Below are 1,076,017 nucleotides of genomic sequence, written 5' to 3'. Positions count from 1 at the left end.
AAAGCATCTCAAGTTAAAAGGACCAGGCAGGAGGTGGTGTGAAAGACCTCTGCCCGAGGCCCTGGAGAATCCTTGCCAGTCGAAGACGATACTGACCTTGATTGATACAAGGTCTGATTCAGTAGACGGCAGCTTCATTTGCCCAAGCACAAGGCTGTCTCTGCTTATAATACAACTTGAAGCTCAAAGCAACAAGGACCAATGTCTTGTTTCTCCAACACACTTACTCAAGGTTGATTGAACACTGCATGTGTATGGAGGTCACTATTTTTTCACAATAAAGTTTTAACGAGCATTTGCCATAACGCCACCTACCAAAAGCAGCCTTAACAATTGCTACTGGACAGCTTGCCCACAGCGGATAGGTCAGCTTTCTTTCCTAGTTCCTTCCCTATGCAGCTCTCATTTTTATCTTGCTCTTTCAAGGTGCTTGTATGATTCTCCCATCCTCCATTATATCTTCAGACCATCATGTAACATATATAATTTCTATACTATTTATTCTCCATAAGGACAGAGTGTGTTCCAAAGATGAAGGGCCATGATGAAATCACAAAGCAGCTACCTTTAAAAAAACTGCCTTACGCTTCTGAATTGCAGAACAGCAACTGCCATCCTCTCATGTGGCGGTTTGGTGCTTCCACCAAAACACATTTTCAGGACTGGAGCTGTCCAAATGAGCAGCAAAGAGGGAAAAGACCCTGGTGGGAGGCATGTTTGGATCATCTAAGGGAAGCAGTCCTTCAAGTATGCAAGTCCCAAGCCAAGTATGATTGTAAAAGTCAAAACTAGTACCTTGAATGGGAACGAGAAACAAATCAGTACCCAATGCATTTGAACTAATTTTGCAGTATTAGCGCTGCTTTCAGACATGCATGTTTTCTCTTACATCCCAGTGCCACTATTGCAGAGACATCATTTTCTCTGCAACCTTGTTTAAATCTCTCTTCCAAAATGAATTAGTTTAAAAAATAAACATTACCGTTTGTTGTTCTAATTAATGCCGGCCAGCCTGGTCCCATTGCTTATAGCTTAGGGCCTAACTAGATGTTACGGCAGCCACGGTTTCAACCTATGGACGCCAGCGCCATTTTAGGGCTGGATCCAGCCATTTAAAAATACCAGGAGGGGCTAGTGGGATCAGGAGATCTTGTCCCCTCAAGGTCTTTTCCAAATGCCTGCTCCTGCTGAGCCGTGGGCCCTATCCGGACGCTGCACCATCCAGCTGGGTCCTGAGCTGTTTTGCAAAGATGCTCAGACCACCAGTTATAGTAATGCATAAAACAGGGATGGTTTTGGAAAACAACAGAATGGGTTTAACATGGGCTCTGCAAGTAGAATGAGAGTCTGGGTCTTCCATCGGAATCAGCCTGCTTAAAGATGGACTGGGAGGGAGGCCAAAAACCACCACCCACCCTCCAGCCACAATCTCATCTTGCTTCGCTAGAAGGGGGGCAGTATAGCAACCCTGTAACCACTAGGTAATATCACCTGGTGAGCCTTCTCTCAACTTTGTTCTTTTCCACACATAATAAAAGCAGCATACTGCAATTATATGGGCACATGTTTGGGAACAATTATTACAAAAACATGGGGATGAGTTTACCATGGCTTCTGAAATTCTAGCAGCTCAGCAATATACCCCGTTTTATACCAGCCTAATAGTGTGCCTATGCCAGATCCCAAATGTTTTCAGTGGACACAATCATATCAGATATCAAATAGCCTCTGACGACAACAGCTCAGTTGTACCATAACCTTCTTTCTGACTTTTCACGCAGGGAACTCAAGTTCTCCACACTGCTTGACATGACCTTGAATAGCATGCCAACATTTGTTCCTTTACTGAACTAATGTTTTTTGCAAGAAATAGGTATATTGTTCTTTCCAGATGCTGTGTGACTGGAACTTGTTCTGCAACTTCCAAGTCCAAAAAGTTTTATGCTAAACAAGGCAAGGAAGCTCTATGTTAAACAAGGCAAGAGGAAATGCAAATTGCCTGTTCTTAAAGCAGAAATGACACAGCTTTACCCAGTTTTATCTCTCCGTGTCGCATTTTTCTTTCCTATCCCCACCTTCTACAGATCAGAAATAAGATTCACATATACACAGCAATTTTCTAAAATCCAGTACCTGCTTATATCTTCAACAGAACAGGTCATACAAGAAAGGTCAAGAAAAATTTGATTTAAATGTCAGACCCGCTGTTATAAAAGTAAATGTGGTATATCAGAAAGTGCTATTGGCTAAATTTAGCAACACAGAAAACAATAACCATGTCTACAACAGGATTTTTAAAATTTTATATAGACAAAACCTTTCCATAGAAACCCATGTTATACGTATATAAATATGTTTATCCATTTAAGGCACTGCCCCTTTAAACACTTCAAAATACAATTTTTACATACAACTTTCCCCCACTCAGCAAACACACAAATGAAACTGACTGCCTTCTTGCAGTAGCCCTATAAATCTAATAGGATATTGCTGCAAGCTTTTTGGATGGCAGAGGAACATACTTCTGGAAAGGGAAAGGTGTAGTGTTTGGCTGCACACACTGAGTACTGCTTGCAATTCTTTGGATCCCACCATTTGGTAAGTAGCTTTTCAAAAAAAGTCACTATGTTAACTATCAGGTTCTTTTAAAGCAGTTCTTAAAATATGCAGAAATATAAGGCTGTTGAAGGAGACAAAGGATAAGAATTTTGGTAATCAGTGCATTAAAAAAAATCTTATAACCAAAACAACTCTAAGCAACTTTAACAAGGATTAACACACGACCACCTATACATACTTATTTCCCCTAAGACGCTAAGCTAACCTTTAAACGTGCAACAAGAAGAGAGGATCTATAGCATGCTGTGGTGGTGGAGAGTTGACCTATGGCAACCCCCGGTGGGGTTTTCATGGCAGGAGACTAACAGAGGTAGTTTGCCATTGCCTGTCTCTGCAACCCTCGTCTCTGTAGGAGGTCTCCCATCCAATTACTAAGTCCCACCCTGCTTAGCTTCTGAGATCTGACAAGATCAGGCTCACCTGGGCTATAGTTTGTTAACTGTATTACAAATCTACCTTTAAGATGGGTAGTTCTGCAATTAGTGACAGAACTGGATTTGTTCACGTTTAGATCTCCCCCTCTCCTTGCAGGTCTTTTTTTCTTCTGATAAAACTGCCACAGGTTTTGCACGTTTCAGCTGAAAGGCTAAATACAGCACCATTTAACTCACTGATCTGTTAAGATTTTGAATAATTAGTAGAAACATCTATAAATACAGTCTATTTAAAAACATAGTCACAGCTGATTTAAATGTTATTCAACAGTTACCATTAAACAGCTGTTCCTTATGCATGTGATCCACTCAGCTAGGAGTAACATTTAAGTGTTTTTACTATGCCAGTCAAGCCAAGCATGTGAAGTATTAAAATAAATATGAGACGCCCACAGGGCTATGTGGTTGTCTCACACAAGCGTTCCATACATTTAGGTGAGTGCATACACAGGCATTTAAATCCAACGGTCTCAACACAAGGGTCATCTACAAGGAGTAAGATGGCCTAGTGGCAGTAAGCTGGCCAGATCATAACTTTGAGGAAGGAAGCACACAGACAGTAGCTCTAGATATATGGCTTTGGGCTAGAATGTGTAAATTACTTGACATATTATTCTGTCCTCTGTACTGGTTGTAATTTATAACTGCTGGAGTTTATATTTCTATTTCAAAATCCTAATAAGGTGGGCTAATCTGTATTTCCTATTTGCAGAGGATGGTGTTACAGATAGTAGAGACAAGAGCTAGATATGTAGAAGCCTCATGCTTCTCATTTAGTTAGCTATCTCCTTGCAGCAGCCGTTCCTAGAAAGTCTAACAACACTGTGGAAATGATTCCTCTTTTATTCAACCAAATCAATGCATACCAGCTAAAGTACTTATTGTAAGAGAAATGTCTACCTGAATTCAAGTTATGATTGTTCCCAAAATTTATGTACCAAGTGCAAGCAGTGTCATTTGTAAATGTTTAAAATCATACACTACTTCAACTGGTATTTTATTAACTGAACGCACATTAACACAGATGCAGTATCTTTTCCAGTAGGAAATTGGTTTTATTCAAGGAGATGGAACCTATAGAACAACAAAAAAACAACAAGATGTACATCAAGGGAGAGGCTGTAAAAATAATTTCTGTGAACTCTGTACTTTCATTGTTCTATTCAGTGGCTCTTTCTCAGAGAGAGACACTATTTCTCTACAGTATTCAGGATGGATTTTTATTAAAGTGCATCACAAGACATTCTCCAGTGTAAGTTTACCTATCATGTAAAGTCTTCAAGACACAGTCACTGGAGCACTGCCCAGGCTCCTAAGCAAATTATCCAATTAAGGGATCGTCATCATCTTCCTGAAGCTGAAGGCGTGAAAATGGTCGCAGAGAAGGCGTTCTGTTCTTCATGATGATGATAAGGCACGTCAGAGTAGTTAACACCATCAAGGCACCAATCACGATACCAATGGCTTCAGGGATATTTATGCACCACTGGTCAACTAGCAAACACTTGGCATTGGTCAAGGTGCCATTATTGGGCTGGGGTGTCAAGCCAAGGATGTGACACATCATGGGATAAATATCAACAGTATTCATTGTCTTCCGCTTATAACCTCTGCGGAAAGCAGGCCCATGAGCTGCCAAGAATGGATGCATGCTTGGAAATGCATTATCATAGCCGTGGTCTCCTACTGAAAAAAGAAATCCAGAGTTGACATGCATATAAAGTCAGAAGTAACTGCTCTTCCTTCACAAGAGGCAATCCTGCAGAATACAAAAATATACCCTCTAAAAGCCATTCCTTTCACAGGTCTCAGGACTGTTTCATAACCCAACACTTCCCAGGCAGCTTAATATTTATAGTTTATGTCACTGTACCTCAACCTAATCATTCTTGTTCTAAGTCCCTCTTCCTCCCACTACAGCTCAATACATTTCTAATAAAACTGATTTACTCTCAATGTTCACTTCTCACTCTATTCAAGGAGCGCACCAAAGGCTTCCCCTTCTTTCCTTCGCATATGATGGCTGCCATTCATTACTATGGGGAAGTCAGGCACTATGCTTGGGAACAATTTTACAGCAAAGGCTGTGGTTGAGCATCATACAGGCCAAACACAGCCCTGGTATGTACTCACAAAACACAGCCCAGGCATACACACAACCTACATACTCAGTGAACCCCCTTAGACAAGCAGGAAAATAGCAGCGATCCAGAGGAGTTAGCCGTGTTAGTCTCTAGTAGCAAAATAGTAAAGACTCCAGTAGCACCTTTAAGACTAACCAACGCTATTGTAGCATAAGCTTTTGAGAGCCACAGCTCTCTTTGTCAGATGCATCTGGTGCTCTTTACTAGAAAAATATCACTTTGTCTTTATAATGGGACCAAAAATCTCAAAAGAACAAATGTTTTCCTGAAGTCAAAAGCCCTGATAGTGATATCGCGGTGGGAATTACAGAACTGCCAGGTAGGAAATAGCTGATAGAGCAAGGGGAAGACAGCTCACCAGCAGAGCATCCTCTCTGCTTGCAAGAAGGCATCTCTTGTTAAAAAGTGTAGGTGATATAAAAAAACCTTCACACGAGATCCCAGAGAGCCACTGCTAATCAGAGGTGACAGGGCTGACTTTGACAGACCAATGGCCTGCTTTGGTATAAGACAGCTTCACATATTTATAAGAGAGCAGACAACTGCTTAGAACCGCAGTAGGCTTTATAAAAGAAGATGGGTTAAAGAGAGTCACAGTCCATTATGTCCTGCAGTTCCCAAAGAACTATATACATTTTAAGATAAGATTTTAAATGCTAAATGTATTTTTCTATGTCCTCTACATTTTTATGCTGGATTTAACTATTCTATTGATTGATAAGGATGTATTGTCATTGTTATGGTCTCTGACCGCAAATAAATTCATTCATTCATTCCATTATGTGAGACTGATGGGGAAATACAACTTCAAATCTCAACTCTGCCAAGGAAGATTGCCAGGTGACCTTGGGCCAGTCACACCTTTAGCTTAACCTACCTCACAGGGTTGTTGTGAGGATAAAATAGAACAAATTTTTTTAAAACATTTAAAAATTTCTAAATTGCTAATTAAGCTTTAAAAATGAATTAAAGAGCATATTCACATATTGCTGCCAAAAACATCCAGGAGAAAAAAAGCACAAAACAGCATTCACTTTAAATTCAGTAACAATATTAGTCTAAAAATATTGACATGAAAGCATCTTTAAAAAAGTGAGGGGAACCTCATGGATGGTTGTTGTGGGTTTTCTGGGCTGTATTGCCGTGGTCTTGGCATTGTAGTTCCTGACGTTTCGCCAGCAGCTGTGACTGGCATCTTCAGAGGTGTAGCACCAAAAGACAGAGATCAATGCCAAGACCACAGCTATACAGCCTGAAAAATCCACAACAACCATCGTTCTCCGGCCATGAAAGCCTTTGACAATACAACCTCATGGATGTTTCTAAAATAGAATGAAAATATACTTCTAATTTTTTTCAAAGAAAACAAAAAACAAACAACACAGAAAATGTAGGTAAGTATAAAGAACCATTGTAAAAATGTACCATAAAGAGGACGTTGGAGAAATCTTAAGCAAAGTATAAGAAAAAACAAGGTGGGAACATATAGCAAGGTCACTCACAAGATGGGGGGGGGGAAGTAAAGTTCTTTCCCTATCCTATCTAGTTAGCTGGTGCGTCGACTATACCATACATGCTCTGAAAGGATTTCCTTATTCATGATGGACTACCCTGTGGGATATCAAGTAGTTACTACATTCTTCCTGGTTCTGTTTGATCGCTGGGTGCTTAATAAATAAATAATTCATACTCCTGTTCATTAACATGGACAAGAGGAAGTAACAAATGTCTCCAGTCTGGGTTTTTACAAGCCTATTGTCTGCATCACAAATATGGATTCTGCCCAGTTCTGAATGATTCCTCTATTAAAGGGCAGAGGTCAGCTCCTGCTTCCCTCCCCACCATGCCATTAAAAGAAATAAAATGGGGTACCCTGTAATCACCAAAAAAGGTAATCCTGGGGATCATGGGACCTGCATGCACAAAAGCCATATGAAATGGGGGGCTGAGTTAAATGAAGAGAAAAAGCTGGCTGGATCCAACCCTCTGAAATTATCTCAACTAAGATGTTCAGAAATAAGCTAAAAGGGGAAAGATATATTTGACGTAATATCCTTGGACAAACAACGTACCCTTAAATGTAACGATTATGGCACCTCCAAACCTGAAGGCAGCTATAAAAATGCTAAATTTTGAATATAGACAAGTTGTGTCCATTTGAAGAAAAGCAAATATTTCTATTTGGGGGCGTATTGTTTTTAAACTAGGGCAAGAATGAGGGTGCAGGATTAAAACCTTCTTGGTGCTGGAGTCTCCCAGAGGGGCATATTTTACCAACTTCTGCTTAATACCCAGGGATATGAGGATGGTGTCCTTCCCCCTTAAGAGTGGGTTTTTCCTTGCAGGCAAAAGAGTGTTTCTGTCACTCTCTGCCCCACCATGCAGTTTCTGAGCTCATTTTTTTAACCTCAAGCTCTAGAGGCCAGGTTTAGTTGAGTAGTCAAGAGTGGGACAAGGAGACCAGGCCCTCGCTGGAGGAAAAGGACAACAACTCTAAATCCCTCCTTAGTTCCTCTGTAGCGAGTTGCTAACAGTCATGTTAGACTGTACAGGGAAAAGACAGTTTCTTCAAATGCCACACTACAGCATCTCTTTACAACAGAGGTCAACAAAAGTAAAACTGTTCCATGAAACAGATGTTTTTTTTTTAAAAATGAAACCACATTTTGCATATTCTTTTCTGATTTACGAAGTCTCTCCAGGAACATCAGTCTTGAATCGCATGATACCATCTTGCTCCTGTCACATGTCACAGAGTTTCAAGTTTGAGACATGATAGGTCACATGCACCATTTGAATCTGTCTCCTCAGACCATTGCTATCAGCAAAGTGTGGTTATTTACAACATGCTGGCCCCATAAGCCATCTGTCTGGCTGTGTGGGAAACAATCACGTGGGAAAGTTTTAAGGACTGAAGGAGAGTGACATCCTGTAGCCATCACAATCACACAGATGACCAACAGAGCATCTATTTCAGATACCGACTATTTTGGTTTACACCCCCCTGAAGATTTCTGCAAGTGGAAGGATTTCTATTTGCCTTCTCCCTCCCACAGAAGTTTGAAATGCTCCCTGTCATCCTGAGGGCATTTCAGATTGCTGTGAGAGGGGGGAGATGAGAAAGCTGTGAAAACTTTCAGCCCCTGGAAAACTTTCAGCCCTTGACTTGAGCTTTAATTAATACAAATACCTACTACCGCTAGGTCACCATTTCTACATACTTTCTTGGCAGGTTTGATACAGCTTCTTTTATCCAATGCAGCTGAAAATTTTGACAAAATGTAACTAGTATAAGGCAATTATGGCTTTAGGGCATTCAACTACTCATTTGAAGTATATGACAACCCTCCTCCTCTGTACTTTAAGCTTGCATATCAGTTCAAAAGATTTCAGGTACAGGACGTAATAGGAAAGGACAATACACAATGCAACACTGGTTGTGCTGGTAGAGCTGTTATGTGAAATAGCTGTCATTGGTCCACCAATGACACATTATCTAATTTGATCAAATCAGTTTAGGAAGTCAACCTTGAAACGGGCTATATATTATCTTAGACTAGTATACTACAAGAAAGTGGTAGCTTGAATATGAATTAGATTACATAAGGAATTTGGCTGAAACTGTGAGATGGCAGTTAATCCCAGCTATCAGTTTTCCCGGTGCAGAGACAAGACTGAATGCGTGCAGGATTTCCCAAAGGCTCCGGCGTTCAGATGATGACTCTGCATGACTACCTAATCCTGTGCATGTGAAAGCCAGTAATTTTTTCCAGTCAGCCCAAAAGTTACAAGCAGGAAGAAAATACTTACATTTTGGAAGGGTCTCATTTTGCACAATTGTCCAGCCTTCATCTGCAACCAGGATTATGGGTTGAATGCGCTCATTATGATGGTAATGATATCGGTCTGGAATGTCTTCTTTACGGTAAACCTTCATATTAGGATTGCAGGTTTTCAACTTGTCATATACATATGTTTCATCTGAAGAGAAACTAGATAGTGAGCTTGAAGCACTGATACACTTTTTAGCAACTTATCCCCTTAGCAAGAACCTGAACTTGTCCCCCTCAAATAACTGCTTTGACTATAGAAAATGTAGGCTCATTAAGAGATGCCAGTTCAGCATGCATATGCATATTTCACAGATTTTTAGACCTCATAAAATAGGCAAAGAATGTAGAACACATTTTTACTATTTAGAAAACAGTTCAATCATTTATAACTTTAAATAAATAAATAAAAATATTTTAAAATAATTTTAAAAAAACATCCTTTTATGTTAACAAGGGTCAAAAACGGTGCAATGTTAATAATCTTTAAAATGTCATTTTTAAAAGTCAACCTGAATTCGATCTATACTTACTGTAAGGCAGTATGGCTGCAACTGGGCTCTTGTCAATCAGCCTGTATGACCATGGTTCAACGCACGTATCCAGTTTGATCAACCGTTCCTGGGAACACTGTGCCATGCCATGATCACTGGTAATTATAACATTTATCTTGTCCCACAGCTCAGAGACCTTCAGGCTTTTAACAAGGTGGCCGACAAGTTTATCCACTTCCTGTAAGACGTTGGACATGTTTTTAGTATCTTCTGGGCCGTACTGGTGGCCACTTGCATCTGGTTCTTCCCAATAGAGAGTAGCAAAAGTGACAAGAGGGTCAGAACTGTTCAACCATCTGATGATATTTTCTAATCTTTTGCTGAAACTTACTGAACGATTATATTTCATGAAAAAATGAGGGGTGGTATTGTGAATGCTGACATCTGTACCAGGCCACATTGCAGCAGCACTTGTTCTGTTCTCTTGCCACTGGTTGGTAACCCATATGGGAATTGCTTCATCCCACCAAAAAGGATCTACATCATTGAACTGGGAAAAGTTTTTCTTTGTAGCAGCATCAAACATGGCATTTGCGACAATCCCATGAGCTTCCTCGTACAACCCTGTGACTATACTGTAATGATTAGGGAAAGTTTTTGTGATGAAAGCATTTGTAACATGTTCCACAAGCACGCCCTCTTTAATAAAATCTTGGAGATATGGAAGATTGTACGTCTTCAAATAATCAGCTCTGAAACCATCAAAAGACACCAGGAGTAATCTAGGTGTTGGCTTGTATGCAGACTTAGCTCTAGAGCAAGCAATTATTCCACTGAGGAGGAATACCAATACTAAATTCATTGTGGGTACGATTTTGTTTGTTGAGATTCAGAAGATATACCTATAGAGAAAAAATTATAAAGCCTTATTAAGAATGTCAGTTCAAGCTAGTTGCTGTATCAGAAGTATCATTCCAACAAAACCTAAGGGATTATTTTGACTTAACAAAAATTGCTGCTAGCACAATCTTTATTGTCAACAGTGACTACTACAGATAAGGGTAAGCACTACTAAAGCATACAGGATAATTTCCCATGAACTCAGCATGTATGATTTACAGATTTTTTAAAAAACTAGTGTATAGATTTTCTTCCTACTATGTCATACTTCGACAGCTGGTTATAAATAAAGAAGGGCTGAATGTCCAAACAAACTCTAAGCAAATCTTGCTGCTATTATTTTCCATGTATATTCAACTTGTGCCAATAATTACTATCCCATTAAGAGTGTGCTTGCAATCTAGATCTCCCCTGTGACAGTGCATAGAGTACAGTGCTGTCTTCTTCAAAGTTTTATTCCTCATTTAGTGAACTGTTTCTACGAAAAATATGTTCATTCCATTTTCCCTGGCTAACTCCTTTTCAGTGCAAGACTCTGGAACTCTGCTGAGAGTAACTAATGTTACAACATTATTTAGAACTAGGTTCTGAAGATATGGGTGGCATTCTTAATCAGACAGCACATACTGATCTGGGAGAGGAAGCGAGAGGAGACAGACTTTTTTAGGAATAAAGTCACGGGTCACTTAGTTTGCTATGAAACTTCCTAAGAATCCAATGATTCCATCTGTGTAAGTTTCTCAAGATGACAACATATAGCATTATTACAAACACTATCAAAGCACTACAAAACTTTCAAAGTGAAGCCACTACTTTTTGGTAATGTGGCATATCCCTTTCCCCAGCCCTCCGGAAGTTTCCAAACTTGCCACATAGAACTGACCAAAGAAACCTGAGCTGGTAACTGGAGGCAGCTGCCTGCCTGTAGAGCTGATACTGATAACAGCTTTTTGATGGTTTGAGAACACTAATAGTTTGTATAGCACAACAGAATCCATTTACCTTCAGCCCAAGGATAGGCATGCTATGGATTAGAAGCTTATCAGGAGATCCTTGGAAAAAATCAGTAAGAGCAGAGATGCTGCTGACAGATAGTAATCTGGTCACCTGACAAACTCAGACCCAGAGGAGAATCAAGGACATTGTAGCTATTGCTCACAAGATATTTGCTGAGAGTCTCTTTACACAAGACATCTTACACGGGAATGCTCAAGTGACTTACTTTCTGTGTGGTCTTATATTCAAGCATACTCTGTCTCCCTAGCAATGCATATGTATCCACAATGGGAAAATAAGTGTAGGATCTTTCACTTGAGCAGGTAATAATTATCTTGGGAGACTCATGATTTGTTTCCTGATATTTAAAAACTTAAAATGTGGCTATGAAAAACTCCTAACCTAACTTGGTTCAAGCGGTGGCCAGGGATAAAAGGTGATTAGCTTTTTCCCCATGGGCTGCCTTCCAAATAAAAAATAATCCTTCCCAAGCTTCTTTTTCTCCACCGCGGGGAAAGAAAGCTACAGCAGGAACAGATAAGGAGTGGCTGCAATTCCATCAAGAAAAGACCTGTAGGTTAAAAAAAAATCCTACACGCATCCTCACTTTCTGCTGCTCTAGTTAACTTCACACCCCTCCCCACAATCAATTTCAATAAAAAACCCAGGAAACTAACCACCGGTTTCTCATCATCCTCACATATTGCTGGGCTGTTTCTATCCAAACTGAACCAGTCATTTGCCACCAAGATTAAAAAACTCAACAAGTTTTGTTTGTTCTTACAAAAACTGCTATTTGATTACCAATCACAGTGAGAAAAAAGACTGGATATTTACTAATCGGCTTTACCTGTCATATCCCAGCTTGTACTTTTGTTGAAGTCCTTTGCATGAATAAAACTGCAGTATATCAGCTTAGTTGCTCAAGTGATTGTAGTCCTTACATGTGTTGAGGCCAGAGTACTTTCCCTTTTATGATGTGTACAGCTTTAGAAAGAAAAAGTGCAAGGAAAAACCAGTTATTTAGACTCAGCCATTAGTACACTACTTAATATTACACCAGACTCCTTTTTTCCTTAATAATTTTTCTCTTAGTTTATGACAAAACTAGACTGACCAGTTTTTACTTCCTGGTTTTCATCTTAGAACACATTAACAACTTCAGCTCTGAACTTACAGAAGGACAAAGATTTTTACAATATTTAATGCTCATTTGGATACAGTCAAGTAACTTCTCAGCAAAATTTCCTTATTTAAGTTCCCTTTCCACGAATAACTTTTAAGGCAATTCTTTCAATAATTTCAACAACTTTACAGAGACAAGTAGTAACTTCTCATCTGGAGGAATTTTTTCAAATCTGTATTACAGTTAGTCACTCAATTAAAAAACTTTTGACATTTACTTACAGACACAGATCTGAGTTCAACATATATACAAGGTACTTAAAGTTAGCCAGTTAGGAGAAAGATATGGCGCCAGGTCCATACAAACATAAATATTGCATAATTCTGTTTCCTTTATGACCAATAGAACCACCTCACTACCATACCCAAGGGGTTACAAAACTTTTCTCTAGCAAAAGGATATAAGGCTTTTTTCAGCCATCGCAATTCCTACAGGGACTCTAGTTCAGCAAAAATCTAGAGAAATAACTTTATTTTTCCTGAACTTTACATTGCCATGTTTTGTAATCCCTTGACCCTGCCTGTCAAACACCTGCTATCTGTCATTGGTGACAAGAACTCTAGTCCATAGAAAATGTACACAGAAATAAGATCTTGCTAGTCTTAAAGATGCCACAAGGCTCATGTTTTATTTTCGCAATACACTAATGCGGTTAACCCTCTCCAGTCATCATCCAAGTGAGCCTGCTTCAGTTTCCTTTCCCATACACCAGAATGTGAATTCCCAACTGCCTGCCTCACCCCCTGCTTCTGTCCCAAATTCCATCCCTGCTTGTAGAACAAAGGAATACAATTTTTAGGGAACCCTCTCTTGAGAAATCACACAAACCCCTTTTATAAAGCCTTTTAAAAAAACTTAAGCTACTGGGACACGTTTGTGCTGGACTGGAACCAACAGGCCAAGCCTTCCTCTGGCAGGCCTTTTCCTGAGAGTCGATCCTGCTACTTTCACACACGCTTTTCACTATACTATATACTTCTCACTAGATGCACTTTTCAATATACTTTAGCAATCGTTTGCAACTGGATTCTTTCCCACGTGCTCAGCAATCCACTTTCAAAATAGTAGAGTCCAGTAGCACCTTTAAGACTTACCAGCTTTATTGTAGCATAAGCTTTCGACAGCCACAGCTCTCTTGGTCAGATGCATTCACTTTCAATGTACTTTGCATCCGGATTTAACTGCGTAAAGCGGGAAAACCCCACTTGCAAACGATTGCCAAAGCGCATTCAAAGCACATTATCCAACATGGGTGAAGAAAGGCCTCGTCATGCCTACCTCATATGCAAAAACATCCAGACGCGCGCTGCGAGTTCCGTGTTTGGACTCTGCGGTGGTTCTTTTTCAAAACTTAATTTACCAGCAGCGCAACAGGATCAAAGGATTTAAATCCCCCCCGGGGGGGTCCCACTCAAAATCGCCCCTCCCCATCTAAAAAAATCGTCCACGGAACTCCCTGCGCGATGAAAGTTCACGTCCGCCCTTGAGAGCAGAGCCCGAGTTGCCCGCCCCCTTGGCGTTATTTCCTCAGGCGCCGCGCTGAAACCTACGCAGCCAGGAGGCGGGCGACCCGGTTTACCTTACCGAAAGCGGCGGGAGGGGGCGGAGACCGCGCTCCCGGCCGGCTCCAGTCTAAAACCTCCCCCCTCGCCCCGCTTTCCTTTTCACTTACCGCCTCTCCGCCTTCCTCCGGCGGCGGCCGAAAAGAGCCAAGGTCATCCGCCGGCCGCCGGCGCAACAGTCCCGGTCGCTGCCGCGCGCCTGCGCACTAACCTCTCTCCCCCAACCGCCACTAACGGTAAAAGAACGTTATCTCCGCCTGAGCCGACTAGTACTGCGAGGGAGGCGGGTGGAGGAGACGCGAGGGAGTAGAGGCGCGCGCTCTGATTGGCCCGCGGCTTCTCCCTCTTGCCACCTGATTGGTCTTAGGATGTGCGGGGTTTTGACGGGAGGGGGAGGAGGAGGCTTTGTGATGAGCAAACAGGTGCGGGCGGGAAGAGGGCGGCCGGGGCGGCTGAGGGGAAAGGAAAAGTTGCTCAAAGGGGGTAGAAGAGAAAGGAAAGCAGTTCGGAGGCTTTGTGGTTAAGGAAAAGCTTTAAAGCTATGGGAGAGAAAATAGATCACCACCACCCCCCTTAACGTTTTATTTATTTGTTTACATCATTTATACCTTGCCTTTCTCCCCAATAGGAACCAAAGCGGCTTTCATCATTCTCCTCACCGGTTTTATCCTCGCAACGACCCTGTGAGGTAGGCTGGGCTGAGTGAGTGATAGCCCAAGGTCACCGAGTGAGCATGCATGTCCGAGCAGGGATTTGAACCCAGGTGTCCTAAATCCTAGTCTGACACTCTAACCACTACACAACACTGGCTAAAGCAGGAGTTCTCAAACTTCTGGAACAGAGACCCACTTATAAAAAAAAATATTTTTAATGTTATTTATAATCTTGCCTTTCTCACTGGGACTCAAGGCGGATTACACAGTGTGAATCAATGGTATCAATAGGATGAGACATTTTACAGTAAAAGGACTAGAATTACAACAGTATGAAACAAAAGCATAAAGTATTAGCCATAGCATATTAAACAAGTCACAAACAATAGAAGGTGCATTTTTCTGGTCCATTCTGTTATGATGTAACTCTATTTCCTTTATAAAAAATGCCCACCTACTTGTGAAGTAACTCATAGAAACATAGAGTTGGAAGGGGCCATATAGACCATCTAGTCCAACCCCCTGCCCAGTGCAGGATCAGCCTAAAGCATCTCTGACAATTATTCATCCAGCCTCTTCTTGAAAACTGCCAGTGAAGGGGAGCTCACCACCTCCCTAGGCAGCTGATTCCACTTTTGAACTACTCTGACCGTGAAAAAGTTTTTCCTAATATCCAGCCGGTACCTTTGTGCATGTAGTTTTAGCCCATTGCTTCGCGTCCTACCCTCTGCTGCCAACTGGAACAGCTCCTTGCCCTCCTCCAAATGACAGCCTTTCAAATATTTAAACAGAGTAATCATGCCCCCCCTCAACCTCCTCTTCTCCAAACTAAACATTCCCAAGGCCCTCAGCCTTTCCTCATGGGGCTCAATCTCCAGACCCCTGATCATTCTCGTTGCTCTCCTCTGCACCCTCTCGATTTTGGCCACATGCTACTTTCCCATTTCCCGACATTAGATGCAGGAATCGTACATCAGTTAATAGTGAACTCATTTATGTTTCATTTGCCAATAGGGGTGTGCAAGCCAAAAATTTTCGGCTATAGCTGAAAGTAGAAAGCCGAAAGAAAATTCTCTATCGTTAAAGCTGAAAGCCGAAACAAGAATCTCTTTCGGGATTCGGGATTCGGGATTCTTTCGGCATTATTTCGGCATTCTTTCGGCTTTTTTCTATGGGAAAATGCCTCCGTCTTCCAGGACGCCTGGAGGAGGCATTTTCCCACCGAATAAGCCCAAAATTGGTGGGGACCTTCCTCTAACCCTTCTCTAACAACCACCCAAGTTTCAGACAGATTGGACTTTGGGGGGCCATGTTATGGCCCCCCAAAGCAGGTCCCCCCATCCTCCCATAAAGGAGCATCTTCTTCATTATTTCCTATGGGGAAAAAATGAAGAAGCAGGCTTCCTTTGCCAGGGGTGGCATTTTGCATGCAAAATGCCCCCTTACCCTCAGGGGCCCTTCTCCCACCCCTCCTCCCACCCCCCACCAAGGCTCAGCCTGCTCCCACTTGGGGGGGCCATTTCATGGCCTCCCCAAGTAGGTGCTCTAATCTCTACCACTGACAGCTGGGGGAGGCTTGTGTTGCCAGGGGTGGCATTTTGCATGCAAAATGCCCCCCAACCCTCTGGGGCCCTTCTCCCACCCCTCCTCCCACCCCCCACCAAGGCTCAGCCTGCTCCCACTTGGGGGGGGCATTTCATGGCCTCCCCAAGTAGGTGCTCTAATCTCTACCACTGACAGCTGGGGGAGGCTTGTGTTGCCAGGGGTGGCATTTTGCATGCAAAATGCCCCCCAACCCTCTGGGGCCCTTCTCCCACCCTTCCTCCCACCCCACACCAAGGCTCAGACTGCTCCCACTTGGGGGGGCCATTTCATGGCCTCCCCAAGTAGGTCCTCTCAGCCCCTAAAGTCCACCCCTTACAGCCCCACACAAACCCAATTCCCCCCCAGCTGCCGCACACAGACCCAAATCCCCACATTAGCCCCTCACAGACCCAAATCCACCCCCACCTGCCCCACACCCATAACCCCAGGAACAGGCTGGCAAAGGCCAGCCCTCTCCCTTTGTTCCCTATGCTGGGAACTTCTAAACTCTCTTTCCCTGGGCAATTCTGCACAGCCCAGGGGTGCCACAATGGTGGGCACACTTCTGAGTGCCAGCTGGTCCCTGTGAAAGAACACCTGAACCACAGACACCCTCCCTCAAATTCCCCCACCACCTACAGAGATAGCTGGCCAGCCAGCCCCATTGTTCCCTATGATGGGAACCAACTGCACAACAAAGAATAAAACAAGAACAACACAAAATAAAGTTTTTAAAAAATTATTTTCTCCCTTCCAAAGTACAAGTAGGCAAAGCATTATGACACATTACACCAGCAGTCCCCCACACAGAAAAATAACACAACTCACTTAACATCAGAGAATCACAAAGCACGATTCCTGTCAAAAACACTTTATTTCTTGAACAGCTTTAGGTTACACAGCAGGGGGGAACACCAAAGGGCTTGGCAGCAGTATCTTACACAAAAATAACACAACTCACTTAACATCAGAGAATCACAAAAGCACAATTCCTGTCAAAAACACTTTATTTCTTGAACAGCTTTAGGCTACACAGCAGGGGGGGGACACCAAAGGGCATGGAAGCAGTATCTTACACAAAAATAACACAACTCACTTCACATTAAAGAATCACCCCAAAAAATTGCTGTCAAAAGCACTTTATTTCTGTAACTGCTTTAGGTTACACAGTAGGAAGGCACCACAGAGCAGGAAAGCAGTGTACTACACAAAAATAACACAACTCACTTCACATCAGAGAATCACACAAACACAATTGCTGTCAAAAACGGTGAAGTGGGTTGTATTATTTTTTGTAGTACATTGCTATCATGCCCTTTTGTGCCCTCCTACTGTGTAACCTAAAGCTGTTCAAGAAATAAAGTGTTTTTGCCAGGAATTGTGTTTTTGTGATTCTCTGATGTTAAGTGAGTTGTGTTATTTTTGTGTAAGATACTGCTTCCATGCCCTTTGGTGTTCCCCCCCTGCTGTGTAGCCTAAAGCTGTTCAAGAAATAAAGTGTTTTTGCCAGGAATTGTGTTTTTGTGATTCTCTGATGTTAAGTGAGTTGTGTTATTTTTGTGTAAGATACTGCTTCCATGCCCTTTGGTGTTCCCCCCCTGCTGTGTAGCCTAAAGCTGTTCAAGAAATAAAGTGTTTTTGACAGGAATTGTGCTTTTGTGATTCTCTGATGTTAAGTGAGTTGTGTTATTTTTGTGTAAGATACTGCTGCCATGCCCTTTGGTGTTCCCCCCCTGCTGTGTAGCCTAAAGCTGTTCAAGAAATAAAGTGTTTTTGACAGGAATCGTGCTTTGTGATTCTCTGATGTTAAGTGAGTTGTGTTATTTTTCTGTGTGGGGGACTGCTGGTGTTATGTGTCATAATGCTTTGCCTACTTGTACTTTGGAAGGGAGAAAATAATTTTTAAAAAACTTTATTTTGTGTTGTTCTTGTTTTATTCTTTGTTGTGCAGTTGGTTCCCATCATAGGGAACAATGGGGCTGGCTGGCCAGCCATCTCTGTAGGTGGTGGGGGAATTTGAGGGAGGGTGTCTGTGGTTCAGGTGCTCTTTCACAGGGACCAGCTGGCACTCAGAAGTGTGCCCACCATTGTGGCACCCCTGGGCTGTGCAGAATTGCCCAGGGAAAGAGAGTTTAGAAGTTCCCAGCATAGGGAACAAAGGGAGAGGGCTGGCCTTTGCCAGCCTGTTCCTGGGGTTATGGGTGTGGGGCAGGTGGGGGTGGATTTGGGTCTGTGAGGGGCTAATGTGGGGATTTGGGTCTGTGTGTGGCACCTGGGGGGAATTGGGTTTGTGTGGAGCTGTAAGGGGTGGAATTTAGGGGCTGAGAGGACCTACTTGGGGAGGCCATGAAATGGCCCCCCCAAGTGGGAGCAGGCTGAGCCTTGGTGGGGGGTGGGAGGAGGGGTGGGAGAAGGGCCCCAGAGGGTTGGGGGGCATTTTGCATGCAAAATGCCACCCCTGGCAACACAAGCCTCCCCCAGCTGTCAGTGGTAGAGATTAGAGCACCTACTTGGGGAGGCCATGAAATGGCCCCCCCAAGTGGGAGCAGGCTGAGCCTTGGTGGGGGGTGGGAGGAGGGGTGGGAGAAGGGCCCCTGAGGGTAAGGGGGCATTTTGCATGCAAAATGCCACCCCTGGCAAAGGAAGCCTGCTTCTTCATTTTTTCCCCATAGGAAATAATGAAGAAGATGCTCCTTTATGGGAGGATGGGGGGACCTGCTTTGGGGGGCCATAACATGGCCCCCCAAAGTCCAATCTGTCTGAAACTTGGGTGGTTGTTAGAGAAGGGTTAGAGGAAGGTCCCCACCAATTTTGGGCTTATTCGGTGGGAAGATGCCTCCCCCAGACGTCCGGGAAGACGGAGGCATTTTCCCATTGAAAAGCCGAATGAAAGACGAAAGAATCCCGAAACGTTTCGGCTTTTTTCTTTCGGCTACCCGAAACGTTTCGGGATTCCCCGAAACGTTTCGGCATTCCCTGAAAGAAGCCGAAACACTTTTGTTTCGGCATTCTTTCGGCATTCTGAATGCCGAAACGCACATCCCTATTTGCCAATATTCTGTTGCCAATTGTAAAAAAGCCCTGTGGTCCAAGGAAGGGGTAATGGCTGCTGCCAGGGGACTGCAACAGGGAAATTGTGGGGAAATCTATTATGTGGAAACTCTGTTGCCACTAGGTGGTATTAGCAGCTGCAGCAGGGAAATTACCCATGCCTGCCCTCTTGTGGAAAATACCATTTCATGTAATGACTTTTGAAAGACTTAATTGTGGTGATTCACAAAGCAAAAATATAATAAAATCATAGAAGCAACAATGTATGAGTTGCCAATATTGAAATAAGCCATGAAACAACATTCACTAAATGGCTGAGCAGTACAGGAGGAGGCTGCCCTTCAGATTTGCCACGAAGCCTCTGCTTGTAGCTCGTCTTGCTCCTCAACTTCCTCCCAGCCTGATGACTCACCTGTGAAAGAGTCACGGACCATTTTTTCAGTCCTGATCTATTGCTTACCTGGTCAGGAAAGGTCCCACTCTTCAAGCTTTTGCAAACTACGCAAAACTAAGTTATTCACGAGGGCTTTTTACTCAGATAGGAGTGCTGTATTGTAAGGAACTGGCCTCAAAGAGTGTTTTAGTAAAGGGATAAGGGCTATAGACTATACTTCTATGCACTGTCTATTGCTGTAAGTATGATTTTCCTGGGTAGTTTCTGTATTGTTTAATATATCTGGTTTAGAATTGCTTGTGCTCTGTTTCAGCATTCTTAAGCTCTGTATTTGATTTCTGCTTTTTTTTCAAACCTTTGCAAATTTGCATTTATTTATTGCATTATTTTGCATTGTTTATTGAAATGTGTCTGCAATTGATTGTATTGACCTACACTATGTAATCCCTCTTAAGCCTCAGTGAAATAGGTGGACTATAAATAATGTAAATAAAATAAATACAATTTAAATTAAGAACTATTGCTTAAAGGAAAAATAATGCGGTGATAAATATTGCACAGGTATAGTGAATCCTTTTAGAAATGCAACTCTTCCAGTTTTAACATCTGATTAAAAATACTCTCATAATTGTGTATGTCAGCCATAAATCAGAATTATCTGTCTCTCATGAGAATGGTGGCTGCAGTGTGGAAAGAATTCCGTTTTCCCAGCAATCTTAATTTGCGATTTGAATGCTGTAAAAAGACAGTTTCCCCAGAAGTGAGTACAGATTTCCTGAGCAATAAGAAATCAACAGGAGTCTTGTGGCACATTAAAGTTTAACAAGATTTTATTCCAGTATAAGTTTTTATGGACAAAGTAGAAGAAAATCTTGTTAGTCTTTATAGTATATGCCACTCTTACTGTGTGCCCCAAAACTTGGAATACCATGTGGAGTTCTGGCCATCTAAAAACATAGTTTGTAGAGGAGAAAACTACATAGAAAAGTGCAACTAAAAGGATCAGTGGGACAGAGTACCTTTTGAAGAACAGCTGCCACCTAGGAATACAAGGCTGTCAGCGCAGATTACAACTTTTACGACTGACAGATGTATGCCGTATGGTACCATGTACTATTGTACCTATGCTTCCTTTTCTTGTTGCTGTGGTTACTTGGCTACACGCAGGGCTTTTTTTCAGCAGGAACGCGGTGGAACGGAGTTCCAGAACCTCTTGAAAATGGTCACATGGCTGGTGGCCCCGCCCCCCGATCTCCAGACAGAGGGGAGTTGAGATTGCCCTCCGCACCGCTGACCAGCCATGTGACCATTTTCTCCAAGGGCAACCCACTGAGTTCCACCACCTCTTTTCCCAGAAAAAAAGCCCTGGACAGATGTATGCCATGCGGTACCATGTACTATTGTACCTATGCTTCCTTTTCTTGTTGCTGTGGTTTCTTGGCTACACTGCAGAAACTTGCACCAAACCAGCTGACTGGAGCATTTTTCTAAAATGTGTTGTGTTTGAAACAGTTCCTGCATCTATGAAATGAATTGTTTCAGTATTGACATAATGGGAAGAAATATCTGATATTTATGTTCCAGTACTGAAATTCACTGGAATTGTCAGCCTGTGGGAGCAAGGGGCTAGATCCTGCCATTAATGGAATAGATTTACAGGATCCAACCCACTAACTGACGTGGAGACTTTACCGCCCTAAATCAAATTAGTGCCAAACATATTTCTTGTGACCTGACGCTAGATACCACTTTACTTCAATGAAGTCTAGTCAGCTATGGAATGTCTTTAATCAGCAGGCAAATACAAATGTATCACACAATGTTTACCCCCTTAAAGGGTTATATTTTAATGACATTTGCATGTTTCCACTTCCAAACTTGGTAAATTAAAGAATTATTTATTTTTATTGTGTGTCTTTATTCTCAGCCTGGAGTATAGTAAGTTTAATCAGACTACAAAACCCATAAACGGTACTGAGAAATTTATTTGTTTACATTATTTACAGTCTGTATTTTTCACTGAGAGTCAATGAAGAGAGTCATTACAAACAGTGACTGGGACATAAAATAAGCAATACAATAACATAAGGACAACAGAAATCTCAAAACAAACAGAAATCCAGTACAAAGCTGGGGGGGAAATGCTGAAACAAAACATAACACTGCAGAACTATCCAGTACAAGCATACTTAATGCAACAGACAGTACACAGTAGTATAGTCTACAGTCACTAATGCATCTTTCTGAACCATTGCTTTATAGCACAGCCCTATCACCTAAGAAAGCCCTCCTGGATGATTTGGTTTTGCACAATTTATGGAAAGCTAGAAGAGTGGGAGCTTCACTGACCCCTTCATAAGGAAAGGGCCACCACAGAGGATGTATGAATACAGGAAGCTGTTGATTTTGCCCAGCTGCAAGGTGGCACCTGCAGAATGAGTAAAGCTGACATGGTAGCGCATTGGGAAAGTGGCAGTCCTGCCAATATGAGGGGCCATGGCTGTGAAGAGCTTTGAATGTGATTGCCAGTACCTTGAACGGCGCTGGGTAAATGATGGGTGTTGTTGTTGTTGTTAATTACGTTTCTAACCCACCCTTCCCGCAAGCGGGCTCAGGGCGAGGTACAACAGTTATAAAAATACAATAAAATATTAAACAACAATTCATAAAACAACAGTTCATATTATTAAATCAACAAACAGATAATAACTGTCCTAAGACAGGGTCAATTCCAGATTCCTGCCCATCAACACACAGCGGGAGGGAGTCAGAAGATGTGGAGATACCTTAAATAATTGCTATGGTATGGGGGAGACGAAAGGAGGGGGAAGGTGATTTTCCTTGCTGGGAACTCTTCTAGAGCAAGGTTTCCCTAGAAACCCCCCTAGTAACCAATGGCCACCATTCAGGGACCTCCTGAAAACATACAGCCTGACCTGCTGGGAATGTGTCCTTCCAGCACAGCACTAGAACAATCCTAGCAACTCACTTCCTACCCTGGTGCGCCACCAGAGGGTGCTGCTGTGGAGGGAAGCCCAAATGAGGCAGCCAGACCTCTGAAGAACATGCCACAGAGGGAAGACCAGGTTGGGATCAGGCACGGAGAAGGCAGCAATGCCTGCCCCCTGCCTTCACCCAGCTGGCATCAGGAGCAGAGCAGGTGGAAATGCCCACCCTCCCCCTTCACCCAGCTGGGATCAGGAGCATAGCAGGTGGCAATGCTTGCCTGCCCTTCACCCAGCTGGGAGCAGGAGGAGAGCAGGTGGCAATGCCAGCTCCCCGTCTTCACCCAGCAGGGATCAGGAGTGGAATAGATGGCAATGCCTGCCCCCCCCCTTCACCCAGCCGGGATCAGGCACAGAGCAGGTGGCAATGCACACACCCCTTCACCCAGCAGGGATCAGGAGTGGAGTAGGTGGCAATGCCTCCCCCCCCTTCACCCAGCAGGGATCAGGCGCAGAACAGGTGGCAATGTCGCCCCCCCTTCACTCGGCTGGGATCAGGTGCATAGGAAGTGGCCAGCCCCCCCACCACCTTCATCTGGCTGGGATAAGTGACGGCGGAGGAGGGAATGCCTGCCTGCCCCCCCCCCTCTTTCTACAGCCCATTGTATTTTTCCCCACAATGCTCTTTTTTGCTAGTAAGGAAATAACTGGGCATAAACCCCAGAGCAGTGTTTCTCAAACTGTGGGTCAGGACACAAAAGTGGGTCGTAAAGCCTCTGCAAGTGGGTCACAGGCCATCCCTCCTTATGGCTGCCCCTGCTCTTTGCATTCCTCTCCTTTTTCTCCTTGCCAGCTTCTCACATTCTTGTCTATCCCTCTGTGGCAACTATGTAGGGGAGGGGGGAACTGTCCAGCAGCTAGTAACTTTACGGTAGTCACTGGAAGAAGGAAAAAGGCTGGAGAGTTGGCAGGAGCTGTTCAGTGTGCGGAAAACTGAGAGGACGAGAGAAGAAGGCATGGGTATGTGCGGGCTTCATCTTTGTGCTGTTCCTTCAGCATCCTGACCTCTCGCTCATCCCACTGCAGCACCTCATTGCCCTCTACTTGCTGTGGGAGATGTACCACACCAAATGGCTTGCTGCCATCTCCCTCGCTGCCGTCTGCCTTCTTCATACATCTCCTTAACCTGATGCCCCAAGGCTGTCTCTTCAAACCCCGGCTCTGCCTAGCTGGCAGAGGAGATGACAGAGAGGCCTCCAGTGTCAGGGGCTTGACCCGAGGGCCAGCCTTGAGAATTTGTTACTAGGAAGTAGAGCAGACTCTTTGTTATAATCTCGTTTCCCCAACGTGTGACAGGTTTATGGAGGGACTTAGTTGCTGCAATGAAGACCTCTTCATTGCCCTACTCAGTCAATTGTTATAATATGGGTTAAATGGTTCCTTTTCTTGTAAGCGAGGCACTGACGAAAGTCTATAATTCAACCACTCTTAAGGTGATTGTGTATCTGGTGCTCTCAAGTCAGAGTTGACTTATGGCGACCCCTGGTGGAGTTTTCATGGCAATAAACTATCAGAGGTGGTCTGCCATTGCCTGCTTCTGCACCCCTGGACTTCGTTGGAGGTCTCCCATCCAATTACTAACCAAGGCCAACCCTGCTTAGCTTCTGAGATCTGATGAGATCAGGCTCACCTGAAGGTGGTTAAAGATGGCATAATGCTCAGTGTTCCAGAGTTTTGGTCAAACTGCTGTTGAGTAGGTACCCCTGGAGAGTGCTTAGATCAGCTGATAAACACCTGCTGGTGGTCCCTGGCCCCAGGGAGACTCGACTGGCTTCAACCAGAGCCAGGGCCTTTTCGGTCCTGGCTCCAACCTGGTGGAACTCTCCGTCAGTAGATACGCAGGCCCACCAAGATCTTTTATCCTTTTGGCGGGCCTGTAAAGACAGAGATGTTCCTCCAGGCATATGGTTGAGGCTGGTCTTTATCCATCTAGTGAGCCTCCCTACCTGTCTCCTGTCGAGGGAGGTGCTATACAGTTGCCCCACCCCCCCAGGAGTCATAATGTGACCTAAATGGCTGTTTTCTCTTTCCTCCCTTAAGAGCTCCATCCACCTATGCACTATTGGCAGGATGGTTGGTATGGACCACTATCTTGGGTATCACATTTTATAGCATTCTATTGTATTTTACTGTATTTTTTGATTGCTCAGTTTTCTTATGTTTTAATTGTAATTTAAATTATATCTTGTTGTAACCTGCTCTTAGCCCCACTCAGCGGGGAGGTCAGGCTAAAAGTCCAAAAAAATGAAATTAAATAAAATGAATGAAAAGCATCGACCCTCTCATGCATGGTGGTTCTCTTACCAGGTGGTGAAAGAACGGAGTTCCGGCACCTCTTGAAAATGGTCACATGGCTGGTGGCCCCTCCCCCTGATCTCCAGACAGAGGGGAGTTGAGATTGCCCTCCGCGCCATGTGGCGCAGAGGGCAATCTCAACTCCCCTCTGTCTGGAGATCAGTGGGCGGGGCCACCAGCCATGTGACCATTTTCTCTGAGGGCAACCCACTGCGTTCCGCCACCTCTTTTCCCAGAAAAAAAGCCCTGTATAGAATAATATCTCTGTAGGAAGTTCATTAGATGTGAAGTGGTTCCTAGAAATATTTAATTTGAGGCAAGGCTTTGACTTGTATTTTGGAAACTAAGATCTGACCTAGAAATAGTATCTTCCACGTCATACATTAGTTGTTGTTTTTTCACTGCATATACGTGTTGATTGATAAAGAATCAAGTAAGATATTTTCTGATGGTTACTGGAGCGAGTTGCTTTGAATCTTAAAGGGGATTAGGAGTCATGCAGAAGGCAAAGGTCGTCAAAGGCTGAACGTAGACTCCATATGCAAAGGCTGTGTACTTTGGAATGCCACTCACTTGGGTTTCATGGTTGGGTAAGCGCCACCCTTTTTGAGATTTTGTTGGTTTATCAAAAATATCTGGTCAGCCATTGTAGAAAATGCAATGCAGGACTAGATTGGTGCTGAGATCATAGTTTGCCTGGAGAGCCATAAAACCATGGGTCTGCCCTGGAGGGGTCATCATGCCAAGAACATTTGGACTTGTGGGTCATCAAGGTTGGGAACCACTGCCCTAGAAAATAGTTTGTGGAAACTGGGTAGCATCTGTGCAGCCTCACACACAGGAAGGAAATTCAGAGAAATATCCCAGAGAAAATATATTGTATTGGGTAAGCCAAAAATGTCTTTATAAAAGTAAGTGTATTATAAAAGAGAAAAAAAATCACAGGAAACAAGTGGGTGGTTTAAAAGGGGTTTAGGAAGGACAACACAAAATACAAGGGAAATCACACAATGCAAACGAAAGAATGCATCTGTCTAATTTGCATGCCCCAGCATTTCATTGAAACTGAGCTGCCAGCAACTACACATGCAGTGTCAGCAAGTTAAACAAGATGCTGGGTGCAAAGCTGTATGGGTAAGTCCTTTCTTCCTTCTAACACCACCAACACCCCCGTTTTTAAAAGCTCTTTAATGCAGAGGTGCTCTGAAGTTGTTTTAAATTTGATCAGTGGAATTCTGTGCTGCTATGTTAATATTTATAAATTGTATTTTAACTGTAAATTGGATGTTTTTAGAATTGTTAACTATAATAACTGTTTTATATATTTTCACCTTTATGTATTTTGTAATCTGCCCTGAGCCTGCTGGAAATGTGGGCCACACCTTTGCAGGTGCTTGCTTTTCCACCAAAGAGCTTCATGGTGGTGATTTATTATTAAAATTGTTGTGGTGGTGGATATCAAACCGGCCCCTGAGGAAGTGAACGTCACATGGAACAAGCCATCTTTGCCAGCCGCTTGTAGGGTGGGGGGACCCCCCTGGGTCGTTACATCTTAGTAGTTCCACCTACGGCAAGAAACAAAAGATAAGGGCCGTTTCCAGATGGCTTACCTTCACCCGGGACGTCGCACCTCGTTGCGGGGAAAATGAGAAATATCGCGTTTCCTCGCGCGAGGAAACGCAATATTTCGCATTTTCCCCGCAACGAGGCGCGACGTCCCGGGTGAAGGTAAGCCATCTGGAAATGGCCAAGTACTTCCGCAGAAAAGTGATATTGTAACACGCGTCCTGACTTACCTAACGGGAGGAGGACGATGTTTCCTGACAGTCATCGTTTTCTTTGTCGCCTCTGGACAGAGAATTACACTTGGTCTAAAAATGTGTGGATTTGACATGATCTCCAGTGGCTAAGACTGAAGCTGATGTCCATTTCGGTTGACTCATATATTGGAACAAAGACTTTCAGAGAGACACTTGCCAGCTATCGCGGTCGGATGTTTACTGTTGTTATGAACGAAGGGTGTATAGAATATTGTATAGTTTATTTCACATATCACATTCACTATTGAAAAATTATTAATGAAAAATATTTATAAACCTTTTGTATAGAATTTTCGTTCATTAGCGCTTTATGTAGATTACATTCCCCGGGAATCTTTTGGTGCATTTCAGTATTTTGTTCCCCAAGGGAGCGCCGCTGTTGTTTTGCAGGAAATGTGGGGAGGGCAGAATAAAAATGGAAAATAAATAAATAAATAACATCAGATTTAAATCGGGCCTTAAATTCTATCATCACAAAATCCTCTTTTACTTTCTTTTACTTTCTAAATTCATCCAACTCCCTAGCTTCATTATTTTGAACAGGCATGGATAAACATTCCTCTACCAACTCTTGCTTCTGGTAAACTGTACACTGACATCCTAAACCGTGTTATACCCTTCTTAAGCCCATGAACTTCAATTGACGTAGAAGGGCATAACTCTGCTTAGGATAGCACTGCCAGTCTTCAAGTAAATGATCTGATTTACATGAAGACTGGCAGCGCTATCCTAAGCTGGATCTTAATATCTTTACATGTACATGACGAACTGAAATCCATAATGTCACAATTGCTTCCGGTAGCAGCTATATACATAATGTAGTGCAAGGAACAGGTTGCATTCCAAAACATTTTGGATTATACCTCTAGATAGTTTAAAAGTTGTATTAAATGCAAACAGATTTGTTTTAATCATCAGAGCAACCAATTAGCATGTGTGTTGGTTCTGAAATAAAGGCATTAGAGATCAGTATCTCCTTGGTTTGAATCAGTTTACTCTGGATGCAGCTTCTCAAAATATTTCAACAAAAATTTATTTCAAAGTATAGTGTTGTCTGTGGTGCCTTCAGTCTTTGTATAGTGGGAGTGGGATAAAGTCATAATGGAAAAAAGCACAGCATTTAAACCGTCTGAAGATATGTATACTTTGAACTGTGCAAGGGTTAGTCGATCATCAGTGGAAATATAATTTGTTGATTTAAAGCTCTCTGTAAATGATTGTTAGAAACTTGTCATGTGGAACGGGGTATTCAAAAAGCATGCCACAGCCTTGCTTCCTCTTAAACAGTGTTTATTATCAGTCACCATCAGCAACTTAATTCAAATTTGCAGAGGCCAGATAAGCAGCAGAATCAATCACCAGTCCAGCATGGAAAGTGGTGAATTCTGCAATGTATATGAAAACATAGAGAATGCCAGACATTATGAAATTCCAGATCTGGAAGACGCAAAAAGGGGAGAAGTTTATGAACAAATTGAGGAAGACTTGCTGTCCCCTTCTTCAACTGCTATGTTAGATAATGCCTATGTAAACTGTGAAAAAAGCCCAGGAAACCGCCGTGCTAGCTCTCTCTCTTCTCAGCATGGATATGATGGAGGAGAAGAGTCTGATTCTTCTCAGCGAGATGCTTTAGAAGACCAGCAACACCCGGAGGAGATGCAGCTGAGCCCGAGAGAGGATGACCGAAGCATAGAAAGGATGGCCTTTGAAAATAAAGGAACGGTTTTGACTGATTCCAATCAAAAGAAGACCCAGGGCATATCCCCAAACTTCTCAACTACCATCAGATATCCCTGCAACAACTCAGAAGAAAACAACAACTTTCAGATAGCAGACCATGAGATTTCTCTTATTGTTAAGGTAAGTGCTGGTTTTCAATTGCGTCCATCAGTATAGCTATGAAAAGCAAGAATGCGTGCTTTTGGATGGTTTCCTCCTTTGATCGCACCAGATGAAAGATTCTAACTCAAAAGCTATAGCAGCCTGGTCCGATATGACTGCAAAATGCTGAGGAGTCTTGTAAAACTTTTAGAGACTTGTCATTTATTGTAAATAAATCTATAAAGGCCACAGCGCTCGGCAGTGTCCCTTTTGCAGTAGATTGACACTTATGAATACTCATGTGTTAGCCGTTCTTGTTCCTTTTAAAAAAAAGAGGTGCCAGTAATCATGATGTCCCCCCATCTCAGCCCAAGTCCGAAATGCCAAAGAGATGCCAGTACTCCATAAAGAGGTGCCAGTACTCTGTACTGCCACATATCCCTCTGAAAAAAAAGGCCCAGTGTGTTAGACTTTAATGTGCCACAGGACTGATTTCTTTTCTACAGAAGGCCAAAACCTTTGGAGTTCATCCCCCATGTTTGCCTACAAAGTGTACTTGGCACACTCTCATTCAGGCATCTGGCTAGGAAGATCTGCTTAGCTTCAGCAGTAAAAATGGAACCTTAGGGCTTTCTGAAAGGTGATCCACTCCGTTATGGCAGCATTACCCTTTAACATTTTGTGACGTTACTCTCTGTGTTTGAAAACAGATGTGTTTTCGGCATTTACATGGAGGCACAATTTTTTCCACCATGGTTTTTAATGGTTTTGCACCCTGGTTTTCCCAGGGTGAAAACCAATGGGAAAACCGTTGTTTGTATCAGGTATACACAGAGTAAAGACAAAAGTTGATTCCATTCAGGCAAAATAAAACTGGCTTCTGTTCAGTTGCAAAGAGTATGTCCTCTTTTGAACACAGAGCATTCCTTGACAGAGATTAATCTGAATAAAACATGGGTATATCTATGGCATCGCCCCTTCCTGTCATAATTTGAGAGAGAGTGCTGTGAGTTGGCTGTAATCTCCCAGTTGCCCAGACAAAAAGTACTTAGAGCATTTTGGGTCCCACTGGTCCAATACAGACCCAAATATATGCCCACTGGGCTTTTGGGCATTTGGCGATCTCAGCAAGCATTGGCGTGACTGTCAAACTTGGGGCTGTGGAGCAGGCTGGTTTTCCTGCTTTGATAAGAGCAAGGTCCAAGTCCAGTAGCAGCTTAGAGATCAACTAGATTTCAGATTTCCCTGAAGATCTGTTTGGTCTCTAAGGTACTACTAGACTCAAATCTTGTTCTTCTACTGCAGAAGAACATGGCTACCCCCCTGCATCTACTTTTACAAATGTCCCTAATCGTGGAGGCTTGAACCTCCTACTGTTGGCAAGTGACGTATCTCAGGACTTTTTCTTAATGCTCAACCGAACATTGTCCAAATTGTGCAAATGGGAATGAAACATAACATTGCTCTTACGCAATTCATGTGAAAAAGACCTTTCTTAGTGAACAACCCAAAGAAACGACCGTAAACAGTTTGTGTGATGCCTTCCTTGTCCCATCCACCATCACCATAAACAACATTAAAAATCCATCCATCCAATTAATCATTATACAAATTAAAATCCATAAAATATCCATTAAAGCAAAATATATCATAATAATTAAAATCATAAGCTTTAGTCGGAAGAAGTACAAAATACAGAGTTAACAATAACTTGTTACTCTTATAGTAATAGGCAGGGCTTTTTTTCAGCAGGAATGCAGTGGAACAGAGTTCCGGAACCTCTTGAAAATGGTCACATGGCTGGTGGCCCCGCCCCCTGATCTCCAGACAGAGGGGAGTTTAGATGGCCCTCTGTCTGGAGATCAGGGGGCGGGGCCACCAGCCACGTGACCATTTTCTCCGAGGGCAACCCACTGAGTTCCACCACCTCTTTTCTCAGAAAAAAAGCCCTGGTAATAGGTCAGACCCAGTATAAGCTAACAGACTATCCACCAACCACATGAACAACAGAGGATTTTGACTAAAACTTTGCAACCGAGGAGATGAATTTTGCCATTTGTAGTGTAACCCACTGATTCCTATGAGCCACCAATATCACAAGTTTATTCTGGTCAGACCTCCCTGGGTCCTTGCTCCATTAATATACAGATCTGTTCTTCAATTTTTTTTTTAAAAAGTATATCAACTTTACTCAGGAAAAAATTCTCCTCAATCAGTTTTTATTGTGTGTTGGAAAAGCATGCGAAGTGCTTGTATCCTTCCAGCCTACTTAGTCAGGTCTGAAGATTTCCTTTGGCCCAAGAGGCCCTTCTTCCTCAAGCCTCTTCCATTTGAGGAAGGCTTCTACTTGGCTGAACAAAGTGGTAGTATATAAGCCTACATAAGGTATGAGCCATGAATGAAAAGGCGCTAATTCCTGTTAACCCTAATAATGTGTATAAGCACTCCCCATGGAAACATTTGTTTGACCAGCAAGTCTGTTCTTGCAAATATTCCAAAACGTCTTAATTAGTTTTGTGGTTTCATCAAATGGCCTCTACATAATGAACAAAGGTGTGAATGTTAGAGATATTTCAGTGCAACTCAAGCTGCAGGTATGTTGAGCTTTTGTTTCAGTGAGACAGCTTCTCCACACCTACGTTATTGACTCATTAAGTACCTTATATCTCCTGTTACGGTTTCATATTAGCTTCTTAAGCTCTACTGAGCATTTGTCTGTCTCCGTGAAGTCTTTTCAGGCACAGATAATTTGACCATTTTATTTCCTGAGTTGGCTGCAGGATAATGTAACAGTTATGCAGTATGCAATAAATTCCAATAAATATTCCACTTGTATGGCCCGTATGGTGCATGGTGTTTGAATTGTACATTGGTGTTTTTTGAATGAAAATATTGGCTGCTACTTTGTTAATCTTTAGTTGCTAGGTTTGTTGTTTGTTTGCCGAAAGCAGATAGCTTTTAGCAGATAAATGAAGTCCCTGATAAATTTTTCCCAGATTTGAAGCAACTTCAGTAACACTAGTATTGTTTACGTGGCTGAATGCTTCCATGTGATCTTCATTCACATTTGACTGTAACGTTTGAAACAAGACACTCAGCAGTGTAAACCTAAGTAAGAACTATGCCCTTCTACTGCGTGGACACTGGGGTCTTGCTGTTTTCCCCTTTGCACTAGAACCAGACTTTGGGCAAATCCACACTCACTCATCTTCCGCTTATCTTGCACTGTCGTGGCAATTGCCTTTATTCCGCTACCAGGCTGTGCATCCTCACATCCACCCTTCCGGTGCGTCTTCATGGCTCAATCAGTTCTCCACACGCCACCGAGTACAGTGTTACCGTGGGCGGTTCCATCCTCTGCCGTCAGAATTGACGGCGCACGTCACTTCCCTTTTTTTTTAAAAAAAGGGGTCAATTATCCGGTATACCGATATCTTGAATTTGATTCCCGCACCTGCCGTTCACTGAAGACGACCGTTGTTGGAAATACTGGATTGCTCAGCTTAGCACCTCGCACTCTTGAAAACTGGGGAACTCAATAGGGAAACGGTCCCCGTGCGACATGCGCATGCTCCAGTGACCGTTTCTTTTCCCGCGCAAACCGCTGCTCACTAGGGTTGGTTTACCGGTATACCGACCATTATGCACTGTTAAAAAAAAAGGGGAAAAAACAGATTTCCGTGAATATCACGTGGTTTGGAGGGAAGGCGCAATAGTGTCGCGGTGATGGCGGGAAACATGCGGAACGGGAAAGTGTGTGAGTATCTGCGTGAATAGCGCGCCGCTTGCGAAAAAGCCGTGGAATCAAATAGGTAGTGTGGATTCGGCCTTTGTATATGTGTGATGCCACTCTTTGTCTGAGCTCTTTCTCTTTCTGTGCCCTTTGCTCTCTCTGTCCTCACGATCTTGCAAGAAGCAAGATGCTTATGCAGAGCTGGCCTGTGCAAGCTTGCCAGGGCCATGCCCATACGCCTCTTCACGTGCAGCCAGATTAGCTGGCTATTTGTAATAGGCAGTAGTGTTGTTTAGATAAGGTTTCTATTTATCTTTTTCTACTACAAAAATGCAAATGAATGCGGATCAGCTTCAATAAGAGGAAGTTTTATCTGTTGCATTTTTTTCAGTATATTTATTACGGTCAGAGACCAAAAGTAATAACATACAACTTACAATCAAGGTAAGTCACATTAATCTGTTGCAATTTACTGACTTGGAGAGTTTCACCTTATGTGATTTCATGCTTTCCTGACTGTGCAACTTTGCTACATATATCCCCAGCATCTACCCCCCATTGACTTCAGCGGATTTAGGAAGAGTGCAACTCTGCTTATAACAACATTGTAAAAATCCCTTATTTCTCTATGGGAGCGAGGCTTGCCAGATCCCCTGTTGTAATGGGAGATTCCCCGCCCCTAGCTCCTGCCCTCCACTGCTGCTCACGTGGTCAGAGGGGGGAAAGAAACCTGTGTTGTTTCCATGCATCTCGACATAGCGGTAAAGAAACACAACGAGGGCATCTTCTTGGCGCGATTTCTCACATCATTGTGCCACGATCCTGTTTTTGTAGCGCTATGCCAGGACATGTGGAATTGACCCTGGAAGGATTGGAGGCAGGCCTAAGGCATATACACAAAGCATGTTCATGCCCATCTGCCGCACTGGAAAATGATGCAGACAGCATTTGGGACTGATTTTTAGAGAATGGGCTACCTGTGTAACCTGTTGCTTTGGTACCATGCCAGAGATGACATCATTTTCCAGTGATGTGGGGGCACACATACATTCATACGCTTCCCCCAACTCCCTCCGCCTCCTTGTCCCCCAGTTTGGCCTCCTGGAGACCTGGCAACCCTGATAGGAACATGTTGAGAGATGGCAAGCAGGGAGAAGGGTTCTAAGTAGGAAGTCATCAAGTGATGCTGCTCTAGAAGACCCGTGTCATGTGATTCTTCTGAATGTGCAGCTGAGCATTAAATGTTGGTATGGAACTGGATGGATCAGGCATATCACACGTACCCGTCATGCCAGTGCTTCTGGCACTCAGGGAGTAACTGTGTTATTTGTTAGATTCGCATCATTCCTTTTGATAGATGTTGCCAGTATGACAAGGACTCGGCAGAGGTTCACTAATAGAATGAAACAGCGTAAGACTATTATCTGCGCGCTCAGCGGCGCAGAGGGCAATCTCAACTGCCCTCTGTCTGGAGATCAGGGGGCGGGGCCACCAGCCATTTGACCATTTTCAAGAGGTTCCAGAACTCCATTCCCCCGCATTCCTGCTGAAAAAAAGCCCTGGGTAATTCTATTCTTATCTTTCATGCATTCTATTCAGAATATTTATCATAGCTATTTGGTAACCTTCCAAGCACTTCCATCAGTTTTGTTTCATGCTTTCATTTCCTTAGAAATGAAACTGTTTCATTTCCATAGGTTGGGGACTGTTGGCTAATAAAGCTCTTAGAGAGCTGCCGTCCGTTTTGCTGATTTTAGGAAGGACCTGCTGCTGGTACGCATGCACAGAGAGCGAGGGTGGCATTTCTTCTGCCCCTCTTTGCACATACACTGTAAGGAGCTGAGGGATACCAAGGCAACAATCAATGGGGAAGAACATTCTTTTTAGCACCGACAAATTCCGAAACCCTCTCCAATAAACACTCTCTCTTTTGTTCTCTCCCTTCCTCCATCCTGGCCACGCATGGTCTCCACCTAGGGTTGCCAGCTCCAGGCTGGAAAATTCCTGGAGATGTTTGGGGTGGAGCCTGTAGAGGGTGGGGTTTAGGGAGTGGAGGGACCTCTGTGGGGTATAATGCCATAGAGTCCACTTGCAAAAGCAGCCATTTTCTCCAGGGGAACTGATGTCTGTTGGCTGAAGATCAATTGTAATTCCTGGAGATCTCCAGCTACCACCTGGAGGCTGGCAACCCTATCACCACCACTTGGTACGCCAATGCTCCTCACTGACTAGCCTTGACTAGCAAGGCCGTAATTCAATTTCTGGCTCTTCTTCCTGTTTTGTGACTCTGATTTCACGTAATTTCCTGTCACATGCTTGAAAGTTTAGTAGGTCCTGTTCTGCCACCTTGGTATTAATGGTCTAGTCTGGGAAGGTTGGAGACCCAAGTCACAGAGTGTGGCATTGGGAGCTGCCAATACGACACCCTGTAAACTGATGGAGACTGACCACCTATTCAGGAGGAACCCTTCACAAGTCAGTGTCTTCAGGACTTTCTAGGCCAGGGTCTAAACATTTTAATATTTCCTATACAGCTAAATGTACATGTGCCATGTTATGTTTTCCACTGCTAGGAAACTAGTACAATCTGCTAGCATCACTGATTAATTAATTTAGCTATTTATTTCATTTATACCCCACCTTTCTCCGAAATGTGTGTGTGGAGGGGGGACCCAAAGCAGCTTATATTGTTCTCTTCGCTTCCATTTTATCCTCACAGCAACCCTGTGGGGTAGGTTAGGTGAAAGTGTGTAGCTAGCCTAAGGTCACGCAGCAAGCTTCCAGGACAGAGTGGGGATTCGAACGTGCAGTCTCCCAGATCCTAGGCCAACACTCTAACCACTATACCACACTGGCAAACAGACGACAGGGCTTTAAGTTTTACTGGTTTGGGCAGATTTCAGGAGCAGACACATTTGCTCACTGGTGAAAAAAGAGCATTAAAAACCCTGTTCTATCAGTATAATGTTTTTCTTTTCTCAACCGTACATATTTATGATACACAATACAGTAAGGAATGCAAGACTGCAGCAGTGAAAATTCTGTTGGTATCTGGGATGTAAGCAGCCTAACCAGGTGCAGGATTGTAGGATGGTTGAAATATTCACTATCTCTGTCAAGAGGTGCTTGTTGCACTGAGAGCCAACCAGTTGGGTCACAGTTCAAATCAAGATGAAGTGAGTGATTATAACGAAGAAGCACGTTAAAGTCTAAAATTTGCCTAGCCAAGGTGGACCAGAGTCTGTCTCTTCTAGGGAAATTCCAATAACTGGTGGCAGCAAAGACAGGAGAAGCCCAAACTGGACAAAGTTTTCCCCATGAATCCCTTCTCTGTGGTGAGTTAGCTCAAGTGCTGAACCAAGGTAGCAGGCAAAAGTGCCAAGCGCCAGGGTGACCTGGATCATTCAAAGCAGGGCTTTTTTTCTGGGAAAAGAGGTGATGGAACTCAGTGGGTTGCCCTCGGCGAAAATGGTCACATGGCTGGTGGCCCTGCCCCCTGATCTCCAGACAGAGGGGAGTTTAGATTGCCCTCCGCACCGCTGGAGCGGTGCAGAGGGCAATCTAAACTCCCCTCTGTCTGGAGATCAGGGGGCGGAGCCACCAGCCATGTGACCATTTTCAAGAGGTTCCAGAACTCCGTTCCACCTCATTCCTGCTGAAAAAAAGCCCTGATTCAAAGGATAACATACCGTCTTACCCCCAACTCTCCATTTTGCATTTACAGCTTTTAATATCTGTGCTATTTATTTGCATAACGGACGAACACAGCGGCATGCATCTGATGAAGTGAGCAATAACTCACAAAAATTTATGCTAGAAGAAATGTTGCTAGCCTTGAATCTGACACGGGTCTCCGATTTTATTTTAACTACCAGGGATTATTCCTTGGCCGGGCATGCTCTTATGAAACCGTTCTATTTGTCATTTGGCTAACTGACTGGCAAGGCTGTATTTTCGACTTGCAGTGAGCTTTTGTTATCTCTTCACTACAGATGGGAATTGTATTATCTTTAATGTCTTCCTGGCTCTCTATCTCGATTGAGGAAGTTACTGCCCCCCCACCATCACCCATGAGCAGCTTCAATTAACAGTTGCATTCACATCACTCCTTTCTGTAGCTCCCCTTTCCCCTGTTCTTTGATTGATTGTGGGAACTGTTCTGCATTGAGTGAGAAGATTAGCAAACTGGTAATTCAGATAAAGTTCCACAGGCAATTGCTATGTTGTTTGTTGTGAGCAGAATGTGCGCATGAGAAGCAAAACACAGGGCTGTCTCTTCAGCTATTGGGTACAAAGGGTAAAAAGCAATGCTTTTGACTTCTGCTAAATTCTCTCCATTCTCTCTGTTCCACCACTTAGCAGCTCAGGCAATTCTGATTCTAAAAGTTTTGGACAATCACTATATGAAATCAGCCATGTGCCATCTTCTGTTGATGTCTGCATCGGTGTCTCACTGTTAACTTAAAATTAAGGGAGGTATTTGCTTCATTTATGACAAATTATGCAAAAAAAAAGTTTATTTGGAATGAGCTACTGAAACAATTAACTAGCTATCATTTCCAAGTTTTCATTTTTTTTAAAAGTAAGTCTAGTTACCTCAGAGGGCTGTAGTATCAAAAGGAGGAGAGAATGATGAAAACCACTTTGGGTCTCCATTGGGGAAAAAAGTGAGGCATAAATGAAGTTAGTTAGTTAGTTAGTTAATTAATTAATTGCACAGAATTTTGAACCTGTGTCTCCCAGCTCTTAATCTGATACTCTAACTACTAACTACTCTTTTGCTAGATTGCTATGACGTTGTAACATAACAATCGGCTGCAACCACCTACAAGTTCCTCTGAATTCCCAGCTTTCAATTAAAAAAAAAAGTAAATCTCTAGCTCGTATAAGGGGAAAGGTATAGATGAACAAGCGAAGGGGCTAGAGACTTACTTTAGAAAAGGATTTGAGTTAGGTGGTCCCTTAGAGAAGAACGGGACTTAGACTCCTGGAAGCTTATATTCTGGAAATCTTGTTGGTCTCTTAAGGTGCCACTGGACTCAAATCCTGCTGTTCTAATGCAGACCAACATGGCTGCCTATCTGAAACTTAAAAACTTTTTTTAAAAAAGCTAGGAATTCAGAACTAGTAGATTTTTTAAAATGGATAGCCGTGTTAGCCTTTCTATAGCAGTAGAAAAGAGCAGCAGCATCTATAAGACTAACAAAATTTGTGGTAGGGTATGAGCTTTTGTGAGTCACAGTTCACTTCTTTAGATATCTGTTGTATCTGAAGAAGTGAGCTGTGACTCCTGAAAGCTCATACCCTACCACAAATTTTGTTAGTGTTATAGTAGTTTGTTGCAACAGATTACTAGAACATTATAGTAATCTAGCAAATGCCATTTTTCAAAAAACCTGGAAAGGGCTTCTGTTGGCGCAGTGGGAAAATGGAGACTGAAGGAAGAAAAATAGTGCAGATGTGGGTAAGACCTTGAATATTGTGCACCGTCTCTTTCAAACCATCCGATCACTTGCTGAGACTGCACTACCTCTAAAAGACTGGGGGGAAAGCAGGTTTGAGAAAGAACGTACTGAGGACTAGAAAAAAACCATTGGAGCACGATCAGACCACAACATTGTGAGGATGCTCCAAACAAAAGTGTCTCAGTTTGATAGCTGAAGTGGAGAAAAACCTCCATACAGGAAGTGGGCTAGATCTGTTGGGTACCATCTGGGCTCTCCCACATTTATAACCCAGTGGATGTTGATTAATCAAAGTGTTTAATGCCAAGTACTTCTGAAGATGCCCTAATTTATGGTTCATATATACCATGAATTGCAGCACTAGTCATTATGAGGAGGTATAAAACTGTCTGACACCACACACAAAGTTGACCACATGAAAGTGATAGGACAACAGCACGACAGGCCCTGGGAATTTCCACAGGAGATCCAGCATTATCCCTGATGCTGTAAAGAACCCTAGTTCCCTCTCCCAAGTGAAGTTTGAGAGACCCCTTCATCATTCGGAACCAGAAGTATTCAGAGATTACTTCTATGTATGAATTAGCAATCACAGAGGGGTGGTTCCAGCCATCCTCCAGGAACCTTCACGCAGCCCAAGAGAGGAGCTGTAGAAGTTGGAAAATAGTAGTACCTTTAAGACTAACCAACTTTATTGTAGCATAAGCTTTCGAGAACCACAACTCTCTGCATCTGATGAAGAGAGCTGTGGTTCTCGAAAGCTTATGCTATAATAAAATTGGTTAAAGGTGCTACTGGACTCTTTACTGTTTTACAACTACAGACTAACACGGCTAACTCCTCTGGACATACGTTGGAGGAAGTCTCCTTAGGCTGGATGAAGGGTTCAAATTTTGCTCAATGGAGCGGGAAGATAGAGGCAGAATCCACCCTGCTACTTCCATTTGCCCAGTGTCGGTTTAAAAACAATACTATTCAATAGAGATGTTTGGTTGTCCTCAAGGGTTGCATAAATTGATGACAGAGAAAGTGAATATATGAACCAGTGAAAGGAAGTCACCAAGGATTAAGTACCATTCCAGGAGCCACAGGCAAGTAGTGTGAATACCTCAGTCACCCTCTTTCAAGAAACAAAATACATACATAGTCAGGAAGCAAAGCTTGGTCATCCAAAATAAAGATTTGTAAGTATTGATCATGAAAATAGCTAAAGAGGAATGTGAATGGCTGAACAGAAGAAAAGGCCGAAAGAGGTTGTCTGAGGGACTAGTGGTGGGAATTAAGAAATTGAGAGACTGATATCTAAATGTTTGAAATAAATACATATTAAGAGTTACAGATAAAATTATACAGGGCCACCAAAGTATATGGTGCTTCATTGATCCTTGCATCCTATAGACTAACTTACGGAGCAGCGGCCCTAACCTTTTTAAGCCTGTGGGCACCTTTTGAATTCTGACACAGCACGGGGAGTGCAGCTACAAAATGGCTGCCACAGCTCACCTTCATCCACACAGTGAAGATCCTTGGGCTGTGGTGGCAGCTGCCTCGAAAGCAACATTTTTAAAAATCTGCGCTGCCTATCAAATTTCCAATGGCCAATCAGAAACCTTGCTGGGCAAAATCCTCACCTGGACTCACCCACCTTCTAAAAACACTTGGCAGGTGACAGAAAATGTGTCAGTGGGTGCCATGGTGCCCACGAAGACCACATTGTGGACCCAGTTATAGAGCATACCAAGTTTGGTCTTGTCTAGCAGAAGAGGGAAACAAAATATATTGTGCATGTCACTAGTTATATGTTAGTTAATCAGGGCTTTTTTTCTGCCGGAATGCTCAGGAACGGTGTTTCAGCACCTCTTTGTGGGATGACCCTGCCCCTGATCTCTAGACGGAGATCAGTTCCCCTGGAGCAAAGGTAAGCCTACACCTGAGGGGGAGGGAAGCACACACGATGGGAGGGTGGGGGAACAGCTTGGAACAGGCCACTGCAGCATGGGGGAGCGCTCCCCTGCTCAGCAGCGGCCTGATCCAGGCCAAATTGAGCCCAATCCTAGCCGTTTCGGGCCCATTTGGGCCTAGTTTGGGCCCGAAACGGCCAGGATTGGGCCCGAAACAGCCAGGATCACTGCTCTCCCATGTGGCAGCGGCTATTCCAGGCCCAATCTGGGCCTGAAACAGCCCGGATCAGGCCACTGCCAGGCAGGGAGCATTTGGCCAGATCCAGGCCAAATTGGGCCCCCCATGGAGCACAGGAGCGCTCCCGGGGGCGGCCACAGTCTGCATGATGATGTCACTTCCTGGAAGTGATGTCATTGCACAGTCCCAGGAGCATGCACATGTGTAGTGACGGGCACCACCTCCTCCTGGGAATTGCCCCGGGTAAGAGTTCCCCCACCTCTTTCCCCAGAGAAAAAGCCCTGGTTATAATTACTTCTTCTGTAGATTCTCTAGAATTATGCAAGTATGTATTAGGTGGTAACTTTCCAGGCATACTAATAAAGGAAATATGCACAACCAATTGTATACTCAACAGTAGCTAATGCAAATTAAATTATTGATCCAGTTCTCAGGTGTCCTGATCCAATCCTCCCTTCTCCTCCTCCCACCTCCCCATCAGCACCTTAAAATGTTTTCACTAAAAGGAGGTCTGTGCAAATAAGTGAATACACAGAAAGACCAAAGTAGATCAACACCCATATGAAGAGCATACATATGCAGAGTATACTATATTTTACAGATATAACTTATAGCCATTTTTAAGAATCAAAACTTAATTAATTGCACAGTCTGAAAAAACACCAAGATTTCTGAAGAAGTGTGTTAATATGAACAGATGGATTTTTTCTTCTGTTTAGAGCACATGGATTAAACATTTCTTTTACTGTCAAGTTGACGTGCCACATGTTCCTTCAGAAGGAGACGATGTTATATTATTCACATGGTGGTTTCCAGTTTTTCCAGCAGTCATTTTATTTGGGGACAGCTGAGCTTTGTGGTTTCCCAAAAAAGCTATACGGAGCCAAAACTCTGCCGATCTTCTTATTTTAAAACAACTCTGAGAGTATGCCAATATTGTGTGTGTGTATATTTATGTAAAGCAGGTCTGCAAACTTGTAATCCATCAAACTGAATGCAAACTAACAGCTGTCTATGGTTGCACATGAGTGACTTTTGTCCGCCCGCCCCTTTGAACATTGTCCTGCTGTTTTTCAGCTTGCATTAATGATAGATCTAATTACCAAACACTGAACTGATAAAATCCTTGGAGACTTGGCTCCTTTCTCCAGCAATCAAAGAGAAGGACACTTTGACAGGGAGCAAAGTTTCTTTCGGGCTTCAAACGCTGATTGGCCCCATACGCCACAGTTGATAATAGCTAAAAATAGCTGGGGTATAAAAAGCTTCAAGCACGACAGTGCAAGGACTGGGCTAGCGGGCTAAGATACAAAGTGTACCACTCTTAAATAAGCTAGAATGAAGCTGTATATAATTTGAATTGGAAGCCCTCTATGGAACCACTCTTCCGTTTTGGACCAACTCATAACCTTCTCTTAAGCCGAGAATCCAAAGCTGAGATGGCTAAACTTACGTTTCTGGTTAGAGAAAAGTCACTGGATAAATATATTGATATCTGGATACCGTTTAATGACTTTTTATGGGAAACAGAGAAAAATGAACTGATGGTTTGTGCGTTTAACGATTAAGAGCTGAAGAAATATGTTTTAAAGGGAAGAAACATCTAATCACTTAGGGGTAATTTGGGGTTAAGATATATTATTGATGGTAAAGGTAAATTTGAAGTTAGGTTATAATTTGTAGTTATGTATAACTCTTTTCACAGAGAAAATTGGTCCTTATTCCTAATTCTTATCTCTAATTCTTTCTATCTTTTTTGTCTTTGTTTTTTTCTTTTTTGTGACTTTTTAATTAATCTTTTAATAAAAATTCTTTTCAATAATCTTTTAATAAAAACTCTTATTTAACAAAAAAGAATCCGAAGCCAGCACAGTGTCTGCACCCAACAGAGCTCTGCAGAGTTCTGGCGAACTGGCTGGCCCTTGTGCAAACCACGAACCCACTTTTCTGCAGTTGTTTTTCAAGCTAATGTGTTTTTTTAATTTATGCCGAACAAACATTTAGCTTGAAAAAATTGTAAGGCATTTGAAACTTTTTTTAACGAGTAGCCACCTGAAGCATAGGAGAGGGGCAAAGTGGAAATAGAATTGAGCTTTGGAAGCACGTACTTGTCCCCCTGAAGTAATGAGGCTGTGTGCATGAGACAACAGGAAATATTTATGTCAAGCCCCGTCTTGCGTCATCAGTGAGTGAGGGATTCTCTGTTTTGTGTTCATTTGCTGCTTGGGGTTTGTTTTGTTTTGCTCAAACGTTCCTCTGCCATCCACCATTTCACCTACATTTTTTACCACTGCCCCCATGGGCTTTTTTTTCAACATTGGTGATTGCTATAGCACAATAGCAATTACTACTTTTTAGAAAAGCTTTCTGGGGGTATGGCAAAGAAATTGGCAGCAGCAGCAGGGGGCCAACCAAAATAAAATGACACCAATGTAGGAGGGACTTTTGAAAATGCAAACTTTCCCATCCAGACGGCACGCTAACGCAACGACAGTCTTCCCAAAAAGATCATGGTGAATCGTGTTTAAGAAAGAGAGTACCAAGGATGAAGAAAACCTGGGAAATAGATGATTAGAGAAAGCCATTGTGTCGAGGCTCTCCCATCCCACCCAAAAAAAACCAGTGTTATTCTTTGGAAGCAAAGGCAGAGTAAAGCATCAGTATGGAAGCAACCCTTTAATTTTGCAATGTTTAATGTGAATTATTGATTTAATTTCATGTGATTTATTCAACTTTTAGTCCACTCTTCCTATGAATGGGCTCAGAGTGGATACAACAATATTAAAGTTATGGTTGTTGTGGACTTTCCGGGCTGTATAGCCGTGGTCTTGGCATTGTAGTTCCTGACGTTTCGCCAGCAGCTGTGACTGGCATCTTCAGAGGTGTAACACCAAAAGACAAAGATCTCTGTCTTTTGGTGCGACACCTCTGAAGATGCCAGTCACAGCTGCTGGCGAAACGTCAGGAACTACAATGCCAAGACCACAGCTATACAGCCCGGAAAATCCACAACAACCATCGTTCTCCGGCCGTGAAAGCATTCGACAAAATATTAAAGTTACATTAGGTTTTGACCTATAAAGGTTTGACCTTTATAGGTTTTGACCTATTAAGCCCTAGGACTGGGACCAGCATACCTAAGGGACCGTCTCTCCCTGTATGTGCCCCAGAGAGCACTTCATTCAACTGGAAAACGTCTACTGGTGGTCCCTGGCCCTAGGGAGGCTCGGCTGGCCTCTACCAGGGCCGGGGCCTTTTTGGGCCTGGCCCCAACCTGGTAGAATTCTCTGTTTGAGGACACTTGGGCCTGCCAGGATCTTGTATCATTTAGGTGGGCCTGTAAGACAGAGATGTTATGCCAGGCATATGGTGGAGGCTAATTTTAGCCCATCATTGCTGAGCCTTCCACCGGTCTCCCTCTACAAGGAGCATGGAGAGTCCACTCCCGCTGGTTGCCCCGAAAGGGGCACAGTGTTTTATCTGTTTTTATAATTGATTTAAAGTTGTATTTTAATCAATGTTGTACCTCGTCCTGAGCCCGCTTGCAGGGAGGGCGGGTTAAAAATAAAATAAATAAATAAATAAATAAATAAATAAATTAAAATTTACTTTTAAATCATAAATATCATACAGTTGAATCATAAAATAACCCTGTATGATGGTCTCACTTTACCCAGCCCCAATAAACATTTCTATGGGTGGGAGATGGAGAAAACAGCAGCAGTCTCACTGATAGAAACTGGGGAGGGGGTCTTTACAGGATTTAGCAATATACTAGTTCAATCATGTTTTCTACTATGAATCTAAAGACTATGATTCCCTTAAATCTCTAGCTGAACCACCAGACATATTTCTATGATTCTCCCAATTGAAATATGCCTCCCAGTGTGGTGTTGTGGCTAGCGCGTCAGACTAGGATCTGGGAAACCCAGTTTTGGGTCCCCTCTCTGCCACGGAAGTTCAGTGGGTGTTCTTGGGCTAATCATACACTTTCAGACTGAACTACCTCACAGGGTTGTTGTGATATTAAAATGGAGAAGAGAATGATGTAAGCTGCTTTGCATCCCTATTGGGGAAAATGAATGAAACCCTGCCCTCGAGTCATTGCTGACCCCTGATGGAGTTTTCATGGCAAGAGACTAACAGAGGTGGTTTGCCATTGCCTGCCTCTGCAATAGGTCTCCCATCCAATTACTAGGCCGACCCTGCTTAGCTTCTGAGATCTGACAAAACCATGCTCTCTTGGGCTATCAAGGTCAAGGCGGTTAGGGAGAAAAGCACAGTATAAAAAGAAGTAAACAAATAAATAAAAAACACCCTCCAATGGACAAATGAAGGTGGCTCTAGCATGCTTCCGGTATGTAGACAGTACGGCTGTGTCATATTTGCTGGATCTGTCCCTCATAATTTGGATATAGAGGAGCTCTTGTGACCTTCTGTGGTCAGATAAATTCTGTAGTTTGAAATCAGGAGATCTGGCGGATCCACTCCGCTGCGTTCTTGATGGGGTCGCCACATCCCCTTACTGTCCTAGCGGGAGGCTGGGGACCTGGCACTGACCTGTCTTGTGACCCCAGCATGTTTCACTCACGTGTGTGGCCCTACACCCGTGTGATGATATCACCTTTAGTGACAGCACTTCCAGGTGACATCACTGCGCAGGTGCAGGAGCACGTGCGCACTCCGCAATGGGCCAATTTGAGCCTCAAGTGGGCTGAATCAGACCTGTTTGAGGCCCAAATCAACCCACTGCAAAGCGCGCACACTCTCGGGGTGGTGCAGTGACGTCATTCCTGGGACTGACATCATCATGCCACCCCCAGGAGTGCACCCGGGAACCTCGTTCCTTCTCCCCTGTGAATGGTGGCAGGGGGTGGTGGAGGGTAAAAGCGGGGGATCCCTGCCCCCAATGGGGGAATAGGATCCTTAGTTCTGGAATTGTACAACAGTTCCTTTAGTAAAAGGCAAGGGCCTCAGATTCTTTCCTGATATGAACAATCCCTCAAACTGTGACGTTTATGACTGTAGAGCAGACAGCTGTAACGACTGACACTTCGTAGACTTTGTATGAATAGCATCAGAACTATTACAGAAGTAACAGCCCAGTCCTCAATAGCATTACGTGCAATGAAGCCCCCTGAGTGTTTCTGGTCCTTTGAATTCTAACTAGGATTGTGCCGTAAGAAGGGCATTCTAATAAGTGCTTATGGATGTCTCTCTTGCTAGGGGAGAGGTCATGGCTCAGTGGTAAAGCATCTGCTTGGCATGCAGAAGGTCCCAGGTTCAATCCCCAGCATCTCCAACTCAAAGCGTCAGTGAGCAGGTGATCTGAAAGGCTTCTACCCAACGCCCTGGAGAGCTGCTGGCAGTTTGAGTAAACAACACTGGACTTGAAGGGCCAGTATAATGTAGCTCATGTGTTCATGTGTCCCACAGGAGCAATATTAAATGTGTCCTGCGTCAATACCCAAGATTCACTGATGCAATAGATGAGCTTCTAAACGATGTGATATGTTTACTCATTCTAATTGACTGATATTTTGTAATAGCCATGATTGCTAGTTATAAGAACATCCCAAATGGCAGAACTGATATCACAAACCATAAAGCACAGTCCTTTCTCTCCAGTGCTCCCGTCCCCATGCACAGAAGAATAGGAAGAACTGGAGGGGGAGATGGCAATAGCATTAATACAGAACTGGGGCAAGTTTGATTGCATCTCAACAGACAGTACCTGGTAAAGTTGTCCAAGCTATTCAAGATGGGTAGCTGTGTTAGTCTGTCTGTAGCAGTAGAAAAGAGCAAGAGTCCAGTAGCACCTATAAGACTAACAAAATTTGTGGTAGGGTATGAGTTTCATGAGCCACAGCTCACTTCTCATGAAAGCTACCCACCACAAATTTTGTTAGTCTTATAGGTGAAAGCTCATAACCCATCACAAATTTTGTTAGTCTTATAGGTGCTATTGGACTCAAGCTATTCAGCAGAAATATTCTCGTCAACTGCTATAAAATTATGGAGAGAAGACAGTGCCATTAGGCAGTGCAGGTCAAAACTACACTCTGGTTTGCTCAATGACACAGCCATAGGACGACTCAGACTCCATCTCGGTCAGGCCAAGAGAACTTCTACTGACCTTTCAAGGAAATCAAAATGCCTCGACACTGTCTTGCTGTAAGTTGAGCAAGATATGGGTCCAGTAGCACCTTAAAGACCAACTAGATTCCCAGGGTTTTGAGCTTTTGAGAGTCAGCGCTCTCCTCGTCCGAAATTTCACAACTTTGCTATAAGTTGCGAAACCGCTGTGCCCAAAAGCCTGTCTTGTGACTCACTGAGATCATCCTAAAGCAAAGAGCCAGGATGACCTGTGGACTGCCAAAGCCTGTTCTTAAATATCCAGGAAGATGCCATCAGATAGGACAATCAAACTGCCTTCCTAAGTTAACAAAAAAGAGGGCCATCTCCTAGCCATAGATTAACATGGACCTCAAAGTGACTCTCGATAAGGCGATCCTTACACCTTCTCTCAAACTGCATGACCTAAATGCTCGTGAACTTTTTGAGGTAAAAGGAAGGCTTTCAGGACTGCATGGTTAAAGAGAGAATTAAAGAATTTGGAGTACTTGAGAGAATTAAGGAATTTGGAGATCTGGCAGGTTTTTATATAAACAAAAAGAAGTCAAAAATAATAACCAAGAATATGACCAAAAAGAAGCAACATGAACTGAGTGAATTAACAGAGTGTGAAGTGGTACATAAGACTAAATATCTGGGAATAGAGCTAACAGCGAAAAATATTGATTTATTTAAGAACAACTATGTAAAGCTCTGGACACAAATAGAAAGGGATATGATAAAATGGAATAAACCTATCGTGGTTAGGTCGAATTGCCACAGTTAAGACGAATGTGTTACCTAGAACGATGTTCCTAATGCAGACAATACCGATTATAAAAGACAAAAAACAATTTGAAAAATGGCAGACGAAAATATCGGAATTTGTGTGGGCAGGAAAGAAACCAAGAGTAAAAATGAAAGTTCTTTGTGATGCCAAGGAAAGGGGCGGAATGCAGTTACCTGATCTTCGACTTTATCATGAAGCGATATGCCTCGTTTGGCTAAAAGAATGGGTGTCTTTAACCAATCATAAATTACTAACTTTGGAAGGCTATAATAAACCTTTTGGATGGCATGCATATATGTGGTATGAAAAGCACAAAATAGACGCAATGTTCCAGCACCACTACTTAAGAAGAAATTTATTATCGACTTGGCTAAAGTACAAAAAATTTATAGACCAGAAGAAACCACTGTGGATTATATCAGCTGAGGTGATCAACCCAAACTTAGAATATAAAGGAAAGGAATGGCTTACCCTCAAAGATTTAACAGAAGTAACAGATAATGAGTTGAAGCTTAAACCAAATGAGGAGTTGCCTTTTAAATATGGTTGGTTGCAATATAGACAAATTAAAGACTTAGTTGACTCAGACCAAAGGAAAACAGGCTTTAGAACCAAGAATTCAGAGTTAGAAGAATTATTGTTGGGAGGTAATAATAAAATAATTTCTAAAATGTATAAATTGCTATTGAAGTGGTTTACAGAAGATGAAACAGTTAAGGTGCAAATGGTAAAGTGGGCTATAAACTGTAATAATGAAATAACGATGGAAGCATGGGAACAATTATGGAAAAATACTTTAAAAATATCAACATGTACCAGTATTAGGGAGAATGGCTATAAAATGTTATATAGATGGTACTTAACACCAAAAAAATTAGCCATAGCCAACAAACAGCTATCCAATAAGTGTTGGAAATGTAAGGAGCATGAAGGTTCTCTATTTCATATGTGGTGGACTTGTCGTAAGGCTAGAGACTTTTGGACCAAAATATGTACTGAGATGTCTTTGATACTTTGTTATAATGTTGCAAGAAATCCAGAAATGTTGTTATTATCATTGCATTTGGAAGATGTTAATAGAAGTGATAAGATATTGTTATATTATATGATATCAGCAGCTAGAAAAATATATGCTCAGTACTGGAAGAGAGAAGAAATACCTGAAATTGAAGAGTGGACAAGGAAATTGTTGTACATGGCTGAAATGGACAAACTAACAAGAAATTTGAAGGAGCAAGATCCAGAAGCATTTTTGGAAGATTGGAAAAAGCTGAAAAAATATATGGAAAAGAAATGGGATGTTAAGGGACAATTACGGTCTTTCGAGGGGTTTTAAAGAAATTAAGTAAGATAAGATATAACTAAGATCTTTACTAATAGTAAGAAAAGAATAATATTAATATAGTAATAAGGTATTATTAATAACGGGGGGGTTGGAGTGCTGTTGGAAGTCATTATTGAAAAGGAGGGAGGGGAGGGGGTGGGGAAATATATACAGGGGTATTGAAATGGAGTGTATTTGTATTTGAATTTGATTATATATTGACCCATCCAATAAAAATTTATTAACAAACAAACAAACAAAAAGGACTGCATGGTTAAACAGTCCCCCCCCAAAAAGTTTTCCACCACCACACTGCTGAACCTGATAAAGGAGACCTCACCCCAGCTGCTATGAATCCCCCAACTCTTCCTTTTCCCTTCCATAGCTTCTCTTTCTGTAGCCTAGTAAATTTCTTCCCTAGCTCTTCTGCTAGCTTACAATTCTCCAACTGCACCATTCCAGCTGAGGTGATCTGCCATCATACACGCCACCTTGAGATGGTTCCACAATAACTTTGGTGGTTCTTTCACATCCTTACCATCTCCCTGTATTTGGGGTATGCTTTTCACACATCCCCATGCTGGGAGGCTATTCTCAGGTTCTGTTCAGACCAGAAAGCATCTTTGGGGGCTGGTTTTGAAGGGGTATTCTTGCTGCCTTTACTTTGTTGCCAGTAAAAACTGAAGTTCCGATACAGAATTGCTTCCTCTTCATTTCATAGAATCATAGAGTTGGAAGGGGTCATACAGACCATCTAGTCCAACCCTCTGCCCAGTGCAGGATCAGCCTAAAGCATCTCTGACAAAGATTCATCCAGCCTCTTCTTGAAAGCTGTCAGTGAAGGGGAGCTCACCACCTCCCTAGGCAGCTGATTCCACTTTTGAACTACTCTTACCGTGAAAAAGTTTTTCCTAATATCCAGCCGGTACCTTTGTGCATGTAATTTAAGCCCATTGCTTCGCGTCCTACCCTCTGCTGCCAACTGGAACAGCTCCTTGCCCTCCTCCAAATGACAGCCTTTCAAATATTTAAAGAGAGCAATCATGTCCCCCCTCAACCTCCTCTTCTCCAAACTAAACATTCCCAAGGCCCTCAGCCTTTCCTCGTAGGGCTCAGTCTCCAGACCCCTGATCATTCTCATCGCTCTCCTCTGCACCCTATCGATTTTGTCCACATCCTTTTTGAAGTGAGGCCTCCAGAACTGCACACAATACTCCAGGTGTGGCCTGACCAAGGCAGTATAGAGAGGGGCTATGACCACCTGCAACTTCGATGTTATGGCCCCTTTGATACAACCCAGGACTGAATTAGCCTTTTTTGCCACCGCATCACACTGACTGCTCATATTCAGTTTACAGTCCACTCTTACCCCAAGATCCCTTTCACATATACTACTGCCCAGAAGTGTATCCCCCATCCAGTATTTGTGCTTTCCATTTTTGTGGCCCAGATGTAATACTGTGCACTTGTCTTTGCTGAATTGTATCCTATTTCCAAGAAGTCATTTTGAAACAGTCCTGGGTATTTTTTTTTTGCTGTCATGTCACAGCTGATTTATGATGACCCCACAGGGTTTTCAAGGAAAGAGACACTGAGAGGTGGTTTGTCTGCCTCTGTATAGCAACTCTGGCCTTCCATGATGGTCTCCCATCCAAATACTGACCAGAACTGAACCTGCTTAGCTTCCGAGATTTGGCAAGATTGAAGTAGCCTGGGCTCTCTAGGTCAGGGCATACCTGGGTATATATAAACTTAAAACCCACCTTATCCTAAGGTTTAGTGTGCACTTGTGAATATACACACTCATTAGTCTGTGGTGCATGACATCTGTCCTTGTTACTATGAGTGTGGAATGATTTTATTCTCATCCTATTGTATGGTGATTCAAAAAGCCCTTAAGAGAAGCCATCCACTCAGAGTATCTACGGTGGGTGCCCCATTATTAAATAAACTGGTCTCTTGTGTTGGTTTTGTGGACAGAGTGGATTTTATTTTTAAGTTGGAAATCGGAGCTGGAGAAGGAAATACAAATAAATCCGTTTGTCTGGGCATAAAAATGGAAGCCTTTTGAATCAAATATAGTGGCATTATTTGTTTTAGATTGTATTGGCGTTCCCTGAGGAGAACATAAAATGAGCTAATTGGCTTGGCAAACTTTGTGGAAACTTTAGCACAAAAGTATCAAGGTGTGGCATTAGGCTGATCTCTAAGGAAAGTGAAACAGTGATATAGCCAGGGCTTTTTTTCTGGGAAAAGAGGTGGTGGAACTCAGTGGGTTGCCCTCGGAGAAAATGGTCACATGGCTGGTGACCCCGCCCCCTGATCTCCAGACAGAGGGGAGTTTAGATTGCCCTCCGGGCAATCTCAACTCCCCCCGTCTAGAGATCAGGGGGCAGGGCTACCAGCCATGTGACCATTTTCAAGCGGTTCCGGATCTCCGTTCCACCGCGTTCCAGCTGAAAAAAAGCCCTGGATATAGCCCATAGCAAAGTTCACCGCCAGCAGGTAGGATATTATCTGGTGGCAGCTAGACCACACCTAAGGGAAAGATTAGAAGTCATTAGTATACAAGAAAAAAAATCAACACAATATCTTGGTGTTCCACAAATGTCTTCAGAGGAAGACATTTTGGCCTTGGATTAAAGTTTTTGGGACACACAAAAAAATTTGAAGGAGAAATGTGCCATGGTTTCTCTTGGGGCAGTGGCAGAGCATCTGCTTGGCATGCAGAAGGTCGCAGGTTCAGTCCCTGGCATCTCCAGTTAAAAGGATCAGGTCTACAATATGAAAGATGTCTACTTACTGCTGCTAGCCTGAGTAGACAATACTGACCTTGAAGGACTGATGGTTTGCTTCTATCTAAGACAGCTTCATGTGCTCAGAAGCTCCCCTCATGAAAAGCCCGGGGAGAGGTTGAGGGCTACCGCTTCAATTCACGAGAGGCAGTGTTGTGTAGTGGTTAGAGTACTGGATTGGATCTGGGAGACTTAGATTCCCACTCTGTCGGAAGCTCACTGGGTGACTTTGGGCCAGTCACACACTCGCTGATTCCACACGGCTTACCTGAAGCTGGGACGTTGCGGAACATGCCGGAAAAAACGTGGAAGATCGTGTTTTCTCATGCGAGTTTTGCGCAATGTCGTGTGGAATCGGCCCCACTCAGCCTGACCTACCTCACAGGACTGATGTGAGAATAAAATGGAGGAGAGGAGAACCATATAAGCCACTTTGGGTCCCCGTTGGGGGGAAAGGCAGAGTATAAATTAAATTAAATTAAATTAAAAAGCTACATTCAAAAAGATAGGATAGTGTGGCCTGTGAGCATGCTGGCATCCTAGATTCCACTCCCGAGCTTCATTCTCTTGTTGATTCTTATTTTCAGGAGATTATTCATGGAAGGAGGAGACCATTCTCAGAGCCAAGCTACAAGTGACGCCTGACACAGGTTGGACACTTGTCAGCTTCCTTCAAGTTTTGATGGGAAATGTAGGCATCCTGGTCTTGCAGCTGTAATGGAGAGCCAAGATGTAAAACCAGGACGCCTACATTTCCCATCAAAACATGAGGTAAGCTGACAAGTGTCCAACCTGTGTAAGGCATCACTTGTAGCTTGGCTCTCAGTTGACGAGGAATGTGTTGCCTGCATAGCCAATACAAACCAGCTGTGAGGATCCTCCCTCACTGGCACCCTCTCCTGCTGGCCTGCCATCCTACCAACTCTCCAGGCAGGTGTCCTCCGGCCTCAGATGGGCAGGGAAGGGGGTTGCACCACCTTGTTCCTTCTCCTGCCCTGGGAGTAGCAGCATGCTCCAGCTGTCTCTCCCTGCAAAATCCTCCTCGGCCTTCACAGGAACCTGAATTTAAAGGCCTCCCCTGGCCCCACCTCCCTGGCTCTGGCCCCAATCGTCACCCCGTCTCCCTGACTGGCCCTGCTCCCAGCCTATCTGATAGGAGGGCTGGGTAGACTCTGTAGTCTCCTGGCTCCACCCCCTCCATCCCCACCTAGGGTGTGGCATTTGGTCTGCTCTCTGCCTGGCTCGCCCCTGCTGCTTCTGAACCTTCCCCAGTGGCTCCCTTGGCATCTTGGGGCCTGCGCCTGCCTGCCTTGTGCTGATGGCAACCTCGTGTGAGCCTGGATGAAGTGGAGCCATCTGGGCAACTGCAGGAGACAGGTGAGTCTGCTGAGTGGCTGCAGGCTGTTCCCCAGAGTTGTGCCTGGGCGTCGGCTGCAACTGGCCTAAGGGTGGGAGAGGCCTGGAGGCCTGTAGGGGCTCCTGCAACTGAGGTACTGCCAGAGGCTGTGCTGCAGGACCTAAAGGGGGTGCCTGCTGCTGCAGGGCTGGTGGTGAGGGTGGACAAAAGGCTGGCGTTGCTGGACACCAGCCAATTCAATGTAATATTGTGCTGGGGATTCTGGATTCAGGGTCTATACAATCACAGGTTGCCGTTCTCATGCACAGTTGCAGAATCTTGACTGCCACACAGAGGATGCGAGACTTCTGCTAACAGGAAAGGCATCCAGCCCTTTCCTGCCAATGGTTGGTCAGTACTGATGGACAGGAGGGCACCAGGGATGTGTTTGGCACTGTATGTGATGTGGGACATACGCTGCCCTTCACCAATGCGTCTGCCAAGGCATCATTCAGATTCAGGAAAACCCATCTGTGGAAATTTCTTGTGATCATTTTCAATTGGACTGGGCTGTCTGTCTGGATACGCGTTACAGCAACACTAGACCTTAAGGAAGGCAGGATGTGATTAATATGCATCATGGGATGGGCTGTGATTTAGAGTCTCTTTACACGAGATATCTGATACATGAAGAACACGTGTCGGGAGATGCAATGTTAGCCAGCAAGGGCAGTTGAAAAAGATAGAGCTGGCGGCAGGGCAAAGGCTATACGCTGGAGCCGTGTGAATGGGCTGCAAAATGCCAGAAGGGAAACTTCAGCCCATTATAACCTCTCCAGGTCCAAGCCCGGCTCTGGAAGGCAGCTCCAGCCCATTTCCATTCCTTGCTGCCCTCTGGTTGCGATCCCACACAGTTTGAGACTGGAGAGGTGAAATTGACAGAGCCTTCCAGGAGGTGAAGATGAAATTAACAAACCCTCTGAGGAACAATCTCCGCCAGCTCTGTCTTTTAAAACTATGCTTCCCGGCTAACATTGTGTCTCCCTACACTTGATGAACATGCACAGAGGCATCTCATGTAGAGGGACTCTTAGGGATGGAGCACCAGTTTGGCATGCCGAAGGTCCCAAGTTCAGTTCCCAGCCTCTCCAGTGAAAAGGATCAGGTGGTCGGTGATAGGAGTTGCCACAAAGGATGAAAATCTGAGAAGATTGGGAGGCAGGCTTCTGCTGCCTCCCAACAGAAGAACCACATTTCCTGCAGAATGCGATGATCATGATCACGGCATGGTTGGAATAAAAATGGGGTTGTGCGCCATGTCCTGTGATCAAATCATGGTCCTTGAATGAGTAAACTGTGAGTCTCAAATTTGCAGATATCTACTGTACATCTGGAAAGCAGGAAAAGAAACATAATTTGAAGCAAGGCTCAAGACTTGTAAAATAATAGTTATAATAATACCATTTAGCCTGTATACGGTGCTTTCCATCATATCTGGCTGCATGTTTAGGATTACAGGGAATGGCCTACATTTGCCAATTCCAAGCTGAGAAATTCCTGGAGATCTGGGGGTAGAACCCAGGGAGGGAGGGAGGGACCTCCGCAGGTAGAATGCCATAGTGCCCACCCTCTAAAACTGCCATTTCTTCTGGGGGAATGGATCTCTGTAGTTTGGAGATCAGTCATAATATCTCCAGGCCCTGCCTGGAGGTTGGCAACCCAAGGATGGTCACTTGCTCTGCTGGCCCAGGTTTTATCTCTAGCATTTTTCATCTTTAGAACTCAAAGCCTGGTATTGTTACAAAGGTCTCTACAGTATCAAGCCCAGGGGTCATTTCATAGAAAAAGAGCTGGAGGAACTCATTAGCATAGCTTATTAGCATAACTTATTAGCATATGCCTTGCCTCTTGCCATCACTGGAAGTGTGTCATTGGCATAACTGATTTGCATATGCCACACACCCTGACATCACCTATCCTGGCTGTTTTGGACCCAATCCTGGCCATTCAGGACTGAAATTGGGCCCAAAATGGCAAAAAGGGGCTGAAAATGGCTGAAAAGGGGCCCAAAATGGTCAGGACTGGGCCACTGCTGAGCGGGAGAGTGATCCACCACCCGTCAAGAGGCATGATCCAGGCTGTTTCGGCCCCAATCCAGGCTGAAACGAGCCCAAAATGGCTGAGAGTCAGGTGGGCGGGGCCACCTGTCATGTGACCTCTTTGGGGAACTACCGGAACTGCATTCTTGCGCGTTCCCCCTCGAAATGAGCCCTGATCAAGCCAAGTAAAAGCAATTTTTCTCCTAAGCACTAAATACACACAGAGTTGTACCACTGAAATGTATTTCCTTCATAAATAAGCTGATCTGTATGCCTTGTAAAGTTCTAATGTCACTGATACAACTTGGGCTGAGTTCTCACCAAGGTGGAAAGAAATCTGTGGGCTGTGTTACTTCAGCTTGTAAGTGGGGCTCACAGGGCTGAATGCCCCTTCCTACAAGAAAAGAAAAGAAAATCCACTGCCCGTAGAAAACTAGCATGTCAGGGGGAAGGCTAGACTAGATTCCTGTTCCCTAACATTTGGCTTTTTTACATAGAAGGTGGTTTTGTTTTGTTTTGTTTTGTGGTATAGAAAACCTTCAGTCACGTGAGACTACATCTAATACATCCCAGGCAGAGATTTACTATCCCTGTAAATCTAGGCCGTATTGAGTAAAAGATTTCAAGATTCGGGCCTTAGGTTTCTGTTCCTTTGTATTCATTCACTCATTTTTTCAGGCCAACGGTTTCGAATAGTAAAATAGCGCCCTCTAGAAGCCGTAACAGCAAACGTCAGAAGACAGGATTTACGGGAATACTCTTTAGTGCTTGCTGTAATGACATGAATGCTGACATGTTTGCAAGTATTTTATAAGCTAAAATGTTTGGAGATTATCTTTTTTAAAGAAACATGGCTAATAAATAATCCGGTGGCTGTGAAATACATGCTGAGCTTAACATGTGCTAAGGCTTTGTAGACTGTGTTGTCTAATAGTTGTCCTCTCTGGGTGGAGAAGAAGCAGCTCCGGAGTCCAATGATATTCAGGCATGTACTGAAAAGGAGTCAACATGTTGCAACAAATTTGGAAGAAACAGATCATTGCATAGCGTCATCGCTGTTAACAAATTTATTCAAGCTTTAGATGATCAGAGATAGGGGAGATTTTATTTTGTTTATTTTATTTAAAACATTTACTAGTCACCTTTCTACATTACAGCACTCCCAGCAGCTTATAACAAACATGAACATACATAAAAAGACCTCAATTTACAACCACACTTTAAAACTACCAGTAAGTAGAAAGCTTATCAAAGACCATCCTAAATAAAACTGTCTTCAGCTTCAACAAGAGTGAGGGGCCACAAGCACCTCACTGGGGAGGTTGTTCCGTAATCATGGGGCTGCCCCCGAAAAGGCCCTTTTTAGAAGATGGGGATAAGGGAAGATTCAGGTAGCGATTGATCCATCAGCTTGAGGTCCATACCTGAAAAGGTTTTGGAACAAATCATTGAACAGTCACTCCTTGAGCATTTAGAAAAGACAGCTGTGATTACTAAGAGCCAAGCTACAAGAGACAAATTACCTGAGGACATCCACGTGAAGGGAAGCAATCTTTGCAGGCTTTCTAGAGAAAGGAAATTGACAAAGCCTTCTGTTCTCTTTTAAAACTCAGCTTTCCGGCTAACATTGCGACTCCCTTCATATGGGCGTCCTCATGTAATTCGTCTCTTGTAGCTTGGCTCTACGAGACAGCCTGGGTTTCTCAAGAATGAGTCATGTCCGACTAACCTTATCTCCTTTTCTGAGAGCATGACCAGCTTGGTGGATATGGGGAATGCTGTAGACATAGTTTATCTTGATTTCAGTAAAGTTCCACACGATATTCTTGTTGACAAGTTGGTAAGATGTGGTTTAGTTCCTACTGCTGTTAGGTGGATTTGTAACTGGTTGACAGATCACACTCAAAGAGTGCTTGTAAAGGGTTCTTCATCCTCTTGGAGAGGAACTATGAGTGGAGTTCCTCAGGGATCTGTCCTGGGCCCTGAGTTGTTCAACATCTTTAGAAATGACTTGGATGCAGGCAGGGGTCATTTCGTAGAAAAAGAGCTGGAGGAACTCATTAGCATACCTCATTAGCATAACTCATTAGCGTATGCCACGCCCCTTGCCATCACCGGAAATGAGTTCTTAGCATAACTGATTTGCATATGCCACTCTTTCTGACATCACCTATCCTGGCTGTTTTGGACCCAATCCTGGCCATTCAGGGCCAAAATTGGGCCCAAAATGGCAAAAAGGGGCTGAAAATGGCCTAAAAGGGGACCAACATGGTCAGGATCGGGCTGCTGCTGAACAGGAGAGTGACCCACCATCCATCAGAGGCCCGATCCAGGCCATTTCGGCCCCAATCCAGGATGAAATGGACCCAAAATGGCCAAGAGTCAGGTGGGCAGGGCCACCTGACATGTGACCTCTTTGGGGAACTACCAGAACTGCATTCCTGCGCGTTCCCCCTCGAAATGAGCCCTGGATGCAGGAATAGAGGGAATGCTCATTAAATTTGCAGATGATACTAAATTTGGAGGGGTTGCAAACACAGTAGAAGACAGAGTCAAGATACAAAGTGATCTTGATAGGCTGGAAAACTGGGCTAAAACTAACAAAATGAATTTCAACAGAGAAAAATGTAAAGTTCTGCATTTAGGTAGGAAAAATCAAAAAGCTTAATTATAGAATGGGAGAGACTTGTCTTGGCAGTAGAACATGTGCAAAGGATCTAGGGGTCTTAGTAGATCATACACTGAACATGAGTCAGCAGTGTGATGCGGTGGCTAAAAAGGCAAATATGATCTTAGGCTTTATCAACAGAAGTATAGTGTCCAGATCATGTGAAGTGATGATATCACTTTATTCTGCTCTGGTTAGACCTCGCTTGGAGTACTGTGTTCCATTTTGGACACCACAAATTAAGAAGAATGTTGACAAACTGGAACATGTCCAAAAGTGGGCAACAAAGATGGTGAAGGGTCTGGAGACCAAATCCTATGAGGAAAGGTTGGAAGAGCTGTGTATGTTTAGCCTGGAGAGGAAAGGTCGGGTCAGAGGGTCAGAGCAGAAGCAATGGCTTAAAATTAAAGCAAAAGAGTTTTTGGCTTAACATCAGGAAGAACTTTTTGACAGAGCAGTTCCTTAGTGGAATAGGCTTCCTTGGGAGGTGGTGGGCTCTTCTTCCTTGGAGGTATTTAAGAAAAGGCTAGATAGCCACCTCTTAGCATTGCTGATTCTGTGACTCAGCATGAATGCATGAAGATTGTGAGATGGAGAACATGAAGGGATGAGCCACTGTTAGGCTCTCAGGGCCCTCTATTATATGCCCAGGATAATGACAATCACCATTTGGGGGTCAAGACATTTTTCCCCTCCGGGCTAGATTGGTCATGGATCCTGGAGGGTTTTTTCCTTCCTCTGGGCATACAGCAGGGGTCACTACGGGAGTGAGGAGGGAAGATAGCTGTGAATTTCCTGCATTGCGCATGGGTTGGACTAGATGACCTTTGGGGACACCTTCCAGCTCTATGTTTCTATGTAGTGTACCTACCAGATGACCTCTTTGGTTGATGGAACAGTCAGGAGGACCTCTGCTTGTGATCTTAGGAACATATGGGAGAATTGATCTTTCAGATACTAAGGTCTCAAGCTATGTAGGGTTTTAAAGAACAAAACCAAGACTTTGAATTGGATTTCACTTTATTCATGCCAGTTGGGAGCATTTAAGGGGCAGGAGCATGGGGGGGTGAGACTGGGGTAAACACCATTCCCTCCAGGATTCTGTAGGAGCTTGCCCAATCTCTACGAGTAAAAACCATAGGAGAATTCTCCCCGTCCCGTTTTTGCTCCCATCGCTCCATTGAGCTAGGGCAGGGACTGCCGTGCTGGGGTGGGAGGTAGCTTGGTAACTTTGCATTCAGTAGCTCTGACAGAATCTTATTTCCATTTGTGGAAGAGCGGGGCAGCAATTTAAGATGATTAAAAGCCCTGAAAAGCTCTTGGAAACCTGCAGGTGCCACCTGGAGGTTGGGTAGTTTTACCAGGCCTCCTGCCAGCAAGTCCCATTGCACACCACCACTCCAAGCAGCAGCAGGAGATAAAAAACAAAAAACAGTGATACTGCTGGCATCACTACGTCATTTCTGGGTAAAACCAAGAAGTGGCATAGGGTAACTCTAGGTGTTGCTGGGAAATCTATGGTTTTACCATAGAGTTTCTGGTGATTCTTAGAGCTACCCTTTCCAGGTTTTACCCAGGAGTGACCCAATGTTGGTGACATCACCAATGTCACATGTATGCCCCCTTATCCCTGCCTCCAGCCCTCCTGCCAGTTGCCAGGTTTCGCCTGGCAACCCTAAGTTGACAACCCTAACCCCTTGGATTGTCTGGCTAAATGGCCTTATCAGTGGATTTTATGGCCTTACCAGACTTGTCTTCTTTTTCACAAACGTTAACAGGATTGGAGGGGGAGATGATCTCCACCGTAGTGTCTAGAGATCACCCAGTTATGTCTAGCTCCCAGTAGCCATATACTTTGTGTATGTGTGTGAGAGAAAGGATTTCAGTATGCACTTTGATGCTTTACGCTTGGCCTCACACTCACCTTCTCCGAATCAATCTTTGCTGCAGAATACTGCTTTGATCAGCCCTATGAAACCCGAGCTGGCCTTCAAGACAGGTTCAATAAAGGCTTCTTGCACAGACTCCATTTCTGGAGCTGCCTTCCTGTTTTATTCATGGGCTGACACGATCGTATTGATATTATGAAGCCCTTACAGAACTGAGCCTTATATTCATTTATATTGTATAACTGGATCATGGTATAATTCTAGACCTTTGTAGTATTGGACCAGTAAGAAAACAAATCGGCTATGCTTAGCAGCTTTATTTGTTGCAGTAAGATGAGAATGCGCTTTGTTGTTTTCCTACTAGATTATTCCAGTTATTCAAAAGGAAGAACTGACTACTATAATATATGAGTGACAGATGCTTCATTTTGTAGGTAAGCAATTTGCTGATTGGGTTGTCAACTCCAGCCTTGAAAATTCCTGCAAATTTCAAGATGGGCCTGAGGAAGGGGGAGTTTGGGGTGGGATCTCACCTGGAATCTAAGGAACAGCGTAAAGTTTGCCCTCTGAAGTTCCTATTTTCTCCAGGGGGATTGATCTATGTCGTGTGGAGATCAGATGGAATTCTAGAAGGAATCCAGGCCCCACCTGGAGGTTGGCAACCCTATTTGTTAGGTTTATATGAGAATGTTCTTAGACAGTTCTCAGAACTCCTCAGGCTACCTGTAAAGTATATGGCGCTGAGGAAGAGAGGGTAACATGAGAGTGATGAAGGCAGGCTTAGGACAGAGAGGCTCTCTACGCTAGACGCCTTGGTGCATGTTCGTCAAGTGGTAAGGAGGCACAATGTTAGCTGGGAAGCATAGTTTTAAAAGACGGAGCTGGTGGAGATTGCTTCTCAAAGGATTTGTTAATTTCATCTTTGCCTCCCCAGTCTCTGTCAATTTCACCTCTCCAGTCTCAAACTGTGTGGGATGGCAACCAGAGGGCAGTGAGGAATGGAAATGGGCTGGAATTGCCTTCCAGAGCCAGGCTTGGACCTGGAGAGGTTATGATGGGCTGAGGTTTCCCTTCTGGCATTTCACAGCCCCCTCACACAGCCCCAGTGTATAGCAAAGCCTTTGCCCTGCCGCCGGCTCTGTCTTCCTAAACTACCCTTCCTGGCTAATATTGCATATCCTGACACGTGTTCTTCATGTGTCACATGTCTCGTGTAGAGAGACTCTTAGCAAGTAAAATGGGAACCAGTGTGCTAGAGTAGTTAAGTTCTGTTGCTATCGCAACAGACCCGGTTTCAAATTCTCCTCTGCCATGGAAGCTCACTGGGTGATCTTGGTCCAGTCACTCTCTTTCAGCCTAACCCACCTCAAATGGTTGTTATGAGGGGAAATGGAGGAAAGAAAAAATCTAAGTACAGTGTCTTGAGTTTCTTGGAAGAAGAGTGGGATAGAATCACAGAATCATAGAATCATAGAGTTGGAAGGGGCCATACAGACCATCTAGTCCAACCCCCTGCCCAGTGCAGGATCAGCCTAAAGCATCTCTGACAAGTATTCATCCAGCCTCTTCTTGAAAACTGCCAGTGAGGGGGAGCTCACCACCTCCCTAGGCAGCTGATTCCACTTTTGAACTACTCTGACTGTGAAAAAGTTTTTCCTAATATCCAGCCAGTACCTTTCTGCATGTAATTTAAGCTCGTTGCTTCAGGTCCTACCCTCTGCTGCCAACAGCTCCCTGCCCTCCTCCAAATGACAGCCTTTCAAATATTTAAAGAGAGCAATCATGTCCCCCCTCAACCTCCTTTTCTCCAAACTAAACATTCCCAAGGCCCTCAGCCTTTCCTCGTAGGGCTCAGTCTCCAGACCCCTGATCATCCTCGTCGCTCTCCTCTGCACCCTCTCGATTTTGGCCACATCCTTTTTGAAGTGAGGCCTCCAGAACTGCACACAATACTCCAGGTGTGGCCTGACCAAGGCAGTATAGAGAGGAGCTATGACCTCCTGCGAGTTCGACGCTATGGCCCCTTTGATACAACCCAGGATTGAATTAGCCTTTTTTGCCACCGCATCACACTGACTGCTCATATTCAGTTCACAGTCCACTCTTACCCCAAGATCCCTTTCACATATACTACTGCCCAGAAGTGTATCCCCCATCCAGTATTTGTGCTTCTCATTTTTGTGGCCCAGATGTAATACTGTGCACTTGTCTTTGTTGAATTGCATCCTATTCACAGCTGCCCACTTCTCCAGAGTATTCAGGTCTTGTTGAATTTTAATTCTATCTTCTTGGGTGTTTGCTACCCCTCCCAATTTGGTATCATCAGCAAATTTAATGAGCAGCCCTTCCACTCCTTCATCCAGATCATTGATAAAAATATTGAAAAGTACCGGGCCCAAAACCGAGCCCTGCGGCACCCCACTGGACACCTCCCTCCAATCTGATGAAACGCCGTTGACCACCACTCTTTGAGTGCGGTCCTCCAACCAGTTCCCTATCCACCGAACTGTCCTATAGTCTACTCCACAGTCTTCCAGTTTGCCCATCAGAATGTCATGGGGGACCTTATCAAAAGCTTTACTGAAATCCAGATAAATCACGTCAACAGAGTTCCCCCGATCCAGCAAGCTGGTCACTCGATCAAAGAAGGAAACCAGGTTGGTCTGGCAGGATCTGTTAGGATCTGTCTGGCAGGATCTGTTAGGATAAAAATGTCGATACTAGCCTGCTAGCCATTGGTGGGCTGGAGGGCAATGCCTGCTTGGGTGGGAAATCTCTTGCCCCCAGGCAGCATATGGCACCTCTAGGGTAGCTTCTCCAGCCAGGACCCTCAAAGCCAGTGTGGATGCACCATAGGAGCTTGGCTTGCTTTCAGACATCAGTGGAGGAATGGTCATGGATATCACCTCCTGGGCCTGGGCCAAAGCATTCCCTAGTGTTCTTTAGGGTTGCCAGTTCCAGGTTGGAAAATTCCTGGAGATTTGGGGGGTGAAGCCTGGAGAGGGGAGGGTTTGGGGAGGGAAGGGACCTCAGCAGGGTAGAATACCGTAGAGACTACTCTCCAAAGCCGCCATTTTCTCCAGGGAACTGATCTCTGGGGCTTGGAGTTCAGTTGTATTTCCGGGAGATCTCCAGCCACCCCCTAGAAGCTGGTAACCCTAGTGTTCATGCCTCATGTTGGAAGTGGAAGGCTGTACAATTTTTTTTGCACCAAGACCACCAGTATCCCAGAGCAAGCAACGGAGCTAGTTAGGTGGATGGGTCAGTTTCCTCTCTCCTTTGTTCTGCTGCTGTATATTTGTTTACCCTGAATGTTCTTCCTTCCTTCCTTCCTCTCGCTCTCCTACAACCTCTCAGCATCTCACTCCATCCTCAAACTAGAAAGCTAGCTAGAATGCCTTTTCTGCCTTTCTTGCCCCAGTAGGGATTATGTAACTAGAAATGTCTCCTTCTCTCCCCTCTCTCCCCTCCTCTTCTGTATTTGACCAGTTTGGATCATGCATCTGACGAAGAGAACCTGATTCTCGAAAGCTTATTCTGCAATAAAATTGGTTAGTCTTAAAGGTGCTACTGGACTCTTTTTGATTTTGTAACTAGAAAGTAAACAAAAGGAGAGTATCACGGTAATGTACAAATAAACAAAAACAAACAAGCCGTGAAATCTAACGAATGAGTGTCTCTGTTGTAAATCAATCAAATTAAAGCAACATTATAGTCAAATAAAGCAAGATAAACAGAGAATATATATACACTGTGTAGGTGATTACAGAAGGCAAAGCATCATATATAAATAATTAAAATCTAATTCAACAGGATTTCCTATACAGTATTAAAGTGCTATGTGCCTGGTCAATTCTGACTATAATGTTGCTTTAATTTGATTGATTTACAATAGAGACGCTCATTAGTTAGATTTGTTTTGTTTACCAGTAGGGATTACTTCAACGATAAACCTTTCAACAACGTTTCTTTCTTAAAGCAACAAGCCTCGTGTGGACTTTATTCATAAAGCAGCTTCCCAGTTTCACTGAGCAAAACTAGTTCTAGCCCAACACTCAGAAGGTGGTGACAATATACCTTGAGCTGGCCCTGGGCCCACCTAACAATGGCTTGTAAAGCAAACACGTATTTTTTAAAAATAGTAGTGGGTAAATTTGCAACAGATGACTTCCTCGCATTTACCTAGTTTTGCCGATCCTATATTTAGAAAGGAAACTGCTGTGGCCTCACGGGACTGATACGTTCATACAGTACCAACTCAGGGCCTTTGTTTCCTAGGTGATGCTACAATACAAATAATAATTTGTTACCTATTTAAATCATGCGTTCTTTTAAGCCCTAACCATTTGGTAAAGAAATTTTTCTGTGCTTATTCCTGTAATATTTGTTGTTGTTGTTGTTGCTTTGTCTGAGACCACATACTTAACAAATGAATATTTCAGTTTGTGAAAGAGTTTAGGAGGCATTTAACTATGCTGTGTTGTGAATATATTTATTGAAGATGATGTAAGTAGATGAACATGGATTTTTGTATTTATTTATTATTACATTATTGATTGGATACAATGTTATTGTATTAATACTATGTTGTAGGCAGTAAATGAAAGGCTTGATAAAGCAAGACAACGCGAAACGGGCTGTTATAACCAGGGCTTTTTTTCAGCAGGAACGCGGGGGAACGGAGTTCCGGAACCTCTTGAAAATGGTCACATGGCTGGTGGCCCCGCCCCCTGATCTCCAGACAGAGGGGAGTTGAGATTGCCCTCCACGCCGCTCGGCAGCGCGGAGGGCCATCTCAACTCCCCTCTGTCTGGAGATCAGGGGGCGGGGCCACCAGCCATGTGACCATTTTCTCTGAGGGCAACCCACTGAGTTCCACCACCTCTTTTCCCAGAAAAAAAGCCCTGGTTATAATTGCTGGCGCATCCGTTGCCAACAACCCGGGAGACCTCTGTTCCATCTCTTGGCTCCCGTGGTGTCTGGCTTTTGCCTGCAAAAGGAAGAAACAACAGATTAAACACTGGACTTTTTGACATATGTAATTACCTGATCAGATATTGTAATTGTAAGAATTGTCAAGCATTGGTTTTGTATTTTTGTAAATTATTATGGAGTAGAATGAAATCGATAATCTCTCTCTAAATTGTTGCACTAATAGCACTTGGACTTTCATTCATAAAATTTATAAAATTAAAATTATTTCTGTATTCGGTCTCCTTGGACCTTGGGATCCTTCTATAGTATATAAGTACAGTACAAAAGGACAAGTTGACCACGCTGTTACATGCACATCCCAGCCAATTCCACATGGAGATTTTTGCCCTGTATGTGTCAGTTCCTGGCAGGTAGATCCCTCAGCCCCTCTCCAGTGAACACGCATTGATTCCAGTAGAAAAGCTTTTATTAGGATCTTTACAGTTCAGGTCTGAACTTCATCACGGAGCTTGGTAGAAGTGACAAAACAAAACAAAAAGTCTATGTTATACTTGAGTTTCCCGCGCTCCACCAACTGTTCAGTTTTTGGCGCGCAAGATTACACGGGTCCTGTGAGAACCCTTTATAGTTATGGCTAAACAGTGAGTACACAATAATAGGTTCCCAGGGTATGGGCAAAGTAGCAGAAGCAGGCGTCTGGGATCTCCAAGGTCGTCTCTAGCTTGGAGATGCATAGCTCTGTGAGATAACATGACAGGGCACTCCTGGCTAGAGGGCCTGGAGAAATAAGAGTTATAATATGGAAAGAACATGGCTAAGGAGAGAATACATCGGGTTAGCATTAAACATTCAATATACTGTGGCATCAGTGACATTGCAGACAAACCATGGCATGGCTGTACACAGACACGACAGTATGGCCAGCCCTCACTTTGTGGGGGAGCCTCCGCATGACGTCACGCTTATTCCAGAAACAATTCATGGGGCTTCTATAGTCTGCCCCTTTGAAAAGTGTGGGAAAAGGGGGGCTGCCCAAAAGCATCAGTGTGAGCACTTTTCCTGTGGCTAATCTGAGGAATGGGCAGAGTTAAGCTTTGCCATCGAAATGGCATGCTAGGACCTGTGCTCCCCCTTTTACGCCCCATGATGGGATATTTTTCTTCTCAGCTGTGCCATGCTTCACCTTTTCATTGTGGTTCAGCTGTGATGGGGAAAGGGAGGTATCAAGTGCAGGGGCGTGTGAGATTGTAGCGGTCTTGGAACTAATGTACCAATACAACGGAATGAAAGTGGAATGAAAGGGAAAGCAGCGAGGGGTGTGAGAAGAAGAGGGCTTGTGGATCCACAGGACTCCACCCTGCTTCTGCTGCTTCCATAGCGGGGACAACTTTTCCTGTCCCTGCATAGAAGCAGCCCAGGAGAAGTTATCTTGTGATACTGGTTGGCTGTGTTCAGCTCTTTCCTTCCCTTTCCCATCCCGTCCCGTCCCATCACTTCTTTTCTTTGCCCTTGTGAACATTGGGAGTTGGAGTTTGGTCAGCACATTTTTGACATTGTTGATAGACTTTTTCATTGTGAAGCCCCTGGTTTATGAGTATAAAGGCTAGAGATCTCAGGTCTCCCAATGAGAGCAGGGAATCCCCCACTCCCATCCTCTTTCCCCCCACCGCACTCACCTGGTCAGCAGAGTGGGAAGGTGGGGGAACAAACTTTCTGGGCGTGCTCCGGGGGCAGCATGACAATGTCACTCCCGGAAGTGACGTCATCACACAAGGCCGGAGGCACTCCTGCAATTCGCAATGGCCTCATTTGGGCACCAAACTGGCCAAACAAAGGTGAGTTCTGCCCCCCCTTCCAGCAAGAGGGTAAGGGGACCTGGAAACCCTAATAAAGGCTCTGAGTCTGGGTGGCTTTTTTTAAATAACTGGGGACCACTTACGAAGTGCCCGGTGAGCGAAAAGAGCCTTTTGAATTTGAATGGTTGGAAACACTCAGGGTATCATTTTGATTTTCTCTAGACTTTTGTGCTGCTGAGGTAACTTATTTGTTAATGTATTATTCCTTGCTGCTGATTGACTTGTGTGCTGAATGAAAAGTTGGACTCCTTGAACCCTTCCTTACAGGGCTACTGTTGGGGCTGTGTTAGAGAAGTGACTTGAAGAAATATGCCAGAAGAGCAGGGCTTTTTTTCAGCGGGAATGCAGTGGAACGGAGTTCCGGAACCCTTTGAAAATGGTCACATGGTGGGTGGCCCCGCCCCCTGATCTCCAGCCAGAGGGGAGTTTAGATTATCCTCCGTGCCACTGGCACAGAAGGCAATCTAAACTCTCCTCTGTCTGGAGATCAGGAGGCGGGGCCACCCGCCATGTGACCATTTTCTCCGAGGGCAACCCACTGAGTTCCACCACCTCTTTTCCCAGAAAAAAAGCCCTGCAGAAGAAGAAATTCAAGTTCCTACTGTAGGTAGCCATTACACATTACAGTGTACACGGGAAGGGGTCCCCACCGTATGTAACAACAACAACAACAACAACCCTGTGCTTCTATATACAGCTCTTCTGGGCAGATTAGTGCCCCACTCAGAGCGGCGAACGAAGTCAGTATTGTATTGTAATTATTGTGTTGTTATTATTAATTCAGCCATGGAGCTGGGGATGGAAGGATGTGAACTGAAGGTTCTTGTCAATCTGGACTGTAACCATAGCGACATAGCGAAAGGGCTTCGGCCTGCTGTCCTGCACCATTTCCTTGGGGGAGGGGCGCTGGGGAAGCCCACATGTTCCCTGGGATACAAGTGGCTCAGTTCAGATGCCATGTGATGCAGTTCTTTAATCTAACCAGCTGTGGGTAATTTGTGAACCCAGGAATTACCCATCGAGAAAGAGATACTGAAATAAACCATTATCAATCATCGTACCCCAAAATACGCAGGAAGTATGGTTGCCAGCCTCCACATAGGGACTGGAGATTTCCTGGAATTACAACTCATCTCCAGAGCAGTTCCCACAAAGAAAAGGCCAGCTTTGGAGTGTGGACTTTTCAGCATTATACCTTGGCTGAAGTCTCCCCCTACTGGGGAGACCTTTCCTCCAATCCTTCTTTGAGGGCCAGGCAGCCCGATGACGAGAAGGGCAGTGCTCTGTCCAGCTGAGCTGTGCGCAGCGTGGGGATGGCGATACCCCATCCTCACTGAGTCATGGCGGAGTGGGCCTGGCTGGGGAGGCAGCAGGGATTTTCCTCCCTCCCTCCCTCTTTTTTGGAGGGGGGCAGGCCAGGAGTAGGGCTTGGCCAGGAGGCGGGGACTTTTTCCCGTGCAATTTTCTCCTCCCAGTACACACCTGCTTCAACAGTTGCTGATTTCACTGCTTTCACCCTGGCCAGGCATTTCTGTAGTTGGGGAGAGTGTGAAGGCATTGCTGGGGAACACACCAGGATTCAGCCAGCATGCCTCCCGGGTGCGCTCCCGGAGTGACGTGATGACGTCACTTCCTGGGAGTGATGTGATGATGGGACATCATTGGCCAGGCCTGGGAGCATACATTTCCAATGGGCAGAGAAGACAGAAAATTTAGAACAGTGTTTTGTATTCTATGTCCTAGAGTAGGGCTGGTCAACTTTTGTACTCTTGGAGCCTCTCTGTTCTCCTGCCAGCAGCCTGGAAGCATAATTTGCACTTTAAACAGATCGTTTTACAGTTATTTATTTATTTAGATATGAGGGATGCCATTCCCCTTCTGGGGGTGGGGGATCCTCTGCTCCCACCCTCCACCCCCGCCTCACCTGGCTGGCAGAGGAAGAAAAGATGGGGGAACGCTGCCCCGGGCACATTCCTGGGGCGGCGAGACAAGGTCACCTCTGGGAGTGATGCCATCAAGCCACCCCTGAGAGCACTGCTGCACAATGATATCACTTCCTGGAGCAGCACCCAGGAATGCCGAACATGTAAGTGGTGGGTCCTCTCAGCAGAAGGGTAGGGGGGCTTGGCATCCCTAGGGAGCGCATGTGTGCTTTGTGCACATGCAAGAAGCAAAGAGAAGATTAGTGTTATCCCCACCCCACCAGGAGGGTAAGGGGACCTGGCAACCTTATCATGAACCCAGTTCAATGCTTTTGGATCCTGGTTTTATGGATCCTGACTAACTGTGGTTTAGTGGCTTGGTGAGACAATCACAGTAACCACGGTTAGTCGCTGTAGTTTGACTTGATGTCTGAATTGAGCTCATATATTTATCTGCCTGCTAATACAGAGATTGCACAGTGGAAAATCAGATTGAAATGTGAGCCATTATTAATCACAATACCCTCACATGTGTGGGAATGAGTGTGATAGATTCCCTGCCACTGAAGTTATGAAGAGACACTTTAATCTGTCTTAGAAATTATTTATGTGAACTGGCGTGAACAAAATGCTAAGGACTGTGTTGCTCCCAGATTCTTAATAGCTATTTTATCGCTGTGCCTGAATCTTACAGGCCCTGCTTGGTGTTCATATATTCTCAGCAGCCAAGTCAGTATGATACTCCGTGCATGCATGTTTCCCAAATCTTCTGTTTCTTCCTGCTGCTTTTTCTTTTCATACTTAATTGTTGTTGTATTTTATTTTACTTCATTTATACCCTTCCTTTCTCCCCAGTCAGGACCCAAAGTGGCTTACATAATTCTCCTCTCTTCCATTTTGTCCTCACAACAACCCAGTGAGGTAGGCTAGGCTGAGAGTATGTGGCTGACTGAGGGCTTTTTTTCAGCTGGAACGCGGTGGAACGGAGTTCTGGAACCTCTTGAAAATGGTCACATGGCTGGTGGCCCCGCCCCCTGATCTCCAGACAGAGGGGAGTTGAGATTGCCCTCCACGCTGCTCCAGCGGCGCGGAGGGCAATCTCAACTCCCCTCTGTCTGGAGATCAGGGGGCGGAGCCACCAGCCATGTGACCATTTTCTCCCAGGGCAACCCACTGAGTTCCACCACCTCTTTTCCCAGAAAAAAGCGCTGCTCTTTACTATTATGCAGCTACAGACCAACACGGCTAACTCCTCTGGATCAGGTGAGGTCAGAGGCCGTTTCGCTTTCTGGGTGGACAAATGTGAACCTTTTCCCACCTGATACGCAGCCAGCAGCATTCTGTGCGCTTCTGAGTGTGCGATGAAGGTTCCAGAGAAAGCTCTTTCCGCTGTTTGGCAAGAGCTCTGAAAGGAAGGGTGCAGAAGCGGGAAAGAAAGATTGCCCTGTGAGGTGAAAAAGAAACCAGAGGCTGTTCCTCTAGCCTGGGTACCAATAAGCTATCTCCTCCCCTGTGAGTTAACCCCACCTTCCTCTCTTCCACCGGGCTATTTTGGGCTGGCAGCGTGAGCCAGAACTCTGACAGCCGAGCGCTCTGAAACACAACACACCACCAGCCACACTTGTTGCTCCTTCGAACTGTTTGGAACAGTTTCTCCTGCTTTGTCCCTTTTTTCTTTTCATCCTCCATCCTCTCTGCTGATTTCTTATAAGTAGGAGATTTATTTATTTTTCCTCCAACAAAAGCAGCAAAGGGATGGTTTAGGGAAGGGGAATAAAAGCTTTGGGGGCACCCTCTATGAAAGGAGGCATTGCTGTTGTTGAACCGGGACTTTTTTTGTTGCTTCGTGGTGCGAGGAGAACACCTCCTAGTTTGTGGGGGGGTCAACAATGACAGACGCGTCTCCTGCTAATGGAGAAGAAGAAAAGGATCCTGACATTGAGCTCTTTGTCAAGGTAAGTGAGAGGCGGAAGGACCTCAACTCCCTCCTCATCTGGGCTCGTAGTGAATGCGCCAAACTCTTTCTCTGCCTAGCTCCGTTTGACAGCTCTGTATTCTTCGTGCAAGCCTTTCCACTCCTGTGCCACGGCTGCTCCTAGGAATAGGATCTGAGCATGATGTGATAGCATTGCCAATTAGGGAAGTGTTCTCTTTCATGTGCTTGTGTTCCTTAAGCCTTTGTTGCCTTGCAATGTCATGCGCCACTTTCCTCTCTCAGTCCCATACTGAGGAGAGTATGCCAATCTCCGAGAAGATCGAGAAAGGCTGTCTAAGGGGGTGGGTTGCACCCCCGAGCATGCATGTCGCTTGATGGATTTGCTGTATGCTTGATGGCTGGCACCAGAGCGTATAAGCTGGCTCCCCTGCAAAGCACTGGGTTGGATTCCTGAATGCGTTCCACAAATGGAGACATTTCACCCCGTCACGGGGATCCTTCTTCTGACACAAGAGAACTTGCACTGGGGGAAGTGACGCTGTTAGTGGAATGGACTGTTGGGATTCAACCAGTTGTGTCTGGGGTGCTGTGAGAAACAATACGGTGTATCTGTTTTGGTCCGTTCACACCTGTGACGGTCATTGAAGGACGGAACGTTCATCTGTGAATTAGCTTGTAGATGGGTGAAGAGCTAGAGAATCCCAAAGCACTTCTGTACTGTAAGATTTCTCTGTGTGATGCTGAGAATAGAAATTTGCTCCCTCCCAATATAAAGCCAGGCAAGCGACATTTCAAGGCACATATATTTGTACAAGGCCCCTACTCTTGAAATGGGAAGGAAATCTGCTGCTCTGTAGCATCCAGGATTCAACCCAAATGCTATTTGGTCAGCAGCAGACAGACACAAGATATGTTCAGGTGACCATTTCGCCACGGCACAACTGCAGAAACTGTTGCCCGAGATGCTGACTCAAGACGAGTTCAGATGCTTGCCTCTGATCATTTTGAGTGCTACTACATTACCTAACGTAGTTAAAATCCAAATATGAGTTTTATGTTTCTGGAGTATCCCACCATTACCTGTAAAAAAGAATATTTTGTTGTGCAACGGAGCTGCCGCCTGCAGACAGGCATCTTTGCGCAACAGCATCTTGCTTTGGAACAGCCAAAAATAAGGGAAAGAAATCTCTGCCACCTTCAAGAGTTCCATTGCACTGTAAAGGAAGAAAGCCTTTTCCCTTCCATTCTCTCACCTGCTCCCACTACCCTGTCTTTTCAGCTCCTTGAAGTTGTTTCAGTGTCTAGGGACATAAGACTACAAATCAGGAAGAGTGCACTAATCCTGTGAAAAGCGCATTCCCGTCACTACGGAGGCTCACATTTTTTAAAATGCTACTTTTCCAATTTGAGTTATAAGTTATAACACCAATCAACAAAATACTTTTGCCTGGAAAGAGAGAGCTCAAGGTATTTTAGTTTCTGAGGCTAAAAATCCCATCATGGTAAGCAGGGCTTTTTTCCTGGGAAAAGAGGTGGTGGAACTCAGTGGGTTGCCCTAGGAGAAAATAGTCACATGGCTGGTGGCCCCGCCCCCTGATCTCCAGACAGAGGGGAGTTTAGATGGCCCTCCGCACTGCTGAGTGGCGCAGAGGGCAATCTCAACTCCTCTCTGTCTGGAGAACAGGGTGCGGGGTCACCGGCCATGTGACCATTTTCAAGAGGTTCTGGAACTCCATTCCACCGTGTTCCTGCTGAAAAAAAGCCCTGATGTTAAGTAAGATAATGAAGAAATGACCATTTTCTGTTCCTTATTTTCTACCCTCCCCCAAATCTACCACCTGACATGAGTTGCATCAGTCTAGTAAACAACAGCACCTATGTGATAGATCAAGATGAGTAGCTGTGTTAATCCGTCTGTAGCAGTAGAAAAGAGCAAGAGTTCAGTAGCACCTATAAGGCTAACCGAATTTGTGGTAGGGTATGAGCTTTTGTGAGACACAGCTCACTTCTTCAGATATCTGAAGTATCTAAAGAGGTGAGCTGTGACTCACAAAAGCTCATATCCTACAGCAAATTTTGTTAGCGAGTGATTCTGCACACGTTGGATGATGCACTTCCAATCCTCTTTATAGATCATTTGGAACGGATTTTTTTGTGTGTGGAACAAAAAATCCACCTCAAACGATTGATAAAGTGCATTGAAAGTGCATTATCCAATGTGTGCAGAATCAGCCAGTCTTATACGTGCTACTGGACTCTTGCTGTTTTCTACAGCACCTATGTGAGGTGTTGGATCAACTGGTGTCGTTTAACACACCCTGTTTGTGGGCAAGTGAACATTAAAGGATCAGGAGCAAGCTTCTGGGAATTTTCTCACTAAGGCCAAGACCTAAACACACATACATCATTCAGAAGTGATAACTACTTCTCATTAAGTTCTGTGTGTGGGCTGGGTTCCTTTGCAATGCAGGTGGTGGTTGAGGGGGTAGGTTTCATTTGACTGAGTGTCCCTCCACGCACATAGAAAACAAGCATGTTCAGGAAACAGCTGGCCTAATAGTCACCTTCCTGACATTTGACTTTCACTGTGCAGAGATTTATTTTTTTTTAACATGTAAGAACATTCAGTCATTTTAGCCTGAACCTTCAATCTGAAGTGGTACGGCCCTGGCTCTGTTTTATGACCTCAGTGAGAGACCTGTTTCAGAGCAAGCTCTAGAACAGATGAAAAGAAGGGTATCCCCCCACCCCCGTGGTATACAATAAATCGGGGGTGAACTGAAAAACAAGAAATAATAGCTGATAACACCAAAACGTTCAAAGACTCATAACTTACCTCAGATCCAAGAAGACACTATAAACTGGAAAAGATTCCTATCTTGTAGTAGGAGAGAAGAAAAAACAGTTATTCTGTACTTTTCATGTTTCTTTAACCAGTTGAGATTGTGACTGTCGTGTGATTATATTGACTACATGTATTGATATTTTATATCTTGGCCATCAAAACTCATATTATTTATTCATTATCCATGTATTGTCTGTAGTATTTGATATTTATGAAGTAGATTGATTGTACTTGTAGCACCTGAGCACATTTGCACTTTTTGCACTGTTTGAAATAATTTATATTTATATTTGAGATTGTGATTTATTGTATACCATGGGGGGGGGATACCTTTCTTTTCATCTATTCAGTTTCCGTGGTAGCTTCTGATTGGTGGTTCTGAGCAAGCTCTGCCAGTCCGACTGGCATAAAGGGGGCAGGACATGTTTCCTGGTCAGGGGGCATAGCTTGGACACACACTTGGCCCTTGATGCCCCTCTTGTTAGAAATTAACCCCAGGTTCTGTTTCATTACAACTGTTTGGAGCAGTGTATATGAATACTTCCGAAGGCAGGGCTTTTTTCTGGGAAAAGAGGTGGTGGAACTCAGTGGGTTGCCCTTGGAGAAAATGGTCACATGGCTGGTGGCCCCGCCCCCTGATCTCCAGACAGAGGGGAGTTGAGATTGCCCTCTGCACCATGCGGTGCGGAGGGCAATCTGAACTCCCCTCTGTCTGGAGATCAGGGGGCGGGGCCACCAGCCATGTGACCATTTTCAAGAGGTTCCGGAACTCCGTTCCACCGCGTTCCAGCTGAAAAAAAGCCCTGCCCAAAGGGATGATCTCACAGGCAGTGTTGTCACTTCGGACCTCAAAGCTGAGACTTATGCAGCAGCAGCAGCTACCGGATTTAGAATTTCCGCTCTTTCAGGCAAGGTGTAAAGTCTTTCTTCTTCCATTCCACACATGTTATTCTTTGGGGCAAGGAAAACTTAAGAGGGTGGAAGAGTCATAGCTTTTCCCCAAAGGATCTTGGGAGGTACAGTTCTCAGCTGGAAATCTCTCATCCCCTTCACAGGATTACAGTTCCATGAGGAGAGGAGGAAAGTTAGAACCATTACAATCTATAAAGTATATTTGTATATACACCTGAAGAGCCAGAGGGAGTATACAAATACACAAAGCTTTCATGCTGATCTGTTCTCTGAATTTGCTTTGTCTCTCGCTTACCAGAGAAGCTTGAATCCAGCTTCTACTCGATGCAGATTTTTTCACCAGCCTCAGGAGAATTACTCTGTGACAGTTTACCATGACGAAAACAGAAAGCAGTTACTCATGGTGTCTTCTCTGGCATATCTTTTGAATAGAGAAGTCGGCCAATCTTGGCGTGAAGGGGGTTGGGAGTTGGTATTTCATGTCAGTTAGCAGATATTTGAGAATTTCCATTAGTAATATATTACATTTCATGGAAACCATAAGGTGAGGAATAGCTGTTTTACTGCATTGTTCATTTTAAGAATTATATGTCATAATAACAGTGCTAGATATATTTTATTATTTTCAAACTCATTGGACCCATCATGTGATTCCTAAAGGACCCTATTGTTTGGAGAGTGCTTATTTTGGTGTGTTTCCTTAATTCTTTCCTCAATCTTTTTGAGCCTGTGGGTACTTTTTAAATTTTGTGAAGGGATGGAGAGCATCGTGCAAAATGGCCTCTGCAGGAGGCGGAGCCAAACACAATACCTCCCTCCTTACTTTGTGAAAGAATCGCAGAAGGGGAATAAAAAGAAATGAAGGAGAGCCGTGGGGAATAGAAAGAGTAGGGAGAATAACAACAACAACAACAACAACAACAACAACATTCAATTTAATTCCCACTCAGAGCAGTTTACAAAATGTGTTATTATTATCCCCACAACAATCACCCTGTGAGGTGGGTGGAGCTGAGAGAGCTCAGAGAAGTTGTGACTTCCCAAGGTCACTCAGCTGGCTTCAAGTGGAGGAGAGGGGAATCAAACCCGGTTCTCCAGATTAAAGTCCTGCCGCTCTTAACCACTACACCAAACTGAAGGGGGAGTGGAACCACAAGCCCGGGTTTTTACTAGTCCTTCTGATCCTTCGGTTGGCTGTGGGTGCTATTGCAGCTATGGAAAACTTGCATTTGAATGAGGGCAGCCGATAACAAGCCTTGTAATACAATGACCCCACTCACTTTCTGAAATGTTTGGTGGGCACCTGAGGAAGTATTGGCCCTTGATGGGTTCCTCATTTATAACATGTTTATATGACAGAAACACAGAGGGCTTTGCATTTGATGAGGGCTCCAGTGGTATATGAACTGACGAAGGGTATCAAAAAAGGAAGGAGTGGAGGCAGTAGAAAGGCAAGGGGTGAGGTTGGAGAAAGAGAGTGGTCTAGCTATGGAATGGCGCTATGAGTGACAAAACAAATGAAGACACAGGCCCCTGTAAATGTTGAAGTCAGGAGGGTGGCTGTGTACCTAAGAGAGAGGTTCCCTACCGCTTCCTTTAAAAAAGCCAAATGCAAGAATTCATTGGATATTTGTTCCGCTTTGTGCGTTTGACTATAGTTATAATGGCCCCTTCTGTTGGAGAAGTGAAGCCATTTTGCATAGATGGTCCCCTGATGCGAGATACGTTTAGCTTTTCAAGTGGGCTTTGACAAGCTGCATTTTAATACAGGGTGAAAACAAAATCGCAGTTTGTTTCTTTTAATGATACAAAATGGGAGCCTGCAGGTAGCTGGCCTGAAAGCAAAAAACGATCAAGAAGAATGTTTCCAATATTTTGCTTTTGATGGAAGACGAAGGAACAATTGTTGACCTGTAAACTGAACGCAACCCAATAGAGATGTATGGTACCCCACCAGGAGCTCTGGAATGTACATTTGCTGCTTAACTGGGACAGACAAAGTGTGGTGTGTATATGTGTCAAGAATCTGGCAGGTTACAAGACACAACAGTTTGGCTGCATTTAGCTTGGCAGGTCACGGATTGTGCAGGCAGTAAGACAGTTCTCGTTGCTTATGATAATTCCCTCACCAAGTAAAACAACTCAACCTCCCAAAATGACTGGGCTATTTATTTCTTTGCCCTGTCTTTCTTTTGACACACCCAAAGAGAGTACCAACAACAAATACTAAACAAAACCGATCACATCATTAAAACAGATAAGACAAAGCCCACATCTATAAACTTCACACTTAAAAACTGACCTCCGTTTTACAATCTCGTCTGAAGGCATCAAAGATGGGAACCTGCTTTGTTACTCCCAGGAAGCTGTTCTCAGCAATGGGACAGCAACAGAATAGATCTGGGCTGTAACATATCGTACTCGAGATAAAGGAGGACTGCTATAGTACACAAGATCCATACAACGTACTAAAGATTCATGGAATGGCAGTACAATGATTTACTGCAGTTTCTATAGCTGTCTAATTCTTATCTGGGAGACAGAGAACAATTTTGGCCAGTATCCCAGACCTTAATAATTCCTCCTGTATGGCTTCACTGGCCCTGAAATGTCACAAGGAGGCTTTGGGGAACTTCGCTTCCTTAACCCCTTTTCCCAGACCTATGCAGTGTTCCTCTATATTAGGAAGTTCTCTGGTCAATACTTAGTGCTAAAGGTATCTAATCCACCAGAAAGCAAGCCTTGGTTCAACCATCACATGAAACCATGATTTAATGGATCTAACCATGGCTAGTATGATTGTCTGAATGTGGGCCACTCAATTAGTTATGGTTACTTAAGGTACATCAAACCAAGGCCTGAAACCATGGTTTGATGGTGGTTTATTAATCATAGTCTAACAGTGCAATCCTTAGAAGAGTTGCTCCTGTCTGAGCCCAATTGGCTTAGACTGGAGTAACTCTTCTTAGGATTGCACTGTAAATTATGGTTTCGTGCAATGTACAAATGCAGATATAATCCTGGCTTGCTCTCCGGTGCTGGCCATGCCACAATGCAAGCCAGGACACCAACCAGGTCTATGCTAGGCAGGAGGAGGAAAGAACAAAGGTGATGAAAGTAGTATTTGAATGGTTTATGAATGAGGGGCCATTTCCACACGGCTTACCTGTGCTCGTAACATCCCGGTAGATCGCACAAAAAATGCAGAAGATCGCGTTTCCTCGTGCCAGATTTGCGTGACGCCGCGTAACATCGCACAAATCTCACGCGAGAAAACACGATCTTCCGCGTTTTTTGAGCGATCTACCGGGACGTTACGAGCACGGGTAAGCCGTGTGGAAACTGCCATGGTTTTGAATGATGGATTTGAATGATAGTTTGTGGGTCAAATCTTGTTCTCCGCAAAATAGCAATCGTTGAAATAAACTGTGGTTTCATGTTATGTCTGAATTGAGCTCAAGTATTGGAAAGCACTTGAAGATGAGCTTGGAAACTACCTTGGTTGAAATTGCAGGTTGCACAGGGTCCTGCTGCTGACATCAGTGAAGAATGTAGCTGAAAGTGACAGCCCCTCCTCTTGTCTTCACTTTGTTCTCATCACAGTTTGTAGGTAGGGGCCATGACTCAGAGCCTCGCTACAAGTGACATCTTACACGCGAACGGCACTTGATCATTTTCGCAAGTCTTTCTGGGAATTGAAGTCCCTCTCCCTCACCCCTTTTCTTTCTGTTCCTTCCCCTCTCTGTTAGAATGCCTGCCTGAAGAGACAGAGAAAGCCTGCTTCTGCAAATCGCTCCTCCAGTCACAAGCCTGCTCTCAATGATCTTTGGGGGTGGGCAGCTGCGACTTTCTCAGCTTTCTCCAGACCATCTCCCCCCCAGCAAGACAATTAGCAAAGTTGCAGCTGCCCGCCCCCAAAGATCACTGAAAGGACACTAGGACTTCACCGACATGTCAGCTTTCTCCAGAGCATCCCCCACCCCCCAGCAAGACGATTTGCAAAAGCTGCTATCATAGGCTTTCTCCGTCTCTTCAGGCAGGCATTCTAACAGAGAGGGGAAGGAACAGAAAGAAAAGGGGTGGGGGAGAGGGACTTCAATTCCCAGAAAGACTTGCGAAAATGATCAAGTGCCGTTCACATGTTAGATGTCACTTGTAGCAAGGATCTCAGTGGTAGAGCATCTACTTGGCATTCAGAAGGTCCCAGGTTCTAGCTCCAGCATCTCCTCTTAAGGATCAGGTTGCAGGTGATGTGAAAGACCTCCACCTGAGACTCTGGAGAGTTACTGCCGGCCTGAGTAGCCAATTCTGACCTTGGTGGACTGATTCATTATAAGGCAGCTTCATGTGTCCATAATGCCTTAGTATCCTCTTCCTAACAGACAACAGGATATGGTTGAGAAAGACAACATGGACGAGTATACTCCTACATTGATCAGTATATCTCCTGTTTGCTGATCCCAACCGCAAACAGGGAGATGATTTTTCGATGATCAGTTCAGCTGTTCGTTGACCAGTTCCTGCCTGTTCTACAGGCTGCTTCGCTGTATTCCGTCCTCTGCAGTTCTTCCTGCGACTGGGGCTGCCGTTTTCTTTGCTGTGCAACTAAAGGGCTTTTTGAGGTTTTATAAAACCAGAAATTGTTATTGCACTACTGAAAGCTTACCTTCAAATGATGTATTGCCACAATTGCTGAAGTCCTAGCTTTATTATTTTTTTTTAAAGTAAGTCTCTAATCCTTTTCATTGCCCATCTCCATGTAGGGCCTGGAGCTGTCTCAGAATTACAACCTATCTCCAGACTACAGTTCCATTGGAGAAAATGGGAGTTTCAGAGGGCAAACTCTGAGGCCTGAGCTCCCTCCCCAAACTCTGCCCTCCCCTGGCATCACCCCCAAATCTCCAAGAATTTCTCAAGCTAGAGCTGGCAACCCTATTGCCGAGTTATAAGGTGAAAGGTGTAGGCAGCACATTTCTCTTTTGCTTGTTTTCTAAGATGCACAAAGCTTGTTACCAACTCAGATCTTTGAGCTGTAAGATTGAGAACAGAATGAAGACTGGGATCAGATTGCCTCTCTTAGTGACACTGACTGTAGTTGTCGATCTGTAACATAAGCGCATACTTATAGATCATTAATCCTAACAAGAGCAAGTCACGTGCTTATATGTGTGTTTGTGTTCTGTGGCTTTATAGAAGGAGGCTCTTTAATATTTAAATACTTCGGGAGAGTTATTTCAGTTCAATTTCTCTCTCGGACTTCAGTGACAGAAAGGATTTCCAGTTCCTCAGCGCCCTGGGGCTTCTCAGCTGTCTCTGGCTCCCTAGCAGAAAGACACTTCTGTTGGTGGGCAAGGTCTCTTGAGAGCTCTTGGGAAGTGACTAGCTGTGAGGGTTGAATAGATTAAGCCACTGCTTATGGCTTCAGAGCTATAGTCCCTTATTCAGCACTGACTGGTTGCCGGTACGCTTAGCCTTTGCCGGCTTTAGGTGTTTACTCGCTTCTACCCTGTCTTTCTCCATCTCCTCTGTTTTTATCCTCACAACAACCCTGTGTGGTAAGCCAGACCAAGAGTATGTGACTGGCCCAAGGTCACCCAGCCAGCTTCCATGGCAGAGCGGGGATTTGAACCCGGTTCTCCCAGATCCTAGTCTGACAGTCTAACCACTACACTACACTGGCCCAGCTTTGCTGTCTGATCCTTTCAGCTGCTGGTGCAAGGAACTGGACTCGAGGCCCTCTGCTTGCCGTAGCTCCTTCAGCCACGCTTCTCAAATCAACATCTGCTCTGAATCCTGCCTGATTTATCCATTTTCTACCAGTGTTTTGTTAGTGTTCCTGCTCCCACTGGAATGCCCTTCTTGCAGCTGTGCTGCAAACTCCGAGTCGGGAAATTCCTGGAGGCTCGGAAGGAGAGCCTGATGGGGGTGACGGAGTTTGGGGAGAGAGCTCAACAGGGATGTGATAGAGTCAGAAAAGAGGTGGTGGAACTCAGTGGGTTGCCCTCGGAGAAAATGGTCACATGGCTGGTGGCCTCGCCCCCTGATCTCCAGACAGAGGGGAGTTGAGATTGCCCTCCGCGCCGCTCAGCGGCGCGGAAGGCAATCTCAACTCCCCTCTGTCTGGAGATCAGGGGGCGGGGCCACTCGCCATGTGACCGTTTTCAAGAGGTTCCGGAACTCCATTCCCCCGCATTCCTGCTGAAAAAAAGCCCTGGATAGAGTCCACTCTCCAAAGCTGCCTTCTCCTCCAGGGGCTGCCTTCTCCTCCAGGGAAGTGTTTGCTGTTCTGGGAGAACGCCAGACCCCACCTGGAGGTGGGCAACCCTAGCTGATATCCCGGTCTTCCTCTTTGTAGCCAAAGATGATGTCCACATCTGTGCAAGAGGATGCAGCAGCTGCTCCCATGGCTGCTCCCATCCTCCTGCTGTGCAGAGGGGTGTGCAAATGGACTGGTGGAAGAATGATACGGGGCCCTGTGGCTGCGTCCTCTTTGGGTGCTTTAGAGCATTTGAAAGCACAGCCGCCGTCTCTGGTGAAAGAACAAAGGCAGTGGCAAGGCCACCTTTTGGGCCCAGGTGCCAAAATTATTGGTATCATTTACCCGTGAAGATGTTGCTGGCAAATAAAAGAGGGTGGGGGAAGAGATTAGGGTTATACTTGATAGGGTTGCCAACACTGGCTTCAGCAGTTCCTGGAGATTTGGGGGTGGAGTCTGGGGAGGGTCAGATTTGGGAAGGGGAGGGATCCCAGTGAGGTATAATGCCATAGAGCCCACCCTCCAAAGCAGCCATTTTCTCTAAGAGAACTGATCTCTATAGTCTGGAGATCAGCTGTAATTCCGGGAGATCTCCAGGCCCTGCCTGGAGGCTAACCAACAAAGGGAACCCCCTGGCTAAACAGACAATTCAGGCACAACAACCAGGGTCACAAAAATTAACCATGCAAGGTTGATATAAATAGTTATATTATATCCAAAGTGCAAAAGTGCAATGTATATCAAACAAGATTTAAAGTGCATATATATACAAGAAGAGGTAGTCTATCGGATCGACAATAAATATATTTCTATATACAATAAGTATTCTGGTGGTGGGAGAGTGCAGACGGATGGAAACATGCACGTGGAAAATGTCCATATGTCCAAGAGTGGAAAAAGGACGTGTCCAAAGACACCTAGCCGACGGGCTGCAGCTTGCTATTTCCAATTCCCGTTTCGGTCTTTCTTCATCCTGGGCTAGACTCTATGGATGTCCACTGGCATCTCCCCTCACTCCACACACCATTACAATTCCAGGTATACCGATAGTTACCTAGTTACCTAGTTGGTCTCTTTCTTCTCTCCGCCACTCAATATGTGCCCCCTGCAAGCTTCTACTCTGTAGCGTGAAGGGTACGTTCTTTTGTCCTGACTTTAGAGCACTAGTCACTGGCATGGATGCTGTACATGGGGAAGCAGATTGCAGGAGCTGTTCCAGAGCAGAAAAGGTCAGAGAGATCATTTCACGTTGCATCCCAAAAATATACTGGGCCTTTCTAGAAGGCCGATTGAAAGCTTGCCAGTTCTTCTTGCTTGGAGATTCTAAGATCAGTACGCAAATAAATCGCAGGGCTAGACCCCAGGTAGGACAGAGAAGAAAAACCTACCTGAGTATGGATATTATTTCTAATGTTTGTGACATTATCCCTTCTGGGCCTTGAATTTAACAGCTTGATCTTCGAGATGAGATATGGAAGGATGCAATATTCAGGAAGGCTTGCGGTCCAACCCACCTCCATTTAAAAATACGGCAGTGACTTAAGGGTTTAAGCAAATTCTCTAGACACATTTAGGGAAATCAGCATGACAGCCAACAATAAAACCTTCATTTGTGAAGCCCTTTCTCCAGCATCAGTTGTTGCTAGTTTTTAGTCATTCTAATCACATTCAGAATGTACACAAGAAAATATTACATCGCAAACTAGAGCAAGATTTGAGCCCAGTAGCACCTTAAAGACCAACCAGATCCAGGATATAAACTTCATGGAGTCAAAACTCTATTCATTAGAAAGTTGATAAAGAGAGCTTTGACTCCCAAAAGCTTATACTCTGGAAATCTGGTTGGTCTTTAAAGTGTTACTGGACTCAAATCTTCCTCTTTTATTGAAGACCAACATGGCTACCCATCTGAAACTTTACAAACTATTTATGGCTTTTTGCATCTTGATCATAACCAGGGCTTTTTTTCTGGGAAAAGAGGTGGTGGAACTCAGTGGGTTACCCTCGGAGAAAATGGTCACATGGCTGGTGGCCCCGCCCCCTGATCTCCAGACAGAGGGGAGTTGAGATTGCCCTCCGCGCCGCTCGGGCAATCTCAACTCCCCTCTGTCTGGAGATCAGGGGGCGGGGTCACCAGCCATGTGACCATTTTCAAAAGGTTCCGGAACTCCATTCCACTGCGTTCCAGCTGAAAAAAAGCCCTGATTCATAACCATGCTTACTTAGAAGTAGGGTTGAGGCTGACAACTGATGGGAGACTTATCATTTTGGGGAGTCTTGGTGATGTCATCTTATAGGGGCAATGCACTAGCATTCAGCCTAAACGGTATGGCTTAACCATAGAGTTTGGGCAAATGATAGAGCATTTCTCAATGCAATGGTGTCACTTCTGGTTGTACCAGAAGTGAATTCAAGGGTAAGCATTGGTGTGACACTGATCCCCCCCCCAGTCTCCCCCAGCATTTCCTTCCTCCACCCAGCTGATCAGCAGTGGGCAGAGATGGCTGGGGCAGGAGGTCTCCCTGTTCAGAAATGAGTCTTATTTGCAGGGACAGCTCAAGGGCAAGGGGTGAGGGGCAAGGAAACAAAGACAGGAAGCCAAAGTTGGAGTATAAAAGGCCACAACTTTATTGGTTACAGTGATAGGAGCATTGGCTTAGTGTAGGGTGAAGATCATAGCATCGGTTGACCCGCCTGCCAGCCGATGACCCGCTCGCCCCTTCAGCCCGCCTGCTCAAGGGGGGAACTGTGAGGTGCCATTTAGTGGGATCCACATGGGTGCAAGCCTCTGCGTGGCTCCCCTGTCACCTGGAAACGGGCATGCCCTGACGGCCCCTGAGCAGGACTTGTCCTTACCAAGCCCTGCCCCACAATCCCTTATGGAGATCCCCGTCTACGAGAGAACGGTGCCCGCAGGCCCTGTTTTCCCCTAAAGGACCTGTGCCCAGTGCCAAAACCGCCACTCCTAAAGTTGCGACAAGAGAAAATGCAAGTGCAGAAAATACATCTCGACAACCCCACACTGATTCCGTGAAAACCCATGCCCCATAAAAGCACACACGGTCCCCCTAAAGGTTTGCCCCATTTCTGCTTTCTGTTGTGACAAAGAAATTTCAAGCAATGGCACATTAAACAACTCAGAAGTTTCTTTAATTTAAAATATTCAGGGTTCTATCTATTTAGATGAGGACGTGGCTCCTATGTTTGCGCAGGTTACATAATTCTTCTGATTGAGAGTTCCTTTCAATTACTAATATGTCACTTTTACTGGAGCAATGACCCCCCCCCCCAAATGATGAGATGGGAATAAGACCTTCATCATTATCCACAAGGTATGGGAGATCCAGTATCTTCTGGGATGGTCCACCGAACTCAATAGAATGATACTAACATGACTTCAAATTGTGCCAAATAATCAACATTTGCTTGTGTGCTGACCCGCCCATTAGAGCAGATGCCTGATGCGTAGTTGAATAGCCTTGACTTTGATTACTCTGCAGTTCTCCTGGAAAACAAAAATCCCCAGTATTAAATATTTGGTGCTTTTCCTTTCACTTAAGCATCTGTGACAAGATCATATAGCCGGGGTAGAACTAAATCCTAGGATAATATTGATTTGAGATCACTTTGGGGAGAGCCAGTTTGGTGTAGTAATTAAGGTCATGCCTTAAACAGTTTGGCTTAGTGGTTAAGAGCAGCAGGACTCTCATCTGGAGAACTGGGTTTGATTCCCCTCTCCTCCACTTGAAGCCAGCTGGGTACACTTGAGTCAGTCACAGCTTCTCGGAGCTCTCTCAGACCCACCCACCTCACAGGGTGATTATCAAAGGATTAATAATAACACACTTTGTAAACTGCTCTGAGTGGATGTTGTTGTTGTTATCATTATATTTCTCTTATGAGTCTCTTCAGACGATGCTGATAGAAAATGTCGTGACTTAGGTTGTCTCTGGGCAGCCACTTATGTTTCAGTTGGCTCAACATGTACATCTGTTTACTGTGTAGAAAACCTGCAGGTGTGGAAAGACTGGCTGATTTGAATGATGCTATTATATCAAGATAGTATCTCTTCCATTCCTCTTTTGTTGACCATAGTAAATAGGAGGCTGTTGTGAACATGCTGTTAATAAGGGCTGCTCTTGGCATTTTGTAATGTGTTAAAGACAACCTGCCTCCCTCAGGCTAGCAAAAATATTGCTTAATTAGCATTGGTGACAGCAGACTCTTCTAATGACTAAATCTGCAAAATGTCAGTTTTAACTTCAAAGACGTTTAGGGTGATTAATTTTAACTGGCAATACCAATAATATTATTACCAAGGATAGAAATCAAAACACCTTTTGAAGATTATGTTCTAGTCAGTAAAAAATAGTCAACTGTATTAATTGTGAAAAACAGTGTGGTGGCTGCTTCTTGCACAAAACGTCCACGGTAATTGAATTCTTGGATCATTAGATCTTGTTTCGAGCAAGAAAACTGCATGGACTCTACATGACCGCCCATGGCATTAATCTAGGTAATTGCATAATTTTTGTGGGAAGATTCTGAGTTGATATTGTATATTCTTCCTGTCCTGTGATGCAGAGAAGTTAGCCGTGTTAGTCTGTGGTAGCAAAATCAAAAAGAGTCCAGTAGCACCTTTAAGACTAACCAATTTTATTTTAGCATAAGCTTTCGAGAATCAAGTTCTCTTCGTCAGATGCCTGATACAGAGACTACGCAAAAGAATAAATGGACACAAATCTGACATTAGAAATGGAAACGTCCAGAAACCAGTGGGAGAACACTTCAATCTACCAGGACATTCCATCAAAGACTTAAAGGTCACTGTAGTTCAACAGAAACCTTTCAAAAACAAAATCCAACGGGAGGCTGCTGAACTGGAATTCATATGCAAATTTGACTCTGTCAAGCTGGGACTGAATAGGGACTATGAATGGTTATCACATTACCACAGGTAACAGATTTCCTTTACAGAGGTGGGGTCTGGGGGAGCTCAGTGGCACCTGGCGTGGGCTTTCGGGAACCACAGATCTCTTTGTCAGATGCATCTGGCAGGGAGAGCTGTGGTTATGGAAGGCCCATACTGCATTGGAATTGGATGGTCTAGCTGTTTGGCTTCTACAAACTAACAGGGCAAACTCCTTTGAAGCCAACTGATACACACACTAAAAGGAGATGTTTACATATACTAGCAAAGGAATGTTTTGATTGCTCCCTCCCCCTCCCCCCCTAATTGCCTCTTCCCTCTGCTCTTCTGTGTTTGACCAGTCTCTGTATCAGGCATCTGACGAAGAGAACTTGATTCTCGAAAGCTTATGCTAAAATAAAATTGGTTAGTCTTAAAGGTGCGACTGGACTCTTTTTGATTTTCCTGTCCTGTGTATCTCTCATCTTTGGCCCAAACTCTTTACAGAGATTTCTGACCAAGGTTCTGTCATGCTAGTGGGCTATATTCAGGGCTTTTTTTTCAGCTGGAACGCGGTGGAATGGAGTTCCGGCACCTCTTGAAAATGGTCACATGGCTGGTGGCCCTGCTGGAGCGGCGCGGAGGGCAATCTCAACTCCCCTCTGTCTGGAGATCAGGGGGTGGGGCCACTGGCCATGTGACCATTTTCGCTGAGGTCGATTTAAACTTTAAAAAACTCCCCCCTTGTTCCAGCTGACCCAAAGTGATGTCATTGTGCGGTCCTGAGTTCCACCACTGAGTTCCACCACCTCTTTCCCCAGAAAAAAAGCCCTGGCTATATTGTTGAAAAAAAAATTGAGGGCACAGCCAATGCAGTCCACTAGTAGAATATTCCTAATGCAGTAGTTAAAACTTTGAGATACAAAGATCTCTCCCTTAATTTATACTGGAGGAAATGGAGTAGCCGTGCTCTTCATGAAGAAAGAATTGGAGAGTCTGAAATGAAAAGTAGAACTGTCTGTGATGCTGAAACTGAAAGGAGTGACTCCATCTTTAAAAGGCCAAGCAAAAGACGGTTGTCAGAATGAGGGGGGGATGTATGGTTGCCAACTCTGGGTTAGGTATAGTGCCATAGAATCCGCTCTCCAGAACAGCCATTTTCTCTCAGAACCGATCTTTGTAGTCTGGAGATCACTATTAATTCTGGGACATCTCCCACCCCTGCCTGGAGATTGGCAACCACAGGTGATTGGTGGCTGTCCCTATTTTAAGAAAAGGTCAGCCACTTTCAAGGGAAAGCAACCCATGAAAAATTAATCCCAGTATTGTAACAGAGCTGACTGAAGGCTTTGCAAATACGCCATCAGCGAAGGAGCTGCAAAGATTGCAGCTGCGCGTCAGACAGTGGCAGCAGAGGCAAACAATCAGGCATCTTGATAAAAGGGCTACACATGGGCCAAATCAAAATCAAGGAAAATGCATAGGCAGGAGAAATATGATCCCACCAGATCATTAGAAAATTGCAGTGTTACTAAAACTGAAGATCACTATGACTTTCTATATATTAGAAGTGCTATCATTCTTAACCCAAAGGATGACTTGGAGAGCAATCTTAAGGAGCTCCTCTCAAAATCCTACAGAGAAGAAATGTTTTGGTCTGGCTTATAAGTCAGTAAGGCAGCTTAGTGAGCTCTAAGGTGAGAATATTCCGAGGATAAGTTGCCACCTAGCGAAAAAGCCCTGCCCTTATTACCTGCTTTACATATGCAGTTAGGAGCACAGACAGCAGAGGTTTGGCAGGCAGATCTTAATGGGCAGGTTGGACAATATAGGAGGAGGTATTCCAAAAGAACATAAATGGAGGCCAGCAGGTAGAACCTGATTCCCCTCTGGAGGGCAGCCCCCCCAAAGATGCACCTCTGATTTCAACCAACTCCAGTTTCAGGGGTGCCCCAGGTGACTGAGCTGCCCCAGGTGACCTCTTCCATACAGGCAAGGTCTAAAGTGGACTGCAGCGGCACTCCCTCTGTTCACTACTGGGAATACTTGTTGGTTGTAACAAAGTTGCACAGTCAAGAAAGCATGGAATCGTGTGTGGTGAAACACACTCCAAGCCAGTATATTGCAGCAGATTGAACTTCCTTTTATTAACGCCAATTCACATTCACATGCTTTTCTGTCATAGCAGAAGAAAAACAGAAAACAAACCCAAACAACACTGTCCCCTAATCTGACTGCATGTGAGTGTGCCTATAAGAACATGTGTGTGACTCTGACATGCTTGCACAGCAGAGCTCTGGAAAAAGTGTTTTGCTTCTTGCAAGATTGTGAGGAGAGAGAGAACAAAAAGGGCCAGAAAGAGGAGGAGGATTCAAAGAGAAGCTTCTAGCGCAAAGAAAGAGAAGCATCACACATATAAGCAGTCTGGTTCTAGTGCAAAGGGAAAATAATGCCTCCCAGTGTTCAGGCATGCTGAGTTGCTTCTATTCCAATGTTCCCCAGGTGCCAGTGCAGGAGGTGCCAGTGCAGGAGGTGCCAGCTGGCACAAGCCATACCTGCCAGTTCCTCCCTTGGTGCTGCCCAGGGCTTTTTTTCAGGGGGAACGTGGGGAAACGGAGTTCCGGAACCTCTTGAAAATGGTCACATGGCTGGTGGCCCCGCCCCCTGATCTTCAGACAGAGGGGAGTTTAGATTGCCCTCCACGCCAGCGCGGAGGGCAATCTCAACTCCCCTCTGTCTGGAGATCAGGGGGCGGGGCCACCAGCCGCGTGACCATTTTCTCCGAGGGCAACCCACTGAGTTCCACCACCTCTTTTCCCAGAAAAAAAGCCCTGGTGCTGCCTCTTACTGGCTTGGCATTGAACCAGCTAGGACCGTTTCAAAACTCTCACCATCACCACCCCTCTCTCTCTCCATCTGTCTCTTTTGCCCGCTGTGTTTCTCAAACCATCTGCCAAGATTGCTGCTCGTTCCCTGCCCGTGCAGGTGAAATATCGGCTCGGAATACATTCATAGACATGAGAGGAGATTAACATTAAATTTGTCAAAGCCATCAGGCATCTTGTTAAGCAAAACATTTGTGACAGGAGCCAGCTATTGAAGATACTCAGACAACAAACACACCACAGGAAGCGAAAGAAAACCCCAAAGAATCAATTGGAAAGAATCAACACCCGAGGGTCCCCAAGTTCAAAAACTATTTCCGTGTCTTTCCAGACAATAAAGAGCAATTACTCACTGGAATGTGATGTATTGCTGGATGTTGTCAGTGAAAACCAGAATCTGAAGAGAACGTGGACTTCGGAAAATGAAATGTAAAGAAATCAGATACACCACCATCCCTCGAGCTTGATGTCAAGAAAAGGAGCGAGAGCATTGCTGTGTCTGTACTCTTCCTCTGATGAAGGCACTTCCGATGTATCACATTCTCTTCCATAACTCTTCGGAGTCAGTATCCAGAGCATAAATAATGGTTCAGACACGGATATGATAATTAAGTCCGAACATGCACGCTACATTTGGACACTACATTTAAAATGGTTAAGAATAGAGTGCACAAGGCATGCATAAATCCACTGGTTGCTGAGCTCTCGCTTTTTGATGGGAGAAGATTGGTGAAAAATTAACTTTGGCTACCCTTGTCTTGTCCCTCTAATAGAGGCTTGAGGTATGGAAATGGGCAGCCAAAACTTTTCATGGCATGGAGGTAAATAACATTCTTTGTTTTCATTTACAGCACACCTTTCTTTCTGAGACTCAAGGCAGATTACAAAATATATATTTTAAAAAGTCAACCAGACAGCAAAAACATCCAGTTAACAATGCAATAGGACTAGGATAACAGAACTGGAGAATAATGCAAAACAAAATGACAACAACAATAATAATAACATTTGATTTATATACCATCCTTCAGGACAACTTAACACCCACTCAGAACAGTTTGCAAAGTGTGTTATTATTATCCCCACAACAAACACCCTGTGAGGTGGGTGGGGCTGAGAGAGCTCCAGAGAGCTGTGACTGACCCAAGGTCACCCAGCTGGCTTCAAGCGGAGGAGTGAGGAATCAAACCCGGTTCTCCAGGTAAGAGTCCTGCTGCTCTTAACCACTGAACCAAACTGTTTAAGGCATGACCTGCCATAACACAGGAAGTGGGAATCACCGCCTGGTAAAACAAATCCTCTTAAAGGGATAAAAAATTTTCTCCAGGCCTGTTGGCAGCCCTAATTGAAGGCCCCCCTTGGCAGCCCTAATTGCCCCATGACATTTTTATTAATTTCCATCATTTGTACCCGGCCTTTCTCCTCAATGGGAACCCAAAGTGGCTTTCATCATTTGCCTCTCCTCCAATTTATCCTCACAACAACAGTCCTGTTAGGTGGGTTAGGCTGTGAATGTGTTACTGACCCAAGGTGAGGCTCCATGGCAGAGTGGAAATTCAAACCCAGCCTTCCCAGGTCCTAGTCCGACCCTCTGACCACTACATCACGCTGTACCTCCACCCTGATAATGCAATCCAATTGGCTAAATTTACAACAGAAAAAAAGGTTAAAATAATTATGGAAGCCTAAGTCGCAGTGGAGGCCTAAGACCATCAAAACTTATCAGCTCTGTCAGTTGAATTTCCCTGAGGATTTTGCCACTGCTCTTCTGATGTTGCTGCTGTTGATCCTTTTTACACCCTTTGCCTGCCACAAGTTCAGCTATTGGACCTGACTTCTGATATTTGGAAGAGCATTGGACTATACAGCGGTCTGCTTTCGGGAAAGGCGGAAACATTTCAAAATCCATTTTGAGGTCCATGGACAGCATTTGGGTAGCCAAAGTGTTGGAAAAGCAAGATTTGCATCCAGTTGCACCTTAAAGACCAAATAGAATTCCAGAATATGAGCTTTCAAGAGTCAAAGACTAGCAGTTCTCAAGAAGAGAAATTTCAGTGGAAAATTACAACATATAATTTGTCACTTGTAGCTTGGCTCTAAGATGCACAAGTGTAGGGAGATGCAATGTTAGCTGGGAGGCTTAGTTCAAAAAGACAGAGCTGAAGGCTCTGTCAGTTTCACTTCTCTACACAGAGCAGGCAGAGATCTTTCTTGAGAGGGTTTGTTAATTTCATCACCTCCTGAAGGGGAAGTAAAACTGACAGAACCTTCTGGGAGGCAAAAATGAAATTAATAAACCCTCTGAGGAGCGATCTCCACTGGCTCTGTCTTTTTGAACTAAGCTTCCTGGCTAACATTGCATCTCCCTACACTTGAGCATCCCCGTGTAAGATGTCTTGTGTAGAGAGAGACTCTGAGTTTATTTGCAAATTTGTAACAATGGTCCCAGCATTGAATTGGGACATAAGATTTTTCTTGCATTACAGATGCTAATTTTCTGCACTTCACATCCATACTCTGTCAAGCTAATTACAACATGTATTATAGCTAACTTCCTGACAGTCTAATTTACAATACTCCTACCAGTCTCTGCCTGGATTATAAGGGCTCCTTCCTTTTTCCACTCCTTGTATCTAACTCTCAAAAGCTGTCTTCTACTACAGACCAACATAGCTGTCCTCCTGAAACTAAAGCGCTGGAGCATCTCTGCATCAAGAGCTTGGGTACAGCTCTTTCAGTTCCGCTAAACTATCTCAGAATCTTGTACCTAGAAAGTGACAAATGTTCCTTAGCTGTTCATAAGGTAGGACAAAATGCAAAACCACTACAGAAAAGTGCTGACGAAAATCTGATATTCAGACATCCATCTTGATCTACTGATGAAGAGGGCCAAAAATGTGTCCTGTTGAAAGCTGGATTGTGTGCATACGTGCCATCAAATCGCAGTCAATTTATGGCAACCCAGAAAGGGGCTGTCGAGGCAAGTGAGAAGCAGAGGTGGTTTACAATTGCCGTCCTCTACAGAGTTTTCCTTGTGGTCCCCCATCAAGTACCGACCCTGCTTAGCTTCTGAGATCTGACAAGATCCAGCTATACAATGCAGCCTTCCCTCCAGGATTACTAATGTTGTAAATAAAATGCAAAAACTACAGAAGGTACTAACCCTCCCAGTCCTCAAAAAAGGAAAATCTTTATTTGTGATATAATTGACTTGTTTTTAGGTAACTAACCTTCTCTATAAAAAACGTTTCGAAGCACTCCTTCTTGTTTTGTGCAGAATAGATGCTGTTTGGAGGTCTCTCTGGCCCTACCTGGGAACTGCCAGCAGTGCCCACAATGTGATAGAAGCCAGTCTTTGATAAAGGGATGCCATTGTCGCCTGTGTTTTTCTAGACGTCCGTTCCCTTTGTGACAGTCAACAGGCATGTGGTGCTACTGTTTTCCTTTTTGCTGCTGAATGAGCAGCTTACTTCAAACAGAGATGGATGAATGTTGGGAGAGGAAACCGATTTTCTGTGACTGGGGTAGCAAGCCATTGTTTCAGATTTATTGTGCAAGCAGACTCTGCCGGGTGTTTTAGTTGATAGTGGCGGGTCATTTGACACCTGAATAAGGGAAAGGTTGCGCGGCAGAACATTCTCACAGGTTGCCAGAACTCTCTAACTGGGAGTTTCTGTGTTTGTCTGCTCCACTCTCATTCTTTTTCAGAGTGTCACCCTGTGAACTTTTTTATTCTGTTTTGCTTTGACTCCCAGTCAGTTCAACAGATATGAAGAACTAGTGAGAGAGCAATGATATGTTACGAGGGAGCAATGTATTGGGGGTGAAATGAGAGTTTCTTCCCGCCTTTGCCACATTTCTCCTCATTCCCGGGTCTATATGGCTCCCTGCCTACGACCCTGAAATTAGTCATAACCTTTCCTGCTGACGCTAGCCAATGGAATGGCTACTGGGGGAGATGGTTGTTTGGAGGTGTTTTGTGAGCCCATGGAAGGCCAAATTTTGCCCCATCCCATTCATTCCTGGCCAACAGAACATGGGTTCATGCAAAACAATGTGCAGCCTTCCTTGGGATATAAGAAAGTGATAGAATACAGATGTAACGACAGAGCAGGGCAACTCTAATGTAGGTTGTGTATTTTCAGCATCTCCAGGATCTGTCCCTTCCCTGCTCCACTGAGATACTCCTTAGACATAATGAGGCAAATGAGAATGTAGTTTTGTGTGTGTGGTTCTTTTAGGTTCTTCAGAGGTTCAGCATGGCGAAGTACAGTCCAGGTCCTCTGAAATCAGTGAAAGTTTTGGAATAACAGTTATTCAGGGGTGAATGACCCCACCTTAGGGTGGCTGCCACAAGAGCTGTTTCCACATGTCCTTAAAGGGATGGCCCACTCATCGAACCCTGCCAGGTTTCCCCTTCATTCCACACATCTCCAATTTCAAAACAGTAGCAGGCTGTTTGGCTTCCACTTTGTCCACATCTTTTTGGGGACCGTAGGAAAGTGCGTTCTCAGAAAAGGCAACAAAAAAATGGAAGCCAAACAGCCTGCTACCATTTTGAAATCGGAGACATGTAGAGTGAAGGGGGAAAGTTGGCAGCATTTGGTGAGAGGCCTGTCCCATTAAGGACATGTGGAAATGGCCCAGGTGGGGCCTACAGAGTCAGTTTGGTGTAGTGGTTAAGGACTCTCATCTAAGTCGAATCCACATTCACCCATTACCCGCATGTTTATCGGATATCTTCCGTTTGCCTCCAATCCACGATTTTTTCCTCTTTGTACACATTCCTGCTTCCAATCCGTCTTTCTCGCACGTCCCTCCAGTCACACGGCCGCTCGAAAACCGCTTTTTTGGGCGGGACCTTTTTTCCCGCCCATTTTTTAAAAAATTTTTGAGCGCACTTTTCCGTTATTTCGATCTTGCCTTATAAAGAAACATCATTGAAGATAATGGTGCCTCTCTTTCCCCCACTGACAGCACTGATGGCCTCTCTCCCGTTTCTTTTTTGGAAATTTGGAAGCATGTGGGAAGCTTTCGTGGGCATTTCCTATGCAGGACAGTTCAGTGCCTGAATTTTACTGAAGTTTCACTTCCTTGGAGTGTCATTATTTCGATATTTCGTAATTTCGATATTACAGTAATATAAAATAAAAAAAATAAAAAACAGTTAAAAAGGAAGTTTCGCGAGTCCGTTCTGAGGATGGATTCACCCCAAAATGATTTTTCAAACTAACAGATTTGATTCAGAAACAGCATAATCAATAAATCCAATGCTATGAAGTCAAAAACAGTCTTTTGCAGACTACGGAGCACTTGCAAGTTGAATCAGCCAATAGGAACTCTCGGAACGGCCGGAGAGACAGGAAGGGGGGTGGTTTTTAAAAAAACCACGTAAATTGCGCATTGGCCCGTTCACGGCCACCGTGAAACTCCTGTTGAAAACCTGTGACCACATATTCGGGAGAAATGCGAATGAAATGCGTCTGTTTAATGAGGTAATGTGACCGGCACTCAGGATTGCGTGGGGAATGCGGGGAACATGCGACTTAGAATGAGTAATGTGGATTTGACCCTGGAGAGCCAGGTTTGATTCTCTACTCGTCTACTTGACCTTGAGTCCATTACAACTTCTTGGAGCTCTCTCAGCCCATCCTACTTCCTAGAGTGATTGTTGTGGGGATAATAATATTATACTTTGTAAATCTCTCTGAGTGGGTGTTAAGTTGTCCTGAAGGGTGGTATATAAATCTAATGTTGTTGTTGTTAGGGTTCATCTGGATTTACAACTGATCTCCAGAGTAAAGAGATCAATTCCTCTGGAAAAAATGGTGGACTCTGGGGCATCATTTATAAGAATAAGAATAAGAACATTCGATTTATATACCACCCTTCAGGACAACTTAACACCCACTCAGAATGGTTTACAAAGTATGTTACTATTATCCCCACAATGAAACACCCTGTGGGGTGGGTGGGGCTGAGAGAGCTCCTAGAAGCTGTGACTGACCCAAGGTGACCCAGCTGGCTTCAAGTGGAGGAGTGGGGAATCAAACCCGGTACTCCAGATTAGAGTCCTATGCTCTTAAGCACTACACCAAACTGGCTTTCCAGTTTGAACCCCCTCTCCCTGCTCCCCTCTCCCTGCTGAACCCCCTACTCTCTCCAACTCTGCCCTCTCTCTGCTCCACCTCCAAATTTCCAGGAATCTTCCAGGCCAGAATTGGCAATGCTACTCTCCTACACAGGGCTTTTTTTTCTGGGAAAAGAGGTTGTGGGACTCAGTGGGTTGCCCTCAGAGAAAATGGTAACATAGCTGGTGGCCCCGCCCCCTGATCTCCAGACAGAGGGGAGTTTAGATTGCCCTCCGCACCGCTCAGCGGCGCGGAGGGCAATCTCAACTCCCCTCTGTCTGGAGATCAGGGGGCGGTGCCACCAGCCATGTGACCATTTGCAAGAGGTTCCGGAACTCCGTTCCCCACGTTCCCCCTGAAAAAAAGCCCTGCTCCTACATCAGATCCTGTACATAGGCAACAGTTACCTTTGCTAAACTGAGCTTTGGGTTGCAATTCTAAGCATCGCTGTATTGAAACTCCATTAGTTGGGCTCAGTCAAGCAACCTATTTCCGAGGAAAAGTGCGTTGACCAGGGTGTCATATGATGGACTTTTGTGATCCCAAGCAAAGTGTTCTGATAGTATTTGCTGTTGATGCAAATTCACCTGACTTCTAATAGAGCAAGCAAAGTCATGGAATTTCAATAAATAATTCAACCCTCCAGCTCCGGTTACATTTTCAGTGTTAACTTTCAGCACCTGGCTGCCATTAATTTTTGTTAGCCCAATATTGTGCTTAAAGGTATGGAAATTTGGCATGGGTTCATCAAAATGTGCAGGGATACACTTGTAGCCAGATCACTGTCCCACGTCTAGAGATTTTTTAAAATATTCATTAGAATTCCAGATGTGCACAGGTTTGCTTTTTACAAGGCAAACATTAGCAGGCTTCCAAAATTATGCTGGGAGAGAACAAAGCTTTTTGCATTGTCACAATGCAACATCTCTTTTCCAGAAATCACTCCTGCATCTGTGCTTGTACCTCTCTTGGGGGAAAAAATCCTAATAATTTCCCTGTGATTTTCATTACCTGTGCTCCTTCTGTCGTCTGGTAATTATATCTATTTCCTCTGTCTCCCATCATGGCAAATTCAATTCTTAGGTTATTCTGTTTCATGGACCAGAAAACGATTTAATCCAGAAAAGTATGATAATTGGTGTTGTAAATACCTAAGACTGGTGTATGGATTACTAAATAGGTCTGTGTATCTTTCTCTTTTTGCAGAACAGATATGCATCTAAGATACAAAGACACAGAAATGTGGTACAGGACTGTGTCTGAATGAAGCATTCCTCCATCATATTCTCCTCTCCTAACTGGGGCAGGATCCCATGTTCCATAGCACTAAATGCTAAGCATTTCTCAGCCTCCATACCATTGGGCTATCACTGGCAGGAATGTGGTGTAGTAGTTGGAGCATTCAACTCAGACTAAAGAGACCTGGGTTCAAATCCCCACACAGTTCCTTGGGTGACATTGGGTTAGCACTCTCAGCCTAACTTAATTCACAAGGTTGTTAATAACAACAACAACATTTGATTTATATACCGCCCTTCAGGCAACTTGATGCCCACTCAGAGTGGTTTAAAAAGTATGTTATTATTATCCCTACAACAACAATCACCCTGTGAGGTGGGTGGGACTGAGAGAGCTCTGGAAGAGCTGTGACTGACCCCAGGTCACCCAGCTGGCTTCAAGTGGAGGAATGGGGAATCAAACCCAGTTCTCCAGACAGGGTCAGATCTACGGTTGCCAGCGCCCAGGGCAATTGTAGTCACGCTTGTTGCGTGCGTGCATAGTGCGTGCACACTCCTGGGGCCGCGTGATGATGTCACTCCTGTGACATCATCACACTGGGCAACCCCCCCCCCCGCTCCCGCGGCAAGTCAGCTGTCCTGGCGCGCCATGGAGCTGGCGGCAGCGGCAGTGCGAGTGGCTCAGAGGCTGCCTGCGCCGTTCACCTGCCCCGCAGGACAAGAGGTGGCCGGCTTGCCACGCGCCCCTTGTCCTGGGGAAAGGCGAACGGTGCGGGCAGCCTCCGAGCCACTCGCACTGCCGCCACCGCCGCCAGCTCTGTGGCGCGCCGGGACAGCTGGCTTGCCGCGGGGGCGGGGGGGAAAGGCGAATGGTGCGGGCGGCCTCCTAGCCTCACAAGGCAGGCAAAAGGCAGTGCGGGTGGCTGGGAGGCCGCCCGCGCTGTTCGCCTTTCCTCAGAACAAGGGGTGCTCAGCAAGCCATCTGCCCCTTGTCCTGCGGGAAAGGCAAAAGGCAGCACAGGTGGCTGGGAGGCCGCCTGCGCCGTTCGCCTTTCCCCAGGAGCGCTCCCGGGGCTGGCAGTGCGCTCCCGGGACTGGCAGCTGCGCCCGGCGCCCCCTCTTTGGCGGCGCTGGGGGCAGACTACCCTCCTGCCCCCCCCCCCCGTCGATCCGGCCCTGTCTCCAGATTAGAGTCCCACACTCTTAACCACTACACCAAACTGGCCTAGTGGTTGTGAGGTTAAAATGAGGAATGGCGAAATCCAACCTGAACTTCTGGGTAAGGGTAATGCATAAAAATTGGCAGCATAAACAATAAAAACTGTACAAGATAGACAATAGAGAAGGGTGAACTAGGTATGCCACCCTACATTCCCGTAAAGATGGATGGAACAAAAGCACTCGAGAAAAGGCTTTCCTGAACCTCTGGGGTTCACGCCTGGTAAAGTGTTGATTCTCTCCGTCCCCAGCAGAGCAGCACTGCTCACAGTTTGCCCCCAGATATCTGCTTTCTTTCTGTAGAGAACTGAGTAACCGCATTCTATCTGGCACCAGCTGGGGGTGCTGGACCTTCATATGACAGAGCTGTCTCTGATGTAGCTTGAATGGATAATAATAATAAAAAATGTCTGGTTTCGTTTTTGGATCATACTGAAAATCTGTTTCCTGCTTTCCTCTCTGTTGGTGGCACTCCAGAAATAGCTTGCTGGCTTTTGCATTTGAACAATAACTGTGAAAGAAGAGAGGCTTGAAACGAGAACGAAAACATTGTCACTGAAGTATCCTCACCGCCCGAGCACCGTTCTCAAATTTCAGCTAGTGGCTTGTCCCTGAGATGCTGATGTCTGTTTTTGTGTGTGGTATAATTATTAAAGCAGATTTGTGTATGTGTGTGTGTGTGATTTCAGAAACTGAATATTCCCTGCCTTGTGGAAGAGTTTGCTTTCCCTTTGGATTTCAAAAGTAAAGGCAGGCTTCTTTTCAATTTTCTAGGCCTAGCATTACATCGCGTAACATAAAATTAAGGCTTATGTCAATCACATTCAAAAAGGGAAAGCATATTCATATAGTCAAAAAAATCTGCGTTTGTTGCCAGACCATCTGAAAGGGCCTCACCCTGCTAAGCAGAATGGTCCTAGGACCAGGGCTTTTTTTCTGGGAAAAGAGGTGGTGGAACTCAGTGGGCTGCCCTCAGAGAAAATGGTCACATGGCTGGTGGTCCCGCCCCCTGATCTCCAGACAGAGGGGAGTTTAGCTCAGCGGCACGGAGGGCAATCCATTTTCAAGAGGTTCCGGAACTCCATTCCCCCGCGTCCCCCCTGAAAAAAAGCCCTACCTAGGACAATGGAAAACAGAATGAGAACAAGAGATAAAAATTGTCTTAAAGCATCACCTTTCTTACAGGGGGCCTAGCCCTTTTCCGAGGCTCCACTACAAGGCTTAAGAGTGATGCTTAGCTTAGCTACTTTTTGGAAGCAATGTTGTTTTTAATTTTGAAGTGACATACTATGTACTGATTGGGAGTGAAAAGAAACAAAGTTTGCCCTCCCATCCTTTTGGTAAAATTAATTAAAAACAACACACAGCTATCTCTATGAACAGCACCACAATATAGAGAATGAGTGGGAGACCCTCCGATTATAAGGCATTTACAACATTCGGACAGCAAGGAGCATGGTTGTTGTGGATTTTCCTGGCTGTATAGCCGTGGTCTTGGCATTGTAGTTCCTGACGTTTCGCCAGCAGCTGTGGCTGGCATCTTCAGAGGTGTAACACCAAAAGACAGAGATCTCTCAGTGTCACAGTGTGGACATTGAGAAAAATGTGGAAAAGATGTTGGCATCTCTTACAGGATGACTCAGCCCAACCCCACCTTCCTGAGTAGATATAAATGACCTGCCAACATCTTTTCCACACTGTGACACTGAGAGATCTCTGTCTTTTGGTGCTACACCTCTGAAGATGCCAGTCACAGCTGCTGGGCCGATTCCAGACGGCCCTCTGCAATCCGAAACGTTGCGCGTTGTCGTGCGTCATCGCGCGGAAAACGCAAAATATCGCGTTTTCTCGCGCGAGTTTTGCACGACCTCGCGCAAAACTCGCGCGAGAAAACGCGATGACGCGCGACAACGCGCAACGTTTTGGATTGCAGAGGGCCGTCTGGAATCGGCCCTGGTGAAACATCAGGAACTACAATGCCAAGACCACGGCTATACAGCCCGGAAAATCCACAACAACCATCGTTCTCCGGCCGTGAAAGCCTTCGACAATACAGCAAGGAGCATGTTTGCTTTGTGTTTAATTACTATATGGCAAAGCAAAATTTGTGAGCTGCTGCCACAAAATAAATCAACCGACTGAACAATTGATTACTTTGATTTTCCTCTTTTAAAACAACCAAATTTGCTTTTCAGCTGCTTTTTAATTCGTTTATGCTCCACGCACACTCCTTTTTTTAAATTAAGAGCTTTATAGAATTCAAGAACAATCTTGAATTACACAAAAAATCACACAAAAAAGTGCATTCCTGATTTATTTCATTGCTTCTCAAAGGAGACTCCAGGAAGATTGCTAAAATGAACAGTTCACAAAAACTATTTTAATTAATTTTAATTAGAAACGATAACAGTGTCCCTTTCATCGAAATGCCCTCCTGAAAAGTTCAGTTTTGCACATTTGATGGAGTCGAGGATTTCCTTCCATCATCAGGCAGGCTATTCCACTTGGTGGGAGCCACGCCGGAAATATTTGACCACAGGCAGTTATTGATCTCATCCGTTTCCAAAGTAACACCTTCAAAAGATGAGCAAAACTGAGGAGCAGATTTGGAAGAGCTGGTCCTGCTGATAGATGGGTCTTAGTTAATTACCAGCATCTTAAATTTGAAACCAAGAATCCTTTGGATTTAATTATAAATTCAAAGCAGCCGATCTATTCATAACAGAGTCTAGTTATTAGAAAATAATTCAGCTTCTGAAAGGAAACTCAGCGGAGAACAGGGCCAAAGAAGAACTTTGTCACCCACAATGTTTTTAGGAATTTTGCAAACCATCTGGGAACACCCAATAATGTATCATGTTTACAGGCATATATCTCGTTGTTACCTAGGTAAGAGCACAATGGTAGCACAATCTAAATTGCTTTTTCTCTAAAGAAAGAGTTAAGTTTAGTAACAAAAAACATGTATTTACATGCCTGGGGAGATCTATAGAATAATACTTTTGCTCTGGCCTGCATAGTTTATGCTTCTTGCTTGGGACTGCCAAAACAGGGTGATTGCCAACCACCTGGCAAGCCACAGGAGTGGGTGGTGGGCTGAATTTGACCCGAACCATCACCACATTGAGGAGTCCTCCATCAGTGTGATGTGACTGCCCTCCTCTCAGAGCCTCGCTACAAGTGACATTTTATATGTGAAGGACGATCATTTTCGCAAGTCTTTCTGGGAACTGAAGTCCCTCCCCCCCACCCCTTTTCCTTCTGTTCCTTCCCCTCTCTGTTAGAATGGCTGCCTGAAGAGACAGAGAAAGCCTACGGCAACAGCAGCTTTTGCAAATCGTCTTGCTCGGGGGGGGGGGAAGCTCTGGAGAAAGCTGAGAAAGTTGCAGCTGCCTGCCCCCAAAGATTGTTGAGAGCAGGCTTGTGACTGGAGGAACGATTTGCAAAAGCTGCTGTTGCCGCAGGCTTTCCCTGACTTTTCAGGCAGCGATTCTAACAGTTCTAACAGAGAGGGGAAGGACACTAGGACTTCACCGACATGTCAGCTTTCTCCAGAGCATCCCCCACCCCCCAGCAAGACGATTTGCAAAAGCTGCTGTTGCCATAGGCTTTCTCTGTCTCTTCAGGCAGCCATTCTAACAGAGAGGGGGGAGGAGCTGCTTCTGCGCGGTTAGAGAGAACAGAACAGAGTGCTTCGGTGTGGACAGCTGGTGGCGCGAAGAGCCGTTAGGTGACCCAAAGAAACGTTACTGTGCCGATAACAGGTAGGACGCTATATGCTGTAGATTGAACGGAAGAGATGCCCATGTGACGACGGCCAATAACTCTGTGAGTCAGGTTAGGCTGGCTGAGAGAGAAGAATTTCTCACCCAGTAAGGTCCATGGCTTAAAGGAGATTTGAACCCAAGCTGTCTCGAGTCCTAACCTCACACTCTCTCACCAAACCGCAATGGCTCTTCAGCCTGTGAAGTGATGTGTCCTGGGTATGGTTGAGAAAATCCTGGAGATTTTAGGGGTGGAGCTTGGAGTAGGTGGGGTTTGGGAGGGGAGGGGCCTCAGCAGAGTATAAGGCCATAGAATCCACCCTCCAAAGCAGCCATTTTCTCCTGGGGAACGGAACTCTGTCACCTGAAGATCAGTGGTAATTCTGGGAGATCTTCAGCTCCCATCTGGAGGCTAGCAACCTTAGAATGGAAACAACAATCAGCAATTTTAAATAGCAACCACAGGGCTACTTAATGTGGCTCAGCTGCTTGACCCTCTGGGGTCAGAACTGCTTGTTTGTTTTTTGCCAGCTCCAAATGCCAAATCTTGATGATTGATTGATTGATTGATTGATTGATTGATTGATTGGATTTTTAGCCCGCCCTCCTCGCAAGCAGGCTCAGGGCGGGTTACAATCATAGATAAATTACAACAAACAAAACCAGTAAAATACAACTCACCAACATGGATTTCAGCATTCCAGGTGGTGCACCCTTCCCCCTTTCCCTGCCCACCATACACAAGGGAAGAAAAGGGTGGAGGTGTGGGTTGGTGAACCTCTAACTCCTCAAGCGTGGGGAGCCAGGTGGACCATATGAGGAATATGGCATTCAAAAGCTAGCTTTGAATGTTTCCGAAACAGTTCAATCCAGCCCAGCAAAAGCGAGCTCCATTGCTCTGAGGTTCTCATTCTAATGTTAGATATGATTTCCTGTTCCTGGAAGCAACAACATCCATTTCGAAATCAAGGCAACACAAGGGGGCGGGGGTGGGGGCGGTGTTCTTTTAGCGGCTTTATTCTCAACATCCAGTCTGTTGTACATAAATCTGTTGCACAATCCACAATCCTGCCTCCTTTGCTCACCAGAATCAGTCAGATACTGCAGACCGCATGGGAGTTTATTGCACCCAACAGGGTCATCCATCAAACCAATAATTGTCCTCAAAATGTTGGCATCTTTCCTCGGGATTGTGTAAAGAACGGTTGCTGTCTTTGAATGCAGTTTTAAGTGGGCTGTAACGCTAGTTTCTTTCCATATTTCAGACTGAATAATTTGCATGAGAAAAGGACCTCAAAGTCTATAGGTTCGAGGTCCTTTTCTCATGCAAATTATTCAGTCTGATCTATGGGAAGTTAGGAGTCTGAAATTATTCAGTCTGAAATATGGAAGTCTATAGTTAGGAGACATACAGTGAAATCCTCAGGAGAATTACTCCAGTCTAAGACCATTGCTTTCAACTCTGTTTAGGATTTCACTGTTAATCTTCTTTCTTGGCATAAATTCAATATTGCTGTTTTTTCTAAGGATGGGGTGGGACGGGGTCAGGAGCTAAGACGAAGTTGCTATTTACTGTAGGTAGACCCAAAACGGAGTCATGAAGCTTATCCCTGTGTCTGAAATTCTGGGAACGTTCAAACCGTCATTTGGCTCTGAAACCCTTTATGTATGCTTAGTAGCTCTTTGTAGAATCCAAACGACAGCTTCGAATCCCAGCCCTGCCAGCCTTGACAGCACGCAGAGCCAGATGTTGCTCGGAAAGATTAAGTATGTGACATAGTGGCTAGACGTGCATTATACTCATGCCTCTGTTATAATGGGAGTTTTGTTTGGAATGAAGAATTTTCATGTGTGAGTGTGTGTGCAGAACAGAGCCAACGGGAGACCAGAGATCTTTTTTCTTTATCTTGAGATTCATTGCGGAGAGGTAGGGATGCTTTCTGGAGCATAGCTAGTCTCTGGCTAACTTGGTTGTCCAACAATACTGGTTGGGTCCCAGCAAAGAGCCCACATAAGATGAGCTCTCCTCTGCCTTTGCTTTGCTGTGCCAAGGGCACTCATGTAGGTGTAACGTTAATACTGTTCAGCAGTGCCCTTTCATTGCCAAGTTCACAGCATGCCTGCCACTCATGGCTGGCCCTATCCACGATCTTATTCCACTTCTTTTTGCCACTGGGCGTGGTGTTGGAAGAGGAGGATTTAACGCTGTCCCTTTCCTCAGGTTTCAGAGGGGGACAAACTAAAGAGTTAGAAAGATAGAGAGGTCAGTTTACAGTTTACTTCTCTGTCTGTCCTTTGATATGTAGATTGCTATTCTCAAGATTTCCTCCTCCTGACTTCCTCCCTCTCTCTTCTTCTCTTCCTGGCATTGTTCCAGGCAACACCTCTCTCCTTCTCCTCCCTCCATCTTGGCAGCATGGATGCAGGCCTTGTCCTAGCATCCATGTCCATCCTTAGACTAGATAGACTAGATAGGTAGCTCAGATCTGTCTCTCCTCCTTTCCTATCAGAGTATGGAGTACTTACAATAAAGTATGGATTTCCTACAATAAAGTATGGAGTTCCTACAATAAAGAACTCTCATTTCTTTTCTAAATATAAGTAAGTGTACGATTTATTATTTTCATTCCTGCACACACACCAGCCAGCAGAACCAGCTCACCACCACCTATAATCACGCTTCCTATTCCAAATGATAGATTCTGCTAACAGCCCAAACCTTTAATTAGGTTTCGGGGCCTACATAACGATTTATTTATCAAGCGGGGCCAGCTCCACTTGGCAGGCAGATCAAGCAGAGATCATTGGCTTTCCCAAACCCAACAGGACGCCAAGGCGCAGGAATTTCTCTAGCATTTTTCTCTCTATGCTCTTTCCACAATTTCCATCTCACATACATATGTATGTGCCATCAAGTTGTAAATGACTTACGGCTACCCCCGCAAGGGGCTTTCAAGGCAGGTGAGAAGCAGAGGTGGTTTGCCATTGCCTTCTTCTGCTGAGTCTTCCTTGGTGCTCCTCCGTCCACGTACTGGCCCTGCTTAGCTTTTGAGATAGGACGAGATCAGGCCATACCATGCCACCTTCCCTTCTCTGCATCTAAATCCTGTACCAAACCCCAAGGCTTTCTCTCACTGGTGGCAGGCCAGTAAGTAGGTATGGGCAGCGATACTTCCTCCTAAAGAACTATGTGCCCCATGTAGTTTTCTTCTTGAGCTGCAATACCGAAGAAACTTTTCTGATGCGCTCTTAAGTTAAATAGTCGGCTTTAGCCACATAACAGAGGATTCTAGAGCACATTCTGGCACACTGGACTCAGATCAATAGGGTTGCCAGCCTCCAGGTAGTGGCTGGAGATCTCCCAGAATTACAACTGATCTCTAGGTGATAGGTATCAGTTCCCCTTGAGAAAATGGCTGCTTTGGGGGGGGGGTGCAGTCTACAGCATTATACCCCATTGAGGCCCCTCCCTGCCCCAAACCCCACCCTTTCCAGGCTCTACCCCCAAAATCTCCAGGAATTTCCCAACCCGGACCTGGCAACCCTACAGATCAACCAGCTTCTCTATTGAACTGAGCTCCTCATTGCATGAGACGTGTGGCACAACTTGGGTCGGGGACCCCCCAACCTAACTTGCAATCACATGTGTGATGGGGACTCACAGTAAAAAGCATGAGGGGATTTGTCTCTGGAGTGTGATGCAGAAGGCAGACGAGCCTTAGAGCCAAGCTACAAGTGATGCCTGACACAGGTTGGACACTTGTCAGCTTCCCTCAAGTTTTGATGGGAAATGTAGGCATCCTGGTCTTGCAGCTGTAATGGAGAGCCAAGCTGTAAAACCATGACACCTACATTTCCCATCAAAACTTGCGGTAAGCTGACAAGTGTCCAACCTGTGTAAGGCGTCACTTGTAGCTTGGCTCTCAGCCTACCATCCCTTCCCTCCTTTACCATTTTTACAAGCAACAATGGCCACAGGGACCTGTTTGCCCTACTGCAGGGATCCATGTGGCCAGGACACAGGGTCCGACCCCTGGACCCAGGCAGCAGCACAAACAACCCCTCCATCTCAACTTGTTGGAGTTGCCTAGCAAGTGGCAGGAGGGCTGGGGGGGCAGGGCTGCAATGCCAGCCGCGGTGTCACATCACTTCTAATAACAATAACAATAACAATAACAATAACAGCTTTAGGTAGCAGCTTTAGGTAGCTCTAGGAATCTGTTGGGAATTAGCAAGTGTTTATGTTCACTCATGCAAGAGTTAAACTGTTTATCTAAACCTATTTGCATGTAACCACTTAGGCTTTGAGTGAGGATTCCCACCAAAGAAAAGGAAGGCTCTATTCTTAATGAAGTAGAATTAGCAGGGCTTTTTTTCAGCTGGAATGTGGTGGAATGGAGTTCCAGAACCTCTTGAAAATGGTCACATGGCTGGTGGCCCCGCCCCCTGATCTCCAGACAGAGGGGAGTTGAGATTGCCCTCCGTGCCGCTGGGCAATCTCAACTCCCCTCTGTCTGGAGATCAGGGGGCGGGGCCACCAGCCATGTGACCATTTTCTCCGAGGGCAACCCACTGAGTTCCACCACCTCTTTTCCCAGAAAAAAAGCCCTGAGAATTAGGATTCTCTATTGGGCAGCCAGTTTATTGGGGAGTGGGAGGCAATTGAGTAGAAAGATATACTGAAATTTTACTGCTCTTTGTTGCATCTGTTTTCAGTCTGTTTCCCGTATTTAGTTCTAGTTTAGTTCTAGCTGAGTCTGAAGCAAGTCTCTGTTTAGTTCAGAAGTTTGCAAAGATGTAGCCAAGTTAGCCATTTCTTATTTTATTCCAATGTAACTTTTTATTCTTTTATGTAGTAAACTATTTTATAGAGCTAAACACTGGAGTGTATGCATTCTCGTTATGACCAATGTGCATTTCTGCTGATCAACATTGAATATATCCCTACAGAATCACCATAAATTCTGTGGTTAATGTTGGAAATACAATGGCTTGTGTACAAAGAAGGCAGAAGACACAGAATACCTGCAGGGGGCAGCAAATTTGACAGTTAGATAGGCTGCTTCTTGTTTCTTCTAGGAAGTTCCTCCTCCCTGTTTAGTGACTCAGTTATTATCTATTCTGTTTCTCTCAGCTTTCTGTCAAAGCTGTAGTTCCTGAATAAACTCTCTTCATTCACTCGTTAATCAGACTCAAAATCATTCCTAAGATGCTCTACAGTAAAACCATAGAGTTTCTGGTGATTTTTTTCAAGCTACGCTATGTCATTTCTGGGTTTTGATGGAAGTGATGTGACATTGCACATGATTAGGGTTCTCAGGTGCCTGCCAATGGCGGGCAAACTCCCGGGGATTTGCCCCCTCGTCCGCTGATCTCTGGGCAGGCAACTGGCAGGCAACTCAAGAGCACATGCCATGTGCGTGTTCCCACCCACTGCAGTGACATCACTTCCATAAGTGGATTTGCCCAGTTCATGAACCGGTTCATTTGGTTCATGGTTCGTCACTTCCAGGGGCCAGCAAAGTTTGTTGCGGTTCATCAGAAATGGGCTCTAATGAACCACCACTTCGTGGACCATGAACTGCCTTGGTTCGTGACGAACTTTGGTTTGTATTTCGGTTCATGCACCTAACCTCCATTGTAGTGTTGCTTCATCCCTCTTTACCCCGAATCCTGTTTCTCTTCCTCTTTTAGGAACTTGTAGTCTGTTTTGAATTGATTCTGTTTTGTATTTTCATTTTGAGTTTATTTGTATTCCACTTTTCTCCCCAGTTGGGACCCAAAGCAGGTTAGAACATCCTCCTCCCCTCCTCCATTTTCCCTATTAGGTAGGCCAGCCCAAGAATGTGTGAGGGGCCCATTACCCACCCAGCTGTGGGAGCATTTCCGCGCTTCATTTGGGGCCAATTTGGGCCCCAAACTGGCAGAATTGGCTCCATACAAGCGCAGAAGCGCTTGTGCGGCCAGCGTAACGACATCCCTTACAGAAGTGACATTGCCCTGCCGCCAGCGGGGTGACATCACTTGTGGAAGTGACATCATCATGTTGCCGTCAGAGTGTGAGGATTTAAAACAGCCTGGGAGAAGGCAAGTGCCAGGTTCCAAACCTCCCGGTGGGAGGATAGAGGGACCTGGCAACCCTTCACATGATGCTGTGCATTTTAAAAATTTTCTCCAACCACCGCTCTGAGCAGTGGTGGGCAGTGGGGGCAGGTGGCAGGGATTCTTGCCCCCACCAGGGGCATAGGACCTTTGTGACTTGGGCATGCTTTGCGCGTAATGAGGACCCGAGAGTGTGTAATAAGTGCCCTGCTTCCTCTGGATCATTTACTTGCCTGGCAGTCTTGTCCTGAGTTCTCTCTCCTGGCCCTGCATCCAGAGGGGTTCAATAACGGACATAGTTGCAAATAATTCTTCATACAAGAAGCAATTTGAGATACTGTCAGTCTAGCACGTATGCAGAGTGCAAAAGTGTACCCTGGCAATACAGGAGCCGAACAGAACAGTGCTCTCAACCAGCCAATAGAACCTGTGTGAGGGCAAAGAGTTAAGATCTGGCATAGGGACAATTACAGGGCAATCCTAAGCAGAGTTACTCCAGTCTAAGCCCATTGATTTCAAGTGCAGGAGTGAAGGGTAAATTTGACAGAGCGGGAATTAAAGGTATGTGTGGAGAGAGCAGATCTTTAAGTTCCCCTGTCTGGAGAACTGAGGCGTTACTGGGCTTTCTGGGTCTGAGGTAAACTTTGTTACCACATAATGCTGTATTTGTATTTTGTGAGCCCACCAGCGAGAGCTTTTCCACTGGGCCTGTACCGTTTAGAGCCTAACTTCCCACAGCGCCTGGTTGATGGTTAATAGTTACCTCAGTTGTCTATTTCTTTTCAAATAAACTTTGTTCTTGTGCACTTTAAAGGAAACCGTCTTGTTCCTGGAGTTTTCCGTTGGGATCCCTCAGTTATTGATCCAAGCTTGAGAGGGTTTATACCCAGACCCAAACTCTATCCCCTCAAACATTTTTTAAAAATCCCACAGGAACCCTGGTGCAGTGGGGTAGCCGGAAAAGATGACCGAGAAAATCCTGTGGGGTGGTGGCTCACCCTCAGGAAATCCATCGCAGTTGACTGTATATTTTCTCACCCAGGAGACATGTCTCAGAATGGACACTGGACACCAAGATGACCGTTTCTTTTTTCTCTCTAGGCTGGTGTGGATGGAGAAAGTATTGGGAACTGCCCTTTCTCACAACGGCTCTTCATGATACTTTGGCTTAAAGGGGTTGTGTTCAATGTTACCACAGTTGATCTGAAAAGGTAAAAAAAAATACTTGATGAAATTATTTCATAGATATAGTGGTGGTCATAATTTTGGTCTTTGTTGACACTAATATTGTTGCCAACAGAAAACAAAGGCTATAGTCCTAAAGGCACTTTTTCGGGAGCAATCTCCATTAAATAATATGAGACTGACTTCCACGTAGACCTGTTTAGGATTATTCCTCAACACTGAACTGGATCCAGCCATCTTTTCCACTCAAGCCCTTTTCACATGTTACAGCAAATGCACATACGTACAGCATGTCTGTACGTATATCTGTCTGTAAGAAAGAGCCAATATGCATTTATTTTCAAACGAAATTGGGAACTGGTACTTGGAGAAATGTGGGGTTTAAATCACACATTTGGCTGTACATGTATTGAATGTAACATGAGAATTATTCAACACGTGTATAAAGAAAGATCAAGTGTACACTTCGTACTGTAATTTTTTAATTAGGGCTTCAGTCTCAATTAATTCCCCTCTTTGCTGCAGACCCCTTTCCACATGGTTTTGGTCCATTCGGCTTCCAGAATCCCCACCATAGCCTTTTTGGTGGTCAGAAAGGATTCCTTCCTTCGTTTTTCAATAGCACTAAAGTTAGTTGGATTCAACCCACTTCATTGTACAACATGTGATTTGAATATCCTTTAGAGAATCTTGATTTTCTTATACTACTCATAGGAAAATAAATTTGAAAATATGCTGCATGCAGTTTTTTTTTAAAAAGCTCAAATAACTGAAAGTCTCTTTATATGAGATATCTGACATGTGAAGAACGTGTCAGGAAAGGCAATGGTAGCTGGGAAGGGTAGTTTAAAAAGACAGAGCCAGCGGCAGGGCAAAGGCTTTGCTATACACTGGAGCTGTGTGAAGGGGCTGTGAAATGCCAGAAGGGAAATTTCAGCCCATCATAACCTCTCGAGGTCGAAGCCTCAAGGCAGCTCCAGCCCATTTCCATTCCTCACAGCACTCTGGTAGCGAATGCGATCCAACACAGTTTTTAGACTGGAGAGGTGAAATTGACAGAGCCTTCTAGGATGTGAAGATGAAATTAACAAATGCTCTGAGGAGCGATCTCCGATGGCTCTATCTTTTAAACTACGCTTCCCGGCCAACATTATGTTGCACCGAGGCATCTCGTGTAGAGAGGCTGTTGACTTTCTAAGCTTTATAAAATCAGTGGAGCTAAAGTGACCATTAATTATTTGATTCATGATTTTTAATTTTTTTTCTTGTTTCTGCAGAAAGCCAGCAGATTTACATAATTTGGCTCCGGGGACCCACCCACCATTTCTGACTTTTAATGGAGAAGTCAAGACAGATATCAACAAAATCGAGGAATTCTTAGAGGAGACCCTTTCTCCTCCAAAGTAAGCATTATGAGTTTGGAAAGATGTGTCTTAGAATCAGGGCTTTTTTTCAGGGGGAACGCGGGGGAACGGAGTTCCGGAACCTCTTGAAAATGGTCACACGGCTGGTGGCCCCGCCCCCTGATCTGAAAAAAAGCCCTGACAATGATGCTTCCTTAATGGAAAGGAGCTCTAGCAATGGGAAATGAATGTGATGTCCATACAGAAAGCAGAATTTCCCTTGCTGGTGTTGGACAGTAGTCAGGGACCTGACAGGACTTAAGGGGAAGGGAAATCTCATCTCCTCCACATCTCCCTTCATGTCTGTCCTGCTTGCCCAACATTTCCCCCCTTTCTTCACTTTGGCTCCATTTCCTCCCCCACAGGCACTCAGTCTTTTATTCCCCCCTCCCATCGGCCATCCACCTTCCCCAGTTTTTTCCCTTCCTATCTCCTCTCGCAACTGCTTGCCTGCTCTTTTTGCCCTCTAGCTATGTATATCACACATTCGTTTCACTGTTGTCTTCATCCCTCCCTCTCACGGGCTTTCCTTCCTTCTCCCTTGCAACCCTTGCTTTGTCTCCTTCCGTCCCCATGTCCTACCCACCCCAAAGCTACCTTCTTCTTATCGCCCCATTTGAAACACAGTTTTGAGTACTGAACACCACTTGGGTTAATTTCATAATTCCTAATGCCACCTGAAAGGGACTCACCCTCCCCCAGCACTGACCATATAAGCTGCAATGTCACTTCCAGCGTTTAGAATTTTTTAGCGCCACAACTCTTTTCATACTCATTGGTACGCATGGGGCTTTGCCCTAATTTTTAGAAACACATCCTTCAGCCCTGGGTGCCCCTTCTTGCAGATTTCTTGGTTTGCATGCATGGTTGCCAAGCTCCAGGTGGGGCCTGGAGATCTCCCTAAATTACAAATCATCTGAAATCAACAGAGATCGGTTCCCCTGGATAAAATGGCTGCTTTGACGGGCAGACTCTGTGGCATTATACCCTGCGGCGAGTCCTCCCTTCCCCCTGTCATTCAAGACCCTTTGTAACAGGAGATGCCAGAGATTGAACCTGGAACTTTCTGCATGCAAAGTGGGTGTTCTACCAGCAAGCCCACTGCTGCACTAGGGTTGCCCGTTCCCTCACCCTCCAGGCAGGAGACCTGGCACCTTCTGGGGTGCGCCCTCCTGGGCTATGCGATGACATCACTCCCAGGAAGTGATGTTATCGCGCAGGCCATGTGTCATCCGAGGAGTGCTCCTACCGCTGTGGAGCCTTGGAGTGCTCTTGGGTTCTGCAGCAGCCCGAACTGGACTGGAATCAGGCTGAATTTGGCCACTGCAGAGCACAGGAACACTCCTGGGCTCCACAACAGCTCGATTCGGCCTGATTTGGGCTGAATTTGGCCTACTGCGGCGCACAGGAGTGCACCACACCACGTTCCCCCGCCTTTCCCCCCTACTGCCCAGGTAAGCAGGGGTGGGGGTGGGAGGGTGGGTTGCAGGGAATCCCACGCCCCTGGCAGGGGACTGGTGACCCTAGGCTGCACATTCATGGCAAATGTTCCTCTGAGCTTGCTCACTTCGTAGTATAGCATATCAGGATATAGTGGTGAATGCTAGGACGTCCTTGTTCCTTCCCCCTTCCTCATCCCAAGATGTGGGCTTAATTTGAATCTGTGCTGGGCTATGAACTCAGTCCCCCAGCTGTGGAACATCCAGCTCAAGCCGTGATTTCAAATTAGCCCCAAGCAGTGGCCTCACCCTTCCCCATACCCTGCAGGGTTGCATGGCCAATCCCTCCCTCCCTGGCTCTCAGAAGGGGAACTTGTCCTAACTGGAATGCATGCGGCCTTGCTAGATCAAATCTTGATACGGGTAGGCATTATCCATGTGACTTTGGGCTGCAGGATATTTTTTCCCTGTACATAATTCAAGAAGAGAAGGGAAGGATGAGACGGGAGACTTCCAAGGAAGACTCTGCAGAGGAAGGCTGTGGCAAACCGCCTCTGCTTCTCCCTTCCCTTGATAGCCCCTTGCTGGGGTCGCCGTGTGTCAATTGCAACTTGACGGCACCTACATGTGTGCATAGCGCAAAAGTAGACAAATACCATGTGATTGCTTTACATTCTGCAGCAAGCCTTTCCCACATGAGACCCACTTTGCTGAGTCCTTCCCACCTGCCAGATGTTGGATACTTATGCGCATACACTCATACACATTCCATTAGTGATCTCAAGTAGCAAAAGCAACAGGGTTAGTAAGCCCCTAAAACCTTGGCCGGAAATCTGAAAGGTACAGATTGTTGTTGGAGAGGTTTGGCTGTTCCTTTTGCTTCGGATGCACAGCCCACGGAAAGCAGCAGGAAGCTTTCAGTGAGCCACGGGGCACCGCTGAGCAGCCGGCGTCAATCTTTCATTGTGTCTCAGCGCCATGCACCACTTTGCATCACGTGCCTTCTTAAGTGTGTCCCTGCTTCCAACCCCAGCCTGCTCTACCTATTGTTATACTGAAAAAAAGGCTATTATTTTTTGGATTGCTTTTCCTGAGGGAGAATTAAGCACACAGCCACTTTTCATTAGAGAGAGCAGCGGCCTGCTGCCAGACGCCTTCGCACCTTTTGACAATAGATGACTTGTTCTGATTGAAGGCTTCTGTTCCTGTCACATTAAGCACCGGTGCAATTAGCCTTGTCATAAAACCACCAGTGTGGGACTTCACAAATGCTTGGCTCTCCATGGCAGCCACGTGAATCAGCAAGGTCTTGCCGGGCTCACATGCTGAGATAAGTGACTATTTAAAACACATACACGCATGCACAATGTGGTTGAGAAGACTTGTGCTTCATGTTACACATAGCACTTCCACGGAGTGGGTTGTGTTTTTAGTTGTGGGCATCTATCTATCTATCTATCTATCTATCTATCTATCTATCTATCTATCTATCTATCTATCTATCTATCTATCTATCTATCTATCTATCTATCTATCTATCTATCTATCTATCTATCTATCTATCTATCTATCTATCTATCTATCTATCTATCTATCTATCTATCTATCTATCTATCTATCTATCTATCTATCTATCTATCTATGTGTCCGTCTGTCCGTCCATCCATCCGTCCGTCTTCCACTTTAATTTTCCACCAGGGCATTCCCCCCCAATACTTTATTTTATTTTATTGATAAGTTTAAAATCCCATTAAAAAGGGAAGAGAAAAGAGAGAAACAAAAGAGAAATAAAGAGGGAGAAAAAGAAAAAGAGAAAGAAGAAAACAGAAATTAAAGAAAAAGCACAAACAAAAATAATATATGTATACGAAATCATTTTCAGTTTTCTCTACAATACCTATCATAGCTTTACAAAAATTATACTTGTAGTTTTAATACCTCCAAAATTTACCTTTTCATTATTGCCCCCCTTTTATTTATTTTCCCAAGTTTATCTTCTTAGAAATCAAATCCACAAATCATCAGTTCGTTTTTTCTTGTCTCATGCAGAAAGTCAATAAGGAGTTTCCAATTAACCCTGAAAGCAGACAGTATTTTATCTCTAATCAGAGCTGTAAGTTTAGCCATCTCCGCTAACTCCATCATTTTCACAGTCCAGTCATCTAGTGAAGGCAGTACTGTACTTCTCCTTGTTTGCGCATATAAAAGCCCTGCCGCCATTGTCATATATAAAAATAGGGTACCGTGTTTATTTCCCAACTGTTTATCCATTAGGCCCAACAAAAAGGCTTCTGGTTTAAATTGTATACTGAGAGAGCACTCTTGGCATTTTGCAGATATCCGAAGCTTGCTGCCAAGCACCGCGAGTCCAACGCCGCAGGAATAGATATCTTCTCCAAATTCTCTGCGTACATCAAAAATACCAAACAACAGGACAATGCGAGTGAGTTGGGGTAGTGGTGTGTGTGCGGGGGAGGGGTTCATTTCTATTGTAGCATCATGCACGTAGAAATATATTGATCTTCAGGCATTTTATCTGTGTCCGTGTACATTCGATTTGAATGCATGAAGCTACCTTATATTGAATCACTAGCAACAAAGCCCATTGTGTGATACAAAGGGCTCTAGAAAATGTGGCAAGTGGCCTCCAGAGGGCCACACCACTGTGCCGGGCCTTCCTGCTACTGCCGCAGCCTCCTCGGGGCCTCTGGACGGCCGTGCAGCCGTGCTGTGCCTTCCTGCCGCTGTGGTGGCTTCCTCGATGTCTCAGAGATAAGCCGTGTTGCCAATGACTCACTTCTTATCCCCATGGAATGTGCCTGCGTGATGATAAAAAGTGAGTCATCGGCAACGTGGCTTGCCTTTTATATATTAGAGATGCCACTAGTCCATCATGGTCTGTATTGTCTGCTCAGACTGGCGGTGGCTCTCCAGGGTCTTAGGCGGAGGTCTTTCACATCACCTCCTGCCTGGTCCTTTTAAACTGGAGATGCTGGGGATTGAACCTGAGACCTTCTGCATGCCAAGCAGATGCTGTGCCACTGAGCCACGCCCCTCCCATCCCCTATATCAACCTGAGCACTCGCTTGGTAGGGCAAAGAAACTGCTGCATATACACCCCACAAAGCAGCCATTTCTCCAGAGGAACTGTGTAGTCAGGAGATCAGTTGTAATTCTGGGAAATCTCCAAGCCCCACCTGCAGTTTGGCACCCCAGGTCCCGAATGCAAGGCATTAGAATAGCAAAGCAGTAGAGTGTTAAACAAGAGCACAGTTTAATAGGTCAGTCTTTCTCTGTGTAGAGCTGTAGTGACAACAGCTTCCTTCCTCTCTGTTCCTGCCCACGCTGCGTCTTGGGACAGTCTAAAACACTGGCCCAGACTTCAGGAACAGAGTTGTCAAAAACTCTGCCCCTCCTCACTGCAAGCTGCAGTGAGGAAGGGCAACAGGACAGGCTCCCCCGGTCTTTTCCTTGTGCATCTCTGCTGTCAGAAGAGAGAGGTGATTTTGCCCCTTTCACCCTCCCCACTTCAGACTCATGTGGCTATTAGACTCACAGGGCTCTTATGCACACACACCCCACTGGGCCCATAACCTGGGGAATAAACTTCCCTGTTGTCAGAAAAGACTGCCGCAGGGAGAGAAATACGGAAGTGATCCACAGTGTTTGCATCCATGGACTGGGAGGATCTAACCCATTGAGTAGGCAGCATGTGTCTTTAAACAGTCATGTATTTATGCCATGAAATTCTCGGTGAGCTACGGTTTCTAGACCCGTGTACGCTCTCCGCATACCATGCTTGCTGCAAGCATGCTCACTGTTGAGAACTGCCCAGAGAAACAGGTTCCTGCTCTATGTGGCCCAGTTTCCTGCAATACGGCACCACAGATTTCTTGAGTGGTGCAAAAATAAAATGTATTTAGAATCAGCAAGAAGGCTTAGTTTCTAAGGCTGTTTTTGGAAAGGATGCTAAACCTGTTGCGTTCAGCGCGGTTTACTGCTAACAGTTTTCAAATCAAAACTGTCCCACACTGCTCCTTGACACTTGAATTTACTCAGGAGCAATGACCGCTTTTCCAAAAGGAGATTCCACATCTATTTCCAAGTGTAGCTGTAAATGCAAATGGTACGCGGACATTTGAAAACTGTTATGTTCAAGCAGGCTTCCAAGGTGCATCACAAAAACATTCCATGAATCCAGGTAGGCTCATCTCTAAGTCAGAAATTGCTATGGTAAAATAATTCCTGGACTGAGCAGCTTCAGAATGAGGAAGGGGAAGGGGAAGCCGAAATGTATAATGGTTGTTGTGGATTTTCCGGGCTGTATAGCCGTGGTCTTGGCATTGTAGTTCCTGACGTTTTGCCAGCAGTTGTGACTGGCATCTTCAGAGGTGTAGCACCAAAAGACAGAGATCTCTCAGTGTCACAATGTGGAGAAGATGTTGGCAGGTAATTTATATCTACTCAGGAAGGTGGGTTTGGGCTGAGTCATCCTGTAAGAGTTTCCCAGGGTGTGGAATGCTAATGGAGGGAGGCTTCAGTGTATCCTGAGGAGGTTCTTTTGCATATGGATTGGTGCTTGATATGCTAATCTTCTCTACAGGGCTATTGTAGGATGTAGAGTATTTTGTTAGCCTGGTGTTTTTCAGGACTGGAAACCATGCTCTATTCATTCTTAAAGTCTCTTCTTTCCTGTTGAAATTTATGTATAATGTATAATGTTTCTCCGTGGCAGGGAAATGGTAGCAAGGTGGCACAGAATAGCCTGATCTCAGCAGATCTCAGAAGCTAAACAGGGTCGGTGTGTAGATGGGAGACCACCAAGGAGGACTCTGCAGAGGAAGGCAATGGCAAACCACCTCTGCTTTTCACTTGCCTTGAAAGCTATAAGTTTGTTGCAGTTTGGTGGAGGAGCACACGTACATGCGGGGGACCTTACGCATAGGAAATTAGCTGTCAGGACTTGGCTAGAACCTCTTTCCCTAACTTTCCATAGTTGCTCATAACTGTTATGCCTGATGTGTTTCATATTGGGGGTGGGGGGAGACTTTTGCTGGAAGTAACTGACATCAAACTTCATAATCTAACGGGTAATCAGAATCACAGATAATTTTAGGCCCAAATTTTAACGCGCGGGCGAAAGTAACAGTGTGAGCTCAGCACTGCATGCGTTTCAGGTCTCCGTGCTTATGCATGCAACCGTAGCAAGCCAGCTCATTCCCCCCTCCCCCCCCACTACAGACCCCTGGCATGCTAATGCTGCAGAGGCGTGCAAGGTGCCCCTGTTTAAATTACTGTGTGCTACTTATGGTCTTGCTCAGCAGGCACCACATTGAAATAGGGCACTTACGGGTTTTTTTTGTGGGGGAGTGATTATTCCCGTACTCCCTGCTGGTAAAGATGAGAAAATCTAAATGAGGAAACTTGGAGCATTCAGAGCGAGCTTCTAAATGCCGGAAGCCAAGGGAGCCACACATGCCATTTCACCTTGTGCAACCTGTCTTCTTGCATGCCTCTGTGTTCTGTGGTGGTGATGATAACCTTACAGGGCAGCTTGCCTATGGCAAAGTGTCTTTTGCTTGCCAGAGAGCCAGGGTAATTCATGTAATAGTTCCCTGGGATTCACTCCCTTTCCCTCTTTGGTTTAGCTGGCTTTGCTGCCTCTATCTAAGTTGAAAGATTTGGAGCAGGGCGGCTAAGGCAGTAAGCCCAGAAGCAAACACATTTGGGCCGTATCAAAGTTCGACAACTTTAAGCATCTTGAAAGAGAAGGAATTGATTCCAGATTCTCAGGATGTGGCAAGCTGTGTTTAAAGAAAGCGGGCATATTTATTATTTCAAGCCAGTTCAATTACAGCCGACTTGATTCCTTCCACCACCGCCCCACATCATTTAATAACAGGCTTCCCTAAAGCAGCGGTCGTCATCCTCTCGTGTGATTCAGTTCTTCTACACTCTGACCTTTTCGACGAGGCTCCGATGCTGCGGTTGACATGCGACTAGAAATTTCATCTCCTCACATCTGATGAGAGAGTGAAGAGTTCTAAGAAAAAGCAGCTGAGTATGATCTCGACGTCAATTTCCTAGAATCTCTTCTTCGAACATTAGCTCCTTGAATTTCCTATTGGATGGAAAATCTCAGCAGATCTACACCGCAGGCTTCAACCTGGTTTAACAGGCATTCCTTTCCCTAGTAGAACCCGAGGGATTATGGTTGCATGAAGGGGTCTCAAATAGAATTCTTAGCATTCAGGGCAAAGGAAAAAGAATGCCCAAGATTTTTTAGGGGGAGCTACCAGCATCAAAGTGGTATAAAACTGATCTAATGTAATAATGTAGTCATGTCTCTTTTCACAGTACCACGTAGGACACTTAAAGGACAGAGTCAGTTTGGTGTAGTGGTTAAGAGCGGTAGGACTCTAATCGGGAGAGCCAGGTTTGATTCCCCACTCCTCTGCTTGAAGCCAGCTGGGTCAGTCACAGCTCTCTCAGAGCTCTCTCAGCCCCACCCACCTCACAGGGTGATTGTCGTGAGAATAATAACAACATACTTTGTAAACCGCTCTGAGTGGGCATTAAGTTGTCCTGAAGGGCAATATATAAATTGAATATTGTTGTTATAGAGCAACACCACCTGTTTTATGGCCTCTGAGCTACTCTAAGCTTTATGGTAGGAATCCACAACTGAAGACTTCCAAGCAAAATCAGGTATTTTCTCAGGAACAATCTCTGCCTTTACCAATTGCCAACCTGCCGTGTGAAAGATGGGTGGAGAGAACAGCACTTACCGGCAGTCTACTTTTAAGAAAAGGATCAAGGCCTTGTATTACATAGCCTCCAGTGTACTCCTCAGCAAAGTTAGTTGTGTGGGTTGCCAACCTCCAGGGTGGAGCCTGGAGATCTCCTAGAATTACAACTAATCTCCAGACTACAGAGATCCGTTCTCTTGAAGAAAATGGCTGCTTTGAAGTGTGGATTTTATGGCATTATACCCCACTGAGGCCCCTCCCCAAACTCCATCCTCCCCAGGCTCCACCCCCAAATCTCCAGGAATTTCCCAACCTGGACTTGGCAGTCCTAATAGTTGCTGACATGGGCTTTTGTATTATTTGATATACAGCAGATTGCTCTTAGCATCTGATCCACAATCCCCAACAAAGAAAAGCATTCCATAGATTTGAGCTAAAGCACATTGCAGATGGGGATAGCACAGCTCTTTAGGTGCCCTTGAAAGAGTAATGGCGAGATGGATTGGCTGAAATGCTTTGAATTCATTACTGTGCATTCACCGCTGAAGGGGGTGGTGTGTCTGTGCAGTAGCAAGCTGTTTGCAGCCGACTAATCCTTCCTAAAGTTGTACTTACTTTGGCCTGGAGAATGAGCCCTTTGATTTCTGGGTTTTTAAAAAATGTGTTATTGAAATGAATATTTAAGAGCACGCTGAATGCCCTGTGTGGGTGGCCGCATTCATTAAGGTGTTTCACTGTGTTCAGCGGTGCCTGAGCTGGGAGACCACCTGGAGGCACGATTACATTCGGCAGAATTTCCAACTGTCTGACCAGAGGAATCCACTGGTCTGGCTTGGAAGCCAATCAAGAGCTCCCCAAATAAAAGAACGCTAAATCATTAATTTACATCTGATTAAGTCCCCCCCTCCCTCTCCCCATTGCCACAGCATGTCTTGCGGTTAGGCAAGTGAGGTGAGAAATGTCTGCCTGTTGTATATGCAAGGCGCTGGCAAAGGAATCCACCGGATAGGATTCTGAGCATACGTACATACATTTTACTTTAAATCGGCTCTGCTGGCTTCAGCAAGTTTAAAAGCATGTGAGAAAAGAGACACATTATATGCTGCGCGTACCCTGAGCATATGTGCTATTTTCCTAATTAAACAATGCATCACAACAGTTGAATGCAAACAGGAAGTAGAATTGCCAAATCTAGAGGCTGAGAGGAGGGAGAATTCTCCTGTCACAAAAAGCACACAATGGGAACAACTGCACCCTGAGAAGTATACTGCAACAATCCTGCTGTTACTTAGGCTTGGCAACCCTAGAAACCCTAGAAACAAAGATTCTCTCTACATGAGGCATCTTATACAAGGATGCTCAAGTATAGGGAGACGCAATGTTAGCAGGGAAGATGAAGATGAAATCAACAAATCCTCTGAGGAGGGATCTCTGCAGGCTTTGTGTAGAGAAGTGAAATTGACAGAACCTTTGGCTCTGTCTTTTAAAACTACGCTTCCTGGCTAACGTTGTGTCTCCCTATACTTGAGCGTCCTTGTATAAGATGTTGTATAGAGAGACTCAAGATCACACGTTAAGTGAGTCAAGGTGGTCAGAACGTGACAAATGTTTAAATGAAAATAAAGATTTTTTTTTATTTTAAACATTGTGAAATGGGAAAAATCCTCCCCCCACCCAAATATGAATAATCTGATTTTTTTCAGGCATTCTTTTTTGATGTGCTTATGTTTTCATGTCCGGCTTTCAGATGGAAAGGCCTTCCTGGCCACCACAAGCTTGGGCTGGACTGTGCTGCCCCCCCTCCCCTGTGCTAAGTACTAAGAAGAAGGGAAGGATTGGGGCCAGCCATGGTGGGGGGCAGTCCAAGAGAGATCAGTGTGCAAAAATGCGATCAAAGCTTCAGGGGGCTGAATCATTCATCCGACTTCCGGCTTTATGCCGTAGCACAAGACTCCCTCTGGAGGGAGCTGTTACCCCTAGAACAAGCCTTGGGAGAGGCAACTGCGACCTGTTGTGTGACTTCTTCAGATTTGTAAGAGTTAGGAAAGAGGAACCAAAATGGTGGCTGGAATAAATGGAGAGACCTAGTGGAACAATATACCAGAGACAACAAGGTCAGCTGCTCAAGACAAAGTGTTGGTATAAAGCAGAAATAAAACTGAGGAAATGCCTGCTGTTGCCAGATTTTTGTTGGCTGTGTTCCTGTGTTTTTAAGAGCAGCACAGAGAAATTTAGTAGATGAAACTATTCCTGTCATAGTTTCAGAGGGGCAGCAGTGCTGATGTGCAGTAGGAGAGTGAGAGATCCAGTAGCTCCTTCAAGACCAACTAGATTTCCAAGAAATGAGCTTTTGAGAGTCAATATCTGACGAAGGGAGCTTTGACTCTCGAAAGCATATACTTTGGAAATCTATTGGGCTCAGCTCTTGTTTTCCTGTTATTGATCTCGACTGAAGGAAAAACCCTTTACTTAAATGTTTGTTAAAGACTCAGGTGCAAAGATAGGAACTAAGCTCTTATTTCCAGAAATGTGTTGACACTCCACATGATTTTAAAAGCAAGATTAGGCAGTTTTCACATCCACTGGTCACCTCAGCGGTTCTGAAAGTCACTCCCTAGTCTTCTAAAATCTAGTCATGAAGAGAAGAGAGTCTATCAAGGAGTTAGTTGCGGGATTTCCCATTAGCAGTTATGAGGGCCAGTGATAATATTTGGCATGACTGAAAGCGAGCGACTTCTGTCTTACCCCATGGCACATATGAGGGAAGGGGAATTATATTTGGGTCACCTGAAATCAGAGTGGGCTGATTTCAGCATATAGTAATTTTAAATAGAAAAACCTGAGATTGAACCTGCATGTTTTTAAAATGTCTGTTCTGGTTGTCTTTCTCCCATTAAGTTTCTGAGCTGCTTGTCGGTTTACAGCCATGACCACAAAAGGCAGGATAGTAGTTCCTTGGGAGTACGTGTTCCAATTTGCTGAATCACGTAGCTAGAGGTGCTTTCGAGGAGATTTGGGGGTTAGGAAGGATTCTGTCACTCATGTGGCAGGTGGGAATTTATTCTGGCAAGCAGGGCTTTTTTTCAGGGGGAACGCGGGGGAACGGAGTTCCGGAACCTCTTGAAAATGGTCACATGGCTGGTGGCCCCGCCCCCTGATCTCCAGACAGAGGGGAGATTGCCCTGAGCGGCGCGGAGGGCAATCTCAACTCCCCTCTGTCTGGAGATCAGGGGGTGGGGCCACCAGCCATGTGACCATTTTCTCCGAGGGCAACCCACTGAGTTCCACCACCTCTTTTCCCAGAAAAAGAGCCCTGCTGGCAAGTAAATACAACATTTTTAAAAGGGGCGAGTCTTTTAGAGTGTTTTCCCACCTGCCTTTTCAATCTGTCTTTTTGTCTGAGAATATATGCGTACGGGAAGAGATTAATGGAGTACATATTTTAAAAAGCTTTACTGAAGGCAGAGAATGGGGAAAGATAGAACATGGTCATGAGTGTAAAGGAGGGTTTTTAAAAAAACATTTTGTTTCTGTCCCTTTGTTTTTTTCTAGCCATTTTAAAAAAATTATTAGACTGTGAGGCCTTTGGAGGATGAGAGGACATGAATGCAATTTCTGGGACAGGGCCGGCTAAACCCTAAATAACTTCTGCTCTAGAAAATTCAATCCCCAAGAGTGGCAAAACAGGCAGTAGATCCAGAGGAGTTAGCCGTGTTAGGCTGTAGTCGCAAAATAGTAAAGAGTCCAGTAGCACCTTTAAGACTAACCAACTTTATTGCAGCATAAGCTTTCGAGAACCACAGCTCTCTTCATCAGATGCATGATGAAGAGAGCTGTGGTTCTCCAAAGCTTATGCTACAATAAAGTTGGTTCGTCTTAAAGGTGCGACTGGACTCTTTACTAAAAAAAAAACAGGCAGAGGTGTGAAGATCAGTAGATCTGCATGCAAAGGCAGCTTGTGAACAGATCTACCCCACTCTTCACTAGGAAGGTTGCAAGGGAAGTGAGTAGGGCTGCCAACTCCAGGTTGGGAAATTCCTGGAGATCTGTGGGCAGATCCTGGGGAGAGTAGTGTTTGGGGAGGGAAGGGATCTCAGCAAGGATGTGATGCCACAGAGTCCTCCCTCTGTAGCTGTCATTTCTTTAAGGGGAGCTAATCTCTACCATCAGGGGATCTGATGTAATTCCAGGAGAACTCCCGGTCCCACCTGGAGGATGGCAACCTTAGAATGCCTTTCCCTCCAATGTCCTTCAGGGGAGATACCAGCGAGTCCCCTTTTCAGAAAGACATTGTTTGTGTGGAGCCAACTGCCCAGATACCATCCAGCATATAATTTTGGAATGCCACTTCTATGATAAGTTGCGGAGAATGCTGTTTGAGAGGTTGCCAAAACATATCGAACACCCGAACAGTTTATCCTTTTGACGTTTTCTGTTAAAGGATGATGATACAGCGATTTCTAAAGTGGTTGCAGAGTTTTTAGTGGGCGTGCTTAAGATTCATACACGTTTTGTATAAATATATTGACTTCTGATATTTTATGTAATTTTATAGTGACTTGTTTGCTGTCTTACATCTTTGTATGCCATTAAAGGTATTTGAATTGAATTAAAAAAGGAATAATTCTGCTGGGCCCAGGGTGAGTTTCCAACAATGGTCTGTGTGTGCCATAATTTATAAAGAAGAGCCTTGCTTATATCTCGACTTCTTCATCACAATCATGATGGTATGACGGGGCTGGTTCCAGGTTTTGGGGGGAACTGGGCAAATAGTGCCCGTTTCTAGATTCCTCTTCTTGCCCTCCCACCCACATGCCTCCATCTGCCCAGGTGTCCTTCTTTTGCCCATCTGCAGTAACAGCTGCCCATGCTGCCTGCACACCCTTTCCCCAAAGGTGCTGGGTGCAGCTAGGAGTGCCGCCGCCATGGCCACCAGGCATTCTGATGCTCCGTGCAGCACCCATGTGCCCTTCTCCAACAGTACGAAGCAGCACATGCAGCTGGGAGCAGAGCAGACAAAGCACTCACAAGCAGGCAGCAGGAGGATGTGAGTGGAGGCATCAGAAGAGATGCGGGAATAGGGAGCCAGCAGCCATGGGACCCACCAGAAACCACGAGCCCTGGCAGCTGCCCCACCTTGCCATGTGCTAACACTTTTTGGTTCCTCTGATGCCATTGAAAACTGCTGTTGTTTGGCCTATGAACTGTGAATTGTTCTGGATTTTAAAATATTGTTAAGAAAACATTATGATTGAGACTAGAGATGGGCACAAACCAAAATATGAACCTAAGTTCATCACAAGCCAGGACATTTTTTGGTTCATGAACTAGTGGTTTGTTGGAGCTCATTTCTGGTGAACTGTGACGAACCACTATGATTTTTAGAGCGATTCGTTTGGTTCATTTTTCGGTTGGTCACTGCAGACAGCCTGGCACTGATCAATCAGTTTTCTAGACAACGGTTGGAGGGGCTTTCTGCAGACCTTCTGCTGCCCCAGAAGTGACATATTCACGAACCAAATGAATCGGTTCACAAACCAGGCAATTTCATGTGACGAACCATGAACTACAAAGAACTACCATTTTTCCAGTTCATGCCCACCTCTAAGGAAGATTTTATTCCCCTTCATAACAGTCAAGTGTTGATAAGGTTACCAACCTCCAAGTGGGGTTACAACCAGGGCCGGATCGATGGGGGTGGGTGGGTAATCTGCCCCCGGTGCCACCAAAGAGGGGGCACCAGGTGCAGCTGCCAGCCCCAGGAGCGCTTGGGCGGCAGGACAGGGGGCGCACTTGCCACGCGCCCCCTATCCTGCGGGGCAGGTGAAAGGCAGCATGGGTGGTTGGGAGGCCGCCCACGCCATTCGCCTGCCCCGCAGGTCAGGGGGCGCGCGGCAAGCCGTGCGCCCTCTGTCCTGCGGGGCAGGTGAATGGTGCAGGCAGCCTCCCAGCAAATCGCACTGCCTCCGCCAGCTCCGCAGTGCGCTGGGACAGCCAGCTTGCCGCGGGGTGGCACGCACTGCCCTGCATGATGACGTCACGAAGTGGCGGGAGCACGCATGCTGTGCGTGTGTGCGCAAATGGCTGGTCTTCGGTTGCCCTGGGCACTGGCAACCATAGATCCAGCCCTGGTTACAACCAATCTCCAGACTACAGAGATTAGTTCCCCTGGAGGAAATGGCAGCTTGGGAATGTGAACACTATGGCATCATATCACGGCTGAGCTCTCCAAACTCTGCCCTCTCCAAATCTCCAGGCATTTCCCATGCCAAATTTGGCAACTGTAGCCACCAATCTGATAGCGGAGGAAGCTCTGGTGAAGCGGGCTTACTTCCCCCCGCACTGTGTCTCTGATCTAACCCCCCTTCCCAAGCTAGTAACCCACGGAGGGGATACAGTTACCTTCCTCTTGTGCTGCTTCCTCCATAATCAAACTGGAACCCCACCTAGCTGCTTTAAAGTAAAAAAAAAAAATTGCAAGAGATCTCGCCTGTCACATCCAGTTAGACCCTAAACTCTAGTCAGACCCTCTCTCTTTCTCTCTGTCTCTCTTTGCAGTGCTTAAATTATACATTTTGCGTGTAGGGAAAAGAGCCAGACAATCTACCGAGGGCTCTAATACGGAGCTTTATTTGGTGATTTTGACTCTTTGTACTCCTGCACAAATCAGAGGCATCCCGTAGAGAGATGAGGGGTATTTAAAACAGTGCTGAATAGTATGAAAGAGGAGATTGGGTTTTACTGTACAGCTCGCCCTTCACTCTGTGCCTTGATTTCCCTTACTCAGAGGAGTTACCGTGTTAGTTTGTAGTAGCAATATAGTAAAGAGCCCAGAAGCGCCTTTAAAACTAACAAACTTTTTTGTAGAATAAGATTTTGAGAGCCACAGGTCTCTTTTGTCAGATGTCTTAAAGGTGCTACTGGACTCTTTACTATTTTGATTTATTATTTTGATGCATTTGCCATGCTGAATCCCGCAGTCTTTTTCACATATTTGCCATGCATATAACTGTATGTGAAAAGTGTTTATGTCAGATGTCATGCCATCTATAATCTATCAAATGTGTGTTAATACGTGACTCGCAGGACAAAGCATCTGATAAGCCACATACCATGATTTTTCAGGTTAAGAAATGCCCATACAAAACAACTCCCATCCCTAAGATATGGAAAAAGCTCTTAACAGAAACTGTTATATGATGATGATAAATAATCAATACCCTTTTGGGGTCAAATTGTGAGTCTCTCTACACAAGACATCTTACATTGAGACACTCAAGTGACTTCCTTTCTGCGTGGTCTTATATTCAAGTGTACTCTGGCTCCCTAGCAGGGCATGTTTATCCACAATGGGAGAACAAGGGTAAGGTCTTTCATCTGAGAGCCAAGCTACAAGTGATGAATTACACTTGCCTGGCAAGTGAACAGACACACGTGTATTCCTCCCTGTTCACTTGCCATTCACTTGCGCTCTACTTGATCCAGTGGAGAGCAATTCATCACTTGTAGCTTGGCGTAATTCGTCACTTGTAGCTTGGCCCTGAGCGTCTCCATGTAAGATGTCTTGCACCATTGACACCTAAGAGGGAGCATTTTGTTGTTGTTGTTGTTCTGGTTTTAAAACACAAGGGGGCACCATAGTCTAAGCCAAGCACCACTAGAAAGCCCCCCCCACACACACACTTCTAGTCAAAAGGCGCTACCAGTAAAAATGAGAAGTCGCTGTTCATTACTTGGTATCTCTCGTTGCTCTTTGATCATATAAATTATACTGCACAGCCTGCGTAAATACATAGCAGCTTCCTTTGGAACATTGTCACGATCATCTTTTATTTATGAAACGCTGAGGTTTTGCATTTCGGGCGGGATTGTTCTGCCCTGGCATTACTATTAGCAGTATTGGCTTACTCACTATATGGTGCAGAGAGAGAGAGAGAGGGGAAACTAAGCACGTTTTAAAAACTTTTAAAAACTTTCATGGGCCCTTTTCACATTACTTACCTGCTCCCGGAACGTTGCAAAATATTGTGCAAAAACACAGAAGATAGTGTCTTCTCGCAAGAGTTTTCCTCAACATCGCGCAAAACTCTCACGAGAAGAGGCTATCTTCCGCATTTTTTGCGCGATCTTTCGCAATGTTCTGGGAGCCCGTAAGTAGTGTGAAAAGGGCCATGGGCGAGCTTCTGACATTATGAGTGTGTGCGAGGGGTTGCTCGAAATGTGTGCACTCCCTGCGCAACTCTCTGTTTCTGGCCCAGTTTAGCCATAACTAGGATACCCACACATTGGGCCAGTCATTCTCTCTCAGCCTACTTCACAGGGTTGTTGTGAGGCTTAATCAGGGAAGAAAGCACCATAGATGCCTCTTCAGCTCCTAGGAGGGAGAACAAGATAAAAGCATTCTAGGCAGACAGAGGGCCAAGCTAGGAGTGACGAATGGCACTTGAACGGCAAGTGAACAGACTTACGTGTATTCCTCCCTGTTCACTTGCCATTCACTTGCGCTCCACTTGATCAAGTGCAAGTGAACAGGGAGGAATACACGTGAGTCTGTTCACTTGCCGTTCAAGTGCCATTCGTCACTCCTAGCTTGGCCCTGAGAGAGATTTCTTCTTCTCCTGCCTCTTGCAGCAGCAGAAAATTGGTAAGCAAGGCTTGAGTCCAGTAGCACTTTAGAAACCAACCATCAATTTCCAGGTATATTCTTTTGAGGGTCAAAACTCCCTTTGTCAGATACATCATAATATTGGTAGGATCTGGCCTCTTGTCTTTGAGATGATTTGAGGCGAAAGGATTGGTGTTCATGAATGCCGCAGCCCATTTCTCACATGCAAGATGTAGCACTCTTCAAGTGACAAATGCAAACATGTGAAAAATGCAGACCCATGCAATGTTTACCTGTTCCGTGTGCAGCTGTAAAACGTAGCGAGTCTTGCCGTATGGACCATATCAAGTGTCCCCTCCAGTGGTTAGCAGCAAACTTTGGCTAGTTAATCTGAGCCATTAGATGGAGAATACCTGAAGTACCCCCACACACAATTACTGAGTTGGCTTAGATCAGCATATCCGATACTGGGGTCTGGGAGGGCCTCTTGGTGCCCATGAGGATAGTCCAGGGGTCCAGGAATCTTTTGTAAGGATGAGTCTCTCTCCCACCCACCTGTCTAACATGAAAATGGATCCCTCCCAGTTTTCTATGATGGAGGGCAGAGACTCTCAGGAGAAAGCCAGTTTGGTGTGAGAGACAGTTTGGTGTAGTGGTTAAGAGCGGCAGGACTCTAATCTGGAGAGCCAAGTTTGATTCCCCGCTCCTCCACTTGAAGTCAGCTGGGTGACCTTGGGTCAGTCACAGTTCTTCTCCACCCACCTCACAGGGTGATTGTTGTGGGGATAATAACACACTTTGTAAACCATTCTGAGTGGGCATTAAGTTGTCCTGAAGGGCGGTATATAAATCTAATGTTGTTGTTGTTGTTGTTATAAAGCTTTGCAGTCCCCTTCTTTTAAAGGATGGGAGTTTGTAGAGCTGCCACTGCCCATAACCATCTAGTTTACATCTTGGGCCACTAGCCAGAAAATGTGCCGATTAATTGCTGAGAAGCAACGGTTCAGTCCCAAGAACTCAAATTAGCTGAGTGAGATCACAGAAGTAGATACTTCATATAGTCATCATGGTTTCTTCAGGTATAAAACTGAACTGGTTTTTCACTCTATTTCCCAATGCTAAAAAAAGTCACCTTAGAGACAGAGAGGTGCCACGCTGCATCTATAATAATAGCCAATAGATGTTTTCAGTTGAATAAAGGAAGCCCTGATCTGGATAACCTAGGGCAGTCTGATCTTGTCAGTATCTCAGCTGCTAAGCAGGGTCGGCCTTGGTTAGTAATTGGATGGGAGACCTCCAACAAAGACGGGGGTTGCAGAGGCAGGCATGGCAAACCACCTCTGTTAGTGTCTTGCCATGAAAACCCCACCACGGGTTGCCATACATCAATGATGGCTTGTGGGCAGGATTTCATTTTCATTTCACAGGAAGTTTAGGTTGTGTGTGATCAGGGCTTTTTTTCTGGGAAAAGAGGTGGTGGAACTCAGTGGGTTGCCCTCGGAGAAAATGGTCACATGGCTGGTGGCCCCGCCCCCTGATCTCCAGACAGAGGGGAGTTTAGATTGCCCTCCGGTGCAGAGGGCAATCTAAACTCCCCTGTCTGGAGATCAGGGGGCGGGACCACCAGCCATGTGACCATTTTCAAGAGGTTCCAGAACTCCGTTCCCCTGCGTTCCAGCTGAAAAAAAGCTGTGTGTGTGATGCTGGTCCTTTTTTCTATTTCTATGAGCATCTCCAAAAAGCTTTTTCAGGCCCTTCCCCGCCCCTGTTTAGCTAACCTCTAGCTAGAAGTTAATCACCAATAAGGAATATCCTTTGGTGTCTCCCGTCCAAAATCAAAGTAAGAGATTGACTAGAATTTGGGTTAGGAGTCTTTTAAGTGGTGGCCCTGTTGAATCGCCTGCCTTCAGAGACCTGACATTGTAGACTGTGCACAGACATCAGAAACATTTTCTTAAAACTTGCTCTGAAAGTGTAGCTGATGTGGTTCTCGCTGTAGTGTTTGAGGATACAAGAGGACAGAGGCCTCTGCAAGGGAACGTGCAGCTTGCTGCGGACTTTGAACAGGGGCTGTCCAGCACACGGTTCATAACATTTTAAAAACCAAAATAGGAGCTCTGAACTTGCTAAAATTTGAGCGCCACTGGTATAAAGCAGCAAGATTTGAGTCCAGTGGCACTTTAGAGACCCACAAACTTTTCAGGTCGAAAGCTCCCTTCTTTAGCTTCAGCTCTCGAAAGCTTACAACTTGGAAATCTTAATAATCTCCACGTTGCCACTGGACTCAAATTCTGCTGTTCTGCTGCAGACCAAACATGGCTACCTTCTTGGAACTGGTATAGACTTTACCCTTCCCATAAGAATCAGAATTCCCATAGCCAGTTTCCCAGCTCCCTGAGCACACTGTTTTTAAATCAACTCCCTGTATGACTTTAAACCGTCATGCTACGAGTTTCCCCATCCTTGATCCGCAGTCAGACAGCTCACCGGCAGAGATCCAGATTGACCCAACACACCTGTTGAATTGTTGGAAATTAGCAGTGGCCAGAATCTGGCTTGCAAACTGGAAACAGCCCCTGAAGCATCTTTCCGGGTCCCTGGGGGCCTTAGCATGTTAGGCTGCCAATCTTCAGGTGAAGTCTTGAGTTGTCCCAGAATTCCAGTCGATCTCCCGTTTCAAGTTGTCAACAAAAGATTCCACATTTGACTCCCATGTCTTGTTGTTTGGTTTTGGATTTAATTAGCAGATGTAGAATCCAGAACAGACTTGCTGTTCGACTGTGGCAATTTTATTGTGAAGCAGACTGCTCCTGAACCAGGAAGCTTTCTGAAACTATGGGCCATCGTCACACGGGCCCTTATTTTGTCATCGTTTCTTCTGTTATCGTTATTAGAACGGATTCTTCCATCTTTTGACGACTGCTTGCACTTCCAGTCAGTCACATTAAAAGGGAAAAGCGCAATTTGATGGTCAAAGTGCCTCTGGAAACGGGGCCCTAAAAATCCCGCCCCTTAAAAAAAATATTTTTTTTGCATATTTGCACTATATCACTCTTCTATTATACCAATGTTGTGCTGGGCCAACCCAAAAGCCAACCATGATAGGTAGCAGAGGTTTCCCGCCCATGGCAGAATAGTGCTATAGCGCTATAAGGCTGATGTTTTTTTAAAAAAAATTACTTTGAGGCTTAATTGCGGGTCGCGCTGGGGCTTGTGGGAGTGTAGGGCAGTAGAATCAGTGTTTGGTGAGACAGATGATCGGGGAGAGTGAGTGTTTTGGTGTTGCAAAGTGTTCATAGTCGATCCAGGGCATTCACATGGAAGTGGATAAAGACGACATAAAGAGTCACAAAGAATGAAGGGGGGAGAATGGCAAAATCGCAAGAGAACTGGGAGATGGCGCTAGTTTGGCGCTAAATTTATGGCCGTGTGACAACAGCCAATTGTCTTAAACAGCCTGTCTGATAATGGGAAATTTAGCCCAGGGTCGTTGATCTCTGTGATCCTTGTTTGCAGAACCCCAGGTTATAAAGAAATAAAATGAGTGAAAATGTAAATTTGGGTATTCCTTGACTAAGAAATCCGTGCAGACTTCCAGTGGCCAGTTTATTTCAGCTCTAATGAAGAAGCAGTCTTTAAGACATGTTAACTAGCAGAACTGTTTTATTTTTGTAACTTGCCTTTTCAGTTTCCGAGTCGTTAATCCTTGCATACCAGAAAACTGTAATAGGTCTCAAGCAATATCAAACACTATGAATCTGGAAGTGATCAAGGAAGGTGGTTTGTTGCTTTTTTTTTTTTGTTAAGGAAAAATAAATCTCAGGTTGTTTGTGTGAGACTGTGAATATTTATGTCCAGTTTCCCCTTTTCCCTCATTGCATATTTCATCTAGTTCATTTGTGCGTGTTACGGGATAAATCTTGTGCGGGTGGAAAAGAGCAGTAAAAAGAAAAAGCATCAATCACTGGGCAAAGGTAGCGGCTGTTGCGATTCATCTTGTACACAAGTCATAGTTTGTGAAGCGTGCCTGCGCATGGACATTCAGCAGCCCGCATCTTTCCAGGGGTTACTTTGGGGTGGTTTCGCATGGCAGGTTGGAAGGAAGACCCGTGACCTCCTTTAGACAGGGCTGAAGCCTTCTTGTCACTAAGGTTTCAAACTCTCTCATGTGGGTTCGACCCACACACATCCCCTCTGGATACACAACAGCTCGTTCTGGAGCTCAGCCAAAGCTACTCGCCTCCATTTGAATGTGTTTTCGCCATTGCTGAAAGTTGGACTCTGCCATAGACTTGGCTGTCAACCTGAATGCTCAGCTCTGCTTATCTTTGCTTTGAATAGCATAAAGGATACTATAGGTAAGGCATAAATAGGTATGGATGCTACAGCATACCAGTACCAAGGGTATACAGGTTTATGTGCTGATGTTCACTGACATAAAGATAGATCAAGAGGGGTAGCCCAGTCAGTCTGTCTGTAGCAGTAGAAAAGAGCGAGAATCCAGTAGCACTAACAGAGAGCCAGTTTGGTGTAGTGGTTAAGAGCAGCGGGACTCTAATCTGGAGAGCCGGGTTTGATTCCCTTCTCTTCCACTTGAAGCCAGCTGGGTGACCTTGGGTCAGTCACAGCTCTCTCAGAGCTCTCTCAGCCCCTCCCACCTCACAGGGTGATTGTTGTTGCAGGGATAATAATAACATACTTTGTAAACCACTCTGAGTGGGTGGTAAGTTGTCCTGAAGGGCGGTATATAAATTGAATGTTGTTGTTATAAGAACATTTGTGGTAGGGTTAACAACATTTGTGGTAGGGTATGAGCTTTTGTGAGTCACAGCTCGCTTCATCAGATACCAGTTGTGACTCACAAAAGCACATACTCTACCACAAATTTTGTGAGTCTTATAGGTGCTCCTGGACTCTTGCTCTTTTCTACTGCTACAGACAGACTGACAGGGCTACCCATCTTGATCTGTCTCCATGGAAGGCACCGCATTTAGCTGTACAGATCTGACATAAAGATGTAATGCATCAACCATTGCAAGTTTTTGACATAGAAGGATACATCATGCTGCTCACATGTGAGCTTGGATCCATGTGATTCATTCTCAGAGAGAGAATTCGTGTGATTAAAGGGCATCTTAGGTAAGTGGAATGTGGAAACCCACTACGTGGTGAGAAATCCTGTACCGATTGACACGCCAAGACATTGGAATGGACATCAGTTTTTGATAGTGGGGCTATTTGGGTCAGCAGTTCTCTGTCCAAAGAGCGTTTTTAAAATGTAATCTCTAAACATAGAGAATGTTTAATTACTACTATTTTGTCTAACTCAGGGCAGCCATACAAATTTTAACATTTAATTACGACTACCTATTAATATTTAGGTGATATGGGATTCCTAGGCAGAGCTCTGTAAGTCCTGGATGGCAAACTTTGTACACACTGCTAGGCATTATGATCTGCTATGCCAGGGCAGTGTAGTAGAGTAGTTAAAGTGTTGGATGAAGACTGGGGAGGATGGGTTTCGAATCTCACTCAGCCAAGAAGGCTTTAAGGCCTCTCATTCACTCTACGCCTAATCTGCTTTGCAAGGTTGTTGTAGGATTGCCAGCTCTGGGTTGGGAAGATCCTGGAGGACTGGGTGCGAAGCCTGGCGTGGGGGGAGGTTGGGATGGGGAGGGACCTCAGCTGGGTATAATGCTGTACAATCCATCCTTCAAAGCAGCCATTTTCTCCAGGTGAACTTATATCTGTAGTCTGGAAGTTAGTTGTAATTCCAGGAGATTGCCAGGTGCCACTTGGAAGTTGGCAGCCCTGGTGTGTTGTGAAGATGGAGAGGGGCTTCTATACCATCTGGCCTCCCTGGAGGAAGTGTGGGAGTAACAATAATTTGAAATGACATCTCAGCAGGGCTCATTTCAAGGGGGAACGGCCTGGGAAAACGCATGGGAAAACCTCCCCCGCCCAGCACCAACCTGTTCCCAGCTGTTTCGGCCCTGATCCGGACTGAAACATGCCCAAAATGGCCATTTGGGGTCTGTTTCGGCCCAGATCAGGGCTGAATGGGACTGGATTGGGTTAGTGTTGGGTGGGGGAAGCCTCCCTCGCCTGGCAGTGACCTGGCCCAGGTCATTTTGGCCTCGATCCTAGCCCAAAAGAGCCGTTTTTGGCCAGCCTGGATCAGTGACAGGCAGGGGAGGGTTCTCCCACCTGGCTCCAACCCGATCTGGGCCATTTCGGACCTGATGTGGGCCTGAAAGGCCCAAAATGGCCACTTTTGGCTATTTAGGGGCATTTTGAGCTGGAATTGGGGCCAAAACAGCCAGGATTGGGTTGGTGCCATGCGGGGGAAGTCTCAGCCTCTCGGCACTGACCCAGTCCCTGCCATTTCAGCCCTGATCCGGGCCGAAACGGGCCCAAAATGGCCATTTTCGGCCATTTTGGCCCCATTCCCGCTGGGATTGGGGCCGGAACAGCTGGGATCGGGTCGGTGCCAGGTGGAGGAACCCTCCCCTGCCTGGCACTGATCTGGTCCCAGCTGATTTGCCTTTGATCTGGCCCCAGATGTGGCCCAAATAGCCATTTTTGGCCGTTTGGGGCCCGTTTTGGCCGGGATCAGGACCAAAACAGCCAGGATTGGGTTAGTGTCTGGGGGGGACCCCTCCCCTGCCCAGCACTGACCCAATCTGGGCAGTTTGGGGCCTGATCCAGGCCACAACATGCCCAAAATGGCCATTTTGAGCCATTTTGGGCCTGTTTCTGCCTGGTTTGGGGCCAAAAGGGCCCTGATCGGGCCAGTGCCAGGTGGGGGAACACTCCCCCGTCTGGCAGCAGCCAAATCCTGGCCATTTCGGTCCAATCAAGGGGTGTGGCATATGCTAATAAGCTATACTAATGAGTTGCTGCAGCTCTTTTTCTACGAAATGACCCCTGCATCTCAGTAAAAGGCATCCATATTGCTGAAATCTTCTAATATACTATGACTGAAGTACACTTGCTTAATGATAACAACAACAACATCCAATTGATATATTGCCCTTCAGGACAACTTAATGCCCACTCAGATTGTTTTACAAAGTATGTTTTTATTATCCCCATAACAATCGCCCTGTGAGGTGTGTGGGGCTGAGAGAGCTCTGAGAAGCTGTGAGTGACCCAAGGTCACCCACCTTGCTTGGAGTGGAGGAGTGGAGATCAACTCTGGTTCTCCAGATTAGAGTCCTGCCGCTCTTAACCACGGCAGCAAACTGGCTGTCTCTGGTTTCTATATGTAATGTGCTGTCCACATCTGAGTCTGTACATGAAATCTGCTGCTGAAACAAAAAATTGTCAAACGCCACAAGTTTCCTGTCCATTATTGCTGCAACACACAAATGCTGCTAACCTCCTGGATTTGCCCCGTTAACTGTTCAACTCTTCTTACCGCTAAGTAGCACCATCTCCATTTTTGAGCTACCTCGGCCAAGATTGGGTTGTATGGCAAAACACACTTTTGGGGCCCCAGATCACTGCGAGGAGATCAGAGCAATGTCTGAGAAAGAACAGGATATTTACAGCTGGACAATTTTCCAGCATTCCAACCATGCAGGGCTTTTTTTCTGGGAAAAGAGGTGGTGGAACTCAGTGGGTTGCCCTCAGAGAAAATGGTCACATGGCTGGTGGCCCCGCCCCCTGATCTCCAGACAGAGGGGAGTTGAGATTGACCTCCGCGCCACCAAGCGGCGTGGAGGGCAATCTCAACTCCCCTCTGGCTGGAGATCAGGGGGCGGGGCCACCAGCCATGTGACCCTTTTCAAGAGGTTCCAGAACTCCGTTCCACCGTGTTCCTGCTGAAAAAAAGCCCCGCAACCATTTATCCTGTAAGTGTCCCGGTTGGTCATGCATGTGGGTTTTATGTGAATTTTGGATTACTGTTAGGGTTCTCAGTTGCCTGCCAGTGGCAGGTGATCTCCTAAGGGGTTGCCCCATGATCGGTGAGAGGTGGTAAGTCCCCCAGAGATCACCCCCCACTGTCAGGTAGCCTAGGGACACACACTGTGCACAAGCTCCCAACTGATGCAACAATGCACTTCCAAAAGGGATGTCATTGCGCCAGCTGTGAGAATGCTCCTGCACTTCGTTTGGGGCCAATTTTCTTTGAGGATCGGCCCCGAGCAGAGCATGGGAGCACTCCCACAGCCAGTGTGTCTATGTCATATTTGGTAGTGACGTTATCATGCAAACGCTGGGAGCGTGCACGTGCTTTATGTGCATGCAAAGACACAAGCGAAAGATGCGAGGTAAGTGCCAGGTCCCCCCTCCCATCAGAAGGGTATAAGGACTTGGCAACCCTAAGTACAGTACGAGAAGCAGTTCATATAGTTGAGGCTCCACTTGCATTGCAATCTTAACCTGAAGGATTTGAGTCCAGTGGCACCTTAGAAACCAACAAGATTTTTCATGGGTATAAGCCTTGTTGGTCTCTAAGGTGCCACTGGACTGAAATCATGCTGTTCTCCTGCAGACCAACACGGCTACCTACTCGAAACAATCCTGAACAGAGTTATGCCCTTCAAAGTCTGTCAATCCATGGGCTTGGAAGGTTAACACTGCTTAGGATTTCTCTGTGAATCATATTACACCTATAAAGGCATCTCTCCTTCCGTACACTAGAAATATCCCTCAAGCCATTTTTATCTGGCTCTGGTAAAGCACTGAAATGTAAACGAGATTTTTAGTACATTAATGTAATGTATAAGACAATAAATATTAAATACGCAAGAAAATACATATCAAAGATATGTTATAACTTAAAAGCAGGGTTTTTTTTCAGGGGGAACGCGGTGGAACGGAGTTCCGGCACCTCTTGAAAATGGTCACATGGCTGGTGGCCCTGCCCCACTGATCTCCAGACAGAGGGGAGTTGAGATTGCCCTACACGCCGCTGTGGCGTGGAGGGCAATCTAAACTCCCCTCTGTCTGGAGATCAGGGGGCAGAGCCACCGGCCATGTGACCATTTTCACCGAGGGCGATATAAACTTTAAAAAACTCCCCTTTTGTTCCAGCTGACCCAAAGTGACATCATTGTGCGGTCCTGAGTTCCATCACTGAGTTCCATCACCTCTTTTCCCAGAAAAAAGCCCTGCTTAGAAGTATATATAAGATCTAGTGAGGGTCTGTTTAAGATGTACCATATATATGTCTCCGACTGAGGAGAAAAACAAGGTATAAATACCTAAAGTTTGCCAGACCCTTTTCTCTGAAATGCATATGCTCACTCACCTTTTAGCATTTGTCTACCAAGTTATTAATCACAGGGCAGCTAGGATGATACCATTTACCAAGATTTTTTAGCTGCCTTTGAAGTCATTCCAGAGCACTTTTTTGTATTATCCCTTTTTAGATATTCAAGAAGAATATTCACTGGATTAACTGTTAAGGGATAAACCAGCATCTGGTTGGTGACATACTACAGGAGTCCCCAATAAGGCGCCCATGGGCACTATGGTGCCAGTCAACACCTCTCCTGTTGCCCACCAAGTGCTTTTAGAAAGTGGGTGGGGCCCAGGTGGCGGTTTTGCCCAGCAGGGCTTCTGATTGGCCACTGGAGATCTGATTGGCTATGCAGATTTTTTTTTTTAAAACGATGCTTCGGCAGCAGCTTAAGGTATAGGCCAGAAAATATTTTTAAACAATATGTTCATTCAATATGTTCATTTTGAATGGAATCCTGTTAAACTTCTGCCTGAAATGTTGGGGAGTTATTATTAGAGTTATGCATGAACTCACTCCCTGATGTTGTGGCTGGCTCTGACTCCTGTGGCAGCCATTTTGTAGTTGCACCCACCACCCTGTGTCAGAATGCCAAAGGCACCCGCAGGCTCAAAAAGGTTGAGGACCCCGACATATTAACTTCTCTTCTAGGATGTTTCAATTATGGGACACTTCCACCAAATACCCATGATCCAATACACTTACTGTCGCCAATACTTGGGGTAAAAGGTGCCCCACAGTTTGGCATGTGATGTCAGCTGGATCTGAGCCGATGCAGTCGGCAGCCTTTGTTGATCAATGCACCACCTTCATCATGGAGCCAGATCATTTGTAGACTAGGAACTGGGAGGCCCAAGTATGACACTTTGCCATGGAAGCTTGCTAGGTGACTTGAGAGAGTCACTGTCTCTCAGTCTAACTTATCTCACTTTGGGGTAGTGATTAAGAGCGGCAGGACTCTAATCTGGAGAGCCAGGTTTGATTCCCCACTTCGCCGCTTGAAGACAGCTGGGTGACCTTGGGTCAGTCACAGCTCTCTCAGAGCTCTCTCAGCTCCACCCACCTCACATAGTGATTGTAGTGGGGATAAAAATAACATACTTTGTAAACCGTTCTGAGTGGGCATTAAGTTGTCCTGAAGGGCGGTATATAAATCAAATGTTGTTGTTATTGTTGTTGTTACTACTACTACTACTACTACTACTACTACTACTACTACTACTACTACTACTACTACTACTATTATTATTATTATTATTACAAGGTTGCCATTGTAAGGATAAAAGAGTGGAGAGGAGAATAATGCCTTAAGCCAATTTTGGATTTGCTTTTGGGGAGAAGAGTGGGCTGTAAATATCTAAATAAATAAATAACTGTAAAATGATCTGTTTAAAGTGCAAATTATGCTTCCGGGCTGCTGGCAGGAGAACAGAGAAGCTCCCAAGAGTACAAAAGTTGACCAGCCCTACTCTAGGACATAGAATACGAAACACTGTTCTAAATTTTCTGTCTTCTCTGCCCATTGGAAATGTAAAGCAGATGACCCAGCACAGATAAAAGCCTTATCAGAAGAGGGACACCACTGGAAAATAATACTGTGTCGAGCCAGGATTTCAAAAATCCAGTGGAGTTATATTAGATTAAATGCATAATTTGATTCCAAAAGCGAGTTTATAGTCAAAGAATATTATTCGTTGCTGACCGTGAGAAGAAAAAAAAAGATTTTCAGTTAAAGAGGTATTATAGGTTTTTAAAAAAAGAATCACAGAGATTTCTTAATATTTCTAGTGTTTCCTATGAATGGTATTTTCTACGCCCTGCCATGATTACTGTTTCAATGTGGCTTGCGTATAAAATGCAGCTGAAGGAGATTAGAATCAATAATATTAGAATCTGACAGTAGAATATCAGTGTCAAAATTCAATTTACGAGCTGATTAAATAAGGGATGGTAACACTTGCATTTGAGAAATGGCAGCACTTCAAACGCAGTATGTCCCTTTGCTTTCAGAAATGAAATTACTCGACTTTCTGCCGTTTGCTGGAGCACTTTCCAACTGGAGCGTGCCTTAAGAGTTTTCCTGACGCCCTGATCCTCCACTCCATCCAAACCGCTTGCCGCTCTGTAATCTTTAGTCTCTACTGCTGACTAAACTCTAACTATCCTACTTTAATTCTTTATAATGTTAATCCCCTGACCTGGAGAGCCCAGACCCAATCTCATCAAATCTCAGAAGCTAAGCAGGGTCGGTCTTGGTTAGTAAGTGGATGGGAGATTTCCAAGGAAGACCAGGGTTGCAGAGGCAGGCAGTGGCAAACCACCTCTGTGAATCTCTTGCCTTGAAAACCCCACGATGGGTCTCCATAAGCCAGCTATGACTTCACAGCACTCAAAGCATGATATTGCTTTTTCAGGGGGGGGGACATTCAGTCAGTTTGATATCCCTGATGAACTCCCTTCTCTTAGATTTGAAACAGTAGAAACCCTAGTGGATGATGGTCCCTGACAATCTAGTTGTTTGTGTGCGAGTTATATTGAGCAACATTCAAACCAGGGCTTTTTTTCAGGGGGAACGCGGGGGAACGGAGTTCCGGAACCTCTTGAAAATGGTCACATGGCTGGTGGCCCCGCCCCCTGATCTCCAGACAGAGGGGAGTTGAGATTGCCCTCCGCGGAGGGCAATCTCAACTCCCCTCTGTCTGGAGATCAGGGGGCGGGGCCACCGGCCATGTGACCATTTTCTCCGAGGGCAACCCACTGAGTTCCACCACCTCTTTTCCCAGAAAAAAAGCCCTGATTCAAACACTTTCATCCTGAAAGAGCAGCTGCCAGTGACATTGTGGAAGGAAGTGGCTGCTTGCTTGTGTCAGCTGTCCAATTCTGTATGACAGACAGTGGTCTAAAATTTCAAATGACCGAGAGTCTCTCTACATAAGATATCTTACGCTCAAATGACTTATTTTCTGTGTGGTCTTATAGTCAATTGTACTCTGTCTCCCTAGCAGTGCATGTGTATTGATAATAGGAGAACAAGTGTAAGATCTTTCCCTTGAGCATTCCTGTGTAAGATTTTAGTCACTGATACATGCAAGAACATTTTATATTTAGTTTTCTAAGCTCAGATCCTCTCTGAAACCAACAAAGGCATGCTTTTTGTGGTAGATCTGATAGTAGCTTTTGGCCAATAGTCAGTGTCTGCACCAACGGTCCCATTGCTTCACATTCAAAATCCACTGAGTGCAGGATTTGACCATCATTTGTCTGTTGCTGAAATGGAGATCACACCGCTGGCTGTCACAACTTTTTCATAACTTTTTTCCTCATAGCGAAACTGTTGTCAAATCCACCTTCAAAGCTCCTAGTACAAGCGTTTACCTCAAACAGGAGGCTTCACATCCAGGCATTATTATACTCCTTCACAGGGCTTTTTTTCTGGGAAAAGAGGTGGTGGAACTCAGTGGGTTGCCCTCGGAGAAAATGGTCACATGGCTGGTGGCCCCGCCCCCTGATCTCCAGACAGAGGGTTAGTTGAGATTGCTCTCCATGCAGCTCCAGTGGCGCAGAGGGCAATCTCAACTCCCCTCTGTCTGGAGATCAGGGGGCGGGGCCACCAGCCATGTGACCATTTTCAAGAGGTTCCGGAATTCCGTTCCACTGCGTTCCCCCTGAAAAAAAGCCCTGCTCCTTCAAGTGGCTTCGAATGCAATGAAGTTCCAAGCTACTGAACAGCATTTGGATGATGATTTTTTTTTTAAAAAAAGGTGATTCCTCCAGATTTTTGCTATTGTAATATTTTAGAAAGCAGACTGCTGGAACAGAGAAAGGAATTCTGCATTTTGAGAGATGTCCAAAAATAACATCACAATGGAGATGCTAGGGAGACAGAGTACACTTGAATATAAGACCACATGGAGAACAAAGGCCATGCCCCACCCATGGGATTGCTCTTGTCAAGATGAGAAGCCTGAAACAAAGACCTCATGCATCCCTAAATATACTAAGGGTGTGTAGGCCAGGATGCTTAGATAGACAGAATGTTGAGTTTGTGCCAGAGGGAACCAAGTTTTAAATTTCTGCTCAAGTAAAAACTAGGTATTAATCCAGAAATAGTTTTGGATCTCCCCCAGTAACCTCTAGTTTCCCTAGCGCCGTGCCCCCCACCCACACACACTGCCAATAAAGACATGAGATAACCACTGGGGGAGGGGGGAGGTTAACTAGTTCTTTTATTGGGCTGCCACTCTCCAGGTAGGGCCTGGAGATCTCCTAGAATTATAACTGATCCCCAGGCTACAGAGATCTGTCCCCCTGGAGAAAACAGCTGTAGTTCTTCACTTCCCCAAAACCCTGCTTGTAAGATGCTGTAATAATCCTGGAAGATGCTAAGGGTCTTTTCAATAAACATAGAGTAACTTTATTTAGGGGAAATGAAGGAAGGAACACAAGGCCTAGCAGAGGCCTTCGTAACAGTTGCTGTATCCAGCTTACCCAGAGAGGTGAATAAAACATGGGGCAAAACTAGAGGTGCCATTCCCCTGCTCGGGGCAGAAGATCCCCTGCTCCCACCCTCCACCCCCACTTACATGGCCAGTGGGAGGGCGCACTTCCTGCGCCAACAGCAGCCCAATTCATGTTGAATCGCACCCCGCAGCAGGCCTGATTCAGCCCCCTGGTGAGCGCAGGAGTGCTCCCAGGCCGCCCCTTGACCTTCGCAATGATGTCACTTCCCAGAAGTGATGTTATTGTGCAAGCCAGGAGTGCGCGCTGCAGATGCGCACAAACCGAAACGCAGCAAGGGAAGTTGCCGGACCCCCAATTTCCCACTGGGGAAGTCGGGGGATCTGGCAACCCCAGCCAGAACTGTTCCAGATTCTAGTCCCCTAGAACTCATACAAAACATGAAATGGGCTATGTGGTCCTTCCCAAGCTCCACCCCCAAATCCCAGCCTGGTGCTGGCAACCCTAAATGGCTGATCTACATCATAATTTGTTAAAATATGCAAACATTTTAAAGGTGGGCTGGGGTAGGCCTGCTTCCCACTGGCTGTTGTAGTATTGGGCAAATCTACCCTGGTTCCAAAGTTGGCTGGTGATTACGCGGGCCTTGTTTACCCCTGCCTGCACGCGCCCTGTGCCAAGGGGTACCAAACTTCATCCGGCCTCCATAAGGCCTCTACCAAGCTTGGAATGATGCTACCTAGCACCAAATGTTCTCCCTCCCACCCCATTTTGCCATAAGACGTGTGATGGGCTGTTAAGAGGAAATGACCCTCCATCATGACTGATGCCTCAAGGTGCTTGCCAATGACCCCTGCCGTTCCTGAGCAGCTGGCCCTATTCTTTTCCCAAACTGGTTATGATCTAACCAGACAACAGCCAGGCCTGTTTAATTAATGCTCCCCTTTGGTGACAGGAGAAAAAGGGCCTGCATGTGCCAACTAGGGGAAATCAAAAATTCTGGGTAGAAGCAACTGGCTAATCCCATAATATCCCATGGGAGGGCAGGCAGGTCAACAGTATGCAGAAAATGCCTGTGTGGGAGGGGCATAGTTGCACCACCTCCTCATTGGTTGGAATGTTGCCGGACCTCCTCAATAACGCCCCATGTCTTGTTTGAACCAAAGGGACTGAGAGCCAAACTACAAGTGACAAATGACACAGGTTGGACACTTGTCAGCTTCCCTCAAGTTTTGATGGGAAATGTAGGCAGCTTGGTGGAATGTTGGACAAATGACGGTTGGAAAATCCATTGGACAGCAGTCGGAGAGCCAAGCTGCAAGACCAGGATGCCTACATTTCCCATCAAAACTTGAGGGAAGTTGACAAGTGTCCAACTAGTGTTAGGCGTCACTTGTAGTTTGGCTCCGAGGCAACCGGAACCATGGCCATAGTGCCTTGACTGCCCTTCCTACAACATGCCGGCATGCTTTGTGTTGCAGGCGTGGACAGCATAGCAGATTTGATTGGATGACTTTTGTGTTTCTTTTCATCTGCTGTTTGACAAAGGTCTGGAGAGAGGTTTAACCAAGGCATTGAAGAAACTGGATGACTACCTGAGAAATCCTCTGCCCGAAGAGATAGATGCAGGCAGCACAGCGGAGGAGAAGGTGTCCAAACGAAAGTTCTTGGATGGAGACGAGCTGACCCTCGCGGACTGTAACCTTCTGCCCAAACTTCACGTTGTCAAGGTGAGGCTTGATGTGATCGCAAGGCAAGCAAAGGGTTAAATGAGTGATTAGGGAACCCCAAAGAGGCTTTTAGGAGTTGCTGAAGCCCCAAGATTATATGGATTTTTTTGCCGGCGGCTTCCTTGCTCTTGTAAGAAGAACAAGATAAAGCAGTAGGTTACCTGCCTTCTAGGATCCCTAGAAAAATCTGGGTTCAGAGAATTTTCATCCTCTTATCCAGGGCTTTTTTTCCGGGAAGAGAGGTGGTGGAACTCAGTGGGTTGCCCTCGGAGAAAATGGTCACATGGCTGGTGGCCCCGCCCCCTGATCTCCAGACAGAGGGGAGTTGAGATTGCGAGGGCAATCTGAACTCCCCTCTGTCTGGAGATCAGGGGGCGGGGCCACCAGCCATGTGACCATTTTCAAGAGGTTCCGGAACTCCGTTCCACCGTGTTCTTGCTGAAAAAAGCCCTGCTCTTATCTCATGGCAGTATCAACAAATCCAGAGGTAAGATTGTCTTCTAAAAAGAAGGATTCTCAGTCATTGTCCGGGGATTATAGAATTTCCTTAACGGGGCAATTTGCTTAGCGCTCTCTCTACTGGTGTTTTGTAGAATTCTGAAAATTTACCTGTTTTGGATTGCTGTATGGTATCTGAAACTGATTAACGGATTTTGCTGATCTCACCCTTGGTTGTTTTGTGTCCCAGATTTTTATAATATTATTTTCCTATCTGATGTTTGAATTAGAAAAAACATTTTGTTTGTACATCACTTTGAAGTTTTGGCTGAAAAACACGATATGAGTTTTGTAAAGAAAGGGAAATGAGACATTCACAGCAGTACGACAGTGCCCTTCAACACTGATTCATTGGAACATCCAAAGTGTGCGTTTTTTAGGACAACGTGTTGCATTTTATAGATGAACCCCAGCTAGCTTCTCTGCATGGATTTTCTAATGGAGAGGAAAGATGCAGCTCGCGATGACCGCTGAAGCAAGGCCCTCAGACGCTAGAGACGGCTTTCCAACCTTGCGATGTGACAGAGGGAAAAATTAGGAAATTAATGTTAGCACTGAGATTCCGGAATGCAAGAGGCAGAGAGTACACACTTGGAATGTGCCAAGGATGTCGAGCCTCCTGTCTTCTAAGTGCTATATTTATTTAATTTATCAGATTACATATTTCTCTGGAATCCAACAAGTACCTGATAGATCTTGGCAAGCCCAGAAGGCAGCAATCAGAGCCAAGTCATGCTTCTCGCTTGGCTCCGGCACCTATGAATCGTGCCGTGGGAACTGACAGCATACATGTCAGACAGCAAGACCAGGATGTGGTACAGATAGCAACACCACGCAAGAAATGTGATGATTTTTTTTACTAGTTTTTTTGTTCTAGGGTGGGCATACTAGTTTTCACTGACATGGACCAACCTAGGCTCCTCTAAATAATATCAGATCTTTTTTTCTCTGTAATGATTGGTAGCATTTTGAAATGTCCCCCTTATTTGTGCAATTTACATGCCGATTTGAACAATGCCACACGTCTCACTAATCTTCCTGCCTCAACAAAATAGGCATGCGTTTGTGATACGGATTGTTTTTTTAAAGACCAGCCTCAAGTGGTATCAGTGATATAACAAGCACGGCACGCCTGTCTGCAATTTTTTGTTCTCAGTATAACATTTTTTTAAAATGAGAGTTGATTTGTATACAGCTCTTCTGGACAGATTATTGCCCACCCAGAATGGTGAACAAAGTCAGTGTTATTATCATCTCCATAACGCATTTGGGGAGCTGGGGCTGAGAGGAGTGGCTTACCCAAGGCCACCTGCTGAACTCATGACAGTGGTGGGATTCGAACCAGCAGAGTGCTGCATCACAGCTCAATTACGTAACCATTACACTACACCAGCTCTTTAAAAACATTATTTCCACCGTATTGTCGAACTTGCTTTAGAATGGTGGTATGTGTGCCCTTTGCTGTGAAGATCTGAGCCTACTTTTTTGACAGCGCATGCTGTGATGATATGCCGCTTCACCCAAGAATCTACAAAGGAATTTTCCACTTTGCTTTGTGAATATTGGGTTAACACTCTGTGAATGCTCAGGGGTTAAGCTCAAACTGTCCTAAGGAGTAGTCTGGTCAAAGAGACAGAAGAAATGGGCAATAAAACAATTTGTGCGGTAACGAAGGCATCAGGGACGCTGGCCTGAGCATGTAAGACATAATGACCCCCCAAAGCTTTACGTTTTCCTTTTCTCACCTTGGCATACTTTACAAGAGGGTTGTGGGTAGAAGAAAGGTGCCTTTTAAGAGAGAGGCAGCCATTTTTGCTTGAGAGAGCAGGAGACACACATAAGCACATAATCCAAAGAGAGATTAATCAAATGATGGAGAAGGTAATTCAAAGAGGATCAGAGTTTGAACAACAAATCTGGAACCCCAGAATAAGTTATTTCTGCCCCCAGGAAAGTGGATTGTGTTTACACCTATTTGATTTCTTCCTTTGCTCAGATGTTGTAGTCCTTTGCTGTTTAACTGTATGGCTTTTGCTTGTATCCACAGATTATGTACTTATACATACACTTCTCTTTTTGTGAAGTGGGAGTTGTTTGGGCTCTGAAACCATGAAAAAAGCTTCCTGCTTTAGAGTTCCACCTATCAAAGTGCTACCCAATGAGGAGGTCTCCTTACGAGTTGAGGGAATTAGGATGCAAGGAGAGGCAACAAAAGGCGGGTAACTTAGCGAGATCTCCACCTATGTATGTGAGGATCCTGGCTAGAGAACTCTTTCAATAACCAGACAGAAGTTTCAATCAAAAAGGCTTTTTAATTTGAAAATATTAAAGATCAATAGCACGTAAAACACACACACAAGACGCACTCAGAGCTGACTAGAAAGCATTGGCAAAAACTGGATACAGATTGAGGGACTGGGTGATTGTTACCATCCAGAAGAGGGCATCTGGAAGAGAGAGAGAGCATTGAGCAAACAGCGCATCAGTGCGGAAGAGCTCAGATGGAGGCCCAAGTGTGGATGCTGGATCCGGGAGCATGCACATAACAATGGCGGAGGGGTAGTCCAATTATACTGTAGAACGTACCCTGGGGCAAGATTGTGTCTTCTGCCCCCCAAATAATGACTTAATGGTTTTCCCTGGGGTGAGACAAGAACTGGGAAGCTTTCTCCAGGGTGAGACAATGAAATGAGGAGCTGTCTCCGGGCTGAGACAATAAACTGGGAAGGTTTGATAAAGTCTTCCTGGGCAGAACTAAAGTTATCAACGATGATTGATGACCTGTGATGTATGGATGGGTAAAGCTATCAGAACCCTGAGTCACCTGAGAATAAGAGGGTGGAGAAGGGAAGATCAGTGGGGTGCATTACAGTAATTAATTCAGGAACTTAGGGAAGACCCTATTGTCTTAAAATCTCTGCACATCTCCGGGGTGTGGGGGGCTGAACGCTGGCCTCGCCTGACATCTCACATGCTAGCAATGTTCCATCTCCCAGCCAGAATCTGGCCTCCATATTTCTGCCTGCTTAGGCAGTATTTTGTGTTTGAAACACATGCAGAGAAGGGGCTTATGGCATAGCCATATACATAAGCCTTCTTAATATTGTGAGGGTAAGTCTGACTGCTAACAAAAGTAGGAAGAAGCAAGGGAGAGTATGGAGAGCTGAGACTATCCCTAACAAGTGAGATTAAAAGTATTTCCCCTCACCTTCACATTGGCTTAATTAAGAGGGGATTCCGAATTTGAATAGTCTGACTATAGGCTGTCATACTGCAATTCTATTAATAGCCAGATGATGGTAATGCAGAGTAAAGTGTATATGTAAACGGGGATGCGCAGCTAAACTGAGAGAGGTCAGCTCCTTGTTGTGGTCTGGCAACTTGAGGCTTGGGCCAGCTGAGTAAATCCTGACTTCTCAGTGGTAGAAACAAGGGCCAGAAAGACAGTTTAACTGCACGTGCTATTTGTAGAAATGGAACTGCATAATAGTTGTAGACGTGAAACTCTGTCTTTTTAAGACAGCTTCTCACTGTTGTTTTTATACTATTTGTTTGATTTGGCTAAGTGCCAAAGCCACAATAAATTGAACTGTATGTATGTGTCCTACAAACAGGCAGCAGGTTTGAAAGGGCTATGACTGGGCCCCTGGACTGTATGTACAACATGTGAACAAATCTTGTGTTGCATAGAGAAATTCTGTCCAGGGTATGCAACAGGGAATCACTAAGTAAAATCAGTGATTGTCAACCCTCCAAAACGTGCACAGAAATAAACTGTGCAAAGTTTTAAAAAAATGAATATAAGCCTAGTCAATGTGCATGCTTTCTGACAGTAGGGGCTTTTAAGACTCCAGGAATTTTTGGCAGGGGGAACCCTAAATACAAGGCACTTAATTCATCTTTAGTTAGATACATAGGGAATAACCCAAGCAAAGCTAAGGAACTTGAAGTTCCATTGATTCTGTGGGAGAACTAAGCATGTGTTTACTCCTTTCTTTGTTTAACTGTCTCCTAGTGAAATCAATGGGACTTGGATTGGACTATTTCCTTAGCTGGTCTCATTCTCAACGGATACAATAGAGCAAATTCTGTTTTCGTTCTGATAAATTTTTAGGTATGGGCTTCAATCCCTTTCCCGCAAACAATGGCATATTTGCCATATAATAATTTAAAGACTAACCATTCTACCTTCTTTGCAGTTCCCACACACCGTGCTGTGGACCTTTTATTCCCCCCAGTCTTGTGTGTAACTAAATCTGTTAATTGCAAATGTGTTTACTAACAATTAAAAACAGATGTTTGGGTCTTCGTTCTAGATTGTAACGAAGAAATATCGAAACTATGAGTTCCCTGCCGAGATGACAGGACTTTGGCGATACCTGAAGAATGCTTATGCCCGGGATGAATTTATCAATACTTGCGCTGCTGACAAAGAAATCGAAATAGCATACGCAGACGTAGCCAAACGGCTCAGCAAACCCTAATCAAAACCCACAAGACCGGTTTCACCAGAGGATTCCCATTTCAGATTCTTCTTTGTGAGCCCTCCGGATACATCTAATATAATGCATAATATAATATAATTGCACTCTCTGGGGGGCATCTCTCTGATTTCTACTGCTCAATTTTGACAGCTAGAAATGTACGTGCCTCTTCCTAGAGAAAATGTAAGACCAACAGGTAGGGCTGAAAACATTTCAGAAATCTGTGCTGATAAGCCAGAACAAATGTTAATAATTTATTTTCAGTATTTTGAAAATCTATAGAATTTTCTTTGATGAACAGTCATCTGTTAAAAGCACGTTCTTTAGCTGAAATTTTAAGTGTTAACTGGATCAGAATTGTAAAGTACTATTTGGGTTGAGGTTCATTTTACCCTTGACATTGATCCTTGGCATGGTCTATTTGAGTGGGAAATGTAGACGAAAAAATGGAGGCCTTTATTGAAAAGGTGTATAACTTTAAGAGATAGCTTCAGAAAGCTCTTTGGAAGTGCATCCTCTTCTCAGATGGCTTGGAGAACGTTAGAATCAGAGCTTTGTGTTAGTGGGAAAGACCTTACTGAATGTTGGACTTTGCAAGAGCCAATTTGCACACTTTTCCTCAGTGCAAGGCCCAAAGGGTAGAAACTATGAATGAATTCTATATACATTCATGATTCAAGGATGTTTGGAGGAACTATGCTTATTTTGAAAGGCTAGATAATCTTGAAAAGATAAGATGATGCTCGGACATGACCTTGATGGAGTTTGGGGATACCTAAAACAAATAGTCACAGTGAAGTAATACTGTATCCTTGCCAACTTAATCTCTAAGCACCTAGATAAGCAAGAGGGGCGTGCAATAGGACTAAGATGTCTCATGTGAATTCTGCGATTTAAAAAACAGTAGTTTCCCCCCTATTTTTCTGTATTGTTGTTCGGTCTGAAAATCCTGGAGGAAATAGAGGTGTCCTAAAACAGCAAGTTTTCCGCTTCTTATGTGGTAATTTGGCAGGTACATAAGAGGCACCCCAGCATTGGTGGCTTGTCTCAGTCTTTCCTATTTTGTACTTTTATGGATTAATTCTGCTCACATATCGATTTCCTGAAACTGATTGTATATATATGGTTGTTATGTCCGGCTAGCCTAGGATCGCTTCGAAGCCCGTTGATTCTCCACCCCACAAGAAATGCTACGATTTTTACTCATGTTCCCCCACACTTTGAAAAATACTGTCTGAACTGCATATAATGGAATTTAGGGATGTACATAACTGGCAGCGATGGCCCCACTCAATGTTCTTAGCATCGTCTTTAAGCATCACATTAGGAAAAAGCAAGACCTGAGTTTTATGCAGCCGATGAATGTCCCATGTGTGACCCCACGGTTACAAGCCGGCCTACTTCACAGAAGACCTGCTGTGGGGCAAGTTCTGGACAGGGAGACTCGGGCTTGGGCTGCAGTCAGCCGTGAAGCTCCCCCAGTGGCCTCAGGCAAGTCACTCTCTCAAGTGGCTTCTGCCCGGGGACAATTCCGTGTTCTGCTCTAATTACCACTGTGAATGTAAAGGCATTGGCTGTAGCAAGTTGCAACTCTTATTCCTTCCCGTCCCCTCCCTTGCCACTTGCAAGCTTCCAAAGAAAATGTTAGTAATTGAGTATTGCTCCAACGTTAAAACACTATAGTGGTGTCTAGACGACTAATATTTATATATATTTAAGCATGAGTGGGAGCTGGGAAGGAGATAACTCTTGGGCAGGAGGGGAAATGTGCTGGATGTGTGGACAGCAAGGTGTGGAAACCACATCCACGCTTTCTCTTCCACACTTTCTCAAACTGCAGTGGCAGCACAACTATGTAGTATGGAAGGCAAATTTAAAACAGCTGCAATTGGAGGGTGGGCTCTAAGGTGCCACTGGACTCAAACCATGAAGTTCTACATCAACACAGCTGGGAAGGGGGGGGAGAGACATGCAGCTGCCTTGTACTGAACAGACCTTTGGTTAGTATGGTCTTCTTGGACTGGCACCAGCTACCCAGGCTCTCGGGTGGAGGTCTTTCACGCCACCTTCTACCTGATCCTTAATTGGAGATGCCAGGGATTGAACCTGGGGCCTTCTGCAAGCCAAGCAGATGCTTCTCCACTGAGCCACACCCCCTCCTGGATTCATAGCAAAAACTGTGTGGAAGCCATGTTATTCTAACGTACCCATTTTGAGAATAAAGGGGAAGGTGCAATACACATGGGATACATGAATGGAGGATGCCACAGCGATTCAAGAAGAGAGGCATTCTTTGCTCTGAAACAGGCCCAGGTGCATCTCTTCCACTGCAAAGTTTGTTTGCACCCTAAGAAGTGAGTCTTAAGATGTATGCCTCGGTTGGTTCCTAAAGGGTCCCGTCATTTCTGTTCTTTGGCAATGCCTTTCAAGAATGGAAAGAGTATTCATCTAATAGAAAAACTCTTTCTATCAGTGGAACTTTTACACTTTGCAGAAGGGGATGTTAGGACCTCGTCTTTAGAAAACCAACCCTGAGACTCAAATGCTGTGAATGCATGATGATTGGTTCCTAAAAGGTCCCATCATTTCCATTCCTTGGCAATGCCTTTCAAGAATGGAAAGAGTATTCACAGGGCTTTTTTTCTGGGAAAAGAGGTGGCGGAACTCAGTGGGTTGCCCTCAGAGAAAATGGTCACATGGCTGGTGGCCCCGCCCCCTGATCTCCAGACAGAGGGGAGTTTAGATTGCCCTCCGCGCCGCTGAGCAGTGCGGAGGGCAGTCTAAACTCCCCTCTGTCTGGAGATCAGGGGGTGGGGCCACCAGCCATGTGACCATTTTCAAGAGGTTCCGGAACTCCGTTCCCCCGCGTTCCCCCTGAAAAAAAGCCCTGAGTATTCATCTGATAGAAAAACTCTATCAATGGAACATTTACACTTTGCAGAAGGGGATGTTAGGACCTCGTCTTTAGAAAAGCAACCTCAGAAGCAGCCCTGAGACTCAAATGCTGTGAATGCATGATGAGGCAATAAAGATTCAGTCAACATAATTTTTTTAGCAGGCTGACATATTTCCATTGACGGCTGTGGAGTAATTCACGCCACCCTAAAATGAGAGGAGGGGGGATCTTGGCTTCAGGCAGCAAAGCCACACCTGATGTTCAGTTTGTGCTTGACTTTTTGATGCCTTGCAAGGAAATCCGTGAACTCCAAAGCTTTCCCCTCAGCACGAGCAATTCAAGCACAGGCTAGACTTGAGGGCAAAGGTTTGCACACTTTAAAAGACTGCTAAGAAACCAGCTGGCACTGACCGCACGAGTCACAGCCAGAAAACTCCAATGAGATCACAAAGGTTTGTCCAGGCAGGAAGGACTTGTAGAAAAGGGCGGTGGGGGACAGCTTTTCTTCAAAATGAAATAACCAGGTAGGAATGACTTGTATTCCCCAATATATGAAAGTATTAGTTTTTATTATTTTGTATTCAGGCTGTTTCCACCCCCCAAGTGAGTTTGCAGCGCCAGCTGACTCTTTGAAACCGTCATGAATGAAGCCTGGATGTTATTGCATAAAGAGCGCTGATGATTTTGCATGGTATTGCGCACAGGCTACAAAAAATTGGATTCTACTTCTCATACTTTTATCACCTAGCAGTACAATCCTAAGCAGAGTTACTCCAGTCTAAGGCAGTTGAAATCAGGAGATTTAGAACTGCTTAGCTCTGCAAAGGACGGCGCTGTAAGTCCAGCATCAAGTGAGGAACGGCCTGTGTGAATGAGCACAGGCAGAACTGTCCATCACATGAAATCGATACTTTTAAATTCAGGCAATTCACACATTTGTTTAAATGTTACCAAACGCTGAGTTATCCTTAGAGTCTCTCTACATGAGACGTCTGACATGTAAAGAACACGTGTCGGGAGATGCAATGTTAGCTGGGAATGACAGTTTAAGAAGACAGAGACGGCGGCAGGGCAAAGGCTTTGCTATGCACTGGAGCTGCGTGAAGGGGCTGTGAAATGCCAGAAGGGAAACTTCAGCCCATCATAACCTTTCTAGGTGCAAGCCTGGCTCTGGAAGGCAGCTGCAGCACATTTCCATTCCTTGCTACCTTTTGGTTGCGATCCCACACAGTTTTAGACTGCAGAGGTGACATTGACAGAGCCTTCAGGGAGGTGAAGATGAAATTAACAAACCCTCTTAGGAGTGATCTCCACTGGCTCTGTCTTTTTAAACTAAAAACTGGCTAACATTGCATCTCCCTACTCTTGATGAATAAATGCTGATGCGTCTCATATAGAGAGACTCTTAGAGCCAGTGATATGTAGCCATGTGGGAACTAGCCTTTTGCTTTGAATTGTAAAGGAAGAAGCAACAGTCCAATTCTGCCGTGCTATATTTCTACCAAGGAGTACCTTGTTTTTAGATATCAAGGCTCAAAAATGAAATTAAATTTGCAGTGACAAAAGTTGATGTGAACAAATCTTGCACTGAAATCCTAAGAAGAGTTACTCCAGTCTAAGCCCATTGAAATCAATGGGCTTAGACAGGAGTAACTCTTCTTAGGATTTCACATGTCAGTTACCTACCACCTACCTGCATTTTATAGATGGGGAAACTGAGGAACCAAGATTGTGATTTGATTTGTGATTGAGATTCGTCAAAGTCCAACATGAAGCAGGATTTAAATGTTGGTCTCCGGCACCTGATCCCAGCCTGGTCTACTAGATCGGGCTTTGCACCATGCTTAAATTTTTTGCACTTTGCAATCAAATCCCGCTGGATACTGTATTAATACTGTGTTTAATATTTTTGCAATTTTCTGCTTCTGGATTGGAACAGAATTTCTAAAAAAGAAGTCTACAACGAATATTGCTGAAGAAGTTGATTTCTTTCAAATGCTCTGCCTAATTTAGTAGACCCCAAAGGCTCCGGTAACCAGAGCGAAAGTGTGCGAATTTCAATAGTTTTGTCTGTTATCAGTAACGTATCAGATGGCTTTCAGAGCTTCAGTTTCTTGTGCCTTTCCTTTGCATTTTGAACGAGAAGTAGTATGTGTTAATCATTCCAAAGATTGTGCATCTCTGTTGGCAAAGCAAGAGGTTGGAAAAGAATCTAAATGACAAGACAGACAGTACGGATTAACAATCGCTTTGTTCATAAATTTCTCTCAAGATGTAAAGAAAGATGCAGATCAGAGGGGGAAAGTAGCCCACAATGTGGGTTTAATCACTAATATTTCAGAAAATGCAGACCAAATGTCTGTAAGGCTGTCCATCGCAGCCAAACATTTCTTAGATATTTGTTTCAAAGACACTCGCGCTTCACGGCATGCAGCACTTCATTCCTATTTGGGACACACATTGATCTCTCTTTTAATATTAATTTAAAAACTGCTGAAGGGCACCAGTCCTGATAGGGGATCCGAGCTGCTGACAATCTTGCTATGAAGCCCAGGCAGCGAAGTTTCTAGAATTTAAACAAGATCTGTGGCAAACACCTGTTCTCTTTTAAGGACCTTGATTTCCCTTAAGCATGCAGTCCCGAGGCCTAAATAGCTACCAGATATCAGGCACAGTGGCTTACAGTGGCTATATTGAGTCCAGTGGAAAAAGGAGGCACTCTAAGCAATAAACTGTCAGTTCTGATTCATACACGGCAGAGAAGCCCTGGGAGCGAAGCAGGAGGGACCCAGGACACTTTTATTTCCCACTTCTGCTGTAATGTGGGGAGTGGAAATTGTGGATCTCTGCTGCCAAAATTTTTGGAGGTCACAGATCTTACCGTTTGCAAGATCGGCACGCAACCTGCTTCCTGTGTTACCTATGAAACTAGGAAAGAGATTAGGCCTGTGGGTTAGATCCAGCCAGCTGATTCATTCAGTCTCACTCAATTCCCCTTCTTAGTACAGCCACTGGCCTTTAACACATGCCACTTCCGTTATTCGTGGCATACCCTTTTGGGTGGGCAGAGGAGATCCCTTTCTCCTTTTTTCACCCATGGGAAAGCTGGCTGCATCTAACCCTATATGTAATGCTGATAGCTTGGTGATGTTGTAGATAGAATTATAGGCTCAGATTCCCAAAAGCAGGGTTTTTTTTCTGGGAAAAGAGGTAGTGGAACTCAGTGGGTTGCCCTCGGAGAAAATGGTCACATGGCTGGTGGCCCCGCCCCCTGATCTCCAGAGGGGAGTTTAGATTGCCTTCCGTGCCACTTGGCGGCATGGAGGGCAATCTATACTCCCCTCTGTGTGGAGATCAGGGGGAGGGGCCACCAGCCATGTGACCATTTTCAAGAGGTTCCGGAACTCCGTTCCCCCGTGTTCCCCCTGAAAAAAAGCCCTGCCCGAAAGTGACGAGGACGTATCACAAGGAAGCTCACAACGAACAAGCAACGCTTTGTAATTCCTGTAATTCTCATTGGGGGGAAAACAATAGTGACTGGACTCTCTGGCCAGTGGAAATTGCTTCAATAAAAATAGCAAGGTCTAGCTGTAGGCACAATCCTCTTCACTCCCTTTCCTTTCCTTTCCTTTCCTTTTTTGATCTCCATTATAGTTTTGAACTATATTTGTTTTAATGTCTGGTAAAAATATCAAGCACTGTGCCGGATTTAGGAACCTTTAAGAAAGAAAAGAAACAGGTCTTCTATCCCGCACTGCTGATCACACGCTTGAATTCGTCTGTTTTAGGGTCCTTGTCTAGTTGCCCTACCCTTTGAAATCAATTTCCTTCCTTCCTGAGCGTGGCTCAGTTATCGGTTGCCTCTACTAAAGCAGGAGAAATTTTAGCAAAGCTTTTTGACAAATTTATTTTGCGGGAACAAATGTTTTAAAGCTCCTCCATCTAGATCCTAGATAAATATTGCAGTGTCTTGTTAATCGATTGGCTTCTGGTTTTCGCTGTGATCAAGTGGCAACTTTTCCTTGTTGGGCTGGATTAGGGCTGCTAGTCCCCTGGTGGGGGTGGGAATCCCCCGCTCATAGGCTATGCCCCATACAGTGGGGGAGGAAAGTCCCTGGGGAACAGGCCAAAGAGACAAGAAATCTTCTGGGCCAGCACACCGTGGGCGAGCTCCCTGTGGGCATGATGACATCACTTCCGGAAGTGATGTTATCGCACCTGTCGGCAAACCCAAATTGGCCCTGTGAAAGCCAGGAGCATGCTCATTGCTGGGCATGATGATGTCACTCCTGGAAGTGATGTCATCGCACCACACTGGGAGCTTGTGCTTTGTGCACACGGGAGGGGGGGGGGCAAAAGGTGAGTACCAGGTCCCCCACCCTCCTGCTGGATAACGGCCATCCCCCCCAATATGGATCCTGGTGGTCTCACGCAAGAAGGGCAGAAGTTGTCTCTGACTCCTCCATTTACTGTTCAGATGGATGGTTGGATTGATGGCAACATTATCAGACCCCTTCAGATGTTTATATCCACGAGATTGCAATGGCTAACAGGGCTAGTTGACAAGCATCCAGTGGATCTGAATACGGACAGGTTCTTAATTTGTAAGGGGTCCTAATGCAGTTCCCAGTCACTGTGGAGCAGTATCCTGGGATGTAATGCTTGTGATTCATAAGGGGGGGGGGGGGGCGGGAAGCTTCGTAACTGTAATCTGTGTCTGCCGTTTTTGTACACCAAGGATCAGCATGGACTGTGAGCAGCATGTGAGTCAATGAATCAATGGAAATTCCGTCAGTGCTTTCAGCAGGGTCTGGATTTTTTAAAAGGATAATTTAGAAACCTAATTTCCCCTCTTAACAGGCACTTAGGCACTGGAGACTTTGACTTATTTGGTACCTGTGGGCATGACTCTAATGCGGCCTTTTGAGCCATGCCAGGCAGGCTGCCCCGGGTGAATTTCCAGCCCTCCTTATGTGAAACTTGTGCTACCGTAGAACCCTGTAAAAGATCATTAAGAGACGTGGCGCTGCTGATTGGCTCTCCGTGAGTCAGAGCCGATGTGCCTGCAGCACAGCCCTCTAAATTGGCCTGACATCAGAAGCCACAGGGTGAGAACACCGGCTCTGAAGTGACTTTTTGGGTTGTCACCAGTCATTTTCTATTTATAACAACAGCAGACCCCCATTTTACAGCAACACAATCGGCGGCAACAGGGGCAAGCATTGTTTGCTGAAATGTCTTTTCTCCTGTGAGCACATTTAAAACACTTACCCTTTGGCCTTGTGCCACACACACCCGGCGCACGCAATTAAGTCGCGACAATGCACACCCTGTTGCATCTGAATGCACAAAGCCTGCTGTGCTGGAACAATTGGCCACTAACCAGTTTAAAACCCTCCGGAGAGGCTGCCCTGTTGTCATCAAACCACTGATACAAAAGCCTTGCTTCGTGGTCTCAACGGAAAGGCAAGTGGAAAGACTTTTCATGTATTATCTCTGGCAGGGCTTTTTGTCTGGGAAAAGAGGTGGTGGAACTCAGTGGGTTGCCCTCGGAGAATATGGTCACATGGTTGACGGCCCCGCCCCCTGATCTCCAGGCAGAGGGGAGTTTAGATGGCCCTCCGCACCGCTCAGCGGCGCAGAGGGCCATCTAAAGTCCCCTCTGTCTGATGATCAGGGGGCGGGGCCACCAGCCATGTGACCATTTTCAAGAGGTTCCGGAACACTGTTCCACCGTGTTCCAGCTGAAAAAAAGCCCTGATCTCTGGGGAAAGTAATGGCCACAGCTGAGAATGGCAAGAGGCTTGGTATCTTTCTGTTGCTCCATCAGCTATCCCTTTCGGTAGCACCTTGAGCAAGACTGGAGTCTAGTAGCACCTGAAAGACCAACAGAATTTCCAGGGTGTAAGCTTCTGAAAGTCCAAACTCCCGTCTGATCAAACAAGCTTTGACTCTCAAAAACTTATACCCTTGGAAAGAAGAAAAATGTCCAGCTAAAGAAAATTGGAAAGATAAAATGATAGAATATGTGGCAATTGCTAAATTAAATTATATAAAAGGAAGACCCATTAAAGAATTTGAAAAAAATTGGGGAAATTACTTTGCCTATTATAGATAATGAGAAATAAAAGATATGAACTAACAATGTAAATCTGGGCATGAGCCTTGACTAACAGAGGTTATAGAAATGTTGTTTATTTTAACTTTCCAATTTTCAGAATTAGAAACATATATTAATTAATTCGACTGATAATTAGCATAATTTGATATATTATAATATAAATATTAAAAATGGTTAGATTATAATAGGTCTTATATAATTAATTTGGAGGTAAGAAAAGTATAACAATGAATACTGTTAAATACTTTAAAATACAGTACTATATCTTTAATATTTGATTTAATAGTGAGATATCGTAAAAGAGAGGAAATGTTTCTGACAATGGTTGTAATAAACCCGCATATGATATTCAAATGAGATATGGTTATTGTACTCTACAATGTTTGTAATGGATACCTTAATTTTCCTTTAGTGTAATTTATATTCCTGTTCCTTTTTTGTTTTGGATCCCTTTTATTGTTTAGAAAATTTTGTATACATATAAAACTTATACCCTTGGCCTTTAAGGTGCTACTGGGTTCGAATTTATCTGGGAGTACCCTCTGTATTCACAGTGTTTAAAAGTTAATATTACGGAAGAAACAGGAGTAGCTAAAGTAGTGATATTGATGTGAATGTTGTGCTTCAGGGAATTATGGGCAATTACGTTAAGGAGATATTGACAAAGAGATGTGGGGTGCAATGCCCTTTGAGGCAGGAAAGAAGAATACAGAGGAAATGTTGGTTTGCCTTTGTCACAATTTTCTTCAGCAAGTAATTTCCTTCAGGCCAAAAATTTGGGTGGAATATGTTTCAGTTTCAATAAAACTCGCTGTCTTTTCTTTTTCTTTTTCTTGGTCGCTTCTGGCCCCATACCTCTTCAGGTTTTCTTCCGAATTCTGGACGCTTAACTCCCTCCATGAATTTCAATGCGGCGTTTTGAGGGCTCGCTTCCAAATTTTCTGCCTGCAGTACAGCAGGACATTTGAAAGAGAATCCTTGAAATGTCTCATTGAAATCTGAAGGGGGAGTTAAGCAGCCAGAATCTGGAAGAAAACCCGAAATGAAATTGGGGTCAGAATCAGAAGCAGCAAAAATCGCCCATGCAAAAAGGCCACAATTCTTTTCTTGAATGAGTAATACAGTTGAGATTCAGTAATCTGCTAAAACCCTAGAATTTGGAATTGTGAAGTACAAGAGCTACACAAATATTTAGAAATTCATCGGTGTAATGAAATTATTTGAAAGGAAATCAGTCTAATACTTAGCAGAATCAGTGGTCAATATTTGACTTTTAAATGGTAAATGCTACTTTGCAACTCTAAAAATGCCAAGGATTATCATACCACACTGAGCGCTTAGATTTTCTACCACCTCCGCAAAAATAATTTTGATTTTAGGTCCCTGCCAGAATGCTGCCAGAAGTGTCCATCTCCCGTAAAGTGCTAGTATTAAAACTAAAAACATTGAATATCTCGGGAGTGGTGCACCTGTGTTCTGCTTTGAAATTTAGTAAGCCCATGGAACTGTTGAAGGAATAGCAAACCAAAAGCAAGAGAGCATGGGGTGTGCATGCGTGCATGTGTACACACGTGCAAACATATATTAATTGCTATTGCTGAAAAAGTAGGTGCTCTGAGTGTTTCTCTACCCGAGATGCCTTGGCGCGTGTTCATCAAGTGTAGGGGGACACAATGTTAGCTGGGAAGCGTAGTTTAAATAGACAGAGCTGGCGGAGATCGCTCCTCAGAGGATTTGTTAATTTCATCTTCACCTTCCTGAAGGCTCTGTCCGTTTCGCCTCCCCAGTCTAAAACTGTGGGATTGCAACGAGGGCAGTGAGGAATGGGAATGGGCTGGAGCTGCCTTCCAGAGCCGGGCTTGGACTTGGAGAGGTTATAATGGGTTGAAATTTCCCTTCTGGCATTTCACAGCCTCTTCACACAGCTCCAGTGTATAGCAAAGCCTTTGCCCTGCTGCCAGCTCTGTTTTTTAAAACTACCCTTCCCGGCTAACACTGCATCTTCCGACACGTGTTCTTCACTTGTCAGATGTCTTGTAGAGAGGACAGACTCATTGTCTGCAGTTGGTTTTTTCAATGCTCTGGAAATCTATACTTTTGCCAAGGAGAAAGAAGCTTGTTTATGTTGAGTGATGCTTTTTTAAAAAATAGACATACTAGTTTATCAAGTTAAGGAGTTACCTATGAGAGGCAGAGGTGGGGGCGGGGTTATTATATTACTGCTGGTTCAGTCGTTTTTGTCTATTATAAGTGATCATTTTCACCAGTGTCATTTCTGAGTATTGGGCAGGAATAAGTATATAAGGCTCCCTGCCCCACAATCATCCAGAAGTTCAAAGATATCAAGTGTGACCTTCATTTCCAGATATTGTTGGGATTTTGCTGTCAGCCTTTCTCTTAACATTTGTCCTCCAAGAAGACGATGCTGCAGCCGTGAAACTTGCATGAAGGGCGGCAAGCGTAGCACAGCATATAACTGAAATAGGATGCTGTGCTTTACATGCAAAGACATTGTGTGTGTTTACTTGCAAAAGAGGATCTAGTAATTATTATACTGCAACTTGGTTGTAGGTCCCTAATTTTGTACAGGTGCCACAAAATCCAGGCTAGTCACAAAGCCTAATTTATTTTTGAAAGCTAGTGTGAGTGAGGACTTCATTGAACATGATTTTGTGGCTGGACAGTTTGATCTGTCAGTGTAGCGAAACCTTAGATTTTTAAGGACCACGGAGTTCCCTTTAAAATTACTGCTACATGTTTTGCAGTCTGTCAACTATAAACTTGGAAAGTGCACCCAACAAATAGCAAGTAATCCAATAATAAAAGGGTGCTTTTATTTTCATATTAAGCACAGCTGAGTAGTTAATTTCACTTTGAAACTAAAAATGAAATATGCTGAAATGTTCTTTTGAAGGGCTGTGGGTAAACGAGGAGGGGATTATTTTTAAAGTATTAATATTTGTATGTGTTGAAAGACACCACAAGTACTTTCCAAAAATGAGTGGTTTTATAACACTTTCTCCTATTCTTGATTAGCATCTGATGATTTGAATAAAAAAGGATTTATTTTCTCATATTAACTAAGCAGCCGTCTGTCTTCTTTAAGTTCTTGCTGACTTCTTCAAAAACAGTTTTTTGTACAAATAGTGTTATTTTGGGCACTTATCTGCAGACCATTAAAAAAGAAAGAAAAAAACCCACTCTACTGAACTAAACAAGTGGATTTCCTGGAACCTTCAAAACCTATCACTCTTCTTTAACAGCACTGCAGTTATGGTTGCCAACTTCAAGGTGGGGTCTGGAGATCTCTAAGAATTACAAGTAGTCTCCAGACTGCATCATCATCATCATCATCATCCATCACAACAATGTTTGATTTATATACTGCCTTTTAGGACAACTTAATGCCCACTGAGAGTGGTTTACAAAGTATGTTGTTATTATCCTCACGACAAGGTGGGGCTGAGAGAGCTCTGAGAGAGCTGTGACAGACTCAAGGCCACCCAGCTGGCTTCAAGTGGAGGAGTGGGGAATCAAACCCGGGTCTCCTGATTAGAGTCCCGCCATTCTTAACCAATAGAGCCAGTTTGGTGCAGTGATTAAGAGCACGGGACTGTAATCTGGAGAACCAGGTTTGATTCCCCACTCCTCCGCTTGAAGCCAGCTGGGTGACCTTGGATCAGTCACAGCTCTCTCAGAGCTCTCTCAGCCCCACCTACCTTACAGGGTGTTTGTTGTGGGGATAAAAATGACCGCTCTAAGAGGGCATTAAGTTGTCCTGAAGGGCAGTATATAAATTGAATGTTATCATTCTTTTGAAGGGCTGGCTCTCAGTTACCCTGGAGAAAATGGTAGCTTTGAAGGGTGGATTCTATGGCACGATACTCATTGAAGTCCCTCCCCAGGCTCCATCCCCAAATCTCCAAGGCGTTTCTGAGTCGGAGCTGGCAACCATAAATGCAGTCCTCTTTTCACTCACTTGGGCCCATTCTGTCTGTTCCAACATGCAGTTAAGTCTACTTTCCCCACTTTCTATGGCTCCTTGGAAGTTTAGCTTGGCTTAACTGGAGTCCACCGCTTTGGACGACCAGCTCCTCATGCACTAGAAAAATTATAAACCGCCACCATATATCATTAGAATCCACTTTTTAAAATATAGATGTGCTGCATCAAAGGGATAAGAGCAAGGACTCTGTTTATGGTTAACGGTGACTTAAGGACAAAATACGATCATTCCCTAACACTAGTACGTTCGAACCAACATTCTGGGCCTCATCCATCTCTCTCATCCTCACTCAGTCTCAGCAGATGCCTTCAATTGCCAGCTACTACTCTGTGGGCTTTTCAAAAAAAGGAACCGGGAAAACTGGAGTCCCTTTGGCAACAGATGAAACAGAGGGGCCCAGGACTGTTATGACACGTCTTGGCAGTGAGTTTGGCTTTGGGAAGAATGGAGTCTGACCTCCCTTTTAGATAAGCACAGAAATCTTAAGCAGATGCTGCAGAAAGAAAGAGACGTTGGGGCGAGAGTCCCCCTGAAGTTGCAAGGAGCTCATTTACATTTATTCCTGATAGTTATGTTTGGCACATGATGTCTGGTGCCAATGAAAGGATTGAGAAAAATCAATTTCTTCTTTTCACATTCCAGAAGCCAGCATGTACTGTACCAGGGCACTAATATTAAACTATCAGTATTGGCTTACAGTGATGGCCTCCAAGGCCACGGAGAAGTGGTCTGCATGTTGGCCTGACCCAAAAACTTTTACAAGGCTTTAGATCGGGCTTCAAACACACAGGCTTTGGGGGTACAACATTTGCTGCATTTATCTGTCTTTTCATGGCAGTGCGGAAGCTCATGGAGGGAAAATGCTTGAGACATACGATCACTGAACCACACTGCAAGTGAGGACAGTTCTGATTTATGATATTTAAACTAGAGATTGTGCTATGTTCACAAAAATGAGCATTGGAAAACGGAATTCACTAAGGCCATTTCCACATGTCTTTAAAGAGACAGCCCACTCAGTGAACCCAGGTGGCTTTCCCCCTTGACTCCAGATGTCTCCGTTTTTGTTTGGCTTCCATTTTTTTCGGCGCCTTTTCTGGCACTGCACTTTCCCACGGTCCCAGAAATGGTGCCAAAAAAACAGAGAAGCCAAACAGCCTGCAACCGTTTTGAAAAGAGACATCTGGAATCAAGGGGAAAAGCCACCAGTGTTCGCTGAGTGGGCCATCCCTTTAAGGACATGTAGAAATGGCCTTTGTTTGCTGTTGAGTAAAGCCCCTCATACAATCCCCTTGGTGCTTTGTTTACAAGTTAAAATAAGCAGCATTTCTAGTTTTGTGTCTGCAGTACAGAGGCAGCATGCAGGATGGAGTCTGACTCACAATGTTTTGGCTCGCTTGGATTATGTCTGCTCAGGGGGTATTCATTGGGGAGTTCAGCCATCATTTAAAGTTCTGAGAAGACTCACGAGAAAAGATAACGTTGCTAGGAAAAGTTGAAGGCAGTAGGAAAAGCGGACAACCCAGCAAGGGATAGCTTGACTCAATAAAGGAAGCCACGGCCCACAGTTTGCGAGACCCAAGCGAGGCTGTTAATGACAGGATGTTCTGGCATTCATTCATTCATTCATAGGGGCGCCATAAGTCAGAAGCAACTTGATGGCACATAATATATATATATGTGAGACTGTGCATGCATAAAGTTTAAATCTGCCACCTTTTTGCATATTTTTGTACAGAGATTTATGCTACAGCAGATGCAGCGCACAGGGACAGACTGGGAAGTGAAAATGGAACTGGAACAACAAACTGAGTCACCCTGCAATGCAGGGCCACTCAATTCAGTGGTGCCGACAAAAAAGCATTTCCTCACATTGGCAGCAGTACAGGGTAGAGTTGCCAGGCCTGCTCCAGAGATCAGTTCCCCTGGAGAAAATAACGGCTTTGGAGGGTGGACTCTACGGCATTATACCCTGCTGAGGTCCCTCAGCAGAGTATAATGCCACAGGGATTTCCTAACCTGAAATATCTCCTAAAAGATTGCTTGACGAAGCTTTTGAGTGAAACGCGTAGGGATCTACAAAACTTTAATAAATTTATTCACCTGGTTCTCTTTTTTCCTTCTGCATACTGATGCGGCCATTGTTTCTCCCCCAAGGCAGTGGTCCACTGGGGAATTTCCTTGTAAGTTCAGTGACCAGTCCTTAACCTAGCAGCACTTATAGCCACATCCATGTCATTCTTCTTGCCTGGAGCTTGTGTCTATATTCGCTCTGGTGCTAGCTGTCTTGCTTTGAACATGTACTTGCGCGCTTCAAGGACTCCATTTCTTTTTCTGCTTCCAGCCTTTTCTTTCGCCCTGCATATATCCAACAGTTTCCCTAGAGACTTTGGCCAGTCCATCTTCTGTTTTATTTTCAGTTTGTCTTCTAGATCATGTAATACTTGTCTCGACAAACGTTGCGAAGTCTGCAGCGGACCAAATGAATGAACAGATACTATTAGCCAAGGCTTTTTTTCTGGAGAAAGAGATGGTGGAACTCAGTGGGTTGCCCTCAGAGAAAATGGTCACATGGCTGGTGGCCCCGCCCTCTGATCTCCAGGCAGAGGGGAGTTGAGATTGCCCTTGAGGGCAATCTCAACTCCCCTCTGCCTGGAGATCAGGGGGCGGGGCCACCAGCCATGTGACCATTTTCAAGAGGTTCCGGAACTCCGTTCCCCCGCGTTCCCCCGGAAAAAAAGCCCTGCCATTAACACTCTGAAACTCTGGTTGCAAGAGATCTCAAAATGGCTGCTGCCCTACATTAAAGTCTTCTGCTGGTGTTCCCGAGTTCTTCCCTCCATGCCCCCTGTCTTAGAACACCTTGGTTCCCACTACACACACACCTCTCTCTTTCACTTGTTCTTCATCAGTTTCCAAGGGTCTCATAACAAGCAAGGCACTGTTTATCATCTGCAAGTGAGAGTTCAGAGCTGCCTTCCTACATTGTTAGGGGGATTCAAAACTTGGGCTGAGAGAGACGCAGCATTCCCCAAGGAAGGGGGAGAAAATCTATTCACGGGATGGTTCTGTCAGTTTAGAGTAACTTTCATACTTACGGCCTTTGGGTTTAAATCTTTGTAAATAAAGCAGCAGCTCTTGTCCTTCCATGTCAGAGCAGCCACTGAACTAATTAGAAAGGGGGGAGGAGGTAGGGTGGGGACCGGAAGACGAGAATCTGTGGGAACATAACGACGTTACACAGAAAGCCCGCCAGTTGCTGTCAGCGAAGTCTTTCCATTAGTTACCTTTACCGTTATGGATTCCTTTTAAGATTCAGACTTCAACATACATAACTTTAAATCACTAACATCCTTCATGGCTCTATGATTTGCTAGTTCCATATGTAGCCTCTTGGGCCATTCAGCTGGCGCACATTCAAACCTTGTTCTGCCTTTGGTTTCGGACCTTTTTTCCCCCTTCTTTGATGGAAGAAGCGGGGAGGGGGAGATAAATAGAGAAGAAAAAGAGAAAGTGGCAAAAAGAGAGAGAGAGAATGAGAGAGAGAGAAAAGCAAGGATGAAAATCAAAAGGACCAAGAATTTGGCAAGAACACCTTCCCTCTCGGGGCTGCCACAGAAATGCTATCTAGGACAAGCCGAGGGCAATCACACCCCTGTTTTAAATAGTTATGTGAACATGCCGCAGGAGTGCTGAATATGTCTCACTTACAGCCGAAGGCAAGGCCTGAACCCTTGGTATGAATCTTTCTGCCTTCCCCTGCCCCCTCCCCAGAAATCTCCCTTGCCCGTAACACAAACCAAAACCAGAACTCCTGCTAGCAGAGCTTGGAGCCCAGTAGCTGGTATCAGAAACCCAGCCTGCTTGCCTGCAAAACTGACAGCGCCATCCCAAGTAGAGTTACACCCTTCTAACCCTGTTAACCACAACAAACGAAGGAGGGTATAACTGTGTAGGATTGCCCTGTGAGCAGCCTAGCCTTAGTTCATCTCCTGACATATCGCTTTTACCCCACTGTTGGTCCCCTCCATCATTATACGTAAGCTCAGTCTTTGGCTGACCTCTCCCCCCCCCCCTCCCGCCCCCATAAGCTTTGCAGTGCATTTGTGTAGAGTCAGGTCTGACAGCTGTCTTAAATTTGAGTTTCTTGGGTGATTTATCAGGGCTGCTGATGTGCGCCCAGGTGATTTAGTGCTGCAAAAATACCCAGGAATGCTAGGCAAGGCAATCTCTGTGTTATTAATAACAATAATAATAAAGATAAATGCCCCTTTTCAGGGCTTTTGACGGCCATGCCACTCAATTTAACATTTTAACAGTGGCATGTGGCCTCTACATGGCACCTGGTTAGAGCTGACGGATTTGAGCAGGCAAAGAAAAGGTTATTTGTCAAGTGGTCTGTCTTAACTGCCTGCCGTTTGGAAAGGACCCGGTCAGAGCAGACCCAGATGCATTCCTGTCTGCGACACAGAAAGAGACTGAACTTCGCCACCTAATTAAGCTGTCAGCAGGGCTGGGACATGCACAAGATTGCTCATGGAAATGCCATGCCCGTGCCCAGGGCACACGAGTGGAATTAGGGTAACGGTGCTGTAAAACATGCCAAAAGGACCTGGGCCGTAATTACCACATGAAAAACTCGTTCCTCCATCAGGAAAAGCACATGGAAATACCAGATAAACAGCAGGGAAGGGGTAGGAATGGCTGGGACGTTCATCACGAAGTTAGTGTTCAGAAAAGAGATTTAGAGGGAAACTTGCTAAAATGTCTTGAGACTGCAAGGCAACTGCAGTGCTTCAGACAATCAACATTTATTGAACAATAACCAGTAAGGGAACAATGACTGCAGCCATCTCTAACTGGCTGTAACTGTCTCTTCACAGGCTCTCTCAGCTCTGAGGAGAACTAGCGGTTCTGCCCCCCAAACTACAGGGGGTCCTCCAACAGTCCAAATACATAACATTTGCCTTCTTAGGAAAATCTGTGGCACTGCACCTGCCCTTTGGAGCGGCACAGCCCCTGGGGCCGGTTTCAATGAAATATAAGATTGCCAGCTCCAGGTTGGGAAACTCCTGGAGATTTGGAGTTGGAGCCTAGGAAGGACAGGTTTGGGGAAGGGGGGGGACCCTCACTGATAAATTGTATGTTGGCCCCAGAAACCTAATTAAAGGATTCCATGTTTGGGCCGTTAGCAAAGTTTTTCATTTAGCATAGGAAGCGTGATTATATGTGGTTGTAAGCTGGTTCTGTTGGCTGGTGTGTATGCAGGAGAGAAAATAACAAAGCACACACTTGCTTATATTTAGAAAGGGAATAAGAGTTCTTTATTGTAGGAACTCCATACTCTGATAGGAAAGGAGGAGAGACAGATCCGAACTACCTATCTAGTCTAAGGATGGGCATGGGTGCTAGGACAAGTCCTGCATCCATGCTTCCATGATGGAGGAGGAGAAAGAGAGAGATGTTGCCTGGATCAATGCCACAAAGAGAAGAGGTGAGAGGGAGGAAGTTAGAAGGAGAAAATCCTGAGAATAGCAATTTGCATATTAAAGGACAGTCAGAGCAGTAAACAGTAAACAGAGTGTCCTGACCTTTCTATCTTTGTAACTCTTTGGTTTGTCCCCCTTTGAAACATGAGGAAAGGGACAGTGCTGAATCTTCCTCTTCCAACACACCTAATGCTATAAAGTTCCCCCTCCAAATTAGCCATTTTCTCTAGGGGAACTGATCCATGTCACCTGGAGATCAGCTGTAATTCCAGAAGATCACCCTCAAAATTACATCCTTACATGGAGGATGGCAACCCCAGCAAAGTATATTCAGATACGCTCCAAGTGGGATGTGATGACATCATTTTTGAAGTGATGTCATTGTACACAATGTGGGTATGCTCCCATGCTTCGCTGGGGTCAATTTTGCCCCAAATGGCTGAATCAGCCCCACACAAAGCACAGGACCATGCCCACAACCAGTGGAATTACATCACTTCCAGGAAGTTCAAGTGCTGGGAGCATGCATGCTTAGTGCGTGTTCAAGGAGAAAGTTCCCAGGAAGTGGAACCTTCACTCCAATTAGGTGCAGGAAAATATAGCAGAGTTTGTGCAAAAATTGTGCATTGGAAGTAATGAGAATAGACTCACACACACACTCCAGTGTAGCTCTGTAAAATTATTTTACTAAAGGATAAAAATAGGATTTTGAGAAAATAATAAATTGCTAAGCTAGAAAAGTAACTTGCTAGAAAAGTAACTCAGAGAAGACTGGAAGACAAAGTGAACAAAGAGCAATAAAACTTCAGTACATAGCATCAATGAATTGCCCCCAATAAACAAACTGCCCAATAGAAAATCCTAATCCTACGTCATTGTGCTTAGTGACTCCCCTTTCTAAGGGAAAAGCTTCTTATTCTAAGCTCTAATGGTTACATTCAAAGTTGACTAATTAAGTAGGTAACATGTCTTTCATGTCTGGAATGAAAACACTTGCTAAATCCCAACACTAGGAGGGCATAGGGACCTGGCAACCTTAGGTAAAGCTAGGATGGCCAGGTCCCCTTACCCTCCTGGGAGGAGGAGGGTAGCAGGCACTCACCTTTCCTTCATTCCTCACCCGTGCGCTTTGTGAGTGTGCACTCCCAGGGATTAATTTTATTTATTTATTTCATTATATTTCTATTCTGCCCTCCCCACAAACATGTCAGGGCGGATTACATCAATTAAAAACACAATCACAATACAACAGCAATTTACAATTTCATAAAACCATAATCCACATTAAAATAATAGTTTACATAAGAAATAATTAAAAAGTTATCAAGAGGGCAGCAACTACAGTATAACTTTAACTTGTCCCTTACTTGTCAACCTGTGACTTAACTACAGTGATCCAAGCAACGGTCATCTCTAGGCTAGATTACTGTAACTCGCTCTACGCGGGGCTGCCCTTGAGCCTGACTCAGAGATTACAGCTGGTACAAAATGCAGAGGTGCATGTTATTATGAGAGTGCCAAATAGGACGCATATAACACCGTTCTTACGCAAGCTGCATTGGTTGCCAGTGGAGTACCGGATCAGATTCAAGGTTCTGGTATTGACCTATAAGGCCCTGTGCGGACTGGGACCAGCATATCTACAGGGCCTGTCTCTCCCCATATATTCCCCAGAGGACACTCTGATCAGGAAACAAACACCTGTTGGTGGTCCCTGGCCCCAAGGAGGCCTGCCTAGCCTCGATTAGAGCCAGGGCCTTTTCGGTCCTGGCTCCCACCTGGTGGAACGCTCTGTCTGCTGAAATCAGGGCCCAGCAGGACCTATTATCTTTTTGCCAGGCCTGCAAGACAGAGTTGTTCCACCAGGCATATGGCTGAGGCTAGGCCTCCGCCAGCCTGGAAAAAAGGGATGTATAAATCTTAACCCTCCCTGTGAAGGCTGTCCACCATCCTGTTTTAAATAAGTTTTTTTTAATGAACATGAAATTTTAATTGTATTTTTAATATGTTGTTATCCACCCTGAGCCCGCTCGTGGGGAGGGTGGAATACAAATTTGAAATAAATAAATAAATAAAACAGAGTTCTAGAAATAGAATGGTGGTAAAAAGAAGACATTGGGGGGGGGGAGATTTGAACATTCATCCACTCCCTCCCCCCGCCACATGGCCAGCAGAGGCCAAGCCCAGCCTCAATCATACACCTGGCGGAACATCTCTGTCTTACAGGCCCGGTGGAAGGACAACAAATCCTACTAGGCTCTAGTTTCAAGAGACAGAGTTCCACCAGGCTGGGGCCAGGTCCGAAAAGGCCCTGGCTCTGGTCGAGGCCAGGCAGGCCTCCCTGTATACATCATTACTTCGGGGAAGTGATGTCATTGCACAGGCCTGTTTGGGGCCCAAATCACCTCACTGAAAAGCTCAGGAGCACACCTGGAGGAGAGCAATGACATCACTTCCAGGAGTGACATCATTGCGCAGCCCCAGGAGCACGCCCAGGAGGCCTGTTTCCCGGCCTTTCCCCTCCACCAGCCAGGTGAGTGGTGGCAGGAGGTGGAGGGAAGGAATGGGGCATCCCTCACCCCCACCGATTGCCCTGGGACCCCTAGGAAAAGCAATGGTTGAAAAGGAGAAGTGGGGGGAAGAGGGAGGGAAGAGGGTAGAAAGAAAGGATTTCTCTTCTTTTATGGGATATGGATCCAGCCAGCTTTTTCATGCAATCTCACTTAATTCCCCTTCTTACTAGAGACCTTGCCTCATATATCTTTTTGTTCATGCAGCTGTGTCGAACCCCAGGTAGGGTTTCCAGGTCCAAGTTGGGAAATTCCCGGAGATTTTGGGAGTGGAGTCTGGAGTGAGTGGGGTTTGGGGAAGGGAGCACAGCAAGGTATAATGTCATAGATTTCACCCTCCAAAGAAGCCATTTTCTCCAGGTGAACTGATCTCTCTGGCCTGGAGATCAGTTGTAATTCCGGGAGATCTCCAGCCACCACCTGGAAACTGGCAACCCTATGACCCCAGGGTAGCCTTTTTGGTGATCAGAGAGAACTCCGCATTTCTCCCTTTGTCACCACAGCAGAAAAGTAAGTTGGGTCCACCCCATGCCCTGATTTTAGCCAACCAACTTAACATGATAACATTTACAAGCCAATACAACAAGATGGGCAATGGCAGTAAAACAGTTATAACACAGCTGAAATGAAAATGGGAAAGATTTGTTCATTTTAAATTTGCTTTGAATCTGCCCCAGCCCTCTGCCACCTAACCTGAGGAGAAATCCACCAGGGTTGTGAAGCCCCTGGCGGAATAACAGAAGGCCAGAATAGGTTAGAAGATGGTTTCTACTTGGTTTCACTGTATGGTGCAGCTTTAATTGGCTGGCCTGAGTCATGTGCACACTTTGGACCAATTATGTTTTAGACCGCTGAGATGATAGAAGGCTCCCACACAGAATTCCAAACTCCTTTCCTACCCATACACACATTAAAAATAGCTAGAATTTTCTGTACAATAGTATGCAAACATTAAACGTAGCCAGAATATACACTATACAATCATTAAAAATAGGTAGAATTTTCATGACTAAACAGTTGGGTAGGAACAAAAGCCTTGGACTTTGGTGAGACATCATAAGACGTCATCGACCACTTTGACTGCAAGATGGTGCTGAGTACCTGTGAGTCTCTCTACACGAGATGCCTTGGCACATATTCGTCAAGTGGAGGGAGACGCAATATTAGCCAGGAAGCATAGTTTTAAAAGACAGAGCTGGAGGAGATCTCTCCTCAGAGGGTTTGTTAATTTCATCTTCACCTCCCTGAAGGCTCTGTCTACTTCACCGCTCCACTCTAAAAATGTGTGGGATCGGGCAGCGAGGAATGGAAATGGGCTGGAGCTGCCTTTCAGAGCCGCGCTTGGACCTGGAGAGGTTATAGTGGGCTGAAGTTTCCCTTCTGGCATTTCCCAGCCCATTCACACAGCTCCAGTGTATAGCAAAGCCTTTGCCCTGCTGCAGGCTCTGTCTTTTCAAACTACCCTTCCTGACTACCATTGTATCTCCCGACACGTGTTCTTCACGTGTCAGATGTCTCATGTAGAGAGATTCTGTCTTTCAGTCTCTACCCTGCAATCCTAGGCACATTTACTATGCAGCCAGTCCCAATGAATACAGTGGGATGTATTGTCGAAGGCTTTCACGGCCGGAGAACGATGGTTGTTGTGGGTTTTCCGGGCTGTATTGCCAAAACCACGGCAGTACAGCCCGGAAAACCCACAACAACCATCAATACAGTGGGATTTTCTTTTGATTAAACATGCTTAGGAGCAGGCTGTAAAGGATGTTTCGTCTTGGACATCACGTGGTATCCTATCTCTCTTAACAGCAGTGGCTTGGTTATAGCTTTTTTTCTTCAGGGGGATGTAGGATTACCATTACCCTGGTGGGGTAAAGATTCCCCACTCCCAGACTCTGCCCCTCGTCACCTCTCACCTGACCGGCAGGAGTGAAAGGAGCAGGAATGGGCCAAAATATATCGTTCCTGGTGCAATATGGAAGCATGGGGCTGTGCCAGGGGGGAAATTTGATCAAAATTAGCCTAAAATGCTAATTTGGGAGGCAATTTTTACCAAATCGGGCCCCTGGCACAACCCTTCACTTCTGTAATAATAATAATAATAATAACAACATTCTATTTATATACCACCCTTCAGGACAACTTAACATCCACTCAGAGCGGTTTACAAAGTATGCCATTATTATCCCCACAACAAAACACTCTCTGAAGTGGATGGGGCTGAGAGAGCTCCTAGAAGCTGTGACTCACCCAAGGTCACCCAGCTGGCTTTAAGTGGAGGAGTGGGGAATCAAACCGGGCTCTCCAGATTAGAGGCCCACACTCTTAACCACTACACCAAACTGGATTTACACCAAACTGGCTCTACACTAAAGTGGCTCTGTGTTGCACAGGGGATGACAAACACAACATGGAAGTGTTCTGGAGCGTGCGAGCTGATGCATGAGGTACATGCTCCCGTCACCCCCCAACCCCGCTCCCTGCTTTGAGCCCCAGGGTACCTGGCAACCTTAGGCAGATGACTCAAGGGTTGACTTTTGCCATTCATTTTGGAATTCCCAAGATTTTTTTCAAGATACAAGCAGCAAGAATCATTACATTTGTGCTGGTACCAGGTTTCTGGGCCACTGTTTATACAAACTCACCAGAAATCACCAACTCTTCCCTGCAAGACACAAATATATTTCACAGAAAGCAAATAGATTGGTTATTATGACCACTGGCACTTTTCCCAGTAGGTCTTCCACCATCAGGGTGGAGATGGGCAGTGCCCGACACGGCTGAGTCATGGAGGGGTGGCCTTGACTCAGCAGGTAAACAGGCTCTTTCTTCCTCCGTCCCTCCCTCCCTCCCTCGAGAGGGGCATGGTGGAGGCAAGGTAGAGTTGCCCACCTCCAGATGGGGCCTGAAGATCTGGAATTACAACTGATCTTCAGACTACAGAGATCAGTTCCCCTGAAGAAAATAGCATTTTTGGAAAGTGGATTCTATGGCACATCTCTGCTGAAGCCTCTCCCCTTCCCAATATGGCCCCTTCCCGGCATGCAGCTACACTGCTAAAGCTGGGGGCCATTAGTTGCCACCCTGGAAGGAGGCAGGCAGCACCACCCCTTCCTTTCACTCCAGGGTTTGGCTGGGAGGGCAGAGACAAGGGCCTGAGGAGGCTGCTCCGCCCTGCCCAGTCGCAGTTGGGAAGAGTTGCTCGGCCTGAGCAGAGCCCATCTCAAGCTCTCTCAGCCAAGCTCCTCGGAGGCTGTTTTGCAGAAGGCCCTCCTGGTTATGCAGGGATAGCTGCCTGGGAGAAGCTGTGACATTCCCCTGCTTGCTCCCTTCAGACTCCAGGAGGAGAGCCAGGGCCCAGCGCCAGGCTCACTGGTTTGGCAGAGGCTTTTTCTTACTTACATTCGGGGCCTGTTGTCTATCAGTCAGGAGGGCTGAAGCAGGGTGATACCAGCCCTTGCAGGCCTCGGGCCTACCTAGGCACCTTTCTCCTCCCCCCCCCCCCTTTTACTTTCTAGGGAGAGAGGACTTCTAGCAGCAGCAACAGGCTTTGCTGTAGGCCACAGGGGTGAGTTGCAGCCATCTGAGGGCTGGATTCATTCGTACTTTATTGCTACTGGCCTAACACAGTGGATGATGGTAGCCCCCCCCCCCAGTCTGGGCTTTCCCCTCCCCTGCCTCTACACTTACTTGGGAGGGAGTATTTCCAACAGCAATAGCTCAGCCTAAGGCCTTCAGGCAGCAGCGGCCATTTTGTGGGAGGGCTTGGCAGTTTATTCAGTGGGGTGCAGCCATTTTGAGAGTGGCACCTGCTAGTCTGCTTAGCTTCCTGGCAGTGGCGGCCATGTTGTGAAGGCATCTACAATATGCAGAGCTCTGGGAAGTGGCCATTTTGAGTGTGGCATTTGTGTTGCCTGATTTACCTCCTTACTGGCAGTAGCAGCCATTTTAGTGGGGCTTTTGCAACTTGTCCTGTGCTGGGAGTGACCATTTTGAGAGTTGCACCCAGTGGTCTGCTTAGCTTCCTGGCAGTGGCGGCCATGTTGTGAAGGCATCTGCAATATGCACAGCATCAGAGGTGGCCATTTTGAGTGTGACATTTGTGTTGCCTGATTTACCTCCTGCTTACAGGCAGTAGCAGCCATTTTAGTGGGGCTTTTGCAGCTTGTCCTGTGCTGGGAGTGACCATTTTGAGTTTGTCTCATGGTGGCCTGCTTAGCCTCCTTGCACTGGTGGCCATTTTATAGAGGCCTCTCTCTACAGGCTACAGTGTTTGGGCTGCCATTTGGGGGGTGCTGTGTTCCTATTGTGCTTTGAAGCTCTAAAAGCAGTTATTTTATAATACATTACATTACTGTACATTTCCATCACGCCACCCCAAAAGGGTAGTAGCCCTGCTAAGGGCAAGCAGCCAGAAAAAAGGCCTCCTGCAAAGCGGCCCTGCAGACTCTTCCTTTGAGGATGATGGCCAAGGGGAGGAGGGAAATACTGGGCTCTCAGTGTCTATCAGTCAGGAGGGCTGAAGCAGGGTTAGGCCCAGCCCCAGCAGGCCTCCAGTCTATCTAGGCCTCCCTCACTTTTTTCACATTATTTGAAGAGAGTACTTACAGCAGCAGCAGCAGTGAAGGCCCGGGGGGGGGGGGCTTGCAGTCATCTGAAGGGTGGTTTGCTGCACACATTATTTCTACTGGCTTAGCAAGGATCTACAGTCCCAGGGTGGTGACTGGTTAAACCCTTTTTCCCTGCTCAATTTTGCTGCCTTGGTGGGCCTAAAGAGCTGTTTTTTAGGTTTTGTCACTCAGGCCACCTAATGACATGCTGTGTTATTGCATCTGCTGAAATCTGCAATGCTATCATGCAGGGCACTGAAGTCTAAGATGTGATCTGATCTTTCTACTAGATTAGCACAATTGACAGCCGGTAGCGGATCTGGCCTGGGCTGCTGTAATTCAGTCAGGTTGAGGTGACAGTGGATGATTGACAAGGTAGGCAAGTCCACTGACCTCTAGTGCCTGGCTGTGGGGGCTCCAAGGGGTCATGCAACAGTCTCTCAACTCCCATATTTAGGCTCCTGGGTTGTATCGCCTTGGGTCTTGCCTTTGGGTTGCGCAGTTTGGGCATTGGGTTGTTACTTGACTCAGTCCTAAAGGGACAGCCATAAAGGGAGCAGCATGTTGGGGGTTAACTTTCCTCTTCAGGAAGTGTACAAGGATGAGGTGGACCTGAGGAGGGAGACAAGTAAACGAGACTTAAGAAGGTTTACTGCACCTGGGCCAGTCGGCTGCTGGCCAGCCTTTATGGGAGTTCCAGCAGCTGGCAGGGCACCGAGCCTTAACTCCAAGGTGTTGGCACCTACAAGAGGAGTTTCCTTGGAGTCTATGCTGCCTTGGGGCCCAATAGCTTCTGGGTTTAGTTCAGGGGACTGGTAGGCTGAGAAGTGGCCCATTTACCAGTCAGTATGGGAATCTAACTATAAATCATATATGATTTGAATTTTCCAGTCCTCATGGCAGTTGGATTGTGGGGGAGGGAACTATATAACCCCTCAACCCACTTCATGTATACAATTAGGCAGTGGTGCCCATAACTAACCCTCTTTCATCCGAGTGGCATAGGATTTTGAGATGGGTCCTGGTGGGTTCTGGAGACTGGTCCTGGCATTTAGGTTTTAAGGCAGTGCCCAGTATTGCCTGTAGATGGAATGGTGCAGCTTGTCCCTCCGATTTCCTCCGAGCTATGCCTCCAGGGAGGGTTATTGTTGCTTGGCAACCAGGTGGATCACCCCCAGCATCTGGTGAACCTATGACCAAGTGGCCAGCAGTCTCTAGGCTGGGGTACCAGTTGGTCTGTAGGAGTTCTGCCTGGGCTGATAGATCTCTCCCACAGTTTCAGTGAGCCAGTTAGGTGTGAGAGCCAGTTTGGTGTAGTGGTTAAGAGCGTGTGACTCTAATCTGGAGAACCAGGTTTGAGTCCCCACTCCCCCACTTGAAGCCAACTGGGGGTGATCTTGGGTCATTCATAGCTTTTGGGAGCTCTCTCAGCCCCATCTACCTCATAGGGTGTTTGTTGTGTGGGGATAATAATGGCATGCTTTGTAAACCACTCTGAGTGGGTGTTAAGTCATCCTGAAGGGTGGTGTATAAATTATTATTATTAATAATAATAGTAATGATGATAATGATAATAATGATAATAATAAAGGTAAGGGTGGTCCCCTGTGCAAGCACCGAATCATTGCTGGCCCATGGGGGGACGTCGTGTCGCGGCGTTTTCTTGGCAGACTTTATGTGGGGTGGATTGCCATTGCCTTCCCCAGTTGTCTGCACTTTGACCCCGGGGGGCTGGGTGCTCATTTTGCCGACCTCAGAGGGATGGAGGGCTGAGTCGGCCTTGGGCCTGCTGCCTGAATCCGGCTTCCACCGGGATAGAACATTATTATGGGTGAGTGGAAAGTTAAGGGGCTTGCCTCACATCCAGTGGCTGCCATCAGACATCTTAGGTGCCTTTTGGTTCGCCAGTAAACCCGGGCAGTTTTCGGGCTCGCATGACATTAATGGTGGGCATGGGAGTTAAATCCTGAGCGTTAGTGCAGTGATGACCCAAGCCCTTAAGGAAGAGTCTGGTTGACTCTGTGTTAGCCACAGGGGAAATGATGGCTGAGCTGCTACTTCTGTTTGTTGGGATGTGGGGTCCTTTGCCTCACTCCTGGTCATTCACCTGGGAGTAATAAGCTGGGCTTCCAAGGGCACAGCCCTTCTGTTACAGGACCCACAGATGTGCATGCATAGGCAAGGTGGCCCAGTGCACTCAAGGGGGGGAGCAGTCCTCCACCTCACATACTGGTCATTCACTTGGGCTGTAATGACCTTGGCTGCAGAACATGGCCATTCCAGTACAGGCTCAGGCAGATTTGCACACATAAGCATGATGGCCTCATGAGCTGTAGGGGAGGAGCAGCCTCCGTTTCATGTTCAAGTCATTCACTTGGGTGGTATGACCTTGGCTCACAGGGCATGGCCCTTTCCTTACAGGCTTGCAGCGCCCAGGCAAGTAGTGGCCTGATGGTTTGAGGGGAGGTGCGGTCCTCCACCTCAAGTCCTGGTCATTTGCCGCGTGGTGTTGACCTTGTCTAACAGGGCGTGGCCCTTTCCTTACAGGCTCACACAGACTTCCAGTGCCCAGGCAAGTAGTGGCCTGATGGTTGAGGGGAGGTGCGGTCCTCCACCTTACGTCCTGGTCATTCACCACGTGGTGTTGACCTTGTCTCACAGGGCATGGCCCTTTCCTTACAGGCTCACACAGGCTTGCAGCGCCCAGGCAAGTAGTGGCCTGATGGTTGAGGGGAGGTGCGGTCCTCCATCTCAAGTCCTGGTCATTCACCACGTGGTGTTGACCTTGTCTCACAGGGCATGGCCCTTTCTTTACAGGCTCACACAGGCTTGCAGCACCCAGGCAAGTAGTGGCCTGATGGTTTGAGGGGAGGTGCAGACCTCCACCTCACATCCTGGTCATTCACCGTGTGGTAATGACCTTGGTTTGCTGGGCATGACTTTTGCTGCAGGACATGTCCCTTTCATTACAGGCTCACACAGACTTGCAATGCATAGGCAAGTAGTGGCCTGGTGTGTTGATGATTGGTTCATAATGCTTCCGTGTCAGTGTGGCGGGAAGCTTGGGACTCGTTACCCCTTGAGATGGTTAGACGAAAGGCTAATGGAGCCCTAGAGAAAGCTTTCGGGGATGGTATGGGCCTTTATTTGCCACACCTCCACATACAAGGCTGAAGTTGCCAATCTCTGCCGAGGTAATGGGGGTTCACCTGGCCACTAAGGGCAAAAATATCTTCCTCAGCAGGCAATAAAAATTTTTACAGAGGATTTGCGGCAAGGGCTCCGGTCAGCCTTAGGCTACCAGTGGGGTCGCTAGGGCCTAAGCAGAGGCTTGGCCCTGGCATTGGCAGGTTTGAGTTTGAGATAGAGTGTGGGCCGGTGAGCACCCTTGGTGCTTCCCTATTGGTGGGAAGAGGGGCCTGCCTGAAGGGCTGGTACTGCTTTGATGGCTGCCAGCTGCAGGGGCAGGCTGCCTTCGGGAACCCCCACGTGCAAGTCCTTCCCTCACTGCTGTACAGCTGAGGTGTTCAGGAGCTTGAAAGGGGGGTGACCAAATTGCCTGGCCGGCCGGGTCCACACCATCCATAGATGGGTCACACCCGGGGCTTCGGGGCTCGCCCAGACAGGTCAAGGCGGTGGTCCAGGGTGGACCCCGTGGCTTGACCTGTGCCACTTTAGGCCCTTGCCGCTGTTCTGGCTTGTTCTAGTTGTATGAAGTTAATAAAGTGGCCCTTCTATCCAAACTTGGTGTCTGTCTCTTCATTCCGACTAGGGTGGCAAATGCCGTCCTCCTCTGACGCCACTCCCAAATCTCCAGGAATTTTCCAACCAAAGTTGGCAATCCCAGGGTGGGGCCCATTTCCAGGACCATTTTTTCCTCCCAGTCTTCCCAGTACTTTTTACAGGCTGTAGAGTTTTATGTTATTGTTCTTTAAACACAATCTTCTCTAAATACCTCTGAACATTGATCTGATCAAATAATTCAAAGTAGTAATTTAAACAAAAATTGAATGTAGACTTTGCTGGAATCATAGGGTGGCTTCCTGAACAGAAAAAGAGCAAACTCGGATTTCATTTTAGATTGTCGGGAATCTCACTTTTCATTTGTTTGTTTTTCTTCCTTTTTTGCAATATTTCTGGGAGGAAATTATAGGCTTCGATGCCAGTGATGTATTCTGTAGCTTTTGTTTATTACAGTGGTTCCTGCTAGAATCGCTGTGATGAAGCACTCAAATGTTCTTGAGAGCTGCGGCATACTTGTGCAAGAACAGTTGCAGACCAGGAAGCAAAAGATATCTGCTGATGTTTTAATATTCTAATATTCTTCCTAATTTTTTTCTTCCTCAGTTTGAGCTCACTTTACATAGAAACAGGCTAATCAGAAATCATTTGAGCTTGTCACTCCTCTTTGACAGATTTTTTTCCATTCTTCTGATATTCTTAAACTTTCCTGGGAGAGGCAGCTTCATCTTCCTGTAAGGCCCACGCTCTTAACAGGCTCTGCTGGATTTGGAACTTCAGTTATTGGAAGAAGCAGAACTTTTCACATGAACAAACATGAGCAAAGCAAAGCTTCTCACATGAATCTGCCTTATACTGAATCAGACCGTCTGTCCATCAACGGCAGCATTTTCTACTCAGACTGGCAGTGGATCACTTGGTTCTCAGGCTAAGATCTTTCACATCACCTACTGCCTAGCCTTTTAATTGGAGATGCTGGGGATTGAACCTGGAACAATTTGTATGCTAAGCAAAGGCTCTTGCACTGAGAGCCAAGCTACAAGAGACGAATTACACGAGGAGGAGCACGTGAAGGGAGTCGCAATGTTAGCAGGGAAGCTGAGTTTTAAAAGAGATCGGAAGGCTTTGTTAAATTCCCCTCTCTTTTTTTTTTAAAGAATTTTTATTGGATTAGAAATCTCTATAATATCTATTACAATCAATTTCCTTTAAATATTCCAGTTCTAACCCCCTCCCTTTCCCCCCCCTTTTGTTGACTTCCAACAGTTTTCCAACCCCTTATCCGTTTTTTCCCCCTACTCATTTCAAACTTATTTTATTCTATTAAACATATGCTTTCACTCTCTTCTAATAAATTCCCCTCTCTACAGAGCCAGGGAGTTCGCTGCTTAGAGGGTTTGTTAATTTCCTCTTTGCCTCAGGAAGACTCTCCGTGATTCTGCACACGTTGGATAATGCACTTCCAATCCTCTTTATAGATCATTTGCAATGGATTTTTTTGTGTGCGGAACAAAAAATCCACCTTAAACGATTGATAAAGTGCATTGAAAGTGCATTATCCAACGTGTGCGGAATCAGCCTCTGTCAGTTTCACCTCCCCTTCTAGGAGGCAAAGAGGAAATTAACAAACCCTCTGAGCAGCAATCTCCCTGGCTCTGTAGAGAGGGGAAATTGACAAAGCAGTCCAATCTCTTTTAGAACTCAGCTTCCCAGCTAACATTGCGACTCCCTTCATGTGCTCCTCCTCGTGTAATTCATATAGCTTAGCTCTGAGCCACAGCTTCTCCCCCTCCACTGGATAGGGATAAGTGGCTTCTGAATGTTAAAAACAGCTAAAGCTGATGACTGTCATGTTAAAGAGTGAATATTAAAAGATGCTAAATAAGTTCCAACATGTAGTTGGAAGGGCATTTATTTATTTTACAAAATTTCTATTCCGCCTTTCTGCCCTCATAAGAGCCACCAAGGCGGCTAATAAATTAGAACATATATAATAAAATTTCATTTTAAAACCATTATGGGAGACTAAGATGTAACCCTTCAGGCATTAATACCATACCAGCAGAAGAAAATTGACAATTCCAATTGTGATAGTGGCAGAGAAATACTGGCAGGACAGCACCTGGTTGGCAGCAGTTATGGAAGGTGACACTGGGCGAGGATCTTTCACAGACAACAGCCGTGAAGCTTCAGCTATCCCTGCTTAATAACGGCCAGAAGAAGGCAATGGTAAACCACTTCTGATCATCTCTTATCTCGCAAACCCTACTATGAGGAATCCCAAAACGAAAGAAGATACAGTGCTGGAAGACAGAACCCGCAGGTCAGAAGGCACTCAGTTGGCTCCTGGGGAAAAGCAGAGAACGTGTACAAATAGCACTGTTCTTAATAATAGGACTGGATTAAAGCTGACAGGATGTCCAGTGGGTTCTAGATCAAATCAAGGCTGAATTCTCCCTAGAGGCTAAAATGACAAAACTGAGGCTATCGTGGTTTGTTTACACCATGAGAAGACAAGTCTCTTCGGAAATGTCACTAATGCTTGGAAAAGTGGAAGGCAGTAGAAAAAGAGGAAGACTCAAAACGAGATGGCTTGACTCAATAAAGGAAGCCACAGCCTCCAGTTTGCAAGATCTGAGCAAGGCTGTTAATGATAGGACATTTTGGAGGTCTTTCATTCATAAGGTCATCAAAAGACAGAAGCAAACTTTTTTTTTTTTTAACTTTTTATTTTGCATTTTTATATAACTTTTTCCAAAACTACAAATAACCAAATTAAACAACAGCATAATGGGCAATACATGGAAGAGATGAAAACCTTGATGTTTTAACAAACAGCCAATATTAACATTGAAAACAATACACTGAGTATAAGAAGTCACATTATAGCAAAGAAGCTAAGTGTATGTAAATCTACGTTAGGTAACTGATTGGTATTATGACAATAGGTTAAAAATGGTAGCCATTGTACAAGAAAGCACGATTGATACTGTGGATTATCTAAGCCTTTAAGGTGATCCGCTATTTTTTCCATTATGAAAATGTCCCATAGTTTTCTGAGCCATTGTGATACACTTGGAGTTTTTTCCTGTCTCCAGGTTGAGGCTAAAAGCAATTTTGCCGCAGCAATCAATAAAAATATCAGATTTTTCCTAGTAGATGGGACCGTCTGATCCTCCCAGAGTCCTAGCAGGATTACTTCAGGGCACTTGGGAATTGCATAGTTTGTTATTGTTTTAATTTTTTGTATGATTCGATCCCAGAACAACTGAATTTTAGGACAAGACCACCATAGATGAATATAGTCTCCATTTTGTCCACACTGTTTCCAGCATAGTGGATTCGTTTCATGATTAATGTGGTGGAGAAGAGTGGGAGAGTGGTACCACCTCGCCATTATTTTAAAGGATGTCATTCTGATGCTCACTGCTTTAGATTGCAAGCAGTTTCCTGACCAGATGGAAGACCACTGAGCATCAGATAAGACTGTATTACAGTCTCTGCTCCAGTTTGCTTGGTATTTCAATGTGAGCTGATCATTCCTTGAGTTTAAAATAGCATATATTTTAGCTATTAAACCTTTCCTATGAGATTGTGTTAATTTAAGTAAATATTCAAAGTCAGTTCACGCTTTAATGAGGTTACAAGTGGCTGACTTTCTAGTAGGTGTCTGATTTGGAGGTATTGAAACCATGGGATCGTAGCATTTGTATCCTTTTCTATTTGAGCCTTGTTCAGGATAATCCCATGTTTGGTTATATCAATAATCCTGTTTTGTTTAATTACTTTCCATAATTTAAAAGAATTTAAGTCCATGCCAGGTGGGAACCAATTCTGATCTATAAAAGATGATAATGGCGAGATGGTTGGAGCAAGATGTTGCCTTAACTTGTCCCATATGTCTAAGGTGGTTCTTAGAAAGGGGTTAGTATGAATTTGAGGTGGTCTATTCTTAGGTTCAGCCCATATCACATCCTGTAAGTCGTGTGGGTAGATGTGTGATGATTCAATTTGTGGCCAACCTGAACCTTCTACAGTATTTAATAGTATTACGATGTTTGCTAGTTGGGCAGCTATGTAGTATTGTTTTAAGTCTGGGACTGATAATCCACCTTTCTTAGCAGACCGTTTCATGGTTAAATAGTTTATCCTAGGGCGTTTGCCATCCCATATAAAACTGTTTATAATTTTTTGCCAATGTTGGAAATCTTGATCTGTAAGTTTAATTGGTAGCATGCGGAAATTAAATAAAAATTGTGGGAGAATCATAGATTTTACCAGATTAATCTTTTCTGCCCACGACAGCTTCATTTCCGCCCACTCTTTAATTTTGTCTTTTATCTTTTTTTGTAACGGTTTAAAGTTAGCTTCTTTTATATCCAGTAAATCAACTGGTATCTTAATGCCTAAATAAGTCCATTGCTTATGGGTCCATTGATATGTAAAATTAGAAGCCATCTCTGACCTAATGATTGGAGTTAGGTGAATAGGGTAAATTTCTGATTTGGTTTTATTAATTTTAAGACCTGAAATGTAACCAAAATCATGCAGGGTTTTTTCCAGGGCTGGTAATGAGGTGCATGGATGTGCAAGGTAAAGGACCATGTCGTCCGCAAACAGGGAAATTTTATAAACGCGTTTTCCAATAGTGATGCCACTAATGGCGTTGTTTTGCCGTATAGCCTCAGCCAGAGGTTCTATGGATAAGGCAAATAATAATGGGGAAAGCGGGCATCCCTGTCTGGTTCCTCTTGTGAGCTCAAAGTCTTTTGATTTCAATCCATTGAGTTTTATTTGGGCCTTAGGAGAAGCATATAATAGTTTGATAATCTGAATAAAAGAATGGCCAAATCCCATCCTAGAGAGCAATCTTATTAAATAATTTGTTTCTAAGCTGTCAAAGGCTTTTTCAGCATCTAATGAGAGCAGGATCGACTCTATTTGATTGGTTTTACAGTGATTGATAATGTTTAGAGTTTTTCTTACATTATCTGTAATACTCCTGTTTGGTATGAAGCCAGTTTGATCAGATTGTATGTAATGACTTATGATTTTATTCAGACGATTAGCCAGTACTGCTGTAAATATCTTTGCGTCCTGATTTAGTAATGATATGGGACGGTAAGAAGATGGGAGGGTGGCATCCTTCCCTGGCTTAGGGATTACAATAATTGTAGCTTCATACCATGTTTTTGGGAAGTTGCCTTTTAAAAGGATTGCATTGCAAGTTTGGCAAAGGGGTTCTGTCAGAATGTGTATAAACTTTTTATAAAATTCGGCAGGGAAGCCATCTCTGCCGGGAGTTTTATTTAGTTTGAGATTTTTGATGACTTCAGTGATTTCCTGAGAGGAGATCGGTAGATCTAGGGAAGCTTTATGCTCTGGAGTAATTTGTTTCAAGGTTGTAAGAGAGTTTAGGAAGTCCTCAATACCAGATGGTGTTGGATTCTTTGATTTATATAAAGTAGAATAAAAGTCACGAAATATATCTAGGATTTCCTTATTATTGGAAGTGTGAGATTTACCATTTCTTTTAATTAAAGAAATTTGGTTGGAAGAGGATTTCTTTTTAACTTTCCAAGCTAGGAGGCGTAACGTTTTAGGGGTTTTGTGCCAGTACCTCTGTTTTAAGAACAGTAGGTTCTTTTGTATGGAAGATGTCTCAAGTGCCTCCAGCTTTTTCCTTTCTAAAGTCAATTGGTTATAGTCTTTCTTATTGCAGTATTTTTTGTGTTTATTTTCAAGAGCATGGATTTTGGATATAATTTCTGATCTAGTCTTCTCTCTCTCTTTTTTATAGAATGAGGCTAATGATATGATTTTACCTCTGACTACAGCCTTCATGGCTTCCCAAATTATTGCTTGAGAGACTTCACCTTCTGTATTCTCTTTGAAATAATTTTCCAGTTCTAATTCAATTTCTTTTTTAATTGTTGGGTGTAATAAAAGAGATTTGTTCAGTATCCAGTGAGTGTCTTGTTTTATTTTTTCCGGAAAGGTCAAAAAACAGTCTACCCAGGCATGGTCCGTCCAGATTTTACTGCCTATGGTGGAAGAGATTATATTATGATAAATTTTGGGGGAAGCCAATATGTAATCTATTCTAGTATGGATTTGATGACGGGCAGAAAAATAGGTAAAGTCTTTCTCTAGGCCGTGCTGTGAGCGCCACACATCCTTAAACTCAAATTTGTCAAATAGTAAATTGAGGTTTGATCGATTTACTTTGTTTCTCTGACGTACCCTGTTGTTTTGGGATCGATCCAGGTTTGAATCTGCTATGCAGTTAAAATCCCCCCCTGCCAAAATTTCACCATCCGCATACAACCTTAAATTAGATAGAGTTTCATGAAGAAATTCAATTTGCTTGTCATTTGGAGCGTAAATAGATGCCAAGGTTATTTTTGTTTCTTCCAGAACCCCTTTGACAAAAATAAAGCGTCCCCTAGGATCTATTTTTGAGTCTTCACATTGGAATCTAACATTCTTTGAGATTAAGATTGCCACACCCCTGGCACTGGATGAGCCTGGGGCTTGAAAGTGCACATTGAAACGATTAGACTTTAATACCTGAGGCATTTCTTTCCTATAATGGGTTTCTTGCAAAAACAGTATGTCTACCCCTTGCTTCACTAAAGCTGTAGTAACACGTTTAAGTTTTATAGGATTGTTTAATCCTCTGCAATTTAGAGTAATAATTTTGATTCTATCTGTCATTAGTTATGTGTTAAATAGAATGATATAACGGACAGATAAAACTCTGTGAGCATGAGGAAATAAGGCATCCTCTGAGTCTTTGATAACCTATTTTCAGCTACTCTGTATGGTTCCTCCAATATTGCATAATATATGTTGTCAAACAGAACTGTAACATTAATACAATAACCCCATCCCACCCCCTTGAACAAAAACAAAACACCAGTTAACATAATACTGCTCCTTCGTGTGAAGGAGCCATCTCTCCAGAGGCACAGGTCTAAACTGCCTGTGTCAACACAAATAAGGAGAATGGTTAGGTTCTCCCCTTTTCTGGAGGATCCTATACAACTGGGAACTAAAATGAGTACCAGGTTTAGCCCCCCTCCCCCCCCCGACTGAAGAAGTAGAAAAGAGATGAGGACTACAGTTACAGAAAGGTCTGAAGCTACAGATAGAGAAGAAGAAGAAATGTTAGGGGCAAGAACAATATTGACAGACAGAAACGCTAGAGAAAAACTCTAAGAAATGATGGTTGCTTGCATGCATTTTCTCCCTCAGGCAGTTGTTTTCATCGGTATCATGGCCCATCCCGTCATAGTGGAGGATTTCTGTGCGACAGTAGAGCTTTTGTTCAGATCCGGTGAGGATAAGTTCAGTTCCTTAAGAAGAGATGTGCCAGATAACAGATCCGTTGCTTGAAGAGTTCTTCCCTGATGTACTACTTGGAGTTTAGAGGAGGCCACCCATTTGTATCTGATGTTTGCGCTGTTTAGTTGAGTGGTTATGGGTTTAAGCTCTCTTCTCTGCAAAAGGGTTTCGCTTGACAAGTCCTGGAAAACTTGAATTCTCTGCCCTTGAAAAAGGAAAAAGCCTCTTTTTCTAGCCTCTTGAAGGATTTTCTCTTTAGTACGTGAGTCCATAAACGTAACAATAATATCTCTGTTAGTGTTTTTTCTTAAGTTGCGGAGGGAGCCCATCCTATACGCAGCTACAATATTTGGTGCCACACCGTCTTCCAATTGTAGTTCCTGAGCCAGCCATCCTGAAAGGAAGACTATTAACTCAGTTGAGCCTTCTTCTGATTCTGAGAATCCGCGAAATTTTAAATTATTTGATTTCCATTTATTTTCCAGGTCCATGATTTTATTTCTCATCCAGTTCTCGCTAGCCTGCAGAGTGCGTGTTTCTTTTTGCAAGGACAAGCTAAGCTCTAAAGCAGAGTCTGCAGTGCGAGTTACTTGCTGGAGAGACTCAGATATTGCAGTCAGTTGATCCTTCATAGGTTTCAGAAGTCTCTCCATTCTATTGGCAATTTTATCTTCCAGTTGATCTATTTTAATACTTAGGTTTGTTTCTTGTACCTGGGTTTCTGTGTCAGTTATTTCCTCAGCAATGACGGAGGCCATTTTGGCTGTAGAGTGGGGTTCAGCTGCAGCGCTGTTTCTGTGCTCTCCCGCCGAAAAAAAGGTTTTTACTGATTGTGAAATCGGCTCTGAAGATTTATTTTTATTTCCTCCTGTCTTGCCCATAGTTGTAGCTTGTTAGGATCACTTTAAGGAGCTAATAATTCAGTCGGGGGAAGGGAAGATCCGGGAGCCTGAAACTCACGCGTCTAGCATACACGCTGACGCCCCGCCCCCCCGACAGAAGCAAACTTGACAGCACAGAACACACACAGAGAGAGAAGATCTTAAAATGTGTTTACTGCTTTCATGATGTGGAAGTTAAAGGGAAGAAGGTCACCTTTATTTACAATTCTCAGGATTTTCAGTCAATTGAGTGCTCGTCTAAATACCTTAACTCTTCAACTGAGGTTATCTTGATTCTAGAATATAATTTCCAACAATATTTGGCTAACCCAAATAAAGGTATAGTCTTTCAGCCTTCATAGCAAAAGGTTGTTCCCAAATGACATACGTAGATAACATCGGGAGACATCGATATAGAGATCCAGAATTTCTACAAGATATCTTCTTCAGGAATCGCATGTAACTTGTTCCACTGTTACCCCATTCTGCTGCTATCCCAGTTGTCGGGCTCTGAACGCTTGCCTTGAGATCAACCAAGTGTTTGTTTGTTTTGTCTTCACAGACAGGCTTGGAGACTTGACAGACTGAATCTTTTGTCCAACAATTCATGATGGTAATAGGCAAATTTAGGAGCCTAGAAGCAACATATAAATGTCCATTTACAATTATTATTTTTTTGCAAATGCAGCATAATTTTTAATTGTATCTTAAGTAATTATGTTATATTAGTTTGAGAGAGTCCAACAACAGCTCGGAAGTGTTCCAGAGGGATTACTTGAGGGAGGCAGTCTAGTCAGTCAGAGCTCTGGGGACAACTGTTGCACACGGGCATATATTCGGTGACTGCTTAAGTTGGTGGTGCGCCAGAAATCTTTCTGCTGTGAATCAAAGACAAAAATGGGACATGCGGTTCCATTGGGGGAAGCACTGATGTCCACGCATAGTGACTTGGTTGCCACCAATGAGACACAACTTTTAACTTCAGGTCAGGGCTTGGAATGCAAAGTGTGAGAACAAGCATAGCAATTAGAAATACTAGAGTCAAAGTGCCTCTGTTAACAGTTTGATCTGGGAAAGCCACCAGATTTGCCTGCTGGGGAGGCCCAGCTGTGATTGACAATGTAAACTTGGTGGCACAAGGGCACAACAGTGCAGTAGTGATGCTATACCTATGCTGCTTCATTACGGCCGTTTCCACACGCTCTTAAAGGGATGGCCCACTCACGGAATGCTGGCAGCTTTCCCCCAGGAATCCAGACATCTCTGTTTGCAAAACACTTGCAGGGGGTTTGGCTTCTGGGTTTTTTGGCGCCTTTTCCGTGAACGTGCTTTCCATGGTCACAGAAAACAGCCTGCAAATGTTTTACAAATGGAGGCATTGCCAGCGTTCCATGAATGAGCCGTCCCTTTAAGGGCATATATAAAGGCCTCTATCTTGTATCATGATTTTTGTCTTTAATGGAGAATTCTGAAATACAGTCACTGGGCTTTTTCCTTCTTCATTTAAAAGGACTCCAGCTGACTTGGGCTTATCTTTCCCGGATCAGCCATGGGAAATCTGAGGAGAACCAGGATCCCTAGTATAGAACCTCAACTCCCTGGCTCAGGAAGGGTGCTCATTTCTTTAAGCGGTCTAAGTTTGAATATTTTGCAGTTTGAATCTTTAAGTTTGAATATGTGAAGACGATCTCCCTTCCTGGAATTAATTATTAGCAATATATCAAGGATGGGTGGAGGCGGTGGCAGAGTATCTGCTTTGCCTGTAAAAGTTCCCAAGTCCTCCAGTAAAAAGGACCAGACCACAGAGATGTGAAAGACCTCTGCCTGAGACTGACGAGAGACATTGCCAGTCACAGGATATAATACAGACCTCGAGAGACCAGCGGGCGGATCCAATATAACGCAGCCTCAAGTGTGCAGTTTTGGTCTTTTGTCTATAAGAGTATGTGAAATAATTGTATGTGAAAAATTAATTGGATGTGAACACTGATTACTGAATTTGTTCTGGCTGTTGATTACCAAGAATAACAGCCTTGAGGACCATGTATTAGCTTGCTGCAAATTATAAAGTCTTATATTTTGATATAATCTAGTATTTGTATATTATGATATTTATTATATTCATTGACCTCATAGCACAGTGCAGTTTAGTGGTTAATGTAGTTAAATATTCAATTAGATTCATAATTATTTGGCACTGTGCACTTTAAGTATATAACAACTGATAATTGTGACCACAGAAGATCCTGTATCTTTCTACAGCTTAGTCCAGTCCCATGGTGCCCTTTATTTTTGTTTGCCTTCTGGACTAGCGACAGTTCCCAGGTTGTCTTCAAAGGTACCCCAATGTAGTACATGCTCAGCACAAGGCTTTGGAGCATTCAAAGTGCTTCACATTGTCTTTTATAAAGCCAGAAATATACTACGGACCTGCAATTTGCTCCCTGGGACAAATTTAGTTACTTAAAATAATTATATTCTGACTTATTTCCTCAGATTCAGGGAGGCCAAACACACAACACCGGGTTGCCAGGGACACAAAACACCATCACCCAATCAACAAGAGTAAATAATGCCCAGACTGAAACACACAACTGAAAAAGCACAGATTTTAAAAACGTACGCATGGTTGTCATGATGAAAACCTCACAATTTAGACACTCCAAATTAAAACAGGCGCGGAACTTCCAACATCTTTGTGGTGGCCCATGCCATGACACGGCACCTGCCCTCTGTAGCCACCTGAGGCCCAGGGCCTCAAGGATTTCTGGTGTCCTCCAGAGATCACCTCCAATACCACAGGGCTGAACAATAGCACTGGAAAAAGTGCAGAAAGGGGCAACTAGAATGATTAAAGGGATGGAACACTTCCCCTATGAAGAAAGGTTAAAGCGCTTGGGGGTCTTTAGCTTGGAGAAACGATGACTGAGGGGTGACATGACAGAGGTTTACAAGATTATGCATGGGATAGAGAAGGTACAGAGAGAAGTATTTTTCTCCCCTCACAATACAACAACTCGTGGGCACTCAATGAAATTGCTGAGCAGTTGGGTTACAATGGATAAAAGGAAGTACTTCTTCACCCAAAGGGTGATTAACACATGGAATTCACTGCCTCAGGAGGGGGTGGCAGCTTCAAGCATAGACAGCTTCAAGAGGGAATTGGGTAAACATGTGGAGCAGAGGTCCATCAGTGGCTATTAGCCACGAGGTATAGATCAGGGGTGGCCAAATGGTGGCTCGCCAGCCACATGCAGCTCTTCAAGCCTTATTTGGTGGATCTCGGAGGCTTGCAAGTTAACTCCTCCCCCAGGCTCCTTTAAGGGGCAGAGCCAGCCAACCGTTCCCCCGATCTATGCACCCAGTGTGCTTCCCCTTTCTTTCCCAATGCTGGAGCAAGGAAGGGGCAGGCCAGGGCCAAGGACAACCCACCCTCCCTCACCATGTTGGGCGCTCCTCTGCAGGCACCGAGCTTTGCCAGCCCTGCGCTCGCAGCGAGCATCTGGGAAGGGCACTTGGGGGGAAGGGGAAAGGGAGGAGTGAGGAAGTCCCAAGGTAGAGGTGGCCCAGGACTTCCTGCTTGCTGGCTTACTCCCAAGTAGGCAAGTGCGCAGCTGGCAAGAGCCGCTCATCGCATGAAGCGCAGCCTGCACTGGGGTGCTTTTGCATGGGTGGAAGCCCCATTCGTTGCATGGAGGACTGGCTCACCATAAGTGTGTGCAGGACAGCTGGGATGGAGGGGCAGGGAGTGCGTTTGCTTCAGAGGACATGTGCTTGCTTTAAGATTGTGTGGCTCCACTTTTCTGATCTTTGATTTCTTCATCTTTCTTTCTCCCTTCCTTTCCGTTTCTTTCTTCCTTTCTCTTTCCTTCTTTCCATCTCCTTTCCATCCCTTCCTTTCTCTTTCTGCCTTCCTGCCTTCCTTCCTTCCTCTTTTCTTCTTTCCACATCTTTCCATATCTTCCTTCCTTCCTTTCTTTCCATGTCTTCCTGCCTTCCTTCCTCTTCTCTCCATATCTTTCCATGTCTTCCTTCCTTTCATGTATTTCCTTCCTTCCTCTTTATTCTTTCCATATCTTTCCATGCCTTCTTGTTTCTTTCTTTTTTTCCTTTTTCCTTCCTTCCATATCTTTGCCTTCCTTCCTTGTCTTTCTTTTTCCTTTTTCATCCTTCTTTCCATATCTTTTCTTTTTGTCTTTTCCTTTCTTTCCATGTCTTTCTTTCTGTCTTTTTCTTCCTTTCTGTCTTTCCATGTCTTTGCCTCCCTCCTTTTCCTTTTTTCCTTCATTCTTTCCATGTATTTCCTATTTTCAATAAAACATTGGGGTTGCCAAGTCCAACTCAAAAAATACCTGGGGTCTTTGGGGGTGGAGCCAGAATATTTTGGAGGTGGTGCCTTGCAAGGATGACACCACTTTTTGTGATATTGCTTCCAGGTCAAAGGTCAGGTGTTAGTCTTTCCCAAGCTCCACCCCTTCTGATATTGTCACTTCCAGCATACTGTGCCAAAACCCCACCCCTTCCTGTGATGTCACTTTCAGGGCACTCCTCCAAACCCACCTCTTCCTCTGAAGTCACTTCAATGCATCATATCTTGTGGCTCTCAAACATCTCAGGTTTATTCTATGTGGCTCTTACATTAAGCAAGTGTGGCCACCCCCGGTATAGATGGAACTATCTGTCTAGGGCAGTGATGCTTTGTACTCTTGGTGTTGGGGGGGCAATCAGTGGGAGGGCTTCTAATGTCCCTTCCCCACTGGCAGACCTCCTGAGGACACCTGGGTTTTGGCCACTGTGTGACACAGAGTGTTGGACTGGATGGGCCATTGGCCTGATCCTACATGGCTTCTCTTATGTTCTTAACAACCAAAAGGGTCACTGTGTGCTTTGCTAATAAACCTGGTTACCTATAAGCACCTGACTCTCATGAAGTTGCTGCTACAAATCATACAACGACTCCATATTTCATGCGGCTATCAAATCAAGCCTGAATTCTCCCTAGAAGCTAAAATGACAAAACTGAGGCTATCACACTTTGATCACATTATGAGAAGACAAGATTCTCTGGAAAAGTCAATAATTCTAGAAGTAGAAGGCAGTAGGAAAAGAGGAAGACCTAAAACGAGATGGCTAGATTCAATAAAAGAAGCCACGTCCTCCAGTTTACAAGATCTGAGCAAGTCTATTAATAGGAGGTTTAGGAGGTCTTTCATTCATAGGGTCACCATAGGTCACAGGCGACTTGACGGCACATAACACACACCTGGGTGAAGCGGATGCAATAATCAAACCTTATATAATGATGAACAACTCATTAACAACCAAGGGGTACATACTGAATCAAATGCATCTACAAATTAAAGTTGGCATTTATTTTTTTTTTTAATATAATTTTTTATTTTCAATATCTAACATACAACTACTACATACATACATACCCTACAAAACAGTAACTACAAAAGACTACAATAACACAAGGGATAGGAAAGAGGAAAGAAAAAAGAGAGAGGGAGGGAGGGGTGGAAAAAAGGGGAAGGTACCCTACAAACACTAAACACTAAACACTACATTTCTGTTTTCCCTTCATACTGCCATTATTCAAAAGTTAAAGCTTTATATTATATTGATGGAGTGGTTGACCTTACTAAATGCAAATTACAATTTAATTTCAAGTTAAATTTTTCTTCCCCTCCTGGGTCCCGGACGGAGTTCTCTCTGCGCAACTGCAGCCGCATTGCTCGTTTCCTCCCCCTCCCCCTCAGACTTCTCCTTTTCGTCTTGCTTGGTGCACTGGAATTCTGGGTTCCTGTCCTCAAAATCCCTTAGTTGATCTTCTGATAATATCTTAAAGGCTTGATCTTTATGGGTGAACCAGATTCCTTCCGGAAATAACCATTTGTACTTTATTCCACGTTCTCTCAGAAGAGCTGCGAACTTTTTATACTTAAAACGTCTTTTCCGGACTAGAAATGGGACGTCTTTCAATATCTTAATTTTGTTGCCCAAGAAGTCCAAATCCGCATTGTATGAATTGTATAGGATAGTGTCCCGGATCCTCTTAGATGAAAAATCGATGATGATCTCGCGCGGCAACTGACGCTTCATTGCATACTTTGAAGTAGCCCGACGGGCTTCCAAAATGGCGCTTTTAACTTCTTCTTTAGTTGCCCTCGCGGGTGTCGCCAATAGTTCCGAGACAAGACCCCGTAAGTCCTCGTTTTCCTCCTCTTTCACATTCTGGAGGCGCAAAATTGTCTGTGTTCGTTCCACTTGTAGCCCGATCAACTGATTCTCCACCAGTTTAAGCTCTTTATTCGTAGCCTTCACGAGTGACGCACTTTCCCGAGCAGACTTCTCTGCCCCCCCCCCCGCTGCTTCCTTGATGGTTTTCACTTCGCTCTCAATTAAGCCGACCCTTTGATCTGTTTCATTCAGCTTGTCAACAAAGGGTTTTATAGCTTCACCAACCGCCCTCCGTACAATTTCCTCCAACGATTCTCCCTTTAAGGCAGCCGAAACTGACTTGCCAAGGGCAGGACTTTGTTTCTTTGTTGCCATTTTGGGGGGGGGGCGCCAACCAAATTTTGAGACTCAGCAAAGGGGAAGAGTGAGCCCTCTTGGCTTCAGATCTCACCTCTCCTTCACGTACGCTTGTAATAACAGAAGGAATTCGCTTACTTGTAGGCTCTCGCCTAATTCTGCTCTTTGCCGTTTCTCATGGCCCGGCAGCACTCGAGGCGCCGCGCACGTCCGCCGGCCTCCGTAGGGACAAACGGGCAATTAACCCCCCGCATTGATTCCAGGGGGCTCTTCCCGCAGCGTCCCGGACCCAGCCTCCCTCACTGGGAGTTTTGGGGGCTAATCTTCGCAGATCAGCCGCCCGGACAGGGTGCTCGGCCGCTTCCTCTCGAGCCAGCGAAGAGGAGCGTCCGACATGGCGGAGAAAACGAAACCGAATCAAAGTTGGCATTTATAATATTTACATTGGATATTTACATATTGTATTATTTTTTTTGTCACCGAGGGCTCGGTTTTGCCAATACCACAGGGAGCAAGGGCTCAGCGCCTGATCAGCAGGGCCCTCTTTAAAGCCCCACGATGCACCGCTCTGCTTGGCAAACTGACAGAACGAATCAGAAACACTTTCTGCCTCTAAATGCTCTATTTCTGCCTCTTGCCCTTCCACCAGGAACATCTGGCATAGACCAGAGTCACAGACAGGCTATCGCGCCGCAGTCCCCCATCCTTCTAATCCCCAAACTTGGCAACTGCCCTCCTGAAGAGATCTACATTGAAGCAATCCATAATTAATGTCACATTTCTCTATCTTAAGCTCAGACACATTTGTCTAAACTATTAAAAAAGTAATAGAAATACAAAGAACGTCAGTCACCAGCAAACGGGGAGGAGAAAATAAACATCGTCTGGCTGTCTTTTCAGCCTTTGATCAAATTTGCTACATTCTTACTTGTCTTCTACAAGGGCTGGTGTGTGTAGATTTGTAGCAAGAGATTTCCACACATGTCTTTCATCCTTTTTGTTCTTAAGGATACAACCTCCTGGAAAAAAATACCCCAAATGATAAAGCATTGTTGATTCGGGATAAATCCATATTTTAAAAGCATCTGAATTCACTAAACAAGAAGGGTGAAGGGGGGAAATGCCTTGAGTCCTGCATGGTATGGTTTTGTAGCTTTCATCACAGAGGCATTGCTGATGACATTAATCAGGAAGCTAAATATGAAACTGCTCATTTTTATCACTGGCATTCAAGCCACATGAAGGGCGCAAGCGATGCCAAGAGACGCACAAAAGCAAAATCCAGGTTTGTGATCATGCATTTATTCTTTATGTCCCGGCTGTCTGAGCTGTCATGAGTGCCATTTAGAGAGGATGAGGGAGCAAAACACGAGAAGATATTTCTCAGGAGCTCACGGATCGCTTCCGGCAAGTACACTGGGAGCCAGACTCCATGATGTGTTTTTTTAACTAGCTGGATCTGCGTTCCCCAGACCAGACTTGTTTTCACACAGCAGCTGCAGGGAACAGCACTTTTAAAACCTACAAGAGTTGATTGGAACCAGAACAGCAGTAGGGGCCCTGCCTCCTCGCCTATGCCTTTTCCCTCAGTGGACGGGCTCCCGTGGGGAGTTGCTTGCATAAGTTTGGAGTGGCACGTGCTTGGCACATTACATGTGCAGCTGCAAAGATATGCAAATAAAGGGAGGCTGTTTAGGCTCAGGAAAGGAGCATGGGGTGCAAGAATCATAGAATCATAGAGTTGGAAGGGGCCATACAGACCCTCTAGTCCAACCCACTGCCCAGTGCAGGATCAGCCTAAAGCATCTCTGACAAGTATTCAAGAACCTTACCCCCGTGCCATCATCCTGAGTCAAATCGCTTTGTGCGGGACATCATGTGATGTTCCCTGCAGCTGCTGCGCGACTGAGGTGAAAGCAAGTTGGGTTGGCAGAACCCAGACACAAGAAAATATATTGTCTAGCTTGGCCTTGGGTCAGCGCTGTGAACGATGTGCAGGTTGGCAACCAAATGGACCTGCCAGAAACAGAAATCCATTTGCTTCCCCCCAAAAGACAAGGTGATTTTCTTGTGCCAACAATCGCAACAGATGCTCTTCAAAAGATGTGTGGCTTTCTTGTGAGTGATGTATCTTTAGTTGTATTCAAGAGTAAGGTTTCAGGCTTTGCTCTCTAATTATTATGTAATGCAGCAGAATCCCAGGAATTTAAAGAGGGCCTTTTTTTGGTAACCCGAGCAGGGCTTTTTTTTCTGGGAAAAGAGGTGGTGGAACTCAGTGGTGGAACTCAAGACCGCACAATGACGTCGCTTTGGGTCAGCTGGAACAAAGGGGGAGTTTTTTAAAGTTTAAATTGCCCTCGGCGAAAATGGTCACATGGCCATTTTCAAGAGGTGCCGGAACGCCGTTCCACAGCGTTCCTGCTGAAAAAAAGCCCCGAACCTGAGTATTGTTTTCTTCAAAGCAAACTAACATGAACAAAGAAAACAGAGCGAAGCCCACCAGATGCCTCCATACCAACAGGTCTACACCCAGCCTGTAGAGAAGGAATAGGCAGCCCTGGCATACCTGCCAAACAGCAGCATGCCACACCATATTTCTTGGCACCCTGAATCCAGAGCTGCCGGCAGCGCACTCACTAACATTTTTTTGTCCTCTGCTATTGAAATTTGAAAAAGATACTCCTGTCTGCTGTGGCACAGGGATGCTCAAACACTGACGCCCCGTTCCCCGGACACAACCATGCAACTGATTATTCAGCAGCATGTTTGACTGTTGACCATCCGTGTCTTGTTTTTCAAATTGCTTCAAGGTTTTCCTTCCTAACAGCAAAGTGCAGCACAATCAGCTTTCTGTACAGACACATTCTCACACAGCACAATTGCATTCTCCTTCCCTCATCTTCACTGTTCTGCTGCTGTGACATATCAATCGCAAATCTGTAATTCATAAATATATATATATATATATATTAAAAAGCCTACCACTCAGTGTTCATGTACAGCAGAGTTCTCCAACATGGCACCCGTGAGTACCGTAGCACTTGCCAACACCTTTCATGGCAACTACCAAGTATTTGGGGGGGGGGGGGGGCTTTTGCTCAGCAGGGCTTCTGATTGGCCATTGGAGCGTTGCTGCAGCGGCAGCAGCTGCCACCACAACGCAAGGATCATCACAGTGTGACGGAAGACAAGTTGTGAGTATACAAGAAAATATTTTTAAACAATATGCTCATTTTAAAAGGCATCCTCTTAATCAGACCTTTTGCCTCAAACATTGAAGAGCCAGTTTGGTGTAGTGGTTAAGAGCGCGGGACTCTAACCTGGAGAGCCGGCTTTGATTCCCCACTCCTCCGGTTGAAGCCAGCTGGGTGACCTTGGGTCTGTCACAGCTCTCTCAGAGCTCTCTCAGCCTCACCCACCTCACAGGGTGTTTGTTGTGGGGATAATAATGACATACTTTGTAAACCGCTCTGAGTGGGCATTAAGTTAACCTGAAGGGCAGTATATAAATTGAATGTTATTATTATTATTAGTTGTTATTAGGTAGATCCATGACCACACTCCCTGGGATTTTGTGATTACCTCCACCTCTTATGATAGCCATGTCGTGGCTGGCTCCACCTCTCATGGCAGTCATGTTGTGGTTGTGCCAACCATCCAGTGTCAGAATTCCAAAGGTGCCTGCAGGATCAAAAAGGCTGGGGACCCCAGTCTACATAGTCATTCAGTGTCTAAACAGACCTAGATCCAGAGGAGTTAGCCGTGTTAATCTGTAGTAGCAAAATAGTAGAGTCCAGTAGCACCTGTCCAGAGTCTGAGGCTCATCCCCCAGACTTACCAGGAAGTGGGGGTGGGAGGCAGTTGGGGTACTACTACCCAGCCACCCTAACTGCCACCCTGGGCCAGCACGGACCACCAGGAGAGGGGGAGAAAGAGGCCACCCAGCCATAGGAAGGTGGAGCAGCCCCTAAGCCCCAGAGGGTCAGAAGGAGCAGGTGGAAGCCAGCTAGCCCCACCCTCCAGTGGGAGACATAGAGCAGAACCACACGTGACAAAAGGCACAGATTGGACACTTGTCTGCTTCCCTCAAGTTTTGATGGGAAATGCAGGCGTCCTGGTCTCGCAGCTTCGCTCTCTGACTGCTGTCCAATGGACTTTTTAACTGTCACTTGTCCAACATTCCGCCAAGCTGCCTACATTTCCCACCAAAACTTGAGGGAAGCTGGCAAGTGTCCAATCTGTGCCTTTTGTCACTTGTAGTTCCGCTCTATGAGCCCTACTGAGGACAGGAAGAATAGCCAGGAGAGGGCCAGGGCAGAGGGAGGAAGCACAAGAGATAGGGACAGCCAGCCCTTTGCCAACCAGGCAGATACCTTACCGGCAGGACAGCAGAAGCAACACAGAGCCACGCCCCAAGCTGCAAACAGGGAGGAAGGGGATAATAGAGACCAGCTGGGGCTGCTGGAATCTCGGAGCAGAGGAGGCTTGGCAGCCAGCCAAGAGAGCACACCTGTAGCTGTCCAACACAGCCCAACAAGCTACCACAGGTGCAACAGCTTGGGGCTGTCCAAAGCAGCCAAACTAGCTACCACCAGAGGCAACTGCTTGAGTCAGCCAAGGCCAATGTTAGAGGGCCAAAGAGGGGTGTGGCTGGCAGGTAGGGCCAGGAATGAGGGAAAGGATATAAGGAAAGTCCACCCACAGGGTGGGTTGGGTTGTGTAGGAGGAGCGGAGCAGGAGTGGTTGGAGGTCAGCTGGAGAGAATGAGGGAGCGAGGAAGGAAGGTGGTGAAGGTGATGGAGGAAGGTGGACACAGGGGCGGGGCTAGGTTGAGCAGACTCACTGGTGGCCTGAGGGGGTGCATGGGTGATGTATACCTCCCCTCCTACCACAAAGCAGGGCTAGTGGTACCCTGATAATGAAGCCAGGTGCCCTGGCGCCTGATGCAGCAGCGCCTGGGGGAAAACCTGACAGCACCTTTAAGACTAATAAACTTTACTGTAGCATAAGCATGGCATCTGATGAAGAGAGATGTGGTTCTCGAAAGCTTATGCTACAGTAAAGTTGGTTAGTCTTAAAGGTGCTACTGGACTCTTTACTATTTTGAACAGCCCTAGTCATCGTGCCATGTTGGATTCTCACAGCTGAACAACATGATTAATCTCACCCGCTTGGAATGAAGGATGGGAACTTCAGGGCTTTAGGTCTTGAATTAAGTTGATTTTCTATCTGTAATTAGAGAAACAAAAATACTATTTTGTAATAGTGCTTGCAGAGAATACTGGAGATAGTTTATCTTTATGCTCAGAGTCAAAGTGATTGCAGTATTGAGATTCAGGAAGGAATTCCACCCATCCCAGATCAGATTGGCTAGGGGCTGGGAAGTGGACAGACTGAGAGCCAAGCTACAAGTGACGCCTGACACAGGTTGGACACTTGTCAGCTTCCCTCAAGTTTTGATGGGAAATGTAGGCATCCTGGTCTTGCAACTGTAATGGAGAACCAAGCTGTAAAATCAGGATGCCTACATTTCCCATCAATACTTGAGGGAAGCTGACATATGTCCAACCTGTGTAAGGCATCACTTGTAGCTTGGCTCTGAGACACTGCCTTTCCCTTCTAAACAAGGCTTGGCTCACAGGCCTGAGTGACTGAGCTATATACTCAGCAGACTCCTTTCTTGCAAAGCAGCTGTCCTCTGCTTACAACACAAGGTGTGAGGTGTCTGGTGGGTGGGAGGACTGAGAGCCAAGCTACAAGTGACAAATGACACTTGAACCTACGTGATCAAGTGGAGCGCAAGTGAACAGGGAGGAATATACGTGAGTCTGTCCACTTGCTGTTCAAGTGTCATTCGTCACTTGTAGCTTGGCCCTGAGTGTGTTCCTACCATTTGGGAAGTAGGAGCTGGTCCTGATAGTATGGTGGCCGAGTTCATATATTTCCTGAAGGCGCAGAAGCCAGCATTCATATGTCATTAGATAACAAACAATGATATGAAATGCAGCCCTGGAAGTGGTACTCACACCATTCATGAAATCCGTGAACCACATCCACTTCTTATCCATCGAGATGGAGAAATGTGACTCTTTCATATCTTATATTCCCAGGAGCCATTACTTCAACCTGCAAAGAAGTGAATCTTTGGGTTAAATTTTGATGTGGCATCTCTGCTGGCAGCTATGTTTTTTGAGAATGTTTAAGGCCAGGGCTTTTCTTCTGGGAAAAGAGGTGGTGGAACTCAGTGGGTTGCCCTCAGAGAAAATGGTCACATGGCTGGTGGCCCCGCCCCCTGATCTCCAGACAGAGGGGAGTTTTAGATTGCCCTCCGGGCAATCTCAACTCCCCTCTGTCTGGAGGTCAGGGGGCGGGGCCACCAGCCATGTGACCATTTTCAAGAGGTTCCGGAACTCCGTTCCCCCGCGTTCCTGCTGAAAAAAAGCCCTGTTTAAGGCCTAGGAGACACTGGGTTGTCACGGATGAGAGTAGAATTGACCCGGCACAGTGAAACCCAAACAAGCCCTTAAGAGACCTCGAAGGAAAATCCTCGTTGCAAATTTCGAGAAACTTTCCCCACACCCTGCACAGCACAGCTCAATGAAAGCCACAAGACCGTGATGTCGCTTGTTGAATTCTTCAGGAACGAGAGGCTGTGGCTAGCCTGGCTCCTTGAGTTTTATAAACTGCTCAGTCCTGATTCCACTAGCTACTGTGCTCTGCAATGAATTGTATTATTTTGGTATCAATAAACAGCTGCAAAGTCGAATTAGTACTGTTTACTGTCAAATTAACATGGAAAGTGATATCCCCTGCCGTGTGTTTATAGCTTCTGCAGACCCTGCTCCGACAGTCGAGGGACTAAATGCGAACCGACAACTTCCAGTGGTGGATGCTCTAGCAGATCAAACAGCAGGCAAATGTTGTTTGTCTTATAAAATAAACAGTATCTTTTCAGGTTCATGTGCTCAGAATAACAGCTATTATATTTCACCAGCTGTTTTTTATTTTTGCAACTAATTGTATGTCTCGTTCTCCTGTCGACTGGCGAACCATTGTTCCCATTCCAGTGCTGATTCAGGGAAAGAGGGAATGTGCTCTGGGTGGAGTGTGTGCACAGAGATGTATATGTGCGTCTGGGGTGGGGGAGAAGGGAACAGTGGCGCACACTCATCAGTCTGCGGCGTACCAAGCTGCTGAAGACATGCCCTAGCTTTTCAACACTGTCTCGAGGATGACTTGGGGTGGGGGGTCGGAATATTCAGAAGGGACTATCTAGAAATGGTAAGAGTCCAGTAGCACCTTTAAGACTAACTGACTTTACTGTAGCATAAGCTTTCGAGAACCACAGTTCTTTTCGTCTATCTACAAATGATGGGTTCCAAATATGTACTTGAGATCCCTATTGAAATTTTGAAGGTCAGTTTTAATTGGGAAAGGTGGAGCAATGAACTAAATATGTAGTTCTAACTTCATGAAGTCCACACTTTCAACCCTAATTTTAGCCCCATTTTTGGCCACTGTATGGTAACATAAATCAGTGTGGGTCAACTGATCACAACAGCGGTTTAATCACTTGAAAAGAGTCCAGTAGCACCTTTAAGACTAACCAACTTTATTGTAGCATAAGCTTTCGAGAATCACAGTTCTCTTTGTCAGATGCAGAGTCAGCTTTCAAGAGACACAATCTGACGAAGAGAACTGTGGCTCTTAAAAGCTTATGCTACAATAAAGTTGGTTAGTCTTAAAGGTGCAACTGGACTCTTTTTGATTTTGCTACTACAGACTAACACGGCTAACTCCTCTGGATCTTTAATCATTTGAGGATCCCAAACAGAGAGGATACTGAGAAGTCCGTCTGGGTTGTGGGGTTTCACCATGAGGAGCCATGGCTTAGCTGCAGAGCATCTGTTTGGCATGCAGAAGGCCACCCACAGGTTCAATCTCCAGCCTCTCCAGTTGAAAGGATCACACCGCAGCTTAATGAAAAGAGTTGAAAGCCTGGAAAGTCACTTCCAATCAGAGGGCCAAGCTACAAGTGATGAACGACACTTGAACGGCAAGTGAACAGACTCACGTGTATTCCTCCCTGTTCACTTGTGCTCCACTGTGATCAAGTGGAGCACAAGTGAACAGGGAGGAATACACGTGAGTCGGTTCACTTGCTGTTCAAGTGTCGTTCATCACTTGTAGCTTGGCTCAGATTAGAGAATAGTCCGAATCGATATAAAGCAGCAATTGTCCGATTCAGTATAAAGCAGCTTCATGTGTTCAAGACTGGACACTAATTTTATCTGGGAGCAAGCAACAAGGATGACTGTCTTAGGGCCCGTCCTGAACAAGACTGCAAAATGAACTCCCAGTTGTAAAACACTGTAAAATTGTGGAAAAGAGCAGGAGTCAAGTAGTACCTGTAAGGTAAAAGTGTGAGAAGGAGGGTGCAAGCACCGAGTCACTACTTACCCATGGGGGACGTCGCATCATGACGTTTTCTTGGCAGACTTTTTGATACGGGGTGGTTTGCCATGGCCTTCCCCAGTCATCTAGACTTTACCCCCAGGAAACTGGGTACTCATTTTACCAACCTCAAAAGGATGGAAGGCTGAGAGCCAAACTACAAGTGATGTCTTACACAGGTTGGACACTAGTCGGCTTCCCTCAAGTTTTGATGGGAAATGTAGGCATCCTGGTCTTGCAGCTGTAATGGAGAGCCAAGCTGTAAAACCAGGGCGCCTACATTTCCCATCAAAACTTGAGGGAAGCCGACTAGTGTCCAACCTGTGTAAGACGTCACTTGTAGTTTGGCTCTGAGTCAACCTTGAGCTGTCTACCTGAACCCAGCTTCTGCCAGGATTGAACTCAGGTCATGAGCAGAGCTTGGGCTGTAGTACTGCCGCTTACCACTCTTTTCCATGGGGCTCTTTTTAGTACCTATCAGACTAACAAAATTTGGTAGAGTATGAGTTTTCATGAGTCACAGCTCACGAACTGGCCAGTCCCTCTGCATACCCCACCCTATCCAATCATGCCTGCCTTTGTCATTCACCGGCTATTGTCATTCAGCATCTGAAATTACTCCACTCTCCAAGATATAAGGACAGATAGACTCACATTCCAGCTGTGTCTGAAGAAGTGTGCTGTGATTCACAATAGTTCAGATCCTACCACAAATGTTTGTTAGTCTAATAGGTGCTACTTGATTCCTGCTCTTTTCCACTGCTACAGACAGACTAACATGGCTAATCATCTTGAACTGTAAAATTGTGTTCTCATTAAAATATGGAGCAATGGCTTGTTTTCAAGATGTTGACAGACTAGGGCCGTTTCCACACAGTTTAGCTGCTTGCGTTATGTCCCGGCAGATCGCTCAAAAAAAGCAGAAGATCACGTGACGTCGTGCAAATCTCATGCGAAAAAAGGCGATCTTCCGCGTTTTAGGCACGATCTGCCGGGACATAACGCAAGCAGCTAAACCGTGTGGAAACGGCCTAGGTATCAACTTTCTCAGAGAGGCAGGCAGACTGGCACTTTGTTTCTGCCTTAAACCATGAAGCACCTTCAGTTACTGAACACTGCTGATGACAGAGGAGAAAATTGGAGACACAGGACTTGGGAATTCCCTCCTTCTCATCTTTGGCCAATCAGAGAGCATACTGATTAGCTCACATGAAGTCCTCTTCCCCTCCTCCAAGTCCAGGAAAAATCCACATTGAGAGCCAAGCTACAAGTGATGAATGACACTTGCCTGGCAAGTGAACAGACACGTGTATTCCTCCCTGTTCACTTGCCCTCCACTACGTAGTGACCAAGTGGAGCACAAGTGAATGGAAAGTGAACTGGGAGGAATACACATGAGTCTGTTCACTTGCCAGGCAAGTGTCATTCGTTACTTGTAGCCAGCGCCAGATCTAGGGTTGCCTGCGCCCGGGGCAACCCTAGGCTGGCGACTTCGTGCAGCACTCAGGTGACGTCATCACGCAGGGCGTAACAGAGGCTGGGAAGCCGCCCGCACTGCTTTCACCTGCACCGCAGGACAGGGGACAGCCGGTTTGCTGCGCACCCCCTGCCCTGCAGGGCAGGCAAAAGCAGCGTGGGGGGCTGCGAGGCCGCCCGCGCCATTCGCCTGCCCCGTGGGACAGGGGGCGGCCAGCTTGCCACGCACCCCCTTCCCTGCAGGGCAGGCAAAAGGCAGTGCGGCGCGGGTGGCCCTGCAGTCCCCCACGCTGCCTTTTGCCTGCTCTGCGGGACAGGGGGTGCGCGGCAAGCCGGCCGCCCCGTCCTGCAGGGCAGGCGAAAGGCAGCGCAGGGGGGCTGTGAGGCTGCCTGCGCCCTCTGGCAGCTGGCAGCTGCTCCCGGCGCCCCCTCCCTGGGGGCGCCAGGGGCAGACTACCCCCCCTGCCCCCCTCGATCCGGCCCTGGTTGTAGCTTGGCCCTGAGAGAAGACGCTAAAAATTCTCCGAACCCAGATTTTTCTAGGGATCCTAGAAGGCAGGTAACCTCCTGCTTTATCTTGTTCTTGATACAAGAGCAAGGAAGCCGCCGGCAAAAAAATCCATATAATCTTGGGCCTTCAGCAACTCCTAAAAGAAGGACAATCAATCAACCAATCTTTGAGGGGTATAGCTGAAGCCAAAATCTGTCCCCAGACTGTACTTGGCACACTTATACTCTGCACCTGCTGAGTACCTCCAGTATGATTTTCACCATTTTCAGGCTACTCTCGGAAGTGTGTGCTGGGCCCTACTTGTGAGGTGCTCGTGCAGATGCCCTGCTTTGTTGTACGCCTTAGGTAAGGTGTTCCATTATGCCAAGGCTGCCGCTTTTTCCTTTTTGGTTTATCTTTTGGACTGTGGGCAGCCTTTTCTCCCTGGAGTTCAGGGCAGCACACATGATTCTCCCTTATTTTATTCCCACAACAACCTTGTCAGGTAGCTTAGGCTGAGGGGGTAGTGACTTGTCCAAGGTCTCCCAATAAGCTTCGTGGACAAGTGGGGATTTGAACCTGGGTCTCCCAGATCCTAATCCAACAATCTAGTCACTATGCTCACACTGAATGGTTGCCAAAGTGAAATTTCAGTGGTGAACTCTTTGCTCACAAGAGCAGAAGTGTATACGTGTGTGCAGGGCTTTTTTTCTGGGGAAAGAGGTGGTGGAACTCAGTGGGTTGCCCTCAGAGAAAATGGTCACATGGCTGGTGGCCCCGCCCCCTGATCTCCAGGCAGAGGGGAGTTCCCTCCGTGGAGGGCAATCTAAACTCCCCTCTGTCTGGAGATCAGGAGGCGGGGCCACCAGCCATGTGACCCTTTTCAAGAGGTTCCGGAACTCCGTTCCCCCGCGTTCCCCCTGAAAAAAAGCCCTGCGTGTGTGGGGTCTCCTACCATCCTTTGGATTCTATGATTGAGCTCTAAGTGAGAGAGGTCTTATATGTGATTGGGTTGTGTTCGTGTTGGAGGACTGGTTGGTATGATGCACTGGAGAGTAAGACACAGTGTCCCTATAGGAATAGTGACAGGCAAAGGGAGAGGCGAGAGAAGGCCAGGTAGGAAGGAAACTTAGATACCTGCATGCTTTTCTTCTTCTGTGCCCTAGCCCAGCCCACCGAGTCATTGTGTAGCTGTGACATCAGATCTGTGGATGCTATGAAATGCCCAGGCAGCCATGGTCATTTTTCTAGACCTAAAATAGAGATTGTAGCCATTTTCTGTCTTCTGGGGTCCGATCAGTCCCTCCCTAGGCATTCTGGCAAAGTTGGTGAAGAAAATGTGATCGTTTCCTCCTTTACCTGGGTGGTCTTAGAAGTTACCAGAGATATTTCACGATGGCTTTTGTTTTCCTTGTTGTGAAAATTGAAAAAAGGTCCTGAAGCCTGATACAAGGGGAAATGGAAAGGAGTATTTATGTAACTTGTTCGCTTAAACATTTTGAAGGAGGTACTTTTGTGAGTGCCATATGCAGAACAACATGCCAGAACTGTGCTAAAATGTCCTGGAATTTTTTTTTAGACAAAAAGGGGAAATATGGGGTAGCTCATTTGAGGAGAGGAGTCAGATGACCAACTGGTGAAGCTAGCAACCATTTTCTGTTTGAGGATGTGCTGTTTTGGTAACGTAGTTTCTGGTACTAATTTTATTAAGGATTCTTTGAAAAGAGAACTGGTTACATTGTTCATTTGGAAGAAGGGTTCCTCGAGGATTGTTTTTACATTTTCATGAATGCCTGGAAATATATGTACCGCTTGATTATGCCAAGTTTTGTTTGGAATGTTCTACTTGGCAGAAAAACCAATTTTGGCCTTGCATTTTATTTTATTCTGCAAAAAAGAAAAGAAATGTCATCCCCAATATTCTTAGTCAACACTTCAATCATTAAAAATATGTAAAGGCTATTATTATCTTTAAAATCATTTGTGATGTATTATTTACTAAGTGCTTGCATTGTAAAAATCAAGATGTAGAATACAAGATCTATTTATTAAGGTATTTTCTCTACTTTGGGGACCCAAAGAGGCCCACAACATCGTTCTACACGCCTCCATTTTATCCCCACAACACTGTTGTGAGTCAGGTTAGGCTGAAGATGCGTGACTGGGGCAAGGTCACCCAGTGAGTTTCCACGGCAGAACGGAAATACGAACCTGGATCTCCCTTATCGGGGTACAACACTCTAACAACTACACCATGCTACAGAACTGGTTCTCAGGGCATGCCAACCAAACAACTGGTTGTAGTGGCACAATAAGGAGAGTGCTAATGCTCAGCAAGAGCTCAGTACATTCTTGGCCACCAGCAACATGGGGGACTGGCCATTGCCGGGGCCTGTACAGCCACTGGCTGGGTCCAGGCTGTAAAGTTTGGTTTGGACCTGGTAACCTTTGGCACAGGCCCAGGAGGCTGTAGGTTTTTGTTCTTTGGGATGACAATATAACTTGAATAAGTCCTGCTGCCTTAGAAAAATACCTTTTTTCCATATATACCCTCGAGCCCAGTTATGGGGGGCTGTGTCCTTCCAACTCAAAGAACCTTTGACTCTTCTATTTCTGAAGACCCATGACCTCATGCTGATTTGAAATAATTTTTTCTGGATCTGTACAGGCAGTCCAGCTGGCAGATGCTCAAACTACATGAACCCTGAATCACGGACAAGCATTTATTGTACTGTATTAGTTTATTGGACGATATTTGCTAATTTTAATATGTACTTTTTATGTAACATTTCTGGTAATTTATTAACTTTTGGGCTGGTCTTTGACTGTAATAAATAATCAGTTTGTTCAGATGCTCATGCTAAGCTAGATTTTTAAATAAAAGCCACTTCTGGTGGGAGAGATCTGTTGATCCAATTTGCAAACAAGACTTAAGAGTATTGTCGAAGGCTTTCACGGCCGGAGAACGATGGTTGTTGTGGGTTTTCCGGGCTGTATTGCTGTGGTCTTGGCATTGTAGTTCCTGACGTTTCGCCAGCAGCTGTGGCTGGCATCTTCAAAGGTGTAGTGCCAAAAGACAGAGATCTCTCAGTGTCACAGTGTGGACACTGAGAAAAGTGTGGAAAAGATGTTGGCATCTCTTACAGGATGACTCAGCTCAACCCCACCCCTCCTGAGTAGATATAAATGACCTGCCAACATCTTCTCCACACCTTGAAACTGAGAGATCTCTGTCTTTTGGTGCTACACCTCTGAAGATGCCAGCCACAGCTGCTGGCGAAACGTCAGGAACTACAATGCCAAGACCACGGCAATACAGCCCGGAAAACCCACAACAACCAAGACTTAAGAGATTTTATTTTTAAAGCCACAGCAAGGGTCAAGGGGCACCAGTGCATCCCTTTTCCCCCAGTCTGATTAAACTTTGGAGGGATTGGCCTTTCTAGATTCAATTGTGTTTCTGTGGCATAAGGACATGGCTGCCCATTTCAAACTGGTGGTGGAAAGTGCCATCAAATCATAGCAGACTTATGGTGATCCCTGCTGGCATTTTCAAGGCAAGAGATGAACAGAAATGGTTTGCCATTGCCTGCCTCTACTTAGTGACCCTGGTCTTCCTTGGAGGTCTCCCATCCAATTGTGTGTGTGTAAAGTGCCATCAAGTCACAACTGACTTATGGCGACCCCTGCTGGGGCTGTCAAGGCAAATGAGAAGCAGAGGAGGTTTGCCGTTGCTGTCCTTTGCAGAGTCTTCCTTGGTGGTCTCCCATCCAAGTACTGACCCTGCTTAGCTTCCGAGATCTGACAAGATCAGGTTATACCACGCCGCCTTCCCTCCTGGCTCCCATCCAGTTACTAACCCCTTCATTATAGCGAAGTTTTTAGTTTTAACCAGGGCTTTTTTTTCTGGGAAAAGAGGTGGTGGAACTCAGTGGGTTGCCCTAGGAGAAAATGGTCACATGGCTGGTGGCCCCGCCCCCTGATCTCCAGACAGAGGGGAGTTGAGATGGCCCTCCACACTGCTGGAGTGGCGCAGAGGGCAATCTAAACTCCCCTCTGTCTGGAGTTCAGGAGGCGGGGCCACCAGCCATGTGACCATTTTCAAGAGGTTCCGGAACTCCATTCCACCACGTTCCAGCTGAAAAAAAGCCCTGGTTTTAATATGTAATATTCATTGTTGTTTTTAATGGTTTCTAATGTGTATCCCACTTTGAGTCTTGTTCAACGCTGAGGAGGAATAAAAATCTAAAAGGCAGCATAAAAATCTAATGAATAAATCAAATAAAGGTCGACCCTGCTTAGCTACCAAGGTCTGACAAGGTCAGGCTTGCCTGGTCTTCCCATCTCATAGCATGGACATTTTTTAAAAAAATGTACATCAAAGTGATGCCAAGGCATTGTACCAGTTCCACTCTGTTTACTGGCTGTACCAGGAGCCGCCAAAGGCTGAAATTGTTGCATGTATAGGGAGAACATAACTTGTCCCTGGTCACACACAAGGTCCTATCACACCCAGAGTACATATACAGTTGTGACTCCGTCCTGGGCCTCATGCTCCACTGCCTTGAATAATATCAAATAATATTCACACCGATTCCTAGAGAAAATACTATGAAGAGACCTAGTGTGCTTTCTGATTGGAACTTTTTTAAAACATCCATTTCTCCCCCTGCCCCCAACAAGACGGGAAGAGCCAAGTCTTTGAAATAAAAGCCTGCCTCTTGCTGACTTGCTGCTGAGTTGAAGCATCGAGGGCTGCGCGAGTCTGGCCCATGGGTTTAGGTCCACTGATTTTGCTGCATTGCTTGGAAGCTTGGTGGAGGCATGTGCCCAGTCAAAATATTATAACGCCATGTTCTGCTATGGAAAGAACACTGGCAGTACTGTGATTGGCTGCTGAAACTGCTCACCGGTGGCCTGAGGCTGGGAACATCCCCCCGGCCGGGCATGCTTTCACACTGCAAAGACAATTTGTACTCCAAAACAGAACCAGCTCTGCCGTAAGAACGTTCTGGTTCCTGCTCACTTGGATCTTGAAAACTGCTGCCACCCGCTTCTCTTACATCGATTGAACTGGTTTTATTTCATTATGCTTTGCCAGATCATTTGCGTGTATTTTTTAAAATGTTATTCTTCTGTGAGCTTTGCATTTAACGAGTGCTTTGTGTCAGCGGGTGAAAGCAAAAGATACCAAAAGAGAAAGGAATGGAAAGAGACTTCATGTCTCTGGATACAGTTGGTATCAGGGCTTTTTTTCTACAAAAGGGGGCGGTGGAACTCAGTGGGTTGCCCTCAGAGAAAATGGTCACATGGCTGGTGGCCCCACCCCCTGATCTCCAGACAGAGGGGAGTTGAGATGGCCCTCCGCGCCACCAAGCGGCGCGGAGGGCCATCTCAACTCCCCTCTGTCTGGAGATCAGGGGGCGGGGCCACCAGCCATGTGACCATTTTCAAGAGGTTCCGGAACTCCTTTCCACCGCATTCCTGCTGAAAAAAAGCCCTGGTTGGGATGAATGAGAGATAGAGATACTGTAAATATCGTCAGGAACACATTTGAGTGTCAAGTTTGCCATGTTTTAAGGTGGCAATCAGATGTGAGTCACTCATGTAGCCTGTTTGGTTTGTGCCAAGCAGCCACAAAAGCCTACAGAAACAGTTTCCCCAAAACTGCATATGCACAAAGATGGTAATGATTTAAACTGCTCAGCAGCCATTAGCATCACTAACAGTGCAGTCCTAAGCAGAGTTACTCCAGTCTAAACCCATTGATTTCACTGGTCTTAGACTATACTTAGGATTGCACTGTAAAGGACTGCTTAGACAAACACCTAACAGTAGGATTTTATTGAAGCGCAGCATTTATTGAGAAGTGATTGATACGATTTGTGTGAGCGGTCTAATTGTCTATTTAAACAATTGCCTGCTGAGCAGATCAGTTACGCAGCAAGGGTGGGGAGGTAGTAGACCTTAGTTGGGCAGTGCGAGAACACAAATGCACAAAAAGTCAATTGTGCCATATTGCATAGTTAGGAAAGAATACAATGGAACAACTGACTGAACACTCACAGAAAGATCCAAACGAACACAACAATCGTCGAAAAATCCGGTATCTCTTTGCAACTGATGGACAGGGTGCAAGCTGAACGGGTGGGTGTTCAAACATCCCGGAGAGAGAAACAGAGACAGTGTTGACCTTTGCTATTGGAGAAGAAAAGAATATTTTAAGGAGAGAAGGAAAAGCCTTGTCAAAAAAAAAATACAAAACTCTGTAGTGGAATAATTGGTATGAGTTATATTGTTAAATATATTGTACAATAGGAAGAAATATATCATTTTGGAGAGCTGGTGTACAGGGTTTCAGAATAAGAGTGTTCCTGATTTGAATCTTGCCCGTTACGGATGTGCTAGGCAACCCACAACTTCCTGTCTGTAATATGGGAGCAACAGCGATCTACCTTATAGTATTCTTGGTGGATGGAGATCTTAAAATGTCTCCAAAGCAGCCTGAGTCACGGGGCCTGTGTGATGCTGCTAGATGTATAGCAGGGTTTACCCACCTCAGATTTGGGCCGTGGAAATGCAGACAACAGGTGTAGGTTTGCCCATTGGGTGAAACTGTTGTATTGCTCTTGCTAAAGCCAGGTGCTCCTTCCATGCTGCCAGCACTGCCAGGGCTACGTGGCTTAAACTCTTCCTGGCTTCTAGTCCTTCTCCAGGGCACTGGCCCACCAGGAACTTTGCCAGTGAGTTAGATTCCCTAAAGCGCAATAATACTAAATGTTGTTATGATCTTTTGTGTCCAATGCAAACAGCATTGTCTCCTAACCAGGCGGAGTTTTGTTGCTGGCAATTCAAAGTCTCGTTGTATCTGGGAGTCACTTCCGCACCATCTTATCCCGTGGCTCTGCCCTTCAGCTGAAGGAAAAACCCACACTGAATGGCAGAAGAAGACAAGCTAAGGGAAGGTTAAAATATCCTACAAGATGACCGTCTTGCATACCTCTGAGCACTTAAACTGTGTCTCTGAATGAGGACATCACTTCCACAAAGATTCTCTCCTCTTTCAACTTGCTCTCCCGTAATTGGGAGTTCTTGCTATATTTTCTTTTTATTCTGGCTGGAGACAGCTTCAATTACTGAGACTGTTCTTTGGCTCCGGGTATCCAACTCAGACCCTGGGTTTGGCAAGCTGCAAACCTGGTTTGGCTACATCTTCTTACTTTCATACTAGCCCCAAACTATTAAATGTAGAGTTTATATGGGATGTTTTCATCCAAGGGACAAGAAGCATTTTAAAAAAGCAATAAATGACCCACCATTTAGTTGGAACAGAGAGAAGTTTTCTGTTCTGAAAGGTTTTGTTGCTGGTAGGCTTTGAATTTTTAAGGAAACTTGTGTATGTAGCGGGAGGCGGAAGGGCTATCTGATGAATCTGCGTTGGCTGTACTGAGCTGTTCAATATTGCTTGGCAACTGAAAATTCTTACCTGTTTTCGGACATGATTAAAAAATAAGTAGAGCTAAATAAGTTGGAAGCTAAATCTACACCAAGGGGAAAAAAATATTCAACAGACATTTCTCCTTTTCTTCCGAACGCCTTCTGTTCTTTCCTCACTGCATACCAATTGCATTGTTCCTTATGAGGTCTTTTTTTTTTTAAAGCATGCAGCTTTGGTGATGTATAGTCTTCAGGGAGCCAGTACTGTTAAGATCCTCCAATCGGAAACTAATTGGAGCCATACTCCGCTATCCGTGCTTGCTAAAAGAGGGTATAATGATACCAGCCAGAACTGTTTGCTCAATGTCAGTCTGAATTTAAATCCACACCATTTTGTTTTGCTTTAATTTGACATTATTTTTGTGTTTATTTTACCTAATGAGTGAATCATTTTAACTGTAAAAGACTCGTTCTGGAGGGTTGCAAATGGAATTTAAGAACGGGCAAAGCTTGCAATAACCACTGACCTGCTCAATTATGTCACGCTAAGGTATGAACGATGATGTCACATCGGCAAAGAGGACTGGACGTGGAGGGATAAATAGATGTGGCGCTTCCCAATGGGTCGAGTGGGGAAAAGCCACTTGGGGAGAGGGTGAGGCAATGCTAGACTTGAAATAGTTTGGTTTCATGAGAGAGAGCCAGTTTGGTGTAGAGAGCTAGTTTAGAGAAGTGGTTAAGAACAGCAGGATTCAAATCTGGAGAACCAAGTTTGATTCCCCACTCCTCCACTTGAAGCCAGCTGAGTGACCTTGGATCAGTCACAGCTCTCTCGGAGCTCTCTCAGCCCCACCCACCTCACAGGGTGTTTATTGTTGTAGGGATAATAATAACACATTTTGTAAACTGCTCTGAGTGGGCTTTAAGTTTTCCTGAAGGGTGGCACCCTCAAGGGCTTACCATTCCTTTAAAAAGCACTCAACTGCCTTTCGCTTTTATATTTAAGAATAGTTTAGCAAAGAAGGTAGGACATTTGAATTCCTATGTACGAATGTGGTGCTTTCAAATAAAGTGAGACAAGCTGCTCAAAATAAAAAGATATATGTTTCAAAAAGAATATCATTTGAGAGAACTTTGCTCTGATTTAAAGGGAAAACCACACGCTGGCTGCAGACAGAATCTGTCCGTGAAAGCTTGTCTGCTGCCAATTGGGGCAGGGGGTGAAGGGTAGAACTTAGCACCACCTTCCAAATAATTTCAGGTGGGTAGCTCTGTTCAATAGAAGAACAAGAATTTTGTCCAGGAGCACCTTTAAGTCAACAAGATTTCCAGGGTATACGCTTTTGAGATGAAGATAACAAAGAGAGCATGGCTGTTTTCACACTTCTTACCTGCTCCCGGAACGTTGCGAAACATTGTGCCAAAAACGCGGAAGATAGCATCTTCTCGCGAGAGTTTTGTGATGTCGCGCAAAACTCTCGTGAGAAGACGCTATCTTCCGCATTTTTAGCACGATGTTTCGCAGTGTTCCAGGAGCAGGTAAGAAGTGTGAAACCGGCCCTTGACTCTCGAAAGCTTATACCCTGGAAATCCTACTGGTCTTTTAGGTGCCACTAAACTTGAATCTTGCTTTCAAAATGGTAATATTGAGCTCGGCCATCCCCCCCCCCTTCAGCCCTTTAACAGGACTTTTAAAAAACTCGGCTGAGGCTCAGCTGTTGGGGGCTTGTCAGGCTGCGGGGGGGGGGGGGACTGGCATGATAGTTGACAACTCGGGTAGGTGCCAGCAACAGACAGCAAGGGGACGGGGTGCACGAATGCCACTCCTGCACATCTAAATCTTGCTTGTTGCTACTTGCACAGTTCCCACCCTGGGGGGAAATCTGCCCTGATTCTTGTTTTACGCAGCTCCTTATTGATTCACTTTTGATACTGCCTTAGGTGTCCATTTCTATATTTAATTTAGTGCACTGCTGTGTATATATAATGTGGAAAGGTGGTTTACATTTCTTTTAAAAATGGAATATACCAAGAGGGCGCAATCACAACAGGGTAGGCTGGGAGGATTATTTGTCTTGGCATGAAAGAGAGAAACTTTACTTTCTGCCAAAACAAATAAATTGTGATGACATCAACTTGAAGGAATGTCTCTCCAACCTTGACCTCCCCTGAGGACTGTGCCAGACCAGCGCTTGATGTCTTTTAGCCTTTCGGAGCATTCACTCATTTGTACTCCCTGCCCTCGCCACCTCTAAACATGTAGATTTTCACTGCTGTACAGGAAGTGATCTAAGGTTGCTCACCTCCAGGTGGGGCCTGCAGATCTCCCAGAATTACAGCTGATCTCCAGGTGACAGAGATCAGTTCCGGTGGAGAAAATGGCTGCTTTGGAGGGTTGACGCTGTGGCATTATACCCCACTGAAGTCCCTTCCCTCCTCACACTCTGCCCTCTCCAGGTAAAAGGTAAAGGTGCAAGCACCCTGTGCAAGCACCGAGTCATTACTTACCTATGGGGGGACATTGCATCATGATATTTTCTTGGCAGACTTTTTGTTATGGGGTGGTTTGCCATTGCCTTCCCCAGTCATCTACACTTTACCCCCAGGAAACTGGGTACTCATTTTACTAACCTTGGAAGGATGGAAGGCTGAGTCAACCTTGAGCCGGCTACCTGAACCCAGCTTCCACCAGGATCGAACTCAGATTGTGAGCAGAGCTTGGGCTGCAGTGCTGCAGCTTACCACTGTGCCACGGGGCTCTGCCCTCTCCAGGCTCTACTCTAAAAAACTCCAGGAATTTCCCAACCTGGATCTGCCAACACTAAAGCGATCCAGCACAGAGAGAGGCGGGGGGGGGGGGAGCTGTTCAAAGTAGGCCATATAAATATTGTTAATGCTTTCCCTCAGTTAGGGTTGCCAGGTTCTCTGATCCCCCAGGTGGGAGGCTGGAGGCCCAGCCCCTACCTTTTAGCTTCCCCCTCGCGCTCCCAGCCCACACTCACACTCCCAGCCCGCACTCCTGGCCCGTGCTCCTGGCCCACACGATGACATCACTTCCCAGAAGTGACATCATCGCATGGGTCATGTGCCACCCTGGGAGTGCTCCCACACTCTGCAGGGGGCCGAAGTGGCCGGATTTGGCTGGATTCGGGTCCCAATCAGCCCAAATCTGGATTCTCCGCTCTTGGAAATATGTAGAAAATTATATATTGCTCTTCTCTGTTTCCTTAGAACAAATTAAATATTTAAATAGAGTGGGTCAGAGAATACAATTTCTTCTTAAGCACAGATATAGAACCATTGAATTTAATGGCCCCAAGTTAGCCTGTATGGCTCAACACTGGACTTGATCTTACTTTAACAAACTTGATGACGGTGGTTTTTGGAAAGCCAAATCCAAAAGTGACTCAGACCTGGAAGGGAATGTAATATTGTGGTGAGATTGACTGAGCTAAGGTTGAGGCTTTTTTGGACTTCACTTCTGGACATGACACAACGTTTCAGTCCAACCACCATTAGATAATTTCACAATTAGCACCAACCTGTGCTCTGATTATTTAATGACATGGAAGGTAGAGGAAGAACCTCTTTTTCTCCAACACTCAGCCTTGCCACTCCTGTGATCTCGCTTGCACCCGAGTTCTGCAAAACACGTGCAGGCTTCTCTCTCTGGGAACTACTTTACTCTTGATTTTTTTTCAGGGTTCCCAGAATTCTCCTCTGAGGCCTAACTAGGCCGATTTGCCTTCGCTTGAGTTTGACCAAGAAACAATCAAAGCACAGGCTGGTTTCTTGATCTTGACAATCACCAGAAAACAAGAAACTGATAAATTAACACCAGAATCTCGGGCTTACACAATAAAAAAGAATCAAACAATTGATAACTTGGCAGTCTATGTAGCATAAACCTGTATCCTACCATGTTCAATGCACGAACCACATCCTTCTGCTTGTCAGATTTCAGATAATCTCTCCCTTCATTTTTGCAATACCAGGCAAACATCAAAAATTAGGGCAACCAGATTCCTTAGTGGTCACTACACACTGCTTTGTTCATCTTGGTGAGTAGAGAAATGGCTGGTCAAGAGACTTGAAAACAATTGGCCTGGCCATTCTGGGGGCTCGTTTCTAGACAAGAGGGACATAAAGTTACCAAATCCGTGGAGCCGTGGAGCCCACACGGTAGCTCAGGCACTTGTGGTCAGCCAGTGGCTATTTATGGTCCCTTGACCACAGTGCTGTGGGGAAGAGAATCTGCAACTAAGGCTTTGATAAAGCTATATTCAGCAGCTGAGCACTGGAGATACAGATATATTTGTTTTATTCTCTGTGGTTTCTCTTCGCTGCAAGTAGTCAGTAGGCAGGCTTGTAATCCGGCGCACTTTCAGGCTGGTACAGGACCAGCAGTACAAAAAAATAGTGTACGAGTACCTGGCTAATTCACCCGTTTTGCAATAGTGCAGACTTTTAAATTCCATATTGTTGAACGTGTATCAAATGAAACACGGAGGAAATAATAATGTTGTCGTTTCCATTTTTGATGGGTTGGAGAAAAGCTGCTGATAATTTCTCACAAAACGACTCTCTGAAAAATTCGGTCCTGTGTCAGGAAGCCAAATGCTCGTCGTCTTCTTGACCCAAGCTCGATTGAAACCATCGCAGCTTTAGTTTTATTTTTTCAGGCCGCTGGTGAGCATTGCAGCCAAACAGAGCTACGTGTTTAGGTCAGCATGATAATGACGGGGTGCCGAAAGGAAGCGACCACTGGCAAGTACGACTCATCGCTGTATGAGAATCGAAGGCACGTGTTTGGGGCTGCTTTTAGGAGAAAGGGAGAGCTGAAATGACGCTTCCCTTGCAAGTCATGGGTCTTGTGCCAGAAGTGATTTATTTCTTATAAACAGTTTTGCTGGCACAGGTTATCTGATCGCAGAAGGGCATGTTTGTTTGTTTGGAAGGAAAGCTAACTGTACAGAAGAAAAAAAATTGCCTTAGCAAGGTTTAACTGCTTGTGAGTTGGAGCACTAATCAAACGGGAATGCTACTGTTCAAAGTTCCCTCAAAATACTAAATAACACAGTTCTGTCGAGAGAAGATTATAGCCATTATCAGGGGTCATTTCGTAGAAAAAGAGCTGGAGGAACCCATTAGCATAACTCATTAGCATATGCCACGCCTCTTGCCATTGCCAGAAGTGTGTCATTGGCATAACTGATTTGCATATGCCACACCCCCTGACATCACCTATCCTGGCTGTTTTGGACCCAATCCTGGCCATTCAGGGCCGAAATTGGGCCCAAAATGGCAAAAGGGGCTGAAAATGGCCAAAAAGGGGCCCAAAATGGTCAGGATCAGGCTGCTGCTGAGCAGGAGAGTGATCCACCACCTGTTAGGGGGCCGATCTGGGCCGTTTCGGCCCCAATCCAGGCCGTAACGGGCTCCAAATGGCTGCGAGTCAGGTGGGCGGGCCCACCTGTCATGTGACCTCTTTGGGAACTTCCGGAACTGCGTTCCTGCGCATTCCCCCTCAAAATGAGCCCTGGCCATTACTCCCACTGAGCCATGACTTGGAGATGGCACGTGGCTAGAAGTCACTTCCAGCAAAGTATGGCACAGTCTTCAGCGTAGGGTGGAAGAAGGAAATAGGAAGCCTAGGCCTTCAGAAGAGGAAGCGTCCAAAGGGGAAGCTTTGCATTTGCTAGGAAAATCCGGTTTATACCAGCGGTTCCCCACCATAAGCAATTCACTCCATTATCTGCCTTGCCTGCTGCTTTTTATTGAACAGGGGATGTCTAAAAAGGCAATTTTGCTAAGACATGAGAATTTTTGATAAGTTTGAAAGTGGAAAGTGGTTTTTGTAGCATTGCACAAAGAAAGTGCTTAGCATACCTCAGATAGTTTTGAAAGTATGGAACCATTTAAAAAACTGTGGAACGGAAAGAATTGGCTGCAGCAGAACGTGTATCAAATGAAACACGGAGGAAATAATAATGTTGTCGTTTCCATTTTTAATCCGTTTCCCACTATGGAGGGTATAATTTGAAGCCAAACTTGGAGTAGTTTTTATTGAAGAAAGAGGCACTGAACTTGCAAAACATTTATACCTAGTAGTTTAAGCATATTCACATATTTATTTAGTAAGCTTTGTGTGATTTCCGTACAGCTCAGTAATGAAATCCTCTTATGATAAGAACAAAGAGCTTGCGAAACTTTAAAGACTAACAAGAAAGTCTTCCGGTATAAGGTTTTACGGACTCGAACCCTCTTTGTCAGTTGCATGGATTTGTGCCTACTTGATACCCACTTCAACAGCGGTTCTTTTTCGCGGCCGATGCTTTCATACACTACAGCCCAATTAATCAGTGGCGGCATACCGTTTGTAAGAGAACTGCCCACTCACAATCAACAGGCATTTGGGTTTTTAAGTCCTAAAACAAGGAAAGCTTTATTTCTTCTTTCTTTAACTTTGTCAAGAATGAATGCTCTTCTCTTGGCAGTTATGGAGGGTAGATACAAGAAAGTACCATATGTTAACAGAACATGTGAATGCCCATATGATAAAATTGAAACCATTGAACATATGATTATAGAGTGTCCCATATTTAATGAGTTGAGGGCTAGCTTAATCATCCCTGTACTCAGGGCATATTTTTCAGGGGGAACGCGGTGGAACGGAGTTCTGGAACCTCTTGAAAATGGTCACATGGCTGGTGGCCCCGCCCCCTGATCTCCAGACAGAGGGGAGTTGAGTTTGCCCTCCATGCCGCTGAGCGGTGCAGAGGGCAATCTCAACTCCCCTCTGTCTGGAGATCAGGGGGTGGGGCCACCAGCCATGAGACCATTTTCTCTGAGGGCAACCCACTGAGTTCCACTACCTCTTTTCCCAGAAAAAAAGCCCTGCCTGTACTTAAAAATATGGAACTGCCTAATATGAGAGTGCAGGTGACATGGTTACTGTCAGATACAAATGATTTCGTTACTCTTTCTGTAGTAAAATACATAATAATAATGACAACATTCATTTATATACAGCCCTTCAGGACAACGTAATGCCCACTCAGAGCGGTTTACAAAGTCTGTTATTATTATCCCCACAACAACAAACACCCTGTGAGGTGGGTGGGGCTGAGAGCTCCAGAGAACTGTGACTGACCCAAGGTCACCCAGCTGGCTTCAAGTGGAGGAGTGGGGAATCAAACCTGGCTCTCCAAATTAGAGCCCCACTCTCTTAACCACTACACAAAACTGTCTCTCCAGTTTGGAGAGCAATAATTAAACATCAGAGAAATGATGTTAAGTAAGGTTCTTCCCATTTTAATTTCTGCTTAAGGCAATAGCCGTATGAGCAGTAATAGATACACAGATAGATATTTCTTCTAAAATCAACAGATGGCATTGTTGGGCAGTGGCTTGGGTGCCTGGAGCCACTGAGAACCCACTGCTGGCCTCCGATCCACCACAGTGCAACAACAGTCATCTCTGTTTGTTCCCTCTTCAGTGCAGTGGCAAGGGAGATGGGAACCCCACCCCCTAAAATCTCACCATCCCTCAGCGTTTGGGATGGACCTTGGCATTCACATAGGTAGCAGGGCTCTCATCTCCATCTCTGCTATGGGCTGCTCTTTGGGTGCCAGAGGAGTGATGGCTACTAGCCCATGCGCCCATGCGCCCTGACAGAAAAGGGAAGGTGGTCAAGTGATGCTGGCTTGACCTAGCCATCATCACTGGATCCGAACTGTAGTGCAGGAGTGAAATGGGTTTAAGCCCCGCCCCCACGCTCCCGAGAACCACAAAGGTTTCCAGAGCCATTTTCAGGGTCCGCTATTTTTCCCACTGACAAAGCTTATGTGTAGCCATCAGTAGAAATCTGTTTCCCCAATGAGGCAAATAATGCCTCCCATATCAGGTTGGGAAAACTGCCTGTGTCACCCCTATGAGTTAAGTGGTTTAGCCCAGCAGGGCGGAGTCAGTGGCTAGAGCCAGTCAGCTGAGAAGGAAGCTGATTGCTGGGGAGCCGAATAATAACTCATAGGCTCTTATCGCTGTGAATAAGGTATTCAAATGTTGTAGGTGAACAATATGACTTAAAGTGGTGTTTGTGTATTGTGTTTGGATGGTGTTACTGGGATTATTTTATTTTTGCAGGGCTGTAATTCCCCAGCAAGAGGACAGACGCCTGGGCTGCAGTTGCTTGGAATTAGTGAAAAAGGACTCCTGTCACTTGGCGGAATTAGACAAGTTGAACTGTTTACCTTTTCAAAGCTGCATGGTTGCATTTATGAGTTTAGTTAAAGAAAAAACAGTTGTATTGCATTAATTGTTAAAAGGCTTTTAAAAGATTTTTTTTCTTAACAAATTAGTGTGAGAGTTTGCTTCCTAAGACCCAAAGAATCCATACAGAGAAACGCTGCACCTGCGGGGAAGGTGTAAGCATCTTCTTGCTACACTCCATAGTCCCAATCCAAATTTTTATTTTCTTTTATTTTACTCCATATATATCCCACCTTTCTGCCTGATGAGGCCCCAAAGCAGCTTACGTCATTCGCCTCTGTTTTTACCTCGCAACAACCCTGTAAGGTAGGTTAGGCTAAGAGTGTGTGATTGGCCCAAGGTGAGCTGCCATGGCAGAGCAGAGAATCAAACCTGGGCTGAATCCACACACCCGCGGAGCATTCCAGCGTTGCGCTAAACGTTCGCTAAACACCTGGAAGTGTAGCGTCTTTCTAGTACGATTTTTGAATTGCGCTAGAAAGACGTTACACTTCCAGGTGTTTAGTGAACATTTAGCACAACGCTGGGACGCTCCGCGGGTGTGTGGATTCAGCCCTGTGTTGCCACTCTAGCTACTACACCATACTGACCGCCCCAACACACCTGGGAACTGATTTCCCAGCCCAGAGCTCCAGGCCATGTCTGATCTCAAGTCCTTGTGGTAGCCATATTTCTGCTAAGTGTACCTAGTAACATGCAAATCAGCTTTTTAAAATTATAGCCCGGTCTAAACAATTGATGCATTTGGTCCATGTAGTGGAGAGTGCCCTCAAGTCATAGCTGACTTATGGTGACCCCAGAGGGGTTTTCATGCCAGAGACTAACAGAGGTGGTTTGCCGTTGCCTGCCTCTGCAATCTTGGTCTTCATTGGCGGTCTCCTATCTAATTACTAACCAAGGCCGACCCTGCTTAGCTTCTGAGATCTGACGAGATCAGGCTCACCTGGACTATCCAGGTTGGGGTATATTTGGTTCATAGTGATTTCTTTTGGCATAGGCTGCTTTGATGTTTCTTTTATTGGTGTCTCTCACCAAAACATTATTCATTGTTCATTTTCTTTTGTTCTATAAAATTTGCTGCCATTCAGTTTAGCCTACAAATCATCTCCCTACCCCACAGCGTGAGTCTCTCCCAAACTGGAGAGCAAGTTTGGTGTAGTGGTTATGAGCAGCAGGACTCTAATCTGCAGAGCCGAGTTTGATTCCCCACTCCTCCGCTTGAAGCCAGCTGAGTAACCTTGGGTCAGTCACAGCTCTCTCAGAGCTCTCTCAGCCCCACCCACCTCACAGGGTGATTGTCATGAGGATAATATAACACTTTGTAAATCACTCTGAATGGATGTTAAGTAGTCCTGAAGGGTGGTATATAAATCAAATGTTGTTATTATTAATCACACCCGAACCATTTCTTCCAGTTCAAGTCCAGTTTGTGTCTGTAGTGACACAGGTTTTATAATAACAACAACAACATTCAATTTATACACTGGCCTTCAGGACAACTTAATGCCCACTCAGAGTGGTTTACAAAGTCTGTTATTATCCTCACAACAAATCACCCTGTGAGGTGGGTGGGGCTGAGAAAGCTCTGGAAGAGCTGTGACAAACCCAAGGGCACACAGCTGGCTTCAAGCAGAGGAGCGGGGAATCAAACCCAGTTCTCCAGATTAGTGTCCATCATCTCTTAACCACTACATCAAACTGGCTCGCAGAGTTTGAAGTGAAGAAACGATGGCTGAGGCACAATAATTTAGCCATCCTCTCTTTTCCTCTGATCTCTTCATCAAGAAAGGGACCATCCTATGTACCCTAAAAAAACGATCTGGAACTGCACCTTCCTTGCGTGTCTGTATCCTACTAGTCATTCTCAGCAATTCAATGACTAAAGTTTTGACAGACAGACCCTGTCTGGGTTCCAAAGAGTGGTCTGGGAATCACTGGCTTAGAATACTCAGTATAAACATTTTAAAAATTGCCCTTACAGTTGGAGCAATGGAAAAGCTGAAATAATCTGAACTCGAACAAATAGGTAAGGGCTGATTCACACTTCATGTGGCAAGCATATAGCAGTGTTTGCCGAGTCAGACCCCCCATAAAGGGAGGTGGGGGGGAAGCCACCAGATATCTTTAAACTCTCAGGGGTGGCAAACAGAGGAAAGCTCTGAAATGTAGGTTAAAGCAATTCTCTAATGTGATTTTAATAACACATCAGACACTCGTTTAAAAGTCCACTACAGCCTGCTGTGTCACCTGACAGTCTTTTCTAATGATTCCCAAATGAGAGAAATGCACACCCACAGACCTCCCTCAAATCACCAAAGTCTGTGGACTTCATGGACTCTGGGGAGCCAATTTTCTCTTTACTCCTTTGGTTTTCTTCTCCGACTTTCACAGTGATTAGTAGGAGATGGTTGAAGGGAAATCTCCAGAGTAAAGAGAGAATGAGTCCCAGGCTGTTTCCATACGCCCTTAAAGAGACGGCCCACTCGAGGAACACTAGGGACATCTCCATTGCAAAATGTTTGCAGGCTGTAATGGCTTTTGTTTCCTTCAGTGCCTTTTTTGTGACTGCGGAAAGTGTGTTCCCAGAAAAGGCGCTGAAAAAATGGAAGCCAAAAGACCTGCAACCATTTTGCAAACGGAGATGTCCGGATTCCTGGGGGAAAGCCACCAGTGTTCAGGGAGTCGGCTGTACCTTTATGGGCGCGTGGAAACAGCCCCAGTCTGGATGGAATGGAGGGGTCCCCTCAGGGCTTTTTTTCTGGGGAAAGAGGTGGTGGAACTCAGTGGGTTGCCCTCGGAGAAAATGGTCACATGGCTGGTAGCCCCGCCCCCTGATCTCCAGACAGAGGGGAGTTGAGATTGCCCTCCGTTCCAGAACTCCGTTCCACCGTGTTCCAGCAGAAAAAAAGCCCTGGAACCACTTATCGATAGCATGTTGGGGGGGGGGGTGAGCACTAAATTCATTAAAAAAACCATTTTCCAGTTTAATGGGGTGAAATTCCTCCCCAGTTGCGCTCTTTTGGCAGAATGCATAGAGAAGAAGTTGAATCATTTCTTCCTTGCAGGACGTTTTCATCTGCACATTTGTATGGCTGCTTGCCACTTCGCATTTTTTTTCTGTAAGTGAACAAAGAAACAAAGCACTCGGCATAGAACAATCCCTCAAAAAGAGTTGTAGGTTGGATCCAGAGAACTTTCCCACTGCTGACAGAGGAAGTATGGGGTCTCCTTTGCTCCACCAACAGAGGCTACTGTGAGGGTCGTGGGACCAGCAAGGACAAACGTCTTGTGGGACAGGAGCTACCAGCCCACTGATTTTTGTGAGTGTTTTTTGTTTCTTTGTTCCAAACAATGGAACTCACCAGGGGATACTGGAGTAAAACAAACACACCCCTGATGAGTTTTTCAGAAAACACAGAACTAGGGAAGCTGGTAAAGCATCCTTAAACACTCTGGGGAGATGTAGTCCTTCCCTTTTTTCACATGCTGACCTGATAACATTCAACAGGTGTGAAATAGACAGGTATGACGACAAAAGGGACACTCCACCTCGTGTGAAAGCGTATCTATGCTTTGGGTATTTGGAGCAGGTTCTCTGAGTGGTAAAATGCTCTGACTTCGGCCACCAAAAACAGATTGGGACGTTCGATTAGCCCAAGATACATTAGAATGTGGATTGTGTGTGCAAAGTGCTGTCAAGTCACAACCGGCCGGTGGCGACCCCTGCTGGGGCTTTGAGGCAAGTGAGAAACGGAGGCAGTTAGCCAGTGCCTTCCTCTGCAGACTCTGCCTTGGTGGTCTCCCATCCAAGTACTCATCCTGCTTAGCTTCCATGATTGGAAGATATCGGGCTATATCATGCCACCTTCCCTCCCAGAATCTGGTTTAGGATAGTGAATATATCTGTGTAATCCCGCCCGCCCCCCCAAATTGCCAAAGGGTTTGATTAAAACCTAAATATTGCAAGACTGGTCCTGAGACACTGAGCCCCAATGATGTGCTCATAATATCTGTGGCTTTAGTTCATTCCTGCTGTGCACTCCCCCTGCCTCCTGTCCTCCTCCGTGAAATGAAAAACCAGAGCCTGCAATAAGTGATGCACAGAAAAGAAATGTGTGATTTAAAATGAATGGTTATATGATCACCACAGATACGCTTGCCACTTGTCAACGGGTATAACTACCATATCACTGAAGAAAACAATGATCGGCGCTCCAGCATGTCTGCCGCAATTTACTTCTTCCCTGACCCCAAGCATAGCACTGTTCATTAGAGGGAGGGGAAGCCAGAAGAAGCCACACAGCATCAAATGCTCAGAGACTGAGCAACACTGTTTGGGCGCCCTTTTTCATCTTCTGAATGGTTTCCAGAGGTGGAAAGGCACTGCCTGTAGTGACCATAATAAGAGGAGAGCCAGTTCGGTGTAATGGTTAAGAGCGCGGGACTCTAATCTGGAGAACCAGGTATGATTCCTCACTCCTCCACCTGAAGCCAACTGGGTGACCTTGGGTCAGTCACAGCTCTCTCAGGGCTCTCTCACCCCCACCCACCTCACAGGGTGTTTGTTGTGGGGATAATAATAACATACTTTGTAAACTGCTCTGAATGGATGTTAAGTCATCCTGAAGGGCGGTATACGGGCTTTTCTTCAGCTGGAACACGGTGGAACGGAGTTCCGGAACCTCTTGAAAATGGTCACATGGCTGGTGGCCCCGCCCCCTGATCTTCAGACAGAGGGGAGTTGAGATTGCCCTCCGCACCGCTCAGTGGGTGCGGAGGGCCATCTCAACTCCCCTCTGTCTGGAGATCAGGGGGCGGGGCCACCAGCCATGTGACCATTTTCGCCGAGGGCAACCCACTGAGTTCCACCACTTCTTTTCCCAGAAAAGAAGCCCTGCTCACAGAGCGCTGAATGCGTGCAGATCAGGACAGGTTTGGGTCACTCTCACACCTCAAACGTGGTTTTCTGTCTTTTGGTGGGGGGGGGGCATGTTCCTTGTTGATGTAGCCTCCCTCTCACTGGCTCCGTGAAGTACAGAATACAAGAGTCTTGTTGAAGATAAGAAGTCCGGGTCCAGTCAGAGCCTGGATGGGAAACCCCCCCACCTCCGAGACATAAAAGTTCCATTATGGAAGAAAGACAAGAGAAGAGTGCTGAGCATCAGAAAGCCAGCCTGGTGTGAGATCCAGTGTGGTGTAGTGGTTAGAGTGTGTGACTAAGAACTGGGAGACCCTGGTTCAAATCCCCACTCTGCCATGGAAGTTCGCTGAAAGCCAAACTACAAGTGATGCCTTACACAGGTTGGACACTAGTCGGCTTCCCTCAAGTTTTGATGGGAAATGTAGGCATCCTGGTCTTGCAGCTGTAATGGAGAGCCAAGCTGTAAAACCAGGATGCCTACATTTCCCATCAAAACTTGAGGGAAGCTGACGAGTGTCCAACCCGTGTCAGGCATCACTTGTAGTTTGGCTCTGAGAGACCTTGGGCCAGTCATACCCTCTCAGCCTAACCTACTCCACAGGTTTGTTGTGCAGGAGTGGAGAATGATGTAAACTGCTTTGGGGGGGAAGGTGGATTATAAATGAAATAAAATAAATAAAAGTAAATAAAACTGAATGGGTATTTCGGTGGAGCAGCCGTTTCACACGCCCTGTTACCTGGATTTCCAGGACACGTTTTCATATAACTTGGGCCCAGAGAGAGAAAATACCTTTGCCTCTCACCCCTCCCATTAAATCGGCCGTCTAAGCTTCCCAAACGGTGTCTGTCAAACTTTGAGAGCGTAATGAAGAAACCATCTGGAAAGGAGTGGGAGATTGCTTTTTCACAAGTAACTTGTTTAATAAAAATAAAATTCCTCCTCTGTTTCTGACACAAAACTGTAATCATTCCACCCGAACATGCTTTGTCATATTCAACTCTATGAAGTAAGAGGAAATTGTAGACATTTATCATGTCTGGGTGCTCAGGATTGATTGTGACTCACTGCTTTTATCTTCCAAACAGTCACTAAATCTAATTGCCTTGTTGTAATGGATTAACCTTTGCGGTTCTCGGTAGCATTCATATTGTGTTCAAAGAAAATGATAGAGACTTGGAGGAATTTGCAGCCATGTGCCTTTATGGCAAGGGATTGCTCACACGATAAACTTCACCCGTTGCAGACAGCCGATAGATGGCCTCTGCAGATGTTCAAACGAAGGATTCTGCAGGGTGTTAAAGTTCCTCAGGTCTGGTGGCAGCTCTCGGGGCTCCAGTCTTACGTACTTCTTAGGGTTTCCAATTCTGTACTTTCCCTGACCTCTTTGACTTTGAGAACAGCATCAGCAGTTTGACAATGGATCCAGTTACCTGTGGGGGGTGTCTCCTTCACTGGAGGTCTCCAAGCAGAAGCTAGACAGTCATGTGTCAGAGTTGCTGTCACTTTGGATTTCCTGCATTGGGCCGTGCTCTATGAGTCAATAGATTGGATCCAGCCAGGTTTTTCCCCCCATACAGTCTCATCCAACTCCCCGCTTTTCTTTAGCCCATGTGGCTTTTGCACATGGAGGTCTCATGAACCCATCATGGCCCTTTTGTGGTGGTCAAAAGGCCCCCCTCCTCCCTTCATCACCAGCAGACAAGCTAGTTGGATCCAAACCAACGAATACCTCAGTGACTCACTTGAGCTTCCAGGAACACCACATATTACTAACAGAATCTTGTATATAAAGTGGGGTGGGTTGAGAAAGTCTTCTAAGCTTCATGTCATCATCAAGGGAGGATCTGAGCTCACGGTGAGCAGGTTGGATGAAGCCCATCGTTTCATGAAATAGGACAATTTCGTGAAAATTTGTGATCCGTGATTCATGGAATGTGACGAAACATGAAACTCTCATTTCATTTTTTCCCATTTCATACCCATCTCTACTTGTGAATAAGGAGGCCATCTTCCCCAGAAAAATACACTCTCCTCTCTGCCATAAAAGCTTCATATTACTGCTCAGGGCAGCAAACATGCATTTATGTTGACAAGCAGAAGGGGAATTGAGAAGCCCATTTGGGTACCCTTACAGGAAGGGGGAAGACATCCCAGCCTGAAGGCCTAAAAACCAGTAATGCATGACATGGCACGATTGGCCAAAAGTAGCTTGGCAGGAAGCAGAAAATTCAGACCCCAGTTGAGGACTGGTCCCACAGAATCCTTTTCAGCTGGGGGGGGGGAGGAGTTAAATGTTCAGCTCAATCATTGGAAGTGCACCAAGCCTAGGAAGTGGGGAAGAACAAGACTGAAGTCTACACCAAATGCCAAGACCGTCCTTTGTTTAACATTCCCGCTGGCTTGTCTCTATTTCTCTGAGAGAGATACCAAATGAACTCCGTAACTAGTGTACCTTAGTATTTGCATTTAATTTTTGTAATTCTCTGTATCACCTATACTGTGTTCTATATATTCCCCTGCTTTTGTGCTCTTAATCTGTAGAGGTTGTTTGTTAATAGTTATTAAAGAGCCTTTTCTTGTCTAAGGATCTAAGACTGCGGTTCAGCTCTCGCTCATGCACCTGGCTATTCATCCACACTGAAATATCACATGCCTAGCAGAGGAAGAGGCTGAGAGGCAGAGAAGAAGGAGAATAATTATTCCATATGCACATGCATGCACTCCTCACTGGAGGAGTTTATGGAGTGTATGATCATCTGACTGGTGACAGGCTATATAGGGGGTAGCAAAAAAGAGGACGAGTGTTTCCTTTAAGTAGGATCACACACTCCCTCAAGGACATTGACACGCCAGCCTCACCCCAGCATGAGGTCCTGGCACTGGGCACCAAGGGGAGTTAACCTTTTCTCTTTCCCTCTGTGCCATTTCCCCTTTCTTGCGCTGAGATTAGCTCCAACAGAGGAAAACGACAAAAGCCCGTATTATATCTATGTTTTCTCCTCCCAGTACTAATAGCAGCTCAGGCAGGGAGATTTGCATCAGGACACAAGGGGGAAAGGATCAAGTCCTCCTCTGCCCAAAGTGGAGACCTTCCACAGCTATTTTTTAGTGTTAAAAATAAATGTCAAGACATCTGACGTAAGACATAGTTCATTGTATGCGGGTTAGTTGCATTGTTCTCCAGTTCTGTAATCCTACTTCATGTAGATATTGTACAGTCTGTATTCTCCAGTTTTGTAATCCAGTTTTATTGTGTCATTGTATGTATTCTACTGTTATCATTGCCTTGTTTTTATTGCACTGAAACTCCTGAGAAAGATGGTCAATGGATTAACGCAGGGCTTTTTTTCAGCTGGAACGCGGTGGAATGGAGTTCTGGAACCTCTTGAAAATGGTCACATGGCTGGTGGTCCCGCCCCCTGATCTCCAGACAGAGAGGAGTTTAGAATGCCCTCCGCATCGCCGAGTGGTGCGGAAGGCAGTCTAAACTCCCCTCTGTCTGGAGATCAGGGGGTGGGGCCACCAGCCATGTGACCATTTTTGCCAAGGGCAATTTAAACTTTTAAAAACTCCCCTCTTATTCCAGCTGACCCAAAGTGACATTGTTGGTCCTGGGAGCGTGTGCACACTTTGCTCACTTTGCAGGCGTGCATGTGGTACCAGGGGCACCACCTCCTGCCAAGAGTTGCCCCCTGTGCTGGCAACCCACTGAGTTCCACCACCTCTTTTCCCGGAAAAAAAGCCCTGAATTAACTGAATAAATAAAATACTTGAGGGCTGCTGTTTACCAACTAAGAATTTGACTCATTGGTCTTGTTCAAAATGAGCCTGAGATAAGATTCACGAATATGCTTCAATGGCCAAATTGACTACCTACTTACAAAATAGACTGATAACTGAGTTCTGGAAAAAATAGAAGGATTTCTTCGATTACTTAGGCTAAACCAATTGAAACAGAAGCTTAGAGGGAGGGAGAGAAGGAGAGAGAAGGAGAAATGTTATATATTTAGGCTTAGGGAAAACAAACATGGAATGGTTGTTTATCAGGGTAAGGAAACTTAAATATATTGCTTGTTTTACTCTCCAAGCTGTCATAACTGTGGCCGTTTCCAGATGGCTTACCTGAAGCCGCTCCATGCCGCAATTGTGGATTGTGCCGGGGGAAACGCGAAATATCACGTTTTCTTACACAAGTTTTGCACGACGTCACGCAAAACTCAAGCGAGAAAACGTGATATTTCGCGTTTTCCCCAGCACGATCCACAACATTGCGGCATGGAGCAGCTTCAGGTAAGCCATCTGGAAACGGCCTGTATTGTTTATATAATATACTTATTGGTTGAATAAGACTGTATAACTTTTAATCTAGTCTCTAATTTAGAATCTGTATAACTTGTATACTATGCACTTTATTTTATTTTCTTTAATAAAATTCTTTTTTAAAAAATGTAATCAGAAAAGAAAAGAATGCGCAGTCCATCACAAAATTCTCCAAGGTGCCTGAAAGGTTGGGGGTAGAGAGAGATGGGGGAGGGAGGAAGTCTGGAGGCTCGTATGTGTGTGGTCTAAATAATACTGTATGCCGTCCCTGACAGCTAATGACTTGGAAGAAAATCTTTGGGAAAAATATTAGCGAATCAAAATGGCCAAATCCTCAGCAAAGCCAAGGAGTCTAATCTAACTTGCCAACAAAAGTCCAACCCATTTAGAAGAAGATGTTCTAAGGATATGGGAAGGAAACATCTTTTCTACAAGTTTCAGCTGATACTTTAAATGCAAGTCTACCACATTTGTGGGTCAAATCAGGAAATGGGAAAACCATCCTGCGAAACCTCCCCTTTCCCATTTATCATCATATGTAGGACTTTCTGACCTTTCAAAGGCATTCTCAGGCAAAGATTCCTATATTGGGGGAGGGCATATATTATAAACTTGGGTTGAATACGACATTTCTACAATCAACAAAGCTTCCTTATCTGGAACAGGCTTAGCTGTACTCTTTACAATCTGTATTTTAGAATAGTTTATAGATGTTCAGTAAAATCCCAGTGGGCAGAGAACGAAAACAACATTTCTCTCTCTGTCTGTCTATGTGTGTCTGTGTGTGTACCAGGGACTTCTGTTGCACGCACAGTTTGGGTTAAATAAGTTCACTATCTTTTTAGGGACATTTTTTCCAGTCATCTGAAATGTTCTGTTTTTCTCCCAAACTAAAGGAAAGGCAGATGCTTTAGGAAGATGCATTCCAGCTAATGTGTGTCTTCACAGCCTTACCTTTATGGAAAAGTCTACTCCAGTTTGGAAGCAACATGGATATCAGTACAAAAGCTCAAGTGGCAATTATTCCCACAAGTTAATTTACAAGGAAACAAATGGAGTTTTGGCAACGTGGCTGAACAATGGCAAGCGTGGTTTAACAGGTTGGATCTAGCCGGCTTTTTTCACCCAATCTTACTCTGTTCCCCTCCTTACTACAGAGCCCTATCCAGCCACGTCACTTCCAGGTACAACCCAGAACGAAGAGTAGCTCTAGGAATCACCAGAAACTTTATTGTTTAACCTTAGAGTTTCCAGTAATTCCTAGAGCTACCCTTTGTCATAACAACATAACAACCTGTTATCATAATAACATACCCTTTGACATATTGACATCACCAACTTTGCCCCCACCTCCTCAAGTTTTCCCTCCTTCAAGCTTAGCCATTTTAACCTGGAGAGAGTGCAGGAGGATTATATAAAGGCACAAGAAAAGGAGAGATACATTCCTCTGTTTTGAGGTGGTCACAATTCAGAGGAGGACAAGAAGGAGGCCTACTCTGCCTATAAAATGGGGACTCTCTCCTATTTCCTTAAAATTTGGCATAGAGGACTTGGGGGGGGGGGTAGGTGAAAATTTCACCAGAATTGGATAGAAAGGAAGAGTTACACCTCCACCTTCCATTGAAACCAATAGAAATTTTAAAAACGCATGAAGTGTTTTTAAAACAAAAAGTAACGGAACCAAAATTATTTTGTGCATGTCCTAGTAAGTGTGAAAAAACACTCTAATGAAGTCTAACACCTGAACTAAACACATATTAAGCATTGTATTTATTTATGCAGTTGCACGTTCGTAAATTTATACATGTTTACCATTTATGAAATAAAAATTTAAATTAATTTGTACATGTCCCGAATTTTTACCAGGAGAAAAGTGTTAGTCTTTTTGCAAGCTATTGTGCAGATTTGCAATCTGAATACTGGAAACTGTAGGTTGTTTTTAAGATAAATGAATGCCACATCATAAAACATACTCAGGGGCAGGAATTTACCCACTTTCAGAAATCTAAAGAAAGCCCATTTTCTGGCCAAAGGAATGTTTAGAAAAACAGCAACAGAGAGCAGGGTGGTGTACCATCTACAACCATGACAAATCCCGTTTAATTTCTATACCGAAATCTTAACCACTTTCCTCTTGCAGTCTGTGGCTTTAAATTACACTAACAAGAAGCAATTAGACTAGTGGGTTTATTGACCCTGACATTTCACATTATTTTTTAGTCATTCTTACTGTACAGGCCCTCCACTCTGCCACTGTGGCTTCGTCTGTGGCCTGTACACAATACTCTGGATTTATGCCACAAGGTTCTTCTCTTTCTCCGGTGAAGTGGTGAATGAAAAGGAGTTTCCTTGGAGAGAGATGAATGCTTTCCATCCATTGCACTGGATCTTGCCATGAATGTTGATGGTTGATAACATTAATCTGTGTTGCGTGGTGTAAAATATTTTAAAGAAATCCTAAGAGCTCTGGAGGTTTCTTATCCCGTAAGTCCTTGTAGGCTTCCTAAAGGAAGTTGTAGAACTTTGAAAGGAGTATCATAGACATGAGATGACTAGATAGTCCACTTTTCTTCAGATAGTTTGGAGTCCGAACTGATACTGAAAGCGTCCTTTTCTGGGAGTATAATGCAAACTCTCTGAATGCCATAGACCAAAAAGCTGGGAAACCATCACGGAACTTTGAGGTGGATTCCTCATATGGAAAACTACCATATCCACACTCCAAATGCATGTGGTACATCTTATAAATGAACAAATGTGTCCCTTGAAAATAGCAATCTCCCAGGGATGCTTGTACCATCTAGTCTAAATCTTAGCCAAAAATGATAATGGAGATAAAAATGAATTGAAGTACAGGACTGCTTGTCAGCAGCTGGCACCTGGTAGGAGACTGGTGGGGTCAGGGGGGCATAATTGCATTGATGACATGATGTTATTGCCAGGCAAACCTGGAAGTGACATCACAATGTTTCAGGATTCAGTAGATTCAGTTTTATCATAAAATTCCTGCTAAATCCTAGAGCAGCATGATGTCACTTCCTGGTTCTCTTTGGAAATGATGTCACTGATGCAGCAGTGAATTTTGAATTATTTTTTCACCTGCTGGCCAACCAAGTGGCAACAATGGTCAGGGGCTGCTGGCAACAATGCTGAGGTACCTTCTGAGGCAATTTCAAGTTCCCATAAACAAACCTCTCAGTTCAACTGAGATGTATAGGTCCCCTCATGAGGGTAACCATTTTATCAGGTAAGATAGAGAAGTCCTCCTCAAGTGGAAGTCTGGAGATTTCAAGAAAAAGAAGCATGTTCTCAGTTTTTAAAGTTTAGTATTAAAAGTTTATTGACGTGAGGGTGCAATTTGGATTTTCTTGCTCAGGCACGACAATGGTTTGCGCTGTCACTGCTTAACAGTTAAAAATTTGCGTAACTGGTAAAGTCACCCTCAGGGCTAAAAATGAAGGGGCAGCTTCCTGAGACACAAAAATCATACTATGGGAATGAATCTGGGGAACTCTCAGGGTTACACACTCCTTACCTGTCTTTTGTGCCCCCTCATAAAAGACTTAGACATCAATTTCAAGTCATGCTGTAGTTTACTTCTGATTTACATACTGGTTTGTTCTCATCCTTCCACTATGAAGAGAAACTATAGGGTAATCCTGTGCAGCAAGAAAGAGAAGAAACCATAGTGTGTTATACTGGCATAACCACATATTACAGTTAGCTGTGAAAGCAGAGATTATTTGTTTTCAAGCTGCCTGTGAGAGGAGCAGTTAGTGCTCCTTTCCACAACCAACTGGTGTTTCTGTGTGAACCATGGTATTTTTCGCACTCACGGTTTAAAGCGTCCTTTTTAGCAGTCGTAGTGGCTTCGGCTTGGCACCTATCCTTTCACACTTCCCAGCAGTTTCGATTTGGCCTCTCGCGATTCCTTTCAGTCAACTGCCTGGAAGCCTCTGTTCAGTTTCAGGCTTTCGGGGCATTAGTGCACGTCACCTTTTAAAAAAAACTTTGAGCATGCATGGTAACATCCCTGTGTTACATCTTTGGACAGACAAGCCTCCCCCCATGCCGCCCTTCAACCACCCACCCCCACCCTACTCTTCCCGGAGTAAGGCAGGACTTGCCTCCCCAGGGGTTAGGCACAGTGTGGGGGGGAGCAGACTTATACTCGCCCCTGGCTTTGCTGAGGGGCTGTGATATTCACTCTTGTGTGGGGATTGTGCGCACATACTCTGGAGAGGAGAAGCTATGGAGGCTCTTGAACTGCTGGTGCAGTTTGGCTGAGCTTAGCGCCCGGGCTGCGTGAAGTTGAGAGCTCTCTCTCTCTCTCTCTCTCTCTCTCTCTCTCTGTGTGTGTGTGTGTGTGTGTGTGTATGCCTCTCTCTTTCCCTCTCCCTCTCACCAGTAATGTAACTTTAACATCCCCGCCATTCACTTTTCCTCCCTCACCTTGTGCTCTCGCTCGCTGGCTGGAAAGGGTGGAGGGGGGAGAAGATGAAAGAGTAGCCGCCACTGACTGACAGCGCATTGAGAGACACTTTTGAGAGAGCAAGAGAAAAGGAAATGGATCCACGTTGAGGAGAAGGGGAAGAAAAACAACCCAACCCAGCTTAGTAAACAGGCAGTGCTAGCATGAAATGTGCCAAAAATCTGGGTGCAGAGATAGCACATAAAGCAGAGAAAGGGGAGTGAAGTTAAAACAAGCCCCACCCAAAGGAAAGGTGTATGTCAGAGTCATAAAGTAGGAGAGGCTGGGTATGGGCAGCCAAAAAAGTGGCAGAAAAGAGGAGTTCAGAGAACTGAACTATGTGGGTGTGGTTAATTCCACACAAACCAATCAGCTCCCAGGGAAAAGAAGAGGGGGGGAGCGCTGCAAAATGTTCACATTGGCATTAATCGAGTCTGCCCTGACTGGGCAATTGATTAAAAATTAACATCGGGGTATGTCAGCAGGAAGAGAAATCGGGGTAATGGAGGGAAAGAGTGGCACCACGTCCCATGACTGCCTTGCAAGTCTGAAATCTCTGCAAACATGGAATGCAGAACAGATACGAACACACTTTAAAACCTTAGTGCGAAAAGTACCCATGACACAGTGTTCAGTCACACTAAAGTAGCTAGCTCCAACCAATGGCCAGACACTTTTGGTTGTCTCAAAACCTAATGCTTTTAATTTTTCATCAGATGAATCTTTAACCTATCAATACTACTCATTTCCAGGGCAAACCCGGACATGACATCATGATGCTCTGGTTCTCTGCTGCTCAGTACAGGAAATAAGTAACTAGATCATCCCCAACAGATGGCTGTCAGGCCTCTGCTAGAAGGCCTCCAGTGAGGGAGAACACCTCTCTCTCATCATTGGTTCCGTTATTGAGTCTTATTGCTAAACGTTTCTCCTGGTGTTCAGCCAAAACCTAGATCCATTCCATTTTGCCATGGAAACATGCTGGGTACCCTTCAGCCAATCACATACTTTCAGTTGAACCAACATCACAGGGTTGTTGTGAAAATAAAATATAGGCGAATAGAAGAATGTAAACTGTTTCACATACCCACTGAGGAAAAAAGTGGGGCATAAATTAAGTAAATAAATAATGGAATTAAAATCTAGTCCCACACCCTGGAGCAGTAGACAACAAGGCCCTCGTCATACATTATACAATCCATGTTGTTTCTGTCAACTTGTATATCTTTTATGGCCATGCAAAATGGGTGGAGGCAGGATTGCCGTATGGTACAGCCTAATCTTATCAGATCTCAGAAGGTAGGAAGGGTCGGTAGTTGGACAGGGGCCCACCAAGGAAGACTGCAGAAGAAGGCAATAGCAAACCACCTCTGCGTCTCGGTTGCCTTGAAAGCCCCTTGCTGGGGTCACCATGAGTTGTTTGCACCTTGATTGCACCTTGGTTGCATTATATTCACATAAAGAGGCTGGCAAATATCTAAACATATTATATGTTTAAATATTCACCTTTTTACAAGGGGCATGCAAAATGTAATCGAGATATTTGAATACTCAAGGATATACAAGTCAATGGCTTTTCTATGCACAACTAAGGGAGATTTAAAGTTGATAAGAGGATGTATGGATTTGATAAAACTATGACGGTATTTGAAATGGAATTATGTCTGAATGATGAACAGGTTATTGCCAAAATGTATAAATTTTTGTTGAGATTTGTAACAGAAGAGCAGGTGAAAGTATGTATGATAACATTGGCAACAAATTTTGGACATAATATAGAACTTGAACAATGGGAGAATATACGGTTGAAGGGTCTTATATTTACATTAAATTCGAGTTTGAAAGAAAACTTTTATAAAATGATGTTTAGATGGTATATGTCACAGGAGAAAATAGCAAAAATATGTAAGAACTAGCAACATTGCCCGTTGTGTGACAAAATACAACAGGCTCTAGAAAACTGATTCAGTGGGCCCCCTCCCAGTGCCAAGCAGACACTATGCAGCGGCCTCAAGGCCAGAATTGTCAGCAATGTGCCTGTGCGAGGATAAAAAATGAGTCGTTGCCAATATGGCTTGCCTTTTAGATAGCAGGATGTTGCAAACAGATGTTGGAAATGCGAACAACAGGAGGGGACATTTTACCATTTATGGTGAACTTGTAATAAAGCTAAAAAAAATTGGATACAAATACATTCAATATCCAGTAGATTCTAAAGACTAATGTACAAATGAAACCAAGGCCTTTTGTTGGGTCTAATGGATAAACAGTTGGAAGCTCCATCTAGTAATAAAATCACTCGTCAGATAAGAATTTTACAATAGCAGTTATCCATGTTAACAATAACAGAAACAAAGAAACGTTCAATTGGCAAATAAACCCGGTAGATGGCTGGTATATAAGTTAAGAAAAGAGAAAGAAAAGAAAATTATATGGAAGATAAGGAGACAAGCTATTAACGGATAATGTGGACATTCAAAAAGATTTTAATAAATATTATTTAAATTTATATAAAAGCCAGGATATTCTGTAAATGGAAATAGAGGACTATCTTAAAAAACAAAATTTACCTGAGATGTCTGAAGAACAAAGACAATCTATGAATGGACCTATAACAATTAGAGAAGTAATTGAAGCTATAAAAAGATTAAATTGGGGAAGACACTAGGATCGGATGGTTTATCAGGTCTGTATTGTAAGTGTTTTGAAGATGAAGTATCAATACATTTACAAAATATAATGAACTCTATTTTACAAGGGGGTAAGATTCCAGAATCTTGGAAACTGACTAACATAACTTTAATACCCAAAGAAGGACAAGACTTGACTTCCACAAAAAATTATAGGCCAATTTCATTATTGAACAATGATTATAAGATTTATTGTGGAAGGCTTTCACAGCCGGAGAAACAACAACCATTGATTATAAGATCATAAGATTTTCCCTATAATTTTAGCGGAAAGACATAAAAGATTCTTGCAAGAATTTATTCATGAAGATCAATGTGGATTTTTACCAAAGAGTCAACTGAAGGACAATGTTAGAAATGTAGTTGATATTCTGCAACATTTTGAAAAAAAAACAATGAAAAGCAAGTTGCTTTGATCTTTTTAGATGCAGAGAAACCATTTGACAATTTGAACTGGGCTTTTTATGTTTAAGGTTTTAGAGAATATGAATTTTGGAGAGAATTTTATAAAATGGGTAAAATCAATTTATACCTTACAATCAGCAAAAATAATTGTCAATGGTGATTTAACAAAACCATGTGAAATACAAAAAGGAACAAGACAAGGATGTCTTTTGTCTCCCCTCCTGTTTATCTTGGTCCGTGAAATATTGAATAGAGATATAAGACAAGAAGAAAACATTGGAGGTGTAAGGATAAAAATGGAATTATATATTGAGAGCATTTGTGGATGACAGGCTAGTTTTAATTTTGGAAGACTCAGTAAAAGGAGCTGAACTTTTGATGCATAAATTAAAGAATTTGGGGTGTTAGTAGGTTTTAAAATTAATAAACAGAAAACAAATTTTTAACAAAAAATATGAAACTACAAGAACAAGTTGTCTTGATGGGAAAAACAGATTTTAAAGTAGAGAAGAAAGTAAAATATTTGGGTATTATGTAGTCAAGTATGAATTGTATGTTATTTCACAATAATTATGATAAGACAGAAAGAAATCAAAAAAGACTTAAGATGGAGAACATTACAATTGTCTTTGTTGGGGAGAATATTCATAATCAAGATGAATGTCCTACCTAGAATGTTATTTTTGTTTCAGACAGTGCCAGTATTGACATCTGATATACCATTTAACCAGTGGCAGAAGAAACCACGTGTTAAGTATAAAATATTACAAAATGCAAAAGAAAGAGGGGATTTAGGCCTTCCTGATTTGAAAATATATTTTGATGCTTGTTGTTTGGTATGATTGAAGGAGTGGCTAATGCTGAGAAATAAAAAGCTATTGGAGGACCATGAGCTAAGATTTGGATGGCATGCCTATTTGTGGTATGATAAAGTTAAAGTTAATGTGGATTTTAAAAATCATTATATTAGGCATGCCATTCTGAGATTATGGAATAAATATAAATTTAGGTTGTGCCCAAAAACACTGCTCTGGATTTCATCATAAGAAGCCTTTTTAAGACGAGAAATGATATTCAAACAAGTGGTTAATGTATCGAGATATATTAGACTTTTTACAAGGTGAATATTAAATGAAGTCGAGAGAAGACTTGATTACACAGAATTATGTATGAATGATGAACATGTTATTGCTAAAATGTATAAATTTTTGTTGAGATTGGGAACAAAAGAAGAACAGGTGAAAGAATGTATGATAATATGGGCAAAAAACTTTGGATATAACGTACAACTTTAACAATGGGAGAATATGTGGCTGAAGGGCCTTACATTTATATTAAGTTCCTGTCTGAAAGGAAACTTTTATAAAATTATGTATAGATGCTATATGTCACTGGAAAATTAGCAAAAATATAGAAGAATGTTTCAAACATCTTAGAAATGTGAACATTTTTTCATCTATGGTGGACATGTAACAAAGCTAAAAAATTTGGATACAAATACATTCAATTATCCAGAAGATTTTAAAGACTAATATAAAAGTGAAACCGGAGGCCTTTTTGCTGGGATTGACAAACAGAAGCTACTCATGGTACACTCTTTTTGTATATGACAACAGCAGCAAGACTGTTAAATGCTCAAAAATGGAAAGTTACAATGTTACTTACAATAGAGGAATAGCTGGAGAAGGTGATGGAATATGCCGAGATAGCCAAACTCAAGTCTTTGATTAGAGAAAAGTCATTGGATAAATATATTGTTACCTGGAAACATTTTATAGACTTTTTTTGCGGGAAACAGAGAGAAATGAACTGATGGCTTGTGCTTTTGAAGATTAAGAGGTGGAAAAATGTTTAGAAGGAAAGAAGTAGTAGTCATTCAGGGTAAATTTGGAGTTAGTGTATAATATGTAATATATATCTTTTCACAGAGAAAACTGGTACTGATTCCTAATTTTCTTTTCTTTTAGCGGTGTGTTTCTTTTCTCTTTTTCTTTTTATTAATTTGTTTTTTTAAAAAAAATAATTAAAATGTTTCAAAATTTCCAAAATGCTGTTCTATTTATGGAAGGTGATGGCTTGCATTCCAAAAGTAAGACTTCTGGCAGAAAGACTTTGGGCTCAGGGCAGTAAAACTCCGCAGCAACAAGTCCTCTCAATATCTCTAATGAACATATAAACCACTAGAAATTAGGGTAGTTAAAATAATGACACCATCAACTGGCTAACATTCAGATAAATAAAACAAAGGTCCAGAGGCACCATAAAGATTAACAATGTCTATTTCCATATCGGGTTTTAAGGTACCACTGGACTGTTGTTTTGTTTGCCATAACAGACTGACACAGCTACCCACTGGCAATTAACATTCAGCAATTAACACTGGCAATTAACGAACATGACCGGGTTACATTTGATCACTCATTATTCAGTTCTTAAAAATCGGAAGCCAGGTGCAGGCCCAGGAGAAGTCACAGAGAGCCAAGAAAGATACCAAAATGCGCGGCACGTGGAGGGTTTGCACAAGTTCACCTGGGAAGGGTAGTTGGGCGAGCAGTGGCAGCAGGGACAGAAAGACAAAAGGCAGCAGGGACAGAAAAGTTCACTAGGGTTGCCAGCTCAAAAAAACAACAACACACACACACATAGAAACCAAAAAATGTTGCATACCCACAGGGCTTTTTTTCAGGGGGAACGCGGGGGAATGGAGTTCTGGAACCTCTTGAAAATGGTCACATGGCTGGTAGCCCCGCCCCCTGATCTCCAGCCAGAGGGGAGTTGAGATTGCCCTCTGCGCCGCCGAGCGGCGTGGAGGGCAATCTCAACTCCTCTCTGCCTGGAGATCAGGGGGCGGGGCCACCAGCCATGTGACCATTTTCTCTGAGGGCAACCCACTGAGTTCCACCACCTCTTTTCCCAGAAAAAAAAGCCCTGCATACCCATAAGTATTATAACTGGATTTAAAGTAGTTAAATACTGTAGCGAAGCATGAATATCAAGCTAGTAAAGGATAAGGCAGACGTGAGGCTTGTGTAACGTGTAGTGAGACCCCAAATCTCTGATTTCTTTACTTCAACTTTACCCTGTAGGAGGTCCACTCCTTCCCCACCCCTTCCCCACAAGAATGTACTTGCTGAGATTCATGGATACAGCGGTCTGTGGAGTGGGACAACAGAAAGAATCGTTTGAGAGTTGCATTCATTCAGATAGACTCTTTCAGGGTCCCTAGATCCATGGTGATTTGGATTGTGCATGGTACACTTTTTCCTGGAAAAACCAAGAATGAGCTGTTATACTTGTTCTTGAAGCGTTTTCAAAGGTGGCACTGGTCAAGAAGATAGATGGGAATCCACATGGAAGACATAAAAAAGATTAAAAGGTGAAAGATGAAAGATTATTTTGCTGACTAAAGTCCACCATCTGGAGCCAGCAATGTGAGAAGCCAAGGAATTTGAGTGCTACACTGAGCCTTTTATGAATAGCATAAACATATATTTATGCTGAGATTTATTGCAGTTGGAAATTTTTATTTGGGATGTTTGATGCAATAACCCTAATGTCTAAGTACAGTGATGTTTATAAGATCATGTGAATTGAATGACCATACGTTATCAATAAATTTCTCAGAATTCTTCGAATTTCACAGACAGTTTTACAGGATTAACTGTAATTTCACTGCTCAGCATTTATGCTTCAAGTTTTTGTTTCTTTTCCAAAACAGAGATGTTTTCCCAAATGCTTTCATCATTATTTTTAGCTGGCTCAGATTTTTTTTTTAAAAAAATAAGAACAATTTATGCTTCTTCTTATCAACACAGCTGCTGACAAGGAGCGATCTTAGATACGGACCTTTTACTCAGTTTTCCTTTCCAAAGCAGTCCTCGCTGTTTCTAACGCCGCCAAAGTGTGTAATTACCTGGCTCAGATTCCAAATTTATCCATCTTGGAATGCTCAGCCATACAAACTCAGCATTATCTCCCCCCCCCCCCGCCCCAGTCTTCTCAGATAGAAATGTAAAAGGATCTTCTGTGAGACCTTGTGAACTAGAATGCCAACTTCAGGTTGAGAAATTCCTGGAGATCTGGGGGCAGTGCCTAGGGAAGGACAGCCCTCTGGTCAGAAGGGCAGCTCATGGCCAGGTTGAGGTGGAGTGGGGCTGGCTGGGCAGGCATGGAGGATGCCCTTTCTTCATGCTGGTTCTTTCTGTAAGAAGTGAAGAATTTGTCCACTGTCCCTTGTGCCTGGTCTCAGAGGGGGGCATACTATAGCAATTGTGAGGTCAGAAGATGAGCATCCTACCTTTCTACTCTACTGGTGCTATCCTTTCGAGCGGCAGATGCTACTCAACTCCCTTCTTCTGTCTTCTTCCTTGCTTGCACACACACTCTGTCTCCATCTTGCTACCACAGAAGGTAGGTAAAGGTAGTCCCCTGTGCAAGCACCAAGTCATTTCTGACCCATGGGGGGGACGTCACATCAGGACATTTTCCGGGCAGACTTTTAACGGAGTGGTTTGCCATTGCCTTCCCCAGTCACCTACATTTTACCTCCAGGAAACTAGGTACTCATTTTACTGACCTCGGAAGGATGGGAGGCTGAGTCAACCTTGAGCTGGCTGCCTGAACCTGGCTTCCGCCAGGATCGAACTCAGGTCGTGAGCAGAGCTTGGGCTGCAGTACTGCAGTTTACCACTCTGCGCCACGGGGCTCCTTTTTTACCGTAGAAGATGCAGGGTTTCCTCCCTGCATCCACTGGCCTAGCCTGCACCCTAGCTTAGATAGATTATATCTTTCCTCTTTCCTATCCTGAGTGGAGTTCCCCGAATAAAAGGACTCTTATTTTTCTTACTCAAGCAAATAGACTCTGGGTAAGTTTATTGCCTCATTGGTTCACATCCACACACTCAGCTGTGTTCACTGAGCTGCTCTGCTTCTTCTGACCTGCATTGCTTACACTTTCTACCTCCCTCCTTTATGGCCAGAGGCAGGGCAAACTGAGCGGCAGGGCATTTTCCCATGGCTGTTTCTACCTTACAGCCTGCCCTGGCTATGTATTGACATTAGTCAATACAGAAAGGTGACCCTCCTTTCCTAGAGTTTCTCCCCATGCTTGTTAGCAGAACGGGTACAGGACTTTATTTCCCTCTTTCCCTGACAGAGCTGTGAACTGTTTGTTCTGGGATTGTCAATATCTGAGGTTTTCAGGGCTTTTTTTCAGCTGGAATGCGGTGGAAAGGAGTTCCGGAACCTCTTGAAAAATGGTCACATGGCTGGTGGCCCCGCCCCCTGATCTCCAGACAAAGGGGAGTTTAGATTGCCCGAGCGGTGCGGAGGGCCATCTAAACTCCCCTCTGTCTGGAGATCAGGGGGCGGGGCCACCAGCCATGTGACCATTTTCTCCGAGGGCAACCCACTGAGTTCCACCACTTCTTTTCCCAGAAAAAAAGCCCTGGAGGTTTTAATTAATAAAGTTCATGCTTAGACTCCCTCTGCCCCTCCTTCATTCTTCCGAACACATTTCTTTCATTTGAAGCTGGAGTCTTCTGCCAAATGGGCTCACATTTGGGGAAGGGAAGGGCCTGTCAGAACTACAAACGACTCTCTGTTCTACTTAATTCAGTTTGGTGGAGTTACAGTTTGTCAAATGACAAGATCCTGTATTTTGACAGTTGCCTATTTATGCTAAACTGGAGGCATAATAAAATCAGTTTGGCGTCTGGCTTGCTCTGTCTGTAGCTTTTACTTAGGAACATGATGCTCCTCGTAACAATTTGACTGACGTTGGCACCGAGGTTCTGCTTTTCATTTTTCACAAAAATCTGAGACTGGTCGTCTCTTCCTCAAACGTTCCCCATTCCTAGCCACACATATAAAGACTGAGCAAATTCGATACACGGCAATTTATCCATTTTCTTATTGGGTGCTTAAAGCTTCATAACATGAAAGAATGCAAACAACAGACAACAAAGCCACACTTACAGCATTGATTTTACCGTTTCTAATTCACTTTTCTCCGATGCAAGCACCCCATCCAGTTGCCTGGGGTTACGCCACACTCAAAGCATCACGAGGAAATGCCATCCAGGGTAGAGCGACGTCCCCTCCAACATCAGATAAATGAATGTCAGGACATCTCTTGGAGGGTGGAGTCCGTTGGCCTAGGAGGCAATGCCAAGACCAGCACAGTCCAGGTCCACAAATGCCACAAGCAGTAAGTGGGTATTCAACGCTGCTAAAAACAGAGGGAACGAAAAGTAGCGACTCCTCAAGTATACACAGGGCTTTTTTTCTGGGAAAAGAGGTGGTGGAATTCAGTGGTGGAACTCAGGACTGCACAATGGCGTCACTTTGGGTCAGCTGGAACAAGGGGGGAGTTTTTTAAAGTTTAAATCGCCCTCGGCAAAAATGGTCACATGGCCGGTGGCCCCGCCCCCTGATCTCCAGACAGAGGGGAGTTGAGATGGCCCTCCGCGCCGCTGAGCGGCGCGTAGGGCCATCTAAACTCCCCTCTGTCTGGAGGTCAGGAGGCGGGGCCACCGGCCATGTGACCATTTTCAAGAGGTTCCGGAACTCCGTTTCACCGTGTTCCTGCTGAAAAAAAGCCCCGAGTATACATTATGCATGCACCATTTACCATTTAGTGAACGTTGTCCCATTCTCCAGCTGAGGAATACTGAGGCACAGTGGAAAGCAAAGGTCATTTAGCAAATCTTTGGTACAGAACTCTTAAGCAGAAATAACAAGTAATAAGAGGACCTCTGAGTATATGTAGACAGCTTTCTCCTCATCACGGAGCAACTGCAGTCTACCCCATTTCATACACTCTCAGAAAAAAGGCTTACAGAATGTGGTATATCTCTCACACTGAGTAAAGTCTCAGACTCTCTCTTTGGAAATTAAACACTGAATCCATTTCTGTTACCTGAAAATTATGACCAGAGAATTTAGCCATGTCAGATTGAAGTCCAAAATGGCTAAAGATTTGAGACTCTGGCTCTCTCTGCTCCTCTCATGATTGGGTAGAATAAGCACAGTCAAAACGAACATCTTACCAAACATCTTATTTTTGTAGATGGATGTCCCTCTTCCAGTTAAACTGGACTTCATCAATCAATGCTAACTCTAAACTTTAAAGACAGTGTGGTGTAGTGGTTAAACCGATGGACTGTGATAAGGGCGACTGAGGTTTGATTCTCTGCTCTGCCATGGAAGTCTGCTGGGTGACCTTGGGCCAGTCACATACTCTCAGCCTCACCCACCTCACAAGGTTGTTGTGAGGATAAAATAGAGGAGAGAAGAGTGATGTAAGCTGCTTCGGGGACCCATTGGAGAGAAAAATGGGGTATAAACAAAGTAAAATAAAACTTCGGCTAGGCTGAACACTCCCCAAGAATGGAGACAAAGACACTTTATTAGAAAGAAAGGAGAGGTGTCAGATTGCCAATATTCAGCATTTTTGACCATGCACTCAGATTGGCCACCTTGAAAAAATTAGTTTATGCCAAGGAAAGATGGTTGAACTCAAGCCATGGACTCAATGAAAATCCCAATTCGCCCAGGCCAGGAGTATTCCTATGAATTTTATTTGATTGTAATAAAGAGTTTGGTCGTCTGATGCAAGGATAGCCCTAGGCAGGGTTTTTTTTTTCTGGGAAAAGAGGTGATGGAACTCAGAGGATTGCCCTCGGAGAAAATGGTCACATGGCTGGTGGCCCCGCCCCCTTGATCTCCAGACAGAGGGGAGTTTTAGATTGCCCTCCACGCCGCTCAGCGGCCACCAGCCATGTGACCATTTTCAAGAGGTTCTGGAACTCCATTGCACCGCGTTCCGGCTGAAAAAAAAGCCCTGGCGCTAGGCCATTTTCACACGTCTAAAACCTTCGGAAAATCGCACAAAACCCATGACACTACGGCGTCTTCATAGCACAATTTCCCGTTTAATGGCGCAATTTCTGACATCGTGCCATTAAACGGGAAATCACGCGATGAAGACGCCGTCATGCTGCGAGTTTTGCGCGATTTTCCAGAGTCATTTACAGGCATGTGAAAACAGCCCTAGGCTAAACTGGGATTTCTGTTTAGCTCATGACCTGCATCCAACTTTAGGAGGGAAGAAATTACTCCAGCCTGAGAATCTTCCCTTAGGTTCCTTAGACAGGGGCAAGGTTATAAGCTGATTAATATCTTTTTAAAATGTTTCTATAGAAAGAATGCATGGTTATAGGCAACACGTTTCCCCAATATTTTCAGATGACATAATTAGCCTGAGTCTTTTTCTCAATATGTACATATGTGCCATCAAGTCACAATCAAGTTATGGTGACCCCAGCAAGGGGCTTCCAAGGCGAGTGAGAAGCAGCGGGGGTTTGCCACTGCCTTCCTCTTGCCACATTCTTTGGTGGTCTCTCATCTCTGTACTGAGCCTGCTTAGCTTCTGAGATCTGTAATGAGATCAGGATGTACCATACTACTTTGTCTTCCCCTTTTCCTCAATACACGCACCATTCCTAGTTTCCTCTCCTAGTTACACCATCCAGGGTTCTAGCATTCAAATACACAAAATATTGACTACTCTGCTTTTAAACAGTGGAGTGGAAATTGGTGGAAGAAATATTAACAATCGGAAATATGCAGATGAGTGACACCACATTACAGGCAAAAACCAGTGTTATGCCTGAAAAGGGCAATTTCTTCCAGTGCCCCACCCATTAAGACACTGGAGGCCAGGAGTAAGGAGAGGGTTAGATTTATTTTGCTGTTGCAACAGCAGGGGGGGAACCAGGCCTTAGAAGCCCCCCAAATTGTTCCCCTCTGGCTCTTCCCTTAAGCAGCAGAGTTTTTATAGCATTTATGACATCACAATATCAGTGTACTTAATTACAATATGATTGGTTCATAGTATATGTCGCAATTAGAAATTTCAGTACGCATGTCACCTTTTTAGTGCAAAGTCAGCTCATATCACATTTGCGCATGTGTGACACTACAGAATAAGCCATTGTCTTGAACATGTTACCTGTTAAGAATTCCTTTCTGGCTGAATGTATCTGGCAAACAAACAATGCTATTATACCATTATCTTCTGAGGCAAAGCTCTGAATTCTTGCTTTCAGTACTCAATGTAACCAAACAGAGCTTCTCAGAATAACTAAGCAATTGTGAATTGCTTATAGAAGACACATAAGAAATCACTGCTTGTATTCGGTCCATCGACATACAATTGTTATAGGTGAGCTTGGCTGTGATATCAATAATGAAATGACTACTGATGAAGGTTAAAGGAGACAGTGACAAAGTAAAATTACAACTGAACCTCAAGAATACAAAAGTAAGGACTACTGGGAAATTGTACAACTTTAAGGTTGACAATGAAGAAATTGAAATTGTTGAAGAGTTTCAATTCTTTGGCATAACCATCAACCAAATGGGAGACTGCGACCAAGAAATCAGAAGGAGATTGAGATTTGGACGGGCAACCATGAAAGAACTAGAAAAGATTCTTATGGATAAGGAAGCGGTGCTGGGGACTGAGATCAAGATAATTCATTCTACGGTGTTTCCCATCACTATGTATGAATATCAAAGTTGGAAAATTAAGAAAGTTGACAAAGAAAATTGATGTGGTGTTGGAAGACAGTTTTACAGATACCATGGACTGCCAAAAAGACAAATAAGTAGGTTCTAAATCAATTCAAGTTTGAATTTTTCCTAGAAGCTAACATGACTAAATTGAGGATATTATACTTTGGTCGCATCATGAGAAGACAAGACGCACTGGAAAAGACAATCAGGCTAGGAAAAGATGAAGGCAGTAGGAAAAGAGGAAGACCTGACCAGAGATGGCTTGACTCAATAAACAAGGCCACGTCCTCCAGTTTGCAAGACTTGAGCAAGTCTGTCAATGATACGACCTTTTGGAGGTCATTAATGGCACATAATGCTCACACTTTTTTAAAAAGGGGAAAGAGCATAAAGGAAGAAGGAACTTTTCAATAGATTATCAATAAATGAATATCAATAAATTATCAATAAATGAAGAGATGGGTTGGGATGGAGATAATGTTACCAACAACCTGGAGAAAAAACATCCTGCCCCCCTAATAGAGGTTTAATACCCAGTTATGTTATTTACCTCCCAGCTGTCAAAAGCTTCACCCATTCATTTCCATACATTATACCTCTGTTAAAGGGGCAGGACATTTCCCCCTTCCAACCCTAGACGGAGACACTTTCCTTGTGTAAACTCCCCCCCCCCCAATATCCATTGCAGCTCCAACTGACCTTTCTCCAATTTCAGTGGACTGGGAAAAGCAGAAGGACTTAGAGCCAAGCTACAAGTAAGGAATGACACTTGAACGGCAAGTGAACAGACTCACCTGTATTCCTCCCTGTTCACTTGCCATTCACTTGTGCTCCACTTGATCATGCAGTGATCAAGTGGAGTGCAAGTGGAGTGCAAGCAAACAGGAAGGAATACTGTGAGTCTGTTCACTTGCCGTTCAAGTGTCATTCCTCACTTGTAGCTTGGCCCTTAGTGAGAGAGGTACCACTTGAATCTCTGGGAGTGGAGTGGAATCTCTGCTCACTAGTCCTCAAAAGCTAGTTAGGCTTTTGCTCTGAGGTTTTTGAGAGAAATCTTCGGGGGGACAGGAGTAAATGTATTTATTTGTTTTTTATATTTATTTATGTCATTTCTCACCTTTCTCACCGAGACTCCAGGCGGATTCCACAGTGTGAAATCAGTACAATCAGTACCCAGGACAATTTCATAAACAATGCCAAGTTTAAATAAACACAAGTTTACAAAGATGATAACATTAGCAAGAACCCAATACAGAGTTGAAGAAACGCTGAAACAGAACATAAGCAATTCTAGGGCTGACAGATAGCATGTAAGGCAACATAGTGGTAAAATCTGTGGGTGAAGTCTATGGTCTATGGTCCCTAACTCGTCAATGGAGCAACTGAGACCCCTCCATACAATACAAAAGCCTTTTTGAATACTTTGGTTTTGCATTGTTTGTGGAAAGCTAGGACTGTGGGGGGCTCTCTTGACCTCCTCCGGCAGGCTGTTCCACAGGGAAGGGGCCACCACAGAGAAAGCCCATGTATGGGCTGCTGTTGCTCTCCCTTAAACCAGTTTCTTTGCTTGCCTCACTAAAAATGTGTAGATTTTTGGTATTACCATTGTCTGAGGAGCATCAAAAATTTGGTGGCTTCCATAAAATGCTGGGCAGTAGGATTGCCAACCTCCAGGTAAGGGCCTAGAGCTATTCTATAATTACAACTGATCTCCAGACTATAGAGAGCAGTTCCCCTGGAGAAAACAGCTGACTGGGAGGGTGGACTCTCGGGCATCACACCCCTGCTGAGGTCCTTTCCCTTTTCAAACCCTGCCCTTTCCAGGCTCAACCCTCCAAACCAGAAACTTCTTAACATGGAATTGGCAACCCTATAATGGGAGGGAGGCCATATGTGTATGGTGCGTGCTCTGGGCTTCAAGTTTAGCTGGCTCAGGCATCTGGAGTGCTGAACAAGACAAAAAAAAAACCTGAATAAAAGCTGCTGCTTTAAAACTGGGACAATTGAAGGGTTGAGTTTCCCCCCAAACAGGGCTGTCTTGGTTGAATCAGAACAGTTGGGAGACAAAGGGATCGTGTTGCAGAGTCTGCAGCAAGCTCAGTTTTCAGAGGCCGCCCCACTGAGGTCCAGTTGGAACATGTTGCCACATGAAGAAAAACAAACCAACAAAGGGAACCCCCTGGCTAAACAGACAACTCAGGCACAACAACCAGGGACACAAAAATTAACCATGCAAGGTTGATATAAATAGTTATATTATATCCAAAGTGCAAAAGTGCAAAAGTGCAATATATATCAAACAAGATTTAGAGTGCATATATATACAAAAAGAGGTAGTCTATCGATAGTAACTATCGGTATACCTGGAATTGTAATGGTGTGTGGAGTGAGGGGAGATGCCAGTGGACATCCATAGAGTCTAGCCCAGGATGAAGAAAGACCGAAACGGGAATTGGAAATAGCAAGCTGTAGCCCGTCGGCTAGGTGTCTTTGGACACGTCCTTTTTCCACTCTTGGACATATGGACATTTTCCACGTGCATGTTTCCATCCGTCTGCACTCTCCCACCACCAGAATACTTATTGTATATAGAAATATATTTATTGTTGATCCGATAGACTACCTCTTTTTGTATATATATGCACTCTAAATCTTGTTTGATATATATTGCACTTTTGCACTTTGGATATAATATAACTATTTATATCAACCTTGCATGGTTAATTTTTGTGTCCCTGGTTGTTGTACATGAAGAAAAACAACAAAACACAGCAGTTCACAGTGCTGGGCCGATTCCAGACGACTAACCTGAAGGCGCTGCATGCCGCCATGTTCCGGATCGCGACGGGGAAAACGCGAAATATCGCGTTTTCTCATGCTAGTTTTCTCACGCGTTTTCTCGCGCGTTTTCTTGCGCGTGAGAAAACGTGATATTTCGCGTTTTCCCCATCGCGATCCGGAACATGGCGGCATGCAGCGCCTTCAGGTTAGTCGTCTGGAATCGGCCCTGGTTTCCATGTTCTTGCCCTCACATTGAAGTCTGCATTGCTGGTTCTTGGACCAGTTTAAACATTCGCCAGTGTGGTGTTCCTTTGGACTCAGGAAGGATAATAATAATAATAATAATAATAATAATAATAATAATAGATTTATATACCACCCTTCAGGCAACTTAATACAGTTTATAAAGTGTGCTGTTATTATCCTCACGACAATCACCCTGTGAGGTGGGTGGGGCTGAGAGAGCTCCTAGAAGCTGCGACTGACCCAAGGTCACCCAGCTGGCTTCAGCCAGAGGAGTGGGGAATCCAACCTGGTTCTCCAGATTAGAGTCCCGCACTCTTAACCACTACACCAAACTGACTCTACTTGAATGTTGATGTTCATGATCCATTATGGCAGGAGACCTCATATTGGCAGCCCTCTTTGCCCACCATTGTGAATTAAAAAACAACAACCTGCTATCATCTGGGCCATATGTCACTTCCAGGAAAAACCCAGAAGTGACGTAGGGTAGCCCTAGGAATTGCAGAAAACTCTATTGTTTTACCATAGAGATTCTGACAATTCCTAGAGCTACCCTACATCACTTGGTTTTCCCCGGCAGTGTCGCACTGGCACATGGGACATTGTGACTCCCACCTTGTCCCTGTCTTTGAGCTTTTGGCTAGTTGCACGGCCTGAAAACCCGAGTTGCACATTTAGGTGACACTGACTCAGCTTTAATGCAGTGCCGAGCACTTGGAATTCCATAAGGGGTTGGGGGGGGGTTCTTTATCTCAATTTTCTTCGTCTGCCCACCGTTACCTGCCTACAAGGGCTATTTCAGCTTGGGGAAATGGTGTGGGGCCATTTCAGCTTGGGAAAAAACCCTCTCCCCTCTGCACCATGGTACCAATCTGAAATGGGTCCCAATGGCCCTGGAAATTAAATTCCAAGCACAGAATTCCCAGTGCATGTCTAGCTGATGAGACTAGGGGCATACTGCTAACAGTGCGGTTAGGTCCTTTGTAGCACAAAGACGCTGCCATTCACTGTTGATGCTAGACCTATAACGTTATTCCGTTATCTTCAGTTACGTCTCCATGCACACAGCACTACTTTCCCCCCCACCCGAATAAAACAGTGTTTGCTCTAAAAGTGATCTTATAAATGCTTTTAGAGACCAACTATCCAAGACCAGACATGGGGGAGAGGCAGCATGTAAGTTGAAGAAATAAACAGATGAATTTAAATAAATAAATAAATAAATATGTTTCACCTTCTGCCCATGTTTTTCTTCAGCAGGGGTCAGATTTCTGCTGCATTTTTGGAAGATGCATTTCCAAGCACATCCCTACCGGTAACTGAAGCTGGTACAGGGTGAGGTGCAGGGAAAAGAAGCAGAACAAGGACTGGAAAAGCGGAGAGTAACGTTTCGGGTGCTCCTAGGATGCTCCTAGGTTGCCTAGATTACCAGTCTCAATGTGGGGTTTGGAATTTCCCTCAGAGTTACAACAGTTTGTGTTGCCTGCAAAAAAATGTTTTGCCCTGTCCTTTTAATAGATGCTAAAGGGGATGTTATTTATCTCCATCTCATGAAAAAATTGAACTGCTCATCTTTGTATATTAAGCGTCCATTACAGGGACATGAGATATTTTCTTCAGGTTTGTTGGGCAAACGTCGAAATGACACATGCAGTCAGTTGCTTCCTTACTTTATTCTTCCTCCTCATTATTACTTTTTCAGACTTTGTCTCTTCTGGCCAAAGTCACATTTTCTTGGTGCTTTCTTACATTTACAGGGTTCATGGAAGATACCTGTTTCCTACTAGCCATCTAACTGAAACAGGGAAAAAGAAGAGTCCAGCCACTAGAGGGTTCCCAAAACCACTCCGAATCAGAAATCTCACCCTGGCCAGTCAAAGGCTGCCCTTTAAATCTTCCACAGCAGAAATGCTGCCAGATGTCTCTCTGAACCACAGGTCAAGGTTAGAGAGATTAACAGGGCGTGAGCTGTTAAACTGGTATATATTAATGAGTGAGGGTTGTTCTGTCTAAACTCATTGAGTTCATAATTAGCTGAAAGTGTGCAGGAGAAGAAAGGGAAGTGGAAGAAAACAAGGGCCTTTTCAGCCATTTGTTTTTCAAAGAATTGGAATGTGGCTTTTAAAAATGGCTCTTTTAAAAAATTACAATATTAAGTGTAAGCCGCTGAAGCGTTTGGGCTACATCACACCTTTTAATAACAAGTCCTATTGTATTTTTTATCTCCACCTCCCTCCAAAAAGTCCAGAAAAGAAGAAGTAGTAATAATAATAGCAACAACCAGGGCTTTTTTTCTGGGAAAAGAGGTGGTGGGACTCAGTGGGTTGCCCTCGGAGAAAATGGTCACATGTCCGGTGGCCCTGCCCCCTGATCTCCAGACAGAGGGGAGTTTAGATTGCCCTCGGAGGGCAATCTAAACTCCCCTCTGTCTGGAGATCAGGGGGTGGGGCCACCGGACATGTGACCATTTTCAAGAGGTTCCGGAACTCTGTTCCACTGTGTTCCCGCTGAAAAAAAAGCCCTGGCAACAACAATAGCAATCACAACAACATTTGATTTATATACCACCCTTCAGGACAACTTAATGCCCACTCATAGCAGTTTACAAAGTGTGTTACTATTATCCTCACGACAATCACTTGTGAGGTGAGTGAGGCTGAGAGAGCTCCAAAAAGCTGTGACTGATCCAGCTGGCTTCAAGCAGAGGAGCGGGGAATCAAACCCAGTTCTCCAGATTAGAGTCCTGGCGCTTTTAGCCACTACACCAAACTGGCTCCTCCCTCATTTTGCCCTTCTCCTCACAACAACCCTATGAGGTAGGGTTAAGCTGGGAAATGGTGCCTGGCCAAAGACTACTTTATGGCGAGGCCAAAACTTGAGCCTGGCACTGGCTGGCTTAACTTCTATCACACCAGATTTGCAGCAGCAAAGATATGATTGCTGCCTCCAACAGAATCCTTTTTAAGGTGCTTTTCTAGAGGTTATTCAGGAGTATTGTTGAGTACGTGATCACAAACAGCACCGACTGATCTGTTTGCATTAATCAGTCTGATTAATTGACCGTGGCCTCTTATTGGAAAGGGCTGCAAAGATATGGGAGACCGTTTGTATGGTCACACTGCAGGCCTTATAAATGCTTCTTCAGTTTTCCCTCAAGGATGATTGACTGCAAGGTCTTCCCCCCCCCCTTGGATTTACTCTGACTGTACGGGAATCCCACTCTTAACAGAATCTGTTAATTGCTGGCACAGCACATTTAAAATGAAGGTACCAGAGATGGGCCAGCTCGGTTGCTGAGCTTTCCATTGGTCGAGAGAGGGGCAGCGGCAGACTTTAAATAGAATCTCCACAGTTCAGGCTGCCATTTTCTGGATGAAAACTGATTTGCTTTCCCTTTTCTCATCAACTTTTGTAAGCTTAGCTTGTCACTTCAGGGACGAGTATGAGTTTTTTTAGGTTCGCAGATTAGTTAGGAGATAGGGTTGCTGTTATTTCAGCAGGAGTGGGGGATTCCTCACTCCTAGGTTTGCCAGGTCCTCTTACTAGACATGGGCACGAACAGCATTACGAACGCAAAAAAGCCACGAACAGCTCGTTTGGCGGTTCGCAAACAAACTGTTCGTGAGACCCCATTCTAGACAAACAAGTGGTTGTCGCAAGCCTCGTTTGTTGTGTTCGTCCGCTGTTCATGAAGCCAGACAGTCAGGCACCTTCAATCAATTCCCTTGGCAACGGAGGCAGGGTCTGCCTGAACTCTGTCTGCTCTCCTTCTGTCGCCCTGGAAACCCCAATCTAAGCCCAACTGAGCTTGATGGGCAGGTCTTCCTTCCAAGTGTGGAGCTCCAAATTGGTTACAATTGGTTACATGGGAGCAGACACCAGGGGGGAGGGAGGGGGAGGGGTGTTCTGTGGCCATGGGAACTCCAGTCTCATCCCTGCAAACCCTGTTAGGCAGTTCTGACTGCCAACCACAGACCTCCTATGTTGCTCTATGGGACCTCTAATTATAAAAGGCACTGTGCTCCCAGGCTGACTTTCTGTATCAGCAGGCAGTGGAGTGGGAGAAATCTGTTGCTAGACTTTTGGGAGAGAGACAGGGAGAGTGCATTGGAACTGGTATTTTTTCCATGTGTGGTGGGTGGGATAGGGATCTATCCCCTCTGGCTCCAGGGCTGCTGCCAGGCCCTGGGGCCAAGCTCAGTAGGCACCTCGGCTGAGGGCTCACATTATTATCAGTGCCTGATCTGGTCAGGTTTCTGGGAGTGCTCAGCTAGGGCTCTAGCCCCTCCCTCTGGTTTCAGGGCTGATGCCAGGCCCTGGGGCCATGCTCAGTGGGCACCTCAGCTGAGGGCTCACATTATTATTAGTGCCTGATCCAGTCAGGTATCTGGGAGTGCTGGGCTAGGGCCCTAGCCCTGCCCTCTGGTTCCGGGGCTGATGCCAGATCCTGGGGCCAAGCTCAGTGGGCACCTCGGCTGAGGGCTCACATTATTATTAGTGCCTGACCTGGGCTAGGGCTCTACCCCCTCCCTCTGGTTCCAGGGCTGCTGCCAGGCCCTGGGGCCAAGCTCAGTGGGCGCCTCAGCTGAGGGCTCACAGTGGTCTCTCCTTTTCTTTCCTCATTAATCCTTGTTTGCTGGCACATTGAGACTTCGGGCAGGGGCAAAGGGTGGTTGTGGGGGGAAGTACAAAGATTGTCCTGGTTGCCCCATGGGAAGCAGTACTGGACAGGGCTCTGGGGCAGCAGAGACTCCTGCTCCCTAAAAATCACATGTGGGGGCTGTGGAGGAGGCTGAAGAGCTCTTGCCGCCAGGGGAAGAGGAACTCTTTAAACTGTTTAAGGAGGAGGAGGGCAAGGGATCCATGGAGGAATGGTTTGGGTTCGATGAAACATCTATCCCATCCCCATCCCAAACTCCTGGTGCTGTCCCTGCCTGCAGTCCACCCCTCACTCCATCTTCCATTGCCAGCTCCACGGCACGGCCAGTAACCCTTCATTCTCCTTCCCGTGGAACAGTAAGTGGGCCACAGTTAAAACTCTCTGTATGGAGGCCTTTCTGGGCCCTTCTGAATGACCCCTATGTAGTGCGGTGTCATGTCTGCAAAGGCCTGGTGCGCAGGGGCAATGACCTGAAGCACCTGTCATCGACAGTTCTGAACAGGCACCTGAAGACACGCCACCAGAGCCTTGATCTCTGGATGGAACCAGTACGACCCTTCCCAACGACCTCTCCTGTCCTGCCCCTCCCGTCCTTTCCGCGAAAGCAGGAAGGTGAGTCATGTCAGCTGCTGCCGCCTTTGGACACAAGTGACTACCACAGCACTGCTGCCGCCTTTGGGCCTTCCCGGTCCTGCTCCGCAATGCGGCTGTGACAAACAACGTTTTGTCTTTCTCTCCCTGACAAGGTCCTGGACGTTCCCTCTTTCATCCTCTCCGTCTCTGGATGGAACCAATACAACCCTTCCCAACAACCTCTCCTGTCCTGCCCATCCCATCCTTTCCACGAAGGCAGGAAGGTGGGTCATGTTAGCTGCTGCCACTTTTATTTATTTTATTTATTTATTTATTCAATTTATATACCGCCCATCCCAGGGGCTCTGGGCGGTGAACAGTTAAAATTGATAAAAACAAAAACTAAAATCAATATACAAATAATAAAACAAATTAACAAGGTGCAGTGGTGGGGAGAACCTTCCCCACCCCAAAGGTGGGAGGCTGACATGGCACCGCCCCCTTCAATCACCAAACGCCTGGCGGAACAGCTCTGTCTTACAGGCCCGGCGGAACGAGGGACCATGAGGGACAGCTCTGCTGCTGTTGCACAGGTGGTTGTATGATACTGCATGGTGCCCCTTATTCATGGCACCTTCTGTCCACGCTGGGTCCCGCACCGTGACTCACATCCTTTCCGCGAAGGCAGGAAGGTGAGTCATGTTGTCTGCCACCTCTGCCCTGCAACTCAGTGGGTTTCTCGGCTCATGGCTCACCAATGAAGGGGTCTTCCCAGTTCTGCTCTGTGATGCGTCTGGTAATCCTTTGTCTCCGTTTCCCTGACAAGTTCCCTGACTGTCCCTCTTTCACCTTCTCCCTCTCCGGAACCGCTCAGATGCCTCTCAACCTCTCCTGTCCTGCCCATCCCGTCCTTTCTGCGAAGGCAGGAAGGTGGGTCATGTCAGCTGCCTCCACTGCCCTGTGACTCAGCGGGTTTCTTGGCTCATGGCTTGCGAATGAAGGGGTCTTCCCGGTCCTGCCCCTCGATGTGGCCAGCAACCCTTTGTCCCCCTCTCCCTGACAAGGTCCCGGTCCCTCTTTCAACCTCTCCCTCTCTGGATGGTGCCCAAACGACCCTTCCCCACGACTTGTCCTGCCTATCGTGTCCTCTCCCTGTCAAGTTCCCAGACAGTCCCTCTTTCATCCTCGCCCTCTGTGGATGGAACCAATACAACCCTTCCCAATGATCTCTCCTGTCCTGCCCATCCCGTCCTTTCTGCGAAGGCAGGAAGGTGGGTCATGTCAGCTGCCGCCGCTTTTGGACACGAGGGGCAGCTCAGGAGCTGTTGCACATATGGTTGCACAGCACGAGGCCCCCTATCCATGGGCACCTGCTGTCCCCTCTGAGCATGGGGGAATGTGTCCCAGCTGCAACACCTGTCCTTTCCATGAAGGCAGGAAGGTGAGTGATGCTGGCGGCAGCCTGCCTGTACTGCCTGCACAAGTAAGCTGTCTCTGAGTGGTGCAGATTCTGTGGAACTGCCATCTTCTGTAGAGTGCTGAATAGACTGCCATGTCTGTGACGGCAGGCCAGTGGGTGATGCGGGGGGCAGTCTACAGCTCCCCACATGGGCACCTACCTGTCTGCCCACAATCCCCTTTACTAGGGGAACCGATGCCTCCCCCATGACAGGGGGGAAGGCATCCTCCACCGCCTCCATGGCCAGCACATGAGCCTCCGCTTCTACATATTAGGGGCGGGCTCCACCTCCCACCCTTGGTTCTTTCCTTCCAATTTTCTAATGATGGGACAACACAGATATTTATGCAATCCACATGTCTCCCCAATATGCCCGTACACTGTATCTTTCTCTCCTGTCAATCTAATACAGGTATTCAGTGTATCAATGCATCCCTCTATCCTATACACCTATCCCATACAGCTATGCACCTGTCTATTGAGATACCTGTCTATCCCATGTACCTAAACGTCCAATGCTCCATGTCCAGCCGGTGTGTTTGGCCAGCAACAGCCTCTGCACCACCCCTGGGAGGCCTGGCGGGCGGGCACATGGGGGGTGCTGCCAGTGAGCGGCCAATCCTCCTGCCCCCTAGAGGGGAGGTGGCCCACCACTGCCTCCCTCAGCCCGCCAGGCCCGGCAGCCGCCGACATCACCCATCATTATAACTTGATGGAAAGTAGCCTCTGGGAGGCCTGGTGGGTGGGCACATAGGGGGTGCTGCCGACAAGCAGCCCAAAACCCCGCCCTCTAGAGGGGAGGTGGCCCGACACTGCGTCCCCCAGCCCGCCAGGCCCGGCAGCTGCCAACATCACCCATTTGGTGGAAAGTAGCCTCTGAGAGGCCTGGCAGGCAGGCACATGGGGGGGTGCCACCGGCAAGCGGCCAAACCCCCCACCCCCTAGAGGGGAGGTGGCCTGCCTTTGAGTCCACTGCTTGTACACGGGGCCAAAGTCAACTGGTGGCTCCAATTGTGTCGAATGGGAGTTTCCTGGGGGCGTCAGATCTGGAAATGTATAACTCCAAGATCCATATTGCAATCTTGACCAAACTTGGGTGATGGCTGCAGGAGAGCCTGCTGAACACCCCCTGTGAATATGGGCTCTCTAAGTCCAATGGGGGCCATTCTGGCCCCCACGAACAATGAACACCGAACATGTTTGTTAACAGGACATTTTCATTACTGTTCGTCTGTTCGTGTTCGTCATCAGCAACGAACAACAAACAGCATGTTCACTTTTCCCCCCGTTTGTGCCCATGTCTACCTCTTACCCTCCCAGCACTTATTTTGTGCCTTGCCCATGATCCTTACCCGTGATCATGTTCCCAGCACCATGCATGTTTCCAGGGTGCTTGGTGATGGCAGGCTGCCTACAGGGGGCTTGCCACCTCCTGCTGATCCCTGGCAAATCAGTGGGCAATGGGGCAAACCCCTGGGAGTTTGCCCACCACTGGTGGGCACCTGGGAACTCTACTCGCTCCTAGCCTCTTCTTCCTGCCACCACTTATCTGGCCAGTGGAGAAAAGGCACAGGAACTGGCCTCCTGGGGTATGCTTCCGATGCGGCACAATGACATCACTTACAGAAGTGACGTCATCATGCAGGCCCTGGGTGTGTTCCCAAGCTTTGTACCAGGCCAATTTGGCCCATTTGGGAGCCCAAACCAGTCTGGCACAAAGCCTGGGAGTACTTCCAGTGCCTGCACGATGATGTCACCCTCCCCAAGTGACATCATTGTGCCCAGTCAGGAGCACGCATGAGCTTCACAAGTGTGTGAGAAGAAGTTACAGGTGTGAGCCAAGTCCCCCCCCCTTCCTGCTGGGTGTGTAAGGGGACCTGGCAACTCTGTTTGGAAAAGTTTATTTTCATGCCTGGTTTACACTGCATGTATGGAGGAAATTGCTAGGCCTAGTCTAGGCCAGTTAGGGAAGGGTAAGCTTAACATTTGCCCAGTTATGGCGGGGAATCTTCAGGTAATTCTCTCTGAGAGAGAAATAAATAAAAATAAGGCTCTAGCCTAGTCATTGACAGGTCACTTCTGGGGTACACCCTGGGAGTAACAAAAGTAGCTCTAGGAATTGCTGGAAACTCTATTGTTAAACCATATCGTTTTACCATTTCTGCAATTACTATATATATTAGAGTTGCCAGCCTCCTGAGAGGGCTTGGAAATCTCCTGGAATTAGGCAACAGAGCCCCTGGAGAAAACTGCTGCTTTGGAGGGTGGATTCTATGGCATTGGGTTCCTCCCCTCCCAAACTCCACCCTCTCCAGTTTCCACCCCCTCAAATCTCCAGGAATTTCCCAACCCAGAGCTGTAGATGCCTATTATCACTTCCAGGTTGAATCTTAGTAAAGAGTCCAGTAGCGCTTTTAAGACTAACCAACTTTATTGTAGCGTAAACTTTAGAGAACCACAGCTCTCTTCATCAGATTCATGGAGGGTATGAAGAAACTAGACAGAGATATATAGGTGATGAGGGGAGGGGTAGCGGGTGCAGAGAGTGAGGGCCATGTAAATGCAAGTCAGTTGCAAAAGTCATGAAAGAGGTGGAGTGCGCAATCCGGGTTGGGTGTGACCCCCTCCCTCCATTGCTGAAACTAAACGGAATGCCCGTAGCCATTCTCCTGCCGGGAGTAGTCCCCGGGTTGCACTTGGGCGCTCCTCGGCGGTAAAATCATTTCCAGCATGCTTACAACTGCGGTTTTGATGATTCATGCCAGTAAATAAGATACCAAGCGTTTGAAATTTATAAAAGGATTCAAATGTTGCAGCACAACGGTCTGTGTGGCTTTGCTTTCTTCTTTTCCTCTCTGAAGTTCTGAAACCAAACCGAGTCCTCTCCGCTATTCATGTTTATTTAGATATCTGACTAATTTCACTTGTATTCCGCACTCCCGGGGCTTTTTTTCAGGTGGAATGCAGGGGAACAGAGTTCTGGAACCTCTGGAAAATGGTCACATGGCTGGTGGCCCCGCCCCCTGATCTCCAGACAGAGGGGAGTTGAGATTGCCCTCCGCGCCGCTCAGTGGGTGCGGAGGGCAATCCCAACTCCCCTCTGTCTGGAGATCAGGGGGCGGGGCCACCAGCCATGTGACCATTTTCTCTGAGGGCAACCCACTGCGTTCCGCCACCTCTTTTCCCAGAAAAAAAGCCCTGCGCATTCCTAAATAAGCAGTCATAAGAAAGATGGAGGTTGAAAATTTGACTCTCTACTAACTCTCCAAGGTTGCTAAACAAGGCCTAGCCACTACACTACACTACACTTTCTCCTTCCATGAGTAAATCCTACTTTTATGTAATAACATACCCAGGCACAAAACTTTATATAATGTCTTGCAGCCGCAAGGAAAATTTAAAATCCCTGGATCCATCACAACAGATTTACATGAAGACTGAAAGACATGATACGTGGATGAAAGACAGATGAAGAAAAATCTGCATTTCAGGTCAAACATAAGCAGATACATGATTCAAATTCCCCCCACCACACAGCAAAGTTGGCTGACGCTTTCCCCAGCACCAGTTCATGATTTTAGGGTAACATTAAAGCAGCTAGAAGATGAAAAGCTTACATATCAACAATTTTCTTATAGGTGCCCCAGATAATGATATACAAGAACCTGTTCAGGATACTGTAAGGAGCTTGGAATTCCGATGGTTAAATGCACACTGAGATATAACGAAAAGCTTAAGGCATAAAGCCTTTATATTTAACATACTAAGCTTGCTTTTCAAAGCTCTTTAGAAGCAGTGACAGCTGTTAATAAAAGCCAGATTATAGGTAACAAATGGGGGAAGGGGCGTGAAATGGCAGCATCACTGAGGTCCGCTGTCTTAAAATGTATCAGCAGAGATCTTCTACTTCACATTTCGGACTGAGTGTCAGTTCATTGGTGTGATAGAAAAGCCAGCCACCAACCACACTTTCGCTCATCTTCATGTGATGATCATGCTTCCTACTGTGTGTGATAAATTGTCACTCGTTGCATTCTGGAAAACAATCCAAAACTGAAATGCTTGTATGGCCATGGCTGCTATAGAGCATATTAGTCTAGTGGTTAAGAGCGGCAGGATTCTAATTTGGAGAACCAGGTTTGAGATAAATACACCTTGAATGCCTGTAGAGCAAGAGCCCCGTGGTGCAGAGTGGTAAGCGGCAGTACTGCAGCTCAAGCTCTGCTCACGACTTGAGTTCGATCCTAGCGGAAGCCAGGTTCAGGTAGCAGGCTCAAGGTTGACTCAGCCTTCCATTCTTCTGAGGTCGGTAAAACGAGTACCCAGTTTCCTGGGGGTAAAGTGTAGATGACTGGGGCAGGCAATGGGGAACCACCCCGTAACAAAGAGTCTGCCAAGAAAATGTCATGATGTGATGTCCCCCATGGGTCAGTAATGACTCGGTGCTTGCACAGGGGACTACCTTTACCTTTTTTACCTGTAGAGCTAAAGTCACAGAAGCAGAGGGTGTTTTTTTTAAAATGTTGCTTACTCATTGTGTAAATAACAAGAAACAATTATTGTAACTTTGCCATATCAAAAACAAAGATGTTTTTATAGATTTGCCTTTACAGACACATGTTGTTAATTGTGTTTTCAATAAATTTTAAAAAATGAATGTAGGTTAAGATTCAGGAGTCAGCTGGAAGGACAGTAGCCTCTGTTGAGAATACACACAGGGAACACGGATTGTGGTGAAGCTGGCCCTAGAAGGTAAGGGTAATAAGAAAAGGAAATCATAAACACGGAGCTGGTTGAAATACGCCCCAGAACATTCACACAAGCCCTCACCAACAACAACCTGGAGAAAAAATGTCCTAGTCTTTTAAACAGAGGTTTATTAGAATGTTATGCCTCCGTGCCTCGATTTCGGCTTTTACAGTTACAGTGCAATCCAAAATAGAGTTACACCAATCTAACCCTACTGAAATCAGTGGGCTTAGACTGGAGTAACTCTGTTTAGGATTGCACTGATAGTTTCTTAGCTTCAGCATCTGCATACAGCTGCTAGGGTCTCCAGCTTAACATGGGATGGGAGCAGGAAAAGCTTTTTTCCCCTCCACTGGCAAGTCGCAAGTCAATTTGGGGGAAAATCTCTTTTATATCACTGTTAGAAGTCCTTGATCGTCACGAGTTAAGGTTCACAGGACTGGAAACTCACCCCTTAAATCAGGAAGAGCTATATTTCAAATGTAAATTCTGCATAGGGTCATCCTCGAAAGTCCCCCTAATTCATTCTTGCAAACTGCATCTCTTCATATCTTACACCCATAAAATGTTCAGAAACTTAGGAACAAGAGACAAATTTGCCTCATTATATCCTAGAATAGGCTACTGCTGCTTAGAAAATTGTTTCCAGCCAAGTGCATTCATGCTGAAGCAAACCCATATTTTGTTTTTTGGTTCCCCCCCCCCAGTCTCCCAATATTTTAGTCATTCAAAGGGTCAAGCCTCGTTCTCATGGCTTTTTTTCTGGGAAAAGAGGTGGTGGAACTCAGTGATGGAACTCAGGACCACACAATAACGTCACTTTGGGTAAGCAGGAACAAGGGGGGAGTTTTTTAAAGTTTAAATCACCTTCAGCGAAAATGGTCACGTGGCTGGTGGCCCCGCCCCCTAATCTCCAGACAGAGGGGAGTTTAGATTGCAGCGGCGCGGAAGGCAATCTAAACTTCCCTCTGTTTGGAGATCAGGGGGCGGGCCACTGGCCATGTGACCATTTTCAAGAGGTGCCGGAACTCTGTTACACCGCGTTCCCGCTGAAAAAAAGCCCTGCTCATTCTGCTTGGATATTCATCAGGTTCAGTCTCCGACTCACTGGATTCCACTTGGGCTCCTTCCTGGCCACTACCTCTCATCCTAGCCCAGTTCCATCTATTGATCTTGCCCTCCATGGATCCTGAAGATCTGAAATCAGTCATAGTTAATATTCCGTATTGGATGACCCCAATGAATACTGGAATCACTGGGTCTTGCTACATGGTCCCAAGAGAACATCTTGAGTTTGGGAAGGACACAGGCAGAAGAATTGGACATTATATCTAGATCTGTGAGGGTCTTATTCAGAGAGCCAGTTTGGTGTATTGGTTAAGAGCGGCAGGACTCTAATCTGAAGAATTTAGTTTGATTCCCCACTCCGCCGCTTGAAGCCAGCTGGGTGACCTTGGGTCAGTCATAGCTCTCTCAGATCTCTCTCAGTCCCACCGACTGGGTGACTGGAAAAAAGAGGAAAGAAAGGCATGTGAGAGTGTAGGATCTTTCAGCATCCCAGTTCTTGCCAAGCCCGCTACAGTGCTTCACTGCCTCCTACCTGCTGTGGGAGATGTACAGCACTGGGCCACTCGTTGCCAACATCCGCCATCTTCCCACATCTCCACAAATGGGCGCCGTCTCAATCTCTTGCACCAGCCCTTGATGAGTCACCATATAAAGTAAATTTGGACTTGTGGCTCACCAAACCAAAAAGGTCGGGAACCATTTTTTAAAGGAGAGAGGCAGGTATTGGGTTTTTAAAAAAATTATTTGCTTGTAATCTGAATGTTTTAATTATTATCTGAAAACTGCATTGAGACAAGAGGAAAGGCAGGGTAGAAATATTTAAATAACTAATTAAATTGTGCTTGAACGTTCAGGGCTATGGCAAGCAGGTCTTAAATTGTGCAGTCTAGAATCTGTGTGTGTGTGTGTGTTTTAAACAGGAATAATTAATCTTGGAATATACAAAGGAAGAGATGAACATTCTCATGAGCAGGCGCAGACTGCCGAATGCATTTTCTTTTACATAAGAGTCTCAACACAGCCAGAATTTGGGGGGGGGGGGGACTTCCTGATCAATTGGTGACATTTCCATTCAGATTTCAGTCCCAATATTTCTTTGTCTAGAAATTAGGCAGTGACATCAAATTCTTCCCCAGTATGAATAGTATTGCCCTGATCTGAATAGCACAAGCCAGCCTGATTCATCCGATCTTGGCTGGTTAGTTCTTGCATGGGAGACCACCAAGGGAGATACACTAAGCAGAGACGGCCAATGGCAAACTACCTCTGGGGTCGCCCAAAGCTGGCTGTGACTTGAAGGCACTTCTCACACTTTAATGATGATAGACACCTTTAGCATTTTAATGCAAACGCCACATATGATTTCCTCTCCTTAAGGCAATTAATTATTGCGTGAAAATGAACATAATGTTGGGTTTAATTGTGATGCTGTAGTTCTGTGACTGCATCGGATGCATAAGAAAAGAGTTCATTACTGCTCGAAGCACCTCATCCCTTTTTCATTTTGCTAAGTCCTTTGTGAACCAAAAATAGAGCCGCTCGATCGTATCTTCCAATAGGAAGCAGATGTAAAGCATCTCGGTTTTAAACATTCTTTCCAACGTTCTATTGCGAGCTTTGGCACGTACGTCAACACGAGTCGACATGTTACTTTTTAGTGACAGGTTAGTCTGGTTTCCGATTTAGTATTGGTTGAAATGCTGTAAATCTGTTTGGTCACAGAACACTGAATCCTTACAGAAAATTATTCTTTAAAAAAAGGCTCAAGTGAAATTTTCCAATCCATTTTGTGTGTCTTCTCCCAATTTCCACAAAATTGCAGTGAAAGGGGATTTGGTGATCAAAGTGAATGGAACTGGCAGCGCATGAACCAGGGCAAACAAACGAGGATCCCAATTTTAGTCGGTTTTGATTAAATCCATACATTGAGTCTACCTACATTTTTCTGTCTGTGAGCTGAAGCTGAACGTATCAGTTTCCCTTATCCTGTATAGAAACTATTACATCTATCCACAGCCGTGTTGATGGGCTCATTTTAATAACCTAAACAGTTTTGTTTACAATAGGTCTGACTGCTAAATCAAAATTACAACCCCCAGCAGCAAAATCATGACATTATTGTGTGGCAACTTGAGAGTAAGCCCCATTGAATTCAGTAAGGTTTACAGTATATATTCAGAGTATCAAGTTTGCTAAGCAGATTCAAGCACATCTTTTAAAACAGAAGGAACTTACATATGTATATGCCTGAAGTTGCAACTGACTTATACTATATATATATATGCATTAAGTTGCAATTGACTTGTGGTGACCCCTTGCTTTCAAGTGAGAAGCAGAGGTGGTTTGCCATTGCCTTCCTCTGCAGAGTCTTCCTTAGTGGTCTCCCATCCGAGAACAGACCCTGCTCAGCTTCTGAGATTCAGCTATAACAGGCCGCCTTCCCTCCCACAATAATTTTGGCAGTGGAGTTCTTCGTTTGTGTAAAAGTGAGAACTGTAGTAAAAGCCAGTTTGGTGTAATGGTTAAGAGCAGCAGGACTCTAATCTGGAGAACCAGATTTGATTCCCCACTCCTCCACTTGAAGCCAGCTGGGTGACTTTGGGTCAGTCATGGCTCTCTCAATGCTTTCTCAGTCCCACCTACCTCACAGGGTGATTGTCATGAGGATAATAATAACATGCTTTGTAAACCACTCTGAGTGGGCATTAAGTTGTCCCAAAGGGTGGTATATAAATTGAATGTTGTTGTCGTTGTTAGTCACCTCAATAGAGTTTAAACTCATATCATTGAAAAATTCATACGCTGGCTTCCCCCTGCCTGTAGAAAGCTGTTCCAACCTCTGTCGACATTTTTTAAAAATCTTGTTTTAGTTATTAATTTTAAAAAATCACTACTTCACAGCTCAAGCTCTTGTTGCTGTATAAAAAAGAGTGAGATGAACGAGGGTAATCTCACTGCTCACAAAACAATGCCTGACCATCTCTTCAGTCTGGGCCGTTCTTTTCAGTTATTTAACTTTTCCAAATGTATGCATGCCTCTCAAGCCAGGAAGCCCATACCTCTCCTGGTTGTCCCCCGCCCCCCTCCAAAAAAGTGGTCCAACATAAACGCCTAATGAAGTTAGTCCTAATGAAGGAATCTAGGATTGTCTATTGGATGAGCCAGTTTACTGGGGGGCAGTTAACTAGAAACATATACTAGGGCTTTATTGCTCTTTGTTCAGCGTATGTCTAACTCAGTGTGTCTCTAAGTTTCTATCTCTAAGCTCCTAGTATAGCCATCAAGATGTAGCTGGTTAGTTCGCTATTCTTTATTTTCTTACCAAATGTACCTTTTCCCCTGTTATGTAGTAAAAGTATTTTTATAGAGCTAAAACCACAGAAGTCTGTCTACTTATTTCCAACGCGCTAATATCAAATTCTGCTATATTCTTTCCTTTTTAATCTCACCCAACCAACAGTAGCTCTAGGAATTGCCAGAAGCTTGTGTTTCCTAGAGTTACCTTATGTCACTTCTAGTCTTTTGACCAGAAATAACATGATGCTGCATGCGGCACTGTGGTTTTTAAACTTTTTTTCTCCTACCACCGGGGAAATGAGAATGGAACCCCTACTTCCGCTGTTTCTAAGACAAATGGAAGTTTGGTACAAATACTGATCTTCTGACAACACATGACGCGCAACCCCAGTTGCTGCTCTATGTATGCACATCTGGCTGGGACTGCAGTCTACGGTCTAGGCCTGATGCACATACATCTCGTCAGATATCCTCCTGATGTTTAACTGGGACTGTGGGATTGTTCTGCAAAGGCCAGAAATGCAAATGTTTTGACCGATTGCCTTGATAAACCCTAAAAATGCTTTCATCGACAATCTGTTAAGGCAAACATTCAAGTTTAAACAATAAGGAGCCAAACACAGGCCTCTTTCTTTAAATGATTTAGAAGGAGCCAGAGTTCATTAACTTCAAAAGATACAATCCGCATTTGATTGTATTGGATGTGAAAGGCTGAAGTTCTGCGGAACAAAGTTCTGGCACTAGTTCCGTTTCCTGGAACCATTCTTCATTGCTTTTCAGGGTAGGGTTTTTTTATGACATCCTGCAGTATTTGCTCTAGAAGCTGTTGCAAAAAAAGAAAAAAAAGATGCTGTCAGCAATGTGGATCCCAGAGAGAAACCGTTCTGCAAAGAAATTGCAACAAATAATACTAGATTTGAGTCAACTAGGGTCTTAAAGACCCACAAGATTTCTGGGGTATAAGCTTGCAAGAGTCAAAGCTTCCTTTGTTAGATAATGCGACTGCCATTATAAGCAGGCTTGCTCCAACTCCTGCTGAACTGGTTCACATCCTGCTCACCAGTTGCAAATAGGGAGGCCATTTTTCAACAGTTTATCTCTTCATTGACCCCTTTGTGGCTGTCCAGCAGGTTGCTTCTCCATATTCCCCCCTAGCCATGCCATACAGTGCGACTGGCTTTTCATGCATGTACATTCCCACACAGCTTGATGGAGTTCTAGCTTCGTTGATGCTTTGCTCAGCAGGCATCTGTTTAGACAGCTAAATCAATAAACGTCTTTGAAATTGACTTCTAATCTCACACTGTGTAATCTGCATTGAATCTCAGTGAGAAAGGCCGACTATAAATGACATAAATAATAATAATAACATCATGTAAATCAGTCATAAACGATTGCCATGTTTTAAAGAGAAATCATTTGGTCTTCATCAAAGTCGTCCTTAACAACATTCAAGGCTGCTGATCTGTTTGGATCCATAGCATTTTGGCACATGCACTTTTTGAAATGACCTGCTTAGACATGGGCATGGACCATGGGCATGGACCAGTGTGTTTCACAGACCATGGACCACGAACTATTCACAGACGCGCCTCTGATTGGGGACCAGTTCATCAGTACGTGGTCTGCCACTTCCGGGGGCCCTAAGACGGCCCCCTTCACACTCAGAGATGCCAAACTCTCCTCCGGCCCCCCTCCAAGTTTGGTGAACATTGGATTTCAGATGTCTGAGTTATAGACACCCAAACCAGCTGCCCCCAGGAAAGTTCCATTAGATATAATAGGAGCCACAAATGCCAGTTGACTTGCATTGGCTCCATTATGCAGCACCAAAAAGTTGCAATGAAAATGTGGAATGGAGTTAGAGAATCTTCCTCTGAGAATGGAAAGTGCTCTGCAGAGGCACTGTTCTCTGTTATTTCCGCACAAGCTTAGATGCACTTCTCTGCTCTGGGCCTATGGTTGCCAGCCTCCAGGTGGTGGCTGGAGATCTCTCTGAACTGATCTCCAGGGCACAGAGATGAGTTCATCTGGATAAAATGGCTGCTTTGGAGAGAGATCTCTATGGCATTATACCCTTCCTTCTTCAGGCTCCAAATTCTCCAGGAATTTCCCAACCTGGAGCTGGCAACCCTATCTGGGCCAGGAATGAAGGCTCCCACAGAGGAAGGACAGTCCCTGGGAGTAGCTAAACTGCTCTGGGGCTAGAATGACAGCCACCAGAGTGGAATGACGGTCTCTGGGAACAGATCAAAGGGAGTGGGTAAAAGTCGGATCCAGATGATTTTAAACAGATCCTCATGAATTCATATGACTTTTATATTGAAACAAAACAAAAAGACCATCATATTATAGATCATGTCCTAGTCTACAGACAGCACTGAAACAATCACGCACCCAAACAATCACGCACCCACTAATCCGTTGCACTGCCATGGCACAAAATCACAGATCCTCATGGATCCTCTTGATTTTTTCATGGGGCTATCCAAAATCCACCACACAATCCCTTATCATATCAGAGCCAGTTTGGTGTAGTGGTTAAGAGTGCAGGCCTCTAATCTGGAGAACCAGGTTTGATTCCTCACTCCTCCACTTGAAGCCAGCTGGGTGACCTTGGGCTAGTCACAGTTCTCTGGAGCTCTCTCAGCCTCACCCACCTCACAGGGTGTTATGTTGTGGGGATAATAGTAACATACTTTGTAAACTGCTCTGAGTGGGTGTTAAGTCATCCTGAAGGGTGGTATATAAATCGAATATTATTATTATTATTATTATTATTATTTTCTATTGTCACAAATTGCACCCCCAAAAACCATGCACTCATTGCTTCATTGCACCACTATGACACAAAAACATGCTTCAAAACCATGGATCTTCATGGTCTAGTGGCAAAGAATTCTCAAAGGAGGGGTTCAGATCCTCCTAGAACGAACTCAGCTATGGACAAGGAACCCCTCTGCTGGGATGCAGCCAGAGGGCAGCAGGCACTGGTGGACTAGGGGATGGGAAGACTATGGGGAAGGAGGTTAAAATTCCCCTTGTGTGTGGGGGGGTGCATTTACACTTGGCAAAGACAGGGGGTGGTCTAGAGCCCTGACCCAACCAGGCCCCTTCCCAGTTGGGACAAGTGCTCTAAATAATAATGATACTGTTAGTAAGTATAATATATAAAAGTATTCTGTGAGTCCGCATAGGCTTAGCCCCTGAGCCTGGCTGTGGAACAGAAGCAGCCAGACTCTCAAGCAAAAGCTTCAAATACCTCCCTCTGTGACTGAAAGATCAATCCCCACAGTTTCTCCTGGTCTAAATGCCTGCTGAAAACTGAAACCACTTGCCTGAGAGGTGGGGGGGATTTACTCCTTCTGCTCTCATAGAGAAGAATGGGAGCTCTCTGTTTGACAGCCAGAGAAGGTCTGCGACGTCCCCTCCATTGCCTAGGGAACTGATTGATCGCTGCCAGGAAGTCTGCATTCACGGACTGCCAGATCAACAGAATGCCCAAAAAGTCTTTATGTCCATGAAAAATGCATGTCCCATGAGCCAGGAGCCACCTGTTTGTGAACACTGAACTGGGTCGGTCTGTGTCAAATATTGGTCCATTTTTCAGTCCGTGCCCACCTCTAGACCTGATGCAAACCTGTTTAGCTGTTTGATTCTGAGCCAAGCAGATGAAATGAGGGTTCATATCTGAACATAACAGTTGAACATAAGTGTCACTGTCAAACATATTTGTTGCAAAATTTGCAGCGTCCCTAATAATAATGCATAGCTCTTCTGCATAATGCCTTCACACAAAGAAAAAGATTGCTTGGGCTACCAACAGCTGAATGTAGCTCACAATATCATAAATGTATTCTCATCTAATTTGCTCACTGGAATGTACAAGGAAGGCTGCAATCCTAAGCACATTTATTTCCTTGGGAGTAACAGAACTCAGTGGGACATACTTCAGCCCTATGAGAGGCTGTAAATGTGCTTGTAATCAGGATTTAACGTTAATGTTCTCTTTGTTACATCCTAAACCCTTGGCTTTTTAATAGGACTTGCTAGCTTGACTAAAACATATGGCTACCACAGACTGATGTGGCCATGAGAAGCAGTTCTTAATTGTCCCAAGCCAGAAGCAAACTGGATATTCACAAAAGCTAACAAAATGGGCCATCGTATAACAGGAATTGCTCATAAAACTGTTATGTATCAAGAAGGAAGGGTTCTGCAAAGTTGTATAAAGGGTGATGTTGGGTGCTGGATAAAATGAGGCAAACTGTGGTCTAGGGAGGGTTAAAAAGTCTGATTCACTTGATGCTCAGTAACGCTAATTTCAGGGACGTTTTCTTTTCCCAATCATAAACTCCAGAATGAAGCCTCAGAAGAACCCACATCCATTGTCGGTATGGTAGCCAGGCCCCCTTACCCTCCCAGCAGGAAGGGGGACCTGGCACTCACCTTTTGGGCTGTCTTTGATCGGGATGTCTTTGATGACATCACTCCCAGGAAGTGATGTCATTGTACAGGGGCTAAGAGTTCTCCCATGCTTTGCAATGAGACAATTTGGTCCCTGGAAGTGTGCCCAGGATGCCTATTCCCCACCTTTCCCTCCCCCCGCCAGCCATGTGAATGATGGGGGGCTGCGGATGGGAATGGGGGATCCCCCACCCCCAGCGGGGTACCTGGGATCCCTAACTGTATGATGGATTCTCGACTCAGTGATCCCTGAACGGTAGGATCACAAATGGAGTAAAGTGGAATCTTTTGCATGTGAATATCTAGAATAAATAGTCATTTCAGAAGGGTAGCTTTGTTAGTCTGTGGCAACGAAAATAAGCGGGAGATTTCTGGTATCTTGCAGACTAGCCAGACTTGATTCCAGCAAAAGCTTTCATGAACTACCTCAGATGTGTGTGGTGGCTCCACGCTAAGCAGACATTTATAAATGAGGTTATTAAAAGAAATAACAAAAAACTGGGTCAAGGGGCCATGAAATTTGAATTTTACATAATTACATTTCACTTTACACTTCACGCATTTTACGGCTCCTTGATTCTGCTGTTTGTTTGTTTGTTTTCATAACCTCATATATAAATGCAGGGCTTTTTTTCAGCGGGAACACGGGGGAACGGAGTTCCAGAACCTCTTGAAAATGGTCACATGGCCAGTGGCCCCACCCCCTGATCTCCAGACAGAGGGGAGTTGAGATGGCCCTCCGCATCGCTCTGCGGTGCAGAGGGCCATCTCAACTCCCCTCTGTCTGGAGATCAGGGGGCGGAGCCACCAGCCATGTGACCATTTTCAACAAGGGCAATCTGAGTTCCACCACCTCTTTTCCCAGAAAAAAAGCCCTGTATAAATGCCTGCTGCTGATGAAGTGGGCTCTACTCCACAAAAGGTGATGTTGGAATAAAATCTTATTGTTAGCCTTTGAGTTGCCTCGAGGCTCCTGTTTATTTGTTTGATTGAATAAATATGGGGGGATTCCACATGATCAATTTTGATCGGACTTTCTGAGCAGTCATGCCGCAGTGTAGTCCTACGAATCCACTTCTCCCTGATTCCACATTAGGCTTTTGTTTCGCACATTTCATCGGCTCAAAGTCCATCATGCGGAATTTTTGACAAGATAAAAATCGATTCCTCATCGCTTTTTCCGGGGGAAGTGTCCAATGATGCACATCTTCATTTTTTTTTATTTCCCCCCCCAAAAAAACGTTGCTACACATAAACGTTGCATCAAACCAACACATTAGAAAAAACTTTCTCACAAAAAAAACGTTGCTACACATAAACGTTGCATCAAACCAACACATTAGAAAAAAATTTCTCACAAAAAAACGTTGCTACACATAAACATTGCATCAAATAAACATATTGGATAGGCCAGAGCACTTCCCGCCGATATCGTGGAAGAGTATTGGCTATTGACATTTGGAGGGAAAATTGTTACCAATGACCCCGCGTCTATCTTTCCCGCTTTCTTCATGAGCGGTGTGGTTTAGTGATAGGTGTTGTGTTGAGGACGGTCTCTTTCTCCCTCCATGAAATGCCTAGACCACTAGTTGAACGCTGAAGTCCCTCCATCACACTTTCCCTCTACCTCAGAAGCTGTCAGATGTCAGCGAGCAACAAGTAACAAATTTGGCATGTTGTAAAATGGACCCATTATTGGTCAGCTGTTGTCATGTGACACAGGATATGTTTCTGCATAGATTTGTAGAAACGTTGCAACATTTTTTTACATATTTTTTTTTAAAGAGGGGAAGGGAAAGGGTAGTGGGTGTAGCTTAGAAAACATGATTGGCCAATCAAATTAAGTTGATTCGAAGGGCGAGAGAAAAGAGCAAGGGTGGGGAGAACATTGGATAAAGAATTCCGCATGATTAAAATCCCTAATCTGCTGCGCATGGACAAATAAGTCGGGGGAAAGCAGGATGGGAAGAAAACGGACAAAACGTGCAGTGACTTTGAATCTGCTGCTAGGATTGCCTTCCCACGTGTGGAAACACAAGAAAAAATCGAGGTCATTTAGAAGCTGAAGCAGGGGAAACCATTCGTGCGGAATCACGCATGGTCTGTGGGGCAAGTGCTGGATTGTCCCCACAAGGCCAACTCTTTTGCTATCAACCCACAAGGCCTCTGATAAATTCCATTTAGATTTTAACTCTCACCCCTACTTTCAAATCACGGAAATGTTGGTCTCTGTCCTTTAAAAAAAAAAAACTATTGTGTGAGACACCTTCTTTGGAACTGTCAAGAAACTGAAAAGGACCAAGAAAGCTCAGCTTACATCCCCATTTATGAATAGCTCAGACTGTATAAATAAATACAATGCTTTGTAGCAGCTGCAAGTATGGGCAGGATTTGGGATGGGTGGTGTCAGGGAGGGAAACAGCCTGATGCATGTCAGCCTGTGGTTTTACGTTAGATTAATGAAAACCCCACGCACCGTAACTATGTTTACAATAAGCTTAAAGGAGTTTTCCCACAAGGTAGAGCAGAGTCAGGGAGGGATCAGGTTAAATCAATTATTTAACTTTCACAGACCTACAGTTTCAAGTCTTCCAGAAGCAAGGAGAGGAGGAGGGAGCTAATTTATTAGACACATATTTTTAAAACAGTGGTTTTGCCTTCTGCTCCATGTGGCCGCAGGAGCAAGCGGCAGTAGACATAGTTCAGATATCCGTAACGCAGACATGTAAATCTATGACTAGGTCACCCAGAGGGGCTGTGGCTCACTGGAAGAGCTCTACTTTGCATGCAGAAGTTCCCAGGTTCCATTCCAGTTAAAAAGACTGGGGATTAGGTGGTGTGCAAGACCTCACCACTGGAGTAGCGACCTGCCAATCTGAGTAGATAATACTGATCTGTGGTTGTTGTGGATTTTCCGGGCTGTATAGCCGTGGTCTTCTTGGCATTGTAGTTCCTGATGTTTCGCCAGCAGCTGTGACTGGCATCTTCAGAGGTGTAGCACTGAAAGACAGAGATCTCTCAGTGTCACACACACTGTGATGCTGGGAGATCTCTGTCTTTTGGTGCTACACCTCTGAAGATGCCAGCCACAGCTGCTGGCGAAACGTCAGGAACTACAATGCCAAGACCACGGCTATACAGCTCGGAAAATCCACAACAACCATCGTTCTCTGGCCGTGAAAGCCTTCGACAATATACTGATCTGCCCGATTGAGTGTAAGACAGCTTCATGGATGTTCAACTCACTTACTTGCTCAGAATCTCTCAGTCGCCTTTGAAACCATGCCCATCATATACGTTTAATACAAACTGTTTCATTGATCCTTAGACTGCTGGTATCATGTCTGTCAGCCAGCCAAAACAGGGCTCCCAGTTACCAAGATATAACAGGAGAGGCCCACTGAAGAAGCTGAGGTACTGATACAGGTCCTTGTACGTCTGCCCCAGCAAACGTGCCTCCATGCAGGCATTTCAGGTTGGAAAAATAGTGAGGGGGGAGGCTTGAACCCCTCTTCCCTTGTGCCACAATCCAATATGAATTATTCCTCCACAGGCTTCTCCCCTTGTGCCACAATCCCAGTATGACATACATCCCCCAAGAGCTCTGTAATGATTTCAAGAAATGGGTGCATGTGTCTTTAAATGTTTGGTGAGATAGGTGAAGAGTGGGGGTGAAAGAGAGAGATGAGTGAGTGATATGATTGGTTGATGACAGAGAGTGGACGGAGTGAAGGCAGTTTTCAGTTACTGAGGGAGAGAAAAAGATTCAGTCAGGGCAAGAGAGGCGAGCTGTGTGCAGCCTGAGGGTGTTCATGTATTTGTGAGGGAAAGGCAACCCGAGTGGAAGCCTGAACTGAGTGTGTCTGCGAGACTATGAGCAGAACCACAAGTGACAAAAGGCACAGATTGGACACTTGTCAGCTTCCCTCAAGTTTTGATGGGAAATGTAGGCATCCTGGTCTTGCAGCTTGGCTCTCTGACTGCTGTCCAATGGACTTTTCAACTGTCACTTGTCCAACATTCCGCCAAGCTGCCTACATTTCCCATCAAAACTTGAGGGAAGCTGACAAGTGTCCAATCTGTGCCTTTTGTCACTTGTGGTTCTGCTCTAAATATTCATTCTATTTGAAGCAGGCAAACTGTGTGTGCACCTGAGAGAGAAAGAATTGAGAGTGAAAAGAAAGCAGGCTAGCTGTGTGCTGTCTGAGGAGTTCTCCTTGAGAGAAATATAGAGCCTAGAGAAAGAGGCTAACTGTGTGTGAAGCCTTACAAGTGATCTGTGTGAATGAGTTTGGATGAAGCAACTAGAAGAACTAAGAACTACTTTTATGTAACCAATACGCTTCTTAAAAAATAAACATTTTGTTTTGTTATATCCCAGAGTAGCAGTCATTGTTATCTCCCATTCCTATCCTCAGGGCCACATAGAACCACGAAGGAGCCTGACGCATAAACACGTTACCAAAGGGAAAACTTAAATAAAGTATATTGGAATTTAATATTCCTGGTGGCAGCTAACTACCCAGAGGGTGTGAAGGGAAAGACTAAAGCAAAATCCACCCTAAAGAAAGTGAAGATCATAACAAGCTCATTCACAGATCTCCCAGTGTCTCACAGATCCCTTGGCTTCTACACTCTGGCTGTTTCCACACAGCCCATTGTTCCCACCCTTTCCCCACTTTAGGTCTGTGTTTTGCTGAGTCACTCCAACAACTTATCTTCTACATGCAGTACCCACAAGCACTTACTTTGGGTTGTGAGGTCACAGGAAAGCTGCCAAATAGTTTTAAAAAAGTGGTTTTGGAGGGGAAGTTGGGCACTTTTATCATCATAGACTCAAAGCGCCCATCCCCTTTTAAAATGTTTTTACTTTGCACATGCACAATTGCATGCAGCTTCTGTAGCAAGCAGGCTTCTGCCGCTGAACAGAAAAAGGAAGGGAAAGAAAGAGCTTTTGGGGAAGAACTGGGCAGAGATTAAGAGGAGTAGGAGGTTTCTTCAGAAACACTTCAAATTCATATGCCAGAAGAGGCAAAAAAACAAACAAACCTCAAAACCACCCAGAAAATCACAACAAAAGAACACATCAGAGCAAGTGCGTACCCTGTAAAGATGCAGAAAGCCCAGTAACGAAACAATATGCACATACTTGGCAAATGATAACGTGTGCATGCTTGGGGGAAAGCCGCCACAGTTCCGAGGGTGAACCGTATCACTGAGGACATGCGGAAAAGGCCCCTGTTGGCCCTCCAGAACAACTGGTTAGCCATTGTGTGAAACACGATGGCAGACCAAATGGACCCTGGTCTGATTCAACAGGGCACTTCTCAGGGCTTTTTTTCTGGGAAAAGAGGTGGTGGAACTCAGTGGGTTGCCCTCAGAGAAAATGGTCACATGGCTGGTGGCCCCACCCCCTGATCTCCAGAGGGGGGTTTAGATTGCCCTCCGTGCTGCTCCAGCGGCGTGGAGGGCAATCTAAACTCCCCTCTGTCTGGAGATCAGGGGGCGGGGCCACCAGCCATGTGACCATTTTCAAGAGGTTCCGGAACTCCGTTCCACTGCGTTCCTGCTGAAAAAAAGCCCTGGCACTTCTGATGTTTTTATGTCATCCACAGGAGAGGTGATCAGCCCTGAGCCTGCTGGTGCAGGGAGGGCGGAAAACAAATAAAAATAAATAAATAAATAAACCTTTAGGGGTTATTCTGTTCTCTACACAGTAGTCTGGGAGCGCAGAGCTGTATTTTGCCACCTCTTCATAGGTACTTTATAAAAGTCTCTTTTTTTAAAAAAAAAAAATCCAACAACAACCAGGTGCTACTTCATAGCAGTGGCTTTACAGTTGTGGAATGCAAGCACTTGTGCATGGCCAGAGTGTTATATTTAAAACTCTAAAGGACGGTTACCATTCAAGACATCACATCTCCTTCCCAGAGAAATGGCTTCATTTGCTTAAAATAAGGTAGTGATATCAGGAGACAAATCTATTGTTTTTGTAGACTGCTTGCACAGTCATAGAGTCATCATCATCTCTGCTTAGAGCAATGTGCGGGAATCAAAAGTGCTGAAAATACAGTGCGGATATTTTCCTTCATTCATCCCCACCCCCAACTTCTTTTGTTCAGATTTTGATTTTTGAAAAACAAGAGAATACATACATCAATCCCCCAATAATTATGACTGCTAGAATGAAAGCAGTCCCTCAATAAGCAATTCAGATACAAACAATCCCACAGTCATCAAGTTTAGACAATGGCTGCTTCCACACACATTGGATAATGCACTTTCAATGCTTTAGTGATCATTTGGACCTGGGCTTTCGTGTGTGGAACACAAAACCCACTTCTAAAGGATAACTAAAGTGCATTGAAAGTGCATTATTCAACGTGTGTGGAAACGGCCAATAAGTAACATACAGGGATGCAACCTCAAACTCCTGCAAGTTTGGATCGCCTCATAATTACCAGGTGTGAATATGTCACTGATTGATTGTTTATGGGATCTACTGATCAGGGAACCCTTTGCTAGAGTTCATAGAGTTATACAACATACTCTGCTTCCAGGCATTGATGTTGCCTCTTACATTTCCTGCACAGACATAATTATTTTCTCAGCAACCATGTTTAAATCTGTCTTCCCAAATAAATGTCAGCTGGCATGGTTTTACCTCTAACAACTTAGCTGTTATGCAAAGGAGCTCAGCACTGAGGTTACAGTTACCCTTTCAAACCAAGGGTATATTTGGAAGAACAAAGGAATCGGTTTAATATGGTTTCTTCAAGAAGAATGAGGTGGGGTTCTTCACCAGAGTAGACCTTAAGTCTTAAAGAAGCCAAAACACCCCTAGAAAGATTCCACTCCCCACAGCCTTAATCTCATCTTCTTTGGGTTGGAAGATGAGGGCAGGATACCAACCTTCCAACCGCTTGGTCATACCACCTAGTGGTTAGCCGTCTCTCTCAAATTTGAGCTTTATTTCTTTTCTACACACAGTATTCATAAACTTTGCTAACAGACACTGCAGGCTGCAATTCTATGCATGCGTATTGGAGAACAATCCCCAAGAAAAACAGGAAAATGTGTCTATGATCTCTACAAGTAGAACGAGGGTCGTCATTCTAGCCTGGATCCTGTCATTTTAGGCCTTCAGGACTGAGAGCCCAGGCCTAAGCTTATTTACTCAGAAACAAGCCCCATTTTAATTTATGAAGATAACTTTTGGGCACAGTTTTTTACCATTCCCTCGTTTTTTGAGATCTGTTCCTTGTGTTATTTTCTCCTTTCCAATGGAGGGAGCAAGTAGATTCAATTATGGTAAGTTCCCCTGGCCAACTCATTCATATCAAAGACTGCGCCATCCCTAGTAATGAATTGTTCTCTTTCCTTTGCCCTTCAGTCTCTAAAAGAGCAAGGCCGATTCCAGATGACTAACCTTAAGTCGCTTCATGCCGCCCTCTTCCGGATCGCAATGGGGAAAATGCGAAATATCGCGTTTCCTCGCGCGAGTTTTGCGCGACGACGCGCAAAACTTGCGCGAGGAAACGCGATATTTCGCATTTTCCCCGTCGCGATCCGGAAGAGGGCGGCATGAAGCGACTTAAGGTTAGTCATCTGGAATCGGCCCAAGTTAGCACTAAATTATAAGTTATGTTTTTCAGCAAGCTCGGTTGGAGTTTCTGGGATCCGTCACTCTGCAGCTGCAGGGAAAGGCATTTTTAAAGTCCACAGGAGGAGTCCATTTTGGCTTGGAACTATGTTGTGGAGGAAGGAAATGTCCTTGTCTTTCCTTCCACAGTGGCCGTTTCCACACGGCTTACCTCTGCCCGTAACGGCCCGGTAGATCACACAAAAAACGCGGAAGATCGCGTTTTCTCGTGCAAGATTTGCGCGACGTGACATCACGCAAATCTCGCACGAGAAAACGCGATCTTCCGCGTTTTTGGCACGATCTACCGGGTCGTTACGGGCAGAGGTAAGCCGTGTGGAAATGGCCTGTGTTTTCCAGAGCCTAAACTGCCCCAACAGGGTGTTATTTGCATAACTTTGGAACTGCACATGGAATTCTATGTGGCACTGCAAAGTTGTGCAAAAAACTTCCTGCTGAGGTTTTGAGTAGAATTGGGTTCCTAATGACTTTAAAAATGCTTTGCCCCACAGCTGCTGCGTGACTGCAGGGGAAGCGTGCCAGGTCCAGGGAACTCCAACTGAACTCACCAAAAAATATAATGTGTCATTTAGCCCTCTGTCAGGCTGATTTTGTAGTCTACAGAAACCTGAGTACATACTGGCACCACCATGTGATCGACGGGAATCATGTCAAAGAGCGACACAAATGGAATTAGCCTGCCTTACTTAACCCAATGCTGTGTTCCCCTTAATACATTAAAGAAAAGCGACTGGCTTAATTCTGATTCTGTGCAGTTCTTTTAAACGAACCTACAGGGTAAATAATCAGCAAATAAATTCTTTTACAATGAGGAGCAAATTAAACACTCTCGTACAAGCTGGGAGTCGAAAAGCTCCCAGCAGGCTGAAAAGCAAGGTATAAAGACATCAAACATACACATAAATCAGCACAAAGGTCTAGTGAAGTGTATTTCACCATCTTTGCAGTGAGTATTCTCATTTGGTTAATCGTAAGTCAAAAACGCTTCAGGATCAGGACTGTATTGGAAGCAAAAAAGGAATACAACACATATGGCAGAGGAGAACACTTCACGGCAGAGAACTAAGTTTCAAGTGACCTGCACATCTTGTTATGAAAGCTGTTGTAAATACACCACCCAACAACAACAAAAACACTGAATCATATCTGTCATCGTGGTTCAGTTTGTCTTCCAATGATTTCACTGTTAATTTTGCCAAATGCTGTCCTTTGCATATAAAGTTGCTAGCCCTCTGCTGGCAGTCCCTCGGAGCTATTGTGGCTAGAGTCTGGGAAGGGAGAATGTCACAAATGCCATGTCATCACTTCCACTTGAGCCACTGTGATGCTCTAGGAATTCCGCAGATCTCTATGGTAAATGCAATAGAGACTTGGGGAAATCCTTGAGCATCATGCATGAGGCAACACCACTTCCAGCTGTTCAACTGGAAATGACATCAAAGCATTTGTACCAACGTTCCTCTCCCCATTTTTTCTCTCCTGCTGCTCTGTAGAGAGAGGGCAGGAGTTCGAGTCATGGCAGACAACTTTGCAGCCCTGTTTGCAAACTCTGATCCAAATAGTCCAGAATTCTGGGGAAATCTGCACTAAGGTTTCTTCACACAAAGATGGTCCTCCTTGGAGTCTTTAGATCAAAATGTAGAAATAAGAGCTATTAAGAAGTTCACACATTTTTGACTTCCGGTTTGGGATTCATGGAGGTCTAACGCAGCTCCATTTGTGGAGCTGACCGGATTGCCGTTCTAACCGGCCGGAGGGGTGAAAATAACCCGCGGCCGACTGCTCTCAGGCGGGGAGCAGGCAAAGAACGCTCAAGACCCTAGGGTGAGTTAGATCTCGGACGAGGGGGGGCTCTACACAAGGAGCCTCCCCCCCGATCCTTGAGGTCCCACCTTGCGACGGGTCGGCTATAATCTCTGCGGCAATTTTGGGGCCAATTCGGCTGGCATAAGACCTACATACCCAAGCTTCGATCGGGGAGGGAAGTCGAGAGGAGAATTTAAGATCGAAACAGCGATTACAACCCGAGAAAGCTGGAGAGAAGGTAAAGATCGCTATCTCTTGAAACGGGACAGATTGACAAAAACAGAGAGGAAAGAAAGTAGACTTTTAAACTGCAACAGATTAGCGAAAAGGAGGTGAAGACTCGGCAGGAGTTGTATTTTAAAAGAGACTAAGTTTAAAGAAGTTATTACAAAAATCGGACTATTGTTTTGAATACCTGTGGTTTTGGAGCTGTGGGAAAAAGACACCATCGCGAGACCTGCTGTGGGAAGACGGGAGACAGGAAGTGCGTAACAACAATAGAGTGGCTGGAGGGAAGCGGCCCTTGCCAAAGGATAGGAAGTGGGGAATCGCCATCTTTGAAAGTGGAAGGGTCGTGGCTTCAGCGGAAGAGGAAGTAGGCCATCTTGGATTATAATAACATAGAGAAACCATAGAGAAAAGACGCCCGACATTTTGGATATAAAAAATTAATTTTGGCAAAGATTGGGACATTTAAAAAAAAAAAAAAAGGAAAACGTTTAATTATACGCCACAGAGCTGAGGAAGAGAGCAGATTCGTGGGAGCGAGCTAAAGCAAGCCCCACGATGTCGAAAAAAGAGTGGCAATCGGCAATAGAAAACTTGGACAAAAAACTTATAGACATGATGAAAGAACTTAAGGACACGAAATTGGAGCTTATTAAAGAGGTCAAGGAAGTTACACAGACAGTAAAGTCGGAGCTGTCAGAAGTGAAAAAAGGTGTGGAAACGATTAGCAGTGAATTACAAGGAACGCAGCAGAGAGTTAAAACAGTAGAAGACGCGATGGAGAATTTAATAGACACGCAACAAACAGAGATGAGGCTGGTGAAGGGGAGGATGTCAGTTGCAGAAACTAAACACATGGAGAAGCAGCTTCGTTTTCGCGGTCTGCCAGAAGTGGAAGGGAAGTCAGCGCAAGAACAGATGACTGAGGTGTTGGCTGATTACCTGGGGAAGGAGGAGGAGGAAATTGTGGCTATCCTAGATGTGGCGTATCGTGTGAACTCGAGAATTGCAACCCAGAGGAAACTACCAAGGGATGTGATTGTGCAGTTTACAACTAGAAATATGAAAGAGAGGATTGTGACCAAACAATTTCAAGATCCATTGGAGATTGATGGCAAGACGATTATTATAATGAAGGAACTGCCCAGATCAGTGTTATTGGACAGGAAAAAATATAGAGTGCTAATTCAGACTTTGAAGGACATGAGTATCAGATACAGATGGGAGTTACCGGAAGGAGTGTCCTTTGAGTTTGGAGGGGCAAAAAAACGCATCAGATCTGAGCGGGAGATGGAGAGATTTATCAAGGACAATGAAAAAGACTTACCAACAAAACCATGAATATGGAGTGTAAAGTATTATCTTGGAATGTAAATGGACTAAACTCACCGAATAAGAGAAAAAATATTTTTCATTGGCTACTAAAACAAAAATGTGATATTGTTTGTTTGCAGGAGACCCACATTAGAAAACAGGATGTAAAATATTTAAAATCTGGAAAATTGGGCAAAGAATTTGTAGCGGCTTCCAACAAGAAAAAAAGAGGAGTGGTGTTGTATATAAAAGAGGAGCTGCAGCCAAAATTTGTTATGAGAGATGTGGAAGCTAGATTTGTAGCAGTGGAATGTAATTGGAATTTAAAGAGAGTGTTGGTAGTCGGACTTTATGCACCTAACGGTGCAAAGGAAAGCTTCTTTGAGGACTTAAGGAAGCACCTAGACGATCTTGTATATGACCAGATAATTCTTGCTGGAGATTTCAATGGAGTGACAGATTTGGAATTAGACAAAAAGACTACAAAAGCACAAAAGAAAAGAGGACTATTGCCAAAGCTTTTTTTTGAGTTGATTCAACAAGAGACTCTCGAAGACGTATGGAGGAGAGAATATCCTAAAACCAAACAGTTTACTTTTTATTCTGCAAGGCATCTTACATTATCAAGAATTGATATGATCTGGGCCTCAAAGGACTTAGCGCTATGGACTAAGGAGGTAGAAATAATGCCGATGGTAGGCTCAGATCACAACCCAATTATGTGGAAATTTGGAAAAAGGAGAAAAAGGAAAGCCTGGAGAATAAATGAGGACCTGTTACAGGAAAGTGAGAATATGGAAACACTGAGAAGAGAGACTAAGTTTTTTATACAATACAACGTGAATAAAGAAGTACCAACCAGTAAAGTTTGGGACGCGTACAAGGCGGTTGTAAGGGGCATACTAATGGACTTAAATGGTAGAGCAAGGAAAAAGAAAGAGGAGAAAAGACAAGAGATTGAGGAGAAAATAAAGGCCAAAGAAGTACAGTTAAAAAAGAGACCAGGGAAAAAGAAAATACATCAGGAAATCAAAATTCTTCAAGAACAGTTAACAGCAATGAGTAACAAAGAATTGGAGTGGAACCTTAAAAGACTGAATCAAAAAGCTTTTGAGGGTGCTAATAAACCTGGGAAATATTTGGCATGGCAATTAAAGAAGAAAAGGGAAAAGAAAATAATAAATAAAATTTGTGAAGAAAACAAAACGTATTTGGAGCAGACTACCATTAGCAGAGCCTTTTATAAATTTTACGCTAAGCTGTATAATAAAAAAGAAGTAAACAAAGAATCAATAGCATCATATTTGGAGAAAACCAAACTTCCAGAGATCTCGGAAGCTTGGAGAAATAAGCTGAACAGTGAAGTAACTGATGAGGAAATAAATATGGCAATACAATCCGCAAATCTAGGAAAGGCGCCAGGGCCAGATGGACTTACGGCTAAATTTTATAAGACAATGGCCAATGAACTGGCACCATTCCTAAAAGAGGTGATGAACGGAGTTTTTAGGGATCAAAGAATTCCAGACACTTGGAGCGAAGCGAATATATCATTGATCCCAAAAGAGGGCCAAGATCTGACTAGCGTGAAAAATTATAGGCCTATATCACTACTCAATAATGACTATAAAATTTTTGCGAAGATATTGGCGGAGAGATTGAAGGGGTGGCTCTCGGAAGCCATAGAGGAGGAACAAGCAGGCTTTTTGCCAGACAGACAAATAAGAGACAACTTAAGGACAGTGATCAATGCTATTGAATACTACGACAAGCGTTGTGACAAAGAGGTTGGTTTCTTCTTTGTAGACGCTGAAAAAGCGTTTGACAATTTAAACTGGGACTTTATGTTTGCCACTATGGAAAAGCTACAACTGGGAGAAAGATTCGTCAGAGCAATCAAGGAAATCTATAGAGACCAGACTGCAGCAATTGTAGTGAATGATGAATTGACCAAAAAATTGACGATTAGTAAAGGAACAAGACAAGGTTGCCCGTTATCTCCATTGTTGTTCATTTTAGTATTGGAGATTCTGATGATACAAATTCGACAAGATGAGGAAATACGAGGAATAAAAATAAAGGACTATTCATATAAGGTCAGAGCATTTGCAGATGACATAATGTTAATTGTAGAAGACCCACTGGAGAACATGCCAAAAGTGATAGACAAGATCAAGGAGTTTGGAGATTTGGCAGGCTTCTTCATTAACAAAAAGAAGTCAAAGATATTATGCAAAAACATGACTAAGCAGAAACAACAATTGTTAATGGAAACAACGGATTGTGAAGTAACTAGTAAGGTGAAATACTTGGGAGTTGAGCTGACTGCAAAAAATATAGATTTGTTCAAGAATAATTATGAAAAATTATGGACTCAGATAGAGAGAGACTTGATCAAATGGAATAGATTGAACCTGTCATGGTTGGGCAGGATTGCAGCAGTTAAGATGAATGTGTTACCAAGAGTAATGTTTTTGTTACAGACAATACCAATCATCAGAGACTCTAAACAATTTGAAAAATGGCAGAGGAAAATATCAGATTTTGTTTGGGCAGGCAAGAAGCCTCGAGTGAAAGTAAAAGTTTTACAAGATGCAAAGGAGAGAGGCGGAATGCAACTGCCCAATCTGAGACTTTACCATGATGCAATCTGCCTAGTTTGGCTAAAAGAGTGGATGACATTAAAGAATAAGAAACTATTAGCCCTAGAGGGATATAAAAAAATTTTTGGATGGCACGCATACCTATGGCATGACAAAGTAAAGGTCAACTCGATGTTCCTGCATCATTTTGTAAGGAGAAGTCTATTTACAATCTGGAAGAAGTATAGAACTTACCTACAAGAAGGAACCCCCTTGTGGGTGGTTCCATATGAGGTGATAGATCCGAGAGCTGTGGATAATGAACAACAATGTTTAACGTACAAAGAAATAACTAAGATTGAAGTATCTAAACTTAGAATAAAGACGCAAGAGGAACTATCACCTAACTATGATTGGTTTCAGTATAGACAGATTAGAGACTTATACAACTCAGACTTTGCAAAAGGGGGCATACGAACAGAGAACTCGGAACTAGAGCAGACCCTTCTTAAAGAAGACAAGAAAAGAATATCCAAGGTATACCAAGTATTGCTGAAATGGTATACTGAGGATGAGATAGTTAAAACACAGATGGTGAAATGGGCTATAAATTTCAATAAAGAAATAACAATGGAGGCATGGGAATACTTGTGGGAAACTACAATGAAGACAACGACATGTATCAATATTAAAGAGAACATTTTCAAAATGATCTATCGTTGGTACATGACACCAAAGAAGATTGCGCTAGGGAATTTGAATACTTCTAATAAATGCTGGAAATGTAAGAAACATGAGGGCTCCCTCTATCATATGTGGTGGTCGTGTGAGGTAGCTAGGCAGTTCTGGGGGGAAATAATAAGAGAAATGAGTGAAATTTTACAGTTTCAAATAAATAAGAACCCAGAACTCCTGCTGCTAAACTTGGGAATGGAGGGAATTCCAGCCCATCATAGGACGTTGATTTTTTATATGACTGCAGCAGCTAGACTTTTGTATGCGCAGAAATGGAAAGTACAAGAAGTACCAACTATTGAAGATTGGATCTACAAATTGCTGTATATGGCTGAAATGGACAAGATGACAAGAAAACTGAGAGATCTGGACTCAGGGCAGTTCAACACAGACTGGGAGAAGCTGAAACAATACCTGGAGAAGAAATGGGAGGTGGGAGGAAAACTGTGGCAGTTTGAAAACTACTGAAATATAATAAAAGTATAAAAGAGAGGGGTGACTTTACCGGGGGAGGAAGAGAAATGTGAATTTATAAGCAGTTAGATTAATTGATTGAGATATATATAGATATGTATAGGTCAACTGATAGAGAATAATTAATGATAAGGTTTAAACATGAGGATTGACTAACTAACAATATTTTCTTTCTTTGACAAGATTTATATGCACCAAACTGAATGTATAGAAGAGTTAAATTGATTGAGTATCTGAGGAGTTATATAGAATTACCATAAAAAGTTGAAATGAGTAATATATAGAGAACAAATCAAATTGTTTGATTTAAATGTGGGAAATTTTTATGGTTTATGATATATAGGTTTATATAGAATTATTCAAAACTGGAAAATGGGATAAATTGTTTATCTAAAGACGTATAGTTTGGGTGTATAATAATTAAAGGAGTTAATGATGCACTGCTTAATATAATGGAGAATGTATATCTGTTTTAGACAGAGGAATTTAATAGAAGTAAGGGAAAAGGGACAGAGGGTGGGAAAGCTGTTGGAAGTCAACAAAAGGGGGGGAAAGGGAGGGGGTTAGAAACGAAAAATTAGGGGAAAATTGATTGTAATGTAAAAATAAAAATGTTCTAACCCAATAAAAAATTTTTCAAAAAAAAAAAAAAAGAAGTTCACACATTTTGTTCCAGAAAGATACACAGCTTCATTCCCCCCAAATACAGAAGTGCCTGTTTGGTACCTTAGCAAGCATATGCTAACAATCTGAAATGTAGTCATTAAGAGCTGACACATGGGTTTATGTGTACAAAGCAAAGTATGCCCTCGAGAACTGCAATTGCCCTGCACAAAACTAGCAGCAGTCATGGCTTTCTGCCATGCATTTCCCTAACACGTTAGTGGGTGCATGCAGGTACGTATCCAAGTGTGTAACCTGTGAAAAGGACTGTAGGTGCAGCTGTAATCGCAGAAATATACAGCAACGAAAAAGGCCCTGCTTTACTTTTGCCAGGGGAGCATGAAAGGGCTTTCGCTGACAGAGTCCTTCAAGGAGAACTGGGCTGCCTTTACATTTTTCTTACCCTATTATTTTCCAGGGTCTCAGTGGCTCGGGTAATTGAGATATCATTTCTGGAGTGCAGCAGACGCTTTCTACCGTGACCTTGGTTGCAGCCAGTCTTCCAGGCCTTTTATTTGTGCCTGAGCAAACGGAATCCAAGGCTCCTGGGCCCAGACGAATCCCTTCCTCTGATCCTGCCCGGAGCCTCAGATAGGGGCAGATGTTGTGGAAACTGAAAATTCATTGCTGTGCTTGTGACGCTGGCACAAAAGGAGCGCTTTAAGTTGAAGATGGCAGGGTACCAATAAGGGGAGCCTTGCAGAGGCAATTGGGGCTGTGGAGCTTAGCAGAAGGCTGAGGCAATCGCCATGGGGGCTGGGTGGAAACAATCCTGCCAGCCAAGGAGCAAAGCAGCCAAGATCAAAGCGTTCAAGGCTTCTCACATGAGTGTTTATTTTGGATCGGGAAGAATATCATGCACACCTAAATCTAGCAGTAAAGAAAACTGATCATCCGATTCAGGCCGTTAGAACATTCAGTAGACTTCTAAGAACAGGAAAGAATCAAAAAGCTTGGTGGCTCTATGCGCTGGTCTTGTGACTGATAGTCACTTCTCATTGCATGGAGGCTTAAGGTATGTTCCAAGACAAGAATCAGTCCCACTGGCAGCAACTGTAAACAGCTGAGTAATAATTAGTGTCGCTTAGAAAAATCCTGGAGATTGGAGGGCAGTGCTTGGGCGGTAGGTTTTCAGGCATGGTTAGGTGGGGGGGACATGAGAGGGTGCCACCAGGTGATGGTGTGACATCTCTTCCAGGGACAACTTTTAAGTAACATCAATCCACCCTAGGAATCACTGGAAACTCTATGGTTTTACCATGGAGTTTCCAGTGATTCCTGGAGCAGACTGATGTCATTCCAGTTTTTTTCCCTAGAAGTGACATCACACAATCACCTAATGGTGATTTTAAATTTATTTTACTTCCTGCTGGCCACCAGAACAGTGGCGGGAATCAGGTGCTGGGGTGGGGAATCGAGGAATGGGATGTGCAGATGCTGTCCCCACCCATCGCTGCTTCCACAGTAGGGGCAGCAATTCCAGCATTTCCTTGTGGAGGCTGCCCAGAATTCCTGTCTTTTAACCTGGAAAGTTGTGGACACCTCAGATGAGGTTAGGTTGGCCAGACACAGCTTGTAGTCTCAGATAGCAGACACACGGGCGGGGGGGGGGACCATCGGTGATGGTGTGACATCACTTCCAGGGAAACCCCAGAAGTGATATCGCACCTGTCTAGAAAGCATTGGCAACTTAATGGTAAAACTATCCAGCGATTCCTAGAAATGTGTGATGTTACTTCTGTTTTTTCTTCAGAAGAGATGTCATGCCATTAGCCTGATTTTTCCCCCTCCTCCTCCACTCGTCCATCCAGCAGTGGGAAGAACATGTTGCTTGGGGGAGGCGACCCTGGCTGAGGTGCAATTGATTACATGCAGTGTTTTGAATGTGAATGAGAATTAAAAATAATGACACTCCCTGTGACAGGGTTACAGTCCAGAATCTGTTTGCTTAAATTGACCCATGCGGACTGGTTTTCATGATACAAATACTAGCATAATCTTACTCGACCAGACTGCACAGCCTACCATTCCAGCTAGCAAATATGCGTTGCTACTCCTTTCTCCTTGTCTGCGACAGCTTTTTCATTTTAACAGAACAGACATGCTCTTTACAATATATCTGATGGAACGAGGTTGCATTATGCCCTAGCATTTTGTTGAGACCTTATTAAACTGTATACAGTTATGTTTTTATAAGGTGGAGTGTTACCAGACAAAACAAAACAAAATCCTCCACTTACATACGTGTGCTGTGGCTCTTGAATTTCTGAAGACACGTGGCTCAGAAGCTTTGTAATTTTAGCCCCCCCCCCCAGTACAGCACTTCTTCCGGCTGCCTCTTTCTGGTTAACGTGTATCTCAAAGGCCAGTTCTCTGATCACGTTTGCATTGTGGAACGCTTCCAGTAACAAGAGAAACCATGGTTCATATGGAAAGATACTACATTGCAGCTCCTCTTGGAAAGTAGAGCAACACAAGTAGAGGGAGGAGCCATGTGTGAGATCTTCTCATGTGACCTGAGATCCAAATGGCACAGAAAGCGGCCACGCGGCAGTGGCTTCCATGCCATATGTATCACATGAGAAGATGTCCTCTTTCTATCGATTCAGTGCCCACTGAACGCACCTCAGTAAAAATAACTAAACTGGATTTATATATCTGAAAATGACACAGCCTTCAGCTGTTAAAGTTAGATTGCCCCAGCCGATGTCTCACAATTCATAATTAACTCATAATTCCAAGAGAGATATTATCAAAAATATTAACGTAATTTTTTTTTCCTGGGGATTTTTCCTTCCTCCCTTTCCCCCGTCACCCCTTGCTCCTCTTTGGCTCGTTTTAAAGCTATATTTCTGCCCAGGCATACAAAAATGCTGAGCGCCTGAAGCAAACTAGTAGAATAAGCATGTTTCTCTACTGTTCTTTGGCAGGCCTTCCAGCCGAAGCCCTGCTTTAAATTAAAGCACATGTGGCTTGAGTTTAGCATTATCATGAAAATGAAATTACCACTTTAGAAAAGTCAAGTTATTTTGGAAGTGAAAACTGCAGGTCAGAGCCCACCAAAATTCCCCCAAAACTTGTTCAAGAAACATCTTGTCGAATGTTCAGGGCTGCCGGAGCAGCTGCGACATCCCTTTTTCTGAGCTGTGATTTATGAAGAGTTCTCCTGCACAGTTTTCTACATTTGTTACAACTTTTAAGCTAAGGGGGTTAAAATGAGAATAGAAACTCCCTTTGAAAAAGAAAATCTCTGGCTTGGTTTTTGACGGATCCCATAGAAGAAAGGATTTTATAAGACATCCGTTAAATGGACAGAGGAGGTTCGTCCTCTCGTTCTGAAGCTCTTGAGACACTGGCTGGGCGGCAATAAATAAAACAATACCGCACGATTCCTAGTGGTTTGTTGAGCTGAACCCCTCTGGATGTTAACAAACAAGCTAATTGTATTGCTGGTCGACTTAATGCATCACTCTCAAGGCTGAAGTTTGCCTGTTCTTTCTCTCTGGGATTTGGAATTACTTCTTGTGCCCAAAGATTTAAGTGGGTGGTAAAGACTCGTGCGATGCAGTGACATGGTGGTTGGAACAGGAAAAGCTCTGGTTTTGTTTATTTTTAACTTCTTTAGCTAATACTCCCCCGCCCCGGGTTAATTCTTATGCTGTGCTGGGGTGGCTTAAAGTTGGATGCTGGAGGTTACAGATGAGTCACCACAGTAAGTGTGTGGAACTGAGGGCTGGCTTTTCCTTTTTCTGTAGTAATGCTAATTTAAAAAATCAAACCACTTGCAAACAACAATAGCATTTCTGCATTGGACACACTTGGGACACCTGATGGGGCTTATCTGTTTCCACCCAGGGCATCCGCTCATTCTTTCCTTGCAAGGTAACATGAAGGATTGCAAGAATTCCTCCAGGATGATCCTGCAAAATATATACTTGGGATTCTGACATTGCAAGTGGGAAGGGCTGTGGCTCAGGGGTAAAGCATTTGCTTTGCATGTAGAATGTCCTAGGTCCAATCCCCGGGATCTCCAGTTAAAAGGATTGGGCAGGAGGTGATGTGAAAGACCTCCACCTGAGACCCTGGAGAGCCACTGCCAGGCTGAGTATACAAGACTGACTTTGGCCGTTTCCACACTGCTTACCTTCCCTTGGAACGACCCGGAACATCGTGCAAAAAACACGGAAGATAATCTCGCGTGAGAAAACACGATCTTCCGCGTTTTTTGCACGATGTTCCGGGTCGTTCCGAGGGAAGGTAAGCAGTGTGGAAACGGCCTTTGATGGACCAATGGTCTGATTCAGTATAAAACAGGTGTTTAAGTATTCCATCATGAAAGGGCCTAAAACATACCTCTTTTGTTGTATTGTCGAAGGCTTTCACGGCCGGAGAACGATGGTTGTTGTGGGTTTTCCGGGCTGTATTGCCGTGGTCTTGGCATTGTAGTTCCTGACGTTTCGCCAGCAGCAGTGGCTGGCATCTTCAGAGGTGTAGCACCAAAAGACAGAGATCTCTCAGTGTCACAGTGTGGAAAAGATGTAGGTCATTTGTATCTACTCAGGAGGGGTGGGGTTGAGCTGAGTCATCCTGTAAGAGTTTCCCAGGGTGTGGAATGCTAATGGCGGGAGGCTTCACTGTATCCTGAGGAGGTTCTTTTGCATATGGATTGGTACTTGATGTGCTAATCTTCTCTGCAGGGCTATTGTCGGGGATAGAATGTTTTGTTAGCCTGGTGTTTTTCAGAACTGGAAACCATGCTCTGTTCATTCTTAAGGTTTCTTCTTTCCTGTTGAAGTTTTGCTTATGCTTGTGAATTTCAATGGCTTCCCTGTGCAGTCTGACAAAGTAGTTGGAAGTGTTGTCCAGTATTTTGGTGTCCTGGAATAAGATACTGTGCCCTGTTTGAGTTAGGCTATGTTCAGCCACTGCTGATTTTTCAGGTTGTCCAAGTCTGCAGTGTCTTTCATGTTCTTTTATTCTTGTCTAGATGCTACGCTTTGTGGTCCCGATGTAAACTTGTCCACAGCTGCAGGGTATACGGTATACTCCTGCAGAGGTGAGGGGGTCTCTACTGTCTTTTGCTGATCGTAGCATCTGTTGTATTTTTCGGGTGGGTCTGAATACTGCTTGAAGGTTATGCTTTTTCATAAGCTTTCCCATCTGATCAGTAATTCCTTGGATATATGGAAAAACACTTTTCCTGTAGGAGACTGTTTTTCCTTGGTTGTTTGATTCATCCTGGGTTTGATTGCTCTTCAGATTTCATTTCTGGAGTAGCCATTTGCCTGAAGTGCGTGGTTTAGATGATTAATTTCCTCATTGAGAAAGTGCGGCTCACATATCCGTCTTGCACGATCCACGAATGTTTTCATTATGCCTCTTTTCTGTCGGGGGTGGTGATTGGAGTTTTTGTGTAAGTACCGATCAGTGTGAGTTGGTTTCCTGTAGACCTTGTGACCTAACTAAAAGTTTGCTTTGCGGATGACCAAGGTATCCAGGAATGGGAGTTTTCCCTCAATTTCTTTCTCCATTGTGAATTGTATGTTCAGGTGGATGTTGTTGAGATGATTCAAAAATCCCATCAATTCTTCCTCCCCATGGCTCCAAATGATAAATGTATCATCCACAACCCAGAACCATACACTAGGTTTGTGGGGTGCTGATTCTAGAGCTGTTTTTTCAAAATGTTCCATGTAGAAGTTTGCTATAACTGGGCTGAGTGGGCTCCCCATGGCCACCCCATCCATTTGTTCATAGAATTCGTTGTCCCATTGGAAGTAACTGGTTGTCAGACAATGGTGGAATAAGGCTGTTACATCCTCTGGGAAAATCTGATTAATAAGTGCAATAGTGTCTTTTACTGGAACCTTGGTAAACAGGGATACAACATCAAAACTGACAAGTATGTCTTGTGGATTGAGTTTCAGAGAATTGATTTTGTAGATGAAATCTGCTGAATCTTTGATGTACGATGAGGTTTTCCCGATGTGGTCCTGCAGGAGATCTGCCAGATGGAGAAAGAAATCAAGGGAAAACTCCCATTCCTGGATACCTTGGTCATCCGCAAAGCAAACTTTCAGTTAGGTCACAAGGTCTACAGGATAATAATAATAAACCACTCTGAGTGGGTGTTATGTTGTCCTGAAAGGCGATGTATAAATCGAATGTTGTTGTTATTATTGTTATTATTAATCCTTGTGGAAACCAGTTGGCACTACAGACACAAACTGGATTTGTGAATAAGAATCAGAACTAACAACAAGGCTGTATACAGAGAGCAGTTAAGGGCAGCAGGACTCTAATCTGGAGAGCCAGGTTTGATTCCCCAATCCCCACCCCTCTGCCTGAAGCCAGCTGGGTGACCTCCAGAGAGCTCTCAGGAGCTCTCTCAGCCACACCCACCTCACAGGGTGATTGTCGTGAGGATAATAACACATTTTGTAAACCACTCTGAATGGGTGTTAAGTTGTCCTGAAGGGAGATATATAAATCAAATGTTATTATTAAGGTCCATCTGACGAAAGGGCTTTAAGGAGTTACTGGATCCAAAACTTGCTAAGGTACATTAGTACATCTCGCAAGTGAGGTTGGTCAGTGCAGTGCAAAATCAACAGGGAGATCCTAGAGAATGCCCAGTTAGGGTGTCAGAATGGGCCCAGGGTGGGAAGTGTTGCAGAGCGACTTAGCTATTATTCTGATCTTTATTGTCACACAGTAACGCCCTTGTTTTTTGCCCATGCTTCATTTACCTTGCCACAAGCAACATGCCATACCCCCTCTGTTCTAACGTGTTGATCTATAAAATTGGGTCGCACCTCAGAATGGTGTTATTATAATAAACAAACGTTGGCAACAATCATGAGGGGAGATGTGACAGATTATATGAAGTTGTGATTTTAGGATTCACAATGGAAATCCAAATATTTGCTGATTTTGAAATCCACAAGATTTGAATTCAGTACCCCGGGGGGGGGGTAATAAATAATATCAGCCTTTTGAGCATCGTTTTGTTGACATTTTATGGCAGATGTGAATCTCAAGTAGCCTTAATATCAAAATAAGAAGTGACAGAAAAATAAGAATTCACATATGATAAGTAATAATGAATTTGTAGCACACAACTGAGCAAGAGCAAAAACCTTATTTGATTTCTGCTGCCATGCCTATCAACAGGGATATTTCCAAATCTCACCATTAGTAGGAAGTGAACTGAATATTTTTAGAAAATGCATTGAATCATGTTTTCTTGGCAGTCTGTGCTGTAATTTAATAAATCCTTCTATCTCAGCAAAATAGCATTTAGCACGATGGCCTACCATAACATCATCGATTGGGACTCAGGGTTGCCAGGCCACTGCCCACAATCCTGGGGAGATTTCTGGGGTAGCTCCTGTGGACAGCCATGGTGGGCCTGGAAGTAACATCATTCTGGATGAAATTCTAGGAATTTCCCAAACATCTATGATAAAAACTATAGAGATCAGGGCAATTTGTAGAGTATAACCCCAAAGTTATGTCACTTCTGGTTCAGACAACATCCTTCACTTCTTCTCCTGCCACAAATCTCAATGGCAACAAGTTTATAGTCATCCCATTCCCCCAGTGGGGGCAGGGGATTCCCTCCTCTCACCCTTTGCCCCCCCCACCACTTACCTGGCCCGCAGGTGGGGGGATGTGGCATCATCGCACCACCCTGAGACCACTCCTGCACTTCACAGAGGGCCAATTTGGGCCCAGATTGGCCCACTGCAAGGCATGCACACATTCCCCCACCTTGCATGATGATGTCACTTCCTGGAAGTGACATCATGGTGCTGGTGGGAGCATGCCATGAGCAACAAGAAGGTAAGTGCCGCATTCCCCTCTCCTGCTGAGCAACCCTAAGCAGGAATGGAAAGGTAGCAGTGGGGGATCACTCACTAGAAGCGTGCGCTTGGTAGGTCTATTTGGGAGTGATGTACTAAACCATCTTGGTATATCTAAATGAATTCTCGTATGGACCATGAGACAAGATCAAATCAAACTGTACAAAATGAGATATTATGCAAAAGACCTTAACTGCTTCACGTTTTTCATAATACACTCCTTGGGATTAATGTCCTCATAGCAATAGAAGAGAAACAGGCATCTATAGGGAGGCTGTAGAAACTCTTGGTGCTTGGCGAGGGCCCTGTAAGTTTTTAAATGAGCCATTTGGTGGCTGTCCTCTTCATGATTGGTTAAGCTTTTCAGCCCACTTTATTGCCTCCATGATTTATGGCCTGATGAGGACACTCAAACAAGACGGAGAGCCTCTCTGGGACTGACTGAGCTGGTACATATTTTATGCTGGTTTCAAATAAATCAATGTCTGCTCTAGCCTAAAAAATAAGAGTGTTGGTAAGAACATTGAGAAGAACTATTTCCGTAGCTTTGTGTTCTGCTTCATGTAAGAGAATTTCTTTAGCATGGAAGTACAGACATGTGAACCATTAAGTTCCCTTTTAATTGTTTCAGTGACTAATGCATGGCGTGAAAGAACAGACTCACAAGCCCCCTCCCCCTTTAGTCTGGTTTCTTCACACATGGAGATTTGTGGCTCTCGTGTTTCCCTAGAATGAACAATAATGTTTGCACAACATTTCCTAAAAGCAGTGCTAAGATTCCATTCAGCAATCCAATTTCTTTGCTGACGGTGGGAATTCACTGACCGTGCGTTGAGGAGGTATGAGTGTACTGACCCCACCCTGTCACCAAGTTGATTGCATGGAGTGAGCGCAGGGAGGAAGTGTCCGCACATACGCTCTTGCCCCGTGAACAGTGACCGCTTTCTGAATGTAGCTGATCATGGGGAGGCAGCACATGCAGGGCTTTTTTTCAGCTGGAACGCGGTAGAACAGAGTTCCGGAACCTCTTGAAAATGGTCACATGGCTGGTGGCCCCGCCCCCTGATCTCCAGACAGAGGGGAGTTTAGATTGCCCTCCACGCTACTGGAGTGGCACAGAGGGCAATCTAAACTCCCTTCTATCTGGAGATAAGGGGCGGGGCCACCAGCCATGTGACCATTTTCACCGAGGGTGATTTAAACTGTAAAAAACTCCCGCCTTGTTCCAGATGACCCAGTGATGTCATTGTGTGGTCCTGTGCTGGCAACCCACTGAGGTCCACCACCTCTTTTCCCCGAAAAAAAGTTCTTTGTGTGGCCACTTCCTCTGCATCTTTGCACTGTGCAGCCAATTCTGTGGAGGCAGGGCCAACACTCAGGCTTATTCACCCACCCCACATACTCAGCCAATGCACAGACAAGAGGTCCATACGGGGCTAATGTTGAATAGGTACACTTGAATATGAAAAACGAGCAACAAATCTCCTGAGAAATTTCACACATCTTCTTAAAATGAGTATGATTTCCCTCAAAATTCCTTGGATTTTTTTTGCCCAGTCAGCAATTTCTTTTTTGAGTTAGGTTAAAAATGACTGGAAACTGAGGAGTGTTTTCAGGAAATATTTTGCAAAAGATACGCAGGATGGAAGGTGCAGGGTATACAAACCTTGTTGAAGCTAAGCAGGTATGGCTGTATTCAGTGGCTGAATGAGAGAGTGTTAGAAGTAGGGACTGGTGGTGATGTCTCTTGCTCAGGCCTTTAGGACGGCCAGCAGAGAAAAAGGAAGGCAACAACCATAGAGTCAGTTAGATAGATAGGCTGCTATCAGTCTCCTTCCTGCCAGGGGAACTTCCTTCCTTCCCTTCTCTCCTTTCCCACTCCTCCTTCTTCCCTGCATGCACCAGGAGACGCAGCATGGTGTCTCCTCCTGAGAGAGATGGCCTACTTTCAATCTAAAGCCATCCTAGCCAGTTAGTTCAGTTATTAGTTCTTTCTCTCCACTAAACTTATGTAAATACATTTCTTAAGATAAACAAACAGTTATTGGTTCTCTAACTTGGATGAGAGCTTTCTGCATGCAGTTTGTTTACTTAACGTGCCTTAACTAAAACCCAATAGAGAGTTCCTGGGAATATAATCCACACCTCCTTGCATTCTATGATAGACGACAAGCAGGATATAAATCAGAATTCCCCAATATGGCACCCATGGGAGCCATAGTTCCCACCAGTACTTCTCTTGTTGTCCATTTTGCTTTTCAGGAAGTGGGCAGGGTCATTGTAATACAAGGCTTGTTATTGGCTTCCTTCATTCAAATGAAAGGTTTTTCCACCGGAGACTGTTAAACACCTGGACTTTCCTAGGTCAGTGTGTGCAATTCCATTCCTCTTTCAGGCTTTTCTTTCTCTCAGCAAGTGAGAGGAGACAGGTATTCCATTTGGCTCTGCCTCCTATGGCAACCATTTGGGGTTTGCTTCTGCCTTCTGTGGCAGCCATTTTGAAGTGTCAAAATTCCAAAGATGCTCGCAGGCTCAAAAAGACTAGGAACCCACCCCCTGCTGTAAATTATAAAATAAACGAAAAGTAGACAAAAGAGGAACACATGAGTTCTGGAGAACAGAGAAAACGCGCTTAGAAGCAATGAAGTGGCTGCCGTTTCTTGAAAGGTCGTTGTGGGTTCATTGTGGGTCCTACATTTCTCAATTTTTTTCTCCATAGTCATCAAGATCAAAAGTTGACTGTAAAAAAAAAGAGCTGAGCTTTCCAGGAATCCAAACGTAGTGTCATATCGCTTGGATTAACTTTTCAAGTGAGTTCCCAATCTCTACCCACCAGGGAGAATATTGTTTAATTCTTCTATGATGCTTTTAGACAAGTACCTCAGAAATGCTTTGGAATTCAGTAAACATGTATACCAAAATTCTTCTGTGATGGCACAGAAGTAGATGATATTTAGGAAGACTCACATGTTGTTGCATAAAATACACCTTGAGAGCATTGCTGAAAAATTACAACACTTTAAAAAAGAAAATGGGTCTTCCCCCCCCCCCCTCAATTAGCCTGAAACAGTTAATGGAGTTCAGCCATTTGGGAGCGATTTAGTTCCCTCTGCTCAGTAGATCCTCCAGTGCGTTATACCTTCAACATCACCATAAAACGCCTAATATAATTTTTGCAGGACTTCGTTGCTCTCTCAGTACACCAGTAAGAATATGGGATTTTCTGTCCTCCTGACAACTTCCCGAGGAATGCTTCAATGGTAATTTATTGCCATTTTTCTATACCATTGTTCCTGGGAGGAACATCTCTGTTTTATGGGAATTGTTTTTCCAAAAGGCAAGAAGGAAAACAGATCGCTGTTTCTTAACAAAATTCAGAATATTGGGATACCTGGCGCCTCTAAAGTCACTCAAGGAGAAAGCTGAGTGGTGAACAGGGGCAGGAGGTTGCGTTTCCAGAACAAATATCTTTATTTTGTAGGAAGTCCAGACATGAAATGTAGCAATTACTTTTGACCTAAGAATATGGTGACCTACTTTAAAAATTACTGACCAGTGCAATACCAGGGGGATTTGCTGCTAGGTCTATATCTCCTAAAACATTTGAACCCTGTGCCAACACTGGATTGCCTTTAATGAGTACAGGGAGGAGTATTTTATGTATATAAATATATAAATTGTTATGAGGACAGAATGTTCCCGTTTAGAGCCGGGATCCTTTTTCTTGAGTTGCAAAAGTCCAGGAAGGCTGGCAAGCACCAAAGATATGAACCAAACTGACGGCACAATGGATCTGAAATATTTAATCAAGTTCTCAATGATCACAAATCTTGCAACACATTCCAAAAGGCTGGGGGGAGGGGGGGGACGTGCAATACATAAACCAGCTGAGCCAATATTTAAAGCCTTTTTAATTTAGCTGAACCCATTTTTACAGTATTCAGGATATGTAGTTGGCTTAAACGCTTGTCACATGATCTGTCCAGATGTGCGAGTGTGTATCTAGGAATGGACGAGCCAAACCACAGCGCTTTCCCCTTTTCTTGTAAGCTTGTTACTGTAACTCAACCATACACCTCTCGGTTACAGAAGCGCCACATTAATATGTCGTATAACAACAATAACACAGGAGGGGGATTAAGTTAACCATAATATTAGCATGTATCTAAAAATAATAACAATAAAAAATTATGAAACATCCCAATTCAGACAGATTAATTTGTCAGTCCCCAAAACACATCAAATATAAAAACCTCCAAGTCAGGGCTTTTTTTCTGGGAAAAGAGGTGGTGGAACTCAGTGGTTGCCCTCAGAGAAAATGGTCACATGGCTGGTGGCCCCACCCCCCTGATCTCCAGACAGAGGGGAGTTGAGATTGCCCTCTGCGCTGCTGAGCAGCGCGGAGGGCAATCTAAACTCCCCTCTGTCTGGAGATCAGGGGGCGGGGCCACCAGCCATGTGACCATTTTCAAGAGGGTCTGGAACTCCGTTCCCCCACGTTCCCCCTGAAAAAAAGCCCTGCTCCAAGTATGTGCTTGTTTTAAAATGCGCCCACTTGGTCCTTGAGTCACCTGCAATGGAAAACCTTCTCTCGGAAAAAGAGATGCTTCCTTTAGCATTCTGCAATTAGCTGTTTAGATCTGGCAATGTAGAGCCAAGCTACAAGTGACGCCTGACACAGGTTGGACACTTTTCAGCTTCCCTCAAGTTTTGATGGGAAATGTAGGCGTCCTGGTCTTGGAGCTTGGCTCTCCATTTAATTGAAGTTTACAGAGCGGCAGTCAATGGGAGGGAGAACATGCGGTCGGGAGGGGAGTGCAGGTGTCGGGCTCTTGCCGGGCGCCCCCCTTCCCCTCCGCTGGGTATGGAGGGTGGGGTTCTGTAAACTTCAATTAAATGGAGAGCCAAGCTGTAAGACCAGGACGCCTACATTTCCCATCAAAACTTGAGGTAAGCTGACAAGTGTCCAACCTGTGTCTGGCATCACTTATAGCTTGGCTCCTAGTCAGCTCAACTTGCTGTAGCCACTGTGCTTGTATGGGTACCGATCAGGTTGAGGGTTATAACTGTGGATGTAGATCCAGAGGATTTAGCCGTGTTAGTCTGTAGTTGCAAAACAGTAAAGAGTCCAATAGCACCTTTAAGACTAACCAACTTCATTGTAGCATAAGCTTTCGAGAACTACAGCTCTCTTCGTCAGATGCATGGAGGGTATGAAGAAACTGGCCAGAGATACATAGGCAGTGAGGGGAGGGGGGAGTGAATGCAAATCAGTTGCAACAGTCATGAAAGGTGGAGTAAGGTGGAGTGCACAATTCGAGCTGGGTGTGACCGCTCTCCTCCATAGCTGAATCTGAAAGGAATGCCTGAAAGGCAGTTACTTCTGATAATGAGATTATTCAGTCTAAATCTGATTGAGTCAAACTTTCATATGAATTCCAGTTCAGCAGCTTCCCCTTGGATTTTGCTTTTGAAATGTTTCTGGTGAATTATGGTGACCTTTAAGCCCTTGATGGAATGTCCTGATAGATTGAAATGTTCTCCTACTGGTTTGTGGATATTGCCATTTTTGATGTCAGATTTGTGTCCATTTATTCTTTTTTTAAAATTTTTATTAGGTGAGAATATTAATACATACAACTTTCAAATAACATCTCAATATCATTTTCCCCCACCCTTTCCCTTCCCCATGTGTCCATTTATTCTTTTGTGCAGTCCTTGGCAGAAGATGTTTTAAGAGAACTCAAGAATAATGATGAATGCAGATTGCAACCTTGTGTCTTTTCTTTCAACACTGTATCTGGTCTACCAAGTTTTGCAGCTTTCGAAACACTGCAAAAACCTGCAAAGCCTGTTTAAGCAGACACAACAGTCGGACAATATAAATGAATCAGCACACCACAGGTGAGACGTTAAGAGACACTTGTTTCCAGCCTTTGTTTCCTTTCAGTTGTATCAATATCATGTTCTGGGCCACTATTGATCTCACGTGAATTCAAAACTCTGATTCTTTGCAATCATTAATTTAATTAAATAGTTGTAGTCTACTTTTCTATCTAAATACTGCAAATGGCTTACTTCACAATAAAAACCTCAATTGCAAAGTACAAGACAAATTTAAAACACATTCAAATCAATTTTTTTATTTTTAATTTACTTCATTTATACCCCACCCAGCTAGGACCCACAGTGGCTTATATCATTCTCATCTCCAGAAATTGGCTGAAACTCTATGATAAAACCATAAAGTTTTCAGTAATTCCTACAGAGGACTGATGTAACTTCCAGGTTTCCCCCAGAAGTGCTGCCAGTCCTTGGAATCACAGAAAACTCAATGGTTTTAACATAGAGTTTCAGCCAATTCCTAGAGAGGTATGACAGCTGAGCTGAGCTGTGAATCAGCACTCTGCTGGTTCGAATACCACTGTTGTTATAGTCTCAGCAGTATTGTGGGGATAATGATAACACTGATTTTGTTCACTGCTCTGAGTGTGGCACTAATCTGTCTAGAAGCACACTGCTGTTGTTATTATTCCTGAAAGTGACATAGTACTGCCAGCCAATAGCCTGCCCCCCCATGCCCATGCCCCCCCAGCCTCCCACTGGTTACCAGTCTGGACTTGGAAACCCTACTTCATATTGACACTGTCAGTGCTACCCCACTGTCACACTCAGGGGCTAGGTCATACCGCAGCCAGGCTTAAGGCAGAGGTGGAATCCATGGAGCAGTCTAAGTCAGGGCACCATGCTGGACAAGGTGCGAGGTGGCTGGTGGGTAAGACGAGAGCAAGTCTGTAGAGCAGTCCAAGGTTTATACTCACAGAAGGCAGTCCAAAGGCAAATCAGTCCGATTCAGTCCAGGATCAGGTCAGTCCAAGAGCAAGTCCAAGCAAATCCAAGTTCAGGAGGCCATCTGGAGTTGGGATGCCGAAGTTCTGTCCGTGGGATGCAGAGCAGGTATCCAAGGCTGGAGTTGAGAAAATCCTGGCATAGAATGGCAAAACACAGGGAGTGGTGCACAAGCTCTGCTCGACGTGCTCCTTTTATCCCCTTAATTAGTTCATAGGCTGGGCTGCAAGTGTTACCTCTTCCTCTGATTCCACTAATTCAGCCTCGGAGACTAGAGTGGACCAGCACTGTGGAAGTAGCCAGGCACTCCTATGTCACTCCCGGGCCTCCACCCACTTCCGGTACCTCCGTCGCTTGGTTGGCTTGAGGGATACTGGCAGCACAGGATTCACCGGTTCTTGCCAGTATGAGCCCTCATCCCAGAAGGAGCCCTCAGCCCTAGGAGCCCCCCTTTTGGATCCTGTTGCTGGTTCCTGTTACTCCAGTGGGTGCTCCACCAGTGCAGAGGGCTCCTCTGGTGCAGGGACTGGCTCCTCCAGTTCCTCGGTCTCTGGGGATGACGTGACGGCCCGTGGTGAAGCAGGCTAACTCACAACACCCATTATGTTTTGGGGAAAGGTAAGAGCAGTCAGACTCCTGGGTATCAGGGGTGTGCGATTCAGGTTTCTCATTCAGGATAAATACCCGAATTGGATTTGATTTGTAAAGATTCCCCCTGCAGGCCAGCTGGAGTTTAAAGATCCCTTTCCGGGCTTCAGCTGGCCCACAGAGGGGGATCCCCACCGAGGGACAGCTGGAGTTTAAAGGTCCCTTTCCCTGCTGCTTCCACCATTTAAACTTCAGCTGGCCTGCAGGGGGATCCCCCTCCCATCGGATGAAATAAATGGTGGGGCGGGACGTTTCGGTGTGCACCGAATCTTCATGGAGCTTACTGAAGCAGGGCAATAAGCAGTTTCCTAAGCAGAAATTTCCAAACTGGAAATTCCAAAGCGGGAAAACCAAATCTTTCCATCTCTGCAAACCCCTAATGGGTATTGCACGGGGTGTTAGTGAGGCTACCAGCCTCATTATATTCCTGATGACATGCCTGGGGTTTAAAATTATGTGATTTTTAACTGAGCCGAGTCTAAAATGGAGCCTCGGGAAACTTTCTAACTATTGGAGACCTTTTCTTCGGGATCATAATCTCTGCCTCTTTTGAAACTAAGATTCTTGCATTCCTGTTTAACATAACAGCAACTCACAAGTTCCAAATATCTGAATTTCAAAGGGGAGGGAACAACTTTCAGCTCCACCATCAAAAAAAGATAGCAAACCTTTGGCAAGTGGGAATTAGACCAATTCTGAAGCCCAGACAGGCTGTTCTAACTTGGGACTGCACTGAATCATTCGATTTTTTTTTTTTTGCCCCCAAACCAAATCCACGGCATTTTATGCTCCTTAATTTTGTAAGATTTATTCCGTTTGAGCACCAATCCCACAAACCTTTCTGTTCTAAAGTCCTATTCAAGTCTAGCATGAGTGGTGATAATGGAAGATTTATTTCCCTAATTTTCTGCGGGAAGCGATTCACAAGAAAGTATTGTTTCTAGACAGGATTTACACTAAAGGCTCGGGGTCTTTTTTCCTCCCCACTTTAAAATAACATTAATCCCCACAGAAGTTAAGCTTCATTTTTTTCCCCACTGAATGGGGATAAAGGCAGGGAACGAATCATTATTTCCTCTCCCTCCGTTTCTCTCTCTCACACACACACATAACAAACACATTCTGAACACAACACGTATACATTTTGAGCTACTGCTTTTATCCACTGGACATATGGAAGGGAGGCTGGCTATAAACTGTATACTTGTAAAACTTTTTTTTTTTGCAATAGAAGGCATTTTTCTTTTTAAAAATGTGCTTAGTTCTGCAAGTTCACTAGAGGCCGTAAGTAATTTATTTCTGCATCCGTAAGTGCATTTGCCAGTCACAGAACAAATATAGACTAAAATGTTTGTCGAGGGCTGGATGATTTAGGTACTTTTGGAAAGAGCTCAAGCGGTAGGGGGTAGGGATGATACTAATTGTGTTATATTGAAACTTTACTAGGTAAAGAGCCCATCTGAGGCAAGGACAGTTCAGATATAATTTACTCTGAAGCATTACAGATGCCTATATTGTTGGAAGAGGATGATTCAGCGCTGTCCCTTTCTTCAGGTTTCAGAGGGGGACAAACCAAAGAGTTAGAAAGATAGAGAGGTCAGGGCACTGTTTACTGTTTACTATTGTTTACTGCTCTGACTGTCCTTTAATATGCAGATTGCTATTCTCAGGATTTCCTCCTCTTGACTTCCTCCCTCTCACTTCTTTTCTTCCTGGCATTGTTCCAGGCAACACCTCTCTCCCCTTCTCCTCCCTCCATCTTGGCAGCATGGATCCAGGCCTTGTCCTAGTATCCATGTCCATCTTTAGACTAGATAGGTAGTTAGGCTCTGTCTCTCCTCCTTTCCTATCAGATTACAGAGTTCCTACAATAAAGAACTCTTATTTCTTTTCTAAATATAAAGCAAGTGAATGCTTTTATTACTTTCTGTCCTGCACACAACACCAGCCAGCAGAACGAGCTCACAACCACCTATAATCACGCTTCCTATGCCAAACGATAGACTCTGCTAACGGCCCAAACATGGAATCCTTTAATTAGGTTTCTGGCGCCTACATAATGATTTATTTATCATATATGCCATGTCCTCAATGAAGAGACCACTTTCAAACCACTGGCACAAAAAATCTCACATATGAAGAGTTCCTCTCAGGATATTGAACTTGACCTCCTTTGAGATCAAGCCTCTCGTCCTCTTTCTTCACTTGCCAGCTCTGACCAAAACAAATACATGAAGCTGCCTTACTGATAGACTGTCTGTCTACCACACATGAAGCTGTCTTATACGGAACCAGACCTTCAGTCCATCAAGGTCAGTATTGCCTGCTCAGACTGGCAGCTGTTTTCCAGGGTCTGAGGGCCAAGCTAGAAGTGACAAATGACACTTGAACGGCAAGTGAACAGACTCACATGTATTCCTCCCTGTTCACTTGCACTCAGAGCATAAATGGAGTGCAAATGAGCAGGGAGGAACACATGTGAGAGCCAAGCTAGAAGTGACGAATGACTCTTGAATGGCAAGTGAACAGACTCACGTGTATTCCTCCCTGTTCACTTGCGCTCCAAGTGAACAGGGAGGAATACACGTAAGTCTGTTCACTTGCTGTTCAAGTGTCATTCGTCACTTCTAGCTTGGCCCTCAGGTGAAGGTCTTTCACATCACTTCCTGCCTGGTCCTTTTAACTGGAGACGCCAGGAATTGAACCTAGGACCTTCTGCTTGCCAAGCCGATGATCTCTCCCTGGCTGCCTACCAAAGTCAGCGCAGTCTTGTTTGGCTAGCAGCAGCTCTCCAGGGGTATTCCATGTTGCTTACTACCTGATCCTTTTGAAAAAGAAAACTGGATATGTCAGAAACTGAGTATAGATTCAGGGGCTTCCTCTTGCAAAGGAGGCGATGCTAAACTGCCTCCTCGGGGGCTCTACTGGTCAACCAGTGAGGAAGGACACCTGTTTTTCAGAGCACAGCTTTTCACTGAGTAAGGTCAAATGTGAGCACCTTGGGCAATTTGGGCACTATAAATTACTGCAAACCCTTACCCTGGATAGCCCACATGAGCCTGATCTCATCCGATCTCAGAAGCTAAGCAGGGCCGGCCTTGGTTAGTAATTGGATGGGAGACGTCCAATGAAGTCCAGGCTTGCAGAGGCAGGCAATGATAAACCATCTCTGTTAGTTTCTTGCCTTGAAAACCCCACTAGAGGTCGCCACAAGTCGTCACAGTCCCGTGCCTAAACCCCCCTCTCCCCAGGCTCCCGTGGCTCAACCCCCAAATCGCCAGGAATTTCCAGGAGAGCATTTGGTAACAACTTGTGAGACAAGTTATGCTGTGCAGGGCTTTTTTTCAGGGGGAACGCGGGGGAACAGAGTTCCGGAATCTCTTGAAAATGGTCACATGGCTGGTGGCCCCGCCCCCTGATCTCCAGACAGAGGGGAGTTGAGATTGCCCTCCGTGCCGCTGGGCAATCTCAACTCCCCTCTGTCTGGAGATCAGGGGGCGGGGCCACCAGCCATGTGACCATTTTCTCCGAGGGCAACCCACTGAGTTCCACCACCTCTTTTCCCTGAAAAAAAGCCCTGATGCTGTGTATGGCTGGTCTAAGGCTGGCAACCCTACTACAGAGACTGTAACAGTGGGTGTTGCAAACTTGAGAAAGGAGTCTGACATCTGGGGCAACATTGTGCAAGTTTTACCTCATTTGATCTCAAAATGGCTGCTGCCCATGGTTGTTAATCTGTTAGTCTTCCCAACAACGATTGAATTTACCATTCTTTTCTGTAAACTAGACAAGAACTGAACTTTGTCCCTCCCTTCCGCGCACCCCTACGGCACTTCTTTTTTCTTTGCGCGATTTTCTGAGGTCTTCTGTTGCTCTGACCCCAGCTGTCTTTTAACTCTTTGAAAGTATATTTTTGAAAATATGGCATCTGCCTGTATTTCTGCAGCCCCCAGCCCTTTTAACTGCTTTGAAGCTAGTTCCACTGCCCATCATATAAGCCCTTTTCAGATATCGTAAGGAGGTTTTATGAATGCACACTCAAGCTCTACCCTTGGATTACATATATGCTCTCCTCCCCCAAGAGATGTATCTTTGTTGGAATAGAGTTTCTGTGTACCAGATGTATATATGACACAGTTGCCAAATCTGGCCTGGGAAATTCCTGGAGATTTGGGGACAGAGACTGGGAAGGGTGGAATTTAGGGTGGGAACTATGCAGGGATGTGATGTCGTACAGTCTGCCGTTTTCTTCAGGGCAACTCATCTCTGTAGTCTTAAGATCACTTATAATTTTGTTACTCTTATAAGATCACTTATAATTCTGACATCACACACACACTTTTAGTTTTTTGTGCATGCTTATAGTGATAAATCAGTAAATCAATACGAGAGCTGCATTTTTTTAAAGATTGAAAATGAACACATGGGGAAGGCTTAGCCTGGGGAAGCCTGACAGGAGAGTGGTTCTGCCACCCATGCCTAAGTACCCCCATCCAAACCAGAGAGCCCTGCCTGGGCTAATGTATAGCCATGAGTCGGAGGTTGGCACCAGCAGGGCAAACTGACCTCTGTTGGGATGGAGCCCAGAGCAGCAGTGGTTTTTCAAACTGTGCTGCTTTTTCTGGTGCCAGAAGTGGCCACCAAGGTGTGACTGACTCCCCTTCACAATCCCCACTATTAGACATATTTTCCCCACCAAAATTCAGTCTCCCTGCTTTGACTGAGCTGCCTCAAGTAGCGTGTTAATATTTGTGGTTTAGAAAGTCTGTTTGTCCCATCGTGACTCGCAGATATAATTTTGGCTTTAGCCTAGCCTAGGAACTTGATGGGGAAAAGCAAGAGTCCTATTCTTGTTTTGCTTGGAAATGGCACTAGAGTCTGTATAACATTAAAAAAGAAATAACTTTATTTAACAGGCAGGGTCTAAATAAGTGTAGTCAGGGGATGGAAATGCAGAGATTAAAATTTTGTTGGTATTACAGAATACAATTTGTGTAACAAGCAAAATAGTATCCTTGAAGCTTATTTTCATATATTCTTGGTTCTTAACAGTGAGAGGTGTTTTATTTAGTAGTTACAGCAACAATGTTTCCTATGACAGTTCAGGTTTTCTGGAGTGTGTCAATTTCTTTGTGCACCTAACTCCTTCCTTTATTGAAACTGAGTAGTCTAAGACTATTTTTCCTTCACAACAGACCCATGGTCCTCTGCAGAGCCAACCTCCCTTCAAAACTGGGCAGGAATTCATCTTCTTCTCAGAAGATATAACCACTCTTCTTTTTGGCTTGAAAGGGAGTATCAACCCACTACCAAATCACTCTCGCCCAAAACACACTCCCAGTTCTCTAGTGTCTGTATAAAGTGTACTTCAGCTTAAGCTGACTCTTAGATTTTGAATTCTTTGATAGAATTCTTCCTCAGTGATACTACAGTTAAGGCAAAGGAGTCTTCTCCCTTTGCTCTAAAGGTGAACCTGTCTGACTTTTCTTGTCAGACTCCCTGACTCCAAATCCTGTTGGAAACCAATTGATTGCCTTCAGACTGATTCTAATTGAAAGAAACTTTGGCGTAGAATAAAAATGAAAAAAAAAACCAATCCTCGGCGCTCGATTGATCATATCATGGAACCCATAACTAGACACTCACCCAAGAGTTCTAGAGAGTTCTTGCTCATGCCTTCTGTTACTAGCAGTTATCTGCAGAGCTCCTTCAACTGAGGTTTATAGTTTTTGAAATAGCTTATAATTCTCTAAAGTGACACTCATGAAAAGAAAGGCTATGGAGAAAATAATATTATTTATTTAATGAACCTAGATCATTTATGTGCTGCCTTTCTGTAGGAAAAAATACACAGAGCTGCTTGTGTTATTAATTTGGATTCCATGATTAGGAAAATGTTGACCCAACACCATATTTGTCAGGAGTTTCACCTGCAATATTTTTAAACACTTCATTTAATGAAAGTCCAGTGAGTTCTACCCACTAAAAAAGACTTCTGACGATAATACTATTTCAATACAGAAACTGGTATGGCAGAATAGGTAGAATAACTGACAGCAATATCATTTCAATTTTTTTTCAACATTGTAGTTGATAAGCCCCGAAATCAGAGTGCTACAGTGATTAAAACTGATTCAAATGTAAATGGATTCAAATGTGATGCTCGGGCCTTTTGTGTGTGTGCATAGTGGTACTCACCAGTACTGAGAACTGGAACCTTTATTGGAGGCTCTCCCAAGTCCTGAGAGGAAAATCGGTGGAAATCAGTGCAACCTTATATATCAGTACTGGCACCTTTTTAAAAAGGGATCAGTGATGCTGATTTAAAGTGATTCCAGATGTGATGCTGATTTAAACTGATTCTAAATGTGATGTTGGTTTAAATGGATTCCAAATGTGGTGCTGATTTAAGTGGATTTAAATATGATGAAAAAGAGTCCAGTAGCACCTTTAAGACTAACCAATTTTATTGTAGCATAAGCTTTCGAGAATCAAGTTCTCTTCGTCAGATGCCTGATACAGAGACTGGTCAAATACAGAAGAGCAGGAGAGAGAAGAGGCAATTAGGGGGAGGAAGGGGGAGGGAGCAATCAAAACATTCCTTTGCTAGTATATGTAAACATCTCCTTTTAGTGTGTGTATCAGTTGGCTTCAAAGGAGTTTGCCCTGTTAGTTTGTAGAAGCCAAACAGCTAGACCATCCAATTCCAATGCAGTATGGGCCTTCGATAACCACAGCTCTCCCTGCCAGATGCATCTGACAAAGAGATCTGTGGTTCCCGAAAGCCCACGCCAGGTGCCACTGAGCTCCCCCAGACCCCACCTCTGTAAAGGAAATCTGTTACCTGTGGTAATGTGATAACCATTCATAGTCCCTATTCAGACCCAGCTTGACAGAGTCAAATTTGCATATGAATTCCAGTTCAGCAGCCTCCCGTTGGATTTTGTTTTTGAAAGGTTTCTGTTGAACTACAGTGACCTTTAAGTCTTTGATGGAATGTCCTGGTAGATTGAAGTGTTTTCCCACTGGTTTCTGGACGTTTCCATGTCTAATGTCAGATTTGTGTCCATTTATTCTTTTGCGTAGAGGTTGGCTGGTTTGTCCAATGTACAGAGCAGAAGGACATTGTTGGCACATGAGGGCATATATCACATTGGAGGATGAGCAGCTGTAAGAGCCAGAGATAGTGTAGTTGATGCCATTGGGTCCTGTAATTGTATTCCCTGGGTAGATATAGGGGCAGAGCTGGCATCTGGGTCTGTTGCAGGGCCTGGTCCCTGTGGTGGTGACTCTGCTGGCCGATTCATGATTGTAAGTGAGAAGTCGTTTAAGATTGGGGGGCTGTCTGTAGGCAAGGAAAGGTCTTCCACCCAGGGCTTCTGAGAGAGAGGTATCATTTTCCAGGATGGGTTGTAGCTCACTGATGATACGTTGGATGGGTTTGAGCTGGGAGCTATAGGTGACAACCAGTGGTGTTCTGTTGTTAGTTCCTTTAGGTTTGTCCTGGAGTAGACTGTTTCTGGGTACTAGTCTGGCCCTGTTGATTTGTTTCTTCACTTCATTTGGTGGGTACTGTAGTCCCAAAAATGCTTGTTGTATATCTCTTAAGTGTGAGTCTCGGTCGAGAGCATTGGAGCAGATACAGTTGTAACGTAAGGCTTGGCTGTAGACAATAGACCGAGTGGTATGTTTAGGGTGGTAGCTGGAGGCATGTAGATATGAGTATCGGTCTGTTGGTTTCCGGTACAAGGTGGTATTTATTCGTCCATTATGTAGTTGTACAGTGGTGTCCAGGAAGTGTACCTGTTGTGTAGAGTGGTCCAGGCTTAGGTTGATAGTAGGGTGAAAGTTATGATGCTGGTTTAAACTGATTCAAAATGTGATGCTGGCAAGCAAAAAGAACTTATGATGTGCCTTTGTAAATAACAAGGTTTGGTTTAACATTAGCATGTGAGCAGGGCTTTTTTTCAGCGGGAATGCGGTGGAATGGAGTTCTGGATCCTCTTGAAAATGGTCACATGGCTGGTGGCCCCGCCCCCTGATCTCCAGACAGAGAGGAGCTTAGATTGCCCTCCGCGCCGCTCGGTGGCGCGGAGGGCAATCTAAGCTCCCCTCTGTCTGGAGATCAGGGGGCGGGGCCACCAGCCATGTGACCATTTTCTCCAAGGGCAACCCACTGAGTTCCTCCACCTCTTTCCCCAGAAAAAAAGCCCTGCATGTGAGAGATCTGTAGCCTGGGTCAGCATTACACTAGCACACTAAGATGGTACTGGAATTGCACATGTATTGGTCCAGTTTAAATGGGATGCTGGATGCATGCAAAGTCACATGGGCGAGTTCTTCTAGTCTGCTATTGCTATGTTCTGTTCAGGCTTGAAGTATCTAGAATGGCTGGAGAAATCCCTCTTTGAAGCTGACTGTGGAGCTTTGGGCACGTCACCACTGCTTACCAATGCTCACCCCACCCCAACACTTCCAACTAAAAATACTTACAAAAGAAAATTTGGCACTTTACATTCACAAAGCCAACAGCATTGTTTAACAGAATCTCCCCACCCCACCCCCACCAATTAAACAATCCACAATCCATTAATGGGTCTTAGAAAGTCGTGGTTGTCCTCTCCTCCCTTTGTGCTGTGATCTCACTTCAGAGTACGATCATTGTCCGCTCTTGCTGGATAATTCAGGCAGACCAGCAATGTCACTTAATATGTGATTTATGCCGCTTAAAGCACCGAGTTTATTGGAAACCACATCTCTGCGTTTCAGAACTGCAGAACTCCAAGTGCTGCTCACTTATTGATGTGTCTACAGCAGCTTTAGGGGAGGAGTACCCTTAGCCTGTGCCAGACAAAGGGATAACTTTGTCAAGTGCAAGAAGGGGAAATTATAGAAGTGATTTACGGAGCATCCGTAAGGCAGAACCACTGATGTGCAAACTTGTTGATTCTAAAATTCTTTTAGAATTTGCCCATTTCCAAGAAGTAAACCTTAGATTCTTTTTACAGTTTTCCAGTGTTTGAGAAGCCTCAGTACTTTGATGTTTGCCATTTTGTTTCATTTTAGTACATCCTAAGCATAACTCCGCTCCCTTACACCACGACCTCAATGGACTTACTTAAGTTAGGATTGCTCTATAAACTATTTTTTTTACAATTGACATAGCAGCAGCTTTTCCAATTGATTGCATTGTCTCCTGATGTATAAGTTTCATTAACCAAGTTTGTAGATGACAACACATTCTTGACACGGTGCTTTCCTTTAAACCCAACTATTTAATCCCTGTTGCCTAAAACTCTTATTATCTCCTGATTTATTACCATTCATCTTTCCACACTGCGTAGGGTACAATACACATCATTCAATATTCTCTGCATTATGCGTAAAGGCCTGGTCTTTTGAGAGTGGGTACAAAAAGAAGAAGGGAGGAGAACTGATTCTGGGACAAGAAAAAACTTCTATGAGCTACAAGAAGACTGCTGAAATTGAATTCATTTGCAAATTAAGAACAACGAGCGCACAAGGGCTGAATAGGGACAGAGGATTCTTATCTGACTACAGACACTAATTTTCTACATTTCCTCTCTGGTCTAATCAAGCTGATTACATTTTGCTTTGCACCTTTACATCCTGACACTGTTCTTTGCAACATTCCTCCCACCTTCTAACTAGGATAAAAAGGCTCAGGGACCTCCATTCCTACTTGTATCTGATGAAGGAACCTTGGCTGTCAAAAGTGTGTGTGTCTGCATGTGTGTATATGCCATTAAGTTGCAACCAACTTACGATGACCCCAGCAAGGGGCTTTCAAGGCACGTGAGAAGCTGGGGCGGTTTGCCAGCGCCTTTCTCTGAAGCATCTTTCTTGATGTTCGCTCATCCAAGTTCTGACCCTGTTTAGCTTCCGTGACCTGATGAGATCTGGCTATATCATGCCACCTTCTCTCCCCTAAAAAGCTTATACCCATTGGTCTTTAAGGTGCTACTGGACTCAAATCTTGCTCTTCTACTGCAGACCAATACAGCTGCCCACCTGAAACAAGATAAACGTAACTCCCTAAACTTCACAGTATGCTGCCTGGAGTAGAATTTCTTTAAAAGCCGATCTCATCCCCTGCTGAAAACTGATATCTACTTTTAGAAGAGAGTTTTGGCTTAGATTATATCTGCTCCCATTGCTCAACTTCATCAATCTGTAGTACTAAGATCACATTCGTGTTTCTGATGATATGCAACTTTAAAAATGAATCTAAGTACATCCATCCAGTAGAGGGAGGCATTACATAGATGTGTCAGCCAAAGACAAGAATTGTCTTTAGTTATTTACAGTCAATAATATGAGCTGAGTCCATAAACAAATATGTATCTTGCTATTTTAAGATCCGGTTTGAGGTGCAAGATTTCTTAAGGGAGAGGAAACTTGGCTTTTTAAATATATCTCTTCTTATTGCTCAGTCCATCTGTACAAAGTGGCTCCAGCTCATGTTAATTCCAGAAATCTGAGAAGCTTGTTTTCCCAAAAAAGGTCCCCCTCGCATGTATCAGTTCAATATGTGAGCATCACATTGTTCCATTTTTTTGTAGCTTGTAGATATTGAGGCTCTCATGATGTCTGAATTACTCTCATAGATCAGATCAAAAGTCCTCTTCTAGTGTCTGGAAAGCTTGCAAGAAGGGTACGGAAAGAACGGCCCTCCCTTGGTCTCCGTTCACTAGGTACTGGTTACTGAGAAAGATTCTGCCTGTGTACATGGGAGATTCCACTGAGCTCTTGTGATAAACAGTTCTTGATAGACTCATCGTGTTATCCTAAGCAATGGACTTTAAAAGGGAGTGACTCTGTTTAGGATGGCACTGTCAATTTCCACAACTTTGTCTACTCTAACAAAATGGCCGTTGACCTATTTTGTGGTGGTGACCTCTGTCAATGCCTTCTGCGTTCTTTATACAAAGATTTCAAACATCTGCTCCTGCCTGGAATGAACTTGAATGCAGCTTAGGACTGGAATGCAACTCTGTAGCCTTGGCAATGAGACAGCCACGTAAGTGAAAATCTCTTGACAAGCCGTGCTTCGCCGCTTGATATTGCAGCGGCCCCCAACCTTGTTGAGCCAACAGGCAGTTCTGGGAAAGTCTCACAGCGACACTATAAAATACCCGCAATGAGGATCTTAGCCCAATCCTCCCGCATATATATTTAAATAAAGGTTTGAATAAATGAAACAATCTAATGGAGGGAGGATGGAAGGTTTCTCTTTTTAGAAGGGATCGACAACATTTCCTGATAGTTACTTGATATTAATAATATTTATCCAGTTGAAATAAAAGGTGCTACTCTGCATGTCTTTCTGGGACTGGGAACTATGGTTGGAGAATCCAGGGAAAGCCAATACTGTGTGTGTCTTGTGCCATCAAGTCACCTCTGACCTACAACGACCCTCTGAAGGAAAGTCCTCCAGAACCTCCTATCATTAACCGACTTGCTCAGATCCTGCAAACTGGAGGACGGGGCTTCTTTTATTGAGTCAAACCATCTCATTTTAGGTCTTCCTCTTTTCCTACTGCCTTCCACTTTTCCTAGTATTATTGTCTTTCCAGAGAATCTTGTCTTCTCATGATGTGACCAAAGTACGATAGCCTCAGTTTTGTCATTTTAGCTTCTAGGGAGAATGCAGGCTTGATTTCATCTAGAACCCACTTATTTGTCTTTTTGGCTGTCCATGGTATCATGCTGATTGTGAGGGATTTTATTTGGTTTAAATCCCAGGTTCTCATCAGAACTTGGAAGTTAGGCAGGATCATACATGGATGGGAGACCACCAAGGAACACTGGGGCTGAGTACGCAGAGAAAGGCAAAGGCAAATCACCTCTGCTCAACTCTTGTTTTGAAAACCCCATGAGGTAGAACTTTGTGGGGTCACTATGAGTTGAATGCAATTCACAAACATATATTATTTTTCTGGATGTGTGCTTGTAGAGGCAATCTGGAAGTGACTGATGCGTTTGTGTGTTTCCTTGGCCAAGTTTGGTGTAGTGGTTAAGGATGGTAGTACTCTAATCTGGAGAACTGGGTTTGATTCCCCGCTCCTCTGCTTGAAGCCAGCTGGGTGACCTTGGGTCAGTCACAGCTTTTTCAGAACTCTCTCAGCCCCACCCACCTCATAGGGTTTTTGTTGTGGGGATAATAATAACATACTTTATAAAGCACTCTGAGTGGGTGTTAAGTTGTCCTGAAGCCTGGTATATAAATTGCGTGTTCATCATTATCATCATAATTTGAATTATTCGAAACACAGTCAACAATAAGCAGAGGTCACATGTTATTATTGATTGACCTTACTAAGCTGATACAAATTTCCACCGGCGGCCTAAGTATCAACCAGATATCGGCGTAATATGTATGCTGTTCCAAGTAGGGCTGTCTTTTCCAGTTCTATAGGTGTTATGTCAGAAAGCTGCAGTTTTTCCATATGAATTGCTAAGTTTTTTGAGATGGTTCCAAGTGCCCCGATGACAATGGGGACCACCACCACCACCACCACCACCACCACCACCTATTATTATTATTATTATTATTATTATTATTATTATTATTATTATTATTATTATTATTATAGGAGCATAAAACCTCCATTCTCCTCCTCTTCTTCCCTTGTCTCTTTCAGTTCTTTCCATATTTATTTCCACTTTTCATAGTGAGATTCTCACTACCACCTCTCACTGGTGATACAGCCATTGTAGCAGCCAAGTAAGCATGCACATGCAATGAAAACAAACGGAGCTCAGGCACCTGCCACTCTAGCCAGTCCTATCACCACCGACTTAACATCTTCATCCTCCCACCACCTTGAGCACTCCTCCAAGTCAGCTGGGGAAGTGACATGGCTTAGGGACCAAGGATGGAGAGACTCAAGAGAGAAAGAGCCATAGAAGAAAGGAAGGAAGGTGAGAAAAGGAGGGAATTTTGTAAAAGGACAATAATAATATTATACTAATAACATTTGATTTATATGCTGCTTCAGGACAACTTAATGCCACACTTGGAGTGGTTTACAAAGTGCATTATTATTATCCTCACGACAATCACCCTGTGAGGTGGGTGAGGCTGAGAGAGCTCTGAGAGAGCTGTGACTGATGACCCAAGGCCATCCAGCTGGCTTCAAGTGGAGGAGTAGGGAATCAAACCCAATTCTTCAAATTAGAGTCCTGCCGCTCTTGACCACTATACCAGATGCAGAAGGGGTCAGGAAGCAAAGTGAGAATCAGGCACCTGGAAACACATCTGTGAGCAGCATATTTTGGATTGCGTGGGCATTCATCCACTAGACTCACTATAGGCTAGCATTGTCCCTGGGTCTGGCTAGTGGAGAAGAGAGCAGAATTCCTCAACATTTGTTTCAGGTAAATTCAACTTAGGTTAGGCTGCCCATTTCTGAGCACTCCAAAGGAGGTGGTAGGAGGCTATTCCTCTAAAACAGAAACAGCCCTCTCTGATCTTTGTAAAAAAAAAAACCCTTACTGTTATATATAAGTTTTGGAGAACTGGGGTCAGGTTTGATGTAATTAGAATGTGGGGCTTTGGCTTCCCCTACTTCTCTGCCTGGCTAGATTGTTGTTCTACTAATACTAAGCAGGATGTACAACTCTCAGCCGTTCCCTAATTGGCTTCCCCCGCAGCATCTGCTCCGCTGCTTGGTTCCATTCAATTTCACCCAACACTTCCTGCGTTGAATTCCTCCACATTTTCCTCAGCTGGATCTCAACATTTTTAGTCTTCTGTCCATAATCCAGGTCTCCCCTTGGTTCTAATTACAAACCTGAAGGATTTAGCTGGAATTTAAATAGTAATATAATATGAATGGAAGAGCCAAAAAAAAGCACTCTGTATTTTGAAACCGTGTCAAACTGAGCTACAGTGCAGTGGGCTGGGGATTAAAATGTACTCAGAAAAGAGTTTGAAAGACTTTTCGACTTAATATAAGCTAATTCGCCACCCCCGCCCCCCAGCTTGAATCTCAGATAATTCTGGACAGGGAATCTTCAACTTTAATTCATGAAATGGAAATTTCCAGAGCTTTCTGGAAAGGGGGAAGAACTTCTAGTTGAATCAGATGCCAAAATATTATTGCAGGACTTGCCACCCATTAAAAAGAAACTTGCTTTTCACTTCTTGGCTCAAAGTCAAAAGCCTCTTTCTTAAAGGAGGTGCTGAAAAAGTATCTGGGTATTAATTTGTATTTGTGGGAGATTTTAGTACTGCTATAAATCACGGTAAATCACAAATCGGGCTTTAAATTGCAGGGCCCTTAAATTTCCTCTTTGCTGTGTAAGGTTGTGAGAAATGGGAAAAAATGGTGGAAATGTTAGGGGGCGAGGAGGATGTTGTTGGATTTTAACTGCCTGTTGTAGCTTCCTTTGGCAGCGTTCTGAGCTCTTAGATGTCCTCCAAATAAATAATGTCGGGCATCTCTTCTTGTAACGATGAATGAAGCTTTCATGTTTGCAAAGAGAATGTGCCACAAATCCAGCATGCCTGTTGGTGGTCTTTTCCCTGAACGAGTCAAATCCATATGATAACCTTTACTGCAATACTGGAGGGTCCCTTTTCCATGTTGCGGAGCAATCAGAATAGAAAAGATGGTTAAAAGTCTGGTAAAGCCTGTGCAAATGCTAAGTTCCTACAGTGTGTTTTTTCAGAAGTAAATATCCTTCAGCAACCCGGTTTCCTCTATCCCCATGTTATCCTTGCATCAGTGCTGGAGATAGGCTAGGCCAGGGCTTTTTTTCTGCGAAAATCGGTGGTGGAGCTCAGTGGTGGAACTCAGGACCACACAATGACGTCACTTTGGGTCAGCTGGAACAAGGGGGGAGTTTTTTAAAATTTAAATCATCCTCAGCGAAAATGGTCACATGGCCGGTGTCCCCGCCCCCTGATCTCCAGACAGGGGAGTTTAGCTTGCCCTCTGCACTTCTGCGTGGAAGGCAATCTAAACTCCCCTCTGTCTGGAGATCAAGGGGGTGGGGACACCAGCCATGTGACCATTTTCAAGAGGTGCCGGAACTCCGTTCCACCGCGTTCCCACTGAAAAAAAGCCCTGGGCTAGGCTCAGTGATCTACACTAGCCCGAGGTCATCCAACAAGTTCCCTGACAGAGCAGTAGGGTTGCTAAGACAATCACTCTCCCAAGAAACATAATACAATCAATGACCATGAATGGTTCTATTAACAAGTGACAGAAGCGCTGAAGTGCATACAGTATAATAAATAATTATAAATAGATCATATAATAATTATACATCCAATAAATACGTTCAATATAAACTCATCACTAGAGATGGGCATGAACCAGAAAAAAAACAAACCATGCAGTTTGTGGTTTGTCACGTTTCACGTTTCATGAACCATGAACTTTCATGAACTTACCCCGGTTTGCGAACCAGTTCTTTGGTTTGTGAAAATGTCACTTCTGGGTCAGTAAATCGCCACTTCTGGGTCAGCAGAAGGTCACCTCCAGATCAGCAGAAGGTCACTTCCGGGTCAGCAGAAGGTCTGCAGAAAGCCCATTCCCCGTTGCCTCAGGAACTGATTGATCGGTGCCAAGCTATCTGCCGTGATGAACTGAAAAATGAACCAAATGAACCAGCCTAAAGTTCATGGTGGTTTGTCAGAAATGGGCTCTGACGAACCACCGGTTTATGAACCATGAACCAGCTCGATTCATGCTGAACTTTGGTTCGTATTTCAGTTCATGCACATCTCTACTCATCACTTCTTTAAAGGTACATAAACAATCAATGGTACAATCCATACAGACTCATCATTGCATGAATATGGCTATAAATAGATTTATATCTGTGCTTTCAAGTTCTCGTCTAATACCTTTTTTTGCAGGTTCAGTAAAAATAGTCCACTAGAGGTTCCCCACGGGCACCAAGGTAAGTGATAGTCTCTCTATATTCATAATCACAATGTAACCAGAGTATCTTTCTTTACAGATTGCAACCCAGCCTGTGGTATGCCACTGGCGGTAGCTGTGCCCAACAGACTGCTAGCCCCACCTATTTCATTGGCTGTGCTTTTCAAGGGCTGATATTTATGAACATAACTGTGTGATTCCTCTGCTCACTGGAAGTACCCAGTTCCTTTGAGTGATGGATAGCATGGACAGCTTGGGGCAGGGATATGGGGTGTGTGACATCAGTGACATTGCTGACGTTGCTACATCACTTCTAGGCAGGGCTTTTTTTCAGCAGGAACACGGTGGAATGGAGTTCCGGAACCTCTTGAAAATGGTCACATGGTTGGTGGCCCCGTCCCCTGATCTCCAGACAGAGGGGAGTTTAGATGGCCTTCTGCGCGAGGGCCATCTAAACTCCCCTCTGTCTGGAGATCAGGGGGCGGGGCCACCAGCCATGTGACCATTTTCTTCAAGGACAACCCCCTGAGTTCCACCACCTCTTTTCCCAGAAAAAAGCCCTACTTCTAGGTACAAACTAGATGTGAATAAGGGTAGCTCTAGGAATCACCAGAAACTGTTTGGTAGTTTCCGGTGATTACTAGAGCTACCTATTGTCACTGCTGGATTGTACCTGGAAGTGTGACAATGCTGGTTTTTCACCTCAATGAGGCTTTCCAGCAGAGGCCTGGTAAACTTACAAAGTAAGGCTTTCTCTCCCAGATTCTAATTCTGCACTGTAACCACTACACTCTACTGGTACCCTAGCCTTGTTTACATGTTACATTGAATACATGTAAAAACAGTGTATAGCATACACTTGATTTTTCTTTATGTGTGCATTGAGTAATTCTCACATTATAGTCAATGCATGTACAGCTGAAGATGTGATTAAAAACCCATATTTATCCAGGTACTAGTCCCCAGTTTCATTTGTAAAGTGAAGGTGCATGCTCTTTTTTAAAAACAGATGGTTGTACATACATGCAGGATGTACAAGTGTTCACTGTAACATGAGAAGAGGGCTTCTGCTTATTCCCTGTTTGGAGATTACAGCTATCTGTCACTACTTTTACTTATCTCCCAATGCTTATGCCTCCTGGGGCCATATTGCTACAGTCAAGGACAATGGCAGCATTCAAAATGGAGACTGACCTCTGCAAAAAGGAAGAATGACACATACCCTTAATTCTGAAACACCTTTAACTCTTGGACCGAAATAGCACAAATATACTGGTGTAGGTGGGTCTAAAAATGCTATTTATTTTCCCAAGTATTTTGGACAAGGATGTATGAATAATAAAATAAATACAAGGTACAATATCATATCTATTTTTACTCTGTATGTGGTAGCCACAGGCTTGCTGTTTTCCTCAGATTATATCTTGAATGTTAGCTTATGAAACAACTCTGGGAACTTGAACAGTAATTGTTTTAATGAATATAAAATTTAAGCAAACATAGTTGTGAAGGCAGATGAACCAGAATAGATGTGTGGCTATTTCTACCATCATTTCCTCAGTTTTGGATCCTGGCAATATGCAAACAAGGAAAACAAGCCAGACAATTTTACCTTGCCTGGAAAATTGTGTCTATTTCTGTATCCACTACATAGTGATTCTTTTTAACCTTCAAAAGATATCAAATATTATTTATTTATTTAATTTTTTATTTTATCGTATTTGTATTCCGCTCTCCCCGTGAGCAGGCTCAGGGCGGATAACAGCATTAAGAACATTTAAAACATTCCATATAAAACATAAAATACAGTGGAATAGTCCAGAAATCTTGGTCTGAAAAAGCATGAATGAAATTTCAGGGCAAGTACCATGGCTGTGTTATCTGTGCATCTCTCATTCTGCCAACTATTGCATCGCCTGGCAAAGAATGGCTGTCTCTTATTTCCTCATCTTGTAATTCTAGGGACGCAATGATTACTGCCTCCCTCCACTTAGTATACCACTTTTGGAGCTCTGACTCTCAAAAACTTGCACCTTAAAATCTTGTTGGTCTCTGCGGTGCCCCTGGACACAAATCCTGCTGTTCCAATGCAGACCAGCACAGGTACATGCCTGAAACTACCACTCTCTTTTTGTCCTCTGTCTCCATCCTCCAGATGCACTCTCTGAATCTGTCTCCATCTCTGAATTACATAGCTACTTAGGAAGCCTCTCTCTCCCTTTCCATCACAGTTTGGATTTCTTTAACAATAGCAAATAGCCATTTCTTCCTTAAAACCACACGCCTCACATGGACTTTATTCCCAAAGCAGCCTCCCCTTTCTCCTAGGGCACAGCCAGGTCATACTAATATTGCTGGGACTGAGCCTCGATTCACTGACTCTCATCCATCCCATTCCCTTCTTCAGGCACCTTTTCAAGATTTCATTAGTTCCACCCAACAGTTAAAGAGATATAAAGCTAAGAGTCTCTCTACACATGACATCTTACACGGGGACACTTAAGTGTAGGGAGACGCAATGTTCGCTGGAAAGCGTTGTTTAAAAAGACCCATGGCCAGAGGGTCTGTTAATTTCATCTTCACTTCCCCAAAGGCTCTGTCAGTTTCACTTCTCTACACAAGAGTAGTTTAAAGAGACAGAGCCTGCAGAGATTGCTCCTTAGAGAGTTTGTTAATTTCATCTTTGCCTCTCAAAAGGGAGGTGAAATTGACAGAGTCTTTGGGGAGGTGAAGATTAACAAATCCTCTGAGGAGCAATCTCCACCAGCTCAGGGTCTTTTAAAACTATGCTTCCTGGCTAACATTGTGTCTCCTTACACTTGAGCGTCCCCGTGTAAGATGTTGTGTGTAGAGATCCAGAGGATCTGACGAAGAGAACTTGATTCTCGAAAGCTTATGCTACAATAAAATTGGTTAGTCTTAAAGGTGCTACTGGACTCTTTCTGATTGTGTGTAGAGAGACTCTGAGCGTCTCACATGGATTTGTGACACCTCACTCCAAATCCCTGGAAGATCTCTGCTATGTCTACATGGTTTCAGGTAGATGTTAAACAGCATGCGGGGAAAAGCTGAATCCCTGTGAGGCCCCCAAGTATAAATGCCACAGGGCCCCCGCAGTCTCCTATCACCATCTTCTGGAATCAGTCAGCCAAGTAAGAGTGGAACCACCGAAGCATGTCCCCCTCGCCCCAACCCAGCCAGCCTCTGCAAAACGATAAAAGGCAGGAGGAAAGAAAAAATGACCTTGGTGGTTTTTCTTTCCCTCAAATGAGGATCTGAGGCAGTGTAGTGCATATCTGGCTATTTGTTTATAGGGTGATAACTGATCGGTCAGTCGATCTCACCATAATTAGAACAGAAAGCTGCAATACAAACCATATTTACTTGGAATTAAGTTATATTGATATTAGCAATGCTTGCTTTCCCCCCTTTTCTCCCCCTGCCCCTCCCTAAAATTAGGTTTAGGCTTGTAGGGAATATGGGATTGATTATGGGGGGGGTTTCAGTCCCAAACTGTTACATTTGTTGACTTATATAGTCTTCCACCAGCAAGAGACCAAAGTTCTAGGAATGGAGCTCTAAAAAAATTGTGCACAGGACATGATGGTTTGAAAAGACCTTAAAGGCTTTTAGTAGCAAATTCTACTTCATAAACGGAGCGTTGTTCTTAGGATGCCCCAAATGAGCCTTTCAAAAAGATTTGTGGCTCCCTTTCCATCTTGTCGTTGGGGAGATTGAGGAATGTTTAATTTTTGATAGCTAAAATTTCATAGACATCGTTCAAATGTCTCTGTACTCTCTAGAGATGGTTCTCCGCAAAGTTCAGCCAGGTTATCATTTTCCATTTGCTTGATTTGCAGTCATTTTCGTGCAATGACTTTCAAGGAATTAACTCCTGCCTAGAAAAAAATGGGTCGGGGGAAGAGTCCTAAGGAAAATTTAGAACTCTGCAGTTCTCACGTGTGCAGCCACAATATACCTGTACATTTTCCTTGTCAGCACACCCATTTTGTTGGTTACAGTGACATTGTGCGAAGCAGCAGCCTACACTGAAAGAATGGACAAAAATCCTCACAACTGACAATGCAAATGGATAGGGTTGTCAGCACTACCTCAGGGAATGCTGGGAGACTTTGAGGGCAGTACGTGGAGAGGGTGGAGTTTCCAGAGAATACTGTAGACATGTCACCTAATCTCTATGGAGAAGATCAGCAAGACATGGGGGAATTCCTAGAGCATCACTACAGAGGGGATTTTCCAGATATTTTTTCTCCCACTCTTCAATTTCTTGAGGGCAGAGGATTGGAATGGGGGTGGGGGGAGTGTCCTGTGCTCTGGAGGCAGGTCTGGTCTAGCCTCCATGGGAATAGGGCCTCAACTAGGGTTGTCAAAACCCCAGGGAACCATACCGGGTGATAGGTGGGGTCGTGGGGGAACTTACCGTGCATGCACACACTCCAGAGCCTTCATTGCCATACTGGGACTGACGTCATTCCTGGTACAACAACGAAGGGAAGCCCCCCCCCCCCCCGCCACAGGGGTATCTTGCTTAAAATCCCCCACCCCACTGGCCAGGAAAGAAGCGATGGAGGGCAGAGACTGGGAGTGGAGGATCCCCTGTGCCCACCAGGGAACTAGGAACCCTAGCCTTAAGCTTGGTTTGTGAGATCTGGGATGTTCCACTGAGGCACAGGGCTTGCACCTAGTGGACCAGTTGATCCAACAATGCAGCCTTCTGTAGCCTGAGCCTACATAAGCTAGGGGCTAATCAGGCTCACCTGCACTTGATGGCAGGTGTGGAGGCCCCTGAGGCTGTGCTGTGCCTTTGCCAGGATCTCATGAATAGCAGAAGTATTCTTAGAGCCCTGTTCTGGGTCCAGGCTGGGATTGTGCACTGCTCGTCTGGCACTTCGAATCCTTTACTCTACTTCAGCCTGGGTCTTCTGCCACTGTTGTTAAGCAAGAGCAGGTCCCAAGGGGTTATGGGCCCAGGTTTGCATCCTGCCCAGTGGAGGCTTGGTAGCTATATCAGAGGCTGGTGGCAGGGTGGCCTCCAGCACTACTGAAACATGGTCGGCAAGCGGCTACAGCATCAAGCCCTTCTTGGTGCCTCTGGGCTTCCCGGTCCCCTGGCCTTGGCTCCTTAAGCTCTTCCTCTGAGCACGCTGAGCCAGAACCACTGGGCTGGTCAGAGGGGGGTCGTGGAGGGTCACCTGCTGTGGGCAGGCAAATGGCAAGTCAATGAATGCAGAACAGTCTTAAGCATATGGACAGTTTTCCTTGCCTGATCTAACGTTTTTCCTTTCCTGCTTCTACTCTGGAGAAAACAGACAATGGGGACAAACAGTAAATTTTCTTGAAAGCAGAAAGATCCTTCCCCTGAGGGACACCAAGCGTCTTTCTGTAATGAAAGGATCTCTCTGGGAGCTGTAGGTCTCTAAATCTTCACTATTGGTCAGTAGGTGGGAAAAGTAGGGTGGCCAGGCTTCTTGAGGGACAGGGCAACAGGAATCCCAAGCTTAGTGTGAAAGCCCAAACATTTTGAAGGTTAACAATAGCCATGCTCATGTGTTTATATGTTTTTATAGAATTATTTGATATATTATTTTAAATGCTGTTTTAATGTCCAACGGCTCTCATGTTTGCCTACTCAAGGACCCTATTTAGATGGAAAGGTGGCATAAAAATGTTCAGTGTGCATGTGCAAAACATGCTGTCAAGTCACTTCTGACTTCTAGCAACCATATGAATGAAAGACCTCCAAAATGTCCTATCATTAACAGCTTTGCTCAGATCTTTCACACTGGAGGATGGGGCCTCCTTTATTGAGTCCAGCCATCTCATTCCTCTTTTCCTTCCACTTCTTCTAGAATTATTGTCTTTCCCAATGAGTTTTGTCTCCTCATGATGTGGCCCAAGTATGACAGTCTTATTTTCGTCACTTAGCTTCTAGGGAGAATTAAGGCTTGATTTTATCTGGAACCCACTTATTTGTCTTTTTGGCCATCCACTGTACCCACAAAACTCCTCTAGCACCACGCTTCAAATGAATAAATTTTCTTCTTGTCAGCTTTCTTTCCTTTATTCATTAATTTTTCAATTTTACAGTCATTAACAATTAATAAACAAGTAAACAAATATTAAACAGATTTAAAATGTTTGAATATGTAATTCTTGTCACCTTAACATTAACATAGCAATGTCGATGAAGTAGTATACAATACTTACAAACTATTTACAGATGTACAAATATACAGTATTCTAAGAAAAATTCAAAGATATGCCAGTCTTTGATAGTATTCCATTCTTGGGGATGTTTGATTTGTGGATTCATTATTCGTTAGATATTCCAAAACTTGTTGTTTGGTGTTGTTTGGTGTAGTGGTAAAGAGCGCGGGACTCTAATCTGGAGAACCGGGTTTGATTCCCCACTCCTTCATTTGTAGCCAGCTGGGTGACCTTGGGTCAGTTACAGCTTGTTCAGAGCTCTCTCAGTCCCACACACCTCATAGGGTGATTGTTGTGGGGATAATGATAACATACTTTGTAAACCCACTCTGAGTGGGTGTTAAGTCATCTTGAAGGGTGATAACCAAATGTTGTTGTTATTGTTTCAGTTGGGTTATTTGATTCGCCAGCTTTTCCATTATGAAACAGTCCCATAGTCTATCTTTCCAATTTGTGACTGTGAGCAAACTCTTTTTTCCCATTGGAAGTAATAACTGATCTGGCTATTGATAGTAGGGTTAAAATAAGATTGATTCTAGTTCTTGGTATGGAAGGATCTGACCAAAGATTCAGCAATGTGACCTCGGGTGTTTTAGGTACCTCATACCCTGTGATGACTTCTATTGTTTTGATTACATTCGCCCAGAAGTTTCTTATTTGTTCACAATACCACCAGCAGTGCATAAATGTTCCTACTTCACCACATTGCTTCCAACATTTAGGAGAGCTTGTTTTGCTTATATAATGTAATTTAATAGGTGTCAGATACCAGTGCATAACAATTTTGACTGTTTGCATTTTGATATTGATAATTTTGGATGTAAAGTTATGAGAGTGCCAAATCTTATTCCAGTTATCCTCTGATAGATCGATGTTTTCTTTTTCTTCATTTCACTGCAGATTCAGGGCTGCTTGACATCCCATTAGAACGGTACACATCTGGCGTGGAACTACACATTTTGTGGAGATGTGTCAGAAAAAGTCCTAGCATGAATCAAAGCAATATTTTTAAAAATAAATAAATAATCTTTATATACACACACAGACACATCTATACAGGGCTTTTTTTCAGCTGGAACACAGTGGAACGGAGTTCCGGAACCTCTTGAAAACAGTCACATGGCTGGTGGCCCCGCCCCCTGATCTCCAGACAAAGGGGAGTTTAGATTGCCCTCCGCGTCGCTCCAGCGGCACGGAGGGCAATCTAAACTCCCCTCTGTTTGGAGATCAGGGGGGCGGGACCACCAGCCATGTGACCATTTTCTACGAGGGCAACCCACTGAGTTCCACCACCTCTTTTCCCAGAAAAAAGCCCTGCATCTATATATATTTAGATCTAGATCTAGATCTATATAGACATGCCTACATAGGTAAGTCTACTGGTGCTGTCCCTCCTCCAACATCAAACCGACACACTTGAGTCTCAGATAATTTCTAAACACATTTTTTAAAAAATAAAATAAACTACACAGAGCATAGGGTTGCCATCCTCTAAATGAGACCTGGAAATCTCCCAGAATTAAAACTGCTCTCCAAACTACTGAGATCAATTCCTCTGCGGGGGTGGGGAATGGCTGCTTTGGAGGGTGGACTCTATGGTCTCTCACCTCCCCAAAATCTGTCCGCCCCAGGCTCCACCCTCTCCAGGAATTTGTCTACTGAGAGGTGGCAACCCAAAGCCTAAAATGGCACCTACATGCATAACGGCCCTAACAAAATGTGCCCCCTGACAGACATTAAGGTGCCCAGGGATTTAATCTGGCATGAGGGAATGCAGAGGTTGGGGTCCTGGGAGTGGAAAATGTCCCTTTCTGGGGGTAGATAGGAAATTAATTTGAGCTGTTTCACACACAGACTTCTGTTCAGAACTCCTGCATTCGAAATAAAACCCTGCAGTGGCTGCCACCAAAAATTCCACTGCAGAATGGAAGAAATAACGGCCGTTTTATTTTAATTTCAATAGAACATGCCAGTTAGGGGACATTCTTCTTCTGAATTTGTCCAATAGCCTACAAAACTGAAATTAGCTGTGGATGTGGGGGGGGGGGGAGAAATTACAGTTCAGCCATATTATTACAAATATGCATGATTTTTCAAGATGTATGTCGGTTGCCAACAACCGAGTTACAGTCCTTAGTCCTTAAAAGGGGCGGGGGGGGGGGTAAGCATACAATCCTATTAGAGAGGAATGAAAGAGATGGATTTTTATTCAATCTTGATGCAAGTTTTTGGTATACAGTGAAAGTAAACCTTTATTTTTAGTACTAATTTCTGTACTTACCTAGAAAATAGCACCATTCTTTCTCTTCCTGGCTAGTTATAAAGGAACTAAAATTCCACATGTCAACATCTTTGAACAATAGGATGTTAGAAAATATAAAGCAATTTGAGCTTGCGTCTCAGTTGACTTAACTAGTTCCCCCAGGAAAGCCTTGTAATGAAAAATTAATAACACTGGAATACAGGATACTCTGCAAACACACACATACACACACACAGGCACACAGAACAGGGAAGAGTGAAACACAAGATGTTCCTACACACCCGCTGACCCACACGCTGTGGGCCAGCGTTCACTGAAAAAGGAATGGCAGACATGAACCAAATCAGTTCACATGTTGCTCTTCCAGTGCTTCGTAAAGTATGTCAGTTCCAAAACTTGCACATTCTGCTTGCAGAGTTTAGAAGGTGCTAACTGGAGAATATCTGGACTCACATCTTCTAGCTGTACAGCAAGGATATGATTAGGGTTGACCTCTAAGGGACGTTCAAACATTGCAGCCATGGCATATTAGGCGAATCAGGTGTATATTTGTATGGGAGGAGGTCATTCATGTACTCAGGGCTCATTTCGAGAGGGAATGCGCTGGAACGCAGTTTCGGCAGTTCCCCAAAGAGGTCACATGTCAGGTGACCCCGCCCACCTGACTCTCGGCCATTTGGGGCCCGTTTCATCCTGGATTGGGGCCGAAACAGCCCGGATCGGGCCTCTGACGGGTGGTGGATCACTCTCCTGCTCAGCAGCAGCCTCATCCTGACCATTTTGGGCCCCTTTACAGCCAATTTCAGCCCCCTTTTGCCATTTTGGGCGCAATTTCTGCCCTGAATGGCCAGGATTGGATCCAAAACAGCCAAGATAGGTGATGTCAAGGGGTGTAGCATATGCAAATCAGTTGTGCTAATGACACATTTCTGGTGATGTCAAGGGGGTGGCACATGCTAATGAGTTATGCTAATGAGTTTTGCTAATGAGTTCCTCCAGCTCTTTTTCTACGAAATGACCCCTGCACATCCTCACATCCTCACAATGTCCAGCCCTTGGGTTGGTTCCAGTTCTCTTTTACATTGGTGAAAAGGGGAAAGGGGGGGTTATCCTTCCACCAGCAAATAGTCTATGTTGGGACATGCATGGACAATAGCCATATGGAATGAAGGCTGTAGTCAGGAGGGAGAAAGCAAAAGGCTGGCTGGATTCAGTCGGCTTTTTCATGCAAAGGCTAATACTCCATGGACTAGTGACTAGTGTACTGGGTCAAATAGCACAAGATAAAGGAATCGGGATGCACAGACCTGAGGATGCCATAATTGGTGCGTACAACACAGAGTTGCAAGGAAATGTGTGTGGCGGGAGAAGGATATAACATGCTCTTCTCTTCTGCTACCTGCCATGAACTTCTGCAGTCAATCTATGCCTCCTCTGTTGGGTCTGGATGAGACTCAGCAACTGACCCTATGGATTTGGAGGCTGCCAATAGTCTCGCACGGGTGGTCTAACCAACTTCTCAGAGCCTCGAAAGAAATGAAACCAAAGCTCCGCTAAGCCTGGGAGATACTGTGGCGTGGGTTCCAATGGGAGTCTGAAGGTATGTAAGCCATATTGCTGTGTGGGCTGAGGGATGGCTCAGCAAAAACATCTGCAGACTATACCTGCATTATACTGCACAAACAAAAAAAACACTGAAAAGACATCTGAAGTAATGAACCCGCTTCCTGGCTCCATGCGCTGCTGATTTTCAGCACATCTAATGCTGGAGGAATGCATCTCCAATTCTCTCCCAGATTCTATTGAGTATAAACTTTGGAATTTTTAAATTTTTTTGCCACCTTCTTGAGTTGCAATCGAACCCACCACATATAGGTCCCCTTCGCACCTAAGCTCTAGAGGAGTCCTCAGCAAATCAAGCAAATAAAATAAAATCTCTGAATCTTTTGGTCATCGTGCAAAAATGTAACCTGAGCAAAAAAGGAAAGGCACACAATAATCAGGCCTGCCAATCTTCAGGGCATTTGCCTGATTCCCCTCAATGCCATTTCCCCAACCTGAAAAAAATCTCAAGGGAGCTATTGTTTGCCCTGTTGGAGAAATGTAAATGCACTGATCAGCTACATGCAAGTTTCCCCAATAATTAAAAGAGCAGCTCCCCAGAGCAACTTTCAGGTCAAGAAAATGGTGTGGAGGAAAGCCCTCTCTCCCCACCCCCACACACTGCATTTCTGATCCCAATTGGACCCGCCTAAACCCAAGAATTTAGAAAATAACACTGGGACCTCCAAATGCACATGTCTGGTTTGACTGGCTCTGGAATAGGGGGGTAAACGTGTAAAGCAACTATCCATCCCATGTCGGATGAGGGGATGTTCGCTTTCGAGCCATAAGAACAGTAAGCTCTCTGGCATACCGCCAGGTTAAGCAGTCGCCTTCCTTTTTTCCCTGTGGGACTGCCCCTTTTTCTGACAGAAGTCTTGGCACAACAAGTTGAGAAACAATACCTGGAGTTTTTCTTGGAAAAGAGGTGGAATGATGGGGGCAGGGGAGCGGCCCCTGTTGAATTTCTGCCCATTGTGCATCTTAAGCCAAATTTGCTGGGCAGCATAAGGTAGCAACTCTAGTTACACTCACAGGGGCCATTTCCACACACGTTGAATAATGCACTTTCAATGCACTTTCGCAATCCTTTGGAAGTGGATTTTTTGTTCCACACATGGAAAATCAGTTTCAAGTGTTCACTAAAGAGTATTGAAAGTGGATTATCCAACATGTGCGGAAGCAGCCAGGATCTAAATTCACATTTCGGGAAAGCTACTGGCTAATTTGTCCCACGCAGGAGTCCCAATCAGCAATTAATTTAGGATGAGGATTATTCTGGTATGGCTTCATAACAAACTTCACCATGGTTAAAGAGATGAGCATAGATTGATAGGCAGAGTTACTGGACTCTTGCTTTTTTCTACTGCACCTAACTTTCATAGCCCCAATAGTTACCTTGGAGGGCCAATTCCTTCCTCAAAGGTAATCAGCAGCTCATCACCGGGATACTTCCTGCATTTTTGGTTTTCCAAGAGGTATAGCATGAATGCTTAAGTTGGTGGTTCACTGGAAGGCCTCTTGTTGCATAACAATAATTTAAGGAATGGGATGTGGCATTCTGTAGGAGGAGACAACAGTGATGGCAGCTCGGCTGCCATCAATGAGCACTGGCTTAGAAGCTCACGGTAGGGTTTGGATACAAGGGGTGGGAATGAGAACATAAGAACAAAAGAAGAGCCCTGCTGGATCAGACCAGCAGTCCAATAAGCCCAGCATCCTGTCTCACACAGTGGCCACCAGCTTCTTTGGAGGGCTAACAACACAGGCTATCTACTGAAGCTACTCTGCTGGTTCTAGGAAAGTTTCAACGCGCAGACATTAGAGATTCTAGCTTTAAAATGAGTCTACTCAGTTCATATCACTGCAGACATGGTTCAAACGGAGTAAATACTTTATTCATTTTAGCCAAATCCATTCAAGACTTGCAGTAAAAAAGGATGGATTTCTCCATCCCTCGTTGGGGAGAAGTAATTAGAGAAACTAAGACAGGAAAATGGGCAATGAAAAGCTCTTATGTCCTGTGCATTCCAGAGGGAAGAGGGGCAGAAAGGAGTATCTGTCTACAATCCTCATAAACAGGGCTTTTTTTCTGGGAAAAGAAGTGGTGGAACTCAGGACCGCACAATGACGATACTTTGGGTCAGCGGGAACAAGGGGGGAGTTTTTTAAAGTTTAAATCGCCCTCAGCAAAAATGGTCACATGGCCCGTGGCCCCACCCCCTGATCTCCAGACAGAGGGGAGCGGCGCGGAGGGCAATCTAAGCTCCCCTCTGTCTGGAGATAAGGGGACGGGGCCACCAGCCATGTGACCATTTTCAAGAGGTGCCGGAACACCGTTACACCGCGTTCCTGCTGAAAAAAAGCCCTGCCCATAAGTCTGTTCTTAAAAGCATGAACCCTATTCCCTATTGATTTCTGTTGCTAGTATATAGGCATTTCTATTCTGCTGTAAACAGCACAGAGGCCAATGTCTTCTAATGTTACCTCTTAGCTCTGGTATGTATAGAGGACTACTGCCTCTGAATGTGGGGATTCTTCTTAGTCACCATGGCTAGTAACCTGTGATGGACCTCCCCTCCATGCTTCTGTCTAATCCCCTTTTAAAGTTGTCTCTGCCTGTAGCCATCATCACATCATCTGCCCGTGAATTCCGTATCTTAATCACACTTTGTGCAAAGAAGTATTTTCTTCTGTCTGTCCTGAATCTACGGCCCAGCAGCTTCATTGGATGCCCTCAAATTCTAATGTTTGGGACATAGAGATGGAAATACCAGAGTGTCACCAGCCTCTTCTTTTCTGGCCTTACTTGGGAAATCCATCTATCGCTGCCTGGTCTCCCAGTTGGGTGGGGCTGACCCTGCTCTCAGCAGCAGCCACAAAGTTGCATGATAAATTGGTTGGGGCCAGTCATGATTGCTGGCACAGGCTGTCAACTTGATAGGGTAAAGGCACTGCATTATTCATGCACTCATGAGTACAAGCAGCCCTGATATGGATGCATTCAGAGGACTATTTTACAAGATATAGACTAAGAACATATCCTATACTCATACTGGGTACATTATCTTATTTGTACCTACATCTGACTTGAGCCCACGCTATTTCATTCATTTATACCTGGCCTTTCCCCCCCCACCCCGTGACTGAAAGTGTGTCAAGGTCACACAATCTCCTAGATTGTAGCCTGTCACTCTAACCACCAAGGCTTTTTTTCAGCTGGAACGCGGGGGAACAGAGTTCCGGAACCTCTTGAAAATGGTCACATGGCTCGTGGCCCCGCCCCCTGATCTCCAGACAGAGGGGAGCTTAGATTGCCCTCCGCACAGCTCAGTGGCGCGGAGGGCAATCTCAACTCCCCTCTGTCTGGAGATCAGGGGGCGGGGCCACCAGCCATGTGACCATTTTCTCCAAGGGCAACCTACTGAGTTCCACCACCTCTTTTCCCGGAAAAAAAGCCCTGCTAACCACTATACCACATTGGCTCTAGTTATTAGAACTAAATTACAGATAGTTTTCACCAAGACTAAGAAAAAGAACCTGTCTCAATGGTCAATCAATGGGTCCAATATTGAGCAAGTCAAGACCTTCCACTATTTGGGGATTCTGTTTTCGGCAGATCTCTCCCCAATTTAGAACAGCATTTAATAAAGCAAAACCATGTGCAAACACTATAAATAGGTTTTTCCACAATAGAGGAGGGAAGTATATTCCTGGAGCAGTGCAAGCTTTTATTCTTTATGGCTCAGCTATTTGGATTAAAGCTATCTATGATAATATCAACCAACCCTTAGCACAATTTCTTAGGAAAATATTGAATATCCCGTTTGGTGTCTAAAGTTGCATTGCGGGCAGAATTTGGACAGCTATTCCTGGAAGCAAGAGCCTTTAATGCCTTTAAATTGAGATTAAAACTGCTCTATGCTGAAGATGGTTTGTTAGATGCTTTAAATTGGGATACCCATAAATTGACTTGGATGACAGCCCTGGATGAGAAACTGATGATAGTTGGAATGTCGATTGATGATATTTTTGAGATGGGCAAACATTTTGATTAAAAATCGCGTCCTAGAAATGGGCCATAGCAGCTTGATTTCAAGAGCCCGCAGAGTTTGTTCACCCCTATCTTTTGGTTTTTCTTTCCCAAAATCAATACCTTCCTATATGCACTATCTTACTATCAGGGCTTTTTTTCTGAGAAAAGAGGTGGTGGAACTCAGTGGGTTGCCCTTGGAGAAAATAGTCACATGGTTGGTGGCCCCGCCCCCTGATCTCCAGACAGAGGGGAGTTTAGACAGAGGGCGATCTCAACTCCCCTCTGTCTGGAGATCAGGAGGCGGGGCCACCAACCATGTGACCATTTTCAAGAGGTTCCGGAACTCCCTTCCCCCGCGTTCCAGCTGGAAAAAAGCCCTGCTTACTATCCCATGATACTACAGAGCTTTCTTGTTTACAAGATTGAATATTATGCCCACAATGGTTTTACAGGGGAGATTTTTTAATAGGCCCTATTCCAACAGAATTTGCCCTTGTGTCCTTAATAGGATCGCTACAGCCTTTCATGCCCTGCTTGAATGTAGGTTCTTCAAAAATATGAGGAATTATTATATGAAGCCTTTAATTAACCAGCCGTCTCCTCTGGAAACCCTGGCTCTTTTGCTTAGTGACAAGGATCCTTAGTGATTGTAGAATATGTCTCAGTCCTTTTAGCCCTTGCATCGAAAAAAGATAAGAAATAAGTATTTTCTGTTGCTCAAGATTTATGAATAAATGAGCTACTAAGGGAATAAAAGGAAAGGAACGTTTCAGTAGAGTCAAACTCCAGGGCAGTTTTTGCTGTCAAAATCCTTCACAGTGAAACACTTGAGATAATTTTTAAAGGAAAAGAAACTGTGATATCTTCTCAAACGTTGCAGTGATGAAAAGAAAAAGAAGTGATACCCATTTAACGAATACAACTTTATTATCACCAGCACAAACAGTTTTCAGACCTACATTTTGGCAGAAGTAGAAAAGAAAGACAGGGAACCCAAAACGGCCTTTCCCTGGCCACCCTTTGAACCCTCGTTTCATTTCTCACTTCCATATTACCTTCTTTCCTAATAAAAGTCTCCCAGAGATGCTCTTCAATGTGAAGGCCTTGGAGCCTGTCATTTATATGCCTGGAGGGTTTGTGGAATCTTGCTGGGGTGCTAAGGATGAGGCCAGGTGGCTGAGAGCCCTTGCGATGATTGCAAGGTGGCTGTTCATTGTCTGCAATTCTGCCAGGATGTCCCCAAGTGTTGCGGGGGCCTGTTCGGAATGTGGAGGGATGTCCGGGAACGGCGGTGGTGGTGAGCAAACAGATTCTGGTGGCTGCTGTTTGATGAAGCTGGTATGAACACTGGCCCCCTCATTCAGAGCTGGCAGAAACATGCTTCCGCACCTCTTCATGCTTTCCACGAGGCCTGTCCCAGTAAGAGGCATTTCTTCTTCCTTCCCCCGCATCGTGGTGGACATCACCGAAGCAAGGTAGGGAAGCCATTCGATAAGATGCGGGGCATGGCTAGGGGAAACAGCCACACCTGCAGGTGAGTAAATGCCACCTGGCGTGGCAGTAGCAGCGGCAGGTGGAAGAGCAGAAGCAAGTCCAGGCTGAAGGTTTGAGATGGATGCGGATGTTGGGTTCAGTACGGCAGAGGCAGAGGTCCGTGGTGGCAGTTCGGGGTTCAAGGTCATGGTGCAAGTGGACAGTGGTGGTGAAAAGGTGGGGGGCTCGCAGTCATAAGTAGGGGATGGTGAGGGAGGGGCTGTGAGAGGGGTAGGCTCTTCAGAAGATGATGGGGAGGCCGTGGCGGAGGGAGTGTCTGGGGTACAGGGTTCTGAGTCTGTAAGAAAAACAATAACAACCACCATGTACATCAATCAATGACACCCCAAGACGGAGAGCAACACAATCTAAAAGAATAAAAAAGAGTCCAGTAGCACCTTTAAGACTAACCAATTTTATTGTAGCATAAGCTTTCGAGAAATTGCTACTGGACTCTTTTTGATTTTGCTACCACAGACTAACACGGCTAACTCCTCTGCATAAAAGAATAAAAGACACATTTAATATTCAGCAATAAGGACAACTGAAGCCAGGTTGAACTTGGAGCTTCTGGAGCATGGAAAACCCAATATTTCCAAATCCCTCTTTTCATTTCCCTTTAGTTGCAAATAATACGACCCTCATGGCCAGCAGCCTCTGCTTCTTAGGCCTGGGGCCGCGCTTGGCCTTCCTGGAAGGAAGAGGAGGCAGCGCCTTTTCCCAGGCATCCAGGTCCCAGGCCAGGGAGTGGAGCCAGATGCTTTATAAGGTGGCTCTGCCCAGCTGGCTGGCAGTTGATCCGCATGCTCGGCCCACCCACACCCTGCAGTAGTGCAGGATTAGCCAGCTGCTGTTGACAGAACAGGTAGGAATTTTTCCCCTTTCCTCAAATTGGCTAAGATTGCATCTCCTGATATGTGTTCTTCACACGTCAGATGTCTCGTGTAGAGAGACTGTAAGCCTACCTTGACTGCTTGCAGAGGTTTGGGTAATTGGCAATGGTGGAGCCATTATAGTATGGTCACTGGCAGGATAGAGTTCGAGGATAGGGAGGGGGCCGGTGACCACCCTTGGCATTTCCCCATTGGTGAGGAAATGGGGTATGCCAGGAGCAGCTGGTATGCTTGTGTCGGCTACCAGCTGCAAGGGCAGACTGCCGGGGGGGGGGGAGCCATGTACAAGCCCTTCCCTCATGCTGTACGGCTGAGGCCTTGGGAGCTTAAAGGGGAAAAGCATTTTTTGCCTGGCTGGTCAGGTCCCAGCCAGGCACATGGATGGCTGGCACCCAGGGCAGCAGAGCTCGCTCAGACAGGTCAAGGCAGAGGTCCAGGAGTAATTCCAGGGCTTGGCCCTTGCCGTATTTAATGGTTGATGTTATGTTTAATAAATTGGCCCTTTAGTCCCAAGTTGTGTGTCTCTCTTCATTCTGACTAAGAGAGCAAAATGTTATTTTCTCTTCAAGTCCCCATTTCCTAAACATCTTCTTTTAGATTTCAGATCTGTAGGGAAGGGATTTAAATGACAAAACCAAGAAACAAAAAAAAAATAATCCTTTTATTGTGAGTGTAAAGCATCATCATGTCACAGCTGATTTATGGTGACCCCATAGATTTTTCAAGGCAAGGAGTGAACAGAGATCCTTTGCCATTGCATGCCTCTGTGTAGAAATCCTGGATTTCCTTGGTGGTCTCCCTTCCAAGCACTCAGCAGGGCAGAACCTGCTTAGCTTCCAAGATCTGACAATATCAGGCTAGCCTATCTGCTTAGCTTCCGAGCTCTGATGAGATCAGGCTAGCCTATCTGCTTAGCTTTCGAGCTCTGATGAGATCAGGCTAGCCTATCTGCTTAGCTTTCGAGCTCTGATGAGATCAGGCTAGCCTATCTGCATAGCTTCCAAGATCTGATGAGATCAGGCTAGCCTATTGCATAGCTTCCAAGATCTGATGAGATCAGGCTAGCCTATCTGCTTAGCTTCCGAGATCTGGTGAGACCGGGCTAGCCTATCTGCTTAGCTTCCGAGATCTGATGAGATCAGGCTAGCTTGGTCTTATAAGGTGTCTTATATGAACTGACACTCCAGAGATACACAAAGCAGTTGAAAAGCAATGGGAACAGAGGTGAGTGAGAGAAAGCATAACAGCAGCATCTGTAAGAAAAGGGTAGAAGATAAGAGGGAAAAGATGGTTGAATGAGGCACCTTAATTTTTTTAAAAAATAGTAAGAGGTGTTATTTAAGACTTTAGAAGAACATCAGCAAGGCTCACAGTATGAAAATGTCCATATGTTGTGTGCTGTTCGCAGCTCCTCGAAATAAACCGTGAAGTTGGACGCAGAGTTCAAAGGCCGTGAGGGACAGTGATCTAACTTGGGATTCCAGGTTTTCTGTACTATGTTCCATCATCTATCCAATGAACCACATGGGCTGCTTGGTTTAGTTCATCCATCACTAAGGCAAACTTCTGCCTGTGTTTTAAGTATTGATCTGTTGGGAGTGAATGTTTTAGTCTGCTTGCTTTCACTGCATCATTAATTTTATCCAGCCTGAAGCCAAACCATCTCCAGCTGTGATCTGTTCCTATCAAGAGGGAACCCTCTGAGAAAACTTTGGGATCTCTATGGATTGCCATGCCTTCGTTCACAGAGCAGCTATTCAGGGTTTTTCAAAATCCCTATTGCACGTCTGAGGGCATTTAGATTTGGTGGAACCTGCAGAGACCATCTTGATTCTTCCAGAACATGTACAACGCGTAATGCTCTGACTAGATGGTTTGTAGGCATGTCTCTCTGCAAAGCACTCAAATGAGTCAGTGAACAATACGTAACAAGCAGGAGCTTCTTAATAATTATTTATGCTATTCTTCAAATTACATTTAAAGGCCTGGTACTGTTGTAAAATGTCATGTCTAGCTGCTAAGAAACCATGTGCCAAGTTTTACCAAATTTTTTCTTAATCGCAAAATTGTGGTTCTTTTCTGCAAACACAGAACCCCTAACTATGCATGCGAAATTCATATATTCAGATAGAGAGTTAGTTAGAAAACCAGCATGCACCTTTAAGAATACGTGAAGGAGTGGAGGAGACATTCCATAGGAGGAATCCTTTGTCCTTCTGAGGTGCTCTCTCACTTGTGAAAGCAGGTTTACCAAGATTCTTCCACAGGCTAGACAATAGTGACTCTATTCGCAAAGGCTTCCTGCATTTTCAATCACTTTGGGGGAAGGAAGTAGATGTTTGGTAGACATCTGATGTTGCCTGTGGACAATATTGGGTAAACCTCTATTTATCTGCACTTATGAACCTATGTAAAGATGGACTGTACATTATTGCCCATGGGTGCTAGCTAGCAAGCTAGTGGACAGGATTGGATATGTCTTCCTCCCTCTGATTACATCACTTGGACATTGTGTTTTACCTGTTTTAGCATCCTCGTGTGCATGCTTTGTGTGCACTCCCAGAAAGGTATGATGACATCATTTCCAGGAAGTGACGTCATCACACTGGCCACGTTCATGCTTCTGCACTTTGTGCAGGGCTAATTTTGGCCCATTTGGGGCAAAATTGGTCCCAGAGAAGCACAGGAGCACGTCTACAGCCAGTGCAATGATGTCATTTCAGGAAGTGATGTCGTTACATCCTGCCAGGATGTGTTCAGTGCGCACTTTCCTCGGTTGCCTGCTGGCGGCAGGCAATTGCCCGGGGGGATTATCTCCTCCCACCAATTGCCAGAAATCAGTTGGCAACGGAGCAAACTCCTAGGAGATTGCTCACCACCAGCGGGCAACTGGTAAGCGTACAAAGCTGCGATGTGTCTGCGCGAGCCAAGGTTGGCTTCATGGAGATCTTGTGAATGAAGTAACACTTAGAGTGACCCTCAGTCTCTCTCTACTGTGTGTATATGTATTGAATACCTGGCAAACTTTGAGGCAGATGAGGAGATTTTAGTTTAGTGGGTCACAAATTGTATAGGTCTTTTCAAGAATGTAAGGGAAATAACGACAATGCAATATATCACTGGCCCTTTATGTATAGAACACTCTTAATTTTAAAAAAAGAATTCATAAGATTGGAGGAGATTATTTATTCCAGTTTCTTTCCCTAAAATAGAATCTTCCAGGAATTAATCCACAAAACAAATTAATTCCACCTCTCACGTTCTTCATGGCAACTGTTGTGAGTCAGCAGTGAAAGAGTAGAGAAAGATAGGGTGGTCCACTGGAAAAATTATTGTTTCAATTCCATATTGTAATTTAGGAAAGGGAAAATGTATCAGTTTTAGGAATTTCCAGAAATGTTATCGTATTATAAAGACTCATCGGGTTCCATTTCCATTTTTATTAAGTTCAGATCGGATGTCTGCCCATTGTTCTGCATGGCAGATTTTCCTGATGAGACTTTTTCCACTAAATGGTAGCAAAATATCAGAGAATCTAGTCCATCCTCTCTTCTAAAGCTGCCCCAAGTTTCAAGTGAATTGGATAATACAGCACTTGAATAAGATGCCTCTAACCATCCTCTCTGCGAGAGGAAAAAAAGCATGAAAATGGTCCCCAGTCTTCTGAAGAGGCTTTTTTTTTTTTTTTACCATACTTAGTAACAGACATGGGCACGAACAGAAAAACAAACAAACATGGTGTTTGTTGTTCGTTGCCATCCACGAACAACGAACATTGACAAATGTTCACGAACATGTTAGTTGTTCATGGGGGCCAACAGGCCCTCCTCCAGCCATCAAGATCCCTACCACACCAATCCCAGAAACCCTACCTGAGCAGGCAGCAAGAAATGCACCAATAATAAATAATAGCTTGGCCTCAGAGCCTGGCAGCAGCCCTGGAACCTGAAGGGGTACCCTATCTCTCCACTCCGAAAAACCTTACCTGAGCAGGCAGCAGGAAAGGTACCAATAATAAATAATAGCTTGGCCCAGAGCCTGGCAGCAGCCCTGGAACTTGAAGAGATAGATCCCTATCCCACCACACACAAAGAAAATTCAAGTTCCAATACACTCTCCCTGTCTCTCTCTCAAAATGCCAACAGCAACTGTCTCTCCCTCATTGTCTGCAAAACCAGAGCTGGGAGCCCCCCCTCCCCCTTCCCTTTGCTTCCTTGTAACAAATGTGGAGCTCCACACTTGGTAGGAAGACCTGCCTATCAAGCTAAATTGGGCTTAGATTGGGGTTTCCAGGGCAACAGGCGGAGTTCAGAGTGAGTTCAGGCAGTCCCTGCCTCCGGTTGCCAAGGGAATTGATTGCAGGTGCCAGATTGTCTGGCTTGAGAACAGCAAGGAACTAGGCTTGCAACGACCACCTGTTTGTTTAGAATGGGGCCTCACAAACAGCTTGTTCACGAACAGCTGATTGGGCTGTTTGTGACTTTTTTTAGTTCGTATTGCTGTTCGTGCCCATCTCTACTTAGTAACAGCAAGTAAAACAGTCTTTCTGGAGTGTCTGTCTAGTGAGGCACCCACCCTCCCCACTAATCACATTGTGGAAAAATAGAAGTGTTCTTTAACTGAGGCAAGCTCATGTCACATTGCTACTGGTTTGCAAGGAAGGGGGGAACACAGGGCCAAGCTACAAGTGACAAATGACACTTGAACGGCAAGTGAACAGACTCACGTGTATTCCTCCCTGTTCATTTGTGCTCCACTTGCGCTCCACTTGATCACTAAGTGGAGCTTTGGAGCTACACGTGCTCCAAAGGTGGGACTGAGAAAGCTCTGACAGCTGGCTTCACGTGGAAGAGTGGGGAATCAAACTTGGCTCTATGGATTAGAATCCTGCTGCTACACCAAATTTGCTCTCCAGCTTGAGGAGAAGGTAAAGGATGTAGAGAATCGGAGAATTTGGGCAGGATTAAGCATGCCTTTCTCAGCTACTGATTCCTCACTGCAGGTAGAGGGGCATGGCTCAGTGGTAAAACATCTGCTTCATAGAATCATAAGGTTGGAAGATATCTCTAGGGTTATCTAGTCCAGCCCTCATGCTTGGTATGAAGATGGTTCCTGGTTCAATCCCCAGCATCTCCAGTTAAAGAATCTGTCAGTAGAGGTGTGCGCTTTGGGTTTTTAATTCAGGTTTTTAACCTGAATTGGGGCCAATCTGGAATGATTCGGTATTTCCGAATCGGCCCCAGCATTGCTGAGCTGATTCGGAAATACCAAAGCAAAGCTTTCTGAAGTGCTTCGGAACACTTCAGAAAGCTTTGGGAAGAGCAGCAGCAGCCGCAGCGCTTTTCTTGCCGTTTGCAAACAGCAAGAAAAGTGCTGCTTTCAAGCTTCCTGTCGCCCTTTTTTACCTGATGGGAATAAAAAAAGGCAGGGGGAAGCTTGAAAGCAGCACTCTTCTTCCTGTTCGCAAACAGAAAGAAAACTGCTGCAGCAGCTCTACCTGAAGCTTTCAGAAGCGGGTTACATACCTGAATCCCAAAGTAGCTTACCACTTTTGGGCTTGGGGTTTTCCAAATCTTTTTCCTGCTTTGGTAAACCTGAAGTGGGAAACTCAAATCTTTTGGGGGTGCACACCCCTATTTGTCACCCTTATGAAAGACCTCTGCCTGAAATCCTGAAGAGCTGCTGGCAGTCTAACTAGACAATACTGACTAAGGCAGTTTGTGGTGTTCACATGTTGCACAAGAGTGAGAACGCCATGTCTCCCTCATAATTTCTAGTTCTGCCCTCAGAGAGGCATGAGTTACCTTTCAAAGTACTCATGGAGTAAGTGTAAGCCGCAAGAATGTTGGCTCAGAACATCTGTATGGCCTGTCTGAATCTACACATATGCACCAACTCCATTTTTGGCTCAATTATCGTATTCTTACAGTGAAGAGCAGACAGCAGCAGCCTATTCCACAGCTTTCTTGGTGACAGTGTCAGAGTTCTGGAATGGATTGCTGATGGAGATAAGAGCAGTTGCCTCCTTACCTCTGTTTTGAAGGTTAGGCAAGATGATTCTTTCTAAAAAGGCTTTTGTGTAAAATCTTGGCAGGAGTTTTGATTGTGGCTCCCTGTAATTGTGTATTTCTGGTTTTAGATTACCACATGGATATTGAGCTACTATTAATGTAGTTGATGGTATTTTTTCAAAGGTTGTTCTTCCTCTGTGTGTGTGTGTGTGTGCGTGCGTGCGTGCGTGCGTGCGTGTGTAGAAATAGCTGAATTTGTCTATACATTTTACCTCAGCATGGCCTAGTTATACATGATTTTTTCCCCTAAACCAAGACATTGAATTCCATTAGAAAACCCAATTTTATCCAGATTATGTCAAGGAAAGTGAGCTGCTCCTTGTTTTATGGAAAGAGTATTGCATCTTAAGACGGCCAACCACCTGACAATCCTGTTTGAATTATACCCTTGGGCCTTTGTCAGGCCTCCACAGAGCTTTGCTGTATGATCTGTGGAAAGCTTTCCAAAATGACAGAAACAAAATTGAGTTGTTTGAAAAGAAAATGGAAGAGGAATTGGCCTGACTTAGCAGTGAGGGTTGCCAACTTCAGCCTGGGAAATTTCTGATGATTTGGGAGTGGTGCCTGTGGAGGGGAGATCTTGAGAGGGATTTCACCTAAAATTGCTGCTTTCGAGGGAGGACTCTATGGCATTACACCCAGATGAGATCCCTCCCCTACCCAAACCCCACCCACCCCAGGCCCCACTTCCAAATCTCCAGGAATTTCCCAGTCTGGAGATGGCACCCCTTTGCCCTCCAAAACTGACATTTTCTCCAAGGAACTGCTGTCCAGAGCCTCAAGATCAGCCATGTTTCCAGGAGGACTCCAGGTTGGCAACCCCTCTCAAAATGGTCATCATCAATAGAGGTGGGCACGAAACAGGAAAATGCCGAACCATGCGGTTCGTGGTTCATCATGTTTCACGAACCACAAACTTTCACAAACTTCCCCCAGTTCATGAACCGGTTTGTTTGGTTCATGAAAACATCACTTCCGGGGCAGCAGAAGGTCACTTCCGAGGTTGCAGAAAGTCCATCCCCCCAGTTGCCTAGGAAACTGATTGATCGGTGCCAGGCTGTCTGCAGTGACAAAACAAAAAAGGAACCACATGAACTAGCCTAAAGTTTGTAGCAGTTCATCAGAAATGGGCTCTAATGAACCACTGGTTTGCGAACCACGCACTGGCCTGATTTGTGATGAATTTTGGTTCATATTTCGGTTCATGCCCGCCTCTAGCCATCGAGTAAATGAGAAACTCAATTTTCAGAACTCACTAGCATTGCACTGTCGTGAAACATCAGTGAAACCCAAGATTCAAATCTAAAAAGCAAGGAATGGCTACATGGAAATGTTTCAAAACTTTTTTCTGTTCATTAATTCCAAGGAATGCTGAAGTGGGAGGGGTTTTTTTTTTACAGGAATGTACAGAAGTTGTCTTTGAATCCTTCCTAATATGTTTTTTTAAAAAATATTAAAAGGGGGAGGGATAGTTATTAAAAAAGAAAGTGTGTTCTGTGAAACACAGGCTAAGAGCATAGTTGCTCGTAAAGTCTGGGATTCAGAGAAGCATATTACTGGACATCTCTGCCCCAGACTCTGAGTCATATCAGCCAACTCGCTGGCCGACTTGTGGGCGATGGTCTTGCACTTCACAAATAAAAAATGAGATCAGACCGAAACAGCAAATCCAGATGTAAGGACAGAGTTTGCATACTCTGCATCCATGTCTGGTCACAGATTTGGGTGCCTCTCGAAAGGATTTATTAAAGAGAAGCAAAGCCGGCTCACTTAATCATGCTGGTTGGAGATATACGGAGAGGGAGAGATTAAAGATGTTTCACAAGGGCTTTCGGTCCACACACCCCGCTGAGCTTGGCTCTGACATGAGACAATCGGTTTCTCCTGTTCAGTGCTTGTAGACGAGTGGGGTGTGTGTCATTTTGGCAGTAGCAGAAACATTCGATGTGCCAGAAGGAGAAAAGACCAAAGGGTCACCTCTCTTTGAAAAAGGAAGACTGTCTGATGAGCTCTCATGGAACGAAGCAGAGCTGTAAAAAGGCAGCATTTTTGCCTTTAATAAGGCCTGAGAGTCAGGAACTCGGCCAGCTGGGTACTCTCTGCTAACCCAAGAATATGAGAACTCCCAAGGTCGGGAAGAGTCAGGACGCCACTAGGAATGTGAACAGAGACAGTCTGGCGGTGTGGCGATGGGGAAGAACTGAGGTACTGCTTTCCGAGGTCCATCAATGAGTCAACAGGCTAATGAGGTCAGAGGGAAGCCTTCAGAGAAGGAAGTATTGTCCTCGGAGACAAAAAGAAGCTTCTATTCCTGCCCATACACATTGGATGGTACATGCAACAAGATAAAATTGGGGAGGGGGACATTCATTTCAATGTAAAAATAATGTTTCATCTTTCACAGCATCATGTGCATCCCACCACATGAAACTTTTGAAACTTGGAAGCATTCCCTGCACTCTGTATCACATACGGCTGGTGCAGGAGGGAAAGGATGGGTTTGTTGACTGCTGGGAAATCCTGGGCTGAGCAATGGATCCACAGGTTCCGTCCCATTTCGATACCAGCCCTGCTGGATTTCTTGTGGCACATAGGGAAATCGAGTGCCTCTGGGGACAGAGCCGAATGGAAATGCCCTGCCCTGCCACAAAGCAGCCAAACCCAATACACAGGGCACCCTAAGAGTCTCTCTACACGAGACACCTTGGCACGTGTTCATCAAGGGTAGGAGGATGCAATGTTAACCAGGAAGCATCGTTTAAAAAGACAGAGCCGGCAGAGATCGCTCCTCAGAGGGTTTGTTAATTTCATCTTCATCCACAAGAAGGTTCTGTCAATTTCACCTCTCCAGTCTAAAACTGTGTGGGATCACAACCTGAGGGCAGCGAGGAATGGAAATAGCCTAGAGCTGCCTTCTAGAGCTTGGCTTGGACCTGGAGAGATTATAATGGGCTGAAGTTTCCCTTCTGGCCTTCCACAGCCCCTTCACACAACGCCAGTGTATAGCAAAGCCTTTGCCCTGCTGCCAGCTCTGTCCTTTTAAACCACCCTCTCGGCTAAGATTGCATCTCCTGATACGTGTTCTTCACACGTCAGATGTCTTGTGTAGAGAGACTGTAAGAAACCCAAAGGTTGGAACTGGTTTCTGAACCCCAGTTAGTCCTAATTGTGGTTTTGTGTGATTGATATTAGACTCAGACATCTTGGCTTAACACTGGCCAAGCACCACCCTCATTCATACTTCAGCTAACAGGGCTATTTGGTGATGTGGGCAGGGCAAGGCTCAGAATCAGGCAAGGGCAAGGACATGGACAAGGGTAGGGCAAGGAATCAATGCGGTCTTTACAGACATTGTTGGTCACTATTCTGACTGTTGGTCACTATTTCTGATTTGCCATTTGTCAAGACCAATCAGAAATGGACCTGTTGTTTGCAAGGCAAATGCTGGTTTCGCAATCTGACTGTGGTTAGAATAAACCACAGTTTTGCATTACATCTGGACTATCCACCACTTGCATCTGTGCACCATCACATGCACAGACAGAGGAGAGGCTGGCCTGACTTGGCTGCAGATGGCCGGTGCTCCTCTGTTGCACTTACACTAGGACAACACAGTTCCCTGAACCGCTGCTGTTTCGCCCACAACAAGGGTGCTGAGCGAGGGAACAGGACAGCAGCATCAGAGAGATCCCAAGCAGGGCACATGCCAGTGGACTGGCATGAGAAGCAGTGACAGGTGCTGCAGAAGCTGGGGTTACTGACACCCACTAGGGGGCTGGGGGTATCTCAAAATTACAACTGATCTCCAGACTACAGAAATCACTTCCCATGCAGGATTTGGGTCCAGGAGCACCTTAAAGACCAACTAGATTTCCGGGGTATGAGCTTTCAAAAGTTAAGAGTTCCCTTCATCAGATACAAGGAGTGGAAAAAGGAGAGAAAAAAGGTTGCTTGGGGGTGTGCATTATACCCTGCTGGCTAAGGTCCCTCCTCTCCCCACCACCACCCCCATACCAAGGCTCTACCCCAACTCTCCAGGAATTTCCCAACTTGGAGTTGGCAACCCTAGCAGAAGACCCCCTACGTGCCACCACCGTTGCATGTCACTTGACCAGGTTCCCAGCTCCTTCAGTCTAATACAAAGCCCAAGAGTGACCTCGGCACTGCCCTGCGCCTCCACCAGTCCCGCGAACACCAACTCGTCTCAGGGAGCTGGAAGTCAGCTGGTTCATGGGCGCCAGTGGCTATTTGAGCTCTCTCACAGGCACACATTGGTGCAATGCATGTTCCTATGCTCAAGGAGTGTTTGCGCCAGCACAAAATGGAAACAAACATAATTGTCAGTATTGCTGCCAGGTTTCTATATCCTCTAGGTGGAGGGCTGTGTGTGGAACCTGGCACTTACCTTGTGCCTTCTGTGTGTGTGTCTTTGTGCATACTTTTCATGATTAATCTCTTCTGGAAGTGATGTCGTTACATCATCTGCGGGAAAACTCCGCTGGGAGCGCATGCACCGCGTGTGTTCCCGGGGTGCCTGCTGGTGGCAACCGATGGGCAAGCAGATGGCGACCGGCAGGCAAGCAGGTAAACTGCCGGGAGATTGCCCACCACTGGCAGGCACCTGGGACCCCTAATTGTCAAGCTGAACTAGGAGGCCAAGTTTCATGAACATCTCCATTCCTTAAAAAAAAAAAATCTGTAGGGGTTCTGGAGCACTCAATAGACCACATAGGAACTGGCGTTGTAAGTGCTGTAATTGTTATGACTACAGTAGTCTCCCTTTAAGAGCGTCCACAGCCACAGAAATCATGGTGGTGCCACGTAGTCTCCATGGAGAAACATCCGTTCTTAGTGGTTTCAGATGGGAAGTCAAGTTGGTCTGAAGTCTCGAAAAGTGCAGATCCGGGTCTAGTGGCACTTTAAAGACTAACTAGACATTTGATCACATAAGTCTGGGCTTGGCTGTCTTTAAGGTGCTATTGGACTAGGATCTTGTTCCTAGTGCTGTGCATTTTAAGTTGCTTAATTATCTATGTTTCTGTGGTCTGGTTGCTTGATTTATGCAAATTAAGAATTTGGAATGATTTTATGTCTTATTTTGTGAGCTGCCTTGGGCAGGTTTCCTGGAGAGAAGGCATAAACATTCTCTAAATAAATAGAATGAGCACGCCCTGGCTGCGTGCCCCCCCCCCCGCAAAGTGTATTGTGCATGGATAGGGGGATGACGTATTTGTGAACCAGTCGTTGTAAAAGGGCCCTGACCTGGATCGCCCAGGTGAACCTGATCTTGTCAGATCTCAGAAGCTAAGCAGGGTCGGCCTTGGTTAGTAATTGGATGGGACACCTCAAAGGAAGTCCAGGGTTGCAGAGGCAGGCAATGGCAAACCACCTCTGATAGTCTCTTGCCATGAAAACCCCACCAGGGGTCACCATAACGCAGCTGTGACTTGAGGGTACTCTCCACCACAGTTATAAAAGGGAGCAAGCACCTATGAGCTCATTTAAACAAGGTTTCAGACATTGGTTTCTCAATAATTCAGTGAGTAAACTGCAAAATCTGTCTGAATAAAGGAGGTTGTCATATACACTTTGAGGTTTATATCTAATTGTTGGTATTACCTGAAAGACTCTAGCCTCTACCCCCTCCATACACTACAGAAATTACAAAACATTGTGTGAAAATGAATTACATTGGTTGACAACTATCCATAAATCTGTCAGACATTTGCCGAGATTATTCTACCAAACAAAACTTCCCAACAAACAGTTCGGATTGTTTTTTTAAGCTGTTGTCCAACTAAACTATTTTAAGAAGAAATAATGACTTCCAAGTTTTCAAAACAAAGATTTGCTGGAAAAATTTCTGACCGGTTCTCCTAATTACAATGACTCGAAAGAAGGCCAGAGGGTAATCGGCAGTTATTAAAATCAACAAAAGCCTCAAAGAATAAAAACATGACAGAATTAGTTTTGAAAACATGGGGTAAAGCTACAACACGACACGACATAATCGAGGGTTTTGTGAGACGAAACATATCCTGATTTCTCATCAGAGCTTGTCATCAGTGGCACACGCTGTGTCCCACCCCCCACCCCCCCAATTGTGGGAACTTTGTAAGCTCCCAAAGAACCATCTGTTACGTTACATTTGTTTGCTTTTGTTTTTAAAATTCATGTAACAAAGTGGGTGTGGCATAGTTGTAGGCAGGGCTTTTTTTCTGGGGAAAGAGGTGGTGGAACTCAGTGGGTTGCCCTCGGAGAAAATAGTCTCAGTGGGTTGCCCTCGGGTTGCCCTCGGAGAAAATAGTCTCAGTGGGTTGCCCTCGGAGAAAATAGTTGGTGGCCCCGCCCCCAATCTCCAGACAGAAGGGAGTTTAGATTGCCCTCCGCGCCACCGAGTGGCGTGGAGGGCAATCTAAACTCCCCTCTGTCTGGAGATCAGGGGGCAGGGCCACCGGCCATGTGACCATTTTCAAGAGGTTCCGGAACTCCGTTCCACTGCGTTCCTGCTGAAAAAAAGCCCTGGTTGTAGGTGTCCAGAGAGGCTGTCAGCTGTCAGCTGTCAGCAAGCAACAAGTAACAAATTGGGCGCGTTGTAAAATGGACCGGTTATTGGTCAGCTGTTGTCATGTGACACAGGATATGTTTCTGCATAGACACGTAGAAACATTGTAATGTTTTTTTACATTTTTTTTTTTAAAAAAAAGAGGAAAAGGGAAAGGGTAGTGGGTGTGGCTTAGAAAACATGATTGGCCAATCAAATTCAAAGGGCGAGAGAAAAGGGCAAGGGTGGGGAGAACATCGGATAAAGAATTCCGCATGATTAAAATCCCTAATCTGCTGCGCATGGACAAATAAATCGGGGGAAAGCAGGATTGAAAAAAAAAGGACAAAACGTGCAGTGGCTTCGAATCTGCTGCTAGGATTGCCTTCCCACGTGTGGAAACACAAGAAAAAATTGAGGTCATTTAGAAGCTGAAGCAGGGAAAACCACTCGTGCGGAACCACCCAGAGAGAGAGAGAGGAACAGGTATGCAATTGAGATCTATTTTTTTTATCCTGTCATTCACCAAGAAAATCAGGGTGGAATACTGGCTCCCCCATCTATTTCCATCTTCTCAGCAACCCTGTGAGAAGGCATCCTCCACTGAGCAACATGGCAGAAGGAGACATGAACCTAGGTCCTAGTCCAACATGCGACCCACTTCACTCACTCTCCCTAGTGGAACACAGCAGACTTTTTCTAGTATTCATACACAATCAGCCATCCTTAGGCCTGATATTTCCATATTTGGTTTGGGTGGTCCACCAGTGCGTAATGGCAACACACACCACCCACAATTCTCCCAGTATGCACAACTGTCATTTTGTGACAATAGGATGATGTGTGAGGTGGTATGGTTAGAGTGTCAGACTAGGATCTGGGAGTCTCGGGTTCAAATCCCCGCTCTGCCATGGAAGCTGGCTGGGTGAATTTGGGCCAGTTGCCCTCTCTCAGCTGAACCTCCCTTGAGAGAATTATGGTGAGAATAAAACAGAAAGAAGAGAACAATGTTATAAGCCGCTTTTGGTCTCCATTGGAGGAAAAAAGTAGAATATAAATATCTCAATAAATTTTTCAGCTTCAGGAAACACAAATTAAAAACCAGATTTTGAGGGTCCGTGTTTCCGTGAATACATGGAAAGATATGCATGTTGCCCTGTTTACATAAAATGGTGACTGTATGTATTGGGATGTTTGCAGTTGGTGCATATTGTGTGTAGGTATGGCTGGAGCCCCAAAACTGTATATCTGAAAAGGGCTTTTATGATAATGCAAAACTGCTTCCTTGTATGCAATTTAAAAATAACTCATAGAATCACAGAGTTGGAAGGGGCCTTACAAACCATCTTATCCAACCTCCTGCCCAATGCATGAACAGCCACTGCAATGCAAAGTTGCGAAAAGGAAAACTCACCAGAGCTCAAAAAGTCCCACCAAGTAGCTGCACTTTACCACACAACAACACAATTATGTACCCATATAGCCCTGGGGGCAGAGTGGGGACAAAAAGGGTCTGACAGGCCTGAAGGCCCCCAATATTGCCTAAGAGCCAAGCTACAAGTGACGAATGACACTTGAACGGCAAGTGAACAGACTCGTGTATTCCTCCATATTCACTTGCGTATTCACTCCATATTCACAAGTGAACTGGGAGGAATACACGTGAGTCTGTTCAGTTGCCGTTCAAGTGTCATTCGTCACTTGTACCTTGGCCCTAAGACTGGTGGATGAACAAAGTTGCACCCAGCTGATCTTTAACTCTCAGTGCTAGGGTTGCTAACCTCAGGTAGGGTCTGGAAATCTCCCAGAATTACAGCCGGTCTACAGACTACAGCAACCCATCCCTCTGGAGAAAATGGCTGCTTTGGAAGGTGGACTCTAGGGCATTATACCTTGCTGAGGTCCCTCCCCTCCCCAAACCCCGCCTTCCCCAAGCTCCACCCCAATTTCCAGGCATTTCCCAACACAGGTCAGCAACCCTATTCAAGGCAGTGGCTTACAGAGTCAAATCGGAAGCCAGTTTGCTTCTCTAGTGAATTGACTTTCATGGTTATTAATGAATTAATATGCTAAACTATATACTACACTTATTATGTTGATATTCCATGTACTGATCTACTGACAGCATTTGGGAAGGCTGTGCAGGCAGAGGGCCTTATGGCTGTTTTGTCCCAAACCTCTTATACCCTCTGTCCACTGACATTCGCGTTTCTGTGGATCATAGAGGGAAATATAGACAAGTGAGCAATACAAACAATAACAGTTCATGAGAACAGACAATTGCCTGGCTTGGATCCCACGGTAAACCTCCAGGGATGAAAATATTTCCTGAAACGTTATCCAGGGGGAGAGGAATGGCATGATGAAGGATTCGAAGGACTGTCGTGAGAGGGGGGATCGGTGAAAACCACCTTCCTTTCCGTCAGTGGTAATTATCTGTGGGATCCAACCTATCGGCTTGTACTGCAGCAGCAATCATAGATTTGAGCAATCAGCCACATAGGGAAATGACGATACCATTTTGCAGGGCTTTTTTTCTGGGAAAAGAGATGATGGAACTCAGTGGGTTGCCCTCGGCGAAAATGGTCACATGGCTGGTGGCCCCGCCCCCTGATCTCCAGACAGAGGGGAGTTGAGATTGCCCTCTGTGCTGCCGGCGCGGAGGGCCATCTAAACTCCCCTCTGTCTGGAGATCAGGGGGCGGGGCCACCAGCCATGTGACCATTTTCAAGAGGTTCTGGAACTCCGTCCCGCCGCGTTCCAGCTGAAAAAACAGCCCTGCCATTTTCTAGCCTGTTTATTCTTTAGCCCCTTCTGCACCAGGAACGCAACTCCTCACTATCCCAGAAGTCAAGCTGAAAGGCAGGAATTGGCTTGCCTGGGCCCTTTTGCACTTCTCATGTTTGGTCAGTGTAGAGCCATTCTTTTTAGTCTACACTATGTTAAAATGTGTCGGGATTGATGAGTGCTGGTGCTTTTGTCACCAATGCTATCACTGGTGATGTCGCAGGGCCAGCCCTTTCTTCCTTTCCTTTTCTTCTTTTGCACACATGATAAATTGATGCACTACTGGAACGCTGGATCGATCTATTTCCTGGATTCCTCTCTCTCTACCCATTGTTGCGTTGATCCTACGCTGGATTAAAAAATTTTTTTACAAACAAGTAGGAAGGAAAATGGAGAGGAAAGAGAGGAGAGGAAGTGGTTGGCTAAAGAGCGGCCAATCACAATGAAGTGGGCTGGCAGAGAGTGGAAGGGAGCAGAAGAGGCTAGAACGCTAAAAGATGGGCTAAACAGTGTGTACGGGGAAACAGCAGCCTGGAAAATGGATTATCAAAAAAAGTCGGGGTATAAGAGCTCCCAGGAAAGCCGCAGAAAAGCCATATAGTAGCCAGAGTGACTATTCATGGCAGCAAATTGGGTACAGACGGTCACCAAAAAATGCTGCCATATGGAAACTGAACCCCCTAAACTGGCTGGTGCAGAAAGGTTTTTTGCCATCCCTGACTGAAAATATGGGGGGATAAGAACGTAAGAAGAGCCCTGTGGGATCAGACCATTGGTCCACCTAGTCCAGGATCCTGTCCCACACAGTGGCCAACCAGTTACTATGGAAGACCAACAAAAGGGCCTAGAGGCCAAGGCCTCCTCTGATGTGGCCTCCTGGCATGAGATTCAGAGGTTTATTGCCCCTGAATGTGAGGGCACTGAATATGGCTTTCTCTGAAGTGCAGACACCTGTCCATGCGGCTGGGGCTGCGAAAACCATTTCCGTCGAGCCACTTCCAGCGGCTGTTGACCTGGGATGGATTGAGACTGCTGGCATGGAGTCTGAAGGATCCTTTGCTCTTTTTAATATGTTATCCCTATGTGCTGCATAGATAAATAATCAAACATGGCTGTCTAATTGCTTTTTGATGTTGGAGGAGCTCCTTGGTAGAATTTTTCCTGCTTGCGTCTCTTCATATACACCCCAAATGGGCCAAAACATTTGCCATGGGTTGTGTAATGTGTGATCCGCCAGCCACAATGGCATCCGCACACCGTCTGCCTTAAAGGTGGCCGCAGCCCAGTGGATGCACATCAGACGGGCCGATCAATGTTTGCAAAGTGCTTTGATATCCTGAGATGAAAAGGCCGTATATAAAAGCCATCATTCATCTAAGCTACTGCCCAGAGGTTCAGAGAGGAGAATTCCTGGGTTTATTTAATTGAAGACCACATAAAGAATCCTTGGTTAAAACGTTCCTTTCTGAGCAGTCATCTCAACTTAAACCCAATGAGCCAGTATATTTCTGTATTTGTTGTTGTTGTTGCGCATTTCGTTTAGTGGGGGTAAATTAGAATATGTGAAAGCAAATTATGCCCATATAGTCAAAGTGCTCTCATAATGTATAGCGGAATTGTTCCCTCTCTCCTCCTGAAAGTAACTGGTTACACTGAGTTACGCCCGGTAAGAGGGCATCTTCTTGAAATCCACTGATGGAAGGGCTCCTCAATAAATTGGCAGTTGTTGCATTGCAGCTATAAATGGATTTATTCGAAGTCATTCAAGCAATTTAAAATTTAATTTCGGGGGAACTTTTAAACCACGGAAATATGTACCACACTTGATAACGTAGCCACTGGATCATATTATCAAGCCACTGGATTATATTATCAAGTCTTTTTTTTCCATCAGGAACGCGGTGGAACGGAGTTCCGGAACCTCTTGAAAATGGTCACATGGCTGGTGGCCCCGCCCCCTGATCTCCAATCTCAACTCCCCTCTGTCTGGAGATCAGGGGGCAGGGCCACCAGCCATGTGACCATTTTCTCCGAGGGCAACCCACTAAGTTACACGACCTCTTTTCCCAGAAAAAAAGCCCTGTATATTATAATGTATCTTATTAATCGGTGTGTTTTCAGCTATAGCCAACTGCACGAGGCACTTAAGCAGAACTCTTATGACCTTACAGATTGGCAAGTCAGAAAGTCCAGTTGGCAGTTTTAAAACACCAACGTCAAAATAAACTTTTCTTTGTAGATTTTCTCCAGTACCATCAACCAGCCCTTTAGAAAGCTTGGATTGGTTGAGATGAGGGGAGACGAAAACAAAACATTCCAAAAGAGAGTTTTGCTGAAAATGGACCAAACAAGTTTTAGGAGATGAGCCACTGAGAAAAGATCCTGGATGCTGAAAGAAGTCTGTTAATCGAACGTGTATAAATACTACAATTTGTTTTAATGACTGTATGGTATTGCGGAAAGATGTCAGTTGACCAAATGGTAAAGCTGAATTGAACTGCAACTGAAGAGGCTCATACCATCCTTTTCTCTGTCTCCATCAGTACTCCAAAACAGTCAACACTCTCTAGGCAACGGCAAGCTATGAAGTGCCCCTTAAATAGGATATCTTCTCTTGTTCATCCGGAAAGTTACTCAGAAATTCCTCCTGCTGGCACTCAGTGTATGCAAATTTTAAGTGCTTTGGTGGGTACCTATTTTTGATCTGAGTTTTTAAAAAAAACACACACACTCAAAGCAAAATGGAGATAAGGCACGGACTCAGGCAGCCTTCTGAAGATTTACTAAAACAAACTTCATTATTTTTACACTGTGCTTGTAACCAGAATACATAACTGACAACGATAATCATTAACAGGTACCGGTTCCAAAACACAGACAGACTAAACTAGTATGCAACTAACAGAGGAAATCCAAGCGACGATAATTAAAGGCAAATAAAGCCCTCCGGCAAAAATTCCTGGTCTCCTTGAGATAAGAGAAAATGTATTTCTACCATCTATATTTCATTTATTTCTCTTGAAGGCTCTAATTTGTTTTTAAGCTAATAGATCAAACATTCTCGTCACAGTTCGTACAACTTCCTCAAATATGCAAGGAGTACCCACCAGGCTAGGACCACCAGCAGATTTTTATGATTTCTTTACACTACAAATATTTGGCAGAACTGAAATTACCCAATAAAATAAACCTGTGGATTCATCTGCAGTTTTAGCGTCTCTCCCAAGTATTTTTTGGGCTTCTTCCCAAAATAACTGATGCACATCATATTACAGTATCAAAAGAAAATAGGTCCCTCTTTCCACATCTCTCTACTACAATCTGGTATTTAAGGAACATGCGCTGTTTCTTAGCTATTCGGCTAAAGATGCTGGGAGGTTGCACCCGGGACCTTCCAGAAGCAATGCATGCACTCTATCAATTATGTTACAGAACCTACAAAGTTGGTTTGGAGGGTACTTATACAAGACTGTCTGAACTGTCATTTATTTATTTATTTATTTATTTATTTATTTATTTATTTATTTATTTATTTATTTATTTATTTATTTATGCGCGCATGCATGCATGCATGCATGCACAGGGCCACTGAGAGGTAATTCAAGTCCAAGAGCAAATCATAGTCTTGGGACCCTACTTCTGAATCTCTCTCTCTGATGCTGTCAGTGGATAAGTACCTAGAACATCAGTATAATAGATGTCTGATATAGTTTAGTATGTTGTGTTTAATGATGATAAATCCATTATCCATAAATGTCAATTCACTGGATAGGCAAACGGGATTCCTATTGGACTCTGTAGGCTTGAAGGTTGAACAGGCACAAAATTGTTTGTCCACTACCAATATGAAATATGAGTCAAGGTGTTGGGAAACCTCGCCTATGTGGGGCCCCAGGGCAGTTTATGCTGCCCATCTTCACCCCTATTAATAGAGCCTTTCAGATTGGTGGCATCCAACAGGCAGGAAGGCGTGTTGGGACTGAGCGGATGACTTTCCTGAATCACTTCTTTTTTAATTTGTAACCCACAACAACAAAATTGTAGCTTTTGAGCAGAAAAGCCTGAGGACTTCCATTGAGCTGATGTCTGCTTGGAGAATCTTTACATTTGGGGAATGAATGCCAAAGTCACTTCTTCTCAACCAAAGTCATTGACAGCATGTCCAGCAATATTCATGACTCATGAGTTAGTCAAGCAAATAGAAAACTGGGTAGGCATAGATCTCTAGGGAGGACAAATTCCATGTAATACTTTTATTATATTATTATGTCACTCATTTGGATCTTGCTGGACTGTATTCTTCCATATGAGATTACCCTCCATTCAGGGCTGCCAACCTCAGTAGGGGTGGGGAATCTCCCACCCCAACCTCCAATTACCTACCACCACTCCAAGCAGTGGCAAGGGGGATTTCTTAAAAAAAAGATGTCATTTACAGGGAAAACCCAGAAACGATATTGGAAACTCTATGGGTTTACCATAGAGTTTCAGGTCATTCCTAGAGCTACCGCCCTTGCTTCTGAGTTTTCCCCAAAGGTGATGCCATGTGTGATGCCCCCCATGTCCCCACCTTTAGCTCTCCCACTAGTTGCCAAGCTTAGCTTGGTAATTCTACCTCCTTTGTAGAGTTGCCAGCCATCAGCTGGCAACCAGTAGGAGAGAGAGGAGGCAGGGACAGGGGGAAAGCACTTCCGTCAAATATCCAGAAATGATGTTACATCACTGGCATGATGTTAATGCGACACTCCAGGATTCAGAAAAAACTCTATGGTAAGACATAGAGTTTTGTCTGAATTGAAGAATGTCATATTGGCATCACACAAATTATGTGACATTATTTCCAGGTATTGATGTGCTGCTATTTTAAACAGTTTTCCGTTTCTGGCCTTTAGTGGGCCAGGGGGCAACAGAGAGGGAAGCTGAGAAGTCTCCCTACTCCATGGTTTGCTTCTTCTCAGAGTGCGAGCTCTCTAACACCCACAGCAATTGAACTGTGAGCCTGCCAGCATCCAGCAACACAGGCTGACAAGACAAGATCTTAAGATACTGATCTGGAAAATCTACTTTTTCCTTTGTTATTGTTTTAACTTTTCACCCACTGAAGGGTCCTGATGAGCTCAAAAGCTTGTACAATGTTTTGTTTCATTTTGGTTGTTCCCAATAAAAAAGTATTATGTGGATTTTGTCCCTTGATCTGCATTGTGTGTCGGTCCAAACAGGTGTTTACAACTTTTATCTAGGGGGGGAACCTGATATATTTTCAGACCCCCCTGCCAATGTATTGTAAATATGGCCTGTAGCTGAGAGCAACACCGCTACCGTCAACTGCCTGAATATGATAATAATGTACCTCACTTCAGATGAAACAGAATATGCTAAAACCAAAGGGGATTTTTGCATAGATTTCAGTGAAGCTGCTGTCTCTGCACTTCAGTTTCACCATCTCTGAATTATTTCTAGCTGTTAAAAGCCACAGAAAGGTCAACAGTAAAAACACTTCCCCTCCTTCATATCTAAATCTGTTTGAATCTTGAGGGGCGGGGGGGGGGGCGGTTTCAACATGGCCTGACACTCAAAACTGGCTTTTCTGTTACTGATTCTCCAAATAAAGCAGATTTAGATACTTTCCTAGAGTCAAGAGTTCAGTCGCACCTACAAGACTAACAAAATTAGTGGTTGGGTATGAGCTTCCGTGAGCAAGAGCTCACTTCTTCAGATACTTCTTCTGCTACAGACAGGCTAACACGGCTACCCATCTTGATCCATCCTCCTAGTTGATATCCAGGCAGGAGTTCCACAGTTCACAAAACAATTTCCATTCATACAAAGGGTTTTTTTGAAAAAAAGATTTCCCTTACAGTAGCCCCAGAAAGATCTGGAACATCTGTAAGGTCATGTCACATTGGTAGGTTTTCCCAGGGCTTTTTTCTGGGAAAAGAGGTGGTGGAACTCAGGACTGCACAATGACATCACTTTGGGTCAGCTGGAACAAAGTTTAAATCGCCCTTGGCGAAAACGGTCACATGGCCGGTGGCCCTGCCCCCTGATCTCCAGACAGAGGGGAGTTTAGATTGCCCTCCGTACCACTGGTGCAGAAGGCAATCTAAACTCCCCTCTGTCTGGAGATCAGGGGGCAGGGCCACTGGCCATGTGACCATTTTCAAGAGGTTCCGGAACTCCGTTCCACCCGCGTTCCAGCTAGAAAAAAGCCCTGGGTTTTCCAATAGGAACATGAATTTGGGGTCCATTGTTCTCGCAACATCAAGTGTGCCTTGTTATATTATATACAAACAAAGAAGACCGACACCAGGAACAGACAACTTTCTGATCACCAAGATCACCAAGTAGCATGAGACGAAGGAGTCTAGCTAATCTGTATGCTTGCTTTATTTATTTATTTATTTATTTATTTTACTTTGGATTTCTATTCCGCCCTCCCCACGAAGGGCTCAGGCCGGATTACAACATTTTAACACCGTCAGTGCCAGGAACTCTTGCAGTAGAGATAGCAGCATCTCAGTTTGTGTGACGGACGTTTCTGTCCATGGGCTGCCAGGTTTAGTGGAGGTTGCTAGCCAATTAACAACTCTGTCATCGCACTACAACAGATGGCTGCTCAGTATCTGTTTGAAGACCTCCCTCCCCACAAGTAACTTTTTCTATTGATGAACTGCTCTTCGCATTAGGAAGATTTTCGTAATGTCCAATCAAAATCGACCCTCCTGTAACTTAAGCCCATTAAATCTAGTCTCTCTCTACATGAGACCTCTGACATGTGAAGAACGCATGTCAGGAGATCCAAAGGTAGCTAGGAAGGATAGTTTGAAGAGACAGAGCTGGCAGCAGGGCAAAGGCTTTGCTATACACTGGAACTGTGTGAAAGGGCTGTGAAATGCCAGAAGGGAAACTTCAGCCCATTATAACATCTCCAGGGCTCTGGAAGGCAACTCCAGCCCTTTTCCATTCCTCACTGCCCTCTGGTTGTGATCCCACACAGTTTTAGACTGGAGAGGTGAAATTGACAGATCCTTCAGGGAGGTGAAGATGAAATTGACAAACCCCGAGGAGCGATCGCTGTCGGCTCTGTCTTTTTAAACTACCCTTCCCGGCTAACATTGCATCTCCCTACACTTGACGAACACGCCCTGAGGTGTCTCATGTAGAAAGACTCCTATTCTTGCCCTCCAAAGCAGCAGAGACACCTTTGTCCTCTTCCATGTGACAGCACCCTTCAGGTCTTTGAAGACCATGATCATGTCTCCCCTCTGTCTTCTTATCCAGGCTAAACATACTTATGGACTTGCCCAGAACTGACTGAGGCAAACCCTGCTTCCCGGGCTCACTTTCACAGCAAAGACGAGCTTTCCACTCCCTGTTTGATTGCCCTGAAGTGACAGCCACTGATTCCCACCAGCAAATCATGTCAGCGCCCCTTCCTGCATTTTACACACACAATAGTCCTATTGTTTTACATGAAGTGTCAAGTTACTGAAGCTGGAATTTTTTTGTTTATGATATGATACTTTATTTTTTTGCACAGTAAAGCCAAATGTTTGAGCAAAGGCCTGAAATACTGGAGTTTTGAACATTATACTTATTGCTTCTTTCCCCTACTTTTGTTTTCTCATTTTTTGGAATGTGTGTTTTTATATCTACAAACAAGAGGGCTAGAATTCTTACTTTTCACAATTAATAACATAACACCTAGGCTTGCCAGGTCTTCTGCTAGAGTGGGAGACTGTACGCAGCAAGACTCCAACTTCCACTGCCACTCAGTAGGCCACCAGCAGGAGTAAACTCCCCTCTGTCTGGAGATCAGGGGGCGGGGCCACCAGCCATGTGACCATTTTCAAGAGGTGCCGGAACTCCGTCCCACCGCGTTCCAGCTGAAAAAAAGCCCTGCCCCTCATGATCGCATAGAGTTGCCTGAAGATGTTTCCTGTATGGACCTTGCCTATTGCTGCCCCTGTACTATAGTATTTTCTTTTTGCCTGTTGGTCTGGGAGATGAGTGTGGGTTAGTGTTGCCAACCTCCAGGTAGGGTCTGATCATATCCTAGAATTGCAACTGATCTCCAGAATACAAGTCAGCTTATATTAACTAACTTAACTTACAGGCACAAGTCAGTTTATATTAACTTACTTTTGTTAAGAACAGATCTTACAGTCTTAGGCCGTTTCCACACGCTTTTAAAGGGACGGCCCACTTACCGAATGCTGGCAGATTTCTCCCAAGAATCCAGACGGCTCTGTTTGCAAAATGGCTGCAGACCATTTCGCTTATGGTTTTTTTGGTGCACTTTACTGGGAATGTACTTGCCTCATTCCCAGAAAAGCGCGCCGAAAAAACGGAAGCCAGGGCGGCCTGCAGCCATTTTGCAAATGCAGCCGTCTGGATTCCTGGGGGAAATCCACCAGCGTTCGTGAGTGGGCTGTCCCTTTAAGAGCGTGTGGAAACGGCCTTAATTGCGAGGAAGCTTTCAAAGCCTCCTTCAGATTAACACATGTTTCTTGTGCAGAACAGACTGAATGAGCTCAACCCAATAGGACTTACCAGATGAATGGGAGGACTATTCCGCTTCAGAACATCCAGTTACACTTTATCCTTTTTGTTTACTTATGATTGTAAACAGCTCCACATTGCCAGGTTATATCTCAGTGTATATCTGATTTCTTCATCACTTTTTAGCCCTAGTGATGGTATGGAAATGGTGGACTTATTTTTTTTAAGGGTCAGGATGGTGTAGTGGTTAGAGTGTCAGCCTGGGATCTGGGAGAGCCAGGTTTGAATTCCTACTCTTGTATAGAAACTTGCCAGGTGAACTTGGGCCAGTCACACTCTCTCAGCCTAACCTACCTCACAAGGCTGTGAGAATAATGTAAACCACTCTGGATCCCCATTAGCTGGAAAGAAAGAAAGAAAGAAAGAAAGAAAGAAAGAAAGAAAGAAAGAAAGAAAGAAAGAAAGAAAGAAAGAAAGAAAGAAAGAAAGGTGGTGTGGTGTAGTGTAGTGGACAGGATTCTAGGAGACCAGTGCATGAATCTTCACTTCTATCATGGAACAACAGTAGATGATTTTGAGCCTGTCACATTATCTCAACTGGATGTACCTCACAGAGGCCCTTTTCGCACTTACAGTTTAAACCACCATCTATGAGCATTCGTGGCGATTACAATGGCTTCGGCACGGCACCCCCATATTCCACACTGTCCAAGGCAGTTTCGATTTGGCACCTTGTTTTTCATTTTAGATGGACTTTGAAGCCTCGGTGCAGTTTCAGGCTTTCGGAGCTTTGCAATTCACGTCACACTTTTTAAAAAACTTTGTGCAGGCGTAGTAATGTTGCAATGTTGGAACCCATTCCCCTCCCCATATATTTGCTCATTGGGCTGTCCCATGCCCACTGGAGAGGCAATCGGTGGCGGAGTTCTGGGGGAAAATGTACTTTTCGTGCTTGTTCCACTCTCATTTTTTTTAAAGCCAAGCCAGGAAAGGGTTAAAATGCTGCTGCTTCATCCCCTCCCGGCAGCTTGCCTGTGGCTTTGTTTTGCAGGGAAAAGCAGCTATTTAACTATTTCCTGGCTTTTAAAGCCCAGAGAAATGTGAGCAGCAATGTTACAACACAGCAATTACAACTCATTCCTGGCTTTGAAAAAAGAGTGTGTGTGTGTGTGTACGCGTACCCTCAAGGAAGGGAAGAGCAGCCATTTAACTCTTTTCTGGCTTTTAAAGCCAGCAGCGAATAAGCAGGAAGGTCAGGGATCATTCCTGGCTTTGAAAAAAAAAGAAAATGTGTGCATACTGTTGGGTTTAGTTAAGGAGGGCTGCACTAGTCAGACAGCCCTTCCTTTCCTTATTAACAGAGTGCTCCTCCTGAGCTTTAGCACAGCAGCGTGGCCTAAATAATATTTACCACACTATCTTACAAATTGCACATAGAGAGCCTCTCCCTTGTGTGCAATACTGGTCTATTTATTTATAGAAGTACAATAACTTAAGTATAGTGGACAGAAAAAATGACTAACTAACCTAGCTAACTAGGATGGCTTCAGATTGATAACAGGCCATCAGCTTCATTTGTCCCAGGAAGAGAGAGAATGCTGCTTCTCCTGATGCATGCAGGGAAGAGAAGAAGGAAGAAGAGGAAAGCAGGAAGGAAGTTCCCTTGGACTACATTCTACCAATCAGAGAAAGTGAGTGATAGTAGAGTAGGCAGGAAGGAGACTGATACTACCCTAGCTATCTGTCTAACTCTATGGTTCTTCTCTTGAAGGTTTGAGCCAGAGACATCGCCAGTCTCTTTTCCTAACACATATCAAGGAGGAAGAAAGCCAACGGAGAAGCAGCCTTATGACCCTTACCTCGCTTTACTGATAAATATGGTGGAAAAGGAGTTAAGAGAGCTGAGGAGGGTGGGAGTGGTTAATTCCGCACAGACCAATCAGCTCCCGGGGAAAAGGAGATGGAGGAGAAGAGAAGCAGAAGGGGAGTATAGAGTTCGCACTGACATTAATCAGGCCAGTCACGACTCGGCAGTGGCTTAAAAATAAAATTGTGGTATGTCCGCAGAGGGGAAAATTAGGGATACTGCAGACAAACATGGGTACTGTGTCCCACGACACTCCTGCAAAGATGGGAAGCAGAACAGATACTGAAATGCTTTAAAGTCCCAGTGCGAAAAAGACCAGAGTTGCTGTCATGAGAAAATGGAGGACGAGAAAATGATGTTCTAAACTGCTTTGATTCCCAACTGGGGAGGGAAGTGGGATATGAATAAATAAATGCAAATAAGTCCATAAATGAATACACATGGAGCTCACCCAGGCAAGACATTGTTATTTGTTCTAATTTGTTATTTGTTCTAAATTTCTGCAGCCTATGCCGTATTGTATTGTTTGCTGAATGTCCCAACTTTTGATTGTATTGAATTACACTGTAAACCACTTTGAGACTCAGTGAGATTATAAATAAATATTTTATATTTATTTATGTTATTAATTAAACCATTTTGCTCCACCTTTCTTGACACATAATAGGTACTCAAGGCAGCTTACACCATTAGCAAAGCGAGCAACAAAATTGAAATCAGAACCATAAAAGCAGAGAAAACTTTATGACATAAACACAAACACCACCTGTCCTTCACAGAGACAATACGTCCCCAGATCAGTGATCTATGATCCCATCTCATGTTCTTAATTTTCATTCAAAGTAGCTACTTCCCACAAGTGACTTACGGCAATCATCTGTCTTTTCCTCCCGCCAGGGGTATCGTTTCTCAAGAGGGAAAGGATTTCTACTTGTTATTCGGTTCAGAGGGAGTAGTCCTTCCTGTCCCCTTCCCAGTGCTGTGTCTCCAATCCAAATACCCCCCCTTCCACTCCCCAATGGATGCTTTTCAACAAATTGAAACACCTCCAGAGACCCAGTCGTTGATGTCCAGAATTCCATGTACTTGAGCTCTCATTTTTAGTAGGATTGGATGGTTTCAGAATGATCTAAATTTCAGATATTAGGAAGAATTTCAGATATTAGGAAGAGTGCTGTTTAATCACTCTGAGTGTTGATCCAGATAGAATGAATCTGTTTAGAAGCTAAGAGTGAGAGCCAGTGTGGTGTAGTGGTTAGAGTGTCAGCCTAGGATCTGGAGACCTGGGGCCAGTTGGACTCTGGCCTTTTCTGCATGTCCTTTGCTCCATTAATTTGTCTTTTCATGGCAGGGCGGAAGCTAATGGAGGGAGAATGCTTGAGACATAGGAGTACTGAACTACACTGCAAGTGAGGACAGTTCTGATTTATGATATTTAAACTAGAGATTGTGCTATGTTCACAAAAATGAGCATTGGAAAATGCAACTTACTAAGGGCATTTCCACATGTCCTTAAAGAGACAGCCCATTCACCGAACGCAGGCAGCTTTTCCCCTTGACTCCAGACATCTCTGTTTTCGTTTGGCTTCCATGTTTTCAGTCCCTTTTCTGGGACCACACTTTCCCACGGTCCCAGAAAAGGTGCCGAAAAAACAGAAGCTAAACAGCCTGCAACCGTTTTGAAAATGGAGATGTCTGGATTCCTGGGCCGATTCCAGACGACTAACCTGAAGGCGCTGCATGCCGCCATGTTCCGGATCACGACGGGAAAAACGTGAAATATCGCGTTTTCTCACGCGAGTTTGGCGCGACGTCGCGCCAAACTCGCACGAGAAAATGCGATATTTTGCATTTTCCCCGTCGCGATCCGGAACATGGCGGCATGCAGCGCCTTTGGGTTAGTCGTCTGGAATCGGCCCTGGAGAAAAGCCACCAGCGTTCCATGAGTGAGGCAACCCTATAAGGATATGCAGAAACAGCATCTCTCAGCCTCACCTACCACACAGGTTTGTTGTGAAGATAAAATGGAGGAGAGGGAAACGATGTAAGCCATCTTGGGTTCCCATTGTGGAGAAAGTAAGGGTAGTAATGTAGTAAATAAATAATAAATTGATAATGCTGATGATGTGTTAAAACATGACAAAATAATGGAATAAAACCCAACTGCACAGTCACAATATTTGTGCTGTAGTGCTTATCTGCAATCACTTTTCCAAGATCTCCTGCAGACTTGCAACTTCTATTTAGAGATTCAGAGCTCTGTATAAAGTACAGAAAGGTAGCAGTACCAGGACTGGTACTCATGAGACTCTGGACTACGCCTCGGCTTGTGTTCGTCAAGTGTAGGGAGATGCAGTGTTAGCCAGGAAGCATAGTTTTAAAAGACAGAGCCGGCAGAGATCGCTCCTCAGAGGGTTTGTTAGTTTCATTTTTGCCTCCTCAGAGGCGCTGTCAATTTCATTTCTTCAGTCTAAAACTGTGTGGGATCGTAACCAAGGGCCAATGAGGAACAGAAATGGGCTAGAGCTGCCTTCCAGAGCTGGCTTGGACCTGGAGAGGTTATAATGGGCTAAAGTTTCCCTTCTGGCATTTCAAAGCTCTGCCTTTTTAAACGACCTTTTTAAAACTACCCTTCTTGGCAAACATTGCATCTCCGGACACGTATTCTGCATGTGTCAGATGTCTCATGTAGAGAGACATAAGGGAATCCTGTGCTACATTTGAAAAGCCACCTTCATTCGCATTGTTCTATAGTATTTTGCTTAAAATGCACTTAAAGATGAACTTGAAGATTCATATTTGGATGAAATTTTGAGGAATTTTTAAAAAACTTTTGATAGATTTTTGAAGTTCCTTGGAGAGGGCCACAGTTTGCAAATTTTTATGTTGCCACAAAATTTCACCTAACACAAAATGCACACACAGCAGATTTGAAAGGTATTCACTACTACTACAGCACTACATCCAAGAAACGTCAAGGGAAGTCAAAAGAGGTTTTGATGACATTCACAAAATTTCTCGTGAGAGAAATCTCTAGTTGAAATGTAACTCGTATTCCTTACCATTTCCTTCTTGATTGTCTAAAAATGTACGAAAGGTAACATTTTTTATTAGTATGGTCGGTTATGTACAACTAAGAATTATCCACAATTGAAGTAGAGCAAAGGGTTCCAATGGAATCAATCCATCTAGGCTTTATTAAATGACTTGTTGCCCTTAGAAAATTCTAGGAATCATTTCCATTATCCCCCTCCCCCCCAAATTCCAGCAACGTTCTGTACAATCAAGTAGCAGCAGGAGCCGCAACAACAACAACATTTGATTTATATCCCGCCCTTCAGGGCAACTTAATGCCCACTCAGAGCGGTTTACAAAGTATGTTATTATTATCCCCACAACAAAACACCCTATGAGGTGGATGGGGCTGAAAGAGCTCTGGGAAGCTGTGACTAACCCAAGGTCACCCAGCTGGCTTCAAGCGGAGGAGTGGGGAATCAAACCCAATTCTCCAGATAAGAGTCCCGCCACACTTAACCATTACACCAAACTGGTAAGAGGGGGTTTGATTCCCCGCTCCTCCACTTGAAGCCAGCTGGGTGACCTTGGGCTAGTCACAGCTCTTTGGAGCTCTCTCAGCCCCACCCACCCCACAGGGTGTTTTGTTGTGGGGATAATAATAACATAATATGTAAACCACTCTGAGTGGGCATTAAGTTGTCTTGAAGGGCGGTATATAAATCAAATGTTGTTGTTGTTGAGCAAGCACCCTCTCCCTTTCTATCACTGGCCGTTTCCACACGGCTTACCTGCTTGCGTTATGTCCCGGCAGATTGCGCAAAAACCGCGGAAGATCGCATTTTTTGTGCGATCTGCCGGGACATAACGCAAGCAGGTAAGCTGTGTGGAAACGGCCACTATGGCAGAAAGTTCACCTCAAGTGAATTTCTTCCCATTTAGAGGTTTCAGTTTTGCAGCGGAACGATTCCCTCACCAAAGTACCTAGTTTAGGAATTTCTTCCTCATTTTGGGCTCCATTTCAGCATATGAAAACTCCCCTTTGCCATGCATCACTATGTTATGAAGTTCTTCCTGTTTGGGGGCTTCATTTCTGTGGGTGAATGCTCCCCCCCCCCACTCCACTGACTGCTTACTGAAATGTTTCCATTTTGGACTCCAGTTTTGCATTGGCTACCTACGCTCAGGGCTTTTTTTTCAGCTGGAACATGGTGGAACAGAGTGGCACCTCTTGAAAATGGTCACATGGCCGGTGGCCCCGCCCCCTGATCTCCAGACAGAAGGGAGTTTAGATTGCCCACCGCGCCGCAGCATGGAGGGCAATCTAAACTCCCCTTGGTCTGGAGATCAGGGGGTGGGGCCACCAGCCATGTGACCATTTTTGCTGAGGTCAATTTAAACTTGTTCCAGCTGACCCAAAGTGGCGTCATTGTGCAGTCCTGAGTTCCACCACCTCTTGTCCCAGAAAAAAAAGCCCTGCCTACGGTCCACAAAGAATGTCTTCCAATTTTGGCTCCATTTTAGTACTGGAACCCTCCCACCTCTCTTCTTATTTCACACATATACACACTGACTGGTTAATGGCATTTTAAGTGTACATGATTTTACTCTAATTAGAAACATTACCAACAGTGGTCAAGACACCCCTTTTCAGAAAAAAAAAAGTGTTGACTGTCAAAAACTCATAGCCTGGAAATCTAATTGGTCTTTAAGATACCTTCCAAGGCTACAGAAAAAAGGCGAACGAAAAGCATTTGCGGAAGAAAACCAGGGTATGAGTTAGCGGAATCCTGGTTTCAGTAACTAACTATAGTTAAAATGAACCATTTCTTTCATGTTAAATGTGTGCTACTGTCTGCCTCCAGTGTCAGTGGTCACTAGTCTAGTAAACAAGGGCCGATTCCAGACGGCCCTCCCCATCCCGAAACGTTGTGCATCGTCGCACGGAAGGAAGGAGGCATGATGGATCCACAGACTTTGTAATGTTGAACCTAAGGGACTAAACTTAAACTGTGACTTTACTGCCTTCTTGTGAGAACGTATCAGGATTCTGGTGCTTTAAATTATTTTCAATGCCTTCCGGCTTGATGATATTTAAGAATTTACGTTCTATCAGGCTGTGCTTACGCCTGAGAGCGAGCTGCCATTATGCTTTTGATTTGGAATACTTGTGAATCGTGTTTGTAAGAAGTGAGTATATGATTACAAGACGCTGTGGGAATATGTGCAATATGGGAATAGATTATTTATTGTTATTTTGTATTTTTCAGTTGTAACTGCTTGGAAGAAGGAGAATCCGATACGGGATGTTCATTTGCTAGCTAACCTGTTGCGGTTGCAATTTGATTGGTTTCAGCAGTTAGTGATTGAATTCATTGTCTTATGACCTTATTGGCACTGTGATTTTCTTTTGCATTAACTGTTGCACATATTTGTAATTGTATTTGGCTGTATTTATTGTTCCAAATCGGGCTTAGTATATAGCCTAATAAGAACTCTAGGGCAGCCTGTGTTACCCCTTCCTTGGATGGGGTGGAGAGGTATTTACCGGGGCTTCCCTACAGAGTTGTATTGATTGTGACATAGGAATGGTTATTGTAATTATTGTATAATTCACTGTGACAGAATTGTTTCAGATATACATTCTGATATTTTCCTAGTTAGTTGGCCACGGCTTTTGCTTTCTCTTTCCTATATACGTGGCTCTCTCGTTGGGGTTCATCATTGCAACTTGGGCACACACGAAAATCCTATTGCAAACAATTGTTAGTAGTGCAATATCTTGTGGTGCATGGATGCAGCCTACTGCTACTTACACGGCAGCTAACTAGACTTTTGAGCTGCTCCACTTTTGGATGGGGATCTTAGAAACGGAGTGGGTTTTATTTCCTCCACTGGAGAAGCGCTGCATGAGGAAAACCATGGCGGAGCCTTGGTTCACCACTAAATGTGGATGTCAGCAGCTGCCAAAGGAGGAGGATAATGGTTTTCCTGAACTGGCTTCAGAGGGTACAACAGTCTAGTCGAGAGATTGGCCCCTACTCAGCACGTTCTGCCAGGGTACGCTTTGAGTGATCTCTGCCTGTCCTTCACCATGCCCGTTAAATATAAACTCTGGGAACAACTAGAACGACTGCAGTTTCATCTCAGTTTTAACAAGGAGGCATTTCATCTCTGACGGGCAAGTGGAGCCATTATGGCCAGGCAGGGCTGTTTACGTGCAGCAGAGCACAGAAGGGAATGAAGCCAACGACTGTGTAGGTCGAGACATCTGAGAGTTAAGCGTATTGCCCAAGGCCACACAGGGAGTGAGTGGCTAGGACGGAAACTCATACATTCCTGGAGCACAGTTACAGCCAGGCTGCCACTCCGAGAGAGCAGAGTGGATGGGAACCATTTCATCCAAATCCATTTTGAAATGAAGTATGGGGCACAATAGCTTGGGTCCCTCCCTCTCCCCCATTTTCCTCTCATCAAGCAACTGGGTGAACAAGAAAGGCATCTATTCGCAAAAAGATTCTGTTCCATTTCAGCAGGCATGTTATAGAATGCACATATTTTAATTTGCATTTTAAAAAAAAACTCCCTAGCAGATTAAATATAAATGCAAAGTTTTAGCCCATCAGGCATCTCCTTGCCACCACACCCCTCCCCCTAGATCCCCTTATATTTCTGGCAATGTTTTTAACTCCTTGAAAATAGAGGTTTATTGTGGAAATGCTGACATCTTGTTAAGCTGAGCATCCCATTTGCCGCGCTATAATTATGCTTCCTTCCAGCCAACCCAAAGAAAACACAAATGTCTTGTTCAAACAAATCTTTGAATGGTTTGAGCCCCAGATTTAAATCATTTGGACCAAAAGGACTAACTCATCATGTATTCTAAACCCGCTCTGTAGTGGGGAGATGTGCATAGAGATAAAAGGAGACTGTCTTCACCAAGCTTGCGTAACCGGAGCCACGTCTCTGCTTTTCTTGACTTGAACCAGTAAAAGACAGATTAACATCAGGAGGGTGATTATACGTATTTTTTCAAACTGATTTAGAAGCTCTCTCTGGAAGGATATGCAGCCCTCCCACCACCCGCCCCCAGCCCCAGTCATTCATATTCATCAGCCCAGCCTAGCCCTTTAAATAAAATATTTGTTTAATGTCCATCTATCAGTAAAACACTGAAATATTAGATGCAAATACGGAGGGATGAATTAGCGCCTTCAGTCATTCTCTATGAAGTAAAAAATTCCACGTTGTTTATATGTTTCCATGTTGCATATTTTCCTTACAGAAACTCACTCATCTGATTTTCCATAGCTTTAGGAACGGCTATAGGTAAAAAGTGAAGGGACTGAAGCATGTGTGCCATTTGACTTCCAAAGCAATTCGAATAACAGAGTTTGCTTCCTGTACAAGCTTTCTTCCTATCTTGAAAGACTTTGTGGCTCTTATCTCTACAGAATGTGGCTGAAGGCATGTTACATTCTGCAAAGACTTGTGGCCGCACAGGGCAGTTTAGACGTGGAGTGAATCTATTCAATATACAGGGGCTCAGAGCAGAGGCAACATTTAGCAGTCTCTCAGCTGTAGCTAAAGATATTTTAACTTGAACGAGACATGAGGAGATTTGTGCCCAGGTCTTTTCAACGTTTTAAAAAATAGAAATAGCAGCTTCTCAATGTCTTTCCGATTTTCCATTTTCTTTCCTTTCAGGGCAAAGGGGGGATGGGTTGAGTTCAACCCCCATTCCAAATTGCGACTTTACACTAGGCTTACTCTTTGCTCCATGGCAGCAGGCAACGCTCCCTCCTCCAGTCTCAGTCGCCTGCACTCAGTAATTTGAGAGGCAGGAGATAAAATCGGGGGAATGTTCCCTAATTTCTATTGTAAAGACCAGAGAGATTGGGAAGATTCCTAGAGCACCACCCAACAGTGACATCATGTTCATCAACCCTCCACATAAAAGTGATGTCACATCCTCTATGCCACTCAAGGAGTTTCCACAGCCTTGACAGTAAAGAACATACAGTCTCTCTACACAAGACATCTGTTGCATGAAGAACATGTGTCAGGAGATGTAATGGTAGCAGGGAAGGATAGTTTAAAAAGACAGAGCCAGCGGCAGAGCAAAAACTTTGCTATATACTGGAGCTGTGTGAAAGGGCTGTGAAATGCCAGAGGGGAAACTCCAGCCCATTAGAACCTCTCCACGTCCAAGCCCGGATCTGGAAGGCAGCTCCAGTCCATTTCCATTCCTTGCTGCCCTCTGGTTGCCATCCCACGCAGTTTTAGACTGGAGAGGTGAAACTGACAGCCTTTGGGGAAGCAAAGCGGAAATTGACAAACCCTCTGAGGAGCGATCACTAGCTCTGTCTTTTAAAACTACGCTTCCTGGCTAACATTGCATCTAACTTGACGAACACATGCCGAGGTGTCTTGTGTAGAGAAACAAATAGTCATTGAAAAAATTCCTAGATTGTATCCTGGAAGTGATGGTACATCTCCTCCTGGAACCCCCCACCCCACCCCATCCTCCTCAGGCCCCACTTCTAAAATCTCCCAGCATTTAACAGCAAAGAGCAGCACTGCTTTATACAGTGATCTCCCTCTGTCTCATATAGTTTAGTTATGCCCTAAAAGATCTTACACCTCTTTAGCCTTGCCTGTTCTTTTCTTTCCAGTATACACCTCATATGCATTGTTCTTCAATTCTGTATAGCAGTCCTCCTGCATTATTTATTGCAATTCTTTGCTGTCTAATTGAATTGTTTTTATATTTTGTAATCCACATTGAGTCTCAGCAGCCTATAAATGAAGTAAATAGAGAACTCATTGAGTAAATAAACAAGTAGCCTCTGCTTTGAAGAAATTAGAGCCAACACTAGTAGCTAAAGACTTGTGGCCACCCAGAGTAGTTTAGACGTGCATCCGCTCATTGCAGATGCAATTGCAAAGAAATTAATGTTGAAAGAAGAATTTCAGCAATAAAGGGGAAAAGGTGAGAGAAAACAGGGGTTGAGGGGCCACCCATATTACTTAATCACAGCTTTAGGAAAGCCTTTTGTTGCCGAGAAAATTGAACTTGATGGAAAATTATAAACATCTGCAATATTTTTATCAGATCATAACATTTGATAATGCATTTTGCTTAATATGGTACATAAAATTGCACAGTTTGGGCTAGGTATATTTACAAAATTTAAAAATAGAATGTTTACCTTCAGTCATTATAAATATGCCAAGTGTTAGGCATGAAGTGACAAATCAGAGACAAGCAATCACATCTCAGTTTTTGCCAGTTGGGAAAAAAATTGAAACTAGAAAGCAAACTGTAGCAACTGTAGCAAACAAAAGAAGTTCTTATTATCCAGACTAAGAAATATTCGGTCAGCATTACTCAGAACCAGAAAAAAAACCCCAATATACAATAACTTGCAACACCTATTTACCATAGGCAACGCTGGGGTATGTAAACAACAATCCCTCTTCTAAACTATGTCCAATTCTCCATAAAAAATGTTTGTCCCCAGTCCTAGTAGATCATATGCTAGAGCAGGGCTTTTTTTCAGGGGGAACGCAGGGGAATGGAGTTCCAGCACCTCTTGAAAATGGTCACATGGGCTGGTGGCTCCACCCCCTGATCTCCAGACAGAGGGGAGTTTAGATTGTGCCGCTGAGCAGCGCGGAGGGCTAAACTCCCCTCTGTCTGGAGATCAGGGGGCGGGGCCACCAGCCATGTGACCATTTTCTCTGAGGGCAACCCACTGAGTTCCATCATCTCTTTTCCCAGAAAAAAGCCCTGCTCTTGAGTGGTATTCATGACTGCATATCGCTTGGAGTTTATAACAACACTGAGCTCTTCGATGCACCTATACAAACGGCATATAGGTGTACAGGGCCGACACATGCAGAGGGGGAAAAGATGCAAATGTGCTGGCCTTCCCCCTCCGAGACTAAGGGCATTCCTCTGATGTTCACTGCATGAGAACACAGCACCTGTTGCTCATATAAGCTGTATGCACGTAAACACTATGCCATATCTGGGCAAACACGTATTGAGGTGGAGCCCATGAGCTTGACTCTACTCCCCCTCTGGCAGGGAATATGTTGTGTATACAAGACTACAGTCATCAACCAAAATAGAGACTGCAATGAAGAAATCAGAAGAAAATTGAGACTCGGAAGAACAGCTGTGAGGGAGCTAGAGAAGATCCTTAAAGATAAAGATGTCTCTCTGGGAACCAAGATCAAGATAATCCAAACTATGGCATTCCCCATTACTGTGTAAGGATGTGAAAGTTGGACGATGAAGAAAGCTGACAGGAAGAAAATTTATTCATTTGAAATGTGGTGCTGGAGAAGTTTTGTGGATACCATGGACAGCCCAAAAGATAAATAAGTGGGTTCTAGATCAAATCAAGCCTGAATCCTCCCTAGAAGATAAAATGACAAAACTGAGGCTATCGTACTTTGATCACATTATGAGAAGACAAGCTTCTCTGGAAAAGTCAATGCTAGGCAGGGTTTTTTTCTGGGAAAATAGGTGGCAGTACTCTCAAAAGGAAAATGAGTAAGAAACACACAGGATTCTTTGAAATAATATTATTTTCAAGCATTATTGCCAAGTATTTTCAAGAGGTGCTAGACCCCCTTCCACTGCGTTCCCCCTGAAAAAAAGCCCTGATGCTAGGCAAAGTGGAAGGCAGTAGGAAAAGAGGAAGACCTAAAACAAGATGGTTTGACTCAATAAAAGAGGCCATGTCCTCCAGGTTGCAGGATCTGAGCAAGTCTGTTATTGACAGGATATTTTGGAGATCTCTCCTTCATAGGATCACCATAGGTTGGAGGCTACTAGACAGCACATAACACATACACACACAGGACTACAGAGTAATCTCATCACAGATAATGTTGTAGTAATTGTGGATCAAATTAGCAACAGGATTACAGTTGCCAAGTGCCCCCTGGTAACTGATGGGAAACTTACCCTGCTGGGTAGGGGGTCTCACTCTCAAGATCAGTGATGCCGACACTCTGGCATTTCTTGAAAACTCCATGGTTTTATTACAGGTCTTTGAGAAATACCAGTGTCCCTTACTACCTCCAGTTTAAATAGGAAGCGATACCAGCATTCTGGTGTGACACTGACACCGTAAGTGTCACTCCTTTTCCCCATTTCCAATATCCCAACAACAACTGTTGAGAGAATGTCCGCTATAAGCAGGTACCTGGCAAACCTACACATGATCTAGGTATCATGTTATTTCAACAATAAATAATATATCCTTGAAAAAAACAACCTTCTCATGTATCTTTTCTTTAGTGAGAATCTGAAAAGCAAATCGTTTCTGATTCTTGGGCTGCTCCCTTTTGCTTGCCAGTCACAGCAGGGTATTCACGCGTTTCCCTGCTCTTCGGTTCACACACCAGAAACGGGCGTGTTCAAAAGGGCATCCATTTATTAGCAAGGGGGTACCGGAATGGTCACAACTGGTTTCTGGACAGTTTACAATTCTAAGAAACAGAACTAAAACCCCATGGTCTTTGGAAAACTGAAGGTTTATACAGATTAACATAAAGTTTCGATAAAAGTTTCAATCAAACACGTTTCCTTGTCTCTTGACTCAATGTGTCTATTTTGAAACACGTGAGGCAGACGATGGATGACTCTAAAGAGGATTTGAGATTTGTGCCTCCTACATGGTACTTGGATGGGAATATATGATACGAGTACCAAATACACAGTGCACATCAGTTATGAATTCTGCCAGGGTCGTTATTGTTGTTAATATTAATCATTTGCTTAATAACGAAATTGCTTCTTAAACTATTTTTCATGCCTTTTCCTTTCTTAAAAAAAAATCTGACACATTTTATTTATCTTGTTGTGAGACACCTCTGGAATTTTGACAGAGATCAGAATACAAATTGCATTTCTCCCCAGATAATTACATCATAAAATAAGTATTACCACCTCTTTAAATGCATTTGTGTGGATGAGAGGCCTCCTTCTACAAAAATTAAGGTTGCCAACTCTGGGAGAGGGAAATTCCTGGAGATTTGTGGGCAGAGCTTGAGAAGGGTGGGGTTTAGGGAGGGAAGGAACCTCGGTGTAGTACAATACCCTAAAGTTCACTCTTCAAATCAGCCTGTCAACCTTTTCCGGAGATCAGCTGTAATTCCTGGAGAACTCCAAGCCCCATCTGGAAGATGGCAAACTTTTGAAAGTGCCATCCTAAACGGTTACCCTTTTCTACTCCTATTGACTTCAATGGACTAAGAAAGGGGTAAGTCAGTTTAGGATTGCACTGTGGATCTTGTTTTTCCTCTGCTTTCCTGTTCTGATGTTAGAAGAAAAATGTGATCCCCTGTTCACTTTATTGTAAGGTTTACTTTTTCAGGCATTATGAGCTACTTGCCTTTTGAAGATTTACATTTGGGCAGATTCTCCTGACTGCCACATTCAATTACATTATTTACAGTTAATGTTATCAGTAAACAGTATGTTAGCAATTAAAATGGATATTTTTTAAAAAAAAATGCTTCTCTTTAACATTAACAGTGAAATCCTAAACAGAGTTACTCCAGTCAATGGGCTTAGACTAGAGTAACTCTGCTTAGAATTTCACTGTAAGTTTGCTTTTTGGAAAAAGAAAATTGGGATTTGCAATCTGTGTTGAAAGGTTTAATTACATGAGCAAGAGTTCTGGTTTAATTTGAGGATGGTCACCGCGAATTTGGGGATGGTCACCCCAAATCTGGGTCGCCCTGGATAAAACAGAGGACAGGCAGGATATTGTAGCTTAATATAGGCAAGGAGGCCACACAAGGAAGATTTGATTTGTCTGTCCCTCTTACAACCCCTGCTCTACTTTCTCCTCCATTTTCCTTTCTTCTCCTTACTTTGGTTTTCTTTTTCAATACAGAGGGGGTTAGTCTGCTCAGCAACAGACTATAGCCAACTGTTTATCTAGGTGAAAAAGGGGAAAGTAGTTTAAAATTATTTTAATGAAAATTGAACTCCACTATCATTAAAAATACTGCTCAAGTCTCTATTTTATCATATCATATTCACAACTGGCAATAGAAAATAATGTGTGAAAATTGATTTATTTATTTAATGCCACTTTTAAAATATTTTCCTTCACTTTAAATTTTTTTGGCAAGGCTAACTTCCCAAAATTAGCAGTTACCGCTTTTTTTCCCCCAAAAAGGAAAACATAGTAAAAATATTGTTGATTATGTCATCAAATTCTTCCTTTCAAAATGCTGTGCTTGGAGTTTTCCAGTTTTAAGTGAAAGTCCTAAGGAAACAAAATAGTTCCCTTTCAGTAGATCAAAATGAATAAAATATATGCTGAGAATTCTATTTTTTCAGCAGAAGAACTTTCACCAGAAGCGTGCAAGCAAAAGAAAAGGAAGAAGCCGAACACCCGCAAGAGCGTTCCAGATGTTGATGGTTGCCAGGTCTCCCACTATGGAGACCTCCCAGCAAACCTGGTAGTTGACTGCTGGTGCCTAAAATACAAATGAAGGAAAGTGTGTGTGTGGGGGGGAATGGGGGGCCGTATGCTGGGATTGCACTCTGCACGGTCATCATTTCCAGCAAAAACCGGAACTGACATCATGACATTCACGGGGGAGAATCTAGCACTTGCCAAAAATCTCTACGGTTTAACCATAAAGGTTTTGTGAATCATAGAGCACTCCGATGTCAAGGCGTCACTTCTGGTTTTCGCCAGAAGTGATGTCAGCATGCCGGCATGGTGTCATGGTCCAGCCTGGGCTCAGTGAGAGTGAGGACTCCTCCTCAGGAGGAGAGGGGCTTCGTGTAGCCAGCCAGGACTCCTCAGGAGAAGAGGAGCTCCATGCAGCCAGCCCTGACTCAGCAGAGGCTGGTAATCAGGAGCCACAGCTGTTGGCTAATCAGAGCCTACAGCCAGCAGCTGAAGCAGAGCCATCAGTACTCTCCAGCCCCAGCACCACAGGGGAAGTGCAGCCAGGGACTTCCACAGGGGAAGCTCAGTCAGGGACTGCCAGCACCACAGGGGAAGCCCAGCCAGAGGCTTCCACCCCCCCAGGTTCACCCACACCCAGAGAACGCCGCAGACAGCGCCAGAGACTGGAGCTGCAGGAGAGACGGCGCAGTGCTCGTCTCCTGAGCCAACGCCAGCTGCTGGAGGGTGATGATGAGTAGCTTCAGGATGGAGCCCCAGCAGCTGGCTGAAAACCATGCCTGGCTATAAAAGCCAGTCAGGAGCAACAGCCAGGCGTGGAAGCAATGTCTCTACTGTCTGCAACCACTCCCTGCTCCGTGAACCTTGCCTGTGCCTACTGTTGGACCTGACACTACCGGTAACTGACCTTGGACTGTGCCTGACCTTGCTCTTGGACTCTGGACTCAACTCTGGCATTAGCTTGTGCTCTGACCACTGCTTTGACTTGGCTTTTGGCTCCTGAAACTCCCTCTGGACTTGGTATCAAGGTTTGGACCTGCACCACCCTGCTTGGGCTGGCCCAGCCCGTGACACATGCCTGTCTTCACCCCCAAATGCTCCCAGCAGTTGCAGCCTGCAGCCTGTCAGCTCTATAGATAGCAGTGTCTGGCTGTTGTGGATTTCAGCAACCAGTTCCACTGAGAGAAATAACAAGAATCCAGATACATTTTAATGGGCTGCAGGTTGGATCCACAAGTTGTTGGTGATTGCACTACTGTTTGCAAGCGGCAGGGCCCTTTAAACAGCCCAAACCCCACAAACTGATCTCCAGAATACAGAGATCAGTTCCCCTGGAGGAAATGTCTGCTTTGGATGGGGGACTCTGTGGCATTGTAACCCTACTGAGATCCCTCCCCTTCCCCAAATCCTGCCCTCCCCAGGCTCAACCTCCAAATCTCCAGGGATTTCCCAACCCAGAGATGGCAACCTTACACACACTAATCTCAGAAGTCAGGAGCCCCTGAAAGCATGAGCCTCAGGATTACTGCAGTGGTTGTGTAGGTTTGTGAGGGTGTAGGCTGTCCTGCAGACCAACAAGCCATGCTCCATTTAGCACATGGATTTGGATTGCTTCCCATTTTACATTTTCTGCATGAGTATATAGAATGCTGCACTGGTACATTCTTAATATTTTTAAAAGATGTTTGTTTTATCATGACAATTAAGTCATGACAATTAAGTCATGCGTTCTGAAAGGGATGGACATTCGAAGCTGAGCTGCCTCATAATTTCCACACAGTACGGCCCTCCAGGCCAGCAGCTTCCACTGATAAGGCCAGGGGGGTAGGGGGTGGGTGCTCTTTGCCTCCCAGGAAGGAGAAGGAGACAGAGCATTTCCATGGTATCTGGGTCTCCGGCCAGAGGTGGGGGGGTGGAGAAAGAAGCCTTATGGGGCAACTCCGCCCAGCCGGCTGGCAGTTGCTCTGCGTGCTCAGCCTGAGCAGAGGCCATCTCAAGCTCTCTCAGCCAAGCTCCTCGGAAGGTGTTTTACCAAAGGCCCTCATGGTTGTGCAGGGATAGCTGCCTGGGAGAAACTGTGATATCCCCCTGCTTGCTACCTTCAGACTCCAGGAGGAGAGCCAGGGCCCAGCGCCAGGCTCAGTGGTTTGGCAGAGGCTTTTTCTTACTTACATTTGGGACCTGTTGTCTATCAGTCAGGAGGGCTGAAGCAGGGTGATACCAGCCCTTGCAGGCCTCCGGCCTACCTAGGCTCCTCTCCCCTCTCCCCCCCCCCCATTTTACTTTGTTGGGAGAGAGTACTTCTAGCCTCAGCAACAGGCTTTGCTGTAGGCCACAGGGGTGAGATGCAGCCATCTGAAGGGAGGATTGATTTGTACTTTACTGCTACTGGCCTAGCAGAGTGGATGCTGGAAGCCCCCTCCCTCCGTCTAGGCTTTTCCCTCCCCTGCCGTAACACTTACTTGGGAGGGATTATTTCCAACAGCAATAGCTTGGCCTAAGGACTGCAGGCAGCAGGGGCCTTTTTCTGGGAGGGCTTGGCAGTTTATTCAGTTGCGTGCAGCCATTTTATGAGTGGCACCCAGGGGCCTGCTTAGCCTCCTGGCAGTAGCTGCCATGTTGTGAAGGCATCGACAATATGCACAGCTCTGGAGATGGCCATTTTGAGTGTGTCATTTGTGTTGCCTGATTTACCTCCTGCTTACTGGCAGTAGCAGCCATTTTAGTGGGGCTTTTGCAGCTTGTGCTGTGTGCTAGGGTGGCCATTTTGAGAGTGGCACTCAGTGATCTGCTTAGCCTCCTCGCAATAGCGGCCATGTTGTCTAGGCATCTGCAATATGCACAGCACTAGTGGTGGCCATTTTGAGTGTGGGCTGTGTGTGGCCTGATTTGCCTCCTGCTTACTGGCAATAGTGGCCATTTTTGTGGGGTTTTTGCAGCTTATCCTGTGCTGGGAGTGACCATTTTGAGTGTGTCTCACGGTGGCCTGTTTAGCCTCTTTGCACTGGCGGCCATTTTATAGAGGCCTCTGCAGCCTTACTCAGTGTTTGGGCTGCCGTTTTGGGGGTGCTGTGTTCCTATTGGGCTTTGAAGTTCTAAAAGCAGTCATTTTACAGTACCACATTACTTTACTGTACGTTCCCATCATGCCTCCCAGAAAAGGGCAGCCAGTGAATAGGCCTCCTGCAAAACGGCCCTGCAGACTCTTCCTAGAAGTGGAGCTTCCTTGGGGTTTCCGCTGCCTTGGGGCCCAGTGGCTTCTGGGTTTTGTTCAGGGGCACTGGTGGGCTGAGCAGTGGCCCATTGACCAGTCAGTACAGGAGTCTTACTATAAACCGTATATGAATCCTCATGGCAGTTGGATTATGGGGGAGGGAACTAGATAACCTCTCAGCCCACTTCATGTGGACAATTAGGCAGTGGTGCCCATACCTGACTCTCTTTCATCCAAGTGGCATAGGATTTTGAGGAGGTTTCTGGAGACTGGTCCTGGTGTTTATGTTTTAAGGCAGCGCCCGGTCATGCCTGCAGATGGAATGGTGCAGCTGGTCCCTCGGATTGTGGGTAACCGGGTATGGCTGACAGTCTCTAGGCTGGGGTACCAGTTGGTCTGTAGGAGTTATGGCTGAGCGGCTGGATCTCTCCCAATTATGGGGGAGTGGACTGTTAGGGGCCTTGCCTCATATCCAGTGGCAGCCATCAGGTAGCGTAGGCTGATGGCTAAGCTACCTTAGGTTCACCAGTAAACCTCTCAGTTTGATGTAAGCCCAGGCAGCTTACGGGGTCCCGCAACATTAATGGTGGGCACGAGAGTTAGATCCTGGGTGTTAACACAGTGATGACCCAAGCCCTTAAGGAAGGGTCTGGCTGACTCTGCATTAGCCATGGGGAAAGTGATGGCTGAGCTGCTACTTCTGTTTGATGGAATGTGGGGTCCTTTGCCTCATTCCTGGTCATTCACCTGGGGGTAATGAGCTGGGCTTCCCATGGGCACAGCCCTTCCGTTACAGGCCCCACAGATGTGCACACATAGGCAAGGTGGCCCAGTGTGCTCAAGGGGAGGAGCAGTCCTCCACCTCACATACTGGTAATTCACTTGGACAGTAATGACCTTGGCTGCGGGGCATGGCTGTTCTGGTATAGGCTCATGCAGATCTGCACACACAAGCATGGTGCTCGTGAGCTGGAAGGGTGGAGTGGCCTCCATTTCATGTTCAGGTCATTCACTTGGGTGGTATGACATTGTCTCACAGGGCGTGGCCCTTTCCTTACAGGCTCACAAAGGCTTGCAGTGCCCAGGCAAGTAGTGGCCTGATGGTTGAGGGGAGGTGCGGACCTCCGCCTCACGTCCTGGTCATTCACCACGTGGTGTTGACCTTGTCCCCCCTGACATGGCCTTTTCCTTACAGGCTCACACAGGCTTGCAGAGCCGAGGCAAGTAGTGGCCTGATGGTTTGAGGGGAGGTGCAGTCCTCCGCCTCACATTCCGGTCATTCATTGCGTGGAAATTACCTTGGCTCACTGGGCATGACCTTGGCTGCAGGGCATGGCCCTTTCGTTACAGGCTCACACAAACTTGCAGTGCATAGGCCTGGTGTATTGATGATTGGTCCTCAATGCTTCCGTGTCGGTGCAGCGGGAAGCCTGGGACTCATTAGCCCCTGAGAGGGCTAGGTGAAAGGCTAACAGAGCCATAGAGAAAGCTTTGGAGGAGGGTCTGGGCATTTATTTGCCACACCCCTACATACTAGGCTGAATTTGCCAACCTCTACCGAGGTAATGGGGGTTCACCTGGCCACTGAAGGCAAGGACATCTTCCTCAATGACCTACGGCAAGGGCTGAGGTTGGCACTAGGCCACCTGTGGGGCACTAGGGCCTAAGCAGAGGCTTGGCCCTGGCAGTGGCAGGATACAGTTTGGGAATAGGGAGCGGGCCGGTGAGTACCCTAGGCGCTTCTCCACTGATGGGGAAGAGGGGTCTGCCAGGAGCGGATGGTACTGCTTGTGACGGCTGCCATGTTGTGTGGGCAGACTGCCTTGGGGAACCCATGTGCAAGTCCTTCCCTCACTGCTGTATGGCTGAGGCTTAGGAGCTTGAGCTGGGGGGATCCATTTTGCCGGCCAGCCGGGTCTTAGGATGGCTTGCACCTGGGGCTTCGGGGCTCGGCCAGACAGGTCAACGCTGAGGTCCAGGGGTGACCCCGTGGCCTGACGTGTACTGCTAGTTGGCCCTTGCTGTATTAATGTTTGATGTTATGTTTAATAAAGTGGCCCTTTCGTTCGAAGCCTTGTGTCTGTCTCATTATTCCGACTAGGGTGGCAATAAATGCTTCCTTATAATCTCTTACAGAGGACTGGAACTTTATGCGGTTCATGGAGACAGATGTGCTTCTCTTCATGTCTCTTCATGTCAGCTGCTTTGCATGGCCCAAAAAGGCTCTGCTGGGGGACAAAGGGCCCTCCTGAAAAAAAGACCAAACAATGAAGGGAGGAGCTTGTATCCTACCACTTGGCTCTGGAAAATCTGAGGCCTTCCTTTGGAGGCCAAGTAAGCTTCTCTGTCAGAGGTAGTCTCCTTGGGCCAGAAGAAGACTTAAAGCATGGCTGAACTGAGTGGTAGAATAAAGGTAAAAAGATAGGTTAGAATACAAGCCAGTAAATAAGCCAAGGTCTTCCAGTTTGCTTCACAGATGAATGGAGATTTTCACTCCCCAGCCTCCCACCCTTTATAAAGAAACACACCTACAGAAGTATGCCAGCCTAGCTTGTTTCAGGTGACGATGAAAAATACGATGAAACATAAAGAAAAACACTGTTCCAATATACTTCATCTCATGCATTAATGCAGCTCACACCCTTTCATTTGGAAACAACCTTTTTTAAAAAAACCTATTGTGCACAGTGTCAGGAACACTTCACTGTCTTGGGGTAGGACAAGTTGCTGTGCTAATTCTGACAACTGAGTCTTTGTTAACAGACGTAGAATCGGGCACACCCTCTCCCGCCTAAGATTAAGAGGAGGATCCCGAAAAGCATTTTATGTCCTGCTTTACCTGCAGAACAGCAACGGAATTTGGATTGTTTCTATTTCTAAAAAAAAAAATGTATCCGTTTCTTTTTATTGACAAGAAATAAAAAGGAAGGGTGTGAATCATGAAATATCAGCAACAGGATTAGAAGCTGCTTCTCAAAGGGGGTATGAACTGTGCCCCCCCCCCCCCGCTGACACCTTGTGTCAGGGTGGAAACTAAGCCAGGTGTTGAACTGGCCTCGTTCGCTTCTGCCTTTTACATGGGAATATCCACCTTTTGATTTTGACATTATAAGAAATATAAGTTATAATATTCAGAGGCAGGCAATGGCAACCCACCTCTGTTGGGTTGACTGTGACACTGAGAGATCTCTGTCTTTTGGTGCTACACCTCTGAAGATGCCAGCCACAGCTGCTGGCGAAACGTCAGGAACTACAATGCCAAGACCACGGCTATACAGCCCAGAAAACCCACAAAAACCACCACCTCTGTTAGTTTCTTGCCATAAAAACCCCACCAGGGGTCGCTGTAAGCTAACTATGACTTGACGGCATTCTCCACCAAGCTATCGTATTAGTGGCTTTGGGGTATTAATGTATTTGGGTAAAGGAGACACTAAAACATATACTGTCATAAAAAATATGTGTGATTGTTAGCATGATAGTGGTCTAGAAAAGTTTCCTACAATTTAGAAAGGAAAATTTAGAAATCTGGAAACCTAGAAGGGTCTGCTATGAATCATTTCCACACTGATAGAAAATATGTTGAATTAACACATCTCAGAAGTGGACTATGATAGATGTACCAGGTGGGAATGGGTTTGTGAGGGTCAAAAATGGGGTTAATCAAGCGACCGTAATGATCCAAAGTACAAAGAAAGACTTGTTCACATTAACTGGTGTTGTAGGTGACTAAAAACAAAATCCCACTTGGCAGGTTTCATATACAAATTGCCTTCTCTGAATTCAGCTGCTGGTGGTGTGGCTCAACCCCACTCATGCATGCCGTCCCCAACTGCAACTTCTAGAAATGAGATGTCTCCATAGGGAAACGAGGTCTCCCGCTCGTCAAACTGGCATCCTTGGTGGCACACGATGTCACTTCTGGCATGATCTGGAAGAGACATCATGACAGGGAATGCTCCAGCTTTCTCCTCCAAATTCTATGGATATATCATACATTTACCGATGGATAAACCATAGTGTTTGGGGCAAATGCTAGAACATTGTTCCCTGCGCAATGGTGGCAGATTCCACACGGCTTACCTGAAGCCGGAACGTTGTGGGACGTTGCGGAACATGCCGGCAAAACCGTGGAAGATTGCATTTTCTCGCACGAGTTTTGCGCGATATCGCGCAAAACTTGCGCAAGAAAATGCAATCTTTTGCGTTTTTACCGGCATGTTCCGCAACGTCCCGGCTTCAGGTAAGTCGTGCGGAATCGGCCGGTGTCACTTCCGTGTTTTGCCAAATTCAGGCATTTCGAGCATCAGTGAAAGCGAAGGGAAGAAACAATAAAATGGAAGTGGGTGGGTGAAGGGAGGGGAATCCTTTTTGAAAGCAAAGATAAGACAGCCCAGCAGCCTGCCTGAGCATGGAACGTATTGTGCGCCAAGAACATTATTGCATTTCAGTGGGAATTAGGACTGGAAATGGGTTATGATTATGGTAACAAGTACATTTGAATTGCACGTTCCAAACAACTTGCAATAGCTACGGAAATCATTCCATGGTGTTAGGAGGCAGTTGTCTTGTACAAAGTCTACCCATCCATTTAGTCCAGCCAGCATGAGATGTACATGTTCCAAATGGGCATGGCCTTTTCATTGTGGCATCAAGCCCTGAAAAAACAGCGCTCACCCTGGTTCCCTATAATATCACTCTGCAGTTAGTCACAATAGTTATAGATGCCTCAGAGCTAAGGGAATTATAGGGACCATGCAGAGAGTTCTTATACTGCAAGTAATACTGTTTTTATATGCTTTTTTTTCAAATGCAGCGTTGTCCATTTGGTGGGGGCCACTGAAACACTGCTGATAACGAATTGGGGCCTGACAAGTCAGTCAATTCCAGACTCTGCAAAGCTCATTTCCAGAGCTTCCATCAAGTTCTGCCCTGGCAAGCAAAAATCACAAACTTAAAAATAACAACAACAAACCCCTCCAAACTAGTAAACGTGCATCATCAATTTGGGCAACGAGTAGACAGCCTTTTTGTCCAGATTTTTCCTGAGGTTCACTGGAAGAATTTGAGGCTGCTATCCTAAGACTCATTGAATAACATGGAACTTCTGAGCAGGATTTGGCTTATTCCTGGAGATCCCACGTCCCTGCCCGTGGTGGGTAATCTCCTGGTGGTTTAACTTCTTGCCTGCCAGTCCCTGGCAACCCAAAATATAGAGCAACACGGTAATACTGCTATCAGACAAGAAACAATTCCCGTGTACTATAATGCCTCCACAATCAACAATAAAGCACGTAATATTATTTCCAGAATTATTTATTCACCAATATATAAGGGGTATATTAAACAACTTGTATTTCAAATTATCTCTCTTAGCACATTCAAGAACTGCACCACATATTGCACTCCCCCTTAACCTCAATCATATAGGCATTTCAGACGTCCTGTAATTATTCTATTAAAGTGTCACGTGCTCCAAGTGCTATAATTATTACAATTAAAGTGCATTTACTGGTCAGACATCCTATGACACTACTTTTCCTATACAGGGTTTAAATTGCCTTGTTCACAATTATAATATACAGTCACAATATAGGTGCAGTCCAAGATTGACTCCAGACACTGTGGGTGTCACAGTTCATGGGTAGACCTATGTCCTTCCAATATACGTTGTAAACTCTGTGACTGAGTTCTCTAACGGACGGTCCAGATCCTTGTAAGGTCCGTTTCCAAAGTTCTTTTTCAAAGAGCACAGTAGCTGGAAAAACATACATAGTCATAAAGAATCCCTGAGTATCTAATGTTTACACTAACACATTCATGGTACAATATACTCACTCAGAGATTCTTGCAATTAACCTTATAGATCCTTTCACCCCGGACATCTAAGGGCCAACTTACCCTTTGGACAATTCCTGCGACTAAAAAGAAATTCTACTAGTATTGCTGATTATGTTCTCCAGAGTAATATATTGCAAGAGCAATTGAAGCAACGGGGCTACCCAGATAGGGTGTTACTACAAGCAAGACGACGTGCTGACGAAACGACCAGAGAAGAATTACTTAGACCGAAGGTACGAACGACCAGAGACCGTATTGTGGGTGTTCTTGACTATAGTGAGAAAGCAAATGCCATCCGCAGGGCAATTTTGAAATACTGGCCGCTTGTCAATGATATCCCAGGCTGTGAGACTCCCCCACTGGTAGCCTTCAGGAGGACCCGGAACATCAAAGACCAGATTATACATTCGGATTTAAATTATGATGTTGGCACCAGGAACATGGGACTGCCGAGGGGTGTATACAAATGTGGGAGATGTAAGCAATGCTCCCTAATAATGACTACAGAAGATTTGGAACAGTCAGGATTAAGGACTACAAATGAATTTGTTAACTGCGGCACTGAGGGGGTAGTGTATGTTTTGAAATGCCCATGTGGTCTGTTATATGTAGGAAGTACCACACGCTCCATTAGAATAAGGCTTGGTGAACATCAGTCCAGAATAAAGAATAACGTATTAGAGGCACCCATGGTCCAACATTATTTGGAGAGAAAACATAGTGACATGGAGATGCTATTCACAGTGCTGTTCAAGACTCGAAAGAGGGAATATATGACTGCTACTAGGGAACTACACCAAAAAGAAACTTTTTGGATATATAAACTCAATACTCTCATACCTAATGGCTTGAATATAGCCAATGACTATACGTGTTTCTTATAACTACTTATGGGACTAATATCTCTTTAAGAGAGAATAACTACATGATGGGGGCGTGGATTACATTCAGAGGATAAAACGGTTACTAGCTAACAAGATGCAGATGGAAGTAATTGGAATACTAGAAGGGGATATGGAAGGTTAATTGCAAGAATCTCTGAGTGAGTATATTGTACCATGAATGTGTTAGTGTAAACATTAGATACTCAGGGATTCTTTATGACTATGTATGTTTTTCCAGCTACTGTGCTCTTTGAAAAAGAACTTTGGAAACGGACCTTACAAGGATCTGGACCGTCCGTTAGAGAACTCAGTCACAGAGTTTACAACGTATATTGGAAGGACATAGGTCTACCCATGAACTGTGACACCCACAGTGTCTGGAGTCAATCTTGGACTGCACCTATATTGTGACTGTATATTATAATTGTGAACAAGGCAATTTAAACCCTGTATAGGAAAAGTAGTGTCATAGGATGTCTGACCAGTAAATGCACTTTAATTGTAATAATTATAGCACTTGGAGCACGTGACACTTTAATAGAATAATTACAGGACGTCTGAAATGCCTATATGATTGAGGTTAAGGGGGAGTGCAATATGTGGTGCAGTTCTTGAATGTGCTAAGAGAGATAATTTGAAATACAAGTTGTTTAATATACCCCTTATATATTGGTGAATAAATAATTCTGGAAATAATATTACGTGCTTTATTGTTGATTGTGGAGGCATTATAGTACACGGGAATTGTTTCTTGTCTGATAGTCCCTGGCAACCGGCAGGAGGCTTTGGGCAACCTGCTGAGATCTCCTGACACCAGCAGGGACCCTGGAAACATGCGTGGCACGTGTGCTCCCAGGGGGCATGTGTGCTCCTGAAGTGATGTCCTGCTGGCCGTAGGCGTGCTCCCATGCCTTGTGGGGGCCAATTTTGGCCCCAAATGGGCCAGAATTACCACCATGCAAAGCGTGGGAGTGCGCCCACAACCGATGTGATGATGTCACTTCCCAGAAGTGACATTACTGCAACAGCGCAGGAGTGCATGCACAAAAAGAAGCATGCTCAAGGCACGAGGTAAGTGCCAGGTCTCCCTGCCGACGTGGCAACACTATTTGTTCTTAGTATCCTCTAAGGGCACCACAGCTATGTGCTGAATCAGGTGGATGTGGGCAAACAGTCAGAGTGGTGTAATGATTAGATTGCCAGGTTTGAGAAGGCCGGGTTTGTAAGACCTACTCTGCCACGGAAGCTCACACACTCTCAGTTTAACCTACTTTATATGCTGTTGTGAGAGTAAAATGGAGACAAATGTAAGCCACTTTGGGTTCCCATTAGGGAGAAAGAAGGGATAAATAGGCAGCAGACATTCCTCCAAGCCCTTCCAGAAGGAAGGTGTAGGATGTAACGAACTTGCCATATAAGCTAAAGATGGACTGGGTAGGACTGCTGACAGAATATGCATGGGCATATTTTAAATTTACAAATTAGAACGGGAAGCAGTAGTTGGCTGGGAAGGGAGAAAAGATTAGATCTGAGGTGCTGCACAGACGCTGGAGTTGACTGTTAATTTCTCTTAAAGAAATCCAAGGGAAGCCACCCCATGTTTGCGCCTGGCAGCCAGAGTGGCGGAGGGGCCTGTTCCAAGAACATTCTGAGGAATCCTTGCCTCTTTTCCCCACCTCTAGGAAATTCCCTTACCATGGAGAGGAAAATCCCAACTTCCCCGCCCACAGCATCCAAGACCTTGGCGCTGCGAAAAGACAGCCCAGAATAAACTGCGGCCTTCCTCCGCTGCAAGAGACAAACTTGGTCGCAAAAGGCCAGCTTGCTTTCCGGATCCCATTTTTCTGTTGGAGCATTTTTGTTCCCGTGGTGGGTTTCCCCAATGTCCTCTATACTCTGTTGCTGAATTTAGTTCTTTTCCTTTGGGATGAAACCACTGCAAAAAGCGGGGCGGGGGGGAGCTATTAGGGGAAAGAGAATAAATAAATAGAACCAACACCCCCCTTTCCCCACTCTCGGTATAATAATGAATGTATGGAAAGCTTTAAGTGCCGTTATATTTTTAACGCTGAGCATAGTCCTTCCCCCCTACTCCCCATATTCCTTTGAGGTTCATCTTTCAGATCGTAGCTCTGTTCTGCTGCCAACTCCTTGGAAGTGTTTAGTGACTGGGGAACTGTTGCCTGCTCCCTTCAGAACTTCACACTTCATTTTTCCAGGTCTCTGCAAGCGGCAGCAAATATTTCACCAGCCTGGTTGGCTGGCTAGTGCCATAAATCAGACTTGGAACCCAAAAAAATAACCAGGCCTGTCAGAGCATTCGGCTATTCTTTTTTGGGTTGGATCCCACAATAAATGAGGGCTTATATTATTGCTGGATCTCCCCCCCCCTCCGCTTTTAAAAGTGTAAAAGATTTTAAAGGATTGGCCACATCCTAAACAATGCAAAGTGGGGTAGAAAAGGACAGAAGAGATTTAAAGAAGAGAAACTGATTCCCTTTCTGTTTTACTATAGAATGGGAAGCGGCACTTTATATCTATAAACACTACAGCATATTAAGAGCTGTGCCAGTCCAAAAGATTCAGCTAGCTGGAAAGGCAATACTTCCTTAACAGAAAACAAATTAGTCCAATAAAAGGTGCAGAGCACTTCCTTCTTATCCCAGTCACAGTAACCCACTTCCATTTTATCCAATACGAGACAATCATGCTGGAATTTGGAGCTTTGGTTTGATCCATCAACGGCTGGCGATTCCCGTTGCACCTCGGTTATAAGATTTGCCTTCTGTGCGGAGAGATCTCTGACACCACATCAATTCTGAGCCTGTCTCAAAGGGTTTGGCCAATGAGGTAAGCAGTGAGCAAACATGGCCGTTTCCACACTACTCACCTTCATCCAGAACAGGGCGCAACGTTGCGGGAAAAAATGCAGAAGATAGCGTCTTCTCGCACGAGTTTTGCGCGACGTGCAAAACTTGCGCGAGAAGATGCTGTCTTCCACGGTTTTTTTCACGACATTGCGCCCCGTTCCGGATGAAGGTGAGTAGTGTGGAAATGGCCCCTGTCAGAAAATGTGCTTGGCATTTTTTCCTGACCTCTGTAAACCAATCCGCATTCGCGTTCCTTCTTCTATAAGCAGCACGTGCCAACAGCAAAGTCGTTTCAACAGGGATGCCTTCGCAGTTTCTCATAAAGAAAAACCACAGGTGTGTGCTGGGAAATGTATGCGTGTTGGTTAGCTTTTTGTGACTACTCAGGATAGAATACCTGCCCGGCTATAAAGGCAGCACTCAGGTGACAGCTACCCCAGAATGACATCTGGTTAGACTGCTCTTGTTCTTTAGTTTTTAAAGTCACCCCAGAACAGCTGTAAGAATGACAAGCATTCAGGACACCCTGGCCTGGTTCATGCATCATGCAAAATCATTTTAACAATGCATCATAATTTTAACAATGGTTACTCTGTGAAACCAGGATAGTGTTCACAGCTGATCACTCAAACCCTGGTTGGCGTAGGCAAATGGTGGTTTCAACATCTTTGCTGTAGTCGGGGATTGCATAAGATTGCTGCCAGTGGAACAAGACAGGATGTCTGTGCTTGTGCATCAAGAGGCACCTTTATTAAACCCCATTCAAACCACAGTGGCCTATCTTGCTCTGACGTGCCCCACCTAACCATAATCAACAGAATGGCTCATGGCTATGGTTTAATTAAACCATGGTATCACATGATGTCTGCCCCAGGCTTATTTTTATTTATTTTATTTTAGTTGTTGGGGGTTTTCCGGGCTGTATTGCCATGGTCTTGGCATTGTAGTTCCTGACGTTTCGCCAGCAGCTGTGGCTGGCATCTTCAGAGGTGTAGCACCAAAAGACAGAGATCTCTCAGTGTCACAGTGTGGAAAAGATGTAGGTCATTTGTATCTACTCAGGAGGGGTGGGGTTGAGCTGAGTCATTCTGTAAGAGTTTCCCAGGGTGTGGAATGCTAATGGCGGGAGGCTTCATTGTATCCTGAGGAGGTTCTTTTGCATATGGATTGGTGCTTATTTTATTTTATTTTCTTAAATTTATAGTACGCCCTCCCCAAACAGGTGGCTCCGGGCAGATCACAACAACTTAAAACACACTATTGTTGTCATGATGCAAAAACAAATGAGTTGGTCACCCAAACTAGTCCCTAGTTCACACCAGTCAGCAGATACTGGGAATGAATGGGATTTCAAAAGAGAAATCTAAGAGATTGCACACTCACTCAGATGGACGTAGTATTTTTCTTCCAATAGCTATGAACTTTTGTGCATATGATAAAATCGATTGCAATTTATATTAAACTGGGTAGTGAAAGGCAAGAAGAACAATTCTTTGCCATATTGGACCCAGTACAGTGCATAATAAATCCCCAAATCTCATTAGGATTTCATGCAGCAACATGTTCTCAAAAGAAACACAACTGTGTGAAGAATAAGGTACATGTGAGATAAAAATGAATTGCATCCCGACGGGACACTGCCAGAGAACTTTTTCACAAATTAACCCTACGATAAACCCCAAGGCAATGTCAGCAAAATCCGGGTAAGGTACAGAAGTGTTCAGAGGGGCTTGCCGAAGACACAGATGGTACGCTGCAGCGACTAAAATGGGAGAGAAAGATGCTTCAGTCTGATACACTACAAAGAAAATCTGTGCGCGTGCATGTTCAGCTCTTACGTCAAATTGGCTGTGGTGGCCCCTACCCTGTGGAACGGCCTGCCTGAGGCGGTCAGGAGAGCCCCCACTCTCCTGGCTTTCCTCAAACGATGCAAAACCGAATGATTCAAAAAGGCTTTTTACTCAGATAGGAGGGCTGTATTGTAGGGAGGGGGTCTCAGACGCTTTGCTAATGAGTTAGGGACCATAGACTTCACCACTATGTTGCTTTACGTATTATCTGTTGCTTTAAATATGTATTCCTGTATACTGCCTGTGCTTCATGTTGTCTAATGTCAGTCCTAGAATTGCTTATGTTCTGTTTCAGCAATTCTTCAACTCCATATTGGATCCTTGCTAATGCTATGTCTTTGTAAACTTATTACCCTAGGACATTGTTTATGGAAATGTCCTTGACACTGTATGGAAATGTCCTTGCTACTGATTGTACTAACCTCAAACTATGTAATCTGCCTTGAGTCTCAGTGAGAAAGGTGGACTATAAATGACATAAATAAATAAATAAAGGAGAGGCATGGGACAATATTGGCCAATGGGCAATTGGAGCAGCTGTCCTGGGCCCACACTGGCCGTCCCCCAAAAAGAAAGGGGAAAAGATGAAGAAGAGCAAGTTCCCACTGTCGCTGCTATTGCCCAAGCCCATCCTGTCTGGGACTTCAGTAACCAGCTTCCATCAACGGCTGCCCCAGCTTAGCCTTGGTGGGGGGGTTGTGGTGGGTGCCTACAGGAATGGCTGTTATTCTGGGGCTCCATGCTGAATTTTTGTCCAGGGCCCCAGAATCACCAACACCACTCTGTCCTGCCTGGTGGTGCCTACACAGCCACTAAGGTATAGTCAATGCCCAGTTTGTAGTACAGAACAGCAACACATTTAATGCTCAGCCTCCGACGAGAGAATTAGACGCTGTTGTTGCAAATGCACGTTCCGATTGCGTGTTCTTTGGGACACTGTGAGCCAAATTAGACATGATGGCATCTTACTGGTCAGCACGAGGACGCTGCCACTGTTTTAAAGTCATTTAAAAATGGACTTACACTGTGCAACCCACCTTGAGTTTCAGTGAGAAAGGCATATTATAAATAAAAATAACTGAAAATAAAAATCTTATTTCGAACTGCTGCCAATTCCATTAGTATGGACACTACCAACCCAATATATGTAATTTTCTATAACTTGAAAGCTCGCTGCAAAGGGCGTTTTGCCCTCCAGACGCTCTGTTCACCCAGGTGACAGCTCAGACTTTTCAGCTGCTCCTTCCTTCCTTTTTTAATGCCACTTCACTGCAAAATATGGTGTTGGAATCTTGAATGTTATCTGAGAAGTCACCATGTGCACATTAAGTGGCCCCCACCAGCCGGTTTGGTGCTCGCCTTTGCCACACAACATGCTAAATTATAGAGCTACAAACGTCTTCCTCTCTAGCAAACACATCCTTCCTGCTTTGCTGGTTGCGACTGGCTTGCTGAGTTAGCTGTAATTTGGAAAATTAATTGACTCAGAGCCGTGCTGTAGAACACCCAAGATGCAGCACTGAAGGAGGTCAGAGGGGTGGGAAAGTCTGCAAGGAACGGAGCGAGCGGGGCGGAATATGGGCAGAGGCACAAAGAGGAGGACGGGAAAGGAAAGGCAACGCTTTGGACACCAGAAGAGGGGGGAAGAGTGAGAGAGACAGGAGGGGGGGTGTTTATTCAGAGCACAGAAGGGAGTGTGAGGCAGCATCCTTCTTTGAGAATGCCCCTGGCTCAGTAAGAGACAGATCTAAGAACAAAAAGATTCCCCTTCCATGCATCTGGGCATGCGATGCATACGCCAAGGACATTGTCAGTGAGACCAAAGAACAACCTCCTTGCTTCTGTGCCCATAAAATCTTAAATTATGCAGCTTGCTCATAGACTTGCCATCTGTTTTGCAGAAGGAGGCCCCTTGGCATTTATTCTGAATTTAAAAACAAAAAACCCTGAGCATCACTTAGGTATGTTCTCAGTCACCATGCTGCCTCTCTGTAGCCAGGAACTGAACTCATCTCTATATGCAAATGCAACTCTTCTCAGCTTCTTTCTTTCTTTCTTTCTTTCTTTCTTTCTTTCTTTCTTTCTTTCTTTCTTTCTTTCTTTCTTTCTTTCTTTCTTTCTTTCTTTCTTTCTTTCTTTCTTTCTTTCTTTCTTTCTTTCTTCTCTCTCTCTCTCTCTCTCTCTCTCTCTCTCTCTCTCTCTCTCTCTCTCTTTCTTTCTTTCACTAGACATGGCGTACAGGGCATTGCCCATCAGGCTTGTTCCTCAAAGGAGAATAATGTGCCGTTTCACGTGAAAGTGTTGCCACAATGGCACAGAATAAAACAACACTTGTTGAAGTGTGGGTTTTGAACTGGAACCACTTTTTTGCAGGAAAATACTAAGATGCTTTTAGAGTCGCAGTTTCCCTTCTTCGAATGCTGGCAACGTGTATGGCAATGGGGCCATAAAGGTGGGAGCAGCGGCAGGATAAAAAAATAAATACAATGCAGCAGCATTCACATGCAGCCCTATTTCACTTCGGGTAAAAAACCAGAAGTGACAATAAGGTAGTTTTAGGAATTGCCAGAAACTTCTCATGGAGTTTCCAGGGATTCCTAGAGCTACGCTATGTCATTTCGAAGTTTTTACTGGAAGTGAATTAGCACTGCAGACAGCGTCATAGCCCCTCCTCCATGTCCCCACTGGTTGCAAGGCACTGCCTGGCAACTCTAGCGGTTGCAGATTCCCAACTGTTCTTCCCAGTCGTGCCACCTTCCTTTACTTTGGCACTATTTGCTCCACTACTCCGTTCCCCTGGAGGAAATGGCTGCTTTAGAGGGTGGCATTATACTCTGCTAAGGTCCTTCCTCTCCCCAAACCCTGTCCTTCCCAGGTTGGACTCAGACTTGGCAACCCTACACATGTAAGGAAACAGGTCTAGAGTGGGTGAGTCTCGGCATTAGGAACAGCACCTGATTTTGTTTTCTGGCTGTCACAAACCTTGGACAACGTGTTCCTACTTCCCTAAGTCCTAGTGTCAGGGAATTTGTTTCTTCTTGACTCGTTGCCTCCAGTCTTATCAGTAAAGGCCCTTTCCTAGTGTTACGTGTTTTGGTTGCTAGGCACACAAACAGGTCTGAGGTGATGATGGAAGTTGGCTTAGTTGCTATGTTGTCACGAAGACTTTGAAGATGCCCTGAAGCAAGAGAAGCACAACACAGTTCCAGGGGAGTTATTCAGGGGATTTTCTTCTCCGCTGTCCATTTGACACAATCGATTTCCTTCACCTCCCTAACATCTTTTACACAGTCTTTCTTCTGTCCAGCAGTTTTGGGAGAGAAAGCACAGCAAAACAGATGATAATAATAACATTAGATTTATATACCGCCCTTCAGGACAACTTAATGCCACACTCAGAGCGATTTACAAAGTGTGTTATTATTATTATCCCCACAACAATCACCCTGTGAGGTAGGTAGAGCTGAAAGAGCTCCAAGAGAGTTGTGACTGACCCAAGGTCACTCAGTTGGCTTCAAGCGGAGGAGTGGGGAATAGAGGTGGGCACAGACTGAAAAATGGACCAGAATTTGACATAGCAGTAATGAACAGGCAGGTCATGGGATGTACATTTTTCATGGACACGATGACTTTGGGGCCAGCCTGTTGGTCTATGAATCCAGACATCCCGGCGCCAAGCAATCAGTTCCCTAGGTAATGTAGTGGAATCACCTGCAGACCTTCTGCTGCCTTTGGAACACGCCAATCTTAGCCCTGAAAACCTTGATAGGCAGCTCTGGCTGCCAACCACAGAGCTCCCATTATGCTCTATGAGAGCAAGCAGTATATATAACACCCAGCACTGAGCTGCAGTTTCACTTTCCAGCCAGCAGTTTCTGAGGGAGGAGCTGCTTGTGGGAATTTTTTTGGATTGTGTGAGAGGGAGGATTGGGGCTTGTGCTGCAGCAAGGCTCTGGGTGCAAGCTTATTGGGTTTCCTTGGCTGAGAGCTCACTCTTCTGTTTGATTTTTTCCACTTTCAATTCTTATTTGCTTGTGGGGTGGTGGGCTAGCCTAGGGCTCTGCCACAACTGAGTCTCAGAGGAAGATTCTCCAACTCAATCTAATGTTTTCAATGCAACTTTTTGGTGCTGCAAGCCAATTCAAGTCAATTGGCAATTGCAGCTCCTATCTACTGGAAGTTTCCTGGGGTGGCCGCTTTGGCGGTCTGCAACTCGGATCTCCGAAATGCAATCTTTGCCAAACTTGGAGGGTGGCTGGAGGAGAGCCTGCTGAAGACTCGCTGCAAGTTTGGCATTTCTGAGCGTGAAGGGGGCAGTCCTAGGTCCTCCTGGAAGTGATAGGCCACGGTCCGACAAACCCGTCTGCAAACGGGTGGGTCCATGAAAAGTTTGTGGTCCATTAAACACGTCTAGTGGAACATTATACTCAGTTCTCTAGATTAGAGCCCTGCCGCTCTTAACCACTGTACCAAAGTGGCTCCATGCATTTTTATGGGACAGTATTATAGAAGTACGGCCTCCTTTCTGAAACCTGGTATTAGTCACTGATTCCCATTTAGAACTTCTTGACAAGCGGTCCCTCAGTGGAACAGGCTTACTTGGGAAGTGGTGGGCTCTCCTTCTTTGGAGGTTTTTAAGCAGAGGCTAGATAGCCATCCGGCAGCAATGCCAATTCTGTGAACCTGGGCAGATCACGAGAGGGAGGGCAGGAAGGGTTACATCCATGCTTAGTTCTCGTGGCCCCTTCTTACACACTCAGAGTAATGCCATTTGCCACTTTGGGGTCAGGAAGCAATTTTCTCCAGGCCAGTTTGGCCAGGGATCCTGGCAATTTTTTGCCATCTTCTGGGCATGGAGCAGGGGTCATGGGGGTGGGTGGGGGGAGGTGAATTTCCTGCATTGTGCAGGGGGTTGGACTAGATGACCCTGTAGGTCCCTTCCAACCCTATGATTTACACCCGGTTGGAACTCAAAGCAGCTTACATCAATTTCTGTGCTTCCATTTTATTCTCTCAACAACCCTTTGAGGTAGGTTAGGTTGAGAGTGTATGATTGACCCAAAGTTCACTTGTAAACTTCCATGGCAGAGTGGGAGTTGAACCTGCGTCTCCCAGATCCTAATCTGACATTCTAACCACTATACCACGTTGGTCATACTGAGGCATACATTGGAAGTTTGAAGAAACTTTAAACTGTGAGAAAATACTTTGGAAATTTTGAAAGACAATTTGTGAGGCGCTCTTGGCTGAGGGCTTTCCTTCCTCACTATTCAATTCTACTATCCATTAAAAAAAAATCTCCAAATTTCAGCCACTTTTAAATTTTTTGAATGAACGGGTGATTTTGTCAAATACAAAAACAGAGAGCTTAAACTTTAGTCCTTTAACTATAAATAGGAATTATTTTACTAACCTTTCCAACATAAACTGTTATTCTGTAAAATATTCCTCAGCTGTTCTCTTGCAAGGAGACAGCTCAAAAAAGAAACTGCTTTTTTTTACTCTTCCTCTAAATCAATAATTTCTCTCCCTAGCTATTTGTTGGTATATACTCAAAGTACTTGATTTGTATGTTTAGCATAATATAAAAATGTTTAAAAATATTTATAAATATAAAAATATTTAGTCTTGGCTTAGACGTAATGCAAAACCATGGGTTAATTAAGCTAATTACGCTTAATGTGGCTGTTCAAAATGGACCCCTCCACTCACTATGGTTGGTCAGTCAAACAAGAATCTGAAACCATAGTTTGACGGTCTTTTGTTAATTCCAGTTAGTCTTAATTATGGGTTTTGGATCATTTCCAAACACAGACAATCCTTTTTCTGTTCCCTAGCAAATCCTCTCTATCTCTTCCCAATTGGACAGATACCTGGCCAGACCAAAGGCACTGGAGCCAGTATTTCTAAGGCAAAGCAGGAGTGCCAAAGTGCAAGCTATATCCTGCTTTCACAAACAAACCTTAGTTAAAATAAACTAGGGTTTTGTGCTAAGTCTGAAACAAACTTCAGAGTTTTTTTTTAAACTCCCCCAAAAGGAACAGGTTTGTAGCTTGGGGATGGTGCTGGATCTTGGCTTACAGTAGGAGGCCTGGGAATCTTTTGTGGCATGTGTCACCATCAGCTCGCTCAGCCCCGCCCACCTCAGATGGTGATCGTCGTGAGGATAATAATAACACGTAAACAGCTCTGAGTGTGGCATTAAGTTGTCCTGAAGGATAGTATATAAATAGCGTATTATTGTTGTTGAACTTTTATTATATTAATGAACATGTACAATAACAAATTATTCAAATAAACGTACGAGAGAAGTTTCACAATACTAGAGCATAGTGCAGCATTAACAAGTATATCACACTGAAGATTCTGTATGCTGCTTAGTTCTGTAAAATATATAGCTATCATATTTCAAGATTAATAATTGTTCTATAAGGCAAGCTGGATAACAATGTCTCGTTTTTTGAAAGAAACTCAAAAAAAGGACTCCATTTTGTGTAAAAGTCTGATGTTAGTAAAGGATTTGTTGACAATAATATGCTTTCCGTTATCTTTCCCATTATCAACTGTTCCCAGACTTTTGTGTACCATAGATTAAGGGATGGGGGAGAGTGTGACTTCCATTTCGAAGCTATTGCGGTTTTTGCTGCCACTAATAATGTTGTGCATATTATTGCTGTTGTTGTTATTTTGTCAGTTTGGGGTTAAGTACCAGCAGGATCTGGCCACAGTAATCTACAAGGTTGCCCGATGGATTCCTAAAAAATATAGGATGGGCAGGGGTGCCCAGTATTCACCATAGTACAGTCCTCTTGACCCCCAGCACAATGACATCACTACCAAAAGTGATATCATCGTGCCACCCCCACAGCTGGGCAGCTTTTGCAGGGGCTCTGCTTCAGGAGGGCCCAGCTGTGTCACTGCCCCTTGCACTCGCCCTCCTGGCATATCTTTGCCCACCCAGCCCCAAAAGATCATTGGCACTGCTGCAGCAGCCTCACTGGCTCATTCATGGGGCAATATGGGGGCGACGGGGGGAGGGTGGCTAGCCACTCCCTTGGCGGTAGCACTTGGGAGGCCAGGTGAGCGGGCTGGCTGGCCATTCCCCTAGCAGTAGTGCTCAGGAGGCCAGCAGGCTGGCTCGCCCCCTTCCCAGTGGCAGCATGTAGGAAAGCAGGCATTTAGGCTGAGCGGGCAAGCGATGGAGCTGCCTGGAAGCAGAGAGGGGGAGGGGGAGGCAGTGCACAAAGGTCTGCTGGTACTGCAGCCAGCTCATGCACTACTGCAGCCTGCAGCTCCTCCCCATGTACAAAAGTACCAGACATTTATACGTCCGGTATTTTATCTGTTTTCCCTGGACAGTCCCCAAAATACTGGACTGTCTAGGTAAAAACCAGACACGTGGCAATCCTAGTGATTCATGTTATGATCACATCCAGGTAAAATTACTACAAGTGGGGAACCTGCAAGGGCTTGCAGGTGGATCTCGTTTCCTGTCCCCCATTATTTTCTCTTTCTCTTTCCTGAAAGCCCCCATAACCTCTCTCCTTTTACAGCTTCCTTCTCTCCCACCCACCAGCTACCCTACCTTAATCTCTCCCCCCTCCCCCATCTTCAGGTGTCCCTCATTCTCTCCTTCTGGCAGCTTCTCCCTTGAAAAATCCCAGGTGACTTGCATGGCACCAGCTGCTAGGCTGGGCCAATTGCATGACTGGCCAGGCCAGGCTGAGGCCAGTTGTATGATGGAGTACTTGACAGGAGTTGCAGGGGGCACCTCACCCCCCCCCTATTTCCTCTTTCCCTCCTCCTGGCAGCCTCCACATCCTCAAGTATGCCTGCTTCCTTCTTTTCTTCCCACTCACCAGCCAATCTAATTATTATCTGCCCTCCATCTTCAGCTATATTTATTATTTATTTGCTCCATTTATACCTGCCTTTCTCCATAATGAGACTCAAAGCCATTTACATCATTATCCTTGCCTCTATTTTATCCTCAAAAAAACCTTGCGAGGTAGGTTAGGTTGAGAGTGTGTAACTGACCCAAAGTCACCCAGTGACCTTCCATGGCAAAGAGGGGGTTTGAATCTGGTGCTCTCAGATCCTAACCTGAAACTCTAACCGCTACATCACACTGGCTATTTTGGTGTGGCTGCTGATGAACAGTAGCAACCAGCCAAGCCTGTGTGAGATCTGCAAGTCATGTAGTAGCAAGTTGCCTTGTGGTTACTGATTGGCCTGGTCCTGATGAGTCTTCCCTCAAAAGCCAAACAGTGCTGGAAAGCTCCCTGCTCCACCACCCTTTTACTAAAAGAACCAAGGCTTGAAAGCTAGCAATACTGTTGTGGTTACTTAGCAATGGACACTGAGTGCATTTGTTTCTTAAAGCTACAGGTACTGCTTCTATCATTTTGGAGGGTTTTAACCCCCCCCCCCCTCCCCATCATTTAGATTTCAAGTTTTTCTGCAAACCTGGGGATTTCCTCAAGTTTGCAGAAAGATCTGTCTTGTCTGACCATGCCCCAGTCTGTAGATTTAAGTATCCACAGAAAGGTCCATGTAGAGAATTAGATATAATGATAATACATTTTTACTTGAGGCTGTCTTCAAATGCTCTCCTGAAACATCAGCTGGTTCCAAATGCACTGGAGAGGGGTGTGCCCTTCAAAAATAACTCTTTTGATTTCATATAGGAAAGTCAGGAAGCGCAAAATTATCCTTTTCATTAAATATTGGGAGTAGTGTTATCATTTGAGAAAGTCATGTCAGGTAAAATTTCTATTCTAATAAATATCGGAACAATACTCCCAATTTAGTGAAAACAATAATCATGCCCTTTTCTCAACTTACAAAAGGAAATTAAAATGATAATAAATGCCTCCTTATCCTCACCCCTAAAGGCAACAGGTGCAGGGAAGGAGGGGCAGAGAAGAAGCATGCCACGAGACCCAGTTGATCTGCTTCATGTGGCCCTTTAGAAGGCCACTGTGCCAATGGGCAATAGCAAGAGTCCAGAGGCCTTTGAAAATAATGGCTCTCTGAAATTAAATAATGGCCCACTGAAAATAATGGCTCTGGGTTGGGGGGAGCTGGTCTGCAGTGCGTTAGCCCTTTTAAATGCTTTTTGAACTTTAAACTTTACCATGCTCAGTTCAAGGTATTGGTTATTTCATACAAAGTTCTTCACGGCCTTGGTCCAGCATACCTATGGGACTGCCTCCCTCCACGGCAGCTTCTCTCATCTGATCAGTGTCTCCTACAGGTGCCAGCATGTAAATCAACAGCAGCCCACACAAGGGCTTTCTCTGTGGTGGCCCCTACCCTGTGGAACAGCCTGCCGGAGGAGGTCAGGAGAGCGACCACTCTCCTGGCTTTCTGCAAATGACGCAAAACAGAATTATTCAAAAAGGCTTTTTACTCAGATAGGAGGGCTGTACTGTAGGGAGGGGGTCTCAGATGCTATGCTAATGAGTTAGGGACCATAGACTTCACCACTATGTTGCCTTATTATCTGTTACTTTAAATATGTACTATGCACTGCCATGCTTCATGTTGTTAAATGTTAGTCATAGAATTCATTATGTTCTGTTTCAGCATTTCTTCTACTCTGTATTGGATCCTTGCTAATGGTATGTCTTTGTAAACTTGTTTATATTTACCCTGTGGCATGGTTTCTGGAAATGGCACTGTATGGAAATGTACTTGATATACTGTATGGAAATGTACTAGATACTGATTGTGCTACGCTCATACTGTGTAATCCGCCTTGAGTCTCAGTGAGAAAGGCGGACTATGAATGAATGAATGAATGAATTCATGAATGCCCATTATTTTCAATGGGAGTCCAGAGACCAGATCTAACCCCCATCATGTTCTGCACACCCCAGCTGTGCCACAGGGTACTGACCCTTTAAAGTTTAAAGGGACTTTTTTGCAATTGAAAATAATAGCCTTTTGAGACTTAATGGTCCAATGTGCCACGGCCCAGTTGGGGCATGCTCGCTCCTCCTATCCACTCCTGCTGATCGCCCAACATGATTTCCGATTCCGATATTATCGAGAGTGAGAATATTGGAATCAAGAAAGTCGTCGGGTGCGTTTTTCACTACTGGATATTGCCTATCCAATCCTGCAAATATTGGGAATTTTATTGGGATGGCAATATCCAACTGCACATCCCTAGGGTCTCCCAAGCTATAGACAAGGTTTAGACGCAGGGATCTTATTGCTCCTGTGCCGAAAGATCTGCCATAGCTGTTTCTACACACAATTCAAAGTCCTGGTTCTTATCTTCGATGTCCTAGACAGCTTGGGGCAAGGATATTCCCTGCTTGAGGACCAAGTCATGGATATCATTGCGGGCTACTGTATGCTTTATGCTTTTATGTCCGGGCTTGTTTTTATGGCCAGTTAATTACTAATAAGTGTATGCTGTTGTTTTTATGATTTTATAGTATGACTTTAGGAGCTGCCTCAAGCAGTTCTCTGGATGGGCAGCATATGCGTTTTATAAATAAATGTTTCAAAATAAGGGTACTTCTTTGAAGCCCGTGCTGTGGCACTAGTAGTTGAGTCTCAAGTAATATATCTCAGCCGGCTGCTAATTGGTTTAGTGTAAGTAACATCAGGGCTTTTTTTCAGCTGGAACGTGGTGGAACAGAGTTCCAGAACCTCTTGAAAATGGTCACATGGCTGGTGGCCCTGCCCCCTGATCTCCAGACAGAGGGGAGTTTAGATCGCCCCCCGCGTCACTCAGCGGCGCGGAGGGTAATCTAAACTCCCCCCCGTCTGGAGATCAGGGGGCGGGGCCACCAGCCATGTGACCATTTCCCCCGAGGGCCAACCCACTGAGTTCCACCACCTCTTTTCCCAGAAAAAAAGCCCTGAGTAGCATTATGCTTTGCTGTATTTTGCTTCTCTCCTCTTTTGGCATTCTTAGCAACCAAGAGGATGGAGCCGAAGATCTACTTATAGAATGATATTCTATTCATTCTACTTCAGAATGTTGCATAAGAAGACATACTCCTTGTCCAAGCTCCTGACTTGCACATGTGGAAGGAAGTGAGGGGCCAGGGCTCCCGCTATGTTTCCATGGCCTGAGCTCTTCTTCAAGCATTTCTTAAACATCATTTTCCCCTTCTACTCATAATCATTTGGGTCCGAATCATTGTTGATTTTAAAAACATTTATGTAGTGAATTTAGTGAACAGAGACACCCTAGTAGAATTTCAATGGAAGCATTCACACAAGAGTGGGGGGTTTGGGGGGAGGGGTGCTTTTTTGTACATTAATTTCATGTATCTACATTAATTCATTATAGAACTGGTTCTGTAATGAAGGGTTGTTTCAACAGAACTGGGCTGGTGGTGGCAACTTCTTCCTTAGGGTTGACTATCTCCAGGTGGACCCTGGAAATCTACCAGAATTACAATTGATCTCCAGTCTGCACATATCAGTTCCCATGGAGAAAGCAGCTGCTTTGGAAGCGGGGGGTGAGGGTCTCTATGACATTAAACCCCACCAAGGTCCCTCCCATTTCTGCCCTTCCCAGGCTCCACCTCAAGATCTTTAGGAACTTCTCAATCCAGAGTTGGCAAACCTATTCCTGCTCCACCACTGTCACTCGGCAGCCATCTGCTCCCCTGTCCACATGCCCCCGTGCAACTGCCACTCCTGCCTGGAAACTAAGGAGATAATCCACTTCCTTGCCTCCACCAGGTCTTTTAAAAAGCAGTGTGGCAATTCATGCATGCCAGGGCTCAAAGTTGCACAAGAATTTGACCCCTAGAGAGAGAGAGAGAGAGAGAGAGAGGGAAGGAAGGAAGGAAGGAAGGAATCTTGTGAGAGTTCAGGTGGCTTGCTGCTCTATTATTAAAGGGAACGGGCAACAAAGAGGTAAGAATGATAATCTCCTCCACCCACTCAGCATGGCTATTGCAACAACAAACCGTCAGCTGCCATGATGATTCTGCTAAATCTTACTTGGTTGGTTCACTTCTAAAGACGACCGAGCCCCAAGTTCCTGATGTAGACTGCAACCGTCTCAGGCTCCATCAGCAATCCCTCCCTCCTGCCCTGTTTTTAATTGTTATTTTTATGTACATGTATTTTTATTGAATGTATTTTTAACTTGGTTTAAATTGTTTGAGGCATGAGTTTTTGTTTGGTTTTAATGGTTTTTAAGATGAGTTCTTATTATGCATGTTTTTAATCTGTCAGCGGCCTTGGTGGCCATCACGAGGGCAGAAATGTGCGGTATAAATTCTGTAAACAAACCAACAAATATAATTGGACACTTGAAATATGCTGCATAAATTGTATTAATTCACCTCCCCTTTCCATCTGTTGCAAAGATTTTTAAAAAATCTGTCCGTAGCTGCCTCGTTTCTTCTTTACTATATGCAATAATCCTTTACCTATCAGTCTCAGAGCTGGGTTTTTAAAAAATGGGCATAATTTATGATGGCTCCCTTTGTACACTTCCCTTTTCCTGTATCTCAGCCATTCAGGTATCATCACTCAATAACCCTACTGTGAGTGTAATGCTTCGCACCTGGATCGAGTTGGATTTTATTGATGGCAAATGTTATTTAATGTGCTTTCATGTCAAGAAGGAAATCTTTAAAAGAAACTTTTTTTTATGGTACACACTGCATGAAGCCTTTACACAACATTACCTTATTTAATGCTTATAAGAAAAGGGGAGGGGGCACAGCATTGTTATGGAAGGGGAACAGAAGACATAAATTGACTAACAGTCTTTGCCATCCCTAGCTGTTGGTGATATGTTAGGATAATACTGCGGGGACCTTATTTTCAAAATAATCTGCTATCCACTTGCTCCCCCACCTTCCCTCTTCTGACTCTGGTCAAGACTGTGTCTCTTTTTCAAATGATAAGGCTGAGACTATCTGCTCCGGTCTCTTCCACGATTGCCCCCTTTTACAGTTCTCCCTTCTCCTACACTGCTTTTATCCTACACTTCCTGCAAAACTCTCAGGACAGCATACAGGGTTCTTGCCTCTTCCATTTTGCCATCACAAAAAGCCTGGAGGCGAGGTGAAGCCGAGAGCTAAAACACACAGGACAAATTACACGGCGATGCTCAAGTGAAGGGAGACGCAATGTTAGCTGGGAAGCCGAGTTCTAAAAGACAGATTGGAAGGCTTTGTCAATTTCCCCTCTCTACAAAGCCAGGGAGATTGCTCCTCAAGAGGGTTGGTTTATTTCATCTTTGCCTCCCAGAAAGGGAGGTGAAACTGACAGGGCCTTCCAGAGGCAAAGATGAAATAAACCAACCCTCTTGAGATGCAATCTCCCTGGCTTTGAAGAGAGGGGAAATTGACAAAGCCTTCCAATCTATCTTTTAGAATGTGGCTTCCCAGCTAACATTGCGTCTCCCTTCACTTGAGCATCCTCGTGTAATTTGTCTCATGTGTTTTAGCTCTGAAAGAGACTGAATGACCCAAAGTCATCCAGCGAGCATCAGGAAGAGAAAGGATTTCAAACCCAGGATTCCCAGTTCAGAGTTCAATACTCTAACCATTATACCACACTGGCTCACGCTGATATCAGATCATTTGGTGAGTAATTTAGCTGCAAAATGGAGCTGCCGCCACCCCAAATATGGTTTGAGACTCTGGCATTAGGAATGTACTCCTTAAATATGAAATTAGGGAGATGGAATTAGTTCCATCTCGATTGGGTTTCTTGGTGGGACAGGGTTGGGGGGTCCATTCCGATCACAAAAATACTAAAGTGAAATTCTACTTTCCCAGCTTTATTGCAGCCGTCTCCATAATTGTTCCTGTATCATTCTAGAGATATACATAAATAAAAGGTGCCCGTGTAATTTGGCTTCCAGTGTGATGGACCTCTCTGATGGCATAGGCAATTCAGCATGCCTTGGACATTGGAGGGTGCTGCATGTCTCTCTGTGTGCATGTGTAACTCTCTTGATAGTAAACTGCTTCTCTTTGTCTAAGACGGGAACACTTCCTGACTCCTTCTCTGTCTCTGTGTCTCTTGGGAGATTTCTTCTTCTTGCTTCATAGCTTTCCAAAAGGGAAGGATGTAGTTCTCAGAGCTCCTACCATGGCCTTATCCCCAGACTCACCTGCAGCCACACCACCGGACTATCTGGCCATGGTATTTATAGGGAAAGTGACTCTTTAGACTAGGACTCTTTCTACTTCAAGATATTGCCATGAATGGACTGTACCTCAATAAACTGCAAGTCCTGTCTTTCTACAATTTGATTGCCTGAGGATTAATTACTGCACGTTGGGGTAAACTCTTCTTGACTAAGTAACTCCGCTACCAAACAAAATATAACTGTTTCTAATACTCTCCAGGAGCCAAGTTGTTAGTTGCGTGATTTGTAGACATGCCATGAAGCCAGTTGAGACAGGGTGAAATCTTTGCACGTATTCAACTGCAGAGGAAAAGGTAACTCCATTAAGGAACGGAGTCTCGCTTGAGAAAAAGCAGAGAAAGTAAGAGAGAGTCCAACAAACAAAATCTGGGGCAAACGAAAGTACTGGGAGACTCTAACTTGGAAAATCATGATAGGAATGAAAGGCAATACAATGCCATCTCGTGATGATACATCTCTGTGAGAATCTGCTACATCACACAACCAAGGACTGGTCTTGGGATCCATCCAAACTCATGTCAAACTGAGAATTCAGTGCTTGCAGGATAACAACATTACATTGCATTCCCCTCTGAGAGCATCTCAGATAATGCAGATCGGTTTGGTAGCCTAAATAATCATTGGAGTAACTTTGCCTCTGACCCCATAAATATCCTTGGAGTAAATCAATTAATGAGAAAACTTTGTTTCTGCAGCTGGCAGGAAAAGGGCCCAGATCAGGGGTATAAAGGCCCCCTTTTAGTCCAATATTTTTGGTTGTTTCACCCCAGGAGTGTCCCCCACCCATCCACAACTCTTGACAACACTCACATTTCAGAATCAGGAAACGTATGAACCCCCCTACCTCGCTTAATATCCTTCCTGCTTCCTCTCTTGCTCTCCCCACTCCCCACCCCCAACCATTTTCATTGTCAACCTGTTCTCCCACCTTCTTGCCTCTGGCTTTCTCACTCCCCTCTTCAGCACTCCAGAGTTGGGATCCTATTCTCCTGGTGGGGGACCTCTGCTTTCACCCTCTACCCGCCGGCACCACTCATCTGTCTGGGGGGGGGGGGAGAAGGGTGAAGAAACAGGCCTCCCAGACATGCTCCTGGAGCAGTGTGACAACCTCATTCCCAGGAGAGACATCATTGCACCGCCCCGGGAGCACTCCCGTGCTTCATAGCAGGCCAATTTGGGTCCCCAGTGGGCCAAATTGAGTCTGTTTGAGACTCAAATTGGCCCGCTGTAAAGTGTGCACACACTCCTGCACCTGCGCAATGACATCACCGTAAGTGACGTCATTGCATGACCGCGGGCCTGCGTGCACATGAAGAGAGGAAGAAAGAGGTAAGAGCCAGGTTTCCTCCCATCCCTCCAGGACTTTAAGGGGACCTGGCAGCCCGACTCCAGAGACAGCTCTCTTGTCACCAGCAAGACACTCTGCCTCCCCTCTGGTCCTCATCAGTCCCTGGGCACTGTTTCACTTTCCCCTCCTCTCTTCCCCTCCCCACTTCAAGCTCTCCCCAGCCTGTCCAGTTGACTCAATCCCCTTTTCAGCCTTTGCTGCCCCCCACCCCCCCACTCTTCCCTCTCCTTGCCCTCAGCTTGGGACAGCTGACATACCTTTATCAGCGAGCCACACTTGGACGCATCTAGCTAAACACATCAAATTCTAGCTTCTGACTAGGAATTGCTGAATTGCTCTCCATGGCATTCCTAGATCTCTGTGACTTTGAATTCATTCCATTGCTTATTTGAAATCGGCATCCCTATCTTGGCTTTCTGTCCATCATTTTACTCAGGGCTTCTTTTCTGGGGAAAGAGGTGGTGGAACTCAGTGGGTTGCCCTCGGAGAAAATGGTCACATGGCTGGTGGCCCCGCCCCCTGATCTCCAGACAGAGGGGAGTTGAGATGGCCCTCTGCGCCGCTTGGCAGCGCGGAGGGCAATCTCAACTCCCCTCTGTCTGGAGATCAGGGGGCGGGGCCACCAGCCATGTGACCATTTTCAAGAGGTTCCGGAACTCCGTTCCCCTGCGTTCCCCCTGAAAAAAAGCCCTGATTTTACTAAAAAAAAGGTTTAGTTCATGGTCTCTTTCTTTTATTCCCCCCATCCCAGCACGCACAGATTCAGTATCCCAAACCAGAACTAGGAAGGGCATGTGTGAAAGTCACATACGTCTGTACTGCTAGCTGCTCAGGTAACAGGTGGGGAGTATGTTTTTAAAACAATAACGGAATTCACCTCTCCCTTTATTTATTTATTTAAATTTTTCTGTGCCACCTTTCTACCCAGATAGGGTCCCCAAGGCGGCAAACATCAGGCATTAAAATATTTGACACATTAAAATAACATTTACAATGTATATAATAACATTTAAAGTGTATATATAAGATAGTTGTGAATTCCCTGCATTGTGCAGGGGGTTGGACTAGATGACCCTGGAGGTACCTCCCGACTCTATGATTCCATGATTTAACAATAAAATAAGAACATGTAGACATACAAGCAAACACACACAGACACAACCAGGGAGAAGGGCCAATAACTGTTTGCTGAGGACGTGCCAAACAAAAAACATTTCACCTGCTGGTTGAAGACAATGACAGAGAGGGAGACAGGGAGGGCTGCCAACCTCCAGGCGGTGGCTGGAGATCTCCCGGAATTACAACTGATCTTCGGGCCACAGAAATCAGTTCCCCTGGAGAAAATGGCTGAGCGGAGAGTGGACTGTAGGGCATCGTACCTTGTTGAGGTCCCTCCCCTCCCCAATCCTACCCTCTCCAGGCTCCACCCCGCCCCCACAAATCTCCAGGAATTTCCCAGCCTGGCGCTGGCAACCCTAGAGAATCTCCCTTGAGAGGAAATTCCAAAGTTTTAGCACCACAACTGTGATGGCCCTCTCTTGGGTTGCCGTCCGTGCTGCCTCCCAAAGCAGAGCCTCTGAAGATGACCAGAGTGGAAGGGGAAGGTTTGCATGGGAGAAAGCAGTCCTTAAGGTCTGCTGGCCCCCAGTTGCATTGAGCTTTAAAGGTCAAGACCAGCCCCTTGAATTGGGCGTGGAAGCCAATTACCTTGCTGAGCTCCACTTCCTTCAGCATTATTTGCCTGACCAGGCTAATTCCTGGTGTCAGAGTGAGGCTGGAAGAAAAAAGCTTCTATCCCTAGATCAGAGAAAGGTAAAATCTCTGTGTGTTTAATTCCTCTTGTCCATGTGCTCAGTTTGTGGTTGTTTAAAAAGAGACTGCCAATGCCTCTTTTGAGATCTGTGTGTGGAACCATGTGCAAGAAGTGCCCTATTTTACATCACTTGCGCTCACTGCCTCGTTCCCTGAGTTGCCGAATGCTACTTTTGTGCATATTGTCCTAGAGGGAATTTTAATTCTCTCTAGAATGGAGATATTTCCTCCTATCTGCCCATGATCTAACTGGGAAGTTCCCTTGGCTGAGAGCTCCTGCCGGATGGGGAGACAAAAGTTATTTCTGGAACTGTGTTTTCTATAAAAATACATGGAAGCAGATAAAAAACAGTATACAGAAAATGAAATCTTATCATTACAATAAAGAAAAAAAATTCTAAACAAAAGGGGAACATTGAAATGATTTTTGGATGCGCACACGTGTCTCAGACTTGAAGCTGGATCTTCTGCCTGCTTTTATGAATCTGCTTTCTTCCAATAGGTTCTGCTTGTATATTTGTAAATAAAACGAACCATGTCATCAGCATGCATCAAAGGAAACTGAAGGCTGTATCAGTGCTCCTGGAACCTGTTACTGAAGTAGGGACAGGGAGTATTGTCACAATGTATTGGATGCTCTCTGTTCTCAAATCTAATTCGGGGATCAACGAATCCCACCAAACGCTGCAAGTACAGTTAAATGAGATTAATTTAATTTTCATATATCAGAGCCACTCCTTTCCTTTAATGAGAAAATGGTGCCCCAAGTGTTTAGGCAATCTTTATGGGGCAAATCAAAAAGGAGTCCAGGTACATCTCAAATTCTGGTCCATTATCTTTTACGCTGTTCTGACATGGATAGCCCAGGCGAGCCTGATCTTGTCAGTTTTTAGAAGCTAAGCAGGGTCAGCCTTGGTTAGTCATTGGATGGGTGACCTCCAACAAAGACTGGAGTGTGCAGAAGCAGCCAATGGCAAACCACCTCTGTGAGTCTCTTGCCATGAAAACCCCACCAGGGGTTGTCATAAGTCAGTTATGACTTGAGGGTACTCTCTACCACAACCTTTTATACTACTGATAGAAGGCACTTTGGTTTACTGATATTTTTTAATTAAAAAAACCCGTTTCATCTGGAGTTCCTATGTGTATTTCCTGCATGTTAGCTTGCCAAAACAAATTATGAGATTTTAATTTACAGTTCAGATGATGTTTCTATTTTGCCATGGCCTGTGCCGATCTGTTTTCAACTAAAGAGTGTTCTTGAGATCTTGTTTGCACACGACATCTGATTTTTGTCAGAGATGTTCAACTTGTCCGTATTTTCTTTGCCTGAAGGCCACCTATTTCACGAAACGAGGCTGATTTCTTATCAAAAAATTATGATTCGGCTAACTAAGGACTGCTGTCTAACCATCAAATTGAGTTATTAAATCACATGCTCAAGTTCTTGGAATGCTGAGGATATACTGAATCAGGCCAATAGTGTGTGGGAAGGTTCATCTATGGGTCTTCTGAAGTTCTCTAGGTGAAGTTCTGCTGAACTCTTCTACGATAGTTCTTTAAGATGGCTAAACAAGGCTACAGTCTTGGATTCCAGACATGCCAAACTGTGCTTCCTAAGGGTCATTTCACACATTGCCCAGAATCAAACTGAAGGTATATTCAGTTCACAGATATAGTCCATGTTCAGATGATCACACTTGTTTGTTTAATTAAAGGATAGTTTTGTGTTATGTATGAAGCAAGCCTAAATCACCATATTTGGGTTCCCGAGATGCAAATCAAGTGGTTTCATTTTGCAGTCAGCTCCTTGCCAAAGAACAACTGAGGAACGTTAAACAGAAAGAAGATAGTTGTTGTGGGTTTTCCCTGCTGTGGTCTTGGCATTGTAGTTCCCGACGTTTCGCCAGCAGCTGTGGCTGGCATCTTCAGAGGTGTAGCACCAAAAGACAGAGATCTCTCAGTGTCACAGTGTGGACACTAAGAAAAGTGTGGAAAAGATGTTGGCATCTCTTACAGGATGACTTAGCCCAACCCCACCTTCCTGAGTAGATATAAATGACCTGCAAACATTTCCTCCACAGTTTGACACTGAGAGATCTCTGTCTTTTGGTGCTACACCTCTGAAGATGCCAGCCACAGCTGCTGGCGAAACGTCAGGAACTACAATGCCAAGACCACGGCAATACAGCCTGGAAAACCCACAACAACCACCGTTCTCCGGCCGTGAAAGCCTTCGACAGAAAGAAGATATACAAGAGCTTGCTTTGCCGCTGTTCTGAGTGTGTTACAACCTTTCTCTGTGTGTGACCAATTTCCTGGTAACAGAGTTTTAAGCAATATTTGGGACAGGATAGGGGTATCTCTGGAAGGAAAGGCAGCATGGTATAGCCTGATCTTGTCAGATCTCAAAAGCCAGATCTCAGATCCCAAAAGCCAGATCTCAGAGTCGGTATTTGGATGGGCAACCACCAAGGAAAGGCAATGGCAAACCACCTCTGCTTCTCACTTGCCTTGAAAGCCCTTCTTGAGGTTGCAATAAGTCAACTGCGACTTGCACATACACACAGGGGTCTCTCTATTGGTAGGTAAAGGCAAATGTAGTCCCCTGTGCAAGCACCAAGTCATTACTGACCCACGAGGGGGGATGTCGCATCACAACATTTTCTTGGCCTCTCTATTGAGCATCATGTAATTATCTTAGGTGTTCTCCGTGCCAGTTCTTAAATTTTTCTCCACTTGCAAAATTCTAAAGGTTCTTGGCAACACAAGTTTAGGCTTGGCTGAGACACAACTGCAAACTCTTCGTAGCAAAAGGCAAGCACACTTTCTGGGCTTCTTTGCTGCCATAAACGGCTCCTATAAGGCTCCTATGCATTTAGACTTCCAGAAGCTGAAAGTATACTCTGCTTGAAGATGCCAAACAGTTTAGTACTTTTTCACAGGTTCAAACTATTGAAGTGGATTCTTGTGCCCTGTCTCTGTGTTTGAAGTTGGTATTTTACGTTACTCGATAAGACCGTGATCTGCCCCTGGCGAGGAGCCCACAATCAGCAAAGTACCAGACTTAACTTGGATATCCTGTAAAAATATACATATATTTCATAGAGAAATATATTGCCTTAAAAAACTGAATGTACCCTGTTAACTCATCTTGTAAAAGATGCTAATAATTGGAAACATACGTAAATGTTCAGATTTTGACTGAAAAGCAGTTTTAGAGCTCTCCAGGCAAAAAATGCGCACAAACACACACACAAACACAGTATGCAGTGCAAATAGTTATGGTAATTTATATCCAGGAATACTGCTATAAGGTAGCTAGTAGAAGGGTTCTAAAATGTTGTCTCCTAGAGAGCCTCTCTAATAAAGGCTCCCTAGACTAATTAAATGAACAAAACAAAACAGGCAATTCAGCTGCTGGCGGCTCTGACTCCAAGGCTGGGAGTGGAGGCCTCTTGTCTAGTGAAGATTTCTCCTGCACAGGCTTCGCTGACATAAAAAGGAAGCACGTAAGAATTGCTCTGGCTCAGGTTCGAATAATCTCAATGTTTCTTAGGACAGCCAACTCCAGGTTCGGAAATTCCTAGAGATCTGGAGGCAGTGCCCGGAGAGGAAACACAGTAGGGCTGCAATGCTATGGAATTCACTTTCTAAGCATGCAATTTCTCCTGGGAAATTGATCTCTGTAGTCTGGAGATCAGTTGCAATTCCCGGAGAACTTCTGTTTGTGCAGGAGAACTTTCCAGCATACCCTGTCCATAGATTCAGGGCAAAGCTATCAGGTCCAGCTTTCTGTTCCAAACCAGGGTCCATCAGCCCACCTCCTCCGCACAGTTCAACCTGTACATTCCAGACTTAAAAAAGTGAAAGCTGAATATCTGTAGAAAAATGTTTCCAAAGCAAGCAGCTCATACCAAAAAGCCAAACCATTATTCACCTCCTTCAAGAAAGGTCAATAAGTGTTTGAGGAACCTCAAAGTTCTCCAGTTTCAAAAATTGTTGGTTCCTCAGTGGAGGCACACAGAGCCCCAACTAGTGGAGAGGGAGTAGGAAGGGAGTCCGCCCTGTTTCTCTTCACCTGGTCAAGAGCTGTTTGAACTTCCTTATGGAGGCCCAGCACTTAGTTTGACATTTGTCTAACCTGCTTATTATATCAATCCCATGCAAGCATTTGGGAATGCACAATTCCCTTCCCAGTACCTCTTTGTAGTTCTACACATCTGATGCTGTAATCTCTCTCTTTTTAAACACTTGCTTTTAATGGCAAATGATAACAACGAGCATCAAAACAGAATGGCTGGAGAAGCTAAAAGACAGCTTTTGTATGAGCAAACTGACGGCTTATTTAAAAAGTTAACTTTTAAAAAATATTGCTATTTGGAGACAAGTGGTGAATTGGATGGGCAATTAACCAGGGTTTCTTGATCTTTTATGACTTTTCTGTCATTTTTAAAATATAGATTAAAAACCGATTTAAAAATTAGGAAATATTTTAAGGAGTCATCATAGATCAGCAATCTCAACTAGTATGCTATTAAATTTTAAGTAAAACAAGAACCTTCAACCTGGAAACTTTTAGCTGCTTCATGTCAAGGATTTTACAGTACACTTAAAGGGTATCTTATTTTTATGATGATCTCACATTGCTACTGACAGACCATAATACAGAAACGGAACTCTGGAAACAACAGTGAAGTCAAGAAGTTAGCACTTACTTCCTGAAATTTCATCCTTCTCTTTAATCAATACCAGTACTTAGAACTTCCACTTCACTAGAAACAGAAGGCTACAACAAAAGAGGAAAGAAAAGGAAAAGAATGGAAGATGCTGTGTGAAAAGCTCTGGGGTAGGCCCAGTAACAACAACAACAACAACAACAACGTTCGATTTATATACTGCCCTTCAGGGCAACCTAATGTCCTGTCCGGAGCTACTTGGAACAGCGTACATATTACGCCGATATCTGGTTGATACTTAGGTCTCTGGTGGAAACTTGTATCAGCTTAGCAAGACCAATCAATAATAACATGGGACTCTGCTTATTGTTGATTGTGTTTTGGATAATTCGAATATTAATAATAATAATATTCGGTTTATATACCGCCCTTCAGGACAACTTAATGTCCACTCACAGTGGTTTACAAAGGATGTTATTATTAGCCCCACAACAATCACCCTGTGAGGTTGATGGGGCTGAGAGAGCTCCGGAGAGCTGTGACCGACCCAAGGCCACCCAGCTGGCTTCAAGCAGGAGTGGGGAATCAAACCCGGTTCTCCAGATTAGAGTCCCGCGCTCTTAACCACTACACCAAACTGGCCCAAGGCTGCTCTTCTGCATGCAAAAGGTGTACTCTGTTCACAGAAGGCAATTTTGCACCTTATGCAAAAGCAACATCAAAGATCTTTTCCCACTTGCACAAGAGAATCCATAATCCCTTGTGTAAACACAATAAATTTGTGTTTACACAAATTTACCCATTACCAATAAAGGTTAGGTGAGTCCCCAACCTTTTTGAGCCTGTGGGCACCCTTGGAATTTTGAGTGGGGGTGGTGAGTGCCCCTCCAAAATGGCTGCCACAGGAGGTGGATCCAAACAGAAGACCTCCTTTCTTTCTTTGCAACAGAATTACAGAAGGGGAACAAAAAGAAATAAAGGAAAGCCCAAGGGAAGAGGGAGAAAGAGAAGGGAGAATTAATAGAAAATATGGGAAACCGGGGGAAGGAAAGAAGGAAGAAAGAATGGGGAGGGAGAATACAAAGAAGAAAAGCCTGAAAGAGGAATGGAATCGCATATGGGCTAAGGAAAGCTTGAGATTCGGAGCTTTCTAGTTCTCCGATCCTTCGGTGTTAGCAACTGCTATTGCAACTATGCAGAACCCTTTTATTTGATGGATGGCAGCAAATAACGAGCTCCGCTTTTCAATGGCCCTAACCACTTTCTACAAAGCTCAGCAGGTGCCAAGGGAAATACTGATGGGTGTCATGACGCTCATGGACACCATGTTGGGGGACTGTGCCAGACCGACACAGGAACGTTTCTGGTAGTGCATGCACAAACTTTTGTGGAGCAGCACCAGCGTCTGCTTTTCAAACTGTTGGTAGTCCTTGAGATGCCATCCACGGGCTCTTGCCCAACGTTTTTGTTTTCTATAGTAGGCATATTACTTGCTAAGTGACACTTTATGTATGCAGGCTTGTAAAAGGATAATAGTCAAGAATATATTACAGTTTTAGTTGTAAAGGGAAAGTACCCAAACATAATTGTGTGCAAAATAGCAAAGAGTTCAGTAGCACCTTTAAGACTAACCAACTTTATTGTAGCATAAGCTTTTGAGAGCCACAGCTCTCTTCGTCAGATGCAGGGCTTTTTTTTCAGCTGGAATGCAGTGGAACAGAGTTCTGGCACCTCTTGAAATGGTCACATAGCTGGAGGCCCTGCCCCCTGATCTCCAGACAGAGGGGAGTTTAGATTGTCCATTCTCCAATCTAAACTCCCCTCTGTCTGGAGATCAGGGGGCAGGGCCACCAGCCATGTGACCGTTTTCACCTAGGTCAATTTAAACTTTAAAAAACTCCCCCCTTGTTCCAGCTGACCCAAAGTGACCTCATTGTGCAGTCCTGGGAGCATGCACACACTTTGCGCATGTGCATGTGGTACCAGAGGCACTACTTCCTGCCAAGAGTTGTCCCCTGTGCTGGCTACCCACTGAGTTCCACCACCTCTTTTTCCAGAAAAAAAGCCCTGGTCAGATGCATTGTCAGATTTCGAGAACCACAGCTCTGTTCAGCAGATGCATCTGACGATACATCTGACAAAGAGAGCTGTGGTTCTTGAAAGCTAACGATTCATCTGACAAAGAGAACTGTGGCTCTTGAAAGCTTATGCTACAATAAATTTGGCTAGTTTTAAAGGTGCTACTGGACTCTTTGCTACTTTGCTACAGCAGACTAACACGGCTAACTCCTCTGGATCTATTATTGTGTGTGCAATGGAGGTAGGTAGGTAGGACTGAACACTCAGAGCCTTGCTACAAGTGACATTTTACACGTGAAGGATAAAGGATCATTTTCGCAAGTCTTTCTGGGAACTGAAGTTCCTCTCCCCCACCCCTTTTCCTTCTGTTCCTTCCCCTCGCTGCCTGAAGAGAGAGAGCCTACGGCAACATCAGCTTTTGCAAATCGTCTCGCTGGGGGGGGGGGAATGCTCCGGAGAAATCTGAGAAAGTTGCAGCTGCCTCCCCCAAAGATCACTGAGAGCAGGCTTGTGACTGGAGGAACGATTTGCAAAAGTTGCTGTTGCCGCAGGCTCTCTCTGTCTCTTCAGGCAGCGAGGGGAAGGAACAGAAGGAAAAGGGGTGGGGGAGAGGAACTTCAGTTCCCAGAAAGACTTGCGAAAATGATCAAGTGTCCTTCACGTGTAAAATGTCACTTGTAGCAAGGCTCCCAGTAACCAGTTCAACTAGGGATAGGAACAGAAGTGCTGCATGGATTTTCAGTCCTGAGTCTGTGATCTTGCTGCCAAACAGGGGTTTACAAAACAACGGACTCTGGAGATTTCTCATACTTTCTGGCTTATTTTCTTGGTGTTCATCTTAACAGAAGTCAGCTGTTCCCCTTTCTTGCTTACCCCGGCTTTAGCAGCAAAGTGTTTAGCATCTGGCCTGGCTATTATTATAATAAAAAGGGAACATCCTGCTCAGTTGGGAGAACACCACTGTTGGCAGCAAAAGGACACATGCCGTTTGAAGCTGCCAGGATTCTGGAGACTTGCCTCTCTCTTAGTCCCGTCTTGGTTTTCTCTCATCAGACCAAAGAAGTTCAGCCCTCTCTCTTTTTCAATCTGCTTAGGTTGCCTTCGCTTGCAGCCTGCCTTTCAGTGGAATCTGGAAGACGATTGTTCTTCATGGGAGAAACTACATGAGATGCGGAGGGGTTTTTTAATGCAATATGATGAGATCAAGTTATCAGGGCCGTTTCCAGACGGCTTACCTGCCTCCAGAACGTCGCGCCATGTTGCGGGGAAAACGCGATATTTTGCATTTTCCCCGCAACATGGCGCGACGTTCCAGAGGCAGGTAAGCCGTCTGGAAACGGCCCAGGTTTCTTTCTTTCTTTCTTTTTTTCTTTCTTTCCCTAACAACTGCGGAAATGAAGAAGTAAGCAAAACTCAGGACTGCACTGGCATCCAAGCTTCTCTTTAAAAAAAAAAAGAAGAAAAACTAACTGGAACTAAGCATAAAAGACAAAAAGTGGTTGTTATTATTTGCATAGCTGCATATTCTCATGACAGTCAAAGTTTCTGAAAGCTTAAAACTGAGTTTGCAATACGGCCACTATAACAGGAGTTTCTGTTCTCAAGCCCTTGCCATTTTCATAGAATAAAAGCTCAAAGATAAACCAAAGTTAATCAAAACTCCTTTTTTTGGTCTTCGTTACTTTTTAAAGATGTTGCGATTTTGAAACGAGTTTGAAACACGTAGAACTATCAGCCAAGGAAGAAGTAAAGTATCAAGAGCATTTATTCACAAGTATGATGGCCTGATCCTATGCCCATTTACTCATAAGTTAGAGACAGTAAATAAATTAAGGCTTACTCCCACTGAAATGTCTGTAGGATTTCAATCGAAGAAAGAGAATGCTGACCTAAGAAAGGAGAGGTTTGTATCCAATGGAGCACCAAAGGAACAGGTATTTTCCCCACATTCCCCTCTTAACCCCAGAAAGATTTCATTCTCTTTTGCCTCCACACTGCAGCCCTCCTTGGATGACTCTTGAGTATTTACTTGTAACCAGGGTTTTTTTTCTGGGAAAAGAGGTGGTGGAACTCAGTGGGTTGCCCGTGGAGAAAATGGTCACATGGCTGGTGGCCCCGCCCCCTGATCTCCAGACAGAGGGGAGTTGAGATTGCCCTCCGCGCCGCTCAGCGGCATGGAGTGCAATCTAAACTCCCCTCTGTCTGGAGATCAGGGGGCGGGGCCACCAGCCATGTGACCATTTTCAAGAGGTTCCGGAACTCCGTTCCACCGCGTTCCCCCTGAAAAAAAGCCCTGCTTGTAACTGAGTTTCTTTCTTGTGCCTAACAAGATGTCTCATTTTGTTTGTTTACTTTACTATTGGGTATGTGATACTCTCTTTGTTTGTTTGCATTTCCTCACTGCAACTGCCTGACTACCATGGCGGTTCATTCATATGCACCCAGAAATAATCTTTTGGGGGACACCTGCACCTCTTCCTAGCGGTGCTTCATTAGATATGTCAGTTAAGTCTGCAATTCTATGTGTCATAATAAACACATCTAGAGTATTAGAACAATCCAGAAGTGTGTCCCCTAGGTTGCTGTCCTAATGGTGGTGGAAAGTGCTGTCAAGTTGTAGCCTACTTATGGCGACCCCGTAGAGTTTACAAGTCAAGAGACAAAGAGAGGTGGTTTGCAGTTGCCTGCATAGAGACCCTGGACTTCCTTGGAGGTCTCCCATCCAAGTTCTAACCAGGGCTGACCCTGATGAGACCGGGCTAACCTGAGCCATCCAGGTCAGGACACTGTCTTAATACTTACATGGAAATAAATCCTATTTAAACCTGTGGGGTTTGCTCAATCAAGACCTTTCCATGCATGGGTGAGCTACACTAACTGATCTCCCCCATCAAACAGATGGCCAGCTAGTTACCTGCTGTGCAAGAAGAAAACGACCTGAATCAGTTGGGCTTGGAACTGGTGAGCAAGTGCTCAGGATTCGGAAAAAGAATACCCACCACCTACTTGGTTGACTATTATGGTACACATCCCATATTACTGCACCACTCTTTGGCATGCACAGGATTACACACCAGTCCCTGATCTGGGACAAATGTAACGCGGATTACTGGAATGGTAGATTTAGTTTTAAAAATGGGTATTTTATCCTGTTTCCATACATAATACACCAAAACCTGCACCCCAGTGACCTTAAACATGAAAGAGATGCAAAGTTGCAGGCAATCTACTTTGCTGCATGCTCAACAATTTATATACAGGTTTGAGGAAGAAGCAGTCTAAAATGATATACGGATGTTAGTTGATAGAATGCTCTAGCAAAGTGACTTTAGGGAAAGGCTTTTCCGTTTCCACATGGGCAGATTTAGGGTCCAAAGGTCCAGTAAACAGAGTTCTATGGCTCCTTCCGCCTCAATTTCATGTGCAACCAAAGTAGCCTAAAGCAGGTTGTGTGCAGTCCAGAAAGGCAAGTGGGGAAAGGTTGTAAAATCTTTTTTCCTCCTGCCAGTTTTCAATGCAGAATCGCACACACTCCCCAGCTAATTCTTCATCCACTGGAGGGAGGGGGTTAATTCATGACTGGCAGATTATTCCGTGGGTTTCCCTGCCACAAGCTTCAGGGAGGGGCCATGGCTCAGTGGCAGAACATCAGTGGCAGAATACTTGTCAGAGATGCTTTAGGCTGATCCTGCACTGGGCAGGGGGTTGGACTAGATGGTCTGTATGGCCCCTTCCATCTCTACAATTCTGATTCTATCTGCTTTCCATGCACAAGCTCTCAGGTGCAATCCTATGTATCTCCAGGTAAAATGATTGGGTAGGAGGGCTTTTTTACCCTCCAGTACTCCATACTGGAGCACTGACACCTTTATGGGGGTCCTCCCAGGTACTGAGGTAGGAATTGGTGAAAATCAGTGCCACCTTATATTCAGGGCTTTTTTTCTGGGAAAAGAGGTGGTGGAACTCAGTGGGTTGCCAGCACAGGGAGCAACTCTTGGCGGGAGGTGGTGCCCCTGGTACCACATCTGGGCGCTCAAAGTGCACGTACGTTTCCAGGACCAATGACGTCACTTTGGGTCAGCTGGAAGAAGGGGGGAGTTTGTAAAAGTTTAAATCGCCCTTGGCGAAAATGGTCACATGGCTGGTGGCCCCGCCCCCTGATCTCCAGAGGGGGGTTTAGATTGCCCTCCGCGCTGCTCCAGTGGCACGGAGGGCAATCTAAACTCCCCTCTGTCTGGAGATCGGGGGCGGGGCCACCAGCCATGTGTCCATTTTCAAGAGGTTCCGGAACTCCGTTCTACCACGTTCCTGCTGAAAAAAAAGCCCTGCTTATATTTGTCGACCGGCACCTTTTGTTTTTATAAAATAAGCACTGTCAGGTAGTATAAGTGATGTGAGACCCTGGAGAATCGCTGCCAGTCAGAGTAGAGAGGGTAGATTTGGATAGACCAATGGGCTGACTCAGGATAAGGTTGCTTCATGTGCTATACACGTTTGCTGATGGCCACTAGCTTAGGTGGTTTAAAAAATAGACTAGGTATATTCATGGATCATCTGCCCATTTGTGGCTACTAGCCTGATGCTTAAATGGAACTCCCACGCTTAGGGGTAGCGTACCACTGAATGCCGTGGCAACAACAGGGGAGAGATGTAATACTTATGCTGTCTGTAGGCTTCCCAAAGGCAGGGATTTTACCAAGTTAAGATATCTCTGCATCTTCCCTGTGGGTCTGAAAAACCATTTGGGAAAGGTGGCTTTGGAGGACAGAAGAGTAGAGCTGCCTTTGCACTCCAATGCAAATGGATCCGGACTGCTTTGAAGTTTTTTAAAAACCTTACCAAGGCAAGAATGTGTATATATGAGCTACGAGACTCCCATGGAACTGGGGAGCTGTGTGGCACTGCAGAGTTGTCATGGTGGAAATGCTGATGCTCGTGGTGCACTTTTTCATAACATTGCTTCTTTTACTTCTGGCCATGTGTCCACGACCCAACTCAGAACACGTGGAACTCTAACGCAGGTGTGTCTTGTGACAATTTTTTGTCAACATCCTGCTACCATGAGTGCTAGGACTGGATTGTTTTTCTTTTCCAAAAGAATACTTCGCCTTTCTCATTCTTTCACTTTATAGACATAGGTGCTTTATTTGTACAAGGTTTGGGACATTGGCTGGCTGCAGGTACTCCACTAAATCTGGTTAGTTAGGCACCATCAAACTAGGATCTGAAATAGGGCGGCCAGGCACAGCCTTGTGAACAGTTGGATACTGGGGCAGACCTCAGGGGCAGCCGGCAGCAAGACTTCACTTCTGGGGAAAATAAGTAACCTAAGAATCACCAAAAACGCTATAATAAAACCGTAGAGTTTTCAGCAACTCCTAGAGGGAACTGGCATCAATTCCAGGTTTTCCTCTGGAAGTGATGTCCACTGGTCATTTTTAAAATTATATTTCTCTCACCACCACCACTCTGAGCAGCAGCAAGAAACAGGCGCCAGGGATGCCACCCCCCAGCAGGGGCCTGGCAAACCTGATTTGAAACTATGAAGCTGGTTTAGTTTTAACTATAGTTTCACATGCTGCTTGAATACAGACCTCCTGGCTTGCTCTCAGGCACTACCATTGTGGCTGCAGAGCAAAGGCAATGAAGCCAACGTTTGTTGAGGCAAACTAGGATTTCAGTGACCATCTTCCAGCTGAATTCTGGTTCCATGAAGTAACTATGGTTAAAATAAATCATGATTTTGCATGATATATAAATTGAGCCACTGAGTGCACATAATGAATCAGGATGACTATGATTTTAATGTGTTTAGGTTATGTGAGTTCTCTTTTATGGTAAATAGTAGTTTTGATTCCACAAAGACCGAAAAAGCTCTAAGCCAAGGGGGTGGTTTGATATTTAAATGCGCGCTGGCTCCAGGCAGTTCTTGACTCTTTACAAATGTAAACTCGATAATTACGGAGATGTGGCAAAAGACAGACACGAGGAACAGCATTAACAAAAAAGCCATTTTTATTGAAAATGAGATTCAAACCTCAAAATTAATATTACAATCATGAGAGAATGCCAAACAAATTCAATTTACAGTTGCAACATACAATACAAATAGTCCCTTTGAAGATAAAGTAAACGGTCTGCGGCACAAAGAAGAATGTGTTTGTACAATATGTGCACGAAAAGCAAAACTTGGGCAACAGCAATTGGAAAAATATAAGAGAAATTAAAGCTCGTATTTACAGGAAATGCTACAAATATTTTGTTCCAGCAGAGATTCAAGACTGGTAAAGCATATTTAACAAAGCAAGAACAACCAGCAGAACACCCAAAATGGAATGTTGTTCACTGTACCTATGAAATAAAATTACTGTAAAAATATGATTTCTGGCTGATCTATTTAAAAGCATTGCAATAAAAATAAAGTAAGGAATTTATCTGTAAACAGCTAAAATGTCAGGTAGAACATGCTGAAATGAAATGTATCTCTGAGAATTTAAAAGGCTGGGTTCCCTTTGATCTTTACTCATGATTTATACTGGATTAAATTATTGCTTTTGTTCATGGCTTTTCTGTCTATGACCCCTGATGCATTACTTCATCAGGACTCAAATGGCAAGCTCCAGCAGGAAGACGGAGCGGTATTCCGGTAAACTTGACAGTGCAAAATATTCCCCTCCTGACAAAGCATCTGGGCCGGAGGAGAGGGGGACCAGTAAATCGATGCTGGGGGGGGGGGGTAAGTGCTAGCTGGGAGGTCACCACTCAACGGAGCATCCTCTCATATGGTCTGTTAAACCACATTCTCATGTTAACCATAAACCCAATCTAATGACTGGCCTCATCCAAGTAAGGATCAGTACTTTATCTAAGGAAATTAACTCTTGTTCCTCTGTAAATAAATCTTTGGTAAAATTTCTGAAAACAGATTTCCACATGTGATTTCTTATCACTGAATCGCACAAATGGGCGAGCATTTCCTCTTGGCAAAGAAGCTATCCTCATCCCGCAGATATTAATCAGAGCCCATAAGGCAATTCCATAACATTAACCTCTTCACACATTCCCTTCCTGAATCGAGATTAAACATACTATGAAGGAGGGGAAAGGTGGTAAAATGGGGGAAATAACACCAGTCATTTTATGACAATTTGCCAGTTCAAAACAAATGCAGAGTTGTATTGGACTAGACCAGTTACAAAGTGAGGAGCGAAAATCATTTTGGACATATTTATTTCTATCGTGCCACCAAGGAATTAAGAACTATCCAAGACTAAATAAAACAGTTCTCGGCTGAGACCTAGCATCTAAAGAAAAAGAAAGAAAAGCATCTACAGAGAAAACAATGAGAGGGCACACAAAGGGCCTCGTACTCCTCACGGATGTTTTTGAGTATTTTCTCCTGCCACCCCTTCATTTATTATTATGGGTTGTTGACTCGTAGTGCAATCCTAAAAAAAGTAATGCCCTTCTAAATCAAGGGGCTTAGAAGGGCATAACTTTGCTTAGGAGGGCAATGCAGAATGAACCATTTTATCTGTGCAGTCGTAACAACAGGGCACAAATTGGTCATGTTTTAGGGCACTCAAAACTGCACACCTGAGTGATTCAGAGTTTTAATCTCAAACAATCCAGTTCTAAAATGTGATAATACAGAAGGATTACATCATTTGATCCAGACAAAAACCGAAACATGATCCAAGAATAGAAAGCAGTGCTTGAATTTAACAAGAAAATCTTTCTAAAATGTGTTTGGGTTGCTGCCTGCAGCCACTGTAACAACACAAAAACATCCTTACAAAAATTACTTAATATGCACATAGTAAACCTTTTAAAAGCCCTTTTCAGCAATAAAAAATAATGTACAAATATAGTACCTTTTATTAAATACACAACAACTTTTGCACGGGCAGTTCGCTTTCTTCTTCTCTTGTTTAACAAGCATCATCATCATCCTCACACACACACCCCCTCACAAAACTTGAAATGTGTAACCAGACACTGGCTTTCTTAAGTGCTGCTGAAATGAACAAACCTATTTTACAGGTAACAAATAAAATGGCCCGTGGAACACTTCAAGCTCCCACAAACAATAAATAGAATCAATAACCGCTTCGATCTTTGAAGGAAAACTACTCATCAGGCAAGTGTCTCTTTACTTAACAAAAATCGCACTTGGTATATATATATATATATAACCTTTAGAAGGCAAAGACTTCTCCTATAAACAGCAAATTAATCACACCCAATTGTCAGAAAGGTTCTGTGGGAAAGTGGAGACTGTTCTGGGGAGATGAACACTATCCAACTGCAACCTCAAAATGCATTTATGCTGTCCCCGTTCCTTATCGTCAGGGTGGCCAAAATATTACCTACAGTTTCATTTGCATAAGTAACATTGCAGTCCTGTTTGCTGCAGGCAGTTCGGTCCCAAAGCAGTGCAAATAGGGGAGCAAAGAGGAGTCTAGGAGGGCTATGGACCTGGGAAAGCTGGGAGCTCTTTTTAAAGGCATTCAGCTACAGTCTGCTGTGCTTCCTCCTCAGCCCATGTCCCATTGAAACTAAACATGTGCATAACCAGAGGCAGGATGCTACATTCCAGCCGAGAGGTGCAATATGAGCTTATGAGTTTTCACTACTGAAAACACAGGAATTCTCAGTGACTTTAGAAAGCTTTGGATCTGAGAATCTCCCTACATGAGACATCTGACATGTGAAGAACACGTGTCGGGAGATGCAATGGTAGCCAGCAAGGGTAGTTTAAAATGACAGAGCTGGTGGCAGGGCAAAGGTTTGGCTATACGTTGGAGCTGTGTGAAAGGACTGTGAAAGGCCAGAAGGGAAACTTCAGCCCATTATAACCTCTCCAGGTCCAAGCTCGGCTCTGGAAGGCAGCTCCAGCCCATTTCCACTCCTCACTGCCTCTGTTTGCGATCCCACGCAGTTTGAGACTGGAGAGAGGAAACTGACAGAGCCTTTAGGGAGGCGAAGATGAAATTTACAAGCCCTCTGAGGAGCGATCGCTGCCGGCTGTTTTTTTTTAGCCTATGCTTCCCGGCTAACATTGACGAACACACTTGACGAACACACTTGACGAACACACACTGAGGTGTCTCGTGTAGAGAGACTCTTAGGCAGGGGACAGTCAACTAATCCGGCTTGTCCTCTGGGAAATAGTCTAGAGATGGTGAACAGATGGATTTACAGTGAAATTCTAAGCAGACTTACCCTAGTCTAAGCCCACTGATTTCAATGGGCTTAGACTGGAGTAATTCTACTTAGGATTTCACTGTTAAGAGTCCGAAAGGTGCTCACATATCACTAACTAGTGACTTGGTGGTCGGCCTTCAAGTGACTTTCTGTCTTCAGCGTTCCAGATTGAGCAGTTAAATGTTGCTGACCGCTGGGCCTGCAGATGCCCAGTGCAGTGGTCCGTGTGTGCTGATTCCTTCTTAATATGGTAACCGTTTTTCTTGAAAGAGTATACTTTAAAAAAAGAATTCAAAAATCAACATCACTCTGCATTCGATGCTAGCTAGGTAAGAGCGATACAATTAGGAAATGTAATTCTGTTTTCTGCAAGGAGTTTGTTGATACTTTATTTGGAAAATGCAACCTTTTGCAATACTATCCTTAACTGTCCCTTCCCCCTTTAACATGACACGAATGTTTCCTAGTTTTCCAAATGTTGATCAAAATTTGAGAAAATTTGAGAAAATTTGGAATTTGACCAAAATGCATTGGCGAGGATCCACGTGCTTTTATGAGTTCACAGAGGAGGGAGTAATACGGCCTCTTTCCCCTTAGGCAGCCCCTGCGTAGAACTCCTGACCTTGGGAGGGGATCTTGGGGAGGCAATGGCTGAAAGAGCTTAGCTCAAAAACTTGTACGAGGGAGTAAAACACTACCCATGGCGGTCTGAGGCAGTAAAATGAAGCGCCCCGTGGCGCAGAGTGGTAAGCTGCAGTACTGCAGCTGAAACTCTGCTCACGACCTGAGTTCAATCCTGGCAGAAGCCTGGTTCAGGTAGCCGGCTCAAGGTTGACTCAACCTTCCATCCTTCCGAGGTCGGTAAAATGAGTACCTAGTTTCCTGGGATAAAGTGTAGATGACAGGGGAAGGCAATGGCAAACCACCCTGTAACAAAAAGTCTGCCAAGAAAACGTCGTGAAGTGACGTCCCCCATGGGTCAGTAATGACTCGGTCCTTGCATCTTTACCTTTTAAAAATGAAGTTTATCTAGAATAATTTTCACTCATTCTGCTTTTGTTCCCAATGAATGTTTGATCGAAAAGGCAAGTCTGTGTTGAAGAAACCAAACATTCAATAACATTTTAAACAGGATCTCCTTCATAAATTAAAACAATGTGCTACATCCAAATTCCTTTAAACATTTTTTTTTAAAAAAAAAATCACATTGCAGCTGGTTCATACTGGAACTGCTTTTCAAAGTTCAGGTATGGGCTTGAAGTTTTGTGCCACTGAAGACTGTCACTATTTAAAAACAACAAACATTTTTAGAGACCGAAGTCAGCATTATCATTACATTAAGAAAACTTTAAAGGGACCAAATATCATTAAATAATTATAAATATTTCTTTAAAATTATATGACGACTCATTTTTTTTGCAAACAACCTCAAATTTTACACATTTATAACTTAATAAAATAAAACAAGATAGCCAAACACGCATATTATCTATACTGTTTTAGTGTGAGTAAGACATATTGCCGTTTTTTTTTCTTGCATAAGAAAAAAGGATTCCATTTTTAAGAGTTTTTTAATCCCCAAGATTTTTTTTTTGGTTGACTAAGGCAAAAGCAGTCACATAAATGCATAACAAATAACAGGCAAGGCTGTTTTGGTACCTTGGAGGATTCTCTTTTGAGACAGAATAATTAGTGCATCCTCGCGTTCATTTGGTGCAGCACTTTGATAAGATGAAATCATTATAATGTGAAGATATGGAAGCTGTGCTCCTATGTGCACAGACACAAGCAGTGAATTGCATTTTGCACGCACATGGCTCCTATACATGGTTAGAGCTGCAACCGTACCTGAAGTTCAAGGCATTTTTGTTTATTTTGAAAATCAAACAGAGCACAGGCTTTGCCTTAGTAATTGCAGGAGTCCGTTTCTCCTCGCTTGGCAAAAGAACTCGCTAATTTTTTTGAACAAGTCTGGACAAAATGGGCATCAATTTTTTTTTCTTTTTTGGTGTGGGAGTCATTACGTTTTAATATATAAAACCTGGGCAAATGTTCCCAAGAGGGAAAAAAAATGTGCTTTGATCCACATTGACTGGAACTATGACGCTGGAAGATCATTTTCATATTGTATGTATACAATGAGCTGTTAACATCCCCAGCTACACAGTCGCACATATCAACAGAATCGGCTAAAAAACAGGCACTTTATAAGTAGCTGATGCCCCCTCCCCTTTTTTTGGCTCACAGACTTTAGGCTGCATGGACAAAAATTCAGTACGGCCTCCAAACAGATTCATCCATTCGGCCGCTAGAATTCAAGACTGTTGGGGAGCTGCTGTGACTTCCGTCAGCCTCCACACCGTCATTCTGGTTAGGCAAGTTAGGATTTAATAGTGTGCTGCCGTTGGACGTGGTGGTACAGGGAGGAAGCATTCTGGAGGGAGAGCGGTCTCCCCCAGGCACCATGGGGAACTGGTATGATCCTGACGAAGTGCCATAGTAGAGATATGGAGTGCTGCTGGTCTGGAATGGTCCACTTTGGTTTTGGGACGAGCCTGGGTAAGGTGGCGGTAAGTAGGTATGGTAATGAGTGGTGGCCGACATACCCAATGACATGCCTGAGGTGACTGGCGGTGTATAAGTAAAGGTGGCCGGATAGTGCATTCGTGGATTGGAGAAGCGGCTCTCAGTGAGAGATGAAATGCTTGTAAACTGCCTGGGATCTGAAAATGGGCCCAGCTCGGAAGCACCTAAAAATTGTAACAAAAGATGGGGGAAAAATTCTGTAAATATCCATTTTTTGCTTAAAAGTGATGATATAACTTATTATCTTTAAAAAAAAAAAGAAAAAAGAAAATCCCACTTCTTTGGTTCCCCAAAAGAACAGCAAGTCATATAAACCATAAGGAATCACACCCGATACAAACAATGGCCGTATATAAACTCTGAGAGTCCACGACCACCAAATACAGGGGCTCTGCTAATAACAACTGGTGGTCATTCACGGCAAGACACTGCCCTCCTATTTATGGGTTCTAACCCACCCCAAACCTCAGTATCACTCAACAAAGAAAGCTTACAGGTTTTGAATTGATACTTACCAGAACAATACCAATGGAAGTCACCACCATTTTGGCACTCGGTTTTTTACTGGTACATGAAGCCAGCATTCTCCTGCTAGAAACCTAGACTATCCTACAGTACTTGTGCTTATTCTATAGGCAGTTCATGCATGTTTGTTTTAAATATGCATGCGTCCAACTGGACGCTGGAAACCTTATTTTGTATTCTAACATGATCTCATCATTCATTATGGGAAGGGGGGAAAAACACAATTTGAACTTTCAGAAGACACAAGTATGTCTAATCTTGTTTATGTGTTGGAAAAGGTACATGGATGTTCAAGTTATTTTGCTGGGATCCCATGGAAAATTTCTGCGAATGGAATGGGGGCGTGATTATTGCTGATCCCCTTCCCTGCTGCAGATCTCCAGCTCTCCTCTCATGCTGTTCCTTGGGGTTCCTTGTCCCCGAAGCACAATGTTTTGGGGATCCTTCCAGTCTGCAACAGGAGTGGGGAGACACAGAAGTCTTGTTTTCGCTGTTGAAATCTCTTCCATCGATGGAGATTTACCATGGGATCCAACTCACAGCTTGAGTGAAAAGTGAAGTGGATTTTTAGGAAACGTTTTAGTCATGACAAACAATAAAGTGTCACGAAAAATAGACATGAAGCGTGTAATGCAAGACAAGGAATTGAAACACTGTAAGTAAACGTTGATTGTGCTGCCCTATGAACTTATTCTACAACATCTCTTCTGTTCCGTCTGTATTATTTATGCCAATAAAGGTCGTTGCTGTGTGTGAAGTAAACGTAGTTTCACCACCATTCTCAAGCATATATTAGCCTGCCATTGTCTCCGCCTTGATCTATTATAGCTGCTCCAAGGTAATGGTGGTTAGTGCTAACTGGGGTTATAAATCTTGGATTAGAAACACACCCTGGTTTAATTCTGGTTAAAACGAAGGCATGGCTAAGGGTGGAGGAGAAGGGCTGGGGATGGTTCAGGCTGAAGGAGTCCCTGGTCACTGGCTCACTGTGGCTCTCTTAAGGATGGGAAGTGTTATTTTTATAGCAGCCCAATGCGAGGAAAAAACAAGGCAGAAGAAGAGGAGAAGAAATGCTTCACGATAAACTCAACATATGGCAGAATTCGGCAAAAAATACTGACTGATCCCAATCTATTTGTACTCTTTCCCCCACAAATACATAGCAAATATTTTCCTTTTCAGATTAAAAAATGGGGATGGACAGAATAATTAACTCAGTCAGGCTTTCTTTAAACTCCTAGCTGGGAACTTAACAGACTTTCCAGGAATAATGACCTTCATTCACCTATATTTTTTCCCATCACCACCATCAAATTTCCCATATCTGCATGGTTCAAACAAAGAAGTCTAGTTTTGTGGATAAACAGGGCCGAGCATTTAATTGGTCAAGAAGTATTTGTACATAGACCAGTAAAAGGCAGGTCCAATTATCGCTCCCGCTTTCACTAGCAGACGACACTAAAGGCCCGTCATCAGCTACCTTGGGCTTCATGGAGAATTTGAGTGTGGTCAGATAACAGCATTTATTTATTTTAGCTATTTATTGGCTGCTGCTACGAAACAAATGTCTGAAGCTATGTACATAACAAATGAAAATGCATTTAAAACCCAATAAAGCAACTACAATACCTCGGTACAATTAAAATAATAAGCATTCATTGAGTCAACTGACAGTTAATATTTAACCAGGCCTCCTACGCAGCAGGGAACTATTTTTCTCAGGGGAGTCCATCCGTGACGCCTCATATAGAGCACACACTGCGACACAATGTCCTCTTAGGGGAAATATTTCTCCCTAACTACCATCTTTTCTTTATGTATTTATGTGGCCCTTGCTGGCAGCTCTGGGTTTTTAAAGCTCTGACTGCCACGTGTTAGCACAAGATCTCAAAGAGGGGTGCTCAGCGTCTACTCCCTGCTTGCCCCGACGTTGGAAGCTGAGCAGATGAACAGCTATCGGCTGGAGGAACGTAAAGGAGTAGGTTGAGGACATCAAACTGAAAGAGCTGGCACACTGGGTAGCAACCAATTCAAGACCAACTGCTTATTTTACATTTCAATCCTACCTGTTTAAACTGGGGGCTGAAAATCAGAACACTGGGCTATTCCTGAACAGGGTTAGGCTTCACTGAAGAACACTCGACAGACACGAGGGAAGTGAGAGAAATATGAGGATTTGTACGGGGGGGGGGGAGAGCTCCGTGGCGCAGAGCGGTAGGCGGCAGTACTGCAGCCCAAGCTCTGCTCAGGACCTGAGCTCGATCCCGGTGGAAGCCGGATTCAGGTAGCCGGTGCAAGGTTGATTCAGCCTTCCATCTTTTCGAGGTCGGTAAAATGCGTACCCAGTTTCCTGGGGGTAAAATGTAGATGACTGGGGAAGGCAATGGCAAACCACCCCGTAAAAAGTTCGTGGTGCAACGTCCCCCATGAGTCAGTAATGACTCGGTGCTTGCACAGGGGACTACCTTTACCTTTACCTACGGGGGGCGGGGGGAGGAGTACTTTGGGTTAAATCAATTGAGGAGGAGTTGATTTCAAGGGATGGGCTCAAGTCTGCTTTGCATTCAGTTTGTGGCCTTAGACAAATTATTTTTGCCAACTTTGTTAGTTTTCCTTCTGAGAAATGGATATTGCTGCAGCCTATAGGGGGTTCAAGAACCATACGGCTCCATCCTCTGTCTTGCACTCACTTTGGGGATCTTGAGTAAGCAACTGGTTTCCATCCAGTTGGCAGCAATAGGCAGCAATACATAGACAAATGTGTGTGTGTGAGAGAGAGACTGTGTGTGCACGTGCCAGGGAGGGTTGTCAACTTCCAGGTGGAGTCTGGAGATCTTCCAGAATTACAACTGATCTCCAGATGACAGACAGTAATTCCCCTGTAGACAGTGGCAGCTTTGGAGGGTGGATTCTATGGCATTGTATCCTACTGAGGTCCCTCCTTTCTCCAAGCTCTGCCCTTCCCAGGCTCCTCCTCCCAAATCTCCAGGCATTTTCCAACCCAGAGTGGCCAACCCTAGCGGGAAGCGTATGTGCCGTGAACAAGGGTGCGAGCCTTTTAGCATGCGAGCACTTCCACCACTTTCAATAGGCATCGTGCGCACAGGCATCCTGCAAAAGGCCCACTTGAGAACCTTTTAGTGCTGCGGAAGGATTCCTTCCCCACGAGCAGAGTTGGAATGGAGGTTCCACCCAGCACTGCATTTCCCCTTGGGCACCTGGCCATGCCCTTCCCCAAAGGCAAGATTCTCTGACTCTGCGTCCTTGAAAGGCAGCCTGGTTCGGCAAATGGCTGCTCCGCCCCCAGCCGTCCCTTCACAGTCACTCCCGAGCTGCTCCTGTTGCTCCAAGGTAGCTAATTTGTTACTTCCCGTTCATTAAGGGTGCAGTGCCTCCTTTACTGTGGCGGAACGGCTGCAAGTGCCCCTTTCTTCTTTGCCACATATGTCAACTGTTCTTTAAAAAAAACACATGCTCCTCATTGCAATTACTAAAATGACAATTATGAAAAGTATTATTATATGAGCAAATGCTGAAGCCAGGAGAAATGTATTAACTGCAGCCACCTCCCTCTGGGAAGAGAACTGATTAAGAATGCGTTCAGGAAGTAATTAATGAAGGATCATGGAGAACAGGAGGCTGTTTTTGAAGTACCCAGGAGAAGAGCAAAGCCGCTCTACCCTACAACGCCTCCCCAACTCTGTTGGTTTAAAACAGCCTCCGATTTCTACAAAGTGTTCAAATAATGCCTTGGATCCCACAAGCATTTCCACAGACAGAGGGGTTTCCTTGCCTCTCCACCTGGCTGCAGCCCATAATAACCTTTGAAGTGCTGCTCTGGGGGCATTTGGGGCTGCAGCAGGAGCGAGGAGGAGCGAGTTGAGTTCTACAGCCAGAAATCCTCCACTCCATGGAAATGCTCTGTGGGATTCAAGCCAAGTACTTTCTCTTTGCTCCGGCAGCTCCAGTATAAGGGAACAGATCATGTTCCCATGGGGTGAAGAATAGTGTTGCCAGCCTCCAGGTGGGGGCTGGAGATTTCCTGGCATTACAACTAACCTCCAGGCTATGGAGATCAGTTCCCCTGGAGAAAATGGCTGCTTTGAAGGGCAGACTCTATGGTATTACACCCAATGCGGACCCTCACTTCCCCAAAACCCAAGCTCCACCCTGAAATCTCCAGGCATTTCCCAACTCAGAGTTGGCATCCCTAGTGAGGGGGAGGCTTCAGCGATTTGGCTGTGTGTGGTGGTACAGACTGCCCTCAAGTCATAGTTGACTTACGGTGACCCCGGCAGGGCTTTCATGGCCAGAGACTAACAGAGGTGGTTGGCCATTGCCTGCCTCTGCCACCCTGGTCTTCCTTGGAGGTCTCCCATCTAATTACTAACCAAGGCCGACCCTGCTTAGCTTCTGAGATCTGACGAGATGAGGCTCACCTGATGAGGCTCATAATCGTATGCGCAAGCTCCTAAACAGCTGAATCAAAGAATGGGCGTGCTGCAAACGAATAAGACAGTTTTAAAGCCTGCAGCTGCCCTTTGAGGTGGCTGTTTATACATAGAATCACACAAGATGCCTTGTCAAAAGAACATTCCTTGCCTCATGACCAATCATCACACTGGTATTTCATCAGATGCACTGGAAGGGCTTAACTGGAGATCTCTCTATCTTGACAGTGTGTCTCTAAGGAAGCACGTTTTTCTTAATCTCTGCTTCATGAGCAATCTTTCCTATGACTGCCCATCTGAAGAGGAAAGCACGCCTCTCTAACACTTTCCTTTTCTCCAACAGCCTGCTCTTTTCCCTTGCGCTGTCCCATTTGATGGGCTGGATAGCTGAAGAGCCTTCAGTGTGTTTTTCTTCCTTCCCAGTCCTTTACCCTCCCCGATCATCGTCAGAGACTGAACCTGGGACATCCTGCGTAGTTCATCTCAGCCTATCCAACAGGCTACAGCACACACATTCAGCACTCCTTTATGCCTGTTTTGTGTATCTGTGCTCTCTGGCTGCCTCCGGCAATTCTGGGGATGGAATGAGGAGCGAGCCCTTCACAAGCTACACTGATTCATGAGCCTCCTTTCTGTCCGATCCTGTGACTGTGTAATGGGACACCAGTCCTATGGAGTGGGAATTTTGACCATTATATCTCTTGCATCTAAAACCAACTAGGGCAGCTGGATGGGTGGTACAAAACCCCTAACGTCCTCCTGGATTCCAATATACATATGCTGTTCTGACTGATCCAGACAAGGAGTTGGATCCCACCCACTTTTCTACCGGTAAATAATGGAAAAGGAGTCCCCCCTTGATCAATCAAAAAGGCTATACTGAGGACAAGAGAACCAACATTGAATAAAAGCCATGCAGGACAGAGTCTCTCTACATGAGATGCCATGGTGTGTATTTGTTAAGTGTTCATCAAGAGATGCAATGTTAGCCGGGAAGCATAGTTTAAAAAGTCAGAGCCGGTGGAGACCGCTCCTCAGAAGGTTTGTTAATTTCATCTTTGCCTCCCCAAAGCCTTTCACCTCTCCACAGTCTCAAACTGTGTCGGATTACAAGCAGAGGGTAGCAAGGAATGGAAATGGGCTGGAGCTGCCTTCCAGAGCCAGGCTTGGACCTGGAGAGGTCATAATGGGCTGAAGTTTCCTTCTGGTTTTTCACAGCCCCTTCATACAGCTCCAGTGTATAGCAAAGCCTTTGCCCTGCCGCCAGCTCTGTCTTTTTAAACTACACTTCCCGGCTAACATTGCCTCTCCTGACACGTATTCTTCATATGTCAGATGTCTCGTGTAGAGAGACTCAGAGGCTTTTACTAACAGGGGGGGGGGATTATGCAAGACTGAGGGGGGGAAATTGGCTGAATCCAACCGCAGGTTTCAGTAATACGCATTAAGTTGGCTTGTTCCTCCACAGGCAAAGGCACACTAAGGACACGCCAAAAGACTGCTGCTGCAATCCAAAGCTTTATTCACAAATGCCGAGGGTCAAATCAAGAAGACAGGGGAGCGCACCACACTCTCCGGCTGCTCCCGGCGGGAGATTGGCAACGGGTTTGCCTGGCTAAATTGTCCAGTTTCGCAAGGCTCACAGCTTCATCAAAAGCCACAAATAAATTCTCCAATGAAATATACAATACATATGTTGGTTACATCACAAACAGAAACAAAACAACGTCCCCCTGTCCTTTTGCCTTGTTCCTCCACAGCCTAACCATGGAGGATTTTTTAAAAACTGTCCTGGCCTGTACCAGCAACGAGATCAAGACAGAGGAACTGGGAAAAGCAATTTCTGCATCACCCAAGATGGAAGTAACACGACTTTAACAGCCTCGTTGTTCTCCATCAGAGTTCCCCTGACCTACAAACACCTATACAGAGGCCCTATGGCTATGCCCTTCCCTAACTCAACACTACCTTGTGCTCTTCCTTGTGCATGAGGAGTCTTCCCTCTCCGGCAAAAAGCTGTTCCCCTCACTCAGAGAGCCAAGCTACGAGTGACGCCTGACACAGGTTGGACACTTGTCAGCTTCCCTCAAGTTTTGATGGGAAATGTAGGCGTCCTGGTTTTACAGCTTGGCTCTCCATTACAGCTGCAAGACCAGGATGCCTACATTTCCCATCAGAACCTGAGGGAAGCTGTGTCAGGCGTCACTTGTAGCTTGGCTCTCAGGCACCCACACAAAGGAGTCCCACGGAATGTCCTGATCTATTTATTTCACGTTCCGTAAACCCTGCTTTCTCCCCCAAGGGGACCCAAAGCGCCATACATCATTCTCCTCTCCTCCATATTCCCCTCAGATTCCCCTCCATATTCCCCTCACAACAACCCCATGAGGGAGCTTAGGCCGGGTGTGTGTGACAGGCCCAAGGTCACCCAGTGAGCTTCTACAGCAGAGTGCAGATTTGAACTGGGGTCTTCCAGCTCGTAGCCCAACACTCTAACCACTACACCACACACTGATGAGAATTTGAGATCCAATGTTCCCAAATCAAGGCTCGAACCTTTTTCCTGAGGAGGGCAAGTCTTCTATCCCCACTGTCAGACCTCCTGAGGACACCTGGTTTTTTGGCCACTGTGTGACACAGAGTGTTGGACTGGGTGGGCCATTGGCCTGATCCAACATGGCTTCTCTTATGTTCTTATCCCCTTGGCTGTAAAGCTCACTAGAAACTGTGTTTGGGATTCCTTCCTTCCCTAGCTCTAGCTTTTTCCCTGGCAAACTGGTACTTGATTTTTGGCTTTGTTATTTTATCAAGGCATTCGTGACCACAGACATTCGAGGCTACTGCTGTCCTCCCATATCAGGGATTTCTGCCCTGGGAAGGCCCCTGATTTCTTTCTGGCCAAGCACTGTATGCGAAGGATGCCTTTATATTGGACGCTGTCATCTCATGGTGTTGTTTAACCACCCCCATATGCCTTCCTGCATGCCTAAGTGTCTGCATGCCGGTCAGTGCTGCTATACTGGCTTGTCCATTAATCTTGTGATGGTTCTGCAGGTGCTTAAGCTGCAGAAACAACATCGAAATGGATTTATTTACTTCATTTATACCAACTTTTCTCCCCAATAGGAGCCCAAAGCAGCTTACATCTTCTCTTCTCCATTTTATCCTCACAACAACAACCCTTTCAGGTAGGCTGCGAGTGTGGGACTGGCCCAAGGTCACCCAGCGAGCTTCCGTGGGATTGGAACCTGGGTCTCCCAGATCCAGCAATTTAACCACCACACCATAACAGCTCTGCACTCAACAGGTGAGCTCCCATCAATATATTTCCTTCCTGCGCAGAATGTCAGATTTGTGCATTCTGTGTTTTTTTTAAAAAATTGAACAATTATAATTGCATTTGATTGCAACATCTTTTGATTTTGTAGTCTGCTTTTTATTATATATTTTAGTGTGCGCAATGGTAATTTCTGCACTGCTGTCTACAAATGCTATTTGATGCTGTTTTTTCACTTACTGAGCTCTGTCTGTGGTTTATCTAAAACAATGCAACAAAACGTCCCATGATTTATAGCACTTTGGACCACAATATTCAGCAGTGTTAGAACATAACGTACTCGGCATATACTAACTTCCGTGAATGGCACACTGATGAGAACTTCTAAGAAGACTACAGGATAATTTTATAACTTTCAGCCCCTGGAGCCAGGGTTTGTCTGTTAACAGAACTTATTCCTTACAGTATTACAAACATTCAGTCTGGAAGGATTTTTAAATAATCCTGTGGTTCATGTAACAACTATTAAAACAGTATTTGCATTTGTTCTGACATTCTGGAAATCAGTGTACACATGCACATTGTTAATAAGCTATGGAGCAAAGGGATGTACAATCCCCTTTCTCATGCTTCTGCTGCGAGTGCACACTACACGCCACTGTCTTGATATGCGTGACTGCCGCTTTGCATGAATTCAGTATGCGCAAATGCATACCCAGAAAATCTGGGCATATGACTGTGTAAACTGAAGCCAGAATATCCATGGGTTGCCCCATTCAGAGAAAGTGGCAACCACATGCCACACGTGGTAACTGTGCATAGTACTCCCTCCCCATATAAATGCAAGAAACGGAATGCCTGAAACAGAGTATAAGCCTTTAAAATGGATGGCCACATAAAAGAGTAAAAATGCAGGTCATGAGTTTGATGGCTTAAATAAATAAGTGAAGGCACTGGGCATCAAACATGATCTCCCAAGACTGCTACGGAATATGATGTCGACGGCCCTCTTCCAGTCTGACTACTTGGGCACGATGAAGATGCTGGTGGGATCTTGTGGGGAAGGCCCTTTGTCACGACCCAGCCGTGCTGATACATCAGCCAGGCCGGCCAAGCAGCCGTGAGGCTGACACCTCACAGGCATGCAGCTCCCTCTGAGAGTGCAAGAGACAACGGTCATCACCCCCTGGACCTGAGGCACTATCGGCCCAGTTCAAACTGAGCAGCTCGGTTTGGACCTGGCTGGCACAGGAGGCGGCAATGGGTTTGTCTTGCTGGAGTTGATTCAAATGGGCCCCATGTTGGGCTCCATAAACATTTGCAGCAAAATTCTACAGGAGGCTGCCATACATGTACCGTTGTAACAATCAGGATGTATTTACTCTGTATTCTTATACCTCTGCTGCAAATTTTCCTACTCTAAAACTTTCCCTAACATTTCACAGACCAAGATAGCCTGTCCCTTCTGCTGTTGCAATGCACACTTTGTATAGAGAAGCAAGGGAGAATGCACACAAACAGGACACAGCCCGTTCATGCTCTCAGTAGCCAGCACATGACAGGCCACCGTTATAGCCCTGAGGCCCCCACACAGCAGCTGGTCCTGTGGAAGGAGTCTGGTTTGAACTCGCCCTCATACGACCACAGCACACTGCACTGATGAGACAGACAGACAGACAAATTTATTTGAGTGTGAAGTATCTCTGTGGTTGTTACCCCAAATTAAAGGAATGGGGCCTGCGCTTTATGTGCAACCATCAATAGCAGTATGAACATAAACAAATCCATAGAACACCTTTCCTGCTTTAGGTATTTTGAGCAGGGTTACTTTCAGCCATCACAATCAATGGAGGGAGCTGTGATTCAGTGGAAGAGCATCTGCTCAGCATGCAGGAGGTTCACCCATCATCGCCGTAGATTAAAGGAACAAGTGGTAGGTGACTTGAAAGACCGGAGTCCCTGGAGAGTGTTGCCAGTCAGAACAGAGAAGACCAGGGCTTTTTTTCTGGGAAAAGAGGTGGCGGAACCCAGGACCGCACAATGACGTCACTTTGGGTCAGCTGGAACAAGGGGGGAGTTTTTTAAAGTTTAAATCACCCTCAGTGAAAATGGGTACATGGGTGGTGGCCCCGCCCCCTGATCTCCAGACAGAGGGGAGTTGAGATTGACCTCCGCGCCGCTGGCGCGGAGGACAATCTCAACTCCCCTCTGTCTGGAGATCAGGGGGCAGGGCCGCCACCCATGTGACCATTTTCAAGAGGTGCTGGAACTCCATTCCACCACATTCCTGCTGAAAAAAAGCCGTGGATAAGACTGACCTTGACTAACCAATGGTCTAACTCAGAATAAGGCAGATTCATGTGTTCGTGTGAGGCTTCCCCCCCCCCCAGTTCAAAACATCCACTGTTCCCCTGTGGGCTGCTCTGACGAATGACAAGCAAATAAAGGTTACAAATCCCACCTCTCTTCCCCATTTTGTGTCTGTAAGAAAAGCCTCTTTCATATTGCATGCCTATAAAGTGGCTGGCCATGTATATGATTTTTAGAAACACGCTTAGAATGATTTTCAACATTTTGATCAATAACTTGGATGAAGGGATGGAGAAAATCATTATCAGATTTGCATAACGGGAGGAATAGCTAATACCTTAGAGACAGAAACATAATTCAAAATCACCTTGGTTGGAAAGCTGAAACGAACAAACCGAAATATTCAGAGACGAATACAAAGCTCTGCATTTTGGCAAAACGAATCCAATATGTAGGAAGGGGGTAGGGGGCTTACCCTCATACAACCACAGTACACCGTCCTTGTTCGCAGAGCACCTCTGCGAAATGGACTATTAGTAGTTGAATATAAATTGGTGCGGCTGTGCAGCTACATTAACAAAGGCCCAAGATCACAAACCACAAGAAAAACAGGCAGGCTGAGGAGGGGGATCCCACCAGCTGCCTCCTCTGCTGCTTCTGGGGGTGCAAGCAGAGCCGTAACAGTACGTCAGGAGGACCCTCCTCGCTGTTTCACCCCAAGCAATTCTTTGAGTGGTTTTGCCAGAGCCCTGGCCCTGCGCCCAGATCGGTTCTCGCCGTCACCTTCTTCGCCTGCCTATACTGATTTATTTATGTAGAACACTTATTAGCTGCCTTTCCACCTTACTCAAGGCAACTTACAAGATTAAACAGAAACTAACATAAAAATACATTAAGAACACAGTTCAAAAAAGGACCCGTATGGTAAAAAGTGGCTAAACAAAAGCCATCCTACATTTTTAAAGTCTTCAGCTGCCTCCTTAAGCGAGGGGGGCAGGTGCACTTCCCCAGAAAGATTTTTCCATAATTGTGAGGCCGACACCAATTCGGGCCTCTCTCAGGTACCCGACAACCTGGCTTCTTTGTTTAAGAGGACAATCAGGAAGGCCTCTTCCTGTGACCTTAACTCCTGGACAGGAACGTATGGGAGAAGACCAGGGCTTTTTTCAGCTGGAACACGGGGGAACAGAGTTCAGGAACCTCTTGAAAATGGTCACAGGGCATGTGACCCTCTGCATCGCTGAGCAGTGCAGAGGGCCATCTCAACTCCTCTCTGTCTGGAGATCAGGGGGCGGGGCCACCAGCCATGTGACCATTTTCTCCACGGGCAACCCACTGAGTCCCACCACCTCTTTTCCCAGAAACAAAGCCCTGGAGAAGACAGTCCTTCAGATACCCTGGTCCCAAGCCATGTAGGGCTTTAAAGGATAGAACCAACACCTTGAACTGGGCTCGGGAGCAGATTGGCAGCCAGTCTAATGGCACAAATATTGGGGCCACATGTTCCTGGTAGCTGGCCCTGACCAGAAGCCTAACTGCAGCATTCTGCACTAGTTGCACCTTCTGAACACTCTTCAAGGGGAGCCCCAAGCAGAGCACATTGCAGTAGTCCACTGAGTCCGTAGCATTCAGTTCCAAAAAGAGAAGACCATCAATCACATGCATCAAAGTAGGTGCCTTTCCTCCCCAATCTCAGAAAAAATGGATGCTGCTTGTGGGTAAGGTGTGGAAAGGGTTAGAGCAGATGACCACATATGGCTGCCTTCTAGGTCTCGACTACTCTGACTGATAGCGGCCCTCTAGGGTCTCAGGATCAGAAAGAAGTCTTTTCACATCACCCACCGCAGAACACCAGTTTCCCTCTTCCAGCCTATCTTACCTTTTTTGTGCCTGTGCTCAATATGAAGAATCTTTGGGGATTTTTCCTTAAGAACAGGAGTTCTTAAGGATGTCCCCTCAAATAGCCACCTCAAGCTTTTACCTGCAGAGTGGATGCTGCTATTAGCATACAGATTACAAACCTCACTTCTCACTTAAAACATTGTGCTTGGAATGGTTTTGAAATGATCCTAAGGGGAGGGGGGGAGGTGTGCTGTCATTGATCTAAAAAAATGTTTATTTAGATTCATGTTTATTCCCCTTTAATTTTGAGGTGCATGGCAGTTTTTCAATGTGTGTAGGAGACAAGGATTAAAGAAATCGAATTTTACCAGAAACCGAGAACTTTTGTGCTGGTGTGTTCCGGTTAATGAATGCAGGGTATTGAAAGTTATATATATGTACTAAAAAATAAAATCGTAGCACATCTCATCTTTAGACGCAGGTGTAATTATTTGTAATGTTTTACACTGTAACCCTAAGCACTGTAATCCTAAGCACGTTTACTCAGGGGTAAGTCCTATTAAGCTCAAAGGGGCTTTCTCCCTACTAAATATGTTGAGGATTCCAAAGGGGCAGGTGTGCGAGGCTTCTAGCCTTAGCATAGTTTCTCCAGGGCTTACTGCGGCAAGCTCTAAGCATCTAAAGACTTCCTTGCACAGACGTCATCAAAATTACATTAGGATTTAAAAGACACAGGGATGAATAAAGTAAGCCTGCTGTTAACATCTAACACAAGGTTATGGAGTGCAGACGTTTCAATACACATCCAGTATATGACAAATCATTTTTACAGGGAAACACCCTCTGCACTGTTTTCCACAGTAAATTATGCTGCGGCATTTGCCAATTGAAATAAAATGCCATTCAAACCCCCCAAACAAGGGAACAAACTATTTCAACAGAATCCCATTCATATAATAGAGTTCCACTACCCACCCCCACCCCCTTTCCCGTCTTGGAAAAGAAAAAAATGTCCTTGCTGCTTAAGAACTTGATTAAACACTTTTAAGCAAAGGGAAGGAAGATACTCTTTGAAACTGAATCGGCTGCAGGACAGAAGCCAGCAACACGGGGCACTGTTCCTTTTAGAACAGGCCACCCACTGTGCCACTGTGGTCACATGGCTTTTCTGTCACATCCTGAAGCCATTTCCAGCCCATGCACGAGTTTGTACTCCTATTTAGAAAGAGGACGGGGATATATTGGGAACACACATATGGAAACACTTTCAGAGAATCCGTTTCCATGAAATCCGTAATGAGCCAAGGGGCTTCAGATGTGGTGGTGTGCTTCAGATTAGCCGAAGGGGGTGGGGGAAGGGACAGATCCACTCTTTCTATTTCAGCCCTTATTTCAATTTCATTAAACACACACGAATGCAGACATTAATGACTGATGACTACCAAAATACCGTAGCCAAAAAAGAGAGGCCTTTCTCTGTCTTAAAAATAGCATTAATATCAACATTCTTATCATAAATCACGGAGAGTCAACGATTCAGCAGTTGCTGGCCAGTGGTTTAATTAGCGCCCCCCTCCCCAAATAAGTGCTGTGTACAGTTTGTGTGTGGGTTTGGAGGTAGGAAAGGCCCCTTTATTCGACAACATGTGCGGTCGATTAAAATCGTTTCCCAAATTTCAGATAAAATGATAAATTGACAGTTAAGAAAGCTAACTAAAATGCTTTTCAGACGGGACACCTTTGGGTCGTAGAACATTCTCCTGCAGCTTGTTTGTGGCACTTGGGACACATTAAAATAGAAAGTTCCAAATGGGAGGACATTATGCTGGCTGCAGAGGGACACTCCGGGGGGGGGGGGGCGGGGGGGGAGGCATCTAGCAATGCCATCGCCTGGACCCGTGTCAGGAGGCCTCCGCTTCACACCCAAACTAGATGTCTACTAACTTCCTCTGAGGTTTCCTTTTTTTTATTTCCAGCCACAAGCAGCCTTGGGAAGCTGTGGGGGAATGGTTGGATTATATTTTCACTCAGAGGGAGAAAAGCAGCTTAGAAGGAACAATCTGAGAAGCAAAATGGCTTTCCAGACCCAACCCTGTATCCTGATTAGAGCTCCCTGCAATTGCTTAAGGTTACAAAGGAAGCAAGCAAGCTGTCACATCACTGAGGGCCATGAGGACAATGACACCCTTTTAAAATGATTTAAAAACGCCTCAAGGGCCTGATTCTGATCAGGCCCACAGCATGGTGCTCTTGCCTCCCTCCCATGTGCCTTTTCAGCAGCTAGGGGGCTGTTTCAGCACTTGATAAGGCAGGGGGAGTGACAAGAGACCTCAGCCCACCGTAGGCCCATCTAGCCCTATGGATGTCGCTATGTCTAGTTTGTCCCTGAGTGTCATGTGCGGTTTGACCCTAAGAGCAGAACCATTTCACTAATGCTCCTAGATCTTCCTATATTCTGCTCACCCCATTCAAATTTAGTCTGAGATTTGTTTGTTATTTAAAAGCAAGAACAGACCATTTCTTTTGCACTAGGTCAGTAAATTAACTGAAAGTGCAATCCTAAACAGAGTTACACCCTTCTAAGTCCACTGGCTTAGAAGGATTTAATTCTGCATAGGATAGTACGGTAAAAAGCTGACTTTTCCTTTACAATTTGTTTGTAATTGAAGTGTCTTCTTTATATTGGGGAGGTAGGTGATATATTTCTTGGATTTAAATTTCCTTTTTAAAAATCAACAAGTGATTGTTTTCAAGTACTTATTTTATTTTACAATGCTTCTAACCTGGTCTTTCTTTTCAAGGCAACTGAAGGTGGCTTACAAACACTCCGGATCAGCCGTCCCCATTGAGGGGCCCGTAGGCACAACTGTGCTCATCAACACCTTTTCTGGTGCCCGCCAAGTGTTTTTCGAAAACGGGTAGGGACAGCTAGGGCTTTTACAAAGCATGGCTTCTAACTGGCCACTGAAGTTTTGATTGGCTATGCAGATTTTTTTAAAAAATTGGTTTGACTGAAACTGCTTTCAAAGCACTAGGATCTTCACTGTGTAACTGAAGGTAAGCTGGAACAGCCATTTTGTGGCTGGTTCCATCTCCTGCAGCAGCCATTTTGTGGCAGCCATATTGTTGCTGCTCCCACTACACTGTTTCAGAATTCCAAATGTGCCCACAGGCTCAAAAAGGTTGGGAACCCTTGCTCCAGATCATAGAATCATAGATTGGAAGGTATCTCTAGGGTCATCTAGTTCAACCCCCAGCACAATGCAGGAATTGTCCAACTACCCCCTCTCCAACTGGTCCAGTGACCTCTGCTCCATGCCCAGAAGATGGCAAAGTACCTCTAGGATCCCTAGCCAACCTGGCCTGTGGAAAATTGCTACCTGACCCCAAGGTGGCGATGGCATTACCCTGGGCATGTAAGACGGCCACAAGAACTAAGCACTGATGTAACCCATTCCGCCCTCCACATGTAAAAACAGACTAAAAGTTGTTAAAAACAGCATGACAAATAACAAGAAATAAACAACTGCTACAAGGCACTATTTTTTGTCTGCTAAAATGTTTTGTCTAGAAGATTCTCTGCTAAGATGTCCCGTGCTATTGATGGCATTATTAATGCAGAAATGGCAAGTTTCACAGAGCCAAACTACACGAGGCGCCAGACACATATTCTTCACTTTGGGTCCTGCAAGGTTCTCTGGGTAGTGTAGTCTTACAAAGAACAGCTGCTTGATGCAATTCTTCACTGAGGGAAGAGCGATGGAAGGGATTCTCTCTTGCAAAAAGCCTTGGCTCGGGTTTTCCTCTGGGAGCTTGGGGTCAGGGAGGGATGTAACAAGAGGCAGGAAATCCAGAGTGGCTTTTTGCAAGAGAGAGAGAGAATCTCCCCCATGGAAAATCATATCACAGATTCTTTCACAAAAAGCAGCTCTGGATTTCCTGTCTACTGTTATGTCACCACCACCACCACCACCATCTCCAAGCTCCTGGAGGAAAACCTGAGCCAAGCTTTTTTTGCAAGAGAGAGATTCCCCGGTGGAGAATCACACGGAGTGGGTGTTCTTTGTAAGACTACACTACCCAGGGAACCTTGCAGGACCCAACATGTTCCTGGGCATCTCGTGTAGTTTCCCTGAGTTACCAAAGAAACCAAGGGAGTGAATAACACAGCTTCATACCCAACACCATTTTGAAACATTTTTAATTTTTAAAATGCCTCTTTATTTTTCTGATCTGTGTAGTTCCCTTATAACATGGCCCCACTCCTCTGACATTCATTTATTTTATTTATTAATGGATTTATTACTTTATATCCTACTTTTCTTCATAGCTCAAGCTAGTTTATAAATCATAACGAAAAGCATCACAATTTAAAACCAACAAAATAAAATTCCAAATAACCCCATCCCAAGAGATACCTGCAGTTTATATCTCATTAAAAGCTCTGGCAATTAAAATGGCTTTGCGGTGCTTCCTAAAACTTTCTAAAGATGGGCACCTTGCTCAACTCCCCAGAGAGCCCATTCCACAAAGGGGGAACTGTGATGGAAACGGCGAATATTCTTCTTGATGCCAAGCAGCCTATCTTGAATGGGGGAACAGCAAGGATGTAGGAGCCTGAGAACCGTAGCTGGCACATGCGGATATATGGGAGACAGTCCTTTGGATGTGTGTGCCAACTCCACTTCATTCACTACAAGTGGATCACTGTAAAACACAAATATTTCCAACCACTGCCTGATCTGCCTTGTCTGGATTCAGCTTCACTGTGTTCTGCCTGAGCCACCTGACCAGAGCCTCAAAGAACCGTTTTGAGCCAAGACGGACACATCTGGAGGCTTGGATTATGAGATACATAGCTGGTGTCATCTGAATAGTGAAGGCATCCAACCCTGAAACACTGGCCAACCTCATTTAGCGGCCAGCCTTTTTCCTACAGCAGCAATAGCTTGCCACTTGCAAACATCATCTCTGGGTCCACATTTTGCAATGTGCAAAGCCACCGTTAAATCATTATTAATACAGACATATCCTTTCACTGTGCCGAATCTCACCGAAGCATTCCAGGGGACAAAGCACATATCCTTTCACTGTGCTGAATCTCACCGAAGCATTCCAGGGGACAAAGCACATATCCTTTCACTGTGCTGAATCTCACCGAAGCATTCCAGGGGACAAAGCACATATCCTTTCACTGTGCTGAATCTCACTGAAGTATTCCAGAGGACAAACCTGTTGGTCAGAGATTTACAGATTCTTCACTATCCTAAATTTTCCTCCCTCCTCTGGTGAGGCAGATGAGCCAATGCTCCTCTCCTGAGCCTGGAGCAGATCATCCTTGCAATCCTGTTATATTTTGGAGGTGCCCAAGTCCAGCATGACTCCCTTACCCTGAGCCAGAGAGGATGGCAGTGTCAGTTCAATGCATAAGCAACTGCTTTCAACATGATGTCAAGAGGGGCACTGCTCTAGGCAAGCAGAGCAGTCCTACAAATTGTTACTCCTTGCCTCGCTCCCACTCACTGGGAGCTGTCTATCTAGACTGCTGCAGAGAACTCCTCTATGGTTATAACTACAATAAGATCCAAGAGGCATAAACGTAAATATAATTCACAAGAAGTATTGAAGCCTTCAAGATTATACTGGCTGAACTCCTTTTTCCTCTGGCCACAGAAGTTATGGAGGCAAGCAAAGGAAATGTGCATAAAAATAAATACTTTGATATAGATTTGACAACTTTCCCCTCTCTGAACTTTACTCCTGGGAAGTTCCTTGAAAAATGCAGTCTAGATGCATCATTTCATCAGGTGCATAAAGATATTTCTCAATCGGCAGGTATGACAAGACAAATGGAAATAAAGAGGAGAAATTGTGAACGGTGGAGTTAAAAGGCCATGAAAAGCAAGAAGCGCATGTTGTGACATTTCGATGTAAAAGTACAAGATAAACATGGTGACCATTCACAACAGCCGTATCTGTGTCAGTTTAATACAATTTAATACAATTACACGTACTGTGAAATTCTAACTGTGCCATTTTTAACACTACAACTTCTATTTTGGTCATAAAGGCCATAAAAAACTGTTCTGCCATAGACTTATGGCCTCTTGCAATGAATCAATATTATATATTTAATTTTAAATAAATTGAAAAATATATCCTAGGAAACTAGGATATTTCTATGAGCCTGTATTGTGCTGCTTAGGCCGTAAAGCGGGGAGGGTTGTACCTTGCTTGGGGTGACGAAATACCTTACTCAGTCCCTGCAGAAGCGTATAAGATTGTCATTCCCAAATTTTAGCAAATTTTGGCTACATAGAAAGGCCAGCCAGAATTCGTGGATCCTCACTATTGACTAAGAAAAATTAGCCAAACTGGCTTTGTATCAGAAGAGGCCTAAAGTGGCTGCTTCACAGGGCAGAGGAAATCCAACATTGCCAAAGTGACTTTAGCGTGTCCCCCACCCTCCATCTAGTCACAACAACTGATTATGGAAAATGAATAATTTAATATAATTTAATATCACTCTATGGCAAGACAGAAACTAGATTGTGAAAGTAAACATTTTATACGTAAATACAAAAAGATAGCAAAAGAAAAGATGATAGAAGATCAGAACTGAAAATAAGAAAAAACAGCACCACTGAGAGTAAGAGGAGAAAGACAAGATATTTGGTAAACGATATGGATAATAATGAAGTTGAGAAATGACTAGGATTTGAATGAGAGTCTCTGCCACATCAAAACAAAAAACTGTTTTATTCTTTGCAATACTGATCAAAAAGTAAGGGCAAGGCTTAGAATCAAATAACACACCACGTGCCAGAGAAGTATTAAATGGAATGCCAAGGGAAGGTGTTTGCAAGAAATATAATAAATGTCAGTGTTAACCATGTTCTCAGATTGTGTAGGGACATTCAAAATGAGATGAGAGACTGGCAGCGAAAGATATTTGCAAGGACAGAACAAGAGAATGGTGGAACAGCAAAGTCAATCTGAATATTATCAGTATAGATGCAGTAATTCAAATCAAAGAATGAACTGGCTGGCCAACGGGCAACACTGGGCAGGTTACCCGGTGCCCTGTCCCAATTTGGACTGCAGATGGAGCCCTTGGGAATACCACAGACAATGGAAACTGATTCTCTCTTCTTCTTTTAATTTGTTTAATGACCTAAAGCATTCGCTCAGGACAGAAAACTTACACCTAAATAGAGAAAACTGGGTTGAGAGCTTTCGATTCTAGCTGGAGGGGATGCTGGGCCCTGGCTCGAATGCAACAAACGGCATCAAAGCAATAGTTATTGGGCTACAGCTTCAGTGCAGTGAAGGAGAGAAGTCCCTCATACAGCCAGGAACTGACCTTCTGGGCTCCATTCTACCACAGAAGAAGCCCACGGAAGAAGCCCATTCTACTGCCCACAGAAGAAGCCCACAGAAGAAGCCCATTCTACTGCCCACAGAAGAAGCCCAGAGAGGTTTCCGTCTTCAAAAGCAACCTTTTGAAGATGTAGCAAACAAGCACAGCAAGTTTTCAGCAGAGCAGCCAAGTACCAGAATCCTGGCAATTTCGTAAATGTATACAGCCTACTGCTGTGTGTCAAGATCTGTGGTATTAGACAGAAGGGACCCAGAAAAAGGATTTCTCTGATTAGGGTTGCCGTTTTCCTGCACCTAACAAGGGATCCCCCAACGCCTGCTGCATGTGAGGCTGATGGGGGGAAATAAGCCCCCTTCCCCAAATCATCATTATGCCAATGGTATGATGTTATTACTGAAGCAAACCTGGAAGTGACATCATGCTGCTGAATCCTAGAGCGGCATGACATCATTTCCAAGTTTGCTCCAGAAATGACATCATGCTGTCAGAGCACTGCCCCTTCCCCACATCGCCGTCTCCCCACTGTTGTGGCCAGAAGCTCTCGTATGTCCATGTTTACACAGAAATTGAGTGAAACTGCAACCACTGGGAAGACCGATCTAGACCCACCCGTGGCAGTATCTTCTCCCTCTCTGGACCGTTGCGTTCTACACTCCAGAAGTCTTGTATTCCCAAAGGGGCTCATCACTCAGGTTTAGAACTACCATTTTGAAAGACCATGGGACAGAGCTATTCTCCGGTCGTGCCTTCATCTTGTTCAGAATGCTCTGATCACTGTTGCAGGGCATGCTATGAAAATAAGCACCAAGGGGGACAAGGAAGGGCCCATTCCAGATCCAGCACACATGGGGGGGGGGAATCTGCTACGGTTGTTCATAGAAACAGATGTGGAAACATGGATGGTGGCTCTCTTCAGAACCAGAATTCTTCTGCCACCTGATTATGCGTCCACCAATATCACACTTCTGCTGTAGAGCTTTCTATGCAGACTTGCAAAAACATTGTATCTGATATTCTTGTTATGCTTGTCTGTTTCAGTTATGCAGCAGCTTAATTTTAGATTTTGTTGGCAGATTTTTATTCCACTTCAGTCCTTTAACATCGTATTTTCCCTTTTCCTCTGCGTCTCAGCCAGTAGCTCTTGCAAAGTCCCTCCTAAGCACCTCCTGAGACTCCCATCTTCTGCTTCTTGTCTCCGTTCCGCCAATTCTGTCTTCTCTCAGTGCAACGATCCGTGGGCTACAGTATGTTCTTCTGCTCCACTCCCACTGCAAATTGCAAGCCTCTGGAAAGCCTCTTTTCCATTCCGAAAACTTGCTGGGTTTATTTTTGTCGAATATATTTGCATAGATGACTCTCCCTCCTCGTCATTTTAAACAAGTGGAAATACTTGCATTTTAAAAATAACTTAAGTTTTGCGGTTCTTTCTAAACATTACATGCTGTTTTGTTCTTCCTGGTAGGTCCAATTATTTAAAGCACGTTAATCCATTTTAAGTGGAAACTCACTTAAAGACTATATATGTTCCGTCACAGGAGTGTTTTTCTTCTCATCCCATTACATGGGGATAAACAAGTTTATTTTCTTGTGGTGCACTACTGTCCCTGGCAAACTGGGTTTTCCGGGTTTGTGTAGTGCCTCCGGAGCTACCTGTTAAAATGTGAAATCCTCTCCCAAGGGGCACAACCGGATCTCCTGAGACAGAAATCTATTTTCTTTAGAGCCTGTGAAGACACAGAGGGCAAGGTAGAGTTCCCTCCCTCCCTCCCTTCCAACACATTCTGGAATTTTAGAACAATTTTAAAGATGTATAAGCTACAGTGCCACTTTAAGAAACACATTTTATTTTTTAGTCATGTGCTTTTTTTCAGGAGAACGCGGTGGAACGGAGTTCCGGCACCTCTTGAAAATGGTCACATGGCCGGTGGCCCCGCCCCCTGATCTCCAGACAGAGGGGAGTTGAGATTGCCATCCATGCCAGCTGTCTGTGCCTGCAACAGTGGAAATCTCCCTCTCCTTGCCTTTTTATTTTTCGGTTTAAAAGCGAATAGCTGTTCCCTCTTTGCAAGGCTATCCTCGGTGCTGCAACTGTTCTTTCCCTTTACTTAATCATCACGTGGTTAAGGTCACTGTAACACCAAAGGAAGCAGCACTGCTCTGGGATGAGGGGGAGGAATATCCTTGTTATAAACCCCAAATATTCTGTTTTTTCTGCAGCTTAAAGCAGTTATTCTAAAATTGTACACAGAGGCCTACTAAGCTTCGTATGTACATTGCCAAAGTACCAGAAATGCAGGGCTGTTGGGTTATTATTTAAAACTGCAGAAATGCTGATCATCATCATCATCATCATCATCATCATCATCATCATCATCATCATCATCATCATCATCATCATCATCATAACTGTGCTTATATATTGCTATTCTAGACAGATTAGTGCCTCACCCAGAATGGAGAACAAGTTAGTGTGATTATTATCCCCATAATACGGCTGGAGAGCTGGGGCTGAGAGGCTTACCCAAGGCCACTTAACTGAGCTCATGGCAGAAGTGGGATTCGAAGCAGTAGAGTGCTGATTCACAGCCGAACCACTTAACCACTGTGCTATACGCAGGAACAAAGTAAGACACTGCAAGCCAACAACTGGATCAGGATAATGTTGACATAACAATAGTAACACGCCACTTAAGTGTACACCATGTGGTGGCTATGATTACATTAGAAGGTGTTTTATGCAGCCTCGGGGTTACTATGCTCCCAGTGGAGTCTGCAGGGAAGTCCACTCTGAAGCCCAGAGAAGAATGAAAACTCTAGCTGTCATCTCAGGTGTTGCTAGTTCGAGCCCCCTGTATGGCAATTGAGGCTGCATTGGTGCAAGCAGATCACTGACTGCAGCTGCTCCTGTCTTACTAAACGGCCTTCCAGATACAGAGAGAAAAGTGGCTACCCTCATGAAGTTCAGACAGCTATTTAAGGACAGCCTTTTTGACAGCCCGCACAAGTGGAAATCTTAGTCGAAACTGCCTGAGCAGTAAAGATGGGAATGATAACAGGGGGCTATTTTCTGTCCGATTGATCTTATTGCTGGGTTGTGATTTTAGAAAACCGTTTACCATTTTGAGTCTTACAGTTGAGCAGAAAAATAGGAGAATATACTTTAAATACATAAAACAAGTAAGATACTGCTGGGGTTACCATGTGATTGGAGGCTACTGAGGGCTACTACTCCATGTGGTTGGAGTTGCACCACAGCAAATGTTAAATATGATTACCGCTTAGCTAATAATCCTCTGAATCTATCCTAGGCGTGGTTACTAGGGGTGCCAGGTCCCTTGAGTCCTCCAGCAGGGGACTGGAAACCTAGTACTCACCCTCCGTGCTGGTTGGTGTTCACTCTCTTCTGTGCGCCCTGGGCATGCGTGATGATGCCACTTCCAGATAATGACTTCATCACACGGGTCAAAGGGTGGCCCAGTGTGCACTTCTGCACTCGCCAAAGGGCTGAATCACCACCACCACCACCACCACCCCGCAGGCCCGATTCAGCCCAAAACGGGCCCATTGTGGGGTGCAGGCGCGAGCCACACCGGGGCGTGGGGGCACGCTACAACGCCCAGGGCTGCGCCATGCCGCCGGGGGGGCACCCCGGGGGCGCACTCCCTCGCTGGCCAGGTAACTGGGGTCTAGGGGAGGAGATGAGATCAGGGGATCCCCCACCCCGGGCAGGGGACTTGGCAGCCCTAGTAGTTAGGTAAAGGTAGTAGTTACATACAAATAAATACATGTTCCTCTCATATACAAGGCTTCTTAGGATGGAGGAAAGCTACTTGGAAGATGGCTGGATCCAACCCAATGAGAGGAATACATTCTGCAGGAAACAAAACAGTGAGGCAACCAATCTATGAGGGTATAACATCAGCTTGAAGTTCTTCATCCTACACTATTACTTTGTTGCCTCTCTGCTGTAATCTAGTTCCACTTAGAAATCTACTGTTAATGATCTGCTCTGTTAAGAGCCAAAACCTACCAGTTTAGTTTCCTAAATTTCAGCATCCAATCCAAAACACCAGAGTGGGGGAGGGATAGGGGGGGGGGGAAGAAGAAAGGCTAAAAAAAAAAAGGAAAGGCTATATTCAGAAGCAAAAATAAACTAACTGCCCAAGCTGGCTGAAATGCTGTGATATCCTGGAATGTTCTGGAAGCTCTAACTTCTTAGGGGTTAAATGTTTAAACAAGGAATTTAGGGACTTAGGGATAAAAACGGACATGTTGATCGAAGGGAGAATGGAGAGATGAGGAAGAATTAATGCTTGATGGGCCTTGCAGTTCCTCAGGAGCAGCTGCATTATCTGCTGGTGACTGGCGTCTTCAAAGGAAAAGGGGAGTTTCCTTGAAAGGGAACTTCTAAACGCTTATAAATGCTGTTGCTGTGAAAGGGTTATGATGTCTGAATTTAGAGTAAGTCAGTCAATCTTGCTTAGTTAAACCAAAGGTCATCACAAAAACGTGCCACATGTCCAGTGATTCCAAAATAAGACAGGGACAAGATATACTCCAAGGCGGATCACATCAATGGGACAATATTCAGATTAAACAATACAATAACAATGATGTCGAATAATCTTCATTGCACCAAACAGCAATCACTTGTACAAGTTTATGACAAACCATACAGGCCACCAAGATCAAGATACCTTGAAGGACATGTTTATCACGATAAAAAAAGCAAAAAACCTCAAACCTAATCTGCCCCACTCTGCCCAGAATAGCTCTCAAGGGCTAAATCATAAACCTACCCCCTACAGCCTCCACCCCCAAAATATTCAGGAACTTCTTAACCTGGAGCTGGCAACCCTAGTAATGCCACAAAGTAAGGCCTGCATGTAAGGTATATGTCACACACACCCTGAGCAGGGGCAGAGTCGGGGGCTGCGGAGCCCTCCATAATCCCCTTTTCTTAGGTCAGGCATAGCTGTGCCTCAGAATCTCGGGGGGGGGGGAGTTGTTGCAGCGATCTCCTTGCCTGGTCCCTCCCTCTCGCTCCACACTTTTTCTCCTGTCAGCTGCCTCTCCCAAAGCTCCTTGGAAGTGGTCTGGCCCTCCCTGCTTGATCCACCCTGGGCTGGCCTCATACAGGATTGTCTAGGGGTGTGCTGATCCTGGACTCTCCCCATGCCCTCTCTTCAGGGGTAGGCTCATGGTGAATGAATGGGATCTGGGCCAATGACCTCTCTGGCTGGGCCTTTTCTACTCCTGTTTTGCCTTCCTTAGAGGTTTGAAGAGGCTGCTGTGCCTGCTTGCCCAGGCTGCAGCTGCTGCTGGCCTCTTCTCTAGCCTGTTCCCAAGTGCTCTCTGCTGCCTCAGCCCCACCTCCCTTCTGAGGGGTGTGCGGGGCCACCAAGGCTTTGAGGTTGTCGCTGGTGACCCTCCGGGTGTGGCCTCGCCCTTGCTTCTTTCCCGCAGCCCCTGGTTGAGCTGCCAACTTCAGCAGTGTCTGGGCAAGGCTGCCCCTGTTGGAGGAAGGTGAGTAGGTGGAGTAGGTGAGGGTGGCCTGTCACATTTGGACAGTATATAAGCTTCATCTGTCCCTTAGCCACAGATACAAAGGCTACTGGAGTTCTAGAGTATTTTCCCACCTAGGTAAACTGAAGGCATGGTCTGAGGCCTACGAATCAGAGAGGATTTTTGGTCTGCATGCAATATTAAATCTTGCTCTGTTAATAACTTGGGTGTATTGCAAAAAAACCAGGAATTCTGAACAGTCTACAAACTGATGTAAGAGTCCACATAATACATTTTATCTCTAACTAACCTCCTTAAAAGCAGAAGTCTTAATTTTGTCAGACTGTCTAAAGATATACCTTTACACTTATAGGGCACTATGAATTTAATATAAAACAATGATAATAAATATTTTAAAATCATAGGCTTGTGCATGTGTCTTATATTCTTAAAACCCCAGATGTCGTATGCATGTATACTGCTAACTGCCTCTGCGTTGTCACGAGTCATGGAAATTCTCTCAACTTTCAAGCTGCAAGAAAAAGCAGTTACCTAAAAATCTCATCACAAGAACAAAGTTCTAGCTCCTGTCATTTCAGAACCAAATTTTGGGAACAAAAAATATAATACAGCTCATATGTCAGTAAGGAGCATTAAAGATAAGCACTTTTATCCCCCATTGATTACAATGAGTTACACAACTCTCCCAAAGATTTTAAAGAACTTTGCTTTGGCTGCGTCATATCCAAGAGTCTTTTCAGCCAAAGTTACAATTCCTCTTTCTTGTTTAAATTCCACTTGCCCGCACCTACCTGCATCAGAAGTGAAATTTTTACAGAATTTCAAAATCGCAGACATGTTCCAAAACCTGAATTTCAGACTCTCAGGACTAATTTACTGTCCATCTGAATTTCTAAAACAAAATGGAAGATTTGAATTCACTTAATGCGAAGCTTCCTTTCTTGGTGATCCGGGAGTGGGATAGTCCAGACTCATGAGCTGTAGCGCCTCCTCTCCTTGGCAGGGCCGGTTGACTCAATTGATCCTGGAGGGGAGGGGCTCATCCTTTGCTCCACAGTTTCTTTCCAAGCCCAGATTTCTTTGCGTGAGCCGTAGTCATGAGACTTCTGTTCCCTCTACCTTCCTGTATTAACCTTAACTATACCACTAAGATGTTGACTATGTACAACCTGAGGCCTTTTTTCAGTATTTTGCTCTATTTTCCTATTTTCCTCACCCTTTTCCAAACTGAATAAACCAGGCTGGGTTGGACTGCCCCACTCCCGGACCACTGAGAAAGGAAGCTTCACAGTAAGTGAATTCAAATCTTCCATTCTCCTGTGGTCCTAGGGAGTGGGGCAGTCCATACTCATGAGATATATCTGTAGCTGTATACCCTTGGGTGGGTTGAATGGTTTTTCCTCTTCAGAGAGTGCGCTGTACCACTCTCCTTCTAAAGGCTGCCTCAGCTGATGGCATTTTGTCTATTCTGTAACGTTTTGTAATGGAGTGTACGGATTTCCATGTTGTAGCTTTGCATATTTTTTCCAATGAAGGAAAGGATCTTTATGCTGCCAAAGTGGCTGCTCCCCTGAGAGAGTGAGCTGTAATGCCTGATGGAGGTTCCAATTGTTTTGCCTTGTATGCTATTGTGATGCATTCCTTGATCCATCTACTTATGGTGGATGTGGATACGCTTTGTCCTAGGGAGAATTTTCTGAATGATACAAACATACTCTCTCCCTCACGCGATTCGGTTTCGTTTTCTCAGCCATGCCGGACGCTCCTCTCGGCTGGTCCGGGAGGAAACGACCGGGCACCCTGACCGGGCGGCTGACCCGCAAGGATTAGCCCCCAGGACTCCCAGGGAGGGAGCCAGGGTCCGGGACGCGGCGGGAAGAACTCCCCGAAATCAATGCGGGGGGGGGAATTGCCCGTTTGTCCCTATGGAGGCCGGCAGATGTGCGCGGCGCCTCGAGTGCCGCCGGGCAACGAGAAACGGCAAGTAAAAGAAACAGGCGGAAGCCTGTAAACAAGCGAATCCCTTCTGTTCTACAAGCGTTTGTGAAGGAGAGGTTGATCTGAAGAAGACTCGCTCTTCCCCTTCGTTGAGTTCCAGAATTTTGTTGGCGCCCCCCCCCCAAATGGCAGCAAAGAAGCAAAGTCCCGCTCTCGGTAAGTCAATCTCGGCTACCTTGCAGAAGGGGGAGTCGCTCGAAGAGTTGGTACGCAGGGCGGTGGTGGAAGCTATAAAACCCTTTGTTGATAAGCTGAACGAAACTGATCAAAGGGTGGGCTTAATTGAAAGCGAGGTGAAAACCATTAAGGCAGCAGCGGGGGGGGCAGAAAAGTCTGCTCTGGAAAGTGCGTCACTTGTGAAGGCTACAAAAAAGGAGCTGAAGTTGGTGGAGAACCAGCTGATCGGGCTACAGGTGGAACGAACGCAGACAATTTTGCGTCTCCAAAACGTGAAAGAGGAGGAAAATGAGGATCTGTGGGATTTGGTCTCGGAACTACTGGCGACACCCGCGAGGACGACTAAAGAAGAGGTCAAAAGCGCCATTTTGGAGGTCCGTCGGGCTTCTTCAAAATATGCAACAAAGCGACAGTTGCCTCGTGAGATCATTATTGACTTTTCATCTAAAAAGATTCGGGACACCATCCTATATAACTCATACAATGCGGATTTGGACTTTATGGGTTTGAAAGTCAAGATTTTGAAGGACGTTCCATTTCTAGTCCGGAAACGGCGTTTTAAATATAAAAAGTTTGCAGCACTTCTGAGGGACCATGGAATAAAGTACAAATGGTTATTCCCGGAAGGAATATGGTTCAGATATAAAGATCAGGCCTATAAGATATTATCAGAAGATCAACTAAAGGATTTTGAGAATAAAAACCCAGAACTCTGCTGCACCAAGAACGAAGAAAAGGAGGAGCCGGAGGGGGGGGGGAGGAGGAGAGCATCGCAACAGCAGTTGCACAGAGAGAATTGCGTCCGGGACCTAGAAGGGGGAGGAAAGTTTAATCAGAATTTGAAATGTTTATTCTCTGTATGATTAACCACTCCATCATTATTTTATGGAGCTATTTTTGTATTATGACAGTATGAAGGGAAACATTGAAGTGTAGTGTTTAGTGTTTGTAGTTCATTCCCCCCCTTTTCTTTTTCCACCCCCCCTTTGTCCCTTCCCTCTCCCCTTTCCTTGTGATAGTTTTGTGTAGTGTTTTGTAGCTATGAAAAATAAAAAATTTATTAAAAAAAAATACTCTCTCCCTCACGCATCTGTTTTGTTCTGCCTATGTAGTAACTCAGAGCCCTTCTTACGTCTAGACAGTGCCATTTCTTTTCTTTCCTATGCTTTGGGTTAATACAGAGGGAAGGTAATATTATGTCCTCTCCCCTGTGAAAGGGGAAATGCACTTTTGGGACAAATGCTGGACCTGGCCTTAGGACCACTTTATCAGTATGAAAAATACAGAGAATTTTATCTACTGATAATCTCCAAAACCCTTCTCGCTGAAGTAATGCCCACTAGGAAGATGGTCTTAAGTGTCAGTTCCTTTGATGGACATGATGCCAGAGATTCTAATGGCTCCTTCATGAGAGCTGTTAACACTATATTAAGGTTCCAAGTTGGGAACCTGTGGATGTGTGGTGGGTTTATCAGTGTTGTTCCTCTAAGGAATCGCTTAATATGTAGGTGTCTTGTAAGCGAGGTTCCTTTTTTTACTCCCCTTACGACTGAGATGGCTGCCACTTGTCGCTTTAGTGTACTGGTGCTGAGTCCCTTGTCTAGCCCTTCTTGAAGGAAGATCAGGGCCGTTTCCCCACGGCTTACCTCAATGCTGCGCAACATGCCGGAAAAAACGTGGAAGATCGCGTTTTCTCACATGGGGTTTGCACGAGAAAACGGGGTCTTCGGAGTTTTTTCCGGCATGTTGCGCAGCACTCCGGGTTGAGGTAAGCCGTGCAGAAACGGCCCAGGTTTCTTTCATTGGAGATGTCTCTATTCCAGGACTAGTTATGAAAAATCTGCCATGTATTGTAGCTCTCGTTCGTTGAAACTTTCCTAGATGCTCCCAGGAGTATGATTTTCTGTACTGGGAACAGACTGCTTTTCCCTTTGTTGATCACAAAGCAAAGCCGTGTTCTTCCAGGCATTCTATGGTCTGTTTGATTGCTTCCAGGCCAGAGGTTTGTGATGTGGCCTTAAACAAAATGTCATCCAGGTATGCAAATAGGGATACTCCTTTGAGTCTGAGAAAGGCTATTAGTGTCACCAGCACTTTCGTGAATACTCTTGGGGATGATTTGAGGCCGAATGGAAGAGCCCTGTATTGACAGTGACCTCCATTGCATGCAAATCACAGGTATTTCCGATGCGATTCTTTTATGGGAATATACAGATAACCCTCCGATAGATCTATGGAGGCCAGATAGTCTCCTTTCTGTATGGCCCCTATGATGGATTTCATTGTTTCCATCTTGAACTTGATATACTGGTTTAGCTACTTCAAGTCCAGGATGGGATGATATCCCCATTCTTTTTTGGTACAATGAAGAACGCTGAGTAGATCCCCTGTTTCTTGTATTGTGGTGGTACTGGTTCTATTGCCTTTATCTTTATGAAATGTTGTACGGCGGTCCTTATCATGAGGTGTTTTTGTTTTAGGGGGTTTCTTGGCAGTTGAATAAATCTTCTTGGTGGTATCACATCGAACTCCAGGGAGTAACCTGTAGATACTGTTTCCAGTACCAATTTGTCCATATTTTGCTGCCATATTCCTGCAAAACTCTGAAGTCTCCCCCGATTTGTACGACCTTTTTGTACAGTTTGTAGTAATTTCTTCTGTCCTTTTGGCTGTTGGATTTGTTTTTGAAAGGTGAAGAGTCTATTTTCCGTCCCGGTTCTAGATTGCCAGTGTCCTTTGGATGGTCTGGAGTTGCCCAAAGGGAGTGGATGTTTGGAGTTTCGAAAGGAGTGTAGCCTGTTCTTGGTCTTTGGCTCTCTCTTTTTTTACAGTAGAACTTTTTTCTTTTCCGTGTCTTCTACTGAATACTTGTCCAGTGTCTCTCCGAATAGTTTGGCCCCTGTGAAGGGTATTGCTGCTACCTTGGTCTGTGCGGATGGGTCTACATCCCAGCTTCTCAGCCATTTATTATGTTGTGCCATGATGCTGAAACCCGTGGCTCTGGATGACATCTGAAAAGCATCTAAAGTGGCATCTGCTGCAAAGGCTGTGGCCAGAGCTATCTTCTTGACCTCATTTTTGACCTCTCTGGGGACCTTGCTGCCAGCAGCTGCTAGGTCTGAGGCCCAAGTAGAGGCTGCTCTTGCAAACAATGATCTTGTGGCTGAGGTTCTTAGGGATGCCGCTGAGGCCTTGTAAATTTCTGTGTAGTGCTTGTTCTATCTTCTTATCAGATGGGTCTTTTGGTAAGCCTTCTGTGTCCATAGGGAGGACTGAGGTTGTTGCCAGACTAGTGACTGGTTCATCCACTGATGGCAATTTGATTTTCTTTGCTGCTTCTGGCACCAGGAAATAAAACTTGTTGAAAATGCATTGACTGGTTTTTGGTTTGGCTGAGTTTTCCCATTCTGCCTTCATTAAGTTAAAGAAAATTGCTGGTAAAGGGACGCCAGTTTGTGTGTTCCCCATCTTTGGCAGTGCTCTCTCTGAGCCTTGAGGGAAAGCTGGATCTGATTCTTCTTTCCCTGTGGGTGCCTGGGTGATTTCAATAGTTCTCAGTACCTTTGGGAGTAATCTAGAATAAACCCTGAGGAAAAAGTCTTGTCTGTATGGGGCCTAGTGTTTCCTCTTCTTCCTCCGATAACTGTTCTTCACTGGTGGAAGATGGCTCTGAGATTTTGAAGTCAGATTGGGGTTCCTCCAAGGGACTAGAATCCCTCAGGTTCCTAGTCTCCTCCGTTCTCCTTCTCTCGGCCTTGAGGAGAGGAATGGATGTCTCAGCCTTTTTATTCCTCACGGCACCTGATTTTCCTTCACCTCTACCAGACACAGTGTCTTGGCCTTTGATCTCTTTAATAGCCTCTTTGAATTCTTTTTTAATTTCTGCTCTGAGCCATGATAGCAAGTTGGATTTTGCATCTTGGCTTGTGAGATCTAAGTCATTTGTCACTTGTCCCTCTCCACTAGGGAACTGCAGAGACTGGGTAGAGGCTGGGGAACTAGGGAGGTCTAAGTTGTAGAGAGCTCCCTCTCCAGTTTTTGAGTTGTCTAGACCTGCCTTGGCTGCCATTCCCACCAAAAAATTGCTTCCCGCCTAAAGTGAAATCCGAGAGAGAGAGAGAGAGAGAGAGAGAGAGAGAGAGAGAGAGAATGGGGGGGAATGTGTTCCCCTGCCACTACTTAGGCTCCGAAAGGGAAAAAATCCCCTGGGTGGGTGGGGGAAGCTGCTTAGTTTGCTCCCGTCTGCAGCCTTCCGAGTAGAGCCTCTACTCACAAGGAGCCCCGTCTCTGGTACTTAGCCCCTGGGAGGGTAGCTTACCAGAATTCAGAAGGCAGAGTGATTTAGAAGGCTTCCTTCACCAACAACGCTGCTGCCTCTTGGTTGGTCGGGCTCCTAGAGGCTGTACTAGCCTCGGCGTCACTTGTGCCTGCTTATGAGGACTCAACCGCTCCCCTGATCCATCTGATGGTTGCGGGGGGGGGGGTCTTTGCCTGGAGGCAGGAGAAACTGCACGGGAGTCCTTGCAGAGACCGGTGCGTAGAGGAGCCTACTCCGGCATCTCTGCTGCCTGCTTGTTTGCTTTCCCAGCAAATCCACTGTAAAGAGGAGGAGGAGGATGGAAGAAACCATTCCGTGTCCCCAGCGGCTACTGCCAAAGGTTCCCTCTGCTGCTGCTGCTGCTGTCTCCAAGATCGCGTGCTCTTCCATAGCGGAGACTTCCTGCACCCTGTTCGAAGCAAGACTGGAAAAAAACTGTGGAGCAAGGGACGAGCCCCTCCCCTCCGGGATTGATTGAGTCGACCAGCCCTGCCAAGGAGAGGAGAAGCTACATCTCACGAGTCTGGACTGCCCCACTCCCTAGGACCACAGGAGAATTTGAAAATCACCAGTTTTGATTGTCTGAAAGAATACTTAATGTGAAATTTATCAATTCTACTGCATGCAATCGATCAAATATAAAATAACTACAATATGTCTGCTGCTGTCAAATCTGGATTTCAAAATGTCTACTGTCACTGCACATCAGTAGTTAAATCTTAATTCACCACTCATATAAGGCCATTTCCACATGCCCTTAAAGAGGGATAGTCCACTCATCGAATGCTGGTGGCTTTTCCCCTTGACTCCAAACGTCTCCATTTTCAAAATGATTGCAGGCTGTTTGGCTTCCATTTTTTGGTGCAATTTCTGGGACCTCACTTTCCCACGGTCCCAGAAAAGGTGCTGAAAAAAAGGGAAGCCAAACAGCCTGCAATCGTTTTGAAAACAGAGATGTCTGGAATCAAGGGGAAAAGCTGCCAGCGTTCGGTAAGTGGGCCGTCCCTTTAAGGATGTGTGAAAGCGGCCTAAGTCAGATATACAACACAGTTATTTTTTAAACAAGGGACATGGCCAAAGTTTAGCACTTCTATCATCCCGCTGATTACAAAGAGTTAAGCATGTGCTTACATCTGTCCCATTCATCAACTATTTGCATGAAGATTCAGAGAATTTCAGAAAGAATTTTTTTTGAGAATTTAAGGAGGATTCACTTCAGTTCTAATTTGTAAGAAGTCATTATAGTGTTTATTGAGGAACAAATTATTCAACCTGTCGAAACCTGACACATCCACCCACTAGGGTGACTGTGAGGTTTTGGATGTCTACAATATCTTGTATTCTTGTCTAGGCAAAAGCAAAGAAGTCCTACAGTACTTCTTCATTAGCAAATCTTTGTTACCTTTGACCCCAGTCAGAACTTTTTTAAAAACTAGAGAAATCCAGCCAAGAGAAAGGAATTGCATACTTCTTTATTTCAGATTGGGTTTTTTTTTGTTCTCAAATTGTCTATCTTATCAACTCTCCTAGATGCAACTATGCAAATACTGAAATTTAGGGGCAGTGCTTAAGGCCCCAAATGTGTGGACCTCCCATATTGAACATCCCACTGATTTGAGTTTCAGAAAGTACAGTGGTTGGATTTGTTCCTTTGAAATGTCTGGAGTCAGACATTTTGTTGTCCCCATTAAAAATTAGCATATTGTTTACTCAAAAGCCAAGAAGGCCAGTTTGAAATAAATCATTACCAAAACAATTCAGGCTGCGAGGCCTTATTTCAGTTTAAGTTAATATAATTTTAATGAGCACTTCAGAAAAGGGCTATGGTGCTTATGGAAAATGTCCTTAATTAATATCAGACCCCAAAATTAGGAATAACAAAAAAGGCAGTATCATTTGGTCTCAAGCTGGAACTCAAGTATGTTTTGGCATTATTACTAACTGTTAGCAGCAAGTTCTGAAAACAGATGCAAATCCTGATATCTGCCCTAAATATAAAACACATTGCACAAAAAAGCTCAGATAAAGCATATATCTATGCACTCACACATTGATTGCAGTGTGCTATTTCCTGCTTGTACCAGCAACAAATATATTCCATTTACAAAAACTTCCACTAGCTTTTTCTTCTACTAATAGTTTTTAAAACCAAAGCGTGTATGAACGCTCTTCTCTTTTTCTGTCACAGATTTTCCTGTTTTCTTCCTCTCTCAAAAGCAGTTTTCAATAAACGAAAGGATTATGAGATCAAAATAGTCAACATGTTTTCTTAAAAATATCTAGGCTATTTATTTTGGGGCTTGAATCGGGAAGCGAGGGCCTACTTTTAGGCCACACACATCTGAAAATCCTGGACCGGTATTTCTGAGGTGGGAGAGGGATCATGCTTCAAAGCCCTCGGACAATGGTCTTAATGAGTATTTCCACTCTAGAAAGAGAAGCCCTTATTGATGGTCACATCATCCATGCCAAGATGGCAAGGAATATCAGTTAAACTAAACGTGGGTACGTTGTGGTAGGTATCTCAGATAAATAGCATAATTAAAAAAAAGAAAAGAAACCCTCCTGCTCTAAAGGAGGACTGGCCTTAAAATTGCAACACAAACTGTGGAGGAGAGATGAGGCCCTTGATAGCCAAAAAGCGCTATGGAGCTTGTGGCGAGAGACAGGGAGGTTTGCAGAGTGAAGAAATCCCAGCCTCTACCCATATGAAGCCCGGAAGAAGCTCCAAGCCTCTTTGATGTCGCCTGTAAAGACTGCAGCTGGGGGCCAACCTAGATGCTACAGCGCACATTTGGCTACTGCTTCAAAATATCGGCTGCACTTCTATTTCTTCAGTCCTCTTCCAAAATGTCTAGTGGGAATGATCCTGTGTCGTGACAGCAAGATGTTCTGCATTCCCTGCCCCAGTGGTGTGGGTAGAGAAACGCCGAACTGCTGGGTGTCTGGTTACTAGCAAGATACCGGCTATGGGGTGGGGGTGGGGGAGCAGGAAACGGGAAACCGAAGGTACGGCACTACTTTGGGCAGCAGATATGTGTCCCAAGAAGGCACCTGGAATGTCAAGCAAGCCTCAGAATGGTTCATAGCCATTCTGAATCTGAAACTGCCTAGATTTTTCATAGTACACTTCTGAAATGTGTAACGTCGGCTCATTTTAGGCAAACAATGTTGTCTGAGCTGCAAACTCGGTTATTAGGATGCTCTAGTTCTGCAGACTTAGTCTTCCTCCTTCTCATATCTAGACCTTTTTAAAAAAAACTTTGTGAAGTGTTTTACAGTCCTCTTTACATTTACCATCAGACCAGTCCTGGAATAGCTTGCAGCTGGTTTATGTAAATGCTGGTCCGGCTGCTATCCTAAGCAGGCTTAACGTGCATGCAATGATTTCTTCTGGCATCAATGGGACTCACTTGTGCACATCTGCAGTCCTAAGTACATTTACTTGGAATGATGCACCAATGAAATCAATGAAGCGTAGCTTTCCACCAAATGTGTTCAGTACTGAGCTGCCAATACACTATATTATTACAATGAATTAAATATGTCATGGGAGATTAATCATGCTAAAGAAAGATTATTTCCCCTTTGAAGAGCATAATATCATATAATTATAAATAAATATATGTGACACCCCCCCTCAGACAAAAGCACATTTGTGATATTAATCAAAATCCCTGTAAGTCTGCCAGTTTGAGTTCTGAAGTTAGATCACAAAAACAACACAGGCTGTTCTTTTCATGGCACCTAATTTAACTAGTCTACCCTCAAAACATCGTTTTAACTTGGCTTTTTGTATGGGCCATTATCAGAGGGATTTCTGGCTTCTGAAAGCACACATTAGACAGTGATTACAATCCGTATTTAATATCCTAAATGTGACTAACTAGCAAGTTAATTGCCTGCCGAGGACTGACTTTAGGTGACATCCTGGCTCCACTAAAACCAAGTGCAGAACTCTCGCTTGATTTCAGAGGGGCCAAAATTCCTCCATTGGTTTTAATTGTTTTCAGCCCTTACTGGACTGGATCCCATTATCTTTCCTAAACTTCCTCCCCGACAAATGTACAAGGGCTCTAATTGTCCACATGCATCTGAAAGTTCATAGTTTGTTCTTTCTCCCTCGCTCACTCACACAAACGCAGCATATATGTAAGAAGTATATAAAATACATACTGTGGTTGCCAGATGTCCCTTATGTTAAGACTCCTAACTTATACTGGAACATCAGAGTCCAATAGAACAAAGCGGGTATCTCTTATTTTGGAACACTGCTTTTCCTGCAGCTCCAAATAACTCCCTTCGTTTTGAAAATTAATCTGCAGATTTAGAACACATTGCTCTATGTTGTGCATATGTAAATCTCTGTGTCCTGAAAATGTGTCCCTCTGTCACTTGTGACTTTGAAGAGGAAGAAGTGTCGGAAGACAGTAGTACCTTGGGGCTGTTGGCAGGGTGAAGATACACCAGCCATACTAACAGGCTACACTTTAAGCTCAGATTTTGCGGGGATCTAATTAAGAAGGACTTTCCCTTCCCACTGTAACCTTGCTGCTATGTTTCTACTTCTCAAGAATAGCAGGGGGTGACGCGAGGACAGAGACCATGCAAAAGACTTGAGCAGAAGCTGCTGGAGGAAGGGGGACGGTTGGGAGTGTGGTTGAATGTCATGAAACTGATCACTGGGAGAGCCAGCTGACACAGCAGTGGTTTCATGTTTTCATGTGGCGGCTTAACAGCACTGTGGGATGCCACCATTTGCCTAGAGAACTTATGGAATACATAGGAGAGATGCATCGCTCCAGATGTGCAATAGGCACATGTTAGGAAGTTGTGGCCGTTAGGGGCTCCTTGGCACACATCTCCAAGTGGGTTGTATCATATCACCCCAGTTTTGATTCATCTACAGTGGCTCCCAATTTGTTCCAGGCACAATTCAGAGAGCTGGTTTTGACCTTTAAAGCCATACACAGCTTGGGGACAGCGTTCCTTAAGGACAGCCCTCTCCCTTACAAACCTACCTGACTACTACAGTCTTCTTCTAAGGCCTTTCTTCGGGTGTCTCTATTTCGGTGGTTAGGTGGGTGGCAACCTGAGAGACGGCCTTCTTGGTCACGGAGCCAAAATTAGGGAACTCCCCCCACAGGGATATTTGTCTATCCACTTTTATCACCGTCTTCCACCAGCGGGTAAAGACTTTCTTTTGTTTAGCATTCCCCTCCCCCCTTCCTGCCTTATGTTTTAATTGCCGTCTTTGTGAACTATATGCGCAGTTCAGTTTTGGTTTTAGGACGTACTTTTTAACGCTTTGTGTTTAATTGTTAGCTGCACTGGTGGCCCTGACTGGGAAGCAAGGCGGCATATATATATTTTGTAAATAAACAGAATAAATATTTAGGGAGGCACATTTCCCTGTTGCGTGTTGTCTTCACTGTGACGAACACAAGTGTAGCAGTGGTATACATGACTGATGTGTAAAGTATGACACGTTTGGACAAGGAAAGCAGAATGTCTGAGGAAAATTCTGAGTAGATTTCAGGAAAATAAGTCCCACCCCCTATAAACTAGTTCGCTATTCAGATTAATGCACATAATCCTATTCATTCAACAGAGATTGTTAATCCAAGAATGGAAGTAAGGTTGTACTATACAGTAATAACGAAGCGCCCTCAAGTTGCAAAATAGTAAAGAGGCCAGTAGCACCTTTGAGACTAACCAACTTTATTGTAGCATACAATGCACCTGATGAAGAGAGCTGTGGTTCTCGAAAGCTTATGCTACAATAAAGTTGGTTAGTCTTAGAGGTGCTACTGAACTCTTTACTATTTTGTGACTACACGGCTAACTCCTCTGGATCTAAGACTCAAGATGCAACTGACTCATGGTGACCTCTTATGGGGTTTTCAAGGTAAGAGGCGAAGACAGGTGGTTTGCCATTGCTTCCTCTGCAGAGCAGACCCTGGTCTTCCATGGAGGTTTCACATCCAAGTACTAACCATAGCCTCAGAAACCTAACTTCTCTCATAACTATCTGGTATTTATTAAGGTCCCATTTTAATTGTATTTTATTTTTATTATTTTAATAACTATTTTATGCTTGTAAGATAGATTTATATTTTTACTGTTTTTTAACTTTGTATTGTGACGGCCTTTGGCCATATACAATTAAACCTACTGCTGCTGCTACTAACCATAGCCAACCCTGCTTAGCTTCCAAGCTCTGACGAAATCAGACTAGCCCAGACTATCTAGGGTTGTTCTACATATCAGTAAAAACTTTTAAGCTAATGCTACATTTCGACATTACCTGATTGGCACAGGAATCACTGGCAACATATAGATGCATCTGATGAAGAGAGCTGTGGCTCTTGAAAGCTTATGCTACAATAAAGTTGGTTAGTCTTAAAGGTGCTACTGGACTCTTTACTATTTTGCAACTACAGACTAACACGCCCAGGGCTTTTTTTCAGCAGGAAAGCAATGGAATGGCGTTCCGGCACCTCTTAAAAATGGTCACATGGCCAGTAGCCCCGCCCCCTGATCTCCAGACAGAGGGGAGTTTAGATTGCCGTCCATACTGAGCGGCGTGGAGGGCAATCTAAACTCCCCTCTGTCTGGAGATCAGGGGGTGGGGCTACTGGCCATGTGACCATTTTCGCCAAAGGCAATTTAAACTTTAAAAAACTCCTCCCTTGTTCCAGCTGACCCAAAGTGACGTCATTGTGCGGTCTTGAGTTCCACCACTGAGTTCCACCACCTCTTTCCCCAGAAAAAAAGCCCCGAACACGCCTAACCCCGCTGGATATATGACCACATATATTCTTCCATTAACAGTAACTGCTGACATTACCACAGTGGAGAGGGGAGGGCAGAGCTGGTTCACGGCATTTTGCCACTCCAAGCAAGGTATGTCCATCGCCTCCCGGGCCCATGACACCAACCGCTGGGCCCAACTCCTCAGCGCCACAGGGGCTTGGCTTGGACCGGGCTGACAGCAGCACAGGTCCTGCTGGGGGTTCCCACGCTGCTGAGAGCCAGGAGAAAGCAGAGGCCCTGTAGTGCATCAGCGCCCTTTTTGTTCTCCAGCCCCACACAGTCACGTGGCTGAGAAACGGCCTTTACGGAGGGCGTGCAGACCGGTGGGTGGGACCCAGACTGTTATCCAGTGTCAGAATGGCCCTTCCCTGCCTCCTCCCTCCCACTGCGGCCCACTGATCTTCACAAAGTGCTGCTCCTAGGGAACGGGGGCCCTGCGGAATGACGTGAGTGGGAGCAGTGGAAATTTCCAGCCACGGCATCCAGCCCAGTGACTCCTGTGCAATTCAGTTCATGTCAGAAAGGGGTTCTTGGTAGGTATCGGTGTGTAAAGAATGGAAGGATGTCCAGTGCTGGGTTTTTTTTTTTAAACCGTCACAGTCTATATTCTGTTCTGGAACCATTTTATCCTTTCCAGCTTTTATAAATAGTTTCAGGTGGGTAGCTGTCTTGGTCTACTGTAGAACAGCAGATTTGCGTCCACCTTAAAAACCAACACGATCTTCCAGGGTTTAAGCTTTCAAGAGTCAGACTCTTTTCATCAGATATACTTGTATCCAGGGCTTTTGTTCTGGGGAAAGAGGTGGTGGAACTCAGTGGGTTGCCCTCGGAGAAAATGGTCACATGGCTGGTGGCTCCGCCCCCTGATCTCCAGACAGAGGGGGGTTGAGATGGCCCTCCGTGCCGCTCAGCGGCACGGAGGGCCATCTCAACTCCCCTCTGTCTGGAGATCAGGGGGCGGAGCCACCGGCCATGTGACCATTTTCAAGAGGTTCCGGAACTCCGTTCCCCCGCGTTCCTGCTGAAAAAAAGCCCTGCTTGTATCTGACAAAGGGAGCTTGACTCTTGAAAGTTTGTCCTGCAGAAAATCTTGTTGGTCTTTAAGGTGCTACTGTGCCATGAAACTCAACAGCCCAGCTCCAATTTATTTGGCAAAGGGAAAAAATACTAAAAAAAGACGAATGGAGAAATTACACACTTCTGTTAAAGGTGAAGGATTGAAGGGGGGGGGGTAGATTGCTTTCTGCACAGTGATGGCAGGACTTCGAAGCACTTTGGCTCTTCTGCTTGAGAGACATTCATGTCTGAATGCACATCAACAAGCAGGGGCTTCAGGGCAAGAAACATCCACAGCTGGTGCAGTCCCTACTTAGCTATTCCCCACAGGGGCAACCAACAGCAAAGCTACAAAAAAAACTGCTCTGAGAAACCCAAAGCTGCCAGCTGCCAGGAGAGCTGAACTAAGCAAAGACAGTCCTGCAGCTAAAGCCAGTGGTTTGGTCCAGTTCAAACCCAAAGGCAGAGACGGGTGGCTGATGTCTCCAAAAACTCATACCCTACCACAAATTTGGTTAAGTCTTATAGGCGCTACTGGACTCTTGCTCTTTTCTACTGCTCCAGAAGCCATGTGTTTGAATTTCCCCAAGGAGGATATGACTATAGATGTTTGAAGGACACACTGAATAGCTCAGGCTGAAAGGTTTCCCCCAAGCTTTGTTTGGAACAAGAAAAATGTCCGCCCGTTAAGACGAAAGAAATGAAAGAATCTTAAAGTAATCAAGCTGTACATGCCTCTTGGCTGCAGTTCAACCTGTCAGAGATGCAATGAAGTGAAGGAGCATTTATACAGGGCTATGTCTGAGCTTTGTGGAGAAGAGGGGGGGGGGGGGGAACAAGACAGACGTTCACCTGGCTGGGAATCAAACAGGTGTATGGGATGTCAGTGTCTGAGACAGTAACAATAGCAAAGGCAGCGTGGGGATAAAGGGAGCTGTTCGAGACCCACAAGTCCTTCACGCTTTAATAATGAACCATAAAAGTTTTCCTCATGTAATGCATACTTCAGGCAGATACTTCGACAGGTCACTAATTTCCACACCTGTCTTTTTAGAGAGTTAGTGTTCCAGCAGGGCTGGCCCCCTTTTATTTGGGTTCCCCCCATATGACAAAATACAGAGAATGACTGTCTGTAACTGTGCACTGTATTACAATACAGAAACCAGATTTTTTTTTTTTACCTAGAGATGAAATACCCTGGGTGCTTATGGGTGTGCCTGTGTGCATATATCGCCTGTCTGATCAACATGACTGATATTTGTGTCAATGCTATCTGGTGTTGTGCTGCTCGGAAGCTTTTCTATCCCCTTTCATCATTCAGTAGCATCCATTCCAGAACGGCATTGGGCCCTGAAAGAGCTCAGCCTCTCATATGGATCTCGAGTATAGAGCAGCTAAGCAGAGGGATTTTTCTATATTTAAGCCTTAGACCTTAACCTCTGTAATGCGTGATCTAATTTTTGAGCGTGAAACAAGAGATTTTAGGAAGGATCGCCCCAAAAGAAAGAACATGCTTTCATTTACATAAAAATAAATAGAGGAAAGCATCCCCGGCTGAAAATAGTGTGAAGCAGAGCAAACTGAAGCCCCAAAACAGCATGACTTCAGACCCTGAAGCCACAAGGACAAAAATAAGAGGAAGGGGCTTAGCTTATATACCAACCTCCTCCAGCTATTTTAGACAGCCTGGAGCTGCAGTAAGGACTGGCCTTCGAAACAGCCACAGCCTTCCCCTATCTGAGATAGCTAGCTGAGTTCAAACACGGTCTTTACCTGAGAGCCGCCTGGGCACATCGGTGATGGCAGGAAGTCCCGTGCCTCGTGTGGAGGACAGGGGAGTTGTGGAATGAATGGACGGTGAAGTCATCTGGCTCAAGTATGATGGGTAAGACTGGTCATAAGACCACGGAGGGGAGGACTGTGCTTGTCTGGGGTCTAAAAATAAAACAAAAGAGAAAAATAATTGAAAATGAAAACCTTGCAGACGGTGGAGTTAGAGCCTAAGTACCTTTAAATATAAAATAAAGTGAAGGATGAGAACATGGGAGAGGGAACTCAACTGGGCCTCTCTGTCTTCTTAACTCCACAGACTGTCTCATGCTGTTATGAGCTTTCGCAAGCCACAGCCCACTTCTTCAGATATCTGTATCTGAAGAAGTGAGCTGTGGCTCACGAAAGCTCATACCCTACCACTAATTCTGTTAGTCCTATAGGTGCTACTAGACTCTTGCTCTTTTCTACTGCTACAGACAGACTAACACGGCTACCCAGCTTGATTTATGCTGTTATGGAACTGAAAGAATTGGCAGAGTGGGGCTTCAGAGAGATAAAAATAAGATATATAGACGGCATGGTCCATCGGCGGGGGTGGGGGCATTAACTTATCCCTCCTAATCAGACTTTGGGAGGATGCACAGAGATGTTCTTTGGTTAAGACTAATTAGATCTGCAATGACAAAGGGTGCAAATGGAGTTGATGGAAAGTGGAAGTAACTGCTGGCTGTTTTGGATAGCTGATGTGCGAGTCTTTGAGGCCACGAGACTAAATGCAGAATGGGAGAACAGGGTGTCAGAGTTACACATTTCAGTCCTCATTCAAGAAGCTCTTGGGCCTCCCGGGCAGCTCTAATACAGCAAACCCCAACACAGATTCTGCATGCCCCGTAAATGTGACAAGACTTGCATCTAACAGAACGAATGCTGAGCACACAAAGGAATGTGCATTTTCCTGATGTGCAGATGAGAGTAAATAAAACGCAGTCAAGTCTTTGCTTTCCAACCAGCCATGGCCTCCTCTCTGAGATAAACTCCATTTAGTTCAAACATGGTCTCCACCTGGAAGCTGTCTGGGCACAAGGGAAAGATAGCAGGAAGCCCTGTGCCTTGTGGGGAGGACAGGAGAAGAAGAACAGGTGCTACAGAAGGGGGTGATTTTTATCCGCCATTTCCCCCCTCCCGCTCAGAGGACCTTCCAGGAAAAAATACATAAACAATGAAGAGACTAATTAGTAAGTAAGTAAGTAGCTACCGTTCTTCTAAAGATTTTATGTAAAAAGAATTTTCAGGACTACTCAGTATATTATAATTTACTTGCATCAGTCTTTTTAGTGATTTCAGGATTCATATACAACCTGCCTGGCCTGTAAAATAAATATTTTTACACTAATAAAAGCTGTAGTTTTGCATGCATGTGTGACAATTTATGCCCACTGAAGAAGGCCCCCAGGGCCAAAACGCATTAGGTCTTTATATTTATTTTATTCTATTGTCTTGTGGCTTAATGTTTTGGTTCCTGATGAAACTAACTGGAAGCCCAACATCTAGGAACAGCATTACTGGGAGCAGGGCTTTTTTTCTGGGGAAAGAGGTGGTGGAACTCAGTGGGTTGCCCTCGGAGAAAATGGTCACATGGCTGGTGGCCCCGCCCCCTGATCTCCAGACAGAGGGGAGTTGAGATGGCCCTCCGCGCCATGCGGTGCGGAGGGCTATCTCAACTCCCCTCTGTCTGGAGATCAGGGGGCGGGGCCACCAGCCATGTGACCGTTTTCGAGAGGTTCCGGAACTCCGTTCCCCCGCGTTCCAGCTGAAAAAAAGCCCTACTGGGGAGAAAGAGAAAGCAAACTCAAACTCGCATCAACATCCGTTTCAGAAACTGACATTCGGTGCAAAAGTGACAAAGAGCTGTTTGTCATGTGGCAAAATAACACCCTGCAAACTTTTAAGAAAAAAAAACATTCACATGAAATAGTTAACGCGGTGTTTAGAAGCAAACTGTAATCTACTTTATATTGCTTCGCAACACCCACCCCCACCAAAGATTGAAGATAACTGCGCCCAACAAATGCTGCTTTGAAATCTTCACTTAAGAAATAAACTGTTGTCCGTTTTAAAACGTGGCTTAGGTATTCAACAGTGCATCTAGCCAGTCTCCTATGCAGAAAGTTCTCTTGCTCCCAGCCCCAGACAACAGATTGCAGATTTGTTAGACTGTACAAGCCTCTGTTACAATTTCACAGTCTCTGCTTCCTAGTTTAGCTCCTTTAAAAAAGGCAAAGGTGCAAGCACCCTGTGCAAGCACCAAGTCATTACTGACACATGGGCGGATGTCACATCACGAGTCACGACGTTTTCTTGGCGAATTACACTTGCCTGGCAAGTGAACAGACTCACGTGAATTCCTCCCTGTTCACTTGTAGCTTGGCTCTGAGTCAACCTTGAGCCGGTTATGTGAACCCAGCTTCCGCCAGGATCGAACTCAGGTAGTGGAGCAGAGCTTGGGCTGCAGTACTGCAGCTTACCACTCTGCTGTCAGCTAAAAGCTTTGTTAATATTCATTTCTCATCACACACTGTTTTACTTTTTTGGAGGGTGGGGTCTTATCTGTTTTTTTCAGAGTTAAGAATCTAAACACCTTTTAAAGAGAAGGGAGAAAAATGAAAAGTTGAGTGCTGCCTCTGTCAAGTTCTTGTCCAGCTTCAACATAAAACAAAAGGATTTCCAGTAGAGTGAAACTGACCCAAGAGGGAAAGTGCCACGCATACCTGTCCTATTCATTATGGGCAAAGTCACATCTGGATATCAGACCACTTACTTACTGTTTTGTCTTAAAAACTAATGTGACACTCCACACATGATTCTTTTCCCCCAACACACACACACGCACATGGCGTCTCACAACACAAGACATCTGAGAGCCAAGCTACAAGTGACGCCTGACACAGGTTGGACACTTGTCAGCTTCCCTCAAGTTTTGATGGGAAATGTAGTCATCCTGGTTTTACAACTTGTCTCTCCATTACAGCTGCAAGATCAGGACGCCTACATTTCCCATCAAAACTTGAGGGAAGCTGACAAGTGTCCAACCTGTGTCAGGCATCACTTGTAGCTTAGCTCTTATACACTTCATGCTCAAGTGAAAGATCTTACATTTGTTCTCCCATTGTGGATACACACACACTGCTAAGGAGTCAGAGTACACTTGAATATAAGACCACACAGAAAGGAAGTCACTTGAGCTTTCTTGCGTAAGAGTCTCTCTACATGTTACTAAGTACCCAGGGATGTTCAAGTGCAGGATTGCATGTCTAGTCCTCAATTCACATGCAGGCTGTTCTTGCTCAATGCACGTGAATGCCGATTTCACGGGAGCTCCCTTTGAGTGGTTGCATCTGCGAGTGATTCCAGAGAGCAAAGCACCAATTCCACTCTGTTTTTGCAGTGAGAAAAAGTTCTGTCGGCTCCTTTGAATTGCCAATTTGCATTTCTTTAAGATGTGAGAAAGTGTCAAGGTCTGCATTTCAATGAATGGATGCAGGAGGTGGGAGAAATTGGGATATTTTTACCAGTTGAGGAGGAATTGATATCAAACACGTGATGTGGAGTGAACTGAAGTGTGACTGTGGGATCGAGTGCATGGAAAGTTAGAGGGGGGACACGTGAAATGAGGTTCACTTGAGCTTCCCTAGGTACTTAGGAACATGTAGAGAGATTCTGAGATGTTATGTGTAGAGACACTCACAGAGACACTTTTAACCACCTGCTTTGAAGTGAATGATTCCCAACTTTTAATTTTGTATAGACTGATGTTCTGCTGGGATGCACTGGGCAGGAGAAATGGGAAGGATTTCATTATTCATCATCTGCTTTTTTCTTTAGATTGGTCAAGAACTAAAAATATTTTCTGGGTAGGAAATCTGCTTTCTGATGCCTGCACCGTGATCCTTACATAGTAAACATGTATCTTTCCAGATTGTTTCTACTATCTACAAAGCGAGACGCCGTTTGTACCTTTTCTTCAAGATTTTATATTAAGTTAGCAGAACCTCAAGCCTTACTTTGCTGATGGAAATATGATCGCTATATAGAAACGAGACATCCCTGCGTCAGGAAATTCATCTTGTTATAAGCAAATCTCCTTTCTCCTGTTCCACCAAGAAAAACTTTGTAGCTTTAGCTATTTCTTTTTTAGTTTTGCTGTTTAGACATGTTTGAAGAGATGTCTGGAAAGTAGATACTTCCTTGAAATAATAGTAACTATATATTCAATATATCAAAAGTCTCTTTTTAATTTTGGGAGGATTTCCATTCGTTCTGCCCTTTGCATTAAGGCTCTGTCATAGACGCAGTGGTCATAAACATCACTCTCAGGTCTAAAGACTAGTTCATTACTAATGCTTCCGCTCTCAGTGTCGACTAATGAACATGTCTGACATTTCATTGCAGCACAACAGTAATATTAGTCACTAAGCTGGGGATGGTAACTGATCTTCAATCAGATTTATTTTTTGATAGATACTTTCCTGGTTTAGCTGGAAAAATATTTAGCAATCACGACTTGAAAACTATCAGTGGGCCACAGGGGACATTGAAAAGGATTTACAGAACAAGCAGAGCATCAAAGGTCATCTTTATAACTGTATCTTCTCAATATGATTTTGAGATAAATCAAATGTGTACAGCAAATGGATTTCTACTGCAAACAAAGTGCTCTGACTAGTGAGTGAGCCTGTTAAGATTTTGCTCCAGACGCCTGGAAATGTCATGAAAATAACTGTGGGTTTATATATTATTCAACATGGTGGAATGAAATCAGCTGATCGCGTAACCGTTTTTACTCAGATTGAACTCATATTGTACCCTGACTTGGCAATACATCCTGAAATCTAGCCCAAATATTATTCTTGATTCCAAATGCTGCGTACTTGGCCACCCGAACCAAAAGGGAAATGAAGACAGATTCTCTTTTGTTTTAATGTTTCATTTTAACTATTTGTTAACACAAAAGCATCTCTGATTGCAGGAGATTGCAGCTGGCTGATGGGATAAGCAGCAAGATTTTGGTTAAGTTAGCAATGCTGACACAAGTCCCTCCCCGTATTTAAACCAACTGGAATCTTGGACAAGTGTCCTATTTATCAAGCCTACCGTTAAAATTCTTTCCCCCCAGTTCTCAATTTGTCTTTAAGTATATGAAAAAAATCACCAAAAGTAATTTCTCATAAAGACTGGCTTTCGGTTTCCGTGTATAACTGAAATAAATCTATATCCGTTCTGTACATACATTCTCTATTCAAGCGTATTTTACTTTTTAGAAAAAATGATGCCTCTGTTGTGTGCACATGTGCAGATGTAATGAGGACAGGGTGCACGGGCTCATCACCTCTCTGAAATGAAAAAAAAAAAAGCAACGACTGTGGAACAAAATCATCCAAATGTTTCCGTTCCCTGTCTAAATTCAAACGGAGGATATGTCCTACCAAAACTCCTCACTATGTAACACACACACACACACACACACACACACACACACACACACACACACAATGAATCCAGGGTATGATTTCTCAGCTTAAAAACCCTCAAAATTGCCAATTCATAAATTAAAATTAAGCCTCATAAAAGCAACTATTTAAATCTTCCGAAGTACACAAACAATACTTGGCATTATAAATCATGGAGGAAAAGCAGGGAAGACAATCTATAGTTTAACAGCAGACTCTAAGCCATGAAAGTTTTCAGCTCAGGGAAATACCTTCCCCTCTCAACATCATAAATGACTCATTAATAATACAGACACCTATCCAACCATGTCGGAAAGGTAGGAGAGCCCTACTACTTGGCAAAGATCCCAGCTGCTGCCTCATGCAAGAATATGAAAAAAATTACAGTTGTAATAATACAGCTAGAGATGTAAAATTTCTAGACATTTTTGAAGCCATGGGTGCGTATTGGTGTGTGGGCTGGTAAAAAACTGAACTTTGGGGGAAAACAAATATATGCACTACTTTTTTTATCAAACTTCCTTTTACCGACGGAGCAACAAGAAATGCATTATTTAGACTTAGCCAGCATACATAAAATGTACTATCTGGAATATGTATGGAATTAAAATATATAAATACAGGGCTTTTTTTCAGGGGGAACACGGTGGAACGGAGTTCCGGAACCTCTTGAAAACGGTCACGTGGCTGGTGGCCCCGCCCCCTGATCTCCAGACAGAGGGGAGTTGAGATGGACCTCCGCGCCGCCGAGCAGTGCGGAGGGCCATCTCAACTCCCCTCTGCCTTGAGATCAGGGGGCGGGGCCACCAGCCACGTGACCATTTTCAAGAGGTTCCGGAACTCCGTTCCACCGCGTTCCCGCTGAAAAAAAGCCCTGTATAAATATCTTTGTTTTCTATAAGACATACTGCAAGGATGCTTAATGCTTTAAGAAGAGTTGCAAACTTTTGCACCCAATGGTAGCATAGGACATGTATCGCTAATTTTTGTCACCTGAGAAGTAGGAAAAAATAAAAGTTGAAAATAGAAAACAAATTTTGTAGTAAACAAAAGAAAGTGTATTTTCCTGTAAGAAAAACTGAGGAAGTCCTTGTGCTTTTTTGTGCTGTATATTTGGAATGAGTGAAATACTTAGTAAGACAAGGTTATTGACTTATGGTCTGAAACTGAAAATATTACACAGGATTTTTTCCCCAGTACTACCCCAAATTGCCAATTTTTTCCATTTGAAAAACTAAAATAGTCCTCAGAATTTTTTCATATTACAGAAAATATTTCATAAGAGTTTCTTTTCAGTGTCCCCCCCTCCCAGATTTTCCATTAGAAAAAACAAAACAAAAAAGGCCTTGAGGAAAAATGTTTTTTCCCAAATTCTTCTGTTTCCCCCCCTGTGATGTCACATTTCTTAATACAACCAACCAAGCAACCATGTACCAAACAACATAACAACAACAACAACAACATTTAGTTTATATACCGCCCTTCAGGACAACTTAATACCCACTCAGAGCGGTTTACAAAGTCTGTTATTATTATCTTCATGACAATCACCCTGTGAAGTAGGTGGGACTGAGACAGCTCTGAGGGAGCTGTGACAGACCCAAGGTCACCCAGCTGGCTTCAACCGGAGGAGACGGGAATCAAACCCGGTTCTCCAGATTAGAGTCTTGCTGCTCTTATCATGAGGTAAGCTGCTTGACTGTACTGGCTCAACTAAATATAGGAACCAGGGAGTGATGTTGGGGCAACCATGGAATTCTCACAGCAGTAATGGACCTCAAGTGAGGTTCTCATAAACTGTATCCATTAAGATCACCCCAACTGCCTCTTTAACACCCTTAATTTCTCTTTGCTTGAGCGACAGAATTAAGGCACAAGAAGAAAGGGAAATTCTGCACTCCTAATAAGTCTATTGATCACATAATCCTTTAATTCAGGAACCTCCATTACGTGATGGTGGCATCACATTTTACTCAATTGCACTCCACAGTTTCAGACAAACAATAGATAGAGAAGGAAACCACCATTTGCAGGGGATCCATTTCAGGGATCACCGCAAATGTCAAAATCCGCAAATATTGGGAAGCAGGATATCCGCCAATACAGTTGCCACCCAACTGCAAAACAACCACATGGTCTATAAAATGTAATGATGTAATAATTACAAAGATGGTGCAGTGGGAGTAAAAGCAGACTTTAGACCACATCATGGGATTGAGCTATGAAGCTGTGAAATCCTGACTCATGGATCCACGAATGGTAAAGTCTACTGCACACAGATGTCAAAGGACTGAGGAAACAAATTCTAGGAGATAGAGGAAAGGAACTTGACATTTTAATATAGGGAAAACAAAAATGTAACTCAGATGTTTTTATAAAATATATAAAAGGATCTCAGAAAGAAGGTGGACAGTGGTTCACCTAAGCCGTGATTGCTTTAAGCACCTACTGGTGGTCCCTAGCCCCAGGGAGGCTCAATTGGCCTCAACCAAGGCCAGGGCCTTTTTGGTCCTGGCCTCGACCTGATGGAACTCTCTGTCTCAGGACACCCGGGCCTGCCAAGATCTTATCTCCTTCAGGCAGGCCTGTAAGACGGAGATGTTCTGCCAGGTGTATGGTTGAGGCCATAAGGGTTTCCACCGAATGAGCCTCTCTCCCGGTCTCCTCTATGTCTGTAGGGGGTATTGACCATCTACCCCACCATATATGAACGACCACGCATGGTTAAGCCGCACCTCCACCTCCGTCAGATGTTATATGGCTTTTATACGGTGAGCAGGTGTTTTATTAGAAAGCTGTGTTAATTTATTGTGATTTTATCTTGTATATTTTATCTTCTGTTGTGACCCGCTCTGAGCCTGCTTGCGGGGAGGGCGGGATATAATAATAATAATAATAATAATAATAATAATAATAATAATAATAATAATAATAAATATCAGGAGGTACTTTTCGGCAAAGCAGTACAATGTGTTTTGGAACATGTAAGTGACAACCAAACAGAAAAGAATGTTGATGGTGCAAGCACAGAACGCTGCAGCCTTAACAAGGTCAACATTTGGCCAGTCTTCCACAATAGCCGGTAAGAAATCCAGGCTGGCATGAGCTCAGCACCATTTTGCTTAAGCAATTAAACCACACACATCTACTGTGATTCTCCGTCATGTCTCCCATGCTTTCCTTAGAGGCTGATATTTCTCTTAGAGAAATGCAGCCTTAAAAAAATCAGTCCTTCCTCTAAAAAAGCAAATGCCACATTTGTACATGGAGAAAGGGTGTGAACTGTAGGAAAACAAAAAGTGAGCAGAGTAGTCCCTCTTACAGCTGACCTGCCAAACCCACGTTATGCCATAACCCAGTGCAGCCCTTGATCTGAAGATATGGAGTATGCTTTAGACTGTCACCGCAACTGGCCCAGTTTGCAATGATCACCACAGGGTCTCTGTCTCCTGACATATGCAATGTGCTCTTTGGGAGAGACTGCCATGGCGCCTGGAGGACGGCAAGCTGTGGGGAAAGGGGAATGAAACCACCTTCCCACTCCACTGTGGTTAGCTCGGTCTTTTCCTGGGTGGCTACTGTGGTGACGGTGGTTTTGTTCTCTTTTATCGGTGGCCAGCGTCCTCTCCTTCTGCCAGCTGCCTGGATGTTGGCATGAGAGCACAGAGCCTGCAAAGAATGATGAGGGGGTAGGGGTGTTGAAAGTGGGCTTACTTCCATCCCTTGCAAAAGGCCTGCACTTCAGGGAGGTTGGCAGCATCTCTGCCTACTTCCCGGAAATGTTGGGGCTGGTGCGACCACACTGGGCAATGGTGCTCAGAAGGGCCACAGATGGCATTTCAAGGACACTTATGTGATTTCCAAGCCACTGAGTATCTAGGTTAGAAACTATACATGAAACTATTGTCTAGTCTTGCTTGCCTTCCACATTACCTCCTACCTGATCCCTATAACTAGGATACAAAGCAGACAATTTCTTGCTGAGCAATGGCCCCTCCTAGTTCACATTAGAATCTAGGAGGTTTGAGTTCAACTCTGCCATATGATTTGCTGGGTGACTTTAATAACAACAACATTCGATTTATATACTGCCCTTCAGGATGACTTAACACCCACTAAGAGCGGTTTACAAAGTATGTTATTATTATCCCCACAACAACAAACACCCTGTGAGGTGGGTGGGGCTGAGGGAGCTCCAAGAAGCTGTGACTGACGCAAGCTGGCTTCAAGTGGAGAAGTGGGGAATCAATCCCGGTTCTCCAGATTAGAGTCCCGCGCACTTAACCACTACACCAAACTGGCTTTGAGCCAGTCATTCTGTCTCAGCTTAACCTACCTCACAGGACTGTTTGAGGATAAACTAGAGGAGAGAAGATTGTGTACCGCTACTCTTAGCTTGTTGAATGAAGCATGAAATAAAAAGGCATGAGACAGAAATCCCTAAATATTTTTCATTTAACAGATTTCACAGATTTCACAGGGGTCTCCAACCTGTCTGAGCCTGTGGGCACCTTTGGAACTGTGACTCAGGATGGTGGGCGGGGCATAACCACAAAATGGCCACTGTGTGAGGTGCAGCCAACCACAACATGGCCGCCTCAGGTGGAAGAATGCCCCTCTCCACAGAGAGAGAGAGAGAGCTCAAGTACATGAGACATAAGGAGTAATTTTTAAAAATACAATGAAAAAGAAGAGGGAATAAAACCAAAACTGTGGTAGCAGCTTCCACTGAAACAATGTTATTTTAATCTGCACAGATCTCCAGGGGCTAATCAGAATCCCTGCTGGGCAGGAACTCCACTTGGCTCCATCCACTTTCTAAAAACACTTGGTGGGTAAGCACCATGGTGCCCATGGGTACCACGTTGGGGACCCTTGTAGACAAGCGGTTAAGTGGTTCGGCTACAAATCAGCACTCTACTGGTTCGAATCCCACTACTGCCATGAGCTCAGTAGGTGGCCCTGGATAAGCCACTCCTCTCAGTCCCAGTTCCCCAGCTGTAATGTGGGGATAATAACAACACTAACTTGTTCACTGCTCTGGGTGAGGCACTAATCTGTCTAAAAGAGTGGTATATAAGCACAGTTGTTGTTGTCGTTGTTATACTATATAAACAAGTCCTAATTGTACAATGAGTTTTAGAGGTACTGCATGGTAGGCACATTTATCTGTACAGCTTTACAGATGAGATAAATAAAGTGGTGGTCCCTGATGACATTTTCAGGTGGCCTTCTGTTGCGTGAGGAAAAACAGTTTCTTGTTATTTCTGCCTGTGGGACCTGCCAGGTGAAGAGGCAATGGAGTGTGGGGTCTCGGTAGGCCAGAAACCCTGACTTGTCACAGGAATCCCCGTGAGTTCTGAAAGGCCCAGCATGCTTTCTCAACTGCTAAAGGCAAAGAACATAAGAAATCCCGCAACAGTTTAGTCAGCAGGAGACTGGCTTTCTCTTGAGGAATCCTAGCACATAGGGGGTGAAGAGGGGGAAGAGCACGCAGACGAGCAGAGAAGGGAGAACAATCTCTCACACACCGACCTGGCAGAAGCACAAAAGGATTCGAAGGGGTGGAGAGAACTGCTGATTTTCTGAATGGCACAAAATGCCCTTGCCAATATTTTGGAGCCGATCACTAACAGCAGCCCTCCTTCTGTCAACATCTCAGTTCTCCCTGCAGGGGCGTGGAGCAGAGGGCTGCTTTCACAGCAGGTCACTCACAGCCAGGCATGTCTCACGCACCACGTTGCTTCACTTCATGCAAGGGCTGGCTGCGATAAGCCAGCAGGGGTAAAGCCTTCACTAACAGGCAAACAGCATTTCCCCCTCTGCACCTCTGTTAAGCAGGAAACATCTAATAATGCTTATTCATTTCTTTCCAAGTTTATTGCCACACTAACTGTTACTGCAGTTCGGCACGTTATTTGATCCTTGTCTTCTATTTGGAGGGAGGGGGCTATGTGCTACTAATATACTGCTCACTTGGGTTGAAAAAAAAGAAAAGATTAGGAAAAGTGCACAAAATTGCACTCTTTGGGATTGTTCTTCTTTTAATAGCCCACCCGCCCACATGCAAGCCTTCCAACAGCCTTGGTTGAGATTTTGGGATGCCATGGAATGTTCACCAACATTTTTGCTCCAGAAAGGGAAACTATTGACCCTGGACTCTTTGGAAAAAAAACAGCTTCCATGTGGGACAGGTAGCTGACTATGCTGTTTAACGAACAGTGCTGCTTGTTTTAGTGGGTTTTCACCTGGGTCCTTGCTCTGCTCTCAGCATTTTAAAGGAGGAAAAAAATTGCCTAACAGTTGCCACCCATCTCTTGGCACTCAGCTGTCCTGCCACTTTCAAAGAAGCCAGTCCCTGCTCAGAGCTGCAGCCACCCAGGGGTGTAAGAGTCCAGCAGTGCCTGCTGAATCGCCACATTGGTGGTGGGTGCCACAGCACATGTGTCGGTGGGCCACATGTGACCTTCAGGCTGTATGATTTGCACCTATGATTTATGATAACATGGGGCAGGCAGGGATCAAGGGCATCCACAGGAACCCACAAAGCTGTGGATATTGGTCAGTTCCCCTAAGACAACTTTATCTCTCTCCTTTTTTCGTATGTTACAGGTACATCCAGGCAGCTTTTTAAGAATCTGGAACTTCAAACGCTCCCTCATCTTAAGGTTGCTAAGCTCTTTACATGTTCAGCAGTTGTTGTTTAAACTGCCACAAATACGTGGTGATAATTGCTATCCTTTGACTGTGTGGCATCCTATAAACCACAGTTGCTGGATGTGCAAGATTAAGCCACCTTTTCTAAAATGGGTGTATTCCAGCAGACCTTTGCATCCTGTTGGCCATAACGCCCCAGTAGCTGATACCAATTTAATATACCCTGGTAGGAAATACATAACAGGTCTCTCTACATTGTAAGCACATCAAAGTATCGTGGGAATTCTAGTTTAGGGAGAATCCTGAGAACTCTGTCAGATCATGAGCCCCACTTTACAGAACTGCAGTGGAGAGAGCAACTATTGGACTGGTTTTTGTAGTTCGGATGGGCCCGTGGGAAAAAAGAAACACAGAAGCACAATCAACGCTATGCACATGTCAGCATGCTGTGCCATTTAGGATTTTTTGAGTACAGGCTGGGCATGAGGGCATCTAGAACATCTACTTTTAAATTTACAGGCTTATTCTGATAATGTTATTATCATGTCATTGTACAGTTTCTGTATGTTTGTTACTGCACCAGCTCAGCCCACGAGGTTGTGAAAATGGTTTTGCGTCAACTACAAGCTGTCTGTACACCCAGGAGCCAGCCACGGCCAGGGGGTCGTCCTACAGACTTCACAGAGAGTGAAATATGCAGATCAGACTTGAAAACACAGACAAATGTCTTTTTAATCTAAGCGTAATGAGCTGCCAGGAGTTCCCCAAGTCTGAGAAATGAAAACTCTGCTGCTGAGGGTGGGAGGAAAAAGACTTGCTCATGGTTCAAACCGCTTGACTTTGCGTGCTGTTATTTCAGTTAGCAAAGTCACAGATTGCCTATAGATCAGACGGTGCTGTAGTGGTGACGGAGCATGAAACCTCACTTAACTCCCACTTACAGTTTCTACAGCTCCTCCACCGAGATTCTACTATGCACACTGACCACATTCTTACCATTACGCCTGTGGCTTTTCCTGTCTCGTATATACTAATCCTTGACGGTTGTATTTTAGAAAAGCAACAGGTTTTTTTGTAAAAAGTTCTGTCAAAGATGCAAAAGTTCACTGTCTAAAAGGGATGGCGAGAAACTCGATACATGCAGGCATGTTATATGAGTTTGCGGGGGGGCGGGGAAGCAAATGCACCAGCACAAAAATTCGAGTTGATGAGAGTCTTTATTTACGAGCAATATGCAGGGTTCCAATTGGATCTGTACTTCCTCAGGAAAAATATCTGCTTATTGGGTGATTTGTATTTTAATGACCTTTCTGTGTTGCTTTTGCAGCACACTAGTTAAAATGCCATGTTGAATAAGAACTGCTCTTTACTAATCTGCATGCCTTTGCATGCTTTGCACTGCCACGTTCTGGTCTTGGTTTAAAATTGTGTGTGTGTGTGTAGACAGGAGAGGGAAAGTAAAAGAGCAAGAGAGAATATGCACGTAGAGAGACAGAAGACACAAATGCATGACGATACTAAAGGGGGAAATAAATAGGGATTAAAAAAACGCAATCTGGAAAGAAAAGGAAATTTAATACTTGGATCAACAGCTACTTAGTTCTTTGTTACTCAGCTGGGATTCGACTGGGCTACTAAATGCTATTTATGGTTAATCATGCATTAATTATGCAAGACCACAGCTGGAACGAAACAAAAGTAGTCTGACGGTGCAGCTCCTGGTAAGGAAACGGTTCTGTACGGTTTTTAGAAACTCATGCTTACCAGACAAAACATTACCCAGCTAATGCCACAGTCCTAAGCATTTCCATTGTGACTCTGCCTCCAAAGCCGGAGCAAATTCTCATTCAGCAACCTGTTCGGGCAGCAATCAGTATATCTCATCATGGGATCTACTTGAGACTTTCCAAGCCATGCTTAGAGCCCTAGTGCAGGGTTCAAAAGTCTCCAGAGTTTTTTGACCTGTCTACTAATGCAGAAACAAAGGGCTGGATCCAAATGACCACAAGAAGAGCTCTGAAGGCAAAACATATCCTTCCTGCCTCTCCATTCCCACTGCTGCTCACTATGGTTCCCAAAGCCGTACTGTAAGGAGCAACATGAGGTCAGGTGCGATGTGGGGGCCTGCAGTGGCAGTCAGTGTGATGCGGTGGCAAAAAAGGCCAATTCAATCCTGGGTTGTATCAAAGGGGCCATAGCGTCGAAATCGCAGGAGGTCATAGCCCCTCTCTATACCGCCTTGGTCAGGCCACACCTGGAGTACTGTGTGCAGTTCTGGAGGCCTCACTTCAAAAAGGACAAAATCGAGAGGGTGCAGAGGAGAGCGAAGAGGATGATCAGGGGTCTGGAGATTGAGCCCCATGAGGAAAGGCTGAGGGCCTTGGGAATGTTTAGTTTAGAGAAGAGGAGGTTGAGGGGGGACATGATTGCTCTCTTTAAATATTTGAAAGGCTGTCATTTGGAGGAGGGCAAGGAGCTGTTCCAGTTGGCAGCAGAGGGTAGGACGCGAAGCAATGGGCTAAAACTACATGCACAAAGGTACCGGCTGGATATTAGGAAAAACTTTTTCACGGTCAGAGTAGTTCAAAAGTGGAATCAGCTGCCTAGGGAAGTGGTGAGCTCCCCCTCACTGGCAGTTTTCAAGAAGAGGCTGGATGAATACTTGCCAGAGATGCTTTAGGCTGATCCTGCACTGGGCAGGGGGTTGGACTAGATGGTCTGTATGGCCCCTTCCAACTCTATGATTCTATGAGGCAATCCGCAAATCGGTATCCTTCTGCTAACAGATCACTTTAGTTCCAACCCACAGTGACTATAAAACACTGCAAGTCCCACTGTACATAGCTGTTGGGGCTGTGTTCAAGTTGCTCCTAAGCATTTATTTCCCAGTGAGCAAGTCGCAACTAGCATTCATTTGCTAGCGAACGTGATCTTTCTGAATGGCTACGATAAAATCAAGTAGAACAGAACCCCAGCATGTTCCAGGGGATACTGCAGCACATTCTATGGGGCTCACATACTTAGTCTATATGGGGAGCTCACTGGCGCCCTGAAGCTGGGTGCTCTTCCTACAACTTTCCTTTGTGGGAGCAGATTAATAGTAATGGGCAAGCTGTCTTTCAGGAAAACCATCCCACCCACCATTATGGATCTTCTCATTTGGGAACTCCTGGTAAGTTTTCAAGGAGAGCTAGGGACCCCTGGAACACCAACAGAGTGGGGCAGGGACAGCCCTGGGAATGGGCCCTGCCTCCACCATGCCCTAGTTCTGCCCCCTCCCCCAGGAGGCAGGGAGAGCTTGTCCGCCTTGTCTGTCACCACTGTGAGGCTAGGCGAATATGTCCCAGTGAGGCTGGGTGGCTGCACCCCATCCCTCGGTGAGGCCAGGGTGGACCAGACAGGCACATCCCTCACCATGGCAAGCCCTCCTTCCCTGCATCTCTGGCTAATACCCACCCCTCTCTTTGGCCTCAAATGGGCCTGGTAGGGGGGAGACGGCTGAGGTGGCCCCAGAAGGGGAGATGGCCTCCTAGGCCCTCGGTGCATCGGGACTCTCCCCAATGGCCTTAATAGCCAATCTGTTCCTGTCAACAGAAAGCCTATGCAGAACAATGTGAAGTACATACCACATCAAACTGCATGCACTAGTAGAGATGTTCCACTAGGCATATGTTTGAGGCTGAGCTATCACTGAGTTTCTTGCCAGTTGCCTGTGGGGGGGGGGTAGTGAAACCCCCACCCTAGTTTTCCATTGGTGGGACCACTGCTGTTCTTCACCTCCCACCCCATGGAAATGTTTTACTGGGGCTGGGAGAAAATGGGCTGCCATCTAGAATTGTTCTGATGACTGAACTGTTATTAGTTATGGTTTTAATGTTAAAATTTTAATGTAAATATAATCTTGATGTTATCTGCTCTGAGCCCATCCACGGGGAGAGCGGGCTACAAATGTAATTAATCACACCACCTTTGTCACTCATAAGGAAGTATTCTATCTGCCATAGTAGACTAACAGCGTAATCCTAAACAGAGGCTGTTTTCACATGTCTCAACTGCCGCACAAAATCGTGCAAAACTCATGGAACGATGGCGTCTTCATGGCGCGATTTCCCGTGATGATTCCGTTTCGTGGTGTGATTTCTGACGTCATCGTGCCACGAAATGGAGTCATGATGGGAAATCGCGCCATGAAGATGCCATCGTTCCATGAGTTTTGTGTGATTTTGCATGGCGGTTAAGACGTGTATAAACGGTTAGAGTTACACCTTTCTAAGCCAAATGAATTTAATTGACTTAGACGAGTGTAAGTCTGCTTAGCATTACACTGCATATGCTTCACTGAGTGTGTATCCTGAAAAGTAGAGCTGGTGGAACTTTAAGGCTAGAGACTTTATCTGCATATTGAAGCCCATAAAACGATATCAAAGATGGAAGAAAAGCATGTGCAATTCTGTTGTGACTTTGAAAAAATAAATAGTATGGCTATATGAGTATACATTACTATATGGTTATATGGTTATACATCACTATAACATCCTTCCTCTCGTCCTCCCATCCAGAATACTTCTTTCACTAGTTCTTCAGCACAGAATACACTGGGACATGCTAGGTGAAAATGGCACGACAGGTCTGGGCAAATTATTAAGCAGCCATTTAGCTAGATCAAACATGGCTACCTCGGTCTTCTGCAACCGTACTCTCTTTCCAAAATGGTTTTGTAATATTTCAGCTGCCAGCATTTTAATCAGAAAGAATGAAAACTGAACTTCAAAGGGAAGGATAGCATTTTAACATTCACATAACTTAAGCAAAATCTACAGCTTACAGGATTTTAACATGTTGCCGATGATTCAGAACAAGACAGAAAGAGGTATGTTGTTAATCAAAACCCAGCAGCACATTTTCTGCAGAAAGAGTTTAAACACACCGAAGCAGCATGCGATATTTCAGCCTATCTATTTAACAATATAAAATGACTGCCAGATGGATTCGGACCGGGGGAGGGGGAGGAACAACTTTTGCTCATGGTAGAATGTTGCACAACAGATAAAACAAGAAAGTCCAAGCTGCGCACTTGTGAGACTCAGACACTTATCATTGATCTAGGGAACTTTTCATTCTGCATAGATACATTAGCAGCTGCAATCTCAAGAAAACATCAAAAATCCCCAGAAAAAGAAGGGAAGTAATGCCAAGAAAAAGCAAAAGTCTGGGGCCCTGTTCCAACATCCTACTACTGAAATGGGAGCCACTTGCTGATGCTGAAATCCCACATTGCTACATTATACATCTGACTACTAGAACCACAATAGTAGGGCCAAGCATGGAGGTCCTTCTCATCCAATCACACCCTCCCTGACAGGCAACAATCCAATGAGAAGGAATCCTGGGATCGGCTCTGCCCTCATGGCTCAGATATTCAAATTACACACCAGGTACAAAAGCTCTCACCACATGGAAGTGGCTGCTCTGCAAGGAGTGGTATGTTTGAATGAGGCCTGAATTACCCAAGGTCACCTGGCTGGCTTCAAGCAGAGGAGTGGGGAATCAAACCTGGTTCTCCAGATTAGAATCCTGCTGCTCTTAACCACTACACCAAACTGGCTTGGAGGAGGAAGGAAGACATGTGTGTAAGCATGGTTTTAAGAATGTTAACTATTTTAGCTCCTGAAAAATTCTGTCCCTCAGAATTTTAACAAAAACAAATTTGACTATAACGTGTGCCATCATTTCCCCTAAACTCGCATAAATAAAATCTCTTGAAATCTTACTTTTAAAGACACAAAATGTTTAAACAAAATAACTGTTTGGGCTTGCTGTTTTAAAACTATGAAAAATTAGGGGTTGTGCAAAAATGGGGAGGAGGACGTATCGCAGGAACATTTTCTCTCCTCCCTCCATTCATCAATCTTTTAAGAACCTTTTTTTCAGTAATTTTATTCAGGGGGAAGAGGAACTGCATAGAGAAGGAATGTCACCCCAACGTATATCTTGGTTTTCACTTCCATACCTGGCATTTATACAGTGCCAGTACTCTGGTCGCTTTGCATTCTCGATCAATGGCCATCTCAAGACCGTTTTGTGGTCCGTGTTCCAACTGGCCTTTTTCCAAATAAGAGGGATGTTATCACGCAACCAACTACATCACAGAAGGCAGGCAATGCCCCTCAGCAGTATCATTCTATAGCAAAATTAGACTAGATGCATGAAGAAGTAACTGCTAATACTACTAATAATAACATTCGATTTATTTACCGCCCTTCGAGACAACTTAACGTCCACTCAAAGCAGTTTACGAAGTGTTATTATTCTCCTCACGACAATCACCCTGTGAGGTGGGTGGGACTGAGAGAGCTCTGAGAGAGCTGTGACTGACCCAGCTGGCTTCAAGCAGAGGAGTGGGGAATTAAACTCGGTTCTCTAGATTAGACTCCTGCTGCTCTTAACCAATACATCAAACTGTCTTGGAGGAGGAAGGACTATTTTCAAATAAAACATGGCAGCTCATTAAAGCTGCAAACAGTGGCAAACGGGTGTAGAAAAAGCTTTTGAGGGGAACTTGGAGGAAATATTTTAGGCCTCCTGGCAACTGGAAGCTTGACATAAAGGTTTACTTGAGAAAATTTACCTCACTCTGTCAAAACCGTATTTTTTGAGAACTTATTCAAACGAAATGGTATCAAACAAAAAGAAAAATCCATCCACTTTACTTCCCCCTTCCCTAAATAACTACTGGTCTAAATAAGCTTCAGATTCTCTCTATCAAGTTTTCTACATACATTTTGTTTTGAATAGTGAAATCCGTCTCTTGGCTTCAACCATAATGTATACAAATCTCAGTGCAGGCTGATTCATAGTTTATTGAGACAACGATATATAGATATGGATGACAGAGAGAAGCCACAATGTGAAATAATAAACGTGGGTAAAGTAGTATTTTTTTTGGCCATGCCAATGCTGTGCAGACTATCCTAAAAGCAATCCTAAATAAATATGCACAGCTAGAGTATTTATACATATTTAATCAATGCATGTAGACCACTGGCAAGAGCCACCCCAAAGATGAAGATCTTTTTTAATAAGAAAGAATTCTAAAAGGTTCTAGTCAATAATACTACATAAAATTTCTATCCCAAACTAACATTTGCACACACTTTTTCACAATCTTATCCTTCTATGTTCTGAAACAAAGAGGCCTACAGTCCGTGCTTCCCGTGGCCCATATAAAACAAGCCTATGGTTCTGTCTCTTACCTGTTATCTGACTCTGTCCTTGTGGATTAAAAGGGCTTGGTGCAGAGTTCAGAGAGGGCCGTGGGCTCTGAGTCGGGACCCCTACTCTCATACTGGGATGAGGAACGCGCCCTAAATCACTGAGGCGCTCAGAGAACAAACTAGGTTTAGAGTCATCAAGCTTCTGTCTGTGCCCTGGAAACAGTAAATCATAAAATAAAAGTGTTGTTAGCATGAATGAACAATGTACTATGATATAATAACTGTTTATAACTCAAGGACCAAAAAGGTATCAAGTTTAACCTAGAGTTGGTGCAGGGAGGGAGGAAAGGTCCACCGCCATGTTAGTCTGTCTGTAGCAGTGGAAAAGAGCAAGAGTCCAGTAGCACCTATAAGAATAACAAAATTAGTGGTAGGGTACGAGTGAACAGTGGCTCATGAAAGCTCATACCCTACCACTAATTTCGTTAGTCTTATAGATGCTACTGCACTCTTGCTCTTTTCCACTGTCTATTATAGTATTTCTTCAGAGAGGGCAGTTTGTGTGATTAAATGAGTGTAAATTGCTGAGATTTACACAATTGTAAAATCATCAAGCGACAATCAATAAGAAGGAATTTTGTAACACAGGCCATCCCTTGGAGACTATCATCACCAAATGGGTGATGATATATGGGAGATATGTAGGAAGAATAAGCACATCTGGGAATATAAGAGCGAGTAAATCGTTCCATAGCAATTCTCTTATCAGAAAAAATACTCGATAGCATAAAAGAAGGTAATTTTTAGAGAACTCATTTTTGCTCATTCCATCACTGTTACTGTCTTTATATCTTTTTTAAAAAATTCCACAGAATTAAAAATGAAAACATTACTGCACTAGCAATGAGTCAGGAGAGACTTTGTGAAGAAACAGGAGGGCATATTGTCACAGGAAGGAATTTGAAAGTTATCCACACTCCAAATTTCCTTTCAGTTTATTCACCACTTATCATCAGGGTCTCTCATTTCCTGCTTGTGTTTTGTGCTCCTAATTTTGCGTTTTACTTTATTTCCCTTAAACCCTTTTGGTCTTTTAAATAGAAATGAGGGGGTTGGTTTTTAAAATACTGTTAAAACTTACAAGTGGAGGACCCACAAAGCCTTTGGAGGGGGGAGTATCTCAAGTTTCCCTCCTCTTACCATGTCGTTTTCCCCTTCCCTGCCCCCCATAGTGTCTCCCATTTTCCTGCTTCCTTTTCTCCTTCCCACCTACTTTTGTTTGTCCCCTTCCTTTTCACCTTTCCCCAATTTATCCCAGGCAGCCTCTCCCCCAGCCAGGCCCAGTTGCATGGTGGGGAACCTTGAAGGACTTGTGTGGGGTACTTCACTTTTCCCTACATCCCCTTCCCTACACTATTTCCTCTTTCCCTTCTCCTGGCAGTCCCCATACGCTCAACTTCCCCTGCTTCTTTCTCTTCTTCAAACCACTAAACAGCTTACCTTTTATCTGTCCCCCATCTTCACTTATATTTACTAATTTACTTCATTTATATACTGCCTTTATCCACAGTGGGAATCCGAAGCAGCTTACATCATTCTCCGTGCCTCCATGTTATGCTCACAAGAACCCTGAGAGGTAAGTTATGGTGAGTGTGTGTGACTGGATCAAGGTCACCCAGTGAGCTTTCACAGGAGAGTGGTGATTCCAACCTGAGTCTCCCACATCCTACTTTGAAACTCTAACCACTACACTACACTGGCTTTTTATTTTTGATGATGCCCTGTTGAACAGTAGTAGCAAGCAGCCAGTCCGGAGTGAGTCATGCAAATTGCATGTTAAGAAGTTGACTGGAGGTTGTCTCTGGGCCTGGCCCCAGTAAGTCCTCCCTCAAAAGCCAAAACAGCCTCAGAAACGGCCCTGCCACCTGCCTTTTCATGACAGAAACCAAGCCTGGAATACTGACCTGACTGTTACTTGGTTGCCTAGCAACAGACACTGAGGGCATCTGGTTAAAGCTACAGGAGCTACTTTAATCATTTTGGATTTGTTTTAAAAGCCTCGATGTATTTTTTTTTTAGATTACAGATTTTTCTGCAAACCTGAGGCATTTTTCAGGTGGCTCCGGTCACCAGATTTAAGTATCCACAGATCAGGGCCACTTCACTATTAGTATACAAGATTGCCCTGCCTGTAGCAACTAATGTTTTATCATATGTTTGGTGTAATACACTAATAGAGTAAAGCATGGTTAGGAAATGGCTGGGCCAAGTGCCTAGTTGGGCTTCCAGCATGGCCCCAAATTCAGAGATTTACCCTATATTTGCCTCAACCAATTTATCCTGAGGTACCTTGGTAAACAAGGTTGCCACAATACAGTTAATGGAAAGAATATTTTAGCAACCACTTTCAAGAGTGTCTCATTTATTACAAAGTTGACACAGGGGCCTTCATTGCAGACCTCTTCACCCCTGATTGTGAAGAAGGATAAATATATGCCCCTGCCCTCAGTGTATTTATCACTCCAATTTCTGTGCATTTGCCACAGAGTTTTGGAGGATTGCTAGAACATCACAGTGATGCATGACATCACTTCTAGTTATGCAACCAGAAGTGACATCACACTGTTGCATGATGCTGTGCGACACCTTGCTCTGCCCCGAAACGCCTAATCTACCCTGTTACTTGACATCTCAGGTGTTTGAATATTTGAACAGCAGACATGTACAGACAATCCAACCAATAGGTCTGATTTGCACATTTTTTTACCCCATGAATCTGAGGCAAAAAGATGAACGAACTTGGGCTATGCAAGATGGATTCTATACATCTAGGCTTCCTATTCCATTTTGTTATTAGCTAGTCCTGAGGCAGGCATGCTGGGGGTAGGAATAGGCTTCCCAGTTGCCTGTCAGTGGTGGGCAATCTCCGAGGGTTTGGCCTGCTGCCCACTGATCGTTGGCAATCGGAATGAGGTGGCAGACTCCCCAGAGATTGCCTGCCACTGGCAGACAACCTGGGAAAGCATGCACCAGGAATGCTCCCGGTGGGGTGTAATGATGTCACTTCCTGAAGTGACACTGTTTCATCAGCATTGGGCATGCCAGAATTAGCCCCATGCAAAGAGCAGGAGCAGGTCTGTGGTTGGCTTGGAAAGCACTTCCTGAAAGTTAAGTTGTCGTACTTCTCTGGGAGCATGTGCGAGAGAGATCGAGATAAGTCGGGAGAGTATAGGGACCTGGGAACCTTAGGTGGGCAGGAAGGCAGAATCTTGATCTTCCACCAGAGATAAGTTCTATTTAGGCTGAGATATACATTGATAGACTTAGGCTGTTTATTTTCTCTACATATAACAGACGGGGATAAACCACAGACACATGCAAAAAATGAGATAAATTTGAGGCCTGTAGAAAATTAAGATTTTTAGTCTTTGATGATGACAAAAACAGTCTTGTTTTGTTTACATTTTATAGTACCCATTACTGAATTAACATTACTAAATTAACAATTCTCACATGTTGGTCAAGCTTTTGAAAAGTCACAAGCAGGACTCTTTCAAGCATCGGGTAGGGAGCCCTGTTGGTCTGTACAACAAGAGCAAGATCTGGGTCTAGTCGCACCTTAAAGACCAGCTAGATTTCCAGGGCATGAGGTTTCGAGAATCAGAGCTCCCTTTGTCAGACATCGAAACCTCATGCCCTGGAAATCTAGCTGGTCTTTAAGGTGCGACTAGACCCAGATCTTGCTCTCCTTCAAGCTTAATGCTTTAATTAAGGAAGGAAAACAGGTAGGTACAAGTAGAGGACCTGGAAGGACTTGAAGGGGGAGGGGGATCTCATTTCCCCCTCCTTCTCTTTTTTGTCTCTCTCTTCCCTGACAGCCCCCAATGCCTCTCCCCCATCACCCAACCTACCTTTATCAGTCCCATCTTCAGCTTTCCCTTTTCCCTTCCTCCTGGCCGCCTCACCCTGGGAAAACTTTGTCTAATTCCAGCTGAAGGGACTGGCTAGGCACACCTGCGCGGTGTTGGCCAGAACACTTGACCTAGTTGTGTGGTGGGAATTGCAAAGGGCGCCTCACTTTCACAACTAGTTCCTTTTCTCCTACTCCTGGCAAGCCCTATATTCTCACTGTTCCAAGCTTCCTTTTCTCCTTCCCACCCACTCACCAACCATTTATCTGCCCTCCTTCTTTAGCTATCTTTATTGCTCATTCACTTCCCTTATACCCCACCTTTCTCCACAACGGGAACCCAAAGCAGCTTCCAGCATTCTCCTTTCCTCCAATTTATCCTCACAACAGCCTTGTGAGGTAGAGGTGAGGCTAAGACTGGCCAAACGTCACCCATTGAGCTTCCACGGCAGAATGGAGATCCGAATCTGGGACTCACAGATCCAATCTGCTTTGAAACTAACCACAGCATTACACTGGCTTTTGTAGTGTAGAAGCTGTTGAACAATAGCAAACAGCCAATCCTGGGTGAATTATGTAAGTCATAGATCCAGGAGTTAGCCGTGTTAGTCTGTAGTTGCAAAATGGTAAAGAATCCAGTAGCACCTCTAAGACTAACCAACTTTATTGTAGCATAAACTTTTGAGAACCCCAGCTCTCTTCTTCAGATGCATCTGATGAAGAGAGCTGTGGTCCTCGAAAGCTTATGCTACAATAAAGTTGGTTAGTCTTAAAGGTGTTACTGGACTCTTTACTATCATGTAAGTCATGTAATAGCAAGCGGCTTGGTGGTTGCTGACAGGCGTAGTGGTTACTTAACAACCGGTCCAGTAATCCTGGGGTACATTTCTTACCCAGGTATTATCTTTTTTGCAGCTTGCAGAGAAGCGTGCCTCTAAAACATTTTCATCTCAAGACATTGTCACCTGTTCAGTATTAAATAATGTCTCCACAGTACAGTCAATTAACACATTTTCCTTTCTGTAAACAAAAAAGCCTATAGGGTAAAAAGAAAAAGAAAAACAACCCCAGAAATCTAGACATTTTGCCATGGGGGTAGCTTTTCTACCCCAACACCATTTAACATACACCAGATGTTCAATAAAATAACTCTTATCCGGGGAACCATATTTAAAAGCTCCGGAGAGCTGCAGCCCTTCTTGAAAGCCTGCAGAATATTTACCTCACAGGGAAAAATACCTCAAAGTACAAAAGAAATTATTAATTGTAGCTGTTTTTGAATGTTTTCCTTCATAATTAATTAAACTTTTTATAAGCTGTCTACTATTTTAGGTTCCCAAATTTAAAAAAAAATAGTTTCGTAAAGGAACCCTGTTGGCGTGAGTTATGCAAAGGGGGAAGGGGAGACCCTATGCAAGAGAAGCCTTTTGCCTCATGTCACAATCTGTTTTCAAGGCCTGGATGTTTTTTTGCCACCACAGAGAAAATAGTTTTGTGGGACTTATTCTCAAAGATACACTGGAATTTGTTTGGGGGTAAAAACATATCCCAAATGCAACATATGTATGCTTTCTACAGGATTATTAGAGGGGTTTAATTGCCCTTCTCTGTTGACTGCACACTCCAGCTACCCGCAACCCTTGTCAGGTCTTTGTGTTGGCACTAATGATGGCTTAAGGTAGCAACGGCATATAGGGTTGCCAACTTCCAGGAGGGGTCTGGCGATCTCCCAAAATTATAGCCAGTCACCAGATGACTGAGATCCGTTCCACCCCCACCCCCGAGAAAATGGCTGCCTTGTAAAGTGGACTTTATGGCATTATACCCTACTGAGGTCCTGCTCTTTCCCCAAATCTTACTTTCCCCAGGCTGTATCCCCAAACTTCTGGGAATTTCAAAATCTGGAGTTGGCAACCTTCGCGGCATCACCACCTCTCCTATGCCTTATAGGCCTTCCAGAGCTCTCAAGAACCTGCTTCCGCTCACAAAAATTTTAGTCCTCTTTTTCGGCTGCAGAAGTAGATATTTTGCAACAGTTGGGGGATGGGGTTGCCAGCCTCCAGGTGGGGCCTGGAGACAGGCTGTCAGGCTCCGGGAAGGAGCAGCAATTGGGCAGCAGTAGGCGGAAAGCCAGGCAGCTGGCTAGCTGATGGCACGGGAGATTGCCCCCCACCAAAGTCTGCCACCTGAAACAACTGCCTCAATTCACCTCATTACAAAACCAGCTCTGGCCATTACCAAGTATCAGTGCTGGGGGCGGGGAGAAAGCCATTACGGAATGTTCTTTGTATGTAAAAAGTAATATGAAAGGAAAGCTCTCATATTAGGCAAGCCCTTTCAAACAATTTTGGAGGTATGCAAAATTAAATTATTGAGCATGTTTCTTTAATAACATAAACAGCTTTTCTCCCTCAAGGGCACTTTTAATGAAGACACGAGAAGGAAGGAAGGAAAGAAACATATGCAAGCAAAAAACAAGCGGATGACAGAGAGACAGGCAGACAGAGACGCTAAATACAGGAAGATAAAATAGGATAGCTTCTCAACTGACCTTTAATGATGCCGTCGTAGCAATTTAATTAATAGTTTTAAGATCCTAATTAAATGTGTTCAGTATTCCCTCATCTTTGCAGACAGCTCTGTTCAGGGCTTTTTTTCAGTGGGAACGCGGTGGAACGGAGTTCCGGAACCTCCTGAAAATGGTCACATGGCTGGTGGCCCCGCCCCCTGATCTCCAGACAGAGGGGAGTTGAGATTGCCCTCCGTGGAGTTCCGGAACCTCTTCAAAATGGTCACATGGCTGGTGGCCCCGCCCCCTGATCTCCAGACAGAGGGGAGTTCAGATTGCCTTCCGCGCCGCTGAGCGGCGCGGAGGGCAATCTCAACCCCCCTCTGTCTGGAGATCAGGGGGCGGGGCCACCAGCCATGTGACTATTTTCTCCGAGGGCAACCCACTGAGTTCCACCACCTCTTTTCCCAGAAAAAAAGCCCTGGCTCTGTTATTCCTTGACCTGCTTCTCCATATTGACTTTCTAGCAGCCCACTTTTCTGTTTTCCAACCTAGTCTTCCAGCTGAGTATTAACTATCTTCAGTGTCTGTTATGACAGAACGCAAGCCAATTTTGGTAAAACTAACATGAACATGTGGACACACAAAAGAATGCATGCCTCTGAAATTAAATCCATGCCCCCAAATGAACTTAACGTCCAAAAAAAGAATAACAAATTCACAAATCGTAACACATACAAAGCAAACTGGCCAGCACTCTACACCTTTCCTTACTTATACTGCCGTTGCCTAGGGCTAGTTTTCTCTACTTTTTTCTGGGCTTGCAAAATAGCAAAACCAGTGTTGAAATTTTAGAAAGTTAGCAGCAGTATTTCTCTGGAACAGCAACAGAGGTAATCCAGCAACTGAATGTCTAAAGCGTACTGCAGAACCAGCGCCTCAATTCTTTGGTTGCCCTTTGCCTAATACACATCATGCTATCTTAAGGTGAACTACTGTGATATCACAGAATCTGTAGTTATTCAAACAGGTGTGATTAGAAAACACTGTTTTAACAGATAATTATGATATAGGCATGAAAATATTCACTACCTAAAATCAGTTGCCACTTGTGATACATTTCGACACATTTTCACTCTCATTTACTACAGAGTATTTAAAGAGTTTTCTAAACTGAAGAAGGTCCCTTTGCCAGTTGCTTCACAACCTTATTCTTGTGCAAGCTCCGTTAAGCAGTTCAGAAGGAGAAAATTACACAGACCTGGACATAGAAGTAGAAGGGTAGTGAATGCAGCGCCAGGTACAGAAATCTGTTTCAGCTTTACCATCTTAGTAGGGGCTTATCTACATCATGAATTCAATGTGGGTAAGAAGCACTGAGTTACATCTGATCAGTCCACAAAACATCTGGGAACAGATGTAAAAACCACTGGATTTTAATCAATTATCTCCACTCTGAAAGGGAGCAAATGTTTCTGTTGAAACTATTTCATCTGCATTTCTCAAAAAAGGAAGTCACTTGTCTCCCGCACAGTGGCAAAATTGGGCACCGAATGTAGGTGCTAGTTGGCTATCTTACCACAAGATTTTCAGAGTGTAAGTTTTCGAGAGTTAGAGCTTACACTATGAAAACGTTGCCTGTTTTCTTTTTCATCTTTTTTTCTTCCTTTTCTTAGTTAATCTTTTTTTTTGTATTATATCTTTACAACTTTTTAATGGTCTGCTTCTGGTCTGAGGTCTGTTTTATGGATAGTTTTATGCTGTTTATATCCTTGGGCTTGTTTTAATGGCTTTCTGTTTTTATATTGATAATTTATTATTTTAATTGTAAGCTGCTTTGAGATGTAAGGGGAAATGCAGAAGGGGTTAGAGACTTTTTTTTTTAAGCTGGGGGAAGCAGGGAACTTGTTACACATATTGATCTTTTCTTCAAAAGGCTTCTTCATCTGTTATATGGCACATACAACATCAATTTCTCTCCAAAATTCTGTGCACATGGTCAAAATATCCCAATTCAGTCTCCAAACTGCTTCCCAGAATTGTTTGCTTCTGCATGGTGAAATGCTGCATCCGCTGCAGAATTTCTTTTTCCTTGGGCTTTCTGTATTGTTTCTCCCCGCACACACGCCCCAAAGATTTCTTTCCAGCGAAGTCAAACTGGGCCTTTTTTCAAGTGCAGAATGCTTTCTTCATTGTGAGACCGGGCTCTGGCCCTGCCTTTCGCCCTCCCCTTTATCGCCCTGCACCCACAGCAACCAATCCAGTTTTCCCTGATTTTCTTTTTAAAAAATTTAAACAGCAACATTGCAATCTCGGGGCTTCAAGAAAATAGCAACTGATGAGGGAATTTATGCTGCAACATAGTTAACACAAAAACCCTGCAGAGATTCCTGAATTCCACTTGACATTTTAAAGTTTCCCTCCAGAACACCTCAGCCAATCAGCACACAGAAATGTCGCCAATTGTTTGCTGAGTTGTGCATGGAAGCATGCTAACCTCAGCAGTATGAAGTAAGTTGTCTTCTGACCAACAGAAGGAATGTAGAATGACATTTTCTACAGGAGTCTCTGTTTCCTATGCATTCTTTTTTGATTTAAAAAAAAATTAAAACATCAGCATTGCAACATTGGTGGCTTTAAAAAAAAAACCTTGCAAGTTTCCTCAGCTGATTAACTGATGTGTCCTTAGCAGATCAACTGATGGAACTGACATGTTCTCTTTCCCCAGAAAGCCTGCAGAAACGGGGCATTGTTCTAGTGCAGAGAAAGTATACAGATACCAATTTTGTTCAACTCCCTCAAGCGTGGAATTACACAGGCCCAAAGCAGATCTAATCCTTGCTGATCAAATACCCAGAAAACCAAGTGTAAGTGTGCATGTGGAAATCATTGTTACAATGCTGTATCAATGCAACAAGATTCTAGTTCTCATTTTTAAAAAAATGCAGAAGGACCAGGGGAGATTGCTGCTGCTGGGGAACTGGGGCAAACCTGTCGGGTGGAAGCCCTCTTGCCGCCCTTTATCAGCGGCTGAACCAGCAAACCAGAAACCTCACAAGCTGGTCCCCACGAAACCACCAAAGGAAACATCCCTCAACAGTTAGGGACAAGGGTAGGTTAAGCAATGCCTTCTGCAACATGAGCCAGTCCGATGTATTGTCGAAGGCTTTCACGGCCGGAGAACGATGGTTGTTGTGGGTTTTCCGGGCTGTATTGCCGTGGTCTTGGCATTGTAGTTCCTGACGTTTCGCCAGCAGCTGTGGCTGGCATCTTCAGAGGTGTAGCACCAAGGTGCTACACCTCTGAAGATGCCAGCCACAGCTGCTGGCGAAACGTCAGGAACTACAATGCCAAGACCACAGCAATACAGCCCGGAAAACCCACAACAACCATGAACCAGTTCATCGGCTAAATTCAGTACTGAAGGCCTTTTTCTGGTTGCCCTACCTTTGGAACTTAGGTAGATTCCTTGAGATGAAGATTTTTCTGCAGTTGCAACTCCTGAGAAATGTTCAGCACCATCTTTCTTTGTCTAGTTCAACTGAGCACTGGGTGGTTAGTTAGTTCATTTATTTAGCTATTATTGTTCTTGATATAATCTCTGAGCTTTTTGCTGATGTTTACTGTTGCTGTGGCTTATATGGCTTTATACTGGTTTATATTTTGTATGTATTGTAAACTGCCCTGACTATGCCACTGGAAGAGAAAGGCAGCATATAAATGTTTAATTGAGGAGGAGCCGCTGAACAGAAATTCCAAGGGCTCACCTCGTAATGGCTGAGAGAGTTCTGAATTGGAGAGATATCCAGAGGAGTTAGCTGTGTTAGGCTGTAGTAGCAAAATAGTAAAGAGTCCAGTAGCACCTTTAAGACTAACCACCTTTATTGTAGCATAAGTTTTCAAGAACCACAGGTCTCTTTGTCAGATGCATCTGACGAAGAGAGCTGTGGTTCTGAAAGCTTATGCTACAATAAAGTTGGTTAGTCTTAAAGGTGCTACTGGACTCTACTATTTTGCTGAATTGGAGTAGCTCTCTTCTCAAGTCTATACCCCCATTTCGGAAATGCCCTGCTCTTTAGCAAACTGCCCATAGAGAAGTTAAACTGAGGCAAAAGCCTTCATTTTATACCACAGGACTTAAAGCACTTTTGCTTCTGTTTTTCATGCTGTCCTTTCCAGGACAGATCCTTCAAATCTTCTTCCTGTTACCCCTTTTTTTGTGTGTCCCAAAACTTAACTCCTTACTTTAAAAAGGGAAATTGATAAATAATAAGAGTACCAAATAAGGAGCCAAAATGTCTGCTGCTCTGAGGCGGCCCGTGGTAATATTGTTCCCTGGCCAAAGGACCAACACTGAGCAGGGGTACAATACAGTGAGAACACTGACTCAACCAGAGATTGAAGCGATCCTGGATACAAAGTGTGGCCTTTGAACATACTGGACAAAGACTTGTAGGGCAATCCTAAGAAGAGTTACTCTAGTCCCCCAGAGGGCTTAGACTGAAGTAACTCTTCTTAGGATCGCACAGTTTATGACTGACAGTGCAATCCGAGCCGAATGACACGTATTGGAACTGCAAGTCCGCTGACATCAGTGGACTTACATGAGTGTAAATCTGCTTAGGACTGTATTCTTGCAGCACAATCTTAAATAGATTCAGGTCGATAGCTGTGTTGGTCTGCGGTAGAAGAGCAAGATTTAAGACAGTAGCACCTTAAAAACCAACAAAAATTATCAGGGTATGAGCTTTCGAGAGTCAAGCTCCCTTCACCAGACAAAGGAAGCTTGACTCTTGAAAAATTATACTCTGGAAAATCTTATTGGTCTTTAAGATGCTACTGGACTGAAATCTTAATCTTAAATAGAGTTAAATCCTTCTAAACCCATTGACTGCAATGGACATAGAACAGTGCAACTTTGTTTAGGATACAGTACTACTCATTGCTTCACATGACAGTAAGCAGGAAACAACATAGCAGGACTCGCTTCTGTGTAAACATGTAGAAGATCAGGCTACACACTGCAACAGGATTGTGCCCTGTGTTTATAAAAAGTCTATAAAAAACCCTAAACCTAAGAAATTCTCAGTAACACTTTCTTGTGATACCAGTGAGTGATGTTATTTCCATCGCAGCAGGGCAGGGCAATTCATCTTTCTGTTCTAAATTTCAGGCAATATATCATGTTGTTAGAAGTCAGCTGCAAAGCAGCCATCTAGCTTAGCTTGGAAGGGGAAAATAAGGACATCATAAATCAACCACAATCAACAAAGTGTAAGTTAGCGCTTCCCTAACGAGGTTCCAGAAATAAGCTAGAAAAAAGAGCTACTGTGTGTTGACTAAACCCATATTAATATAAATGTTTATTTGTGACAAACTGTTGCTTTCATTGATGGCTTTCTGAAGCAACCCCTCTGGCTGAGCTATACAATTCAAGGTTGTTTTTATTTTAAAGGCAACAAAACACAGCCAAACCATTTTTATCCCCGAGAACGGAAATCTTGGAGTCTGTCCAGTCTCTTGGGTAGACATAATTATGAGAAGAAATATATAATCTACCCAAGAGACATAATTACATAATTAGGCCCTAGGCTCTACGTAAGAAAAGTTCTTATAATTTCCCAAACAAGGTGCTGCATAGTCCCAGCAACTCAGTGAAGGGGAGGGGGGAACAGCTCAAGGCACCAGTTTGTGTTATGGACTGGCCCATTCCAAAAGGAGAGGAAAAGGGGGGGGATACAATCAACCTCATGACACTGGCACTGGCACATAATGCCAAACCCACCTCACTGATACAGGTCTTAAAATGCAGCTCATTGGATATGTCGCAAGTGGCCCTTCTCTCCTGGGTGGACTTGAGAAAACATCCTCTAGTGCATTTGAGAAAAAGATTTCTTAAGAATTCCTAGAGGTGGAACACACACAGAATTGTACATGGTGACTGAAATGAACTATGGAATACATTATTATAATAATAATTCTCAGAATACCCAGTACCATCCTACTATATAAAAGGCAAGCCATATTGGCGACGACTCACTTTTTATCCTCACGCAGGCGCATTGCTGACAACTCTGGCCCTGAGGCCGTTGCGAAGCACCCGCTTGCCACCGGGAGGGGGCCCGCCAAATCAGTTTTCTAGACCCCGTTGTATTTTTTCACACAAAGGATGCTGTTGCTAGTAGCTGTATAAAGACCTTTTGGGAGCAAGCTCCCTCTGGAATATTCCAAGATACTTCCCCTGAAAGCTTTTTTTTTTTAAAAAAAAATAATCATGCTTGTTTACTTTTACTTTTTATTTACAGCAATATAAGGACAAACATACAAGCAGTATTCTACTGCTCAGTATGAGGTAAAATGGCTCCCGCTTTCCACTGTTCCAGCCAATATGTACAAAAGCACTGCAACGAGTATTATGATAATGTTTAGATGATTAAAGTTTTACTTATATTAAAGTATAGTAACCCTAATCGGCTACCTTTAATTTAGGTGTCTGATATTTGTCATCCTCCCCCTAAACTGCTGGCTATAGATAAATATATATTCCAAACATATTCCTAGTGCCGCAGAACTGAAATAGCATTCTTTTAACAAAATGCATCTCTTACCTATCCCTCCATTGTTCTACACATCGGATAAACAGAAGGCGTTTTCCCCCTAAAATGTATGCCCATGTTCAGGGCTTTTTTTCTGGGAAAAGTGGTGGTGGAACTCAGTGGGTTGCCCCCAGAGAAAATAGTCACATGGTTGGTGGCCCCGCCCCCTGATCTCCAGACAGAGGGGAGTTGAGATTGCCCTCCGCGCCGCAGGGGCCGGGGCCACCAACCATGTGACCATTTTCAAGAGGTTCCAGAACTCCGTTCCACCGCGTTCCTGCTGAAAAAAAGCCCTGCCCATGTTTACTGTTCTTCCTTTGTTTCGAGAAGCCAAAAAAGTACTAAAAGTGAATAGTCTCCATATGAGATCAGTTCTTCACACTAATGTTCACCGCATGATGGAAACGGTCAAGGAATTTATCCTAATGTTTGGAATAGTATCACAACTGCAGCTTGTCAATGAGTTAAGACAACAATCACAAATTATTAATGCATCATGCTGTATACCAGCCCTATCTGCTACAATTCCAAGCAATGAACAACTCTAAAAATGTTACCAAATATTCACAAATCACAACCCATCCAAGTTCTAAATATACAGCTCAAGCCAATCAAAAGAATGGCCATTATGAAGGACTGAAAAAAAATCCTACAAAATCCTATAGCTACAGTTTCTCCATACATGTGCACATTCTCTCCTTTTGTTTATTTATTTGAAATATTTTGATCCTGCTTTTCCATTTAAAAACACAAAGGCTTTAAAATGATACACAAAAAAGCAATTAAAACCATGAAGCTAACAACATCACAATGTATTCCATTCCACAAGAATTCCATTTTTGTTACATACTTCTAGAAAAAAAGTCTTAAAAGCTGGCACCGGAAGTGTGAAGAGGAGCAACTTCTACCAAGCAGAGGCTGCTGCTGAGAATGCACTCGTGCAAATCCCCAATAACCATATGTTCACAACTAGGAATTCCCACAACAGAGATCCTTTGGCTGACCTCAGAGTATAGACCTGTAAATATGAGTGGAGATAGCCCTTCAGATACCCTAACCCAAGTCGTTGAGAAATCTAAAGGTCACTACCAGCATCCGGTCCTTGGGCCAGAAACAAACTAGAAACGAATGAAATCGGCACAATATACTCACAGCAAGAAGCCACTGTTAGAATCCCAGCAGTGGCATTCTAAACCAGTGGACGTTTCCAAATTTCCAAACACCATCACCAACAGAGTGCACAACAGTTCTTACAGTTTCCGTCTTGTCTATGTACTCAGTCTAAATCACTTGTACAGTCACTCCATACGTTACTTATTTTACGAGTTCTGCACAGAGCCAACCCATGCTCCTCTCAGACACACATCACTTCAGGGATTGACTTCTATTAAAAAAAAAACGAGCATGCAAATGGGCTCGAAAAGCTGCCGCTGAGGGAGGGAAAGCGCCTGCCTTTCTCCCAAGCTTCCCCCCCCCCCCCCGCTGCCACGCAAAAACATTGTGGAGGAGAGACACTTCTCCATTATTGCTGATCCATGTGGAGATATTTGGTGCACATGGGGCAGCAGAAAGTGGAAAACTCTCCTTCCCCGCACTATTTTTGCACGGGGGGGGGGGGGACTTGGGAGAAAGGTAGGAACTCTCCCTCCTTCGGTGGCAGCTTTCTGAGCCCATGTGCACGCTCGTTTTTTTTAACAGACGTCAATCCCCGAGGTGATGTGTGTCCGTGAGGAGCATGGGTTGTCCCTGTGCAGAAGTCATAAAAGAATTAACGTGTAGAGTGGCTGAAAAATCACCCTCATCTCACCTACATCATGCTTGGCAGTAGAAAAATACTATTTACTCAATCACAACACTAGTTTCAGGTAGTGAACTGTGTGGGTCTCCAGCAGAACAGCAGGATGTGAGTCCAGTGGCACCTTAGAGACCAACAAGATTTCCAGGGTGTCAGCTTTCGAGAGTCAGAGCTCCCTTCTTCAGATACCAATATAACAATACTATTCACTTACTAACTGAAACTCCAGAACTCGCTCCCCAGGGAGATTTCCCTGTCTCCCTTTGTCATTGTCCTCCACCAGCAGTTAAAGATTTTTCTGTTTTGTCTGGCATACCCCCCAGCAGGGTGGATAAAAATCAATGATTTTTTTAAAAAAATCAAAAAAATCGGATTTTTTTTATTTAAATCGGATTTTTTTGATTTAAATCGGATTTTTTTTATTTAAATTGGATTTTTTTAAATAAAATGCTTTTTGAGGAAAATATATTACCATCCAAAGGTTATTCCATCATGAAATAAAGATTAGTTTTTAATTATGTAGAATAAGGCTGTATATGTTTAATTGTTTTGGTAAATAAATTCTTTAATCCATTCACAATGTCATGCTCTTCCAGAGGTTTTTGTAAGATTATTGGGCAGTTTCTCTGCCTACAAAATATTATCACAGATGCTTGGTTTTGCAGTTCTCAAAACTGAATTTGTGTCAGCTCAGCAGAGATCACATGCCTCTTCTTCACAGCAAAAATGTTATAACAAGAACAGAGTTGAGAAAAAGACCTTAATCCTATTGTTCTACAAACCTATGAAGACAGAATCAACCCCTCCAGCGCTAAGTTTCAAGAAGTTCAGTGAATAGAAACAATATTTTTCTGATTGTTTGGAGTGGAATAGATCTGCACAAGAAGAAACTAAGTGTGAGGAGGGAGGGGCAAGCAGTACAAAATGAAAGTGAAACTTTTTGAGCACAATACTGCACAAGTCTTTGGATCTTTTGTGTGCATGACGTGAGGTTTATCACATTCTTTCCTTGGAGGAAAAAACCTATAATGGCAGCAGGCCGTAAAAGAGACCCAGTTTGGGAATACTTTAATGAAGTTCCTTTACCTATCGGTAAGGCAGGCATCTACTTGCATATTAAAGTTATACCAGCAAGTATTAGTCTTTATGTAGAAAACTATGATTTAAATCAAGCCTTAATTAGTGATTTAAATCGTGATTTCAATCAGTTTGATTTAAATCAAATCCACCCTGCCCCCCAGTAAACGCTTCCCTGGTTGTGTTAGTACGTCTGTATGCTTTTATTTTGTTAAATATTTATATATACATTCTATATACTGTCTGAATGTTTAAAATGTACTAATGGCTGTGGTTTGCCCTCTAGGAAACCTATTTGGGTGGAAAGGCGGCATATAAATGTTATAAACAAATAAATATATAACAGATATGCTTTTGACTGTAGTCTTGGTTGATGCACAGTAGTATGTCTATGCCCCACTACACTGGGAATTAACATTAAACATTGATTCAGCACATATGTGTTCTGCCACTAGAAAAGCTTTTCCATATGCCCCGGGCGTAGTCTTTCAAACCCCACCCAGTCAAATAGATGTTTCTGGAGAATAAATCAGCCATAACTCTTAAGAATAGGATTATTCTCACAATTATGCACTTTGCACTAATGAAAGTTATGTTCTTGTTTTAAAAAGCCCATGTTTGCACACAGCAAGTTTGTTGTTCTAACTCCTACTCCTAAAACCCTTACCAATGAACAACCAAAGTCTGATTTCAAAGAATGAATATTAATTTACTGCACTAATTTTCTACTGGATCTTTCTGTTGCCATTTACAAACGGTAGAGATAGCAAGAGCCAGTTGCTCAAGAGATTCAACTGCTATACTCAGTTCCTCCCACAGGTAAATTTCTTCCCCACCCCACCCCCCAGATACAAGGAACTCCACATGGTGTGCATTTAAGGGTCCCTTCTGACATAAGCGGGGAATCTTAGAAGCTGAATCTTAAGGCCATTGACTTGACATTATTTGCCAGTGACAACAGAGTTTTGGGATCAACTATGCTCTTCCCTCACCTCATCTAATGCAACAATAATTTCTCACTCCTGACGGTTCAGCAATGACCTCAACATAGGATCATTCTTGCCCTGACTTTCCAATCTGAATAATACCACAAAGTTTGCCCAGGTAACGGCACTTCACTTGTGACACATGGGCATCAGAGGTGCACAGTACAAACAGTGGTGTGAATAATTTTTGACGGTGCTACTAGCTGGAGTAAGCAGGTGCTTGCAGTAAACATACAGATAAAATACAGAGCACATGAAGGGAACTGCTCCATGTTTTTACTTCCCTAACATTAGTCCACATTAACTGTGTATGTCCAACTTCCTCAAACCTCAAGGATCGGACCATGACCAGAGAGGGAACGAAAACTGTGCCTCCTGGAGTGTCCCACCGGATGAGCTTATCTTTTTTTTGCTGCTCCCTCTCTGTACTTTTTAGCCACACGCAGTCACATCCTGTCAGTCTCCAGATCTCTCACTGACAAGGGGTTCTGCTTGGTTATTCAACACTGGAGGCGCTTTCTCTTCTGGAGAATTGAGGTTGGTAATCTAACAACATCACTGGTGTGGGGTAATGGGAGAAGGGAGCAGCTTCAAAATGCATAACGGTATCGGAATGTATCAGTTGTCAATATGAAAAGGTGCAAAGAATGTAAAGGTAAAGGTGCAAGCACCGAGTCATTACTGACCCATGGGGGGACGTTGCATCACGACGTTTTCTTGGCAGACTTTTTACAGGGTGGTTTGCCATTGCCTGCCCCAGTCATCTACACTTTACCCCCAGGAAACTGGGTACTCATTTTATTGACCTCAGAAGGATGGAAGGCCGAGTCAACCTTGAGCCAGCTACCTGAACCCAGCTTCCGCCAGGATCGAACTCAGGTCGTGAGCAGAGTTTCAGCTGCAGTACTGCAGCTTACCACTCTGCGCCACGGGGCAAAGAATGTATATAGGACTTATTTTCTTGTGCGTGCCTCTAACATAGGGAAACCATCACTGGCATTCTAGACTGAGGACAAGAACAGATTGGCGGGTCATCTCCCATGCCTATCTCCTAGTCCTCTTCAATCTTCTGAGGAAGCCCTGCTCTGCCTGCTGCTCTCTTTTTAGGTTACGTTGGGGGCTCCAAGAGGCAGACCTACAGTCGTGCTATGGAACTTTCTCTTCCAGTGGACTTACAAGTTCCCATCTTTGGTTTACTTCCAAAAGACTGTGAAAACTTGCCTCTTTGGTGAAGGTTTGTTCTAGAGTTCCCTTTTCAACTGGGACACTTCATGAATGCCTTATGGTAGTTTTATTGTGTTATCAGTATAGGTTTTGTTTTATTAACCTCAAACTTGTGTTGGGTTGATGTTTTAGTTGACAGAAAGGTAAGCAAGGACTATTGTTTAGAAAATATATATTAATTCAATTTAAGGTGTACGGGGGGGGGGGGGGAAGACCAGCTGCAGCCCTCCAAACCAGAGACAGGACTTTGAGACTTAGTTTTTTCCTACATAAATATGGTTCCTTAATAAAGCATCATCATCACACGTAACAGTACAATCCTAAAGAGAGCTGCACCCTTCTAAGCTCACTGACGTCAATGGACTTAGAAGGGTGGATCTCTGCTTAGGACTGCATTTGATTCTCAAGAGGAAAATGATGATCATGCCCCCCCCCAAACTCTGCTATAAGGACACACAGAGACACACGTGTCCCACGTTACTGTTTTTATTTACCATGAACTCTTTCATTTTTCTCTTCAAATGACAGCATCACAACGAGCACGCCAACTATACCGTTGTTAAAAGACAGCAAACGCAACACAAACAAGAGTCCGGCACGATATTCCCAGAATCCCTGTGACGGGGTAGTATTTGATCAGTGCTCTTTCTTAACCCCTCCACCCCATGCTCTGCTCCGTTTTTTCAAAGCACAGACCAGGGGTTGAGTGAAGAGAGAAGACGTAGCATAATTTCCCAGGTACAAGAGTTCTTCCTTCAGGCTTCATTAATTTATCATGATTGTACAATCTTCCTAAAGCACAAGGAAACTCTCATTTTAAAAACAGCAACTGCTTCACAAAGACCCTATGGAGATCTTCAGCTCAGCCTTGTGACACTGTGTTACAGGAAAGATCACAAGGGGAAATGGAGGAAGAGAAAAGAAGGTAAGGGTGGTGGGGGGAGGAATCTTTCCCTTGAACTGGAATAACTCCAACTCCTGGCAGAAAGAGACAGCTTTCTTTACGCTTGCGAAACGTGATAACTTTGAAGGAACGGCGAGAGAGAGAAATGTAAACACAACTATTATAACAGATTAAAGGGACTTATTTTTAATCTAGTCTAAGACCCCTTCAATTGTAGACTGCTTTGGAATCCTTTTGCTTGTCAAACATCAATAAGGTGTATTTTAATTTCTCTTCAAAAAAGCCAAGCCTGTGGTTAAAGTGGAGTTCAGGCATAGAAGAATCAACCATTAAGCAATAAGGAATGGATGGATGGATGCCTGTATACAGTCTGTATCTTTCAGCACGCAGCTTGTCTGCGTTAAAAGAGCCTTGTGCTTATACCCATGGAACAGGTTCTAAGCAGATTGTTTAAACTCTCTCAAACAAGGGATGGGCCTAAAAGAAAAGTCACTAATAAAATTCAGATGTACTGCAGGAAATAAAAAAAAGGAAAAGATTCCCCTTTCGTCTATGCATGAATATGAACATAAACTTGCAAAGAAAGCAGAAATGTGAACGTTCTTTCAGGTATCAGCACCTCTGCAGCGGAACAGCAGTTTACCCACAGAACCGCCCAGGTTAAGTCCTTTGCACCAATCAGCACAGGCTTCGTAGACCCATGACTGTTTTATCCTGCTAAGGGTAAGAAGCAGAGCCTCCCATGCTAATCCCTGTATTCTTCTTGTCTGTAAATACCAAATCAGGGAGCGACACACACCCTGAGAACCCTTTCATTCCAAGGAGGACTTAAGTTACTCACAGTCAGATGGGCAAAGCCAACGCATTCCAATCACATTCCAAACCAGAGATACAAGGGCCAACTGATTTGCATAGTATCACGTTATTGTAATATAACAGGCACCTAAATGAGACTAAGTATAGGGAGAAGGCATCTGCTAATGTTAAAAAAACAGAAAGAAAGAAAATCAAAGGCAGCTCTTTTACAGGACTGGTTTATTAGGACGGACAGAGTATTATTTGTTCTCGGTTATAAGGCAGAAAGTAATTAACCTGAGTTTTAAGACTGAACTTCTAGCACACTAGAAGCATAAAATACTTTTTAGCCATTGGCTGATTAGCGTTTCCTACAAAAAATCTATAAAACTCCCTTTTTAAAAAAACAAAAATGTCAAAACCAGGCATAGCTTTTAAAAGGTTTACAGATTCCTGGCAGCTCCACAACGTTAGGTTTGTGGCATCTAATCTGCACTGACAGTTTGATGGATGTCTCTCTTTCTTCCTTTTGAAAGATATAAAGAATTGGTGGTTTCCCCAGTAAAAATTACGTTTAACACACTTCTTGCTTTTACACTTCCCAAAGCCAGGTTAAAAGACCAGACTATGATGAAAGTCCTGTGCTCCTGGTAATATATGGCTTTAATAGGGCAGCAAGTATGTCATAGATTCCATTAGCAGGGGGAGACAGAAGGAAGGGTAAATAAAATTCTCTCTTGAAGATATATCACTTGGCTGTATGAATGAAGGGGGTCTTTATCCTTTGATTTCATTCTGAAAATCACTCCAACTAAGTGAATTCTTCTCTACAACCTTTCAGAACTGTGACTTCTTATGCTTCAAGAAAGAAGGTATTTCTGACTTGATTCAAATATAATATGGACCCTTGATTAATTTTAGACTGGACCAATTTCCTTAACCAAATCATTGTATGGCTAACATACTTTCTACCTGCTACTTCTGTCATTCATCCCATCCCTTTCTCAAAGGATGCATTCCCACACAGCTTGGCCTTCCTAGCCTTAATTGGAGGGATTATCCAATTTTTAACTTGGATTACCTTGGTTCCGGTCCACAAAAGCAGGTGGAATTAATGATGGAAGCAACATCTCTGAACTGAAAATCTGAAAAAAGATTAGGCCGGAATGAACTTCTGTTAGCCTTTAAATGTGCCACTGGACCCATTCATTTTTGCTGCCACCAATTAACGCAGCCACCTCTCTGGAATTGCTTACAATTTAGATTGTCAATCTGGTTTACAACTCAAAAGTAGCCCTGATATTTTTTGTTGAGACATAAGGTACCACATCTGATTTAAGAAACATAAAACTAGGTTTGTCTTGACTAATACACTTGTTTGTGCCTCAATTCATCCATATCATTAGTATCATAACAGCCCGGGGCTTCACTGTACTTTAGCTTGAGGTTAATACTTTCACTGAAGGAGCGTGACACAGATAACAAGTAACACAAACAAGCAACGATAGCGTCTTGGTGGCATTTCCTGTTGGTTGGTTTGTTGGAAGCAGTGATCTGGAACCTGGAGGGCTTGTGTACTTGGCACGTGAAGGCAAGTGTGATCTAGAATGTAACCATGAATTATCCGGACTCCCTTATCAATATGCAAGACTGCATGTATTGTAAAAAAAATCCAAAAGTTAGTATGAAAATTTGGTATAAGATGAAGTCCAGACAGTTTGGCAGCTTAACCCAGACATTACTGGTGGCTGCCCTGTCTTTCCAGTTGGAATAGAGAGAACACACCCATTCTTTCTCCCAAGTTCTCAGTAGCTGAGAAGAAAGGCGTTAGCATTATTCCTGCCTTCAAACTTAGCTTTTTGCAGAAGATGCAACCAAACTGAAGAACACCTGGGAGGAAGCAAGAGTCTTTTCTCTGCCTCTGCACTGAGCTTTCGCAGAAGCAGTAAAAGTTTCTTTGGAAAAAGAACTCTCTTCCTCCCTCCCACAAGATCTCTGCAGTCCACAGAGTGCGCCACATGTCAGCGAGGGAAACAGCAGGTTGCTGCTGGCAATCTGGTGAGTGTCTTTGTGCAACAGTGCACAAATTTACTTCCTTTGCCTAACGCACTGTCTTCTTCCTCCCTGAGTAGCAGGAAGTTCAAGACACCCTCACAAGAGCAGTTTCCTTCGTAAGAAAGAGTGCTGGGGTCTGAGGCTTGCTGTGAAAAGGCAGCTTGTTCCAAAAGATTTGTAGAGAAACAGCAGGTATGATAGGCCGAGTGTGCTCCAAAGCAGAGTCCACGCAGACCAAAGGCCAGCCACGATTGAGCACAGTGCAACTCCAGCTAACTTCCACCCCTGTGGCCACCAAGCAACACCCACTGGCAAGGACGCACAACCCTTCTCCCTTTGGCTGCTGTGCAGAAGTGCTGGACACGCACTATGTTCAGCCTCTTACAGACTCCACTGCAATGCTCACAGTTCTTCCTGACATGTGGCGACATGTCACCAACCCATGCAGGCCCATTCCCAAAAGGACCAAATACGTTATCAATTGCACGGCAACTTTGAAACTTCTGTTCCTCGCGCTGTCGAGCCAAGAGGCTTGCCAGGCCCTCAATTTAAATGGAAGTAATCAGAGCCAACCGTAAAACCCTAATCTGCCCCAGAAGGAAAATATAAAAATAGGAATAACATTAGGCAGCAAAGCAAGGAAGAAATCCTGAGGACAAGCACAACCTGCACAAAACAGGAAGAAATCAGCGGTGTTACGGCCTGCCTGAATCATTTGCTTTGTGTTTCGGAATAAAGCCTGCTCCTTGAGCACACAATAACCACAATGGTCTCCTTTAATAAGAGCGGGCATGCAACAACCTGTCACTTTCCCTTTCTTTTCTGGCTCTTTAACATTCAAAGAGCCCAAATTCTTCCCTCAAATTCTCTTCTCAAAAAATCCACGTCTTGACAATTCCACTGCATTTCAGTCAACTGCCCTCGCTGTGTGCCTGGTTATCATTTTTCTAATTGACCATAATGCCTCATGAAGTATACCTTGTATCAATTGATTGTATAATCAATTTTTAAACCTTTGGGGAAGGAGGGATTGTGCCAAAATCTCAAATGGAAAGTTCTTTAAGTCAACCCTTTCCAAACTGTAGAATGAACAGCTGAACTGTTCTCCTCTTCCAGCCCAAAGCTTTTCTTATCTCCTAGCTTACAACCCAGGACACAGTCTGAGAGCCAAGCTACTTAGTCATTCATTACCATAATAAAAAGAGTGATCAAACCAGCCAGAGATGCAAGTTGGGGGGGGAAGCTACTTAATTCCCAGACCCTGAACAATATTGATGTTCATTTTTCCTGCTGAAGTTTTATCTGTAAATCACATGTGTTCAGCAGCCACCATTTCATCCCTCAGATTAAAAGATCGTACTTGAAGCATTAATGTTTGAGCTGAACCAGCGAATATGTGAAATTCTAAGGCTCCCCTAAATAAAAATGCAACTGACTCTTTTCGTTTTCACTCTCAAGACGTAAGAACATAAGAAAAGCCTTGCTGGAGCGGACTAGTACTCCACCTAGTCCAGCAACCTGTCTTACACAATGGTCAACTAGCTGCCCTGGAGGGCCAACAAACAGGGCAATACCTTCTTCTGATGTTGCTTCCTAGCTCTGGTGTGTGTGTGTGTGGTGCCCTCAAGTCAAAGTTGACATGTGGTGACCCCGATGGGGTCTTCATGACAAGAGACTAACAGAGGTGGTTGGCCATTGCCTGCCTCTGCAACCCAGGTCTTCACTGGAGGTCTCCCATCCAATTACTAACCAAGGCCGGCCCTGCTTAGCTTCTGAGATCTGACGAGATCAGGCTCACCTGGCCTATCCAGGTCAGGGCCTAATTCTGGTATTCAAAGGTTTACTGCCTCGTGCTCAATGAAACGGAAAGATAATACGTTCAGGACAGAGAAAGGAAAGTATTAATTTACACAACAAGTAACTGAATTGTGGAATTCACTGCCAGGGGATGAAAAGCATAGATGGCTCAGGAGAGGGACTGTGGCTCAGCATCAGAACATCTGCTTGGCATGCAGAAGGTCCCAGGTTCAGTCCCCTGCATCTCCAGTTAAAAGGGCGAGGCAGGATGTGATATGAAAGACCTCTACCTGAGACCCTGGAGAGCCACCGCCAGTCTGAGCAGACAATACTGATGATCCGATTCAGTATAAGGTAGCTTCATGATGGCTAGTAGTTGCTGATGAAACTACCCACCTTGAATCTGTCTAACCCCATCTTTTAAAGACATCTATGCCTGTTGTCCATGGGCAGTGAATTCCACAGTTCAATTATTCAAGTAAATTAATATTTCCTTTGCTCCATCCTGAAAATATTGCCCATCAACTTCACCAGGGTGCTAGAATTATGGAATCAACAACAACAACATTGAATTTATATACCGCCCTTCAGGATGCTTAACACCCACCCAGAACTGTTTACAAAGTAAGTTATTATTATCCCACAGCAACAAACACCCTGTGAGAAGGGTGGGGCTGAGAGAGCTCCTAGAAGCTGTGACTGACCCAAGGTCACCCAGCTGGCTTCAAGTGGAGGAGTGGGGAATCCAACCCAAGACTCCAGATTAGAGTCCCATGCTCTTAACCACTACACCAAACTGGCTCAGTTCTGTCTATCCGTTCTCTCCACCCCTACACCTAATTTCATAAAACTTTATCACGTCCCCCCTTCTGTCTCTTTTATCGAAACTGAAAAGACCCAGTCTCCTGAGACCCCAACTGCAAATGACTTTTCCAAATGGACTACTTTGGAGTAAACAGTTTCCAGACTTCAGCCTTAGGAAGTTGCCGTCAGGCAAACTCCTGTGTGATGCCACTGCATTTTACAGCACAGCACGGATTGAAATAACCTACCGGCGCCTGAGCCGCATTAATCATATTGAGTATTGGCATGAAGGTATGTAATTGATTCATAATTCAGTAATTAGGGAAGAAAAGATGCTTGGCTGCTCAGTGATGCCCTGAGCCAGCTCGACATAAATCTGAACCTGCTGATTAACTCATACAGAGTAGGCCCTCAGGCAACCGTTTGGAAATACGGGATGAGTAAACCGCTAGCAACCAGTGATCTTTGATGGACTGCTACTTTTGGCAGCCACCTTGACCTTTTCTGGCCCACAAGTTGTAAAGTTTATTTAGTAACGGGGAGCCTCCTGCCAACTTGAAAACAATAAGAGAACAGACTCAGGCCGCATAAATCTTCTTCTCCCCTTCCGAGACTGCTGGATGCTTGGCTACCAGCATGTAACAAATACTGAAGAATGTACGAAGGGGAGGGGGAAGGAGATGGAAGGATCTTTCAGCAGGAAGACGGAGCAGGTCTCACAGCACAGGCCGTGTGCGTCTGTGTGTGCAGGCACATGTTGCTCCGTGCAATGAATGCAGCAGCTAGACAGCCCCCTCGGGGAAAGGGCTGGTGCAACAGAGGGGATTGTTTCTAACATTTTGGAAACCCTTTTCACTAAAGAAAGGACAAATATTTTTTAATAAAACATGGTCGGTTGCTTTGTTCTACTGTGGCCTTAAATTTGTCACTTTTAACAATTACACCAGATACACAGTTGGATCCAGCCAGCTTTTTGGCGCATGAAAAAGGGGAAAGGGACTCTGCACTGATCATATATGCTAGGGGTCATAGGCTCAGCATGGTCAAAAAGTGGTGTGTGATGAGGGTTATATGACAAGAAAGGAAATTGGGTGAGATGTAATAAAAATCTGGCGGGATCCAACCTATGGATTATATTTATCGTTGTTTCATCAACGTTGCCTGTTGGAGCTTTACATGATCCCCTATCTCTCACACTCAATTGGATCTCATAGGATCCAAATCTGTCAGAGGTTCTATACAGAGGTTCTGTCTCATTTAGCACTAGCCACTCTGCCTCGTATCCAAGGAACATAGAGGTGCAATCCCGCACAGCAGTGGCGTCCGACAAAATGCTGGCCACTGCAGGGTGAGACAGCCATTCTTGTCTCATAACCAAGCCATGTGCATGTGACCAACTGCAAACAAACCATGTGCAAACCATACGCACATAACCAACTGCCCAAGGATAAGCTTTTTAATCGCTCAGGTCTACAGGGGTGTCCTTGACTTCAAAATGTACTTGGTTTTGTTTGCTTCTTTATATGGACTTTTTAAAGCAAAACAAAAGTACAACTTAGGTTTTTTTCTGCCAAGGTAAACTCCAAGCGACAGCCCTGAAGTTCTATCTACTCTACAGGGGAATGATTTGATTTCAAATTTCTTATCCCTGCTGTTTCAACCTGAAAATCCCCTTTCTGGAATCTTCCTATTGTGGTGAAATACTTTTCTTATAAAATAAACACATTTTCCAGTGTTATTTGTGCATCAAAAACTCAGTACTATATGTGTAAGTATTAATTATGTCCACTGTTTGCATAAATTGCATATGCAAACAACCACAGACATATGCGGTAACTCAAATCTGTAAAACCAACAGAACAGAAGCAAAGAACAGAATTCACGAACAAAAATATGAAAAGTATAACAACAAAACTAAGTAGGGAAATTCACTCCCTAACAGGGACAGTCGCTCCTACTTACCAAAAACCATGCAGAAAAAAGTGCAAAGACATCACATCACCCAAACCGAAATGGTAAATCGTGTGTGTGTGTGTCTGTGTGTGTGTCTATGACCTTTGGGTCTCTCTAGGTTTTTAAAGAGTTGACTTCAGGTTCCCCAGACCCAACTCGGGTTCCCGCAGTCACACAACAGTTAAAAAAATGGCTGTTAAAAAATAAAGGAGAGCCCAAATGGCCTTAGAATGCCACCACTGTGTGTGTGTGTGGGGACGGGACCTTTCTTCTCCCTCAATCTGTTTTCCAAAATAGTGAGTGAGCGGGGTGTGTATGTGTGTGCAGGGCTTTTTTTCTGGGAAAAGAGGTGGTGGAACTCAGTGGGTTGCCCTCAGACAAAATGGTCACATGGCTGGTGGCCCCGGCCCCCTGATCTCCAGACAGAGGGGAGTTGAGATTGTCCTCCACGCCACTGGAGCAGCGCAGAGGGCCATCTCAACTCCCCTCTGCCTTGAGATCAGGGGGCGGGGCCACCAGCCACGTGACCATTTTCAAGAGGTTCCGGAACTCCGTTCCACCGCGTTCCCGCTGAAAAAAAGCCCTGTCCCTTCCCCATTTCATTCTCACAACAAACCTGTGAGGTACAGCCAACTGAGAGCATGTAACTGGCCCAAGGTCTCCCAATGACTATCCATGGCAGAGTGGGGGTATGAGCTTGGGCCTCACAAACCTGTACACTTGTTTACGTTGCCACAGTCTGCATCCACAACAAGTGGACCTGGCAGTACTACCAGTGCCACAGGAGACACTTGGAACAGCTTGCTCCTAGCTACCAGTATCCCACTGGGAACTTTCTCACTAGGTTAAAGAACCAGTTTACCCCATTCCCCGATGTCTGAGGCAGAAGCTGAAGAGAAGTCTGCACTTCTGTACTAAGTGCAGTTCATCCACTTTCCCAGGGGGCTTACCACTCAAGTTCAGTCAGTATGCATGCAGAATATTAATACTGTATTGTATAATTTTGATTTTAAAACCCACAATATTTGGTCACTTCAACAAAGACAATATAAAATGGAATCAAATCGCTTCCGTTTCCAGGAGAGAGTAAGAGCTTGAGTCGAATTAAATTCCATCCTCACGTTGACAGAAACTATACTTTTTAAAGTGTTGTTTTCCTTTTGCCTCAGGAATTATACTAAACGAACTTTCAAGTGACACCATTAATTATGCTGCTCTCTTTAAAAAAAAGAGTTATTTTGGCAGTTACCGTGCTATAAAAAAGTTGTGTCATTTATGTTATTAAAGGAAACTGAGTCACATTAACGGCCTGAAAAATGGTAAAGAGGATTTTTTTTTTACTTTAAAGATGATGGTGCAAAAATTGTAAGAGGACAGTCAGGGTTTTTTTTAGCCCCTTTGCTTTTAAAGATGTGAGCTAAGAAATAAGTTCTGCTTTCTACTACAGTTTGTAGGCTGATATTCCTAGGAATGCCCACTCAGGTGGTTATGCAGCCACACTAGGGCACTGGCAGGTGTCAGGAGGACTCACAATTTACAATGAAATCCTACACAGTGTTACTCGAGTCTAACCCCATGGATTTCAATGGACTTAGACTGGAGTAACTCTGTGTAGGATTTCATTGCTAGTTATGCTCCAACGTAACGAGTGGCACCACTATCATTTTATTATCTCCTCTTTCTTTTTTATAAGAACTAGAGAAGTAGCTAAAAAATCATTTGATCCCCCCCCCCACCAATTTTTCAAATGAAAAACTGGGAATTTGGGGGCGCACTGAAAATTCCTATGAAATATTTTCTCTTTTAGAATGAGTGAAATGCTTTGAAAGACAAAGTGGACATGCTGTAGACCAAATTACACATCCTAAATCCAAGAAGCATTTCTACGCCTAGAAGGGATGAAAGAATCCAGAAGTTTCCTTCAATTTGTGGAAACGCCAAGTTTTCCAAAAAGCTGCATGGAGAATAAAAATGAAAGCTCAGAACCAAAAGTTTCAGTAACTGATTTTGATCAGAGACTTGAGGTACTGATATTTTCATTTTAAAACGAGACTAATTTTGTATATAATTAAAATGCTATAATGTGTATGGTGAAGATACCTGAGCGAATAGTTCAGTGTTTTAATGTTGTTTAATGTTTAACAATATACCAAGATATGTGTTTAGTTTTATTGTGAGTGTGGCCTGCTTTCTGAACAAATAATACATTTTATGTTATTTACCACAAAACTCATTTTTTTCTGTTTAACTCTTATTTTTTCTACTTCTCAGACAGCAAAAATTAAGATACATGTGGTAAGGTAGTGTAGGATGTATCTGTTTGCAGTTCTCTATCAAGTATTAGGTATACTTGCAATCTGCTTGTAGAAAATGACATTTATTTATTTTATTTTTATTTATCTTATTTATAGTCTGCCTTTCTCACTGACACGCAAGTGGACTTTTAAATTCCATAAATATGTCAAATATTGCCATTTTATATGCTAAAGTAAGTTATAAAGGATGTGTTTTATATTGTTAAAGCAGTAAAATTAGTTTAGGTTTGACAGAACAGTAAACATAAATACTGCATATATTTCAATTTTTCCCAAAATGTCTGTTTTTTTCACACACCCAGAGGAAGCCAAAAACGCCCTTCCTGCCCCTCACTGGAGGAGGGGGAGGAGGCCACGGGTCCGCAGAACGGCGAAGGTCAGAGCCGCTGCTGCTGAGCCATGGCCTCCACCACCCCAGCAGCAGAGCCAAGGTAAGTGGGGGACTGGGGCGGGGTGGGGGGCTGGGGTTTGTGGGCTTTGGGCCGTTTAAAGGGCCCTGCCGCTTGCAAGTGGCAGGTCCCTTTAAACTATCAGCTGGCAGGCAGCGGGGGGGATCTCCCCCTGCCGCCTGCCAGCTGATAGTTTAAAGGGCCGTGCCGCTTGCAAGTGGCGGGAAAAGTTTAAATGGCCATTTCCGCGCCGCTCCAAGCAGTAGGGAAATGGCCATTTAAACTGCCCCTTTCCCTGCTGCTTTGCAGTGGCATGGAAAGGGGCATTGCCCTTTAAAATGAACCAAATGAACCTGTAGACCAGTTCGTGGAAGTTCATGAAAAGGAGCTTCCATGAACCACAGGTTTGCAAACCACAAACTGGGCTGGTTCATGGGGTTTTTTTGGTTTGTATTCAGGTTCGTGCCCATCTCTAGTAAACACTGAAAAGCTAAAACGATAAAAGTTCTCAGAAGGGGGGAAGATTGCATCTTTCTGCTCGGATACACAAGAAAGAAGCTGCTCTGTAATCACCTCTCTTTTTGAGACTAGTGCCATGTGCTTTAACCGAAACAACTTTCTTGGAGCAAGCGAAGTCTTTGCAATCCAACTTAAATAATGATGCAGTCACATTCACTCCTTTGCTTTCAAGGGAACCCAATCTGTGTGGTCCTCTCGTGTGCAAAGACACCTTCATAGAGACATTATGCCATTGTTGTATAAAATTCCCTTAATGGGCGGGTTATTGAATGAATTTCCTGCAAGATTAGCGCTTGTCACAGTGCATCAGGCATGCCTTCAGCTGCCGCTGCTGACTCCCCTGAGCTAGCAAAGGGCAAAAGCTGAGAATGCAATCTTTACAATAGGAAACAGCCACGTTGGGAATGGACTTGCAGGCTGAGGTTAATAGGAATTTATTTATGAGTAAAAACTGGGGGGTTTAATCTCATGTGTAGGCTGCACATATACGACAGTTTGGGGAGCAGTTAGGAAACGAGCATTCCATCCCCTCAGCAAGGTTTTCATGACTCTGAACGCTACCCGTTGTGGTGTGCTGCACTCAGAATTCAATTCCCATGGGAAGAAACCAAACCCAAAGATTTGCTGGGCTTAATGACGAGGAAAGAATAGCTAGTTACAAAAGAGCTTCAGGTGGTGCACTTACAAGATGAGAAGGAAGGGGTAGGTCCAAAGCCTTGGGTGCAACAACACATTGGATTGCCCAGGTCAAGCCTGGTAACCTGCAGGAGGGTTGGGGGATGGAAACATGGAGGAGGGGGGATGAATGATGTCAACTACGTAACTGATGTCACTATGTTACTTCCAGCTACAGCCCAGAAGTCACAATGGGTAGCTCTAGGAATCACTGGAAACTAAAACTCTATGGTTTTACCATAGAGTCTCTGGCATTCCCTAGGCTGTACCTGGAAGTGACATATTGGCACAGAGGCCTACAGCACTTTTATTTTTATAGAGACAATCAGTGGATGAACTTCTACCATAGCAGTAGGCCTGGTAAACCTAGGGGCGTAGTTTGGTAACCTCGGGCTTGGATTAAAACTGTTTTCTGGGGCCCTCCTGCACCCGCACCAAATGCTCTCAAGAGATACCACAGCACGTGGAATACTGATGTAATAAATATATTATAAATTTTAGTAAATGTGTTTAAAAGGCTATCAAGTCACAGCTGACTTATGCGACACCATAGGGTTTGCAAGACAGGAGACATTCAGAGGTGGTTTGCCATTGCCTGCCTCTACGTAAATACCCTGGACTTCCTTGGTGGTCTCTCATCCAAGTACTAACCAGGGTCAACTCTGATTAGTTTCCAAAGTCTGACAAGATCAGGCTAGCCTGGCCCATCTAGGTCAGGATATTTTAGTATACAGAATGCTATACATATATAGAATTAATATGAAAAATTTAATGACAGTCAATTCTTTCAAATCCATGAAAGGCAAATCACTGGATAAACAAACAAACTTCATATTTGCCTCTGAAAGCTCTTCCACTGCAGGTCTAAGAGGAAAGCTCAGAAAACCTTTTCAACTAACTTTAGGAAATAAGAACCATTATGCTGGAGATCTTCAGCCTTGTGGGAACCTGAGGCAGCACCCCCCCACCCCCGGCACTCCTGAGGATAAGGGCCGCAAGGGCAAGAAATGGTTGGAATCAAGATGGAAGAAGTCTGCCCTTTTGATCATCAAATGCACAGCTCAATACTGAGTGATAAAGCACAGTAGGGAGCAAGACATGGCGGCAGGAGGGGGACAGGTAGGGCCAGTTTGGTGTAAACCGCTCTGAGTAGGTGTTAAGTTGTCCCGAAGGGTGGTATATAAATCAAATACTATTACTGTTATTGTTATTTATATCTGTTGCACCAAGCTGCCTGGAACTAATCTTTCAGATACATCCTCAGATAGCCCCTGGATTTATTTCTCCATAGGGAATAATGGCTGAATTATACCAAATTTCTCTGATAGAGCCAAACCAAATTAGAGAATCTGTTCAGAATTCCCAGAATTCCAAATGTTTGGGACTCCAGAATACTGAGTTCAGATTTCCTTTTTTTTTCTTTTCTTTTTTTGGTGCACACCCTTATAAATTCGCATTAAGAATAAAAAATCAACTGCTTAATTTTAATTTGCATCTCCTCTTCCACATTCTAAGTGGAATATTTTCCAGTATTATGTCACCAGTATGCTGGAAGAAGAGTTGCGATTCCTGAAACACTGGAAGAAATACATGAGGAAAGGAAGAGGGGTACAAAAATCCCAGATCCAGAGTTGTGCTGCGAGGCCCTGGTAAATACCACCTGCCGGATTTTCTTCTGCCTGTAATCTCAGGCCTTCAACAGCAGCTAAAAGTCCCTCTAGAAATCCATAATCACTTGTTTTAACCCTTTGCTGACTTGAAATAATAGCGAGTGCTGTCCTGCAGTATGAGCGCACTTGTATATTTCCCAATTAAGCAGAGGTTAATTATAGCAAGAGATAATATATTCCTACAAAGATGATGGATTTCCCTCTCTTCTCTTTACATGTGGACCTTCTGCATACATGTCTGTAAAATGAATATTGTGGGGTAGGGAGCCCAGACAAAATCTTTTTCCAGGGGCTCATCCTGGTTCTTGGCAGCCTTGTATATAAGCAACTGTATTCTGTATTAAACTGCCATTTTTCATGGCTTACAGACTGCCTGCAGCCAAGCAGATTTCCTAAACAGTACTGATAGGTAATTCAAGTAATCCCAAAATTGTAATTTCTCCCAGCATAACAGGAAATGAAAATGTAGGCCCAGATGTCAAGGGGAAAATACCACATGTATTATTCCTTAATCACCTGAAGTATACAGCTGTGTGTTTGAGCCTAAGGGTTTTTTATTTTGCTAAAAATCTTATTTGCTGAATTGCTTAAGAAGATTATGATAAAGACTAGGAAGTGCATTTCATGCTTACTGAATCTAAGGACTGTTGCATGCTGTTAACTGAACACAGTAGGGTTGCCAGGACCAGCCCGGCAACCAGTGGGGAGTGGGGGAGAGCACTTATCAGCTGCAGGTCATACTTGCCAATAATGTAATGATGTTGCCAACAGCATGCTAATGTCACTTGTGGAAGTGACATCATCATGTTGCCAGCCTACTGGAACTACTCTGGTACTTGAGCAAAAACTCGATGATGATGTCACTTCCAGCATACAGGAAGAGATATTAGCACATCTCTGGCAACATGATGACATTGCTGGCAAGGGCCTACACTTTCTGACAAGGCACACCTCATTCCCCAACATTTCTCCCCCCACCAGCCAACTAATCAACAGCAGGGGGAACAGAAAGGGGGCAGGGGATCCCCCACCCCTAGCAAGGGAGCCAGCAACTCTAGGCCACAGCCTCTTTCCTTCTGGCCTTGCAGACTTCTTTTCCATTTTGGTTTCTCTACAGGGTTGCCAGCAGTAGCTGGCAGTGAGGTGGGAGAAACTGGGAGGCAAGGAGAAGTTATTCAACATTGCATATCACTTCCAACTCGAAACCAGAAGTGATATCATCACATCAAGGTGATGCTCTAGGGTTCACCCAAAACTCTATGGTTTCGTACTGCAAGTGAAATTATCCACTAGTTTTACATTGAATCACTTCTCCCTCTTTTTTCCTCTGTCATCTTGTCAAGCAGTGGTAGGGAACAGGGGACTCTCGATATAGTAGGAGTCCTGGCCCCATTTCAGTCAGACACATCCATGTTTTCAGTACAGAACTTTGTTTCACTTCATTTACAAAGGGAAAAAAATGCCTCATCTGAAATCTAGACAAAATTCAATTGCTGACTTGGAAACAACTTCAGTAAAATAAGAACTTTCCCTCTCCAAATCTAAATACCAGAAATACTGTTTTAAAGGAATTTAAAGCAGAGAACATGCCGACTGCAAAATACCTTATTTGGATACATCCGTTTCAGAAGGAAATGATAAGAACATGAGATTTTTTTAAAAGTTAATTATAAATGTATCTGATTTTACTTCAGGTAACAATGTGGTAAAACCAGTGATCATAAATATCTTTCTGACAACTAAAGTTGATAAGGCAGAAAGAAAGATGCAGTGCTTGGATTCTTCGGCCATTACAGGTGTTAAACAGCTTAGCAAATTAAGGGAAATTTCATTGTCACTTATTACTGGTATCCAGGGCTTTTTCTGGGAAAAGAGGTGGTGGAACTCAGAGGGTTGCCCTCGGAGAAAATGGTCACATGGCTGGTGGCCCCGCCCCCTGATCTCCAGACAGAGGGGAGTTTAGATTGACCTCCACGCCGAGGGCAATCTCAACTCCCCTCTGTCTGGAGATCAGGGGGTGGGGCCACCAGTCATGTGACCACTTTCAAGAGGTTCCGGAACCCCATTCCACTGTGTTCCAGCTGATAAAAAGCCCTGCTGGTATCAAGAATGATCTCTGTACTTGAGTCACGTTTTAATTTGACATTATTACCTTGTCCTGCACTTCCTGCATTTCACAGCATTTTGATCCTGTTGTTTACTACATTTTTTTTCTTTATAACGACATGTCTGCCTAGTTACTGCCTACTACATGCACGTGACGAAGTGGGCTCTAGTCCACAAAAACGTATGGTGGAATAAAAACTTGATACACCTTAATGTGCCACAAGACTCCTGCTTATTTTTGCTGCCACAAAGCAACATGGCTACTCATCGGGAACGACTGCATTTTTTATTACTGTAATTTTGTCCATTACCCAAATGACTAACCTATTCTTTACCCCATCATTAACTGAATTAAAAAGAGATGTCTAGAGATTGCTGGGTTTTTCACACAGCTTTACTGAATTTAATTTAAAAAAAAATTCTCTGGACCAAAAAAAAGTGTCCCTAATTAAAAGGGAAAAAATGGCCAGAATTAGGACGTTCAATCAGAAACCAGATGCTAATTGGTACAGATTACCATGATCAAATGAAGTGTGACGAAATCATTGTCTAATAACTTGAAAAATCTAACCAGTTCTACACAAGGAATATCTTTCCCAGTGGAGCACATGAGTTTTAAGTTGCTCAACCCCCAGCCCTGTGTAGGGCTAAGTTCTCCACTAAAGATAGCATGATCGGGTTAGTAAGAAAAGTGTGACTCAAACTAAATTAATGTATTTTATTTATGAACCATTACTTCAGTAAAGAGCACCCACAGCAATGGGTGCTGTAAAGTAAAAGAGCACCCACAGCAATGCACAGCAGAAATATAAAGAATAACATGTTCTATTAAAATAGAATTTTTTTTACCATGTCCAACAATTGTATCAAAGTTGTTATATTTATTAAAATACATCTGCCTTCCTTTAAAAAGCTCAGGGCTAGGGCAAGGAGAAGTTGGGGGATGGGGACAGGCTTACCAGTGTTGCCCCAACATGCAACATCACTTCCTGTACATAACTAGAAGTGATGTCAATATGTCAGGCAACACTCTAGAATTTGTCCTAAACTCTATGATCAAATCATAGCATTTTGTGCATACTGGAGATGCATCAGCACAACACAATGACATCACGTCTGGTTTGGTGCTGGAAGTAATGTTGCGCTTCCAGCCCAAATATTTGCTGTGGGTGTGCTATTTGTATCATGCTATTCTGTATCACTGGCAAGCCCTTCCCTCATTTTTACTCCACCTGCCTGGAGAGTAGTGGTGGGCAACAGGAGGCCAATGCCAGGAGGTCACTTGCTATAACAGCAGACTCCCCCCCACCTTATGCACAGCAGTTTGCAATAAAACTAAAACACAGATCAACATTATCACCCAAAGTAATCCAGTTCCTAGAGAGGAGTAAAACTCAATACTCCAGGACACCTAAAAATTACATCAGCCACCAGGGCTTTTTTTCTGGGAAAAGCGGTGGTGGAATTCAGTGGGTTGCCCTCGGAGAAAATGGTCACATGGCTGGTGGCCCCACCCCCTGATCTCCAGACAGAGGGGAGTTTAGATTGCCAAGAGGCACAGAGGGCAATCTAAACTCCCTTCTGTCTGGAGATCAGGGAGCGGGGCCACCAGCCATGTGACCATTTTCAAGAGGTTCCGGAACCCCGTTCCATCGTACGGGCTCAAAGAGACAGAGACAGTCCCTGTAGATATCTGCTTCTTAAGCTGTGTAAGCCTTTTAAGAACTTGCCCCCTGAACCGAGGCTAGAAGCAAATGGGCATCCAATGAACATGCCTCAATATTGGCATGAGAGCACCCATATTCTGGCCCAATAGAAACATCCGTGTCATCTCCTGGGCAAAACCTTGTTTCAAAATGCTACTCATGTCTTGTAAAAATTCCAGATGTTCTGGAACGAAAGCAACTAGAAAGACTGACAGTGTTTGAAGGGGGATTAATATTTTTTATATCGCATCCCAATGTTAAGCAAACAAATTTAAATATTAATGCACAAATATCACTGAAGTCAGATGAAAATGAGGTGTGGCTGGGATATTTTTTCTACGGGAAAGAGTGTAACCTTTAATAGGGCTTGAAAAAACCCATCTCTTTTCCAGGATCTTTGCTGTATCCCTGTTCACACAAAATATTTGTCTACATGATTAACGAAAGCAGAAGAATGGCGGGAGTGAGTGTGCTAGCCAGCCCCATACCTACAAGAGTCTGTCACAGGCAATCACAGTACCAACGCATTTGCAATCTGCGCATGTGTAAGGATTGCCCCTGTGATCACAAACATCTGTTCATATTGTTAGATTAGATTTATTAGTCTTATAGTCCGCTCTCCCTGTGAACGGGCTCAGAGCAGATAACATTAGTATTAAAATTTACATTAAAATTTACGTTAAAAATAACGTAAATAAATAAATAACATAGAATTCAGTAGTAAAACAACTCTAGATGGCGGCCCATATTACCCAGCCCCAATCAAAACATTCAATGGAGTGGGACATGAAAAAAATAGCAGTGGTCCAACCGGTGGAAAAGCCAGGGTAGGGGGTTACACACACACCCCAACAGGAGACCAGCAAGAAAGCTCACCCATAGCCCAACCTCAGCTGTATGTCTGGTGGAGCATCTCTGTCTTACAGACCCAGTGGAAAGGTAATAAATCTTACTGATCACAAAGAGGCAACCCACCCACACACAGCCTGCACAGGTCTGGCCATGGTACTCAGGTGTGGCAAACGGGCACAGAAGGAGGTGAGGCCAATGTGCTTGTTTGAAGGGAAGGGTGGGGCCAAGCTGCTTGCCCCCAGGGACACACTGAAGAATTTAACCCTGCTTGTCCCAGCAAGTTGCCAACCTGAGCCTGACCACTAAAGAGGGCTACTCCTAATCAAATCAAGACATGGCATCTGGTAATGACTTCCAGTCTCCTGGGGCAAAGTTATCAACATAAGTTCTAACAATTTTATCAGAAGGAAAAAAAAAACATTTAATTTCATTCATGCTTCTATTTCAGACTCTGACACCCCATTAGAAATTAAGAGCCGGCAAACTTCCCAATAATAAATATCCAAATTTAAACCTTACCCCACCCCTCCCAAGCAATGGCCTATGTATGCATATGTCAACTTACTAGACATTAGAAAAAATATCAATTGAGAAAGAAACCACATAACCTGGACAACTTATTCGACAGTTAAACTGAAAACGACAAGAAGCGTGACTTGACTTACTTTTCTGCTTATAAAAGGATACAGTTTCCATCTAACTAAAGTTAAGGTCAAATTCTCATTGCATAACTTCTTTCATTTTGCACCATTTACTGCATTTTTTAACTACTTCACTCAGTTGATTCCATATAATTTATGTAAATCTGTGGCTCAGCTATACTACAGGTTGCTGGGGTGGGATTCACGTAACTGGCTGTTACACCATGCAAAAAACTTCCTCCACACGGAAAACTAGAATTGAGGAAGGACGCTGGGTTAGAATCCATCTTCTTGACAGGATAGTTTTTGACAATCAAGGGAGTTTCATACAGAGAAGTGTGGAGTTTTGTAACTCCAGCATGACGAGCCATCTGAAGTAGTATAGTCCAAACACAAGTTTATCACTTAAGTGAGAACTAGGCCTAAGAATCAATATCCACAGAGGTATGCATTTATTGTTTAAAGATGCTCTCATTTTTGTACACAAATGAGCAAATGTACACCAAAACGGGGGGGGGGGGGGGAGACACACTTCCTTGCCTCCAGAAACAGTGAGTGATTCCACACACGTTGGATAATGCACTTCCAATCCTCTTTATAGATCATTTGGAATGGATTTTTTTGTGTGCGGAACAAAAAATCCACCTCAAACGATTGATAAAGTGCATTGAAAGTGCATTATCCAATGTGTGCGGAATCAGCCTGCGTCCTCACAAAGAATTGATGAAACAGCATTCTCTGTCTGCACCATTCAAAGAGCTCCCTTTTCCATGAAGGGAAGGTTTGCCAACCTCTCTGCAAACTTTGGGAGACAGGGCTAGGTGATATTAAGCATCACCATAGTGCTCTAGCAATCCTGCAAATCTCTATGGTAAAACCAAGCGATGCCAAAAGGGCTATTGTTACATCAGATTTTTATGCAAAAAAAAAAGAGATTGAGCTGGAAGAAGAAGGGTAAGAAGAGGTGGATTTATTTGGAGAAAGGAAAGAGATTTCAAAATCTAAGCCACATTTCTTTTTAAAAAGTTGACTAATACTCAGCTTTGTTCTCTACCTGCCCTAAAATCTAAACATTCCCAGATCAACAGACAATGGAACTCTCTAATATTTTACATGATTCTGCAATATGATATGAGAGCCTGCAATAGTTAGAGTGTTGGACTAGGATCTGGGAGACTCAGGTTCGAAACCCCACTCTGCTGTGGAAGCTTGCTGGGTGACCTTAGGCCAATCATATCCTTTCAGCCTAACATATCTCATAGGGTTGTTGTGAGAATATGATGGAGGAGTGGAGAATGATGCAAGCCACTTTGGGGACTATTAGAGAGAAAAGCAGGGTATAAAAAAAGTAAATAAAGAAATAATAAAGTCAAGTATGCACTTCGTAGATTTTTCTGCTTTAAAAAAGATGCTACAAGTTGAATGGTACCACAAATCCTGGAATACTGGATTAGGACATGTTGAGCTCATATTTAAAAAAAATTAAATGTAAAAGAAAACCACTATGAGCCATTTGATGACATATGAAAGGAGAATTATTTCAGAGCATGAATCCTATTTGCCCAATTCACCCAACGTTGCTCCTTTGAGTCTGACTTATCAATGTCTGTAACAGAGCATTAGTTTGGCCATACAATCAATAAGGTTAATGAACTGGAGCTCCCAGCAACACTTAGCACCATCCTGTTAAACCCCATGGCAACATTTTTCTCCCATCACAAACTTCCCCACTGCAGTTATCAGTGGAACAGAGTGCAGAAAAGCAAAGAACGCCTGGAAGAGACGCTAATAGGGCACTTAACCTTTCAACTTTATGCACCTCAAAATGTCCACATTTATGTTTCTCAAGGCATGCTCTTTCTTGTCCAGCTTGCCAGCAATTTACTCTTGTTGAAGGAATAGTCCCTGGGGCTTTCCCCTTATTTATTCTGCATTCAGCACATTATCAAAGCACAAAACTTTGTCTGGCCTTAGAAAAAAACACTGGTTTGTTTGGTGCCATATAGGTTGGCGAAATGGTTGTTTTGGACAGCAACTATATTTGATTTAGGGATGTCGCAGGCCTTATTTCACCAAATTTTGACAGCACAAAAGCCAAAATGTCCTATGGATATACAAGAATGCACATAGTTGCTAGCAGAAGATCACTGTCAGTCCATTATCTCGGGTGAAGTCTTACCGGCTGCGCAAAATCGCGCAAAACTCCCGGAACAACGGCGTCTTTCTGGGGCAATTTCCTGTCATGACTCTGGTTTGTGGCATGGTTCACGATTTGTGCCACAAACCGGAGTCATGATGGGAAATTATGCCAGGACGACACCGTCATTCCGGGAGTTTTGAACGATTTTGCAAAGCCAGTAAGACACGTGAAAACGACCTGGGAGGGTCAGAGCAAGTGTGACAACATGAGGATAACTGTTGTAGGGAATGAAAGTGGGTTTTATATATGAAAGGAAAGATGAGATGGTTAAAAGAAGAATTTGAGCAGAATAATGGAACAAAAAGACTTGCTTTCTAATGGATAACAATTACCAATCATGAAGGAGCTGGGAGCTGACTGGATGGAAGGAAGCTTCTTAGCCAGGATTCAGGGAGGATGAGAGAGGGTTTCCTTTATAGCTGAGAGGAAAATGGCAGTTGGGAAATGACCGTTGGAATGGGGGGAGGATACCCAAAGAGGGGGTAAGATTTCCATAGAAAACACAAAAAGTAACACTGAGAGCTTAGAAAAATTAGGAATATTTGGTCAGTAATAGGAGAGAAACTGTCAGTAAGAAGTAGGGCGGAATGTGTTTCGCTCTTTAATGTGAAGAAAATGTTGGCCTCAATTATTTGTTACTTTTGTATCGAAAAGGGGCAAAGCCTAATTTAAGCTTCCTCTTCACAGCCACCTATTCAACACCTGTTTACTTCGATTTTAAACTGTGTAGCAATTCAGTCTGTACAACCCTTCTGCCGAATGCTTTACTCTTTGACAGAAAATTCTCCATTGAGGGTTTTAGTAAGAGGAAAAGACCTCTTCCTAAATAAACCACCAAAGGTATTGGTAAGTGCCATTAACTGTGAAGGAACCAGACAGCTTTTCTGACTGGGGAGGGGGCAGTGGTGGCAGAGTCTGCATTAGGGGAAGCCAGCAGTCCTGAAAGTTGGGGAAATGACCAGACACCAGTAAATGGACACTTGCGGGACCAAATGGTGGCTCCAAGCTGGGCCTGGCTTCTTCCCATCTGACTCTCAGGACACGTACGACCCATCGTCCCGGATAAAGGGGGCAAAGCATTCACCCAGAAACACAGACCAATATTCTGTGATGGGGAGGGGAGAGAAATAGCTACATAGTACATTTTCAAAACCACTTTGAGGACTTTATATTTGTAAATTGGGACATAAATATAATAAATAACTGTAAGGTAGAGGAATGGGATATGGAAAATTCCTGAGAAACAGAATGTTGGTAGTGAAAATTAAAAAGAGATACGTTTGCAGAGTTTGATATTAACTTACTGGAAATAAGTATACAGACTTCTGTGGTTTTAGCTTATAAAAATACTTTTACTACATAAGAGGAAAAAGGCTACATTTGGTAACAAAATAAAGAATATCCTAACTAACTAGTTACATCTTGATGGCTAGAGAGAAAGACTGAGATAGACTGGCTGAGACTGAACTGAGCAAAGAGCAATAAAACCTTAGTATATGTTTCTAGTTCATTGCCCCCCAATAAACTGGTTCATCCAATAGACAATCCCAGACTAAAAACTCCCCTTTCTATGGCAGGAACATTACTCGATAGCTAACCAGCTGACTAAACAAACAGAACAACAATTTAACTCTTTCATGACTGAACATAGGACAACACAAGATCCCAACACAGAACCTTCCTTAGCACAATATGGCAGAGCTCTCATTTATTTATTTATTTATTTGTTTGTTTATTTATTTAGTTAGTTAGTGTGTGTCATTCTTCTCTCCTCCATTTTATCCTCACAACAACCCCCTGAGTTAGATTAGGCTGAGAAAGAATGACTGGCCCACGGTCACCCACTGAAATTCTATGGCAGAGTAGGGATTTAAACCTGGGTCTCCCAGATCGTAGCCTGACACCCTAACCGCCACACCATGCTGGCATCTTGGAATATTATTTAAGTATATATACTAATAGCCAAGTGCCCCTGATCTGAGGACACACAAATTCAGAGAACGGAACTATGAACAGACAAGGTCTTCCTATCCATCTGAAAAATGTTGCAGGTTGAAATCTTTAAAAAAAACACATGGGTGGATTTTAAAAAAAATGGTAAAAGGAGCACCTGTAGCTTTAACCAGATGGCTGCTGCTAGGCAACTAGAACCATTTAGCCAGTATTCCGGGCTTGGTTTCTGTCAGGAAAAGACAAAGGGGAAGGGGCTGCTTTAGCCTTTTGAGGGAGGACTCACTGGGGCCAGGTCCAGAAACCACCACCAGATGACTTGATAACATGACACTGGCAAGGAAAGAGGATACGGTGGCAGAGGGGGAAATGACATGCCCCTCACCTGTCCTTGTGGGTCTCCACTTGTATTTATTAAAAGAGTCAACTCCTGACAAACAATCTTTCCATTACCAAGAGCCAAGTACATACGTATGTGTCATCAAGTTGCACCTGACTTATGGGCAACCCCAGCAAGGGGCTTTCAAGGAAAGTGAAAGGCAGAGGTGGTTTTCCAGTGCCTTCTTCTGCAGTCTTCTTTGGCGGTCCCTCATCCAAGTATCAACCCTGCTTAGCTTCTGAGATCTGACATGATGGGGCTATACCATGCCGCCTTCCCTCCCTAAAAAGTCAAGTCCCCTTGTTCTGAGACTCTTCCTCCACTTTTGCCTGGCGTACATATATGGAAGAGCCTGTTACAGCCACCAACACCAGGCTAAGAATGGTTAGCATTTGCTATAGATGCTGGTGATAAAGAGGCAGTCCAGATGCATTCCTGGTTAAGTACTGCACTGCACAGCCACAAGTGCCAGAACGTCTCTCCAAAAGCAAGCACTGCCCTTGAATGCAGGAAGTCAGCCATGTGTGCTGCACAACCCACACTAGTCCCACACCTGTCGGCCACGTGGACTGACAAAGGCAGTGTTTTTTGATCTACAAAACAAGAGCCAACAGGACACGTCCAAAGGCTACAGCTTCTATTCTCTCTTTTTGATATTAAATGAATGACTTGTACAATCCAATGCAAAGTTTCTCCAGTTTAAACTATATTTCAGTGGGCTTAGGCTGGAATAACCCTGCATAAGATTGCACTGTGAGTTTACTCTCTCATGCATCTGACACAAAGGCCTTTTGAAAAGCTCCCCTTCAGGTTTGACCCTTCCTCAGGCTACTCCTTATCCAGTTCCCTAAAGCTCAACATTCCTCCCAAGGGATTAAGGGAGTATCCCTGCAGCAGGTAAAGGAGATGATCTTTTTCCTTTGTCAACCCATGAGGCCCACACAACTGTCAAGAGAAATTAAAGAACCGTGTACATTCTCTTAAGCAGCAGGAAAGTGTAGGCAGAAAATCGACTTCGTGTTGTTTGGACTTTAAAAACAAACAAATGCCGGATGGGCTTTTTAAGCCCGGCTCTGGCACAGTAGAGGGGGAATGCACAGTGCCCCTCTGAGGTTCTCCCCACACAGTGATGCCCGTCACGTGCTCTTTAAGGGTCGGGTTTTGCAACTTCACATGGGAGCTGTAGTTTAAAAAGAGCTGTTGGATAGGGAAGGATTCGCTCTTTTTGTAAAACAAAGAGTGGGGAGGGGGGTTGAAAAAGAAAAGCAGCTTTTGGCTTGTGCCCTTAACTCCTTAGTTGCTGAACTACACTGTCTCTCCCACCCTCTTTATTTTAAAATCTGGCAGATTCCACCCAGAGAGGTTGCTGAACTACACAATCTTTCCCTCCCCACCCCCTCTGGGTGGAATCTGTTGAGGTGGGGGGGGGGGGAGACTGTGCAACTAAGGAGTTAAGGGAGCTAGTCAAAAGCTTCTTTTCTTTTCCAACCTTCCCTCCCAACTCTTTGTTTTACAAAAAGAGTGAATCCTTCTCTCTACATAGATCCGATCCAGCGGCTCTTTCAAAACTACAGCTCCCAGGTAAAATTGCAAGACCCAACACTTAAACAGCATGTGCCAGGCGTCACTGTGTGGTAAGACCCTTAGTGCAGTCCTTTATATAACAACGGCGATACTGATAACAACAACATTAGATTTATACCCACTCAAAGCAGTTTACAAAGTATGTTATTATTATCCCCACAACAAAAAACACCCTGTGAGGTGGGTAGGGCTGAGAGAGCCCCAAGAATCTGTGACTGACCCAAGGTAACCCAGCTGGCTTCAAGTGAAGTGGGGAATCAAACCCGGTTCTCCAGATTAGAGTCCCATTGCTCTTAACCACTACACCAAACTGCCTCTCTGGATCAAGGATAGACGTCCACTACCCAGTGAGATCATGTGAACAAATGGTATTATGGGCACCATTCAACAGTTGCCTGTGACACCCACAGTCAACTGTATTTGTTCATCGCTGTGCATGACATCTGGGCAGGGAAGCACATTTTCCTAGCAATAAAACCTGGAGGTTTGGAACAGACTGCAACTTCCCCCCACAACAGAGGTGGTGCCATAAGGAAAGGCATGTGGAACCTGAGCAGCAAAGGAGCACCAACTGCAGTTTTATTGCACTATAAACTTGACTGTCTGAAAAGAGCCTACATGGAGTGCATCTTTTTTTTTTAAAGTTTTTTTTGTAGCCCTGCCTGTTATGAAATGCCTCCCTTTTTCCTTACTGCAGTATGACCATCTCCTTTAAATTCAGCACGAGGCCAGCAATTGTCAGTGGCCCCAATCCAGTCACTTTAGTATGCATATGGCTGCAATCCTTTACAAGTTTGTTTGAACTCAGTGAGTTTTACTTCCACATAAACATGCAGAGGATCACACGACGTGTTCCACTGAAATCCATGGGACAAGTTGACTCAAGCTAAATGGTCAAGTTGTACATCTATTTACATGTCTCCTGATATTATTTTAATATTTTATTCTTGAGTTTTATGTATTATATGTTGGAAACCACTATGAGTGCAGCTAGAAGTGATATATACAATTTTTAATACATAAATTAACTCAAGTTAATTTTAGCATGTGTAGTCACAAGCTAATTTTAGTTGAACTAGGATCAAAGTTTATAATCAAACTGCTGGCAACAAATGACAATCTTCACCAACCTTCATTATAAATGTGAATTTTCAAAATGATAAATGTTTAGAACTCTGTAGAATAATACAGTAAATCCAAAACTGTGATGGGGTTTTTTTTGCACCTCAATCCTAAACAGAGTCACGCCACTCAACTTAGAAAGGTGTAACTCTTCTTAGGATTGCAATGTTACTCAGGTATGGTACTGGGACGTTGGAAATTAGCAAAATAACAATAAGGTAGGGAAACCGGGAGAGGGACCTACCAATCAGGACCTACAAATTCCAGTATCCACCCAACATTTCTGGTGCAAACTGGTTAGTGACATCAACACGTCAGGGTGACGCTCTGGCACACATTGAAAACTCCTCCCCATTTCCTGCCCACCATTCCCCCACCAGCTGGCAGTGGGGAACGCCCCCCCCACAGCTTCCCTCCACTGAGAAAACAGACCACTATTCATAGTATTGGGATCCTTCATTTTGTCAGTCCTCCCCCCACCCAATAATCTGAAGAGCTCATTATACCTCTCTCGATACATAAAGATTTTAACATGTTCGTTCATAAAAGTCTGAACACACAGAATACATTTAAGGGCCTACATAACAGCTCCAGGGCATTCATATTTAAATAGAACAAAAAAGAACCCCAATTACACATCAGAATAAAAATTGCATGTCAAATTAATAGATGTTAACCTTCACTAATGTGAGGATGTCCTGCGTAATTCTGTACAGCTGTGATGTGATACTTGCTACACTAATCTCAATAAAGCACTGATCTTCAAACTTCTCAAGTAGGAGCCACTTCTAAACTTATTCTACTCTTCAGGACTCACTTGCAAAGTTACTCCACACTACTTTCCCCCTCCTCAACTTAAAAATGCACAAATCTCACATCAGTCAACTGTCAAAAAGTTCATGTTTTTCTCCCCCCTTTTTTTTTATAAATCAGCATATCTAATTCTCAATGTGGTGTTCTCTGTGGATACTTAAATCCAGAGACTGGAGCCATGGAGAGACAAGACAGATCTTCCTGGCAACCCTGAGAAAAGCCTCCTGCTTGCAGAAAAATTTTAAATCTATACATGCACACACACTGGGGGTTAACATACATACTTACGAAAATAGAAGCAGTACCTGTAGCTTTAAGAAATGAACGCCCTTAATGACTGTTGCTAGGGAACCATAACATTATTGCCATCCTTCCAGTTTTGGTTTCTCTCAGTAAAAGGTGGGGCAGCAGTGTTCTTTCTATGGCAGTTTTGGCCTTTAAGGGAGGACTAATTGGGGCCAACAACAACCCCTGGATGACTTACTACCATATTTCTTGCATAACTCATCCAAGACCAGCTGCTTCCTAACGTTCAACAGCAGCCACCCCATGAAATCCAGTGTGGTATGGTGGTTAGACCTTACAACTAAGATCTGGGAGACCTGGATCAAATCCCAGTTCTGCCATGAAAACTTACTGGGTAACTTTGGGCCAGTTATAAATTCTCAGCCTGACCTACCTCACAGGGTTGTTGTGAGGATAAAATGGAGTGGAGAATGCTGCCCCTCTCAACTCTTTGTAGGTCCCCCACTTGTATATAACAATACTGGGCAACTGGCTGTACTTGATGGCCATTTTGCACATTATATAGAGGCAATCCCCAATTTTCAATCAAGCCTCCCAGAAGCGCCTCTTCCAGTTCACCCTGTACCACCTTCTCCCAGCCTCAGAATCCACCTGCAAGAGATGGAGCCCACTTTTAGATCCAGCGAAAACAACAAAACCGGGACTCCACAGTGTTAAGAGCCAAAATGTGATCTAAACTGTGAAAACGAGACATGAGAACAAACACGCAACACCTATTTTCCAGAGCATGTGTGTCCCCACTGTGGTTCCCCCAATACTTTAGTTAGGTGTTTACATTTCACATGCGCATGTTAGTGGTGTGATTGCAGCGAAGCATGACGGGCGAATCTGCCTACAGTCTCTGTGGCTGACCCCCTCCCCTTCTTTTAGGGGGTTATATAACGCTTCTTCCTGCCAAAGCTGGGCAAGAACGTTGGACCAACCTGTTTCCCCTCAATAAATGGAGTTAAGGCTTCACTGAAACAAAGGCCTCCCTGGAAGAAAATTATATTAACTTCTGCACCATTTATTTTTAACTTCACCACTGCAGGACCCTGGGAGCATTTAAAATTACTAAATTATTTCTAAATAAATTTTTCAGCATGAAATATCAAAATTAAACAGCCAGCTGCCAAGAAAAGGCAAATCCACAGTTTAAGGTTAATCATGTTTTTTACCTTAATCCGCTGAGGTTTCAAACACACAACAAAACTGTATTTTAGCTTGCTGTATTAACAGTGCAATCCTAAACTGAGTTACTACAGTCTAAGCCCATTGAGTAATTCTACTTAGGAGTAACTTTTTAGGATTGCACTGTAAGCCACCCAAGAGGAGTGGGCTGGTATCTCTCTAATAATAATAACAACTACAACATTTGATTTATATACATCTCTTCAGGAAAACTTAACAGCTACTCAGAGTGGTTTACAAAGCATCTTATCGTTATTCCCACAACAATCACCCTGTGAGATGGGTGCGGCTGAGAGAGCTCTGAGAGAGCTGTGACTGACCCAAGGTCACCCAGCTGGCTTCAAGTGGAGGGGTGGGGAATCAAACCCAGTTCTCCAGATTAAAGTCCCGCCACTCCTAACCACTACATCAAATTGGCTCTCTCTACCAATAACACTTCTGGGCTTTGATTTGATTCTCTGTCCATACTAGTGACTCTTGTTTTCTTGTTATTCTAACTTCCCAGGGGCTTCGCCTACGAGACATAAGGCAAACATGCTGAAGACGGCTGTGGGGTTCAGTAAACACTATACCTGCCCCTCTCCACAATGATAAGCAGTAATGCCACTCTACATTGCTTGCATATGCTGGCAGACAGTGTGTAATATCTCAAGTGCTATACTTGTCCTGATACTAAGCAACACTTTTAACAGCTTTTGCTCACACCTGCAGGCTGTGCTGCAGAGAAGGAGGGAGAGATTACAACCAAACTGAAATGGAAAATGAAATCACTGACGAGGAAAGATCTGAGATCTCTTAATTACTTTAATGTTCCTTGCAAGCAGTGGGGGGAGGCAAATGGGAGAGTTCGCCTCTTCCTGCTGCACGGCTTCCAGAAGACAAATTGTCCCTCCCCATTAAGATAATTTCATGTGGGTAGCCAAGTTCGTCTGTAGTAGAAGAGCAAGATTTGAGCTGGGGAGGGGCAGGATTTGGGTCCAGTAGCACCTTAGTGACCAATTAGATTTCCAGGGGATGAGCTTTTGAAAGTCAAAGCTCCCTTCGTCATGTATCTTTGACTTGAAAGCTCATATCCTGGAAATCTAGTTAGTCTCTAAGGTGCTCCTGGACCTGAATCTTGCCCATCCCCAATCGCTATAACTCCAGAAGGGGAAAGTAGGTTGCCCAGGAAACAACGTCCCTTCATAGTTTTTTTTTTAAAAAAAAGCAAACAATGTGTGATGGGTCCATTTCGGACACGTTCCAGCTTCTCAGTATCCTTCTTAAACTGCAGTGCCCAAAAGTGAACACATTACTTCCAGTGAAGTCTAACCAGAGCAAAGGTATACCATTATTTCATATGGTCTGGACACAATATTGTTAATGCAATCAAAAAGTGCATTTGACTTTTTAGCCACCATGTATACAATATATGGTCTACTAAGACCCCTGGAGCCTTTTCTATGCCAAGATACCTTATAATTATAATATTATGATTATGCATTTGATTTTTTCTATCTAAATGCAGAACTTTACATTCATCTCTGTTAAAGTTCATTTTGAAAGCTTTAGCCCTGTTTTTCCAGCCTGTCAAGTTCATCTTGAATCTTGATTGTCTTCTTCTGTGTTTGCAACCAATTTAGCATGATTTGCACATTTAATGAGCATCCCCGCTATTCCTTCACCCAAGTGATTTATCATGATGTTGAACAACACAGGGCCCAGGTGAGATCCCCGAAGCACTCCACTTGTCACTCCTCTCCAACAGGTACAGTCTGTCAACCTATTAGAAATCTACCCAACAGTGGTGGATTTCATCCAAAACTACATTCTACCAACTTGTCAAGAAGCATTTCATGTGGAACCTTGTCAAAAGCCTTACTGAAATCAAGACAAATTATATACACAGCATTTCTTGATCCACCAATGGATCGACTCTATCAAAAAAGGAGATGAGGTTAGTTTGACATGACTTGTTTTTGAGGAACTCGTGCCAGCTCTTAGCATACACAGCTTCTAAATGCTCAAGGACCGACTGCTTTATTATTTGTTCTAGAAGCTTTCCAGATATGAGCATCAAGCTGACAAACTGACTGGTAGTTACTGGATCTTCCTTTTCTTCCTTTCTTGACAATGGGGGACATTTGCCCACCTCCCTTTGGTGCCTCTTAACAGCCAGGGTAGTATAGTACTGGACTATGACCTGTTTTCAAATCTCCACCCTGCCATGAAAAATGCTGGGTGATCTTCGGCTAATCACTCTCTCAGCTCCACCTACCTCACAGGGCTGTTGTGAGAATAACATGAAGAAGGAAGAACCATGTATGCTGCTCTGAGCTCCTTGGAGGAAGGGCCGGTTAAAAATGTACTGGACAGATAGCTCCCTGGAAGAGTGCTCAAGGCAGCTTACGTGCAATAATAATAATAGTAATGATGATGATGATGATGATGATGATAAGGATAATGAAAATGATCATAATAAATTCAATTTATATACCGCCCTTCAGGACAACTTAACACCCACTCGAGAGTGGTTTACAAAGTGTGTTATTGTTATCCTCACAACCTGTGAGGCGGGTGGGGTGAGAGAGCCCCATGTATAATAATGAAAAATAATTTTTAAAAAGAATAAAAATAATTCAACCCTAAAAAACTCAACCCCCAAGCTATTTCGGCATGCGTCTCTAGAAAGCAAAGCATGGACCTATACACTGTAAAAATGGCTTATACTTAATATTCTTTCTTTCACTGCCAACTCTTACAAACTCTACGGAAAGCCGCTAAACCTCCATCCGCTAAGAAGTTCTGTTGGGTTTTGCTTTGTTTTTAATTGGAGTAATTTTCAGGATGAGTCGACCAATTAATCAAAGTGCAGATAATGGTGGGAACCAGCCACAATCCCCTGTGTGAAAACAATGAAGGCTGGCCACAGAGGGAGAAGTTAGGGGACGCCCCTGACTGTACCCCGGGCTTGAAATGCAGGATCTGTCTTAAAATACTACTAGATTTTCAGCAGTGCTTGACAATAGCATTAGCCATGCTACCTGCTAACCTCATTCACATTTAATCCATTGCTTTGTTCCACTTCTAACACCAGTATGACCCCATTTCCTATATAATCCAAAAAACAAAGACTCTAGATTCAGTGGGCTATGAATGCAGTCACTGAACAGCTTCATGTATGAATCACATAACGCCGAAACGCATGCAAAAACATTGGAGTTATTTTGTAGTGGTGTAAAAACGTTGTAAATTATTACGCTGTTGTTAAAATTATCTGGTATGATGGAACAGCATGGTATAGCCCAATATCATCAGATCTTGGCCTTAGCCAGTACTTGGATGGCAAACTGCGGAGGAAGAATGGAGTTGCTCCGCAAAGGAAAGTGCTGGCAAACCACCTCTGCTCCTCACTTGCCTTGAAACCCCCTTGAAAATGTTGCTGTAAGTTGGTTGGAACCTGATGGCACATACACATACAAAATTAACTGACTGCGCAGCCCTTCTCTACTGCAGTGTGTGTGTGTGGGGGGGGGGGATATCTCATGAGGCGGCCCAGAAAACAAGATGCCAAGCAGATTCTTGCAAATGGTCTTGTTTCTAGGAAGTCACAACTGTTCCCAAAGGAAATGCCACCCACTTAGGGGCCAGAGGGCTCCCTTCTCTTCAGGGCATGGTGCTTCTCAATCCCAGCCAGGCCAGCTTCTTTTTATCAGCCAGCCTGGCGTCTGGATCACATCCCTTCTTTCTGATCATTTGGACTGGTACTGGGCTTCATGGAGCGCTCTTTCCTTGGAGGATGCTTATGTGCCTTCCTTCAAGCCCCCTCCCCTTATTATGAGTTGGATCCAGACAGCTTTTTCACGCATTCTCACCCAATTTGCCTCCACACTCCAACCCCTGTTCACATGCCTTTCTTCTAGAGATGGGCACAAACCAAAGTACGAACTAAAGCTCGTCGCAAACCAGGCTAGTTTGTGGTTTGCGAACCAGAGGTTCATCAGAGTCCATTTCTGACGAACCGTCACGAACTTTAGGGCTTGTTCATTTGTTTTGTTTTTTGGTTCGTCACTGCAGACAGCCTGGTGCCAATCAATCAGTTTCCTAGGCAACAGGGGTTGGGCTTTCTGCAGACCTTCTGCTGACCTGGAAGTGGTGATTTGCTGGCCCAGAAGTGACGTTTTCATGAACCCAAACTGAACTGGTTCGTGAACTGAGGCAAGTTCATGAAAGTTTGTGAAACGTGATGAACTACGAACCACAAGGTTATTTTTTTCTGGTTCGTGCCCATCTCTACTTTCTTCCATAACAACAACAACCAACAACAAAGTTCGATTTATATAAGAAACTTAATGCCCACTCAGAGCAGTGGGTTGGACTGAGATTCAAAAATCCAGTTTGTGTCTGTAGTGCCAACTTGTTTCCTCAAGGTTTAAGAATAACAATAACAACAACATTCAATTTATACATCGCCTTTCAGGACAACTTAACGCACACTCCAAGCAGTTTACCAATTATGTTATTATCCTCATGACAATCACCCTCTGAGGTGGGTGGAACTGAGAGAGCTCTGAAATATCTGTGACTGACCCAAGGTCACCCAGCTGGCTTCAAGCGCAGGAGTGAGGAATCAAACCTGGTTCTCCAGAGTCCTGCCACTCTTAACCACTACACCAAATGATGTATGCTGCTTTGGGTCCCCAAGGGGGAGAAAGGCGGGGTATAAATGAAGTAAAATAAGTAAAACTACATCAGTTCAGCAGTGGAAGAAACATCCCAGGGAGGTTGTAGAATCTCTTTCCCTGGAGCAGTGTAAAAAAAGATAGCTGCAGCGGAAATTATGCAGCAATATGATATCTTTCTCAAGGACCCAACATTTCACCTGATTTTGTCTTTGGTCTCTCCCAACCCTGCTATTCTGTAAATGCAAGAATTGGACCAAATACATGTAGCCACTAATCTACAGACCCAAGTTACAGTAAAGCATAGCTGCCCAAACGGGTGTGCCAGTGTTTCGTTCACTTGTGGAGTATTTGTTGTCTGCATTCGAAAATTATGAGCGATGCAAGTGATTTAACCTTTAACGTTGTCTTTTGTTGTCAAGCAGGAAGAATTGGGAAGGCAGCGTATAAACTGAGATGGCTCAGACTGCTTGTCATCCATGCCACTGTTCTGGTCTTGGAGGTTCTGTCTCTCTCTGTGTCTGTCTTTTTCATTGGCTTCCTTCAGTGCAGCGAGGTGGAGGGGTTGGACTGGTGGCTGGTGGAATGTGCTTATGATTGCAAGGGCTTTAAATCTCCACTTCAATTTTTTTTTTGCCTGCCTGTCAGGACCTGGGCCAAGCAGGAAATGACACACTGAGAGGCATTTGTGTTGTGCAACATTTTGTGGGTCTGATGCAATGGGATATGTGGCCTGTTTAAACAATCCTTGCCTTACAGACAGTGTGATAGTAGTTTTACTCATAGATGCGTGCATAATAGGGCAGAGAAAGCTAATCCTGTAACATCTCTTAGGGAGAAATTATCCCTGCAGTTGAAACTAAGCAGCACTCTCTTTATTTTGCACTCAGACCCCATTTACTCTCCCAAGAGAAGCCTACTTATCTCACTATTACTTTATATAGTAAACATAATGTATCCAGTTTGGTGTAGTGGTTAAGCATGTGGGACTCTAATCTGGAGAACCGGGTTTGATTCCCCACTCCTCCACTTGAAGCCAGCTGGGTGGCCTTGGGTCTGTCACAGGTCTCTCAGAGCTCCCTCAGCTCCACCCACCTCACAGGGTGTTTGCTGTGGGGATAATAAGAGCCAAGCCACAAGTGACGAATGACACTTCCTGGCAAGTGAACAGACTCACGTGTATTGTCGAAGGCTTTCACGGCCGGAGAACGATGGTTGTTGTGGGTTTTCCGGGCTGTATTGCCGTGGTCTTGGCATTGTAGTTCCTACAATGCCAAGACCACGGCAATACAGCCCGGAAAACCCACAACAACCATCAGACTCACGTGTATTCCTCCCTGTTCACTACGTGATCAAGTGGAGCGCAAGTGGAGGGCAAGTGAACAGGGAGGAATACACGCGAGTCTGTTCACTTGCCAGGCAAGTGTCATTCGTCACTTGTGGCTTGGCTCTAAGTCTCTTCTACAATGGAGATAATGCAATTCACTTTGATGCAAGGGCAGCTTTCATTAAGAACAATGGGCCAAAAGTCTGCAACAAGATTCACTTGGAGTCTTCAAAACTTTCGAGGTCCCATTTTACACATTATACAGAGAGAAAATACAGGGGCTTGATCCATTACATGAACACACAAGAGATCCGCAGTCTGTTTTTGTTTCCTGAGCCTACTTGCATGATACATTTTGTTTGCCGTATTCGTGAAAATATCTGACGTGTGCGCTTCCAAGTGGAATGTGTGAAATGGCCCATTCCACCTGGCAGCTGCATTATATGAAGCCGAAAGACACCAATGAATGTGAAAAGCGATTTTTAAAAAAACTTGAAAAATAAAAGAGTGCTTTTTCAGCTCAGGCGACCAAAACTCCCAGCAAGCTGACCTGGAGGTCGGTCCTTGTGAACACGGAATTCGCATCTGTGGGCAAGCCAGGCTGCTGTTCCTGCCTGCCGATGAAATGAGGCCGAATTTGTTCACTCAGCATCACTTGCCAAGAGGAGGTCAAAGTGCCTTGCCTATAAACAAGCCGTACAAATTCAGGATCTTCGGCAGCATGATGTCACGTCTTAAACCGATAAGCTGGCAGCCCAAATAGCTGACATTCTGTAAAGATGTGCAGAGTTTTATGTTTACGCTACTTAGGATGAAGGTTCTAATAAGTCATCGTCTGTGTTCCTTTAAAGAGGAGTTTTATAACTGAGATGAATCACAACGGCAAAAGATCAAAGTTTAAAAACATCAATGATGCCATGGGGTATTTTTTAATCTTGTAATGAATGATGATCATGTGCTCTTATGAAGTTGGTCCAACTGCCAACGCCAGATGTGTATATTAAGAAGTTGTTTGTGATGTGACAAGCTCTGCTTCAGCTGCCAGAGAGAGAGAGAGAGAGAGAGAGAGAGAGAGAGAGAGAGAGAGAGAGAGAGAGAGAGAGAGAGAGAGAGAGAGAGAATGCGGAACAGGACAGCATGCTTCAGGCATCCCAGAGAAAGAAACACAGAGAAGGGACTCTCTGTTGATATATAGCTGTTATGAAGAAAAGCCATACATCTGCAATCAGAGCTTCTTGCTTCTTAATTAGGCTCTGCTACCTTGCTTCCTTGAAGTTATGCTCAACTAATTTATTACACCGATTAATGAGTCCAGGAACTCTCAGGAAGAAAGGAAATTTCAGCATACTCTTACGGTACAGGAAACACATTTTTAGAATGCAAAAAAAAAAAAAAAAAAAGAGCCCATAGGTGATGAACACGGAAACCAAACTTCACTCAGTGTGTTCGAGCTTCGTCATTTGGCCAGCATGTTCGGGGAAAGTCGTAGACCTTGAAAAGGGTCTTGAAATTCTATGGAACTGTTTTGTCCCTTTGGAGTAGTGATTAAGAGCGGCAGGACTCTAATCTGGAGAGCCAGGTTTGATTCCCCACTCCTCCACTTGAAGGCATCTGGGTGACCTTGGGTCAGTCACAGCTTCTCTCAGCTCCACCTACCTCACAGGGTGATTGTCGTGAGGATAACAACACACTTTGTAAAGCGCTCTGAGTGGGCGTTAAGTTGCCCTGAAGAGTGGTATATAAATCAAATATTATTATTACTTAAGACACAGCACTAGATAATAATTTGCCACAAGCTGGATGGAGCAAAACAAAATCTTGAGAGCACATTCAACCCAAATGGCACGTGTGATTTTGGGGGGAGTGTCGCTTGAGCTAGGTCTCTCTAGCCAAGCTAGACCAGTATATATTTTTTTTCAAGAAAGAAACGGAAATTAAAAATAAATAAATAAATAAACAGCAAGTTCCTAGGACAGGAGTTACAATGACACCGGGGATCCACCAATCCTGGTCAAGAACACCGAGCTTATGAAATGTGTATAGACTGGGTTGGAGATTTTCCCTTATGTGGTACCATCCTAATCTAAACAACGCATTACCGCCCACCTCTTGAGCTTCTCTTTCGGACTCACATCAAAGACTTTGCTCTATGGAATTGTATTGGCCCAGCCCTCAACCAGCATGTCTGTTGTCCAAGACACTGGCACAACGTACTCTGGCTATTTTGACCCATTTCACATTCTTTGCTTACAAGCAGACAGTGTAAAATATTCACTGCTGTACAGGATAGGGAAAGAGAATCCCGTGACGTCTACATACCACGTATTTAGTCCTGGTCTTCCAGTCGAGGGTGGGGGGAGAAACCCATTTGTGTGCAGATGTCTGAGTCTCTCTACGCTAGACGAGACCTCTTACACGAGGACGCTCAAGTCGAGGGAGACGTAATGTTAGACAGGAAGCGTAGTTTTAAAAGATCGTTCCTCAAGAGGGTTTGTTAATTTGGGGAGTTGAAATTGACAGAGCCTTCGGGGAGGCGAAAATGAAATTAACAAACTCTCTGAGGAGCAAGCTCTGCTGGCTCTGTCTTTTAAAACTACCTTCCTGTAGAGAGGTCAAATTGACAGAGCCTTTGGGGAAGCGAAGATGAAAGTAACAAACCCTCTGAGGAGTGATCACTGGCGGCTCTGTCTTTTTAAACTGCCCTCCTGTAGAGAAGTGAAACTACACTTCCCGGCTAACATTGCGTCTCCCTACACTTGAGCGTCCTCGTGCAAGAGGTCTCGTGTAGAGAGACTCTGTTCCCTTCCCATTACCATCACTAAGAAAGCCCTGCTGTATAAAGATGGCAAATTCACAGAATTACCAACAACAGTCTCAAATTCCATTCCATGTTACATGTATGCACAGGGTGTACGTGTGGTGCCCTCAAGTCAGAGTTGACTTATGGTGACCACTGGTGGGGTTTTCATGGCAAGAAACTATCAGAAGTGGTTTGCCATTGGCTGCCTCTGCAACCCTGGTCTTTGTCGGAGGTCTCTCATCCAATTACTAACCAAGGCCGACCCTGCTTAGCTTCTGAGATCTGTTGAGATCAGGCTCACCTGGGCTATCCAGGTCAGGGCAAGCACGGGGTAGGGGGATCAGAAACATGGCTGCTGGCCCTGCTACATGCTCAGCATAACGTGTGAACACATCCAAACTGTGATTCGTGTGCCCAGTCTCCAGAGCCCCCCCTGTGTATAATTTGTACGTGTTCACAAGTCCTGCTTCATGGGTGGGTTTTCCATTCAGCCCCGCTAGGCAAAGGACCCACGCTGCAAAGCATGAATCACCCCACTTCGCAGAACCTTCCATGTGGAAGCGCTTGCTACTGAAATGCAGGCTCCTTGAAGAGCTGCCACATGTTGTGCTGATGTCCACATTCAGGCACAGGCCTGTTCATTCTCCAGCACGTGCCAAGACCGCCTGCCCTCAGCTTGGAAATTTCCTGTTTCAAAGATGCAGCCGCACAGTAATGCAGACCCTCCAAATGGGAAGTACCAAATTAATTCCAGATGGAGAAACTTGCTAGTGCTGCGCCAGAGATGGCACCGCTTCAGTGTTACTACGCCCTCGCAGAGGCAGGTGAGAGAAGGGCCTTGTGCAAAAAAGGGGAAATCTTGCTGGGGCAAATGACGGGCCAGGTGAGAACTCTTCATGACAACTGTGGGGGGGGGGAGGTGGAATGCCACCTTGTTGGTAAAGTTTAGCAGAGTGAATAAGAAGGCATAGCAGATTAATAAGCAGCATAGAAAATGTGTGTGTTTAACTTCCGATAAAAAGAGTTTACTACAAATTAGAGTAAAAGAATACATGGACAGAAAATAACCAACAGCCTATCTAAACTCCGTCTAGATCCTTTGTTCTCTGTAACTCTGTGTGTAACTGGATCTGTAAGTGATTCCTGAATACATGCAGGAAAGCCTAATTGCCCCTCAATAAACTGATCACCCCACAGTCAATCTTAGGGTCTAGCTTAACACAAACACCAGTTTAACTGGCATGACAGAAGGGCTGACACTTGCTAAAAACCCAACACACCTCCACCATCGGCGGTCTAATTGTATCAAGAACTGATGGAGTTCCTGATAGTTTTCTCGAGCGCATCAGGAAAACAACAAGGAAAAAACAGTTTGTCAGCAGACTGGAAGAAATGTCAAACTTTCCAAGAACGGCCTGAGGTACCAACACTTTTGGCAAACTACTCCACTGCGTAAAACTGCAACTACTGGATTTGCACCCCTGACGTCTTTGCGTTAAGACTCAAGGCCTCCTCACCATTTACTCATCAAAGACAAGCAAAGAGCTGAGATATACTTCCCTTAGACAGACTTTACGTTTTTATTAAAGTGGTTACCTCGCTAAAAAATCCTTAATCTCTAAATGTGATTTAAATGCAAGTATTCGCCATTAATTGCAATCAGTTTTCTAATTAAGATGACTGGAGGAATCCAGGACTGCCTTATTGGGGATCCCTGCATGAGTAGCACATTGATTAAGAGTTAAATCTACCCAAGAGACACAGACAGACAGATAAACCAAGATGGATTAACCAGGTCTGACAGTATACACTTTTTATAAAAAAGCGCTACCTATAACAGTGACTGGAACATGACCAAACACAACCGTTGTAACAAAGCAGGCATTGTAAATATATCCCTGATAATTAAGGTGTTTGCTTGTGTGGAGCCCATCCCACTGGGGGGGGGGAGACGGTGTGGGTCTGCCATGGGAGAGCAAACTGCCTAGTGTGTAGTGTAAGCAAGCCACAGAGGGATGCAGTAAGGGAACAAGGAATGGGACAGCAAGCCAGTACTGACATCACCAGGGCGCACCCAGCTGAGAGCCACTCAGTTGTACAAGGACTCTATTGTCTGGGGCAGCACCCTGGAAACAGCCAAGTAAGAGTCTCAGTGCATGAAACCTTACATGAGGATGCTCAAGTGTAGTAAGAGGCAATTTTCGCTGGGAACTGTAGTTCAAAAACTCTGTCAGTTTCACCTCTCTACACAGAGCCGGCAGAGATCACTCCTGAAAGGGTTTGTTGATTTCATCTTCGCCTCCCTAAAGGGGAGGTGAAATTGACAGAGCCTTCAGGGAGGTGAAGATGAAATCAACAAACCCTTTCCGGAATGATCTCTGCCAGCTCTGTGTAAAACTGAACTACGATTCCCGGCTAACATTACATCTCCCTACACTTGAGTGTCCTTGTGTCGGAAGTCTTGTGTAGACAGACAGTGAGGAAGAGAAGCCAGCCCTGTCCTTCAGCTTCTGGCTTGCATCTCAAAAGACTGCATCTCATAGGAGGCAGGAAACGGAGAGGAGTGCAAGCCAAGTGTCTTTCCCTTTTGCTGAGTTTTGACTCTCCTGGGTTTTTAGGATCCAATTTTGATTATCCCACAAGACTGCGGGCTGGGACCCCAAAGTGGGTTGCAAAAGGTAGGCTGTGAGGCCAAGAGGCAGCTTGGAGAAAACGGCAGCTTTGGATTTGCCTTGGCGTAATGTCCAAAATAGCCATGAAATACAGCCTCTTGCTTAAAATTGGTATAAATGTGTAAACGTTGAGAACAGAAAACGCAATACAAATGTGATCAGTGCAAAGTGACGTGGCTTCCCTGTTTTATTTGGGGAAGGAATAGGGAAGGAGTTACTTTGCAAAGGACGTTTAGAAGTGGGTTTGATTTGGAAAAGTCTGAGAACCGCTGGCTTCTCTGGGGCCTCCAGCTACGTCCTACGTGGGCTTGCCTGCAGATGTGCCCCCAAACCAAGACCCCTTCCCCAGGACTGAAAGCAACATCTTCTATTCTAGGATAAGGCATAACAGCGATGCCATGATCCATCTCCACTTGCCCAACAACGTGTAACATAAAGGATGGGAACTAGCAAAAGCCTTTTAAAAAACACACGTTCGCTAGGCGTGGGAAGGGCATAAATTAAACATTGCTGACATCTCAGTGCTTTTACAGTAAATCACTGTGCTCCTTATTCCCAAGGGCTGTGTGGTGGTTCCAGTGCTGAAAACAGATTCTGTGCTAAGAAAATCTAATGCTGTCTGTGACATGATTAACCAGCAGTTCAGAGACCAAGGAAATCAATTGTCTCTTTCACAAACAATACCTCTCTCTCCCCACCCAAAAAACCCTCCCAGGAGCAAACAAAGACACTCTACTAGGTGATCTTCTTCAGACCTCAGTTTTCTTCCCTATACAGCCCTGGGCACATTTGCTCCATTTCCTTGAATTACATCTTCAGAAGCACATTTGGGTCTCGCTCCAGGGCAGGACGAGGTGTGAATGCTGCCCTTAAGGAGTAATGGACACTTAATCCCAAGCAATTCACGCCTCATTAATGAGGTGCCAAGTGAAAACACCAGCGTCCTGACCTTGCTGAGTTCTACAGAGACTTTGGATGCCAGGCCTGCATTTCTGGGTCCTCCTTGATTACGAGAATGGTATCACAGGAAGGACTGTGTCCAGGGCTGGCCTGCACATTGAAGCTGGCCCAGAAGCCGCCTCGGGCGCTAAGGCGCCTGAGGCGGCGGCAGCCCACGGGTGGGAGCGTGCGCCACGGCACTCGATTGCCCCATGCTGCTGCGCCCGGCCAGGAGTGCGTGCTGGCGGTGGGAGCACAGGGCTACTGAACGGGCATCCTCCCAGCCCTCCCGCCCAGTTGCTCTGAGCTACTGCCGCTGCCGCCAGCACACAGCTGCGGGCCAGGTGCGGCAGGCGGCTGGAGTGGCGTACGGAGCATCTGAGCCGGAGGACTGGAAGGATGCATGCCACTGCGCACCACCCCGGCCACCTGCTGCGCCTGGCCCGCAGCTGCTGCGCCCGGCCAGGAGCGCATGCTGGCGGCAGCAGTGTGGGACAGCTGAGCAGGCAGCCTCCCGTTCAGTTGCTCTGCAGGTCAGGTACAGCCAGCGTCCAGGGTGGCCGGCTGTGCCTGGCCCGCAGAGCAACTGAACGGGAGGGCTGGAGGCCCCCCCCCCGTGTGTGCACCCAGCCCTGCGTGATGATGTCACATGCAGTGACATCATCACACAGTCTGGGGTGCATGCGCAGCGGCAGCCCTTAAGCTGCCACAGGTGCCAGCGACGCTGGAGCCGGCCCTGACTGTGTCAATCACAGTACAATTCGAGGCACAGGAACTCCAGTCTGAGAGCACTGAAATCAATGGCCTTAGACCGGAGTAACTCTGCATAAGCTTGCCCTGTCAGAAGATGCCACAAAGAGCTTTCAGAAAAGCTGAAGTTTTGAAGCAGGTTCATCACAGGGTGGAGGGAAGGCAGTGTGTCACAGCCCGATCTCAGCTGCTAAGCAAGGTTGATACTTGGATGGGAGACCACCAAGGAGGACTCTGCAGAGGAAAGCAAAACAAACCACTTTTGCTCCTCACTTGCCTCAAAGACCCCTTGACAGTGTCGCCGTAAGCTGGTTGCGACTCCATGGCACATGCATAAGCAAGCTTATCTAAGCACCCTCTTTACATGTGATCCTTACACAGTGGATCACGGGAAATGCCTCTGCAAGGCTGGCCTTCTTGTGAAACCCACAGACTTCCATCAGATTTTAATCACACATGGAAACATCATAATTGGGGTTCCCGCCATAGACTTTATTGTAAGGAACTGTGTGGATGCAGCTTTTATCCAAATGTATGTGGAAAGGTGGCCAGACACCCTGGGTCCCTGGCAGTAACCAACACACCTTTCCGTTCCTTTTATTCCCTTAGAAGCTCATTGATTCATAAATCTTGAGCGGCGGAAAATACTTACTCCTTATTTTTGGGATGCAAGGGCTAAAAGGACTGAAACCTATTTTGAAAATTGTAAATGTAGGCTCCTCATTGCTAAGCAAAAGAGCCATGCTTTCTGGAGAATAAGAGGACGGTTGATTAAGTAAAGGCTTAATATAATAATCCCTTATATTTTCAAAGAACCTACATTCGAGCAGGGCATGAAAGGATGTATCAATCCGATTAAGGCCATGAGGGCAAAATTTTGTCAGAATAGGGGCTATTCAAAATTGGCAGTAAGATGAACTGAGTCTCAGACTCACGAGCCCCAGAGAAATCATCAGGGGTTACGAAGTACCAATTAATTAATTGGGTATCTAATTTTCAACTGTATTGCTGGAATGACAAACCAAACTTAGCGAGAGGCCATGAATACAGGAAGCTGTTTTATATGGGATCAGAATTATATCCAGGGCTTTTTAAAAGCAGGAACGTGGGGGAACGGAGTTCCGGAACCTCTTGAAAATGGTCACATGGCTGGTGGCCCCGCCCCCTGATCTCCAGACAGAGGGGAGTTGAGATTGCCCTCGCAGAGGGCAATCTCAACTCCCCTCTGTCTGGAGATCAGGGGGCGGGGCCACCAGCCATGTGACCATTTTCTCCGAGGGCAACCCACTGAATTCCACCACCTCTTCCCAGAAAAAAAGCCCTGATTATATCTATGAATCAGATCACTGATCCATCAAGGTCCGTACTGTCTGCTCAGACTGGCAGCAGCTCCCCAGGGTCACGAGTGGAGGTCTGTCACCTCACTTATTACCTGGTCCTTTTTAACCGGAAGTGGGGATTGAACCCAGGACCACCTGCACGCAAAGCAGACACTCTACCCTTGAGCTGCAGCCCTTCCCCCCTTGGTGTTGGGTCAAGGACTGGTGCATAAGTGAGAATCGGGCTCGGTGAATTTGGGGGAGACATCAGATCAGACATTCAGTCATTTGCTACCACAGATCAACAGCGCGAGACTTTAGAACAGAAACAGAGAACAGAATACTTACTCCGTGGCTCCCGTGGTCCATCCACTGTCACCTTTATAGCTCTATGGTACGTAGCAACTTGGGGGGGATTTGTAAGGACTGTTATTGTCAAAGTAAAGCTTTTCCCTGTAAAGAAAGGTAAAAAGAGGGGGAGGGGGGAAAGAAGAGGGATGACTACAAGGATACAGTTGCATGTCTTCTCATGAAAGAAGCAAATCACAATCCCAAATTACTTATAACGTTAATCCCCCATGCAACACGGGCCCTTTTTTTTTGGCTTCCGTTTTGCTCTAATGCTTGGAAATGAGTCGAGTATTGCAAACTTAACATTTTTGTTATAAAATCATTTTGCGAAAGAATGGTGGGGAAATTATTAGACGTTCCACAGAGGCAGTGCCTTTTAATGTTAAGTCCCAAACCTCGTACTGCTTTGGGGTAGGACACATTCAGAGCACCTTCAGACACTTTATTTCCAGGCAACAGCTTCTGTTGCTGCAGTTGATGCAACAGAACAAAGCAGGCTGCCGCTCTGTTAGAAATCGGTCCTGTCCTGAGTACAAGAAAGTTGGCTGTGCAGACAGAAAGAAGCACTGGCGTCTGTAGAGAGCAAAAGAGCAGGAACGGCGGCAACCTGACATCAGAGTCCTTTGGGTGTGACATGCAGGAACGCGTTCCAGGGCCATTTGGGACCACCTAGCAGGACCCCATATGAAAATAAGTCAGAAACGCGAAAGGATATACTGGGAAGACTGACAGGCCTTCCTGCCTTTGGGGTTCATACAGCAGGGTACGCATGATACGTCACAAAATAATGTGAGGAAAGTTTTCCTCAGCTAGAACCAGAGAGAGAATATTGTTATCATCATCATCATACTGAATTTTTCAAAAAGGCCTTTCTTCTCAGCTAAGAGGGCGGTATTATAGGAAAGGGATCCCAGATGTTTCACTAATGAGTTAGAAACCATAGATTTTATATCTATGGTTTTTATCATAGAATCATAGAGTTGGAAGGGGCCATACAGACCATCTAGTCCAACCCCCTGCCCAGTGCAGGATCAGCCTAAAGCATCTCTGACAAATATTCATCCAGCCTTCTCTTGAAAACTGCCAGTGAGGGGGAGCTCACCACCTCCCTAGGCAGCTGATTCCACTTTTGAACTACTCTGACCGTGAAAAAGTTTTTCCTAATATCCAGCCGGTACGTTTGGCCATGTAATTTAAGCCCATTGCTTCGCGTCCTACCCTCTGTTGCCAACTGGAGCAGCTCCCTGCCCGCCTCCAAATGACAGCCTTTCAAAGACTTAAAGAGAGCAATCATGTCCCCCCTCAACCTCCTCTTCTCCAAGCTAAACATTCCCAAGGCCCTCAGCCTTACCTCATAGGGCTCAGTCTCCAGACCCCTGATCATTCTCGTCGCTCTCCTCTGCACCCTCTCGTGTATGTTGTATGTATGTTCCCTTACATAGTATCTGTTGCTTTAAAGATGTACTCCTATATTCTACCTGTGCTTCATGTTGTTCAATGTAAGTCCTAGAATTGATTATGTTCTGTTTCAGCAATTCCTCAACCCCAGACTGGATCCTACTACCCACGTTCCCATTCTACTTTAAGCGGACAATGCAGTACTACCGTCCTGTACAAGGGTGGGTTTCAGATGTCTGCTGAATAGATAGCTTCTTCTCTACAAACAAATTACAGCTGAATTATGAGAAATCCAAAATATTAGTATTTGCCAAGCCCTGTAAAATCCAAAAATGGATATTTGATGGGAAAGAAATAGTCTTCTTTTTACTTATAAGATGTCCTGGTTAAGCCATCATAAATCAGCAATTAATATAGCTACCATTAGCGCATCAGCCATCTCATGCTTCTTTTTCAATAGAGGCCAGGGCTTTTTTTCAGCTGGAACGCGGGGGAACGGAGTTCCGGAACCTCTTGAAAATGGTCACATGGCTGGTGGCCCCGCCCCCTCATCTCCAGACAGAGGGGAGTTGAGATTGCAATCTCAACTCCCCTCTGTCTGGAGGTCAGGGGGCGGGGCCACCAACCATGTGACCATTTTCTCCTAGGGCAACCCACTGAGTTCCACCACCACCTTTCTCAGAAAAAAAAGCCCTGATAGAGGCAATCAGTTTGTTCCAGCTGCGCTAAATGCTTTTAAGGCCAAAGTGATCCCACAGCTACTGTATGGTATTCCAGCATGGATAAGTGCCTTCGAGGCTGGTATTGAAAGAGGTCAATCCAAGTTCGTGCGAAAAATCATGGGTCTCCCATGCTGTGTTCCTTTGTTTAGAAACTGGCCTTAACATGGTAGAAACAAGAGTGTGGCTTATGTCAATTAAATATTGGCTACGAGTGCACTATACTGCTGGCCCTAGGAGCCTTTTACATCAAATGCTGTCAGAATTTACCATCTCCAACTGGACTGCCTCCATAGAGAAACTTGTGCACTTGTGCTGCAGTGCTGCTGAACTCTTTTTGATTTTGCTACTACAGACTAACACAGCAAACTCCTTTGAATCTTTACACAAGCAAACTGATCCCCACACCCAAAGGAGCTGTCTGCATCTCCATATCAAAGGAGCTGTTTACATCCCCCCTCTCCCCCTTCCCCCCCTCTCCTCCTCTATATTTGGCCAGTTTCCTTCTGCCCTCCTTGCATCTGACGAAGAGAACATGATTCTCGAAAGCTTATGCTACAATAAAATTGGTTAGTCTTAAAGGTGCTACTGGACTCTTTTTGATTTTGCTACTACAGACTAACACGGCTAACTCCTCTGGATCATAGAGAAAAAAATAGCTACAACGGGCTTATCTTTAGATTTATTATTTATGCTCCCTTTCCCAAATGCATATTAATCAATTAACGCAGAATTTTGGACACTGAATTGCAAAAGCTTGCCAGTTCTGCCCAAAAATCCTGCTCTCCCCTGAATTTTGAAATCCCTTTAATGACTGGCCGACTGGCTCCTTACTTATCTGCCTCTTATAACCCACAAATGCGCAGAGCGTTCACACTCGCTAGGTGCAATGCTATCCCTTCTGCAGTCACCTATGACAGATATAATAAGATCAAATATTCTGCAAGACTTTGTGCTTGTAATTCAAATTCAGTTGAGTCGGTTCCTCATATCCTACTCCATTGTTCCCAGTATGCTGATATACGTTCTAATCTTTTAGACCCAATTTTACTTACTCTGCTGGGTCATTCGGAGGCCTTAATGGTGTACCGTCTTCTGAATGATTCGTCATCCGAAATAACTGAAAAGCTAGCCCTATTTTTAAGTCTGGTAATCAAGGATCGATTGAAAAACGTCTAACCGCTTTCACTCAAATCACCCTTGTTACCGTTACATTTGTTTACTGCCTGTATCGATAACCTGAGATATGCCAATAAAGGCTTTGTTGTTGTTGTTGTTGTTGTTGTTGTACTGGGTCCTTGCTAATACTATATCTTTGTAAACTTATATTCTTTTACCCCATGACATTGTTTATGGAAATGTTCTTGAAACTGTATTCATTTACCCTATGACGTTGTTTATGGAAATGTTCTTGACACTGTATGGAAATGCCTGCCCTTGTGCTTGCCACTAATCTCACACTATGTAATCCGCCTTGAGGCTCAGTGAGAAAGGCAGAATATAAATAACATAAATAAATAAAATAAAATAAATATCGGTATCGATATCGATATCAATATTAATGTTATTCCACCTTTCTCATTGAGATCCAAGGCAGATTACACACTGAAAGAGAATACAATATAATCAATAGCTGTGACATTCTCTGAGCAAAATATAATATGATCAACAGTTTAGAACACTTAAAAGTAAATAAATACTTGGATATGGTAGCAGAAACTTTGAAATCTAGCAGAACAGAGATGAAACCCTTCTGAAATAAAGTGTAATTCATTAACACGACATCTTTAACAAACTGGAACTACCCAACAGGAAGGACTGATTCAGAGAAGCAGAAAGGAGTAAGAACAACGCATTTGGGGCTTCTGGATTTTGAACTCCTAGATTAAGGAGGCCAATGAGTTGCAAAATCACGTGACCAAAAGAATTGCTTTCTTCTCTGGTTTCTCTCAGCTACTGAAGCAAAGCATCACCATCTACAACTGAAATGAACACACATCGTTTCTTCCGGATTCTCATCTCCACCTCCCTTATGTAGTGGATAGACTGTTGGACAAGGCCCCGGGAGATATAGCTTCAAACCCCTGCTCTGCTGGGTAACCTTGGTACAGTCACTGTCTCTCAGCCCAACCTAACTCACAGGGTGGTTGTTGTGAGGATAAAATGTAAGAGGGAAGAAAGATGGTATAAGCTACTTTGGGTCCCCATCAGGGATAAAAGCAGGGCATAAAATCACTTTACTTAAACCTTTCCTTTCGCCCCATTGGGACCCAAAGTGGTTATGACAGACCCCCCCCCTTCACTGTGAGACAAATTTTTCCGCCAAAATTCACTTTGCCTGCTTTGGCCGAGCAGCCCTAAGTAGCATGTTAATCTTGGTGGATTGAAACTCTGTTTCTCCCTCCCTGACAGTCAGACATAATTTTGGCTTTTTTGCCCAGCCTGGGAGCTTGATTGGGAGAAGCAGGAGCCCTCCTTCTTTTTGTAGAAAATGGCACTGGAGACTGTATAATGTTCAAAAAGAAATAACAACCTTATTTAACAGGCAGGGATTGCAAAAGAGTAGTCAGGGAATAAAAGTGCTGAGATAAAATTCTGTTGATAGTCCAGAATACACTTTGAGTCACAGGCAAAATAGTTTCCTTGAAGCTTAGTTTCTTATATTTTTGGTTCTTAGCCATGAGAGGTGTTTTACTTAATACTTTATTTAAAGCAGCATTTCTCCACAGAGTTTCCTATGACAACTTAGGTTTCTGGAGTTCATTTAAAACTGGAGTTTGTTTAAAACTTGCCAACAGACCCGGGGTCCTCCCCAACTTCCTTTAGAAACTATATCTCCTATGAAGATATAACCCGCCTTCTTTTGGCTTGAAAGGGAGTCTCTACCTACTACTCAATCACTCTTGCCAGTTCTAAGGTGTCTGTGTCAAGCTGGCTTCAGCTTATGCTAACACTTATACTAAGAATTCTTAATTCTTCAGGGCAGTGATGTTACAGTAAAGGCAAAAGTTTTCTCTTCCCTCACTCCAGAGGGGACCCTGTCTGACCTTCCTGTCAGAAACCAACTGCCTTCCCCTCAGGCAGGTTCAAACTGACCAATCAGAGAGGAGGAAGCAGCCTGTTACTCAAGATCTCTAGTCCAAGCAAGAGTTAACTCTTTCCCTCCCAGCTCTCTGATTGCTGCATTTAGAAAACCTGCTTTCAAGTGCAATTTGTCACAGCGGTGTGCATCATTCTCCTCTCTTCCACTTTATACTCACAACAACCTGTTAGGTAGGTTAGGATGAGAATGTGACTGGTCCACGGTCACCCAGCAAGCTTCTGAGACAAAGCAGGGAATCAATCGTGGGTCTCCCAGATCCTAGTCTAACGTTCTAACCACCGCACCACACTGGGTCTTTCCTGCCTTATGTTCCACATGCTGGCTTAGCTGTACACTACAGTGGGGTATCCTATACTCCCTGTGGGAGGGCCCACCTTTCCTTCACATCAGGGCCTCTGCTAAGAGGAACAAGCAACATCTGGATGGAGTCCAATCAACGTTAACAGAGGGGCTCTCCTCTTCCAACACAGGAGCTAACCTACTTTGCCCCCCTCACAATCCCTGTATTGTGAATGGAGCACGGGACATTATTTTCTGTGAGCTCACGACATCCCAGAACTGGCATCGCTTACTCCGAGCAGAAAGCCAAATCCCATTCAGTCATTCATACCAGCGTAAATCTGTTCACTTGAGCAAAAGTACTGTTTATAAACGGTGTGTAACCGAAAGGAATTTGCACTTTTCATATTTTACTTCATGTTGGTTTATTATTTAATTTGTTTGACTCTACCACAATAAGACATGGAGAGAATATATATTGCTCCGGGGAACCATTTAACAGGGAGCTAGTGTCTCCTGATTTTAATAAGCCTGTGGTAATAGGATGATATCATCGTTACCGGAAAAGACTGGGGGGGGGGGCTGTGTGATTTTTTTTAAAAAAAATTGTTTAGGCATATTCCATCTATTAAGCCCTAAAAATACCTATTCACTTCGAAAAGTTGCTTTGCATGCATAAAATAAGTTCCAAAAAAAAAAAAATCTGCAAGTCAGCACATAAAAATCTCCATGCTTTATACGTGCGGTCCTGTAAGCCTGTTGTGACAGTTAACAGAGTGAAAAGACAGAACGGTTGAGAAAGGAGAGAGGAGCTAACCCCGAAGACTGTGGCCTTCTGTTCTCCAGAGTCACTGACAGTTCTAATCAGTTAGATATGCACCCGTTAGTCATCTCAGATAGTCCCAACTGCAAACTGTTTCAAGACAGGAAAAGGTGGGCGGGCAGCAGTGACTCAATAAAGCAGGCAACAATCTCAGGCCTCGTGCCTCAGTGACGCTCGCTCTTTATCAGAATCGGGATTTTTTTTCATTTACATTTTTTTAAAACCCCTTTCTCTCTTTAACCAGTGACTCTTTTCCCTCAACCCCCTCGGCAAGCTCTTGTGAGCTTTAAATCAAAAACCCAAAATCTTAAACAATATGTACTAGCGTAAAACTTAATACAGCCTTTTCAAAGAGTAATACAGAACAGGTTATAGAGATTTAATATGGAACAGGTCTGGGCTGTCAGATCTCGTGACTGGCCTTTCTTTTCAAAACCGTCTCCCGAATCCTGCTTCAGAGCCACATCGTTCATTATCGAGAATGTGGCTTTGGACCATCTTGGAGATATATATATATATTTAAAAAATCTTTCAAGGGAACCTCACCGTCCCATGGGGTCAAAAAGCATGCTTTGTGCACAGGCTGAATTCCAGCATGGGTTTCCCTGCGTGGAGCCTCACTTTTGCAATTAAATCCCATGATTTTAAACACAGCATACTGAGAGATGGTGAAAATACTGCTCCCCGCCCCCCGCCAATACTGTAGTATTTCAGCAGGGAGGAACAGAGGCAGACAAGCAAAAGACAGCTGTTACTGACTCCTCTGAAAAATATGAGACCAAAGAGTTTGGGTTTTCATCCTTTAATTGATGACCCTTGGGTAGGGAGAGTGATTCTTGACTGCTGTTCTAATGTTTCATGATCATTATTCATGATTATTTGTTATTTATGAATTTGATTATATATTACAGCTGTGTAGCTTCTGGGTTATCATTCTGTGCTCGTCTCTTGAAGAGAACATGATGAGTCTCTCTACACGAGACATCTGACATGTGAAGAACACATGTGGGGAGTTACAATGTTAGCTGGGAAGGGTAGTTTAAAAAGACAGAGCCGGGGCAGGGCAAAAGCTATGCTATACACAGGAGCTGTGTGACGGGGCTGTGAAATGCCAGAAGGGAAACTTCAGCCCATTAGAACATCTTCAGATCCAAGCCCGGCTCTGGAAGGCAGCTCCAGCCCATTTCTATTCCTCGCTGCCCTCTGGTTGCCATCCCACAGTTTTAGACTTGAGAGGTGAAACTGGCAGAGCCTTAGGGGAAGCAAAGATGAAATTAACAAACCCTCTGAAGAGTGATCTCCGTTGGCTCTGTCGTTTTAAACTACGCTTCCTGGCTAACATTGCGTCTCCCTACACTTGACGAACATGAGCCGAGGCATCTCATGAAGAGAGACTGAGTTTCAGAAATCAAACGAACCTGAACTCCTGCATTTCCCACAAACAGGCAGAAGCGGAAATAGAAAGGATGCTCCTTCTGAATATGCATGTCTAAAGGTGACGAATGCTGCATACAAACAGGACTCTGTGTTCAGACTCCATGTAAGAGCTCCAAAGAGAAGCTTTCTTGAGAGGCATGCGGATGAGTAACAGTTTAGCAAGGCTATGTAGCCCTTCATTAATCCAGTTTCAGCGTAGCTCTTGGTCTGCAGTAGAAGAGCAAGATTCCAGCCCGCTAGCACCTTAAAACCAACCAGATTTCCAGGGTATAAGCTTTCAACAGTCACGCTCCCTTGGAACTTCTGAGAGTCAAGCTTATACCCTGGAGATCTTGTTGGTCCCTGAACTTCATGAATCCACTTACTTGTGAAACATCCCATTTGACTGCACAGAAAATATCTACAATTAACTCACCTCCTTCTAATCCTATTTATTCAATATATGGCTACTAAATACAATTTAGTATTTAGCCGTCAATTTAATATATTGTCCCTGCCGCAGTAAAACTTAATCCAGGTATTGTGAGAACAAAGCCAGTGGTGACATTTAAGACCCCAGACTTACAAAGACAGCTGCCCCAGGTGTCTCTGGCAACTGCCAAGAGCACCTGCTGGCAGTAGTAAATCTCTTTATAAATTACCTATTTTGCGATTATTTATTTATTTGAAGATACCCAATCCTGCACTCACTTGAACAATCTCAAGTCCTGCTGATATCACTATATATGTACAATTGCATGCTGGACAGCAGCCCTGAACCACAGCCCAAATTTGTCTTGCAAGTATAACCTTCAGATATGCACCTAGACTACCAATCAGCACTAAACCCCATCATTTTAATTTAATTAGCCAAACGATGGATAGTATTCAAATCATACATTCCTAGTATGTTATTATACCTGGTAATGTATAGCAGAGCAGATTGCAAGCACAGGTAAAGCTGCCAAGAAACCGTAAATGCAGAACTGACCCTTCGTAACATGCATTTGGGTTAGGATTACAAACTGAAGAAGATCCAGAGGAGTTAGTCGTGTTAGTCTGTAGTAGCAAAATCGAAGAGTCCAGTTGCACCTTTAAGACTAACCAACTTTACTGTAGCATAAGCTTTCGAGAATCACAGTTCTCTTTGTCAGATACGTGACGCATCTGACGAAAAGAACTGCGATTCTCGAAAGCTTATGCTACAGTGAAGTTGGTTAAACTGAAGAAGCATGGTGAGAGGTCCATCTCCCTTTATTATTATTATTGATCATAGTTAATATTATAATTATATAATATAATAATCTTAACAACAATGACAATACTTGGCAAGCCTTCCAGATACCTAATATTTCTTTGAGAAATGATCTTTCTGAACATCGTAGCTAAACCAAGGGAGACTGAAGGCCCAGAGCAATTCCTTAAGTTTGGACTTGTTTCTTCTAATAATGTGTTCAACGAATGCACAATTAAAAGCAGAGAGAGAATAGCCAGGTCTCCTTTTACTATACTGTCATGGGATTTCACCCCAATAGATCAGTAATAAACTGAGTTGGAAATTTGGTGATGTGGCCAGCAGTCCTGGCGCTGGCAAACTGCAAATAACAAATAAAAAAGCCATGAAACAGTGTAAATATCACACAACAAGAAACGATGGCTGGCTGGCGACAGACAGAACTTCAGTATTAGAGAATTCCAAATAGCAGTTTTCCCACTGTATTTAGGGTTTCATTCCTAAAAACACTCCTAGGACTAATGCCCAGTGAATAAAACGGAACTTACTTCCAAACAGACCTGCTTAGGATTGCTCTGTGTATCACTGAAATGTTGCATTTTCTATGCATTCTGGGTGCGTATAAGGTACCTAAAAGATAAAGGGCATAACGCCACCAAAGTTTGGTGTGGTGGTTAAGAGCAGCAGGACTCTAATCTGAAGAGCTGGGTCTGATCCCCCACTCCTCCGCTTGAAGCCAGCTGGGTGACCTTGGGTCAGTCATAGCTCTCTCGGAGCTCTCTCAGCCCCACCCACCTCACAGGGTGATTGTTGTGGGGATAATAATAGCACACTTTGTAAACCACTCTGAGCAGGTGTTAAATTGTCCTGAACGGTGGTATATAAATTGAATGTTGTTGTTATAATCCCACCAAAGTTAAGCATGTTTAATTCCCATTCCATTTATTTATTTATATCCCACCTTTCCATATGGCTCAGGGCAGCAGCTTTGGCTTCCAGGGGAGAGGCATGTACAGGGCTTTTTTTCAGCTGGAACACGGTGGAACGGAGTTCCCGAACCTCTTGAAAATGGTCACATGGCTGGAGGCCCTGCCCCCCGATCTCCAGACAGAGGGGAGTTGAGATTGCCATACATGCCGCTGAGCAGCGCCGAGGGCAATCTAAACTCCCCTCTGTCTGGAGATCAGGGGGCGGGGCCACCAGCCATGTGACCATTTTCTCCGAGGGCAACCCACTGAGAGCAGAACCACAAGTGACAAAAGGCACAGATTGGACACTTGTCAGCTTCCCTCAAGTTTTGATGGGAAATGTAGGCAGCTTGGCGGAATGTTGGACAAGTGACAGTTGAAAAGTCCACTGGACAGCAGTCAGAGACTGAAGCTGCGAGACCAGGATGCCTACATTTCCCATCAAAACTTGAGGGAAGCTGACAAGTGTCCAATCTGTGCCTTTTGTCACTTGTGGTTCTGCTCGGAAGTTCCACCACCTCTTTCCCCAGGAAAAAAGCCCTGGGCATGTACAATACATTCTTTAATCTCTCCCATGAAAAATAATGGGACTTTTAAAGTGCCTACCTAGAGCTGGCTGGCGTTCAGATTCTTTTTCCGTCTGCTGATTCCCACACGCACTCTTTTTACTAGTTTCTCTGTGACCTTAAAATTTACTTCTGGTAGCTAATTACTCTTTTTAGTGCTCTTTTATGAACCTCAACCGGCTCAGGAGTCATCTGGCATTACAGCTTTCGTGTGTCCCAAACTGTGCATTCTTCGTCATTAACACATCTGAGTGGAGCTGACATTCTAACAGGCACAACTGACATATGTTGAGGAGAGAAATTACCCTGGAAGCACACACAGCACGCTCCAGACGGTACAGATTTTGCAGCCAGATGCTGTTGTGATTAATTTCAGGGCCCAACATCCTGGTCTCAAATATTTGCACTGAGGTATCCGCCCACAGCCCCAGCATTATAAAGCTGCATCTGCTGTAGCCCCGTGCGCTCATTTGGTGGCACAGCAAAAGCTTTGTCTAAAAAGCAATCCACTAATTATGTCCGCTAAACGACAAAAAAATTAAGAGTATGTTTGTACAACACAACGATATTGGCTTTGAACTACTGCGACACCTTCCAAAGAATCCCAGGAGATGGAGTTTGATAAAGCGGGCTGAGAATTCTCTGTTATGGACCCTCCCCCTCCCGCCTGAGTCATGGACAATGACTGCTGTGGGGGCACCTACGGGCAAGGCTCTGCCCTGGCTTCCTGGACGAGGGTGCCCCCTGCCAGAGGTTTCGCTGGAGTAGGCCTGCCACCTCCAGACACTGGGCTAAGAGCAAATTACCCTGCTTGTTAAGGCCTAAGTTATTTCTTGTTGTCTTGTTTTTAAAGTGTTGTTTTACTGTTTGCTTTATTTCATTGTTTTAATATTTTTGTCACATTCCTTCAGTCATGGAATGTCTATGAGAAAGGTGGTATACAAATGTGCTGTTTAAATAAATAAATATCAGAGGTGTAACACCACAAACCTCCATTCAAAGTGCTCAGTTGAAAACGTTGGTTTTAACCTCTGAAGCGCTTCCTGATCCGTAATAATAATAATATCAGTAATAACATTTGATTTATATACTGCCCTTCAGGACAACTTAATGCCACACGCAGAGCAGTTTACAAAGTATATTATTATTATCCCCACAACAATCACCCTGTGAGGTGGGTGGGGCTGAGAGAGCTCTGAGAGAGCTGTGACTGACCCAAGGCCGCCCAGCTGGCTTCAAGTGGAGGAGTGGGGAATCAAACCCGGTTCTCCAGATTAGAGTCCTGCTGCTACACCACTACACCAAACTGGCTCTCACTCACCAGCTCAAGAGAGTCTCTCCCCTGATATACATCCATTTAATGAATCCACTTGTAGTTGTTAGAGGTCTCCATCCTACCTTCGAAATATTCATTTGCCCTCTCAATTCAGGTAAGACTCTGTGTTCTTCCAGTGAGCTGTCAGGGTTATCTGTTTATATGACCGGACTGGAGTCAGAGCTAAATTATTATGTAGATTGTGAGGACTGCTGGTTTACAGGGCTGAATAATTTTAGTGGTATTTATGGGATGGGCGCTAGGGTGGACTTTTTATGGCGCTTTATAGGGTTTTTTTGTGCATTTTTATGCATGTTGTTGAATTGTGCTTATTGTGTTTAAGTCACTTCATCTTTGAAGATGTAAGGTAAACAAATAATAACTTGCTCTGCTCAATTCTTCCCCCACAGCCTCCCTCCTGGTTCTCTCCCTCTGCCATGCAAGACCAGCAGTATGTGAAGATTAGTTACCCCAAGTTGCCATTTAACTGCTTGTTGCAGAAGCCCTCCCACCAATGCTCCAGTGTCCCCCACACTGGCTCAATAGAGAGCAAGGGGAAAACAGAGGATAGAAAACAACAGCAATTGATGCCATGACACTCTAGGAAGTCCCCGGAACTCGATGGTTCAACTGTGGAGTTTTGGGGAATTCCTAGAGCATCAAGATGTTACTTTAGGGTAAACCTCAGAGGTGACATCTTGATGTCGATCAACATTTCCCCTTCCCCATACCCTACCCCCCAAAAGATCCTATGGGTTGAGGGCTGAGGCCTGGCAATGCTAGCCTCAAGCCAGGTCATCCATCCCTTCCTCACCCCACACCACCATTGCTACAGGGGCTTTGCTTAGATCTGGCAACGGGCCAGGGAAGGAGGCCAGGCATTTCTCAGTCCAGTAATGGCTGGGAGAAAGCAGAGCTCCTGTAGAGTATCACTGCTCTCCTCACTGTACCATCCCAAGCAGCTGGGCGGCTCAGCTAGAGAATCCGACCTGCAGCAGCGCTTCCAAGGGCTAGGAGAAGCAGTCAGAACGTGCCACGGAGAACCGGGTTTGATTCCCCACTCCTCTGCTTGAAGCCAGCTGGGTGACCTTGGGTCAGTCACAGCTCTCTCAGAGCTCTCTCAGCCCCATCTGCCTCACAGGGTGATTTTCATGAAGATAATAATAACACAGATTGTAAACAACTCTGAGTGGGTGCTAAGTTGTCCTGAAGATCAGTATATAAATCAAATGTTGTTGTTATTATTACCGTAGCAGGAAAAGCAACAGGCGGTTAAGAAGGGATGACAGAGGGAAGTAGGCAAGCACTGGGCCCCCCTCACTGTTTGCAAGGGCAGATAAAACAATCTATCTGAAGAAGTGAGCCGTGATACACAAAAGCTCATACCCTCCCACAAATTTTGCTAAGTCTTACAGGTGTTAATGGACTCTTGCTCTTTTCTACTGTAACCTTGAAAAGGGTTTCTCTTGATCCGCTGAGCCTCTATGCCTGCTGTGCTTGTTGCAGCAGCGTCTCTTCTTGCACACACGCCCTTCTGCGATGCGTTCCACCTCCATCCATTTGGGGGGTTTCACTCCGCACCACCCCCTCCCCAAATCATAGCTTAGTTTGGCCAGAAAGTATGGAAAGCGGCTACACCACCGGCTGCCGGCAAGTCCCGAAATGCCATTCTCTTTCAAAGTGTCCCTTTCACGAGGGGCAGATTTTAATCTGAAAATATATTAGTCTTTGCAAGAGGTGATCAATAGGATGATGCTGTCCGTCAAAGTGTTTGTGATTTGCGAAGAGTAAGTTTGCATTATTTTTACTGGGTTATTTGGCTTTGGGTCATATTTAGAAACTACCTAGGGGCTAAATAGAAAATGTAGACTAGAGATACTTTAAACAAATAAATAAAATTTGTAAATATTTTGGACGTCATATTAAACAGGGGAAATGTGGGAGAGAAAGAAGAGCGTAAGATGGGTCATACTATACCATTCTATTGAAAAGAACAATGATCTAACCAGAAACCGCTCAGAAAGACTCAGGGCTTTTTTTCAGCTGGAATGCGGTGGAATGGAGTTCTGGAACCTCCTGAAAATGGTCACATGGCCAGTGGCCCCGCCCCCTGATCTCCAGATAGAGGGGAGTTTAGATTGCCATCAATGCCGCTCCAGCGGCACGGAGGGCAATCTAAACTCCCCTGTCTGGAAATCAGGAGGCGGAGCCACTGGGCATGTGACCATTTTCGCCTACGGCAATTTAAACTTTTAAAAACTCTCCCCTTGTTCCAGAAAACTGGGAGGAAACCAAGATTCACCAAGTGCTTTAGAGAAGAAATGCTTTTGGGATGAAGCCGCTGGGAAAACACACTGGTGGTGGGGTGCCACAGCACCCCTGGACACCACACTGGCGATCCCTGTCTTAGACATTGCCTCTCCTTTAGGTCCTGTTGTGATCTGTAAAGTGTAAGAAGAATGTCCTCATAATTCTCCCATCCTTGCACCAAATTCCAGCTGCACAGCTGAGCAGACAAGAGTTCTTAGGGGCTGCCCCACAGCTATGGCGCTCCAATGAACACATAATACTTATACTCAGGGCTCATTTTGAGGGGGAATGCACAGGAATGCAGTTCCGATAGGTCTCTAAAGAGGTCACATGTCAGGTCACCCCGCCCACCTGATTTTCAGCCGTTTTGGGCCCATGGCAGCCTGGACTGGGGCTGAAATGGCCAGGATCAGGGCTGAAACAGCCAGGATTGGTCGCGAAATGGCCCAGATCAGGCCTCTGACAGGTGGTGGATCACTCTCCTGCTCAGCAGTGGCCCTATCCTGACCATTTTGGGCCCCTTTTTGGCCATTTTCAGTCCCTTTTTGCCATTTTGGGCCCAATTTCGGCCCTGAATGGCCAGGATTGGGTCCAAAACAGCCAAGATAGGTGATGTCAGGGGGTGTGGCATATGCAAGCCAGTTACGATAATGACACACTTCCGGCAAAGGCAAGGGGTGTGGCATATGCTAATGAGTTATGCTAATGAGTTCCTCCAGCTCTTTTTCTACAAAATGGCCCCTGCTTATACTGAATCAGACCATCAGGATCCTGTCTACTCAGAGCTAAGCTACAAGAGCTGAATTACATGGGAAGGAGCACGTGAAGGGAGTCACCATGTTAGCCAGGAAGCTGAGTTTTAAAAGCGATCGGAAGGCTTTGTCAATTTCCCCCCTCTACAGAGCCAGAGAGATGCCTGTTCAGAGGGTTTATTTCCTCTTTGCCTCCTAGAAGGGGAGGTGAAACTGACAGAGCCTTCCCGAGGCAAAGAGGAAATTAACAAACCTTCTGAGCAGTGACCTCCCTGGCTCTGTAGAGAAGGGGAATTGACAAAGCCTTCCGGTCTCTTTTAAAACTCAGCTTCCCAGCTAACATGGTGACTCCCTTCACGTGCTCCTCCTCGTGTAATTCGTCTCTTGTAGCTTGGCTCTCAGATTGCCAGTAGCTCTCAGGGTCTCAGGCAGACACCTCTCACATCACCTGCTACCTGGTCCTTAACTGGAGAAGCTGTGGAAGCAACCTGGGCCTTTCTGCCTGCCCAGCAGATGCTCTTCCACTGAGCCACAGCCCCCTCCGTTCCCGCTGGTACCTTGCCTTTTGGGAAGCACAGCAAAGACCCTTTCATTAAGGTCTGTTCTGTGAGTTTTCCTGAAATTTGGCTGAAAGTTTTCTGATGTCCTGAAGTAACTGGTACTGATGTAGCATGTTTATCTGGCATATTAAATAAACATAACTTTAGAAGTATTCCATGTTCATTTTACGTGTTGTATAAATATCACAAAATTTTTCCAACAGTCAAAAGGCGCTGAACTGAAATATCTGATGAGGGAGGGGACGACACACACACACACACACACACTCTCACGCACACACACATGCACACACAGTCTTCAGCACAATTTGGTAGAGATCACAGCCATTCATTACATTAACTGATTTTGTGAAACAATGTATTTTTCAAAATAGAATATTTCCCACAGTGAAAGCGTATTTGTGGAAAAATTTGGAGAATTTTTCCATGCAAGGTCACCGATTTAGGCTGGCTTTGGTGGCCTGATCTAAAATTTTAATGGGGCACTAACATACATTTTGTTAGGTTTTTATTTACAGATTTTATGTGTTTTTTCGTGTCCTAACCCACCCTCAATCTCAGAGATGGGACAACCAAATAAATAAAAATTGTATACCTAGCCAAGAAAATCCCTACTGAGAAGAGTGCTCTCCTTTTCCTGCTATTTCAAACAGTGTTATAAAAATCTATCATTCACGATAACGCTGTTCTTTCTTGCTCCCTGCTCTGTGTCTGGAAGACGAGTCTGGACCAATTTCTCCATCCTGCCTCTGGCAGGAGAACGGAGCTAGCATTTCAGATCCTCTACCAAATCCCGGTTGCTTCAAAGGAAAACCCCTACTTTCTTCCGTTAAGATCATAAGAAATATAGGGGGAGGGGGGGGGGGTCAGCACTGTTTGGACATAATTACACTTCATCAAAAGAAGCTTTCTTCATCTTCCATGCGTGAAAAGTCTGCAAGCAGTTAAGTCTGTCTCCCCCCCCCCTTTTTTCTTTCTCTCTCTTTTTTTTAAATATAAAAATTGCTATTTGGGAAAGGAGCCAAAACTCGGAAAGCCAATATAGTAAAACTGTGCACACGCCCTTTGTTTTCCTTTGAAGTTCCTTAAATAAATATGTTGAGAGTTTGTAAAGCAGACTATTGCTTTTCGTAGATTTGACTCATATTGATCAGAGAAAGCTTCTCATCCATTAGGGGAGGAGGGAGCGCACGCAGGAATCCTTTAGATACGCACTTTGTTTCCTACTGTTTAATAAAAAGTATGTATCACAGGTTTCAAATGAGTTGCAGAGCACACAACTGCTACATCATATTTCTGTTCTTTTTCAGCACTAGTTACAGGGAGCCAACTACTGTACTGCCTACAAAGAGGTGCCAAAGAACCTTCAAGCCTAATCAATCACTGTAAAGACGAAGCAGAAATGAACTTTATAACCAGGGAAGCAAGCGAGCAAGCAAGCCAAAGAGAAAAAGAAAAACGGTATACAGGGCTCACACCTTATCCTGGAGGGCAGTGAATTCAAATATTTTATATCAAATTACCTGCGCACGGGAGTTGTTCATTATTATATATAATTAAAAGACATTTAAAAGCATGCCTTCTTGGCCGCCTTCCTAAAATAAAAACCATTCACGGGGAACGGCCCTTGCTGAATCATTTCTTGCAAATGGTTATAATAGCAGCAATGGACTGCCCCCTCCCCCCATCTCATGGATATGTCAGAGCTCGATTCTGGTCTTTCTCACAACTCCCTGGCACTGCCTCGGTTTCTCAGATTTGCTTTTCTGTTAATTGTGTGCCTCAGAGCATTACTTGTTGGTCAAGGCTGTCTAGCGGTATTTCTTTTTTAAAAAAACAATGCTTGTTTCTAAGCTCCTGCAGTATACGTTGCGGAGAACACATGACCGGGGCCACTACAGGCCCCTTAAAGAAAAGATTCCCTTTGCCACCTCCATGGGCACACATTTCAGGAACACACACACACACACACCACACACAGTCTTTCTGCATAAGACATCTTACATGAGAACGCTCAAGTGTAGAGAGACGCAATGTTACCCGGGAAGAGTAGTTCAAAAAGACAGAGGTGAATGCTCTGTCAATTTCCACTCTCTACAGAGCCGGCAAAGATCACTCCTCAGAGGGTTTGTTAATTTCCTCTTCGCCTGATAGAGCCTTCGGGGAGGCGAAGAGGAAATTAATCGCCCTCTAAGGAGCGATTTTTGCCAGCTCTGTAGAGAAGTGAAATTGAACTACTCTTCCCGGCTAGTGTTGCGTCTCCCTATAACTGAGCGTTCTCGTGTAAGGTATCTCTTGTACAGAAACTCACAGACAGAGAGGCGGGAGCATACCGATCCTTAATGGAAAAGAGGAGGGGAAAGCCTCTCTAGGAATCTTACCTGGTGACATTAATTTTTCGTTTAACTTGAAATCAAAACAAGCGCTCTCTTTCTCTGCAAGGCAGCACTCGCTACAATTTCAAGGCAAGGGTCGAAATGAGTGATTTTGGATGCCTAGAGAGGAATGGAGCTGCTGCTGAAGACCCAAGATCACAGGCATTGCCTTAGGTGAGAGGATAAGTGGAGAAAGGAAGGAAAAGAGCTGCCCTGCTTCCTAGGGACACCAAGAGCAACCCCGGTTTGGGGGATTTTGTACCCCGATCACTCCCTCTGGGCCGTTCTGGGACCAGGACACCCAGTACTATACTGAAGGCTGCACCGTTCTGCACCCTGTGTCAGAATTCAAAAGGTGCCTGCAGGTTCAAAAAGGCTAGGGATCCCTGCCACAGAAGGTTGTCTTGTTGGGTAGAGATTGAAGCTCTCGTTAAGCTCTCATATCCCATCCAGGATGTGTGAATCAGGTCCATAATTCCTACCACTAGCACATGTGGGAAGCAAAGCTCAGAAAGAGTGCTGTCCTGAGACTCAATTTGTTAAATACAACTGACATTGTGGCACTTTGTAGACTAATAAATTTTTTTTCCAACAGGAGCTTTTCTGAAACCGACCTTCAGACGCATGGAGTGAATAAAGCTTTTAAAGAAATTTTGATAACCAATACCGCGGAAAAAGGGGAGGAAGGCACGGGAGCTGTAGCAGAGAGACCAGTTTTAAATCACGTAGTAAATCATTCAGATACTACTCCCTGTGTAAGGAGCTGGAACAGTTGTGGTCATTACATAATAATGAATGATGAATGAGACCAGAGGTTCCTGCCTCTCTTAGGGTGTAGATACAGAAAAATCTAATCAAAACAAAATCAATTAATAGCAGTCAGGTCCGTTCATAACTGTAGGTGGCAAACAATCAAGGAAGATGCAGAGTGAACCATAAAAATAATAATAATTTAAAAAATAATATCTGCAAAGGATTATAGTATGATACAGCGCAGTAATATGATTACCACGTAGGAAGAAACAAGTATCTCTAAAGAACAGGGACAGCTCAGCTCTTAACAACTACAGTGAGTGAGGAAATCCAAGTCTGTTATCCTCTAATGCATTCTACTTCAGCATTTTCATATTGGACTCTCTCTTTGAAGTTGGTTGCGGAAGAACAGCGACTTTTCAATCCCCCACAGTATGCCCTGGAAAATTAAAATGTTCCCCCATTGCTCTCTGAATGCTGAGATTGAAATTTGAGATGCTATTTGTAGGGACCGTGCAAGGGCTTGGGGGAGGGGCAGGGCTTTTTTTTACCTGGAACGCTGTGGAACGGAGTTCCAGAACCTCTTGAAAACGGTCACATGGCTGGTGGCTCCGCCCCCTGATCTCCAGACAGTTTAGATTGCCCTCCGCACCGCCGAGCAGCGCAGAGGGCCATCTAAACTCCCCTCTGCCTGGAGATCAGGGGGCGGGGCCACCAGCCATGTGATCGTTTTCTCCAAGGGCAACCCGCTGAGTTCCACCACCTCTTTTCCCAGAAAAAAAGCCCTGGGGAGGAGCATCTCCATTACCCTTCTCTGCTATCTCCTCTTTTCCTTCCTTGACACCTAGGGTTGCCAACAGCCAGTTGGGGCCTGGAGATCTCCCCCCCTCCCCAATTGCAAATGATCTCCAGACCACAGAGCTCAGTTCCTCGGCACAAAATGGCTACTCCCACCCCCAACACAAAACAGCTTGAATCATTCCCCCCTCTTCCATTTTATCCTCACAACAACCCTGTGAGGCTGGTTAGGCTGAGAATGTGTGACTGGCCTGAGGTCACTCCGTGAGCTTCCACAGCAGAGTGGGGATTTGAACCTGGATCTTTCAGATCCTAGTCTAACACTCTTAACCACTACACCACACTGGCTTTTATAGAGTGGTTGCTGCTGAACAATAACAAGCAGCCAGCCCTGAGTGAGTAAAACAAATCACATGGCAGCAAGTCGCCAGTGGTTGCTGCCAGGCCTGGCCCTAATGAGTCCTCCATCAAAGGCCAAAACAGCCTTGGAAAGGGCCCTGACCAAGCCAAGTGCCTTTTACTAACAGAAACCAAGGCTTGAAGGCTGGCAGTATTGTTATAGTTGCACAGCAATGGCCACTGGAGACATCCATTTCTTAAAGCTACAGGTGCTTCTTTTATCATTTGTGTCCATTTATTCTACTGCAAGAGAACTGACCAGTTCGTCCAATATAGATAGCAGAAGATGGGCAGAACAACAGATAAATTCAAGAATTTAAGGGATAATTAAACCAAATATAACAAGTCCCTTTGTTTTTAGGTATTTCTGTATTTTAAAACAAATGTTAAGTGTAACTTTTGTCTGAGACATCTGTTCTATCACTGCTGTCTTTCAACTCTGAATCAGCAATAGGAATTTTAAGAGGAAATTCTTTTCAGTCTTAGTATTGCTATAAATGCTTCTTTATGACTGGTGGCTCAATGTCTGATTAGAGAAAGCACTTTACAAGGCAAAGGCAACTTCAGAGCTGAATCTTCTACAAACTAGAAAATCAGATTCCCTTTTGTTGTAAACAATACTTTTCTCTAAGCTAACTTGTCCAAGGAAACTTGTCCAAGGTTTCCTTAAAAGCGAGCATGCTTAAAGGCAGGGCTTTTTTTCTGGGAAAAGAGGTGGTGGAACTCAGTGGGTTGCCCTTGGAGAAAATGGTCATATGGCTGGTGGCCCCGCCCCCTGATCTCCAGACAGAGGGGAGTTGAGATTGCCCTCCACGCCGCTCGGTGGCACAGAGGGCCATCTCAACTCCCCTCTGTCTGGAGATCAGGGGGCGGGGCCACCAGCCATGTGACCATTTTCAAGAGGTTCCGGAACTCCGTTCCCCTGCGTTCCCCCTGAAAAAAAGCCCAGCTTAAAGTCAAGATGAGAAGGAAATACAGAAATGTGTACTTTTCTTTTCTCATTATTGTATATTAAACGCTGTTAAGAGAACTGTATCTGCATATAATTTCAGGTTGGTCTGCAGTAGAACAGCAGGATTTGAATCCAGCGGCACCATAGAGACCAACAAGATTTTCAGGATATGAGCTATCAAGAATCAGAGCTCTGAAGAAAGTAGCTTTGCCTCTTAAAAGCTCATTCCCTGAAAATCTTGTTGGGTCTCTAAGGTGCCAGGGGACTCAAATCCTGCTGCATCTGCCCATAAAACAAAACTGTAATTTCTTTGCACTTCCTCAGCATCACAACCACGAACACCTACACACTGGCGTCAAAAAAACAACGAAAAGCTAGTTCTTCTGTAAATATTTTTTTCCAAAAGTCAGATCTTTAAAAAATCTAAAAAATGTATCAGTAGTTGAGGTGTGCCAGATTTCGCATCAGGACAACAAACACAGATTGGATAGGTACAGAATTTTGCAGCTCCATATTTATCCTGCAAACGAAAGGTTGAGGACAATTTATTTATAGGTTAATCAGCATTTTTAAGGTGGAATCAGTTTTCCATCTGGAGACTTTGTTTTTATTTTAGTTTTTTAAATGCATAATTTAATGATCTACCTCTTCCACTTCGGCCCACGAATCGCAGGTCATTAAACCGCGCCACTTGATTCTTCATCACAGCAGAAGCATTCCTCAGCTCCGCAGAATAATTTTCATCGTTCCCAGCCATGACGGTGACCACTGTCCCATCGGGGACTTCTCCTAAAGCTACCACCTGTGACAGTGAAAACACAACAACAGCCTCTTTTGAATTGTGCGGCTCTCCATCTCAAAAGCAGGGACCAAAAAAAAAGGCATAAGAACTTTGCAAGTCTGGGATTTGTTCCCTGGATTCAGAAAACAGGAAAATAACCAAGCACATATTCCTATTTCCACATGGGTCATTTGCCGCAAGTTCAATGCGTGCGCACGCACACACACACACACGCGCGCACACAGTTCCCACCAGGCCTTTTGTGTTTTCTGATTTAAATCAGCAACTGAATATTGTTATAACAATAGACCAGTCTGTACTATGTTCTCTAAATTCCCCGTTTTCATTTGGAAAAATAACCTAGCAAGTAGCTCCTTTTGTTGCTGAGGTATCTTTCTCCTCAACAAATGGGGCCAGAGACGTACTTTGTTAAAAATGAAAGCTGCAGATTCGGAGAACCTGATAGACAATTAACAACAACAACAACATTCGATTTATATACTGCCCTTCAGGATGACTTAACACCCACGCAGAGCAGTTTATAAAGTATGCTATATTATTATTCCCACAACAATCAGTCTGTGAGGTGGGTGGGGCTGAGAGAGCTCTGAGAGAGCTGTGACTGACCCAAGGTCACCCAGCTGGCTTTGAGTGGAGGAGTGGAGAATCAAACCTGGCTCTCCAAATTAGAGTCCTGCCACTCTTAACCACTACACTGAACTCTCTCCTGTCATAATGATATACAATTGACATTTTTTAAAAAAAAATGAAAAGCCCTACTAGTTCTGAAAGACTGGGGGCAAGGAAACTGTGGGGAAACCTGCCATACGGGAGCCACGCTGTACAGCACTGTACTGGCAGCTGCAGCAGCAACAGCGAAACCACACAACCTGTCTCCAACTAGAAGACACTGTAATATGGAAAACTTTAGGGTTAACCAGGTTCTTGGTATAATGGGTTAAGAAACCAGGGTTACTGTTTTCAGAAATCACACACAAAAACCCTTTATAACAGAATATCAGACAGCATTATCAGAAGCAAACGTTTCCAGCAATTCTAATAAGACTGACCTCAGCTTTTAATGTAAAAGCCATCAGTGGATTCTGAGAAGTCATAAAGAAAGCCAACTGAGAGCCAAGCTACAAGAGAAAAATTACACAAGAACATTGTTCATGAAGGAAGTCACAATGTTAGCTGGGAAGCTAAGTTTTAAAAGACATCAGAAGGCTTTGTCAATTTCCCCTCTCTACAGAGCCAGGCAAGAGAGCTCCTCAGAAGGTTTGTTAATTTCCTCTTTGCCTCCTAGAAGGGGAGGTGAAACTGACAGAGCCTTCCTGAGGCAAAGAGGAAATTAACAAACCTTCTGAGGAGCTCTCTTGCCTGGCTCTGTAGAAAGGAGAAATTGACAAAACCTTCCAATCTCTTTTAAAACTCAGCTTCCCGGCTAACATTGCAACTCCATGTGCACATCCTTGTGTAATTCGGCCCTCGTAGCTTGGCTCTGACAGCCTACCATTGAAGGATAGGAAACTGTTTTGTGTGGCTAGACCCCCCTTCATGATCTCCAGCCCTGCAATCCTATGCAGAGTTACTCCACAATCTAAACCCATTGCTTAGACTCACGTAACGCTGCACAGGATTGCATTGAACATCTGCACGCGGCATCCGGGTGAGTCAGAAGGAAGATGCAAGCAGATCAAGCATTTTAGGGAAGATGGTGCTGACGTGGCAGCATTACCTCACATTGGTTGTTGTGGGTTTTCCGGGCTGTATAGCCGTGGTCTTGGCATTGTAGTTCCTGACGTTTCGCCAGCAGCCGCGGCTGGCATCTTCAGAGGTGTAGCACCGAAAGACAGAGATCTCTGTGTCACACACACTGTGACACTGAGAGATCTCTGTCTTTTGGTGCTACACCTCTGAAGATGCCAGCCGCGGCTGCTGGCGAAACGTCAGGAACTACAATGCCAAGACCACGGCTATACAGCCCAGAAAACCCACAACAACCATCGTTCTCCGGCCGTGAAAGCCTTCAACAATTACCTCACATTGCTTCTCAGATCTGCACAACTCTGCCTTCTTGAACTCGGGCCCTGAACTCTAAGGATCAGGCTGTAAGAGAGTCTTGTGTTTTTTTTTTGCTTTAGAGAATAAAAAAAATATTTGGTTCTAGTTCTTGTGGTTACAGAGAAGAGATCTGGGTTCAAACTGTCAGCAGTCCAAGCTCCATATTCAGCTCTCTTCTCTGTTCCTCCATATTTTATTTATTTATTTCATTTTTCACCTCCCTTTCTCCCCAGTGGGGATCCAAAGCGGCTGACATTGTTCTCCTCTTCTGCATTTTATCCTCACCACCAAGCCTGTGCGGTAGGTTCAGTTGATAATATATGACTGGCCCAAGGTCACCTAGTGAGCTTCCATGGCAGGGTGGGAATAAGAACGCAAGTCTCCCAAATCCCACTCTAACCACTGCACCACACTGTCTCTCACCGTTTTTCTTACAGCCTATAGTCCCCCTAATGCTTCAGGAGCTTATGAAAGGAAAGGGAGAGGGAAGAAATTCTAAATTTTGGAAAGACGATTAATGTTTAATTTTATGTACAAATTAAGCAATTATATACCTATGATTATAAAACTCAGGTTTGTTAGTCCTAGAATTTCAGATGCTAACATGCAGTTTTAGACCTTGATACTCCATCTTGATGGGACCTCCCAGACTGCATCCACACCGTGGCACAAAGGGGATGCGGTAATGGCATCCACACTCCCCGTCCCGGCACCTCTCACTGTTGCTGCCCCCATACTCCTCCCCCCTTTCCTGTCATGCCTGCACAAAAGTGCAAGTTCAACAGCAATTTTACCAAAAGCAGAGTAAAAGGGCAGGAAAAATCAGGAGCCAGAAAACATCACATTGCCTCTCTCCCTTTACTGTGGTGGCTTCCTGCTCTGCATGGGGGGGGGGGGTCCTCCTGCAAAAACCGCCAGAGACAATGTATCTTAGTACCAGATAATGGATTGCAACATTACAGCAAAGACTAAATTTTCATAGCTGAGCAGAGACTCCGAGTTCACTGTTCTGCCACACAACCAAGTCCTAAGACATAAAAGGCAAACTGTGATGCCGATGACTCACTTCTTATTGACACGCAGGTGCAGTATGTGGGGATGAGAAGCGAGTCAGGGGCAAAATTGTTTTCCTCCCCGCTGTCTCCTTGGGGCCTCCAGAGGCCTGGAGACCCGGGAAGCCCCAGCCTAACGATGGGAAGCCCCAGCACCATGGCGCTGAGCCTTCCCACTGCCTTGGGGCTTCTGGGGAGCCCGCTGCCACCGCCGAGGAGCCTGCTACTGCTGTAGGAAGGCTCAGCACAGCAGCGAGGCCCAAGGTCCTGCATCAGCCAGGGGGCAGGGCTCCCCTGTCACCTCCACAGGGCCTGGCCCCGCTGCTACAGCACAAGCCAAGGGGCAGCCGAGGGACTGGAGGAGGAGGTAGGTCCCCATCTCTTTCCCGATCCCCCACTCAACTGATGCTGCAGGGAGAGGCACGGGGTGGGGGGAGAGTGCTGCTACGGCCCATTGTTTTTTTCCAAACAACGGGCCTTATTGCTAGTATACTCTAATGCTCCAACAAAGACCCTTCACACTTACTGTGGAATTATGTGGGTTAAAATGGCTGCTACTTCTACAAGAGACAAGATTTCCTCAAGAAGCAGGATCTCAAAATACTGGAGAGGCAAGACTAACCCTACAAATGTATCTGAAATGAATTTCATTTCCAATTTTGCAAAATGGTTTCTGTAAGAGTGTTGATGTCAGAAACATTTGCTAATCCCTTATTCCTACACAACAACTTCCATTAGAATCAACAGCAGACATCCAAGGATCAACTCGGTTAAAGCTAAAATTGTTCTGCAAGAGGCCTGCAAGGCTCCCCCTCATTTCACCCGATACACCCTTATCTTTGACTGAAAAAGAGGTGACTCGTTTAAGAATTCACGCCTCAACAAACGAAAGTGCATCAAAATCAGTCACACAAGTGTGAATATTTGTCAGCATAAAAAGGGTAGACATTGAACTCAAGCCACCTACAGGAGAACTCCAGAAGGACGGTACCCACTAGTTTAATTCTTTTAAAAAAAAAACAACAACAGTGTTTGCAAGTCAGGCAACCTAAATCTAAGGGACAAATTAAGGGCAATTCTGCAAGAAGTCCACCCAGCTCTCTGTGTGTTTATCAGACGTGATCAAGTGGAGCGCAAGTGGAGCGCAAGTGAACAGGGAACAGGGAGGAATACTCGTGAGTCTGTTCACTTGCCAGGCAAGTGTCATTCATCACTTGTAGCTTGGCTCTGAGTGACGGGGAGCTTGGTACTGAAATAGTTGACTACCTTGCTGATCAGCCGTGTAAAAGTTAATAAAGGCGGGGAACTTATTTTCTTCACAGTTTCTGGTGCCTTTAACTCCAGGGTGTGGTGAACAAACAGTGTTTTGTGCCACTGTAGCTAAAAGCAGCAGGCACGGCTTGAAGGTTCTAGCTACCGAATGTTATGGGCTGAAGTTCCCTTTTAACCTTGGTGAAGAAATAGGGACCGTGAGCTTCTTTCCTGTAGCATCTTCCTTTCCCGGAGAACACCCCCCCCCCCCATTGAACCACGTTGCAAAAGTTCATTAACAACCACGGGAACTGGTGTTCCAGATTAACAAGGGTTTCTTTTTGCTCAGGAACTGAATCTGACTTTAAATCCAGAATCTAGTTAAAGCTTAGGTTAGCCAGAATTAGTGGTGGCAAACTATTTAATTGGAGTAAAGGCAGGAATCAGGAGGGGGGATTCTCTAGTTTGATGTAACACTAAGAATCTGGGCGTAAATGGGGAAGGGAAGAGTCAAGCATCAAGGAACCTCTTAAGGGAAAGTGAAATAATTCCAGCTTTACTCTATCCTGGCAGCTAAGACATATGCAGACCTGAGCATCTCCTTTCCATATGATGCTCTTCCCCCAACACTTACTCTGTTATTACTCCATTATTAATGCAATCAGTTGAATTATTTCGCAGGGGAAATGTCAAATTAAATTTATTCAGCTATCATCAGCAATTGGCAATTGAGTCATAAAAAGCACAGAGTGTCTTTAGAAACAATGCTGTATAATAAAATTGAACATTTATTCTCAAGAGGAGAAAGTAAACACCACCCATCTCAGTGAGATTTTATGTCCAATGTAAACATTATTAAGTCATGCTTCAAGTGAAGTTAAAGACATGGTTCACATGTAACTAAAATTTAGTTAATTTTAATCCAGCGGTATTTTCTTGATCCGGTGATTGTAATGCAAAATTCAAGTGAAATAAGCAGAGTTCTGCCCCCTGATACCTTTTCTAAAGAGCCCCCCACCCCAGGAAAGTTATCCGCCCCAACATTGCCTGCCCACAACTTCCAGAGAGATCTAGGCATACAGCAGTAGGTAGGTGGGATGAACCAGGGGTTAACATTCCTAGAATCAGAGCCAATCCGGATTCGTAAACTAAGTTCATGGACTCTCCAAATTAATCCAAACTCCATTATTCACATGCAAAGTTAAATCAATTTTAAGGAAAATAAATCAGGTTTCAACGTTACAAGTGAACAGAGCCCAAGAAAGAAGTGGTTACTATTTAGACTCACGTTTTTAATATCTGACTCCAAATCTTTGACTGAGAAAAAGTCTAAAACCCATAAAAATACCCTTTGATTAATTCAGAACATAATTGGCCTGATTTCATCAGCTCATGTTTTTACAGCTTTTTAAAAGTTCTGTCTGTTAAGACTGTATCATGGTGAAGGCTAATAATGGCCACTGTCCTTTCTGACACCCCCCCCCCCCAATCCCAAATTTATTCCTTTCCAAGTAAAGCTTTTTTGAGGGATAAAGATATACATCTGCAGGACTGCAAGAAGAAAGTGAGCAGGGAGTTTCTGGGATAGCTGCAGTTCAAAAATATCTTCAAAATAAAGAAATCACAAAAACGAAAGGCACAACGTTTAGTAACTTCTGAAAAAAACTGAATCTTGAACTAGCCCACACTATCCTCCATTTTCTAAAATTTTAAACATACCATTTTTCTGATTAGCCGTTTCATCTATGGCTCAAGAAAAAAAGAATGTAACAAAACCGAGTCTTTTTAAAACTTTCAATTTACTATTTTAAAAACAGTTTTGAGCTTGCCCAAAATCGGCCCAATGGGGCATGAAATGTCCAAGGTGTTTACCATGAAGAGAGGAGATTCAAACGTGAAATGAAAATGCTACTTTTTAGCACCAGGCAACAAAACTACATAATAAAAAGGCTTTTTGAACAAACACCTTGGATAAATGCTAAAAAGTTCTTTTATGGCACTGATTGTAATACTGTCTACCAAAGTATACTTTTATAACAACGGTCCTCACACAATCTAACTGCTATTAAAATCCCCTGTATTAAAAATAACTGCTCTTACCTAAACTATTGCCAAAACTCTATTGAATACAGTTTTAAAACAAAATGTCAGCCTCTACCTTAAAAACGAGCAACCGAATTGAACCGCACTGTGTTTGATGAGAAAAAATAAAAGTTGCGTCCGCACTTACAATTTATACTCTAAGTTGCAGCTTGAAGCTATTTAAATCAGCTGATTTATAAACTCTGAAAAGTGAAGTTTCGGGTGGAAATATTGATAGACCCTTAACTACTGCATTGCTACTGCACACAGCTTTACTACTTGGTGCACATATTTCCTTGCTGATTATACTAACTTAACAACTTTTAATTACTATTAGTATCAGCGCAGACAGTGAAAAGCATTCAGAACCACTGTACTAAGTGCAACTACAGTTCTTAATCCATTTATTGTGGCACAACCCCACCGTTTTCAGTACTGCAGCAAATGACCTGAGGACTGGACATATTGTCTTTGTCAAAATGTAATTATTACTACAAAAAGAAACGTCAGTAAGTGGATGTAAAAGTACCACAACATGACACAGAATTGGCACGAAGGGGATTTGTCTGAAGGCATTTAGATCTACTGTGTCACTTACCTTTCTATATAAATGACTAATAGTTACAACGCTGTGTTAATTAATAAAAGTATTTTAATGCTCCTTCATTTTAAGTTTGCTTAAGGTTGCAACACTAATCACACTTCATTAGAAGAAAGTTCCTTTGAAATCCACTAACCTTTAGGGACATTTAGCACTAGATTCAAGAAGATTTAGACAAACACACACCTGCTTTCCTCCTACAAAACATGGACACCAACATTCTATGCTTGGCCCACGTGACTTTTTAAAATGTATGATTTAAAAAAACACTATTTTCAGTTGCCCTTCTGTACAGATAACAGAGTGATGATAGTTTTAGGAAACTGTTCAAAATGGGGCCCTCAACTTACTTAAACCCAAACTAGTTGTTGCATAGAAAGCACTGTCCAGAGGGTGACTTGGTTTGCTCATAAGTGAATTGTGAACATGCATTTTCCATCATCATTTTATTCAGCTATTTCTCCTTGGCATTATTTTTTAAATGGGCGGCTTGTTAAAATTAAATTCATTCCATTCAGTAAATCCTGATGCTATCGAAGAGTTTCACACAAAGTGGCTCAGTCTCTACAATTCAAACCAACACATTTTGCAAAGCATTTTCTCCAAGATGGATATATAACGAACACAATTTGCAACATGCAATAGTTTTCCAGAAGGGTAAATTAGTAACTTTACACCCTAATCTTGTAACACTGATTGAGAAGACTTGCTGATTTCGGCAGAACCAACATCCAAATAGGTTCAAAGCGTTTTTTTCAGTGTTATCTAGGAGGGGACATTTAACAAGAGGTTCCCCATCTGCCAGTACACTTATTCATGTGGAATACAACACCAAAGAATAAGCAAACTGCACTGCCTTGCAACATTACTCAAGGAAATCTCATATGTACACATTACAGGAATATCGCTGAACAAGTTGGTTGCTTTGAAACCCCAGTAATTTTTTTTTTGGTACTACATAGCCGTACACAGGGCATTCACCTGTTACTACTGCATGGAGTCACCCAGTTTAGCTGCGTAGACATAAATCCACAGACCAGACTCCGGTGGTTTGAAAACTTTAAAAAGCCAGCACTCACCTACCAGCCAAATACGTTCTCGCTAAGTATCGAAGTACTTTCTACATTTTAATACCCAGGTTTAAAGGCTGCCTTCCTAACACGTCAAACTGAGCAGGCCGGCAAACAGCAACTGAAATTAATCACCCTGTTGACTTCTGGGTACTATAGCTATAATGCCAGTCTAGCTTAACACTGCAGAAAATTGTCATTTGACAATCAAAGTGACCTGGATTCTCACTCTCTATCTGTCAACACGCCTTGGGGATTCAACGCTGTGAAAAAGAAGAGCTCCACACCTCTGAACTGTCATAGCTCTTGAGAATGTTTGGCCGATTAACAAGAAAGGGGGGGGAGCACACATGCACGAGCGCGCACAAACACCGGCTAGTTCTCCAAAGGTCTATCATAACTAGCTATCGGCAAGCTGTATCATGCAGGGCCAAGACAGAGAAAGCTGATCGTAATCAGCTCTTAAGGCTCAGATCTTTCAAAGTTCTACTAGGGATGATTATAAAATGCAAAACAGGCGGTGGGTGGATTCAAGCTTTTAAACTCCCCCCCCCCCAGAAATCTCTTAGTGATTGTTTCCGCCGTGCTGCAACAGGGGTCCAATGAAACCAAACCGCGTGAGAGAGTCCAAAACTCCTCGGACTCTGCATCCATCCGTCTTTAAACAAATTGCAGAGCTTCTGATTGACAGAAGCAATGGAAGTACTAGGTGTATAAGAACCGTCAAAATTTGTGCCGCTGCCTAGCCAGAAATCGGCAAGTGAAAAAGTGTTCGGGTTGGGGGGTGCTGCAGCCTAAATTCACCACTTTTCTCCTCTCGGTATCAAAGCCACCTTAGTAACATCCCACTTACAAAGACTGCACCTCTTCTAGTACTATATGCATTTTGTATTCTGCTGTCTGAACAATGCTGCATTCTAAATTCTTCTGTCTGGGTATGATTTTCGGCTCACGACTAAGCAGAACTTTGGCCAGGGCGGAAAGCCTCGGGCAGAGGTGGATTTGACACAATTCATAGTCCCTGGTAGGCGCCCAGTCCTACTGAGTGAATTTGAAATGTTGTGCATTCAACACAGCTGAGGCAATGAGTCCTTAGGACAAGCCCCCCCCCCAAGGGAACAGGGAGAAATTTGCAGAGAGCGCTCAGGGATACTGCTATAGAGGATAAATGCATGCCTCAAAGAGAAAGGAGAGGAAATGGGGCGCCCAGCATTAGTAGGGTGTGCGCATGTTGGCAGAAAAATTAACAGCAATTTTCTCTATTTTAGATGGGAGGGGGAGTATGTAGTATCTAAATTATGCACCATCTTTCTGATAACTGTGCTCTGTTTCTTCCGGCCAAATCAGCTTTCCCTGGGCAAACACTTCCTAATTTGTCCAGCAGGAGTCCAGCACAACTTCCAAATGGGTAAAGCGCTGCTTCCATCTGTTTCCACCACAGACCCAACCTAGCCCACCTTCTCTGTTCCGAGTTTAAAGGACCTTTCGCCCTCGCGCCATCAACAAAGCCCTCTTCTATAAAACATACACATCCCGACAGCGTCTGAAGAGAACTTTCAAACGCACACCTTGGGCAGACACACCCAAGAAGCTTCCTGCAAGGGGCCCGGAAACTTTCCCCCTGAATTGCTCCTAGCAACACCAGCGCATCCAAAATAATACCCACAAACACAAGCTGGGCATTTTGTGTTTGCGAACCCAGAAATCAGTGGAAGCGGCTTCAGAAACTTCAGCTAAGGAAGGGGCAGGTGTCTAATCCTGAACATTCATAAAGACAAGAGATGCTGAGGGAAAGGGTACCACTGGAGGATCCCCCAAGATGCTGGGAGGGGACCTAAAAGGCAACTAGACACCACGTGCCACTGTGGTTACACTGGTTATTTGCCGGGGGCAAATGAAAAGAGTACTTGTGCCTTATTAAAGAAGGCGCTCTCGAGACTGTTCTTGTGGTCTGAGCCATCTGACCGCCTGTTAGCCTAGCAAGCAGCGTGCCTATTGCACCGCAGAACGCCACCCCTTGAAGGTAGTCATTGCCCACAGTGGAATATGTCACGTGGAGGGATAAGCCCTGAAAGAGACGCCAAACTCCTCCCCTGGAAGGGCAAAGTTCATTCACGGCTAAATGAGTTTGGGAGAGGGCCGTTCTCGGTTGCCTTGCTCTGGCAGCCTTTTAGAAGTCCTATCACCAGGGGGTGACTTTTCTTAGTGGACGGGCCCCTGCTATGGTCACCTGTCCAAATCAACAGGGTAATTTGGCAAAGGGGGGGAGGGGGGTCCACTTGCCTGGAGTTCAACCAGACTCGTGGAGAAGGGCAAGCGGCAGAAGGGACTGCAGCAGGGGTGGGGGAAGCAGCTGAGAAGGGCAGCCAGCTCTCTCTGAGGATGCCAGGAGGGGAAGAGACGGGGGGGGGACACCTCCTGGCCTTGCACCCCAGCACAGGTGCAGAGTGGGGGCCACTTGCCTACCTGGGGAAGAAGGGGAGAAAGAAGAAAAGAGAAGCAGTTTCTCCAGCCAGTCATAAAGGGCAAGGAAATGGGGGGGGGGGTGCCCTGAAAAATGAAAGGCTACACGGGTGGCAATACTTTCAGGCTTTGTTGAGTCCAGTGGCACTTTAGAGACCAACAGATTTTAAGGGTATGAGCTTTGGAGACTGGCAGGTCCCTTCTTCACCCGCGAACTGGCCTCTCCAAAGCTCCTGCCGGGGTCTCCGGTGCCGGTGGGCTCCCCTCAGGACGGGGGGGGGCGCATCCCGGGGGGGGCTTACCTTGAAGGCCACCGGGAGGGTCTTGTTGCAGCGCCAGTGCGACGGCAGGACGGAGCAGAGGAAGTTGGGGCTGTCGGTGCGCACCAGCTCGGCCGGGTGGTCGGCGATGATCTCCACCATGGTGCGGTTGTCGTGCGGGCGCAGCCGGGGCCCCGCCGCCGCCGCCGCCTCCTGGTGCTGCTGCTGCTGCTGCTGCTGGGCGGCCGCCGCCGCCGCCGCCACCGCCGCCGGGCTGACCTCGCTCATCTTGCCGGGCTGCAGGCTGCTGGAAGGGGGGCTGAACCTCCGGCTGGTGCTGGGATCTACGGGAATACGCATCACAACAGCCACAAGTTAGCGAGGAGGGGAGCCGGGGGGGCGGGCGGGGGGAGAGGAGAGGGCGCGCGGGGAGAGCGCAGCGCGGAGCGCCCAGCGCGGGCCGGCCGGCCGAGCGGCGCTGCTGCTGCTGCTGCTGCTGCTGCGCCCGGCGGCTCCGCGGCTCTTCGGGGCTTCCCTCCGCCGCCTGCCCTCCGCCTCCTTCCCGCGGCGCTTCTGGCTTGCTGGAGCGCGTCGCGGGGCTGGGCTGGGCAGGGCTGGGGCCGGCGGGCGGGGGGGACGCGCGGCCGCTTTCGCTCTGCTCGCCCCGCGCCTTCCGCTCGCTTCCTGCTGTGCTTCGTGCGCAACGCGCGCCTCGCCGAGGCCCCTTCGGGGCGGGCGGGGAGGGGGGGCTGCCTCTGCCCGCCCGGCCGGCTTCGCAAGGGGGGAATCGGAACCGGGAGGGGGGGGGTCAGTGGGGCCAAAGCGTCTCCGCCTTCTGCCGCTCTCTGCCCGCTTCTTCCGCCTGCGCTGCAAAGTTCGTCGGGAGCGGCGGAGAAAAGCCCAGCGGGCTCGGCCGGCGGAACACAATGAGGACCGCGGCTTTGGAAGGCTGCGGAGGGCGGGAGGGCGCGCGCGCGAGAGGCGCGCTCCCGACTCCCGGGGAAATTCGCAGGCGTGGGGGGGGGGGGGAACGGTCCGGCTGGTTTCGAAGAGGCGCTCGGGGCGGCCGCTGCGCCTGTCGCTTCTTGCGCGGGATCGGGGCGGCGGGGTGCAAAAACCGAGCGAGCGGGTCTACTCGGAAGCGAGCCCGGGTCTATTCAGTGCACGGAAGCGTCCTTAGGTTTGCACCGAAAAAGCTCTTTGCAGACGCCAATAAAAAATAAAACTTGCAACTTTTTCATCGTTCCAAAAAGTCTTTCCGGGGAGGAGGGGGGGGACCGGCACCGCGGGAGGGAGCCGGGCGGGGGCTTGTTTGGGTTTCGTGTGTGTGTTTTGCGCAGCCCTGCAATGTGGGTGTTTGGGCGGCGGGCCGGGAGTTGGAAGGAGTCGGGTTTTGCGGTTTATATAGCCGGGGCGTCTGGCGAAAGCGCTCATTATGCTGACGAGAGGCAGCGGCACGTGGGGCCTCCGCCGGGCCCCCGGAAGGCTTCAGAGCGCGCCGGCGGCCGAGTGCGCTCCCGCTCGCTCGCACAGGCAGGCAGATGCGCGCCCGGACAAAACCCGCGCTGGCAACGGGGCGGGCGCAAAGCCAGCGCCGCCGCGCTTCTGGGGGGTCCGTGCCGTCGCCGCCCTCTCCCCAACAGCTGATCTCGGATTGAAGGACTTTTTTATTAATAGCATCATTGACTCTCGGAAGCTCCTACCCTGCAAGTCCAGTTGGTCTTGAAGGCGCTACCGGACCCGAACCTTGCCCCATCAAACGGTCGGGTCTCTTGCTAAAATGCCTTCACCCCGCTCAAATCAAACCCAGACGAAGGGAGAGCGAGGCAAGGGGCCACCGCGTGTCCGCAGCCTGCCTTTCCACGCGCACAAAGCAAGATTTTTTTTAAAACAAACTATTTACCTACCCAATAGTGAAATCGGGTTCACGCCTCCCAGGGTCGAGTAAACCTATCACGCTCCTCTGGTTGCTCAGACAGGCCGCCCGACTTCCACTTTCTCTTTGCAAAGCCGCCCGGGTGGGCGCGCGGAAGGAGAGCCCCGAGGGAAAGGGGCACGCGGGGCTCTCCCCCTCCCGTTTGATTTGCCCTGCAAACATGCTGGGCTTTCATGCATGGTGGAAACCCAGTCCGTGCTCCCCGTTCTTTGCCACCGAGACATTTCCAGGCAGGGATGGCACCAGAAAGGGACCTGCCTAAGAGATCTGAGGCCGCCGCGTCCACACGGACGCTTTCCCGCGTGTCTTATTAAGCAACCCAGAAGAGCGCCGGGAGTTCTTGCTGCTTTCACACACTCGGGATAATGCATTTTGACTCCCCATTCAGTGTGTTTTACTGCGTGAAGTGGGGGCATCTGCTTGCAAAAGTCACGAAAGTGCGTCGAAGGTACATTCTTATGCATGTGTGAAAGCGGCGCAGGACGATTTTTTAAAAATTCACATGCGAGCAGGATAAATGAGTTTTTTTAAAAAATAGCGGGGAGACGGGGATATGAATTTCCCCGCGCGCTTCTCTGGTTTGGCTGCGATCCTTGTCGACACGTCACTGGGCGTAACTCCCGTGGCATAAAGTCCCGCTTACTAATGAGTAAACGTGCGCACGATTGCGCTTCCAAACGTTTGCATTCCCGACCCCTCTGCAACTAACTAGCGATTCATCATTTCCACCTTTTGCAGCCTCTGACATAAAAATGTAAAGATGGGTGGGGCATGAAGGAGGGGGCACGCCAGTCCTAAGCAGGTCTATTCGGAATTAAGTTCTGTGCTATTCAGTGAGGCTTACTCCCAGGAAAGTGTTTTTAGGATTGTAGCTGGGGGTCACTTGGGGTTTTCCTGCTGGGTTACTTTCAGCTGTACTCCCCCTTTGGTGCTCTTTTCCCCAATTCGCTGCCCCACTAAACTTCAAATCCACTTGAAAGAGAAATAGCAATATAAAACTCCCCACTTTTTCTAAAACTAACCCCTCTCCAATTCATTTGTTGTGGAGGGAGTCCAGAACAGGGCTAGTTGGCATGGCTATTTTCACCATCGCACTTCTCGTCCCAGGTTCCTGTAAATCTTATAACTATTAACTCCAAGATCTGCCCTGTTTTTTTGGGAAGGGAAATGGAAAATGTCTAGGAGGTTTAAGAAAAGCACAGCATACACAAATGTGAAAAGTAAATTTCTAGTCCTATTTCCTTTACTGCCCTAAACACAGCTCGGGGAGGTTGAATTACTTGGACTTGTGATGCTCAGCCCCGAATATTTCTGGAAGAAATAAAAGTCCGGCTGGTTTCTTGAGCATTTTGCCTTTGGGGGGTTAATTTCATCTTCGTGTTTCTGCTTCATTGAATTTGTTGAATTGTATTTTTTAAACTAAATTTTAATTCAGGAGACTGGAATAAAAGGGTATGACTTTGCTCGCAAAATTAACACTGTTGCTTAAGGGGTTTCTAAATGAAATCAATACAGGCAGGTTTCTAAATAAAATAGATACAGGCCTGCTTTTAGCAAAGCACACTGAAATATAAACATTCACTTCAAACTAAAAAGAAGATTTTAGGCGTTTAAGGAACCTCCTAGAAACTCCTGTTGTAGGACCACTTAAAATAGACTGCAGCCATTTATAATGTGGAAATAAAATTTTCCACCAAATGCCTTTACCAAGTTCTCGACTTTTTGGCAAAACTGATCTTCACTCTCCTTGCAAAAATATCTCTCTGCTGGACGCTTTACACGTTTACCACACTTACTGAATCCTGGAAGGGATCACGTCCCAGAATTTATGTATCCTTAGGTATTATGAACATCTTTTAAAGTAACCGTAGCCCTTGATCCTAACCACTTTTACTGGGAAGTCAATCTCATTGATTTCAGTGGAATTTGCTTCTCTGTTAAGTGTGTTTAGGACTGCAGCTGTTATATTTATGGAGATTAATGAAGGTTGTATCCATTTTGCAGATGTATTGTGTGTTACTGTTTATATAATCCAAGCCATAAATATGACTGAAAAGTTACACGGGGGCAATGAGTCCTTCCTTTGGCTTATTTCAGCTTGCACATCAAAAATTAAAAGAACAGGAGAGGCTGAAGATGTCGGAGAGCTGTAGACGTTTAAAGGGAAAGCACTCAAAGGGAAACGAAAGGCATTATCCAGGCCCTTCTAAATCCTATGGATTTCAGGAGAGGGGATAGTGCGTAACTCTCTCATTCCAATCAGTGGGTTTTATCAGGGCTTCACTTGTTTAGCTGGTACCCGAGATAATTTATAAAACACAAGGTTTATGAATCAAGGTGAGTCCTTTTTCAAAACCAAGCAGTGAGTTCTAACATGGCTGGGCAACATGGATGCTTTTTTGTTTGATAATATTTGAAGTGTCTCGTTCCATCAGAATCCCTACACCGAAGTTTCAGAGTAAAGTTTTTTTAAAAATAATATTTTGGATGTTTCTGTAGTGGACAGAGGATTAGGGGTGTAACGTGGGTTATGGAGAACCTTTTAAGGAAGGAAAAAAGCTCACCCCCTCCTCCATTGAGGCCCCATTGAGGCATCATTATTTGAGGCCTACAGAAAATTTCACACACTTTAGGATCTGAGAGAGACTGAGCATCTTTGCGATAACCAGGGCTTTTTTTCAGGGGGAACGCAGGGGAACGGAGTTCCAGAACCTCTTGAAAATGGTCACATGGCTGGTGGCCCCGCCCCCTGATCTCCAGACAGAGGGGAGTTGAGATTGCCCTCCGCGCTGCTCCAGCAATCTCAACCCCCCTCTGTCTGGAGATCAGGGGGCGGGGCCACCAGCCATGTGATCATTTTCTCCGAGGGCAACCCACTGAGTTCCACCACCTCTTTTCCCAGAAAAAAAGCCCTGGCGATAATGTATTCTAACTCTTCGCTAATACAAACACAGCTTCAGTAGGGAAAGAAGTGGATTTTATGAGACCTGCTTATATTACTATTATTTCAGGCAGTTTGAACCGTTCTAGCCAAACCATAACTTGCTGCTGTAATGAAATTCTGCAGTGCATTCATACAGACAAAGGTTTCTAATTCATACCAGAGCAATTAACTTCGGGCTAAGCTGACTTTCTAGGAAAGTGCTTCAAGGTAATTAATTGCTCATCACTTTTATGCTGGCCTGACTTGTGTACCGATATCTTATGGTACAGTCCTGTCGTTTCCATCTTGAGTTGACAACTCAGCCAGATATCTCATCTTGCCCGTTTCTCACATACTGATGATTATTCAGAAGTTACAAAACTCTGCATTTGATTGGAGATTACTTGGGCCGCGCTGGTGACCATCTTTGCCTAGCCACAGCCTATTTTGAAATCCTGCTTCTTGACTCACGGATTTATGATCTTAGAATCATAGAACTATAGGGTTGGAAGGGATCTATAGGGTCATCTAGTCCAACCCCCTGCACAATGCAGGAAATTCACACACACACCCCACACACACACCTCAATGACCCCTGCTCCATGCCCAGAAGATGGCAAAACACCATCAGGATCCCTACCCAAACTGGCCTGGGGAAAATTGCTTCCTGACCCGAAGGTGGTGATTGGCGTTACCCTGAGCATGCAAGAAAGGGCCACGAGAACTAAGCACTGATGTACTCTTTCCTGCCCTCCCTCTCATGAACTGCGTAGGTTCACAGAATCAGCATTGCTGTCAGAGGGCCATCTAGGCTCTGCTTAAAAACCTCCAAAGAAGGAGGTCCTTGGTGCAGGAGGAGAGCCCCAGCTGGCTGTCCTGATTTTTCTGACCTGCACACAGACACCACGATTTATCTGAATTAGGATTAAGCCAAACTTGTCCTTAATTCTGCCAGTAAAATCAAGGGAACTTCAATTGTGCCTTTCTGAAGTCCATTTGACTTCAAGAGGCTTGGAAGGGTCGGGTATAACTCTGCTTAGGGTTACACTGTAAGTCTGCTTTGCTTTGGTGGGGTCCTTCCCCCAGCTCTTTGCATCATTCAGTGCTAAGACTTGTGGATTGGAGAAACAGGAAGTGACCACATGGTATTGTGAATGTGGATAAGATGATCTCAGTCTTTTTTGGGTCATACGTGGAAGGGAGATGGAGATGAGGAATATCTGGGTTCAAGTGCCCTTTAAGCCCGAATGCTTCCTGAGTGACTTGGGCCAGCAGCAGGGCTTTTTTTCTGGGGAAAGAGGTGGTGGAACTCAGTGGGTTGCCCTCGGAGAAAACGGTCACATGGCTGGTGGCCCTGCCCCCTGATCTCCAGACAGAGGGGAGTTGAGATTGCCCAGCGGCGCGGAGGGCAATCTAAACTCCCCTCTGTCTGGAGATCAGGGGGCGGGGCCACCAGCCATGTGACCGTTTTCAAAAGGTTCCGGAACTCCGTTCCATCACGTTCCAGCTGAAAAAAAGCCCTGGCCAGCAGGGTTACCATCTCTCAGCCTGATCTATTTCAGAGGACTATTGTGAAGATAAAAGGGGTTGCCCTCTCTGAGCTTCTTGGAAAATCATAGAATTGTAGGTTCAGAAGGGATATATAGGGTCATCTAGTCCAACCCCCTGCACAATGCAGGAAATTAACAAATACCTTCCCCCCCCCCTACAAACTCAGTGACCCTTGCCCAGAAGATGGCAAAACACCGTCAGGATCCGTGGCCAAACTGGCCTGGGGGAAATTGCTACCAGACTGCAAGGTGGTGATTGACATTACCCTGGGCATGAGAACCAAGCACTGATGTAACCCTTCCTGCCCTCAGGGATATAAATGCCATTTGGAGGGGGGAAATCCAGAAGTGATAAAATTCAAGTTGGATGGGAAGCGATCGAGACAGAGAACATCGTTTCCAAAGAAGCAGTAGACACTTAGCAGTCGGGAAGGACACCACACACAGCATTCTCTTTATTCTTTATAACATCATCTAGGTTTAAACCCTAGGAGTGAAAAAAAAATCACATTTCAGTTTGAGCAGGGGAACCATTTACTGCTAGTTAGCACTGCTGAGATGTGTATTTCATATTGTCACCAAATAAGCTACTGCCTGTTGGGAAAATGTATCTTGTTTGGACTCAAACAGCATCACTGAGATTTACACAGATGTAGAGATGTGAAGGCCTGGGGAAAAGGGGTGGTGGGAACCTTTTCCCATTTCTCTCAAGGACTCTTTTGCCATGTTTCCATTGAAAAAAACAACCACCCAGAAATTTGGGGAGGGGGGCACAGAAAAGCAGTTAAATATTTTCTCTTCTAGAATGAATAAAGTGTATTCTAAGAGAAGGCTGTGCTAATTCAAAATGTGTGTAAAGAGTTTTTTTTTAATGTAAGACAATCTACACCACTAAATAAAGATAATTCCTGTGAATTTTACAGACATATGCAATATGTTTTCCAAGAATAGGAATAATTTTGTCCACCAATATGTGTATGTTCGTTGTACACTATGAAAGAATTCACTGTTAGAAAGTTTAACATTGATGTTTAGAAATGCTGCTAGTTTTATTGTGACTATATGGGGCAGTTTCTGTCCAAATAATACACTTCCTTTATTTGCTACAAAATCCGCATTTTCTATTTTTGGCTTTTATTTTTTCCAGCGTCCCAGATGGCAGAGATGAAGATATGCGTGCAAAGGGTGCAGCATTTCACATTGGCTATATTTTTTTTATTTTTGTTTATAGCAGTCTTTACATTTCAAGAAATATGCCAAATAGTATGGTTTTATGTGTTAAGTTCTATTTTATGTTGTTAAAGCGGTAGGAAAAGTATAGGTTTGCAACTTTTTAAAAAAAGTTAATTAACTTGTCCAGTTTTTGAAAAAAAAATACGGGGGGGGATGTTTCCCCACCCATAGCTCCCAAATTCGTACTGGTTTGACATTTGTGCATAGAGGACATAATAAATCTTTTGCCATATGCTTTAAAATACCAGTGAACTATTTTCGGTTCTCATTTTGTGTGTGAACATGCGTGTGGTAAAGAATTGCAGTATGTTCAGTGTATATCCCATTCTCAACTATACTTCCAGAACTAAATAACTTCTTCTGATATTTTATATGCATGCCAGGACAGAACATTTTAACTGGAAAGTTTCAAATAAATTGGAGGCAACGTTGATCAAATATGATCTGTATCTTTGGAGGTTTTTTTAAGAAGCATCCTGAAATTTATTGTAGATAAATACTTTTCTCAGCGCTTTTTTTCTGGGAAAAGAGGTGGTGGGACTCAGTGGGTTGCCCTCAGAGAAAAGCGCGGAAGGCAATCTAAACTCCCCTCTGTCTGGAGATCAGGGGGCGGGGCCACCAGCCATGTGACCATTTTCAAGAGGTTCCAGAACTCCGTTCCCCCGCGTTCCAGCTGAAAAAAAGCCCTGACTATGTCTGGAGTCAGATACGGAAGCTTCCAATTCCATGCACAAATGCACACTTATGCCTGCTGCTCTTCCTGGGACTAAGTATGTGTAACTGAATTGCCACCTTGGAGGTTCCCCCCCCCCCTCAGCAATTAGTTGCATCTGGTTAAAAGGTTACTAGCAATAAGGAGACCCTCCAGCCAGATTTGATCCTTGCCTGTAGAAGTTACTGAATGGAGGAAATCAATCTTATCCTCTATAGGAGGTGAACAATTTCCTTAGCTAGGTGATATATTGCAGGAACAAAGTATAAAGCATGGAAATGTGAAGAAATGTTTATATAGGATAAGGTGGTAGCTTTTGAGCTGCTTCTCTATTACTTTCCCCATAACAATTCAAAGTTCTGGTTGTGACCTATTAAAAATGCATGCTCTATACAAGACTAACAGTGATTTCAATGGCCTTAGACTGGAGTAACTCTGCTTAGGATTTCACTGTAAGAGACCTCCCCTATGTCTCAATGGGGTTCATTAAGACACACTGAGAATATCTTTTGCAATATTCCATTTCTGTGCCAAGCCCACATAAAGTATACATTCCCAAAAGAAAGCAGGATAGAAAGAAAGGTTGTGGTTGTGTCCCGTCCCGTCCCCCCCCACAATAGAACAGCATCCTTTTGGGCAAGTCTCTACAACCAGGGATCCACCTAGCTGAACATACTACATTGGTCACAAATGAAAGCTCAGCCGGGACCAAACAATAGTTTTACTGCTTGCCTGAGACTGCAAATACCAGTGTCCCGTCCCATCCCCCCCCACAATAGAACAGCATCCTTTTGGGCAAGTCTCTACAACCAGGGATCCACCTAGCTGAACATACTACATTGGTCACAAATGAAAGCTCAGCCGGGACCAAACAATAGTTTTACTGCTTGCCTGAGACTGCAAATACCAGGGCTTTTTTTCAGCTGGAATGCGGGGGGACGGAGTTCTGGAACCTCTTGAAAATGGTCACATGGCTGGTGGTCCCGCCCGCTGATCTCCAGACAGAGGGGAGTTGAGATTGCCCTCTGCGCCGCTTGGCGATCAGATCAGGGGGCGGGGCCACCAGCCATGTGACCATTTTCTCCGATGGCAACCCACTGAGTTCCACCGCCTCTTTTCCCAGAAAAAAAGCCCTGCTTTTTATATTCCCCAAAATGCTGTATAATGCTCTGTTTAGTGTCCTGGACTCCTGGTGGATCAGTTTCCATGCTGTACCTCAAGCATTTATATATTAGTTTGCTTAGGTAGTCCAAGGAGATGTCCTTTGGAAGGAAAAAACAGAGCAACCCGGAGCCACTGACATATGCTCCATTGTCCATAACTGGATGCAAACTGGCAGCCGTAAGGCCTTCTAGATATTATGGAACTCACAAGTAAAGGCTGGTCTCTCAAGAGCAAAACATGTCAAACTGGCATTAAAGATGCCAAATTGTAGTGGCTTAACCTAATTACTACCACATCAAAATAGCTGAGGAAATTGCTCTTGGCTTCCTCCACAAAGTGGGTTATTTATTTATGAATTTAATCTATTTGCATGATTTATCTCTATGGCTCACCTCACCCTGTAGATTTAGGATGGGTCACAAACGAAAGGCACTTAAAACCCGTATAAATAGAACGAAACAAAAATCAAATTCAAGCAAGCAAAAAATAAATAAAATGACAGGCTTTAGCCCTCACTCTTGAAAGCCACTCCAAACATACACTCTTGACAAGTCTTCCGAAATTCTTCTAAAAGCATAAATAGGTTTAGTCGCAGGGTAGGTTTCCAGGGGAGGGGGTTCTCTAGCTGTGGGACCCAGACGTGGGTTGGAATGTTAAAACAGCCCTGTAGTGTTGTGTTGGCAGGCGTGCCAACCTCGATGGGAGCTAGAGTTCTCTGGGAATTATCACTGACCTCCAGACAAGAGATTAGTTCCCTTGGAGCTAATGGCAGCTTCGGAGAGCAGACGCTATGGTACTCTATGGTGGTGTCAGCTCCTTAGGGGCCATATTTAATTCAGGAGCAAGCGAAGCCTCCACTGGCCCTTCACAGGCAACTTTCCTGGTAAGTTGCAGGCCAGTTCACTCCTGGGGGACCACCACCAAGAAGACCTTTTCCTGTTCCATTGCTGCTTGAAGCTGGTATAAGGATGGCTTCATAATTTTATCCTTGTTGCTTTTTTCATACTGCTTTCCTCCCTAAGTACTCAAAATTATTATTTTAGCAATTCTTACAAAAACCCTGAGAGGGACTCTCCCCACAGTGAGGGAAGGGGAGGTCAAAGAGTGAGAGCTATTCAACTTATGACTACTCTGAAATTTGAAATAAGGATTTCTAGAGCATCGCTCATGCCTTTAAGGCCATACATTCTTCCAGGGGTCATTTCATAGAAAAAGAGCGGGAGGAACTCATTAGCATAACTCATTAGCATATGCCACGCCTCTTGACATCACCAGAAGTGTGTGATTATTATATCTGATTTGCATATGCCACACCCCATGACATCACCTATCCTGGCTGTTTTGGACCCAATCCTGGCCATTCAGGGCCAAAATTGGGCCAAAAATGGCAAAAAGGGGCTGAAAATGGCCAAAAAGGGGCCCAAAATGGTAAGGATCAGGCCACTGCTGAGCGGGAGAGTGATCCACCACCCGTCCGAGGCCTGATCCGGGCGATTTCGGCCCAATCCAGGCCAAAACGGGCCCAAATGGCTGAGAGTCAGGTGAGCAGGGCCACCTGACATGTGACCTCTTCGGGGAACTGCCAGAACTGCGTTCCTGCACGTTCCCCCTCAGAATGAGCCCTGCATTCTTGACAACAGAGAGCTCCGTTGATCCTGAAGGAGCATAGAAGAGGGCGATCTTACTGGGGACAGGAGTAAGAACTTTGCACTTCTGCTGCTGGTGATAAAGGAAACTACATTTGTTCATTTCAAGATGCATCTACGAAGGAGCTTCCCAACCAAGCATTTATTAGCCCTAAACTGGAAGGATGAGAAGTGTACTTGTAGCGCAAATGCAATGTGACACAGGACAATCCTAAAGAGACCCAAGCACTCAGCCAGGTGGTTAAGAGCAGCAGGACTCTAATCTGGAGAACCGAGTTTGATTCCCCACTCCACCACTTGAAGACAGCTGGGTGACCTGGGGTCAGTCACAGCTCTCTCGGAGCTCTCTCAGTCCCACCCACCTCACAGGGCGATTGTTGTGGGGATAATAATAACACACTTTGTAAACCATTCTGAGTGGGTGTTAAGTTGTCCTGGAGGGTGTTATATAAGTCAAATGTTGTTGTTGTTATATATGCTGGTTCCATTCTCTCCCCTGTCTTCAGTATGGGGGCAGATGGGGGAAGAGCCCAGGGTGTAGAATAAGGATAATGACCTGCACCAATACGATGTACATGAGATGTACCCTGAATTAAAAAATTAAAATCATGTGCCGATAATTTCAGCCCCCTTTGGAGTTTTTCAGCACTAGGGCTGCAATCCCAAGAACACCTTCCGGGGAATAAACCCGATGGAGTTAAATTGGACTTGCTTCTCAGTGGACCGGCTTAAGTTTGCTCCCTAGATGCCCGCTAACAGAATAACATGTGGGTCTGAGGAAGTATAAAACTCCAGATCAGGCGGAGTGTCACGGACAAACACTGCTCCTGATATGCTGGAGGACAGAGCCAGCACCAGTCCATGGCGAGGTGCAGCGCTCACACATCTCCTCTGTGTCCGGGGTCTGAGCCCCAGCCCCCAGACTTGACAAGAGGGAACAGCAGGTCAACCGGGCTGACGGGCAAACAGAGGGGGCAGCCAGCAGCCAGCAGGTCAACCGGTCAGCCAACAGGCAGTAGGTCAACCGGTCTGACTGGCAAGCAGAGGGGGCAGCCTGGGGACAGCAGGTCATCCCCTCCCACGGGCAAATGGAGCCAGAACCTGCCAGCGCCAGGGGCAAGAGGCAAAGGCCCAGGGCCTCAGGAGTCAGGGGGAGACAGAGAGAAGCCAGCGAGTCCCACTCCCCTGGGGAAGGAAAGGGGACTAAGCAAGGCAGAAGGGGGCAAGGGCAGAGGGATTGGGGGCCCAGCAGTCACCCACCCAAAGACCTTACCTAAGGAGGAGAAGCAGCAGCAGCCCCAACAGCCCAAAGCCACGCCCCAGCTAGAAAATAGTAGCCTGGCCCAGGAGTTGCCAAAAGCCAAGCCACTCCAGGTGGGGCTATTGGAGGCACTCTGCAGGAAGCCCTGGGCAACCAGCCAAGGAGCCGCAGCTGGACCCACCTTCAGCCATCAGCTCAGCCAGGGAGGCCGAGCTGCTAGCCAGGGAACTGCAGCTGGACAGGCCTTCAGCAATCAGCCAAGGCAGGGAGGCTGGGCAGCCAGGGAACAAGGCACAGCTGGTGCTGGTCAGTGGGGCCAGATCAGCTACCCCAGCTGCAACTGCTTGGTGCAGCCCAAGACTGGGCTGGAAGAGGGGTGGGGCAGTAGAAGGAAGCCCTATAAAAGCTGGCTGGGAAGAGCCCTGTGGTGGTGGATGTGAGTAAGGAGTGATAATGTGGAGTGAGAGTGGTGCAATGCAAGAGTGGAGGTTTGGAGGAGAGTTCTGGAAGGAGGGGATGAAGAAGGACCCAGGGGGCAAGCAGGCCAGGTTGAGCAGGCCAGCGAGTGGACTGAGAGGGAGTCTGGGTGAGGTATACCGCCCCTCCTTTCATAGAGCAGGGTCCTGCAGCATCCCTGGCCCCCCTATGATGTCAGGAGCAGACCGCCCAATGCCACGCCCAGCGGCAGCGGCGGCAAGCCCTGACACTCTGATGCCTCCACTCACAGCCTCCCACTGCCTGCTTGTGTGTGCTTCGGCTCCTCTGCTCCCAGCAGCATGTGCTGCCTAGTGCTGATGGAGAAGGGCATGTGGGTGGTGCGTGAAGCTTCAGAATTCCTCGTGGCCATGGCGGGAGCACCCATCACTCGGCACCATGGGGGAAAGGGTGTGGAGGCAGCATGGGCACTCGTGACTGCTGATGGTGGGAGAGCTTGCGAGTGGACAAAGGAAGAATCACAGGAAGGTGGGGGCACATGGGTAGGAAGGCAAGAAGGGGAGCCTTGTAGTTGGCATAGAAGTTAGGCACGGCTGAGAGTATGTGACTGGTCCAAGGTCACCCAGCAAGCTTCCATGTCAGAATTGGAGATTGAGAGCAAGGCTGTTTTCTCACTGCTTACCGGCCACAGAACATCGCACCAAGCTCCTGGAACAACAGTGTCTTCCTGGCGCAATTTCGCGTGAGAATTGCCGTTCTCGTGAAATTGCGCCAGGAAGATGCTGTCGTTCCAGGAGCTCAGTGCAAAGTTCCATGGCCAGTAAGCACTGTGAAAACGGCCCAATTCACCCTAATCATAGTCTGACAATCTAACCACTATACCATCAGAAGCACAGCCTTGAAGAAAGAAACAAAAACTGTACACAACAAAGGAGAGTGTGTGCAAAAATACTGCAGAATATGTTGACATGAGTTATCAAAAGATCTGCATAAAACAGAACGCACTCCTTGAAACTTCAGCTCAGTTTAAGCAATTTACTTGGCATTTCACAACGCGCAATTTAAATTGTTTTCCACAACTTGATATTTAGCGATTTAGTAATTTTAAATGATTATTTTGATCTTTAATTTCTAACATAGTGCAGAGCTGCATGCAGCCTTTGACCAGATGCTCTGAAATTCCTTCTATCAAAGTCCTTTGGTTTATGTGAGCTGTATATCAGGTTATGACATCCTATCCCAAACACATTCCATAGAAGTGAAGTTCCATAGAAGTGAAGGGGACTTTTTCCAAATGATGTGTATGGCTCAGTGGAATGTAAGTCACCAACAATAAAATCAAAACGTTATACCTTTTCGTGAACCTGTGCACACATTTGCTCAAAACACCTTGCCTCTGCATCTCAATTCACAAGCTTGACCTTGTTCACAGTTATTCAGTTCAGTTCAAATGATGATGCTACACAGGGGGGTTGGCGCAGCCCAAAGGGAAGAGTAGATGACTACTAGCCTGGGTGCCAAAAGCACACACTTCTATAATACAACATTTGACTGCTGTGTTCTTCGTGCTATTTGTGGAAAACAAGAACCTTATGTGATGAGAGTGTGGTTTACTAAGCGTGTCAGATATCACATAACAGAGGCCGTTTTCACACTGCTTACCGGCCACAGAACATCGTGTCAAGCTCCTGGAATGACAGCGTCTTCCTGGCGCAATTTTGCGTGAGAACTGCAGTTCTCACGCGAAATCGCGCCAGGAAGATGCTGTCATTCCGGGAGCTTGTTTCAATGTTCTGTGGTCAGTAAGCAGTGTGAAAATGGCCTGTGTCATTCTAAGCCGAGTTACGCACTTCTAAATTCATAGGGCTTAGAAAGGTGTAATGCTCCTTAGAATGGCACTGCCGGTCATTCCAGAGCCAACAGGAGCAAAGCTCCAGAAAGCCAAAAGGAGCAGGGAGCTGTGAAGTGCAACAGCTTACAAACTTCAGTCAGTGCAGAGACGTTCCCTCTATATCTCGATATGAAAAGGGGTTTTTTTATTGTTTGTGGTTGCTATAAAGGTTGTCGTAAAGGTTGTCTGGCTTTCCGCAAATGATGCAAAACCGAATTATTCAAAAAGGCATTTTACTCAGATAGGAGATCAATATTGTAGGGAGGGGGGGTCTCAGATGCTCCACGGATGAGTTAGGAACCATAGACTTCACCACTTCCCAGAGCACATTTAAAATGGTTCCCTGGATTACTGTTTCTTTAATAAACTCATGGGGTAGAAAAATACCCCCAATAGGGTATTTTGGTACCGCATGGGGTAGAAAAATATCCCAATGGCAAAAATGCATGTATTATCTGGGTTTTATTTTCTACCCAGGATTTGAGGGAGGGAGGGTGATTTATAGAAAGCAAACTGTAATTGATAAGTGGTTTCACTTTGGGGACATTGTCACTGTGCCAGTGACAATATCCTAAGACAAAAACATTCTAGAACCTTCTTTTCTCTGAATTCTACCCCAAAAGTACAAATGCTGTAGCTAATTCATCCCACTAGAGTTTTCAGGGTTTAATGTTACAATGACCTCAGTAATTTATTGTTCAAAACAAATCCTTGCTGTCTGTTGTTCTTTAAAAGCCTTTTTGTCCCACTGACAAATTTTACCTCACATCCCGGACAGAGAGTTGTCCGTATTTATAACCAAGACCCAATTTCTGCTGTCCCCAGTGGAGGGGAAAAGTAGGAAGGTGAAACAAGGGTGGGAGGTGTTCTTGTGAGGAGAATTTTTAAAGGAAGCGGATCCAGGAACGTCATACCGGTTCCTTCTACTTCTAGCTTTGAATTTAGAGATCAGACTGAAAGTGTACGAAGCTGGCGCACAAACAACCTCTAAGACTGACGCCCTGTGCATATTCTATCTAATGCTATGCCTATGGAGAAAAGATACTGATGAGGTAGAAAGAAGAGAGACTATGGTGACAGCATTTTTCTCAAGTTTCATCACCAAATACCTGAATGCCAACAAGATTTCTACCACTGCAAATTGGGAGCCATAGCTAAAGGTCATAACTGCATGGCACAACATGCATTGGCCTGTATCCTGTCCTTCCCACTAAGCCAAATGTTAAGCCTTTCTCCAACTTAAGCAGCTCTTCCTTCAACCAAACAGTTCCTTAGGATGGAGGAACTTGCTGCAGCCTGAGGCGGCTTCCTTCCTCCCATTTCTGAACATGTCAACCATATGAGAGCCTGCTTGCATAGGACAGAGCCACACATCGCATTTTAAGAACATGGTATTGTTGCAACTGTAGTGGTGGAGAGTGCCATCAAGTCATAGTTGACTTATGGCAACCCCTGGCGGGGTTTTCATGGCAAGAGACTAACAGAGGTGGTTTGCCATTGCCTGGCTCTGCAACGCTGGCCTTGGTAGGAGGTTTCCCATCCAACTACTAACCAAGGCCGACCCTGCTTAGCTTCTGAGATCTGATGAGATCAGGCTCAGCTGGGCTATCCAGTTCAGGGCACTGTTGCGATTACACATTGCTTTTTGAGTACCTCATAACTATGGAAACCTTTTCAACATGGCCTAAAACAGTGCCCGGAGTGGGGAGTGGGAGTGTGGGACTATGTCTCTTGGTGCCCACTTGCTTCTGGAAACAAGGGGATAAAATCCAAGGGTCTCCAACAGAACAAAAATAGGCAGGGACTTCTCAGCTCCCTCTCAGCCAACTGACTAGCAATTGCTGAGCTCATCTTGGGGCAACGTGAAAGAGCTCGGTCACATTGGCTCACTGCGGTCTGTCTCTGGACTTGGAAACCACTCCCTCGTGGCTGTGCAGGAAGCAAACCCTCCCCTTCCTTTGAAAACTGAAACCAAAGAGTCCCTCTTCCTCAGAGCCGAGAGCCAACCCTAGCTTTTCCCCACCTACTCAAGTCAAGTGGCATCGCCCTTGCCCTATAGGAAGCTCCCATCTGGAAGCTGCTGCAAAGAAAAGCGCTGGGCTTGGCATCTCCAGCCCGCCTTTTGTGGCGCCTCCCAACATACTGGGATTTGCCCCACCCCCTTGGCAGCCATGTTGCTTTGCTCCTCCCCTGTGCCCGTCATCTTGCTATCGTAGCCACTAACTTTTTCGTAGACTTCCAAAAATACCTACAGGCTCAATAACATTGGCGGGCCCCTGCCTTAAACCATCACTTAGGAATAATAGAATGAGAGATTCGTCCACAGGTTCTACGTTCCACTGTGGAACAAACACGTCATTTGAGGCCCAGGTAGGTGACTGGCTTGCTGTTGTGCCCATTTTATTATTTTTTTACTTACGTTATTTAAAGTCCATCTTTCTCACTAGGACTCAAGGTGGATTACACAGAGTACATCTATATAATCAATGGGATTGGAACATCCCATATAAAATGCAATCGTAGTTGTATAGTACGTATCTCTGGCATTGCATAATGTACTCAACCTACTTCCATAGCAATCAGTTCATATCTTTATGACATTTGCATGATCCTACTTTTCTGTGAGTTCATAGTCAGTTCGTATTAGGATTGCCAACTCCAGACTGGGGAATTCTGGGAGGTGGAGCCTGGGGAAGGCAGGATTTGGGGAGGGGAGGAAACTTCGTGGCGTATAATGCCATAGAGTCAACTGCCCAAAGCAGCCATTTTCTCCAGGGGAACAGATCTCTGTCATCTGGATAGCCAATGTAATTCCAGGAGCTCTCCAGACCTCACCTGGAGGCTGGCAACTCTCATTTATATGAGGACTAATTAACAATATCTGTATGACTGTGTGCTCATGTATGTATACAGTGGGCTTGCATATCGCTGTCTACGAGGTGCTTTGGAAGAAGGCTGAAGGCACTTTCTGCTCACATCTGATCCTTGCACAATGCCGGCTTTGACACCTTTCGAACCCATGGCCCACATTTTATGGGAGTGTGGTACATTTGCGGGGAGGTTTAAAATTCCCTTCTTCACAGTCTTGATCTGAATCAGGCTCCGGCATGCCTGGAAACATGTGTGCTGTGGCCCTTCTTGAAGGGTGATGCAGGAACTCCACGTCCATGGTGTAGTGGTTAAGAGCGGCAGGACTCTAATCTGGAGAACCGGGTTTGATTCCCCACTCCTCCACTTGAAACCAGCTGGATGACCTTGGCTCAGTCACAGCTCTCTCAGAGCTCTCTCTCAATCCCACCCACCTCACAGGGTGATTGTTGTGGGGATAATAATAGCATACTTTGTAAACTGCTCTGAGTGGGCATTAAGTTGTCCTGAAGGGTGGTATATAAATTGAATGTTATCATCATCATCATCATCATCATCATGAAGAGCAGTGTTTTACTTTTCTTGATAGGAGAGGAAGACAACCAGTCACATCTATGGGAGGAAGTGGGCGGAGAGTCAATCTGGTCCTTGCCTCTGGAGATCCCAACCATTAAAATTCGAGCTTGTTCACATCTGCACAGCCTCATTCCTTCTAGGATTCTGCTCTTTAGGGTCACCCCTACCTTGCTGCTTCCGTCTTATTCTAAATAGCCTTTGTTTCTTTTGCAAATGTAATTGCTGGAATTGTTTTATCAAGAAAAAGTGGTCTGGTGGAGGGTGAAAGACTACTAGGATCAGGTACTCAGCACTCACTTTTTTGTTGCTCCTTGCACATGTGCAAAGAGCATGCGAGCTCCTGGACCTGTGCGATGATGTCACTTCTGGGAAGTGATGTCATCAGGCAGGCCCAGAAGCATGCACACTTCCCAATGGCCTGCTGAGAAATGCTGGAGTGCTCACGGGGCAGCGCGATGATGTTACTCCCGCGATTCCCATTAGCACACCACACCCATGAGTCACCAACACAGGTACCAGACCCTGCAACAGACCCAGGTGCCAACTCTGCCCTCATATCTACCCAGAAAATACGATTATAGGACCCAATGGCATCAACTACACTATCTCTGGCTCTTACAGCTGCTCATCCTCCAATGTGATATATGCCCTCATGTGCCAACAATGTCCATCTGCTCTGTACATTGGACAAACCAGCCAACCGCTGCGCAAAAGAATAAATGGACACAAATATGACATTAAAAATGGCAACATCCAGAAACCAGTGGGAGAACACTTCAATCTACCAGGACATTCCATCAAGGACTTAAAGGTCGCTGTAGTTCAACAGAAACCTTTCAAAAACAAAATCCAATGGGAAGCTGCTGAATTGGAATTCATAAGTAAATTTGACTCAGCCTTGGATTGAATGGAGACTATGAATGGTTATCGCATTACCAAAAGTAACTGCCTTCAGGCATTCTATTCAGTTTCTGCCATGGAGGGGAGAGGTCGCATCCAGCCTGGATTGTGCATTCTACCTCTTTAATGACTTGTAACTTATTTAAATTTATATGATCCTCACTCCCTGCATGCTCTCCCCTCACCATCTATATATCTCTGGCCAGTTTCTTCATACCCTCTATGCATCTGACGAAGAGAGCTGTGGCTCTCAAAAGCTTATGCTATAATAAAGTTGGTGGGGCTTAAAGGTGCTACTGGATGCTTTACTATTTTGCTACTACAGATTAACACGGCTAACTCCTCTGGATCTATGTCAGGCAGAATTTTCCTATATTCCAGCAATGATGGAAAACCTATGCTAGAACGTAAAACCATGCCCAGGAAACTGATATACCCTGTGATTTAACATGTGTATGTGCAAAAAAAAATTCTGTAATTTAGACTCGTCCAGAAAATTAAATGAAATTGAATGCAGAAAAAACTTTCTAATTCTGACATGACTCCCAGATTGTTTCTATGGAAAGAGTAAAGTGATAGTAACAGCAAAGAAACAGCCGATGAGAAGAAAAGGAATGTTCACACACACACGCATGCACAACTACGCACAAAAATAGGACCCTTATAGATCAGCAAGAGAGAGAAATAATGAAGGGCCTAATTTGTTGACCGCTTAAATGAATTGTCTATGTTGGCTTCTGCTTTAACTCGCTATAGAAGGGAAATCGATCAGTCTCTCTCTCGGTAGATGGCTTCTCTTAGCAGGCATAGCTTTTACAGGGGCTCCCACCCTTATTCAGAGCTTGAAGAATTTCTCATGTTATACAGATGAGATGCTTTTTTAAAAAAAAAAGCTTTGGTAAATAACTGCTTTTTCTCCACCCAAGGTGTGCAAATTCCCTTAGTATCAACGGCGCTACACTGTTATGCCAACAGAATCCAAGCATCTGAAGTAACAATGGTGTATGTTCTTTTAATGACCCTGTCGACAGGATGGAGACATTTTTGTGGTGTGATGAATTTGCCCAGTCTCCTGCGGAGTTTTCCTCATATGCTTTGGAAGCTCTCTCTCTGTGAAGCTGTAGCCCCCGTCCTCAGACAGGCCCTGCATTACCATCTAGTCTCTCTGTTTAAGTGATACCTCAGCAGTATTGAAATTCGGGTATGATTGATGTAAATTATATGCTGTGTAGCAGGAAAACAAAATCTCTCTTTTCACTTTTTATGTTCTGCCGAGCAATAAAAGTAGAAACAAATGACAGAGAAAAATCAGGCCGATCCTAATGTGAAATTTGGTACACATTATGGTTTGAGCGCACTCCAGTGTGTGGAAATTTTGAGACAGCTCACAATGACCTAAGTATCTTAAAGGTGACCTGCAGAGGGAGAAGAATTTCTGTGGCCTTTTTTTTTGGTGCTTTATGATGGGTAATGAAAGCCTGACATTATTAAATGAAAAAAAAACCCTATAAAGTTTAGAAAGCCCTAAGGAGGCTTGGTCAGACTGCAGATTCAGCAGAAATTGACTGCAGAAGAAGCATTCAAGTCATTAGAAAATAAGAATTGCTTTCTTAGATCAGACCAACGTCCAGGCCAGAGTTCTTTCCCCAACAATGGCCAGGCAGATGCCTTGGGATTCTTGAAGCTCACAAACACTGCAACAAGGTGATACGTGTCTCCTGCTTTCCCTGATGTTAGTAATACTTCCCTGCTCTTATTCACGCAAAACCATGAGACCATTGAGTCTGTGGCTAAATTCCTCTGTCGTGCATCCAAAAGGAGAGGATTGGTTTAAATATTCAGGTAACGGTGGTCCTGTCTTCCTGCTGACTGTGCATGTTCACATTGTTATGCCAATAAAGATATTCTTAAATGGTAACAAGGTGATAAGTGTCTCCTGCTTTCCCTGCTTGCTCTTCAAACATACTGCCCCAGAAAATGGAGGCTTTGTTTAACTTTTGTGACCAATAGTCACCCTCCACAAACTTGTCTGCTCCTTTTAAAAAAGTCCAATAGGTCATTATTATGGCAATGAGGTAAATACGTTCACTATGCAACTGTTTCCTTTTGTCTCTCCTGTATTTATTTTCAATAAGATTTATTGGGTGACTTCCCATGCTCTGTCATTCCATTCCCTCTCTACGCACCTTGATCATTTTAATGTGTTCCTCCATGCTTTCTTTTTTTCTAAACTAACTCCCCCCCCCACACACACACACGCACTAAACTTTTAAGCCATTCCTTAAGAGCCAGTTTGCTGTAGTGATTAAAAGTGGCAGGACTCTAATCTGGAGAACCAGGTTTGGATCCCCTGTCCTCTGCTTGAAGCCAGCTGAGAGGCTTACTTATGGGACTTACTTCCAAATGTTGCATTTTCTGTGCATTCTGGGGGGCATATAAGGTACCTAAAAGATAAAGGGTATAATCCCACCAAAGTCTAGTGTGGTGGTTAAGAGCAGCAGGACTCTAATCTGGAGGTTTGATTCTCCACTCCTCTGCTTGACTTTGGGTCAGTCACAATTTCTTGGAGCTCTCTCAGCCCCACCCACCTCACGGGGTTATTGTTGTGAGGATAATAATAACACACTTTTTAAACCTCTCTGAGTGGGTGTTGAGTTGTCCTGAAGGGTGGTATATAAATCTAATATGATTATTATGATGATATTATTATTAAAGGAAAGGTGCTCTACTTCCTTGATTATTTTAGTTGTCCTACTGCACCCTTTCCAGGTCTGTTATTCATTCTGAGGTGGAACAACTAGAACTGTACACTGTCTTCTCAATGTGGCTGCACCACAGGCTACTCTAATGGCATTATGATACACCGTTTTATTTCCAAATCTTTTTTCTAATAGTTCCTATAATTGAATTTGCCTGTTTCATTGCTACAGAACACACTGTTGATATTTTCTACAGGCTTCCCACCACAACCCCATGCTTTCTTTCCTGGAAGTCACAGCCAATTTCAATCCCCATCAGCATGTAAGTGAAGTTAGGATATTTTGCACGTATTCACGGTAAATCTCAGCTGTCATTTCTGCCACTCGTTCACACAGTTCAGAGAAATCTTTTCATAGCCTGCCTGGGATTTCAAGTGTTCAAGTAATTTGGCATCAAATTTGAACTGGTTTCAATTTCATTGTACTTTCATTTGTAATTTCATGGCTTCTCTGCAAACAGTCCTGGCAACTGTAACTTTGTGAGGGTGTTTTTTAGCCAGAGGTCCTGCATATCTTGCTTGACCGACTGTTTTTGGAGTTCCTTGGTAGAGAGAAGCAAGCTTGAAACAGATTGAAACGTGTTGTGTAAATAGAATCTTATTCTCTCGCTAACATTGAAATAGTTCCTCTTAGTTCTTCCACCCATCTATATGGTGGTTCCCAGATCAGCTGTAATCCATTACAAGCAGCATGGAAGCATTCTTAGGAAAAAACCCTGCCCATGATGAAGCAGCAATCAAGTGGGCACATGAGGTTGTGAGTAGGAAAAACCTGTGCATATTTATGGAGGAGGCTGACGTTCATAGGTAATGTATCAGTGTATTCACCCTCCAAAATAAGACACCTGGCAGCATGACCTAAGGGAGCTTCCTTTTCACATCTGCATGGCGAACCAGGAGAGCACATGCAATGAAGAAAGTGCCACAGATTTTCTGAACAGGACACATTGGATCATCCCCTCACCCCCAAGTCTGTCTTCCTGCACCTTGGGAGGGACGGCACCTGAAAGCATCAAGAGTTGCAGACTTGTTGTTTTGGAACATAAAGTAAGCCACACGTATCATAACAACACAATAAAAAGCTCTGTTGCATCAACCTGACAGTCCACTAAGACCAGCATCCTATTTCATGCAGTGGCTGAGCAGAAGAGACGCTTTCCCCCTGCTCTCTCCTTCTAGCCTCCAGAGGACTATTGCCTTTGAATACTGAGATTTCATCCAGTCAACGCGGCTAGTAGCTGTTGACAAACCTTTCCTCTGTGAATTTGTCTAATCCAGTTGTGAAGCCATTTAAGCTAGTGGATATCACATCCAGTGGCAGTGAGTTCGCAGGGAAATCATATCTTGTATAAAGTAGTGTTACATGAATCTACTGCCTATCTCATCCATACGTCACACCCGCATGGCGGGTTGAAGTGCGGTGGCAAAGCTGAGACAAAGGAAGAAAAGTATTGTTTGAAATATGATGACTAGAGGTGGGGATGAACCAAAATACAAACCAAAATTCATCACGAACCAGACCGGTTCGTGGTTCGCAAACCGACATTTCCTCAGAGCCCATTTCTTACGAACCGCCACAAACTTGAGGCCAATTCATTTGGTTCGTTTTTCAGTTCATCACTGCAGACAGCCTGGCACTGATCAATCAGCTTCTAAGGCAATGGGGGATGGGCTTTCTGCAGCCCCGGATGTGACCTGCTTCCCCAGAAGTGACGTTTTCCTTACCAAACGAACCAGTTTGTGAACTGGGGCAAGTTCATGAAAGTTCGTGTTTCATGAAACACAATGAACCACAAACCACACATTTCGGTATTTTCCAGGTTGGTGCCCACCTCTAGTGAGGACACCTGTGACGGCCTCTCTTTGTACCCACAGGTACTTTCCTTTCTTTGTGCCTCTTGTCACGTGACTGCTCATTTGACTTTCAGGTAATGTGGCATTACAATTACAGGCATTTGAAAGTTATGCTGAGGAGAGAGAATGGTCCAGCCCCTTGACGATCTGTGTGTGAAGGTGTCATAATTTTCCTATTTAAGACCTTTTTAGTCCGCCTGTTCTGATAAAAGGACTCTGTATCCTTTTTTGCAGCGTCTGTGTATGAGCGAGTACTGGAATGACAAATTATGAAGGAGGTGTTTTTTAGACTCACATAGACTCAGATTCCTATCACTGGGAAGCAAGGGCCGTATTAACCCACGGCCGGGCCCCTAGGCTTTTAAGTATTTTGGGAATTATACAACAGAATTATACAACAATTGGAATTATACAACAGAAACAATAATGTTAACATAAACCGTTACTATACTATTCACAATTTTTAAAACATTTTATTGCGTGAGTAGAACTCTTCAGGAAAGCACATTTGGGGGGTATAATTGTTTAATGCTGTAATATTTTGAAGTGAATAATTTTTTAATTATTTATTAAAATATATAATTTATGGGTAATTGTTTTAATATATGAGACAATTTGTTTCATTTTAATAAGGAAGCAGTTAATTATCTTATTAATAGAGGTTACATAAGATAATCAATTAATTGCCAGGCCCAGGTTGGGAAATTCCTGGAGATTTGGGGGGTGGAGCCTGCACAGGGCAGGGTCTGAGGAGGGGAGTGGCCCCAGTGGGGTAGAATGCCATAGAATTCACCCTTCAGAGCAGCCATTTTCTGCAGGGGAACTGGTCTCTGTTGCCTGGAGATCATTTGTAATTCCGAGAGATCTCCAGCTAACACTTGGAGGCTGGCAGCCCTAGTAATTTGAGTGCTGGTGTGCCTCTGCAAAAAACAAAAAAAAAGATAGGCCCGTAGTCCCTGTGGAGCCTCTAGGCTTCGGCCTAGTCAGCCTTATGAATAATACAGCCCTGACCTGGGATCATTACTAAAGTCTCCATCTAACTAACTCACCTACTAGAACACCTTGTATGTGTGGAGAAATAACTAATAGTTTTTAAAATCCAAAACCAATGGTAATACCCCTTTAATTAGACCCACTAAATGGTAGCTTTGCTCATTTGAATAGGGCCTTCTGCAGAATTGATTGCTGCTCAAACAAGAGCATTCTTTGTGGAGGCCCCCATCTGGTGGTAGAGCCTGCCTGAAGAGGTCAGGACTCAGGAGAGCTCTTACTTGCTTGGCTTTCCATAAACTTGCAGAACTGAATTATTCAGGAGGGCTTTTTCACTCCGGGCTGTGCTGCAAGAAATGGCTCAGAGAGATCCTTTGGTAAAGGGACAGTGACTGTAGACTATACTACTGGATACTGTCTGTTGACGTAGATGTGCTCCTACTGGGTAGTTTCCACATTGCTTAATATGTTGTGTCAAATTATTTAAGATTTTTCAGCAATGTTTCATCTCTGTATTTGGAATTATGCTTGTTTTCAAATTTCTGCAATTCATATTATATTGTTTATTGAATGTCAAAGCCATTGAACATATTGATTTACACTGCCTTGAGTCCCGGTGAGGAATGGGGACTTTAAATAGCATAAATAAACTATAGGAAAAGTGGAAGACAGTAGGAAAAGGGGAAGACCTAAAATAAGATGGCTTGACTCAGTTAAAAGAAGCCATGTCCTACAGTCTGCAGAATCGGAGCAAGTCTGTTAATGACAGGACATTTTGGAGGGCTTTCCTTCATAGGGTCGCCATAGGTCAGAGGCGACTTGATGGCACATAACACAAACAAACTAAAAAGATACAATGGTTGTTGTGGGTTTTCCGGGCTGTATTGCCGTGGTCTTGGCATTGTAGTTCCTGACGTTTCGCCAGCAGCTGTGGCTGGCATCTTCAGAGGTGTAGCACCAAAAGACAGAGATCTCTCAGTGTCACAGTGTGGAAAAGAGAAGAGATGTAGGTCATTTGTATCTACTCAGGAGGGGTGGGGTTGAGCTGAGTCATCCTGTAAGAGTTTCCCAGGGTGTGGAATGCTAATGGCGGGAGGCTTCACTGTATCCTGAGGAGGTTCTTTTGCATATGGATTGGTACTTGATGTGCTAATCTTCTCTGCAGGGCTATTGTCAGGGATAGAATGTTTTGTTAGCCTGGTGTTTTTCAGAACTGGCAACCATGCTCGGTTCATTCTTAAGGTTTCTTCTTTCCTGTTGAAGTTTTGCTTATGCTTGTGAATTTCAATGGCTTCCCTGTGCAGTCTGACAAAGTAGTTGGAAGTGTTGTCCAGTATTTTGGTGTCCTGGAATAAGATACTGTGCCCTGTTTGAGTTAGGCTATGTTCAGCCACTGCTGATTTTTCAGGTTGTCCAAGTCTGCAGTGTCTTTCATGTTCTTTTATTCTTGTCTGGATGCTACGCTTTGTGGTCCCGATGTAAACTTGTCCACAGCTGCAGGGTATACGGTATACTCCTGCAGAGGTGAGGGGGTCTCTACTGTCTTTTGCTGATCGTAGCATCTGTTGTATTTTTCGGGTGGGTCTGAATACTGCTTAAAAAGATACACCTTGACCTGGATGGTACATCTTGTCAGATCACGGAAGTTCAGCAGGCTCAGCCTTGGATGAGAGACCACCAAGGAAGCCTAGGATTGCTACACAGGGGCAGGCAATGGCAAACCATCTCTGTCTCCTGTCTTGAAAACCCTTTGGAGTTGCCATAAGTTAGTTGTGACTTGATGGCATTTTCCACTACCAAACACATATGAAGCTACCTTATATTGAGTCTTCCCAATGATATATCTAGCCCAAGTGCTGTGTACTTTGACTGGCGGCTACCTGGGTTCCTTTTCACTGGCTGTGGCAGGAATCAAACCTGGGACCTTTGGCATACAAGGCATGTTCTCAACTCTTGAGCACTGCCCCCTCTCATAAACCTACCAAGCATGCTTTTGAGTTCATGGGAACTTCCCTTCAGACCAAACGTTAACCCAAACAAACAATCTTTTAAAAAAATTCAGTGGGAGAGAAAAAGATGTTCAGCATGAAAGCCAAATCTGCAAATTGTAGGAGTCTAGACGCAAACTCCCATCATTAGATGGCAGAAGGTCATTCTTCCAGTTCTACGATTTCCCATGCTGGATGGCTGACTTGAGTGTCCCCCAAAGTAAACAGAAATTGCCTGAGTAGCACCATCTAGTGATGGGGATTTGCTTGTGGGGAGAACATGACATTAAGAAACACTACCCAGTCTGGGTTTGATGGACTCTGTATTGCAAGTGCTCCTCGTGATCCAATTCGTGCAGAAAACAGATTTGGATCACTGTTGGTTTTTATACTGTCAAAGGGAGAAGAATTGCTGCATCTCTGTCAAAGCAGCATTAGGTATAATCTGAGATCTTTTTGGCATGTATTTTTAAGACTGCACATCACATTATTTGCTCCATCCTAAGGGCTGTGATCTGCAGGCTTAGAATGAATTCACACGTGCCATTTGAAGAGTTTTTCATCCCCTTTCTTTGCTGGAGCACATGTGTGAAAAACCATCATACAGGTACACTGATTTACAACCATATTTCAACCTTTCTATATGTTACAGGGCATGTGTAATTTTGGCCTTGAACAGTTGTAGCTTAACAACCACAGCAAACAGGACTTCTGGTGAACTCAAAAGCTCGCTGTCTAGTTTCTTACGTTTTTGCTGGCCCTAATAAAAGTACTATCTGATCATTGCTCTTATTTTCCCTCCAGATAGCACAACATGACGACCTGGAATTTGTCTGCTTTTCATAGACTACAAACTTCATCAGATTACTGTCCTCACTAGCGTTTTAGTCCAGTGTAGGCTTGCCAGCTCCAAGTTGGGAAATTCCTGGAGATCTGGGAGGTGAAACCTGGAGAAAGTGGGGTTTGGGGAGGGAAAGGACCTTGGCTTGGCATAATTCCATAGAGTCCACTCCCCAAAGTAGCCATTTTCTCCAGGTGAACTGATCTCTTTGGCCTGGAAACCAGTTGTAATTCCGGAAGATCTCCAGCCACTACCTGGAGGCTGGCAACCCTAGTCCAGTGTCACCTTAGAGACCCACAAGATTTCCAGAGTATGAGCTTTTGAGAGTCAGAACTCCTTTTTCAGATATAGATTATTCAGGTATCTAAAGAAGGGAGCTTTGACTCCAGAAAGCTCATACCCATGAAATCTTTTGGGTCTCTATACTGGACTTAAATCCTGCTGTTCTATTGCAGAGCAACATGGCTACCCACTTGAAACTGTTCTCACTAGAAGGACATTTATAGATTAGGTTACTTATTAAGGGGGGAGGGTATTCCATGCCCATTTAACCCAGCTGTTTATTATTTTTTTTTTTTTCATAACCTCATGTATAAATGCCTGCATAGTGAGGAACCACTTCATGCATTTTACAAAGTGGTCTCTCATCCATAAGAGTTTGTGCTGGAAGAAGACTGTATTAATTTTTAAGGTACCCCAAGATTCCTGTTTCTTTTTACACCAAACTGCTAGCTTCTCCATTGTCTGCCTGCCCACATTCACCAAGAACCCAAGGTAGGCTTTTAAAAAAATAATAAATCATAATTCTAATCTAGCACCAGGCTCATCTGACTACATCTGCATTTGACAGAATTACATCTCACCTTAATTTGTTGCATTTTGTGGACTTTGGCTTTTCTGTTTTATCATTATCTTTCTTCATAACCTCATCTGTAAATGTCTGTCTAGGGAAGATCCAGCACATACATTTCATGACTAGGGCTGTAATCCACAAAAGCTTGCGCTGGAATAAAAACAAGTTAATCTTTAGGGTGCCGTTAGACTTTAAAAGGAGTGGAAATCCTGATCGGATTCTCTTTGAATATTCTGTTTTGTGCCAAGGGAGGCGAGGATACCTCAATTAGTCATCAAAAGGCACCGTAGGAAATCATGGTTAGAGTGCTGGGCTAGGGCTGGTTCACACCCCCCATTTGCCATGATTGGGTGACTTTGGGCTAGTCACTGCCTAACCTACCTCACAGGGTTGTTGTAAAGACAATATGGAAGGAGAACCATGATACTCCTCTTTGAGCTCCTGAGAGCAAGGGCAGGATACAAATTCCCTAAATAAAGGTGCTACTGGACAGTGGACTCTTTACTTTTGCAACGACAGACTAACACGGTTAACTCCTCTGGCTCTGAAAAGAGCAAGCGTCCAGGAGCACCTCTAAGACTAACAACATTTGTGGTAGGGTCTGGACTTTCATGAGCCACAGCTCACTTCTTCAGACAGAGCTAGAATGTGAGTTGCCGGGCTGTGTGCTTGTGTGTGTGTGTGAGAGAGAGATTGTGTAACGTTCGCAGCGCCTCTGCCTCGCGCGCCTTTCCTCAGCCTTTCCCGCCGGTTTCCACAGCCGCGCTTAGACACACCTAAGATGGCGGCGGCGCCGGCCCAGAGCGTGGCGGAAAGAGGCCTGCCGCGGCCGCCCCTCCTTCCCTCAGCCGCCGCGCTCGCTCCTCGCCGCCGCGCCGCCTCGCTCGGGTACTTTTCTTTCTCTCACGGCCGAGGACGGGGGAGGTGGAGGGAAAGGGGGGGAAGCCGTCGCAACGCCTCCCGCCCGCCTTCTTTCTGGAGCGTTGCTTGCTGGCGTTGCGCCTCTGCGGGTAGGCCGCTGCCTCCCTTCCCGGGTGTGCTCGAGCCTCTGAGTGAGTCCCTGGCCGAGGAGGGAAAAGAGGCGAGCGGCTGACTAGAGGGTGGGGGCAGGAAGGGACGGTTCGCCCTCATGCCTGATGCTTCCCTTGGGATTGGGCTTTTGCATTAGCCCCAGGTCTGAGGAGGGACGAAGCTGGAACGGGGAGGCGGTGGTAGGGTTGCCAGCTCCAGGATGGGAAATGGTGCAGACTTAGGGGTGTCACCCTTCAAGTGGGACCTGAAGAGCTCCTGGAATTACAGCTGATCTCCAGATGACAGAGATCATTTTCCCCAGGAGAATGCTTTGGAGGGTGGACTCTGTCGCATATATTCAGCTGAGCTCCTTCGCCAGGTTCCACCACAAAATCTCCAGGACTTTCCCAACCCAGAGTTGGCAACTATAGTGCACAGTGTCTCAGCCAATTTCAATGAGCTTAGACAATAGTATTGCACTGTGCAGTTGCCCACCTTGTGCCCATCTATGGATCAGCAAGGGGGCACCCAAGAACCCCACTTCCCTGGGGCTGTTTATCTATATACTTCATTTATACTGTGCATCTCTCCCCAATGCTTGGCCTAATTAAAAATATTGTGAGGCCAAGCAACCAGGCAGCCTGGAGAACTCAGAAGTTTACGCGCGGTTTTGTGTCATTATGGTCGGTCTTAATAAAAGGTATTACTTGGGTTTTGTTTTTGGATTTATTGGAGTATGTTAACATATGCCAATTAAATATTGTTGAGCATTGAAGAAACATTAACATAAGGTAGAAGCTCTCCCTCCTCCCACAGGTCTCCATGTAGAAGCAGCCAGTGTGGTGTAGTGGTTAAGAGCGACAGGACTCTAATCTGGTGAACTGGGTTTAATTCCTCACTACTCCACTTGAAGCCTCCTGGGTGACCTTACGTCAGTCACAGCTTCTTGGAGCTCTTTCAGCTGCACCCACCTCACAGGGTGATTGTCATGAGGATAATAACACATTTTGTAAACCACTCTGAGTGTGGCATTAAGTTGTCCTCAAGGGCAGTATATAAATCAAATGTTGTTGTTGTTGTTGTTGTTATATTATTATTATCCTGATTCATAAAGTCAACTTCTTGAATTTTAGTTCATTTCCCTTTGATGACTCTGCTTATTTTCTGTGTGTCTGAATTTCTGAATTGGGCAAGCAGAAATGGGAATATAATTGTATGTACAGAGCATAACCACATAAAATGATTAGTCACAGCGATATCTAGTATACAAAGTAATTCTCTCACTGGGGTCCCCACAAATGTGATGGTATATGAATCATATGTAATATAAATTATCTATGTGTGTATCATGATATTTGTTACATAGTGTTCACCTTGATTTCTCAGTTTTCCTGAACTATATACTCGTAGACCAAGTTGACAATCAATAGACACACCCATTTTTGCTGTAATTAAACTGTGTATGATGTTTATATCTTAAATGCTGGTGTCTAGTACTGTGTAAGTGGAAATAGGAAGAACAATGGGAATCTAATAGTTTTTTTAGTTCTGAGATATTTATTGTCTCTTGATCTGTATGGGGTAGTTAATGTACTAACATTAACGGCTTTTGCCAAAATGCACACAAAGCCATTCTCGTCATTTTAAGGCAGGGCTTTTTTTCAGGGGGAACGGAGTTCCGGAACCTCTTGAAAATGGTCACATGGCTGGTGGCCCCGCCCCCTGATCTCCAGACAGAGGGGAGTTGAGATTGCCCTCTGCGCCGCTCAGCGGCGCAGAGGGCAATCTCAACTCCCCTCTGTCTGGAGATCAGGGGGCGGGGCCACCAGCCATGTGACCATTTTCTCTAAGGGCAACCCACTGAGTTCCACCACCTCTTTTCCCAGAAAAAAAAGCCCTGTTTTAAGGTAAAACATTCACGTTTTCAGGATTCAGGATGTCACCAGTGTTTCTGTAAATTCTGTTTTTGAGATTTTAAAGGTGAAAGTGGATTACAGCATCCTAAATGCTTATGGGTCACCTAAAGGGTTGTGTCCATTGAGAGCAAAGTAAAATATCTCCTTTCTGCATTTTTTGTACATCTGAGAAAGTTCCAATGATGGCATCCCCCCCACCCCCGAACTTCACCCAGTAGTTGTGTATATTTGGAAGGAGACAAGTTACATAAACATGATTTACAAATAATAAAAAGCAGTGTATGTGTAAAGCATTATGCATTCCAGAAGGAAACATTTGAGAATGTGTTAAAGCAAAATGTTGAAATATTAAGGGTGCATTGTTGAGGGCATTTGATTTCCCACTGTTTCCAGGAGTGAACTTGCTTGGTGGTTTACAACTAGAGTTTAACGGAAACTGGCAATGAACGTAGTTGATGAGGTGTTTTATGGAATACCTTGTTTGAAATCCCCCCGCAAGACTCCCAGGCTGCTTTCCTCTCTGAGTTTGAGCACTGTCTTTCTTACTTTTTACATTTTAAGACCTCACAATAGAAGACGTTTTTGTGAAGTTCACCTCTGCCTTGTTTTTATGCTGGAGTTTAAAGGGAAGAGCGTGTGTGTATTTAGGTATCAGCCTGTCCACATAGCCATTCTTTGCATTTGTTTCCCAGAGGTTTTGGCTAGGCTTTATATTTGCAACCTGGCAGTGGAGAGGATTCTGTTGTTGTTTTTGCTAAAGGTTTTTCTAAGAGTCACAGCACCTTGTTTGTTTTCAGATTAGTATCAAAACCTGAAGAATAGTAAAGAGTCCAGTGGCACCTTTAAGACTAACCAACTTTATTGTAGCATAAGCTATCGAGAACCACAGCACTCTTCATCAGATGCATCATCAACTTTTGAGAGACACAGCTCTCTTTATCAGATGCATCATCAGCTTTCGAGAACCACAGCTCTCTTTGTCAGATGCAGAGTCAGCTTTCAAGAGACACAATCTGACGAAGAGAACTGTGGCTCTTAAAAGCTTATGCTACAATAAAGTTGGTTAGTCTTAAAGGTGCTACTGGACTCTTTACTATTTTGCTACTACAGACTAACACGGTTAACTCCTCTGGATCTAAAACCTGAAGAATGGCTTTTGTGGGCTTATTGAAACATGGAAGAACTGTCTGAAATCTGATTAGACAGCTAGTGGCATGTTAACATGCAGCAAACGGCAATTTAGCAAATGTACATATGTTTTAGCAATTATATTTGCATAATAATCTTTGGCTGGGATGAAGAGTTTGGGGTTAATGGCATTTTTGCATGATCTCATAAAGCTATTAGAGATGCTAGTGAGTGCATTCCCAGGTGCTTATGTGTACCCTAGGGGGCATATTAAGGCATAAGGCCAAGCTGAAGAAGTGTGATAATTCCCCAGAAATTAATAGGGTGGGATGTTTGTTGGTATTGAGAAATATAATACGGGGGGAGGGATAATTAGAAATCTGCTTCAATCTGTGGTGTGTTTTGCTGATATAAGTGGATAAAATAAAGATGGTGGCCTCGTTCAGGAATTTGTATAGTCGGAATGAGCTTAAATTTGTTTTGGAGTGCTTTACTAATTTATTATATTGCGTAAAATAACCAAGATTAGGTCACGACTCATTTGGTTTGCCTCAAGATTGCGGTGGATAATATTCTTCAGTTGAAGCCAAAGGATAATTTTCTCCTTGTTCCTCTAGACTTCAAAGAGATATAATGAAAAAAAATCTAAATTTATCACTGATTTCTTCAGAGTTTCGATATAGAGGCACGGGAAGGAGTATCAGATATTTAGAGATCTGCTTCAGAGAAGGTTGATCTGCTTGGATAGATCTTGTGTGTTGGAAATGTACCTTTTCCTCATGTGACAAACTGTTAAGTCCGTGTGTGTCTCCTTTCATCACACTTTGGGAATTAAATGTGATAAGTGGTAGAGATATGGAGACCTAGAAAGACTCCCAGGAAAAAAGATGCCCGCCCACTTTTTCCTGCCTTTCACATCACTTAATCAGTGTATTTATAGCTTCCTAAATGAAAGTGAAAAAACATTGTAAGCTGCTTTGAGGAACTTGTCAAAAAGCAGAACATAAATCTAATAAATACAACGACAACAACATTCTATTTATATACTGCCCTTCAGGATGACTTAACACCCACTCAGAGCACTTTGCAAAGTATGTTATTATTATCCCCACAACAATCACCCTGTATGGTGGGTGGGGCTGAGCGAGCTCTGAGAGAGCTGTTACTGACCCAAGGCCACCCAGCTGGCTTCAAGTGGAGGAGTGGGGAATCAAACCCGGTTCTCCAGATTAGAGTCCCGTGCTTTTAACCACTACACCAAACTGGGAAACTTGTAGTGGCATAAGTTAATTCCCACGAACACTGTAGCAGAAATGGTTGCATGCTCACTGAGAAAAGGGGGAAAGTATAATATCCTGAATATGTTTGCTGTAAACTTGTAGGCCAAGATAATCCTTCTTGCTCCTTTGGCCCCAGGGGGTTGGACTAGGTGACCCTATAGGTCCCTTCCAACCCTGTATGTGTGATTCTATGACCCATTCGTCAGGGTCATTTCTTGTGTTACTTTTGCGGCAGGGGAGACACAGCAGTGCTGTCCCTTCCTGTGTTGTGAAAGCATTATCAGAAGTTTCAGAGCCGCGTGGCAAGAGCTTCCACTGGTGGTCTTTCAGTGAAACGTGGACATCGTTGGTGTCCGAAGGAAGCACAGCGTGGATTCACCTGACTTGGGGCTTCCGATGTTACCTGAGTTGTACGAGAAAGCTGTGATGTAATGGCCCCCATATCTTGACATTAAAGTCAGGAGGGGTCCATGGAATTCAAGGTGGTCTTTAAGTAGGAACTGTGTATGTAGTTGATATTTTCAGTTGCTGCTGGAATTTCCCCTTGCTATTCTGGGTGGCGCAGAGTGGTAAGCTGCAGTACTGCTGCCCAAGCTCTGCTCACGACCTGAGTTCGATCCTGGTGGAAGCCGGGTTCAGGTAGCTGGCTCAAGGTTGACTCAGCCTTCCATCCTTCTGTCAGTAAAATGAGTACCCAGTCTCCTGGGGATAAAGAGTAAAGTGGGGAAGGCAATGGCAAACCACCCCGTAACAAAAAGTCTACCAAGAAAACATTGTGATGCGACGTCCCCCGATTGGTCAGTAATGACTCGGTGCTTCCACAGGGGACTACCTTTAGCTTTATTCTGCGTCATAGGTACTATTATTATTTATTATTTAATGCCCTGACCTGGATGTCCCAGGCCAGTCCAGTCTCGTCACATCTCAGAAGCAAAACATGGTCAGCCCCTGGTTAATATTTGGATGGGAGACCACCTAGGTGGCAGAGGCAGGCAGTGGCAAACAACCTCTGTTTCTCTCTTGCTTTGAAACCTGAGGTTGCCATAAGTTGGCTGCAACTTGAGTTGATGGCACTTTACACATACATTATTTAATAATAATGATCATGATCATGATCATCATAATAAATAATTTTATCTAGACACTCGAAAGAAAATGTGGATTTTAGACTTGCAATGCATACACAAGCGAAAGGAAATGGAACTAAAGTTATTCCATTCTACAGTGGCAATGTATACTGGCACGGCTATGGCAAAGTTGTGCTTCTGACATGGCTTTGCCAGTGTTGTGGGCTATAAATATCATTACAGTTGTAGAATTAGTGTGCACTGAATTTAGATACGACCACGCATGCCAGGGTGAACCTTTCTAATGAAGGAACCATGCAGGATGTACATTTGTGAACAATTACATCTTTTGAGAACTACATTTATAATATTTTAACCCAACTCTGCTGAAAAAATGGTAACAGTGGGGCTGCTTATTGTTGCCAAATGTCCCTTTTCTTACTCCAGAAAACTGCGGTTCCAGAGCACTTCGGATGTCCCTTGTTTTGAAACACTGCACATCTTTACTTTTGAATGTTTTTGTTTTAAAATTTCTTACCAGGAAAGAATAATGGAAAACTAAGGCTAGGTATCTAGTACTGTGTCAGGGGGTACACTCTGAACTCTTGGTTAGAATCCCTTGTATTAAACACAGCAGAAAGAAGAAGTAATGACAGCTCCCACCTTTAAAAAATTTAAGTGAATGGTAGTAAGGGGCAGCAGGATTTGAGTCCAGAAAGATCTTGGAGACCAAGATTTTCAGGGTATGCATTTTTGAGAGTCAAAGCTCTCTTCTTCAGGTACTACAATAAGGTGCAGGTGTGAGAGAGAAGTGTGGAATTAGAAGAGATGATGAAAATCTCATTTAAATTTCCAATGCAAAGCCCGAGTGTTTAAGGAATATATCCGCACAGGCTATTTGTCTCACATTTGATGCAGTTCAGAAGTGGATTTCCCCCCTGCTTTTCCACAGAATCCACGGTGTGTTTAAGCACCTCCTGGGGTTTCCCTGACTCTTCTCCAAACCTGCTTTTTTCCAAAGTTTTGGGAATGTTCGCAGCAAAGTGGATGGCTGCTGTGTGGGTGGAGAAGTTTGGGTTTTCCTTACCCTTACCATGGCCATTTCTTCTCCCACCACTTGAGAGCCTGTTTTTTGGCAACTGAATATTGTTACAACATATTATTTTTTAGCTCTCTAAATTCCGAGCTTTCATTTTTAAAAAAGCAATTCTGTAGCCTCTTTCCTTGCGGCAATACAACTGCTTGCCTGTTTTTACTTTCTGTCCTTCTATCACTTAGTTTCATAACTTCTCCCTGTCACCGTGGTGCAGCGCAGGAGGCCTCTGGAGGCAGACTGAGGGCCACAACCTTGGCTTGGTTAGCACAAACCATGGGTTTTTTTTAACACACTTCAAATTATGGTTTCCTATTCTTGTTTGGTTGTTAGTGACAAATCATATTCAGAAATTGCACCAAACTTTACTTAAGCTTTCTTTCTTGGTTTAAACTCTTCAAGTGCAATCACTCTAGAGCATCTTACTTAGTTAGTATTGCAAACTATAATCTTAGAGCAGCCTTCACATCCCTACGCTTCGAAACAATGCCGACTGCAGTTTTAGCAGGCCGCTACAGTAAAATACCTAAGGACCAGCGTCTCTGTCCCTGTGGAACATCCGCAATTGAGGACTTACCTCATTATATTCTTAACTGTCCGTAGTATGCCCAACCTAGGACAAAATTTCTTTCTGAGATGTTGTCCAGCCTTTGTACCCACTGAGATCCTGAGAAGATTGCAATTTTATTACCCGACTCTGATGCTAACATATCCTACAAAATGGCTTTATATGCCCTGGCTGCAAAAAAAATACGGGCTAATGCTATGCTTAAGGGATAACATTAACATTGAACATTGGGGATTTTTACTGTTGTTACTGTTTTAACTGTGTATACTTTTATTGTCCTATATGAATTTGACATTTGACTGGAAATGGTTTGATGGTTGTATCTAGTTTTAAATTTTAATGCTTTGACCATGTCACATCAGTTTTATTCAAGCTTGTGTTTCAGTTTTGTTTGTTGTTTGTGACTTGTAATGGCCTATGGCTGAATACAATAAACCTGTCTACTTCTCTTCTTCTACTTAAGCTTTCTTAATTAAGTTTGGCTGGATATCTGAATTAACCCATAAGGTCAATGTGTGCACATGAAAGGTAGCTGAAGTTGTCCTTTCAAAATCCTGGTATCTGATTCATAATTTTTTAAAGAAGCAATTGGGGGGAGTCAGTAATAAGTTCAGTGTTATGGTTTTTTCCCTACTCTTTCAAAACAGAACTTACCCTATGAAATGCTACTTTGGCAGAACAGAGTCTGTGTTTGTGTATCAACTCTGTGATGCTAGTTTGACAACATGGCAGCTGTGATGCAGTTGCGTAGTGTTGCTATGCTGGCAAATGTCACATAATGTGAAGCTGTTACACGGCACAGATGCAGAAGGAAAGGAGCCGTGATAGAGTTGAGTAAGAGTAGGCTTGAAACCTGATATTTTATTTGTTTAAAACATTTCCATGCTGCGTTTCCACACCGGGCTCCAACGTGGCTTTATTTAAATATTTAAAGAGCTTTTAAAAATCTTACAGTGCCGACTATGCTTGTGCAAATCTTCACATCTGTTATATTTAAGTTAACTGTTTATAGCAGCTTTGTAATGGATAAGCACACTATTTATTTATTTTTATTTATGTTCTTCATTTATACCCCGCCTTTCTCCCCAATAGAGAATCCAAAGAGCTTACATCACTCTTCGGTCTTCCATTTCATCCTCACAACAACCCTGTGAGGTAGATCAGACTGAGAGAGAGTGTGACTGGCCCAAGGTTACCATGGCAAAGCTGGAATTTGAACGTGGGTCTCCCAGATCCTAGTCCATCACTCGAACCACTACACCACACTGGGTCTCAACAGAATAGCCCCTCTTGACTGGCACAAAGTGCTATACCATGCAATCCTAAGCACAGTTACTACAGTTTAAGCTCATTGACTTCGGTGCTTGTCAGTGTATCATCACAGCTGCGCCTGTTCTGATGGAGGATTGGGGCACCACATGTGTGCATTTAGCCCTTCTTAATATTTCTGCCGTTCACATCTATGCATATTGGTCCTGTTTTCTCAGTCATTGCTGTTCTGTGAATTCAGTCCTGTCAACATACAAGGTCATTACTGTAGCCAGGTTTCCAGGCATGTTGTGAGCATGCTATGCAAAGTGTACTAAAAACTTCTGGTTGTGTAACATAATGCTTCTCTGCATCAGGCCTCCAGTGCAGTTTGTGTGATTTGCCAAGAAGGCAGTTGATTGGGAGTGGTTATGTTTAGAAAAGAGAGCAACGGCCCTGGCTCTGAACGGGAGAGCTGATTTTTTAGGGACTCTCGGGATGAAATTTGTGGGGCAGATAAACTCAGGCACATGGAACACCCAGACACTTGTAGGAAATGGGACTATTCATTCAGCCATATATTTTTCTAATGGTTTAATTTACAGTGGCACCCTAGGAATTAGCACTGATGAAATCTGGTTTGAAACGCCAAGTGCAGAAATCAGAATTCTCCTGCAAAGGGCCGTGCCTCTAACTAGATTATCTGGGATTGTTTCCATTTAAGACTTCAAGTTAGCTGTGCTGACACGTAAATATGCCAACTGTGCATAATCCCCTGCCCCCCTACACACACTACTCAAGTAGACACTGGTTGTCTTTGCTGCAGTGGAATGATACTGTCTTAAATATCCAAAGGGCTTTCTAAATGTTATAGCATACAATACATCTCAATACAAGGTTTTATTTATCGACCGTGCCGCACAAGAAAGGGCAGCTCTCTGCAGCTCGCTTCCCATACAGTTCTTATGTCTCAGAATTTCCACATACCGGGATGGGTTCAAACCATAATGTATATCAGATTTCCCATTGGAATCGGCCTAATTTTTCTCCAACCTTTGGTTTCTACATAAAAAGGAAGAACAAGATTTTCTTTTCCCTCCAACTAATATATAATTTACATTGTTTATGCATGACGATGCTGTAGCTGGGTGATTGCAAGCTATTCTGAGCTGTTGCAGCTCCTGTAGACTCAGGATATAATATTTGGTGCTGGAAATGCTTTGTATGCTATTCATTGCAGAACCTTGTGTGCGTGTGTGTGTCTAGATTCTTTCAGAAAAGAGAACTGGAGAGAGGAAATCTGGAATATTTGAAGTATTTCATTTCTACAGTGTTGTTGTTGTTGATGATATATTACCTTTCTAGATTGGCTTGGATTGGAAACTTCACATATGTTCTGTGCTGTTTTTATTTTAGCTTAGTATTGGGGACGCTTTGATTCTTCACCCCTTTGCTTTTCCTCACAGACATTTTGCTGTGTCATTGCACTGTGTGTTTGACAAAACACTGGCTGTTTTCACACTGCTTGCTGGCCATGGAACATTGTGCCAAGCTCCCGGGACAACAGTGTCTTCTTGGCGCAATTTTGCACAAGAATTGCCATTCTCATGCAAACTTGCGCCAGAAAGACGCTCTAGTTCCAGGAGCTTGGCACGATGTTCTGTAGCCGGTAAGCAGTGTGAAAACGGCCACCATGATTCTTGTTTTTTTCGGCTGAGGAAAAGCCTCTTGCTATCAGACCAAGCAGTTTTGTATGCCCATTATTCCATATCCAAGGCCAGGGCAAGACAACTAGCACTCTGTTGTCTTGGGCACAGTCCTCTAGGAACTCAAAGTGCAGTGTGCGAGCTGTGTAAAAATACTGAGCATCCAGTCTCTAGTGCGGCCAGCCACTGATGTTGTGGCTGTATGCGGGGTGTCTCTTCGGCAGGAGTCAGGCAAGGTAGAGCAGTTTTGGATTGTCCCTAGATCCAGATTCTTGGACCAAGAAGGTGATCCAAATCATTGTATGTATGCGCTTTTGGAACTGAAACTGTGGTTTGGATTTTAAATTATGGACAGTACGGTACAAGCCATTTTACGTGTACACACCAACACATGAAACAGCCTTATACTGAATCAGACCCTCAGTCCATTAATATCAGAAATGTCTACTCAGATTGGCAGCAGCTCTCAGGGATCTCAGGCAGAGGATTTTCATATCACTGACGATCTGCACCTTTTAACTGTAAAGAGTCCGGTAGCACCTTTAAGACTAACCAAATTTATTGTAGCATAAGCTTTCAGAACCACAGCTCTCTTAGTCAGATGCATGGCCAAGAACTGAGGTTCTCTAAAGCTTATGCTACAATAAAGTTGGTTAGTCTTAAAAGTGCTACTGGGCTCTTTACTATTTTGCGACTACAGAATAACATGGCTAACTCCTCTGGATCTATGACCTTTTAACTGGTGATGCTGGGTGTTACAGCCCCGTTTATTTTTCAGTTAGATCTTGCCTTTAACCCTCTTCTTACATCCTCTGGGTAGATTGCTGCCATCAGGAATTATATTCCAAAACAGTTAATTTAAATTTCCCCTTTAATAACGTGTCCAAGCATCAGGCTCCTTTGTGGGACTATGTGGCCCCGAGGAAAGGAATGGGATATATAGGAATAGCGTATAGGGATAAAAAAACCCACCAAAACAAACGTTTATTTTTATAAGAAATGTATAGGTTTCACGCTATTCCTTAAGCTTGATGGTTTCAAAGATAGTTATCGGTTCTTAAAGTTGCCTAACATAGGCTCAGTCACACAGATATACATAAACTTTCTCAGATGCACACACAGTTTGCCTGCTTCAGATAAATTAATCTCTCACTCAGATACACCTAGACTTTCTCTCAGGCGCACACACAGTTTGCCTGTCAAAACAAGAAAGCAGGATGGATGTTCTCTCACAGACACACACAGTTCAGGCTTCCACACAGGTTGCCTAAATGAACTGGAATGAGAATTCCCTCAGGCTTGCACACAATTTTCCTGCTTTGCCCAGACTAAATATTTTTCTCAGAAATGCTTAAACATGCTCAGGCTGCACACAGCTTGCCTGTCAAAACCAGACTCTCTCTCTGCCCAGTAACTAAAAACTGCAGTTCACTCTGCCCACACTCTCAGTTATCATCAACCAGTCATCTCACTCTCTCGTCCTTCTCTTTCACCCCCACTCTTCATCTGTACCACACCAAGCATTTAAAGACACACACTCTTAAAATCATTACAGTGGTGATGGAACCTGGCACCTTCTGCATGCAAAGCAAATGCTCTACCTCTCTCCCTGATGTTTGAACTGAGTGGAAGCTATAGGCCTAACTACACAATAAGTGTCCCTCATGTCCTCTCTGGAACCAGGTGGTAAGATGTGCACTGGGAGTTCTGTGCTTGGAAAATTTGGTTCCTTAGCGGCAGTTCCCCGCACTCTTATCTTGACCTGACATGGCTCTAGGGAAATTTACATACAGCTTATCAGTATATGGGATTTTTCTAGTGGGGCAAATGACGCAATCCCAGAGCTATTTCAGGTTAGGAAACCAGTGTGTTTGTGTGGGATAAAGTTTAAGCCTTATCTCCAGGGCTTTTGTTCTGGGAAAAGAGGTGGTGGAACTCAGGACCGCACAATGACGTCACTTTGGGTCAGCTGGAACAAGGGAAGAATTTTTTAAAGTTTAAATTGCCCTCGGCGAAAATGGTCACATGGCCAGTGGCCCCGCCCCCTGATCTCCAGGGCCTGTGGTGTGGAGGCCAATCTAAACTCCCCTCTGTCTGGAGATCAGGGGCGGGGCCACTGGCCATGTGACCATTTTCAAGAGGTGCTGGAACTCCGTTCCACCGCGTTCCAGCTGAAAAAAAGCCCTGCTTATCTCCCAATATGCTGTAGTCCTGATTGGAATCAGTCCCTGAGTGTCTGGGAATTGAGTTCTGAACTCAGAGCTTACAGGGCACGTGAGATCGCCAGTGGCTGGCGAAGACTTTAAGGAAATGGTAACATACAGTAAGGTCCTACATCTTGTTGATTCCTTACCCCTTGACAACTCATGGCTGAACTTGCACCTGTATTAAAAATATTGGCCTGTGCTTAAAGAACTACCCAACTGGTTAGGCATGCTCAAAGGGCTTTGGGTTTTTATTCCTTGAATGGTAACACATCCCCGACACACACCCAATGCCAGACTGGTTTTGAAATTGAGCAGGCTTTCAAAAGCTTTTTGTCATTTGGATGGGAGTTGAAAAGTAAAAGTAAAAGGGCCCATTCAGCATGTCCAAGCCTCCAGGAGGCCCGAAGTAGCCCTGTAGATTTTGGCCATGTTTGGAATCATGCAATGTGAAAACTCAGGCTGTGGTTCATGACTGTTTCACGTGTTCAGATTTCATTTTTTTGACAGTGTACAGCCAGTGTATGTGTGGACTCTTGTTAAAGAAATGGCAGGTAAGTAGCTTTTGATAGTGGTGCAGTGCTTTGATTCGCCATTAAATTACTTGGTTAGTTCTGAGCCTTTCTTGATTGAACCAAAGCTTAATTGTGTTTTGCTACTAAGTTATAAAATTCATTACTTACAGCGGCAGTTTCTTATTTGTCATGTGCTAGGGTTAGATATAAAAACCAAGAACATTTGGGACAAGCTCCGTTCCCAGTTACAGGCATCCATAACCCCTGCCTACTTCATTAGAAATTGCCTGAGGCTAAGTGAAAAAGAGAGGCCACACACACACACATATATAGCTGTTGATAAGCCATATTTAGAAAGCTTCTGCAAACACATGTTTGAAAAGCTGACGGGTCTGTGGATTTCAAGGAATGTGGGGTGATTTGGGTCAATTAATTATTTGTGGGGGTTATACCACACACAGGCTAATTTGCATGCAAGCGTTGTCCGTTTCATACTGTCTTGTATGAACTGGGGCTTCGTCTTCTTGCAAGACAGGGGTTAGATTATTTCTCAAGGATTTTTGAAACCTCAAGTCTAAACGATAGTACTTCACAGGAAATACAACCCATGCTTATTGTTAATTAAGCATAATTATTAATAAGCTGTATGTGCTTGGAAGGAAGATGGAAACTCACGCTGCAATCCCAGGCAGAGTTGCCCCCTTCTAAGTCCATTGATGTAGATTGAGAAGTGCTTAACTGCTTGGGATGATAAGAGGACCGTGTCTGCTTCTTAGCTTCTTAGCTGCAATTGCAATGTTGTTGGCAATCTCACATGATTTACTGATTCTAAGAGAACCATACCTTTTGTGAAAAGAATCTTCTCTCATATACTCTCCCTGTGCCCGTATAATGCTGTAATTATGCAGCTATTAGGGCGTATTGGGTATAAGTGACTATGACCTTTTCTAAACGGGCAATTTTTGCCCGTTCTGGCCCCTTACTGCTTGGGGGTTTCTTCCAAATTCTGCATGCTTAACTCTCCCTTCAGATTTCAGTATGGCATTTTCAAGGGTTCTCTTCGAATTTTCTGCCTGCACTTATTCCCTGATGTTTTTCTTGATGTTTTTGGGTCGGCTTTTTCAATTGTGCAAAATTTTCCCTTTGTTTTTTTTCTCTTGACTTCTGTTGCACTCCCCCCCGCCCCCCGGCAACTTCTTGCTGATTGGTCTTTCCATCCTCCTCTCAGAAGCAAAACAGATGAGACTCCTGATACATGGAGGACATGCGTGGAGTGTACTGTAGTGAGAAAGAACCTTTGCCAGGGAGTGTAGTGAGAAAAGTGTAGTGTAGAAAGAACATGTAGTGGGAAAGAACCTCTGCCAGGGAGAAGAGGGAGAGAATTCCTCTTCTCCCTGGCAGAGGTTCTTTCTCTAGGCATCTTGTCTAGTCCGCTCAGCTCCTTCTCGCTGCCACCAGCTCCCCTTCCTCCCCTAAAAGCACTCAGCAGCCAGAGGGAGCCGAGTGTGCGGAGGGCAGTCAGAGGGAGCGGGCAGCAGCAATAGGCTCCTTGTCCATCTCACCCCCGCCAGCATGCTCCCCTAAAAGCACTCAGCAGCCAGTGGGAGCCAAGTGCACTCGGCTCCCTCTGGCTGCTTTTAGGGGAGCAAGGGGAGCTGGCGGCGGCAAGAGGGAATCGAGCGGACTAGATGAGACATCTAGAGAAAGAACTTCTGCCAGGAAGGGTTCTCTCCCTCTTCTCCCTGGCAGAGGCTCTTTCTCACTACACTTCCCCTGGAAACCTGCAGGAAACAGACAGGTGTCTTCCACGTGTCAGGCGTCTCGTCTGTTTTGGCTCTCAGCTCTTCCCTTCCCCTTCCCCCCTCCTCCTTCCTCTTGTCCCCCTCCTTTCCCAGGACATGCTTTAATGCTGTTGTTATTGCATTGTGTCAGTTTGCCCCAGTGGTGCCGGACTCTGCCTCTCAGTTCTGAGTCCGCCCGGGTGGGGCTCTCCTGTGCGGACCGTGGGTTGGGGGAGGCTTAAATCATAAACAAAAATATCTACTTGGAGTATGGCTGTCATATATCTGGGAATTTTTAAAATTTTAAACCAATCACAATGATATTATAACGTCACAACAATATAATGGCAGGATTATTTTGTGTTGTGGTTAGATTTTCAAAGATTAGCTATCTATGCTTTTGGGGGGGTTAAAAAGTTCTGTGTTTGGGGTTCCTCTGCGCCAGTGCTGCACATGCACCATGTTGGGTTTCCTTTCCCTTTTGTTTCTCATCTCCCCCCACCCCCACTGCTAATGCCTTAGTGCTGGGTGCCTCTGACTGTCACGATGTAAATGAAGCAATTGGGCTCATGCAAAAATAAAAAAAGGAGTAGTGGTGATGTGACAGCACCAGTGATGCCAGCAATGAGATCCAAACTTCACCACATAATCCTCTTTATTTCATGGCGGCACAGACAAAAAAGACAGCTCCCACAGTGGAATTAAGAGTGGTATGTGGAAATTATCTTGCGACAAGTAACGGGTCCCCATTTTGGAACCTGCTTGAGATTGATTTCAAAGTCCAGTTCTGGTTCAAGGTTATGTTTCTTATAGAGGTTTTTAAAATGTTTCTCCCAGGTAGTTGATGGAATGGGGGGTTGCAGGGTTGCATCGTGGCTTCAGTATTGGTGTAATTAGGTGCCATAGAGACACATCGGATTTCCCTTTGGCAGCTGCAATTATCTTGTCCCATAGAGACAAGTTGACTCGCTATCCCATATTTTCTTTCACTGTCCAAAGGATGAACTAGCCAGAGAGAGAGTCTTAAAAAATGGCTACTGAGGCATTCAAACATCTCTGACACCTCAAAATTAAGACTATTACTGAGTAGCCTTTGTAAAAACTGCATTGTAGAGGTGGCAACCTTTTCTTTAACCGTTATTTTTAATTCTTAAACTTTGTTAAGAGCGTGTGGCCTATGGGTTGTTAAGCTGAATAAACTGAAACTGGTGTGTAGAAACAAATCCAATCCTTGAGGAGTGGACAGTCAAAAAGAGAGGAGTCCAGAAAAGGCATCTATGAATAACACCATGTTCAGCACCTGCAGCTGTTGAGGTGGGGTATGGCTTAAACATAAGAATCTGGCCTGTTTTGAAGGCTCTGGCTCATGTTACACTGCCTTTAAATCGTTGTATGTGATCACAGCCCTCCCAACAGTGGTGGGGTGATAGTGCGCCCGGCCGCTTTTGGAAATGAGCTGGCCAGTTGTGGTGATATGGGGGGAAGCTCCGCCTGTGTGTGAGCGAGTGCATGTGACCTTTCACCAAATGGGCTGTGCTGCTGGTGGAGCAATTGCAAGCTGTCTCCATGTAGCCGCCGTAACGTGTCCAGGTAGACCGGACCAGGGTTCTCTTGCTAAAGGCTTTTATCCTGCCTGAATTATCATCTGCTTGACGTTTGCATAGCTTATCAGCCATAGGCAGCTTGAAGCAGAGTCTGTCTCTGATTTTTCTTAAAAAAAAAAAATCTGTAATAATACCAGAGTGACAGAGCGAACTGCCTCCTGGCCCAGTTAGAGAACATTAGTAAACTTAGAAAGAACTTAGTAAAAAGCTTAGTAAACAGAGGAAGCAGAATGGGCAGGGATCTGGCCTTCTTTTCTAGGATGACTTTTATCACTTTCATATGTTTCTCTATAGAGTACTTCCAAATTAATCGCAGAGACAGCTCCAATAAGTTGATGACATCCTATGCTTTGAACAGCAACCTTATTGCCTGTTCTTCAATTGTGAAAACCATATTTCATTTTAAAAAACTAATTCTTTCACATTATCTGCTTTATTTTTTATTTTATTTTACTTCTTTTATATCCCACCTTTTCCCCCAATGGGAACCCAAAATGGCTTACATTATTCTCCTCTTTATTTTTTCCCTCACAACAACCTTGTGAGGTAAGTTAAACTGAGAGAGTATGATGGCCCAGGGTCACCCAGCAAGCTTCCTTGGCAGAGCTGGAAATCGAACCTGGGTCACAACAACAACAACAACAACAACAATAACAATAACTGTGCTTATAGACTGCTCTTCTGGACAGATTAGTGCCACACTCAGAGCTGTTAACAAAGTCAGTGCTGCTATTATGCCCGCAATACAGCTGGGGAGCTGGGGCTGAGAGGAGTGTCTTACCCAAGGCCACTTGCAGAGTTCATGGCAGTAGAGGGAGTCGAACCAGCAGGGTGCTGTCTCAGAGCCCAGCTGCTTAACCACTGCGCTGCAACAGCAAATCCTGGTCATTCTAGCCAGTACACCACGCTGGCTTTGAAAACAAGCAGCTTACATTTAATTTCCTAATATATAGTAAGTGAAAGTTAGCCTATAACTGGGTGTAAATTCATAGGACAGACTTGGGCCTTGCGTCCCATCTATAGTGCCTCTGCAGTACAAAATATTAAGGTAGTGAAGTGGATATCAAGAGTCAGTGTGGAATATTGTTTGGGGCGCAGGACGAGCATCTGGGATTCGAATCTCTGTTTGCCCCAGAAGCTTGTTGGTTGACCTTGGACTAATCACACACTCTCAGCCTAATCTACTTCACAGGGTCGAATGGAGGAGGGAGAATGATGGAGTAAAGCACTTTGGGTCTGCATTGGGGAAAAAAGTGGAGCATGAATATCTAAATTATATGATTATCCACTTCGGACTTAGCTTCTAGTTTAGCACAACGCAACAAAGCAATGTTTTTCACTGTTTTCTTGTGGCATTCTGGATCATCCTTCTTTTCCTAGAAGGAATTATAAAGGAATTAGTTCTAGCCCTACCAAAATTGTAATTAATTTTATTAATACATGGTTACTTTCTGATTTAGATAGGAGTGGAAGCTACTTGCTGGTCAAAGTGCAAAATAACCAGTCTTAAATTGCTGACACTGTGTGATAGCTTGCATACAGATGGCTATAAATAACACACTTTTCATTAAATGAAATGTTTTTTTCTTTTCCTTTCAAATTATTTCTATGAATACTAGCCTTTTTCAGAGGAAAAGAATTTGGCAAATATCACGTAGATTTAGCTGGAACCTCATAATTACTAGTTTTAAATAGTGTTAATCAAATGTTATCCTCTTTTTACGGGGGTTCATATATAAACGAAAGCATGTTGAAGTAATCTGCAGTCCCATCTGAACATCTGAATTCATTTTGTAGAATGTGGCATGCAGCTGCATTTAAATTCAAAGCAAAAACAACTGCAGTACATTGACCCATTGAATATTACAGTAGGTTTTGAGTTCCACGTTATTCGGATTTATTGTAGAAAATTGATTTGATTGCTTCTGCTCTTGGCTTTTAAAAAAAAATGTCCGGAAGAAAGGAAATAGGACAGGCATATAATGTGACTTTGATGTGTAAATAAATTAATTATCTAAACCATCTAACAAATCTGGGCCAAGGAAGTAATTATTTTGAAGGGAGCCGGGTGGTCTGATGAACTGGTGGATTCACATGAATTAAATGCTATGCACCTGTTGGGCTGGCAAGTTAAACAACTTAACCATAGCCGAAAGGTGCTAACTGCAACAAACTGGCTGTACCTAAAGCCTTTTTTTGTCTGATCATGTGTATGGCCAGGGTTACTTGAAGGACCTCCTCCTTCCATATTGTTCAGTTAAGATCTGCCTCACAAGTAGACTTCTCAGTTGCCCGCGGTTTGCCCTGTTCTCTGCCAATCAGTGGGAGGTGACAAGCCCCCCCCCCCCAAGAGATTGCCCCTCCATTGGCAGGCAACCTGGGAAAGTGTGCACTGGGCACGCTCCTGGTGGGGCATGAAGACATGACTTCCTGAAGTGATGTCGTTGCACCAGTCACAGACATGCTCCTGCACTTTGCTTGGGCGAATTTTGGCCCAATGTGGGCCAAAATTAGCTCTGCACAAAGCGCGGGAGCACACTCATAGCTGGTGTGATGATGTCACTTCCAGAAGTGACATCATCATGCACGTGGCAGGAACGTGTACGCTTTGCACGCATGCAAAAACAAGCACCCACAACGCACAAGTTAAGTGCCAAGTCCCTCTCCCACTGGGTGGGTATAGGGACATGGTAACCATACTCACAAGCCCTCAAAAGAGGTGAGGTGGGTGGGAACCTGAGACAGGGCTTTTTCAGTAGTGGCACCTCTTTTGCGGAATGTCCTTCCCTTTGAGATGTGCCTGGTCCTGGGTGCCCCCACAATGTTGAATTTTTAATGTTTTTATTATTTTTAGGGTGGATTTGATTTAAATTGAATTGATTTAAATCACAATTTAAATCCCTAGTCAGTAAGGCTAGGTTTAAATCATGGTTTTCGACATAAAGACTCCTCACACGTAGCTTCTTGTGCAGATCTATTCTACTCCCAACAATCTTCTATTCATTGAATTTTTTGAAATGTAGCACTTAAGAGGTTGGTAAGAGGTTGGTTCTGTGTACGAAGATTTGCAAAGGAACAATGGGATTAAGGTCTTTTTCTCAACGGTGTGTGCTTATTTTATAACCTTTTTGCTGTGAAAAAGAGACGTGATCTCTGCAGACAAATTCACAGTTTTGAGAAGTGTAAAACCAAGCATCTGTGATAATATCTTCTAGATAGAAAAAATGCCCAATAATCTTACAGAAACCTCTGGAAGAGCATGACATTGTGAATGGATTAATGGAATTCGTTTACCAAAAAATTTAAACATTGTATGAATATACAACCTCATGCTACATAATTAAAAACTAATCCTTATTTCATGATGATAACCTTTGGACTATAATGTATCTTAAATAGAAAACTATCTTTAGATAAATTTTTCCTAAAAAAAATTATTTTAAAAAATCCAATTTAAATTTTAAAAAATCCTATTTAAATTAAAAAATCTGATTTAAATTAAAAATCTGATTTTAATTTTTTTAAAAAAAAATCATTGATTTTTATCCACCCTGATGACTTTTATTTTGTAAGACCCCTTGGGCAGGTTCCTGTAGAGATGGGATACATTTTTTCTAAATAACTATGTCACACACATAAACCCACTGGATTTTGTGTGATGGCTTAATAACATTAGCATGATCTGGAGCGAAGAAAGTGTAAGCAGTAAAGGGCTCCACTGGCTTAGCTTACAGCTATTGGAGAATGCACGTGTCGCTGTTCGGCAAACTTGAGTGTATCGTTAAAGGAAGTCTCGGTTATAGAGAAATCCCTTTCTAACCCCACTTTCTATCACCCTCAGCTTCTATTCTAGCTTGCAGTTTGGCACCAGTTCACTGTAGGAAGGAGGCCATGATTGACATTTGATGGGACTGAAGCATCTGAAAAAGGGAAAGTGGCCACCAAAGCTAATTTTTATGCTTTTCAGGGTGTTACCAAATCTGTTGTTCTTTCTGTATAGTTATAGAGCCAGTGTGGTATGATAAATAGGGGTCAGATAACAACCTTGGTTCACATCTCTGCTCTGCTCTGCAGTTCATGGGGCTTTAGGCCAGTCACACACTCAATCTGACCTACCCCGTAAGGTTGTGAGGATAAGATATAGGGCAGGGTGTCATATATTGCCACCTTTACCTCCGTGGAAGAAGAATGGGGTAAAACGGAAATAAATAGGTAGTAATAACAACAACAATAATTTAAGCATTTATTCTGAATAGATGCGCAATTATACTGATTGTTAATAAATGCAAGTTGGGGCTAAAAGGAAATTTCTAACATCTGGTAAAATAAAAGTCTGGAATATTTAGGATGTTTGAGGATGTAGTGAACTTTTTTATTTGCAAACATAAGTTGGTTACAGCTGGTTAAAGTTGGTCAAAAGCTGCAGAGTTTTACATTTCACCCAGTACATTAATTCAGTAGGATTTACATACTAGAAAGTGTGCTCTAGGATCACTATTTTCATCTGTTACAATAGCAACCTATCTAAATGAGCCATTTCAAGGGTTGCCAGACTCCAGGTGGTGGCTGGAGATCTCCTGGAATTAGAACTGATCTCCAGGCCACAGAGACGTGGAGAAAATGGCTGCTTTGGAGGGTGGACTCTATAGAATTATACTAGCCTGAGGTCCTTTCCCTCCCCAAACCTTGCCTTCTTCAGGCTTCACCCCTCAAAATCTCCAGGAATTTCTCAACTTGAAGCTGGCAACCCTAGCCATTTCTCCCCCTTATTGGCTGTTTTTTCTTGTTCTGAAGTACCTGGAAGGCTGTAGTTGATTGAATTGGCTGTTGACCAGCGCAGGGAATCTGTCTTTCCTTGGAGCAGGTGAATTAACTTACTTGTTTGAGACCGGTGAGTTGTTTCCCTAAAGCTTTACTTGCCTGCTTATGTCTTACTGGTTTCTGCCATTTCATATAACTCCCATTGTTGGTTTCTATACTGAACTGGTTCTCATGGTAGTCCTTAACAGGTTGTACAAGATGATTTTGGGGTTTCTTCCAGACCAACGCCTCTGAATTCTGAATGATCTTAAAGATTAACATGGAATGATGTGGATATCTTTAAGATGAAGTTGGGTTGTGTTTCTTATAGTATGCCTGAGCAGGGCACATATGCATTAGAAAGATTTGGAAGAGCTTAACTAACTTTATATGTGTTAGCCATGTAGCCAGATTTGGAGGAAAATCGTTTGTATTGTTTTCCAGCAAGCATACTCTAAGCGTCAAAGCAACCGGGTAGTTGGGATTTTAGAGCCATGTATATGGGTATCTGACTAAAACTTCTTTTGACCATTGAGTTGTTTTTACGTTTTATGTGCCAGTTGAATAATGGAAAATTAGCAGTTGAATAATGGAAAATTAGGCATTAACATAGCTTTTGCTGAGGTTGGATGCAACTTCTAGCATGGGCAGCTGGAATAGTCCTACTGGAGGTAGCTTCTAATTTTTTCTTCCCAGGAGAGAGGCAGCTAGAGGGAGATGTTTTAGAGCATGCCTGTTGGAACAATGACATTATGGAGAGAGAGCCAAAAAGACTTCTAAAGGCGACTCTGGCCCTGTGTACAAAGAGCAAAATTTGCTTGTTGTGACACAACTATGGAAACTTGAAAAGTTGAAGCTAGAACTTTGTTGGAATTTGAACATATATGGCCATTGTAATTGGATTTAGTTTCTAATGTCTACTGGAGAAATAACAGTATTTCACAATGAAATCTGACTGTACGGTTGGATGTTCTGTTCCTTGTTCATTCTCCTCATTCACTTTCCTTTTCCTTTTGGTTAAAAAAAGGAAACATGTTAATAGAAAGCATCTTGAATAGAGGAAAGTTAACAGGTCTCCTTGATCAGTCACAATATTTAATAATACATTTTAAAATCAGACTTGTGAATAAACATAGTGTGAAATACAATGCTAGTTATTAGTTGGTCAAAGTTGTTATTGAACATTTTACAATGTTTTTATGCTTTAGGAAATATGCCTAAGTGAAAGGTAAAATAATTGGGAGCTATGTTGCTTATGTTTAAAATGGTTGGCCGAGACTAAATGATACAAACATCTGCTCTTGATTATCACAACTACTGTTGCTAATAATAATGTAAGACATGAGCAGACCTTGGCTAAATGAAGGTTTACCAGGTCTTGTCAAGTCAGGCAAATTAGTGGAAGTGAGCCAGTGGCGGCTTCTGCTTGTGCCGCATTCATAATTCTTATAGCTCTAAGACATCTAAATGGGACCTGATGATCGAACTCAGACACCAAAGGATCTATAGACATAGACTTTGGCATGCCAATGAACTGGAAATTCTGACAATTTTTATTTAATTTGTGTGTGTATGAGAAAGGAATTCTTTGCTTTTTAAAGCAACAGTAGCTTATTTTTAATTTCAGTATGTGCATACAAAGAAATGCCTACAAAGCTACTGGCACCATGTAAAATAGATTATTTTAATATTTCTACTTGCTAGTGGCCTGCCTCCTGCAAAGCTCTATTCTCACTAGTCCTTTTGAGCCTGTGGACATCTTTGTAAATATCTGACCCAAATGGCCACCACAGCAGGTGGACCCAACCACAGAATGGCTTCCATGAGAGGTGAAGCTACACGTAGAGGAAGCCCAAGTGCTGGAGTCAAGAGCAGTCATTTAAAACAATATACTGGGAAAGAGGAGTGAGAGAAAATAAAACCAGCATGGTGGAGGTAGTTTCCGCTGAAATGTTATTTTAATTTGCATAGCGAATCAGATCTCCACTGGCCAATCGGAAGTTCCACTGGGCCTCACCCTCTTTCTAAAAATACTTGGTGGGCACCAGGAAAGGCGTTGGCAGATGCCATGGCACCCATGGGTGCTACACTGGGGACTCCAGCTCTAAGGATACCAAAACATGACATTAACGAAGCAGTCCTAAGAATTGTTGTTCCAGTCTAAGCCCCTTGAAATAAGTGGGGTTAGACTGGAAAAACTCTTCTTCGGATTGCATTGTAAGACTTGTATGATAACGGTAACGATAAATTAATACAGAAGGAGAGGACAGCTCTGGCCTGCCCTTTTAGAAGTATCTGGTTAATATCAAGTTGTACTAGAGCGCTTTGCCCCATTTCGCCTGGGTGTATCCATCAATAAGGATCCTGGCAGGTGATGTGCTTTTCATAAGGCTGCACTAGAAATTAGTATAGCATAGTGTTTGTATAGGATAGTGTTTGTATATCAAATTCATTGCCGGTTTGGAGCAGAGCTGCAAGGCTCTCATAGCTGCTCTCTTAGAGCTGCAATCTGATCCATTTGACAAGATAGCAGGAAACAATGCATCCCCCTGCTGCCCATTTTAGAGGCCCCATTACATACTCCGTGACACCAAGAGAGCATCGGGCCCAAATGCCGCCCTCTTTCTCCTCTTCCATGAATCTTATCATGCGCTCTTTCTCCCCTGCATTCCAAACTTAACCGGCAATAGCAGCGGCACCAACCAGTGCCTACAGCACTATAACAACTATACCTCAGATGCCAGGAACCCTGGGAGGTATTTATTTATTATTTATTAACAATTTTTTTTTATCTTGACTTTCTGCCCTCACAGGGCCACTCTGGTGGGTAACAAATTGAAAACATACAAATTAAAATATCTTAATAGCCATTAAAACCAACATATAAATGCATCATTAAAACAATTTAAAACCAGAATTAATACAAAAGATAAAAAACTGCAGTCAAACATTGTTGAGAGAGGAGGGATCTCAGAGGGAATGCCAAAAAACAAAAAGTCTTCACCCGCTGGCGTAAGACAGCAACGGAAGGGAACGAGCAAATTTCCTTGGGGGGAGAGTTCCAGTATTTTGGTGCCACTACTGAGAAGTTCCTCTCCCAGGTCTCCATCTGCCTGATCTCAGAAGGCAGGGCTCCCAAAGCAGATGCCTGCAGTGGCTGGGTAGATGGTTTTCCAGAGCCTCTGATGGCCCTGCTCTCTACGCCTTCACCCGGCACACCTTCAGAGGCTCAGTTTACATTCTGAACGGAGTAGAATTTCTCAGGCAAGTGGCACTCAGTTCACAACTGGGCTGATTTTTACAAGCTGGAGAACACGCTGAATCTTTTGTTGTTAAAACGTTGCTATTGCTTCTCCTCTACCCTCAATACATAACACAGTTTTTGTGGAGTGAGAGCTAAACTACAAGAGACGAATTACACGAGGACGCTCATGTGAAGGGAGTCGCAATGTTAGCTGGGAAGCCGAGTTTTAGAAGACAGATCAGAAGGTTCTGTCAATTTCCCCTCTCTCCAGAGCAGCAAAGATTGCTCCTCAGGGGGTTTGTTTATTTCCTTTTAATCTCCAAGAAGAAGGTTGCTGGCTCTGGAGAGAGAGGAAATTGACAGAACCAGAATGATTACAGTGGTTAAAAGTCAGACCTAGCTGTGTAGTAGATACTGCCTTCATCTCTTCTCACAGGATAGATTATGAAGACAGGAGAAGCTTATTAGTTACTAAGATTCATCAAAGTCCCTCGCTCAGAGTAAAAGAAAGGGTTGCCATAGGTGTGTTTACTCTTCTCCCCAGGATTAATATGTTTTAGATGTAGTATCTTTTAAATACTTTTGATACTATTAAATAATCTACTCTTTAAAAAAAAGGGTGTAAAACTTACTCAGAGCCCCTTCTCTACCACAGAACAAGAGAAGTGTTGAGACTTGTAGGAATATTCTTGTGGGCTGTTGAGTCGGAGAGAGCAAACAAGTGAAGACAGCTTGTTCTGAGTACAAGCTTATCTAATCTTTTTTCTCATTCATTTTAGCGTAAGGGTTTGCTTAACTGTCTTTATGTTGCTGGAAAACCATAATAATTTTTGCTACAGAACACTGGCTGAAAAATCGACAATGTTTTTACAAGCCATAATCTCAGACTATTAAAACAAAAGAATTCGTTGCTTGATATTTTTTACTGTGATTTTGCTAGAAGCAGCTCTATCATTTATTAAATGATACCTCTGTCAATAGCTCTATCATTTATCAAAAAGACACATTTTTAAGACTCTATGATTTAAGATTGCTTTAGTCCTAATTTTAAAATATACATTTGTTTTAACTGAATTCCATCACAAATACATCATATTTACGAATATTACTTATTTGCTCTAATAAGTAAGAGTGCTTTCAGTTGTTAGCATATAGAGAAAATAATGCATTTTTGGTATGCAGAACTAGCCGTAATGAACTTCTGAGTGGAACAGAGCAAATCTCAGTATTTTAAAATGTGGATTCTTATTTTGTTTCTGAGTATACATTTGTAAACAACACTTATGAAAAAATAACAAGGACTGTTAGTTTAAGCCATCAATGCTGTGTCCTTATAGTCTATATTGTGCTGGGCTGCATTTTTGATGCTCTATTTTAATTACTATTGCTGATTTTTAAAAAAAAATGAGCAACCACGGGCAGGTTCCTGGAAAGGTGACAAACTTTTTCTAAATAAATAACAAACACTGTTTTCTTCTTTGTTTACTCAGGTGAGCGGTTCTGGAGTGAGCCCAAATGTCGTCTGTTGTGCCATCAAGCAGTGGAAAGGGAGTTGGGAAATCGACTAACTTTACTCCGGAACTGCAAAGCATGATGTAAGTTCTGTTCCCGTATCTTATGTTGTTCATTCAGGCCAGACAATTTCTCGGCACCCAATCATGCAACTAAATTTTGGAGTGGATCCAACCATCCTCCGAGTAGCCTTCCTCCAACTTAAGCAGCTCTTCCTGCAACAGAAGAGCCACATAAAATGGAGGAAGGCTTCTTAGGCTAGAGGAGGAATTCAAACTTTAGTAGCTGGGCTGGTTCAAATCCCACTCCTGCCACAAGCTCAGTAGGTGGCCGTGGGTAAGCCACTCTTCTAAGCTCCAGCTCCCCAGCTTTACTGTGGAGATAATAACAACACTGACTTTGTTCAGAACCCTGAGTGGGGTACTAATCTGTCTAGAAGAGCAGTTGTTGTTGTTGTTATTTTTATTATTAGGCATATAGGAACAATGATCAAATTGCAATGCTTCCTCCAGCAGTAGGGCTGCTGTCCCTGCCTCCTACACACACACTTCTGCCCACCACAGCTGCTTTGCAATTGTAATGCTGAGCTGCTTCTTCCTTTGCCCTTCAGCAATGCAGTCAGGATGTGTCAGGGTCTGATGAAGAACTTTGAGGAGAGAGCGAGGGTGGATGCTTTCATTGCAATGTAGGGTAAGGAGCCAGCCAGGAGTTTGGAAAGGAGAAGAGAGTAGATGTTGTTGTTGCCCTCATACAGTTGAGGTAGTCAGCTGAGAGTCTAGGGAAGGCTGCCTGGTGGCAGAATTGAAGGAGGGGGCTTTTTTCTCTAAGTCCAGGCAACAGCTGCCTGTTTAGGGCTGCCCCCCCCATGCACACAAATTGGGCAGTGGAATAGTGCTGACTGCTATATATTGTCGAAGGCTTTCGTTAGTTAATCCCACCACTCCATATGCAACGTTAGTTAATCCCACCAATCCATATGCAAAAGAACTTCCTCAGGATACAGTGAAGTTTCCCCCCATTAGCATGCCAAAACCTGGGAAACTCTTACAGGATGACTCAGCCCAAACCCACCTTCCTGAGTAGATATAAATTACCTGCTAACATCTTCTCCACACATTGACACTGAGAGAATTCTGTCTTTCGGTGCTACACCTCTGAAGATGCCAGTCACAGCTGCTGGAGAAACGTCAGGAACTACAGTGCCAAGACCACGGCCATACAGCCTGGAAAATCTACTACAACTAAAGTGCTGACTCTTGCCCAACTGCCAGTGTGGACATTAACAACAACAACAACAACAACAACAACATTCAATTTATATACTGCCCTTCAGGACAACTTAATGCCCACTCAGAGCGGTTTACAAAGCATGCTATTATTATCCCCACAACAAAACACCATGTGAGGTGGGTGGGGCTGAGAGAGCTCCAGAGAGCTGTGACTAGCCCAAGGTCACCCAGCTGGCTTCAAGTGGAGGAGTGAGGAATCAAACTCGGCTCTCCAGATTAGAGTCCCTTGCTCTTAACCACTAAACCACTACACCAAATGGAGAAGTGAGGCCAGCCAATCTAAGATGGCTTAAGCGTGCCTCTTTGAACATCTTGCTCGGTTACTGTCTCCAGCCAGCATTTGGAGTCCCACATGTTGAATTGTGAAAGACCAGCATAGTTCAAAGCAGTTTACTTTTTCTTCTATCCCCTTGCCTGGAAATGATGCTTAAGTAGGTAATTTCAAACTTTGGGTTTTTTCCCCCTTCTGGTTTCTCATCCCCAGAGCTCTTAGCATAGTTATTAAGTGGTTGGGATGCAAATCAGTCCTCTGCTGGTTCGAATCCCACTCCTGCCATGAGCTCAGCAAGTGGCCTTGGGTCAGCCACTCCTCTCAGCCCCAGCTGCATTGTGAGGATAATAACAACACTGACCATATTCAGTGCTCTGAATGGGGCACTGATCTGTCCAGCAGTTGAGAAGTGCAGTTATTATTTATTAGGCTGAATTTAATTTTTTTTTTAAAAAAATCAACAGAGCATTCTCCAACTTTCCTTGTTTTTTTCTGGTTCCTGTTCTGGGTTTGTTTCTGTTTTTGCATATAGGAGATATCTTGCTAGAATCTTTTCTGTAAGATGTACTTTGTTTATGGTTTAGCTCCTTCTCTGAAAGTTAAATCTGTATCTTGTTTTTTGTCCCTGTGCACATAAATTCATGTGAATAAATTCTAAGTCACTAGACAGTTCTTTGCCTACCAGTTCATTGCAGCAGCTGAGGTAGGATTGCAAAGGTTGACAGCATGTTACAGGTCAGTTTTATATCACTCCAGCATATCTTTATCCAAAAGATGCAACACTGTCTTGTCTTTTAAATCGGCACGGGAGTGTGTGTTGTAAAGTAAATGAATGCAATGCGCAGGAGGTGGAGTTAGGTGGAGCCAAGAATAGCCATTTGGTGGGGAGGACTATTTCTAGTGTGTCCCCATTTTCATCTCTGGAATGGTGAAAGGGATTTCATTTCAAAACACTTGAAGAAAATCAACAAAACAACACAAAGTGAGACATTTTGTATCTGTTTGTAAGTTTTGAGTAAGGGGCTGGCCAAAGTTTTTGAAGCTTGTATCTTGGTCCTGGACTGGATTTCTTCTAGGTTGCTTATTCATACTTTGCCAGGAAGCAAAGTGAATGGAAGATAGGACGTATTTATCTATCATATACTAGTGATCTAATTTTGCAAGATTTGGAAATGGTTTTCAAGAAATACGAAGTAATAGCAGGGAGCCTTTGGCAAGATTCACATGTTTGGTCTAAGGACTGCAACAATGAATGAATGAACGAACGAATGAATGAACGAATGAATGAATGATTCACATGCAGTGACAAACCAGGAAAGACCCTGGGGCCCTCTGGTTTGTGTACGTCCTCCTCCCGTGTAATTGGCAATTTCCTCTGAAGGCTTGTTTGTGGGATTTGGTCTCTTCCGTGTAAACGAGTGTTCCAGCTCACGGTTTTAATCTGGGGAATTTGCAGATATGGGGATCCCTAGGATGGCATGTTGTTATGTCACCTTCAGAGGCCTTGCTTTGGCTGCCCCCACCATCAGGCTAGCTGAGTGCTGACCTGCGAAAGGGCCTTCTTAGTCGTAGCACCGAAACTTTGGAACTCCCTCCCCCTGGGAGATTTTTCTGTCTCCCTCTGTGGTCTTCACTGGTGGGTGAAAACTTTTTTTGTTCTGTTTGGCATTCCTTCACTAACTCCTCCCTGGTTGTGTGTTTTATTTGTTTTAAATAATATGTGTGTGTGTATTTAAACACTGTTTGAAATGTGTTAAATGTTCACTGCCTTGGGATCCCTGAGCTGGGTGGAAAGGAACCATAGAAATGTTGTAAATAAATAAATATGTGATTTATACCTTCTTGTTAGACTTGAAAATTTTTGGTAATGACATGCTAATAAATAAGAACATAGAGATGGTGTTGCATATTTTTCAATTGTTTGTTTTATCACAATGTCTCTCCCACTCTCTCTCTGTATTCTAGAAAATATAAAAAGCACATATAAAATATAAAAAAGCACATATAAAAAGCACACATTAGACAGAGAGAGAGAGAGAGAGAGAGAGAGAGATAGCACAAACATATAAGTGTGTGTGTTTTTATATTTCCTAGAATTCAACATCAACAATCAGACCTTGTTTTATTTCTTCTTTTACAACATGTTTCATAGTAATCTGTCCTTATTCAGAAGGTCATGGGATCTGACGAAACAATGCTGTTTGTGAAAGAATTAACATGTGTGGACCAGTTGGAATGGATTATGCTTTACTCTTGACAATGAGCATGATCATTACAAAGAATAGTGATTTATTATTAAGTGGGCACGGGGAGCCTGGAAATGTGGTTTAGTTTTGCTTTATGATGAGCCTGGAAAGCTTTGTGTATACTCTTTGTATTTGTCTCAGAATATCTAGATTTTTGTAAAACCATACGTGCCATCTTAAAACAGCACGAAAAAAAAGCCTGTAATCTAGAAGATTCCGTACTTAGAGCTTGGTTAGTTGTCTATTACAACGCGATGGCTACAAATCTTGATTTGGTGGAAGGCAACCGATTAATCAGAACGGCTGACCTGCCAGCGGCACATGCCGCCCTCTCTTTCCCATAGAGCCAAGGCACATTGATCTGCAAGAAGAGGAGAGAACTTAAGCTGACGAGCTCAAACTCCATACAGATCACCATTTTGCATCAAGCCATTTAAAGAATTTCCAGCCCAAGATTTTAGCTCTGTTTTAGAGTCATAGATGGAGAACAGGATAGATGTTTAATGGGTTTTTTTGGTATCCTCTGTGTTCGAGTATTTGGGGGGATGGTGTTATGAATGCGTCACCTAATTTCTTAGAGATAAGAACTGGCTTGTGTCTGTGAAAAACTGCTGTTATCAGATGTACTTTTAGGGTAGCTGTACTCTGTGATTTTTTGCAGTAATGCTAATGTTTCTAGAAGAATTTATACCTTAAGTGAATGGTAAGCGGTTTCAGAGTTCAGAGACCCAAGGGTTCTTATAAAGAAATGCATCCCACTTAATCCAAAGCTTAGACTTGTTTTACTGAAAAGTTTAGTTAAGCAAGTTTAATTATGGAAGAATTATTCCTGTAGATAAGTGGATCAAATGAATTTGCTCTTGTTCAGCTTTCTATGTACTATTGCTAGTACATAGAAAGCACCTCTGTATGCAGTAGAATGGTCAAGCATGGTAAGGTGCTTTCTTTGAGATATACAATATGGTCTGCAGTGTCTATATAACTCATATGCTTAGATGGTGGGGAGATGAGAATTTGTAGGGGTATTCTAGCCATCGGAGAGGAACTGGTGATTGGGGGCAGTGGTGGTGGATAAGTTTTTGGCAGGCCAGATGTGGCGATCAGGATTGGACGATGAGAGCATTGGATGTTAACTTCTAATCCTATCACTGGCCCGCTGTCCAACATAAAGAGTATTTTTGATGCAAAATTCTAAGGATTGGTTGGGTAGAACTTTTCCAACCAGATTGAGTTTGATGCCCACTGTCTGCAGAATAGTTTGTTGGACTTGCCAGTATCCTGTAGCAGTTTTGAGGATAAAATGATAAATCCTATTTGGAAGAGATAGTGCGCGCGCGTGCGCACACACACACACAGCCACCATAACAATGCAGTGTGTGCTCTGCCAAATCCCCTGTACTTTCTTCATATTAGAAAAGCAGAGGACAGTAAATAGAGAATCTCCAGGATTGCAGTGTGTAAGCAGCATGCTGTCAAGGCAAGTGCCTCTCCCAGTGGTGGTGGTGGTGAGTGCTGTTAAGTCATAGCTGACTTATGGTGACCCCTAGTGGGGTTTTCGTGGCAAGAAACTAACAGAAGTGGTTTGCCATTGCTTGCCTCTGTAACTTTGGTCTTCATTGGAGGTCTTCCATCCAATCACTAACCAAGCTCGACCCTGCTTAGCTTCTGAGATCTAATGAAATCAGGCTCGCCTGGGCTATCTAGGCCAGGACGCCTCTCCCAGTAATGGAAGCAAAGTAGGACAGGAAGGAGGGTGAGGGTGAACAGAAAGATAGATGGGTGGTTGGTCCTTAACAAATTACTCTATTTAAAATACTGCTTACATAATATATACTTTGTTCTTGCCCAGTAGTTCAATTATAGCATATTTTGAGTACCTTTCCTATCTCATTCACTGCCAAACTACACAAGACGCCAGCCACATGTTCTTCACATGTCGGATCTTGCAAGCTTACCTGGGAGGGGTAGTCTTTAAAAAAACCCAGCCCCTCAATGTGATTCTCAGCTGGGGAGAATCACAACTGGAGTAACTCCCCCCCCTCTCAAAAAACCTCCAGGAGCGAGGGAGAGGGGGGTGATATAACAGGAGGCAGAGGAAAAAAAACCCCGATTTTTGTGTGCCAGAGAGAATCCTAGTCTCCCCATTGTTCTTCTCCCGGTGGGAAATTGCATTGCAGATTTTCTCTCTCCCTCGGTTTTTTTCCTGCCTCCTGTTATGCCCCACCCCCTCTGACCTCCTGAAGGAAAACCAAGCCAAATGGATTTTCTTACAAAGAACAGCTGCTCAACCAGAGAGATTCTCTCTTTCAAAAATCCCTGGCTGAGAATCACATTGAGTGGCTGTTTTTTTGTTTTTGTTTTTTAAAAAAAGACTACAATTCCCAGAGAACCTTGCAGGACTCGACACGCACCCCTTGTCTCATGTAGTTCCACTCTCAGTAGCTAAGGAGTCACATGTGTGTCTTGACTTGCCAGCTGTGGCTCTTCTGAGCACCGATCTCCAAATTGCCCCATGTTTCAGGAAAGCAGGCAAAGTCCTTGCCCAGTGGGGCTTGTGGATTTGCAGATGGTTCTCACCTTGAAACTGCCACCACCAGAGAAATGGACAAGCTGCAAGCCTCTTTTGGTATTTGTGAAGGTGGCTCTGTGCCGGCTGCAAACGGAGGACCGCTGCTTTGTATTTTAATATTGACCCAGTAGACAAACATTCATTTTAGTTGTCGATATTCCCTCTTGGGTTCAGTCCAAATCTCCATGGTCTTCCAGGGTGCATTCTGAACTCCTGTCAAGCACAGATGTTCCCATTCATTACAACTTCAGGGACATTTTCATGTGTGCAGTGACAACTGCATGTGCAGTAATGATGCACTTGTTCCCAAAATTCATGTGAAAGTAGAAGTGTCTGTTTTCCGATTTCTTCCAGAATGGCTTCTTATGTGCCCAGTAGGGCACCTCTGTCATGAATACTTTAGCACTGCTAACGTGTCAGATTGCCATAGAACAGGAGCAAATCACATAAGGTAAGTGTAATGGAGGTCTCAGAAATGCACTCCCTGGGCCAGACCCGCACCTGCTTCTGTAGGCATTTAGTACCATGCCTGCAGTTCCCTTCTGCGCTGGAATGTGCAGCGGCCAAAGATGCCAATAGGCAATACTATCAGTGGTCTTGGGAGTTCACCCACAAAGCTTCTGTGACCTAGAGGTGGCTCATACTCTTTGTTTGGAAATCATAGTATTATGTTTCATTTCAAATACAATTTTTGACTATGTTCTCTTTCTTTTGGCTATCCTCAGTCTCCTAAGCTTTAGGTTTTAGGAAAACGTTTTTTAAAAAATCTAAATTGAATAACGCATATTTTGTTCTCTGGTCTGGGGGGAAATATAACAGAACATTACTTGGGCTCTGGAATCAAAGAAAGGGCACAAGTCTGGGGAGCTATGGGAGGTGAAGGGGAACCTTTGGGTAAGTAGCTGAGGAGACTCTATTTTTATATAATTGTGGACTTCCTGATTAAGCATTTTCGAAACTCCCCTCCCCGCCAGTATACACACAATTCCTGTCAATGTAGAAGTTATTGTTGGCTGTACAAGCGGAAGACCTGGACGTCTTCATTCTGTTGCAGGCCTGGTGCAGCATTGCTTAAAAGCTATCCAAACATGTCGGCTTTGATTCCGAGATACTTTTCACCAACTGTTCTGTTGACTTCGTTGGTGCTGATGGAATCCTTCCAGTAGATTTGTGTGGGGGTTTTTGAGAAAGAAATTATTATTAGCAGAAAAATAATTACATGACAGGAATAGGCTGTGGACAGAAATGTTAAAGTTGTTTCCTTTGGCGCCTGCCTTACAATCAGTTGCCACTCTTTAAAATAACTGCTCTAGATTCTCTTGGATTTTTTTTTGACTTGCACTCTAATCCTAATTCACATTTGAAGTAAGGGAATTTGACTTCAGTGAAACTTCCCCTCCATCTTAATGTTCTTAGGAAGCCATATTGCTGTATAGAAATCAGTTTGGATCTTGCCAGTGTGGTCTGGCTATTGATCCATCCCAGACATGTGGCTTGCCAGACTTGCTGCTTAAGCACCCGGCCGTGCATATTTAAAAGGAAAACACGAAAGAGCCACCACTTACTGGAGACGCTAGTTTCACTACCCAAACTTGTCGGATCCAATACATTTACATAGAACGTGTTGGGGAAACAGAATTTTGAACTCCTGCATGGGAGTATTACAGATGTGAGTAAGCACGTGTAAATGGTGGCAGAGACACCGAATGGCAGTTTAAGGAACCAGCGTACTTGCAGGTTGTATGGCTAGGGGTTAAGCCATATGTGATGCTGAGGTTCTGTGTTTGGATGCCCAAATGTGTAGTTCTGCAGAGAGGATAATTTTAGGTGGGTAGCCATGTTGGTCTGCTGTAGAACAGCAGGATTTGAGTCCAGTGGCACCTTCGAGACCAACAAGATTTTCAGAGTGTCAGCTTTCGAGAGTCAGAGCTCCCTTCTTCAGACACAAGTAGGAATGACGATCCCTGAGCCTTTATATCCCAGCCAAAGGTGGGTGGGGTGTCACAAAGGAGGGCATCGGGATATAAAGGCATGATGCAGCTTGATTAGATGGGAGGGATGTTGCAGAGGAAGATGTCAGGATGTAAAGGCACAGTGCAACGGATTCGATCAGAAATTAGCTTCTGTAGTTCAGATAAGAAACCTAAGCATCTGTTCAGACCCCCCCCCCCCGGGTTGTCTTCAAAGCGCTGCACTATGAATATTTGTGAACACATCTGGTGGCGACAGCAGAGGTTGTCAAGTATCCTTGCTGTGGATACCACCTGTAAGCTACGTTTAGTTTAACACAGACACTGAAACTCTATGGCTCGTGACCCTACAAAGCTGTTTCAATGTGTAGAAGAGAGTCGTGGGCATGGCAGGGCAGTGTCTTCGAGGCCCCTGCCGTAGCTGCACATGCGGCTTACTGGATCAGCTGCTTTTTTAGACAATACCTTGTTCACTTATGGGAAACGTTCAAGGCATCTCTTCTGCCTGCAAATACAATTTTCCTCCCACACGTGCACGCAGCTTTGAAGAAGTGGGATAGGGGAGCCTCTAATAAAACAATGGCCTGAATCCAGGTCTCTGGGACTGAAGGCCAGTGCTTTGTTTTTAAACTCTGTTAAATATTGAGCACTGGAACCATATCAAGAAATCCAGTTGACTATTGTAGTGATATTATTATATATATTTGGAAGGCAAAAGCTAGAATTGCAGGTTAATGTTTGCTACAGAGAAGGGGGCAGCTCTGTGTGTATCCCTGTGTGGAGCCATCTCTTGAAGAGAATTGGGAAGCCCATTGGAGCGGGACCACTCCCTGTGGGAGTTGGACATCTGGCACCTGGAAGGCACTTCTGGATCCAGGCATGCACACTGAGAGCCAAGCTACAAGTGACGCCTGACACAGGTTGGACACTTGTCAGCTTCCCTCAAGTTTTGATGGGAAATGTAGGCGTCCTGGTCTTGCAGCTGTAATGGAGAGCCAAGCTGTAAAACCAGGATGCCTACATTTCCCATCAAAACTTGAGGTAAGCTGACAAGTGTCCAACCTGTGTAAGGCGTCACTTGTAGCTTGGCTCTGAGTTAGAGTCTCTATAGACGAGATATCTTACATGAGGATGTTCGAGTGAAAGAGACTCAACGTTAGCTGGGAAATACAGGATTCAGAGCAGAAGGCTTCGTTACTTTCACCTCTCCAAAGAGCCGGGAGATTGCTCCTTGGAGGGCTTGTTTATTTCTTCCTTGTCTTTTCTGACTTGGAGTTGAAATTAAGTTAGCCTTCAGGGAGGAGAAGGGGGAAGGGGAAATTAACACACCCTCCCAGGAACGATCTCCCGGCCCTTTGTAGAGAGGTGAATGTGACAAAGCCTTCTCTGTGTCTCCTACTTTTCCCGGCTAATGTTGAGGCTTGCTTCACTCGAGCATCCTCGTGTAAGAAGTCTCGTCTATAGAGACTTTTATAGAGATGTCATCTGTAATACGAATTCCAGATATTGGAAATCTAAATGTCACCTGTTGCATTTTGTTGACACTACAAAATGTATGACCAAACGTGTGTGTGTGTGGGTATATGAGCTGTCAAGTCGCAGTTGACTGATGGTGACTCAGCAAGGGGCTTTCAAGGCAACTGAGAGCCAAGCTACAAGTGATGATTGACACTTGCCTGGCAAGTGAACAGACTCACCTGTATTCCTCCCTGTTCACTTGCCCTCCACTTGATCACGTAGTGATTAAGTGGAGGGCAAGTGAACAGGGAGGAATACAGGTGAGTCTGTTCACTTGCCAGGCAAGTGTCAATCATGACTACTTGATCAAGTGAAGTGCAAGTGGAGGGCAAGTGAACAGAGAGGAATACAGGTCTGGTCACTTGCCAGGCAAGTGTCATTCGTCACTCGTAGCTTGGCTCTGAGAAGCAGAGGTGGTTTGCCAGTGCCTTCCTCTGCAGAGTCTCCCTTGGTGGTCGCCCATCCAAGTTGCAACCCTGCTTAACTTCTGAGATCTAACGAGACCAGGCTGTACCATGCTGCCTTCTGACCAAACATATACTGAGTGTCAAAATCCATTGGAGGTGGTGGGGACAATAGAGGCTACTGTCTTCAACCTGTTTCTAAAACTTAGTTCATCTCAAGTTGTGGATTATTAAAACAATTATTTTAAAGTATTACCAATATGTTGACACCTCTATTCTAAGAAACTCATTGTTTTTCGAAGAGAACACCCACCCCCGAACAAAGAGAAGCTTGAGTTTCTGTAATTGTGCAGGGAGATTAAGCCAAAAGAGGTAAATAACCTCCAAAACAGAAGAAACATTATCAACTGCTAGAACAGTTTTAGATGCCAAAATATGCACAAACAGGAGAGCAAACCTTATTCTAACACATCTACAACTTCAGTTCAGCTGAAGGAAAGATTAGTTCAAGTGAGAACCGTGGAAGGTCACAGCGTATTGCTTGTCTTTCTCAAACTGGTGTACAATAATAAACATTATTTGCTTATAAAAACTTCTCTTTCCCCTCTTGCAGTCCTTTTTAATTCTTTCATATGAAGCCCACAGGTAGTTTTGAAAGTTCAGTTCTTAGCTGCGAATTTGAATGTGCAATTGAAATAAAATGTTCAAGATAAGTCTTAAGTCTTTCCTCAATGTAATTGTCATTCTGTGACTCTTTTGTTAACTTCCTCTGAAATAATTTTTGTTAGTCTACGATGCTACTGGGCTCCTGTTTAATTTTCCTCTGGTGTTTTTCCCCCTCCTGTGACATCTTGCTCTATTATTGCCATGTGGACTTTCAGATTTTCTTGGAAGCTTCTAGGGGCTCAGTCTCACAGTTATTGACTGAGTTTTATTTTTATTTTACTTATTTTATTTTACTTATTTTAAACATCCCATATGTTGAAAAACCTTTTCACATGTTGGAAAGACCCAGCTTGGATCCTTGTACCCATTAAAATAATGAAGAATGTTGACAATATTTTTCATAGTACCATTCTGTGGGGTCTTTCTCTCTGTCAGTCATTGTTGCTAGCTTATTTAGGGTTTCACATTGATACTGGATTATATACAAGTTGGACCCTTGCCTGCCATGGCTGGTGAAAGCCCATCATAAGAGCTCAGGTGCTTTGCAGGCTGAGGTTGTTAACACCTTTCTCAGGGAGGGCAGGGTGCCAGGCACCCTTCATGCTTGCATTTCTTTAGCTTCTGCTTTAAAAAAAAATTGAACAGGAATGTAGATTCTCATGTCAGTTATCTTTTCTTTGCCAACTCCTGTCAGTTATTTTTCCTTTGCCAATTTTTTTTAAGTTGCTAACTGAATAGCAACCTTGATACTATCACTTTCAAAATTGAGATGGCCAAATATGGCAGATAGGTAATTTTATCTGACCTTACCAAATTTTGATCAAGTTACGATAAAAACTTTGGCTACTTGTAAAAAAAAATAAGCAATGAGATTCAGAAAGGTTCCACGTTTGAAACATTTTAATATGTTTATAATACTCCACTTGTACTCTGGTACATTTACTTTGTATCTGTGAAATGACTTATTTATCGCTTTTCTTACAAAAATTTTTTCATCAGCAGAATGCTCTTAAGGCAGATGTGGTAAAAATAAACATCACAAACAATGCAAAGTAGAGACATATAAAGTAGTTAATAATTAAATGAAGAACACAAAAACAGATACGCAGGGTAATTAAAAGTTATAAAACAATCCATTTACTGCCAACAAGGATCAATCAAAACCAACCAATAAAGATGAATAAAACCTCAAGGGAGAAATGAAATGATTTGACCCAATAATTAAAAACCTGCCTTTCTAAAGGTGAACATAGAGTGCGTGAAGAAAAAAAAAAGAATCCGAAGAAAAGGAAACTTTGGTCATCTGAGCAGGGTCTCTTGCAGGTACCACCCTGCACATGGGCGAAATCAACAGCAGCCCATACACAGGCTTTCTCTAGAGTGGCCACTACCCTGTGGAACAGCCTGCCTGAAGAGGACAGGAGAGCCCCCACTCTCCTAGTTTTCCACAAACAATGCAAAACCGAATTGTTCAAAAAGGCTTTTGTATTGTAGGGAGAGATGCTCCACTTGTCATATCTGAACCTCATACATGCCAATGCTAACACTGAACCGATGTTTAATGGTGTACCTTAATGTCATTTTGCAAATGCCTTAACCATCACTTTCGTTTCACGAGCATCCTGAGAACACAGCTGGCTTATCTCCTTCCTTTGAAGCTCCCAGAAGCGATCTTGCACTGTCTGAAATGTTAGAGTTTAATCTTAAGCCTTTTGTCCTGTCTAGGCTGATGTATAAACCCTGGAAAAAATTCCCAGGACAGTTCCCGCTCAAACCTGTGGTTTAGTTGGGAGGGGGGAATGATTGGGTATTTAGAGATGTGTTTTCTTCAAGTTTCTATTCCTGTCAAGGAATGTGTACTGCTTAGATGCTTTCTTGCTTCTGAGTAGTCCTATGGACATATATATGGAAATGATTCGATTTCTGAATAAAACCATTTAACCAAGAACCTGGATTTCTTGCAATGGTACAGGGATCTGTCTGCCATATCCTGTCACCCATAGCCTGACACCACTAATGGGTTAAGGACCATAGACTTCTCCACTATGTTGCCTTACGTACTATCTGCTGCTTTCAATATGTGCTCCTGTGTCAGCCCCAGAATTGCTTATGTTCTGTTTCAGCATTTCTTCAACTCTGTATTGAATTCTTGCTAATGCCATGTCTTTATAAACGTGTGTTTATTTACCATATGGCGTTGTTTATGAAATTGTCCTTGATACTGACTTTATTAATCCGTGTAATCCGCCTTGTCTCAGTGAGGAAGGCGGACCATAAATGACATAAATAAATAAAATAATAAAAGGAGGCCCACTTTACCAAAAAGCCTAATAAGAAAGTTACTGTTTTCACCTGATATCTAAAATTCGACAAGCTCAGTATCAGGCAAACTGAAGTGGGAGGGAGTTCCACACTGGAGGCACCACAACAGAAAAGGCCCCGTTCCTCATGCTCACCTCTCCCATTTAAGTTAGTTGGCAAATATCTAACATGACCTCATTTGCAAATCTAAGCCGGTAGGCAAATTGACGTGGAAGGAGATAGTCATTAAAATACTCTAGTCCCATACGCCAAGGGTTTTATAGGTAAGAACGAGGACTTTGAGATGTCCCTAGAATTATTCAGCAGCCACTCTAGGTCTCTAACCATGACTTCTTGTGCAGAGTTACTGTGCAGTCTCAGTTGAAATCAACGTGTGTACTTTGCATTAACTCTGCATAGGATTGCATTGTCAGTACTGAGATGGATGGTCCCTCCAATTCACACCAGCAAGTAACCTCACTGCCACATTTTGGACTAACTGAAGCTTCCCAAATAACTTTGGAGTCGTCCCTTTGGAGCTGACTTGCCCCAGGCAAGTTAAAGCATTGGAGACAGAAAGTGGAGGAAGCTGCTAGGCAACTTGATGGAATCACTTCCAGCCCTCTTTGTTGCTCTGATGTCCACTGTGACTGCTGTTTTAAATCCTGTCTCTCTCCAGCAACAACAGGATGAATATTTGTCAGAGATGCTTTAGGCTGATCCTGCACTGGGCAGGGGGTTGGGCTAGATGGCCTGTATGGCCCCTTCCAACTCTATGATTCTATGAAAAAAAACCCGGAAGGGAGAGCCTGAGCTCCTGGTGGTTTCAGACTCCTTGTTAGTTCCTCGGCAGGAAAGTGGGTCTTCTCTGGGGCAATGACATTATTACGCAATAAGAACCCCACAGAAGGGCTGACCTGCAGTGAAGCAATCTCCAGCTCCTGGAATATTGTCTGGAGAATAACATGGCCGGTGAAAATGCAGAGATTGTCCTGTTCGAGACCACTGGCAATTTGGCTTCTAGACTTAGATGGTGACCTCTGCTTTAGTTCTGATACTTCCTGTTATGTGGCCTAAACTTTCACTCATTCAAATTTGCTTTCTTTTTTTTTGCTTTGATGACCATCAGTAAAATCATTGCTGACTCTAGAGACTTAATTTTGGATAATATTGGAAGGAAATAGTAGTAACTATCTTGCCCCAGAGTGTGCTGGTTAACCAAGCTGTAATTTGAGGTTGTACAGGATTACTCCCTTCTATTCAATTTTTGTTTACTGAATTTGAACCCAGAAGCTTTGCTGAGACTGCATTGTACAAAAATAGCCCGTTTGTCAAGTTGAACTTAAAAATTGAGTCTGAGTGACTTGTTTGTGACTTTAGTCTTGTGCTTATATAAAAGAAGCTGGAGAAGTAAACTTGTTTATGGCGCTGTAATCCCCATTAATTGCCCCGATCCTTAGGTATATCCAAACAGATAAGGAGCAGTTCTACTTGCGTGACCATGATAAGCTTCTGTTTACTGGAATAATTATACAATACACTACAATACTCCAGAAGGGTTTGCCAACTCCTCCAGGTCTGGAGATCTCCCAGAATTACAGCTCCTCAATGGGCCACAGAGGTCAGTTCCCTGGAGAAAATGTCTGAATTGGAGGTGGAGTCTATGGCATTGTACCCTGTTGAGGACCCTCCTTTCCCTGTGCCCCGCCCACTCCAGGCTCCACCCCCGAATCTGCAGGCATTTACCAACCCGGATATAATGAAAAATAATAATAATGAAAAAACCCAACATTGCTTAATAATTACACAGTGTATTTCTAGATTTCAAAGTACTATCTACATCATCTCTGGAATCCTTAAAACAGCCCCACTGGTAGGCCCATATTGCAAATGGCAGAAGGCGATGGTGACTGAATAGCCGAAGTCCTGGTGGTAGGCTCACAGCTCACACACACTTAGCTCAAACACAACACTAGCTGACATCTAGTAGTTTCCAGGGTGTGGTACCATATATGAAGGTTGTAGAGTTTGCATGGCCTCTCCAACCTTGCATATGGAAGTCACTAGATTCATACAGTTAAGAAAACTTAAGTTGCCCTGAAGTTTTCTTAAAAGGGGGTAGCAAAATTCACTGTTTCTTCCCACTCCAGTCCTCTTACCTCCTTGAAATTTTGTTCCTGGGCTTGAGCAGACCTCCAGGAACATCATAGAGAGGGGTTGCAGTGGGAGGGGAAATCAGCAAAAATCTCTATTCTCTTCTTTAGAAAACCTAAGGACATTTGAATTTTCTTAAGGTTGTTGGATCGACAACAGGTAACATTGGTATGTGGGAGAAGGTAATGAATGAGGCAGAGGTGGGGCTTAGAAACCCTTTCTCCCCTCTTTTTATTCTTCCGGATGAATTATTTGTGGACAATTTACTGGTTCTACATGATGTTAATGTAACTTTGCCTGTGTGCTGGCTGCGTCAAAGAGTGGCTGTTTCCACACGTCGTGCGACACCGCGCAACACTCTCGGGATGGTGGCGACTTCATGGCGTGATTTCTGATGTCATTGCGCCACAAAAAGGGAATCATGACCGGATGACGTCGGAAAGCGCACCATGAAGTCGCCACCCTTCCGTGAGTGTTGTGCAATATTGGGCAACGTTAACGATGTAGGAAAACGGCCAGTCTTTCTACATATTACTAAGGGATGCTCAAGTGAACCTCATTTCACATATTCCCCACTCCAACTTTCCATGCACTCACTCACACAGTCACACTTCAGTTTGCTCCCAGAGAGTACATTCACCTGTTTCATATCAGTTCCTCCTCAACTGCTAAAAGTATCCCAGTTTCCCCCACATCCATCCGTTCACTGAAATGCAGATCTTAACACTTCCTCTCACCTTAGAGAAATGCCAACTGGCAATTCAAAGGAGCCTACAATACTTGTTCTCGCAGGGAAAACAGAGCTGAATTGGTGCTTTGCCCTCTGGAATCACTCGCAGATGCGGCCACACAAAGGGCGCTCCCGTGAAATTGACATATACATGCATTGAACAAGGACAGCCTGCACGTGAATTGAGGACTAGACATACAATCCTGCACTTGAGCATCCTTAGGTACTTAGTAACGTGTAGAGAAGCTCAAAGACACACATCCCTTTGCTTAGAAAAAAAGGACTGCTTCTGATATTGCTATAGTTGATTTGAAGTTAAAGAATAACCATAACATGCTCTCAAAATTGCTAGTTCTTTTTCAGTTTCAGCTCTCTTTCAGTTTAAGCTTTATATCCAAGAGCAGAAGTTTTTTTGGAGGCTTGCTGAGAATCTAACCCCTCTCTCCCTCAAATCTCGCCAGTCCAGTCTGAAATGGCACTGAAGTCATAGCTGAGTTATGGCGACCCCTGGGGGGATTTCATGGCAAGAGACCAACAAAGGTGCTTTGCCATTGCCTGCTTCTGCAACCCTGGTTTTCGTTGGAGGTCTCCCATCCAATTACTAACCAAGGCCAACCCTGCTTAGCATCTGAGATCTGACAAGATCAGGCTCACCTGGGCTATCCTGGTCAGGGTGATTATATGGGTTAATCCATTTAAAAAGACCTGTATTGCTTTCAGCACTTAAATCAGACAGTGTCTGTAAGCTGTATTGGTCCACGGGAAAATTCCAAAAGCAAGTCATTATCTTTGTCATTGAATGGGTACTTAAAAGCAAATAAAGCTGTCGCGTGCTAACAGAAGGCAGCCTGAATCAGGATGATTACAGCCATGGTAGTGACCGGAATTGGCTTCCTCAGTTGCTGACTGCTTGCATCACTAGCGTTATCTTGGGTCTCTTTGTTTTGGCAACATCTGGTGTGATAGTAGAGACCGTTCTGTTTCAGTACCTTCTTGATGCAGGACGTTACTGAGCTCAAAAAAGAACAGAAGCCAGACCAGAGGCTGTGATTAGATGGGGCGTCACTTGGCATACTTCATTCATACCACAATGAAAATGAGAGTAAAGGCATTTCATGCTCCTTGGTGTAAGAACGGCAAGTTTCAGGATGGTGGATCGTCCTGTAAGCCCCGAAGCAGAAAACTAACTTAACTGTTTCTTGCTTGTCTTCGCTGAAAACACTTGCCCAAAAGTAAGAGGTTCCGTAGCTACCGCAAATGCTTACCGCGGTGATCTTGGCACATCATCACACATGAAAAAACAGTCACGGCAAGATCTGCTTATCGTATGACCCACCAATTGAGCACAGTCACCCTGCTTCAAGTCGTGCAGTCACAGGCACAGCAAAACAGATGAACCAGGCTGGTGTTCTGTGTTCAACAGCACCATGAACCACATGTTGTATATAACTTGCCTGTACTTTGTGCCTATATAGGCAAACAAGTTTCGGCCTTAAAGAGAACATGACATTCTTTTCACATTGCTGAGCAGTGTGTTGTTTGTGCGGCTCCTCTTGGTTAAATCTTACGGTCCCTTGTGCTTTTTTGGGGAAAAGGCTGCACCTCTACTCTCGGCAGGCTATCGTGGGTGACCACAAGGGAAGGTGGGCTGCCCTTTGTGCTGTTCCCTGCAATGTCTTGTTTTGCCTTTGCCCCGTCATGCCATGTTTGTGTTTTAGCTGCACTCTGGAGGTATCTTCCATGAATAGCTTCTCAACTAGCATAAGGCCCATCGATTACAGGTACGTATAGAGATGTGGGTCTGTGCTCACAGGGCAATGCTTATGGGGGGAAGGATTTAAAATGATGACTGTAACAAAGATAATCATGATTTTCCCGCTTGATGTGACACAGGGTTGGGTAGCAATTTTTTGGCATAGTATAAATACATGCACACATATGGTATGGAGTCTATGCTTACCTAACGTTCCCTATTCTGAGTAAAACTGTTTCTCTGTAACTTTATTGCAGGCTGTTACCCCGCCCCCCCCCCCCAAATATGACTTTTATAGCCTTAAAATCAGCATGGTCATCACTTCCCTTCATTCCACTGTCTCCTCCCCCTCTCCCTAGACCTACTTGGGATGAGAGAGTCACTGACTTTCTAGTTTTAAAAATAGTTCTTGGTAAGAGAAAATAATGCTGACCCTTGAATACTGCGGGTCGTCCAGAGAAGGGGACATTTATATAATCATTCTTTTGTTGAATCATACTTGCATTGTTAACAGATGTCCCCTTGTCTTTCCCCTGATTATGATTCAGCGTCACTGGTAAAAATACTTTGAAGTGCTCTATGAAACAAAGCTGGCGTATTAAATAAGAACCTTCTTTTAACTTAATTAGTTATGAATCAATCTGTATTTGTTATGTTGTTTTGAATATGCTGTCAGCAGTGTGTTTAGTAGAACCATGAGTGTTTGCACTCATGAGTAACCGGGTGACTTAAATTTCAGGGCACAATGCTTTTGTTGTCTTTAACGCAAATTGCAAGTTAATGACTTTATAAAATGCCAGTATTCTACGGCCCTTCTAGTGTTCAGAATGCTCAGTGTGTTTTTTGTTTAATTAATTTCATGACAGCCTCTAAAGACAGATCATTTGCTGTTCCATCATTGTTACGAGTAATAATGGTTCCTGTTCAGTTGATGGATCAGCACCTTCAGATCCAAGGGTGTGCTGCTGTTTAAAACTTGCTGGCAATTATATGAAATACAAGCGGGGGACCCACAGAGTGGGGGAGCATCTCATTTTGCCATGTATTCCTCTCCCTTCACCGTTGTTTACCTCCCCCCGGCAATCCCATAGCCATTTCCTGCTTCCTCGACCAGAGCCAGGGCCTTTTCAGTCCTGGCTCCAAACCGGAGGAACTCTCTGTCTGCAGAAACGCAGGCCCAACAAGATCAGAAAGAGTCCAGTAGCACCTTTAAGACTAACCAATTTTATTGTAGCATACAATACATACTAACACGGCTAACTCCTCTGGATCCCAGGCCCAACAAGATATACTATCTTTTCGTCGGGCCTGTAAGACAGAGATGTTCCACCAGGCATGTGGTTGATGCTGGGTTATGGGTGAGCCTTTCTGCCAGTCTCCTCTTGAGGGGGAGATAGTGTAACCCCCTCCCCAGTTTACATCAGTAAGACTGCTACTGCTCTCTCTACCTCCCACCCATAGAAATGTGTATTGGGGCTGGGTAAATTGGGACCGTCGTCTGAGTTTTTATGATTGAACTATATGTTATTTATGATTCATCTTCGTTCTTCTGTGCCTCCACACATGGGGGGACTGCGCAGGCGCAGGCCAGCCGCCGGAGAATTTTCTAGAGCTTCCATGGCTCCGAAGGGGCCGTTTGTCGCGCGCCTCAGCGACCGTTTTCCCGCCCAAACGGTCACGTGATCCTCCAGCGACCAACGGCCCCTTCCCTCAGTTCTCTTCTTGCCGCCGCTTGGAGAGAACGTGAGCTTCGTTGCTCTGTGCTTTTTTGTGCTTCGTGCTTTATTCTGACTGATTGCTTGGCTTTTGACTTCGGACTTCGTGACCTCGACTATTCTTCGGATCTCGTTTTGGACTTTGTTGTGGACTCGGTAATTTGACTCGGACTGTTTTTTGACCTTCCTTTCGCGTGCCCCTGAAGATGGCCTCAAAGGCTCTCTTCAAGCATTGCCTCCAATGCCACACGAAAATGGCCAAGACCGATGGCCATGAACTGTGCCTGTTCTGTTTGGGGGAGACCCATAATGTGACGGCCTGTAAAATTTGCCAGGGTTTCACCAGCAAGGCCCGGCAGGAGCGCAAGGCCCGACTGAACTCCTCCCTGTGGCAGAAGGTCATGTCCGGAGGCGCTCCGTTGCCCTCCTCCAAGGCCGGCCCAAGCCCCTCTGCCGAACGGCATTCCAGAGCTGGCTCAGTGGCCTCCGCGAGGTCGGGGTCGAAACCGCGTCCCCCGAGTACCTCGGCGTCGAGAGCGGCCTCTCCAGCGCAGGGACCGGTGCGGCCGCCCCGTAGCGCGTCATCTACCAGGTCGGATCCGAGACCTACATCGGAACCGAGGGTCCTGGTACCGAGTCCCCGGTCGGAACCGACGTCCAGATCGGTTCCGATGAAGCCTAAGAGGTCGAAGCCGAGGTCCCCTTCGAAGGCGAGGAGCGCGTCGGTTCCGAGGTCTTCTTCGGAACCACCGAAGAAGAAGAAAAAGACCAAGCACCATCGGTCGCCGCGTCCCGCTCCTCGGGAGGAGGTCATCGTGCTTCCTCACACGCCTTCCCCTCATCTGGGCTCCCCGGAGCCAGAAGACATCTCCGTTCCGGTGCCGGATCCGATGGCCTTCGAGACGGTGCCCGCAGAATTCTCGTCGGGGCCGGAGCCGAGCCCGCACCGTTGGAGCCGACCATCGCTTCCCCTTCGGTCGCCGAGGCTGGAACCGAGCCCGTCTCCTCGTCGGAGCCGTCCGTCGCCTGCCCGTCCGTCTCCACCTCCGGCCGGTCGTGAGCGGCATGGTTCCGGGGACAGTGTCCGATCAGTCCGGTCCACTGCGTCCCGGCATCGGCAGGCTTCCTACCTCCCCTCGCCATACCGTTGCCAATGGGAGGGGGCACCTGCGGGCTTCTCCGTGTCGGAACCGAGGCCTTCGACATCGAGGTCGGCGTGGGCTCCCCCTCCGCTCCAGGTTCCGGAATCCCAGCTCGGTTCCGAGGAGGAGGATGGGGAGAGCTTTGGCTACCAGTCGGAGTCTTGGTCCGAACCATCGCCGGCTGAGGAGCTAGTGCCATCTGCGGACTCGCCATTCGAGGACCTCCGCATCTACGCCGACCAGATGGCAAGGATGGCCAAGGCTCTCGAGATGGACATCTCTTCGGCAGTCCCCCAGACCAAGGACAAGCTCCTCAAACGCATTTACGGGGACAACCCGGCGTACGTTGGCTTCCCCATGCTCGAGGGTATTGAGGAAATCGTGGAGAAGGTATGGCAGGTGCCCTGTGATCAGCCTCCAACATCCAAGAGGATTGAGCAGCTCTACAAGATCAAGCAGGGTACCTGGCCGGCGCTGGTGAAACACCCTCCACCTTCCTCCTTGGTCACAGAGGAGTTCAACCCCTGGCGATCGGGTCACTCCTCGGTGCCTGCCGATAAGGAGGGCAAGAAGCTGGATGCCATGGGCAGGCGCCAGTACATTGTTTCTTCCCTGGGCCTGAGGATTGCCAACTATCAGACCATCATGGCAGGGTACCAGCTGTACCTCTGGGAGAAGTTGGCATCCTATACACGAGACCTCCCTCCTGAGCAGAAGGCTGTGGTGTCCCTGCTGCAGACAGAGGCTGTGAGGCTGTCTAAGCAGCAGATGAACGCTGGGAGCCACGCTGCTGACACTGCTGCTAGAGGTATGGCGTCGGCGGTGGTCCTCAGGCGCCACTCCTGGTTGCGGTCTACGGCCCTGTCCCAAGAGGTACGTTCCAGGGTGGAGAGCATGCCATTTGAGGGGGACTCGCTGTTCTCCAAGTCGACCGACGAGACCCTGAAGAAAAAGAAGGAGGACCGGCAGACGGCGCGGTCTTTGGGTCTGGCTCCAGCGGACAAGCCCTCCTCCAGGTCACGGTACGCTCCCAGGTCTGGCCCTTACCACTACCAGGGCAGATACCAACAGCAGCGGCCGGGTTACCATCAGTATCCTGCCTACCAGCAGCGGCCTTACCCTCCCGCACAACAGCAGAGGAGGCGTCGGCCCTTCAAGCCTCGTCAGGCACAGCAACCGGCCCAGCAGAAAGATCAGCAGGGCGCCGGGAGGCAGTACTGACGGGTCGCGCCAGCCGTATCCCCGAACTTTTCGGACAGACTTAGTCCACTCCTCTCTGAGTGGGAGTCAATAACATCTGACTCATGGGTCTTAACTATTGTTGAACTGGGATACGGGCTGGAGTTCGTTGAGCTGCCTAGATGCAGTTCACCCCTGACAGCTGTCAATAACACTATGGCCGAGCTGGATGCGGAGATCGTGTCGCTCTTGGCCAAGGGTGCTGTGGAAGAATTGCCCTATGAGGACTCTGTAAAGGGTTTCTTCTCTAGGTTCTTCCTGGTCCCTAAGAAGGATGGGGGTTTACGTCCCATTTTAGATCTGAGGGGCCTTAATGCCTTCCTCAAGGTGACCAAGTTCAAAATGGTTACGTTGGCGGCGGTGATCGCCTTACTGAAGCAAGGGGATTGGTTTGCGGTTCTTGACTTAAAAGACGCATACTTTCACGTGGGCATACGGGAGGAGCACAGGAAATACCTGAGCTTTGTTTACCGGCAACGGGTTTTCCGGTATAAGGTGCTCCCCTTTGGCCTGTCCACTGCCCCACGAGTGTTCACTAAATGTGTGGCCCCTGTGGTTTCCTTCCTACGGGAAGAAGGCTGTACCATCTTTCCGTACCTCGATGACTGGCTCATCGTGGCTGAATCAGAGTCTAGGCTGGTGCAGGACATTGGCTTGGTACTTAGCACTTGCCAACGCCTGGGGCTCCTGGTGAACTTGGAGAAATCCAAGCTGGTGCCCAGCTGCAAGGTGTCCTACATTGGTGCGCTTTTAGACTCTGTAGAGGGTAAGGCCCTGCTCCCCTTGGAGAGGGCTCGGTCCCTAAGGGGTCTTGTGTCCATGTTTAAAAGGAACCGGTTCCAGTCTGTGCGCACTATCCAGTGCTTACTAGGGCATATGGCAGCGGCCACCTCTGTGGTGCCTTTCGCTAGGCTGCGTATGCGCCCTCTCCAGAACTGGTTTGTGCGGAGGTATGATGCTCTACTGCACCCTCCGTCCCTCAAATTCTCTATCCCGAGGGTCATCCTCTCCTCCTTGGACTGGTGGCTGTCTGATGACAACTTGTTTAGAGGGACCCCTTTCGGGTATCAACACCATGACATCACGGTTACCACTGATGCCTCTCTGTTGGGATGGGGGGCTTACTGTGGTGATGTGTCGGTGCAAGATGTCTGGTCTGACAGGGAAAAGACCCTCCATATCAATGTGCTTGAACTAAGGGCCATTCGTTTCGCACTTGTGTCTCTTACAGCACTGCTGAGAAATCGTCATGTCTTGGTGCAGACGGACAACACGACTGCCATGTACTACGTGAATCAGCAGGGGGGCACAGTGTCCATGGCCCTGTGCCGGGAAGCCACACTCACTTGGCAGTGGGCTATCAAGAACGGCGTGTCGCTCCGTGCTATACACGTGGCTGGGTCAGACAATGCCCGGGCAGATGCCCTCAGCAGGGCCCCTTTACTAGACCACGAGTGGGAACTGAACGGAGAGTGCATTGGGCCGATCTTCCGGATGTGGGGTCATCCAGTGATAGACGTGTTCGCCACTGCGGCGACCACCAAGGCCCACACGTTCTGTTCCAGGGCAGGGAGCGACCCCCTCTCTATTGCGGATGCCTTCCAGTTTACGTGGACGCAGGGCTTGCACTACATGTTTCCTCCATTCCCCTTGATTCCCAGGGTCCTGTGCAAGATAGAGGAGGACGGGACGGACTGCATCCTAGTGGCCCCCTTCTGGCCACGGCAGGTTTGGTTCCCGAAGCTCCTGCGAATGTCCCAACGGACGTATGTGAGTCTGCCCCCTCGGCAAGACCTTCTCCTAAATGGGAGCCTGGTCCACCACGATCCCAGGAAGCTGCACCTAACGGCTTGGCGGATCGTTCCTCCCCGATAGGCTTTACTGACGAGGTACAGAGGGTCCTCCTGAATGCTCGTCGGCCATCCACTAGGCGCGCTTATGCGGCCAAGTGGCGCAGGTTTGAGCTCTGGGCACTTGCCAGAGGAGTGGTGCCTGACAACAGTCCCTTGGGGGTTGTGTTCGAGTATTTGTGCCACTTGCGTGGCCTGGGCTTGAAGGCTTCCTCCCTCAAGGTCCACCTGGCAGCGATATCAGCTGCTCACACCCGAGTTGAGGGTGCTACGGTGTTTTCTCACCCACAATCCCGCCAGTTCCTTAAGGGCATGTACAATCTTTACCCACCTGTGTCAGCGCCAGTGCCTCAGTGGTCGCTGTCCTTGGTGCTCTCACGTCTCATGTTGCCTCCATTTGAACCTATGGCTACATGCCCCTTGGATATGCTATCCTACAAGGTAGCATTCTTGGTGGCCGTCACATCGGCCAGACGGGTCAGTGAGCTGTCTGCACTGCGGTCTGACCCTCCCTTTCTTGTGTTTCATCCCAACAAGGTGGTCCTGCGTCCCTGCCTCGGGTTTCTGCCCAAGGTGGTGTCCGCCTTCCACCTCTCGCAGGATATCTCACTGCCTGCATTCTTTCCTCAACCTTCCTCTAAGGGGGAAAAGGCCCTCCATTCCCTAGACTTGAAGAGGGCCCTAGCCTATTACCTTCATAGGACAAAGGAATTCCGCACCTGTCCTCACCTGTTTGTATGCTTTGGGGCCAAGGACAAGGGTAACAGGGCTTCCTCGCAGACCCTGTCTAGGTGGATTGTGACGGCCATTAGCAAGGCCTATTCCCTGGCAGGGGTGGCTTGCCCGCTCCATGTCAGAGCCCACTCCACGCGGTCCCAAGCATCCTCTTCGGCACTCCTCAGGGGGGTGCCCCTGGTTAACATTTGTAAAGCAGCCACATGGTCCTCTGCAGACACCTTTGTCAGGCATTACGCCGTTGATGTCAATGCGGAGCAGGATGTATCTGTAGCCAAGGCTGTCTTACACTCCCTTTTTTCCTGAGGGAGTTTTGGAATGACTTTCTTGGCGTACCTGCTGGGTACCCTTGAGTGACAGTGTGTATATATGTACCTGGGGGTGTGTATATGTGTCCTTACACAGTTTTTTTACATAGATGTATATATGCATATCTATTTATTGTTGTTCTTGTTTGTTCAATAAAATTGTGTTGGACTTCACCCCCGCCTTCCTTGTTGTGTGAAGCTTGGTACACTCCCATGTGTGGAGGCACAGAAGAACGAAGATGAAAACAGGGTTAACATACCTGTAACTTATGTTCATCGAGTTCTTCTGTGCTGACACACAACCCTCCCTCCTACCCCGCTGTGAACTCCAATGCACAATACTGTGATGGCTGTAACGGATATTGGTGTTTTTAAGGTGTTATGGCTGAAGTGTGTTGGTCAAGCGGCGGCAAAGGAGAACTGAGGGAAGGGGCCGTTGGTCGCTGGAGGATCACGTGACCGTTTGGGCGGGAAAACGGTCGCTGAGGCGCGCGACAAACGGCCCCTTCGGAGCCATGGAAGCTCTAGAAAATTCTCCGGCGGCTGGCCTGCGCCTGCGCAGTCCCCCCATGTGTGTCAGCACAGAAGAACTCGATGAACATAAGTTACAGGTATGTTAACCCTGTTTTTTAATGTAAATTTTGATGTACTTTTTAATATATTGTTATCCGCTCTGAGCCCGTTCGTGGGGAGAGTGGGCTAAAAGCTGAATCAAATCAATCAAATCAAATCAAATCAAATCAATCATCCTTCCTTCCACCAACCAACATCTTTTATCTCCCTCACCCTTCTTCTTCTTTCCCTCTCCCTGTCAGCCCCTCTCATTGTCTTCTCACCCATCCACCCAGCTCTCTTCTTTCCCATCTCCTTCCTTCTCTCCCTTCCATTTTTTACCACTCTCCCGTCTTTGCCAGACAGTAACTAAGACTTTGAAAGGCTCACAAATGTTGCTGCAGTTGCTTAGCAACCCTCCAAAAATCCACCAGAGTATCAGAACATCGCACCAAACAAGATGTGACAGTAGCTACGGATCCATCCCGTGGTTGCTGTTGCAATTTTAAATGCATTTGTAGTTCTTCTAAAATTTCTGAGAGGTCCTGATGTTGTATGTACAGTGTAGCAGCCCCAGGAACTCTTATTCCTCCCCCATCCCTTCAGGTGCTGAAACAGGAATGGGGGGAGAAGGCATGGGGAGGAGGGGGAGAAGAGCTCCTGGGGCTGCCACACCATGTGCACACTCTTCTCCCCTTCCCATGTGGCCTCGTGGTAATTTTAAAATAACTAGAAATGCTTTTAAAATGGCGACAGTGGCCACAGGATAGATCCATGGCTCCTGTTGCATCTAATTTTGCTCACAGTTTCATATGATCTCCATGACCATTCATCTCTTAAAGTTACAGTTGTTGCTTCTAGTATTTGGGGAGTTTTTAACCTGGGCCTTCCCTCAGGCTTGTAGAAACTCCCTCCTTCCCCGATCTGTCTTGGCCCCTTTGTGTGGATTTTTTGATCCACGCTCTAAGACCCAGTTCAGAGAAGTAGGTACAATGTTGAATGTGAGTGGGTGAAATTACTCACTTTCTGTAGGGTTAAAGAATTAAATTGGCTAATGTTTATAAAAGAGCATTATAAGAGAGCATTCTCTGTCAATCAGAAATAAGATCATTTAGGTATCTTATAGTGCAGTCTGAAAATCAGAAGGCTTAGAAAGATGTAACTGCTTAAGGTGGTTCTGGTAGTAACCTGTTTCATGAACTAGTTGCTTGCAAATTCTGTTGGAATGGTTCTGGTAGGTTGCTGTATCTGCCTCTACATCCAGTAAGGCATTAAAACAAAATAGTGTGCCCAACCGCCCAAAAGCAAGCTAATCTATTCCCGGAAATCTCATTCATTAATGATTAAATATTTAATCCCAGATGATAAAAACTCCAAAGTTAAATATATAAAGCTGAGCGCACATGCTGTGGGTCAATCACAGAGAATTCTTGCCTAGATTTCCTTCCTGCAATTAGTATTATTAAGATGGCAATCCCAGTTTGGGTGGGGGGGAGAAAAACCCTGCTTGTTACTTACTCATGTTTGGTACTAGTATGGTTATTTCCGTCTCTCAAACTATCATGGTTCAGATGTGATGCAAAATCATGGCTGTATGTTAAATCAAAAAGAGTCCAGTAGCACCTTTAAGACTAACCAATTTTATTGTAGCATAAGCTTTCGAGAATCAAGTTCTCTTCGTCAGATGCATGATACAGAGACTGGTCAAATCTCTGTATCATGCATTTGACGAAGAGAACTTGATTCTCGAAAGCTTATGCTACAATAAAATTGGTTAGTCTTAAAGGTCCTACTGGACTCTTTTTGATTTTGCTACCACAGACTAACACGGCTAACTCCTCTGCATCTATGGCTGTATGTTATATATGAACCAGTCCTGAGCTTGTGTTCCCTTCCCCTTGTGAAGCTGCAAGTAAATTAGTTATTTAAACTTTAGTTCGCATCATAGTTTGCTGTTGCACCTGAACTTGCAAACTATGGCTTGCACTTTTCCTCCACACTGGGATTACAAACCAACTTCAAACTGTAGTTTGCACTCCTGATTTGAAAGCACAAATGCATGTCTGCCAGCTCATATGCAGTGCCAAACTGTGGTTTGTGCTGGAGTGTAAATCATTGATAAATTTTGGTGTATGCAAGAGGAACGTGCAAGCTCAGGGCTCAGTCACATCTGTCTGAACCAAAATATCACTATCTCACCCTGAACACAGTACCGATGAAGGGTGGGGTGGAGATAACAGTGGAATAAGATCTTGTCCCACTCCCTTCAGCACTATCCTGTGTTTAATTAACTCATAAAAGATTTGGGAAAAAGATACAAAGTTGGGCTCAATGTCTGTCTACCAGATACTATCCTGCTGTGATTCCTGGAGTGGTACAAAAACTAATCCTCACGAATACACACAGAAACCTAGTGATCGAGACAGGCGAGATTATTCACATGATTATCCACTCAGCAATAGAGCATAGTTTAAACCACAAGTGTCTCCGTTTTAAAAGAGCAGGCCTGAAAGAGGCATGTCTTTCATCTGAGAATTTGGAGCATCGATACACAGTGAAACAGACGGTACTGTGCTAGGTGGACCACTGGTGCAACATCTGTCTGGGTACTGGTGTTATCATTGGAAGTATGGTAGATGGCCATAAAGGAGGGCTTTTTTTCAGCTGGAATGCGGTGGAACGGAGTTCCGGAACCTCTTGAAAATGGTCACATGGCTGGTGGCCCCGCCCCCTGCTCTCCAGCCAGAGGGGAGTTGAGATTGCCGAGAGGCGCAGAGGGCAATCTCAACTCTCCTCTGTCTGGAGATCAGGGGGCGGGGCCACCAGCCATGTGACCATTTTCTCCGAGGGCAGCCCACTGAGTTCCACCACCTCTTTTCCCAGAAAAAAAGCCCTGACCATAAGGTAGGGTCATTTCCTGTAGAAGTGCTGTATCTTTGCTGCTGTTCCTGAAGGAAGTTCACCTTTCCCAATCCATGCTGGCTTTTCAGGTGAACGCTTAAAATAGCACTGTTAGTTTTATGATGGTGCTGGGGGAGTTAGAGGCTGCGTGCTGGTTGTTGCCTTTGGCTTCTCCCTCCCCCCCGTTGTAATCTTCTGGTACTTGTTTTTAAATTTGCTGTAACTCACTCTGACGGTCCATTCAAGTATGGAAGGATGATTATAATACATAAATATGAATTTATATTAAGACAGCTTCATGTATTTGTCGCCATGTACAACATGGACAATGCTTTTTGCATCTCCTATTTAGTCCTAAACAGATAGGAGAAACAGAATCTCCTATCTGCATATATCTCAAGAGGAAAATAGTTCAGTGTTATCTATCTTACCAGCTACCGGCTAGAGTGATGGAGTAAAATGCTTCAAGGATCATTTAAATCATTTCTAGAAACGAGCTTAGAATAATTCTAGGCAGAAATAAATAACTGACTCCTGTTGTTTTCAAGAAGATAACTGAACTTCTGTAATCTTTTGTAATCTCCTTTGTCTATGAAATGGGGCAGAGTCATGCCTGTTTTGCCAAGGTATTACTCACTAAAGCTGATGTGTTTGACACATGCAAGTGCAAAAATGATGAGTCACATGCCCAACAAAAAGGGATAATTGTAAAGATGGTTGGCACTAGATAGGAGAGTCTGTACACAAGATTGACTGAGTGGAGGGAAATGTTACAATAGCAAGATAGTGAGAAGTAATCTGACCTGTTTATTGTTAAATTTCTAAAAAACATTGCAGATTTCAGTGGTACAAAGAAATCTTTCTGTCTTCTCTTTCCGAAGTTTGTCACTTCAGTGGTCAATATTCTTTGTTACTTTTGTAGTTTGATCAGATAACATTTAGCCCCAATTTTAATGGCCTTATGCCGAGTGTACAAAGCTATCCAAACGGTATGGCTGGTATTGCACCACACCGCTCAGCCAACTTGGAAGCTTTCCTCTGACAAAAGAGATTTGGAACAGCGTGTTCCATCTGAGGAAGGCTGGAAGACGTCTTCGGACTTGGTTATCGTGGACTGGCAGGGTACAAACCAATATGAGATAGTTTATCTAGGTCAAAGGCCTCCTTCTTACGATGGAAGATGAGCACTCTGCTCCCACTTGCCGTGGTTTGCTCAGAAAGGTCTTTCGCAATCCTGACATGGGAGGTTTTTCAATTGAAGGTTTTGCATGTGCTGACTTATGGCCTGAATTGAATGGAAGAGATTTACGGGATGGGCCATGGAGACAGCATGCATTCATTTACAAGACTGTGTTGAGCATCAGATAGGAAGCTGTGCATTTAATTTGCGGCGCAGCAGTTATCATCAAGAAGTCTGCACTGTGTGAATGCAGCTGAACATCGGAACAAGCTGACCAGCGAAGCTGCCAAATCACTGGCGATTTTAAGAGGCATTAGCAATGTTTTGCATTGTCTTCCTATCAGCCAGGCCAGGTGTCCCGTAATAATCCTTCCACTTGATGACATGAAACAATCTTAGTGTCAGTAATTAATTTCTGACTTCTTGTGAATGTGTTTGCATGAACACATGTGTGTGCAGGTTCATTGGGGAAACAGCACCACAGCTTTGTGTCGTGGCTGCCCATGCTGCCTTTATGACATCCAAGGAAACAGAGATGTTGTGTACAACTACAGTGACACCATAGGTTTTTTCCCTCCTTTCTCTCACCCCTCCTGCCCCCTTATGAAGCTCACGACAATGCCTACACCTGGACTGAATTGAGATCTAGCCTTCCTGTCTCATTACCAATGCTGATTTCTCCACACCTACCACCCCTCTGCAGACCCCACCCTATCCAATCACGCCTGCTATTGGCATTCCCTGGCTATTGTCATTTGGCTTCTGAAATCACTCCACTTTCCAAGATACAAGGACAGATGGACTCACATTCTAGCTGTATCTAAAGAAGTGAGCTGTGGCTCACGAAAGCTCATACCCTACCACAATTTTTGTTAAGTCTTATAGGTGCTATTGGACTCTTGCTCTTTTCTACTGCTCAGGGACATTTGTTTTTGTCAAGTGACTGCCTAACTGAAATCCATTATTTTTTATTTATTTACTTTAGATAATTATTCTGCCCTCCCCGCAAAGCAGGCTCAGGGCGGATTACATTAAGTATAAAACATTCCATATAATTTACATCCTAAAAGCAATTTAAAACAACAGTATCAAAACAGTGCCGTATAAGTATAAAACAGTTTATATACAAGATAGCAGCAATCAAATTCACTAGTTGGAGGCAATCAGTCTGTCAGTCGGGAAAGCTAGATGGTGGACGACTAGGGAGGGCTTAGATCTTCACTTCTCCTCTACCAGGCTGGCAGAGGACCAGCCAAACTCAACCGTACGTGTGGCAGAACATCTCTGTCTTACAGGCCCGGCGGAAGGATAGTAAATCCTGCCAGGCCCTAGTCTCACTAGAAAGAGAGTTCCACCAGGTCAGAGCCAGGACTGAGAAGGCCCTGGCTCTGGTCGAGGTCAGGCAGGAAATCCTGATTATTTTAATAAGCACATTATTTTGAATAGTCCGGTCTATTCTGGGTAGACTCTCCATGTTCAAAAGCCAGCAACTTCAAACGTTATGTTTACATTTGATTTGACATTTTATTAGAAAAAAAATAATATACTTTGCTATCTCTGACATAGCCGTTGCTACATTAAAAATGTGTGTATGGTGAAACAGACACTTCAACAATATGTGTAGCTGACCCTTGGAAATGGTAACAACTCACATATAAGGATTTTCGTTTCCTCGAATCCAAAAGTTATAAATGGTTGCAGTGGGTCTCAAGATTGGCTTAGGGAAGAACTTCCAATAGAGAGAATAAAAAGAGGTTTGAAACGCAAGAGCAGGGGGAGATCATATTGAGATAAGTTATGCTGGTTATGACAGGAGATTAAAGGACAGAAGGGAGTGCCTCTATAAAATCCAGATTGCTTCTTACCAAACGCAAGATAATTTTTTTTAGAATTTCTCCAGTTCATTTATAACATCAACAAATCAACATTAATTGCTTGCAAGTTCTGCTGCAAAAGCTATGATAGACTGTGCTAAGGCTCTATCTAGATCCTGCACTCTGTCACCAACAGTGATCAGCCAGATATGCTTACGAAGCTCACCAACAGAGCAAAAATAAGGTAACGATCCTTTGTTGTGAGCCCAACAGTGAGTTCCCAGGGCACTGAACAACAAATACAAAATCTAACAGTAAAATTAGAAGCCAGCAAATAAATACAATTAATTATAAAAACAACAACTGCAGATAAAAGCAGCAGCAGCAGCGCTAACCCCAGGCAAGCAAGTTCAGTGACACAAACACCTTTCACAGCGTAAAGATGGAAGAACTTGACTACCACCACAACCACAAGGTCAAATCATTCACATGCCTGGGTGTGATTTAACCTGATGCCTGAAACGAATTAGATTGGACGCCGGATGAATACCTGAAGTGAGGCTACCACAGAAAAGCCCACCCTCTGTGATTCCCACTCTATATTACCCCAACTCAGAGTGGGGGCACACATAGAAGAAGGACCTCAGCAGGTGCTCGAAGTGGACAGGCAGGCACATATGGGAGTGGTTGGTTGTTCGGGCACTCTGGTCCCATTCTGCACAGGGGTTAAAAAGCACTAGGAATTATGCTCAGAAATGAATAGGCAGGCAGACGGTATAGATGTTTTCAGTACCAGGAACAGATGATCCTACTAGCTCGTACCTGTCTGCAATAGAGCTGCAGCTTTTTGAGCTATCTTTTAAGAGGCATCCCCGATCCGAGCATGAATAACTGTGCCCAGATCTTATGGATCAAGGAATGGCAGTAGGTGGCACTTTGGGTGATGAAATTCCATAGTGTAATGTGCCTAACCCTTCAAGTGGGGAATGCAACATCATCTGCAACAGGTTGGCTTTTTAATCCAGTTAGCAATTATTTATTATTATTTTATTTTATTCTATTTATACCCCGCCCTCCCCACAAATGGGCTCAGGGCGGCTCAGGGCGGCTAACAACATTAAAAAATACATTAAAATCACAAAAACATAAAATCAACAATAATTTTTTAAAAAATCATTGAAATAGTCCAGGGGCAGGCTATTTAAACAAATACTGGGAGTCCATATACGGGTTGATGAGCTGCAATATGGTTGATGAGATGCAACTCAGTCATGTCTGGATTGAGTTTAAGTTTATTGTCCTTAGCCAGCTCAGATAAGGGTTTGGAATATCCACTGCCTCACCTGAGTCAAAGTAGAGTTGGTGACACTTCATTTTAAATCTCTGGATGATCAGAGACAGAACAGAACCTGGAGGGATCCCGAAGCATAATTTCATCTTGTACAAAGCCCATTCCAACCAGATGTACCTCTCTCCATCCATGCCACGAAGGTTGGTGCATCCTCCAGAGTTGCCGTCCATAAGGGGCTGCCATCTGCATGGCATGTGGACAGCTAGTTTCTGGGCCCTTTTCGATCCCAGGCATAGTATATATACTAAATTACAAAATATTTCAATAGTTATAATTCCTTAATTATCCTTTTAAGCCCGTGCATTTAATTTTTATTTTACTTTCGTGATCTAAGCCACACTTTACATAACGTTTTTATACAACCTGTGATGCTGCTAATGTCAGCTTTCCTTTTCCTCGTAACACGACTATTATCTTTTCTTTTCTTTTTTGGCTATTATCTTTGATACATTGCTGTTGAGTATATTCTTTTTTATTAATCATTTTAAATAAAACTCTTCATAGCCTTTGGCATTTTGCCATTTTGCTATACAACTGTGATATTTTATAGAAATGCGAACATTCAGGTATCAAGAACACTTGGTATCTTTTTACAGTATGACACAGGCAATCTCTGTAATATTTTTATTTTTCTGGCATTCATAATGTATTGGTTATTTCCCCTTCTGTCTTAGAGAATTTGAGACACCAGTACGAGTTTATGGTGAATCATAAAATTGCAGATGGTCTCTCTGGGTTTAAAACTTCTGTGAACTGCTCCACCTGTTAGAGCCACAGCTGCAATGTTTGTGTGTGTGTGTGTGTGTGTGTGTGTGTGTGTGTGTGTGTATTGGGGGGGGCTTTCAACTTTATGAATACATACCCACAGTGGGAGTTGATTCTTAAATTGAAGATGAGCTGTAAGTCATGCGCAGTACATTTTAAAGCTCTCTTGACTACGGTACGGCCTGACAACCTTTTCTCATTTCTGCAAGGTTTTCGTTTGGTTTTGGTGCCCTATGGATTACTTGGTTCTTGAGTGCTTTGACCACCTGAGGTTTTCAGGGAATTGGGTAGGCAATGGAGACAGAATTGGCCTATGCGGACTCAGTTGTGATACATTGAAAACAAGGGCTCTTTCAAACATGACTAATGCACATGGGTAGTGCTTTTATGTAGGCGAAAGCATGCAAATGGTCATGTGTGACAATTTTATGGAAGTAACTGTGGTATTGATTTATGCTTGAATAATGGACAGATACTGCTACAATGGAAGCGAAATCATTCAGCAGTTCCTTCTCTACTATAGTTTTCCTTATTTTAAATTCTAATTTTATGTCTGTCGATCTATGCCACAATCAGTAAGCGCATTGTGAGGGTTTAACTAGAGATGCCGGGGATTGGACTTGCCACTTTCTGCATGCCCCTGAGCCATGGCTTCTTTCACCATTCGGACATCCACAGTATGGTGGAACACAGTTAACTTTGTGTATAAGTAGCATATAAAAACAACCAGTAATCAAGCAGAGGAAATACTTATGTAACAAGTGCAGAATGAGTTGCACAGAAATCCGTAAAAACAACAAGGCTCAAACTAAAGGCACTGATTCATCCAAGCTTTAAGAAATCTAGCTCTCATGTGGCCAGCTTAAAATTTTTTTAAGATTCACCTATTCTGCTTGCGGTGGGAACCACTCGCTCACATGCACATTTGATGGATGGGTCACATTCGACACTGTAGAGAGCCAGTTTGGTGTAGTGGTTAAGAGCGCGGGACTCTAATCTGTAGAGCCGGGTTTGATTCCCCACTCCTCCACTCGAAGCCAGCTGGGTGACCTTGGGCTAGTCACAGTTCTCTGGAGCTCTCTCAGCCCCACCCACCTCACAGGGTGTTTTGTTGTGGGGATAATAATAGCATGCTTTGTAAACTGCTCTGAGTGGGCATTAAGTTGTCCTGAAGGGCGGTATATAAATCGAATGTTGTTGTTGTTGTTATATCCGACCACACATCCACCTCTCCTTTAGAATAGGGAACACTAAGTGGTAAAGCTAATTATATTTATAGAATGTCAAATGGTGTTTCTTGGACTGTAATACTCAGGGCTTTTTTTCTAGGAAAAGAAGTGGTGGAACTCAGTGGGTTGCCCTCGGGGAAAATGGTCACATGGCTGGTGGCCCCGCCCCCTGATCTCCAGACAGAGGGGAGTTGAGATTGCCCTCCGTGCTGCTGAGCGGCATGGAGGGCAATCTAAACTCCCCTCTGTCTGGAGATCAGGGGGCGGGGCCACCAGCCATGTGACCATTTTCAAGAGGTTCCGGAATGCCGTTCCACCACGTTCCGGCTGAAAAAAAGCCCTCGTAATACTTCTCATTGCAGGAACAAAATGCAATATTTGACTGATCTCTCATGTTAAAAATGCTCCCTCCATGTGGAAAATGGCATATTGCGGTGGTGCATTTCGCCTAGGCTTTCTCCCTGGAATACCATATGTCTGCATGTGGTGACTCCTTTTTCATGCTGAGAAAATTCAGGGATGTTAGTTCCCATACCTGTAGACTGGCATGGTTTTGCCTAAAGAGGAATGTTCTAGATGCTAACTTGGTAAATTTGGATTGGTCTGAAGAATGCTTGGCAGATGTTGCCACGTGCCTATGACTGGGGTAGCTGGATTACCAGCTGTGCAGTAAGTACTATTCCCTTCCTCCGTGATGCTGCACTACTTAATTGTAGCTTTCCCCCTCTTGTCCACAGATCTCACACCTCTCATTCAGCCATTTGGCACCAGAATTTAGGAAACCCAGTTATAGGTGAACACATTGTCCTGCTTATGAGCTTGATAGACTTTTAACCGATTTGTTTTTTCTGTGCGTGTGTGTTGGGAATGGGACGTAAGCTGTTTCCACACGCTCTTAAAGAGACGGCCCACTCACGGATCTCTGGCGGGTTTTTTTCACTCACTCCATATGTCTCTGATTTCAAAGCGGAAGAAGGCAGTTGGGCTTTTGGGTTTTTTGGGGGTGTCTTTTAGCTGGTGCAGGAAATTGCATTCTCAGAAAAGACGCTGAAAAAATGGGATCCAAACTGCCTGCTGCCACTTTGAAATAGGAGATGTATGGAGTGAGTGAAGAAGAAAAAACCCGCCAGAGATCAGTGAGTGGGCCGTCTCTTTAAGAGCGTGTGGCAACGGCTCTTGCCTTCTTTGGCTACACGGGTTAACATCATAAAACTCAAGTAGCTCAGAATTAGGGGAACTGTATTTTTAGGGGTAAAGGGTCCTTTTCATAGCAGCCTGTGGTGAAGCGGGAGCAGCATTTGAGAAAGTAATTAACACGATAGGCTGTGGAGTGTGATCAAAGGTGAACTCCAAATGCTCAGTTTTAACGTTTTAAGCAGGGCTTTTTTTCAGAGGGAACGCGGGGGAACGGAGTTCCGGAACCTCTTGAAAATGGTCACATGGCTGGTGGCCCCGCCCCCTGATCTCCAGACAGAGGGGAGTTTAGATTGCCCTCCGCGCCGCTTGGCGATCAGGAGATCAGGGGGCGGGGCCAGCAGCCTTGTGACCATTTTCTCCGAGGGCAACCCACTGAGTTCCACCACCTCTTTTCCCAGAAAAAAAGCCCTGGTTTTAAGCAATAGTTTTCCAGAGTATACACTTTCTATGAAATGCAAGCGAATGCCGTTGAAGGGCTCTATAGAAATACCATTTGTCAGATTCTGAAAAGAAGTACATCTCCTCCTCCTGAGCGTAACTGGCCTTCTCCTCTCCCTTTCTACTGTATAGACATAGGGTGAAAGAAGACGCTTTTAGACATAAAAATGGCCGCACTAAAACGCTGTTTCCATGGGTATCACTTACGCAGTCGTAAGCAGGCTTACTTGATAGGACTGGCTTCCATTTATCCAGTCCTCAAGCACTGGCTGTTTCCTCCAATAGTTGGGTGGGGGGGTGCTCCTTGTCTGGGGACATTTGTGGAGTGGATCAGTAGGATACAGCCCACCAAACTTGCCTCTGCTTACATTTTTTGAAAGGAAAATGTTGAGAGCAGACCTGCACGATTTGTAATCTGCCAGGCCAAACACAGTCCGCCATCTGCATACGATGGCTATGCATCATGACCTGCCAGGAGCTCGATAGAAACCTCAGGGTTGTGGTGTGTGTTGGTTTATTTTTGTCGCCTGTCAGGGACTGCAAGGGCTGGAGGAAGGGGTAGCTCCTGAGTTACCTGGCCACAATACACCATTAACTTTTGATCTGCTTTAGGACCTTGTCTTCCTGAATCAAGGGAGGCTTGTATTGGATAGATTAATAGCTGAGATTATTTTGTGAATGTATTTTGTAGCCTGGCTTCATGAACAATCCACCCGCTACTGCTTCTGCTTCCCCTCTGCTTACATCAATGGAACATGTTGTAGGAACAGCATTCATGGTATTGCCTTCCTGTGCCCCTTCAGCCGACTAAAGGGAGCCTCAAAAATAACAAAAGCTTGTTAATCAACATATTGAAAAAAATTGAAATAATCACCAAGTGCAAGATCGGTCAGTCTTATACCCTTCAGATCTTAAAAAAAATTTTTTTAAAGACTTCTCAGAGGTGTATCATATTATAAATACGTTAGAAATGTTTTGCTCTGAGGATATGTAGCATTCCTGTAAAGGTTAAATCAATAAAAGTGATTTGGCCACATTCCTAAGCATGGCTAGAACAGGTAGCCCGTTGTTTTAAGGTACCCTTGAGTTTTTGGATCAGATCATTAGGGCATACAGGAGAAAGGGTTTGCTCAAGGCGTGTGACTCTGTGCAGACATTCTGCATTTCTTCTCGGATATCATCGGCCCGAAAATGTCAGATCATGAAGGCGACCGAAACGATATCTTCAAATCTTGCATGTAACATGTATACATTGTATTGTGCTTGCTGTAAGTTTTGTAAAGGACTTTTAGCAACCAGGAGGATGAAGATACTTCAGTAATTGATAAGAACCAGGTACGTGAAGGACTTCATTCAGCAGGGAGAGGGAGAGAAAGCAAAAAAACCCGGAACCTTAAAAAGAAATATTTTGGAGAGCAAAGAGGAGCTGTTGCTTTTTATCAGAGCTCAAATCGATTCAAATATTTTTCATCTTTTCTGTGTGACAATACAGAGCTACCATTCAGCAGTGTGTGCCAGTACATCTTGGAAACTCTGTATTAAGCCGTGTTTGTGCTTTGATGGACTTTCCCCCTTTGGTTAACTCACAGCTTTTTAAAAAAGTCTTATGTTTAGTAGCTGTTGTTTTCATCTGCTGTCACAAGATTAGCACTTTTATTTTGCGCTGTCCTCCGTCACAGGGGTCCTGTTGCTAAATCAAAGTGTGTCAGTGCCTAGATCGTACCAGCCTTTTTAAAACTGTTCTCCTCCTGCTCCGTTTAAAATGTTCTAGATCCAGGTTCATATATTTTTTTAAGCAAGTGCTTTGAGGAAGGGGGAAGCATGGGAATTGGTAGGAGTTCCTTTTTAGGCACATCTGGAAATCTGATGCTTAGGATAATGTGAACTTTGACAATACATTGAGAGAACTGTGTGTGCTTTTTTAAAAGTTGGAACATTTTTTTTTCAGAATTGGAAAGCTCCTCTCCAGTGTAAGCAGAGAGAGTATCTCTGTTTCTCTTTGCACTGAAGATTTGCTTTTAAAATTTTAGGGAATTTTATCATTTCTACCATTTACCAATATATATGAACACATTGAGTTTTGAATTTACGGAAATGTCTGTTCTGTAGATGACATATTTTGCTTAAGTATGTGCACCCTCATTATGTAGAAACATGAATAGAAAATCTGTCTACTGTATGTCATAGCTGAGACGTAATGCATAATACTTATTGTAACAATTCACACTTCCAGGTTCTGCGAGTAATTGGCATGCTTCTAAATAAGTGATAGTTTGTCTGGATTGGTCCATTTGATTTTAACATTAATTGGTGTTTGCTAGAGTTTGAAGCATGGTTTTTGTCTAGTGTTTGGCTCTTTGCTAATTAAAATGTGTGGACTACGTTATCATCCACCTGAATCTTTTTTCTTTCTGAATTACTTTAAAAAAATAAAATGCCAGTAAACATACCTGTTTGTCTTGATTTCTTAATGTTTGTAGACTTCAGTTTAGCTTTAGGTGGGGAAATCTGACAGGATTTGTACACAGTCTAAATGGGGGGGTACTAAATCACAACAGCAGCAAAAATACAACACAACACCCTGACCTCAGAAGTTGTATGGGAGTGGTTTGGAAAGGAAGTGAAATGAAGTGAATGCCCTTTATACAGAAAACCCTTTAGGGAAAAAGACAGACTTCTACTGATGTATTCTAGATTACGCTGCCTGAGTAAATAGTCCATGTTTTGGGGCCTTGTCATTTTAAAGAAGCCATTCATTGTTGTAATTAGTACATTTCTCAATTAACTGGATCTGAAAGGATGTTTGAGTTAAATTTTGGTATTGCTTACTACAAAACTGGGAAGACACAGTATTCTTTGTGTAAATATAATTTAGTGAAGTTTTTCTTCAGGTAAGCAAGCAGCATTGATTACTTGAGGGAATAAACATAATGCAACTCGCCACAAGTCGGAAGCAACTTGATGGCACATAACACACACAAGCACACGACCTTCACATATTACAAAACTATTTATGTACTATGCGTTGTACGTAACTGAAACTATATCTTTAATTCTCAGCTGTTATACAGGGCTATAGTATAGATGTCTGGTCATCTCATAAAGAAGCAAAATTCTAGTTGTTTTCAGAATCTTTCTATATAATCAAAAATAATTCCTTATACTATATAATAGTATTTGTGTCATTTTTTTAAAGTTCTGTGTATAGATTATTGGTTTTCACTGTTGTTTCTGAATTAGATACTAAAAAGCTTTTGAGGTAGCTGTTTCTAAACAAGCGACCACTTTTTAAAAGTTCCATTACAAGTTTTTAAAATGTTTTTCCTTGTCTTAAATGTAATCTTCTGATTTGTATGTCAGACACAACACAATGCTCTGAAACTTGTGAGTGACTAACAATTCTTTACATCAGGACATTTCCTTTACAGGTGAAGGAAGAAAAGTGTGATAAACCTACAGTATTTACAAAACAGTGAACTCTCTATTTTGAGCTGCCCGCATTGTTCCTTTTAAAGATAATATTATCCAAAATGAAATCGTAGCAAAGTGGCACAAACATTACAATGACTGACAGTTTACTGCAAAAACAAATGAGGCACAATTAAACTTATGCACTCAGTGGAACTCCCCCCTCCCTCTCTGTTGGAAACAGAAATGCTTTCTGAGCACACACCACACACCCTTTCAGTGTGCTTAAAGAAACTTTTCTGAGTTGAGGTCTATGACTAAGGCCATATTCCGTGACAATCTTTTGAATGGAAGAGCGTAAAAAGTATTACAGTCGTTATTTATAACCTCGGTATAAAATAGTAGGAGAGATTATGATGCGAATACAGGCAAATTAGTGATAGCAATATAAATTTAAAATATTAGGCCTGTAGTAAAGTTATGATGTTCCAGTGATACACAGGGGCATATTAAATATGCTGGTTACATCTTTTAACTTTTCTGTTTTACTGAGAGATTTCTTTGGGGGGGGGAAATGCCCCTGTGGACCCAAGAATGTGGATATGTATGTGTATTTTAGATTTCGCTTATATACACGTCATGTTAATTCACTTGGCATAGGAAGGTTTTGCCAAGCATTTGAAGTAGTGTTGGAGTTGGTGAGAGTCTGCCCTATGTCATTATTATTCTAAGGAACATCTAAATGCATTCTTAGCACCAGGGTTTTTTTTCTGGGGAAAGAGGTGGTGGAACTCAGTGGGTTGCCCTCAGAGAAAATGGTCACATGGCTGGTGGCCCTGCCCCCTGATCTCCAGACAGAGAGGAGTTGAGATTGCCCTCCATGAGAGCAATCTAAACTCCCCTCTGTCTGGAGATCAGGGGGCGGGGCCACCAGCCATATGACCATTTTCAAGAGGTTCCAGAACTCCATTCCACCGCGTTCCTGCTGAAAAAAAGCCCTGCTTAGCGCTTGCTTCTTTACTAGACTGTAAGTGTATTTCACCCCCCTGAACAATAGTATGACTTGTGATCTCTGCCCTACACACGTGGGAAATCTGGTCATTCAAAATAAATTATTTACTGGCATCTTTATTGTTTGAATGGTTTAAGATGAAAAAATTAGTGTGCATGCATAGTTCATGTAACATTCCACTTCTAAAGATAATACTGTTTTTTTAAATAATGTTCAAATCTTTTTAACATAAAAGCCACTTGCATGATGATCCTAAATACATTACTAGGAAGTAAGAACCACTGATTGTATTGTACTTTCTGGGCTCCATGTTGTTCCTAAACATTTGGGCTTACTTCCTAGTAATGCATTTGGAATTCAGGTATCAGAAAGTGACCCTAAATACGTGAACCAGAGTGCAAGCCCCACTGATTTCGTTGGAACTTGTGTAGAAATGATACCGCCCGTGTCTGTCAAAACTGTACACCAACAAATCTCATTTTATTGAACTTCTGCCAAAACATCTTTGCCAGAGGGTTTTCAGAGCTAACATGTTAAAAGTTAAAACTATTGTTAATTCCAAGACTGCCTGACTTTAATGACTGTATCAAACCACACAGTAGATGAAATAATGATTTTTAGTCTTCATTTTAATCATGGTTTTTGGAAGGAATATAGGAAATATTGTTGGTAAACTTATGAAAATACAGGAAACTGTACACTTGAGTTTTCAAAAGAAGCTTTATTATTTTTTTTAAGTATTCTGTTTTTGACTTAGATTGAAGTTGCTGTGCCGAGCATGTCTTATTGGATAACTTGTGTTGAATGATGATGCAAACTACGTACAATTCAACACCTGACCTGATGGAAGAGTAACTAACAATGCAGTCAGTCCTAAGCAGTGTAACACCCTTTTAAGCCTGCTAAAGTCAGTGGGTGAATTGAAGTTAGTTGTAGATCTATCTGCTTAGGATTTCACTATAACTCTCAGCTATCCATAGAGCAAGTTGGTCTATAAATCAACATATTTTTGGTAGGTTCAGATGCTTATTGAATTGGAAAACCTCTTTTAAATACAACATTTAACTTGAATAAAGGGTAGACGTTTTCCCTTGTATTATAAATTACTTTAAAAATTCAGTTACCCTTTTGGAATAGGCTAGTACTCAGTACATAATTCCTTCCTCCTTCCCTCCCTTCTGTCGCCCTCTTTCCAAATCTCCAGGGCAAGTTTGTAATGAAATAGGAAGCTTATAGCTACATGTTGAAGCCTAGAGCAGTAAGCTGAATGCTGACAAGTAGAATAATATATATATTTATATGCAGGAAACAGATGCATGAATAATGGATACCTTTTTCTTTTTTTTATTTGAAGTGCTAAACAGCTTTATTATGCAGTAACTAGAGTGCAAAAAGATATATATACCTGATGCTCATCTTTTAAGTGTGATCCTTTCTGATTACTGTGGTCCAGCGCAAAGTTAAGCAGGGTTTTACATGTGGCTGACTTTAAGTAGGGTTATAAAGTCTTCACAAAGAACTGATTTATGCAAGAAAGTTATATCAAGAAACAAAAAAAAAGTCTGAATGGGTTTAAAATCCAAACCTATTATTCCCAGCAGCTTCAGATGGAGCCACACCACATACACAGAAATTTTCGGCTGCCCCCCCCCCCATACAAACCTACCCTAAGAAGAGTTATACTGTTCTAATCCCACTGGATTCTGTGTAGGATTGTACTGATAGTTTAGTTTCCTAATTTTCAATAGGTTTCAAGCAACATTAACTTTCTGCAGAGGGGCAGCCTTTACCGACATTATACTCTAACTGGTCCATTGTTATCAGCAGTTGCCTTGTGGATCATCGAGAAAGTCTCATTCTTTCTGTGAGGTCTGCTGTCATATCGTAATCAAATTTTAAATCTGATATGCTTTGTAAAAAAAGATTCTTACAAAGAAAACACATTTCCCAATTCGTGTTTTTCCTATATGCCTATTTACTCAAAAGTCAATCCTTCTTTCTTGGAGCCTCCCAAGCAAGAGTATATAGGAAGCATCCTGATGCATAATTTTGAGCATAAATTGAATACGCTTGTTTATTTCTCCCGAGGAAAAACTGCACTTAAAGTCTAAGCAGCATACTGTGGTGTCTGTCTGTCTGTGCCTGTGCATAGTTTTATTAAACCGCTCTGGGAAATATAAATTGTTATAGAATGCTGAGCAGTGAACTTAAAATGCAACAGGGTTTACCATCCTAAGTTTGCCGTTCCCTCCTCAGCTCCAAGTCTTTATACTCTAGGGCATACTAAATGGGGCAGTTTATTGTAATGCTTTATTAATGGTGTGTATTTAACGAGTTTTCTGAACTCGCTCTGTCACCTGCAATACTCAGAGCTAGATTTTACTGGATACCTGTAGCAAGACTATTATTTGTGTGTTTCCACCTCCTGTTGTTTGACAGAGACGCGTGGAAACGGATAGACTGTTAGGAGTTTGGTGTTTGTGAAAGCGGAACCTGGACAGTCTTTTTTTTTTTTTCTCTTCCATGATTCCTATAAGGGGCTGTTTAGGTCGCTGTCTGATAGGTTAAATATTGACCACAAGGATGCATGGAAACATGAAGAGTTACTTGTTTGATTATTTTATATGAGTTGCAGCCGTGTGATTCTTGAAGTGGAATTGGGCTTTGTGTGTGTGCCCATGTGGGTTTAAACATAAAGCCAATCCCCCTGGAGAAACAAAATTAAGCATTCTATTAAATGCATTTTAAAGCCATTATTAGACCACCTCGGAAGAAATCACTGTACGTGTGGGATATTCAGTGTTGCTCTGCTGTATTCAATTGGAGTAACAAAGTCTTTCAGTATTTCTGATTGGCCAGTTAATGCAGCCTACCAGGTTTGATGCTTGTCTATTTTATAAAGGAATTTGAGGTGTTGCCCCTATTTTTACTTCAGTTTCAAGTATGCACTGGTGCATCATTAATCATAGGAAATGCAAAAATAAATAATATAGTTCCCTTGGATTTTTCATGTGAATACTTACCTTTTCCCTTTTTTTGTATATACAGTTGAGGTATTTTGGTAACCCCTAACCTTTTACTTCAACAAGGAGGTACAGTATAAAAATATTACCACAGTCTTCATATGAGCAGCTTTCTCTAAGAAAACCTCTAGATGAATATTTATTGGAAAAAAAGCAAAAGTTTCAATACAGACGGACTTAGCTCAGCCTCATTTCTGTATTTTAGACCACCAGTGCATAAAATTAAAAGCACATGGATTTTTGAATCACTAGAAAAGGTTTGTAATTGATTAGCACTATATGAAAGTATTGAAGTAGAGCAAGTTTTGATTTGTGAATGGTTCTATTCAATAAAGATTAATCCTGTATGCCTGATAAAATCTTTACCTTTCCAATGAGTTAGGGGCTTTTTTTTTCCTTTTGCACTTACTCATTTGTCTAACTGTCAAATATTTTTCTGTACTTTGAACTAACTGTAACATTTCTCTTTTTGGGGAAATTTATATCGGATTGGGGAATATTAATGCCTAATGCCAAGGAAATAATTAAATAAATTAAACCCTCCCCCCAATATTTCTAAAGTTCATGAGTGTTTTTATATTTTAATTTTACGCTTTTCACATTGTTACAAAAAGGAGTGGACCTGAACTTCTGACTGGAAATGTCTTGCATGCTCCGTCTTCTATTCTCCCCTCCCCCCTGTGCTGGCATACCTGTTTCCTTTAGCATTAATATATATGTGTGTGCAGGTGTGTATTATTTCCCATTCATGACAACGTATTTGTAACTGACTTTGATATCTAAGAGTATCTAGAGTAAGTAATGTGGATTATAGCTACTGGCAGCTCATTATAACTATATGCTTCTATGTTTCAGAATGTGTAATGCATGTTGAAGGAATCACTATGTGACATATTTTTAATAAAATGGAATCTTATTTAAGTACAGTCTGACTAGATATTCAGATTGCTAATGAGGTGACCAATTCTTTAACTTTGTATTTTCAGCAGATTGTACAACATGACTATTGAAGAATGATAGGTTGCTCACCCTATATATTCTTTGCCTATTTAAGAATGATAGGTAGCTCACCCTATATATTCTTTGCCTATTGAAGAATGATAGGTAGCTCACCCTATATATTCTTTGCCTATTGAAGAATGATAGTAGCTCACCCTATATATTCTTTTGTTAGCACTATCTTCCAGTGTAGGCAAAGAATATATAGGGTGAGCTACTATCATTCTTCAAGAATTGGTCTTCCAGTTGAAATCCTCCAAAACAACCCACATCTAAACCAATTAACAAATCTATCTGTCTGTCTATCTCTCCACCCATCACTAATATATAATGCACTTACTGGTAAAATCCCAACCTCCCCCCACCCCCCAACACAGAAGGATATGTTTTTAAGGTTATATAAAATTTCCATTAGATATCAATGGAGGTTAATTAGATGTTTCTCCCCACCACCACCTTCGTTCGTTTAAAAGAGATAGTTGTTAATTTGATGGATGATAGCAAAACTTTTAATTATAAAAGCTGTAGTAGGATAAGTTACTGAATTAAATGGCAAGGGCGTAATTACGAGACCGTAGGACAATGCGAATGATATTCTTTGTGTGAACTAGACCATTTCATTAATACGCATCAGCCATTTAAAAAACAACAAGTAGGGACCGGAGTGCATAACTTAAGAAAGTGTCTATATTGCTCTATTAGAAGAAGCAGTGGAATAGAAACAAGAAACTTTAACCAGCCTAAGTATTACCACCACCAAATTACCGTGAGGAATTACCAGCTTTCTCCTGAAAAATTCATTATAGCTTGTCTCTAAGGGCACATTCACTTGGCTGGCCTTATTTAAATGTGGTGCCTTTGGAAGGATGCTTTGCCCGTGTCCCAGGACCTTTCAGGTAGTTTAAAGAATGACCCAAAGTAGATGAATTAAGCAGTCAGCGCTGCATGTTATGATAACGTTAGCCAACTATATTTCTTGTAATCTCTGTTTTGGAAGTAAAAGCAAAAAGAAAGTCCCTATACATGTAAACTGTATTTCCTGTTGTAAACACTCGGATAATGTGGTCTGGCTAAGCTTATGCTGTGCTTCATTAAAACAGCAGTTTGGGTAGAAAAAAAAATTACCTGTCACTTTAAAAAGCCTGGATTTTTTTGGTGCTCATATTTTATCATGCTGCCTAATTACAGTGTAACTAACTCATGATGCAGAAAGTAGGTTTTGAAGCACAGCTCTGTGTAACTCATCAGTTGTCTTTTGTGTATCAGAAATCAAATAGGGTTCCTCTGTTCCATGGGCACAGGTCTCGCTTCACACATCCCAATTGCATCCAGAGATCCACAGTGGCTTCATGTGCTTAAATAAGAGCCAGTGGAAATGTGTGAAGTAGGAGGGGTAAAGGGGATCACAGCCATCAGCCAGAGACAATGCATGCTCAAGGTAGGTGCATGCACTGAAAGCATTTCAGGCATCAATCAGACGTATTTTCTTCCAAGAGGAAGAAAATCCATTAGCTTACATCCCCAGCATAATTTTGATGGACAACATTAAGAAAATACTGTAAGTGCTTGGATTTCCCCCCCCCTTCATGTGATGTTTTTTATCAGTTCTTCAGATACTTTTTAACATCTGTAACATTTCAGTGGAAATCTCTCTCTCTCTCTCTCTCTCTCTCTCTCTCTCTCTGTGACTACTACTGGTTAAAAGCCTACGGAGCAGCCTCTGGGTTTAGAGACACATTTTTGTCACATTTTGGAAAGTAATCTCAATTGCATTGCACACGCCAAGGAAGTTAGTGAAGCCATTCAAGCGCATTATGTATTATTAAAGACAAAAATTGGCGATGTTTTATTTCATGTGGCATTAATATATGTACTGACATAATTTCAAAAAATGTATCTGAAGATAGGAGAGATCAAAGTGCTGCTGTACAGCTTCTGAGCTCTCATTCAAATAGGTGGAGTGTATTCGCAGAGTTAACTTGTTCTCTCCTGATATTTTTAAGATTTCTATTTTTACAGGTATGTTGCACGTCGCTTCTTTAAACAAGTTACTACAGTTTTAGAATGTTGTTAATCTGTATCTTTGTTCTGTTTTGCTTTATCTTCCTAGTTTTGATTCCAGCGGTTTTGTTGGATTGAATGTATGTTTCTTTTAGAACATCACAGTCTCGTTTCTGTAACTTTTTTGGTGCATTGTTTAAGCTCTTTCTTTTCGTGGGAAGAGCAGGAAAAATGCGCACAATTTTGGGTTTTGCATAAAATTTGGCAAAGACTGATCCTAAGGACCCATTTTAGAAGCCAGTTCCTTTTGAAAGTTGTAGAATTTGATTCTGATTAAAGCTGGTAGGGTTAGGATTCCAGTTTGTTTGTGTATGAATGAAAAAATTGCATAGGGCGAATTGTTCTTCTCTTAGTAATTGCCACCATACATCAGGGACTATATCAGTCAGCCCTATTTGTGTGCTGCAATGATTTGTCTATTTTAGTGATGTTGGATTCAAACAGCTGCCATCCCATGTTCCAGGTATCCGATGTGCTCAGTATAATGGCCAGCACATTCGTTCTATCTTTTTAGTCTGCTAGATTTTACAGTTGTACTTTTTCCATATATATATATAAACTACCTGGAATCACAGACAGGAAAGATAAGCTCACCTGCTGTCCGAGAATTTGTGGGTAAAGTACAAAAAAAAAAAAGATTTGTTTTTAAAGTTTAACACAAGTTGCAAATTTGCTACTAGATGGTAACTTTTACTTTTACTAGATTCATACCTCTCTCCCCCCGTACACTTTTAAAAAGAGGCAAGACCATAAATAGCAAGCAGTACGTGAGGACAATCAGTAACGTTTCAAAGTATTTGGAAACACGAGCACTTACCCCAGAAGAAGTTTTGCTGACAGGGGGTCACCGAGCTGAAGAGACTGTTTGATGCCATAGCTCTTTCCTCTCGTGTCACACAGCCTGTGTATCTTCTGGTGCAAAGACTGCTTGAAGCCTTAGACTGAAATCACAAACCATAATGGGGCTTTCTTTTAGTTTTATAACATGCCCGGAGTGCATAGATTCAATATATGTTTGTCGATATGTATGTATATATGTATATTTTTCCCCTCCCTCTGTCAAAAAGTCTGGAGTACCGGCAACATACGAAAAGCAAGGAAACAAAACCAAAAAGAAAACGAGCAAATATTGGAAGGACTGACTATTACTGAATAGACTGTGGTTTGAGAGCACTTACTGACTCGGTTGGTCTCAGTGGCTGCTGGTGACCTGTGGAGATTAACCATTTAAAAACCAGAGACTTCTTGCTGCGTCCTCTTGGAGAAAGTTTGCACCGCACTTGTGGTTCTGTGGTTGTTTGTGAGGCGAATGAAGCATTCACACAATTCAAAAAAGCAAAAGCTTTTAAATCTCCTTTTTTTTGCAAGCACTGTTACTGGAGAGACAGAATCATGTGGTTTGTGACATCATACTAGTCAAAGTGAAGTGGGACTGCCCAGCAGTGTGGCTTTTCCTTTCCTCTCTTCTCCCCCTTCTTAAACTCTGACAAAAGGCCCGTGGTAAGGCCCTTCCTGGCATCCAGAAGGCATATAGCTTTTTAATTTTTGTGACTCATGAGGATTTGGAGAGAGTACAAAATGCTGAAAGAGTCTGAACTCCTGTGCAGTTAAAGCATATGGACAGCAGAACTTCATTTGTGCACTCCCTGTTTCCCTGCCTCTTCCCTCCCCCCCCCTTTCTACTTCCTTATTGTGTCTGTGGAGGAGTATACCAGAATTGGCACAAATGTCTGTGTGAAATTCTGAACAACAGTGATGATTTACAATAATTTACATCTTTGGATTGTATCACGATCTCGGGGTCTGCTTCATATTTGCCGGGTAGCTGGATTCCTTCTGTTTTTCTTTTTCTTCTTGTCTTTCTCTGCTTGTGAATCTGTAACTCATTGTAAGAAACTTTAACTTTCCTCAAGTTCTAGTAGCAGACTGCTTACCGGGGCTGTGTGTTTTGGGCTGTAATTGGCTGTCACAGAAGTGTTAGTCTGGGGGATTCCTTTGCAAACCTTAAATCATGTCTGTCTAGTTTACGTGTTCCCTGAGCAAGTTGGCAGCTTTACGTAATGAACATTAAGTGCAATTATATGTCAATCTTCTCTGCTCCATACAGAACCTGTCATCTGCATATTGTGACTTATGCATTTTAAAATGGAGACAGCTAGGATGCAATATATTTGGGATATTTGATAGTGACTGCGATAGTTCATGTGAAACGGCAATACATTTAATGCATCAGTGGGGGGCGGGGGGGGGGAGAACAGTGCTTGCTTAACTTTTCAAAAACAAACTTCTGAAAACAGATTTCAGCAACCAATGGGAATTCTTGCTTTGAAAGTGAAGCATTTCATGTGTGTGCATTGCACAGGCACTTTATACCGAATTTTAAAATGTATCACAGTTACCCATCATTAGCTTTTGCTACATTAGGGCATAGCAAGTTAAAATGAAGGTGACCTTCTGTCTATAATTTGGGTTCCAAAGTAAATTGTAAAGTGCTGTACAGAATAAAGTGTAATGTACACAGACATTGTGTGTTAGCATTCCTGATTTTCTTATTTTGTGCTCAGGATAAAATTGGAAACATCTTTGAGAAACTGTGTGATCCGTGGCCCTTCAGAACATAATGTCTTTATAGAAAGAAGGTTTCTTGCAGAAAAAAGAGAGGAAATTGTGGATTTAAAAGAGGGTGGGACTGGTATAGTATAGTGCAGGGTTTCCCACCCTGTGAGTTGCAGAGCCCCTGGAAGTGGGTTGCAGGCCAGCCTTCCCTAATGGCCGCTCCTGCCCTTTGCATTGCTGTTTTTCTCTTTTCCTCTATACCATCTTTTCACATTCTTGCTTCCTCTGCTCTTTGCAGTAATAATAAGGGGGGTAAAGCCATCCAGCAATTAGTGTAAACTCCATAAAAACAAATTTCGGTGCTTAATTTGAGACAAGACTTTAATCTGATTTTTTGGAAACTGAGACCTGAACCTGGAAACAGTGTCGTTCATGTCATGTATTACTTGGTATTTTTTCCCTTGCATATACATGTTGGATGATAAAGAATCAAGTAAAATGTGTCCTGCACGTTGCTGAAGTGAGTTTCTTAGAATCTTAAAAGGGATTAAGGAAGTAATCTGGAATGTACCCCTCATGTGCAAAGGCTGTATACTTGGAGATGCCACTTGACTGGGGTTCATAGTAGGATATGATGCTTGTTGGTTTCTCAAAAATGCCTGGTGAGCCACTGTAGAAAATGGAATGCTGGACTGGATGGGCGCCAAGATCATACTTCGCTTAGGGTGTCAGAAGACCATGGGCCTGCCCTGCATGGGTCACTGTCCCAAGTAAATTTGGAATTGTGGGTCACCATATGCAAAAGATCGAGAACCACAGGTGTAGTGGAGAGAGTGATAGACAAGGATCTGGGCAGCTCAGATGTGCTTCCTTGCTCTGACATGAACGCTCGCTGGGGAACCTTGGTCCAGTCATATAGGGAGGGGATGAATAATTTAATCCCTCCCCATTAGATGTTCTACCACCACCCCAGTTTAACAGCACCAGAAAATTCCACCGGTATTGCCTACAGGTTTCTATCCAAGTGAAGCTAAGCAAATTTGCTATATCATGGTTGCTACCATCTTAATATTTATTATGTTAATTAACTAAGAATTTTAAATGTTTTATGAATTTTGTGCATTTTATGGATTATTGTATTTATTGTTGCGACTGTGTTTTAAATGATGTAATCCGCCCTGAGCCTGCAGGGAGGGCAGGGAGGGCAGAATAGAAATTTAATGACATAAATGAATAAAACAAATATACTCTTAGTCTATGTCACAGGGTTGTTGTGAGAAAAAAAATGGAGGGGAGAGAACGATGTAAACCACTTCGGGGTCCCAATTGGAGAGAGAGGTGGGGTATAAATAATGTAAAATAAATTTAATTTTTTTTTAAAAAAATGTATGTGTAGTGTGCATGTGTATACGCGACTTCTTTCAATAGCCGTTCAGCATTGGTGCTTTAGATTACAGCTTCAGTGGCATTACTGGAGAATTGGGAAGATGGCAGCAAAATTCTAGACACTTACAACATTTGAGCCTCCCTTTTTTGAGATAGGTTTTGGTGTGGGCCTTCCTCTTTCATTTGCTCTCCAGTGGGAACAGAAGGTAGAAATGGCAAGAAGGCAATGCCCAGGGATATATTTGGAATTGTGAAGTACTTGGGATTATAATGGAACAGGGCTGGAGGAGAGGGCAAAATTAGTACAGATTGGAGGAAGAGGCACTTAATTTTTAACAAGTTACAATGAGCGTCTCTTTTTTAAAACATCTCTTTATGAATACTATTCTTTGTCTTTAAAATAAGCTACAATTTCCATGCATGTGCTTGTGGCCTTTCCTCCGTCTCCTCTTAAGCCCATGATGGTCTGATACCTGTACCGGCATGCACAAAGGATCCCCTGTAAAGTCAAGTCATTTTCACGGTGACATAGATGCAAATGACATAATCAAAAGAAACAAACCGTTGTTAGTTGCTCTTCCGAATTCTTTCACCCGAACATTTCACTTTCATTGGATGACCTTGAATTTTAATATAATAAAATTTCATTTAGATTTTTACAGCTTGATCTTAAGCGAGGTAACTCGGAAATAAGCTCCTAATGAGACTTATTCCCAAACGAGTGCATCTGGGAGTTCAGTCTGAATAAATGGATTTTATTTGTGAGCATCAACGTATTTGCATTTATACTTCTTGATCTGAAACTGGTAAGGGAATTAATGCTTCCTTTATAGTTGTGAGATACATGCTGATAATTTTCATTACGTTAACATTTATAGAAATGTTGTAGCTTTAACTTTCAGGCTAATGATTCATTGTCGACTTGCTCAGTTCTCATAGCAGCCTTATAACTTCAAATAGCTTGTTTAATGTGAACCCAGTATTAATTTCTTCACACTGCTACCATTTATATAGCTTTAGTGCATTTCTTTATGCTTGTATTTTTGCTAATATTATGGCACTGGAAATATCAATTTCTTTGGTGGTGATAATTCCATATTAAATAGTCTTTCTTGAGGTTCCTCACTAAAAGAGGTGAGGTGAATCTGAATGTAATAAAATGTAATAAATGTGATAAAAATGTGATAAAAATTAATATTTTAGCTAAAATATGAGTTTGAACATACTACTTTGCCTTTATTGTTGGCATTTGTGTTGGTATTCGATCTTTTAAAATTGCAGTCACATCAATAGTTATGGGAGGGAATATGATGGGGAAAATTAAAGGGAAAACTCTTATATTCAGACAAATGTCAGAAGTGCTTGATTGCCTATACATCTTAGCAAGGAAGAGACAAAAGTCCTTGTGTAAAAATGTTTTCATATTTTTAATCTTACTGTGTTAAAAAAAGCTTTATGAAGGAGAGCTAGGGATATGATTTTATTTCAAGGAAAGTAAAGTTTCACTTTAAAATCTTAATTATCAAACAGGACACACTCACTGATAAAGGCCGTTTCCTGATGGCTTACCTGGCTCCGGAACATTGCGCCATCTTGCGGAGAAAACGCGAAATATCGCGTTTTCTCGCGTGAGTTTTGCGCGACGTCACATGATGTCGCGCAAAACTCGCGCGAGAAAACGCGATATTTCGCGTTTTCCCTGCAAGATGGCGCAACGTTCCGGAGCCAGGTAAGCCGTCTGGAAACGGCCAAGGTTGCTGTCCAGAAATTTCGCATGCTGTTCAATAGCAAAATGAAGAAAAAAGGCAAGTGGTGCAAAAGGGAAGCGTCCTTAATAATTATAGAACCGCTACGCGTTTTACAACAGCTTCATCAGAGGGACCTGCCATTCCCATGTACGTCCTTTAGCAGAGTGGGCTTCCTGATACTGAAAGAAATTTGGAAGATCTGTAAAGTTTTGTTGTGTTTATTCATACGCTATTTAAGCAAAAAATCTTTTTTGTCATTAGGAAACATGGGGGGCATGTTAATCTTAGTTTAGTTACCCATGTATTAAGTCCCTATTATGAATCGCACCCTGTACATGCTCTGTGAAATTGTCCTGTGTTTTAATATTATGTTTTATTAATATGTTTTATCAGCTTTTAAGATACTGTATTCATTATGGATATATATTTTGTATTCCTTGATAGATCCCCCTGCAAAATGTATAGGGGTTATATAATTACTAAAGACACTTCCCTTTGCATCATTTGCGTTTTTTTCTTTGTTTTGCCCTGGTGCAACAGCCCCCCCCCCTTCTTTTCCGCTGTTCAAGAGCAGCCATTGCAATTACAGTGGTTTTTTCAGTCGGTTTTTTTTTTAAAAAACGTGCCTGATAGTAATTTATGGGTTGTCTTAAATGAACTGATCACAAGGTACCTCTGTCTAAGAACTTGGATAAGTCTTTGGACCTAATGTCTGTATAATGATGGCATTTCAGCAGGCTGTTTGGTAGATCTCCATCTATTTGATAACTCCAAGCAAAGGTACTGTGATGATACTTATTCTGGACCTCTATATAAACCTGTTGATATTTTTTTCACTTTGATTTTTAGTTGATCCGCAAAAAGAATTCAAAATTTGTTTAGAAAGCCTAAAATCTTCACTTTCCCTATGATACCTAAACATTTATGTTTTTTTTCACTTTAAACAGCATATACATTTTGAACGGTACATTTTAGAAAGTTTATTTGTACTGAAGAAGTTTGTTTTTGCAACAGCTTTAAAATGGTCTATTGGCTACTCGAAGAATGTCTTGTGTTAATAACGTTCAGATTGTGTTCCCAGGTTTGCCACAACAAACGATGTGGCCTTCTACAGTGTGATTACAGGATAGCTCCTGAGCTTTTTCACCAACTCATGAATATTGCTGTTTTAGCTCTGACTCCATCTGTGTCAATCAAATTTTGCATTTTAACGGTACTTAAACCCCTTTGTCATGACTTTGCTGTTATGATTCCCCCCCCCCTTTTTTTTGGTACTGTAGAATTCTCAGCAAGTGTTACATTTTATCTTATAATTGTCTCTTCAAATGTATTTCGCATATTACTCCAAAATACAGTATATAATTATGGCATTTCAGCATTTTGCATCAACATGTTTCTGCCTAGACTTGACTTCCAATTTGAAATAGATTGGATATAACTCGTGGTGGTAACTAGTTGGGGGGGGGGGGCGCTACACCTTAGTGTTGCCAAATTGCAAAGCAATTAATTGGAGTATTTCGTTATGTCTACCTGCCTAAATGAACGGTGGTGTGAGAGCTTTTTGGTTTTGTTTTGATCCGTTTCAAAGGTACTATATTTCAGCAAATGTAAGGTCATTTTTCTGTGGTATCTTTTTATTTCTTTTATGTTTTTCCCCCCTTTGTCTAATTCGTTATGGACATACATGCCATCAAGTTGCAACCAACTTATGGAGACCCCAGCAAGGCATTTCAAGGCAAGTGGGAAGCAGAGGTGGTTTGGCAGTGACTTCCTCTACGAAGACTTCTTTGGTGGTTCCCCATCCAAGTATTGACTCTGCTTAGCCTCCAAGACCTGACAGGATCGGGCTATACCATGCCACCTTCCATCTAACTTGTTTGTGCAAATTTATAGATTTCCCCTGTAGGTTCCTAACAACATTGATCATTTTCATTTTGATTTGTTTTCTCATTCATGGAGGTCTGGAATAGTATTACATTAAATCTGCTCAGTTTACCTTTACAGCAACTCCATAAAGCTAATTTGGCTGAGGGTCATTTGGCCAGAGGTTGTCCAGTTAGCTTCTTAATCCAGGAAAGAGATGACCCACGGACCTTGGCCATGCACAGCAGCTCCGCAGTGGCTTTTCCATTATACCATACTTGCCCCTTGGATGTTAAATAGAACTTAAAATGAGAGTCCTCCTAGAAGTTCAAGGCTTTATCCAACCTGAGGGAAGTTGAGTAGAGTGGTTGGGCGCAAGCAGCCATGTTTTCCTTGTCTTCCCTGTGCCAGGTAACATGCCTTCTTTTTGCAAGTAAAGAAGGGTTTTGAATGCAGACAAGAGGATAGCTCAATCAACTCTTCCTTTTTCTTTTATCTGGAGAAAAGCATTGTGTGTCGCTGTTCATTGAAAGGTCCCCAGTCTTGTTAAGCCTGTGTCAGTTGACAGGATTTTGAGAACAGGTAGTGGGTGTCACCACAAAATGGCTGCCGTGGGGTGCAGGGGACCACTCAGAAAATGTTGGAGAGTTTTTATAGGTGGGTAGCAGTGTTGACATGCAGTAAAACAGTGGGATTTGAGTCCAGTGGGACCTTAGAGACCAACAAGATTTTCAGAGTGTAAGCTTTCGAGAGTCAGAGCCCCTTTCTTCAGACACTAGTAGGAATGGAGATTCCTACTTGCATCTGAAGAAGGGAGCTCTGACTCTTGAAAACTTACACTCTGAAAACCTTGTCGGTCTCTAAGGTGTCACTGGATTCATATCTTTTTGGAAGGTTACAAGTCAAACATCCTTCCGCAAGGGAGGCAGCTGTTTCCAAGTGGCTGCTCCTCACAAAGGAGATGCCGGGGTTCTTCTGGAGGTTCTCCTGCTCCAAAGAGGTGGAAGAAAACCAGAACTGGTGCTTTCCTTTGAGGAAGAAATACTTTGTCAAAGAAGCAAGTGGGATCATTGCAGAGGAGATTATTCCTTCTCCTGTCGAAATGTGGCTGAGACAGAGTGAGGGAACATGTCCTCATTTTAAGCTAAAGCTGAGAAAACTTCCCTTGTCTCTTTTCCCCTCCTTCTGAGACTGTGGTTAGGAGGGAGCTGACACAGGCACTTAGATCCTCTGAACATGATCCGTTAGAAAAGAGAGTGGAGATTGGGAGGAAGACTCCTGGTTGTTTCCTGCTGCTTGGCAGTGACTGGGAACTCCTGCTTCCTCAAGGCACAGGTCCCCCAGCCAGAACTCTAGTCAGTGCTGGATCTAGGGTTGCCGGTGCTCAGGGCAACCCAAGCCCAGCCTGAGCGCGTTTGCGCGCAGTGTGCGTGCGCTCCCAGCACTGCGTGATGACATCACTTCTGCGTGATGACGTCATGCAGGGCAGAGCGTGCCGCCTGCATGGCAAGCCGGGTGCCCCGGCACACCACGGAGTTGGCAGAGGCAGCATGGGGGGCTGGGAAGCCGCCCGTGCCATTCACGTGCCCTGCAAGATAGGGCGTGCTCAGCAAGCCGGCTGACCCCTGTCCTGCGGGGCAGGCGAAAGGCAGCGTGGGGGACTGGGAGGCCGCCCATGTGCTCCCGGTGGTTGGCAGCTGCTCCCGGCACCCCCTCCTTGGTGGCGCTGGGGGCAGACTACCCTCCCTGCCCCCCCCTCGATCCGGCCCTGACTCTAATAGGAATGAGCAAGGCTGGGGGAAGGTCTCCCATGTGTGATCTTCTTGGCTGGAACATAAGGAAGGCATCCTCCCGCACACCGAATGAAACCAGCCTGGTGCTGGAAGGGAGAAAAGCTGGGCTCTACGAAACTTCAACCACAGTTCGTACGTGCAAAGGTTGTAGCCTAAGTTTGTGTTTGTTTTTTCCTGTTCATCTGAAATTTCCCTCAGGTGGACATTTGATCCTTTCCACCCAGGTCCCAAACTACTAAGTGGTGTGTGTGTGCGCGTGCGTGCATGCATGGGCGCACGCGGGCGGGGGTGGTTGTATCCAGTTTTAGGCTGTTTCTCTGAGTGGCTAAAGCATTGAGGCCAAACTAAGTTATGCGGAAGACGCCCTGTAGTAGTGAACTCTTCCCCCCACATTGTTTCCTAAGATAAAATTTCCCCGCTCCCTGGCTCTTAGCCACAAGTGTAGGGAAGAAGATAGAGGCCCACAACTTGACGTTTGCCTGTGGATTCTTACTGTGGTGTTTAACGCAAACTGTTCTTTCCTTTGCCTCCATTCATTACCTGCACGATGGGCACGAGAATGACTCGACTCGAAGGATCATTCGGAGAATTAACAGCGTTGGGAAGAATTATAATGTGATGTGAAAATAACGGTTAGTTTCCATACTGTTTCTCAGCTATTCTTGCCACCAATAAATTTTTTTGCGCTGTAGCCTTTCGGAATTTGTGGGACATGTCAACATATCATTTTATGTAAATATAGCCCTCCTGCTAACAGTTAGTCCAAACCATTATCTTATTTGTTGTTGTTGCTTTATCCTACAGTCTTTTTTTTTTTCTTTCGGGGAAAAACAACACTAACTGTGCACAAAATATGGGAAACTTGTCTCATATAACAGCTGAGGATGTGGCTAGGTTAAAGCAGGAAACTGCTACCCACAATGCAATGTTACATACACTACCACTTAATAAAATTTATTTCAAACATGCTACTGACAAAACCAAAGAAAAATAATATCCCAACTATGCTAGTTAGTACTCTAAATATATCTTGGGAAAAGTGAAAGTAATCTCTCTAGAGCCGTTTTGCTCGGTGGATAGACTACTGCCAGTAATTAAAGCACAGAAGCGCTCAATCGCTGGCAGTCTGAACTATTTTTAGATAATATTCACAGAAAATTGTGGCGCTCTTTACAGAAGCTCAACAGCTCTTTTATGTACATAGTTGAAATACCGAATGTGGGGACTAGGGGAATGGTTGTGTGAGCTCGTGAATTTTTGAATGGGTTACATGAATGTAAGTTTTATTGTCTTAAATATTTGGGCTTTATGCTCGTTTGCCATCTGCAGACGATTCCCTGCCAGCTACAATGGGTTCTGAGAATTCTGACGTGGAGTAGTTTTGTTTATGCTACATACACGAAAATAAAAATAATCCTGTTTTGAAAAAAATCCTATAACGTAGCATAACTCTGTAATCCTGCTTTCTTCTGCTTCTGCACTTGGAGGGTTGTAAAAAGGTGGCTCTGTTTCAATACTTGCAAAACATTTGCCCCAATGTGATTTAAATGTGCAGCTATTCAGAGAATCTACATTTAAAAATGTAAATGTGTGCATGAGGTTTTTTTTTTCGAGGCGTGCATTTAAAGGGTGATTCCCTTATGGAAGAATTTTGAAGTGTTTCCTCTATAGTTGGAGAAACCTTATCAAGAACAGCTGCGGCAGCGCTGTGGATCCTCTCCATGGACTCTTGGTGGTCTGTTGAACAACGTTCTTCAACTTTGACAGGTGAGACAGAGACTCTCCAGTGCCACTGCTTTTGGATGACTCTAGCTGTGGTTGGAGAAAGTGCATCTTGCCAAAATATATGGGTAGGACCACACACAGCCTTTAAAATAGTCATTGTAAGCTTATTTTTAGGCAATATGTGTCTTGACAGTTTTTTAGCTTGTATGCCAGTTTCACTGCCGCTTATAGATTTTTTCATTTATTTTAGTAATTGCAATTGCAGATTTCGATCAGTGTTTGTAAAGCTACCTCACAGCGTTTGCACTGGGGGGAAATACAGGCTAATTCTTTTAAAGCCCTGATTGAGATTCAGGTTGAAATATAGCGGAATGCACATACTATCCATAGTTTTGTGTCAGGGTATTAATGTTTAAGCCCTAATTTTCAGGGGGATAGTTAAGCAGTAAGCATTTGTCCCTGTTCACATTTATGCTTGTTCCATATGCTTCTAGTACATGAAAGGCTATATAGATTCAGGATATAAATTTATTCAGCAGGATTAATCGTGTTTTACAATATTCTAACAACTGACAATGAAGTGTCAGAAGGCATTGCTTTTGAATTGTATCTGCTGGGCACTGTTTATTTTAAATGCCTTCAATATGTGGAGTATATTTTGAGTCTTGACAGACTAGATGGGCTCCACCTAGTAGGTGTTTTGGCAGACTCAAAGGAACAGATTTTTAAACTTACTTTTTAAATCCTCCAGAGAACTTTCATGCAATTTGGAGAAGTTATAATATAAGCCATTTGGTATACAAGGGATCTAGCAACTGTGAACACACAACTGAACACTTTTTTTGTTCTTTCTCTCATTGTCCTCAAATGATGACAACATCTGAATAATCAGTGAGCGGTGACTGTTTTTCAGTGAAATGTGATTAATTTGGCTCAATGATGTGTAATTGTCCTGGGGTGTTTGGCAACCCATAAATGGCTCGGACACTGCATATAGAGCTTACCCCTGCAAAATACTAAACTCATAAAAAGGGAAATATAGGCTCATGTGAAGCTCCGACATTTTACGTTAAAGTTATTTTGAGAGCTGTCATTCCCTTTTGGGATGTCCTTACATTAGTACATGACACTTTCCCACACGGTTTGCATCTTCCTCAGTTGCTATTTTATTATCCCTCATACTTAAAGAAGCCTATGCAACAGTGCAAACTGGTCTATCCTTTTGCAGTAAATTATTTACTCCGAGGAAAGGAGGGGCTTAGTTTAATCTCTGTTCTTCGATGTTGTACTAGGATAGTGCCTGCCTGTCTTTGCTCTTGACCTTGCAAGCAAGACTCCTTTAAGACATTAAATTTAACAGCACATGTAACTTAAATGTGCTGGTCATGTGAGAATGTTCATCTATCAGTTGTTTGGTTTATTATAAAAGGCTCGTCTTGAGTACCTTTCATGTTTTCCATCTTGCCCATACAGTCGCCTGTTTTTTTCAAACTGCCTTGACATTACGGCTCTGGATCTTTTAAGATCCAGTTAATTCTGAGGCAGGAGATGTGTGTAGGAAACCCCCAGTTTGGGGATTGTCCATCTAGTTACTCACCAGACCAGAGCTACCCAGGTAGATGCTTTCAGTTGGTCTGAAGCAGTGTGTTTTATCCATCACCAAACTTTCTACTTTTGGGAGAGGTGATGGCTCAGTGGCATGCAGAAGGTCCCAGATTCAGTCCTCAGCATCTCCAGTAAAAAAGAGCAGGTAGTAAATGATGTGGAAAAACCTTCACTTGAGATCTTGGAGAGCCGCTACCAGTCTGAGCAGAGAGCAGGGCTTTTTTTCTGGGGAAAGAGGTGGTGGAACTCAGTGGGTTGCCCTCAGAGAAAATGGTCACATGGCTGGTGGCCCCGCCTCCTGATCTCCAGACAGAGGGGAGTTTAGATTGCTGGCGCGGAAGGCAATCTCAACTCCCCTCTGTCTGGAGATCAGGGGGCGGGGCCACCAGCCATGTGACCATTTTCAAGAGGTTCCGGAACTCCATTCCCCCGCGTTCCCGCTGAAAAAAAGCCCTGACAGAGAGTACAGATCGCGATGGATTGATAGCCTGATTGGGTATGAGGCAGCTTCACGTGTCCAGGTGTGTACTTCTTTATGGCTGCTTTTAATATTTTCGAGTCTTGTTTACACACAGATCTTCTTAGTGTGATCTCAGGAACACTGTATTAAAAAAAAAGTTTGGCTTCTCAGCCACATCTCCTTCTTTGACAACATCACATTGCTGATTCTGATGCAACCACAGCCCTCCACTACCCATGTTGGATGGGAAGACCATAGTGTATATATTTCCCTTCCAGTAAGTACTTTGCATTTAGTGTATTTATATCCTGCAGATATCTTCCTAGTGTGGCTAATGTGAAAAAGAGACAAAAAATTACTAATCCAATGAATAAAGAAGCAATGAAGAAAAATGGAAAAAAAAAACCCTAACCTGCCTCTGCAGTAAAACTAATAGTTCAAGGCAGCAGCAAGTAAAAAGCAACAGCAGCTTAAAAAAGTCCACACAGTCCAGGATTGGCAACACAAGAGAAATCGAGTGCATTTAGCAACCCCCCCCCCCACCCGAAAGACAGGGAAAGTAAGCAACTCTGTGTAAGCTTTACAGTTTTGACCTACAGTTGTCACAGGGAAGAATCCAGGGAAACACTTTCTCTTTCTTTCTTTCTTTCTTTCTTTCTTTCTTTCTTTCTTTCTTTCTTTCTTTCTTTCTTTCTTTCTTTCTTTCTTTCTTTCTTTCTTTCTTTCTTTCTTTCTTTCTTTCTTTCTTTCTTTCTTTCTTTCTTTCTTTCTTTCTTTCATTCATTCATTCATTCATTCATTCATTCATTTGTCCGCCTTTCTCGCTGAGATGCAAGGCAGATTGCACATTGCAAGTGAAATACAGTATAATCAACAGCTAGATCATTCACTGAGCAAGTATATTGAACAACAGGATATTCAGTGAAAGAGATACAATAGGGTAGGTAACAGAAAATTTGAAAAACAAGATAAAGTTGAACATAGAGATGAAATCTTTCTGAAACAATGCATAACTAATTTATGTGGCACATTAAGTAACATAGAAACTCCCTAGTGGTACATAAGTGCATCAGCAGACAGTATGCAATAGCATAGCATATAGTCCCAGTCCCTATAAGCATCATTCTGAGCTACGTCTTTCAACACAGTCCTGTCATCTGGATAGAAAGCCCTCCTGAATACTTCAGTTTTGCATAGTTTGTGGAAAGCCAGGAGAGCGAGAACTTTCTTGACCTTCTCAGGCAGGCTGTTTCCGAAGGTGGGGGACACTATAGAGAAAGCCCAGCTGTTGATTTTGCCCAACTGCAGGATGGTGTCTGCAGAAGGCCCTGTCCAGGTGAGCAAAGCTGCCGTGGCGGAACATGGGGAGGCAGTTGCACCGCTATGAGGGGCCACGGCCATGAAGGTCTTTGGATGTGTGATCGTCATGACCTTGAATTGAGCCCAGTAACTGATGGGAAGCCAGTGGAGTGACTGCACGATGGGAGCGATAGGCATGCTCTCCGTCTAGCCCCTGAGAGTAAACGGGCTGCAGCGTTCTGTACCAGCTGGAGTCTCCGAGTTATCTGTGAAATGGAAAGATGCTCATATCTTACAGTAAACTAAAAGTGGAGGGCCATATAGTTGTCCAAGCAGCTCTGATTTTGAAGGAGTGGATAGGCAGCCTCTATCTCATCTTCTAAGGATGAGGGTGGAGCTTGAAGAAGAAGACAGGGTGCCGTTCCTACTTCTTTCTGAAGTCTTGGCCCATGTTTTGGGACCTGTAAATACACCGTGTGTGTATATAAGAGGTTTTAAAAAAAAATCTTAGGAGAGTCCTTTTGTGATGTGATAGCCAGCTGGCTGGCCTTGGAGCAACTTAAGGGTGAAATCTGTGAAACTCACTATATTGCCTTGGAGCAGTTGCTGTCTATGTCATGTAATTGTTGTGCTGACTGTTAACGAACTCCTTGAGAGACATAAATGAGGCAGAGCCTGCCCAGTCGTCTTCCCTTAGAATTCTGTCTGTTCTAGAGAAATTTAAATTAAATACCATTTATAGATAAATGGTACAATTTATAAATTACCATTTGTGGGTAAATTTTGCTTCCCTGGGGATGAAGCAAAAGGAACAGTCAGCAAAAGGAACTAAATTAAAGACCGACTTTTTAAACTTAAGCGCAGTTTCTCGGAACTTGTACTCTCTTGTATTGTGTTTTCAGGTCCATGCATACTGAAAACCTAAACTCTTTTCACCCCTGAGGCTTCCATTGGATTGCCAGTCTGTATCCAAAAAATGTGAGGCAGCCTTCCCTGAATTACGGTACTGGCTGTCTTTCAGTGAAGAAGTTACCCTAAGTGCAGCCGAGGTGTAGCCCTTGCTGGCATGGAGCAATCTCTGTTTGGGATTACTTGCACTTCATAGCTGACTGTGGGATCGTACTTGCATTTGTAGCTTTAAAGGTTCAGAAGCTTTTGTTTGAAAGTATAATAAAAATGAAACAAACAGTATAATAGGACATTTTCATTTAAGTGCAGATTGAGTCTCCAAGTTGTAGCTGAGTCTCTGGACCAACAGATGCACTTTGTCCATCTTTCTTCAGCAAACTGTTCTGCCATGTGATTATCAGGGTATCTGACCAAAGCTACACATTATAAAGTATTTTAATAGCTCTTGTTGGGTTCTGCTTTACTTCTGTATGTTGTATTTTCAGATACTTTGAGCACTAAGGCTTTGTTCCTGGTAGTTGTGTTTATCTTCATCTACATCCTTTAGCGCTCAAGGATGTCCATGTAATGCCCATAGTTTTCTGCAATAGATAGGGCTCTGTGGTTGAGGGAGCTGGTACTTTGCCAATCTTGTGACATTAGAATAGAGTTGCATATAAAATTGATCCAGCAATAGAATTAAAAGCTAACATTTGTGTCACAGATCAAGAAGTACTTTTTGGGAGTGGGGTGGGGGACAGACATAGCTGCCTATGTTTTACTGATAAAACCAGGAGCTAATCCGGTTGAGCCAACATGGTTAACACTTAAGGTAGCAGGGCAATTGTATGTAGTATTGCTCCTGTCTAAGGTTGAAGCTAAGTGCAGGTTGGAGTAACTCTGTAATGGATTGCACTTAGGGATCCTCGGTGGGGGCAGGGGATCCCATGTTCCCACCCTCTGCCCCCCACCTCCACTCATCTGACGGGGGACACAGGCCTCCGGGGTGTTCCCAGGTGTGCCCCCAGAGTGGCGTCATCATGCTGCCCCAAGAGCACCCCTGCCGGGAGGGTAACAAACCTGGCAACCCTAATTGCGCTTTAGGCTTTCTGTGTTTTCTTGATGCTCTTTGTGGAAGGAGTCTGACATCACTAACTTACATATTTACCTCCATGTAGGAAAAGACTCCTGATTAAGTCAAGCAGGGTAGAAGTATTGAGAGGCCTGTATGCCCCCTTAAACTTTATACTGGTTTTTTTGTAAACTCACCACGGACTGTCCTTATATTCTATTCAGGGGCCAAACTGGACAAGATGCTGGCAGTTGGGTGAATGGAGTGGCAGTTCCTCTGCTCCCCCGATGGCACAGAGCTGCCACTGCAGGAAGCTGGGTTTACCGCCCCCACCAAGTAATTTCACCAGTTGAAACTAACCTTTCATATGGAATAGAGGGGGGCGGGGAGATGGCATCCACTTCGTGCCTGTCTTTTTTCTCTTCCAGCGCTTACAGCAATCCCTGGGAGTAGGTTTTGAACAGTAAGAGCATGGGTTAAATACCTTTCCCTCTGTATCATGCCTCAGGCTGAATCATGCCTCATGCCTCAGGCTGAATTAGGGCTCCTAGCAGCTCCAATTTACTTCTAGGAAAATCTACTGAGAGATTATGTTGACCCTATGAAATATAGCGCCAAGAAGATAAGGCCTTGGCTGTTTTCACGTGTCTCGGCATAGCGCTAAACTCACGGCATGGCTCGATTTCATGGCTCGATTTCATGGCTCGATTTCTCACATCAACGCACCACGATTCTGCGAGTTTAGCGCTATGCCAAGAAAGACCTGTGAAAACAGCCTTTGTAGTTTATCTGGAACTTAGAAAAACCAAAGGCAAAATGAACAGACTTAAGAACCCAAATGTTTATTATGGGAAAATTGAGCAGGGTGGGGTGGGGAAAAAGTTGTATCTTGCTGACTTGTTGTGGGATGAATTGCCTTCCTCTTCTTGCAGGTACTGTAAGGTTTGAGCATGGCTAGAGGCATGAGACCTTGGCACAAGCTGAAGGGCGTGTAGCCTGTGGCTAGCAGGCTGTACCTGTGGATGAATGAGCAGTTGATTCCCAGCACACTCAAGTCATATTTTTGTTTTGGGGTTTATCTATACTCTGTTGTTGTTGTAAGCCTCTGTGGGTCTCCTTGGGGAGAAAAGCAGCATATAAATTCTTAACTAAAAAATAAATATGGACATAAGTATATGTGCAAAGTAGAAAGCTAATTTTTGTGTGTAGATTTTTGAAGCTGAAAGCTTAAAAATGAAATGATTTCTTACCAAATGACCCATCCATTTATAGGAAAATGATGTGTTTTTCATTTCGAGCACAAAAGAAGTCTCTTAGCCTTACACCTTCTGTTTTTTAGCAGTGTTCCCCCATTTTGCTTGGGACTAGCAAGGGAAACTGTATTTCTAAAGGAGAAAAGTAGATTTTGTTTCTCAGGTATTACTGGTGATAGTGTGAATCAGGGTTTTGTTTTTGGGGTGTTTGAATCAGTCAAAAGCATTTTGGTTACCGTTTGAAACCAAAGGCGTAATTTAACACACAAATTGATCCCAGCTGGGAACTGAAAGAAAATGAGACAGGTTTGGAATTCACATGTTTCTACGCTTTGGTCTAAGGTTGATCCAGAAGTGCTCTTTGAACATTTCATCAGCGTTAGATATTTGCCCTTGCAAATTTTTCAGTAAATGTTGGCCGGGCTGCCAAAATTGGATTATTACGTAGCATCATTAACATCATGTCTTTATGACTCCTGTTTAGGTGGGATCACCCATGTGAGTAATATAGGAAGACGAAAGAGACTGTGGCCAGGAAGAAATAGTGCCAAGGCAGTAGCAACTGTGGGGGGGAAATTGAACATGCTTACAATTACAGCATTTTGCTGTACCTGAAATAGCCAATTTCTGCTTGGAAAAAGTGTACGCAGCACAGCATTGGTTTTGTCTGCCAGGAAACTCCGAACTGAGTAGCATTATGACCAACAGGTTAGGTGTGCATTGTCCTCAATAGGGATGTGCACTTCGGGTTTCTGATTCAGGTAAAATACCCGAATTGGACCCTATCCGTAAAGTTTCGGGATCATGCTGGCCCTGATTTGGAAATCCCGAATCAAAGCATTCATAAATGCTTCGGAAAGATTCGGGGCCAAGTTTAAAGGGCCCTTTAAACATCCCCCCAACCCCCAGCCACCCACCCCCACTTACCTTGGCTCTGCCACTGGTGGTGGAGGCGGTGTCAGCGGCAGTGGTGGCTCCGGCCCTCCCCGCCACCTACAGGGCTGTGAGGCAGCAGAGGAGGCGGAGAAAGCCCTTCCTGCCCCACAAATAGCCGCAGAAGCCATTTGAGGGGCAGGAAGGGCCGGAGGAAGCAGCTCTGGCATTCCCCGCAACCCTGCAGGCCCTGAGGAGGCGGTGCAGTGGCAGAGGAGCCAGCTCTGGGCCATCCCGGCCTTGCGCACGCTGCGGCAGCAGCAGAGGGGCCGGCTCCAGGCTGTCCCAGCCTTGCGTGTGCTGCTGCCGCAGCCGTCACTGCCACAGTGGCAGTGGCAGCATCCCACTGCCCAGTTGACCCCCCTCCCCCTCTTCCTGCCGGCCAGGTAAGTGGGTGGGGAGTGGAGGGATTGCCCCAGGGGGTTGGGAGGTGGAGGTGGGGGGTTGCTCCCCCTCACTTCAGTGTGTTCCGAATCTTTACGGAGCATATCAAAGCAAGTAAATACCAGAATTCTGGTATTTCCAAATTCTTTTCCTGCTTCGAGTAAACCTGAAGTGGGAAACCTAAATCTTTTTGGGATGCACACCCCTAGTCCTCATACGCATTATGGATCATCTCAGTCCAAAAGGTTAAGCTTCGGCTCTAAAAGACCAAAAGTAGAAGGAGGGTAGGGTTTTTTTTTGGTAAGGTTGCTCTTTGATCAAGAATGTTTTACATGAATATATAGACACACACCTAACCTCCACAATTCAGAGTGGAAGGGCATGGTACACTTTCAGTAATGCCTGATGGTTCAGTTTTACTCCAAGTTGCACTGCACAGGTGACAGCTGGAACAACAGTCACGGGTAGGTGTAACATTCTTTCTGCTTTCATATAGAACTTTTGTCATCTGAGTAGGGTTACCCGTCCCCTGGTGGGGATGGGGGACCCTCGCTCCTAACCTCTGCCTCCCCCCACTTCTCAGCTTTCTGATGTGAAGATGCAGGAACATGCCTAAGAACCCCCCAGTGTTCCCCCCGCGCTCCAGAGCACCTCTGTGTTGCACCGGATATGACATCATTCCTGGTCTGATGCAGAAGTGTGCGGTAAGTTCTCCTGTCACCCCCATGTCTTCCCTTCCCCCACTTTCATGCCCGAGGACCTGAGTGGCCTAGGATGGGAGATTTTAGTACTAGCGCATAGTCACAGAAATGCGTGTATGAGACAAAATGGCTTTTTATCATCCTTAGAAAGATGATACAGAGTTTTGAACATTAACAAACTAACCCTTTCAATGTTGTTACAGGTCTGTAATCATAAGAAGTCATTACATTTAGAAAACAGAAGAGTGAACATTAATGAAAATTGCCCTTTTATTACAAGATACGCTATCAATGCTGTAATGGGATGTAATCGTGTCATGTCTGGCAAAGTGCAGTTTGCTTTTTTGTAATGTTAGCTGAGTATGCTATTTTGGTCCATTTCTTGCTTTGTTCATTTAAATGATATTTTGCTTATTAAGAAAAGCTAAATATGATGTTGCTTTGCGGTGCCTAGTTTTGTTTAGCATGATTTTCTATAACCCTGCAGCACTATTGTTTATAGCTCATTTTCAAGAAAAAGGATACCAGATTTTTGAAAAATGAAACACTTGTACAAATTAGTGGCATCTTTACAAGTTAAACATATATTGATGAAAGAGCCATGAAGAATACCTAATTTAGCTCTCTTTCAGACGAGTTACAAAAAAACAAAATATCACTGACGGGGTTTGGCTTTGAGCAGGGAAAGAATGGACCAGTTGTTTAACATCCAGTAACATCTAGTTTGTTGTGTGTGTGTGTGTGTGGGGGGTTTCTACAGAACTTAAGGAATTAGCTTCTGTTTACAAGTCTTATTTTTTCTGTGGCGTGTAGACGACGATCTTCTGCGTGTGTGCAAAAATTAAACCAATAGTTTCTTGTTTTTCTTAATTTCGCAAAATGCAACTGTCAGCAGTTATGAATTCCAAAACCCAGCAATGGTTAGAATGCTCCCCAGGAGTGAGTACACTTGGACATTAGGTGTGTGTGTGTGTGTGTGCGCTCGCGCGCCGCGTGTGTGCCCCACACAAAAAAGTTCCCATTTTTATACTGTTTCCAACATGGCCAAATCTGAGGATACTTAAATCTGGAGATCGGAGACATGAACAGCCAAGAAAGATCTTTTTACAAACCTGAAAAAACAAACAGGTTTGCGGAAAAATATGGAATTTAAAAAACAGAACACTGGGTTTGGGGTTTAAACCCTCCGTGATAAAAGGAGTGTCTGTAGCTTTAAGAAATGAATGTCCTCAGTGGCTGTTGCAAGGCAACCACAACAGTATTGCTCACCTTCAAGACTTGGTTTCTGTCTGTAAAAGGCAGGGGGTAGGGCAGGGCCCTTTCCAGGGCTGTTTTGGCCTTTTATGGAGAATTCATCAGGGCCGGGCCCACCTGCAACTTTCGGGCAACTTGCTACCACTTAAATGCATGAGTCAGCTAGGTCCAGCTGCTTGCTGCTGTTCAACATGAGCCACCTCATGAAATCCAGTGTGGTATAATAGTTAGAGTTTCAGACTAGGATCTGGGAGTCCCAGGTTCGAATCATCACTTTGTTATGGAAGCTTACTGGGTGACCTTGGCATAGTTATACATTCTGAGCATACTCAGAAGTATTCAATGAGGCCTACTTTCAGAAATTGCTCTATGGTTTGCAAGTGTATCAAATGCATTCTTAAACTTCAAGGGTTTATTTAGAATGTGAAGCTTTTAACTTTACAAGAATGGTCTATGGTAGCCCAACTTAGTATCCTTGCATGGACTGGTTTGTATGATTAGCATTATATAGTGGTATATCATTTCTTGGTCAGACTGAAGAACAAATGTTGAATGTTCTCCTGCAGAAATGACTCTGATAAAACAGTAGCACATCATAGGGCATGATTCTGCCTTGACATGCTATTTTTCTATGTGCAGCAGTTTTTCTTGTTTTAAGAGTACAGCACTCAGGAAGGGGCTATGGCTCAGCAGAAGAGCCTCCACTTTGCATCAGAAGGCCCCAGGTTCAATCACTGTCTTGTCCAGTTAAAAAGGACCAGTCAATGGAAACATAGAGCTGGAATGTCCCCAAGGGTCATCTAGTCCATCCTTCTGTTTAATGCAGGAAATTCACAGCTGCCTCCCCCACTACTCCCTCAGTGAGCCCTGCTCTGTGCCCAGAGGAGGGCCAAAAACCTTCAGGATCTCTGGGCCAACCTGGCCTGGAGGAGAATTCCTTTCTGACCCCAATTGGTATTACTCTGGGCATATAAGAAAGAGCCATGAGAGCTGAGCACCAGCTTACCCTTCCACAAACTCATGACACTTCCTGTTCTTTCTAGTCCCCAGACTCCTATTCTCGTTTGGGTTTCCGTGGGTCGTATTAAAGGTCAACCAGTTTTCATATTCCAGGCTGTGTTTTGCTCCCCGGCCTCCGTCTTGCCTTAAACTGATGTAAGACATGATATAAAGTGTCGGTCTTAATTCTGTTTACTAAACATTGCCAGTCGAACCCTTATAAGTGCAGTGACAGATCTTCTTTTGTACTGTGAACTCGTTCTCGTTTATTGCCCTGTGAAGGGAACTGCTTTGAAGAGCACTCAGAAATCGTATAGAAAACAAGACATTTCAACTGAGATCAACATTTTGTTGTTAGAAATGGAGCAACAGCTGTGACTCTGTAAGCTACTGTTAGTGGTTTCTGGAAGCTAATTTGTCAGCTAGCTGGCACACTGAGCTCAATTGCCAAAATAAGTTGATGTCATCTGCCCCATAGTTCTTTTTGAAAGGGCAGGCAGGGTCTTTTACAGTAATTCTAAAACCAAATGTCTGAGAAGGAGCCCCTCCCAGAATCATTAATGTGTCCTTGTCATATAATTCAAATTTAGATCATTTTTGGTGAAGTCAAAACTGTTGTCTTACAGAGCTTGACATTACAGTACTTCCATTTAGTAAGTATTCTCCATGTCAAAGAACAGTGAGCATATGGGAATTTTTAACTTATTATTTCTAGCTTTATACAGGCATGTATTTTAGATTTTTATCATAATGGAGGAGAACTTTCTGTGTTTTAGAATGACCTAAATACTATTCTTTAGAATTACTCTGTGTGATTAGCAACGTAGATCAAATGTGTTTTATCTATTTTTCAGCGACAAATCTTGAGTTTCCACAATTTGTTAAAATTACAGAAGTGTAATTTTAAACTTGGAGCTTCTGCTGACCTACAACTTTTTGTTTATGGGCACATGATCAGAAGAGCTAAGCTGCATTCAGAAATGAAAGGGAAAATGTGTGCAAACCCACCATGCACACCCCACCTCATGCTAAGAATCACTGTTACACACTCCCCCTGGCCACCCGTGACACATGAATACAAATGTGTAGGTTAACTGGAGTTAGTTTTTTTTCCCTCTGCTAGTGGAGGTCCTAAACCAGATTTAATCCAATCCAAGTTTAAGATCCTGGCTACTGGTGGGAGGAGACACTGATACCACTAACTAACCAGAGTGAATATTTAACCACAATTCTTGGTCCAGTGATGGAGCAGCAGTATGAATGTGTGAGACTGGCCACATGGCTGGTTCCTGCACATTATTCCTTAACTCTGGATATATGTGACATCTGAATATGTGTGTAGCTGGATAACATTGATCCTGTTTTGCTAAAAAGATTTCTTTTACTTTTTAAAATACTGTGCGTCTCTTGTTTTACTTTCTTGTAGCTAACCGTCTGTTATTTTCTTAGCTTACTCTATTTGTAAACCTTAAGATCATTGCCCCTGACTTGCTGTGATTGGTCTGCAAAGCACTTTGTGTGTAAATTCATTGTGCTCCACCTTCGATGCCCGTTCTGTTACCCATAAAGGTGGTCTCCTTGTGAGTTGGGGGGAACTAGCATATAAGGAGAAGCGGTGAGAGGGGGTAACTAAGCGAGATTTCTCCACCAGTGTATATGAGGATCATTCCTCCAGAAAACTCTTAATAAAAACAGGTGGCTGTTCAACAGGAATTTTTTTTTATTAAAGGGGTAGCAAAAGGAAACACGCAGGATATCATACACAACAGATACACCAAGCTAACTAGAAAACAGAGCGGGAAATGGAGAGGAGTGCAAGATAGGATGATATTTACCAGTCTAGAAGATAGAGGATGTTTGTGGGGTAGCAGCTTGAGCGACCAGCGCTTTGTGGCAGGAAGAGAGAGGCTCAGACACGCATCTGAGGGTGTGTGTAGTATCCAAGAACACGTGCACGCAGCTCTGGCCGAGGGCAGTGTCATTATAGTGTGAAATGTGTGCTGAGACAGGATTGGCTGTCTCTTCCCTAAAACATTTGTTTAATGCTTGTTCTGGAGGCGACAATGGTGAAATGGGAAAGGTTTGATTGTGCATTTCTGGGAGGAACTATAGGTAAAAATAGTGATTGATGACCTGTGATGGATGGGCAGGAGGGACGTATCAGATCCCTGAATGGCCTAGATTTGGAGACTGGATAAGGGAAGATCGGCAGAGTGTGGATGTGATTAATTCAGGAACTCCTGGAAGACCCTTTTGTCTTAACACTTATGCACATGTCTGGGGTGTGGGGTTGATAGTCTTGCCTATGACTCACATGCCAGTAATTTTCCAACTCCTGGCCGGGGAATGGCAACCGCTTCCTGCCTCGTCAGGCAGCATTTCTGGAGAGGGGTTTATGATGTAGCCATATGCATAAGCTTCCCTAATAGTGTGAGGGTTGGAGTCCATTCCCACTCAGTTGTCACATCTCCCCTCAATGGGTCCATAGCTAGTAAATGTGTTTTGTTGATGCACGACGTGGAAAAATGCCCCCCCATCCAAGAATTCACTCCAGTATTTCAATCATTTGGCTCTAGTCATGAACAGAAATCCAACTGGAAACTGGCAGAAAGGAGGGTTTTGAAGGAAAGAACCACCAAGCTCCAAGCACAGAGCACTAAAGGCTCGAAACAAGGTTGGGCAACAGTCTACCAGTTCACGTCCTGCTAGGATATATTGCTCAGGGCCCTAAAGCAGGGAAGACTAAAGGGATAGAATGAAAACTCTTCCTTGGAGACAGGACGATCTGAATGGCCGCTGAGTGGGTGGGAATGAAGTCTTTCCAAGATGAATGATAAATTCTCAGGACACAAGGAAGAAGCTGTCTCTCACATCTTACTCTTGACTTGGGAGTAGAACCCCATGATGGACTAAACTTTTACCTAGGGACTCCATCTTGTCCAGGTGCCTAGGGACAATGGAGAGAAGTCCCAACCAAGAGAACTAAGAGGTAATGCTGGACTTCAAACTACTGCAACCACAAGGAAGTCTAGCCTGTCCTGTTTAAATATTGTTTAGGGCAAGTGTCTGGCATAGGAAAAGAGGTCTAGTATTTTCATCTTTTCTTTGTTCCTTTACTCAGCCCGAATGCTTGAACAGACTATGTATATTCTTTTTATTCTTTTATTTAAACTTTCTTGTATTTTGAATGAGTTGAGCCTGATCTCTGGAAGCATGCAATGCTCATTTGGTCTTGCTATTAGAACCATGGATCCACTCTAACCGAGAAGGTCAGCTTGCCATCCCTGGAGTGTGACAGCTCAAATTTCAAGTTTGCCCCTGTGGTCGTTTACGAAGCAAAGTGGGCAGGCACAGCTGTTAGGCAGAGCCTTTAAAAGTAATGCTGGTACAAAGCTCTAAATGTGCAACTTGATTTAGCAGGAGATTCTTTGAGTTGCTAGTTTCAGTAGGTAGCCGTGTTGGCCTGCAGTAGAACAGCGGGATTTGAGTCCAGTGGCACCTTAGAGACCAACAAGATTCTCCAAGTATGAACTTCTGAGAATCAAAGCTCCCTTACTTCAGATACCGAGTTGCTGGTGACAGCGAGTGATACCAGTTTGTTTTAGGATATCCTGGGCAGCAAGGAAAGGGTTTTCTGCAGGTTTTCTGACCTCCCAGGATACAACCTACAGTATGGAACTTGTGAGCCCTGTTTCTTCATGTACATGTTCCCCGGAGGTTCTGTAAAGTGTATATGAACAACTCACAGCTGGGCTTGGGGGAGAGGAACATCCAACTCTTTGCAACATACTGTTTTCCTGCAAGGATTGGACATGTTGATCTGTTGATAGAAACCTACTACCCTCCACCCTCCTATTTTATAGGTTCTGTAGTTGCCGGCACACAGCCATACAACATTGGCAATGTAGGGAGTGAAAGAGAGGGTTTTAAAAAAAACCATATACATATGAACAACACAATAGGCACAGTGTTTAGTATAAATTTGAAACAGTAAATCATAAATTCCTATAAGACATTCCTTCCAAGTTTTTGGATGAACTGTAGAGAAATCATATTTAATCTAAAATAGCAAAGGAAATACTACTTGTTAAACTCTGGGTCATTTCAGGTTAAACTAAATAAATAATAAAGAACGGCAGCTTAATGCTGGTCCGTACCTTGGAAAAAAATCCTGTGAATAGCTGGAAATTCATATATCAGTTTAATTTCTAATAAAAGTCGTGGATGAAGTTACATTCCATTCGGTGGAAGGGCTCAGCAGATCCATTTGCGTTCCAAGCAAAGCGAAGTGCAGAAATCTGCAGGCCTGAATTTACAGATGAAGTCCATAGGTTTAATTTTTAAAAAGAGGAGGTTCATGTGGACTGAATTCTGCTCTACACGGTGGGCATGCTTCCCAGAGAAAACATGATACTACTTTGCTAATCAGGATGGAGCCTTATCCTGCAATGGGACCTACATTTTGGTCTTTTCACCACATCATTTCTGTTTTCTATGTAGACAAAAATAGACATAGAGTAAACCAACCCCAGAAGTCAATTACAGGGTTTTATAGTGATGTACTGTGAAAAATTTGGTCATGTTTTTCATTATACGGAATGTTCTTTCCGAAGACATAAACAGAAAAAAGCACATATGTTTGATTTTTCTATATAAAAAAAAATAACTTTGCTTAGCTCTCTCTAAAAACGCTGAAGATGTTTTTGGACCATTTGAAATGATCAGCGTCGTAATTACATGATAAAACTTAAAGACAGATTTGAGTTATAATTATTTTGGTGTTAAGATTTTTGGGGTCTAAGATATACTTGGAAAATTTTCTTCATATGAGTAAGAGAACATGGTTATTAAAAAAAATCCTTTCTTCTGATTAGAAAATATGACCAGCTGTCATCTCGATAGTCTATCTTGCAGGAGTCACACTGTTATAGATATTAAATAGATGACAATTAGAATAACTAAAAAGCAATGATTAATCTAAGGGAATTGTGTAACCCAATAAGGTTCAATAATTGGAATTACTGAATGAGAGCAATAGTGTACTCTGTATACTATACATTCTTTTGTAGATCGTTGAAGTTAGCTGCCTGTGGCAGACTGTCTATATGTATGCCTTCTTGGGAAGGACTTCAGATATTGGTTGTATAATCATCCTCCATGTTAGAGGCAGAAACCCTCTGAATATGAGACCTGAGATAGAGATGTAAAATTTCTAGAAATTGTGAAGTCATGGGAGGGAAATGTGGTGGATTTTTTGGGAAAAACTTTGAGTTTGGGTGTGTGTAGGAAACATATACAGTACTTACCTTTCTATCAAACCTAAACATATTTTACTGATAGAACAATATAATTAATATATAAAATTGAACAACTCAACATATTTATAGATTTAAAAGTATGCATATCTTCATTTTCTATAAGAAAAATCGGAAGCATACCCACTATCTGAGCAAGAGTTGCAAAACCCTATGCTACCACAGCAAATGTATTTTTAATTTTATGACATATGAGAGGCAGGAAAAAATAAATTTGAAGGTAGAAAATGCTGTAGTAAACATAAGAAAGTGTGGTGTTTGGACAGAAACTTTCTCATAGAATTGCCAGCATGTTTGGACATTAAACTAAACTTTGTAACATTGGAACACAGCACTTTTTAATAAATATATTATCATTAAACACATTCTGGCATATTATTTATTCCGGCAACATTATTTATATTTTTAAAAAAATTCTCCCCAAATTCCCAGTTTTTCTGTTGGAATATTTGAAAAAGTACTCAGACTTTTTGATGCTAAATATTTTAAGAGTAAAAAAGTTGCCTTAAGAACCATTTTACTAATGATAAAATATAAAATATTTCATAGAATTCCCCCCCCCCTCTCCCAGTTCTCCCCATTTTTTAAAAAAAATTCTTTTGGAAACATTGAAAAATAGCTCCGGGGATCCCCCCCTCCCCAAAATTCTCTTCTCATAAAATGTTTCATCCTCTGTCTCCAATGAGGGCTTCATATCTCTAGCTGAAAGTCAACATCAGGGGACGGCCTTGGCCTCTATGCCCAGTTGCTAGCCATGCATAGTAACTGGTTGGCCCCATGTTCAACAAGATTCTAGAGTAGATGAACCCCTGGTCTGATCTAGAGGAGCTCTTCTTATGTTCTTCTCCTGATATGATGGATTGTACATCTGGTCAAAGAGAAGAATTGGATAATAAAGGAAGGTCTGATTTAAAAAAATCCGTGTGTGTGTTATGGGCCATCAAGTCAGCTCCGACCTATGGTGACCCTATGAATGAAAGAATTCCAAAATGTCCTATCATTAATGGACTTGCTCAGATCCTGCAAACTGGAGGATGTAGCTTCTTTTATTGAGTCTCGCCATCTTGTTTTGGCGCTTTCTCTTTTCCTACTGCCTTTCACTTTTCCTAGCATTATTGATTTTTCCAGAGAGTCTTGTCATCTCATGATGTGACTAAAGTATGATAACCTCACTTTTGTCATTTTAGCTTCTATGGAGAATCTAGTTGATCTTTAGGGTGCTCCTGGACTCTTGCTCTTCTTTACACACCAACATGGCTACCCACTTGAAAAAAACTTAAAAGGTATCCATCTGTAGGGCAATCTGATACCTCGCCACGTGAACCTCCCCACCAAAGCATCAGTATTTTGGATGCTTTTCCTATGGGCTAGTTTTCTTCGCTTTTCCCAGCCATCTGTCAGTGGATAAAAGACGGTGAGTGCTGCGACAGAAGTTTTTCAGGGAGGAGGGGCCTCGAGTTTGGGGAAGGGAAGAGCTTTCTTTAGCTTTGTAGCATCTTTCTACAAAGCTAGAGAAGAGAGGATTGTGGGCTAAGCACTTGTACTTGAAACCCCTTCCTAAGCATGTACAACAGACGGGCTCAGTGTGTGAAGAGAGGTGGTGATGCCACCATTATCATTCATTAGTGAGGGAAAGGTACTGTTATGAGTTACGACCCACTTTCCTTTTCAGTTAGATTTTGCCTCCAACCCTTCTCTTACAACTTCTGGGTCAGTTGCTGCCACCAGAAATTATAATCCAAAATAATTTAAATTTCCCCTTTAATAACATGCCCAAGCGTCAGGCTCCTTTGTGGGACTATGTGGCCCTGGGGATAGGAATGGGATATATAGGAATGACAGATACCCTGGGATTTAAAAAAAACGTTTATTTTTACAAGAAGCATTATCGGTTTCACTCTAGTACTTAAGCTTGATGGTTTCAAAGATTGTTCTCAGTTCTTAGTTTCCTCACTTAGGCTCAGTTACACAGATCTTCATAAGCTTTCTCAGATGCACACACAGTTTGCCTGCTTCAGATAAATTAATCTCTCACTCAAATACATCTGGACTTTCTCTCAGGCGCGCACACAGTTTGCCTGCCAAAACCAGAAAGCAGGATGGATGTTCTCTCACAGACACACACAGTTCAGGCTTCCACACAGGTTGCCTAAATGAACTGGAATGAGAATTCCCTCAGGTTTGCACACAATTTGCTTGCTTTGTCCAGACTGACTCTTTTCTCTCCACTCAGTAATTAAAAACTGCAGTTCACTCTGCCCACACTCTCAGTCATCAACGAATCATCTCCCTCACTCATCCTTCTCTTTCACCCCCACTCTTCATCTGTACCATACCAAGCATTTAAACACACACACACACTTAAAATCATTACAGGCATGCACGTGCCTATGTGTGTAGCCAGTGTGGTGTGATGGTCAGAGTGACGGGCAAGGATCTGGGCAACGCAGGCTCAGTTCCCCGCTCTGACCATGGGCCAGTTACACACTCTCAGGCTCACCTATCTCATGGGGTTGTGAGGATAAATGGAGGGGCACAGAAAGATGTAAGCCACTTTGGGTCCCCATTGGGGAGAAAGGGGGGTCATAAAGGTAAAGGTCGTCCCCTGTGCAAGCACTGAGTTATTACTGACCCGTGGGGGGACGTCGCATCACTACGTTTTCTTGGCAAACTTTTTACGGGGTAGTTCGCCATTGCCTTCCCCAGTCATGTACACTTTACCTCCAGGAAACTGGGTACTCATTTTACCGACCTCAGAAGGATGGAAGGCTGAGTCAACCTTGAGCCAGCTACCTGAACCCGGCTTCCACCAGGATCGAACTCAGGTTGTGAGCAGAGCTTGGGCTGCAGTACTGCAGCTTACCACTCTGCGCCACGAGGTGCCACAGGGGGTTATAAATGAAGTAAAATAAAATGCTCAGAATCAGTTTTCTTTCCCTGTTCCAAAATCCAGCTCTCTGATTGAAAAACAAGCTACTGGGCTGAGTGGAGTTGAGGGGTGGGCATAAATTGTTGGAGGAAGAGAGAAGAGGCTGAGAAAAGAACAATTATGAGAAAGGGGAGTTCTGAAAAGAAATCCCACCCTGTTTTCTGAACAGTTACTAGATGGAGGTTGTCAGAAAAGGTGTGGGTTACTTTTGGAGGGGAACAGCTTGAACATGCTCTCTGATCACACCTTGCTGCCAGTAGGAGGAACCGGAGCTTAACTTCTGAAGACAGAGATGCTGAGTTTAATAGGTGTTGGAGATGCACCATCACTGTAAGACTTGCCTCTTAATCTGAAACATGGTGGATGAGACAAGACCTTGCATTTACACAAGGGTAAGTGGAAAGTGTTCAGCATACAGTTAGAGGTCCTTTATTGATTGCATTGACTTACATTGTGTAAGAAAGTGCGAAATGTGGCTTATAAACAACGAAAACAAACATTTCTGCTTAGAAATCCTCTGCTGTGAATTCACTGACTAACTTTGGGCAAGGCCCTTGTTGCTGTGCGTCAGCATTACTCAGTTGTTAATAGGACCATTGTCTTCTAAATGTTGTCAGTGTAATATTGTGCATCTGTATTTAGGGTGTGCCTTGTCTCATCGACTTTCACATCTGGGGACATCTGCTTCCAGGTCCCTTAGTTCCTGCTTTCTGCTTGTTACGTTTGAGTCTGTATTGCGTCGACCCCATCATCATCCACCAGAGAATGGCTCTCATCCTTTCCCACTCATTCATTGGAATATACTTTGACTATTATGGTGGTAGTTAATAGGGACAGGTGGGAAGGGGTGCAGCACAGAAAAGAATGGACAGTGCTATTGTAGGCTTAGTCAAATGTTATTTTGTGTATGAGAGAGAAAGTGGTATATGAGCAGTTTGTCTAAATACTGCACATCTGAGTTAGGGAGCAAGGAAAAACTGAAGGGCAACGAGAGACAAAAATATATTCTTTAAAAAAAAAGCACATCTGCAGTTCACATGAGTCTTTGTGTATTTATCCAGTATTCATCTTTAAGTAAGCTTAAAACATAAACTTTGAAAAGCTGTTCCTGAAACAGTAGTGAAAAGTAGCATAAAAAAGAATCTGAAAACTTTCCCTTACCATACTTTTACGGACAGAGTAAAGATTCATTTAAAGACTAATAACAAAGTCTGTTGTGGGGAAAAATACAACAGGCTCTAGAAAGGGGAGGCTGGGCAGGCGGGCATTGCCTCCTCCTCCGTGACTGATCTCGGCTGAGTGAAGGGGGGCGGGCATTGCCACCTACTCCACTCCTGATCCCAGCTGGGTGAAGGCAGGGGACGGGCATTGCCGCCTGTTCCGTGCTTGATCCTGGCCTGGGCTTCCTGCCGTGGCTGCCTCATCTGAGCTTCCCTCCACAGCAGCGCCCCCTGGTGGAGCACCAGGAAGTGAGTTGTCTGGAACACAGTTAGCCTTTTATTATCGTAGAATAAAACGATAATGCTTTTATTTTACGGGTTATCTTTTAACTTTATATTTTTTTGATTGTCAGAACTCCTTTATAAACATAATGTATTAAGAGGCAGTTGATATTTTGTATTACTGGATAGTTATAAACGTTATATTGTTATATACAAATAATAATAAAAGTTACAAAAAAATTATAGTAGAATAAACAGTTTGACAAAAAGTGTTAGTTATCTACCTTTAAATTTGCATTGATATTCTTATTAATACCTTTCCCTTTAAAAGTGATTTATGTTTTAAATTATTTGGGTTTGGAAGGTGTTTAGAAAAGTAAGGGTGGCCACTGAAATTGAGACTTCTCAATATTTCTGATGTAGCTTTAAATGCATATAGAAGGAAATCCTAACTGCAGTGATTTGGTATACATGCATTTGTTTCAGAATAATACATGCCAGTAACATTGCATGATACAATAGGGGTAAGGATTATGGAAATTGATGAAACTTCTGTGGCATTCTGACACTGTATTAAGTCCTGTCTCCCCATGTTACCCTCCGATGTCAAAAAGAAACAAGCCACAGTAAAGTTTTCTTATGGTAAATTAAAGATGCAGAAAAGATGTTGAGGAAGAAACATTTATTTATTTATTTATTTCAAATTTCTATTCCGCCCTCCCTGCGAGTGGGCTCAGGGCGGATAACAACGTATTAAAATAATCTTTAAACTGATTTGCAAATGGTTTTATATATACTGGTCGCAGACTGTAATAATAAACTTGACTTGACATATTAAAATACAATAAAAATTCATCTACATTAAAACATTAAAACAACAGTGTATTAATACACTTTTAAAATAGGATTTAAAATAGGATGGTGGACAGCCTTCACAGGGAGGGTTACACCCCTTTTTTCAGGCCGGCGGAGGCCCAGCCTCAGCCATATGCCTGGCGGAACAACTCGGTCTTGCAGGCCCGGTGAAAGGATAGTAGGTCCTGCTGGGCCCTGATTTCAGCAGACAGAGCATTCCACCAGGTGGGAGCCAGGACCAAAAAGGCCCTGGCTCTAGTCGAGGCTAGGCCGGCCTTCTTGGGTCCAGCAACCACCAACAGCTGTTTGTCCCCTGATCGGAGTGTCCACTGGGGAATATATGGGGAGAGACAGTCCCGTAGATACACTGGTCCCACTCCTCACAGGGCCTTATATGTCAATACCAGAACCTTGAATCTGATCCGGTACTCCACTGGCAACCAATGCAGCTCACGTAAGAACGGTGTTATATGCACCTTATTTGGCGCTCTCGTAATAACACTCGCCACTGCATTTTGTACCAGCTGTAATGTCCAGGTCAGGCTCAAGGGCAGTCCCACATAGAGCAAGTTACAGTAATCTAGCCTAGAGATGACTGTTGCTTGGATCACTGTAGTAAGTCACGGGTTGACAGGTAAGGGACAAGTTGCCTGGTCTGTCGCAGATGGAAAAAAGAAGACCTGACAACCACTGTGACCTGTGCCTCCATTTTCAGGGTGGCATCCAAGATCACCCCCAGGCTCTTAACCCTGGGAACTGGCACTAACGGCACTGTTTCACCCTCCCTCACCCAGGTTTCTGTCATGCATACCAGGTCCACATCACTCACCGCGAAGAGATCTTGCAGCATTGCAGTCTTATTGTTTATGGACCTGGCATTGCACAAAATAAGCTATGGCCATGGAGTGGGCAAGGTAGGATAGATGAGGGATATGGCATGGTGTAGTGGCTAGAACATTTTTGTGCCTGCAGGCACTGATGGAATTCTGGTCAAGATGGGTAGCTGTGTCTGTAGCAGTTGAAAAGAACAGTAGCACCTATAGGACTAATAATTTTTGTGGTAGGATATGAGCTTTTGTGAATCGCAGCTCACTTCTGTATCTAAAGAAGTGAGCTGTGACTCACAAAAGCTCAAACCCTTGCTCAAATTTTGTTAGTCTTACAGGAGCTACTGGACTCTTGCTCTTTTCTACTGATGGCCTTCTGACACAGGGTACTGGGCAAAACCATAAAATATCAAGGAGTGAGGCTGTGCGTATCTCTGATTGGCAGGCAGAAGCTCTGTTGAGCAGGATGCTTTTTAAAATTAACATATCGTTTCAAAGTATTTTCTTGCACTCACACACAAAATAAGTATACTATTGAACTACCTAAGAAACAGTCATCTGGCAGTCAAGTTCTGCTAGGCAGAGGCCCCATCCACACATGTTGTAAAAACCCTTGGTTGGCACTATCATGCCCTTAAGTGCATTATTGGAGCCCCCTGGAGTACAGTATTGAAATGGGACCTGGAAGAGCCCGGTTCATATTCCCACTGCAGCTGAACCTACGTCACAGAGTTGTTCTGAAGATAAAATGGAAGAGAGGAGAACAATGTTGTAAGCTCCCATGAGCCATCTTTGGGGAGAAAAGTAGAGTATAAATACAGGGCTTTTTTTCAGCTGGAACACAGTGGAACAGAGTTCCGGAACCTCTTGAAAATGGTCACATGGCTGGTGGCCCCGCACCCTGATCTCCAGACAGAGGGGAGTTGAGATTGCCCTCTGGCAATCTCAACTCCCCTCTGTCTGGAGATCGGGGGGGGGGGCCACCAGCCATGTGACCATTTTCTCCGAGGGCAACCCACTGAGTTCCACCACTTCTTTTCCCAGAAAAAAGCCCTGTATAAATATATATAAATACAAAGCATGAAAAGATTGTTTAGGGGCATTTATAATAATTAGAGATACTGACTTCCGTGTAAAAAGAAAAAGTCTGCAAGGACAATACTGATGAGGATGTTAGCCCCTTGCCATATTTCTAGATTTGAATAACTCAAATTACGTGTGAGCATCCCCATAAGCAGAATTAAATGTGCTTTAATGCCCATTCCATCCGTCCCCCAGATCCCAGATCTGACCTGTCCTTTCATCCAGCATAAGTTCTTCAAAATACTTAGCTAACTAGGCATCAAAAAATTATTTTCATTTTCTTAGAGTCGTTGCATTCGTGGAAATAAGAGTCTTCTCAGGAAGCTTAATCCTTGCTTTAGTCACCGCCACAATAATCCTGTGGGATAAACTTGGGACTTTCCATCCTTGTTCTTCAGATCTTTGCTGTAGCAAAGGCGAGCTACTTCCTTCTCTGTGAAGGTGACAAGCCTCTAGCTCTTTATTAACAGAAACATGTCTTCTCTGCTCGAGACACGGGTGGCGGTGTTTCTCTAAACCCCTTGTACACTCCAGAGACTCACCTCTGTTGATGCCACTATGTGGATGGGGGCCTGCAAGAGGAACCCCACAGGATTTATTCTACGCTTTTACTCTCTCCTGCACAAGCAGCCAGTGGTACACTGCTGCCGCCTTCCCCCCTACCTCCCCAGTATTTCTCATAACCAAAAGAGAATGGAAAAGAGGTATGGGAAAATGAGAACGAATAAGGAAAGACGTCGGAACAACGGATGATAAATTAACAGAGAAGGCAGGAGCCGGGAAGGCTGGAAAAATGAGAGAGAAAAAACATGGAAGAGAAAACAATAAAAATGGAAGTGTGTTCTTGTTATTGGGGGTTGAAATAACCTTTTTTCTGGCACCCACAGTTGGATGCTGAGCTCCCCAACATTATAATAGGAGCGACTAGAGTTTGTCCTCTGTGACAAAAGAGCTATCGTCCCTGAAAAATATGTTGAAGATTCTGTGTTTGTACTGTAGTGGTACCTAACGGGATAATGGAGCCTCTTCACAAAATAGATGCTCCAGAACTGCATATTGTTGTCTGTAATGTATTGCTGATATGGAGGAATGGAGGCTGCTGGGATGTGACTGCCTCTTTCAGAACAGGAAGTGATGTCACCAACACTCTAGGAATTTTCAAATCTCTGGTAAAAAGAGATTTGGAAACGCCTAGAGCATCCTGATGTAACTTCTGGTCCCAAAACAGGAATCAATGTTACAATGCTCTAGGAATTTCCAAATTTTCGTGGTTCTGAAACAGAAAGTGATATCCTGTCATCAATCAATACTGTCTCCCACTCCACATTCCGTCCCCTGAAGTTCCATTGTGCATGAAATGGGGAGCATCTCTGGAAGGTCCCTCGCTGGAACCAGGTAAGTGGTGACCCTTTCCAGAGCCTAAACTTAATAGTGTTAAGCTATAGCTGTCATCGGGGCCAGGCCTCACAACAACTATTGGGTGACTTAATACCATGTGACTTGCATGACTCACCCAGGACTGGCTGCTTGCTATTGTTCAACAGCAGCCACCCCGTGGCTGAGGCCTTGTGCCTTTTGGCCTACATGCTGTGGTCTGCTAAGACTTGTAATCTTCTGAGCCCACCTGAGAGTCTGAGATGTTGCCTCTTGCAAACCCTGCGTTGAACTGGACCTGCCAGAAGTTGAGGCAGAGAAAAAGTTAAGGACAAAGCAAGTACTGACAAACAGGAAATCTTCCCTAATGAATCTTGGTACTTGTAGTGTGACGCCACAGAGCCCGGTTCTATGTGGCAGCTGCTGTTATACTGGAGAGAAGGTGATAGAAGGAGGTCCAAGGAGCCATCCCACAGAGATGCCTGGAAGGAGAGTTGGTGGCCTGGCCTGTGGCTTTCCTCACAGGCTGCCTTTCTGAAGAGATGCATCAGACAAAGAGAACTGTGACTCTCAAAAGCTTATGCTACAGTAAAGTTGGTTAGTCTTAAAGGTGCTACTGGACTCTTTACTATTTTGCGACTACAGACTAACACGGCTAACTCCTCTGGGTTTCTGGAGAGATACACAGGGCTTTTTTTCAGCAGGAACGCGGTGGAACGGAGTTCCGGAACCTCTTGAAAATGGTCACATGGCCGGTGGCCCCGCCCCCTGATCTCCAGACAGAGGGGAGTTGAGATGGCCCTCCGCGCTGCTTGGCGCCGGAGCTCAGCAGTGACGAGATGCCAAAGAGCCTGCACCCCCAAGCTCCCCTTTTCTCCAATCTGTGTAGTGTGGAGCTCAGTTGTAATTCTAGGAGAACTAGAATGAGGATGAGAGCTGCAGAGAATTTTCTGCATCTTCTCCTACTTTTAAAAAATGTATTTATTTTAAACAAATAACCGTTCTCCATATTAAGTTCCATATGCCCAGTTGTACACTTCCCCCCCCCCACACTGAACAATTTTTTTGACACTGCACAAAATATCTCTAGTCACATATTAGATTAAAGTATGCCATCCCTTTTTGACAAAAGGACCAAGTCTTCTATTGGGGTGTGGAGCTGTAGGCGTACAGAACGGAGCGAGCGAGACTTGGTTTATGAGGAGGGCTCTGGGTGTGAAATTACAAGAGCGTTGGGACTGGTTTCCAGCAGTGTATGCTGCCAGATGACTTGTCTGTGAAGTCTGTCTTTTAAAGTAGATTTTTACATGCCCCGGGAGAATAAAAGTGACACCGGTCTGCAACTTCGTTAAACTGTTGTTGGTCTGGTGACGGATCTTGGGGTACTGCAGCGCTTGAGGTGAAAGCAGAACGGCTAATGGCGCAAAGGCCAAAGTAGGGCTGTAGCTGCTGCTTCCAGAGTCTTGTAACTATCTTGTGTCCTATCTGTGCTCTGAAGCAAATGCCGTTTGCCACAGAACAGCTTAGCAGTGCATAGTGAAAAAGGAAATTAAACCCCCTTCAGGATTGCTTTTGGAAAAGAAAAAAGCAAACCACCCGAAGTCTGTTAAGAGACCCTGGGAACATTTTTTTTTTAAAACAACAATGCAATCCTTTACAGACTTACTCCAGTCCAAGCCCATTGATTTCAGAGGGCTTAGACTGGAGTAACTGCATAGGATTGCACTGCAAGTCTGCCAGCTCGTGGTAGTTGCCTAAGAGGTGAAGAAGCCAGAAGCCATTCAAGTTTGCGTGTTTGTGTGAGTGTGTGTTGGGAGGGGGAGGATATTGGGACTGCCATGTTTTCTGTCGACTGTTAAATCAAGTTGCCAGTTGAGCCCAGTTGAACTCAAAGTAAATAGTATGCTGCACCCCATTTCCTAAAATTTTTCACCAAGGGAAAAAAACTAAAATGTATGCACCTCTCTCTTCACTCCCCTCCTTTTTTTGTTTTGCTTTGGTTTATTTCATGGTGTTTTATTTTTCTCTTTCATTTTGCCCTTTTTTCTTTTTCTACCCTGTATATAGGGCTAGAGGAGAAGACGGATGTAGAGGTGAGATTTTTTTATGTTGTATGTTTAAAAAACAACAATCAGCTTTAAATAACAAAGTGTGTTTTTTAAACAAATGCTAATAAATACTAGTTTGGGTCAGATTTAGGAATTTATTTTTAACCCCATGCTTGTTCTGCGGAGCTCAGGTTGGCATACTTGTGTATGTGTTATGTGTCGTCAAGTCGCCTCCGACTCTATGAAGGAAAGACCTCCAAAATGTCCTATCATTAACAGACTTGCTCAGATCCTGCAAACTGGAGGACGTGGCTTCTTTTATTGAGTCAAGCCATCTCATTTGGGGTCTTCCTCTTTTCCTACTGCCTTCCACTTTTCCTAGCATTATTGACTTTTCCAGAGAATCTTGTCTTCTCATAATATGACCAAATTATGATAGCCTCAGTTTTGTCATTTCAGCTTCTAGGGAGAATTTAGGATTGATTTGATCTAGTCCCCACTTATTTGTCTTTTTGGCTGTCCATGGTATCCACAAAACTCTCCTTCAGTACCATACTTGGTTCCTGTCTATTTTCACAACCATTAAAAAGAAAAAGAGAGATTGGCCCAAAGGTCAGCCACAGAGCTTCATGCCTGAGTGGGGGATGGAACCAGGGTTCTCCCATGCTCTTTTGTACGAACTCTTTAAATTTGCTTTGGCTTCTGAAGGCAAACAGATTTTTTTTCAGGGCTTCACACACCTTAAGGATCAGGGCTGGTTTGAGGTTTTGGGGGTCCCTGAGCAGAGAGTGCTCAGGGGCCCCCGTATGCCTACACTAGGCTCCCCTTCTTGCCCTCCACTCACATGCCCCCACCTGCCTGTGCATCGTTCCTTTGCCCACTTGTAAGCTCTCCCACCATCTGCAGTCACATTGCCTGCATACCCTTTCCCCAATGGTGCTGTGTGGTGGGTGCAGCTAGGAGTGCCACTTCCAAAGCACAGTGGGCCCGACTAAAACACACCGGCCCTGGCAGCCGTCCCACCTTGCTGTGTGCTGAGGCTGGTCCTGTTGAGAATAAAGCACAACAACAACAACGGGATCAACCCCGCTCCCCCATTCTCCTCTACACTACTCTGGCTCTGTAAACGTCAAACAGTTTTGTTGAAAACCTGAATTAAAGGGCGATTCCATACGTCCCAGCATAGCGCTAGACTGGCACAACGAGGGCATCTTCCTGGCTCGATTTCTGACATCATCGTGTCTCGATGCTGCTCTTGAGACGCGATGATGTCAGAAATCGCGCCACGAAGATGCCCTCGTTACGCAAGTATAGCACTGTGCTGAGACGTGCGGAATCGCCCAAAGTTTGATTAACTGCAGGAGGGCAGAGCTTTAACCTTAAGGTGTGTGAAACCTTAAAGAACTATTTTGCTTCAGAAGCTCAAGTGAGTTTTATCCTTAATGTGTGTAGGAGGTCTCTCCCCCACCCACCCCGGTTCTCCACAACATCACAATGCTTTCAGAGGCACCTCCAGGGATTTCCTCAGTTTTGCTCCCCTCTTTCTCAAATCTGCTTTGCTCTCAAGTTTTGGGAAAGATCTCAGGGTCCAAATAGACATGCTGGTTTTTAAAGAGCTTGGCCCGGGGTTCCCGCAGCCACACAGCAACTGTGCTGAATGGCTGTTAAAAAATAAAGGAGAGCTGAAATGGCCTCAGAACGCCACCATGGGGGGAAGAAGGGCCCTCCCCTCTCGATCCATTTTCCAAAATAGCGAGCAAGGGAAGGAGGTGTCTCTGTTTTTGCTGTTCCAGGTGGAGTATTCTGTGCATATGGAACAGTAAAAACAGGGAAATGCCTTCCCTCCTTTGCTATTTTGACATGGAGAAATGGCATGGGCGGGGGGAGGCAAGAGCTCTTGGCATTCTGAGACTATTTGGACTCTCCCTTATTTTAAATTTTTTTAGTTGCTGTGTAGCTGTGGGGAACCCTAGTAGGGTCTGGGGAACCCGAATCCAGCTCTTTAAAAACCTACACATCTTGTTTGCCCCTCAGTAAAGCTGTGATGGCTGCTCTGTGTGTGGGAAAATTTGGATTTTCTGGCTCACGTGGCAACTATTTTATATGCTGCTGTCCTTGCGACAACCATTTCTTCCCCTCACCACTGGAGGGCTTTTTATTTTATTTTTTTAAAAAAAATTGGCACTAAAATATCATGCAATCGATATACTGTTTTAACTAGAGGTGCAGCAGGTTTTCTGAATTCCCAGCTATCATTTTTTTAAAAAATAAGTCTCTAGCCCTACCATAGATTTAAAAAGGCACATCTTTGCAAAGGAAGGCGCTAGAGCTTTTATAAAAATAAAAAGTGGGGATTCAGAGACCCTGCTGCACCTAGCATTTAAAATGTTGTATCAATATAGCAATATTCTAGAATTGATATAAAAAAATTGGAAAAGCCCTGCTGATACTGGGGAATGGGACGGGGATGCACTTTTGGGGAACTGGAACAGAGAAAACTGCCACGCGGAACTCCTATTGCTGATGCACGTAATCTGCAGCCACACCAGCAGCATCCTGTCCCTGTGTGGAAGACACCAAACCTTTAAAGAAAATCCAAAGCCGGTTACGGAGTCTGTATGGAAGGGATACTAGTATAACAAGAGGCTGGAAGGTCCATGGTTGGATCTTTGCATTGTCTTTAAAAAGTATATTTCAGATGTGTTGGGCTCTGACAAGGTTTGCCATTCCCCTGCTGGGGGTGGAGGATCCCCTGCTCCCCCTCCCCCACTTACCTGGCCAGCGAGGGGGCATGTGCCCCAGGGCAGCAACCTCAGGTGGCCCAGCGCACCTCCAAGCGGTGCGTTCCTGCGCCCTGCAACAGGCCCTTTTCGGTCAAATCAGGCCCCCTGGGGGTGATTCAGCCCTTGAGCAAGCGTGAGAGTGCTCCCGGGCTGCCCTTTGACCTGTGTGATGATGTCACTTCCTGGCAGTGACATCTCACCAGCTAGGAGTATGCGCACATACAAGAGGAAAAATAGGAGGTAGGAGCCAGCGTCCCAGTCTCTCACTGGCAACCCTACCTCTGACCCAGATCTGGGCTGTACAGATGGTTCCTCTTTTGAAAAATGCTCTACCCTGTGCTCCTATTAGCCTTGGAAGGTGTGTGTGGGGGGGGGGAGGATGCTCATTTCACCCCTGCCCAGGCTAATTGAGCATGGAGCCTTTGATTGGTGAAACTAAAGTGGGGAGGAGCAAGATTCGGGTCTAGTAGTACCTTATAGACCAACTAGATTACTATGGTCTTCAGCTTTCAAGAGTCAGAGCACTCTTGAATCTCACAAACTCACACCATGGTAATCTAGTTGGTCTCTAAGGTGCTACTAAATCTGACTCTTGCTCTTCTAGTGCAGACCAACTCAACTACCCACCTGGAACTGAGAAGGGCTAAGCCGTTTCTCTCTCTCTCTATGGCCTTGATCCGCATGGAGTTCATGCACCCTGGAAATTTACTTTAAAAAACGCTGGGAATATCTGTGGTCTGTTTCGCCTAGGGTCAAAACCCTAACATTCTCCTCTATACCGCACTGGCTCTGCAGTTCTATGCTTCCCCGCCTTAATTTTGCATAAGGGTGCATGAACTTGAATGCATCGTTCTTCCAGCCTTTCTCTGCCAGTGGCGCAGACTTGCTGTGATGGAACTTCCATTCACAGAATATATGTACATAAACGTTATCTCCGGCCAAGCTAGTCTTGATCTTCAGATATTCTTGCATGATAAGATGATTGTAGTGCCTTGTGGTCTAGAATTCCAGTTTTAATAGTATAATAATAGGCTGCCCCGTCTTACAGCATTTGAATGCATTCATCATTCTGGAAAGCAGCTTTGTTTGTGTTTGTAACCCTGTCATTTATTGAAATATCCTGGGCTTTGTGCAGAATTTACAGTTCATCATTAAACAGAACATTCCTGGTACCTCTTCTGTACTGGCTCTTTGTATGTTTAGTAAAATGGTGAACGATTATAGGAAACTGAGAGGTCTCAATGCTTTTCTTCCTATAAATTGTGAAAGCTAGCAGCCTGCATTTAAAGAGGGATAAGGGGGACCATGGTTTTGGACCGTTCGCCCAAGTCAAAACAATCTGCCGTTCTCAGTTCTCTAACACAGAATTTCTGCTTTCTAGAACGAGAGCGTGGGGCAAGATTCATGTACTTTGGCTCTGTCTAAATGTTTAAAAACAGGGTTTCACAGTAATCACTCTTTGCTGTAAGCTAGGTTGACATACAGGGAGAGAGGGAAAGAATGGTTTGATTTAACATCTACTGTTTAGCGAAGGCTGAAATCTCTAGAAATTCAGTATTTTGATCCCAGCTGCAATAATTAATAGCACGAGACAGTTTGACCACCTGCCTTGGCAAGGGGGAGTAGCACAGTAATTTTTTCCCAGATCACACTTTGCGTGTTCTACTCGAAAGGTAGTCAGGCACTGGGTTTCTTTTTTGGTTCTGGTGTGCATCATCACAAACGGCAGAGATTGTGTCAATGGAACTCTTGATGAACCTAACCTCAGTCGACATGTCTGTTAACTTTTCACTTTAGTTATGATTCAGAGAAGGGGAATGGACTGCCTGTGATCCGCTTTGTATGCTACCGTGTCCAAAAATTACTGGGTGACACTGTTTGGGGCTTTTCTTCTTTGCCATCTTATAGAAAAAAGAACATAAGTCCTTTCTGTTTCTGAATGCTTGCTTGTTTCCCCTTGTCCAGCCAAATGCAAACAAATTAGGACCTATATACAATGAAGTTTTCAAAGAACAGGGCAATGTAAGTAATGAACATAATGTGGCACATAATGTAAAATAATTACACACAAACCAAGAAAATAATTAAGACACGTTATTTTTTTTTAAAAAAATTAAAATTACTTAAGCAGGCATTAGCATTCGTGAGCCTTTTGTCTTTTGCCATTTCCCCCACTCACACACTCCTTCAAACATATCTTTTTTCCTTCTTCAGCAGGTGTCTGTGAGAGAAAAGGATTTGAATAACATACCAGCAGGCCAAAGCTATTCATCTTCCACTTGTCCAATATCCTCGCAAGGCTTTTAACTTTGATACCTTAGAGGAAGCAACTGAGGCCTGTCAGGCGGCTTATTCGTTTTGCTCTGAATTAAATTACTTAATGTGGTTTTGAGAACCTAGTTGGCTAATGTATAAAATATTGTAAGTTCCAAACCTAACAGGAGTCAATCTATTTTCAGCATTTCCGTTTTTCTTACGTTTTCTTATGTTTCTTATGTTTCTCCCTACTAATCTAGCATATTTACCAAGATTTTTGTATAGTGCAAGAGGCATAAAAAAACAAACAACAAAAAACCCTTAACCTTTCAGTCCAACCTTTCTGGAAAACTGTGACACCTTTTGTTTATCATTGTTTGAGCAGTAAATTTTTTTTGTTTATTTATTTATTTTATTTATTAATTTGCCTGCGAACAGGCTCAGGGCGGGGTACAATAAAATGCCGAATGAGCATTTAAAATATATAACATATATAAATAAGATTTAAAATACTAAAACATAAATACCTAATACAACTTATCAGATGGCGGTCCCTCCAGTTTTCCCAATCTGAACATAACAGGCCAAGAGGACTGGGTGGGGGCCATAGTTGATCATATTCTGGTGACAGCACTTATGGGGGAGCAGATGACTTTGTCGCCACCCCTAGCGGGAGACTAGTAGGGAGGCACCTAAGCAATCCTGGCAAATGGGCAACCCAGCGAACACTTTTGTGAAAACGAGATTTTTTATTATTGCTTTGTTTTTATGGCGTATGGCCTGAAGCGGCCAGCAGTCCCCAACTTTGCATTTTATGTCACTGTTGGTGATAAGTTTGCTGTGGCCTCTGAAAACCACAACTGTGGTCGGTTGAGCACATGGATTTTAATTGATGAATTAATTATTAAACTAAAGCCACATTCATTTGCACAGAATAAAACAATAGATTTAATACTTCCAGATGATGTGTGTATGCGTTGCCGCAGGCACCACCTTAGAAGAGTCTTTTGTGAGCGCGAGAGACAGATAAATACCTCTTTTGAGATGGCCGCAGCCGCTTGTCCATTTTATGTTAAATATATTATTAAAAAGTATTACCCTACTAATAGCATACACTCTTTTAGTTGTTGGGCTAATCTGACAGATATATTGACTAAACGATTCAGCCCTTATTTATTGTCATAAAACATGACATCCAAGAAGTTTATTGCTAAACATGATTAATTACAATAGGTGGGGAGTTGGAAGGAGGGAGATGTGCACACTTGATGGTGCTTGGAGCAAAGGTAGATTTTGCTCTGCTCTCAAAGTTGCAGACTTTGTTTTTGTTCCCTAGGACTAAGCCCACCTGTATCTCCATAGCATCATTAATACCATCGGTCTGAGTTTCCGTTTCTTGGTCATGCCACTTCCTTCACATGATGGTATGAATAACAAATACAACACAGCCTTGCCTTTTTAATCGGCTGCAAAGGAAGGGCTGGGCTAGATGAGACCGTGTGCAGCGTTTCCTTTAGTAGGTGCCCCAAGACTGAAGCAGGACAGCTGTCAGGTACAGATGTGTTCAGTCCCTCTTGCTGGCTGTGAGCTCTATATAAACACTTCAGTTGCATTAGCACGGATGCCTATTTTTAGGTAAATAATAATTTGCTCTGCTGTCTGGTAGTGGGCTAATGATTTCTATCCAGTGAATTTTATAACAACAACCAACAACATTTGATTTATAGCCCTTCAGCCCTTCAGGATGACTTAACACCCACTCAGAGCAGTTTACAAAGTATGTTATGATTATCTCCCCCAACAACAATCACCCTGTGAGGTGGGTGGGGCTGAGAGAGCTCTGAGAGAGCCGTGACTGGCCCAAGGTCACCCAGCTGGCTACAAATGGAGGAGTGGGGAATCAAACCCAGTTCTCCAGATTACAGTCCCGTGCTCTTAACCACTATACCAAACTGGCTCTTCAGTTTTGCATGCTGTTACACCACATTTTGGGATTGGGCCATAAAAATATTATAGGGGTTGGCCATCCATGAAAAGGTTAATGGATACAGATGGCTGTACCACATGGGAAATTTGCTTATTCCTTACATGTATGTTAAAGTACTGAAACAATTATGACCATGAGTATTATGTAATATGTAATATCCACAGAGGTTGCCGTTCCACCTCATTTGCTGCCTTGTTCTTTTGATACGGAATAAAAGCATTAGTTCTAGCGTATCTCTCCGTGCACTGCCCCATCATTTTGTCACTGCTTGCTAATTCTTGGTTGAAAGAAGTGGATGCTTGGATGGGATATTAAAACTAGCTCCTATTTTAAATTTTCCGCACACATGGCGTTGGCTCCTGCACAAGGACTACACAAGTATCAGTGATCTTTCTTGCTTTCCCTTCTTCCCATCAAACCATTTCTAGTTCTGGGAAAGTTTATTTCTAGGGCTTGTGGGTTGGGAGGCTGCAGCGGGGAAGGGGTGAAATTGCTTCCTTATTCCTGTTTCACTTGTGGAACTCTGCTCATACATGAGACAGGAGGGAAAGATACCTGATCTGCACTGTAATGTATCACATGGTCCCATGAAGTCCATGGATTCTGTGTCACACCAGAAATTATGACATTTGCCAGCATCGTGGAATTTTTCCACTGTGCTAAAAGGTAGTACAGTCCCCTTATCTGTTGATGGATAGAGACCCAACGAGTTTGCTGGCTGTGGCCAAGTATCTCTCCACCATATTTTTAAAAAAGAAATAAAGACTTCTTATCAGCTGCTCAAGATCATTGGATCAAAGGAACTTGAAAGAAAAGAAAGAGTCCATGGATTTCTTACGATGAATTTATAAAATTAAAAAATGCATTCCTGGGGCAGGAAATCAGAGCACTCTAATTCATTTTGGCGACATGTGGCTAAAGTTATTGTGTAAAAGAAGTATTGTCATCTTGAGCATTTAACAAACAAAACACATGAATTTTCTGTAGCTTTATGTGTTTTCTTAGAAGTTTTTCCACACTGCACATTGGTTTGTTTGTTTATTTGTCACATATTTATCCTGTTTTTCAGCCTCAAATTGCCTCTCCAAACAATACTTATATAAATTTAAAGCTTATAGAGATATAGATGTAAAAAATTGTTTGTAAGAAGGTGCTTGGGAAGGGGAGTCTCGGCAAGATCCAGGGCTTTTTTTCAGCTGGAATGCGGTGGAATGGAGTTCCGGAACCTCTTGAAAATGGTCACATGGCTGGTGGCCCCACCCCCTGATCTCCAGACAGAGGGGAGTTTAGGTTGCCCTCCGCGCAGAGGGCAATCTCGACTCCCCTCTGTCTGGAGATCAGGGGGCGGGGCCACCAGCCATGTGACCATTTTCTCCCAGGGCAACCCACTGAGTTCCACCAACTCTTTTCCCAGAAAAAAAGCCCTGGCAAGATCTACCTCAGTTTTCTCAGTTCCACATACACCATCATGGTTCCTTATGAGTTCAATCATTTTTCTTGTAATTTAAGTTTTCCATTTCCAGATTTAAACGTCTGCCTATTAGATTAACCGTGACTTGAAAACTGTATCAGAGAGCTTGTGTGGTACAAGTTGCTCCTTTGAGGAAGGTGGTATATAATATTTACATTTATTCTAAAAGTCTTTTGATCATGGTTCCAATCGAGAAGCTGACTTTTTTTCCACGTCTATATCAACAATCTCAACTTTTTTGACACTGAAAATTGTCAACAAATATTTACAAGGTGGCATCAAGCCATTTAATTTCCATAGATGCCCCCCTCTGCCTCTCACACGTGCTTGCCTTGCAGAGAAAGGTTGGTGGCCCCATAAAATCTTTAATGCTTACCTTAAGGTTCTCTGAAATCTACTTTTATTTTAATTTTTCCCTCTTTTCAATAGTTAAATCTACAATTTTCTGCTTATTTAAAAGATTTGGATCGGCTGCTTATTGGATGTTTATCCAGAGGTTTTTTTAACACTTAGGTTAACATTTAAGGTTCTTTTCCCTTCTCTCTGTCAAAAGGTGTTTCTATGATTTTTTAAAAACTCCATATCTTTAAAAAAAATCCCAAGAGAGGAATTTTCACTTTATGGAGTTTAGGGCACAGCTTTGCAAGACGCCAAGTCTATTTGAGTATTTCCATCTTTAATAAGAGGGGCTTTATGTCTAGCTAACCACTATTTCTAGCAATTTATTGAATTGGGCACTGCCCAGGATCATAAAAATTGTATCATAGACATAAGGAACAACCAATCTGTAAGACAGGCATTTGAGGCACTCTGTATTTATTAATTGAAAACCTTTGGAAGATTTTTAAGTGTTGTAATTAACAAGGCAGGAGTCCAAAGATTCTTGTGGGTGCCCAGGCACTTTGGCATTTGCGCAGGTGATTTCTCAGTCCCACTTCTACTCTGGCTGCCCGGGCATATTCAAGGCTATTCCTGAACTTTTGGGGCAGGAAATGGGGGTATGAAGATCGGAATGAAAAACCCCATCACATACACGGCAGTCTTACTGGGTCCTTGGGATTGCATCCTAGGTGTCTTACACGCTCAATTAATGAGGGTGTGCTAAAAATCCATCCTTCACTTTAGGTTACATAAAACCTTCTGGGTTGCTGCTCCAGTAATTTTTGAATGAGAAGGAAACTTGGTTGGGCTAGATCCAGAAAAGTTAGCCGTATTAGTCTGTAGTAGCAAAACAGTAAAAAGTCCAGTAGCACCTTTAAGACCAACCAACTTTATTGTAGCTGTGGCTCTCGAAAGCTTATACTACAATAAAGTTGGTTAGTCTTAAAGGTGCTACCAGATTCTTTACTATTTTAGTTGGGCTAGTAGACATACAGTGCAAGCCAGCCCCTTATGAACACCCTTAAAAAAATGTGCCTGACTCCTTTCTTGGACTATGTGGACGTTAAAAGTGTTCAACTTTGTGCTTGTGATTTATTGTTCATTTGGGCAATGGCTATATACCGCAGATTTGTATTGAGCATTTACCTGGGAATGTAAAAGCACATTCTAAAGCTTTGTTGAAGGTTCGAGTGCACAGTATATAGAATCGTGTGGTATTTAAAACAAACAAACAAATCACATTAATTTAACATGGAGGCAATCTACCAAATGCGCTGTCCACAAGTTCCTCTAAAACTATAGTGAGCTGGGCTTGGGCAAAGTCCTATGCTTTCTTCTTCCATATTTTAAGGTAAGTTGCAGTTCATATGAGCAATTCCGATCTGCTGTTTTTCCGAGTAAGATTAGGCCACTATTGTGTGTTTTCTCTCTTGCTGGGTAAGTGAAAAATTCTATGCCAAGGTAAGTTGAATTCTATAATGTATATAATTTATGAAAAAACAAGCAAATTTGCAGGATTCCTCATTTTGTGCCATTGTATAGTTTGCATACTGTTTTGTAAGACCTATTCTGCTAGTTGAGAAAATGGACGACAGTTGGGAATATTGCTTGACACTGGAAATTGTACGGGCCACCTCTCTGTCCTCTGAGTTTCCTATTGGCATTACCCATGTATTACCAAATAATTACTGAGAAAGATTTTTTTTAATGAAAGAAAGAAAAAAGAAGAGAGAAATTGAAATTCCAAGAGAGCCAAATTCTATGCCCAGTTGCTCATTCTGTAATTGTGTCAATGTGCAGAGCACACTGTCAGCCTTGTCTATCACTTTACAGAATTGTTTAAAATGGCAGTTCTTTAGGTAGCATTATCTTCGTATGTGGACCCCCCCCCATCTCCAGTTTATCCAGCTTCCATCAGGACTGCCTTTGGAAAGGCATGAGGCTATTAAAGGAAGAATTATTATGTTTGTGTTCATATTTTTGCTTGATCCTTTAATATACCAATGCCTAAAATTGCATGTTTTGGTGAAATTATAATCTGGAATAGTATGTTGGTGAGCATATTCCACGGCTTGAAAAATTGAAACGCTAATTTCCCGGCTCTCAGCAAAGCACTAATTAAAGTTGAGCACTACAGGCAGATGTTTCATGCCTTGTCAATTATTGCTTTGAGGAAGAGCAGAGAAGCTTGTATACAAGGTTTAAAAGAAATGAGAAGATCCATACGTCTAATTATTGTGGTGACCAGGATTCCTACAGTTTTGCACAGCCACTAAATGTGAGACGATGCAGATTTTGTAATATGCACATTTTTACAGCCTCATCCTAGCACTTTTGATATTCTCAGAGTAACTTCCACATCTCATGGCTGTCCTGCAAGGAGGTCATTCCATTTTACCTCACAGTAGCTCTTGGTGGAGGCTAGACTGACACCAAGCGCTCTGCAGGCTTAAATGTGGAAAGAGACCTTGAAATTGTAGTGGATAACTGAATGAAAATGTCAATGCAGTGTGCCACAACAGTGGAAAAGGAAAATGTCTTTTTGGGAAAGGAATTGAAAATAAAACAGCCAATATTATTATGTCCCTCTAGGACTGCCATTCCCCTAGTGGGGTCAGGGGATTCCCTGCTCTAGGGTTGCCAGGGCCCTTGAGTCCCCCGGTGGGGGACTGGGAACCTCACACTTACCCTCTACAGTCATTGTCTTTGCCCCTTGACATCATGAGGGTCAAAGGGCGGCCTGGTGTGTGCTCCTGCGCTCGCCAAAGGGTTGAATCCCGCCCCCCCGGACCTGATTTGGCCCAAAAGAGGCCTGTTGCGGGGCGTGGGAGCGTGCCACGGTGGGGAATGGGGGTCACCATGCTACTGGGGGCACCCCAGGGGGGCGTACCCCACTGGCCAGGTAAGTGGGGTTGGGGTGGAGGTAGTAGCAGGGGATCCCCCGCCCCAGGCGGGGGAATGGCAGCCTTACCCTGCTCCCACCCTCCACTCCCCACCACCACTTATCTGACCAGCAGAAGGAGGGAAAGTGGGGGAAGAGGCCTCTTGGGCGTGCTCCTGGGGCGACACGACGAGGTCACTCTTGGGAGTGACACTGTCGCATCCACGTGTTGCAGCAGGCCAATTTGGGCTCCAAGCAGACCGTATTGGGCCTGTTTGGCGCGCAAATCAGCCCAGTGTGAAGTGCTGGCCCAGGAGCATGTGCAAAGAGGAAAAATAAGGTGAGGCCCCCCCCCACGGGGAGGGTAAGGGGACCTGGTAATCCTATGCTTCTGTATAGGTGGATCGTGGCCTCATTTGGAATGTTGTGTGCCATTCTCAAAAAAGAACTAGAAAAGGACAGAAGAGGGCAACCAAGATGATTAAGGGGTTGCAGCATCTTTTCTATGAGGAAAGGCTCAAGAATTTGGGACTTCAGTTTACAGTTGGCCGTGGTTTTCACCATCCTGAATAGTTTTGTGTCGTCTGGCCACTATGCTGCACACCCACAGTTCCACATCATTTATGAACAAATTACAAAGTATGTTATTATTATCCCCACAACTATCAACCTGTGAGATGAGTGGGGCTGAGAGAGCTCCGAGAAGCTGTGACTGACCCAAGGTCACCGAGCTGGCTTCAGGCGGAGGAGCGGGGAATCAAACCTGGCTTTCCAGATTGGAGTCCTGCTGCTCTTAACCACTACACCAAACTGGCTCTCATCTGCAAGGAGCCTTCCAAAATTTTCAGCATCTTCCATCCATGGACACTGACATACCTTGACCAGGAGAATGCAACCCAGTGCCCATATATGCTTTCTGTGGCCCCCAGTGATAATGTTCCAGTCAATTCTCTGCTGTTACAAAGCTCACCCTTACTGGTCTGCCAGGTGGATCACAATTTGTTTTGTATTTGGTCTGTTTTCCTATAGCAACCAGTATGCTTTTCTGTTGACGATAAATACTAATTACAAGCATTTTTAATTCCAACACTAGATTGACCCTACAGGACAAATTCCCATATGGTATATTTATTAGCTTACATCTTGTTAGTCCATTTGATGACTAAAACACCATTTGTATGGACTTAGAAGAGAGAAATTCTAATGTTTATAAAAAATAAACATCTCCCAATATGGCTAGAAAAGTTTGACTTGATTATTGTTCTGATCTCCAAAGAAAAATTAAAATAATTTTAGAACCCATTTTTGAATTTTTCCAACAAGATTTTGTTCATTCTAGATTGGACAGGATTCAGGCTTCTTTAAAAAGCTTTCTCAGCTGTGTATAAGTTGCAGCTTGTTAAATTCATATTGTAAAAGCTAACGTTGTTTCCCGAGCCTAGGGGATATCCTGGCTGTGTAATTACAGGTTTCTACAGCAGCTATGCAGACGTGATTATTACCAATAGTATGAATAATTGTACCACTTGGCTGACTTGTGGTCAGGTACTGTCTAGTTATCGGGATGTTGAGCAGTTACAATTAAAAACAAAACATCAAAATATGGAGATATTGCTGAAATACCTCCGAGGCGTTGCTTTTGAGCAAGAGTGTTTTCAGTCTTCTAAGTGTGCACAGTGATGAAACTTAATTGGTAGCAAATCCTCTAAGGTTAAAAAATGAATTATTTTTGCTGGTTGCTGGAAGTTGAAAATATGTGAAAATGTTACACAACTTTCATTGTTCACGTAAGTGATTCTTTCCCACCCTGTCTAGAAATGTTAATTCCTTTTACAGAGAATGTCAACAGTGTGTACTACATCTACTTTGAAAAACACTTGGAATTAAAAAGATATTATTTGGATCAAAGGGAATGTTGAAATGGATTTTGGTGTAGACAAGGGTAAGGTACTTCTCACTGAAGAACTGGCTTATCCAGGTGATCAGATCCAAGTATGCACCCATCACATTTCAGTCTTTACCAGTGGTTTCCTAACCTGTTGAGTATGAGGGCCCTTTTTTAATGTTAGAAATTTTTACGAGCCCCCACATGGCTGTATGTGAGAAAATACATAATGACAAAAATCTACTATGAATTCAGCGATGCTTTAAAATGGATTTGTATTTTATTAATCACAACAGCATCTATATACATTTGAAAAATAGTAATGCATATCTGTTCAAGATCTGCCTGCCTGTCTGCCTTGTCTGCCTGCCTTGTCTGCCTGCCTGCCCGCTTGCCCGCCTGCCTGTCTTGCTCTCCACCTTTCTTACTGAGATCTAAGGTGGATTACACAGTGCAAGTGAAATCCAGTATGATCAACAGTTAGGACATTCATCAGTCTACAGAAAGCATGATTGCTTATTTATTATACAGGGACATTGCATAAGATGGCCGGCACTATTTTGCAGTTTTCAGAAACTGGCATCCTGGTGGAGGGGTAGACAGTACAGACCAATGTAACACAGTATAAGAAAGTTTCATGTTTGTACAGTATGAAGTTAACTGGTTACAGTTTGCAGTTAGTCTGTACTCATGGGAATTCACTTGGAAGCCCATGAACGTCCAGTCCTTGACAGAGCAGTGAGTGGATGCTTATCTCTTCTGATTTTAACCCTGTGTTTCAGTGGTAAGTTGGCTTCCAAAGAAGCTCCCAGGTATCAGATAATGATTAAATTGCAGTACAAAATGTTCATTGGGGATAGAATTCTCAATCGTGCTGGATCCAGGCACGATCAAAGGATGACTGGCTGCCCCCTGCCCCCATCACCATAGCCTTAGCAGGGTTTTATTTATTTATTTACAAAAATTATACCCCACCCTTTTGCCTTCATAGGGTCCACCAAGGCAGGTAACATTAAAAACATACAGAATAAAAACATATCTTAAAAACCATTAAAACCAAACAAAAACCACACAATTAAAACCAAGTCAGAGTTTTATTGTGTATAGCCATAGGCCGTCACAGGATTGATGGTACTAATCTCACACTATGTAATCCGCCTTGAGTCTCAGTGAGAAAGGCGGAATATAAATAACGTAAGTAAATAAATAAATAAAATTAAGTAAAACAAAAATTAAGTAAAATACAGTTATATATACAATTCAGATTTACTGAAACATGGGGAGAATTCCACTAAAACAGAACTCAATTAAAACCAGAAATCAATAGATTAACTGCAAATTCAAGCATCAACCTCTTTCTTTGCTTTGTTAGACTCAGGGCTTTTTTTCAGCAGGAACACAGTGGAACAGAGTTCCGGAACCTCTTGAAAATGGTCACATGGCTGGTGGCCCCGCTCCCTGATCTCCAGATAGAAGGGAGTTTAGAGTGCCCTCCGCGCCACTTGGCGGCGTGGAGGGCAATCCAAACTCCCCTCTGCCTGGAGATCAGGGAACAGGGCCATCAGCCATGTGACCATTTTCTTCGAGGGCAACCCACTGAGTTCCACCATCTCTTTTCCCAGAAAAAAAGCCCTGGTTAGACTTATCTTCATAGTACTTTTAAACTATTGTTATTTGGTAATTGCGTATTTGTACTTGATTTTAAATATATTAAATTATGCTTAAGGCCTATGACCATATAAGCAGAATAAATGATGATGAAAAACACTTTGGAATGTGTATTCCTTCTCTCCCTGGAACATGACGCTAGATGGGGGGCAACCCTGAAGCTAAACAGGTGGCAGTCTAAAAAATCGCCTTCTCGGTTCAGGCATCAAAACTTTGGAACTCCTTCTCCCGAGAGATTAATTTGTCTCCCTCTATTGTTGTCTTATGCCAGCAGGTGAAGAGTTTTGTTCTTTTTGGCATAACACCAATAACTGTTACTGGCCGTCCTCCCTGGTTTTGCTGTTGTGTGTTTGTGTATTTATAGGTTTTTATTGAATTGTTTTATATATTTTAAATGCTGTTTTCAGATGTTTCGTGTTTTCATGTTTGCCACATTAGGGACTCTATTTGGGTGGAAAGGTGGCATAAAAATGTTTTTAAGTAAGTAAATATTAATTCTTCCCCTCCTAACACTGGTTAAATGGTTCATCAGCAACAGCTTTAACCGTGAAATAGTAGAGTCCAGTAGCACCTTTAAGACTGACTAACTTTATTGCAGCATAAGTTACAATACGACTACTGGACTCTTTACTATTTTGTAACTACAGACTAACACGGCTAACTCCTCTGGAGTTTTAACTGTGGTTGTTTTAACCAGGTTTCCTCATGAACCAGTGTCTAATACCGTGATTTGGAAGTGAGCTTTTGGTTCTGGGTTAGGAGAACTCTAGTATGTCTTAACAGCTATTGACTTTGCAGTGCTGACAGATTCCTTAAGTATGATTGGGGTGGGACGGGGAATCGGCCCCAGGAATGGGGTGGCGAGTGGTGGGAAGTGCGTACTCTCAAGACTGGCTTCTGATTTGTTAACAACCATGAACAGAGCACTGGTGTGACATTAGCGCGGGCTCTATGTGAAGCTGGGCAAGACGTGTCACATTTCTTTTCCATCCTGCAAAGAAGAAAGGTGTAACTGTGCTCATTTTAAATGGGTTCTGTCATCCTTGGATTAAGGAAAGAATCAGAAGATATATCCACAGACTAGAGCAAGGTGTGGTTCACCATTGTCTGTGAGCTCATGATTGCAATAAATTAGGCCAATAATGTGCAAATTCATTTGTGGGAAAATGAATTGTTGACAAACTTAAACCTAACATGCTCTACTCAGTATTCCTATTGTTTTAATCTTTAAAATGTGCACTGTTCATTTAGCCGTCTCTTCAAAACCACAAGTTAGCACACATTGCTGAATCTGTACAGTTTTATTTTAGCAGTTTTATAAAAATGCAAAAAGCATAGAGTGGCATTTCACCTCAAGTTTGTGCACATGCTCTAGAAATGCTTACTTATTGACTGCAGATGCACACATTACTTTTTCTCAGGTCAGCAGAAAGTAATGAAGTTCCTCAGTTATTCGATACAATTATTTTCATCTATTTAACATTCTGCCATGTTCCTTCACTCATATTCAGTTCACAGTTGTGCACTGTTATACTTGTTTCTTCCTATCGTCACTTCCCTTGAGGTAACCATTTCAAGTGTAAACTCTTTTTTTTTTCTTGCTTATGTTACATTGTAAAGCTCCAGAGGAGTGTCGCACTCGCTACTGTATAAGTGAATATAATCTCAGGGCTGGATCCTAAAGAACAGTTCCACTGGAGTAAGGGCTGCTACAACAAGGGAGGGAAGACGGTATTTGTCATTCCACCCTCTGCTTTGCTTTCCATACTGTTCCTAAGAGTCCCTTGCACCCTGCTCAGAGCAGACTGGGAGGGGGGCACTGAGTTACTGCAAGAGAAAGAAGGCTGAGTCGTCCCATTTCACCTGCTTTACTCCGCTGGCAGTGCTTGGGATCGTTCCTAAAGTTCTGTTCATCAATATCCAGCCCAATAGCCCTTGTAACTTTTCTGAATGTCTTTCATACTTCAGTGAGTCTGGGAAGCAGGTTCCATTTGTATGGGGCAACCGCTTTTGTATGCTTACAATGGAATTGTAAGCAGAGTTGCTCCAGCCTAAGCCCGTTGAAATAAATGGGTTTAGACTGGAGTAACTCGGTTTAGGATTGCGCCATCAGTCTTCCTAGAGTTGGTATAATTCACACTTCCATTATGTACCAATACCATTTGAAATCCGTCTTCTGATAGGAGGCAGACTGCCCAGGTGCCTGCTCCTCTGAATTACCCAGGAGCATCAGTAGCTTAGATGCCTATGGACAAAATTTGGCCCATTTTCCCACCTCTTTAAAATAGCGCAATACTTACGGAAGGCTGCCAGCTTCCCTGCGCGATTTTTGACACCATCCGTTTACACAACGGAGGCAGGCAGTGATGATGGCGCTTTTGTGGCGTTTTGTAAACAGATGGCATCAAAAATCGCTCAAGGAAGACGGCAGCCTTCCGTAAGGCACTATGTTAAAGACGTATGAAAATGGCCTTGAAGGGTTCTTAGAGTTTTCAGAGAGCATCCATTTCTTTTAAAATGGTAACAATGTGTAATCTCAGTTCCACATTTAAAAAAAATATCTAGACTTATTATTTATTTATTTATTTTATTCGACTTACATCCTGCCCTCCCTGCGAATGGGCTCAGGGTGGCCTACAACAAAAAATACAAAATTAAAACATCATAAAAATGTAAAGCCAATCTGACATCTCCAACTTGGATGGAAAACTTCACACATGGAAGAACAAAGAAGAAGCAGTCCTTGTTTTGTCACTGTGCCGCCAGTATAATGCGAGAAAATCTATTGAATTGTATTCATATCTGATATTACATAGCAAGTAAAAATAATTTTGTCAGCCACTTTTTGTTTTCCTTCTCTCGAAATTCTAGATGTGATTTGACTCAGTTTTATCTAGGCAGAATCTAGCTAAAAGGTCCCATTACTAGAAGAGTAGGGGGGGGGTGCAATTCAGGAGAGAGGTGTCTTGGCAAAGCTAAATCATACATGTGGGGAAACCTGCGTAGGGGCTGACTCCTTTCCCAGACTGCAGCTGGTCTTATGAATCCCTCACTTTCATGCACACTAAACTCACACACTTTTAAATGTAACTAGTCCATATGTACAATAAACCACATTTTAGAACGGCATATCTTTTCAAAATGATCCAAAGGCAATAGGCTACAGGACAGTTCTTAAAGGATTCGTAGAATTTTCTCCACTTAAGACTAAACCTATAGCACCTAGCGCTCTCTTCAGAGCTCCTTCAAAAGATTACTGGTTGCATTTTGCTCTTACACCTTAAAAAGGAATGCATTTCTAAGAGGATTCCTTTCAAGTTGGGCACTTTTAAGCGTGCTAAAAAAGGAAGTTAAATATTTGTAATATCTGTTGATAGCCACAGATATATAAAAATATGGACATGCGTCTCATTAAAAAAAAATAAGCTGGTTAAGTAATTTCAACATCCAAACCAGATGGAAGAATTTCAGCATTATGTTTTCTGATGCCTTTAAAACTGACAAACGAAGGCATCGGGAGGCACGTCTGTACAACTGATTTCAGTCAACTTGTCAAAAACATGCTCATCTGGATCCAAGGGTGCCCTCCCATAACCACTGGAACAAGGAGGCGTTTATGATTTCTATTGATTTTCAACTCAAGCCACAGCCTCTCCCCCACCTACCGAGCCCCACCAATGCACCACAGTCCAGACCGTTCTTGATGGGTACTCACTCTCAGAAATTGTTTGTTTTGCCGGCAGAGTTCTGTTTGTGTTAGATCTGGCCCATTGATTTCTATTACTGATATGGGCTAGGAAACAGGCCAAGAGACCACAGTGTTTTCCCTATGGTGACAGGCTTGCGTGGTTTCCAGTTACTGCTGCAATGCCGATATAGGGAATGAGGCAATGGGGTTTCCCTATGGCTGATATAGGCAATGGGGTTTCCACATGGCGGGATTCTCTGCCCCGGTACCACATCCCCTGTACACAGCATGCCTATAATTTTTTAAAAAAATCCTTATAACATTATGACAATCTGTATCAGGCTCCTTGAATTATTAGCCTTCATTTTTAGAAGATAGGATTGAAGAAATTAGGGATAAGATGGTTGCAGAAGTATCTAACTTCCTGGATTCAGAGATAGATATACTGGACGCAGAAACTGATTCTGCCTATAGGATAAATTCTAGATATGGATGTGAGGGGGATCCGGCTGCGACATCTGTCACCCCATTGATCGCCAGGGTTGATTCGGCTGATCTGGCTGGCTAGGCGGGTGTCCCCTTCCTCCCTCACCGCTCCATGTGCGTCCCTCCCGAAGCTGTGCGCTCGGTGGAAGAGGACGACCATCCCAGATAGAAGGAGTGTACCATTCTTCATTCAAGGGTATATGATAGCTGCACTCCCCTGCTAGAACCTCCAAACAAATTCTAGATACGCATCAATTAACAAAGTACCAAGAGATGTCCTGATTACTGAGAAATATTGGAAAGGCATATCCCTTTTATGAAACTCCCGGTTTGGAACCATCTTGTAAATTTCTCTGTGGGGAAGATGTACACATCCCCACATTACGTCCACTGTCCACCCCACCTGTTATACTGAAATGCAAAAAGAGTGTATGATGGTACGGTGTGTAACGTGGTTTGAGCATTCATGCTTGTTTCCCGCTGCACAATGTGTGTGTTAATCCTAGTTAGCTAGGAGAGGCTTCTACTCTCTGCATTGTTTATGGTATAGCCGTTTGTTTTTTGCATTGTTTTCTGATTCTGTTATCCTATTGCATGGTTCATTGGAAATCTTCTGTCTGCATTATTTTAATATTTAGTAAGCTGCCTTGAGTCTCAGTGAGAAAGGTGGGCTACAAATAAAGGAAGCAAATTGTGGACAGTAGAATCTTGGTATTATTCATTTGCTCAGTTTTCAGTTTCATGGCTTCTGTCCTGCATAAGATGCTACACTTCAGAGCAGTAACCAGGGCATTTTTTCTGGGAAAAGAGGTGGTGGAACTCAGTGGGTTGCCCTTGGAGAAAATGGTCACATGACTGGTGGCCCCGCCCCCTGATCTCCAGACAGAGGGGAGTTTAGATTGCCCTCCGCGCCGCTCCAGTGGCGCGGAGGGCAATCTCAACTCCCCTCTGTCTGGAGATCAGGGGGCGTGGCCACCAGCCATGTGACCATTTTCAAGAGGTTCCGGAACTCCGTTCCACTGCATTCCAGCTGAAAAAAAGCCCTGGCAGTAACTATGCATTTTGTTTGTGCTGTGAGCTTTAGAGGTGTAAAGAAATGCAGTTCTCAGAACAAAAAGTTAGCATTTAGTATTGATGAGGAATAGGCAGATTATCAAAATACTTTACGTACATTTCTTCAATATTCTTTATAACAGCTTTAAATTGTTTAATTAAAAAAAATACAGTATTTATAGTCTTGTCTTTCTTGCTGAGACTTAAGGCAGATTACACAGTGTAGTTCAATATAATCAACGGCTGGAATTCAGTAAACAATACAGTAGGGTAAAGATTGCATAAACAACAAGCAGAAATCTGATACAGAGCTAAAAACAGTGCTGAAGCAAAACATAAGCAAATTGAGATGACATGTTACAAGATGCAGAAACTATCCAATAGAAGCATAGTTACAGCAACAGACAGTACACAGTAGTATACTCTACAGTCCCTATCCCTTTCCAGCTAATCTCTCTAAACAATTTCCTTACAACACAGCCCTATTACATGTGTTAAAAAGCTCTCTTGAATAATATAATTTTGGATAGTTTGTGGAAAGCCAGGCGAATGGAGCTTTCCAACCTCTTCAGGCAGGCCATTTCTTAATTTGGGGACCACCACAGAGAATGCATATATATGAGCAGCTGTTGATTTTACCCATGTGCAGGGTGGCACCTGCAGAAGATGCTATTCAGATGAGCAAAGCTGCCTTTTTAGAGAGGTGTGATCCTGTAGGTATATTACAGATGAGATAATGGCTTGCCCCCAGAAAACTGGGTACTCATTTTACCAACCTCGGAAGGATGGAAGGCTGAGTCCGCCCTGAGTTGGCTACCTGGACTTTGCTTCCGCCAGGATCGAACTCAGATCGTGAGCAGAGCTTGGGCTGCAGTACATGTGATGTCTCCCATGGGTCAGTAATGACTCGGTGCTTGTCCAAGGATATCCTGTCAGTTCTTGGCTGAGTTTTGAATGGGACATCTTCAGCTCATAGTATACCTGTAAAAGTGAGCTGTGAGCTGAAGATGCCCCAGTCAAAACTTAGCCAAGAACTGACTGGATGTCCTTGAGCAAGCCATTATCTCATCTGTAATACAGCCCACCATATAACTTGTGCTTGCCCATTCTGATGGAGGACATATCAGGAAGCTATGACTTCCATGAAGGATTTTTGTAGGGTGATTTAGGTAATGGGACTCGTGCAGAGTAACAAAGGTTCCCAGTAATTACCTCTAGTAATTCTGTAGGAAAGTACATGCATGTGTCATTCACTTGATGACAGGAGGTGGGAGGATAAAACCACAAATGCATATAATCATCTAAATAAAAAACAAGTTATGAATTCACCTGATCGCCTGTGCAGGTCAAATTTTAAAAAACTAAAATTCTTATTTACATGTCTTCTCTCATATGGCGGAAGGGATAATTACCAATTTGATATGGAACTGACAGGTAATGCTTGTAATGGTATAGAAAATAACTGAAATGAAACAGTGGCTTCAATGTAAGAAAGTTTATTTGTTAAAATAGAGATGTGGAGCAGTTCTTTGGCTGTGCTAAAATTAATGTGTCAGCCATTTTCAGTCCCTTTGATTTTGTTCTTTAAATGCAAACAATGTGAGGGAAGCGTGTGCTATAAGTATTCTGCTAAAAATAATTACCATACAAAGCACTGAATTTGTTTGAATACAACCACACTTTTTAAACATTTTTAAAAAATTTTTATTCAAATTCAAACAATTTCAAATACAAGAGTAACCACAAAATGATATTGGTACATTAGGTATATGAAATAAACTATATTCAACAGATCTAATATAATGAAATTATATAATATATCTTACTATGCTGTTATCTATTTTTGGTGACGTGATAGTATTGTGAATTAAGATTGGAGGGAGTTTTATTGTTTATATCTGTGTACTGTTATCATTTGATATTAAATTTCAATGTCAATGTGTGTCTGATATGGCAATTTTGTTAGTTGTGAATCATTGCTACAAAGGTAATCTAAAAAAGGATACCACTTCTCTAGAAAGTTTGTTGATTTGGGATAGTTTATTGATCATTGTAATATGTCCATTATCTTATCCATTACGAGGTGTTCCTATATCTTTGTACACCAAATGCTTAAATTAGATGGTTGTTGAGACTTCCACCTTGATGCTGAATACAACCACACTTCATATTTTTTTCTTCCTAATCAAACATTTCAGGTCAAATCTCTGTTGCTTTTGGGTAATAAAATTAAGATGAGTACCTTTTAAAATTTTGTTTTTTGAACATAAATCAAGATGAATATGCTACGTCCAATCTCTCTGTTTAAGGGATTGGAATTTTGTTCAATTCATCCCTCCCTCCCTTCAGAAAACCTAATTCAGTGCTTGAAACTGAGGATAAAATCCCAGACCATGGATTTCTCCTTGAAGCCCATGGAAGTGGCCCATGGAAAATGGGATGCCAACCAGACAAGTTGGCTGTTGGCGACCAGGTACAAAGTTCTCACCAGGTACCTGTGTTGGGGCAGGCATGATTAATAAAGCTGGAGAATCCAGCTCCTTATGGTGTAAGTAGCTTGGGAGCTGAGCCCGCTGAGTAGATTCCACATCGCCTCTTGAGTAGAACGAGGCCCTTGGTGGGGTTTGTTTTGCCATTCCACCAAACGAAAGCCCCTCACATGTGCTGTTTCACTGCCCTTCAGGTAGCAAAGGGATGCATAGGACCCCAGGTGCCAATCTAAGAAATTGGGCGGGGGGGGGGTATATTGAGTGTACGGTCCTTAATCCATCCCTGGACCATTCGAAGGGAGGGGGCGTTAAATGCCAACACCGGCATTTTGAATTGGATCTGGAGATGAGCAGGCAGCCAGTGCAGATGGAACAACATTGGAGTAATGTGCTCTGTCTGCCTCCCAGTTAATATTCTCGCTACCACACCATGAAATTCTTATCATTTCTTAACAGTTTTCGGTGCTTCCATCTGAGACGTGTTGCAATAAGTGATTCTGAATGTTTTCGAGCATTGATTGTAGCAGAACAGGGTACAGCTGATACACCGACTTAGGCTGGTAAAGGCAGCTCCCGATGATTGCTGCAGCCTGAGCATCCAGATACAGCAGTGGGTGCAGGAGTAACTTTAGGCTGCATTCCTGAGGTCCAGGCTTCACACTCGGGATTGCAGTACCATCCCACTCAGGCCGTAGTCCTCTCTCCAGATCAGCTGAAGTCCCAACTTGCAGAACTGTTACCTGAATTAACCCCGATGCCTTACTAGTATTGCAGAGACCAGTGCTGCCTTACTCCATTACAACATTCACAGCCTCCTTTGAATTTGATGGGGGAAAGAGAGTGGATTGTTTACTGGAACCATTTTCTGAATGCCTTTCTGAATGCCTTCTGATACAAGAGCCTACTTTCAGACCACCCTACGGAAAAAGAGTTACTTGCAGACCATTCCTATGCATATTTGCTTGTGAGTAAATCCCATTGACTTTAAGGGGGCTTGGGCTGCAGTCTGATGCACATCACTTGGAGGTAAGTTCTACTGAACTCTGTGTGACTTTTTTTGCAATAAAGTATGCTTAGAATCTGGCTGCTGTCAAATATATTACAATGCACACTACTAAGACTTCAGTAGCAGATAAACTTAAATACAGAAATGACCATCAGTAAGTCAGAGACTTTTCTAGTGTGACGGGGAAGTTTAGACACACACACGCACATTTCTCCTGCACCCCAGTGCCTCCCCCCATTGGCCAGGTGAGTGGGGTTGGGGGGGCAGCGGCAGGTGGGGCTGGGGGGCTGGCAACCCTATTCACAGTTGTGGCTTAGTTTCAGGCAACTGCGTAGTAAACAGGCACTATTACTGTAGATAATACATATCGGAGGATCCATTTCCTTCAAAAACCTCCACTGTTTATATCCTTTTTTATCAAAGCCTGCCTCAGTATGTGAATGTGTTGTTTTAATATTATAAACTAAACATTGTGGTGTACATGTGTTTTTAAATGGAAGGTAAAGCTGTCTAAGCTGTATGGGTCATTTGAACTAAGAGCTGAATGAGTGCAGAGAATTCTCCTCAGGTATTATTATGCATTTTCTGTGTTTTTGTTCCACTTCAGCAACAGCATTCAAACAGTTTTATGTCCTCCCAACTTGGTAGATTACCTTAACTGTAGTGACTCAAGCTCCAGTTTGCAATTCCACACCTGAAGTGTATCCTGGGCATGATAATTTGCATTTAAAATGCATCCAAAGCAGCTTGGCATTCAACAAAAGAGGGGAAAAGGCTGTGTGGAAAGTTTATCCCAGGTCACTCTGATGAACTTTGAAATGTGGCTTAAGGACCTGTCCATCTGCTTTTTGTAATTGGTGCAGTCTTCTGCCCTGTACCAGTGCAGTGCTTGAAATAATAATAAAAACAATAATAATATTTGATTTATATACCACCCTTCAGAACATGTTAATGCCCACTCAGAGCAGTTTACAAAGTGTGTTATTTTTATGCCCACGACAATCACCTTGTGAGGTGGGTGGGGCTGAGCGAGCTCTGAGAAGCTGTGGCTGACCCAAGGCCACCCAGCTGGCTTCAAGTGGAGGAGTGGGGAATCAAACCTGGTTCACCTAGATTAGAGTCCCACTACTCTTAACCACTACACCAAACTGCCCCAGCTCCTCTTGGGCGAGTCTTTCCCAGCACCAGAGTTTTCCAGTTGCACAGATGCTAGAATCCCTCTGCCTAAATTTGTAACTCCTCATACTGCAAGTAAGGACAAGATTATTTGGACAATGGCGTTACATTTGCAAAGGTATTAGACATTTATATCTTTTTATTATCCTAATAATATAATACAGGGAAAGCCTGTTAACATAACCATCATTGAAGTTTATGCTCCAACTACAGTTGATGAGGAGGAAGAAATAGAAAATTTTACGCAAATGTCCAAGAAGAAATTGACCATATACCTAAACAAGATATGCTGATGATCATAGGCGACTAGAATGCAAAAGTAGGCAATAAAGCAGAATCAAACATAGTTTCAAAATTTGGATTAGGATCACGAAATGAAGCAGGAGAGCGGCTCATAGAATTTTGTGAAGCCAAAAACATGTTCGTTGCTAATACATGCTTCAGGCAACCAAAAAGATGATTGTATACATGGAAATCACCGGGTGACCAATACAGAAACCAAATAGATTACATAACTGGAAGCAGTAGATGGAGAAGCTCTATTCTCTCAGCTAAAACAAGACCAGGAGCTGATTGCAATACAGATCATGAGTTGTTAGTATCAAAAATTAGAATAAAGCTGAAGAGAAACACCAAAAGAATCATAGTGCCAAAATACAATCTAAATAACATTCCTGAAGAATTTAAAGACCAGGTAAGGAACAGATTTGCAATACTAAGTTTAATTGATCTTTTGCCAGAAGAACTGTGGGCTGAAACTAGAGATATTATCAAGGAAGAATGTGCAAAGACTATCCCTGTAGCCAAAAGAAAGGAGACGCCTAAATGGATGTCTGAGGAAACTCTTAAAATTGCTGAAGATAGACGAGAAGCAAAAACAAAAGGCAACAGAAATAGGGTCAAAACTCTAAATGCAGCTTTTCAGCGACTTGCACACAGAAAGAAATCTATTATAATAACCAGTGCAAAGAAATAGAAGAGAACAACAAAAAAGGAAGAACAAGAGACTTGTTCCAAAAGATCCAAGAAATCAAAGGGAAATTCAAGTCACAGCTTGGGATGCTGAAAGATCAACATGGAAATACAGTATCTGATCAGGACAAAATAAAGGAAAGATGGAAACAATACACTGAGGGACTATACTCTGCCTTGCGAGACTAGGGCCCGGCAAGATTTGCTTGCATTTCGCCGGGCCTGTAAGACGGAGCTATTCTGCCAGGCAATATGGCTGACGACAGGCGGTGCCCCCCCGCCCCCCCGTGGAGGGTTTTTTTAAAACTATTCCCCCATGTGAACGCAGATGCTGCCACCACACTTATTATTACAGTATGGATTTGCTCTGGTAACACCGCTGTGTGATACACTAAACCTTTGCTATGTGCTGATTTTAAATATTTTTAAAAAATTATTTATATGTAATAGATGTAGATGAGATGATTGTGTTTTTTAAGGTGTTTTTAATGACGTGTATATTTGTATTCTGTTATCTGTCCTGAGCCTGCGAAAGCGGGGAGGGCGGAATATAAATACAATACAATAAATTAAATTAAATTAAATTAAATTAAATTAAATTAAATTATACAAAAGAGATGGACGGATGATAGATACTCTTGATGAAGAATCTTTTGATGAAGAACCAGAAATCCTAGAAAGTGAGGTAAAAGCTGCACTCAAAGCAATTGAGAGAAACAAAGCACCTGGGGTAGACAGAATACCAATAGAGCTATTTCAAGCCACAGAAATGGAGTCCATCAGAATCTTAACAAGAATATGCCAACAAATATGGAAAACAAAACAATTGCCCACCAACTGGAAATGCTCAGTCTACATTCCAATCCCCCCAAAAGGGGATGCCAAGGAGTGCAGCACCTATTGGACAATCACGTTAATCTCCCATGCAAGCAGAGTGATGCTCAAAATTATACAGCAAAGACTCTTAACATATAATAAGAAATGCCAGATGTTCAAGCTGGACTCAAAAAGGAAAGAGGCTGAAAAGGAAGAGGCACCAGAGATCACATTGCAAATTTATGATGGCTAATGGAACATACTAGGGAATTTCAGAAGAAAATCAGCCTATGTTTTATAGATTACAGCAAAGCTTTTGACTGTGTAGATCATGAAAAGCTATGGAGAGTCGTAAAAGAAATGGGGGTTCCACAACATTTGATAGTTGTTTTTTTTTTGTGAACTTTTTTTATTTTTTTATTACCTACATTAACTAACAATACAGAGGGAAAGAAGGGGGGCAGGGGAAGGAAAGAAAAAAAACAGCAACATATAACAACACTACACTACAAATAATGCTTTCCCTTCATACTGCCATTATTAAGAAATTAAAACTTTGTAAGATATTGATGGAGTGGTTGACCTTGCAAAATACAGATTACAATCCAAATTAAGTCTTCCTCCCCCCCCCCGGGCCTCGGACGCAGTTCTCTCTGAGCAACTGCAACCGCAGTGCTCGTTCCCTCCCCCCCCCTTCAGACTTCAAATCCTTTTCTTCTTGCTTGGTGTCTTGCTGAAATTCTTGATTTTTGTCCTCAAAATTCCTTAGTTGATCTTCTGATGTTATCTTGTAAGCTTGATCTTTGTAACTAAACCAAATACCTTCCGGAGATAGCCATTTATACTTTATTCCACGTTCCCTCAGAAGAGCTGCAAACTTTTTATACTTAAATCTTCTTTTCCGAACTAAAAATGGAATGTCCTTCAGTATCTTAACTTTATTACCCAGAAAGTCCAGATCCGCATTGTATGAGTTGTATAGGATAGTGTCTCGGATCCTCTTAGATGAAAAATCGATGATGATCTCGCGAGGCAGCTGATGCTTCGTTGCATATTTTGAAGAAGCCCGACGGACTTCCAAAATGGCGCTTTTTACCTCTTCTTTAGTTGCCCTCGCGGGTGTCGCCAATAGTTCCGAGGCCAGATCCCATAAATCCTCATTTTCCTCCTCTTTCACATTCTGGATGCGCAAAATTGTCTGTGTTCGTTCTACTTGTAGCCCGATCAGCTGGTTCTCCACCAGCTTTAACTCTTTATTCGTTGCCCTGACGAGTGACGCATTTTCCCAAGCAGACTTCTCTGCACCCCCCCGCTGCTTCCTTAATGGTTTTCACTTCGCTCTCAATTAAGCCCACCCGTTGATCTGTTTCATTCAGCTTGTCAACAAAGGGCTTTATGGCTTCGATAACCGACCTCTTCACCAAGTCCTTGAGCGACTCTCCTTTCCCCTGCAGGGCAGCCGAGATTGACTTGCCCAAAGCGGGACTCTGCTTTTTCGCTGCCATTTTAGGGGGGGGGGACCGCCGACCAAATTCTGAAACTCAGCGAGGGGGAAGAACGAGCTTTCTTAGCTTCAGATCCCACCACTCCTTCGCATGCGCTTGTAATAACAGAAGGGATTCACTTACTTACAGGCTTCCGCCTAGTTCTGCTCTTTGCCGTTTTCCATGGCCCAGCAGCACTCGAGGTGCCGCACACGTCTGCCGGCCTCCATAGGGACAAACTGGCAATTTACCCCCTGCATCGATTTCAGGGGGCTCTTCCCGCCGCGTTCCGGACCCTGCCTCCCTCACTGGGAGTTCTGGGGGCTAATCTTCACAGATCAGCCGCCCGGTCAGGCTGCTCGGGCGCTTCCTCCCGGACCTGCGGAGAGGAGCGTCCGACATGGCCGAGAAAACAAAACCGAATCAACATTTGATAGTTTTGATGTGCAATCTCTACTCTGGACAAGAGGCTACTGTCAGGACAGAATATGGGGAAACAGAATGGTTTCCAGTTGGCAAGGGTGTCAGACAAGGATGCATATTATCTCCCTACCTGTTCAACCCCTATGCAGAGTATATCATAAGGAAAGCTGGATTAGATCTAGAAGAAGGTGGAGTGAAAATTGGTGGGAGGAACATTAACAATTTGAGATATGCAGATGACACCATATGACTGGCAGAAAATAGTGAAGACTTGAAATGACTACTGATGAAGGTGAAAGGAGAAAGCATCGAAGCAGGATTACAACTGAACATCAAGAAGACAAATGTAATGACTACCGAGGAATTACTCAATTTTAAAGTTGACAATGAGGAAATTGAAGTTGTTCAAGATTTTCTATTTCTTGGCTCAATCATCAACCAACAGGGAGACTGCAATGAAGATATCAGAAGAAGATTGAGACTTGGAAGAGCAGCTGTGAGGGAGCTAGATAAGATCCTTAAAGATAAAGATGTCTCTCTGGGAACCAAGATCAAGATAATCCAAACTATGGTATTCCCCATTGCCATGTATGGATGTGAAAGTTGGACGGTAAAGAAAGCTGACAGGAAAAAAATTGATTCATTTGAAATGTGGTACTGGAGGATACCATGGACAGCCAAAAAGACAAATAAGTGGGTACTAGATCAAATCAATCCTGAATTCTCCTTAGAAGCTAAAATGACAAGACTAAGGCTATCATACTTTGGTCACATCATGAGAAGATAAGATTCTCTGGAAAAGTCAATAATGCTAGGAAAAGTGGAAGGCAGTAGGAAAAGAGGAAGACCTAAAATGAGATGGCTTGACTCAATAAAAGAAGCCACGTCCTCCAGTTTGCAGGATCTGAGTAGGTCTGTGTGAGAGAGAATGTTTTGGAGATCTTTCATTCATAGGGTCACCATAGGTCGGAGACGACTTGACGGCACATAACACACACACAGTATAATACAAATATTGTTGTATTGTGATCATTGTACAATGCACAACATATCTAAGTACATCTAAATATAATACAAATTTTTTCCTTACACATCTGCCCAATTTAATTTTATTCCAATACAATAAAAAGAATACCATTTCTTAAAATTATCTTGTGCAGATCATTTCTGTTATATCGAAAGATGCTTACGATTAATAAGGAGCTGCTAAGTTTTGTTAGAAAGGATTCGTCATTGACGATTAATAAGGAGCTGCTAAGTTTTGTTAGAAAGGATCCGTCATTGACCCCTTCCCTTGGAAAAAGGTAATTGAAAATAGGTTTCAATTGCAGGGCTTTAACTCAAATAATGTTTATGAGACAAAAGAAATCACATAAGCTGTGATATTTCTGGATTTTAGTAGTATGCAGGAGAGAGCACGACATGTATGTTCAGTGTCCACTCATAGCTTCAGCCACTGGAATTCTATTCCACAATATGTTTTTTACTTAATGGTGCCGCACTATAGAAGGGCATTTATGCAAGCTAGGCTAAAACTCCTTTCCGTCTATGGTTACTGAATGCCACTACGCACATATACCTTATTCGGATAGAATGTAGCAATGTGGAAATGGTCAAAATGAGACTTTGGAACATGTTCTGTTGTTTTTGGGAGGACCTGGGGAAGAAATAGAGCAGTTTATATTTTATAAATTATATATTTATTCACAGATATTAATTCAGATTTTATTATTAGATAATGGTCAAGGGATCACGTTGTCAATTGCAAAATTTCTGTCAGTGGCAATTAAATGTAAAGGGATAATGAAAGGACTGTTTTAGTGTGATGCAGCTTGTGGCCAGTTGGCCATTAAAGCAATATCATTTCAGTAAGTAATTATCTTGTGAAGTTGTTTACCATCCAAAATTTATTTTTAAACCGTTATTTTCTCCATGTATAAAATATGCCAGATTTTTCGTAGCCATTCCTCCATTCTTGGTAGTTTCTCCTGTTTCCATTCCTGGTAGTTTCTCCTGCTTTATACTAGTCGGATGGTTCTTTGATTTTTAAAAATGTAATATATCAAAATGCAATCAGGAAAATGTAGGTTTTTGAAAATAGTTGACTGTATATACCACTCCATTTTTCTTAGTACTTTCTCTTGCCACATTTTGAATGTGTGTGTGGCCATAAAGATGTTCTTTAAATTGTTATCGGAAGGATATTACTTCTGATTTTTTTTTCTGTATGTGGGTGGCCACTGCCTTGGTACTGTAACTGTGAGCTACACTCTTTCATTTATATATAGCTTTATTGTTTAAAATCTCTTCCTGCAGTTAATTGCTCTCATTATATAGACATTTTTTCAGTTTTATAAAGTTTAGTTTTCAGTTTTATGAAGGTCTTTGACTACATAATGTCAACACTCTGATGGAATTTATTGAGACTTTTAAATCAAGAAACATTTAAATCAGTAGAGTGTTAAGTAAAGCTCTGATATTTTGAAACAAACAGAATTATGTACTTCATATTCCAGCTCTTCCACTTTTTGCCCTAGTTTAAAACCCTATAAGTCACTCTATATGTTATATTTTTATCTAGAATAGCTTCAGTACAGAAAGTTTGCAATGGTATCTGCCTGTCTTTCTTGTATTTATGTATTTCGTGCATTTCTACCCTCCCCCATCCATATAGGTTCTTGGGAGTTAAAACAATCAAACACAGTGAAATACTTAGAAAAATAATAACCACAAACAACATATTAAAACCATATAAGAATGTTTTAAAAGATATTCATAGTCCTGCTGTTTTTTAAAAACTATTTTAAATTGTGGATAAGCATTAGGGATGTCAGTCTCCCGCTCCCACCCACCCCTCCACCCCCTCACCCGCTTACCGGGCTGGTGGGGGGGATGTGCTTCCCAGGGTACACCACTGGGTGGCACAGCGCACTGCTGTACACCGCAGTGGCTTGATTTGGGCTGAATTCAGGCCCAATTTGGCCAGAATTGGGCCGCTGTGGGGTGTGGGAGCCCTCCCACGCCCCAAAGCAGCTGGATTCAGGCCAATTTGGCCTGATTTGAGCTGAATTAACCCAGATTCAGGCTGTATCAGGCTCCAATCGGGCCGCTGCATAGCGCAGAAGCTCTCCCAGAGCAGCCCATGATTCGTGCAGTGACGCCACTTCCAGGAAGTGACGTCATTGTGCAAGCCAGGACACAAGCCAGGAAAAGTGTAAGGTAGGAGCCAAGTCCCACATCTCCCGCTGTGGGGCTAGGGGAACCTGGCAACCCTAACAAGCATACATTTGCTCAACTAGGCAGGTCATACAATAGCAGGTTAAAAAACAATATGCCTGCTAGCTCATCAAGTGGGAAGAAGAGTACAGATCAGCAAAATGCCCAGGACAGTCAATTTTCACCTGGTGCCTAAAGCTCACAAAACTTGGTTCTAGGAGGATAGTTTAGGGGAGAACATTTTGCAGCTGGGGCACCACAACTGTCAAGGCCCCATTTCTTGTGACAGACTCACTTCACGTCGAAACAAAAGAGGAGGTGGTAAAGAGTTTCCCGGAAGATAGTCTCCTGCTCCAAAGTCTTTGGGCATTTTCATCAGCACTTTGAATTAGCCCTGGAAACAAATAGACGGTCATAGGAGATATTGGTACATTTTGCAGTAGAGGGATGTTTTCCGCGGGACTGTAAACAGAATCCAAAAGACTGTCTTAACGGGGACACTGAATCCTGGTTTTGATAGATTAGTGTCAAAGGAAGGGTTTTCGTCTAACATGAGAACGTTGGTTAGGTCTCATAGCTCAGAGGAAGCTTTATGATAACTTCCAGTTAGATTTTTTTTTTAAACATCATAGCACAAAGAAAGTAGATGCTGGCTGCTTCCACACAGTGATAACTCTGCATAACTCTTGCTGCTGCTGCAAGTGTAGAGGCATTTGCAGTGACAACAGAATGTCCGCACAACAGTTTTCCCTGAACTTGTGTTGGTTCACTTCCTCCCCATTTCTCCCTGCTACCAGAGGACATTTAAAAAATCTTTATGGGCTACAGTATTATAACAATCTATTGAAACTATCTGCTAGTTTACCATCTCCTATATCAAGCTTTCAGAATGTCACTGTTACGTTTAAAAGCAAATGGAAAGCAGTATAAAGGCCTGTGGATTGACAACTGTGCAAACTTTGACACTCTTAACCAATGTCTCATTAATGATGCTTAAGTGCTTACTTTTTGGACTCAATGATTTCTTCTTGGTGGAGATTTTGTTCCAGTTCAGCATCCAAACGGGAGCAGGTTGGCTTGGAGCATCCATAAAACATTATTCCCCTAATAGTCAGCTTTCTGGGTTTTTATCTTACTTTTATGCAATCTTTCCTCAACCTGGTTTGGTCTGCACACACAACAGATTGGAAATTGTATATTTTTAAAAGACCAAACAGCATCAATGCCAGATGCCTTTCCTCATCTCCTGCAGCCACTGTTTCCGCCACCACTGCATGCTTAAAAAAAAAATCAATTGCTAATTTGCAGTAGATCATTATAATGTTACTGCACTTTATCAATCGAGTATTGCGCTTTATCAATCTAGCAATTGATGACTTTTGAGAATACGTTTTATGGCAGCATTATGGACAGTTTATATATGAAAGTTTTTTTAGAATGCCTTATGGAATGATAGCTTTGGATGAGGAAAATGTCTTTTCCTTTAAGCTGCTAGAATTCAATCAGAGCTGTGTTGGTTTTTATATAAGTTGGTTCTACAAAACCTGCCTCAGTTTCCTGTATTGAATTTACATACACAGATAAGTATTTTTTCACGGTGCCTTAGTTGTCCTTAAAGGTCTGGTAGGGTTGCTCTGTTTTCTATTCTTTCCTTTTGCTGAAATGAAATGGTTGGAAGTGTGGAGAAGGGCTTTCTCATCAGTGGCCCGTGCCTTATGGGGTGCCCTGCCCAAAGGCATCTTCCAAGAGTTAGTTCTGGTTTCTCCCTACCCATCTCTTCCTGCAAGTTGTTGGTCACGGTTGTTGCTGGAACAGTTGGTCCCAGAGTCAACCAGGTGGGCAGTGGTCTTTGGGAAGAGGCCTAGATGTCATTGCACCCATTGGCAGCAGTGACCACAATGCTATTTTGTTCAGTATTCCGAACGAAACTTTTCAATGGAAAGTTATCACTAAAGTCCAAAACTGTAACATTTGATTTAAAAAGAGGGAACTTTACAAAAATGAAGGGAATAGTTAAAAGGAAGCTGAAAGGGAAACACAGGAGAGTCGGATCCTGAGGGGATGCTTGGAAGCTATTTAAAACCACACGGATTGAATCTCAAGTAGAATGCATTCCCCAGGTTAGGAAAGCTACTGCCAAGTCTAAGAGAATACCTGCATGGTTAATAACACAAGTCGAGGAAGCCATAAAAAGCAAAAAGGTTTCTTTTGAAAACTGGAAGGTCTGCCCCAATGAAGGGAACAGAAGGGAGCGCAGGGTCTGGCAGAAGAAGTGTAAGCTAACAATTAGGCACGCAAGAAGAGAATAAGAGGAACGGATTACTACAAGCATCAAGACAAACTGCATTTCTTTAAATATATCCAGAGCAGGAAACCAGCCAGAGAAATGATCGGTCCTTTGGATGACCGGGAAATAAAAGAACTGATAAAGTAAGATGGGCAGATGACAGAGTAGTTCAATGAATTCTTTATATCTGTTTTCACTGTGCAAAATGCGAGGACATGTACCATGCCACAGCCACTATTTTCAGGAAGGGAGTCTGAAGAACTGAGACACATGGAGGTGACAAGAAATGAAGTTTTAAGCCTGTTGGGATAATTAAAAACCATTAAGTCTCAAGGTCCTGATAGCTTATTCCCAAGAGATTTTAGATGACTCAGATGCGAGATTGTTGATCTACTCATTTATATGGGTAATTTATCACTAAATTATATGTAATTTATCACTAAAATCAGTCACATTGCTGGAATACAGGAGAACAGCAAATGTTACACCAGTTTTTAAAAAGGGTCCAGGTGGGGACAAGGAAATTACAGGCCAGTTAGATAGTTAGTGACAGGCCCATTAGCCTAATGTCTGACCCTGGCAAATTAAGATAAAACTACAATCAAAGATGAGGCACAAAGATTATTAGGCACATAGGAGAACAATGCTTGCTGAGGGGAAATCAGCATGGCTTCTGCAAAGGGAAGTCCTACTTCACCAACGTTTTAGAAATCTTTGAGAAAGTAAACAAGCATGTAGATAATGGCAACCCTACGGACATGATATGTCCTGACCAAGATAGCCCAGGTGAGCCTGCTCTCATCAGATCTCAGAAGCTAAGCAGGATCAGCCTTGGTTAGTAATTGGATGGGAGACCTCTAACAAAGACCAAGGTTGCAGAGGCAGGCAATGGCAAACCACACCTGTTAGTCTTTTGTAGGGGTGTGCATCCTGAAAACAATTCGGAAATACGAGAATTCCGCTTCGGATTTCTGCTATTTACTCACTTCGGTATGCTTGGTAAAGATTCATAGCATACTGAAGCGAGGGGTAGCAATCCCCACTCCCACCTCCCACCCACCCCTGGGGCAACCCCCCACACCCTTGGGGCAACCCCTCCACCCCCACCCACTTAACTGGCCAGCAGGGAGAGGGGGAGGGTGATCAGCTGGGCAGCAGCACGTGTGAGGCTGTGATGGCCCGGAGCTGGCTCCTCTGCCGCTGCACTGCCTCCTCTGGGCCTGCAGTGGCTTGCAGGGTGGTGGGGAAGGCCGTAGCGGCCATTTGAGGGGCAGGGAGGGCTTTCTCCGCCTCCTTTGCCACTCTGCATGGTGGTGGGGAGGGCCGGAGCCGATGCTACTGCCAACACCACCTCCACCACTAGCGGCAGGGCCAAGATAAGTAGGGGTGGTGGGCTGGGGTTGGGGGTTGGGGGGATGTTTAAAGGGCCCTGTCACTTGCAAGTGACAGGTAAGGGGCCCTTTAAACTCAACCCCGAAGCTTTCCGAAGCATTACGATTTGATTTGGGATTTCCGAACCTTTACAGATCCGGTCCGATTTGGGTATTTTACCATGAAAACCCTGCCAGATGTCACCATAAGTCAACTATAACTTGAAGGCACTCTCCACCACATAAACATTATATGCTTGGACTTTCAAAAGGCTTTTGTCATGGTATCTCACCAAAGACTTCTGGGTAAGCCTAGCACTCACGGGATGAGAGGATGGGTCCTTTTATGAATTAAAAGTGGGTCAAATGACAGAAATTAAAGAGTAGAAATAAATGGACAGTTCATGTGGTGGAGGAAAGTAAGCAGTGGGTTCCACAAGGATCAGTATTGAGGCCAGTGCTATTTAATTTGTTCATAAATGATATGGAACTGTGGATGTGCCAAGTTTGCAGATGACACAAAACTATTCAGGTTGGTGAAAACCACGGCTGATTGTGAAGATTTCCAGGAGGATCTCCACAAATTGGGTGCGTGGGCAACAGTGTGGCAAAGGCAGTTCAGTGTAGCTTAGTATAAGCTGATGCTCATTGGAACAAAAATCCCAGCTTCAAGTATATGCTACTGTGGTCTGAGAGGGAAAGAGTGAATAGCTCAATGAAAGTGTCAGCTCAGTATGCTGCAGCAGTGAAGAAGGCAAACTGTATGCTTGGGATTTTTAGGAAAGGGATTGAAAATAAAATCTGGAATACTGTGCGCCATTCTGGTTATCGTTTCTCAAAAAGGGCATTGCAGAGCTGGAAAAAGAACAGAAGAGGGTAACCGATCATTAGAGGGTTCGAAGAGGAGAGGCTGAAGAGTCTGAGACTTTTCTGTTTAGAGAAGAGACGACTAAGGGGGCACATGATAAAAGTTTATAAAATTATGCATGGGGTTTAGAGAGTGAATTTTTTCACCCTCTCCAAAATACTAGAGCTTGAGGGCATCCAATGAAGCTGATGGGCAGTAGGAAAGGAAACGGAAAAACCTCTTTTCACAATGAATTCACTGCCAGAGGATTTAATGATGGCCACAGCCATAGCCAGCTTGAAAAGGGCATGGACGAGAGGTCTAACACTGACTACTTCCCATGGTGAATAAAGGGAAGCTCCACCTTTAGTGGCACAATCTTCTGAATCCCAGTGCCACGAGGCAACATCAGAGGAAGGCCTCGGCCTCTATTGTTAGCCCTCCAGAGTAACTGGTTGGCCACTGTGTAAGGTAGGCCGCTGGCCTAGATGGACCAATGGTCTGGTCCAGCAGGACTCTGTGTATGTCTTAAGTTTCCCCAGTGTTTAAATCTAATTTTAAAAATTGCCCTGATAAGCTTGTTTCATTTTTTTATTTTTTTTCTAAGCAACAAAAGGGATACAGAAAAAAAGATAATGAAAAACAGAAATAGCCATTACACTAAGGGAAGATTAAGATACCCTTTACACAGGTTATCTAGAGCACAATCACCATACATCATTTGAATATCATGTTCAAGCCCACAACAACCGTTCTCAGAGACATTTCTTCTCTATTCTACTATGTCTTGTTATTTAACCAAACACCAAAAATATTATTACAAAGTATTTAACAATATTTGCCGCTGTGCCCCTCCCACCTACAAACCAATAGCACAGAACACTCCATGATCTGTAAATTTTAATTCTGACAATACTATACTACAATGCACCAAACTCTGCTAACTAGGCAAATTAAATAATATATGTTTCCATTTCGGAAAGTTTAAGACTTAAAATCAACAATATTTCAATAACCTCTGTTAATCTGAGCTCCTATCCAAATTTACATTATTTACATTTTTTATTCTTATCTTTTATTTCTCATCTTTATCTACAATAGGCAAAGTAGTTTTCCCATTTCCTTTTGAATTCTCTGATAGGTCTTCTATTTATATAATTCGTTAATTTTGTCATTGCTATATATTCTGTCATTTCATCTTTCTAGTGCTTGTTTTATTGTTGAGCACATTATTAATTTTTGGGTAGTGGATCTGGCCACTCTGGTCAGCAAATTTTTGAGTCTTATTCCAGTGGAATCGCTCCTTCTCCAACAGAATAGCTTCTTATGTTAGAGGAGAACTGCTTAAGCGGGAGGATGGTTTCAAACTTGGTTAAGTAAAGTTGCTGGATCCACATGTGTGGTTTTGTTTTTTTGTGATGTAGTTTTGGTATTGCAAGTCCCCTTGATAAAGATTTTCTGATACATTTAAAAAATGATACACCCATGTGATGAACCATATTTGCTTGGAATCAACTCCATTTCATATAACCAGTGAGGTCAATTCCTTTCTTAAAGCCTCCTCTGTCTTTTTTGGTCATAGATCCAGAGGAGTTATCCGTGTTAGTCTGTAAGATCTGACGAAGAGAGCTATGGCTCTCGAAAGCTTATGCTACAATAAAGTTGGTTAGTCTTAAAGGTGCTACTGGAGTCTTTACTATTTGGTCTTTTGGGACATTGTCTAATATTGCTGTGGCTGAGTATTTGCAAGTTGATTTAGACCTAGGCCTTGATGGTCACTGTTCATAGAATTGACTCTGGGCTGGTTGATGTTGTCAGATCTTTTTGTTAATGTGGGCACAGAGACATGATGGCTTGTGTAGACTAACATAAACAGGATTGTACACTCAAGGGAGTAGCAGCCACTTCCGTCATTGCAACGGTGCGTTTCTGAGCAGCTGTGCTTGTGGCAATGGCTACAGAGTCCCCCTCTGTACAATTTGATATGTACCAGCCTTTCTTTAGGCCATCACTTACTTGCACTCATAATTGCATGGAGAAATTTGGCAGGCCCAGTTTTGAAGAATGGTTGCCAAGGAGGAAAGTTTAACAGTTTAGAACATGGTTGTAGTAGCAGAAGTCTTTAAACATTTACTTCCTTATTATGTTAAATTACCTTATTGTTTAATCACCTTATTGTTTCTCCCTTTTAACTATACAGGAGTAAAATCCTCTATATGTGCATTTTTTCATATTCTCATTACACAAGCGAATTTCACCTGTGGCAATTGTGTGTGCGTGGGAATATATATTTATATAGCATCCGTGATACTAAATTTCTTAAAGAATTAGAGGAGTTACTTGCCCCCTACTACTTCTCTTTTTGAAGAGTCTGCTAATTATTCTGTTTATGATTTATAGACAACAATTTAAAAGTTTATAGAAAATATAACTTGGTTTCCATCACCTTTTCCATTTCCATTGATTCGTTCTTTCGGATTTTAGATATTTTTAAAACTAACTTTCAGGTACAATGAACTCACTTCAGTGGTTAAGTCTGTGGAATCTTACTTCCTGTGAAATGAGTTGTTTACAAGGAGCCTCACTAAAAGAATTTGGGGGACTGTTGAGAGAAGGGGAAAGTGTGGAAGGTCTACTTAAATGAGCACCTTCCACTCATGCAAGTTTTGATCCAATGGCTGGGTTTATATTCTAACTCCTCTTCCATTCACACAAGCCACTACTGCAAGAAGGAGGAGATTTCTGCCAGTTACCTGTCCGGCTATGGATGACAGGATATGGTAGACAGGTCCCTGTACCATTGCAACAAGAAGTCCAAGCTCTTGGTTAAATGGTCTTATTCAGAAATCCAATCATTTCCATATATATGTCCATAGAATTACTCAGAGGCAAGAAAGCATCTAAGCAGTACATGTTTCCTTGATAGGAATAGGAGGAGGAAGAAAGCACAACTCTAAATACACAATCACTTCCCCCCTCCCACTTAGACCACTAGTTTGCTCAGGAAAAGGCCTGAGAACTTCTTCTGGAGTTTATACATCAGCCTAGACAGGACAAAGAGGCATAAGAGTCAACGGCAATGTTGCAGACAGTACAAGGTCACTTCTGTGAGCTTCAAAGAAAAAAAATAAGACAGCTGCATTCTCAGGCTGCTAGAGGGAGAAACGAAAGTGATGGTTAGAGTATTTGCATAATGGAATCAAGGTACAGCATTAGCAATGGTTCAACACATAGTACAATGGCATGGATGTAGGGGTACAGACAGGACATTACCCCTTCCATATTTTGTCCCTATTGTTCAGATGATCCCTGACTCTGACCCTCAGGAGATGTATTTTGGGGAGAGCAGCAAATTGCAGCAGGAAGGGAAAGGAAGAAAATTCTCCATTCGTGGTGGTTAGGCTCGAATGAAATATTCTTCAGTATATTGATACTGGAAAGAGAAGATAGCATGTAGTGATTGAATTTCCACTGGTGCTGTTTGTCCTTTGTTGAGGTTGTCATTTCAGCCATAGGCTGTACAATAGCCGCTTTGAAATATTCCCTTGTAACATGATGTATTGTAGAGTTATTAGTTTGAAGTGATGTGCATAGTATTCAGTATCTGACTATGGGTAAAGGTCTTCAGTGCCCCACTGGCTCAAATTCCATATATTTCTGCGTAAGTCATTTTTGAGGAACAAGTCATCTGTCTTTTATGTAACTGCATAAAGGGTCTGATTCTTACACCACGTTTCTCAGAGATCTCAAAAGCAATGCTGATGAGATCATTCAAGGAGTTGAGAAAAGATGGCACTTTGCAAGAAGCCCCACTGAATGCTTGTGATTAGGAGTGTGCAGCCCGAAAAGATTCAGATTTTGTAATGCTTTGAAAAGCTTCAGAGCTGAGTTTAAGGGCCCTGTCGCTGCTTGCAAGCAGTGATGGGGCCCTTTAAACATCACCCCAGTCCCACACCCCACTCCCACCCACCCTGACTTACCATGTCAGCGGCAGCAGTGGCTCTGCCCCTCCTTGCCACCTGTGGGGCCGCGGAGTGGCAGAAGAGGTAGAGAAAGCCCTTCCTGCCCCTCAAATGGCTGCGGCGCCATGGTGACCATTTGAGGGGCAGGAAGGGCTAGAGGAGGCGGCTCTGGCCTTCCCCACCACTCTGCAGGCTCAGGAGGCGGTGTGGCGGCAGAGGAGCTGGCTGGCTCCAGGCTGTCGCAGCCTTGTGCTGCTGCCGCCACCACGACGGCAACCCGCCGCCCAACTGATGACCCTCTCGCTCTCCCTTCGGCCAGGTTAAGTGGGTGGGGGTGGAGGGGTTGCCCAGGGGGATGGGAGGTGGGGGTGGAAGGGTTGCAAATTACAAATGCTTCGGAAATCCCGAATCTTTACAGATCGGGTCCAATTCAGGCATTTTTTCTGAATCGGATTCCCGAACCGCACATGCCTACTTGTGATAAGTACAAGCTGTAGAATGGTAGGAGCATATCTAGCAGGAAGTCACCAATAAGACAGTGATAACACTGTCTGTGCAAATACACCTAAAAGAATGTGTCCATATGTGCTGAAGATGGTGAATGCACAAAAGTGTGGTACCCCATGTCATCACTTTACTTATTTTATTTAGCGCATTTTTATTCTGCGTTTCCTCCATGGACCTCAGAATTGGTGTATGTTGTTCTCTCTACCTCCATGTTATCCTTATTACAATTTTGTGTGGGCCACTGTCATCCTGTGAACTTCATGGCTGAGCAGGGATTTCAACTTCAGTTCCCCAATCCTAATTTGAGTCTGTAACCATGGCTGTCTCCAATCTAGGTCCATAGACCTTGTGAATAAATGTCTCAAGAACTGCAAAGCTGTGCCATAGTAAATTCAAATAGCTTATATGGTAAATTGCTCATACCACTAAGAAGGGATATATAATTAGTTTTCCACTATGAACTGCCAGATAATTCAAAAGGCAAGTAAAATTCTGAAGGCGGAGGGTAATTAGTTATGGACAATGTTATACAACTTTGAGAGGAAGGGAAAAACTTTTCAGATTGTGTTAAATGAGAAAGTAGCTATATATTTAAGATTTTGAGCACCCACTCCCCCCCCTTTTTTTTTTTTTTAGAAAAGAAAGGCCTGTAAATTAAAACAAGAAGCTGTAATCTTCTGGAAATTCAGCTCTAGGCAGCTTGGTAAAAGCTTTAAGAACATTAATGTTTTACTTGGAACTAGTGTAGAAGAGGTATTATTTTAAACAAAAAAAGAGAAGTCTACAGCTATCTGGTTGTGAATGTTTCTCAATTACAGTGGCGTCCGTGATCTTTGGGTCTGGATGAAGATTTGGCTAGAAGTGTTCCACATCCTAGTCTGTTGTTCTCTCTGAATGAGAAACAGCATGTGTGAATTAAGTATCCTCTAATCCACTCCATACTGCAGAATAGGAAATTCTGTGAAAATTATTATCTATGGTATAAAATTACAGTGATGATGTATTCCCTTCTGTTTTAGCTAGCTATATGTAGAAACATTCATGAAAATGTATGACTGATGATACTGTTCCTATTAATGTTTTTGCCAAATACATGCATGTGAATTAGAGTTAACTTGTAGCTACAAGTTAAAGACAATTGCGTTTCACTGTTGGCGCAACTGCCTGCATTTAATTCAACAAAACGCTCCTAATTCAATGAAAAAGCAAAATATATTCTCTGCTCCCTAGACAATTAAAATGAATTGCTACTTTAGGAATGCTACTGAATAAAATCTGTATTTAACTTTTCCAGAGGATGAGCTTACAGAATATAAACATTGTTTTATGCATCACTGTAAAGTATTTGTGCAGTTCAAGATTCTAAGTTCTTTGAACATTTTTTATTATTAATAGTTTATCGAGAATGTTTTTCTTTCCAGATTGAGCAGGCAAAGTGAGAATTCTGTTTCCTTCAGCTAGAATGCAGAAGCATTCATGCTAGAAAAAAATGTTAAATGTAATCGCTGCCTTGCCGTAGCACACCATTTTGAAAGTGATACTGTGATCAGAGATTACTTAACACATTTACTTGAAGCATAAGAGATATTTTGGTTAAATCTATGAATTGATAAATCTGTGAATCCTTTAAAAATTAACCGTGATCTTTATGTATCATAGAATGTGCTAGCTATTTTTAAGCCTGAGTTGTAACATAAATTAGAAGGTTAAAAATTGATTATTTGTCCAGAAACCTAATACAAGCTGAGCATTTTTATTATAGCTTTCATTACAATTTAAAATGTAAATAAGAATGATGGTTGAACATACTGATAGTCTGAATCAGTTATGAAATTATTTAGGAGTGGTGCTGAGTATTCTTTCCCTATCTTCAGAAGAATTCTATTGAGATCATTGGGAGAAAATAAAAATAACATTTTTGTTTCTCCCTTCTGCACATGCATTCCTTCCAGATTTCTTATTGCATGAAAAGCCCAACTGTACAATGTGTGTTTTACTTAGGAAGGTGCTATCAAAGGAACAGCATGGCCACCATCATTAATTTATTGCCTTATGGTGCTGTAAGAAATTGCATTGTGGATTCGTTTTCGTTTTCTCGGCCATGTCGGACGCTCCTCTCCGCAGGTCCGGGAGGAAGTGCCTGAGCACCCTGACCGGGCGGCTGATCTGCGAGGATTAGCCCCCAGACTCCCAGTGAGGGAGGCAGGGTCCGGGGCGCTGCGGGAAGAGCCCCCTGAAAATCAATGCGGGGGGTAAATTGCCCGTTTGTCCCTATGGAGGCCGGCAGACGTGCGCGGCGCCTCGAGTGCTGCCGGTTCATGGAAAACGGCAAAGAGCAGAACTAGGCGGAAGCCTGCAAGTAAGCGAATCCCTTCTGTTATTACAAGCGCACGCGAAGGAGTGGTGGGATCTGAAACGAAGAAGGCTTGTTCTTCCCCCTCGCTGAGTTTCAGAATTTGGCTGGCGGCCCCCCCCCCCTAAAATGGCAGCGAAAAAACAGAGTCCCGCTTTAGGCAAGTCAATTTCGGCTGCCCTGCAGGGGAAAGGAGAGTCGCTCGAGGAATTGGTGAAGAGGTCAGTTATCGAAGCCATAAAACCCTTTGTTGACAAGCTGAATGAAACAGATCAAAGGGTGGGCTTAATTGAGAGCGAAGTGAAAACCATTAAGGAAGTAGCGGGTGGGGCAGAGAAGTCTGCTCGGGAAAGTGCGTCACTCGTGAGGGCTACGAATAAAGAGTTAAAGCTGGTGGAGAACCAGCTGATCGGGCTACAAGTGGAACGAACACAGACAATTTTGCGCCTCCAGAATGTGAAAGAGGAGGAAAATGAGGATTTATGGGGTCTGGTCTCGGAACTATTGGCGACACCTGCGATGGCAACTAAAGAAGAGGTAAAAAGCGCCATTTTGGAAGTCCGTCAGGCTTCTTCAAAATATGCAACGAAGCGTCAGCTGCCTCGCGAGATCATCATCGATTTTTCATCTAAAAGGATCCGAGACACTATCCTATACAACTCATATAATGCGGATCTGGACTTTTTGGGCAATAAAGTCAAGATACTGAAAGACGTCCCATTTTTAGTTCGGAAAAGAAGATTTAAGTATAAAAAGCTCGCAGCTCTTCTGAGGGAATGTGGAATAAAGTACAAATGGCTATTTCCGGAAGGTATCTGGTTCAGTTACAAAGATCAAGCTTGCAAGATTATATCAGAAGATCAACTAAGGGATTTTGAGGACAAAAATCCGGAATTCCAGCAAAACACCAAGCAAGAAGAAAAGGCGAAGTCTGAGGGGGGGGGGAGGAAACGAGCACTGCGGCTGCAGTTGCTCAGAGAGAATTACGTCTGGGGCCCAGGAGGGGGAGGAAGACTTAATTTGAATTGTAATTTGTATTTCGCAAGGTCAACCACTCCATCAATATCATACAAAGCTTTAATTTTTTTTAATAATGGCAGTATGAAGGGAAAGCATTTTGTGTAGTGTAGTGTTGTTATATGTTGTTGGTTTTTTTTCCTTTCCTTCCCTTGTCCCCCTTCCTTACCTCTGTATCGTTAGTTAATGTAGTTAATAAAAATAAATAAATAAATAAATAAATAAATAAAAAGAAATTGCATTGTGAATGTGCACATTTATGGTGGATCCTATAACCGCCCCCAAGGAGGTCTTTCAATGAAACATCAGGTTCTTTGCTGGCCCTGCATGTCAGGCAGGTGGGTAGCGTCTTCCGAACATCCCGACGTTGGCACCACCTAAGAGAGAAAAAACAAGAAAGAGATGAGATTGTTATATATATAGGACTTGTATTAACTTACCTTTCATTGTGGAGACTTACCTTTTGAATATCTTCCTGGCACTTGATTCTTCTTCACCTGTTGGACTATGAAAACCATAGGGTTTACTTAAGAGTTGTGATTACTGTATAGCAGCTTGGAGTAGTTTATTATTGGTTAATAAGTCTGCTATACTGTTGTTTATTCATGCCTATGTAGGTTATTGTATTTGGTGATTAGTCACCTTATATTCCAAGATAGTAAATTACACAGTGATTAATTTCACTATACAGATTTGTTTATTTCCTCCATGTGTGGTTTTCCACCTGTCTTGTTAGGCAGACCTTAGGAGCTAAGCAGGGTTGCCCATGGTCAGTCCTTGGATGAGAGACCACTGCAGAAAACTGGGGCTGCTATGCAGATGAAGGCAATGGCTTCTCTTTTGCCTGGAATGACCCGTAGATGGGGTCACCATGAGTCGGGTGTGACTAGATGGCATATTATTTCTCACTTCATGCCCTTATATTTAATATGCTTTAACCGAACAAAAATATTATTCACATGAAGCATTGGAATAGCTACACATTTGAGCTTGTTAAAGAAATGAGCCCAAAAGAAAGAAATGCAAGAAAAATGCACTAAACTTGCAGGGGACCCTCTCCTAACCTTCCTCTTACGACCACCCAAGTTTTAGAAAGACTGAACTTTGGGGGTCCATATTATGGCCCCCCAAATTAGGTGCCCCTTATTATTGCGATTCTCTGATGTGAAGGTTGGTCTTCATAGGGAACAATGGAGATCAGCGGTGGATAGGGGCACCTTATTTGGGAGGGGCATAATATGTCCCCCCGAAGTCCAATCTTCCTGAAACTTGGAGGATCATGAGAGGAGAGTTAGAAGAGGGTTCCCTGTAGGTTTGGTGCATTTTGCTTGCAAAATGCCACCTACACCCACCTAGGACCCCCTATAAGGAACAATAGAGATTGGCAGTGGATAGGGGCACCTTCTTTGGGGGGCCATATCATGGACCCTCGAAGTCCAGTCTTTCTGAAACTTGGTTGGTCATGAGAGGAGGGTTAGAAGTAGGTCTCCCTGCAAATTTGGTGGCTTGCAAAATGCCACCCCCACCTACCTAGAAAGCCCCACTAGCAGCGGAAGCACTGTTTCCTCTTGGCATTCCATAGGAACAGTAAGGGAAAGACTGCTTCTGCACTACCCGAAGCTTAATGAAGCATTCCAAAGTGCTTCGGCATTCCTGAATCACTCCAGCAATGCTGAGGCTGATTTGAGAATGCCAAAACATCCCAAATTGGACCCGATCTGGGTTAAAAACCCGGATCCAAAACCTGAAGCACACATTCCTAGTTACAGGTATTGGCTTGGATATGATGAAAAAATGCTGTGTGCATGAGATAGTGTTTGCAGCAGAACCTACCTCCTCTTCTGCTAGCACTTCCATTTGAGTATGATCAGTTGGTTTTCAATGACCCCTGTGCAAACAGATGTTTTAGTGCAAAAGGAAACATGCTCTGTAGCAGAGAACACGCACAGAACTCATACATAGGATCCAAGCCATAGTCAGGAAAGGCATTTTCCTTTTTTCTAAGGACATTACGTTATAAGCCCGACCTGTATATCACAGGTATGCAAATAGACTCACAGTCAGACACCTTAAAAGTTGTAGAAACAGTTAAAGGTTTTGCATGGAACAGTAAAAACAAATGTACAACTGGCTGTCACTCCATTCCCCAGAGGTTATGTTTTCTACTCACTGAGAATTAAGTTGTTGTACCTTTATGCTGGTTGCAGACCATAACAATAAACTTGTTGTTGTCGTTGTTGTTGTACCTAAACCTAAGATGACAACACAGATGCTGAGGAGAGAAATTAATGTTTTTCCTTCAAATAGGGCTCCTCAGAATTTAAAGTGCTTTTGTAACCTGTTTAACCACAGCTGACAGCTCTTAAATACTAGGCTGTTCTTTTAAACTTTTAAAGAATCTGGTCTCAGTATTCAAAAAGTTAGATTCTTGATGGGATCTTTACAGGGTGCTTTTTTAATTCCTTAAAACAAGGTTCCTACCCCATCCTGACCCCCAAATACTAACTAATAGTACAAATTAAAAGCCTGACTCAGCTTGTACTCTTATCCAGAGATGTAATCTTCCTGTCCAAAGGAAAATGTATCAGTGCTCCCATTTTAAGTTGAGGTCGCTCTCCCCTTCCTGTCCAGGCATTCTAATGGGCTGGCTAGTCTCTGGGGTTTACATGGAAGAAATCCCAGGATTTGTTCAGAGGCCTGGAAGATTGACAGAACTTTGAGGCTGATTTCCAAACTTGTATCAAACACTTTGGTCTGCAGCCTTCCTGGGTCTAGATTCTTTTACTTTAGGTAGCAGCTTGAAATCTACTAATCTCCAGGCAAATAGCAAGGAGCCACATGACATCATGGCCATATGACAGGAAGTAGGAGAGCCAGTCTGTTTAAACCTCCCTATGCTAAAAAAGGAATCCTTATCATTGGTATGTGAGCTCACTTCACTGTCATGCTGCTCCTCTCAGTGTGTTCATATGTGTGTTAGAATGTGTGTGCATATATGTATATGTGCATGTGCACATGTGCATGTATGCATGTGCACATGCACGCTCAAAAAGAGACATGATGCTCTTGCTCTGGAACATCGCAGCAGTTCTTTCCAAAAAATAGCAAAATATTTTGCAGTTCTGTAGAGGCTTATGATCTTGCAGGTGCGGTCTGCAGTCCAAACCATTTATTGAAGACCACTGCTTTAAATTCATTTGTAAAAAACGGATTAGCCAAGGACAGCTTTTTGAAGCTGTTTTCAACTGATTAGCCGATCAAACATCTCAGAGTGTACCTATTTCTGTATGCAGACATTGAGAGGGATCCTATGACTCTCTTTCGCTTTCAGGAGCTTTGCTTCATTGTAGGAGGCTTCCACATTTAGCAGTAGAGATGAACCAAAAAAACCCGAGCTGTGAGGTTCGTGGTTCATCACATTTCACGAACCACGAACTTTCACAAACCTGCCTCAGTCCGCGAACTGGTTTGTTTGGTTTGTGAAAACGTCACATACAGGTCAGCAAATCATCACTTCTGGGTCAGCAGAAGGTCACTTCCGGGCCAGCAGAAGGTCTGCAGGAAGTCCATCCATCCCCTATTCCCTAGGAAACTGGTTGATCAGTGCCAAAAAATGAACCAAACCAACCAGCCTAAAGTTTGTGGCAGTTCGTTAGAAATGGGCTCTGACCAACCACCGGTTCGCAAACCATGAACCAGCCTGGTTCGTCATGAACTTTGGTTCGTGTTTTGGTTTGTGCCCATCTCTATTTAGCAGCTGAGAGTTGTAGAATGATGACAATGAAGATGGTTTTTATATTGAGTTCACAGGAGAGCTTTAGCTGACTTGTAGGTTCTTTTCACAGATACCTTACACACTGGTAAGCTGTATGAATTGTGCTGCTGTCTTGGGGGAACAGCAATGGAAGTGATCTGGCTGACCCCCTCTTGGGATGGAATGAAAAAAGAAGGCCTGTGGGGGAGAGAATAAGGAGGGGTCTTGCCCAAAAGAGTGACTGAGGCAATGCTGCTTCAGCTAAAGCAGGTATGCATAGGGTTCCCAGGTGCCTGCCGGTGGCGGGCAAACTCCTGATGATTTGCCCCCTCATCCGCTGATTGCCTAGAAATCGGTGGGAGGGAGCAAGCTCCTGGTGGTTACCTACCACCGGCAGGCACTTCAGGAGCGCGCACTATGCATGCGCCCCCAACCAGTGTGGTGATGTCACTTCCAGAAGTGATGTTGTCGCGCTGCCCATGAGAGCATTCCCATGCTTCGTTTGGGGCCAATTTGGGCCTCAAATGGGTCGAATCGGCCCTGTGCAGAGTGCAGGAGCGCTTGTGCGACCGGCGTGGTGATGTCACTTCTGGAAGTGATGTCATCAGGCTGGCTCCAGGGTGTGCGCGAAAGAGGACCTCGTGCAGCACACAAGGTAAATGCCAGAGACTCCACCGTCCTGACGCGAAGTGAGGGGTACCTGGCAAGTCTAGGTATGCAGCTGTCTTGAGGAGAAAGCAACACTACATGAGCAGCTGAGATGCTGGCTTATGGAAACTTGTATTCTGACATGAGACACCTTTTCCCCAGTTCTTACTGAAATACTCATTGCAAGAAGAGGCAGCTCTATTGGCTCTCATGTCAGCAGTGACTCTGCTAGAATATTTGCCACTTGCCTATATTAAAAGAGCATCTGGGTCTTTCCAGGAGTTGAGTAGAGTCAAAAAAGACCCCATTGAGTTGAATTTTAACTGTCTGTATTATTGGTTTATTGTTAGCAACGTTTTTGTTAAAAACCCCAGTGACATTCCCTTATTCACCTTGAACTACTTAAAAAAAAATCAGTTCAAATTTGAATGGGGAACAATGGCGTGGAACCACTTGTGATATTAATGTCCGCTCCATTTTACTGATGGAGCCCTTTCTTGCAATGGGCATTTCAGTAGCAACTGGGGGAAAAGGTGTCTCATGTCAGAATACAGAAGTTTCCCCAAGCCAGCATCTCTGTTGCTCAAATTGCTCATCTTCTCCTCAAGACAACTGCACGGCTGCTTTAGTGGAAGCGTACAAGTTTGTATTTCTGTGAACCAACGCGTGAGCTGTAGGTCATCAGAGAATACCATTTCCTACACAGTTGAATCTTAAGGGGTGTATTTTTCTATGTATCTGTGACATCTACTGTTTGTCTTACCATAGTTGCCTTTCAAGAATCATTCCATTTAATGACATATCCTATAAATAAGCCGCAAAACCCCATCTTGCATTCATTTTTACCTTTTCAGCATGTGGCTTTCAAAGCCTCCTTATTTTTTCCAGAATGTTGCTTATTTAAGAACCTTACATCTTCATCTTGGGTTTTTATTGTTGAAATTTTGAGCTGACAGTTGTCTTCTCTTTCAGCATCAGTAGCCAGATCAAGCATTTGTGCAGAATTGTGTTTGTAATATTGTCAAGACCAACTAATGTATATCTGTGAAGAACAAGAACTGGAAACTAGACTTTATTTTGTCTTCAGTAGAAAGTGTGTAACGAAAGGTTTTTATTTTCCAATATGAAAAGGATGTTTAAACTATATGTGGCGATTGGGGAGGGGGTCATTTGATATGTTAGTTTTACTTGTCACCACTATTTTTAGCCATACTACCTGTAAGAGGAGACTGAGGTCCTAGGCATTCTTATCTACTACTTTGTTTTCCGCTGCCATGGTCAAGGAGGGGCTGTGGCTCAGTGACCTCTGCTCAGCATGCAAAAGATTCCAGGTTCAGTCCCCAGCATCGCCAGCTAAAAGGTTCAGGTAGCAGCTGATGTGAAAGACCTTTGAGACTCGCTGCCAGTCTGAGTGTACAGTATTGTCCTCGATGAACCTCTGGCATGCTTCAGTATTAGAGAGAGAGAGAAAGAAGGCAACCCTGCTGAACAACCAGTAAAAAAATATAACCACACACAAAAAGGGGGGGGGGACCTGATATCTACAATAAATGAAAAAATGAATACAAAGTCTATTTGAAAATATATACACTCATAGACCAGAATAAAAAGGCTCCAGCTTTTTGAAATGTGGATATTTTTGTACAATGTCATTCTGGTCTAATGTATTTTTATAATTTATGGTTTTTTGCAAGTAGTCATTGACTTTATATTCTGGTGTATGTTTGTACATACTTTCAAATAGAGTTTGTATTCATTTTTCATTTATTTTATACTAGCTTAATACCCGTGCTTCGCTATGTTATTTAGCAACTTTAAATAGCAGCTGCATACTGTTTAGAATGTAGGGGGTGAGGACCAACCAGGCCACATATGCAAATGACCTCTGTGTTCATGAGGTGTAATATGTTGTGAGCCCCAATCAGCCCACATATGCAAATGACCTTGAAAGGCTGGCCCAATCAGGGAAGAGTAGCTGAGCTAGCAGTGGGTGGGGGTACAAGCAGGCAACAACCTGCCAGCCACACAGGGAAGCTATATCCCTTTGGGAAAACATATTTTACCCCCTTTTACTGGAAGGCAATGGCAAACCACCCCGTAACAAAAAGTCTGCCAAGGAAATGTCGTGATGCGATGTCCCCCCATGGGTCAGTAATGACTTGGTGCTTGCACACACCTTTACCTTTTTTCCCCCTTAGGGGGCAAGTTTCTTAAAATCCCTTCTTGGTGGGTGTTTACATCATGAAAATAATCTTCTCCTCAAATTTCATCTTTCTAGGTCCAGGGGTTTGGGCTGGGCGTTGATGAGTCAGTCAGGACCCTTGTCTATATATATATATAGATTCATTTTCCATTTGTTCATGTATTGTGAATGTCTGCCCCCCTCTTTTGTGTGGCTACACTTTTTTACTGGTTGCTGATTCAGTATAAGGCAGCTTCATGTGTACTTTTAAAGATGAAGTAAGCTTTTTTACTTTTACCTTGGTAGCTTTGTAAATAATACTGCTGGTAGTTGTAGACTAGTCAGACACAGACCAGTGCAGAACAAGCACCAAATATGAAAATGTTTATTAAAATTGTATTTTAAAAGGAAGATGTATTTTAAAAGGAAGATAGGAATATGTAACTGAGCATTTGTTGCACAGATACACTTTCTATTTTTTTTCTCTTTAGCAGTTCTATATCTTATCCCTATGCTAGTTCCCTGCTTTAGTGAATAAAAACAGCCAGTTTCCCATTCTGTTTGCTCTACCCCAAGTCACCATTCACAGAATTTTGCTTGTTTCTTCAGATTGGCTATTCCTTGGCTTGTTCTGTATTTTGAATGCATTAGCATGTGTATTGTATGCTGTAGCATAGTCGTTAAGTGGTTGGGCTGCAAATCAACACTCTGCTGGATCTAAGTTAATAGGGATCCCAGGTGCCCACTGGTGGTAAGAAATCTCCTGGTGGTTTACTTACCAGCGATCAGTGGGAGATTTCTGGCCACCCGGAGATTGCCCACCACCAGCAGGCACCCCAAGAACAAGCATGGCATGTGGTGCCGGTGGACACGATGATGTCACAACGACATCACTTCTGAAAGTGATGTCATTGTGCCGGCCATGGGAGTGCTCCTTTGTGTTGTTTGAGAATCAGCCCTGCACGGAGTGCAGGAGTGCTCTCAGAGCCAGCGTGATGACTTCACTTCCAGAGGTGACATCATCATGTTGGCACCAGGAGTACACACGTGGGGAGCAATCTCCCGGTAAGTACCCGGTCTCCCCCCCTTCCACTAGGAGGGTTAGGAGAACTGTATAAAATAAGGACCGATGAAAGTAGTTATATCGTCCACTAACAGACCAGTCATAAGTTTCACTGGTCAGAAATAACTTATTTTGAATCCTTCTATTCCAAATAAATGTGAGAAAGACTTACTGAAAACCTTAGAAAACTACTCCCTTGGTGACAGTAACTAGGTATCAGCTCTACTGCTTGGCGGTCTGCCCAGAGGCCTACATGCTTTGTAGCTTTACTTCCCTCAGAAGTAAAATCACCTCACATTTACCTCATAACGTTACAATTTCTTAATACTAAACCTTACGTTTTTATGGATAACTATTACTTATACTCTTTATATTTTATAACTTCCCACACAAGATCTTATCTGTTTCTCCGCAGCCCCTCCTCCTGTTTTTATAAAAATGTGCAGTTGATGGTGTATGTGGAGAGTGAATCAGTATTCTGTTTAGATAACAGAGAGCCTGTATGTGTTGTAAGTATGAGCTGATTTTGGAAATGGGTATGGAAGGGGTTATCCTGGGGGAATCTCCTGTAAACGGCAATTATAAGAAAAGTGGAAGGGGGCTGAGAAATGTGAGGTTAGAGGCATACAAAAGCATGAAGAGAGAGAATATCTCCACTGATCGCATATTCTAGGGCAGGATAATTAGAACTAGATATGACTACAGCTTGATTACTATAATCTTCCAAAACAATCATATACAGTCAAAAGGGACTCAGTTATATATAGTTAAGGTATGAGAGGAATGATGAAGCTAAACTTAAGCATATTTAGCTGGAGAGGTAAATATATGCTTAACGTTCCTACTGCTGCCACTGCTATTAATTTTGGATTAGATTTGGTTCAAAATTAGGATCAATAAAGATAAAAATGGAGAAAATGCCTAATTGAAGAAATGCTGCCATCAGTACCCAGTTTAGTAGTTTTAATCTGGCTTTGAGAGACAAATTTTATATCTCCCATAGATGTGACTTTACATCATATTTTTGTAAATGAAAAGCAGATGAGAGAAACTGCAGTACTGAGTGGAAAGCTAGTGGGGAGGTCTGCTTAACCTGTTGCCTTCCGTTTATTTTTTTTTTCCTGCTCAGAATTGTCCTCTATCCATTTTTCTTTCCTTTTCTCACTTCTACAATGTGCAATTTGAATGTGTACATAGGGTTATCAGGTGTCCGTTTCTGCACCGGACAATCCAGTATTTGTTCTTTTGTCTGGGAAATAAATTGAGGGGGAGTGGGAGAACATACAGATGCTTGGTATTATCTAACTAAAACTTTCAAGAAGCAGGCAGTTCCAAAGGGACAATTTTTTTGGAGGAGGGGGAGACAAACTGTAGATGATGTTAGAATTTCCATTGCTCCCTGCCTGAGAGAAGAAGATGAAGCTCCCCCTCCTCAAACACCAGAGAGATTTCTACCCCTCCCTAAGAGAGGTGGGTACTATATTTTTGTCCATATGTTGAGGAGGACCGGGTTTCTCTCTCTCCTCTGTGCTGCAAGATGGGCAGTTAACATTCGCTCATTTGTGCTGTTCTTTCCCCCCTTCTTACTGGGCAAAGTGCTTTGCTGCCCCCCCCCCTCTCCCATCCCCTCCAAGCTGGCTGCCTCTCCTGGCTCCCATTTTATGTCAGCTTCTTGACTAATCAGGTGGCAGCGGGAAGAAGATTTGCCACTGTCCCCAAATCAGCGCAATAGTTCCCCAAATCACCTCAGAGGGCATTTTTGCCCCTGAGATCTAGTCTTGTTTTTCCCATTCCGCTCCTGCCTCTTCTTGGAAATCAGCAGCAGCAGCTTCTCCTCTGAATCCCCCATTGCAGGGACTTCAGAGAAGAGAGTGAGGAATAGAGGTGGATGAGGGGATTGTTTTGCTGTATGTGTCTTAATTATTTAAATATTTATTTACTTCATTTATACTCCAGTTTAGTCCCAGGGTGTCCAACAACATCCCCCTCAATCCATTTTATCCTCACAATAACCCTGTGACATGAGTTATGTTGGAATAAAGGAGATGTGAAGGAGCCATCCTTTAGTGTTGCCCAGTGTCTCACAATCACTAAACCACGCCTGTCGGGTGGAGGATCTACCAGCGTTGTTGTGGCATGAAACACACATGGTAGTAGAGGCAGTTCTGGATCTGCCTCCTTCTCTGCCTCCTGTTTGGTGGGCCATCTTGCCAAACCACCTGGTCCCTGCATGGTTTTTTTTTTAATCAAGTGTGTCCAGTATTGTTGAAACTGTCTGGCAATCTTATGTGTACATCTTACAATGCAATGTGATGCAGAATTAATCCATTCCAAGTCCATTAAGATAATGCTGCATAGATAATTCTATGGTCCTAAAGACCATAAAGATTTTAAAACAGTCAACGTCATAGCCTGGATGTTGTTTTGCAATTTTTTCTTGAACTTTGACCTTGAACACTTGTGTGATTCCAAATGCTGCTTAGTTCGGATCTGTTTTGCAAAGGTAATAGGGATCTCTCTCTCATGTCCATATGTGTGATAAGACGTTCAGATACAGACAGGAGGAAAACCTACTGTAATGGCTTTCTCGTTCTAATGTTCATTCAGGAGTTCTGCAAAAAATTTACCTACATGGCTTTATACTTCTTTATGGGAAAATGGCATGAAATCAGCAAATCATATTTTTTACAGTTGTGCAGACGACTTTGTTGGTGAAACAGAAGAGACTTATATATGATCAATATATGGTTTTAGACTCTCTTTGGCAAAATAGAGAAAGTAAGGCACTGTAAAATAAAGCCAAAAACTGGTGTCGCACAATTTTTGTTCTCCAGTACTGAACGAGATCCATGGCGCGGCAATCCAAATTATGCCATCGTCTGTGTCGGCTACCAAGTGGAAACCACATATTAAAGCTCACATATTTACAACGGGATTTTTCCTACTTAAAATTATCCTTTGCAAACAGCTTTAAAATTTAAACCAATATTTTTCTTCTAATGAGTTTTTGGCATTCGTTTTCCATAACAAAGCATCATGTCAAAGGCAGGCAGTCCGTCAGCATGTGCAATGAAGGCAATAAGCACACCAGTCAACAAAGAAATTAGCTGGGCTAAAACGCTGACCTGAAACGATGGCATTAAACATACGAACTCATCAAGATAAATAAGAGAAGATTACTTCAGTTATTTAAATTGGAGTGCAAGGCTTCATGTTGGTTTGCCTACTTTAGGGCAGTAACTTAAAGCTAATATTTTGCAGGGCAAATTTACTTAATGGGATAAATTCCACATAGTTTCTTTTGGATTGAAAAAATGTGATATAGTACAAATGTAAATATTAGTGATTGTGTTAACTTTTTATATGTCCATGAAGGGGGCGGGGAAATCTGTTTTAAAACTTTTTTTTTTAAGTACCTCAGTTCATCTCCTAGTGCCAAGCTGGAGAAAGAAAGAATGAAAGTGAATTTAGAAAGTATTTAAAAGCGTTATTCCTTTACCTTAAGAAAAAGAAACTCACAAGGATAACATTTCCAGATCGAGGCCTGTCGTTAGTGGATCCTGGATGCATTAACGGTGGGGGGAAGACAGGGTTGGAGAAAGCCCGCAATTAATAGAGAAAATTTAGTGAAAGTTAGAAGAATCCTCCACCTTTGCCAAATCTGTGCAGGATGAAGGCTGTGCACGTTTTCCTAATATGTCCAGAAAATATCCCAGGAGCAGAAAGAAGCATGCAAGACACAGTTGATCTAGGACAATCATATTGTCTGAGAAGAAGCAAACACAGCTAGCCTCCCATCAACCAGCAAAAGGAACCATCAGGTAGAAGGACTCTGGAGAAGTCATAGAGACCTAGTTTGGTGTAGTGGTTAAGAGCGGCAGAATTCTAATCTGGAGAACCGGGTTTGATTCCCCACTCCTCCGCTTGAAGCCAGCTTGGTGATCTTGGGTCAGTGACAGCTTCGCAGAGGTCTCTCAGCCTCACCCACCTCACAGGGTGATTGTCACAAGGATAATCATAACACACTTTGTAAACTGCTCTGAGTGGGCATTAATGTCCTGAATGGCGGTATATAACTCAAATGTTGATGTTATTATTACTATTACTATTACTATTACTATTACTATTATTAATTTCCACGCTCGTGCTCCACTTGGAGGTGTACTGCTTGAGAGAGGGGCCTGGGTGAGACAGAAACCCTCCTCCTATCTTTTTTTTTAAGGCTACGTGCCCCCCCCCCAAGATGGACTTAGCCCAGAAGGGGGGGGCGCAGCCCCAAACTGACTCAGAGCGGAAGGAGTCCGACGAGGGTATTAGCAGGAGTTGCTCCCCACTTGCTCAAGCAAAAGTGCTGTGAGAGAATCCATGCCCCTGTGTATTTAATGTGTTAAAATATTGTGTATAATGTTAATTAATTATATTTGGCCTTTCCTCATGGCTCAAGCCATTTAGTTTAAGTGCTTAGCTGTGTTGGTATCTTTTAAAACCTTCAAAAAATGCTGTGGGGATATTAGAAGCCAATGAACTCGTTTGTTGTGGCACGCACTTTCGAAGCCTGTTTTGTCAAATATACCTTAATAGCTCTTCTGAAATTTATTCTGAAATAATATATTGTAATTTTTTTCAATATCCAATTTCATTTATTTAAAGTATTTGGAGCCCCTTCCCATCACCACATTTATGTGGGATATGAACAAGGAAGCTTGCAATAGAAAAGCCTAAAATAAACTATTATAAAAAGACCCCTCCCCCAAAAGGACAAAATGAAACCAGAAATGGCAGCAAAAGCAGCCAAAAGTAATAAGTTTCCTTTTAGTAAGCACATTGGGAAATAAAAATAGTTGGGTAGCAAAATCATAAAATCATAAGTGCCAACTAGTCGTCTCTGAATAGGGTGTTCCTGCTCCATCTCTGAGCAGGGTGTCGCCATAAAAAAGACCATTCCTTACCTCACAGGGGCCTCTGGAGCAAGGCTTCAGCGGATGATTTGAGTAAATGGATGGAGATCCTTGTATCGGAGAAGGCCACCTGAGTACATTCTGAACTCTGAAATCCACCTTTTACCGAGAGGTAAAGACCTGTGATAGAAGAACTCCTGAGGGGGGCAGTGCCAGGTTGTGAGAACTTTCCCTTTACTGGCTATTGTTACCTGTTGATCCTTTGGAATCTCTCGTAAGAGGATCATCAAAAGTCTGCCAGCATGCCCCCGAGTGCACTGGCACCACAAGGGCTTCCCAGAAATTTCTCATTCCATGGTTTCCTGAATGCCAGCTCCTTCCTCACAATGATCATGTCAGCTTCAGCCCTTTCCTGTTATTTTTCATTGTTGGGGTAAGTATGTAGGGAGCAGCAATCTCTTGTAGTTCCCCATCTGTAATATTATATTTTGCTTATTTAAAATACCCCTATGCTCTTTCCTGGCGGCCCACAAAGATCCTCTTCCATCAGTGGAAGGCTCCTTGCTTCAGAGGAAAGCTTCATGGGGCCCAAACCTATGTGCAAAACTTGCAAAGCTCAGCATGAAGGCAAATGATTCTCCAACTCATCATAAATGAAAATATGCATGAGCTGCTACTTTGCGTTGGAGATCCAGAGGAGTTAGACGAGTTAGCTTTGCTTTGATGAAGAGAGCTATGGTTCTCGAAAGCTTATGCTACAATAAAGTTGGTTAATCTTAAAAGTGCTACAGGACTGTTTACTACTTTGCGTAGGGAAGTGCTAGTGGGGCAGGGAGGTAGAATGGGGTTGAGGCATCTTGCTCTTTACTGCTTGTGTCTCATGAAGCCATTTATAAATAGGTTTTGTCAGGCCACTTTGATGTCTGCTGAAAATAAGTGTTGCGATATTGATCTTTATCCTATGGCAATATTTCCTGAATCCCTACAATCTACCATCTTGGAAACAGTAGAGAGAATTGAAAAATATAGTGCCTATGTGATGTTCTTGTTCTGTAACAGACAACAGTTTTTGCAATATAGAGATGGTATGTTAATATTGGAAATAACTAAATAAAATTGCAGCAGGATAAATTCCATTAAGTATGGAAATAGCTTTGTTGAAAATATGTTCAGGGTATTTCTCCAGAGGCGTCTATCCAAACATGACCACTGTATGTTTCATAGCAGGAATAATTTTGTAATCAAAAGCAGAGCTGGAGGATTTTGATTAAACATATTAATGCCAGAGGATATCTAAGGTGAAAGATATTTGTGTAATGCTAAACATAACTGGAGAAAGTGTGGTTTTAGCAAAGGTACCATGGCTGTATTTTATCAAATGCCAGAAATTGCATAATGAATGTCTTTCATTTTTTTTTAAAAAGAAACACATATATGCAAAAATGCCACCCAGCTAGTAGAGATCTTCCTAATTTTACCTGATTGTATTTCTGAAGAAATATGGCAAGGCCCTCGTAAATTTTCGACATGAACTGCACTTTTGTTGCCAATTTCCATATCCTTTTAAAAGTGCTGAAGCGTGCATTTGCTATTTATGTTTGCAGTAGACTGAGTACACTTTTACTATTTGTGGTTTTAGAAATTGGAAACAACCAAACAGTGGTGCTATGGTCTAAAAAAATAAATTTTAAACAGCTGTGGGACAGTATTTTTAGAATGGTAGGAGTCCCTATAAAGAGAAAGTGGTAACCATGCCTATAAGTACAGCAGAGCTAGCCAGTGAAAATCTTAAGAAGGTAGAATTCCATAATCTTCAAAGTTAGGCATTCATATTTTCGAATGACTGTCAGCCAATGGCAGGTAATATTTTGCAGAGGAAATCAGTCACGTGAATGCCTTTGTGTCCAGGGTTTGTGGTGTTCCGCTCCAATTCTCTCACCCTCCCATGCGTTTTGCTATAAGAAATGCCGTTTGCTGGAAGAATAATTTATGCTTCAAAGATGCGTTTCCCCGCGCTGCCTTTAAAAGTTTAAAATTAAGTCAATGTCGCTTTAAATTCGTAATTTTGATATTTGAGCTACAAGGAAAACTGCACAGAAAGTCTGTTTGCACTAAGAAAAAATCAAACGGTTTTCAGATAAATTATGGAAATTGATATGGTGTATGCCTAGAAGAGCAGACATTTTCTTTGTCGGCGTAATTTATTCTGCACTCGGTATCTGGCTCGGTTCAGACAAATGAGCTGCAGACTTGCATGCTGCCCTTGCTTCTCCTCCCGGCTTCCAAGCAGCAGTACGTATCCAAACATCCATGCCCCCGAAGGCGTTTTCCTGTGTTCCTCTCCATTCCTGCAGCCAGGAAGAGCGTTCAACAAGATCTCCGTGGTGGATAAATTGTGCAGGTCTGAGGTACCAAGGGGGTGAAACTGACCCCTTTCCTCAGCAGATCTATGCTTGTGGAAGAGGTAGGAGAAGTAATGCCACCGCCTCCTTGGCCTTCCACACTCTAACCCCCCCCCACACACAATTATTCCTCTCTGTGGGTCCCATGACCCTGTGGGAAGCGAGGAGACTGCAGGAAAGCTCTCCACTCCATGCACAGAATGGTAGGATCCATGGCTGTGTTTTGAAGTGGCATTCCGTTTGTGGCTTTATGTGATTGATTTTATTTCCCATTTTCTCGTTCAGCTTATAAAATTTATCTAGAAGACTAACTAATACAAGGAATTAGAATATAGAACTGTATATTCTAACTGGCAAAGACCAATGACAATTGTTTGGAGAGCAAGCATCCCAGATTTGGCCATGGTAGCAAAAAAGAGCAAATGTTGTGTAGTGGTTAGAGTCCTGGACTAGGATCTGCAAGACTCAGGTTCGAATTCCCACTCTGCCATGGAATCTCACTGGGAGACCTTGGGCCAGTCACACACTCTGAGCCTAGCCTACCTCACAGGGTTCTTGTGAGAATAAAATGAAGAAGAGGAGAATGATGCAAGCTGCTTGAGTTCTCATTGGAGAGAAAGGCAGAGTATTAAAAAGTAAAATAAAATAAACTGATTAGCAGTAAACAAGGTATGGATAGAGAAGCTTTGTGCAAGAGGTTAGAAAGAGCTCAGAAGTCTCATTTTCATTTATATTCCTTCAAACTATTCTTTGAATGTAGTCTGAATGCAGCCACTGAATTGTGCAGCATTTTTTTGTTTAATATGTAGGTGTATGGAGATTGGAAGAAAGGAGCAATCGTGGCTGTCAGAGATATGGGCAGGCTGGCCACAATCAGACAACATGTAAAACTAGTTACTTTAAAGCTGTCGATTACAAAAAGGGGAAACTGCAGCCGACCATGAACAACTATTGAATAAAGAATAAAATTAAAAGGGAGTAATATAAACTAATCCTCGTATTCTGGTTATGTCTTCCTGTTTATTGGTAATTAAGAGAGCACCTGAATACACTTAAATGACATTTTGGCTTCCAGTTTATGTGCTGCCTTTGCCCAGCTGAGTCTTGAACTCATGCTTTTACTCCTGAGCTTTGCTAGATGGCATTTCTGTCTTACAGCTAGAGAAGACCCCCCCCCCCAAATAACAGCCCCTATCCACTCCTCAGACTGTCTGGTTCTGACATTTTTTCCCAATCATCTTCCTCCTCCTACCTTGAAGTTGCTTCAGACTCTGCCCTCCAGTGTATTGTCGAAGGCTTTCACGGCCGGAGAACGATGGTTGTTGGGGGTTTTCCGGGCTGTATTGCCGTGGTCTTGGCATTGTAGTTCCTGACGTTTCGCCAGCAGCTGTGGCTGGCATCTTCAGAGGTGTAGCACCAAAAGACAGAGATCTCTCAGTGTCACAGTGTGGAAAAGATGTAGGTCATTTGTATCTACTCAGGAGGGGTGGGGTTGAGCTGAGTCATTCTGTAAGAGTTTCCCAGGGTGTGGAATGCTAATGGCGGGAGGCTTCACTGTAACCTGAGGAGGTTCTTTTGCATATGGATTGGTGCTTGATGTGCTAATCTTCTCTGCAGGGCTATTGTCGGGTGTGGAGTGTTTTGTTGGCCTGGTGTTTTTCAGAACTGGAGCCCATGCTCTGTTCATTCTTAAGGTTTCTTCTTTCCTGTTGAAGTTTTGCTTATGCTTGTGAATTTCAATGGCTTCCCTGTGCAGTCTGACAAAGTAGTTGGAAGTGTTGTCCAGTATTTTGGTGTCCTGGAATAAGATACTGTGCCCTGTTTGAGTTGGACAGCCTGAAAAATCAGCAGTGGCTGAACATAGCCTAACTCAAACAGGGCACAGTATCTTATTCCAGGACACCAAAATACTGGACAACACTTCCAACTACTTTGTCAGACTGCACAGGGAAGCCATTGAAATTCACAAGCATAAGCAAAACTTCAACAGGAAAGAAGAAACCTTAAGAATGAACAGAGCATGGGCTCCAGTTCTGAAAAACACCAGGCCAACAAAACACTCCACACCCGACAATAGCCCTGCAGAGAAGATTAGCACATCAAGCACCAATCCATATGCAAAAGAACCTCCTCAGGTTACAGTGAAGCCTCCCGCCATTAGCATTCCACACCCTGGGAAACTCTTACAGAATGACTCAGCTCAACCCCACCCCTCCTGAGTAGATACAAATGACCTACATCTTTTCCACACTGTGACACTGAGAGATCTCTGTCTTTTGGTGCTACACCTCTGAAGATGCCAGCCACAGCTGCTGGCGAAACGTCAGGAACTACAATGCCAAGACCACGGCAATACAGCCCGGAAAACCCCCAACAACCATCTGCCCTCCAGGTTGGTGGGAAATTCCAGTGACGACACCAGGTCCAGATGCTACATGAAGAACCTTTTGTCACGTTGGCTATTCACCATTAACATATCTATTGTCATCTTCTCCACTGAGGGGAATAAACCTTCCCTGGAAACTTGACCTTACTGCTTTTTGCCTGTCTGGGAAGGCTAAATTAGAAATTGCTGGTGGAGTGAGATGTCAGTTCAGCACACACCTCAGGCAGCCATAAGGACCAGAAGCGTGCTTTGCCATCCTTCCTTAAAAGCAGGGCTTTTTTTCTGGGAAAAGAGGTGGTGGAACTCAGGACCGCACAATGACGTTACTTTGGGTCAGCTGGAACAAGGGGAGAGGGTTAAAGTTTAAATCACCCTTGGTGAAAATGGTCACATGGCCGGTGGCCCCGCCCCCTGATCTCCAGACAGAGGGGAGTTTAGATTGCCCTCCGCGCAATCTAAACTCCCCTCTGTCTGGAGCTCAGAGGGCGGGGCCACCGGCCATGTGACCATTTTCAGGAGGTGCCGGAACTCCGTTCCACCGTGTTCCAGCTGAAAAAAAGCCCTGCTTAAATGAAATGAGATTCTAAGAATTCCATACCACTTGATAAATTTCGTACAAACTTTGGCGATTAATCCAGCTGACGTTAAATGCTTTAAGCTTCAATAATGTCCCTCATGTCAAATGTTATGCAACTATCTGCTTGTACAGCGACAGTAGTGAAAGCTGAAGCTATTAAGAGAGAAAGCAATATGAACTATTTCACAGTGCAATCCTATGCAGTTACTCTAGTCTAACCACATTGAAATCAGTTCCTTTAGACGGGAGTAATTCTACCCAGGATTGTACTGTAATACTCTCATGATGCCTATAAATATTTTCCCACCCTGATCCCCAAATGGAACACCTGCATCATAACGTAAAAAGATCCCTTCTTATTGGACCACAGTGGTCAGGTGGATGCTTCCAGGAAGCTCTCTAGGGGAGTCAATGATCTTTAAAAGCAGTTGATACCCTGGCTCTCACCCCGGGGCCCTGGAGGCTCCGGAGGTAAATAAATGACCATTGGCTAGAAAACATTGTCCTCCATACATTTGTCTCATTCCCTTTCTAAACCATCACCATATTTCATAATTTCATAAATTAATGTTGCATTGTGTAAAGAGGTACTATGTTTTGTTGATCTTAGTTCTATTGAGTGGCTTCACATTAGGCTTGCCAGCTCCAAGTTGGGAAATTCCTGGAGATCTGGGGGGGTGAAACCTGGAGAAACCTGGAGAAAGTGGGGTTTGGGGAGGGAAAAGACCTTGGCATGGCATAATTCCATAGAGTCCACCCCCCAAAGTAGCCATTTTCTCCAGGTGAACTGATCTCTGTGGCCTGGAGACCAGTTGTAATTCCCGGAGATCTCCAGCCACTACCTGGAGGCTGGCAACCCTACTTCACATTCTAATGTTTCTGTAGGAGAGAAAAAAATAATCTTTATCCAACTCCACTATGTGTATAATTATTCTAACCCTCTGTTGTGCCTCCACTACTGCATTTTTTGCTACATCTACAAGCTACAAACAATTTGGCCATTTCTTGTGGAGCAAATACTCCACCCCCCACCCCGATCATTTTACATGCTGTTTTCTGTTCCTTTCCTAGTTCTATGATACCCTTTTTAAAAACTGGATGGATTAGTATTGTACATACTGTTGCAAATGTAGCAGTCCCACAGGTTTATATTATCATATGAGCATTATCATTTTAGCAGTTTTATTTCCAGTCCCTTTTGTAATAGTCTGTAGCATAAAATTTGCCTTTTTCACCACTGGTCAGGCCCTCATGTTTTCATTGAGCCACCAAATCTCTTTCTTGATTGGTTGCAGTCAGTACAGACCCACTCTATATGTGAAAGTAGGATTTTGGTTTTGACCCAGTGTATCACATTATACTTACATTGGACCGAACTTATCAGGATGTCATGTGGAACTTGCCAAAACGGCACATTTCTGCCATACATTTTAAGGCTTGGCTGGACCATTAGGCTAAACTAGTCTTCCAAGCCATTGAGCTGGAAAAATTTTCTTTACTATATTTTTCTTTGAAAAGAAATTCCAATTAAAAACACCTTTTTAATAAAATCGGTAATATAACTAGTGGGTTCATCTTCGTTCTTCTGTGCCTCCACACATGGGGACTGCGCAGGCGCAGGCCAGCCGCCGGAGAATTTTCTAGAGCTTCCAAGGCTCCGAAGGGGCCGTCTGTCGCGCGCCTCAGCGACCGTCTTCCCGCCCAAACGGTCACGTGATCCTACAGCGACCAACGGCCCCTTCCCTCAGTTCTCTTCTTGCCGCCGCTTGGAGAGAACGTGAGCTTCGTTGCTCTGTGCTTTTTTGTGCTTCGTGCTTTATTCTGACTGATTGCTTGGCTTTTGACTTCGGACTTCGTGACCTCGACTATTCTTCGGATCTCGTTTTGGACTTTGTTGTGGACTCGGTAATTTGACTCGGACTGTTTTTGACCTTCCTTTCGCGTGCCCCTGAAGATGGCCTCAAAGGCTCTCTTCAAGCATTGCCTCCAATGCCACACGAAAATGGCCAAGACCGATGGCCATGAACTGTGCCTGTTCTGTTTGGGGGAGACCCATAATGTGACGGCCTGTAAAATTTGCCAGGGTTTCACCAGCAAGGCCCGGCAGGAGCGCAAGGCCCGACTGAATTCCTCCCTGTGGCAGAAGGTCATGTCCGGAGGCGCTCCGTTGCCCTCCTCCAAGGCCGGCCCAAGCCCCTCTGCCGAACGGCATTCCAGAGCTGGCTCAGTGGCCTCCGCGAGGTCGGGGTCGAAACCGCGTCCCCCGAGTACCTCGGCGTCGAGAGCGGCCTCTCCAGCGCAGGGACCGGTGCGGCCGCCCCGTAGCGCGTCATCTACCAGGTCGGATCCGAGACCTACGTCGGAACCGAGGATCCTGGTACCGAGTCCCCGGTCGGAACCGACGTCCGGATCGGTTCCGATGAAGCCTAAGAGGTCGAAGCCGAGGTCCCCTTCGGAGGTGAGGAGCGCGTCGGTTCCGAGGTCTTCTTCGGAACCAGCGAAGAAGAAGAAGACCAAGCATCATCGGTCGCCGCGTCCCGCTCCTCAGGAGGAGGTCATCGTGCTTCCTCACACGCCTTCCCCTCACCTGGGCTCCCCGGAGCCAGAAGACATCACCGTTCCTGTGCCGGATCCGATGGCCTTCGAGACGGTGCCCGCGGAATTCTCGTCGGGGCCGGAGCCGAGCCCGCACCGTCGGAGCCGACCATCGCTTCCCCTTCGGTCGCCGAGGCTGGAACCGAGCCCGTCTCCTCGTCGGAGCCGTCCGTCGCCTGCCCGTCCGTCTCCACCTCCGGTCGGTCGTGAGCGGCATGGTTCCGGGGACAGTGTCCGATCAGTCCGGTCCACTGCGTCCCGGCATCGGCAGGCTTCCTACCTCCCCTCGCCATACCGTTGCCAATGGGAGGGGGCACCTGCGGGCTTCTCCGTGTCGGAACCGAGGCCTTCGACATCGAGGTCGGCGTGGGCTCCCCCTCCGCTCCAGGTTCCGGAATCCCAGCTCGGTTCCGATGAGGAGGATGTGGAGAGCTTTGGCGGCTACCAGTCGGAGTCCTGGTCCGAACCATCGCCGGCTGAGGAGCTAGTGCCATCGGCGGACTCGCCATTCGAGGACCTCCGCATCTACGCCGACCAGATGGCAAGGATGGCCAAGGCTCTCGAGATGGACATCTCCTCGGCAGTTCCCCAGACCAAGGACAAGCTCCTCAAACGCATTTACGGAGACAACCCGGCGTACGTTGGCTTCCCCATGCTCGAGGGTATTGAGGAAATCGTGGAGAAGGTATGGCAGGTGCCCTGTGATCAGCCTCCAACATCCAAGAGGATTGAGCAGCTCTACAAAATCAAGCAGGGTACCTGGCCGGCGCTGGTGAAACACCCTCCACCTTCCTCCTTGGTCACAGAGGAGTTCAAACCCAGGCGATCGGGTCACTCCTCGGTGCCTGCCGATAAGGAGGGCAAGAAGCTGGATGCCATGGGCAGACGCCAGTACATTGTTTCTTCCCTGGGTCTGAGGATTACCATCATGGCAGGGTACCAGCTGTACCTCTGGGAGAAGTTGGCATCCTATACACGAGACCTCCCTCCTGAGCAGAAGGCTGTGGTGTCCCTGCTGCAGACAGAGGCTGTGAGGCTGTCTAAGCAGCAGATGAACGCTGGGAGCCACGCTGCTGACACTGCTGCTAGAGGTATGGCGTCGGCGGTGGTCCTCAGGCGCCACTCCTGGTTGCGGTCTACGGCCCTGTCCCAAGAGGTACGTTCCAGGGTGGAGAGCATGCCATTTGAGGGGGACTCGCTGTTCTCCAAATCGACCGACGAGACCCTGAAGAAAAAGAAGGAGGACCGGCAGACGGCGCGGTCTTTGGGTCTGGCTCCAGCGGACAAGCCCTCCTCCAGGTCACGGTACGCTCCCAGGTCTGGCCCTTACCACTACCAGGGCAGATACCAACAGCAGCGGCCGGGCTACCATCAGTATCCTGCCTACCAGCAGCGGCCTTACCCTCCCGCACAACAGCAGAGGAGGCGTCGGCCCTTCAAGCCTCGTCAGGCACAGCAACCGGCCCAGCAGAAAGATCAGCAGGGCGCCGGGAGGCAGTACTGACGGGTCGCGCCAGCCGTATCCCCGAACTTTTCGGACAGACTTAGTCCACTCCTCTCTGAGTGGGAGTCAATAACATCTGACTCATGGGTCTTAACTATTGTTGAACTGGGATACGGGCTGGAGTTCGTTGAGCTGCCTAGATGCAGTTCACCCCTGACAGCTGTCAATAACACTATGGCCGAGCTGGATGCGGAGATCGTGTCGCTCTTGGCCAAGGGTGCTGTGGAAGAATTGCCCTATGAGGACTCTGTAAAGGGTTTCTTCTCTAGGTTCTTCCTGGTCCCTAAGAAGGATGGGGGTTTACGTCCCATTTTAGATCTGAGGGGCCTTAATGCCTTCCTCAAGGTGACCAAGTTCAAAATGGTTACGTTGGCGGCGGTGATCGCCTTACTGAAGCAAGGGGATTGGTTTGCGGTTCTTGACTTAAAAGACGCATACTTTCACGTGGGCATACGGGAGGAGCACAGGAAGTACCTGAGTTTTGTTTACCGGCATAGGGTTTTCCGGTATAAGGTGCTCCCCTTTGGCCTGTCCACTGCCCCACGAGTGTTCACTAAATGTGTGGCCCCTGTGGTTTCCTTCCTACGGGAAGAAGGCTGTACCATCTTTCCGTACCTCGATGACTGGCTCATCGTGGCTGAATCAGAGTCTAGGCTGGTGCAGGACATTGGCTTGGTACTTAGCACTTGCCAACGCCTGGGGCTCCTGGTGAACTTGGAGAAATCCAAGCTGGTGCCCAGCTGCAAGGTGTCCTACATTGGTGCGCTTTTAGACTCTGTGGAGGGTAAGGCCCTGCTCCCCTTGGAGAGGGCTCGGTCCCTAAGGGGTCTAGTGTCCATGTTTAAAAGGAACCGGTTCCAGTCTGTGCGCACTATCCAGTGCTTACTAGGGCATATGGCAGCGGCCACCTCTGTGGTGCCTTTCGCTAGGCTGCGTATGCGCCCGCTCCAGAACTGGTTTGTGCGGAGGTATGATGCTCTACTGCACCCTCCGTCCCTCAAATTCTCTATCCCGAGGGTCATCCTCTCCTCCTTGGACTGGTGGCTGTCTGATGACAACTTGTTTAGAGGGACCCCTTTCGGGTATCTACACCATGACATCACGGTTACCACTGATGCCTCTCTGTTGGGATGGGGGGCTTACTGTGGTGATGTGTCGGTGCAAGATGTCTGGTCTGACAGGGAAAAGACCCTCCATATCAATGTGCTTGAACTAAGGGCCATTCGTTTCGCACTTGTGTCTCTTACAGCACTGCTGAGAAATCGTCATGTCTTGGTGCAGACGGACAACACGACTGCCATGTACTACGTGAATCAGCAGGGGGGCACAGTGTCCATGGCCCTGTGCCGGGAAGCCACACTCACTTGGCAGTGGGCTATCAAGAACGGCGTGTCGCTCCGTGCTATACACGTGGCTGGGTCAGACAATGCCCGGGCAGATGCCCTCAGCAGGGCCCCTTTACTAGACCACGAGTGGGAACTGAACGGAGAGTGCATTGGGCCGATCTTCCGGATGTGGGGTCATCCAGTGATAGACATGTTCGCCACTGCGGCGACCACCAAGGCCCACACGTTCTGTTCCAGGGCAGGGAGCGACCCCCTCTCTATTGGGGATGCCTTCCAGTTTACGTGGACGCAGGGCTTGCACTACATGTTTCCTCCATTCCCCTTGATTCCCAGGGTTCTGTGCAAGATAGAGGAGGACGGGACGGACTGCATCCTAGTGGCCCCCTTCTGGCCACGGCAGGTTTGGTTCCCGAAGCTCCTGCAGATGTCCCGACGGACGTATGTGAGTCTGCCCCCTCGGCAAGACCTTCTCCTAAACGGGAGCCTGGTCCACCACGATCCCAGGAAGCTGCACCTAACGGCTTGGCGGATCGTTCCTCCCCGATAGGCTTTACTGACGAGGTACAGAGGGTCCTCCTGAATGCTCGTCGGCCATCCACTAGGCGCGCTTATGCGGCCAAGTGGCGCAGGTTTGAGCTCTGGGCACTTGCCAGAGGAGTGGTGCCTGACAACAGTCCCCTGGGGGTTGTGTTCGAGTATTTGTGCCACTTGCGTGGCCTGGGCTTGAAGGCTTCCTCCCTCAAGGTCCACCTGGCAGCGATATCAGCTGCCCACACCCGAGTTGAGGGTGCTACGGTGTTTTCTCACCCACAATCCCGCCAGTTCCTTAAGGGCATGTACAATCTTTACCCACCTGTATCAGCGCCAGTGCCTCAGTGGTCGCTGTCCTTGGTGCTCTCACGTCTCATGTTGCCTCCATTTGAACCTATGGCTACATGCCCCTTGGATATGCTATCCTACAAGGTAGCATTCTTGGTGGCCGTCACATCGGCCAGAAGGGTCAGTGAGCTGTCTGCACTGCGGTCTGACCCTCCCTTTCTTGTGTTTCATCCCAACAAGGTGGTCCTGCGTCCCTGCCTTGGGTTCCTGCCCAAGGTGGTGTCCGCCTTCCACCTCTCGCAGGATATTTCACTGCCTGCATTCTTTCCTCAGCCTTCCTCTAAGGGGGAAAAGGCCCTCCATTCCCTAGACTTGAAGAGGGCCCTAGCCTATTACCTTGATAGGACGAAGGGATTCCGCACCTGTCCTCACCTGTTTGTATGTTTTGGGGCCAAGGACAAGGGTAACAGGGCTTCCTCGCAGACCCTGTCCAGGTGGATTGTGACGGCCATTAGCAAGGCCTATTCCCTGGCAGGGGTGGCTTGCCCGCTCCATGTCAGAGCCCACTCCACGCGGTCCCAAGCATCCTCTTCGGCACTCCTCAGGGGGGTGCCCCTGGTTAACATTTGTAAAGCAGCCACATGGTCCTCTGCAGACACCTTTGTCAGGCATTACGCCGTTGATGTCAATGCGGAGCAGGATGTATCTGTGGCCAAGGCTGTCTTACACTCCCTTTTTTCCTGAAGGAGTTTTGGGATGACTTTCTTGGCGTACCTGCTGGGTACCCTTGAGTGAAAGAGTGTATGTATGTACCTTGGGGTGTATATATATGTAAATATTGTATATTTATGTGTCCTTACACAGTTTTTTACATGGATGTATATATGCATATCTATTTATTGTTGTTCTTGTTTGTTCAATAAAATTGTGTTGGACTTCACCCCCGCCTTCCTTATTGTGTGAAGCTTGGTACACTCCCATGTGTGGAGGCACAGAAGAACGAAGATGAAAACAGGGTTAACATACCTGTAACTTATGTTCATCGAGTTCTTCTGTGCTGACACACAACCCTCCCTCCTACCCCGCTGTGAACTCCAATGCACAATACTGTGTTGGCTGTAACGGAAATTGGTGTTTTTAAGGTGTTACGGCTGAAGTGTGTTGGTCAAGCGGCGGCAAAGGAGAACTGAGGGAAGGGGCCGTTGGTCGCTGGAGGATCACGTGACCGTTTGGGCGGGAAAACGGTCGCTGAGGCGCGCGACAAACGGCCCCTTCGGAGCCATGGAAGCTCTAGAAAATTCTCCGGCGGCTGGCCTGCGCCTGCGCAGTCCCCATGTGTGTCAGCACAGAAGAACTCGATGAACATAAGTTACAGGTATGTTAACCCTGTTTTCTGTATCGTTCAAACTGGACAGTTTCAAAGTTGTAGTCGGCTATTTGCTGTAATTATCCCTAAGAAGCATATATCACTCACCCACCCCCCATTTAAACCATTTAAAATGTACTATTTTTCTCAAACAGTTTAACTGCTTTTGGAAAAGCGTTTGAGATACTCTATACGTATAATTTTTGTAGTGTACTTATAAAAATTTAAGTCAAGTCGGAAAGCATGCTAAATCAGATACCAATTGATTTGCATTGGATAATTTTCTGGAAAATTTTCCAGTTCAAAATTCTCTTGAAAACTCACATCATTGCATTGTACCGAATTTAATCTAATTTGTATTTTGAATTATTGTTTGTATTCTCAAATTATCAGTCTGTCTTTCTACTTCTTTCTGCTTATGAACTTATTTTTTTGATAAACATTCATAGGTAGTTAAATCAATTTCCTTGTTGTCAAAGCAAAGGTAAATCCATTTCTCTTTTGTTTTTAAATAATGTACCTAATACAACTATTAAATCTGTGATCTCTGTATACACTGATTGTGATCAAAGCTACAATAACTCACGATGAGTATGACCGCATGCACATATCTGCAGACTGGACTTTCTTTATTGCGACAATATTTATTTATTTTGCTGTCATGATAAGATAACAGTGTGAATGGAAAAACTGCAAGAAGCCTAAACTACAAACACTCATTCTGTAAGTGTCAATTATGTATGTTTGCTTGGCACAAAAATTATAGCGTGTATTTATTCCTTTACTTTTAAAAAGAAAAATTCCACAAATCTATATGACCTGAAGAAATGGATAATTCATAACAAAATTAATGAAAATATGTTTCCGGCAGCTATATAAAATGATTCAAGCAAAAAAAAATCAGGGAGGAAGGCTTCTAAGCACTGGGAATTACTTTTGAAGTTGAGAAACATTTTGACAAACCTTCATACGTAATGAAATAATTTTCCTAGTTGTCAGAGATAAATCCATTCCAGAAGCCTCTCAGAAATGTTTTTTGCAGTTATTTTTAAATAATAATATACTGTCAGTGAAGGATCTTACTTGTGAGTAGTTTTCAGACAAGAGTCATTATTTTTTATGCTGCTCTTTCCTTGTCTCAAACTGGAGGGTTTTTTTTGGAGGGGGTGTAGATTTAAGCTAAACGCTCTGCTCTCTCCCAAATTATAGCCTTCATTTAGTTCATGATCTTTCCTTGGCATATGAGGTTGTAGTTGATGGGGGGGAAGTTTGAAGCTGATCTTATTGGCGCTAAAAATGGGTGTCTGGCTGTAGGTGGGTTCCTAAATCAGTGTTTTGTTGTTGTTTCTTTAGCTGCCTCGGTCCAACACAATGAAGATCTTGTCTCCACTTATTTTTTTATGTATGTATGTACTTTATATAACATCATCAGCTCTGAATTTCCACTGGCAAGAAATTAATCTTGTTCAAAATGTACTAGTGAGTCCCACATTTGCAATACCTGTAGTAGGTACGCAGACATTTAAGTGAAAGCAAATTTCCATTGAAACAAAAACGGTTTACTTAAGCCAGTGGCTAGGATGCAAAGAGAAGTCATAGAATCATAGGGTTGGAAGGGAACTCCAGGGTCATCTAGTCCAACCCCCTGCACAATGCGGAAATTCACAGCTACTTCCCCTTCCCCACACACAACCAGTGACCCTTGCTTCATTCCCAGAAAATGACAAAACACTGTCAGGATCCCTAGCTGAACTGGCCTAGGGAAAATTGCTTTCTGACCCCAAGGTGGCAATTGGCATTACTCTGGGCATGTAAGAAGGGGCCACGAGAACTAAGCACTGATGTAACCCTTCCTGCCCTCCCTCTCATGATCTGCGTAGGTTCACAGAATCAGCATTGCTGTCAGATGGCCATCTAGCCTCTGCTTAAAAACCTCCAAAGAAGGAGGTTATGTGAAGTCTGACTACTTTAGTGAACCGTGTTGAGTTCTGGACTTAGTTTCCAGCAGAGGTTCCCCATGGACTGATGGGCATTTCAGAAACAGCTTGTGATATGGCATTTTAATGGGAGAATCGGGCATATGCTTAAATCTTGTCCCTGACAATATCTTCACTATTAATAGCACTTTGTTGTGCTTTGCGTTATTTGGATTGCTGTCTGATCGTAATCATCAAATAATTTGGTTTTCATTCCAAGGAATCTCCTACTAGATTTCACCAAGCGGTTCTGACTTGAGGCCTTAGATATTTCTTTGCCAATTCCAGCTCATAAGCCCTTAACCATCGACCTGCTTAGCTCCTCTTTCCTTGCCCTACTACCCCATGTGCAGTCCATTTCCCCCAAACAGAATAAGCCCTCTGCATGTAACATGATGAATTGGCCCTCACATTTTCCCCGCAACGGCCTTCAACCAGCCAGTACCTTTATATTGGGTTCAGCAGCCATCTGCAGGCCAATAGTATAGTTAAGATCAGGACTTTTTTTCAGCTGGAACACGGTGGAATGGAGTTCCGGAACCTCTTGAAAATGGTCACATGGCTGGTGGCCCCGCCCCCTGGTCTCCAGACAGAGGGGAGTTTGGATTGCCCTCCACGCTGCTCTAATCTAAACTCCCCTCTGTCTGGAGATCAGGGGGCGGGGCCACAGGCTATGTGGCCATGTTTGCCAGGGGTGATTTAAACTTTTAAAATCTCCCCCTTGTTCCAGCTGACCCAAAGTGTCATCATTGGTCCTGGGAGCATGCACGCACATGTGGTACCAGGGGCACCACCTCCCGCCAAGAGTTGCCCCCTGTGCTGGCAACCCACTGAGTTCCACCACCTCTTTTCCCAGAAAAAAAGCTCTGGTTAAGATTGCCAACCTCCAGGTGGTAGCTGGAGATCTCCTAGAATTAAAACTGATCTCCATACCTCAGAGATCACTTCCCTTGGAGAAAATGGCTTCCTTGGACTCTATGGCATTATACCCAGCTGAGGTCCCTCCTCTCCCTAAACCCTCCATGTTGCACTGCCAAAATCTACAGGAGTTTTCCAACCTGAGCTGGCAACCCTACGTATAATTGCCAGAATTGGCATTTGGAAGGCAATAGATGAAATACTAAATGACTAGAGTGCCTGGCACTGAAGTGAATACAATTTTTTTTGGAAAGGTTTTGTCATTGTTAACACTTGTATCCACATGGTTGGATTGTATCCACTTCAGATTAAGCTTTCACTACATTTCCATTTCTAAGTCCTCTTTATATCCTCTGTAATAAAAGGATTGTCCTTTTCTCTGTAGGTAAATGTTAGACTAGATGCTTCACGAGATTCTTTAAGACTATTGTTGATTTCTTCCTAAGTAGTGTAACGGAAGATTTCTTATGTTCCTTCTCTTTGTCCTAAGATTTCTAGAGGGTTGGTTGCTTAGAAAAGTTTCGAAATCTAACCCAAGCAAGTTCAATAAATCATTCTGGTATGAAAGTGGATCTTGTTTGTGCTTATATTCCCATGATTTATAGAATTTCTTTCTTCATATATCAAAAAGGTAGAGTTGTTCGGTTTATTTAACTTGGCTAAGGTGTATGGGTGGTGATTTGTCCATCAGTAAACCATAATTGCTAGTTGCTTAAAGGGGATTACATTGTCTGGGTCTTTATTTTACTGCATAGTAGGTGTTCTAAGAGATCAACAAATGTGTTATCGGTAAAAAAATTTTAAAAATGTAAAAATCCATTTATGTGAAGGAATTATGCACTCAGATAATCAGTTTAGACGGATCACTTTTGGAAGGGTTTGAGCTCTAAGAACCTTAGTTAGGTTTGTCCCACAAATAGTTTCTCCTGGAAAAAGTGCTGTTTTCTTTGGTCCACAGGACTTCCTCTTGGAATTTCTGAGCTTTGACCAGTTAAAGTATCTTTGTGTGGTCTATGCTTGAGGGTTTGAAAGGGAGACCTCACCCATACCTTTTTCCCCAAGAAAGAGCAGCTAAAGGCTTCCTTGGAAAAAAAACCCTCTTTTTTTTTAATGAAAAACTTTCCTTCTAGAGTTTAATCAAAAGCTTGAATTGGATGCTGCGTTAATATTCGGAGGTCATAAAAGGGTTTTTCCTCCTCAGTTTCAGCTGTGACCTGATAACTTCAAACTAGACAAAAGATGATAAGTTTCTTTCTGCTACCCTCTCCCCAACTAGTACTTGAACAAAATATTATTGCACTCTGTCTTTTCCTAGCTCACTATGGTAAAAGTTTTCCTAAAACGAGACTGAAAATATTCAAGTGAGCAATTTAATATTAAATATCTTTGCTTTCTAAAATTATTAACCATTTCCATATACTTAAAATATGGGGCTGTGTGTTATATTAACTGCTGGTCTTTCCAAAAATTTCTTCTGAAGGGCTTCTTCAAGTTTGCTCTCATATCTTTTGACCTCATACCTCCCCCTCCCCTCACACCTCTTAAATACAGGGTACTAATGTAGAGTTGTTATAAAGATTACTGAGAAACGGTGAGTAAAGTGCATTACTGCTCTAAAAGTACTAATAAGTATGCATATAAATGCATAATATTTTATTATAAACAAAACTTCTGCCTATTGCATGTTTTTATGACCTAAATTAGCTATATAAACTACTATTCTTATTTGTAGATGGGAGTGCAAAGATTCTTCATCACTGTAAACTGAATCTGGCAATTCTGGCTGTGTTCAAACAAATCTCTTGCTGTTTGTTCACAGTCTGTACAGTATTTATACTGTGCGTGGCTGGGAGCCAGTTCCACATACGAGCTGTTTACTTTTTTTGTTACTGTCATTGCCGAGCAACTGCTCTTTTCTATGCATATCCTTGTACCAGCTTTCAATCATACAGTATCTAAACATTTTCTTCAAATTATACCTGATAATCTGCTGATCCACTGTGGTTCTGCTTGTGAATATGCTTTGAGCGGGAGCCCCGGGAGCAGCTCTGAAACAGCTGGCCTAGATTTAAAACACAAAACTGTGTACCTTTAAGCTCCTGTGGCTGAAGGCAGTCAAAATCAATAACAATAAAAACAGACATGACGAGTTTGGGAAATTTGTATTCCAAAGAACCCGGAAAGCCCAAAGTCAGGAGAAGTTCCTTTGAGGATGGAGTTTTGCCTGTTGTCCAAAGAATAAGTAGTCCTGAGCTATTTAACTTTTCTGAAATTAACATGTTCTGATGTGGATTGGACAACTCTGTTCTCCGTGTATCTTCAGCTGGTTATGTTTCTATGTCAAATTCAGTAAGACAGGGAAAAGAGAAGGGAAAAAACCCTAGAGAATTTATAATCTGTCTCTTCAGAATATTGCATTCCAGCAGAAAAACAAACAATTAGCCCTATAATTTTGTGACAGGTTAAGAATCAGGTGTGCAGTGTACACTGCATAAGCAATTTGTTCTATATTTAAATACGGGAATGCTAAAGCTGCATTTGGGTGTCACATTTAACCACAGGAAAGAAGCAATGTCCACAAATACAGATTTTTTTTCCAGCCTTGCATGCCGTGCTCCTCCCCAGTACCTTTTTGTGGTTAAAAATTAAGAATATCTGTGATGTATAAATGCTGGCACATGAGATTTGACTAGAAATGAGCTGCGAGATCTGCTAATGGAAAGTATTTCTGTCCAAGGAACTGGACTTCTTCTCTTCCTCTCTCCTTCTGCAGTCCTTCTCCCGGGGGTCAAGGAACCCTCAGGTACAGTGTGAGGATGCAGTTGGGAGCTGGAAAAAAATGCTACTCTTTCTGTTAGGATAACTTCACTGTAGAATCTGAGCCATTGACTTTAATGGAAGTGTGTTTATCTATTCATTAATGAGACTTAAAAGAACATAACTTTTTTGAGAAGAATGCCCATAATTTACAGCTCCAAAGTTGGTTATTTCACCCAACCGTTATTGCACCTAACCATTGGTTATTGCACATAGCCGTAAGGATGCAAAAGCTCTGACAGACAGTAAGTCAGGAAAGCAGGGGACAAACTCCTTATGCGTAAGCTCTCCCAGTAAATGAGAGTGTTGTGAATGGAGACAGGAAAAGACACATCATTAGAATGAATATATACAACCTTTCTATCTCACTCTTCTCCTGCTGAGGACACAGGATACCTGGTGATGATTAGACATAGGCACGAACAGGGAAAAAAAACCTGAACAGGCTGTTCATTGTTCGTTCCCGATGATGAACACGAACAAATGAACGTAAACGAACATGTCCTGTTAACAAACATGTTTGGTGTTCGTTGTTCATCAGCACCAGAGCGGCCCCCTTAGCACTTAGAGAGCCCATATTCACAGGGAATGTGCAGCAGGCTCTCCTCCAGCCATCACCCAAGTTTGGTCAAGTTTGCAGTATGGATCTCGGAGTTATACATTCCCAAATTCAACGCCCCCAGGAAACTCCCATTCAAAACAAATGGAGCCACCCTCCCTCTCCAGTTCACTTTGGCCCCGTGCGGTGGACCTGAAGGCGGGCTGCCTCCCCTCGGGGGGGGGGGTCTTGCTGCTGGCTGGCAGCACACCCTATGTGCCTGCCTGCCAGGCCTCCCAGAGGGTACCTTCCGGAGGGTCAGCAAGGTGGCTGATGTCTGTGTCTGCCAGGCCTGGCGGGCTCAGGGAGGCGGTGATGGGCTGCCTCTCCTCTCAGGGGCGGGGGGTTTGGCTGCTGGCCAGCGGCACCCCCATGTGCCCGCCTGCCAGGCCTCCCCGAGGCTACTTTCTGCCAAGGCAGTAATGTGGGTCATGCCTACAGCCACCGCATAACCAAATGACCCAGCAACAGTCTGCAAAGAAAACCCTCCAGCAAGACATGATGGCATGTGCGGAGGCCTTGCACACACAAACACACACCCTGGTGGGTCAAAGACACCAACACACATCCACCGTGCAGGACAAATGGGAACATTATGGCATTGGAGCCAATGCTCTTGTCCACACCGCGTGTGGTGCAGAGGCTGTCACCACACAAACACACCGTCTGGACATAGATCATTGGATGTTTAGGTACATGGGATAAATAGGTTTCTCAATAGACAGGTGCATAGCTGTATGGGATAGGTGTATAGGATAGAGGGATGCATGGATACATGGAATACCTGTATTGGATTGACAGGAGAGACAGATACCATGTTCAGGGATGTTGGGGAGACAGGTGGATGGCATTAATATCTTCATTATCTAGTCATTGGAAAGTTGGAAGGAAAGAACTGAGGGAGAGGTGGGGCCCGCCCCTAACATGTAGAAGCAGAGGCTCACGTGCTGGCCGTCGAGGTGGTGGAGGATGCCTCCCTCCCCCCGTTGTGGGGGAGGCATCTTTTCCTCTAGCAAAGGGGATTGTAGGCAGACAGGTAGGTGCCCACCTGTGCAGCTGTAGTCTGCCCCCTCGCATCACCCACCATCCTGCCTTCATGGAAAGGACAGGAGTCGCGGGACCTGTTCCCCCCTGCTCAGAAGGGACAGCAACTGCTTCTGAACTGCCCCTCGTGGCCAAGACCAGCCGCAGCAGACAGCAGTGCCTAGCACACACCTTCCTGCCTTGACGGAAAGGCCTGGATGTGCAGGACATGAGAGGTTGGGAAGGGTCAGAGTGGTTCCAGACAGGGAGAGGTTGAAAAGGGACCAGCAGCCCCATGAGCTGAGTGGTGATAGAGCAATCCACACCAGTCTGAGACACCTTTCCTGTGCAGGCAGGACAGGCACTTCAAATAAGTGGTGTAGGCTCCCACCAGCATCACCCACCTTCCTGCTTTCGCGGAAAGGACAGGAGGGACAGGACAGGAGAGGTCGTTGGGAAGGGTTGGTTCCAGAGAGGGCGAGGTTCAAAGAGGGACCTTGAGCTTGACAAGGACAGGATGACCTGTTGTCCTCCTCTCCCCATCAAGGTCCTGGACGTTCCCTCTGTCGACCTCTCCCTCTCTGGAACCGCTCCGACCCCTCCCAACCTCCCCTGTCCTGCCCACCCCGTTCTTTCTGCAAAGGCAGGAAGGTAGGTGATGCCGGCGACTGCCTCCACTGCGACACAGGAGGGGCGGACAAGCCTATGCCGGAGCAGTCTGCGCAATCCGACACGGTGGATGTTGGAGTCCTCCTCATCCTCCTCTCCCCGTCAAGCTCCAAGATGTTTAGGGCAGTGCATGTTGTTTGCCCTTTCTTCATTTTATTCTCACAACAGCCCTGTGAGGTAGGATGGGCTGAGAGGAAATACTTGTAAAGGCATGTATTTAATTATTTACTACATTTATTTATACCCCACCTTCCTCCCCAAAGAGGACCCAAAGCAGCTTACATCGTCCTCTCCTCCATTGTATCCTCATGACAACCCTGTGAGGTAGGTTAGGCTGAGTGTCTGTGACTGGCCCAAGGTCGCCCAGCAGACTTCCATGGCAGAGGGGAGATTCAAATCAGATCCTCCCAGATCCTAGTGTGATACTCTAATCACTACACAACACTATTCCAAGCTTTTGTTGTGCATAAAAAAAAATTAAAAATGAACTGTATAAAACTATTTTAATTTAGTTAGTATAAGGTTTAATCTAGGAGTTTTTTATTGTTACAGATAATATTGTGGTGGAATCAGATTTCACAGCTGGATAATAGAAAATATTGGTTGGTTCCTAAGCCCAGCTGCAATTTTTGGATCACTAAACTTGGCTCAAAACCTTTGCCTCCGTTTGAGTCTCTTTCTTTCTCTCTGTTTTGCATGACGCAACATGCTGTGGAAAGGCAGGTGATTGGATGAGTGGCATTTCCCCCCAGCATGTCATTGCAACCAAAAACAGAGAGCAAGTTGCAGTGCAATCCTACAGTGAGTTACTCCCGTCTAAGCTCATTGAAGTCAATGAACTTAGACTGGAGTAACTCTCCATTGGATTGCACTGTTATTGTATGAACTGTTATTGTATGAACTGAGCTCACAGAACTTGTGACCTACCAAGCCAAATGCAGCTCACCATGAGGATAGTTTTAGCTGTGTAGCCTGAGTAGAACAGCAAGATCTGAGTCCAGCTGTCACCTTACAAGATTTTCAGCATATAAGCTTTCGAGAGGCAGCACTCCCTTCTTGTGGCACGGCACCTCACCAGTCCTCTGTGGAAGCTCAGCTGCAGCTTGATTAACTTCCTGTTCATCCACGGTCTTCCTGTGCAGTCCCACATGGGACTGCGCACGCGCAGGCCTGCCGATACCGGAGATTTTTTATAGCTCAAAGCCACCAGGGGGCGCTCTCGCCTTCCACCGCGCATGCGCGGCCATTTTCCCGCCTAAATGGACTATAGAAGGCGGAGCGCCCCACACATACCCTCAGTTTCCTTTTCGCCGCCGATAGATGAGGTTTTTAGCTCTTCTACTCGTTCGCGATGTCGGATACTGCTTTGTTCAAACGATGCGTCTCCTGTAATCGAAAGATGACCAGGTCAGACGGCCATTCTAATTGCCTTTATTGCCTCGGGGAAACCCATAATACCCAGGCCTGTAAACATTGCTGTGCCTTTACTTCGAAGGCCAGGGCGGAGAGGGCGGACCGTTTGCACACCTCGCTGTGGCAGCGTGCCATGTCTGTTGTGGACCCTCCGGCGAAGGCACCTCCATCTGCTGCGCCCGGATCCACTCCTCGGCCGGCCGAAACCGTGAGCTCGAGGACCCCTCGCGCCTTACCTTCCCCGAGTCATTCGGAGTCGAGACCGAGAGATCGCTCGTCCTCCTCGGTTCGGAGCGCGTCGGAACCAGCACCATCGGTTCCGAAGCTCCCTCGGAGCCGACCGCCCTCGACTTCATCTGCTGCACCAGCCTTGGATCGAGCTGCGTCTCGGAGCCGGACACCTTCGGTGTCAAGACCGACGCCTCCACCGTCTCAGGGTGCAGTCGCTTCGGAGACAACGGGAGAACCATCCGCTCCGTCCGACTCTGACATGCAGAAGAAGAAGAAGAGAAAACATTCTTCCAAAAGGGACAAGGCGGTTCTGGAGCAGTTACTTTCCTCTCCGCTACCGACCCCTTCGGGTGCGCTCGGTTCCGACCCACCGGAAAAGAGGCGCAAGGATCCAGACCCGGTTCCTGTCTTGACCTCTTCCCAGGAGGACCCGGTTCCGGTAGAGAAACCCCCGACCCCTACGGGACGCCCGCGATCGACCTCCCATGAATCCGGGTCCATCAGATCGGGTCGGAGTTATCGGAGTGGATCGGGTCGTAGATACAGCCCGTACCCGACTCGGAGCCGATCGAGGGAGCGATACAGCAGTGAGGGCCGGGCGGCCTCATACTACAGGGGGGATAGTCCGCTCCGATCGGACCGCTCTTTTCGAAGGGACTCGATGTCTCCTTCCTTTCGGATCCGATCCTATGGCGACTCGCATGGAACACCGCACCTTTCTGAGGTTGATTACCATCGGAACCGACCAAGGAGTTATGAGTCCCCTCCTTCGGATTCGCCTGATGCTGAACTTGGCCCAGCGGAAGAACCTTCGCCGACGGACGACTTCAGAGCCTATAATGAATTGCTTCAGCGAATGGCTAAAGCACTGGATTTGGAAACGACCTCTACGGAGTCGAAATTTACTGATAAGATCTACCAGCATATCTACTCGGGTTCCACTCCTTCCGTAGCCTTTCCGCTGATCGATGGTTTTGTTGAGTTGTGGAAGAAGCTCAATGTTAAGCCTGCTTCTATCCCCGCCACTAACCGAAAAGTGGAAGGCCTTTATCGTACAAAGGACGAAAACCATCCGTTCTTGGCTGTCCATCCACCTCCTTCCTCCTTAGTCACTGAGGAGATGCAGGCAAGGGGCAAACAAGGTTCCATGTCGGCTCCTACTGACAAGGACAGTAGAAAGATTGATACTCTAGGGAGGAAATTGTACACCTCTGCTGCTTTTGCCATCAAAGTGGCTAACTATGCGGCTATGATGTCGGCTTACCAGCTCTTCCTGTGGAAGAAAGTGGCTGCTTTCCTTCCCAAACTCCCTGAAGACCAGCGGACCCTCCTTCGTGTCATCCAGGAGGAGGCCACCCGCCTCTCGAGGCACCAGATTAATACGAGCAGGAGTTTGTCCGATACGTCTGCACGTTCCTTGCTCTCTGCAGAGGTTTTGCGGCGATTTGCGTGGCTCCGCACGACTGCTCTCCCGCCTGAGACGAGGAACAAAGTAGAGGACTTACCTTTTGAAGGGACGCTCCTTTTTTCTGAGAAGACAGATGAATACCTGTCGAAAAAGAGAACGGATCGTCTCACAGCACGGTCCTATGGTGTTCTGCACCAGGCTCCTCAGCATCCCGCCAGACCTTACTTCAGATCTTCTCAGCGGGGCAGATCATATCGGTACCAGCCTTATCAGGGGTATTCGTATCAGTCTCAGAGGAGTTACCAGAGCCCTCAACAATCCTTTTCCAGGCGCAGACAAGGTCACCGTCCCAAGCCTGGTTCTCAGCATCAACAGGCTAAGGACGCCCCCCACGCCCAGAAGCAATTCTGACAATTACAGGGACCTGAGCCTATGTTTGGGTTCAGGCTACATGCTTACTGGAGGGAGTGGCTGTCCATCGGTTCCGATGTTTGGGTTTCTGATATTGTTCAGTATGGTTATAAAGTTGAGTTTGTGAGTTTACCTTACCTGAGTCTCCCTGTCTTTTCTTCCGGACCTCCTCATACGGAGATCTTAACTGAATTGGCCACCCTGATTCAGAAGGGTGCAATTGAAGAGGTGCCCTGTGATCCTGCCCCCTTCGGTTTTTACTCTAACCTGTTTCTGGTGGAAAAGAAAGATGGTGGTCTTCGACCCATTTTAGACCTACGGGCCCTTAATAAACTTATAAAAATTCGAAAGTTTAAAATGGTCACTTTGCAAATGGTTCTGACCCTTTTACCTAGACACTCCTGGTTTGCTGTCCTTGATTTGAAGGACGCTTATTTCCATATCTCCATTTTTCCCGAACACAAGAAGTATTTACGTTTTACTTATGATGGTAAAATTTACCAGTACCGGGTTTTACCCTTTGGTTTAGCTACTGCTCCTAGGGTCTTTACGAAGTGTATAGCTGTGGTGGTGGCCCATCTGAGGTTACAGGGCTGTCGAATCTTCCCGTACCTGGATGATTGGCTCCTGGTTGGAAGTTCTGCTGATGACGTGTTTACCCAAGTATCCCTGACTTTAGATTTATGTCTTAGGTTAGGTCTTTTCGTTAATCAGAAAAAGTCAAAATTGACCCCAGTACGGTCTGTACAATTTATAGGAGTAGTCTTGGATGGGATCAAGAATGCTGGCTTCCTGCCCTCAGACAGGGCGGCCAGGATTAAGGGCATGGTCCTTCGGCTGCAGCGCTGCCGTTTTCAATCAGCTCATTTTATCCAGACTCTCTTGGGTTGTTTGGCCTCTACTACGGCTGTGGTTCCGTTCGCCAGGCTGTTCATGCGGCCATTACAAATGTGGTTTAATGCCAGTTTTTCTCCCAACTCTGATTCCCAGAACAAACGTTTATCAGTCCCTCGACGGGTGGTGGCCTCGTTAGAATGGTGGTTGGCAGATGCGAATCTATTTAAGGGTGTGGAGTTTGGCTATCGTCAAACTCACTTGTCCATAACCACTGATGCTTCCCTGTTGGGTTGGGGAGCTCACTGTGAGGGTGCTTTTGCTCACGGCACATGGTCTCAAGCCGAACGCTCGGAACATATTAATCTCCTTGAGCTTAGGGCTATTTCAAATGCACTGATCTCCTTTTCAGATACCGTGCGCAACAAATCAGTGCAAGTGTTGACGGACAACACGACTGCAATGTTTTATGTCAACAAACAGGGTGGCACGGCATCGGCGACCCTTTGTACCGAGGCGATGAAGCTGTGGACTTGGGCCATACAGAACTCGGTTTGGCTGAGAGCGGTACACATCCCGGGGGTGGAGAATCTCCAGGCAGATCAGCTGAGCAGACTACACCGGGATGTTCACGAATGGTCTCTTCGGGACAAGTACCTCGTTCTGATCTTCTCGATGTGGGGTTTCCCGGAACTGGACCTCTTTGCCACACTGGACAATCGCAAGGCCCATCGCTATTGCTCCAGGGGGGGTCTAGGCCCCGGGTCCGATGGGGATGCATTTCAAGTCGAGTGGTCGGGTCCTCTGTGTTATGCATTTCCCCCATTCCCCCTGTTGGCCAGGGTTCTGAGCAAAATCCAAGGGGAGGGGGCGACGGTCATACTGATAGCCCCTTTTTGGCCGAGACAACCTTGGTTTCACACTCTCCTTCAATTGCAGTCGCAGTCGATCAGATTGCCACTCGTTCCAGACCTTCTGTCCTGGCATGGGGTTTTGCATCACGACATTCAACGACTCAAACTGACGGCGTGGCTGATAATTCACAATCGGGGTTTTCTGAAGCTGTAGCTCATGTTTTGTTGAATGCTAGACGCCTTTCCACGAGACAGTCCTATGCGTTCAAATGGGAACGCTTTTCTGGGTGGTGCCGCAGCCGGAATTTGGACCCTTTCTCTTCCTCTTTGCCTGAGGTTTTGGAATTCCTTTGGGAGATTAAATTAGGGGGTTTAGCCAATAGTTCTGTTAAAGTATATTTGGCAGCAATTTCGGCATTCCATCCTCCTATAGATAGGAAATCAGTCTTCTCACACTACACTTCGAAATTGTTTCTCAGAGGACTGAATAATTTGTACCCCCCTGTTCGGGCTATTGTCCCTCAGTGGTCTTTACCGCTAGTATTGACTAGATTGATGTCTAAACCTTTTGAACCTCTAGCTACCTGTCCTTTACACTACCTTACTTTGAAGGTGGCTTTCTTGGTGGCGATCACTTCAGCCAGAAGGGTGGGGGAATTGGCTGCGCTTTCGTCAGAACCCCCCTATTTGAAGTTTCATGCGGACAAGGTGGTCTTACGGACTAAAGTTGACTTTTTACCTAAAGTGGTGTCTCAGTTTCATTTGTCTCAGGACATTGCCTTACCTGTTTTTTTCCCGATGCAGTCTTCTGATGCGGAGAGGGCCCTCCATTCGTTGGACGTGCGCAGGGCTCTTCTCTTTTACTTGGATCGTACCAAGCCTTTTCGTTTGGATTCTAATTTGTTTGTCTGTTTTGCAGGACAAAAGAGGGGAAAGAAAGCGACATCTCAGTCTATTGCGAGATGGGTTGTTCAAACAGTTTTAACATGTTATGATTCTGCTCATTTACCTTGTCCTTTGGAGGTGCATGCCCATTCCACTAGGTCCTTGGCGTCATCTGCGGCTCTGCTGAGAGGTGTTCCTCTGCATGACATCTGTAGAGCGGCGACGTGGGCTTCAGCGGATACCTTTATCAAGCATTATGCGCTGGACGTTCTGGACCGGAAGGAGACTGCAGTGGGCACCGCAGTGTTGCATTCTATTTTTGAGTGACTTTACTGTGGCACCTCCACCCAGGTATTAAGCTTTATAATCTCCCATGTGGGACTGCACAGGAAGACCGTGGATGAAAAACAGGTTTCGCTTACCGTAACTGTTGTTCATCTAGGTCTTCCGTGCAGGCACACATGCCCTCCCTCCTTCCCCGCTGTATAGTAAAATTGAGAGTAGTACGGCGGCGAAAGGGGAACTGAGGGTATGTGTGGGGTGCTCCGCCTTCTATAGTCCATTTAGGCGGGAAAATGGCCGCGCATGCGCGGTGGAAGGCGAGAGCGCCCCCTGGTGGCTTTGAGCTATAAAAAATCTCCGGTATCGGCAGGCCTGCGCGTGCGCAGTCCCATGTGTGCCTGCACGGAAGACCTAGATGAACAACAGTTACGGTAAGCGAAACCTGTTTTTTCTGCTGCTCACCTGGGATTCCAAAAACGAGGGAAGTGGGAACATCAGGTATTCGGCAGGCCACAGTCCGTGCTGGTGCCTTCATTGGTGAGTTGCGTGTTGTGCAAGACTGGCATAAATTGGGAGCACTCTGGGTGGACATTATGTCACTTCTATGCTCTATTCAGTATTCAGGACTATTAAAATACTAGTATCTCCAACGGCTTCAGAAATTATGGACCACTAAACATGATTAAATACTACAGATGGCAATTTCATGTAAACAGTTGATGCTTTACCTCCCTGTTAATTATTTCACTAATTCTTTCCTATTTTAGTTATTTGTTTTCTTTATGTGTTTAACTAATTCTTTCTTTGTATCTCAAAAGATTAATTTAAAAATAATTTTTAAGACTTTTCATACTACCCATCAGAATAATTTACTTTCTTAGGCTTCCACTTCCTTTGAGAAATGACACACATTTGTGTTACTAGTTTCTAATTCTTTGTAAAATCTGAATCCTGGGCAGTGTGGAAACCCATCATAATTCAGCTAGACATACAAAAAATATTTTGTTTTCACTAACTAAACCAATATTTTTAGTTTCTAATTTGCCTATGCTTGCAAAAATCCATATCCTTCTTTTCATACTAACGAAAAACATTTGCATTTACATTTCCATATTTAGACATTCTTTGCATTCAACTAAATGCAAATAACCTGTTTCAGACAATGCGTTGATGACCTATAAAAGGCTCTTTGAATCAAAATAGCAATGATCTACCCAGTCTAGCAAGAGTGATCAGCCAGTGGGAACAGTTTCACAAGTGGCTAGAAACAGCAGCAGATGTTCCTCTCGACCATTAGAGAAAACAACAAGTATATCAGAACCCAGAAGAGTGCTTATCTGGTTTCTGAAATTGAGATCCTTTCTGATTTCTCTGGCAAATGTCAGAATCCTAAATTGTGCTGTTCCCAGAACGTCTGTGTCTTTCCTTCATCAGATTACTTCAGGGCCACTAGATGGGGAGATGGAGCTTGATCCAATGAGTGAGTAACTTGCTTTTATCCAGCATGAGGGAATTGCCCTGCAGAGAAGAAAGAGGAGTGGGATTTGATAAACAAACTGTTGGGTTCACAAATGCTCCCACCCCAAGAAGAAGTGGAAACAGCACTGACATGACGGGATTTTCTGTTGAGTCACAGAAGTTAGAACCCATAGATCCGTAGGAACTGGGGCTGTGTGGGCCAAGGCCACTGAGCCTGGAGTGATGGCCAACCAATGAATCACTTTCTCATTGACCAGTCATCCCCCACAATCAACTAGAATAAAAATTTATGACAAATGACATACAATTACAATATCTGTTGATTTATTTCTTATCACTAGCATACTTCGAGCATTACCAATTCTCTACAGGTGAGGCGGAGCTTGATATTGTGGGGGAGTGCAATCTAGTATTTTTTGGCAGGACCAAAAGGTAACCTTAGCAGATCATGAGACACAATCTGGTCAGAAATGGAACTTGCTGGGCAAAAGATGGAGGTCATAGCAGCAGCTCAGACCAAGCAGTACTGTTCGCACACAGTTTTATAACATTTGATTGTTCGGTGTGATCTATCTTATCCTTACATCATGCTTTAGAATAGTCATGACTAGAGATGAGCGTGAACTGGGAAAATGGCAGTTCATTGCGGTTGATCGTTCATCGCATTTCACAAACCACGAACCAGCATGAAATTGCCCGGTTCGTGAACTGGTTCGTTTGCTTCATGAATATGTCACGTTCGGAGCAGCAGAAGGTCTGCAGAAAGCACATCCCCCCTGTCACCTAGGAAACTGATTGATCAGTGCCAGGCTGTCTGCAGTGATAAACTGAAAAACAAACCAAATGAACCAGCCTAAACATTGCAGTTCATTGTGATTCATCAGAAATGCCCTCCAAAGAACCACTGGTTCACAAACAAACAAAAAAAACGGCCTGGTTTGTGATGAACTTTGGTTCATATTTCAGTTCGTGCCCATCTCTGTTCAGCTGATAAGTCTATGTGAAGTATTTTATGCAGGAACACAAAGTGGGGCGAGGAGAGGCCATTGGCCAAATTACCATTTTTATGTTGAAATGGAGCACTGAGATAAGTCAGAGACACCACAAATACATTTTTGGCTTGCATGGCCCCCTTCTTCCAAGTTAATGGGAGCTCTTCTGAGGGTCCCCAGAGCTTCTTCACTTGATGGCTGTGTATCACTCAGATACTTGCAACATAATGTCCAAATGGATTCAGCTCCTTGTAATTCTATCAGTTATGGGATGGTCCATTTATGTTTGCCATGACAACTGTTCATTTTCCTGTTCAGAATTGGTGGATACTATGCAATGGGCAGCCTTGAGACCAGGGTTTTTACCTCGGTTAGAAAATAAAATTGGAAGGCCATAGTCAGCTGAAGTAAAATTTAGGGTGTGCCATGAGTCCGCTGTGACTTGATGTGACACTTTCCACTACATTTCCTGAGAATACATCTGTAGCAATCATCTCCAAGGTCACAACTATCTTCCAGGGCCCTGAACTAATCCTAGTGATTATGTAAATCCAAGTGATTGCCAGCCAGTGAGAGCCCTTGGAACTCCACTGGGTGGAAGGGGAGAAGAAATACTTCTCTCCTCAAACAGAGAAATTGCAGCCCTGGATAAGAGCATCAGGAATTTCATTTGACTTTTAGTTAGGATTTGGGCTCAAGCTACGGAAGGAAACTTGTTTTATGGAAATAAATGAACCCCCTTTGAAGGTCCGGTCAAATCTAGCTTCCTGTGTACAAATTCTGTGACCAGGATCTCTGTGAATCAAAGGAGTCACCTAGAACCTGAGTAGTCAGCCTGTCAGCTGTGATAAAAAGTTTATAGTTGACCCATGAATGCTGCAGAACGTTGTCTGGAGAAAAAGGAATCAAATCTCCCCTCAGTGTTTGAGTTTGGCAATTAAGGCATAGTTTTAATGTGTTAACTCCCAGTAGGGAAAACTTATAATCTTTGGGGAGTGAAGATGAGAGCTAGTTGTGCATTTTTACTGAAGTGTTCCGTACTAAACCTTTATACTCTTTACTTTCTGTAGATAAATGTTTGTTGTTCACCAGTGTATTTAGTCAAAAGAGTCCAGTCAAAATAGCTGTGAAAAGGGGTTTATATTAATCTCACAATTAAGTACATCATTCTTGTGGGGTGCCAAATGAGAGCCCTTTGGGGAGTACAAAGCTCATACACTTCCAGACAGTAAAACAAAGCTTGTGTTCCGCCTTTATACTGATTGTGGATGGCTCAGATGTAAACAAATAAAGGAGAAGCCAGAGAGTGGTATTTGGGCAGCTCTAAGTCCAGAGGGCAATAACCAGTCAGAAGTCTCCCCCTTCTCTTCTCCTTTCTCCATCATCAGCTCTGTACGACAATAAATGTAATGACATCATCTTGATTTCTTTGGGGTTTTGTTGGTTTCCATGAGTACTGCTCTTAATACAGTATGAATAGGATTGCTACTTTAAAGGTTAGCTGTAGTTGTTTGGGGATCAGGGTTGAAGGGAGAAGCAGCATTTGGAGTTGTTTGGGAGCGGTTGGAATTTGCAGGCAGCTGAAAGGGGACTCCCAAGACAGTATGACATTAAAGTGACATGTGGTTGAGAAAGTAGAATATCAAGGCAAAGTACAGTTTAGCACACACTGTTACGTTGCTGATTTCCCTCAGCTGAAGTCCTTTCCCCTTAGGTTATTTGCTCCAGGTTCGAAGCTGATGGAAAGCGGTTTCCCTCTTCCCCCACTTTCCCACATCTTCATGGTGCATTTGTGCATCTCCCAGGTTTTTTCTTTGGCTACTCTCCAGTCTTGCCCAAACTAGGGACCAGGGTGGCAACTGTGCAGGGAAACTAGCCTCCTGGAAGCCCCATTTCTGCTACACTGTATGGGCAGTCAAAGCAACAGCAGAAATTCCCAAAGAAAAGTTTCGCTGTGTGGAACAGCCCTTTAGCTCTCAGGAGACTAAAAGCAGAGCTCTAATTGACGAGGAGAGAGGTTTCAGAAAACAGTGCAGCTCTTCTTCTTGGTTAGTTCCTGAAAATAGAATCTCCTTCCCTTACATGCTAGTCAGAGGTTTTGACCTCTCTAGCAGCCTGAATAGCCCAGTTTAGTCGAGTCAGCCATGTTCAGTACTTGGATGGGACACCTCCAGGGAAGAATGGGATTGCTCTGCAGAGGAAGGCCGTGGCAAACCACCTCTGCTTTTCTGTAAAAGCTCCATGGATGACGATGATTATAACATTCGGTTTATATACTGCCCTTCAGGACAACTTAATACCCACTCAGAGTGGTTCACATAGTATGTTATTATCCCCACAACAATCTCCCTGTGAAGTGGGTGGGGCTGAGAGAGCTCTGAGAGAGCTGTGACTGACTCAAGGTCACCCAGCTGGCTTCAAGTGGAGGAGTGGGGAATCAAACCGGGTTCTCCAGATTAAAGTCCCACTGATCTTAACCACTACACCAAACTGGCTCTCAGTCGACATGAGCCAGTTGTGACTCAGTGGCACTTCCTCCTCCTTCTTCATTGTTTAGAACAAGGGAAGGTGGGAATGTGATTGTATCTCACGAAATCATTGGGCCTTTAAAAAATTAGCACCTGTACATTTTGCTATTTATTTCTGGATCCGCAAAGGGTAGAGACTTTTTAAAAAACAAGAAAATGTGAGATGCAGGCAAGGTATTATTGATTGCCCAAAATCTGGCAAAACCTTGACAACTCTGTGTGGATTAGTTAATCTGTGGGGTTTTCTTAACACAAAATGATGATCCTGTCATTTTATCTCAGTGTGACTCCCCCACCCCCATTCCTTTAAGAAAAGTATTGAAAATGCAAATTGGTGTATTGGGAGGAACCCCATTTACCTGCTGCGCTCAAGACAAACTGCAGTTCTTTGCAAGCAGCTGATAACATTAAGAGCATTAAGTGTCTAGACATTACTAAAGCACTGGTCATTTGCTCACTGCAAGTTTGAAATAACAAAATCTAAAGATGTTTCTTAGATTTTGAAGTATGATTTAAGCACCGATGTCATACACTGTTTAATTAGAACTTTTGAAATATCCTATTTATGTAATGTTATTTGTAATTACTCTGAGCTCATTTTCAAAGTTCTAGAGAAAAACAGCACTGTCAGTTAAGAGCTAGCAAATTTAGACCAATTTCCATTTTCCTGACCAAGGTGTTAGTTTTCAGACTTAAGTAGGAAAAAAGATGTCTCTAGCTTATCTTTTCCACACTCTTTTGGGTTGGTGTCAGGGGTCTGGGGCACATCCCCCGGACTTACCGGGAGCGGGGGATGGGAGCCGGCCGGGAGACAGCCGCCCAGTCACCCCAGCAGGCACCCTCGGCCAGAACCTACCTGCACAGAAGAGAGGGAAAATAACACCCAAGCCTCAGGATTAGAAGGGGCAGGTGAAGGCCAGCTAGTCCCACCCTCCAGTGGGAGTCCAGGGTGCCAGGCAGGGAGAGGGAGGGCAGAGGCAGTGGGGACAGGCAACCAGCAGCCGGGCAAACTGAAGCCTTACCAGCCAGGGAGGAGAAGCAGCCTCAGCAACCCAGAGCCATGCCCCAGCCTGTAGCCCAGCTTGAAAGCAATAACCTAGCCCAGGGGATGCCAGGAGTGAAGCAACACCATCTGGAGCTGCCTGAGGCAATCTGGGGGAGAAGGTGGGCAGTCAGCCAAGGAGGCTCAGCTGGACCTGCCTTCAGCCGTCAGCCCAGCCAGAGAGGCTGGATAGCCAGCCAACGAGGCCCAGGTGGCCCATCCCAGGGCTTCCAGCCAAACAAGCACAAGTGCAGCTGCCTAAGCCAGTTAGGGCCAGGATTAGAAGGCAACAGGAGGGCGTGGTTGGCAGGTGAAGCATGGCAAGGCTGAGGGGATAAAAGAGAAGCCCTCCCACAGGGGGTGGTGGGTTGCGTAGGAGTGATGGAGTGGAGTATGAAGAGGCAAGGAAGAAAGTGGAGGAAGGGGATCAAGGGGGAGGACTGGGTCAGGTTGAGCAGGCCAGCGAGTGGACTGAGAGGGAGTCTGGGTGATGTATACTGCCCCTCCTTTCACAGAGCAGGGTCCTGCAGTATCCCTGACACCCCTTTGGCGTCAGGGCCAGGCATGCCGGCGCCCCGCCCAGCGGTGGCCCCAGCAAGCCCTGACAGTTGGCTCTTGGAAGGAACATCAGTTGCTCCGGCTACTGGGTGAGGGATTGTGCTTGGCGCAACCATAGTGAAGCGGTGGATGAGGCTGCCACCCCTTAAAAGTGCTAACAGGTTATGCACTTGTGCTCAGTGAGACATTGAAACCCTGGGAAATGTTTTCCTGTATTGTATTTATTATTGTGATATACGCCCCACACTTATTGATCCATTACTGAGAGAGCAAATAGGGAAATCTGATAAATGTAAAATTATTTTCCTATTAGCTACTCAGAACCAAAAGATGATTGAAACTGTAGCTAAATTTTTGTATCTGGCATCTATGAGGCGACTTACGTATTTGTAGATTGCGTGCTTTCAAGCTTCCTGCTCTTTTCTACCCAATGGGAGGGGGGGAGGGGGTTGTAGTGACTCACTACAACCACCTCCTCGCCCCTCCTATCACGTGAAAAAAGCAGTGGGGCGGGAAGCCAGCTGAAAGCAACACTTTTCTTGCTGTTTTTATATTTGGTGAAACCCGAATCTTTTTCAGGCGCACACCCTTAATATTGCCTACTATGACTGGCAGCAGCTCTCCAGGGTCTCGTGTAGAGGTCTTTCCCATCACCTCCTGCCCAATCCTTTTAAACGGAAATGCAGGGGATTGAACCTGGGACCTTCTGCATGCAAAGCAGAAGCTCTTCCACTGAGCCACAGCCCTTCCCATATGCAGCATTGGACTGGACCTTTAGCTTACTGGGAAACGTTCCTGGAGGCCCACTGGTAGCCAGGAGCAAGTTGAAACAAGTAGCCACTGGGGTGCAGCACTGAAGGAGCCACTTGGCCTAGCTTGCTCCAGGGCCGTTTTAACATCCCGGTCTGCCCTTGGAAATACAGCTCTGGTCTGCAGAGGTGGGAGAGGTGGGGTCAGTTCTTTCCTCCTGTGCCGTTTCTCTGACTCAGTCTGACAGGTAGCCTTATTGCAAATAGAACTTGTGGAATTATAGGAAATTTCTTAAATCTATATATAAAGAACAGACAGAGATAGATAAAGGTCTGGTGCTTCCAAATCTTAAACCACTGCTTCTAATGCCGTAGAACGAGGCTGCCAAAAACAAAACAAAGCGGAACTGTGTAATTTTTGCATTCTGCAGGTCATGACAATGAGGCTCAGGAAGGATGTTGTAATTTTGTTAGTTTAAAAAGTACTATACAAATATTGAGGATATACACCTGATGTTACCAAATGCAGAGAGCTGTGTGAAGAGCTGCTCCAGGTGTCTGCAGTTTGTGGCTTAGGATGTGGGTTTCTTCAAGCCAGGCTGCTCCAGATGGGGAAACACGCTGCATATGCAAAACGGTCAATATTCCTAAATTTCCCTGCATTCATGCTCTGATAAATGCTCGAGACACGTGACTTATCTGTACTGTACCTTTTCATGACAGAACTCAGATTTCTTTCTGATGTCTAGGTAGACAATATTATCTATGTATCTAATGCATTTTTAATCCCGCTCTTCTCCAAGGAGCTTAGAGTGCCATACGTCGTTCTCCAGCTCACTCCCCATGTTGTCCTCACTTAGCGAGCTTCAGGACTGAGTGGGGATTTAAACCCAGATCTTAATCTAGAGGAGTTAGCTGTGTTAGTCTGTAGTTGCAAAATAGTAAAAAATCAAGTAGCACCTTTAGGACTAACCAGGGCTTTTTTCTGGGAAAAGTGGTAGAACTCAGTGGGTTGCCCTCGGAGAAAATGGTCACATGGCTGGTGGCCCTGCCCCCTGATCTGCAGACAGAGGGGAGTTGAGATTGCCCTCCGCTTCGCAGTGCAGAGGGCCATCTAAACTCCCCTCTGTCTGGAGATCAGGGGGCGGGGCCACCAGCCATGTGACCATTTTCAAGAGGTTCCGGAACTCTGTTCCACCGTGTTCCAGCTGGAAAAAAGCCCTGAGACTAACCAACTTTATTGTAGGATGTTTTCGAGAACCACAGTGTATGCTACAATAAAGTTGGCTAGTCTTAGAGATCTTAATCTGATTCTATAACTACTACACTACACTGGTGCTCTAATAACATCTCTGCTTGTTTGTGTGTGAATAGATGCTTCGGTAATAGATGCTCTACAGTATCCTGTAGGCGCAGTATTTTGTCATATGCAGAATACCTGATCAGGGTCACTAGCGTGTGCATATATAAGAGAAAAGGAGTGCGGTGTCATTTTTTGTAGGACTGCATACTAACATCTCTGGCCTGCTCTTTAGTTACTGCCATCCTTGAGCCGTTATAGATAGAAATTTCACCACTGCTGGCAGAAGACAACATTGCTATGAGGAAGGTGACAAGCTAAATTAAAAAAAACAAAACTTTTCAGCCCTGTTAACTTGTAGCCAAACTTGGTCCACCATACCCCTTCCTATACAGTACAATATACTGTTTCTGAGAGCCAAGCTACAAGAGACGAATTACAAGAGGAGGAGCATGTGAAGGGAGTCGCAATTTTAGCCGGAAGTTGAGTTTTAAAAGAGATTGGAAGGCTTTGTCAATTTCTCCTCTCTACAGATGCAGGGAGATCTCTGCTCAGAGGGTTTGTTTATTTCCTCTTTGCCTCCTGAAGGCTCTGCCAGTTTCACCTCCCCTTCTAAGAGGCGAAGAGAAAATAAACCTCCTGAGCAGCAATCTCCCTGGCTCTTTAGAGAGGGGAAATTGACAAAGCCTTCCGATCTCTTTTGAAACTCAGCTTCCCGGCTAACATTGCGACTCCCTTCATTGTGGCTCCTCCTTGTGTAATCCGTCTCTTGTAGCTTAGCTCTGAGATGGGCAGGCAGAACCTGCATGTGGCACAAACGGTGGTTATAAACCTCATATGCCAACCTCTTCTTTGTTTAACCTGGAGTGGAGGGGACTGGGAGGTGGTAGAATAGCCCTCTTCAAGTATTTGAAGGGCTGTCACATAGAGGATGGAGCCGAGTTGTTTTCTGTGGCCCCAGTGGGTTGGACCAGAAACAACGGGTTAAAATTACAATAAAAGTTTTCGGCTAAACATCAGCAAGAAGTTCCTGACAGAACGGTTCCTCAATGGAACAGGCTTCCCTGGGAGGTGGTAAACTCTCCTTCCCTGGAAGTGTTTAAGAAGAGGCTAGATGGTCATCTGACAGCTATGATAATTCTCTCTCTCAATATGAATGTATGTAGATCAGGAGAGAGAGTGCATGAAGGGATGAACGGGTGCTTGGCGGTCATGGACCTTTCTTACATGCCCAGGGTAATACTACTTTGGGGTCAGGAAGGAATTTTCCTCCAGGCCAGATTGGCCAGGGATCCTGGAGGGTTTTTTGCCTTCCTCTGGGCTTAGAACAGGGGTCACTGAGGGAGGGGATAGCTGTGAATTTTCTGCATTGTGCAGCAGGCTGGAATAGATGACCCTTGTGGTCCCCCTGAGCTCTGTGTTTCTATGAATCGTCTTTACAGTATTTCAGCTAATTGGATTACTAAAAGACCATTTGGGGAGAGGGTCTCATTTCTTTTCAGCCAGTCACCAATGGATTTACATCAATCTTGGGTTTTTTCGCCATGAATGAATTTTTCTCTCGGCGCTTTGGGGTTAATGCTGAGTATGACTGCTGAGTTTTTTTGGACTTAGAAACCAAAATATAATTAATGGTTGTAGATGCTGCCTTTGTTTTTGTAGCAAATGGATCAAAACTTGAGTGACTTTAGAACATCAATATTTTATAAAATTCTTCTTTTCTTGTTCCAAAAATCCTGCCAAATTGCACTTAAATGAAGTCTTCTAAGGAGAAGCATGTTTGAGTTCTTAACTATAAATATGTTTTTGTGATTTTAAGAAGAATGAGGTATTTATAATGGATTGAACCAGAACTTCTCTGCTCTGTTATCTTTATAATGTTTGCCATAAAGTGCTTCCAGGCGACATCTTGACTTCTGTATTTTTTTTATTATCCTCCTTCATTGGTGCCTGGAACAGATTACTGTGGGCTATAACATTTTTAAACATTTAAGTATTCTGTTTGAAAGCTGAAGAAAGGATTGTAGAGTATTAATGTGAAAATAAACTGGTTCTTCCTGAAGAGATCTTATCATGTAATATTTCAGTTTCTTTCATTAAGAGAGCATGTTAAGTACTTAAAAATATGTATTTAAAGATAGGTGGCTGTATTGGTAATGTACTAAGCCTCGGAGAATTGTTCCGTTGTATCTCAGTGTAGTGTTGTTGCAGGACGGAACCCAAGTCTGGTAATTTTACAGACCCAATCTTATAGCTCACAGTTCCTAAAAAAGCAAATATTACAATGCGGTGGAACATGGCAGTGCTGGCACTGTCCTACGGTTAATGTCGGGCCAGTGTTAGCAGTCTGTCGTCACATGCTGTGGTCGTGGCATTATTTGTTTACTTGTTTACTATACGTATACTGTTTTCCCAACACAAGTACTCTTAAACTGGTTTACGTATAAATAAGGCAATCAAAACACTGTAAAGCAAACCAGGGCTCTGTTGGTGAACTGAGCTGGGTCCAGGTGCCGTCTTGGATGGGCTTTCTTCAGCCTCCCCTTCGCCTGATGGTCTCAATAAAGGCTGCTGGAAATTGGCTAGATACAATGGGTGAATAGGACTGGGGGGTCCCTGTTTCCCCTTCGAACAGCAAAGCAGATCCCTGCGAGTTTAGCTTGTCGTTCAGATGCTCCGCTTTCACTTTGCCTCATGTTCAGAAATCAGCTGAAACGATGGCTGTGGCTTGGCACCAACATGCCACAATGTTGGTCCCAAGCCATATGTCCCATATGTGATCAATATCTTCAGGAGCCCTTCTTTGGTTACCCTCGCCATCTGAATCTAGAAGAAAGGCCTTCTTGGTCACGGTACCAAAGTTACAGAATTTCCACCGCAGAAAGATTCTATGATAGAATTGTCTTTTCACATCTACTAGTGAAAGATGCTTTCACTAGCAAATGAAGACTTATTTGCTTTGTTTGGCATTCCGTTATGGACTGTCCTATCTGTTTATGTGTTTGTTGTTTTAATTGTTTTTATAATATGTATATTTAAAAGCTTATTCTAATGGTTTTGTTGGTTGACTATCGTGGAGAGCCTCAGTTGGGTGAAAAGGTAGCATAAAAATGTTTTAAATACATCTGCCACTTTCACCCTCTGCCCCCCACCTCCACTTGCCTGGTCAGCAGCGAACGAAGGCATGGGAACAGGCCTCCCAGGTGCACTCTCGGGGCAGCGTGACAATGTCACTCCTGGGAGTGACGTCGTCACGCCACCCTGAGAGCGCTCCTGTACTTTGCAGTGGGCTGTTTCGGCCCGTTTGAGGCCCAAATTGGCCTGCAGTGAAGCATGCGAAGTGACGTCATCGCGCAGGCACGGGGCAGACATGTGAAAAGCATCATGGGGATGCTAGTAAGGTAAGCACCAGGTCCCCCCCCTCCCGCTGGGACAAGAGCAGGACCTGGTAACCCTAGCGGTTAACAATCAAAGCAGCAGGACAGATTTTACTTCTTTGTATCATACAACTATAGTAACAGCTTGCTTATTCTTTGAGGTGTAAAGGCTAGCCATGTCTGTCTGTAGGAAAGGGCCTAACTCTGGCAAAACATGTTTATTTATTTATTTATTTATTTAATTACATTTTTAGACCGCCCTCCCCGTCAGACGGGCTCAGGGCGGTTTGACAACAAATTAAAAACAGTAAAAGCATTATAAAAACATTAAAACATCGTATAAAAACCCATTAAAATTGGCGGGTGTAGAATATTAAATATTAAAATGCAGCATTGTCCTGCATGGGTGGTGGAGGGTCTTCAGTGGTATGGCCAGCGAGAGGACAGCCTAGCCCCCACCAAATGCCCGGTGGAACATCTCCGTCTTGCAGGCCCGGCGGAAAGATAACAAATCCTGCCGGGCCTTAGTTTCCTCAGACAGAGAGTTCCACCAGGTCGGAGCCAGAACTGAGAAGGCCCTGGCTCTGGTAGAGGCCAGGCGGACCTCCCTGGGGCCAGGGACCATCAGCAAGTTCTTAGTGGCTGATCGAAGCGACCTCCGGGGAACATATGGGGAGAGGCGGTCCCGAAGGTATTAGGACTACTACTACTCTTCTGATTATGGTTCCTTGATTGCCTCATGCTGTCTTTTGAAACTTATTAATGTGGGTAATAATTGTAGGTTCTCTTTGACAATTCATCTTTGGAAGTCATTCAGCCTCATGAGCGGTTCATGTAGTCTGTCTCTCCTCTCAGCTGTTCACTTCAAGTTAATTCAGTCATTTTGAACCTGTACCATGTTTATAAACTCACTGTTTCTATTCAGTCCAGTTCTCTTTAGTTTAGCCAAAAATTGCCTCTGGGCCACAGAATCAGAATTTCCCTATTGATTCAAGGCAGTCAAGCTGTGTAGGCTGAAGTTTGCAAGCCTCGCCATTTTCACATGCCTGTAACGCCTCTGGAAAAATTGCGCAAAACTCACAGCACAATTTCGTCTTCATAGCGCGATTTCCCATTTAATGGCAGATGACGTCAGAAATCACACAATTAAACAGGACACTGCGCTGTGAAGACGCCATCGTGCTGTGAGTTTTGTGTGATTTTCCAAAGGTTTTAGGCATGCGAAAACGGCTCCTGTCTGTGTCATCTGAGTTTGTGACATCAGATCAGTACAGTCATAGTAACGAACCCCATTTGAAAACTGTCCGGGAAGACTGTTTGGAAGCTCCAGTTAGTACAGAATGCTGCAGCTGTAATGCTGGCTGGAGGGGGTCATAGGGACCATATCATCCCAGTTTTGTTCCATCTACACTGGCTCCCAATTTCCTTCCAGCCCCAGTTCAAAGGTTTTCCCCTGTGTCAGGGCTAGAGATGGGCACGGACAGCAATACAAAAAAAAAAAAGCCACGAACAGCTCAATCTGCTGTTCGCGAACAAGCTGTTCGTGAGGCCCCATTCTAAACATACAGGTGGTCGTTGCAAGCCTCGTTTGTTGCTGTTCGTTGCTGTTCGTCAAGCCAGACCGTCTGGCACCTGCAATCAATTCCCTTGGCAACTTAGGCAGGGATTTTCTGAACTCTGTCTGAACTCCTGCGGTTGCACTGGAAACCCCAATCTAAGCCCAATTTAGCTTGATAGGCAGGTCTGCAAAGACCAGGGGGGAGGGGGGCTCCCAGCTCTGGCTTAGTTTGCAGACAGTGGAGAGGGAGAGAGTTGCTGTTGGCATTTTGATAGAGAGAGTGCATTGGAGCTCGAATTTTCTTTGTGTGTGGTGGGATAGGGATCTACCCCTTCAAGTTCCAGGGCTGCTGCCAGGCTCTGGGGCCAAGCTATTATTTATTATTGGTACCTTTCCTGGTGCCTGCTCAGGTCAGATTTCTGGGAGTGGTGCAGTAGGGATCTTGACTTGGATGATGGCTGGAGGAGAGCCTGCTGGCCCCCACAAACAGCCAACCATGAACATGTTCGTGAACAGGGCCATGTTCATGGTTGTTCGTGAGTCCCTGTTTGTGGATGGCAATGAACAACGAACATCATGTTTGTTTGTTTTCTGTTCGTGTCCTTCTCTAGTCAGGACCTTCAAGTAATTTTCAGGAACTCTTTCCCATTTGGTGGTGGGATCTTAGCAAAGAAACTTAATTATGTTACGGGTTTAGTGTGTGGCCTTCAATATGTGTGTACCAAGCTTTCTTCGCATTCTCTTACCTTTAAAATCATTAATTTACCATCTACTGTAAGAAGGAGAAATAAGGAATCTATTATAGCTGATGTGGCTTCTGCAAATGTTGGAACCTACCTTTGTTATGGAACAGAGGGGTTGCTGGAACCTTTATATGCGAATGAGGCTATGGTCTAAAAAGCTGAAGTTTCACTTACAGTCCTCTATTCATAAACAAATGCCAAAGCTTTATACTACACTTGATCTTAGCTAAAAGGCCAAGAGGACTATTGTAGAGGGCTTGACTTCTTTGTAGCAAAGCAATTAATAAAACAAGGACTGCTATATATAAGTGCTCAGATGGATGAGGCATTGTTAAGTCCCCTGAGAATAGCTCCCCTTTACAAGCAACTTACACCTTCTCCTTTGACTCTTCCATCCTATTTTACTGATCTGCTTAATCCCAAGGATAGGAAAGCATTTACCAAAGCATGGCTGGATATCTTACAGCTTGCAATAGTAAGAGGCCGTTATAACGCGATCCCATATAAAGAATGTGTCTGTATTTGTGATCAGAATTCTACCAAAGATTTAGGCTATGTAGTCTTCTGTGGGCCAAGATTTGCATTCGAATGTGAAAGATATCTTGGGAATATCTTGGGGGTATCTTGGGAGAGCGGATAATGATAGGCTAATTATATTACTTGCCGATGAAAGCAGATAGATAATGCTGCAAATGGCAAAGGTTGTTGCAAGAATGATAAAGGCCTTATCCAGGGCTTTTTTTCAGTGGGAACGCAGTGGAACAGAGTTCCGGAACCTCTTGAAAATGGTCACATGGCTGGTGGCCCTGCCCCCTGATCTCCAGACAGAGGGGAGTTTAGATGGCCCTCCGCGGTGCGGAGGGCCATCTAAACTCCCCTCTGTCTGGAGATCAGGGGGTGGGGCCACCAGCCATGTGACCATTTTCTTTGAGGGCAACCCACTGAGTTCCACCGCCTCTTTTCCCAGGAAAAAAGCCCTGGCCTTATCAAAGCCATCTACTGTCATTGTGGCTGATGGATAAACTTATGTATTTTGTCAACTATCTGACTGAATTGCTTGAATTGATGATGGGTTTAGTTTAAATTTTGTTGCGATCCTAATGATTGTTATAAAAATGTCATGTACGTTAGTAACATTAGTAATGTATATTAGCCCAGGTCAGTCTGATCTCATCAGATCTCAAAAGCTGAGCAGGGTTGACCTTGGTTAGTAATTGGATGGGAGACCTCCAATGAAGACCAGGATTGCAGAGGCAGGATATGGCAAACCACCTCTGTTAGTTTCTTGCCAGGAAAACCCTACCAGGGATCGCCGTAAGTCAACAATGACTTGAGGGCACTCTCCTCCACCACCACCACATTAGTAAAAACTGGTGTTGTGATTGTTATATTATACTTTTGATGCTGTTGGTATCAATTGCTAAGGCTGTGAGCTATTGCAATAAAGCTTATGATGAAAGCTTTCTAGAAAAGATAAACATTTGAATTGATACCCCGCAACATTTCATAGATGAAAATTCAAATACTTGTATGGCCCCTGGTCTTATATCAAGAAACCCTTCGCAAGTGCCTTCCACTTCTGTGCACTATGGAAGGCTCTCCGCTGTGTTCCTATATACGATAACAATTTTGTGTGTGTGTACTTGCCCTTTTCCTTTATTCATATGATGGTTCTTTTGGCTGAGGCTATACTAGAAGAAATATCAATGTCACACTATATTTTCTCTGTATTTTCAGAGACTAGCTCAGGCTGTAGTGCAAAGGGCAAAATGGGAGGCTGTGCATGGCACAGTTCCAGTCCTTACCAATTAAATGAATGTGTGCTGCAGGGGCAGCCATTTCACACTCAAAGATAATAGAGATTCTGAAGAGGAAGATGAAACATGAGAAATGAGGATGCCACGCTAGCAATTCATAGGAAATATATAGGAAAAGACATCTGAAAAAAGGCAAAATAGAGAGAATCATTTATCAGGGAGAGGCAGTAGAAGACAGGCACCATCCCTGGTAAATAGGGACAGTTGGACATGTGAATAAAAGTTTTGATCTTATCTCAAAATATTTTTGATAACGACTTGAATTGGCACTTCAGGGAAGCCTGTCTTTTGCAGAATTCCGATTATTTAAAATAGTCTTGCAGTTTTCATTTAGTTGGAAACAGCTAGGGATTTCCACATTTAGTTAACACTTGCTGTGTATATATACAGTGGTATTATGTTTTGACTTACGCTTCTCTTCATCACTTTTTCTTCCGATCCCTTTGGGAGGGAGTTTGAATATTCGTCTCTTCCAGACCTTGCTGGATTCCTTTTATCATCTGATGGTGTTGTTGAGACTGAGGCAAACTTATTCCTTCTTTTACCAAGAACAGAAACGATTGATCACAGTCCAGTTTGCATACTGTAGAAAGACTATTGTCTCATTTCTTTCTTGATTCAGACTGAAGCACACTGTACCAAATGGAACATATTAGGCCCTGCAACTGGCTTGAATTAAGTTATATGTTTCTTTTTTTGTCAATCAGAGGATTTATACAGTTAATTTACACTGAAAGTGCTTAACTTGAAATGTAACAATTTTGCGAGGAACAGAGGTACTGCTTCCTCCTGTTTTATGTTGGTGAAAACCAAGCTGAATAAGTAGAGTTACTTAACGTGGACGTAACTAAACTTGGCTTGGTAGTGGTCTTTAGCAAAAGATAATAAAAATAAGATATCTGTCTCTGCAGCAGCAGGATACTACCCACAAAAAGGACAGGTATTATGGAATTATGAAAATCTGGAGTCGTGTACATTTTGAATACTCTTGCAACCTCTGAAAACAATTATATCTTACCTATGAAAATACAGATATATAATTAATTAAAAATAAATTCATCATAAAAGCACTTTAGTTGTACTCCTTTGTTCATTAGAATCAGTTGGCTTTTAGTGTCTTGGGTGGGAGAAGATACTTCTATAAATAGATTCTTTGTATGAAATCTTCCTTGCCGAATGGCATGGATTCTGTAGGTAACCAAAGGGTTTTTTTCCCCCATTGGATGTTTTCTTTTGTGTGTTGTACAGAATATGTGAGTGGGAAGTAAAGGAATATGAACGTATTTTTGTTGGAGAGAGTTTTTTTTTAAACTTGTACAACATCATATCAAGATTTTTCTTTGTGTATTTTAACTGTATGGTATGGAGAGTTCTGTCAGGTTTTCCTCAAAACGATTGTTTTATCTCACATCTTATATGATCTAAGCCTTATCAGCTCTTTTATAATCATGATAACAGATATTTCTTCAGTATGACTACTTCCTTTTCGGGGTTTGTGCATAGAGCTGAGGCATTCTTTTAAACTGTGATTTAAACTGAAGAGCTTTTGGAAATGCATAATTTTATTTTTTTATCAGGACATTGAAATTTCATAATGAACATTCCATAGCACCATAATTTTTTCTTTCTGTCAGTTAGCAAAGGTGAGGCCATAAATGTCCTTAGTTCATTTTTCCCATTCTTTTGTCTTCTGCACTAATAAGCATTCCTTGTGCCAACAATATTTCCAAATAGTACACATTAGAAAATATAGTATATGCTCGGTCGTTCGTTCATTCGTTCGTTCGTTCGTTCGTTCGTTCGTTCTTTCTTTCTTTCTTTCTTTCTTTCTTTCTTTCTTTCTTTCTTTCTTTCTTTCTTTCTTTCTTTCTTTCTTTCTTTCTTTCTTTCTTTCTTTCTTTCTTTCTTTCACAGAACAGGTAGCTTCCATACCCAAAGTCAGAGCTCAGATACCTCTTCAGCTGCTAATCCTCTGTTGCCATAATATTACTCTAATTCCAACATATAATGAATAGCAAGAGTTCTGGGAAATGAGATCACTGCTCCTCTATATAGAAACATGCTCAGTTGAAAAGTCATTGTATCTGATGGAGAGTACTGTGTCCAAACACAAAAGCACTTATAATGAGTGGCTAAGGGAGCAGGAATCGAAAGGAGCAATGTATCCAGATTTAGAGACTGTTCGTGTATTTCATGTAGGAAATGAAAAGAAATATGGTTTAAACAGCAGCATAAATGAACTTAAGGAAAACATAACATTTTAGAATACTGGCATATCAAATTCATATATGGAATTCTTCAAAAAGAATGCAATTCATATTTATATAACAATATGATTGAGCTGGTGCTGACCTGGATGGCCCAGGCTAGCCTAATCTTGAAAGCTAAGCACGGTGGGTGCTGGTTAGTACTTGAATGGGAGACCACCAAGGAAGTAGAGGGTCATAGTGCAGAGGCCAGCAATGGCAAACCACTTCCATTAGACTCTTGTCTTGAAAACCCTATGAAGTTACCCTAAGCTGGCTACAACTTGATAGCACGTTACACACACACACTTGAGCTTGTGTTTATAGTCAATAAAGCTGAAAACTTAAAGAAGTATGCGGTGATGCATATAAAAAAGAATTAGTAGAGAATTTCTTTAACAGATTTAAATATGAATTAGTAAGAGAGGTGACACATCGCATTACAACAGATGTGAGATTTCTGGGAATTTCGAAGCCAGGCGGGGAGAGGCTAGTCTTGCATGGAAGCAGACTCGTAATCATGCAAACAGGCCCATCTAAATTCATTCAGACACATCTGAACAGCTTGCTGAACCCTTGGCTCCATGCTCACAACCAGTGAACAGGAGATGAGCCAAACCAGCAGGTGTTCAAGAATAACTACTAACCACGATAATTCTCCCTCTAGTAACCTCTAAACATATTTGTGGCTCTCAGCGTAAAACATGTTTAGTTACAAACTGCATTTGAGAAAGATGAAAGGTACCTGATATCCTCAATGGCGTACTATAATTACCAATTTTGAAAATTCGTTGCATAAGACCCTTCTGTATATCTGGGGAAATAAACTTCTAGAAGGTAGTTTTGGAGTAGTTTAAAAGGATTTTTAAAAAAAATATATATAGTTGCTATTTGGCCAAAATAGTAGAACTGCAGGAGTCTTAAATTTTTCAGGATTCATGCATTTGTTAACGTCAGGTCAGAATTCTAATTTTCAAATTGGAAGGCTCAATCAGTCAAAGTCTGGACTTTACAGGAAAAAATGGCAGAAAATTCAACTAAGCTTCCTCCTTTATTAAAAGCTTTAAAATCAGCATATATTGCAAAGGAGGAAACAGTGGTTGTGGTTATGCGTAGTGGTTTTAATTTCTTTCTTGCCAGCATCTGTCATGCTGAGTCCAGGGAAGGGGCTGGCAAAGCGATGTGGGAAAAGCAGAGAAGTGAAATGAAAGTCTTTCTTTATTTTAAAGACAAATTATTTTAAAAGTAATCCTGAGATTTCCAGCAGGAGTAATTGATTTTTCCTTCTCAATATATTATTGGAGCAAAGTGATATGGGTCAAGATTTAGTCTGTGCATCAAGTTATGAGCACTTGTGGTCTCTCCGTTTTGATGTGTAAAACTATTGTTTGCATCACTAATAAGCTCTATCCTTGATCTCTGTGGATTGTGTGGAAATCCTATAGTGAATGCATATATCAAAATAAGACAGAGTCCATGTGTGACCTCAAAGTCAGAGACCTTTCATAAGGTATGAAGAATTCTGCAACATGTTTAGAGCAAAGTTGCTGCTTCAGTCTAAGAAAAACCAGTCAGATTAATCACAAATGACCATTCCATAGCATACAGAATAATGGCATTGCCGTGCCCTGCTAGGGTTGCCAGGAGCCCCAGGGGCCAAAGTGAGGGTTCCGGGGTGGGGGGCAGTGGGATTACTTACATCCCGCACATACTCATGCTCCCCCATCCCACAGAACTGGCTTCAGTGCACCGTGTTTTCTCCCTCATGCAGAAAAATGACATTTTCCAGCATTAAGGAAGATTCAAGGGGCTTGCTAAAGCCAAAAATTGCCCGTTTGGAGGCTTCAGTGTTCCCGGCCCTTGGCTCTTCCTTTGGGCTGGAAAACAATGTCATGTTCCAACATGAAGAAGGAAACTCCAGGTGTGCTGAAACCAGTTCAGCGGGATGGGGGACCACACGCACCCCCCCTCTCTCATCAGCCAGGTAAGCAGGGCTGAAGGTATGGCAGGTGGGAGCGGGGGTTCCCTATGTCCCACCTCCATTCTGCCTCATCAGTCAAGAGAAATTAAAAAGGAGTTGGCGTAACAAAACCCCATTTTTTTAAGTAGAAGAGCTAAAAGTTGCTAAATGATTCTTGCGGTAACGGTTTTGGCTGGGCTGCCTCCACATTGACCTCAGCTGCTGTTTGGAAGCTGGAAACGGGTGGAATGGGAGACTTGGGAATGGGATCCTACCGGGGGGGGGCAGCCTCATGCCTTCTGCCCCATTAACCTCAGGAAGGCTCTGTCAGTTTCACCCCCCCCCCTTCTAAGATGCAAAGAGGAAATAAACCTTCTGAGCAGCAACCTCCCTGGTTCTGTAGAGAGGGGAAATTGACAAAGCCTCCAGATCTCTTTTGAAACTCAACTTCTTGGCTAACTTTGCGACTTTCTTCACCTGCTCCTCCATGTGTAATTTGTCTCTTGTAGCTTAGCTGTAAGTTACACAGCAAGTGTCTGAATGTTTGGGCTTTTTTATAAATTTCACTGCCACTTTTTATATTTAGTGAAAGCTGTTGGCACAGCTGGTAAAGTGATGTTTCCCATTGTAATAATTACTGTACATTGCAGCATAACTGCCCGAGCAGTATTTCTGTTTTAACGGAACAGCAGGAGGGTATGAAAATATAGCACGTTGTAGAAAATGCTCTTTGTATTTCATATCACAGATGCATAGAAAGTCCTTTCTTAGCGTCTAGAAGAGTTCCATCTGGAAGCTTTTTAGAGCTAAAAAGACAATAACACAAACATTTTGATTATATATATGAAATTTTAAATGCTTGTACATTGGTTTGTATACAGAAGAGGAAAACAATCACTGTGCAAAGTACTGTGATGAGAGTGTGGTAGTAACTACTCTAAGTACATTCAGAAGCAGTGATGATCTCTTCATTCCATTCTCTTGAATTCATTCCATTCAGCAGCTAAGGTTGGATTCCCAAACAGAGACTCTGACCTGAAATGCACTTTTTCCCTCTGGCTGTCAATGTCTGGCATAATCAGTGTTCTTCAAACAATGCTTATCTGTACAATCGCACTTTCTTTTCTAGAGAGGCTTCCAATATTTGCAGTCCCCTTAATCTTCACAGAGTAGGATATTTTGCTTTTTAATTTGGTAAATTTTTAAGCAGTGTTGTGGGCTTTATTCTGACCAGCAGAGCTGATTGGCATGTAGGCTTCATTATCTTTCTTGGCTGAAGCACAGTGATTAAGTGGTTCGGCTGCAAATCAGCACTCTCCTGGTTCGAATCCCGCTACTGCCATGAGCTCAGTAGCGAAATCAAAAAGAGTCCAGTAGCACCTTTAAGACTAACCAATTTTATTGTAGCATAAGCTTTCGAGAATCACAGTTCTCTTCATCAGATGCATGGAGGACCAACAGAAACTGGTCAAATACAGGGGAGGGGAGGGGAGGGGGGGAGGAGAGGGGAGATGCAAACAACTCCTTTGATATGGAGATGCAAACAGCTCCTTTTGATGTGGGGATCAGGGGATCAGTTTGCTTTTGTAAAGGTTCAAAGGAGTTTGCCGTGTTAGTCTGTAGTAGCAAAATCAAAAAGAGTCCAGCAGCACCTCCAAGACCAACCAATTCCACTGCAGCACAAGCCCTCGAGAACCACAGCCCTCCCCGCCAGATGCATCCGACAAAGAGAACTGTGGTCCCCGAAAGCCCACGCCAGGTGCCACTGGACTCTCCCCAACCCCGCCTATGTAAAGGAAATCAGTTACCTGTGATAATGAGATAACCATTCATAGTCCCTATTCAGTCCCAGCTTGACAGAGTCAAATTTCCATATGAATTCCAATTCAGCAGCTTCCCGTTGGATTTTGTTTTTGAAAGGTTTCTGCGTGAGCACGCAGGCTATGTGCGTGCAGGGGGGGAGCCAGACTTGGGTTGCCCTGGGCGCTGGCAACCCTAGATCCAGCCCTGCCTTGAATAAGCCATCCCTCTCAGCCCCAGCTGTATTGTGGGGATAATCATAACACTAACTTGCTCACCGCTCTGGGTAAGGCACTAATCTGTCTAGGAGAGCGGTATATAAGTGCAGTTATTATTATAGTTTCCTATGTAGTCCCTTAAACATGCAGGTTAGATTTTAGGACCCTACTTATGTGAGGAGGGTTTTTTTTCTTGTTTTGTATGTGAGACTCTTCTTCTGGATGTTGCCAGAAAAATGTTTGGGCAGGCTCAGAAAACTCAAACTGTTTAGCAGATTATGAGTTGTGCTTCTTTTTTTTCCCATTTGAAAGTAACTGTGAGATAGAAGGGCCAGGAGTAGTTAAATTTAATAATAATATTAATAATATATTTATTTATAATAATAATAATATCAGTCACCAGCCAGTTGCAAAGTTCTGCATTTTTTTCACTCCAATAATGTTTGCTAGCGGTGGTTCTGCCCATACGAGCTGATTGCACTGTACAGCCTTGATAACTACCAAACCATGATCTAATCCTCTTCCCACACTCTCCGATCTTACTAGCCGAACCATACCTGGCATCCACGTCTTTTCTAGTGGTCACAGGCAATAAAGCCTCTCTCAACAGCCTTTGCACAAAAATGTCTAGCAACTTGCAAATTCTAGATTGTGCTTTGCTCCAGAACACTGTATTCATCTACGGTCTTCCTGTGCAGTCCCACATGGGACTGCGCACGCGCAGGCCTGCCGATACCGGAGATTTTTATAGCTCTAAACCACTAGGGGGCGCTCCAGCCTCCAATCGCGCATGCGCGGCCGCTTTCCCGCCGAAACGGCTCCTAGGAGGCGGAGCGCCTCTCACATACCCTCAGTTTCTCTTTCGCCGCCGATCGTTGAGGTTCTTGCTCTTCCTTCGTCGCGATGGCTGAGACGGCCTTGTTCAAGCGTTGTGAGACCTGTAACCGCAAAATGACAAGGTCGGATGGCCATTCTATTTGTCTTTACTGTCTTGGAGAAACGCACAATGTTCAGGCGTGTAAACATTGCCGTGCGTTTACCTCCAAGGCTCGGGCCGAGCGGGCGGATCGATTGCATGCCTCCCTCTGGCAGCGGGCAATGTCGGTAGAAGATCCTCCGCCGAAGTCCTCTTCTGCACCGGCTGCACCTTCCCGTCCTCTCTCGGAGACGTCGGTTGCTAGAACTCCGCGTTCCAATCCGTCCCCAAGTCGTTCGGCCCCGGCTCGGAGTTCGTCGGAACCGACAGCTTCGGCTCCGAGAACCGTTCGGAGTCGACCTCCTTCAACTTTGTCGGCGGTCTGTACTCCACCTACCCGTGAGGTCAGCGGTGACAGGGCTACCTCGGGTCCGAAGACGATCCCACTGGCTCCCCGAGAGATATCGGATCCGAGGGCTTCGGATCCGACTTCGAAGTCATCTACTGGAACCGAGCCTGAAAAGAAGAAGAAGAAGCGTAAACATTCCAGCAAACATTATAGGGCAGTGTCGGAGACCCTGCTTACCTCCTTGTCCTCGGTTCCGACCGGTCCTACCCCGGCTCCGTCGGAGAGACGCGATGAGTCCACTGATCGCCCTCCTTCCAAGACTCCTCCGCCGGGGGCGATCCAAGAGGTGGATGTGGTTCCGATCGACAGGCCCCCTACACCATCGGGTCGGCCTCGATCGACGTCATATGAATCGGGCTCGATTCGTTCCACTGGGAGCCGACAAGCCCGCTCCTTTGACCGGAGTTCCCGCTGTTCTTATCGAAGCCGGTCTAGAGGTAGTCGGGGCCGGGACGATCCAGGTACCCGCTATTATACTAGAGAAGACTCATACTTCTCGGACCAACGTTATCGGAGGGTCTCTCTGTCGCCGTCACCCAGAGCCGGTTCCTATGCTGGTCGTGATCATACACCCCGTCCCTCGGAGGTGGTGTCTCCTCGGAGCCGAGCTCGGTACAGCGAATCCCCGTTGTCGGACTCTCCGGAGAGAGAAATTGGGCCCTCGGAGGAGGCTTCCCCAACCGATGATTTCCGAGCCTATAATGAGCTTCTTCAGAGAATGGCCAAGGCTCTGGATTTGGAGGTCACGTCGACTGAATCCAAATTTACCGACAAGATTCTACAGCATATTTATTCGGGGTCTACTCCCTCGATTGCTTTCCCCCTTATTGAAGGGTTTGCTGATATGTGGAAGAAACTTCAGTCGAGACCGGCATCAGCTACCGCTACTAACAGGAAGGTGGAGAGCCTTTACAAGACCAAGGACGATGTGCATTCCTTTCTAGCAGTGCATCCACCTCCGTCGTCACTTGTGACTGAGGAAATGCAGGCTCGTTCTCGCCAGGGTTCCTCTTCAGCTCCAGCTGACAAGGACAGCAGAAAGATTGACAGCATGGGTAGAAAGCTGTATACCTCTGCCACGTTTGGCATTAAGGTGGCTAATTATGCAGCCATGATGTCGGCATACCAATTGTTTTTGTGGAAGAAGGTGGCTTCCTTCCTTCCTAAGATTCCTGAGGAGCAGCGTACTCTCCTTAGGGTCATACAAGAAGAGGCTGTCCGTTTGTCCAGGCATCAAATCAATGCTGGCAGGAGTATGGCGGACACAGCTGCCAGATCCCTTCTCTCCTCTGTGGTCTTGCGCAGGTACGCATGGCTTCGTACAACTGCCCTCCCTGCTGAGACGAGAAATAAGGTGGAGGATTTGCCGTTCGAAGGCACCACGCTGTTCTCGGAAAAGACCGATGAATATCTTTCAAAGAAGAGAACCGACCGCCTGACGGCTCGTTCGTATGGGGTACTACATCAGGCCCCACAGCAATCCTCTCGTCCGTATTACCGTTCCTTCCAGCGTGGCAGACAACATCGTTATCAGCCCTACCAGGGGTACGCGTACCAGCCACACCGACCCTACCAGAGCCCGCAGGCTTCCTTCCCTAGACGGAGGCAGGGCCAACGTCCTAGGACTGGCTCTCAGCAACATCAACCTAAAGATCAGAGCCAATCACAAAAACAGTTCTGACAATCACAGGGACCTGATCCCTTTTTTGGGGACAGGCTTAGCGCTTTCTGGAGTTCCTGGAATTTGATTTGTTCTGATGTTTGGGTTCTTTCCATAATACAGTTTGGTTATAAAGTTGAATTTGTTGGTTTACCCTACTTGTGTCTCCCTGTTTTTTCTTCGGATGTTCCGCGGTCAGAAATCTTGGGAGAACTCTCAGCTCTTTTACAAAAAGGAGCGATAGAGGAGATTCCTGCAGAGTCAGCTGGGTTGGGCTTCTACTCCAACCTGTTCCTAGTGGAGAAAAAAGATGGGGGGCTTAGGCCTATCCTGGACCTCCGGGGCCTAAACAAATTTGTACGGATCCGAAAATTTAAGATGGTCACATTGCAGATGGTTTTGACTTTGCTGCCCCCTTTCTCTTGGTTTGCAGTCCTGGATTTAAAGGACGCCTACTTTCATATTTCTATTTTCCCAGACCATAGAAAATTTTTGCGTTTTACCTATGACCATCGTGTTTTCCAATACAGGGTCTTGCCCTTTGGTTTAGCCACTGCCCCCAGAGTATTCACTAAATGTATGGCAGTGGTAGTAGCCCACCTGCGTCTTCAGGGCTGTTGCATTTTTCCGTACCTAGATGACTGGCTTCTAGTGGGTCAGTCTGAGGCGGATGTGTCCAATCAGGTGGCTCTCACCCTGGACTTATGTCTCCGTTTGGGTCTTTTTGTTAATCAAAAAAAGTCTAAGCTGACTCCTGTTCGCTCCATTCAGTTCATAGGGGTGATTTTGGACGGCGTGCGTAATGCGGGTTTCTTGCCTGAAGAGCGCGCCTCAAAGATTAAGAAGCTCATTTCCACCCTTAAGAGGTGTCGTTTTCAGTCTGCTAAGTTTGTTCAGACTTTGTTGGGTTGCATGGCTTCTACGACTGCAGTGGTCCCTTTGGCCAGGCTGTTTATGCGACCTCTCCAATTATGGTTTAATTCAGTTTTTTCCCCGAGTAGTGATTCCCAGAATAGGAGATTGTCAGTCCCTAGACGGGTGGTATCTGCTTTGGACTGGTGGTTAGAGGATTCTAACCTATTTGGAGGGGTGAAATTTGGGCATCGCCAAACCCATTTATCTGTCACGACCGATGCTTCTTTATTTGGTTGGGGGGCTCACTGTGACGGAGCTTATGCTCATGGGTTATGGTCTGAGTCAGAACGTGTGGAGCACATTAATGTCCTTGAATTAAGGGCAATCTTTTATGCTCTGATCTCCTTTTCAGGTGCGGTCCAGAACAAGTCCGTCCAAGTCCTGACAGACAACACGACGGCGATGTTCTATGTCAACAAGCAAGGGGGCACGGCGTCTGTGGCACTATGCACCGAAGCGATGAGGCTTTGGCAGTGGGCTATAGACCATGCTGTGTGGTTGCATGCTGTTCACATCCCGGGAGTAGAGAACTCTATGGCGGATCAGTTGAGCAGGATAAAAAGGGACAACCACGAGTGGTCCCTTCAGGACATGTATCTTGCTCCGATTTTTTCCAGGTGGGGGGATCCGGAGCTGGACCTGTTTGCGACAGCAGAGAATCGCAAGGCCCCATGTTTTTGCTCCAGGGGAGGCGTAGGCCTAGGATCACGTGGGGACGCATTTCAACTAAGTTGGTCAGGTCCCCTGTGTTATGCCTTTCCCCCATTCCCGCTGCTAGCCAGGGTGCTCAGCAAGATCCAGAGGGACGGGGCGACAGTCATCCTGGTGGCCCCGTTTTGGCCGAGGCAACCCTGGTTTCACTCCCTTCTGAGTTTGCAGAATCAGTCCATCAGTCTCCCAGTAGTTCCAGACCTTCTGTCCTGCGAGGGGGTGTTTCACCACAACATCGGGAAACTCAGACTGACGGCGTGGCTGATCAGACCGGGGGTTCCTTTTCTTCAGCAGTAAAGCACGTCTTGCTTAACGCTAGACGTCTGTCTACGAGACAGTCCTATGCCTTGAAGTGGGACAAATTTTCGGCCTGGTGTCGACAGCGAGCCTTGGACCCTTTTTTGGCTCCTCTCTCTGACATATTGGAGTTTTTGTGGGAAGTTAAACAGAAAGGCCTGTCTAATAGTTCAGTTAAGGTTTATTTAGCAGCTATTTCTGCTTTCCATCCTCCTATTGATAGGAAATCTGTGTTCTCCCACTACTCTGCACGTTTGTTTTTACGAGGGTTGAATAATTTGTTTCCCCCCATTCGGGCTCTGATCCCACAATGGTCATTGCCTTTAGTTTTGGCTCGCCTAATGTCCAAACCGTTCGAGCCGTTGGCCTCGTGCCCGTTACGTTTTTTATCCATGAAAGTAGCCTTTTTAGTTGCGGCCACCTCGGCCAGAAGAGTGGGGGAGTTGGCGGCTTTATCTTGCGAACCGCCTTATCTAAAGTTACACCCTGAGAAGGTTGTTCTTCGTACCAAAGTAGAGTTCTTACCTAAGGTGGTGTCTCGTTTTCATCTGTCCCAGGAGCTGATACTGCCAGTGTTCTTTCCAGTTCAGAACTCAGAGGCAGAGAAAGCTCTTCATTCTTTGGACGTCCACAGAGCTATCCTGTTTTATTTAGATAGGGTTAAGTCTTTTAGGCTTGATTCTAACTTATTTGTTTGTTTTGCGGGACAGAATAAGGGGAAACGGGCTACGTCCCAGACCATCTCGAGATGGGTGGTCCAGACTATTTTGACTTGTTATTCTGCTGCTAACTTACCTTGCCCCTTGGAGGTGCGTGCCCATTCCACCAGGTCCCAGGCGTCGTCTGCGGCTCTTCTCAGAGGTGTTCCTCTTCACGACATCTGTAGAGCGGCAACGTGGGCCTCGGCGGATACCTTCGTGAAACATTATGCGCTGGACATCCTGGATAGAAAGGAGACAGCGGTGGGCACAGCGATTCTCCATTCCATCTTTGTGTGATGCTTTGGCGTCACCTCCACCCAGGTATTAAGCTTTGTAATCTTCCCATGTGGGACTGCACAGGAAGACCGTAGATGAAAAACAGGTTTTACTTACCATAACTGTTGTTCATCTAGGTCTTCCGTGCAGGCACACATGCCCTCCCTCCTTCCCCGCTAACTCTCTTGGTACTTACCTTGCAGGGGGCGGCGAAAGAGGAACTGAGGGTATGTGAGGGGCGCTCCGCCTCCTAGGAGCCGTTTCGGCGGGAAAGCGGCCGCGCATGCGCGATTGGAGGCTGGAGCGCCCCCTAGTGGTTTAGAGCTATAAAAATCTCCGGTATCGGCAGGCCTGCGCGTGCGCAGTCCCATGTGTGCCTGCACGGAAGACCTAGATGAACAACAGTTATGGTAAGTAAAACCTGTTTTTCCTTTCTCTTATGCACTCTTACACCCTTTTGACACTTGTGCTGCTAATTTAAAGGGAATACAGGAAGAGGCTTTTTCATGCCTTTTTCTGGACAAACTTCCGTTCAGTGTAAAAGAAAGGGTAAGTACAGACCTGGCCTTCCATTTTTTTACAGCAAGGTGATTGTGCACTTCTGTAGAGTGTTTACAGTTGCCACTACACATTATGACTATTACCAAACTTGTAGGAAGCATTGACAATTCTGCCTCGGGTTGTGAAAGAAGGTAAAATGATACTGGAATTTCCATTGTGGGAGCTGATGAGCAGTAATTTCAGGCTAATCTATTGTGTTGGGTATTTTTAATTTAATTTATAATGCAATTATTCTTAAAATTCACTTGCACTGTGTAGTCAAATTCTGTTTCATTATGTAATTCCCACACCTCCTTTCAATGCCATTGGATAACACTAAGTAATGTTGTCCATTTTTTCAGGTTTTCCTTAGGGGATGCTCGCAGGCCTCTCCATGAATCAGCAGTACTGGTAGAAGACATTGTCCACACTCAGCTGATTAATTTGGTAAGCAGAACTTTTCCACCCAAATATAAGCCCTAGAATTTCATTCCGAACTTAGCTTTTGACATGGTGGTGCTAAGTGGTTGACATAGGGTTGCCAGTTCCAAGTTGGGAAATTCACGGAGATTTGGGGGGTGGAGCCTCAGGAAGGCAGGGTTTGGAGAAGGGTGAGACCTCAGCATGGAATAATGCTATAGATAGAGTTCACCCTCCAAAGCTACCATTTTCTCCAGGGGAACTGATCTCTGGCCTGGAGATCAGTTGTAATTCTGGGTGATCTCTAGCCACAACCTGGAGGTTGGCAACCCTAGGTTGATACCACCATCAGAAGAGTTGCTGTTAAAGGTGGTCTGCAGGCCTCCATGTTTTTCAAGTATGGACATGAGGTAGGGCCTGCACTGGTCTTAGCTGTCATGAAGAAATAACAAAAAAGGAGGCTACAGAAACTGGTATTTGAAAGGCTTGTCAGATGTCTAGAAGAGTAGGCCTTCATAGTGTCTGTAGTATGTGAAGAACGAATCCACTTTTCTTTTACTCTTGTTTTGGGAGCTGAATTCCAAAATAACATTACATTGGATCATTGATCTTGACATTATACGATTCTGCTCTCCTTTTTTCAAAGGCTATTGTTGAAGCCCAAACTAATTTTAGAAAGATTTATGAGGTTCAAGGTCCCTTCCTTCAACTACATGAAGCTCATCTATTTATATTCTGCTGGAGATAATAGCACAACATGAGTTAAGTCTTTGAAATTCATGCATCACTGAATCACGTTCAGTATTAGAAGGGATAGCTATCGCTTTCTAAATCACTCAGCAGATATTGGCAGTATAGATATATTTCTCGTGTACTGATGCCTTTAATGCAAGGTGAGTATTTTGAGCCCTGAGTTTCCAAGCCAGAGAACAGCTCCCACTCAACCACGTTCTTCACTACTTCTCTGATAGCTCTCCTATGCCCTCTGCGGATCTTGGAACGTTGTTATGTTAGCGTTTAGGTGCTTAGTACGAAGTTTTCCTAGGTGCCTGACTACATCAGAAGGACCATCTTTTCTGAGGCTGTGCACCAGCTTGGATCCTCACGGAACTCCCTTCCGACCATCCCCCCCCCCCACATAAGATTTGTCTCAGCCTGATTGCCATCATTTTTGGATGTGACCTCATGGAATGGCATTCTCAAAAGAGGCCAGGAGGGGGACCACTTTGGACCTCCATTGGTGAGAATGGTAGGGCATAGACCTGCTAATTAATCTACCCCAGTTTTCAGAACTACTTGGAATACCTCCCATTTAATGTACTTGAGTGTAAAAATTAATGGGTTGGATCCTATAGATGTGTAAGTGGAAAGTACGTGTACAAGAGGATCTTCCTCTCCCTCTCCCATGCATCTTGGCTTCCTTCTGTGCTTTCTCCTTTTCCATTGTGTAAGAGCTGAGATTAATCTCTGCTATTGAGTTGGATCCTGTGGAAATGAAATTGGGAGAGCAGGGAAATCCCTCTTTTGTAAGCAACTACCACTTGCATGCCTGTAGGTTCCAACACATTGATTATCACGCTTTGGCCTTTACCTGGTATTGAGTACCAAAATCCTTTAAAAATCCCTTGAAGATAATCCCCATAGACACCCATCAGTCTCATGTTCATATTTGCCAGTCCCGTGTTTTCCAATTACTAGTGCTCAGAGCTTTTTTTCTGGGAAAAGAGGTGGTGGAACTCAGGACCACACAATGACGTCACTTTGGGTCAGCTGGAACAAGGGGGGAGTTTTTTAAAGTTTAAATCACCCTCGGCGAAAATGGTCACATGGATAGTAGCCCCGCCCCCCTGATCTCCAGACAGAGGGGAGTTTAGATTGCCCTCCATGCTGCTAGCGCGGTGCCGCAAGAGGTGCCGGAACTCCGTTCCACCGCGTTCCAGCTGAAAAAAAGCCCTGCTAGTGCTGATTTTGATGATGATAATTACAGTTAGCAAGCTACATATTTCAGAAACATTCTGAGGCCATATTTATTTTAATTTTGCTTTCACTTGAGTGGATTTTAATGAAACTGAATAAGACGAGAGCAAAAAATAAAATGTTACTATATGGGAAGCTGTATTTTGTAAAACTGCAAAGATAATTAAATGCCCAAGGCCAACGCATTTGTATATATCTTATTACTGGGAGCTAAATATTCCTAAGTCATATGTCCTTGAGTGCTGCAGAATGTTTAAATATCTGGCAAGTTTTTCTTAAATGGCTTTAAATGAATGCTTTTTGGAGGGTCTCTTTTCAAGGTTCCTGCTGATTCTTTGAGTTGTGCATGGTATATATTATATTATATTATATCCCCAGATTTTTTAGATGCTCTATTACTTGGAATTGTTTGTCAGAGAAAACTCATTATGTCAGAATCTGGATTTTTTCCAGTTGTATTTTGAGAGTACAGATATTAAAAAGGAGAAAAATGTAAAATTAAATTTTAAAACTTATAAAAGAACCTTTTTAAAAGAATTTTTGTTTCCATGTTTATATTGCATAATAGCACTCCTGTGCATCATAAACCGAACAACAAAATATAACTCTCTTAATAACTTGCCCCCTTTTCAGTCCAAAACATATTCTTTAATTTCCCCCTCTGCGGGGTTCAACAGTGCTGTTGTATTAATAGCTACTACTAATAAATTTCCCTTTTTCTTTTGCTGTCCTTAAAACAGCACCTATTTCTCAGATGAAACAAATAAGAGACTTATTAGAAAATAAATAGAATCAGTGGGAGAAGAATGCTTTCCAACATTAGATGACAGATCAAAAATATTTTGAATATAATACATTTGACCTAGCCTCTTGGTATCAATATCGTAGGTGAAGTTCAGAAAACAACTGACCGAATGATCAATATAGAGGGAAATATGATGAATTTGGATAGAAGAATGGGGGTATTAGATTGCACTGATGCTGGGTTGAAACAAAAATATAAAGTCTCAACCACTAAAACATAATCATTAGATAGAGCTTTTACAGTGCAATCCTAAAAAGAATTACTCCAGTCTAAGCCCATTAAGAATGATTTTGTGAAAGGTGAAAAGGAGATGGAGCACTTAACTAATAGTGTAGAAGAAGTGGTTAATAGATCTAGAAAGAACAATATTAAATAAAGTGGTCAAAGGAAGGATTGGAGAGATGGACAATTTTAATTGTGACCATTTTGCATAATTCATAACAAACAGGAGGATTACCTAGAGACACTTTGATGAAATTTTGAAACATTACCTCCTGAATTCAAATTTGAGGCCTCTAAATGGGAACGTTTCGATTGTACCCACGTATCGTTAGAGATGGTCAAAAGTCTTGTCTGCCTTCTCCTCTACTTCATTAAAAAGATTTCTTTCAAACTAAAGATTAAGCGAAGACAGGATTTCATACCCATTGGATTCCCTTTTAAACTATTTAAATACAAAGAGAAAATGATCTACATTTGTGCCCCTTGAGATGCTAAGAAATGTTCATCCTTGTTTAAATTCAGAGGAAGAAATGAAAGCAAAGTTGTTTATGAAATGCAGAGAAAGAAAGAGTATCTTTGTCTCAGAAGGAGAATACCAGCAGGGGGACATTGTCTGCATCTCACAGAAGGTCTTTTCGACATTTATATAGAGAGTAGTTTGATGGGACCAGGAGTAATTTAAATATTAATATAGCTATTCCTTCTCTTCCAGTTAGGAATAAACTTAATTATATAATGAATGATACAGGTAGACTCAGTAGCCTGTTTAAAAGGTGAGAATTATCGAATACTCAAATATCAGCCAGAAGATACTTTGTTTTTTCAGAAAACTTATACAAAAATGTGAGAACTTTTAAACACTCTGTTCAAAGGGAAAATTTATTATTCAGCTGCTTTTACAAAATTTGAAGGGATAGCTATTGCCTTTTGAAATAATTTACCCTTTCAGATACAAGCTGTACAGAAAAAAGCCAGAAAGGTATTATCTTTTTTAAAAGGTCCTATTTTTTTTTTAGTTTATATATATGAAACTAATTTATGAAAAGATCAGAGAGACTTTTACAAGAACTTAATGGATCAATCCTCTCAGCCGATGTATTTCAGTGATATAATTAATAAAAAATTTAGAAACTTCAATTCCTCCCACATTTTAATTCTGTATCTTTACTGGATTGGTTTGAAGATTTCGTTGTGATAGATTTATATAGACATATTTATCTATAGCTAAAAAGCTTGACACAAACTATATTCTGGGTCTCACTTCATTTTTGTGATTCCATAAATCTTAGCGCATTAAGATAATGTTGCTGTTTCCCTAGTGATATATGCTGACCATACTTCTACTGTATTTAATTACTGTTTGGAAACTGATTGAAGCAACTGTGGGTAGAGACTGAGTAATTTGCTACGTTCCCATGAGCTGTTTCCAGTAACCAATCTTGCTGCTGCTGCAGTATGGACCAACTAAAGTTTTCAAACTATCTTCAAATGTAAAGTACAAGAGAAGAAGTAACCAGGGCATGCTCACCCAGTGAGGAGGTTACTCTTCTTGAGTACGTTTACAGTGCAATCCTAAGCAAAGTTACTCCAGTCTAAGCTCATTGTAATCAATGGGCTTAGACTAGAGTAACTCTGTTTAGGATTGTACTGATTATATATCTACTGGTAATCCTGGCGATAACCACCAACTGGGAATCCAGGAGCATTCCTAAACTGCAAACCTGTTTTTTCAGGGAGAGTATGACTTCCAAGGCAGGCAGGCAGAGTGTTATAGTGGTTAGAGTGTTGGACTAGAGACCAAGGTGTGAATTCCCACTCTGCCACGGAATATCACTGGGTGACCTTGGGCTAGTCACACACCCTCAGCCTAGCCTACTGCACAGGGTTGCTATGAGGATAAAATGGAGGAGATGAGAATGATGTAAGCTGCTTCGCGTCTGCATTGGGGAAAAGACAGTGTACAAATGACATAAATTAAATAAATAACTTTCCAGTTCTTGACCACTTGCCATGAGCGTTTCTACATTGTGTGGATTGAGTTTCCATTTTTCACCCTTATCTAGCTCATTACTAATTTCAGGTAGTCATTCTAGCATGAAACTCAGATGGAGAGGAGAAATATAATTGAATACCACTAGATGTGAGCACGGACCAGGAAAACCCCATGGACCCCTGGCACATGGTCCGTCGATTTTCACAGACCGCAAACTTTTCACAGACCAGCCCCGTTCACGGACCAGTTCGTCAGTCTGTGGTCCGTCACTTCCAGCAGCCCTGGCTCTGCTCTTTTCACACCCAGAGAGCCCAATCTTGCAGAGAATCTTCAGCAGCCTCTCCTCCAACCACTTGCCAAGTTTGGTCAAGATTGCATTTCAGACATCTGAATTATAGACCCTCAAAGTGGCCACCCCAAGGAGTCGCACATGCCAATTGCATTGGCTAGCAGCACCCAAAAGTTGCAATGAGGCAAAATCACACAGAAAAGGGTGGGGGGAAGAGCCCCCGTACTCATCACATAGACACTTTCCCAGCCGTGGCCTAGGGAATTAATTCTTGCTCCTTGCTCACATAGAGAGGAATGGGAGCTGTCTGGTTGGCAGGCAGAGCTGCCTATCAAGGTTTTGAGGGCTAAGATTGGTTGCAGATCGTCCACCCCTCCCTTGCAGAATGATAGCTCTCTGGTTGGCAGGCAGAGCTACCTATCAAGGTTTTGAGGGCTAAGATTGGCTGCAGAACGTTCACCCCTCGGTTGCCAAGGGAATTAATTCTTCCTCCTTGCTCCATTGAGCAGAATGAGAGCTCTCTGGTTGGCAGGCAGAGCTGCCTAACAAGGTTTTGAGGGCTAAGATTGGCTGCAGAATGTCCACCCCTCCGTTGCCTAGGAAATTAATTCTTCCTCCTTGCTCGCATAGAGCAGAATGAGAGCTCTCGCTCTCTGGTTCAAAACTATTAAGTTTTTAAGGCCTGCAAAAGGTCTGCGGACGTCTTCTCCATTACCTAAGGAATTGATAGATCAGCGCCAGGATGTCTGGACTCATGGACCAACGGACTGGCCTGAATGGACCAAAATTCATGAAAAAGGTGAGACCCACGAACTGTGTGTTCGCAAACCACGAACTGGGCCAGACTGTGCAAAATTTTGGTCCGTTTTCTGGACTGTGCCCACCTCTAGATACCACCAGCTACCAGATCTGAAACCCCATTCTGTAAATGTTGAAAAAGTACACTAAAAGTATCAGCTTCTTTGGAACTGCCTTAAGAGTTCGTTGTGGATAGAATCAAAAATTGCTGAGTAGTCCAGGATTTTTAACATGGGCCTTACTCACATTCTTTCAGCAAGAGAAATTGACTAGAATAATCAGGGGAGTTCCTGAATCCACCTGGAAGCCAGATTGAAATGGTTCTAGATAATCCACATAATCTAGGATTATCTGCCGCCCATTGCCCACGCAATAAGATTCATAAAGAATGGGAGCTTGGATGCTGTTCAAAACATCACCAGTTGAGAGAGCGTTACTTTAATATGGCCTTACAATTTCAGGCTGAATAACATAATACCTTTGCTCAAAATGAACAGTTGATAGGCAGCAAAAATAAAGAGCAAAAATGCTCTTTATTACTAGTTAAGCTAGATAAGGTCAGGTTGGCAGTTTATAGCATGAATCACTACAAACAGATTATTCACATCCTTGGGCATTAATAATTGAAACGCAATCAATAAAACCTATCCAGCAAAAGACCTGAATATATCTTTGGTTGAGACCAACAATTCCAAGTAGGAGTGAACAATTTTCTGTACAAAGAATTCTACAAGACTTTCACAGTGGACAGCTGGTAAAGGGTAGACAAATTGTGTATGTTGTACTAGATGTACTAGATAAGTTGTACTAGATGAACTTCAGTGGGTGGCTGGCAAAGACCTCTTTGTTAGGGGTTTGCAATTTGGGTCTGGTAAAATTCAGCTTTTCCAGATAAAAATAGGCAATAGCACATCAGATTCAGTATTCTGAATAGAAGTGACCAAATTAATTTGGTAAAATTTGGTATTCAAGGCTTAGATGTTCCTTTACTGTTTCCTTGCAAAGAAACAGCAGTTCCTGCCTTTTTTGCAGAGCAGGAATGGGGGGGGGTCATTTTTCAACCAAACTCCACCAGATTTGCAGGGAACATACTCATGATTGTCCTCTAAAGAACCCCCAAATTTCATGAAGATTGGACCAGGTGCGGGGGCATCCACTTCATTGTTTCCTGTGGGGGGGAAGCCAAAGCTGACTACCACTACAGAAAGTCACTGGGGCAAGGCTACCATGGCCAAGGCACATTCCCAAATGCAAGCTGAGCTCATCCCAGAGAAAACCCAACAGAACCAAACTGAAGCATGGGAATGGAATCCCCCCCAGAACCAAAGTGAAATGTGAGAAGCAACATCACACCAGAGAATCACGCCCATTCCACCTAAACCAAACTGAAGCAAGGGACACTCTTGCAACTTAGCCCAACAGAAGCAAAGAAATGGAACCCTCCTGGAATCAAAGTGAAGCAGGGGGACCAACATCATACCAGAGAATCACACCCATACCACCCAAACCAAACTGAAGCAAGGGACATTTCTCAAAAGCTCTCTAGAAATAACATTTGAGGCATAAGACGGAAGCTTGACTATATTCATGGGTCAATCATCGCTGCAAACACCAGTGGGGGATATATGCCCAACCCTTAAAAGATCTTTCTGGGAAAAGAAAAGAAAACTGGAGTCCACATCTAGCGGTCACTCCTTCCAAATTGTTCGGAATAAAAGTCTAAATAAGGAGTATAACCAACACTATGCTTTGGGCCAGCTGTATCTATTAAATTGGCCTTATTGTGGAATTTGGTCACCTATATCTTAATAACTTAGGAGACCTCAACATCATCAGCTTAGTTTCTGGCAGGCAACAGGTAGGCCTTATATGGCAGATTTAAGAAGATTTCTTGGAATGAGAGGATATGCCCTTGTATACTTGGGGAGGTTGAAACCCAGGAACACGTGTCCCTGAGTTGCCCTCTCTATAAGGAAGCACGTACGAGATTTATTATTCCCTTTTTGGAAGGTATCTCAGAACATTCAGATAAGAACAAATTAGAGAAACTGTTGTCAAACTCAGATTTTACTGCACTACACCAGATAGCGAAATTTTGTGCTCTGGTTGTTAAAGCCCATTAGAATGTAGACCTCCATTTTTGGTTGCTTGCTTAGAACTATGCTGACTTCCTGGTTTTTACAAATTTTGATAGATATTAGGAAATTACATTTTTAAACTGTATATATTCATATGTTCCATGTTCAAATGGTTGTAAAATGTGCACTTAAATTTCTATGGTAAATGTACTGGCTAAGTGCTGTAATAAAGAATCAGGTAGGCCTTATGAAATCACCCCCCCCATGCGCGCGCGCGCACACACACACACATTTTATCTAGCCTGATGTTTGATGCTACAATGGCTTCCTCATCCTGCACTGATTAATGGTGAACATTTTCATGAGGGATTGTATTAGAAAGGAGCAAGCTAAGATTTGAGATAATAACTATCAAGGCTCTAGAAAGGTCTAGGAAGAGATCAAAAGAAGGGAAACATGCACTCTTCTCTACTTAGATTCAGAGGAGTTAGCCGTGTTAGTCTGTAGTAGCAAAATCAAAAAGAGTCCAGTAGCACCTTTAAGACTAACCAATTTTATTGTAGCATAAGCTTTCGAGAATCAAGTTCTCTTCGTCAGATGCATGATCCGAACTGGTCAAATACAGAAGAGGAGGGGAGAGAGGGGAGAAAGAAGGGGACATATATCACAAGGGGACAGGATGCAATTAGCGGGGAGGCAACCCAAATTCCTTTGCTAGTAAATGTAAACATCTCCTTTTGGTGTGGAGTCAGTTTGCCATGTTAGTTTGTAGCAGTGAACGCATCCAATTACTATGTAGTATAAGCCTTCGATAACCACAGCTCACCCTGCCAGATGCATCTGACAAAGAGAACTGTGGTCCCCGAAAGCCCACACCAGGCGTCACTGGGCTCCCCTAGACCATGCCTCTGTAAAGGAAATCTGTTACCTGTGATAATGTGATAACCATTCATAGTATCTATTCAGTCCCAGCTTGACAGAGTCAAATTTGTTTGGGTTGCCTCCTCGCTAGTTGCATCCTGTCCCCTTGTGATATATGTCCCCTTCTTTCTCCCCTCTCTCCCCTCCTCTTCTGTATTTGACCAGTTCGGATCATGCATCTGACGAAGAGAACTTGATTCTCGAAAGCTTATGCTACAATAAAATTGGTTAGTCTTAAAGGTGCTACTGGACTCTTCTCTACTTAGAACTCACTCTTCTCATGTTCACAGATGTTTAATGAATTCAATAGCTACTTTGTCTAAAGGGGTTTTGCATTTTATATTTTTTTCTTGCGTTCGCTACTTGGATCTTTTTCAGTGTCTCTTTTTTTTTACTTTTTATTTGATTGGTAAGATTAAAAGCCCAATTAAAAAGGGCATAGAAAAGAGAAAGAGAAAGAAATAAAAAGGAGAGGGGAAAAAGAGAAAAAGAGAAGAAAAAAAGAAAAAAACAGAAAAAAATGTTTCATTTTCCATTTTTCTCTACAACACGTCATATCTTGACAAACATTATACTTGTAGTTTTGATACCTCCAAAATTTACCTTTTCAATATTCCCCCCTTTCTATTTATTTTTCCCAAGAAATCAAATCCACAAATCATCACTTCATTTTTTTCTCATCTCACACAGAAAGTCAATAAAGGGTACTTCATTTTATAATTTGTCAGTCTATATTTAAAACAAATGTTGATGACTGATACGTAATTCCTGAATGGATTGGTGGCATTGTCATGAGGGAAGAAAACTGAACAGATAATACAGAAAATCAACACAACCATGTAAAAACCAATAAGTAGTACAGGAAGGATCAATCAAACCTTAACTACTACTTTCCTCCTGAAATAACGTGGGGGTTTTTTGCTTTCATATTATTTGTCATTAATTTATTGCTGCATCCAAGATCCTAATATATATTTTTGAAATTTATTTCAAGGAACTCAAGGCCCCTGATTTCTTAGGAATTTCTCCATGCTTAGGATTATAGCCCTCTAGTATAGAAATTAGTATTACATGCAGGGCTTTTTTTCTGGGAAAAGAGGTGGTGGAACTCAGTGGCTTGCCCTCGGAGAAAATGGTCACATGGCTGGTGGCCCCGCCCCCTGATCTCCAGACAGAGGGGAGTTGAGGTTGGCTCGGTGGCGCGGAGGGCAATCTCAATTCCCCTCTGTCTGGAGATCAGGGGGCGGGGCCACCAGCCATGTGACCATTTTCAAGAGGTTCTGGAACTCCGTTCCACCGCGTTCCAGCTGAAAAAAAGCCCTGATTACATGTTTGAACTATAAACCTGATTTATGAAATCTCTATAATTTCAAAACTTTTAACACAAACTAAATCTATGTAAAATAGTAATACGGGCTTTCATTTTGCATGTCTCTGATTTTTTTAAAAAAAATTAAATCTTCAATGTGTCAGAAGTCCTGGTCGGAAATTAACCAGTGTCAAGCTGTTCATGGAAAATCCTGTTTCACCCCGTCTTTAGAAAATTATCTGTAGCTGTCACTTACTGCCAACCCAGTACCAGGAAAAGTCCTTGTTTTATTAGATTGTTTAAAGAAGTAATAAAGCTTCCTGTGCAGGACATTAATTAGTGGGGTTATCAAAATAGGACAAACTAATATACTTTGTGATTGTATAAAATAAAGGAAGTGGAGATCCCATAGGGATTTAATGAATCACAGGATGGAAACAATCTTCTGGCTAACTAAACATTCAGGCTTAGTACAAAGTCCTAGACTGTATATATAATTTGGCAAACCAGAATGTACTTTTCTGTTTATGTGAATGGATAAAGGATGTCACAGAAAAAGCTATCTGGGGAAATTTTTGGAGTATTCATTCTGTTCATACTATAGATTTAGTTAACATATCTGGAGTTGCCCCAAACTCAAAGCGCGCCTGCCTTGGTGCAGAACCAAATTGGGAAAAATTTAAATCCTACACAAAGTCAGGATAGGATGGGCAAGAATAAGGGAGAGCAGCAGTGGACTTTATGCTTCTCAAGAATGTGCAGTCAGAACTCTTTCTTGCCTTCCTCTTCCTCCTGCAGCTGAGTGCACCCCCTCAAAAGTTGTATTTGACTATCGTTTGACTGTAGCTATTGGAGGGGGGTGTGGCGAAAGAGCCTGACACTCATGGAACAGAAGTATGGGTATGTCAGGATCCAACCTGTGATCATCTCCTGTTTGTATTCACCTGACAACATCACAAGAGATAGTTTGCTTGTATTAGACTGATTTGTTGACTGACTTACAATTTTTCAAATTTTGTTTGAAAACTTAAGACTGTAGTTTTGTGCATAGCTTAAAACAATATGTGAGAAAGTGAATGTTGTCGAGTAGCTATCGCCAAATTAGGCTACATTCGATAGTTTGGGAACATAATTCCATTACCTTTAGAGACCCTCCCTGGTACCTAGAGACTCTCTAAGGTACAAATGCCCCCTCCTTATGGCTGCAGCCCCTTGTGAGCCCTGGAAAGCCCCCTCCCCAAGACCATGGAACCCTTGACAGTGGTAGTTAATGAGGAACAAGGGGTAAGGCCAGTTTGAGAACCAGTTTGGTGTACTGGTTAAGAGCGCGGGACTCTAATCTGGAGAACTGGGTTTGATTCCCCACTCCTCCACTTGAAGCCAGCTGGGTGACCGTGGGTCCATCACAGCTCTCTCAGACCTCTCTCTGCCCCACTCACCTCACAGGGTGATTGTTGTGGGAATAATAATAGCATACTTTGTAAACCGTTCTGAGTGGGCGTTAAGTTGTCCTGAAGGGTGGTATATAAATTGAATGTTGTCGTCATCATCGTCATCATTAAGGGGGAAAAATGGCATCCCCTCATATGCATGTAGTAGTGATTTGCATCCTTGTGTTTATCTGGGTAGTAGTCCATAGGTACTGATTTTGATAAGTTGGTAACGTATATGGTACATTATGGAGTGGGAGGGTCCTACTCCATACAGGGCTGGCATTTTTGAAAACAGCTCTTATTTCTTATAAATTCTACCTTGAATTCACCTTGTGCTTGGGCAACAAATTAAATTGAAAGCTAATTCCAATCCACCTTTCAGAATCGTTACCTTTTACAATAAAGGAATATGTTTATAAAGATGATTACAAGCAGCCGTATCAGGCATTGTGTGTCAGTATTTGCAGTCCGCGTGGAGACGCTGCCAATCCAGTGGACTAGCAGGATCAGCCCAAGTGGCGCATGCCAAATCGCCCACAGTAGCCTTCAGTCCCTGAGCCAGATGGTTCTTCCCAGGAGAAATCTTCTCCCCTCCCCAAGTCCTGTTTAATGCTGTCATTGCTAAGGACAGCTGCCATTTGCATGCCGGTCTGACAAGTATTGACATATTAAATTAATGCCCCATGTTGCAAAGGTACTCGGATGAATTTTTTTACAACCACTTCAGTGGCATTTAATAGAGAGAAATCATTGTTGCTTCTAATAGCCAACTTATCTGATTTCAACTGAACCTGATGGGTTGGGAATCAGTTTTTCTAAGGAAGATTGGCTTGTTAACAGTGTTATGCAGTTACAAGCAAATGTGGTCACAGCTGGTTCTGGTTTTTTAGCTTTATCCACCTGATTGGGAACAAGAGGTTTTTGATATTTTTCCATTTCTTACACTGACACCTAGTGTTCGCTGTTTCTACACTTTCTAATGCTTAATTTCTCTATTAATGAGTAGTTGTGGCAAAGAGAATGCAACACCTTTCTTAGAACAATACCTGTATACTTTTTTAAAAAAACCCTAAAATTGGACCGCTAATGACTTGGAAAATGTTTTGCTCTTTCAAAAGGTCTACTATTTGTTCTAATTAAGAAAGCTTTAGAAAAATACAGTTTTCGAACAAAAAAATAATTCTTTGGGTAAATCTATGCCTGGAAAATTCTCTGTTTTCTTAAAGCTACAAGCCTAACACAGTAGAGATTTTGGCATTGTGATAGTCACTGACCGGATATAAGATAATCAAGCGACATGGTTCCACACAAGCAACCACATGTCATGTTGTGCAAACTGCACATTGAGCATGTGGTGGTATCGAATTAATAGCTGTGTTGAAGATGTTTGCTACTGTCTTAATATGTTTTCTTAGCAGTGCACTTTTGCTCTATTGCTGTGCTTTTTAAAACTTCAAGTGTGGACACATTATCTGAAAGCAGGGAGTGTGGCTACTATCTACTATCTAAAACATGTAAGTCTTAAAAATAAATAGCAAAGATGGTGACGCTGTTGCGTGAATCTATGACTCAAGAAAGCTTAGATGAGTAATTCTGATAGCATGATATGAAACAAGTCACTATAAAACCAAAGCACCTCTAAGTGAATTCTTGCATCTGTTAATGCATCTAAGGGAAGACTTTGAATATAGTAATTACTCCAGGTTTCACAACTGTTGAGAATACCTTCCAGCTGGATATGCTTGAGTGTAAAAATCAGTAGGTTGGATTCTGCAGATGTGCAGTGGTCCCGTCCCCCACCACACACACACATTGTGTACCCTAAAAACCCTCTGAGGGTGAGGGATTTCTACTTGTGCAAGAGCGAAGGGGGCATTTTTTCCTGATTTCCCCACTCTTTACTGAAGCCTTCCCATGCCTCATTTGTTCACGAGGCTTTGCCAACCTCTCAGCATGGGCGAGTGGATGGGGGGGGGAGTTCTACCCACTTGCACATTCATAAGATCTAACTCCCTATATTGCTAGTGGAGGATAATCACTGTTGCTCCACAAGGGTAAAAAGAGAAGGCACAGAAGGAATCCAAACTGCTGGATGAGATGTGTGAAAGATCGAAGGAGTTCTACCCTCACTTTAGGCCACACGAGCTGGATGATTTTGAAATGTGTATTGTCACCAAGTTTTCCTTCTGATGCCCCTGCAGAAAAAAACCCTTTCTATACGATAAAGAATATATTATTTAAAAGAATATTTGGCATGCCACACTGTTCCATGTGGGAATGACTGCTGGCAGGGCTTAGAAGGAGCTTCCTTGGAGCTTGCCTAACTCACCCATGACTGGGATAGGTGCACGCAGTGTTGAATGCACTGAAATATTCTTCGGCTTTTTCTGGCGTGGGATCACCCCCCCCCCCCAAATGCCTGATAGTCTCCTGTCCGCATACACTTGGGTGAGCCTGGGCATGAATGGGACTGCTGAATTACTGTCTAGGAGACATGCCCAGGCCTCCCCCCCCCAGGTAATGGCGGGGTCCATTGCAGTACACTCTACAGCGTGGGGTGGATCCTACCCCTATCCTTCCAATCATTTGAGAGTTTCTCTACACAAGACATCTGACACGTGAAGAACACGTCAGGAGATGCAATTGTTAGCCAGGAAGGATAGTTTGAAAAGACAAAGTCGGCAACAGGGCAAAGGCTTTGCTATACACTGGAGTTGTGTGAGGGAGCTGTGAGATGCTGTAGGGGAAACTTCAGCCCATTATAACCTATCCAGGTCCAAGCCCGGCTCTGGAAGGCAGCTCCAGCCCATTTCCATTCCTCACTGCCCTCTGGTTGTGATACCACACAGTCTTAGACTGGAGAGGTGAAATTGACAGAGACTTCCCTGAGGTGAAGATGAAATTGATAAATTATCTGAGGAGCAATCTCTGCCGGCTCTGTCTTTTAAATCTATGCTTCCCAGCTAACATTGCATCTCCCTACACTTGAGAAACATGCACAGAGGGGTCTCGTGTAGAGAGACTCTGAGCAAATTTGAAGTCTTCCTCTAATATGGAGTTTTCCTTCAGAGTATGTGGCTCTTCTGCTGGAGGAAGAACCATTTAGTTTGCTCCTTGGAGGATGGTTGGATCCACCCTGTGTGCCTCTCTGAGGGCCACAAGTAGAGGATTAGTTAAAGGATTCCATGGAGCCATATGGGGGATCCCTTCCATGAACAAGCTGCGCAGGAAGAGATGAGTGGCTTTCCTTATTAACACTGCAATCCTATGCAGAGTTACTCCATTCTAAGTCAGTTGAAAGCAATAGGCTTACACTGGGGTAACTCTGCAAAGGATTGCAGTGTAAGGGAGAGATTTTACTTGGTGAGGCAAGACATTAGACTATATTTGTATCACCCAATAGTCAATATGTAACCATCACAGCCCTTTTTAACTTCACACATCTGTGCAGTATTGCGGACGATCAGCATCGTCAAGAAAAAAAGCATGAACTGTAGTTTTCATTCATATTTTACATCAAGATGTTCCGCTGTCCATGATTAAATGACTGCATTTAGGTTGCCCCTCCCCCCTTTTTATTCGGAGCCGTGATTCGAAAACTGCTGTTGCTTTCAGAATATTTTACTCATGGGCTTGATAAAACACTGAACCAGAAAACTGCTTCAAAATAACTGCCTGCTGCAGCAAATTTTCGCCAGCTTTTGCACCTGGACCTTGGAGGGGGGGGGGGGTGAGATGTGGCCCTCAACTCATTGAACTTCCTTTCACTTGTGGTATGTCAAGTTCAATGCAATGTCTTTCTTCTGCTGTGTGGAGGGCTCTAACTGGAACCGACGACTAAGGTAAACGAGCAGCCAGTCAATTTATAAATGCCTAGAATGCAATAAAATTTGATACCCACAGAAGTTTTTCTTAACAGCCAAAAGAGATTAACCAAGTTATTTGAAATGTTATCCTGATTTCTTCTTTGAAAAGGACAATCACTTGACCATTCAGCCAAATCAACTACTAAAATTAAGGGGACGCAATTAAAGCAATATATACTAGGCAGCGTAGGATATATTCTAAGACTTCCCCTAGAAGGCCCTTCGTTATTTATTAGCCTTGATATTTTTCTTCCTTTCACTGTAAAAAAAAATTACACTTTCAGACTGTCAAATAAAATTCCTATTGGCTGTGACACAGAACATCAAGATAAAATAGCCAAGCTCTGTTCTTGCGTGCACCATTTTTTTTTTTTGCTGTATCATTCATACATTGTGGCAGGGCTTTATTTCTGGGAAAAGAGGTGGTGGAACTCAGTGGGTTGCCCTTAGAGAAAATGGTCACATGGCTGGTGGCCCCACCCCCTGATCTCCAGACAGAGGGGAGCTTAGATTGCCCTCTGCGCCCCTTGGCAGCGTGGAGGGCAATCTAAACTCCCCTCTGTCTGGAGATCAGGGGGTGGGGCCACCAGCCATGTGACCATTTTCAAGAGGTTCCGGAACTCTGTTCCCCCGCGTTCCCCCTGAAAAAAAGCCCTGCATTGTGGGATTATAAGCAAAACTGTTTTCAGTCTGTAGGTAACAAAAGTTTATTTTTGCTTTTCCATCTATGAGGTGGGATCTAGAGATAGATATTCAAATATATATGGGTGGCAGCCATTTCTTGCAGCAATGTTTGTCCCAATGTTGTGTAATGATTAGGGTGTCTGACTAGGAACTGAGGGAGACAGGTTCAAATCCCTGCTCTTGAACCTGTCACACATAAGTGTAACTACCTCACAGGGTTTTTGTGAAGATCAAAACGAGTAGAGGAGAACAATGGAAGCTGCTTTGGTTCCTCATTGGGAAGAAAGGTGGGGTATAAATGAACTAAATAAATACATATTTCAGGTGTGAAAAGCACACACACGCATACACAAAGTAAAAGTTTAGTTACTTGTAAACAAGAAAGCTAACTCAAGATTGAGGCTTAACCTCTGTTATGGGATGGTTCACGGCATAATGAGTTTTTTTTTGTTTTATAGTCAATATAATACATACAAGTAAAGATACACTCAGGATAATAATAACTCATATTAAGATGGTTCCAGTATCAATTTTTCTTTCTTCGCAATCTTCCTCTCTCACACGTTGGTGGCTACATGCTTCAATGTTGCTACACTTTCTTCCCATTCTTCAATTTGTAGGAGTAATCTGGACTAAGAATCAAAACTTCCAAATTAGCTTTTATTGCCTCCCTTACCTGTGTTTAAATAGCTCATGTTCTGAAGGCCAGAGCTAGTTTACTAAATGTTCTCACTTAAGAATTTGCATCCCCACTAACTTAAAAAAAAAATTATTACCTCTTTCTTCCAGTAATTCACGTTTCAACACACCGCACCATAAAATCTCTCTCTCTCTCTCTCTCTCTCTCTCTCTCTCTCTCTCTCTCTCTCTCTCTCTCTCTCACACACACACACACACACACACACACACACACACACACACACACACACACTTTTACTGCCACAGGAGGGGGCGGTAAATGACCCCGCCCCATTTTGCTAACGTCTAGCAGTTAACCACCCTGGCCCATGGTTTGTTGTTGTTATTGGGTCATGCAATATGTGTACCGCTGCTGCTGTCTTTTAGAAAACGCTGCTTTTATTCATGTTTTTAGTGGATTTTGAACTGAATCTTTATGCTGTTTTATATTTGTTGTACTCTGCTATGAGCCCACTTGTGGTAAGAGCGGACTAGAAATACGATGACGACGATGACGAAGAGAAGGAGGAGGGGGGAGGTTCGGCAAATTTCCTTAGGAAGGCAATCGCAAAGTGTAGGTGCCACAGTATAGCCCATGAGCCTAACAGCTGATATCCAGAGCAGATGAAATACAATAATTTTACTAGGACTTCTTAACGATGATGATATTTTGTTTGTATAAAAGTACTCTCCAAGCTATGCTGGGCCCCAGCTATTTTGGCCGTTTATAAATTATAACTACCAACTTCAGTTGTACTTGGAAGCCAATGGAAATTAAGAATTATATGTTCCTTGCTGCTGACTGCAATCAGGAGGTGATAGTAGTTTTCATCCCGTGCTGCTTTTGAACACTTTTGAGAGAGAATCCTGAGTATAATAGCTAATTTGGGTGGCTGCCAACACATGAATGACATTTGCCTAATTCTTATTCTCCTGTAAGGGGTGCAGCCATCAACCCAGATGTTACTGGCAAAAGGCACCTTGGGCCAGTGCTGCTACAAGGAGAACCTAAAGCTCCTGGATTCATGAACAGTGTCAGCCTGAGAGCCTCCGTTTTCCAGAGAGGGTATGATCCTGTACAGACCTGGCCAGTCTCCCTGCCCCACATGGTCCGCTTTGCCTCTTATCACCTGTCTTTGTGTAAATCCAGCATCCGAATGTGGATCTTCATCCAGCCCTTGGTGTTGATTGATTCACAGTGAAATCCTAAACAGAGTTTTTCCAGTCTGGGCTTCGATTGGAGTCACTCTGCTTAGGATTTCACTGTCCGTGCCAGGAATTGCCAGCATTGTCAACTTGACGGATCAAATTCCAGGGACAGATCTCGAAAGATCCACAGGTTCTCCCTTCTATCTCTAAAGAGAGCCAGCTATCGGGGCCCAAAGTGGTGTCTTGTTTCCAAAATCTTGCCCCCAAACTGAAGATACTGGGGTGGGGGGGGGAACCTTGTTTAATATTTGAGAAGAAAAGCCACAAGACATTTTGGCCTCCGGTGCAGCAGAAACACTAAAGACTAATGTTGGAAAGATCTTTTTCCTAGAGTAATAAAGCCATCGTTATGAATGTAATATTTGCCACTGCAGACAAACTGCTTAAACCTTAGTCTGAGTCGAGCCCCTTTGCCCTTCGCACGGGGAGTTTTCTGCATTGTTTCCATATCGGCAAGAACTGAAGACCTGCCATGTTACCAGAAGTAAGCAGGCCTCAAGGCCTATGCCAAGGTGCTTGTTTCACAGTATATTCTTTATGATATTGAGCATGATGTTCAGTGAGAGCATCCCATCTGGATGTGATTACCTGAAGGATGTGCAGCTTGTATATGTCTTGTGGAGGTTAGCTTCTAATGTTAAACAAAGGAAGCTGATTAAAGCCAGCTGTAGGACATTTTCATAGTTCATATTTTTTTTTACTGTGGGTATTGAGTTACCTAGCACATGACTGCATGTCTGAACTAAAAATAAAGTAAATCTTTCCCGTCTTATTAAAATTAGTATAATATTGATAGTTTTTTAAAGTTGAACGAAAGGTAGCTGTTTCCTAACTTGGCGCAGGAACTTAATGCAGCTGACCTCACTATGTATTTTACGCACCACTGAGACATAATCGCACATTTATCGACGCAGTGTGCTGCAGTGAGCACCTGTTAAGTGCAGCCCCAAATGTGGTGCATTGGATAGAGTGTCAGACTAGGACCTGAGAGACCCTAGTTCGAATCTCTACTCTGCCATGGGCGGGGGGGGGTCACCTTGGGCCAGTCACACATTCTTGTTGGGAAAAGGGGTTAAAAAATAATTTAAATTCAGAGTTGTGATGGATCTTCTTGAATCATACACTTTGTTTGCTTTCAGCTACATCCAGACACTGTGGAGTACAAACTTAGACCACACCAGTAATGGAGATCTCCTTCTCCTTGACCTTAGAGAGGAAATCACTTGATCAATTGACCAATAGTAGTTTACAAACACATCTGCGTTTCCTGGGCTTTGAGTTAGATTAGGCTATTGGCTCTCTGCTAAGTTTCTCTTCCAGGTCAATTCAAACAATAGCACACTGGGTAAATACATTAACTCCATAATGACTGAATGTCAGACCTTGTAGCCTATATTCCAGAAATTCTCAGCCTACCTACCTCACAGGGTTGATGCGAGGATAAAATGGAGATTTACGTAAACCACTTTGAGCCCTCATCAGGGAGAAATAAGGAATATGAATGAAGTAAATAAATAATAATTAATAATACTTTCCCCCAATTTGGCATACGCCATTAATAAATTCAGTCATGAACTCTTGCTGGGGAAATGTGTAATGACGCTGTTCATAAGCTGCACAGAAATGTCACACTATTCCTATTTGAATATTTGTTTATGGCCCATTGACTTGCCCAGAAAATCCTTCAAGCGTGATAAAGGATATGCATATACAAAGCTGCCTTTTGACAAGTCAGGCTGTTGGTTCACTTAGTGCGGTATTGTCTGCTCTGACTGGCAAAGGTTCTCGAAAGTTGAAAGAGGACTTTTTCAGCATTACTTCCTGAAATCCCTTCACCGGCAGTATGAGGAATGGGGCCTTTGAATGCGGAGCATGTGTTTTGCTGCTGAGCTATGATAATATTGAGCCGTCCATTTTCAAGAATGAAGGATTTTCTCTTCTACTATTGAAAAGGCAAGTCGGTCACTTGTCTATCCTGTTCCCCTTCTTTTTATTTTTTCCCTCCCATTTTTTAAGTGAGTGGGAAGTAGATCTTCTGGACAGGAACCCAGGATTGGGGAAGAGACCGCTCTACGTTTCTTTTGGTGATGTCACATGAACGTGATACAGTAAGTCTCTTTAAGAGACTTTGACATAATTGCTGTACCATTGAGTTAAAAATTGTAACTTAAGCATGCATTTATGCTGAGTGAATCATATCACATATACATGGTAGTAAATATTATTTAAAGATAGTTAATATTCAGATATTAACCATTTCAATATAGGAATAAAAATAGTGCAAACCTTACCCCCACCAAAGTACCATTAGTTTTACAGTTTTTGTTGTGTGTGTGTATGTGTACACACAGCTTTTTCTTGGTGATGGTTCTGAATACTGGCACCTTAAAAAAACCGTAAAGAAGTTCTCTCCCCCCCCCAAATATATATATATAGAAGTGCTAAACATGAGCCTTAAAACAAAATATTTTTGAGTTCAGAAAATGCTTAGAGAATGATTATCATTGTTGCTTGTAGATGTTCTCCTTTCTGGGAGGCAAATCTTGCTTGTGAACACTACAAAGGGCAATGGCCAAGGGCATTTCCTCATCTTTGATACACACTTCGGTGTTATTTCCAACAAATTCCAACTCTTTTTACTGTGTTTTTCTCCCAGCGTGTTTTGCTGAAGCAGCTAATTTAAGTAAAATAAACAGTCTGGTATGAGCAATACAATTTGAACATCTACGATATAGGACGAGAATAAATTTCAAAACACCAGAACAAGAAGGCCTTTTATTTTGCCAATTAGTATGCTGTCCTGCCCCGTCAGATAGAGTTATCTCATGTACGTGTTCATGCGGCAGTGAGCCAGTCAATCATTTGAGAGTTAATGAGATATGTTGTACCATATAACTGAGATTTACTAGAGTTTATCTTCCAATGCTCTCAGGGTCTGTACGTTTCAGTGCTGATAAGTAGGCTCATTAGTTGAGTTAGATGAGGTGTTGAGGTAAGAATACGCTTTTACATGTTGCCTTTTTGCCCTTGAATACTTAAACCATTTTGATTGCTATTCATGATATTGCATTTCTTTGCATTCAGAACTGCATGTATTAGTAAGAGTAAAAGTGGATGGTTTAATTAGAATCCTATAAAAGCTTGAAAATAGAAGAAGAGAAGATAAAAGATTATGAAAGACAATGTGCTGAAAACTGACTGTTCCCCATGGCTCTCCTCCAAGCCCAGGTTCAGCTATGATCACATCAGGGCTTTTTTTCTGGGGAAAGAGGTGGTGGAACTCAGTGGGTTGCCCTCGGGGAAAATGGTCACATGGCTGGTGGCCCCGCCCCCTGATCTCCAGACAGAGGGGAGTTGAGATTGCCCTCCACGCCACTGAGCGGCGTGGAGGGCAATCTAAACTCCCCTCTGTCTGGAGATCAGGGGGTGGGGCCACCAGCCATGTGACCATTTTCAAGAGGTTCCGGAACTCCTTTCCCCCACGTTCCAACTGAAAAAATGCCCTGGATCACATGGAATGTTTATGAAAATTCTAACAGCTGAGAGGGAAAGTTGAGTCTGGTAGAGGGAAGCCTTGCACCAGATTTAGTGGAGCTGATCCCACCCTTGTCCTATTTCTCCATTTGAAACCTTCCTCCAACTTAAGTGTTTCTTTCGTTGGAGGAAGAGCCACTTAAGTTGGAAGAAGGCTTCTTGGAGGATAATTGGATCCACCCCAGGGACTAGAAGTATTCTTCTTCCAGTTTCCACCCTTTAGATCCTTAATTCTGCAGTCCATTGTTGACTCTGTACCCCATTTCTCAGGTAGGCTGCTGCAGGGTACTTTTCCACACTGTTTCCATGGTTGATTTTCCCTGCATCAGCCCCAAGACAGGAAGGAAGATTCAAGACAGGGAGGAAGCTAGGTAGCCAAGAGCTAAGCCACAGAGTGTCTGAGGAAGGGGGCCCTGAGTCCACAGTGGGCTTGAGAATTCAGGACCTGAAGGTTTGTAGGTAGGGGAGGCACTCAGATGAGAATAAGCGTGATAGTAAAATCCTGGAACAAAATTCATGTCCAGTAGACCAGCCACGTTTTCCAGAGGTATATACTTTCATGATTCAAACCTCACTCTGGCAAATGCGATTGAGAATGGGTGTGTGAAGCTCTATGGAAAGTGATATGCCTTTGAGGTCATCATAGCCTTATGTTAGCAACATTAAACACAAGGAAATGAGGCTTCCCAAAAACATGTGCTCTAAGGTAAGGAATTTCTGAATGGTTTCTTTTCTGAAGGACAAATATAAGAAAGACATTAGTAGAACCATGCTACTGTACCCATAAAGGAGCAAGTGGGGACTCAAGAATGTAACCTAACAGAAACGATACAGCGTGCAACAACAGGACTGTATTTGGGAGTCTTTCTAATGCTTCAAGAACATTGGCTTGTATCTTTTTCACATTTCAAGCCAATTACCCCAGTGACAGTTCGTGTCGCACGAGATGTCTTAGTTCTTTGTGAAGTATGTTGAAACATCTCAAGAAGGTACCACATTGAGCTGTATGGAGTGGAAATCCATCAACCTTGCACAGGAATAAACTGATATTACCTTCTGACCTGGATACAGAGGCTAATGACTCTTTTCATTTACTCATCTGTTAAGACAATAAGAGTATATATAATGCATAAGTAGGTCATTATATGAAGTGTTGTCTGTGCAGTGCAATGGACTGTTCATGGTTGGAAATGGGATGCTAGTCTAGATGAACGTTTCATCTGATCCAGCGCAGCTGATCTAGGCCGTTTCTAGACGGCTTACCTGGCTCCAGAACGTTGCGCCATCTTGCGGGGAAAACACGAAATATCGTGTTTTCTCGTGCGAGTTTTGCGCAACGTTATGCAACGTCGTGCAAAACTCGCGCGAGAAAACGCGATATTTCGTGTTTTCCCCGCAAGATGGCACAACGTTCCGGAGCCAGGTAAGCCGTCTGGAAACGGCCCTAGTGTTCTCATGTAGTCACTGTAGCTGTTTCCTTAGACGTTTTAGTCCTTAGAGAAGCTACAGGTTCAAACCCCCAAAATGCTTCCTGTTCTCTTAGCTTAATCAGGAGATTGCAGACGTAGGTGAACCCCTTGACAGGATTACTCCATGGGAATGTAGTTGGTGCAGAGTAACAAGGAAAGTTTGTGGTCAAAAGTCAGACTTTTGCTAGAGCTCTGAATTACTAAAATTACTGAGGTTGACAGCATGCTTTTCAGAAGAGGAGCTGCTATGCAGAGTCCAAATTGGGGGGGGGGGGACACACACACTTTCTCTCATTCCCCCTCTTCTTTGAAACTGCAAACGTACTGCATTTTCCTTACAATCCTTACAGCAGCCTCTAAAGGGTGCCAGTCTCCACCGCTGTCAACGTAAGCTTAGGCACTGCGGGGCCAAAATAGAAGCTGGACATTTTGAGGCAACAGGCAACGTTTTCATGAGTCGCAGCTCGCGTCTTCAGAACTGTGACTCACGACAGCTCATACCCTTCCACAAGTTTTGTGAGTCTGATAGGTGCTACTGGACTCTTGCTCTTGTCTATTGCTACAGACTAACATGGCTACTCATCTTGCGCAGTGTTTGTCTGTGAGGGAACAGGCAGGAGCGGCTGTACCTAGTGGTTAACACAGCAGGGGTTCAAGGTGGCAGCCCCCTGTTGTTTGTATCTCTCACTCTGAGTTCCTGTGAGCAATCCTCTCCTATCTCTCCTCTCCCTTCCCCTGTACCAGGAACAATGGCTCCTTACAGTTGCCAACCTCCAGGTGGGGCCCGGAGTTCTCCCGAATTATAGCTGCTATCCATATGACAGAGATCAGTTCCCCTGGAGAAAATGGCTGCTTTGCAGAGTGGACTCTATAGCACGATACCCCACTTCATCGCCAAACCCTGCCCTCCCCAGGCTCCACCCCCGCAAATCTCCAGGTATTTTCCAAGCCAGAGTTAGCGATCTTATGGCTCCTTCAGCTAGAACACCTTTTCTGTGATAGGTCTGTTTTTCTTTCCTCTCTAACTAACAGTTTGTGCATTAGATTTTTACAGAGTTTAGCAAAAGGAACTTTTTTATATATACTCCTCTTGCATAAATAGCAAAAAAAAAAGTTCTTTCCCCCATATCCTTTTAAAACTTTATTTCCCCCAATGCAGTCTGCAATTAGGCTATGGTATGAAAAATTAGCATTGCAAGAATGCTATTTTTCATAAATGCCGTGCATGTGGAAACAGGAGATTATAACAAAAGCTGCCTTGCAAACCTCCTTGCTGCTTTTGCAGTGAAATGTTTTGACTAACTTGGTTGTCACTTGACCACTATATAAACACACAAGAAGAATTCCTGGTGCTGCTCCCGTTCAGCTATCCAAAACACAATTTGTTATGTCAACCTAGCCCGATATATTTTTGGTTTTTATTTTGGGCCAGCGGAAGGGTTGCGTCTAAGGCTGGTTGCCCAAGCTGTGATCCTACCTAACTGTCCCCAGTGAGGCAAACTCGATCCATTCCCTAAGTAGGATAGCTCTCCAGAGGCCTACCTCAGCCTTCACTTCTGCTGCCTAGAGAAGTCTGCAGAGATGGCGAGGGGGGAGTTGCCATGTCCTGGCAGGCCACGATACATGCCTCCTGGGGTATGTTCACTTTGGTGGGGTACAAACCATGCAAAGCCTATAACAGAACATCTCAAATACTGTATAATGGGGGGGGGGGTAAAATTGTAATGTCATTACAAAAGGGGATGAGATCAAAGATAAATATACTGGAACCTGTACTTAGAAGGGTTATATCTGTACTTAGTGTTACCAGTCCTCCAGTGGGGATGGGGGATCTCCCAGTCTCAGCCACTTCTCATGTGGTTGGTGGGGAGGGAGAAGGTGTGCAAATGGGGCTGGTCGCTCATGCGTCTGCATTGCAATGGGTTGCACCGGGGGCCAATTCAGTAAAAATTGGACCCAAACACCAAATTTGGGGACAATTTTTCTGAATTGGTTCCAGCTCGACCCATTTTGTTTGCATTGTGCCAGGAATGATGCTATTCCCAGCACACTACAGAAGTGTTCTGGAGCATCCGTGAGAGTTGAGCACCCACTGGCACCTCCCCCCCCTCGCAAGACCTCCAGTCCCCTGATTTGAGGCTGGGCGTCCTAGCCCTAGTACTTAGCACAGAGTGAGGTATACAGTAACTGTGTGAGAATTGAAAATTTACCACATTCCCTCTCTCCTGACCTTAACTCTGCCTTGATTTCAAAGATAATTAAACATCTGCTACTTTATTGTTGTTATTTAAATCTTCAGAAGTAATTGCCAGCGATTCCAAGCTCAGAGTCAAAGCCTGTCTGTGTAATCTGCTTAAAATACTCATACTATTTCAACTTCCTTTCTCAGTCCTTGCTTTAGGGAAAAAGCAGTTTTAAAATTCTCTAACGCTGGTGGTGGTGGAAAGTGCCTTCAAGTCATAGGCAGATTACGGCAACCCTGTAGGGTTTTCAAGGCAAAAGACCAACAGAGGTGGTTTGCCATTGCCTGCCTCTGAGTAACAGCACTGGACTTCCTTGGTGGGCTCCCATCCTAATACTAAGTAGGGCTGACCCTGCTTAGCTTCTGAGATCTGATGAAATTGGGCTATTCTGGGCCATCCAGGGCAGAGTTCTGCAATACAGCCTTTCTTAAACCCTGGTAGCTGTTCTCTGTACCATGTCTGATTTCACCAATCAGACACTCCAGTTGTGCCTCCCTTAAGTTTAACATAACCTCAGTGCATATAATCAGATAACACATGTAGATCTGCTTAAATTACATAATATCCCAGTATCACAATTTCTGACAACAAAAATTAGATATTTAACAATTTGGACTTTTTAGGTACTTTTAAGTAAGTATCAGGAGAGATTAAGGCCCTTATCATTTCTGGCAATATTTATAAAGGCAGTATAATGTTATTAAATATCCTGCTTTTCAGGAATGGAAAAAGAGCTCAACATTTTTCAGGAATGAGAATGGGAATGAGAAAAGATTTTTTGGGAATAGGAAAAGAGTACAAAATTTTGTAAAATTCTAATTTTTCTCCATGTTTGTTCAATGTACACACTTCCTGTCATTTCAGTCCTTCATGTAGCTTTGTGCTGATTCCAAAAGTATTAATGGGTATCCCTATTCATGTTTTTGGTTAACATTTAGAACTGATTTTATTTTTATTTATTTATTTATTTATTTATTTATTTATTTATTTATGTCATTTATAGTCTGCCTTTCTCACTGAGACTCAAGGTGGATTACATAGTGTGATATGAACTTTAACGGGGGGGGGGGGGTTTAATATAAAAAACCCAACCCCCTCAATGAACCTTAGAGGGTGAGAATAGGAATACCAGAGAGGGGTAGAAGGGAAATGAATTTGAGGGAGGCAGCTTCTACTCCAGAGTATTGTAATTAGCAATTTTCGGGCCATAATAAATATGATAAATTGCATGTGATGAATTATAGCCTTAGCATCGTTCAGGAGACAGTAAAGATATCATACAATTAGAGATGAGTACGAACCGAAATACGAACCAAAGTTCCTGACAAATCAGGCCGGTTTGTAGTTCGCAAACCAGCGGTTTGTCAGAGCCCATTTCTGACGAACCTCCATGAACTTTAGGCTGGTTCATTTGGTTCATTTTTTGGTTCGTCACTGCAGACAGCCTGGCGCCGATCAATCAGTTTCCTGATTGTATTTAGATTGTCTATTTGTATTTGGATTGGATTGTGGGTGGTCTACCTTGTACGAAATATATAGCTGTTGATTTTGTTGTGTTTGGTATTAATTTTTTTTTTAAGTTTCCTAGTTAACAGGGGATAGACTTCCTGCAGACCTTCTGCTGACCTGGATGTGACTTTTTCATGAACCAAATGAACTGATTCACAAACCGGAGCAGGTTCATGAAAATTCGTGGTTCGTAAAATGCAACGAACCACACGGTTCAGGTTTTTTTCCAGTTTGTACCCATCTCTACATACAATTAATTTCTTAACCGTGGTCAAGTGATTGGGAACAGGCTTTCTTTTATTCCCGCCCCCCCCCCGCCAAAAGAGTTCATTGTGGAATGCATTAGTTCTAACCATGGCTAATACCAGCTAGGGTTTTATGCTTGTAGATCGTTATTACAGGAGATCCTACATAGTGATAGTTGTGGTTAGTGACAATGGTTTCATGAACCATGGTTTATGTTGGCCGGGGAAGGGAGGGCAGAATTTGAGAGTCAAAGAGCAGAGGGGGGAAGAAACACCTGCTGCCATGGCCCACTCCTGGACTCTTAATCATGGTTAAGAGGTTAAGAGCTATAAATAAAGAACGTGGTTGCAGGGTTCGCCAAGCTGTTAGAATAATTTAATAATCTATATAAATGAGTAGTTGTGAAATAGCAATAACAAATACAATACACAAGGCTCCCCTCCTCAGAAGTAACGTATCAATTGTGGAAATACCACATATTTCTTCCAATGGGCAAGAAATTTAAGGTAGTAACAAGTCCAGTGTACCTCTATTATTTCAGCAGAAGTAAATCCAGTTCAAAGGCAGTAGCAAGTCCAATGCAGAACTCTCATTTCAGCAGAAGTAAATCCAGTTCAAAGGCAGTAGCAAGTCCAATGCAGAACTCTCATTTCAGCAGAAGTAAATCCAGTTCAGATGGGTTGTCAGCTCCACTCCTGTTTCACATCAATCTTCATCAGAATTCCACCTCTCTGCAAATATGACTATTTAATAGATGGAAATAAATTATGTTCTAAATCAATAATGAGAATTATCTATAAAACGTCATTGAAACATGGTGGAATGGGGGAAATCAGTGGGATACAGTCATCCCTGGGTATAAGTTGAATAGGCAGGGCAGGGAGGGATATGCTGGGGGAGGTGTTGCATCATATATCAAAGAAGGTACAGAATAAAATAACTTAGAAAACATTCGGAGAATGGATCCAGAGGAGTTAGCCGTGTTAGTCTGTAGCTGCAAAATAGTAAAGAGTCCAGTAGCACCTTTAAGACTAACCAACTTTATTGCAGCATACGCTTTCGAGAACCACAGCTCTGTTCGTCAGATGAATGGAGGGTATGAAGAAACTGGCCAGAGGCATATAGGTGGTGAGGGGAGCAGAGTGAGGGTCGTGTAAAAACAAATCAGTTGCAAAAGTCACGGAAGAGGTGGAGTGCGCAATCCAGGCTGGGTGTGACCCCTGGATTGTGGGAAGCCAATGCTAAAGTCATAACAACCCTGTGAGAATAAATGCTTACACTTCCTTTCAGTACAGACTCTAACACATGGATTGATATTTTCCAAACAACTCAAAATCAAAGTATTCGGGAGCTGGCTTGTGGTGTCTTTCCTAAAGGGCAAGACATTACATTACAAGTTCATCAACCTAATTCTCAACACTGGGATATAAAGCAGGAAGCCTGTATTGAGGTTTTCGACCCGCTAAAATACCCGTTACATACTTTGTAAACTGCTCTGAGTGGATGTTAAGTCATCCTGAAAGGCGGTATATAAATTGAATGTTGTTGTTGTTGTTAAATATAAACCTTATTATAGTGATAAGAGGAACCAATTTCTATATCTAAAAAAGAAAATTTGGAAAAAGAAATCCCCCCCAAAACAACCCTTTTGTGTGTGTGTGTAAGTGCTGTCAAGTTACAGCTGACTTATGGCAACCCCTGCTGTGGGTTTTCAAGGCAGGAGACTAACGGGGGGGGGGGGGGTTGCATTGTTGCTTCTGCATTGGAACCCTGGATTTCCTTTCCTTGATGGTCTCCCAGCCAAGCACTAACCAGGTCCGACCTTGCTTCAATTCTGAGATCTAATGAGATCAGGCTTGCCGGACTCATCCAAGTCAGGAATCAGATATAAATCTCTGTTTGCCTAGCTATTGGTATTGCCTAGGTATTGATTATTACATACAAAGCTCTTCAGGGCCTTGGCCCAGCATACCTACGAGACCACCCCCCTGCCTATGTCTCTCTGTGGCAGCTTTGCTCATCCGATCAGGCTGTGCATGGATGAAATCAACAGCAGCCCAAACATGGGTTTTCTCTGTGATGGCCCCTACCCTGTGGAACGGCCTGCCTGAGGAGGTCAGGAGTCCCCGCCACTCTCCTGGCTATCCGCACACAATGCAAAACTGAATTATTCAAAAAGGCTTTTAACTGAGATAGAGAGGGGGTTTCAGATGCTTCGCTAATAAGTTAGGGACCATAGGCTTCACTACTATGTTGTTTTGCATGTTATCCGTTGTTTTAAATATGTACTCCTATATACTACCTGTGTTTCATGTTGTTTAATGTCAGTCCTAGAACTGGTTATGTTCTGTTTCAGCAATTCTTCAACTCTGTATTAGATCCTTGCTAATCCTATGTCTTTGTAAACTTGTATTTATTTACCCTATGACATTGTTTATGGAAATGTCCTTGCCACTGTATGGAAATGCCTGCCCTTGTACTTGATGCTGATTGTACTAATCTCACACTATGTAATCCACCTTGAGTCTCAGTGAAAAAGGCATAAATAAAATAAATAAATAAATGACAAATAAAAATAGTATTATACAGATGCAAAAGTTCTGTTTCAAATGGAGTTGAGTCTCTCTACTATATGTAAAGATGAGGTATAAGCATGCTTTTATGGATTATTCCCTGTTAATTTCTTTCTTTTGCAAAAGAATATGTGGAGTCAGGAGCTTGTATTGTTCTCCATTTATGGCATTGCTCAATCAAAAGGGAAGTGCAACTATTTCATCGGATTTTTTAAAAAGAAAAAAATGCTGCCTTGCATTTACTTGGGAGTAGGGCTTTTTTTCAGCAGGGACGCGGGGGAACGGAGTTCCGGAACCTCTTGAAAATGGTCACATGGCTGGTGGCCCCACCCCCTGATCTCCAGGCAGAGGGGAGTTTAGATTGTGCGCCGCTTGGCGCGGAGGGCAATCTAAACTCCCCTCTGTCTGGAGATCAGGAGGCGGGGCCACCAGCCATGTGACCATTTTCTCCGAGCGCAACCCACTGAGTTCCACCACCTCTTTTCCCAGAAAAAAAGCCCTGCTTGGGAGCAAGCACCATTGAATGCAGAGGAATTTATCGAAGGGCAAATGCGTGAGATTGAGCCACATGCATAGGTTAAGTGGGCAACTATATATTAAAGCATCTGATATTCTTCAGAATAATGTGTATGATCCTCATCCGATTTAATCCATTGGCCCCAAACTCATGCAATTTTAGTAAGGTAGGTTTAGTGCCCTTTGGACACAGTCAGGCACACAAGTACATAGACATCACTGGTTTAAGTGTGCCCAACTCTCTGCTGGATTGTGGCCGCAATGTGTTAAATTTTGTTACTTCCCTCCCAGCAGAGGTTCATATTACACTATCTGTTCAACTCAAAGGGTTCTGCAGTTCTATACGAAATTTGAAAAAGATGTGTTGTATTATCAACATACGAACATCAATTTTCTAAGCACTTATTAAATGTATTGGGTAAACGCATGCTGGATATAGCTCCGCTGGGTTCATCCAAATTGTACCAATGAAGTATTCATCCTGTTCTTTGTATTATAATTTTACCCAGCTTTTCTGTATTTTATGCTGGAAATATAAGTACCTTGTGTATCCTTAAACTAATCAGAATAAGAAGCCACTTGGCCTGTGCCAAAGAAATAGTACTATCGTTTTTCACATTCTTATACTTTCCAGTTCAGTTTCAAGTCAGATTATGTTACTGTGACTTCTGAATTCCTGAAAGTTCTCATTGTCTTTGTAGCTGCAAAGACCCTGATCATTTCAAAGGAAAATGTGGAGCTTTTTCGCGCAGTATGTTTTGTGCTGCGCATACCCCAGTTAACATTTTGTGTGCATGTGATTAGTATAGAAAAAAAAATTAATGCAGTCCAGTATTATGATTTATTGACTGAATCTTTTTCCTGCTGAACACTTGCCAGAACTGAAAGCCCCCCCGCCCTGCATATTAGAAACAGCTACTGTTTTTGTTGATCTTTTAAACTTCTGAATAGACCTATTTCAAGGCCTACCAGCATGGGATCTCAGATTAATAATATACTTATTCAGCCAGCACTACAGAGTAAAACCATAGCTAGTATGCACACGAAGGTTAGGATTTCTTCAAATTATTTTCAGGTGCATTTGCGAAAGGTGAGTAAGAAAGCATTCAAGCATATTTTTTTGAATAGAATATAATCAGATTTCTGGTTATCATCTCGTGTTCCAAACGTTCCAGTGAGTTTTTTGCAAGCCAATATCTGCACTAGCACTTCAGTTTTTTTGTGTTTGATATTCCAGTGTTCCCATGTTTATGCCTTCTTCCTTTCCCAGTTAGTGGGCTATCCTTTTGGGAGTGGGAGAGTGGCTTTGTTTGTTTTCAATAGTTAATGTGCGCATCATCCTGCAGTGGCCCTGAGCTGGATAGCGCAGGCAAGCCCGAACTTGTTGGATGTTGGAAGCTAAGCAGGACCAGCCTTGGTTAGCAATTGGATGGGAGACCTCCAACGAAGACCAGGGTTGCAGAGGCAGGCAATGGCAAACCACCTCTGAACACTTCTTGCCTTGAAAACCCAAGCAGGGATTGCCATAAGTCAGCTGTGGCTTGACAGCATTCTTCACCCCCACCATCCTGCAAAAAAACAATATTTTTTGCAGGGGTATAGTAAAGGGGAGGTATCATATTATATGCCTTGGTTGAAATTGAAGGAAAGAAGAGTCCACTGGATGAGATGGGTAAATTGGCAGACTGAAATGATTTTAATGAAGCAGCGTGGGGAAAGGTGGGAAAGGGTGATGAAGGGAACATAAGGGATATTGTGAAACATCTGTTCAAAATGAGCATGATGGTTCTTGCACTACAAAAGCTAGTTGTGGAACAGGACGTCGGAGTTTACAGGCCACCGTTGCACTTTTGAGGAAGAGATGCAAATCTCCTGGAAATCAGCTGGCAAACACATGTCTTGAGTCCCTCTTAACATCCCGAGTCTAAGGGCTGATAAAGATGTTGGCTTTAGTCATTTTTTATCCTCCTTGTATCAAGAGGGCTGTCTGAAGAGCTGAAGACACCACTGTCACATGTCTTTGCAAACACTCCGAACTGTGAGGCATGCAAAACCGCAGATTTTGTTTTTGGCAATCAGTATAGATACCCACTAGCAGCAGGGCTGGCTGTATGACTGTGTGACTTGTCCTTTTGCTTTGTCTAATATTTAGTAGTGGCTTGGGATAATCCAATGCTCTTAGGGCTGCAAAGTGCCAGGCAAGGCCTGGAGTTCTTCTGGAATTACAAATGATCTCTAAACTGTGGAGATCCGATCCCTGGAGAAAATGGTAGCTTTGGAGGGTGAATTCAAGTGCATGACGTCTCCACTGAGCTCCCCTCCTCTTCAAACTCTGCCCTCCTCCCCAAGCACTACTCGCCCAGGAATTTCCCATACAGGAGCTGGCAACCCTAAACGATGCTGATCTGTAATGAAAGCATCTTCCCTAAAGACAGGTCATCTCAGTACGAGTCGAGGCACCGAACAGTTCTTAGCCCATACTAGGAGAGTAGAGAAATGCCTAGACTCACACTGTGAATGCATTCCAGATTTTAAGCTGTGTGGAAATGTGCCTGTCTTCTGCCTCGCCAGCTCTGGATCCCATTTGTGACTCATTCTTGCAATCCAGTGGAATTTGGTCAGCAAGACTCCCTGTGCCAGGTTGGACTCCTGTTATATCCTTGACTGATACTTACCTTTGCATCTTAAAATCTATATAGAACACGGGTTTCTTCTGATCTTACAAAGCTCAACAGACTTTCAATAAAGGGGGAGATTCAAGAGCAGGATTCATATTGTATCTGTAGAGGCTGATTTATTCTTTACGGAATGCATTTCTGCATATATATTGAATATGTTCTGTTATTGCAAGATGTGTGTACAATGATTTCCAGGCAATAGGTGGTCTGAAGACTTAACTGGACAGTGGTTTAGAGAGTAAAGGCACGTTGCCTTTTAGAGCTGAGCTGCCCAGTGGGTGTCCATGGCTCACTTCCAGCCCTCCGGAGGCCTGAAACCCCCAGGCTTCAGTTGTTGTGGCTCTTTGTCAGGGAAGCCACTTGCTCCTCTTGCAATACTAATCTTTTCCCCAAGCCCGAATGATGAACTCCATCTCTCCCCAAGTCCCAGCTAGATTCTTCCTGAGAAACAGCTTCCTCTGTCACAGGCACACCACTATTTATTTCTAGTCTTGCTTTCCAGCTATGCATTTGATACGGTTTAATAAATCATAAAAGCAACTCATACAGCAAACCACAGCGTCCAATAAACAGCTGAGCACAATCAAACTCCAACAAGATATCAGTAAATGCAAGCACTGAGTCATTACTGACCCATGGGGGGGGGGAATGTCATATCACAACATTTTCTTGGCAGACTTTTTGTTATGGGGTGGTTTGCCATTGCCTTCCCCAGTCATCTACACTTTATCCCAGGAAACTGTGTGCTCATTTTACCGACCTCGGAAGGATGGAAGGCTGAGTCATCCTTGAGCCGGCTACTTGAACCCGGCTTCCATTAGGATCGAACTCAGGTCGTGAGCAGAACTTAGGCTGCAGTACTGCAGCTTACTACTCTGCACCACAGGGCTCACTTATTGCAGAGTAAGCATTTAAAATTTTGTGTGTTTAACAAAACTTAATATGAAAGGTAGGGTAGCAGGACTGGAAAATGAAGATGTGCTGCTGGGTTATTTAACCAGGTCCTCTTCTTCGGTGTAAGGAAATTGAAGATGATCACCAATTTGAAACATATCTCAGCAATCTAATATATGGTTCTGAGAACAGCTTTTCCCACCCTAAAATGTCAAGTAGCTCTGACCAGACCTCTCAGAAGAGAAATACTGGGAAATTGCAATACTGGAATTGTGAAATGCTGGTTACAGAATGTCCCCCCCCCCCCGCCATTGTTTGCAGTCTAGACATGAATGCTAGATTGTAATCTCTAATTCTAGAGGAAATTTTAAATGCTGCAATTAATTATAAAATGCATATCATTGTAAAAAGAAAAGACCTAAAGGTAAAGTTCTTCTGCAGTAGCAGCTGCCAAAATAAGGTTAGCAAAACAGACAGTTGAAAATTGCATAGAGGTTGTAATTTTACTGGTGTTTCTCTTTTAATGTCTATCTTACAAAATTTCCATTTTGCTCCTTATTGACCGTATTGTACCCTAGAATGTTTATATTCTTCCAAAGGGTTCTTTTTTCTGTCTTGCAATGGTTTATGAGTAACTGATATGTATAAAATGCATTTCTTTAGAGTATATATAAATACAATAAAGTTTATTGTCTATGGCCAAAAGCCGTTTACAATCGATACACATAAAAGAATCTAACCAAATTATAGATCACCATTACAAATGTCAGTGTTGAAAATGAACAGCCCGAAAGGTACTAATCAGATAAAACCATTACTAAAATCAGCTCTGGCCCGAATTTCTTTGGCTGCTACAGCAAAGACTGCTCTTTAGGAAACGAATATATAGCACTAACACCAAACATCTCCCTATTCCTCTGTGTTTACAGTTGCAGCAAGCCTCAGAGGTTTCTCAGATGAGAGGCGCGAGAGTAATTTCTGCAGAAGATCTTCTTTTTTTGATGCGCAAAGATAAGGTACAGTTTATTGTAGATCATCACCCTGTGAACCTTTAGGTTATGTAATTGATTCATGTAGCTTTCAATTTTTGTTTTAAACGAGCTATTTACCAATGACATTCTTTTATTATAACTAGTTCTTCAGCTTCTGATGTTTCATGCCACAGATTAACTATTACTATCTCCTCCCATACTATCCAGCCTGCCAGTTATGATCTGCCTCTCAAGCCCAGTTCTCTGTGCCCCCTGCCCCCCCTCCCTGCCTCCAGAGGTGAAGCAGGGGCTGACTAGAGAGGCATTTTCTGTGCTTCTAGACCAGGCATTTTGATGTGGTGGTTAAGAGCAGCAGGACTCTAATCTGGAGACCCAGGTTTGATTCCCCACTCCTCCACTCGAAGCCAGCTGGTGACCTTGGGTCAGTCACAGCTCTCTCAGAGCTCTCTCAGCCCCACCCACCTCACAGGGTGTTTTGTTGTGGGGATAATAATAACATACTTTGTAAACCGCTCTGAATGGGTATAAAGTTGTCCTGAAGGGCGGTATATAAATTGAATGTTATTATTATTTTCTTGTCTCTGGAACACCCTCTCAAAAAAATAATTAAGGGTTTTATCTTAACCTCTTTGATTAGCACAACAAGAGGTTTGATCTTAAGCCACCTTTATCCAAGGTCTGTTTTATGGATAGTTTTATGCTGCTTATACCCAGTGGCTGATTTTCAATGGCTTTTGTATTGTTAAATTATTTTAATTGTAAGTTGCCTTCAGCTGAACTCTGAAGCGGCAGCATAGAAATATTCTAAAAAAACAACTTGTATGCCTTTTCCTTTGCATGGCTTTCCCTCGGGGATCTCTTCTTCCTGCCCCGTTTTTAATTGTTGCTTTTATGTATGCTTTTATGTATGTGTATTTTTACTTAGTTTTAATTTTTTTTGTTTGGTTTTAATGTTTTTAAGAGGTATTTTTATTAGGTTATGTTTTTAATATGTTTGCTCCCTTGGTCGCACTGATGTGATGAAGGCAGAAAGGTGGGGTATAAATTCTGTAAATAAATAAAATAATAAATATTAAATCCTGAATCTGGAATGCAGACTTGGTTTTCTAAAGCCTGTAGTTGCTGCCCAGCTTAGTCCAGTCTGACCTGTCCAACTCTTGTAGATACCATCCGGACCTAGATTTAACAATGGAAGACACGAGTATCAACTCTACACTGGTGCTTCTTTGCATGCAGGCAGACAAATATGGTACCCATTGGAAACTTCGTTATGCCAAATCAGTGCTTGGTCCCTCCATTAAGACCATCCGTGTGAATGGACTGGCATCCTTCGTCTTGCTGTGTAAATGTTGATACATGTAAAAATATCCATTAGGGGTTCCAAAAACAAAAGGCTGTGTGTGTATTTTAATAGAGAGGGCCATTTAATATATTTTCTAATACAAAGCTCTCAGGTCAAATGAATGAATGGTAAAGTGCTTTGGAGCAATTAGCTTGTTCTGCAATAAATGCAAGGATAGCACTCCGTTTCCAAGGAGGAATAAAATTTGCTTAACCAGAAAGTGAGCCACTCTCTTCTGTAGGGCTTCTTTTCAGCGGGAACACAGTGGAACGGAGTTCCGGAACCTCTTGAAAATGGTCACATGGCTGGTGGCCCCACCCCCTCATCTCCAGACAGAGGGGAGCGGCGCGGAATGCAATCTAAACTCCCCTCTGTCTGGAGATCAGGGGGTGGGGCCACCAGCCATGTGACCATTTTCTCCGATGGCAACCCACTGAGTTCCACCACCTCTTTTCCCAGAAAAAAGCCCTGCTCTTCTGTATCCTACTAGATCCCCTCACTTGCCTGTTTCTGTAGCAGGCAGAGGAATTCTACATTGTGCACCCTGGTTGGCTTACTGGCCACATTCCACCTAGAGCACCAAGTGAAGCAAATTTTTGCTGGGGAAAAACCCAACATGCGATGTATAATGAAGACTAGAATTTATATGTGCACCAAGAGGTCTGATTTTTTAAAAACACACATTGACAGTCTTACAGTGCAATCCAATGCAGAGTTTCTCCAGTCTCAGCCCACTGAAATCAGTGGGTTTAGACTGGAGTAATTCTGCTTTGGATTTCACTGCTAATTTAGTCATTGCTTAACTCTGACTAGGTTTGAATATCAGATGTTGAAATAGTATCTTCTCTAGGATTGTGTTTACATAATTTTGTGTGTATATTCCAAAAACATGTTCAGGTTCCTGCAGTGGTTCTTAACTGGGTAGGCAGTGTCTGTGTGAATTCTAATTGGTTTGCCTGTATTCTCTTTTCTTCTCCTAGAAAAAGCTCCGAAGGTTACTTAAATATATGTTTTTCCGAGACTACAAATCTAAAATTGTCAAAGGCATTGAAGAAGATGAGCTTCTGGAAGGTAAAGCAACTTTTAAATAATTTGCCTTTCTATGGGGAATATTCAGCATATGTACTGTTCGTACTAAATGGAAAATATATTCCTCATGTAGATAGCTTTAGACATCCAAAAATATTGACTTAGTTGGGAACTCCATATAACCTTGTGCTTTCTCGTCCAGATTACTAGTAAAAATGCAGTCTGTCAGTTCAGCAACCCAGTGATCAGTAGAACTGCTTAGCATCAAGAACTGTGTTGAAGTAAGGAACTGGTGCTGATTATAAGTCTTAATTGATTTCAGCATGTATAATTTACATGTGGCAGCCCACGCATGCACTTGGGGGTGGGGAGAAGGTGTTTGGCTTCAGAATTCATTTGAAGAGACATTTTGTTAATTTATTATCAAAGAATCTGACATTTTATGAAGCTGCTATAATCTTCGGTCACTTAATTCTGATATATAGCCAGGAGGCGCCTGAAGTTTTAAGCAGCCAGTATATGTTGAAAGTTTTGTGAGTTAGACGCAGGGTTTGTAATCTCAGGGCCAGATCTCCACTGCCGGAACCAGTAGTACTGTTCTTTAAAATATGCAGTGTGTCTGTGCTTGAGCGTCTGCTTGAATAAAAGGAGATAACTCATTTTTCTCCTGCCAAGTTATCTTAGAAGATTTTTTCCCCCTTTGGCATTCTGAGCTGCTTGGAGATAGGGCAGGGTAAAACTGACGCTGCAGATAAGTTCAGCAACTTGAAATGGATTGCAGTGATTCTAAAGTGACTTCTGGTTAATCACTTCGGAGCAGAAATTCATTTACTTATGTTATTTATTTGTAGTCTGCTTTTCTCATTGAGACTCAAAGCAGATTGCACAGTGCAGGGGAATACGATCAACGGCTGAGGCATTCAAGAAACCATACTCTAGGTTATGGATTACAGAAATTTGAAAACAAGCATAGTATAAATAAGTATAAATCCTATTCTTTGTGAACTGGTTCATTATTCACCCTGGGAATTCTAATTTTTTCAGTCCTGGCACTTGGTGGAACTCTGTCGGTGGAACTCTCTGTCAGTGGAAACCAGGGTTCAACAGGATTTGCTATCTTTCCACTGGGACTGCAAGACAGACATGTTCCGCCAGGCATATGGTTGAGGCCGAGGTTGAGTGGCCGAGGTTGACTGACCTTGTTCAGTCGTTTTCAGCCAGCCTCTTGTTGAGGGATAATCCAGCTCCCCTCTTTCCGATTGTCTGCCAACCCTCCCAGCAGGAATACCATCACCCATCCCATGGGATTTACAGGATTTATCTGATTGGGTTCAGCAAAGGGGCCGCAGAAGAAGTTGTTGCCTCTTGCACTGATTTGTATTATTTATATGATTTAATGTGTTAATGTAATGTAATGTACGTTTTTAATGTAATTTATATATAATGGATTTTATTGTGTCTGTTGTTTGCTGCTCTGAGTCTGCGTGCGGGGAGAGCGGGGTACAAATGCAAAAAAAAGAAGAAGAAGAAGAAGGTGTCTGCAGACCTGTAGCAGACCTGCACCTCACTCTGTTAGTTCTTTGGATTCTTGGGGGAAAGCCATGATTTAAACTACAATATGTTGTCAGTATAGATTCAATCTCAGTTGAATCTACTACATCCTACTACCCCATTAAGGGTTGCCACCTCTGGGTTGGGAAATTCCTAGAGATTTTGGGGGTGGAGCCTGGGGAGTGTGAGGTTTGCGGAGGGGTGTGATGCCATAGACTCCACCCTCCAAAGCAGCCATTTTCTCTACAGGAACTGATCTCTGTTGTCTGAAGATTAGTTAATTCCAAGAGATCTCCAGCAACCACCTGGAAGTTAGCAACCCAAACTCCATTCAGAAATGACGTCTGCTGAAATATAGTCATGGATTGTATGGAGGGATTGTTCACAAAAATATTGCTCCATATGAACCCCTGCAATGAAGTAATTGCCTAGAAAGTGGCTTAGTGAGGAGGAAATAGTCATGTGACTTGGGCTTGAGAGATCAGTATTACTGTTTTTATCTTTCCATTTGCACGAGTTCAGATAAATAATATTGCCTCAAGTTGGCAACTGAATTAGGAGATGGTTTAATGCGTTAAAATGTCTCTGTTCATATTTTATTTTATTTTACATTTATAGATATTTTGGCCTGTGATGTCCATTTGCGTGCGCAACTGAAATTTTCGGACAATTTGTAGCAGTTGCACCCAAATCCTATTAATTATTTGATTGCTTTCCTTTTCCATTTCTTTAGACAAACTTGGCAGCAGCAGCAGCAGCAGCAGTAGCAGTAGCAGTAGCAGCAACAAACGTCAGAAAATTGCACAAGACTTTCTTATCTCTATCGATCAGACTGGAGAACTCTTGTCCTTGTTTGAAGATGATGAAGTTGATGATGTAAAACAAGAGAGAATGGAGGTATGTTCTGGATTTGTGCATAAAAATAGGAAAATTTGACGTCATATAATTCACTGGGGGTCATTGATTTCGATTTCCTGCTCTATGAAAGTAATAGTTGAGATGGTACAGTCCCCACTTAAGACATCTACCAAGGGCTCTCCCCATATGTACCCCGGAGAGCCCTTAGATTGGCAGGTAAACACCTACTGGTGGTCCCTGGCCCTAGGGAGGCTCAGCCAGCCTCAACTAGGGCTAGGGCATTTTCTGTCCTGGCCCCAACCTGGTGCAACTCTCTGTTGGAAGACACTCGGGCCTGCCAAGACCTTATATCTTTTTGGCGGACCTGTAAGACAGAGATGTTCCACCAGGCATATGGTTGAGGCCAGCACTTGGATCCATTCTAAGTAGCCTCCCTGCTGGTCTCCTACTAGGTAGGGGGGGTGTTAAATGGTCCACCTGCCCCTATGTGCCAGGGAGTTAGAGTTTACCAACTTCCACCTCCACCCTCTTTCCTCCCTGTGTATGGTGTGCAGGGAAAGGGGAATGGCGCCCCATCTGGGATATTGAAATGTATGCTGCTATATAAGATTTGATTTTATTGTTTTACTGTTTTATCTGTTTAACTCTGTAATCTATCTGTTGCTGTAACCCACCCTGAGCCCGCTTGCGGGGAGGGAGGGCTATAAATGCAATCAATCAACTTGGATTTGCATATGGAAATCAGCCTAAAACAGTGACTGCAAAATTGGATTTTTAATAAAATCATTCCACTCATAATATGAAAGAAAGTGTTTTCTCCCATTACAGTTGCATACCAACCAGTACCTGAACTCTTAGTCCAGTCTTAAGCCTGGTGGAGAGGTATGACTGATGAAATCATAACATTTAAAAAAAACAAAGGAAGCGTAAATCAAGCCAATGCATCCCTTACTGCCCTGTTCTTCTTTCTGATAGGGTGGTTGTACTAAGATTAGGCAGGTATATAGGAAATCCCTTGTGGCAGAACGGAAATAAATGATGACTGTATTATGTTTCTTATATCTCTTAATTAAAACCTACCGGTTTTCTAGCATATGGGATGAGTATCTAATTTAAGCTAACCTCTTAAAACCCTTAACCACAAAGAAGGGTCATATTGACCCAGAGAACTGGGGGAAATTGATAAAACTTTCAATTTCGCATACCTCTATACCCTGCCTATTCCTCTACTTTAAAGCGACCAATTGCCCTGTGGTGCTGAATGCACCCCCTCCCTTTCTTAAAAGTTGTATTGTATGCTCTGACAGAGCCATTTTTACTGAGAATTGCATTTAAGTGGAAGCTGAAATTAGCAAACAGGGTGAAGATAGACAAATTAGATTTTCTTAATTTTTAAATATTTTCTCCCTCGTGCCTTTGCTGGTATTCTATTTCTTTACTACCAAAGGGGACTAGTGGTTGGCTTTTTTTCTTAATGCAACCTCAAAGTGTTTTTTAATTTCTTTATTTTGGAGTCTATTTGACTCCTACAGCAGATTAATAAAGTGCACTTTTTATTTAAGCAAGGGTTAATAAATGATAGCAGGATTGCCAGTTGTGTTAAAAACAGCAGATTTGTATTTCCTACGGGCTTGGCAAAGCCTATAAGGAATACCCGCACTCAAGTCCTTTTCTGCGTGTTCAAAGTAAAATAAAATAGGAATATTAGAGTCTTAAGTTCTAGCTACCACTCGGATTTTCAGCTGGTTTACAAGCAATGTAAGTGTAGCCAAGAATTTCACTTCTTAGAATAGATAAAATAAAGTATTTAGTTTCCCTCTACAAAATACTCTGAACAGACGGTTTTGCTTTAACGTTTCCTAATATTTTTGTATATCTTACATGGTGTGGAAACAACTTGGATGGATTACTCTTCCATTGATTGCCATTGTCCTGCTATTCATTCTTGGCTATTGGTCATTTTAGTGAGATTCTCAAGACGAGCAATTAACTCTCTCATAGCAGCTATTTAACTTTGAACTCTTAAGCTTTTCTATAACATATGTATTGCTTTGAACTGTCTTGGAAGGTAATAAAGGCAGCCCTTAAGGTAAGAAGCTTTATATCAGGGGTCCTCTACTTTCTTGAGCCTGCGGGCACCTTGAGAATTTTGAGAGGGGGGATGCCACAGGAGGCAGATCCATAGCCAGTTCCTCCCTCCCTCCTCACACCTCCTTGGAAGAAGGAAAGTTTGAAAGGGAGATGAAACATGCGCTGACTAAGGAACGCTCAGATGCTTATCGTTCCTCCTGATCAAGCGTCATTTCGTAGAAAAAGATCTGGAGGAACTCATTAGCATAACTCATTAGCATATGCCATGCCCCTTCCCATCATCAGAAGTGTGTCATTATCATAACTGATTTGCATATGCCACAACCCCTGACATCACCTATCCTGGCTGTTTTGGACCCAATCCTGGCCATTCAGGACCAAAATTGGGCCCAAAATGGCAAAAAGGGGCTGAAAATGGCCAAAGAGGGGCCCAGAATTGTCAGGATCGGGCCGCTGCTGAGTGGGAGAGTGATACACCACCTGTCAGAGGCCCGATCTGGGCCATTTTGGCTCCAATCCAGGCTGAAACGGGCCCAAAATGGCCGGGAGTCAGGTGGGCAGGGCCACCTGACGTGTGACCTCTGGCGAACTGCCGGAACTGTGTTCCGGCGCGTTCTCCCTCGAAATGAGCCCTGTTCCTGCTCCTCCAGTGGAAAACACTTTCATTTGAATGATAGCACCCAATAACAAGTCCTACCTTACAGTGACCCCACCCGTTTTCTAAAAAGCGTGGTGGGAACCAAGGGAAGTAGTGGCAGGCATCATGGCACTTGTGAGTGCCACACTGGGGAACCCTGCTTTTATAGGGTATTTTCCTAACGGGATAAAGCTGAAATCACTGCTTCTTCAAAATAATCCGAGCAAGAGCTACATGTGTTTACAAGAATGCTCTCTCACATTTATGAGTATACAGTTTGCCTGGCCCCATAGCTGTTCTCTTCCATCAAGCCGCCTCTCTCCTTGCTTTGGGAAATGGTAGTGAAGATCTGCGTAACGTAACACTTCCTTTCCATTCTTTTCTTATGTAGCTCATGTACCAGCGCCTTTCATTAATTCTTGTTTACACGAGTTTACTCCTATCAGCGTTTAGTCATTTTACATTCTGAGATTTTCTTCAAATCATAACAGAAATTTGGCCTTCTACATTAAAAACTTGGGGTAAAAGAAGAGGGCTAAAGCATTTACGTTTATCCCGTCCCCCTTTTTTGTTTGCAGATACCTTATGATTGTAATACTGAATGTCTCCTGCAGCATTCACTTAACGGGATTTAAACTGCTTGAACAAAATTGTTATGATCTCCTCTCTGTAGCGCTTGACCATGACTGTGTGGAAGAATGTCTACCTGCCCTGATACTGTATTAGAAAGAAACCTCTATGCTTTTGCAGCAAAACAGAATTTTATGCTGCTGTGTCCCTATGGCTAACATGGCTCCCAGTTCTTTTTTATACAGAGATGAAACACTATTTCTTAATCAGGATTAAGAGACTGGAAGGAAATGCACATTCCTTCCATTTCTGTCTCCAGGACAAATATCCCTCTTGTTAGTCTAAAAACCACGGTCTAATGTTATGTCTGTTCTAACACAAGCCTTGATGAACAGTAGCAAAGGTTCCCTGTTGAACAGATTTGCAAATCAGTTTCAGTCCTTGGTTCAGATAATACTTAAGATGGTTTGGTATCCTAAGATGGTGCAGACATCATGCAAATCCTTGATTAAAATCTACAGGGGAGAAGAGGGGGTGGGTATGATATGTGCCTTAGAGGGAAGAGGGGAGAGAATGAACAAGGCCTCATTCTCTTTCTGATATCTTGATTATGGTTAAGACCAGCTTTTTTTCAGCTGGAACGCGGGGGAATGGAGTTCCGGAACCTCTTGAAAATGGTCACATGGCTGGTGGCCCCACCCCCTGATCTCCAGGCAGAGGGGAGTTGAGATTGCCCTCTGCGCCACATGGCGCAGAGGGCGATCTCAACTCCCCTCTGTCTGGAGATCAGGGGGTGGGGCCACCAGCCATGTGACCATTTTCTCCGAGGGCAACCCACTGAGTTCTGCCACCTCTTTTCCCAGAAAAAAAGCCCTGGTTAAGACACCATTAATGTTATGTCTGTACTAGACCAAAGGCAAAATAAAGGTTTGGATGGGACTCAGGCTACCTCTTGTATTTCAGTATCTTGTAGAATATATTATTGAATTCGTCTTTTTGCGATGGATGCGTATAGTTGTGTACTATCTGATGAAAACTGGTCACCATTCTTCATAGTTGGCAAGATTTTTTTTTCATTTTCAAAAAGTATATATGCGATTGATTCTTTTTTGAAGGCTCATTTGAAAATATAAAAATGGCTGGCAAAACTGCAAGCGTGCGTTCTGTTTTCCTAGAAGGTGGTTGGTCGAGAAGAGATTCTGTTATTGTAATTCTTTTTTAAAAAATTAACCTGGAATCTTAAAAGAAATCAGGGCTTTAAATCATTTCAGGAAATGTATTCCATTCCCCCAAAGAACGTGGTTGTTAGTATATATAGCAGTATAGAATATCTTATTTACCCTGTTTAGTAGAATATAGTTTCTGCATGCTAAGTTTTGGAGGAAGTCCAGTGTACTCTTTAGAATCTTTAACAACCTTCTTTAAAGAATTAGTGTGCTTAAATCATGAACTGTGATCTAAAGGCTATGTTCCTTTTAGGTATCAATTACCTCAGAAATGTGTGGTTATCTTGGTTTGGCCAACTGCAAATGGTTTCAGTTCCACTTTGCCCTGGGCCAAAAACATGCGAAGTTGTCCAAAGCAGATGATAAACATGTATTTCTGATGTCATTATGGCCTAAACAGGATATGATTGTTTAGTGGTATGGTTTCACTTACAATGAATTATACCGAAAGCAAATATTGTTTGCACTGTATTTCTTTAAAGGCCTTTTGGGGGAGGGGGGGTGAAATCATAAATTTCTTTAAATTATAGTTAAAACCAAATGATGTATTTTGGCTTCTATGGGATACATCATGTAGCTGCATCGCTGACATACAGGAAGGCACCATGACAACTCTAAAATATTAGCAAAACAGTAGAACTTACTTTGATTGAAAAATACCACTGTAGTCCATCGGGTATGTTGGCCAGGATATATTACTATTAGCTTTCATCTAAGATTAAAGAGATTTGCTGACACAGGGGTGAGAATCTCTATGGGAATAAACAAAAGTCAAGCAATGGAAGCAATCAGAGCTATAAAAACGATCCAGAACAACAGAAGACGTTTTGTGTTGATTTAAGATCTCATGCTTTGGCTGCTTTTATGCCCTGTTGATTTACATTTAATATACCAGCAGTAAGTGTCGTTGGGGGAGAGGTGTACCACAATGAAATATGGTTTAGTAATTTGACAAACTCCTTGTCGTTCCAAGGCAAAAGTCCTAAGGATCTCTAACACTGGAATCAGCTACTCACCAAAAAAAACGCATCAGCAACAAAATATCCCAGGTACTTCTTGATGCCCAGCAGCAGAAAGCGCCGTTCTGAAATTAGCTGGCTTTTGCTTTTAACAAGCTCTCTGCTCAGAAAGACATTAAAATAAACAAAGAAGCCAAGGGTGTTGAAATGATTTAAGACAGCCTCTCTACAAAGCCTAGACTTTGTCTTTATGTACACCTAGCAGTGTTGTGCAGAATTCAGTATCGCAGTGATGGGTTCCATGTAAGGTCCTATCAACAGGGAGCTCCACTGGAGAAATCCCTCCCCTGCAGTCCACTGAGTCCCCCACTATCCTGCTCTCGATGAAGCCTGAGGAGCAGTGGGGAAAGGGTGGGACCCTGCAGTGGGAAGGGGTAATTGACAAACATCCACCCTCCTCTGTTGTTTGTGAAAGTGGTATATGTCAGTGGAAGATGACCTTTTGGATCCCCCCCCCCACTGTCTTTAAAATCAGAGCTAAAGTCCCCAACCTCCTGACCTGCATAGCCCTGGTGAGACTGATCCCGTCAGATCTCAGAAGTTAAGCAGGATCAGCCTTGGTTAGTAACTGGATGGGAGACCTCCAACAAAGGCTAGGGTTGCAGAGGCAGGCAATGGCAAACCACCTCTTGCCATGAAAACTCCACCAGGGGTCACCCTAAGTCAACTATGACTTGAGGGCAGGCTTTCATTCAGTGTCCCCCAACCATAGTCTTCCCTGCTGATTTACACACACAGAGATGAGAAATTGAGATCAGCCCATGGAGACCAAACTTTTGTGTCCTCTCACTTTACTTCTAAAGCAGCGTTTCTCAAGGAAGTCACACATTCAGCCGAGAGGCTCCTGGGTTTAAATTTTTATTTACTTTATTTATACTCTACCTTTTGTTCCCCATGGGGACCCAAAGCAACTTACATTATTCTCCTCGCCTCCATTTTATCCTCACAACAACCCTGTGAGGTAGGTTAGGCTGTTAGAGTATGACGGGCCCAAGGTCACCCAGAGAGCTTCCATGGTGGAGTGAGGGTTCGAACCTGGGTCTCCCAGATCTTAGTCTGACACTGTAACCACTGCACTGCACTGGCTCTCAAACCTTGTGCTATGTGCATGAACTGGTGTTAAAGCCGCCATCCTCCTTTCATAGCCCCCTGCAACAAAAAGTCTGTGCAAATAAGACTAAGAGCATCACTGCCACCAAGCCCCCCCCCCGAATGAACCCAAATGATGGGTATCCGTAGCAGGTAACCGCTCAAGCCAAAGGGTCCCTCAGACAGGTGATGACATGTATCACAGGCTGCCATTTGGTTGGCTAACAGTGCAATCCTAAACAGAGTTACTCTGGTCTAAGCCCATTGATTTCAATGGGCTTAGACTGGAGCAATCTTGCTTAGGATTGCTCTGTTATTTGTATACAAATATGCACAATTATCACAGGCCACTGAGAAATTTTAACTGGTCCTAATGCATTAATACTTCGACAGTACAGTACTATGCCGAATGACTCCAGTGTAAGACTCGTTGACTTCAACGGACTTAGACTGCTGTCGCTCTGCACAGGATTGCACTGAAAAATCTCATTGAACATCATTGAGATTCTCCAGTGTTTAGTTCCAATGGAGCTTTTTCATATAGAAGGTTCTTTGTGCAAAATAAAATTTCTGGGTTACGATGCGATCAAGAAAAAATATTTGAAAACACAACATTTTAGGTTCAAGTATTTCGGGATGGAAAAAGGGCCATTTTACAAATGTGCTTTACTGTAGAAAGTCTCTCTTTTTTTCTTTTATATAAAATTACTTGCTGTCATGTATTTTATAATGGGGATCCTTCTCCACCCCTCTCCCCTCCCTCCACAGGAAGAAAAGGCCTTCCCATCAGAAATCTGAACTGGAATGCAAACAATATTGCTCTCAGTGAATGCTGCATTTCAGTTGTTGTTCCCAGAGGATTAAAAGGAACACCATTCATCTGTCACTCTGCCTGCTAGTTTAGGGATATATTTCCAACTCTTGGGTGTTACACAGCAATAATTCAGCAGCGTAGGCACCATAATGCTTTCATAGTACATTTCAAGTTTGAATAAACAGTAACCTGAACAGAAGAGAACAGCCCCCCCACCCCAGGCTACTCGCCTAACAAAGTTGGTGCTACGTTCCATTTGGGGATAGCCAGATGATAAAATGTGGGGCTTCCTAAAAGGTATCGCCCTGCAAAGTTCACCATGAAGAGGTGCCAAAAATGAATTCTAAGGCCACTCTTCTACTAACGGCACATATAAGTGATTCCAAATACATTGTTTGCTTATTGGACAGGAAGCTTTTGATACTCCAAAAGATGATTGCGTTGTCTGTTGGGGTGCTTTGTGCAGTGATGTATTCTTAGCCAGGCAGTGACTGTGGTTAATGGCCAGACGTATGCATTGGTGCCAAGATCATGTGCTAGAACGTTAGTCTTGTTCAATTCATTCAGTGCATGCAGAATCCTCCTTATAGCTTTGAATCTATTTTATCAATTAGATTCTTCTGAATTGGGGGCAGGGGGAGGGGTTGGATCCAATCCTGTTTTCTTGTGCAAGAAGAAGACCCTTGTGCCTGGAGTGGGGCCAGCCCAAAGGGGAGGGAGAGAAGGATAGTGCAGACCCACTGGACGGGGGGAAATCTGGCCATAATTTTGTCGATTGCAGGTTCCTCTGGTCCTGGAGCAGCATAGGCTGGGACCACTGGCTACATCTGACAACTGGACTCCTGGCAGCAAACACCCCCAACCTACCTGTCAGGCATAACCAAGGGAAGAGGATTAGGTTTGGGGCTGGAAGGAGCAGAAGGAGCTGTTTCTGCCCATTACCGACCTCTTGGGGACATGGTCTACATGCCAACCCCAAAGGAGGCTGTCATGCATCTTGCCCCCAGAATCCCCTCCATTTAGAGTCACGTGGAAAGCCCACTATACTGTTTCCTGAAATGAAACCCTGCCCTCAAGTCATAGTTGACTTGTAACGCCCCCTGGTGGGGTTTCCATGGCAAGAGGCCAATGGTTTGCCATTGTCTATATTCCTTAGCCAGTGCCTAAACACCAGCGGCCAGTTACGGCCATTATACTACAGGTGTACATACATGGAGAGTACTCTGTGCTGTGGGGAAGATGAAAACCTCAAAGGCCTGTTCGCCGATCCAAACCTCGGGACTTCCACTTTCACATGATGCCTGTGGATTTCTCCTCCGGCTGCAGATCCCCACATTGCATCTCGTGCCGTACCTGAGAGCCTCCCAGCCCCTATGCACAGCTTTTCAAGAGCTGCAACAGGAGGGACTAAGGCAGGAAGGATGTGCTCTGCGAAGAGAAATCCGCTCATAATTTCCCTGGGGTTTCCTTCGTTTTTTAAACTTGTGTCTGTTGAGTATAATAATTTGACAACCATGTGCGATGCATGTAGGTGGCTGCTTAAAAATACGTTTTCAAAGGCAGGGCCTTTGTTGTGTGCGGCTACCTGTTCCTATAGCCAAGCACGCTTACGGTCCTTTCTGTGGCTGGCTGTGCTTTTCATCTCTGCCTCCAGTGCTTGCAGGACAGGGCAATCCATCTCTGTGTGTGAGGAACGTATGTAGGCCAACTCAGTGAAACATCTGCAGGACTTTTAATTAGTTCAAAAATTGCACATCAACCAAAAAAGAATCTATATAGCCTTGCCCAGAATTTAGATATTTTCTTTTTTGAGTTCAGGGTATTACTTGGCCCATGTAAGGGAAGAGAACTAGGGAAGAAAATGATCTGAACCCTCCCAATTAGGTTGTCCATCATTCTGTTTCCACATTGGTTAATATTGCCATCTGTTGCCATCTGTTTTAATTAGTTGTCTGTGATATTGATTGATTGAATTTAAATGTTTTACATTGTTTTTATGGAAATGTGATATTTATTGTGGCTTTTAAATGATGTGATCCACCCTGAGACTGCTTACAGGGAGGGCGGAATAAAAATCTAAAATAATAAAAATAAATAATAAATGTAAATGTAAATGTAAATGGTAAATGATTCTAATTGTAATTGTGGGCATGTTCAAGACTGTAGCTACCCAGTGTGGTATAGTGAGCTAGAGTGTCAACACAGGATCAGGGAACCCCAAGTTTGACTCTTATTCTCTCATGGAAGCTTGCTGAGTGACGTCTGGCCATCCCATTCAGCCTAATGTACTTCACAGGCAAAGAAAATAGCCGTGAAAACTCACTATGCCAAGAGTATTACGATGTACCTCAAAGGCCTAACGTGCCTCACAGGTTGGTGATGTGAAGATAAAATGGAGTCGAACAGAACGATCTAAGATGCTTTGGGTCCCCACTGGAGAGAAATCTAGGTTGTAAAGGAAATAAGTAAATAAAATATTGTAAAAGAGCTCCGATGTTCATTGGAGATGGATTTCAAGTTCAATATGAGGTGAAAACCATGTTTGCTGGAGCTTCAATCCATTGGACTTGGGAACTGGACTCTTCTGTGTATAGACTAGGTAAAGGTAAAGGTAGTCCCCTGTGCAAGCACCGAGTCATTACTGGCCCATGGGGGGGACGTCACATCATGGTGTTTTCTCGGCAGACTTTTAATGGGGTGGTTTGTGGGTACTCATTTTACCAACCTCAGAAGGATGGGAGGCTGAGTCAATCTTGAGACGGCTACCTGAACCCAGCTTCTGCCGGAATCGAACTCAGGTCGTGAGCAGAGCTTGGGCTGCAGTACTGCCGCTTACCACTCTGCGCCACGGGGCTCTTTGTATATAGAATAGAGATCCCTAAATGGATGCTTCCCTAGGCTGACTTCTTTACTAGTTGCCTGGCTCTCACACACAAATATGGGGGTTAAGATGACTGTAGCTCACCTTGCACACTTCACTGGATTTGCTTAGGGGCCTTGTGGGGTTTTTCTCCTCTAAGTGACTTTTGGAAATATTTTTAATACTGTTTACGAAAAATAGCACAGACAAATCTCTGCTATTATATTCTACTTTTTTGTTGCCCTGATGACTGCATTTTAAGTGCCATTGCACTTTGGGAAGGAGGGAGAATTTATTGGCATACAGTCTTCTCAGAAATGACAAATGGCCAGATATCGGGTAACAAGGATAGACTTAAGTCTGCGTGTTCTTTTTCAAAAGATCCATTTAACCAAATGTATTAAATTGCATCGATGCCACAGTATGTCTTGATGCCATGGCAGTAGGAGCAATACTGATTTGTCATGGTTCGATTACACAGTTATTAAAATAAGGTAGATATGGGCAGGATCTTGGTAGCGACCGTTTATGATTATGCAGAATGTGCTAAATACTAAATGAAGAAGCCATATGAAAATTATAAGATGTCCCCCTGACTGGAAGAATCGTTCCCAAATTATCGCCAAATGTCTTGGTCGAGTGGCTATTCATGAACATAACGTATTTTACACAGTTATAGGAACGCATGTCTTTCCATTAATAATGTTCATATGAGCCTTCTACCACCAAAACCTTGCTCTTAAATAGAGAAGGATAGTCTCAGTTGTGCATTTGTTCCCACCATTATGTCAGAGGAGGGGAGACAGATGAGGACAACTGCCCATAGTCTAGTTCTCATTGAGTTGAAAACCTTCTTCTGGGCTTTACCGTTTCTGAAAACTTTGGAAAATAGACAGGCTTCTGCCTGCTCGGCCATTTCATTCATTCATTCATTCATTCATTCATTCATTCATTCATTCATTCATTCATTCATTCATATCCTGCCTTTCTCCTCAGTTGGGTCCCAGAGCAGCTTACATCATTCTCCTCTTCTAAATTTTTCCCCTTCACATCAACCCTGTGAGGCAGGTCAGGCTGAAAGAGTGTGACTGCCCCAAGATCACCCAGAGAGCTTCCATGGCAGAGCTAGGAATTGTACCCGGGTTGCCCAGATCCTAGTCCGCCACTCTAGCCCTTGCACCACACTTGCTGTCCATGAGAAGTAGAGACTCCAGTCTTCTTCTGGATTCATCAGCTGTAGTCTCAAATTATTACGACATTTTCTAATAGGCAAAGAGAGATTGGAAACCAGACTATCAACCCTCTAGAACGCTGGGCCACCCGGTTCGGAGTCCTGTCCTTCCAAGTGGGAAAGAACATCCTCATTCACACAGCCTTATCTTCAGATGCTCATATCAGTCTCCGAGGAGGCACCGTGTTAAGATCATTGCACAAAGAAGTGTTAAAAATTTGGAGATTCCATGCTTGGTGGTTCCAGGGTGCGGAAAATCTCCCCTTTCGTGTAGTGTCGTAGTTTGGTGCATTAGAATAGGGTTGAGAACTTTGGGGTGCTCTTCAGGGATCGCTCATGTGTATCGTCACAGGTTTAGTCCCTTTGAGTCCGGAGGATTTCTTTTTGTCCACTTGGCCCTGTTCACGTTGGTTTCCATGTTTAGTGTTACCTTCCAGAGTAGCTTTTCCTATCTGTGTTCTGAGCATTGCCAAGCGGACAGGAGTGCTGTAAACCATTGGCTGGGCATTCTGAACAATATCAGACAGACCCACCTGAGAACCGCCAAGAACGAAAACTTCCTTTTTCTGTTTTGTAAGACCTTTGCACTAACTGGCTGATGTTTTGCCACTGGATGAAGTTTACTGGATTTCGGTCCATCTGCTAATGAGCTCTTGATGTTTTCTTGTTTGTTTTAATATTTCTGTTTTGCTTACTAAGACTGTGTTGAATGCTACTTTCAGGTACTTCCTTGTACCTGAATAAATAACATGACACACAACTGTTGTAGGAAGGCCACTGCAGTGCATGAAGCACCCTTACAGCCAGTTTGGTGTGAGAGCCAGTTTGGTGTTGTGGTTAAGAGCACAGGACTCTAATCTGGAGAGCCGGGTTTGATTCCCCACTCCTCCACTTGAAGCCAGCTGGGTGACCTTGAGTCAGTCACAGCTTCTCAGAGCTCTCTCAGCCCCACTCACCTCACAGGGTGATTGTTGTAATAATATTAATAACAACAGCAACAACGACAACGACATTTGATTTATATACCGCCCTTCAGGACAACTTAATGCCCACTCAGAGTGGTTTACAAAGTATGTCATTATTATCCCCACCTACCCTGTGAGGTAAGTGGGGCTGAGAGAGCTCTGAGAGAGCTGTGACTAACCCAAAGTCACCCAGCTGGCTTCAAGTGGAGGAGCGGGGAATCAAACCCGGCTCTCCAGATTAGAGTCCCATGCTCTTAACCACTACACCAAACTGGCTCTCTATTGTGGGGATAGTAAGAACATACTTTGTAAACCGCTCTGAGTGGGCATTAACCGCTCTGAAGGGTGGTATATAAATCAAATGTTGTTGTTATTGTTGTTGTTGTTATTAAATGGGAGCTTTATCGCTTACTGTCTTCACAGAGCATAAGGTTGTGACCTACATTTTTTAAAATAAAGAAAAACAGGAATGTCTCAGGCAGTATCTCCATGTAAAACCTTTTCCTGTGAATTGTAGGAAGTGCTAATTAAAAGTCGAGGTTTGGTCTGATCAGACATAAGGAGGATGAGCATTTTTCTGTGGCCTGGATTTTATTTCCCAAGGCTAACAACCATTTCCAAGGCTTTGTCAGGCTTCTGACTGATTTTTCCCCCTGTCGTTGTCAGATGGTATTATTTAAAGGCTGTTCATCCACTTGTGTGGGATACATATGCTGTAATATACAGCGCCGATGACAAGAGCACCGCTCTGGCACGGGGTGTGATTCAAAGCGCTGTTGCTTCTCACAGGCTGCAGACATCTGTAGAGAAAACATTGTGCTACTCCCAGCATCTGCTAACGGGTTCCAAATCCTTCCCAGAAACCAAATCAAACAGCGTTGGGGGGAAAGGAAAAGGATGCACGGCATTACATCCGCTTTGAAATAATGAAAGCTATTTATATGCGCAAGTCGTGTCTGTTCATATCAATGCTAATGGCCTTCTATCCAATAACTGTAATGCCTGTCTTATGGGAGACTGTCATTAGTCAGATTATAGATGTAGATGCAGATACAGATATAGACTGGTTTCCCGCCCCCCCTTTAAAAAGAGGTTCTGGTACACATGATGTTCTCCCCTCTTCGCTCAAGTCCCAAATGCTCAAGAGGTGCTGGTACTCTGTACCAGTGCATACTCCCTGAAAAAACTTTTACAAAGAACCCTTCTGTGTGGTCAGAAACATTCATGTGCACTGCACGCCCTGACATTCTCCGTCCGTCATAATGGCACCCGCTCTTAGAGTTAACACAAAGCCAACTTTCGACACCTTCACCTGCTGCTGCTAGTGGTGATGCTGATGTGACACTGGCGCAGTACCAGTGCTACCAGCGGGCATCTGATAAGCATTTCCCAGGGCATAAATAAGCCACAAACACCCCTGGCATCGCTCAGACAGCACCACGAGTGCACAGCGTTCCTACCAACTCCATTGCTACCCACTGATCATGGAGTGACGTCCTGCTGATGCCGTGTGAATGAAAAAAGAGAGAGATCACAGTACAAAGATAAGAAGAATAAGGGACAGCCACCGTGACGATCCAACGACCACCACAATTCAATATACCTGCTTTTGAGCAGGTATATTACGAGAAGGCAATTTTGTATATTCGCGTAAAGAGGTAGACCCAGTTGAATTTCACAGAACTTTGATTGAATTGTGGTAGTAGTTGGATTGTTACAGTGGATGCCGTGTGAGTGACAGCCAACCCAAACCAGCCAGTGCATCCACAGGCCCCCTGATGCCAGGCAGTCACTGCCCGTGCACAGGTATGCCAAGGGGGAGAATGAAGGAAACCCAGGCTTCCCCCCACTGAAAGTGGTGTCGTGATGCGACTGGCAGGAGCCCAGAGTGACTGGAGCCCGGGGTGCTCAGCAGATGGTGGTTTGAATCCTGCCTGTAGCCCCTTTTTGTCAGGGGTGTACACAGAGAAGGAGAAGTGGCCCTTCCAGCCACACCGTGCCTAAGCTGCCGTATCTCACTCCGCAGGGGCAGCAGCTGTTAGAACATGCACAGACCTTGGGATTCAAACTCCAGTACCTTGGAACTAGTCCTCAGCTGCCTATAGTTGGATTATCAGTTGCTCGACCTCCCAAAGTACCCTTCATCTCAGCTGGAATCGACTGAGTTTGAAACTGAGTAACAACAAACATAACGCATTATGGAATTCGGCCCAAATAGGACTTGTGTGTAAGCCAAAGATTCTTATATAAAGTACTCAACCCATTGTCAGCATTGAAACTTCCTAATGTTTGAATGCGATGCTTTATTGGAGTTGCTTCCATCAAAAGTTGGGAAGCAGTTTGGAAATATCCTTTGCTGCAGCCATACGAAGGAGTCTATATCGGGACAACGGTCTCATCTTCTAGGAAGCAAGCGGTCTGTATCACGATGAGTACAGAAATCCATGATCTCACCTCAAATGTATTGCTTCTGCCAAGTGTGTTTTTACTAGAATCTTTAAAACATCCTGACAAAACTGTCTCTTTTAATGTGCTGTTTTAAAATAGTGTATTACTTAAGCAAATATTTAAATATTAAATTAGCTTTTCTGTATGCTTGATGTGAATATAATTCTGCCTGCCTGCCAAGTATGTCAAAACCCCAAGCCTGCTTTCCTCTGCCAGGGTAAATGTTTATTTTGTTTTCCCACATAATGTGCTCTTTAAAGTGTCACCAACATACCAAATCTGATTGCTTTTTAATAGAGACACGGTGGGGGTTTTTTGCTTTCATTAGGAAACAGGATAAATTATCAGTAAAGCTCATGCTAATGAATCCACATATAGTTGACGGTCTTTGCGCTGCCCTTCCCCTTCCATCCCCTTGGGCTCCTCCCTGTATCCCAGGGAATACACTCATCAGGACTATTGTGTGGTTTTACCAATATTTGGATCTTAGTTTTATATGATTTTACCAGTTTCCATTCCTGAAGTCAGAGAGAGCTGCCAGGCAGCCCTCCATCATGATCTGGTGGTCCTTCCATCATGCATGGATCCCGCTCCGGATTTTTAAAAAAAAAATCCTTAACAATTTGGGGGCAGATGGAGAAACGGAAACAACCAGGCAGTCCTCCGTTGTGCCCGTATCTCGGTCAAACTGCTTCCCCCAAACAACCCTTGCAGATTAGGCAAGGTCGAGACAATCGAGCGTATCATGCTTCATGGCTCTTTTTATCAGGATGCTTGGGTGAAGATCCTACAACCCTTGCTTAGAAGATTTTCTAAATACTCTCCTTTGGATATCACCAAGATTTTTTTATCTGACACAGTTCCTCAGCTTTCATTGGTTTGTGCCAGATTTTTTGCTATAGCTTATAGAATTAACAAGGAACGATTACAGAAGCGATTAGATAAATGAAATGGGAGTTCCCCATGGCCTACGTTTTATTTCCTATTCTTGAGCTTTGTTTTTAAACTTACGTTTTTATACGCATGTCTGTAAATTTCACTATTATTTTTCTTCGGTATAATTTGTTTAATCGATATGTGCCGGTTATGACTGTAATAATAGTAAATGAAATGAAACAACGATTACTAATTTTTTTTCTGTATCTGTGTTTTAAATTGCTGTTAAGTTACTTTAGCAGCCCAAATAGCCTGAGTTTGTGAGAACTTGGAAGCTACACAGAGTTGGCTGCGGATAGTACTTTGATGGGAAACCACCAAGGGAGACTGAGTTTTAAAAATATTTTATTTTAAAAGAAGAAAAAAAGTTTTTTAAAAGTTAAACAAACCTCTTACACAAATAGAAATAAAAAATATAACAATAGTGAGGAATCTACACATAAGCACCCATAAAATGTTTCCAGATATCTTTTTTAAGAGTTCATCCTCAGCTGTTGCATACATTCCATACATTCAAATATAGATAACTTTGTATGGTCCTCCATCCCCTGTATTATGCTAAGTGGGTGTTTGTCTCTCCAGTGCTGTAATATAAATTGTTTAGCTACAGTAAGAGCAAGGAGGGTCCATTACTGCTGACAACCAGTTAGGTTCTAGGTTCCAGGCAGGTATAGCTGATGTAGCATAGTGGTTAAGTAGTTGGGCTGCAATGCATCACTTCGCTGGTTCGAATCCCACTTCTACCATGAGCTCAGCAGGAGGCCTTGGGTAAGCCACTCCTCTCAGCCCCAGCTCCCCAGCTGTATTGTGGGGATAATTACTTTCTTCGCTGCTATGAGTGGGCACTAATCTGTTTAAAAGAGCAGTATACAAATAAACTATTAGTAGTAGTACATAAATATCCTCAAAAATCAGTGGGTATTATTGCCACACAATTGCTACACAATTTTAATGTGCGGCAGAGGGCAATGACAGACTACCTCTGCTTGTCTCTTTCCTTGAACGCTCTGTGGCTCACCATGAATTGGTTAAATCAAAAAGAGTCCAGTAGCACCTTTAAGACTAACCAATTTTATTGCAGCATAAGCTTTCGAGAATCAAGTTCTCTTCGTCAGATGCATGATACAAACTGATCAAATACAGAAGAGGAGAGGGGAGAGAAGGAGAGGAGGGACAAGATGCAATTAGGGGGGAGGCAATTGGTTGTAACTCAGAATCTCAGCTTTGTCTGAAGGGTAGAGTAGTTTCAGAGATACTTGGTAGGAGGTAGGATAATTATGGACACAGCAGGATGAAAGCAACTTTACAGCTTTCTTCTCGGTTTCTGGTTTGCACAGGTTTGTTTTTCAGTGGGTTTCACTTTGCATTTCAACTTTGAACAAACCCTCAAAATTAGTATTCTCCAACCTCACCCCTAACGACTGTTTTCTCCCAGCTTGGAACTTCTCTCACAGACTCTTGAAGCTGCAATGCTACGGTGTGAAAAGGTTTCACCAAAACACTTAAGGAATTGAGTAAATATTTTCAGTAAACCTAGTTTGTGTGGGGATTTTCAGTAAAACAGAAACAAAACCTACCAGTTTGGAAGTAGTTACCCATGAAGTGCTAGGAAAGATTAGCCTTTAGTCAGTTAGGAATTACAATGCGAGGAACAGATCCCTGGGACCATTTCAGGACAGCAAAAGGGAGCTGGGGGGGGGGGCAGGAGGCTGAAGTCCCTTCTCTATGTACATCATGGCCACGATCCAATTTGAGCCCCCACATATAGGGTTCCCAGTGCCTGCCGGTGGTGGGCAAACTCCTGGGGATTTGCTCCCTTGTCCGGCGATTGCCCAGTGATTGGTGGAAAGGGGGACGCTCCTGGAGGCTGCCCGCCACCAGCAGGCACCTCAGGAGCATGCACTGCACATGTGCTCCCAACAGGCGCGGCAACATCATTTCCGGAAGTGACATCATTGCGCTACCTGCGGGAGTGTTCTCATGCTTCATTTGAGGCTGGTTTGGGCCCCAAACTGGTCAAATCGGCCCCATGTGGAGTACGGGAGCACTCATGTGGCCAGCATGGTGATGTCACTTGTGGAAGGGGCGCCATCATGCTGACTCCAGGGCGCACGTGCGCTTTGTGTGCATGCAAAAGAGGACCTCATGCAGCACACAAGTTAAGTGACAGGGACTCCACCCTCCCGACAGGAGGTGAGGGGTACCTGGCACATACCTGGGAAGCACGACCTTTCTAGTGCACATGTCACCCTAATTCCTCTTGGTGGCCACTGGCCACGTGACCATTGTAACATGCGTATTGTCCCTTGGACCTGATGTGAAAGTGATGCTGGTTCAGCAAAGAGCTTCCCTGGGTGACTTTTCATGGGCTTAATGTCTCACTTAACTTGCGGTGCAACTTGTGCAAAGTAGCCACTCACGCTAGCGCTCCTGTTCATCTAGTATGCAGAATGGCTCCTGTTCATCTAGTATGCAGAATGGCTACGGGCAGCATGCAGACTAAGGATGGAGTAGCAGGTTTGTTTGAGATGAAGCCAAATTTAAACAAGATCCTGGGCCCAGGCGAAGTCACTCTCCAACATCAAGTGATTTAGCAATTGAATGAGGAGAACAGCTGCGGGGTAAGGGAACGAGAGCTAAACCAGTCCTGGCCTTGGATGAGCAGCAGTGAGACATTGGCAGCTGTTTTTAAAGCTAAATTGCAGCAGCTAGCCACAGCCCTAATTTGGAGCAGGGCCATGCTGAAAAAGGAAGAGAGACATTCATTCCTTGTGTCTTTGCATAGTTTCACATACTGAAACTGCCCTCCCTGGCCTGCAAATTTGCCTTTTCTTTGCCATCAGGTCACAGGCACCTTATGGCAACCCTGTTGGGTTTTCAAGGCAAGAGATGAAAAGAGGTGGTTTTCCGTTGCCTTCATCTGTGTAGCAACCCTGGACTACCATAGTGGTCTCCCATCCCAGTACTAACCAGGGCAGGCCGTGCTTAGCTTCCAAGACCTGATGAGCTTGGGCTAGCCAGGTCGTGGTGCGAATTGCCTTGGAGGGGGTGGGGGAGATATGCCCTTAATTCAGTGATTGCTTATTGACTGGACCAAATCTGAAGCCAGGAGTGTTGATGGAATTTGATCAGAGTAACAAAATTGCTGTCGCCGTGGACCTTTGCAGTAGAAGAAGAGCCCTTGAATGCTATGCGATGGTTATTAACTGCTAAGCATCGGCCAAGAATTGGAACTAAAAATCCTAAATAAGGCTGGAGTTCACTCGGGACTTCTCACAGCCAACATAAGGATATCATTTGAAGCAGTTTAACCCAGAATGTCATGAGAAGTGCAAACAGCTAGATGAATTGCTGTGTTGATAATTTAACACCAGGAATTAACAATGTAGACAAAGCTTACAGTGTTTACAAATCAGAGGAATTCTGTCAACAGAAGGAATGGACCTTTGGAAAAAAAGTATTTCTTAAGAACTGCCTGTATGAGATACTCTAGTGTGGTCAAATTAGACCTTAGGGGGCCATCCCGCTTGACAGTTTTAGGGTTAACATGGAAAATGAAGATGAACAGTATATCTGTAATGCACACCCTACCAGAATTTATGTCAAGGAGGGAAAGCCAGTTTATGATAGGGAGGAAAAGCCTTATTTGTGTGTGGGGAGGAGGACTTGGCTCCCTGCTCTGTCGCATACCGTGTGTTGCAGTCTGCAAGCTTTACCACTACAGCCAGGTTTCTCAGTGCAGATAATGTTAACTGAAAATTGTTCATAAGTCATATCTGAGCACATAACTCAAGTGATCTCTTTTGTATTGCAAAATATAATAAATGTAATCAATTAATTGCCCTGACATGGATAGCCCAGATGAGCCTGATCTCATCAGATCTCAGAAGCTAAGCAGGGTGGGCCTTGGTTAGTAATTGGATGGGAGACCTCCAATGAAGACCAGGGTTGCAGAGGCAGGCAATGGTAAACCACCTTGGTTAGTCTCTTGCCATGAAAACATCACCAGGTGTCGCCATAAGTCAGCTATAACTTGAGAGCACTCTCTTCCACCGGTCAATTAATTAAAGTATGTGTGGTCCTTCCCTTCCCTTTGTACTCAAGGCTATTCACAAGGTGCCCCAGGTACAAACTGCAGTGAAACATATCTCATTAATATCAGGCAGCATAACACAGCCTAATACAGCTATGGTAAAGCCACCAGGAAGACCCACCCAAGTTAGCAAGCTTTCTGCAATATTTTTACAAACCCTTTCTAAAAATGTAGAGTGAAGAAGGTAACCTCTGAACCACCTAGAGCTGATCATTCCACTATATTTGCCTTGAAATGCCCCAGAATAGGCAAAGGAGGACTACACCAATGGGCAGAGTGAGAAGGAAACAGAGGAACGTAGTTGGTACTTGGGTTCATAACAAGAGACAAGTTCATAACAAGAGATGTGTTCTTGGAGGTGTGATGGTTCAGTTCATCAATGGCTTTCAAAGTAAGAATCAGCATGTTACGTTGGGCTCATAAGTAAATAGATGGAGTTGTTGAAGAACAGCTGTTTTATGTTCAAAATGTCTTGGCCTAGAAAAGGGCAGACTGCTGGGTTTTGTATTAGCTTCTATGAGCAGAACCACAAGTGACAAAAGGCACAGATTGGACACTTGTCAGCTTCCCTCAAGTTTTGATGGGAAATGTAGGCATCCTGGTCTTGCAGCTTGGCTCTCCGACTGCTGTCCAATGGACTTTTCAACTGTCACTTGTCCAACATTCCGCCAAGCTGCCTACATTTCCCATCAAAACTTGAGGGAAGCTGACAAGTGTCCAATCTGTGCCTTTTGTCACTTGTGGTTCTGCTCATAGTCATCTTTGAGATTAGCCCTATCTAGAACATATTATAGGAAACTGATGTAGAGCTTATAGTGTATGGATCAGCAGAGCCAGATCTGCAGGGTCCAGGGGTCTAACTTTCAAGCAGGGTGTAATTGAAAGAGGTTACTCTTGGCACCAGCACTTCTCCACCAGCAAGGCTGTGTCCAAGAGAAACCTCCTCCACGCTTGATTGATCAAAGGTAATTTTAGTCCCAACCAAAACTGGCAGATAAGTCCCTACCAGGACATCATCCTTGCCAATTGGTATCATCTTAGTCTTGTCTGGATTCAGTTTCCTCTTGACCGCAGCCTTGAGATGCTGATTCTGCACAGCAGCTTCTGGAGGCGTGGATAAAGAAATATCGAAGTGGGTGTTAGCTGACCCCAAAGCCTACAAACCATCTCACCCAGTGGTTCGACATGAATGTTAAAGACCATGTGGGACAATACGGTCCCTTAAGAACGTAGGCCCTGGCCAAGTGCCTTTGTCACGACTGACTCCTATTCAGTATAAAAGAGCAAAAACAGTGGAAATCTATCCCCTTCTCAGTTGTCCTAAACTCCAACAACACAACAACACTGCGTCAAACACCCCTGGCAGATCTAACAAAATGAATTGGCATGCACTGAAATGGGTCACGGGCAGAAGTGTCATCCACATACACCTGAAGTCGCCCCGTCACCATCTGCTCAATCACCTCATCCAGAAAAGGAAGCTTTGACACAGGTCTATAATTGTCCTTGTCTCCTTTAGCCAAAAATAGTTTCTTAAGAGCTTGTCATGATCTGGCTGTGCCAGGAAGGCCTAGCAAGGCCTTAGAAGCCTATTAGCAGTGGGAGTGGGTCTGCCTACAATTCCCAGGACTCCCGGGGCTGTTTTGGCGCTCTTTTTTGGCCAATCACAAGATGGGGGGCTGGTGCTATATAAGTCTGGGAGGGGAAACACCTGTGTTCTTCCTCCCAGGGAGCAGAGCAGATCAGAGGAGGTTTCTGCTAGGGGGAGAGGCCCTCATCCAGGTAGGGTGAGGAGGCAGGCCTGGCATACAGAGGGACAGGGAGTTCAGTCGCCCTAGGGCCTTTGGTTTATTTTGCTTTCACCCATCTATTGTTGCTAATGCACCTTGCTTGTTTGTTTGATATTAACTGACCTCCTTGTAAATAAACCCTTTTGTTTGTTGTTACTCTGCTGGGTTCTCACACCTGTTTATTGGCCAAGCTACAGAGGTCAGAAGGGTTGGGAGGGTACTCAGGGCCTTCCCAAGGGACCCTGAATCCCAGAGTGGTGGCAGAGTAAGGTGGCTCAGCCCACCTGAGGCATGACAGAGCTTCTTTCGGCTGCTGTGAAAATATCCATTGTACCAGAGACATGGTTAATAATCTTTGCCAAGGGCATTCTCACCTTTCCTAGGCATGATTTAACTAGCCACAAGGAATAGCGGTTCAATTTTGGGGAGACAGTCTTTACAATTGCAATCACCCTATTGATATCAGTGAGCCTCAAACTATCCATGGACAAGCAGATGCAACCCAACCGTATTAAAAGAGTGATGTTTCCATTGCTACATTAATATGAGCACCAATGGGAGGAAGTTCTATGAAGTATGTGAGAGTTCTGCTCAGAATGAAAGATGCTGAAATGGATAGGTGGTCTGACTCTATGGTCACCTACACAATGGATTCACGGTTCTGCTGCTTTTGTAGCCATTAGAGCGAGTGCCATTCAGAACTTAATTAGTCCATTATTGCGGTCCCATTGTGCAGTGAACCCAGCTGATCTCCTTACCAGAAGACAATGAACTGAGGAGTTGAGGGGAGGCGCTGTGGCTCAGTGGTAGAGCATCTACTTGGCATGCAGAAGGTTTCAGGTTCAATTCCTGGAGCCTCTGCTTGGGGGGGAAATGATCAGTGGTAGGTATGGTTGCCAGCCTCCAGTTGGTATCAGGAGGTCCCTCAGAATTACAACTGATCCCCAAAGATCAGTTACCCTGGAAAAAATGGCTGCTTCAGAGGTTAGACTCTATGGCATTATACCCCGCTGGTGCCCCTCCTCTCCCCAGCCTCTATCCCCAAATCTCCAGGAATTTCCCAGCCTGGACCTGGCAACCCTAGATGATACAAAAGACTTCAACCTGAAACCCTGGAGAGCCGCTGCCAGTTTGAGTAGGTGGTATTGACCGAAGCAATACTGATCTTGATGGACCAAATGTCTAATTCATGTCTTGCCTTTAGGAAGCACTAATATAACAATGCTGTACCTGCAACCGAGCGTATGTAGAGTTATTTCCAAAAGATTGCTCTAAATAGATATAAGTTCACAATACGTAGAGGATGTTGGGCAGCAGGGAGAAAGCCGGAGGGCAGGATGACTGTGAACCATCCGATGAAGGGAGTTCTGACTCAAGAGCTTATACCCTGGAAACCTGGTTGGTCTTTAAGGTGCTGAATCTTGCTCTGTCACATGGTGTAGTTCACCTGGTTGAGCTTTCTGGGCTCTTGCAGGTTTCTGTAAGAGGGAAACCCATTGAAGTTTGGAAAACTTTGCAACAAGAAATGATTTTTGGGTGGAAGTAGAGAGTATAAATCCTTCAGCTTTCTCTTGAAGCTGTTTCAAGATGAGAATCCTAGCCTGGTTTGGCATAAACGAGACTTCCTTGTTATGGAGGAAGGAGTCAGGACAATGTGGGTGTATAAGCCAGCTGCATGACATCAAAGACTGCTATTTCTTACATACTCATTCAAGCTAATGGAAAGGACAGAAATGAACAGTCTGCTTTGTAATGCAAGGATAAGCAAGATAACAAAGAATCGCCTGTGAATCTGTTCTTTATGCACAGAGCTGCAGTTTTATCACGACATCCATCAATATGTCATAAAACGCAGCCTAAGGCCCAAAGTGTGTCTAATCTTCAAGGTGGATTATGCGCTCATGCCATTTTCTCCCCCTTTGGTTGCCACAAGTTAAAAGCGAATTTCAGACGAACAAGTCAGTTAAAATGTATAATGGAAGTGCTGAGATAAGGTCTAAGACAACTAATGGAATTTGCAACGCTGTCGTACCATTTTTGTTTTTCTGTTTATTAAAAGCAGATCTTGTTGAGATCAGCTAACTGGTGCAAAGTGACAAGTGCAATTGAGGTTCTTTATGGCTCTCAGAAGTCTGATACACGGAAGATACATGCAGAGCGGAGATTCTAGAATTTCTAACTGTTATCTTGACCACCTCCCTTTGGCCTTTTAATAACAACAACAACAACAAAAGCAACTGCACTTATATACCTCTCTTCTAGACTGATTAATGCCCCTTTCCAAGTGGTCAACAAGATAATTATTGTCATTATCCCCACGATGCAGTTGGGGAGCTGGGGCTGAAAGGAGTGGCTTAACCGAGGCCACCTACTGAGCTTATAGCAGTTGTCGGATTCAAACCAGCAGAGCAGTGATTTGCAACCCAACCGCTTAACCACTGTGCTACAGCAGCTCTCCTATTACTGGCCCTTTACTTCCCCCTGCCCAGAGAATGTTATATGTCGAGGGTGAAAGATCTCAGATGGAACCAAAGGAGACCTTGATCTGGTTGTCTTTTTCAGTGTCCCACACTAAAAGAAAGATACAATGCAAACCACTTTTGAAGGCTAAACGTATTACAGTGTCACTCCATTGCATCCTTCAGGATGGTCAAAAGGAGCATTTTTAAACTGCATAATGTAGCTATTTGAGCACTTAGAATGTTCAAAGCCATGAGGAAAATACGCAGCATATTGAGACCCCCCCCCCCCGGCCTCCCCTTAGCTGTTGTACAGTCTCACATCAGAGCCCAGAGTTCTAAACAAAACGTGGTGACCTGTGATTAAAGTCATGCCCCTCCCATTTCTTCAGCGTGGTATCCAAAAAGATGTTTTTATAATGGAGCATGAAAAGGTCTTTAGCTTTCTGTTGAAATAAATCATTACCTGGATGAAAAAGATTTCCATTGCTGTTCGGGGCACAGTATTTCTTCATTAGGAACTTCTGTTCTACGACATAGTTTTTTTGGTTTTTTTAACTCAGGCCTCATTCTTTTATTTGACAAGCTAATCTAGCACGGTTTGGATATGGAGAACACTGTCAGTAGTACACTGGATGACCTTAAGGGCTCTTCCCCTATGGAAAATAATATATACCCCTATGGGAAATAATTACTTCACTTATAATTCCCTAACAATACAGGACATTCTGTTTCTTTTCCAACACAGCAAGCGTTGTGCAGACTTTATTCGTATGGTAGCCTCTCCTCTCTGCTGTGCAAACCCGTTTGAGGTGAACAGAGGAGGTGTGGTTGTTGCCAATTCCCTGCTCACGCTGTTACCCCTCACATTGATCCTTCTGGTGGGGGTGGGCTGCAGCAAAAGGGGAGAGAGGAGAGAGGGAGTCTTGCTGCACCAGCTTCTCTCTGCTGGCACTGCTTTGGAGCCAACCCATTATGGATTGGGATTTGGATCAAACCCTGAGGTTCTGATGCATGAGCATTTGTGCACAAGATCATGTGGATTACCACAGCCAATGGATTGAAATAGCAATTTGGGCAACTCATGCCAACGACAGTGAAGGAAAAGAAAATGGAAAGGAGCTCTAAGAAACAGCTGTGACTATTTGGGTGGTGGCAGTGTTTTAATGGCAAGTTATACGTTTTTTTCAGTAACGTATTTCAATACATCAAGTGTCTTGATTCTGAGGCAGATGTTTGGCATTGCCTTCTGATCCGCTTTCTCTGTGTTTTTCATTTTGTGGTCCTCTTGTGACTTTTGTCTGTCAGGCATCTTGAAAGAATGAAAATTTGAACAAAACTAATATGTTAGTCTTGCCTAATAAAGCACTTAAATAATGAATGTAAGGATACGTTCTTAGAGAAGGGGTCATTTGTGAAATCCTCCTCTGCTGAATTTCCACCTAGATTTTAGGATTTCTCTTTACCAGAAATATTTACCACAGTGAAACTCATAATATTCTAATCTGTGATTCTCTGAGAATTATATTTATGGGATATGTGCCCAAAAGGAAGTATGTATGTATGTATGAATAAATAAATAAATAAATAATAACAACTAACAATAACAACAACATTCGATTTATATACCACCCTTCAGGACAACTAAACACCCATTTAGAGTGGTTTACAAAGCATGTTATGATTATCCCCACAACAAAACACCCTGTGAGGTGGGTGCGGCTGAGAGAGCTCCTAGAAGCTGTGACTGACTCAAGGCCACCCAGCTGGCTTCAGGTGGAGGAGTGAGGAATGCAGATTAGAATCCTACACTCTTAACCACTACAGCAAAATTAAGCTCTTCCAGATCATTCCCCTGTAGCCAAAGAAAACCCCTGTTTTTTTATATGTAGTTCTTCTGCAACATGAAAACAAGCAAGCAAAAAGAAACCCTTCAAATCTTTAATCAATAGAATTGGAGAAACATTCAATTGCTTTGACACATAAAGGGATAGGTTTGAAGGGATTTAACATCACAGGAGAACTTTGTTCTGTTGTGTTTCTCTACAGAGCTGTGTAAATAAATCATATGTCTTTCACAGAAGCCAATTATTTAATTTTCTAAAAATATTTATAAATATCAACAGCACAAACGTGTGTATGTGTGTGTGAGAGAGAAATCCATTATCAGGTTCCTGAACTTTCCTTTTCTTTCCAGAAGACAGCCAGAGTTCCTAGTCATAATGGAACTGTGGAATCAGAACAGGAAATCTCCTCATCCTCAATTAGAAGTTATAGTAGGAAGTCTTTGAAAATCAAATGTGCCCCAGTCAACCGCCCAATTTAGACAAGGAGTAGTTTTTTCCAGTGTTAAATGATAAGAATAGAACAAGGCTTCAAGAGGATGAATTTGGTGTGGCCATTCTCTCTTGTCATATTGCTACAGAAACAATGAGTTATATAAAAGTGAGGTAAGAGAATGTTGGACTGCCAGTGAACCGTTTCAAGAACAGTAGCATGCCACCTGTTAATACTGTTCGTTCTTAAAGGAATAAGGGTGGGGAAAAATGTATGTCTCACCTTGAGCTCTTTGAAGAATCAGCAGGGTGTAAAAGTGAAATCGGAAAGCAACACAGTCCTGATCTGTTGATAGGCAGCTGCCCCGCCACTGTGAGAGAATGTGATCAGAACAATATAGACCCTTTAAATTTAAACGCCTTGGACAGCAGCATTCATTTGGTGTGGAGAATTACCGACGACGACCGTGAGGCTTTTATGGATTCCATTTATTTTAAATTGCATTTGAATAACAATCTCCTTTTGTTTTTCAGAGACGACCGTGAGGCTTTTATGGATTCCATTTATTTTAAATTGCATTTGAATAACAATCTCCTTTTGTTTTTCAGAGAGCAGAAAGACAAACTCGGACGATGGACTCGGCACAATACTCCGAATTTTCTGAAAGTCGTCAATTAAGCTTTTGTAAGTTTTGCTTTGTTCTGTCTGGCGGTGGTTTTTAATATACTCTTCACCTAGCAGAGCAATATATTGCAACTTAAAACCACACACATTTCAAGTATAGTGAATGGTTTTTTTAAAAAACAACAACCTTGGTTTAAGGTGAGCTGTAGATTTAATAGTTTAGGTGGGTAGCCGTGTTGGTCTGCAGTAGAACAGCAGGATTTGAATCCAGAGGCCTCGTAGAGACCAACAAGATTTCCAGAGTGAAAGCTTGTGAGAGTCAGAACAACCTTCTTCAGACACACGATGGTTCAAGGCTAAACTATTAATCTCTCAAACTGAATTCATGATCCTCTGCTAAAGATGCTGAGGGCCAAACTACATATCCCCCTTTACACAAGCTGCCGGGAGGGACTGGCGCCCATATTGCAACTGGGGACCCCTGGTGGCAACTCCTGTGCAGAAGCACAGCACAAGCCATGTTTGGCTCAGGACGATGACACGGGGAGGAGTAAATGGCCCTGGGGTGTTACTGGGCAGATAATGTCCCCCGGGAACCCTGGGCCATCTCAGCTCCTGAAAACAGCACATGAGGAGAGGCAAGAACTCCTACCCCCACACCGTATAGTCTCGGTCTGAATTGGGTGCCTGCTGTGCGTTTACACAGGAGTCGCCACAGAGGATTTGCTGCTGCAGTATGGCTGCCACTCACCATTGGCAACCATTGGAGAACGAACAATAGAGGAAAACATCTAACGTTTAAGCCAAGAGATACTAATATCACACACTTAATTGTGTATGTGTTGTTATGGACTTCCTTTTGGACACAGGAACTGATACAGCATCATCAGTCTTTAGAGACCAGGACTTCCTGGACCGTAAACTGGAGTGATCGTGTACACCTGTTCCATGCTCTTTGGCAACGGGAACTCTGTGAGATGATCGCTTCTGAAATTATAAATATTTATTACTCTATCAGTGTGATAGTATGGATATTAATGGAGAAGTGGTGTTATGCCCATTAATTATAAGATTTTGCTTCTGAAAAGTTCTAGGCCACTTACAGTGCATTTCTAAGAACATTTTCCCGGACGTAAGCTCCATTGAGTAAAATAGATTTGCTTGTGGTCTCTCTCTAATGACATTGGGTAGCCCTAGGAATTGCTGGAAACTCTATGATAAAACCACAAAGATGCCAGTTATCCCTAAAGTTACCTCTTGTCACTTTTTTTTAATTGGAAGTGACATAGCATCACACATGACACTGCCAGTTTATTTATTTTTTTAAATTCTCCCACTACAGGCAACAGGAGCTGGGGGTGGGGAGCCCTACCTGAGACTGAAGACATACAGGCCTTTTATAAGAGCAGTGCATCTGCTCTGGAAGTGCACATAACCGTGTTCAGTCTAAATGTATGCATTCCTCTCTAGAATCAAACTCGGAGGAGGGGGAGGGGTGAAAGGTTCTAAAAAATTAAAGCACAAGCCAGCTGTGCTGAGTTGCTACTTCTCACAATGTCATCAAGTAACCTTCCCCTATCTGTGGAGCCCTCATACCCTTTAAACAAAAAAATTAATTAATAAAGCAACCCAAGAACAGATCGATACTAGTATGTTCTTTCCCTGCTTTTAAGAATAAGGCAGCCAGCCCGCCTGAAGCACGAGTGTTTGCTGAGGTTTCAGTTGGCGACTGTGCATGTCTGGTCTGGAAATGAAGCCAGGCTGGTCCCAGGCAGCTTGAGCATTCTCCGTGAGCTTGATTTCAATGTTAGATCACCCTTTACCTTAAGAGTGCAACTTACAACACTGAGCATTTCACCAGCCAGCGCCAAAATGTGTTTTTAGAAGCTTGCCTGCCATTATTGATCCTCTCATTGTTGATTTTCCAGAACATTAGTATGATTTGGACTGAATACTTGGAGATTCTCCTTTTATGCAAAACCAGTGCAGCTGCATTCCCAGCAGGACAGGGTTGCCAATGTCAAGTTGGGAAATTCCTGGACATTTGGGGGTGGGATTTGAGGATAAGAGGGACCTCCGCAGGTTATAATGCCATAGAGTCTGCCCTCCACTGCAGCCATTTTTTCCCAGGGGAACTGATCTCTGAAGTCTAGAGATCAGTTGTAATTCCAGGAGATCTCCAGGCCCCACTTGGAAGTTGACAGCCCTACAGTAGGAGATGGGAATGGAAAATGTCAGCATGATAGGATCCATAGTTAACGGGAAAGAGCACCTGGGTTTACAGGGCGCTTTGTGGTCCCCACAATCCAGTTATTTCAGTTCTGCTCAAATACTGTCAAACAGCTGCTGTAGCATAGTGGTTAAAGTGGCTGGGCTCCAAGTCAGCAGTCTGTAAGTTCGACTCCTACGACTGCCGTGAACTTTGCAGGTGGCTAAGGGCCAGCCATTCCTCTCAGCCCCAGCTGTATTGTGGGGATAATGATAACACTGACTTTCTTCACCACTCCGAATGTGGCACTAATCTATCCAGAAGGGCGGTATATAAGCACACTGTTAATGTTGTTAAACAAGTAGAAAAGAGGAGATAAGTGGCTGTTGGGTAAGAGCTGAGGGGAATAGGTCAACAATTTGCTCTTTGAGCCTCTTTATGGATAAACTAAGTTTGAGGGAAACTTGAAGGAACTGAAACATCTCAGTGTTGGCCTGTGAGGTACCTCACGGATAATGTGAATGCCCAGTCGTCAATAAGGATTAAAGCGCCTGATCATTCCTAGATATTTGTTAGGTTAGTCCATGTTATTGAAGTTCACTTTTTATGTAAATCAGTAGCTTGTGTCCATGAGGCTTTTCTTACCATGAGAGAATTCCTCAGAGCACACTGCTGTTGTGTCACGTCACAGTAAGAGAAGAATTAGAGCTTTTAACATTGCACTAGAGATTGTCGTTTGTTAGAGTTAAAATGAGCTCCTGATTAATGAACAGCTTCATATAACAAAGGGGAAAAAATCACTGCAGAAGCACCTAGATGATGGTAAAGGTTAGAAATTGGGGAGAGAGTGGGCAGTGAAAGAGCCCTATAAACAGCATGAAAAAATAGCACATGACACTGCCGTAATAAATGAAAGCACAACGGCGTCTCTAAATGAAAAGCATTTATCTTGTTTTCCCTAACAAGCGTTTGATTTGGAGAAACGACTGATTCACTCGCGAATCAGAACATGAAAAATAAATGACACATCCAATCCAGCGTCCTCTGCAAATGTCAAACGCTGGGGAAAGTCGGTTTGCAAGTGGTCTTTTTACCAGTTCAGTGCTTTCTTTTTCTTTTTTTGAGAAGGAAGGAAAAAGCTCTCTTAGGCTGTAGCCTGACATCTGTAAGCGGTTAAGCAGACGATGCTTCAGATTAAATTCATTCCAACATCTGAGAGGTTTGCAATGAAGTCAAATTTTGCACCTAATAATTATAATCAAGACCCCACCAATATAAAGCTGCAGCTCACAGATTAATAGTACGGAGCGACTCTTGAACCTGAGAAGCTTTTTAAAAAAATACGGACACGGCATCCTTATTCTTTGAGACTCAACAGCGTAGTAGCAGCAGCCACCCCCGAAAGAGGGAGGCGGGATAATGGCTAGATTTTCACAATCTGATTGCAAGCATGCTGAGATGAAAAGAACCACACAAACCTTGCTAATATAGAATTAAGCATTCTTTCAGAGGAACCTGTTAATAACTCAAGAAGGCCAGGAGAAACTTATGAAGACTTTTAGACAGACATTCCATCCACAGCAGGTAGCTTTACATGTTATTCCATAAAGGGTTAAGAGTGACCTGGATTGAACTGATTTGGGACTCAAAAGTTATCAGCAGGACCAGGAAAGGGGTTCCCGTCCCACATCAGACTTACAATGACAGTCGTTTTTTTAAAGGGGAGACATGTAAATGTGATCAATTTAGAGTATCATTTTTAAAAAAAATGAGTTGAATTCATAGAGTCTTTTAAAAGTCAGTATATCCATACTGTTTGGGTAGGAAATTCACAAAGTCTGGACATTGGAGTAGTATATTATGCCTCAACTGCATCATTTCTCTGTTGTATAAAGTCAGGGTAATGTAGTGGTTAGTTAGGCTAGGATCTGGAAGGCCCAGGTTCAAATCCCTGGTCTGCCATGGAAGCTTGCTGAGTGAGAGTGCCAGCCACGCACTCTTAGCCTAGCCTGCCTCGCAGGATTGTTGTGAGAGAAAAAATGGAGGAGAAGAAAACCATGTAAGCCACTATTGAGTCCCCACTGGAGAGAAAGGCAAGGAATAAAAGAAGCAAATAAACCAATCATGTTGAGCATTATTTTGCCGCTCAGTATTACATAGTTGCCATTGATAAGTGCTCATGCTATCAGTTAGCGTTTTACCCACTTGTAAAGAGATGTGGTCAGCAGGTCTGTATCCAGTTAGATGGATATTGCTAGTTGTTAGGAGTGTGTGCAATTGGAAAGTGATCAAAATCTTAAACCTTACCATCTCCTAAAATGTGAATCACTAATGAAGCTATCAGCTGATAGCCTCTGAAAAGGGATGGATAACTACAATAAAGAATACACATTTTCATAATACGTACTCCCTGACAAGTTCAGAACACTTTATATATTCTCAATAATCCTGACAGGAGCCCCGTAAGGCACTTCAGCGGTATTCTCTCCGTATTACAAGTGAGGATAAATGCAAGGTGTGTCTAAGGCCGTCTGGTTTGTTTATGTCAAAGGTGAGATTTGAAGCAGGCCCTTGTCTTAGCTATTATATGCAACAAAGGGCCAAACTAGATGAGATGGCGTCCTTGTGGCTGTCACGAGAGCACTGCCACCATTTTAAAGTCATTCGACAATGCCGTGAGGGACGACCATGATCAGGCCTACAGTGCAGGACTCTTGTGTGTCCCCCCCCCCCCCCGTGCCTTCACAAGTGCCAAAACAGTTTCGAGGGGGGGGGGAGTTGGCAGTTTCAGCACTTGCTAGGGCAACATGGGGGGAAAACGCCTTCAGCCACTGCGCAGTGGATCCAGTCAGAATCGGGCCCCTGTAGCATTTTTAAATAACTTTTAAATGGTAATAGTGTCTTGGTGGTGACCATAAGGACACTGTCAAGTCTAGTTTGGCCCTAACTTTAATTCTCTACACTAGTACGTGATACTGATTTCTGTTGGGCAACAGGCAGTGCATTCAGGATTCCCAGACTCCAGGGTGGTCATTTGTGGCAAAGATTTATCAGCTTTTGCTACTGAACGGTTTATCCTGAAGACAAAACTTATGCCTCTGTTGTGTTTTATGTGCACAGCTAAGAAAGCTTCCAAGTTCCGAGACTGGTTGGACTGTAGTAGCATGGAGATAAAACCGAATGCAATCGCCATGGAGATCTTGGCTTATTTAGCCTATGAGACTGTCGCACAGGTAACCTGTCTGTATCAGCCAGATGGTTTGGGGAAAGTTTGCCCTTTCATTACCCTTTTATTCAAAAGAAATTGATCATTTCCCTATCTACAATGTAATTTAAGCTGTATGACATAAGTCTGGGTTTTCATTCTGTGCTGTGCCGTTTCCTATGAACTGTAAACTAGCTCTGTGGTCTGACGCACAAGCTCTGTTCTGTTCACCAGTTTATGTCATACTTTTTGCTTGCCATGTGTCATAAGTGGAAAATCAGGTGGATCAGTTCACATGAGAAGACTCAGATCTGTTCAAACATACAGAAGGGCTTCCAGCGGAGGGGGAAATGCTTGGGTTCCAGCTCTTCTTCCTTCCATGCTGGCTCCGATTGTACTTTCCCTCCCATCAGCCCTACTTCACTCCCCCTTCACCACCTCCTTCTTCAGGTTCTGTTTTTGTAACCCCAAATGCTGTCTGAACTTTGGGATTTTTAAAATCTGTCTACTGTTACCCTTTCACCACCACCACCTTCACCTTTTTTTCCCCCTACCAGAACTGAATTTTGACAAACCTGGTGTAGGTCCTAGCTGGATCTGGACCTTCCTTGCAGGTTTTTTAAAAATCTACATTGGGCCAGCCCTGAACTATGAGATATAAAGATGTCTTTCTTTATATTTTATAAAGAGATCTTATATATCTCTACAGTATTTCCCAGTCCTAAACTGATACTTTAAATTTTAAAAAGGTGGCACAATCATTTCCTTTGTTATTTCAGACCTTTGTGAATGAAGTAACCAACAGTAGTATCCTAAAGCAGAGTTACCCCCCAAGCCTGTTGAAGTCCCCTGAGGTCTGCGGTTCGTTTAGAGTGGTGCTGTGCAACTTCTGGATCTTTCAACTTTCCCCTTTTTTTTGCCTTTTTTTTCCTTAGTTGGTGGATCTGGCCCTTTTGGTCAAGCAGGACGTGGCTCCCAAAGCGGGGGATCCTTTCAGTCATGCCGTATCTGCTACTTTCATTCAGTATCACAACCCTACTGAGGTAAATATATATTTCCATCTTGTCAGGATATTTTCTTCCTCATAAGAGTAGAAGGGTAGGGGAATGAATAGAAAGACAAAACATTTTACAGGACTGTGTATCAGCCCATTCTCTTTTTCTCAAATACCAGGCAGTAGAAAAAATCTTCTTGTCTGTTTCCAAGGCACTTTCTTCCCAGAAAAGTAAGAGATACAGTCTGTCAAGTTGGCCCTCCAAACCTGAGTGCCATTTGTTTGCTTATAGTATCTCTTAGTTTATTTGCTATGATCATAGATCAGCCAACATATCTATGGGCTATATATCCCAGACTAGGCCATGGCAAACCACCTCTGCTCCTCTCTTACCTTGAAAACCTCATGAATGGTCACCATAAATAGGATGCAACTTGACAGCACTTTATTATTATTTATATCACTTTACAACTTTAAAAAATTCAAAATGGCTCACAACAACAAGGTAATGTGGATGATAATAACATCAGTTAAGCAGCAGAAAAAGCGTTTCCAGTCCTGGAAATTTTCAGGTTTAAATGCTCAGGCAGGCAGAACGTACCTCCAGAACGAGTCAAAGAAGGCCAGTGAGCCCCCCGGGAAGGTAAATTCTGTAGCTTTGGAGGGACTACCAAAAAGGCCTTGCCCCTTGCGCATGTCACTCTTGCATCCGCCTGAGATGGTAAACCTTGAGTGGTGCCTCATCCGTAGATCTCAAGGATAAAATACAATATAACCATAAAATACAATATAACAGAATATTTGGGCGGCAGCCCATATTGCTCAACTCCCAACCAAAAACATTCCATTAGGATTTCTTTTTTATTCCCCCCAAGAAGAGACCACCTAGGAAGCCATCCTGTATCCCAGCCTCAGCCATATGCCTGGTGGAACCTCTCTGTCTTGTAGGCCCGCTGGAAAGATAGTAAATCTTGCCGAGCCCCTGTTTCAGCGGTCAGAGAGTTCCACCAGGTTGGTACCAGGACCAAAAAGTTCCTGGCCCTGGTCAAGGCCAGGCGAATGTCCTTGGGGCCAGAGACCACCAGCAGCTGTTTGTCGGCTGAACGGAGCACCCTCCAGGGAACATATGGTGAGAGACAGTTCCACAGATATGCTGGTCCCAGTCGCGTGCAGCTGCATTCTGGATTGGTTGTAATTTCCGGAGAAGGCCCAGGGGAAGCCCTGTGTAAAGCGACTTACACTAATCAAATCTAGAAGTGACTGTTGCCTGGATCACTGTCATTAGGTCATAGGTCGAAAGGTAAGGAGCAAGTTGCCTGGCCTGTCACAGATGAAAAAGGCAGACTTGGCAACTGCTGTGACCTGGGCCGCCATCCATAGATGGAAGAAGAAGATAGTTATGTTTTGAACCCGGCTTTAGACTCTGAACACTTTTCTAGGACAACCCCATGTACACTGTGTTGCAGTATACAAGTCAGTTCAATATCTGGACGTGCATCCCTTCCACCGGGTCAGACTAGAACCACTTGAGCACAGTGCCTCCAGTTCCCAATCCTACTGGGCAATTCTGAAGCAGGTTTAGCAGTACTGAATGCTTGTTAGCAGATCAGCTTGCAATTAACGTTGCAAGGGAAATCGGGTTCCTGGGCATGGTGTGGTATAGTAGGCAGTGTCGGACTCCTTTCAGGGAAAGGTGAGTTCAAATCCCTTCTTGGCCACAGTTCACTTTGAGGACAGTGCTTATCTCCTGAAAAAAACAACCCTCCTTTCTTTACATGAAACATACGAAGGCTGAGAGGGACACAGATCTAAAATGATATATTGAATGCCAGTAGCAACAAATAAGCAGGGTTGTGTAGTTGCCCGTGTCACCAAGCTTAACATGCAGGACTTCGTTCCTGTAGCACAAAGCCGCCCAGTGCTCAATGGCTTTAGTTTCAGAGAAATGCAAGAAGTCCTTTCCCAAGATTCTCAGGTAGGTTGCAGCAGGGACCCAGGTGAGCGAGGGCACCCTCTTCCTTCCGGACAAATCTCTGAGGAACCAAACAAGTGTGCATCAGACAGTTTCTTTAATTTCCATTGAGAGTGACCACTATCCAAATTAGATCCTCCCATTTGGCATACCCCGGAGAGAGTTTACTTGAGAAAGAAACATTACACTGCTTGTCTTTTGCCCCAGCACCCCAAATATGACACGAGGCAATAAAGACAGACTCGATTTGGGGACCATAGACTTCACCATTATGTTGCCTTACATATCTGTTGCTTTCAATATGTACTCATATATATTACCTGTGCTTCATGTTGTCTAATGTCAGTCCTAGAATTAATTACGTTCTGTTTCAGCAGTTCTTCAACTCTGTATTGGATTCTTGCTACTACTATGTCTTTGTAAACTTGTATTTATTTACCCTATGACATTGTCTATGGAAATGTCCTTGTTACTGATTGTACTAATCTCACACTATGTAATCCGCCTTGAGTCTCAGTGAGAAAGGCGGGCTATAGATAGGTAGGTAGGTAGGTAGGTAGCTTGGTTGCTTGGTTGATTGATTGATTGATTGATTATGTGGGTTCAACTAGTTTCTTTATTCACCTTTAACTTTAAATTGCTGATCTCCGTCAAACTCTTTATACTCATAAGCTGCCTATTTTGAGGGCGGGCTGTCCTAGGCATCCTCCTTGGGTGCCCACCTGGCAAGTCCACCCTGGCTGGCGGTTTTCGCCTGCCTTGTTTATCATAGCCTGCACAGCCTCCTGTGCCGAGAGTGCCCAGCTTCATCTGCCGCCCCTGATGGGTTGCAAGGCACCTACCATGTTCAGGAGACGCCGCTCAGCACCCGAGGCGCTCCTTCACAGCACCTCCAACTGCACGGCATGTGATGGCCTTATCTGGATATCATCCCCCCCCCCCCCCCCCCGTCGCCAAGATGCCTCAGGGTGTTTGTCAATTAACCCTGCCTGTCCTGTGCAACCCACCCTATTCCTGCAAACTAGTCATGGCCTAACCAGGCCTGTTTAACCTCTCCCACTGCATACTTCATGGAGCAGGCGAAAAACAGGCCTCCCTCTGCTGTCAGTCTGAGGGAAACCCAAAACGTTCCTGCTCAGCCCCGATTGGCAACCAGCTATTCCTGTGTTGTATCCTGGGAAGGAGGGTGGGTCGATCTCTGCGTCGAATGCCAGTTGAGAAAAGGCTGCAGCCAGATACCTCCTCTGCTGCCCCACTCTGATTGGCTGAGCCACCACCAGTCAAGCCTCGTGCCACATTTGACTCACGTGGACTGAGGCAAACGGTTCCCCTGTCTGATAGCCGGGAACCTCGCTTATTTCAAGTGCCTTCGCTTCTGACAAAGTTCCTGCCTTCACCAGTGTCCCCAGACTTGCCAGTGCCAAGCGTATATGCTTGGATGTCCCCTGAACTGGTTAAGCAATTCTATTCTCACTTTTATTCCTGTTTTCTTTTAGACTCATGCTTTAGGGCAGACTGCAGGTATGAAAAGCAGCCCGGATTCTCCTGAGAACACGCCTCCGGCTACGCCCACTCCCCCCACCTCAGGCCCCCCACACCTTGGGAAGACTCCGTCTGGAACCATGGGAAATGGCAGCGTCTCACAAGACTCCTCCAGAGCCAAACAGAGGAAGAGGAAAAGGGTGTGTTTCAATGGAAATCCAGGGAACGAGGATTTAATCTCTCCCCGTCCCATCTTCATTTCTCCATCTCTTTTTATCCTGCCCTTCCTTAGGGCAACATGCATAGGCCCCTCTCATTGTCCTTATAGCACCCCAGTAAGGTTGGCTATCTTGAGGGTGAGTAACTGGCTGAAAGTCACCCAGTGTCTTCAGGGCTGAGCTGAGATTTTAATCTGGGTCTCCCAGGTCCAATTCTGGTAATCTAACCACTATGCTTGCTGGTATGTCCTTCAGCATTGTTTTCAGTACAGTGCTAAGAAAAGCACAACTTTCTACTTGAGCTTTTGAGATTACATAGTATCTGTGCTTTTAAACTTTAGAGGAAATATGTTGTTTTAGATGTAGAAGGATGTTTTCCCCTACCACTGGAGTAATTCTGGTATAGCTGACCATTTTATTTTATACTTTGGAACAGCCCCTTTGGAAATATTATTGTTGTCATTTTACTTAGAATTAACTAAGTCTTGCTTATTTTTTTATTCAGCTAATTATTTGATTAATTGAACAAACAAAATTGAGTGTGTCCCCCTCCCCCATTTTCTGAGATTCAGACACCTCTGAGAGTCTCTTTACACAAGACATCTGACACGTGAAGAACACGTCGGGAGATGCAATATTAGCTGGGAAGGGTAGTTTAAAAAGATGGAGCTGGTGGCAGGGCAAAGGCTTCACTATACACAGGAGCTGTATGAAGGGGCTGTGAATACCAGAAGAGAAACTTCAGCCCGGCTCTGAATGGCAGCTCCAGCCAATTTTCATTCCTCGCTGCCCTTTGGTTGCGATCCTACAAAGTTTTAAACTGGAGAGGTGAAATTGACAGAACCTTTGGAAAGGTGAAGATGAAATCAACAAACCCTCAGAGGAGCGATCTCTGCCGGCCCTGTTTTTTAAACTATGCTTCCCCGGCTCACATTACATCTCCCTACACTTGATGAACACGTGCCCAGGCATCTTGTGTAGAGAGACTCTGAGATTAGGTCTGCATATACATTGGAACAAGGTGCTAGACCTCAGGAGACAGAATGTACCAAGTTAGACTGGAATATTGTCTTGAGTTTAAACCCCCCCAAATTCCAAGAAACAGGGAGTGGTGTAGGTTAGATAATTCTTTGTATGCTATTCTGTTTTGTTTTTTAAACTTTTTGAGTTTTTTTTTAAATGTGGGGGAAGCATTTCAGAGGTTATCTTCCACCAGTAGGCTGAAGCGATACAGTCTGTACTTCCACCCTGCTGCATGTTCTGACCAGGGGTTTCGGAAGGGTCAGGTGTTTGGTGCTGACTAACATGCTGCCAGATGTGTGAATTCATATAGAAGATTCTTACAACGATGTGGCTATGATGATTTAAGCGATCTGAGGGCCAACGGATTCCACCCCCCCTTGCAATATTCACATGGTGAAACAGTGTTGTGAATGTACCGCAATGCAGTAAGTTTTACCTCGTCCCACATCCTAGAAAGCCCTGACCCGGGTTGTTTTCACACGTCTTTAACATCATGCAAAATCGCACAAAACTCATGGAATGAAGGCGTCTTCATGGCGCGATGTCTGATGTCATCTTGCCACAAAAAAGGAATCATGACAGGGTGACGTCACAAATTGCGCCATAAAAACACCTCATTCTGTGAGTTTGGCGTGATTTTGTGCGATGTTAAAGGCGTGTGAAAATGACCCTGGTTGGTTCAGGCCAGCCTGGTCTCATCGGATCTCGGAAGCTGAACAGAGACTGCCACGGTTCGCTATACAGAAGCAGGTAATGGCAGACCCCCTCCAACCATCTCTTGCCTTAACAACCCCACGAGGATCACCATCAGTCGGCTGCAGCTCGATGGTACTTCCCACCACCACCACCACCACATCCTAGACAATGTTATTTTTCTTTAATAGATGGTAGTAGTTTATTGCAATTAGTCATTGGCCGTAGCAAATTTACAATTAACAAATAAAATATACAGTTGATAACAACTCCATAAACTCCAAGAGCTACAAAATATCAATACAACTACAGCAAATAATATCCTAAAACCATATGATAAAAAAAAAAAAATCTCTCCAGGTTCCCCACTCGTTGCCACAGCTGCTCTTATCTTTCTTTCCGCAACTGTGAATAGAGAGACTTTATAAGACACTTCCGCATCTGAGTCAGATAGGAATATGGAAAATTTCTCCTCCGTTTCTGTAATTTATTTTTCTTTAATATTAGCTGCTTTCTTGTGACTTAACAGTGTATTCACAAGATCACCCGCTAGGTGAAAATTGTGGCAAAAGGTAAATCCAGAGATATTTTTCCACTGTCAAAAAGGATCACACAGTTTGCTTGAGCTCTAATATCCAAGTTCAACACCCAATGAGGTACAGCAATCGGTCTGTCACAGAAACGCATGAGAAAAGAGGTGTTTTTACACCTGATTTCAAATTACTTTCCTAGGTACCAATGCAAACATCGCTCTGAGACAGAGAGAGTGCCTGCGGACTTTCCGTGCTGTCACTCCAGAGCGGGACCTGGCTAAAGACCTGCTTTATTTTTAGAGGAAGGAATGTTCAGAGCTTGGAAGCTGTACACATGCTACATCCATTCTTCCTCTGCTGACTGAAGCCCATAAAGGGAACGTGAAGCCCCAATATTTTCCGTTGGGCTGAGCCCGAAGGCACTATGAATAGCATTCTTCATTGAGCATCTAGGCTGTCTCAACACCTTGGCTGTGCCAAGGGTACGGCTGTCAGCAGTGTTAGGAAGATCAGTTAAGCAAGATTGCACAGCTGTTCATAAGCGCTTTGCTTTTTTAAAAAAATAACATTCAGGTTAAAAGTTTAATAAAAATATTGAAATGGGAAGTAAAGCTGGATTTAAGCTCCAGCTCTGGATTTGTGTTTCAAGACTGGAGGACAGATTAGGTTTTACCAAATGTAGGAAAGGGAATGAAAACACCTTCCTCCCCGCCCCCCGCCCCCAAATACAATCCTCGCTGGAGTAAATGTTAATAATAGTGAGGAAAAATTACCAAAATTATTCGTATATAGTATTTTTTTTTTAGCACCAACGTAGTTTATCTCTGGGTGAGCCAGTTTGGTGTAGTGGCTAAGAGCAGCAGGACTCTAATCTGGAGAACCGGGTTTAATTCCCTGTTCCTCCGCTTCAAGCCAGCTGGGCGACCTTGGGTCAGTCGCAGCTCTCTCAGAGGTGTCTGTAGGAATATTGACACTGACTTGTTAACTGTTCTGAGTGTGCTACTAATCTGTCCTGAAGAGCAGTATATAAGCACAGGGTTATTATCCAATTTAGGTTGCTTAGTATTATTAGAATAAAAGTGTTTTGCAAACAGCCAGTTAGCGTACATGGATAGCTGGAGTCGTGTTTTAGGAGAGAGAACCCGCAGGGCCAAATGCAAAATAAATTTAAGCTTGCTTACATCTGTGGGCATGAGTGCATGTAATTCTATTTTGTGTGTACAATAGGATTGGTACAAAAGATATCATTTTTAATTTACAAGGAAACGAGAGGGGTCAAAAATCAGGGGAGGGACAAAATTTGAGGAGGGGCCATGGCTCAGTGATAGATCATCTGCTTGGCATGAAGAAGGTTCCAAGTTCAATCCACAGCATCTCCAGTTGAAAGGATCAGGTAAGATCCAGAACACTTTGACCTGCATAGCCCAGGTGAGCTTGATCTCTTCAAATCTCAGAAGCTAAGCAAGGTCAGCCTTGGTTAGTAATTGGATGGGAGACCTCCAAGGAAGACCAGAGTTGCAGAGGCAGGCAATGGCAAACCACCTCTGGTAGTCTCTTGCCTTGAAAACCCTGCCAGGGGTTGCCATCAGTCAGCTATGACTTGAAGGCACTCTCCATTACCAAGATCCAGTACAGCAACAACAGTCACTGGGGTGAAAAAGAAGATGCAGTCGGGGATCCTGCATCTTCTACGGGCCTTTTTGGCCCAACCTGGGAGCATGCTGGAAGCTGAATAGGGAAGGAGTTCTCCTTTGCTTTTTAGTCCTCTGATGCTTAAGAATCCATCATTTAACAGTGCAATCCTATGGAGAGTTACTCCAATCTAAGGCCATTGACTTCAGTGGGCTTAGACTGGAGTAACTCTGCATAGGATTGCATTGTAAATCTAGGAATTTCCTCTTCTGTGCTAAAAACGTTTGGTACGCTATTAAGGGCAAATATATTGTTCTCCTGACCCTATAAAAGTCCCCTCATTTTTTTTTAAAAAAAAAGACGTGACAACAGTTGTGTCTTCAGGAAAACAGAAACTGTTCTCTTGATTTTCATCATGAACACACTGTGTCTGCCGGTTGTGTGTGTTTTTGATTTAGCCCCCGGTGTCTGTGTTTTCCCGCTGCAGAGCGCTGCCGCTTGTGGTGCCGAGGCTCAGAGCGATGCCATCCTGCCAGCCCACATCAGAGAGGCCATTCGGCGCTACGGCCACAAGATTGGCCCCCTTTCCCCATACACAGTATGTAATAACAGAGTTATAAGAAAGCTATATTTATAATGTTAAAGAACTTTGATTTTCAAGTGGTCAATGAAGAAGCTTTGGAATTGTTGAGAGTAATTTGTGGCAGTTATAATTTTTTCTTTATAAAACAGCATAATTCCCTTGGGAAATAAAACAGTATTTTCTGTCTCATTTTGGAAAGATTTTTAAAACTTTTTTTTGGAGTAAACATTATTTCCTTTCAATTTGAAACTATTCTCCCCCCCCCCTCCCCCTGCCCTCATTTTTATTTCTGGTTTCTGCAAACTACTAGGTGTGTAGCTACTTGAAATACAGGTGTTGCAATATTGTGAAGAGCTGTGTATGCTAAAAGGGCTTGGTTTCTGGATGTTGCTTCTATCAGAGATTCGTTTCTGAAGAGACGTATTGAGAAAGATTAGTTTTCATGGAACCTTTACATTCTGTTAAAAATTTAACGAAGGAAGTCGTTTTTGGAAAAAACTCAGCGGGCTGTGTGGTTTTAGCAACAGCTTTTCACCGGCGTCTATAACAAAATTTTCAATTAGCCATTTTTTATTTCTATAAGAAGCAGTTTTCTTAAATATAATTCTCTGTAAGTGTAGCATTCCAGGGGTACAAGCAATCAAGAAGAAGCATTCTACAGATGTGTTCAAGTTCATTGGCAATTGCTATTTATTCGCACTCTATTCCAGTACTATTTCTGACATACCATACCGAAAATGTGAGCCTGTCTTGAGCCTATGCACTTGTTCCCTTTACTATGAGTGGAAGCGGATGCTGGCATAAATAGATCCCAACAGGGTTTTTTTTCTGGGAAAAAATGGTGGGTGGAACTCAGTGGGTTGCCCTTGGAGAAAATGGTCACATGGCTGGTGGCCCTGCGCCCTGATCTCCAAACAGAGGGGAGTTTAGACTGCCCTCTGTCTGGAGATCAGGGGGCGGGGCCACCAGCCATGTGACCATTTTCAAGAGATTCCGGAACTCCGTTCCACCGCGTTCCTGCTGAAAAAAAGCCCTGGATCCCAAAGATGGTGGTGGTGGTGGGGCAGTTGCATCACAACAGTCTGTAATGTTTTGAGCATGAATGAAAGTAATTGAACTCTGTTTAAAAGCCATGGTTGGCCATAGAGAGCAATGTTTTTTAAGTGGATATGGAAACATTTTTCATACTACTTGAATTTGACACACCCTGTGATACAGGTTAGTAATAGATTTGGGATAAACAAAAGAGAGTGTATTTTCATCTCATCGTTATTAACCTTTGACTTCAGAAGAGAGTTTAGAGTATTTATTTGTTTTGGTTTTTTATTATAATTCTTTCACACATTACACTACATAGTAACTTCATTCAAAGGAAGAGAGGGAAAGAAAAGAAAAAGGGAGAAGAAAGGAGTTCACAGCGGTTCATAGAAAGCAAAAAGTTATATCATCTATAAGTTTGACATTCCAGGGTTCACAAAACTGGCTTGTACACTGGGTTTTTTCCCCCATCTTTTAGTAGCATGTTAATTACTAAGGCCAGATTCCAGATATGATTAAACCAGTCTTTTACAGAAGGGGACTCCGCTTTTTTCCTGTGTGCCACTATAACCATTTTAGCAGCTGTAAGCAGACTTAAGGCAAACTCAATATCTGAACCAGCTTTTAAATATCCTAGCAGAATTATCTTAGGATCTGGTGGTACGTTTCTGTGTAACATACCATTTTTAAGCTGGATCACTTTTGTGCCAAAATAGATTAAGTTTTGGACATGTCCAAAACACATGTATCAAATTAAGGATTAGACAATTTTATGGGGGCTATTTTTATCAATGCCTGGAAGTTACGATAACTGCACGGTGGCTCTGAACGGTAGTTCCTGCGGGCAGAAGGAGGGGAAGCAAGCAGCAGTTGAGGGCTCTTGCTGACGTGCCCTGCTGCCCAACAGCATCTGCCTGTGCACTGGGGGTAAAAGATTGGAAACGAAGTCATTCTTTGGCGTGTTCCGGAAGGACTTGTCTTATATGTTGTTTCTTGCTGTTTTAAAAAGTAAGTTTACATGCTAGCCATATGTCTAAAATACAATGTTTTAAATATATTAAAATCCACATGTGCTAATGCATATGTGGGATTCCTACCCTTAGGGCCTTCCTGGTTTATTTCAATAAACAAGGCAATTCTGCATGCCCTTCCCCTGCAGGAGGGGCTGTTGGTTGGGATGGGCAGGGGAAGCAGCCTGTGCCTTAAGCAGTTATTGCAAAGACTGTAGCTCAGTGGTAGGGGACCTGCTATACACACAGAAAATCCCTGATTCAAGTTGCAGTATCTCCAGTTAAATTATCTCTGTTAGCAGAGATAGTGGTTGTGTAGTGGTTAGAGCTCTGGTCTAGAATCTGGGATACCCAGGTTCAAATCCCCTCTCTGCCATGCAAGCTTGCTGGGAGACCTTGGGCCAGTCACACACGCTCAGCCTAGCCTACCTCACAGGGTTGTTGTGAGGATAAATGGAGAGGAGCAAAAAGATGTAAGCCACTTACAGTTTCCACTGGGGAGAAAGTCAGGGTATAAATGAAGTCAATAAACAAACAGGTGGCCTAAGGTAGTTTCATATGTGGTGTAAAAGTCACAAACAGTGCACTACGTTGGAAAAATTTTGACGAGGTTGAGAAAACAAATTTGTCAGCCACTGTGACAGATATGGAAAAGCAGGAGATACGTGTGTGTGTATAAGAATTTTTAAAATAAATACAGTTGTGCTTACCAAGCTCAACTATGTAGTTGAACTTGCTGGTGATAGCTGTGGTGCCCTCTTGTAGTGGCTATTCATTGCAAAAGAAACTGCCCATTGTTCTCCATGGTAGGGCTTAGCAGTCAAGATTACACAATACTCCAGTACCCTCACATCTTTTCTCCAGCCAGTTGCTGCAGAATCAGCATCTGGCCAGTCCCCCTGGCTCCCAGAAATCACATTTGAACCAGCGTCCTTTTCTCCACTAGGGCCTGGATATCAGATCTCAGCTAGCTGATGCTGCTCTTCCCTCTACACCTCAAAATCCAGTCTACGTTGTACTTCTAATGTCACTTCCCTTAAAGAAAAGTTTTCCTTTTACCAAATATCCAGGCTTGTCCATTAATAAGATTGGTTGAGTTCAGGTTAGGCAGATACGTCATATGTGGTATTTTTCTTCTTTTTCTTGTTCCTATCATATTGTCTGATTTCACAGAATAATTGAATACGGCTTCTGTGCAGATATATAAGAGGAGGGCTCTAATTCAGTCCTTGGATTAAATATAATTCTAAATGTAATTCTAAACAAATAAGTGGTTACTAGATCAAATCAAGCCTGAATTCTCCCTAGAAGCTAAAATGACAAAACTGAGGCTATCGTACTTTGGTCACATCATGAGAAGACAAGATTCTCTGGAAAAGTCAATAATGCTAGGAAATGTGGAAGGCAGTAGGAAAACAGGAAGACCTAAAACAAGATAGCTTAATAAAAGAAGCCACATCCTCCAGTTTGCAAGATCTGAGCAAGTCTGTTAATGATAGGATGTGTCAGACTATGGAATCCCAGTTATCTAGAGTTCGTCTCCCCCCTTCTGCAAGAAGCACAAAGTTTCTTGATTCCAAAAGGTTTATTGAAAGACAATGCTCAGGGTACAGGTAGCCATATTCCAAGGACTTGAAAAGCCTTGGCTGAACGAAAGCTTTGTTGAGAATGACACACAAAATGAAAGTAATAATACTTCAGGCACCCATTCCCAGCCTCCCCCCTTAGTCCTGTCTAGAAGGCCTGGGAAGGCAAGGACGTCAAGGTCGGCCGGAACGGGTTGATAAGAGAATTCTTCGTTCCCATGGATATAGGCGGCCTGGACAGCACCTGGGCCTGGAGGGAGAGAACTAAACAGCTGCAGATTATAACATGAGAACATGGCGTAGCTATGGCTCGAGAACTGAACAACAAACTGACACTCTGACAGGATGTTTTGAGGTCTTACATTCATAGGGTCGCCATAGGTCGGAGGCGACTTGACAGCACAAAGCACACACAAACAGAAAGTACTAAGACAGTTTTCCATGAAATGCATTTTCAGGTTATACAAGCAAAGTGGCAGTTATATCACAGCAAAATCGCCCTTTTCAGTCTTTGTGTTTCATTATGCATAAGGGGAGAAAATGCCACACACGATTTCCCCAATACTCGCAATTATTGTTTCATCTGATGAGAGAGGCACAAGCATACCAGACCCTTCTCAGACAAAATCTCCGCCCTGTCATGGAAGCTTGCTGGGTAACCTTGGGCCAGTCATAACTTAAAAGCTCTCTGTTTAACCTTCCTCACGGGGCTTATCCTACCTTTTAATTATCTATTTTCTATTTTGTGACATGTATTAATGCCTGTACAAATACAGGCATTTTACAAGTATGAATTGTGCTGTTCTTAATGACGGCACTGGATTGAAACCAAAAGGATGTCCAGTTGCTGATATGAATAGATGCAAAAGGGAAGTCCAAGGCTGTGCAACACGTATAATACGAACATGGAAAGTGAGAAGTATGTATCTAGATACACTCGAACTCGTAAAACAAGAAAAGGCACATTTAAATGTCATAATCCTGAGTGTGAATGAATTTAACTGGCCTGGATTAGGACATTTTCAGTCAGAAATAACAGTGCCTTACTCCAGAAATAATAAGCTCAAAAGTTTCCCTTGTAATTTGAAGGAGTTCCAGTTCTGTTTCAGAGAAAACAAGGCACTTGAAGGCTGCCCTCGGGGGGGGGGGTATTTTTCCTTTTGTTCATTTTACATTTTTTTGTGCTGCTCCGTTTCGTCTTTGTTATTCTTCTTATCTTATATATTAGTATTCGGTGGTTAAGTTTTGTTTTGATTTCCTTTTATTTATGTGTGACAAACTCAAGAAACAGTGTTGCTCTAATGAGGTGATATGTACCACAAGTAATTAAGAACTAGAATGTAAAGTCTGACTAATTAATATCAATCAGACTTCATGGAAGGCCTATCAACATGGCCATCATTCAAGTCCCATCTATAGATGCTGAGGAGGAAGAAATTTATTTATTTATGTTTTATTGGTTTTAAAGATACTGTATTATATATTATTCTATTAATTGGAATCCGCCCTGACCCTGCTGGTGCGGGGAGGGCAGAATACAAATCGAATAGAAAGAAAGAAAGAAAGAAAGAAAGAAAGAAAGAAAGAAAGAAAGAAAGAAAGAAAGAAAGAAAGAAAGAAAGAAAAAGCTTTAATGCAAGGTGGAGTGAAAGTTGGTGGAAGAAATATTAACAATTTGAGATATGTAGATGACACCACATGACTAGACAATAATGCTAGGGAAAAGGCAAACGGACGTAGGAAAAGAGGAAGACCCAACCTGAGATGATTTGATTCAATAAAAGAAGCCACGTCCGCCAGATCTGAGCAAGGCTGTTAGTGATTGGAGGTTTGGGAGTTATTTCAGGCGGCCATAAGTTGGAAGTGACTTAACGGCACATAACACACACATTAATGCCTGCTATTATTTTTTTTCTGTCTCATTTTTAAGACTGTATTATGCTGCTTTTATCAGTTGGTGGTACTGTGACTTCCAAGATTGGGATAATTTTACTGGTGGTTAGTTTTTTTATTGTGGGTCTTTTATTTATTTAAAACATTTATATGGCACTTTTCTATCATATTCACATAGTGGTTCTTGAACTATTCATTTGGTTTTTTCTTTCTTAGCTGTATTGAGCAAATCTGAATAAATAAAAACAATGCAGATTTGCTAGTTCTTACCTCCCTGGATAAAGTGGGTAATCTGCCTGCCATTTTCACTTATTATCTTAGGTGCTAAAATTTGGTGAAAAGAAAGATTGGAATGCAGCTGGCTGGTATTATTAGCTCAGTATTGCGGACACGGGATAGAAGTAGACAGGAGACTTGAACCGTTCAGATCACATCTTTGGCATGGTGATAAATCCTGTAGGCTCTGGTATATCTTAGGAATGATCTTAAGTCTGATTAAGGAGTGAATGAAGAGAGCTTATTCAGGAACTACAACTTTGACAGAAAGCAGAGAAACAGAATAGATACTACCTACGTTACTAAACGGAGAGAGGGATGTCCCGGGAAGAAACAGGAAGTAGCCTAAGAATACCAATCTGGAGGCATGCAAGAAGGACAGAAGAGAGGAGGAAAGAAGGATCCCATCCTGCTATCTACCTAACTGTCAGACCTGCTGCCCCCTGCAGGTATTCTTTGTCTTCTGCCTTCTCTATACACAAGACGTTGTATTTCCAACACATCCAAGGCTGACTGAAGGTTTTTGGACACCGTAGGCAAACTGTGACCTGGGTGTCCATCTAGTCCAGCATTCCATTTTCTACAGTAGCCAACCAGATGTTTTAAGAGACTAACAAACGTTGCACAAAAGGTCCAGCTGCCCCCAAACAAGGGGCATTCTGAAGAACACACCCTTTGCATTTGAACAGCTCCCACCCTTCTTCAGCCTCCTCGCTCTTTCCAGCTACTACCATAAAGTACCAGTTGCTTGACAGATTCCCCCCCTCATTATTGTTGTAAAGAGAGGTAGAAGAGGAAAATCTGAGAAGCTGACAAGGAGGAAAAGGAGAGAAAGAATGATGCAAAAGGCAGGAACCTACAGGGAGGTTGTCCCAAAATTTGGTAACATTCCTAGCATTACCTGAGTTAGCTTCAAATCCCCACATTCGGTAATAATAAAACGTTCATTAAAGCAACGAATCAGAGCAACAGTACTAAAGTTTACCCATTGAGTAATGACACTAAAATCAACAATAATTAAATCTTGATGCATTAAAACCAGAATTTTATTAATGTTTTGGAAATATATTTGAATTTAATCAATCAATCAAGGGCCAACAAATCTTTAATTAGCTAGTAGCTTGAGTTTTAAGTTACTATTTTTACTTGTAGCTTATTTTTGTTCTAAATCTCTATTCATTTGAAAGTGGATTGAATAATTTGCAGTTTCAGGGGGAGTTTTGTGGTGTGTGTGTGTGCTTGCCTCTCATATGTGCTGCTGATTTAAGATTAATCCACACACGCTGACAATATAGTCATTCAAAAGACAGTGTTGTTTTATGCTGAAGCATTAAAATATGACAGGCTGTGAATTTCTGAGAGATTATTGAGCACCTCAGGTGAAGCTGTTATGGCCATAGGCCAAAAAATGTCTTTAACTAAATGAAAAATAATCTTCTAAATGAAAAATAAGTTGGCATTTTCTACTGGGAATAACTTATTGCTACGAGATGGAAATCGTTTTAAAGGAAATATATAGACTTCTGCGCTTGCAAAGTATTTTCCTTCTTGGCCATTTGCCCGAGTTTAAATTTCATATCAGTTTAATACAGAATAGAAAGTCTGAGGGCCGTGGCACATAATAGAACTACAGCACGGTAGCCACATTAAATTGATCCCTGACTTGGCTATCTCCGAGTGGAGCCAGCCGTGTGCAGTCTCTGTCCACATCTTTCTTGGAGGGAGGGGGAGTGCTACCTCAGGTTCCCCAAGTACAAGACAGAGGCACCTATACGGGGTCCTTCAGAGCACACCGATGCCTGGCTTTGTGGCTGCAGCCGCCACAGGAATTCGTTCCAAGCAGCCTCCTCCACATGATAGCCATGAGAAATTTCAGGTCTTCCTTTAGGCAGAAGAACCCTTCCACCAACGGAAGATGATCTAGGCTGATTCCGCACACATTGGATAATGCACTTTCAATGCACTTTATCAATCATTTGAGGTGGATTTTTTGTTCCGCACGCACAAAAATCTGTTCCAAATGATCTATAAAGAGGATTGGAAGTGCATTATCCAACGTGTGCGGAATCACTCCTAGTGTGTAGGGTATGCATCAGTGGTGATTTTGAAGTGATTGCTGCCTAATTCTAAAATCTCATTTGATTGAAATAGTGTGGTTGTGTACCAGCTACACTTTCCTTTCAACAACCCTCCCGGAACCAACAGCTGAGGGAAAAACTCCCTTGAGAGCTGCCCTTGTGGGCTGTGACCCTGGGGTTGCAACGCACTTCGACTAATTTGCCTGTGTTCGAACCAAAACAGTAATTTGGTAGGGAGTGCATCATGCCATAGTTGCTAACAACGTGTTGTTGCAACCCTCCCCAAGTGAGATGCAAATGTTAGGCCTCCTGACGAGGAACAGATGCAAAACAAACAGCTTTCATTAGCAGGACTTTACTCTCACAATCTCTTGATTTGGGAGGCGGGCAGATTAAAAAGAAAGGAGAGAAGGATAATTGCCATTTCAGCTTACAAAATATTTCATGGTTTTCTACTGTGTTAAAACCCCCAGGAAAGAACAATAATAAGAGAAATAATTGCCTAGAAGGGGGGGGGTCTAGATTTATTTATTTATTTGCATTGGTTTCTGTGTACGTCTTGCCCAAGGCCACCCTGTGAATTTCTCCAGGCAAATGTTCCCCCACATATTTGAGAATCTTTATCATCAGTCAAAACACCACCGCAGTCAAAATAACACTACTGTTAAAATCCTGTAATTAAAGAACTAACCTGCTTTTCCGTTCAGAGCAAAACCATTAGAGCAGTTTGTTTGATTGAGGTAAGGAACTTTTAAAAAGACAAATAAATTCACATCATTAGAACTGAGCCAATGACATTCTTACGAGGCATGAATCACTGGTGTAATTAGTGACATATTTTGGAATTATTGATCGTTGAGGATGACAATAACTTAGGCCGTGGTTTTCCCACATATAAGGCTTTCCCTGTGTACCTCTCTTTGCAGTGATGTGAGAATCTTCTCTCATGAGGCAGGGAAACGTAAACCCCCCTCCCCTTTCAGCCTTGTTGCTTTTTCGTATCTAAAATGTGGCTGGAGTGTTATTTACATGCATTTCCAGGTAGTGTCTTTTAGACCCAAGAGCCTTCCTTGCAAGCTCGTTGCATTACACAAGAGTTGGTGAGTTTTGTGAAATGTGTGATGTGTTTTGGGGGAGTGAGAACCATTCCTCTAACTATTGTTTATCTGCCTGTAAGCCACATATTTAGGGGAGAGGACCCATCTCATTCCTGAGCCAGACTCTTCTCCACCCCTCTGAAGGTCAGCCTTCGACCTCTCTACTCCATCCTAAAGCATTCCTTCCACCGAAGCCGCCTTCCTTCCCCCAACCTTCAGCTGTGGAATGTCACTCCAAGTGCTTTTTTTCACCCCATAGAATGAACATGGTCCATCAACCTTCCACGAACTGTATTTGAGTTATGCAGGAAGAAGAGGGGGCTCAACAGAAGGCAGCCAATCCAGCAGGTCCTCACGAGAGGCAACAGAGATCAGTTCCCCTGGAGAAAATAGCTGCTTTGAAGGGTGAACTCTATGGCATTATACCCCAGTGGCGGCTCCACCACCAAAATCTCCAAGCATTTCCCAACGTGGACCTGGCAATCCTAGCCAGGGCAAGAGCTGAGTGGCTCCTTGTTTCCAGATCCCCACTTGGGATCTACTGCCATATGTCTGCCTCTTGCACTCTGCTTTACACCTCCTGGGATGAGGGAGTAATTTGGGGTTGAGGGACATAACAAGCCAGCTCTTGGGAGTGTGTAGTCCCCCTTCCTATCTACTTGTCTTCTGGGAATAGCAACTATGGATTGCTCTCAGAAGTCTCAACGCTCTCAACAACCTACTGATAGCAGGGTAGCATAGAAGGCGGAGAAATGTGGGGTGTAGGAGCTTTTATTGCTGGCTGCGTGTGGGAGAGAGAAACGCAGAGCCTTGGTTAAGCTTTAGAAAAGAAATGAGCTTTATTGTGCGATCTCTATACATGACAGGAAAGGTGAGAGAGAAATCCATATCTTGGTTTTTAGGCTAGGGATGCCAATGGATGGCAGGATGGAATGGAAAATGGAAAATATGACAAAGAGAGAAAGATGAGGTCACAAAGAGGAAGTTGTGGGAATAGCATTCTACACATCAAGGCAGTGAAGAGCAAAGGGTAAACAGGTCCCTGACCCCTCTCTCTTTCTAACCCTTCTTACACCTGCCCCATTCATGGTCCTCACGAGAGGCAACATTTAGCCTCCATCCCTGCCCTTCCTAGCTCTCCCCCTGGCTCGGCAACCATTTCCTACCTCAGAAACGTTTAGACCTGGGCTTATGAGACCCAAGTGGAGAAAGGAGAGGGATGCCATATTTAGGAAGGAGGTCGAGTGTGCCTTCCTGCCTCTTCCTTCAGAGGAGCTCTAGTCACACAGTAGGCAGACCTTAACAATTTCACTCCTCCTGCAGCCTCCTGACCTCCAAGGATGTTCCTCCACACAGATCCTGCAACCCCGGGCATAAACTTCTCCAGGGTCAGAAGTGGCTGCTGCAGAGAGAGGAGATCTAGAAAGACTCTCAGCGTTTTCTACTGTCAGGCTGTGGGCTGCAACCCATTATGGGTGGGAGGCTGTTCGGGAAAGCAGTTCTTTTCGGTTTACTTTCTCTGGAGTGTCAGTAATGAGTCACCTGACTACAGGTGACTGATTCAAATATACCCATTGTAAATGAGCAAATTACCATAGTATTTGTTTTGGGAAGTGCTTACATTCATGGAAAAATGTAAAACTAGACTTGATCATTTATAGATCAGAGTACATAAATGAGACCATAAATACATTATTTATAATCAGAAACATTGCAAACCAGGAATTCCCAGTGCCATCTTTCTTTCTCTCTTTCTCTTTCTCTCTCTTTCTTTCTTTTTCTTTCTTTCTCTCTCTCCCTCCCTCCCTCAAGTTTTGCCATTATGTTTAGAGTGCAGATTGCTATGGCAAGACACTCTAATATAATTTGACATGCCCATTATTCTATTGCAGCACCGAATTAAATGTTTCCAGTAGGGTCTTGAAAACGGAAGTTCTGTCTGCCCTGTGGATATAAAAAAAATACAGTAATTTCTTTCTCCTTCTCTTTGGCCAAACTTTCTCAGTAAGTTTCTTTTCCTTCACCCCATTGGTGGTAAATCATCCTCTCCTGCACAGGTTGTTAGGAGACGTTGCTGTCCAGCCACCAATACTTCCTCTTGGCTACCTTCTTAATTGTTCATTCGTCCTTTCATTCTTTCTGTCTGTCTATCTGTCTGTCTTAGCTGCAGCCTCAACTGTCTGCACTGCCTACTGCAGGCTTTTCTGCAGGCTGAATGCTGCATGCATTTACATGTGTAAGCTTCCCTCCCTGATAAGCCCCTGGCTGTCTTACAGACACATCAAAATGTATATAAAATGCATTTAAGGGAACTGGGAAAGCAGACTGAGTGCTCTCTGCTTTCCAGGGGTCTGTTATGCTCCCATGTTGCCCTGGGTTTTTTGCTTTATGTCGAACATTCACTTAGAACAATGATTCTCGCATTTGTAAACCATGTATCCATGATATAGTCTATATTCCAGTGGTGATCTTGGCAGGCAGTATGTGGCCGTAACGTTAATGCACTTACCAGGGTTGCAGAAGCTTAGCTTAAAGCTTAAATGATATTGTACACTCAGCATATGGCCAGAAAAATAAGAGTCGATTCCAAACTACTCCCTCATGGTCCACAGCTGTCCAGAAGTTCCCCTTTCAGGCTCCCTGTGTGTTTCTTTAGCTCACTGAACTGAAGCACGCTGGTGTTCTCTTCTTGACTTGCTGAAGCAAATCTGGAGGCTTTCAAAGGACAGGAAGAGTCTGATTGGACCTTTAAACGCTTATTGCTTTGGGTCAGAGAGGGGGAGAGCTGAGGACATAACAGCTAGCTAGGGGAGCCCCGCACATTGCTCCAGCTAAGAGCCATGACTTACTGTCTCCGTTATCAAGCTGGGATAACTCGTCTGAATTAAAACAGCCCATCCAGCAAAACATATGAATCAACTTCCTAAAGATTCAAGTCCAATAGCACCTTAAAGACCGAAAAGATTTTCAGGGTATAAGCTTTTGAGAGTCAGAACTCCCTTTGTCAGACTCTTGAAAGCTTACACCTCGGAAACCTTGTTGTCTTTTAAGATGCTACGGGACTCAAATTTTGCTGTTCTAGTGCAGACCAACACAGCTACCCCCGCCCCCCCCCCCCCCGAAATGAACTTCCTAAAGAACACTGTTGTTGGGCACATTAAATGTCAATGTCTGGCATGAAATCAACCTTTAGGCTCAAGGAAGCATGTACAGAACAATCAACAGCATGCATAAAGAATAGAAAGGCAACAGATAAAAACAATATTCTTTTCACTTGTCTCTTGAAAGTCAACTTTGTTAATTTGAAAGGGAGTGTAGGGAGCATAAATTCTGAGGCTCTGGATTTGTGAAAAGTGGACTGAGAGCATCTGTGCCCGGCGCCCTGTTTGAGCAGCCCTGTGTGGATCAAGGGCTGGAAAATCAGTTCCCGAGTGTGCAATTTGCATAACTTACGAATGGCTCATCAGATGTGTAAGGCCCTTTATGTAAATAGATGGAGAAAACGCTTCATGGGATTCTGATTTTTTTTAAGGGCAACGTTCTTGTCATGCAGAAAATAACTGCGAGCCAGAATCGAAGTCAATGGAACTATGCCGTTTTTAAGTGCTTCATAAAAATACCCCTAGGTGTTCTTTTCACAACCTAAATGTGATTATATTAAAAGGTTACAGAGTTAGTGTTGCATTTCAGGATATTGTCTTTTCATACGTTACACTATGCGTTTAGGAAAAAAAAAACCTAACCAATTCTGTAAAAGCAGTAGGAAGTTGAGTCTCAGTATGGAACCCTTTTTCCCCTCTCCCCTTTACCCAAGGTTCCTCCCTTCAAATTTATGAAAGAAAACATTTCTTTCTGTGAAAGGTTTTTGTACACCAGCATCTGGAAGTGTTTATTTCAGTGGCGTGTAATCTATCTGTGGATTTAGTTAGCACCAGACCCCCTTTTGTGTATTCCTGACTTAAAATTTTTATAAATGATCGCGTTGAATTGGTGCCAGGGTGCACAAGGTTTGGCTGATTGCTGCATATATCCTTTACCTGCCAGTCAACTTGGATTTATATCCTTTCCCCTCTGCTTTTGCCTTCCAAAACTGGTGCCACTGAACTGTCCCCTAAATCATCTCATTGAATAAATTATTCCAAGATGAGATGGTACATTTTGGGCTGCCTGTGGATAAAAAACACATTCCTACTGTTTGTCCCTCCCAGGCTCACTGCAGAATCATTTAGGCAAAGCTATTGAATGAGAAGAATCAGGTTGTCTCCTGCTTTATTTCAAACACGATCGTTAACTGCAGAGACCAAACTGAGCAGAAATGGACTTGCTGAGAAAAAGGGTATATGATACAGTCTTGGGATTTACAGGCATTTGGATTTCTTCTTGCGAGCGCTTGCACCCTTCTGAAAGGTGCTTAAAAATGGGAGGAGTTGTATAGGAAACTGTAACCTGAAAGACGAGCATTAAAAAGCTAGGTTTTTAGATTGACGTTAAGAGTCTGTCTCCACGAGACATCTTAAGCAGACACACATAAGTGTAAGGAGACACCATGTTAGCCGGTAAGCGTAGTTTTAAAAGACTGAGAGCCAAACTACAAGTGACGTCTTACACAGGTTGGACACTAGTCGGCTTCCCTCAAGTTTTGATGGGAAATGTAGGCGCCCTGGTTTTACTGCTTGGCTCTCCATTACAGCTGCAAGACCAGGATGCCTACATTTCCCATCAAAACTTGAGGGAAGCCGACTAGTGTCCAACCTGTGTAAGACGTCACTTTTAGTTTGGCTCAGAGCCAGCAGAGATCTCTCCTCAGAGGGTTTGTTAATTTCATCTTTGCCTCCCTGAAGGCTCTGTCCATTTCACCTCCCCTTCCAGAGGCAAAGATGAAATTAACAAACTCTCTGAGGAGTCTTCCCCATCTCTGTCTTTTTAAAACTACCCTCCTGTAGAGACGAGAAATTGACAGAGGCTTTGTCTCTGTCTTTTTAAACTACACTTCCCGGCTAACATTGTGTCTCCCTACACTTGAGCGTCCCCATGTAAGATGTCTTGTGTAGAGAGACTCTTGAGTTAAAACCGGTGTAAATAATTACTTTCATTGAGTACTTCTTTTAGAGACATGAAGGAACCAGCCTCATCAAACCAAAAGGTTTTTAAAAACTTAGATTAGTTTTGAGGTGTTTTTTTTTTAACACAAGAATGACTTGGAAAAGCAGGTGGCTTAATGTAAAAGTGCATTAGGTTGAGTCATAGTTTCAATGGGTTTCTTGTTTCTACAGTTGTTAGAACAAATACCTATTGCCTGGTATACAATGATGTATCCTTTTGTGCTGGGTTTTCAGTAGTTTATTGGTCGTTAAAAAATGCTATTTGGCTTTATGCTGTGGTTTCTAGCAGCCCCTATTGGGAGTCACATTAGCACTCAACAAAATTTTACTAATGAAGGGGTTATAATAAAGGCACTGATTCAGAAACCGGAGTAAATGATATCCTCAGCTTAAAGGTTCCTTGGGGTGAAGCCTGGCTGGGAGTTGCAGTCTCTAAGCTTTGAAAAAACCATTCCTTGTAATCCTAGATATGATGGGGCGAGCTGTCATTATACAGAGGTATGGCGGTCTCTTGCCATGAAAACCGCACCAGAGGTCGCCTTAAGTCAGCTATGACTTGAGGGCACTCTCCAGCACCACCATGGGGGCAGGGGAACTCTGCACATGCAGGTTCTCCCGCCCCCATGTTCCAGGGCTGAACATTAGCATTCAAAGCCACTTCCAAGCCTATGTCCTTTCTCAGTCAAAAACCTGAACTTAAAATGCTGTTCTTAAAATGCTAATCTTAAAATGCTAAGCACCAGGGCTTTTTTTCTGGGAAAAGAGGTGGTGGAACTCAGTGATGGGACTCAGGACCACACCATGATGTCACTTCGTGTCAGCTGGAACAAGGGGGGAGTTTTTTAAAGTTTAAATCGCCCCTGGCGAAAATGGTCACATGGGTGGGGCCACCAGCCATGTGACCATTTTCAAGAGGTACCAGAACTCCGTTCCACCACGTTCCTGCTGAAAAAAAGCCCTGCTAAGCACTGAGGTGTTTAGTGTTAGCCTTTGAAGCTTTTCCAGTGATCAGTCTGGACAGAAACAATGTCCCTCTTTCTATAATTTGGTGTAGTGGTTAAGAGCGGCGTGACTCTAATCTGGGGAACTGGGTTTCATTCCCCACTCCTTCTCATAAAACCAACTAGGTGACCTTGGGTCAACTCTTCCAGAGCTTTCTCAGCCCCACCCACCTCACAGGGTGATCGTGGGGATAAAAATAACACAATTTATAAAGCGCTCTTGAGTGTGGCAGTAAGTTGTCCTGAAGGGCTGTATATAAATTGGATGTTGTTGTTGTTGTTGTTGTTAATTGCAACAGTGCTTTCAGTCTGTTTGCATTTAGACTGTTGAACCTGTGTGCACATTCACATTTTTAAAGAATTTTTAAAAAGAAAATAAAAGCAGCTCCTTTAAAAAAGCTGTTCCGTGATGTCACCTCAAGGCTTTCCTTTTTTTGACACAGTGAATAACAGGGGCAGGCAGGGGAGTCCCTTAAATCAGTTGAGTAAATGTAATGTCGTTGAAGAAAAGCAATGAATCCAAGCCTCCAGTGTGAGGAGGAGAGAGCAGAGAGGGAGAAAAAAACACTCGGAGCACTGAGAGAGAGAGAGAGAGAGAGAGAGAGAGACCTGCCATGCATCAAGAGTTCTGGTCTCTGCACACGCACATCACATACAGCCCAGTACTTGCAAGATTACAGGCAGTTTCCAGACATTGAGATGAGTTACTTCCTTTTAAGAAAAAAATGTGTAGACATTTTCCAGAGAAGATAAAACCAAATACAAAAATAGAACAATTAGGACAAAGTTGCTTGCAAGATGAGTCGAAACTCAGCGAATTTTTTTTAAAGACGGAGTAGCTTGAGAAAACATGGCTGCAGACCTGTAGAGCATTCTTTGCATCTGCTAGCCAGTGTTGCGTAGTGGTTAGAGTGTCGGGCTGTCCCCACTCCACCACGGAAGCTTGCTGGGTGACCTTGAGCCAGTCACAGTCTCTCAGCCTAATCTGCCTTACAGGGTTGTTATGAAGATAAAAAGGAAGAGAGAGTGATGCTTTGGGTCCTCACTGGAGAAAAAACGGGATAAATAAAATAAATAAAAAATAATAAATATCATATGAGGAGATAAAGAATGCATCCAGTTTAGCAATCAAAGGGGGGCACTGAGAGCCATTGGGTGTAATTAAGAACAGAGGGACTGTAATCTGGAGAGCCAGGTTTGATTCCCCACTCGTCCCCTTGAAGCCAGCTGGGTGGCCTTGGGTTAGTCACAGCTCTCTCAGGGCTCTCTCAGCCCCACCCACCTCACAGGGTGACTGTCGTGAGGATAATAACAACATACTTTGTAAACCACTCTGACTGGGTGTTAAGTTGTCCTGAAGGGCGGTATATAAATCAAATGTTGTTGTTGTTGTCATTGTTAGGAGCAAAAGGGCTAGTACAGGGTTCCCCAACGTGGTGCCCATGGTTGCCATGGTGCCTGCCAGTGCTTCCCTTGGTGACTGCCAAGCTTTTCAGAAAGTTGGTTGGGCGACGGTAAGGCAGGGCTTGTTATTAGCTGCCCTCTTTCAAATGAAAGGGTTTCCCACTGGAGGATTTGTAAGCCCCTCAGCTTTCCTGAGTCAGTATGTGGTTTCAGGATTTCCGTGTCCCAGGAGGCATGAAGAGATAGTTATTCTGTTTGGCTTCTCCTCTCGAGGCAGCAGGCCTGCAATTCACACTTAAAGCCTTTGCAACATAGCTGCATGGTTTGTGAATCTTGTACCATGAAGCCAAATCGCAAATCTAGCTGGTATTGTGGGCACAGGACAATTTGGGATGAGCCTCCCCCCCTGCACTTTTTGCAGTCCCGGACAAGCGCAGAGGATGTGGTTTTTCTCCTGGGGGTCCACCATGCACAGCTGCTGGGATGCATTCAGCGTACTCTGTCACAAGCTTAAAAACAATAAGCTGTAGTATTTTCTCCCTGTACCGCCCCTGACAAGCGCCATGCCATTTTAAGCATCAAGTGTTATTCTGCGTGATCTTGTTTATTGCGTGAAGAAGCGGAGTTTGCCATCTCAGCTCAGCACCCTCTTTGGAGGCAAACCTGATCAAGACTAGTCCTCTCCTTCCATTGCAGAAAGAACATACCCGATTTTCTAAGCTACCTTTCACAGCTGTAATACCAAAATGTCACTGGCCATCTACGGACATGTCTTAGGGGACGGGTCCTCCTGGGCTGCATTCCCAGGTGGTGACAGTGGGGTGACCCTCAATGGTGTGGAAGGTTCATCTTGACTTCCTTCCAGAGGGCAAGGCGCTTCACCCGGCTTTAAATGTATATGCATGAAATATATAGTGTTAGATACTGGGAACCGCGGCCTGCAATCTGCAAGATCTGAGCAAGGCTGTCAATGATAGGATGTTTTTGGAGGTCGTTAATTCATCAGGGCACCATAAGTCGGAAAGGACTTGATGGCATATAATATACCCAGATGCTGGATTTTTGTGTATGTTTCTTTGGCACTGCTGTCCAACCTGAAAAATGCATTTGTGTTAATTTCTTCTATAAGCAGTTGTCACTGTTTAATTCCATGCTTCATTTCAAAGAAATGCTGATGCTAGTATTTCTGTGGCCTCCCCCCCCCCCCCCGTTATATTCCTGTACAGCTGTGATAATATTTGCTTGAGATGACTATTAAATATACTGAAAATACTTTTTGCATATAAATAGTTGCAATGATTGCCTGTATTAAGATTTGGAAAATTGAACAGAAAAGACATAATATTTGCGGAACAAATAAGCTGGAATGGAAAGCTTGCAAAGAATAAGATTAAAGTGAATAGCCATTATAATTATTATTGGCTCCTCCAGTTTTCAGTCAGTTTTCTGTCTCCTACAGCAATCACACCCACTGCTAAGGTGTTGTAGATGCCGTAGTACGCAACCTGTCAGTTCAGGGATCATACTGTTCCATTCTTCAGAAGTCCTTGGCCCATTTCCACATATCACCGCCATGAAACAGAATTAATACTAATCCTGTAACTACCAAAACTTTGCATAATGGAAAAATAAAATATGAGTCCAGGCAACTTTTTAATATCAATTTTAATACTTTACATTGTTTTGAAAAGTTATAAAATGGATTATTATTTTATACCTTTTTTTTAAAAAAAAAAAGCTTGTTATACTAACATTGCTTATTTATCAAAATGGCTCTATTAAAAGTAATAAAGATATAATACTCTCCTAAATTAGGTCATAAATGCCTAATTTGGAAAACTAATATATTTTATTATTATTCAGGTATGGAATTATATATATTAAAACAGGCAGCTGTCGGGAAGTCTGGATTCAATGTACTGAAAGCATGTGTGCTACGAGGTTGGGTAGGGTCTCCTTGGCCGATTCCAAACAACTAACCTTAAGGCGCTGCATGCCGCCATGTTCCGGATCGCGACGGGGAAAACGCGAAATATCGCATTTCCTCGCGTGAGTTTGGCGCGATGTCGCGCCAAACTTGCGTGAGAAAACGCGATATTTCACGTTTTCCCTGTCGCGATCCGGAACATGACGGCATGCAGCGCCTTAAGGTTAGTCGTCTGGAATTGGCCCTTATCTACTGTCTGCTAAGCATACGCTGTTTAGACACATAGCCTGACCCATTAGCAATGCTATCAGGCCAAAATCTTTGTATTTAAGACTGAAGTATCCAAGGAGCAGTTTCCCATGCGCAGTGGATCCCCTTCCTCTTTAAAATAGTTATCATAGCTTCCCTCGGTTTAGAACGTCGCTTTTTTACGCTGGTGTCGGCTGGGGACACAGTTTGTACATTTTTTCTAGTCCCTTAAGAATAAGCTGGTGAAAGGAGCTGGCAGAACAGATCTTCCCTGTCTTCGTAAACGTCACAACGATAGTGATGTGAGTTGTCCATATCAGTTTGGTTACATACACCTGTTACAACATTGTTGTGGTTTTACAAAATGTATAGCCCAAGACAGTTTTTTCTCTTCTCTGCTCTAGGCCAAGCTCTTCAGCATTGTGGAGTTTTCAGGCTTGCCTCTTACAGGGACAATGGAAGCGCTGGGTAAACGGCTGCTCTTTCTTGCAGCCCTGAAGAGTGAAAAAGCCCTAGTAGCATCTCTCTGCCATTCCAAAGGAAAGTTGGTTTTCGTTACAGCTTCCTCAACTCATCCTAGTATATTTGCTATGGGAGGTGCATGTGCTGGCAACCAGGTTTGTGTGGGAAAGGCAGTTATCATAGGCTGGACACTGGCAAGATTATTTTTTTTCAGAACGATGAAGTTAGGGCGATAACCATTACAGTCCACGCTTGCAGATCGTGCAGGTTTTTTTTGCAGTGTTTTAAAAAACCTGCAAAACCTGTTTCCTCAGTGATGACAGTAGGGTAAATGGAACAAATGCTTAGCCTAAGGTCACAAGTGCCTCTGTTTATGCCCTCTTCAGTTGTCTTAAATGCTATTGCTCATCTTCAGCCACAGATTAGCAAGTGTGATTTCTATCCTGGCACTCTGATCTGCCACATCTGACATCTTTCTTCAGCCCAAGGATCCTCCCTTCAATGGAACAGATTTGGAAGTGCCTCTTCCATCAGAGAAAGGATCCTTGGGCCAGAAGAAGACACTGAATTTGATTGAATGGACTCGCAGGATCTATGTATATCGTACTGCCTCTGACTGAATGATTGTACACAAGGCTTTTTTTCTGGGAAAAGAGGTGATGGAACTCAGTGGGTTGCCCTCAGAGAAAATGGTCACATGGCTGGTGGCCCCGCCCCCTGATCTCCAGACAGAGGGGAGTTGAGATTGCCTTCTGCGCCGCTCAGCAGCGCAGAGGGCAATCTCAACTCCCCTCTGTCTGGAGATCAGGGGGCGGGGCCACCAGCCACGTGACCATTTTCAAGAGGTTCCGGAACTCTGTTCCACCACGTTCCTGCTGAAAAAAAGCCCCGATTCTACATTTAAGCATTGCTCTCTGTAGAAATGCTCTTTGTTCTTTGCCCCATAGAGGTAAGCTTTAAACTGTAAACATGGACGTTCTCATTTGGCAAAAGTAAATATTTTTAGAATTTTTGTTTAATGGTGTGTACACTCCCGGTGTGATAACCCGTTTTGCCCATTGGCCATGCTTAATAAATTGTGGACAGTTTATGTAATTAAAATAATTATACGCTAGGTAAGATACATCCATATTCATAGCAGTGGCTGGTTGTTTCAGCACTGAAGAACACAGTGATGGCAGTAATTGATCAGTGTGGCAAAGTACCCCATACAGTGCTTTTTTATTACTTTTACTATGGCTACCACTGTTTTACAGGGTGATATTCTGGTCCCCTTTTTATTTGCTTTACTTATTGGACTGTGTACTCAAACAAACTGACGACAGTTTGGGATTTCACACTAATTCCTCTCCAGCACCTTTCTCAATAACCTTGTTTGTCCGGCTTCTTCTGTTGTCCTATTCAACTTGTATTGGAGCCCATGCAAAAATGTATCAAAAGGGCGAAATGTAGGCTGCAACTCTAATTAAGTCCAAACTGAAGGGAATCGGCATTCGACTTCCAGGAGGATTTCATGCATGGTGTCAAGTTCTATAAATTCACCAAGAAACTTTAAGCAAACGGATGAACAATGAAATAACATAGGGTTTGAAATATCTGGTTCTGATTACTCGTTAGGGAAAGGCGTATGATTCAGCAATCCTGGACAGGGGTGTGTCGTTTAAAAAATTTTGTAATAATTTTGGATTCAAAAGTTGGCTAGGACACTGTTTTCATTATCCTGATTTTTGGAAAATGTTGTTACATTTCACAATTTTATTCAGGTTCCTAAAATTCAGGACCATTATTTTTTTCTCCCCCTTTATAAGTAGAGGGGGGCAAGCCCTGATTTACCATGCTGACTTCATCCCTACTAGTGGTTTCTCCTCCTCCTCCATGGACATCAGAGACAGCAGAGCCCACCCTTCAACTAGTAAATTGTGGCCAGGCTAGCAGGCTCCTGGACTCTCATGAGGCTTGGCTGTTGCAGCAGATATTTCCTAGCTTGTCACCCAAGGCATATTGTTGTTGTTGTTGTTGTTGTTGTTGTTAGTATTATTAAAATCAGCAGTACAATAACGTTACACCAGTGTGGCAGTATAGCAATATGTGTGCCAGTTTCACTGAATTCCTAGCTTTCGTTTTTTAAAAAAAAGTAATTCTCTGGTCCCTTCCAGTGTGGAGATATAAAGGAAAAGGCATATCTCTACAATGAAAGGTACTAAAGACTCTTTTTAAAAAATTAAGGCTGGGAATTCAGAGAACCTGGCACACATGTTGCTGTAATGTTATATCAAGATTATATCACTATTCAGTTGCCAATTTTTTTAATAAAACATACTTGGTAGTAAGCTGCTTTGAGCACTTTGGAGAAAAGGCAAGATAAAACTGTGATTGTATCATATTTTTTTCTGAATGTGTAGAAAAATAGGTTCTGCTCTTTTCTAAATGATATGAAATGTGGCCCATTAAGTCTGGTCACTGAATGCAAAAATATTTTGAGTTGATTAACCCTTTTTCCTTGGTGCTGCTTCTTTACTGTCCAAGACAAACAATCATCTTATGAAAGGAACCAAACCACAACAATTTGCACATACAGTGCTGTGTGAACAAGTAAAATAATTAGTTCTCATCTCTGGATTTACTTGTAAATTTTAACTCACAAAATAGACAAAAAGGTTATTCTTCCTCTTCCTTTCCCTACATGTGTCTCCATTGTCTTACTTAAAATATTTTTGTTCTGCTTCTCTACCAAAGTGCTTGAAGCAGTTCAGAGAACCCATCCCTCCAACCCCCAAAACATAACAAATTCCAAAGCAAAGCATAAACAACCTACAACAGCAACTAAAACAGCCATAATTGACAAAAATCAACAGCAGCCAATTAAAATGAATGAAAACAAAAGTCATAGCAGCCACATGAAACCAAATTAAAACCAGCATCAGACAACAAACATCAGTCAATCAGTTAAATCAAGCCAAAATATATAACTCTGTTGGTTGGGCACTGAAAGATGGATAGCTGTGGTGCCGGGGAGAAGGCCCTAGCCCTCAAAAAGACACTAGCCCTCAAGGACGGCTGCCTCACTTCAGAAGGTGGGAGAGGACCTGGAGGAAGGGATGAGATAAAAGACTGAAGGACAAAATGAGGCTAGCAGTCCTTTAAATACTCGTGTCCCAAGCTGTAGAGGGATTTAGAGGTCAAACCCAGCAAACAGGCAATCAACGAGAATCTTTCAACGCTCAAGCGATAACCCGCCTCTGACCTGCCTCAGCTAATAATGTTGCTTCATTGTGGACTAATGAAAGCTTCTAGATCATTCTTTAATGTAAAGCGTGCTGTACTACAACCTTAAAATGGAAGATCAAGATTTCAACCCAGTAGCATCTTAAAGACCAACAAGATTTTCAAGGTGTAAGCGCAGAAGAGTCCCGTGGCACAGAGTGGTAAGCGGCAGTACTGCAGCCCAAGCTCTGCTCACGACCTGAGTTCGATCCTGGCGGAAGCTGGGTTCAAGTAACCAGCTCAAGGCTGACTCAGCCTTCCATCCTTCCAAGGTTTGTAAAATGAGTACCCGGTTTCATGGGGGTAAAGTGTAGATGACTGGGGAAGGCAATGGCAAACCACTCCATAACAAAAACTCTGCCAAGAAAACGTCGTGATGCGACGTCCCCCCATGGGTCAGTAACGACTCAGTGCTTGCACTTAAGGTAACCTTTACCTTAAGTGTTCAAGAGTCACAGCTCCCTTCTTCAGATCAGCTTATACCCAGCTTACGTCTGAAAGCTTATACCCTGCTAAATCTTTTAAGATGCTATTGGATTTGAATCTTGCTTTCTACTGCAGACCAACACATCTACCCACCTGAAACTATCTAAAGTGGAGATGGTAAGTCCTGGTGGCTGGATTGCACCACTGCAGTCAGCGGTCAGCCGAAGAGGGCCAACAGCACTATGTACTGCAGATGAAATCTGGGCATTCAGGGAAGATTTGGATCTGACAGCACCACCAAGCTGTGACCCTGCTTCTGCAGAGACAGGACATCCCCATCTAGAGTAGGCTGTCTTCCAGTTCCACAGCCAACACCGATCAACAGGGCCTCAGTCTTGACTGGACTGAACTTCAGGTCATCATACCCAGACAATGATGCAGAAACACCCACCTGAACCAGAGGTCAAGGAGAGATGGAGCTGCATCTCACCTACATATTGATGATTCTTTAGTCTCTTCCGGTAGTTCCATGTACTGTAATTACTCGAAAGGAAGACAATCCTGAATGTAAGATGGAAGTGGAGTGTGCCCTCAACTCATAGCTGACTTAAGGCAGCCCCTGGTGGGGTTTTCATGGCAAGAGGCTAACAGAGGTGGTTTGCCATTGCCTGCCTCTGCAGCCCTGGACTTCGCTGGAGGTCTCCCATCCAATGACTAACCAAGGCTGGCCCTGCTTAGCTTCTGAGATCTGACAAGATCAGGCTCACCTGGACTATCCAGGTCAGGGTGAATGTAAAATGACCTCCCTAAAAATGTTATGTTTGGTAGCTGTAACTTGCATGTGAATGTAAGTTGATTCCCTCTTTTTTTAATGGCATACTTGCATTTAATATAAACAGCATGATAAAGTGCTTTTGCCCATATTCCACATGGCTTGTCTCAAATATTCCTCCACCTTAATTCTCAACGTTGCCCTGCTTTGTTTCATCAGCCTTATCCTCTCAGTATATCAAGGAGCAAAATTAGTTCTATGGCCAGAGACAGGCTGCCTTGGAGTTGCCTTGGATGACGATGATGATGATGATATAACATCCAATTTATATACCGCCCTTCGGGACATCTTAACACCCACTCAGAGCAGTTTTCAAAGTTCGTTATTATTATCCTCACCGCAATCACCCTGTGAGGTGGGTGGGGCTGAGAGAGCTCTGAGAGAGCTGTGACTGACCCAAGGTCACCCAGCTGGCTTTACGCAGAGGAGTGGGGAATCAAACCTGACTCTCCAGATGAGAGTCCTGCCGCTCTTAACCACTACACCAGTAGTTGTGCCAACAGTCTGAGCAGTTGCCTTATTTCGAAATTGGCGAGGGCTTTGGCAGGGGACCAGCTGTGGCTGTCAGAAACTCCTGGGATGGATGCTGTGGGTATCTATCTGGATCCATCAGCCTCTGAGGGGGAACCAATCTAGAGGACCCCCAACGCGCTCAGTGAGTTTGACTTCTCATATCAAGCTCACCAGATAATGAGCCACCTCCTGCAGCTCAAGTATGGATACAGCTGGGCAGCAGGATGATTCGTACACCAACAAAACCAGTAATCTGTCCCAGGTGCCCAGTATGAGGTACAAACTCTCAAATTAGGACTCCTCCTGTTAAAGCACTTGGATAAGGCAACATTTGAGTGATTGAGCACCTCTCTGGCTCTAGGCCTCTGCTCAATTGTAGGAACGCTCTTGGATCGTACTATTTTGGAATCACTTTGATACGTGCCCAAGTTGCTTGATGTGCTCTGTGCCATGAGCCCCCCCCTGCCCCACCCCCCCACCTCTTTTTGAATACTCATTAGAAGATGTGTTCGCTTTGGATAGTTGCGGATTATGCATTGCCCTACACATTTTGCACAAACCAAAGCAAGGCCACAATAAGTGCCTTCACCGCCTCTACAGTCAAGGACTGGGATTTTTAAAAGCCCTCGTGACATTAGTTGTTGTGTTCTCTGAAAGGGACAATATTGTAAAAGGCCTTTTTCTTTAAAGGGTATGTATTGTTTTTTCCATGAAGGAGTATCATAGATACTAGACATTTTACTGATATTTCTGTTGCTTCATCGTCATGTGATAAGGTATTGTATGGGTCACTCTTGCCAAGGCTCATTTCTTAAAATAACTTTTCGAGATAGGATGTTCATAACAAAACTTTACGCAAAGAAGAAGAGGGAGAAGTGGTAAACAGGTCCCCCCTCCCCCAACTTCAAGGCCATCTTTGAGATATTTTCTCAAGAAGAATTATTTTACATAACATTTTGCGGTCTTGTGTGTTTTTTTCCGTTTCCCAAGGGATCCAAACATGGATTTAAAAAAAAATAAAATTCCAGGCACAAAGTTGGCTTTACTTAAATTAGGCTAAACTTGGAAGATAATGTTTACCATTTTACCTGCGTTTTGAACTCTTCTAAAAACCTTCCTTGCACTTATATGGCAAGTGAGAATTTTCTTGGGTGGAATTGTCACCTTGACTTCCAATGCTGGTTTGATATCCAGCTGTATTACTGACAGGGGGAGAAGTCAACATTTTTAACTAAATCCTATTTAACTTATCTCCAAATTGTGAGTCACCTACCTATACATGGTTTTGTGTGTTGGTTGCCAACCATCCGTACGGCGGTCTGCAAACTGTCACTTAGCCGAGAAGCAGAAATCTGCAGAGGGGCTTGATTCAGCCAGTGAAGGGCAAGAGCATCTGTTTAGCTCTCCTCAACATCTGAGGCATGCTAAGGCCTCCCTGCAAACATCTTGTCGCACATCTCCCACTACTTCCAGTGATAAAATCGTAGCTATCCACCACCATTTCTATCTCTTTTGTATGTTTATGTTTACGGTAATGTTCAGCAATATCTCTACTCCAGACATTTCCTCTTACCTTCAGCCGCTCACCTGCTTGATCCACTTGGATTGTCTCAAACTCAAATATATTCAAGACTCGACAACTGATCTTTCCTGCCCACGTCCTCTTTTTCCTTGATCCTGCTCCCTATCTGTTGACAAAATGACCGCTTCCCCTGTTGACCAGGTATGTGGGCTTGGCTTTATTCCTGTCCATGGAACTTTCCACCTAAAAGTTGATGGAGGCAAGAACTTGGGAGGGTGGGGGGTGGGGAGGTTTGATGAAAATGGCTGAACTTGGAGATTTGCAAATAGGAATTATGAGGACAACAGTGAAAATACTCTCTGCCAGAAAACTGGCCCTATTCCTTCTTGCTCTCATTATGTTTATCTGGGGCTGAATGTTCGTCCCCTCTGGTCCTTGTCCTCAGAGGGTGACAGTTTCGCCTCCCCCCCCCCCCCGCCTCTCCTGGTGTGAAACAACTAAAGCCTTCTCATTCTGCGCTTGGCTATCTTGGGAACAAACTGCCAGTTGTGCTGGATTTCTATGGAATATTTTCACGTCTATTACCCTGTCCGCTCTTTTAGGCTTCAGCAGGTTAAAGTTAGAGTTGTGCAAACTTTGAAATGCCAACTCCAAATTAAGCCTGGCAAGTTTCCAGAAAAGCTCAAAGTTGGCAAATTGAAATAATTTTCAACTCTGAACTGGGTTTTTTTCCCTTAAGCTTTATGTCATCACATGTGAGTTAAAACCAAGGAAAAACCTAGCTGTAACGGAGTTTAACCTGTTTCTGACTCTCACCATAGCTGAGAATATTCTCTTTTGCAGAAAACGTTTGTAAAGATGGTCTGATTTTGAAGTTCTTGTGTTCGTTTATTACTTCAGAAATTAGAACCCACTTTTTACATAAGAAACAGCCTCTCCTGAGCTGAGCTTGGGACAGCCTTGTCCCAAGACAGCAGAAGACGGCAGGGATGGGGTTGCAAGTGGAAGGGGGGGATTTGCAAATATTCTGCCTGGTTTTCCCTCCCCTCCGTAAAGCCTCTTGAGCCCCCGGAAGCTGCTTGGGCTTTGAAGGTGGCTGGTAGCACTGTCTACGTCCCCGACATGCTGATGAAGGCAGCTGTAAATGCTGCGTTCCTGTCTAGGCTACTAACCTCTAGATGTAGCCTGGGGTTTTCCCCAGAATTACAACTGATCCCTAGACAACAGAGATCAGTTCCCCTCAAAGAAATGGCAGCTTTAGAGGGCAAACTTTATGGTTCACCATAAAATCTAAGAGAAACTGAAGTCCTAGAGTGATGCCACATCTCTGGTGAGCTCCTTGTCCTTCCCAAATTCTACTTTCCCCAAGCACAATCCCCAAATCTCCAGGAATTTCCCAAGCTAGAGTTGACAACCATGCTCCCTGTCCATGCGTCCACCGAGGGAAAGCTGGAGTACAGTCAAGAGCTGGAGGGAGCCATTTAGCAGCTGATAGAGAGAGGAGGCTCTCTGTTTGAAGCAACCCTTCTTGCTAGGAATACCCTGGGAATATGCCCATAGCTTCCTCATGTGGTTGATGTTGCTCCCACAACTGTTGTCATGGCCGTATGAGCATCTCTAAAGTCTTTTTTGGCTTTGGGGGCTGGTTTGGGGGCAAGGGTGCAAGCTATATAGGCAGTCTTTGGAGCCTTGAGGTATGGTGTCTTATTGTTCCGCCAGGCCTACAAGATGGAGATGTTTTTCCAGGCTTATGATGGTTGAGGAGGGTGAATTATCCAGCTGGCCTCCCTTTGGGGGGGGGGGGGGCCTTGGGCTACCCTCCTGATCTTGCTGCCCATGTAAACAGCTGCCACCCTCGCCCCACAGGGTCTGAATGTTCTGGGTTGTGTAATATTGAGCGCTGCATCATGACATTATTGTACTGTATTTAATTTTGATGTATTTTATCTTATATTGGGGGTTGTTTTGTCTTTTATATGTATAAATATATGATGTTGTTATCCTCTCTGAGCCTGCTTTTGGGGAGAGTGGGCTGCAAATTTAATTGAATGAATGAATGAATGAATGAATGAATGAATGAATGAATGAATGAATGAAAAACTTAGAATGCGTAGTCCATCAACAGTCATGACAGCAAACGCTTACCTAAATGGGTCAAATATGCAGAGGTATATTGTCTGAAGAGGGAACTGTGCATATATCGTATATTTCTTGAAAGCCTTTTTCTAAATTAAAAAAAAAGCACCTTGAAATAACAGTGACGTTTAATTCATCTTCAAAATAACATAATCCTTGCATTTTAGCCTGATGGCAAATTCTTTCCACATTGGGATTAAAGCAGCACAAGTTCGGCATTGGAAGTAACGTTCTATTGAATCCTTTCCCAGCTGAAGCTGAAAATAAATTCAGTGAGATGACTGTTATTTCCTTTTGGATTAGATTCTCTCACCAAAGGCATCCTGAGCAGCAAGCGTGCTGCTGCTGCTGCCGCTTGATGAATAATGGTTTGGCAGGGGAGTCGGGGGTTTGCTTGCTGGTTACCGCGCTATCCTTGTGGGTAGGACACCAGCGCTGAGCAGCAGACGATTATGATTTTAGGGTCAAACCAGACCTGACTCTGGCAAATTCGTGATCAGGATGTCCTGTCTTTTTTTTTTAAGTTCCAAGCAGCCATGGGTTGGGGAAAGGGGCGGGGGGCAGAGACAGGAGCTTGGAGTGTCCCTGTACCATTTCCCTGATCTAAAGTGACCTGCAAGTTGTGTTGCACGACAGCTGGGGTGGGGAATTTCGATGATGGAAATGATGTGGACAGAAAGCATATGTGCGGGAAATGGCCGTATATGTGTGCGCCTGTTATGTTCCTTGTTGCCATTCCTTTGGTAGGAGCCCATTCCAGTGCCCTTTCTGTGATGGTTCCAGTACTCTTTAGCAGACCCATTTGCATGAAAGGGCAGCTCTGGCTGCTTTCAGGGAGAGCTGTGAGACACTCTTTTTAAGGACAGCCCTTGGCTGAGTTTGTCAAGCTTGAACTTGTTGGTGTTACTGGGTTGCTTTGCCTTATCTATCAGCAGGGCTTTTTTTCTGGGGAAAGAGGTGGTGGAACTCAGTGGGTTGCCCTCGGAGAAAATGATCACATGGCTGCTGGCCCCGCCCCCTGATCTCCAGACAGAGGGGAGTTGAGATTGCCCTCCGCGCCGCCGGGCGGCGCGGAGGGCACTCTAAACTCCCCTCTGTCTGGAGATCAGGGGGCGGGGCCACCAGCCATGTGACCATTTTCAAGAGGTTCCGGAACTCCGTTCCCCCACGTTCCCCCTGAAAAAAAGCCCTGTCTATCAGTCTGTCTTGCTGGTGACATTTGTGCTTTCTGTTTTGTTTCTCTGGCTGCTTAGAATATTTTATGCCAATCTTTGTGAACCTCTTTTGGGAAAAATGGTTTCCCAGTAGCCCCAACCCAATGTAGCCCTTCCTTTCTGTGATTGCTTTGATCTTTTTTTAAAAAAATAGGAGATCCTGGTGTCAGATCTCCCTGTGCTACGTCTTGATTGGCCCACTGTAGGAAGAAAAATTGGGTGCGATGCTCAAATAGCAGACGGGGGCTATCTGTATATGTTCATCTTGGCGAGGTTTGGATTGTATTGAGTAAAAGGATAGTAGCTATTCTGTGCTTCCAGCCAAAATATTTTTGCTTTTTACGCGGCCTTATACGTTGAATCAAAATGTCTTTTTCCTACAGCTGTTCCTGTGAACATCTTGCTGCTTAGTCGCTTGGAACTTACAGCAAAAATGACAGGAGCTCATATGCTTAGCTGTTTTTTATTCAGTTATCACAGCACACTGTTAGGGGAAACGGTGTTGTGACTTCCTTGGCCTGTCACGGGGCTTTTCCCTTGCACCAAGGGACCTTCTGCCGAGTTTTTTACTGAATATAATTTATAATGAGCTGCATTTTTTTTCCAGCGGTTGCTAGTTCTTCTGCTTTCCCTGCTGCTTGTTAGCTGAAATTGGGCTGAAGTGTCGGCCAGCGAATGGCCGGGGCTGCCCTCTCCTCCCTCTGTGAAATGGAATTAAACTGGAAGTGATACAGGACAAGAAGACGTACGTTGCAAGTGGAGGTGAAAAAAACAGAAACTCATGAAATGTCAAGCCACATTCTTGCAGGACTCTTTTTACTAGATTTCCATAAATGTTGAGGGAATTATGTTGCATATACTTGAAACTGTTTATTTTCATTTTTGGCTTGATTTTCTAGCATTGAGAAAACCATGTCTAATGATCTTGAGCATTCTTGAAGGGGGGAAAAAAACCTTATATTTTACATAATGGTTTGCATGTGTGAGTTCCCTCTGGCAGGAACACTATAATTAGCTTGTCGTCTCCCTAAGAGGAGACTATCTATCTTAAACATGCAGTGGTGAGTCTGGCCTGCTAGAACATTGTGATTTTGTTAAGTAGGATAATCATCCTTTTTCACTTATTATTTCACATTGTGATTTTTTTTTTAAGAGAGAGAATCATCCTTTTTACATTCGTCTTTCTGCTGCTTGGGCTCTGATTTGGACTAGAGAAGCAAAGGACAGCCGAGTACAAACCGTTTTCTTCCTTCCTTGTTCTACAGATCATAAGGAAAACATATCTTGGCTTCTTGACATTAATAACTTAGCTTCATGTGAACTTGGAACTCTTTGGGGCAGGCTTTTAAAAGTGAAAAAGTACAATAAAAGGGGGATGGAGCTTCCTGTTTGAGTCATAAAGTAGCAGATATATCTAAGACCTTCTTTCCTAGGGGATTGTCCAGATTCTGCCCCAGAGAGAAAAAATGTGGAATATAATTTCCTTGCATAGCTTTTATTGTAGCTATTAAAATACAATCATCTAGAACAGGGTGGTGGCTGAACGAGTTGTATGTTTCAGTCTTTTGTGGTCTTGTTACTAAAGGAGAATAATTTTGGCAGAAGTGCTTTCCTGCTTTTGGGCAGCCATATGTGCCCTTGATGGAGGTTGGAGGGGAGGAAATAAACAACAACAACAAAAGTTAAGCCAACACAGAGCCAGAAAGTATAGCTATTTTAGTGCTGGCTTGGTTGAGCCTGGGGTATTTTAATTCTTGAAACAGCAACAGTGAAATTTACTGAATCCGTGATGGACTGTGCCGATTCCTCAGAAGTGAATTGATTTCTAGGACAAAACAAATACCTTCCAAGTTGAATATGCACATATTTCAGTTAGGAATTTTTTACATTCTCATACTCCAGATAGTAGCCTGCATGCAGGGAACCCTTCGCTCGTTCTGTGTCTCAAAGACAACTTCGGGTTTGTATTGCACGGAAGCAGAGGGGGGTTGCCTGTGCCTTCCTCTGCAGAGCCTTCCTGGGTGGGTGCCCATCCAAATACTGGTCCTGCTCAGTTTCTGAGATCTGACGAGATCGCGCTGCCTTCCCTCCTAAGCCTCATACAAAAGAGAGAAATCTACACATAAGCACCTAGAAAAGGTTTCCAGATACCAAAAAAACAAGTCCATCCTCAGTTGTCGTCTGTATGCCACTCATTCAAAAATATAGGTAAAGTTGCAAGGTCCTCCATCCACTGAATTATGGTAGGTGAACATTTGTCTTTCCAGTGTTGTAAGATGGCTACAATAAGGGCACGGATGGTCCATTTTCGTTGACCATTGGTTAGGTTCCATGTTACAGGCAAGTGGTTTAAAAGTACATAAACATCCTCAAAAATCAATGGGTTTTCTCAGGGCTTTTTTTCTAGGAAAGGAGGTGGTGGAACTCAGTGGATTGCCCTCGGAGAAAATGTTCCAGAACCTCATTTTCAAGAGGTTCTGGAACTCCGTTCCACCGCGTTCCTGCTGAACAAAAGCCCTGGGTTTTCTAATACAAAATGAGCACAAGTAATAACTTCCTTCCCAAAAGATCGAATAACTGGACCTGTCCAAAACATGTGCTTAGGAGACACCAGCAATTAGCTACCATACTTAGTCCTTTACCCTGACCTGATTAGTCCAAGTGCATCTGATATTGTCAGATCTCAGAAGCTAAGCAGAGTTGGCCTTGGTTAGTAATTGGATGGGAAACCTCCAAGAAAGACCAGGGTTGCAGAGCCAGGCAATGGCAAACCACCTCTGTTAGCCTCTTTCCATGAAAACCCCATCAGGGGCCACCTTAAGTCAGCTATGACTTGAGGGCACTCTCCACCACCACTTAGTCTTTTACCAAAAAAAAGGCTATGGTGTCCAATAGACCCTAAACATATATTTTTTGTTAAATCAGTCACATATTCCCTTGAAAGTTACTCGTTCCACTTCTTCAGCTATAGACTCATAAACAGTAAAAAATTATAGAGAAGTTACAAATTACCTCCCTCCCCCCCTCCCCCCTGCCGACATCATGGTTTATTTGTGATGGGAATGAGACTGGTTTAGTCTTGGGTTTCTGAGACATGCACGCACAAACCCCTCTTGTGCCCAGAGCCAAGCCTGAAAAACTTCCCAATTTAAAACTAACCAGTTTTTTGTGACGTATCTCAGCTTGTGCATTCCAACCAGTAGGAGTTTGTCTCTTTCCCACAATTGGGGGTTCTAAACCAACAGTTTGGGGCCAAGAAACTAACCCCAGTTTGTAAAAATGCTCAGACTTGGGAATCCTGACAAGTTGTGGTTAGATTGAGGACTTCCTAAAACAAAGAATCTTCGATCTCTGTTCCATGTAGGAGGAAGAGGGAATTTAAACCAGCCTCGTTCTCATCACAAACAAGGCAAGGTTTTAAAATAAAACCGTTTATCAATACCATCTAAAATAATGCAAACGTGGGCAAGCTTTTGAATTCTACAAAACTCTAAATCAGACTGGCTGTTAAAAGGGAGGGGAGGCCTTCTTTTGGCTGCATCTAGGGTAGAATGCACATCTGATTTGGGTACAGGCTGTACTGGAAGAAAAAAAACCTGATTCCTCTTGAGTCTTGCTGCAGTGAAACTAGTCTATATGAGTGACGAAAACTCTGTTTTCTCCTTAAGCCTGCCTCCATCTCCGCGTGATGTATGGTTGGTCTAGTGTGTCTGTGGGTGGGGGTGGGGGGTAGTTTATTATATTTTATTTATTTATGTTATTTTTAAACAAAAAACCAAAATGTTGAGAAATAGCACGGGATTGCAATGGACAAGACTTACGCAATTTCATCATCTCTTCCTTACTTTTTCAGTGCAACCCTAATTAGAGTTACTCCAGTCTAAGACCATTGATTTCAGTGAACTTAAACTGGAGTAACTCTGCTTAGGATTGCACTGTTAAAGGGTTACTTCAGTGTAGATCTAGTGAAGCAACTAACTCTGTGTTTGTGTGTGTGTGTTTCAGAGAGAGAGAAAGAGAAATTGACCGTCTTGAAGCAGAGTTGCCAACTCCAATCAGGAAATTCTTGGAGATTTGGGAGGTAGAGCTTGGGGAGAACCAAGTTTGGGGAGGGGAGGGATCTCAGCTGGGTATAATGTCATAGAGTCCACTCTCCAAAGCAGCCAGTTCCTCCAAGGGAAGTAATCTACAATGCCTGGAGATTAGTCATAATTCTGGGAGATCCCCAGTCCTCAACTGGAGGTTGGCAACCCTGTCTTGTAGCACTAACCGTCCTAGCACCAGCAACTGTCACTCAGTCAGGAAGAAGATTCCTAGCTTAAAGGAGAGCTATCAGCAATCTAAATTTTAATGTGAATGTTGGCACTGGAAGCAGCAGGAGTGGGTGGGAAACCACCGGCAGACTGTGCAACCCAACAGGTTGCAAAGGAGCCCTCCTTTTCCCCAAAAGAACGCTGTAGAAGTTTACGCTGCCTAAATTCTCAGGAAGTATATTTAGGATGGAAGGTTATCCTGCTGTGGTTTCAAAAAGCGTTTGGTGTAGAATGAAGCCCAGTTTCTTTTCTAAAGAGTTGCAGTCAATACTGTCAGTTGTGGTTTGTCAAATAGAACTGCAATCTGTTATTTGAAAAGCAGGGTTCTAAAAGATTGTTTAGATCTGTGATTACCTGAAGTTAAACGAATGCTCCACCGAAATTTCAGAGGTCAAATACTTTGTAGATGACCTTTGCTGATAGCCGATTTTCCATTTCCTTTATGCTTTAGCACCTTGCTGTGGTTGCTTATTTTCAAGCAGCATTAATTTTTCTTTATAGTGGCCATCTGCAGTGAGCTCCACATAGTCCCGCTTAAGAGAAACCTCAAACATTTGATCGCCTCTGAATTCAGTAAGTACCTGTTAGGCAGAGGGTTAGCTTATTTGAAGTGCTCGGTTTGGAAAAAGGGAGCTGAACGTTTTGTGGCGAGATGTGTTTTGTTTTTTTGAAATCTATAGTGTCATACTATGCTGCCATGAATGGCTTTGTGGGCATTCTGAACATCAATACAATCTCAGGAAACGGGGAAGTGACACTTGAACAGCATGGCCCTGTTTAGGGAGCTTCCCTGAAGAAGAACCTCAAAAGCACAACCCAGTGGGACATTCTTCACATATGCTTCTTTGAAATGAATCGGAACCAGACAGAAGATTAGTTGAATGTGCATTATACCGAAGTGGCTTATGAGAGCAAGGAATTTTGGAAAACAAAGGTTCAGATAATGCAATATCAGTTCTTTTGGTTTCTGCTAAGATTGTGTGAGGCCCCGCCCCGCCGGCCGCGTCCTCCCCTCGTCCTGCCGTCCTCCGGGCTACCACCAGGGGGAGGTTGAGGGAGCTCCCTCTGCCTCAGACTTGGTAGGGGCAGTGGTTTGGGCACCAGCGTCTGCCTCCTACCTGCTGCTTCGGAAATCCCTCGCACTCTCTCTCACCAACCTTCCAACCAGCCTTCTCCTCCTCGGCATCATCGGGAGCTTCCTTCTTATAGTCCCTCCTGGTTCTGCCCTCTGCCTCTCCACCAATCCCTTCCCCAGAACTACCCATCCCCGGCCCTGCCACCTGGCTGCTTTCCCCTGGTTGGGCCAAACACCTCGCCATCACCCTTCCCGCCCCCGCTGTTGCCTCTGGGTTTGTTTCTCCCCGCCCCCACACTTCACCAATCCCCGGTGCTCCTTCAGACTGAGGAGCCCTCCCAGGAGCCGTCCAGCCAACCCAGCGCTGGGACAGCTCGCTGGGCGTTCCCCCCCTCACCCGCTCCGGCTGGGCCCTCCCCCTGCCGGCGTTCGGCCGCGCCCGTCCCCGGGATGCTGCCCGGGGCGGCCGCGGCGGCGGCTGTGCTGCCTTTTCTCCGCGGCTGCCCCCCTCCCCCCATCCCGCTGCCACCGCCGCGCCGGGCGGGCGGCCCGGTTTCAGCCTCCCCCTCGCCGCGAGCCTCGGGGGTGGCGACCGCGGCGGCGAGCTCGGCCGTCCCGACGGCGGCGGCGGCGGCCGGCCCGGCCGTTCCGGCGGCGGCAAGCCCGGCCGCCCCGGCCGTAATGGCGGCTGCAGGCCCCGCGGCGGCGGCGGCGGCAGGCCCGGCGTTGGCGCGCCGGGGAGGCTCGAGGTGACCGGCGTCTCCGGGCCCACCGCCGCGGGCCCCCGGGTAAGCGGGGGTGCTGGGCTGGGAGGCTGGCGACGGGCTCCTTGGGGGTCCGTCAGGGCGGGGGGGAGGGCCCAGTCCGGGGTGGGCGAGACCCACTCCGGACAGATTGTTTTCAGGCAATGGTTTGCCTTTTTAATTGTTTACTTGTTTATTTTTAAATATGTATTAATTGTTTGATGATGACCAGGCAATTAATACACATCATTATGGTCATAGCATGAGAAGACAAGATTCTCTGGAAAAGTCAATAATGCTAGGAAAAGAGGAAGACCTAAAACAAGATGGTTTGACTCAATAAAAGAAGCCACGTCCTCCAGGTTGCAGGATCTGAGCAAGTCTGTTAATCATAGGACATTTTGGAGGTCTTTCGTTCATAGGGTTACCAGAGGTCAGAGATGATTTGACAGCACATAACACACACATTAATTGCCCTAGAATACATTGTATCATTGTATTTAATCATAATTAAGTGCTGTCAAGTTGCAACCAATTTAAGACAACCTTCTGGGGTTTTCAAAACAAGAAATAAGCAGAGGTGTTTTGTCATTGCATGCCTCTGTATAGCAACCCTGGACTTCCCTGGGGGTCTCCCATCCAAGTATTAACCAGAGCTGACCCTGCTTAGCTTCTGGGCTCTGATGACTTTGGGCTCGTCTGTTCAAACTGCTCTCATGGTATTCACACATCCATATTTCATTTCATTTCATTTCATTTCAACATCTCTCTAGAAAAAAACTGATGAAAAAAGAAAACACTATTTTACTCCGTGAGTAAAATATGGAATTTGCCGCCAAAGAATGTAGTGATGGCCGCAGTCATAAACAACTTTAAAAGGGGATTAGACAGATTCATGGAGGATAGATCCATCAGTGTGGCTACTAGCCATGGTGACTAAAGAGAACCTCCACATTCAGAGGCAGTGTACCTCTGAGTAACCAGTGCAAGGAGGGGAAGGCCTTGGCCTCTGTTCCCGATGGTTGGCGCTCCAGAGTAACTGGTTATCCACTGTGTGAGACAGGATGCTGGACGGTATGGACCACTGGTCTGATCCAGCGGAGATCTTCTTATGTATCAAACTTCAAATTTTAAAAGTTTGTTTCTAGCATGATGAGAGTTGCAGATTAGCATTTTTTTTTAAAGAAATGAGACGAATTATTTAACAGGCCCAAGATCAATATTGAAACCCTTAAGTACAGGCAATTTATGTTCATTTTAGCTTCTTTTCAGTTTTTACTGCGAAATTTATGCATGGCACCCAAAAGCACTTCAAATTGCTTAAAAACCGTATGTTGACTGTTACACTTTGAAGTACTTAGTTTTTCAAAAAGTTAAAGGCAATCCAACAATCTTATCAATGCCTGTGGGATATGCGCGCCTTTTCTATTCACATACTGTGCCTGGTTGAAACAACCTTTGGAATGTTTCAAAAAGCCTCGTCCCTGTTAGACTGTGGGGCCTTCCGCACCTATCTTACTCCTTCTTAGCAGTCAATCCACAAGCATTAGAATCAGTTTGGGCACAGTTATTCTGCACGACTGCCCTCCCTCTATATTTTTACAGTTGCGGAATCAGTTTATTTTCTTCCACATATGCCTTAAATATTCAGGATCATCAAGGAAGGGTGCTATCCTCATAAGTGGCATCACAACACACCCGCTTAAATTTTTTTGCACATGTCAATATATCAATATAATTCGATATAAGGGTTATATTTTTAAAAAAGAAAAAAATGAACACATACATAGAGATGAAGAGAACAAGGGAGGCTCCATTGATACACAGAAGGTTGCGAGGGGGAGCAACTCCACCATCCATCCATTTATGAACCATATGTGAAGAGCAATATCCCTTTCAAACCTCTTTTTTCTGGCTCTAGAAGTAGCCACCCCCTCTCCTGCACTTTAATATTGCTGTATTGACATACTGTTGTAATGATAGGTTTAGCAGGTTTTTCTGAATTTCCAACTTTCATTTTTTTTAGTAATCCTTTAGCCTCTTCTCTCTCAGAGATATAAGGAAAAAGACATGCCTCCACGAGGGAAGGAGCTAGAGACTTACTTTAAAAAAAAAAAAAAGGAAACCTGGGAATTCGGAGAACCTGCTAAACTTATCAAATGTGTGTGTGTGTTTCTATCACTATATTAATATGTGTATGTGTTATGTGCCGTCAAGTTGCCTCCGACCTATGGTGACTCTATGAATGAAAAATGACCAAAACGTCCTATCATTAACAAACTTGCTCAGATCCTGCAAACTGGAGGATGTGACTTCTTTTATTGAGTCAAGCCATCTCGCTTTAGGTCTTCCTCTTTTCCTATATCGATATAAGGGTTGAATTTTTTAAAAAAAATATCAAAAATTAAACCTCTCGTTTTCAGGATAGGGGGAGGAGAGGGAGTGGTTTGATGATGAGAACAGTCCAGTTATCACAAACTGGGTGAGAGTGGGTGGGGCATAGAAAACCAAAAGAAACATTACACATGAGACAAAAGGTGACACAAAATCGACTTCAGGAAAAGATACGATTATTTTTACATTATCATTTATTCCCCGCCTTTCTCCCCCGTAAGGATCCAAAGTGGCTTACATCATTCTCCTCTCCTCAATTGTCTCCGCACAATAACTCTGTGAGGTAGTTAGGCTGAGAGGGTGTGACTCGCCCAAGATCACCTAGCAAGATTCCATGACAGAGCGGGGATTTGAACCTGGGTCTCACAGATCCTAGTCTGACCCTATCCACGATACGATACTGGCACACTGAGTAAAGGTAGTCTCAAAAGAACTAGAAAAGATCCGAGGGTGGGGGGAGCCAAAAAAACCTGAAGCATTATGGGGCCAGAACCCATACAGAAAAGCCCCTTTGCCTGGAGAAAGGCGAGCTATATAAGTATTCCAGCTAAGTGAATGAATATAATGGCGGGTTAAAGAGATGAGTGTATGCACCAAGACATGCCAATTTAATCTCTCCTTCGCCTCTCTTAAAGGAAAACTGTGGTCTCTCTTCAGCTCTTGGCAGATGAAAGAGCAATTAATATAACACCATGACGTAGAAAAATCTTTTCAGGAATTTCCATTATCCACAGAGCAATCTCCTGCGGTTTTGTCCTTGAATAGCAAGCAGTTGTCTAAGATAAAGGGTAGCCAAATTCCTTAGGACATTATCTCACATGTCAATTTTTGCAAAGCATGTTTGGATCGCAGTCCACATCTAACCTTGCTCTTGCCCAGCTCTGTTGCACGGGAGAATCACGTCTCAGTGAAATGTGCAGGTGATGTACAACAGAGCTTCTCGGGTATATACGAAATATTATTCCCTATATCCGGAAATGCTTATTAGTGTAATGTTTTCAATACCTCTGGCAGACACAGTTCTGCATCCCATTAATTTGGTTAAGTAGACAGTTTGATAAAGCTTAATTGTACGTTGTTGAGAACCAGAGGAACAAGAACGATTTTGGACCAGCCTTTGACCTTGCTTCCCCATGGGTTCTCTTAAAACATTGAAAACTTCCACCAGCATCCGCCAGCCACTACTTAAAGTCTTAGGGTCGAGCTACAAATGACGAATGACACTTGCCTGGCAAGTGAACAGACTCCTGTGTATCCCTCCCTGTTCACTTGCCCTCCACTACGTAGTGATCAAGTGGAGGGCAAGTGAACAGGGATGGATACACGTGAGTCTGTTCACTTGCCGGGCAAGGGTCATTCGTCACTTGTAGCTCAACCCTTAGAGTCGCTCTACACAAGACATTTTACACAGGCACACTCAAGTGTAGAGAGACCCAGTGTTAGCCAGGAAGCTCCTCAGAGGGTTTTGTTAATTTCATCTTCACCTCCTGGAAGGCTGTCAATTTCACCGCCCCTTCAGGGAGGCAAAGATTAAATTAATAAACTACCCTCGTGTAGAGAGGTGTCTTTTTAAACTACGCTTCCCGGCTAATATTGCATCTCCCTACACATGAGCGTCCCCATGTAAGATGTCTCGTGTAGAGAGATTCTTAGTTAGAGATACATATTTATTTATTGTGTGTGTGGAAAGTGCCATCTAGTCTCAGCAGACTTATGGCAAGCCAGTAAGATTTCCAAGGCTAGAGACAAACAAAGGTGATTTACCATTGCCTGCCTCCACGTAGCAACCCTGGACTCCCATCCAAGTACTAACCATGACTGACCTTGCTTAGCTTCTGGGATCTGACAAGATTGGACTAGCCTGTATTTATTGTACAAAAAGCTAAAACTTCTCTTGGCTGGTCCAGTTACAACAACACCATCAGAATAGGTAAGCACAGATAGGCATAGTATTGCAGCAAACATGTCGCATTGCAGTAAAGAAAAAAAGTAGACATTATTTTAGGAAATCAAAACTTAATTAAAAAGCAGGCTTTCCTTTGCTTCGGACTAGGGCTAGTCCTCGTTTGCTCACCAAGCAAAGGTATGCCTTTTTAAAAAGCTTGCAGGGGGTTAAAGAAGCCTCATTCCCTTGGCCCAACAGCAAGCGGAAGCACTTCAACTGTGCCCAGGCGAAGCCAGTCCCCTGGGTGCCTGCCTCTGCCTGACATGCGAGTCCCTTCATGTGCCCAGAGTATAGAGGGAAGGGCAGGAGATAATTTTGCGAGCAAGCTGACCTCCACTGCCACAAGGTTTTGGATAAGAAGAAATTAGCCTGGGACATTAGGGGTAACGAGGAACACTGTAATAGAGTGTATCTGTTTCTGTGAAGGAGGTGAAATGGCTTTTTTTCAATATCCAAGAAATTATCATTAGCACTCTCAGAACTTTTTAACAAACTTCAGCCATGTTTCAGTTTGTTTGAGAATGCCACATTTCCAGGTGGTGGAGATCGGTTCCCCCTGGGGAAAAATGGCTGCTCGGTAGGTTCAACTCTGTGGGGTCGTGCCCCCCCCCCAAAAAAGAGAATGCCTACATTGGGTGCTGCCTAAGAAAGAACGTTCTCAGGCCTTCCATGACGAATAACCAGCTAAGGGTTTTAGCTGCCATGATATTTTTTTTTAAGTTGTCATGCAGTCCCTTCATCTGAAGAAAGCTGTGGGCAGGTTTGTTCTTTCTCATGGCAATAGGCCTCTCCAGCTTTATTAAGGTAAATAATGTGACCTTATTTACCTCCATTCGGAAAGCTACGCATTAAAAGAGCGTAGAAGGATCTTTACTCCTTTAATGATGATCTTCACCAGGGCTTTTTTTTAGCAGGAACGCGGTGGAACGGAGTTCCGGAACCTCTTGAAAATGGTCACATGGCTGGTGGCCCCGCCCCCTGATCTCCAGACAGAGAGGGGTTTAGATTGCCCTCCACGCCGCTCCAGCAGCGCGGAGGGCAATCTCAACTCCCCTCTGTCTGGAGATCAGGGGGCGGGGCCACCAGCCATGTGACCATTTTCTCCGAGGGCAACCCACTGAGTTCCACCACCTCTTTTCCCCAGAAAAAAACCCCTGATCTTCTCCATCCCTTTGCTCCACCATGCTAGTTCTTCTGGAATCAGTTCTAGCTAGAATGGAAGAAGGGCACATGTTGCCTGACTGTAGAAATTAAAGTTCACAGTCCATAATTAGTTTCTAAAATGCTGGTGGCTCATAGATGTGCCCCCTCCCAATCATATGCTTTAGAATAAAAATGCAAGGAGACAAAAGAAATGTATTCCATGACCAAGAAATTTCGTGGAACTGGGAGTCTGAATCTCCTGGGGTTTCACCCTCCAACCTTCCAGATTGTAAGAAAACTGCCGACGAGTGGCTAAACTGCCCTGGAGACTGATCCAGTCCAAACTGGATAAGATATGAATGGTCTGCTTACTTGGCAACAGGCCTGACAGTAGAAGTGTGTTCCAGAACGATTTTCTGATCTTCTAAAGGGTGGGTAGCGACTGTGAAAGGGTTCAGACTCCAAACTCCGCATCCAGGGTCCTGGCTATCCATGAACCAATAGGCTGCCACCTGTCCCCACCGCTAAGTCCTCCCATGGAGACTGGGGGACCAAGGCCGATTCCAGATGACTAACCTTAAGGCGCTTCGTGCCGCCCTCTTCCGGATCGCAACAGGGAAAATGCGAACTATCGCGTTTCCTCGCGCGAGTTTTGCGCGACGACGCGCAAAACTCGCGCGAGGAAACGCGATAGTTCGCATTTTCCCTGTTGCAATCCGGAAGAGGGCGGCATGAAGCGCCTTAAGGTTAGTCATCTGGAATCGGCCCAAGTCTCAGGCTAACCCAGGCTCTACCTGGATACAGTCTAAACTGCATTCCAGACAAATAATTTAACAGTAGCAGATGGCAAATTGGCCAAGGTGCTGTCTTTAGATTGAAGCTGTGAACCAAAGCAACACAACACAAATCAGGTACAATAGCTTTTATTAAGCTGTGATCAAGATTATGGATAGAATAGGTACATAAAGAATATAGAAAATAAGAAAGCTAAAATTCCTAATCTCTTAACACACCTGATGCCTTACGTCCTATCTGTTGCTTTAAGTATGTGCTCCTATGTACTACCTGTCGCTTTAAGTATGATCCTACTGGGTAGTTCTATGTTGTTGAATGTCAGTCCTAGAATTGCTTATGCTCTGTTTCAACATTTCTTCAACTCTGTATCGGATTTTTTCTGACGTTATGTCTTTGTAAACTTGCCTTCATTTACCCTGTGGCGTTATTTCTTGAAACATCCTTGATACTGACTGTACTAATCTCACACTATGTAATCCGCCTTGAGTCTCAGTGAGAAAGGCAGACTATAAATGACATAAATAATAAAATAATAATGACAATAATAGTATTCATTTCTGACACAATGTATTTATAGATGCTGAAACACCCGCAAACCCTTGGGCTTGGCAACCCGATTATGGAAGCAGTGATTGTTGTAAGGAAGCAACCTGCTTTGAAATCCCACCTGGTATTGTGGCGTCTCCCCCTAGAGAGTAAAGGATGGTTATAGCCCTGTGGGGTCTCCTTTGGACCATGGTGGTTCACTTGCCCTTGGAATGGGATACTTCAGCGGACATAGCCATAGCATGTAGTTCAGGAGGCACAATCATCATATCAGAACAACAAAACAAGTCAATCTTGAATTCTTGGGGTGGGGTCAAACTGCAGGAATCTTGAGTCAGTTCAGCGACGAATAAGATGTTATTCCAACATAATTTTGTCTGGACTACAGCCCGTAGAAGCTTTTGCTGGAATCAAATCCGATTAGTCTTTAAGGTGAGACAAGACTCCTCTTTATTTTTGCAGCCGCAGGCTAAGGGGGCTGTCCACTCTGGAATTATTGCTACTGAACTTTAATCCTCCCAGTGTTCGCATACTTTCCAGACTAGCGAAGTGAAGAGGAGACTGATGTGTGCCAAAACAGTGGTTTTTGTGAAGCCTCCGCTGCTCTCTGATTAATGTTTTTTTTAATGTTTATCAGAAGCTCAGTTTACAATTTCACATGAGATCTTGGTATTTTGCTGTCATGAATGTTAGATTTAAAAGAGGCCTTACACACCATGTAGTCCAACTGCTCAATTTGCAGTGTAATCTAGGAAACGCTTTCCCGGGAGTAAGCCTCTCCTGAACAGACCCGAGGAGAACGGAGCAGACCTGCTAGGATTGTTGTCCAAGTGATCTTCCCATTGGTTGATTTTGCCTGTCATATGTGCAGTCTTGATTCATGAAGACCTCTGACTTCATTCCCCCAAATTAAGTGTTTTACTTGACTGCAAATCTAATATGTTTATGTTTATTATGTGTATGTGCAGGGCTTTTTTTCTGGGAAAAGAGGTGGTGGAACTCAGTAGGTTGCCCTCGGAGAAAATGGTCACATGGCTGGTGGCCCCGCCCCCTGATCTCCAGACAGAGGGGAGTTGAGATTGCCCTCCGCGCTGCTGGAGCAGCGCGGAGGGCAATCTCAACTCCCCTCTGTCTGGAGATCAGGGGGCGGGGCCACCAGCCATGTGACCATTTTCAAGAGGTTCCAGAACTCCGTTCCACCGTGTTCCCGCTGAAAAAAAGCCCTGTGTATGTGTAAAGTGCCGTCAGGTCCTGTGTATATGTAAAGTGCTGGGAAATAGCTTAAATCAAACATATATGCAAAGATCCTAACTGTTCACAAGCCATGTATGCAATCACCAAATCATGCCTTCTTGGTGCATAAAGTTATCGAGCTGGGCTGGCAGTCCGCCTCGCCTTTTCCTCCCCAGCTGAACAGGGCTGTTCTTGCTTTTGTGTAAGTATGCACAGCAACAAACATGTCGTGTCTAAGAACGCTTTAATTGTGTCTGTGGGTAAATGCTCCTCCTGACCCTGTTTACCATCTGGAATTCAGCAGTATCTCAGTCCTTGTTCCAAGCTGCATAGGTTTCTGGAAACCCAGCCAAGGTTCTCCCTATCTGCCTTGGCCAAAATAGCAGCACAATATCACTTGCTTGGTATACTCGCTGTTTGCGATGGATTATAAAGAAAACACGAAACATGAAATCTTTGTCCTGTGTAAACTGTTACATAGACCTGATGGAGCCCACCTTCTTTTCTGCTCTTCTAATGCTAAAGAGCCAATGATCACAAGATTTATTTAGTGCTTTTCAGACTACAACTAGAAACTAGAGACTTCCCAAAGCTGGCTCACCATTGAGCTTTAGTTTCCCATATGCTGCTCTTCCATCAGTCTAAAACATTTTTGCTGCCCTCTAAAAGTCAAGCTGGCTTGCGTTTAGCCATCTTGCAAGTGTTTACGAAAACCTCAATGAAGCAAGAATTCTTAGTTGTCGTTAGCGATATCGTCTGTGTCTTGTGATCACAGGACAATCTAATCACTAGTTTCTTGAGTTGCCAGAATGATATAGAAAAAACGTACAAGTTCTGACCCCCAAGGTTCGAAGGCAACACCATATAACTGTAACATGCTTTAGTTCTAGGCCTAAACTTTTAACTGCACACAAATAGAAATCCCTGATTTTTATGCATTTTTCAATGTTCCTAAACACACATTATGACTTTATTTTTTACAAAGTGGAATGCCGCTGTGAATATGCTGTGCATGTGCATTTTCCACCTGATCTTAAGGGAACTGGTTAGTTCCTCCACTGTGCAATGAACGAGGAGGCAACTCTCTCTACATGCTTTCTGCAGTGAGAACAATGCTGAAGGCTTGCCTGTGGCCTTCTGCTGTACATATGGAAAGCATCTTTCGTTGGCCTGGCATCCCCCCCCCCGTAAATAAACGTGCTGCTATTTTCATAGTCACTTTAAAGTGTGTAATGCAGGTCCAATGTATCAACTCGAGTTTGTGGAGATGTTGATTATCACCAGATTTCCAGGCCTAGGCTACTTGCTGAAATGCCCAAATAATTGTTTCAGCCAGACAGACATCACTGCTTTGTATTGTGCTGGGTCAAAATTGAACGCAAGACGAACTGGAGAAGTCAGTGGCAGTTTCAACCCACCCCACCCACCCACCCCCCTCCCCAGATTAAGAAGAAACAAAACAATCCTTTACCATTTTACTGCGGACCTTTTAGATGCAGTCCTCGGAGAGCTTTTCAGATTGAAGCCAGCAGCACAACCTGAAAATTAATATCAATTACTGAAAACAAAATGCCACATCAGTGATGTTAAGAGTCTGTTTTAAAACCCACAAACCCATGGCAGCACAAGAGCTACTGTAGGACTAAAAATACGAACTTGACATACAAGGCTTTACCACAAACTGCTTTGCAATCAAAAGCAAATGAGCAAGACGGGAGCGCGGCTTCGTTCCAAGGACAGACGGATGCTGTCGCAGAGGTTCTGTGAGCCTCGACCTACTCGAGCCTGGTATGTTTTTAGCTCATGACAGCGGAGAAGGTTTGAGATCGACGTTTGTTACAGGGCATTTTGTGTCTATGTAATTGGAACTCAGTTCAGCAGCGAGTTCCTTTCAGCCCTAGGATTAGTTGCTTTTTTTGTTGTTCTTTTTATTTGCAGTAAAGAAATTGTCCATTTGAAATGAAACATAAGATGAATCCGCACGGGTCAGTTTTGCCATTTCAACTCCCATACTGCAGTGTTTTTTCATGACTGTCTCCATCAGATTTGCAGCCATGAGTAGTCACTCCGGCCACTATACAATTTCCCCCCAGCTTTACTGGGAGCATTTATACCCCAACTTTTAAAAAAAAATCTACTCTACAGTAGGCTGTTTCCCCGTGCATTCTCTTTATCCCACTTTTGATGTTCCACTCTCTTCCCCCCTCTCCCACCCCCTTCCAGCCCACTGCATTGTGATTGGCTACTCTCGTCTAGCCAGCCACTCTCACTCCCCTCCTTTCCATTCTTTCCCCCCTCTCCTCTTTGTTTTAATTAAGTCCAGCACAGGATCGATGAATCGCTAGTGTGAAATCACGCAGGAGGAAGTTCCCTTTTTATTCTTTGGTTTGGCACAGGTCGGAATATTGTATAGGGGGCTAAATAGCTGGGTATCAAAAATAAAGTTTTGAATTTGAGTTTTAGAAAGCTGCAAACGGCCACATACAAGCTGATTCCATGCCTTTCTGCTCGATTTCAGGGAAAGTGAGGAGTTATGTTCCCGGTGCAGAAGGGGCTATAGTTGACGATATTTCTGATACAATAACTGCTCTATAACCTATCCTGATGTTAAAAACAAACGTTTTCAAGGATTCCAAAGGAAATCGCTGAGATGGCATTCGGATCGGGGCTGATGTTTTCAGCCCCAAAGCAACACTCTTGCATCGCGCATGTAGCATTTTTTAAAAGTAGAAGTTTATCTGATCTATTCAACACTGTCCTGCTTTTCAGAGAGTGGAAGTGACTTGATCAGAAGGTGCTTGTGAAAAGGGGGTCAGGGGAGTCCCATATGGGCCATCAAACACTTCCTTCCCGGGGACCGATTGAAATAGCTTCCTAACCTAAAATGGGGCAGATTGAGTAAATTGACTATGACAGTTAAAGCCCTTAACAAACTGGGACTAACGTACCTGCGGGACCGCCTCTCACCATATGTTCCCCAGAGGGCACTTTTTGGTCAGCTGACAAACACTTTCTAGTGATCCCTGGCCCCAAGGACTTTCGCCTAGCCTCCACCAGAGCCTTTTTGGTCCTGGCTCCAGCCTGGTGGAACTCTCTCCCCATTGAGACTAGGGACCTGTGAAGCCCTTGTTACACTTCCGCTGGGCCTGTAAGACAGAGATGTTCTGCCAGGCTTACAGTGGCGGTTGAGGCGTGGACAAATGGTCCGGTCGGCCTCTCTCTTGCAGCCTTTGGTCCACTTGTTTTCCATTCTGGTGACCCACCTGCCCGGCCTCCATGATACCGGTGTGTGAACCATCGCAGGCTGCATTTTAGACTGTGGTTTTAACTTTTTTGTTGGAATTATGAAATGGTGTGTTTTATTTTTTATTGTGTATGGTTTTAATTTATTGTATTACTGCATGTTGTTGTATCCCACCCTGAGCCCGCTTGTGGAGAGGGCAGGCAAGGAATCTAATAAATTAAATTAAATTAAATTAACAGAATCACAAAGGAAAATCACTCTCGGAAATAGTTTTACACTTATAATCACAGAAATGCTCTCGTGGATATGTCAATCTGTGCTAAATAAATATATTTGTTTATAGACATGTTCTGTATTCGCTTCCACTTTTCCCCAGTGCTTTGCCAAACAAAATCCCACTAAAGTAGGATGTTCGCACCCGAGTAGGAGTTTCTTGGATAAATATTTTTTCTATATTGAGACCAAAACCACTTCTGCAAATTTCAGACTTTGATTGAAATAGTATATTCCTTTTGCTTTTTTTAATTTCTTCCCATCTCCGCCACTGGCAACCAGTGATACATTACCTTAACTCCTCTTACCTCCCACTGCTTCGGTGAACAAGAGTCTCACTGGAAACTGAGCGCATCAGTCAGTAATAGAACTGGCCACACCCACAGTCTCTGCCGGTGAAGGGCCTTTGAGCCTGAGAAAATCTCTCCGTTCACAGAACAGCTTTCTAAGCCTGCAGTACTGGAAGAGGTTTTCTTTTCTCAACAAGCAAGATTTTTGTCAGATTACAGAGAAACTAAGAATGAACGTACAAAAACTGAGCACACCTTTTATAAAACCAAATGCATCCAGGGAATTAATTATATATGTAATATTTGGTCTGATATATGTATTAATGCTGTGTTGACTGAAAAAAAGAGAATAAAGCTCTTTGCTCCAGTAAGCTGCAGCACCTGATAGAAGATAATCTGTTTTTCTCTAGCCTCCGTTAGTTGCTTACATGAAAATTCCACTCCAGTAGCCCAGTAGCGGCCTATTTCAACATCTACTTCAGTAATTCTGGTAGTTAGCCATAAGAAACAATGGGAGGAGAAACAGCCCGATGCAAATAATCATTATACAACATGCTGTATTTTGAAAGCATTAAACCAACATTCGCCTTGTAATCTGTCGAAACACCCTTGGGAAGTAACTGTATCACTTTTTTAAAGACAAGGAAACTGAAACGTCGACAAGGGGTAAATGCTCTTTCAGAGGCCAGACAGAAAGCCAAAGCGATGAAGTGAATATTAAATCCCAGCATCTTCTGAATCTTGCCCCCGCCCCCTTTTCTTGGTTTTCTGAACCACACTGTTTCTTTTCCAAGCAAATAAATGTTTGTAAGCTCGGTGAAAACCGGAGCGGCTGCATGTAGCTGTATTTCACAAAGGGCCTGATCAGGCTGTGACATGCTGTACTAATAATCTTTAGCTATACTCTGTGGGAGGTCTTACATTAGCAGGGTCCATGTCTGAATTTTTATGCTCTGCCCTGATATTCGAATAAAACGCAACCTTACAGTCGCGTTCTTTTGCTGTATGTCTCCCTTAAGACTTCCAGCTTAACTTTATTTCCAGAAGTTCTCTTCTTCAGAAAAATAAGTCTATTAAAGTTTGTGGCAGCGGTGGGAAGAACTTTGCATCAATCTGTTTGTTTTGCAAAAACGAGTGCCAAGTATTGTTTTATAGCTCCATATTTTTTTAGCCTTTCTCGCCATTGTTTACAGTAGCCTCTGAGAAACTTAAAATGATGGTTCTTTCCCTACCAATTTTCTTTTCTCTTCTTTTGGCAAATGTGGAAGCTCTGTTCCCGTGCCTGGAGCATATGCCATCATCCGGTTGGTTTGTTTTTAATTCTTTGTGATGATATCCAGGGCTTTTTTTCAGGTGGAAAGTGATGGAACGGAGTTCCGGCACCTCTTGAAAATGGCCACATGGCCGGTGGCTCCTCCCCCTGATCTCCAGACAGAGGGGAGTTGAGATTGCCCTCCGCACCGCTCAGGGCAATCTAAACTCCCCTCTGTCTGGAGATCAGGGGGTGGGGCCACCGGCCATGTGACCATTTTCACCAAGGGCAATTTAAACTTTAAAAAACTCCCCCCTTGTTCCAGCTGACCCAAAGTGACGTCATTGTGCGGTGCTGAGTTCCACCATTGAGTTCCACCACCTCTTTCCCCAGAAATAAAAGCCCTGATGATATCAGACCAAGCCCTGGGAACAGCATTTGCAAAAGGCTTTTGATGAAATGCCAGGAAAAGGAAACTGGACCAGGAAGCAGAATTCTTTTAGGCTAGCTCTCAAGCCAGTCTCCAAGGGCTGGCTGAGACTGGCAATTGTCCCGTGGTTGATCAGAAGAAATAATACCTTCTAATAGGAACCATGCAGAAGAAGTAGCAACTTTCCACCACCTCCCCAGTTCTGTGATTACATATATCTACATGTCCTTTTATGTAGATACATACTGTTGATCTTCAGGAGGCGGCTGGGACTGCTTTTAATTAACTTCGTTTCTGTATTTATTGGCATGCTTAAACTGTGCTTTTAAACTTTTTGTATTCATTTTATGATTGTTTTTCTTTATATTGTTAGCTATCTTGAGTTCCTGCAAGGAAGAAAGGCAGCTAATAAATGTAAATAAAATAAATGTTAATAACATTTAATGATAACATTTGATTTATATACCACCCTTCAGGACTACTTAACATCCACTCAGAGCGGTTTGCAAAGTATGTTATTATTATCCCTACAACAATCACTCTGTGAGGTGGGTGGGGCTGAGAGAGCTCTGAGAGAGTTGTGACTGACCCAAGGTCACTCAAGTGGCTTCAAGTGGAAGAGTGTGGAATCAAACCCTGGCTCTCCAGATTAGAATCCCGTGTTCTTAACCACTACACCAAACTGGCTGACCTCGTGTCCCCAGCTCATATTTGCTCAACTGCAATACTTGGGAATACATTTGATGCACAGCATCTGCAGATAGTTGCATACCTTCAGGATCACCTTCTCCCATGTAAACGCACCCAGCCATTATGACCATCTTATGGAGCCTTGCTTCAGGTGCCAGCATCATCTGAGGCTACATATGTGGCAACCCAAGAAAAGACCTTCTCTGTCATGGCACAAAAATTATGGACCCCCCCTCCGCCCGAGATTCACCTGTAGCCTTCTGTCACTGTCTTTTGCCAACAGGTGAAGGCTTTTTTGTTTCATCCTGCGTACCCTTACTTGACTTCCTCCTTGTTTGTTTTTAATTGTTGGTTTAATATGGACGGTAGTTAAAAGTTGTTTTTTTAATCTCTTGCAATTGTTTGCCACCATAACCGCCCTAATTAAGTGGAAAGGTAGCATACCAAATGTCTGAAATAAATGAAAATAAATCAGTGATCTGCTTTTATCTGCATTGCAAACAGGTGGTGCCGGTTCAGGATAACTTTGAGACCCATCAAGTCAAATGCAGCCCACCAACTAGATCTTCTGACATGCGATGTGCTGGATAACCCTCCTCCCGTCTGATTTTGCAGCCCAGAGCAGCAAAAACTGGTTCTTTTTGAGCTCCTGATGTCCTCCCCCCCACCCCATCCATGGCTCAATAAAAAGTGCTAAAAATAAATCAGAAAAAAAATCCAAGAAAATTTGGAAACGATTGCAAACATGCTTGAGATGTATTGTCGAAGGCTTTCACGGCCGGAGAACGATGGTTGTTGTGGGTTTTCCGGGCTGTATTGCTGTGGTCTTGGCATTGTAGTTCCTGACGTTTCGCCAGCAGCTGTGGCTGGCATCTTCAGAGGTGTAGCGAAACGTCAGGAACTACAATGCCAAGACCACGGCAATACAGCCCGGAAAACCCACAACAACCATGCTTGAGATGGTTTAACTTGGAGAGCTCCTTCTCTTCACTGAAATGCCCAGGTGCATGCATGCATACACACATGCGCACACGCACACACACTATCCATTAATATCCATAGGAGGAGCCTTGCTCCAGGGTGCAGTGCTTTCTCGGTGGTTCCCCTGCCAAGAAGGAAATCTCTCTAAAAGCCCTCCAAAGCACTAACTCGCACTGTTGCTTAAAAGGCATACAGAGACATAGTTGTTCAGAAGGGATTTTTGAACCAATGTTGCCTGTTTCTTTCCTTGTTCTTATATTGATAGGTATTTAAACTTTCTTGGAAGGTATGTTATATTGAGGTATGTTATAAATACTTAGTTACAATTCGGAGAGGATGTGTTTAGTGTTCTGAATGCACAGCTGGGCTTTCTACCCCCTGCGCCATTACAGCCCCTCCTGTTTCCTGAACCACCTGTCAGGCTATGGATGACAGGCTATGGCAGATAGACCCCTGTGCCATCACAGCAAGAATCCAGGCTCTTGGTTAAAAGGTTTTATTCAGGAATCAGATTTCCACAGATATGTCCATAGAATTACTCAGAAGCAAGGTAAGGAACTAAGCAGTAAGAACAGGTTGACAGGAATGGCAACATGTGGGAAAACACATTTACTCCTCTCCCCTCCCATCAGTAAAACAGAACTTTTGGCACGAACCCACCCTGAGAACATCTCACATATTTTTACTATCACGTCTAGACACAGAGAAAGAAGGCGATCAAAGCTGAAACACAGTCATTCATGGGTGTGAGCAGTGTACAAGGTCAGAAGCACTGAGAGCTTCCAAAGCCGTTAGATAAGACACCTGCAGCTTCAGTAAGCCTGTGAAAGCAAAGCAGTTATGGCACTGGCAATAAGACATCAAGGTGTAGCATGAGACATTGGTTCAGAACAACAGGTCAGCATCAAATAATGGCATGGATGGGGCACAGACATGACACCACCTGTGCCTGAAGTTTGGGGAGTCCCTAGACTGGCCTTGCCAAATGGGGCTGCAGCTATAAGGGAAATTTTACTCTCTTCCCACCCTCCTTCAACAGTGGAAGCATTTTACCTGTACAGACAGGCCTCTTTGGATCTTGACCTAACTTGTTCTGCTTCTGTTTGGTTTTTTCAAGGACAATGATATATACGAATCCATCGAAAACATATGTCTTTAAAACATAGCCCAAACTGTGAGCTAAAATCTAAAATCTCTCAAGGTATCTAGCATCATAGAAACAGGGATGCTTATTTCCCAGCTCTTTGGGCACAGAAGATCTAACCCCATGGGGTTTTATCGAGCACAAATTTCCTTGGTGGGTAACTGTGAGGAACATTCTTTCTTTATTTCTCGGTGTTGGGCTCCTCAGATGTTCATGGAGTTGGATGGAAGATCATCAGAGCAACACCCCAGGAGCAAGTGGGAAGATAAATCCTAACTGGAGCAGAGCCAGGGCAACTCTCGCACCCCTAAATTTGAGCATGACACCACCTGGTGCCTTGCCACTCTTTTGCTGGCCTTTTGACCATCCTCGCTGTTGAACACGCAGCACTCTGCTTTGCCTCCTGCCTTTCGCTCGTGGGAATTGGTTGCACTGCTTCGATCCTTGCCTAAACACCCCCAAACTCTGGCCATGGCACTAAGCATGCATTAGGCCACAGCTACCCATCCTACACCACGCAGGTAACAAAAGCCCAAGGGAAAAGCAGGGCCGTTTCCAGATGACTTACCTAAAGCCGCTCCATGCCGCAATGTTGTGGATCGTGCCGGGGAAAACACGAAATATTGCGTTTTCTTGCGCGAGTTTTGTGCGATGTTGCGCAAAACTCACGCAAGAAAATGCAATATTTCGCGTTTTCCCTGGCACGATCCACAACATTGCGGCATGGAGCGGCTTCAGGTAAGCCATCTGGAAACGGCCCAGGTTCAGAAGGAGAATTTTGAGCTAAGAAGCAACAGGAGCACAGTGGTGCCTAGTGCTTTCCTCCTGAGCTGTTTCTCTGCTCAAAATACATAACAAGCCAATCCCCACCCCACCCGGGCAAGGCGACAGACTCCAATTTGGAGATGCAAACATGCACTTAGAAGCCCACAGGGAAAAGCAGTTGAGAGACCATTTAGGACACCCAGCAGCAGCCCACAGTGAAGGCCTTAAGTATCCCCTCCCTATGGCCCCTCCACTCCAAACTTCTCCCCAGAAGCTGCTATTTCTTAGGGAAAGTAACCCGTCCCTTCGCAGCTGGGTCCTTCAGCATTCTGCTCTTTCTTATGGTCAGGCATTTCTTCAGATTGATTGTAGGGAATCTGGAGTACAGACTTTGTTGCGCTTCTTACAAAGGAAAGGAATACAACACGAGAGAGACTACTTGAGTGCTAGGTAAATATTTCTGTTAACCATAATCTCAATTCGAGTGCATTTATTTTGCGTCACGCAGAAGTACCGAATGTCGAATTGCGCTTCCTTTCTTAACAATGCTGCTTATTCTTCATCATTTAACTGTAGCATAACTTCATTTCCCCATAAATTGACACCTCTTGAGTGTGGTTTGACCAAGAAGGTTGAAGGAAGTAATAGCGGTAATCTATTAATCACATTTTTTTAAAAAAATATGACATTCTGTATGAATAGGGAGGCTATGAATCTGTCCACAATAACTTGTTTGATATTAAGAGGGCTTATGAAATTTCACAGTCAGTGTTCCAAAGTAAAATGGAAAGAAGATGGGAGAGGATATTTAATATTACAGACGTTGAACATTTTATGGGTTCTAGAATATTAAGAAAGAACTGTACATTCATGAAAGCAGCATCTTTTCCCCACCTGCTAGTATCTCATACATAAAATGTCTCCACTTTAATGGGAAAGGTTCCTGCCTCTGTTTTTAAAAGAAGTTTGTGATTTGTAGGGTGGGTTGCAAAGCCATTGTCCAGGTATGCCATTTGTACTTTTAGTTTAAGATTGTACCCCCAATTGTTTTGATATTGCTAGAACAGCCCTGTTTTTCAGAGGGAAAACTACTGATTTTGTAGACCATACCAATGTATATTGTTCATACCATGTATTGCTGTAAGTAGATTCACACTTTGCAATTTTTGCATTATTTGATGTGTCATATTCAGGGCTTTTTTCTGGGAAAAGAGGTGGTGGAACTCTCTATTATCACATGTGCGCGCACAAAGTGCATGCATGCTCCCAGAAATGCGTGATGCCATCCCTTTCGGAAGTGCTGTCACTCCCGGAAGTGACGTCTCTCCTGGAACCCAATGCATTAAAACGAGATAAATGTTAGTAAGCTTGGAAAATTACACTATTATGAGAAATTCCACAGAGTCTGACATTCCTAATCTAATGAATATTGGATTTTCAAATTTTCAGGGAGGGTTTTGCTTTACTGGAGCAATTCAAAATTAGATACTCAACTTTAGCTGCATTAGATTTATACTTAGTGTAAATTTTGTTGTTGTTGTTGCCTGCCAACTCTACCTTACCAGTGGCTAAGCTGTTGTGACACTGTGAAATGCTCATAAATATTCCAATGTCCCAGACAAATATTAATAAAAATTTCCTTAACACCCATATGTCCATTGCAATTTCAGTGATGTTAATCAGCTGAGGGTGGGGAGAACAATTTGAGTTACAGCTATTAAGACATAAGAACACCTATATGCTGATTAATATATTGATGAAAGCCTTCTGTGACTTGGACGCAGCTATCCATTCCTAGCATAAAACTGAAATAACCATAGCTGATGTTTTAACTAATACAAATAACCATAACGGATATATTTAACTAACACAGAACCAATCTGCATTCAAAAGCTGTGGGAACCATAACAATGTCAACTTCATTCAACAAAAGAATGAAAGCAACACACACATGCACATGGACAGCCCCACCCACCCCCCTAAAAGAAAGCAGAATGAACTCAAATCAGCACACATACACACACAGCACGGAATGAAAATAAAACAGAATGAATTCAAAGCAGCACACACATACACAGAAACCCCTGAATGAAATGAAAGCAGAATGAACTCAAAGCAGCTTAGCCTCCTCTGGAGAGCCGGCCCCAGCAGCTCTGCTTGCACTCTCTGTCTCTCTCACTCACCAATGAAAAAAAAAGCAGAATGAACTCAAAGCAGCTAAACCTCCTCTGCAGAGCTCATGCTGGGCCCCAGCTCTCGCTCTGTCTCGCTCTCTTTCAAGGAAGCAGAATGAACTCAAAGCAGCTAAGCTTCCTCTGGAGAGCCCGCATGGCCAAAGGAGGAAGGAATCATGTGGGCAGATTCTAGAGCTTCCGGAACAGTGTTCTGGAGCATTCCCCCCTCCAAAAAAGCCCTGGTCGTTTTAATACCTATGCTTTGCTTCCCTACTGTTTCTGATCTCTGGTTGGTTCCAAATTTCTAAAAGTCAGATCCTGTTGCTATTGGATTGCTGCAGCACCATCCTATTGATTGTACTGACTTACTCTTTGTAATCCACCTTGAGTCCCAGTGAGAAAAAGGGACTAGAAATAATGTAAATAAATAAATAATAAATTTTAAGGTAACAGTGTTGCTTATTTGCTTGCAGGCACTAAAAGGGGCCTCTCATCTGTCTCTCTCTTTCTCTCACGCACAAATGCGCACATTGCCTCTCAAACATACTCTGAATATTTGATTTAAGGAGCATCAGTAATCAATGGGCACATCCATTTGCATGCAGTTGCAGAGTGATTTCATTTCTTCTGATTAGTGAGTGAGTGAGTGAGTGAGTGATGTGCCGTCAAGTCACCGCTGACCTATGGTAATCCTATGAACGAGAAACTTCCAAAATGTCTTATCATTAACAGACTTGCTCAGATCCTGCAAACTGGAGGGGCTTCTTTTATTGAGTCAAGCCACCCCATTTTGGTTCTTCCTCTTTTCCTACTGCCTTCCACCTTTCTTAGCATTATTGATTTTCCAGAGAATCTTGTCTTCTCATGATGTGACCAAAGTACAATAGCCTCAGTTTTGTCATTTTAGCTTGTAGGGAGAATTCAGGCTTGATGTGATCCAGAACCCCACTTACTTGTCTTTTGGGCCATCCAGGGTATCCACAAACTCTCCTCCAGTGCCACATTCCAAATGAATCAGTTGTCTTCCTGTTAGCTTTCTTCACCAACTGTTATGAGAAAGAACAAGCTGAAAGGTTCTAAACTGCTGTTCATCAAAGGTTCCATATGAGATTAATAAATAGTAATAGCTCACAGATAAAATCAGAGGTGAGGAAAGATAAGTAATGTGTTCTTGGTCCATTCTGCAGCTATGTTAACATGTGGAATGTAAGAAAATATCGTCTCCAAACATTGAGACTTAACTGGAAAACAACCCCGTATTTCAAGAGTATAATACAACAGAAATCCCCAGCATCTAACGACATCTTTGATCCTAGTGAAATCATATTGCACATTATGGGAGTTTGGGCCTTTTTTGTTTTTGACAGCTACTTATATATTGACATGAATATGAATGGGATGGGCCCACTTGCACATGCAAACAAGAGGACATGGCTTCTTTTATTGAGTCAAGCCATCTCATTTTAGGTCTTCCTCTTTTCCTGCTGCCTTCCACTTTTCCTAGCATTATTCCTTTTCCCAGAGAATCTTGTCTTCTCATGATGTGACCAAAATACGATAGCCTCAGTTTTGTCATTTTAGCTTCTAGGGAGAATTCAGGCTTGATTTGATCTAGAACCCACTTATTTGTCTTTTGGGCCATCCAGGGTTTCCATAAAACTCTCCTCCAGTGCCACATTTCACATGAATCAATTTTCTTCCTGTCAGCTTTCTTCATTGTCCAACTTTCACATGCATACATAGTAAGAGGGAATATTGGATTATCTTGATCTTGGTCCCCAGAGAGACGTCTTTAAGAGTTTTTTCCAGTTCCCTCACAGTCACCCTTCTGAGTCTCAATCTTCTGATTTCTTCATTGCGGTCTCCCTTTTGGTTGATGATTGAGCCAAGGAATAGGAAATCTTGGACAATTTCAGTTTCCTCATTGTCAACTTTACAATTCTGTAATTCCTCAGTAGTCATTACTTTTGTCTTCTTGATTATTATTTAAAGACTACATTTTAATAGTTATAGGCCATTTTCACACTGCTTACCTTCCCTCGCAATGACCCGGAACATGGTGCAAAAAACGCGGAAGATTGCGTTTTATCACACTAGATTTGCACGACATCACGCAAATCTTGCGCGAGAAAACGCGATCTTCCGCGTTTTTTGCGCCATGTTCCAGGTCGTTGCGAGGGAAAGTAAGCAGTGTGAAAACAGCCATAGTTAGTTAGTGTTCTTTTGTCCTGAATGTGATTTCTGAATACTCTCCTAGAGAAGCCAAAGAAAGTGTGTGCTAAAATAGGTTAGTGAGGCGGTTGTAAGAGCAGAAACTACTGTGGTTGAGTGTGCATGTGTGTTACACACACACATACATACACCCAAGAGGAAAGCATCGCCCTCTGTATATGTGCATTCAGTTGCAGCACTGAGCCCCACACTTCCCCCCATTACTGCCTCCATTGTGAATCAACTATTCTGCATCAGCGCTCAGCCTGCCAGATTTCTTCCCCACACCCAAAGAAAAAAATAGCAGGGGATGCAAATTCTCTGTGAGAATTTGGATGGGGGCCTTGGTTTCTGCCGGAGGATTATCTAGGATGTGGGGTGCGTTGCTCCTCTACCACACTGTTGCATTAGGTTATGGCATGAACTAATCCCTGCAAGTCACATACAAAGGGGTTCTTGTCTGCAACTTCCATTCCTGTTTCTCTGTCACTGAAGGTAGTGGGAGCATAAGAGAAGAGTCTGGAATATCCTGGAAAATTTGGTCCCCAGATAATCTGGACCAATTGCTAGACATTTAGAAATAATCAAGGAGGGTCAACTTATTCTTTTATGTTTCCTCCTGTGGTGGGTGGGAGAATCCCTTGCCATTGCTCACCCGTGGAGGAAAGTAAAGGGGGAAATGGGCCCTGTACTCTACTACGTGCTTGTTGGCGACGTAGTAGTGATGTCACTGACAGACACACTAACGTCATTTCCCTTGCACCCAGAAGTAATGTTGGGACATTGCAAGTGAAAGCATGATACCCAAAAACCCGAATGGGTCCAGGGGGCCAGTGACATAATGATGTCACTACTGGAAGTCATGCCTTACACCTCTGGAAAGCATACACTGCAGCTGGTAAGTCTCTTCCCCACTGCTCATGGTCCCCACCCCCCCTGCCAGTTGCCAAGGAGGACCTGGGTACCCTGTTTGATTGGAGCAGGACCCTTGCGGCATTTGGCCTGAGGCCCAGTGCCTGCATAAGAGTGTCCTCGGGTGTCCCTGGGCAAACCATGTCAGTATGTTGCAGCAGAAGCAAATCAGAGTTGGCAGCACTTTAAAGACTAACAGTGTATTGTAGCAAAAGCTTTCTTTTCTGTAGTTAAGGTTGCCAGGCTGCAGCTGGCAACCCCTGGGAGCAGTGGGAGAGGTCCACCGGTGTACACCCCTGCCCTCCCCATTTCCTTCCTCCAGCACTTCAGATGCCAGGGGGCCACAGACAGGGGCCGTTTCCAGATGGCTTACCTGGCTCCGGAACGTTGCGCCATCTTGCGGGGAAAACGCGAAATATCGCATTTTCTCACGCAAGAAAACGCGATATTTCACGTTTTCCCCGCAAGATGGCGCAATGTTCCGAAGCCAGGTAAGCCGTCTGGAAACGGCCAGGGTTGCCAGGAGATCTCCTGAAATCGCAGGAGGCCTGGCAACGCTAGCAGGAGGCCGTTCAAGAGACGCACCGGTTGTCACTTCATACCTCTGCTCAAGTGGGATGTAGACCACGAATCTTACGTTTCCATAGACCTGTTAGGCTGCATGTTGTCACAGGACTCCTTTTTGCTGAAAAGAAATGATGATGTTTTAACACTGGATGAAAGTGAATGCCAGCAGTGGTACAGCAGAAGTCACAAAAAAACTCAGCTCTTGGCAGGATGTAGCAGGCCAGGCCTGCCAGTAATGCTGGGAGAGGCCTGCTGCCATGAAGAAGAGAGGGGGCCACATCTTTGGGGACAGCAGTGATGGCTAATTCTGTTCCACCAATGCAACCAAATGGCCTGTGAGCTAGGCCTTAGCCTGATGTAGAGTGCACATTCAAGACCCGTTTTGGACCACGCTTGGAATGCAACAGAAATGGTATCCAGAGTCTACCTTTAAAATAGTTCATAGTCCAGATTTTTTGTAATGGTATTTCGAAGAATTTAAGGACAGCCCACCACTGTGCTTTTTCTCTGTCACCAAAGCAGGAATTGACTGGAAAAAAAATACTGCAGAATACAGTAAAATAGAGTGGCTTGTGAAGGCATTTCCCTTTCCCAGAATTCGCTTGCAGAAGACAGGCCGCTGTGTTTCTAATATTGAAGAAACAGTCTTGATTGTTTCCTAGATGACCTGAATCAAACTTGAGTGTACATCGCAGCCAAAAATCCATTCCTAAACATTGGAGAATTCAACTATTTATCTTTAATCTGAATCCAAGTTTATACTTGGGGTCCATTTATCTCAATACAAACTGCACAGTAGCTTTAAACATGTTGTATTTGTATGTCAGAGGTTGTTGCTGTGGTTATAAAACTGTTAAAATTCCAAGGTCAAGAAGGTAAATGCATTATTTTTGTATGAAATTTAAAATGTGAGCTCTAATCGCTCAGGCAGGCTGTGAAACTCTGACATCTTTGGACTTGTGGTTGTTGTGGTGGAGTGGATCTCTTTTATATGGTTAATGTCTGACCTAACTTTGAATATTTCTCTCTAGGCTATAAAATCTTGTTTTATGACATTGTCTTCCTTTTTTATGTGAAGTGCTCTAAATGTTCAAGCTTATGTTCTTTACCACATAATGTTTAATAAATACCTGTAAAGTCAAAATAGATGGTTGATCTGCATTTTTATTAGAGCTGCTACTTGGGGGAGCAAAGGAAGCAATTAGCCCTTTCCTCGGATCCCATTTTCCTCTTGTAGAATCTGAAAAACATAAGTTGCTATTTACCCCATGGGGGCAAATATGCAAGTATCATTCCGGTACCTGTTTGTTTTCCTGGATGTAGATTTGCTTTGACAGATGGAGAGATGTTAAAGGTGAGTTAAGGAGCCTCGCGCAGGGCAAAACTACACGATACACCTGGCACGTATTTGGTCACGGGTGCACAACCGGACTCGCAATCAGATGGTGCATGGCGGGAACTCACCTTTAAAAGTGCTCATTCGCTTGGTACTGCAAGAGAGCACGGAGAAGAAGAAGAAGAAGGAGCTTCTGGCATCTCACCCACCCTGCTTTTGCCAGTGGAAAGGGCAGCGAGGCAGCTTTTCACCCCTTTTCTCTGGCTTTGTGTGTCCTTCCTAGGGCATGTAGAGCCAGAGAAAAGAGGCAACCCCCTCCTGCCACCATTTCCACTGGATAAAGTAGATTGGAAGGGAAACTGGAAGGTTCTTTTCCGCCCTTGCAGTGTCGAGTCAACAAGCACTTTATAAGATGAATTCCCCCAACACGTGTTGGACGTATCATATAGTTTGGCTTTCAGAATCGTCCTATCCATTAGAATAGTAAAAGAAATGCTGTATCTTTTCTCAGATGTTTTCCCTTCGAAGCAATGAGTATTTCTTATAAACTGAAACAGGATGCCTCTGAGGGCCAAAGCAGACATGATGTAAGACATTCATAATTATGTCATTCTGGAGTTTATCTTAAAATGAATTAGGCATGGGAGAAAAGGGTTCAATGGCTTCTCAGACAGCAACCTTTCTTGGATATTTAGCTATTCTTTAAGAAAAATAAAGCAGAAGGTCCTAATATGGATCATGCACATCATCTGTTTGGGTCCTGAATTGCAGATAGGTTGCATTGCTTTATTTATTTTAGTTTGACAAGATTTATTAATATCATAAATGAGAAATTCATGTAGGAATATGAAAGCTATTGTGAATAAAGTGTTGGACCTAGGTCCACTGTCAAGGATACTCTCTGTTGTTTGTTTATTATTTATTCCATTTGTATTTATTTGTTGCAGCTGTACTAGTCTGGGTCACTGAGTAGAGTGGTGGGATATAAAAATGTAAGATTGCGTGTTAATTTGGTATCAGACACTGCATTACTCTGTGCCATATTCCTACAGCATTATTTTGGTGATGCCAATGGAATACTTGCATCTTCATGGTTCTATAATAGCTCAGAAGGTCTTTCCCAACACTAAAAAGAATGACAAGTACCTCATAGCGGCGGAAAGTGCTGTCAAGTTGTAGCCACTTATGGCAAACCCTGACGGGGGTTTATATGGCAAGAGACTAACCAAGGTGGCTTGCCATTGCCTGCCTCTGCAGCCGTGGTTTTAGTTGGAGGTCTCCCATCCAATTACTAACCATGGTCGACCTTGCTTAGCTTCCAATATCTGACGAGATCAGGCTTGCCGAGGCTATCTAGGTCTGGGGCAAATACCTAGAAGGCTCCTTAAATGAATGAATATAGTTCAGTAACTCCCAAGTTGTGATTTTATGTATTTACTGCATCATAACGTTGTCTTTGGAAGGTCACATCTGATCCTTTTCCAAAGTGCCTGATACGAAGCAAAAGTCGGAATCCATGATACTGCTGGGAAGCTCCTGCCTTACAGATCGAGTGATGGGTGGCAGGGCGGGTACTGTCCTGATGTTGAGGATGGTTTGCCAAAAGAGTTTTTCACCCAGATGGTGAAATTCCTCTGCAAGAAATCTAAAATCCCCCAGTAGCTTCAGGCAGCAGCTGCATGGGTTTACAAAGGACAGATCAAAATAATAGTAACTTTAAGCCCCCTCCCCCATTTATTTATATATTAGGTAATTAACAAAATAGGAAGTCATATATTTGCACGTCTTGAAATAGAACCACCAACCACGGGCTAACCGCACTGATCTTTTAATAGAAGAAGTGGTTGCCTAATGCTTCCCCACCAGAAATGTTCAGATTAAGTTTGCTATTAGATTGCAACCAGAAGAGTCTACAAAACAGGAAGAAAAGGCCTTGCCCCGCTCTCTTCCTCCTTTCCTCGTTTTCGTCGATGTGATAATTCATTACAGATTTTCTCTTTTCTTTTTACAGAGTGCCTACCGCAGAAATGGGATGACGTTTCTTGCTTGCTGACATGGATGTGGCCAGAGCAACCGGAAAGGCAGAGTTATATTAAGGTGATATCCCGCCCCCTTCATGGAGGGGAGAAAAATAAATAATAAATAAACACCTCCACTGCCTGCCTGCATGTGTACTTGTGAGTGGGTTGGGGGATTTTTGTGTGTGTGCGACTGTCTACTAGCTGCCTCTGTCTCTTTCTCGGCCCCCTCAGTCACGGCTCTTGCTTTCTAGATGGAACACTGTTAATTAATGACAGGATGTTTGGAGTATTGTGTAGGTGGATGAGAACGCAGGTCACACGATTTCAATATTTCCAACAGATTTATTGCTGACTGCCCACGTATCTCAACTTCGGGGCCTTTTCTTTTTGGCTAATTTTAGTTCATTGCTACATGTCCTTTCCTAAGGCAGATTTAGGACCCCCAAATCCAGGAAGTTGTTTGTGCTGTTCATTAACCCCATTGTCGCGCTTGTTTGTTTCTTATCAAGTGAAGAGTTTGTGTTGCTTACTGTCTTTATTGTTTCATCCAAGCTAATAAGGCTGTCAGTCGTTCAGTGGAATTCAAAAACCAGTGCAATGGTTAAACACAGAAGCAATAAGCCTAGAAGCCCTTGATTTAAAATCTCAGCCCAACTCTGAACTTCCTGGACAAGCCACCATATTTCATCCTTTTGCTTTGAGCCCGAAGCGTCACTCCACGGTAGGAGGCCACCTGCATCACACCCGATGCTCAGAGACAGCAGAATTACCCGCCCTGACGTGTCTGTGTGCAAGTCATTGTTTTAGGCCGGATCCTTTCCAGGCAAGAGGCACATCGAGAACAGTGGCGTGCTAAAATGTATTGGGCTCCTTTGAAGGCAGGTAACCCATGCTGTTTTCCAAGTCGGAAATGCTCTCCTGGTTACTTAAAGCCATAGAATGGGGAAAAGACAAGTACAGGAGGCGTTCCTGTCTTTTTTGCTACTGGGATTTAAAGAGCAGGGTTGAGGAAATAGTACAGGGAAGGGGAAAGAAATGTTTCTCAGCACCATGACTTAATCAATGAGCCAAGCTACAAGTGAGGAATTACACTTGCCTGGCAAGTGAACAGTCTCACGTGTATTCCTCCCTGTTCGCTTGCTCTCCACTTGCGCTCCACTTGATCACGTAGTGGAGGGCAAGCGAACAGGGAGGAATACACGTGAGACTGTTCACTTGCCAGGCAAGTGTAATTCCTCATTTGTAGCTTGGATCTATATCTTACCCCTTCCCTCACACTTTCTCTTGAGTCCTTTTTGAGGACTGAATAACACACCTACAATTCCAGTTACACAACTTCAGCACGATGCCCTTGTATATTTTCATTTCCAGTAAACCTTTGCAGCTATAAGGCGGAATCATGCCTCCAGTTTTAACAAGGAGGAAAATGTCATTTCACTCTCAGATGCCTGTGTGAATGTGTATGACCAACAACCACACACAAACCACCACTCCCAGTACTTTGGAATGTGCCTCTTAAGGCTTACATGGCACCCATTTGAACCGTGTCCAGGGTCAGATACCTTGTTTTTTTTACCTGAAATAGCAGCATTAAAATGTAAGACTTCATGAAGAAAGGCATTAATGAAAACAGCCATGTCTTACTACTGATTGAGGCGAGGTTTACCTTCCTTGAAATGTTACTCCTGCCATTTCAGTTCTTGAATTAGACCTCCAGTCCATCCGACTTACGTTCTGCTGAAGACCTGCGTTTTGTACCTGTTCAAGTGACTGCTAGCTCTCCTCTTCCATGGCCCAGCTCATGCCTTGCCTTTCCTTCCATCCCACTTTTATTTTCCCTACAGGATTCTCTTTGTTCTTCATCAAAGCTGTAGCAATGCCAATCACAAGTTCTACAGGGAACCAGGAAAGAGTTCTGGCTGCACCTCTGGATTGGAAACTCTTTGAATGTTTCCCTTAAACCTCCCTCCACCACAGCCAAAAACCATGGACAAATGTCCCCGCAGTAGAATCAATGACCTGGGCCGCAAACTTCAGCTAGAGGCTGTCTCAGTCCACTGAAAGACATTGTTCTGCAGTGTAATCTCAAACGTCCTTACTGGACAACTTTCAGAACTGAAATTGTGGCTCTCTTTCTTGTGAAACGTGGCAGACGGTCTATACAATGACAATCTACTGTCTGTAGCAGCATTCTTTTACTGTAAAGAAATCTGCTTTGGAATGCCATTCTTCTGGAGCTAATATGCATGTTAACAAAATAAAAATATTGTGTACAATATAGCATATTAAAAAGAGAGAGAAACTTTTCGGGTCTGTCTATGCTTGTTGAAATGTATGATTAAACTTTTCTTTTTATCATCATTTCTTATTTTTCTTGGCATCCGTAATGATGGAAAATTATACGCTTGCTGTAAACATCCAGGATTTTAAAAAGGATACCAGCATTTATTGTATTTGGTTTCGATCTACAGGCGCATAAGGCAGAGGAACTGGAATAAAAATTCCTTCTCTAGCTGTCTCTCCCAAATTTTACATTAAAAAAATTGCATAAGCAGGAAAAGCTCTGGCATTTCTTTCTTACTGGTATACTTACAGTCCCAAAGAATGAAGACTCAATATATATTTCTCTCCGAAATGTGACAGATCATGTTTTTGTTGGTCTGCTGTATATTTGTCTATCTTGAACATTCTGACAGGCAATTATTTATAAAATCTAAGTTTGCCCAGTAAACCCATATAATAACCTTTCTCTTCTCTCCATAAGCCAAGAAGCAAAAATTATAAGGAAAACAAGCTCCACTTTGTCTCACTATCTTGGACCAGCCAGTCTATATTTGCATAATAGGTGAATGGAACATTCTTTGAAGCTTTCATTTTTGCAATATCACCTCATCACAAACCTTCATCCTTCTCTCCAGATTCTTTAAACACTGATGGGCTGTAATAACAAAAATTGTTTGGGGACTGACTGCCACATAATATATTTGGGACCGGAGGTGTCATTCACTGTAAATGAGAGAAGGCTTACCCTGTTGTGTAATCTCCAGTCTTTTGCCTGTGGTTGACAGCGGCAACAATCTAACACAGAATTATGAATACCTGAGCCACTGAAATTTGTCAGTGCACCTCACTCTGTATTGGAATGTGCCCAGAAAAGGGCTAGGCGACAGGGTTAAATCTTGAAAGATTATGTGGTATAACTTGAAAATATGAAATAACTCACTTAGGCCCATATTAGCACACTTTATAATATACTTTTCAATTGGTAAATAGGATTGGTTCCATATTGCAAGGGGTGTGTGTGTGTGTGACAGAGATGTGCCGTCAAGTCGCCTCCAACCTATGGCATCCCTATGAAAGAAAGACCTGCAAAACATCCTATCATTAGCAGTCTTGCTCCGATCTTGCAAAATGGAGAATGTGGCTTCCTTTATTGAGTCAAGCCATCTCATTGTGGGTCTTCTTTTCCTACTGCCTTCCACTTTTCCTAGCATTATTGTTTTTTCCAGCAAATCTTGGCCCTTTTCACACTGCTTAACTTGACTCGCAACGACGCAGAATATCGTGCTAAAAATGCGGAACATTGTGTTTTCTCGCGCGAGAAAACACGATGTTCCGCGTTTTTAGCACGATGTTCTGCGTCGTTGCGAGTCAAGGTAAGCAGTGTGAAAAGGGCCCTTGTCTTCTCATGATGTGATCAAATTATGATAACCTCATGAGTACATAACAGAATTGAACAGTATGTATGAACTGATATCTCTGACAGCATATTTCATCAAGGTTTTTAAAAAACACTTTCAGCCATGTTGATTAGTATATATTGCTTCATTCTGTTGTGCCTGCAGTAAGGAACTAGTGCCTCTGACCCATCTGAGAACACAGGGGGGAGATTGCTTGTTTGAAAGCACATGCATGCTCGTCATTACCTTCCTCCACGTGAAAAGGTACATCAAAGAGAAAACTAGCCAAGAACATGCAAGACTGTACCACATCCCCACCTGAACATTTTGAATTGGCCCATAGGTTATTTCCACAGGTAGTGCAACAACGATTTCACAGAATATATTGTCGAAGGCTTTCACGGCTAGAGAACGATGGTTGTTGTGGATTTTCTGGGCTGTATAGCCGTGGTCTTGGCATTGTAGTTCCTGACATTTCTTGCCATTGTTCCTGACGGCTATACAGCCCGGAAAATCCACAACAACCAGATTTCACAGAATCATTCCAAAATCACAACAGTCTTCTGCTTGTGGACTGCAACAACAGGTAGGCCAGGCACCTGCGAAGTAGGACATCACAGCAAACTGGAATTCAGCAAACCTGAACAAGGACGCCTTCGTTTACATTTCATGTGCAAGGAGAGAAAGGCAGGAACATGCATGCACAGCAAACAAACCTTGTTCATATCCGTCGTGAACAGACAGAGGTTTGTTGTGAATGCATTTCTCGTGAATCTGCCAGAGTTCGCTTTGACTCAGGATTTCCTTCTCTATGTGCCTAGATAACAGGATTGAATTGAAGGAGACCAACTGTGCCTGCGCACGGATTGAGCTTTGTTGTGCTCTCTTGCGAAATAAAGAGTGCTTCTGAACGTTTAAATATACGGAATCTTGACAGTGCTTACAAGAAGCCGTTTTTCATGTGCTAGAGCATCAGGGCTTTAAGCTTTATGAAGAGCTGGAACTGACAGCAGCCGGTATAAATTCTAAATCGAACTTTTCTGTATTTGGGTGACGCAAGTGTGCTTCTCTCCCTGTCGGATGGATGCCCTGCTGTCTTCTCCTGTTTCAGGTTGTCACAGAGGATGGCACTTTACAGTCCTCTTGATGTGCTAGCAAGGTTGGGCCTTGAAAGTAATTTCTTTGGACTCGGGTACCTTGGGTCAAAGGAGGATTGCAGTGGAAAGAATTCTTTTCTGGCACTCCTTGGATTTAGATGGGACCACGTTTACATTAAAACTCTGCCGTCAGCCATGTGCAGTTCTCATAAAATATTTTATAGCTTCCTGTCTAGCTCATGCGGAATGTTTCATAGTACATAAACACTTCCACAGATAATTTAAAGATAAATAGATAGTGACATTTGTCACAGGTCTTGCCCCAAGATGAAGACTATTCCATTACAGTTTATTGCCTAAGTGAATCTTCTTTGAGTTTTTTTTTAAAGTCTAGGGAGCAGGCTATGCTTTTAAAACCCCACCAGTACATCTGTATAGAACAGAAGTGCAGCTAGGGAAACTTGGAGGCATGCATTAAACCCTTGACTTCTTCAGAGGGCAGCAGGCCAGCATCATGCAACAAAACTATCCCTGGAGAAATCGAATGTACATTTGGTGGCTTAAGTAAGGCCAGATGGTATTTAAAGCTAGTGAGGATCGTTCTGTTTTCTTTTTTAGAAGAGCAGGTCTTCTAATGCAACTTTTAAAATGGTTTCTTAAGATAACGATGCTTTCTTTTAAAAAGCTCATATATATTGTGGGAAGGCAAGAATCGGATACTTGTACTTTTGTAAATCATTGATGTGTTGGCAATGGAAACAGCCTTTAAAAAGGCAGAGGACTACATATTCAAAGGAAGCCACCGTATCTTATTCCTTGGGTTGATACTGTCTGCAGAGAATGGGCATCAATTACCCTCTCTGTACAACAGCGATTGATTTTGCTTGGTTGCTAACAGTGGGAATTGTGGAAGGAGTAAAATAAATACAGAAGAAAGGCAATGGCTAGAGCAGGGGTCCCCAGCGTGGTGCCCAGGGGCACAATTGTTCCTGCCGTCACCTTTTTTGGTGCCCACCAAGTGTTTTTAGAAAGTGGGTAGGGATTTGACATGGCTTCTGATTGGCCATTGGAGTATTGATTGGCTGTGCAGATTTTTACATTGCTTTGGCAGAAGCTACTTCCACAGCACAAGGATCTTCACTGTGTGATTGAAGGTAAGCTGTAGCAGCCATTTTGTGCCTGGCTCCGCCTCCTAGAGAAGCCATTTTGTGGCAGCCATTTTGCGGCTGTGTCCACCACACTGTCAGAATTCCAAATGTGCCCACAGGCTCAAAAAGGTTGAGGAGCCCTGGGCTAGATAATGGGTAGGAGTCCTATTTTGAAGTGTTTGGGAGTGCTGGCTTTCTTTCTATGATGCTTAACTATGACACCATGAAGCATAAATGAGGCATATGTATCACCGCATAAAAAGCATGGAGTATGAGCACTGGGAATATTGTGTTATATAATACCATCCACCGAGAGTTATGCAAACCTCTTCCTTACAGTGGAAAGGTATGTTAAATACAAACATGATTCAAATATTTATTTCATGCCATCAAACTATGTAACAGATGAGGAATAGGCAACACAAGGCAGGTTGATAGTATATTTTGTTTTTCTTCTGAAACTACAGCGCACAGGAGTTAAGATCCCAGATTTTTGCCACATCTGCTATAGGTTTACTAAAGTTTGTTGTTCCATTTCTCTGATAAGCACATTTTAAAGAAATTCTGGTGTGAGAGAGAGTTCCTTAATCCTTCCCCTATGGCAGCCAGTAATTTCTTAGAGGATTACACAGGTGTAGATAATTCTTGAAACACAGTTTTCCAAAAGACTGGAGTAACCTAAAGAATATGGACCTTCCAACACACACAAATATCAGTCCTGGTGTTGCCAAAACAAAACTGTGACATACGTTTGGCAAACCTATCACTGCAATACAGGCATAATCTTTAAATATATCCTGAGTTTAGTGACCCAAATAACACAGTTGTTGTTTGAAGGATGTTGTATAGTATTATGATTCCTTTCCACAACACTGTGTATGTTTTAAGAATCAAAGCTACCCTGTGGTATTAAAGAAGTTTAGAAAAAATGTGTGTATTTAAAAGACAATAAAATTATTTGAAAATCAGAGATATGAAATAATTTGGGATAAGATTTGCTGGTGTGTGCAGTGAGAGCAACTGTTGGTATTTTTAATGATACCCATATTGAAAAGAAAAGTTGTAGCTGCTGTATGCTGAAGAAATACCTCACGGCTTGCTAAAATTATATTTGAGACTTCCTAGTATTTTATTAGACATGGATTGTGCACTTGGCTGCCATTTGTTTCCTTCAGACTCCCAAAGGTAAGCCGGTTGTGCCCACTGAGAGTTCTCTAGTGCTTTAATTTAGATCTTTATTTTATTATTATTATTTTTTTGCTTATCATAAAATATCTGCTTTTTTCCTACCTTGTGCCTGATGAACAAAGAAATTTATTGCTTTTTTGCATCAGGAAGTCCAGCTTTTCCTGACATTTTATTACTTTGAGTACTTGAAACATTTCAATCTCAGACAATAAATATTACATGATTATTTTTTTCATATGGTTAGGCTATTGCTGGCCTCCTCACCAGCCTCCCATTTTACAATTCAACATTATATTACCAAAGAACACCCTGAAATTGATGGGCACTGGAGACTTTGATATCCAGGTGCCCTCTAAGGGCGAGATTAGAGATTATAACAGCTCCATCCTAAGAACAGTTTTCGACAGTTTTCGACTGAATAGAATTGAGTAGTGGTTGTTGTGGGTTTTCCGGGCTGTATTGCCGTGGTCTTGGCATTGTAGTTCCTGACGTTTCGCCAGCAGCTGTGGCTGGCATCTTCAGAGGTGTAGCACCAAAAGACAGAGATCTCTCAGTGTCACAGTGTGGAAAAGATGTAGGTCATTTGTATCTACTCAGGAGGGGTGGGGTTGAGCTGAGTCATCCTGTAAGAGTTTCCCAGGGTGTGGAATGCTAATGGCGGGAGGCTTCACTGTATCCTGAGGAGGTTCTTTTGCATATGGATTGGTGCTTGATGTGCTAATCTTCTCTGCAGGGCTATTGTCGGGTGTGGAGTGTTTTGTTGGCCTGGTGTTTTTCAGAACTGGAGCCCATGCTCTGTTCATTCTTAAGGTTTCTTCTTTCCTGTTGAAGTTTTGCTTATGCTTGTGAATTTCAATGGCTTCCCTGTGCAGTCTGACAAAGTAGTTGGAAGTGTTGTCCAGTATTTTGGTGTCCTGGAATAAGATACTGTGCCCTGTTTGAGTTAGGCTATGTTCAGCCACTGCTGATTTTTCAGGCTGTCCAAGTCTGCAGTGTCTTTCATGTTCTTTTATTCTTGTCTGGATGCTACGCTTTGTGGTCCCGATGTAAACTTGTCCACAGCTGCAGGGTATACGGTATACTCCTGCAGAGGTGAGGGGGTCTCTGCTGTCTTTTGCTGATCGTAGCATCTGTTGTATTTTTCGGGTGGGTCTGAATACTGCTTGAAGGTTATGCTTTTTCATAAGCTTTCCCATCTGATCAGTAATTCCTTTGATATATGGCAAAAACACTTTTCCTGTGGGAAACTCTTACAGAATGACTCAGCTCAACCCCACCCCTCCTGAGTAGATACAAATGACCTACATCTTTTCCACACTGTGACACTGAGAGATCTCTGTCTTTTGGTGCTACACCTCTGAAGATGCCAGCCACAGCTGCTGGCGAAACGTCAGGAACTACAATGCCAAGACCACGGCAATACAGCCCGGAAAACCCCCAACAACCATCGTTCTCCGGCCGTGAAAGCCTTCGACAATACATAGAATTGAGTAGGATTCTGAATAGACCTGCTCAGCTTTGCTCTCTGAGTAGACAAGTTTAAAAAGCTAAAGGTAGTCCCCTGTGCAAGCACCGAGTCTTTACTGACCCATGGGGGGGAGGGGGGCGTCGCATCATGACGTTTTCTTGGCAGACTTTGTTACGGGGTGATTAGCCATTGCCTTACCCAGTCATCTACACTTTACCTCCAGGAAACTGGGTACTCATTTTACCGACCTCGGAAGGATGGAAGGCTGAGTCAACCTTGAGCCGGTTACCTGAACCCGACTTCTGCCAGGACCAGTTAGACCATCAGAATCTCAGAACTTTCAAGTCCCATTGATTTCAGTGTGAAAGACTATGCTTTCATACAGGCATTTTGACTAAACGGTACTCCTGTTTAGCAAGTCATTTGTATGTTAAATCTTGCAGCATGTCTTTTTTTATATCCGTGGGTAGCTGTTTAAATAAAAATGTCTTTAGGGCTTGATCCTGCTTTCTGGAAAAATTAGCTGACGGACTGATTATCAGTGGCAGCAGTGACCATAATCTTTTCTTTCTCAGAGTCGTCTTCTTTTGGTGGTGAATCTGTATAATCCTGAAAATACTGCCTAACTCCAAAGCTCCACCATGCTGTAGAGATGTGACTATTCAGTACAGATACCAAGGGGTAGTGAGATTCCCCCCTGGTCTTGTGTTCTTCTTGCAGTTTGGCTACAGCACTCTATCTCAGCGGACATGGTTCAGTGATATGTGTGCAAGCCAGACTTTCCTAGCATGTCACCAATATAATAATAATAATAACAACAATAATATTTGATTTATATACCACCCTTCAGGATGACTTAACACCCACTCAGAGCAGTTTACAAAGTATGTTATTATTATCCCCACAACAAAACACCCTGTGAGGTGGGTGGGGCTGAGAGAGCTCTGAGAGAGCTGTGACTGACCCAAGGTCACCCAGATGGCTTCAAGAGGAGTGAGGAATCCAACCCGGTTCTCCAGATTAGAGTCCCGTGCTCTTGACCACTACACCAAACTGGCAGGAGAAAGCTCTATACTTGGCTCACGGTGCACCCACTGCCAGAGCACATGACTAGGGTCCCAATCCTCTCTTAGTAACCAAAAAAAGGTCCACAGGTATAACAGTTAAATTTCACATGTGGAAAAATAGTTCTTGATTCACTCAGTTGGCAGGAACCTTCAGATCCAAAAGTGTCATGTGGACCTGTGCTGCATTAACTGCTTGACGAAGCCTCAGGTCAAACACTGTACAGGATTAATGAAATTCCATAGAGCTCCAGAGCTACATTGGAGGCATAGAAGTGAACTCAAAATCATGTTTTTACTCTTTGTTTTCCTTCTCAGTAAGGCTGGAAATAAAGTTGGATTTTCTGTACCAACTTTGTCTGTCGTCTCTCGTTTGGTAAACGGAGCCTTTCTCTTCATTCTTCTTGGAGCCCAAGCGAACTTTGCTTTCCTGTTTACATCCTTGTCAGAAATGTCATCAATGATATCTTACTCATTCTAGAAATAAGTTGTGTCTGTGGCCTCTTCTAGCTGTGCTTTGGCAGTCATCACACAGTTCATAGGAGAGCATTTAACAGAAGACATTTTTTAAAGTAAACAAAATAGTTTGGAACAAAGTGGTAAAGTATTTTTAAAAGTATGGGGTTGGCTCAGGCTGAATTGCAGCTTAGTCAGTCTTCGGGCAGTTGTTGGCTTGGCGAGGGCATGTCTCTTGCACAATCGTCCCGTAATTTCTTCATGTGCAAAATGAATGCTGCAATCCTATGCACATTTGTCCCACTGAACTCTAGGGAACTTCATTTTGAGAAAAAGCAGAATTTGGCTGCAGTGCTACCAGCAAGTCTCATTAAAGTCAGAGAGACTTGCTTTTACATAAACATAACTGGGATTGTGCTGTATGATAGATCTGACTTTATTGTCCTCCATTATTGGCCTATTTATACCATTCAAAAAAGGATTCTGACATTTTGCCCTGGTTAGCCTGTTCAGGTTGATAAAATGAATAAACAAACAGATGCAAAATCAAGACTGACTGGTGACGTTTGCAGTCACTGTGGGTTCCATTCTTGATGGCTCAAGGGGCATGAAAAAGGGATATCAAGGAAGCAACAACATGGAACACAAAGCTACTGCAGAGACTCCCAATGTGGCTAGACAGCCCCACAAAAGAAGGCATCTCTGCATTGCACAGAATAAATGCAAAGATATATGTTGAGAGAGAGCATTAATTTAGCCAAACAAGTCAAGCACAGCCTTACTAGCTGGAGATTTGGGGGGGGGGGGACTGGGTAGGACAAACTTTTTGGAGGTGAGGGAGCGAGATATAATGTCATACAGTCCACTCTCCAAAGCGGCCATGTTCTGCAGAGGAATTGATCTCTGTAGACAGGAAATCAGTTGTAACTTATGGAGATCTTCTAGACCCACCTAGAGGCTGGCCAATCTCTACCACAATGGCGTACTTGTATAAATAGACATTGTTCTGTCCTTCACTTCCAAGAGGGGAGACCACATACGGTCTTCAGCTTATCTGGAAAATGTCTGTTTATAGAGGTCTTCGAAAATTCCCAGCTTGCAGGATTGCTGGCTTCCCCTAATATACACGGTCTGCCACAACTGCCCAGCCCCATCAGAATAACAGCTTCATTGCTTCCACTCTTGCACTCTAATTCCAATGCTTGTGGTGGCTTATCTGAGAGCAGTACCACAAGTGACAAAAGGCACAGATTGGACACTTGTCAGCTTCCCTTAAGTTTTGATGGGAAATGTAGGCATCCTGGTCTTGCAGCTTGGCTCTCCGACTGCTGTCCAATGAACTTTTCAACTGTCACTTGTCCAACATTCCGCCAAGCTGCCTTCTGTGAAGTGACATCATCACGCAGCACCTGGATTGCGCCGTTGGGGGCTGCTGCGGAGTGCAGGAACACTCCTGCACTTCGCAGCAGCCCAAAACGGGCCCAATCCGCGCCAAAACGGGTGCGGATTGGGCCCGTTTGGGCGCGGACCGGCCCCTTTTGGGCTCCTTCGGGCCCGTTTTGGGCTCCATTTTGCGTTCCGCAGGGGCCCACAACTGGCCTGGTCCGCGCCCTTTTTGGCACGGATTGACCCCGTTTTGATGCGGATCGGGTCCGTTGTGGGCCCCTGCGGAGCGCAGGAATGCTCCCGCGCTCCACAGGGGCCCCAATCCAGGCCAAAACAGGCCTGATCCTGGTGGCTGCTGTGCGCGGGGGCGCGCATTACTGCAGGGGGGCATGCATGGAAGGTGTGCGCCCCCCCGTTGGCCAGGTAAGTGGGGGCGGGGGCGGGAGAGTGGGGATCCCCCACTCCCACCAGGGGTCTGGCAGCCCTAGCTGAGGGCCTTGGGAGTGTATAGTTTGGAGAAGAGGAGACTGAGGGGGGACATGATTGCTCTCTTTAAATATTTGAAAGGCTGTCATTTGGAGGAGGGCAGGGAGCTGTTCCAGTTGGCAGCAGAGGGTAGGACCCGAAGCAATGGGCTTAAATTACATGCATAAAGGTACCGGCTGGATATCAGGAAGAACTTTTTCACGGTCAGAGTAGTTCAAAAGTGGAATCAGCTGCCTAGGGAGGTGGTGAGCTCCCCTTCACTGGCAGTTTTCAAGAGGAGGCTGGATGAATACTTGTCAGAGATGCTTTAGGCTGATCCTGCACTGGGCAGGGGGTTGGACTAGATGGTCTGTATGGCCCCTTCCAACTCTATGATTCTATGAATATTTGCTTCAAATTAAATGAGATAAAACACATTCCATCCTACTTCTTACTGACAGTGTTTCTCCTACAATTAAATGATAATTTCTAATTTTTCTAAGCTGTTAATGTTACTTTATGGGACCCCTCCTCTCTTTGGGCACCCCCCCTATTCCAACTGCCGCTTCCCGACTGCCATTTTCCTTCCAGCTATATGGAAACTATCTCTCTCACCCAATGTTACCTGAAGAGGTCTCCTTGTGAGTAAATGGAGTGGGGGAATTAGCAAGCAAGGAAGACAGGTATGCGAGAGGCCGGTAACCATGGGATCTTTTTCACCAATAATTTACAGAGTCCTTTCCCAAGGATACACACACACAAAGCCATTGTTCTTAAATAAAGGATAATTGTTTTATTCGCGGGGCAAATGCATACACACAAAATTGCAAGCAAATACACAAGAGGCCTAGGAAAAGCAGTGGTGAAGGTGGAATAGATTTGACGGATTGGAAGGTGATAATTACCTATCCGGAAAGCAGGGAAGTCTGGAGGGAGAGCTTCAAACGCCAGCATTCTCAGCCAGGCAGGAGAGCAAGAGGCTAGGAGTAACCTCAGGAGAGCAGCACTTCGGATCCAATAAGTGTACACAATTTGAATGGGCCAAGGCACTACTCTTTATAGGGTAAAACATATCCGGAGGTTGGGTGGCCCACCTAGCTGTTAGAACAAAGACTCCAATGGTCAGTTCCTGGGAGTAACAAAAGGTTTGATTGCCTTGATTGGTAGCTGCCGGGGCGTGTGAAAAAGAATGCAAAACTTGTTCTAGCACTGCACAAAAGGACAGTTTGTTAATGAAGTCCACCAGAGCTAAGTTGATGAATTTAGTTGGGGAATGTACCTTCTCAGGAATGAACTGTAAATACTTATTAATGTCATTTGATTAGCTCCTCAATCAAGGACAGGAGATCTCATCACGGGAAGAGGAAAAGGATTGTGCTAAGTGGGGATGACTCTGTGAGACCTTTGTTGCACTGGACCCTTCCGGGGCTGGGATGGCAGTAAATCCAGTCACCACTGATCATTCTGCATTCCTATGTGGCATTCCATTCATGCCTGGGAAGGACTCAGCAACTGTTCGCTGGAGGTCCTCTGGCTGCAGTGCAAGCTGCCATGTTAAATCCAGAGGCCTGGTGCCATTTAATATCACAGGCAGCCATGTTGAAATGGCTATTAAAGATGGTGGAGGCTGGGCCGACTGCTTACACCAATCCTGGCTAAGATGCTCCCTTCCATCTAGTCTGCTCCCAGCTCCTTCTTGATTGGTAACTGTTATCCAATAGGAAGCAAGCCTTTTTGCTCCCTCTTTTAACCCTCTTGTGTTTCGTTAAGATTTACCATTTTCCTTTCATACCCTTCTAAAAATATAAAACCTATTTTCAGACCCTACAATACAACCCTTACGTTGCCACATTTCCCCCACCCCCATCCCCAACACACCAGTTTCTGCTTAAGTCTGGATTTCCAAATTGGTAGGAGGAAAAATGGAGCAGTAACTTGTACAAGAGGCTTTCTCGGTGGCAGAAGTCTTTCTGGCTCATCTCTGCGGCAGGAGTAATTGGATGATCCCTTCAGCCCAATGCAGAAATGCAACGAAGATTTTCACCCTGGAATTTCCATCCTCAGCAGAAGTTGCCAGGAGTAAGACCCCCAATACAATGGCGTCGTGGGGACCCACCTCTGTGCATCGGTACATAGGGCTCCCTGAAGCCTTACAATGCACTTGTCTCTCACAGGACCATGCTTGGGAGTTATGGATCTTCCACGAAGAGTTCGTCTTCTGCCATTTTAGGATTCCGTTGTTGTTTGAGTTGCAGTTCGTGATTGCAACTGATATTGAGGTTTAACAAGGAGAAACAAGATCCTCAGAATAAAAAGATCCCGCTCTCCAAGGGCGGTGAGGTCAGAGGACGCCATGATGTGGTTCATGTCTCCGTTTTCTGCTCCTTTACCCTGTGAAGAGGGACTATATTCTCTGCAATCACCATAGAAACAAAACTTCACAAAACTTGGCTTATAATGGCCTAACTATTTTTATATTTCCAGACGGGAGGCAGGGTATCATCTTTTATTTGAACGTGGGTACATCAAAACATGAAGATGACAGATGAAATTTAATTTTAGAAGCAAAGTACTACCTATTAGGGATAAATGTGCTCTCTACATTTACAATTCTGGCTCCTGTGTTGGTGATTTCTACTTGACAAAAGAGAACTTTGAGTCATTATCAGTAAAAAAAAATTATATGGCGGCATATAAAAAGACTAGAAGTATGTTGGAATGTATTAGTAGAAAGGAATCTAATGCAGAATATACATCATACTGTCACTTCATAAATTCAGACTACAACCACACCTTTTAATGCTGGGCACATTGCTGTTTATCCAGTCTCAAAATATTTTTAGTAGCACAGAAAAATGTACCGAGGCAAATGTTTTATCATATCTCTGCCGCAAGATGGGTCCCTGTCCGTAATCCCATGCTTTTAAGGGCTCCGATTGTATCATCTAAACAAAACACACTCAACTGTTTTTTGTGGGTTTTCAATAAGAATACGACCATGATGACTATGAGTCTCTCTACACAAGACATCTGACACGTGAAGAACGTGTGTCAGGAGATGAAATGTTAGCTGGGAATGATAGTTTTAAAAGACAGAGGTGGCAGCAGGGCAAAGGCTTTGCTATACACTGGAGCTGTGTGAAGAGGCTGTGAAATGCCAGAAGGGAAACTGCAGCCCATTATAACCTCTCCAGGTCCAAGCCCGGTTCTGGAAGGCAGCTCCAGCCCATTTCCATTCCTCACTGCCCTCCAGTTGAGATCCCACAGTTTTAAACTGGAGAGGTGAAATTGACAGAGCCTTCCGGGAGGCAAAGATGAAATTAAGAAACCCTCTGAGAAGCGATCTCCACCAGCTCTGTCTTTTTAAACTACACTTCCCAGTTAACATTGCACCTCCCTGCACTTGACTAACATATGCCTAGGCATCCCATATAGAGATTCTTCTTGGAGGATTATCTTCAGGGATTTCTGATCTCTCTCTCTCTCTCTCTCTCTCTCTCTCTCTCTCTCTCTCTCTCTCTCTCTCTCTCTCTGATTCAGATTCCACCTTTAGAGAGACTAGATTTTTCCAATAAACTCTGTTAGATTTTTCTAAGGTATGTAGTCTTATTGCTCTGCAGCGGAAGAGCACGATTCAAGTCCAGGAGCACCTTAAAAACCAACAAGATTTCCAGGTTATACACTTTGAAAGTCAAGCTACCTTTGTCAGATAACCAAAGGGAGCTCCGGCTCAAAAGCTTAAACCTTGGAAAACGTGTTCGTCTGTCAGGTGCTACTGAACTCAAACCTTTGCTCTTTAAAGAGACTGCAGATCACAAATAAGGATGCCATTAAAAAGTTAAGTGCAACCTGGCTTTGGGAAGAAATAATAATTTCTTTCATAAAAATCCATAATGGCCGGTATCTTAAATAAGACGCAATATAAAATGCATAATGGAAGCTCTTGTGCAAGAGCTGTGCTTTGGTCAGGGATACAAAGGAAAAATAAACATAACTGGGAGGCGTTTGGAACAATAATAAAAACCACAAAAGGGATAAAAAGTGGAAATAAAAATTTTAAAGCATGGTAAGGTCAAATATGGAGTTTCGGCCAAAGTGAAGCACTTTCAAATTCTGTGCGAAATAGTTAATCATGTGCTTAACTTTCCAGCCGAAAGCAGTGGGACATAAGAGTGCGTAGCTTTGGCTGGCTTGTGCCCTGAATGAATTTCTGCTCAGGTAGTATACACAGGGCTTTTTTTCAGTGGGAACACCGTGGAACAGAGTTCCGGCACCTCTTAAAAATGGTCACATGGCTGGTGGCCCCGCCCCCTGATCTCCAGACAGAGGGGAGTTTAGATTGCCCTCTGTGCCGCTCAGCGGCACAGAGGGCAATCTAAACTCCCCTCTGTCTGGAGATCAGGGGGCGGGGCCACCGACCACGTGACCATTTTCGCCAAGGGCAATTTAAACTTTAAAAAACTCCCCCCTGGTTCCAGCTGACCCCAAGTGGCGTCATTGTGCCGTCTTGAGTTCCACCACCTCTTTTCCCAGAAAAAAAGCCCTGAGTATACAGCAGCCTTAAAATAATGATAAAATGTTGCGGATAGTGGGGAAATAACATAAAAGTCAAAGAAAAGAACTACGTCTCCTGTCTTGGTTAATGACTCAAGTGGCCAGGCAAAAGAGTGAAAATTCTGGGACAGCCCTATCCCTCCAAACTGATAATGCCACAAAACTTTGTTTCAAATCCTGTGAGATAGAAACCATAAGCCCTCCACGGCCCCATTTTAGAAAGTCAGCTGCCTCCGTCCTGTGGGTTTACTCTCTCCATTTTCCCATTAATTTTTCAGGACAGCCTGCAAATGTCAAAAGCTTTACCAAGCCTATATTTAACATAGCTTGAGTCGCAGCTGCCTTGGTGGAAAATTAAATGCTATCGAAAATCTAATGCGGATGTCCCATGAGTCCTTCGGGGGGAAATTTCTTTTAGTGGAGTGTCATAGCTTTTGGAAAATGGGAAACAGATCTCAGATTTGCTATTGGATAGAGCTGTCAGTTCCTGTGGCTAGGCCAGGCAATTTCATTTCTCTCCTAGATGAGAGAGACTCTGGTGGGCAACTGTGCCCAATTTCAGCACCAACATCCATCCCCTGCGCTACAAAAGCATTCAGATCACTATCCGCAGTGTGTTCACCGCTTATGAACTCAGCGCTGGGCAGCTGCTCCTGGGTAAAAAAATGGCAGTCTCTCATATCCTACTGTTCTGCAGTGAGGTGGGCATTCCTGCCGTTTCAGGGTACCAAGGCTGTAGCGGTGCTTATCTCCCTGGATACAGAAGACTTTCCACATGATTCCAGTTACGTACTTCAAAACCAGTTATTACTTTAGTCACTTCACCGAAAGAGCTAGTGGTTATTTGTGTGTGGAGTACAGCAGGCAGTGTGGCGGTTAGTTTCAGACCAGGACTTGGAAGACCCAGGTCAGAATCCCCATGAAGCCAGTCAACCTCCCATTCAGGCAGGATATACCCCAACCTGAGCTCTTATTGCCCGCTGCCACTCCTAGCCATGGACTCACTGGTGTTCTGAGTGTGCTGACATCACTTCTGGTGAAAACCCAGAAGTGATTGTAGTAACTTTAGGAAAAGCCGGAAGTGTTGTCATTGTCCTTGTGATGACTCCGTCCCAATGTCCCCACCCCTCTCACCAGTTGCTAGGCTTGTCCTGGCGATCCTATTGGGTGACCTTGATCCAGTCACACATGTTCTGCTTAACCTATCTCACAAGGCGGTTGTGAGGAGAAAATGGAGATGAAGCGGGGTCATGTAGATTATCCTGAACTCCGTGGAGAAAGAGTGTTATAAAATGTGACAGAGAGGAAGGAGGGGGAGGACAAAAATGAGGAAGTGTCTTCAAAGGCTGGTCCTGGGTAAGCCCTGGCTCTCAACCAATGGGGTTGTTGTTGTGGTGGTGGTGGTGGTGGTGGTGGTGGTGGTGGAGGTATTCCAAAAAAAGAGCCATAACATCATCACCTTTTACACCAGGATTCGAGGGACTGCCTTGCAGTGGCTGGTCTCTTTTCTCCATGGTTGGGGACAGAGGGTGGCACTTGGGGAGAGATTATCTGCATGCCAACCATTGGTGTGTGGTGTCCCACAAGGGGCGATTCTCTCCTTCTTGTTGTTCAATCTTTATATGCGCCCCCTCGCCCAGTTGGTATGAAGTTTCAGTCTGGGCTGTCACCAATATACGGATGACATCCAGTTGTATCTGTTGATGGATGGCCAGCCTGACTCTGCCTCGGATGTCCTGGTGAGAGCTTTAGAGGTCGTGTCTGGATGGGTGAAGCAGAGCTGGTTGAAGCTGAATCCTGCGAAGACAGAGGTCCTGTACTTGGGCCATGGGCTGTTGGGTTTGGGAATCTGGCTCCCAACCTTTGATAGGGCACCACTTGTGCCCGTTCCATCGGTCAGGAAGCGTGGCATGACGCTGGACTCTTCCTTATTAATGGAAGGCCAGGTCGTGGCAGTTGCCCAGTCTGCATTTTTTCATCTTCGGCAGGCCAGGCAGCTTGCTCCCTATCTGTCTAACTACAGTGATCCATGCAATGGTCACCTCCAGACTAGACTACTGTAACTTGCTCTATGCAGGGCTTCCCTTGGGTCTGACCCGGAAATTACAGCGAGTCCAGAACGCTGCTGCACGTGTCCTGATAAATATGCCATACAGGGCACATATTACCCCAATCTTGCAGCAGCTGCACTGGTTCCCAGTGGAGTTCCAGATCAGATTCAAGCTTTTGAACCCTGGAGAGCACTCGGATCAACAAGAAAACATCTACTGGCGGTCCCCGGCCCCAGGGAGGCTCGGCTAGCCTCGATCAGGGCCAGGATCTTTTCAGTCCTGGCCTCAACCTGGTGGAACACTCTGTTGGGGGATACTCCGGCCCGCCAAGATCTTCTATCTTTTCAGTGGGCCTGTAAGACGGAGATGTTCCACCAGGCATATGGCTGAGGTCAGTCTAAGGTTTTCTTAGAAAGCCCTCCCTACTGGTCTCCTGTCAAGGGGGGAGGGGATACATAATCATCTGCCCCTTCATATGTGAAGTCACAGTGGCAACACCAGTTTGTACCACCTCTCCCCCTTTGTTTATATTTTGGTTGGGAAAGAGTGAAGGGGGCTGCCATTTGGACTTTTGATTGTATATATATTGATGACTCTGGTTTTAATGTATTTAAATGTTTATTTTTGTATTATTATACTGTTGTAACCCCTCCCCCCCGAGTCCATTCATGGGGAGGGCAGGCTATAAATCAAATAAATAATAATAAATATTTCTTTCTGGACAAGATTTGGAGTTTGGCATACCCATGTATCTCACTCTGCAACCTATAGATCTTTCCTGATATTAAAAAACAACATTGGCACATGACCACACTCCAGTAACACCTCGTTCTATTAATATAATTGTCACATACTAGGACAAAATTCCTTCTCTATATCAAAATTAATGAACTGAGGGGGGTCAGCATCCAACTCCCCTTCTTTTTTACAGTCTATTTTAGGTGCTACCTCCAAAAATCTGATTTATTATGTTTCTAAATACAAGACGATAACCACACAAACTTGTCTTCACAAATGTGTGAGATATTGCTATAGAAGAGTATTGCCAAATAACTGGAACCCCCGCCCCCTCCTGCTGCCTTTGTTTCCTTAGAGATCTAACTTTAGGGGGTAAGTAAAATTGAAGTGTGCCTCTAAGCATTTGGTTCTTTCTCCCCCTATTCAATATTGATCTTCTGGGACAAAAATAATCTCTGTCCTCCTATTTGTTTTAGTTTGGGGCTATTTATACTTGCTCTGCTGTCCTAAGACACTCTCTGACAAATATAAACATTTCAGAAGACTTCTATTGGGTAGCTTGTGTGTTTTCTTGTTTTTCTTGTCTTGTTTTTGTCTTTCCCATCTCTTCCCCAAGAAAGGCAAATCTAATAATTGATGCACAGAACCAGCTGAAGTGGTGTGTTCGAATGACCAAGTGTTATTCTTGCTGGGTGAAAGAACATACAATCATATCAGGCTGGTCAGAGTCAAGTAGAGTGCTTATGGATCCAGAAATGAATTCTCAATTGAAATGCATTCAAGGTCCTATAAAATAACTTTGTATATAAAAGATGGGTTGTGAAGTTCTGAGAGAAGTCTGTGTGTTTTTACTTTTTGGATGAAATCAGCCTATATGGCCAATGAAATATGAGGATATTTGGTAGGGGAAAGAATTTGATCAAGAGAAGAACACTGAATGCCGAGAAATGCATTGACCTCATAGGCAGATTTCATCCATAAAGTAAAAACACACAGACGTCTTCTCTCACCACTTGACTCACAGAACAGCTCTCTCCTCTCACCCACAGACTGACTCTCTCCTCTCACTCCTCTCACACACAGACTGACTGACTCTTTCCCTCAACACTCTTGACTAAAAACTGCAGTTCACTCCACACTCTAGGGTACAGCTACCATCTGATCACAGCATGGTTCACTCACCCATGTAGCCCCTCTCCTTCTTACTTCAAAGGCCTGTATTTTAAACTATAGTCACAAATATTCAAAATCCCCATATTAACCAGCAGAAACAAAACACAAACTATTTCTATGGGAAAACATTTGACCCTCTTGCAAAGAGTGTTCTGGAGCAAAGCAGGAGGGGGCTAGGCAATGTTTAACATTTTTAATTTTGCATTTTGAGTACTTTAATTCTCCTTTTGCAAGTGTAGTGTTATAATTAAAAAGAAAGTTTGCAACAAAATAATTAAACTTGATTTTAGCTCATTGTTTCCAGTTACGATGTTGCACGATTACCAACTCTGAGAAACTCACATTATAAACTCACATTTTCAGCTACCTGTGTTGGATTTCTGGCTACAGATGTGCCACATAGGAAATAATGTGACATCAACCTGAACTAAGGCAAAACATCCTGGTTTGGGGTGGGCTTGGCTTTCAGTTATGACTTATGAGTTCATATGAAACTACAAGGAGGGAGGGAGATGAATCCACCCAAAATAAAACTAATGAAAAAAATTACATAACCAACTGAAAGCTAAATCCCCATAATTATATGGATGCTTATCCTTCCTTACCTTACAGTGAACAGAAAGCTTGGCCACTGGGGTTCAGACAAGTAGTGCGTAAGTGCTGCTATGGAGATTCCCTGAGAATGTACATGGTTTCATTTAGGGAGAATCCCAACTGCCAATTATCAGGTCACATGATTTATTTTTTGTATCCACATTTTGTCTGTCTTCCTGACTCCATGGATGTTATTTCTAAAGGAGGTGCAGAATGACAAAACTGTGAGGGGGGGCCTATGTGGAGTGAGGAAGTCTCCCTGGACACGTGAAGGGATCCCTACTAGGGGTGTGCGCTTCAGGTTTCTGATTCAGGTTTTTAACCTGAATCAAGCCTGATTTGGAAAGATTCAGGATTCCCAAATCAGCCCCAGAATTGCTGAGCCGATTCGAGAATCCCGAAGCAAAGCTTCCCGAAGCGATTCGTATATGCAAGTATATTTTCAGAGACAGAAAAGCTGATTAAATGATTGATTCCAAAGTAAACTCTCCCTTAGCTATCATCTCAAAATCACTCCAAAAAAGGCAGAAAGGATCATTTCAAAAAGGCACTGTGTAGGCACAAAATGTTTTATCGCTGTTGTATACATGGAATATACTAAAGGAATAGAATGAATAATAATAATAGTAACATTCAATTTATATACCACCCTTCAGGACAACTTAATGCCCACTCAGAACGGTTTACAAAGCGTGTTATTATTATCCTCATGACAATCACCCTGTGAGGTGGGTGGGGCTGAGAGACCTCTGAGAAGCTGTGAATGACCCAAGGTCACCCAGCTGGCTTCAAGTGGAGGAGTGGGGAATCAAACTCAGTTCTCCAGATTACAGTCCTACTGCTCTTAACCACTACACCAAACTGGTGTCTCAGTTGAATCAGTGAGAAAGGATTGACCTCCGTGTGGGGCAACCAGCAAAACATCATCATCTTTTATTTATTTTAGAAGCCTAGAAAGTCGCAAAAAATAACAAAAGTATATTATTTCAACGGTGGTCTTTCGGTCACAAACAGGGAAGGGAGAAGACATCATATTCCCTGTCATCTTTTCTCTGCCACCACCTGCCTTAGCTGGGACTGGCTTCTCCAGTCTTTGAAAGAATGCAGTATAATTGTATGTGGAACCTGAAATGTCCTGTGAGCACAGCAAAATGTAAGTGACAGAGGAACAAGGCCCTTAGCCACTGACTGTGAGCAGGAGTTGATTAGAAGCGGGATTCCCCTGTATGAGAAAGCCGCCCCTGTGCGCCTACATCTTGAAGCATTTTTAATATCACAAATGCAAATTTCTGCACACTCCTGTTTGTTCGGTTGCAAAAGTTGTTTCAAAATGTGGCACGAAAGGAAATCTAGGGAGACAGGCTAATAGACATTGAAGGCTGCTAATGAAAAGATTAGGTCCCTGGGCTGTCAGGCTTGTGTTCCTTAAGCACATGTTTATGCTTCGAGTCAAACAATCCAATGTGGCTATTTTTTTTTTAGTGTATATTAACATGAGGCTACATCCTATACCACAGACCAACAATTTGCCATACGTGTTGCATTCGGCAAAGGCTGCCTTTTATCTGGTGTAGCTCTGAGGGAGAGCAACAGATGACAAGCCAGTGTGCATGCTGACAGCATTGCCATGTGTTAAACATTATTTCGGAATGCTCGTGCCGCAGGAGTGAGGGAGAATGTCCTCTCCTTTGAAATACTGGTTCCACTGCCCACAGCTCTAGTGTCGTATCTGTGCTTCTTGAGGATCAAGGAGAAACAAGAGAGATCTCCTTGGATCCAATGTGGATGGGTCTATTATTATGGGTTAAAAGTGACTCCAGGGTAGGGGCCAAAGCCTTTCACAAAGGAAGGCTAATATTTCTCAGTGGACACTAATGGCTAGGAAATCGTTCCCAGGGAGCTCTGCCAGGCGCCCATCAGAGTTTGGCTGACCCTTAGAAGATGGTGGTGTGACATGTGTGAAGGAACAGCAGGTTTCAGTAGGGGAAAGGCTCAGAGGGAAACAGACAGACATCGCTGTGTGTAGGGACTATTCTTTGGCCGGATTTAATGTCATGCCATCTACAATCCTATATGGAAGATTTCAAAAGGTTCCATATTCAGCTAGATACTGTCCCTGCAATCTAGGTTGCATTGAAACAATCTCACATATTCTTTTCTATTCTCTCTTTTTATGTAGAAATTCATAGCAAATATCTAAATTCAATTCTGGAAAATAAGATGGGACTTCCCGATCCCACTAAGATCTAGTTCATTCTGAATGAATCCTCTCTGGATAGAACTCAGAAGGTGGCTATATTTCTGCAATGTGCTGTTAAGCTGTGCGCTGCTAAGATAAAAAGAGCTATTCTGGTGGTATATTTATTTATTTGTAACCCTAATGCAGTCTGTATATCATGCTTCACTCTTTGTATTCTTATGCCAATAAAAGATGGATGGATGGATGGATGGATGGATGGATGGATGGATGGATGGATGGACGGACCGACCGACCGACCGACCGACCGACCGACCGACCGACCGACCGACCGACCGACCGAATGAACGAACGAACGACTGATCGCTCAATCGCTCGACTATCTGACTGACTGACCGACATCGCTGTGAGTGGGCTGACACCGCTTGAACATGCTGAGTGTCTATCTCTTTAGGGATCTCCTGTCCTGCAGGGATGCCTCTATGCCTTCCCCAATGTCCTATGTGTATAACTATACAGAAAGAAAATATCAGAGAAATGCTGTGGTCGCCAGTGCTTTCTGCTCCAAAAGGAACTAATCCAAGTAGCTCTGCACCTGGAACTTCTCACCACTCAAGAGTGTTTGAGAGCACTTCTTCTGTGCAGCAGCTTCATACAAGGTGAAAGAACCTGAACAGCCTGTGGGAATTTTGTAGTATGTAAGGAAGGTCTCCGTTGTGATATATTGTCAAGGATACATTTCCAAGTGGCCTGCAAAAATTGATGTGCAATGAACTGAATTGGTCCATTGCTCCATCAAAGTCAGCATTGTCTACTCAGAGTGGAGGCGCCTCTCCAGGTCTTGGGCAGAGGTCTTTCACATCCCCTCCTACCTGATCCTTTTAACTGGAGATGCATGCAATTGAACTTAGGACCTTCTTCATGCTAAGCAGAAGCTCTACCACTGAGCCAAGACCCCTTCCTGAATGTTTCCTGAATTTCTGAGCCCAGACAACCTCATTTCCCGATAGCTCATTTGGTTTTCTCACCTTTATCCTTCCTCCTAGGAACTCAGGATGGCCCGTTTGTTCTAGGTGCTGTCTTCCATGAAGAGGGTTGAGCTGAGGGAGCTAGTGAGCTTCCCAAGGAAGGAACAATTTGAATGCAGTCTGCCCCTCTAGCTAACTAAGCATGGTTACGGTGATTTTCTACATGTAGACCCACTCCATTAACTATGGTTAGTTAGGGTTCGTTAAGCCAGGATCTGGTTAGTTTTTGATTTTGTGTGATGTATAAATGCTTGTTTCCTGGTGACACCCCAGGGAGAAGGCAATGGAAAGCAGCATCTACCAAGACAGATGAAGATAGCAGCAACTATCTTCAAATGGAATCCTGGTTTCACAGACTAACTACAGTTAAGTTAAATCATGGCTTCTCGTGCTGTCTGAACTGAGACAGAAGTCTGCTTCAGAACTTCAGTGGAGATAATCCTTGCATCTTTTAATTCCCTGCTGGGGGTGGGGGAGGCAACAAAAATAAATTATAAATTTCTTTTTTTAAAAAAAGTGCATCTGCAGAAGGGTCAGTTATTTTCCCCACCGTTAATTATCAGGGTGGCTGTAGCTATTTTGAGTGTAATTTGTTTATTTTGCATCACTCTGTCACTGGCTATTTGATTCCGCCCCCTTATTCCCCTCGCACCCTTCTGCGTTGGCTAGAAGCAAGATTGTGCTTGCAGCTCTTGGGAAGTGATCGTTGCTATCATTTGAGCTGTTACTCTTAAGAAACACAGAATAATAAACATAAGTATTAATATTATCAGGTTTTTAAAAACACCCCCCAAAAGTGGGATACCAGAAACTGAGCTCTGAGGAAAACCACCTAGCCAGAAGTTACAAAACAAAACCACTTTTGGCATCTTATTCTAGTGAGAAGAGATATTTATACAGGCACATTTTTTTCATACATAATTCAGAAGCGGACTAGAAGGGCCTCCTTCCTTGGCCTCAGGAATATTTCCAGTCCTGTTCCTGGCTGGCCAGCTTCTTAATTCTTTTCCATAAATTTGTAGGTTTTTAACTTACGTGATATAGAAAGAAAAATGCACAAGCAATATTATCGCTCAGCAAATAATGAAGTTCCTCCCCCGCTTCCAGTATTCTAGTCATAGGAGTGGAAAGGCTCCGGGAAGATTCACAAGCCTTAGGCCCTGAAAAGACATGGGATCAAAATTATTCCCAGCACAATCCTATTCAAGCTGGCAGGATAAAAACAGGATCACTGCTAAGTTCATTTCTTCAGGGCAGACTGGCCCTTGAACGCATCTGGCCCGTCCCTGTTGGGCTGCTGCCCTGTGGGATGAGGCGGAGTTAAGGTTGCCAGCTTCAGGTTGGAGATTCGGGGAGTGGAGCCTGGAGAGGGTGGGATTTGAGGAGGGGAGGGATCTCAGTGAGATATAATGCCATAAAATCAATGCTCCAAAACAGCCGTTTTCTCCAGGGGAACAGATCTCTGTCACCTGGAGATCATTTGTAATTCTGGGAGATCTTCAGCTACCACCTGGAGGCTGGCAACCCTAGGCTGAGTCTTGTGGTCTCTTTGGTACTAACTAAGCTGCTTGACTTGCACTTGGGCTGCAGAGCAGTGATTGGGTTGCCAGGCCAAACCTGGAAACCAATGGGAGGTGGGGACATGAGGTGACATGTTACGTCGGTGACATCATCAACATCACTACATCATATCTGGGTGCAACCTAGAAGTGACAATGGGTAGCTCTAGGAATTGCCAGAAACTCTATGGCTTTACCACAGAGCGTTTGGCAACTCCTAGAGCTACACATTGTCACCTCCAGGTTGTACCTGGAAGTGACATATCAGCACAGAGGCCAACAAAAATGTCATTTTTCTTCCACCACAGCTCCAAGCAGTGATGGGCAGGAGGCATCCTGCCATAGCAGCAGGCCTGGCAACCTTAGGCAGTGACCATGGGTGTATGCTTGCTTGTTGTCTGAGCCAAGCAGTCCTCCAAAGCTGCCAGCACTGCAAGAGCCATGGAGCTCCACTGGGTGGTTTTGACTTCCCAATCCAGCCCTGTTGAAGAACATGCCAACCCTGGAGACCTACACCAACAAAGCATGACAGTTGCTTCAGTGGAACTCTGCCAGTGTAACAACCAAAACTTCATAGTGGCAGGATCGTGGCGAGGAAAGTGAGGGTAAGAATCCTCTGGTTGTTCACGGGGATGCAGAGAGAATCCCAAATGATGGTCCCCTTCCACTTTCCTCACCGCCCATGCAGCCACAGGGAAGGCCAAGATTCCCCCTGACTGTGACCAATCAAGACATAGCAGCACATAAACCCTAAGTGGAGAATGAAACACACATCTCAAACGCACAGAGCACCAGAAGGGGGAACAATGGTGAAAGGACCCTTAGCCCCAAAAGGGAGCCCCCCATGAGGAGTAGGCTGCACTGCCTAACTGACGTTTATACAGTCACAGACTGGCGGAGAGGACGTGGAGTTGGTTCTCTATAGATGCAGTGGCTCCTGTTCACTTGCTGTTTTGTTCTTTTTACTATCTTGGCCTGCAGATCGACAGAACCTCATTAAACCTGTAGAGCTGCAATCCTACCCCGCTTAGGGTCAAAACACACGAGATGCACAGGCGAGTGTCAGATGCTGCAGGGATCCCTGGGAATTGTAGTTTTAAAAAAAAAAACAGCCGCTCGATGTGAATCTCAGCTCAGCTGGGGAGAATCACAACCAGAGGGACTTTCTCACACACTCTCTCTCTATTTCTCTCTTTCAAAAATCCTCCAGGAGCTCAGGATGGGGGTGGAGGAAGGTTGGGAACGATATAACAAGAGGCAGGAAAAAAGGTGCAGTGTTTTGCGAGTGAGAGAGAAACCCTGTCCTCTCATTCTTCTCCCGGCAGGGTCCTGTTACATCCCCACTCTCACCCCGTTCCATCTCTGAGCTCCTGAATGAAAACCAGCCGATTGGATTTTTGAAAGAGAGAATCTCTCTACCTGAGTGGCTGTTCTTTGCAAGAAAATCCTCTTCACTCAGTTTTCCTCCAGTTGCTGTGAGGGGAGGGAGGATAAGACTACCTCTTCCAGGGAAGCTTGTGGAACCAATCAACTGCTCTTCACGTGTAATTTGTCTTGTATGTTTCCACTCTTAGAGATGCTATAAAGACCTGCCTGGGAAGGGAGAGGCTGTTTACCACCTTGGCCTACAAGTTGTTACCTTATCTGTGTTTTATCCTCCTGGTTTTAACTTTTATGTTTCATAGCTGATTTTTGTTTGTTTTTGTGGGTGGTTTCTTGCTAGTTTGGGTTTTCCACCCCTTTTGAATTTTGTGATTGGCAGAAATGTGATCAAGATGCAGTTAGAATTTTGATTGATTGTGCTCATCTTGTATTATTTTGCCTTTGTCATTTGTAAGCCACTTTGAGTCCTGTGTTTCAAGATAAAAGTGGCATATAAATATATTACATAAATAATAAACCTTTTCAGGTTATACCTGCCAGGTACAGAGACAACCCATTTGTTCGCACAAGCTGGAAATGTGTAAAGGAGAGGATGCAAATGAACATGAGTAGAAACAATGATAAATATAAAAGTATTTTTTAAAAACTAAAATAAAACAATAAATATGCATATCCTTAGTCCAATCAAGAAATTCCTTTTCATTGACTTGCAGTGACCACAACTGACATTAAGTTCCTGCCCCGTCCAATTTGTCTTATAATTAGATTTTTCTGAGCTTTCTCTGACAACTCTCAGATAGTTCATTTGAATTCCATAATGTTGTTATGTTCTCCATCCAAAACTTAGCATTGTACTCTTGTGATTTGCTGCTATAGGTGTAGCATTGTAGCTTATGGTGTGCATAATAACCAGTCTCACCACCACCTATCAAGCTCTCTTCTCTTCTCTTCTCTTCTCTTCTCTTCTCTTCTCTTCTCTTCTCTTCTCTTCTCTTCTCTTCTCTTCTCTTCTCTTCTCTTCTCTTCTCTTCCTTCTATTGTTGCCACTTGCCCAGCAGGCATATCAAAGAGAGACTGGGGTTGGTGGTGGTGGTTCAGATTTCAGTATCTCAGGGTTTTTTGTTTTGATAAGCACAAGAACATAAGAAGAGTCATGCTGGATCAGACCTAAGACTAGCAACTAGTATAAAGAGGCATACTGGAAGGAGTAGATATACATCCTGACTAGTAGCCATTATGACTAGTAGCCAGACATTAATAGCCCCGTACTTTAGGAATCCGTAAACTCTCCTTTTAAAGCTTTCCAAGTTGGCAGCCATCACCACATTCTGTGGCACTGAGATCCACAAGTTAACTATGCGCTGTGTAAAGAAGTACTTCCTTTTGCCTGTCCTGAAACTCCTGCCTATCAGCGTCAGTGGATGACTCCAGCTTCTACTATTATGAGAATGGGAACCAGGGGTCATCCACTGAAAGTAATGGGTAGGAGTTCGATAACAGACAAAATAACAACAACAACAGGACAACAAATGCCCACTTAGAGCAGTTTAGAAAATGTGTTAGTATTATCCTCATGACAGTCATCCTGTGAGGTGGGTGGGGCTGAGAGAACTCCAAGAAGCTGTGACTGACCTAAGGTTACCCAGCTGTCTTCAAGCAGAGGAGTGGGGAATCAAACCTGGCTCTCCAGATTACGGTCCTGCTGCTCTTAACCACAACAGCAAACTGGCTCCAAAAGGAAGTACTTCTTCACAAAATTCATACTCAACTTGTAGAATGCAAGCAGAAGAAAGTTTTCCAATGCACTACAACTTAAACCATCTACATCCACAGTGTCTTATTTTGCCATCCGTGTGAATGATATAACAATTTCACCCACTGCTTGCTCGCAGTGACCATGCATCCTCCCATATCTCCTTTCCCCCTTTTAGCATAGGCCTTGCTTGAGAGTCTTCTAGAGCTATTTGGCCCATGGGCAAATTGGTGTGACACCTCCACTTTGACATTTCTCTCTGCTGTGGTTCTTTGAAGAAATCCCATGTCTTGAAGGATGAACATATGGAAAGGGTGAGCTCTTCCACGGAAACAAACCAGTATAGCAGCACTGAAATAAAAAGGAGCTTCAATAAATTTGAGCCAGTTTGGTGTAGTGGTTAAGAGCGGCAGGACTCTAATCTGGAGAACCAGGTTTGATTCCCCACTCCTCCACTTGAAGCCAGCTGGGTGACCTTGGGTCAGTCACAGCTCTTTCAGAGCTCTCTCAGCCCCACCCACCTCACAGGGTGATTGTCGTGGGGGTAATAATTACATACTTTGTAAACTGTTAAGTTGTCCTGAAGGGCGGTATATAAATTGAATGTTATGTTATAGTAATAGCCAATGAGCAGCGTTGAGATGCAAGGTGCATGGGGGTCAGTTTTCACCACACGTTTAGTGTGAGCATATTACATGACCCATTGAAGATGGAGAAAATTTACTATGATATCATATGGTACTCACAAATATATTTGGGTCTCCTCAGGTTGTCCAGATTCCTCATATATGTAAAGCTTCCTCCTGTTTCATAGGTTGGTTTCTTAAAAGTTGGGGGGGAAATTAGAATTTTGGAGGTGTCTGTTTGGTGGTTGGCTGCTGTGCAGCCATATCACAAGGATTCCCCTCTGGTCTGGAATACAGAGGCCTTTCTGTATTAGAGTGGAATGCAGTAGCAAATCACTGTACAGTGGCCCATAAGAATACCAGCTACCCTCATAAACTTTTTATAGCGGGGGAAAATAAACATGTGGTTTCAGAGCTCTATATAGCTTGTGCGAGGAGAGTTTTAGCTTGCTTTTAGCAAGCGACGGCAGAAAAATACTAGCAAGCCCAATAAATTGATGAGGCAGCAGAGGGATTGATTTCAGGAATACTTTGAATCTCCCCCCCCCCAATTCTATGTATCATCTCCATAATCAGATGTAGACAAATAAATACAATGATCTTTGCGTTCCAGGATTACTGCTAATGTCCAGAAGATGCTATAGGAGTTTATGACCTCCTTCACCTCTGTCCACATGTCAGAGGGTTTTTTTTTTTCGAGAAATGAAAGAAAGAGCTTCATTCTCCTGTGTTGACTAGTGCTGCAAATTGGTGCTCTCAGCAAAACATTAAGAATGTTCTGAATGTGAAAACTTTTAAGAAGGACTAAAAAGATGGCCTCTTGTGCCACTGTAACTACCAGGAAGCAGCTACAATTTTTAATTTGGTGATGGCGAATATCCAAGGACAGCTACGCGGGGAGGGAACCTTGCAGAAGGAGCCTTTCCCAGCTCCCTCTCCCACTGTAAGCCTCTCTGAAATGGTGCCCCAGGCGTTTAAAGGACCCTGGGAACAGAGCCGGGTATCCTGTGGAAGTCTGCAGGGGGAGAAGGAATTGGCAGAAGTCACCCCCAGACAGCAGCAAACAGCCACTGGACACAGGCTAGCAAGATTCGAGTCCAGTGGCACCTTAACAAGCTGTCAGGGAGCTTTGGCTCTCGAAAGCTTACACCCTGAAAATCTTGTTGGCCTTTAAAACGTTACTGGACTTGAATCTTCCTGTTCTACTGCAGACCAACATGGCTACCCACCTGTAACTATGGACACAAGCCCATATCTGCTGTTAGAGTGGCAAAATGGAATAGCAAGAATCATTTACATAATGTGTTTTGTGTAACACTTATTATTTATTTATTTAAAACATTTGTGCACCATTTTTCTACCTTCGTAGAGTCCCCAAGGCAGCAAACATTTAAATATTAAAAAATCAAAACAACATTTAAACCGTTTAATTTTCAATGTAAAGTAGTATAAAAACAATTCAATAACTGCACACACGAACACACAACATCAAGAAAAGGGAGGAGGAGTAACAGTTATTGGGGGTAAGCCAAATGGAACCAAAAGGTCTTTGCCCACTGGTGGGAGACACTAGTTTGGTGTAGTGATTAATAGCAGCAGGACTCTCATCTGGAGAGCTGGGTTTGATTCCTCACTCCTCCACATGAAGCCAGGTGGGTGACCTTGGGTCAGTCACAGCTCTTCTGGAGCTCTCTCAGCCTCACCCACCTCACAGGTTGATTGTCGTGAGGATAATAATAACATATTTTGTAAGCCGCTCTGAGTAGGCCTTAAGTCATCCAAAAGGGCAGTATATAAATCAAATGTTGTTGTTGTTGATGTTGCTGTTATTGAGGGGGATAGACAAAATCTCCCATTTCCTGTGTCAATCTTCCCCCCACCAGTAGCACCTCCATTTTGTTTGGATCAAGTTTCAGCTTGTTAGCCCTCATCCACTCCAACTGCGTCCAGTCACCTCTTCATGGTTTCCACAGCCTCCCTGGGATCTGCTGGTAGTACGAGGTAGGGCCAAGTGTCATCTACATATTGGTGTCAACTCAGCCCAGATCTCAAGATGACTTGGCCAGAGGCCAAGGGGTTGAGCAGTTGTCTCCCAACACCATCCTCTGCAACCCACCCTTGGGATAGGACTGGAACCACTGTGCTTTCAGCCCATGTGTTTTCAGCCCATTACATTGATACCAGAAGCTTGGAACTTTTTGCTGTATATGAGCTTTGTATACAGGCCATCAACGACTTTCCTTTGAGTTTTACCCTTAGCCTCCTTCCTCTTGGGAAGTCGGGATTCTGCAGTATAGAACAGGGATGCTCAAATAGCCATTAGTTTCGATCACATCTCATTTGATGATCATGAACAGGAACCTGATTTTTCTATTGTTGTTGTTGTTGTTGCTGCTGTTGTTAATTCTATTTATAGCCTGCCCTCCCCGCAAGCAGGCTCAGGGTGGGTTACAACAATATAACAACACAAAAATAAGACATTTAAATACATTAAAACCAGAGTCATCAAAATATATACAATCAGAGTCCAAGATGGCAGCTCCTTCCACTCTTTCCCAACCAAAATATAAACAAGGGGGGAGGGAGCACAAACTAGCATCGCACTGGGACTTCACATATGAGGAGGCAGATGATTATGTAGTCCCCCCCCGCCCCCCGTGACGGGAGACCAGTAGGGAAGTATTTCTATAAAACCTTAGACTGGCCTCAGCCATACACCTGGCAGAATATCTCTTACAGGCCTGCCGAAAAGAGAAGATCTTGGCAGGCCTGAGTATCCCCCAACAGAGCATTCCGCCAGGTTGGGGCCAGGACTGAAAAGGCCCTGGCCATGGTTGAGGCCAGCCGAGCCTCCCTGGGGCCAGGGACCGCCAGTAGATGTTTTTCTGCTGATCTGAGTGCTCTCCGGGTATATTTGTTCAAGAGTTCATTAATCTGTTTGTCGATGTTCAACAGGTTGCTTCCCTGTATTCATTCACCGTATTGCTTCCTAGCCATGCAATACAGAGCCACTGGCTTTCTTTCATCTGCATTCTCACACAGCCCAGTCAAGTTCTACTACTTCCCCAGCCTTGCTGTGTAACTGCTCCACTCAGCAAGCGATTGTTTAAATAGATAATTAGATCACCCACAAATCATACAAATTAGACATAAATAAATGCTGTGTTTCAATAAAATCCTATCCTTTGTTGTTTGTCTAAGTAGTCCTTAGTGGCCCCTGACCCATTTCAATTGGCAGCATCTTTGCACAGTATTGCGAAAACCTGATGGAAACCAGTTCAGCAGACTTCCCAGGTGTTCAGCATGAACTGAGCTGATGGGGGATTGACTTACATCTGATCCACACCTTCGAACGTGTAAATTCAACTGTCAAAAATGTTCATGGTGAAATTTGCAGCAACCCTAGTGTTAGGCAGGATAGGGACCTCTGAAGTGCTACTGGTAAACTCCAGTGTAAATTATCTACATTTCACCAGCAAAAAGACTTGTGAATTAGGACAGACAGTTCGGTGTAGCCAGCTTGGTGTAGTGGTTAAGAGTGCAGGACTCTAATCAGGAGAGCTGGGTTTGATTCCCCACCTGAATAAATCAAATGTTGTTGTTGTTGTTAGCAATTCTTTTAAAGAGATTTTGAGACAAACCTTTGTTAGATTTCTGCAAATCCTGTTTACCTGTAAGCACCAAAGTTAAGAAGTGCTTGGACAAATATAATTAATTCTAACCAGATTTAGAATATACTTATTTCTAACCAGATAACAACAACAATAACATTCAATTTATATACCACCCTTCAGGACAACTTAACATCCACTCAGAGCGGTTTACAAAGTATGTCATTATTATCCCCACAATAAACACCCTGTGAGGTGGGTGGGGCTGAGAGAGCTCTGAGAGAGCTGTGACTGAGCCAAGGTTACCCAGCTGGCTTCAAGTGGAGGAGTGGGGAATCAAACCTGGGCCCTTTTCACACTACTCACCGGCTTCCGAAATGTTGTGAGATGTAGCGCAAAAAACACAGAAGATAGCGGAAGAAACGCTATCTTCCGCGTTTTTTGCGCTACATCTCATGACGTTTCGGAAGCCGGTGAGTAGTGTGAAAAGGGCCCAGGTTCTCCAGATTAGAGGCCTGCCACTCTTAACAGAAACAGAAAAAAGGATTGAACGCTAATTGATTTATAACCAGGTAACTGAGGCGCCAAAAGAAAAGAAGCCCAGTCCAAAAGGGAATGAATTCAGAATTCTTGAAGTAATTTTTTTCCAGATTTATTCATTTCTGGTGTAAGTGCTCCAACCCTAACTAGAGTTGAAATGCCTTAAGTGCATACAAGAATACCACAGCAGATCATTAAAATATATCTCCTAGATTCCCATCCAGCGCTTTAATTTTTACAACTTATCATTCTTCTGCTCTATTATTTACAATCAGCTGGTCGTAATGAGAGTGACAGAAAAGCCTGTTAAGCAACGGAACAAGAATGGATGTCTAATACAGCAGGATGTGGTTGATCTGTTTGGGCTCATGGAAATCTTGATTGTTCCATTATAAACGTATCAGTGATTTAAATGAAAAGTGAAAGGCTCGGCTTCCCTGCACATATTACTTTTCCAAAAGACAAAGGAGAAAATGACACGCATTTATAAAAATCATTCAGCAGGGAACTTTATTACTATTTGGACTGGGAGCCTGCATAAACATTGCATCCGATGTTTAACTTGCATATTCTTGTGCCAGTAGAAAATGCCGATTTTCAGGGAAGTCTTTGGGGCTCTAACTGGGAATTCCAAAAAGCGTGAACATACCTCTGTGTCAGAGTGAGGTGACTGACCTGCCAATAAGCGATTTGCAGTATGTTTCCCCATGTTTTACATTTTCATCATTTTATGTTGCAACTCAATACTAATAATGTGAAATCCAGCTTCTCTGACTGAACTGTGAATGAGGGCATAGAAGATGGTGCCTTGGGTAAGGCTTGAGCAATACAGTGTGTTCCTGTGACAGGATCCAGTGGGCAGCAGGAGCAGTGCCTTGGAGACTTTCCATGCAGTCTGACAAACAGGCATGCAGCCGGGCCCTTTCTGGACAAGCTTGTGATGGCCAGACCAGGACACGCTAGTGGTCACTGCCCATGCATTTGATCTGCATTGTGTGTGCAACTGGCAGGGCCATCCTAAGCACAGTTTCTAGGGGGTAGCCACGTTAGTCAGTCTACAGTATCAGAACAAAAACTGAGTCCAGTAGCACCTTGTTCAGGGGCAGAGCCCCCTCCCCTGCTCTCACTGTCCTGAAGGAAGGACTCTGGTGCAGCAATGTGGGAGACAACTGGGATGGATGAGGTGGAGACCCAAGCAGAGGCAACAGGGGCAGCTGTGGGGCCACGAGCAATCCCCACAGGCAGCCCAACCCAGCTGCCAGCAGCGACTGCGGCCATGCACAGAAGCCAGCTGGAGCTGCAGTGTGGATGATTTGGGTTGATTCGGCTGATCTGGCTGGCTAGGCGGGTGTCCCCTTCCCCCCTCACTGCTCCATGTGCATCCCTCCCGAAGCTGCAGGCTCAGTGGAAGAGGACGACCATCCCAGATAGAGGGAGCTGCAGTGCCAGTTGGAGTTACGCCAGGTGGTGGGGGCGAGAGCGGAGTGGTCGACTCCTCCCCTTCAGCTCACCACCCCTGACAGAGCAGAAGCCAGGCCCACCTCAAAAGGCAGTGGGGGACACAGCCGGCCGGGAGGAGCAGACCTTGGAGGAGGCTGGCACAGAGGCAAGTGGGCTGGCCACAAAGCATCTTGGGATGAGCAGCTCCAGGTAGTGTTCCAGAGGCGGGGGAGCTGGAGAGAGGGTGAGGTTTGTCGGACCCCTACTGACTACCCCAGTAAGGGTCCTTGCCCCGAGCAGGGGTAGTTAAGAGAGTCTAGGGCAGGATCGCGCGATGAGGGGCTGTGGCTGGGGAACGCTGGACTGGGTTGGGAGAGCAAGGCCACAAGAGAACTGACAGGGAGTCGGAGAGAGGTCCTTGCTACAGGGGAGTAGAAAGTGAGCCCAATCCCCCTTCGCCCCATTCTGAGCCCTGCTAGACCCTCCCAGGCTCGAAAAGGTGGCCCAAGAAGGGGCCACTGCCACAGATTCTGACCCTGCACGAACAGCACCAAACACCCCTTAAAGACCAATATTTTCCAGCGCATACGCTTTTGTGAGTCAAAGCTCAGTTTGTTAGATACCAGCGAGAAATACATTTGTATTTCACTCACAAAACCTTATACCCTTGAAAAGAAATTGGTCTTTCATTTGGTGCTAATGGACTCAGATTTTATCCCAAGTACAGTTGAAGTCAATGGGCTTAGAAGGACGTAATTCTACGTAGGATTTCACTGCGGGGCACTTGATGATCTATTTTATGGTGCATTGTAGGAAACCAATTAAACAATTAGTGGAAGGCCGATGGCTCATGGAATGCAAGCTTTGCGCATGGCAGGCCCTGATCTCTATGCATGGCACTACCAATAGGGAAAAAAGATCCGGTATTGGGAAAGATCCCCTTGCGGAGACCTTGGGAACAGCTGCCAGTCAGAGTAGGCAATATTGGGCCAGATGGTCCAATAGTGTCAATGCATTTGTAAAATTATTTAAAAATGAATGCTGCACCTTCTGTGTTCAAGATGGGGTTACATAGCCAAATCACTATCAATACTGCCATCTACGCCGTAAAATAATCAATACAGTGGATATAAATGTGCAGAACTTTCCACTATCTACTTGCAAAGCCATCAGAAGAAGGACAGACTTGCAGAAGGCTGCGGCTGACTCCTCTTCTGATTGTCCTTTTGCTTTTGCTAGCTGAGCCGCCAGGGCCGTTTCCACACGGCTTACCTGAAGCGGGCCATGGCGCAACGTTGCAGATCATGCCGGGGGAAACGCGAAATATTGCGTTTTCTCGTGCGAGTTTTGTGCAACGTGACGTCGCACAAAACTCGCAGGAGAAAACGTGATATTTCACGGTTTCCCCGGCATGATCCGCAACGTTGCACCATGGCCCAGCTTCAGGTAAGCCGTGTGGAAATGGCCCAGGGCTCTGCATGTGGGCCTGGTGATCTCCTTTCGGTTCTTTAGACTCCAGGGGTGGTTCTGAGATTCATCTTGCAGGAACGGCACCAACTCGCATTGAATATAGATGCTGCAAAAGAATAACCTTTAAAGAACTATTTGATATATATATGCATGAGCAGCAATGACTGATTAACACTGATTGGAGATACTGTCGGACAAACATCATTACGCCGCGTGGACATACCTCTCTTTACCAATTAAAGGAGAGTCTTCCTATATACATTGAAGGACTTTCCACCAGTTGGATGAATTTGAAAATATTCGGTATATTATTTATTATATTTATTGATGTATTGCAGGGATTTGATGTGAAAGTGTATTGGATGATTATTGTACACTAATGGAGCACTTTTAGAACCAAGTTCTGCTGCAGCCTTGAGGGAGCCTGTCAGTGAGATTGAGCCACGTTGGGTATGTCATGCAGACCATTAGGGAAGTGTTGACAAGAATTTTGCATGCTGCTTAATGCACCTCGGACCCTCTTCTGGCTGTTTATGCCACTCATATGTGGCCTTCTAATGCAGAAGAGAATTATTAAGACATTGGCTCATATGCCGCAAAGAGAATGCACGGCTTTTGTTATGAGCAAGAGAGAGGCAGAGAAAGAACCTGCCCCAAGAACCTTGGAACTCAAACTGAGACAGCCAAAAACTGAACAAACAGCAAGCCCTGTTGCCTGCCGCTGCTCCAGGTGGCAGAGGGAGAACAATAAAATTAAACACAGAGACGTCACTGACATTGCTGCAACCTGGAAGTGATAGAACATAGCTCCAGGAATTGCTGGAAACTCTATGGTTTTACCTACAGCAACCCTTTGTCACTTCTGGGTTGTTTACACCCCCTTGTTCCCACTGCCAGCCTCCCGCCGGTTGTCAGACTTTACAAGGATGTAGTTCTGTTTAGGATCACACTGATAATCTTAAGAGTCTTGAGTGTTCATTGTAAAATCATGATAATGTGGCCCTTCCCAGCTGGTGGCAACAGCCACTACAGCTGGGGGCCAAGATTTGCCATCTTGGAAGGAGGAAGAGGCAGCAGCACTTTTCTGGCCATCAGGGTATGCAATGGGGGCAAAGACAGCAGCTCTGTTTAGCCGCTCTGCCCTCCCAGCTTCTCAGCTGCACTTTTTGCTCAGCACTTTGAACTCCAGAGACTGTCCCCTACAAGAGGACATGTGCTGGTGCTGATCCAGTCTCTGGTTCTGGAGCTGAGGCCTCCAATTTCACCTTTCTCCCAGAAATGTGTATTAGACATTGCTGTAAATAAGGAACTGGGAAATGTAAGAGCCCTCTGCACCACCAAATAGGGTTTCCAGCTCCAAGTTGGGAAATTCCTGGAGATCTAGGGGGGGAAACCTGGAGAAACCTGGAGAAAGTGGAGTTTGGGGAGGGAAAGGACCTTGGCATGGCATAATTCCATAGTCCACCCCACAAAGTAGGATTTTTCTCCACGTGAACCGATCTCTGTGGCCTGGAGACCAGTTGTAATTCCGGGAGATCTCCAGCCACAACCTGGAGGCTGACTACCCTACCCCCAAAAAATCTATGGATCACCCCAAATCACACAGCCATGAACTCCAGAGACTGCCCTCTGGAAGAGGACATGTGCTGGTTCTGATCCAGTCTCTACTTCTGGAGCTGAGGCCTACTATTTCACCTTTCTCCGAGAACCATGTATTAGACATTGCTGTGAATAAGGAACTGGGAAATGTAAGAGCCCTCTGCACCCCCAAATAATCTTTGGATCACCCCAAACCACACAGCCCTGAACTTCAGAGACTGTCCCCTGCAAGAGGACATGTGCTGGTTCTGATCCAGTCTCCGGTTCCGGAGCTAAGGACTCCCATGTGGCCTACTTGCAAGAACCTTGTATTAGACATTGCTGTGGATAAGGAAGTGGGGAAAATATAAACCCTCTGAACCTCCAAAAAATCTTTGGATCACCCCAAATCACACACCCTTGAACTCCAGAGACTATCCCCTACAAGAGGACATGTGCTGGTTCTGATCCAGTCTCTGGTTCCAGAGCTAAAGCCTCCAATTTCACCTTTCTCTCAGAACCTTGTACTTTATATTGCTGTGGATAAGGAACTCAGAAATATAACAGCCCTCGGCACCCCCAAATAATCTTTGGATCACCAGAAATCAAACAGACCTGAGTTCCAGAGACTGTCCCTCACCACAGGACATGTGCTGGTGCTGATCCAATCTCTGTTTCCGGAGCTGAGGCCTCCTATTTGGCCTGCCTCCCAGAACCTTCTATCAGACATTGCTGTGAATAAGGAACTGGGGAAAATAAAAGCCCTCTACGCCTCAAAACAATCTTTGGATCAGCCCAACTCACACAGACCCAAAATCCAGAGACTGCCCTCTGCAAGAGGACATGTGCTGGTTCTGATCCAGTCTCTATTTCTGGAGCTGAGGCCTGCTATTTCACCTTTCTCCCAGAGCCTTGTATTAGACATTGCTGTCAATAAGGAACTGGGAAACATAAAAGCCCTTTGCATCCCCAAATCATCTTTGGATCACCCCCCAAATCACACAGCTCTAAACTCCAGAGACCGTCCCCTGCAAGAGGACATGTGCTGGTTCTGATCCAGTCTCCAGTTCCGGAGCTAAGGCCTCCTATGTGGCCTACTTGCAAGAACCTTGTATTAGACATTGCTGTGAATGAGGAACTGGGAAATATAAGAGCCCTCTGCACCCCCAAATAATCTTTGGATCACCACAAATCAAACAGACCTGAGTTCCAGAGACTGTCCCTCACAACAGGACATGTGCTGGTGCTGATCCAATCTCTGCTTCCAGAGCTGAGGCCTCCTATTTGGCCTGCCTCCCAGAACCTTCTATCAGACATTGCTGTGAATAAGGAACTGGGGAAAATAAAAGCCCTCTATGCCTCAAAACAATCTTTGGATCTCCCAAACTCCAGATACTATCCCCTGCAAGAGGATATGTGCTGGTCCTGATCCAGTCTCTAGTTCTGGACTTAAGGTCTCCCATGTGGCCTGCCTGCAAGAACCTTGTATCAGACATGGCTGTGAATAAGGAACAGGGGAAAATACAAGCACTCTGCGCCCCAAAGCTATCTTTGCATCACCCTAACTCACACACCCCTGAACTCCAGAAACTGTCCCCTACAAGAGGACATGTGATGGTTCTGGTCCAGTCTCTTGTTCCCCGCTAAGCCCCACTAAGCATACCACTGGGTGCCACTCTCAAAATGGCCACCCTAGCACAGCACAAGCTGCAAAAGCCCCACTAAAATGGCTGCTACTGCCAGTAAGCAGGAGGCAAATCAGGCCACACAAAGCCCACACTCAAAATGGCCACCCCAAGAGCTGTGCATATTGTAGATGCCTTCACAACATGGCCGCCACTGCCAAGAGGCTAAGCAGACTACTGGGTTCCACTCTCAAAATGGCTGCACCCCACTGAGTAAACTGCCAAGCCCTCCCACAAAATGGCCGCTGCTGCCTGAAGGCCTTAGGTTGAGCTATTGCCGCTGGAAATAATCCCTCCCAAGTAAGTGTAAAGGCTGGGGAGGGAAAAGCCTAGACGGGGGGAGGGGGGCTACCAGCAGAGACCTGCAAGGGCTGGTATCAACCAGCACATATCCTCTTGTAGGGGATAGTCTCTGGAGTTCAGGAGTGTGTGATTTGGTGTGATCCAAAGATTGTTTCCGGGTGCAGAGAGCTCCTATTTTCCCCAGTTCCCTATTCACAGCAATGTCTACTACAATGTTCTTGGAGGGCAGGCCAAATAGGGGCCTTAGCTCCAGAAGCAGAGACTGGATCAGAATCAGCAAATGTCCTTTTGTAGGGGACAGTCTCTGGAGTTCAGGGGTGAATGATCTGGCGTGATCCAAAGATTATTTTGGAGTGCAGAGGGCTTATATTTTCCCCGCTTCCTTATTCACAGCACAGTCACAAGGTTTTTGGAAGAAGGCCACACAGGAGGCCTTAGCTCCAGAACCAGAGACTGGATCAGAACCAGCACCTGTCCTTTTGTAGGGGACAGTCTCTTGAGTTCAGGGGTGTGTGAGTTGAGGTGATCCAAAGATAGCTTTGGGGATGCAGAGGGCTCTTATATTTCTGAGTTCCTTATTCACAGCAATGTAAAATACAAGGTTCTGAGAGAAAGGTGAAATTGGAGGCCTTAGCTCCGGAACCAGATACTGGATCAGCACCAGCACATGTCCTCTTGTAGGGGACAGTCTCTGAAGTTCAGGGCTGTGTGATTTGGGGTGATCCAAAGTTTTTTTCTCCTGCAGCTGCCACCCCTTTCTTCTTATTGAATTGTTCTGGGGGCATCCTATTTTGAAGCTGTTAACTCAAGATCTACGTTTTGTAGGATGACCCAGTATACGTCCACTTATAGTACTGAGTCTTCTGAATCTGGAGGTTTATAATATGTGCCCCTGCAAACTTCATTTTGGGGTTCAGAGCTTTTTAATTTCCCCACAATATTTTTATTTGGCTTTGCGAATAAGGAACTAGGAACTGCAAATAAGGAACGAGGAACCAACTTCAGCTTCGTGGTGCACGCTGCCTGGGAGAAGTGGTGACATTCCCCTGCTTGCTCCCTTCAGACTCCAGGAGGAGAGCCAGGGCCCAGCGCCAGGCTCAGAGGTTTGGCAGAGGCTTTTTCTTACTTACATTTGGGACCTGTTGTCTATCAGTCAGGAGGGCTGAAGCAGGGTGATACCAGCCCTTGCAGGTCTCGGGCCTACCTAGGCTCCTCCCCCCCCCCCCATTTTACTTTGTTGGGAGAGAGTACTTCTAGCCTCAGCAACAGGCTTTGCTGTAGGCCACAGGGGTGAGATGCAGCCATCTGAAGGGAGGATTGATTTGTACTTTACTGCTACTGGCCTAGCAGAGTGGATGCTGGTAGCCCCCTCCCCCCCCCCCCGGTCTAGGCTAGCTTTCCCCTCCCCTGCCGTTACACTTACTTGGGAGGGATTATTTCCAACAGCAATAGCTTGGCCTAAGGACTTCAGGCAGCAGGGGCCATTTTGTGGGAGGGCTTGGCAGTTTATTCAGTTGGGTATGGCCTTTTTGAGAGTGGCACCTGCTAGTCTGCTTAGCTTCCTGGCAGTGGCAGCCATGTTGTGAAGGCATCTACAATATGCACAGCTCAGGGGTGGCCATTTTGAGTGTGGGTTTTGTGTGGCCTGATTTGCCTCCTTACTGGCAGTAGCAGCCATTTTAGTGGGGCTTTTGCAACTTGTCCTGTGCTGGAGGTGGCCATTTTGAGAGTTGCACCCAGTGGTCTGCTTAGCCTCCTGGCAGTGGCGGCCATGTTGTGAAGGCATCTACAATATGCACAGCACCAGGGGTGGCCATTTTGAGTGTGGGTTTTGTGTGGCCTGATTTACCTCCTGCTTACTGGCAGTAGCAGCCATTTTAGTGGGGCTTCTGCAGCTTAGCCTGTGCTAGGGTGGCCATTTTTGGAGTGGCAACTCTGCTTAGCTTCCTGGCAGTGGTGGCCATGTTGTGAAGGCATCTACAATATGCACAGTTCTAGGGGTGGCCATTTTGAGTGTGGGCTTTGTGTGGCCTGATTTTCCTCCTGCTTACTGGCAGTAGCAGCCATTTTAGTGGGGCTTTTGCAGCTTATTCTGTGCTGGGAATAGGGTTGCCAGCCTCCAGGTGGTGGCTGGAGATCTCCTAGAATTACAAATGATCTCCAGGTGACAGAGATAAGTTCCCCTGGAGAAAATGGCTGCTTTGGAGGGTGGACTCTATGACATTATACCATTCTGAGGCCCTTCCCCTCCCCAAACCTTGCTGTCTCCAGGCTCCACCTCCCAAATCTCCAGGAATTTCCCAACCTGGACTTGGCAACCCTAGCTGGGAGTGACCATTTTGGGGATGTCTCATGGTGGCCTGCTTAGCTTCTTTGCACTGGTAGCCATTTTTATAGTGGCCTCTGCGACCAACACAGTGTTTGGGCTGCCATTTTGGGGGGGGGGGCATTCCTATTGGGCTTTGAAGTTCTAAAAGCAGTCATTTTATATTATATTACATTACTGTATGTTTCCATCATGCCACCCAGAACGGGTAGTGGCCCTGCTAGGGCAAGCAGCCAGCGAATAGGCCTCCTGCAAAACGGCCCTGCAGACCCTGCCTTTGAGGATGATGAAGTGGCCAAGAGGAGGAGGGAAATACTGGGCTCTCAGTGTCTCTCGGTCAGGAGGGCTGAAGCAGAGTTAGGCCCAGCCCCGGCAGGCCTCCAGTCTATCTAGGCCTCCCTCACTTTTTTTCCACATTATTTGGAGAGAGTACTTACAGCAGCAGCAGCAGTGAAGGCCCGGGGGCGGGGGGGCTTGCAGTCATCTGAAGGGTGGTTTGCTGCACACATTATTTCTACTGGCTTAGCAAGGATCTACAGTCCCAGGGTAGTGGCTGGTTAAATCCCTCCTTTTCCCTGCTCGATTTGCAACCTTTGTGGGCCTAAAGAGCTGTTTTTCAGTTTTGTCACTCAGGCCACCTAATGGCTGTCACCTCGCATGGGGAAGGACATGCAGGTGAAGCCGGCCTGTCATCTGGAGGCGAGGGGTGGTTATCTGTGTTTTTATCTTCTTGTCTTTACATTGAATTACCTCAATCTTACTATTAGCCTAGGCAGTTTAAGAAATCCTTCCATTTGTCCCAGAGTTTGGCTGTTGGTCTATTGTGTATGTGCATGGTTACTTTGGCCTTTCGTGCATGTTCGTGGATCTTGTCTGTTTACTCTGACACATCAGGGCATGTATCTGTTGTCCATTTTGCTGCATATAGCATTTCCCCCCCATATTGCCTGAGGAGATACAGTTCCTAATTCGCTGGCAAGGATGCCACTTAGGGAACCTGTGAGTCATTCCAGTTTCTATGACTATTTAGTGAAAACTGGGTGGCTTGTCTTCCTCAGCCATTATTCCAACAGCAGCCAAAGCAGGTTAATAGGAAGCAGAAGCAAAGCTTCATGTTGTTTGATCAAAACAGGCATTTCTTTGGAAGAATTGTGAATGAGCAGCTTAAGAATAGTCAAGGTATGAAGATTTTTAATTGCGGAGAGGAGCATTAGAAATCATTATGGAACAAGTGCTGCTGAGAATATTAAGGGAGGCAGAGGAAACCACAGAAGAGAAACTTTTACTTCTGAGAGCTGCTCAAGAGATATGATTCCAGAAACCATGGGAGAAAATAGCAATCAGATTAATGAAACTGATGGAATTTGCTCAAGGTCTAGCAGAAGAAAGGCTGATAGATATTTATGATTTATGATTACACATCTAAGTGTGTTTTTTAGAAGTTTTCAGAAAATCTTTCCCCCGTCCACAACCAACAGGTGATATTTTGTGTGCCACATTCTCTGCTTTCCTCCAGCAACCCATCTACTTATTTGGGACCTATAAAATAGTTTTGGAGGTAGGCCTACATTTTGTGCTACTGCTTTGTGGGGTTGCTTATTCTTATTAATATAAATGATTTGCATGCATGCTTTGGGCAGCTCAGAACACAAAGGTGTAAATATCTGCGAGGTATATGAAATAATTATCTATTTTGATATATTCAGGATGGATGATCACATGGGGTAGAGGAAATGACAAACAAAATCTCATAGCGAAATTTTATTTTATTGTGCACATTTGAATTGTTCCAGCATCCACAGTTATGGATGCTAACCTGGGCTCATCTGTTGTCTGTTATATAGTCTATATGTGTGGCCCTACGGGCCTTGGGGATCAGGCCGCTGCCTCCGCGCCCCCTGGCACGCAGCAATCTTTACAAACAGGCTGCTACTGCTAAGTCTAGTGGTGTAGCTGGCGGGTGGCCTTGGTGGGGTCAGCTGTCCCTTATGATACTGGTGGCTGGGCCTTCTGTTTAGCCACCCACCATAGCACAAACTCAAGGTGGCATGGGTTCAGTGGCGCCACGGGGTTCATTCTATGGGGGAAGCCCACGAGTTTTGACATGCTGGCCCGATTTGTACAGGCCCTCATGCCTTTATGGCATGTAAGCGTCAGGGACTGAGCAAAGGGCGTGGTACAGAGGGGGTTGGTCCTGCCCAGAAGCAGGAGGGTCGAGCCCCCTTGCTGTAGATCTGTGTGGGCTACTTAAGGCATAAGTTTTGTCACCTCGTTGTTGAGGGCAGTTACTGGTTGTGTTTTTTCCTTAGGTGCAGTTGTCGTAGTTGCAGACGACTCCAGGATCTGGAATCTGAGGCTGGCTGAGTCCGTTGTGGAATTAATGTATTTAGTTGAGGCTTTTCAGTTCTCCCAGGTGCAGGTCCCTTGGCAGAGCTGCAGTGCACCTTACAGTCTGCGGACTGCTGTTGTTTTTCTCCAGTGCTTCCCTGCCGGCTGTGTACAAGAAGCTTGGAGGTTTTGTTTTGGGCCCACGGCCTGAGGTGCCTGGGTGCGCAGACCGCCTTGCCTGTGTCGCAGGGGGTGATAAGTTTTGTTTTGGGCCCATGCCTGAGGTGCCTGGGAGCGCAAACCGCCATGCCTGTGTTGCAGGAGGTGGTGAGTTTTGTTTTGGGCCCACGGTCTTGGGGGCCTGGGTATGCAGACTGCCTTGCCTGTGTTGCAGGATGGTGGTAAGTGGGGTTGAGTTGGGGCTTCCGTCCGCAAATTAGAGGCCGGATTTGCTGACCCTTACTGGGGGCATGGACGTGGCAACAACTGGATGATATGCGGCAAGGGGGGAGGCGGCTTTATATCGCCAGTGGGGGCGCAAAGGCCTAAGCAGAGGCTTGGCCTTAGCGGTGGCAGGTTAAAAGTTGGGTAAAATTGAGTGGGCCGGTGACCACCCTTGGCATATTCCCATTGGTGGGGAATTGGGGTCTGTCATGAGCGGCTGGCTGCTGTACGTCCCAGTTGCGAGGTCATACACCCTGGTGGGGAGCCTCTTGAAAATGGTCACATGGCTGGTGGCCCTGACCCCTGATCTCCAGACAGAGGGGAGTTTAGCAGCGCGGAGGGCAATCTAAACTCCCCTCTGTCTGGAAATCAGGGGGTGGGGCCACCAGCCATGTGACCATTTTCTCCGAGGGCAACCCACAGAGTTCCACCACCTCTTTCCCCAGAAAAAAAGCCCTGGCCCCATCTTTGCCTTGGGCATTTCATGAATGCCAACTTACTATAATGGTTATGCAGTTGTTGAATTGGAGTCTGGGAATCCTCGTTCAAATCCTTATTCTATCTTGAAACTCCCTGGGTTACCATAGGCCAATCCCACTCTTTTGTCTCAAACTACCTCACAGGGAAGGTAACCGAAGGAAAGGTAACCGAAGTATGCTTCATTGTGCTCCTTTGAGGAAGGGCGGGATAAAACATTCTCTTTTCCTGGTTCAGAAGTCAGTGTAACAGCACAAAGTTGCTCCGATTTCAGCCAATTCCTTTGCAGACTTTTCAAGTGGCAGTGATCGCATTGGGGTGGGCCTGAGAAACTGAGTGGACCTTGAAAGTCAAGGACTGTTAAAAAGAGAGCTTTCCTCTGGCGGAGTCTGAAATTGCCTTTTGGCTAAGAAAGCAAATCCTTTGGCATCAATCAAAATGGGTATTTTTGATTTATTTTGTTTAGATAAGGGGTTAAGGAGTCCAGTTCAGGGTGTCTTTGTGCTGTGATGTGGGTGGAAGTTTATTCAGCCCCCGAAATAGACCTGTTCCCCTCTCCCTCTCCCTTCCCCAGTGAGCCTTTTCTGCGCCTTGCTAAAAAACATATGGGCCTCATTCTGGTTGGAGACGAAACCCCCTTGCTCCCTTGCTCGAGCCTGGTTAAAAATTATGACCTCGTATAATGAAATCTTTGTCGATGAGAACTTGAAACGGCAGCACCGGCTGCGACTTCTGTGCAGGATGGTGATGGAAATCAGTTAATCATTCCACTTCCTCACATCGGAGTGAGAGGAGGCACACTGGAATCAAAACACAACCCTTCTCTGCAGTGAATGAGCGCAAGTATAACAAGGCTGTGGTGGGGTTTTATTTATTTATTTTTTCCAACAACCCCCCCCCCCAAAGGAAACCATGAAATGATAGAGTGATAGATCTTGTTACACAGCAGGCCATTTCACTTTCTCCTGGGAGACTCCTTGCTGTTGCTGCAACTTATTACGGGTACAGGGAGTCAGGACTACGGATGCCTGTCTTTTTAAAACAACTTATTGGGATGATTTTTGCAACCCTGCCCCATGTTTTTGATTGATCAACTGGCCTTGGTGCGATCCTGACCAGGCACTCTGTTTTAGTTTTATACTGAATCTGCTGGATGTCAGTTTCATGCTTCGAATTGTGCGTCTGTGTGTGTGTGTGTGTGTGTGTGTGTGCGCGCATTTTCAGTATTCACTTTGATTTGTTTCTGCTGCAAACTAAATTCTTGTTCAAGTCTGGCTTTTTAGCTTTGTCTTTAGTGCTTTCTCTTTCACCATTGTAATACGATGTTTGGGGTATTTATTGTGGAGATTTCTTTTTTTCTTTTTATGGGATTTTTATGTTTTGCTAGCTGCCTTAGGGATCAGTTGACTGACAGCGGAGTTGTGAATGCTGTATAGAGGCGGGCACGAACCAAAATATGGATCAAAATTTGTCACAAACTGGGCTGTTCTTTGGTTCGCGAACTGGCAGTTCATCGGAGAGCATTTCTGATGAACCATGACGAACCATGATGATTTTTAGGCTGGTTCGTTTGGTTCATTTTTTGGTTCATCATTGCAGACAGCCTGGCGCCAATCAATCAGTTTCCTAGGCAATGAGGGAGGGAGGAATGGGCTTTCTGCAGACCTTCTGCTGCCCCATAAGTGACGTATTCATGAGCCAAACAAACCGGTTCACGAACTGGGCAATTTCATGCCAGTTCGTGGTTCGTGAAACACAACAAACCACAAACCGCAACTAATCACTGTTTACCCTTTTCATGCCCATCTCTAATGCTGTATACCAGTAATTGTGGCATAGAATGTCAATGAAGCTTCCACATTAGCTATGCCTTGGAGAAGCCATAAAACAGAACTTGGAAGCCACAAAGGCAGATAGAGTTACCAATTCTGGCTTGTCCTGGCGATGCGATGCTGGTGCTTGGGAAGGGTGGTGTTTGGGGAAGGAACTGAGTGGGGATATGATGCCATAAAGTCCACCTTCCAAAGCTGCCATTCCCTCCAGGGGAACACATTGCTGTAGTCTGGAGATCAGTTGTAATTCTTGGAAGATCCCTGGTACTGCCGGGAGGGGTTGGCGGCACAAGGCCAGTCCAGCATCCTTTGAACCCCTTTGGTGCACCCAGATGGATTTAACACCTATAACAACAACAACATTTGATTTATATACCACCAGAACAACTTAATGCCCATTCAGAGTGGTTTACAAAGTATATTATTATTATCCTCACAACAATCACCCCTTGAGGTGGGTGGAATGGAGAGAGCTCCAAGAAGGTGTGACTGACCCACGGTCACCCAGCTGGCTTCAGGCTGAAGAGTGGGGAATTAAACCTGGCTCTCCAGATTAAAGTCCTGCCGCTCTTAACCACTACACCAAAGTGGCTCTCAGTGAATCCCTCTAGACGGTGCTTTTAATTCCCTTACACCACAAGAGAATATATAATGCTTTTGACAGGAGATCACACTGGGAAGAAAAAGGATGGGCAGGCCAAGCCTCCCTCCTGAGTTGACCTGGGAGAGAACCCCCCAGGGAAAACCCATGGCTGTGTCCAATAAGAGTTTTTCCTGTAGGGGAAGGAATCAACATAGAGAGCAGGCAACAAGGCATGACATAGCTGCACCTTTACAGAAGGCAGTGATGTCATTTCTGTAGGAGCTCAGAGGTGGAAAACCAGAAAAAGGGGGTTCAAATCCTGCCAGGGGAAAAATATGATGATGATGATGATGGTGATGATACTAATGATCGATTTATATGCTGCCCTTCAGGACAACTTAATGCCCTCTCAGAGCGTTTTACAAAGTATGTTATTATTATCCCCACAACAACACACCCTGTGAGGTGGGTGGGGCTGAGAGAGCTCTGAGAGAACTGTGACGGACCCAAGGTCACCCAGCTGGCTTCAAGTGGAGGAGTGAGGAATCAAACCCGGCTCTCCAGATTAGAGTCCTGTGCTCTTAACCACTACACCAAACTGGCGTTCTCTAAGGAAAATTCATATTTTTAATGCCGCCTTCTGGAGACCAGACTAGAGCCCACACTTCCAGATCACGGGGCAGATTTCTTCCTGGAAAATGCTATGCAGAGTTACGCCCTTCCAAGTCTACTGAAGTCAATGGGCTTAGGATTGGACTGCCAATTACACGGCCGCAGGTGCATCACGAACCGTTCGGAATCCCCTGTCGACTGTATACTCCAAGGCTGAAGAGACTTTTAATCAAGACTAAGCAACATTTCTGGTTTTTTTCTCCCAGAAAAAATTGAAATAGACAATACTTACTTTCCTATAAAACAGAAACTGATTTAACTCCATGAAATGCATTACTTATAATGTAGTCCGCATAAAAGATTATATTACTTGACAACGTTCATTGAATTTAAAAATAGAAATATCTTCATTTTCGATAAGTTACAAGTATGCTTAATACTTGAGAGAAGAATTGCAAACTGCTGCACTCTTTGCTATTATATCTTTAATTTTTGCCATCTGAGAGGCAGGAAAACATAAATCTGAAGGTAGAAAATTCTGCAGTAAACAAAAGAAAGTATGTTATTTGGACAGAACCTCTCTCATAGAGTCACTAAAACTATAGGTAGATTGTTTCAGGTAGGTAGCTATGTTGGTCAGCAACAGTCGAAGAGCATGATCCTTGTTCAATAGTACCTAAAAAAACAACTAGAGTTCCAAGGTATGGGCATGATGTCTGAATTGATAGACCACAGGTATGCGTCCGGTCCTGCTTCCTTGGAAATCTAGATAGTCTCTAAGGTGCTATTGGACCTAGATCTTATTATAGGTAGAACTACCATTGAATTTGGATATTAAGCTAAACTTCGTAAAACTGAAAACATGGAACTCGTTAATTATATATTATCATTAAACACATTATTAATTGTTGCCAAAATTATTTATATTTGAACAAAACACTTTGAAAATATTGTATATGTCTACATTATTCAAGTTTTTTCCACGGCTTCCCCAAATCTCCCAATTTCTCTAATGAGAAAATTGAGAAAGTCATCGGACTTTTTGTTGACGTACATTTGGAATGAATGAAGTGCTTTGTAATACAATGGTGGGTTTTTTTCACTCAAAAAGAGAAAATATTTCATAGGAGCCTTTTTTTCAACGCTACCTCAAATACCCCAATTTTTTTCATTGACAGTATTGAAAAAGTCCACAGACTTATTCATGATACACATTTAGAATGTGAAAACTTTTGCATCAAGAAGCATTTTATTCATTCTGAAAGAGAAAATATTTCACAGGAATTTCTTTTCAGTGTTTCCCCAAAGTTTCCAGTTTTTCTGTTGGAAAAACAGAACTGGGGTGGGGAGTTTCCAGAAAAAGCAGCAGGAAATGCCCATTCTCTGAATATTCTCTGTGTTTTTCCAGGCTGTCACATCACTAGGTGTTAGGGTTACCATGTTGTCTTATCCTCCCAGCAAGTGAGGGGGACCCAGCATTTATCTCTTTTCTCTCCTTGCACGTGCGCGAAGCACTTGAGTGCATGTGGTTTGATAATACCACTTCTGAGAGTGACATCATTGTGTAGGCCCCAGAAGTGGTTGTTGTGCCGCACTGGAAGCACACCTGAGATGCCTCCCCCTGCCGTCCCCCCGGTCAGCTATGTGAATGGTGGTGGGGATGAGTGGGAGTGGAGGATCCCCTGCCCCCACCAGGGGACCTGGTCGCCCTACTAGGGGTGGCATGCATAGGCCCCAGCACACCACTCCCACACCTCAGCGAGGACATTGCTAGAATCGACCAGTGAGGATGGACTATGCAGACCCATGGGTGAATGGCCTGCCCCCTGCTGTTGCCCTGTCCGTTCCCATGAAGCTAGGCTCCCCCCACTAGCTCAGCCTCTGCAGATCTTATTCATGTCCCACCATCTCTCCCACGCCATGTAGCTCAATTTATAACCACAACAAGTAGCGTATTCCAACCAGGTCTAATAGCAACTTGGAGGGACTTCTCTCTGCCAACCAATGATCTATCAGTGTCTACCAGCCATGGTGACTAAAGGGAATCTCCACATTCAGAGGCTGTGAACCTCTGGATACCTGTGCCAGAGGGCAACGTCAGTGGAAGGCCTCAGCCTCTATGCTCTGTTATTGGCTCTTCAAAGTAAGTGGTTGGCCACTCTGTGAGAAAGGATGCTGGACTAAATGGACCACTTGTCTGACCCTGAACAGCTCTTCTAATGTGATATGGGGATGTGAGGGGAAAGGTGAAACTTCCCTTGAGCACCATGGGCCTGATCCTCCCCTCCACAGCTGCTTTGAAAGAGACAGGAGAGTGCTAGCATTGTGATTCTGAGTTGCTGCTGCTTCTCTCCCTGGACGCAGAGCCTGATGGCGAAGTCGCCATGCTTCGTGCCCAACTTCACCTCAGAAGTTGCCAGGAGAACGAGACATGAGCAACAGGGAACGCTAACTCATGTAATGTTACTCATGTAACATGAGTCATCCTGTCTTACATGATTATCTAGCACAGCAGAATCCAAAACCAAGCTTTGGGCATGATGTCTGAATTGATGGACCACAGGTATGCCTCATGTCCTGCCTCCAGAACCCAAGGCGCTTATGAGACTAGTTTTTTAAGCAGGAACGAAGTTCTGGACCTTGGTTTGCCAGTCTGAGGAAGCTCATACCATTGTAAATTATGGTTTATGGGGATGTGAGGGGAAAAGTGAAACTTCCCTTGAGCACCATGGGCCTGATCCCCTCCACAGCTGCTTTCAAAGAGACAGGAGAGTGCTCATACTGTTCTAAATTATGGGTTAATAGAAACCGTAGTTTAGTGTGGTTCCTCACATCAGAGGCTCACAATAAGAAACTCAACCAGCCCATGGGTGTACCGTGGCCACTTAAAAACATCCTATTGCTCATAACCAAAATACCCACAATAAAAGAAGGGGAAGTTCTTTAGGAGAAGATTATGATGTCTGCACTTGCTGACTTGGCCACTAACAATGGGAGATGGCTTTGAGGTCTTGGGCAGGGTTTGAGTGCAGTGTGCAGAAACAAATATTGAGAAATACCAGAATGACACTCGGCTGCCTGTGTTCCAGTTTGTGTTCCAGTTGGAGGTGGAAAATCCATCCATCTCTACCTGCTCTGCTGGCTGTCTGAGGCCAGTCTACTCCACTAACAAGTAAACAAACATTGGCTTGGTACACTGGGTGGGGCTGGGCATGATTGTTATGATCCCAGCAGTACGAGGGCCGTGCCTCGCACTGTTGATGGTGCACCTGTGAACCAGGCAAGAAACAGCAGGCTCTGCAGCCTCTTGAAGGTTTGATCCCTTCTTTGAGCCGGAGAAGTGTTTGTGGAAAGGAGCTCAACTGAAGCTGGTCCATAGCTTGGTCCATAGATGATCTATGGACATGGTCCATAGATGATTTCTTTAGTTGCCTTCCTCTCCCACCACTGGGAGAAACCTGAATTAAAATAGAGAGATGGACAATCATTGGGGTCTCGGACCTAGAATAGGAAGCAGTTGACGCAGCATCTAATGGAACCTGACAGTTAAATACCCCTCCATAGCAGTGGAGTGTCAAACAATGCATAGGAAAATAAACATCCCAAATGGAAGCTATTTCTGCTGAGGCTGTTGGCACGCTGTCTCAACCCTAGCCAGGTTATTTGAGATAGTAATTGCTGCAAAAGAATCTTTTATTTTCTTTTTTAATATACCTTGTGAGATTTACCTCCAGGCGGAATGGAGCTCTTTTATGGATATGCTTAACTTCAAAACAAGCAAAATCAATACCAGAGAAAGCAAAGTGGTCAGATGCTGCTTGGGTTATACTTGTCTTGCAAGTCTTCCAACCGCTGGTTTCTCTTGACTGGCAGGACTGGGAATAGCACAGAGATGGCCTTTCGTCATGGGACATTTGGGAGCTGGGCAGTCCAGTGCTATCGGCTCATTATTGCCTGTTTCCTCATGTCTCACTTACAAAACTAATGTCTGGTGACTGTAATTTTTATTAAATATCTGCAGCGCTTTTGGGGCTCAGCAGGATGGCTTTCTATATACAGTTCTATGGCTTAGGTCCTATGGCATTGACCTGCTCACACTTTGACCCTTTGCACAAGTGGATTTTTATTATTACTCTCCTGCAAGGGCTTAGTGGATTTTCAATAGAATCCTACAGTGAATTACTCCAGTCTAAGTCCATTGATTGTATTCTGGAGCTTTTCCCCCCATATGCAGACGCAATTGTGGAAGTGCAAGAGGAAGTGGTACCTTTCATGGAGAGGCAAAGAATAGCACTAACACAAGTGATTCCATTTGTGCAACTATGATTGCGCACAAATGGAACTATGGTTAGGTTATTGAATGCTCCACAAGAGCTAGGATGTTTCTGGTTATGATGGCCCACTCACCAAACATGGGTGGCTTTCCCCCCTGACTCCAGATGTCTCCGTTTTCAAAACGGTTACAGGCTGTTTGGTTTCTGGTTTTTTTCAGCGCCTTTTTGGGGACCACGGGAAACTGCATTCCCAGAAAAGGCACTGGAAAAGTAGAAGTCAAACACTGTGCAACTGTTTTGAAAATGGAGATGTCTGGAGTCAAGGGGGAAAGCTGCCCAAGTTTGGTGAGTGGGCCGTTCCTTTAAGGACGTGTGGAAATGGCCCTACATAAGATACAAGCCTATCTTCATCCTGAGTCCAAAGTATCATGAATACTTTCTTGGGAACAAATCCCATTGAAATGCAGAGGATTTACTTCTAAATGAATGTGTTTAGGATTAGGCTGAAAAATATCATTCAATAAAGCAATAAAACTGCAGCTGCCAAAAACCAACAGAACTCTAAGGCTGCATCCACACAGAGTTGGATATTGCAATCCTTTTTGTTCATTCAGACAACATGGTCCAGTTACAAATGGAGGAGTTCCTGATTTTTTTTTAGTCTGCAGGCACCTTTGGAATCCTGCCACAGCAAGTAGGGCACAACCCAAAATGACTGCCACAGGAAGCAAAGCCAGTCACAAAACGACTGCCGCAGCTTACCTTCAGTCGCACAGTGAAGATCTTTGTGCTGCCAAAGCATCGTTTTTAAAAATCTGCATGGCCAAATCTCCAGTGGCCATTTGCCTTGATGGGCAAAAGTCTTATCTGGTCCTGCTCACTTTTGAAAAACACTTGGTTGGCACCAAGAAAGGTGTCAGAGGATGCCATGGTGTCGGCAGGCACCGTGTTGGAGAGCCCTGCTATAGAGAAATATCCAACAATGTGGGGATGCAGCTTCCGAACCGAACAAAGAGAGCAAAAAGAGAACGCTTTTAAAAGTATAGCACACAGAAGGGGATGACAAACTTAATGGCCTGATATGTAATATTATAACTATCTTCCATGTGCAAATTCTCTTTCCAGATTTGATCCACAGGTACAAAAAGATATTCTCAACATGGGGCAAAAGATTGCCCCCAGCCCCTGTGCTTTGGTATTCCTTGCTGGACCATAGCTGGGTGTACATTGCCAAACAAGTAGCTGGCAATTGGGCGCTGACAGTTGTGGGAGCAATCCTAATCAGATTTACTTAGAAGTAAGTTTACTTTATTCAGTGGACCTTACTCCCAGATCTGTGTTCTTAGGACTGCAGCCTAAATCCAATGAAGTCATCATATCTCAAAAAAGACATTACAGAACTGGGAAAAATACAAAAGGCAGCAACTAAGGTTCATTGTTGTGTCTTGTCTGCAGTCCCACATGGGGAACTGTGCATGCGCAGGCCAGCCTGCACACATGCAGTTCCTGTGTGTGCCTGCACAGAAGAACACTCGATGAACAACAGTTACAGATAGGTGTAACACTGTTTTCATTGTTGTGTCTTCTGTGAAGCCCCACACAGGAACTGCGCATGCGCAGGCTAGGCTGTGCATGCACAGCTCCCCATGTGTGCCTGCACAGAAGAACACTCAATGAACAACAGTTACAGATAGGTGTAACCCTGTTTTCATTGTGTCTTCTGTGCAGTCCCACATGGGGAACTGCGCATGCGCATGCTAGGCTGTGCGTGCATAGTTCCACATGTGGGTCTGCACATAAGAACACTTGATAAACAACAGTTACAGGTAGGTTCAACCCTGTTTTATTAGGAGTTTGGAGTACCTTTCTGAGAGTCTGAGACTATTCAGTTTAGAAAAGAAATGACTAAGGAGGTACATGATAGAGGTTTATAAAATTATGGACTGGGTAGAGAGAGAGAACTTTTTCTCCCTCTCCCAAAATACTAGAACTTGTGGGCATTCAGTAAAGTTGATGAGAAATATGTTCAGGACAGACAAAAGGAAATACTTCTTTACACAGAGTGATTAAATGTGGAGTTCGCTGCCAGAGGATGTAATGATGGCCACAGACAGAGATGGATTTAAAAGGGGGTTAGACAGAGTCATGGAGGAGAGGTCCATCAATGGCTACTAGACTTGGTGAATAAAGGGAAGCTCCGCATTCTGAGGCAGTCAACCTCCACATCCCAGTGCTGGGGGGCAACTTCGGGGGAAGGCCTCGGCCTCGATGCCCTGGTGTTGGCCCTCTAGAGTAACTTGTTGGCCGCTGTATGAGACAGAAGGCTGGCTGAGATGGACCACTGGTCTGATCCAACAGGGCTCTTCTTATGTTGTTGAGTATAGGAAGACTGAGTATGCCCCACCCTCTGCCATTTTGTTGTAAAAATAACAGAAGCAATCCAAGACACTTCTGTCCTTAGCCAGGAATGATATATTTGCAAGAAATGTCTGAAAGATTCAAGGTAAAACTTAAGACTGATGTAATCAAATAGCCAAATGTTCCGCTTATCTTTGGCAACTGCTCACTTTTGAGGCACCATCATTATTTATTATTTATAAAAGCACCTATAATATTTCAGGCTCTGTACAGGAACAAAATCAATTCAATCCCTTCCCACAGCCTCACAGTCTAAAAAGGAGAAGAGGGTAGCAACAGCGATCGCCTGAAAGCAAAGCCATGCGCAAGTTGCTGAAGCACAGTGCTTCAAAACTGCTGCGAAGCAAGGCTAGCCTGAAGCGGTCTGCCATAAAGTGTACTGCTGAAAATGCAGTAGAAGTTCCTCCCTAGTTGTTGATCAGCAGCATGACAAGAGGCTTACAGGGAGGGGTTCCTTGATGGCAATGCCATTACATTACCAGCGATGCACTGATGTCACTTCCTGTGCACCCAGAAGTGATGCCAGAGAATTCTGGGCAATGTACTGATGTGACTTCTGGGTACTGAGGAAGTAACAGTGCATAGGGAAGCTCCCCATTGTCCTATGTTTTCCTGCTTATTTTCCTGCCACCACCCAGCTTAGCTGCAGAGGGAAGTGCCTGCTGCTAGCAGGAGATTCCCTGCCACCAGTGGGAATAGGGACTCCAGATCCCCCACTGGGGGCAGAGGATCCCCTGCTCCCATCCTCTGTCTCCAGCCAGCACTTTCCTGGCCAGTGGGGGAGGGGGGGGAGGGGGGGGAATAGGCCTCCTGGGCATGCTCCCAAGGCAATGTGACGGGCTGTGAAGCGTGGGAGTACTCCCAGGGCCTGCACGATGACATCACTTCCTGGAAGTGACATCATCAGTCTGCCCTGGCAGCTTTGGCAAAGACATCCTAAAAGGTGAGAACCAGGAGGGTAAGAGGACCTGGCAACCTTTAGTGGGAACCTGGCAAGCCTGTTTCCACACGAAGTGAAGTTCTACAGGCCAAAAAGACCCTTGGTTTTTTAATTTTTATAAAAGCAACTGCTGATAATATTTAAAAACAACTCATCATGACAAATGCTCCCCTTATTAATCTTTTCTCTCCTTCAACTATTTTTTTTTTACTCCCCTCATCCCTGAATTAAAAACAGCTTGGCCTTCCTCTCAGAGTAAAAACCCAGAAGCTCTGCACTGTTTGGACGACAGATTCGTGAACAAAGAGAGACAGAGAGAAGTTAGTGTGGAAAAAATGGCAAGGCACAACAACGGAAGAGTCGTAAGGCGGCAGAGTGCGTGTAAGGTCAAATAGTTTTTTGACTGGAAATAGAGCAGCCACAACACCGACTGTTGTTTTTCCAAGAGCAACTTTTTCTTCCTGTGACATAACGGATGGTGAGAGAGAAAGAGACACCTGGAACACGGACACATTTTTTCTTCGGAAGCCTTAAATGGGAAGCTCTGGTATGATTACTTCATCTACCTAATCTGGGATTGAGGAAACAAGACACTGCATTCCCTTCTAAAAGGGAATGTTGTTAAATCCAAATCTCAGCTGTGGCACACAGTGCCTTAGCTAACTGCTTGGATCACTGTGCATGGGGCCTTCCTTTGAGAAATGTGATTTGACCGTGGTGACTACTGCAATGTGCTGTGGGTGGGGCTGCCTTTGAAGTCTATTTGGAGGCCTCGATGGTATGAAATGTGGTGGCAAAATTGAGAATTGGCATAAATTGTAGGGCTGTTCCTCGCAGGTGTTATGAGACCAACACAGGCTTCTGGTTTGGTTCTGGGCACAATTTCGTGTGCTGCTTATTCCCAAGCGGTGGTTCCACAAGAGGGGTGCCTGAAGCTGCTGCTCCCCCAGCAGCCGCCTTTGGGCATCCCCACCTGTCGCTGCCACCCCTGCCTCTCACTGTTGTCAAAGCAATAAATGTTCCTTCCCTTCTCATTCCATGGGAGTCTAAAGATAATGCAGTAAGCTGTGCATGCCCAGTGGGAATTCTCAGATTTTTGTTTCACATGGGCAGAGGGGCTGGATGGACATCACAATGGCAGCTCAGAATACATTAATCTTTATGTTTTTAATGCTGAGAGTGTTTTACTGTTTTGATATTGTTTAAATTGTTAGATTTTGTAATCTGCCTCGACAGCTATTTGGCTAAGAGCATAAGTTAGGTTTCATTGTAATTTGTATGAACAAATAATCTTTATTTTATTTTTTAAAATTATTTACAAAATTTATATCCTGTCTTTCTGTCCTCAAAAGGGCCACCGACACAGCTAATGAATTAAAATTTACATTCAAAAATAACATTTCAAAGCCAACCCCTCAAACACATCATTAAACAATTAAAACTAGAGCTAAAATGCATACAAAGACATAAAAACAACAATAAAAACATTGAGTGGGAAAAAGAAATCACTGAGGGAATGCCAAATGAAACAAAAATGTCTTCTCCTACTGGTGGAAGATGACAACAGAAGGGAACGGATGGGAACTCTCTTCTTGGAGAGAAAGTTGCAGGTTTTTGGTGCCACAACCCAAAAGACCTCTCCTGGGTTGCCACCTACCTACTAAGAAGGTGGAGGCAGAAAAAACAGGGCCTCTGGAGATAACCATAGTGGTCAGGTAGTTTCATAAAGGAATAGACAGTGTTATACAGAACACTACCTCAACCAATCAGCCCCCTTAGTATGCATCCTAAGAAGTGTCCATCCAGGGCTTTTTTTCGGGGAAAAGAGGTGGTGGAACTTAGTGGGTTGCCCTCGGAGAAAATGGTCACGTGGCTGGTGGCCCCGTCCCCTGATCTCCAGATAGAGGGGAGTTTAGATTGCCCTCCGTGCTGCCGAGTGGCGCAGAAGGCAATCTAAACTCCCCTCTGTCTGGAGATCAGGGGGCGGGGCCACCAGCCATGTGACCATTTTCAAGAGGTTCCAGAACTCCGTTCCACTGCATTCCAGCTGAAAAAAGCCCTGTGTCCATCTATGGTGCCCAACGATTGTGCCTTAAGCAATACAAAGCTGTAGCATTCTATTTCTTTAGCATGTCTCACATGAAACCTATCTTATCTTCTAGACTAGATAGATGGAAAACAGGAATAGGGACATTCTAGACTCCAGATGCACTGTATCTTTAAACATGAATTCAACATTAGGCGTTCCTTGGAGGCTGGAGGTATCACTGTATTACATAGGAAATATTGTTCTTCGGGAAACTAGTTCAGAACAAACTATTTCTAAGTGTGTCAAATTAGATAGGTCATTCTCCAGATCTATTCAGTGTGTTGTATATCTGGATCAACTGCACCCAAGTGGATGTGACTGGGATGTTGGGTCACAGGTCACTTCTTCAGATACTGTATCTGAAGAAATGAGCTGTTACTCATGAAAGCTCATACCCTACCACAAATTTTCTTAGTCTTGTAGGTACTACTGGACTCTTCTATCCACTGCTATTTTATAACTGATTCTAGTATCTTCCCTGGTATTACAGTCGGACTGTGACAGGGTGGTAGATTCCCAGTTCCCCCCTTTTTGCCACTTTTGAAGGCCAGGACAACGATTTGTCTCCAGTCTCTTGGTCCCTCACACATCCTCCCAAGATTTTTCCAAGATGGTAGACGGAAGCTTGGAGAATACACAGGCAAGTTCTCTCGACACCCTAGAACGAAGGTCATTTACCCCTCAGTACTTGAACTCATGTAAAGTATCTAGGTACTTCCTCACCAACTCCTCATCAATCTGAAGCTGAAATTCCGGCCCCCAGGAGTCATGCTACTTTGCAAGATTGCACAGATTTCTCCATTTCAGGGGAGACTGAGGCAAAATAGGACTTGATCCATTCCCTTCATCCACCATTATGAATTCACTTCTCCACTGAGCAGGAAGCCTAGCATTCCCTTTCCCTTCTTTTTAACATACGTGGAAAAGCCTCTTCATTGTCCACAGCGTACACTGCTAGCCTCAGTTGTTTTTGAGTTTTCCCGGCATTATCCCTTCAAGTCATCTAAAGACATCCCAAGTGATTTGTCCCTCCTTCCAGGGCTTTTTTTCTGGGAAAAGATGTGGAGGAACTCAGTGGGTTGCCCTTGGAGAAAATGGTCACATGGCGGGTGGTCCCGCCCCCTGATCTACATACAGAGGGGAGTTGAGATTGCCGGCAATCTAAACTCCCCTCTGTCTGGAGATTAGGGGGCGGGGCCACCCTCCATGTGACCATTTTCAAGAGGTTCCGGAACTCCATTCCACCACGTTCCTGCTGAAAAAAAGCCCTGCCTCCTTCCATTTCACAGGCCTTTTTGGTTTTTATCACTAGCTTTTTAGTCACCCCGTGGACCAAGCCGTCCCTATTGGCTCGCATTGTCAAGGACAGCCAATTCCCTCATTCTGCTTTCCATCTTCTGGCAAAGAAAGTTCAGCAAGGCAAGAATTTAATGGACATTTGACGCTTAGTAGAGCTTGTCTCCCGACAGATATCAGGGTAGATGAAGTCTCCCATTATTACCAATCGTTGCTTCCTTAAAACATCTGTAATTTGTTTAAGAGAAGACTCGTCCACATCCTCTCCTTGGTTTGGAGGTCTGAAGTAGACACCAATTACGATATCATTTTTATTTCTTGCATCATTTCTTTTGATCCAGATGCTCCTCACCCGGTTACCATCTTCACATACTTTGATTGCTTTGCAGGTGTACACACTTTTGACATACAATGCTACCCTCCTCCCTCTCTGTTCAATCTATCCTTCAGTCACTACTTTGCTATCACTGAAGTCATTCCACCAAGTTTCAGTTAAACCTCTTATGTCATGTTTACCTTCCTGTACTAGGAGTTCAAGCCCATCTTGATTATTGCCCGTAGTCTGAGCATTAATGGACATCAGAAACAGTGGAAATTATGCTCCAAATGTCTGGTTCCTTACCTTTCTATTTCTTTTCGCTTCTCTCTGTATCCACCACAAGGCTCGGTTTAAATCCCCCTAGATCAGGTTTGCCAGACTGCTGCCCAACACATTCTTCTTAGCCCTTATGAGCTGCCCAATGCTTGCCAGTAGCCCTTCATTAAAGAAGCTTATAGTGCAATCGTAAGTAGCCTTAATGAGATATTAAAAATAGATGCTAGTCTCCTTGGGCATGAATTTAGGGCCATTTTACACATTCAGTAGAATCAAGTGATTGATTTTTGTGGGCAAAATCACTTCACGCAGCAGGCATGTCTTGAGTTTTGTGTGTTCTAATGCTCTCACATTAGGTGTGTGCAAAATGAAACAAAGGAGCTGGTAATACACCTGGAAATCACTGTTTCATTTCATTAAAGCAGCTTCCAGAACGCTGAACCAAATCTGGAAAACTAAATTGTAACTAGTCCCTCCCACCCAAATTTGTATGTTTGGTTTTGGTTAGTACTTTGCGGCACTGCCAGCAGCAAGCAGGTACTGGGCTCACCTTGCAGGTCAGCATTTGGTTTCCTTAATGTCATTCACCACTTGGATCCCAAGGGGAGAGAGACCTTACGTTATTAATTTACTCTGTTGGCGGGAAGGGGGAATATGTGCAATGTGAATGAATGGATCTTTTCCCCCACCATTGCTACCTAGGCAATAGCATTGTTTCTCATCTGGGTCTTCCCCAGGGAGACTCCTCCCCTCCTATCAGCTGTGGAAATATTTGGAAGGGGGAATTTCAGACCTGAATCATAGCCTGCAATTCTAAAGAAACTTTCCTGAGAGTAAGCACAAGGAAACAGGAAGCCAACAGATAACAGCAGGATGCAAAAGTAATAACTTATTGACACCATAGAAAAAGAAAAAAGTGAACATAAAGCAGGATTGTTTTTAATGTCACTGATGCCCTGTGGCTACTATCCTTTTGCCAGCCAGTTTCTTGCCGTAGTGTGCACCCACCAACACTCACCTTCTTCTGGGTTCATTGATGTTGTGTGAGAAGTGTAACTCAGGGAAAACTGGATGGATCAATAGTTTAGAGGGAGGACTGTGTTCTGTGTGATTTTGGTGCTGTTGTGCAAAACCAGCTGCTCCAAAGAGCCTGGAAGTCCTCATTGCAAAGATCGGGGCCAAAATTCAGGATAATGGAAAAAACTAAACAGCCCACCAAAAAAAAAAAACCCTAGTAACAGCACATAGTTGCTTTGGAACCCACAGATCTAAAACTGAAAGGGATATTTTTTCAGTGCATTCCTCTATCTCCTATTTAAGGACCCCCAAATAGAGTCCACGAAGTGGCGAAGCTTCATTGTTTATCTTGACATTACCTATTTTGTATGTACAGAGAGCTTTTTGTATAAGGGAACATTTTGAAAATATCATTCCCCCATCTGCAGCCTACAGCAATCTATAAAAAGCGTTTCTGTTTTAGTCAGTTGCTTGTATAAACTGCCCCCTCCAAGAACAGAGAATAGTCCTGAGTATGAATCATTGTAGAAGATGGTCCGTCTATCAAGACTGACAAGTAATTTTAATTTCCTGCCGAAAAACCTCTTTGTTTCCTTTCTGTAAAAGTGGGTTTGCAGCCTGCCGTTACTGCCAAAGAGCATGTGAAATGAAGTACCTAGACAGTGAAATCCTCAGCAGAATTACTCCAGTCTAAGTCCACTGAAATCAATGGGCTTAGACTAGAGAAACTCTCTATAGGATTTCACTGTAAAACACTCTGCTTCTGAACTGGATGTTAGAAATAGCTGATGTAAAATAAAGCAGCCCCTCCCAAAGGTATTTAAAATACATAAATAAATATAAAACATTTTTTGAATATATGGAACTACTCAGACCCAATGCTAGAGATCTATACTTGAGTAATAACTTGGGAATGAGATTTTACCCCTGCACCCCAGATGAATTCTAGCCTTCTTGCATGCATTCTTTTAACGTGCTCTGTGTCAGCATCTCACCTTACAAAAAATTGTAGGGTTGAGACAGAGGGGGGGTGGGGTAGGGAATGTAGGAGTATGAGAGAGAGACCTGGGCAGGAAACCAAGGATTTGCTGTGACCCAAACACAGTAAAACATTAGGCCTGCCTAACATGAAGAATGTGTTTCATCCTCGAATGAAATTGGCCTTTGAGGAGAGGCGACACATAATATAAATTGGCACCGTCAACTCAACAGGTGTACTTCCTCAAGCGGCTGGTTTGGGAAGCTTTACACAAACCACAATGGAGGGTGGACCTTGGCAACTTACTTCCCCTGAGCAGATGTTGTGTGTATAAGAACTCCACACCTTTCCTGAGCAGACGCTTTTTGTTAAAACTTTCTTATTTAAAAGTTGGCATCGGCACTAATTGCTATCGCAAATTGACCGATCAGGAAAAAGCAAATAACAAACATACTCATGTTATTTTTTTTTGAAGATATCATTGTCATTATTATTTGAGGGAGGGTAATTTTTTTAAAAAGGGACTTTAATTATATCGCAGGTGGAGGGAAGCACATCTTTGTTAAGCTTAGTCTGAACTGAAACCCAAAGGCAGGTTTTTTCCTCTTGGCCGTAACACTATAGGAGTTTATATTCTCTCTTGTGCAGTCTGTTTAATCTCCAAGGGGGATCTCCATCTATCTGGCTAGCAGGTCATATTACCAATACTGCACTTGTAACCGATCTGTGCGCTGGCTTCTCCAGAAGACGTGCTATTGATAAATTACTGCACATGGCAGTGCGCATTAAGTTGCAACGCTGTTGCTTTTCATCTAGGGAGCTTTCTTGGGAACTTTTCCTTGATGAGCTGGACAGCTAAAGAGCTTTGGGCAAGACGCAAGGTACAGCAGACATAACTCATTCCGACCAATAAACCCAGGGAACAAAATGGATAGAGAAGTTCAAGATCAAATGTACCGGTAGGGTAAATGTGCCTGCAATTATTCTCTTTGTGAAATTCATCTTGCTGTAAAAATGCCGGAAACAATTACAGCTGAATGATATCAAGATTTCAAGGAGAAACACAAGGCCCATGTGGCCGCGGCATCCGGGCTCCCGGTAACATCATGGAGAGACCTTGACTTTGCCCCGTTGCAGCACCTCGGTGGCATGGACTCACTTTTCAGACTCCTATTTGAACTGAACGCATGCGGGAGTCTCAATCAAGTCTGAAAACGATCTCTCGAAAGCCAGTTTGCACGTTAGAGGCTTGTGGAAACATGAGGGATCCAAAGTTCTGTAAGTCCTGGTTCTTATATAATCTATAAGAGGGCCTTGGGGCATTTCCAGATGACAGGAAACACCTGGTGGTTTTCCTTAGAGTTCTACTTGCACTGGGGCTGAAAACAATGTCAGTAGCATAATATCCTGTCCCCACATAATGGATGGGGGGGGGGGATGTGGCCTTGATGCAGGGAAATAGTCATGTTGGAGTGAGGATAACTGTTCTAGGGTTACCAACCTGCAGGTGAGAGATGTCCTGGAATTACAGTTCATCACCAGACTACAGATATCAGTCCCTCTGGACAGATTAAGTGCTTTGGAGGGTGGACTCTATGGCGTTATACCCCACTGAGTTCTCTCCCTTCTCCAAAATTTTCCCTCCCCAGGATCCAGCCCCAAATCTCCTGGAATTTCCCAACCTGGAATTGGCAACCCTAAGCTGTACTGATGGTTACTGCTTTTTCAATCATAATTTATTCTGCTTATATGGCCATGGGCCTTAAGCATGATTTAATACAGTTAAAATCAAATACAAATATGGCATTACTAATAGTTTAAAAATACAAAATCTATAAAATGAAAATATATGGTAAATAGGATATTTTATAAAATAGATAAAAATGGGCCATATAATTACAATTCAGCATTTAAACATAAAAGTAAAACTTGACTATACCTAAGTGCAGATGACAATACAGAGTCTCACCTAAAATTCATTTGAAACTGATTTTGCATTTCAGTGAAATTATTACCAGAAATTTTGCCACCAAGATCGTTATATCCACAACAATGTCCGCCAATAAATAAGAAATCGTCCCCAACTTCAGCAGAAGACGTTATTTAGATAACATGGGAAGTATCCAGTAGGACCGAAGAGCAGTCCATTGAGGGCAAAGCAATAACAACTGTGCTAAGGTCTTTAACCAGATGCAGATGGACAAAGTATATCTGAATAAGAAACTTGGATAAATTGCCTTGTTACTGCTTTTTTGTAACCCAGCTAAGGAGAGATGCGTGCTTCTGTGTGGGTGTCTGTGAGTCTCTCTACACAAGACATCTTACATGAATAGGATCAAATGAAAGATCTTACACTTGTTCCCCCTTTGTGGATAAACATACACCGCTAGGGAGAAAGAGTACACTTGAATATAAGACCACACAGAAAGTAAGTCACTTGAGTGTCCCTGTGTAAGGTGTCTTATGTAGAAAAACTGTGCAGTCATATCTCAAAGAACTATCTCAAATATCTGACATGAAGAAAAGGGGTAGGCACACATAATTGTTGGTCATTGGTGTCGAGAAATAGGATGAAGGTGAGAATGAGCAAACATTTCCCATAATCTCATACAACAAAATATCTCCATATAGTCTGACTGGATAGATGGCTCAGCAGAAATTGTGGACTAGCATGAGTAGGCAGGCTTGATTTTTAACGCTGTGACGGGATCCATGAGGATACAGTATCCTACTGAACCAGAAGGTGGGTGAACATATACACCTGTTAGAAGTGACCTTCTAGTAGGAAGGGGGGCTGTGTGAATCCCACTGGAGACAGGCTGTTGTTAAAGATGCAAATCATTTCAAGTGGAGCACGGATGAGAAGAACTGAGCTTTGCCTTAGCTTTGAGCCAGAAGTCTGCTGCCAGCCAGCACAGGCCGTTTCAATCAAGGCTCCCTCTCCAGGTTTGATTTCTTTGGCTGCCTCTCTAATGAGTGACTTGCTTTTGTGCTTCGCCTTCTCAACCAAGCACTGCTATTTCGACATTGCTCTTCTTCTTCAGTCCAGCCCTTTGCTCCTCCATGTGCTTCAAAAACATGCCACCATCAGCCTTTGTACAATTATACACCCACTCCCAAGTCTATGGGAAATCCCTTCCCAAAGCATGACCGGAAATTTTAAATAAGGATGTCTGGAAGCATATGACTCATCATTACTTAGAACAAGAAAAGAAAAAGGGGGGGGGGAATGCCCAAGTCTTGATAACCTCATTGGACCAGTAGAAATCGAAATACAAGAGAAAAGCCTCCATTTGATGCTTTTACAGTTGCCAACTCCAGGTTGAAAAATTCCTGGACATCTCAGGACAGAGCTAGAGGAGGGTGGAGTTTGTGGTTGGGGGGGGCGAGCTTAACAGGAATGTGATGCCATAGAGTCCACCCCCTCCAAAGCTGCCATTTCTCTCCAGGGAACTCATCTCTATCACCGTATCAGTTGTAATTCTGGGAGGACTCCAGGCCGCACCTGGAGGTTGGCAACCATAGATGTGCCCCAATTATCTCTTGGTTGAAAGCTTGACATTGTGTCAATTGATGTTCATGGATGTGTTCTGAAAAGAGATCTGCTATCGTGGATATTATAAAGCGGACATTTCTGTGGTGGCCCCTACCCTGTGGAACGGCCTGCCTGAGGAGGTCAGGACAGCCCCCACCCTCCTGGCTTTCCACAAACAATGCAAAACTGAATTATTCAAAAAGGCCTTTTTCTCACCTAGGAGGGCAGTATTGTAGGAAAGAGGTCCCAGATGTTTCACTAATGAGTTCGAAACCATAGATTTCACCATTATGTTGCCTTACATATTGTTGCTTTAAAGATGTACTCCTATATCCTACCTGTGCTTTATGTTGTTCAGCGTGTAAGTCCTAGAATTTATTATGTTCTGTTTCAGCAGTTCCTCAACCCCAGACTGGATCCTTGCTAATATTATGTCTATGTAAACTTATATTCATTTACCCCATGACTCTGTTTATGGAAATGTTCTTGACACTGTTTGGAAATGCCTGCCGTTCTCCTTGCCACTGATTGTACTAATCTCACACTATGTAATCCGCCTTGAGTCTCAGTAAGAAAGGCAGAATATAAACAAATAAATAAAATTCCAGCGGAAGGCTGCTTCAGAAAATATACTCCTTGGTTCCTGGACCAATGCTTGGCCCAGAGGACCAAATGACATTGGATGCATGTATGAATTCCCCTTTTTTACTAAAATCTGTCTATCTGTCAGTCTAGTCTAAGCCAGTCAGTGGTTTGAAGACTTGTAAACATTCAAGTTTCATTGGAGGTCTTTGACATACAAAAACTGAGAATTTCAAGCATAAAAAGCCAGCATGTGTTGGTTTCTCTGGACAAAAACCTGACGTGGTTAAGGCATCTCTGCTTGGCCTAGGGAAAATTTTGAGAAGGTTTCTTATATATTTGAAAGGGATGGTTTTAGGTTGTGATTTCTGAAATAAGCTTCACAATATGTCGATAAAACCAATCATACTGGATTAAAAATAAAACAAAACAATGCATGCATCTCTCCATATGTTTTGCTGGAAGCTAAACGTCACCTCACTTTTTAATTGCTACTTGTTGGTTCGCAGGTTTCAATATTTATGATACTAGAGGCAGGAGAGGACAGGGAAGCAAAACTGGTCCTGGTGTAGGACAAGCTGAGTGGCCCCTGCAGACAGTGTGTTGACAGCCGATGGCTTGCAACTGGGGAGGGGCAGGGATGGGGGAAGGACCCCTTGTCAACAGTGCAGTGTCACTTCCAGCAAATACTTGGAAGCAGGGGCGGAGCAAGGGTTTACCTCGCTCGCGGCCGGCTGGCTGGGCGCCCCCATGCGCGCACGAGCGCGCGCGCGCGCTCCGGCCTGCATGATGACGTCACGCGTGATGTTATCACGAGAGTGCACGCGCCGCAGCCGGTCCGATTGCTGCGGCGGGCGGCCTCCGAGCTCTCCCGCTCGGTTGCCTGCGCCGCCACAGATGCCTGCCCGCGGTGGCTGCGCATGGCCAGGGGCTTGTGCTGGCGGCAGTAGCGGCGCGGGGTGGGAGGGATTGGAGGCTGGTGCTTTGTGGCGCGCGCTCCCGCCCGCCGAGCCTCCTCCGGCACCCCGCGCCTGCGGCCACCGCCTACCTGGCCTCAATAGGCCCGCCGCCCCTGCTTGGAAGTGACATCATGTCGTTGACATGATTTTGATTCAACACTCTATGTTTTGGGGGAAACTATGATTTTACCAAGGAGTTTTGCCCAAATCCTAGAACATCACAATGACATCACATTGGAACATGATGTCACTTGTGGGTGTTCGCCAGAAGAGATTTTGCACTGCCAGTGTGGCACCATTTTTTCCCTCCTGCTGTCCCTCAGTGGACTGGTAGGTAGCAGAGAGGGAGACCGGGAGTGGAGAAGGAGACTTTCAGTGCAATCCTATGGAGAGTTACTCCAGTCTAAGCTCATTGACTTCAATGGGCTTAGAATGGAGTAACTCACCATGGGATTGCACTGTTAGTCTCCGAAGTTGCAGTGCTACGAGACAATGGTGCAGACGACTTGGTGGCACCGACAATCAGCAACAGCACACTTTCTCCTCCAAATTGGAAGTGGTGTGAGAGGAGTCCATGGGTGAGCTGACACCTGTGCCCATGGCCAGTGGAGGGTTGGAGGCCAAGCAGTTTCTGAGTCTCTGGCACAGTGCTGGGGCTTCGCTCTGCTTGTGGCCCAGTGGGAAAATTCCCTGTAAGTTAAATGGCCAGCCCCTTGCTGGGTAAGAGTTCCATCTATTTACCTGACATAAGTAGAAGAGCCACATGTGTTAATTTTAAGTGGATGTGTGAAGGAATCATAACCACATTTCTCATGTTTTGACTTAAGGGGTGGACAAGGTAGGTCTCAAAAGGAGGCAACAGGCAACTTTGAGGACGTATTCATAGCGAGTGAAATGGAAACCGGAAAACTTACCGTGAAAGTGGATGCAATTTTCCGCCTAGCCATACAGTGTGATCACACGCATTCTAGTACAGGTAAGTAGGAAGAGATGCATATTACCTGTTCCTTCAGTTCCTGTCAGCACATGTAGGAAGTACATCCATCGTGCAAATCGAATCTTGCTCAGTTTCTGCAACTGTATAGCTGAGAAAATGCGCTTGAGGATATGAGTGATATCAAGTGAGCTGGCTAGGAAGTAGGAATGACTGTGAATTATGGTGCCTTGTGGGTAGCAATAAAATTGCCTCACTGATCTCCCACGGCATTCTCACATGCTGCTTCCCCTGCCTGTTTTATCTCTCACTGGTGAAATGGATTATGGTAACCACATTAGCAGAGGATGAATGGCTTCAATAAATTCACCTCCTGTGTGGCGTGACAAGATATCATGCTGTGGAAAGCCATTGAGAAAAAGAACATTTGGGAGGAAATTTGCCATTATTCCCACTGTGCCTAGTTTTAGAGGCGTGCGATTTTTCATTAGACTGGCACCTGTTTCAGTCCTGCAGAATTCTGAATGTTCAAGAGGAAACGTCCTACTACCCCAACCAAATAAACGACATACACTTCCAATGGGCTATCTGTCTCTCTAGCACATTTTTATCCTTTCTGTCCCCCCAAGGCTCTCAAGGCGGGATTCATTTTTCTTTACGACACCCATGTGAATTAGGTTTGGCTACAGGAGGGACTGGCCCAGGGTCACCAGGATGCCGCATGTCAGAGCGGGTAGTTGAATCTGGTCACCAAGATCCTAGCCCAACAACCTTAATCACTGCACCACATTGGCTTCAAGAAATTCTAATCATTCTATTTTGGGGTTCAGTATTAAATACATTCCTTTGTTATATTTCTTGCTATGGATACTATCCAAAAGCTTCTCACAGTTTAGGAAAACTCTATAGCATATTTACACTGAAGATGGAAGGAGGTAGCACCTCGATGCAACGTCATGGCCAACCAGTTTGTTGTGCAAAATTAAGCCAACTTCTTAGATATTCCCACCACTATGTTTATTGGACTGAAGAAGCTCCCAGCTTTGATCCTCTTCCTTAGCAACATGTAAGTAAGTGCAGGGCTTTTTTTCTGGGAAAAGAGGTGGTGGAACTCAGTGGGTCCCCCTCAGAGAAAATGGTCAGATGGCTGGGGGCCCCACCCCCTGATCTCCAGACAGAGGGGAGTTTAGATTGCCCTCCACGCCACCGAGCGGCACGGAGGACAATCTCAACTCCCCTCTGTCTGGAGATCAGGGGGTGGGGCCACCAGCCATGTGACCATTTTCAAGAGGTTCCAGAACTCCATTCCCCCACATTCCTGCTTTTAAAAAGCCCTGAGTAAGTGACATAAGCTCAATTGGGTTGTTAGTGGACTTGGAGAAAAATATCCTGTCCCTGTAATACAGGGTTAATTTGTAGAAATCGGCAGCGGAAGCTTTTTACTATTAGACAGAACATATTTTTTTTCTTCCAGCTGGTTGGCAAGCCTACATCTCAAGGGGAAGGGAGTAACGATGCTCAGGGATTCCTGGACATAGCCTGTCTGTGCTTCGCCTGGTGGTTGTAGATGAATCCTTGAAAAGGGCATCCCTGAGTCCTGCTAACTGGGTGAAAAAAAGGGCAGATTGTAGAGTAGCAATATTAACTGGGCCATCCCACTGTTGCAAGGAGAATGCTCATCCATTGCTTGGGATGCGGATTGTGATTATGTATTTTAGTAAGTGTTAAGTTCACAGCAACACCGGTAGACGTCATTATCCCTTGGAAGGGAACCAATGAACTCAGAGATTTTCAATAGATAAACTGGATATGTAAATCAAAGTTACTTACATTGGGGCTCCAGCATTGGGATAGTCAATTCCAAATTCCATCAGGTGCAGATAATATTATGGTCTGCTTAGTTTGATTTCCAAGAAAAGCTCAAGTTAATATTTTTGTCTCTTGACTTTTTAGACACCAGAAAGAAAATGGGGCAGGGATTTCTGGGGCCCCACAAGTTTTAGGGTCAAATCGAGACGCACGACGGTAAGAATTTTATAAATTTTAAAAAAGATAAACATAGCTCAAGTAGATTTGGGTTTGAGGAAGAATGCATTGCAGGTGTCACTTAGATGTGTATTTTGGCATGCCACATCGTTCTTTTTGGAAGGTGGCAGCTAAAAAATGGACGCGAAAACTCAAATCCTTTCTAAAATGCTTTGCTTCATTCCCAGTGCAATCCTATATTCAACTTATGTCAGCTGGGAGGATATAGGATACCTACTAGTCCGCTGGAACAGGTGGATCCCCAAAATAAACATATGTCAGGAATCTACACCACCACAGATGTGACCCAAACGGTAGGAATCACAACCTTTCCTCATCTGAAGAGGTGCCTGGAATGTGTCAGGTACTTGGCTTGTGCTGCCTGCTTCACAGTAATTCACACCTGTGAAGGCTATATCTTTATACTTGCTCTGTTATTTGTTGTCAGAGAAAAGTGACATGGTGGGAGCGTCCCACCATCACCAAGGGTGATGTGTCTGGTGGGGTATCATTGGCCTGTTGTGCTGTGATTAGCAGATGTTGCCATAGGTACTGTGGGAGTCTCTTTTTGTGATACTACAGTTAGAGACTTATGTGTAGCTTAAAGCAGTACAATTTTTTTCTTGAGGCTTTTCAGATGGGTGTAGGTAAGATCCTAATTACATTATACTGATGTTCACAGTCTCTGGTTCAACAAGACCATTGAGGCTAGCCCTGAAAGTTCAGTTAATAACAAAAATTACAACCTGGTATGTGAAAACGATTATCATTAGATCAGAGATGGACGTGAACCAAAATATGAACCAAAGTTTGTCACAAACTGGGCCATTTTTTGGTTTGTGAACAGGTGGTTTGTTGGAGGGCATTTTTGATGAACCACAACAAATGGCTATGATTTTTAGGTCAGTTTGTTTGGTTCGTCTTTCAGTTTGTCACGTCAGGCAGCCTGGCGCTGATCAATCAGTTTCCTAGGCAATGGGGAAGATGGGCTTTCTATAGACCTTCTGCTGTCCTGGAAGTGACATATTCATGAACCAAACAAACTGGTTTGCAGTCCAGGCAATTTCATGCCGGTTTGTGGTTCGTGAAACGCAATGATTCATGAATCGCAATGAACCGCCATTTTCCCAGTTCATGCCTGCCTCTAATTATGACAGATTTGGAGTTTAGAGAGAATTGTGTCTCACAAATCAAATGAATTCTGGGAAGAAGATTTTGCGTATTTTGAAACTAAGAGACAAAATGGGCAGCCCATAATAGATTTTGAAACTTATGGAGTTTCCTTCTACTGAGGCAGACCACTGGTTTACCAAGCTAGCGTTGTCTACTCTGACTGCCAGCAGCTCTCCAGGGTTCAAGGCTATGGTTACTACCTCCAGGTGGTGGCAGAAGATCTCCCGGAATTGCACCTGACTTCCAGGTGACAAAGATCCATTCCCCTGGACAAAACTGCTGCTTTGGAGGGTGGGCTTTATGAGTGCATACCCCACTGAGATCCCTTTCTCCCCCAAACTCCACCCTCCTTAGGCTCCATTCCCAAAATCTCCAGGAATTTCCCAGCCTGGAACTGGAAACTTTATCCAAGGCAGAGGACTTTGATATTGCCTACAGAAGTGGAGAGGCCAGGGTCTGAATCTGGGACCTTCTACATACAAAGCAGATACTTTGCTACCGACAACAGCGCCGCCCTGAGGTTTCTGTATTTTATCAGTCTTCCCATAAACTTCCTCTGCTGTGTGGCTTTTTCTTTTACTGTTTTTTTATAATACATGTGGAGGGTTTTTTTATTCACTGTGCATCTGCGGGACTGTCTCTCACCGTATGAGACGGGACCTATGGGACCGTCTCTCACCGTATGAGCCCCAGAGGACTCTTCGATCTAGTGGAAAATATCTTCTAAATGTCCCTGGCCCTAGGGAGGCCTGCCTGGCGTCGACCAGGGCCAGGGCCTTTTCGGTCCTGGCCCCGGCCTGGTGGAATGCTCTGCCTTGCGAGACTAGGGCCCGGCAAGATTTGCTTGCATTTCGCCGGGCCTGTAAGACGGAGCTATTCCACCAGGCATATGGCTGACGCCGGGCGGTACCCCCACCCTGTGGAGGGGGGGGGTTAAACTATTCCCCCATGTGAACGCAGATGCTGCTGCCACACTTATTATTATGGTATGGATTTGCTCTGGTAACACCGCTGTATGATACACTAAACTTTTGCTATGTGCTGCTTTTAAAAATTTTTAAAAATTATTTATATGTAATAGATGTAGATGAGATGATTGTGTTTTTTAAGGTGTTTTTAATGATGTGTATATTTGTATTCTGTTATCCGCCCAGAGCCTGTGAAAGCAGGGAGGGCGGAATAGAAATACAATAAATTAAATTAAATTAAATTAATAACAAGTAGAACTGAAAGTTTTCAAAATCTGTTCGCTACTATGAGCTTTAAACACTTGCCTATTTCCATTTCCATCCAAAAAGAACTGCATACATTGTAGATTTTTTCCAAATTACATTTTTCATAAATAATACTATATATTTATTGGATGCCTTACAAATAAAAGGGGGAAAACCTTGTGCTTTGAGTTTAAGATTCTGTGCTAGAAGAACTGCAAATACAGCTCAAGAGTGAAAGATTTCCACTGTCTTGGTTGAAGCTCTACAGAATAAAAATCTCTCCTGTGTTGAAAATGACATCACTGCCTCATTATGTGGATGTGGTGCCCGCATAATCTTCTGGGGAAGGTGAGATGGACATTGGGGAGCCATCTTGTGAAAGGTGGCAGCAGTTTTATTGAAACTCTGTGTGTCCTTTGGGGTTTGTACACAAGCCTCCCCCCCAAGACTATGTATGGGGCAATTTCTTCTTTCCAGCTTGGCTGCCTACCTGCCTGGGGTGGTTGATTTACTAAGGGCTGAAAGGGATTATCAAGTCGGGAACTAGTTTGCATCGTACAGGGACCTAATGAATGAAGGAGTCTGTCTGACTAAGGCCTAGCTGAATTCTGCTTAAAGAGATCATGAGTGGGGTGGGGGAATTAAGCGTCTTTGTGTATGATCAGCATCTGAGCATGAGATGAAGCAATCGGAAGGATATGAAGTGTCTTTTGGTCTGGTGACATGCACTTTTTATATTCCCCCACAAAACTTGCTTTGAGCTGTTAAGCCCTAGTCCGTGGTAATAATTTACTATTCAACAATGAAATAGATTTTAGTAACAGACAGCCAATGTGTTTCGGCAAATCCATGAGATAAGCCATTGGAGCATAAGATCAATTCTGTCCATCCACCCGTCTGTCCATCTATATCATTCTAAAAGGTAATCCACACAGGAGATTTTTTTTCTTACCCTGAGATACCCTACAGAACGACTTCTGAGTGAGTTCAACAAGAGTACAATTTGGTCAACCAAAATACGGGTTTTTAAAAGATGTCTATATGTTTTATCCTAAATGAACAAACAAACAAATTCCGTTGATTGCTTATAATCTATTTGGACTTTCCCTTAATTTTTGTTTCATTTTCTGTTTTGTATCGGTTGAGAGCAATTTCCCACTTTTTTTCAATTGCCACCTATCTTTTGACTGGTCAGAGCAAGAAGAATGTATAATACAACATTTGTTGTTCATTCACGCACGTTTGGAGAGCCCCTCTTGGACCTCTTCACAACTGCAAAGAATCTGATCTTTCTGAATCTACTGACCATACCATAGATCTATAGAAGAGTCAGTTTGGTGTAGTGGTTAAGAGCAGTGGGGCTCTAATCTGGAGAGCCGGGTTTGATTCCCCACTCCTCCGCCTGAAGCCAGCTGGGTAACCTTGGGTCAGTCACAGCTCTCTCAGAGCTCTTTCAGACCCACCCACCTCACAGGGTGATTGTTGTGGGGATAATAATAACACACTTTTTAAACCGCTCTGAGTGGATGTTAAGTTGTCCTGAAAGGCAGTATATAAATCGAATATTGTTATTATTGTTATTATAATATTGGCTGTTTTATTTTTAGTCCTTTTCTTAATACTCTCTAGCACAGTGTTTGTTTTTTTCACTGCTGAGGCCCACTGGTTCGACATTTTCATTGAAGTGTCCACTACAACCCTCTCAGTCTCCATCAGTTGAGACCCAATGAGCGTAAATTTATAAAGTTAGGATTTTTTTTGTTACAATGTGCATCACTTTACGCTTATGCAAACTGAACTTTATTTACCACATTTGTTGTTCATTCACCCAGGTTTGGAGAGCCCCTCTTGGACCTCTTCACAACTGCAAGGAAACTGCTGCAAGAATCAATGGTAGATGCAAGCTATGCCCACTGTCTCTTCTCTTGTTGCTGCCCCCTATCGGTTTGGTGCCCTGAGCAGTTGCTTAGGATTGCTCAGAATATCAAGGATTGAAGATTGAGCCTTGCACATACAAATTCCGTTTCCCAATAGATAAAGTCACTCTGGAGACTTGGAGGGTAGCATAGCCTGGGAGCCCTCCAATCTATAGTCCCAATCGCCTCACCACAAAAGTGGCAGAACATAAATCCAAATGTCCCTGGTTCTAGCCCTGGCAGCTCCTGATGGTAGTTCATATGAAATGAATTAGAGGTCTCAGTTCAATTTCTGGCGCTCTCTTTAGTATTCTTGCCAGAGAAACCAGGGATGACTGGGCTGGAAGACCAAGCTAATTGCAAGTTCTAAAAAAGGGGGAGCAAACCACAACTTTGCCTGATTGGAATAAAGCAGTTGTAATGGCATCCTCTTCTAGTTTAGAATTTTGGCAGGATTCTTGGCAAGGGAAGGAGATATTTTCAGGAGTGGTGAATGAAGCTCTTAACACATTTTTCTACCGTTTCTTGAGCAAAGCTCAAAGCTCACCGTTTTAACATTCAGCTTAGTCAAGACTGCTTTAGAGTAGTTGACTTGAAGGAAATGCAGAATTGAACTGTCTTTTTTCCTCCCTCTGGGACAACCACAATTTGACATTGTGGGTTCCAAAATGACCAGTAAACGATTTCATGTGCTGGAAATGAAGAGAGAGAGAAATGTGGGAGGGGTACATGTGGAATTTTTTCCCTCTCCCTCCCTCCTCTTTTTTAAACAGATTTCTTATAAATGTGTAAGCATGTCTCTGTTCCAAGCCACATCAAATCATTCCTAAAAATCTGTATTTTAAAAAACTGGAATGCGCATAGTATGGGCAGCTTAGAGAATAAAATGCAAAAAGATGTCGGTGATGAAAGAGAGAGAGAAAGAGAGAAGAAAGATGGCAACTAGAATAAAAGTTCCCTCTAGCTGAGTGAGCTCGGTCCATTAAATACCTGCATACAGGGCTTTTTTTCAGCAGGAACGCGGTGGAACGGAGTTCCGGAACCTCTTGAAAACGATCACATGGCTGGTGGCCCCGCCCCCTGATCTCCAGACAGAGGGGAGTTGAGATTGCCCTCCGTGCCGCTCCAGCGGCGCGGAGGGCAATCTCAACTCCCCTCTGTCTGGAGATCAGGGGGCGGTGCCACCAGCTATGTGACCATTTTCTCCGAGGGTAACCCACTGAGTTCCACCACCTCTTTTCCCAGAAAAAAAGCTCTGCCTGCATAGATGGTTCCTAAACTATCTCACAATAATGAGGCACTCTCCTCAATATAAGGTAAATCAAACCACATGCAATGCGAATCGCATTGTCTGCTCTGTACATTGGACAAACCAGCCAACCTCTGTGCAAAGGAATAAATGGACACAAATCTGACATTAAAAATGGCAACATCCAGAAACTAGTGGGAGAACACTTCCGTCTACCAGGACATTCCATCAAGGACTTAAAAGTCACTGTAGTTCGACAGAAACCTTTCAAAAACAGAATCCAATGGGAAACTGCTGAATTGGAATTCATATGTAAATTTGACAGGCTTGGATCTCATTATCAGAAGCAAACTGATCCTATTATCAGAAGCTAGTGATTGCATCTACTCCCCCCTCCCTTCTCCACGTAGATATCTGACAAGTTTCTTCTTACCCTCCATGCATCTGAAGAAGAGAACTGTGACTCTCGAAAGCTTATGCTACAGTAAAGTTGGTTAGTCTTAAAGGTGCTACTGAACTCCTTTCTATTTTTGCTACTACAGACTAACACGGCTAACTCCTCTGGATCTATCGTTTCACAGATATCCAGTGAAGCATGTCTCCCCTTCACTGGCAGTTTTCAAGAAGAGGCTGGATGAATATTTGTCAGAGATGCTTTAGGCTGATCCTGCACTGGGCAGGGGGTTGGACTAGATGGTCTATATGGCCCCTTCCAGCTCTATGATTCTGTGATTCTATGATATTGGGAAGGGAAGGTGGCATGGTATCGCCCGATCTCATCAGCTCTCAGAAGTTAAGCAAGGTTGTTACATTGATGGAGGACCACTGAGGAAGACTGTGTAGAAGAAGACAATGGCAAACCTCCTCTGTTACTTCTTTACCTTGAAAGCTCCTTGCTGAAGTCCTGTAAGTCGGTTGTGACTTAACAGCACCTATGTCTGTACGTATATCACTCCATTTTTTTATGTTCTAGTTATCCTGTGAGGGAAATGGAGTCATGTACAAATACGGAATTTTTACACAACTTTGCTTTAAGTGCATTGAGTAATTTGGGATAGCATCAGGGATTTTTTTCTAGGAAAAGAGGGGGTGGAACTCAGTGGGTTGCCCTCGGAGAAAATGGTCACATGGCTGGTGGCCCCGCCCCCTGATCTCCAGACAGAGGGGAGTTGAGATGGCCCTCCACGCTGCTCAGCGGCATGGAGGGCCATCTAAACTCCCCTCTGTCTGGAGATCAGGGGGCGGGGCCACCAGCCATGTGACTATTTTCAAGAGGTTCCAGAACTCTGTTCCACTGCGTTCCCCCTGAAAAAAAGCCCTGGATAGCATTATATATTGTCAAAACCTCTTCTCTCCTACATATGTTTCATTACACATGACAAGAAAGGATAACTGTAGCCATCTTTGAGGTAAGAAGAAAAGGGGCGATGACTCAGTTGGCTCAAGTTCATGCTGAATATCAACGGACTGGAGCCGTTTCATTTTTTAGGCTGAACTTTCTGTAAAAGAAGATCATGGCCAGTCTAGCAAGATATGCGGTTTTCAGCGTGGGGGAGGAGAACAATTCGATCTAAATGGAAATGTAAAGTTGGTCCGTTGAAAACCATGTTATTTGCCAAATTTGCTGGTATCTCCACAGCATAGTTGGGAATTTTCTTGTTGCAGAGTTTGAATTGTGTTCGATCGTACGGACGTACAACGGGAAAGCATCCTGTCTGTCCCTCACTGCTTGTGAACTTGGGTATCCTTCAGTGAATACAATCCTTATTCTCTTTCTGCTGGGAAAAACTTCAGATGTATTGAATGCCCTCCTCACAGTTGGGAGCATAATTGCTGTCCATCCATCTGCATGCAGATGGGGAAACTGTTCTGAACTGTGGAGAGTTTACCAGAAAGATAGCCAGCTCTTGAAGGCAAAAATTTCGATACCTGGATGAGACGGGAACCAGAGTACAGTGCAAAAACTGTTGGTGTTCCCAGATTTAAAACTTGCTGAGGGGAAGAAATAGCTCTCCCCGTCTTTTCTGGCAGCTGGCCACCAAACAAACATGGCTAGGCTGTCTTTTCTTTCCTTCATCAGTTGGCAATCTTATGACAGGGCTGCACATCAAGAAGCAGAATTGGTTTGCTTCTCACACATGACGACGTTGGATGCAGTGGTAATTCCTGCTGATATAACAGAGTTCCGCCAGTTGAATGGGACCTTCTCAACCACCCTGCTTCACCCCCAATGTACCCTGAAATACTGGGAGACCAGGGACTGCCTGGAACTACATTGTGGAGGAGTTCGAGACTCTAGTGGAAAGTGAGAAATCAATAAAAAAAACTAATACCAAAATAAAAAATCCCGGCTGTTAGTAGAAATCAATCTCTAGGTTCAACCTATTTTTTTAAAATTTATTTATTTTTTATTTTTATTCTGGAGAAGTTAAAAGATAGAGCAAAGAAAGAAAGTAAAACGTAACAAAAAGACAACTACAAGGATCCAAGAATGGCCCACAAATCCATCTACAAGGTAAAAACAGTAAAAAACATTAATCCATTACAGTTTTTCACCTACAACACTTCCTCCTTTATTATTAATCAGCTTGTGGTCTCAATAATATCTTTTTTCTGTATCTCATCTTCTTGATATCTCAGAAATTTATTCTTAAAAAATCAAAAGCACAAATCATTAATTCATTTTTCTTCATCTCTCACAGATAGTCCATAAAAGTTTCCAATTTGCCACGAATGTATTTTCTTGTATTCTTAAAGAATTGAAGGCTTGGATAAAAATACTTGGAGTGCCAGTTTAAAATTTTTACCCAAAATTACATGAGCCACAAAAGAAAAAACCTTAGTCCTAGCAGGGATAAAATGATGACAGTTAAAAAATGGCAAGAAGTAACAGGTGGGTGGGGCTTTTTTGCATCCCCAAAGTGGCTTACAAGAGATTCCAAATTATCATATATATTTTTTTAACTACAGTAAAATTACCCTGAAAAACAGCACAACAGGAGCAGCAAACTCTTCTTATTTTTTTAATGTTATTTATAGTCTGCCTTTCTCACTGAGACTCAAGGTGGTTTTCATGATATAAATCAGTGTGAGCAACAGGATGAGGAGACGCCTAATAAGCCGTGCTATAGAGCTAGGATTGCAGAAATCTGAAACAAGGCATACGTAGTAAGTGTGACATGTTAGACAATACAAGAAATGGTATTACATAAATGGAAATGTAAAGCAGTGAGAGCAAGTTAGAAAAGCACATAGCAACAACATAACAGTATTATCTAGTAGATAATAATCATAGTATAGTCCATAGGCCTGTTTGATCTACTGGGACATCTTCCTGAATCATTCACAATGCAGCCCTATTCCTTTTCCAAAATGCCCTCCTGAACAGCAGGGCTTTTTTTCAGGGGGAACACGGTGGAACGGAGTTCCGGAACCTCTTGAAAATGGTCACATGGCTGGTGGCCCCACCCCCTGATCTCCAGACAGAGGGGAGTTGAGATTGCCCTCCGCACCGCTGAGCGGCATGGAGGGCAATCTCAACTCCCCTCTGTCTGGAGATCAGGGGGCGGGGCCACCGGCCATGTGACCATTTTCTCCGAGGGCAACCCACTGAGTTCCACCACCTCTTTTCCCAGAAAAAAAGCCCTGCTGAACAGTTCTGTTTTATTTAACTTGTGGAAAACCCCGAGTGTAGGAGCCTTTCTGACCTCTTCAGATAGGCCATTCCATAGGTTGGGGGCCACTATAGAGAGTGTACATGTACAGGTAGTTGTTGATTCTGCCCATATGAAGGATGGCATCTGTAGAAAGCCCTGTTGTCATGGTAGGACACAGGAAGAGAGGTGGAACTGCAGATACGAGGTGCCAAGGCCATGAAGGGCTTGTATTGAATCCGGTAACGAGACATCTTACACAGGGATGCTCGAGTGTAGGGAGACGCAGTGTTGGCTGCGAAGCAGAGCCGAAAGCTCTGTCAATTTCACCTCTCTACATGAGGGTAGTTTTAAAAGAGCCGGAGGAGATCCACCTCAGAGGGTTTGTTAATTTCCTCTTCACCTCCCCAAAGGGGAGGTGAAATTGACAGAGCTTTCCCAGAGGTGAAGATGATATTAACAAACCCTCTGAGGAGCGATCTCTGCTGGCTCTCTTTTTAAAGTAGCGCATGTAGAGAGGTGAAATTGACAGAGCCTTTGGCTCTGTCTTTTTAAACTATGCTTCCCAGCTAACAGTGTATCTCCGTGCAAGATGTCTTGTTTAGAGAGAATCTCGAGGGCAGCCAATGGAGTGACTGCAGAATGGGTATAATATGCGTGCACTGGCTAGTTTCTGGTAATAAATGAGCTGTGGAGTTTCTGAGTTGATGTTGAAGAGAGACCTAAATAGAATGCATCACAGCCCACTAGTCTTGATGCTATTGTGTCATGGATCCTGGTGGCCAGATCCGCTGAGTCAGGGTAGGAGGCCATCCTTCGGGCTAAACTAAATTGGAAAAAAGCATGGGGGGGGCGGGGTTTGCATTAATTTGTGTCTCCAGCAGTAACTCTGTACAGCATAACCAATAGGCTCTTGACAGATTCAGCCAGGGGCAAAGGAACCCATCGAAATTGGGAAGTACGATGTCCTTCAAGACCTCAGTCTTTCCAAGCAGACTTACCTCTGGCTTTGTGAGGGTTCTGTTTCAATTGTTCACTCTCGGCCGTTTAACCACAGCAGTCCGGCAGTGGTTCAAAACCTCGACTGCATCCTCAAAAGATTTGGATAGAGAGATATAGAACTGGGTGTTATCAGCCTAGTGATAGCATCCAATTCCAAAACTATGAATGTTTTCTCTGAAATAAAACAAGCTCCCTTGAACAACAGAAGAGAAGGAGCAGTCTGTCAGCCTGACTGGGAGGAAAAGCATTTGGGGAAAGGTGGTAGATGGTGGAAGGAAACCACAGCACTGTCTCCTCTTTTGCTCTTGAAATTAGACGCCACCACTCTGCTTTCTATGTGATCTGTTGCCATCACGTAACGGCTCCATTAAAAAGATCATGTGCTCAAACTTAAGGCCTGGACATGGCTCGGGGAGCCTTCAGCAGGAGGGGGAATTGTGGGAAGATGGCTGCCAGCTTGTGACATCCAGTATGAGTATCAATCACTTTTTTCTGTGCAACTGAGAGCCAATTTGGAGCAGTGATCAAGAGCAGCAGGACTCTAATCTGGAGAACAGGGTTTGATTCCCCACTCTCTGCTTGAAGCCAGCTGGGTGACCTTGGGTCAGTCACAGCTCTCTCAGAGCTCTCTCAGCCCCACCTACCCCTCAGCCCCACCCACTTCACAGCTCTCTCAGAGCTCTCTAAGCCACACCCACCTCACAGCTTTCTCAGAGCTCTCTCAGCCACACCCGCCTCACAGCTCTCTCAGAGCTCTCTCAGCCCCACCCACCTCACAGGGTGATTGTTGTAAGGATAATAATAACACACTTTTTAAATTGCTCTAAGTGGGCGTTAAGTTGTCCTGAAGGGCGGTATATATATCAAATGTTGTTGTTGTTGTTGTTATAAGTATTATTATTCTAAGAATTATTATTCTATTTTAAGGCCTAGGTGTGGCCGAGAATACAAGCTGAAGGGTTCTTGGCTTTTTGCTCTCAGCCTAGAGCCGACAGGAATACCTGAAGGGCTGCCTACTCCCATATGAACCCACCCAACTACTCTGGACATCTTTGGAGGCCCTACTTTGGGTGCCTCTGAGGCTGGGGGGGAGGGCAACTTGAGAAGACATTCTTGGTTATTTGCACCAAAACTTTGGAACTCCCTTCCAAGGGAGATTCGTCTTTCTCTTTCTATCATTGCCTTCTGTGCATTATGTGCCATCAAGTCGCTTCCAACTTATGGTGACCCGATGAATAACAGACCTCCAAAACATCCTTTCATTAATAACCTTGCTCAGATCTTGCAAACTGCTGGATGTGTCTTCATTTATTGAGTCAAGCCATCTTATTTTGGATCTTCCTCTTTTCCTACTGCCTCCCACCTTTTCTAGCATTATTGTCTTTTCCAGTGAGTCTTTTATCCTCACGATGTGACCAAATTACACTAGCTTCAGTTTAGTCTTGCTGTACTTTATTTTCTGTTTCAAACTCAAAAGCTTGCATATTATTACGTTCAGGGCTTTTTTTCTGGGAAAAGAGGTGGCAGAACTCAGTGGGTTGCCCTTGGAGAAAATGGCCACATGGCTTGTGGCCCCGCCCCCTGATCTCCAGACCGAGGGGAGTTGAGATGGCCCTCTGCGCCGCTCAGTGGCGCGGAGGGCAATCTCAACTCCCCTCTGTCTGGCGATCAGGGGGCGGGGCCACCAGCCATGTGACCATTTTCAAGAGGTTCCGGAACTCCATTCCCCTGCGTTCCCCCTGAAAAAAAGCCCTGATTATGTTTCATTGGGTTGGACCAAATAAAGGTATTGCATAGAGTGTGTTCCAAGCCATCTTAAACCGTCACAACCTTCTAAATTCACTGAAGTCAACGGACTTAACTCTACTTAGATTCCATTGTGGGTCTGCGGCACATAACAGACTACTTAACAAAATACTTTGCAAGCAGCAAAGAAAATAAAACCAGACATCTCTTTAGCAGGGTCCAAACTGCTATCACGTTGAAGAAAATTATTTCTCTGACTATTTGGGGGGAGGGGGAAAGGAGTAATTGGATTTTCCCCTTCTTCCTTTGGATAAGAATGGTAAGGATTTCTGCACCACAGGGTCAGCGGAGCCAGAACCTCTTAGCGTCTGCAATTTCAAATGAGTGTGTTGGAACGATCAATCATCTGACTGATCTCAGAGTCTGTCGGTAAAAGCAGTTCCTTTTAGGTAAGATGGAGCAAGTGAGTAAGTCCAGTAGCTCTTGAGCCAAACCATGCGGTGGATACAGATGCAGACCAAGAGCCCAACATCGGGATTTCAGTACAAGAGTGATGTCATGATTGAGTGCAGTTCAAGTAAGGAATCTAGTCATCTGTTGGCAATTTTGAGTTACGGCTGATGTAAAGTTTGCCTGCAAGCCAGCTCAAACCCAGAGCAGGAATTACAAGCACTGAATCATGCCCCTGGTGGGGTTCTGTCTCTTGACATCAGGGTACGGGGAGTTTTTGAAATGGAAGTCTCTCATCAGTGGAGATTTCTGGGAACTTGAATAGCTGCTGAAGAGGCAGCAATTGCCCATGGGAGGGCGGCCAAGTTATCAGCTTGGAATCTATATGCCAGAGCCCCCAAACTCTCCAATTTTGCTTACAGATCTCTCCTCGTGCCCACTCTTCTTTCTTTTACAATGTCCAATAAGTCCATATACCTCACTATCATGCTTTGGAGTAAGGTGCCCCATTCTTTTGCCATTTCCCCTCAAGAAGCAGTGTCACCAACAGGAAGCACCAGTATGAAGTGTTGCTCTAAGCCCTTCAGATTTCTGCCTGTCTTTGACTGACTCATGTAATTGCATAGTAAACTGCCCCTTGTTGTCACAACAGACCACTGCTGCCCCCCAACCATTCAGTGCTTCCTTCTACTCTTTGAGACTCATCAGCTGCCATAGGATCTACCACCGTGCTGTCCTCCGAAAAACAGTTGATGCCAAACTTAATGCTGTAGTGAGAAAGCCCGAATTCTTGTATACTTGCACCCAAAGGTGCAAAAAGTATTTCAAGCGTATTCCCCAAACAGAGAGAGGATCCGGAGCTTCAGGAAAGGCTGGTTCCCTTTGGTGGAAGGAGAGAGAACGTTCAAGAGTATGGCTTTTGCGGAATATTTGCTTCCTTTACAAATACGTTGGAAGTACCAGGGAAGGTGAAGAGTCTGTCCTAGAGGGCAACGTATCTACTGCCCCATATCAGATTCCCAGCTGCACCACGATGCTTTAGTCAACTCTCAGCAGAGTCTGTTGCCTCTCTCTCTTGCCTCTTATGGAACCTAAACTGCGTTCCTTTCACACATACACACGTGCGCCCGTACGTGCGGACACACACACACAGCCCTGCCCTTTCCCTTCATCGGAGATGGTCACGTATTTGAAGTCTTCCTGGGCACTTGGCCAGAGCCCTTTGCTGACATTCAAAGAGGAGATGCTGTGCAATCATAAAAATGCTTTACCATGCCTTTTGTCATGCAGAACGCATTGGTCACAGTCATCAGAATCCAAGCCCATAACAATATATGGTACAAAGATCCTTGATTCTCACTCTGTGGGTGACTTGGGTCATGGCAGAGCCTGGTTGTGACTCCCTAAGCAAGGGAAGTCAAGACAAGCGATGGATTTTGTGGATACATCAATCACTCCAGATGAATGCATTGAAAAACATACCCGTCCACGGTATGTGTAATGTTTGAACTATACGGAGACTGACATCTACAAAACCACGAAGGCAACCCATAAACCTCAAGGCTAAAATCAGCTACGCAGGATAAGTGCACCTGTCAATTTAATGCCTACAAAGGCAGCTGAGTGAGAAATATTACAGGATCCATCAGCATTATCATTCCTTCAAATGGTGAACTGGATGGACTCATCCCTATCGGGAAGGCAATGAAGCAGAACCCCCACCCCACAGACAGGATATGGGGTTTCTGCACACTCAGGGGACTCTCCAAGGATGCTGGGTCATACCCGTTTGTCAATTAGGAAAAAGACAAAATGAGTGTTGTGTTTTGCTGTGTGGGATAAGGGCACTTCTGGAAGTGATGTCATTGGGGGGGGGGTGCAGAACCACATGCATGCTTCACACAAGGGTCAATACTTTAAGAATTGGCCCCAAACTGTCAGTCTATGGAAGACAGGATACGTTGAAGGTGACTCCCGACCCTTGCAGCAAGAAATCCAAGCTCTCTTGAGTAAATAGGTCTTTATAGAGATATCTCAGGCTTCTCGATACACAGAAGCAATTAAAGGCGTCTGGCTGTACACAGGTCTCTTGTTAAGAATGACGCAGTAAGCACAGGTTACATTATATCAACCCTTTCACATGTTCCCCCCATCCCTCCGGCTCCCCCGGCCGCATATCATCAGTAGAGGGGCGGAAGGAGCAGTCCCAAGGCCTCTGCGGCGAGCCATCCAAGATAAGGGCTCGCTCGTCTTGAAATCTGGAAAGCAACAGGGAGCAGGTGCAGGAGGCTGTTGCAACATATTATACATAGGATAACAATATGGAAGGACAGTGGGCAACAGATCTGACACAAACACTATATTTTGGGCCTTGGGTCTCACTCCCCAAGGAACGACATCACTTACAGAAGTGACATCATCGCAGCAGGATGCGGAGTTGCGCGTGCCAGTTTGTCCAAGATGCCTGTCAGGTTCAGTGTGTATATGAGCTGTACTGACTCCATTTTCTAATGCTTCTAGTGTTTAAGTGCTTTCTCCACAGGTGCACAAGTTCTCAAGCAGACTGCTTTCCAAATGGGATTGTTATGTCTATCAACGTTCCACCCAAGATTAGCCTTGAGAGAGACCAGCTTCCCAAGCCTGAAAGATGTTGTTTTGAGAACTGTGGGGGGAGGCTGGTTCAGCTGGGAACTGTTACTTTGTACCTCATGCTTTTCTCTTCATTGGTAACAATGCTCTTGTACCATCCTGAATCTCCTATTCAAGCCAGTGGACTATAATGAACTATTTCTGCAGTAAAGTTTCCTTATTCAAACAATGGACTCTTGTTTGCTTGCAAAGGAGAACCTGTAGGAAAGACATTATCTAGCCACAGTCTGACATTTTGTTACCAATCATGTCTCAGCCGGGCTCATCGGAATCCAAAGCAGTCCCGGACAGGGATCCTTTGTTTGATCCGTATGCGTCTCCCGGCGAACAACAGTTGCAACCTCAAGGCCCTGCACTGGCGGGGAACGGAGCTTCAACTACCACCCCGCCTCTCATCGATCTCGACAGTGAGGGTGAAAAGTCGACGGCCACCACCATCCCACTGTTCTTGGTGCCTACACCCTCGGAGTGGGGACCCAGACCTCGGGAAACAAGAGAACGCAGGGCCAGCGGGATGCTCCATCCGTTACCCATGGATGGGCGCCGAAGCCTAGAGACAGTCCCTGAGCAGGACAGCAGCCAACCATGGCTATTTTGGAACAGGACGACCGAACAGATGGAATGGGAAACGTCCCGCCGCGGCGTCCTAAGCTGGGATTACTCAGAAGTCACCCCGTGGACGGGACAACCAGAGATTTCTGAACAACGTTGGGTACAAATGCAAAGTCGTACCCTGGCTGTGGATTCCGGCATTTCTGCAGTTACAGGACTGGCCAAAGGAATTCTAGCAGCGAGGTCGCAAGACGATCAGGGAGACCCTCCACCATGGAGGCCGAGTACCCCAGTGGCCACCACCGCAGGAGACTCATCGACACTGAATGAAAGACCAACGGACCACCAGGGTCCAAGTAGAGTTCAAGTACTAGAAGCTAGGTTAGCCGATATGGAAGAAAGCCTAGCTCATGCCATACATCTCCTCTCAGTAATGGTGACGGGAAACGGAGAGAGGCCATCACCCGAAGAAATGGCTCTACAAATCGCTACCCTCCAAAGCGTCATTTCCAACCCGCGGGAGCCCGCCCCATTCCAGCCAACAACCACGGACGAACAAGGGACAGGAGGTGAAGGGGATTCCGATAACCTGTGCCCAGACGATCCTGAGGAGTCTACATCTGACACGGAGGAAGAGGAAGATTCCTGCCCCGGAGATACTCCAACAGAAGTCCCTGAAGACCCCGGTCCCGGAGATACCCCGACAGAGGTCCCGGGAGTGGGCGAAGGCGAACCAACCCGCCCGACGGGATCAACTACTCCGGTAATACCCCCCCCCCAATTTCTCTGGTAAATCTCCAACCGGATCAGCAAGAAGAACGTCCAGCTCCTCCAAGGGGGGAGACGCCACAGCAAACGCATACAACAACCCCCTTGCAGCAACCTCCGGGGGGGGGTCAACCTCTGCAGACCATACCCCGGGGACTACTTCCAGGTCCGAGATTGACAACGCCGGGAGGGGCAAGCCCGCGCGGTCCGGCACCTATCAGGCCTTCACCGCAGCGGCCCCTTCCACTCCGACCTCAACAAATACCAGCACAGCAGCCTGTAAGGCTACCACCAGCGCAACCGACGTTACCGCCTCCCAATTGTCCCAATAAGGGACCGGCCACAAGGGTCCATATTGTTTATACCAGTGACTTTGTTAAACCCTGAAAGAAAGATGCATATCCGTGTACAAGCCCTAATTGACTCAGGCTGCTCTAGAGACATCATTGCCCCAGCCCTGGTTAATGGACTGGTATTACCAGTGTGAGAATTAAAAAATCCAGTCATTTTCGAACAAATGGATGGCACCAATATGAACCCCGTCACCACTGAAACAATCCCGGTGGTGACGGGCATGGGCCAACACTGGGAAAAACGATCTTTTGTTATTAGTACCACCGCCAAATACCCGCTAATTCTGGGCAGCAAGTGGCTCTGCGATCACAACCCCTACATAAATTGGGCAGAAGGTAGCGTCACCTTCAGTCACGCCAATTGCACAGACCATCGGTGGAATCAAAATTGGGGTACCAATCCGACCCACACCGAAAAGGCCCTCCTTACACAGGAGGAAATAAACAAAATACCTGAACATTACTGGGATTACTTACCGGCCTTCTCCGAAGAGGAAGCAGATACCTTACCCCCGCACAGACGGACTGATTGTGCGGTAGAGATTTTACCCGGAGCCTCGCTCCCAAAGGGCCGACTCTACCCCATGAGTCTCCAGGAAAGGGAAGAACTCAGAAAGTTCATTGACACCAATCTCCAGAGAGGATTCATTCGCCCAGCCAATAGTCCCCATGCGGCACCGGTACTTTTCGTAAAGAAAAAAGACGGAGGACTCCGACTATGCACAGACTTTAGAGGACTTAATGCTGTTTCAACCAACAACGCCTACCCCATCCCACTCGTCCGGGATCTTCTCAACGTCGTGGCTCAAGGTAAGATCTTTACAAAATTAGATTTGAAAGATGCTTACTTCCATGTTCGTATCAAAGCTGGGGACGAGTGGAAAACCGCTTTTAATACATCCCTTGGACAATATGAATACTTAGTTATGCCTTTTGGATTAACTGGAGCTCCGTCTGTATTCATGTCCATGATAAATGAAGTGCTACATGAATTTCTGTATAAAGGAGTGGTGGTGTATCTGGATGATGTGTTAATTTATTCAGAATCGGAAGAGGACCATGTAGAATTGGTCAAAAAAGTCCTGGCAACCCTAATGAATAACAAACTGCCTATTAAATTGTCTAAATGTGAATTCCATAAGACTGAACTCACTTACCTTGGTTACTGTATATCCCAAGATGGCTTAAAAATGGATCCAGCCAAAATACAGGCGATCCAAGAATAGCAAACTCCCACTACCCGTAAAGAACTGCAATCTTTCTTGGGATTTGCCAACTTTTACCGGGAATTCATTGCAAATTTCGCGCAGATCGCGCTTCCCCTGATGGAACTGTTAAAAACCAAAGACAAGGGGAATCAAGCAAAAAAGCCCAACTCCAAATTACCATGGACACCGGATTGCCAATTAGCCTTTGAACGCTTGAAAATGCAGTTCATAACAGAACCCATTCTCTGCTACCCCGATGAAAACTACCCCTTCATAGTGCAGGTCGACGCCAGCGATACTGCAATTGGGGGAGTGTTATTGCAGAAGGGGAAGGATGGGAAGCTTCGACCTTGTGCGTTCCTGTCGAGAAAGTTTTCCGAGGCTGAAAGAAATTGGAATGTGTGGGAGAAGGAAGCCTTCGCAGTAAAGGCTGCCCTCACGAATTGGCGGCATTGGTTGGAGGGGGCGCGCCACCCATTCGAAGTTTGGACAGACCATAAAAATTTGGAGGCCCTCCGAAGTCCCCGCCGACTAAATGCCAAACAATTACGGTGGGCCGAATTTTTCTCCAAATTCAACTTCACCCTAAACTACCTACCGGGCAAAACCAATTTTCTTGCAGACGCCCTATCGCGCATGCCCCAACATAAAAGCAAACGGGAGGAGACTATAGATACAGTCTTCTCACCTACGCAATTGGGAGGCGTGGTAACTACACGCAGCCGCACAATCCAGCCCCTCCCAACCAATTCCCAAGAATGGAAATCGAAACTTAAGGCTGAGGTGGAAAAAGAGGGGGATAACGCACCCAAAGCCAAACTGAATCAATCCCAGCAGGGGGATTGGCTAGCAGGAAACCGCTTTTATGTGCCCGACAGTATGCGGAAGGAGGTTTTGCAGCGGTGTCATGATGCCCCCACCGCAGGGCACTATGGTTACGTAAAAACGCTACATTTAATACAACGGCAGTTCTGGTGGCCGGGCATGCGCAAAGACATTTCCCAATACGTAGCCTCCTGCCCCATTTGCCTCAGCGCCAAAACCCGTAAAGGAAAGCCTCCGGGTCTTTTGCAACCCCTGGAGACGCCCAGTAGACCTTGGGAGACAATATCCATGGACTTTATCACTGATTTGCCAGTCTCCAAGGGACACAACTGTATTTTAGTGGAGGTGGATCTATTTTCCAAACAAGCTCATTTCGTCCCATGTACCACTATACCCACCGCTCGGAAACTGGCGGACCTATTCCTAAAACACATTGTAAAATTACATTCTTTTCCGTCCAAGGTGATTTCGGATCGCGGCGGACAATTCGTTGCCAACTTCTGGCGGGAGCTTTTACAGATGTTGAATATCGAGCAAGGAATCAGTTCAAGCCACCACCCGCAAACCGACGGGCAGTCGGAAAAAACTAATCAAATCCTAGAGCAATTCCTTCGTTGTTACATTAATTTCCAACAAGATAACTGGGTAGACCTCCTCCCTCTAGCAGAGTTTTCATACAACAACAGTGTGCATGCATCTACAGGAGAAGCCCCTTTTAAGGTTGTGTATGGGGCCCACTTCAATCCTTTTCCATTAGACGCTCCCCCCTCCCTTGCACCGACTTCGCCAGATGTATCTTCATGGTGGGAGGAGGCAGCCCAGCACTGGACTCTCATTAAAAAACAACTAGAGAAAGCCAAGCAAGACTATAAGAAGTACGCAGATTGCCACCGTGCGGCCGAATGGGATTTACAACCAGGAGATCATGTTTATATATCCACCAAAAATCTAAAACTAGCACAAGTCAGCCGCAAACTGGCGTTGAAATTCCTTGGACCTTTTCCGGTGCGCAAAGTAATCAACAAAGTAACTGTTGCTGTAAATTTACCCAAAAATCTTCGCCATGTCCACGACACCTTCCATGTCAGCCTGCTGAAAAGGGCCCCAACAGATGATAAATGGCACGTCAAGGCTCCACCCATCCCTACTTTGTTAGATGACCAAATACACTACGAGGTACAACAAATTTTGGACTCTAAACTCAAACGCAATCAGTTGTTTTACCTCATCAGATGGAAGGACTTTGACTCTGGGTTCGATGAATGGGTGAATTCTGTACATGTTCATGCTCCTAAACTGACCAAAGCTTTTCATGCTCGCTATCCATATAAACCTGGGGGGGATTTATTTTAAAGGGGGCAGAATGTCAGGTTCAGTGTGTATATGAGCTGTACTGACTCCATTTTCTAATGCTTCTAGTGTTTAAGTGCTTTCTCCACAGGCGCACAAGTTCCCAAGCAGACTGCTCTCCAAATGGGATTGTTATGTCTATCAACGTTCCACCCAAGATTAGCCTTGAGAGAGACCAGCTTCCCAAGCCTGAAAGATGTTGTTTTGAGAACTGTGGGGGGAGGCTGGTTCAGCTGGGAACTGTTACTTTGTACCTCATGCTTTTCTCTTCATTGGTAACAATGCTCTTGTACCATCCTGAATCTCCTATTCAGGCCAGTGGACTATAATGAACTATTTCTGCAGTAAAGTTTCCTTATTCAAACAATGGACTCTTGTTTGCTTGCAAAGGAGAACCTGTAGGAAAGACATTATCTAGCCACAGTCTGACAATGCCTACCGGTGGTGGGTGACCACTGGGTGGCTTGCCACCTCCCACCATTTGCCAGTAATTGGTGGCCAGAGGGGCAAACTGCTGAACCCTCCCCCTCCACAGTGCTGCCCTTTTACAAAGCCTTCCAGTAGAACTCGAAGGCCAGAAATCATTAAATATCTGAATGAAGGATCTTCAAAATGAACTTTTCAAGATTAGCGCAGAAAAGGAAATCACTTCCTTCTCCTTGCTGTACTATGCTGGAGCACCATTGCCTGACTCAAACCTTCCTCATCAAGGTACAAGTCCAGCCAACGGCACCCCACTTTCCCCCTCTTTCCCCCCTCTGTCCACTCCAGCTCCACACCCCCACCATTAGCTTTCCTGCCTCCTCCCCTCTCTCAACTTTTCTCCCTTCCAATGGGAACATTAGGAGGCATCAGGTGAGTTCTTCTTGGCCAATCACAGCTTTGCCCAAGTAAAGAGTCTGGAAGGAAAAAACCCTCCAAAGTACAGACAGCAAGGCACCGTTACTCTTTGTTTTGCTGCTGCACCTCCTCCACTAACTCTACCATGGCCTGACAAATAGTCTGGTGGACCTTCCCCAGCAGTAATGAGTCTCCAGGGCTCTCTCCAGCAGTCCACTGGCAGCCTTGGAGAACACTGACACCTCCTTTTCCTATGGAGCTTCAGGGATGCAGGATGCTGCTGCCACCATTTCCTGCTCTTGTTGAGCTGCCCCCGTTTTTCAGAAACCTGGCAACCCCAGCCTAGAAGAGTCTATACAAGAAGCCTAAGTAGTGGGTGGGAGCAGGGGTGATGGGTGAAGTGGTGTGAAGACATGACACATAGCAATTGGATGGCTGTTTCTGTATATTAGAAAGGAGGGTCATTGAAACAAGTCTGTTTGCTTGCAAACAGCGAAGTCAACATTCTGAAACATAATATCAGAGTTTGGAGTGGAAAGGTGCATGGGTGCAAAATTTTATCATATGTGGTGGACGTGTAAGAAAGTGCGAACATACCGGATAAAGATACATGAAGAAATGCAGAAGATTTTCAAGCTCAGGTCTGAGCTAAATCCAAAAAAACATGCTATTACACATTCTACCAAATAATGTTACAAAAGAACAAGGAGACCTCTATTGTTACATGGTGACAGCAGCAAGAGTGTTATGTGTGGCAAAATGGAAAACAAATACATGCCCTGATGTGTCAGAATGGATAAATAAGATCTATGAATATGCATCAATGGCTAAATTAACTACTTATGTACATAATAGACCAATAGCTGAATTTTGGGGAACATGGAAGGATTTCTTTGACTACTTAGGCTAAAATTAAGGTTAATTAAGATAACTCAATGCAAAGATAAGAGGATAAAATACAGGGAAATGATTAATTAAAATCAAAGTTTGGGTATAAGTAACCAAGGAGAGAGAAGGAGAGTTATTATATAACTGTTATATATTCTAATTGTAGTTTACTATCAGTTTAATCTGATTTCAAATGTAGTGCCTGTATAAGTTTTTATGCACTTTCTACTGTTATATTTTTAAATAAAAATTTTATACTTTTGGGGGGGGGGAAGTAGCAAAAGTGTTTTTGTCACATTAAGGATTTTTAAACAATGGAGACAAGTGTTCCAGGGTGCGCCTTCTTCAGAGGTCCATAAAACTGTATCGTTTTGTCCAGTTCTTGTATTTCTTGAGCGCGGGGGTGGGGGGTGGGGGTATTTAGTGTAAAGAGACAGCTACTTTCAGTGCAGATTTGGTTACCTTTAAAAACAGGAACCCTAAACACCCTAATTGATGCCCCCATAGGGAATAATGGTTCTAAAACTCCAGAAACAATAAAAAAATACCTGGAACAGGATTACAGAATGGTCACATGCCAAGCTAGAAATCTGAGATAATTAAAAATTGAATCCTGGATCCATTATTAAAAAGGATATTCCCCCTCCCAGTGCCCTCCCTCTCCTAGCTAGTCAAGGAGTGGCTCCCCCTTCTCCCATGTCTTCCACATGTTGTAAGAGGGATGAATGCTACCAGGACAGCAGAGGAACATTGTCTATACAAGGGCAGACAACATTCCTCAATTGGGGTGGGGGAATTTTACCCTTCCCTTCTGATTGGAGGGGGAGGGGTCCCCCAAGTTGACAAAAAAATTCCCTTCTCCCTACGTGCAGTCTACATCTGTGGATTGCAGTATTCACAGTACTCACAGATACAGCCATGTTGAGAATTCGATATTATTGATAGCATTCACGTCCGGGCCTGTCTAATAGCTGCGCATCCATTCCCAGACCATCCAATGCAGCAAACGGACGTGGCCTTATCCTGTGCTGTACCATTTAATTTGGGAGCTACTTATGCAGACAACCCCAATCTTCTCCCTTCGGCAGCATTTTAATATTTAGACTTTGGGTTGCAATACAATGCATATATGTGTGTGTGGCAGGTAGAGTTAAACAATTGTCTAAGATCTGTACCGCTCAGTTTGGGGGTCACACAGCCACTCTCCCCTGCCCCCCCTGCCTCAATGATCAGTTTGGGGGAGAGGAGAGGCTGGCGCCAACCAAGATTCCATTTCTGTTTTGGTTCCGGGGGTTCTGGAATTATTCTGTTCCATTACTGGTTTGTTTCTGGTCAGCCAGTGCTGGCCCGGAACTGATCTGTTCGATTTTTTCTGTCCCACCCCCCCACCCCCCACACTTAAATAAACGCAAAATTAAAATGATAGGGGGAGAGAGAAAGAGAGCAAGTGATGGTATACAAACAGTTTAGAAAAATAAAATACGCTCCACCAAATGGGATTTGATCTCCTTCATTACTACTTTCAGAGGGAAATTAGAATAAGAGTTAAAACGCCTCTCTAGGAAGTTAGATTCTCTCATATTAATCTCTAGCCTACCTTTTAAAAGTTAGGAAGTGCTCTGTTACGGTGGGAGAAGACTTGAAATTTCACATCACTCAAAAGGTTAAAGCAATCAGCAGTTTTAGGTTTCCTAGAGCGATTTCGGAAGTCCTGAGGCTTCAGCTATCCTCCTGAAACACCAGGCCGTGTACTGGCCACTACTCCGCTCACGTTGGGGGGGGGGGGGGAAACAAGGCAGACGGGACTGCTTGGGTTCTTGGGCCTCCAGAGCAACAGGAATTTTGTACCCCTAGTGCTCTTCTCCCCCCTCAGCGGCCCTGAGCATGTGTGGTCCCATTCCCCACACATGGAAAACTGTCAGCAAAGGACTAGCAAGCAAATCCTATGCATGCACGTCATAATTTTCTGTCGAGGAGCCATTTTTGTCTGAACAGAGCTATCGTGGACTGTGCCGTCTCCTGATTCTTTTGCTTTTCTTGCACCTGGTCTGTAGGAAAGAGTTTCAGCTCTCTGTGTAACTGTCACAAGTTGTCTCCTGGACTTCATGGACACCAACATGATCACACTTGAGAACCCACAATCATGGTAACAGGGTTGGGCCCCTGTAGGCCCTTCTGTTTTAGCTCCTCAGGAAAGATGACTTTGCCTGGCCGTTAATCCAGCAGCAGACAAGTCTCTTTGAATTGAACGCTTCATTTATTCTATTTAAAGTTGCCTTAAACACAAAGCTTTGTTCAGGATTAGGACTAGTTTGTGACATGTGTGTACAATATAGAGTTTCGCATCACAGCTGCTGTTGGTATGGCTGCTCCCGGAGCGATTTTTCTGAGGATCCTTTCTGTTCCATTGTTCTCCAAGTTATACAAAGTGTGAGAGTTTCCTCTACAGTTGTAAATTGGCTGCTTTCTTTCCCCTCCTGTCACTCACAACTTTTAAAAGCAGGGGGTTTCTCTAATCCTGTCCAGATGAGCAATGGCTTCCAACAGGAATCTCCTTTTTGCTCTCAGGCTTTTGACTGTCTGCTACTGTTGGGCTTGAGTTGGTTCATAGCAATCATTTTGGTTGCTGTTGGGATTTTATTCTTTTGTGGAGAAGGAGCGGTGTGGGTTTTGCTTGATGTTCTAGCTATGTGTGCTGCCTGGTTTTTAAAAACATGAAATGCCTTTTCCTAAACAAAACCCAGTAGTCAATATTTGATGAATGCTGAGGCCTGTTTTTGAAATAAGACGCAACATTTCCATCCGTCTCAGTGTAGGCTGGTTAGTTATGGGCATCTGCCTTACAGCAGTAGCTTCAAAACTCCAGCTGAGACTACAATGTCACTGTGCCAGATAAACACACAAGAAGAGTCACCTCTTCATGTTCCAACCTGACTAGCAGTGAAGTATCTCCACGTGGATACTTGTTTGAGATTCTTTGGTTGTACATTGCATATAATTTCACCTAATTTTAGGAGTTAGTAGGTTACAGGGGGATCTTTTTTGTGGGCTTGCCATTCATAGGAAATTTCTCTTAGCTAAATTGGTATCTTTTCTCAATAATCACTGTACGCTTTGACTATCAATAATCAACGTTGACTGTGTGCTCTTTGAGAAAGATGAAAATTGAAACGGGATTAACCATGATCTAGACAACCCGTCAGAGGAAGAGGAGAGGAAAGAACCAAGAGGATTATTTTGATCGTCTTGGATCCAGAGGAGTTAGCCATGTTAGTCTGTAGTAGCAAAATAGTAAAGAGTCCAGTAGCACCTTTAAGACTAACCAGCTTTACTGTAGCATAACTACAGCTCTCTTCGTCAAATGCAGAAGTGAGCTGTGGTTCTTGAAAGCTTATGCTACAGTAAAGTTGGTTAGTTTTAAAGGTGCTACTGGACTCTTTACTATTTTGATCATCTTGGAACTTTTCACAGCCGCTTGGAGTTGTCTGCTTTGGAGTAAATATTGCTTGGACTGTTTCTCCCTCACTATTTGGATACATAGTGCTTATGACCCTTGAATATTATGTTTCAAGGACTTATTGTGCTGAGTATGCATTTGCTCTTTAATATGAATGTGCAATAATATAAGTTTTCCCAATAGCACTTTAGCACTGCACTTTATGTATATTGACTGAATGTTGCAGGGTCTGTTGTAATATTTCACGTGTATGAATTATTATTCCTACTGTGAGTTGGAGTGCCTTAAGGTTCTTTCAATGCAAGTCTGAATTACTCACTGTGTATTTAAAGGATTTATGAATTGTAATGAAATAGTATTTAGATATTTATTACAACTTACATAAGAGGTTACTTAGTAAGTCTACGTGGGTCTTTTTTGCTTTTTTTTTACATTTTTATTGGATTAGAAATCTTTTTTGCTTTTGAGGTTATTTACCACGTTTCTCTCTTTGTTTGGATAGTCCCCTTGGAGCGGCAGCACGTTCCACATGCGCAATTTTGAAAACAAAACAACACAAACCTGTTTTACAGTTGTTCAGCTTGTTTACTGCCAAGTGATCAGGCCAGGTGATCATCTCATGTCAGCTTTTCTTGTTTGAATATGATAAGTTCTAGTGTCAAACATGATCAACACAAAATCTGCTGCATTCCTAGTCTAGTTTCACTCCCTAGCCACTGTGCAATACTGCCTTTCTTCTTGTTCTCCTTCCACTCACACTGGACACTGTTATGCCCTGCCCTAGTCAAATATAAACAGCATCAGTGAGCATGAAGTGAACGGTGAGTACCAGAGAGCTGAGTTTTTTTCAAACTTCCCACAATGCTTCCAAATATCAGAAGAAATCTCGTTCCGATTATTGACCCTTTGAAGGTTTATGATTTTGGGGGGGGTCTGATTGTGACTAGTTGAATTTCAAATGCTCATCTCAAGTCTTTATACTGTGGGTACAATTAAATGTTTGGCTGCAGCGCAGGGATCTGTCCAACGTCAGGCTGAACGGCTTGCATTTGTTTGGCTATCCCGGATGTAGAGAGTGTGGAATGAAATGGCTTGCCGCTCTTTGAGATCCTTTAATGTCTCTGCATTGAGAATACAAGTTTGTTTTATCATCGTACAATAGGAGAACGGTGTCCTTGTGTCAGATTTCAAAATGGTGCTGGTTTGCAAGCGAAACAGGTCTCCACACCACAGTGGATTTCACAGTCAAGGAGACCAAAGTACCAGGTACTGAGATGACAGCATCTTCTAGAGAAAAGTGGAGTTAACAGGAGGGCAGTGGAAGCAGAGAAGCAGTTGTGGGTGTTTTCTTGCATGCCACCTGGGCTGTGCTAATCCCCTTTAAAACTGCTTCCTCCCTTCATGTGGGCATTAATCCATACAAACACAAAGAGAGGACCTTGTTTCAGATCAGTGCTTCCTACTAGATGGTTAAGGGTTTCTTCACCTTGTTGTAACATCTGAAGCTGTTCCCTTGTTTCATGGGCCAAAGAGGTGGGGAATTTGCTTCTTAGGTGTTCGGATATCTGCACCTAAATACTTGTGCTGGTAGAGTACATGCATTTAGAGATGTCTATTCATCCCAGCCGTGGACATCTTTAACTCTTTGACTTAAAGGCAAGCTTTGACAACTTGGGGTCTGCTCGTATCTTAGCGAGGTCAAAGGTCATGGATTGCAGATCTTGACAATGTCAAAGTTCTGTGACCCTCATATAATCATTCAAGATGGCAGATGCTCTGAGTTCCACTGGTAGTTGTTTGACGGAGCTTCTTCTCATGTTTTATGGTTAATGATGCCCTACGTCCTTCTGAGAAAAACAGCACCATGTTGCATTTTGGACACTATAAAATATGGGTTTAACTCTTAAACTCTGTCAGATTCTGATGCATCAGATATGTGTTAGATTGTGGCTGGCTGGTCCATAGAATGTGGAAGGTCCAGTCTACAAAATCCAAACAATACAAGATCCAAACATCTTCAAGTTCCTTTGACTTGAGTGCCTTGAATGTAGCCACAAAGAAAGGTTACAGAAGTGCTGCAATAGGAAGGGGATTTAAAATGGCTTTAACTTAACATCTCTGCTGAATGAAATGATTTTGAGGCCTCCTGCCAAGTAAAGAGAGGCGTACTGAAAGGAAATGGGGTTTTCCAACAATATCATTCGGAAAAAAGGACGTTTTTACGTTACTATAGGAACGGTGGCTCTGAAAGCTGGATGTCGGAATTCCTGTAATGTCTGCTAATCCCCAAATGCACACACGCCACGGGTTTTGTTTTCTGTCTTAGAACAGTTTTAGTTTTATCATTTTGTGACTCATGAGGAAGTCAAGCCCTTGGCCAAGAGCCTCTGTGCTTGGTGAATGTAGTAAGTCATCTGCACAGAGGTGGGGGAGAAACCTGTGAGGGAAGAATTGGAGACTTGGCCAGGTAGCTTTTTTCGCCGTCACAGTGGTTTTGTAAACATGCCTCTCTCAGTCTCTCTTTTTTAAAGGTTAGAGTGAAAGGGTTAACCGAGGGGTCATGTTGGTTTAAAAAATTACGGTTTACCTTACAAGCTGGGTTGCCTTAGGTCACGGTGATACAATTCCTTCCCCTTGTCCTATGAACTGGCGGTTCACAAAAATTTTACTAACACAAGGAAGGAAGGGGGGGCTACCCGGTCCCTGAGCAATGCAAAACAGACTTACCTGTTTTTATACACTGTTTAACTAATTATTTCAAAAAGAAACAGCCAAGTTGGAACAACTACCTTTTTCTTCCAGGAGGAACTTCCCCCCACTCTTTTCCACTTACTTTCTTTTTTTACCCCTTCTCCAATGCTTGCTTTGGCATTCAGAAAGGGTTCTGGATACCTGACACCTCTTGAAAGTATAGTTTGGCAAACAGAAATCAAGATCAGCTCCAAAAGGGCCCAGCGCTGGGGCTGCTTTGAAAACACCTGGGTGTCTCCTGTGCCGACAAGAACCAGACCCCCTTCTGTACAAATAGCAACGCTCTTCTCCTTCCCCACCCCCTACTCACCACTCCCCTGTGTTGCAACCCTACAAAGAAAAATATAATAAAATGCTAGTACTGTTCCTTTAAAAACAGGTGCCTTGTGAGACTGAAGAGCACTTCAATGTGGAAAAAGCCCCCTCCCCTCCCAAAAAAAAAAGAGAATAAAAAGTATTCAGGGAAAGAGCTTTGCCTTGCAGAGTTTACATCTGCAACTAGTTTTCCCTAGCAGAATGAATTAAAAAGGCTCACAGCAATTAAAAGGGAAAGCTTCCATGTGGAATCAGTAGTTCCTAATGGAACAGGCTAAGATGCTGCCGCCACATGCTAGGAGCCCCTTTTCTGTCCTCCTGTGGTCTGGTTTTCAGTCATGCCATATAAAATAACAAACACGCAGCCTTAGGAAAACAGTATTTTAAGACATAGTGGATTCCCATTTGGAGCAGGAGACTGTTAAATGCATCGTCCTCTCATTCTCTTCTGCCATTTGGAGAAATCTGCTAGACGTGTGAATTGTTAAATCAACAAAACAGTTAACACATCATAGTACAGGGCAAGAAAGGGAACGAGGAATTTCAGGGGAGGAAAATGTTCTAACTGTAAGCCACTTTGCCTTTATGGGTCACACTCTGCCAGAATTGTCTAGTTTGTGCCTAGAGTTAAAAAAAAAAAACACCCAAAGAGGGAACATTAATATATAGTTACCCCTTTCACCTCCGATCTGTGCAGCCAGTGCCAAGAATAGCTCTCTAGATTAGGGGCTACGAATTGCCTTTGTATATATAGGAGGGTGAGGGAAGGGGTTTTGTTGTGGGCGGGAATGCAGAGCCTAAAACTGAAATGGAGCCTTAATTTATTACTGAACTGTGAAAATTGAGGTTGGGGTCATTTTTTCCAGTAGCTTCACTGCGCTGCTTGATTTCACCTGGATATGGCAAAACTGAAGAGGTGGAAGTGGGTTTTTTTTTTCTCTGCTTCAGATTCGCCTGAAGAAATGGAGGGAAAGCCTGTTTCCCAGTGAGGCTGCGTTACTGTTGCTGAGCTGGCATTGGACCTTTTGGTCCAAAAGAGGGAAATACAAATCCATTCCTTCGAGCTTATCTTTTCCGTTGTGTGCGCGCTAAAGAGTACTTCTTCCAACAGCAACTTCTTTTGTGTGGCTGAATACATCGCCTCTTTTTTTCAGACAAAGTCAGTCTCTGGCATCAATAGAGTTGCTAGACTGGAAGATGGGAGAACAGGGCCGTTTTCACTCTGCTTACTGGCCAAGGAACTTCATGCCGAGCTCCCGGAACGACAGCGTCTTCCTGGCGCGATTTTGCACGAGAATGGAAGTTCTCGCGCAAAATCGCACCAGGAAGATACTGTTGTTTGGGGAACTCGGCGCGATGTTCTGTGGCCGGTAAACAGTGTGAAAACGGCCCAGGTTTCGCCTTTAATTCAGGAGATACAGCAAATGATGTAGGGTAGACAGGTTCTTCCCGCCTCCATTTTATCCTCTTAACAGTCCTGTGATAGAAATTAAGCAGAGAGAATGTGACTGGGCCAAGGACCTCCAGTGAACTTTGTGTCAGTGAAGATTTAAGCCCAGGGCTCCCAAATCATAACTGAACGCTCTAACCACTGCCCCACATTGTCTATACTTTGTAGGTTCAAGGAGATGTGCTCCTATCCGTTGCATAGGGACATCATCGGGCATTGTTAATGCCATTTTTAAGCAAAGGCTAGACAGCCATCTAGCAGCAGTGCTGATTCTGTGAACCCAAGCAGATCCTGAGAGGGAGGGCAGGAAGAGTTATATCAGTGCTTAGTTCTCATGGCCCCTTCTTACACGCCCATGTTAAAGCCAATTGCCACTTTGAGGTCAGGAAGCAATTTTCTCCAGCCCAGTTTGGCTAGGGATCCTGATGGTGTTTTGCCATCTTCTGGGCATGGGGCAGGGGTCACAGGGTGTGTGTGTGTGTGAGGGGGGGGTTGGTCATTGTGAATTTCCTGCACTGTGCAGGGGGTTGGACTAGATAACTCTTGAGATCCCTTCCAACCCTATGATTCCCATCAACCGAGGGTAACTAAAAACAACCAGGAGTCTTGTGAGAGATGGACACAATTTTATTCCAGCATAAACTTTTATGGACTAAATCCCACCTCTTCCCATGCTGAATTAATCCACATTTTGTACTCGCTTTATGTAAGGTACAGAGTGAAGAGTAATTTTGTTCAATTCAAACCTAATCAGGAACAAATACAGAACATAATGAAAAGTAAACTGCTTTAAAATCATCTGGGAAGGGCAATAAAGAATTTTTTTTAATGAAAAGCAAGTAAGATCTATTTTTGTCCCCTACAAGACCACTCTAATTTAATATGACATCATAGTACTGGAGCTGAAAATCCTATAATTATTAGAGACCTATATCCAGTCATTTATTCCTTCGCTCTCACTTTGATCTCTGCTCATATACAGCCTGTCAAATTCAGGAAGTGGGAGGGACATTTTGTGCTTAATTCTGCTCTGGCTAATCCTTGGTGAAGTTTTTGGGGCTGTGCCCTGCTTATTTCAAACTCTTGGATTTACGTAGGGACATGTGCATCTATTTGTAGATAACTGGCAAGGATCCCAATTTTAGCCTATAAATTCTGCTAACTGGGGTTTGTGGAGGCCATAATATACACAGGTTGTTGCCGAATGGATTTGTAGGCTTTTGGAGGAATGCCTAAATGGGAAAGCAGAAAAGAGACATAATAGAAGTGTGCATTTATTGTAGAGATATTAAAAACAGTTTCCCCTTGTTGTGACATTAAAAATATCAATTTTGTTGTTGTTGTCAGTTCCTAATTATGGGTATGCATCTGATTTCAGAACAATTTTCCATTTCAAGTCAGTCTGTAGCCATATTTTCCTTTTAATTCATATTTCTTCTTATGGTGTTACCAGCTTTGGTTGTGGGCTTCCCTGTGGGGTCTTGCTGGCCACTGCTGGAAACAAGGTACTGGGATAGGTGGAGTAGTGGTCTCACCCAGCATGGCTACGTTTAAGTTCTTCAATATTGCATCTCAATATTTCTCTTCCCCCCCTTTTTTTAACAAGTCTGTGGTTTGATGGTACCATGCCCCTGCTAACATGTGAACATACGTTCAGACTAGAGGTGGGCACGAACTGAAATATGAACCAAAGTTCATCACGAACTGGGCCGGTTTTTTTGGTTCATGAACCGGCAGTATGTCGGAGGGCATTTCTGATGAACCACGACGAATCACGATTTTTAGAACAGTTTGTTTGGTTCGTTTTTCGGTTTATCACTGCAGATAGCCTGGCGTGATCAATCAGTTTCCTAGGCAATGTGGGGGGGCACACATGGGAATGGGCTTTCTGCAGACCTTCTGCTGCTCCAAAAGTGACATATTCACAAACTAAATGAACTGGTTCGTGAACTGGGCAATTTCATGCTGGTTCGTGAAACCACAACAAACCACCATTTTCCCAGTTCGTGCCCATCTCTAGTTCAGATTGACATGGGGAATTAGCTTGTGTGTTGGCACAGGGAGCAGAGAACAGAGATTTTAAACCTAAAGAGGTAGCTGTGATTAGTGTGTTCAGTAGGGAAAAGGAAGACAAAGAAGAGATTTAAAGTTTTAAAAAGAAATTTGGTGTTTATTCAGTATAATATTAGGGGGAAACCTGTCCTAAACAAATACTCACAATACTAAATCAAGGCACAGACAAATTGCACATTCCTTATCCAAGCTAACAATACCACAACAGCAGCCAGAAGTCAACCGGAGCTACTTTAATTTGGATCAAGAGTTATGTTTATGCTAGAAGCTTAAATGGGTAACAGGACAGAGGTGAAATGGGACGGATGTGTCTGGTCTTTCAGATATGAGGCCCTAATGAGCACAGAGAATCTCTTTGGGTAGTGCAGTGTGGGTGGAAAATAGGGGGATATAGGTCAAGATAGGGAGCAAAGATATACCTTTCCCAGTCTGTGTAGAAATCAGGATAAGACAACGAAGGATCCAGTGGGTTGAGAGCCTGAGTTGCAGTCCAAGTTGAAGCCAGGATCAGACTCAAATTTCTGGCTCTAAAGCCGGAAAGTTACAGGATTTGGGAGCGGGGAACGCATTGGATAACATGGGATCTGTTAGCAAATAAAATATTGCAACAGAGAATAAAGGAATGGCTTGAGCATTGGGTGAGCTATTGGGAGGGAACCATAGAACTGGGAGTGAATTATTGAATTACCGGGAAAGGGCAGTAGAACGGGGAGTGTACTGATTGTATTACTGAGAATGAGTACAATGAAAAAGTAAGAAGACTGAAGGCATAACACTGAGTCATGCCTTTGACAGGAATTTGGGACAATGGGGAGGTTTGCATTTTAGGGGAGTGCAAGGTAGAAAGAACTCCAGAAGAGGGCATGGTTAACTGTGTTCTGAATGGGAAAAAAGTATAGGGGGAGGTATGGGGAAAGTCAACCTGGGAACTGGCCACCTCAGGCCTGGTGGACAAGGGCTGGTTAATGCCTTTATGGCCTTCCCTGGGTCTGTGACTGCATTATCTAAGTGGCAAGCTGATTAACATGGGCTAGGAGATGGCTGATGGCCCCAGCTTCATTTGTGATTAGGTTTCTAGGGAACTCTGCATTGTTCCTGGATGGTTCTAGGTTGATTGTTATTCATCAAACCTTGGTCTTTTTAACTTCAGGCTGAATCTTGATGAGGCCTCAAGAAGCCAAAGAATAGAACTATTGCCAAAGGAGGTTCCTGGCCGGAGACACTGGAATGACCATTTCACGTCTTTGCTGGAATCCTATACCTAGAAGCTGATGCAGAAACTGAGGGGTGCCAGAGATTGTATTTTCCTGAAGACCTCAGGAAAGGATTCTTTGATCCATAAAGGTTGGGCCAACAGAGGTTTAAAAAATCCCTTGGCAAGGAAAGAGAGGTATCTATTTTGCCTGATTCCATCTGGGGATTACTTGCAAGAGGGAGATCCCATACTGAGGTCTAACTTGGGTGACGTCTATTGCTATGTGGAGGGGGAAAAGGGCTGGCTGCCCAGATGGAGATTCCAATGTAATGGGAAGCTTTTAGCAACCTGTAACTTCCAAGTTAAGAAGCCTGCCTTAGCACAAAATCAGCTAGGGCATGTCTGGGGCTGGAGGACTGCATGTTTACATCTTTCCTTTGTATTCGTTGCTCAGTCCCATTGCTGTGCAGAGAGTATGTGTGGAGACATTATATTTTGAACAAATTATTTACTATTTTAAATGCCGTTAGTTGTTCTCTACCATTTATACACACAATTGGAAAAGGGCACTAGGGGAAAAGGTGTTGTTGGTTAAGAGATAGCTATTTCCCAGGAGTATGCAAGTGTGGTAAGCCATTCCTGTAGTAACCAGTAGCTGGGTAGCAGGAGATGCAGGTACTAAACAAGTCCTTAAAATGGAAGTGCTGGAAGGGAAACTGGGAGTATTGGACCTCTTGTTAGTTAATTCCTAAAATGACCAGTTGGTGGCAGTGCCCCAAAGAAACCATGAGAGAACAACCCCTCTGAGTGTTGAGTGAGCGAGGAGAGTGGTGCATCACGAGGCAGAGACTCAAGATGGTTGCAGAGTGCCACGATGTCTCAGAGAGTCGAATGGAGTAGTACTTACAGGTCAAAGGGGCCATTCTGCCACAGCGTCAGGCAGACCATTCCATATTGTAGAAGCCACCACAGAGAATGTATGTGCAGGCACAGTTGCTGATTTTACCTCTTTTTAGGTTTCCACATTCAGAAGGCTTTGCTCAGATGAGCAGCGCTGCTACAGTAGAACATAGCAGGAGAAGCTGCCCTGCAGATATCTGGTTCCAATGTCTTTAAAGGTTTTGTAGGTGATAGCTATAACCTTGAATTGGATCTGGTAACTAATTGGTAAACAATAGAGTGACTGCAGAAAGGGAGAAATACGCAGATTCCCCTTAGCACCTTATAATAGCCGGAACAGCATTCTGTATCAACTAGAGTTTCTGAGTTGCCTTTAAAGGCAGACCCAAGTAGAGTGCATTGCAGTAGTCTAGCCTCAACATAACTATTATATGGATCCACGTGGCCAGGTCAGCAGAGTTAAAGTAAGGGTCCATTTTCCAAGCTAAGTGGAGTTTGGTAGAATGCCTTTTTTAACTGTTGCATCAGCTTGCTTCTCCAGCAATCAAATGGTCAGGTTTTACCTCCAAGCTCTTTACCAAGTCAGCAAGAGACCACTGGACCCCACCATGTCCTTAAAGACCTTGTTCTTCCCAACTAACATTTTTTCTATCTTGTTGGAATTCAGTTTCAGCTTCTTAAGCCTTAGCAATTTAATTACAGCAGTCAGTTGCTACCATATCACCAGGAGATTTGGATAAAGAAATACAGAGCTGGGTGTTGTCAGCATATTGATGGCACCCTATCCACAAACCACAAATGATTTCTCCTAAGGTCTTCACTTAGAGATTCAATAGCACGGGGGACCAATCTGAGCCTTCCAGAACCCCACAAGGCAGGTCCCACACCGTAGAAAACTTGTCTCCTACATAGATTCAGAGAAATTAGCTGTTTTAGTCTGTAGTGGCAAAATAGTAGAGTCCAGTAGCACCTTTAAGACTAACCAACTTTATTGTAGCATAAGCTTTCGAGAACTCTTCGTCAGATGTCTACTGATAAGTCTAGCAACTGTAGCAGAGCGGCATCACCTTTGTCTACATTTCGATGGAGCGTCCAGCACTGTCTCCATCCTTGTAGCTCAGCCTGAAGGGGTTGAGGGCAGACGATTTATCCAGGACGACAAATGGGACAAAACAAGACTGGCAAAGCCAAAGCTTCGCCTAGTACAGAAGCTTTACTTTAACCTTGAATCCACTACCACCTGCCAAGTACGCAACATTATTATCACTTGCCCCTCCCCACAAGCCACACATTAAAAAATCAGGACATAAAAAGAGCACTCCAGACAAGGCAACTTTATTTTTATAAGTATATTAATGACATATGCTTATGACGTACTGATCTTCAGGCTCATGTTCAATGAGTCCCTTGTGGCTGATGGCTATCAGCCAACACCTTAAATTTAGGTTGGATCTTATTTGCTCTATCCTGTTTTTTAAGGGCCTTGGAGAGAAATCTGGAGTTTTTATATATAAAGATATATTTATTTTATATGTAAAACAACACTCTTCTACTGACTGTCAACAGACTTTGTAAGTGGGAAGAAAGGGATCCCTAAAATCTCAAGTGCCCCCAGTTGTCCCTCATCGAGTTCCAAAGGTTTCCCAAGATTTGTACATTGGGTCCAGTTATAAATCACTGCACTAGTAGCCTGCATTACAACAGCAGTTGCATACATCAAACCTAATTGAACAGAAATGTTGGCGTAGGACTTACTTGGATACCTGCTACTACTAGAGTTGCCAGGTCCAGCTTGGG

General features: G+C 44.2%; 4 protein-coding genes across 13 annotated transcripts; 2 read left to right on the top strand and 2 right to left on the bottom strand.

Moving 5' to 3' along the window:
- Window positions 1-4,087: 4,087 nt before the first annotated feature.
- Window positions 4,088-14,426, bottom strand: ENPP4 (ectonucleotide pyrophosphatase/phosphodiesterase 4). 2 transcript variants are annotated; one of them, XM_054989771.1, is made up of 5 exons: window positions 14,276-14,426; window positions 12,268-12,404; window positions 9,561-10,423; window positions 9,008-9,178; window positions 4,088-4,739 (listed from the first exon to the last, which is right to left on the bottom strand). In XM_054989771.1, the coding sequence occupies exons 3-5, from the start codon at window positions 10,381-10,383 to the stop codon at window positions 4,375-4,377; spliced, it is 1,359 nt and encodes a 452-aa protein (XP_054845746.1). In that variant the 5' UTR covers window positions 10,384-10,423; window positions 12,268-12,404; window positions 14,276-14,426; the 3' UTR covers window positions 4,088-4,374. The 2 variants fall into 2 exon arrangements, with proteins under 2 accessions (XP_054845746.1, XP_054845755.1); XM_054989780.1 differs by lacking the exon at window positions 14,276-14,426 and adding an exon at window positions 13,882-14,028.
- Window positions 14,427-28,267: 13,841 nt separating this feature from the next.
- Window positions 28,268-148,529, top strand: CLIC5 (chloride intracellular channel 5). 2 transcript variants are annotated; one of them, XM_054996819.1, is made up of 6 exons: window positions 28,268-28,827; window positions 107,151-107,260; window positions 108,512-108,637; window positions 112,413-112,519; window positions 140,687-140,868; window positions 145,683-148,529. In XM_054996819.1, exons 1-6 carry the CDS (start codon window positions 28,336-28,338, stop codon window positions 145,848-145,850), a joined length of 1,185 nt encoding a protein of 394 aa, XP_054852794.1. In that variant the 5' UTR covers window positions 28,268-28,335; the 3' UTR covers window positions 145,851-148,529. The 2 variants fall into 2 exon arrangements, with proteins under 2 accessions (XP_054852794.1, XP_054852802.1); XM_054996827.1 differs by lacking the exon at window positions 28,268-28,827 and adding an exon at window positions 69,458-69,808.
- A 269,992-nt stretch (window positions 148,530-418,521) lies between these two features.
- Window positions 418,522-676,484, bottom strand: RUNX2 (RUNX family transcription factor 2). 3 transcript variants are annotated; one of them, XM_054995562.1, is made up of 7 exons: window positions 676,378-676,484; window positions 573,757-574,058; window positions 562,736-562,892; window positions 541,368-541,472; window positions 479,789-479,962; window positions 460,372-460,533; window positions 418,522-419,085 (listed from the first exon to the last, which is right to left on the bottom strand). In XM_054995562.1, the coding sequence occupies exons 1-7, from the start codon at window positions 676,433-676,435 to the stop codon at window positions 418,607-418,609; spliced, it is 1,437 nt and encodes a 478-aa protein (XP_054851537.1). In that variant the 5' UTR covers window positions 676,436-676,484; the 3' UTR covers window positions 418,522-418,606. The 3 variants fall into 3 exon arrangements, with proteins under 3 accessions (XP_054851537.1, XP_054851617.1, XP_054851676.1); XM_054995642.1 differs by lacking the exons at window positions 460,372-460,533; window positions 676,378-676,484 and having other exon boundaries at window positions 573,757-573,933; window positions 573,979-574,074; XM_054995701.1 differs by lacking the exons at window positions 460,372-460,533; window positions 676,378-676,484 and having other exon boundaries at window positions 573,757-573,927; window positions 573,979-574,074.
- SUPT3H (SPT3 homolog, SAGA and STAGA complex component) lies at window positions 602,883-972,308 on the top strand. Of its 6 annotated transcripts, XM_054995879.1 has the most exons (14): window positions 603,019-603,145; window positions 624,009-624,105; window positions 628,749-628,853; window positions 826,830-826,914; window positions 861,741-861,827; window positions 864,126-864,216; window positions 866,459-866,622; window positions 893,697-893,772; window positions 899,042-899,154; window positions 900,062-900,169; window positions 903,589-903,774; window positions 908,161-908,271; window positions 969,754-969,839; window positions 971,608-972,308. In XM_054995879.1, exons 3-13 carry the CDS (start codon window positions 628,774-628,776, stop codon window positions 969,793-969,795), a joined length of 1,143 nt encoding a protein of 380 aa, XP_054851854.1. In that variant the 5' UTR covers window positions 603,019-603,145; window positions 624,009-624,105; window positions 628,749-628,773; the 3' UTR covers window positions 969,796-969,839; window positions 971,608-972,308. The 6 variants fall into 6 exon arrangements, with proteins under 6 accessions (XP_054851811.1, XP_054851854.1, XP_054851740.1 ...); XM_054995836.1 differs by lacking the exons at window positions 603,019-603,145; window positions 624,009-624,105 and adding an exon at window positions 602,883-602,981; XM_054995765.1 differs by lacking the exon at window positions 624,009-624,105.
- The last annotated feature ends 103,709 nt before the right edge of the window (window positions 972,309-1,076,017 follow it).

This window comes from Eublepharis macularius, chromosome 1 (assembly GCF_028583425.1).
Source record: "Eublepharis macularius isolate TG4126 chromosome 1, MPM_Emac_v1.0, whole genome shotgun sequence".
Lineage (NCBI taxonomy): Eukaryota > Metazoa > Chordata > Lepidosauria > Squamata > Eublepharidae > Eublepharis > Eublepharis macularius.
This window is presented reverse-complemented; position numbering and strand designations above follow the sequence as displayed.

Coding starts and splice junctions, on each gene's coding strand:
- ENPP4 (XM_054989771.1), bottom strand. CDS start 10,383: ATGAATTTAGTATTGGTATTCCTCCTCAGTGGAATAATTGCTTGCTCT. Junction 9,179..9,560: donor TGCAGCCATACTGCCTTACA/GTAAGTATAGAT, acceptor GTTTCTCTTCAG/ATGAAACATATGTATATGAC. Junction 4,740..9,007: donor AAATGAGACCCTTCCAAAAT/GTAAGTATTTTC, acceptor TTCTTTTTTCAG/TAGGAGACCACGGCTATGAT.
- SUPT3H (XM_054995836.1), top strand. CDS start 628,774: ATGTCGTCTGTTGTGCCATCAAGCAGTGGAAAGGGAGTTGGGAAATCG. Junction 826,915..861,740: donor ACACTCAGCTGATTAATTTG/GTAAGCAGAACT, acceptor CTGTGTTTACAG/TTGCAGCAAGCCTCAGAGGT. Junction 903,775..908,160: donor AACAGAGGAAGAGGAAAAGG/GTGTGTTTCAAT, acceptor TTCCCGCTGCAG/AGCGCTGCCGCTTGTGGTGC.
- CLIC5 (XM_054996819.1), top strand. CDS start 28,336: ATGGAAAGTGGTGAATTCTGCAATGTATATGAAAACATAGAGAATGCC. Junction 108,638..112,412: donor GAGACCCTTTCTCCTCCAAA/GTAAGCATTATG, acceptor GGCATTTTGCAG/ATATCCGAAGCTTGCTGCCA. Junction 112,520..140,686: donor CAAACAACAGGACAATGCGA/GTGAGTTGGGGT, acceptor TGTTTGACAAAG/GTCTGGAGAGAGGTTTAACC.
- RUNX2 (XM_054995562.1), bottom strand. CDS start 676,435: ATGGCATCAAACAGTCTCTTCAGCTCGGTGACCCCCTGTCAGCAAAAC. Junction 541,473..562,735: donor CGTGGGCCGAAGTGGAAGAG/GTAGATCATTAA, acceptor CTTTCTTTACAG/GGAAAAGCTTTACTTTGACA. Junction 479,963..541,367: donor TGGACCACGGGAGCCACGGA/GTAAGTATTCTG, acceptor TACTGTTTCCAG/GGCACAGACAGAAGCTTGAT.